This window comes from Lissotriton vulgaris, chromosome 2_2 (assembly GCF_964263255.1).
Source record: "Lissotriton vulgaris chromosome 2_2, aLisVul1.2, whole genome shotgun sequence".
Lineage (NCBI taxonomy): Eukaryota > Metazoa > Chordata > Amphibia > Caudata > Salamandridae > Lissotriton > Lissotriton vulgaris.
Window position 1 is genome coordinate 80,670,526 of NC_141688.1, and position 1,153,433 is coordinate 81,823,958.

General features: G+C 46.1%; 3 protein-coding genes and 2 pseudogenes across 7 annotated transcripts in view; 1 reads left to right on the forward strand and 4 right to left on the reverse strand.

Moving 5' to 3' along the window:
* Nucleotides 1-424,008: 424,008 nt before the first annotated feature.
* PPCDC (phosphopantothenoylcysteine decarboxylase) lies at nucleotides 424,009-956,554 on the reverse strand. 3 transcript variants are annotated; one of them, XM_086959324.1, is made up of 6 exons: nucleotides 956,455-956,554; nucleotides 932,329-932,540; nucleotides 742,181-742,276; nucleotides 722,004-722,132; nucleotides 467,857-468,025; nucleotides 424,009-424,556 (listed from the first exon to the last, which is right to left on the reverse strand). In XM_086959324.1, exons 2-6 carry the CDS (start codon nucleotides 932,512-932,514, stop codon nucleotides 424,441-424,443), a joined length of 696 nt encoding a protein of 231 aa, XP_086815450.1. In that variant the 5' UTR covers nucleotides 932,515-932,540; nucleotides 956,455-956,554; the 3' UTR covers nucleotides 424,009-424,440. The 3 variants fall into 3 exon arrangements, with proteins under 3 accessions (XP_086815450.1, XP_086815448.1, XP_086815449.1); XM_086959322.1 differs by having other exon boundaries at nucleotides 956,385-956,554; XM_086959323.1 differs by having other exon boundaries at nucleotides 956,381-956,503.
* On the reverse strand, nucleotides 452,198-453,274 carry LOC147729037 (uncharacterized; annotated as a pseudogene).
* On the forward strand, nucleotides 956,516-960,448 carry LOC147729038 (uncharacterized). Of its 3 annotated transcripts, none has more exons than XM_086959319.1 (3): nucleotides 956,516-956,649; nucleotides 958,965-959,166; nucleotides 959,631-960,448. In XM_086959319.1, the coding sequence occupies exons 2-3, from the start codon at nucleotides 958,977-958,979 to the stop codon at nucleotides 960,227-960,229; spliced, it is 789 nt and encodes a 262-aa protein (XP_086815445.1). In that variant the 5' UTR covers nucleotides 956,516-956,649; nucleotides 958,965-958,976; the 3' UTR covers nucleotides 960,230-960,448. The 3 variants fall into 3 exon arrangements, with proteins under 3 accessions (XP_086815445.1, XP_086815446.1, XP_086815447.1); XM_086959320.1 differs by having other exon boundaries at nucleotides 956,541-956,649; nucleotides 958,968-959,166; XM_086959321.1 differs by lacking the exon at nucleotides 958,965-959,166 and having other exon boundaries at nucleotides 956,547-956,649.
* A 5,723-nt stretch (nucleotides 960,449-966,171) lies between these two features.
* LOC147729039 (lactoylglutathione lyase pseudogene) lies at nucleotides 966,172-967,118 on the reverse strand (annotated as a pseudogene).
* A 147,633-nt stretch (nucleotides 967,119-1,114,751) lies between these two features.
* SCAMP5 (secretory carrier membrane protein 5) overlaps nucleotides 1,114,752-1,153,433 on the reverse strand; it is a 180,165-nt gene continuing 141,483 nt past the window's right edge. The window contains exons 7-8 of the mRNA XM_086959325.1: nucleotides 1,135,480-1,135,597; nucleotides 1,114,752-1,115,994 (exon numbers count right to left, since the gene is read on the reverse strand). Of these exons, the coding sequence (XP_086815451.1) occupies nucleotides 1,115,800-1,115,994; nucleotides 1,135,480-1,135,597 (313 nt within the window). The 3' untranslated portion in view covers nucleotides 1,114,752-1,115,799. The remainder of the gene's footprint in view (nucleotides 1,115,995-1,135,479; nucleotides 1,135,598-1,153,433) is intronic.

Here is a 1,153,433-nt window from a genome sequence, read left to right on the forward strand (position 1 = left end):
GGGCATGGGGATGGGAGAAGAAAGTAAATCCATGATCCCCCTGATGTCCCAGTTGCCATCCATCCAGTAATCCATGCCGTTTGCACAGATCTTTAAAAGCTCTAAAAACTTTGGGTTTTCTCCCTTGATATTTAAATTCCGAGCCAGATGTCCAATCTTCTGGTAAGTCAAGGTTGAAGTCTCCACATAAAATAAGAGGCAAAGGCCAATGTACCAGTTCGTTAGAGATACTTATTACTGTATCGGGGTCGTCACCCAAATTCCCATAGACTGTGCATAATGTTGCTATATTAAGTCCGTTATTATAGTTACACTCCGTAATGGCCCATCTCCCAAGATTATCTGAGCGTGAGCGATTAAATTGCAGGCCCCCTCCTTTAGCTAAAATGACTACACCCTTGGTACGTGTTCCCTGAGTAGAGGCGATAATTAGTTGGAACCCTAGGGATTTTAATAGATGTTCTTGACTTCTCTCTATATGTGTCTCTTGTAAACAGAATATATTGGCCTCCATCGCGTGCAGGCCTTCTGCCACCCTTTGTCTTTTTTTGAGGTCATTAAGACCACAAATATTTATAGATAATATTCTTAATCTAGCCATTCTTTTTTAAAAGGTCTTTTTTTTCTTTTGGTTCCTGCAGGACTTGTTACTTGTTTTCCCTTCTGTCTCGTTTGACTTTTCTGCAATAGTGCAGTGGCTATTTTCAAGTCAGCGCGTTTCTTTAAAGGCATGGTAATCACCTCATTACATTTTTTTTGCCGCTTTCCTCTTTTTAAAACCTTCCAATTAAATTCTCTGGTGGCTAACTTCCCTTGGTCTTCCGCCCCCCCCTCCCTTCCCTCTTCCCCACCCACTTGCCCCCCCCTTACCGCCCTATGAGGCATCTTGGGTTCTGAGCCACCCAGGAGTGGACGGCTGTGTGGTCCGTGCGCCTATGCTTGCCCCTAGCCTGGTATTTTACATCCTAGATGTGTCATCTACATGACAATTAGTAATCACTTGTCAGCTCTTTCGTTTTGTTAATGTTATTAATAACCATTGCCAAATATTCAAGTCATATTCAATCAATATTGGTCTATTATCCGGTTCCCACCCTTGACCCCGTCACCATGACATGGCAAAAGCTCTTGATAGTGTTCATTTCATTTTGTTAGCCAGTTTACAAACATCACCAAATATTCATATCATATTTGATCTATAATAAATTGTTTTTTGATTCCCATCCTTGGCCCCCTTCCAGTTCCATTTATTTGCCATTACTTTGTTTCGCTCTCTCTGTCACCTCCTTAAGGTAGGCCTCAGCCTGGATTTCGCTTATGAAGCTTCTCGTTGATCCTTTGTAGATTATTTTTAGACAAGCCGGATTTTGCAGAAAAACTGTCGCTCCCAGTTTTTCAAAGGGGGCGAAAAGTTGTCACATTCGCCATCGGCGTTCAACAGTTGCGTGTCTCGCGAAGAACTTAAAACCCTTGTATTCTCTTTTAGCCGTAGGTCTAGCCAAGTCGTATATAGTATCACGTACTAGAAAGTTTCCAAAATTGACTAATAATGCTCTGGGATATTGAGGTGGTTTATCTGAGCGTTTCGGTAATGTCAGAGGGAAACGATGTGCTCGACAGACTTCTCTGTCCATATCCCAAGAGTTGAGTTCCGGGAAGGATGATTTTAAAAGTTTGGACATGAAGCCTCTTGAGTCGCTTCCTTCTGCGCCCTCAGGAATCCCAAGAAATCGAAGATTATTTCTTCTTGCACGGTTTTCTTGGTCTTCAACCTTTGCCATTAAGTCCTTAATTATTCCTTCATGCTCATTTGCCTGTGTTTGAAGCTTACCAACGACCAACTCCAGGTTTTCCGCCCGGACTTCTACAGAACACATTCTGTCGGAGATCTCCAAACAGGTGTTGCCCACTTTGTTAATAGCACCTTCCAGTTTTTGGATAGCAACATGATTCCTTTGACTATCTTTTTTAACATCTTGGTGGAAAGTTTTTATTGAGTTAAGAACTTCACTCAGTGAGGGCTCTCTGTGCCTCATCCTCTCGTCTTCTTCCGGGGTGTCAAGAGTGTTCTTATTCCTTTCAGGTTCCACATTTGATTTTCGAGGGGGGCTTTTGTGTTGCTGGTTGGTTCTCCCTACGATTTGCTCTGGGTTGCTCCCAGGGTCTGTAGTTTCATCGTGGATTATTTTTGAATGTCTCTTATGTCTACTTCTTTTTTTTTCAAGTTTTTTTCCGGGTCTGCTGTCATGTATGGAGTCATTTTTGATTCTAATATCCGTTGAAAAGATACCTTCAAAATATGTTCCTCCAGTTTGGGATCCTCGCTCAGTTCACTCTCTTTGCTGGATTCGCTGGAAACAGAGACCCCAGTCTCATAGATCTCAGACTCGGATCCATCAGAGACTACAGCTGCTGCAGGCCCTTCTATACCTGGGCTCGTGTTCAAGACTGAATCCAGGTTGGGACCCGACCTGCTCTCTTCCCTCACATCGGCCCGCTCTAGGTGCGCTGCCTGGTCTGCAACGGCGGTGGCCCCATTTTGCTCGCCTTGTTGATCCATTGTGTTTGGTAGAGCAAATGCGTGATCTGTCTTTAACTGCTGGGCTAAATATGTTTGAGATTCTTGGTTGGGAATCTATCGAATGACCGGATGTTTTGGCCGCAGCTTTTAGGTTTTTAATTGTTTGTAATCTTTTTGCCTTTTTTACCAAGAGTTCAAGGTTTTCGGTACTTTCAGATTCCTTTTCCACCTCTCTCACTTTCTCTTTCTCCTTTCCTTTCCTTTTCATCTTTTCGGTTTCTTTATGGAGTTTCTGTTCAGTCTCAGTGTCTCTACCTCTCCCATCTGGTTTGTTAGCTCTTATGTTGCCATCATGATTTTCCTCGTTCTTTTCCACTGCCTTGTACCCCCTGCTTTTGGGTCGTCTCTGTGTTTCTTTTGTTTTCTGAAGTCCTTGTATATTTTGAGTCTCTTTGATATTTCCCCTGCCATCTGAGCTCTCCGGCCTCTCTTGGGTTTCTTGTTTCTCTTGTTTCTCTTGGGTCTGGGTCTTTATCTGGGTCTGTGTTTGGGTTTGGGTTGGGTGTGTTACATATTGTAGGCCTGATGAGTCCGATGCATCTAAAGTATCTTTCTCCATGACGGTATTCAATTCGACTGGCCCATCGGAACGCCCAGCAACTTCATTTCCAACACCCGTTAGACCATTGCGACTAGTGGACCCTGTCTTTGCTTTATTTCCAGCCATAGTCAATGCCTGTACAGAGCCAAGTGTCTGTGACAGCAGTAGTTTTGGGGATCGATTTAGTTGCTTTGGTTTTGTCGATGATAGTGTTGATGATAGTGTTTGTAGAGTTTGTACCTTACGGCCTTTAGCTCTTGCTCTTACTCTAGCTGTTGCCCAAGCAGATGGTGGAATAGATGAAATAGCTGCAGATAATGTTTCTTGTGGGGTCCTGATCTCTATTTTGATTTTAGTAGCTGTGTTTATAGCTGTGTTTATAGCTGCCTGCCCATACTGCTCTGACCGTGCCAGCTCCAGCTCCAGCTCCGCCAGCTGTTCTGGATGGTCTCAATGGTCTTAAGGCCCTAGTGCCAGCTCTTTTTTTCTCAAAAGACTGAGTGCTTGTATTTGTATTTTTAGGGTGTAAGTCTAGATAGTCTAGATAGACTGTATGGACTGTGGTCAAATAGCCCAAATAGCCCATGTACGTTCTTTTTATCCTTTTTTATCCTTTTCTATTATTATTTATTTCCCCCCCCCGTGAATACCACAACCAAGTCACCTACTCACACCTAGACACTCCTAGCCCTTTTTTTATTCCCATTAGATTTTAGGATTTTAATTGAATTTAAGGATCGATGATCGATAATCCCCGATTCCTTTAGGCTTTCAGCTCAGCTCAGGTATTGCAGTATCTTTGCCGGTTTTCTCAAACTCAATCTCTCAATATTTCTCCCTTTACAGCTTTTGAAGCGGCAATTGGTATTGGCTTTCAAAGCAAGTCAGCACGTTCAGTTTTTCGACAGCTGCGTTAGTTCCGTAGGCTCAGTTGGTTCCGTCGGCACCGCGTCAGAGCCGTCAGAGCCGTTCCCTTGACGACGCGTGCTCTGTCTCCTTCTTATGCACGTCCGCAGTGTTCGCAGATGGCGAGACGGAGAACAAGGAGGCAGGTAAGCAGTCTTGGTCTTCCTTGCTAACCGCTTGTTTTACCACCCGCCTTCTTCCCTTTACTGGAACTGGAACATATTATTGCAGCTCCTCTAGCGCTCTTCATCTGTCAGCGCTCTTGCGTTGTACATGGTTAGACCTCCCGACTGAAACGACCTGAGCTGTGCCCGAACTGCGCTGTAATCTGCTCGTAATCAGAATCCTGTGAATCAAAAATACTTTATACAGAGCAAAGCGCACTATGCAAGGTTGCAGTTATCTTAGAGAGTCTTAGGTTACTCACGGTTGTGTAGAGTAGTGTAGTGTGGCTAGAATTATAGTAAAAATCGCAAGTTGTATACATAGCCTGGTGGGCCCAATGTGCCACGGTTAATCGGACACAGAATCGAAAACTCGGCCATCCAGAGTACCCACTGTATCCTCTGCGACCACACCACGCCACGCCACAGCAGCGACAACAAAAAAAAGGCCAAAAGTCAGAGCCTGGAAATACAGGTAGCACACACTCCAGAGTCTTGAATCAATCTGATTATTCCCTTCGCTCCTTTGCTCTTTTGCTCTTTTACTCCTTTTGCTCCTTGCTCTTTGCTCCGTAAATCTCTGTGTTGCCAAGTTTGTACTCGTTTGTACACGTAGGCTATTAACGGGAGTGCCAGTTAGCTCATCTCCTCCAGGGATACCGGGTCATACCCCAGGTCATACCCCGATGCTGCACCACGCGACTTTTGCAGCTTTTCTCCCCCCGCAGTGGTAGTTAAGGAGCTCCTAGATCCTTGCCGCTGACCATACCAATATTGTGCTGGCTGTGCAGCTGAGCGACTGCTGTTTGGCTATTCGTCCAGTAGCCCTCGCCCGGCTCTCATTGCTCTCATGGCTCTCAAAGCTCCCCCTCGCCAAGAAAGGGGGGTAGAGTGTGGCAAAAGTTGGCGAAAGCTGGCAAAAGCTGGTCCGAACTATCCAGGCTTAGTCTGTATCAGTCTGAAACTAAGCACTGGATTCTAAGATTGCTGACATGTCGATGATGAAATGCAGATCGACGACGATACTCCAAGAGACTTCTCAGACCCACGAGCAAGCGCTGCAGCGACCTTTCACACCGACGCCATCTTGCCTCTTCTACTTCTTACCCAAAATACACATTCTTGACTGACTAACAATAGCTAAATTGAATATAATAGATTACATCAAATTAAGTGTAATGTATTGTCATTTGTAAATGTTATGTTTGATCAACAGGCAATATTATAAAGTTAACACTATTATCAAAGTTACATTGTTCTACGGAAATGTAATGTAGAAAATCATTAGTTAGGATCTATTAGATTCATAATACGTTTGTTATAAAACATTTTTTGGAACATGTCAATTAACATCCTAATCTTTATCAACATATTCTTTCTCAAAACATTAAAATAAAGCTTTATTAACATATATCAATTTATACAAATATTTTTGAATCAATGAAGTCATTATATATATTGAATGTATGTGCAAATGTACATTCACAGTTTTATTTTCAAAAATTACCTTTCTCAACAAAAGAGAATTTTTTAAGAAAAAATATTATGCTTTTCAGTATTAGGTTTACATAAATGTTGAAGGCCTCTTATTTTCATCTTTATATGTTGTGTCATTTGATATTTTTGTGTGAAATTTGTCCTTAGGAAAGTAATGTTAGTACTTTTTTCCCCAAACAAACAGATGTTGCTAATTTGTCTGTTAAACTTGCATGATTTGCAAAGAACTATAACCATCTCATGAGCCTAAAACTACTGCTACCCCCAAACCCACCTCGTTACAAAAACTACCCTTACCTATAAAGCCTCCTTCGTGCTATATACCCATACCCTCCCATGTTCCTAAAACAACCATTTAGCCTATAACCACCCTTGCAACAACCTTGTTCCATACCAACAAACCCTCTCATATTCCTAAAACCCCCTTTACCGCTAAACTCACCCCTGCAACGACCTCCTCCCTTACAGATCCACACATACATTCAAGCCAGCATATCCACACACATAGTCCAAAAAATGACATACACGTAAACCAACAAACAAACCCACAGACACAGAACCACACACATCCAAACACCCACAGAAACTCTTTCACACACATACACAGATACACCCAAATCACACTCACATCGACATAAAAGCAAAAGAAAGTATAACCAAACACCAACTCAGAACGATTGCAAGCACCTCAATACACTCAAACAAATAACACGTCTTAATTTTCTCTACCCACCCAGTACATTCAAATCTCTCCCTAAAAGACATTGAGCAGTAGGTGCATTAATATCTGCTCCTGAACCAACCCCTTGGACAAATGGAGGGAAAATTTAAAAAAAAATAGAAGGCAAGATTAATGACTGGAGCTCTTTACAATTTCCCTATGTTATTTTATGAAACATTGTATGCTTTCATACCCAGAGGATGAAAATGTAATTTCAACAACCTTATTATTGATTAATTATTTCCTTACACAATTGTTTGTGTTTTTTTATACTGTTTTAAAAATTGTTTAATATTGCAATTGTGTTGAATGTTTTAAATGTTTTATATAGTATGTTTTAAACACGGGTGAGATAGTTTAAAAAATATTCAAAATTAAACAAAATTAAACAAACAATTCAATGATTTGAATGTTGTAGGGAGCATTCTTTAGATGTGTACCTCATATTTCTATCAACAAGTAAAAAATAGGGGGAGGAGCCAAGCTCGCGACCGCGGTGGCCGCACTGTAGCTCGGCTCCGTCAACCTTCCCGCCTGAATCACAGATCCTGTACTTTATCCTGCCCCAAGGAGACACATTCGACGACCTAAGGGAAGATGAAAGGCTGCTTGCACTCACCGTTTGTCCCGGGAGCTCCTGGGTGCCGTGGATCTTGAGCTGTGCCCTTGTTTGCTCCAGAGCCTCCGTGGCGTGCAGGCCGGGGACTCGCCTGCGACGGTCGGCCGGAGCGGGGTATCGACGCCGACCCCCGATGGAGGGGAGGGGTCGGCTGAAGAAGCCATTGAGCGATTGAACCGGTGGCGACTGACCGGGCCCGGTCTGGTGGCCCGGGGCTCGGCTGCGGGGCGCGGCCTGCCTCGGACGGGGGTGGACCGTTTAGGAGGCTTGTCCCCCCTTTGTTGTCCTGTCCGGCCATCTTGAAGCCCTTCGTCCGGACTCGGCGGGCGCCGCCCATGGTGGGGTGGCGCCGGCTGCCCCTTGCTTCTTGGCGGCCCATCTTTCTGCACCAAGATTGCCATTAGCAGGACCCGGCGCGACTCCTCGGGGCCCTGTTCGACGGCCCGGTTCGGGATTGAGGAAAGGAGCGCCCTTGTGGCACTGACAAAATGGCGGTCGGCGCCCTGGGTCTTGTACCTGTTGGGGGAGGCGACTCTGTTCTATCGAACTGCACTATGGCTGAAGATTGTGGGAATGAGCCCACGATTGGCGATATCTTCGTTGCCCTGTGTTCCTGGCGTGCATCCATGGCCCTTGATGCAGCTGTGAAAGAAGCGGTCCCGCCGCCGTGCCTGCTGGGCCGCCCCCCATACATGCGGCCCGACTGAGGGAGTGTACTGACTTGCCTCTCCCGGCTGCTGCGAGGAATACTGCCGCCGCTCATCTGGGAGACCAGATACCTGCTGCCTCGAGTCTCCGGGAGGTTTTATTTGTGGCGGACGTGGGTGAGGGCCCCACGCTGGGGTCCGTCTGGGTCAGTCTGGCTGGGGTACCCAGCGGCTGTTTGACTCAAACTGCTTTGGTGGGGTCCCACGGTTGTTCCGTGGGGGACACCTCCCCACTTTGGTCGACGGGACTGCACCCTTGCTGTTTGCTGCTCCTGACGTTGCTCTTCATCTGTTTGGTCCGCTGCCGCCATTGTTTGCTTTGCTGTTCGAGATTGGGATCCCCTGTTCTGCACCCTTGGCCTACCTTGTTCTGATCCTATGTACACTTCATGCTTAACTGCTTGCTTTATTGCTCTTTATTGTGTGCTAATGATCAGGAGTGGACAGGGGTGAGACGGTCTTGCATCGGTGGACTGCTAATTAATGTATGGAGATGAGAACTGCTCGCAGCTGTAACAGTATGACCGATTCTGATTCATGTTCCTGATGTTGAAGTCTGTGGCAATCTTGTTTTGATGGGGGTTTCAAATGTATTCAGGCGGGGGGTGGGAGCTGGATGTTTGAATGCTTGTCTCCTCCCCCACTGGAGGGGGTTTTTGTCTTTCCCCTTTTCTTCCTCTTTTTGTCTGTTGTGTTATTTTCTTACTTTCTGATTCTTCTGTATTTCGGGTTCTAATTAGGGCGACAGGCACGCTGCTGGGGGGGTAGGCCGTAGCCTTCTGCAGGGGTGCAGGATGGTGAGGGTGGGATGGGGTCTGTATATTGTTCTTTTTTCTTAGTTCTATGGCTCTTTTTTACCCTTTTATTGGGACGCTGTGACCGCGCACGTACTCCATGGGATAGTAGCTGATAGTGTAAGATATGTCTTCTTTGCTTCAAGATAATGATAGCACGCTTACAAGTCTTACTCGCCTCAACCCCTACCGTGGGTCTCTAGTATTGTTTGCTTTGCTCACCATGGGGCGCGTTCTGCGTTTCTGCGTTCATTCTTTATTGTCTTTAATATTCCTTCCTTGTTTCTATCCTCTCTTTCCTTTTCCCTCTCTTTGGGTTAGTATAGTAGATGGTTATTTTTGCGTTGCTGCTCTAACTCCTTTGATTTGTATCAGCACATATTCAGGTGGTGACGGGTGGACGGTGGGCTGCGGTGTGAACTGATTAGATACGGGGAGACTGTTTTTGACTTCGCCAATTGTTGCTATTATTTCCGATTCTCACTGCTCCTTTATACTGATGCTTTACCAACTGCCCGTAATAGGAATTCAGATGTTAACAGTTGCAACTGGTCCTGCTATACTTCCTACTGGAGTGTGTCACAAAAGTGACGCAACTCCAGCAATGCGTCCTTTCACATGGGGAAAGCCCCATGTGAAAGGGCTTGCGTCAGTCTTACGCCTGCTGTGAGGCAGGCGCAAGATTTTGACGCAACAGCATCCTAAAAGTGACGCAGTGAAATCTCAGAGATTTCACTGCGTCACTATTACGAGGCTGTTTGCGGGGGAACGCCCCCTCTGCATACATTATACCTGATGCAGGTATAATGTGGCGGAGGGGTTTAAAAAGTGACGCATCTGCCTAGATGCGTCACTTTTTAAATATGGCGCAACAAGGCGCATTTTGTATGCCGCTGGCGCGTCACAAAAAGTGACGCACCGTCGGCGCAAAACTGACGCACGGCCTCATAAATAAGGGCCATGATGTTTTTGTAACTCGCTCCCCCGGCACCCAGAACATTCTTGCTTTTGCCTTGTCTAGATGGGACATTGTGGGAAACAAATTCTGAGCAACCTGTTCTTTTGCTCCCTGGCAAAGTTTTCTGTCTGGCAAGGTTCCTTCTTACAGCATATGAGGGACACTGACATCTCACCAGAAGGCCTTGATGCTCTGCAGACTCATGTGCCCTTGACCTACCACCACAATGTATATATTTCCAGCAGGCGATGTTTAAATCGAGGTTCTGGAAATGTTTCATGACTCAGCAGTTTCATGGCTATTGTTGAGTCAAGTTAACCTTTGAACTTGACTAGCGTTCCTTCTGGTGCCCCACTGATCAGCAGGATGTAGAGCTCTATGTCAAGTCCTGTCCTCTCTGCGGACAGTCCAAGGCACTCCATGATAAATCTGCTGGTTTTCTTCAGCATTACCTTGCTCTTCCTGATCATTGGTACACAATTTCCACAACCCCTGTTGTGGACTTACCCGCATTAGGTGGAAACTGAGTGATCATGGTCATTGTGACCATTTATCCAAGATGGCTCACTTTTCTCCATCTCAGAGGCGTCTGGCTGCCAGCATGATAGCTACGAAATTCCTGACTGATATACTGCATCTGCATGGGCTCTAGGATACTATAATCTTTCACAAGGACTCTCAATATATTTGCAGGTTCTACCCTGGGTATCCATCATGCTCTGTCCTCAGGTTACCACTACAGTAATATGGGCACACTAAAATGGTGCATCATAGCCTAGAGGTGTAGATTTGGTGTTTCTATAATGACACTCAAAATAACCGGGCAGAATACCTGTAATTAGCAGAGCTCTTGTTAAGCAACTATGTTCACTCAACTATTATTCTCCCCACTCTATTGCATCCAGGGCTTCCATCTGTGTTCACTGGAAAGGTTATTCTGATAGAAAGCGCTCTAGGTGTGTACCTCTTCAGTCCATGCCTGAAGATTATTTCTTCAATTGTTCTGGCTTATCCTGACAAACCAGGGGACTTAGAAGGGAGCTATAATGTTGTATCTGCATCTTCTCGACGAGCCACTATGCAAATCTGTGAGCTACCGCAGTTACAGGGGCTCAGAGGATGCTGTCTGTAACTCAAAACTGGGAGTCTCTAACCTGGGCTTGTTTCCTCTTGTGCTACTGGGCTCCTGGCTACTGCTCCTTCTCTCTTCAACTTCAAAATGGCAATCACCTGCCTGAGGATTTACAGCTGCCTTTTTATACGCCCCAGAAGGTAGCCCACCACAGGTTTCATTCTCTTTTCTCTTCCCTTTCCATCATGGCTGTTCCTCCCTTAGTTTCTTCCTGACCTCCCCAATCCATAATGTTTCCTGTAGTGTGATGTTTAATGTCATTTCCCTTCCCTGTTCTTTTACTATTTGAAGGCCTCAGGTTGGTTAAAGGCTGTGTCGCAACAAAGTGCGTTACTTCACTTCTTTCCTCGCTCCTTCCAATTGCTGATCCTGACTTTCCACTCTTGGGACTTCTTCGCCTCGATTCCTGACTCCTCATTTTCTCCAACCATATGAAGACTTCTTTACCCAGGAGATTGTTTCAGACCTTTGGCTTTTTCCTCCTGAGAAGGTGGCAGCTTCTCAATGGCACCTACCTACCGCATATTCAAAACTGCGATGACTTTGTGGCTTCCAGAAACAGGTGCCTTTACCTCAAACAGTAGAAGACACAGATATGGATTATGGGTAAGCATCCAGCCTGAAATGCGTACTCTTGGTTCACTAACCGGCAATCCTAATTCCTGCAGGTAATCATCGCCAAACCGGGCTGGGCCCACTCCACATTCCTTGATTCCAAGCTATGAAACGGATTCCGACAGGTCAGCTCCCTCGTTCGCGCTCCCCACTGCGGCATCACGGCTTTTTCAGCCAGCCTTCATCCACATTAGGCACTGTTTCACTACCGGAAACTCCAACAGGCACTTATTTTTTCGGTTACCTTACATGCAATTTCACAGACCAGCATGTTCACGTTCATTTAATATGCACTCGCCAATAGAGACCCTAAGTTCACCGGAGCCGTCACTAGCAATCCTTTAGGCTAGCATGCTTTCGTCTAAATAATAGCACACTCGGCATTAGGACTTCGACCAACCTGGAACCCACCATCACTTGTGTTGTCTGTGCACTCTTCCAAAAATTGTTGACCCTTTAAACAACTATTGAAGATTAAGACTAAATGCGTGCAGTTGCCTCGTGGATACCGTTGTACATAATAATGAGGAGAAGCATGCGAAACTCTGTAATAATGGTCTGACAGACGAATGACGTTGTTTTCACTTGTAAATAAGTTTTATATCTTTGTTTCTGTTTTCTCCCTTTATTCTTATTTTTTACAGGCGCTTCAATAACAAAACAGGCAACTTAAAATCAAGTCCTGATGATGATCCCGGTTCATTAGGAGCCAGGGGATCGAAACGTCGTCGACAGTCTAGGCAATTCTGCAGTATTCCCATTGTGACTATATTATTGCAGTAATTGTATGTCCAAACTGGCTTCACAATTGATTCAAATGCAAGGGACAGTTGGCTCCCACGTCTTTTTTGCCTGATATTGTTTGCCTTTCTCTATCTCCTTTCTTTTTCTGGAATTGTTTGTTAGCTAGTCTCGGATAGGTACAGGCTTGTACCCTATCAAATGTTGAATCTGACCCTCTCCGTGGTCTTCCCTATTCTTGTATATATTGAATAAAAATTTCCAGGCTGGGTACTGCATTTACAATACGGCGCACCATGGAGCAAAAACGACACAGAAGCGTCACGCATCTGTACCCTAAAGGCGGCGCATTGCTGTAGTTGCGTCGCAACTACGACGCAGCTCCAGCAATGCTCTGGGGTGCCCTATCTCCCCAATGCTGCATCAAGCCAAACGTCTGCTTCAAGCAGGTGCAGGGTTTTGAGTGACACAGCATTGGCCTAAAAGTGACTAAGTGAAATCTTGTAGATTTCACTCACCCACTTTTAGGATGCGTTCCTGCGCAGGAACTCCCTCCCTTGCGCCGGAACGCCCTCTGATGGCGCAGGGCTTTACAACGTGATGCATCTCCCAGATGCGTCACGTTGGTAATATACCCCGCACCATGGCGCCTCTTTTGCGCTGTCGCTGCGTCAAAAAAGTCACACAACAACGGAGCAAAAGAGCCACAAGGGACTTGTAAATCTGCCCCTAGAGACTCAAGTCCAGTCCTTCCTTTGTACACCTGCCACTAAGAAGAGATAGTGGTGGTGGATTGATAGTTTGAGTATTTTAATGACTGGTTATGTAGTAGGAAACTTACTTTTTAGTGTTCTTACTGGTCTGCAATCACGATGGACTTTGTCTGTCACTTCGAGTGCTGCGGAGTGCTGCCTGCCAGTCCTAGTCGAACCTTTTTGTAGTTGGTTTAGTGAGTTACATAACTTTCCAAGTCGACGGTCCACGAATCCAGCAATACTAATATCCTAGTAGACCACATCAGATAGGTCAATATATGTAGTGCAATTGTTGTCTATTTGCTATTTCCCTGAAATAATTTGTTATTGTTCTTTTGAAATGTTTGATTTGGTTGACAACAATCATCCATGTTTGGGTCTTTCTTTCATGTTGTACATCAGCTCCCCCCAGGGGCAAGAGGACAGTAGAGGAGGTAGCGGCGCCGGCGGAGCAGGAACAGGAAGGCCAGGATCGGTCCGGCGAGGGCTCCTCTGCTGACCCCAGTAAGTTTTCATGTTAATATTAATAATTATACTTCCCTATCTTTTAGAGTACCTATTTTTTACTAACGTTCCTCATTCAATTTTTTCTAAATCGTCTTTGATCTTCTTGTAGACTGTTTCTAAATTCTTATCCTGCCTCTACTATGACTCCCTGTGGTACTACTAGATTATTATTATTAGTCTGTCTGTGTAGCTAACTAAGCTTGCACAGTGGCAAAAGGTGTTAAACGAAACTCCCATTCTATTCAGCAATAGCTCTATGCACTGAGTGCAGTCCTCTGGGTTGTCCATAATGTCTTTTGAAGTCTTCTAAATGTTTATGCTTTGACAATTCCCAACAATAAAATGTCAATGACCACCATGAAAGAATAAGATACTAGTTTACTTTTTGATTGAATAGGAGGACAATCCATACTACTATTGTTGCAAGGACAATTCTGCAAAAACAGAACTATGGACACTAAATAGTGCATTGTTTATCAATTATAATAGGCGCTGTTAGACTTTCCACATACCTCAGTCATAACAGAATTTGAACCCCCAATCTCCTTACTGACTAGCTAGTGTGGCAGAGTCATTTAGCTCCCTAATTCATCGATGATTGATCCCCAATGATGATTATCCAACCCAGGACATAAGACTACGGAGTCAGAGTCCAGAACTGTCAGAGCCACGGACTCATGCTTGCAAATTGCAAACCCTTGCGCTCACTCACTCATGACTAAAAACCACAGAGTCTATGTAAGTTTTAAAGCTTTATTAAAAGTAAAAACATTTATTAAAATCAAGTTCATCATACAACATAAACGGTGGATTGAAAATGGAAAAGTGCTTAGTGATTTCACACATTAATTGTGGGCGAGCCCTCACCTGGTTGGAACTTCAAATCTTCTTTGTGGTGCTGAATCGTTGCTGACTCCGTCCTAGTGATAATAATCTGATCTTGCTCTTGTTCTTAGAAGGGAAGCTTCTGTCTGTTATGAGAGAAATGGTGTGTGTTAAAAAGCAGGCATTCATCAGTTGTGCCAAAAAGTGTAGCAAGACATCACCCTTCCCTAAAAAAAGGGCAATTTTTTGTTTTGACTAGACAGTCATAAATTATTAAATTTGTTTGTGTAGTCGTAGTGAAATTTTTTCATTCCTAGACAAAATACTAGGGAGTGGTGTATATGGCATCTAAGAATCTGAAATGTATTTTCTAGGCGCAACCATCCACCGGTGCCGGGGCCAGCACGGAGGTGGGCACTCCTGGGGCGGAGGCGGTGCAACAGCCAGCGGAAACTGCTGTGGGGGATGCCACGGTAGTGGCGGACAGTGGTAAGCTATTATATTCCTTACTTATTGAGATTGCAGAGTGTGCTCTCTGCACGGGTGTATATGTTGTACAGTTCAAGTATACTATACTATACTGTTAAGAAGACTTACAAATTTAGAACAATTTTAGAACTAAGTTTTTATCAACCAGGTAGTAGCCTCCTCTAAATTGAGTTCAACTCAGCTGTGTAAGTTTTTTCGAGAATCCAAGTCAGATCAGAGATGAACTTGATGGATGGGATGAATGAAAAGGCAAAGAAGGGTGTAAGTAAGTGTGGAAGGACGAACGAGTTAAAAGTAATGATGACTGGCAAAGAATGATAGGTGTTTTTGAATGCTGTATGAGGTGGCTGGGAATATGATGCATGGCCGGTTGAAGGATGAAGCAAGGATAGGTGGAAGGAGAAAGGGAAGAGGACTGCCTCAGTGGGTGAAACAGAAACTGTATGTGTGCGAAATATATCCTTTGGTTGAAATTCAAATGCAAGTCAAGCACGGATGCATGGCTTGCGGTTTCCAAAATAAAATGAAAATTTTGTTTTCCAGTGAGATAAGTAAGGTTTGTCCAGTTGAGACATTAAGAAGAATGATTGACATTTACTTTGAATGGATGGATGCCTGGATCATTGTACTGTCTGACTCATAGATAGCATATGTGTATGTAGAGAGAGTAGACAGTCACAGGATGAACTAAGTGTTACTTTGAAGACCATGTAACACCGCACCTGCACGTCGTTCCAGTGTAGGAAAGGCAAGGAAAAGAAGTTGTAATTTTTCCGAATACTACCATGAATAGTAGTAGTAGTTTGTATTGCAAGCACAGCGATCTGGCGATTACAGGGGCCACTAACTAACTCTGTTAATAATTTTAGTACAACTCTGTCATTCATGTGTGGCCTATCAGTGTTCACTCAATAAAAAACAAAGCACCTAACGTCATCCCATATGTAATCAAATACATATCCTGTGAAGGGATAGATAATCATATTATTTATCTTCTTCATTTTCCTTTTCTAGTAGTCATTGGCGCTGTTGGGTGAAAGTTAAATTAATTAAGCAGTAGCCCTTGTAACAGAGTATTCTCAGTGCCACCCGTAATAGAAAAGTAAGAGCTTCACCACCTGCATGTACTGGACTGGTACAGTAACGCAAGTCTGTGTCATCATGGTGTGCATCTGTTTTTCTCGGGTGCAAGTTGACTGCGCTGGCATTATGCCGGCTTCCAGAAGTTTACGTACCATTTTCGCTAAACAAGAGAGAAGAAGAAGAATAAGACTGGTGTACTGTCATAGTCGCCTATAATGTAGTGAGTCCATAGTGCTCGTAGAATTGATTCCTGAAACTCCCACTAGTGTTAGAGCTAGGCTGAAGAAGTGGGAGGTTAGATAGATACAGACCAAAAATGTTATGTACTGTGCTTGCAAGTTGCTAGTTCTACTGTGACACAACTTTCGCTGAATTATTTTGTGTTAATCTTAAAGAGCATTGGTTACAGACTATGTTTTTCTTTCTTCATATAGATGCTCCTTCCAAACTGTCACGGAAGGAGCTGGCTAGACGGGCCCGGTAACAGAAACTGGTGGCGACTGTCGCCGAATATCGGCGGCTGGTGGCCCAGGTGGAGGAGGACACGCAGTCGACCTCCACAACATCCACAGCGACAGCTGCATCCTCCTCCACGCTCCCTGGGTCAGCCAGTCAGTGCAGGCCTCCAGCGGTACGGAGCCGTTGTACCGCAGCCACCTGCCACTGCCAAGCAGCCAAAAAATCAGCTGCCCCCCACAGCAGGTGCAAGGCACGCGTGCACCGCCTAACCCTCAGGGTGTCCGACCTTGAGCAGGAGCAGAAAAAAATGAAAATCCTGCTCAAGAACCTCCGCAAGGAGCATGACCACCTGGCCAAAAAAGTACACCGCCGGCGGCATTAGAGGAAGAGAGATTGTCCCTTGCCCCTTTTTTAAAGCCTTTTTGGGGGTGGAAATTGAGAGTTGGGTTTTGGACTTTGGGGACTTTTTATTTCACAGACATTCTTTAGAGTTAGGTAGGGGGGGTGGGTCGGGTCTTGCGGGATAGTTTATTTTTGTTAGGGATATAAATAATTATTACTTTCAACTTAAACATAGCATACGTGTTTTTACTGCAGTTGAGGCGGGGGGGGGGGTTAACTGTAAGTTTGTTTTCCTGAAACTTAAGTGGCTTCTTGATTCAAATTGTGTAAGTAATTGCCCAATTGTTTACAAAAGTAAGTGCCTCTCACAGAGTTAGTGAATTGAATTGTCCTAGGACTTTACTAGTACTACCGTCAGTTTCTCGTCTCTCCTACTACTCCATTATTCTTCCTCCCCCCAAATGCTAATCTTACCTGTAATTCGTGGCACAGGGCTTGCTGCATGGCAAATAGCGATTAAGGTTGGCAATCCTGGGGGGATGAAATGGCATAATTGCGGTGGTACTAGTGGTGGTACACAGTGGCAGTTGCAGCATATGAAAAAAAAGAAAATGAAACCTTGATTGGCCTGAGCGGAGCATTAGAACGGTACGATAGATACTATAGCACGTGACTGTACACTAGAACAGTGCCATAATGTAGCCTTACAAATGCTAAAGTATTGAAAGTATAACTACTACTTGCGTGGAACTTGACATTGGCTACCACTACAAGAAATAGTACTGAAGGTGAAGGACACAGCAGCGTAATCATTTGCCACGTGTAGCAGGAGGATGTTCTTCATGATCAATCCAGTTGATAGCGCCCATGAACATCTTCTTTGATTTGCCAATAGTCATGGGTCTGTATCAAGCTGAGTAAGAATATATCCTCAGATTCCTTCACCAGCCTTGAAATGTAATTCATTTTCAGTTGCTATGACCTTATCCTCCCCAGCAAGTGTGTGGAATTATTGCTGTCCTTTACTCACACATCAATGAAAACAACACAGCCCAGGGGAAGAGGGTTAGGGTTTGGAAATTGGATGGGAATGGGGTTTTTTGCGAAAGTTTTGTTGAGAGAGGAAAAAAAACACAGCATGGACAAACAACAAATGAAGATAAACAAATCTTTGGATACGAAGATATCCATAAATCTTTTAAGGAACATAAAGGAAGTGCATGCACTACTGCAGGCATGAAGTTGATTGCTAAATGGATGGTTAGGTTACTTAAACTAAATAGTACTTTCTAATGAATGAAAGAATGCGACAGTACAGGGCTCCAGTAATTATGCGTTTTCACTTGCCTATCGCTGCACTCAGAGAAACACTTTGTTCATTAAATTAGTTTAAAAAATAGCAAAGTAAAACTATACAATGGCTGGAGGGATGAATTTAGAAGCAGAGAGCAAAGAAATGGAGAGTCACACTCATAGAAGTTCACAGCAATAACATTACTTAAAAGATAAGTAGAAATGAATGGATACTGTTACTGTATGTTGTTGTACTTGTCCTGTTGAATTTGGGAAGTTGCATGCATCCAGCCATTCCTCTTGCGGTACTCCACCATTCCATCTGATGCTCCGTCGATCAATGTTGGTGACCAGAAGACACCCTGTCCACTGCCTGCCTGGCGGATGCTGAATTGCGGCTCGCTAATGTGAAGCCTGACTACATCCTTTTTCCCATTGCACAGGGTGAAAGCCGCCCTGTAAATGTTGATGGAAAAACAGGAAGTGATATTAAAACACCACTGAGAAAAAAATATAAGGTACGTACGCTGTGTAGTACAAAAAGTCACACTTTCAGTTTCCGAATCGACAGTACAGTAGTTTCGAAAGGGCGTATTCTGAGTCTCCTTTTGAAGGATAAATAAGTATGGGCAAATTTTGCGGATCTTTCCCCTCAAGCTAGGTGTACTGTAAACTGTGATTTTAGAACAAAATTAGACCTTCCCAGCAGTGCTCCCAGACCCTTAAACCCAGTCGCTAAAATGTAGAAATCCCCAAATCAGACCCCAAAAAACGTGCGATACTACTACCTGTGGAAAATGGTGACAAAACGTACTTTGAAAGTAAAGTAGGCCCAAATCGTCCCTTTCCCACCATGGATTTTCTTCAAACCATTTGCAGCCAAAACTAGGCATGCCCAGCATTGCTCCAGGACCCCCCAAACACCCCAAACACCAGGACCCCCCACCCCCCAGCAGCCCCCCGAAAACACGAAAGTGAGCAATATCGCTGAAAAGTGGAAAACTTTTTCACCATGGATTTTCTCCTAAACACTTTTATCCAGTATTAGACCTTTCCAGCAATGCCCCCAGACCCGTCAACCCAGGCGAAAACAAGTTTAACACCCCCAAACAGCCAAAAAGCAAAACCGGAAAAAGTGAGAGAATAATTTAGGCCTCATTCCCAAATCACTCCGTGCGCGCTCTTCTTCTAGGCCCTAACTCCCCTTTGCCACCATGGATTTTCTTCAAACCACTAGCAATCAAAACTATCCATACCCAGCATTGCTCCAAGACCCCCCAACCCCCCCAAATACCCAGGACCCCCCAAGCAGGCCCCCCAAAACACAAAAGTGAGCGAAAACTCTGAAAAGTGAAAAACTTTTTAACCATGGATTTTCTCCAAAACACTTTTATCCGGTATTAGACTTTCCCAGCAATGCCCCCAGACCCGTCAACCCAGGCGAAAACAAGTTTAACACCCCCAAACAGCCAAAAAGCAAAACCGGAAAAAGTGAGACAGAATAATTTAGGCCTCATTCCCAAATCACTCCGTGCGCGCTCTGCAGCTAGGCCCTAACTCCCCTTTGCCACCATGGATTTTCTTCAAACCACTTGCAATCAAAACTATCCATACCCAGCATTGCTCCAAGATCCCCCAAACCCCCCAAACACCAGGAACCCCCTCAAGCAAGCCCCCGAAAATACGAAAGTGAGCGAAAACTCTGAAAAGTGAAAAACTTTTTCACCATGGATTTTCTCCAAAACACTTGATTCCGATATTAGACCTTCCCAGCTATGCCCCCAGACCCCTGAAGCCACCTGCAAAAAAGCAGAACACCCCCAAACAGGCAAAAAGCAAAAATGGGCCTACCTTTAATTCAGTCCAAATGCGCTCTGCAGCTAGGCCCTAACTCCCCTTTTCCCCCATGTATTTTCTGAAAAACAAATTCAATCAAAATTAGACTGTGCCAGCAGTGCTCCAGACCCCAAAACCCACCCCCAATAACCTAGAAGCCCCCTAAACAGCACCCCAAAAACAGGCAAGTGAGCAAAAACGGAAAAACTTTTTCACCATGGATTTGGTCCAAAACACTTGATTCCGATATTAGACCTTCCCAGCTATGCCCCTAGGTCCCAGCAGCCACCCGCAAAAAAGCAGAACACCCCCAAACAGGCAAAAATGCAAAAACTCATACTTAGAACATTTTCAGCCAACCAGTCAACATCGGTCCAAACGCGCTCTGCAGCTAGGCCCTAACTCTTCTTTCCCACCATGGATTTTCTCCAAATCACTTGCAATCAAAATGATGCTATCCCAGCAGTGCTCCCAAACCCCCAGACCCTCCCCCACAAATCTAGAACATCCCCAAACAGCCCCCAAAAACACGCAATACTGCTAGGCCTCAGTTTAAATTTGTCAAAACGCTGTCTGCAACTAGGCCCAAACCCCCCTTTTCCACCATGGATTTTCTTCAAACCACTCGCAATCAAAATTAGAGTATCCCAGCAGTGCTCCCAGCCCCCCCGACCCACCCCCACAAATCTAGAACACCCCCAAACAGCCCCGCAAAAACATGCAATACTGGTATATTCAAAACATGGCAAATTGCGCTGTTCACAAAACATTGCTGTTTTCAGGACTTCCACTACTTTGATCCTCTTGAAACTTACCTGGACAGTCACTTGTTCCAGCCATTCACAAGAATCTCAGCAAGGCAGACCATAATCGAACCACTGCGCTCTTTGAAAAAGAAGAAGAAGAAGAAGAAGGTCTACGACTAGTTTTCACTTAGTTTTCACCCAAACACAGCGCCCACTAAACACCGAAAAAGGCCAAAATTCTGCCAATTCTGGACCAAAGAACACCAAACCCCCCTAAAACCTTGCCAACATCATTATGAACGAGCCTGCATCGGGCCCGAGCCCTAGACTCAGCGTTAACCATACCAACTTAAACCCAAAAACCCTAGTAAATCGCACTGAACCCTAAACCCTAGATATGCGTTGTCTGTCTGTGTCAAAGAGCCTAGGTATGCTACATCAGGAGGATGCTTCACTCAGTGGTGCCTGCCTTGACCGTCTGCATGGCCCTGCCACAAGCATGGGCCAAAAATCCGTTCCGCCCAAGAATTTGCGATTTTTCGGTAATTTTGCGAGATTTGTGAAATACCGAAAAACAGAAAATTTTGCAAACATAACGGATGTTTGGCCCAAGCTTGAGGCAGTGCCATGCAAACGGTCAAGGCAGGCACCACTGAGTGAAGCAACCTGATGTAGCATACCTAGGCTCTTTGTCAGACAGACAAAGTATATCTAATTGTATGCAGCAAGCCACATAGCCCCAATTTTACATGAACTGCTGTCTGTAGTGGACTCTGCCTGGGCATAACAACAACAGTACACTGCCTCGCCCTCGACCAAAACATACCACGAATAGACAGACATGTAGTTCTGCTGTAGTAGTTGTTGTAGACTGGTTTACCTGTTTGCTACTCACGAATTGGCCATAGTTGTTCCGTAAACCCAATCGACGCTGATGATCCATCCATCCCAGTGAGTGACCGTAAAGAAAAAAGATATATTATTTAATCAATCATCATGGTATATTGGAAAGTGAGTCCGCTCCAAGGACATTTTGCATATTGTGAAATGCAACATAGTGGCCCCTGAATTTGAAGTACAATTTGAATTAAACAAGGTAAAAAAAACAGAGTAGTTGACATGAGTTACAATTACTGTCTAAAAGATTAAATAATAACTAAGACAAGACATATGATTCATCATTTCATGCACAAAAAACAAACAGCAATTGGTTTCATCAGAGCCAGACAGCCATTGCTGTCCACTGCATGCCATCTTCTCAATTATTCATTACCTGTTCTACTTTTTGTCTGCATCTTCTTCGGAAAGTGAGGGCCCACAGGGCAACCTCTCCTGTCAATATCAGAAGTAAGTCTGTCAGCAATCAGCAAGCATGTAGTCAGTCAGTAATTTCAGTCCCACGTGAGGGGACTTGGCGTAATCCATCCATCTGCCTTGAGGGAAATGGATAGGGGGAGTCTGGAGGAGGAGTATAGAGGACCACGATTGAGTTGTGAACTTGTGAACCTCTGGAATGCAGACTGCGGCACCTTCAAATCAATAAGGAATATAAGATGAAGACAGTGCTGCTGATAGACTTGTGATTAGGTGATTAGAGTTTTGTTGTGGTAAAAGTTGCAAAACAAAGAAAGACACACAGGAATAAAAGTGAATAAGGACGAAAAAAAGGAAGTTATTTTCAGGCCTCAGTGTCAGGGAAGTAGAGCTCGTCCTCAAACTCCATGAATTAAGAAGGGAGAAGGTCAGGTAACAGAGAAGAACTTCCGTCACCTAAGTCGGTGTCCTCTTCTTCCTGCGTGCATTCACGTACTTTGTAATCTGGTGGTATGAAGTGCTGATTCATCTTGATCAGTGTAAACCTCTCCACATTTTTGGCCGAGAGGCGGGTCCTTTTTGAAGTTACAATGGCACCAGCAGCACTGAAAACACTTTCAGAAGACACTCTAGCGAGTGGGCAAGACAAATAATTTAGAGCCAGGTTGGTGATCAGTGGCCATAGAGCCATTTTCCTGAACCAATACACCAATGGGTTCTTATTAACAAAGACCTCTGTTGGGTCATCCAGATAGGCCTGCACCATCGACTCAATGTTCTCCACGGTTGCTCCACTTTGCGCACCATCTGTGGCCTTTGCAGCACTGGAACGAGCAAACCCTTGATGAGTTAGCCATTCCGCTTCCGACAATATTATGGCTGGGCGTGGTGCAGTGAGGATGATGATACGGTTGCTGCTGGTGTCGTTAATGGCTGTGAGGGAAAGTGACTCCCTTCGCCCACAGATTCAGAAGTGGAACTTGACGCCGGATGGCCTGCTGATTCAGTTGGACTTCTGCCGGCTCCTTCAATTTTATGCCGATCTTTTTCGAACCGAGTGGCTGACACAGCTAGCCAATGTTTGTACTTTGAAACATCTGCTACATCAAAAGGAATGAATGCTTTGCTGGCCACTGCCTTTTTGTACCGTGGATCCAGAATAGTGGCACAAATGTAATGTTGTTCTGTATGTATGTTTTTAAGCCTTTCATTGGCAACTAGGCGGCTTAATAACCTCTCCGCTAACTGATATGCGTCTTGCTTTTCACCAGCATCTCTGAACGTTGAAGACACCGCCTTCAGTTGGTGCTCTAGCATGATCAACAATGGGATAGCTTTGCCCAAAGAACAGTCCTCCCTGCTGACTTCACACGTGAAGACCTCAAAAGGACGAAGCATGTCTGTCAGGCTTTTAACTAGCTTCTATTCCTCCATCTCTATCCTCATGTCTTTCATAGTAGAACCTAGTCGATAGACATACTCATTGATTACCATGCACTGCTCAGACAGACGCTCATGCATGTAAAAGGTTGAGTTCCCACGTGTTGCCACCTCCTGGATGAGTCCTTTGACTGGCACGTTACGTTCATGTTGAATGTCCCTCAACTGCTTCCGGGCCTTAAAAGAATGGCTGAAATGTGTGCAGATTCTTCGGCAGGTGGTCAGTAACTTCCTGACTGTGTTTTCATTTTTCAAGAAATCTTGCACCACGATGTTAATACTGTACGCCAAACACGGCACTCTGAAATAGTCACCTTGCTGCATGGCCTTAACTATATTACTGCCATTATCCGTAGAAACATAACCAACTATGCGATTTCTTGGATACAGCCATTCAGAGACCTTACTGTTAAACTCCTCTAAAATGTTTTTTGCAGTATGAGATTTCTCCAAGGCAAAGATGGCTAAAGTTGCATGTTTCCAAGTAGCTTGAAAAAGTATGTACAGGTCAACAACTGCACTTAAATTGTCTCTAACCCCTGCAAAAGAGACCCAGTGTGCAGTGATGCAGATGTAATCAAGGGCTTGGCAAATGGTCCACATGTCTGTTGTCAAGTGGATAGTGTGAACAGCACTCTTCTGCAAAGCTGCCCCAATCACCCCCAGCACATCTTGATGTAGTGCTTCAACCGCAACTCTGGCAAAATAGGACCGGCTAGGACCCTTCCATTTAGGGCAGACTGTTGCCACTAATTCTAGAAACCCCACCCCTTCCACGAAAGAAAAAGGGAGAAGGTCCAGCGCTAGCATTTTAGCCAGCTTTGCGTTATACAGACGTACCGTTGGGTGGTTGCGTTCAAATGGCGCCTCCGACCACAACATTCCGCAAATGGTGGGCTGGTCATTTTACGTGATGATGATGATGATGTCTTCAAACCAGTTAGGCCCAGTGATGTAGTTTTTCGCATTGGTGTCTCTCCCAGACTCTTAGTGTGCCTCATACATGTTGCAGGGGTAGAGGGTGTGGGCGATACCACTGCAGTGCTGCTGCCAGCGGTACTGGGTGTACCAGAAAAAATGGCTGTCGCTTCTTCACTTCCCCCCTGCACGATCAGCCTCTCGTCATCATCAGATGCAATATCAAGGGATACATTTGGATTTGTTTTTCTTTTGCCTTCCTCGATCTTCCTTATGTGTGCTTCCCAAATGATAGTGTGGTGTTTCTTGAGATGACCTTTCTGGCCTCCGGTACCATAGTTGGTACCAAGCTTACCCCGACTAACTGATGTTTTACAAATCGAACAAACGACCATGTTTTCTGCACTTTGGCTAACAGTAAAGAAGTCCCAAACTGGGGACTGGAAATGTCTGCTGGTGGTGGAGGTGCTACTTTGACTTTCAATGCCAGATGAAGTGGAGGATGGGCGTGTCTGAATTCATTTCTGTTGTTCACTTACAGCACCACTACTTGAGGTCGAGCTGGATGGAGGTCCCTGCCGGCCCTTCTGACAAAAAATTATGGAAGCTGTAGGTCATGTTAGTGTTGTAGTTGACTGCGTTGGTGGTGGTACCAGTGCCACGCTGCCCACATCCCGCTCAGCAGCCATTCGGGATAGGGTGAAAAATGTTGTATGCTGCATGCCCGCTGGGGCTGGAGTGACGACTGTGATGACTGGGTCATCGTCAGACTGTTCATCAGCAGCAGAAGACACCACTTCTTGTTCGTCGCCATCACCCATAAGTCGAAGCCTTGCGGGAGCCTTCCTTTTAGGCTTAGCTACCTTTGTCGGCTCATGGCATGACTCACTCTCAGACTGCACTGCTGGGTTCCAATCACGATCAAGGTCATCAGAATGAAGGGGGCTTGAAGAAGAACTTGTAGTAGTAGTAGTAGTAGCCCTCCTTGACCTTTTTCTTGCTGGGGATCTGGAAGACAATGGATCATCATCAGGAGGAGTGGCTTCATCGGGTGATACCTCCTCTTGAATATCAATTTCCTGATGTGCCCCTATTTCTGGAGGAACAAGCGTTGTAGGCAGTTGTGCCGCTCCATGAACCTCTAGTTGCACCTCTCCATGCACCTGTCCATCCGCCTCTCCTTGTGCCTCTACTTGCGCCTCTCCTTGCGCCTCTCCTTGCCCATGTACTTGCGCTTGTACTAGTTGCACCTGTGGTTGTCGTTGCGGCTGTGGTTGTTGAACACTCATCAGCTGAGTTACACCCGGCGTTGATTGGATGGTACTTTCTTGTGATGAGCCAAGATCACTGGTCGATGGTGATTGAACAACCAAAGTGGCTGCCGCAGCAGCACTCATGGTGGTCTTGGACCTAACTTGGCGTGGTGGCACTGAGCCCAATGAAGCGGAGGTGCTGCTTACAGCTTGGTCCCCGGCGGACACCGCTGCTGCTGCAGGCGTAGGTTTTTTTCCCAAAAAAGGTGTCGGTGGGCACACCAGTCTCCTTGGTAGGTGGTACCTCTTGCTTTTTCTGCTCCTTCTTACTGGCAGTGGCACTGGCAACTTTTTTCGCTGAGGCGCTACGGCCACCTTTCTTTGGGGCCATCTTCTTCAGATGTCAGAACAGCAGGCCGCAGTTGCACGAGTTGCAGAGTTGTCTTGTCTGTGGCCACACGTGACGTCACGTGACGTTGTGCTGCACACACCGCTGCAAGACTTCTTCCTGGCACTGGTGGTTCTCTTGTGCACCTAAAAGCAATGGAAGCCAAAGGAACATCAGTTATACACCCCAAAAAGTCGAAAAACACACAAAAATCACCACAATCCAATGCCATCCATGCCCTCAAGGATGTTTAAATTCAAGACACCCCACAGAAAGACTAGGCCCATGCACCACTGAGTACCCCTGGGCATATTGGTTGAAAGCAAGGCAAACTGGGTGCAGGCCTGAGCACACTGCCTGGCTTCAAAATGGCCCCTTGACCCCCACCACATGGTCAGGTCCTGCCTGTCCCAGGCCTCAAAATGGCCCCCACCCACATGGCCAGGCCACAACACCACCCCCAAAAGTCGAAAAACACACAAAAATCACCACAATCCAATGCCATCCATGCCCTCAATGATGTTTAAATTCAAGACACCCCATAGAAAGACTAGGTCAATGCACCATTCACTACACCTGGGCCTACTGGCTAGTGAGGCTTTACAGGCACCCCAAAATAAAAATAAAAAATCAACATATAACAGTGAGCTAAAATTCCATGACATAAATGAGAATTAAGTTTAAAAAAAATAACAGAAACAGTTGTATCATGCACCCATGACTAAACCTGGGCCTACTGGATACTGTGGCTACCCACAATATATATTTTGTTAAAGTTGTGAAAAAGGTTTTAGAACTGTAGTTGCCTCAACTGCAATGCCCCAAACAAACAACACAAACTTACTTGTAAAATCACAAGTCCAAAAGTGATCCAAACTCCAAAGTCCAAAAAGTCCTCAAATACAAATATCCAGCAGCAGCCACAAAAAGTAATCCTTCCAGCTCCAGATCCAAATCAAAAGTGACCAGGACATGGACAAAGCACTGGGAGGAGCCTGCTGGACAGGAACAGGAAGTTGGAGACTCTGGGGCACTTCCTTCCTCCCACCCACCCCAAAAAATGGACTCCTGCACCAAAAGGTGCAGCCAAATATCAATCTGAGGAGTTACTCTGATCAAAATCATCATTTTCACAAGGTGTATGCTTCCTGCGGTGGATTTCTTGTGCAGAATTGCAATTTTTGCAATTTTGGGAACGCGAGCTATTCAAATCTCCCGCTGGAAGTCAGCTGCGCGCCGCATATCCGTGTTCGGCATTGTTTACTCCCGCAATGCGTGATCGCGGGCCTTTATGACGTACTCGCGTTGTCAAACTCTCGCTGTTCAAGATGGCAAGCCGCGATAACGTAATTGCGTTCGAAAAACTCTCGCGCGATCACGCAGCAAGATCGAAAATGGCGCAGCACACGCAAACCCGGGAGAAAAACAACTCGGCGGACTCAGAATCACGGTAAGTCAACACCGCGCGCGCGATATTGTATTTTTCAAGCGCGACCAAGCAAAATAATTCGTAGCTTGCGAATTTGTGGATTTTTGGGCAAATTTGCGCGATTCGCAGATCGCGAAATTGCCAAAACTCCGCAAATTCGCACGCGAAACAGATTTTACGGCCATGCTTAGATCCAGGGCATACAGAATCCGGACCAGTATGATCATCTTGAATTTGTTCTTCCATAAGAAGCTGTTTAGAGGACGGAGGTCTAATATAGGACAAAGGCCTCAACCTTTTCTCTGCACCAGGAAACAGAGGGAGTAACAGCCAGCCCCTTTCTTTCTGGGTCTGGAACCCTCTGAACATCCTGCACTTTTTTGGAGCAAGATGTACAGGAACTCCTCTGAAAAATGATCTAATATGGGCAAAAGGTGTGGTGGGTCTAAAAGGTAAGGCATGGCGTAACCTTATGAAAGATCTTCAGGACCCACTATCAGATGGTTCTCTTTGCTACCCATGGAGGTAATGTCTGATACTGCCTCCCACAGGTGGCCGTGTGCCACTAAATACCAGTGCGCTGCAGTAGCTACAAAAGAGGTTAACCTGTTAAGTGTACTGACTGGCAGGCCTTGGAAGACAGAAAGAACACGCTGCGGCCCAGCTTTTTTTAAAGTAGTCCAACACTGAATTCGCCTTCTCGCTAAATAACTGACCTTGCTTTTGTTGGCTTTAGGACTCTGGGCACTTTACCACTGCTTACCAGTGCTAAAGAGCATGTGCGCTCTACTTAAAACATGGCTAAATCGATGTATCCACAATTGGCATATTTAGTTTACTTATAAGTAGCTAGTAAAGTGCACTACATGTGCCCAGGGCCAATAAATTAAATGCTTCTAGTGAGCCTTCAGCCCTGCTAGTGCGACCCACTAAACATGTCTTGCTGTCTTGTCATTGGAGAGCCTATGTGTGCAGTTTTAAACTGCCATGTCAATATGGCAAGTTACCCCTCTTGCCATACCCAAACCTTGGTTTTCAATACAAATAAATAATCCCTAACGTAGGCCCTCTGACAGCCCAAGTGCAGAGTGCTGTGTATTTAAAAAGTAGGACATGTACTTTTAAGTTTTACATGTTCTGGTAGTGGAAAAACTCTAATTGTTTTTTCACTACTGCAAGGCCTATCTCTCCCTTAACATTGGGATTACCTTATTACATCTTGTAAGTGTAATTTCCAATTGGAAGGAGATAGGACCTCGAAGTTTGGTTCTTTAGAATTAGAATTTAAAATCCTAACTTATAGTACAGTCAGATTTTAAATTGTAATTCTAAAAAGGCAACTTTTGGAAAGTTGGCATTTTTTCACTTTAGCCATTTGATGGCTTCTGCCTGTCTCTGAATGCACGTCTGGGGTGGGTGACAGTTGGGCTGTGTGCATTCCCTCCAGACAGCCACACACAAAGGTAGCTTAGGTGTGACTGATGGGCCATCCACATCCTAATGTGTTGTCCCGGGCAGGATGGGAGGGAGGAGCTGACATTAACACCTGAATATGGGTGTCCTCTGTCCCCACACAAAGAAATGCATTACCTTCCCCACCACCCCCTGCCCCCTCTGTACTGAGTCTGGAGCCTGGGTAGGAAGGCCAAGGACTCTGTGTACTTCAAATGCCTCTCTTTGAAGTTTCCCACCACTTAAAAGGCACAACTATAGGTACTGGACCCCTGACACCATCAACTCAGTACAAGTCTACACCTGTGGATACTCTGCCAGAAAGAAGAACTGTTGTGCAGCTGAAAGGACTGCCATTCTACTGGACTGCTACTCTGAAGATGTTGCTTCCTTGCTGTGCTGACCCTCTTGTCTGGAGAAGACAAATTGGACCTGGAACCCATCTTGAGCCCAGGACCCCAGACTGACTCAAAGTGCTAGTCTGCTGGCCTCCTGATCTGAATCTCAGGGACATAACATACTTCCCACAGTTCCTGGACCCGTTTTGTACGAGTTACAGACCCCCAAGAGGAGCCTCTCAGGTCCTTCGGCCCTTGGATGGTTTTGCAGCTCTTGAAATCAAGCTTTTGGGCTCTTTGTGAACGTGAATGGGTCAGTTCGCTCCAGAACCACACCGATCACACAAATGATCAGTGCAAGCGGGTGCAAGTTGGTTTCTTCCCACAGCAAACATCACCCACCTCCAGCGACACTCTCCTTGCTTTTAGCGAACTTCTTCCCCATGAACAGGACTCTTGACATGACTCTTGAGAAGGTAAAACTTCATTGTGGTCAGCCTGAACCTTTGAATTGGACCCTGTCTAGCATGAATAGATAGCCACAGTTGGCGCTTAATGCATTTAATGTCAGTTTCTTTCTTTCTGCACCTTTGTGAGTGAATCTGGAGCTTGCTTCTAACCTTTTCCTCAACCCTTCACAACTTTTTCCGGCATATTTATTTTTCCAGTGTGCAAAGGAACTAAATTTGTCTCCTAAAATTACAGGGTTTAAGCCTTGTAAGGACTATTGCAGACAAATGTCTGTGACAGATCCCCACTAGGTATGCTTCTGGTGTCTGAGTCCAGCACATGATTGCAAGTATGGTGAGGAGGAGTGTACCCTTATGAAGCGAAAATGAGCCGGGAACACAAAGTGAAGATGTATGTCACTGAACCCCAAAAGAAGTTTTGGAATCCCACTCCCACTTGAACTCAAGGGTGCGGACCTATCCTGCTCTAGAGGCCCTCGCTGTCCAAGTCTTCAGGTAAGTTGAAGTCGAAGTCGGAGAACAAAAAGGTAAGCAGGTACGTTCCTCACATCACACTCAACTTGGTAAGTTGCTAAGAGGTCATAATGCCTCATGGTTTCGCTCCACACCCCCCACCAAGGATACGATCCTGCAACTGATCCTGGTGCACCCTGGATCTAACAGCGACGTCCCAACAGACTGATGTGTTTTGAAATGCTATGTTGCACATTTTTGGCACACTTCCAGCTCCCTCTGGTATGCCTTCAGGGCCTCAAGGACCTACAGAGGCCTCCAGTCATCTTCACGCCGGCGGGTTTGCCCTTGGCACCGTCTGTGCCTCCGGAATCTACCCCAGGTCCGCTCCAGTGCTGGAGCTAACTTCCAGTCCTGCAGCAAAATACAGGCAGGCCCCATGGACATCAATACCAGAACTGGTCCTGCTGCAACGGAAGGAAGAGACCCCCTTCCTACAGTCCTATCCGACTTTGAGCTAAATTCAACTTAGCCCTATCAATGGTCATGTTCCGAAGCCATGCTGACTTATTCAGCCCCAATGATATCTGACTTAAATTGAATCATGCCTTTGATTTGGAGGCATACCCCAGCGCTCCAACAACCTTTCTGTTCAGATTCTGATGTGAATATGTGTTGTCCTGTTATGAATCATATGTCCAGCAAGAGATACAATATGGATTAAGAGATATTTTCCTTATATAGAGGAAGGTACATCCTCAACAAAGTGGTTAAAATAATAACTTCGACAGAAATGCTGCACAGGACATAGCATAACGGGGTTACATATTTATGACAAATAACCTAATACCCATAGTGCATGCTGACTTTAGTTTAGTTATGTTATATTGAGTATCAACAGAAGTCCTACTATCCGGATAAATAAAGTCTGGCTCGTTCTAAGCCTATCTATGATTGTGGTATTGTACAGTGTAATATTCTTATGAAAAAAAATATTCCATCCATAGTGCAAGTTGTGTATTTTATTTTTAATTGAGATAACCTCAAACTATCATATCTACTCCTCTCCCCTCCAACATGGCTGCTATTTATTCCAAACCGACGAACCCTAGAAGTTAAACATTCCATAACCCTTATAACGATCGTTATACAGAACCACCTATTTTCCAAACTCTGAACTCATTTTAAGTTTGACCATTATAATTGAACCAAAAAATGTTTTATACTAAGGCATACTTCAGTGGGCTAGCCTGCTAGAGCAACCAATATGGCTGCCATTTTTTCGCCTGAGATTGTAGTCCATACTTTGAGCATTATATCGCACACATGGAGCCATAACCAGCATCATATCCGGGCCTTCATCCAGCACACGTTGGCGGATTTACAAAATACAGACCAAACTTGACAAGAAACTTGCTTCTCGCGCTCTTCAAGACCATTCATCATAATTATGCCGGTGTATCATCAATGCCAACAGAAACAGCGTGCTTATATGTGGAGTCATTTCATCTCGTGCACTCTCCTCTATTATAGTGCTTTCGAGTTTTGATCAACTTTGAGGTCCCAATACCAAACTGGGCCAGTCCTTCTCTACTCACCAGTTAAGGTCACACAGGCCTCTTCATCTGGCATGATTTGCTCCGGTTCATTAACTATAAACAAAGGTTTTTAACTTGTTGTCTGATAGACAAGTGCAATTTCCCAACACCGCTGTCTCAGTAATTTTTGACTAGAGGTTGCTGTGACACAATGCACCTTGGTACACAGACAGACAAAAACCTTTATTGTTTTTTGTCTCATTTTCGGGACGACAACATTTGCTAAAACTTTCTATAAGACAAAAATCTCTACCTTATTGTATTGCTTATTAACTTAATATTATAATAAATTCCATCTGGGCTATAGGGTTTCCTAAGCATTTTTCTCGCTCCTTACAGGGAGATATATTAACAACAAAAGAATCATTATAGTTTTATAGTTCCCATTACTTCCACCCACCCTCAATAATGCTATCTAAACGTCTTTTTGCGGATCGTTTCTGCTTACATAAATCAACAATCAACATTTAAGAACAATCTAGCACAAGGTTAATAAAATGTAAAAAGAAAAAAAGAAAAAATTTAAATTTCCTAAAACAAGTAATTTCATTATGATTGTATAAAAGTGCACGTGCATATATGGTGACGACTGGATGGGGTCTGATATGATCTGATATAAATAACTCCTATATGATAGGAGTTATTTATAGACCGCACGTTCACCGACGGTTTCTTGGCGCTTGGGTGGAGGGGCTGAAGACAGTGGCAGTGTGCGAATTAGTTGTATGCTTGGGAGAAAAGCCAGGTTTTAAGCGACTTCCTAAATTGGGGAAAGGAGGAAGTTTCATTGAGTTCTAGAGGGAGAGAATTCCATATGAGCGTTGCTTGGGTGGAGAATCTCAGACCACCATGTTTCTTTCGTTGGTCCCACGCGAAGCGGGGTTGCCCTCCAGACTATGGCTTATCCAATTATAATATCCGCATCCAGTTTACTTCACTAGACTTCGCATATGGGGCATGGGTGCTAATACCTCAGCGGTATGCCTTCGCTGTGCCGTGAATTAGGGTACCTTTTTGCAAACAGTGTGGGATTGCACCACCCTAATGGGCTTCTGGCGGGGTAGGGTGACGTGCCATGGAAGAGGTCTTGTCCTGGAAGGTCCCGTTCAACCCCAAGGTGATCTTACTCCACAATCCCAAGGGTATTGGGGGTAACAGGTATAAAGGCATTTACTATTTCTAGGATTAACCCTGGCAAAGAGAAACATTACAAAGTTGAGAAAAGATGTAACGCCACCCAAAGTGGGTACCTGGAAGTACGGAATGGATCATTGTATGGGATGGAAATCGCAGTATGTCCGGCATGGGGATTATGTATAAACAGCGACTTTTAAAATCTCCTCTGGGGCTTACATTGAGGTACTGGGTTTTTCGGAACCGACACTATTACAATAACCCAGTGGTGTCAGGGCAACACCCAAAGACCCCGGATTCCCCTGTCTTGGCAAACAGAGACACGGGATACTTCTTGATGACGTCAAAGACCAAAGTTTATTGGTTGCAACCAGGGACAGAGGTCTACGAAGTACACAAGGGTAGTTCGACAGAGACTGCACCACCTCAATGAACAAAACTCGGTCTTTTATGCCGAAAATGACACCTCTGGCAACATCACAATTTACATTTGGTGTATACAAACTGACCAATGAACAAGTAGCATTTCAAAAAGTAGCGAATGACGACTGTCAAAGTTAATCCCACTTTCCGTTGTCCAGCCCACCAAAACGATCGCACACATGCTTGGTTTCCTGTTCGATCAGGCCGGACAAACCCATCATAAAACCTTCAACCCAGATCGATGATCAAGTCGTAAAGGAAAGGCGGAAACAGATGGTAAGGAGATAGAGGAGTGGGAACGGTGTGCCATAAAGTCGGGCATGTCCTGCTCTTTGATCTTTATCAGGCCAGCTGCTGAACGAGAAACTGGCTCAGCGGGATTCGCCCCAGGCAAGGAGTCAGTTCGGCCAGGTCAACCAGAAGTCAGCTAAGGCGTACGTGTCAAGGACTCGTTCGGCCACAATCATCGGGCCTATGTTAGGGCAACCACACAAGATGGCTGCCACATCCAAAATGGAACCCGAGGGTTCAGACTAAATCCTCAAATGCAGAGTGTTCTCCTATATCGATTCATACGAAAGCACTCAGACACGTTATACTCGCCATTTGCGGTCCGTGGAGACCAAAATCGTCCATTTCCGACGATCTTTATAAATCGGGTTTCGGAACTATCGAACCCAATTCGGAACCACGGAACTACAGACCCTCCTTTTGCCCTATCATAGGCAATAAACCCAGACCCATTTTAATCTGAATCCGGATCTATATTCATCAGGTCATCGATATGCTGCTGTAGCATCATCTTATTACTATGCATCTCTCTCCGGACAGGCTTCCGTACGCACAAAGTAGCACAAAGGCCACAAATAGCCGGAGCACACTGTACACATGTAACAACCGGGTTCTCGAACCAGATAGGATCAGCTCCTCAGAGCACCTCCAACCCAGCCGGAACGTAACCACCTCCCTCCTCAGGACCCATATGTCCAGGCACCTGGGTACCTACCTGAGGATGGGGAACTCGCAATATACAAGCTCATATCATCAGAAACGCCACTAAATCTATAGGGATTACTAGGAATACTCACTGATTACTAAGGACGTCCATGCCCTACACCACACTCATACCTCATAGTCTCGCGACCACATGGGTCCAGACTAATCTACCCTGGGGCAGTTCTGATTATTTACCATTACACACTGATCACCATCAGTGCTCACTCGGCACCTCCGCAATCCTGCGTGCCTACACACTGGTCTGCAGCCCTAGTGCTCTCTTCCTCACAATCCGGTCCACAATCTGGCGGACCTACACACTGGTATGCCCCCCAGTGTTCTCTCACTCACAGCCTGATCCGCAATCCGGCGGATCTACACACCAGTGTCCCCCTGGTGTTCTCCTTAACGCCGCTTACCAACGACGATCACTTTCCTATGAATACCTTCAGCTCTCTCTCTCTCTCTATGTTGGGAAGTTTCTCTCACTATTCACTAGAGGTTCACTACTACAATATTATTATAGAATGGCTGAATTACTTAGTGTATAACTGTTCTTTTAGCTCAAGGGCTCCTCTCCCTAATTATTCAGTGGCTACTTACCTGATCAGGGGCAGCATCTGTTCTGGCTGTAACACCTGACTAGAAGGAAAGGTTACCTGTGCTTTAAGAAAAAGAGACACACACTGTATGCAAGAGTTATTCCCTGATTTAAACGCTCCTACTATCATAAGAACAACACATGCACACTGGTTCACTAAGAACTGGGGTATCTTTATTACAATAACAATAAAATGGGAATAGACACATACACAGATCTGCGGGGTCTCTGTAACTAATAGGAACTGTAACACACCGCTGAAAGAAAAAAGGATTAGACATACAATAGCCTAGGGAATAAAGACAAGAATAAGGTGTAAGTGTAAAGTAAACTAATTCAGACTACCTCACCTATTAAAAGGAATGTTTCTCTCTCTCTCTGGTGGGATCAGGGTTCTCTCTCTCTCCCTCCGTCACCACAGCTTCATTCCTCTGGCTCAACTGCTTCAGCTGGCAGCTTCAACTCCTCCATCTGCTTTAATGCATTCTGATAAACTGGCAGCCCCAGCTGATAGTTCCAACTTTGTTCATATGACTGCTCTCTCCAGCTTCAGCAATCATCTGCCTTCTTTCTCCATTCCAGAAAACCAATTGAACTGAACTGTACTCTTCAGCTCCAGCAAACATTCTACTCTTCACTCTTCAAGAACCAAACTGACCACTCCTCCTCTCCTGCAATTCGCTAATATGGAATCCTCTCCCCTCATGGAAATTTCCAACAGAGGGCTGCCTCCCACCGAATTCCTGTGCTAGCTCCAGGGATCTCCGCGCAACCGCAGTGCGCATCTGCATGTTACGTCTGGGCCCAAGAGACAAACACATTCTTCCGATAAGAACCAGTCCTGGCTGGTTTTCCCCTAGCAGACAACAGGCTTAACTATAAACATTACCTTTACCCTTCAAGCATCTCAGCTCTGCAGGGACAGAAAGCAAAATGGAGTCTCTCTAGTTCTGGCCCTTGTAGGCCTGAGAAGGATGAAATAACCCTTAGCTCTGTCAGAATACCTACACAAACCATACCAATATGTAATATAAAGTCAGGACCACAGGATCCACCCTCTACTATAGGCAGGATAATGAAAGGACACATAATTATGTCAAAGCCAATAGGCAATAGATGGATTAGAGTCAAGAATAAGAGATCTATCATCATATAAAGCAGCTATCCTCTTCTAGGTCTGAAAGAAAGGGCTTAAAAGGGCCAACACAAGGTAAGAATACAGATCATAGATGTTAGCAAGCTTAAAGTCTTCATCACTCCGAAATAGAGCCAAAAACCATGTCAGAACATTCCACCCTAGACTTTATCTCGCGAACATCTATAAACAACAACAAACTAATAAACAAACATCAACATAATCTATCAACAAAACCAAAAACCAAAAGACTCTCTAAAATAAATGACAATTGAAGGAAATTCCACCTAAAACTTGATATAGGTAATACAAATCTAACAACCAACTGAAAACAAATCAAAGCACCCTTGACCTGAATGCTGAAATGTAACTAAGATTGATCTGATAACAACAGAAACTAACCAAAGCACCCTTGAACTAAATGTGCCTCAACTTCTAGTGATAACTGATAAAATCTATTGGTGTAGGGCCATGTTTGTGGAATGAAAACAACAAAGGGCCTAAATGGGGCCTACCAACTTTGGTCAACTTAAGAACTAAATGTGCCTCAACTCCTAGTGATAACTCACGACATCTATTAATGTAGGGACATGTTCGTGGAATAAAAACAACAAGGGGCCTAAATGAGGCCTACCTACTTCGGTCAACTTAAGAAAGAATTTGGTAAAATCTAACAAATAAACATGACAAAGGGTCTTCAAGGTCTGGCAAACATTACTAATAGATGTAGGACATAACCTGACTAAAAGACACACCTCCCAGGACAACTTAAAGTCTATGGTGACCACCCTTGGAACTAATCCCACTGTTCTAAATAAGAGTTGATGAATCAAAGTGAAAGTGTAATAACAGGAAAATAAGGATAACCCCATTCCTACAAAATAGCTGGTGTAGCACTATGCATATCAAGCAATAAGTCACAGAAAATTATCTAAATGTGGTGTATACATTTTTTTCTAAAAGATCATAGAATTAAATTTGAACCATGCCAAAGGCAATAGGTAAAGATCACAAATCATCGAAATCAGGAAACAGTTTGCACCTAGTTCCTCACTGTATCATGCTGTGGAACACATGTGTGCACCATCATTTAAAACACTGCTTTCTCTTCCATTGGCAAGACTGTTTTGCAGAAAACAGGAAAACTATGAAATAGGTGAAAGATAAACAAGTGTACCAATAATGAAATAGCATAGCATACTAAAAGCAAAATATACATGAATCTTGAATGAATGTGGCACTGCATAAACATCAAAACCATGAACAGGACTGTGAGACTTTTTTTTTCAAGTGGGGCCTGTATATGGTAATTGCAAAAGTGGCATAATGTCCATCTGAAATAGAAACATGGGAAAAATGCAAGGCTCAAGAATGCAGGCCAAGGAATTACATTGCAGACTCCTTTTGTGGGAATCAAATAAAAATGAGTTCTTTTAGAATAAATTGTTTTTTTAAAATAGGACTATTGTTTTGTCAAGAAAAAGTTCATTTGTAAAGGCCATGATTCTCCATCTTCATCTTTATCCGGTGCCAAGGACGCACACCCTCCAGTCTGGTCAGCCGGGTACGTCTGCTTCTAATCCTGGATTCAGCCTGGTACGTCTGCTTCTAATCCTGGATTCAGCCTCGGGGGTTTTGGGGGTTGGGGACAATCATTCCGAAAACAATAAACAAAAACAAAAAAAAACACAACACTCCAAAATAAGAAAATGACACTCATTCAGGGCCCCCACACGATAAAGCCATCTGAAACAAGAAACACGCATCATCAATCTTGCAAAAATACATTTTCCATTTAAAAAGCACCCCAAGTGCTTTTTATTTTCGAAAGAAACCTCCTAATTCATGATAAGAATTCTTCTAAATCCAAGGAATGATTTAAACATTCTATTTATTTCATATTCCTTAAATTTGTTTGGGCAAAATCTAATTTTGTCATACACAGCCAGAAGGGCTGGGGCCTAGCTACTCCTTACTCATCTGAGAAACAGCCCCTCCCTCCAGAAAGATGTTCGCGCTCAGAGTTTTGAATCAGCTCCAACCATAATAAGCAGGAGCCGGGCTACAGTGCGATGTAATTTTGAATCACTGCCAAATGCTGATCTCATTGCAGGAGCAAAGCTACTGCCAATTATTCTGTATAAGCATCTCTAATCTCTAGTCAGGGAAGCTCACTGGGCCTTATTTATTTATCTAACTCCAAGGGCCAAGCGTCTGCCAATTATTCTGTATGAGCAAGCATCCCTTATCTGAAATCAATGAAGCTGTCTGCGCCGACAGCAAGGAAGAGCGACTTGACCCCCCCCCCCCTTATATAATCATTTCTTCGCGGAAAGAAATTATAACATAGCCAAGAATAACAAGCTGGCTTTCTCTGCTCTCAGGGAGCCTCCACCCTTTCAAAACCTGAGTCGCGAACAGATGCCGGGCTCATATCAGCTAAGGTCAAAACAAATGCCTTCAAACTGAAAACATTAAGCCGTTCCCAGGCCAGAAGCACTGACCATTATTTTCTAACTAACTGAAGCAGATTTAAACGTGGTAAAAAGCAAATTAATAAAGACATATTTTTTGTAACTAAGTCACATGCTAGCATTTTAAAATAATTCTATCATAAAGTACTACTACTTGCTGAAAGGGAAAAAATATTAGAACAACATTGCATGCAAACACATTTCATTTTTCTTTTTGAAAATAACATGTGAAACACCATCAAATTAAACAAGGAGCAACATGTAATTTTACATTGCATAACCAAGAATTCATAATTTAGTGTGCAAGCTTTTCTACTCTACCTATTAAAAGGGCCAGATTCATAATTTTTTTCAAATAGCCATTTTTTCTAACTGAGTGGGTTAACTTTCACACGCTATTCTAAATGGCAGCTTGCATTAGAAAAATATTCATGTATATTGTCTAGAACACACATTTTTTTTGTAAAGCACACGGTTGCATTTCACTAATTAAAGGCACATTCTATGATGGGTCTGTTTTATATTTTCTTCCACAACCGTTAAAGCACAAACCCTTATCTCAATCCGACTGGTTGATTTATAACTTTCCGACCTCCGAGTCAGAAACATTAAATCATGTGTTCCAAGGCAAACCCACACAAATTCGTGGACGCATTTCAAATAGAATGTTAAATGAACACTGCTTTTCTCTCCATGCAAGATGTTACCATTCTGTCAGCAAGCTGACAAAGCACATAGGCAGACCCAGCAACCAATGAAAAAGTCAAATCAAACCACCATCCATCTAAACAATCACTGACTTTTAGTGTCAGCTCAGATAACCATGCATGTTAAACAGCATGTTAAAATAAATACTGCCGTCTCAATCCAAGATATTAACCCTTTGGCAGCTTAAACACAATCATTCCCCAATGTCTGCAGTACATGGGAAATTCAAGAACTTATCACTCCACGTTTTCAAATAACACGTGCGCACATCTTCAAAACATTTTCTCCAAGCATTTGAAAGAGATCCAGCTCTCTCCTGCCTAACGGAACAATAGCATGCTCTGTACAAGCCATATCCACATGGCGCTATTCACAAGCCATATTTACAAGAAAGTCAACAAGTCCAAAAAATGAAATGCTCTTCACAAGGCATATATACAAGGCGCAATTCACAAGGAACATAGCAAGTCAAAATGAGAACATGCTCCTCACAAGCCATATTTACATGGCGCTATTTACAAGGAACACCACAAGTCATAATACACTGAATACATTTCACATTGCACAGCATAAGCAAATGCAGCAAGCAATTTTAATGGGCAATTTAAAAGCATTTTTCACACTCATATGTACAATTGCATCATCACCAAGATGGAATTGGCTCCCTCATGTAATGTCATCCTTCAAGCCTGACAGTTCAAACACCAAGATGAAAAGCATTTCTTCCACCCTGCATAAGTCAAATGCCATGATGTACTGCAATCTCCTTACACTCCAACTGTTCAAGCCCATAGGTCAGGCACTACACCTCACCATGCAAGTCACAGACTGTTCCCAGAAGTCAAATTTAAAGGGTTTTAAGTCCAAATACATGTCAAGGGCACCCTCCTCTGCGCTTAATTCAAAACTGCCCGACTACACCAGATGTAACTGGCGATTAGGGCACTCCCCCACAATTTATGGGAAACTATCCAAACACATGCCAAGGGCTCCCTCCTCTGCGCTTAATTCAGAGCTGCCGACTACGCCAGATGTAACGACCGGGTTCTCGAACCAGATAGGATCAGCTCCTCAGAGTACCTCCAACCCAGCCGGAACGTAACCACCTCCCTCCTCAGGACCCATCGGTCTAGGCACCTGGGTACCTACCTGAGGATGGGGAACTCGCAATATACAAGCTCATATCATCAGAAACACCACTAAATCTATAGGGATTACTAGGAATACTCACTGACTACTAAGGACTTCCATGCCCTACACCACACTCATACCTCATAGTCTCGCGACCACATGGGTCCAGACTAATCTACCCTGGGGCAGTTCTGATTATTTACCATTACACACTGATCACCATCAGCGCTCACTCGGCACCTCCGCAATCCTGCGTGCCTACACACTGGTCTGCAGCCCTAGTGCTCTCTTCCTCACAATCCGGTCCACAATCTGGCGTACCTACACACTGGTATCCCCCCCAGTGTTCTCTCACTCACAGCCCGATCCGCAATCTGGCGGATCTACACACCAGTGTCCCCCCTGGTGTTCTCATTAACGCCGCTTACCAACGACGATCACTTTCCTATGAATACCTTCAGCTCTCTCTCTCTATGTTGGGAAGTTTCTCTCACTATTCACTAGAGGTTCACTACTACAATAATATTATAGAATGGACGAATTACTTAGTGTATGACTGTTCTTTTAGCTCAAGGGCTCCTCTCTCTCCCTAATTATTCAGTGGCTACTTACCTGATCAGGGGCAGCATCTGTTCTGGCTGTAACACCTGACTAGAAGGAAAGGTTACCTGTGCTTTAAGAACAAGAGACACACACTGTATGCAAGAGTTATTCCTTGATTTAAACGCTCCTACTTTCATAAGAACAACACATGCACACTGGTTCACTAAGAACTGGGGTATCTGTATTACAATAACAATAAAATGGGAATAGACACATACACAGATCTGCGGGGTCTCTGTAACTAATAGGAACTGTAACACACCGCTGAAAGAAAAAAGGATTAGACATACAATAGCCTAGGGAATAAAGACAAGATTAAGGTGTAAGTGTAAAGTAAACTAATTCAGACTACCTCACCTATTAGAAGGAATGTTTCTCTCTCTCTCTGGTGGGATCAGGGCTCTCTCTCTCTCCCTCCGTCACCACAGCTTCATTCCTCTGGCTCAACTGCTTCAGCTGGCAGCTTCAACTCCTCCATCTGCTTTAATGCATTCTGATAAACTGGCAGCCCCAGCTGATAGTTCCAACTTTGTTCATATGACTGCTCTCTCCAGCTTCAGCAATCATCTGCCTTCTTTCTCCATTCCAGAAAACCAATTGAACTGAACTGTACTCTTCAGCTCCAGCAAACATTCTACTCTTCACTCTTCAAGAACCAAACTGACCACTCCTCCTCTTCTGCAATTCGCTAATATGGAATCCTCTCCCATCATGGAAATTTCCAACAGAGGGCTGCCTCCCACCGAATTCCTGTGCTAGCTCCAGGGCTCTCCGCGCAACCGCAGTGCGCATCTGCATGTTACGTCTGGGCCCAAGAGACAAACACATTCTTCCGATAAGAACCAGTCCTGGCTGGTTTTCCCCTAGCAGACAACAGGCTTAACTATAAACATTACCTTTACCCTTCAAGCATCTCAGCTCTGCAGGGACAGAAAGCAAAATGGAGTCTCTCTAGTTCTGGGCCTTGTAGGCCTGAGAAGGATGAAATAACCCTTAGCTCTGTCAGAATACCTACACAAACCATACCAATATGTAATATAAAGTCAGGACCACAGGATCCACCCTCTACTATAGGCAGGATAATGAAAGGACACATAATTATGTCAAAGCCAATAGGCAATAGATGGATTAGAGTCAATAATAAGGGATCTATCATCATATAAAGCAGCTATCCTCTTCTAGGTCTGAAAGAAAGGGCTTAAAAGGGCCAACACAAGGTAAGAAAACATTGCACTGGAGCTCAGCAGTCAGGTTACCAAGGGCACCGGCGGTCTCAACTATGGTGGACTCAACCACTCTCGTAAGCTGACGAATGTTCTCGCTGTTAGCCATAGGTCCCCAAAACGGCAGAAAACCCTTAACGAAATCACCCAATTCTTGTCCTGCGGTGTCTTCTTGGCTAAAGACACCTCTCGCAATTCTCGTCTTGTGGTAATCTGCCGCGGCTGTAAAAGTGGGGGGTAACAGAAAGGAAACAAAACATGTGCCCGAGAAGTCGGAGGGCAACCATGTATACGCTTTGTCATAGCAAACAAAGTAGGTACCCTTAGCAGCTAAGAACGCTGGGGAAGATTGAGACGGAAACACATAAGTCTCAGCGCAAACGCTCTTCCCTAACTGAGCCTTCGGATTCTTACCGTTGCCCTGCAGACAATAGTAGCCTTTATGGGGCACTATCCAGATCGGTAGAGGACTTTTCGCTCGCTGGTTAATACTCAGACTAACTCCATACCCAGTAACATTCCTACCACTATATGGTTGCCTCTCATCTTTCGGAATAGTCTCGACTATGCCTCTAGCTATAGGACTATTCTTCGGATTATCTCTCGGTGAACGTAAGGGGTCAACACTGTGGGCGTAGATGAACATGGTTCTGTAAGCTCGAATCGAACCATTCAGACTAAAGGGCAAGACCAAATAAGGAATACCTTTATCGTTGTATGAGGCATCAAACCACAAATCCAGCAGTTCGTTGTATTGATCACTAACTGATGCTGGTGCAAAAGCTGTATGAAAGAATTATTAGAGAATTCCTTACGTCTGACTACCTCATATTCAGGCAAAGGGTGGAAAGAATGAGAAGAAATAGTAGGTGAAGGTGTAGATTGCACAGTGGAATTAGACGTAATTTTAAAAACAAATGCTACATAACCAACTATGAAAATTACGAAACTCAATAGCAAAAGTATGCATGGTATCAAAAAGCATTTCTTCGACATTATCTTACATATACGTTTTCTAAAAGTCAGTGTCTGCACAGGTCTCTCCAACTCAAAGAAATCCATCCTAAACTAAGGCGCTGCCCGCGGTGGTTGGTTGATTCTGCTTGAGAGTGCCTCTGCTGCACCCAGGAAGGCTGCCTCGGACCAACAGAACCCAAGACCTAGTGTCTCAGACTTACACTCCCAAGACTGGTAGCAACCGCGACCCTAGCAGCAAGAACCGGATGGCAGTTCAGAAAAACAAAAATGAGTAGATCCTTGGCGGAGAGTTAACCTGCAAACAGTAAAAAAATCAACTTTATTAATTTTTATTTGTCCTTAATTCTCGATCTCAAACTGTATCTGTTTCTTCCAGGTGACTCTTGATCGGCAAACAAAAGATGAGGCTCGGTAGTGTCCAATCGATCTGCAGAAGGTACTGATGCTTGCAAAAGTCGGTCACTTTCCTGTTCTGAGTTAGTTCCAATCAAGCGAGCATCACTGAACGTTACAAACTTCGGGATTGTCTCGGTCTCAGAATCTGCGAGACCATCCTGTACCCACTTATCATACGGCAAAGGTAAGGCTGCCTTCTTGGTGTGGGAGCCGTGAATCCAATGGCGCTTCCCACGCACCTGTACCGCAGATCTCGTAGACAGTAGGATCAGCGGGGCTGATCGTTCTTCGTACGTTTGAAAAATTCTGATAAAGACCTTGGCACCAGGTTCAATCGCGAAGCCTGGATCTTCTGTAGCTTGTGTAAGAGTATCGTATACCTGTTGGCGTAAAACACTCATTTTAGTTGTCAATTCACGCAAATAGTCAAGCAAAACAGGGTATTCGAGGTCACTAAACCTCGTCGGTCTTGGTACGCCCCAAACATTCGCCGGGCGACCAAACACTACTTCATATGGACTCAAACCCATTCTCGAATGCACAGTCATTCGGGTGGACAAAAGTGCTAATGGCAAAGCATCTGGCCATTGTAAACCAGTGCTTTCTTGAATTTTGGCCAACTTAAGCTTCAGAGTGCCATTATAGCACTCAACTAAACCAGCTGATTGGGGATGATTTGCAGCGTGGAATTTCTGCCTAATCCCGAGACCATCACACACTCTCTTCATCACTTGACCCACAAACTCACTTCCGTTATCACTCCAAATGATTCTCGGCAAACCAAATCTCGGGAAAAACTCTTTTATCAGAACTTTTGCTGTGGACAAGGCAGTGTTGTCCTTAAGGGGTAAGCTTCTACCCATCTAGAAAAAGAGCAAACAACCACTAACACATACTTTAAGTTGTTGCATTTTTCCATATGGATAAAATCTAGTTGCAAAGCCTCGAACGGATACGTAGGAGGAGCAAAATGACCAGCTGGTGTTGGAGTTCCCTTACCAGGATTATGCATCAAACACACCATACAGTTCTTGACTAAATTCTCTGCACATCTGGGAATCCCTACATTCTGCCAAACCGGAGCCAACAACTTGCAAATCCCTTTCACACTAATGTGTGCCATTCCATGTGCCATTGTAACAACTGGCAACACATACGCATTAGGCAACAACCATCTCTGGTGTTAGGACAAATCAGTCCAACAACCATTCGAGTCCAATCTACCCTTACCCTCTCTCCATTCATCCAACTCTTTCTCTGTGGCCTCACTCTGAATAACTTTCACGCTCTCGGTGTCTTCGCACATTCTCTTCTCTGGAACCCATCTCGCTGGACCCGCAACATACATTCGACTCGCCACATTCCTAGCAGTTTCTTTCGCAACCTCATCCGCAAATGCATTACCACGACCAACATCATCCGTAACCTTTCTATGAGCACTGCATTTCACGATCGCTATTTGTAAAGGTAACGTAAGAGATTCAAGAAGTTCATTCACCAACTGTCCATGCTTAATTTTCGTCCCATGCGATGTCAGAAATCCACGTTCACGCCACAATCGTCCAAAGCTATGAGCCACACCAAACGCATACTGACTATCTGTATACACATTCACTCGTTTCCCTTTCGCCAACGCACATGCTCTCGTAAGTGCAATTAGTTCAGCCGCTTGCGCGGAATTATGCGGGATACGTGCAGCTTCAACGACCGTATGCAAAGTCGTCACAGCATATGCTGCAGTGGTATCACCATTCGGTAATTTAAAACACGAACCATCAACCCACAAGGCATCATCACAGTCAGAAAGAGGAGTATCTTTCAAATCTATTCTCCCTTTCGTCTCTTCTTCAGTTCTAAGAAAACAATCGTGTTGCTCTTCGCTATCATCGTCTATCTCAAGCGAAATCGGCAACAATGTAGCCGGGTTCAAAACATTGCACCTCTTTAAGTGCACATGGCTCGCTAACAACGTAAGTTCATACCCTGACAACCGAGCACTAGTTAAGTGCTGTGTCTTCATACGATTCAACAGGGTATCCACTGCATGTGGAACCATAAACACTAACGTATTATCCATAACCAAGCCAGCAGACTGTCGAATCGAAACAGCCGCTGCTGCTGTTGCTCTCAAGCAACTCGGCAACGCTCTAGCTACAGGATATAAGGTTGACGAAAAGTACGCACATGGGCGTTGCTTCCCGCCAAATTGTTGAGTCAAAACCGATAATGCACATCCCTCTCTCTCGTGGACATACAATGTGAAAGGCTTGCTGTAGTCGGGAGTACCCAACACAGGAGCCGAACACAACGCATTGCGTAATTCAGAGAAACTCTTCTGACATTCCTCAGTCCAAGGAATCGGATTTGGAGTATCCTTAACCGTAAGGGCTATCAGAGGTTTTGCTAGAAGAGAAAAATTAGGGATCCACTGTCTGCAGTACGACGTAATACCCCAAAACGCACGTACTTCTCTCTGTGTCGTAGGGACACTCATTCTCGCAATAGTCTGGATTCTTTCTGGGGTCAGTTTCCTTCCCTCCTTCGATAAGAGGTGACCTAGATAGGTTACTTCTTGGCGACAGAATTGTAATTTCGAGAGAGAAACTTTATGATGGCATTCAGACAAATGAGACAACAAGGACACAGTGGCATCCTTACATATGTCTTCAGTATCGGCAGCGACCAACAAATCGTCGAAATACTGGATAAGGGCTGCATCTTCGGGAAAGGTCAGCAAGTCAAGTTGCGTCTTCAGAGCTTGACTATAAATCGATGGGCTCTCGCAATAGCCTTGAGGAGCACGCTTAAAGCGGAAACTTCGTCCTCCTAAAGAGAATCCAAAGATATCTCTACTCTCTATGGCAATCGGGATGCTGAAGAAAGCGTTCTTCAAATCAATCACCGAAAACCAAATAGCAGAAGCTGGAATCAATGTCAATAATGCAGTAATGTCGGGTACAACAGGGAATTGCGGAACAACAATTTTGTTCACTTCACGAAGGTCGATAACAAACCTATATACAGGAGGTTGTGAAGAATCAGTTCTCTTCAAGACAGGCAAAACCGGACTATTACAAACATTACCTTGCGTCTCTTCAATAACATCCTTGTCAATCAAATCAAAAGCGCTCGTTCACCATCACTTGAAATACAATATTGTGGAATGCGTGGTAACTGAGCATTCGCTTTCAACGTCACAACATATGGGGGAATATCTAACAGGCCCACATCATTTGGACCCGTAGCCCATAGCGAATCCGGTAACGAAGACAATTCAGGTGGAAGACAATCTTTCGAAACATATATTGGAGAAATCACATTCTCACCCAGAGTAAGATGTACTCCTGACGGAGAACAGTACAAAGTCGCATACAATCTCTTCAACAAGTCAAGGCCTAGTAAGTTCTCATTACAACCTGTAGTCAAAAGAAGGGGTGCTTCAAACCTACGAGGACCAACAGAAAGAGGCAATGGAATGGAAATCGGATTCATAACGGGGGCGCCAGAAAAAACATATAGAAACATTATTAAAGCCAGACAAAGGTGCACCAGGGAGTTTAGAATGCATAATAGAACTCTTCATAGCACCAGTGTCTAGCAGAAAAGGCTCTGACACACCTAATGCAATCACTTCCACGTAGGGTCCACTCTGATCTACCGGAACTGAAACAACTCCCTCTCTTTGTCTATGGCTGTCCTAACAATCATTACCTTGCTCTCCATCGCCTTCAACATAGTAATCATCTACGTAGTACTGTGTAGACCTACCAGACAAATTCTGCTGTTGGTCAAAACTGTTCATTGAATTCTGCGGAGGCAAAGGGCGCGCGTTCTGTCCGCGACCTCTACCTCTAGGCACTTGTTGAGCACCTCTACCTCTAACACCAGGAGCACTATTGGCACGTTGCAACAGAACGGGACAACTATTCTTGTAATGGCCTTCTTCTCTACAATACGTACACTGATTAGGCCCATACGGAAAACGTTGAGGAGTCTCGTCTCTCTGCGAGTTCCTCGAATACTGTTGAGGCTGCTGATAATCACGCTGATTATTAACACGGGGTGGATAAGCTTGTTGTAGAAGAACTTTAGCCTTCAATTCCTTAGTCTTCTTATCCGCTTTCTCTAACTCATCCTTACGCCTATTCTCGTAGTACTGAGCCGTAGCTAGAATCTGCGCCGAAGTAGAAACTGGCCAAGCACTCTCGGAATCCTTCAACTTGGTGCACAACTCAGGAAGAAGATTGTGCACGAATTTATCAATGAATAATCTCTGGCCACCCTCAGTAGCCATATCTTGACCGCTGTGGTCAACAAAAGTTTCCTCGAAACGCGAGAAAAAGTCCGAAACAGACTCGTCTTTCTTCTGCTTACAAGCAGACAACTTGTCCCAATTAACACGGACTTCAGGCATCAAAGTTTTCATGAAAGTGATAACTCTACCAGGAAGTTCAGCAATAACATTTTCAGGCTTAGCACCTCCAACTTGTCTATTGTTTGCTGCAACAAGATTCACCCACGAATCGCCCAATTCATTATCATGATCTGTATGTCGAATGACATTCCAGATGGGCTGTGGAACAACATTCCCAAACAGCATATCTATATCCGCCAAATTCATAACACACGAACTCACAGTTTGCGTAAGTTCTTTATAATATCCTGCAGGATTCTTTCTCGGATCTGGTAAAGTCTGCTTAAGCGCTAGAACTTCTGCATGCTTCCAAGGAATATGAACTCATACTCGCTGACAGTGCGCAACGACAGGTGGATTAGCATTAGGATCAGCAGGTCTCCTATCGGAGGAACCTCTCGCATCGGATATTGACGCGCATGTCTCCTAACTGACGAATCTGACTCAAACAACAGTTCAGTAGGAACATCACTACGCAGCGACAATAACGTCGACACAGCTTTCTCGATGTCGAGTAAACTCACGATCGTCCCTTTAGCAAACTCGGAACGCAATTGAAACAATTCTACAGGAACTCTACCCAATTCGTCCATCCATTGTTCATGGAGGAACGCACACATAAGCTCGAAAACATAACGCTGCTTTGGTGCTTCCCATTGTCGGAAAACATCCATAATGCCTTCTAGATCATACTGGGACTTATACGTCACCCATCTTCGTGCCATATGGTCCAAAACCACTCGCTCATCTGTATCAGGCAATTGGCTACGCAACTGTCTACGCTCACTAGCAGGAGACATACCCATTTGTCCCAAAAGAGGAATTAGAAAATTAGAAAAGGCAGCGGTCATCCGCTGTCTAGGAGAAGGAGCAGTCGGAAGGACAAGAGGAGACGAAGCAGTAGTAGTAGGATCCATAGTCTGAACAGGCATAGAGACAGTAGTAGGAGGAAGAGACAAAGTTGGCAACCCTTGAGAAGGCTGCACATAAGGAACAATAGCCAACGAAGGAGCTGGCTGTGGAGGAAGAACAGGAGGCAAAGCAATAGGTGCTTGCACTGCCACAACCGGTGGTGGTTGTGGGGCCGTAGCATTCTGCACATAAGGTGGTGGTGAATTTAGCAAATGCGACATTAAAGGGTCTTTCACAAGATCCTTCTCGTCTTTCTGCTCTTTAACCGGCAAGACTTGGTAGCATCTGTCTACCGCTAACTTCCTCACTCAAAGCATCTGCTCACTTTCTTTCTCTTCTTCATCATCTCTGTATGCAACGGCAGCTTGCACCATTGACATACCCTTTCTATTCTTCTTCGCTAACCTAATTTCTTTCTGTTTGGCTTCTTTGCGCCATATGGGGAAAGAGTCAAACATCGCCGGCCGGGCTTTCTTCTTGAACAACTTCACTTCAAGGTTATCTAAGACTTCTGTCTCAAAACTACCATAACGGGGCCATTGTAGGACACCGTCATTCTTCGTATATTTAACCCAAATCTCATTATAGCTAATAGGACCTACACCATGTTTCACGTATACGTCGTAAGTAGGAGTCCCGATCGGAGGAACCGGACACGAATCCTCTAACCGGGAATCCCTCAAAGTACCACAACTAAACAAATTCCTAAGACTGCTAAAACCAGGCATCTTGCTCTCTAGTCTAGCTTCAAACAACAAAGGCAATCTAAATCGATAAGCTTGTGAATACACGAATCCCTTGGCTTTGGGGCCTGCAGGTACCAAATCAAAGCTATCCACTAAAGGATACAAAACAAACTAAGGACTAGGAGACGCTCCCTTTATACTTAACTGAGTTGTCGATGGCGTCACCAGAAGGCTCGTCAATCGTCTCGCTCTACAAACGTCTAAGGCTCCAAAACAGGGCAACAGTCAGGGCAGCAGTCCTTCGTAGCCGTCGGGACGCGGGAAACCTCGCAGCAAAGACCTTTGGAACCACGTCGACACACAGGGGTCGCTGAAGTGGCTGGCCGTCCTCTGGAATTTTCACACGAAGCTCCTCACGAACCTCTGGCTTGGACCGGTACCGCTGAAGTCGCCCCACTTTGAGCGCCAATTGAGGTACTGGGTTTTTCGGAACCAACACTATTACAATAACCCAGCGGTGTCAGGGCAACACCCAAAGACCCCGGATTCCCCTGTCTTGGCAAACAGAGACACGGGATACTTCTTGATGACGTCAAAGACCAAAGTTTATTGGTTGCAACCAGGGGCAGAGGTCTACGAAGTACACAAGGGTAGTTCGACAGAGACTGCACCACCTCAATGAACAAAACTCGGTCTTTTATGCCGAAAATTACACCTCTGGCAACATCACAATTTACATTTGGTGTATACAAACTGACCAATGAACAAGTAGCATTTCAAAAAGTAGCGAATGACGACAGTCAAAGTTAATCCCACTTTCCGTTGTCCAGCCCACCAAAACGATCGCACACATGCATGGTTTCCTGTTCGATCAGGCAGGACAAACCCATCATAAAACCTTCAACCCAGATCGATGATCAAGTCGTAAAGGAAAGGCAGAAACAGATGGTAAGGAGATAGAGGAGTGGGAACGGTGTGCCATAAAGTAGGGCACATCCTGCTCTTTGATCTTTATCAGGCCAGCTGCTGAACAAGGAACTGGCTTAGCGGGATTCGCCCCAGTCAAGGAGTCAGTTCGGCCAGGTCAACCAGAAGTCAGCTAAGGTGTACGTGTCAAGGACTCGTTCAGCCACAATCATCGGGCCTATGTTAGGGCAACCACACAAGATGGCTGCCACATACAAAATGGAACCCGAGGATTCAGACTAAATCCTCAAATGCAGAGTGTTCTCCTATATCGATTCATACGAAAACACTCAGACATGTTATACTCGCCATTTGCGGTCCGTGGAGACCAAAATTGTCCATTACCGACGATCTTTATAAATCGGGTTTCGGAACTATCGAACCCAATTCGGAACCACGGAACCACAACATGCCCCAAGCCACATGACAAAAATTCTGGATTCCATATGAATATAAATTACAAACTCGATAATTTTTCTTGATTCTGTTCCTAGCTCTGGTTATATTTCTTAAAGGTAACATTTGAAATCTAATTTGAAGAATCAATTGTCACACAATATGAGCAATATTCCAATCCAGATAGGGCTGCATTCTCCTTAATACTACAAGAGGCACGCGACTGGTGATGGAAAACATGGCGGCCGCAGGCTAGCTCAGTACGCACGTCTCTCCCATCGCTCCTACTCTGCAGCACCTGATCTCGCGCGGGACCGGCAGAGACCTCACTGAGTGCAGCCGATCATGGCTGGGTAACGCGGATACTCCGGGCTGAACAAAAAAACGGCATTACAAGATTCTTTTCAAAAGTGACCCGGCAGCCTAGTAGCTTGATTGAAGAGCGATACGACGAAGACGAGGGGGCGACTACATTTGCAGGACCGGGCATCTGGGACCTGGATTTCAGCCGACTCTGACTCCGCTCTGCGCCGACTTCGTAGCGGATTTCGAAGCTGGAGCCGATGTGCTCGGCTCCGGTTGGACCCCACTCCCCCCGCCTGCCTTCCGAAGTGGAGACAAACAGCCGTGGAGCTAAGGCGAGGTCGTAGGGCGGCGGCTCGCGGGCTCCTACATAGAGGTTTGACGGGGGAGAGGGAGTGGGGGGGGAAAGACTGCCACGGTGGACTGCCAAGATATTGCAGGGGATCCCATAGTGCTTGTATTTGATAGGGGGAGTAGAGGAGGTCACCACGATACAGAAAAAGACAGAGAAGCCGGGGGAGAGCCTAAGAAGGGGGGGCAGCCATAAAACTGAATCCAAGTCGACAAACCCCTAAAAATACACCCCCGAAAAGCAAGGGTAAAAGAAAGGGACGAGGGAAGGGCATAAGAAGCACAAAAGCCGGCCACAAAACCAAAAGCCCTGGGGAAAAAGGCGAGGTGGAGAAGCTATTGAAGAGAGGTAGTCTGGCTAAAGAAAAGGTTGAGGCAGGTGGGGTCTCAGATAATTCCGGGGCCGGTGAGAAGGACAGGAGGGGGGGACATGTGAGTAAAGAGGTTGAAAAAAAAGAACGGGCCAGGACAAGAGTGCACAAAATAGTGCAGTGCGTGTTACCCATCACTCGGTTCCTTCTTAAAGTGCTTCCCAGGTCCTGGCAATCAATCCGGTAAACCCGGTAAACCCAAAGAGTATGGCTGAGGTTAATCTGCCCAATCCAATTTTGAGTTTAAACAAGGGGGAACCATCAAGTAAGCCTTTTACCCCCGTACTACTCCCGTCTTTACAGACTCCCTCTTTGGTTGTATCGGCTCCTACCCCCCCTTCCTCTCTTATCCCTCTTACCTCTACCTCTACCTCTGCCTCCCCAGGCATGAGTGCTGTAAACCATGTTCAGGACAAGGGGGATATAAATCCTATGACGGACACCGGCACGGAGGAGGTGGCATGTGGGGGAGGGGAGGGGGAGTCAAATAGCTCTCTTGAAACCATCTTGACTGCTGTGTCAGCTATGAGGGAGGAGTTTAGGGGCGATTTTGCAGTGTCAAAGCCAAACCAAAATTATATAAGAGCTGCCTGTGAAATTCTGGAAAAAAAGGTGGATGGATTGTTTGAGAGAACGGAGAGTTTGGAGGGGGCTGTGGGGTCTATAAAAGCGGATTTGGAGGAGGCTGAGTCCAAGATTCAAACCTTACGGAGGGAAGGAGAAGCTATGAAGGAGAGGGTTGAGTCTTTTGAAAACTTTTTTGACGAAGGAATAATCTTCGGATTTTGAAAGTCCATGAGGGAAAAGAAGGGGATGATATAAAAGCTTTTGTGGTTGCGCTTTTGAAGGACTCCCTAAAATTGGATAAAACAGTAGAGTTACTTGATAGAGATATCCAGCGAATCCATAGAGATCCCTTCTGCCTCAATCCTGGGAGAACTAAACCACCAAAAATCTTGGTAAATTTCCAGACATACACATTAAAAGAGAAGATCCTGAATCTCGCACTAAAGGCCAAGACACTCAAGGGCACCGACTTCTTGTGTGAAGTCAGGTCAGACCTTTCAAAAGCCACATTAGATCGGCAATGGGAGTTGGGTCAGAGGTTGGAAAAGCTCAGGGCAGCTGGGGCCACGGTCCAGATGCGATTCCCCGCCTTTTTGCGGGTAATGTACAATAACAAAATGTACAATATCCGATCTCCCTTTGAAGTGGATGAATTCTTGGGGAAAATGGGGGAGAGTTTAAGGGGGGTAGCTAAAAGGATAAGTCAGCTGGATATTTTTACATTTTCAGTAGAAATATAGTAAGGCACCCCGTGTGTTAATGGATTTAAGCGTCAGGTATTACATCCCTATTAAAAGAAAAGGGGTATAGAAGTTAGGTATTAAGGAGACTAAAATATCAGGAGAAGTAAAATTGGGTGTTAGGGAAACAATAAAAAAAAGATAAAACACAGTTTAAATCCAAAAAAGGGAGGGGAGAGAAAGAGAGATACTCTATACGTTATACTTTATTAGCTGACTTAATAGGTATACACTAGCACTAGCATATACTAGTAGGGGAGTTTCTTCTTATTTCTGCTTTTTAGCAGTTTCTTTAGTAAGATGAGGGATTAAACCGGCATCTACTATTCACTATTTAGAAAACAGGTAGCACAGCAGGGTAGGAGGGTGTGGGATGGGGGAGAGGACGTAAAACTGGCCATATATCTGGTAAGTGTAAGTAAGGAGGGGTTTTCCAGGGGTGGGAGGGAGTAGGGGGGGTACAGGTGGGAAGTGGGAAAAATAACAAAAATCCTCAGGAGTCAGACCTCGTAAAGGCTAGATGGTTAGTTTGTCTTACAAGCCTTTATCACCAGATAATTGTTAAATTTCAGTTCTTTGTAAAGATGTTCCTATGGCAGAGGAAAAAAGTAGGGGGAGAAGGTAAAAAATAGATGATCCCCATAACATTCTTATCCTGGAATGTCAATGGCCTGCGAGTGAGGAGTAGTAGGTATAAAATCTTACAATATTTGAGTGATTCTCCTGCGCAGGCCATTGTCATTCAGGAGACGCATCTACTTAAAGCGGAGGTCTGTGATATGCTAAGGAAACAGAAATGGGTGGATAGGTTTTTATGCACGGACCAAACCACAAATATAAGAGGGAACCTCATAATTTTCAAAAAATCAGCTAAAGCTCAAGTCCTGGAATATAAGGAGGACCGCAGCGGGAGATGGCTCATCTCAAGAATTTTAGTGGAGGGCATGACTTTTATGCTTGTGGGGTATTATGGGCCGAACCAAGATGACCCCTCTTACTTGAAAGCAATGCAGAACCACCTCACACTTTCTCAGGATCCTGTTATCTGGGTCGGAGATTTTAATATAGTACTTAACCCTTTGTTAGATAAGTCTTCCAAGTCAAGAGCGCTTATACCATCTAAATCAAGACAGGCTCTTTTAGATATAATGGAACATCTGGGTCTAGCGGATCTATGGAGGGAAAGAGCAGTAAACAAATTGAGGGTCTCCTTCCAAAACCTTAAATACAAACATAAGTCAAGAATTGACTACGCTCTTTTTAGTTATTCTTTAAAGAACTCGCTAAAGGGGTTGGTTTACCTTCCTCACACATGTCGGACCACTCGGCAATCGCATTTGACCTTCAAACTGGTAATCATAAAAAAGACTCCTCCTGGTCTTTTGATCGCACGATCCTTTTAGAGGAGGAGGAAACTAACTTTTTGTTATCAGAGGCGAAGTTTTTCTTGGAATCAAATTTGGACTCCCCAGACATCAATATAGTCTGGGATGCCATGAAGGCCTATATGAGGGGCTTCATAACCAACAGAGCCACGTATAGAAGGAAAGTGTATCGGGAGACAATTAAAAATATTGAGCAGGAGCTGGCCAAAATAGATCAAATGATGGGCTCCTCGTAGGCACCCGCGGGTGAGGCAGAAAAACAGGCCAATTTGAGAAGTCAGCTCGAAACTATATTACAAGAACGGTTAACTAAGAGGTGGGAGGCGAGTAAAATCTCCCACTTTGAATTTGGGGAAGCCACCGAGAAGATTCTTGCATGGAAAGTCAAAGCAGACTAGGCAAAAAATGATATTAGAGAGATCAAACGAGAAGGAGGAGACCGTTACTAGGACTTCGGACCGGGAGATAGGGATTGTCTTTCAAGAATTTTTTCAAAAAATATATAAGGAGGAGGTCAGGAATGATTCGGAGGCTAGGGATAGGTGGCTAGATAACATCGCCTTACCTAACCTGCTAACATCACAGAGGATCCACCTAGAGAGGGAGATTTCAGAGGAGGAGGTGGGGAAAGCGATAGGTTTGTGGATAGGTTTGTGGAGAAGTGTGGCTCACTGGTTAGAAGCGGCAGACCCTGAAGCAGAAGTCTGCCCGGGACCAGGGTTCAATTCCCGATGCGGCAGGGTCTTGGGCCAATGTCCGCAGACTCGATAATTCTCACCTAAGTGCCTACGCTAACCATGGGTCCCACTCTGCAACTCTGGGCAATAGCTTGCTTAATCTCCACAACGGCCCCAACAGCACTGGGGATGCCCTCTCACAGGGAAAGCCAGGACGGGTTCCCCAGTGGTATACAGCGCCAGGACGCCATGTAACGAGGTAACAGTGCGCTTTACAAGTATGCATACATTACAATACACATTACAGGTTATCTGAAGAAGGGAAAAGCGGCTGGCCCGGATGGGTTACCCGGAGAACTATATCGGGGGTTAAGCTCCGCCATAGTCCCAGCATTGACGGCCCTCTTTAATGGTATTTTTCGGAGGGGGGAGAGCCCCCGGATTCCTGGAATGAAGCTACGATCGTTCTCATTCCTAAGCCAGGTAAAAAACCGTTGGAGTGTGGTTCTTATAGACCAATTTCCCTCCTAAATAACGATTACAAAATCTTTACATCTATTTTGGCAGCCAGATTGGGGGAAGTAATTGGCCCAATAATCCATCCGGACCAAAGGGGGTTTATAAGGGGGCGCCAGTTGGCTGATCACACTCGAGACCTGGTGGGTGCAATCGATATCGCTACCACCTTTTCTCTCCCACTGGCCACTCTGACTGTGGACGCCACCAAAGCCTTCGATAGGGTCAATTGGCCCTATCTGGTGGAGGTGATGAGAAGGTTTGGGTTGTGGGAGGTGTTCTGTCGGGTTATCGAGGCCCTGCATAGGGCTCCAAGGGCCAGATTGCTAGTTAACGGTGCCTTAACAGATCCACTAAAAATTACTAGAGGCACCAGCCAAGGCTGCCCGCTCTCCCCTCTTATTTAATCTATACATTGAGGCATTCGCCCAAGTGTTGAGAGAGGAAGCAGATATTCCCCCATTTGTATTTGGTGAGTGAGAGAAGCGGATAGCGCTCTATGGAGACGACATCTTGATCTATACGTCTGACCAGGATAGAGCTTTCCCAACTTTAATTAAAAAGGCAGAGGAGTTTGGGCGGATCTCTGGCTATGACATCAATGCCAGTAAAACTGAGATCATGTTATGGGATGTTCCTAATTTACAACTAAAAGTGGCAACATCTATGAGATATTTGGGTATACGAATTACCCAAGAAATAGGTAATATGGCACAGACCAACCTAGATCTGGTTGCCACCGAGTGTAGGAAACTTCGGAAATCCTGGGCGTTCCTTCCACTTTCTATTCTCGGGAGAACAAATCTAGTCAAAATGTCCATCCTCCCAAAGTTCACTTTTATCTTCAATACCATCCCCTTGATGTTTGATTGTAAAGAATTTGAAAAAAGCCAGCGCGAGATTAATTCGTTTATATGGAACTATAAAACAGCCAGGCTGGCCTGGAAGAAGTTGAGAAGGAGGAGGGAGAAGGGAGGGCTGCCAAATTACCAGATTTGTTATACTATGCTTGGGCATTCCAGTTGACTTACTCCAGGATGCTCCTTAAAACTCCAGTAAGGTCATCTTTGGGGGTTATGTTCAGGTCTATGTTAGCAGGAGTGGATATTCCACCGAACGGATTTCTATTTAAGTTTGGAGACATGAAATACTTTAAGAAAGTGAGATTAAAGACCTTACAGTCTGCCATAATAAATTGGGTGCAGATCAAAAAGAAAGTCGGGTTACACTACTACTCTAATTTTGCCTCGGTGTGGGATTCTCCAGGGCAGCCATCATGTATGCACGACAGCCTGGCAATCCTTTTAAAGGAGGCTGGGATACGCAGATGGGGAGAGCTATTGGTTGATTGGTGGGCACAGTTCTGGGAGGTGTTGAGGGACAGGGTGGGCCCGGCTCTTTCCAGGTTTAAATTTATACAGCTGGACAGTTGGGCCCGAGCAGTAAGCAGGAGGGGTCCCCAACCGAGGAAACACAGCTACCTTGAACAACAACTGGTAGAAAAGCGAGAGGGAGGTAAAGAGGTGGCAACCTGGTATTGGAATATAGTGGAGAAGGCGGACGGGGAGTTAACTTTGCCAGACGAGCTTTGGGGAAATGAATTGGCCCTTCAGTGCGAGGATTTATGGACGATATCCTTCACTTTCCTTTACATAATAGTGAAGCCAGCATGGCTGAGGCGCAATCATCTGTTTACTCTGCACCGTGCTTATTTTTCCCCTCTAAGGCTCTCAAAATTTCTCCCGGGAAAGAAGTGTAATAAGTGTAACCTTGTGGCAGCTTCAGACATACACATGTTTAAGGATTGGCCTGTTATTATGCTTTTTTGGGAAGAAGTAAAGGCTACCCTGGAATCAATCTTAAGTATACCATTGAACATCACTCTTCCATTAATAATCTTTGGACTGGAGGAAAGTGTAACCGGCCAGGCAAAGACTTTTCTTTTCTATTCTATCATTCTGGCAAGACGACAAATATGCAAATAATGGGTGGATTCCAATGCTCCATCGCACGCAGCCTGGTTAATGTCTTTGTATGAAACCTCAAAGACAGACTTGGCAAGATCGTTTAGTAAAAGAGATCTGTTAATTAATTGGAGATAGGATTTCCGTTTTTTTTTGTTGTTGTTTTCCCGGGTCCTATGATTATGCCGATTATGCTCTAGGGACCTTGGGACGTGGCCCCCTTCAAAACAAAATCCCGGGTCCGTTAGGTTGAATACCGTTGGCTGGAGCAATAGGGCTTCGCCCATCTCTCTCCGTTTCCACCTTTGAGATTTGGTCTCCCGCCAACTAACAAATCGTGCCTGGGAAAGGACATGAAGGATGAAAGATCTCTATGTTTCTCAAGGCAGACACGCATGGTGGTTGGCTTTTCTTTGTGGATGGAGGTTATGGCAAATGAGGACAAAAAAAAACAAAAAGAGGCACGTGCCCACCTAGTTCTGAGATTTAGTAGAGAGGAAGCGTTATCTAATTCAAGACTCAACACAGAGCTAGGCTGTGAGGAAGATTCCGCACTCACCCGGAATATGCAGGTACGCCCATGGTGTCAGCCAAGCTTCAGGGGACTACAACGCCCATGTTCATCTCCCGTGTTTCCACAGGAGGATGCCGGTCACCAGTTTGACCCGGAAAGCCAACCCCCATACTCTGGAAGGGAGAAACGAGAGCCAATGAGAAGCGCGTGGGGTCAGGACACGGGGGAGAGAGCAGACGCGGAAGGAAGAGGAGGACGAGGTCATACGACGGAGCGGAAGAGTGAAGACTCGGGACCCGGTGGTGAAGACGCGGGACCCGGTGGTGAAGACGCGGGACCCGGTGGTGAAGATGCGGGATCCGACTTGGAAGACTCTGGAAATCCGGAAGACGGAGAGGAAAGCTGGTCGGAGGACTGGTGGTGTCCGGAGGAGGCTGGAAGGCGGCCGTAACTCGGAGGAGAGTTACGGCGGGGCCGGTGAGTGTAACTGGCTCGGGGACACACAGAGGGAGGGGGCGGAAGAAGACATAGCGGGAGGGCAGAGCACAACAGGTCACCAGGTGGAGCATGTGTAATGTATTAAGTCGCCCAGAATACTTTGAGGTAGAACGTACTGGCATATACACACGGTTCTCCCTTCCCTAGGCACTTAAGCTCACCATCCCCACGTCCTTGTTTCCAGACAGGAAAATTCAATACCATCCTGCATCTTGATTATCCCTGAAAAGTCACAACGGTGTGGTGAAGGAAATAAAAATCAGTATATTTATAAAAGAACCCCATTCTGACGGTTCCCCTATATTGTTTGTTTCTATCCTTCAATGAGCCTCCGGAAAAACCATCCCGGTACAGAAGAACCAGAGTGCAAGAAAACAACTTTGCAAGCCTCAAGTTACTCCGGCTCATCCCAGGAAACGTCAGAAGAAGAAGAAACCCAAACTTCTCAACCCTTTCCACTTCCCCTTACTATCAATAAACCCATTTCTAAACCCTTATTGTAGCCTCCACGCCTGTTTATCAAGCCCGCGCTCCCACATAGGCTTTTTAAGGAAAAGCTTAAGTACCAACACTGACATCAGTGGCAGTTCTCCTTGGTTGATTTTAAAGTAGGATAAGGCAGCGTGAAGGTTTTCCCTACAGGTTCTGTCATGCCTCTGCTCAATAAAGACCTATTTCCACAGTATTCTCCATAGAGAGTTATCATTAGACTGTATCAACTGAAAACCCACCCGTAATAGCTTCTAGGTCCAGTAGAAATGTACTCACCAGACCGATTTCTGAATGCAGAGCCTCTAAGGGGGCTAATGTGTTCAAATTATTTAGCCTGCGAAGAATTTTACCTTCCGTGGAATCCAGGAAAGACCAACTAGCAATACTCATGATCCCTAAGGCACAGACTAAGCAGGTAGGAATTTTGAAACAATACATCTGAAGGAGAAAGAATTAATGCCTGCGGCCATGAACATTATAAAACAAGCCTAGCCCGTTAGCATGATTCATGTCTTTGGTGCGTGCATGGCTTATATGATAACTCCCCTGACCAATTAGTGTATTTTCTTACACATAAGTATGATTTTATCGCCTATAGTATTTCAGTCCCTATGGTTTTTACTTTTTTTAGTTGGCGATTACCTTTAAATACTAGAACTTTACTCTTAGATTTTTTTTTTTAATGAGCACTTGCATATGGTAAATGTAGCCTTTTTGTAGACCCGTAGGGGTCAAATCTAATACAACTATGTCATCTGTATAAAGCAAACAACACATCTTCTCTACCCACCTTCGGAGGGTCACCTCTATGGAGTGAAAGAGACTCTGGTAGGTCATAAAATATAGGGAAAAAAACTAATGGACAAAGAAGGCAACCTTGTTTTAGCCCATTGTTTGTCTGGAATTTTTGTTGAAAGACCTTGGGTTCCTCCCAGCATAACCTGGTACCTTGTAGATGAATGAAGGGTTATTAATAAATGGAGCAATGGTTGGGGAATACCAAGAGTATAGAGCTTTTTCTATAAAGTCGGTCTGCCAAGCCGATCAAAAGCAGTTGAGAAGTTTATAAAAGATGCATATACAAAGTGTCCTCTTTTTTTCACATATTTTTCTTTGATTGCGTGATTTACCGAGATATTGTCAAGGGTAGAGCAGATAGCCTTAATGCCAGCCTGTTCTCTGGGAAGAATCGGTACACATTGTAGGAAGGTGGACTATTATGTGGTGAAGCTGGTTAGGTTTCACATGTAAAACTTCCCAAACTCCACAGTTGGTCTTTGGATTCACAATAATAAATCCTTAGCTCAGTCCTGGTAGTTTGGCAAAGAGCAGTCAGGATTTATTAGAGGAACATGTCTTAAGCATTTCAGAATAACAACATGGACAATAAATAAATAACACAACACAAAAGAAATCTGACACCAATTTATACAAATACAGCAGATTTGTTTATTAATTCAGACACCAAACCTAATGTGATTAGATACATATTACCGGAGTTATGGATTTTAGAAGCAATATAAAATCATTGCCGTCAATGGTAAAAACCATTAATGACAATGGGTCACTTGAGATCGACTTGTGTGTAACCCAAGGAGGTTAAAGGTAATGCTGGTCCCAGGACCAAGCCAAGACAGCCAGTTCCATTTTACCTGGTCCGTGGAGCCCGGGTGCAATTGTCCTAGCTGCCCCTGGTGCTGAACGTGAGCCGCAGGAGAAATTTTTTTTACCGCTTACACAGTGCTGCAAGGAACAAGATGCAAAAACACAATACCGGGGCTCCTGCTAATGTCGGTTGAAAGTTGGGTAGAGTTCTGTCTAGCTGCAGCATCACGTGCAGGGGTCAGTTGCCGGACTGGTGACCAATAAGCCTTGGCAGCAGAAGCTGATGGATACTTCAACGTTAGTGGTTCCAGGGAACACACTGGCCCCCTGAAACTTCATGGCAGGCAGGACTACAGATCACATAATGCACTAGACCATCTGGATTTGGGCGGTTCCTCGGAGGGTCCGATGGCTAGTGATTCCTCAGATCAGGAGCATTGTTTTATCTGCAGTTTGCTGGGGACTAGTGCCACCAGTCCAGGGGAGTCTGTGGTTGCTTCTGGCACTAACAGGGGTCCCTCTGTCTGGGGAACCGACCTTTAGCTGAGGATGAGCCTCAATTGATCAATTCCAGGAGTGCTGCCATAGGTGCAGGTTTTCCCTCCATTGGTTTGTGCGAGTCCTGTTGTCATCATCTCAGGTCTCTTCTAAGTCGCTTTAAAGCAAGTTTGGTCACAATTGAGGTTCTGGTGTCATAGGTGTCTCTTAAATCCTAGAGTTAGGGGCAGTAGGGAGGTGGGTGCAAGTGGCTAATGGGCTGTTAGCCATAGTGGCTCATCCACCCCTGAAGTGACCACATCCGGGTTGTAGGTCACTTTTTCTACCTAGAACGCTCTATTCTTCCACTTTTAAAAATGGCAAAACTCTTCTTTGGCTGTACAGGCCAGGTAGCCCGCCCTAGAGGTATGGCTAGCCTTCTGGGGCCTCCTGACTACCTAATTTCCCACCTGCCTTGGTGCAAATGTGTCTGGGGCATGGGGAGGGCTGTTTGCTCCTTTGGGAGACAGCCAAGCTGCATGTCAGAGAGGGTGTAGTCATTGAAGCTTACTGCCTTGATGTGTCAGTTAGCTAGCTTTCCTGGGAGGGAGCAGGTGTGACATGCTTTCTGCCCAGCCGTTTGTTCCTGACCCCTGGGGGTGCTCACACTGCGTAGCAGGAGGTCAGATTCCTCTTTGTGGCAGCAAGTGCAAGCTGCCAGGCAGAGCACAGGAAAGCTGGGGAAACCAGGTGGGCAACCTCTAAGGTAACCACCTGTGTGCATGCCACATCACTGTCAACAAAAGAATTGTATCGAGGTGAGGAGGCATATTGTTTGATACCAAGCACAACATATTTATAGCAACATAGCTGGCTGCCTTGGGTTTTCCCGGGTACCAGCCCATTTTATCCTATTGACCGTCTATTAATTATAGAGTCCTTTAATGGTAAAGGCCACTACAGGGACATGTAAGATTGCACTTACTTGTCCTCCCCTCTAATATATTTTACTTTGACTCTTGGTCTCAAGAAGCATTCCTTAGAGATGACTGACATATTTAAAACAGTGCATTGAGTTTGCCACACATGGTGAGGGAAAAGTTGAATTTGAGCACTCTGCAATGCTACTACAGTCTGCACTGACCGGCCTAGTTTACTTGGGTCATTCAGGGTGGTACAAACAGTGCCTCAGGCCCTGGTGACCTCTTTAACACCCATGATCTGGGTACCACTGGTACCATACACCTCTTCTAATGCTATCTTTGCTAGGGCAACAACTAGCTAACCTACAGAGGTCACCCAACATTCGAGCAACCTCACCATGACCTGCAGGGTCAGGGGCCAAACTTAACTTTGGCTATGGGGTATGCCTTCCAAGCCAAGGAAGGCCAGCACCAAGCGGAGACACCTGACAGCTGGCAGAATCTATAACCAAGTCCTGAGCTATCCACTGACAGGTGGATGGGCTACCTTGGGGGCAACTGTGGGTCCTTGAAACCTCCCTTGCTGTTCAGAGGGGGAGGCTACCACCTCTTATGGCAGACACATTTCTTCCACTCTTCCTTCTGTCAGGTCAGGAGTAACACCCTTGTTCTGACAGTTACCTGACCTTTCAGGTCTTCTTGGGGGTCAAGAGAGGCCTTACCAGTGCCAACTTTGGGGTTCTCTTTGGCTTACTGAGTCTCTAGTTAAGAATGGCATAGCTTTCCTTTTCTTACTCCTTTTCCCTTTCTGTTGGGCCTACGTCTCCTAGCTTTAGGGACAGGATCCCCAGGATCTTTGGAATGGGCTGCGCCCTGTACAACTGCCCCTTCAGGGATCATACCATCCTCTGGGAGGTCATTGCCATACACTATGGTATGACTGACACCTGTGTCTCTCAAGGAAATGGTAGGAATCCAATGCACCTAAAATGGAATGGAAGTGAATACTGTCACCCTCAGGGATCACCAGCTTACCATTTGGCCTCTTCTCCAAGTTAAAAGCTAAGAGGACCACCTCATCTGAGCTGAGGTGTCCCCCCAATAGCTACACTGGACAGACACCCTTTTGGGATAGGCTACAGCCCCTCTATAGTACCATGACTGTTGGCAGTCAAAGCACATCCTATTATCCAAGAGGTTTATTTTAGCCCTGGGCCCCCCTTATTCTGCTTGCCAGAGTTGGGGTGGGTTTTACTCCCCTCCTTTTTAGGTTTATGGGGTCTCGAGGGAGTTTCTTTAGTGGGCTTATCACCTTCCTCCTTTGCTTGTTGTGGGCCTAACCCCACCTTCTGAGGTAACCCACCTGGATTTACTTGGGTACTCTTGTCCACACACACTTATCAGCCTTCTTGCCCAACACCCAAGGGCTAGAAAATTCTGAATCTATCAGATGCTGAGGTACATTTTTTGTTAAAATGTGCTCTTTCATAATCAAATTATACAGCCCATCATAAGTGTCCACCTCACTGCCTTTTATCCAGCCTTTCAGTGCATCAACTGAAGAGTCCACAAAGTCTACCCATGTCTGTTTTTGACCTTTATGGGTGTCCCTAAACTTATCTGTATCCCTCTATGGAGAGTCAAAATCCTTTTATCAAGGTTTCCTTCATATGCTGATAGGACTCAGCCACATCCTCATTAAAGGTCAGCAGTCTATCTCTGCCCTTTACTAAGAATAACTCCCAAAATAGAGAGCCCCAGTGTTAGTGACCTATCCTCCTCATTTTGCAGGCCCCCTCAAAGGCTGCAAGCCATTTGTCAATGTCATCTCATCAGTATATTTTGGGACTATTCCTTTGGGGATTTGAGGGTCAAAAGACTCCAGTTTCTCCCTATTTGTATTGCTGTCACCATCTTTGGGCTTCAAGCACATTTTGACCTAGTCTCCTTCACTCAATTTCAAATGTTGTCTCTTCTAGTGAGAGGCTGCCGACCACCTTATCAGCAGGGGGACTCCTACGACTTCCCACTGGTTAGGGAGTCTGGGAAAGGGTATAGAGTTCAGGTCTTCACCTTCTTCCTCATCATCTTCGATTTGTTCTAGGGCATTATTCTTACCTAATTCGGGGACTTCTTCTGAGGAATGGCCCTCCTTCTCTAATTTCTCCCCCTTACAGGAGCAGATGAGCTTCTCGAGTTCCTTTATGACTGTACCCTGTAGTTAATGCCCCTTGCTTTACACAACACCCTAAGGTCCCTGATCCTTAAGATGGGAGGTCTGACAGGTAGTCAGTCTTGCCAGTCTCCATTGTTTTATCTAAGAGTTTTTAAAACTTTACAAAAACTATTAAACCTTTATCCTAACTCACCAGACCTTTTGAGATACTATTGGAATGGGAATCTACACAAGGCCCTGAAATTCCAATTGTAAAATAATCAAAAAATGTTTAACAAATACTTTTAGTCTATAAAGTCAATGTAGTGGATTGTTCGTGAACAAATCACTTATGACCAAGTGGTACTGCGAAACACAAGTTCAGGATCCCCTCGGCTGTAACATCAATGTAGGAAGGTGGAGTATTATGTGGTGATGCTGGTTAGGCTTCACCATGTAATACTATCACAAACCCCAAAGATGGTCCTTGGATTCATAATAATACATCCTTAGCACAGTCCTGGTAGTGTTGCAATGAGCAGTCAGTCTTTAATAGAGGACCATGTGTTAAACATTTCAGAGTACCAACATGGGCGATTAGTAGTTGACATGACTCAAAAGAAATCCGACATCAATTTATAAAAACATTAAAATAAACATGATCAGATTCATATAACTGGAGTTATGGAATATAGTTAATGCAGTGACATTTTATCATTGCAGTCAACGGTTAAAACCGCAATCAGTCACTTGCAGGTCGAGTTGCATGGAACCCAATTAAGGTAAAGTTGATGCGAGTCCCAGAACCAAGCCATGAAAGTCAGTTTAATTTTGCCTGTCCCCTGAAGCCCAGGTGCAGAGTTGTCCTGGCTTTCACTGGTGCTGAAAAAAAGACACAGAACACTGTTTTTACCACTGCAGGAAACGATGCAAAAATACAACAGGGCCACTGCTGATGTTGGATGAAAGTCAGAAGGAGTTCCCTTAGGTGCAACGGTGAGTACAGGGGTCAGTTGCTGGACTGGTGACCACAAGCCTTAGCAGCGGTAAGAACAGCAGATGGATACCTTGACGTCCAGTGGTCCCGGAAAACACGGTAGCTGTCTGAAACTCCATGGAAGGCAGGACCACAGTTCCCCAGTATACTAGACCATCTGAATTTGTGTGATTCCTCGGAGGGCCCGATCACCAGTGATTCTTCTGATTCTGATCATTGTTTTACCTGCATTTTACAGGGGACTAGTGCCACTATTCCAGGGGAGTCTGACGTTCCTCCTGGCTCTCACAGGTGTCCCTCTGTCGGAAGTAACCGACCTTTAGCCTAGGATTAGTCTCGATCGAGCAGTTCCATGAGTGTTGCCACAGGTGCATCAGTTCCCTCTATTAGTTTGTGTAAGTCCTGTTGTCGTCATCTTGAGTCACTTCTTTTTTTTCTTTGAAGCAAGGTGGATCAGAACTAAGGTTTTGGTGTCAGGGGTGGCCCTTAAATCCTAGAGTTAGGAGTGTGGGTGCAAGTGGCCAATAGGCTACTCACCGCAGCTGATAATCTGCTACTGAAGTGGCCATATTCGGGAGTGTAAGTCATTTTTTCTGTGCAGAATCCTCTGTTTTACTACTTTAAAAAGGGCAGATACCTTCCTTGGCTTTACATACAAGGTAACCCACCCTAGAGACGTGGCTAGCCTTCTGGAGAGGTAAGCCTCCTGACTACCTAATTTTCCTTCCTGCCTGGGTGCAAATGTGCCTGGGGCAGGAGGAGGGCTATTTACTCCTTTGGAAGACAACCTAAATGCATATCAGAGGCAGTGCTTAATTTGTAAAATATTAAGTGCCAGGGCTCTGACCTGGCGGCCACTGCAGGTTGCACCACCCATTGTCCTGGTCTTCGCTGCCAAAACTACTAATAACCATCTCTCTCTCATGTAAATATGGCAGTTCAGATTTTTTCACGCACCCAAAGCTAAAGGAATCGCTGGGGAGGCAGTATTAGCCATTGTAATGTATACTGTTTTCCTAAACTAACGTTGTTCAGCTTACCTCTAAATTCGATTAATAGCACCACCATGTGGTGGACTGTTCTAAGTATGGTGTTGACAATTAGGTGCATCGGAAACCAATTAAGTGCTGGTGCTGAGCACTGCAAAGCCCCGGCTCAAATTAAGCACTGATCAGAGGTGTTGTAGCCTTTGAAGCTCACCGGCTTGATGTGCCACTTCACTAGCCTTCCTGGGAGGAGGTGTGATCTCCTTTCTACCCAGACTCAAACATTGGGAGGTACCTTAATTCAAGGGGATGGGTATAGACACTAAAATCAAAAACAATGTTCCCTTCTCCCGCTATTCTGAAAACAGGAGGATTGAATCCTCTAACCAGATTGGTTAATTTGATTAGACAAAGGCCATACTCTAATGAAGGATTGAGACAAATTTACCAGGTTGCTAAATGTACATGTTAATATACAAAATAATACACAATATGATACACTTCCAATTAGACATACAGATTCAAAGGAATGTTCTATCAACAAAGTTTTTATTCAGAAAACATGTATCATTGAATTGATACATACAAAGTTAAAAAACATATTTAAAAACATATACCCCTCATATTTTTTATAATACAGTATACACGATTAATAAATTAAGAACAACTGTCGACGCGGCGTTTCAGTGCTAAGGTAGATTGTCACCTTCATCAGGACAATAGTTCAAATATTAAAAATCTAAATAGAATCTAAAAAACTTTATTAGATACACGATTTCGAGAAACATTCCTTTGTTACATAGTTCATGAATTATATTTAGCAACCTAGAAATAAGTCCACATGGACTAAAAAGTGTAGGCCGTTAATACTCAAAATTAGACTAATTAGTTGAGAATAAGGATTGTTGATTTTTTTAGACAAACAATCGTTTAATACAACGGATCTCTACTCATGTAATTAATGTATCCGTTTCACACCTGTTAGTTAATGGAGAGAATTTTTTTACTTTTCTCAAAAATGTTCTTTTGGAAGGAAGTCTCGTCTAATTTTCTCAATCTTAGAAGAGCTCGATTGTACTATGAAGGAAGAACATTACGTTAAAATCAAACCCTCTGTAGGGACATTGTCCTATTACAAACATAGGATTGCATGAGGAAACTCACCAGTATAATTTTCTTTAAAAGGGCTTTGCTCTAAGTTTATTTGTTTCCTTACTGCTCCTATGGGCTCCATGGGTTCATATTATATATATACATTTTATGAATGCGAACATATATTTATATGTTGCTCCAATCAAGTAATGTCTTATAGGTCTGAAATTGGAAACATGTCAAACTTCATATGTAACTGTTAATATAATTAATATAATCAATGTAGATAATCCCTCCAGAATTTATGTAATGACTGTGAATTTGTATAACATATTGTGCACTTCAATTGCACAAAACGTCTGAAATTTAAACATGAAAAATAGGGAAGTAGGGAATCTTTCTCTCACATATATGTGCCAGCATCGTGTAAAACACCATTGTAGATATTTCACCATAATAGTATGTAACAAAAACAAATGCCGTAATGCGTAAGTTATATGCAACTAGTTACACGTTGATACCCCACAAACGATTTCATGTATGGTAACACTATGGAATAATACGTAATTTGTATGCAACCAACAACTGCACCTTACAAAGGCTAGCCGGTTTACTCAAAATAAAATGTTGAGATATGAACTCTTTCTACTGCAAGGCTCAATGCTAAGAATCTTGCTGGACATGGTCAAATATTGACATACGGAAGACCGTCCAAACCATTCATTCTGTTTTGTTCTGTCTTTTTGTCACAGTCCCGGAGAGGACTTTTTAGCATCACCCTCGGATTTTTTGCTACAATGACAAGCACGTAGGAATTAGCATTCCTAACATGCCAGACGCAGGGGCGTAACACAGGCCCCCGCAGCCCACGCGGTGCGGGGGGGCCCGTAGCTCCAAGGGGCCCCCTCGGCACTGAACTCTGACCTGGAGAGCTCCTGAATGAGCCCGGAGGGCGCCCCTCTAAGTACCGTGCAGGGAGGCCCCCTGACCTTTCATTACGCCAGTGGCCAGATGCTCACAAGGACGCTGGCTGCACGCTGCCGAACTTCTTTAAATTTCTCCAAACGCAAGCGGTCTCTCGCCCCGAGAAGACGCGCCATTGCTATGCTCGGAGGTAAGCCTGATCCCACGGAGGTGGAATATGTATGCCTTCCATTTCTTTATGAAAGGTTTTAGTTGAGCACCCACCTCTTTTTACCTTCACAGAGACCACCAAAACCGATCGTTCTGGGATCCAAGCGATTCATGGATTAAGTGCCCCTGCTGAGTCTGTGCAATCAAGTGACGACTCCGAGCACTTGTTGTCGGAGGTTAGTGATGATTTGAATATTTTCCTTTACCGCCCGTATTTAAAAAGAGTACACACGATTGGTGACTGCTCCAACATTGTTTTAGATGGCCCAAGAGCACACTGTGCCTGCCTTTCGCTGAAAACTGACTATATGAGATGTATGGAGGCAAGACTGCTCTTACATTTTTCTACATTTAATTGATGTATCTGAGCACATGACGCCAGAGGTTAATTGGATATTTTATCCTTTATTTGTCCGAGTAACAATAGAACGCGCTGTTTAATAATAGATGATTATGTATTGATCGGAGTCAACATGGTGGCCGGTCACTCGGCTGTGTGAACTGGCGTTCGTGTGCTCTCCTGGTTAATTCCGCCTAAGTGTATCTATTGATTTGATAGATTAAGGCAAAAGGGCAGAAAAACAGGAGAAAATCTGTATAGTCCAAAACTGGTAGCTATGCTCTGGCGATTGGCACAGCTGTGACAAGACTTACCTGGCAGCGCAGCCTGGCTGGGATTCTTTCCGTTCTGTGTGGGCTTCTCAGGGGCATCTCCGCGTCTGCACTGTGCTTTGGTGCCGAAAGCACCTCCGAAGAATCTGAAGGCACGTACTCTGCTTGCGCAGTCAGCCGTACCCGGGAAAGGCTCCAGTGGGGAAAAAGTATCCCAAATCAATCGTGGGATAGTAGAGACTGCAGCCAGCGGACACCTCCGGACGATGGTTACAGGAGCAGACAAAGGGAAGCAGATGCTCCCCTCACTCTTCAAGGCCCAGGTCGGAAAAACGAAAAGAGTGAGTAAGCAGGAGTCAGTGTCTGCTAGCAAATCCTCAAGCAATCTGGATATAGAGGAAGGGAAGCTAAATACAGAGGCTGTCTCCACTTCGAGTGTGTCTGATGGGAGTCAGCGAGTGACTGTTCACAATCAAAACAACCTTCAGCATAAAGAGCAGGTTCACAATGGGGGCTCAGCAGCTAAGGACACAGCGCTTGCTGGGGGAAGCAGGAGTATCCTTGAGCCTGATTTGGATAGGAAAAGTGAATTCAAAACGATGGTGTTTCCCCGGGGCAACGGAATTATGGGAAATGTAGTCCATCAGTCTAAAGACCAGGCCACAGGACATCAAGAAAATGTTAAATCACTCAGCAAAGGAGATGATCTTGTAAGAGAAGAAGTTCAAGGGGCTGGCTCAAGGGATGCCGGTGATGTTAGCTGGCTCGGAAAGGAACCTGAAGGGGGAGACAAATTTTACTCAATGTCAGACCACTCAGGATCTTTGGAGGATGAAGGTGCGGATAAGGAGTGGACGGATGACGACAGCGATCTCGCTGACTGGCGGTCTGGCGGGGAACAAATAGGCAAAGTGTTGCTCCGAGGTGAGGGAACAGTTCGCAAGCCCAAGAAGCAAAAAGATCTCATGAAAAACAAGGTCTCTGGGATAATGGGATCAATGGTATGGGATTATTCCTTTTCTACTCAGCCTGGGACTATCGGGAGTGCTGTCATGGATGATACTAGTGGCACAGATGTCACTCAGGGGGCCCATCAGAGATAACATTGTTCACCATCTATCAGACTATCATGGCACATCGGGAAGAAACACGTCAGGAAAGCTCGCACGCACAGAATGTGTGTTGTAAGATGTAAAATTTGATCCGGAGAGTGGCCAAAACATGTTCGGACATAGCAGCTAGGATCGTTGAGGCTGAAGAGAGGATTTTCACTTTGGAGGATGATCTTGCAGCACAAAAAGGCCTTACGGACTCGATTAAAGCACAAAGAGATGATATGCTGTGGAAGTTGACGGAACTGGAAAATCGCGTCAGGAGGAATAATTTACGAATACTAGGAATTCCGGAGGACAGGGAGGGTTCAGATGCCCAACAGTTTGTTGTAGAACTATTTTCCGAAGCATTTCCGGACTTGAAGCAGTGGGATTGGCAGGTGGAGGTACAGCGAGCACATAGGCTCCCCTTCAGGCTACGGCAGAAGTCGGGCTCAGCTATGGATAAACCTCGGGCGATACTAATCTGTCTAAACAATTTTTTAGCCAGAGAGGGAATCTACGATTTAGCAAGGCCAGACAGGAAGAGAGTAGGGAAGGATTGTGAGTTTTTTGTCAGACCCGATTTTTGTCAGGCAACAGTAGAGCCGAGGTGGCAGCTCCGCCAACTAATTGCTTCATTTCAAGCAAAAGGGGCACAAGCCTTTTTGCTTTATCCCTCTAAGCTGAAAATAATATTTCAGGGGTAGACAAGATTCCAGGCAAATGAGTTTCTGAATTCACTTTAGAAAGTGCATATGAATCACTCTTTACCTTTTTTTCTATCATTGGGAATATCATAGTCTAAGTTAAGGAGGTGGGGGTTGAACTAAATGAAAATGTTTTTTTTGGTGCTATATTGGCTTATAGTAGCTCAGATCCCCTCTTCGCTAAAATGACAGGAAGGACCCGGGGGCGGGGGTAGCCAGTTTATACCATCAAAAGGACTTATGTCCTGTTGCCTTACAAGGGGGGAGGAGTGTTGGAGTGGGTGAGGGGTTGGGATGGGGTAAGGGGTGGGGAAGTTGTGGGGTCAAGGGGGTGGGGTTTGGGGGGTTCACATTGTTTTCGTCTCTAACTGTATTCATGGCAATTGTAATGTGAATGGTGGTACTGGAAAGGAGATGATGAGTAAAAAGAGTGGCGGTAATATATTATTACTATTTGTCGAGTTATGTTCAGGATTTATGTTTTTATTAAATGAGTAGGGGTAGGCTGCGTATCTGTACCTGGGACTTCTGTGGTTTAAACAATGGCAAGAAGCGGGGGCTCCTTTGCAAAGTCTTACAAACCATGCAGGTGGATGTTTTGTGTTTACAAGAAACACATATCCCGTGGGGGAAGCGGAGTGTCTGAAAGGGTTAGGTTTTGACTTAGTAGCCTGTACAATACAATCATCCATGATTAGGGGTGTGGCCATATTGGTAAGGCGGGGAGTTGGGATGTATATAAAAATGAAAGAGGATAGAGCGGGTAGGTGGGTGGTGGCAGAGATATTGATCAATAACAGGCCTATTTCTATCTGTTTGGTTTATGGTTCAAATTTAGATGACCCAGAAGTTATAAAATTCTTAAATGGTGAGCTAGCATTGTATTCGCATCCAGTGATAGTTTGTGGGGATTTAAATATTCATTTGGGAGGCAACTTTAATCGTCTAAGTAACCAAGAATATCGGGGGAGGAAACCAAGAGTTTTTAAGGCCCTTCGAACTTTAGTATGTGAACATAGATTAGTGGATGCTTGGTTTAGGGACAAAAACGATGATTATGGCTTCACGTATTATTGCGCCCCCCCACAATAAAATGGTCTGTTTGGACTATGTTTTTATGTCTGACCAGCTGGTAGAGGGAATCTCTATCGAAATTCCCCTGAGAATATTATCCGATCACAACTTGTTGATGGTAGAATGTCCCTTGGGTTATGTGGATAGAGTCCCAAGGCCATGGACATTTGAAAGGAAACTACTGCTGGATCAAGCCTATCGGGACCATATGATTAATGGATAACGGAATTTTTAAGTATTAACAGAAAGACTGCTTCAGATTGCATAGTGTGGGATACATTTAAAACCGCAGTACGGGGTGAGACGAAGAGTTTTGATGCCTATCGCTGGATGATGGCTCAGGAGCAGACTAAGGAGCGTGTTGAGCAATTACGGGTAGCAGAGTTAGAGCTAATGTAGGAAATTAAGGATGAGCACGATATTGTGCAAAGTCAACAAGGGGTGGCCATTATGAAATCAAAATTATTAGGACACTTTGGGGAAGACTTGGCCGCAAAGTATATGCAATATCGTACTATGATGTATGAATTCGAGGTAATCTATGGTAGAGTGCTGGCTAAACGATTACAGCAGAGAAATGTAGCAAACAGTATTCTTAGAGTCCAAGATCAGCATGGCCGGATTCAGTATACTCAGGAGGGAGTCATGGAGGTCTTTGAAAAGTTTTATAGCAAGCTTTACATGGAGGATAGGACTATGATATCTAGTGAGTCCTGGACGGAGGGGTTCCTGCAAGACATTGTTACTCCTAAAATTACAGTGGAACAGAAGGAGGCTATCTCACCACCAATTATATGGGAGGAGGTGGAAATGGCCAAAAAATCTTTAGCCAATGGAAAGGCCGCTGGCCCTGACACTATCCCGCTAGAATTTTATAGGGCTTTCTCTCAAGAAATACGACAGGATGTTTTATCTGTTTGTCCGGAGGCACAAAGGGGTGTTATACCCGAATCCTGGAGGCGAACAACCATTGTACTTTTTAAGCAAAAGGATAAGTCTGAGTTAAATCCCTCCTCCTATCGACCTATTTCACGTATCAATTCAGACAGTTATGCTTATTCAAAAATCCTAGCCACTAGACTCGCGAAAGTCATCACTCTGCTAGTTTCCATACGTCAACATGGGTTTATTCCTGAAAGGGATACGGCTGACCATGTTAGGTGGGTCATTGCTTTGTTGGATTCGGCACAGGCCACAAGGTCGCCCATGGGGGTGACCCTGGTGGACGCTGAGAAGGCGATCAACAGGGTCTCCTGGCGATTTTTGTGGGCAGTGCTTCACTGGAAAGGGTTCTGTACTGAATTCATTCAAGCATTGCAGACGTTGTATATCTCCCCAGACGCAACAATCCATATTTCAGGGCAGGGAACAGGGATATTTACCATTAGTATGCCCACTAGGCAAGGGTGTCCATGTTCATCCCTGCTTTTTGCTCTGTACATTTACCCTTTCCTTAGCAAAATGGAAGGAATCAAAATATTTTACCGATCACTTTCAATGATACAAACTATAAAACGCTAGCTTATACTGACGACATTGTGGTCTTAACTAGAGATGTCGCCCTAGTCTTTGCGACCCTGAAGACTCCCGCAGAGCAATTTGGCTTAACATCAGGCTATAAATTGAATATCGAGAAAAAGCAGATCTTACATTCAGTGTTGCTGTGTCCTGCCGATGTACCCGTTGTTACTGAAGCAATGTACTTGGGGGTTAAAATCACCGCCTCAGTTGATAGTATTCCGACCTGAACATCTTGCCTGTGGTCGGATCTATAAAAACTAAACTAGAAAGACTAGATCATTTGCATCTTTCACTATACGGCCGCTGTAATATACTCAAAATGCTGGTTCTTCCAAAGTTTATGTATTTATTCAGAACCGTCCCTCTGGCGTTTTCTCAAGAATGCTTGGTTAGGGCTGAGAGGATTTTTACTTTATTTTATTTTATTTTGAAAGTTTTATATGGCGCTAGCTCAACCCGTAGGTATCAGAGCGCTTTACATACATCCTGTAAAAAGAACAGACGGAAATTGCATTACATAGTAGGCAGGCAGTGAGGAAGCAAACCAAGGACCAAAAAATACAGCATGAAAAATTAGGTGGTTAACACAGTCCGGTCACCAATTATCCTTTGAGACAGGAGTAAACTCGGATATTGAAGACTAGGTTAGTTGACGTTGGTCAGGAAAGTATTTGTTAAGGAGATGGAGTTTCAGGTTCCTTTTGAAACAGGTAAAGGAGGGGTTGCATCTAAGGGCTCTAGGGAGAGCGTTCCACATCCTGGGAGCGTTGCCAGAAAACGATCGGTATTGTGTGGTTTTCTTTTTCATTTTTGGAGGAATAAGAAGGAGTGAGTTGTAGCTTCTCAGAGTTCTGGATTGACCTGTCCTTACCAGTTTGTTGTTCAGGTAGTTAGGGGCCAGAGAGTGAAGGGTTTTGTATGTGATGAAGGCCAGCTTGTAAATACACCTCCCTTCCATGGGAAGTCAGTTGAGGGAGTTGAGAGCTGGAGTGATGTTTTCAAAACGTTTTACTCCAGATATGAGTCGAGCGGCCATGTTCAACACTGCGCTGAGAGGGGCTAGGTGAGCTATTGGAGTCCCTGTTAGGATAGCGTTCCCGTAGTAAATTTTAGAGAGAACGGGGCTATCGTTGATTGCATAGGGCTGCCAAATGGATGTGTCTCCCGAGGGACTGTGGGGGCTGGGCTGTTTCCAATATCTTGCTGTACTATTGGTCATTCATGCTGCAGCATTTGGGAGTACTCTTAGTAGGAGATAGGGCAGAGGTACTGCTAGCTAACAGAGCAACTATTTATGACATAGGTCTGGGAGAGGCGGCTAAGGGCATTCTGGTCCGGATATTGGAACCGAGTCATTTTTAAAAAACGAGGTTCAAAGCAATTAGCGCTGCGTAATCAACTTGGCGAAGAATTTGGCGCAAATGGAAAATTCCTAATATCAATGCTTATATGCCAATTTTGGCTGCTGGCATTTTGCCATTGATTTTTCAGGATCAGGTTATCTTTAGATGGCAGCGAATGGGTCTGAAAGTTATTGGTGATTTATGTCAGGAAGGGCAAATGGTATCCTTTTCCTTTTTAAGGGAGAAGTATCAGTTAAATAATCACAAAGTATCTTCAGATTAGGAGCTTTTTTGATAGACACCGAAGTGGGGCCACTTCTGTGTTTGAAAAGATCTCTATAGTTGAATTAAGTCAAAGAAAAGTGAGAATAGGTACAATTTATCAATATCTTTTACCTTGTTTTCGGGATGATATCGATGATCAGAATGTCAAGTGGGAGAGAAAACTTGGTAAGAAGGGGGTCTATATTGGTTATATCTTAGAACTGGTAAATCAGGTCTTAATCTCTGGCAGCTTACGGACTCAATGTTATATGGCAGTGTTTGATTTGTACTACACACCTGCGAAGTGCAGGAGGGGGAAGGGCGATAAATGAGACAGGTGTGGAGCTCAAGCGGCGGATACGATTCATATGTTTTATCTGTGCCCAAGCCTGGGGGAATTTTTTCATGAAATTGAGTATTTTATAAATTCAGTTTTAAAAATTCCAGTAGTAATTTCCCCAGAGTTGGTCATAATGGGATGTGAGGATACCGGGATCGGTGGAAGATCTAGATATACTGCCGCCTTTTAGTTTATAGCAATGGCGATTGCTCAGCTGTGCATTACGTCACAATGGATAGGGACTGGAAGCTCCTACTTTTTTTAATTGGATATCTAGGATATTGGCATTGTATAAAATGGAGTTGTCTGTGTACCTCTTAAGGGGGAAAAGGACGCAGGAGATGGGTACTAGAATGTGGGCCCCTATCAAGGAATGGTCTCAGGGATAACCGGTACAGATGGGATCGGCCGACTGTTGGCCACATAGGTATATACGTATATGTCCTATTGTGCTCTTCATTTCTGAGTATTTTTTGTTGTTGTTTTCTTTGCGTTTTCTATTCTTTAAGCTTCATGACGGATATCAAAGCTTATGTTACGCTCTTGGTTATGGCTTTGTATTATTGTCTTTTTTCCTAATGTATCTCTGTGTATGTTATTTGCCATGACAGTTGTCAACAATCAAATAAATAAAAAGATTTCAACAAAAAAAAGATGATTGTGTATTGAACTAGGTGATGTGACAGCACGCTGTGTCTGCCCCCTGGTTTGTATTAATGAGCTACACACGAGCTCTATGAGGAAGCCATTTAATAGCCCTCTAATCAACTGTTGGATCCCTTTCAGGACCAAATTCACCACGTAAGCAAATCAGGTGAGCTTCACCCTAGTTCCATTTAGAATGGTCTAAACACATGAGTCCTAAGTAATATTTTTCCTTTTATGCAGGCTATACACAGACTATCTTTTTCTTGTCCTGATGAAACCATTGTTTGATGCTCTCATATTGCATGATAATTCAAGGGTTAAAACGTCGAGACATAACTAGAAGCACTATAATCCAACCTGACCCTCATAAATAGAAGGAATAGAATCCAGGTATTCCTGAGATGATCACCATGTTTTCAGGCTTTGCTTAAATGTAGTTGTTTTCATGTATTTATTGTATTACGCTGTGATATATGTATAATTCACCTCACTTCCCTTGTTTCAGTTTCATATTTATGTGTATATGTCCTGTGCCACATTGATACATAATTTTGTTAATATAAATGCTAAATACACTTCCAAATAGTACAATTTGTTTGTGCCTTTTTTCAATAATATGTGTTTAGACAGATTTGTTTATAACAATAAATGCAATCCCAAGGGAGAAGGGGATAAAAAAGTTTAAAAGTTGAATTTTGGCAAGTGTGTTATGGCAGAACCAGTGCTCGTTTAATGTAATAGTCCCCAGGTTCTGCGCATTACTGGATATCCCCATTGTTTAATACTGAGCACGATGAACATGTTGCACCTCAGCCTCAACTCCACCTGCTGGAGTAAGCCAATACTGTCCAACCAAGCTATTATTGGACAGTAAAGGGTGCAAATATATTCTTGGCTAACATTTCGCAGTCGAAAGGAACTTCAGTCGTGGGACACCAGTCGTAACATTGAATTACCCACCAAGGATAGTGCCCAACAATCACTGGAAGCTCAAGGGTCTAGAGATATTATCTGAGACATTTCCTGCCACTCTAAGCAGGAAAACATCTGTGGCCAGCAATTCTATGCTGTTTCAGATTAATTGTGCTTGGTTGACTGTACCGTGGGCATGTTCAATTATAACCACCAAACTAAATCACACATGTATTCCGCCGTCAGCACTTCTGGTACTCCTTCAATTTACAAGCCTTCTGCAACGGGTACTAGTAGAGATTCTCCGAAAGGCACTGTAGTGCAGTAACTAGGATGTATGTAATATGTAATAGACTGATGTACTTAAAGTGGATCTGTAATTAACCTGGGGTCAGTGAAAGTTTATTTCTATTTAATGTATTTTACTTCTGAATCAAACAACTCATCTATCAGTGTCATCTTTAAATCTTCTTGGCTTGCAAGAGGTGCTCCCTCTCAGCTTAGCTGTAGTATGCTCTTGTGAGGGGGAAACCTGCATTTGGCTCCTCTGACATCGATAGTGAACCTACTGTTGTGATCAGTTTTCAGGATTGTTATTTCATAAATCTCTCTCGTTACTACCAGACCATCTGGACAATTTAGGGAAGGGTCAGTAGCCTTTTTAATACAGGTTTGAGAAATAAGGTAGATACCAGTGTTTTCACTTTATTTACTGACTAGCAGCCCGCCCGACGTTGTCCGGGGATGAAATAGAATGTCTGCAATGGTTGTAATAGGCAAGGCAAATTTATTTCAAAACTTGCCTTTGCGTCCGGTCAGAAGCCCTTGTTCGGTACTGCTGAAGGTGAGCGTGTGCTCTTCTGTTTATTGTCCTTGCCGCAATATGCAAATGTGTGTGTCCGCTCCAGCCGACGCCCCGATCGCCGCAAAATGCACGCACTCCCCAAACACGACGCAGTGCACTTAAGACGCCCCACATCGCGTCAACGGCAAACGCCACAACTCCTGCTTCTGAATGATTCCGGCGTCTCCGATGGCACACGCCCACAACAATGCCGAAGGCCACGCCCACTCGTGTTATAACGCTAGTCCCACACAGAACGCTTATCGCAACCGCAGGCTTTTGCCGAATGCACACGCCCATCGCTGTATGCACACGCCCATCACTTTACAGCAGAATGCACACGCCCACAACGGACTACTTTTTCCCAAACGTTCTTTTTCCCTTCTAATGTATATGTTGGGCTGGTGTATAGCCTATGCCCATCTGCTGATACTCTCCTTTCCAACGCTGTATTGGGTGTTCCGGTTTGCGTTGTGGTTCCGGAGCTTACCCGCCTCAAAGGTTTGGGCTCTCTCTTTATAATATTAGAATGGATAGCATCTTTTTGTGTTTTCTCTTTTCAGACATTGATATTTATTGGAACCCGTTTTATCGAACCTTTTGCCCTGATTAATGCTTGTCAGAGCTGAGAGTTGCACACACAACAAATTTCGATATACTATGTGATGCAGTGTGGGAAGACCAACACATGCTTTAAGCTTACCATTTGTCTGTTCCTGGGTCAAATTCCCCTGCTCCATTGGTACCGTTGTAAAGTTTTTGTCATAAAGCACAATCAATAAGAACCTAAATAAGAGAAGGCAGGTGTTACATTTATGCTCTCCCCTTGGTCATTATTGTACTGCTCTATGTACCTGGGTTCAGCATTTACCTCAAATTATAATGTTATTCCTGTGCTGCCCACATCAGTACCGAGTTGTCCTCATGGAAAACCCCCAGCTGGAGAGGATTCAAGAGAAGAATCTACATCTGAGAGTTTCTCACTGTCTAATCCTGTTTTAGACAAGGAAGTACCTATTGTTCTCTGCACTCTGCTTCTCCTTTCATTACCCTTTCCACCTTCCGTTCTCAGTGTTCTCTATGCCAGGTCTGTGTATTATCCATTAATTATATTCCCATATTGGCTTAGCCTTCTCTTATGTATTTCTGGGAAGCTGCTTTACTGTTGAGTTTATAATAACACCTCAAGTGAGGTCATAAAGCAAGTGACATTTCAAAATAACCCCACTGGCGAACAAGGGTTAACTCATTTTTATTAAATACCATCCTATTAAATAATAAAAGCCCTTTTAGCTTACACTAGTAAATATTACAAATCCTGATGGAGTTTAATTCTCACCTCTTGGAATTTTCCTTAGGTTTGCCAAGTGACTACTCCTAAGTTAAAGTTATGCACCATCCATTTCCTTGTGAATGTTGAGGGCTCACAGAGGGCATTTCCTGACATCAATAAGCCAGATATAGAAAATCCCCAGTGAATACAAAAGAAAGCCATTCTGAATTGTTCAAAACCCCATTTTTTTTGCAGGACCTCTTCTATCCTTCATGAATCAATATTACTGCCCAATCCCCTACATCACAATTAGCACTTTTTTAAAGTGTGCTTTCTTTTCCAAACTTTTTCTCCTTTGTGCCTTATTTATTTTGACCTCTATTTAGCTATGTTGCTTGCATTTGCAAGATGCACTAATATTTTTTCTCCACGTCCCTGTTTTATGGAGGGTGTTCGTCTTAGGGCCTAAAGAAGGGCATGTTTGTCTTTCTATAGGTGAGCTCAGTATCACTGCAAATATCATGAATGTACTTGTTTATTTATTTATGTGAGCCCTAAGCAAAATCACACCCTGTGCTTGTCTAATCTGTCATAAACCCCCCTCGGGTGTCCTCACCCTTTCAAAGCACACTAAAAGGTGAGTTAGCTTTGCAGTAGCAAAGGCCTGAAAAGAGGTGTGAATGCAGTAGCCTCTTTCTAAAAAGCCACAATGTTCTGACAAAGTCAGGCTGATCTCTGACCACAGATAATCTACTGCCTGGCTCATGACAGCCACACTGGGACAACATGTTCACAGCCTGACCTAGCCACCAAACTCTTTCCACCTCTACTAACTGGTGACTGACCTTGAGTATACTACACCACACTGCTTCGCTTTTCAGCAGTGGCAACAGTACCACTGTGGCCAAACATAGAATAATTCTGCTGAGGCCATGAGTGGGCTTCAGAGCTAGGAGACCACCTGCGTCAAAGTGTTGACAATCACAGGGCCCTAGTCATGTACAACGTTGGGCTCCTTTGACCCACCCGGAGGTGTCAAGTGCTGCTCATTGGTGTCATAGATATTGGAAATTCATAGACCATAGTTAGAGGCGCAATGTGATGTTTAGATCCTCTCAAAAGTATCTTTAGAATAATGTGCAATTAAGTGGACTTTAAGCATATCACATTTTTGGGCTAACATAAATTATCACTACTCTGAATTTCCTGAAATTAACTCTTCATAAAACAAAAGAAGAAGCAGCTTTCTTATCTCTGGCCTTACAGTGTTTTATAAACAAGTTATATTATAAAGCACTTCCTATCGTTTGACCTCTAGGGAAAAATAGGACAAATCAGGATTTACAAAGGCAGTTTCTGATATCAAAGAAAATGTATTATTGAGAGATAGCATATATTGGGAGGAGGGTCAAGGACCTCAGACACCACAATCATTGTCTACTCTCAGATTCCTCACAGAACACTCCTATCTACAAGTTATACACGCCTATTGTTCCAGTGGCGGCTCCTCTGCTATGGCAGAGGAGAATCACCCCACAGTTTTTAAGCAGTGCAAAGAAGAAACATACAATGATAATAACTTTGAGTTATTATCATTTCATGCTTCGTGCTGCTATGCGGGCTGGCAGATGGGTGGGCAGGGCTGCTCTGCTCTCAGAGAAGGGCAGGGGAGGAGTGGTTTGCCCACTCCGAAGTGTGCAATGATTGTTTGTTCGGCCCTCTCAGGCTGACCAAAACCGTCTTGCAAACTTTCCCTGTTCTCCATGCAGACTGCATTACAGCCTGCATGGAGAACATGCCCAGGCTCCCATTCCCTGGCTGAGCATTCATCCAGTATGTTCAGAACAATCACAACGCTGCACTGGAGCGTTGTGATTGGTCAGGGGTGCCTAGGTGCTTACCAATCACAATGTTGCATTGCAGCGTTGTGATTGGTAAGTGGGGCCTGCTTCCTGTTCCATGTGTTCCACGAGGAGAGCAGGAACAGAGACGCGGGACCCGTCAGCAAGGTAAGTTTATTTATTTTGTAATTTTTTTTTATAAGCACAACTCCAGCTCTACCCTTGCGCAGTCCCCCCTAATCTCCTGCACCCATCTCGCCACCTGCGAGCAATGCAGGCCGCCACTGATAGTCTCTAGCATTAGACTGCAGATATTCAGTTAGGGAGACAGATAATTTGCTGACTCGCGCTTCCCACAGCAGAGTTATCACACAAGATATATAGGGATATATAAGGTCAGATGTACGATCATTTGAATTTGATTTTGCGATTTTTTTGTGACTTGCAATTAGAGAATCGCAAAATCAAATATGCTAACGTGACTGGGATACATTTAGCGAATCTTAAATGTTTTGCAAATGGGCCTGCCTCATCAATATTCATGAGGCAGGTCTCAATTTGCGCCCCACTGGGAATGGCTACAATGACAGGGATGGTGGCTTGCTGGGGTCAGAAGTCTGTGATTGCTTTTTAAGTAAAGCAAAATCTTTTGTAAAACAGCCCATTATCCGTACAGAAAATCAGACTGCTTTACAAAAATAAAAATGAAAAGTTTTCACCCACATTCACAAAGGGGATGGGTTCCTTAGGTACCCGTTCCCGTTTGCAAATGGGTTACCATATCCACTACGGAGTCTGTAAATTATGAATGTTTTGCAACCGCATTCCGGTTGCGAAACATTCATACATACCAGTTCTCTTTGGTATCAGGAAAGGACGCCCTATACAAGCCACTTCCTAATACCAATTTGCAAAATGAGATTTGGTAACAAGTTCAAGAGTCTCATTGTGCCTTTTGTACATGGCAAAATGCATTTTACTGGTTGCAAACGGCCCGCTTGGTCATTTGTGATCGGTGAACAATTTCGTACATCTGGCCCATAGATCGTTCAGGTTTTAGACAGCAAGGCAAAATCTTGTATTTCGTAAATAGCATGACCTTCTCACAGCTTCACCTTTCATGAGCCTTGGTTCCTACCCACACTCAACAATGGCAATAATTAGCATGTCACACAAATATCTAATCCAGTAAGCCACAAGGGCTTGTAGTCCAACTGACAAGGGCATACTTTCTACAAAATATTCACTTTAAGGACTCCAAAGACATGAGGCCCCCAAACTTACACACTGCATTTTCCTTTGGATCTGATTTTACACTGGCAGTGAGCATTGTGCCTGCAAGTGTGCACTGAATGACACATAATCACCTACACAATGCTACTAAGTACAGCCCGAACTGCCAAGCCAGGTCCTCCCTGGACCAGAAACAAGCATCCTATGACCGGTTTCGAGGTTCTCCCCTCGTCAGCCAGGATAGCTTGATTCCAGTGGCACAGTGAGCACAGGACCCACATCTGGGCATACCTGGCGCACTTAGGGCAAGAAAGCAAAAGACACACAATTGATGGACGCAATGGAGAACAAATCTAAGCATTCACCCCCCCAGTCAAGAGATCTGGGTTAAATCCATCATTCTTTTACTCACCATGCCACCCCAGTTTAGACCTGGCCATATCAAATCAGTCTTGACCCTGTGCCTCATGAGAAGAGTCCAGCCCGAGCTGCCAAGCCAGGTCTTCCCTGAACCGGAAACAAGCATCCTGGGACCGGTTTCTGGGTAACATCCGTCATCAGCCAGGCTAGCTTGAATCCAGTGGCAAAGTGAGCAAGGGACTCAAAGAAAAAAATATCTATGCCCCTTTAAGTAAGAATACAAACGTGTTAATGTTGTGAGGCAGATAACAATCCACTACAATATTGGCATTCAGTGCTCTATGGTCAACTCACAATCGCAAATGTTTGTATGCCGTCCTTGCCAACTATAGGGGAAAGCTATGCTGATGATTCTATTTCTTCAATCAAACTATCTTTATTCATTTCTTCCAACAACGGTTAATCTTAATGTTAATGTTATTATGTATTTGTAAGCGCTCGTACGCCCGGGGGCTTCATGGCGCTGTAGGAAGGAACGAGGCGCATAGGTCACAGTAGAGAATAAGCAGCTCAGCAATACGCCTGAGAAAAAAGCCAGGTTTTCAGTGAGTGTCTAAAACTGGGGATGTTGTCATTCAGTTTCAGATGGAGGGGAAGAGAGTTCCAGAAGCCAGCCGCAAGATGGTCGAAACAGCTGCCTCCGAGACGCTTCCTCTTATAGGGTGGGACGGTCAAAAGGGATTTGTGAATGGACCGGAGGTTGCGGGAAGGAGTGTATTTTTTAAACATGTCTCTGATGAATAGAGGGCCAGAGTCATGCAGAGATTTAAATAAGATGCACCCTGTTTTAAACGCCACGCGCTGCTCCACAGGAAGCCAGTGTAGCTGTTTCAAGCCGAGTCTAACCGACTGCCTCTTAGTGAGGTTCAAGAGGAGTCTGGCTGCCTGATTCTGGACCAACTGAAGGCATTTTAGCTCTCCAGTTTGAAGCCCAAAATAAAGGCTGTTGGAGAAATCTAATCTGGACAGAACCAGGGGGATGACAATCTGAGTAAGGGCAGCCGGAGAGAAGAAGCAGGCGATTTTCATAATGTTCTTCAGCTGGAAGAAGCTAGCTGATACAACTGCTCCTACTTGCTTCTTTAGGGAGAGGTCCTCGCTAATATGAATTCCCAGGCTCTTGACTGAGGGAGACTTGGAAGGAGGGGCTCCCATACTGGAAGGCCAACAGCTGGGGTTCCAGCTGAGTGCACTCTGTCCAGGCAAGACCAGTTCGGTCTTGCCTGGGTTAAGTTTCAGATGATTGCAGTTCATCCAACTCATAATGTGGGACATAGTGTTTTGGAATTCGACCACAGAGTCCTTGGTGTTCAAAGGAAAGATGAGCTGCAAATCATCTGCATAATTAAAGATGGTCACTTTGGCCTTTCTGAGGGAGTACAGAAGGGGACGGAGGTACAGGTTGAAAAGCAAAGGTGATAACGAAGAACCCTGGGGGACTCCGCAGGTGGTAGGTATGGTAGGAGCAGTAAAGGGTCCCAATCTAACAGATTGGGTGCGGCCAGTGATAAATGAGCGAATCCAGCTCAGCGCAGGGCCCCTGAGACCTGCCTGCTCGACACGGTCGACCAAGAGGTTAAAATTCTTATCTCACATTTATCAGTATCCCTCTCAACTTTTGTTTTACTAGTCTAACATTCTTATTAACCATTATCTTATGTGTTTTTCCAATCGCTCTGGGAATACATACGGAAGTTGGTTAGCCAACGCTCACATTCACTTCTGTCTCAAGTAACACAGGTTCCTTGCTCCTGTGATTCAAAATTATTCCTAGCTTCCATTGATCCTTCCAAACCAGAACATTCACACTTTTCATCTCTACATACAATTTGATTTGAGATTCCCTCTCTTTGAACATCAGCACCATATATTCATAGCCAATGATAACAATAGTAGATCCATCAAAGATCTCAACTTTTAAGCAGACTGTCTTAGTTCATCTAACTGCAATACATCACAAAATATTTCCCCAAAATATTATTTAGTAAATCACAGTCCACTGGAAACCTGAATCCGTGAGTTCCAAGTCTCATTATCCTAACTCTACACTCAGGTGGACCTTTAACCTCTACACACTCTTGCTAAAATTTCTATTTGACAGCACAATATCTTTTTTATCTTTAGTTTACTTATCACACTTGCACAAACACCTTAATTCCTGTGCATCTTTAACATAACAGCTTTACTTTTTAAGGTCCCTTTTTTTTTACTTCCATATGCACACTAGTGAATGGTCCAGTGCGACCATAGGTCTCCTTGCTTATCACTGGGCACTGTGTAAAATAAGCTATATGACTGCAGTTTCCACACCTGTAACAAACCATTGATTTATCTGTTTTCTTGTAATGAAGTGCATTACTGGAATGAGTATTACTCCCTGTCACACTGCCTAAATTTTCACCAGAACCTAAACTGTTGCATTCTTAGTATTGTTCCAATGCCTTTGCTGTTGTTATTGCATTTTGTAGTTTATGCTCCTACATAAACCAAAGTTGTTCTTTTATTTTCTTACTTTAGACATGTGCAATAATTTGACCCCTTCATCTCATAAGTTATTGGCATCAAATGACATGTGATGGAAAGTGCTCTTAGCGCTGTATGAAACTCACCAAAAGATACACCATTTTTCTGACCTAACGAACTTAAACCCATCAAGTACTGTGCTGGATGTTGGTTAGAACCGGTACTCCATTCTCAGTAAGGCTTCTTCAAAAACCTCAATATCTTCTTGACTGTCTTGTCATGTGACTCCCAGAAGGAGTCCTGAACACCACTTGACCACCAGATCCTAAACAGTGTGAAAGTATGATCTTCCTCTCTGCAGTCAAGCTATCCCCTTCAATGGACTTCATATAATGTATGATCTCCTCTTTTCATCTTGCCCAAGAAAGTGGGGGGTCCCCCTAATTTTGTAAAGACGTTGTCAATGGATCTAATTGCATGTTCTATGCAGAAAGAAAATACATACAACCCAAAATCCATTAAATACGTTGAAATGAAAGTGAGATCCAATGCACTTTAACAATTTCCTAAAAAGAAATATAACAAAATGTAGATTGACAGAAGCAAAAGTCACACCCAGAGCACATGTTATGTAATCAGTCACAGATATCCACTGAGGAAATATGAAGAAAAGTACACTTACCAATAATGGTAGTAGTAGACTCACTTAGACGAGCCGGTTCGGGAGTTGGAAAATGGTACGTATCAAGGTTTTCTTTTCCCCTTCCCCATTTTGCTCTATATCAGGCCAGAATACTAAAGGGCCTGACTTTAACCTCTCGATACCACATTCATTCTTGGATGTAAACACCTACATTTGAGGTTACGTCTCATCATAATCACAGGGGAGCTGTCCATTTAAATTATGGTGCATACCTTTTTGATAAACTTCTTTGATTAGTTCTTGTCATTGACACCAACATATATTTTAACACACAGGATGTTTTCTGTGATCAGTCCTGATGAAGACCCACGGTGATGTTCTTGAATTTAACACATAAAGGGTTGAAACGTCGATGATAATATTTGGTGCTCCCTATTCCTGTCAAGCCATTCTTATTTCCAAGTCTGTTTTACTTGGGACACCCTACTGATTCATTTATGTAACCTTTGTGTCATTGAACGTGTATTCTGTCTTGGTCCTTATTTAATTTTTGTTCATTTATGCATTTTCTATTATTAAATATGTTTTATAACAGTCCTGTCTGCTTTCCGTGACATGTTATTACTCTTTGCATCACTTCACAACATATGATTGCTAATATACCGTGCTTACAAAGTCTCTTTTTGGTGTGTTGTAGTATTTTTTTTTTCCCCTATTGGGGCGTAATTGATTTGCCACATCACGAAAAATGTTTGATACTGAACAATGTTTTGCAGAAGAAATTTCCTCTCTCCCCACAGATCCAATTGTTGTTGCATACCGCCTGTTCTAAGCCGGCTGATACGTGGGACTTTAGCCAAGTGTTCAGAAAGGGACCTTGGGTTCAGACAGGGATATAGTCATGGACCCTCTCCCTCAGATAGCTGGCCCCTGAACCATGCAAGGCTTTATGTACCAGAACCATAGCCTTGAATCGTGTACTCTTTTTTATTGGAAGTCAATTAAGGGCCTCTAGATGGGCGGCCATGTGAGACCGTAGAGGGAGATTGAGAAGCACCGAGTTCTGAACTACCTGAAGTCTGCATAGGAGAAAGCATACCCATAATCCAGTTTAGCGGTTATTAATGCTTGGATGACCATTCTTCTAGAAGAAAAAAGGGGAAAAAATTCATTCAGCATCCATAGGGTCCCAAAGCAGGAACCTATCAGAGCCCGAATCTGTGATTGAAAGGAAAGGGCACTATCAAATTTGCCTAAATTCCTTATAGAGCTCTGTTGGGGGCCAGAAAGAGAGCACCCTTCAGCCACTAAAATCTCCATAGGTTGGGGGGATGAACCGAAGATCATAATCTTGGTTTTATCTGGGTTGTATTAAAGGTGATTAATTGCCAACCACTGGAACACCCTAGAGGGGCAGTTTTTAATAGCCTCCCCAGGTAACTCCTCTCCTTTTCCACAGGAGAAGAGAAGCTGGGTGCCATCTGCATAAGAGATTACTTTAGCACTCAAAGGCTCCGCCAATACTGCCAAACCTAAGGAACACCAACCGTCAGTCTGCGTGCTTTGGACAAAAAAGGAGGCAACCATACTTCTGCAGTGACAGTAGCATATGGTGTGCAACAACATAAATAATGACTGCAACATCAGCAATACATGATGCTTCACCCTGACTAGGTGTCAGGAAAGAAGGTACGCATCTCACCTGATTGCAAGCTTAGCATGAGAAGACATTTGCCTGTAGATTTCAAACACAGTAGTGTCGATATCCGCAAGAACTCAAAATCAAATATAGCAGATCTTGATGACATTCCGTGATGCACATACAGACCACTTACTTATAGTAAGGTAAAGGAAACATACTTCCAAAACAAAGAATGTTGAAATATCCACGCCATGGATTCACTGTATAAAAAGTACAGGGTCGAGAAGACGGTACTACTCCAGTGGTGCCATTGCAAGTAAGTACCTTTCGGCCTATTGCCTCTTGCAAAGGTTAGGTTCCATACAAATTGCAGATAAGCGATTATTTATCAGTATTTATTAGTGCAGCATTGTACCAATCCAACAACATCTGCTCAGATCTGCACACTACTCCAGTTCTTGCAGTACTACATTCTAAGTGCGTCAGTTCCTATTAGAGACATAGAATATAACTTGAATAACAACAACCCTAATAAGTATACATTTGTACATATTCAATCCATAATTGATACAGTTCTAACATTTTTCTTATGAAAGCAAGATCGATAGGAATCTGAGCAAGAGAAGGTATTTGATACATTTATGATCTCCCCTTGATCATTGTACTGCTCTATGTACCAAGGTTAAGCATTAACCTTCAATTTTTATTTTATTCCTGTGCTGCCCATGTCAATATCAAGTTGTCCTTAAGGAAACCCTCCAACCTTATATAATGCGAGAGAAGAATCTCCATAAGACTGAGAGCTCCTCACAGTCTAATTCTGTTTCTGGCTAGGAATTACTAGCTGATCCCTACATTCTGATTTCATTTGCGTTTTATAAAGCACATACAAGTACCCTGAGGCATCTCGGCGCTAAGAACAAGGAGCAGTTAATCCACAATTAACATTTAGTGAACAACCAGGTTTTTAAAAGCTTACAAAAGCTCAGGAGCGAGGAAGCAGATTTTATTTCCAGGGAAAGCGGGTTGCAGTTCAGCGCAATAGAGAGCACAAAGTTCCTGTCTCCCCAGGAAGAGAGTTTGTGAGATGGCACCACCAAATTGATGGCTGCACTTGACCTGAGACTTCTTTTGGGGGCATATTTCCTAAGTTTTTCTCTGAAAAAACGCATGGCCTAGCCCCTGAAGGGCTTAGTATGCGATACTGAAATATTTAAAAAGTATCCTCTGGTGCACAGGAAGCCAATAAAAACTCTCCTTTCTCTTTCAGAACCCCTTTTCAATCTCTGTTTTTAGTGTGCTGTTTGCCTGCTCTGTATTTGACCTATTTATAAATTTACCATATTGGCTGTATTTCTGTGAGGCAGCTTCTAAAGCCTAGTTTAGAAGGTCATCTCAAGCGTGGTTGTAAGTGTCATTTCGAAACAACCTCTCTATCACTCAAGGATTAACTCTTTTTTCTTAAACACCATCGCGCAATAAAGACACTCCACACAATTCTGCTCATAGCATAAAAGGTCACTTTTATTATTAAGACAGCCAGAGACAGACTCTGCACTTAACGTTTATTGAAAACCCAAAACTTGTACATTTTCCAAAACCTTTCCCCCAACTGTTTTTCCATCACCATTCCCCAATGATTTTCATTATTTTGCCAAAACCCTAAAACCGTTTTAATACCACCAAAGTTTTCCTTCCAACTTTTCTTTCCCTTATTCACCTACCCTACCCCCACCCCCCAGAGAGAAAGGATATATCCGCTCGAGACAATCCTAACCCCCAAAACACGCCTAAACAAAAACACATAACAGAAAAGGAGCACTGCCCATGCTGCCCTAAAGTGACATGTCTTGTAAATATAATTTTCTTCATTTTTTTTTTTTTTTTTTATAAAAGACAACTCAAAAAACTGACAAAAACAAAAAACACTCTTTTTTTTCAACCTAACAAAAACAAAGGTCGGGCGGGTGGGTCAAAAAACTCGCCACCGCCGCCTCCTCACTCGCTGCGAGTGACGTAAACCTTTCGCTCCCACCCCGAGCACCGCTAAGCCTCTCCCACACCCAGAAATAACCAATCGCCTCCCGTGGGAGGTCGCATTGCGGGTAATACCCCGGGGGGACACCGGCTCGTGCCAAGTCCCCCCGGGACCCATCGCGCAATAAAGACACTCCACGCAAATCTGCTCATAGCATAAAAGGTCACTTTTATTATTAGGACAGCCAAAGACAGACTCTGCACTTAACGTTTATTGAAAACCCAAAACTTGTACATTTTCCAAAACCTTTCCCCCAAATGTTTTTCCATCACCATTCCCCAATGATTTTCATTATTTTGCCAAAACCCTAAAACCGTTTTAATACCAACCAAAGTTTTCCTTCCAACTTTTCTTTCCCTTATTCACCTACCCTACCCCCACCCCCCAGAGAGAAAGGATATATCCGCTCGAGACAATCCTAACCCCCAAAACACGCCTAAACAAAAACACATAACAGAAAAGGAGCACTGCCCATGCTGCCCTAAAGTGACATGTCTTGCAAATATAATTTTCTTCATTTTTAAAAATTTTTTTTTATAAAAGACAACACAAAAAACTGACAAAAACAAAAAACACTCTTTTTTTTCAACCTAACAAAAACAAAGGGCGGGCGGGTGGGTCAAAAAACTCGCCACCGCCGCCTCCTCACTCGCTGCGAGTGACGTAAACCTTTCGCTCCCACCCCGAGCACCGCTAAGCCCCTCCCACACCCAGAAATAACCAATCGCCTCCCGTGGGAGGTCGCATTGCGGGTAATACCCCGCGGGGACACCGGCTCGTGCCAAGTCCCCCCGGGACCCATCGTGCAATAAAGACACTCCACACAATTCTGCTCATAGCATAAAAGGTCACTTTTATTATTAGGACAGCCAAAGACAGACTCTGCACTTAACGTTTATTGAAAACCAAAAACTTGTACATTTTCCAAAACCTTTCCCCCAACTGTTTTTCCATCACCATTCCCCAATGATTTTCATTATTTTGCCAAAACCCCAAAACCGTTTTAATACCAACCAAAGTTTTCCTTCCAACTTTTCTTTCCCTTATTCACCTACCCTCCCCCCACCCCCCAGAGAGAAAGAATATATCCGCTCGAGACAATCCTAACCCCCAAAACACGCCACCCAGGAAAACCCCAAGAGTTTTCCTGCCCCACCCAACCTCTGCAATAAAAGGACAACATTTAAACTTGTGTATTAGAACACCACAAATCAACACCCCACAACTTTGCCAGCACATCACGCAGTTCCATTAAATAATAAGATTGGCCCATCTGCGACAGGTGCACCCCATCGCACTTGAACAAATGAAGCATCTCACTTGAAAAATGTTCAAGCACCAATACCGTGATACCCATTGACTTACAGAAAACTGACAATGCTCTGTTCAATTTTCTACGGGCTTTTTCCACCGCTGAGTGTATTCTAGCCCCATTGGTGTCTGTATACAAATTCAGTCCACACTACCATTGCTCCAACCCAATTATTTTTTATAACTGCTAGATAAAACTTCATTTGTTTAATCAAGGTGAGGCCTGACAATTCCACTAAGTCTTTCTCTCCCAAGTGTAGAACTAGCAGATCAGGGATTCTCCATTCAGCATACAGTTTTGACAGCAAAGGGAAAAGGTCCTTCCATCTCATACCACCCACACCTTTCCTCAAGACTTCATAATCTTTCCCATACAAACCCAAACCCTTTCCACAGATTTGCTGCTCCGCAAAAACCGAGGACCATTTAACCAAGGAATGGCCCACAATCCATGTTCGTTTTTTCCGGGGGAAATCCAAGACTCGACCTAATGATAAAAAACCCACAATTAACTAATATACGTAAGAGGGATGCATTTCATAACTGAACATATCTGTAACAGCAGTTGGACTTCCACCTCCCAATGCGCTGTATCTCCTCCCTCCCCAACCCAATCTGGCAGCCTCCGTTGCAGCTCCTATTCCAAAGGAATGTGTCCCAAAGCATTTAGGATTTTCCCCCACCAATGAAAGCCCTTTTCGCAGTACTGATAAAAACTGAAAAACGGACAACTGTCCCCCCTGCTCATGGCAAAAAATTACCCCAGAACGGAAAACATCTGACTTTAAAAAGGAATCCCACTCCCCCAACGGACAACAAGCCACCACCCCACTCGCTCTCAACTGAACCCAAGTCCCAACCCCTCTTTGGTCTGTCTTTGACTGTCTCAACCTGATCCGTAAATCATCCCCATTCACAATCCGTATGTCCGATGTCTGAATCCCAGACTGATTTCTTAACCCCAATAGTTCTGAAATCCGAAAAGCCCCGAAGAACAACCATACCATGCACAACTTGAACCTAACTAATTCCCATTTGCTGTAACAGCAACTAGGCAAAACATTTAAAATCCTTTGCAACAACTCAAAAGTAATAGGTTCCCTCAAAGATTTAAAAGCCACTTTGCTACGCCCAAACCCCTTCAGCATCTTCCTCAACAAAAACCCCACCTGAGCTACCTTACCCAACAATAACTGACTGTAAAAGGAAATACCCGCAAGCTTGCCGGAAATCGTTGTGTGTGACAAACCTTTGTCTAACAATTGTAATACAAAATTTAACATAAACTGTTTATTCTCCACTGCAGCGCCATCCTGATCGCATGCCAAAGCATAAGATAAAAATTCAGACCACGCTTGCTGGTAACTCCTGCGCGTGGACTTAGCAATGGACTGCTCCACCAATGCCACAATCCTCGCTCCCCCAGGTCCCAGATGGTCGAAGGAATCGCCGTCTTGCATCTGTCTCCTTTTGGCGCCAACAACCGGAACTTCTGCCAATTGCAACGAGACAGAGCATCGGCGATTGAGTTGTTCACCTCAGGAATATGCCTGGCTCTAAACACAATGTTCAACTTGAGGATTTGCAACATGAAAACACGCAATAATTGTAGTACTCTGACATCTTTTGCCTTTTGTCCATTAACCAAGCTTACCACTGCCATGTTATGTTGTCGATGTGAAATAACACGCAACGGTCCCTGAACTCCTCTCCCCACACCTGCAAAGCCACTAGTAGCGGAAAGAATTCCAAAAAGGCAATACTGCGGCCTTGCTCCACCCAATGCTTCGGCCAACTCTCTGTGCACCAGCGCCCTTCCCAAAATAAACCAAAGCCTTGAGCCCCTGCAGCGTCTGAGAAAATCTGGACCTGCCACACAGTGTCATCCTCCACAAAGTTAATTGACACACCATTAAATTCTTCCAGGAACCTCAGCCAAATGGCCAAGTCTTTGTTCTGACATGGTTTTTGGCTCTATTTCTGAGTGATGATGACTTTAAGCTTGCTAACATCTTGAATCTGTATTCTTACCTTGTGTTGGCCCCGTTAAGCCCTTTTTCCCAGACCTAGAAGCATAATCTAGAGGATAGCTGCTTAATATGATGATAGATCCCTTATTCTTGACTCTAATCCATCTATTGCCTATTGGCTTTGACATAATTATGTGTCCTTTCATTATCCTGCCTATAGTAGAGGGTGGATCCTGTAGTCCTGACTTTATATTACATATTGGTATGGTTTGTGTAGGTACTCTGATAGAGCTCATCCTTCTCAGGCCTACAAGGCCCAGAACTAGAGAGACTCCATTTTGCTTTATGTCCCTGCAGAACTGAGATGCTTGCAGGGTAAAGGTAATGTTTTAGTTACAAGCTGTTGTTCACTTGGAGAGAACCGGTCTGGGCCAGCCCTTATTGGTAGGCTGTATTATTCTCTGTGTGGAAGACACCACAAAAGGCCGTCCGGCTGGGTGTGTGTCCTTGACGCGGAGTGGTGCAGAGATCTGATGGGCGGCAGGCTGATGGCTGGAACTTTCCATGAGGAGACAGCATTCCATATTAGTGAAGTGCAGAGGCGGAGTCAGTTAGTTGAGTTGGATTGGAGCAGAGGAGAGGAGTGGAGTTGCAGAAGGAGTGGAGTTGCAGAAAGAGTTTGAGCTGGAAAGAGTTGAGTTGGATTGGAGCAGAGGAGAGGAGTGGAGTTGCAGAAGGAGTGGAGTTGCAGAAAGAGTTTGAGCTGGAAGGAGTTGAGTTGGCTTGGAGCAAAGGAGAAGAGACAGTGGATGCTTGGAACAGAGAGAAGACAGACAGACAGTCAGTGAGCTGGAACCAGAGAGAGAAGCCAGAAGCAGTTGTGAGCAGATGGTGTTTTGAACAGAGAGAAGTGATACGTTGTTTGGAACTGAAGGAAGCAATCAGAAGCAGTTACTTATCAGAAGGAGTCGTGAACAGCTGGAGTCTGAAGTGATGCCTTTTGGAAGAGACTGAAGTTATATCGTGGATTAATCTGTGGGAGCAGCTGGAGTGAATTGGACATTGGCACAGAGACAATCAGACAGAGTGAAGAAGCTAGTGGAGCGAACGGTTATCAGAGCGGCAGAAACAATTAGGCTGAAGCTGGAAGGTGGAGAGAGTTCGTGGGGGAGAGGAATCCAGTGCAGAGTGATCAGCGCAGATGTGTGTCCAAGAGTGCAGGGGAGGGTCTAAGACGAGCTAAGGCACAGATGAGAGAGGAGCCCAGATGACAGCTAGAGCAAGACCTCACACTCCTTAGGTGATACCTTTCCTTATCTTTAAATATTAACCTTGTCCCTATTGTATGTCTAATCCTTTTTCTTTCAGCGGTGTGCAGTCTATTTACAGTTCCTGTTAGTTACATGTGGATGTGGTATATTAATAGAGCTTTACAGAGACCCGCAGATCTGTGTATGTGTCTATTCCCATTTTATTGTTATAGTAATAAAGATACCCCAGTTCTTAGTGAACCAGCATGTGCCTCGTATTCTTGTTCAATCAGGGTAACCTGTTCTTCTAGTCAGGCATTGTTTTCATGAACGGATGTAATTCCCGGTCAGGTAAGTAGTGACTGAGCAATGAGGGAGAGAGGGGCCCCTTGAGGTGGAGAATAGATTGTACATCCTCTAATTCGGTAAGTTGTTGTGTGATCCATAATATTGTAGTATCATATCCCTAGTAGCCAATGAAAGATTCCTTCCAAAGGTATTCATAGGAAAGTGATCGTCGTTGTGTAGCGGCGTTAATGAGAGCACCGGGGGGATACGGTGTGTAGTGAGATCGCTGCTAGGGAAGGTGGCGTTAGTGAGAGCACTGATTGTGGTCAGTGTGTATACCCACAAGATTGTGGCTTGTGAGAGCACCGGAGGGACACGGTGTGTAGTGAGATTGCTGCTAGAGAGAGAGTGGCATTAGTGAGAGCACTGATTGTGGTCAGTGTGTATACCCACAGAATTGTGGCTTGGGCCCTGGATGAAATAATGAGAGCACTGGGGGGATACAGTGCCTATCTTGAGTGAGCACTGGGTATAACCAGTGTGTAATGGTAAATAATCAGAACTGCCCCAGGGTAGATTAGTCTGGGCCCATGTGGTCGTGAGACTATGAGGTATGAGTGTGGTGTAGGGCATGGACGTCCTTAGTAATCAGTGAGTATTCCTAGTAATCCCTATAGATTTAGTGGTGTTTCTGATGATATGAGCTTGTATATTGCGAGTTCCCCATCCTCAGGTAGGTACCCAGGTGCCTGGACAGATGGGTCCTGAGGAGGGAGGTGGTTACGTTCCGGCTGGGTTTGGTGGTGCTCTGAGGAGCTGATCCTATCTGGTCCGAGAATCCGGCCGTTACAGTCTTCCTTCACCTTGTTGGACAATCTAGTGTGGTGGTGCGGCAAGGAGGCTCCTGACAAGGCAAAGCCAAGACGTCTGCAAAAGGTTCTTCCCGCTCTTACCACTCTACAGGCAAAATTGAGGTAACCCAAAAGCTGCCGAAACTGCCTTAATTGCAACTTCTTTGCACCCAAAACTTCTTCCAAAAACATCCTGATCTCCTGCACCTTAGCCAAGGGCAGACGAGCCATCATCTCCTCAGTATCGATCTCAATGCCTAAAAGACTAGGGGCCAGATGTAGGTAAATCCGATTTACCGACTCTTAAATACCAACTCATACCGATTCGGTATTTAAGAGTCGGTAAATTGGAAGGAGGCAGATGTAGGTAAAAAATTACCGAATCTGTAAGAGTCGGTATTTACCGATTCTGTAAATACCGAATCTGTATTTCCCATTGATTCCTATGGGCCTTGAAGCCCATAGGAATCAATGGGAAATACAGATTCGGTATTTACAGAATCGGTAAATACCGAATCCTGCAAGGGTGCTGGGGGTGTCACTTTGACACCCTCTAGCACCCCAATTCCGGACTTGTGTGCCATGTGGCACACAGACATGCCCTAAGGGCATGTCTGTGTGTCACATTGCACAGATGTGCATGCACAGATGTGCATGCACACCTGAATTCGGTATTTTACCACCCAATAGGATTGGGCGGTAAAATACTGATTTTTAAGGGCCTGTGGCACTCTTAGGAGTGCCACCTACATGTGGTTTTTCCGAATCGGTAAATATACCGATTCGGTATTTTACCGATTCTGTAAATTTACCGATTCGGTAACTTTACAGAATCGGTAAAATATAGGCCCCCTACATCTGGAAACCCTAATACCGGTCGGTAACGGCCGAATTCGGCCGTTACCGACCGGTATTAGGGCTCCTACATCTGGCCCTAACTGTGATGTTGGACCTTCCGTTTTGTCTGGGGCCAAAGGGACTCCAAAATCACCTGCCATCTCCTGAAAACATGTTAACACTTTGGTGCATTGCTCACTCCCAGCCTGACCTATAAACAAAAAGTCATCCAGGTAATGGCAAACAGCTTCATGTCCGGAATTGCGTTTCACACACCATTCCAGAAACGTGCTAAACGTCTCGAACAGGGAACAAGAGATGGAACAGCCCATGGGCAATACACGATCAACATAAAACTTCTCTTCAAAATACATTCAGAGTAGTTCAAAATCCAAAGGATGGATGGGCAACAACCTAAAAGCCACCTGAATGTCACACTTGGCAAGTTGCGCCCCCATTCCAGCCAAACGAACCAGACGCAAAGCGTTATCTACAGAAGCATATGACACCGCCGTGTCTTCTGCAGAGATTAAATCATTTATCGAATGGCCCTCCGGCCAGGACAGATGGTGAATGAGACGAAACTCACCCTGGGCTTTCTTTGGAACAACTCCCAAAGGCGAGACCATCAGATCTAATTACTTTAACAGCTTAGCCCTAACCACATGGGGGAATTCCTTTGCAGACTTAAGATTATCGGCCCAACGCTGCACCCACAGACCTTGGTAACCTATTCGAAAACCTACCCGAAAACCCCAGAGCAATTTGACCGCTGCTGGCCTATCCGGGTAGTCCTCCAACCAGTCCAGCATGACCTAAAGCTTAACTGGGGTAGGCGCCTTTTGGTATAAGAGGTGGAAGGGTCCCCCTGCCCCTCTGCCCTCTCCCTTGATCCCCTTGGTGGTGACTGGGGAAACACTGGAATATGGCATGCCGACCCCCACACTGTGCACACTCATGCTTGAACTTGCAGTACTGGCGGCCCTATTAAATCCCCAACACGCTCCTGTGGAAGGTAACTGTCCCCGTCCCATCCCACCTCCAATGGAGCAGGACGCTGGAGAAAGGGCCGATACTGTATTGGAAGACCGCTAGCTGTATGTATGGTAGCTGATACCTGATGCCCCGACATCCATTGGAGCCACACCAATATAAGGTAACTTAGTGCGACCACACCCCTGACCCTCACCCAGCGCAGTGCTTCCTATGGACGAAGCAGGACTTGCACCCCCAACCCGATCCAACTGACCCCCAGACCCACTAGTGGACTGTGGTGTTTCCTGAACCACATTACCCAAATCGCCCTGAACCTTTGTCCTCCCTTCAGGCACACTCTACCTTGGCTCCACACCTGAGCCGCTCACCAAAGGCCGCGTCTACGCAGCCTACCAGTCTTCCTTACCTGACGGCAGCTGGGTAGCCCTTTGTTGAAAATCCTTCAGTCCATCACGCTGATGATGACCGCCACGCCTTCCTCGATCAGCATAGAAAAACACTCCAGTTCTCTGAAACACACTAGAAGATGAGAACTTGCCCCGGCACTACTACTCAATAGGCCCCCATCATCCTGCTGAAGGTCACATGGCTGCAAGTCAAAATTGTCTTCCGCTTGCCCAAAATCCATGCCCCCATGCCCCTTCGGAGGCCCTCTAGCTTGAGGCAGCAACACCCCTTGTAAAACTGTAATCTCCTGAGTCTGAAAGCTGTGTGTAGACGATGCTGGCTCTCCACTCCCAGCACCTACAGCCCCCAAAACGTCCTCCTGACAAAGTTCTTCATCGCTGTTGCTGGAGTAGTCCACCAGCGCAATGGAGGACTCCCCCACCCAAACCTCAGGGGCAATATCCACACTTCTGCCAGTAGCACCCACAGCATATGCCACAGGGGGCCTTCTTCCCGTAAAAGCAGCGTCATGTAAAAAGGAAACCCCTGACGCCTGTGTAGGAACACCGTCGTCTGAGAAGAATTCGCCACCCTCCTGCTCTTCAAACAGCTCCACTTGCTGCTGCCTATTCACCAAGGCAAATCCGGTCCTTCCGCCTCGCTTCCCTGCTCTCTTCCTGGCCTGCGGCTCAAAAACAGCTTGAGCTTCCTTCAAAACGCTCGGGGCTGAAGCAGAGCACAGTGAAACCTTCTTTCCTCTAGAGCATCTGCCTGAAGAGCGCGCTCGACGAGGTCTAAAAGCTGACGCAGAAGGCTCAAACGCAGTCTCTGAGGAGCGACTAACCCCTGCCCTGCATGCTGCCACTGCACGACTCACCCCTTCAGCCGCTAAGCGCCATGGTCGCTTCACCTCCACGCCGCCCTCAATGACAGCGCCTGGGCGTAATAAATCAGTGCGCCCAACTGCCATCAAAGCTCTTATTGCTTCCCTGGCAATGTCATCCGCCGACCTCCTTTCAGGAGTCACCAGACACTCCAAATATCAAAACAGCGTTAAAAGACACAAACGTTGACTTTCAGCTGACTTCTAGACCTCCGTTACACTTTCCAAGCGCTGCAGCAGTTTTCCGTCAAAATTCTGACAGGAAAAAACCCAGCTGACGCGCTTCTCTTCTTAAAAAACTCGCCACCGCCGCCTCCTCACTCGCTGCGAGTGACGTAATCCCTCCCGCTCCCACCCCGAGCACCGCTAAGCCCCTCCCACACCCAGAAACAACCAATCGCCTCCTTGTTTGTAATTATTACAAATTCAGAATTCGGTTTAATTTTCACCCCGTTGGATTTCCCCATGGTTTTGCCAAAAGCCTCACTACTAGGTTAAAGCCTGTAACGTAATTCATGGGTCAATAATTAAATAAATAAAAGTGGCTCAACATGAAAAGTTCACTAATGGCCACCGTAGAATCTTATCTACAGCTAGAAATCATGGTGGTGAATACTCTTTGTACTCCCAGCCACCAATGTCGCACTGCTATGGTGAGTCACACCTTTCGAACATGCAGCATTCAGTCCGAGGACCATTAAGTATGTGGGTCCGCCTTCCATCTATGCACCACCCATTTCCAGGTTCAATGTGAGGACTCGCAGCAGGAACCAGATCGCCTCCACAAGCCAGATATGAAAACAGCCCCAAGTGAATACCAAAGAAAGTTATTCTGAATAGTTCAAACATCCATTATAGTATACTTCATGAATCAATATTTCTGCCAATCATCTACGTCACAATTAGCATCTTAGAAAGTGTGCTTTCATTTGCAAATATCTTCTCTTTTGTGCCTTATTTATTTTGCCCTAGTATATGTCGTTGCTGTGGTGCTTGCATATGCATAATGTAGAGGTATTTTTGAACAACTCCAAATCCCTGTTTTACAGAGGGTATTACCGTTTCACAGCCTAAGAAGAGCAAGTTTATCTTTGTTTATGTGTTCCCAATATCACTCAACATATCATAAATGTACTTTCGAATTTATGCGCGACGTAAGCAAAATCACACCTGCCGCTTGTCTACACTAGCATTAACCACCTCCGATACCACCATGCTATCAGAACATAGTGAAAGGTGGAGACGGAAGAGCGCGCGATCCAAGATAGTCGCCGCACCTTGAACTCCATCTTTTTTTACCTGCTTCAAGACTAAAATTAACGATGATTAGGGCTGCATCACGTCTTCTATCTCAGCTTTGCTACCTTTTTATGCCCCCAGAACTGGTGGGCTGAATTTCAGAGGTCTGGTGCCTCTGTGTGCAGAGGGGTAGGCTTCTTCATTTTCTCCTCAGGAAGGGCTCCTGTTTCCCTCGGCTTTCTCTGTGGATTCTACACAGAGGGGGCGGGCTTTACTTGCTGGGCACCTCCTCTCTTCAAAAGCCTCTCCTCTCTTAAAGGGATATTTGTTCCTGCCTATAGCTAGCCACCACTTTCATTTCTACATAAGTTTAACAGGATTTTGTCATTTTTTACTCCCTATTAAGCTTTATTGTGGTACTGCTTTGTGACTTCAGGAGCTGTTTTCTCTGCCATATACATTATTTTCTGTCTCAGAGAACCACATTTGCTATTTGTGGTATTTTTTTTTCCTCTCACTGCTTATCAATATGGAGTCCAAAATGGGTCCAAATAAATGCAAACAAGCTGTCTCACCTCCTCCTGCTACAGCTAAAGCTATTGACTCCAAGACGACACGTTGGCAAAAATATTGGAGGAAATTCAAGATATCCATAAGAATACGGATTCCATTTCCTCAGATATTAAAAATGTACATAGAGATATTGCTTCCTTATCGATGAGAGTTGCCAACAATGAGGTTAAGATTCGTGATAATCCTGCAGCCATTACAGCTATGGCTAAAGTTCGTACTCAGGTTGCTTCTCTCCACCGTTCCCTACTTGACCTGGAAAACAGAAATAGAGAATACAATTTAAGCATTTTTAATGTTCCTGAAGGAATTGAAGGTCAAAGTTGTTGTCTTTTCTTGAAAAATCTTCTCCCTAAACTACTAAATACTAACTTTCCGAGCGCTTTGAGATTGATAAATGCTACAGAATACCTTCAATTCGCAAGCCACGACAAATAATTTTTAAAGTCCTGAGACATCATCATCTCCTCATTATTCGTAAGGCTGTGCGAGAGATTCCAGCTCTCCTCATCGAAGGAAATAAAGTCTTCATTCATCAGGACTTTGCAAAAGAGACTTTTAAAATACGATGCCAATTCTCAGATTTACGTTCCCGTTTGCGAGAAGCTTGCTACAAATATGGTCTTTTTGACCCTCGGTCATGAGCATCTGGAAAAATGAAATTTCTAAGTCTTTCGCAGCTCCTGCAGATTTAATAAGATTTCTGGATCAACATCATCCTGTTCTCATGGACTCTCAACCTTCGGGTTCTGCGGGCTGACTATAATAATTCTTTTTTTATTTTCAGTCTCCCTAATGTAGGATTATTCATCTTTTCCCTTGCAGGTGCACATTATTGGTGGTTTTCTTGCTTCGCACCTCCGTCTCCAATGTTCTGTTGGTATGAGGTCTTGGTGAATGACCTTGTTGCGTGTTGTTTGCCTTGTTTTGTCTTTTTTATATGGGCTACTATCTTTCCCTTTTCTGTCATGTTATTTTTCTTCCCCTTAGGAAAGTATGTCTGGGCCACAAAAGTTATTAGTTTGGTTCAAGAAACTCATGTTAATGACAAAATATTGCATACTATAGCTAGAGGTTGGCTAGAGTCTATAGTTTCATCTCCTGCTGCAAAACATAAAAATGGAATAGCTGTATTTTTCTTACACAAAAATTGTGCACAAATTGTGTCACATCTTCATGACACAGATGGTAGATTTGTTGCTGCTCAAGTTCTTATTGATAAACTTACCTTAAATTTGATTAATATTTATGCTCCTACCTCTGATGACCCTGCCGTTTGGTCCTATGTCTCTGATGAACTCAAAATTGGCAATGCATCACTTATAATGGGCGGTGATTTCAATCTTATCGGGGACCCTTTGTTTGCTTTTCAATTCCAGCCTAAAAAGGCTTTTTTTGCTTTGAATTCCTTTTTTTCCGTTACCAAATTGGTTGATTTTTGGAGACGGGAATAGCCTACGGACTAGGATTTTACTTTTTATTCTAATGCTCACTCTACATTTTCTAGAATTGACTATTTATTATCCTCACGTAATTTAAGTCACATGCTTAGTGAATCAGTTATTCACCCTTCACGATTTCAGACCATGCTTTGATTTCTTTTTCTTTATCTATTTCTGACCCTCCAATTTCTAATAAAAGATGGAGAATAAACTCAGAAATAGTACTTAACCCCACCAATGCTAAAAAAATGGCTTCAGCTACTTCTGATAATTTTTCGAATAATAAATCCTGTTGCACCTCTAAAATTATACATTGGGATGCCTTTAAAGCCTATATCCGGGGAGTTGCAATTTCTATTATGGCGCACGAAAATAAAAAATGTTATTCCCATATCAATGAATTGGAGACTCAGATTGCAGCAGTGGAAATACTTTTTATTTCATCCAGAGACCCACAATATAAATCCCAACTTCAGAAATACTGTTACGAATATAATTGTATGCTCAGTAAAAGAGAAGGTTTACTTATTTCAAAAGAAAAGTCAAATTTGTATTTTTATTTTTTATTTTTTATTTTTTATAATAAATTGGGCCGTTTGCTAGCTAATTATCTACGCCTCAAACATGAAGGGGTTCAAATTCCAGCCATCAAGACGAATAAGGGTACATTGGTGACGGACGTTGAGGAAATACTGAAGGTGTTTCTTTCATTCTACTCTTCTTTATATCATGAACCTCTTACACCTAATAATACTGTTATCAGTGAATTCCTTCATTCCTGCCAATTGGCCCAGATCTCTGATAATGATAGAGCTACTTTAGAGAACCCTATTGACATCAAAGAAATTTTTGAAGCGATAAATGCCATAAATTCCCCCAAAACTCCTTTCCCCGGATGGAATTCTGGCCGAATTCTATAAATGCTTCCAGGACCAATTATTCCCTTTTTACTTTCCCTTTTTACAGAATTTCAGCATACTTCTAAGATGGGAGGAAGCCACAATAATTGTTCTCCCCAAACATAATAAAGATCATACTTTAGTCTCCAATTTTCGGCCCATATCTCTAATCAATCAAGACTGTACGATATATGCAAAAGTTTTAGCGAATAGATTATCACCCCTACTACCCCAAATTATACAATCTGATCAAACTGGCTTAATGAAATGTAGATTATCAGCTCATAATACACGTTTGCTCTGTCATACCTGATCTCTTGCTAAAGAACCTAGTGGACCTATTGGTGTAAGGGCCTTAGATGCAGAGAAGGCATTTGATAAGGTTAATTAGCAATTTTTATTTAAAACTTTAGAAGCTTTCTGTTTTGGTCCTATTTTTTTTAATATAACTAAGGCTTTGTATTCAACCCCCTCAGCCTCTATTTTAGTCAATGGTTTGTGTTCCACTTCATTTCGGTTGTTTAGAGGCACTCGGCAGGGATGTCCTCTCTCTTCTTTACTCTTCTTATTGCAATAGAACCCCTTTTATGTTCTCTACGTAATAGTGATACGTATACAGGTGTTGTTTTGAAAGATACTACCAATAAACTCTCGGCATATGCTGATGATGTATTTTAATATGTCTCTGACCCTTCCACCTCTATACCTAGTATCCTTGATATTATTCATAAATATGCTGGCATTTCTGGTTACTCTTTGAATACTAATAAGACAGAATTTTTTCCATTAAATGCCTTTTGTAATTCTACAATGTTAGAGAATACTGATATAATTTGGTCTCCAAAAAACTCAAATATTTAGGGATAATTTTTACCGGTTCTGTTAAAGATACATTTGATACCACTTGCTCTGTTATTTTAACAACTCTGAAACTGATGTTGGTAAATATGCACAAACATAGCGCGGAGAAGTGTGGCTCACTGGTTAGAGCAGGCAGACCCTGAAGCAGAGGTCAGACCCGGGACCAGGGTTCAATTCCCGACGCGGCAGGGTCTTGAGCTCAAATGTCCATGGACTCGATAATTCTCGCTTCGGTGCCTGACCTAATCATGGGTTCACACTCTGCAACTCTGGGCATTAAGCTTGCTTAATCTCCACAACGGCCCCCCTGCGGCGGGATGCCTGGCTTTCACCTTGGGGATGCCCTGTAGGGACTATCTCACAGGGAAAAGCCAGGACGGGTTCCCAAGGCAAGCGCGGAGATACCCCTTCGGGGGTCGATTCAGGCGCTATATAAGAAACATAATAATAATAATAACTACCAAAGAGAAACTTGATAAATGGTCTAATCTTCATATAAACTGGTGGGGACGCATAGCAGCAATTAAAATGTCTATAACTTACATAAATTCTATATTTATTGTCTATGTTGCCCTTCTCCTTCCCGTCCCCTTTTTATACTAAAATATATAAATTATTTAATAAATTCCTCTGGAATAATAAGCCTGCACGCATTAGTTTTAAAACATTACAATTGCCCAAATGTGAAGGTGGGGTTGGTCTTGCATTCCTTGTGGCTCAATGTTCCTTATGGTTCCACACTGTTCTCATCTCTAATGCACCTAAATGGTTTCTCCTGGGAAAAAATATTTTGGCTCCATACCCTTCAACTGCTTTTCTTACCATGTCCAATGGCTCTTTTGGTAAATGTTCCCCTATTCTTGCCCTCTCTAAAACTGCTGTTTAATCATCGGATAGTAAGTTTTCTATTATTTTGTCTTCCTCTAAAAAAGTTTCTCTTTGGTTCAATCCTAAAGTCCAATATAATAAACATATTTATTTTGGGAAATTATGGATTGCTGCTGGTATTTTCTTTGTTGTAGATATTTGCCAATATGTTATGTTATGTTAAAGTTTGTCTTAATATAGCGCTCAGCTACTCCAAAAGAGTATCCCAGCGCTTCATCAGATTGAAAACAGATGCTTAGGGGCGGGCAGACCAGGCCGAGGACTATTGTACAAAGAGCCATGTCTTTAGCTCTTTCCTAAATTTCAAAAGGCTGGTATTCTGTCTCAGGGGGACAGGCAGGGAGTTCCACATTTTGGGAGCTAGATAGCGAAAGGAACGCCCGCCCAGTCGGGCCCGTCGGACAAGAGGAACAGTTGCCAAGGCCAGAGAAGCTGACCTCAAAGTGCGTGAAGGCATATAAAAAGCCAGCCTGTTTCTAATATATTTGGCTCCATGATATGATATGTTTCACACGTTTGATGTAATTCAAGACACTTATAAGCTTCCATTGTTTGAGTTGCCTAAATATACATTGTTATGTAATACAATTATTAATGCTTACCCCCAATTACTTTCTATGTCTCAGACTTCTGGTATTGAATTCTGAATGTCTGTGTTTAGCCGTACAGGACATACAGCATCTACAGTATATAAAAACTTACCACTTCAAATTTCCCTGTTGCCCATTTGACTCAAACATGGTTCCCGCACTTAAATCTTCATACACTTAACATATCTTGGAAGGATACGTGGAATTCTGACACAGCTAATTATCTCAAGGCCACCATTATACAATCTAATATTTACTTACTATATTGTTGTTTCTGAACTCCTGACAAATTATTTGAAGCTAAACTCCTAGATACCCCAAATTGTTGGCACTGTCAATCTGTACCTGGTGATCTACAACATTTATGTTTTAACTGTCCTATCATACATCAGTTTTTATTACAAATATGGCATCTTATTTCACGGATCCCCAAAATCCAAACAATTTTATCATTTCAGGTTTTAATTCTCAAATCCTCACTCTTTAAATCCATGTTATCCTCTATGGATTGTAAATTATTCGATTTCCTTATTTCCACTGCACTCAAATCTATCACTTGTAATTGGAAAGATGCTTCTTCACTTTCGATTAAAGCTTAGTGGGAGTGGATTTTTTTTCTCAGACGTGGGTAGTGTTTTTATCCACAATCTCATAAGGACTCTTCTTCTTCTAAGTCTAGTATGTTGTCTAGTTTGGATTCCTACATTTCCTACATTGGTACATGTTGTACAATTTAGGATACTTATTCCATTTTGTAATAATTAATATTTACTTAATATCGCACTTTTATGTTTTTTTTATTATTTATATTATGCTTATACTGTTATACAATGTTGGTACTGCAATTGTACTTTCTCTTATATATAGTAGTGTGCTTTCTATACTCTGTAGTTCGGTATTATTTTTTGTATTGTGTTTCATATATGTGAAAAATATCTTCAATAAAATATTTTGAACGTAAAAAAACATAGTGAAAGGCGAGTTAGTTCTGCAGAAGCAAAGACCTGAAAGAGGTGTGAATGCAGTAGCCTCTTTCTAAAAAGCCACAATGTTAAGGTCAGGCTGTTCTCCGACCACAGATAATCTACTGCCCGGCTCTTGACAGCCACTCGGGGCAACATGTTCACAGCCTGACCACGCCACCAAATCTTTTTCCAAGCACCCCTGCTAAGTGGTGACTGGCGTGGAGTATACTAAACCACTCTGCTTCGCTTTCTAGCTGTGGCAACAGTTCCACTGTGACCCAACATGGAATACGTCTGCTGAGGCCACGGGTGGACTTCAGAGACAGTAGACCGCCCGCGTGAAAGTGTTGACAATCACAAGGCCCGAGTCATGTACAACGTCGGGTTCCTGCGACGCAGACGGAGGTGCCAGGTGCGGGTCATCTTGTGACATACATGTTGCAAATTTACAAACTATAGTTAAAAACAATGTTTAGACGCACTCAAAATTATCTTTAGAGTAATGTGAAAATATGTGTACTTTTAGGCATATGACATATTTGAACTAACAGACATTATGCTCTAAATTTCCGAAATTAACTCCAAAGAAAACAGGAAAAAGAAGCAGTCCTCATATCACAGGCATCACAGTTCTTAACAAACAAAACAAGTTACATGTAACATCATAAAGCACTTCCTTTCCTTCAGACTCATGAATTACAAAGGTGATTTCTGATATCAAAGGAATTGTATTATTGACAGACAACATGTGTGGTGGGATGCTAGAGGGCTAATCCCCCACAAAACATTTTCACATAACTAATAAAATACGATAACACAAAATACATTCTCAGATTCCTCACAGAACCTCTACAAGTTACATGTTACATGTTATCAGACCCATAGTCTCTGGCATTAAACATCAGACATTTATCTCTCACAAGAGACACAGAATGTGCAAACACAGGCTTCCCACAGCAGATCTATCACACAGGTTATAAGGATCTTACATGTTTTAGGCAGCAAGGTGAAATCTCAGGTGTAATAAATACCTTGTTCCCTCCCCCCCACGATCAACAAAGGTAATAGGATGTTAAGTTCAGCACAAATGCATATCTAGTTATATATCTATCTATCAATTTATCTATCTATCTATCTATCGCTCTCTCTCTCTCTCTCTCTATATATATATATATATATATATTTTTTTCTTTTTTTTGCACTAAAAGAACCAAAGGTTACAGATAAGTTCAGAATTTCCCCACACAAAACCATAGAAATTCAACAGTTATGGTTACGAGTTATGTCAGAAACTAGGGCTCGCGTGAAGTAGAATTCTGTGCTGTACATTGTATGTATGTGGTGTGTTGTGTAATTGTGTTGTTGAGTTGAATTTTGTGGCTTGGTGTCAAATTATGTGTTGTGAATTAGAAATGTATTGAGTTGCATTGTGTGGTTTGGAACAGTTAATAATGAACACTAACTTGTCAAAAGCAGCACACCATAGAAGCAACCATGTTCAATAATTACGCAAGATGAACTATGCCGAACAGCAAGTATTGAAGAATAAACGCACACGAAAGCACACATACAAAAGACACAACTCCACTACCATAACCCTAACACACGGATCCTCACTTCATTGGTGTGTGCATACCAGAACCATGCAGCAACCCTCAGACCATGTAGTACAGAGTAGTACTGCAAAGCACATTGTAGACTGTTCAGAGCCAGTACAGCAATGTAACACAGGCCATTTCATTTGAAGCAAAATGTGACCTATGGGAGCGTTGTTGCCCACCATTAACCTATGCGTGCCAATTGTGCACTGTGTACACCCCTGGCCAGCGGTGCATACCTCCACTGGGTACAATAGCTAGTCATGCTTTAAAACAAGCCCATACTGTCTAACACTCTGCAAAGCCATTAGCACATCCAATTTATTTTCATTTTTATACCATAGGGGTTTATTGTGTACACAGATTTCCATGTGAAAGGGGCTTAAATTAGCCTATGTTTCTAAACATACTGTTCCAGAAGTGAAAACACTCGTAGTGAGGAGGGGAGAATACCAGCTCATGGGGCTGGGCCTTTTAAGTTTGCCCAGAACTACGAGTCTTGAGAAGTTCATTAGAGACAGGCTATCAATAACATTTTGACAAGCTTGTGCCCTGGGTCTGCTCTAGAAGAGTCTGCATGTAAATGTAGTAGACAAGCGCATGTTTAGCAACACAGTTTGTTTTAGGAAACTCCTCATCCACCTACCTAGTAGGTGGCATGCTTCATCATCGATTTATCAGGGCCCAGCTGGATTACCGAGTGCAATCCAGCTGTGCTTCAATGCCTGAATTACAGCGGAGCGGGTTCATGTGTGAGAAGTGGAAAGTGCTATGTGAAGTGAAATTAAGTAATAAAAATGTCTCTAGTAAATACCCTTATAAAAGTTTTAATGAAAGGGTCCCAGGACATAGGTAAAAACATCGTCGGGATATGCATGAGGTTTTAAAATGTACCTCTGTATCCCTGAGAAAGTGCAGGTCTACTAGTTTCAGCCTTCAGTTATGTTCAAGAGGCGTTGAAGCACAGCTGGATTGCACTCGGTAATCCAGCTGGGCCCCGATGATGAAGCATGCCACCTACTAGGTAGGTGGATGAGGGGTTTCCTAAAACAACCTTTTGTTGTTTGCGCTCCTTATCGAAGGTATAGGTCAGGAACTACGACCTAAAACCTGTTGAACCTGTCTACAGCTTTAGACACTGTGTCCCACTCCAGGCTGCCCCAAAGCCTTTACAAGATAGGTACATATGAGTCAGCGCTACAGTGGTTCTTAGACTTTCTGGAAAACAGAACACACCCTATCTCTCTAAGTGCATTTAAGTCTCGCACCATGTTGATCGACAAGGGGCTCATGTTTAAGCCCCACTTTAACATATATGTGGCCCCTTGACAAGATAGTGAGATCCTTTGGATTTGAAATACTGTCTTATGTTGACAACACTTAGCTGGTTATCTCTTTTGACAAAGATCTGGTCAAAGTTAAAGAATGTTTCTCCAAAGAGTTGAAAGTGATCCCAGACTGGATGATAAGCAACTGCTTACAGTTGAACACAAAAAAGTCTGAGATCTTGCTGTTTGATAAGGCCCAACAGCTTTGGTCTTCCGACTGGTGGCCTCCAGAACTGGGTACTGCTCCCACCCCCAGGCAGTTAGGCAAAAATCTTGGTGTCAAAATGGATCAAGCTTTAACCATGAAAGAGCAGGTTCTATTGTTTACTGGCTCCTACTTGTAAATGATGTGCCTGCTGAATAAAGCACTTTCTTTCAGGCACTCATTATTAGCAGATGAGTCTATAGTAATGCAATACTAGTTCAGCAAATGAGACACTATTGTCTAAACTACAAATACAGCCGCACAGTCATTTGGACTTTTCCTTCAGGCTCTGCTTCCATATCTCTTCTGAAAACCTTACACTGGCTGCCTGTCTGGAAAAGAATAATTTTCAAAATCTGTTCCCTTACTCACAAATCTCTAATAGGGAAAGGTCCCAGCTCAGCTATTTACACCAGAATCTATTGCCCAGCCAGGAACATGAGATACATGGACAAAGCTTTACTTACCTTGCCCTGTATCCAATGGTCAACGTGTGGAGGTAGGTCTCTTCCTCCTACCTGGCTCCGTCCTAATGGAACAACTTGCCATGCCACACCCGTTCGTGTACAGACCATATTGAATTCAGGAAACTGTTCAAGACAGTTCTGTTCTAACCTAGCATTATATTCCTGGCTAGTGCTAGTTCTCGGCACCGATATACCCCTCCCGGAGTGATTTGTGCGTGATATCAAATCAAATAAACATAACAACACTCTAATGCACACCACTGCACTCTACGACATGTGACTCCACTCTATGATATTCCAGACCACTCCACTGTATGATACGCCACTCTATGACACGCCACACAGTTGTACAGCACTCCACTGCATGCCACTCCAGTGTACGCCACTACAGTCTACACAATGACACTGTGCCACTCTGTGCCACTCTACTGTACTCCACTCCACTCTAAGCTATTTGACACTATTTCACTTCACTCTACACCACTTCACTCTACGATTATTATTTTTTGTAATTAAAAAATAATAAAAACATAAAAATTCTATGAAAAAAACAAAGGTTATATATTAGTTATAGTTAGAAAACCTTCATTTATTCTTTTATACAAACCAAACTTAAACTAAACAAACATTAGAAATTCTACAATGATTGTTATATCTTAAATTTATAATTTACGCACCATCTTCAAATTACTAAAACTTGCACACCTCTGTAGACACAGCTGTCCACTCGGTAGCCACACTACATTAACTATAAAAAATTATTTCATTAGACATGTTCCAAGTCTTTTTAGGAATGCTATGATTTAACATTCAATAACTGTTGTAATATGAAAGAGTATAAGCAGTGCATGGAGTTGGTGTGAATTGCCAATCACTGAACCACAACTTTAAACAGATATACAAATGTTTTAAGACTTTTCAGTCCACCTAGCACCTTTTTGCGGCTCTTATAATTTAACAACTGCTGAACGGATTTACACCAATAAAACCAAAGTTCACTGATTAAAGGTCTACTATCACATTTGGCGGAAATCTGTTCAGCCGTTTCTGCTGCATTCCTGAGCTAAATTTTCTACAGAAGCTAAAATGGTAATAGCATATTTTTTCACCCCCTTCACCTTTCTTCTTCTCGTAAGGATATTCACCAAAATTGCCATGACGGACACTAGCTGACACCGTCAAGCAACTGGCAATTATGGCGCAGATCTGTGAAATGGGTCAAAAGTAAAATGCAAGGGAGGAGCCAAGATGGCGACCTGAACGGACGTGTGGTCGCTCGGCTCCGCCGGCTCTGGAGACCCGCGCTACATCCTGACTCCTATCCTGGGGTTTCCCTCGCCCGGAATACGCGGGACACGGAGCCGATCCTGACGGTGTCCCTCTGATTTCTCCGCCCGCCCGGAGTCGTGAGCTCTGGGCGGCTCGTCTCTGCCCCGGGTCACCGCCCGCTCATCGGCGCTTGCCGGACCTCGCATGCCCCGAGGCGGACAGTCTGCTGCGGCGCATGGCTAACATACGGGCGCGCTTTCACCCATCTGCTGCTTGCCATACCCGCGTCCTCAGCTCTGCCGAGATCCAGCGGAGCAGCGCCGGCACGGATACTTGAGGGCTCACGAGGTTCCCTTTGTTTGTGGCCGCCATGTTGTCGGTCGGACTTCTCCGTTGCTGTGCAGACTGCCGGTGAACTCCTCACGGCCCTATTTGCCTGCCTCACTACCGGCTGTCCTCTGCTCCCGTGACACACCGGAGGGGGTACAGTTTGTTGCAGGGGCAATATCTACCTCCCATCGGGGCCCGTGGCCCCCGTGTCTCCCCCTCCTGGTGCCCTGTGGACGGCTGGCAAGATGGCGATGCCTGCTCACCAGCGCTGCGGAGATGGCGCAGTGCCCTCCTCCAGGGGAGGTGAGTGCATCCCTGCGCAGAGGACCGGAGTTGACTCTTCCTCCATGAATAGAGGACTACGTGAAACACAGCCGGACTACACCCTCAGGGACGTGATGAATATCCTGGGTGAAGTACGATTGGAAATGCGGCGCTTCTATAAGGTACTGGCTGAGACTCTGGATGCCTGTATTCCTGCTGAGAGCCGAATGCAGGGGGCCCATCCCCGACAAGAGCCGGGACTGACTATGTTGCAGCTTGTCAGCACACCACTATCTCCTGGAGACACTGTATCGATCGAAAGAACCATTGCTGGGACTTTTGAAGATTTGTTGCCGCTAGTCGACTCTGCTGCTGCTACAATGTCTCCCCTTTGTTCTTCAATCAACTGTCTGCCTCGTGCACCAGTCTCGCTTAGCTGTTCATTGCTAGCCTGTTCTCCTGCCCTGTCCCCTGCTCCTTCTTGGAACGATTTTATTTCATCCTTCAGTGACTTTTGTCGCCAGTATGTCTTGGAAGGGCATTTTCCTATGGGACTATTGTTTGCGAGGGACGGGCTATGCTTCCTCTGCGGTGATGCACCTCCCCCATCCTTGAGGCGGCCATGTTTCATTGTCGACGCAGACTGTATCGTATTACCAAGTTGGTTGGGTGATGGACTGTATCCTAGATCGGGCCAGGGTTAGGCGATATCCTAGTTGCATCAATATAGTGGCGGGTGGAGGCGGGGAGAGACTTGGGTTGTGTATGTGACACGGTGTACTATTTTCTGACTCTCTCCAATGGCAGGATCTTTGGTGAAGTTCTCCGTTAATTGATATTGGGGCGCAGACTGTTAATGTGCCGGCGGTGTCCGAGCGTGTACGAAGTGTACCTCCTCCTCCAATGTTCTTTCATGGGAGTCCAGGGATAGGCTTTTTCCTTGCTCCCTCCATCACTGGAGACTTTTTCCTTTCCTTTTCCTTCTTTCCTTTCGCCACTTCTCTTCTCTTTCTAAATTTCGGGTTTTTGGGGCGACAGACACTCTGCTGGGGGGGGGGCAGGCCGTAGCCTCTGCATGTGTGTAGGGTGGGGGGTTACATTTAGTTTTAGTTTCTTTTCTATGGTGCCTACGTATGACCTTCTTTTATGATTTCTTCTTTTTTCTGTCCTGAGTCTGAGATAGGGTTTAGGGGGTGCGGGTAGTACTATGTGCGGTTCGTGTATGCTAGCCGACTCTCCTGACGTTATGTATTGAACTGCCGATTTGATGAGGGGTTCCTTATTACTGTTGTTACTTTTTGGTGCTGCCTGCCCGTGTGGTGAAGTAAATGTACGGACTCAGTACTCCTTGGTTCTATTCTTCACTGATTTATCTCTACACTAAAAATCTTAAAATCCAAACCTCACTGCTCCTTCCCCTGGCGACTGGGTTCTGCTAAGTGTAACTGCTGTTAATTGACGCTATATTGCCTGCTGGCGCTGGGGGACCGTATGGTTTGTCTCTGTGCATAACAGTATTGTGGCCGGCCTGACGGTTGTAGACCCGTATTTGTACCATCCTTACTGCACAATAAAGGTTTTCAAAAATTTAAAAAAAAAAAAAAAAAGTAAAATGCAAATTAAAAATGCTTTTTCAATGCATTGCAGTGAAAATAAAAAAAACATATATATATATATATATATATTTTTTTTTTTTATCCAAAATTACCCCAGAAGCTTAGAGACGCCACTCCAACAGATGGACAGTTCATCCGAACCTTTATTTCCAAAGCAGCACATCTTTTCATCACCTCATCATCTTGCTCTGACGCGTTTCGGTGAAACATTCACCTTAATCAAAGGGCGGGGCTCCAAAACAAAACCTGGATCACACACCACAACCTTAATATGGCCGCAAGCATGCCCTCTCCAGTGAAAAGCATGCTGGGGGTTGTAGTGTCAATATTTCCCTTCAGTAGGGTCCAAGTCATTTGCCCGATATTAAACACACCCCATTATTACAAAATGTCAATTCTGTTCTTTTTAACCCCTTCCGTTGTGCTGCGATAAAAAGTATGCAGCTTTAATTTGCTTCTCCTTCTGTGCCGGAATCGGGCTGGCTTTTGCAACCCCACAGACCCCAATTCAATTGTGGGGCGGTGCATCTCCCACGGCCGAGGTCGCCGTGTAATATTTTCTCCAAAATTACCCCAGTAGCTTAGAGACGTCACTCCAACAGATGGACAGTTCATCCAAACCTTTATTTTCAAAGCAGCACATCTTTTCATCGCCTCATCATCTTGCCCTGACGCGTTTCGGTGAAACATTCACCCTAATCATAGGGCGGGGCTCCAAAACAAAACCCCCCCCAGGATGTTTTTCACTGGATGGGGCATGCTTGCGGCCATATTAAGGTTGTGGTGTGTGATCCAGTTTTTGTTTTGGAGCCCCACCCTATGATTAAGGTGAATGTTTCACCGAAACGCATCAGGGCAAGATGATGAGGCGATGGAAAGATGTGCTACTTTGAAAATAAAGGTTCGGTTGAACTGTCCATCTGTTGGAGTGGCGTCTCTAAGCTTCTGGGGTAATTTTGGAGAAAATATTACACGGCGAACTTGGCCGTGGGAGATGCACCGCCCTACAATTGAATTGGGGTCTGTGGGGTTGCAAAAGCCAGCCCAATTCCGGTGCAGAAGGAAAAGCAAATTAAAGCCGCACACCTTTTATCGCAGCCCAATGGAGGGTTGAAAAGAACAGAATTGACATTTTGTAATAATGGGGTATGTTTAACCTCATAAGTGCTGCGCCTAGTCCAACGGCCGACGGCACCACTACCTCAGGAGTGCTGCCGTCGGCCGTTGGACGTTCGAACCTCACCTGCGCAATGGAACGTTCAGCACTGGAGCTGGACGTTCCATAGCTGCTAAGGTGTTAATATCGGGCAAATGACTTGGACCCTACTGAAGGGAAATATCGACACTACAACCCCCAGCATGCTTATTACTGGAGCGGGCATGCTTGCGGCCATATTAAGGTTATGGTGTGTGATCCTGGTTTTATTTTGGAGCCCGCCCTATGATTAAGTGTGAATGTTTCACCGAAACGCATCAGGGCTAGATGATGAGGCGATTAAAAGATGTGCTGCTTTGAAAATAAAGGTTCGTATGAACTGTCCATCTGTTGGAGTGGCGTCTCTAAGCTTCTGGGGTAATTGTGGAGAATAGATATATATATATATACTAGCAGCCCGTCCCGACGTTGTCCGGGTATGAATTGCTGCAGGCCAGTAGTATATTGTTTTGTAGGATTTCGTTTTGATAGCATTTCTTATCTGTGACAGGCCTGTGAAATGTTCCGATTCGCAGTGCACTGCTGATGCACTTAAGAGTGCGCGTTCAGTAGTGTGTGAACTGGAGTTTCCCTACTTTATTTTTCCTTGCAATATTATATAGCGCGAACTCGACAACATGGCATGAGCACAATTTACATTACAGAAGAACACATTCATTTGTGGTAGGCACGGGGAGACAAAGCGATTTGCCTGGAATCACAGGATGTTGAGCTGATGCCGAGATTCGAACTTAGCTCCCCAGCTCCAAAGTTCGCAATTCTAGAACTTGTGGCGGGAGGTGTGTCTAAAAGTGTATGTCGGGGCTGGCCATCAATGAGAGAGACCGAGTCCAATGATTGATCTCCTAAGGTGCTTTTTTATTCTGCACCGTTGGAACAGCCGCTACCCGGTTCATGCCCGGCTCCCATTTGGCTGCTAAAACTACCCCAAGATTTGCTGCGGGTTGGCAAATTAAGGACCTAGTGCCTCCTTGGATTACGGTGGAAGACTGTGGGATAGTCGGCCTCCAAGATATGTGTCTCCTCCAGTTAATACTGAGTCAGTTATTCTCCGTTGATTCCTTTTGGCACTTGGTCTACATGGTGGTTATGAGGACAAAAAAAAAAAGAGAGAGAGACCTGTGCATTTTTCAAATGGGTGGTGAAAAAATAGGAGTATGTTGCTGGAGATGTGGGCCGCCGTGCCACCAATGTACTTACCGGGGGAGGGTAAACACCCATTATTCCGCAACTTTCTTTCCGCATACTTTCATTAACAAAGTATCTTGACTCCACAATGCCATTATAACGCATGGCATTACATTTTATATGCTTTTACCACGCATACATTTACAACGAAATTCGTTGTAAATGCATGAATTGTAAAAGCATGTTTTTTTTAATGTTTGGATAAGGTAAGTATGGATATAGTTGTATATGTTTTGGGGTACTGAGGTATATGTTTTGGGGTGTTTGGGTATTTTAAGGGTTCAGATATAGTTTTGGGTTATGGGGTACAGGAGTAGTTTTAGGGTTTAGGGATAGGTATGGGTTTTGGGGTACAGGGGTATTTTTAGGGTTCAGGGCTAGGTTTGGGATTTGGGGTATAGGGGCATTTTTAGGGTTCAGGGGTAGGTTTGGGTTTTGGGGTACAGTGGTATTTTTAGGGTTCAGGGCTAGGTTTGGGTTTTGGGGTACAGGGATATTTTTAGGGTTATGGGGTAGGTTTGGGTTTTGGGGTACAGGGGTATTTTAGGGTTCAGGGGTAGGTTTGGGTTTTGGGGTACAGTGGTATTTTTAGGGTTCAGGGCTAGGTTTGGGTTTTGGGGTACAGGGGTATTTTTAGGGTTCAGGGGTAGGTTTGGGTTTTGAGGTACAGGGGTATTTATAGGTTTCAGGGCTAGGTTTGGGTTTTGGGGTACAGGGGTATTTTTAGGGTTTAGGGATAGTTTGGGGTTTGCGGTACAGGGTATATTTATAGGGTTAAGATGGGTTAGTGTTTAAGGGTGTTGGGGTATTTTAAGGAGTAAGGGTGGGTTATGACTATGGGGCGCAGGGGTATTTAAAGGGAGCAGAGTGGGATTAGCACACGATATGAGACATGGCATGAAGGGTGGAACGTACCACACGCCCCCAGCGTTTGTCACGCCCCCCAGCACACGCCCACAGCACAACGCAGACACGCTCACAAGGGACTACTTTGCTGGCACGGTTCTTTTACCTTTTAAATGTATATGGTGGGCATCTGCATAGCCTATGTCCTTCTTCTGCAACAGCCCTTTCCAACGCTGTATTGGGTGTTGTGCTTGGTGCTGGGGTTCCTGAGATTACCCACCTTAAAGGTTTGGGCTCTCTCTTTATTATATTAGTATGGATATACAGTATGCATTCATTGTTAGGAACAATTTTCTATAGAAAAGACGTTTTTTGGACTTGCCTACATTGCCTACATCTTTGGCGTTGTTCAACAAATCTTCCTGAAATTTTCCCCAAACATTTTCATAGTGAGTCTTGTTGTGCATGGAACATTTCAGGATGATCCATCAAGCGGGAGCATAGAAAAAGGGAGGGTCAAATTAACGTGTGTTTTCCATGTTACTACCCAAGGACTCTTTCGATGGGGCTGCGGCCCGAGCCGCTATAGGGAATTCACTGTATTTGGCAGAAAGCCTGCTTTTCATCTGCAGATTTTGTTTTTGTTATTTGGAGTAAATCTGTGATGTCAGTGACAATGTCATGAGTGATGTAATGTGTGAGGTCATAAGCAGTGCATTGCAGGGTGTAAAGTTATAGTTAGCTCAGCTAACCATAGTTAGCTCAGCTAACTATAACTGCAAAATTTTACTGGTTTAGTAAAATTCTATTGTTTAACTATAACGTCCCAATAATCAATGTTTTTTTAAGTGAATTTCTAAGGTTTTTTTAAAAGTTGTTTCCTAGTTATAACATCCCTGCAACCTTTGGTTTTTTAAGTGAATATTTATAAATGAAACCTACAGTAAAGTACATACAGATCTGTGGATTGAAAAGGGGGAAAAGGACAGCTAATAGAGTAGGGCTATTAGTCCACTGTGTGTCATGCCCAATGTACTTCTTTCACTTGGTGCCCTTATTCCCGATTTCTAATTCAAGTGACCTCTTATAGACCAATGGGTTTATCTTGTATTGTATATTGGATTTATATAGCGCTTATCACACAGGGGTCTCTAAGCGCTTGCCTTGGGAACCCGTCCTGGCTTTTCCCGGTGAGATAGCCCCTACAGGGCATCCCCAAGGTGAAAGCCAGGCATCCCGCCGCGGGGGCCGTTGTGGAGATTAAGCAAGCTTAATGCCCAGAGTTGCAGAGTGTGAACCCATGATTAGGTCAGGCACCAAAGCGAGAATTATCGAGTCCGTGGACATTTGAGCTCAAGACCCTGCCGTGTCGGGAATTGAACCCTGGTCCCGGGTCTGACCTCTGCTTCAGGGTCTGCCTGCTCTAACCAGTGAGCCACACTTCTTCGGTTACATCCTGTTAGTGCTGTAGGTTGGACCATGAGGGAAACTAATCAACAACTGGCAAACTTCCAGGCTTCCTGTTTGCTTAGATACTGGTTGTGTTTTATTGCAGAATTTGCATTTCTTACACTTTTACATCTCCTGTTGGCAGACTCAACAAATTGTGATGTTCCTTGACAATGCTTTGTGGAATTTTATATTTCTTGCATTCTATTTAGTACTAGGCTGGGAGATGCTGCAGGTTATGTTTTGCTCTTTGTTCACATGGAGGTATCTCACTAAGGGCCAGATGTAGGTAATCCAGATTTACCGATTCTAAAATACCGAATTTTACCGATTCGGTATTTTAGAATTGGTAATTGAGATATAGGTATTTATTCTGTAAATTTTACAGAATCGGTAAGATTCGGTAAATACCGAATCGGCTATTTGAGTGCAATATTGCTAATTTTAATTTTGTTGACCAATGCATCTGGCAATCTCTTGGCAGCCTTGACGATCAGGACCCGCCAGTGTCAATGTCAATGTCAGAAGTTCTTGTATAGTGCAGCTTATCACCGTGAGGTCTCAAGGTGCTTGCAGCATAAGAAACCAGAAAGAGAAGTGACAAGAGAGACAAGGAGCTTAAAGAACACGGGGGGTCCTACTTGGGAAAAGCAAGGTTTTAGTGCTTTAGGGAATTGCTGGTGTTTCACAATGGAAAGAAGGTGAGAGGGCAGTTTATTCCAAAGTGTCGGGGCAAGGTAGGAAAAAGAGCGTTGGCCATACCTAGAGGAACGCACACAGGGTTGAGTCAGTAAAGACTTATTACTAGACCTTAAGGGCCTTTTCGGAACATACCGGTTACGTTTTTTTTGGAGGTAGCGGGGCCCTTTGTTGTACAGCGCGTTATGGGCCAGGCACATGATCTTAAATTGGCTTCTTTGCCGGATGGGAAGCCAATGCAACTTTTCCAAACACGGCGAAGAAGCAGTTCTAGCGGCATGTCCAGCACTAGTCAGGCTGCGGTATTCTGCAAAATTTGCAGCTTTGCCAGTAGGTCCCCATTCAAGCCGTGGTACAGGGAGTTACCATAACCAAAGGTTTTCTGGCCTCAAAGGGGAGCAATCTGAAGATCTTTCTGAGGCGGCGCATTATGCCGTAGCAGGTACCCGTCACCCTGGCTACATTATTTTTCATAGACAGAGTGCTGTCAATTATGATTCCCAGGTTGCGGACTGCCGGCTTGGGGGTCGGGCATGCACCCAATTCAGCAGGCCACCACTCCTGAGTCCAGCACCTTTCTGCCTTGCCAAACAAGATAATTTCTGTCTTGCCCGCATTTAGTTGGAGCTTGTTTCCCCACATCCAGCTGCTGATCTCCACCATGCAGTTTTTAAAACGGGTGCAGGTGTCAGCGGAATCTACACCGCACGTGATCAGTAGCTGGGTGTCATCCGCGTATGACACAGTTTCAAAGACGAATGATTTGATGATTTTAGCCAAGGGGGTCAGGTACAGGTTGAAAAGCAACGGACTCAGGATCGACCCTTGAGGTACACCCACAGTCACAGGGCGACTGCCGGAGACCAGGGAGTCGACTTGAACGGTGGTAAGGCGACCAGTAAAATAGTCCTCAATCCACCCCAGGGCCCCCCCCTCTGACACCTATCTCCCACAGCCGTTGTTTCAAAATGCCATGGGAAATGGTGTCAAAGGCCACGGAGAGATCAAGGAGGATGAGGACAGCCGAGTCGCCCCTATCCACCGCGAGTCTGATGCTATCCACTATCTCAACCACAGCCATCTCAGTGCTGTGTGCGGCCCGAAAGCCGGACAGAGAGGGGTCAAGAGCACCACACGCTTCTATATAGGCCGCCAGCCGGTTGTTAACCAGAAGTTCCAACACTTTCCCAAAGAAAGGTAACAGCGATATTGGCCGATAATGGGATGGCAGAGTAGGATCATCCGAAGGTTTCTTCAGAATTGGCTTTACTTGAGTGTGCTTCCATTTGGAGGAGATACACTCGCTCAAGCAAAGCATTAAATATGGCCGTAAGGGGTTCGGCTAGCAGGGACATAATTTTCGTACAGCGGAGGGGAGGGAACGCGTCCATAGGCGATTCTGATTTTATTGTACTAAGGCCTTTCATGGTCCCCTCGACAGTAATGTGGGTAAATTCAGTCAGATGAAAGGCTTGGCTACAGAGCCCCCGAGTGACAGCGTGATAGACCTGTCAGCCCTGGGGTGGTCTTTCCCTGTATTTTCTGCCCTTGCCTCATTTTCACACTTATTTTTTGTTGGCTTTAGGACTCTGGGCACCCTCCCATTGCTAATCAATGCCAGGGTGCAGGTGCTCTCTTCCCCCAACATGGCTGCCACTGACCCCTGCTACTGCAGCGTGGTCTGATTAGGTGCCCTCTAGTAGCCAGGAGCTGGCTGGAACCCTTAAACAATGTTGCCATACCAGCCTGCCAGCCTGCCCATAGCTAGAATGAGGGAAGCTCCTGGAACCTTCCAGAATAGGGGAGGCACCAACTGCCACTGCCAACTGACTGGGTGGTAGGGAACCCCAGGGTCCCTCTGCAGTGACTGAGGAGAAATTCTTCAAGCCTTCAACTCATCACCCTCCCCCCCCCCTCAGTAACTTCAAGAAACAAGCAACCAAGGGCGCAGAGCCATCCAAGCGCCAAGAAGACTGCTTTCTGGGACAAGGTACTGGACTGTGCTGCCATGCGCATCCCCTGCATACAATTGGGCCGACCTGTATTCCCCTGACTGAACTGTGGGCCCAGCGCTGTAAATTGCTCCCAGCCTGCTCCTCCCTGCCCAGCGCTGTGTCAGAGACTGCCCAGACTGGAAGTCGCTATTACCCTGAGCCCTGCAGTGCCCCGGGGAGTGCCCCCACATCGAGTGCCTCGAGCGCTCTCGGCGCAGTGCTGTCCCCTTGCCCCTGTAGCACTCAGGGAGTCAAGAGCACTGCCCGGGTTGACTCACCGCCACGACCCGGAGCTGTCTGCGCCCTCCTGAGGCGTCGAGTAATTCCCTCAGAGGTCGCGTGGAACCCCCCTCGGCGGCCCCCGTATGCCAGGAGAGGGCCACTGGAATCCTCAATAGGCCGCGTTGGGCCGGAAATCACCCACCGCTTGGAGCCCCGGCACCCGGGTGGAGCACTGCCTCGTCCTGTCATTGTGCGCGATGCGGCGGCCCTCTCCTGGCATACGGGGGCCGCCGCATCGCGCACAATAGGCCGCGCTAGGCCTGAAGCCCCGAAGGCCTGTGTCACGGGACGGGAGCGCCGCCGCGTCACCGGCTGCGCCCCACACACAGCCACGCAGTAATTGGCTGCCTGCCCGGGCCTTCCCTGCCGAGCCCCGGCACCCGGGGAAACCCGATCTCGTTGCGGAGGGGGGCGTGGAGTCAGGAATTCCCCTCCGTTCTGCCCCGCATGCGGCCCCTGCCTCGTCCCCAGCGCCGGTGCCCTGAAGCTGAGCCTGCACCGCGCTGGAACGAGTGAGGCCTCGAGAGGGTTGGAACCCCCTCTCCCCCTTGAAACCGACACAAGGGCCCCGGAGGGCCGAAGAAGTGAGGTAACCCCTGGGGAGGAGGGCGGTAGGCCGGGAGAGGCCCGAGGTCGCCCCTCCCCCGGGGTTCTCTTAGACTGGGCCCTGTTGGCCCCCCTTCGAATGTGCCTCAAGAGAATGGAGGTTGGAGCCTAAAATGTTATAGTGCACCGTATTTACAAGCCTGAAATGTTTATCCTGCACTGTATTTACAAGCCTGAACTGTTATAGTGCACCGTATTTACAAGCCTGAAATGTTTATCGTGCACCGTATTTACAAGCCTGAAATCTTATAGTGCACCGTATTTACAAGCCTGAAATGTTATAGTGCACCATATTTAGAAAGCCTGGAATGAGAGGGAGATTCACTTCACTGTACTGAATTTTCTTGCAGAGGTGGGCTTCCATAGTATTCTGATGATCTGATTTAGGTCGCAAGCCGACCGGAACTCACAAGAAGAAAGGCTTGTCACAAATGATTAAAGGTTGTGTTCTTTGGAGGTCCTGGTTGGACTGATAAGTACTTGCCGATATGTTTTAGTACCTTTAAGGAGAAGCGTCCATGAGAGGTTTGATGTGATATTTAAATGCATTACTATAGTCGCTTCTTGTAAGATCCTCCAGGTATATACAGTTACCCCGTTGCCTGTCAGAGAGTTTGATACGACAGGCGGGGTTAGCTAGTGTTTCACTGCTAGATGAGCTGGTTATTATTTTAAGAAAATGTTCACCCATTCATAGGAAATGTAACCTGAGCGTGATTCATGAAATGTCTCAATGAAATGCTTACCTGAAATGCTGATGAATTATTAATGCAACGCTCTATTTGAAAGCCTATATAAAAGATCTTGATTATTTCAAATACAACTACTGGTGTGGTCTCCATTATTGCACCAATGTGTGTTTCATTGGATGTGTGTGTCAAGTAGCTGCTTTACACGCAAGCCCCTGGCTGCCTTCCTGCTCGTGCCATGCTACCCCCTTAAGAGCTGGTGACCCCAGGTCTTACACAGCGTCACCAGACTACTAAGTTGCGAGGGTTGATCCGGGTCTGAGATAGAGAAGGCAGTATATATTGTTTTGATTTTATTCTCAAAAAATACAGCCATTGACTCAACCCATTCTTGCGATGGACTGAACAAAGACTGCTCAGCGCGAGGGAACATAGATTCCTTCAATATCTTATATTGTTCCTTACTGGAGCTCGCCAAAGTATTTATACACTGGGTCAAGTAGGCCTTCTTTGCCATTTTTATATTTTTCATATAGCTAAGATGGGGCAGCTTATACTTGGCTCTAGCCACCTCCGTTCTGGATATTCGTCAGTGGCACTCTGCAGCTCTGCTAGCTAATTTGTCTTTCTTTAGATTGGTCATAAACCATGGGGAAGCTGTCGATTTTGCTTTAACAGAAGTTTCAGGAATGGTTCGATCTAAGGCTTGTAAGATGGAGGACTCCAAATTAGTTACCATTTGCTCTAAAGAAAGAAGGGGACAATTTCCAGGTTTGAAGTGGGCCAGGAATGCTTCCGGTGTAAGTTTATGCCATGGGCGGATCCGCACTCTAATGTCATTCGCAGGGTAGGTTAAAATATTATACGGGAAACTAAACTTTAAAAGATAGTGATCCATCCAGATCATGGGGAGAGGATCTTCCGTACTGAGTTTAGGAGAGTTGGTAAAGATTAGGTCAAGGGTATGGCCCGCACAGTGGGTGGAGTCCATAACTCTTTGTGTAAGACCCAGGCTTTCCATAGTGCTAATTAGGAGACCCGTCTCTGGGTCACCAGAAAGTTTCCCATGGTAATTAAAATCACCCAATAGGATGAAATTCTCAGAGGCCAGGGCATGGGCAATTATTGTTTCAAATAATACCTTAACAAAACCTGTTTTACTGGTCGGAGGCCTATACACTAAGGCAACGCGCCAGCTGTCCATTTGGGAGAATTGAAGATTCAAAATCATGATTTCAAGCATAGGACTGGACAGAGATTCCAGTACCTTGGCCTCAATAGGGGTTCTGGCTCCCCCTCTCTTCCCTTCCCTATCCACCCTCGTTATACGGTATTCCGAGGGAAAGGTAGTCACTAAGTCCGGTGCCGCCTGACTGTGCAGCCAAGTTTCTGTAAAGAGGCAGATATCCGGTTTACCTGCCTCAAGTAGGGCCCATACCTCAATAGCATGCTTAGGTATCGAGCGGGTATTCAGGTACGATGCCGAAATGATCGCATCTTTTGCCGGACAATTCCTAGCGGGTATGGTTGTTGTGCTGGTTAACTAGGCGGCCTTAGCTTTGCCCATTGTAGTGACTATGCGGGGATTTACAGATGTGACAGTCTGGGGTGGCCCAATGGAAGGAGTAAATACCTGAGTTAGCTGGTCCTCTAGTCCCCCAGAATTTAGATGTTTCAGTTCCCCACTTGTGTAGGTTAGCATTGTGACACAGCTCACCTCCAAGTCTGTACTGCCAACGTAAAGGAAAACCAGAAAGGGTTCAGGCAACAGGCATCGGCGCGCCCCCAGCACGCCGCCAACGCGTCCGCGCCCCGTAGGTCTTTAAATGGGGAGGGGGGCTTGGCCGTATTATGACGCTGACCAATCAGGGCCTTGGTAGACTCCTTCGGTATTCCTTGTCCCTCCGCTCAAACGGCACACGCCGCGGCGGACCGAGGACTGGAATAACAGTAAAAAGGTGTAAACAGGAGTTGAGCAGGCAACGCACAAATTACAATATTAAAACGAGTGAAGTGAATATTTAAAAACAGCGGCCTCTAAATCAGGCACACATAAAAATTAGGCTCAATGTTACCCTCCTGACCCCGAGAACGCTAGCGCAACAGCAAGGAACACATACAAACAAATGCCGGTAACTTTAGCTGCCACATGTGCACTCCCACGCAATGAGTGGCCATGTGACTAGCTGGTCCTGAACTAAAATGATGGAATTATGGGGTTCAGAGATTTTTTGGAGCCGTCAAAAATTAACTAATTTCAAAAGACCTGAAAAGTTTTCATATGAGACAACGTACCTTATTCCAAGGAAAACTATGAATCAAAAAAATCTGGTACTGAGACAGGATTGAAACCCATGTTATAATTTTGTGATTTATTTTTAAGACCACAGTACCATCAGACCTGGAAGATACTAAGGATGTACTCAAACTCCTGAACAACATGAAATTTGATTCTAGAGAACACTTACTGGCTAGCCTTGGTGTAGATTCCCTCCACACCAGCATCCCCCAAGAAGCCACCTTGAAAGTAGCTGAGAAACATGTCATAGCAACTCACTGGGAATCAATTACCCCTCTGGATTTGATACTTGTCTGTGCCCATCTAGCCCTAGAAATGTTTTCGAATTTGAAGGAGAGTATTTTTACGCACAAAGAGTACTTGAATGGAAAGTACATTTACTCCCAGTTTGGCATGACTCTACGTATGTACATTAGAGGCATAATGTATCTACAATGACAACAGTCTCTTTAGGAAGCATATCACTCTTTGGAAGAGGTACATGGATATATTCTTCTTATTTGGAAGGGAATGAGGGATGATGTGAAAATGTGCTCACAGTAGTTTGGATTCCCTGGACACGTATTTTAAATCTACCCATAAGAATTTGACAACAAGAATTGATTGTCCGTGATTTTAGAATTTACCCGGAAGATGGATTGCTTAAAACGTAAGTATTTCACAAAGCTATTGATAGAAACAACTTACTGTGGTTCGAAAAATTTCCATCCTCGCTCTCTAACAGAGAACCTCTGGTCAATTCGTATTGCTCAGGTGGGTCAAATCTTATGGCTCAGGCGTACACAGACATGAAAACACACGAGAAACATGATGAAAAAATCTCAGAGAAGTAAAGTATCCAGATTCAATCTACAGGAGGACCAAGACCAAAGAAATACAACAACAGAATATAGCTTCTAACCTTGCAGAAGACATGTGAAAGGGGAAAACTAATAGGCGTGACAACATTCTGCCACAGTTCTCACGAAAAGTAAAACACAGGAAAATTCGGAAATACAGCAGTTTAAGGATTAAGAAACCTATGTCCTTTTTCTGAAAAACGCATGTAGTTTACAAGAGGTTTGGTCCATACACCCTAAGAAAAAGGAACTAGTTACAAGACCACCAATCCTGTGGAACACTGCATCCATCAAGGGTCATAATTGCTGTGGCATTTGTAGGGCATGTCGGTTTAATGAGCAGACAACGGAACCGGATTAGGGTCTTGAAACACTTTAGCAACTTAAATAATAACAATAATAATACAGACTTTTGTAGAGCGCGTACAGTTACCTCAACCAGAGGTGTCCCGGCGCTGAGTGTGCAGTGCAAGCGAAAAGTCTGTGTGATGAGAAAGAAGAAGAAGGAAGCTCAATTATTTAAAAAGCCACATTTTAAGCCGCTTCCTAAAAATAGCTTCAGATGGTGCTCACTGTATAACAGGCAGTAGAGTGTTCCAGAGCTTCGCTGTGCTGGCCGAGAAAGTCCTGCCCCCCATCCGAGCCCATCTAACTCGTGGGACACGGAGTTGGAGCAGGGAGTTGGAACAAAGAAGTCTCGTCTGTACATATCTGGGGAGTCGAGCCTTCAAGTACTAAGGACAAGTTCTATGTAAGGCTCTAAAAGCAAGGGTCAAGGCCTTAAATTTGATTCTACTAGCTACCGGTAGCCAGTGTAGTCTGTACAAATGCGGAGAGACACGCTGCTTAAATGGGATATTCTTTACTAGTCTCGCAGCCGCATTCTGTACGGTTTGTAACCGTTGAATCAGATATTTCGGAAGGCCCAAATATAAACTGTTAGCATAATCCAGCCTTGAAGTGACCATATCATGGATTACCATTTAACGGCATCCCTCTGGCAAGAGCCGGAGAAATTTTCGTAGGTTCCTCAATTTGCTTAGGCATCCTCCGACCACCTGTTGGATGTGGGGCAAAAAAGATTCCACTTTACTCCCAGGTTTTTAGCCTTAGTGCTGGGGATAGGCGCTGTGCCCATCTCTGTAGGCCACCAGAGCTCCGAAGAGGGGCGAGGGCCTTTCCCAAAGAAGATCACCTCAGTTTTTTCGGCGTTCAACTTCAGTTTGTTAGTATTCATCCAACATGCCATGTCGCGAAGACACCCTTTGAAGTTAGCAAATGCTGCCTCTGACACCTCCGAGTAAGGAAAAACGAACTGGGTGTCATCGGCATATGAAATTGCCGTGACACCCCAGTTAGCAATTAAAGTAAGAAGTGGGGCTAAGTAAATGTTAAAAAGCAGCGGGCTGAGTGCCGAGCCTTGCGGTACCCAGCAGTCCAGCCGCCTAGGTTTGGACACAAAGGAGCCCAATGCTACCTTCTGGGACCTATTAGACAGATAAGAATGAAGCCAAACGAGTGCCTGGTCCTGTAGGCCTGCCTCCGCCAATCGATGCAGAAGCCTGCCGTGCTCAACCGTGTCAAAGGCGGCCGATAGATCCAGGCACACCAGCATAGCGGATGCCCCTGAATCCAACGACCATCTAAATGACTCGGCCACCTCAATCAGGGCGGTCTCAGTACTGAAACCTGCCCTGAAACCCGATTGGGTTTCATGCAGGATTTTGTTGTCCTCTGTGAACCTATTTAGTTGACGTTGGATCAATTTCTCCAACATTTTACCTGGAGCCGCAATTGTGAAATTGGTCGCAGGTTGCTAAGATCCTCCGGATCTCCATTCAATTTCTTTTTCAGAGGGAGAAGTGTGGCATGTTTCCAACAATCCGGAAACACCCCGAGGAAATCGATGTTTTCCACACATGCCGGAGATCGGGCGCAATTGACTCCGACATCAAACTCCAGAGCTTAGTTGGACAGGGGTCATCAGGAGACCCGGATTTACACCTTTTTATTTCTTGCAGGGCCTCAGGTAGCGAGATCGCCTTGAATTGACATAGGAACGCCAGAGGGCCACTGGTATCGGCCACATCCACTTTTTCCGTGGGCCTTGGCAGGGAGAATGAACTGTAAACTTTCTTAATTTTATTATCAAAAAATTCCGAGATGCTATCACAGAGTGTTACCGAAGGAACAACCTCTGTCTCAATACATCTGGGTTTGAAAAAAGACTGTACTATTTTAAAAACTTCTTTACTTGAGTGGTCTGCTTGCTGAATGAAGGTGGCAATAAAATGTTTATGGGCCTTTCTTATTGACTTATGAAGCTTACGAATGGCTGCCCGGTAGCGGGCACTTGCCAATTCACAGTAATTTGCCCTCCACAACCGTTCCAGTTGTTTACAAGCTGAATTTTTAGCCTTCAGTTCCTCTGAAAACCAAGGGGCCGAGGGGGATTCCCTCCGTGACATTACTCGTTTAACTGGAGCAACAGACTCCACCATGTCACTAATCCATTGATTCAAAGGCTTGGCATCAGTTTTTGTATTGGAGGTTAGGGCCGGGGGGTTCCGGGCTAGGGCTGGACCAATAATTTTTGGTCTAAAATGTTTCCACTGTCTATGCAGGACGGAACGTTGTCCTCCCTCCAGCCTCTCTCCCAGTGCTATAATGGCGAAAGGAATTAGAGCATGATCTGTCCACAGCAGTGGCTGAGGTGCCTCCATTGACATATCCCAGATGTTGGAAAATATCAGGTCGAGCGTGTGACCTGCTGTATGCGTAGGTCCAGTAGTCATGAGTATCAAGTTGGCCGCGCTTAAAGTGGAAATTAGCTGCTCTGCCTGGGGGCAATCAGTTCTATCAACATGCACATTAAAATCCCCCACCACTAAAAAATGCGGGTGGAGGAGAGAACATTGGACAATAATGTCTATAAGCGCAGTTGAGTTCTCCTGTAAACAATCCGGGGGTCGGTAAATTACAAGACCCGCCAAAGATTGTTGAGGGGAAATTTGGAGACAGAAGTGCAAGCCTTCCACCCCTGAGATCATAATCGGTGCTGAAGATGTAAGTTTGTACTGGTCCTTAAAAATGAGGGCCACACCCCCACCCCTTCTTTTGCCATCTCGATTAGAGAAACACATTTTAAAACCTTGGGGCACGGCTAAGGAAATAGCAGTCATGTTATGATCATTCAGCCATGTTTCTGTCAGAAACAGAGCATCCCACTCCGCACTTTCCAACAGCAGCCAAATGTCCTCAGCATGTTTTGCCAGTGATCTACAGTTGAACAAACCTGCTTTAAAACTACAGGCCAGAGGGCCAACTGGGGCTTTGGGTTTGTATGTACCAAGGGTCATCCCACAATGCAAGCATGCCTGAGGTAAGGAATCTTTCAATAAATCAGCCCTAACAGCTTTACAATGCCGTACTGGCTTCCACAACAGAAGCTCCTCACCTGTCCAGGTAATCCTTCCGTTGTCACTCCCCGACCGGGCAGCATAACTGGCCGAGGCGGTGCTCCGGTAGTGGACGGGCGCAGACGGGCTTGCCTTTGGCGCGCCTTAAAGGGTTTTCTAATTGCAACGCAAACAATGTAATCTATTAGATTGAGTGCCTGTATCACCTCCTTTACATTGGCATGTTCACATGAAAAGCAGACTGGTATTAATGAACATCGGAGCACAATAAATTGCATAAAAGACAATACAAAACCCTATTCACTTCCTAGACCAGAATCATTCTGTAGATGCAATTGAATGGATTATTACCCAACAATTGCAGTCACACCACTCAGATATAACTGCGCAGCTCTTATGTTTTGAACAACGCTGGACATTAAGACTCAGGACCAACAGAAAGGGCTTGAACGAGGACTTACCCATGGCCCAGTTTAACAGAGTAACACCATGAACCTTCACCTGCAAGTGAGCCTGCTCTGAATTTTTTCCTAATAATACTGCTTATCTACAATCATCTGATATTGGGTACTGGTGCTACCCGACCGGCCAACATGCCTTTCAGTTCTAATCTGCAGTTTCTGATTTCTTTTTGAGTACTCGGGATGGAAGTACAAACAAGTGACAGAATATTGAAGACACTGTGGGCCCGATTCACAGAATAAACTTAAGACTCAATCCTAAACTTACTACTGTGTTGGTATTCACAGATTGCACTTACTACTTTTGGTATTCACAGAATGAACTTACTACTTTTGGCATTCACAGAATGCACTTACTACTTTTGGTATTCACAGAATGAACTTACTTATTTTGGTATTCACAGAAGTTAGGACTCCTAACTTTAGGACTCCTAAATGCCTTCTGTGAATACCGAAAGTCTTAAAATTAGGACTTTTCTCAATTTAGTAGTAGTAAAGTTAGGACTCCTAACTTTAGGACTCCTAAATTCCTTCTGTGAATACCGAAAGTCCTAAAATTACGATTTTTCTCAATTTAATAGAAGTAAAGTTAGGACTACTAACTTTAGGACGCCTAAATGCCTTCTGTGAATTCCGAAAGTCTTAAAATTAGGATTTTTCTCAATTTAGTAGTAGTAAAATTCGGACTCCTAACTTTAGGACTCCTAAATGCCTTCTGTGAATACCGAAAGTCCTAAAATTACGATTTTTCTCAATTTAGTAGTAGTAAAGTTAGGACTACTAACTTTAGGACACCTAAATGCCTTCTGTGAATACCGAAAGTCTTAAAATTAGGATTTTTTTCAATTTAGTAGTAGTAAAGTTAGGAGTCCTACCTTTACTACTACTACATTGAGAAAAATCGTAATTTTAGGACTTTCGGTATTCACAGATGGCATTTAGGAGTCCTAAAATTAGGAGTCCTAACTTTACTACTACTACATTGAGAAAAATCCTAATTTTAAGACTTTCGCTATTCACAGAAGGCATTTAGAGTCCTAAAGTTAGGAGTCCTAACTTCTGTGAATACCGAAATGAGTAAGTTCATTCTGTGAATACCAAAAGTAGTAAGTGCATTCTGTGAATGCCAAAAGTAGTAAATTCATTCTGTGAATACCAAAAGTAGTAAGTGCAATCTGTGAATACCAAAATAGTAGTAAGTTTAGGATTGAGTCTTAAATTCATTCTGTGAATCGGGCCCACTATTATCTATAGAATTTGAAGATACTGGAAGTACCCACATAGAGAAATTCTCTATTTACACAATATGAAGTGGCCCATACGCCCATTAACCATTTCAACCAATGGGTATTTTTGATTTTATTCCATGAACTGCCGTTTGGTGGACGTTTGATGGCCGTTTGATGCTGCTTTAGAAAAGAGTTATACATTTTTGTGAATTTTCCTCTTTTGCTTGCAAATAATGACAGTTTCTATGATGTGTACGCTTCATACATTTAATTGTTTATTTTGCCATTTGATTTTTTAAAAAACAATTTTGCTTTCAGTGGACCAAGACTATTATTCGGGTTGTTTTTTACCGCAAAAAAAAAATTCCCATGGTCTATGAAAAAGCTCCCAGACGAGGGCCTGTTTTTGTGAAGGTGTTTCCCTCCCCCTTCCGCCCATTACCCAACTGAATGCCTATGCCTCACATTCCTATGACAAGAAGCACACGCATGGGCAGAACAGGCCCCCACCATGGCAGCCGCTACCTTATCTGCCACGTCCCTCACATACTCAGCCTCACTTTTGGCACACCGAGGGAATCAATGCAGGTTGACCTGCTGGCGCCATTCCTTGAAGAAATAAGTCCTTTTCAACCCCATGTTGGATACCTGTGATTGACTTACCTCCAAAGTAGTGCCCTTACTTGATACACTTTAATACATTCTTTTTTTTGTGCTCCTTACAACTTTCTATTGTTGGTCAGACCAAGTCTCCTGATAAGGTAAAATAGACCGAATCTTATGCCATAGTGCATAACTCTATTTGTTAGATAGATAATCATGGATGTCCTAATCTTTGGAGCTCTAGGTGGGGAAACGCCCTTACCTTAATGCTAATACTTGAAATATTTTACCTAAGTGTGTGACTACAGGAGCCATCACCCTGGTGTTATGACCATGATGCAATTAATTGCCCGCAGACAGTTAAGTCTGCATACATGTGTATATGCATTTTGTTTATCCATAGAATCACAGATGTATGTGTCATTACTTTACTGTTACTTAAAGTATTTAATACTTCTTTCACAATAATATTCATAATTTTGCTACTTATTTGCAAATGTTTCTGTCGGTTTATACATTCCTCTAGGTGAAAGTAGAAAACCTCTTTCTCACATTTATGGGGTTGTGGAATAGAGTTGAGGAGGGATCTGATGATTGCCCTTGACCTTTTTAAGCAATACAATGGGCAGAAACATGTTGGCTGGTGAATGGTTGAAAAGGTCATAGCACCTATAAAATTCCCTCTATAGTTTTAAATGTACCTACAGTACCTTGCAATAAAGAAAAACCCTTCAGGTCTACCCCAAGGTATCTTTATATCTGGATCCCTGAGTTATCCAGAAAACAAATTTTATCAAGAACTCCCTCGCAACGTGAGGTTGAGTCCACCCTGTTAGTCTTATTACCAGGGTGCAGTGAGAAAGCAATAATGAAGCATGTCACACGTTGTAGGTGAGGTTTCCTCGACCAGAAATTCGGGATTTAGGATTTGGTTCTAGGGTTACTGGTAACAGGATATATTTTCCTTTGTACAAATGTTTTCTCCGTACTTCAATCAATCAATCAAAGCCATTTGTAGAGCGTTCAGCTACCTCCATTGAGGTGTCCCTGCGCTAAAAGCGAGACTGAAGAAAAGGCCGACAAGCTAAACTACGCGTGACTGAAGAGCCAAGTTTTTAAGTCCTTCCTTAATCCCTGTTCTGTCTTAGCCAAGCATAGATGCATAGATGGATAGGTATAGCATTCCAAAGCTTAGCCATCGAGAAGGACCTGCCACCTTGTTGAGTTTTGGCACATCTTGGAATACGAAGGAGTCGCAGATGGTTAGATCTCAGGGTTTGCTCCTGGTGGTATAAGCTGAGCCTCTATCCGAGAAAATGAGGCCCTGTGCCCCTTCAGGCTCAGAAGGGAAATGTCAGGACCTTGAAGTTAATCCTTTTGGTTACAGGAAGCCAGTGGAGGTGCCGCAGAAGAGGGGAAATATGGTGGCGGAAAGGGACCTGCCGGATGATCCTCGCCGCCACGTTCTGAGTTATCTGCAATCTACGAATCAGATAAGCTGGACGTCCCAGGTAAAAGCTGTTGGCATTCTACAAGTCACCAGTGTGTGGACAATGATCTTGTGGCTCTACTCTTGGAGAAAAAGCAATAGCTTCCTAATGGATCTTAATTTCACAAAGCAAGATGAATACATCTGCAAAATTTACGCCATAAAGGAAAGATGGGCATCCAGCCTGATTCCAAAGTTTCTGGCCTAAGGTGTTCATATATGTTGTGTCGAGACAAGGAGCCTGGGAGGATTAGATGCTATATTCCCAATCAGCATGCCTGTGCCAAATGCTTTAATTAAAGTAAATAAGTAATTCGTTTTACCACAGTTGCCTCCTGGTTAATTCAAAGTTTTGATAAGTAAGTCAGGTTTCAATATATCCAGATTACTGACCTACCTATATGTGGTTTGCATTTAACTACTTTTCCTACCTTTATGCCCTTGAGTAGTATTTCCCCAAAAACCAGTATTATTCTAGCTGGAAGTACGATTTGGCTCTAAATATGATTGTTGCCATATCCTCACAAGTCACCTTTATAAACATTTTCCTTACCACTTTAAAACTTGCAAGGGCTGTGAAAGTCTTGATTTTAATATGAAGGTTCACATGCAGAAAACGTCACCAACTACGGTAGTGATTGTTGTATTCGTGCAAATTCGTGGGAGTTGCAAGCAGTACACTTCTCACAGCCCGAGGCCCTGCAGCATCTCGCCTCCAAATCTGTAGCCCGTCAGTGGAAACAAGATACACTCTGCATATCACATCACAAGTTGGCCTAGAGATAAACTGAGTTATGAAGGCGCTTCACTCTCTCAAACCCTGTATGGATTTAAGGTATACGTGTCCTTTGGTGTATGTTACGCTGCCCTATGTAAATAACGCTAATAATGAAAATTGATATAGCACACAACACAACTGACTTTTTTGTGAACATTTTATTTACTCCGGAAAGTAATGATATGCATTTTATCAACTGTAGAAGAAACCTGCAGGGAGACAGACTTTCAGGTTATAATAGCGTTTCCAGTAAGCACATAGCCCTTTAAGAAATGTTATCAAAATTGAAGCCTGTACACCATACAGTGCTTTTTTCAACAGTCATCTACTGATCTATTTTACTACAGTACAAACATGTGTCCTGTAGATTACAGCAATGTCAGGCAGCAAACATATTAAACCACTTAGCATTTTATGATTATTCAAAACTATTACAAAATATTGCACACAGATCACGGCACCCTGTGCATTAACTACCACAGCTGTTCTACTGCAAAGCTATCTTACAATGTGGTCTGTTTATAAAGGCCTGTGTCTTTATACTAAAGTAAACCAGAACAGGTTTACCACCGCATCTTTCCTAGATGTCCCTTTATTTAGGACCAGAGTTTGGGAAGATCATGCTCAGTGCTTCATTTGAGCCGGAGGTTTCCGGTACTCTGCACCTGCACTTAATTGTCAACACCGATGCTTATGACAGTCTACAACTTGGTGGCACTGTCTGTCCAATTTAGAGATGAGCACAGTAACAATAGTTTACTAATTCAGTATAAATTAGAAACAGGGTCACTGGAATGATGTGATTCTGCTGCTGTGTCAATTTTTGTATAAATATGGATTAGTTGCATTTGCCATATAATCCATAATCTATTGCATAATTTGCTGATTTTAACAACAACAAAATTGTTTCTAGCTCAAAGGGATCAGAAGTTATAAAAAATATGGCAACTTGGGTACCTGGGGCACTCGAACACTTTTTGCAATGTTTGACTGGTCATCTTTAAGTTGCTTATTGTATGTGGGTGTTAATTCTTTACTAATAAGGTGAACTCTTTTCCCAAACACTGTTAACAGGTGCAAAAATGACAAAATAATGAAGTAATACTATCATAAAATGTGCTGCATTATGCCGGATAATTTGCCTTTCGTTACCGTATAATTTGTTCAACCCTGCTGCAAAATTTGGTCTTTATCTGCCGCATAAGTCCAGTGGCCCTGATTAAAAATGACAGATACCTGCCACCAAAGCTATTTAAGGGCATGGAATAGTGTCACACTTGTAGCAGTTTGATAGTTCGTAGTTGTGTTGGTATTTTGATTCGCAGCTCTGGCAGGGGCATAGGTAGAGCAAGCTGCAGTGGCCTTCCATCTAAGGCTTTGGCACTTATTGTGTTACAAATTAAGCACTGATCTTATTTATGTACCACCAGATCACAGACTGACTGTCACTGAGCCATTCTCCTGACTCCACTCCCAGCTGTGCAGTCCCTGAGTCCATTGCTAACATTCCATTGGATTGTAAAACCACAATGAGCATAAAAATGCAGGGCCTGGTATGGTTGAACTCAGTATTCCTCCTAAATACTCTGGTGCAGTGGTTCTTAAACTGCAGTCCGGGAACTCCTGAGGGTCCACAAAGCCTTCTCACGAGGTCTGCGACTGTTTAACAAATCAAATAATATTATCCGATTACATTTAAATAAAGAAGTAAAATGAACAACTGAAAAATGTGAAGTAATTTGAAATTGGAGGTTCAACATAGTATCCTCAGATGAATCATGGGAGCAGTGCAAGTGCATCAAACAGAACAGTGTATGGACGCTGAATGGCCTCAATTGAATTTAGAAACTCTCTACCCTTTCTATTAAAACTAAAATGTTGATTTGTATTATATTTGTTTCTGAATTAAATATAATATTCCTAATTTGTGTACTTGTTTATTAATGCTTATTTCTGGGTATTTTGTGTGTTATTTTGCAGTTCAAATTATCAAAAATGCTTAGACCGGGATCCCCTGCTCCCTGTAACGACTCTAGTTAGAATCCCGGATTCCGATAATGATTCAGTGAGAGTCCCCGGGTTCACGTAATGATCAAGGGGGGGTCCTCAGACATCAAAAGTGTATGAACCACTGCTCTTGTGAATTCTGTGAGCTGTAATATTGTCATGGTGATTATTATGTTAGGCTATGGCATGCTATAATGTCTGGAAGTATACAGCATATCGAAAAAGTTCAAGCTTTTTATATCTGCTCTATGATTATCACCAAACTGACTGGACAATTTGTGATGCCACCAGGTCCTTTGGGGTTAGGAAAGCAATATACAGCAGAACACTAGGCTGTGCCAGTTAGAGAGGGAAGTGAGTGTAGCTGAGGGTGGCTACCAGTGGCAGCTGCTGCCATATAAAGCGGGGGGAGATAATAAAAATCAAATAAAAAATACTTACCTGACTCTGTCGTCCACCTCAGTGCTCCTCTGCCATGCTGCCCAGAGAACAGGCCCCCAGAATCCCCCACCCAATCCCGACGGCTGTTCTCATGCTATATAGCGAGTATGAGAAATGCGCCATTAACAGGAGCAGGCTGGTCTGACACTCGCTCAGGCACAGGGAGTCTGTGCGTTTCTCCATCTGGCTGTGGAATACAGCTGGGTTGGAGAAACTCAAGTGTGCATGTTGGTTTGGCCGGCTAAGAGGGCAGGCCAAACCAAATGCGCACTTACAGTGCCCACCGCTCCTCCTCCCTGCCATGGCCCGGCCCCACCCTACCCTAGACTGGCATCTGCTCAGTCAGTAAAATAAAATGATAATAAATTATAAAATGTCTTTTAATATAAAAAAAACAATTGTGGCTCACTGTGGGGCGAAGCTCCTCCACTATTACGGAGGAGCTGACTTTGGTGGCTACTGTCCCTCATACTGCGTAATAGAGATACTGGAGGGTAGGTGGCAGCATTTCTAGTTGAGGGGCACAGGGCACTGACCCAGACGATGTGAAAATTGCAGACTGACTGGAACCCAGGAACCCAGCCTATGAGTAACATATAGCAGCTCAAGCTTAATGGATCAGAGTGCCTGATGTTGCATCACAACCTCGACAGATACCTAAGCATACCGAAGTATTGAACAGCAAGGCGGCCGAAGGTGAAGTGAGCAGGCAAGAACCACCGTTACACCCTCTGCAGTGGGAGGCTCCTGCCAGCTCCATGTGAGGGGGCATAGGGTCCCACATGGCGCAGCAGTTCTCTGTCTGTGTAGGGGAGGACCTGATCTAGCGCTCCAATTCAAAAACTGTCTCACAAACGCTACCTATCACCTCAATACTCACCATTAAACATTAGACACATATTCAGGCCCATAACACCATTGAGACAATTTTTGAGCAACTGAATCAGGTGATTTGTTTAATGAATCTATTCTCATAATATTTACATTACTATATATAACTGCAGTTTGTCTTTCTTCACCATGGTTTTATAACATTTATTACCTATTAAACAAATCACTTAAGGCGATTGAATCAACTGATTGAAACTAGACCATGAATAAACAAGACCAGCTTGTCTTTTCAAATCTAATTTTATTATCTTTATTATTCATAAGAGAAAAGCATTTACATTTTAGAATCTTTATTTTATAAGCAAATAAGAAAGCAGCATTTTATTTAGGAAATAAATTTTAAACTGACATTCAAGGTAAGCTCAGAATCATGAAATATTAGCAATATAACAGTTTCCCATTCCCTAAATCTATTTCCCTGTCTATTTCCCACTTCACCTGAAAAGGAAAAATCATTTAAAGTCTGCTGTCCTTACACGCGCCAAAGGTCCATCAGCAAGTCACGACACTCAGGAATCGGAAAGTAAGAGTTTTTTCCTTGCTCATAGTGTCAGACTTTATACCTTTCTCTCTAGCTAAACTTTCTACATTTTACATTCTTTCAAATAAATCCAAGCTTTTCATTGGCTGTCCTGTGTCAGACCACGATAAAATTATTAGCTCATCTCCTGTTTCTTGACCAAGTCCAGGCTTTACTTAAGCACTATTGTCTTTCACTTCCATGTATTTCAGCTTCCTCAAGAAAGTAACTTTTCCTCGAGTTCTGAATGTTCACTTCCTAACCTTGGCAGGCAGACCAAGTTCCTGTCCTTGGGCTTCCTTTCCATGAACACGTTCAACACAACCAAAGAACCGCTTTTAATTCATGATGACAATGCAACAAGAATCTTCACAGCTGCACATGTGTAAAGAGTACACTCTGGACAAGCTTTTGCGTCTGCAGCTCTGTCAGCCATTTTCCGAACCATCTTTTAGGCCTTACTTTGGAAACTATTATTAAACAAGCACAAGACATCAATTAATTAAAGAATTGAGACCCATTCTGTTACCCTCCCCCTTTACTAATTAATCCTGTTAATTATGTTACCTAGCAGAGCACATACAGGTAGCATTATAATTACTTTTCCATTTCGATCAGCAGGAACTCCATGTGCTCTTCATCACAGAAAGACATAACATAAGCACATAAAATAAGCACATGCCATTAGTTTAACTGCCGCAGTTAATACTGACAAAAACAATAGACAAGGTTAGTGTATTATTTTCTTTGCATTTGCAACATAAAAGCACATTAGTTTATCCCGCGTGTATGAATAAATGTATTCTTTAAACTAAGTTGATTAATAATTTCACACCAAGCTTATTAATCTGGTTACAGTTATGGGAAATTAATTTCACAAGTTTGAACAAAATCTTGTTCTTCACCTTGCCCCATCAACTCCCTCATCTGGTGATTTATAAATCACCAAAATAATACCCAAAATTTTATAAATTTTCAACCCTTGAACATGTTTCGGACTTTCTTAGTGTTAGTATTTCTAAACTTTCTAAATTTCTAGACCTACGACAATATAAGCAAGTCCAGGTACAAGGACACACTAGCCATCTATAAAAAAAATGATTCAGGAGGAAAAAAAGAATTATTTCGAACAGCAAATAGAAAATTCAAAAAACTCTAGTCGACAACTGTTTGAGGTAGTTAAGACACTGGCAGGGAAATCAGTAGACATGAGTCCTCCCCAATCACAGGAATTCTGTAATGAACTGGCTGGCTTTTTCTTCTCAAAAGTAAATGACATATATTCAGAATTTTCAGTAATTAAAACCGATACAAATATGGAACCTAAACAATTAAGAGAAGCCCCCAATTGCTCATTCTCCAAATTCAGGGAGGTATCGAAAGAGGAGATAATAGATCTCATGAGGCAGATAAAAACAGGCTCAGCCTTAGATCCCTTCCCTCCAAACATTTTCACCCCAGTAATTGACTTGGTAAGCGAAGTTATCACCCAAATTTGCAATGCCATGTTCCATTCAGGGATCTTCCCTGACAAATTAAAAAACACATTATTGAAACCCCTCCTGAAAAAGATCGGTCTAGATAAAACCATTAAAAAAAATTATAGACCAATTGCCAGCCTGCCTTTCCTGGCCAAAGTAGTGGAGAAAACTATGAATAAACAACTATCTGAATACATCGAACAAAACAGCCTTCTGGACGACTGCACTCATAAAGGCTGCCGATGATATTAGGACCATCAGGGACCAAGGAGGAACAGCGGTGCTGGTCCTACTGGATCTTTCTGCGGCCTTCGACACGGTCAATCACTCCATCTTGATTGACCGTGTCGAAGAAATGGGCATCCACTCAAGGGCCAAGGATCTACTGTCTTCTTTTCTGTCCAACAGAACACAAGCAGTGACCTTGGGATCATTTCAATCCGATGATCTCGCCCTCCCATGTGGCGTTCCGCAAGGCTCATCCCTAAGTCCGACACTTTTTAACATCTATGTGTCGGACTTAGCTAGGGTTATCAAATACTACCGGATGAGCCTGACCTCATACGCCGACGATACCCAGTTGGTTATTGCCATTAAGAACGATGGCGAGGAAGTATCCGCTCGGTTTCAGGAAGGCATGTTGGCAATCAAGGAATGGATGGCGGAGAACTGTCTACATCTTAACTCAGATAAGACTGAGGTAATGATCTTTGGAAAGTTATCTCCACAGTAGTCTACCACTTGGTGGCCGACTCCACTCGGAGCCCCCCCGGAACCTGTGCAGAAGGTTAGGAATCTAGGAATCATTTTTGATGATAAGCTCAACTTCTCCAGCCATGCTAATCAGGTAGCTTCATCGGCCTTTTACAAGCTTAGGCTCCTCAAAAAAATCCTACCTTATCTTCCAGAGAACGCAAGAAAAACAGTGGTGAGCTCCTTGGTACTTTCCTCTCTGGATTATTGCAATGGATTATTTGCAAATGCGCAGGTACGGGTGGTAGCCAAGCTGCAACTTATCCAAAATGCTGCAGCAAGGCTACTATCCGGCACTCCTAAATTTCATTCCATCAAGCATGTAATCAGGAACTACCACTGGCTAACGGTGAGAAATCGCATCAGATTTAAAACCTTGTGCCTCACCTTCAAAGCTCTTAATGGTCATGGCCCGGCGTTTCTCAAACAGAAACTTCTCTACTATTTACCTAACAGATCTTTAAGATCTGAACAGAGGCATCTACTGGCAGTGGCACGTACCAGGACGGTCACATGGGGCGATAAATGCTTCACTAACACAGCGGCCAGACTTTTGGAATACTCTTCCAAAGGAAATGAAATCTTCACCCTCACTTCTTCAGTTTAGGAAACTGCTGAAAACCTGGTTGTTTGACCAATAATAGTCCAGGGTATCTCTTCCGAAGGTAGATAATGCTTAATCAGAGATCTTTAGCAGAGTCACAGCGCCAAGACACCCACGGGTATATGTTGCGCTTTATAAATTTTTAAAATAAATAAATAAATAAAACTTTAGATTCATCTGTTTTTCTACATCTCTCATATTGAGCTCTCCGAAATTCTCTTCTTTTCTATTACATGTTTTCTTCTCTTGTGTATCATGCAACTAATTTTTAACAAAAGTATTACCATAGCTATGATTATTAAAGGAAATACCATTTTACCTATAATTGAACTACCAATTTCTTGAAACCAGTGTTTAATTGTTGAAAATCTTTTACTTAAATGTCCTGAAAAACTTTCATCTTCTAAAGATTCTGCTTCTTCATGTAACTCTGTAATATTTCTTATATACATCTCTATATTCTGACTTTTGTCAGGAATGTATGTGCAGCAATGACTCCACCCTCGTTTGCTAGCAGAATGTCCAGTGCAAGATGATTCTGCATCACCATAGTTCTCATTGCAATAAGCTCAGTATTCACTAATTTAAATCCACTTGCCGTTTCTGTTGACAACCTATCAACAATTGTGGACATTTTTCTAATTTTGTTTGCATTCAGGGTTATTCCCACCATAGGTATTAATGCACCAAATATATCTCCCAATATTTCCGTAAAGCTTTCTCTTCTAAATCTATTCAGGTGATTGCCAATCTCAAATGAACCCTTTATATTTTTATCCACATGAAAACATTTTGGAAGGAAAAACTAAACATACATAGCACGTCCCATACCAGTGGTCTGCGTGACTGTAATAAGCTTATTTTCCCACAAATAAAATAAATTCCAGGAAAAATTTGATCTTTGCCTCCTTTAAATCCCCAACCCCCTATAATACGATAAGTGTCTTCACATTGACTTGCACCTACAAAATAATTATCAAACAAACTAATATCTCTTCTTATACAAAATTTTCCACTAACAGGTTTATCTATATGAATTGCAACATTTTCATTTCTACCATTAAGCTTTTCATCTTCCATCTGCAAAAACTTTGACTTAGTAGTTTTTAACATCTCATTTCGCTTATACATTGCTCTTCTCTCTTCCACCATATTTAAGAACGATTTCTCTTCTGTTCTCAATTTACATGTTAAATTATTTCTAAAAGCATACTCATAAGTGAGTTCACTAGTCGTTAGAAAAAATTCCCTCATCTGTTTAGCATGTTTTACTTTATTCAAGCTATCTACAACTTTTAAATTTGCAAAAATGTCATCAAAGTATAAATAATAGTATTCTAAACGTCCAGTTTTATAAAACAAACTAGAAGCCCACCCCGACGTTGTCCGGGGGCAATGAGGCTTCAGGGCCAACCACCCGCCCAGGCCCCCGCCCGCCCCGGCCCCCGCCCCGACATTGTCCGTGCATACCCATGCACGGACACGGACCAGATGGACTTGTATGCACATATGCGCATCTACGTCATTGCATTGTTTCTTATTGCTTTTTTTCTGCTGCTGCACAGCATCGGGGAAAAAGCATTTCTGTTTGCCCATGCTGCACAGAATACAAATTCATATGGCATCTCACACTAACGTAGCCCGCAATACAGGTGGTTAGTCTCCTACTAACTGTACACCATTTATAATCACATATATATTTAATTTGTGTGTCTCAATAATTGTGCTCACATGCTGGTTTGTTGTATTCAGGGACAGACACGGACCAAATGGAAGCAGGGCCAACCGCCCGCCCCCCTCCCTCCCTCCCGCCCCCCTCCCACCCCGATATTTTCCGTGTCCCTTTTCCTTACCTGAGCCGCCGCTCCTCCCCGCGCTCCTCACTTCACCATTGCTCCATGTCCGCCGCTCCTCCTCGTCATTACGCACCTGAGCCGCCGCTCCTCCCCGCGCTCCTCACTTCACCGCCGCTCCATGTCCGCCGCTCCTCCTCGTCATCACGCATGTCGCGGCCAGCGCTACGTCGCGGCCGGCGCTACTTTCAGGGGACAACTTTTTTTTTAATGTTATATTTTAAAATTTACGTTTAATTTTAGTTTTTTTTTATAGCCTATGTCCATCTGCACACCCTGACAATTTCTACGATGTATCGGGTGTGTGGATTGGCGCTGTGGTTCCCGAGTTTACCTGGCTCAAAGGTTTGTGTTCTCTCTTTATAATAGTAGTATAGACTAGTTATTACACTACATGTTATACCATAAGAGGAAGCATATTATATGTAACCCCTTCAGACACAGAAGTAGGTAATTTCACACAGATGTAACAATCTTTTACATCCATCACCTTAACATATTCAGATAAAAGCCTTGAAAAGGTATTGCTAGAAAAATCTCCAACAGATCTATCCTGATGAATCTCTGGTTTATGTACGATAATTCTTTTAGTCTTATCAATATTGTCATGATTATCCACAATTTTACTAGTCACGTTAGCTTTATACAACTCTTTATCTATTCCAAAACGAAAAATGACAGCTAAAATTAACCAAACTAAAGTTATCATTATTACACATATTGAAGACAATTTACAACATCTTTTGAGAATTGAGCATCTCGAATTATTATTAGTATAAGGCATCTTTACTTTCAAACAAAAGCCTTGAAAATAAAAAGAAAAAATTAAAAATTACTAAATATTAAATATACTCCCCTCTTTTTTTTTTTCTCAACAGATAATTTTAGTATCTAACAGTTTTTCTTCGACCTTATGTCATACATGAAATGTGTTTTCCGGCTAACACAATGTCTTCGACCTTGTGTCTCCTAACACAATTTCTTCAACCTTGTGTCACCTAATGAATAAAATCAATCATTATCACTTTCATCACCTAAATTATCTTGATTACTATTTACTTCTACTACTGGTGGAATAATTATGTAGGTCCACTCAGGTGACTTATATTTCTGATTTGGCTTTATTGTTCTCTTTGGCTTGCCACTGATCACTTCTATTCTCTTTCCTGCTTGTTTTTTCTTATTCATGTCTTCTTCTTTTTGACTTGTGATCTCATTCACTTGTTCTCTTGCTTTATTCACTAATTTAAATTTTAGGCCTTCATTTTCATTTGGCCAATTATCTCCTTTCTTGTTAACCTCTTTTTCGGTTCCGTCAAAATATATTCCACTCTCCAAGCTCTTTTTCTTGATCTCTTCAATTTTGATTCATCTTCACTGTTGTCTGTTTCACTTTCTGTGTTATCAGCTGTTTCATTAATAATCAGTTTTATTGTGTCAGATTTTTCATCAGATGCAGGTACTTCTCTACTCGGCAGTTTCACTTTGTTAGGAACAGCATCATTATAGCTGGTACTTTGAACTTCTTCTCCTTCTTCTTCTTCAATTACTTCCAGTTCACCAGTTTCAGATTTTTCGTTCCTTCTTCCAAAGTTTCCAATCTGCTTTTCAATACTCTCCTGACCTTGATCTTGAATCACTTCTTGTTCACTTTCTATTTCTGCTTCTTGATCTAGCAGATCTTTGTCAATTTCTTTTTCAGAATCTTGTATTACAATTTCTTCATTTTCTTCATTCAATGCCTCATTTGCATTTGAATCTTCCAGATGTCGACTTTCTTGTCGATCTTCAGGATCTGGATTTCTTTCAGGTTCTTCTTCTGAATCTGAATTAGCTGTTATATCACCTTCGTCGGGATTCTCAGGTGTAGGCACATGTATGGTATGACTAGCATGAATCCATCTTTTCAATCCCCTACACTTCACTGCATTTGTTGTGACCAATATCACCTGTCTTGCCTTCTGCCACCTTGGTACTGGGCAATTTCTTCTTCGATGTACTTTTGTCCTTACCCAGTCTCCTGGTAACAGATCATGAGCTTGTTGTTTTTCTTTTGAAAATACTTCAGTTCCTACCTGATGGAACACAGAAGTCACCACATCAGATAGATTTTTGCAGTAATCCATAATGATGCGATCATTAATGCTCAACAGTTTATCAACTGGAACAAATGCTTGCCTCAAGACTCTGCCCATAAGAATCTCATGGGGGCTTAATCCTGTTTTCCTATCTGGAATGCTTCTCAAAGACATCAAAACAAGTGGAAGTGCATCTGTCCACTTCATTCCTGTTGCTAAGCACATTTTTGCTATTCTGTTTTTTATTGTACCACTCACTTGCTCAACAACACCTGATGCTTCTGGTCTGTAAGCACAATGTAATTTTTGCTTTATTCCTAGTGCTTCACAAATCAATTTTAGCAATCTGTTTTCAAAATGTGTGCCTCGATCTGTCTCAACCGACACTGGGAAACCATACCTTGGTATGATCTCTTTCAAAAGCAATTTTGCCACAGTAACTGAATCATTGTGACGTGTCGGAAATGCTTCCACCCATCTTGAAAACAAACAAATTATCACCAAAACATATCTGAGTTTGTTGTGAGGTGGCATTTCAATGAAGTCAAGCTGTATTCTGGTAAATGGACCACCCTCCCGTCCTATGGTTCCCATGCTTACAACAGTTTTTCTGTTTGGGTTGATCTGCTGGCAGATAAGACATCTTTGCCAAAAAGATTCTGCAATTATTCTGAATTTTGGATTGTACCATATCTGCCTAAATAATCTAATCATTGAGTCTCTTCCAATATGTCCTGGACCATGGTACATGCGTGCCATGTCAGAAATCATACAGTCTGGCATTACTGCTCTGTCATCTTTGTAAACCCAAATCTCATCTTCTTCTCTTTGTCTGCATCCTGCTTTTAACCAAATGTCTTTTTCCTCATCACTCGCCTCATCTTGTAACTGTTTTACTCCTTGCCAAGTCTCAACTACAGATATTAGCATAAGTGAGTTCAAAACATGTTCATTGTCTTTTTTCCGATTGACTGACACATTATGTTTTGCACAGAATTTTGCTATTGAATCAGCATATGAGTTTCCTTTTGTTACATAATCCTCTCCTTTCTTATGTGCTGTGCATTTTACTACTGCAATTTTTTCTGGTAGCTGAATTTCATCAATTAATCTTTTGATTAGCTGAGCATTCCTTATCGGTGATCCCGCAGAAGTTAAATAACCTGTTTGAGACCAGAGCTGGCCATAGTCATGGACTAACCATAACCATATTGACTATCAGTCACTATGGTAATTTTTTGCTCTTTACCCAATTCACATGCACGTATCAAAGCAATTAATTCTGCTACTTGAGCTGAACGAATTCCTTTGAGACTGGAAGCTTCAATCACATCTGCAACCGTACACACCGAATATGCTGCACTCAGAACACCTCCATTTGTTCTTAAGCATGAACCATCAACAAACAAAACATAATCTGATTCAGCCAACGGGACATCTTTAATGTCTTGTCTTGGTTTAGTGCAATATTCTAATACATCCAGGCATTCATGATCAACCTCATCTCTGATTTCTGTTTCAGTAGTATCAGGTAATAATGTGGAAGGATTTAAATTCACACATCTCGCAAATGAAACATTATCTGAGCCAAGAATAACCTTTTCATATTTTGTTAGCCTATTGCTTGTCAAATGTTGTGTTTTGCTTCTAGTGAGAAGAATTTCAACTGAGTGTGGTACATATACTTTTACAGGAAATGGCATTATTATTCCTTCAGTTTGTTCCAAACTTACACTTGTTGCAGCTACTGCTTTTAGGCAACCTGGTAATGCTTTTGCAACAGGGTCAAGAACAGCTGAAAAATATGCTATTGGCTTTCTCAATCTTCCATGTCTTTGAATCAGAACTGATAATGCACATCCTTCTCTTTCACTGCAATACAGTTCAAATTATTTTTCATAATCAGGCATTCCCAATGTTGGAGCTTCACACAAACTTTTCTTTAATTGTTCAAAAGCTTCTAATTCAGTTTTTGTTAGGCTAATCAGATCTTTCATGTCTGCTTTTGTCAGTCTCTGCAGTGGTTTTGCAATCACTGAAAATCCACTAATCCATTGGCGACAATAACCTAACATTCCTAGAAACATTCTAACCTGTCTCTGTGTTATTGGAGGTTGCATTGCTTGAATCATTTTTATTCTTTCTGTTGTTACTTGTCTGATTCCCTTTGCAATTCTGTGACCAAGATATTTTACTTCTTGTTTGCAAAACTGTAATTTCGCAGGAGATACTTTATGTCCCCCATCTGCCAGATGATTTAAAAGAGTAATGGTATCTGTTACACAATTATCCCTTGTTTTTGCAGCCACAAGGAGATCATCAATATACTGCACTAACGTAGATTTTCCAGGTAAATCCAGATTTTCCAATGATTTCTTTAGCAACTGATTAAAAATAGATGGACTTTCGGTGTACCCTTGAGGGATTCTACACCATGCTAAAATACGCTCTTTGAAACGGAACGCAAAAATTTGTTGGCTTTCTGGATGCAATGGAACAGTAAAGAATGCGTTACATAAATCAATAACTGTATACCATTCTGCATCATGCGGAATCTGATATAAAATTATCGCAGGGTATGGCACAACTGGACAACATGGAACAACAATTTTATTAACCTTTCTCGGGTCCTGAACAATTCTGAAAGTTCCGTTTGGCTTTTTAATTCCCATAATCGGTGAATTACATGGGCTGCTCTTAATTTCTTTTAAAACACTTAGTTTTATAAATTTGTCTATTACAGGAATTACTCCTTCAATCACTTCTGCTTTCATTTTATACTGAGGAATGTTTGGATAATCTGCTCCCTGTTTTACTGATATTTGTACTGGATCTACATTTTTCATCAGACCCATTTCATCTCCAGTGAAATCCCATATTTTTACATTCACCGTGTCTTTTAATTCTTCAGGTAAATCATTCTTATCAAACACAGGAAATAATTTACTTTCTTCTGCCTCAACCATTGACATTGTTAATTTGTAAAGCCCATCTTCTTCTGGAGTCTGAAGCTCAATATCATCCGGTGAGCAATAAATTGCACAGTTCATTTTACAAAGAATATCCCTACCTACCAGATTTACAGGACTGCTATCACAAACTACAAACCATTGCATGTCTTTAAATTTACCTATTTCAACTTCTACTGGTTCAGTTAAATCTGTTTTAATTTGCTGATTAGCTACACCTACTACTTGGATCTTTTCACCAGAGAGAGGAAGGTTTTCTATTTCCACTGATCTAACAGTAGAACGGGTAGCACCTGTATCCACTAGGAAAGTAATTTCTACATCATTCACTTTACCATTTACAAATGGACCAGATTCATCTACCTCAAGAGTGGCTCCAAGCACACACTCTTCCTCCTCTCTCAGGCACCGTCAGAAGTAATCATCAGATTCACTCCCTCCATCTTCTTTCAACCAATATTGTTGGGACACATTCGGCACATTCACTCTCGGTAATCTGTTTACCTGTTCACCTCCGCTGAATCCTGTTTCTGTACTGTATCTCTGCAAATTTACACAGTTTGGAAGTGGCAGTTGTGGTAACTGACTTTGCTGAATCACTACCTGTCGCTGTTGCTGTTCATTTATCTCATTCTGCATCTGTGGATTTAATGATGTATTTTTTAAATAATTTCTGGGCGGATTCTTACACTCGCTCTTCCAGTGTCCAATTTCGCCACAATTAAAACATGGGAGTTTCTGTTTTAACTCTTCTATATTTCCCATCAATTTTGGTTTATTATAATTACCTTTAAATTTTCCTTGATTCTGATCAACATTTTTATTTCCTAAAGTTGCTATTTGTTGTTCAGCCACTTTTACCTGTGCCCACATTGCTTTTTCTTTCAGCTTCTTTTGTTTAGCATCTATTTCATCACTACAGTATTTTGCTTTTCTCAAAATATCATCGACTGTGTGCGATTGCCAGCCAACTATTCCAGTTATTACCATTTCACTAATTTCAGGTCTCAAGCCATATACAAATCTGTATATAAAATGGCTCATGTCCTTTTCACTTAGATGCTCATAACCACTGTATTGTTTAAATACCAGCAGTAATCTTTCATAAAATGAATGTACTGATTCCTTTGACTCTTGAATTGTTCTATCTATTTTAACCCAATCTATCTCTTTTGGGGGAATCTTGTTTTTTAAAAACACAATTACTTGTTCATATTTTCTCATTACATCTGGTGAAGGAGCACCTGTTACTTTATCTCGTTTATATTCTTCTCTAGGCCAATCTATAGCAGTTTTACATTCTGTCCAAAGATCTGATGGGACAACTATGTCAAATAATCCATCGAGATCAACCCACAAAACTTTTGAAACTTTCACAAATCTTTCTACCTGTCGATTCCATTCCACAGGTTTGTCTCTTAATCGGGGAAAATCATTTGTGAACAGCAAAATGTCCTGTCTTGTCCAAGGGACTTGCACATACCCTCCTCCTGCTATTTCTCTCATTGGACACTCATTTACCACGTTTTCCTTTTTCTCTGACAGGAAAAGCTAAACTTGTTCTGTCTTCATCTCTTTTCTTTGTCCATTTTGCTCTCCATTTACTTAATTCACCCCATTTTCTCAAAATCACAATTAAATCTTTTATATGAGTGATTCTTCCTGAGGTATTCATATTTTCAATGTCTATTTCAGAGAAATCTACCCTATAATTTTTCTGCAAATTCTTCTGCTTGTTTAAATCTACTTCAAATTCAGCAGCTATATCTTCCAATTGATCATATTTGTTTTTCGTTTTCCATGTTATGCTTTTACAAATAAATAATAATTCATCATCCTGATATGCCTTTAAACTGTCAGTTCCAATTGTACCTATTATTAATTCCTCTAAATCTGCTTTCAACTTTCCAACATCAAGTAATTTACATTCTGGGGTTTGTGTTAAATCTATTTTACTCAGACTCTTTTCCGGAGATCCAGAGTCAGATTCTGCACCAGTTGGAGTTTTACATGACAAACTTTGATTAAAAGTTAAGTCAGGCATCATTAGCTTCTCTCGATGTATTTCAGACAAGTCTGAATAAAAATTTTCAGTCACTTTCTGTATTTCTGAATTTAATGGAACAGTTAAAGCTGAATGCCTAATTTCTTTTTGATCAAATACTGGAAGAACAGGTCCGATCGTTACAGGCACTGTTACTGCTTCCATGCTTTTTGTTAACTGCTGTATTAATTCGCTTGCAGAACGAATATATTCTGAAGTATTTGGTAATTCCTCATACCTTTCTGTTCTAAATCCATTTCTTGAGATTTCATTTCTTTGAAAATTTCCATTTCTTGGGGTTTCATTTCTTTGATCTGGAGTTTCGGTAAAATTACTATTTTCTCCTGATATATTTGAACTATGACCTGTTTCTACTCTTTCAGGTATTTTTCTATTATTCAGGTTCCTTTCAGGAGATGTCTCATCAATTATTTCCCTTTGTGGGGCACTTGGAGAAGTCCATGTACAAACTGGTTGATAAGGTGGCGTTTTTTTAGTATAAATATCTTCTAATACCGCATCTTCTAAATCACTTTCTTCACTAATATTATTTTTCTTTTGGGTATGCTTTTTTCCAGTTACCTTATCAATTAATCTCACTGGGTACAAGCCATCACACATGTCTGCGCTTCTCCATCGACGCATTCTATCCTGATGAGTTTCTCTATCCATATCAAGTCTGGTTCCCCTTTGTATTCCACTACTCTCTTGTTGTAATTCATGCATTTCGTCTTCCCATTCAACTAAAGCTTCAAATTGAGTAGGTCTAGGCCTTGGTACAAGTTTCATCATTCTTTCTCTTAAATTTTTCAAAACCGCAATGTTATATGATCCGTCTTCTGGCCATGCTAACACACCATCATTTTCAGTATACTTCATCCAATTCTCAATCCAAAGACAAGTATGAAAACCATATTCACCCAACATATAAGCTACAGGTGTTTTATACTTATGAATTAATTTTCCACCACGCGTTGCTATTTTTCTTGTCAGGTTTAATTTTATTTTTCAATTTCTGAAACCATGAAAGTTTCTTTTTCTGTTTCATATAGTAATCCATGTTTTTAAACAATTTCCCTTACTTCGGAAAAGATCGTAACAACTTCCTTGTTATTCCGCAACACCAACCAAATCCGTGCACGAAACTTACCAACTAACCAATCAGGTTAAGCCTCGTCACTATCTTGCTCAACCAATAGAATTACTGTTTTTCAGAATGAGCCAATTAGCTGTAAGCTTGCCTTGTCACATGAACCAATCGGTGCGCGAATACTGTGACGTATGTTAGCCAGTCACAGCGCGACTCTTGTGACGTATGCTACCGCTGCAGAGAAGCTGCAACTGACCCCTCCTTTACAAAAAGGTTTTCACAGCACCATATTTACAAAACTTTCGATTGGATTCAGTTAATAACTCCACAAAAACAAACCATTTGTCCGTTTCTCTAAAATAAAGTGATAGTTTTCTCAAACATTCAAGTATTCTTCTACATGAAATAGACAACGCTATTTTCACAGAATATTTAAATTTGGCGATAAAGTAAGGGTTCTTTACCCTTCTAGCAGGTAATAACGAACACGTTTCTCTCTAAATGCACATACAGAGATTTTTACACCTCCTTAGAAACAATTTAGAGATTCACTCGATCATACATTACAAATTCATTTGTGCACATTCTTATGGAAAAATCCCTAGCCATGCATACATAATCTTTAGTAGGACTTTAACCCACAAATAAAAATGCTCATTTGCCAGTAAAATAGACGATGCTTCCTTACCCTTCACTCAGGCTTAGATAAATTCTACTACTCTTTTCACAGTGAGTTTTATAACAGGACAGAAGTCCCTATACTCGAGAGCTACAATTTCATAGACAATCCTCACTATACATTCTACCTTACACACCTAAAATCCCTAAACTTGTGCTGTACGACCACAACACTTGTGATATACGTCGATACCACTATTTTGAAACAGAACAAATGCACTGTGTAACTTCACCTGTCACACTTCTCATGCCGGCACAAACCAGGAATTTTCACACTGCTGGAAAAAACCTTTCGACTACATATAACAACTAAACAAACTTAACATGTTTTAGACATTAATCCTATATGTTACCATGTAACCTACTAGTTACCATAGTAACCGTACCTCTGCTACCAAGTAATTGATCCAGCGCTCCAATTGAAAAACTGTCTCACAAACGCTACCTATCACCTCAATGCTCACCATTAAACATTAGACACATATTCAGGCCCATAACACCATTGAGACAATTTTTGAGCAACTGAATCAGGTGATTTGTTTAATGAATCTATTTTCATAATATTTACATTACTATATATAACTGCAGTTTGTCTTTCTTTACCATGGTTTTATAACATGTATTACCTATTAAACAAATTACTTAAGGCGATTGAATCAACTGATGGAAACTAGACCATTTACACAGTGACAGCATTCTCCAAATTACGGAATTTTTAAAATTGACTGTTAAGTTGAGAAATTGTTTGGACCAGTAGTGGACCTTTGTGATGAATGCATTAATTCTTTGTGATTTCAATGTAACGAAGACAGCACATCCCTGCACCTCTTTGCACTTTGTTAGATATGTGTTTATAACTAATGAATTTTGAACTGTGATGTTATTGTATATGTACTTTTATGGTTTGAACAAAAACCGAAATAAAGTTTTATTGAATTGAATTGTACTAGACCATGAATAAACAAGACCCGCTTGTCTTTTCAAATCTAATTTTATTATCTTTGTTATTCATAAGAGAAAAGCATTTACATTTTAGAATCTTTATTTTATAAGCAAATAAGAAAGCAAACTGTGCAAACTGTGAGACCGACCTAGCAGCCGCTTGTCCGCTAAACTTCAATATTCTTCATCTTCCCAGACCCAAAGGCCGCGGTGGCGGAGTTGGCGTCATCTTCAAAGCCTCGTGGCAAACGAACACCCTAGACATAGACCCGACACCCGGAATCGAGCTTTTTGGTTTGTCTATAAACTGCCATCAAGGAGATACCTTTACGGTAATCATTTGCTACCGCCCACCTGGGGCCTTTTCTCTCTCGCAACAGCAAGCCCTTCTCACGACTATCACCAACATGGCAACCTCTCACAGTAAACTAGTACTTCTAGGAGACTTTAACCTCTGGCCAAACGGCAGCCTAGACGCAGGTCTAGACAACCTTCGGCTGTCCTGTGATAGTGTGGGCCTCCAACAACTGATAAAGGACCCCACCCACTCCGCAGGCAACCGACTCGATCTTATCTTCTCGAGCCCAGGTCTAACCCAAGTAGGCGACATCCTGCCTATGAGTTGGACAGACCACTCGCTCATTAAACTCTACATCAATAATGCCACAACAAACAAAGCCAAATCTCACCGTCCCCGCAATTCTCATACCGAAACTGGAAAGCGTTAGAAAAACTCAGCACCTCCACCAGAATCTTCGAGGTGGAGGACAGTTTCGCCATTACCAATTCGGTGGAAGATAACTATAGATCTTTTAGCTCGAGAATCACCTCCCTTGCAGACTCTGCTGCCCCTCTTAAACTCTGTAAACCGAAAGGTAGAGCTCCGGCTCCCTGGTACAACGACTCTTTGAAAACCCTCAAGTCAGCCTGCAAACAAGCTGAGAGAAAGTGGAGACACGGATACTGTAACAACAACAAAACCCTCTGGAAGAAGGCACTCCGTGACTACAAGTCCTCTATTGCAGAGAGTAAAGCGAACTACTATTGCTCCACCATTACCAATGCGGCCAACAGTCCTAAATGTATTTTTCAGATTCTGGACAATATCCTACACCCTGATTGCGTCAAAAACCCCATCCCCCCTTCTCAGTCCCTTTGTGATAGCCTCGCTCAGTTTTTTACTGACAAAATCGAGACTATCATTAATAACCTGGCAACGTCCCCGTCATCCACTTTTCCCACTCTCCCCGACATTAACCCCACCATTCCTGAATCTCTGAGGTCAGCTTGTCCTCCCACGAATAAACTACTGGCTTTCCCTCTTATTTCTCAAACAGAATTTGAAATAGTCGCACAGGGCATCACTTCCGGATTCCCCCTTGACCCTCTACCGCCGAAAATATGGAAAACCTGTGGGCACGAACTGTTTCACATCCTCCGGATGATCTGTAATCAATCCCTGAGCTGCGGCGTCGTTCCCCGCTCCTGGAAGCAAGCGCTTATAACCCCGCTGCTAAAGAAACCCACGCTAAACCCAGATTGTCTGTCCAATTTCCGCCCCATATCACTTCTGCCTTTCCCGGTGAAGGTGCTCGAACGCTGGGTCAGTAAATGCCTCTCAACCCATCTCGAGCAGCACCATTTTCTGGACGAATTCCAATTTGGGTTTCGCCCAGCCCATGGCACTGAAACCGCGGTGCTCACGGCCATGGAGGAGCTTCGAATGCGCGCAGACAGGGGCCAAGCCGTGGCCCTGATCTTACTTGACTTGTCTGCCGCATTCGATACTGTCAATCACAGGATCCTGCTCGAGCGGTTGAGAGAGGCAGGGATCGACGGCACGGCCCTGATCTGGTTTCACTCCTACCTTACCGACAGAAAACAGGCTGTTTCCCTTCCCCCTTTCCAATCAGTTTTTTCCCCGGTCCCTCACGGTGTTCCCCAGGGTTCCTCTATCAGTCCGATTCTTTTTAATGTTTACTTAAAACCTCTGGTCACGTTAATCAAGTCACATAACATGACCACAGTAAACCTTGCGGACGATACCCAGCTCCTTCTCTCGTGGGAAGGCGAAGACTCCATCCCCTTGCAAGCCTTCCATGACTGTCTACAAGACACGGCAAGCTGGTTGCACCGGAACTCACTTCAGTTCAACTCCTCGAAAACCGAGGTGATGTACTGCCCTGCTAGTCGCATACCCCGCCCTCTGCCCGCTGAGTTCTGGCCCCCGGAAAACTCCAACAATCCCCCACCAGTTACCACCGTTCGCAACCTGGACATCATGCTAAACCATCAATTGAGCATGGAAACACAGGTCTCAAGAACAGTCGCTACTTGCTCTGGCCTTATGCGCTCATTGCGCAAAGTCTTGCCTCTACTTCCACCCTCCGCCAGAGCACTAGTAGTCAGGTGTACTATTCTTAGTCGCCTTGACTACTGCAACGCCCTGCTGCTTGAATCTCCTGCGACACTGCTGGACAGACTCCAACGAGTCCAGTCGGCAGCAGCCAAACTTGCTCTCGGATGGACCAGGAGATCCTCGGCCACTGCCGCACTGGCCGAGTTGCATTGGCTGCCTTTGAGGCAACGCATTGCTTTCAAGGCCCTCTGCCTGGTCTTCAAGGCACTGCATGGAATAGGACCCAGACCTCTCCAACGTCTGTTCTCCTGGTACACCCCCACCAGAACACTTAGGTCCACAACTGCCTGCCTTGCGAGAGTGCCCAGATGTAAGAAGGCCAGGATGGGAGGAAGATCGTTCAGGGTAGCTGCAGCCAAGCTATGGAACAGTCTACCTGTCGACATTCGCCATATCCCTCATCTCCTCCCATTCAGGAAACGTATCAAAACATGGCTCTTTCCCCCACCCCTATAAAAATTGGCCAGCCTCATCTCACCCCCGTCAATAAACCACAAGAGTAGCTACCAGCGCCAGGATACCTGCCAGGTGACAGTCGCGCTTTATAAATATTGTAAATAAATAATAATAAATAAATAAAGCAGCATTTTATTCAGGAAATACATTTTAAACTGACATTCAAGGTAAGCTCAGAATCATGAAATATTAGCAATATAACAGTTTCCCATTCCCTAAATCTATTTCCCTGTCTATGTCCCACTTCACCTGAAAAGGAAAAATCATTTAAAGTCTGCTGTCCTTACATGCGCCAAAGGTCCATCAGCAAGTCACGACACTCAGGAATCGGAAAGTAAGAGTTTTTTCCTTGCTCATAGTGTCAGACTTTATACCTTTCTCTCTAGCTAAACTTTCTACATTTTACATTCTTTCAAATAAATCCAAGCTTTTCATTGGCTGTCCTGTGTCAGACCACAATAAAATTATTAGCTCATCTCCTGTTTCTTGACCAAGCCCAGGCTTTACATAAGCCCTATTGTCTTTCACTTCCATGTATTTCAGCTTACTCAAGAAAGTAACTTTTCCTCGAGTTTTGAATGTTCACTTCCTAACCTTGGCAGGCAGACCAAGTTCCTGTCCTTGGGCTTCCTTTCCATGAACACGTTCAACACAACCAAAGAACCGCTTTTAATTCATGATGACAATGCAGCAAGAATCTTCACAGCTGCGCATGTGTAAAGAGTACACTCTGGACAAGCTTTTGCATCTGCAGCTCTGTCAGCCATTTTCGAACTATCTTTTAGGCCTTACTTTGGAAACTATTATTAAACAAACAAAAGACATCAATTAATTAAAGACTTGAGACCCATTCTGTTACCCTCCCCCTTTACTAATTAATCATGTTAATTATGTTACCTAGCAAAGCACATACAGGCAGCATTATAATTACTTTTCCATTTCGATCAGCAGGAACTCCAAGTGCTCCTTATCACAGAAAGACATAACATAAGCACATAAAATAAGCACATGCCATTAGTTTAACTGCCGCATTTAATACTGACAAAAACAATAGACAAGGTTAGTTTATTATTTTCTTTGCGTTTGCAACATATAAGCACATTAGTTTATCCCGCGTGTATGAATAAATGTATTCTTTAAACTAAGTTAATTAATAATGTCACCACAAGCTTATTAATCTGGTTACAGTTATGGGAAATTAATTTCACAAGTTTGAACAAAATCTTGTTCTTCACCTTGCTCCATCAGACCTGTGTTCATATTGGAGAAAAGAAGCAGCACCTGTCGGCAGGAATTTCAGAAAGGGGCGTGGCTGCAGTGGGAAGGTCTGCGATTGGCTTTGTCTAGAGGTGGGCGCCCCACTAAAAGCTAGAGCCAGGCTCGAGTCTGAAGCATGGCTCTGGTCGAGGTCCTGTTGTTACCTCGAGTCCATAACGAGCCGAGCTTTTACTAGGCTTCTACCCGCCTCCCTTCACGCATGATGTGGTGATGTGGCCAGTACTGCAGACTTTGAATCTGGGGAAATAGGTTTGAGCTTAGTGTTGGTTCAACATCGTGTGATTCTGGGGAAATCACTTAATCTCCCTGGACCTATAAGCAATGAATGTGACCTCCTGTATTGTAACTGCTCATGTAAGGTGCTCCACTACATATGGTTCGAGTTCACACTATGTAAAAAACTGCAGAAAATGTGCAGATGTAAAAAGAAAGCCTCAACATAAGGAAAGACAAATAGATATCCATTTCCTGGCAGAATTGTACAAAGTGAAATCAGAAAACCTTGATAAATTGCAGCAATTCCTGCTTAAATTGTGTGATCTTAGGCAAATATTTTGATACCAAAACTCATTTTTCTTCATTACTGCATTTGAAAGCACTTTCAAATATGTGAGTTCATAATACCATTTGTACAAAAACCTATTGTGCTTGATTTAATAGACTATAATGTTGTTTTATCAATAATCTGGGGCACGTACAGATTTTGCATGACTTTAAACAAACTATTACCGCACTGTCATTTTGAACAAGTACTTTTCAGTGTAGTGTTATAATGTGACATATTATTGTTAAAGCTTCAACATGTTAAAGAAATACACTTTTTTATACTTTTGTACAGGCTCTAAGAACCGAGCCCTGTAAATTAGTTGGCCTGCTCACCTCTAGCTTTGTACAGTGCAAGCCTCTGCCTGGCGAACTCAGACATCAGCCACCACACCAACAAGCATTAACAATGCCAATAGGTCTGGTTAAAAATAATGCTGTATTGTAATGCAAAGCATTACGAGTAGATAGCGTGGGAATGGATATGTATTTTGTGGAAGCAAAGAAATGTAGAATCATTTTGGTGTAGGGAAAAGGGTCAGGTGACAGTTGCACTGTCAAGTCAGACCTAAAACTCTATGAAGGGTAATACCTGCCCTCTTTCCATTTGTGCTGCTGCCAGAGAAAAACAGCAAAAATTATCTAGTTATTTAAGTAAATTTAATAAAATGTGTGTGCCCTGGAAAGTTCAACCTCAAGCAGTTGGATAAATAAAATGATCGCAGCTGTGTGGAGGGCAGGCACGTTTTGTGGAAGCACACTTCTTCTACCCAATCAAAACATGTACTCCTGGCTTCCAAAAAGTGAGCAGAGCCAAAGGCCCTCTCCTGGTGTTCATACATAATTGTCCATATAAATACGGTAGGCTGTGGTCAGTGAAGCAAAAGCAGGCACAAACAGACTAAACAATCCACTGATGCGCTTGTGAATAGGTCTCCTCCCCTCCGCCAAATACCACTGAAGCAAAATAAGGAGATAACTGATGGGTCTGATGCTGGAGAGGATGTGGGGTTACGGCTAGAGCTTCTGACTTTGGACTTGGGCTACCAGGTTTGAGTCTCTGCATCAGCGCAACATCATGTGATTCTGGTCTAAACACTTAATCTCCCCATGTCTAAAAAATCCTCCCCGCCCAAAAAATAGAAGTGAGCTTGTGTAATGTAACTGATGTTCATGTAAAGCATTCCTATACCTTCGGGTTGAGGTTGTGCTATATAAAATTACAACAAAAAAAGTGATGGATCTGATCATGCCCCCCTTTAAATTGTTCCCTAGAGCCAGGCAGGACTGAATCTATAAAGCTGTAAGGGTTTTAAATGCATTATAATGTATTTTGTAGTGGCAAGAGCTAATCGCCATCTCAGTACTGATGCACTGCACTTTTTCTTTTGTACTGACTAAGACTTCTAAGATGTTTTGGTAAGTAATAATCCGACAGATGTTTCAAAGTTAAGATGTACAATTATAGCACTTTTATCGATAAGCGATGTGTAATTACAGTACTTTTATGGATTACTAGATCCAGAATGTTATGCATGAAGCCTATGCATGCCTATGTGTGAGTTTAAATAACGATTAATTCTATAAAATTATTTCTTGAAAATAAATAAATTATTATTATTATAATAGAGATGTAAATTGATTGCTATAAAAAGACTGCATGTGAGCATGAGATAGCTATTCAAAAACAAATAGAATCCAAAAGACCTAAAGAAAAGAGTATTACAATATATATCTCTTATGAACTCTAACAACTCATTATGTTGTTGAGTGTGTAATAGAGAAGAAGGCAAGGATAACACAAGAAATAATGCTCAGGATCGCCTCAGGATAGCTGGTATCCCATCAATACACAATCATGTGCCCAGTGCATCATCTGGGAATCCAAACGGTTTTCTTCCTGCCTCTCTTAACAATCAGGGAGGACAGAGAAAAAGAACCATATCCTTCTATGCGATGCTTGTTTCAAGAAGGAGAAACACCAAATATGACTGTGTTTATTGGTAAAGTGTGGATAAAGGTAATCTCTGAGGTGCAGTGCAAATATTCATTTAGTGCATAAAAAGGGGTGTTAATTTAAAAAGGATGAACTAGTGAGATAGTATGCTATTCTTACTACAGATGATCATATCAGTCTCTCATAGTTCTCCTATTAAAACCAGTGTGAAAGTGCAAAAAAAGAATATTATCTTTTTTATATATGGTGCAGTTTGAAACTAATTACTGCTTAAACGGTCAACATGTTTCAGCCTTTAGGGATAACTGCCCCTGGCTTTCTTCAGGGCCAAATATTCTGTTGTCACTGCATTCATAATAAAGAAAAGATCATACATACAGTTTTACTGTTGTGATCATCATGTTCAATCCCTTGTGAAAGAATGATGGCTAAACTGCATCATTACTTTCCAAAGGGTAAGCCTCACCTCACTCTGCACCAGCTCAAGTTACGTTCTATGAGGTCCCACTCTGTCTGAAGGTACCCCCAGTCAAGAGACTGACCTCCACTCCAGTTCAGTCTCAGGTCATCCTACCAGCAGGCCCAAAACAGGTTATAGAAAGAAAAGGGCTAAGGGCATGAAAATGGCAACTTTCGTAAAGAGTGGCATTTTCAAATCTGTAATCAAAAACCATTAAATAGGGGTTTTCATTACAAATTCCAAAACACCAAACTTGATATAGCTACCTGCTCTCAATTGGAAATTATAGCTTATTAAATGTAAGAAAGAATCTCCAATATAATCTTATGGGAAGGGTAGTCCTGACAGTAGTGAAAAGCAAATGTAGGAGATTTTCACTGCCAGGACATGTAAAACTTAAAAGGACGTGTCCACCCTCTTAATTACACAGCACCCTCCTCTATGGGCCACCTATGACCTACCTTAGGGGTTACTTATATGTAAGAGGAATTTAAGGCTTGGCAACGGGATTTGAATACCTAGTCGGCATGGCAGCTTAACACTACATTCAGGCTGCATTGGAAGGCTTGGCACATGTTTTAAAATGCTACTTATGTGAGTGGCACAATAAGTGCTACGGGCCCACTAGTAGCATTTCATTTACAGGCACTGGGTATATGGTATACCACTCTACAAGAGAGTTACATGTAAATTAAATATGCTTGTTAGGCATACGCCAATTTAACCATGCTTTAGGGGAGTGAGCAGAATCACTTTAGCATTGGTTAGCAGTGGTAAAGTGCACAGAGTCCTATGGCCAACACATATTAGTGCTGTAAAATGGAGGAAGAGAACCAAAAGGTTTTGGGGAAGATCACCCTAAGGCTAACAGGTATAACAATGCTCGACTAAGGTGACAGACAATGAGAGTCTGGAAAATCTTCCAGATGTTAAAGACCCATCAGATACCTCTGGGGAGCCAGAGGTCAGATCCTTCTCCAGGAAATGCAAAAACGTTACCCTAATCAATAACAAAATGGGTAAACTAACAAACAGGACAGACCTCATGGAAACAAAAATCGACAAGCACAAAGATTGATATGAGGATATGAAACTACACATATCTGACACGGAAGATAACGTTAATGCCAAAAATGAAAAAATGCTTAACATGGAAATGACGCTCAACATTATCCAAGCCAAATATGAAGACTTAGGAGCAAGAGCAGGGAGAAACTGTAATGTCCTTTTCCTTTATGGAATTTTGTGGGAGGATTCTGGAATCTCGATGGGATTTTGGACAGAATCTGCATTTGCCAGGGAGTTGTGAATGTGGAGTTATTTTAGTACAACAACAAGGGGCATTATGGATTTCTGCCAGGAACATCTCAAATGAAGGGCTACAAACAACAACAATGGACAGAATCATGCCTGCAAGCAAGTACACATATGCAGAAATACAGGAATACATGAATGCAGACCAAGGAGCCGGTGACTACTTCTTATATGTTATTATTTGTTTACCTTCAGAACTTCTCCCTGAGAACAATGACTACTTTTTTGGTTTATTTTGTTATTTTGCATAACATTCTGCACTATTGGACCGACTGAGCCATCTTCAAAACTGTGTTTACCCATTTTTTACTACTCTAAAACAATTAGTGTACCCATTGTAGTACACCCGTATATTTGACATGGGTAAGCAAATGTTAGTTGCTCCTCTTATGGTTTTGCAAATCTCAGGAGAACTACCAATGGTGTGGGAAGATTACTGTGAGGCATTTGAAATGTATTAGGAAGTAGCAGGTGGGGAAGTATTTGTGTCAAAAAGGAAACTAGCCATGCTCAAACAGTATAGTTTGGGCTAGAGAGCAGAAGAATTAAAAAACAAAAAACCTTACCTGTACAGAAAATATGTCAGGGAAAAAAAACACATAGTATATGGAAAAAGATTCTGATGATGAGTTTGAGTGAGCATGGGCATCGATTCCCCAAAATGCTAAGGGTAGCATAAGTGATATCACAAATCATTTGACCTCAGTGACATCACAGGAAGTATAACCTTTGCCCCTAATGTTAAGAACCCCATATAAAGTTCACAGTTAGTATACCACAGCAGGCATAGCTCTAACATAATTTTTCGTGTATTCAGAATAAAGACACGTGATAAGCTGTTCATCAATGTTGGTTAGGTCGAGCCTAGCGCAGCGTGCATGCACTGCTTCATGGGAGGCTTCTTGTGAGCACTCCATACTTCTCTTAAACTTCTCTGTGTGAGTTTGGTAACTCCTACACATTTCATTGTCCTTTGTGTGTGGCTTTCAATAATGAAAGCACGCAAATGGCCAAAGACGGATGCATGTCTCGCCTTTTCTCTAAACGGTCACTCCCATGGAGCTTGGGTCTCGAGAGAGAGCAGCGGTGCGTAGGGTGCCAACTGCATTCCTGGATAATGTTACTAATTAACACAGCGCAGTTGTTTTCACTTTCGTGGCCGTGCTTGTTTTCTGTTCCATGAAGAAATCGCATGTAGTAAACATTAACTTCCTATGGAGATACAAACTGTGTTACTTCACCCTGTCAGTAGAAAACTGCTGAAGCTGCATTCCTCATGGGTGATTTAAATCATTTGCTCATGTGCCGCAATGCTTACAATGGTGCCTGTTTTAGGTATTTTCTTAAACTTTACCCGACCTCGTTTGAGTTGCGTTTTGCCTGCGGGAGCGAGCGGACATGTTTTGGTACCGCAGTTACTTTTATTTTTACTCGACACGTGGTTAACTGCATAAGATAAATAAGCAGCAACTATGGCTTGTTATATATAATATTCAAAAGGAGGCCAACGAACAGGGCTCCCTGATAACTGTTCCAAGTTTCACTGTGGTGTTTAAGCATTGCTGTGTAAACAGAGCCCGCCTGAGTTTCTTTACAGCCGTGCACGCGGATGGCTTATGGCTGCTGCATGCTGCGATCTTCACAGCACGCAGTTCCTGGCTGCTTACGGCCGGCAGCCTCGACGCGAGTTGAAGGAAGGGATAGGCCCCATCACAGCGAATATATTAGCCACCTTGAGTGAATTCCTCCCTCCTTCTCCCTTTCACTTCCCTGCACTTCCTCCTTCTTGGTTTTATTTCTTTCCTGCCCACTCCCACTTGCTTTCAGACCGTATTTTTGAAATGTTTATTTACACTCATTTTGGAGGCTGCACCATCTTGCCCTACCACTCCATTGCTCTTTGCCCCTGTTGTGGGTGTGGAGTAATCGCCAGGGCTGCACAGTTCAGTGCTTCATGAAGCCGTACCCTCTCAACCCCCGGCCCTGCATTTGCCTTTGTGACTGTCTTTCTCATTCTATGTCTTTCCCTTGTCTGTCTCTGTCTCTCACTCTGCTGCTCAGCTCTTTCTTTGTGCATCGCCTATCTCTCCCCCTCATAAAGTTGGTATTAAAAATAAATTTGTAGACCTGCCAGCAGGCTTTCAGTCACAGCCTTTGGTTTATGGTTCAATTAGACTGGAAATTGTCGTTTTCGTGTTTTAGACATTATTTACCATGAAACAGCAATACTGGCTGGTGACAGGGTTAGAGTTTAACATATTTGGCTCGAAACGGCAGAAGCTTTGGTTTTTAGGTCTCGCGACCTATCAATGCGCATGCGCATTGAGCGGAGCGAGAATTCAAGTGCTCAAAATGCTCGTCAAACCAAGGCCTTTTTAACGCGGTTTTCTTTGAGTTCACGTGAATCACGTGACCAAACAAGCACGCGCATCAGCCTCCCTCCCTCACCACATCAAAGGGCTTCGCCCAGCGTGCGCTCTGCGGCTTCTCCTCCCCTAATTATTCATGGCTGGCCGGTGGCCGGCCGTACTTTCACTTTCCGGGCCGCTCTTGTTTTCCGAGCTCTGATATTGACAACAGTTTCCCGTACTTCAAGGCAAGCGTGTGCACATATCATTTTGTATTTGCTAATAATTGCGTCCCTTTAATTGTAATTCAGGTATAATTTTCTTGTTAATCTAATAATTGCTTATGTTGAGCCGACAACAAGGATCGAACACTGGTCCTCAGCTCCTGAGTTGGCTGCTCTCACCGCTGACCCATAACCTCTCCCTATGAGAGCAGCATCCATTTTAAAGGCTTGTTTGTTAATGTTATTCACGTTTTGTTGACATTTTATCACGATAAGTGGTGGCATGGCAGCGGCGTTGTTAATATTCTCCCACTCGCATGATTGTCATATTATTGTTTTGAAGACACTTACAGTTATTAATATAATTGTTCTCAGTCCGTATAAGACACTCCATACTGATTGGCTATTCCCGAAATAAATAAAATATGTCCTCATATGCGCTGAAAAGCCCTTGCTTCATGTGCCAACACTGCCCTCTTCTGGCTTTTAGCTGTCCTACTACATGAAAACATGTACGGCATCTATGATTCATTCAGCAGATGCGGGACCTGAACCACAAGTACGTGCTTACACACACATCTACAAAATCGCTCTCGGATATAGGAAGCCTACTTACAGTACTGATTCTAAACCGAAGACCAGCACAACACTAGCACAATATTAACTGCCCACCCCCAGTTCCCTCGAACTCCCGCTGAATGTACACGGCCAATCAGAGAAATTATGGATCAGTAAGCGGTCCAGGGGCCCGCGATTAATTTGGGTACGGCAGGTTGCTCACGCCAGCCGTGGCCAGTGCAGGTAAGAGTGGTGGGCACAGTGATTTCCCGAAGGATGACGAGGGAAAATTTAATTATTTTCCCTCGCCACGACTCACCCAAACCTTAGGTGGAAATTGCCGCACTTTTCAGTTCAGGAGTCAAGTGGTGAGACCGGAACCTGTCAAGAACCAGCAAGAGAATCAAGGGTGAGATATGGAAATCACTGCCCTCAGAACAAAGGCCCATCCTGATTAAAGTACGTTAATAAATCCAAACCAACTGGCTTACAGAATCTGTAAACCTTCACTCGCACCAAACAAGCAAGCACGAGACTGGTGTGAGCATGGTCAGGCATCTTGTACTGCTTCATACATTGCCCGAACTTAGTTTCTCAAATGTTAGCACGTAATCTTTTTTTTTTTTTAAACCTCAAATTAAACACAACAGGGCACGAGTTCGATCATGCCGCTGGCAGTGGAAACCGTGTGCCGTTTCTAGAGTACCGCTATATTCTTGTAGTTCGCCTATTCCTTTATACCTCCGTTCAACCATATCGCATATTCCATCTTTCCTGTCTCATGTCAGTAGCCTTTTAAGATCTGACAAGAACGAAGGGTTTTCACCCATCGGACTTCTAAAATTCTGTAACTTCTGCTTTACTCTGTCTTCCCTTCTACGTTTAAATGACCTTCAGCAAAATGCATTTAGTTCACTTTGGTTGAGCTCATAGTGTACGCAGGCTCTTTTCATTTTAGTGCAATGTAAACTATGAAGTGACTTCTATCTCCTATCCAGGTTCCACGTGCCTTGTCTTTTCAGCCCATTCTTGTCCATTTACCTCCAGTGTGTTCTTTTTTACTTTAGGCATTTATCTTTTCATCATCAGTTAGTTCCTTTCTTTATTTGAGTTGGTTCCTCTTTTGCCTCATTCTTTCTTTCCGTATTTTGTATTTTATCCTGAACGCCTTGTTTCGAGACTTTCTGTGATTACTTCTAAGCAGGTTCCCTCCGTTGTCACCGACTGTTGTGCCTCTGTTCCTCGGTCTCTGTCTGTGCCAGACCCTGTTCTTCGCTGTCTCACCTGGGCGTGTTCCCGCGCCTCCACTTCGGCTCCCAGATCTATCTGCCCCGACATCGCCCGTGAGACCCCCCAGCCATCTGCAGGGATGCGCCGCTCAGATAAAGGCACAGCATGCAGAGTCACAGCAGCCAGTCAGCCTGTCTGAGACCCGGGGCCCTCCGTCTCCCTGTCTGCAGAGAGCTACAGGCAGACGGGCCCTTTCACCCAGTCATCTGCTAGGACGCGCCCGAGCAGCGCCTCGAAGGCCTGCTTTGTGAAATTAGCGCATTGTGACAACACGTCGCCAGTCGTGCTTTGCGCTGCTCGAGCTTGGCCTTGTGGTCTGGCGAGGGGCCAATTCCTCCCTCAGTTAGGAGTGGGCACAATCTTCTAGGAAGCTTTAAGACAGTTTCTATACATTGCGGGACGCCTATACAAGGGAAGTTATCTCTTCAGCCAAATTATTCAGATGATTTTAGGGACAGTGTAAGGCTGACCACAGTCAAACTACCTCCCCTGCGAGACTGCTGCTGTTCCCCACCCTGGATTACACACCATGGGCCATTCTCACCGTACTCCATTCTCACCATACTCCATTCTCGCCATACTCCATTCTCGCCATACTCCATTCTCACCATACTCCATTCTCGCCATACTCCAGCTCCTATAAAATCAGGCCAGGGTGAAATTCTGATCACACCACTGAAGTTAGCCAAATTCCCATTACTTGATTTTTTGTACTTTTTTAAGTACCACAGCACCTCATATGGATAGATTGAAACCCTTAGGATGGTATTACTTGACATATTTGTCCACAGGCTCGTTCGCTTAAAAAATATCCCCTTAGATACTGTTAAGCAGAATGTTGCAATGTAGTCCGGGCCATTACTACAGTTTCTGTGTTAAATATTAAGGGACACCACCACATCACTCAGGGACACCATCACACCACTCAGCAACACCACCACACCACTCGGGGACATCACCACACCACTCAGGGAAACCACCACATCACTCAGGGACACCACTACATCACTCAGGGACACCACCACATCACTCAGGGACACCACCACATCATCACTCAGGGACACCACCACACTACTCAGGGACACCACCACACCACTCAGGGACACCACCACACCACTCAGGGACACCACCACAGCACTGAGGGACACCACCGCAGCCCTCAGGGACACCACCACAGCCCTCAGGGACACCAATACGGCACTCAGGGACACCACCACAGCCCTTAGGGACACCAACACAGCACTCAGGGAGACCACCACATCACTGATGTACACCACAAAATCAATCAGGGACACCACCACATCACTCAGGGACACCAGGTAAAGTAGCAAGAGCCCACACACCGTGCCCCCAATCAAGTAAAAAAAAAAGCCAGTTGCTTTTTCAGCAACCAGTCGCCAAAGAGGAAAAGAGGTGAATAACGTGGAAGGATAAACTTACCAGGCAGCTGCGAAGGGGGGGCCTCCATCATGTTGCAGATGGGGATTTGACTGGACACAGAGCGCGCACTAATAGGATAATGTGGCTGTGATGTGAGCGGGTACAGCCTGCTCCTCGTCCTGACCTGCCGTAGTTTACGAATGGTGCTGGCGGCTAATTCCATCTCAGCTTGCAGCGCTTTGCTATAGGTGTCACATTTGCGAAAGTTATAACTATTGGCATTGTAAATGGCAAAGCTATTAATTAAGCTATTTTCAAAACCAACACATAAATAAAAAAAAATGTCATTTACAAGACCAATAGCTCAAACTTTCCTAATGCGAGACCTATTGGCAACGCCAGTGCTTGTTCTGTTACTAGTATTGTATTTTACCTTCCATCGTGCAGTTAATGGTGCATGTATTTCTACTAGCTACTCTGAATTATTCTTCGGCTCTAGTGACCTGACCTGGGTGAAAGGGCTGCTCGTGCTCTTCTCCTGGGAAAGAGGCCGGACTCACTCTTTGTGCCTGTTCCCTACCCTACTTCCACCACTCTCTCCAGGGACCCAGCACTCTTAAGAGCTGGCTCCTATTCAGCCAGGCGCTATCTGAAAGTAAGCCAGGAGAATTCAGTGAGCCGTGCACACCCCACCATGTCACCCACACTCTAGGCATGCTTGCGACAGCAAGATTACAGATGTAAAACACACATTTTCTCACAGGGCCGGCTTTAGGGCAGTGCGACTGGTGCGGCCGCACTTGGCGTTGACCAGTGAAGGGGACGCTGACCTCAGGGGGCACTGTGTTTAGAAATAACTTACGATTGGAGAGACAAGAGGCACTTTTGCACGGTGGTCGTGAAATTATCCGAGGCGGCGGTTGCCTGTGCACACTAGTTACCATTATAGCGGCCACGTCCCACAATGGCACCCGCACTTTAGGCATGCTGCCTATACCTTTTCTTTTTTATTTTGTGTACTGAATGTTAGTGCCATACATAACCCCGTAGGCTCCTTGAAAACCTGGCACAGCATACCCCCACTCAGCCCCCCATACGAGCAGTGGGTCTAACTCAGCCGCTGCATCTCTTTATGCCCGAAGCAGTGAATGTTGTTCACCTCAAGTCACTTCAGCTGAATGAATATGTACAACCCCCATCTTACAGGTGCACTTGTTGCTTTATGTGGATTTTTTTGTTGTGAGCATTAGCGTTTGGTAAACATTGTGTATTTCTGGACAAATCACTTAATCTCTCTTTTTGTAGCAAGTTAACATTTGTATCATCACCAAGTCAAAATTTTTGCTGCTATTTTATAGGGCTCAATATTCAATTTGTTTATTTATGATTTTGGAACTCCGAAGAGATCCACATAAAAGCATAACAGAAAAAAAGTACATTTTCATATAATCACAATAAAGAAATACAGAAAAGGAACATTTTATAAACTACTAATATATTTCTAAAAAGCTTTTAAAATAGTTGAAAATTTTATAACAAAACATTTCATTGGGTGGATTGTAAATGGCGTCTATGAATGCGGTGGCTGACAAAATACTTAATTTTAGACAAATAAGTCTCAACCACTTACGCCGATGTAATAGTAGAGCGGGACAGACAAAAAGCACATGAATCATATCTTGAGTTGAATTATTACAGAATTTACACATGTCTGAAGAACCATACCAACTGGACAATAAGTTGTTCAAAGGGAGAAGATCCTGCCTCAATAAAAACCAAAAGCGGCGTACACCATGAGGGAGATTCCATTTAACATAATATTGCACTTTTCTTATTAGGCAGGAGTCGATGACAGGAGAAACACCTTTCTTTAAGATACGGGCTTCCCTATCCATCTTAAAACTTAAATTTCCAGGAAGCCAGTTTCAGAATGGACTTCAGCTGGTATGCAGATAGAGTAAAAAGTACTAATTCATCTAATTGTAAAAGATCAACTGCAATTCTAAAATTCTTTACAATTAGAGAATGCTCTTTTAGAGTTCCGAGTAATTCTTTTTGAATGAGATGTCTTAAAGTACCAAGTTTTCCCTTTGCGAGGCTAAAAACCCATCGCACTGTCCCTGCGAGGCCCTGAACCCAACTACTACGCAGACCAAATTCCAGCCTAAGAGCGGCCACAGTACAGGTGGTGTTAACTGTGGATAAGTACCACAAAATGTTGCCTTCCGTAGTATTTAAAAAAAAAACATTTTCCCAAATCGACTAATTCAATACCATAGAGTAGGGAGGCTGGAATTTTTGCATGGAAGACCTCTAGCAAAAAGGCAAAGTGTCTTCTACCTGTCGAACTATAAAGAGAGGATACATTTTTACCTTGTGCCGTTGCCTTCCGGATATTATTTGCTATGTGGGCCCTATCACTTAGATTGTCAACTATTATTTTTCCTAGGAAGACATAAGATTTTACCACTTCCAACTTTTGTCCACCCACAGACCAAGCGAATTCCCATGTTTCGACTTTTTCCTTCCCGTCAAGCACATTACTTTACTTTTTGACACATTTATCTTCAGGTGGTGGGCCGCAGCATATTCATGTAGTGCCTGCAAACGATTGTTTAAACCTTTTGGAGTTAAATCCAATATCAATATATCGTCTGCATACAACAGACAGACATTCGGTATACCCCCCAGTACTGGGGCAATACCTTCGCTTAAAGACAAGGCATGGGGGGGGTCAGATATGTATAGGGAAAATAATACAGGGGCCAATAAACAACCTTGTTTCAAACTATTAGCTGAGGAAATAGCTTGAGATAGGCCTCTTTCCCCTCCCAACAAGACTCTACACCAGGTATCAGAGTGGAGAGCCCGGACTAGCTCCAGGAGCATGGTCGGCATGCCAAGGTCCGAAAGTTTCCTCCACAGCAAAGGACAGTCCACTTTATCGAATGCTGTGTAGAAGTCTATGAAGGCTGCATAGACTCTCCCTCCTCGGACCTTGATGTATTTTTCAGATATAACTTGCAGTGCCGTTAAATTATCCATGGTTCCATGCCTTTGCCGGAACCTAGTCTGCTCAAGGGGTAAAATTTCACCCTTTACCACCCAATCATTAATTAGCTTCAGAAGGCATTTTGCGAAAACTTTGCCTATAGCGTCCAAAAGGGCAATTTGCCTGTAGTTCCGTGGAGCATCACGATCTCCCTTCTTGAAAAGGGGAACTAATATGCTCCCCTTCCAAGAAGGGAGAACAGTTTTATGTGAAAAGCAAAAGCCAAACACTGGAAAAAGTATTTTGCTCCACATGACGCTATTTTGTTTTAAGACCGAGATGGGAAGCTCGTCTGGACCCATAGCCCCAGAGGAACGCAAGCCTTTAATAGCTAGTTCGATGTCCTTTTCAGAAGGAGGACCATATGAAAAGCTATCCTCATTTGTTCTACTGTAGTCAACCACTGTGCCGTTAGTAGCATACAGGTTCTCGATGTAACCAACCCATATTTGCTCCTCAATGGGTATGATGAGTGGTCTAGATCTTGCTCCACATCCCTCCCCAATGAGCACCAAAATGTTCTTGCTTGACCTTTGAAAGCAGCTTCCCGTAGTTTGATCGATAGGGTATCTTCCCTCTCTTTTTTCGATTTGACCTTCACCCTACTCCTCCTTCTTCTTAATAAAACAATTCTGTGTTATCTTTCGGGTGAATAAGTCAAATACTGTGCCCTTACTAATTTATTTATTTCAGAATTGAGTAGACGAAGGGAGAAGGGAAATACTTTGATATTTCCTTTTTGATTCAATTTTTTTGCAATGGAAATCACCTCACTCAAAATCAGTAGAACATATTATTTCAGAACCTTTCCAATTAACCAAATTATGTACAGCAGCCTCTAAAGTACTATCCAAGCCCCTAATTGTCCTAATATCCCAATAGCATCTCCCTGCTTTCTCTCCAAAGCTGACCAATTCACTATTTAATGACCATGGGTCCGTCTTAAGCGGTTTTACATTTACAGTAATTATTAATACTTTATGATCACTATATAATGTATTGGAGACCGTGAGATCTTTCAGGAGGGAGAAAGAGATGCTTCCCACTATCACATAATCTAGAATGGACTCGCTATTGTTTGATTTATGGGTGAAATTCGCCGGTGTATCTGAGGGAAGCCTTCCATTTACTATATTCCATCCAGTTCTGTCAGTTCCTCAAGAAGCAATTTCCCTCTCTTACTTGTTTTAATATTACCTGGGAAAAAGGCTTGGGGAATCTGCAAAGATTCCTCTTTGTGTTTATTTCTGAACAACTCTATTCTAAAATTAGAAATTTTACAATTAAAATCCCCCAGCAAAATTATATGGGGACAAGTTCTGTAGCAAAAATTTTCTTTATAAAGGAAAAAACCTTCTTTAAAAGTACATTACGACAAGCCTCTGGGGGAATGTAGGGCTCAATATATAACCATGGGCGTATTTATATAAAAAACATTTTTTAACTACACTGCGCTTTATATTTGATGATGCTTGCATTTCTACTTTCGTTTTTAAAAAAACACACTGGGCTTTTTGCATTTGTTTGTTTTTAGTGGTCTCATGTGTGCATTTTCTCTTTATTCTATAGCACTGTTAATTGTACATTTTGTTACACTATAAAACACTGTGCATATATTATCATGGCTGCCCGCAATTCTACTTATGTTAGCTCCTACCTAGCCCTAGTTCTCTCATCACACCAGCAAACAAACAAACCTGTTTTCATGCTGCAACACCATTAATACAGCATGCCCCGCTTATATAGAGCCCCTCTCACAATATCAAGTTATAGTAATGCTGCCAAGGTCAATAGGTGCACGTGCGCGCTCGTCACCATTACACTTTCCACGTCCCGCCTGGGCACCCATACTCCAGGCATGCTGCCATGCTGCTCATTCATCTCCACCGCATCTTACCTCATTTCACATTGACTTTAAAAAAATGTACGAATATTCGAAAATGTTGATAGTGTGTGGGCAGACCAATAGGTGATAATCTGCTGAATGACTAAGCACCTACAAGGTCCCAAAGGCGAGACCTATTGGCTATGTCAATGCTTGTTTTTATTTCACTGTTTATTCAGAAGAGTAAATCGATTTACAAAAGGGGGTGGTGATGAACAGAGTGTCTGAATTGAGCAGACCACTCTTACCCAGTCCAAAGATCAGGGCTTGATCCATCACCGTTATTTATCTCACTGCCCCATCCCAGCTCAGAACTTGGCTATATGCAAATCAGTCTGTCCCTGGCCCAGTGCATCATGGGAACAGGGCAGACTAAACTACCAAGCCAATTCTTTACCAGAAAGGAGACAAGCTACCGGGGACCGCTTTCTGGCATTACAGCCTCTTCGGCCCGGCTTGCTTGAATCCTGATGGAGCAGTGAGAAAGGGACTCATGTCTGAGTATACCCTGCCACACCTATAGTGGCCAAAATCGATTTACAAAAGGGGGTGGTGATGAACAGAGTGTCTGAATTGAGCAGACCACTCTTACCCAGTCCAAAGATCAGGGCTTGATCCATCACCGTTATTTATCTCACTGCCCCATCCCAGCTCAGAACTTGGCTATATGCAAATCAGTCTGTCCCTGGCCCAGTGCATCATGGGAACAGGGCAGACTAAACTACCAAGCCAATTCTTTACCAGAAAGGAGACAAGCTACCGGGGACCGGTTTCTGGCATTACAGCCTCTTCGGCCCGGCTTGCTTGAATCCTGATGGAGCAGTGAGAAAGGGACTCATGTCTGAGTATACCCTGCCACACCTATAGTGGCCAAAATCGATTTACAAAAGGGGGTGGTGATGAACAGAGTGTCTGAATTGAGCAGACCACTCTTACCCAGTCCAAAGATCAGGGCTTGATCCATCACCGTTATTTATCTCACTGCCCCATCCCAGCTCAGAACTTGGCTATATGCAAATCAGTCTGTCCCTGGCCCAGTGCATCATGGGAACAGGGCAGACTAAACTACCAAGCCAATTCTTTACCAGAAAGGAGACAAGCTACCGGGGACCGGTTTCTGGCATTACAGCCTCTTCGGCCCGGCTTGCTTGAATCCTGATGGAGCAGTGAGAAAGGGACTCATGTCTGAGTATACCCTGCCACACCTATAGTGGCCAAAATCGATTTACAAAAGGGGGTGGTGATGAACAGAGTGTCTGAATTGAGCAGACCACTCTTACCCAGTCCAAAGATCAGGGCTTGATCCATCACCGTTATTTATCTCACTGCCCCATCCCAGCTCAGAACTTGGCTATATGCAAATCAGTCTGTCCCTGGCCCAGTGCATCATGGGAACAGGGCAGACTAAACTACCAAGCCAATTCTTTACCAGAAAGGAGACAAGCTACCGGGGACCGGTTTCTGGCATTACAGCCTCTTCGGCCCGGCTTGCTTGAATCCTGATGGAGCAGTGAGAAAGGGACTCATGTCTGAGTATACCCTGCCACACCTATAGTGGCCAAAATCGATTTACAAAAGGGGGTGGTGATGAACAGAGTGTCTGAATTGAGCAGACCACTCTTACCCAGTCCAAAGATCAGGGCTTGATCCATCACCGTTATTTATCTCACTGCCCCATCCCAGCTCAGAACTTGGCTATATGCAAATCAGTCTGTCCCTGGCCCAGTGCATCATGGGAACAGGGCAGACTAAACTACCAAGCCAATTCTTTACCAGAAAGGAGACAAGCTACCGGGGACCGGTTTCTGGCATTACAGCCTCTTCGGCTCGGCTTGCTTGAATCCTGATGGAGCAGTGAGAAAGGGACTCATGTCTGAGTATACCCTGCCACACCTATAGTGGCCAAAATCGATTTACAAAAGGGGGTGGTGATGAACAGAGTGTCTGAATTGAGCAGACCACTCTTACCCAGTCCAAAGATCAGGGCTTGATCCATCACCGTTATTTATCTCACTGCCCCATCCCAGCTCAGAACTTGGCTATATGCAAATCAGTCTGTCCCTGGCCCAGTGCATCATGGGAACAGGGCAGACTAAACTACCAAGCCAATTCTTTACCAGAAAGGAGACAAGCTACCGGGGACCGGTTTCTGGCATTACAGCCTCTTCGGCCCGGCTTGCTTGAATCCTGATGGAGCAGTGAGAAAGGGACTCATGTCTGAGTATACCCTGCCACACCTATAGTGGCCAAAATCGATTTACAAAAGGGGGTGGTGATGAACAGAGTGTCTGAATTGAGCAGACCACTCTTACCCAGTCCAAAGATCAGGGCTTGATCCATCACCGTTATTTATCTCACTGCCCCATCCCAGCTCAGAACTTGGCTATATGCAAATCAGTCTGTCCCTGGCCCAGTGCATCATGGGAACAGGGCAGACTAAACTACCAAGCCAATTCTTTACCAGAAAGGAGACAAGCTACCGGGGACCGCTTTCTGGCATTACAGCCTCTTCGGCCCGGCTTGCTTGAATCCTGATGGAGCAGTGAGAAAGGGACTCATGTCTGAGTATACCCTGCCACACCTATAGTGGCCAAAATCGATTTACAAAAGGGGGTGGTGATGAACAGAGTGTCTGAATTGAGCAGACCACTCTTACCCAGTCCAAAGATCAGGGCTTGATCCATCACCGTTATTTATCTCACTGCCCCATCCCAGCTCAGAACTTGGCTATATGCAAATCAGTCTGTCCCTGGCCCAGTGCATCATGGGAACAGGGCAGACTAAACTACCAAGCCAATTCTTTACCAGAAAGGAGACAAGCTACCGGGGACCGGTTTCTGGCATTACAGCCTCTTCGGCCCGGCTTGCTTGAATCCTGATGGAGCAGTGAGAAAGGGACTCATGTCTGAGTATACCCTGCCACACCTATAGTGGCCAAAATCGATTTACAAAAGGGGGTGGTGATGAACAGAGTGTCTGAATTGAGCAGACCACTCTTACCCAGTCCAAAGATCAGGGCTTGATCCATCACCGTTATTTATCTCACTGCCCCATCCCAGCTCAGAACTTGGCTATATGCAAATCAGTCTGTCCCTGGCCCAGTGCATCACGGGAACAGGGCAGACTAAACTACCAAGCCAATTCTTTACCAGAAAGGAGACAAGCTACCGGGGACCGGTTTCTGGCATTACAGCCTCTTCGGCCCGGCTTGCTTGAATCCTGATGGAGCAGTGAGAAAGGGACTCATGTCTGAGTATACCCTGCCACACCTATAGTGGCCAAAATCGATTTACAAAAGGGGGAGGTGATGAACAGAGTGTCTGAATTGAGCAGACCACTCTTACCCAGTCCAAAGATCAGGGCTTGATCCATCACCGTTATTTATCTCACTGCCCCATCCCAGCTCAGAACTTGGCTATATGCAAATCAGTCTGTCCCTGGCCCAGTGCATCATGGGAACAGGGCAGACTAAACTACCAAGCCAATTCTTTACCAGAAAGGAGACAAGCTACCGGGGACCGGTTTCTGGCATTACAGCCTCTTCGGCCCGGCTTGCTTGAATCCTGATGGAGCAGTGAGAAAGGGACTCATGTCTGAGTATACCCTGCCACACCTATAGTGGCCAAAATCGATTTACAAAAGGGGGTGGTGATGAACAGAGTGTCTGAATTGAGCAGACCACTCTTACCCAGTCCAAAGATCAGGGCTTGATCCATCACCGTTATTTATCTCACTGCCCCATCCCAGCTCAGAACTTGGCTATATGCAAATCAGTCTGTCCCTGGCCCAGTGCATCATGGGAACAGGGCAGACTAAACTACCAAGCCAATTCTTTACCAGAAAGGAGACAAGCTACCGGGGACCGGTTTCTGGCATTACAGCCTCTTCGGCCCGGCTTGCTTGAATCCTGATGGAGCAGTGAGAAAGGGACTCATGTCTGAGTATACCCTGCCACACCTATAGTGGCCAAAATCGATTTACAAAAGGGGGTGGTGATGAACAGAGTGTCTGAATTGAGCAGACCACTCTTACCCAGTCCAAAGATCAGGGCTTGATCCATCACCGTTATTTATCTCACTGCCCCATCCCAGCTCAGAACTTGGCTATATGCAAATCAGTCTGTCCCTGGCCCAGTGCATCATGGGAACAGGGCAGACTAAACTACCAAGCCAATTCTTTACCAGAAAGGAGACAAGCTACCGGGGACCGGTTTCTGGCATTACAGCCTCTTCGGCCCGGCTTGCTTGAATCCTGATGGAGCAGTGAGAAAGGGACTCATGTCTGAGTATACCCTGCCACACCTATAGTGGCCAAAATCGATTTACAAAAGGGGGTGGTGATGAACAGAGTGTCTGAATTGAGCAGACCACTCTTACCCAGTCCAAAGATCAGGGCTTGATCCATCACCGTTATTTATCTCACTGCCCCATCCCAGCTCAGAACTTGGCTATATGCAAATCAGTCTGTCCCTGGCCCAGTGCATCATGGGAACAGGGCAGACTAAACTACCAAGCCAATTCTTTACCAGAAAGGAGACAAGCTACCGGGGACCGGTTTCTGGCATTACAGCCTCTTCGGCCCGGCTTGCTTGAATCCTGATGGAGCAGTGAGAAAGGGACTCATGTCTGAGTATACCCTGCCACACCTATAGTGGCCAAAATCGATTTACAAAAGGGGGTGGTGATGAACAGAGTGTCTGAATTGAGCAGACCACTCTTACCCAGTCCAAAGATCAGGGCTTGATCCATCACCGTTATTTATCTCACTGCCCCATCCCAGCTCAGAACTTGGCTATATGCAAATCAGTCTGTCCCTGGCCCAGTGCATCATGGGAACAGGGCAGACTAAACTACCAAGCCAATTCTTTACCAGAAAGGAGACAAGCTACCGGGGACCGGTTTCTGGCATTACAGCCTCTTCGGCCCGGCTTGCTTGAATCCTGATGGAGCAGTGAGAAAGGGACTCATGTCTGAGTATACCCTGCCACACCTATAGTGGCCAAAATCGATTTACAAAAGGGGGTGGTGATGAACAGAGTGTCTGAATTGAGCAGACCACTCTTACCCAGTCCAAAGATCAGGGCTTGATCCATCACCGTTATTTATCTCACTGCCCCATCCCAGCTCAGAACTTGGCTATATGCAAATCAGTCTGTCCCTGGCCCAGTGCATCATGGGAACAGGGCAGACTAAACTACCAAGCCAATTCTTTACCAGAAAGGAGACAAGCTACCGGGGACCGGTTTCTGGCATTACAGCCTCTTCGGCCCGGCTTGCTTGAATCCTGATGGAGCAGTGAGAAAGGGACTCATGTCTGAGTATACCCTGCCACACCTATAGTGGCCAAAATCGATTTACAAAAGGGGGTGGTGATGAACAGAGTGTCTGAATTGAGCAGACCACTCTTACCCAGTCCAAAGATCAGGGCTTGATCCATCACCGTTATTTATCTCACTGCCCCATCCCAGCTCAGAACTTGGCTATATGCAAATCAGTCTGTCCCTGGCCCAGTGCATCATGGGAACAGGGCAGACTAAACTACCAAGCCAATTCTTTACCAGAAAGGAGACAAGCTACCGGGGACCGGTTTCTGGCATTACAGCCTCTTCGGCCCGGCTTGCTTGAATCCTGATGGAGCAGTGAGAAAGGGACTCATGTCTGAGTATACCCAGAAGAGTGGCATGTCTGTGCTGAATATACTCATTTTAAAGATGGCATCCTATTGTTTCTAAAGAAGGTACTGTTTCGAAGGCACAAAACATTACAAGTGTCCCGCTAGCCATCAAGAAAAGAAGGAGTTAATTAGACTGTTTGCAAATAAGGGTATAGAATCCTTGTATTGGCTTAACCCCCTTGACTTAGCAAGGAAGACGAATGGTAAGTACTGCATGCGCAACAACCGAAGTAATATGAATGAGAACACCTGGGTCAATTGCCACCCTCATTCCTCAGTTAATGGGCATTAAAGGTGCTGAGTTTTTTTCTTTGTTGGATTTACAAAGTGCGTAGCCCCAGGTGCAATTAAAACCCGGCGCCAGAACACCTCATCTGGTTTGTCACACCGGAGGGTGTTTTCCAGTTTGCACTGATATTCTTTGGGCTAGCACCCACTTCTAAGCTTGCCATTTTTTAATGCAGAGGGTGTTAGGTGACTTGCAGAATATCTTACTTTTCCAATATGATGTGTTGATGTTAGGGTGAAACAAGTTGGAGCACCATGACGTGTTGCGAGGTACTCTCTCTAAGAAGCCTGATTGACTGTGGCCATTGACAAATGCAGATTACATTTGGTGGTGACGTGGAATATCTGGGGCAGACGTTATCTAGTGAGGGAGTGAAACTGAAGATGAGGCTTGTGCAGCCAATGAAAGGACTCCCTCTCCTACAGAGAGAGAAACGTTATGTAACTTTTGTGGCCTAGCAGAATATTATTCTAGGTTTGTGACTCATTTCTCTGGCTGTGCTCAACTGTTAAAGGATGTTGATGAGGATAGGAGTAGCATTTGTCTGGCTGGACAGGTGCCAAGAAGCATTTAAGAAAATAAATGCATTGCTGAGTAGGTTGTTTGTACCACTGAAAGGAACTGTAATCCTACAGATGCTAGCATGTACAGTTTGGGTGTCGTCTTGATGCAGCTAAGAATGGCCATGAAAGGGTGGGTACATTTCCATCACATAAGTTTAGAGGTGCAGATTACTTATTCTACCATCAAAAAGACAACATTGGGTTGTTGGTATCCTATATGTGAGGCACCTTCTTCGAATTGGGTACCAATCACAAACATTTTGCGGAATTGTTTTTAATGAAATATGCAAGCAGAGCTACACCCTGTACTGCTTAGTGATATAGAGGCTGCAAAAGTACACTTTTAGCATAAGGTATGAGCCTGGTAGGAAGAACATGAATATGGATTGCCTTTCTAGGCTGCTGTTGGCTGCCACTGGAGACAGAGGGACAATTCAGCGCTTAATTTGTAAATAAATTAAGTGCCAGGGCCCTTGGGAGGTTGCTGCTGCCTGCACCACCCATTGCCCCTACCAATGCTGCCAATAAAAGCACCAACACAACTACTCCTAAAAGTGTGGCAAATCAGACTAATCCAGGTCACCCAAAGCTATAAGAACAGCACGAACGGCAGATATCATTCATTTGTAATGTCTATTGCCTTATTGCACAAGTTACTACTTGTGTAATGATATATCTGTAAGAGACATTAGTTATTGATAGATTCCTTACCTTAGTATATTCCCCAGGCGTCAGACTGGATCCGGAAAGTTTTCTGCTTAGCAGTACCCCTATGCGGCAGTAGGTAGCGCCGTGCAGCTCTGCATTTATTTATTTATTTATTATTTACAGGCTTGTATCGCGCTGGCTTCAACTCCCAAGGGAGTATCTCCGCGCTTTTGGCTTCTACCACATTGAATTCAGGGAAACGCTAGCTTTCTAATGATTGAATAAGAATGTTTTCAGCATTTTTCTGAAAGGGAGGTGGTCTGTACATAACCTAAGAGTGTTAGGGAGACTGTTCCAAAGGGAAGGACCTGCTATTGAGAGAGCTTTGCTTCCGTGTCTGACCTTCTTAGCTCTAGGTACACAGAGAAGACCTTGTTCGCTCGACCTAAGTGAGCGAGAGGGTTTACAGGGAACAAATTTGGTTGACAAGTATGCAGGGCCCATTCCGTTGAGACTTTTATGTATGGTGCAGCATACCTTGAATTTGGCCCTCTGTCTGACAGATAGCCAGTGGAGTTTTGTCAATAGGGGCTTTGAAGGTGTGCGGGAAGGGGCGTTCAAGACCAGGCGGGCAGCCGTGTTCTGGACCACCTGTAGTCTTGTCATGACTCCCTCGTTGGCAGATAGCAGCAAGCCGTTACAGTAGTCTAAACGACTCATGACTAGAGCTTGTACCAACATCCTCCTGCTTGTATCTGGTAAAAGGGGAAAGATTTTACGCAGCATGCCGATTATATGGAAGCAGGATCCCACCACCTGGTTGGCATGTTGTTTGAGGGTAAGTTCCTGGTCTAGTCGGACCCCCAGATTCTTAACTGTTAGTTTAGGCTCCGGTACAGGGCCAAGGTCTTGCGGCCACCAGTCCGGAGTCCAGAGTCGTTTTACCTCACCAAACAACATGACTTCCGTCTTTCCAACATTGCATTGCAAATAGTTGGAAGACATCCAGTGTGCCACTGCTTTCATGTCCCGGGAGAAGGAGTTCCTAACCTCGGGAGTAAAGGTCTTAAAAGGAAAGAGGAGTTGCGTATCATCCGCATAGGATATTGGGACAAATCCATATGCTCTCAAGATGTTAGCCAGGGGTGCCACATATATGTTGAAAAGAGTTGGGCTCAGACATGAGCCCTGTGGCACCCCCTTGGAGATTTCAACTTCCTCTGACCGAAATCCACCCATGGTTACTTGCTGGGTCCGATTGGTTAGGAAACTATTCAGCCATGCCAGGGCTTCGTGTTTCAGGCCGATGTTAGCTAGCCTGGCCGTAAGGATAGAATGGGATACGGTGTCAAATGCCGCAGACAGATCTAGTAGTACCAGGATAACGGAGAGGCCCCTATCCTGGTACATGTGCAGATCGTCTGCGACTGACATTAGGGCGGTCTCCGTACTATGTTTAGGCCTAAAGCCAGATTGTGAAAGGTCCAACACTCCTGCAGATTCAATATATCTCGACAGGTATTTATTTACATGTTTTTCAATAATTTTACCTAGGAAGGGGAGTAGAGATATCGGTCTGAGGTTGCTAATCTCATTCCAGGGGATAGTGGTATTCTTCCTAAGTGGTTTGACCAATGCCTTTTTCCATCCTTGTGGGACTTGCCCGGTGCTTAGCGAGAGGTTTATTAGTCTCTGGATAGTGGGTCCCAGGTCCATTGCTAGTGTGGGCATAACACGTGCGGGGATAATATCCGTTGGGCAACCACTCTTTATTTGGGAACTGAGTGCCAATACTTCCTCAATCTGAATAGGGGGAAATGCAGAAAGGGAATTCATGAGAGGAGGTGGTATTTCAAAGTTTGGAATAGGGTCATTGTCATTTTTACCGGTCAGATTAGAGTGTAAGATTTTGTCGTAAATGGCGTCAATTTTTTGAGTAAAAAAATGAGAGATATCGTCACATAATTGCTGTGAGGCCACTTCTGGACTTTCACAGGCTATGGGTTTGGTGAAAGTCAGTAGAATCTGATATAATGTCTTGGAGTTGTTACCAGCAGCCAATAGCTGTGAAGCTATGTGGTTTTTCCGTGCTAAGCGGATGTCTTTATGGTATGCTCTCAGAGATCTTTTATATAGTTGTTTGTCGCTATCTTGGCGTGAAGCCCTCCATTTCTTTTCTAATTTTCGTGTGGCTTGTTTAAGTAATCTGAGGTTTTCCGAGAACCAGATCTCCTGTTTGGGTGCAGGTTTAGGTTTAAAAGTTTTTAATGGAATGATCCCATCTATGGTTTTAAGTAGCATCTCTTCATATCGCCGACATCCACAACAGCTTCGGCGCACCACCCACGCACCCAACCGTCAAAACAACGCCCCCCACCGCCACCCTCCGCACCGCGACACAGCCCGCACGATGAACACCATCCACTCCGGATCTCCAACCGACCCCTGCCCCCACCACGTCTTCAACAAAGCCGACTCCACCATCGCACCCCAACTCCGGAAAATTATCGACACCTCCTTCAATACCGCCACCTTCCCAGAGAGCTGGAAGCATGCCGAGCTTAGCGCCCTACTGAAGAAACCAACAGCGGACCCCACCGATTTCAAGAACTTTCGCCCCATCTCGCTCCTCCCTTTTCCTGCCAAAGTCATCGAGAAGACCGTCAACAGACAGCTTGCCGCCTTCCTCGAGATGAACGGATCCCTAAACCCCTCGCAGTCCGGCTTCCGAGCCAACCACAGCACCGAGACCGCCCTCATCGCAGCCACTGACGAAATCAGAACCCTGCTCGACAACGGGGAAACAGCGGCCCTCATCCTCCTGGACCTCTCTGCAGCGTTCAACACTGTCTGCCACCGCACCCTAGCTCAACGCCTCAGCAACATCGGTATCCAAGAGAAGGCACTGGAGTGGATCATCTCGTTCCTCGCCGGAAGAACACAGAGAGTCCGCCTCCCCCCGTTTCAATCCGAGGCCACCGAAGTCATCTGCGGCGTACCGCAAGGATCATCACTCAGCCCCACCCTCTTTAATGTCTACATGAGACCTCTCGCAGCCATCGCACGCCAACACAACCTCAACATCATCTCCTACGCCGACGACACCCATCTGATCCTCTCCCTCACCAGAAACCCCGCCACCACCAGAACTAGCCTGCACGAAGGGATGAAAGACGTCGCTGAGTGGATGAAGAACAGCCGCCTGAAACTGAACTCAGACAAGACGGAAGTCCTCATCCTGGGACCATCGCCCTCCGCCTGGGACGACTCCTGGTGGCCCTCCGCCCTGCGCACCACTCCCAAGCCAACAGACCACGCACGCAACCTGGGCTTCATCCTGGACTCCTCCCTCTCGATGACCAGACAAGTCAACGCCGTCTCCTCATCATGCTTCAACACCCTACGCATGCTCTGCAAGATCTTCCGTTGGATCCCGACCGAAACCAGGAAGACAGTCACCCAGGCCCTCGTCACCAGCCGACTGGACTACGGAAACACCCTCTACGCCGGAACCACAACCAAGCTACAGAAAAGACTCCAACGCATCCAGAACCCCTCCGCCCGACTCATCCTGGACATCCCCCGACACAACCACATCTCCGGCCACCTGAGGGACCTACACTGGCTCCCCGTCAGCAAGAGGATCACGTTCAGGCTCCTCACCCACGTACACAAGTCTCTCCACGACCTAGGCCCCAAGTACCTCAATGACCGCCTGACCTTCTACACACCCACCCGCCAGCTACGTTCTGCAGGCCTCGCCCTCGCCGCAGTACCACGTATCCGAAGAGCCACCGCCGGAGGAAGATCCTTCTCCTACCTGGCGGCCAAGACATGGAACTCCATCCCATCCACCTTCGGCTGACCCAGGACCATCTCGCCTTCAGGAGACAACTCAAGACCTGGCTGTTTGAGCAGTAGCAGCACCCCCCCCCCTCCTCCCCCACCTCCCCAGCGCCTTGAGACCCTCATGGGTGAGTAGTGCGCGATACAAATGCTATGATTGATTGATTGATTGGTCTACGCTGGAACCACAGCCAAACTACAGAAAAGACTCCAGCACATACAGAACACTTCTGCACGACTCATCCTGGACATCCCCCGCCACAGCCACATCTCTCCCCTGCTGAGAGACCTGCACTGGCTCCCCATCAGCAAGAGGATCACGTTCAGACTCCTCACCCACGCACACAAGGCTCTCCACGACATGGGCCCCAAATACCGCAACAAACGCCTCACATTCTACACACCCACCCGCCAACTCCGGTCCGCCAGCCTCGCCCTAGCCACCGTCCCACGCATTCGCAGAACTAAAGGTACTCAACTATACTCTTCATGGTCAAATATCTCTCTTTAGGGAATAAAACATACTCTGGGGAACTTACAAATGCATGATGTAAGGTGCAGTCTTGAAGTGGGGCCAGAGTTGTCTTGGAATGAAGGCAGTTCTCTCATCTCAGGCATTCCTGTTTTTCCATGGGTAGAGGACAGGTAAAGCTGATTATTGTCACGAAGTAAGGGGAGTGCGCCAGGATTGTCATCTAGGTTTCTTTAGCACACGGATGGGAAACAGAAGCAGTTCTTTCATCCCAGCAGTCATGGGATACATTTTAGGCAAATACAGAGTTGAGTAACAACTGGAATCACTGATCCAGGTTAAAATCCATTTAATCAAGCGCTAAAGAGACTCTGTGTAGATTCTCTCTTTGGAAAGAATGGCTGCAACAGCCCACTTACTTGGAGGGTTGAGGTGAGGTTGTCCCTACGGCAGAGTCCGTTATCAACCTGGGTCCTTTCACTCCAGTCCTCCCATGTGCACAGCAGATGGTGGAACAGAGACTTCGCTCGTATAGTTTATCCTGAGAAGGAGAAGTGGCCGCCTGTCAGTCAATTTGAAGTGGCTTTTGAGATCTTCTATTGATTCCTTCCTTTTCAGGTCTCATGTTCCACACGCCACTTCTCTTCTCCACAGCTGGGCAGCATTACGCAACTTCTGTCATGCTTCATTACCCCGATTCACTCTTTACACAAAATTGAGTCTTAACTGCAAAGCCTGTTGGCTCATGGGGGCAGGGAACAGGTAAGCAACACAGCAGGCCGACAGTAGTTAATGGAGCTACAACTAAGCAGAATAAGACAAGCTACAGCAACATAGCTCATCAAATCACACCTAAAAGATGATTGGCAGAAAGATGACCTTAAGCGAATAACTATACTGATCTAGTTCTTTGAAACCCAAAGTTTCATGGCCTTGAAAACAACCTACAGAAGGAAGCTGGAAGTGGACTAAAACCCTCCCTGAAAAATTCAGCAAAAAAACAAAAATATGTTTATGTACTCATTTGCTTTACATAGTCGCCGTATGGAAACAGCCGAGCGAATTAATGGCAGATTGACAACAATGTTAGAATACCTTTCAGACACATGATTACAGAATCCCTTTTTTGACCCTATGATTCGGGACTTGTAGAACACTGAGAGATGTGTGAATAAATGGCAAACTCTGTAGCACTGTTGTGGCTAATGAACTAGATGAGGGAAGGTTGACAGAACAGTAATCAAGGCTGCCGCTGGTGAGAGTTTACTCTGGGCACATGCAATAAACAGTGACAATTCCGAATGTGAGGGCTAAAAAGAAAACTGGAGTAGTGTTCAGACAAGCAACACTGCAGACTAAATGCAGCATGGGGGAGACGCACAGGATGATATAGATGACACTGGGAGTGTGAGATTATCTTCTCGAATGAACCCAGTGTTGCTAATTAGTGCCAAAGAGTAGTGTTGTTGACCGAGGGCATGTTTGGGGCTTTTTGAGTCTTATAGCGATAAGAGCAAAGAAGCTTTGTAACTACAGCATGAACAATTAGTGAAACTTCACTTGATATTTCAATGGGCCACATCTTCAAAGGTACAAACAGTCAATTAGGCACAGTACAGAGTCCCAATATGAAGACAGGTCATATTATGCACCACCAGCAATTGTCTCAAGACCTAAAATCTGTCCAGACTAGAGGACAGCAGGGGAATGGACATGTAGAAGTGGGAGAATTAAGCTCCTTGCAGCAGACAAGTGGTTCTACAGCAAAAGGACATGAATGAAAACTTGCGAGCGGGTGGTTAACAGCCACATAATGAAGATATACTTCACAGAAGGGGTACTCAAGACATTAAAGTCCTGATTACCATTTAATACTGTTTAAAATGCAATCTGTAACTGAATTAAAAAATGGTGTGAACGACCCAGTGAAATAAAAGTGATGTGCCATAGACAAACAGGAAGGGTAACTGCCAGATCGGTAATGAAAAAATTGTTTCTGCACAAGAGGGTGGTGTTTATGGTTATACATGAGCTAACCACAATCTATCAAGCGGCACTTCACTTTGTAGTGTCTGCTGGGTGTCTCAGTGCCGCCATTGTGGGCAGATAAGAATATTAAGACATGGGATCAATTAGTAAGTGTAGCAATGTTTTCACACAATGCAGCATTTAGGCCACCTTCTTTAAGCATTACCAACATTGACGTGGCTGTAGCCAGCATGTGGTCAAGTGGAGGTATGCACCCCAGCCTAGAGCAACTTACCTCAGCGCTGCCTCCCACCAACCCATGTGTGCCCACACACTAAACGTACTGTGACCCTCTGTCCTTTCAAGCGCTTCGAGTAGCCTAGGATGCCTTGCCCCACACAACTGAGCAGACACTTGGATCGCTGCCTGAGACAAGGTCAGCACTATGCAGGAGCTGGCATTGGTAGCATAGTGCTGTATAATGCTTGGTCAGTTTAACGTGCCCAATGAGAAGTAGAGTTTGGGCAACAAGCAAAAGCATGTGCTCCAGATATTGGTAGAACACTGCTGCATACAGAAGCTCTCAACCAGAGTCTTTCGTGTTACAGAAGGTATGGAAAGGTGCAGATCAGATGTAACTCGTAATTCTTATTTGCCTTCAACCTCTATGTATGCTTTGTAAACTCATCTCACCTAGTTCTCATTTTCCATATTGAGGTATTTATTTATTGGGGCATTGGTGTACTTACATGTATGAGCAGACATATCCAAATATGGTTACATATAATTATGACTGTGCAAAAAGAACGGATATGTAAAGATGAAAGTGCATGCCACATGACTTTTAGGTATTGCCTATATCAAAAGTAATTTACAAATCGAAAAGATTTCTAGCTTCAGTTCACGAAGACTGCAACTTCTTTTGCTGATGAAGTGTCCAACACTTAAAACAACTCACAACAGTGAGAGGGCCATGAGGTACCACTCAGGTAAATACTGAAGCCACACCAGGGAGAGGGTCATGAGGCACCATTCAGGCAAAAACTGAAGCCACAACAGTGAGAGTCATGAGGCACCACTCGGGTAAAAACTGAAGCCACAACAGTGAGAGGGTCATGAGGCACCACTCAGATAAAAACTGAAGCCACAACAGTGAGAGGGCCATGAGGCACCACCCAGTTAAAAACTGAAGCCACAACAGTGAGAAGGGCCACGAGGCACCATTCAGGTAAAAACTGAAGCCACAACAGTGAGAGGGCGACGAGACACCACCCAGTTAAAACTGAAGCCACAACAGTGAGAGGGCCACGGGGTACCACTCCGTTTAAAACTGAAGCCACACCAGTGAGAGGGTCATGAGGCACCACTCAGTTAAAAACTGAAGCCACAACAGTGAGAAGGGCCACGAGGCACCACCCAGTTAAAACTGAAGCCACAACAGTGGGAGGGCCACTGGGCACCACTCCGTTTAAAACTGAAGCCACACCAGTGAGAGGGTCATAAGGTACCACCCAGTTAAAAACTGAAGTCGCAACAGAGAGAACCATGAGGCACCATCCAGTTAAAACTGAAACCACAACAGTGAGAGGGCCATGAGGCACCACTCAGTTAAAAACTGAAGCCACACCAGTGAGAGGGTCATGAGGCACCACCCAGTTAAAAACTGAAGTCGCAACAGAGAGAAGGCCGCGAGGCACCACCCAGTTAAAAACTGAAGCCACAACAGTGAGAGAGCCCCGAGGCACCACCCAGTTAAAAACTATATCCACGACATTGAGAGGGCCACGAGGCACCACTCAGTTAAAAAGAGAGGGCCACGAGGCACCACCCAGGTAAAAACTGAAGTCACACTAGTGAGAGGGCCATGAGGCACCACCCAGTTAAAAACTGAAGCCACAACAGTGGATGTATGACGTTACAACGCATACTTTTACCACGCATGCCTTTACAACGCAGTTCTTACAACGCATGCCTTTACAACGCATAGTGCTTTGGGGCGCTGGATAGTGAATAGTTTAATTTACTATTCCAACTCCAGTCCCCGTGGATAGTAGGGAAGGTGTTGGATAGTAAATTAAACCTATTTCCTATCCTAGAGCGCCCCCCAGCGCAATGCGTTGTAATGGTTTGCGTTGTAAAAGTTGCTTCGTAAAGGCACTGCGTGGTAAAAGTTGCGTTGTAAAAGATGTTTCCCCACAACAGTGAGAGGGCCATGGGGCACCACTCAGTTAAAATCCAAAGCCTCAACAGTGAGAAGGACCAAGCGGCACAACTCAGTCAAACACTGAGGCCACAACAGTGAGAGGGCCAGGAGGCACCACCCAGTTAAAAAACTGAAGCCACACTAGTGAGAGGGCCATGAAGCACCACTCAGTTGAAAACCGAAGCCACAACAGTGAAAAGGACCAAGAGCACAACTCAGTTAAAAACTGAAGCCACAACAGTGAGAGGGCCATGAGGTACCACTCAGTTAAAAACTGAAGCAACAATAGTGAGACGGCCATGAGGCATCACTCAGTTAAAAACTGAAGCCACAACAGTGAGAGGGTCATGAGGCACCACCCAGTTAAAAACTGAAGCCACAACAGTGAGAGGATCATGAGGCACCACCCAGTTAAAAACTGAAGCCACAACAGTGAGAGGGCCGTGAGGCACCACTCAGTTAAAAACTGAAGCCACATCAGTGAGAGGGTCATGAGGCACCACCCAGTTAAAACTGAAGTCGCAACAGAGAGAACCATGAGGCACCATCTAGTTAAAAACTGAAGACACAACAGTGAGAGGGCCACGAGGCACCACCCAGTTAAAAACTGAAGTCGCAACAGAGAGAGGGCCATGAGGGACCACCCAGTTAAATACTGAAGCCACAACAGTGCGAGGACCACGAGACACCACCCAGTCAAAAACTGAAGCCACAACAGTGAGAGGGCCATGAGGCACCACTCAGTTAAAAACTGAAGCCACAACAGTGAGAGGGGCACGAGGCACCACCCAGTTAAAAACTGAAGCCACAACAGTGAGAGGGCCATGAGGCACCACTCAGTTAAAAACTAAAGCCACATCAGTGAGAGGGTCATGAGGCACCACCCAGTTAAAACTGAAGTCGCAACAGAGAGAACCATGAGGCACCATCCAGTTAAAAACTGAAGACACAACAGTGAGAGGGCCACGAGGCACCACCCAGTTAAAAACTGAAGTCGCAAAAGAGAGAGGGCCATGAGGCACCACCCAGTTAAATACTGAAGCCACAACAGTGCGAGGACCACGAGACACCACCCAGTCAAAAACTGAAGCCACAACAGTGAGAGGGCCATGAGGCACCACTCAGTTAAAAACTGAAGCCACAACAGTGAGAGGGCCATGAGGCACCACTCAGTTAAAAACTGAAGCCACAACAGTGAGAGGGCCATGAGGCACCACCCAGTCAAAAACTGAAGCCACAACAGTGAGAGGGCCACGTGGCACCACCCAGTTAAAAACTGAAGCCACAACAGTGAGAGGGCCATGAGGCACCACTCAGTTAAAAACTGAAGCCATATCAGTGAGAGAGACATGAGGCACCACCCAGTTAAAAACTGAAGTCGCAACAGAGAGAACCACGAGGCACCACCCAGTTAAAAACTGAAGCCACAACAGTGAGAGAGCCACGAGGCACCACCCAGTTAAAAACTATATCCACGACATTGAGAGGGCCACGAGGCACCACTCAGTTAAAAACTGAAGCCACAACAGTGAGAGGGTCATGAGGCACCACTCAGTTAAAAACTGAAGCCACAACAGTGAGAAGGGCCACGAGGCACCACCCAGTTAAAACTGAAGCCACAACAGTGAGAGGGCCACGGGGCACCACTCCGTTTAAAACTGAAGCCACACCAGTGAGAGGGTCGAAAGGTACCACCCAGTTAAAAACTGAAGTCGCAACAGAGAGAACCATGAGGCACCATCCAGTTAAAACTGAAGCCACAACAGAGAGAGGGCCATGAGGCACCACTCAGTTAAAAACTGAAGCCACACCAGTGAGAGGGTCATGAGGCACCACCCAGTTAAAAACTGAAGTCGCAACAGAGAGAAGGCCATGAGGCACCACCCAGTTAAAAACTGAAGCCACAACAGTGAGAGAGCCACGAGGCACCACCCAGTTAAAAACTATATCCACGACATTGAGAGGGCCACGAGGCACCACTCAGTTAAAAAGAGAGGGCCACGAGGCACCACCAAGGTAAAAACTGAAGTCACACTAGTGAGAGGGCCATGAGGCACCACCCAGTTAAAAACTGAAGCCACAACAGTGGATGTATGACGTTACAACGCATACTTTTACCACGCATGCCTTTACAACGCAGTTCTTACAACGCATGCCTTTACAACGCATAGTGCTTTGGGGCGCTGGATAGTGAATAGTTTAATTTACTATTCAAACTCCAGTCCCTGTGGATAGTAGGGAAGGTGTTGGATAGTAAATTAAACCTATTTCCTATCCTATAGCGCCCCCCAGCGCAATGCGTTGTAATGGTTTGCGTTGTAAAAGTTGCTTCGTAAAGGCACTGCGTGGTAAAAGTTGCGTTGTAAAGGATGTTTCCCCACAACAGTGAGAGGGCCATGGGGCACCACTCAGTTAAAATCCAAAGCCTCAACAGTGAGAAGGACCAAGCGGCACAACTCAGTCAAACACTGAGGCCACAACAGTGAGAGGGCCAGGAGGCACCACCCAGTTAAAAAACTGAAGCCACACTATTGAGAGGGCCATGAAGCACCACTCAGTTGAAAACCGAAGCCACAACAGTGAAAAGGACCAAGAGCACAACTCAGTTAAAAACTGAAGCCACAACAGTGAGAGGGCCATGAGGTACCACTCAGTTAAAAACTGAAGCAACAATAGTGAGACGGCCATGAGGCATCACTCAGTTAAAAACTGAAGCCACAACAGTGAGAGGGTCATGAGGCACCACCCAGTTAAAAACTGAAGCCACAACAGTGAGAGGATCATGAGGCACCACCCAGTTAAAAACTGAAGCCACAACAGTGAGAGGGTCATGAGGCACCACCCAGTTAAAACTGAAGTCGCAACAGAGAGAACCATGAGGCACCATCTAGTTAAAAACTGAAGACACAACAGTGAGAGGGCCACGAGGCACCACCCAGTTAAAAACTGAAGTCGCAACAGAGAGAGGGCCATGAGGGACCACCCAGTTAAATACTGAAGCCACAACAGTGCGAGGACCACGAGACACCACCCAGTCAAAAACTGAAGCCACAACAGTGAGAGGGTCATGAGGCACCACCCAGTTAAAAACTGAAGCCACAACAGTGAGAGGATCATGAGGCATAACCCAGTTAAAAACTGAAGCCACAACAGTGAGAGGGCCGTGAGGCACCACTCAGTTAAAAACTGAAGCCACATCAGTGAGAGGGTCATGAGGCACCACCCAGTTAAAACTGAAGTCGCAACTTAGAGAACCATGAGGCACCATCCAGTTAAAAACTGAAGACACAACAGTGAGAGGGCCACGAGGCACCACCCAGTTAAAAACTGAAGTTGCAACAGAGAGAGGGCCATGAAGGACCACCCAGTTAAATACTGAAGCCACAACAGTGCGAGGACCACGAGACACCACCCAGTCAAAAACTGAAGCCACAACAGTGAGAGGGCCATGAGGCACCACTCAGTTAAAAACTGAAGCCACAACAGTGAGAGGGCCACGAGGCACCACCCAGTTACAAACTGAAGCCACAACAGTGAGAGGGCCATGAGGCACCACTCAGTTAAAAACTGAAGCCACATCAGTGAGAGGGTCATGAGGCACCACCCAGTTAAAACTGAAGTCGCAACAGAGAGAACCATGAGGCACCATCCAGTTAAAAACTGAAGACACAACAGTGAGAGGGCCACGAGGCACCACCCAGTTAAAAACTGAAGTCGCAAAAGAGAGAGGGCCATGAGGCACCACCCAGTTAAATACTGAAGCCACAACAGTGCGAGGACCACGAGACACCACCCAGTCAAAAACTGAAGCCACAACAGTGAGAGGGCCATGAGGCACCACTGAGTTAAAAACTGAAGCCACAATAGTGAGAGGGCCATGAGGCACCACTCAGTTAAAAACTGAAGCCACAACAGTGAGAGGGCCATGAGGCACCACCCAGTTAAAAACTGAAGCCACGACAGTGAGAGGGCCACGTGGCACCACCCAGTTAAAAACTGAAGCCACAACAGTGAGAGGGCCATGAGGCACCACTGAGTTAAAAACTGAAGCCATATCAGTGAGAGAGTCATGAGGCACCACCCAGTTAAAAACTGAAGTCGCAACAGAGAGAACCACGAGGCACCACCCAGTTAAAAACTGAAGCCACAACAGTGAGAGGGCCACGAGACACCACCCAGTTAAAAACTGAAGCACAACAGTGAGAGGGCCACGAGGCACCACCCAGTTAAAAACTGAAGCCACAACAGTGAGAGGGCCTTGACGCACTACTCAGTTAAAAACTGAAGCCGCAACAGAGAGAATCATGAGGCACCACCCAGTTAAAAACTGAAGTCACACTAGTGAGGGCCACGAGGCACCACCCAGTTAAAAACTGGAGCCACAACAGAGAGAATCATGAGGTACCACCCAGTTAAAAAACTGAAGCCACACCAGTGAGAGGGCCATGAGGCACCATCCAGTTAAAAACTAAAGCCACACCAGTGAGAGGGCCATGAGGCACCACCCATTTAAAATCGAAACCACAACAGTGAGAAGGGCCATGAGGCACCACTCAGTTAAAAACTGAAGGAATAACAGTGAGAGGGCCATGAGGCACCACCCAGTTAAAAACTGAAGTCGCAAAAGAGAGAATCATGAGGCACAACCCAGTAAAAACTGATGTCTCAACAGAGACAATCATGAGGCACTACCAAGTTAACAACTGAAGTCACAACATGAGGCACTATCCCGTTAAAAACTTTAAGGACTAAGGAGAGTGGTTAACACATCTAGTTCTGGAGATGAGAAACGAGGAGACAAAGTCCAAATGGAGAGGGGGCAGAGGATTGTCCAATGTCTCTTCAGCAAGCGTTTCAAGACCTGTCCTCTGTTAACGGGAAGAGCATAACGGCAGCGGCATTCTAAGCTCTGTTTCATTGGAAACGATGAGGGGATACGGGGTAGGAGAAAATTGAAGTGCATTTCAAAATGATGTTAATTAAGATCTTTTACAAACATCGCGTGCAAAACAATGGTATAGAGAGACACAAAAAAGTGTCAGCCTTTGGTGGCACATCTCGAGAAACATTTAATCATAGTGGGTTGATTTTTTTGCAGGTCATAGGTTCCAGTAGGAGAGGCTCAGCACTTCCGAGAGACATTTGTCATTTTTGGTCAGGTATTGAATGAGTGCTAGAGTGCACTACTTTAAGGGTGATGTGTGTAGTTTTGTACATAGGTGAAAGTTCGATGGGAACCCATTGACTTGTTAGGAAAATTAGAGTGATGTGATCATAGTGTCTCCGCAGTGATTAAGTAACCAGTTTATATAGCGCTCGGATGCACAAGGACGTCTTAGCGCTAGTGTTCGCAACGCACTGACAAAGACAGCTGGTGATTAGTAAGAGGCATGAGAAAAGAACCAAGATTGGATTAGGATCTCAACATCGGGTCAATGACTTTCAAAGGTTAGAGGCCATTTACTAATTGTAGCTTCATTCCGTGGTTCTTACAATGGTGTAAGGTGTACTTTTCGTATTGTACCACTCTTCAAAGGACTAAAAATTGAACTAAGGTCCTGATATCCTGCTCTAGGCCACACTATTTAAATCTGATTTACGACTTAGGACACTGGTCGAGAAAAAAAGTTGTAAAAGTATGAGATTTACAACTCTGCTTAATGTACAACTTTTCTCAATTCACAAACATTCCAATTAAGTATTCCTGGAAAGCGGTTCTGGGATGTGAGCAGTGTGCTCCCACCCTCCTTTTGGACTTCTGACTATGTCTTGTGACTTTGTGTGAAAGCTCCTATTCTCCTAGACGGGGTTTCCATAGTCAAGAATCGTGCACAGTGGGAAGGAGCGCCCTGTGGAAATGCACATTTTTCTATTTTTTAGAGAAAACATGTTTTCCCATGAACAAAAGTCCTTCCCCTAAGCCCCACCAAGTCTGTAGGTGATCTATTCTCCTTTTCATCCTGGAAGGGGAGGTACTCCATCTCTTGCCTGAAGTATATGTACTACCACTCCTAGGTGGAAAGGGTCGGATCGGTGTTTGGGAACGGGAACACCCACAAACAGGCATGTCCACAAACTTCCAAAGTAAACCATGCATTGGAACACCCACTTTCCAGCCCTTGAATGTGATTTATTACTGCAGATTTTGTGGTAAACTTATATAAATGACAAATTTACCTTGGAGAATTAGGCACTTGTTGCTTGTCCAAGGTGAGGGCAAGCATTTTATTTGCATTTAATGATCAATGCTTTGAAAACAAAAGCATTAGACAAGTCCAGATAGGATTAAAACTGGATGTTGAAATGTTTAGAGAAATCAAGAGAAACTCTTTTTGAAAAGGTTAGGCTTCAGGCAAGATAATAAATAACAGTTCTGAATAGACCCCACAGTTTTGTCTATATGTGAGATGTCTTCAGGTGTGTCATTCTTACAATACTGCTAAGTATCATCAATGTATTGATGGTAATACATGCCTGAGTTCCTGAAGATGGCCCACCAGAGATTCTAAGTAGAGATAACAAATTGTATTAATATTTGTATAGCAAAGCAAACCTCAAAGACCTTTATTTCAAAACTACTTAGGACACATAAGTGCTGATGGAAGCAGTGTCCCTTATCTGCCAATTGCGATCAACCGAGTATTGTTGCCGGGGTCAGGCCTGATGCGAGAGCTGCAGCGCTTTATCTGAGGTTTCTGTGTTCACGAGATACCAAGGCTATTTCTGTAAAGACATCGTGCTCTTCTACGCAGTGATGACTTCCGCTTAGCAGAGATGGAATCTATCAAAGATGAGAGTCCAGAGAAACCTCAAGCCAAATGAAGCACCGACCTCATTCAAGTGATTTAAAGTACAATCGAGACTTATTAGCACGTGAAATCAGCCTTGCTGAAAATACTTAAGCACAATGGAGTTGACCTTGTGGAGTCAATTTAGTGTTCAAATCAGATAAGGTGGCTACAACCAGTCACAGCTCCCTTGCAGTGTTCAGCCAATAGGTTTGAGCCGAAGTGAATTTGAACAGCTTCCATCCATAACTCCTGTCACCACAAGCGATGGGGTGGACCTCTGTGTCTATATAGACTACGTGTCACCCACAGGAGTGGGAGCAAAGTTACACCTGCTTCCAGTTACTCGCCAATCTTTAGAAATTATTTCTGTCCTTGCCAGCTGTGGTACCTGAAGAATATGAATGTTTATGGAGATGCTAGGGTTGGCTGATCAGTCCCTGCTTGTTGATCCCCACCCACGACAGACCACAACATGCATCTGAGTAGATGCAGGGCACAAGATCAGCATGAGGTGCATTGAGCAGGAAGAAAGACTGTATGAGGAGTTTGAGGCCCCTGGATGGACTGCTGAGGAAGCTTAAGTCCAAAGCATTGAAAGTTTGAGGAAGCTGGGGCATATGAACAAACAGTTATCACAAAACATGGTTTACATTGTCACACAGTATGAGAAGCATGGGGCATGTGAAAAGACACGTGAGGGGCTTTAGCCACACAGAACTGTGTGGACAGACACATGGACAAGCGCCAGATAGAATTTGAGTGCAAAATGACAAACTGTATGAGGAGCACTGACAGACTTTGTGATGAAGGTTGCAAAAGGATTGGGAGACATAGCATGGAGCACACAGACGGAGTGCCATAAATTGTGGCACATGGACAGGCACTGCAAAGGGCGTGTCATAAACAGACAGAATGCAAGGACCTTAGCACTTATAGACGAAGTAGGAGCAGTTTACAATACTAGCCAAAATAGTATGAGGACATTGAGCCACTTGGATAGAAGATTGAAGAGCCTGGATCCATGGCCAGAGCATGAGAAGCTTGGGTACATTCAGAGAAGAACCAGGATCTGGAAAATGCAGTGATGTCAATCACAGATAGCACTAAGAAGGCAAAACAATCTAATGTGACCCTCTGTGGCGTCTTTGAGGTTAGGTTTTCTCACTCCCAAAAAAATGAGAGAAAATGGGGCAAATGTTGCATTTGTTTCTGAAGGTCTGCCACACTAACTCTGAATTGCACCCGAGCCCTCTTTGAAATGTCGTGCCAGTGATGAAGATTACTTGCAATCTTGTCATACCTGCAGCTTTGAGGGACTAGACTGGGAACAGGATCACTGGAACTTTCTTAGGAAGACCATGGATTTGGAGGACAGGAACCAGTGAGACAACAGCCCGTTATTTTGAAATTCCTGCAAAATTGGAAGCACATGACATGATCACATTCCTCATTAGGTTTGACTCAGAACTCCTAAAGTCGTTGAACCTCCGACACCCCAATAATTTCCGAGGGTGCATGGGAAAAGGATGAAGAATCACAATAATAGAAGGGGGCTGAGGCGCAAAAGACACCAGAAAGCACATTTAATGATTATGGCAGAGAAGAAACGCCGCCCTGTCCATTAAGATGAACATGTAGTATATGATTCTCAAGGGAGTTCCTATGAGATGAACTTAAAAAGAAAAAAGCAGCGCTCGGACCTCACTAGAAGAAATGGGATATAGGCTTTGGGCTGCTTGAACAGGCTGTCCCGTTGGCTACGATTGTTGGGCAAACCAGAGAATTTGATGATCCCGATTCGTTTTAAAAGCTACTGGATTCATTGGATACTTCAGTCATGGATGCTTCACAGGTGAGTCCTTGCCAAGCCTTGCTTCAGATACCACTTGAGGAACTAACCTATGCTTCATGATGTGTGAAGAGAGGGATAGATTAGAGGTGGTTACATGACGCTGAGCATCCAGCGAAAGAAGCCAAGTGACGGACGACTGGAAACAACAGACAAATTAAGGTTGCCTAATAAGCACCTGTGAATGACTTTGTGTATATTTTGCTACTAACAATTATGATGACAGATTTATTTCTATGGAATGGCTTGTATATCATGAAGCCAGTGATATCAAAGATTGCGATCTAATGCGAAACAACGCATTTGGAGGAATTCGAGTATTATTGGAATTCAGTGATTTGCATAAGCCTTTGGCTGGGTGATGCGAGTCTGCTGCTGAGGCCTGCCCAGGCTATTCCCAACATAGATTATGAAGTGATAAACTGGGAGATTGCTCATGATAATTCTATATGTGTTTATTGTATATATTGAGAGTTGCTATTTAATGCTCTTCGATTGAAACTGACACAGAACGATGTCCAGAAGAAGACCCAATGCAGTGTCCATCAGAGCTTTGATTTATAGGTGTTATGCATTCTACCCGGATTGTGGTTGGCGACCTTCCTGCAGCCAGACAACACTCGCCACTGGCCCTCCATCAGTCGCAGGTTGGGATGTTCATAGGAGCTGTGTTTGGCAGTCCACTGACTTGCCCACATTTTTTTCCCATCTATTGACCATTTAGAGCCGCAGTTAGGCTAATTTTACATCACCATTACCCTCTTGATCTATATACCACTATATCGATTTTCTAAACCTCCGCTACTTCCTGGAGATTTTGATCTTGCATGGGGCAGATAACTGCTAGGTAATCCCCGTGGAGCTCCTTATCTCTATCCACATTATGCTGCAGAAAATCTTTGCTCGTACAGAAATACTTAAGCTTAACCACTCTTGTCTGAGTAGCCAATAAAAGGGACTTCTCACCTTCCCCTTGGGTCACTTTCAGTCACTTGCTCTCCATTATATGGGAACACATGACTGATAGAACAATGACGCAGAGGCGAATCTTAAATCCAGTTGTGGTACAGTGCTTTGCACAGACATACCTTGAATATGAGTAGGAAAAGAAACAAGCATTGGAAATGCAATAGGTCTCGGATTTATTTGAGTTAGAGCTAATGGCATTGTAAATGGCAATGTCTTTTAGCCATGTGTTATGGAGTGTATGCATGTGGTGTGTAGTGGAATTATGTGGGTTGGATTGGAATTGTAGCAATGGTGGCATGCTGCGCTTTAGATGAATATGTTTAAAAGTAAAGTGCACCATACTGCGATTGCTACAATAGTTAATGGTGAATGCGTTAACAATTGATGTGTGCACTGATGGCTGGTGGTGTGTGTGCCTGTAGAAATTGTTCACTGATGGCTGGGGGTGTGAGTGCTTGGTGGAAGTGTGCACTGACGGCTGGAGGTGTGTGTGCCTGGTGGAAGCGTGCACTGACGGCTGGTGGTGTGTGTGCCTGGTAAAAGCGTGCACAGATGGCTGGTGGTGAATGCACCTGGTGAAAGCATGCACTGACGGCTGGTGTTGTGTGTGTTTGGTTAAAGCGTGCACTGACGTTTGGTGTTGTGTGCCTGGTGAAAGCCTACACTGACCGCTGGTGGTGTTTGTGCCCGGTGAAAGCGTGCACTGAGGGATGGTGGTGTTTGTGCCTAGTGAAAGCATGCACTGATGGCTAGTGGTGTGTGTGTGTGGTTGTGTGTGGTTGCGTGTGTGGTGGTGAGTGTGTGGGGGTGAGTGGTGGTGCGCGTGTGGTGGTGAGAGAGTGGTGTGTGTGTGTGGTGTGTGTGTGTGTGTGGTGTGTATGTGGCGTGTATGTGGTGTGTGTGTGGTGGTGTGTGGGTGGTGTGTGTGGTGTGTGTGTGGTCTTATGTATGTGTGTGTGGTGGACTTAGTTCGAGTGTTCTTACCCTGCACACTCACACACTGCCCCTACACCCTCACACACTGCTTACCCTGCACACTCACACACTGTTCACCCTGCACATTCACACACTGTTCACCCTGCAAACTCACACACTGTTCACCCTGCACACTCACACACTGCAGTCACTGTCACTCTGCAGTCACTCTGCAGTCACTCTCACTCTGCAGTCACTCTCACTCTGCAGTCACTATGCAGTCACTCTCACTCTGCAGTCACTCTCACTCTGCACTCACTCTCACTCTGCAGTCATTCTGCATTCACTCTCACTCTGCACTCACTCTCACTATGCACTCACCCTCACTCTGCACTCACACTCACTCTGCACTCACACTCACCTCACTCTGTACTCACACTCACTCTGCACTCACTCTGTTATGTTATGTTATCAAAGTTTTATAAAGCGCTCGCACACCCAAGGGTTTCATGGCGCTAACCAACAGAACACTAAATCTTCTAAGGAGACCATCATGCCTTAGGCCGTAGTCTGGGTAAACAGCCATGTCTTTAGAAGCTTCCTGAAAGGAAGGAGATCAGAGCAGGAGCGAAGCTCCAAGGGGAGGGAGTTCCACAACATGGGAGCAAGGGTAGCAACCTGCGGCCTCCCTTGCGAGATAACTTGTGGCGAGGAACAGTCAGGAGAGCTTGGGAAGCAGACCAAAGGCTGCGAGAGGGGGTGTATCTGAGCAAGAGTTTCTGAATAAACTGAGGGCTACGAGTATGTAGGGATTTGAAGATTATACAGGCCACTTTGAAGGTGACACAGTGTTCAATCGGAAGCCAGTGGAGTTGCCTCAAAAGAGGCCTGGCTGACTGCCATCGTGGAATACGGTATATAAGTCGAGCCGCCTGATTTTGTGCCATCTGCAAACGTCTGCTGAGTGTGACGGGGAGGCCCAGATAGATGGCATTGGCGTAGTCTAAATGAGACCACACCAATGCTCTTACAACCTGGGTCAGAGCTGAGTGCGTGAGCATCTGGCTGATCTTTTTTATTTTCCTCAATTGGAGGAAGCAGGAGGACACAACTGAGTTGACCTGTGGTTTTAAAGAAAGCTCACCATCAATGTGTACCCCTAAGCTTTTAACTGATTTCGATGGTACAGGTGGGGGACCCAGTTTAGATGGCCAGTAGTAAGGGCCCCAAAACAGTTGACTATTGCCGAACAGAACCAGTTCCGTCTTTCCCGGATTTAGCTTAAGTTGGTTATCGTCCATCCACTGACAGATATGGAGCAGGGTGTCTTGAAATTGATGGATCGAGTCAGGGGAATTATCAATAGTGAAGGTGAGTTGTAGGTCATCCGCATAGTTGAAAGTGTGACTTTAAAGGATTGGAGGGATTGGAGCAACGGAAGCATGTAAATGCTGAATAGCAAAGGTGACAATGGCGAGCCCTGGGGGACTCCGCAGGTGGTCTGAAGTTTGTGAGAGGAGAAAGGGGGTAGACCAACCGCCTGCGTGCGGTCACATAGGAAGGATTTGATCCAGTCATAGGCCAGGCCGCAGATGCCAACAGATCTGACACGGTCGAGGAGAATGTTATGGTCGACCGCGTCAAACGCGGCAGACAAGTCAAGCAGGACCAGCGCCTGGGGCATGTCCAGATCTGCATTGAGACGCAGAGAGTCAAGGACCGCTACAATTTCTGACTCGGTAGAGTGGGCTGGGCGGAAACCTGCCTGGGAGGGATGTAACACATTAGACTGTTCAACAAAATTAGAGAGATGGAAGGTGACATGTGCTTCTAGTATTTTCGCCAGGTATGGGAGCAGAGATATAGGCCTGTAGTTCGAAAGGGTAGTGGGATCAGCACCCGTTTTTGTTTTAAAAGGGGCAGCAAAATTGCGTCCTTAAAGGATTGAGGCGCTGTCCCTTGGAGGAGAGATGTGTTAAGAAGTCTTAACACCGGAGTGGGGAAAGCCGCAAATACCGTCTTTAGTATGTGAGGGGGGCAGCAGTCTGCACTCACACTCACTCTGCACTCACACTCACTCTGCACTCACTTTGCACTCACACTCACCACTCACATTCTGCACTCACTCTCTGCACTCACACTCTGCACTCACACTCTGCACTCACACTCTGCACTCACTCTGCACTCTGCACTCACTCTGCACCTACACTCACTCTGCACTCACTCACACTCACTCTGCACCTGCACTCACTCTGCACTCACTCTGCACTCACTCTGCACTCACTCACACTCACTCTGCACCTGCACTCACTCTGCACCTCCACTCACTCTGCACTCACTCTGCACTCACTCACACTCACTCTGCACCTGCACTCACTCTGCACTCACTCACACTCACTCTGCACCTGCACTCACTATACACTCACTCTGCACTCAATCACACTCACTCTGCACCTGCACTCACTATGCACTCACTCTGCACTGACTCTGCACTCACTCACACTCACTCTGCACCTGCACTCACCTCCACTCACTCTGCACTCACTCTGCAGTCACTCACAGTCACTCTGCACCTGCACTCACTCTGCACTCACTCTGCACCTCCACTCACTCTGCACTCACTGATTGTTTACATTAGTTCCTTGTTCACGCTTGTCAGTCCACATCATTAATCTACAACAATGACCACAAAAATAACAGCGAAACGTTCATTAACACCTTAGCTGCTTCGCAAATATCCCTCCCCAGTGCTGCGCTGTCCATTGGAACTAGTGCTGAATGTGCGTCCAATGGTCGTGTGCAGCACTGGGGAGGTAGCGCTCGTGACGACCGTTGGCCGTCAGCAGCGCTTAAGAGGTTAAGTGGCAGGACTGAATATTATGAAGTTGAACGACAGTATGAAATAAGGGTGTATCATTTTATATAGGCACCTACACTTAATAGAAATATGAAGTCTTGTACTAAATTACATAGGATTATTTCAAATTGCATGGCTCGTAATCTAAACGATATTACCCCCAACAAATGTCATACGTGTTCAATCACTAACATAAGGCTTCCAATACGTAGTGTACAACCTGTAGGGAAAGTGCCTCATCATGGCTAGTAAACGCTAGACAATAGGTGAAGTGAAAATAGTTCACCCTGCCCCCCGCAAAAAAAAGGTGCAGCCTCATTTAACTTAATTCTAGGTTTTAATGGTGCCCACAGCATTATTTTACTATAAAGCATTAAAGAGTGACTTGCCCCTAAACATAAAAGCATCCCTATTCTTACATACAACTCAAAGGGGCAACTACGTTTTAGTACAAGCAGTATCAATAAAGACGAAAATAGCTTAAGTCCGGTCTTTTGGGAATTATCTGTATTGCCTGACAACTTGAAACTCCATTGTGTGGGTATTAAACAGAACCCTTGCACAAACGTTTTATTAGCGTTGGCTTTCACACGATAGCACCGGTAACAGCGATGGCAGTATGAACAGATTAGTACACCCTGCAGATGTTACACGTAGACTGCACAACACAAGCCTCGAGTAACTTCTAGCCCACAACCGGAAGCATTGAGTTATCAAACTCCACGGGTGCCTCCGAATAAAGACACCGACTCCATGTGTTTTTCTTTGCGTTCCGGGACCGTGAATTCTACAATCATATTACTGAGTCAGAACATTTTTTAAATATTAGAGAACATGACAACTAAGACCTTCCAGAGTCGACAGCTTTATGTTACAGATTAATTCGACAATGCAGACTATGAAAGGGTTCATGTACCACAATATCTCACTTCCCGTCGATGTGGGAGTCTGTGTTTTGAAGAGCTGTGACTTCACTCTCGCACACATTCAAAGGATGCCTGGAGAATGCCTCATCTTTAAGTACAGCTTATTGTGCGCGATGCACGCGCTGCCAGCCTCCCAGAACAGGAAATGTGCACGATTAGAAGCTTGTGAATGGTGCCAGGCGCGCACCACTGCGTGCATATGTTTTAAATTAACTCGGCTGTCAAGCCGGGATAATTCTAAACATATGCCCTTCTGCTGCGCGTGTCCGCACGGAATATGCAATAGGCAGAGCTACTCTACCGCCTATGGCCTATTGCGTGCTCTCTTCTGACAACACATGCACGAGAAGGCCAATCGAAATGCAGCTGGCAAAAACAACGACGAAAAATCACAAGCAGCCAGGAATTTTTTAGGTAGGTTTTCGGAGACGCTAACACAAAGACTCTTGGGCTCCGCTCACACTGCTACGCAGTGTGACGTAGGCCCGAGACCTAAAAATGCCCACCACTTTCAACCACATGACAGTAAACATGCGAGCAAAGTGAGAGGCCCCAATCATTTCTATGCAAGCCTTTGGGAATTGCAGAAAATTGTGAAAAATGATGCTTTTATAGCACAATTGTAAAATAACGTCTGCATTTTTACCAGTCTTTCCTTTTTATCTTCCCTGTCACCGTACAATTATGCTATCCTTTGTTTTATTGTCTTTCTTTCCTTTTATTTTTCATTAATATTTTCCTTCTCTATTTCTCTCCTTTACTCATTCCTTTTATCTTTTACCTTTCTTTCCTTATTTATATCATTCTTTCTTTTCTACTTTATAGTATTACTAGCAGCCCGCCCCGGCGTTGCCCGGGGCAGAAGGGGGCTGGGGGTAGCATTTTATGCTTCTGTGCACTCCCGCCCGCCCCGACATTGCCCAGACCGCATCCCTCCCGCCTCGCCGCCCCCCGCCTGCCCCGACATTGCCCAGACCGCTTCCCGCCCACCTCCTGCCTCGCGCTTCCCGCCCGCCTCACGCCTGCCTTTGCCTTACCTGAGCCGTCCGCTCCGGACTTCACCGCCACTTCTCGCCGCTCGTCACCGCTCCTCCCCGCCTGTCGTCATCACGCACGTCTAGGTCGCGGTCAGCGCTACGTCGCGGCCGGCGCTAGTTTTAGGGGACTACTTTGTTATGAAATTTTTATTTTTTAATTTACGTTTTATTTTTATTTTATATCGCCTATGTCCATCTACACACCCTGAGGATTCCAACAATGTATTGGGTGTGTGGATTGACGCTGTGGTTCCCGTGTTTACCTTGCCAAAAGGTTTCTGTTCTCTCTTTATACTAGTAGTATAGATTTCTTTCCACTCTTTTAAGTCCGTCTATACATCTAGCTTTCCTACTGCCCATTATTCTTTCCTTCCATATTTCCTTCATGCTACCTTTTTGCCCTTCTTTATTTTATTTCCTTTACTTCTCCCCAACTTTGCTTCTTTTGCCTCTTTCATCATTCCTTATTTTTATTCCTTGCTTACCATCTGCCTGCGCTTCTTTCCCCATTTCGTTTCAGATGCCTTTCCATTTAATTCTTTCTTTCTCCTCTTCTTTCCCTCCTTTTATTGATTTCCTTTTTTCCTCACGCTCATTCATTCCTCTTGTTCAGTTTCTTCTTGAATACTTCCTCTTGTTTTCCTGCTTTTTCTTTCTTACCCTCCTTTTATTTTTCATTTATAATTGTGTTACTATTTTTCTTCCTGCCACTCTTCATTTTACCTCTTTCTTTCTTTCCCGATATTTTTATCTTCCTTTCACCCCTTTCTTCTCCATTTCTTTTTCTCTTCCATCCTTTCCACCTTCTATTCCTCGTTTGTGCCTTCTATCGGCCGTGTGCCCTTTTTTCTGACCATTTTTCCTTCTTTGCAGTCTTATTTTCCTTTCTTTTTCATGTTCTATACCTCTATTAGCCTCTTATATATTTTTTCATTGCCATCATTTCTTTTTCTCTCTGTTCCCCTTTGACAGACCACCACAGCTTTGCTATGTATCTTCTTCCCACTAATATTCATCAGCTTCGGCTTTTATCTTGTGACCTTCATATCACAAATAAAAAACAATAATTGGCAATACAAACCAAGGTATCCCCATCCGCCACCCTTGAAGCTCTATCAATGCTATCTCATATGGTAAACGGCCAAACCCACTGGATGAGAGAGCGACTGACACCGAGCAGGGTATACTGGCGCTAGAGCGAGGATCAAAACGTAGAAAGCATTAGTGATGCCTAGTGGAGAGTAATTTTTTCAGGGACTTTCTGGAGAGAAAGTGTACTTCAATCACGCGAATGGGAAGCGGAAAATGATTCCTTTGTTTTGGTACTATAAATAAAAAGGAACTCCCACTGAAACGAGAATGACCACTTTTAGGCAATATTGGTAATCTGAGCGAGGAAGAATGCAAAGTACGTTGGGGAAAGTAATTCAAAGGGATCTTAGCAAGAACCAAGTTGGCATTGGCAACTACTTGAGAAGACAAAAAAAAGGGGAGACCCGGACATAGCCTTGATCCCAGAGACTCACCTGTTCCTCAAACAGCGTGAGATGTCAAAACATGACAAAGCGGGTGCAGTACTACTTGCAAGTAATGTTCAAACGCTACACTCTGACATCTCCTCAAATCCTATAGAAAAAGCAGTATAGCTATTGTAGTAAATACATTCTCTACCCATGAGAAAGTTAGATATGGGACAGACTCCAGTGGTCGCTTTGCATTTACCATATTGCAAATACAAGACTATTTATTGGTGTTGGACTCAGTGTAAACCTACACTGGAGACTACTGACCATTGGAAAACACATGTAGTAATGGGAGGAGATTGGAATCTGCTTCTTGATCCAATACTGGACAGACTTGCAAGACATGACCTGCAATGCAGTAGAGGCAGATACTTTGTGCAGGACATTATCATCGACTATGGTCTTGTTCAACAATGGTGACTAATTAATCCCGTAGAGAGAGACTATAGGTTTACATTTCTAGAGTTCATTGGACATACTCCCGCATGGTCAAGTGTGGAAATGGATCGGAGCACCATGTCATGGCACTTGGCTTTTGAGGTTTTGATGGAGTCTTTACTATGGACTACCATATAGGACAATTGAACTTTAATGGCAATAGGACAACTTAATTATGGTGGAACATCATACTACATCACTACGAGGCAAGGTGGATGCTGGAGGGTCAAGGTGACCTTCTACACATCTCCAGAACATACACCCACATGCATCATTGTTACATTTTGCGATTTCTTAATTGCGAAAAATAAGGAATCGCAATTAAGAAATTGCAAAATGCTATGCATTAAGAAATCACAATATTTTTTGCGATTCCTTAATTTTCCTTAATTGCGATTCACAATTTGCGAATCGCAATTAAGGAATCCCTTCCCATTGACTCCTATGGGCCTGCAGGCCAAAAGGAATGAATGGGAAGCCATTCTCATTTTGCAATTCGTAATTAAGGAATCGCAAAATGAGAAATCTATTTCAAGGGTGCAGGGGGGGGTCCCAAGGACCATCCCCTGCACCCCTGAAATTTAACTTTAAGAACATTTTTTCACACACACATGCCCCAAGGGCATATGTGTGTGTAAAATGATACTTTCAAAAATACACTTTTGTGCATTTTTGAAAGTTTTTGCAAATTACCATGAAGTTCTACTTCATGGTAATTTACCTCTTCCTATTTGCGAATTCGCAAAAAAAAAAATATTCATGCATTGCATTTAAGAAATCACAAATTGCAATTTCTTAAATGCAATCGCAATTTAAGAAATCGCAACATAATTGCGATTCCTTTAAATTGCGAAAAAATAAAAAAACATGATGCATCCCAAAAAAGGAAATTGCATTCGCAAACGGCCGAATTTTGCGATTCGCACCGTTTGCGAATGCAATTTACCTTGATGCATGTGGGCAATAGTGTCTTTTGATACTAAATTTGATGAAGGTGGTGCACAACAATGTGTGTTCTTTGGTTTTTACTGTTTGCCGTGCTCCCCAGGCTCACTTCCCGCTCGGGAGTGTGGGTAGAAATACTGCTAGTCACACCAACACTGGGTTGTGTGGGTGTCCCCTGGGCACAGGCTCAATATGCAGCTCTCACACTGCCAACATTTGTGTGAAATAAAGTTTATAATCCAATTTCTTCAATAATGCATTTTATTGAAATTCTTTGATTTTAATCATCAACTCATTATTCATCCAAAATATAGGATCCAAATTGGGTTCTCATTCGTATGCATCCATTTACTCAATCCCAATGCGTTTCGGCAATTTGCCTTCATCAGGGGTAATCTGTCAAGATATTTTGGATGAATAATGAGTTGATGATTAAAATCAAAGAATTTCAATAAAATGCATTATTGAAGAAATTGGATTATAAACTTTATTTCACACAAATTTCGGCAGTGTGAGAGCTGCACATTGAGCCTGTGCCCAGGGGACCCCCACACAACCCAGTGTTGGTGCGACTAGCAATAGTGTATTTTGGCCATGTGCTGCTCAGGTGGGCGTAGGGGACAGCACCTCCCGAACCAGGTAGAAAATAGGTCCGATGCAATGAATTTATTAATGATGACTGCTGCAAAGTGTTTATGAACTGACTTGTTATATTTTAAGTTGGTAATACTTTGTAGTATTGAATAAGCTATTGTGGTAAGTACACATCGTGGTATTTCTGGATTTCAAAGTATTGCTTGCATTGCATAAAGAGGCGCACTTGGCGGTTACTCGTAAACAGGTTTATACAAGCACTGGCCTTTCTTTTTGCATTGAGGCAATTATCTGCCACCTCTTAAAAAGTTAAGTGTCTCTAGAATAACTGTTAAAAGACAAAATCCTTTATAGCTGAATTTAAAAAGGTTTCTTTCTACAGGTTTACATCACAGATTGCATGCTATCCCAAAAAATCTCGAACCGCTATATTCCTTAAAATCCTGCATGAAAAAGTGACCTAAATTTAACTTTTACCCTCCCTTATTTATTTTGAATGCATCTCTCTTGCCCTTCTACCTTCTGAGTGCCCCGTGTGTAGACTGCTGTAAATATCATGCCCATTTTTCCTAATCTTTTTTAAACCATATACCTGCACCCTAACAATATCTATTAATTCTGCTTCTCGCATAGCCCCCACTTATAATAATAAAAACCATTAATGTACTACAAAGAAATATGAGTAAATGGAATGTTTCCTTTAGCATGCAAGATAAAGCCCCAATCATTGGACTGACCACTAGCGTGGTCTCCCCGGTAGGGTGTTACTCACCATAAAGCACTTTAATGTTTCGTCAGGGGCTTTAGGCGCAATATAAATGTCATTTCAATGGTACATGTTAACTATACGGTGCCCTGAGGAAGCGATATTTTTCGTGAAACGTGCTGGACAGTTTTGCACATTTGTGAATAAAGCTACATATAGAGTAATTAATGAGTGTCTCGCGTTCATTTGGAACAAAAGTTGTTTTACTGATATCATGGTTGGCAAAGTGAATGTTTTAAGAGGACTGTGCCACACTGTTCTAGAATGTGCATTCGCTGTCTGGGATTTGTGGTCTTGATCCAACTTCAGGCTTCTTTCATCTACCACCATATTCTCCCAGACCCTTTTTCTCACTCTTTTATTTGTCTTTTCTTTCATTCTTTGCAATGTTTTCTGTCTTTTCCTCCCTCATCCTTCCTCCCTTTTGTGTTTTCTCTCTCTTGCTCTGGGGCAGAGTTTGATGAGGAAAAATAAGTACCGGCACCAACAAATAAATGCGTTCGGTCCGTCCTGCAACCACCGGCTCAAATCAGGCACTGCATACGAATACAAAGGTGTGTGCATTAGAAGGAACCTTTCACTGACAAAGCTAGGCGTCAATTAAGACTGGTAAAGGAGAGAGGCAGTGGCATGCCAACACGTCACTTAACGCACTTCTGGCGACTGAGACTCCTGCGGTTGAAGGGAGGAGGTGACAAAAGCGTGTGTGAGAATAGCACATACCGGGCGGCCATCACACACATTCATTGCCCTTGTGGTTTTCTCCCTTGACTTTTCTCCCCGCAAGATCGTCGGACACAAAGGTAAGAGGCGTTGTCACTACGTCACTATACATAGCTAAGTACATTCACAATCCTTCTGAGAGGAATTTCACTATATAAGGCAAGTGCGCCAGATAGAAAGTAGAGGACGTTTCCGCAGTGCACAATCAAGTGGCTGTGGAAACGACAACTAAAAGGCCTATCTATCAGAGGTCCCAACCGGCATGTAGCACGTGCTCGTTCAGCTGCTGCTAGCTGCCTTGAGGTGCTTCATTGCCTCGCGCTCACTCAGACTAGCAACGCAGCCATTGCCTCGCGCTCATTCAGAATAGCAATGCAATAGCAATAGCAAGGCAGGCGATCTGGCCCGTAGAAGGGGTGAGGGTAACTGCTAAATTGAGGCCACATGTAGGTAGGAAGTAGGACAAGCAGTTCTGGAAACAGATGGTCTGGCTAGATTATGGATAAGCACCACACAGGCCAGAGAAGGGAAAACAAGGGTAGTTACTAGAAGTGGGGGTGGGGGGGCATGGGAAGTTATTGATGAGGAGTAGGGTGACCAACTGGCATGGGGGCAAATTCACGACGGCGAGTGTAAAAATTCAGGACAAAAGGTCAAAATTAAGGACAAAAATTCATAACAAAAGGTAAGTTTTACAGACGTGTCAGAGGAGGTCGCACAATAGTATATAAGTAAATAGACAACTACTTAAGTACAAATCAAAATTAATTTATATTAGGTTGAGACAATCGTGCACTTCACAGTTTTTCAGTATGGCCGCTGCTTGCTACCTTGGATGATTCAAAACTCGCATCTCACTCCAGCAGGTACATTAGTCACCAGACGATGGTGAACCACACCTGAATATAAGTGAGGCCGCTTTTATTGTTGATTGAAAACTAATGGATATACAAGGAACTTTGCAGTGCCAGCCCCAAGTAACAAAACCTATCACCCCCTCTTTCCAGCCTTCCAGGGAAACACCTGATGCCCGGTTGGCCAGTCCGGCCTTGCTACCGTCCTCCAATGGTGCGCCTCATCTTTACATAGACTGTCTGTCATGTGTATTTAATTTCTTTTATAGTGTTACTCATCCCAAGTATGTAGGGCAGGGTGTCAGAGTGTGTTACATCACACACACACATCATATAGAGACAATGTCTCATATAAATGTGAAAGTGAATGTATAGGAAATGTTACTTAAGATAATGGGTGCTACTAGGTGTAATCATTCTTTTATATATCATTCAGTCTTTCACCATTCATTCTGTCCTTCCATCTATGTGCCCATCTATATCCAAACATATTCAACCATTTGCAAACCTATCCACCATGTATCATTTCATCTATCATTTCACTCATCCATCCCTCCATCCACCCTTTCACTCATCCATCCATTATTCACCCACCCACCCTATCACCCCATCCATCCGCACAGTCATCCATCCACTCTTCTACCCATCCATCTATTCGCTCATCTATCCAGCCATTTACCCTTTCATCCATCCACCCATCCTTTTACTTACTCATCCATCCACCCTGTCACTTATTCTTCCACTCATACATCCATCCTTCCACCAACCCACCATCTACTCATCCTTTCATGAATCCATCCATTGACCCTATTACTCATCCATCCGTTCTCTCATCCATCCACCCTTTCACTTCTTCACTCATCTATCCATCCTTTTGTCCATCTACACCCTTTCACACACTCATCAATCCTTACGTCCACCCTTTCACTTATCCATCCATCCACCCTTTCACTTATCAATTCATCAATCCATCTACCCGTTCACTCATCCATCCATCCATCCTTTCACATACCTATACACCTTTTTCCCATCCATCTACCCTTCCACCCATACATCCATCTATTTACTTTTTCTCTCATCTATACTTCCACTCATCCATCCAACCTTTCGTTCATTATCTATCCATTCACCCTTTCATGCATCCATTCATTCTTTCACTAATCCATCCAGCCATTCACATATTCCTTCAGTTATTTACTCACCTGCCTTTTCACATTATGAGCTGAGCCTTTGTCTGCAGAGTTGCAGTCAGAAGAGGCCCATCAAAAACTTCACCTTGCTGTAGTTCCTAAAGCAGGGGGTGCCCCTGCGCATAGGCAATCTGTAAACTAGAAGTCATGAGTCATGCATGATGCACAGTGCCTGGATTTGAGGTGACTGTGACATGTTGTTGTTTCCAGGGCTTTAAGTGGCGTAAAAAAACTGGGGGGTCTCTTCAAAGGGGCTGTTCGATGTAATTAAGGGCGTAGTTTAAAACACCTGTGCTAAAAATCTGTGCTTAGCATAGTGTTCCGCGTGACTGGTATTATGTTTTTTCTGTCATTGCATCCAGATATATAAAGTATCATTACACCAACAACAAGCCAGGACTATTGGCTTTGTCAATGGTTATTTGCTTAAAATAAAAAAGCAGTAACCATGGCTTTGTTGAATATAATATTGAAAATACTTCAGTTCTAAATTGATGATAGTGAAAGAACATAACCTGTTGTTTTTAACTTGTTTCACAGGCTACTTTATGTCAACTGTTTTCTAACATAGCAACATGGGCCTTTCACCTTGTATCTAACAGAATGCCCTGCTGTACACTGAGGCAGGAGGAGGCCACCACATGCTGTGCCAGCCCAGACTGCCCCATTGGCATTCTGTATGTGGCAATCATCAGCCACATACAGGATGACAATGGGCGGGGTGAGGCTGCTTTTGTCAGGCGGCCCCATCAAGGGTCTAAGGCTACTCACAGGGGAGCAGTTCGGCTCCCTGTGATGGCCAAAATTACGGACAAAAGGCGTCCCTAAAAGGGATCCTCACCGATAACGGACGGTCAGTGAAATTTACAGACGGTTGGTCACCCTAATGAGGAGGCCTGCTGCTCCCCAACCCATCCATGGCGCCACCATTAGTTTGGAAGGTGGCAGGCAGAGACAGGTTCCAGGTCAGTGACCCACAATGACATACTGACAGCTTCCGGGTCACTGAGGTCAACAGCTGCCGGCAGACTGCGAAGTGACCTCTGGTGACCCAATGACCCGCACTGGGTTTAATGGCAACATGCTGGAGGGGAGCTGACTGAGACACAAGCAAACACAATCACACTTCAACAACTGCAACCACGTGAGCGAGATAATTCTACAAATCCCAATGTTTTTTGTATTTTTTTCCTCAAATGTGTTTTTTCTGCACAACAGAGCAGGCTAAGCCCATTCCCTATAATATCTCCTACTGGACAAGAGTGAGTCCCTGTTTCACCAGAAGAAGATACCGTACGTGCAACCCAGACAGTAATGCACGTAAAGAGGCTTTGTAAAAACAAATGCTGCGCTGTTCAAATGCTCCGGAACACAAGACAACGAACTGTTTTACACTGTTCCATTAAGAGGTACTTGCTCGGGACTATTAGTGTTCCCAAGACCCGACGCTCTTCAATGATCCGACGCCTTCAATGATTCGACGCCTTCAATGATCCGGCGCTCTCTTCTCATTCTGGAACATGCAGCAGGCTTTGCTTGCGAGAGACTACAAGGCCCGCGATTGTGCTCGGTTGGTCCGAGCCTATCGTTAGTAGGAGAAGGCAGTAGGGACGATTCACAGGCAGTGTGAACACTATTTGCCAGTGGTGGCGAGGTACGAAAATAATCCCAAAAGCCTTCAGCTGACACGGTGCGGGGATGGCAGGAGCAAATCTGGAGACTCATCATCTCCTGTAGCCGCTGCTGGGGTGCTTCTCCTCCCTTTGAATGATAGCCAAGTCAGGGGCCGATTGGAGGGACTGTGGCACAGGAATAACCTGGTTTATGTGAAATTTCACGGAACTTAATTTTGCCCTTAGTATCGTTTAATGTTTACGCTAAACTTGCACACGAGCTGATGAAATAGCAGGGGTATTCTTTCACAACTATGGGGTGACAACCAATCGTTTTTTCAGATAGCCATGATATAAACTAAGATAATATACGTAAAAATACAAATATTCTTTTTTCATTTAGGATCAGGGGCTATCAAGCCCATGGACAAAGTTAAAAATAAGGGGAGCCATATTTGATGACAGACTGCCAATGGACTGGCACGCTAATACCATTGCATGCTTCTTCAACTGTCACCGAGAAATATTAAGTTTCCATGAGGTACACTAGGAAGGTAGGGGAGCTTCAATTGCTAGAACAGGGGGCCCGAGCCTTTTCTGCAGTAAGAGTAATTTATGTTCAATTAAAATAATCTCCAGCTACTAACAAATTATTAGTGTTACGATGGTAACGGCTTTTGACAAGTTTCCATTGGCGAGCATTGCTTGCATGATTGCTAGTAGTAACCATCTCAGCACATCAGGCAAAGTCACCAGCAATTATTTTTTTTAAAAGCTTTATCAATTGCAAATGTGAACACCTCAAGTCATAGCAGTCACATACGCAATGCCCCTGACACCAAAGAAAGAACATCAGTAATAAGACTGCCCAACACAGAATGAATTAACACTTAAATGCTAGCCTTCATTATATTTTTCTGCAAACATCACCTTATCATTTCTGAAAATATGCACGTTATACTTTTAAGTATATCATTTTCAAGTTTGGAAGCATACCTAATTAACCTAACAAAAGCTTTTCATTTACTAGGTTAGGGTACACAAAAAGAGCTAACAGTCGCTCCTGAGCAACTTGTTGGAGAACCCTGAGCTAGAGTGACAAATTGAATGACAATTGACCACTGCAACTAGCCTCTTCTGAGACTACCACCAGTATTAGCAGCAAACTGTTAGTCACACTAAACGCAGCAGAAAGGGTGGTCAAAGGAATATCAGCTAGATCAGTGCCTATGAGACCCATCCTCAGGGATTTGTATTGGATTCCAGCGGAGTCCAGAGTTTAAAGCACTATTTCTGGCACACAAATGCATCTTTTGGAAAGCTCCTGGACACCTCGAAAACTGACTTCAACTTTACAAACTAACTAGGAAAGGTCTGATACAGGAGCGTATTACCCATCATGTGAGAGCAGGCAAAAGAGCTTTCTCAGTCAGGTTTCCAAATTCTGGAATGCTGTTCTATCAAGCATGAGATCAGAAAATGAACTGTCTAGTTTCAGAAAAACTGCATATACCCATTAATTTGAATCTATGAATTCTTTATGGCCTTCTGATTTTATTAATGATTTACTGCTTTTGGGCCTAGATCACTTTACATTGGTTATCACTTATTATTGATATAAACCACCTAAACAAACTTTCGTCTGCATGCAGCAGGAATACTATCTACCAGCCACTTCTCAATAATACATCACAGGAACTTCAGGAAATACAACACAGCTAAAAATCTTAATCAACTCACATCAGAGGTGTGTCTTAGGAGATGGAGGTAATAGGACCCTCTCACTTTTCCTTTACCCAGTGTCACAGGGGGTCTGCTTTTAGCTGTAAGGCAAGCACAGAAAATGAGGCCCAGGTCCTCTGTGGAGTTGTAAAAGACAGCGCGGTGCGTCCATTGGGGCGTAGGGGCGTAGCCCCACTAAGCCCTGGACGCACCGTGCGTGCACTACACTAGTAATATTCTCGTAATATAATATTATTCTCTTCAACAGCGCAGGATCATGTGACGTGACGTCAATGCCTCAATGGTATGGTGCGGTCGGACTCGGAGGGGGTGGGGGCGGGGCTGCTGGTCTGCTGCAGCTGCTTGAGTGACAGCATCTGCGGCAGGCCAGCACTGTGCGCATAATACCCCTGAGCTGAGACTTGCCCGCGCATGCGCCGATGCCCTTAGACATAGAGAAGGGGCTGGAGGTACGGCTTCAGCCGGGCCGGGTTTGAATGGCTGCCCAGGGCGAGCAGTCCATGTGCCACCCTAGCCAATCCTGGCGCTGCATGCAGCGCCAGGATTGGCTGGCCCACCGTGCAACATCCATTATTGGATGACGCGCGTGGGTGGGCGGGGGCAGAGTGGCGCGACCCCGGGCAGGAGCCAGGAGGAGAAGCAACTAGCAAGCAGCGCAGGCCCCGGTGTTGTGGAGTGTCAGTGCAGTTCCAGTCCTGGTGTGTTCTCCGTTGCTGCCTGTCTGGGTGAGTACTGAGTAGTCTGTCCCTTGAGTGTATTGGTTAGTAATAGTTTGCTGCGCTAATTATCTAAAGTGAATCGTAGTCCTTAGTGAATGAATGCTGCACGTGCCGCTGGACCAGGAAGATGACATCAGAGCCCAGGCCAGCTCCTAGTGGAAACCACTCAGAGGGCGAGTGTTTTCACCCCTGCTATTTTGAGGTTTTGCCGCCTTGGTCATTAACAGTCTGAGAGAGCCTTTCTTTCTCTCTGCGACCGACACTGCCTCTGCGAACAGGTGGCCAGCCTGCAACAATTCAAGGCCACGTAGTCTAGTGCTAAAAAAGTATATATACTTTTGAAAATGCAGCCATATATTTTTGTTTAGAGTGTTGGCGACATTTTAGGAGTAGACGTTCATGAAAGAGGTTCGTAGCATCCAATGCATGCTTGTTTTGGACCAGACAGGACATTTGCATGCTACATGTGGGCATACACTGGTGCGTGGAGCACAAATGGGAAGCCCGTGTTGGCACGCTGGCATAGCCATTGGAAGACTCCCTCCATGTATGCTGTTAAGTGGGCATGTCTTTGTAGGGTCTGGTTGAGGGTAGATAAGGGGGCATTCGGGGTCAGTGTGTGCTGCAGGTACACTTGAGTCCCCGGTGGCATACTGTGGCTGTCTACAGAGCTGGGGGCAGGAGGGTGCGGAGACAAAGAGAGATGGTGAGCAGCCATTGAGAGAAAGGGGTCTGTGTGTACACCCTGGGAAATATGAGCTGTACATTTGAAGTAATCCAATCTGGACTATCATCTCTGCTAAACCTTCCCAAACCAAGGCCTAACTCGAACCAAGGGGAAGAGACTTCACCTCTAAGCCCCTCCAAATCTTATAGCTACATCCACATCTTTCTTCAAGTCTGATCCTAAACCCATGTACTTACATCTTAACACATAAATACCTCCCGCCCAACCCCTTCAGCCCAAATCTAAACTCCTAACCATAAATCATTTCAACTAAACCTAATCCCACACACTTAAACAAGGAAAGCAGGTGGGTCTGCGTGTTTGTGTGTGATTAGAGTTCAGTGTGTGTGCGTGTGTGCATCCCATAATGTGTAGAACAGGGGTAGTGTGTGTGGAGTGAGCACAAAGGCATAGTGCGAATGTCAATATAAGTGGTTTGTGTGTGTGTGTGCGTGAGAGATGGGAGAATAAAGGTAAAGGGAGACTGCATGCATTTGTGCTAGCTGCAGGCAACATGTGTGACAATATCAGGGAAAATACACAATAAAAACCCTCCCAGCAGGTAATAAAACAAGCCAAAAACTTTCTTACACTCTGACCTGTCAGATTAGCCCCTCGGGCACTGCCTGATTGCCCCTTAGGCCAGTCCAACCCTGGGCAGCAGGGAAAGTGTGAACATGGACAGTGTGGGTGAGGACACAGTAGGGCATCGTATATCTGTATAGAGGAGAGTGTAGATGCGGGCAGACAGGCGTGGCCTACACGTCCCTGCGGGAAGCATGTTCTAGTGTAGCCTCACACGAAGCATGTGTGCATTCAAGGGTAGTGACTGAGTGCATACAGCGAGTGTGTTTGTACAAGGAAAGTGAGTCTGCATATATTAAGCGTGGGTGCCTATATGCAATAAAAGTCAGTGTGCACGTGCAGAGTTTGTCTACCTACATTAAAGAGTGTGCTGGCCTTGTGCTGACTGCCATAGTGTATGGCTGTGTGCGGGCACATAAAGGGAGCTTAAATGTAGATGAATGTTGCACACGTTCTCAAATTATTCAGGATATTTGTGATATGTGTGCTGCTCTGTATTAATGCCTGCTAAGCATTTACAATAAAATTTGAAATAAGGCCTAACTCCACATGGGCTGTTAGGACTACAGTGCGCACTACTTGGTTGAAATTACAAACATTCAAACAAAACTTTTCAAATTAATCAACTTTGTATTTAATGCATTTTCATATGTTGAACCATCTATAGGATCAAATATTCATTGAATCAATTCATGTTCAACTCTCAATATACTTTTTGTAATGTTTCATGAACCACCACCCAATGCATTTCGGGACGTTCTTGTCCCTTCGTCAGGGGTTCCTGTTGTCAACTTGTGAAGATGTGAGGAACTCTGTCTCAACAAAGCAAAGACGAACGTCGTGGTTCAGCAACCATGAAACTAGTGAATGTAGACAACTCTCTATCAAGAAGAAACCGAGTAACCCGTCTACATGCAGTCAAATAATCGTCCGTGCCTATTTTCAAACGGAGAGGCTCCGAAATAACCCGCCTTGCTGTTTCAACGATGAAACAGCAAGGCGGGTTATTTCGGAGCCTCGCCTCCGAAACATTACAAAAAGTATATTGAGAGTTGAACATGAATTGATTCAATGAATATTTGATCCTATAGATGGTTCAACATATGAAAATGCATTAAATACAAAGTTGATTAATTTGAAAAGTTTTGTTTGAATGTTTGTAATTTCAACCAAGTAGTGCGCACTGTAGTCCTAACTGCCCATGTGGGGTTAGGCCTTATTTCAAACATAAAGGGAGCTTGGCATGGGCATGATCGTCGTGGTATTGTTTTAACAATCAGCCCAGTCTTATCAGATTGGTGTCAGACCGCACATTTACACATTTAGTTAAGGTTGGTTTGAAACATAGTGCAGCTCTTTGTCGCCCTGACTTCTTCTCTATTATCCAGCAATGTTGATAGATGCTGAGCTGTCTTCATTAACATCATTTCACTCTCACCCCTCCCTTCTCTCCATCAGCACTCCCTAAAATTGAGTTGAATGTCATTATCACACTTCTGTAAAGCCATCTTTGTTCCTTTCTGCCACACTGTATATCAGCAGTCACTAAGTTGGCTTTTAATCATATCGCATTACTTAATTGGGGTTTCTTCTCGTTCACTGTTGGGTTGGCTTTTGATAGTCTTATACCGCCCTCTTTCCCCCCTCTTTTCTCTGGTGTGGTCCATCGGCAGCTGTTGGGTCAGCCTTTGATCGTGTCTTGTGTGGTCCTCCATGCTCCCACTCTTCTCTGGTGTGGTCCATCGGCAGCTGTTGGGTCAGCCTTTCATCGTGTCTTGTGTAAGCATGGGCGAATTTTGCGAATCTCGCGTTCGCGAATTTTGCGGATTTGCGAATTCGCAATCCGCAAAATCCGCGAATTCTCGCGAATTTGCGGATTTTTTTTTTTGTGTTCGCAAGTGTTTCTGCCAGTTCGCGAGGATTTGGTACTAGTTCGCAATTGCGAACTTACTTGTCGGCTCGCAACGGTCGCGACTATGTTGTTTCTACGTCTGGTTCATCATCACAGCCTCCCAGCACCCTCTGTTTCACCACTGGCACACTCTCTTTGACCCATGCCACCCTCTGTTACATCAATGCCACCCTCTGGTTCATCATCACTGTAGAAGAGGGGGGGGGAAAGCAAGCCCACCTGCCCTGCTTGAACTGACATGAATTAATTTGGGGTTAGTTTATTAACAACACCTGCCCTGCCCCAACTGACAATAATGAATTAGGGGCTAATTAATGTGTCACTGAAAGAATTTGAAGTTCCAGCCTGGCACCTGCTTGTCTGCTCCTTTAGCTGTAAATCAGGACCTTTGTGGCATACAGTTAAGGTCAGAGCAGGGTCACACAATAGTTGCAAGCAGGCAACCGAATTCTGGAGGGCCCCCTCAGGAAGCACTACAGGGAATTGTTACAAATCATGAGGTTGACCTTTTGCACCTGCTCATTGCTTTTGCTTTTGCAAAAATCGTTTTTCGTTTTTTTCGCGCTATTCGTGCGAAACCGACCGCGGAAGCCGCCAATTTGTGCGAATGAGCTTTTTATTTTTTGCGGCTTGTTGTTTCGCGAGTTTTTTTGCAGTATTCGCGAGCCGCTTGCAGCGCAACACGCAAATTTACCCCAAGGTCGAGTACGGGCGCGGCCATTTTGTTTGCGTGACGTATTTCCGTTTCCGCCCGCTATGTATAATCTCGCGCAGTAAGCGCATTGCGAGTAGAGGTTCGCACGAGATCGCGAGGAAAATCTCGCGCGAACTTACTTTCGCGCTCGTGAACGGGCGCCGGCCATCTTGTTTTTCATTCATTTCCTGTGTCTGGGCATGGTGTTTAATCCTCTTGCTATCTTTGCCATCCTTTGCTTGTTTTCAGGTTTTTTTTTACGATTTTGCTTCTTATCTATCCCTCTCTTTTCCTAGCTGTATATTTTTGTCTTTTCTGCTATTTTTCTTTACTTTTAAACTACTTTTTTAAACTCTTTTCTTTTCTTCTTCCCTATCCTATTCCTTCCTAATTTTCTACTTCCTACCTTACCTGCCCAGACCATGGTGAAGCCAGGCGCCGTGAAGCTGCCCAGGCACTTGAGGGCGGCAGCGGCGGCGGGGAGGAGGAGTCCTGGACCCCGTGCCAGGACACCATGCGGTCGATTGAGGGGGGAGCAGGTGATGCGACGGGAGATCTTCAGCCCGGAGGAAGTGGGCGCGCTGGTCTACTTCGTCCAGCGCCGCCTGCCCAGGACCATCGCGGGAGGCGGCAGGATCGCGGCCGGCGGCTACAACATGCGGGAGCGCCGGAAGCGGTGGGAGAAGGTGTGCTGGGCCATATCCCACCTCTACCGGGTCCAGCGCACCTACAGCCAGGTCACCCATCACTGGACGGACCTCCTGGACCGGGAGCGCGACCTGCTGGACCAGCTCGGCTTGGAGATCCCCGGGCTTGGTGAGTAGTAGTAGCCATTTCATCACTCACTACTATGATGTTTTCTCCTGCTCTGTGTTGTTGTATTGCAAATATTTGTTTTTTACATGGAGCAAGCCAATAATGCCGCTGATGACGATTACATTGTAGTTAAATTATATTTCAAAATCTTCTGTGCATTTCAGGTGCACTGCTCTCCTTCTCAGTGGCGTTGCTACTATGCTTATTTGTTTTCTATTTTGTGGTCTCATTGGCCTGAGTAACTATTATGTATGAGTGTACTTTACAGAACTGCGTAATGCTAGACACTAGGGGGCAGATTACATTTACAAGCCCCTTGCGCCACGTTTACGTTGCCTTGCGTGACGCAACAGCGGCGTAAACGTGCCGCATCCCTGCGAGTCATTTACAGCATGACGCATCTAGGGAGATGCGTCACGTTATAAAGCCATGGGCCTGCACCACAATGGGTGCGTTCCTAGTACGCAGGGTGGGCGGTCCGGCGGCTGTGCGCCTCGCAAAATTGCCTGCGTGAAATCTACAAGATTTAACGCAGGCACTTCTGCGACGCTGCTACGTCAATTCAATTCCTTATGCCTGCTTGAAGCAGGCGAAAGGACTGACACAGCATGTTAAGTATTGGGTGGCCCTGAGCATTACTGGAGTTGCATTGCGTTGGCGACGTGACTCCAGCGATGCGCCGCTCTTACGTGACGAGATGCGTCACGCAAGTGCCTACCCTTGCGCCAGGGCGCGCCGCATTGCAAATGAGGCGCATCTGCCGTGTCGCAAGGGTAGTTTTGCGTGACGCATTTGATCTGGTGCATCTCTGGAGATGCGCCAGAACGCGTAAGTAAGTATGCCCCTAAGGGGCAGAATTGCAATTACCGCCGCATCCCTGCAAAGTAGCAGGGATGCGCCATTAATTGTGCGGCCCGCTACCACCACCAAACATGGTGCGCCGTATTTGCAATGTGGCGCACCATGGGCCCAAAACGTCACCGAAGCTTTACTGCTGGAGTTGCGTCGCAACGATGGCGCAGCTCCAGCAATGCTCTGGGGTACCCTATCTCCCCAATGCTGGGTCAAGCCGTACGTCTGCTTCAAGCAGGTGCAGGGTTTGTGTGACGCATCATTGTCCTAAAGGTGACTGATTGAAATTTTGTAGATTTCCCTCAGCCACTTTTAGGATGTGTTCCAGCGCAGGAATGCCCTCCCTTGTGCCGGAACGCCCCCTGATGGCGCAGGGCTTTATAACGGGATGCATCTCCCAAATGCGTCACGTTGTTATAATATTATACGCCGCACCATGGCGCCCTTTTTTGTTTAGCTGCTGCGTCACAAAAGTCACGCAAGAACGGAGCAAAAGAGCCGCAAGGGGCTTAAATCTGCCCCTTCCTTTGTACCCCTGACAATAAGAAAAATAGTGGCGGTGGATTGATAGTTTGACTATTTAAATGACTGGTAATGTAGCAGGCAACTGTTAGTGTTGTCACTGATCTGACTGAAATCACAATGGAGTTTGTCTGTCACTTTGCGTCTTGCCTGCGGACTGCTGCCTGCCAGTCCTAGGTGAACCTTTCAGTACTTTGTTTAGTGAGTTACGTGACTTTTGAAGTCACAGGTCCGCAAATAAATGAAAACTAACCCTAATCAATATAATTTCGCGGAAATATTTTGTTATTGTTCTTTTGAAATGTTTGATTTGGTTGACATTGACAAGCAACAATCATCCATGTTTTCTGTTCTTTCTTTCATGTTGTACGTCAGCTCCCCCCAGGGGCGAGGGGAGGACACAGGAGCAGCAGGCGGCGGATGCTGTTCAACAGGGCCAGGATCGGGCAGGCGAGGGCTCCTTTGCTGGCCCCAGTAAGTTTTCATTTTAGACTAGTACCTATTTTTCCTAGCGTTCCTCATTTGATTTTTTCAAAATCGTCTTTGATCTTCTTGTAGACTGTATCTAAATTCTTATCCTGCCTCTACTATGACTCCCTGTGGTATTACTAGATTATTCTTATTAGTCTGTCTGTGTAGCTAACTAAGATTGCACGGTTGGCGAAACTCCCATTCTAGTCAGCAATAGCTCTATCAACTTAGTGCAGTCCTCTGGGATTGTCCATAATGTCTTTTGAAGTGTTCTATCTGCTTTGAAAATTCCCAACTATAAAATGTGAATGACCACCAAGAAATAATAAGATACTACCTTTTGGTTTGGATAGGAGAACAATCCATACCACTACAGTGGCGCGGACAATTCTTCTGCAGAAACAGAACTATGGACAATAAATAGTGCATTGCTTATGAATTATAATAGGCGCTGTTAGAGTTTAAACATACCTCTGTGATAACAGACTTTGAACCCCCAATGTCCTTACTGACTGACTACTACATAGTGTGGCACAGTCATTTACCTCCCGAATTCATCGATCATTGATCCCCAATGATGATTATTATCCAACGTAGCTGAAGAGTACGGAGTCAGAGTCAAGAAGTGTCAGAGGCACGGACTCATGCTTGCAAAAATTGCAAAACCTTTCGCTCAGTCACTCTAGTCACTCTGGACCAAAAAACACAGAGTCTCTCTAAGTTTAAAAGCTTTATTAAAAGTAAACACATTTATCAAAATGAAGTCATAATAAAAAAACGAAACGTTTAACTGAGAATGTAAAAGTGGTTAGTGCTGACGATTAATTGAAGACATTTCTTGTGGTCGAGCCGAGCTCTCACCTTCTTTCAACTTGATCTTGTTGTTAGAAGTCCATCTTCTGTCTGTGTGGAAAAAAATGGTGCGTGTTAAAAAGCCAGCCTTCATCAGTTGTGCCAAAAAGTGCTGCATTACATTGTTTTCACATGTCTTCATTCCTTGACCAAATACTAGTGAGTGGTTTATTCTAACATTCTTAAATGTACTTTGTAGGTGGAACATCTGGTGGCGGGGCCAACGCGGAGGTGGTGGTGGTGCTCGACACGGAGGCGGAGGGCAATTCCTCAGGGGAGGATGCGGCGGTTCCAGTGCCGACTGTGAGAGTTCAGACGGTGGTGGTGGCGGGCAGAGGTAAGCTCTTATATATTCCTTACTTATTGAGATTGAAGACGTGGCTGGGAAGGAAAGAATATGAGATGCATGGCTGGGTGAATGATGTAGCAATGATTGGTGGAAGGACAACAGCCTGGGTGGGTGACACAGAAACTGTATGTGTCCATATACCTGGATCATGCTACTATCTGACTCTTAGATAGCATATGTGTATCTAGAGCAGGGGTACTCATAGTACGGCCCGCGGGCCGGTGGCGGCCCGGCAAGCCTTCCTTGGCGGTGTGCAGACCTTGCAGACAATCACTGCTCCCCTGGCCCCCACAGAGCAGAGTGGAGATGCAGGGCCACAAAGAGGTGAAATAGAACAAAGCCTCTGCTTTGTACGGCCGGGTAAGCAGTGATTGTCAGGGTGGAGATGCAGGGGCGCTACAACAAACAAAGCCTCAATAATATGTTAATGGTCTTTTAAAGACCTGTTAAGTACTTTGGTGTGGCTGTCTGTGTGTGCGCGTTGAGGAAGCTGTCTCAGCCCGGGCTGAAGGCTGACACAGACAGACACACACACAGTGAGATGACAGAGGGGGAGGGAGAGGGAGGGCAGGAGGGAGAGAGAGATGGAGAGGGAGGGCAGGAGGGAGGGCATGAGTGAGAGAGATGTATGTAAATGCTGGGTCTGGTGGCTCAGTGGATGAAGGCATCTGCTGCAGGGACCTGTGTGCAACCTCATGGTCACAAGTTTTTGTTTTGCTTTAGCCCCGCCCCCTCTGACTCCGCCCCCACCAGTGCAGCCCTCGGCCACAAACTACACTGTAAATTTAGCCCCTGAGAGAAAGTTTGTGAGTACCCATGATCTAGAGAGAGTAGACGGTCAGTGGATGAACTAAGTGTAACTTTGAAGAGCATGTAACACTGCACCCGCACGTCCGTTCCAGTGTAGGAAAGGCAAGGAAAAGAAGTTTTAATTTTGTCCAAATACTACCATCAATAGTAGCAGTAGTTTGTATTGCAAGCACAACATAGATCCGGTTATTAGGGTGGCCACTCCCTACCTCTCTTAATAAGTTTAGTAGTACTCAGTCATTCATGTGTGGATGTATCACTGGTCACTCAATAAAAAGCAAAGCACCTAAAGTCATCCCATATATAAGCAAAAACATCCCATGTGAAGTGATAGATAATCCGATTATTTATCTTCTTCAATTTTCCATTTCTAGTACTCATTTCCACTGTAGGGTGAAAGTTAAATTAATTAAGCAGTAGCCCTTGAGTTGTAACAGAGTATTCTCAGTGCCACCCGTAATAGAAAAGTAAGAGCTTCACCACCTGCATGTACTGGACGGGTACAGTAACGCAACGCAAGTCTAGGTCACTCCTCATGGCGTGCGTCTCTTTTTCTCGGGTGCAAGTTTACTGCGCTGGCATTATGCCGGCTTGCAGAAGATAATGTACCAATTTTCCTAAACAAGAGGCAAGAAGAAGAATAAGACTGGTGTACTTTCATAGTCGACTCCAATGGAAGTCCATAGTGCTCGTAGAATTTGTTCCTTAAACTCCCACTAATGTTAGAGCAAGGATGAAGAAGTGTGAGGTTAGATAGATACTGGCCTCAATAGTTATGTAATGCGCTTGCAAGTTGCTAGTTGTAGTGCAACACAAATTTCTGCTGAATGATTGAGTTAATCTTAAAGAGCATTGGTTACAGACTATGTGTTTCTTTCTTCATATAGGTTCTCCTTCCAAACGAACAAGGAGGAAGGAGCTGGCTAGAGCGGCCCGGCAACGGAGGATCGATGCCACTGTGGCCGAATATCGGCGGCTGGTGGCCCTGGAGGACGAAGAAAGTGTGCAGTCGACCACAACAACTACGTCGTCTGCATCGGCCTCCGTGCCCCCACGGGCTGCCACCCAGCACAGTGGTCCACCCAGACTGAGCCGGGCTGCCAAAGCCAAACGCCACCACCGAGTAGCAAGGACAACAGCTTCCTCTCACAGCCGTTGCACCTGCAAGGCATTGAAGGCACGCCTGCGCCGCAGTACCCTGATGGTGTCCCGCCTCCAGCAGGAGCTCCACTACTTTTCAAACGAGTTGGAGGGGCTCCGCGTAGAGCACGCCTTGCTCCGCCAGGAGCATGATGCCCTGGCCCAAAAAGTAGACAGCATCCACCCATAGTGTCCCTTGCCCCTTTTTTAGAGACTTTTGGGGGGTGGGAATTGGGAGTTGGGTTTTTGGGGACTTTTGAAGGACAATCGTTGGGGTTAGGGAGGGTCTTGCGGGAGATTATTTTGTTAGGGATATAAATATACTTTTTCAAACTTTATCTGAGCATACCAGTTTCTTACTGCTTGCCTGGTGGGTGGGGGTTTAACAGTGACTTTGTTTTCCTGAAAGTTTAGTTCCATTTTCTTCCTTTAAGTGTAAATGCCCAAATGTTTTCAACACTAAGTGCCTCTCACAGAGTAAGTGAAGTGAATCTAAGAGTCCTAGGACTTTAGTAGTACTACCGTCAGTCTCTCGTCTCTCCTACTAATACTCCATTATACCCCCAAACCACCAAACGCTTATCTTACCTGTAATTTGTGTTTGAAAGTAGGGCTAGACCCAGGGCTGGCTCCACGGGAAACAGCGAATAAGGTTGGCAATCTTGGCCGGATAAAATGTCCTCATAGCGGTGGTACTAGTGGTGTGACACAGTGGCAGTTGCATGCCTATGAAAAAAAAGAAAATTAAATCTGGTTTGTCCTCCTGAGCAATTCAACGGTACAATAGAGAATATAGCAGGTGACAGAAGTACACTAGAACAGTGCCACATTGTAGCCTAACAAATGGTAAAGTATAACTACTAATTCGGTTGAAGTTCTTTGACATTAGCCATGGGTCTTTGTCAAGCAGAGTAAGAATATATCCTCGGATTTCTTCACCAGCCTGTTGCTATCACCTTATCCTCCCCAGCAAGTGTGTGGATTTATTGCTGTAATTTAGTCACACATCAATCAAAACCACACAGCCCGGGGGAAGAGGGTTAGGGTTTGAAAAATGGATGGGTACGGGGGTTTTTGGGAAAGGTTTTGGGAGACAAGAAAAAATAGCACAGCATGGACAAACAATTGTGAACATAAACAAATCTTTGGGTACAAACCTATCCATCAATCTTTGAAAGTGCATGCACTACTGCATGCATGTCAGTGAAAAGTAAGTAGTACTTTCGACAACTGTGGAAGAAAGAATGCGACAGTACAGGGCCTGTGTGGAATTATTCATAACGATATTCAACATAAGGTCTCTGTAGCCAGATACCAGAGAGCCTTGCTGGTCACTATAAATCCATTCACAACAACACTCAATGGGGTTGGTCTGGAAGGTATAGTAGATAGAAAAGGAGAAATTGCTTTTTTTCTAGGTGTCCCCTCACTCACCAGGGTTGCCCCTTGGTGACATGCTTCATCATTGGGGCCATCCCAGTCCTCTACGGGCTGGGGCGTGCTGCGACTTGCGAATTACGTAGGAGCACTTACAAATGACTATGTGTGGTGCAGATGTGATAGTGGAGTGGACTAAGTGATGTGTTAAGGGATCAATTTAGAAGCAGAGAGAGATCCAAGAAATGCAGTCACAGTCAGAGAAAAAGGCAAGGGATACTGTATCTATGTTGTTGTAGTTGTCCTGTTGGAAGTGGTAAGTAAGTTGCCTGCAGAAAAAAAATCCTCTTATTAGCGGCACTCCTCCATTGCAGCCGACGCTTCGTCCATCGATGTTGGTCACCAGAAGACACCCTGTCCACTGCCTGCCTGATGCTGAATTGTGGCTCGCTAATGTGAAGCCTGACTCCATCCTTTTTTCCCCATTGCAGAGACTGAAACCCGGCCTGTAATTATTCAACGAAAAACAGGAAGTGATATAATATTACAACATCACTGATAAATAAATATAAGGTATGTAGGCTGTGGAGTGCAAAAAGTCACAATTTGATTTTCCTAGTAGACAGTACAATATTTTTGAAAGTGCGTACTCTGTCTGAGTCACCTTTTGAAGGATACATAAGTAGGGGCAAATTAATGTAGCGGATCTTTCCCCTCAAGCTAGGTGTACTGTAAACTGTGTTTTAGAACAAAATTAGATCTTCCTAGCAGTGCTCCCACCCAGACCCTTACTAAAGCCAGTCGCAAAAATGTAGAAGACCCCCAATCAAATCTCAAAAAACGAGGCCTAGCAGAAAACTGGTGACAAAACTTACTTTGAAAGTAAAAGTAGGCCGAAGTACCCCCTTCCTAATGACCCCTTACCCACCGTGGATTGCATTCAAACCACTTGCAAGCAACCAAGCAAAAGTATCCATAGCCAGCATCGCTCCAAGACTCGAAATCCCCCCCACTCAAACACATGCAATAGAAATACTGCTAACCCTAACGAACCCTAAGTTAAGAATAGTGGCAAAGGCTTTCTTTAACTATGCCAAATCCACCCTTTCCCACCATGGATTTTCTTCAAATGACTTGCAACCAAAATTACACATTCTCACGAGTGCTCTAAGACCCCAGAACTCAGTTGCAAAAATCTAGAACACCCCGAAACACATGCAATCCTGCAGCTAGGGCTAACCCTAACGAACCCTAAGTTACAAAAAGTGCCAAAAGGCTTTTCCGCGAGGATTTTGTCCTAACCAAAGTTCTACCCGGTATTAGACCTTCCCAGGAATGCCCCTAGACCGCCAACCCACCCGCCAAGAAGCATAACACCCCCAAACAGGCCAAAAGCAAAATCTCATACTTGCAATATTTCTCGGCCTTCGGTCCAAACGCGCTGCGTAGCTAGGCCATAAGTCGGGGTTGCCACGACGGATTTCCTGAAAAGCAAATGCAATCAAGATTAGAGTGTCCCAGCAGTGCGCCCAGACCCCGAAACCCACCCACAAACACCAGGAAGCCCCCCAAACAGGCCCCCGAAAACGCTACATTGAGCAAAATGTCAGAAATAGCCAAAAAAAAATCGGCCTGGATTTTGTCCCAACCACTTCTACCCGGTATTAGACCTTCCCAGGAATGCCCCAAGACCCGCCAACCCACCCGCCAAGAAGCATAACACCCCCAAACAGGCCAAAAGCAAAATCTCATACTTGCAATATTTCTCGGCCTTCGGTCCAAACGCGCTGCGTAGCTAGGCCATAAGTCGGGGTTGCCACAACGGATTTCCTGAAAAGCAAATGCAATCAAGATTAGAGTGTCCCAGCAGTGCTCCCAGACCACGAAACTCACCCACAAACAGACGGAACCACCCCTAAGAGCACCTCAAAGGCAAGCAAGTCATCAAAAACACAAAAAAAATTCCGCTTGGGATTTGGTCCAAACCACTTTTATCCGGTATTAGAGCTTCCCAGCAATGGCCCCAGAGCCGTCAACCCAGGAGAAAACGAGTAGAAGACCCCCAAACAGCCAAAGAGCAAAAGTACAAAAATGGGGACTTTGTCAGTTTTTCACAAATTTCCCAAATCACTCCGCGCGCGCTCTGCAGCTAGGCCCTAACTCCCCTCTGCCACCATGGATTTGCTTCAAACCTCTTGCAAAGTAAAGTATATATAGCCAGCAGTGCGTCCAGACCCCGAAACCCACCCACAAACACCGGGAAGCCCCCCAAACAGGCCCCCGAAAACGCTACATTGAGCAAAATGTCAGAAATAGCAAAAAAAAAAATCGGCCTGGATTTTGTCCCAACCACTTCTACCCGGTATTAGACCTTCCCAGGAATGCCCCAAGACCCGCCAACCCACCCGCCAAGAAGCATAACACCCCCAAACAGGCCAAAAGTAAAATCTCATACTTGCAATATTTCTCGGCCTTCGGTCCAAACGCGCTGCGTAGCTAGGCCATAAGTCGGGGGTTGCCACGACGGATTTCCTGAAAAGCAAATGCAATCAAGATTAGAGTGTCCCAGCAGTGCGCCCAGACCCCGAAACCCACCCACAAACACCAGGAAGCCCCCCAAACAGGCCCCCAAAAATGCTACATTGAGCAAAATGTCAGAAATAGCAAAAAAAAAATCGGCCTGGATTTTGTCCCAACCACTTCTACCCGGTATTTGACCTTCCCAGGAATGGCCCCAGAGCCCTCAACCCAGGAGAAAACTAGTAAAAGACCCCCAAACAGCCAAAAAGCAAAAGTACAAAAATGGGGACTTAGTCATTTTCTTTCCAATTTCCCAAAACACTCCGCGCGCGCTCTGCAGCTAGGCCCTAACTCCCCTCTGCCACCATGGATTTGCTTCAAACCTCTTGCAAAGTAAAGTATCCATAGCCAGCAGTGCTCCCAGACCCCGAAACCCACCCACAAACACCAGGAAGCCCCACAAACAGGCCCCCGAAAACGCTACATTGAGCAAAATGTCAGAAATAGCAACAAAAAAAAATCGGCCTGGATTCTGTCCCAACCACTTCTACCCGGTATTAGACCTTCCCAGGAATGCCCCAAGATCCGCCAACCCACCCGCCAAGAAGCATAACACCCCCAAACAGGCCAAAAGCAAAATCTCATACTTGCAATATTTCTCGGCCTTCGGTCCAAACGCGCTGCGTAGCTAGGCCATAAGTCGGGGTTGCCACGACGGATTTCCTGAAAAGCAAATGCAATCAAGATTAGAGTGTCCCAGCAGTGCGCCCAGACCACGAAACTCACCCACAAACAGACGGAACCCCCCCTAAGAGCACCTAAAATGCAAGCAAGTCATCAAAAACACAAAAAAAATTCTGCCTGGGATTTGGTCCAAACCACTTTTATCCGGTATTAGAGCTTCCCAACAATGGTCCCAGAGCCGTCAACTCACCTGCAAAGAGGTACAACAACACCCCCACAAGTGCTGAGTCTTTCTTCATTGGGCGTAAACCAGCCCTCTGGTTTGATGGAAATAGGAGTCTGGAGGAGGAGGATAGAGGAGCATGTTCTTCTGAACTTGTGAACCTGAGGAATGCAGACTGCGGCAACTTCAAATCAATTAGCAAACCAGTGAAGACAGTTCTGCTGATGGGCTTGATTTTGTGATTATCTGATTAAAGTTTGAAATATATTAACTGTGCACAACAAAGAAAGACAGACACACAGGAATAAAAGTGAATAAGGACGAAAAAGAAAGTTATTGATTCGTTGTCTCATTTTCAGGGCTCGGTATCACGGTCCAGGAATAAGAATAAGGCTTCGTCATCATACTCTGCGAATTCAGGCAGGGTGAGCTCAGTGTCACCTGACAGAGTAGAAATTCCCTCATCTATGTTGCTGGCCACCTCCTCTTCATCCGGCACGCTTTCTCGTACTCTGAAATCTGGTGGTATGAGGTGCTGATTCATCTTGATCATTGTTAACCTCTCCACATTTTTGGGCGAGAGGCGGCTCCGTTTGGGAGTTACAATGCCACCAGCAGCACTGAAAACCCGTTCAGAAGACACGCTTGCGAGTGGGCAAGACAAGTAGTTTAAAGCCAGGTTGGTGAGCTGTGGCCACAATTCTTTTTTCCCACGCCAATGGGTCAGAATTAACATAGACCTCTGTTGAGTCATTCAGATAGTCCTTCACCATCGACTCAAGGTCCTCATCCAAGGTTCCTCCACTTTGCTTAGCTCTTGCTGTGCCTCTGACCTTTTGAGAACCAAACCCACGCAGAGCTAGCCAATCCTCTTCAGCCTCCAATGTTTCTGTTGTGTCTCGTGCAGATGATCCGGTTGCCGGTGTCTTTAACGGCTGAGAGGTCACTTGTGCCACAGCCACAGGTGCAGAAGTGGATTGTTTTGACTGGGGATGGCCTGCTGATGTACTGCCATTTCCTTCAATTTTCAGCCGTTCTCTTTCAAACCTCTTGGCTGACAAGGCTAGCCAATGTTTGTACTTTGGAACATGTTCATCATCAAAAGGAAAGAATGCTTGGCCTGCCAGCGCCTTTTTGTAGCGTGGATCCAGAATAGTAGCACAAATGTAATGCTCTTCTTGTTGTATAAGAGCAGAGAGGCGCACACAATGAAGTCAATGATTATAAGAGAGTCCAAAAGGAGTTTCAGATCTTCAGTTCTTATTTAAAAAAAGTGTTCTTTATTTTCATGTACAGCGGCACAGCCAACGCGTTTCATTCCCATTCGTGCCTTGGGAATTTCATCAGGGCATATATAGACAGTTTATAGCGGTCGTGCTTCTTCAAGAACAGTATGTAAGCCGGTCACGGAAGGTCTTAAAGTGTGCCTGCAAACTGCTTCGTGCTTCTTTCCAAGTGGAATACTGATCCAAGTCCCCCCGGTCGTTCTGATCACTGTAGCTTGTAAAAGTCAAATGAAGAAGAAAGTTCCGGGCCCCTATGATAAGGCCCCCGTTTTCCTCCGCTCCTCCTCGTGGAATGCTGGATGCACCGGGGATACGTTGCGGAAAACGGGGGCCTTATCATAGGGGCCCGGAACTTTCTTCTTCATTTGACTTTTACAAGCTACAGTGATCAGAACGACCGGGGGGACTTGGATCAGTATTCCACTTGGAAAGAAGCACGAAGCAGTTTGCAGGCACACTTTATGACCTTCCGTGACCGGCTTACATACTGTTCTTGAAGAAGCACGACCGCTATAAACTGTCTATATATGCCCTGATGAAATTCCCAAGGCACGAATGGGAATGAAACGCGTTGGCTGTGCCGCTGTACATGAAAATAAAGAACACTTTTTTAAATAAGAACTGAAGATCTGAAACTCCTTTTGGACTCTCTTATAATCATTGACTTCATTGTGTGCGCCTCTCTGCTCTTATACAACCATTGGTCTGAAATACATCCTTGGCAGCGGATGGTGAGAGTAGCCGCACCGTCTAATAACTTCGAAACAAATGAAGTGGATGTGCGAAACCTTGGTCAGCTGCTGATTGCTTCTGTCTTTTGTAATGCTCTTCTGAGTGGATCTTTTTAAGACGTTCATCACCTTGTAGGAGCTCTAATAATTTCTCAGCCAGAAGCAAAGAGTCTTGTTTTTTTTCATCTTTTTCAAACACAGAACACACCTCCTTCAGTTGGTCCTCCAGCATGTACAACAATGGGATAGCTTTTCCCAAATTAGAGTCCTCCTTGCTGACTGCACGCGTGAAGAACTCAAAAGGACGAAGCATGCGTGTCAGGCTTTGAACTATGTTCCATTGCACCGCACCCATCCTCAGCTCCTCTGTACCCTCTGTAAGGAAATATTGATCGAGTTCCGTATACTGCTCATACAGACGCTCAAGCATGTAGAAGGTTAAGTTCCAATGTGTTACCACCTCCTGGATGAGTGCTTTCACTGGCATTTGACGTTGATATAGCAGGCTCCTCAGCTGCTTCCGGGCCTTAAAAGAATGGCTGAAATGCTTGCACATTTTTCGGCAGGTGTCCAATACACTGTACGCTGCACTGCCTTTATTACCCAAGAATTTTTGGACAACCAGGTTTATACAGTGCGCCAAACACGGCACTCTGAAATAGTTACCGTCCCTCATGGCCTTAACTATATTGGCGCCATTGTCCGTGGAAACATAACCAACCTGGCGTTTTAGTGGGGACAGCCAGTTAAGGACCTTTGTGTTAAAGACATCCAAAATGTTTTCTGCTGTGTGACGTTTCTCCAAACCAAACATGGCTAGTGTTGCATGTTTCCGAGCAGCTTTAAAAACAATGTCCGTGTCAACACCTGTGTTTAGCTTTGCTTTAGCCCCTGAAAAAGAGACCCAGTGTGCAGTGATGCACATGTAATCAGCGCCTGCGCCACTGGTCCACATGTCTGTTGTCATATGTATAGTGTGAACAGCACTCTTCTGCAAAGCTGCCCCAATCACCTTAAGAACATCTTCATGTAGTGCTGGAACCGCAACTCGGGCAAAATAGAACCGGCTAGGAACCTTCCATTTAGGGCAGAGCGCTGCCACTAATTCTAGAAAACCAACCCCTTCTACAAAAGAAAAAGGGAGAAGGTCCAGAGCTAGCATTTTAGCCAGCTTAGTGTTATACAGACGCGTCAGTGGGTGGTTGCGTTCATATTGCGCTTCTGTAAACAACATCTTTTTAATGTTGCCCTGGACCAAGGATTTACGGGATGATGATGATATCTTCGACCCAGTTACACTTGCTGATGAACTTTTCCGCATTGATGTCTCACTCTCTCCCACACTCTTAGTGTGCCTCACATGGGGTGTGCTGCTGACAGGGGTACTGGGTGTAAGTGAAGTGTTTGAATCGTCTTCTTCCTCCTCGTCATCATCAGATGAAAAATCAACGTTTTCATTACGTGCAATTCCGGCTTCCTTGAACGCCTCTAGGTGCGGAAACCATTGGACAGGGTGCGCTCTCTTAAGATGACCTCTCTGGCCTCCGGTACCATAGTTAGAACCAAGCTTACCACGACCAACTCGAAGCTTACAAATGCTACAAATGGCTGCGTTTTCCATTTTTGAGCAAACACTAAAGAAGTCCCAAACTGGAGACTTGAAATGTCTTTGGGGGCCGGAGGAGGCGGCGATACTGGTGGTGGTGGTCCTGCTGCTAATGCCAGATGAAGTGGAGGATGTGGATTGCCGAACTTCAGTACGTTTTGCACTTTCACCACCACGAATTGAGGTCGAGGTGGGTACCTTCTTGCGAGGAAGAAATATGGAAGCGGTAGGTGTTGGTGTACTACTTAACTCCAAATCTAATGATTGTTGTGTTTCCATTTCCATTGCCTCCTCGTCGACATCATCATCACGCTCAGCAGCTTCTCGGGATAGGGTCAAAATGTCTCTTTGCTGCATGCCCGGTGGGGCTGCAGTGACCTTTGTGATGACTGGCTCGTCGTCATCGTGAGAGGCTTCATCACCAGCAGTATCTGTCACTTCTTGTTGAGCCTCATCACACTCCATAGGTATGAGTTTTTCATCATACTCTGCGAATTCAGGCAGGGTGAGCTCAGTGTCACCTGACAGAGTAGAAATTCCCTCATCTATGTTGCTGGCCACCTCCTCTTCATCCGGCACGCTTTCGCGTACTCTGAAATCTGGTGGTATGAGGTGCTGATTCATCTTGATCATTGTTAAACTCTCCACATTTTTGGGCGAGAGGCGGCTCCGTTTGGGAGTTACAATGCCACCAGCAGCACTGAAAACCCGTTCAGAAGACACGCTTGCAAGTGGGCAAGACAAGTAGTTTAAAGCCAGGTTGGTGAGCTGTGGCCACAATTCTTTTATCCCATGCCAATACGCCAATGGGTCAGAATTAACATAGACCTCTGTTGAGTCATTCAGATAGTCCTTCACCATCGACTCAAGGTCCTCATCCAAGGTTCCTCCACTTTGCTTAGCTCTTGCTGTGCCTCTGACCTTTTGAGAACCAAACCCACGCAGAGCTAGCCAATCCTCTTCAGCCTCCAATGTTCCTGTTGTGCCTCGTGCAGATGATCCGGTTGCCGGTGTCTTTAACGGCTGAGAGGTCACTTGTGCCACAGCCACAGGTGCAGAAGTGGATTGTTTTGACTGGAGATGGCCTGCTGATGTACTGCCATTTCCTTCAATTTTCAGCCGTTCTCTTTCAAACCTCTTGGCTGACAAGGCTAGCCAATGTTTGTACTTTGGAACATGTTCATCATCAAAAGGAAAGAATGCTTGGCCTGCCAGCGCCTTTTTGTAGCGTGGATCCAGAATAGTAGCACAAATGTAATACTCTTCTGAGTGGATCTTTTTAAGACGTTCATCACCTTGTAGGAGCTCTAATAATTTCTCAGCCAGAAGCAAAGAGTCTTGGTTTTTTTCATCTTTTTCAAACACAGAACACACCTCCTTCAGTTGGTCCTCCAGCATGTACAACAATGGGATAGCTTTTCCCAAATTAGAGTCCTCCTTGCTGACTGCACGCGTGAAGAACTCAAAAGGACGAAGCATGCGTGTCAGGCTTTGAACTATGTTCCATTGCACCGCACCCATCCTCAGCTCCTCTGTACCCTCTGTAAGGAAATATTGATCGAGTTCCGTATACTGCTCATACAGACGCTCAAGCATGTAGAAGGTTGAGTTCCAATGTGTTACCACCTCCTGGATGAGTGCTTTCACTGGCATTTGACGTTGATATAGCAGGCTCCTCAGCTGCTTCCGGGCCTTAAAAGAATGGCTGAAATGCTTGCACATTTTTCGGCAGGTGTCCAATACACTGTACGCTGCACTGCCTTTATTACCCAAGAATTTTTGGACAACCAGGTTTATACAGTGCGCCAAACACGGCACTCTGAAATAGTTACCGTCCCTCATGGCCTTAACTATATTGGCGCCATTGTCCGTGGAAACATAACCAACCTGGCGTTTTAGTGGGGACAGCCAGTTAAGGACCTTTGTGTTAAAGACATCCAAAATGTTTTCTGCTGTGTGACGTTTCTCCAAACCAAACATGGCTAGTGTTGCATGTTTCCGAGCAGCTTTAAAAACAATGTCCGTGTCAACACCTGTGTTTAGCTTTGCTTTAGCCCCTGAAAAAGAGACCCAGTGTGCAGTGATGCACATGTAATCAGCGCCTGCGCCACTGGTCCACATGTCTGTTGTCATATGTATAGTGTGAACAGCACTCTTCTGCAAAGCTGCCCCAATCACCTTAAGAACATCTTCATGTAGTGCTGGAACCGCAACTCGGGCAAAATAGAACCGGCTAGGAACCTTCCATTTAGGGCAGAGCGCTGCCACTAATTCTAGAAAACCAACCCCTTCTACAAAAGAAAAAGGGAGAAGGTCCAGAGCTAGCATTTTAGCCAGCTTAGTGTTATACAGACGCGTCAGTGGGTGGTTGCGTTCATATTGCGCTTCTGTAAACAACATCTTTTTAATGTTGCCCTGGACCAAGGATTTACGGGATGATGATGATATCTTCGACCCAGTTACGCTCGCTGATGAACTTTTCCGCATTGATGTCTCACTCTCTCCCACACTCTTAGTGTGCCTCACATGGGGTGTGCTGCTGACAGGGGTACTGGGTGTAAGTGAAGTGTTTGAATCGTCTTCTTCCTCCTCGTCATCATCAGATGAAAAATCAACGTTTTCATTACGTGCAATTCCGGCTTCCTTGAACGCCTCTAGGTGCGGAAACCATTGGACAGGGTGCGCTCTCTTAAGATGACCTCTCTGGCCTCCGGTACCATAGTTAGAACCAAGCTTACCACGACCAACTCGAAGCTTACAAATGCTACAAATGGCTATGTTTTCCATTTTTGGGCAAACACTAAAGAAGTCCCAAACTGGAGACTTGAAATGTCTTTGGGGGCCGGAGGAGGCGGCGATACTGGTGGTGGTGGTCCTGCTGCTAATGCCAGATGAAGTGGAGGATGTGGATTGCCGAACTTCAGTACGTTTTGCACTTTCACCACCACGAATTGAGGTCGAGGTGGGTACCTTCTTGCGAGGAAGAAATATGGAAGCGGTAGGTGTTGGTGTACTACTTAACTCCAAATCTAATGATTGTTGTGTTTCCATTTCCATTGCCTCCTCGTCGACATCATCATCACGCTCAGCAGCTTCTCGGGATAGGGTCAAAATGTCTCTTTGCTGCATGCCCGGTGGGGCTGCAGTGACCTTTGTGATGACTGGCTCGTCGTCATCGTGAGAGGCTTCATCACCAGCAGTATCTGTCACTTCTTGTTGAGCCTCATCACACTCCATAGGTATGAGTTTTTCGACGACCTTCCTTTTACGCTTAGGTATCTTTGTCAGATCATGGTGTGCCTCACTCTCAGGCTGCCGTTGTGGTACCCATTCGTCATCCAGATCATCAGTAGGAGGTGAGCTTGAAGAAGATGTAGACACCCCCCTTGATCTTTTCCTTGCTAGGGATGTGGAAGACAATGAATGATCATCAGGAGGAGTGGCTTCCTCAAATGATACCTCGGTCTGATTGTCAATTTCCTGATGTGCACCTACTTCGGGAGGAACAACTATTGTGGGCACTTGTGACCCTCCATGCACCTCTGCTTGCGCATCTCCTTGCGCTGCCTCTCTTTCCACATGTACTTGGGCTTGTACTACTTGCACATGTTGTTGTTGCGGCTGTGGTTGTTCAACACTTGTCAGATGAGTTACAACAACCTGTGTTGATTCAGGGACATTGCTGCTACTTTCTTGCGATGAGCCAACATCACTGGTCGATGGTGATTGGAGAAGTACACTGACTTCCTCTGAAGCACTCAAGGGCTTTGACTTAAGTTGGCGTGGTGGTGGAGGCACTGAACCCAATGGAGCAGGGGTGCTGCTCCCAGCTTGGTCCCCAGCAGATCCTGCTGCTGCTGCAGGCGTACTTTTTATTTTGCTCCCAAAAAACGTGGCGGTTGGCACACCAGCCTCCCTGGTAACTTGCTTCTTCTGCTCCTTACTAGCAACTTTCTTGCTAAAGGAGCTACGGAGAACTTTTTTTGGGGCCATCTTCTTCAGAGCAGGTCAGACAGCAGGCCGCAGTTGCACAAATTGTAGAGTTGTCTGAGGCCAGACGTGACGTCGCGTGACGTTATGCTGCACACACACACCACTGCAGGACTTCTTCCTGGCACTGGTGGTTCTCTTGAGTCTTGTGCACCTAAAAACAATGGAAGACAGAGGAACATCAGTTCAGTTATACACCACAAAAAAAAATCGGAAAAAAAACAGAAAAATCAGCACAATCCCATTCCATCCATGCCCTCCATGATGTTTAAGTTCAAGACAGCCCACAGAAAGACTAGGCCCATGCTAGACTCAAATACCCCTGGTGAAAAGGCCACAAGTACAGCCCCAAAAAACGAAAATCACTGAAAAATCAGCACAATCCCATTCCATCCATGGCCTCCATGATGTTTAAGTTCAAGACACCCCACAGAAAGACTAGGCCCATGCTAGACTCAAATACCCCTGGTGAAAAGGCCACAAGTACAGCCCCAAAAAACGAAAATCACTGAAAAATCAGCACAATACCAATCCATCCATGCCCTCCATGATGTTTAAATTCAAGACAACCCACAGAAAGACTAGGCCCATGCAAGAATCACTACCCCTGGGCATAAATAAAGGTTGAAAAGTAGGCAAAATGGTTGCAGGCCTAACAACAAAGCCTGCATTCAAAATGGCCACTTGCCTGCCAGCACATGGCCAGTGCCTGTAGCTGCACTCAAAATGGCCACCAGCCACATGGCCTGTCCCTCCCCATGAACACCCCCAAAAATCGAAAAACACTGCAAAATCAGCACAATCCCATTCCATCCATGCCCTCCATGATGTTTAAGTTCAAGACAGCCCACAGAAAGACTAGGCCCATGCTAGACTCAAATACCCCTGGTGAAAAGGCCACAAGTACAGCCCCAAAAAACGAAAATCACTGAAAAATCAGCACAATCCCAATCCATCCATGCCCTCCATGATGTTTAAATTCAAGACAACCTACAGAAAGACTAGGCCCATGCTAGACTCAAATACCCCTGGTGAAAAGGCCATAAGTACAGCCCCAAAAAACAAAAATCACTGAAAAATCAGCACAATCCCAATCCATCCATGCCCTCCATGATGTTTAAATTCAAGACAACCCACAGAAAGACTAGGCCCATGCAAGACTCACTACCCCTGGGCATAAATAAAGGTTGAAAAGTAGGCAAAATGGTTGCAGGCCTAACAAAAAAGCCTGCATTCAAAATGGCCACTTGCCTGCCAGCACATGGCCAGTGCCTGTAGCTGCACTCAAAATGGCCACCAGCCACATGGCCTGTCCCTCCCCATGAACACCCCCCAAAATCGAAAAACACTGCAAAATCAGCACAATCCCATTCCATCCATGCCCTCCATGATGTTTAAGTTCAAGACAGCCCACAGAAAGACTAGGCCCATGCTAGACTCAAATACCCCTGGTGAAAAGGCCACAAGTACAGCCCCAAAAAACGAAAATCACTGAAAAATCAGCACAATCCCATTCCATCCATGCCCTCCATGATGTTTAAGTTCAAGACAGCCCACAGAAAGACTAGGCCCATGCTAGACTCAAATACCCCTGGTGAAAAGGCCACAAGTACAGCCCCAAAAAACGAAAATCACTGAAAAATCAGCACAATCCCAATCCATCCATGCCCTCCATGATGTTTAAATTCAAGACAACCCTCAGAAAGACTAGGCCCATGCAAGACTCACTACCCCTGGGCATAAATAAAGGTTGAAAAGTAGGCAAAATGGTTGCAGGCCTAACAACAAAGCCTGCATTCAAAATAGCCACTTGCCTGCCAGCACATGGCCAGTGCCTGTAGCTGCACTCCAAATGGCCACCAGCCACATGGCCTGTCCCTCCCCATGAACACCCCCAAAAATCGAAAAACACTGCCAAATCAGCACAATCCCATTCCATCCATGCCCTCCATGATGTTTAAGTTCAAGACAGCCCACAGAAAGACTAGGCCCATGCTAGACTCAAATACCCCTGGTGAAAAGGCCACAAGTACAGCCCCAAAAAACGAAAATCACAGAAAAATCAGCACAATCCCATTCCATCCATGGCCTCCATGATGTTTAAGTTCAAGACACCCCACGGAAAGACTAGGCCCATGCTAGACTCAAATACCCCTGGTGAAAAGGCCACAAGTACAGCCGCAAAAAACGAAAATCACTGAAAAATCAGCACAATCCCAATCCATCCATGCCCTCCATGATGTTTAAGTTCAAGACAACCCACAGAAAGACTCAGTCCACCCACCACTGAGTACCCCTGGGCAAAAGGCCCCAAAACAGCCCAAAAATCGAAAATTCCAAAATTTTTGTTGCAGCAACTGTAATGCCCCAAACAAACTTACTTGTAAAATTTCTAATCCAACAGTGATCCAAAGAAAGTCAAAAGGCCTCAAATCCAAAGATCCAGCAGCATCCACAAAAAGTAATCCTTCCAGCTCCAGATCCAAATGAAAAGTGACCAGGAGATGGACAAAGCACTGGGAGGAGCCTGCTGAACAGGAACAGGAACAGGAAGTTGAAGACTGTGGGGCACTTCCTTCCTCCCACCCCCCTCCCCCCTCCCCAAAATGGACTCCTCGCTAAAAAAGTGCAGGCAAATGTCAACCTAAGGAGTTATTCAGATAAAAATCATCATTTCAAGAAGGTTTATGCTGCTTGCTGGTGGATTTCTTGTGCAGAATTGCAAATTTTATATTTTCGCTTGTGCGAGATTCTTGCTGCTCGCCGCATCTCAAATCTCGCAATTGCGAAGTACCGCGAGACGTGATCTCGCCGTACTCGCGTTGACAAACTATCGCTGGCAAGCCGCGATGACGTAATCGCTCTCGCCAATTCCCGCGGGATCACACAGCAAGATCCAAAATGGCGCAGCACTCGCAAACTATCGAGAAAAACAACTCGGCAAACGATGATAAACGCCGCAAAAATTGTATCACCAACGCCGCGCGCCGCAAAAAAATTCCGCTGCGTGTGAATTTGCGGATTTTGCGGGAAATTCGCAAATCTCGCGGATTGTGAATTTCCCGAAAATCCGCAAAATCCGCGAGCGTAACGGATTTTCCGCCCATGCTTAGTCTTCTCTGGATTGGTTCATTGACCGCTGTTGGGTAGGGTGTGTTGATTGAAAGACGGTGCAGAGCTCACTGGACTTTAAGGGCAGACACTGTACCCTCATTTTGCACTCGCAAGTGTTTTTCTGCACATAGCGGCCACCCACATACAGCCACCCACCCATACACAGAGCCACCTACACACACACAGAGCCACCCACACAACCACAGAGCCACCCACATACACACACGCAGAGCCCCACACACACAGAGAGCCACACACAGGGAACAGGGGCAGGAAAGCAAGCACAACGAGGGAACAGGGGGCAGGAAAGCAAGCATAACGAGGGAACAGGGGAACAGGGGGCAGGAAAGCAAGCACAACGAGGGGGCCGTATTTTTGGGACAAGGCCATGACATATGAAGTAGATCACCTACGTTTACTTATCACAATCTCGCCAGCGCAGCGAGGCGCACTAGCACTAGGGTATTATTTGTGGAGTTTCACCAGATGTATATACCAGTCCTACAGTAATTTAAAATGTGTTTCTTTGCCAGAAAAGTGTGGAGTGCCTCGTTTGCTCCCACCTTAGGTGTGAATATTGTTTATCTGAGATTTTCATGAAAGTCTTATAGTCTGAATTCAGCACCTGAGCGTAATAGGACAGAATGAATGAAGCTCTGTGGTTATACTGAATAAGCAGCTACCTATGTTATGCCATCTATTAATGTAATAACTGCACTTCCACAATTGCTTTATTAACCTTCCTGCTTTCTCAAATTTGCTTGAAAATGCACGATTTTTCTTCTTTTTTTTCAAAATTTTCTTGGGGGGGGGTTACCCCCCCAAACCCCTCTTTTGGGGTTCGGGCTCGCGCGCTGCGCGCGCTCGCTACGGTGCTGTATGCAATTCACATTGCGCCCCACCACTTTCAAATGTCACCCACCGCCCCTGTAACTGGGTGAAGTGGGAAAGAACCACTCCGGGTCCAATGTTTCTGCTTCACTAATGACAACTAAGCCACTGTCAACATTCTTCACCTCCAAGGCTCAACACTTCAGAATAAAATGAGTGCCTGGAAGACACATTCATGAGCTGAGAAATATCAAAATTTTCATAGCTACAATAGCATCCTTTACACCATCTTTTCCAGGTAAAAGATGGGGTTCCCATGGCTGAGGATTCCTCTGGCTCAACCTTGTGCTTCTGGATCTTTTTTGCAGTGTCACTATAGGCAGTTTTATCAGACACTTTCTATCCAATAAATACTTTGACATGCACTTAAAACGGGCTTTTTATCTCAACCTTGCTTGTGAGTGGATAGCTTTTTTGTCGAATTCAGGTCCCTGCTTCTGATTCAGGGGCTTTACCCCCTAAGCCTGTGTTTCCCCTACCCCTACAGGGAACTATTTCTTTGTGCCATTTCAGCTTTAGTACGTAACTGGAGTGCATCTTCTCTTTCAAGTCTCTTCCTTCATCTATTTCTCCACACTGTCAGTCATTCTCCGTTACCACGAACACTGCCATTTCCCCTATTCACTGCTCTGTTTTTCTCTATCCATCAGCCTTGCTGTGGTTCGGTGTCTTTCCTCATCCATACCTCCCTCTCACCCCTCTCCTGCCTTTTACTCCGTACCTGTTACCTTCCGCAATTGGCGTTACCAATTTTTGGAGAATTGAGCATGGATTGGCAAAGCCTTTAGTGGTGGTCGCCCATTTTGGAATATTATTTTCAGTAACTTCCAAAATGGAGAACATGTTGAATCTGTACAGATCGCCATGGCCCTCTTGGAAGTATACATGTCAGGTAGCAGGGCTGGAGAGGTGCTGCTTACTATTAGATCTGGTCGAAGTACAAGGAATCAGTACCATGAAAACATCTATACAGAAGGCTAGGTTAGTGGTCATTACAGAACGTTGGAACTGAATGAATTCTGGCTGTATGAGTTCAGAGAAAGCACTGCATAGCAAAGCACTAAGAGTGAACTATGCCTCTCAGTAGGCCACAGACTCTCATAGGTTTAGTAAGACAGCAGCCATCTTGGTTCTTCAGGTATAACGTTCGTTGTGGTGCACCGCCTCCATGCCAAGAAATCATGCTACAACGTAGCTGCATCAAGGACCTCGTTATATGGATGCTTAACTTCAAATATGAAGGAATTTTGCTTTCTAAAGAATTGTACTATGGACATTTTAGATTACAGAGAAGTATCCTGAAGTTGCCTGTAATTGAAAACAAACTTTTAATTAATTCTTTTGCATTTATTTTTAAATCTAAAGATGGATTATAATAATCTTACTCCTGAGGCCATTTACATCATGTATGTTCTGCTGAGATTTCTTGTGAAGGAACTAGACGAAGTCCTGAGAGGACATTGCATATATAGATGTATTAAGGAAAGTTGTGGCCCAAGTATCAGATTTGCAATCTGTCTGGACATTGCTAACAATAGTGAACTACAAAATGTTAATGGTGTTCCTTATTCTTCGGTCCTAATATATCCTATCTAGATAAGAGGGGAAGAGCTGTCTATCGTCGAGAGGGCAGAGCTAGTTAGCAGTTAACAGCACCACTGAGAGGAGTCTGCGTAGCAGGCATTGTCAGTGGAAACAGTGAGTGGACAACGATCAGCTGATTGCCATGGGCGCTCAAGGGGAGCAGACTTCTGGGACTCTCCAGCAGCTGAGAAAGAGCCACCGCCTTCCCAGGCGTTGCATAACTCTTTGCGATGTGCTAGATCAGAGGCCATTCTATAGGCTAGCAAATGCTCCAGAATATCTCTTGAATCCAAAATTGACAGTATTGCCACTGAACTTACGCTCCTCCACGCAGATCATAGGAAACCTACGGATCGGGTCACGTCGGTGTAATGAACCATAGTGGAACTGCAACAGGCCTCAGATCTCATGGAGAAACAAATTAGGGACCATGAGGCACGAATCAGACAACTTGGACAGAGGGCAGAGGATGCCGAAGGCCGCTCTATAAGAAATAACGTCCGCCTCATAGGACTGCAGGAGGGAAAGGAAGGCCAAAGGCCAGTGGATTTCATAGAAAAGTGGATGAAGGATACACTGCGAGGTGGGACACTGTCCCTCTTCTTTTCAATACAAAGAGCACACCGGGTTCCAGCTCGAAGAACACCCCACCCCCCGGGATCAACTCCTCTGCCCTTCCTCTTTAAGACATTGCATTATCGGGAGATACTATTTACAAGAAATTCAAGCGAGCAATGCCAAAGTAATGTTCTTTCCGGATTATACACTGGGAGTACAATGGCTGCGGAGCTCCTTTCAGGCAGTAAAGCAACATCTTCAAAAACCGGAAATCCAATACTCGCAGTTTTTTCCAGCAAAGTTCAGAGTTGTGGAGGATGGCAAAACTCACTCCTTTGATGCACCACAAGATACTTGGGACTGGCTGGAAACAACTGGTCGTTTCACTGGCCACAGACACATTGGCAGGGGCATCAATTGAAAAGCTGATCTGAACAAAGCTAAGAGACAGGGGAGTTTGCGGAAGTCACAGATGTCGCAACTATCTCAATTTGGAACAAATAATCAAAGAACGGCGGCAATCACTTCAAGTAGCGGAGAAGATCTCGGATGCTGCTAGAGACTCGGACATAGAACCTTTATATCCTCATGTATCCTTTGATGGAGACTCTTCGATGCTTGGCCCCTCAGACACTAACTCTTTGGTCTTGCCGAATGTCACCCCGCAGACATCGGAGGGATTCATATGAAGGCTTGGTGTTATCTCTCCGTCTGGTAGGGCGGGAACTAGCCTGAAGCTCCTGTGGTGACTCTGGTACAATACAGCCGTATGATGGCAGATAAGTGGAAAAATGGGTCAGATGTGGGGCGGGAGGGAGGGGATTCAAATGTGCACAATGTAGGAGATGTATTTTGTGGTAGCGATGCAATTTCTGATTACATGAGCTATTGTAAAAGGTAAATGTATTAACAAAGCAACGGGTGGGAAGGTCATATTGGTGTGATACTGAAGGTCACGTTCCCCCATTCATTCAAGACCCAAGAGTTGGGTCGCTGAACTGGTATTGCTATTACGTTTGGGCAGTTTGCATTTTTTTAACAGTTGTTTTTATTGTAAATAAAGCAGCACCCGTCACATATACAGCAACGATCAAGACATAGTAGTTACATGCTGTCTACAAACGTTATCATTCAAAATAGCGGCTTCACTCAGCCATCTACACCTCTACTGGCTCATTGGGGTTCCGACATTTCCATTTCCGTGGTCGACGAGACACACAGGTTACCCCTATAAACATTCCATTTTCCCCATTTCTTATCCCACTTCCTGGGGCAACCTCTAGACTGGAAAACATCTTTTTCTGTGATAATGCTTTTATCTACGTTCCTTGCCCAGTTTCCGAAAGTTGGAGTGTCCGAAGCCCCCATTTTGTAGCTATGTTCCGTTTTACCAATGCATATCCCAGGGCGACCCACTGCTGCTCAACCTCGGTGAGATCTGTCGCCTCCCAAATGTCGAGGAGCCCCAACTGTGGTGTCAGAGTGATGTCCTTCTGTAGTGCTCGTTGCATGATCTGTGTAGCCCTCTCCCATAGGGCCTGTATAGGTGAGCAGTCCCATATGATGTGATAGAAGGTTGCCTCCATATTGCAGCGACAGAGACACAAAGAGTCTTGTCGTCTCCCGATCTTTGCAAAGGTGATATCTGTAAGGTATGCTCTATGTAGCGGATATGGGTAGTGGATATGGGTATATGTTGTATCTTAGTTACAGTTTCAGGGTTCTGTGTGTGCATGACATGTTCACTGGATTCTGGAGTGTAGAATCCAGGGAACATGTCAGAGGAGGACTGTTGCTGAAGGAAGAAGGACCCCGTTTGCCATTGGGGTTGTATTACAGAATAAACTTGTTTTATTACAAACAACCACTGTCTCTTCATAACTTAACAGTATGCAATGATAGCTACCTTTTCCCCTTTTTTAGTTCAACAGAACACACCTAGGATTTAAGAATAAAGTTGTATGACAGGTGTGCCTGTTGATTTTAACCACTTTTTGTCACCAGTGGATTGAGGCTGCTATTCACTCCACCGCACTTACACACTCTTCTATTTTCTTTTGTTTGGACACAGTTTCTTACTTTTCTTTTCTGGGACAAAATGACTGCCTATGATGAGAAAAGTGGCACAATCTGGTGAGTACATGCCAGTTACCCCGATGGTAGTGCGCCCGTGAGTGTTCATTTTGTCCTTCACACATTTTTTCATCCTTTGATGAACTGTTGATTTGATGCACAGACATTGGGGTTTCCTTCTTTTTTTACTGTCATTTGAAAAAAGGTTATCCTTATTTGAAATTTTTTAAGTAAAGGGCAATACATTATCTATATCTTAAAAACTAGTAATGAGAAGGGTATTGTAGCGGAAGAAATTGATGGAAGACATTCTTCTCGCAGTGCTAAAAAAGGAACATTTTTGGTCGCCCAATGAGACAGGGTCTTGGTGCATTGTTGATTGTTGAGTGGAGGGCAAACCTGTTGCGTCTTTTTCTCTCTGGGCTCCTTTTGAAATATATGCTCTATGTAGGACCTTTAATTGGACAAGGCGGAGCCTGAGAGGGATAGTCGTTTCTCTGGAGGACATCAGCTCTGTTTGCCAGTCGTCATCCTCAAGCTGCCCCAGATCCGCTTGCCATTTATCTCTGAGGGATTAAAACGGGTCTGGTACATTATTATAGAGCTTCCGGTATGTAAGCAACACCACTTTCTTTAGCAGTGGTTCAGAGAGGAGACAATCCTTGAGGGGGGACGCATGACGGATCTGGAATCAGCAGACAACCTCTCCCTGAGCGAGCTGATATTCCTTTATCAGTTCTTTAAATTGAAGTATTTTACCTTTTTCCATAGGTGACTTATCGTTGCGATGCCGATAGTATCCCATCTGTCGAAGCTGGGCTGGTTGCAGAGGGTAGCCAGCTTTTGGGCCGACCACAGTGGAGTAGCCCTTGTCAAAACATCAAGCCAGCCAAGTCTACAATTTGCCCAACACTAGACATCCACCGTGAGGGCCGTAGGGCTCAGAAAGTGGCCCCTCCCAGCCTTTAAGTAGAGGGCCCCCAGAAAGCCCTCACACCCCATTTGATAACTATCTAAAAGAAAGGCGGGGTCCATTGGGGGGGCGGTTCATCCAGTGTTTCACCACCAGCTGTGAAGCCCAGTAGTACAGACGCATATCTGGGAGTGCTATACCTCCGGGGCACCAACCCTTGGTCAGTTTAGTCAAGGCAATACAGGTCGCTTTCTGTCCCGCAGCAGAGTCCGGACCTCACTCTTGTTACTGTTAAAATATGAGTCGTGAATCTTGTAGGGGCAGTTCTTAAGTATATATGGGAAACGGGGAAGAGCTAACATCCTGGTAAAGCGCGGCACAGCCCAACAGGGAAAGGGGTAGTGTACGCCAATGTTTGATATCATCACATGCCTGTCCAGAGGCGCAGCTATGTTTTTAGCGTGGACCAGAACAGGATCAGGGGTGACATAGATCCCTAAGTAACGAAAAACGTCAGCGGCTTTTTCAATGTCACAGTCGGGTGGAAGTGCAGGGAGCAAGCCGTGGAGGGCGAAAATCACGGATTTGGACCAATTAATGGAGAAACCTGAATATTTGTCAAAGATAGTAAAGATGTTTTAAAGTCTATGCACTGGAGGGCGAAAATCACGGATTTGGACCAATTAATGGAGAAACCTGAATATTTGTCAAAGATAGTAAAGATGTTTTAAAGTCTATGCACTGATCTTTTTGGAGATGCCAGGTACAGGAGAATATCATTGGCCTAGAGGGATATTTTGTCTTCCGCCCATTTCAACCCTTGTAACACCGGATCGTCCCGAACTCACAATGCCAGTGGCTTCAAGATCAGTGAGAAAATCAATGGGGACAGGGGGCACTCCTGTCCCGTGCCCCTTCTCAGTGAGAATGTTCTTGAGAGGCAGTTATTGACCCTTACCTGACCCTTAAGGTCTGTATAGAGCAGCATGATCCATCCCATTAATTTTGGGCCAAACCTGAAGCATCGCAGCACCTCGAAGAGGTACGGCCACTCAATGGAGTCAAATGCCATCTTGGCGTCCAAAGACAACACCACTGCGTCTTCTGCTATGACGTGTTTACGGCCCAGGGCATTGTGGAGGCGATGGATATTTAGTGCGGTGTTACGGTTAGGCATGAAGCCGGACTAGTCAGCATGGACCAATGATGGGAGGACTGGAGTAAGGCGGGCAGCAAGAATTTTGGCCTCAGCGTTGATCAAGGAAATAGGTCTATAGGAATTGCAACTGTCTGCGGTCTTTCCCGACTAACAGATAACCACAATAGATCCCAGTCGTTGATCCACCAGCAAATCTCTTCTTCGTAGCTCTCATTGTACATGCCCTGCATGTGGGGCACGACAAGCGAGGCGGTAGACTTAAGAAATTCAGTTGGGACCCCATTGGGCCCAATAGCCTTCCCCAATTGTATGCTGTTAATTGCAGAGGCTATCTCCATGTCAGTGAGATCGACCTCAAGCTCGTCTCTTTCTTCCGCAGACAGGACAGGCAGACGCATGTCCGCCAGTAAGTGGCAAGAGTCATCTGCTGTGGCTCCGGCCGATGACATGTATATCCGCTCCAGGTGATCCGCAAAGGCATCCGGAATTGCCTGGGGGTCCGATAAAGTCTGTGCTTTATCATTGGTAAAACAAGGGACCCACTGCTCCGATTTTTCCCTTTTCTACAACCATGAGAGCAGCTTGCCCGCTTGATCTCCAAGTTCGTAAAGCCTGTGGCGTGTGGCCAGAAGTCATGCACCAGCCCATTCTCGGGCTAGGCTTTTATATTTAAGTTGCTTTGTGGTTAAGCTATGTTCGGCAAGCACAATAGGGGAGCGTGAATGTGCAGTTTCAAGTTGCATCAGTTCACCCTCAAGCTGTTCTAGTTGTAGATTTTGTTTCCTATTATACCCCTCCATGAGAGCTAGCGCAGGACCTTTCACCACAGTTTTAAAGGCCTCCCATATCGTCTGCACCGAGTCCACCGACCCGACATTTTCCTTGAAGTAGTTCTCGGTCTGTGATATCAGGCTCTCTTTTATTTCTGGGATTCGGAGCAGCAAGGGATTTATAACTATGGTGTTGCCGGCTGCCGATTGTAATGTGTGAGCTCTACCCACAACAGGGAGTGATCTGAGATGCCCCGGTGCAGACAGCGTTGCTTCCGAAAGTTATCTATATGGACCGATTGAATCAGGAAAAAATTAATTCGGGAGAGACTGCCATGAGCACCTGAGTGGAAGGTGTATTGTGTCAGGTCTGGATGGAAATAGAGCAATATATCAATGACACCCATGGCTTCGAGTCCGACATGTGCGTACTAGAGCGGTGTTAGGGGCGTGCCAGATATCTATCTGCTAGGTACTTGGGAGTCATATTAACCCCACCCCCCGAATTAGCAGACCATCCGGGAGGTACAACAAGAGTCTCCCCAGGTCGGCCAACGCTTCCCTTCCCAGAGCTGGCGGAAAGTAGGCTGAGACAAAATTGAGGGGTTTCCCTTCCCAGCTAGCCTTCAAGACCGCAAACCTACCTTGGGGATCCCCCTACTTACGAGTCAGCGTTTTTCACCAGTATACCTGTACCCTTGGAACCAGAAGTGTACCCTGCATGGACAAGGAGTTTGTAACCCCATAGGGACAGAGCTTTACAATTATTACCCACCAAGTGAGTTTACTGTACCAGGACTAGATCAGGGGCGTGATGTCTGAGATTTTGCAGCACCAGGCCTCTCTTCAGTTTGTCCCCTAACCCATTGACGTCAGTGCAGACAGTGATGTTTCAACAGAGTTATTAGCCATAGCTTAAGTGAGAGTGTGGATATGCGAGCGCCAGAGCGGACCCCGGAGGCAGCCCGGATAGTTGCTTGCCTCCCCTTCCAGTTGTCAGAGATGGGACAGTATATAGGTAAACAGAGTTTAGAGAGCAGCTGGAAGCCCTAGTAAGCGCGAGTGATGATAAGGTCAGTGACTGGGTGCAGAGTTGCTGACAACGAACTTTGAATACAAAAAAACATAATATCCCCCCTATCCCAACCTCCTCCCACCTCCCTGCCCCCCTGCCAGTGGATCTAAAACTACCTACTCCCCAACGAGGTAGAGTGCCTGTCGCTACCTCACAATAACAGAGGTGCCTGGTGAGCAGCCACCCCCCACCCAAATCTGAACGTTATTCAATAAACAAGCTGCACAAAAAGCTCGGTTCTCCTCCCAGAGTAGGCTACATGGCAAACAAAATAGAAAAGGTGATACCTCCCCCCTTCCCAGAGTCAGTAGGTGTGCGTACTTTGTCCAACTTCACGGTTCAGTATTGTCTCCACGAAACTCCCCAACCAAGGACCCCAAACATTTGAACATGGATACAACACAGGCGTAGCCAGAGTCACTTAGCTGTGGCGCTCGACATATAGGGGAGTCAGGATCCGATTGTTCCTCAGCTCCCATGGGGAGGCTCATTGTCTGTAGCAGTGGACTCAATCCAGGACCCAGTGGCGAGCTTCATCCGGTTGTGTCGCAGACCAGTTTGTTTCTCGGTGGCGGGCCTTCCCACTTGGCGCCACCCCTCAAGCCATTCCCAAGTTCCCTCGGGGGAGGTGAACAAACAGGTCTTTCCTTCTACGACTACACGTAGCTTCCCCGGGATGAGCATTGCATATTTAATGTCTCGTTCTCTCAGGGCCTTTTTAACCATTAAAAAACTGCACCTTTGATTTTGGACTTTCGTGGTGAAATCTGAAAAAATGGTGACGGCACTGTTCTCTACAGTGAGTGGCTGGCTTGAGCGTGCGGCTTGAAGAATAGCACCACGATCTCGGAAGTTAAAGACTTTAGCTATTATTGGTCGAGGTGGAGCTCCATGCTTTTTTATATTTTTGTATTATTTTTATTTGCATTTCAATAACATATATGACAATAACAAAAAAGTGCAGTGCATTGCTCTTGATTGAATCTGCTGGATTTATCAGAATATCAGTGCATTTACTTCCTACCATAGAGGCTGACACATTTCCCTGGACACAATATGTTAATACACAATTACTTTGGGTAAGACAGTAGAACAATGTGCATTTTGTGGGGGCATCTCTGTACATCACGTTTTTAAAGACATTTCTGGACATTTACAGAACAATCATTGTGTTTCCTTATTCATCCACAACAGCAGAGTTAAGCCACAGCACATAGGGTTCTCATATATCTCACGGACGGGATCCGGCCGGCATAAGCTCCCAGCAGTTTGTCAACTGAGCTCTACAATACATTAAGCTCTTAGCCCACTACGTCGCAGGCCTGGCCACCCCCCAGTGCTACCTGTGTTTTAGCCATTATGAGTAGTATTTCCGGCAGCTTAAGTGCTTTAGGTGGAACTGTCTCACGGATGCTCAGCAGAGATGTCAGCGGTGTGCAGGGGAGAGCCAGCCCAGTAATTTCTTTTATGTGGCACAGTATGGTGAGCCACAAATTTGCTATTGGTCTGCATTGCCATGCCAAGTGTAAAAAGGTCGCTTGGGGGGCACCACATCGCCAAGAGCAATTATCATCGCGGAGCCCCATCTTGTGTAGTTGTATGGGAGCGTGATATAGACGATGTAAGTAATTAAAGTGTATGTTCCGGAGACAGTATTTTCACGACAGGCGCCCCAGTTGCTTACAACCATGGCTCCACTGTTCATCTGTGAGATTTATCCCTAAGCCTTCCTCCCAGGCCCTACCCGCCATTGGGATAGTGATCGGAGATGTCTTTTGTGTAATTTCGTAGATGCGTGAGCTAAGTTTTTGCCCCGATTCCACCACCAGCAGGTTTCCAAGTGCCGAAAGTGTTGGTGGCGGGTCTGGGAACGTATCGAATTTGCTCTTGCAGGATGCACCAAGCTGGTAGTATATGAGCGTATCTAGCGCCAAGAGTGTATCAGGGTCACACATCAGCTGCAGTGTGAGAAAGGTAGCTGCGGGATATAGGTCGCCACCTACTTTTAGATTATGAGTGGAACCACTCTCCCACGCCTTGCGTTCCATAAGTGGGGGTACAACAGTTTGTTGAGGAGCGGCGTGGATGGGGCCTATAATATATCCAAAGGTGCCCGTTTGCGGAGGCTGTCCCACGCCCACCTCAGTGCTTGCACCGTGTCAATTTCGTCGCGAGGATGCCTGTATGGCTGAAATAGAGCTGTGGACAGTGGAAGAGGTGCCACCCTATCTACCTCTATTGCCACATGTGGCTGAAAGGGCGTAAGGTGTGCCTAAAAATGCAAAAATTGTGCCTGTGCACAATACGCATAGAGGACAAAGTCTGGAGCTCTTGTGGCAGCGACAGGATTTCCCAGGCTATCCTCGGCTGTTTCCCGGCCCACACCAGTTCGATTATGAGCGACCGGATGCAATTAAAGAAGTACATTGGGCGTGGTAAAGAGATATTAACAAAGAGATATAGTAGTTTTGGCAGTATAATCATCTTGGCCACTGCTGTGCGGCCCGCCAGAGAAAGGGAAAAGGTCTTCCACCGTCTCACCTTGTCCTCAATCCAGGCCACCACCCTGCCATAATTTTCAGTCCAAAATTCCTGCATGTTGCTGCTGTACCAGATGCCAAGGTATCGAATTGGGCCAGAAGCCCAGACCAGCGGGTAGTTTAAAAAACCTGAGTCCCAGGCGTAAGTGGGAGGAGTACAGATTTGCTCCAGTTAATGTTTACTCCTGATAGTCCTTAAATGAACATGAAAGGGAGCTTCCCAAAGGAATAAAGAATCAAATGAATGGAAATCTACCAAAAACACCCACAGAACAGCTAAGTTATTTTAGAAAATTTATTTTCAGTTGATCATTTTTGATAAAATCATTTAGTTCAGCATTGAAAAGGGTCAGTTTCTAATGTAAAAGAACATTGGATTATGGAATCATGAGGAAACATCAGCCCAAGTGTAAATATGACAATAAAAACATGACACACCGTTCATTCATTCAATCAATCATGCACACTCTCTCTATCAGACAAACCAAGTATTCACATTCAACAAAGCATCAAAAGCAGCATACAGTGGGAGAAAAAGCGCCGACGCGCGTTTCGGAAACTGAAAGTTGTTTAAGAGATTCCTTCATCAGGGCGCATATATTGAGTCCATAAATCTGTGCGGTCTGGAGCGATCCAAATTTAATAGCGCACCATAAGTATAAAAATCAGGTCACAATTTCAATGTTGGTCTAACAGAGCATATCTCTGGGTCCATTGAAACTGACCAAGATTTGGGAGTCATTTATGGTGAGGAAATTGTTCCGGAGAGTATGTACAGGTGATGGCAGGCTGTCAACGAAGTTGCTATAAACTATGCGGAATAACGTGAGATTATTCCAGTACGGTCCCAGTGATCAGAAAAATAGATGTGATGAACTGAGAAAGTCCCAGTATTCCGTTCCTAGAATCTGATCGCATAAGACAAGGAGCACGTTATGGGTAAAAATAATGCTTCGTCCGCGGTTCCTCGTTGCCGGTTATGCACTGTCCTTGTCTGTCAGCGAGCACCCGGGGTACATGGATATCGCAGCTGGCGGCCTCAGCGTTCGTCCATGATCGGAACAGCTATAGCCACCATAGCGTACGACTTTAAGCGTCATGGGCGACAGTTCACCATATACAGCGTGATATCATCCGCATACATAGACACGTTCAGTGCCCTGGTAGTAAAGCCGATCGCTCTGTTGGTATGGTGTTGTTGCAGATGCGCTGCCAAGGGTTCTGTCGCAATCGCAAACAGAAGCAGCGATATAGGACAGCCTTGTATGGTGCCTCTAGTAATAGCCAACAGCTCTGAAATTAGCCCATTCACCCTGAGCCTCGCCGAAGGCCTCGTATAGAGATGTATTTTTAGGGTAGAGTAGACTCAGGCCCATTTGTGGGAGAAGTGAGAACAGTAAACCCCATTCAAGGGAATCAAACGCCTTGGTGGCATCTAAGAGCGCCGCTATCGCTGACACATGTGGGGCGAGGTAATGGATCATGCCAAATAACATCCTAAGATTATGAGATGTGGATCTGCCAGGCACAAAACCAGATGGCTCCGGCCGGACAATCAGTGGTAACAATGGTTGGAGTCTGTTAGCCAGCAGCTTGGAAAAATTTTGGCATCTAGGTTGATCAAGGAGAGTGGACAGTCACATTGCTGCGGGTCTTTATCCGGTTTCAGGAGAGTTAATATGATAGCCACTCGCTTCGATCCGGGCATGATCCCTTCTTGTAAAGCCTCCTGGTAGACTGCCAGAAGGCGGGGAGCGAGTAACTCCGAATATTCATTATAAAATTGCGCTGTGAGGCCGTCTGCTCCTGGTACTTTATCTGCTCGCATGCCATTGATAACCCGTCGAACATCTTCAAGAGTGAACGGAATGTCTAAATACTCGCGTTGTGCACTGCTGAACCAGATGAGTTTGATAGAGTCAATGTAATCTTCCAGGTCCGAAACCGGTGGGGTTATTTGAGATGTGTATAGTTGAGCATAAAAGTCTTGCATGGTGGCAAGTATAGGTAGTGTGTGTATCAAGCCGTCCGTGGGGGTGGTAAGCGCTGTGATAAAGGTGGAGCCCCGGGTCAGTCGCAGAACATTCGCAAGCGTCTTGCTGGCTTGTCCCCCTAACCATACCTATGCGCTGTGGCGTGGCTGTGTAGGAACTTTACTTCCCTGTCTGCCTCCTCCTGATAGTTAGTTAACTTACTACGGATTGTTCCGAGGGTTGTGGCGGATGGTGCCATTAAATATTGTTTTTCCATGGCATGTAGGTCCGCGCCCAGCCGGCTTAGCGTACCGCGGATGTCACGGAGCACTTTAGTTTGTCCCGCTATACAGTGGCCCCGAATGACCACCATAAAGGCTTCCTATAGCATCCCCTCAGTTTCCACCAATCCTGTGTTATGATCAAAGTATTCCGTGATTTGTGTAAAGAGCTCTTCCCGGAATGCTGTATCCAGGAGGGCATTGGGTGCTAATCGCCACGTAAAGAGTTGCCTAAAAGGTTTTGATATCTGTAGGGTTAAGGTGACTGGTGAGTGGTCCGACAGGGTACGGGCGTTATGCGATGCCTTCGACACCCAGGAGTGTAGGCCTGGAGATGTAAGCCAGAAATCTAATCGCAACCATGCGTTATGTTGCTGCGTGATACATGTGACCTCACGAGTGTCAGGATAGAAAACCCTCCAGGTATCAACCAGTCCGAAATCTGCCATCAATCCCCTTAGCACATTGGCTACCTGTGGGTGATGTGTGCGTGAAGCCCCCACCCTGTCCTCCTCCAGTGACACTACTGTGTTAAAATCACCACCCAATATTAACTTGGCGTCGCCTAGTGATTGGATATGATGCCACACCTGTTAAAAAAAAAAACAGGATCGTCCACGTTAGGCCCATATACATTGGCAATTATAACTTGTTGTTGAAATAATGTACCCAGTACAAGTAGGTAACGCCCATCCAAGGGGCCCCCTTTTGATTAGTGTCGCTAGCCCTCTGAAATAGTTGGAATAACATGAAGTATATATCTCGCTCCATCTGCTAGAACTTAATCTATCCCAAGCTGCATCCCTAAGATGGGTCTCCTGCAGCTGGCATATTTCAACTGAATGTCTCGTGAGATATGATTGCACTAGCCATGTCTTCCTATGGTCATTTAAACCACGTACATTCCAAGTGATGCATGTTAAGTGATTCACGTCTCTAATGTTTGAGTTATGTCTCCGTGACATCTAACATCCCTGAATGTGCATGCGTCTGTTGTAGCTCCCTGTAGTGTCCCAACTACTGTGCAATGACAAAGTCTGAACAATGACATGCATTCCCAGTTTGCAAATTATGCAGTAAGGTATCAAGTTGCATTGCAATAAACAACCGACAAACATTAACGTACCCCGCCCACCCACCACCCACTCTAACCCCTCAATCAGGTTGAGATACTAGAACTGACCACCCCATGAATAACAAAGACATCAGAGTAACCGTGCTATGGGGAATTATCCCGGAGGGCTGTGAAGTTGCCGGCATACTGCCCTGTCACAGTGCAACAGGGTGGCCGAGCGTCTATAAAACTACCTAAAGACAGCGGTCTGATTAAGAACCCCAATGTAGGAAACACCACAGTAAGGTGGGGCGCCTGGCTGCGAGCGAGGGCCAAGAGTGCGGTGTGCACGCTCCACCAGGAACATGGTGGACAGGTCAGTTCCAAACTAGTCCTGCAATAGGCCTTCGACTTATTTCTTCATGTAGGGGATATTTGTGGACTCTGGAACTCCAGTAATGCGGACATTGTTCCTCCTAGACCGGGCTTCAAGGTCTTCATTCTTCGCCTTGATGACCTCTAGTACTTTATCCATACAGAAAGATGATCTTGTGTTTCCACCTGTCGGTCATCTGTGTCAGAGACTCTTGTTTCCAGCGTATTCAGTCAACCTTTGTGTTTGTCCACTCTGTGCGACACCTGATCCATGCGGGCTACAAGGGAGTTGATTTTAGAGTCTATTTCCTTTAGGCAGACCTTTATGTCTCGTAGCATAGTCCATTTGTCCTCCTCCTGTTTCGGTTCCAACTGCGTCTTTGGTACAACTGTTTGAGAAGTCATGTCACTGTCCGCGTTGTGGGTGGTGCGTTTGTCAAAAATTATTTTCGGTTGTTTGTTATCTGTCTTTCCCATTGTAGTTTTTCGCTGCGGCAGCACCATCTGGTGTTCGCTAAACCCTCGATCACGTGCCAGTAGTTTCAGACCAATGTCAGCAGCCTCGCTTCTCTCTCGGTGCTACCCCCAGGGCGCAACGGTTAGTTTCAGTTTGTGTCTGTTCCCTTGGGTGAAGGGGGAGGGCGAGTCTTCAGTGCGGTGCCCTAACTTAAGATACAGGTGAGTGTAGAGAGCCTCCTCCAAAGCACTCTTCAACGATCTAGCTTTGCCATGCCGCAGCACCATGCTTCAGAATGCACACGGCTATCTGCCGCAACTCAGCTATGTCTCTACTGCTGTGATTGCCTTAACAGGCATGGGTGATATCTGTGGCCATTTCCGTTGATGTTTTGACCCCCCGCTAGGGCACCCTTGTGGCAGTTGTGCGCACACCCCTGGTCACCAGCTCTATTTATGTTTCAGTGCGGTGCTCTGTATTGAGGAGTTCATTTGGTAGTGGTCTGAACTGAATGTGTCTTTATTCTGATAGAAGTAGCTTTGTGAAACCATTATTGACTTAGCCACTCTAGAGTGGCAAGACTGATGTGACAGGGTTGTCCTTTCCAACAATGTGCAAATCAGGGGAATAGGATGAAATGCATACGCATACAACCATGTCCAGGCTACTTGGAAAGTATTCCTCCACAACACCCTTTGAAGGTGTTGTCTGACAAACAAACTTGCACTTGCAACTGAGATGTCCCACAAGCAAGTCCAGGTGTGGACATCTCCAGGTTTGAAAAATGATGCTGAGTTGAAATGTATCTACTTCCCATTCGTAGCTGTCCATTGTCGTTCTGCTTAGATGTCTGCTCACTGATTGTTCACACCAGGAACATTCAACCTTATCTGCTGGTGTAAAACCCATTGTCATATCTGCTGGGATTCTGATGGTTACAAATGTCACCTTGTTTCACCTTGATTGTTTAGATAAAACATTGAGGTACGACCAAGTACTGATGAACCTTTTATCCTTGGGAGAAAGGATTGAAGCGCCAGAGCAACTGCTTTTAGCTCCAACAGGTTTCTATACAATTTGGATTCCTGAGGTGACTTTTCTATGGACCTCTAACCCCTGTAAATGTCCCCCCATCCTGCCATAAATATGTCTGTGGTCATCATGGAAAGTGAATTTAAGAAATATTAGACCCAATGAAATATGTTGTCTGTGTCCCCATCATGGCATAGTGTGGCTCATCCAAGAAGTGATATGAATGATATGTTCAAAAGCACCAGGGGATGTACCGTCGCTCAAGCCCAAATTACCAGCAGACTTGACTCTGGAAATATATAAATATATATATATATACACACTGGAATCCCCAATCACCTCCTCCGTCTTCAGATCATCCGAAACATTGCTGCCAGGCTCGTCCTGGACCTCCTTCAGCACACCCACATCATGTCTCACCTCAGAGATCTCGACTGACTGCCGATACACAAGTGTGGCCAATTCAAACTCCTCATGCATGCATACAAGGCACTGCAGACCATTGGACCAGCATACCTGAATTCCAACCTCTACTTCCACCAGACACATATGCTCTGCCTCTCTTTCACACGCTTGGACACACACCTCGCATATACTTAAGCAGAACCTCTTTTTAAATATTTTTTATTTAAAAAGTCCTCATTTTTGCTATTAAAGGCCAATGGAAGTCCCTTTCCAAGAATGCAAGTTATGATCTCCCACCTCTCACCGGAAGAGGAGAAGAAAGATCACTCCCATAGAAGAACCCAGGTTCTTCTAAGCAACCTTGTCACCAAAGGGAGATTCCTGCAAGTTTCCATCAAAGATCCCCATTTAAGTTTATTGCTTGAATGCACATTCACTGGATAAATTCCTTCCACAAGTTCATGACCTCACGTGTTATTTTGTCACAAGTTATGTCATTTTTTTCATATATTCCAGAATCTTTTCCTTTTGGTTGTGAAACTACTATGATCCAATCTATTAATCCTTTGAACTGATGCTAACCATTTCCATGCCACCGGGGGTCATAGAAGCACACACTTCAAACATATCTCTCGTCGTGCCAGCAGTATCATTACAAAAAATAAGTATTTTAGTTTTTTTATTCAGTTTATCAATAGCCCTCCACTATTTGTGACCCTAAAAATTACTAGTGCTAAGTTTACCTCAACTTCTCGGCCCAAGACCTCTGGGCGCACCTTACCCAAATCTTGCCAGTAGCTCTGGATCTGGGGTCACCGCCTTTCCTTAGCCGCACCTAGTGCATTTTGTCATGTGCGTTGTAAACAGATCGTTTTTCTTGTGAGGTGCAGATATAAATGATGGCCAAAGGGTACACATTGATACTTGCCATAAGTTTTGTACATCCAGCGTCAGCAGGTCCCTCCCTCAGATCCCTGTTGGCAATGCACACCTACACTTCTCCAGCGAGTTCTAGCATTCAATACCACTTTGATACTTTTCCCTGGAGTGATCTTCGTTGCAACTTTTCCTTCCATGTACCATTTCCTTTCCCATCTTTTTGAAGGCCCCATGTCCAACTTGCGAGTTGGTAATATTTAAATTGGAGAAGTTGCCCTTTGTAATAACCAACAGTAATTTCCAGGAAAGTAGTACGTTATCCTCAGTGGAGTTGACACATTTTCTTTCAGACATTTCGGGGTGCCTGGAGAGTTCCATATTGGGGCAAAGCGGTGCTATAATACAGTATCCCTAATATACTTCTAATTTGATACCATCATTTACATGCAGACTATAATATCTTCAGCCTGACTTTTTAAAAGTACTTTCTTTGGATGCCCAAATTTATAGAGAAAACAGACGCCCTCCACGGGTAAGCTTTTCTTCATGGCTTGAAAAAGTGGGGTAAGAGTAGAATTATCTAGGAGTAGAGATCTTATATTCTTAAATTGAAACACTCGGAAAAACTGATAGAAATCTTGTGTTGTGACACCCCCCTGCTCTCTTTTTCTAAGTAATTTCTTCCACGCAATTCTCACCCCTTTCAATGCCTACATAAAACTACTCAGCTCCCCCTACAGTTTCTTAAACCACTCCAACTTAAATTCTACTGGTATTGCATTGAAGATAAATGTAAATGTTGTCAATATTGACATTTAAAAATAATCAGTCTTCCTAGGAAGGAGAGGGGAAGACCTCCCCACACCTTTAATAACTTCTTGGTTTCAGCCGATATTTTGATAACATTTAACTGTGCCATTGCATCAATATCTTTCACCACCTGAACACCCAAATATCTCATTTCCTTCTTTACCAGCGAATTGTTGAAGCAGGTGTTTCATGATTTCTGTTTTTTGTTGGTTAACTGGATAGCCTAAGACTTTCCCAAACTGATCCAAGGTACACAGACTTATTGGATGTGAACCTGCCAAGCCTCCTGAGTACCATTAGGTCATCAGCACACAGGGCCACTTTTGTCTCCCATCCAGTACACTCAAAAGGGGTAATATTTTGACTCACCCTAATTGGATTAGCCATGGTTTTGATATAAATTAAAGAGCAGCGGTGACAAAGGACAACCTTGGCAAGTTCCTCTAATAATGTTTATCTTCTCTGTGAGGTTGACATTTACCAATATCTTTGCAGTAGGATTTTGTATATTAAGACCCTACTGCTCTTGAGAAAGCCTTGCCCAAGTTGTGTTGTTTAATCATGCATTGCAGAAAGGGCCTGCTTACCCCATCAAAGGCTTTGGCAGTGTCATAATTAAGTACTATCAGAGGGATTTTATCTCGGATGGCCAAATCCATTGCTCCAATCAAATAATTTGTTAGTTCATGGAGTCGTCACACCTTAACAAACCTTTTTGATCTTCATGGATTAATAGACCAATCACCTTCTCCAATCTCTTGGCCAGAATCTGAGTGTATATCTCACAATTGCTATTCAATAACAAGACTCACATAATTTAGGGGCATTATCTGGTTTAAGAATTATACTGATAACAGCTTATTCACATGAGCTCTGTAGCTTTTGACACTTTATAAAAGCTGCATTCAATAACTCTTTTATGAAGGGGACAAACTTATCTTTTAGAGCAGTATAAAACTCATCCCAAAGATTGCCTGGGCCAGCTGCCCCCCCTCTTTTAAGCCTTTTAATCACATTAGTCACTTTCCTTTAGTGCTTATGTCTAAGTTTAGATCTTATTTCAGTTCTGTTTGTAAGGTTGGGACATCTATCTGTCTGAGATAGCTCTTAATTTTCTCTGCTATCACTTCTAGATCTTCTATGTATAGCTTTTGAAAACAAATGTGTGAAGGCCTGCTCTATCTCCTGATCTTCTGTGGATATTTTGCCAGTATCTTCCTTTTGAAAGGCTTGGATTGTGTTTTTAGTCTGTTCTATCTTTGTTTTGCAAGCCAATAATTTGCCACACCCCTCTCTATATTCATAGTGGGAGAGCTTACTTGATGCCCACCGTTTCCAGATTATAGCCTCCAAGACATTGGCTAAATTGGCACTAACACTCTTTGGGCCAGATGTATGGCCATTGGATTTTGCGACTCGCAAGATGCGACAAATTGCAAGTCGTAAAATCCAATGTACAACACTGTCTCAGACACTGAGATTCCCAATGGGGTCGCAAATAGCATGCCTCATGAATATTAATGAGGCTGTCGCAATTTGCGACCCTACTGGGAATGGCTGGCACTCCCAGGGACGGTGGCCTGCTGGGGTCAGCAGACCATCATGTTTGCGACTGCTTTGTCAATATAGCAGTTTTTTTTCTAAAACGGCAGCCCGTTTTCCTTATAGGAAAACGGAATGCATTTAAAAAATTCTAATGAAACATTTCAGTTTCATTTTTTAAGACTGGCAGTGGTCCCTGGGACCACTGAATGCACTTAAAAAATATTTGCACATCCATTCCCAAAGCGGTAGGGGTCACCTTTCCATTTGCGGGTGCTTTACTACCCTTCTGGGAAGGGTGGTAAACTGTGTGCGGTCGCAAAACATTCATACAAAGATTTTGACTCACTATTAGGAAGGGACGCCCTTTGCCCGCTCCTTCCTAATATCCAGTCGCTAACCCTATTTTGTGAGCCGCTAATTGATTAGCGACTCGCAAAATAGGGTTAGTACATTGGGCTGACCTATTTTGCGGTCACAAAGGGGCCAAAATCCTCTTTGCAACCGCAAATAACGGTTGAACATCTGGCCCTTTATCCTTTCTTCTATAGCCTCCAGTTCTTAAGAGTCACTAGCGTTTTTTGCTTCCCAAACTAAATTTGTATTACACGTTCGAGATTTCGTATCTTTTTTTAGTTTCCTTACTTTGAAAAGCCACTGGCTAATTAATCTCCCCCTTACTACTGCCTTATAAGTATCCCAACCAATCTGCAATAGGGCCAAGCTTCTATTTAGTTGGAAATATTCTCTTGTCTCCTGTTTTAAGTGGTCTACTACCTGTTGATCAAGGAGAAAAGTTTGATTTAACCTCCATCTTGATGGGGTGGGTTATTTATCCTTAACTCTAGACAGGCAGCTTGCTGAATGATCCAATAGGTTCTTGGATATATGCTACACTTTTTAATATTTCTACCTGTTTTAACGTCTACTAACCTTTGTCCTTTATCTCTCTAAAACCTCCAAATATCGACAAGACCTAAATCTTCCATCATACGTTTCACCAAGGTTCTCGTTTTAGGTGAGTTAACAGTCTTTCTTTGGTGGATTTGTCTAAAGTAGGATCTATTAGTACATTAAAACCACATCCTAGTATTATGGGGAGTTTCCAAGAGATGATTATACAGATCTTGAAGGGGGGCGGGGTCATCTATATTTGGCCTGTAGTAACCCACAACAGCATACCACCAATTATAGATTGTAACCTTTGCTATAATCCACCTCCCCTCTAGATCTGTAATCACACTTTCCACCAAAGCCTTAATAGCTTTCTTAGATAGAATTGCTACCCCCTTAATACAAGGAAACTGGTTAGTGCAAGCATATTGAGCTACCCATTTTTGTTTTTTCATTATCTCTTCCCATTCTCCTCTTAATAAGTGTGTTTCCTAAAAAATTATAACATCACGATCAGCAATTTTCATATATTCAAGGATTCGTCCCCTTCTACTTTTAACTCAGAGGTTGTTTTCATTCCACGTTAATACGTTAAAAGACATCAAGCTGGTTGACCTTGACCTGTCAGGCTAACGGTAGGAGCCTAATACAATTCTACTTATGAACCATAACCCTCCTTCACTTTGAGCTTTTACAAATGTTTTTGTTTTTTCTCCCACATGCTGTTCAACCCAGTACCTACATATTGTGCAAAAAACTTGGTGTTCCTATAAACATATTCATTGGATGAATCTGGAAGGTTTAGTACCCATTTGAGATCTATTCTCCAAAGGCATCTTTCTAGTTTTATTTCTGTTGTGCCTTAGTCTGTTCCACGAAAGTTCCCACATCCTTTGGGTCCCTTATATTGTGCATTTTGTTGTTCCACTTGATCTTTAATGTGGCAGGGAAACACATCTAAACTGTTGCTCCCAATGATCTGAGTTCCTGAATGTACTTCTCTGGCTCCCACTGTCTGCCCTGCGTGGCTTTAGAAATGTGGGACCTAATGTGGTAAGGCCACACAAAGGTTTTAATATTTTCCCTCTCTAGGACATTCAAAATTCTGAGATCGATCCTCCTCACTTTGTATTCCAGTACTTCGATTTTATCCCGCAGGTCCTTCTCATTCATTTTTAAATGTTGTATTTTTTCGTGTTTGCCTCTACCTCCCTGTTAAGCGAGTCCAAAGAAGCTTCTACTACTGATACTCTTTCCATCAGGATATTCTTTTTTGCTTCTAATGCTTTGCAAGTCCCCTGAATTTTCTCAGATTTTTTTCTGATATCGCAAATTTTACCATCATTTCTTCTATTAGGGTTACTAGCATTTTTTCTACGCCTGGCTGACCTACATGCCCCTGAGATTGTTGACCTGAGGCCTGTAAGTAAGGATCCTGCAGTTTGATTGTTTGTTTTCTCTAGCGCTAATGCTGGATACTCACTGGCAATACTATTGCTCTGAATGACTAGTTCTGAACTGCGTATTTGTGAAGTCTTAAAGGGGGAGGAGGAGGGATCCTCTTCCTTTTTTCGTACTTTGAAAAAGAGCATCAGCAGGGGGTAATTTTTATGCGTTCTCTCCCTCAATCATTAAAACTGGTTAATTTGCAAAATCAACTTCAGGCCCAACTGAAAAGAGCTGTAAAATGTGTACTGGTAGTAGAAATTTCTCCTACTGTCTGTGTTTCCCACTGACTCCCACTCTGCTTATGGGTAACAACCACAGGAAATGGTTATTATTGTGTGAAGGCAATTAAAGAACTTTCTGTCATGACTTTCTTATTTCTTACGCAGTAACTACTTCCCCGACAATCACAGGAGCCTGGCTCCTGCCTCCACACACCAGAGGAAACGTGTTTTTTGCCTGCTCTTTTCCTTCTGTCTGTCGGAGAAATTGCCAGTTCCCATTGAATTTTCCTTTCCCATCCCTGGCTGCTTCTTTGAGTCATATGCCAGTGGCGTAACGAAACTTGCTGGGCCCCCCTGCAAAGTGCATGAATGCCCCCCCAACACTCCATACCCTGTCAGTAGCTCTCAGACCCACCTGTGTACAGTGCCAGAGGGGGCTCCCTGAAGCTTGCGGGTACCCCCACACCGCGGGAGCTTTGAGGCTATTGTTAGGCCACTGAGACAACCTGGTAATATTTCTATTTATGTTAGGTCTTCTTGTTTTGTAATTTAACATATTAGCTTTGCCCACTCTAACAGCTTCTATATATACTCAACAAGGACACCCCTATATGACATGAGGCAAGGGCTCAAAGTGTATTCTCGTTTATATAGGAAAATCGCATCTGGACATTAGTGGAATCCCAAACAAATAAGTAATGTAGTTCTGTTCCAACTCAATTAGGAAGCAAATCTGAGTTTCTGATATCAGTATTAAATCAATCCTTGTGCAGTACCATATAATATACAGTCATACAACAGAATAATTTGCAGATGAAACTGTGCTCACATAGTGATCATATTTACAACATATAATATGGAAAGACACAAATGCTTAATTAGGCTCTAGTGACTGTCCACTGCATGGTGGTGTTGTCTGTCTAATTTTGAGATGAGTATAGAACACCCATGTTTATTAAGTCAAATGGCATTGAGGATGAATGATACCAGCCTCTCACACCATCATTATAGCTTTGTGTGGCCTGAAATAGTCTGCATTGTCATACTTGTAGGATTGCGATAGCTAGGTGTTATGTTGGTGCTGTCCTTGACAGCGCTGGCAGGGGCAGAGCATGGTGCAGGCTGCTATGGCCTTCCAAGAAGGGCCCTGGCACTTATTCTTTTACAAATGAAGCACTGCAAGACGCTGTACAAAACCCAATGGTTATATGTAAATCCAAACAAAATAGAGGGAAAAGGGTAGCTCAACTGTGGTGTAGCAAGGTACAATGGAAGGAAAATGTCCTTTTTGACTGCTGTTGGAATAGTACCACACAGCAATTATCAGAGTTCAATGAGCCCCCTCGAGCTTTGTGCCTTGGTGCCACTGCAGCTGCTGCACTAACAATAGCTAAGCCCCCTACTCTCTCATCTCTCTGTCCTGGTCTCCTCTTTACTGTCTCTCTTCTAAAATGCCTGATGCTCCTGCTGTAATTACTTGGGGGAGCTGGAAGAAAATGGCAGGGATGCCAGACGCGGCACTATGCCCTCAAAAACTGGCCTCCTATGGCTCCAACCCCCATGGGGAAATGCCCAATGGAATAAATGGTAAGTCCAGCCTTGGTAGAGAGTCCTCTTGGAGAAGAGGGCGCTTATGAAACCAGTCCCCTCTCATTTTCCTTCTCGCACATTTCCCTGCATTATGCGTGCAAATACTGGGGCTTATTTGGAAGCCCATTGCGGCGCCGGTGCATCACGTTTATTGAATGTAATGGGCTTCCCCATATATACAAGGCCATGTAAAGTCATCCTGCATGACTTTCATTACTTTGTAAATATGTTTAACCTTTCACGCATAAGTCTGCGTGAAAGTGTCATTCCATGGGTGTTGCTGTGAGTGTTCCCACTCAACATCCATGGAACTTGACACATTCATAGAATTACAACATTTTGTAAAGCTGGGAATGCGTCAGAATCCTACGCCTTGCCAGGAGGCATAAGGAGGCACAACAAGGAGAAAAATATTTATTTTTCCTCTTTCTATGTGTAGAAAGAGGAAAATGCTTTTAATGATTGTTTTTGTGCAGGAAGGGGTCCCTTCCTTCACAAAAGCAAATATCTCCTCAGCACTGGCACCCTTGCAAAATGAGGTAAGGGTGTCTGCTCTGACGCATGGCTGCTGTTTGTGGGCTGGCACATGGTAGAAGGGCAGGAATGGGCCATATGTTGTAGATACAGAGCATTCCTGCCTTTTTATTTTGATGCACGACAGAGCAGCAGGAAGGCTTGTTGCGCTGCCGTGTGTCAAAATATTGTAAATGAGGTCTATTTTGCCTTTGGGGGAGATGGCTTAGTCACAACAGACTTTCTCCTCAGGCCCTAACTCCTAGTATATTGGAAATACTGATGTGATCATTTTGACCGTGAAAGTACAGGAAGCAGGGGTATTGGTAATTTTGTGCTGCCAAATCACCTATGGATTTCAAGATAGCCCCTAAGGAATGAAGAGTGAACATCAAAACTGGGGTTGCCACACCTGTTTCCATCACTAATTCCCCAATTTCGGGCCTTTTTCCGGAGACATATTCCTCCAAGTTGATCTGGTGAATGTGTCCACCAAAGGTCCTAATAACAAAGGCCAGGTTACCCCATTAGAACAAATTCCCTAGTCAGACGATCATGTTTTGTTTCTGCCACAACTGCGAGTTCTGAGTATCTCGAAATGATGGGTCTGATGTGAAATAACGCTTTGGCAGGTGCACACTCATGAAATTGCACACCACGCATATTGCCTTCAGCCTAAGTCTCATTGCCTCACTTATAGAGCAGACCCACCCACTTGGACCTACAGCCACCCTTGTCCTTTCAAGCCTATCCGTCCCCCTCCATAAAATGTCCTCTCCACCTATGCCTCCTTTGTCCTCAGCCTGTCCCTCAGTACCTATCTGTCACCCCATTCCCATCTGATCTCGTTAACTCCTTAATTACCTTTTGACGTGGGCTTATCAATTTTTATGCCCACCCCTCGCCAAACTGGCCTGTCAGTCCAGAAATAAATTAAAGTATAATTCATACTAAAAACTCCAGCAAGTAGTATGCATTCCCCCCAAAAATACATGCAGGCATCATTGACAAAAAATAACACATAGTTCTCACATTCAATCTCCCTATGAATTCTGTGAGTCCTTTCCATCTCATAAAATACCCTTATTCTGCAATTGGCAGCCTTCTTGGCCTTGCTGCATGCCTCAGGCCTGAAAGCTCCCATCCAAACTCTCTTAGGAGCCAGTTTAGTCAATAACAAATATGTCCCTGCACAATGGTCCTTTTATTAAATACTAGCTTACCCGTCGCACGTTGCTGTGATCTCAGAAGAAAGGAAACTCGTTATGATAACATTTATTTACATTGTGTAATTGTTATTGAAACTTATTTTTTTAATATGGAAAACATTTCTAAGTGTGGCTTGAGCAGTGCGTCCTCGATTGGCTTCCAATCTTGATTCTGGTTTCTCTCCTGTTTCATTCGAGCGGGCTTGAGCAGTACGTAATTGATCGTTTTCCAATCTTGATTCTTGTTGCTCTCCTGTTTCATTCGAGCGTGCTTGAGTAGTGCACAATCGATCTGTTTCCAATCTTGATTCTCGTTGCTTGTTCGTTTGAGAACGGGCTTGAGCATTGCATACTCGATCGGCTTCCAATCTTGATTCTCGTTGCTCGTTCGTTAGAGAATTACGGGTTTGAGCAGTTTGTATTCAAACAGCTTCTAATCTGGCTTCCTGTTGCTCGTCTGTTTCTGAAGCGCGTAATGCCTTTTTCTTTTGTGCTTCTGATGTAGATTGACCAATCGATTTCCGTTAGGGGGTCATAACTGTCGACGATGCTCGCAAATTTGCAGTCTATTTCAGTATTCGAAAGATTATGAGGGCCCTGGGTGGCCGATATTTGGGCCCTGGGGGGGCCCGATATTTAAAAGATTTTTTTGCCAGAAACCTTCGCGGGAGTGTACTCAACAACTTCCCAAAGTTTCATGGTGATCGGATGAATGGTGTAGTAATGCATAAAGGACAGACAGACAGATATACATTTGATTTTATATATATAGATAACATGTTTTTTAAGTTAATCGTTCACCACCCACAGGGGCCCACATTTACTAATGCTATGTATAGGGTTTGTGACACTTTTGTGACACAAACCTCTCATAAAGTGTTAGGGTGTGATTTACAATCAATGATTTGCATTGGATACTATACCAAAGTAACTCAAAGTTGCGCAATGCGCTGCTTTGCGTTACTTTCCGTCTACGGAGCATTCTGGGTTTAGTGTATGGGCGTTGCCATGCAACCACTGATGGGCTTTAATGCAAATCCCTATCTAAATCATTGGTAGAGAGGGGTTTGTTGCAAAATCTTACACCTCCTCAAGACAGGTGTAACGAGGAGAAAGGTTTTTAAATTCTCCTTGTTTGCCCCATTTTACATGTGAGCTGCATTGTACAGTACACATACATAGAGGAACAAGCATAAATGCATAGTCTTTGTATTGGAAGGCTCTCCTTCCAGTACAAAACCTATGTTTCAGAGAACGCACACACCCTTGCACTAAGGCATAAGGGTGTGTGCATTGGCAAATGGCTGCTATAAGCAGTAGCATAGCCAGTGTGTCACTCTGGATACCGTTTGAATTATAAAATACTACAATAATCAGGGATCAGTGGCCCCTCAGACCTTAGTGGGCCCGTGCCACTGTACCTGCAGCACCAATGGAAGCTGGGCTGCTTTCCTAAGGCGCACTAGCACTGGTAGAGAGAAAAAATGCATCACATCGTAGTAGATACAGCACATACCTTTCTCTCACCCTTTGAAACAAGACAGTGAAAAAACGTTGATGACCCCGTTGCCTTGTCTCAAATCTGTGCCCAGACATTTATTGTTATGCAGCTCAGCAGTATTTATTTTATCAACCTCAGAAGGATGAAGGCTGAGTGGGCTCACTGAAGTTTAAACATGTGACCATGAGGACAAACACAGACTTATAGAGTATGTCAAACACAGACTCGTAGAGTAGATGCATGTGTCCACTGATCCACAGGACCCATTACCTTGATTTCTCTGAAATCCGTTTTCATTTGTTAAAACAACACCATTCCGAGTCACAGAGACAAATTGTGTATTTCTAAGGTGAAATACTTAAGCCGCTCAGCAATAGTAGGCAAATGACAAAATTGAATCCCAGTTGTTCACCGAAGAGCTTGCACTCGCTGAATATTAAACCCATCCAACTCTACAAAGTGCTGCCTCTTGGCCTGCATTCTTGCCGCATTTCCCAAGGCCTTTTGACTGCACAATAGAAAATACAAGTTTCGAGGCAGTTTCAACTCCTAACATAAAAATGGCGCCTCCAGCCCCAGCCACACATACCTCCTAAAAGGCATACATGGGCAGAAGAAATCCTCCTCACCATTTCCGTACCTTGTCCAGTCTAACCCCACCTTCGATTTTTAAAAACTAATCACCAACTGCTTACCAGTGCATATCCTCCCATTGAAAACACAACACCACCTCTTGCTCAAGTAACTCTGGGACCCTGGGGCCACAAGAACACCCAATCACACATAGCATGGATACTGTCCCCTCCCGCTCTGAGACGTCACACTTCCCAACCGCATGTTCCTTTTGGTTTCCCATCCTTGCCAGCATTATTCACCCCATCTGAAGAACCGGGTTTTAGAACCCAGCGGCGCCAGGGGCTCGCCCAATGTCTTCGGGTTCACCTATCTTAGAATACAGAGACACAGGATACTTCTCGTGGCGTCAAAGATCAAATTTATTGGCTGCAACCAGGAACAGAAGTCTACGAAGCACGACACGGGTGGTTCGCTAGAGACTGCACAATTTTCGTATTGCGAGACATCGTCTTTTATGCTAAAAATCACATTCCAGACAAGCACCAATTATTTACAAACTATCCAATCACAGATGACATTGCAAAAGGTATCACATAACGACAAGCCCACTTTCCAGTTTGTCCAGCCCATCATCAATTACACGGGAAAGCCCAACATTCTTGCTCGGACAGGCCGGACGAACCCATAATAAAAAGACCACAACCCAAACCATAAATAGGCCATAAAAGAAGGAACAGAAACAGATGAGAAGCAAGATAGAAGGGTGTGTGCGTGTACCATAAACTCAGCAATGTCCTGCTCTTTGATCTCTATCTTGACCAGCTACCGGACAAGGAACTGGCTTAGCAAGTTAGCTTCGGGCAACGGAGTCAGTTCGCTCAGGTCACACAGAAGTCAGCTAAAGGTGTACGTGTCCCAAAGACTTGTTCGGCAGTAGTCATCGGCCTACGTGAGGGCAACCACAAAATGGCTGCCGTACACAAAATGGAACCCGAAGGTTCAGAACGAAATCCCTAATTTCATAGTGAATCCATCACTCGATCATGACGAAAACACTCATACTCGCCGCACTCGTCATTTGCGGTCTGCTATTACCAAAATCGTCACGATATCATCACCTTTATGAAACGAATTCAGAATCACAGAACCTCAGGCCCTCCTTTTGCCTTACATAGGCAATAACCTAAACTCACGTCAGTCTGAATCCAGGTCTAAATTCATCAGATCAAGATGTTGCTGTAGCATCATCCTAGTACTTAGTAACTCTCTCTGGACAGGTCTCCTCGCACACGGAGTAGCACAGAGGCCACACATAGCAGGAGCACACTGTACACAAAGACAGAACAGGAAAAGGATAGCTAAAACCATCCCAATAATCATCAGAATCTTCAATCCCGAAGTGGATAACAATCCCCAAAACCATCCCATTAACGACCAATCTCCTTCGTCCACGTGTATAGACTCGGAGATCTTATGTAGCTTGGAAATGGCTTGGTACACTGTCGGAGCGTTGTCTGGAATGAAAACGCAGCAGCTCGATTGAATCAGTTTACATACCCCTCCTCTATCTGCAAGTATGACATCTAACGCAACTCTGTTCTGGAGAGTCAAAAGGCGATCCGACTGGAGCTCAGCAGTCAAGTTACTACGGGGAAACCGGCAGTCTCAACTACGGTGGACTCAACCACTCTCGTCAATTGCCGTATTTTCCTGCTGTTAACCATAGGTCACCAAAACGGCAGAAAACCCTTCAAAAAATCTCCCAAATCTTGTCCTGAAGTATCTTCCTTACTGAAGACACCTCTAACAACTCTCGTCTTATGGTAATCTGCCGCAGCTGTATATGTGGGAGGCAACAGGAACGAGACATAACATGTGCCCGAGAAATCAGGGGGCAACCATGTATATGCTCTATCGTAACAGACAAAATAGGTACCCTTAGCTGCCAAAAACGATGGGGATGTCTGGGATGCAAAAACATACGTTTCAGTGCAAATACTCTTCCCTAACTGAGCTCTCGGATTCTTGCCATTACCTTGCAGACAAAAATGACCACGATGAGATACGATCCAAATCGGAGACGATCTTTTTGCTCGCTGGTCTCCACTCAGACTAACACCATATCCAGTCACGTTCCATCCAATATACGCTAGTGTCTCATCTCTCGGGCTAGTCTCATAGGAGTCAATTCCTCTTATCATGTCTACTATACCCTTGACTAGAGCACTATTCTTTGGATTGTCTTTCACAGAACGCAGGGGGTAAACTTCACGAGCATAGATGAACATCATTCTGTATGCCCACACAGAACCATTGTAGCTGAAAAGCAGAACAAGGTAAGGAATACCTTTATCAGTAGTATGAGGCATAAGGCCACACACCCAAAAATTAGTGGTGTTCACTACTAGCTGGTGTTGGTGCAAAAGCTGAACAAAGGAGTTATTAATAAATTCTAATCTTCTAGTGGACTCATGTTCAGGCAAAGGGTGAAAAGAATGCGAAGAAACAGTAGAAGAAGGTATGGGTTGTGTAGTGGGTGCAAACATCACCTGAAAAGAGAAAGTAATATATCCCACCAAAAACATCATTATGCTAAGTAGCATCAGACGGCACATTATCAGAAAACATTTACTACTCATTATTCTACACAATTTGGTCTTATAGTTCATTTCTTCAACAGGTCTCTCCATCTCGAAAAACTCCATCCTCTAACCGTGCTGTTCGCGGCAGTTGGTTCGATTTGCTCAGTGTACCTCTGAATGTTCCAGGGAACGCCCTAAAACAAACCAGAACCGTCGACCTTGTGTCTACACGGCCGTACGCTCTGAGTCTTTATACCACAACCCTACAGCTGAACCCGGATGGCGGTTCGAAAAACAAAAATTGGTCAAAACTGTTTCTCAGATGGGAGAGCTTAGTTAAAAAAATTAGCAAAGAAAAGACTTTATTTTATTTGTCCATCGACTCTCGGTCGTAAATTATAGCGGCCTTTATCAGGCAATGTCTGTTCACGAAACAATAGTTCAGGTTCAGAAGTGTCCAGTCGAACTGATGGAGGCACAGCTTCTTGCAGAATATCATTGTTCTCACGCTCAGAACGTGTGAACGCAGCGTTTCAAGACTACTATGGGACGTTATACGGCCCACACGACCCTATGGTGGATGGGGCCTTCGGGGACTTCATGAGGGGGTTGGAAATACCGAAGCTAGAGGAGAGACAGAGGAAAGAGTTGGCGAGGCCTATCACGATAGCAGAAATTCGACAGGCCATTCGCGCCCTCCCACGGAACAAAGCCCCGGGCACGGATGGCCTTCCAGTGGAATTCTATGGAGCCTTCATAGATCTTCTGGCACCACGACTACTAGAGGTATATAGGGAGGCACTTAAGGCCCGGGGTCTTCCACAGTCCACACTACAAGCCCTAATAGTATCACTGCTGAAACCAGACAGGGACAGCCTATGTATAGCAAATTCCAGACCGTTATCACTACTAAACACGGATTACAAAATATTAAGTAAACTACTAGCGAACAGACTGGCTCAATACATTCCATCGCTCATACACCCAGACCAGTGTGGCTTTGTCCTGGGCAGAAGCACTGCTATGAACCTGCGGCGCCTCAGCCAAATCATGCTAGGTACACCGGGAGGGGCGGGGACGGAGGGCTGCGTATCACTAGACTTGAAGCAGGCCTTCGACTCCATCAAGTGGGACTACATGTTTGCGGTACTCGAATATTTTGGGTTGCCGATAGAGTACATTAGTTGGGTGAAACTACTCTACACATATCCAACTGCACGGGTCCGCACAAACAGGTGCATATCGGCACAATTGGCAGTGGCTAAGGGTACCAAGCAGGGATGCCCATTATCCCCGCTATTGTTTATACTAACGCTAGAGCCCCTACTGTGCAAACTCCGAGAGTCCGCGCAACACAGAGGTGTACGGAGGGTTGAGACGACGCATGTGGTATCAGCGTACGCGGACGACATTATACTCTACTTCGGAGACCTGGGAGGGGACTTAGACCCTGTGCCCGAAATATTTAATACCTTTAGCACCATGTCGGGCCTTACGATTAGTGAACCCAAGTCATATGGGTTTTTCTTCTCTGCAGCCAGGATGGAAACTCATCTTCCCTTTGCACCTTACTCATTCCAGGTGGCGGAGCACACCTTCCGCTACCTAGGGTTACAAGTGTATAGAGATCCAAGGGACCTGCTGGAGGGCAACGTAGGAAGGGCAATTGCGAAGCTGAGAGCACAGGTGCGATTTTGGATCACGCTCCCGTTAGCAGTGGCGGGCAGGGTGACTATTACCAAGATGGTGGTCCTGCCACGTCTGTTGTACTACTTTACCGGACTGCCGCTGAAAATCCCTGCCGCGGTATTCAAAACACTTGGCATCCTGTTGACTGAATTGGTCTGGGGCACCGGGAAGCGACGTATTAGCCTAAAGAAGTTGCAGCTTCCCACGTCTGCGGGTGGTATGGGGGTCCCGGACCTCCGGGCATATAACTTCGCATGTCACCTGCAATGGCTCGCCTACTGGCTGGCAGGACGTAATTTGCACGAAATTGATATGTCTGACTCAGAATGGAACAAAGGGAGGGTTCACGCCCTATTGCTCCCGAAGGCGGGGATCCCGAGGTCCACACCCCCCCTTCTCCGCATAGCGATTGAACACTGGAGGCGGGCTGTGAAATACGCATCTCCCACGTTAACTTACGCCCCTACGATACCACTACTAGGGTTACCAGCTGGGCTGCGAACACTATCAAACCGCATGCTTACAGATTGGCACGACTTGGGAGTGACACAGGTGGGGGATTTCTTTAATGGTGGCAAGATGATGACTTTTGAAGACTTTCGCATTACACACCACTGACCTGGGAGGTCGTTCTTGCTACACGCAGGTGTGAAATGTTACATAGCACAGGCATGGGCCCCTGACGGGACGGAGCCACCCACAAACCCACTAATCATGATGCAGTATCTAATGGGGACTGGCAGCCACCTGACCAGGTGGATAACGCATGGTATAAGAGAGGGCAGGGCCATCTCACTGCAACCATTACGAGATAAGTGGGAACACGACATTGGGAGAACGCTCAGAGATAAGGAATGGGATAGGATCTTGAAATACCCCAAAAAGGTATCGAGCAACCAGAAGTTTAAATTCATACAGCTCATGCTCCTCCACCGAGCATATCTGAAGCCTCACCGCCTGCACACTATGTTCCCAGACACTCCTAATACATGCCCAAGGTGTGGGGGGGGGGATGCCCGACTGGTTCACATGCTATGGGCTTGCCCTAAGCTGGGGTACTACTGGACCTCAGTACAGTCTGATTTAGCTAGACTAGTCCCTTCCAAACCATACAACACATTGGAATATACCCTCCTGGGACTGGGCCCTGTGGAACGGAGAAAGAGCGTAGGTACACGGTTCACAGACTTAGCCATGATCTTAGCGAAGCGTGCGATCACCATGAGGTGGAAGTCCCCCAAGCCACCAGACCCTGAGATGTGGAGGGCGGAGCTAGTGAGGTGGGGAAAGGCTGAAAGTACGACGTTGCAGCGCGAAGAACACAGAGGGCTTAGGAAACACCCCATCTCCCTAGACTGGAATGCTTTGCTGGGGTCCTTTGAGTCGGGGAACGATTCAGACTCAGAACACACCATAGACTTGGGACACCAGGAATGAGGGTAGTTCCACATCATAGACTGACACTTATGCGGCGCCCGCCAACAGGTAGGACCCATCGCACGAATCTACAGGTGCACAGCCACAGACGGCACTAACACGACAGTGTCTAACCCCACATGCCCCTAGTGCGCATACAACAGGGATACTGTAACACACGCCATATACACGTGTAAGAATGTCCGACACCACGGCCTGGTATAAATGTGAATAGGAAGTGCCTGGAGGGGGGAGGGCGAGGGTGGGGGGAGTTTAGTTTGGGTGTTACAGTGACATAATGAAAAATGAAAAATGTGTATATCCTGTCAGTGCGACCATATGATGCAAATATGTGACTTATGTACCGAACTGTTATGCTCTGCTTACTATAACTTCATATATCCTGCTAATAAGGAAATTTTCACAAAAAAAAAACTAAACCAGCTGATTGGGGATGATTTGCAGCATGAAACTTCTGTCTGATACCCAAACCATCACATACTCTCTTCATCACTTGACCCACAAATTCACTCCCATTGTCACTCCAGACCATTCTCGGCAAACCATACTTAGGGAAATATTCCTTAATCAGGGCTTTAGGTGTGGATAAAGCAGTATTATCTTTCATGGGATATGCTTCTATCCATCTCGAAAAGGCACAAACAACCACGAGGACGTACTTCAAGTTGTTACACCTCTCCATATGAATGAAATCTAATTGCAAAACCTCGAACGGATACGTAGGAGGCGCAAAATGACCAGATGGAGTTGGAGTTCCCTCACCAGGATTATACATCAGACAAACCATACAATTATTGACCAAGTTCTCTGCATATTTAGGAATTCCAGCATTCTGCCATACTGGAGCCAACAACTTACAAATCCCTTTCGCACTAATGTGAGTCATTCCATGAGCCATTGTAACCACTGCAAGCACATACGCATCAGGTAACAACCATCGCTAATGCTCTGACAACTCCATCCAACAACCATTCGAATCCAATTTACCCGTACTGTCTCTCTCCATACACTCAATTCTTTCTCTGTAGCTTCAGCCTGAATTGACTTCACACTCTGTAAATGTAAATGTATAGGCATTTATATAGCGCACTACTTACCCGGAGGGTCCCAAGGCGCTTCGACACCCTTCCTGGCTTCCCTGAGAGATGGTCCCTTAATGGGTATCTCCAGGGTGAGACCAGACATCCCCGGCGGTCTGGTGGGGCCGTTAGTGAAGATGAGGCAAGCTAATGCCCAGAGTTGCCGAGTGTGATCGCTGATCAGAGTGGGCACCGAGGCGAGAGAATTATCGAGTCCGCTGACCCTGGTCCAGAAACCTGCCGCGCCGGGAATCGAACCCTGGTCCCGGGCCGTCCTCTGCTCTCGGGTCTGCCGCCTCTAACCAGTGAGCCACACTACTTCATACTTCACACTCTCTATCGTATCTTCACACATTCCTCTATCCGGAACCCATCTCGCCCGACCCGCAATATACATTCGACTCATCACATCTTTCGCCACATCTTTCGCAACTTCATCTGCAAACGCATTACCACGACCAACGTCATCAGTAACCTTCTTGTGTGCACTGCATTTCACGATTGCAACTTGCATCGGTAACGTAAGCGACTCAAGAAGTTCATTCACCAACAGACCATGCTGAATCTTAGTTCCATGAGACGTGAGGAACCCACGTTCCTTCCACAAGCGGACAAAACTGTGAGCCACACCAAACGCATACTGACTATCGGTATACACAGTCACTTGTTTCCCTTTCGACAACACACACGCTCTTGTCAATGCAATCAATTCTGCTGCTTGAGCTGAATTGTGTGGGATACGTACAGCTTCAACAATCATATGCAAAGTCGTAACAGCATATGCAGCAGTCGTATCACCATTCGGAAGCTTGAAGCATGAACCATCTACCCTTAGGGTACCATCACACTTTGGAAGAGGAGTGTCCCTAAGGTCAATTCTCCCTTTCGTTTCCTCTTCTGTCCTAAGAAAGCAATCATGCTGTTCAAAGACATCTGTCCCTACAGAAATCGGCAACAACGTAGCTGGATTCAACGTGTTGCATTATTTTATATGCACATGACTCCCTAAAAGTGTCAACTCATAACCTGACAACCGAGCACTAGTTAAGTGCTGTGTCTTGGTCCTGTTTAACAAGGTAACCACTGCATGTGAAACCATCCCAATCAACGTATTATCCATCACTAAACCAGCAGACTGTCGGATAGAAACAGCTGCTGCCGCTGTAGCTCTCAAACAACTCGGCAAGGCTCTAGCTACCGGATCCAAAGTCGACGAGAAATACGCACATGGACGTTGTTTATCGCCGAACTGCTGTGTCAGGACTGACAATGCACATCCCTCTCTCTCGTGAACATAGAGTGTAAAAGGCTTACTGTAGTCCGGGGTACCCAACACAGGAGCCGAACACAACGCATCACGCAATTCAGAAAAACTCTTAACGCATTCGTCAGTCCAAGGAATAGGATTTCGGAGTTTCTTTAACAGTAAGAGCTAACAAAGGCTTCGCAAGGAGCGAAAAATTCGGAATCCATTGCCTACAGTATGAGGTAATACCCAAGAAAGCATGCACTTCTCTCTGCGTGGTCGGCAAACTCATTCTCACAATCGCTAAAATTCTTTCTGGGGTCAATCTTCTTCCCTCCTTCGATAAGAGATGACCTAAGTAGGTCACTTCTTGTCGACAATACTGCAACTTCGAAAGAGACACTTTATGATGGAAGTCAGACAAATGACGCAACAACGACAAAGTAGCTTCTTTACAAATCTCCTCATTATCAGCAGCAATTAACAAATCGTCGACATACTGAATAAGAGCAGCACCATCAGGTAAGACAATCGTATCAAGCTGCGTTTTCAAAGCCTGACTATAGATGGATGGACTCTCACAATAGCCTTGAGGAGCGCGCTTAAACCGGAAACTTCGGCCTCCTAAAGAGAAGCCAAAAATATCTCTACTCTCCTCAGCAATCGGGATGCTGAAGAAAGCATTCTTCAAATCAATCACCGAAAACCAAAAACAAAGCAGTAATGTCTGGAACCACAGGAAATTGCGGAACTACAATCTTATTCACTTCGCGGACATCGATCACAAACCTATACACAGGCGGTTGCGAAGAATCAGTACGTTTCAGAACAGGCAAAACCGGACTATTACACACATTACCTCTCGTTTCTTCAATCACACCCTTATCGATCAGATCATAGATGATCGCTAGAAGCGCTCTTTCACCATCACTAGAAATCCGATATTGAGGAATACGTGGCAATCTAACATTCGCTTTCAACGTCACAACATATGGTGGAATCTCCAATAGAACCCACATCATTAGGACCAGTAGCCCAAAGAGTATCAGGGAGAGACCGCAATTCCAATGGAAGTTGATCTTTAGACAAATACATCGGAGAGATCACTCTCTTACCCAATGTAAGCTGCACTCCTGAAGGAGAACAATGTAGTGTCGCATACAATTTTTTCAACAAATCCAATCCCAACAAATTCTCACCACAACCTGTCGTTAAAATGAGGGGTGCTTCAAATTCACAAGGTCCAACAGAAAGAGACAAAGGACTAGAAACCGGATTACAAACTGGGGTGCCAGAAAAACCTACAGAAACATTCGTCAAGCCAGACAAAGGTGCCCCAGGGAGTTTAGAGTGCATGATAGAACTCTTTGCAGCACCAGTATCCAAAAGAAAAGGCTCTGACACACCTGATGAAATCACTTCAACATAAGGTCCACTCTGATCTACTGGAAATGACACAACTCCCTCTCTTTGTCTATGGCTGTCCTAGCAATCATTACCGTCAACATTCTCACCTTCGACATAGTAGTCGTCAGCATAGTACTGAGTCGTCCTACCGGACGCACCATTCTGTTGATCAAAACAGTTTATCGAATTCTGAGGAGGAAAGGAACGCGCATTCTGGGGAAACGCACCACGTCCCGTACCTCTCGGAGCCTGCTGAACACCTCGACCTCTCACACCAGAAGCACCATTCGTGCGCTGCAACAGAACCGGACAACTATTCTTGAAATGGCCCTCTTCTTTACAATACGCACACTGATTAGGGCCTACAGGAAAACGCGGTTGTGAAGACTCGAACCTTTGCGAATTTCTCTGAAACTGCTGAGGTTGCTGATAATCACGCTGGCGGATACGCTTGCTGCAAAAGAACCTTCGTCTTCAGATCTTTAGTCTTTCTATCCGCTTTCTCTTTCTCATCCTTATCCCTATTCTCATAATACAGTGCAGTAGCCAATATCTGCGCCGACGAAGAAACAGCCCATGAACTCTCAGAATCCTTCAACTTAGTACACAACTCGGGAAGCAAGTTATGCACAAACTTATCTATGAACAATCGTTGGCCACCTTCCGTACTCATGTCTTGACCACTATGGTCGATAAACGTCTCTTCGAACCTAGTGAAGAAATCAGACACACTTTCGTCTTTCTTCTGCTTACATGCAGACAACTTATCCCAATTCACTCGCATGGCAGACATCAAAGTCTTCATATAAGTAATGATCCTACCAGGGAGTTCTGCAACTAAAGGCTCAGGTTTAGCACCACCACTTTGTCGACCATCTGCAGCAGTAATGTTATTCCATGTATCACCTAACTCTTGCGCATGATCCACGTGACAAATCATTACCCATAAGGGCTGAGGAACCACATTCCCAAACAACATGTCTATATCGGCTATATTCATAATACATGCGTCTGCTGTCTGTGATAACTCTTTATAGTACCCTGCAGGATTTTTACGGGGGTCAGGCAAAGTCTGCTTAAGAGCCAAGACTTCAGCTCGCTTCCACGGAACATGTACCCAAACACACTGAAAATGAGCTGGTACAGCTTGAATACCATTATTAACATTGGCCTGAACTGCATCTTTTCACACCAGAGAAACCTCTCTCATTGGATATTGTCTCACCCCACTCGGTATGATTTTACTGGATGCAGAAAAGGCGTTCGACCGTGTGGGGTGGGATTATCTGTGGAAAGTGCTAAAGCAGTATGGGTTTAAGGATCGCTTCCTTGGAGGCATACAAGCTATATACAGAGACCCTAACGCTAAAATTAGCTATGCCGGAGCACTTTCATCAACATTTACTATATCAAGGGGGACCCGACAGGGGTGCCCACTTTCACCCCTGTTGTTTGCTCTCTCTATGGAGCCCTTCATAAATGCCTTGCAGAATCAAGAGAAGATATCTCCAGTTGAGCATGAAAATAAAATTCTTAAAATCACTGCATATGCTGATGATTTAGCTATATTCACTACTAATGTTATAGACGCTTTAGCAGGAATTACAGACGAAGCGGAAAAATTTGGAGAGATTTCCGGTTACAAATTAAACTTTAATAAAACTCAAACCATCATGAACTACCAAGCTAATCAATCAGTTACTGGGTTATGCAACTCGGCCGTTTACTTAGGGGTGACCATATCTTCTAAAATAAATGATATAATCAAATTGAACTATGAACCTTTACTCAAACAAGTTACCTTGATGCTTAAAAAATGGCATAAAATTCCGCTGAACATTCTGGGAAGAATTAATTTGATAAAAATGAATATATTGCCCAAATTTTTATATTTTTTTCGCTCTATACCCCTTCGAGTCCATAATATTTTTTTTAAGAAACTGGAAGGAATTTGCAGTAGCTTTATTTGGAGTTATAAAAAACCTAGGAGGTCAATAGCGATACTAAAACTATCTATAGAGAAGGGTGGATTGGATTTCCCGGACTTTAAGTCTTACTATTTTGCATCCTTTATAGGGCGTTTCAGAAGCTTATTAAATAAGAATAAAACTCTTTTTTTTCACCAATTCATGTTAGGGATAAATGCATCTCAATTTTTAACAAGAATTCAGGATCCGAACTTCTTCAAAAGAGTAAAATTTAAGACAGCAAGGGATATCGTAGGGATGTTTAATTTAGTTATGAAGTTTTGTGACACTTCCTTTTTTCATTCAGAGCTACCTCTATGGGATAATCCAGGGCTACCAGGTATTTTTAATGATAGAACTGGGAGAGAGTGGGCTGAATACGGGATCAAGAGACTGGGAGACTTATATGGTCACGAGGGGTTTCTACAGTTTCCTACTTTACAATTAATGTATTCGCTACCAAGTGAGATGATACTTAAATATATGCAAGTAAGGGACTATCTGGTGCGGAAAAGGAACTTAAAAAAAATTACTACCTCGGATATTTGGGAAGTTCTGTATAGTTCTAAAGAGAAATCAATAATTAGTACAGGATATAAACAGTTTTCCCAGCATAATTCGGACGATTGTCCTCGACTGTCTCAAAAATGGACGCTTGCATTGGGAACTAATGTGACCCCCCAGAATATCTCTAATGCTTTCACAGTCCTTAACAAAACAATACATTCTTCAAGCTTAAAACTTCAACTATACAGAACGGTCAGTCAACTATATCATACCCCTCAGAAAATTGCCAAATGGTCACAAAATAATGAACGTACTAAATGCCCTAAATGCGATCTGAATGCAGCTGATCTAATTCATATGATCTATTCTTGTCCAGTCTTGAACCCTTTCTGGAGAGAAATTGAATCTATTTTATATGAGAAACAACTGATCAGCTCCCCACTTACTTCTTCTATGGTGTTACTTTATATACATGAGAAGGGGCATGATAATAGAAGCTGGCTAGATATAGCGATTTCTTGTGCCAGACTGGTAGTTACTAGAGCCTGGATATCACCGAATCCACCACAGAGGTCGGAATGGCTCTTGCTACTACATGAAATATACACTATGGAGAAGGCCCTTGCTAAGAATAGGAGTTGGAAAACTGTAGATAGAATGGAAAAGATCTGGGCTAACTTTGTTTAAATATTAATGGAATCTGAGATGAACTTGCTTGTTTTTCATTTTCTTATAATTGTCTTTTTGTTCAGGCTAAGAAGTAACATATAAAGATTGCTGTTTGAATTAATGTATGGACGGTCTTCCCGATGTCACTCTAAAAGTTTGATATATTATTTTTCTTTCTTTTCTTTCTTTTTTTTTTCTATAATGTCTTTTTGCTTGTGACTTGTCTGTCAAATAAAAAATTAAAAAAAAAAAAAAAGGATATTGTCGCACCTTTCTCCTAACAGAAGAATCAGGCTCAAACTACGGCTGAGAAGGAGACTCGCTCCTAAGCGAAAGCAGTGTCGCAACTGCTTTTTCAACTTCGAGACCCACAATCGTATCTTTTGCAAACTCGGACTGTACACGGAACACCGCTGGGACGCCCCAGGGTAGCTATGCGCTTTACAAATCTGCATTCAAATTCAAATTCAACAACTCAGACGGAGTCTGTCCCAAATCACCATCTTCCCATTCTTCACGAAGGAAAATACACATCGTGTCGAAGACATACCTCTGCTTTGGTGCGTCCCTTTGATGGAAGACAACCATAACAGACTCTAAATTATATCTCGAAGAATTAGTAACCCATTTACGTGCTAAATGAGCCAATACTTCCCGCTCTTCGGGACCAGGCATTTGGCTACGCAACTGTTTACGAGCTGAAACAGGGGTCATACTCAATGACCCAAAGAAAGGGGACAAAAGACCAGTAACAGTATCAGTCATTCGCTGTCGAACAGAAGGAGAAGCTGTTGCAAGAACAGGAGGAAAAACAGAATGAGACGAAGTATACGTAGAAGTAGTACCAGAAGGAGAATCAGAGGAAGTAAGAAATACAGGAGACAAAGTCGTAGGAATTGGAGGTGGAAATGGAGGCAAAGTCGGCGGCCATTGAGAAGGCTGCACCAAAGGAATAGGGGCCAACTGAAGAGGAGCTGGCGGCTGTGCAATAACAGGAGGCAAAGCAACTGGAGGTTGCGCAACTAAAGGTTGCGGTGGTGCTGTAGCACTCTGCACATAAAGGGGTGGAGAACTCAACAAATGTGACATCAAAGGATCTTTCTCAAGTTCCTTCGTTGCACCTTACTGAAGAGGTGACCAAGCTGGATAACATTTATCAATAGCCATTTTACGTTGCCTGTGCAACTGCTCACTCGCTTGTTCTTTCTCATTATCTTTAAACTGTATAGCAGCCTGCATTATCGATATGCCCTTCTCTCTTTTATTTCTCTTCGCTAATTCAATTTCTTTCTGTTTGGCTTCCTTTCGCCAGAGGCGGAAAGAGTCAAACATTGCCGGCCGGGCTTTCTTCTTGAACAGTTTAACTTCTAGATTATCTAAAATCTCCGTGTCATAGCTACCATGTTGGGGCCATTTTAAAACACCATCTTTTCTGGTGTATCTTACCCATACTTCATTATACGTAATGGGGCCCACACCATGTTTCAAATAGAGCTCATAGGTCGGAGTTCCAACCGGAGGTATCGGACACGAATCCTCCAATCGGGAATCCCTATTACAACCACAACAAAATATCTTTCCAAGTCTGCTAAGACCAGGCATCTTCGCTCACTAGTCTAGCTTCAAACTTCAAGGGATTATCAAACTCGATAGTCTCGCAAATACACGAGTCCCTCGGCTTTGGAGCTTGCAAGTTCCAAATCAAAGGTCCTGAAGGATACCCAGAAACGAAGGACTGGAAGGCACTCCACTCATACTTAACTGAAATATCAATGACGTCACCAGAAGACCCATCTATTGTCTCGCTCTACAAATCATCGAAGGGTCCAAGACAGGGCGACAGTCAGGGCAGCAGTCCTTCGTAACCGTCGGAAAGCGGGGAACCTCGCAGCAAACACTTTCGGACCACAACGGCATACGGGGGTCGATGAAGTGGTAGGCCTTCCTCCAGAATTTTCACACAAAGCTCCTCACGATCTTCAGGCTTGGACCGGTACCACTGAAGTCGCCCCAGGTTGGGCGCCAACTGAAGAACTGGGTTTTAGAACCCAGCGGCGCCAGGGGCACGCCCAATGTCTTCGGGTTCACCTGTCTTAGAATTCAGAGACACGGGATACTTCTCGGTGGCGTCAAAGATCAAATTTATTGGCTGCAACCAGGAACAGAAGTCTACGAAGCACGACACGGGTGGTTCGCTAGAGACTGCACAATTTTCGTATTGCGAGACCGTCTTTTATGCTGAAAATCATATTCCAGACAAGCACCAATTATTTACAAACTATCCAATCACAGATGACATTGAAAAAGGTATCACATAACGACAAGCCCACTTTCCAGTTTGTCCAGCCCATCATCAATTACACGGGAAAGCCCAACATTCTTGCTCGGACAGGCCGGACGAACCCATAATAAAAGGACCACAACCCAAACCATAAATAGGCCATAAAAGAAGGAACAAAAACAGATGAGAAGCAAGATAGAAGGGTGTGTGCGTGTACCATAAACTCAGCAATGTCCTGCTCTTTGATCTCTATCTTGACCAGCTACTGGACAAGGAACTGGCTCAGCAAGTTAGCTTCGGACAATGGAGTCAGTTCGCTCAGGTCACACAGAAGTCAGCTAAAGGTGTACGTGTCCCAAAGACTCGTTCGGCCGTAGTCATCGGCCTATGTGAGGGCAACCACAAAATGGCTGCCGTACACAAAATGGAACCCGAAGGTTCAGAACGAAATCCCTAATTTCATAGTGAATCCATCACTCCATCATGACAAAAACACTCGTACTCGCCGTACTCGTCATTTGCGGTCTGCTATTACCAAAATCGTCACGATATCATCACCTTTATGAAACAAATTCAGAATCACAGAACCTCACATCTCCACCCTGACAGCCTGGTAATGGTTGATGTAGCTATGTTGTGAGCAAAGTTAGCTACCAGCTAGAGGTGCTGCATAATTGTGAAAATCAGAGCTGCCATGTGGCCTCATGTCCAGTACAACACCTGCAGCCAGGTCTCAGTTTTTTTTTCTTTTATCCTAAAGGTCTAGGGCTTGCAGTCACCTGCTACAATGACAAACGTTAAACTGCTAATCAGAAATTGCAGAGTGCTGTTGGCTGTAAACCCAGGGCTACTAGAGGTATCAGACAAAAAATGTGGTCAGTTGGCTGCAGACGTCACTAAGCTCAGTAAACCATATGTCACCCCAAGGAATGATCTATTTACTGCACACAGACCATCCTGCACCCCTTCCCCCCACTCTTTTTCGCTTCCCACGCTTTCCCCAAGCAAAGATTTGTAGGAATGGAGAAGCACAAGCAAATAGTGCGCCTTGACATCACAAATAGCAAGTACAAACAACAAATCATCAATGGCCGTCTGTCTTTAGAAAGCTCTAATTCGTACTAAATGGACAACATACAAATCTTCCCTTAATTGTCCAATTACAATTACTTCCATTACACAAAAGCAAATGTCTGCGACACATGACAGAAAATCATTTAAAAGGCAGACTAGCAACAGTATCTCCTTTGTTAATTAAAACAATGTAGGACACTAGCAGAGTCTAGCGAGTCATTTGAGTTTGGGATAAGGTGCGTTAAACTGATCCTGCAGTTTTATCCCCTATTTGTTCACATTTAACCTACCGTAAGAAAAACACTTTGGGTGATTGGCAAAGTTAAATTGACCGACCAAAAACGTCTACTCTGAAAAATAAATAACGTAAAAGACACCGGTTCTGCCGAAGAGCAAAGAGGACATGGGAGCTGAGGTAATCACTCTCAGCCACGTAAAGGCCTAAACAAAACCAAGGTAGATTCTCCCTGTTTATAATCTTAGAGCCTCCAAACAATTTCAAATGTATTGCCTGGTCGGGATTAGAACCCCGACCATCCCCTTCATAGATATCTTATTTAGTTCTTAGTGCTGTAGTTATCTGGTGCTAAATCTTGTGCTCTACCAACTCTTCTCACGGCCGACCAACAATACCAGGTACGCTGCAGCATTAACCCAAGGATACACTGGCCACCCTCCCCCCTGCGTCCTTCATTGTTTACCGGAGCCTAGCTGCTGCTGTGCTCACCTTCACTATATATTGTCCTGGGACATTGCCCTTAACCGTTTCGAGGTCAAGAGAGCCCTGCCAACCTACAATGTGGCGGCTGGCATCTTAAGGTAAACCCGGCATTATTTTTTTTTGCCATTTTCTACTGAGCATTACCGTACTGGTAAATTCCAACACGTACGATCCTGATGATCTTTCCGTTCACCCTTGCCGGTAGAGTGGGGTCATGGCCTTGCCCGATCGGCTCCCTTTAGTCCTGAAAGGGCCATCCTCCGACCGGAACTTTCCTACAGCGGGCATAGAGGGAGCTCGCCTACATGCCCTCATCAAGGGCAGAGCGCTCAGCACCCGCTGCTGCACGCTCTTGCAGCCAGCTCAGTGGTGCTCCTCCCGCCTGTTCTTTTTTAACGCGACCAGCGCGCTCACTCACGCCACTGGCAACGTAAATTCTGGCTGCGCAGCCGCGGATGTGCCCCTTGAGCGCTGGGGCGCTGTGCTACACTGCGCCCCTGGTGGTAGTGCTCCTGCTGCCGGTTCTTTTTGAACGCGACCGTGCTCATCCCACGCCACTGGCTCCTCGGCCGCACCACCGTGCAGGGGGCCCCTGCAGCGAAGGGGCCCCGCAACGCGGGGGCTGCAGGGGCCTGTGTCACGCCCCTGTCATATGCTGCCCGCTGGTTCTTTCCTTCTCGCAAAGTGCAGCTTGCAACCCTATCGGCAATAGCAGCCAAGGTGGGGGTAAGCTAATAACATCAATGCTTCCCGATACACACGGAAGCAAATACAAGCTGAGGCTCGCTGATCCCAATGGAGCCTGAATACTGTCTGTGAGAGGCTGGTTTATTGTATGGTGCTAGATTTGGTAAGTGTAGCACCCTGCACTAATCCAGGCAACCCTTATGGTGATTCTAGGCACTAATCCATGCAACCCTTATGGTCATTTTAGTGGTCTTAAACAATCTTAGAAAGCTAAGTGGTAGCTGTGGAGAGCAGCCTTCAGGCCCAGTCCAGAAGGAGTGTAAAGAAGCTTGTTTTACCAGTACGTAATCTTATGGTATAGGTTAAGTGAAAAAATAATCACACTGTATAGTTATAAAAATATGTATTTTATTACAAACACTCACTAACACCTCGTATTATCTCCTACCTAGAGATACAAACACAATATACACAATACTTAAGAAATAGAGCTCGTAAGTAGCAAAAATATACAATGGTCTCCAAGGGGAGACCAAACCATATACTAAAATAGTGGAATGTGAACCACGACTCAAGACAAGAGTGGACCCACAAGATATAGAAGAGCCGGGGACCTGAGGAACCACCCAAGGCGAGTATCTAGGAACCCCACAGAGGTCGTGTTCAGAGTGGGAATCTGACTGCGTGCTCAATGTTAGTTAAAAGGTAAGTCCTGGTTGCAGTTTTAAAGAAAATGGACACTTCCCAGCAGACCCTGAGGACACCACGTGGAAGAGAGAAGGTTAGAGAGTCACCCCACCCGTGGATACCCCAGGACCCAGGATACCTACACCAGGGAAGCCGGGTGCATAGGTAGGTGGCAAGTGATGTTGGAAACCGCCGTAGACCACAATGGAGGACTTCAGGAAAGATGCTACCTAGAGAAGAAGACAAAAGAGTCCAGTGGAATCCAAAGGTGCATTCATGGTGAGAAGAACCTGCAAGCTGAGGAGACAGAGTCTATGCCACTCAGGAATAACCAGGAGGCACGGAAGAAGAATTCCCACCGATGTAGGGGATGCAGGAGAGTTCCAGCTTTGAGGACCAGGTGTCGCTGTGGAAGACAAGGAGCCGTTTACCAGTTGTCCCATGTCGAATGTCAACTACCTGGGGGTCAGTATCCGGCAGCGGCACCAACAAGCATTGGCAGCGGCAAACAACACAGTCGACGAAAAAGGTGCAGTGTCGGGACCAGCAAGGTCTAAGTGACTCACCACAAGTAGATAAGTCAGAGCAGGGGAGCCCACTGGAGCCAAAGAAGACCCTCAAGAGGACCCACAGGCCAGAGGCACAGAAGTCACAAGAGGACCTCGAGCAGCTCACCAATGAAGAAGGCCAACGGTACAGAGGAAGCGGTGAGGGCAAAGATCTTGCCTGCAGTGGTTGCTTGAGGTTGGAGCTTCTTAGAGCCTGAACATCTATGGTGGAGAGATACAACAAGCCTTGAGAACAACAAGTCAACACGGTGCACAGGGGTTCTGTTCTAACGGTTCCCACAAGGGATACTGGCCTCAAACTTTGCAGTGAAGACAGTTCAGGCCTTGAGGGAATTGTACAACCACCACCTGTGTTGCTGAACCTTTAGGAGTCCGTGGGAGCCCCCGATCAGCAGACCGGTCAGCTGCGTTGCGGTGCCTGCAGAAGCAGGGGAGTGAGTCCTTCACTCCAAGGGATATTCCTTTAGATGTCTTGGATGTCCACAGGCCTGGTGAAGAACCTGTATGGAGCACGGGCACAGACATTGCAGACTTAGCAGGACGACGAAACCAAGAGTTGCAGGATTCTTCCCCAAAGCAGTCTCAGTTCCCAATGCGAAGCCCAGACAGTCGAAGTTTAAATGGTATGTGACCTGAATCTTGTCCCACAAAAGAATCTAGGGAGCCACCCACAGGTAAACCCTTAAGTACCCTTAAGAGACGGTTGGGACGATTCAGGGGTCCCTCCCTGAGGAGGGGCTGGACAGTGTGGAGGATACGCCCATGCCCTTTGTCAGATTTCACGCCAGAGCAGCTCCCTAAACTGGTTTTTAACTGGATTATGCAAGGATGGCAACAAATGTATCCTTCAAGCAGCCTCAGCTGCATGGCAAGCACCCCCGCCCTGCCCTAATACACTAAACTCTGTCTGGGAGGTGGTCACACCTCCCTGTGACAGGATATGTATTGTTCTGCCCCCCCCGCTCGAGCTTGGCTCAGCAGAAGGAGAGCAGAAACAGGTCTCTGGTCGGCAGCAGGCCTAGTTTGCATTCCAGTTCTGGAAGACTGGTACCGGGAGCACTGAGGGCCTCACAGAGGAGCTTGACAGTGCATAGAATCATACCTCCCACATGGTTTAAGATATGGGGGTATGATTCCAACATGTTTGATACCAAACATGACAGGGTTAATTACAATCAGTTTGGAGATGGTCATCGCGTAATGGCGCATGGCCACTCTATATGTCATAATGGCTGATGCACTTACAACCCGGGAGAATAGACTCAATAGGTTGTAGGGGTGTCTTGCTCATGCAGGGGCACCCTCCCACTTAGGACTCAGCACCCTGCCTACAGGATTGAAAGGCCTGCCTTAGGGGTGACTTACAGGTTTTAAGTGTAGTGACCTCAGATATAGGGAAACCTATATCTATGGGATGTGGTGCTAGCACCAGCTTACACAGGCTGCAATTGCAGGCCTGGAGTCACAATCTGAGTGGGCTCTCATGGGTTGTATAATACATGCTTCAGCCTATGCGAGACCACTGGTGTACCTATGCCCTGGGTACCTTCGTACCATATACTAGGGACTGACAAGTAGCCAAGCTGGAGTGTACCTAAGTACTCACCATGTCCGATGTATGCAAGAAGCTCAGAGACTGGGATCCTGATTAGCAGGATCCTGGTCAGACTAGTCAGAAAAACATAATGACACCAGCAAAAAGAGAGGGTGACCACGAAAGCAGATCCTACTTTCCTACACACACCCCCAACCACCCAACGTAAGGAGTTGAGACTAACCTTGCGCAGTTGAGTCTTCATTTTCTAAGTGGAAATATTTGGAGAGTCCATCTGCGTTGGTATGGTTACTCACAGGCCTATGTTCAACTGAATGGTCCATCCCCTGTAGGGAAATGGACCACCTCAAAAGTTTGGGATTTCCACCCTTTATTTGTTTAAGCCATAAGAGTGGATTGTGGTCTGTCTGAACAGTGAAGTGAGTAACAAACAGGTATGGCCTCAACTTCTTCAAAGCCCAGACCAAAGCAAAGGCCTCCCTCACCATAGCTGACCAACGTTTCTGCTACTGATTGGTTCCGGCCCTCTGCATTTAGCTGTGACAAAACAGCTCCTACCCCAATCTCAGATACATCTGTCTGGACAATGAAGGTTTTGGAACAGTCAGGACTTTGCAGAATGGGAGCAGAGCGCATGGCCTGCTTCAGGTCATTAAATGTCTTTTGACAGCCAACTCTCCACTGAGCTTTCTTTGGCATTCTCATGGAGGTAAGATCATTAAGGGTAGTCACAATTGACCTATATCCCTTAACAAACTTCCTGTAGTACCCAGTCAGGCCAAAGAAAGCTCTGACCTGAGTCTGCGAAGTGGGCGTAACCCAGTCCACGATGGTCTGGATTTTGCCATCTAATGGTTGAACTTGGTCTCCACCTACCAGGTGATCCAAGTATACAACCTTGCTCTGCCCTATCTGGCACTAGGTGGCCTTGTTAGTGAGGCCTGCCTTTTGCAGGGCCTCCAGAACATTCCTGGTGATATGCCCAGGTGGAGCTAAAGACAGCTACATCATCAAAATATGCTGCACTATAGGCCTTCAGACCTGTGAGAACTTTGTTCACCAACCTCTGAAATGTGGCAGGGGCATTTTTCAGACCAAAGGGCATCACAATAAATTGATCATGCCCACTGGAGGTTGAACATCCTGTTTTTGGCTTGGCATCCTCAGCTAGTCTGATTTGCCAGCAGTCAGGTCAAATGTACTCAGAAACTTGCCCGAGGCCAAAGTATCTATGAGTTAATCTACCCTTGGAATAGGATATAGGATGGGCATCAGTCCTAGTGATTGCACTGAGGCCTCTGTAGTCCACATAAAACCTCATCTCTCTTTTTTCACCCTTAGTGTGGGGTGTTGGTACAAGGACTACTGAACTAGCCCAGGGGCTATCTGAAGGCTAAATGACCCCCAATTTCAGCATCTTTTGGACCTCTGTCCTGCTGCAGTCTCTGACATGGTTAGGCTGTCTGCAAATGTTGTTATTTACTGGCAGACTGTCAACTGTGTCCATCTCATGGGTACACCAGGTGGTTTGATTGGGTGTCAGAGAAAACATATGTTTGCACTGATTCCTGCAATCAGTTTGTTTTTGGTCAGTGAGGCTGCCTGCCAAGGCTACTCCATCAATTGACTTACTAAACAGGATCCTGAGAGAGGAGAACAGAGAGAGGGTCACTCTCTTATTCCTGTCCCTCATCAGTTGCCATGTGCAAGCTCATGTCAGCCCTGTCCACACATCTTTTAGGCAAATGACATGAAGCACCCTGTGGGGACTTCTCGGAGTGCCTAGGTCCACCAAGTAGGTGACCTCACCTTTCTTTTCAAGTATGGTGTGGGGGACACTCCATTTGTCTGGGAGAACTGCTAGAGCCACAGGCTCCAGCACCCACGCTTTCTGGTCTGGCTCGTAAACAGTCAGGACAGCCTTTGGGTCATGCCAGGCTTTCTGAAGCTCCTGGCTGGCCGCAAGGGTTTTACTTGCCTTCTTTATCTACTCAGCCATACGTGAAAGCAGGCTAAGGACAGAGCCCAAAATATCCTATTTAGGAGGTTTGAGAGGTTGCTCCCATCCCTCCTTAACTAGATGCAATGGACCTCTAACTGGATGTAAAAACGGAAGGTTCAAATGGACTGTAGCCAACCCCCTTCTGAGGGTCCTCTCCGTAGGCAAATATAAGGCAGGGTAGTAAGACATCCCATTTTCGCATAAGCTTTTCTGGGAGTCTCATGAACATACCCTTAAGGGTCTTGTTGAATCTTTCAACAAACCCATTGCATTGGATGGTAAGGTGTAATGAACTTATAGTTTACTCCACACTCTTTCTACATAGCAGTTATGTAACTAGATATGAAGTTTGTTCCCCTGTCTGTTAAGACCTCCTTATGGAAGCCCAATCTGGAAAAGATTCCCAGGAGGGCCCTGACCACTACAGGAGCTGTAGTGGTTCTGAGGGGAATTGCTTCTGGATACCTGGTGGCATGGTCCATCCCCACCAGGAAATAACTGTGTCTAGATGCAGTTGTAGGGTTCAAGGAACCAACTATGTCAATCCCTACCCTCTCAAAGGGAACCCCAACCACTGGAAGTGTAATTAAGGGGGCTTTTGCAGTGCCACCTGACTTACTACTGGCTTGACAAGTGACACAGGAGCGACAACACTCCTTAGTGTCTTCTGACATATGGGGGCAGTGTCCCAAGTCTTACTTTTCCGAAGGTGTCCTGCTAGGAGAATGTCATGTGCCAGGGAGAGAAGAAAACTCTTGAATATCTGAGGTATTACCAATCTCCTGGTTACGCCAGGTTGGGGGTCTCTACCTTCAGAATACAGAAGCCCATCTTCCTTCCCAATAGATCATATGGGACCCACTGAATTTCCCAGTTTCCTCAGCAGCAGCTTTCTGTCTGAGGTGGTTAGGAGAGGGACAGGATTGCTGCTTCAAGCTCAAGACTGCCCTGGAAGGGCTCCCTGCCCCCAAGAACTATGCCTGGTCAGGCTCAAGTTCTTGTGAGTTCAGTTCCTTCACAGGGATTGAGAACATCTCCATCAGAAGACTGATCCTCACTGGGAGTTTGGGAGGAGGATAATTCCTTACCCTTCTTGCTCCTTCTCTTAGGAACAATATGGTCCATTTTTCTAGTGCTCCCTCGGTGCTGAGCTGTTTGGTCTGAGCCCTAGTTACAGCAAATACACTGGCAGAAATGCCCATCATTTCTGCATGAGTCCTGTACTCTACTTCAGCCCCCACTGAGGTTTCTAAATCATTGCCCAACAGACAATCTACAGGTGTGTCTAGAGATATCACAACTCTCTTAGGTCCAGTTAGTCCGCTCCAGCTGAGATTCACAGCTGCCAAAGAATGATCAGTCCGGAAATTGCTAGCATTGTTTACTTGGTACATTTTCCCAAGTATGAGTTGTTCAGGGGTAACAAGTTTCTCTGTCACCATGGTGACACTGGACCCTGAAAGCCATTGCTTCCTTTCCATTGATCAAAAGCTGTTTGCCTGTACTTGCTCAAGTTAGTGAGAATTACAGTAAGGTGGCAGGATCAATGCCAGCACCACAGACTAGAACAACCTGAGCTGGAGTTCTGACTAGGCCAAAACCCACCTCAAAACCAAAGGCTGACCCAACTAATCCCTTGGTTGTGGTACTTCCATTTGTACTGGTGCTAGCGGGCACAGTTGCCTTAGGGGCAGTGGTAGTAGGTTCCTTGGCCTTTGGACAATCAGTATCTCTTGTCCAATGAGTTTTTACTTTACATAAATAACACCAACGTTTATTTTTTCCCCTTCTTGGAATTTTGGGACTCCCCCATATGCAGGTTTTTGTGGACCTTGAGAAGACTCCTTTTTATCTTCGCCCCAGTCCCCACCTTTATCCTGGGATTTAGAAGAATCTTGCTCCTTCTAGTCACCTTCATTCCCATGGTTCTCTTGTTCAACCCTGGTGCGGACCCATTTGTCTGTCTTCTTTCCTAATTCTTGGGGTGAGGTAAGATAAGCGCCCACCAGGTACTGGTGCAAAAGTTGGTTCTGACAGTTATTAAGAATGTGCTCCTTCGTTATCAAACTGTACAATGCTTCTTAGTCCTGTACCTTGCTTCCATGAACACAGCCACCCAGAGCCTTAATAGAACTATCAATGAAATCTAGCCAGTCCTGTGTGTGTGCCTTCTGGGTGTGTCTGAACTTAATTCTGTATTGTTCAGTGGTTAATCCAAACCAGTCAATTAATGCACTTTTCAGAACTAATTGTCAGCATCCTCTTCTCTAACAGTGAGGAGTTTAGCTCTATCTTCCCTTGTTAGCAAAGGAGAGCCACAGGATAGCTGCCCACTGCCCTTGAGGGAACTTCTGAACTTTACAAACCCTCTCTAATGCACTGATCCATTTCTGGATGCCATCCCCCTCCTGGTAAGTAGGTACTATCCTGCTCAGATACATAGGATCAAAAGTTTTTCCTGCCTCTAGGGACACTAAGGCAGCCACCATGGGACTCTTTTTGGACTTCCAGGGCCTCTTTGTCAAGGGCCAACTTATCTTGCCTGAGTTTGAGTCTCACTCTCTCAAGTTTGATGAGGCTGTATTCCCTCTCCAAGGAGTCCTCTCTCTGACTACAGATAGAGGTCCGTATGATCCGTCCTGAAGTACTGGACTCAGCAGAGGAAGACCTGGATCCCTCTGTTTGCTCTGAACCCTCCCAGGAGGAATAAAGGGGGACCTACTTCTAGGGACACCATCAGTACCATCTGCACTACTCCCTGGATCGGAGTTCACCAAGGTGGAGTCCTCAGACTCCTCTTGGTCATGCTCAGAATTTGGGCCACTGGGGGTTACTCCTCCTGCCCCTTCTTCTGGAGCATCCCCACCCACTTTATCCAGATTCCCTGACCTGTCAGGGTTCTGGAGATCATCTAGGATAAGCAGCTCTAAGAGATGCTTAGTGCACAAGTTACTTACTTGTATAACGATATATCTGTAAGAGACATTAGTTAGTGATAAATTCCTTACCTTCGAATATCACCCAGGCGTCAGACTGGATCCGGAAAGGTTTTCTGCTTAGCAGTACCTCTGCGCGCCAGTAGGTGTCGTCCTGCGGCTACGCATCCGTCACTGGCGTTTTTAGCGCCGAGATGACGTCACAGAGAGTACTTAGGCGCCGCCACCCATTCACGCTGACATCAGTTCTGCACACAACTATTCTGCACTGAAACGCAGAGCCATGCAAGATACTGACAAGTGGTGCATAAAACTAGGGCCCTAAAAGGGGGTGACCTTAAACCTAGCAATCAGTTCGCAGAATGGGGAGGATGGGTGGGGTGGTAGGGAATCTATCACTAACTAATGTCTCTTACAGATATATCGTTACACAATTCAATTCAATTCAAATATAGCTTTATTCGATTTTAGCAGATGAAAATCATAAAAGCACAATTAATACAACATATTAAAAAGAGTTCAAAACTCAAGCATAAAACATGAAATTTGGGAACAGAAGAAGAAGTATAGGAATATACAAATTATGGCTGTCGGGGATCAGAAGTCAGTCAGTCAATTCATAGACGCTCTGCATCTTACTCAAATTTCAAGAAGCTAGCAGCTGCAGTAATTGTAAGTTCATCTTCGAGCATTTATAGCTTAAGTAAGGCTGGCCTACACTGTCTTAAGCCCCACAGTTTCAAGATTGGGAGAAGATGTTTCTTTCTGCCCCAGTCATAAAATTTGCAAAATAAAAGGACGTGAATGTTGGATTGCTTGGAAACATTGTCACAAGGACAGGCCACCAAAGTAGTAGACCAGTCATTTATGGTGGGAAATGTTAGTAGACGGTAAAAACAATCCGTCCTCATCCTTGTTAGCAACATTCTCGTGTAGGTTGAAAGAGTCAAGGAAAGATAAAAAGAAATGCCGGCTCCATAAAGTAGGAGATTGTGGTAGGCAATCGATGTTTTATTACCTTCGAGATAGGAGCGCCTGTCAGCGAGTAGACCCAAACAGCGAGCCTTAAGGTCCTTTTTTGAAATGGGTTGGCACATATTCGGGTTGACATATAAATTAGCCAAGTCCAATGATGTTAAGAATTTCTGTACATAAGCAAGCCAGGGTATTTTTCTTGAATCAGATAAGGCCATGCAGTCCTTAATTACTTCTTGGTTGAGCACCGTTTTTTCCGAGGACCATACTTTGTGCCATAGCAGAATTGGTGCAACTTTAATTATGTCCGAAATATATGCCCGGGCGAGCTCATTGTGACAGACTGTGGTAGAAATAGATCGGGGAACAGCCAGCAAGTATCTTAGGAATGCGTTCTCGCTGGTTTGTATCTCTCCACAGTCCGCCAGACCCCAGATACCAGCTCCATATGTTGCAGTGGAGACACATTTAGCTGCAAATATTTCCAACAAAATCCTGACCGGTTTCCCACCTAGTTTTGTGGCGAATTTCTATAAGGCACCAATTTGCCTAATAAAAGCCAGGTTTCGAGTGTGGACAGCGTTTTTCCATGAACCTGTACTACTAAAAAGTATGCCCAGGTAGGTGAAAGTTTTCGTGAGGCTGATCTTGGAAGTATCAATAAATGTTTTGCAAGAAATGTTCTTTTTTTTACTGCAACACATTGTAAATGTTTTGCTTACATTAATCCTAAGACCTCTCACACCCATGAATGTTGAAAAGGCTGCCAATGCTTTTTGAAGCCCTAGTTGGGTCCTGGACATGATAACAGCGTCGTCCGCGTATAAAAGAATTGGAACTGCGAGGCCATTTATTTTAGGATAATCAACATCTAGTTTGGCCAGGCAATCGGCAACGCTGTTAATATACAGGTTAAAAAGAAAGGGGGCGAGGATACAACCCTGCCTGACCCCCTTTTTGATAGGAAACTTGCTCGTACAGGTTCCATCCTTACCATAGCGAACCTTGGCCCCGGCTCCTCTGTATAGTTCTTTTATGAAGGCAAGTATGTTGGAATCAACTCCCATATCAGTGAGGGTAGACCAGAGTATACTGTGGTTCAGGCAATCAAAAGCAGAGCTTAAGTCCACGAAAGTCATATATATGTTGCACCTTTTTGCCATCACATATTTGTCAATGATCAAAGCTAAGTTTAGGCATTGTTCCACTGTCCCGAGACCAGAAACGAACCCATATTGGAATTTAGACAAAATGTTATTTTCCTGAGCCCAAGATTGCAATTGGTTCAACAGGACTCTCCCAGCCACCTTCATCATGGAGTCCAATAAGGAAATAGGTCTATAACATTTTGGGTCCATTCTTTCACCTTTTTTAAATATGGGTATTATAATCGCTTCTTGCCAGGTTGCGGGGAATCCTTTGTGGGCATAAGAGTTGAGGACATTTGTTACAATTGGTGCCCACAGTTGGATGTTAGGTCTATTGGGATTCCGTCCGGGCCGGGCGCTTTGGCATTAGAGCTTTCAAGAATGGCCAATTCCACTTCTGAGTAGTTAAAGTAAATGGAGAGCGGGAACGACTCTGAGTGGTTGCTTTGCGGCTCGTTACTCTCCGTTGGTGGAGTTTCGAGGTTAAGTAGTTCAATCTGGTCATCTAATTTATATAATTCGGTAAAGTGATTTATCCAAACTTCTTCCGTGATTGCAATTTCTATGAGGTCTGTTGACCTATCACTGAAAAAGGGGGCGTTGACCTCCCTCCAAAAGGCCGTATTGTCTCTTAAAGAACTTGCTTTTAACAGAGCTTCCCAAGCGGCCGTTTTCAGTTCCTTTTTCCTATTTTTTATTGCCTGTTTATAAGCAGTACGGGCGGATCTTATTTCCACCCGGTTTTTTGGAGTTTTATTAAGGGTAGCCTTCAGAATGTTATGAGTGTTTGAACACTCATGGTCAAACCAGCCATTGCTCTTGGACACATTGTTTTTGGTACTGTTTCTGGTCAAATTTATTCTGATTTGTAGGGCGATTTGGTCAAATGCAAGGATGATTTCATCTGGATTGGGAGGGTATTCTAAGCAAGACCGGAAAAGGTCAGGGACAGATTTAATCAGATTATCAAGAAATTTCGATGTGTCAATTTTTGCCCATTTTATAATGTACCCATTTCTCGATGAAAGAGATATAGAGTGTGAGTAAAGATTTTCTATATCGCTCCCAAGCTTGTTTCCACTGGAGGGGGAGTATATTTTGGCACTGATGGGGTAGTGATCGCTCAGAACCAGCTCTTCTCTCCTAATTTCTCGGGCGTCGCCTTGATGACTATTAGACAAGAGAATGAAGTCTATTGTCGTAAGCGATCCCCTTCCATGAAATGTAGGTTGGAAGTCAGTCGGGGGCACTGTTAAGTCATTAAAAAAGCCCAGATCCCATTCATGTAGTAAAGTGTTCAGTTGGGATCCCATGGTTGAATGTTCAAAATGGGTGGTATGTTCACCATTTGGGGCTCTTAAGTCACAAACCCTGGTACCACTGTGTGGGCATAGGTGACAATTAAAATCTCCTAATATGACTAAACGTCTATCTGAACAAGACCCTCCCATACCCTTCTTTATGAGTTTGGAGAGAAACTCTATAAATTTTGGTTGGTCATCTCTCTGTGCGCTATTATATAGATTTATAAAGAGAGAACTGACAGCATCCTTCCCAGACATTTTGAGGGCCTGTAGGGAGGGACCAAAAGACTTTGAACTAGGATCAGATGGAACGAGCTCAACGCATTCTAAAGATACATTGAGTCTATTTGACACATAGAAGCAAAGACCTCCCGAAGGTCTACCTCTGTTTGACTGGATAGCTGGGGTAAAGTGTGTACTATAGCCATCCAAATTAGTAGGTGTCAGGTCCCAACATTCCTGAAGCGCTATGATGTCAAAGGTGTTTATATAATTCAAGAAGGTTGGGTCCTTTGCTTTGTTTGAAAGACCAGCTATGTTCCAAGTTAGAATGGACATATGTAGGTTTGGGTCAAAGTGATTTGGTGGGCAAAGAGGATGGCTTGAATCAAAAATTGAGGGTAATAGGGGAGCCAGAGGTTCATCGGTTTGAGCAATCACAGGCCCGGGAAGGGACATGTTAGTAAGACCCAGAATGAGTCGTTCCAAGCCAGGTTCCCCAGATTGGCTTGAAGGTGACCCTAAGCTGTCAGGAGACGGGGGGGTTTTGGTCTTGTTCTTAGGGGATGTTTGGTTGTTTGATGGTCAGTCAACCATTTCTAGGGGTGAAAAATAATTACTGGTTGATGCCCCCCTCCACCCCTCTGCATAGGGTAGCTCTCTTCTTGGGTTCCGAGGATAATGATCCCAGTCCCTCCTCCTATTACGCGTATCTACTTGCGACCAACTCCAACCTGGAGATTGGTTCCAGCTAAGAGGGTAATCTTGTTCATGAGGGAACCTTGGAGGATAGAAAAAGGGCAGACGATTAGTGTCTATACCTCCCTTTCTCTCCAATGTCGACCAAGAACATATGTATCTGACTGTCTCTGGGTCATCAAAATTAATGATAATACAGTCCCCCTGTGTTCTTTTCCTTGTTTCCCCAATCCAGGGAACCCTACGTACCATGGTGAGTCTACTCTTGAGATGTATAGGAAGGGGTCTGTTAATATTAAGCCATTGCATGACTTTATTTTTTAGGGACCAGGTAGATTCACTCGTATTTTCCTCCAGTTCTGGGACCCCCGTGAGGATCACAGTGTAGGGGCTTGCCTCTGGAGGAAGATGGATTGGCCTCTTTGGTCTAATTGGTTTGTTAGTGGTATCATCAGCCTGATGGGCGACCAAAGGTTTGGGGGAGGGAGGCTTTGGTTTAGTTTTAGGAGGGTCGGCGGTTGTTACTGGCTTTCCCTGTACTTGCTTGGCGGTGCCCTTGGTGTCTGTTTGAATCGCTTGTGTGATGGTAGGAGTTTTGGGTGTTTTACCTGTGGGTAAGGGAGTTTTGTGTGTTAAGGATGGGGGTGCAGATTTCTGAGCAGTGGCTGTCTTAGTGTGAATAGCAATCGTTGAGACTGGAGGGGCTAAAGTGGTAGTAGGAGGTTTTAAATGACTGGTATGGTTAATTAGTCTGGCAATTTGCTTCTCGATGTTATTTAAGGATCGTTCGATTGGTAATAATTGAGTTTTTATAAGATCCTTGATTGTAGCTAGTACTTGTGCATTAATCTCAAAGTGGTTTATATTGTCATCAGCATAACCCCTCTGAGCATCAACAAACGATGCAGCTGTTACAGAGGGGTCATCCACGTTTACAGGTAAGGGATTGGTAGGGTTATTTTGATGTTTAGTGCGAGGGTTTTTTTTGGACCTTGTGTGCTTAGATGGACAGTTCTGCTTGTTCTTGACTACTGGCCTTGTGCTGTCTTGTTTAGGGATGGCACCCTCCCTTGACTCCTTATCAGTTTTAGTAGGAGAAACTACTACTAAAGGTGGCGACTCTATCCGGGGTTGCGACTCTATCAGGGTTAACGGAGGCGTTTGAGTGGGACTAATCACCAGTGTCGGTGTTTTCTCCAGATCTTCCAGAGTGTCTTCCCCTAGAGATAGGTGAGTGACAGATTTATCGACACTCATTGGGATAGTGTGTAGTTCTGCATGAATATCTAGCAGGAGTGGGGCGTTAGTTTCTTGTTGGATAGGTGTTTTGGCTAAAGCCAGAAGGCCCATTGAGGATCTTCGTGCTGCAGCAAGGTCTTGCGAAACACGTCTTTCCAAAAGGACAATCCCTTGATTGATTGCATCATTTGCTTTCGTAATGAATTGGTCGATTGGACCAGTAACCTGGCCCAGTCCTTGAGCGGTCTTACTCCTACTGCCCCTTGTGGACATGGTGGCGCTGTAATACACGTTGATAGGGGGGCGTAGTGGTAGTAGCAAGGATTACCTGGAAAACAGGTCGCGGTTCAAAGGGCCAGATGCAAAGGGGGTAGGCCCAGACCAGACTTGCACAGGCTTGAACGGGCTTAAACGGGCCCGCCCTTTGCCCGGGCTTCGCCCCGGGCTGCGCCCCGGGCTGCGACCCGCGCGCGTCCCGCGATGCGCATTATGAGCCCTGCTTAAGTATCTGTGAAGTGAGGGAGGGGCGGGGCACTGGGAGGGGGCGCGGCTCACGCGGGAAGAGGAAACAGCTGATGTTACTGACGCTGTACCTCGCAGTCCCGGGGCCGCGCCTCTCACCTCCTCTGCGGCCTCGCGTCTCCTCCCTCCGGTTCACAATAAAGTTGGCAGATGAGTGGCTACTCCTGTAGCGATATCAGGACGGAACTTTGAAACGCTGGAAACAACCTCTAAGGCGAGCGGCTCCCGCGGAGCGGGGGCCGCGAGAGGTTAAGTACGCCTTGTAGGGGGCGGGGCACTGGGAGGGGGTTCGGCTCACGCGGGAAGAGGAAACAGCTGATGTTACTGACGCTGTACCTCGCAGTCCCGGGGCCGCGCCTCTCACCTCCTCTGCGGCCTCGCGTCTCCTCCCTCCGGGTCACAATGAAGTTGGCAGATGAGTGGCTACTCCTGTAGCGATGTCAGGACAGAACTTTGAAACGCTGGAAACAACCTCTAAGGCGAGCGGCCCCCGCGGAGCGGGGGCCGCGAGAGGTTAAGTACGCCTTGTAGGGGGCGGGGCACTGGGAGGGGGCGCGGCTCACGCGGGAAGAGGAAACAGCTGATGTTACTGACGCTGTACCTCGCAGTCCCGGGGCCGCGCCTCTCACCTCCTCTGCGGCCTCGCGTCTCCTCCCTCTGGGTCAGAATGAGGTTGGCAGATGAGTGGCTACTCCTGTAGCGATGTCAGGACAGAACTTTGAAACGCTGGAAACAACCTCTAAGGCGAGCGGCACCAGCGGAGCGGGGTCAGCGAGAGGTTAAGTACGCCTTGTAGGGGGCGGGGCACTGGGAGGGGGCGCGGCTCACGCGGGAAGAGGAAACAGCTGATGTTACTGACGCTGTACGTCGCAGTCCCGGGGCCGCGCCTCTCACCTCCTCTGCGGCCTCGCGTCTCCTCCCTCCGGGTCACAATGAAGTTGGCAGATGAGTGGCTACTCCTGTAGCGATGTCAGGACAGAACTTTGAAACGCTGGAAACAACCTCTAAGGCGAGCGGCACTTGTGCATCCGAAAGAGACACATTAGTGATAGATTCCATAGCTTAGAATAGATACCCCAGCAATACCAACCCCGGTGGTGGGTCTTCAAACAAGACTACACCAGAAAGTCACAGAGCACAGAACGGCCAAAGAAGCCGTCTCTCCGGACCTGACTGTCAAGGCAGTAGTGCTTGGTAAACATGTGCAGCGAGGCCCACGTAGCTGCCTGACAAATGTCCTGCAAGGGAACGCCGCATCCCAAGTCAGTAGTGGCTGCAGTTGCCCTGGTCGAATGGGCACGCAGCCCCACAGGAGGCTTTTTCTTGGCCAAGGAGTAACAGCTTTGATGCACAGAACGACCCACCAGGAGATGGTCCGTTTGTGCACCGCCCGACCTCTTTTGGCACCCACGTAGCCAGCAAAAAATTGATCATCCACCCAGAACTGCTGTGTACGCTGCACATAGAAGACGAGTGCACGTTTTGGGTCCAAACGATGGAGCCTCTCCTCTTCCCTGCGGAGGCGGATAAAAGGTGGGCAAAGTGATGGTCTGCCTGATGTGGAAGGGCCTGACAACCTTTGGCAAGAAAGAAGGACGGGTCCTTAGAACCACCTGGTCCGGATGAACAGAAAGCAAAAGAGGTTTGGAAGAAAGAGGCTGGAGCTCACTCACTCTCCTGGCAGAGGGATTAGCTACCAGGAAAGCCATCTTGAGAGTAAGAAGACGTAAGGGACAGTTATGAAGGGGCTCAAAGCGAGCGCACATCAGAAAAGTCAAGACAAGATTCAAGTCCCAAAGAGGCATGATAAAGGGCACAGGTGGGAACGTCTGCGTAATGCCTTTAAGAAAACAGTTAACAACTGGGGACTTAAAAAAAGAAGGCTGATCTGGAAGTCGTAGAAAGGCAGAGATGGCTGAAAGATAACCTTTGATAGTGCCCAGAGCAGAGCCCTGCTGGACCAAAGAGAGAAGGAACAGTAGAACCTCAGAAAGAGGGGCAGAAAGGGGATCCACAGTCTTAGCTGTGCACCACGCCACAAATCTGTTCCACCGAAAGGCGTACACCGTTTTGGTGGAGGGACGCCTGGCTGCCAAAATGACATCACGGGCTTCGGGAGGAAGATCGAAAGGTGTTAACTGTCGCCGCTCAATCTCCACGCATGGAGGTAGAGGCTGGACAGGTTCGGGTGGAGGAACATCCCCTGCTGCTGCGACAGAAGATCCTCCCGAAGAGGCAGGCGGATCGGGGGATCGATGCTCATACTGAGTAGCTTGGGATACCAAAACCTTCGAGTCCAGTCCGGAGCCACAAGAATGACTTGGGCCCAGTCACGCCTGATCTTCTTCAGCACTTAGGGTAGAAGTGGTATAGGCGGTAAGGCGTACAACAGACCGCAGCTCCACTTGCGTCGAAAAGCGTCGCAGAGCGAGTGCTGCCTTTGAAATTCCAACGCACAGAACTGATGAAATTGCGCATTCTCTTCGGTGGCGAATAGATCTAACCAAGGCTCTCCCCACTGCTGAAAGAGACCTTGCGCCAGATCTGAGTGCAGACGCCATTCGTGACCCATCAAGCACCTGCGTCTGAGTTCATCCGCCCTGGCGTTCAGAGAACCTGCCTGGTGTTGAACCACCAAGGTAATGCCTTGATGTTCCAGCCATGTTCAGAGGAGCAGAGCCTCCTAACATAGGGTCCAGGATCCCACCCCGCCCTGTTTGTTGCAGTACCACTTGGCGGTGGTGTTGTCCGTGAACACCGACACTACACTTCCCCGGACAGAGGGAAGGAATGCCTTCAATGCAAGCCGGATCACCCACAGCTCCAGAAAGTTGATATGGAGCCTGGACTCCGCCGGAGACCAGAGGTCTTTGATATCCGCCTCTCCCATGTAGCCTCCCATCCCAGGAGGGACGCATCTGTCACCACTGTGTGCTCCGGTTGGGGATGGGAGAGAGATCTGACACTGACCCAATTGCGATTCGTGAGCCACCACTGCAACTGTCGTGCAGCGCTCGCCGAGATCTGGACGTGATCGGCCCGGTTGCCCTGATGGTGTGCCCACTGGAACTTCAGGTCCCACTGCAGAGCCCGCATATGCTACCTTGCATGTGTCACTAGCAGGATGCAGGAGGCCATCAGGCCCAGAAGCCGGAGGGTCATCCTGACTGAAACCTGGGTTAGAGGCTGAAAGAGTGGAATCATAGCCTGAATATCCTGGACTCGCTGCTCGGGAGGATATTCCCGAAACAGTGTTGAATCCAGATCAGCCCCGATGAAAGGGAGCTTCTGAGAGGGGCTCAGGTGCGACTTCGGCACGTTGATGGAGAACTCCAGCAAATGCAGGAGATGAGCCGTAGTCTGGAGGTGGGTGACGACTGCTTGGGGCGAGCCAGTCGTCGAGGTAGGGGAAGACTGACACTCCGACCTGCGCAGATGAGCTGCGACCACCGCCATCACCTTCGTGGAAAAGGCACTGGTAAGGCCGAAGGGGAGCACGGCAAACTGAAAATGCCCCTGACATACCGTGAACCGCAGGTAGCGCCGGTGGGCTGGCTGGACAGGGATGTGAAAATAAGCGTGATGCAAGTCCAACGCTACCATCCAGTCTCCAGGATCCAGGGCAGCCAGGACCTGAGCCAGAGTCAGCATCTTGAACTTCTCCTTCCGGAGGAAGAGATTTACATCAGAGGGTCCAAGATGAGGCGCAGGGCCCCCTTGTCCTTCTTGGGGAACAGGAAGTAGTAGAATAACACCCACTCCCTACTTCCTGATCAGGAATGCACTCGATGGCCCCCTTGGTCAGGAGGGCCATGACTTTCTGACGGAGAAGAGCTAAATGATCCCCCAACAGCCGGTGGAACCGAGGTGGCATGGCTGGAGGGGGGAAAGAAAGGGGAGCGAGTAACCGTGGCAGATTATCTGCAGCACCCACTTGTCCGAGGTAATTTCGCGCCACTGGTGGAGGTGGTGACGTAGCCTGCCACCCACTGGCGTGGGGTGCTCCCTGAAGCTCGGATTAGGAAGGCTTAGAGGCGGAAGCAGCGGGGTGGTAGTGGACTGACCCGCTCGCTGGTTACCAGACCCGCCTATGCGGAAGTCACGGCAGCGGCCACGCTGGGGCTGGTTTTGCACAGGCTTAGTGGAGGAGTGTGCCTGGGTGTTTTTACTCTGGCCACGAAAGGAACGAACCCAAGACATGGCAAGGCTCTTCGTGGAAAGACCCAAAGACTTAGCTGTGGCCCGCGTGTCTTTAAAGCGCTCCAGGGCTTTGTCAGCCTTGCAACCAAAGAGGCGGGAGCCATCAAAGGGCATGTTCATGAGCGAACTCTGGACATCGGGCGAAAACCCGGTAGATCGCAATCAGGCTTGGCGTCGCAATGCCACAGTCGTGGAAATCGCCCTGCCCAGCGAATCAGCGGTGTCCAGACCACACCTGATAGCAATCTTTGCTGCATCCTTACCCTCCGCCAAAGCATAGGAAAGGGCAGCTTGGACCTCATTCGAACACTGAAGCAAGACCTTGGCTACCGAATCCCACACCATGTGGGAAAGGCGGCCCAACAAACAGGCAGTGTTAACCGATCGCAACCCAAAGCTGGCGGAGAACAACCTCTTGCCATATTGTTCCAGTCTCTTAGAGTCCTTATCTGGCGGAGCAGTAGGAAGGGCACTCTGTGAAGTTGAGGCCTGAATTACCAGGCTCACAGGCATGTGGGGAGTGGTCAAGAAAGCAGGATCATCAGACGCAGGGCGATGACGCCTAGCGACGTTCCTATCCACCGGCAATCCAGAGGCCGGCCGCAACCAAGTGCCCAAGAGGACTTCGATGAGGATCTCATTGAACGGGAGCAGCGGCTCCGACGATGTAGACGCCGTCTAGAGCACCTCCGTAAGGAGATTGGTCTCAAGGGCCACCGTAGGGAGGTCGAGATGAAGAGCCTCCGCAGCCCAACGTACCACCATAGTGTAGGTGGCGCCCTCCTCCAAAGTAGGCGGAGGGGCGGCAAATCCCGGGTCAGAAGAAACATCAAGTTCCCCCGCATCTTGAAGGTCATCCACCCAATCCTGCTTGGAGTCACATTGCCACGCATGGGGGCCCTCGGAGCCGTCCCAGTCCTTGTCTGGCTCCAGGGTAGAAGGAGCAGACCGCCGCGGCAGGACCGGAGCCGGAGAGGGGGCCAGCGGCGCCGGCAATGGTGCCAGCCGGGGCCGCGCTGGAGCTGCATCCCAATGTGGATCCCAGGCCATAACACATTGGTCCGGGAACCGGAGCAGGGGCGGCATAAACGGCAACCAGTGCGGCGTCTGTGGCAGAGCCAGGGGCGGCATAGGGGCCGGAGCCAAGGGCAGCACCGGGGCCAGAGCCAGCGGCGCTGCACATTGTGGCGCCGTGGCCAGAGCCAAGGGCGCTGGATCCAGTGGTTCCGGGGCTAGCACCAGAGGCGGTGCTGCCGGGCAAACCGGATCTGGACACAGGCTCGCTGGCGGGAGCCCGTGGCCTAAGAAGGCGGTCCATGGCAGCAAGAAATTCTTGCATCTGTTCGGGAGTCGCAGATGGACCCGGGTATGGCGGGTAGGCCGTGGGACTCCCAGGCCTCCAGCAACTTCCGGCGCCGCTCTCGCAAATCCTTCGGGGCCATGGCTCAACAGTCTTGACAATCCCGGGATTCATGGTCGGTTTCCAGGCAGTAGAAGCAGACATCATGGGAGTCTGCCTCCGACATAATACGGCGGCATGACCCACAAGACTTGAAACTGGGCATCCCTACATGCTCCAGGAGACTAATTGAGGAGACAAAACAATCTAAAGAAGTGGCCAAAAAATGACAGAGGTTCGTGCTCAATCCGGATCTGCGCTTTCGGTGCGGAAAAAAAAAAGAAGAACTGACGTCAGCACGCATGGGTGGCGCATAAGTACTCTCCATGACGTCATCTCGGTGCTGACGACGCCAGTCACGGACGCGTAGCCGCAGGACGCCACCTACTGGCGTGCAGAGGTACTGCTAAGCAGAAAAACTTTCCGGTTCCGATCTGACGCCTGGGGATATTCTAAGGTAAGGAATCTATCACTAACATGTCTCTTTCAGTTGGTTGGATTGCTACCTGTCTTTAGTACACAGGGTCCTTAGTTCCTGGAACTTAAGACTACTGTATCTAGGAGACTGGGCCCCATTACTAAAGACTAGGTGTAGTGTAGGGTTGCATCTCACTAACCTAGTGGAAAGAAAACTTTCTAAGATTGGGGCAATGGTTGTGCTAGATCATAATCCACAAATCTCAGCAGAACTTACTTAAGTCTATCTAAATATCATATGTGCCTAATGCTAGTGAGGATTTGTAAATTAATCCACACCTAGATTAGCTGGTAAAACAATGCAGGCTTGAATAACAACCCCTGCACACCAATGTGAGAGGCTGTCTTAGTATATGGTGCTCACATTTGTAAGTGTAGCACCCTGCACTAATTCAGGCAACCCTTATGATGATTTTAGTGGTCTTAGACAACCTTAGAAAGCTCTCTATATGGTAGCTGTGGAAAGGAGCCTTCAGGCTTAGTCTAGAAGAAATGTACAGCTTGTATGACCAGTACTTAATCTTATGGTATAGGTTAAGTGAAAAAAGAATCACCCAGTGTAGTTATAAAAATATGTATTTTACTACAAACACTCTCTAACACCTTGTATTATCCCCTACCCGGAGAAACAAACACAATATACACAATTCATAGGAAACAGAGGACGTAAGTAGCACAAATACGCAATGGTCTCCAGGGAGAGACCATGACATATACTAAAATAGTGGAATGAGAACCACGACTCAAGACAAGAGTGGACCCACAAGACGTAGAAGAGGAACCACCCAAGGTCGTTGTATGCAGAGTGAGAAGCCGACTATCTGCTCAATGTTAGTCAATAGGTAAGTTGTGGTTGGAGTTTTAAAGAAAAAGGACCCTTCCCAGCAGACCCTGAGGACACCCCGTGGAAGATGGAAGGTTGGTGAGCCACCCCACCCTTGTATACCCCAGTACCCAGGATCATTTCACCAGGGAAGCCGGGTACATAGGTGTCAAGTGACGTCGGAAACCGCCGTAGACCACAATGGAGGACTTCAGGAAAGATGCTGATGGAAAAGAAGACGAAGGAGTCCTGTGGAACTCAAATGTGGATTCAAGGTGAGAGGAACCAGCAAGCAGAGGGGACAGAGTCTATGCCACTCATGAGTGACCAGGAGGGAAGGAAGAGGAATTCCACTGATTTCGGGGATGCAGGAGAGTTTGACGGTGCCCTTGAAGTTGCAGCTGTGCGGACCAGGCAACGCTGTTGAAGACCAGGAGCCGTTTACAAGCTGTCCCACGTCTGATGTTGAGAGCCTGAGGGTCAGTGTCTGGCAGCGGCACCAACAAGCCTTAGCAATGACAAACAATGTAGTTGACGAAAAAGGTGCAGTGTCTTGACCAGCAAGGTCCAATTGACTCACCATAAGTAGGTAAGTAGGTAAGTCAGAGGAGGCCAGATCAAGCAGGGGAGCCCACTAGAGTCAAAGACCCTCAAGAGGACCCACGGGCCAGAAGTACAGAAGAAGCAAGAGGACCAAGAGAAGCTCACCAATGAAGAAGACCCACAGTGCAGAGTAAGAAGTGAGGGCGAAGATCTTGGCTGCAGGAGTTGCTTGAGGTTGTAGCTTCTTGGAGCACGAAGATCTCCGAAGGAAAGAGTCAACAAGCCTTTGCAATGGCAAGTCAACACAGTGCACAGGGGTTCTGTTCCAACGGTTCCGACGAGGGATTCCTTCAGGTGTCTTGGTTGTCCATAGGCCTGGTGAAGAACCATATGAAGCACGAGTACAAGCGCTGCAGAAGACCAGCAGGACGACGAAACCAGGAGCAGCAGGAATTTTCCCCGCTGCAGTCTCAGTTCCCATTGCGAAGTCCAGACGGTCAAAGTTGAATAGGTATGTGATCTGAATCTTGTTCCACACCGAATCTAGGGACCCAACCACAGGTAAGCCCTTAAGTACTCTTAGGCGAGTGTTGGGACGATTCAGGGGTCTCCCCAGAGGAGGGGCTGGACAGTGGGGAGGATTTTCCCATGTCCTTCTTCGAGCTTCGTGCCAGAGCTGGAGCCAACGACTCCCTGAACTGGGTTGAACTGGAGTATGCAAAGAGGGCACCAAATGGCCTTCCAAACAGTCTCAGTGGCACTGGCAAGCACCCCCACCCTGCCCTAATACACTTAACCCTGTCAGTGAGGTGGTCACACGTGCCTGTGACAGGATATGAAAACAAGTTACTTAACTGTGGTTATCCAGTATTGGCATCTTTCATTGATTCACATGCCTGAATCATTCCCAGTCGTCAAGATTTGAGTGCCACGGAAAAATATTCAAGCAGTGCTTTAAAAGCTTCATAGGCTATAATGGCCTTAAGCCAAGTAAATAGTAGCCGATCTATGTACTTTTTAAAAAAGGACCAAATGTTGGATCCCAGCCAATCAGCTGCCAGCATCCTCTAGAACACTCTCAGCAGAGGTAAGTTTTTTCTGATTTTCTAAGCACAAGTGGGACGTAAGAATCCCAAAAATTAAGGAGAACTACCTCGACAGGGAGGAGGGTGAGTTGCATGTAAATCTATGCAAGATATCAATACTGGATAACAGCAGTTACAGGTAAGTAACTTGTTTTCTTATCCAATATTGGGGTATCTTTCATAGATTCACATTCACTGAGCAAGCAGTACCTAAAAATGTACTGTTGTTAGAAGAAGGAGGGAGACATGTAAATCATAACCCTCCCCAAGTTACTGAAGTATAACACTGACATATGTAACCGAGTGTATACACTTTCAAATTCTGGACAGCTGTCAAAAAGATGCCTAGAACAAAACATGCAGCTTTAACATACTATAATACTCAAGATGTATCTAATGAAGTATATTAGTAGATTAAAATACTAGAACAATTAAGACACTGTTTAACTTCCAGAGTTATACAAAAAATCTACATTGACAACAGAAAGAAAGTAAAGTTATTTATGTTAATTAAAATACAGGATTCCTCTTTTATCAAACAAAGAGGCTGAACTTAATTGAAGAGATGACGCAGTGCCACTTGGCCCACAGCTGCATCTTCATGTTCTGTAGATTGGAGAGAGTAATGCCGCGTAAAAGTGTGGACACTTTTACAAGTCGCAGCACAGCAAATCTTTTCCAATGTTACTCCAGAGAACAGAGCTGATATTGAAGAAACTGCCCTGGTGGAATGTGCTATAGTTCTTGTTGCTAAAGGCTTGTTAGCCTTGTCATGGCAAAATTGGATTTCAGAAGAGACCCACCTGGCAACCAGCCTTAGTAACTGCTGTTCCTTCTCTGCATTGTCCGTAGGCCACCAGCAGCTGATCCGTCTTTCTTATGTTTTTTGTTTTATGGAGGTAGAATTTTAAACACCTCTTAACATCCAACGTGTGCAAAGCCTGTTCTGCTTGCCTAGATGGGTTCGGAAAAAAGGTTTGAAGTATCACTGGTTCATTGAGGTGGAACTGTGTTGGGAATTTTGGGATAAAAGTTGGGTTTGTCCGCAAGAGCTACATAGTTATCAGTGAAATGCAGGAAAGATTCCTTGATTGTAAAAGCTTGTATCTCGCTAACCCTCTGTTGCATTGTAATTGTTTATTTCATTTCCTTCCCCTTTAAAATCTGTATACTTTTGATCATGGCACCTGCCACACAATTAGAATTGGAACTCTTGAATGCCTTGGTCACTCTGCTTTAAGACTTTGATTGAGAAGTACTGTGCCTCCTTCATTAAAGTCCTCTTTTCTCATTTTGGACTTTTTGATTTACTTTTACTTGAATTTTACATTTTGGCGATGAGGATCAAAGTACCTGCTCCTATTTTGGCACAGGATCGGTACATTCTGCATTTAAACCTGGAAGTTTTCTTTATCTGCTGGTTCTACTTATACTTTGTGGATCATTGCTGCTGCCGGTATGCAAAAGAACATTTTTGCCGAGCGCCGCTGGAAATTTTCCATCTGTAGGTGTTTCTATGCTTTCTCTGCTGATTTTCTACTGTGTGGGATATTGCGGCGTCTTTTAAGTGTTAATGACAAGTCTACTTCGCGCGAGCAAGCCTACCTCACGCCAACCTTCGACACCACGGAAACCTGAAGCGCTTTCTCCTTCATGTTGGAAGACGCAAGGTTTTCCTATTTGTTGTCACGTATCCTATGAAGCATCATTGTGCATCATCACATTTGCGTGATGTAACGTGCCTTCATCATCACACTGCCGCCATCTTGGAAGTCGTTTTTGGCTGAAACGTCAGGTGCTTTCTTCGTCTATGCGCTCAACAGCGCATTGCTTTAAAGCATTTCTTTTTCATCGTTGATACGCTCAACAATGTATTTCCTCATTGCAACCTTGATACGTTAGACTGCACATTTCTTTTTCACAGCTGTACACAAACTTCTACTTACATTTTATGCATTTCTATTGATTGGACTTCCTCATAAGGTACTTTTTCTAATAACTGTTTTCCCTTTATTTCTGCACATTACGCTGATGTGCACAGTTTAACATTTTAACTTCATTGTCTTGAGCAAATGAAGTATGGTATTTTAATTACTATTTGTTGCTTAGTTCCTTAACCTTTACCGTTCATTTGGAATTGTTATCCTGCTACACCACCATTATTGTTTATTTTTTTATTGTTATCCTACTAAACTATCACTATGCAGTTTGAACTTCCAACGAAATTTCTACAATCCAAAGGTGATCCTCCTACTCCTAGGACCAAGTGGAAGGAGGAATTTTTAACTTACTTAAAAGCTATTGATGGTGAAAGAATGGGAAATGAAAGGAAGAAAAACATTTGTCTTCATTGTCTTGGTTCAGAGGGGCAAGCTGTGTTGAGGACTCTTCCAACAGTTCAAGGTGATCTTGGGATTTTTGATGAAGCACTTTTACGCATAACAATTAGATTTAAACCTACAACCAGCATAGCACTCAATAGATAAAAATTTAACACGAGATCTCAAAGAGATTCAGAGTCTTTTGATGACTTATTAACTCCTCTCAGAACACTTATTTCCTGTAACTTTGGGACTATAGCAGATGAGATGATTACAGATCACATCATAGTGAATGTTAGAAGTAAGAAAACACAAGCAATTGTGGATATTAGGGAACCCCAATTTACATGATACTATTGCTACTGCAAAGGCATTTGAAAAATCAGATATTTGGATGAAGACCATTGAGGATGTTAGTGCCAAGGGTTACAAATGTAACAAGATTTGTGATGAAGTTTGTGCCATGAACAGTTCCACCAAATATTCTCAAATAGGGAAATTTATTACCAAAAGTGTAATATGTTATAGATGCGGTAGTAACAACCATGTTGCTTCTTTTACATTTTGCCCAGCAATTGAAAAGGAATGTAACAAGTGTGGGAGAATAGGACATTTTGCCAAAGCTTGTAGAGATGATAGGAAGAAAACCTTTGATAAAAATAGGAATTTTAATAACAAGAGCAGTGATGTTTCCTATGTAGGAAGTGATCAATCTTCTCAAGTTACGTGTATTAGATGTGATCATTCATCTAAGAAGCATTCTCAAGTCTAGAACGGCATTGTAGTGTCTTTGAAGTCAGTGAAGTAGTGTGGCTCACTGGTTAGAGGCGGCAGACCCGAGAGCAGAGGACGGCCCGGGACCAGGGTTCGATTCCCGGCGCGGTAGGTTTCTGGACCAGGGTCAGCGGACTCGATAATTCTCTCGCCTCGGTGCCCACTCTGATCAGCGATCACACTCGGCAACTCTGGGCATTAGCTTGCCTCATCTTCACTAACGGCCCCACCAGACCGCCGGGGATGCCTGGTCTCACCCTGGAGATACCCATTAAGGGACCATCTCTCAGGGAAGCCAGGAAGGGTTTCGCAGCGGTCGAAGCGCCTTGGGACCCTCCGGGTAAGTAGTGCGCTATATAAATGCCTATACATTACATTACATTACATACATTACATTTGATGAATGTATGTCTTCTTAGGGGAGAAACCTTAAATTCTCCAAAGTGTATTATTACATTTTTGGATGACTCTGGTTCGCCTTGGTCCATTGTGACAGACAGGAAACAGGCATCCTGAGACCAGTGGTGGAGTGAGCTAAAGAATGGTGATGGATTAAACCAAGATCAGTGGACTGGGGGTGAGTGTTTGATTTGCTCAAACGCTCCGTCCAACATCCCCTTTGGTATCGCTTTGTTTGCCCTAAGTTGGCAGGGTATGCTCGGACGTGGGTCCCTTGCTCACTCTACCACTGGATTCAAGATAGCCTGGCAGATGAGGATTATGAATCCGAAACCGGTCCCAGGATGCTTGTTTCCGGTCCAGGGAAGACATGGCTTGGCAGTTCGGGCTGGACTCTTCTCATGAGGCACAGGGTCAGACTGATTTGCATATGGTCATGTCTGAACTGGGGTGGTGGAGTGAGCTAAACAATGGTGATGGATTAAACCCAGATCAGTTGACTGGGGGTGAGCGATTTGCTCAAACGCTCTGTCAATCATCCCCTTTGGTATGCTTAGGACTTTGATTGAGCAGTACAGTGCCTCCTTCATTAAAGTCCTCTTTTCTCATTTTGGACGTTTTGATTTATTTTTACTTGAATTTTACACCCTCCTTGTAGAAGTGAGAGCCAATAGGAGGGCCACCTTCCAGGTGAGAAACTTGAGCTCTGCTTTGTGAATTGGTTCAAATGGCTGCCCCATTCTCTGTGGACTAAGTTAAGCTTCCATTCAGGAGGAGGTGCACACAGTGGTGGAAATACGCGGAAGAGGCCCCTCATGAATTGTTTTATAAGACTAGAGGCACATAGAGAAGGAACTTGAGGAGACTTCCTGTAATGAAATCGCAGCCAGATGAAATTTCACTGAATAGAAATTAAGACCTGACTTCGCAGAAGAGAGGAGATATGGCAAAATCTGTTCAGGAGGTGCTTGAGGCGGGTGAAGGTTGTTTTGTTGGCACCAGAAACAGAATTGCTTCCACTTTAGGCAGTAGGTCTTATAAATGCTATCAGCTCTGGATTTGGCAATACCTTCCCTGCACTCCTGCGAGATATCCAAGACCCTGAATTCTAGGAACTCAGAAGCAATGAGGGCAAATAAAGAGATTGAAGGTCTAGATGATTCATGTGGCCCTTTTCTCTCGTCAGCAGAGATGTGGATGGCTGCAGGCGCATGGGTTTCACCTCTGACAACAAGAGTAGCTCCTTGAACCAGTAGTGCCTGGGCCATCATGGAACTATCAGGATCTGTCTTCATGTTGATCAATATCCTGGGAATTAATGGGATGGGGGAAATCGTAAACATTTATCCCGGACCATCGCATTAAAAGGGTAGACCCTCTCAATCCTGGTAGAGGGAATCTGCTGGCATAACACTGGCATTTCTGTTGTTGCGGAGGGGTCTAATGCTAGTTTTCCCCACCTTCGAAACACCATGTCGAGTTGGGACTCCTCCAGGTCGCACTTGTGACAACTGGTCTGCGTTCTGCTAACCGGGTCTGCCAGAGTATTGTGTAGGCCTCTGACAAGCTCCACCTTTAGTGAGATCTCGTGTTTCATCGTCCAATCCCATAGCTCCTGCGCTTCCTGAGATAGCGTAATTCATTTGGTCCCCCCTTGTTTGTTGACGTAGTACATGCTTGTCGTATTGTCCATACGGACCAGCACAGAGGAGCCCGCTATCCTCGTCAAGAAAGTCTGAAGAGATAGGAAGATGACTTTGGGCTCTAGCCTATTAATGTGCTGATGTTTATAAGCAGAGGACCACTTGCCCTGAATCTGTAACTCTTGCAGGTGACCTCCCCAGCCGTCCATGGAGGCGTTCGTTGTCAGTATGAAGTCTGGGATAGTCTGGAGGAAAGTAAGGCCTTTTACAAGATTTGGTGCATGAAACCCCCATTGCAGTGCCTCTACCATTTATGTTGAAATCTGTATTACATCCTCGACGGATCCCGAAGCCTGTTGCCATTGTTTTTGTAGCTCCTCTTGAAGAGGCCGCATTCTCAGTCTGGCTAGTGGCACTAGATCTATGCTGAAGAACACATCCCTAGGAGGGACTTGTACATTCGCACAGAACTGACCTTTTTGCTTGATATGCTTTTTGCAAGTCTTTGCAAACGTATCTGACTTTCGTGAGATAGAAAGGCTTAGCATTGGATGGTATCTATGGATGCTCTCAGGAAAGCCATGACTTGACTTGCATGGAACGAAGATTTCTCTTTGTTTACAGTGAGTCCCAAAGTCCTGAACATGTGAAGGCAGGTGCTTGTAGCTTGACTGGCCTTCAGTGCTTTTGGTGCTTTGAGCAGCCAGCCACTCGTCGAGATACCGGAATTCTTGGAGTCCTTGAGTTCGCAGGACTGGTGCTACGGGCGCCAGGCACTTGGTGAAGATCGTTGGCGCCGGTTTGAGACCAAACGGAAGTACTTTGTATTAGTAATGGGTACCAGCCACCGTGAATCATAAGAATTTCCGATGTTTTGGATGGATTGGGATATGAAAATATGCGTCTTCTATGTCGAGCGAGGTAGTTTTAAGCAGCCTAGGACATCATAAAACATTACCATTCTAATTGTCTCCTTCTTCAGGAATTTATTTAGATTCCCCAGCTCCAGTATCGATCTTCATTGTCCTGATTTATTTTTTATTAGAAAAAACGAGAATAAAAACCTTTTCCTATTTGTGACATCGGGATTTCCTCTATCGCTTCTTTGGCGAGCTTGACCAAAGCCTCTTTGCGTAATAAGTGAAGACAGGGGGGGGGAGGGGAGTTACATCATTAGGTGGAGTAGTCGGCAGCCTCTGAATAAATACTAGAGTGTGACCATTGGTAACAAAATCAAGCACCCAGAGATCCGTTGTTATTTCGTGCCACTGGTGGAAAAAGCTGAAAATCTTCACACCCACAGGTTGGGGGGTAAGAGAAGATGTTACCTTGGCATGATCATTGCTTACTGCTTGAGTCACAACCTTGTTGAGGAATTCGTTTGCGGCCTCCCTGGAGAGAGAAACCAGCTGTAGATGACTGACGGTAAGATGGAGGATTGTAGGATGATCAGTAATGTGACTGGTATGGCTGATACTTTTGAGCCCTCTGGTGACCTCCTTTGTAAGGGGTAAATCCTCATGTCCTAGCACCTCTGAAGGGCACCTTTTTGTATTGCAATGTGCCCAATGACTTTGCGGTGGCCGCATTATTCTTAATCGCCAACAGTGCCTTCTGGAAGACTGGTATCGGGAGCGCTGAGGGCCTCCTGGAGGAGATTCACAGTGCATGGAAACATACCCCCACACCATGATGGTGTGGGGGTATGATTCCAGCATGTCTGATACCAAACATGACAGGGTTCGTTACAGCCAGTTTAGAAATGGTCATTGCGTAATGACACATGGCCAATCTATATGTCATAATGGCTAATGCACATACAACCCGGGAGAATGGACTCTGAAGGTTGTTGGGGTGCCCTGCTTATGCAGGGGCACCTTCCTACTTAAGACCAAGCACCCTGCCTTCAGGATTGAAAGGCCATCCCTAGGGGTGACTTATAGGTTTTAAGTGTAGTAACCTCAGATATGGGGAAAACTATATATGTCGTAAGAGGTGCTAGCACCAGCCTTCACGGGCTGCAACAGCAGGCCTGGACTCAAAATCTGAATGGTCTCTCATGGGTGGCATGATACATGCTTCAGCCCATGTGGAGAACTGGGCCTTATGGGCCTGGCGGCGCAGGGCACGCCTTAGATCCCCGAGTTCACCTACCTTGTCGAACAGAGACACGAAACACTCCGTTGGGCGTTGAAACCAGGTTTATTAGCTGCAGCTAAGCAGTTATCCCAGAAGTTACACACAAGGTGGGTTCTGAGGAGACTGCCACTTCAATCCGTGGCGCACAATCTTTTATAGGAAAACACATTTACAAAGTTTACTCCTTACACATACAAAACGGACCAAAGAGAAAAGTTGGAAAACAAGCTATCAGGTGTCTCAAATACGCCCCGCTCTCAAATCCCATGTGTTACCCCTCCCAACAAATTAATCAGTGCTAGGACCAACAATCTAATTTGCAGGTGGCAGGACGTATTTGTGTGCCTCAAAGGATAGTTGTGTAACAAGAGAACACAAGGAGAGAATAGCGAAGGCCAGTTGGATAAGATAATGCAAGGAAAGAATAGGGGAAGGCAGATAGTCAGTCGAGACAGGGATCAATCAACCCAGACATGGATTAACAAACTCGGCCAGACCCCGATATCGGTTTCGTAAACAAGGGCAAAGAAGTTACTCTTTAACAGGAGAGGCGCGTAGCAGCTGAGAAAAGCAAAAACACTTCGTTCGCCGTGCTGCCTGAGTGAGGGCAACACAAAATGGCGACGAAACACAAAATGGCGACGAAACACAAAATGGCGGCTAAATACGGGACAAAGTCAGAAATTGAAGAACCTCACATGGGAGACCCCTGGTGGACCTAAGCCCTGGGTACCTTAGTACCATATACTAGGGACTTACAAGTGTACCCCAGTAGCCAATCTGGAGTGTACCTAAGTACCCACCATGTCCAATTTAGGGAAAAAGCACAGAGACCGATGTCCTTGTTAGCAGAATCCCAGTCAGACTAGTCAGAAAAACAATGACACCAGCAAAAAGTGGGGGTGATCATGAAAGCAGATCCTACTTTCGTGCACTATCTCCACCCACAATCCGGAACCAGGGTCACTGCATCGGCCGCCCAGTGGCTCCATTTGATGCTCAGCACAGACCCTCTCCTCCACTAGCTCTTCCATGAAAACGTGTGTCGAAATAGGACAAACCTCGTCTGTAAGTTTATATTTCAAAAGGGGAACACAGTGGTATCATGGCACACACTTTAATTTTGAATTACTGCCTAGAGAGCTGAGAGCTCCCAACCAACACTCTCAGCTGGCAGCCATGTTCTCCCCAATCAAAGTAATTAATTTTGCAGTTCCCTTCCCTGATTCAGGAGTCTTATCCGTGAGTCTTTTTCCATGACCCTAATGGATATTTTTAGGGGGTTCCTGAGAGGGTTCTCTTTCTCCTGAATGCTTTCTTTTATGAGCTTTCTTATGAGTTGAATATGTTCACTTACTTTCATCTCCTGATAATCTATTTCCCTTTGACTTTTCTTTGTTAGACCAAAGTAGAATCCTCTCCTTCCTGTCCTTAAGAGTCTTTGCAGGAGGGGTGCAACAGATAGTACAATCCTTGGGCACATGATGAGAGTAAAGACAATAAAGACACACCATGTGGAGGTCTTCAGATTATAATATGAGTTTACCAAAAATTCAACAAAGTCTAAAAATATATATTTTTAGAAGACTCTGACATTTTCTCACGCAATTTACTCCCAGCAGGTCGTAATCTGGGGATATATTCAAATAAAGATCACAGTTGACCAAAATCAATTGTAAAGCAGAAAAAACTGAGCAGACCTCAGAAGGCTTCCTACAAACGACATGTGACTACAAACCTGAGGAATGGTGGACTTTAATGGGACAAGTGCTTCAGAAGAAGCTTTCTGATAGGCTGAAGTTTGGTCATTATTAAAATGATGAAAAATTGTTTACAGTTGCACTTGTTTAATCTATGCTGCATGCAATAATTACTGTGGGACTACCACTTCGACAATGAGGAAAATTCAAGATTTAGGCATGTAAATCTATTAAAAATTCAATACTGGAGAACATATAAATACTTAAAGGCTAGAGAATAAAGAGTTCTTCACTAGAACAGAAGAACAATTTATTGGAAAAAGTAATGCAGAGAAACTATAAGAGAGGACAGGAGGGAACTGGAGTTCAGTATAGCATGGCACAAGAAGACATCTTGTCAAAATCTGCATCTGGACAACAGTCAATAACAGACTGAAGTGGGACAAGCGCGTAGATAGTAATCACGGAATCTGACAAAAAAAAGTGGAACAATAGCCGAGGTGCACACCATTAGAATGTATAATACAATCTGTACCTATACCTAACTAAGTGGAAAAAGTATGACACTAGATGGCCAAACACTATAGGCACAGCACACTTTCCAGTTCTGGTCTCCTCAAAATGATGTCCTGGTTAGGCAAGTCAATCAGTACTAAAGTAAGTCTTTATACCAGGCAGTTTCATTATAGTTATGGAATATACTGCCAGAAACATAGGAAATGGAGAATTCTGACTAGCCAAAGGTAGGAACAGCGTGGAGCAGGCGTTCTGGCTGTGCCAAGGACCTGGTACAGGTAGTTTCCTGGTGGTGAGAACAAAATTTACTGTAAAGTCAGTTAGCAAACCATATTTATTATTTTGCTGACACAGATTATCTAAGGAGCACAATTAAGCTATTTCACACAGAAAATGTGAGAACGGATTTGATACAGGTTCCTCTAAAAAGAAAATGGGGGTCTAGTGAGTTCAACCACAGGAAACTGTCACTCATTAAGTGAAATATTTCTAAGCAGAAGGTGTAAATAGTCTGCTTCAATAGATTATACCGGCTTGGTGCGGGTTCCTGAAACTTCCTGAAACAGAGGAAGTATCTGGGGTCAGACGAAGGAGCAGCTGCTGAATCAGTACACACTGGAACTGTGCATGCAGGTGCAAAAATTAGATATCTGTCTCACCCACAATGTGGAGAAGAAATTCAAGCAAGTGAATCTATGTGAGATAGCCCAATGCTGGATAAGAAAATAAGTTACTTACTTGTAACTACGGTTATCCAGCATTGTTGATTCACATGCTTGAATCCTTCCCCGTTTTCAAGATGGGAGTCCCACTGTAACATAATCAAGCAGTATTTAAATAATACCATAGGCTATAATGGCCCTGAGCCATGTTTTAAATAGCCTATGTACTTTCTTTAAAAAAAAATATCAAATGTTGAATGCAGCCAATCAGCTGCTCGCACCCTCTAGAACTCTCCCAGCAGAGACAGTTTCCCTCAGATTTTCCAAGCACAAGTGAGAAGCGAGTAGCTCATTAAGCAATCTAAAAAAAAAATTTACGAGGATCGGGGTGGGTGCATGTGAATCTATGAAAGATACCAATACTGACTAACCATAGTTAAAGGTAAGTAACTTATTTTCTTATCCAATATTGGGGTATCTTACATAGATTCACTTGATTGAATCAGAACAGCAGGCAGTAACATCCAATATTATCTTGTCTGTAGTGGATGGTGGGAGACCTCTAAAGTATCCTGACAACTGAACTCAGACAAGACGGAGGTCCTCATCCTGGGCTCCTCGCCCTCCGCCTGGGACGACTCCTGGTGGCCCCCCGCCCTGGGCACCGCACCCAAACCGACGAACCACGCACGCAACCTGGGCTTCATCCTGGACTCCTCCCTCTCCATGACCAGGCAAGTCAACGCCGTCTCCTCGTCGTGCTTCAACATCCTGCGCATGCTTCGGAAGATCTTCTGGTGGATCCCCACGGAGACCAGGAAGACCGTCACCCAGGCCCTCGTCACCAGCCGACTAGACTACGGCAACGCACTCTACGCCGGAACCACCGCCAAGCTCCAGAAGAGACTCCAGCGGATCCAGAACGCCTCAGCCAGACTCATCCTCGACATCCCACGGAACAGCCACATCTCCGGACACCTGAGAGACCTGCACTGGCTCCCCGTCAACAAAAGAATCACCTTCCGGCTCCTCACCCACGCACACAAAGCCCTACACGATCAAGGCCCGAGCTACCTCAACAACCGAATCAACTTCTACGCTCCCAAACGCCACCTCCGATCTGCCAGCCACGCCCTCGCCGCCGTCCCACGCATCCGTAGAGCCACAACAGGAGGAAGGTCCTTCTCCTACCTGGCCGCCAAGACCTGGAACTCCCTCCCGGCCGACCTGCGCCTGACCCAAGACCACCTCTCCTTCAGGAAGAAGCTCAAGACCTGGCTGTTCGAGCAGTGACGGCACCCCCCCCACCCCCCAAGCGCCTTGAGACCCTACGGGTAGGTAGTGCGCTCTATAAATGTCTTTGATTGATTGATTGATTGATTGACCTCAAAAATCTGAGTAATACAATAGATACATTTAAATATGTCTGTGTCTCCTTTCTGCCTTTTTTTTTTTTACTATTGCATAAAAGGACAGAAGAGAACAAATCAAAAGAACATATTTGTAGGAAAATGTTAAAGAATGCTAAAGCGGCTATAATGGGCTTCATAATATGCCCTTCTGAATTCCCATAGAAGCCCAGGTTCACACCAGAACCTGGGCTTCTATGGGAATTCACAAGGCATATTATCAACCCCTCATCGCCGTTCCTTGATAATATGGCCCATAATCTCTGGCCTCATGTGTTTCATTTTAAGGACTTGCTGAACCACACTCTTTCTCGCGGACCCCAGCGTCCTAGACAAACGGGTGACGGGAGGGTAAACACTAAGGGCTGGGTGCACTAGGCCAACGCTCTGTCTCGTCCTCCCGCTCTTCTTATGACTCTTCTTCCCCTGCTCCCCTTCCATTCCATTCCATTCTCACTATCGTCCTTTCAATCAGACTACCTTTCTTTACCTCTTCCACATACCATACATACTTATGTTTCATTTTTGTCTTGCAGGTTTCCTACGCTGCTTCCACTGGAGTCCAACTCACGTTTTTATTTTATTACACTGTTTCTTCTATTAAAGTTACGTTTCTATTTATTTCTGTTTTAATAAAGGTTACTTTTTTTCCAAATAACTAACTGAGTGTATAGGTCTTTTTTTCTGACAACACTTGTCTAGTATTTATTGTGAAAATCATCTGTTTATAGGCGATTTTAAGGACAAACTTATTCAATATTAGAGTGCACCTACCAAACATAATCTAACTGACTATTAGACAAATGAAGCCTGGGTAATTGTACAACTGCAAGAGTTCTATGAGTGTATCAGTTTATAACACCATGAGTACTGCCCTTGTGATTACCGAACAAATAAGGGACTGCCTAGGACCACCGAGGCTTCAGGGACTGCCGAGGCCCACCCTGCATATTTAAATAAAGCCCAGGAGTGTGGTGATTCCCGGAAATCAGTTGGCCTCGAACCCCCAGAACAATTAGTTAACAATACCTGTGAAGGTGGCAGTCCCCTAGGCTTCAAAATGTCTCTGTGCCCTTCCGTGTCTAATTGACATGTGACATTAACCCCTCCCATGCTCATGACGAGCTGAGCTCATCATGAGCCACGGCACTCCGGTGCTCATGACGAGCTCAGCTCGTCATGGCCCGTGGAACGCTCAGGTGCGGGGAGAATTCCCCCGCTGTGCTGAACGTTCCACGGAGCCAATGCACCTGTGACGAGCTGAGCTCGTCATGAGCACAGGAGCGCCGTAGCTCATGACGAGCTCAGCTCGTCATGAGCATGCAGGCCCTGTGCGCGACCCACTCCCCCCCAGCACAGCAGGGGATTATCCCCCGCAGCGAAGGGGTTAAGATCCCCAGTCCTACAAAGAACCCGCAATATAATAATTAGATTGGCCTCAGAACATTACCCACCAGTGGCCTCATTTAAAAAAACGGGTGAGACCCTGCTTTTTATTTTTTCTTTCTTTTTTTTCTCCATTTTTACCATCCGTACCCCCTCTATTAAAGCGATACAAGGTTTTCCTCCTCTCGCTTCAAGTAGTCAAACAAGTATTTGCTATCACAGGGTGTAAGCCATGCACCAGCCCTCTAATAGCAAACACAAATGTCCCACGAATGCACACCCCGGGATATTGTATGCCCTGCGCCTGACATGTCACCCTCCTGCAGACCATGATGCATTTGTTAGTATAAACGCATACTAACACTACTTACACACGTGTAGTACAGCGACCAGAATGTAATAAAAAAGCAGAAGAAGTGCAAAATATAAATCCTACCAGAAGTCGGATGACAGTTCAATGAGCCGACGACCCTGGCATGAGTAGAAACAGCTATATGAAGAAAGCGGGTCTTCAGCACAATGCAAGCAATTTTGAAATATTGCTGAGTGGTGCTGTCTTTTTACCTCTCCCGCTCGTTGCCAAATTTATGTAGTGAACCACCAGTGGATTCAATAAGTAGATTTATTACAAGAAAACAAGACACCTGAAACAATCACCATCAGGAGCAGACAGCCAGGCAACCGTCTTCTCCAGCACTGTGTACAAACTCCCCAAGATTCTAGTAGAATTACATACTAACATTGTACTGTAACTTACATTGGAATACTACACAGAGCACATGACTTTACAGCAATGAGCTCATGGTTTCATCCACGAGCCTTGAGACCGGTAAGGGTGAGTAGTTCGCTTTCCACTCCCTGTATCGTATAAACGCAAACTAACACTACTTCCACAGGTATGCTACAGCGCCCAGAGCACAACACTTTACAGTAGTGAGCTCACAATTTAGGCTCACTGGTTAATCCCTGAGTCTTCACACCAGTAGGGGTGAGTAGTTCGCTTCCCACTCCCTATATACTATAAACGCATACACTACTTACGCACATATACTACAGCGGCTAGTATCCTACAGCACCCAGAGCCCATCACTTTACAACAATCAGCTCGGTTTGATCCCTGAGTTTTCACACCAGTAGGCGCGAGTACTTCGCTTCCCACTTCCAGGATAGTATAAATGCACGGTACCGGTCAGTAGTTAGCTTCCCACCTCCTGTATGGTATAAACGCCTACTAACACTATTTACACACGTATACTACAGCGCCCAGAGCCCATCCTTTTACAGCAATAACCTCGATTTCTCCCCAAGTCTTCACACAGGTAGGCGTAACTACTTCACTTCCCGCTTCCGGTATACTATCAACACAAAGTAGAGGTCAGTAGTTCACTTCCCACTACCTGTATACTACTTGCACACATATGCTACAAACACCAGACCACATCACTTTACAGCAATGACCTCATGGTTTACACTCTCGGTTTCATACTAGAGTGTAGCATCATATCATATCAGCACCATGCCACTCCGACCAACAAAGCACTTTCAGACCGGTAACAGTGAGAACTACCTACTGGCGACCGCCAGTAGGTAATAAAGAACAAATTAGAATAGCTCCTTGATTCTTTTAGCTTTCAAAACTTCTCTCTATTACTGTCTTTCTAATTTTCCATATAAACTATTTTATTAATATTCAAGTACATATAGAAGTCAGGTAAAAGTTCATGATTGTTTTAAGTTCGAACAGTGCCTTCCAAATGCAAGTAGCAGGTGTGGTTGAGTTGAGCAAATTCTATCGTATAATATGTACTCCATGTGCAAACTGCTTTTTCTTAACCAATCACAAAGATGCTTTTCCACAAAACAAATGTGCACCCTACTTTTAATCTGCCAATCAGGTACTGTTTTGTATGTGAAAAGAAACGAATTCCCCATCTTTAAACATTTCTCTTTTTCTACGAAGGAACTGCATGAGCTACAGACATCTTTCTATACCTTCCAGCCATACCTTCAAAATGCTAGTGTGGATCGTAGGACATAGCTATGTTTTCTGGTGCAAGAGGTATGCAGACGTATTGACTTAGACCTCGGTTTACAAAATGTGGATATTAAATGGTTTGGACAGAGAGGATTGAAGTGGCACCAATTGTTGCCTTTGGTTAAAACCTGTTTGCACCTCCAACACCCTGACCTCATGATTGTGCACTGTGGTGGAAACGACCTAGGTACATTGACTGGGGTAGGTTTGGAAATGCTTATGAAGGACACCTTTGGACAACTGATGTTACTTTTGCCTCAAACTGTCTTTGTATATTCCAATATATGCCAAAGACAGAATTTGAAATGGTCCAAACAATTTTGCCCTCAGATTGAAAAATCTTGGAACAAAGTCGACAAAGCTGTCTCTGCATACCTCAGAGACCACAAAATGGGGTCCATATACAACAGTATACGTTTTGATATGGCGTATATACACAGAAGTGATGGAGTACACTTCCCAGATCAGGGAAACCGAGGTTTCCTGGATAACTTGAAGCTGTGCATCCACACTTATATGTAGCTCCAATTAATGAACACAAGGGCTCTTTTTAGAGCCACCCTATAACTTACAACTTAGGCCCACTATTTTAGGGTCAGATAACGGTAACTCCCGGACCCTTGCCAAAATGTATTCTCCACACAGCTGTGGCGCAGCAGCCAGACCATCTCACTTTGCAGTAAAGACCTCTCGCTTTGATCCCCGGCTCTACTCACCCGTAAAGGTGAGTAGTTGGCACTTTACAATTACCGTATTGATTTACCTTCTCACTCCCTATACAACACCACCTAAGCACCATATACAAGTTGAACACATGTGCCCAGAGCACATGACTTCCCAACATACCACACACAGTTTAGGCTCACGGTTTCATCCCCGACACCAGCAGCAGCTCAATTTAACAACATGACACTCTAGGCAATACCTCACTTAATTTCCGTACCCTGCACTTTCAGACCGGTAGTTGTCAGTAGTTCAGCGACTTTACCCTGAGTCTGTCAGCATCTCAGCTTACGCTACCCTGCGCCATCATACCCGTAGCAGTGAGTAGTTAGCACTTCACAAATACCAAATTGATTTGATACGCAGAAATTTACCTTCGCACTCCCTCTATAACACCCCCTAAGCACCATGCACTAGCTACAATGTTCAAAACAAAATTTCATCCAAGTAGCTATAACTACATGCTGACACTACTTGCACAGATGTGGCACAGCGGCCTGAGCACATGACTTCACAGCATATGACACACAGTTTGGGCTCATGCTTTAATCCCCGAGTCCGGCAGCAGCTCCGCTTAGCAGCATCAGACTCTAGATAATACCTCACATATTTTCTGTACCCCAGGACTTTCAGACCAGTACGGGTCAGTAGTTCGTCCTAGTAGTTATAAACACATGCTGACACTACTTCCATAACTGTAGTGCAGCGGCCACAGCACATGACTTCACACCATAAGACACACACTTTGGGCTCACGCTTTAAACCCCGAGTCCCGCACCAGCTCACTTTACCAGCATCAGACTCTAGGCAATACCTCACTTAATTTCCGTAGCCCAGCACTTTCACACCGGTATGGGTGAATACTTTGCTTCGCACCCCCTCTATAGCACACCCTAAACACCCCACAGAGGTTACAGTGCTCCTACCCTTCTCTTTCCCACTTTTTTCACCCTTTTTTCCCCTTACTCGCTTCAACAGAATCACAAAATGGCGGCCAACATTTCCTAGTTGCAACCGCTCGCTCCGCTCGCAGCCACTCAGATGGCAGAATTCCGAAATATCAAAATCTGTAAATTTCGATATTTCTCAAAAACTACTGAACAAATTAACACTAAATAAACAAAAGTGTGCTTTCTAGACCAAGACCCTTCTCCCTGCCAAATTTGGGGGTAATTCCGTTCACCCGTTCGACCTGTAGCCTTGTCTAAAGTTTCCTATGGAAATTAACATGGAGAAAACACGTTTTGGGACCCCCCTTTTTTCCCTCCTTGACGAATTACCCCCAAACTTTCAACATGGGAGCTGATCTCAACAAAGAATTTGTTTTGAAAATTTCGTGAATACTCGTCAATTGGCGCCAAAGTTATTGAGAAATAGAATGTTGCCATTTTCCTATGGTAACTAGGTCCTATCTATAACTACCTACTGGCGACCGCCAGTAGGTAATATAATATACACACTGACGAAGGCAGCACGCCGAAACGCGTGAATAAACATTTTGTGGTTTCTACAATCCTCCTTGAGTGCTGTGCCTTTTCTGCAAAAGAGAAGAAAAGTTTGAGCGTAATATATGTATATTACGCTCAAACTTTTCTTCTCTTTTGCAGAAAAGGCACAGCACTCAAGGAGGATTGTAGAAACCACAAAATGTTTATTCACGCGTTTCGGCGTGCTGCCTTCGTCAGTCATATATATATATACATGGTCCGACAGTCTGAACATGACTTCGAGCTTTGGACATGCTTGTAGCATCAAGACAAGCGAGAAAAGAGAAGCAACCACATCTCACATTAATACCTCTTTCTGTTCTCCTTTTTTTCTTTTTAAATACGGAAAACCAAATATGTGCAACAAATATGCACATAATCATGTATACTCTGTATAGCTAATAGCTACCTAGAACTGATAAATAAGACCAAAAATGATTTACAATATTATTGAAAAAGGAAATGCGCCTATTAGTGCAGTACCAAATAATATTCTAAAGAAATATTGACCATACATGAAATGAATCCTTGTCAGCAATAAGCACATAATATCTAGCCCCCCTACCCAGTGGCGGCTGGTGACATTTGAAAGTGTTGAGGGGTAAAAGTTGTGGGAGGTGCACCGTGGTGAACGAGCGTAGTGAGCAAGCTCAAATGTATATAGGGGGATTTGGGGGGTTCTCACCTGAGAAAATTTTGAAAAAAGAGCAGCCAAATGGTGAACTTTCAAGGACATTTCAGAAAGCAAGAATGTTAATATAGCAATTGGGAAAATGTAACAATTACATCAATAAAGCGATTGGCTGTTCAGTCGTGCTGTTGAGGCTCGAGAAGGACTTATTTAAGTCTGTATTGTGATGGAGGGGAGCACACCATTGCCAAGTTCTAATCTGCAATTAACTCCTTCCCATACGGCTCAGACCGCCTGTGCACTCTTCTGCCGAAGTCAAGAATGTTATTTCATGTTGTAACACCTGCTGATTTTGTGATTGCAACTAATTTTGGTTTCACTCTTGTGCAGCGCTCTGAAACACACTATATAATTGCTGATAGATGAATAAATAAAACATGGGATTCTTGGAAAATATGGCATTTCCAAGTTTATTAGATTTCTGGTACAAAACTTTCCTGTCTGTGCTCAGTATTTCTGCAGTGGGCCATAACCACATGTGCATTTTCGCTGCAAAGATGGCATGTCCCAAATATTAATTACATGTATTCTTAAAGTGGGAGCACCCAGTCACCAAATTAAGAAATTGAAACCATGCTGGTGCTGCAGTGAGCAATCATTTTACTTTGCTACAGACAACCTCAGCCTATATCACTCTTGTGTAATTAATATTCAAGCTCTTGAAGCTCTATCGATTCAAACCGCCTCGCTGCACTGTCAGACGTAGGCATTTCTGGCACCAAGCCTACAACCTGACTAGTTTCTTGCATCTCTTCTCTTGTCACTCAGTCAGTGGGTGACGGTCCTATCACAGATGAGACAGCGCCCCTCAGCCTTCATATGCAGGAACCAGTCCGTACGACAACCCATCCATCCACACCCACCTACTTAGTCATGTTTTGCCCCTTCCTTCCCTTGACCTCTCTTGTAGAAAGACTCTAAGCATTAGGATATGCAAGAACAGGCCACTGGGACTCACAGCATTTCAAGTATTCTATGTTCTCCTCAGTGCTAATCTGCATCCAGTTAGTTTATGTTGTGTAAGCTGTTTAGGTTCAGTGGTGTGTCCATGGGCGTCCGCAGAATTTTTTCCAGGGGGGGGGCAAAATGTTAACGTCATTACCATCCTCCGACATGATGTGTGCCAGGTGGGGCACAAGAAAAACTGGGGAGCAGGAAGCAGGAAGCATATGATCATATACACCATAGCCTAGGGTTATTGTGCCACAGCCATCTCTTTCTTTTGTGGCCTTTGGTAGATATCATTCACACCTTCTAGAAGCTAGCAAAGAAAAAAGCAGAGCTCAGCTACAGACAGGATCGGCTCTTGGCCAAAAGTGAAAAAGCACAGGCATGCAAAGGGTTTAGAAACCTGATGTGATGCAAAGGCTTAATGGAAGGATCAAGCTGCCCTTGTCTGATTAGCAATTTCTAATCTGTTTTTATGTCACCACTATTGAAATAACCACATTATTCATATACACTGACATGACCAAGGCAGTGAAGACACTATAACTGCATTATAAAAAAAAAAACATGTAGAGTCAGTCTGCATTTACTGTTAACGTGCACAAACGAATGAGAATTAAAATGTATGACAAATGTATCTCTGGCTATCTGATTACCCAGTACCTACTAAAGATGACATACCTACATCTGGCTGTCTGTGGAGCACTGCACCACCCTGACTCTTCCTGGCACTAGCTGCTGAAACAACAGAAACACAGTACTCTACACTCTGTCGGACCGAAGAGTGTTCTCTGTGGTCAAAGTGGGGGGAAATAAAATGTAGGGGAACTGTGGGCTCAGAATCAGACTGCATGAATAAGCAGAGGATTGGGTCAGTGAGCATAGTCAGAAGTGTGGCTGGAAAAAGCAATACATCCCAAATATTAGTATTTGTTTGGCATTTCACTGACCAGTTATAGCTTGTTACGTTATTTGACTCAACCAATGGATACACGTTTATTTAAGGTTTAATATGAGTTCTTGACATTACAATACATTCACAGTGATATGTTCCCAATCACAGAATGTTCCAAATACGCTTAAAAGTGGAATCACAAGCCATTTGTCATCAGCACTTCTCCCTTTTTCCACAAGAACAGTTCAAACATAAATGCCAAAATATTGTAGTTTGCAAATGTTTTCCACATAATTATGGTCCTGCCATACTTGCCCAATAATACATCATCTGTTGCATAATCTGACAATTATAAGTAAAAATTGTTTGTAGCTCAAATGCATCAGAAATTACTAAAAAAAGTGACTTCTGTTGCTGCGAAGTCGAGACCCTTTGCAAAGGTTGACTGAGCACCTTTCTCACTGCTGCATTTGTATGTTACACTGGTACTGAGGCTAAATCTTTGCAAAGACGGTTAGTATGTGTAAGAATGTCAAACTAATAAAGCATCAGAAAATGTACTGCATTACGCTACAGCCCTTGTCTGGCTGCATAATTTAGTTAGCACTGGAACATAATTTTGTCCTCCATTGCTGCATAATTGTGTGGCCCCAAAGCAGACAGTGCATGTTAAAGGTGCTTGTGCATGAAGCAGAAAGGTCCTAAAGTTTGCAAACTTACTTTGGTGTGCGTGCAAATCCTTCATTGCCGATCCCTTGTGAGTTGAACTACTTCTGCAGAAACAAGGCCAAAGAAGGTACCAATGGGTGAGGCGGACTAGACTCAGGGTCCTGTAACCAATGTGACAGACTCACTATGGCAGTAGGGTGTGCTGCTTCGTAGGCCTGCCCATAAAACTGAAGGTGAACTTTGGTATGGATTATGGTGCACAGGCCTTCAAGATTAACCCACATTTGACACTGCTACGGTCCACCTGCTTGTGCTAAGACACCAGGGCTTCTAAGGTCTAGCAGGGCCTTCTAAGGTCTAGCATGGGAATGTGCTCCCTTAGGAGAGAAGGCTGAACTGGCTGGTTCCCCAGTTTCAAATTCAGCAGCTCTGGCCATAGTGCCACATCTTCTCCCCCACTGAACACCATACTCTTCCACTAAAAGAAACTCGCACTGCCTTTAGATGCAATCCAATTGTGTCCTGCTATAAACGCCTGGAAGCAACTCAATTCAAATTATGCACTAGACAAGAGTAATATTCTGTCTGAAAAAACAGTAGGAACCTCCTACAAAAAGCAAACACTCACAGGGAAAAATCATTTTCTTGGCTGGAAGTGAATAATTTGGAAATGCATAATGAAATAAACATCTAATTACAAAGTACATGTAACAATACGTTGCATATGGCTATGTACCACACAATGGATCGAGGGGCCCAGGATTATATAATGTACACACTACCACATACATGTCCACATGCATGTAATTTAACTGTACAACACAGTGGTTTACAACGCAGGACAGAGCTGTACAGCATAGAAAGACAAGAAATGCACAGACGCTGCAGTGCACACAGCTGCACAACAGGCAAAGGTGATTAACACAATGAGCATTGCAATGGGCAAAATGCAAAAGGCCATGCAATTCAAAGGGCCATTCAATGGACACAACTCCACATTGCACAATGTTGTGCAATGTACAGTTGCAAAAAAGGTAGAGTTTCCAAGTGCATAATGTCGAACAATGCAAGGGCAAACACATTGTTATGTGAAAAACACAAGTAGAAACGATGCTTCACAGTGCACATTATGCAATGCACTGAAAGAAATAGAGCACAAGCCTGCACAGCCTACAAAGCGAGGCAAAGCAAAAGACCATGCAGTGCCAGTGCACACATCTGCATTTATGAAAAGTACGTGGTTGCAAATGCCCCTGGCTATAAAACCCTGAAACTAAGAAACCATCTAGTTACACAGATCATAAAAAAGATGGACGCCTAACAACCTCGACTGCTTAATCGTGTGTGACTGTCAGTGCTGCTGAGGTCTAGCAGTGCTGATGCCTTGAGTGGTGGTTGGTTATATGCAAGAGAATGGGTGCATAATTGAGGTGATATTATTATTTTTTTTTTAACTTTCGTTTATTGGCATTTGGAAATACACCCGCAAGTGTACTAACAGTGACAATAAGTACAGCAACCTTGGGTAGATCAGTACACTGTCCTCCACTGGCAATAAAGATAGACCCCCATCAACAAACCATCAGCGAGGCGTATCCAGATTTAACATTAAGTCCAATCGCTTGTTGCTTCCAGGAGTTATCCCCTTTCTTTTACGAAGGGGATGTTGATGGATTGGGTAGTGAAGTGAAAGGAGAAAAGTAACGGTCTTAAAGAAGACCAACATTATAACATTAAGTGGAGAGAGGAAGAAACGTGCTTCCAGCCACCTGCAGCACGCGGGCCGGGCGGTGATAGTAATGTAATGGTCTGCCTCGTGCAGACACCAAGGTAGGCCATGGCCACTGCAGAAATAATTACACACACATCAGGTTACTGGACTGACCTTTGCGGAGTGGCCTCGAATGACCAATCTGCACTTTATTCGTCCCCTTGGGCCGCGTCTGGTCCTCGGGTGGAGGGAGAATCAATGCACTGTACTGTAGAGGCCGGGTGGCACTCTACACCACCCTGGATCTATTTTTATTTCAATTCTCACGCTCTTCCTTTTTACTTCCGCTATCCCTCTCATTCCTCTTTCTCACCCCTCACTCCTTCTCCTTGTGTGCTCCTCACTGCTCCCTCCTTATACCCTTTCCTGTCTTTTGTCACACTCTTTCACCTCTTTCGCCTGCCATGCAGCTGGTTCCTCCCTCCCACCACCGTTCCTCTGTGTGTATTCCCCATTCCTCCCATCACATCCGTCCTCCTGGCAGCATATCATTAACACTGTAGCTCTTCTCTGCCCTGTGGACATGGTTATGAGAGGGGTAAACAGTCAGTAGACTTTGAACTCTGCAGCAGCATCTTTGAGCTGAGAGCACATGCCTGTCTTTAAAACTAGAAAGGGGTGGCTCTAGTTTGAAGGCTTCTTTTCCTTCAATGCACTCCTCTTTTTACTTTTATGACAAATAAATGGCAGCAGGCAAGGGAGTCTTTATTATAGCCCTTCATCTCTTTCTGTGTCACTGAAACAAAAAACAACTGCAGTGAAGGTTTCTATGTCAACAAACCTTTGTTTTACAATTGCAATAGAAACAAAAGGAAGATTGCATCAAAGGCAAAATACTTTTAATAAAGGCAGATATGCGTTTCTTAAATGTATCTGGCTTTAAGATGCTTATGCTGCCTGCATTAGTAGATTAACCCCAGCCCTATTGGCTGTGCCAATGTGTGTTTTCAATGCACTCTCCACCGTTAACTGCTTCCCTGGCTCTGCACCGCTCTAACATTGCTTAGCTTTACTGTAACAAACGTACCTGAAAAATGATTGGTGCTGGGGCCTTTCTTTTCCTCACTCTAAAAAGTTTAGAACCAAATAGTTTACCTTAAAATGCATCCATGGCCTTCTAAAGTTCCCAAAAGTGCTTCACGATCTCACCTGCTTTAAAAAAAAAATCCATGCTGCATGCGAGGAACTCTCACCGAATATTGACGGACTCCACTAACAAATCAATGCAGTAGCTCAGTTATGTCTAGTGAGGGACACTTTCTCGCAAGCAAAGTCAAACAATGAAGACGAGGCAAACACTAAAATATCAGAAAGTACACCAATTTGAGTAAGGAGAAACTCTAAGTTAACTGCTGCAAAGCATAGGAAATAATTGAAAAACGGCATTCATGCATAAGACTCTAACCATAATTGCAGAAAATAGATAAAGCGACGTTCATAATTTATTAATAATCAGCTGAGTGACTCTCAGACTCCCTCGACTGCTGCTGACGACATGACATGAGCACTAAGCCCCGCAGCATTGGAAAACCGAGAGTGAGAAGGACTCATTTAGGTCAATATTCATAGGCTGTATAGAGTGGAATGTATGGGACACAGACTGAACTTGATTAGCTGCGCAGTGCGAAGGGAGAGGGAGGTGAGCAGTGATCGGACTCGTCACCTCGCTGCAAAATCAGCTATTATAGCCCGCAACTTGCAAGGACATGCTATGACTCACTTACTAGTTTCAACTTCTGTGGGAGCAGGCAAGCCCCGAGCCCGGGCCTTCAATTGCTGTAAATGTTGCCGGTCAGCTCAGAAGCCGTTTTCCCGAATTCCTGCGTCACGTCCCTGGAAACAAACACCACTGCACTTTGGGGGTTGGGGCTGTGTGAGACCTTACGCAGGGGCGCGGGCGCGGTACTTTGCAACGTAAGATAGGTGGCGCAGCACTCTGCCGCCATGATGTCATAGGGATTGGGTGCTGCTGCCTGCTGGCCTACAATTATACAAAGAAAGAGGCCTGCCTGTTCACATTCACAAAATTAAAAGTTCTGATCGACGAAATAAAAATGGAAAATAAAAATGCCACTGACTCAGCACCAGACATAGCACGCCGGGTGATCCGGGGGGGGGGGGGGCAAGTGCCCCGCCTTGCCCCCCCTGCGGACGCCCATGGGTGTGTCTCAAGCACTTCTTATCGCGGACTGCTTTGTTTCCAGGGTCCCAGCCACGCTGTACATCAAAGCCTGATTGAGCAGAAAATATGTGCTAATGTTCACAGCACTACTACATTATGTAAATATGCTTGTGTTTATGGGGTTCGGGATGGGAGGGGGGATTTCCCCCCCGAGGAAAGTTAAGAAAATTGTTGCATTTTGGTGCAAGTTTCTGCAATATTTCAACGACAAGTGGACAAAAAAAATCGAATTCTGATACTGCCATCAGCCTGCCTCCCTCCCTTTAGTCAGGATGTGGTGTTGCGGCCAGAGCTGGAGACATCAGGAACTGGGGAACCAGGCTTTATTGTCAGTGTGAATATGCTGTGATTCTGGGCAAATCACTTAATCTCACATGTTATGTTATGTTATGTTACGATTATTTATTGTGCGCACAGATACTCCAGCCAAGGAGCGTCCTGGCGCAAAGACAAGGTAGCACGTAACACAACGAGAAGTAAAAACAGAAACTAGGAAACAGCTAAAACAAGAAGGTTTTTATAGCCCTCCGAAAGGTCAGAAGGTCCTCCAGCAAACGGATTTCAACAGGCAGGGAGTTCTATGCTGACGCAGCCATTACCCTAAACGAGCGGCCTCCCATGCGACTAAGCCTGAATCTGGGAACCACCGCAAGGGCCAGAACCTGCGAGCGGAGGCTACGGGTGGGGACATAGAAGGACAGACAACTCGACAGGATTTCCGGGCCAATACCTCTCAAGATTTTAAAGGCAAGGCACAAAACCTTGAAGAGGATACGCTTCCTAACCGGAAGCCAGTGTAGGGAGCGAAGGACCCCAGTCACCGAGCAGAATCTGGGCAGGCCAACAATCGCCCTTGCCGCAGCATTCTGGACCCGTTGCAAGCGGGTTAGCTCGGCCTGGTTAGCCCCAGCCAAGAGAGAGCTGGCGTAATCCAGGCGGGAGATGATAGTGGCCTGGATCACCAGCTGCCTGGTTGGGGCATCGAAGAACTTGAGAACAGGTCTCAAGCCCCTCAGGGGACCAAAGCAGCAGGCCGCAGTTCTTTTAGTATGCCCTACAAAGGAGAGGCCCGCATCCAGCCATACCCCCAGATTTTTCACTTCCGATACCGGGATCGGAGTAGGTCCCAACTCTGAGGGCCATAAAAAATGAATGAGACTTTGTGTGAAGTAATTGGTGCCCATGAAAGAGCTAAATTATTTCGAGTAGACCGCACCATATAAAAACTATACAAAGAGGTTAAAAACAAAGCCTTAACATAATGAAAGACACATAGACACCCGTTTAGTGGCTGATTTGTACAACGTTAATCCAGAAAATATTGCTAAATCACAGCCATCCCACTCACATTTTATGATCTTAGGCAAATATTTTATTTCACCAAAACTCAATTTTCTTCATTATGACAAATGAAAGCACTTTTAAATATGTGAGTTCCGAATATCAGCTGTACAAAAGGTGAGGCTAAAAACCCCAATATATTCTGTAAATTTCACCAGCAGGTAGCTACCTATAAAATAACATGCAACTTAAGTGAAAATTTAATTTAAAAAGTTAGTAGCCCTGCCCTTGTGCTTCCTGCAATCTCTGCACACTCACTGCACTCTCTACACCCTGCACTTTCTGCTCACACACTGTCCCTGTGCTCCCTGCCCCAGTGCCTCCTGCAGTCTCTGCACACTCACTGCACTCAGTCTCTACATCCTGCTCTTTTTGCTCACACACTGCCCCTCTGCTCTTTGTCCCCGTGCTTCCTGCAATCTCTGCACACTCATAGCCCTCTCTGCAACCTACTCTTTCTGCTTACACACTGCACCTGTGCTCCCTGCCCCCGTGCTTCCTGCAATCTTAGTACTCTGTGGCAAACACACTATAGTACAGAACGAAAGTCTGTTAAAACACTGCAGAGATATGGGTATAACCAGAGAACCACAGAATTAAATTTAGTGTGGTGCAATGCAGAATAGTAACTTCTGTATTTTTAGTGGTATGAAGTCAGCCCGTGACAGAAAGCACAGTGAATATGCAAGTCATTATTTTAAACTTGCATTACACACATGAGTTAAAAAGACCTTACAGTGGGACCTTCTTAGACACAGCACCTAACAATAAGTGACCCCAGTTTGATAATTCATACACCCGATATTTAAGGATGAGTGGGTGTGCACACTGAAGAGCACCCACTGTAACAATGCTAGTTCCCAATGGAACCTAGTAGATAAATTACAACAGCTTGTTCAAGCCACCATCGATTACCTGCGCTTGAAACATCGAGATACTTATATAAGCCCTGAAGAAGTCCCCTTTGTATGGGACGAAACGCGTCGGCTGCATGGTGCTTCATTTTCCTTGAATTGAAATAAAGAAATGAAAATGAGGAACCACACTATTCGTGACTTATTGAAATTTGTGAACTGAATGTCTAAAAATTGTGGTGCACCTGTGCTGTTGTAATTTGCATTACACACAATAAGATAGATTGCTACAAAATGTGCAAAATGCAGTAAGATGAAATGGTACTTTCAAAATATAGATTTGAGTGATGCAGAGACTGTACTTACTTAATGCATTTTTTTTTAACATAACTGTCCCTTTAACACCTGGTCTGAGGTAGTAAACACAATATAAATACAATTAGAATTAAAGGTGCACACATCACAGCTCAGTAAACTCTTTGTACTACAACTGAAAAACAATAAATCTTTGTCACAAACCTTAGAGTGATTACTAGATCATTTAAAGCCAGTACCAGGCCCAAGCACACTTATACGTTGGTTGTACTACACATTTACTTTGCTTTCAGGCCAGCAGGCAGGCATCCTTGGAGGAAGACTTGACTTTGAAAAGCTATCTGCCTGGTATTTGTGTTTGCCAGCACAGGAAAGCATTTCCTTTAAAGAATAGAAATTCCCTGTCTGTTGTTCCTAAATCACAGAACTATTAGGGCAAGAAAACAGTGGGATAAGGAGAGAGCGACAGGCAAGGACAGTGCAGAAAAGAAAGATTGCAATAAAGTGCAAGTCCAACACCTCGTAAAGTAGAGATATTATAACACCAGTTCATTCACCCTCAGAAGTCCTCTTTTCCGGTCTCGGTGTCGCAGTAGACTGAGGCATTGCACACCACCAGTCTGTCCAAGGAAGCCCTTACAACGAGGCGCAGCTGCAGGTCATAAAATCACCCTCAGGCCCTCTCTGGTGGGGCTGGTATGCTCTAAACAGAACACACGAGGTGCAGAAGCATGCACGCTGGGTATCTCTTTAGAACACATGGGTGAGAGGCCAGCCAAGTATTGCTGCAACCCCTCCCTTTCCTTGTCGTCACTGTGACGATATGACAAAGAGAAGAGTGCTGAAAGGCAGCTTATGATAGAAAAGCAGCCCCATGAGTACAGGGCTGATCGTGTACACGCCCGTGGCTGCCTTAGAATGTGCCGGCTTTAAAACGTAATTTCTGGGCAGGTCCAGGGTACCCTAATTATTGCAGAATCAGGCTGACAGCATGTCCTTCCATACTGCTTTACTTTTACTGTTGCAGTCCTGGGAAAAGACACATGCACGCTTGCGTAGTAGTCTAAATTAAAACCTGCTTTTAGCAATTACCATCGATCCATCACATTTAATTGGGAGGGCGCAGCCCTTCTGCCCAATCCCAGAAACCGCCCCTGTCTCTTTGGGGCCCGAAGGCGCTCCAGGGGGGGGGAGAACGAATGAATGAATATATATATCCTACTGGCGGTCGCCAGTAGGTAGATATAGTTAGGACCTTTTCTCCAGAGGAAATCCGCAACATTCCATTTGGAATAACTTTGGCGCTGGTTGACAAATCTGCGAGATTTTCAAAACTAATGGCCAGGTCCACTCCTATCCTGAAAGTCTCGGGGTGATTCGTGAAGCGGGTGCCGAGAAAAAAGGGGGGTAGCTTCTTCACAGGACCTGACGGGATCACAAGAAGCTGGTGATAATTTTTATTCTTTATCAGATCCATCGTCCGACGAGAGCATTACCTTAAGCAAAGATTGGATCGACTATGGTGAGGGTAGTAGTACGGAGAATGAATTCATGTTAAACCCGGCGTCACCAAATGCCAGTGCTTCTACGGTTAAAAGAGTGAAGAAGAGAGGGTCTCACCGTATTAAATCTAAGACGGAAGATCTAATTCCAGAGAGTACCAAGGGGGTGTTAGGATCAGAACCAGACTTGTCTGAAACAGTAAGGCCTGATGGTGAAAAGAGCTTAAATGAATCGTTCTTACCCCAAGAGATTACTCTGTCTACAATTTATAACACCACGATGAATCACAGAGCCAAAATTAAAGCTGAAAACACGCGCACGCAGGCAACATGCAGTAAAGTGAAGAATGCAGTCCGCCGCGTGATAAAAGTTTGCTCTGATACAGCCGTCAGAGTTACAGAAGCGGAGGTCAGAATCTCGGCATTAGAGGATGATGCAGCTGCACAAAAAATGGACTCTATTAAAGCACATAGTGATGATCTCAGCTATAAATTAACCGAATTGGAGAACCAGGCACGCAGAAATAACCTGCGAATCTTAGGTATTCCGGAGAAGAAAGAGGGGTCTGACATTCGGAAATTTGTATGTAAACTTCTCACCGAAGCTTTCCCAGATTTTACTCTTTGAGACTGGCCAAAGGAAATTCAAAGAGCCCACAGGTTTCCGTTTATGGTTAGGAAGCCCCGGCAAGGAGAGAAAGACCGTCCAAGAGCAATTCTAGTGTGTTTTAATAATTTTTTTGCGAGAGAAGCTATATATTCGCTAGCCAGGCCAGACAAAAAGGGGATGGCTAAAGATTGTAATTTCTTCGTTAGGCCAGATTTTTGTCAGGCAACAGTTTCTAAACGCTGGCATCTCCGTCAGCTTATACCGGGTTTTCAAAATAAAGGGGCCACTGTATATCTGCAGAATCCTGCAAAGCTCAAAATTACCGCAAAAGGTCAGTTTAGATTTTTTTTCCCGAGATTGAGGCCAAAGAGTTTTTGGGGTCTTTATAGAAATGGACGATTCTAGTCATTATCAATAGTAGCAGTCGATTGCTCTCTCTGTATATGGTGGGCTTTGTTTTTTCCCCGCTCAGGGGTCTTTGCTTTATATATATAGGGACAATGTTCTCTTTCCTATCCCACGGGGAGGGGGTACGGCATTCCATAAATTGCAGGGACTGACAGTCCCTGGGCCTCATATGGTGGGATGGATGGGGTGGGTGGGTTGGCTGGGAAGGGGGATGGGTGAGGGGTGTGGGGAGGGGTTAAGGTGGTGGGTGTTGGTGTTGGGGGGGGTGAAAAATCAGCAGCAGTTAAGATACATTTTAAAGTGGTTCTCTGTGTTCAGAGGATGCTAAACAGCGATTGGGTTTATAAAACTTCAAGAGACTATGTTTTCTATTTTGTGTTGATTCTCCGACATGTATTTTTTTTCTGGAAATGGATAGGAAACTAAAGATGTGTACGCTGAATGTATGTGGACTCAATGTCCCCAGAACGTGTTTTCCCCATGCAATTTTACATAGGGACATTTAGCCGCAGCTACAGCCTGAACTGCTGAACGGAATTTCACCAAATTTGGCAAAGAGGTAGTCCTCAGTTCAAACATGTGCCTTTTGCTTAAATGGTGTCAATCTGTTCGGTAGATTTGTAGATATTAAAGGAAAAAAGTACATAGATATCTGGGCGAAGCCTAACGACATATCTCATTGAGAGATCTGATTGGCTGTCAGCACTTCATCCAAGAAGTGTTGGCAGCCATCTTGGGACCAATATACATGATAGCACCTCATTAAAAAGCATTGCAGTTAATACAAGGTTTTAAGACTTTAGTTACATTATAAATCATTTGTTGATGGTACCATACTCATTTTAGGAATTGCGGTGTGTTCGCAAACGCAAGGAAAAAGGTTGCAAATTTTTTGTCAGGCCAGACTATTGTCAGGCAACTGTACAGCAGAGATGGCACCTCCGCCTACTCATCCCGAATTTTCAAAGCAAAGGAACACAGGTTTTTTTATTAAATCCTGCTAAAGTTAAGGTCATCACTAAAGATAAAACCTTGTTTTTCACCTCAGAGATTAAGGCTAAGGAGTTTTTAGATTCTCTCTAATGGTCTCGATAAAGGCTCTATTTTGTCTTAATGTCTATTATTTGTGTTAGCTATAGACTATATTGGGGGCCACATATGGGTTACCCAGGATGTGCAGTGTTCTCCCTTTTTTCTTTCTTTCCATAGTTAGACCTCTTTAAGGTTTTTCTATTTTCTTTCTTTAGAGCAGGGGGGAAGGGGGTGACAGGAGAGCGTCCACTTCTTTCTTTACATCGCATATAGGGACTCTCCAGTCCCTTTGCCTCACAGTGGTGGTGGGTGTGAGGGGTGGGGGGGAGGGTGGGGAGGTCCTGTGAGCAGTGGGGTGGGGTATGGGTAGGGGTTAATGATGAAAGGAATAGTAGGTGCACAGCTAGGAACATATTCAATTATTTGAGATTGCAGCCGAGAAGATGGTACAATAAATTGTTTGCATTGATCATGAACTACTTTCTTGATAATGGCTAAATTTTTTATATGTTCGTGGAATCTTTGTGGTTTGAATAATAGAAAGAAAAGGGGGGGTGATGGCGCACATTCTTAAGAATATGGGATTACATTTACTCTGTATCCAAGAGACGCATAGTGTATGGAACAATAGGATGTACTTGAAAAATCTGGGCTTTGAAACTCTGACATGCACACGTCAAGGTACAACAACAAGAGGGGTAGCAATTTTGAAACAATACGGGTGGGGAGAGTGTAAACGCGCTAAAGCTGATTCATATGGAAGGTGGGCAATTGTGGAAATGAAGATTAACAGCTTTTTATTTACTGTCTGTACTATATATGCTCCTAATGTAGATGACCCGGAAATGCTTAACCAGATTAGTATTGAACTGGCACAACGGCCATCTCCTTTAGTGATTTGTGGATACTTCAACTTGCATTTACTGGGGGATTTTGATACCCGCCTTAAAAGTTCTTATTTAGGCAGAAAGCCTAAAATCCTTAAAGCTACGAAAGGCTTGATGAATGAGTATGGGCTAGTGGATGCCTGGTCTTTCAAAAATTCAGTACCCCGGGATTTACTTTTTTTTCTGCCCCACCTCAAAAACACGTACGTATAGACTATTTTTTTGCCTCAGTAGACTTGCTTATTAATGCCAAAATAGATATTTTTCCAAAAATGTTTTCAGACCACAACCCTGTTATGCTTGAATTAGAAGTAGATACTATTCTGTCCCCAACATCAGGAGGTCATGGACATTTGATCGCAAGTTATTGGTGGACCGGGGTTACCAATTGCATATAGCCAAATGGATACCTGAGTTCTTTGAGTGAAATGCCGGCTCTGCAGCAGTTGGTACAGTCTGGGACGCTTTTAAAGCTGGGGTACGTGGGGAAACATTAAGCTTTGTTATAAATAAACAGCGCAGTATCAGAGCCAAACAAGATTCGGAACTGGCTAAACTGCGTGATCTAGAGTTGGCGCTAATGCAAACCCCAAATTCCAATCAAGTAGAATGCGAACAGAAGGTCCATGCCCTTGCAATTCAGAGAATGAAGATATATGAATGCTATGCTGAGAAGCTGGCTGCTCAAATAGCAATTTTTCGTTCCGATATGTTTGAGGTTGGGGAAAAATCCGGTCAATTGCTAGCCAAATGCTAAGACAGAAAGCTGTGGCCAGGAAAGTTGCTGCAATACAGGATGTCAATGGTCTAATAAATACTGAATCGGTAAACATTTTAGAAGTATTTTGAGAATTCTATTGTAAACTTTATTCCAGTGAGGATTCTTTGGATACTGTAGATGAATTAGCCGTGTTTTTGAGTGACCAGGAAGTCTCCAAACTTACTGATATTCAGAGGGAAGACTTAGAGGGGGAGTACACAGAACGGGAATTAGAGCGGGCGATTTTGTCGCTGGCGGTAGGAAAAGTAGTAGGCCCTGACGGGATTCCTTTGGAATTTTACCGAACTTTTTTTCCTATTTTGAATAAATACCTGCTGAAAGTTATTATTATAGTGGTGCACCTCCGGCCTCTTGGCATAAATCCATAATAACTATGTTTGTAAAGAAAGATAAACCCGATCTATTACCATCATCGTATAGACCAATATCCTTAATAAATACCGATAGTAAGCTGTATTCCAAAATTTTAGCCACCAGACTTTCCTCTATGATCTCATCCTTAGTGTCACATTTTCAGCACAGCTTCATTCCTGGTCGCGACACTACATAATGGATTGGGCAGAGACGACTAAAACATCTGTAGGTGTGGCCTTGTTGGATGCCGAAAAGGCATTTGAGAGGGTTGCTTGGCCATACTTATGGGAGGTGTTACGCCTGAAGGGATTTGGATCAAGGATGATTCAGGCTATTAGGACTCTGTATTCGCCTAGCAGGAACAGAATCTGATCTTTTTCCTATTTCACGTGGTACTAGTCAAGGTTGGCCTTTGTCGCCATTTTTATTTGCGCTATGTATAGCTTTTTTGGGGGTCAAATTAGCTGAATCCATACAGATTAAACCAGTAAGTATCAGTGGGATGGAATACAGAGCTCTTGCTTATGCAGATGACATCGTGGTTATAACCACAGATCTGCACTCTGCTCTATCAACAGTAGAAACACTGGCAGAACAATTTAGTCATTTCTCGGAGTACAAGTCTAACATCAATAAGACTCAGGTACTATACGTGGGGGATGATTCTTTGAGGAAGTTAGCAGCGGTCCCAGAGGCTACATACTTAGGGATAAAAATTACCTCTGCTATTAGCAGGATTACCGACATATTTTTTTTTCATGTCCTAAACTGATGTATCTCTTCAGCTCTATTCAACAGTTTTTGTCTGAAATACTTGATTCTAATATATGCATGACTGCAGATATGGTATTGGTTGGTACAGACTCGACAGTTTTGACTCCTTTTTTTTTTTTTATTGAGATGGATCTGAATATCAAAACACATTTACAAATATCAACTGGATAAAACATGATAGAATCAGACATTACTATTAATATATACATCTTATACATCTTCAAGATCTTAACAGTGAGCCAATACATGACACCGGACCAGCTTCATGACAAAATGTTACATTCCAAATGATGTAGGAGAATCAATCCTGATCAGCTCTAGGACTGCTTAATGTATTCATCTCATTTCTCTCCAATTACTAAGAGGAGCCCAAATCTTTTTACCATATTCTTTCCTTCTTCTTCCTTTAAAGCTATATAGGCATTCCTCTATATTATGAGTCCCCAGCAGCCTAGTTAACCACATCTGAAAAGTGGGAGCTGTCGGATCTTTCCAGGCCGCCGCAATTAAGATTCTAAAAACAGCCACAGACAGAAAAATAAAAGCTTCAGCTTCTTGTTCAATTATAAGGTTTTCATCCCTGCCGATCAAAACTGTAGTAGGGGATAGAGAAATTTGATGCTCTAGCAGCCCCGATAAAAACTTTTCTATTTCTGTTAAAACTGGCGTAAGATTCTGACAAGAATAAAACATATGCAATAAATGCGCCGGGCCTTGATTGCACCTTGGACACCTATCGTTATCTCTTTTACCCCATTGAAACAGCTTAGCGGGGGTATAGTACAGGTTAAAGACCATCTTATAATGCTGCGCTTTTAAATTAGTTGCTCTTAGTACTTTCTTGTTCAGTGCAAGAACATAATCTACGTCTATATCTGGATCCCCAATTCTTTGAGCCCAGGCAGATTCTATTTGTCCAATGTCATCTCCCAAGCCCTGTAGAAGATAACTATACCCCATTTTGATCTTCTTGCCACCATTCATTACATACTTCATAATCGGATTTAACTCCTGAATTAATACCCTCGGTCTAAGTGACTTCACTGTTTGCTCTAATTGTTTATATAAAAACCAGTGGCTAATAGGAATACCAAGTTTTTGTTGCAACAGGTCAAACCCTAATAGTTCATCCTTACACATGACATCCCCCAGACATCTGATACCCAACATCTTCCATGTACTACTATTTCTGTTCTGTCCGAGATGGGAGAAAGGACTTGAGCTCCAAAGGTCTATTGTACCATTAATCTTCGGAATCTTAAGAAATTTCAATATTGCCTTCCATGCACCCCACGCACTTAACATCACTTTGCTTTTGCACCTTTTAAAATACAGGACATTGATTTCTCGTGTTAAGAGCCCCAAAGCCCTTTCTCCAATTAATAATTCATATATTGTGGGGATTCTGTAAGAGCCAGGTCGCATCTCTAGATCATCATATTTCAGTAGATAATTCATTTGCAACATTAAACAGACCCAGTGGTATAACCTCAAATTAGGTGCAGATAACCCTCCTCCCTCCAATGGTGCAGAAAGTCGGGCTAATGATCTCCGGATCTTTCCATATTGCCACACAAATTGTGAAAACACAGCTTCCATTTTTCTCATCAAGCCCTCTTCCACAAGTAACGGTATGGCACGGAATAAGTACAATAATTTCGGAAACATAGACATTTTCAATACATTCACCCTTCTGATCAAAGATAGGTGTAAAACATCTATTCTTCTCAATTCTTTATCTATTGAGGTAAGCAAGGGCAAGTAATTTTCCTGTACGATTTTCCCCACATTTGCATTGATTCTCACCCCAAGATAAACCGCAGAATCCACATACCTTTGGTCCCTTTTATGAATATTTTTTGTACCAATTATTATTGTTTTTTCCGTATTGAGCTTATACCCAGAGCGCAATCCAAACTCATGGGCCAGATGGCTTAATTCCAGTATTGCCGTTTGTGGATTAGTGGTAACAATTGCCAAATCATCCGCATACGCCAATAATTTGGTAGTGTGTCCATTAGTTATAACAGGGGATATTTTATCAGAGGCAAGAATTTTCCTAATTAAAGGGTCAATATATAGCGAAAAGAGTATCGGGGAACAGGGGCATCCTTGGCGGGTTCCTCTTCTAATCACCACCTCTTCCGACTGCAGGCCCATTGAAGTAATTCTGGCTACAGGATCCATATACATAGCTTTAATAGCTTTCCTACATTTCTCTCCAAAACCCCTTCTGGCCAAGACATCCCACATAAAATCCCAGACCACGCGGTCGAAAGCCTTTTCGGCATCTAAAAGGATCATGGCCATGTCTCCCCCCGTAGCAGCAATTGCATCAAATAGCGAGATTGCCCACGCCGTGTGTTCCGTGGTACCTCTCCCTGGGACAAACCCATGCTGCCAGGGTGAGACAAGTTGACCAATAATCCTTCCTAACCTGTTAGCCCATACTTTGGAATAGAGTTTGGCATCCGCATTTATCAGCGAAATCGGCCGATATGGGCCAGGATTCTCCTCGGGTTTTCCCTTCTTATGAAATATTACGATGTTGGTTTGTTTCCATGTATCAGGGATCTTCCCAGAGCAAATTATTCCATTAAATAGGTCTTCGAGCAGAGGAAGAATTTCCTCTCCTAGAACCCTATAAACTTCTATTGGTAAACCATCTGGGCCTGCAGCTTTACCTGCTGCTAATTCATGCAGTGCGATCTTTATCTCCTCTGCTGTTATATCTAAGTCCAATTGCTCCTTATCCTCCTCCTCCAACCTTGGGCAAGGTGGTCCGTGATCTTGCGAGGGTGGTAACACCCCTGACTCCTGATCATACAGTTTCTGATAAAATTTCTGGAATACATCCATTATTGCTTTTGGGTCTGTATATTCTACATCGTTATACTTGATCTTACCAATTTTATTTTTATTTGTTTCTTGCCTAATACGCAAAGCTAATGCTCTTCCAGCTTGTTCTCCAGTCTCATAACGCCTCGCTCTATGTGTTTGATAGGCACAGATCTCCTTCTGTGTGATTATTTTTAAGATCTCGACCTTAATCAGAGCCATTGTTCTAGCAGTTTCCCTACTATCCTTGCCTGAGACTATTTCCTCTATATGACATTTCTCAACCTCTGCTAGGTCTGAAATGAGTTTTTCCACTTTGCTTTTATCCTCTTTCCTTAGTTTGACTGCACAACTAATCGTCTACCCCCTTAATGAAGCCTTAAAGGATTCCCAAAGTCCGTTTCTGGATGCGCTATATCTATTGAGCTCAAAAAATTCTTTCGCCCAATGTTTAATATGTTTTACGAACCTTTCATCATTTAAAAGTTTCCTTTCAAAGGTCCATCTTGTTATTTTCCTCTGCACATTATGGACCTTATACGTTAATATCAAAGGGTTATGGTCCGAGACTATTCTTGGTAATTTAGCGATTTTAGCCTTGCAGATTTCCCCCATTGAAGCAAAAAAATAGTCCAATTTAGAATATTTCTGTGCCGGATGTGAAAAATATGTAAACCCTGGATCCCCGGGCACTTTTTCTCCCCATACATCCTCCAAGCCATGAGACTGTATTAATGAGCCAAGAGCTCTATTTACCTTACGTTTGCGACCTGTGTATCTGCTTCCCTGTTGCCAATCAGCAGAAATATTCATGTCCCCACACACTATCATAGGGGTGGCCCAATTAGCCAACTCTTCTTCCAGTTTATCGTAAACCATTGGCTCGTCTTCATTTGGGCCATAGATCACACACAGTGTAAATCCCAGATTCAGTTCCACTAGGACCCATCTACCAGACCCATCAGTTTTACTGCGTTTCACCCCCCCCAGATTGCATTTTGCTAAAATAGCCACACCTCTAATCATAGATGATTGCGATGAACATCCTATCAAAGTATACCCATTCATATCCAACAACTTCCTTTTAGCCCAGGGTATATGGGTTTCCTGAATACAGAGTATGTCTATATTATTCGATTTAACCAAGTGGCTCAATCTTTGCCGTTTCTTCCAGTCATTTAGACCCCCTACATTGATAGTACATATCCTAATGTCTAACATTATTGACACTTTTACGTTCCCTACATTGTCTATTATCCATGAATCTAATACTAACCAAAATCATACTCATTTCCATCTCATAGTTTTTCTTTTTTTTGAACCCCCCTTTGCCCCCCTCAACCCCCACCCCCTCCACCTGTTCCCTCTCCCTCCCCTTGCCCAGCTCACAGCCGGAGCTCTCCCCCTCCCACCCCCCTTTTTCAGAGGCGCTCAGACCAATGGTCTGTGCACGTGATGGTTCGCAGCCCTGATTGAGGAGATTTTAACCTATGCCCATTTTTAGTTCCTATGACCCGCCACCATAACCAATACACAACAACCCACACTGTGTTCCTGTTTTATACTTTGCCTAAGCTTGACAGGGCATCCCTTTCATCTAAATACAGCCTATATAATACTCACATTTATTATTACCGGACAAAATACCGAACATTTACTAAACATTTCTAGACACCCTGCGACATCAAGAATTCTTTGGCCTTCACTTCGGAGGAAAAATATAATGTTCTTCCGTCTTTGATTATTTTCAGCTGAGCAGGATTTATCAAGTATGCCTGCATACCCTTATCCTGAAACGGTTTAATCATCTGCCGTAATCTCCAGCGTCTCTCCACCGTGACATGACAAAAGTCAGGACGAACAAAGAAAGAATAACCATCAACATTCTTTTTTTTGTCAGGTCTCGCCCTCTCTGAGATTGCTTGCCTCAAATTAAAGTTGCCCAGAAAAATTAAAATTGCCCTGGGCTTGTCTCCCTCTTTCGCATTCTTGTGGATTTTAGCAGGAATACGGTGTGCCCTCTGAACCTCCCTAGACCAATCCCAATCTTTCAAATCAGTAAAGGCATGTTCGAATAGTTTGACCACGAATGCTTTCATGTCTGTATCCTCTGACCCTTCAGGAATTCCCAGAATGCGCAGATTGTTCTGACGCGATCTGTTCTCCAACGCCTCCAATTTCCACTGTCTATCAGTTAACTGCTCTGCTTGTGGATCTGCCTTGCTAGACGCCGCCGACGCCTCGGCTTCAGTTGAAACAACTCGCTCTTCCAAGTTATTGACCCGTTCTCCCAGGTTCACACACACCTTAGTCAACTTCCTTACCACCCCTTGCATTTTTCTGACTGCCGCCTGAGATTTGCGACTTTCCTGACGGGCTTCTTCCCTGTGTGCTATTATTTCCTGGTGTATGACCTCCAGGAGAGACATTTGTGCCGCTTCCCCTCCAGGGCTATCCGGGATTGATTTGGTCGTCGGCTGTTCTCTTTTATGACAGTGTATTTTCGCTCCCGCCGTGGCTTTCACTGCAGTTATCGGGGGCTAAAATCGTCCTGTTCCAAATCACTGTCAGTACCTGACCCACTGATTTCCTGAGACAGGCTATCATCCTCTTCCTCCGACCATTCACCACCCTCTGACACTGAGAAGAATGCCTCACTGGGGACTTCTTTTTTATCACTTGTGTCTCCCCCGGTCTCTTCCTCCAATATCTCTTCTAGCGCTCGGGGTAACACCAATACATTGCCCTCAGCTTCCCCTGTTGGATCTCCTACTAAATCCGTTCCTCCTTTCTTGCACCCCTCTGTGCTTCCGGTCAAATTGGACTGAGCAGGTGTAACTGTTACATTCTGGGATACCTCCCCTGTGTTATTGGGATTCCCAACGTCATCAGTCCTTGCCATAACCTGATTACCCTCAATACTGGGGTCGCTAGAATCTTTAGGTTTGATCAGCTTTTGAAAAATATCGGATATCGGGGTGGTGCCCTGAGAGTCTAAGTTAGCTTTACCGCCTCCTTGTTGTTGTATCGTTTTTTTTGCAGGGGAGGCTTGCTTCTTTCTCTTATTGCCCTCTAGTTCCTTATCTGCCATTGAATCTGCGAGCTCCGCTGCAGCCTTCCTCCTTGCGGCAGCTTTGGCGCTTGCACTGATCTTAGGGGCCATGATTTCCCTCCTCCTTTCCACAAGCCCACACTGCTCCTTACCGCATGTAGTGCTGTCCCGGTTCTTTTCGTCCGAGTTTAGGTCTGCGGGGGTCTCCAGGGCGTTCGGTAGTCTCCCCCCAGCACTTTGGTGTGAATACACTTGCCGGTTCGGCTGAAACTCTAATTGCTGAGGCTCACCCGACCAGAGCTGTCTCCTCCGCTGCAAGCTCCGTCTTGTCTGTGAACTCCGCGCCGTTTGTTTGGTGAGCGCTAACTCCGCTACCTCCGCCAGCAGCCCGACAGCGGACACGCCTCTCAGCCTCCTCGCCACCTGCAGCAGATCCAGAAGCAGCCGCTTGAGCGGCCGGCGGCAAGTGAATCGCATACGGCAGTGTCGAATTTCCTTTTAGCGATTTTTTTGAATTACTCTCTTCTTTGCACCTCCCGTCTCCGCTTAGCTGGGAACTCCGTTTCTAGAAACTCCGTGGCTCCGTGGTACGGGTTTGCGGAGTCATACTGCTTTACTCCAGCATCTCCTCAATCGAGCTGCTTCCCGGCCGTCCTACGCGGCCGCCATCTTGCCTCCTGCCCCTGGTTTGGCAGTCTTTAGGCATAGTCAAGACTCTACAGTTTTGACTATGCCTAAAGAGCGGGTTTCTTTTCTTTGCATTTGCATGGCAGTACTGAGGTCCTGTATTACCAAGGAATGGATTTCTACAGATCCTCCATTATTTCTTTTGTGGAGGGCCCAGCTATAATCGATGTATAATCTTGAGGTTGCAGTATATAAAACAAAGGGTATCCGGAAGAGGAGTAGAGGGTTAAAAATATGGACCCCTATTACTGAATGGCTTTAATACCCAGATTGCTTTCTTTCCCTTCCTTTCTTCTGTGTTTATTTGATTATGTTATTGTATTGCAATAATTTATATTGTGTATGCTGTATATATTATTTGTTTCATTTAAATGAGTTCTTTGTATCCAATGTATTCCTTGCATAAAAAATAAATAAAAAATAAAATTAAAAAAAGAAATTGCGGTGTGTTCTAAGGTGATTTTACCATGTGAAAAAGCCTTCTGCTGGGATATCATGAATCATGTTTGAGAGAAAACTATTTTCTCATGCTTGTCCCATAGAGGGTTGGATGGTGCTCCAGAAGCTAAAGTGAGAGCATATTTTCTGTAAATTCAATTTTTCTCAGTCATGTGATAATGAAGTCTGACATTCTTAGTAAAACATGTACATCCAACAAGGGCAGAGACTGTCAGTTGAATCCTTTGTGTTATACAGAGCGCTAACAGCCTTACTATTAACAAAATTATGGCACACCTGATGCCATCTTGATTGGAATACACTGGTAACACTAAAAACATTTAATTTAAAAAGGAACAAAATGAGGGGGTTCATTTTGTCATAGAAATTATGGTTAGTGTTGTAGAAAGAAAAATTAGGGCATGGTTCAAGAGAGATCGCAAATCCTCTTCTATTTAATTTGAAAATTCTGACATGCAAACTGAACAATCCCTTTCAATACCACCAGTAGACTTCCAGTTAACTCCCTGGTGAGCACTACCTCCTACACTACTTAAACACCACTGCACTACCCTAAACCCTAAAACACTACCCCCAGCACAAGCCCCTACACCACACAAACACGACTGCACTACTCTAAACCCTAAAACACTACCCCTACAGTACACAAACACCACTGCGCTTCCCTGAACCCTAAAACACTACCCCCTACACTCCACAATTACCACTGCACTACCCTGAACCCTAAAACACTAACCCCAGCATAACCCCCTACACAAATACCACTGTACTACCCTAAACCCTAAAACACTTCCCCCAGCACAAAACCACAAACACCACTGCACTACCCTAAACCCTAAATCTACCCCAGCACGACCCCCTACACTACCCAAACACCAATGCACTACCCTAAACCCTAAAACACTACCCCAGCAATTCTTCTACACTACACAAACACCACTGCACAACCCTAAACTCTAAATCTACCCTCATGACCCACTACACTACACAAACACCACTGCACTACCCTAAACCATAAAACACTATCCCCAGCACGATCCCTACCCTACACAAACACCACTGCATGACCCTAAAACACTATCCCCAGCAGGACCCCCTACACTACCCAAACACCACTCCGCTACACTAAACCCTAAATCTAGCCCCAGCACGAACCCCTACACTACCTAAACACCACTGCACTATCATAAACCCTAAAACACTACCCCATACACTACACAACACCACTGCACTACCCTAAACCCTAAAACACTACCCCCAGCATGACCCCCTACACTACACAAATACCACTGCACTACCCTAATCCTAATTCTACCCCAGCACGACCCCCTACACTATCCATTCACGACTGCACTACCCTAAACCCTAAAACACTACCCCAGCACCACCCCCTACCCTACCCAAACACCATTGCACAACCCTAAACCTTAAATCTACCACAGCACGACCCCCTACAATACACAAACACCACTGCACTACCCTAAACTCTAAATCTACCCCAGCCCGACCCCCTACACTACATAAACACCACTGCACTACCCTAAACCCTAAATCTACCCCCAGCACGACCCCATACACTACACAAACACCATTGCACTACCCTAAAACACAACACCAAGCATGACCCCTACATTACACAAACACCACTGCAGTTCCCTAAACCCTAAAACACTACCCCCTGCATGACCCCCTACACTACCAAAACACCACTGCACTACCCTAAACCCTATAAAACTACCCCCAGCACGACCCCCTACACTACACAAACAACACTGTACTACCCTATACCCTAAAACACTACCCCCAGCACGAACCCGCAAGCACTACACAAACACCACTGCACTACCCTAAACCCTAAATCTACCCCCAGCACGACCCCCTACCTTACCCAAACAACACTGCACTACCCTAAACCCTAAATCAACCCCCAGGACGAACCCATTCACTACCCAAACACCACTGCACTACCATAAACCCTAAAACACTACCCCATACACTACACAAACACCACTGCACTACCCTAAACCCTAAAACACAACCCCCTACACTACACAAACACCACTGCACTACCCTAAACCCTAAATCTACCCCAGCACGACCCCCTACACTACCCATTCACCACTGCACAACCCTAAAACACTACCCCAGCACGACCCCCTACACTACCCAAACACCATTGCACTACCCTAAACCTTAAATCTACCCTTACACTACCCAAACACCACTGTACTACTCTAAAAGACTACCCCAGCCAACCCCCTACAATATACAAACACCACTGCACAACCCTAAACTCTAAATCTACCCCCAGCAAGACACCCTACACAAAATAAAAACCACTGCACTACCGTAAACACTAAATCTACCCCCAGCACGACCCCCACCAGTACAGAAGCACCACTGCACTACCCTAAGCCCTAAAACACAACCCCCAGCATGACCCCTACATTACACAAACATCACTGTGGAGAAGTGTGGCTCACTGGTTAGAGGAGGCAGACCTGGAAGCAGAGGTCAGCCTGGGACCAGGGTTCAATTCCCGGCTCGGCGGGGTCTTGAGTCCTAAAATGTCCACGGACTCGACAATTCTCGCTCCGGTGCCTACTCGATTCACGGGTTCACACTCTGCGACTCTGGGCAATACCTTGCTTAATCTCCACAACGGCCCCTCGCGGCGGGATGCCTGGCTTTCACCTTGCGGATACCCTGCCGGGGTTATCTCACAGGGGAATACCAGGACGGGTTCCCTAAGCAAGTGCTTAGAAACCGCTCGGTGATTTGCGCTATATAAATTCCTGTACATTTACATTTACACTGCACTTCCCAAAACCCTAAAACACTACCCCTAGCACGACCCCATACACTACACAAACACCACTGCAGTACCCTAAATCCTAAATCTACCCCCAGCATACCACCTACACTACCCTTTAACCACTGCGCTACCCTAAACCACTACCCCCGGCCCGGCCCGACCCCCTACAATACCCTAACACCACTGCGCTACCCTAAACCCTAAAACACTTCCCCCGGTACTACCCAAACACTACTGCATTACCCTAAACCCTAAAACACTAGTCCCGGCACAACCCCCTACACTACCCAAACAACACTGCGCTAACCTAAACCCTAAAGCACTACCCCCGGCATGGCTCCCTACACTACCCAAACACCACTGCCGTGTGGTGCGTTTTAAGTTGAAGAATTAGTTCCTCTTCAATCTTGAGGGTCCCTAGTGGCCAACTAGCCCACCAGGTACCTCCAGTATGTGCCAGGGAGCTGCGTTGCAGAGAGGTGTTCTGAGGCCACGCCCCTTTTTACACCTCTCTGCAACGCAGCTCTGTGGCGCTTACTGGAGGTAGGTGATGGGCTAGTTGCACCCCAGGGACCCTCAGTATTCAAGGGGAGTTAATCCCCCAACTTAAACCGCGCCACGGGCGCGTTTGCACAGTGGTGAAGGGAGGGGGCGGGGCCTGAGTTAACATGTGTGCAAAGACACCCTGTGGCGCGGTTTAAGTTGGGGAATTAATTCCTTGTCAATCCTGAGGGTCCCTGGGGGTCAACTAGCCCACCAGGTACCTCCAGTAAGCGCCACGGAGCGGAGTGTTGTAAAAAGGGGCGTGGTCTCGGAACACCTCTCTGCAACGCAGCTTCCTGGCGCATAGTGGAGGTACCTGGTGGGAATTAATTCTCTAACTTAAAACGTGCCTTTGGATTGAAGGGGCCTTAATCTCTCAACTTAAAATGGTGACAGGGTGTGTTTACACAATGGTGAAGGGAGGGGACGAGGCTTGAAGTGATATGCGCAAACATGCCCTGTGGCGCGTTTTAAAATGGGGAAAAAATTCCACTTCAAACCTGAGGGACCGTGGGGGCCAGGTAGCCCACCAAGGTGCTTCCAGGAAGCGCCACTGCGCTGCGTTGCAGAGAGGTGGTGCAGGCCATGCCCCTTTTTACATCTCTCTGCTACGCAGCTCTGTGGTGCTTACTGGATGTACTACAAATTCCGATTTACTTACCTGTTATCAGGAGAGACCTCAGTGCTGCATCTTTGAGCCCAGTACGGATCCTGAAAAGTAATTCAAACCACCATACTTACCAATAACTTGAATGTCCTTCCATAGGCTAACATTGACTTGTTTCACTTGGAGTTTTCGAACTTTAAAATATTCACCTAAAATCATTCGAGCAACAAATTCCGATTTACTCCCCTGTTATCAGGAGAGAACCCAGTGCTACATCTTTAAGCCCAGCACTGAACCGGAAAAGTAATTCTAACCGTACTTACCAGTAACTTGTATTTCCTTCCATAGGAATCCATTGTCTGGTTTTCACCAGAAAAGTTTCTAAGTGTTGATTTTCACAAAGTAAAAACATTCCTTAAAAATTGCATGTATGACTTAAACGCATTCTTTCAACTGTTTACAGGAGATGCATCAGTGCTGAAATCAGGATCCATCACTGAGTAAGAAAAAGTAACGATAACACTACTTACCTGCTAAGTGAATATCCTCTCATAGGATAACATTGGTAATTCTATGTGAAAGTTTTTGCGTCAACTTTTAAAATACAATAATATTCCTTAAAAATCACTACTGTAACCAAAACGCTTTTACTCAACTGTTTACAGGAGATGTCCAAGGACTGAATCTAGGATCCAGTCCTGTGGTTAGAAAAGTAATCCATAAAGTAACTAATTGCATTTAACTAGAAATTCACATTGAGCTCAGTGTTGCATTGTATTTGAAATTTTGTTGCCCATTGCAACAACTGTAAGTACTATACTTACAAGTCTATTGCCTATTTCCAAAGTATTTAAACTAAAGTAATTCATTCTGAGAAGTTATTTTTTGTAATGTAATGTATAATGTAATTATAAATGTAATTAAAAAAATTAAATATCTAAAAATAAATAGTGTAAAAAAAATGTAGTAAATCAGTATAAAAAAATATATATAACAATTAATACATCCGTCATGAATGATGTAATATGTGACATCAGCAGTGGATTGCTGGCGTGCGAGTTATAGTTAGTACAGCTAACTATATTGGAGGAATTTCAATGGTTTTGGACGAGTGAAATGTCCAGCTAACTATAACACCCCTAAAACCTATGTTTTTTCAGTGAATTTCAAAGGTTTTTAAATGCTAATTCCTAACTATAACACCCCTAAAACCTATGGTTTTCACTGAATTTCAAAGGTTTTTTTAAGTGCTAATTCCTAACTATATCAGGCCTCAAACCTATGGTTTTTTCAGTGAATTTCGAAGGTTTTTTAATTGCTAATTCTTAACTATAACATGTCTGAAACCTATGGTTTTTTCGGTGAATTTTAAAGGTTTTGTAAATGACTAATTTTGGATATATGATGTTACAACGCATACTATTACAACGCATACCGTTACAACGCATCTTTTACAACGCGAATACTGTTACAACGCATGTTTTTACAACGAGTACTATAACAACGCAAAATAGTACTTTATTAGCAAAAATACCATTACAACGCAACATATAACAACGTATACCATTACAACGCAAAAATATATATATATTTTTTTTTATGTAAAATAAAACCTGGCACGGGATGCAGGGAAAATAGGGGTTTTGGGTGGGGAAGTGTATTAAATTTCGGAGAAAAAAACTACCAAATTATAACGAAAACTAAGTATTTTTTTAATAAATAAATACTCGAGTATTAAAATTAATACTCGGGTACTTAAATTAATACTCCGACTGCTAAAAATTATATCATTTTACCACATTACATTTCAAATTAAAAAAAATTTAGCATTAATTATATACACGATATTTATGCTTGCAGATATTAGAACAGATATAGTATGATTCATAGACGCCATTTTGAGAAGGTATTAAAATGATTAGTCCTACTATTATTTCAAGGAATCAATACCACAACACATTATCCAAAATGGATGCCAAAACGGCAGAATTAACGCTAACTAAATTACTTGTAATTAATTTTTAAAATATACGTTTACAGAGAAATAAATGTAAAATTAAAAACCATTTCTAATGCATATTTTTACAAAAAAAATTGAGTCAGTAATCGAAACTTATAAATAGTAGACAGACACCATTTTGAAACTAGTTGATCCTCAACTACCCGAGAGAGCAGACGTGAAATCTGAACCTCTGACCTTTTCACCCTTTGAGACCCGTTGTACTGACAGAGCTACAGAATAAAACGATTTTCAAGTAAGTAACCTAACAGAAAACGATAACAAAATGAAAACATTTTATTTAAAGTGAATGTCGAATAAAATAATAATAAATATCATTATTTAAACATTTAACTGATATTACGAAAATATTACTGTGAATTTATTAAACAAAAATGTGAAAGAAACACATTTTAATAAATTAGGCTAAATATATATTTTAACATAAAACTATTTTTGACGAGTAGAAAAATAAAATGCAATAACGTTTAAATGCGATAACATAAAGTTAAAATGTGTTTAATATATTGCTCATAGAAATCACTTCATAGCCGCAGAAAACGTGAAACCAGGAAAAATATTGAATTCGAGACTACGAACCGTTTTTCAAACTTAGAATAAGGTACATATTCATTTTTTTTAAACAACTTTATCATACAGTAGTCGAAATAAGTCGCATTATAAATAAATGTTGTGAATTATTTTGACAGAAAAATCACTTCAAAAATAAATTCCACTTCATAACTGCCTGAATAAAGTGAGTCGACATCTTTTAAAAAAGGTAAAAAAAATATTTCTCTGGCAGAGTAAATACAGCATTTTTTATCTAAAACATGTACACTAGAAACGGATTAATTAATATTATTTTTTTATGTTTAAGGTAGAAAAACAAAGCCTTGATAAGAGATTAGAAAAAACATCAATCTGTGAAAAATCAAATATCTAACCTTCATTTTGAAAGGTAAATTCGAAATTTCAAAAATAAAAATATGTCATATGTATAAAATATGGTGAGTCTGTAACATTTATCAACATTTGGTCAATCAAGTATTGTGTTTGGAAAGTCCACAAGTATGAAATACAACTGAATCTTATGGTAAATGCTGCAGAGGGTAAAATTGTCAATAGTCTTGTATTATATATTAGTGTTCATAAATGAGAAAAGTGCAGGAAAAAAAGAAGAATTACTACCGATATATATAAATTAGTATTCCTACTCCGGGTAAGTGCTGCAGTAAAGAAAGTGCTGCTTAGCCTAAAACTAAAACATTATATTCAACAACCAAATAAGTGCTACAGTTTGAAAAGTGCATGACAAAATCGAGGTATTAATTAATTTAAATAATCCGGGTAAGTGCTATAGTAAGAAAAGTGCAAGATAGTATAGAGGTATAAATTAGTATTCCAACTCCAGATAAGTATTGCTGAATAGAACAGAGGTATATTTTTCGATTCTATCATCTTTAAAAAATGTCATAAAAATCACTGAAGATCAATAAAACTAATAATAAGTAGAAAACATGCAAACAATGTACTTGTAATAGTCCTAAATAATCAGAATGTATAAGTCACATATTTTTTAACATTTATTATTTCCAGTGTACTAACCACCAAAAGGAAAATCGAGTAAAGCAACAGCTGAAGTAAAGAAGAAGCATAAAAAAACGTTTGAAGTCCAAAAAACTCCAAGTTTAAAAGTGAGTGCAATCCATCATAAATAAAACATTTCACAATATAAAATGCATTGAAATTACAATCAACAGAAGATATATTGCTGAAGTATATGACCGAAAAATAATTAAATTAAAAATAATTTACCAATTCGAAATAAGTGCTTCATTAGGGAAAGTACTGGATGTTATCGCGGAATAAAGTGCTATTCAAACTCAAAGTAAGTGTAAGAGATGGAGAAAGTAGTAGATAGTCTAGAGGTATAAAAAACTATTCCAACTCCGGGTAAGTGCTGCAGTAGGGAAAGTACTGGATAGTGTAGAGGTGTAAAGTACTATTCCAACTCTAGGTAAGTGCTGCAGTAGTAAAAGTGCTAGATAGTGTAGAGGTGTAAATTACTATTCCTGCTCCGGGTAAGTGCTGCAGTAGGGAAAGTGCTGGATAGTCTAGAGGTGTAAATTACTATTCCAACTCCGGGTAAGTGCTGCAGAAGGGAAAGTGCTGGATAGTGTAGAAGTATAAATTACTATTCCTACTCCGGGTAAGTGCTACAGTTCAGTAAGTGCTGGATAGACTAGAGTAATCGCCGAATAGTCTTGAGGAATAAATTACTATTGCAAATCAAGATAAATGGTGCAGTTCACAAAATGGTAAATAGATTACAGGTATAATTTGGAAATCAAACGTCTTTCAAAAATTATGTAACTCTAAAATTGAGCATTAATTAAATGTATATTGAATAAAAAGACATGTAAACTTTGAACTTGTAAAAAGTCGCTTTCTTCACAAACCATAAGTCACAATTTTTTTACCATACATTTTTTTGCAGAACACAACCCACCAAAAGCAATATCTTCAAAACCAACAACTGAAGCAAAAAACAAGATCAAAAACACATTTCAACTGAGAAAAGCTCTAATTTGAAAAGTAAGTGAAATTCCAAATACATTATACACATAAGAATAGAGCATGAGTGAAAATATTAATAATTTCTAAGTAAAAGAAATAAGCTACCCACAAAAAAACAAATAAAAGCAACAAAATGTATGAACCTAGACAATATAAACATGTACATTTATATATTCGTTCAGCATAACTGCTCTAATCAAGAAAGAGCTGGATAGTAAAGAGCATTTAAATTCTGTCCCAAATCTAAGTAAGTGCAACTGTAAAGAAAGTGCCATAAACTCTAGACTTTTAAATTACTATTCCAACTCCAGGTAAGTGCTGCAGTAGGGAAAGTGCTGAATAGTTTAGAGGTGTAAATTACTATTCCAACTCCGGGTAAGTGCTGAAGTAGGGAAAGTGCTGGATAGTGTAGAAGTATAAATTACTCTCCAAACTCCAGGTAAGTGCTGCAGTAGGGAAAGTGCTGGATGGTCTAGAGGTGTAAATTACTATTCCTAATCCGGGTAAGTGCTGCCGTAGGGAAAGTGCTGGATTGTGTAGAGGTATAAATTACTATTCCAACTCCGGGTAAGTGCTGCAGTAAAGAAAGTGCTAGATAGTCTAGAGGTGTAAATTACTATTCCTACTCCGGGTAAGTGCTGCAGTAGGGAAAGTGTTGGATAGTGTAGAGGTATAAATTACTATTCCAACTCCAGATAAGTGCTGCAGTAGGGAAAGTGCTGAATATTCGAGAGGTGTAAATTACTATTTCAACTCCAGGTAAGTGCTGCAGTAGCGAACGTGCTGGATAGTCTAGAGGTGTAAATTACTATTCCTACTCCGGGTAAGTGCTACAGTAGGGAAAGTGCTGGATAGTGTAGAGGTGTAAATTACTATTCCTATTCCAGGTAAGTGTTGCAGTAGGGAAAGTGCTGGATAGTGTAGAGGTGTAAAATACTATTCCTACTCCCGGTAAATGCTGCAGTAGGGAAAGTGCTGGATAGTGTAGAGTAGTAAATTACTATTTCAACTCTAGGTAAGTGCTGCAGTAGGGAAAGTGCTGGATAGTTAATAAGTGTAAATTACTATTCCTACTTCGGGTAAGTGCTGCAGTAGGGAAAGTGCTGGATAGTCTAGAGGTGTAAATTACTATTCCTACTATGGGTAAGTGCTGCAGTAGGGAAAGTGCTGAATAGTGTAGAGGTATAAATTACTATTCCTACTCCAGGTAAGTGCTGCAGTAGGGAAAGTGCTGAATAATGTAGAGGTATAAATTACTATTCCAACTCCAGGTAAGTGCTACAGTAGGGAAAGTGCTGGATAGTCTAGAGGTATAAATTACTATACCTACTCCGGGTAAGTGCTGCAGTAGGGAAAGTGCTGGATAGTGTAGAGGTATAAATTACTATTCCAACTCCAGGTAAGTGCTGCAATAAGGAAAGTGCTGGATAGTCTAGAGGTGTCAATTACTATTCCAACTTCAGGTAAGTGCTGCAGTAGAGAAAGTGCTGGATAGTCTAGAGGTCTAAATTACTATTCCTACTCCGGGTAAGTGCTGCAATAGGGAAAGTGCTGGATAGAGTAGAGTAATTGCCGGATAGTCTTGAGAAATAAGTTACTATTCCAACTCAAGATAAATGGTGCAGTTCACAAAATGGTAAATAGATTATAGGTATGATTTGAAAATCAAAGTTTTTTAAAAATTATGTAACTGTAAAAATGAGCATTAATTAAATGTATATTGAATAAAAAGACATGTAAACTTTGAACTTGTAAAAATTCGTTTTCTTCACAAATCATAAGTCACAATTTTTTTACCATACATTTTTTTACAGAGCACAACCCACCAAAAGCAATATCTTCAAAAACAGCAACTGAAGCAAAAAACAAGATCAAAAACACATTTCAACTGAGAAAAGCTCTAATTTGAAAAGTAAGTGAAATTCAAAATACATTATACACATAAGAATAGAGCATGAGTGAAAATAAGTGCTGGATAGTGTAGAGGTATAAATAACTATTCCAACTCCAGGTAAGTGCTACAGTAAGGAAAGTGCTGGATAGTCTAGAGATGTAAATTACTATTTCAACTCCAGGTAAATGCTGCAGTAGGGAAAGTGCTGAATAGTTTAGAGGTGTAAATTACTATTCCAACTCCGGGTAAGTACTGAAGTAAGGAAAGTGCTGGATAGTCTAGAGGTGTAAATTACTATTCCTACTCCGGGTAAGTGCTGCAGTAGGGAAAATGCTGGATAGTGTAAAGGTATAAATTATTATTCCAACTCGGGGAAAGTGCTGCAGTAGGGAAAGTGCTTGATAGTGTAGAAGTATAAATTACTATTCCCACTCCGGATAAGTACTGCAGTAAGGAAAGTGCTGGATAGTCTAGAGGTGTAAATTACTATTCCTACTCCAGATAAGTGCTGCAGTAGGGAAAGTGCTGGATAGTGTAAAGGTATAAATTATTATTCCAACTCGGGGAAAGTGCTGCAGTAGGGAAAGTGCTGGATAGTGTAGAAGTATAAATTACTATTCCAACTCCGGGTAAGTGCTGCAGTTGGGAAAGTGCTGGATAGTGTAAAGGTATAAATTACTATTCCAACTCCGGGTAAGTGCTGCAGTAGGGAAAGTGCTGTATAGTTAATAAGTGTAAATTACTATTCCTACTTCGGGTAAGTGCTGCAGTAGGGAAAGTGCTGGATAGTCTAGAGGTGTAAATTGCTATTCCTACTATGGGTAAGTGCTGCAGTAGGGAAAGTGCTGAATAGTGTAGAGGTATAAATTACTATTCCTACTCCACGTAAGTGCTGCAGTAGGGAAAGTGCTGGATAATGTAGAGGTATAAATTACTATTCCAACTCCAGGTAAGTGCTGCAGTAGGGAAAGTGCTGGATAGTCTAGAGGTGTAAATTTCTATACCTACTCCGGGTAAGTGCTGCAGTAGGGAAAGTGCTGGATAGTGTAGAGGTATAAATTACTATTCCAACTCCAGGTAAGTGCTGCAATAAGGAAAGTGCTGGATAGTCTAGAGGTGTCAATTACTATTCCAACTTCAGGTAAGTGCTGCAGTAGGTAAAGTGCTGGATAGTCTAGAGGTCTAAATTACTATTCCTACTCCGGGTAAGTGCTGCAATAGGGAAAGTGCTGGATAGAGTAGAGTAATTGCCGGATAGTCTTGAGGAATAAGTTATTATTCCAACTCAAGATAAATGGTGCAGTTCACAAAATGGTAAATAGATTATAGGTATAATTTGCAAATCAAACGTTTTTTAAAAATTATGTAACTGTAAAAATGAGCATTAATTAAATGTATATTGAATAAAAAGACATGTAAACTTTGAACTAGTAAAAAATCGTTTTCTTCACAAATCATAAGTCACAATTTTTTTACCATACATTTTTTTACAGAGCACAACCCACCAAAAGCAATACCTTCAAAAACAGCAACTGAAGCAAAAAACAAGATCGAAAACACATTTCAACTGAGAAAAGCTCTAATTTGAAAAGTAAGTAAAATTCAAAATACATTATACACATAAGAATAGAGCATGAGTGAAAATAAGTGCTGGATAGTGTAGAGGTATAAATAACTATTCCAACTCCCGGTAAGTGCTACAGTAGGGAAAGTGCAGGATAGTGTAAAGGTATAAATTACTATTCCAACTCCGGGTAAGTGCTGCAGTAGGGAAAGTGCTGGATAGTGTAAAGGTATAAATTACTATTCCAACTCCGGGTAAGTGCTGCAGTAGGGAAAGTGCTGGATAGTGTAAAGGTATAAATTACTATTCCAACTCCGGGTAAGTGCTGCAGTAGGGAAAGTGCTGGATAGTGTAAAGGTATAAATTACTATTCCAACTCCGGGTAAGGTCTGCAGTAGGGAAAGTGCTGGATAGTGTAAAGATATAAATTACTATTCCAACTCCGGGTAAGTGCTGCAGTAGGGAAAGTGCTGGATAGTTTAAAGGTATAAAATACTATTCTAACTCCGGGTAAGTACTGCAATTGGGAAAGTGCTGGATAGTGTAAAGGTATAAATTACTATTCCAACTCCGAGTAAGTGCTGCAGTAGGGAAAGTGCTGGATAGTGTAAAGGTATAAATTACTATTCCAACTCCGGGTAAGTACTGCAGTAAGGAAAGTGCTGGATAGTCTAGAGGTGTAAATTACTATTCCTACTCCGGGTAAGTGCTGCAGTAGGGAAAGTGCTGGATAGTGTAAAGGTATAAATTACTATTCCAACTCTGGGTAAATGCTGCAGTAGGAAAAGTGCTGGATAGTCTAGAGGTGAAAATTACTATTCCTATTCCGGGTAAGTGCTGGAGTTGTGAAAGTGCTGGATAGTGTAGAGGTATAAATTACTATTCCAACTCCAGGAAAGTGCTGCAGTAGGGAAAGTGCTGGATAGTGTACAGGTGTAAATTACTATTCAAACTCCGAGTAAGTGCTGCAGTATGGAAAGTACTGGATAGTGTAGAGGTGTAAATTACTATTCCAACTCCAGATAAGTGCTGCAGTAGGGAAAGTGCTGGATAGTGTAAAGGTATAAATTATTATTCCAACTCGGGGAAACTGCTGCAGTAGGGAAAGTGCAGGATAGTGTAGAAGTATAAATTACTATTCCAACTCCGGGTAAGTGCTGCAGTAGGGAAAGTGCTGGATAGTGTAAAGGTATAAATTACTATTCCAACTCCGGGTAAGTGCTGCAGTAGGGAAAGTGCTGGATAGTGTAAATTTATAAATTACTATTCCAACTCCGGGTAAGTACTGCAGTAGGGAAAGTGCCGGATAGTCTAAAGGTGTAAATTACTATTCCAACACGGGGAAAGTGCTGCAGTAGGGAAATGCAGGATCATATAGAAGCATAAAATAGTATTCCAACTCCAAGTTAGTACTACATTATGAAAAGTGCTGGATAGTTCAGTACTAAAGATACCAGCAAATGTATAAATATATTAAGCAGTAATGTAACACAAATGGCATATGTTATACATAACAAATTTGAAAATGCATCAAAAATTACAATTTTGAATAGATTTACAAAAATTTAATAACATTTTTTTTTCTTTTCAGGCAATGTCTACACATCCTACCGCTAACTATATCATGTCCAGGAAAGGAAATCGACTCCTTAACCATGCAGGTTACATTTATTGTAAGGAAAGGATAAGTTTTCCACGGAATCATTGGAGATGCGTGCAATACTTTACAACCCGTTGCAGCGGCAGAGCGGTTACGGTCGATGATATTATTGTAAGAACAACCGACCATAACCACTCTGCCTCTGCAATGGAAGTTGATGTAAGAGAAAATGTAAATGAGATGAAAGTTATTGCAAGCACCTCCAATGATTCCACAGGATCCATTTTGAGAGAGGTTGCTCAGCATGTCCCTACCCATGTTGCTAGTAATTTGCCTACCATTCATAATTTGCGAAGAATTATACAACGTCAAAAGCAGGCAAGTAATACTCAAATTAGTACTCCACATACCTTTTCTGATATCAATATTCCACATGAACTTACTATTTCTTTTGCTAATGAACCTTTCCTTCTGCATGACAATGAAAACCCTCAAAAGCGTATCCTAATTTTTAGTACTCCCCGCAACCTTTTAAAGCTTGAAAGCAGTGAAATTTGGATGATGGATGGAACGTTTAAAAGCACGCCCCATCCATTCACCCAAATTTATACTATACACGCAAAAATAAACAATAGTGTAATACCCCTAGTGTATAGTTTGCTGCCTGATAAGACTTCTGCAACTTACACAGAATTTTTATCTGTGATTAAATCTAAAACTACCCAAAGCCCTAGGAAAATAATAATGGATTTTGAATTGAGCATGATCAATGTGATCAACAAAATGTAAACGGATACCCAAATTCAGGGGTGTTTTTTCCATTTTTCCCAGGCATTCTGGCGTAAATTACAGAAAACACCCTTAGTTACAGAATACTCAACAGACAGCAAACTTCAAGTCGAATTAAAAAAACTAACAGCTCTTTGTTTTGTCCCTCCCGAAAGTGTAGATGAGTACTACACTGCCATTACAGAATCTGAGTATTATTTAACTAACGAAGATAAATTGACACCAATTCTAAATTATATGGAAGACACATGGATTGGACACCTAGGCAGATCGGGTCGCAGGAGGAAGCCACGTTTCCATGTGGAGTGGTGGAACTGTTATTCGAGTTGCCTACAGGGAGAGGCTAAAACAAATAATGCCATTGAGGGATGGCATAACTCCTTCAATCATATAATTGGAAGACCCCACCCGAATTTCTATTCATTTCTTGAAACTTTGAAGAAGGAGCAAAGTTTTCAAGAAATGAGATTATCACAAACTCTCACAGGTAGTCTAAACTCACGGATTACTCAAAGAACAAAGGAAATGTCTGAACGACTATTGGGACTTATACAACAGTTTTCGTTGTGTGTGGCTCTAGATTACCTTGAGAATCTTGCTAACATCCTTTCTTTTTAAACACATATTGACATTACTTACCTGCTTTGCTCTAAATTTACTCCCTTTCTAATTTTAATTGGCTATAAATATTTTTTTTAATAATTTTTACTAAATTAAATGTTGGGTCCCCATCCTTTTTATTAATTTTAATTTTTCAAAACTTGATATTTTTTTAAAAACAATTTCATAATCATCCCCTTATAACCATTAATATTTTTTTTCCTTTTCAAAATACAAATTTTCGATTATTTTGAAAACAAAAATTACCAAACAAAATGATTTTCATTATAGCTAATCTTTTCAACATTACTTTGCAAATGTTCTAAATGCATTTTTACATAGCTTATACTCTTTATCTTTCCAATCTACACCGTACAAATGTTGATAAAACTTTTTTTTAAAGCAGTAACGTGATATTCCTATAATAATACCGATCTATACAAAATATTTAACCATTTTTCCCAAAAATTATTTTACAACAAACTTCAATGTTTTTAAACAACTCATCATTTTTTTTCTACCATTCAATCCTTTTTTGTAAACCAAATTAAATTTATGCTCCACCTAATTTTTCTGCATTGAATGAAAAACAATTCAACCTTTCATTTGTACAATCTTATTTTTTTACAAAATTATCAATGCATAAAAATCAACAGACCTTAAAAAATTTACAAAATGTGTTTTTTTTCCCAAAATATAGTTACACAAATATAATAAAAAAATTTATACTACCGTTTTTTTTGCTAAAAAGAATGATAAACAATTCGGCCTTTCATCAAAAACATTTTTCAAAATTATACAACACTATCAAACATACCTAAATTATCCTTTTTCATAAATCACGAAAACACCATGGGATATATCACTGTTTACTAACGAATAATGTTTTATCAACAATTACGTGATACTAACTTTCTCAAACATCGTTTTACAAAACTTTTTCGAAGAAAAAAAATGCATTTAAATACATTGCATACCAAAAGATTTCCATTTTGTTATACATACAGTGTAAATCACTTAGTCTGCATTAAATACAACTAATTATTCTTAAGTAACAGTTTCCGATCTTCCCCCACCCTCCGACCCAACATAGGCATATTCTAGAAATACGGGTATCGACATGTGTTATTATTTACTTTTTTTACAATTCGAGCAACCTCAACTTATCCTTTCCTTACAATAAATGTTAATCTTTTAATGTATATAATTATTATTTAAGGTTTAAGTTGTTTCCTACCTGGACATAGATCAGCTTCCAGCTGCTTCCTGCTCTGATACTCCACAAAATGGCCGATGACGCTCACGTAAACGTCATGACGTCAAAATGAGCTGCAACGATAAAGAAAGGACTAATGTACATTGAAATACAATACATATTTATTAATAAAGTTATTTTTTATATTTATATTTCTATTATGTATATAAATATACAAAAAATTGCATTAAATTGATAAAATTTGGATTTTTTTTGCAAAATTATTTTTCAATGCAGAAATAAAAAATAAACTTATTTACAAACTGATTTCTAGTTTTTTTTTACTTATTACTTTGCTTAATTTTAAAACTAATTTCATTTAAATTAACTTCTTACATTGCTTACGTGTTGTCTTCTATATTTTCCCTTATTTGCCGACTCTTTCCTGTGCTTTCCTTTTCTATTATTCCGGACCGCTGTACACATATCCTGAAATCATGAACATAAATGAAAGACAAATGTATCCATTGAAAACAATATAAAACCGTGGGAACCATATTTTTGAAAAATGTAAAACAAATATACTCAATGAAATAATTTTTAAAATATAAATGTAATATTTTTATATTAATAATTTTTTAACCTTAAAGTTCTAGAAATATAGACTTTATTTTTTATAAATAAGAAATAGTTGTAAAGTCCCTTTTTAGAAAAAATTTTTTTAATCAAAACCAATCAATATATTACATCAAATTTATATCAAAATATCCTATTTTTATATTACAAATATATATTTTTATTTTTATTTACTTTTAATAAATATATAGAGTAGAATTTAATAATACCCAAAAATACTAATAAAAATACATTAATATATTTAAAAACAGATTAATAAATAAATTAATACTTCTAAAATAAAATAGGAAATTGTAATAGAAAAATATAGACATATTGAGTACTAAAAAATTAATAATATGCCTAATATACAGTTTTTCATAATTTTATTTTATTAATTAAATCAATAATACCCAATTTAATACTCTATTAAATAAAGAAAATAATACTACAAAATTAAAATATTACATAGTTATATTTAAAAATAGTATTATTTAATTTAAAAAATTTTGAAAAAAATTAAATAATATTTTTAACATCTATAGTAGTCAAATTAATACTCAAATAAATAAAGAAATGAATACTACAAATTTAAATTATTACATTGTTAGTTTAAAAAATAGTTTTATTTAATTAAAACAAATTGAAAAAAATTATACATATTTATAAATTCTATAGTACCCAAATTAATACTCTAATTAATAAAATATACATTACATTAGATTAAATTAATACTATAATACCCTTTTTTAAACATAAAAATTATATCTAAGAATATATCAAAAATGCGTTGTAAAAGTACCAAAATAGTATTATTTAATTTAAAAAAATTTGAAAAAAATTAAAAAATATTTTTAACATCTATAGTAGTCAAATTAATACTCAAATAAATAAAGAAATTAATTAATACTACAAATTTAAATTATTACATTGTTAGTTTAAAAAATAGTTTTATTTAATTAAAAAAAATTGAAAAAAATTATAAATATTTATAAATTCTATAGTACCCACATTAATACTCTAATTAATAAAATATACATTACATTATCTTAAATTAATACTAAAATACCCTTTAAATACCCTATAAATTCTATAGTACCCAAATTAATACTCTAATTAATAAAATATACATTACATTAGATTAAATTAATACTAAAATACCCTTTTTTAAACATAAAAAATATATCTAAGAATATATCAAAAATGCGTTGTAAAAGTACCTGCGTTGTAAAAGTACTGGCGTTGTAACAGTATGAGTTATAATAGTATGCGTTGTAACAGTATTTGCGTTGTAAAAGATCCAATGTAATGGTATTGCGTTGTAAAAAATGCGTTTTAACCGTTGTACACCTTCATGACATGGTCAGTGACATCACTGATGACATCATGACATCTCAAATGACATCACTGATGGCATCATCCATGTGACAATCTGATACATCTCATCATACACTAGTATAACTTTTTAACACTCATTATAAAATATGGAGTACCATATTTGAAACCATTGTCACACCAATAAAAGTTTCTAAAAACCCACTCAGTGATTACTACATCTACACACACACATCTCAACACTTACCTACAGATTCACTCGTACATGCTAACAAAGATCAATAGAACACTATTAAATATACTTATACACCTACATCGACATTACACACCAGCACACATCATATTGACTTACGCAGTCATCATACTCACTTATGCAAATAATTGATCATACTTACATTTACTCAGCTACACACTTATACAAACACCACTTTAATTATTCACATAGTAACTCAGATAGTAACTCATACTTAGTGTATTATGAAATCACTATTGCATGTATAAAGTTTTCGATACAGTCACTCATACAATCACTGAGTCTTATGTATACTTATTTATATCCAACAACTATCACATACACTGCCTTTTATATTTCTAGTTTGTTGGACATGTATCATTGAGAAATATATTTACTTGCAAGATGGCGGCCGCTTAGCTGTGGCCGAACACAGCAGAGCAGTGAAGCTCGTGTAATTACTCCAACTGACCTACGGGGATGCTTCCCCTATCACTCTGGATCACTGAACCCTCAGTAAATGCGGAATCCGAAACTAAACTAAAAAAAAACCTGGCGGAGCACTTCACGGATGATTCTACAACTCACCTGCCGCGGCGCAGCGTTACGGCTGCTTTAGGAGCTGACGGGAGCGAAGGGGCGGGGCGCGGGTGAAGCTTCACGGGTTCTGCGGAGCAGAGCGGCGTTTGAGGCAGGGCTGCCGAGGTCTGCAGGACGCGACTAGGAGTACAGTGCAAGGAGGCTCTGGGCAGAAAAGAGACGGGGTATAATGGCCCCAAAGGTCAATACAGGAGGAAAATCTGCTGCGGAGAAGGAAAAGAAAAAGAAGGCTGGAGTGGAGACAGCGCCGGGTGATACTGATGGCAAACTACAGACCCCCCCGGTAAGAAAGCAGGTGGTGGTTAGAACGAGGCAGGCTACAGTTACAGCCACAGCCCCAATTGCGGATATATTCACCAAGGCTGGCAGAGAGAAGGGGCTAAAAACTACAACACCAGTGGGGGAGGGAGGCGAGCCTGAACTAGTGGTAGGTGATGTAACCTCCTCAATTCTCCCTGATCTGACTGAATTGACTGACCCCCCTCTGCCCCTGAATACCATAGGACAAAGTATGATGAAAGGAGCTGATATAGTTGAGTCTGAGCCTGATACTCCAGGCAACTTGGTTAGTGAGGCTATGGAGAATGGGACTATCAGCAACATCACACTGGGCGAGTGTAAGCCAGGGTATCTTAATGCCGGACCAGATACCTGTATCACTCAAAGGAGTCCAGTGGATTTGGACGAAGTCATGAACAAGGCAGAAGATCAAGATGGGCAGAAAGCTGGTGTCCTTACAAAGGAGAATGCGGCGGCCCGTGGGGAAGCCGAGAAGGGAAAAGAGAATGAAAAGGTCCCAAGCGAATGTTTTTTCTCAGTGTCGGAGGGAGGTGAGTGGTCAGCGAATGATGATGATGATCTTGGCTCCAATGTGGTTTCAGACCCTGACGCAGAAAGCGACTTTGAGCCTGGCTCCCCGGTAACAGCAGTTAAACCACCAAAAAGGCGTGAGATCCCTCAAAGCGAGCTTAGTTGGGACCATTCTTCAGCAATGCCTCTGCAGGAGAGTCCGGGTGGGGGTGCTGCACAGATGTCGCTATTGGAGACCATTCACAGTGAGATTCTGGCCCACAGGGAGGAAGCCCGGCAGGACAGTCGGAAGTCCCAAGCTGCTGTAAAGAAAATACAGGGGACTGTTAGGAAGTTGTCTAAGGCCTGTATCAATCTGGGAGATCGGGTAACTAATCTGGAGGATCGAGTTGTCTCTACGGAGGCGGAGGCAGCAGCCGCAGTCAATAAGGTCGAAGCCTAAAACGCATAAGTTATAGACATTCAGTGAAAACTGGAGGACATTGAGAACAGGATGCGACAGAATAACCTCCGGGTTCTTGGGGTACCCGAAGGAGTGGAAGGGTCCGATGTCAGAGCCTACGTCATTAAACTATTTGAACAGGCATTTCCGGAGCTCTCAAACTGGGTCTGGGCAGCATAGATCCAGAGAGCGCACCGCACCCCGTTCAAAATCAAAAAATGTACCAAGGAAGGTGATAAACCTAGAGCTATTCTAATCTTTCTAGGCAACTTCGTGCTGAGGCAGGCAATTACGGAGAAGGCAAGACCGGATGCCAAGAGGAACGTGGACGGGATCTCGTTCTTCGTCCACCCGGATTTCTGCCATATAACAGTGGAGAGGCGCTGGAGACTCAGGCAACTAATCAACCCATTTCAGCAGAAAAAAATGCAGGCCTATTTGATTAACCCAGCTCAGTTGAAAATCATAAATGAGGGGAGAACTATGTACTTTGCCTCCGAGATTAAAGCCAGAGAATATTTGGACTCTTATGGGAAATAGAATTGTTCAATACTGGATGTATTTGTTGGTTTTTGTAGCACTACTGAAGCATTGGTGAGGGGTCAGTTGAATTCGGAGTATGGGTTCTTAAAAAGATGGCAAGGGGTAACAGGATCTTGACTCGGATTATGCTATTAAGGGCTTCACAGCGCTCACTGTGACCCTCACACGCACAGACCTGGTCTGAGCGCCTCACTAGCAAGGGTGCAGGGGTGCTGGGAAAGGGAGGGGGGTGGAGGGTAAGGGGGAAAGGGGAGTGAGGGGGAAGGAGGGGAAGGGTGGGCGGCCAGGTGAGGAGGAGTACAAGGGGTTGGGGAAAAAGCAAAAAAAGAGAAAATAAGGTGTACTAAGGTAAATATTATTAACATTAAAGTCCCTTTGAAGATTATAACTATAATCCAAGCTCGGCAGGGAAATTTAACACAAAGACATGTCAAGCATTAAAATTTGTACAGCCAAGGTAGGTGACCTGAAAGATGCGAGAAAGCGTCAAAGGGTGGGACATTTTTCTAAATATAATAACTTCGATATTTTTTGTGTACAGGAGACCCACCTCCCTTGGGCAAAAAGAAATATGATGAATTTTAGGGGGTTTGAAATCTTAGCTTGCTCATCTCAAACATCAACAGTTAGAGGTGTGGCCATCTTAGCTAAACCCTTTTTAGGGGGAGCTAAGCGTCACAAGGCCGACAGTGCAGGGAGATGGGTGATAGTGGAACTCAATTTAGGTTACACACTATGTGTGATATACGGCTCAAATCAGGATGATCCTGAAATCTTTGACTTTTTGGAAGGGGAGCTAGCCAATTGGCCAACGCCCATAATAGTTTGTGGGGATTTAAATATTTCAGTAGATTAGAATAAATCAGCTGACTATTCTGGGCAAAAACCTAAAGTGTTCCGAGCTCTTGATTCTTTTATGAAGTCACATGGTCTCAAGGATGCGTGGGGGGTAAAGGAACCCCTAGATCCAGGCTACACCTATTTTTCTAGCCCCAATCTGAGATATACCAAGTTAGACTACTTCTTGATTTCCTCCACAGAGTTGAATAAGGTTCGCATTAAGAAACTCCCAAAGTCAATTTTGGACCATAATCCCCTGGTGTTGTTTTACGAAATGCCTAAAGTCAAGAGAAACCAAACTAGCTGCTCTTTTGAGAGAAAACTATTATTAGATACCAGATTCGTGGAACATCTTAGAAAATGGGCTGTTGAGTTTTATGATGCTAACCGATATAGCACGTCTCGGAATGGCGTTTGGGATGCCTTTAAGGCCTCTTTAAGGGGAGAGACGAAAAGCTGCTCTGCTAGGCTCAGGAGAGATAAGAGAGAGATTGAGAAGCTTATGGACATGTTAGTGGTAGCTGAAGAACAGCATATTAAGGATATAGGCCAGGGATGGGAGGGACAGGAGAGTTTAAAAAGAATAACTTATTAAAGCTGATCTTCAGAAAATAGTTATACAGAAGGAAACCAGCGAGTACCAGGTTTCTAAGGCAAGACGCTATGAAACAGGGGAACAGGCGGGTAGGGCATTGGCTCTGCAGATAAGGCAAGAGAGGACTAAGAACTTAATTTCCTGTATACAGGACGAAGACCAGGAGTATACGGAGCCCAAAGATATTTTAAGTGTTTTTCAGAATTTTTATCAAAAGTTGTATGATGAGGAGGGTGACACTGGTGAGCAGGGCCCTGGCTATGTGAATGGTGGTCCGGGTTTAGATGCACAGTCCAGTGAAGAACTTGATAGAGACCTAGATATGTTGGAATTAACCAAGGCTTTACAGGAGTTAGCTGCAGGCCCTGACGGAATCCCCCTCGAGGTCTACAAATGCTCAGAAAAGGAGATCGCCCCAATTTTACTTGATTTATTTAATGGGATCCTGTGCTCAGGTATTATACCTGAGTCCTGGAAGGAGACTAACATCGTTATCTTCCACAAGAAGGGGAAACCTAAGGAACTACCGGGGTCTTATCGCCCAATATCGCTAATTAATGCGGGCACAAAACTATACTCTAAGGTCTGGGCAGGCAGGTTGGGGGGGGGATTATTGGCTGTCTCGTTTCCCCGTGGCAGCATGGGTTTATACCCGGGAGAGGTACTACGGAACATACTAGAAGAGCAATAGCGCTATTTGATGCCCATGGCGCCAGGGGGGGGGGGAGATGGCCATGATCCTCCTCGACGCGGAGAAAGCCTTCGACCGAGTGGTCTGGGACTTTCTCTGGGGCATCCTGGCCGGCAGAGGCTTTGGTAACAATTTCCTGAGGGCAATTAAGGCTGTGTACATTGACCCGGGGGCTCGGGTCATGGTTATGGGGCAACGGTCAGATAAAATAGTGATTAAGAGGGGGACGCGCCAGGGTTGTCCCTGCTCCCCGATTTTGTTTTCCCTATATATAGATCCTTTTATACAGAACAGTTTAGCCTCCCGTCAAATTAGCCCTGTGGTGTTTAATGGCTTTACTACAAAACTGCTTGCTTACGCCGACGACCTGGCGATAACTACTTCTAACCCACACCAAGCAATGCCTGCTTTGGTACAACTGGATAACGAATTTGGGCTTCGATCTGGCTATCGGTTAAATGAGGGGAAAACTCAGATTATATGTACTAAAAATATTGTGAAGACCGACTATAGATTTGTAAACTCAGCTGCATATCTTGGGGTCAGAATTAATGCATCAGTTGAGAAGATGGTTGGAGAGAACTATCTTCCCCTCATCAACTCAATCGAAAAAGATCTGAAAATAATTGACGTGTTACACCTATCTTTGATTGGCAGAGTGAATGTTTTAAAAATGACCATGTTCCCCAAATTATTATATCTGTTTAGGGCTATCCCACTGCTGTTAGAGGAAGGTGTGTTGAGGAAAATTCAATCCACATTTGTTAGGTTTGTCTGGCAGTACGGCAAAACTAGACGCTCAATTAACCACATGTCATTACCTTGGGATATTGGAGGCCTGGCTATGCCGAACCTTAGATTATATCATCTGGTATGCCTCCCCACGCAAATGAATAAACTGATTCAATCTGATCCCCTACCATCTGAAGGTCAAACTGAGAGTCAGGACCCTCCCTCTATTTTCGAGTTATTATTAGGGAGGAAGGCCTATGGATTACTGCAGTGTGAGGTGGATCGAAGGTACTATAGGAAGGCAAGGTATAAGATCATTGAAGGGGTCTGGGGAACCTGGAAAGCTATAAGCTAAATTTTGAAGATCCCTAAAATAAATGCCAATACTAACCTGTGGAAATCTAATCTATTTCTTCATTTGGGCCAAAGCGCGTACTGTATTGTATGGAGAGAGCACGGGATAAGATGCCTGGGCGATATCATGACAGGCGGTGTCATCCTTAGCTTTGTTGAGATACAGCAGAAATATGGGATTCCAGGTAGCCACTGGTTTTTATATGGACAAATTGTTCAAACCCTATTGGCATATAGACCAAAGATTCTGCTGTCCCCAGACAGTCAATTGGTTGAATATTTAAAAAGAGGGGGAAAGATGATAGGTACAGCCTACAATCTTTTGCTGCCGGGCCTCTCGGATGATCTGGAGAAAACAGAGGCCACATGGGCGCAAAAATTGGGGGATCCGGATGGATGTTGACTTAGACCTAGCCCTACTCTTAAGTAAGAAAGTATTTCGAGCGTCAAATTTGAGGTCCCAACATTATAATACTCTGTTTAACCTCTACTATACCCCGGCGAAATTGTATGGGTGGGGCTAAGAGAAGATGATAAATGCCCTAAATGCAACACAGGTCCGGCAGATCTATTGCATATGTTTTATCATTGTCCTAATTTGGCCTTAATACGCAGTGAGATAACCCTGTTTTTGGAGGGGCTGCTAGGTATTAACATCGACCTATCCCCTACCTTGGTTCTCACAGGGACAGATGATAAACTTAATGTTGGGAGAGACACCCAAGCGCTATTGTTCATTGCAGTAGCGGTATTACGAATCCTTATCTCTGCCGGGTGGAAGGATACCATCGCTCCCACGTTTCATATGTGGCTGTCCAGGCTGTTAGGTATGCATAATCTAGAGGCATGTCTATATGAATTTAAGGGGAGGAAGGTGCAAGAATTTGGTAGGAACATCTGGGCGCCATTGAAGAAATGGAGGAACTAATAAAAAGCCAAGTTTTATGAAAACATTATTTAGGAGTGTTTTAAAGCTGATCAATGTTTTTATAATAGAAATATGAATTTTCCATGAGCAATGATTGTATTTCTATCGTTATCGAATAATGCTGACTAATTTATTGCACATTATGAATTTTATATCTTTTATGATGTATGAAGTGAATATGTATTGGATCTTAATGGAATTACACCTTATTTCTCAATAAAAAATAAAAAAAAGAAATATATATACTCATCACCACACCCATAAAGACATTCACTCATTCTAACAACTCTTTCCACATACAGTCTTAACCTCATTAACCTACTAAATCAACTATTTACACATCTTTGGACAGTCACACATCTCCCACCCAACTACACACACATTCACTATCCCATACAAATACTCACTTAACTAATTAATAAGTAATATAGACTTTCAAATAGCTGGTAACTAACTTATGTAGTAGTTTACGCAACAAGAGATAGAATGATATAGATATTCACACTGTTTAACCCCTTCGAAGCTAATGACGAGCTGGGCTCGTCATGGCGCTTACCTGCCGTGCACGGATGACAAGGCCAGCTCGTCATGAATTATGGTGATTGTGATTTTGTAGAGCAGGACGGGAAAACGCCTAGCAGCCATGTGGTTAATCACTATCCCCTATATTCATAGAAACACTTTAAATTAGTCACTTAGACAGTCAATCACAGTGCTACCTAATCTTCCATCCAGACACTTATACATCCACTCAGTCTTCAATGCACATTGCTATATATAGGATACTTATTTAAATATCATACCAAACCACATTCACTGGATGACATCATCAGTGATGTCATTTGAGATGTCATCAGTGATGTCACTGACCATGTCATGAATGATGTGATATGTGACATCATCAGCAGTGGATTGCGGGTGTGCGAGTAATAGTTAGTAAAACTAACTATATCTGAGGAATTTCAATGGTTTTGTACGAGTAAAATATCCAGCTAACTATAACACCCCTAAAACCTATGGTTTATTCAGTGAATTGCAAAGGTTTTTTAAATGCAATTCCTAACTATAACACCCCTAAAACCTATGGTGTTTTCAGTGAATTTGAAAGGTTTTTTTAATGCTAATTCCTAACTATATCAGGCCTCAAACCTATGTTTTATTCACTAAATGTATATAAACAGCAGACTGGCCTGGCTCTCTACAATGACCCGATAGAGAACATATTTTGGGAGGTAAAGGCACAGCAACATCCATTAAGGAACTTACCTGAACTACGATAACCAGAATGCACAGCGGAACCACGCCCTGAAGGGTGGAACCATAATAACTGTCACTCCTTAAATATTAAAGTGCAATGCTGTTCCCTTTCCCCCACAGCCAAGCCGGTGATCAAGGGGGCAAGTTCCCCGAAACGCGTATGGCAGGAATGGCGTAAATGCTGCATTGCGAAGACTTGGTTATGCTGCTGTTGTCATCCGGAATAAGAAAGGCGCAACTATACGTTGGGTGTGGTATTTCCATTTGTGAGCAAACCCGTTTGGATGTGTAGTGGCCGCTCTCAGGTCACGGAAACACCCCACTGCTGGCCAAGCAGGTCCGAGCGCCTCTGACCTGGAGACACTTTTCCGGAGCAATGTGCCTGTTTCGGTTTGATGTAAGAGAAACAGCAGGCTGGCCAGGCTCTCTACAATGACCCAATGGAGAACATATTTTGGGAGGTAAAGGCACAGCAACATCCATTAAGGAACTTACCTGAACTACGATAACCAGAATGCACAGCGGAACGACGCCCTGAAAGGCGGTACTATAATAACTGTCACTCCTTAAATATTCAAGTGCAATGCTGTTCCCTTTCCCCCACAGCCAAGCCGGTGATCAAGGGGGCAAGTTCCCCGAAACGCGTATGGCAAGAATGGCGTAAATGCTGCATTGTGAAGACTTGGTTATGCTGTTGTTGTCATCCGGAATAAAAAAGCCGCAACTATACTTTGGGTGTGGTATTTCCATTTGTGAGCAAACCCGTTTGGATGTGTAGTGGCCGCGCTCAGGTCACGGAAACACCCCATTGCTGGCCAAGCAGGTCCGAGTGCCTCCGACCTGGAGACACTTTTCCGGAGCAACGTGCCTGTTTCGGTTTGACGTAAGAGAAACAGCAGGCTGGCCAGGATCTCTACAATGACCCAATGGAGAACATATTTTGGGAGGTAAAGGCACAGCAACATCCATTAAGGAACTTACCTGAACTACGATAACCAGAATGCACAGCGGAACCAAGCCCTGAAGGGCGGAACCATAATAACTGTCACTCCTTAAATAATCAAGTGCAATGCTGTTCCCTATCCCCCACAGCCAAGCCGGTGATCAAGGGGGCAAGTTCCCCGAAACGCGTATGGCAAGAATGGCGTAAATGCTGCATTGTGAAGTCTTGGTTATGCTGCTGTTGTCATCCGGAATAAAAAAGGCGCAACTATACCTTGGGTGTGGTATTTCCATTTGTGAGCAAACCCGTTTGGATATATATATATATATATATATTTTTTATAAAGAGCGACATTCATCCCATTGGGATATCACGGCGCTAGGAGTAGCAGAGAAGTGGTGAAACATGTTGTGATTGATGGGGCAGCGGCAGATGGTGGGGTTAGGGAAATAGATATGTTTCGATTTTCTTCCTGAACATCATAAATTCGTCAGTTAGTCGTAACTCCAGCGGAAGCTCATTCCAATGCAGTGCGAAAAGGTGCGAAAAGGAGCGCACACCTGTCCGGCTCCTACTGATTCTTTTGGTCTCAGCTAGTGCTAAAGAGTGTGACCGTAGGCATCTGGGTGGGGTATAGAATTTGATTCTATTCTGGAGAATCTTAGGGCCTGTGCGGTGGAGTGCCCGATAGGCGTGTCCTAGTTGTTTAAAACGCGCTCTTTGGCGCATAGGCAGCCAGTGGAGCTGTTTTAAACATTTTGTCTTGGAACTGTATCTACTCTCATTGCACACCAGCCTAACTGCTGCATTCTGTAATACCTGCAGTCGTTTAAAGAGATAATCTGGCAGGCCGACAAAAAGTGCATTTCCATAATCCAACCTGCTGACCAGCAGTGCCTGCGTGATGGTTCTCCTGCTGTCCTGAGGGATCCTTGGAAATAGTCTTTTTAGGAGCTTCAGGGTGGCGAAGCTTCTACCACACAGGATTCGTACAGAGTCTTTCATTGACAAGGTGTTGTCAATGGTGATGCCCAGGTTTTTGACGCACTGTTTTGGTGCTGGAGCCATGCCCAATGAGTGGGGCCACCAGGAAGAATCCCAGAAGTGATTGGCTCTGCAGAGAAGCAGGATATCTGATTTCTCTGCATTGAGCTTTAGGCAATGCTCTGACATCCAGTTTGCCATCTCAGTAAGACAATTATTGAGTTTGGTTCTGGTGTCATCCCGCTGATTTCCAATGGCTATTGTCAGTTGGGTTTCGTCCGCATAGGAGCAAATTCCAAAGCCCCATTTCATGCCAATCTTTGCCAAGGATGAAACGAACAAGTTACTTACCTTCGGTAACGATATATCTGTAAGAAACATTAGTTAGTGTTAGATTCCTTACCTTAGAATATCCCCAGGCGTCAGTCTGGATCCGGAAACTTTTGCGTAGCAGTACCCCTGCGCGTCGGTAGGCGTCGTCTGCAGGCGTCCCCTGCGGCTCCGCGTCCGTCGTCGGCGTCGTGCGCCGTGATGACGTCGCTGGAGTATATAGACGCCGCCTCCGCGCGCTGACGTCAGTTCTTTGCACACAGCTTTTCCGCGCCAGGAGACGCAGAGCCATGAGAGAACCAACACTGGTGCCATGTAAAACTAGGGCCCTGAAAGGGATGACCTTAACCCTAGGTACCAGTTCGCAGAACGGGGAGGATGGGTGGGTTCGGTAAGGAATCTAAAACTAACTAATGTTTCTTACAGATATATCGTTACCGAAGGTAAGTAACTTGTTCATCTGAAAGAAACACGTTAGTGTTAGATTCCTTACCTTAGAATACATACCCCAGCAATACCAACCCCGGTGGTGGGTCTGCGAACCAATACATTTCTACACCAGAAAGTCCTGGAGGACAGAACGGCCAAAGAAGCCATCCCTCCGGACTTGACTGTCCAGGCAGTAGTGCCTCGCAAAGGTGTGCAGCGAGGCCCACGTAGCCGCTTGGCAAATGTCCTGCAAGGGGACACCCCGACCCAGGGCAGTGGTAGCCGCCGTGGCCCGAGTGGAATGGGCCCTCAGCCCAACAGGAGGCTCCTTCCGAGCCAAAGAGTAGCACGCTTTGATGCAGAGGACGACCCACCGAGAGATGGTTCGTTTACAAACCGCCCGTCCCTTCTTCGCACCCACGTAGCCAACAAACAGTTGGTCATCCACCCGGAACTGGCGTGTGCGATCCATGTAAAATGAAAGCGCACGTTTTGGGTCCAGACGGTGGAGCCGCTCTTCATCCTTTGAAGGATGCGGAGGCGGGAAGAAGGAAGGGAGGGTGATGGACTGCCCGATGTGAAAGGCCGAAACAACCTTGGGCAGGAAAGAAGGTCTAGTCCTCAGAACCACCTTATCAGGATGAATAGACAGGAAAGGAGGTTGTACAGAAAGAGCCTGGAGCTCACTCACTCTCCTGGCAGAGGTGATGGCAACCAGGAAAGCTGTCTTTAAAGTCAGGAGACGGAGAGGACAAGAATGAAGGGGCTCAAAGGGAGCACACATCAGGAAAGTTAGAACCAGGTTCAAATCCCACTGAGGCATCACAAACGGAACAGGTGGAAACATGTGAGTGATGCCTTTCAAGAATCGAGTTACAATCGGGGATTTGAACAAAGAAGGCTGATCAGGAAGCCTCAAAAAGGCTGAAAGGGCAGAAAGGTAGCCCTTGATAGTGCCCAGAGCAGAGCCCTGCTGGGCAAGAGAAAGAAGAAACAGAAGAACCTCCGAGAGAGGGGCAGAAAGAGGGTCCACAGCCTTTGCTGTGCACCATGCCACAAATCTGTTCCACCGACATGCGTATACCGACTTAGTGGAGGGACGCCTGGCTGCCAGAATAACATCACAGACTTCAGGAGGCAAGTCAAATGGCCTCAACTGCCGCCGCTCAATCTCCAAGCATGGAGGTGGAGACTGGACAGGTTCGGGTGGAGGACCGTCCCCTGCTGCTGCGACAGAAGGTCCTCCTGAAGGGGCAGGCGGATCGGGGGACCGACTGACATGCTGAGTAGCTCGGGATACCAGTACCTTCGAGCCCAGTCCGGAGCCACAAGGACAACTTGGGCCCGGTCGCGCCTGATCTTCTTCAGCACTCTGGGCAGAAGTGGTATAGGCGGAAAGGCGTATAACAGACCGCAACTCCACTCGCGCCGAAAGGCGTCGCCGTGCGAGTGCCGTCTTGGAAACTCCAACGCGCAGAACTGATGACATTGCGCGTTCTCTTCTGTGGCGAATAGATCTAACCAAGGCTCTCCCCATTGCAGAAAGATGCCTTGCGCCACGTCCGAGTTCAGACGCCATTCGTGATCCATCGAGCACCGACGGCTGAGTTCGTCTGCCCTGGCGTTCAGAGAACCTGCCAGGTGTTGAACCGTCAGAGTCACGCCCTGACGTACCAGCCATTGCCAGAGGCGCAGAGCCTCCTGGCAAATGGTCCACGACCCCACTCCGCCCTGTTTGTTGCAGTACCACATGGCGGTGGTGTTGTCGGTGAACACCTGCACTACACTCCCGTTGACAAAGGGGAGGAATGCCTTCAGTGCCAGACGAATCGCCCGCAGCTCCAACAGATTGATATGGAGCCGGGACTCCGCCGGAGACCAGATGCCTCTGATCTCTGCCTCCCCCAAGTGGCCACCCCAGCCCTGGAGGGACGCGTCCGTCACGACAACGTGCTCCGGTTGGGGAAGGGAGAGGGACTTGCCCCTGACCCAATCGCGGTCCGTAAGCCACCACTGCAGTTGTCTCGCAGTGCCCTCCGAGATCAAGACGTGGTCGGACAAGTTGCCCTGATGCTGGGCCCACTGAAACTTCAGGTCCCACTGCAGAGCCCGCATCCGCCACCTGGCGTGATGCACCAGAAGGATGCAGGAAGCCATCAGTCCCAGCAGCCGCAGCGTCAACCTGACCGAGACCCGGGATAGCGGCTGAAAGATGGGAATCAAAGCCTGAATATCCCGAACCCGCCGTTCCGGAGGATAAACCCGAAACTGCGCCGAGTCCAGAACCGCTCCGATGAAAAGGAGCTTTTGAGAGGGACACAGGTGTGATTTCGGCACGTTGATGGAGAACCCCAGGTCGTGCAAGAGGTCTGCCGTCATCTGAAGGTGGTGGACGACTGTTTGGGGCGAGCCCGCCTTCAACAACCAATCGTCTAGGTAGGGGAAGACTGAAACCCCCAACCTGCGCAGATGGGCTGCGACCACCGCCATCACCTTTGTGAACACCCGTGGGGCGCTGGTAAGGCCGAAGGGGAGCACGATAAACTGAAAGTGCTCCAGGCCTACCGTGAACCGCAGGTAACGCCGGTGGGCCGGCAGGACGGGGATGTGAAAATAGGCGTCCTGCAAGTCCAACGCTACCATCCAGTCTTGTGGGTCTAGAGCAGCCAAGACCTGAGCTAACGTCAACATCTTGAACTTCTCCTTCCTGAGGAAGCCGTTGACGTTCCTTAGATCCAAGATAGGACGTAGGCCCCCCTTGTCCTTCTTGGGCACCAGAAAGTAGTGGGAATAGCAACCACGCCCTACTTCTGGCCCAGGAACGCGCTCGATGGCCCCCTTGGCCAAGAGGGCCGTAACTTCCTCCTGCAGAAGTGTCAAGTGGTCCCCCGACACACGGTGGTTCTGCGGTGGCATGGCTGGAGGAGAGGTCTCGAAGGGGAGGGAGTAGCCCCTTCGGACGATCTGCAGCACCCACCTGTCCGAAGTGATCGTGCGCCAGTGAGCGTGGTGATGGCGAACCCTGCCACCCACTGGCGTCACATGGGGCCGAAAGCACGGACTAGGAGGATTTTGGGGTAGATGCTGCGGGGGAAGGTGTGGTCTGACCCCGCCGTTGTCCCCGACCGCCACCACGGCGGTTTCCACGGCCGCCACCGCGTTGGAAGGATTGTTGCGGCGCGTGGCTGGCAGCACGTGTGGGGGCGCCCCTTCCTTGGCCACGAAAGGGACGAAACGAACCCGTTTGCTGACGCTGGGTCGAGAGACCCAAGGACTTGGCCGTGACCCTGGAGTCCTTGAAGCGTTCCAGCGCGTGGTCCGCCTTGTCACCGAACAGGTGACAGCCATCAAACGGCATGTCCATCAATGTATTCTGGACATCAGCCGAAAAATTGGCGGATCTCAGCCAGGCGTGGCGACGAATCGCCACCGTCGTCGACATAGCTCTGCCCAGCGAGTCGGTCGTATCAAGACCACACCGTATTGAATATTTCGCTGCATCCCGGCCCTCAGCCACAGCTTGACAGAGTTTTGCCCGCACCTCCATGGGGCATTCCGGCAGCAGTTCCGCGACCGTATCCCACACAGAGTGGGTGTAGCGGCCCAAGAGGCAAGCGGTGTTGCAAGACCGCAGGCCCAAACTAATGGACGAGAAGACCTTTTTGCCAAACTGGTCATACCTCTTGGATTCCCGGTCGGGCGGGGCCGACGGGAATGCGGACTGGGAGGTCGAGGCCTGGATCACCAGACTCTCAGGAGTGGGGTGGGTAGACAGGTACTTGGGGTCGTCCGGACAAGGACGGTGGCGCCTGGCCACGTTCCGATCAACAGGCGCACCTGAAGCGGGCCTGGACCATGTGCCCAACAGAACGTCTGACAAGGCTTCATTAAACGGCAGCAGTGGCTCCAGTGGGCATGACTGCGGTTTGAAGACCTCGGTGAGGATGTTAGGCCTCACGGCCGCGACGGGGAGCTCAAGGTTTAAGGCCTTGGCAGCCCTCATCAGCACCACAGAATAGGCAGCTCCCTCCACCGATGCCACGGAAGGAGGAGAGATCAAACCAGGGTTAGGGGAGTCGTCCAAACCACTGGCATCCCCCAAGTCACCTGTCCAGTCCGGGTCATACTGGCACTCGCGTGACAGAGGGTCCTCGGACCCCTCCCAACCTTCACCGTACTCCTCATCCTCTCCGTATTCGGAGTCAATGATGAAGACCGGCTCCTCGGGGTTCATGGGCCCCATCGGCGCCGGGACCGGCGTCGAGCGACGCCCGTCCGGCGCCGCGTCCGGCGTCGGAGAAGGTAAGGGGACGGCGCCGCCCGGAGCCGGCGCCGGAACCCCACCGCCGGCCGGAGCCGGCACTGGAGAACCGGCGCCGCGCGGGGGCGGCGTCGGGGGTAACCCCGATGGCAACGGCGCCGGGGAGGCCGGAAGACCAGCCGGCGCCGATCCCGAAGGCCCCTGCGGCGCTGGGGTCGGAGCCGTCGGCGGCGCCGGGGCCGGAGCACCCGACGGCGCCGAGGCAGGGACACCCGAACCGCCAGGGCCCCCAGACGGCAGCACTGGGCCCGAAGGCACCGTAGGCCCCGTCGGAGAAGCGAGCGCCCTCATGGCCATGAGGAACGCCTCGATCTCCTCAGGCGTCGCGCCATGCCCAGGGACCGGAGGGTATGAGGCAGGCCGCGCCGGCGACTCTCGCGGAGCCGCGGGGTTGGGGTCACCCGAGCCCCCGGCCGCATCGCGCGAGCGTCGGGGGGAGTCGGGGGTACGATGACGACGCCCCGACTTCTTGTGCTTCCTACCTGACGAGCCTGACGAGTGGTGTCGACTTCCGGAACGCTCGGCGCGGCTCCGCGACCGCTCCCTCGAACGCTCTCTCGACCTCCGGCCGGACCGGGACCGCTCCCGGTCCCGACGTGGGGCCGACACCCGGAGCTCCAGTAGCTTGCGGGACCGCTCCCGCCTAGCCTTGTTGGTGAGGGCCCGGCAGTCGACACAGGAGTCCACGTCGTGGTCGGGGCCCAGACACCGGAGACAGAGGCGGTGATGGTCTGTGACCGACATCGTGCGCTCACAGTCATCGCAATTCTTAAACCCAGGCATCCTATCAGGCACAATAAGAGAAAAAACAATCGAAAAACTTGGTCAAAGACCGGAGTACTGCTCTTCAGATCTGCGTCCACTGGCGCGGAAAAAAGAAGAACTGACGTCAGCGCGCGGAGGCGGCGTCTATATACTCCAGCGACGTCATCACGGCGCACGACGCCGACGACGGACGCGGAGCCGCAGGGGACCCCTGCAGACGACGCCTACCGACGCGCAGGGGTACTGCTACGCAAAAGTTTCCGGATCCAGACTGACGCCTGGGGATATTCTAAGGTAAGGAATCTAACACTAACGTGTTTCTTTCAGATATAGGCGTTAAATAATGTGAGGCTTAGGGATGCTCCCTGCGGAACTCCACAATTAAGATTTTTTGGGGTGGATGAAAAGGTACCCAGCTGTACAGTTTGGGTTCTGTTACATAGGAATGAGCTCAACCATTTCTGAGCATTTGCATGTATCCCTTTTTCATGCAATTTTTCCAGTAGAAGTTGGTGAGAGACTGTGTCGAAAGCCGCCGACAGGTCTAACAGGACCAGGGCTACAGTCTTTCCCTGATCCAACAGTGATCTTACATTGTCTAGGAAAGCCAGGAGGGTTGCCCATGTGCTAATGGTGGCCCTGAAACCTGTTTGAGTGGGATCCAGCAGCTCGTTTGATTCTAGATAATTGACTAGCTGTCTATTGACAAGTTTCTCCAGAACCTTGGAGAGGTAGGGAAGCTGTGAAATTGGCCTCTAGTTGGCTGGATTGTTAACATCAGATCCAACCTTTTTCAGTAATGGAGTTAAAGGCTTGTTTCCAGACCTCTGGAAAGGTCGCTGTCTCCAGAGATTGGTTAAGCAGCTGTGTGATGTAAGGGTACAGAATAGGTAAAAGTTGTGAGAAAATAAAGTGCGGACATGGGTCGAGAAGGGATCCAGATCTGACTTCCCCCATTGCTGTGGCACTTTTGTTTTCTGTAAAAGGGGTGAAGCTATCTAAATCCGCAGGGCTGTCTGGATGAGGGTCAGTATTTTCCCAGTTGATGGAATTTTCTGGGGGGATGTTGTTAAATGACGAATAGATCATATCTATTTTATCCGTGAAGAAATTACAAATTTTTTCACAGCCGTCTACTGAGGGCGGCAGAGTTTGAGGCATGCAGGTTGGCTTGCATAGTTTGCGTACTATTTTATAGAGCTCTTTTGCCGAATTTGTGTTCTCATTTATCCGTTGTGTAAAATATGCCTATTTTGTCTTCTTGATTGCTTGTGTATAGCTCCTGAGTTGTATTTTGTACCCTGATTTGTCAGAGTCCAGTCAGGACATCCGCCACTTGTGTTCCAATGTTTTACAATCTTTTATCTTCGTCTTAAGTTCTACCGTATACCACTTTTTAGATACTGTTTTCTTGGGTTTGGCTTTGGTTTTCGGTGCAAATTGGTCTAACGTTCTGTTTCAAGGAGCAGTGCGCCTCTGGTGGGGGATAGTTTCTCCAGACTTGCTAGGTTATTGGGAGAAAAGTGGTGGTGAAATGAGTCAGATGATACCAATTTCCGTGCTCTGTATGTTTCGTGCATGCATTTGGTGACTCTTGCTGATTTCTCATGTGTGGGGAGAGTAAAGCTAATTAATGAATGAGCAGTCCATGTTTGCAATTTATACATGCGGGCAATAGTTCTGTGAGCAATTTGGTGCTGACGTCTGCCTGATAGGCTGGGGGATTATAGATCACAGCTCCTCCTAATAGTGTGTGGTTCCCGATAGATAATTCGAATGGCAGTAATTTATACTCTCCTGCTTGAACTATTGTGGTGGAGGAGCAGGTGATATGATCTTAAATTGGATTGCTAGCCCCCCACCCTTCCGTCCAATTCTATCTTGTCTGAGTATTTTGTACTCGGGGACAGGGTGTTGGTGATGTCTGGGCACTTGCTCTCACTAAGCCAGGTCTCAGTGATAAAGACCAGGTTTGGGTCTGTCTCTTTAATAGTGTCCCAGATCTCCAGTGCGTGTTTCGGCACTGACCTGGCATTGAAATAGATACAGTTGAGCTCACTGTGATTATCCATTTCTCCTTGTGGCTGCTCGTGCGGGGTTAGACTGCTCCATTTGCACCATATACAAGAGAAGGATCCTTCAATACAATCTGAGATTGGTTTACATGAGGTATGGGTGGCTAACAGAAGAAATATTTCTCTTGAGTAGCGCAACAGGCTTTTTGATTCTTTCCCAGGTGTAGCAGGGGTTCTGGCCCCTGGTCCAGGTCGGGCGCGGACGGGCGCAGACGGGCTTGCCTTCGCTGCGCCATCGGCACGCCCGCTGCGCGCACGCTGACACATTGTTCTAAGAGGGCAAGCGGAAGTGCAGCTCCGCCTCCTTTTCATCCGGAAATGCTATGCGACGAAATCAGGTGTTGTCAGACCCTCCCTCAGCTCAAACAGCACATCGCTGCAGTGGACTGGGGCGGAAGACAAGCCTCTATGTAGCTGAACGCTTCAAAGCCTCGTTTGTGCAAGTAAGCAATTTAGTACAAAGTGAACAGTGCTAGTAATGCAGCAAAGACACACACAGTTAAAAAGTGGGTTTTAAAAATAGTGAGGATAGACAGTTAAAAACAGGCTAGGACAGGTATGTAAATATTACCCCCTCCGCCGTTCTGTCAAGCAGCAGGTGATCGAGTCAAGCTTCTAACAGTGTTTTGATAATTCTCCTCATTATGTGACCATGTTAAAAAGAAAGTTGCTTGCTTTGCACAAATTTAGCACATTTTGCACATCACATGATGAATTCATATTAATGAACGCATAGTGCTTCGTTGCATCTATTTGGATGAATGCATATGTACAGAAGCAATATTAGCCGTATTTTTACATTTGACGTAATTTTGATGAAATTGGCTTTATTTAATATTTATTATGTATATATGGATATTAATTATTTATTTAATACAATGCTTACACCTAAAACAAATTCATGGTTCGTAATGAAGAATATACTGTATATTGTTGACTTGCCACTGTGTGTATAGTTGGATTAGGCAGAAGTCTGTTTTCCTTGTCTATAGGCCCACGGTCACATGATCTAATTACGCATTTTAAATTCACTGGTTACTTTTGGCCAAGTCATGTGATCAAGGGCTCCAGGGCACGAAACGCGTCATGGCGATCAGAGGTTGCACTAAATAAAGATTTAAGCAAATTCATCTGCTTGGGTCCGATTCGTCTGTTACGTCCAGTGGATGGTGTGCGGACGAAGTTCCTTGATATATATATATATATATATATATATATTCTGCTAGAAGCTTGACTCGATCACCTGCTGCTTGACAGAACATATATATATATATATATATATATATATATATATATATATATATATATATATATATATATATATATATCCTAGTTTCCCTAGGAAAAGCCCTTTTTGTTTTCCCAATAACTTTGGCGCCAGATGACGAATCTTCGCGAAATTTTCAAAACTCGTGGGGCGCTCCGGTCAGCTCCTGCCCTGAATGTTTCGGGGTGATTCGGCAAGCAGGGGCCGAGAAAAAAGGGGGTCCGAAAACATGTTTTCTCCATGTTCATTTCCATAGGAAACTTTAGACACAGCTACAGCCCGAACTGCTGAACGGAATTACACCAAATTTGGCAAAGAGGTAGTGCTTGCTTCAGAAAGTTTCGATATATAGAGGCTCGGTGGATCCGCGCTCCCTCCCGTCCACGACACTCCAAACCAGGAAGTGTTGGCAGACATCTTGTGACTCTGTAGAACCAAATCAAAAGAAAAGAGAAAAAGAAAAGCGAAAAAAAAAAGAAAAGGGGGCAGGGTAGAAACATCCTGACCCCCTAGACCTGCTCAGGGGTCCCACAAGGCCCTCCATGGCCAAAAAAAGCATTTTTTTTAAAAAGACATCTGCGAGATTCACGAATTGTGACTGAAAATAAAACTAAAATGAAGCGCGGACTCCACTCTTCGCTATTATTTACCCCGGGTGGGCCAAGTCCCGGGGCATGCAATAAAGTAATTGCCGGGGCCCATGGAGGCCCCCGCAGCCCCAGGGACCGCCACCCCTGGGGCTTTCCATAAATATTTGCGGGGGCACACGGCCCCCCCACAGGCCCGGGGACTGCCATCCCGGGGCTTCTTATTTTTAATATCCCAAGCCTCGGGGACCACCACCCCGGGGCTTTTATGAATTCTTTTGCGGGGACAAATGCCCCCCGTGTGACCTGGGGACCGTCACCCCCCGGGGCTTTTATTTTATTAAAATATACCAGTGTGGGGGTCTTGAGCCCCCCCCATGCCCGGGGACCGCCACCTCTCCAGGGCACTAATATTCAAATTTGGGGATCCGTAACGCACATCCGAGCCCCGGGAACCACCACCTCCCCAGCGCTGTGCAATAGGTGGGAGGGGGGTCGCGCGGTCCCCCTCCTGGAGCCCACCATGGCCCTGGGGACCGCCACCCCCAGGGCCGGCTCCTGCAGTGTCCCGGGGTGCTGTTTGCAATCACAGAGCAGGAGCCGCGTGGCTCCCGCCCTGTCATTGCAAACTGACAATAGCAAGAGCAGGGAAAACCTGGCCATGCCCGCGGTAATGGGGTATATTTTTCCTATCAATCACTATGGTTTTTTAAATCAGACCCAAATTGTGAAATGTATAAAATGTGTTGATCAATACGGGGTTAATGGAAAGGGCGGTTTTTACATGCTTAGTACCGCCCACCATGTACTCTCCACTCCTTAAGTACCCTCTTCCATTACAAGCAATGTATCATGTGATCAAGCCTCCGGCTGGAGGCGAAACGCGTCATGCGGGCTTGCTGGGTTACAATTTTTAAACTGATTTAAATCACTGCACTTCAATTCTTTTTGGGTCTGCCTTATTCGTTTTACCTGACAGTCTGGATTCGACTGTGGATGCTGTGTGAGCGGTATCGAGCGAAGTGAGAAGGACATTTTGCACCGGAATCTGCTTCAACGGTGCAAGGCAGATCCCTCCCCCTTGGGTTTGGCCTGGCGGTAGGAAGCAGCTGTTCCGCTAACCCGGAACTTTTACACAGCTTCGGCAAGAAGCACACCGCGCATGGTCCCTGATCACCGAGAGAATTGCCTGCCTGAAGGGAACGGGAGTCAAGTCCATCAGAAGTGAAAGAAACCTGACGGCAGCACTGACAGCCCGTACTGAAGGTAGGATAAAATCGGAAGTATCAGTGGGGAGTTACACAGACTGTTTGAGTATACGTTAACTCGGAGCACGAGAAGAAACGGCTACAGCTGTGGCAGTGAATAAATTTGTTATACCAATTACCCGTAACACTCAACCTAAGGTTGCAAGCATAAAAAATGTCCGCGGATACGTTGCGAGAGAGGGAAGAAGCGGCGGAAAGCATGTTCGACAAATCCCCGGCTGGGGAGACGGACCCGTCAAGTATGGCGGCAACTAATAATATGGACAATGTAAATCCCACATTAAGAGACCACTTTAGAAAATTGGAGAAACTGATTAAAAAGGAAACCTCCAAGTGGTGGGAGAATAAATCACTTTCACGTTATATAGAAGTTGGTAGAGTCCCGAGGGGGTTGAGAATATCCCTGGCCCCAAGTTATGAGACACCGGACCCCGCTATGCTATCTGAGTGGGCGGGCACGAACTTGGAGTGCTCTGCTAAGCTAATGGCAATTTTGGTCCGCTATGCGGAAAGCGACCGATTAAAGATACAAGCAGAGATAGAACAACTTGAAACGGTCATAAAAGACTTGGGACCCAGTGAGGAGGCGGTAAAATTCAGAAATGAAATGATGAAAAGGGTAAAAAAGGAAGAAGATATAATCAAAAAACGCAAAGCGTTTAAGTTCGAGCGAGACCGTCTCGACTATTTACACGGACAGATATTTACACATGCCAAAAAATATGAAAATGTTAAAGCACGTGCAAGGAAAACCAGACAAATGAATACAAACAATAAAACGGTGTCAGTTTCCTCGACAGATATCAGTGTAACGTCAGGAAGCGAGGCGGAAAACGAGGCTGCGGGACCCTCCACGGAAGGGTCAGAAAAGCTAACACTGGCACAGGAAGTAAGCTGCTTATGCCAAGATCGACGAGAAACACTGAGATCTCGTGTCAAAGGAGGTCAACAGACAAATGCTACTGGGCCAACCAAAAGCGGCGTGCCAGGAGAAAATGTCGCAGGCGCAAATCAACCAAATGCGAATCAAGCAGCAAGGGGACGCTGGAAATCGAATCGGAAGTAGCCCCCCAAATGAACAAACAATCGATTATAAATCTGACTAATGTTACCCTCTCCGCCAATGATGAGATGATCCTAGGCTTAGGATTATCTTACTGTGCACCCTCAAACTTTAACTATGTGGATGCTAGAATGGACACTTATCGTTTCATAAGAAAGTTAAAATTGAATAAATTCTTTCTTTTACAACCGAAAAAGAAAAAAACGATTGAAACATCAAAGAATACTTCCGCATTATTAGTAGAAGACCGAATGGATTTTGATGAAATCTGGAGTTTACAGGGAGAAGGAGCGACAATAAGCGACTTACCTCTAATAATTTCTAGTGAAGACCAAGCAATCATTCAAACTCCATTCAAACCAAGATCAACGTTCCAACCCATTTTGACTCACGACAATTTGGAGGTATATCATGACCTAATCATCAAGGACTTAAAACAACTCTATGCCATTACAAACAAAAAACAAAGATCTTTTGATAAGAAAAACCAATGCTACTACAACTTGATTAAAAAATTGGAACAGGAACAAAATATAATAGTCCGCCAAGCGGATAAAGGCGGGAACATCGTTCTGTGGCCAAGAGATATGTATGTGGCAGAGGCAGAAAGCCAGCTTTTTGATTCTTCATGCTACAAAAAAAGCAACTTAACAATAATCAAAACTGCTTGGCAAGATCAAAATTTGAAATTAATGGCATGGCGAAGTGCAAAATTGCTGTCCAATGATGAATATAATTTTATGAAAAAAGAACATCCGGTTATACCAACTTTCTATTTGATACCGAAAGTTCACAAGGACAAACATGTGCCACCTGGAAGACCGATTATTTCGGCAATCAATAGCGCAACAGAAAATATCTCTCGCTATATCGATTTTTTCCTCCACGAATGGGTAAAAGGTTTACAATCATATGTACAAGATACGGCAGACTTTATCAGAAAAATCGATGGTATTGTTTGGAATACTGACTATTTGCTTATGACATTAGATGTTACCTCTCTATATACATCTATCAAACATTCTGATGGGGTACAGGCAGTTGAATTCGATTTGAACAAAAGACCAATGAACTTTTCGGCTCATAACAAAATGTTGCTAACTATGATCCAGTTGTGTTTAGAGAACAATTATTTCCTGTTTAATAATCAAATTTATCAACAGGTCAGGGATGTTGCAATGGGGGCCTGCTTCTCCCCCAGTCTAGCATGTCTTCACATGGGGCTGTGGGAGGAGCGGGTCCTGGGCAGCATCCTTAAACACATCACTCAGAATCATATGCTAATCTATTTAAGGTATATTGATGGCCTGTTCATGGTCTGGAAAGGATCGCGTGAGCAGGCGCAGGATTTTGTTAGAGAATTGAACAATAATGACTTAAATTTGAGTTTCACTGCAAACATAGATGCGAGATCAGTGGTGTTTCTGGACATGGAAGTATATATAAGAGACGCAGGGATTGCCACTAGGTTACATAGGAAACCTACCGCAGGTAATACAATATTACATGCGTCTAGTGAGCATCCTTATCACTTGATTAGCAGCATTCCCTTTGGGGAGATGCTGCGTATCAAGCGTATAAGTAGCACAGATGAGGAATGCATCAAGAAAGCAAGGCACGGTTTCTATCACGGGGCTATTCCTTGAATACTATCCAGAGAGCCATTAAGAGAGCAGCATCAATAACTAGACAAGAAGCACTAGCAGTCAAAGAAAAATTGATTGTACAAACAACAGAGGACAAACAGATAAAACCGAGAGTTATCATAACTTACAGCAGACAGCATAAGGAGTTACGACGTATCTTTTATAAGAACTGGAACCTAATCACAGGGGATCCCGTGATAGGGAAATTTGTAATGAGTAGACCTGACATTACATTCAGAAAGTCTATTTCGATGGGAGATAGATTAATGAGTAACTTCCTCGAAAAACCAGTTTCAGACACTTGGGGTGCCATTGGAGGAGGATTCAAAAAGTGTACTGTTTGCAAGGCATGCAAAAATGGATGTAATAAGACACAATATACGGTGCCTTTTAAAATCAAGCCCGTAAAAATTAAGAAACGCATGTCTTGCAGAACGGACTTTGCAGTATACATTCTGCAATGCCCGTGCGATCTCCGCTACGTGGGGAGCACACGTTTGCCAGTGCACAAGCGTGTACTGCAACACATTAGGGCCATTGTGGGAAAAGACCAGACATACCCAGTGGCTCGCCATTTTGAAAGTATACACAATAGTGATCCCTCGTCTTTGCTGTACTATGCTATTGATTGTGTAATGCCCCTTAAGAGGGGAGGTGATAGAGATGCTCAACTTCGCCTATTGGAGACAAGATATATAATTGAGCTCGACAGTAAGGCCCCACGGGGCTTGAACGCGAGCGAAGATTTGTACACCTGTTTATAGATTTATTTAGAGGGTTAATTTAGTGGTCATTACACACTACATAATTGATGTTTCCTTTTTGTTATATTGGTTTCGCCATTTTTTGGAGTTTGGTCTCTATATATGAAGGGAATTAAAATTTAAAGATGATAAAGAACTATAGGCTTTTCCACCCGAAATTCCCTCTGACTTTCCCATGAAATTGTTTTTAAACCACATACAAGAAATTTTGCACATTTTTGTTTAGATAATTTGGCACATATATTTGCACTAGGTTATTAGGGAATATTATGGACGAGATTCATTGTGTACTAAACCGGAGTGGATATATACTATGATGAATTAGGCCCCTTTATATGTATTTGGTAGGGATTCACACCTAACCCATTTCCATAATTTTGACAGATTGTGGATAGGAAATATAGGTGGATTTGTGACGAAAGATAATGAATGGTCGCATAGTTTCAGGTAGAAATTAGTCATCATGGATGATACCAAGTCTGTTAGATTTTTGTAGATCTAGAATATTTGACAGTATGTCTTTTATTGTAAATAATGTACATATGGCAATGAATATGAATTGTTCTTATGTTTATTTATATATAGGCATGTGAACAAGGGCTCCTTGAAGCCCGAAACGCGTAGTGCCCTCTTGCTACCGACTGTAAGGCAAATAAAGAACCTGTGTAGCGCATCAGCTGGTCCGTCTCCTCTGTTCCTGCGCCGACCTGACCCCTGGTCTGACTCGGAAGTGGTGTGTGGAGTTTTGTGCATATATATATATATATATATATATATATATATATATATATATATATATATATATATATATATATGAGAGATGTACATACATATATTTTTCTACATACTAATATTTTATCTAGAATTTATATTGTATAGTTTTGTAATTTGCGGGATGTTGCACAAATATTCTACAGTTATCACATCAATTTGACTATTTTTATGACCTGTTTCAGACTAGGGCACTAGCGCTCAATTTTTCCTATCAATCACTATGGTTTTTTTAATCAGACCCAAATTGTGAAATGTATAAAATGTGTTGATCAATACGGGGTTAATGGAAAGGGCGGTTTTTACATGCTTAGTACCGCCCACCATGTACTCTCCACTCCTTAAGTACCCTCTTCCATTACAAGCAATGTATCATGTGATCAAACCACCGGCTGGAGGCGAAACGCGTCATGCGGGCTTGCTGGGTTACAATTTTTAAACTGATTTAAATCACTGCACTTCAATTCTTTTTGGGTCTGCCTTATTCGTTTTACCTGACAGTCTGGATTCGACTGTGGATGCTGTGTGAGCGGTATCGAGCGAAGTGAGAAGGATATATATATATATATATATATATATATATATATATATATATATATATATATATATAACTCCAAAACGGCGTGCCAAGCGCGCACTCAGGTACTGCAAAGATCCACACCAGTCAGCAGGTTTGTCAAATAGGTAGGGTTTATTCACGCCATAAGCCCTACGTGACGCGTTTCGCACCCCATGAGTGCTTGTTCACTGCTGTGATCTTTGGATTTCATATATATATATATACATATATATATATTCAAAACCAAGGTTGCCCATGTGAGGAGCCACACCCATCAGGAATCACACCACTTCATAGGCGGCAGAGTCAGCAGCATGTACCACGCAATCCATAAGCCATACGCGTTTCGAGCTATCAGGCGCTCTTGTTCACTGGCATGAAGAGGCAGGAATCAGGTAACAAAGAACTCCGGTTTAATAAATACATGGAGTCACGCCCCAGTGGGCGTGTCTACAGGCATGATGGTAGTCGTAGTCCTGTAAACATGGCTCATTAGTTCTCTTACCCAGTGGCCCCTGTCCTGCCACTCAATTATGATAAAAAACCCTGTAGGGGGAAAGTCTGTGTGCACACAGCCGCTGTTCTCTGCCAAATGCCTCTACGAGCGAGGCTCCATCAGTCCCAAACAGCGCTAGTAATACCCAGCACTTAGGATCCGCTTTCAGGCGTTGGGGGCTCCTCGCGGCCGAGCCAGCCGCTAAACATTCAAAACCAAGGTTGCCCATGTGAGGAGCCACACCCATCAGGAATCACACCACTTCATAGGCGGCAGAGTCAGCAGCATGTACCACGCAATCCATAAGCCATACGCGTTTCGAGCTATCAGGCGCTCTTGTTCACTGGCATGAAGAGGCAGGAATCAGGTAACAAAGAACTCCGGTTTAATAAATACATGGAGTCACGCCCCAGTGGGCGTGTCTACAGGCATGATGGTAGTCGTAGTCCTGTAAACATGGCTCATTAGTTCTCTTACCCAGTGGCCCCTGTCCTGCCACTCAATTATGATAAAAAACCCTGTAGGGGGAAAGTCTGTGTGCACACAGCCGCTGTTCTCTGCCAAATGCCTCTACGAGCGAGGCTCCATCAGTCCCAAACAGCGCTAGTAATACCCAGCACTTAGGATCCGCTTTCAGGCGTTGGGGGCTCCTCGCGGCCGAGCCAGCCGCTAAACATTCAAAACCAAGGTTGCCCATGTGAGGAGCCACACCCATCAGGAATCACACCACTTCATAGGCGGCAGAGTCAGCAGCATGTACCACGCAATCCATAAGCCATACGCGTTTCGAGCTATCAGGCGCTCTTGTTCACTGGCATGAAGAGGCAGGAATCAGGTAACAAAGAACTCCGGTTTAATAAATACATGGAGTCACGCCCCAGTGGGCGTGTCTACAGGCATGATGGTAGTCGTAGTCCTGTAAACATGGCTCATTAGTTCTCTTACCCAGTGGCCCCTGTCCTGCCACTCAATTATGATAAAAAACCCTGTAGGGGGAAAGTCTGTGTGCACACAGCCGCTGTTCTCTGCCAAATGCCTCTACGAGCGAGGCTCCATCAGTCCCAAACAGCGCTAGTAATACCCAGCACTTAGGATCCGCTTTCAGGCGTTGGGGGCTCCTCGCGGCCGAGCCAGCCGCTAAACATTCAAAACCAAGGTTGCCCATGTGAGGAGCCACACCCATCAGGAATCACACCACTTCATAGGCGGCAGAGTCAGCAGCATGTACCACGCAATCCATAAGCCATACGCGTTTCGAGCAATCAGGCGCTCTTGTTCACTGGCATGAAGAGGCAGGAATCAGGTAACAAAGAACTCCGGTTTAATAAATACATGGAGTCACGCCCCAGTGGGCGTGTCTACAGGCATGATGGTAGTCGTAGTCCTGTAAACATGGCTCATTAGTTCTCTTACCCAGTGGCCCCTGTCCTGCCACTCAATTATGATAAAAAACCCTGTAGGGGGAAAGTCTGTGTGCACACAGCCGCTGTTCTCTGCCAAATGCCTCTACGAGCGAGGCTCCATCAGTCCCAAACAGCGCTAGTAATACCCAGCACTTAGGATCCGCTTTCAGGCGTTGGGGGCTCCTCGCGGCCGAGCCAGCCGCTAAACATTCAAAACCAAGGTTGCCCATGTGAGGAGCCACACCCATCAGGAATCACACCACTTCATAGGCGGCAGAGTCAGCAGCATGTACCACGCAATCCATAAGCCATACGCGTTTCGAGCTATCAGGCGCTCTTGTTCACTGGCATGAAGAGGCAGGAATCAGGTAACAAAGAACTCCGGTTTAATAAATACATGGAGTCACGCCCCAGTGGGCGTGTCTACAGGCATGATGGTAGTCGTAGTCCTGTAAACATGGCTCATTAGTTCTCTTACCCAGTGGCCCCTGTCCTGCCACTCAATCAATATATTTATATATATATATTTATCTACATGGGGGGGGGTCAGGCCCTGGGGGATGGGGTCACAGGGTCCCAAAAAGTAAAAAGGGCCACACAGCCCGCTTCCCCCCAATTGTTTTTTAAAACACACAATCTGCTGGAGGCCCCGCCCCTCACAGCAACACTCAGCAAACGCGCCCTGTGGCAGGTTTTAAGTTGGGGAATTAGTTCTCTTTCAATACTGGGGTCTCTGGGGGCCAACTAGCCCACCAGGTACCTCCAGTAAGCACCACAGGGCTGGGTTGCAGAGAGGGGTCCAGGCCACACCCCTTTTTACACCTCTCTGCAACGCAGCTCAGTGGCGCTTACTGGAGGTACCTGGTGGTCTAGTTGGACCACAGGGACCCTCAGGATTCAAGGGGACTTTATCTCCCAACTTAAAACGCGCCACGGGCGTGTTTGCACAGTGGTGAAGGGAGGGGGCGGGGCCTGATGTGATATGTGTGCAAACACGCCCTGTGGCGCATTTTAAGTAGGGGAATTAATTCCCCTTCAATCCTGAGGGCCCTTGGGGTCCAACTAGCCCACCAGGTACCTCCAGTAAGTGCCACAGGCCTGCGTTGCAAAGAGGTGGTCCAGGCCATGTCCCTTTTCACACCTCTCTGCAACGCAGCTCTGTGGCACTTACTGGAGGTACCTGGTGGGCAAGTTGGGCCCCAGGGACCCTCAGGATTCAAGGGGACTTTATCCACATGGCTGCTGGCAGTTTTCCCGTCCTGTGCTGGAAATTGCCATTTTGCTGTTTCCATGACGAGCTCAGCTCGTCATCAGCACACAACACCCGTGGGTGATGACGAGCTGAGCTCGTCATCAGCATCGAAAGGGTTATTCTGCAACTTAAAATGCGCCACGGGGCGTGTTTGCACAGTGGTGAAGGGAGGGGGAGGCCTGAGGTGACATGTGTGTAAACACGCCCTGTGGCACCTTTTAAGTTGGGGAATTAATTCCCTTTCAATCCTGAGGGCCCCTGGGGCCAACTAGCCCACCTGGTGCTTCCAGTAAGCCCCATTGCGCTGCGTTGCAAAGCGGTGGTCCAGGTCACGCCCCTTTTTACACCTCTCTGCAATGCAGCTCTGTGGCGCTTACTGGAGGGACCTGGAGGGCTAGTTGGACCCCAGGATTCAAGGGGACTTAATTCCCCAACCTGCAACGCGCCAGGGGGGGCGTTTGCAGAGTGGTGGAGAAAGGAGGCATGGCCTTTGTCTACCTCTCACCAATCCCACTGCGTGGGGCTTACTGGAGGCTAAAGGAACTCCAGCAGTGAAGGGGAATTCAATCCCCACCCAAGAGGGTGCCAGGGAGCGCGTTTGTAGAGTGGTGGGCAAAGTGGGCATAGCCTGGTACAAGTACTTACCAGTACTGCTGTGTGGGACGGACTGGAGGTAATAGTTTGGGAATGTCCTTGGGGGCCAACTACCCCTCTTGTTCCCTCCGATAAGTCCCACACAGTGGGATTGCTAAAACGTCTTCGGAGGCCTTGACCCCCTTTTTCTACCACTCTGCAAACGAGCCTCGTGGCAGACTACGGGATGAAGTCCAATTTAGTCCTGAGGGAGTTTGGGGGCCAAGAATCCCTCCTGTAAGTCCTATGCAGCGGAATTCCTGAGCGTTGATTGGACGCCCAGCACCATTTCTCCACCACTCTGCAAAAGCGACTACTAGATAAAGTAGCATATTTCTGCACCTCTGACCTAGTGTTAGTTTTAATCCCCCTGCCCTATTATGTACTAGGGTCTTACAGAGGAGGTCATGCTAATCACAGGGGTACCCCAAAACAGTGTTCCCTAGTGTATGTAGGTGTTTTCACTGCATTCTAAGTGTCTTTTAGCATAGCACTGGCTCTAGACCTGGTTAGTCAGTCAGTTACCACCAGTACCTATCTGAAAAAGTTGTGGGCACAGGATGATTTTGCAACAAGGCCTCTTTCTGCTCCTATGTTGGTTCTTTCTGCACATGTCTTTCTTCTTCCTGCACTTTTCTTAATCTTTGTGGACTTCTGTTGCTTCTTTCTGTATTTCTTTTGCTTCTTTCTGTGCGTTTTTTCTTCTTTCTTCACATGTTTCACGTCTGTAGGCATAGTTAGAAACTAGCATCTAAAAAACCTTTGAAATTAACTTAAAATAACATAGGTTTCTGGCAGGTTATAGTTCGAAATAAGCATTTAAAAAACTTTTGAAATTCACTGAAAAAACCATAGGTTTTAGGTAAAGTTATAGTTAGTTGGACATTTCACTCGTACAAAACCAGAGAAATTCCCCCGTTATAGTTAGTACTGCTAACTATACCTCGCGCCGCAGCAATGCACTGCTGATGACGTCACATATTACATCACTCATAACATGGTCAGTGACATCACCGATGACATCTCAAATTACATCACTGATGACATCATCCATATGATAATTTCATGCATCTTCTCACACCCTAATATAACAATAACTACATACCCACTCACTGATTCTTAGGTTTACACACTCATCTGCTCACACATCCGTACAGTCTTATGGTCACTCAGTACAGGACTATCATATGCACTCATACACCTATATAGACACTCACACATCGCCACTCATCTGTAGAAGTACTCACACACCTAGTCAGTCATGCAAATAGTTAATCACACTGCCATTTGTTAACCTATACAGTTATACACACACCAGCTCACTTACTTATACAATTACTGATACAAGCACACACTCATCCATACAGCCACTCTCACAATCACACACTCTCACTTATAGCCTTTTATATACTCTGAAACAAAAGGGGATGATGGAAGGAGCATTTGAGCAAATCAAACACTCGCCTCCAGTCAACTGATCTGGGTTTAACCCATCACCATTCTTTAGCTCACTCAGCCACCCCAGTTCAGACATGGCCATATGCAAATCAGTCTGACCCTGTGCCTCATGGGAACAGTTCAGCCCGAACTGTCAAGCCATGTCTTCCCTGGACCGTAAACAAGCATCCTGGGGCCAGTCCAGGGAAGACATGGCTTGGCAGTTCGGGCTGGACTGTTCCCATGAAGCACAGGATCAGACTGATTTGCATATGGCCGTGTCTGAACTGGGGTGGCAGAGTGGGCTAAAGAACCGTGATGGATTAAACAGAGATCTTTTGACTGGGTGTGAGTGTTTGATTGATTCAGATGCTCCGTCCATCATCACCCCCTTTGTACCATTTATATACTCCAACACACAAATATACTACGTTTCACATATGTAGTTACTCACACATGTACCACTGAGATATACATTCACTCACTAACACACCCATACACACACCCACCCACCCATAAAGTCCATCACAGACGAACTCTTGAAACCATGCACCCAGTGAATCACCCACTCACACATCTATGCACAGAGTCACACCCACCCCACACGCACAAACACTCTGGCACCCATATAGAAACTCAGACAACCAATCAGTAACCCATATAGACACTCATGTAGCTATTCAAAAACACATGCAGCCCCTTATACACCAACGGACAGACAGACAGACGAATACAGACATTCACACAGTTTAGTCACTAACCCATGCATTCAGTAAGATATGTTTAATCACTCACTTATAGAGTACGCACCTACTAAATCATCCATTCAGACACTTATACACCCACTCATTCTTCAATACGCCTTTTCCCATATGTATCAAACATATTTAAACTTTACAGAAACACACAGTCACTGGATGATGTCATCAGTGATGTCACTGACCATGTTATGCGTGATGTAATATGTGACGTCATCAGCAGTGCATTGCGGGGACGCAAGTTATAGTTAGCTGACCTAACTATAACGGGGAAATTTCTCTGGTTTTGTAGGAGTGAAATGTCCAACTAACTATAACTTTCCCTAAAACCTATGAATTTTTCAGAGAAAAACAATGTGGTTCCTACCGTTGCACACAGCAGCGGGTGCAGACGTGACTCGAACCAATGGCCTTTGATTATTGACAACAAAGAGGTATGTCGCACTCAGGAGCCTTGTCCATCGATTTTATTCTTAATATAGAGCCAGTCTGTCTCACCGACACGTTGCGGCCTCACAGGGCCTAGTTCACGGTTGGAAGACAATTCCACTTGTCAGGCTTTTATACCATTCCCCTCTCAGCCCACAATGTGACCTTCTGGGAGTTAAAGTTTTTGAATGCTACTTTTACATAACATAAAAGACAGACTATTTCCATATTGTTACTGAACTGGTTACACACGAATATCACAAGTGTCAGATATCCCTCTTCAGATTATTAAAATACATTGTTACATATGGCTATACGTATTGAGTTATATCGAACATCGTATTTAGTGCAACATTATCAATATAGTATTTCGCCTATGTGTAGTATATCCCGATTCCTGTATGTGTATAGTTTCCATGGTATTATAACTGCTGATTACCACAGGTTTCGTATAGTAGTGGGTGCTGCCTAAGTGGTATACTTAAAAAGCTATACAATAGCAACCCAATACTCCACGTAGAGTAAGACTTATACCCAAAAAGGGTATGAACTCTTGAGACAAAGCTCCTCATAAGAGTAAAATAATAGGACTGTGGTCGTATAAGTCTTAGGGATTGGTCACCCCCACCTTTCTGATACTAAAATAGTCCCAGTCTATATAGGTTGGTGTTTGTGGTTTATTAGCAGATCCTCAGGGTTTTACTTTCTTAACATTAGGACAGTCCAGACAGTAACACAATAGGTAGTCAATAGGGAAATACACGCAGTGTAGCTGTGGGAGCCTTCTCTGTGGACTTCTTGTCTCTCTCTCCCCTGCTTCTTGCCATAGTAGGCGAGGGTGGACCCAAAAGCAAAAGAGAAAAAAAAAACGGGCTCAGGCTTCCATTAAGCACTAAACAGAGGGGCGGGCGAGTGTACCGTCACCAGTCCCTATTGTGCTGTGCCTAAGGTGAGGGAAAAACAATGGTTGACTTTAGTGACGCCCCAGTATACGAGACCACAGCCCCCCTACAAGTCCCGAGCATGCAGCGGGTACTTGCCTGCTGCCACGACCCTCCTGGGCCATGGTGTTGGGAGACCAAGCCTCCTCACCGTCGGGGAGTGCACTGGTCACGAGCGAGGTGCTCCTGGAGCTGCTTTCCCTTGTTGTCTCCTCGTTTCTGTCTTTCGGCTCCTCGTCTGTTCTGCTGCTGCACGCTGCCTTTGTGTCCTCCGCTGTGTCCCTCCAGGCTGTGCTCCGCTACTTGTCCTCCGGTCCGGTGGCGTCTTCCTCCTCCTTCTCCGAAAACGCTGAACGCCATTCTCCGCGCCTGTCGCTCTTTTCAGGCGTTCCCGCCGCTGCTTCCTTATCTGATGGCCATGTTGGGTAGGTCGGCGTCGCCCGGGAGTGGGTCCTGATCGGCGTCGCCTGGGAGTGGGTCCTGATCGGCGTCGCCCGGGAGTGGGTCCTGATCGGCGTCGCCCGGGAGTGGGCCCTGATCGGCGTCGCCCGGGAGTGGGTCCTTATCACAAGGACAAACCAGTTACACAGCTGTAAAAACAATACGGAGATTAAAATAGTCAAATCCGGAGTAGAACACTCTCGCAGTAAGAAAGAAAAGTGCTTAACACTTCAACACCACATGTGCCATAACAACAGAGGCAGGATTTAAATACCCAACCTAAAGATCCACAACTGTGGCTATATAAAAGGTAAGCAAAAGACCTGTTAAAGCCAAACTACAAGTGACAAGCCATGAGGTGTTGTATCGCTTATTCTGCATGGTTATCAAATAAACAAACACCGTCAAAGGTCATATCTTTCAAGCTCTCCCGGACATTATAGGAGAAGTTCAACTCGTGCAACCAAGCGTGTCTACGAAGAGTAACAGATCAAGCCATAGCTCTGCCAATAGAATCAGTGGTGTCCATTGCAGACTGAATATTAAACTTTGCTATCTTACGGCCATCTTACACAAGCTGTGAGTGTTCAGGCCTGATCCCTTCAGGGGAAGGGAAGGAAGCAAATGAGTCCCATAAAGCATTTGAGGCCCTGCCTAAAACACAAGCCTTGTTTAACGACCTCAAGGCTGAGCTAGCTGAAGCAAATATATTCCATATCCACAGATCTAACCACCAAGGTTCTCTACCTGGTGGAAGTAAAGGAGATACATCTAGATTCTGCAAAGTCATAGTAGCTTCCACGATGAATCCGCTAACAGTAAGGTGTCGAGAAAGACAAGCAGGGTCGTCCGTAGCATGACGATGACAATGAGAAATGGCACGATCAACAGAGACACCGGTCACTGGACTCACCCAAGTTCCCAGCATAATATCATACAGAGACTCTCCATAAGGCAGTAATGGTTCAACACCTGTGATACCCTGGTGAAGCAAATCCAATAAGGAATCAGATGACAAAGCCACCAAAGGAAGCAGCAATTTCAAGACCTCAGCTGCACTCTTTGTAACGTTAGCAAAAGCTGCACTAGCCTCCGCCGCCATTCAAGGCGGAGAAAGCAGATCAGAAATAGGAGAGGGTTGCAGACTACTACCCTCACCCAAAGCAGCCCCAGAACCTCCTGCAAGAGGCTGAACCAGACCAACCAAGTGATCGATGTCACTGGCGTCACCTGAACCACTTTGCAATGCTGGAGAAACAGCAACAGAGCCAGCTTCGTCCTCGGAATGCAAAGAAAATGATATAGGATTCGCAGTGGCTATGAGAAGCATCTTCGGTGCCGATCAACGTCCGGTCAGCGTTGTATCATCATCCACCAAGAGCGGAGTCTACAGCATCTACCAAATCGGGCCGGCGTCTCATCCACCTCCAGTAAATCTCAACCTACGCCACCGGCATCACAAATTGAAGCCTCACCAGGCTCCAGGCATAGAGTCGAGGTCTTCGACCGGCGCAGAGGGTGAACCCACCAGCGTATTTCCTGTCAGAGTACCCCCTACCTCCTTGGGAACCAAAGGCGCTCCAGGGGGAGGCATGGACCCAAAAAAACCTGCAGAGCATGAAAGTATGTCTGAATCTGGGTCACAGGCGCCCAGCTCCAGGATAAGGAGGGAGGCTCAGGGTTGACTCTTGTGCGATGTCCTCCGGTAAGGAATGGGAGGAACCAGCAGCCACGTCACAACACGGTAAGGCCTCAATCTCTTATGATGGGATTTTCGCAACTTGGAAGAGAGGAGCCCATGGGAATTGCTCCTTGAACGGCCCTGAGTAGGAACCTCAGAGCAGGAAGGAGACCCATGTCATCTGGCCTCCGACCAGGAGAGCCGCGCCATCAAAAGCTATGTCCGCCTTTCCCGCAAGGTCTTAGGCTTCAGCCATTTACAGGCGTCACACTCCTTTGAGTCGTGGTACACTCCCAGGCACCACATCCAGATGGGATGGGGATCTGTAGCCGACATCTGTCTAGTACAGGTCTCACACGACATAAAACCTGAAGGCATAGGCACACTGTTCCCTGATGCAAAAAGCAGTCAAAGTAGGCTCAAAACACAAACAGCCAGAAGAACCGCTTCTCCGGATCCGCGTTGCAGCACGGAAAAGACAAAACTGATTTCCACCTGCCGGAGGCTCCACTGATGTCATGACTGGAGTCGACGTCCTCACGGAGCTGTACGACGCAATCGAAAGGTGCGTAGAGGTACTGCTGAAAAATTACCGGCTCCAGACTGGCGCCTGGGGAGAATTCAAAAGTTAAGGAATTCTGCGGCTAGATTTCTCGATCAGATAGGGCATGCTAAAGAGGTTTGGCAGGTAGGGCTGCAGTGGGTTTGGGGGTAGGCTGGGCAGCACGCTTACCGTGCCCGTGGGGGCAGTGGGCACCACAGCCACTACCACAAAACTGTTGGATTCCCTTTGGGGATTGGATGGGTTGGCATTAAGCGATGCCTCAGCCAAAGCGCAAAAGGATCCGTGAAACTGTTGTGGTTGGGCCCATCACAGAGCATGTCCATCAAGAAGGACTGGACATTGTCCGAGAACTCAGTCTATTGCAGCCACGTATAGCAGCGAATGGCAATGCTGGTGCTTATGGCTGCCCGATGGATTTGGCGGTGTCCAAGCCACAATGAATCATAAACTTGGCAACATCACAACCATCTTCAAATGCCTGAGAGAGTACAGGGTGAAAGTTTTAGGCACACCAGGGAGTACTTGCACCACTGAATCTCAAAGGGCATGTGAGCAGCGTCCCAACAAATAGCTGGTGCTAACAGATCAGACGGCCACGCTATTAGAAGAAAAAAACTTGTATGCTGCATTTTTTCACTTGCTTAGATTCCCTATCAGCAGGAATGGTGGGCAATGTGTAGGAATTAGATCGGCTCATGAAGGATTACTTCACTAGGCTTTCCAGCAAGGGGTTTTGTGAAAGAAAAGCTGGGTCGCCAAGAGTAGGGTGATAGAGCCTGGCCTATTGTCTATTGACTGGTGGGGCCACAGCAGTATTGGCCCAAGCCCCCAATAATGACTAGTGCCAATAAATGCCTCATTAAAGGAAAGAAAGGGATGAGAAGACGTTTGCCTTGGTGGAAGGACTTCTGTCAAGACATTGGTTTTAAACTCCAAGGTGGGGAGCTGGGGGTTAAGAACTTCAACCGCCCTAAGCATCACCATGGCTTAGAGACCAGATTCCTCTGTGGCTGGTATGAGGGGGGGAGACCTGCCTCCATAGAGGCATGAAGGCCAGTAGTCAATTTTAAGTCCTTGATGCCTCCTAGGAGGCATCAAAGCCACTAGCCTCTTGAATGTCCTTGTACCAGTTGTAATCTTGGTAGGGTTGAGTTAACTCATCAGTCGGGTCACAGTCATTATCCAAATCAGTCCCAAAAAAGAGAATTGCAAAGAGTTTGGTTGTGCCCATGGCATACATCAGTTAAGGTCAGACCGGTGTCAACCTGGTGTCAGAGAGGACAATCTGGGTTGTCTCTTCAGGTGGCAAAGTAGGTATAGGCGTGCCCAACATATGCTGTGGTGTTGGGAGTAGAGTTGGAGGTAAGATAAGTGTGGAGGGTCCAGCTGAGACTGAGGGCAAACCCGCTGGCAGAAGCCCAAGTGGAACCTTGGAGTCTAAAGGCCCATCAGAGGGAGTTAGCAGAGATCCAAAGAGCTGAAGCATGACTGCAAAACTCTTCGATCTGATGCAGTGTGGCTGAATACCCCGGAAACTAAAGCTGTGCCGGAACCAGCTGTGGGATCGGCTCCAAAGTCTGCCAAATTCAGTAGCGAGATTGAGACGGCTGGCACCGGCCCCTCGCTTGCTCAGGCTAATGCGTGTGGTGTGAGGGAGTAGAATCCCAAGTCAGCTGCTTATGTTTCTTAGACTTACCCCAGGACTCAGATTGTGATAAAGACCGACCTCTGGAGTGATTCAGTTGATTTTGGGAATGGGACAGAGAGCGGACTTTGGATGTGGACTTGGAACGGTCCTGTTGCAGAGCCTTCTTATGCTTGGTAACGTAAAATGTTGCCTTGCGTTCTCTGATGGCCTTTGGGCATTTTAGCATTGTTGCTCCAAGCCTTGGAGTCGTGGCTTCACAACATGCATACGTGATGGGGATCTGTCAGAGAGTTTTGTTTGCGACAATCCATAAAGGGCTTGAAACATGTTGTTTGTGAGGGAGACATCCCTTACACACTGTAAGAAATGTTGTGAAAATATTGAGGTAAGTGTCTCAGAGAGATGAAAAGGAGCTTAGGATCCGCATTTGGTAGAGTGGAAAAAAGGAACCGATGTCAGTGCACAGGAGTGGCGCTTATATACGCACTGCATGTAATTTCTGGAATTAAATAGCATCAGACTGGAGCCACATGGCACCACCTTTTGGCACACAGAGGTACTGCTGAAAAGTTTCAGGATATGTTCTGGCGCCTGGGGAATATTAACAAACATTGGCATAGCCAATAGGTCTCGCTTTTGGGACCTTATAAGTAGTTAGTTATGCAGCACAATATCCTTGGTGCAACAACATCTGTTGCATGGCTAAACACTTATAAGGTCCCAAAGGCGAGACCTATGAAATAAGAGTTGTTTACTTTTGTGAGCTTGTTAATCCTGAAGCATTTAGTTATGCTGGGAACTTTAGCACATTTGTTTTGTGCCTGATGTTTACTTATGCATATAGAGTATATTATGTGGTATTGGGTTGTGCTGTAGATGAGATATTGTCTTAGGAAAACTAGGTCATTATTACCTTTGTACTGCTTTTATTTTATTGCAGTAGCAAATTGTTGTAACTGGTTTTCTTTTCGTGTTGTATGTGCAGTACATTTTTTGTGTGCTGTCCCAAGTTTTAGGGTCTACCTTATCTTGGGGTTATGCATGTTGCTTTTTTTGGTGACCGAGGACTCTTTGTTGCTTGTCTTTATCGTGGACTGGCTTTTCTTTGTGTCTGAATGTTTGGTGTTCAATGTTTATGGTCTGGCATGAGAGTGTAGATGGTGGCAGACAATTGTGAGCTTCAATAGAGAGTGAATTTGCCTCCACCCACAAGTTGGGAGCTAGGAATGCATGTTTTGATTCTGCAAAAGAAATGTGTTACTTACCTGTAACTGCAGTTATCCAGTATTGGTGTCTTTCATAGATTCACATGCCTGAATCATTCCCAGACGTCGAGATGGGAGTCCCCGGTACATAAAGATAGTAATGTCCTATTAGACATATAGAGAAATAGGCCTAAGGGCCTCACCTTAGTAATTTATCCTTGTCTTTTGTAGAAAGGACCAACCTCTAGAGAAGAGTCAATCAGCTATCACCTCCCTCTAGAACCCTCCTGGAAGGAGCCTCAGTCCATCAGATTTTCGGAAGCACCGTGCTAAACAAGTACATCACTGAGAGAATTAGATGAGTCCTTTCAGGGGAGGCGGGAGGGTTGCATGTGAATCTATGAAAGAAACCAATACTGGATAACTGCAGTTACAGGTAAGTAACGCATTTTTTATCCAGTATTAGGGGTGTCTTTCATAGATTCACATGCCTGAATCAGAGTATCAAGCGATGATAAGCACATTCCGGATATTATAGAATATACAAGTCATCAGATAATAACATATCAAGTGACCAATAGAAAATTCTATTATAAGCAGCAATACCATCAAACAATACAATAAAGAAATGTGCGTAAATGGAAAAAGGATGGTGGGATGAAAGGAAGGCTCACCTCTATTGAAACAGATGGCGAAGTACTGCTTGTCCTACAGCAGCATCTTTTTCTTTTTTTAAATTTATTTATTGGAATTCGCAGGGTAAATATTCAGCAGTTTGCACATTCATCATTACATGTTTGTAAAATGATAAGCACCATAATATCCACTGCATTACATTTGGAAGGATATGCATTTTTTGTAAACTAACAACAAAATAGGCAACAGTCAGTACAATTGAGAAACAAATCTGATTCGTCTAGCATGGATAAGCAATAGCATGGTTCAACTTTCCATAGATCTAAGTATATAGGGTCAGTGCAGTTTAGGGCAGATATATTACATATACACTATCGTAGATACAAGTAAAGGTATACCTCAAATAGCAGCAAAGCGTAGTCAGATCATATTTGACCATAATCTCAGCTCTGTTACAGTAGTTTGCAGTGCAAGTATTTTCCAAGATGTGTCATTTGACCTTTCAAATTCTAGGGGAACGCATTGCCACCCAATACCTAGGACTTACTTCTCAGGTTCATCTGGCTCCGAAGTCAGGGATTCTGCTCTAGTACGCATTAACTGCAGGAATGGCTCCCAGATATCCTGCGGTCGGGAGGCAGTCGGCATCAGTTCCTAATATGCACCAAGTTGGGTATGGCCATATGTTACATCCGACAACCAGTCTGTAAATTTAGGCAGGGTTCTGCGTCCCCATTTAATAGCCACCTGACGTTTAGCATATAGTAGCAATAGGGCATGTAATTTTACGACTTTTAGGTTCCGTGCCTGCTATCCATCCAAGGATTCCAAGTAGCGGGGAGGGATCGTCTGTTCTACGAACAATTTGATTTATTGCATTAAATATGGCAGTCCAGTAGTCAATAAGGGACGGGCAGCTCCAAGCTACATGCAAAAAGGAAGCACCCTCCGCTCCACACTTCCAGCACCTGTCATCCTCTCTTATACCCATTCGGTGGAGAGCTACTGGGGTGCGGTAGAACCTATGTAAAAATTTGAAGTGTATTAAACGAAGTTTGTAATTGGGGGAGAGTTCCAATAGTTGTCTACAACAGAAGGACCATTGGTCGTCAGTTAGTGGTGTCTCTAGTTCTACATTCCATAATTGCATAGAGTTCGGCAATATAATAGGAGTTTGTTCTTGCATAGAATTGTACAAGCGAGACACCAACTTTTTCGGGGACGCCCTCGCTAGTATGTTTTGGAGTGCGTGTAGTTGCGGGGGCTCATCTGGAAACTGGTCCCAGAACGCTCGAGAGGATGATTTTAATTTGTGGTATGTGAACATGTCATTGAAAGATGTAGTTAGCTCATCCTCCATAATCTGTAAATCTCGGAACTTACCATCTGGATATAAATCAGCAAAGGTACGTAATGTTGCTCCAGCCAGGGATATATCTCCCCTACTTTCCTCCAAGCAAGGGAGCATAGGGTTTTGTTTGAGAGGGATCGCTGGCGCATATAAAAGGGGGAGATTAGCTCTTTTTTGTAATTCGCGCCATGCCCAGCGGAGCATATTTGCTGAGTCTATATCCTGCGTTGGTCTTGGAGTCCCGCGATAAAGGGCAACCCCAAGGGGTAGCGGAGCTACCGAGTCCAGCTCCACCGCTACATGTGGCTGAAAGGGTGTGGGGAAGGCCCAAAAATGTAAGAATTGGGCCTGCGCACATAACGCATATAGTTGCATGTCAGGAGCTCCCATTCCCCCCGGTCTCAGCGGTAGCGTCAATAATGCCCAAGATAGTCTAGCCTGACCCCCTGCCCAGACCAGTGACAATAGATGAGAGCGTAAACATGTGAAGAAGTGCTTAGTTAGTGGGATCGGTATGTTTACAAACAGGTGCAGGAACTTTGGTAATACTATCATCTTTGCAAGTGCAATCCTACCGGCTATGGATAAAGGTAGTTTCGCCCATATTGCCACCTTGCTTTCAAGCCAATTCACCGCTCTTCCAAAATTTAAAGCCTAGATATCTTGAAGGTTGCGACTAATCCAGACGCCTAGGTATTTAACTTCATCGGCTTCCCAGCACAAAGGAAACTCAGAGTGCACTTCGGGAGTGTTATCAGTTAGGGGAAATATGACCGATTTACCCCAGTTAATTGAAACACCCGATAGCCCTCCAAATTTTTACAAACTCACGCAGCAATGGGTTCAAATTTTCAGCTGGGTTTAGAACATAAAGAGTGACATCATCGGCATATAGAGAAATCAATAAACTACGGGTGCTAAATCCAATACCCCTTGCTGTGTGATGTTGCCTAATCCTGGCCGCTAATGGTTCCATTGCAATCACAAATAGTAGTGGGGATAAAGGGCAACCCTGTCTGGTACCTCGGGATATTTCAAAAGAGTCTGATATTAGACCATTCACTCTCACTCTCGCCTTGGGTGCAGTGTATAGCAGACGTATTTGTCCTGTAAATAATGGGCTAAATCCCATACGCTCCAATATATTGAATAGATAAGACCACTCAAGAGAATCAAATGCTTTTGTGGAATCCAAAAATACCACTGCAGCCTGCACATCTGGGTGGAGGTAATGTAGCACTGAAAATATAGTTCTCAAGTTATGCAAGGTCGCACGGCCCGGTATGAACCCTGATTGGTCCGGGAGGGTCACCATTGGGAGTAGTGGTTGTAATCGATCTGCTATTATTTTTGCATATATTTTTACGTCCACATTTATGAGAGATAAAGGCCTGTAAGAGTCCAGCGATTGACTATATTTTTCCGGTTTCAGAAGCGTAACAATTAGGGCCTCCCTCATGGACTCCGGTAGCACCCCTACTTCTAGAGCCTCGGCAAATACAGCGTGTAGCAGTGGGGCAAGTTCTTCCGCATAGGTTTTGTAAAATGCCGTGGTGAGCCCATCAGGCCCTGGGGCCTTGTTCAATGGAAGGCTTTTAATAACTTTAGCAATATCGTGGATTGTAACTGGAAGGTCCATGTACCTGCGATGTATATCATTGAACCACACCAGGGCGATGGAATCTAAATATGTTTTAAGGGAGTCTTGTGTCATTACATGCGTGGATTTATATAAGTTGGAGTAGTATGTTGCAAATGTCTGCAAAATCTCATCTTGTCCTATAATCACGTCTCCTTCGGGGTTAACTATAGTGTGGACGTATGTGGTCGTTGCTTTAGTGTTAATGAGTCTAGCTAGGGTCCGACTAGGTCTATCACCCTCTCCGTACCTCCGAGCCTCAGCCCGTTTACTCAGGAATTTCAGCTCGCGTTGGGCTTCCTCATTAAAGTCTAACAATTTAGCTTTGATTTGTGTTGCAAGTTCGGGTGTGGGGTTATCACAAAATGATTTCTCCAGGTCTTTAAGTTCCCTCTCCATCGTGCTCATGGTGCCCCTAATTGCCTTAAGTACTCCTGCTTGGCGTGCTATACACTGCCCTCTAATGACCACTTTGAATGCATCCCATAGTACTTGTTCTGTGGATACAGATCCCGCATTATTTTCAAAGTAATCTGTTATATCCTTCCTAATCTCTTCAGTAAATGCTGCATCTAGTAGTGCATGTGGCGGTAGGCGCCAGGTGAAGGCTCTAGTGGGGGCATTTGGGATCTCCAGTTCCAAAAGGCAGGGGGCATGGTCTGATAGTGAGCGGGCTAGATTTCCCATATTAACTGTCCAAGCAGCCACAACCGGGGATACTAGCCAGAAGTCTAACCTGGACCAGGCTGCATTGTGGGTGGATATACATGTACCTTCTCTAACATGTGGGTGCCGTGTACTCCATATATCTATCAGCGAGCCTTCCTTAATTATATCCCCTAAAGCCTGACTGGCGTGTGGGTGTAGTGGTCTAGGTGCGCCCTTACGATCCAAAGAGTAGTTTAATACTACATTAAAATCTCCTCCCCAAATTATCGTTGAGCAGTCGATCCTCGTTACCTGAGCCCAGACTCCCCTAAAGAACTCTGGATCATCTATATTCGGGCCATATACAGCCGCCAGCACTATTGGTTTTCCCATGAGGATCCCATGTAACACAACATACCTCCCATCTGCATCACTAGATACCTTATGCTCTCTCCAGTCTATTCCCTTCTGTATAAGTATCGCTACCCCTCGGGCATAGTTTGAGTATATAGCTGAGTATATGGATCCCCACCTGGAATGTTTGAGTTTTGGTGATGGAGTGGAGTTTATATGCGTTTCCTGTAAGAAGCATAAATCGATGTTATGTCTTTGCAAGTAGCCATGCATTAGTCTCGCCTTCCTGCTATCGTTTACACCTCTAATGTTCCATGTTAATACCTTTGTCACACCCATCTACCTCCGTCTGATGTGTTGCATTAGCATTCAAACCGACCCATAACAAGACGATGTGTAACAGAAAGATAGACCCTGTTTCTGTAGTACTGACAGTTTGCCCAACATCCCAATTTTCCAAACCACCCCCCACCCGCACCAACCTCCCAATTAGGTTGTGTCAAATCCCCCCCGTAACGCGCATAGCGTAAAAAACAATTGAACTGGTGAACATTGGGAGATACCCCTTGGAGGTGTGGCATCTCGAGCGTACACCCCTGTTTGCACAGGGTGGCCGTGTTGTCGTGGTCTAGTTCGCTGGCACATACAAGCAAAAATAACGAAACTAGCAAGAGCATAAATAAGGGTATCTGTGGCAAAAACCGAACCAATGCCAGGCCCTCATTAGGCAGTCCAGTGCCGGCTTGATGTTGAACACAGAGGATCATCTCAAGGTTCATATAGTAACCCGCATCATCATTATCAAGAAACGAATGTTACACATGAAACACAACATAAAAAGGACCTGCAGGTGTCAGTCATTATCACTCATGCGATCCTCCGCACTGCCCCCAGGCATAGTCTTCCTCTTGGACTTGGGGCCACAGATGTGCTTTGCAAACTTAAGGGCGGATTTAGCGTCAGTAAAATAGTGCGTAGTGCCATCATGTGCGACTCTCAATTTTGCTGGGTACAAGAGGGAGTATGGAATTTCCGCTTCGAGCAACAGACGTTTGGCTGGTAAAAATTCTTTCCGTGCTGCCTGCACTAATGGCGTAAAGTCTGGGTACAATGATATAGTGTTTCCTTTATGCATTATTTTCCCTTTCTCCCTTGCAAGTCTCAGTATTAGGTCCCTGTCTTGGTAATTGAGTAACTTTGCTAGGAAAGGTCTCGGTGTTGTTCCCACTGGCGGCTTTTTTCCTAGCGCCCTGTGTGCATGCTCAACAGTGAATACCGGTGAAAGGTTCTGGTCGAACAGTTCATGTAGTAGGTCAGCAATAAAGACTTCCATTTTCCCGATCGCCGTGGTTTCTGGAATTCCTGTAATGCGAATGTTGCACCTCCGAGAACGTGCTTCCAAATCATCTGCTTTAGCGTACAGCGCTTCTATTTTCTTCTCCATGTTGGTTATGTGCACCTTCATTTCCTGTTGAAACTCGCAGCATTCCATGAGCCGATTTTCTAGGCAATCTAGTCTTGTTTCATGCGTAATGACCTGGGATTTCACTGATTCCAGTTGGGATGTCATAGCATCCAGCTTTGTGTCAATGCTTTTCAGACTTGAGCGTATCTCCAACATCAGCGCCCTCACATCTATGTCCTTGTATTGTCGCTTCTGCAGCCTCCGGGTCTGGATCATTTTGTTTAGCTTGACGCCGTTGCTCGAACGTTATCTTTGGTTGGCGGGGGTCTCCTTTACCCATCTTGCCCACGCTATTGGGGCGTTGTCTGCGCGTTCCCCTGTATTCCATGGATATGGTCTGAATGATTCCTTAGGTCTGCAATAGATGGGAGCGAGTAGTGTCGTAAATTAGGTGGTCTGGACCAAGATTCGGAGCAGCAACCCTATACGGCAATATAATAACAGGCAGATGCAGGCTGCAACGCAGTATATGGCTGTGGCAACAGCTGTCGCCACCTCGGTCGCAGTTTTCGAGGAACAACAGGTAAGAATAGATAAGCATATATCACCGCCTGGAGCGCCGAGAATTGCAGTGTTTACCACCCCAACAGTGAGCTGTTATGTCCGCTAGGCTGCAGGCCAAAGTGGGATCTGGTACACATATATATCAGAGGTTTACTCCCAGGAGCAGGGTCAGCGCGTCTCGCCTATGTCCCGAGGTCAGCGCAACCACCAACAGAAGTGACCACTTTTCCCAGCTCAGAAGTCGGGCGCCATTTTAGTGCATGTATCACAGAGCACTTCGTGGCACGTAATGGTGGCGTAGCCTACATGTGTGAGCACAGTCATGAATGTGAAACTCCTGTCATTCGTGAAAATATGGTGCCCAAAGCAAGGGAATGTGACTGGTTAAAGGTGCAGAGGCGCTGGGTCGGGGAAGGCGAGTACCGTAGAGCGCACAGTTCAGGGTCGCATAAGGGATCCCAATCCAAGATGGCGGCCCACCAACTTTATCTATGACAGGCTTTAAAGTTCTTTTTTACGGGCAAGCACCTCCAAATGGATCGCCGATTTCCCCATGTAAATCCTGTCAGGTTCCGCCGTGCATTCCCACCTCACCTTGGCCCGGCTGGGATAGCTGGTTATCCTGCGCGGTGCTGTATCTCGTCCGGCCTGCGCATCCCCGGTCTAAGGCAGGATCAGACGCTCGAACAGAGCTCCGAAGTATTCGGGTCGCACCTTGGCCACACCACAGTGGGTCCACCGTGACGTATAACTCCCGTTTTACACTCGCTTGGGCTCTGAAATTCAAGCTGCCGGTGCCTTCGGTCTGCCGCTACCCCTCGGTGCAGGATGCCGTAACGTGCCTCGCAAGGAAGACAGGATTAATTCAGGATTTTGCTCACAGCCGGCGGAGCTCGCTTAACAAGTGGCCATTTCGCTGCCCGGTCGGCCACGCCCCCCTACAGCAGCATCTTTCATGAGTTCTGTATCCAGGCAGTAATGCCTGGTGAAGGTATGTGGCAACTTCCATGTTGCCGCTCTGCAAATGTCTATGATTGGTACACCTGCGAGCAGCGCCATGGATGTAGACATCGATCTAGTAGAATGGGTTCGTACTTTAGATTGCAGGGGTTGTCCTGCCCGATCATGACAGAATGCAATAGCTGCAGAGATCCAGCGAGAAATACTTTGCTTAGTGAGTGGAAGACCTTTCCTGGGTATACTGTAAGCTACAAAAAGTTGGTTAGATTTACGAAATGATTTTGTTTTCTCAATATAAACTTTCAGACAGCATTTAAGGTCCAGAGAATGTAACGTTCTCTCTGCTGCGGTCTGAGGATTTGGAAAGAAAGAACGCAAGACAACAGGCTCATTGAGATGGAAGTCCGAAGGGACTTTTGGTACAAATTTTGGATTTGTTCGCAATATTACCCTGTCTTCCCTGAATTGGAGAAAGGGATCCTGAATTGAGAAAGCTTGGAGTTCACTTACTTGTCTTGATGAAGTAAGTGCAAGAAGGAGTGCTGTCTTCAAAGAGAGGTATTTCAGATCAGCCCTGTGTACCGGTTCGAAGGGATGCTTCATGAGCTGATTAAGGACCGTGTTAAGTTGCCAGGTAGGCGGTAAAGTCTTCACGGGTGGAAAAGTCCTGAAGAGACCATTAAGAAACTGTTTGCTCAATCTGTGAGACCAGAGAGAAGGACCTGTTGTAGATCTCCTGTAACGGGATATGGCCGCCAAGTGGACCCTGATGGAAGCATGAGCAAGGCCCGAGTTTGCTAGATGGAGAAGGTAAGGCAGTATTTGTTCTGGATAAGAAGAAAAAGGAAGGCAGTATTTGTTCTGGATAAGAAGAAAAAGGATGTATCTTCTGAGTCTTACACCAAATACAAAACCTCTTCCATTTCAAAGACTATGTTTTGTTGGTACTATCTGCTCTTGCCTGAGCCAGAATGGCTCTACAATCTGGCGGAATATCTAAATTCTGGAATTCCTTTAACTCAGGAGCCAAGCGGATAATCTGAGTGATGCCAGATTCGGATGCTGGACTTGCCTGTTGCTCATCATGAGGAGGGATGGAAACTCCTCCAATCGCATTGGTGGTTCTAGAGACAGACGGTGGAGTTCTGTGAACCAATGTTGGGGTGGCCAGGTTGGGGCTATCAGAATGGGTGTACAGGGCTCCGCTTTCAATTTCCTGAGGACTCTGGGAATCATTGGAAATGGCGGAAAGGCGTAGGAAAAGATGTTTCACCATGCGATCGAAAATGCATTCCTTAGAGATCCTTTTTGGGGATGCCAGCTTGCAAGTGTTGGCATTTGGCGTTGTCTTTTGTAGCGAATAGGTCGATCAGAGGAGAACCCCATTGAGAGAATACTTGGTTGAGGGTCTCTTGATCCAGCTGAGACGTTGTGTGTTGTCTGCTTAGTGAATCAGCTAGAACGTTGTCTGTGCCTGGGACATATTCCGCCCGAAGTGAGATATTGTGCAGGATTAACCAGTTCCAGATTTTCTGTGATTCGAGAGAGTGTGTTAGAGAGCGAGTCCCTCCTTGTTTGTTGAGATAGTGCATTCTCGTCGTGGTATTGTCTGTACGTACAAGCACTAGTGAGTTCTTGACTCTTGGGAGAAAGGCTTGAAGGGCGAGGAAGACTGCCCGCAGTTCGAGGAGATTTATATGAAGCCCTTTTTCAGAGGGGGACCACTTTCCGCTTATCTGCAGTTCTTGGAGGAAAGCTCCCCAGCCTCCCAGAGAGGCGTCCATTGTGATGACATGAGGCAAAGCCGGAAGTAAGAAGGGCAAGCCTTGAGAAAGATTTCGAATAGACATCCACCATTGCAGAGCCTTGACAATTTGAGGAGTCATCTTTACGGGATCGTTGAATGACCCTGTGCATTGGGCCCATTGCACTGAGAGTGCCTTTTGCAGAGGGCGTATCTTTAGGCGGCAGTGAGGAACCAGTAGGATGCATGATGACATAATTCCGAGCAGGGACTTGAAAAGGCGAACCGCTAAGGTTCTCTTTGAGGCTACGAGAACAGCCAGTGTCACTAGCTTTTCCATTCTCTCCTGTGATGGAAAAGCTTTTCTCAGTTCTGTGTCAAGTGTAGCGCATAGGAAGTTTATTTGCTGAGAAGGCAGAAGGACTGATTTTTCCCGATTGAGTGTGAGTCCTAAACGATTGAAAAGTTGCAAACAAGCGTTGGAAGATCTGGACGCGTCTTCTAGGGATGGAGCTTTGATCAGCCAGTCGTCCAGACATGAAAAAACTTGATGGTGTTGTTGTCTGAGATATGCAGCCACTGGAGAGAGGCATTTTGTAAAAATGCGAGGTGCAGACTTAAGTCCGAAAGGAAGGACACGAAACTGGAAGTGTCTGCCCGCTACTGCAAATCTTAAAAACATTTTGTGATTTTTGTGAATTGGGATGTGAAAATAAGCATCCTGAAGATCCAGGGATACCATGTAATCTTCCATATCTAGGATCTTGTAAGACCTCCTGGATCGTTACCATACAAAACAACAGCTTTTTTAGGAATTTGTTGAGGGCTCTGAGATCTAAAATCGGCCTCCACTTCTTTTCCTTCTTCTGAATTAGGAAGAAGCGGGAATAAAACCCTTTCCCTCGTTGGGACAGAGGGACTTTTTCTATCGCCCCTTTCTGGAGCATAAGAGAGACCTCTTGGAGAAGCAGACGCAGATTTTTGTGAAGCATAGGTCGGGGAGGAGTTCGGGAAGGTATGTGAAGGAACTCCAATGAATGGCCGAATTGAACTAATTGTAAAACCCACCGGTCCGTGGTAATTTTCTTCCAATTTTCTAGGTAATGGGAAATTCTTCCTCCAATCTTTGAGAGCACAGATGAATTTGAGACTGGTCGAAGGGAAAGGTCATTGTCTATGAGCGTTGCCTTTTCGTTGGCCTTTACCCTGAAAGGACGTTTTGCCATACGAAGATTGTTAGTGCTGCTGTTGGCGCTGTTGAAACTGTGGCCGATGTTGCTGCCCCGAAGAGTATGATGATCGATATTGATAATCCCCCTTGTAAGAGGACTGTCCTCTTCCTCTTGAGCCGCGAAAGGACGGACTTTTGTATTGGAGAGTTCCCAACGCTCTGGCCGTGTCTGTGTCCTTTTTTATACTCTGCTACCCCTACTCGATCTGAGGTCCAAAGAGAAATTGGCCATCATAAGGCCTATCCAAGATTTTCGTCTGAATCTCAGGACGAAAGGAAGTTGTCTTCAACCAACCTTGCCGTCTCAAAACAGCTGCCCCGGCAAGTTGGCGAAATCCAGTTGTTGCGATGTCCATCGCGCAGTCTAGTATTTCTGTCGCTGAGCGTTCCCCTTCGAGTAATATTTTCTTTGCTTCTTCCTTCGATTCCTCAGGCAAGGACGTTAGATAAAGGGCTATGTCTGCCCATAACTGTCTGTTGTAACATCCCAAAAGCGCTAAGGCATTGGATGCCTTTACTGTCAGGGCAGACATTGTTGAGAAACGTTTCCAATATTGTCCAGCCTTCAGCCTTCTTTATCTGGCGGAGCTGACAACGGGGCAGAACGATTTCTGGACTTTTTTTGAGCTGCCTGTGTAATCACCGAGTCCGGCTTGGGATGTCCTATTAAACAAGCTGACGCAGTATCAAGCGCTCTATACTTCTTGTCTAAGCGAGGAACTACCGGAGGTACTGAGGAAGGGTTCTGCATCAGTTTAACATCTTGTCCCCACAGGTATTCCATAATAGGTATCGATTTCACTGATTTTTTGAAGGGCTCCTTAAAATCATATAAGAAGAATTCCTGCTGGAGAGACCATGGGGATTTGGAAATGTTGAGCTGCCCTCTCAATGACATTATGGAACCCTCCAATATCTCCGGGTGGCGAATCCGCTTGTGCCTGTACTGGAGAACAGGGCAGGGAATGCCACAGTCATCCCATTCATCGTGGTTAGATTGAAGCTCTCCCTCTTCATGCTGGTCTTCTTCCTCGTCTTCATCGGTAGACGGAGGATGTGATAAGTTGACTGGATCCGGCTGTAAATTTAAAGGTGGAGTCCGTGGTCTTGGTGAGAGAGATACTGCTGAGGGTTGAGGTGCAGGCGTCTGTTTGTAATCTGTTATGAGGTATTGTAAGTTCGAGACTAAAGAGGCTGGAAGGCAAACCATTGGTGGATGATATTCTTCCTCCTGCTCCTCATCTTCCTCCGAACTTTCCTGATATTTCACATTAAGCTCAGAGGGGCTTGTCGCAGTTTGGAACATGTCCCCTTCATCTGAATTCTCCACCTCAAGGAGACATGCTGGAGGCAGCGGTTGGACTCTACTTGGTGATGTTAAATCCGGCGTTAGCGTCTTTTTTGTGATTCTAAGGTGCACATATGTGCTCTTCAAACTTGGATCCATCGTCGTCGACGAGCCCGTGGATGGAGTGGTAGTCAACGAAGCGGCGTCAACAGATGTTGTAATCGTTGGTGTTATTGTCGATGGTGCCGTCGTCAATACTGGTGTCGCTGGAGATCTCGACGACTGCGTCCTCGTCGACGGTGCTCGCGTCGACGGTGTCTTCGTCGACAGAGTCTTTGTCGCCGATATTATCGACGTCGACGATGATGTCTTCGTTGTCGAGCACGTCAACGCGTCAGTCGTCGGCGAGCCCAGCATCAACGACTGCTTCGCCGTTGATGGTGTCTTCTTGATGCTTATCTTCGACGACACAGTCTTACCTGCCGTCGACGATGGGGTCGTAGTCGTCGACGAGGTCAGTGACGATGTTGCCATCGGCGAGGAGACAGTAGTTGTCGACGTAGTGACATACTGTACTGAAGAAACAGCTTTCTTCGTCGTTGAAGCCGTCGTCGAAGACATCGTCGTCGGAGTCGAAGTCGGCTTCTTGAAGGTGGGAACTTTCTGAGAGGACACCTTCGATAAAAACCACCTTAGAGTGGACCTCTGAAGACATTTTCAGTGTCTTCTTTTGAGGAGGCTGTGTGGAAGGGCCAGGAGAAGTCACTCTTGTCTCTTCTGAGAAGATTTGGAAGAAACTGAAGAGCCTTCACTTTCTAGAGAAGATTCCAGCTGGTCTCTATCTTTCAATATCTGAAGCCAGATTTGGAGACGTCCCTCACGATCTTTGAGGGTTTTAGAGGAGAAGGTACGACATACCTTGTAATCCTTGGAAGAATGATCTGGATACAGGCAATATAGACAGTCTTTATGTTGGTCATCTATATGCAGCCTTTTCTTCCCACAGGAACCACGGCGCCTACAAAGACCCTTTTTTGGTGTCTCAGTCATGAAGATATTTGTAACTCTAGTCCAGAACACAGAAAATAGTACCAGAGAACACTGGAAACCCAGTTGAGAAGAGAAAACTGAGCAGAGCTCAGAGGAGACTCCCTTTTAGCACGACGTGCAGTAGAAAATCTGAGGGACTCAGGCTCCTTCCAGGAGGGTTCTAGAGGGAGGTGATAGGTCATTGGCTCTTCCCTAGAGTTTGGTCCTTTCTACAAAAGGACAAGGATATGTTACTACGGTGAGGCCCTAAGGCCTATTTCTCTACATGTCTAATAGGACATTACTATCTTTATGTACCGGAGACTCTCATCTCGACGACGGGGAATGATTCAGGCATGTGAATCTATGAAAGACACCCCTAATACTGGATAAATTGTGTGTTTCCACAAAAAAAATGCTTTCTCTCCATATAGCTGTGATTATTTTGTTTCTTTATCCAGCTTCCTAAGTTTTAACTTTTAAGGGCATACACTTGACATTGGCAAGCTATTAAAGAGTCTTAGATAACTATTGAATTGTTGTTGTTTTTCTCTGGCAGCAGCACAGATGAAAGGAGGACAATCATTAACTTACGTGTGATTTTTAGGTCTGGCTTGACGGCGCAACTCTTATCGACCTTTTGACGTACACTAGTATCATTCTACATTTCTTTGCATCATCATAAATATCATGCCATTTACTTGTAATGCTTCACATTGGCATACAACATTCTTTTAAAGTCAGACCTATTGGCACTGCCAATGTTTGTTGGTCATGTCTTTGAGGTTGAGGTGTTCACATCATGGACAGACTGTGGGTCGTTTTGTGAGTGTTGGATGTTATGGGTGTTTTACTTTTTGTTAGTTCCGAGACATTTTCTGCTCGAACCAGTCTCCTGTCACTAGTATCTCGTTTGCCTTTTTTTATGTAGAAATATACCCTCACATAAAAAAAGCTTAATGTAAAAAGGCCTGCAACCACGTTTGACACCATTTGGGTAATGTCATGTAATTTTTGTGATTTTTTTTCTCAAAATCCTGTGAAAAAAATCATGTGCTATCGCTCATCCCTCTATTAAAACTAAACTAAATGTTTATGCTGGAGTTAGCAAGAGGTGATTTAAAAGAACATTTGGATATCTAAAACAGCTGACTTGCTAAGCGTAGTTCCTGCTCTATTGCTATTTGGATCGTGCGCCCCACATTGTAAAAGCGTTTCTAAACTGCTGAGTGAAAAAATAATGAAGTATTTCATTGTCTTCAAAGTGCATCAGTGACTTTATAAAACTGGATTAATACCGCCCCTCATTTAGCTTAATGTTGGCCACTAGTTCGCTATTCAGGGTAATTTCTTTTCAGCATGAAGAGAATTCTAATTACAGTTGGTTGAATATTGTAAAGTATTTATTTTGCTTCATGCAGTAGCCCATGCCTGTCAAAAGAAATCTGGCTGTGAAGAAACTGGCTTGTTGAGCATGCGATATCGAAATAATGGACGAAAATGAAAGTGTTTTCAAGTCTTTACACAGTTAATAATCCTAGGAATATATGACTCCAGTAATACTTTCGGGGAAAGAGAATTGCAGTGCACAGATTTGGGTCTGCGCTTTATGTTCTGAAGTGTGATTGCTTGTATGGCTACTCGCGGACCAAAACTGACTTGGCCGCTGAGGGTATAATGGGCTTCCCTCGATACGTAAACCTCCATTCTGATTGGCCGAGGCATGATGAACTTTAGATGAATGTTCATTTTTTTGTTTTAATGCACTTAATTTAATCAGAGAGTCGACATTTAGAAGACGACCGGGCCTCTGAAAGGGATTTTGCTAAATGCATTGCAGAAATGGCTAATTCTGCATACAGGCACAAATGCACTTTTGAACAAGCATCTGCCGCGCGACCCGGCCGGGAGTGACTTTTTCCAACATTTAATGGTGTTATGTTTGAAGATTTCTCAAGGAGCCACATAAATAAATCATCTCACTGAATAAAGAAATTCGTTCACGATTCAGGCCAACAAACATTTCAGCAATCAACATTCATGGTTTCCACGGCTATGATGTTAAGAAGACTTTGAAGCTCCACAACTCTTCACAGTGAAAAACACATGCATCATGATACAAACAAGCATTGGCGGCGCAACCCGGTTGAGTGCGCAAAAAAAAAAAAAACGCGAGAGTGACGGGAGTTGTGAGCACGCGATGTGAAAAAGTGCTGTGCCCGATGAGCGCGCGCTTCTGCGCGCTCTAGCAAGCTGGTCGTCGGCCTGAGTAGCACTTTTGAAAGCAGCTACTAGATTTCTCGCAAGAGCAGCGCATGCGCGCTGACTCTAGCGAGACCTAAAAAGGTGAGGAATCTGCAGCGAGAAGTCTCTTTAGGAAATAATATGGTTGAAATAGGTGAAATTAAAATTAATATCACAAGGTCGAGGTTAGTTGTACACAATTGGACCTCAAAGACAAGTTCTGCTCAGAATTCAATCTCTTAAGCAGATTTTCTTCTCAAGGCTATACTGAAAGGGAGTAATAGCTAAACATGAACAAAGAACGATAGTTACAGATTAAACAAATGTATGCTACACACTTTTAGGCAATGAGGATGCATTAAAAGTATTTGGCTGGTGTTTATTTACTGGCATGTAACTTTCAAACCTATTACTCAAAGGTTTAATTAAACCGTTTGTATCACTGCACCCTTTGTAGATTTTTCACACAAATACATTCATCCAGTGCAAATAAACCTACATTTCAGTGTACATACACTGCCGGATCACAGTGCAAAGTTTACCATTCAATTGTATTTTAAGCTGAATCATATTTGCTTCCAAAGCAGTCAATATACATTTCCATATGGTTACTCTACATGCAATTAATCTACCCAAGTGTGAGATGCCCAAAATAATGACTGGATCTAAGAGGACCTCTGTAAAGAACAAAGCATTCGGTCAGTGATGGTGCATGCAATGACAATTACAGCTGTTAGATGGGGTGGGGTGGGCACCGTGAAAGGAATAGCCACACTAGTTTCCCTTGATGGCAGCGCAACTCAACTCAACCACCATGCCGACCCTCAAACCCTTAATTCAAATACCCATAACCAGGCCTAGAGAAAAGAGCAGGCCATCCTTGACCCATCCCAGAAACGTAATGAAACATCATGAATAGGGATCAGGTGTTGAGCAAGCATAGCGGGCCAAATACCCTGTAACCTCTATTCAACCAGCCAGGTTTATTATATTTCCATGTTATATGGGAATAAAATGACCAATGCAGCCCCTCGAAGCTACCTGGCTGCAATGACTAGCCTCTGCTACAAGTCTGTGAAAATATTCGGAAAGCAGGCAGAAAGGTAAGGAAGGAGTAGATGCCTACCTGCAATCCTAGTTCTCCTTTAAGGGACTTTCCGGTAAAGGTATATTTAGTTTGTTAGCACCTCTAATCAGAACGCATTGAATCATGCTGATGTCCTCCACTGATAACATTCTGTCAGGAGATTCAGTCAGTCTGGTCTAGGAGACGACAATGGGGAAGGAGAAAATGATCTGGACATATGACTGAGTCTTGATGAGCAGCACCTGGAGGATGATCTCCTGGAACACGTGGAATTATGAGAATGATGGCTGGAATGGATCTTGCCCAAAATGGTGATGGTTAGATCTGCTTCATAGAATAGCGGGCTCAAAGATAACTAAGTTGAAGTTAAAGTTGAAGTTAAAAACATTTATAGAGCGCGCTAACACCAGGCGGTTTCATGGCGCTATAATCAGATTTACACAGAAAGGAGAAGGTGAGAAGGGATCCAGTATAGTTATTACGAGGGGAAAGCTAAAGAAAAAAGGTGAGGTTTCAGAGCTTTCCGGAAATCCATATAGTTAGTTATGGACCGGATAGAGAAAGGGAGGGAATTCCAGAAAGAGGGGGCAAGGGTGGAGAACCGGAGGCCACCGTGTTTTTTCCTCTTACAACGAGGGACTACCAAGAAGACTTGGGTCGGGGAGCAAAGGTTTCTTGTAGGGAGATAGGGCCGAATTTTTGAGTTGACAAACCCAGGGCAGTGCCTGCAAGAGCCATAAAGATGAGGCAGCCCAATTTGAAAAGGGAACGTTGAGGAATGGGGAGCCAGTGGAGGGATTTGAGAAGAGGAGTGACACGATGATACTTAGGGAGCTGGTATATCAGGCGGGAAGCCTGGTTCTGAATGAGCTGGAGGCGCCGGAGCTCATATGCCGGGATCCCTACAAAAAGCCCGTTGCCGTAGTCCAGGCGGGAGACAATCATGGCCATGACAATGAGCTTGAGGGCCTCGACAGAGAAAAAAACGAGAGATTGTCCGGATGATGCATAGGGATAAGAAGCAGGATGAGACAACGGCGCTGATATGAGGGTGCATAGTCAGATCTTGGCTGACTAGGATACCCAGGGTTTTTGCTTTGGCAGAGGGGGAAGGAGGGGGACCAAGGGCAGGGGGCCAGAATGCAGGGGACCAAGGACTGGGGAGGCTGCCGGTGAGTATCAGTTCTGTTTTGTCCGGGTTTAATTTTAACTGGTTGGAGTTCATCCAGTCAAATATAAAGGTGAGGACAGAACAGAGGTTGGACCTGGAGACGTGGGACGGAGAAAGATTGAAAATGAGCTGGAGGTCGTCTGCGTAGTTGTAGACTGACACCTCCATGTTTTGTAAAGCCAAAATAAGGGGGTGAATATAGAGGTTGAAAAGAAGAGGGGAGAGGGGAGAGAGCAGAACCCTGGGGAACCCCACAAGTGACTGGGCAAGGAGAGGCCAAGAAGCCATCCAGATGTACGGCCTGAGTCCGACCCTCTAAAAAGGAGGTGAGCCAGGCCATGGCAGACCCCCGGATGCCGGTGCCTCCGACACGGTCGAGAAGAATGGAGTGGTCGATCGACCCTGTCGAAGGCGGCGGACAGGTCGAGGAGAACCAGGGCCTGAGAGGATTTGGAGTCCGCACCTTGCCTGAGCTCGTCCAGGACTGATAGGACCACGGATTCCGTCGAGTGAACTGGACGGAATCCGGCCTGATGGGAGGCTAGAAGGTGATTGTCCTCAATAAAGGTCAAGAGGCAGGAGGTAATGTGGCTCTCAAGGGTCTTTCCTAAGAACGGGAGTAAGGAGATGGGGCGGAAATGAGGGAGAGAGGAGGGGTCAGTCCCTGTTTTTTTGAGAATGGGAGTGATGACAGCCGATTTGAAAGCAACTGGGACAGTACCCTGTTGGATGGATGTGTTGAGGAGGGTAAGCGGGGTTCAGGACAATTAAGGAAAATCTCCTTAAGTATGCGGGCAGGACAGGAGTCCAAGGGGGCCCCTGATTTAACTTTCCTAAGGAGACTAAGGAAAGTCTCTTCTGAAATGGGAGGGAACATGTCAAGAAAGACAGATGGGGAGGCGGGGGGGTGAGGAAGGAAGGGGAGGGCTGGAGAATGTTGTGCCTGATGGCTGCTATCTTCTCAACGAAGTAGGAATTGAGTGAGTTACAAAGGGATTGGGAAGGAACCGGTTTGGGTTGCACTCTATCTGCGGCTGCAAGGTTGTGGACAATAGAGAAGATCTCCTTGGGTTTGTAACTGGCTAAAAGAATTTTAGCTGAGAAGTATTCGGTTTTGGCCGTCAGGATAGCAGTTTTGTATCCGCGAAGAAGGGCAGAGTATTGGGACTTGAGGGTGGGACAGTACCTGCGCCTCCAGTGGCGTTCAGCTTGTCTTAGAGAAAGTTTAAGGGTTTTAAGAACTTCGGTGAACCATCTATTGGCCTCATGGGAGCGGCAGGGCCTGACTAGTTTGGGGGGGGGCGGCTAAGTCACAGGCTGCCGAGAGCCAATTGTTAAGAGTAGCTGCCTGTGAGTCCGGGGAGGAGTCAGCTAGGTGGGGGGCGGGAGGGTGAGGCTGCGAGGGAGGCGCACAAGGCGGGCATGTCCACACGGTTCCAATTACGGAGCCACAGGTTTTTAGGTGGAAAAAATGTATTGACAGCCCCTAAGTCGAGGGAGAAGGATATGAGCGAATGGTCGGACCAAATGCAGGGGGAAATGGACAGTGATGAGATGGAGATATTGGCAACCCAGACCTGGTCAAGGATATGGCCACCAGAGTGGGTAGGGAGGTGGATCAAGGGAGTAAGATTAAGGCAGCCAAGAGATTCAGTAAAATCTTTAGAGGTAAGGTCTTCCCGGGGGTCATGGGGCCAGAAGTTAAAGTCTCCCAAAATGAGCACAGAGGAGTTGTTGACCACGAGAGTGGCCAGCAAGTCCTGCATGGATGTAATGAAATGGGGCATGGACTGAGGAGGGCGGTATAGGAGTAGGCAAGTCAGAGGGACCACGAGGTTGATAGAACGAGCGATCAAAAAGTCTACTGAGGGAATTCGGGGGTAGGGCAGGAGTTGAAACTGGAATTTAGAGTGGGCAATTATAGCCACTCCACCACCGGCTTTCCCGTCCGGGCGGTCGGCACGGAGAACGTAATAAGATTCAAGGAGAGTAGCCAAGACATCTGGTAGTGAGTCAGAGGAATACCAAGTTTCAGTTAGGAATAAGAAGTCGGGTTTGGCGGAAGTCAAGAGGTTAAGCAGCTCAAGTTGGTGCTTTACTGCCGAAAGGGTGTTCAATAGCATGACGCTAGCCTGGGCAGGGAGCGAGGTAGCAGGGGGCTGCAAGGGCTGCTCTGCAAGTGCGGAGGATTCCACAGGGGTCAGGATATGAGAGGAGATTCCGAGGCGACTGATGCGAGTCTGGGTGGAAGGGCTATTGCGCCAGTCGCCCTGGAGGGTCCGTAGTTGAACTGGCGAGTAGGAGACAGTTCGAACATTATGGCTGGCCCCGAGTCCCGGCCGGTCGCGGACGGGCGCAGACGTGCTTTCCCCTGGCACGCCTTCGGCGCGCCCGCTGCGCGGCCGGATAAGGGGGGGCATCTTGTACTGTAGGGAGGTGGGAGGGTCTGTCAATTACACTGCCAACCCACGACTCCCTCCCTCCAAGATGGCGCCTGATTCGTAATACCTGATCCCCTGCTGCAGCCCCAATATCGGCTGTGCAGGGATCAGAGCGGAGAGGAGGGGGGAAGGAAAGAGGGTGAGTGGAAACAAAGTAGCTAAAACACAGTTTAGGGTTTTTAAAAGCAACTATTCCCGGCTTCCGCCTCAGGAGATAAGCGTAGATCTGAGCGTAGAACTAAGCCCCTAGAAGCATCACCGGAAGTGGAATGGCTGCAGGTGGAGGTCTAGGGGGAGAGGAGTCCAGCAGTGCCATAGTTTGAGGCGGAGGAAGAGGAGGTGGAGAAGTCAAAGGAAGTGGGGAAGTCGGATTGACTGGTGATTGACAATCTAGTATTTCCAGGAGTGGAATGGTTAGCCTGCAAGACAATAAATTCTTGACTGCTCTGAGTCTGAGCTCGTGGGCATCTTCCACTACCATTCCACAGACTTCACTACACAAGCAGAAGATTCCTTGTACCTCCAAGTCAGTGGTGCTTCGATGTTGTAAACTTCCAACATCGAATGCTTACACCTTTCAACATCATATGCCTTATCTAAGGAGAGCCAGTCCTCAAATAAGTAACATTAGTGCCTTCCCTTAATGTCATAGCTCCTAATCTAGAACAGTGCTAGTAGATGGTTTCCTTTCTCCACTGATCTATCTCTCAGTTCATCCAGAGGAGGACTCTTACTGGGTTCAATGTACTTTTTGCCTATGTATCTGCACTTCATCCTTTAGGGTGCGCCAGGAAAAGGTCCTGTTCCGTGTCATGAACAATGTAGTCGGATAGAAAAAGAAAACGAAGAACATGGTTTGGCCTTTTCCTGCCACAAGAAGGACACTTTACAAAACATGATGGCATTTTTGTGAAGACAATAGCAAAAGGTATTCTATACCCTAAAGGATGTTGTTAAAGACAGTTTTAAAAAAGTTCGGAAAGATTCTTCAAGAGAAAATATATACAAAACTCTGCTCAATGCTTCAGGGTCCTGTCACTTGGAGTCGAAAAAAGATCTGGAGCAACTGCCACAGAGAACATGATGGGATACTGGGGAGCTGGGACCCCTTAACGATGCAGTGTCAGTTTCTCAGTAGTAGACATGCTGAATGCCGTATTCTGTGTGGCAAAATGTGGTGCGTTCAACGTGGGGATTAAGGACAGTAAAGAAAGAAGAGCTCAAAAGGGGAGTTCCTGAATACAACTCGCATCACTCCCTTTCAGTTGCTGGCCCTGCCATAAATGCGAAGTGAAGTTTAGATTAGAAATGATGGTGAGTTTAACCTAAATTTACCACTTCTTTATCCCCTCCCCAAATAAACCATCTCTTCTTATTTCACAATTTGTGAAAGTTAGTCTATGTCAGACTAAGTCATACTAATAGTCAGATGTGATAGTAAATATAAAAATAAAGAGTTTTTATTGCATGAACTCTGCTATACAGCTTTACATTAATTTTCGAAACAAATGGCTTTGAGAGTCTCTTAACATATAGAGATAATTTAGATATTTAAGGCACTGGTAATGTTGAGGGTGTGTCGAGGGTTGAACTGAGGAATAAAAGAATGTCTCACCAGAAATTAAAAGGCGAAAGATTTATTCGGTTTGAAGTAACTTGGATATTCTTCATTCCTAAAACAAAACACCCTTCCAACATGCTCCTGACAGGTAAAAAACTTAAAACAATAGAGCACAAAATCTAACAAAAAAAAAAAACAAATTGGCAGAACTCTTGCATCACATAATGTGTTGGCAAGGCATGACAGCCCTCTTCTGACTGGAAGTGTGAGAATGTACCCCACAAAAGACTGCTTTTTAACCAACACTACACATTCTGAAATGATGTCATCGCTATCACTTGCGCACCATCGTCAATTAAGAGGAGTATCCCGCTTGGTGTCAGCATGCGTTGGGCCAGATTCTGGAAGATCACGATAAGTTGGCAACACCATGTCTGGGCGAATCACCTGCTTGCAGTTAGGATGGTAAACTATCTGCCCAGTTCGCCACATTCAACTCGGCACTGTTGTTTCTGTTTTAGAGACTGGCACTTTCACCTTCTCCATTTCAGAGATTAGCACTTTCACCTTCTCCACAATAGTCGCCACCTCTGCCATGGCGCCGCGGCCTGTGGGAAAAAAAGAGACATGCATCATATGTGATTAAATCACCCTACTCTAGATTAAATAAATACTTCCCATGCTAACCTTCCCTCGGTCAACCAGTTTTGAGCTTGCCCATAGACAGCTTTAGCTCTCTTTTTTCAGAAGACCTATTGTGTACAATATCAATAATTAAAATCTAACAGCAAATTACTTATCGTTGGTTGTTTTTCTTGGCAATCTCAGTTGCTTACTTCTTGTTTTTATCTTATTGTGTTTGTCCCTACCCTGGAATAAACATTACTTACCATTCTTTTGATTGGATGATTCGCGCCCTTCCACGGTTGATATCAAGAAACTACTGTTTGCTTTTCTTTCAGCACTCCAAGGGAATGCATGTCTTTTCTTACTCTTTCGCCTGTGTGCTGCTTCCCCCTTCGCATCCTACCCCTACATTCTCTGTGTAGTTCTCGAATACCCCTAAATCCATCCTTTGCATGTTTTCTACTCCTCTCTGCTAGGAAGCACCCGTTGAGAGCATGACTCTAGTGTCAAACGCCATCCTGGCAGTTACTTCTGCAGATGAATGCTGTGGAGACTTTGAGTAAATTCATAGTGCACTTCCATGGCGACCAGGATGGATATCGCCTGGAGAGTCGTGAGAGTAGTGCAAGCTGAGTGATGATCCCAAAAGGGCTTGTCAGTCTTTTCCTCTCCTTTGACTTAATATATTCCAGCTGCCGATCCGGTCTAATGCCTTCCCTGTCTTTGAAGATTCTTTTAGACATTTTCTTGCAAAACTAGCATTTCTTACTTGAATGGGAAAATAGTAAGCGCACCGTTCATACCTGGTGGGGGACTGTGGCAGCCTTTCCCAGATGAGGATTCAGAAATAAGGTAGGCATTCTAACAGGAAAACCCCGTTGAACAAGGAAACAATTCTTTATTCGGCTAGCTACATAGTAAACATTTTGAGTAAAGACAAAAAAAAATGAATTCTGAGAGTAAATCCCAAGAAAAAACAGGTGAAAACACTCAGTATTACAGAATCCTGACTCACAAGAACTGGGAAAAAAACATAACAGAATCCGTGAGGCAACAGCCAGTATAAGGCATCAGGATTAGGACCAGTCCCATGAGTCTTAATGGAATAGGACAATTTCTTAATTATTATGTATGTCTATAAGGCTGCACTGTTTATTTATTGTAGTGTTCCAAAGTCCCTGCATCCAGCAGAAAATTATCCTTATCTTGATGACTATCAATGAAGATCCTATAATGAAGAAACTTATGTGCCTCGTGACCCTCGGTGGTGTGGGTTTTAAATCTATGGCAGACTCTGGTTCTCACTATGCTATTGTGAATAATTAAATCAGGCATAACGACTTTTAAAGAAATGGGTATATATCTTGCTCCTAGTGATGTACATCCAGTGGACTACAATGGTAAACCCATCACATGATTGGGAATCACTCACTCAGATTAAAATTTAAAAACGCATTACTTGGGGATAATTGCATGTAGCAAGGAGTGGTCCCTCAGTACTTGTCTGCAAAGATAAGAGCTACTGTCTCTCCGCCTACATTGAGGACAACCATCTCCTGGCCTCCCACCAGGCGGGTTTTCGACCCGGCCACTCCACTGAGAGTGTGGTCCTCGCGGTCCTGGATGAACTCAAGGGGAAGGCCGACAGTAACCTCCCCCAGGCCCTGGTCCTTTTGGACTTGTCCGCTGCGTTTGACACGGTCGATCATGCCATCCTTCTCGGCTGTGTCAGCGCAGCGGGCATCCAGGGCACGGCCCTCTCCTGGATCGTGTCCTTTCTTCAGGGCAGATCACAGGCAGTTCACCTCTCTGATTTCTCTGCTCCTCCCCTTCCGGTCACTTCTGGGGTCCCACAGGGTTCATCTCTTTCCCCCCTTCTTTTCAACCTCTACATCCGCCCTCTTGTTTCCTCCCTTCTTGAGCTGGGGGTCTCGGTGTACAATTACGCAGACGACCTCCAGCTCGTCTTTGATCTCTCATCCCCTGCTGACTCTCTCCCTAAGTTCTGCTCCACTCTTGTCTTCATTTCTCAGTGGATGAGCTTCAATCATTTGAAGCTCAATCCCGATAAGACAGAGCTCGTCCTTACTGGTGGCTCGTCTAATCCTTGGTCCTCCGTTCACTGGCTCCTTTCTTTTGGCCCCCCTCCCTCCCCAGTTCCCTCTGTCCGGACTTTGGGCATCAAGATCAGCAATGACCTATCCATGCACGCCCAAATTAGTTCCGTTGTGTCCTCTTGTTTTTCTTCCCTCCGCCTTATCCGTAAGATCTCCCGGTTCTTTTCTGTTGACGCCCTCAAAACCATCATCACGGCCTTGATTACATCCCGCCTGGATTATGGAAACGGCTTGTACGTTGGCATTCCTGCCTACGAGACTCGCCGTCTCCAAGCTATCCAAAACCAGGCGGCCCGCCTCATCCTTCGTCTTCCTAAATCTGCCCACATCTCCCCGGCCCTTAAGACCCTCCATTGGCTTCCTGTTCACCTCAGGTCCCAGTTCAAACTTGCCTGTTTGGCCTTTCGGGCGCACTCTCGCTCTGCCCCGCTTTTCATTAACTCTTTAATCTCTTCCCATGCCCCCAGCCGTTCTCTTTGTTCTACTTCCCTTTCCCTTCTTCACGTCCCACGCTTTCGCAAATCCCGCACCGGGGGCACCCGATTCTCTGTGCGGGCCCCCCAGATCTGGAACAATCTCCCTCTTTCTATTCGTTCTATCCCTATTTTTTCCCACTTTCGTAAAGCCCTCAAAACTTTTCTTTTCCTTCAGGCCTTCCCCGGCTAAATTCTTTGGGATCCTCTGTTTCTACTGATTTGCCCCTAGCGCCAGGAAGCCGCTTGGCCGCAGTGCGCTCTAGAAATATTTTTTTCATTTCATTTCATTTTCATTTACCGCCATATAATCTTAGATCATAATAAACAAGTGACTTACCTTCGGTAATGCTATTTATCGTGGATACAGTATCTGCCTGTGGATTCCTCACCTTATGAATTCTCCCCTGTGCCAGTATTCCACTGAAACTTTTTTCTAGCTCTACCACGTCGAGGAGGACGTCATAATGGCACGGCTCCACTCGCGACTCCATATGGCGTCGCCGGAGCCACACATAGTCCTCGTCAGCGTGCTGACGTCAGTTCCACCCATTTTTTCCGTGCCTCCGAGGCAAACGGGTGGATTGACAACATAATTGGAGTATACACAGTATTCAATATAAACACAAATACACACAGTATAAAGAAAAATAGGAAAAGCTAAAGAAACAAAGCATTTCCTATAAACCAATAGCAAAACAATCAAAAGACACAGGCAAACAACCACGTAAATTAACCAATAATTTCTTTGGTATACAAAAGTGGACAATGGGGAGGTGAGTGGGTCAGTTAGGAATCCACAGGCAGATACTGTATCCACCAGAAAAAGGGTTACCAAAGGTAAGTAATTTGTTCTTCTGATGGATACATCTTCCTGAGATTCCTCACCTTTTGAATTGAATCCCACAGCAGTCCCACGCCCGGAGGAGGGTGTCCAACAACCTATACCAAAAAATCCTGAAGCACAGAGTGTGCAAAATGGCCATCCCTCCTAACCTCTTAATCCAAGCAGTTGTTGAAACGTATCTAAAGCTCTAGTGTAATTTTCCCAATTCATGCCCTTATATAGATATAACTTATCATATCCTTATATAGGCATACGAATCATAACCATATTTAGACACAGCCAATGCAGTCCAAATACGGCATGGCTACTTCCACTAAGCTCCCAGAGTACAATGAGTTCTTAAAGACAACCAGCCTTCAGCAGCCCGGGAATCCCCCTGCTTCAGTATTGATTTGTCCCAGAACCCCTGGAGTGTGTAAAGAGCTTAGAGTTCTTAGTGACGTTATTATGTCCACCCTTACGTCAAACTCGGCACCTTCTAGGTATAAATATTCCCACATCTGCCCTAGCAAACACACGGTGGTTTTGGAGCAGATCGACTAACTACTTGCCCGACACCCTGCTGTATGAGAGTGCCGACGGAAGCCGACCCTCCCTACTGACGCACTGAGAGAGACGCTGTCTTTTTTCCTGCCGAGAAATCCAGCTCCAGTGTTTCCCTGCTACCCTTGCGGGTTACTGGGAGATCGAGTCCTGAGAGAGAGATACAAGACCTCCTTCATTCTATAACCAAGGTACGGAGCAGATTAGACCCTTAAGAGAATTCTTGGATAGATTCTTGGCAGAAACTATTTAACTCAAGCTACACCTCACTTACTTCTTCCCTTGTACTAGGCTTAGGTTAGGTACACCGGGGTAGGCGTATTTTAGATGCACCAGTTGAGTACTTTTAGTCATTATTTATCATTGTATGTATTTTATCTATTTTAAGTATCATATGGCTTAGAAACCATATAAATGCTTTTACAGTATTATTTCATAATACTCCTTTTACTGTACGCACTTTACTTCATAGCAAGAATTACGATTGTAGCAATTCACTTCTCTTGCATAAGAAAGCAGACTGCTCAATAAATAACCTTTTTATTGAAAACGCCAGTCTCTCTATTTCTCTGCACTACTGGTGAAACGAAGCATACACGATTGACTATAGCCATCTATTGTTTCCGCGACTCTGGAGATATATTCCTTATTTCAGGGGGAACAAAGTTGTCATTTTATATGGTTGTCAGAAGCTAATCCCTTCTTGTGTATTCAAGAAAGTTTCTAGTGACCTCTGAGCTAGCTGGCACACACAATTAAGTCTAACATTTTCAATAGAGACCTAGTCGACCTCAGTCCTACGTCTAAACTATATTTTATGTTATTCCAGTGCGCAGAGCCTATTGGGAATATAGGAACTACACTACACAGTAATGCTTCGCAAAGGTGTGGAGGGAGACCGAAGCTGCTGCCTTACAAATGTCAACAACAGGAACACCTCTAGACAAAGCAGAATAAGACTTAGCTCTGGTGGAATGAGCTCTAATACCTTCAGGCGGTTAGTTCTTGGCCAAAGCATAGCCGATCTTGATGCATAAGATGATCCACCTGGTGAGTGTTCGCTTGTGGACAGCCTGGCCTTTCATCCGTTTAATGTAGCCCACGAAGAGCATCGTCCAGTCTCAGATCCTTGGATCTGCCCAGATAGAAACTGACAGCTCTGTTAGGATCCAAGCGATGAAGTCTCTCCTCCTCCTTGGAAGGGTGAGGGGGAGGATAGAAGGTAGGTAAGGTAATGGATTGCCCAAGATGGAAAGGAGTAACCACCTTAGGCAGGAAAGCAGCTCTGGTCCTGAGAACCATCTTTTCTGCATGAATGGTTAAAAACTGAGGTTTGGACCTAAGAGCCTGAAGCTCACTTAGCCTCCTGGCTAAGGTAATATAGCGATCAGAAAGACTGTTTTGAAAGACAGAAGCCTCAACAGACAACTATGAAGAGACTTAAACGGAGGACCCATAAGGAAAGTAAGTAGCAGATGTAAATCCACTGAGGCATAATGAAGGGAATGGGAGGAAACCTATTGGTGAGGCCCTTAATGAACTTCATAACAACTGGAGATTTAAACAAAGATGGCTGGTCCGGCAAAGAAAGGAAAGCCAACAAAGCTGACAAATAATCTTTAACTGTAGCCACAGCACATCCCTGCTGGGCAGAGGAAAGAGAGAAACTCAGCTCATCACACAAACGTGCCTTCAAAGGATCAATAGACCTCTCTCCACACCATTTCACAAATTTGGACCACCTGGAAGAATAAATAGATTTGGTGGAGTGTCTCCTGGAAAATACAATAACGTCCACCACATCCGGTGGGAGAGAGAAAGCACTCAGTATGCCCCTTTCAATCTCCAGGCATGAAGGTGCAGGCTCTGGAGGTGGGGGTGTAAAACCTGCCCCTTTGACTGCGAGAGGAGATCTGCCCTGAGAGGTAGACGATGCGGAGGATGCGATGAGAGGTGAAGTAGATCTGTGTACCACACCCTTCTTGGCCAATCCGGGGCGATCAATATGACTTTGGCCTGATCATGGCGAATCTTCCTCAGAACTCGAGGAATCAAGGGTATGGGGGAAACAAGTAAAGGAGCTACGAACTCCCTTCCAACTGAAACGCGTCCCCCAACGTTTCCTGCAGCGGAAACTGGAGACTTAGAAACGATGGACAGTGCGCGTTCTTGTGAGTGGCAAAGAGGTCCAACCGAGGAAACCCCTGTAGAAAAGTAGGATCTGCTTCTTATGGTTCCCCCATTTTCTGCTTGATGTCTCACTGTTTTTGACTAGTCTGACTGGGATCCTGCTAATCAGCGCCCCAGTCTATCTGCTTTCTCCCTTAAATTGACATAAATGTACTTTGGTACACTCCAGATTGGATAATGGGGGACCCTTATCTGTCCCTAGTATATGGTACACATGTACCGAGGGCAATAGTACCCCAGAGGCCTCCAATGGGCTGAAGCATGTATTATGCCACCCAGGAGAGGCAATGTAAAATGGAACTCTAGGTCTGCAACTGCAGCCTGTGTAAGATGGTCCTTGCACCACTTACTTTAGGTATAGGTTCACTATATCTAATGGTCACTACACTTAAAACGTATAAATCACCCCTATAGAGGCCTTAACAATTCTGAAGGCAGGGTGCTGGGTTTTATGTGAGAGGGTGCCCCTGCATGAGCAGGGCCCCTCTGCAGCCTTCGGAGACCATTCTCCCGGGTTGTTTGTGACTAGCCGGACATATAGGTAGAGGTGCATTATAACCTCTCAGTAAATGCCATCTCGAAAACGGCTGCATAGAAACATATCGTGTTTGGTATCAAACACCTTGGAATGGGAGGTATGATTCCACCCTTCAGAAGAGAACTTCGTGGGGGTCACTGGTCTATCCGGTGCCAGCCTTTCGACCCGGACAGCACAAAATGGATGCTGCCAGCCAGAGACACATTTTTGCCCACCTGCTGCTGAGCCAATTTCGAGCAGAGGAAGGCAGCACAATAGGCATCCTGTCACAGCAAGATGTGACCAACTCCCAGACAGGCTTTAGTATATTGGGGCTGAGTGCCTGAAAGTCTGCACTGGGGGCACATTTGGTGTCCCTGTGCATAGTCCAGCTCAAACCAGTTCTGGGAGCCATTGGCTCCTGCTCTGGCGTGAAACTGGACAAAGGACATGGGTTTAGCCACCCCTCTGCCCTGCCCCTCTCCTGGGGGGGTCTCCTGAATCTGTCCAACCCTCTCCTGTGGGTAAAAAAGGGTTTACCTGGCTGTAAGACTTTAGAATTTACGTGAAAAAGATTCTACAAGAAGAAACCACTGACTTTCGACCGTCTGGACACCTTGGACTTAACTGGACCTCGACTGGGCTCGACTTTGTCCCCCTTTATGTCCGAAGCCTAGTTTGTGCCGTGACTCCATACAGGCTCCGTGCAGGACCTGTGGGGCACTTAAGACAACAGAAGAATCTCCCTTGGAGTGAAGTCACTCCCCTGCTTGGCAGACACCTAAAGCACAACTGATCGGTCTGCTGCTCCTGAGCTGCTGTGGACTCTGAAGATTTCAGCAACACAGGAGGTGGGTTCCTGAAGGTCCCTGAGGTCGATCTGCCCTCTCACTGAGTTTGAGGCCAGTATTCCTCGTGGGGGCTGCTTAACCCGCACCACGTCCATTTGCAAGTGCATAAGCTTGTTGGCGATTCATGAGCTTGTGCATTGGACTCCGTGTAGTACAGACCCTGAGCTGTATTTGCACCAAAGAACTCAGGCCTCCTTGCACCGAGTGCTCCGTGGGTTGGTGCATGGCAATCTTGCTTGAGGTTCCCTTGTGACTCCTGTTCATTTGGCCTGTGGGTCCTCCTGAGGGTCATCTTGATTATTCTTGGGTTTTCCTAGCTGATCCAGATGTACCCTCACTCTCCATCGCTTGGGGAGTCCCCTGGACCTTGAGGGTCCACAACGTAACCTGTCTGTTCTTCCTGCATGGGTTGCTGTTGGCAAGGCTTGTTGGTGCTCTTGCCGGACACGACTCCTCAGCACTTGACATCCTTCGTGAGACAGCTCACCTTCAGCTCCTGGTTATCCTCGACGCCTCCGGGACCTCGTGGCTGCAGCGTCAAGCATCGCTTCTTTGCACCTGAAGCACCCGACATCGGTGGGCATTCATCTACCGAGCCCCTGGTCACTCTGAAGTGACCCAGACTCTGTCCCCTCTGCATTCAGGTTCCTTCCATCCAGAATCCAAGCTTGGATTCCACCGTACCCTTTTCACCTTTACGGCAGCAGTACTTGTTCACTGCCTTCCATAGAGAACAACAGAGGTTTCCAACACCACTTTAGACCTAGGCACCCGGCTCCCCTGGGATAGGTAACTTGAGTACTACGGTATCCACTGGTGGGGTGGCTCTCTAAAGTCTTAAGTTCCAAAGGATTTGTTCAAAGTCCTCCTAGAAGGGTCCTTAAACTTTAATAGTGTAACCGCGACTTCCCCATAGAATTGTACGGAGCCCGCGGTTGTGTTCCAACACTGCACCCGGCCTCCGTGGGGTCCCTATCTACTCACCTAGGGTGGTTCCTGCGATTCTACATACTCCAGACCTTGTCTTGATCTCAGTTGTGACTGTTATACCACTATGTTAGTATATGGTTTGGTCTCCACCTGGAGCCCACTGTGTATTGTGCTACTTACTACTGTTCTATTGATCAAGTATTGTGTGCTTTGTGTTTTATCCTCGTGCTGCTCTCCATAGCTACCACTAGGATAGCTTTCAATAAGGTTATCTTTGACCTCATACATCATAAGGGTCGTGTGTACTGGTACAAGGTTCCCACTTTAATTAGTGGACAGCATATATCAGGCCACCTTTTCACATTGGTGTGCAGAGGTTGGGATTCAAGTTTGCTATTGTTTTACCAGATAAATCTCATTGAGTGATTAACTGAAAACCATTAAAGTATTAGGCGCATATTAGTACTGTCCAATTAGTGGACAGCATATACCAGGCCACATTCTCACAATCCGCACATCCTGAAGATGAGATGGACCACCTCACAATGAAGCGGCCACTCGAGATCAGCCGAAAAGCGTCGACTGAGGCTGTCCACACGAATATTTAACCACCTTGCCAGATGACTTGCCAAAACACAAATCTGATGGTCCCGATCCCAGGACCAGAGTCGCAGAGCCTCTCTGCAGAAACTATACGACCCTACTCCTCCCTGTTTGTTTATATACCACATCGCAGTAGTGTTGTCCGTCAGGACCTGAAACGACCGACCGCAAAGGGAGGGAAGAAAGGCCTTGAGAGCTAAACGTATCACCGGCAATTCCAGCAGGTTGATGTGAAACAACCTTTCCTCCAGAGACCAAAGGCCATTGCTTTCCAGATGCCCCAGATGAGCCCCACCCTAGAGTGGAGGTAACCGTGATTACTGTGGCCACTGGTGAAGGAATATGAAAGGGCTTTCCTTGCAACAGATTGCCCTCTACACTCCACCAAGTCAGATCAGCTGCAGTGTCCCTGGAGATTCAGACCGTCTCCCTGAGGACTCCATTGTGCTGATATCACTGCCTGCGGAGGCACCACTGGAGAGCCCTCATGTGCAAGTGCGCATGGTTGACCAACAGAATGCAGGAAGCGAAGAGACCGAGCAGGCGTAGAAACTTCAGGACTGGAACAACTGCTCCATCGTGACCAAAGGAATCATTTCTTGAATGTCGAGAACCCTCTGCGAAAGGAAGAAAAGCTCGACACACAACTGTGTCCAGTACTGCCCCTAAGAACAGACTGCGTTGTGAGTGCACCAGGTGAGACTTGGGCACATTTATCAAGAAGCCCAAGCCGAACAACAGCCGCGCTGTCACGTGCAGATAATGAAGCACCAACCCCAACAACTTTGCTTTGAGCAGTCAGTCGTCCAGATAGGGGAAAACAGGAACCCCTGACTTCCTGAGATGAGTTGCCAACACCTCCATCACCTTTGGTAAGATTCGAGGAACAGAAGTAAAGGCCAAACGGAAAGACTGCAAACTGGTAGTGCTGCGACCCCACCGTAAAACGGAGATACTTCCTGTGTGACTTCAAGATGGGAATGTGAAAATAAGCAGCCTACAAGTCGATCAACACCATCCAGTCCTCTTGATGTTGCTTAGGAGCAAGCCAGCTCGTTCTTTGTTCAGCTTAGGGAAGGTGAGCAAAGATGGGGAAGGATGAAACATGTCGACCATTTGAATATTAGAGACAGCTATCTTTTTGAAACTGTTCTTTTGTACTGTTTTTAATGTTGGACCATGGCAGACAAGAATAAAGTTGTGGTCTTGCCACGCTTCAATTTTAATCTCACTTTCACGATTGCACTGCATTTTCTCCCATACACTCTATAATACATCGGCTCACATCTGTGTGATTAAACTATCAAGTATAGACTTATAAAACATCCTAGGGCTCCTCCATCAATAGGGTGGAGTTGTAGCCCTTATAGTCACCAGGTTGACTATTAAAGGAGGCCCAGATGATAAAGCATGTCACCTGGAACGGTGAGTGATGGGAATCCGAAAATGTATTGTATACTTTTTCAGGATATTTTTGGGATAGCTTTGGCTAGTTAGAATATACGTGGTTCCATTTGTGTCTAGACTCTGGGATAGTGTTGTTTTTCGTATAGTTAATGTGGGGCTATATATCCAGGTGATCTTTAAACTTTTGCCTCTGACCTTACCTAAAATGTGTTGTATTACGTGAAACTATCTCCACAATAAGCACGTAGCATTGGTGGATTTCAACGCCATACTGGAGGAAGGGAAGACCTTCTTAGCAGACTGTTCCACTTTTTTATAGGTTCTGTCTGCAAGAGCCTGAAGAAATGATACCGTTGACTGTTTAGAACTGTAAGCCTGCACAACTAAACTTTCCGGAGTAGGATGTGCAGAAAAAAAAGCAGGATCACCAGGAGCAGGGCTGTACCTCCTTGCCACTGACCTTGAAACGGCAGGAGCAGAAAGGAGCTTTCTCCACACCTCAACAATTGGCTTAGTCAAAGCATCATTAAAAGGCAAAAGAAGATCAATCACAGAAGATGGGGAATGCAAAACCTCTGTAATAATATTAGGCCTCAACTCTGTGGGCAATGGAAGGTCTAAAAGTTAAGCAGCCTTTCTGATCACAGCGTGATAAGGCACCACATCATGAGAAGGAGAGGCCTTTGGAGAAGAAAGCTCTCATTCTGGGGAGGTATCCAGACCAGTACCCTCTTGAAGACCCTCAAATTCATGAACAGGCTCATCAATTTCACCTTCTTCAGCTTCCTCCTACTGAAATTCTTCCTCTTCCAACAGCCTCTGAGTCTATCTTATAGACCGCAACTTCGGGACGGGCGTCGGCGCTAGGCGCAGCGCTGGTGACACCGGCTTTGATGGAAGAGCCTTCGATGAAGGTATCAGCGCAGATCAAAGCAGAGAGGAAGAAGGTCCACCAGATGGCGCGAGAGACTGAGAAAAAACGGCATCAAGAACCTTGGACCCGGAAACTGCCAAGACGGCGACCTCGGCATAAAAGGCACAAAGAGTGCCTGGGCATATTGCTGTGGAACACCCAAATTGAAAGCAAGCAAACCCACGGGGCCCAATGGCGCACCGGTGGGGTAGACTGCTCTGGCATTCATGCCATACATTGCATTTAGAAAATGCAAAGGATCTGCCCCAAGTCCAGGAAAAGGTGGATAAGAGGCAGAGTCAGAATCCACTCGAGGCCGAGCCGACGTCGGGGCCATCGGACCCAAAACAGTTGAGGTCGTAGGCACAGGCAAAGACGACATAGGCTCCTGTGTATCTTGCGGCGCCGCATAAAACCTTGGCGCTGGAAAACCCCTCGGTGTCAGTGACTGCACCAGAGAACCCCTCGGCGACGGGGAGTGTGTCTGAGTCGCTTGAGAAGGAGAAGGCGACGGCGAGATGAAGTCCTTAGAACGACATTGTGGAGCCGGAGAAGGCGACCTCTAAGCTCTATCCTTTGATGAATAACTCTGGGAACCGTGCCTTCTCTGCTTCTTTTGCTTCCTCGACTTTAAAGAATGCGAAGTTGAAAACTACGACCTCTTTCGGCCCCTCTTCTCCTTCCTTGCCTTCGCCATAAACAGCATTGCCTAACGCTCCTTCACAGCCTTCAGATTCATCTTCCGACAACTGGAGCAGCCTCTGCCGTCGTGGTCCGAAGAAAGACACCACAAACCGTCTTCATGAGGGTCATTAAAGTTTATAAAGTTTAAGGAATTTATAAAGCGCATGGCTACCCGCAGGCATCCCAGCGCTACCGAGAGGAGCAACTAGCCGGTGAGGTCTTTAAGGGAGCAGCCACGTTTTGAGTTTTTACCTGAAGCACTAACTGACTGATGTCTGGGGATCTTGAGAAGCAGTCTGGCTGCTGCATTCTGCACCACCTGCAACCTGTCTGTAACATATCTGGGGGAGCCAAGGTACAAAGAATTGCTCTAGTCTAATCGCGAGAATACCAAGGCCTGTACCACCGTCATTCTCGAATTTTCAGGGATTAAGCTCAAGATTTTTCAGATCATCCGAAGAATGCCAAAGCAGGTCCCCGCGAGTTTTTTGGCTTGCATTACCATGGTTAGGTTTTTGTCTAACCACATCCCCAGGTTCTTTATTAAAGTTTTAGGAATGGGTGGAGGTCCTCAGTTTCCTGGCCAGTTAATCTCAGGGCATGGGCCTGGACCATTGCCTAGAAGCATGAGCTCTGTTTTATCCTGTTAAGTTTGAGGCTACAGTTGGCCATCAAGCTTCTATTTTTCCCAGGCAGGGAACTAGTTGCCGGTGGTTGGAGTTGGGGGTTTTTACCACCAAGAACACCAGTTGGGTATCATTCACGTATGATACTATGGACAATCCGAATTCCTGCACTATGTGTGCTAATGGGCTCAGGTAAATATTAAAGAGAGAGGTACTACGCATGGGGCGGTATAGGTGTCCGACAGGATACCTGCTTCCATGCATTGAAAGGATCCATTGCTTAGGAACTAGGCCACCCATTGGTTGGCTGTGTCTCTAATCCCAATCTCAGTCTGCTCTTCCTTGATCAAGTATGGATTTTGATTTTTCTATGACCACGAGTAAGGCTGACTCTGTGCTGTGTTCCAGGCGGAACCCCATCTGGGACTGGTGCAGGATGCCATTATCCTCCAGGAATTGCAAGATGGAACTATTCACATGTTTCTCAGCAATCTTTCCCAGGAAGATGGGCAACAATGAGATGAGAATATAGTTTCCCATGATTCCGGGGTTTTTTAAGCATAGGCTTAACAATGGCATGCGTCCATTCTTTGGGTAATAGGCCTTTCTCAAGGGATAGAGAGATGAGATTGGTCAGTTTGTCCAGGATGGGATCACGCCCTTGAAGAAGGATATGAGGGGGGGCAGGAACTATTGGAGACTCTGATTTGATGTTGCTTAGGAGCAAGCCGGCTCGTTCTTTGTTCAGCTTAGGGAAGGTGAGCAAAGATGGGGAAGGAGTGGGGTTGGCGGTTCTGAGCCTCAATGGAGCTCTGGCTTGTCTGTAGGGTCCTTTGTCTCTCCAAAGGTCTCACCTATTATTGAGTGAAGTAAGTTATACATGTATTCCACTTTACTCTTACAAAAGGTAGCTAAATTGATGCATCTCTCCTTTGAAGGTTGGGGAATTTGTGTTCCTGATTCAATTGTAGTAAGGGATTTTACTATCTTGAACAGTTCTTTGGAAGAGTTGGAAGACCTCTCAATTCTTTCTTTAAAGAAGACTGCCTGTGCTTTCCTAATTTCCTTGTGATATTGCTGGATAGCTGCTTTATAAGCTGATTTGAGGTCAGAGGCGTATGTTTTCCTTTAGCTTCTCTCTAGCTTTCTACAATGTTTCTTTTGGGCTACTAGTTGGGGGCTGAACCAAGTGGCTCTGTTAAGGTTTCTTTGCTTTATCGGTCTTGGCGTAAAGTTTCTATTAACAGACCCGAGAATTTCAGTCTGACCACCTTGTATGTGCCTCATCTAGATCTACTTTGTCTGGTGGAGTAGTAGCCTCCAAATATTTGGTCCAGGATACGAAAGCCAGCCTTGGCCATTTACGTCCTAGGTCTGAGCAACCCCTTAAAGGATTGGGTGATGGGGATTTTTGGTACAGAATGGGAATAGAAAAGTGGTCTGAACAGGGAATCTGGATTGGAGTGAGGGCCTGCAATCTGGGTTCATTGGAGAAGATGGGGTCCAGAATGTGCCCTTTTTCGTTTGTCGCCGAGATCACAAGTTGCATGAGTTGCAAGGCTTCGAGGTCGGCTAAAATTCTCTTGGCCGATGGGTTGTTTATGTCATCCACATGGGTGTTAAAATCCCCTACTGAGGTGAAAGCACTTTTTCCTATGATCAGGCTGGTCAGGATATCAGGGATGGCCTCTACAAAGGATGTACACGTCCCTGGTGGCCGTTAGATGAGGCTGCCTGAGAAAGAGGATGTGGGGGTGAGGGATAGTCTAAATGCAATGGCCTCACAGTTGGCTATATTAGGGGGGTGTTGGAGCAGCCCAGATGTGATTTGCAAATGATGGCAACGCCACCTCCCACTTTACCCTCCCTGTCAAGTTGATCTATCACATAGCCTTGGGTGAGGGTGCCTATGATGTCTGGTGAGGAGCTCTCTCGAAGCCACGTTTCCGTGAGAAACAATACATCAAGGTCCTCCTCCTCTATAAGCATCCCGATTTCGATAGTATGCCTTGTTAGGGATCTACAATTGATTAGACCCATCTTCCATTATTTTAAGTTATTACTCGACAACTCTTTGCGACTGCCAATCAGTGGGGATGTGTGTGAGAAGTTAGCCTGGCATATGATGTCCACTGTTATGTTATGTTATGTTATGTTAAAAGGGACTTTTATAGCGCAACGGCTACTCCAAAGGAGTGTCCCGGCGCTTTTGTGCTCCAGACCAAAGAAAGAGCTGGAAAACATAACAGTAAAAAGAGCAGGGGCCTAAAGAGGGGGCAGATTATCCAGTGAACAGCCAGGTTTTTAAGTCTTTTCTGAAGGCAAGCAGGTTAGCGGTGTTTCGCAAGGACACCGGTAAGGAATTCCATAGCTGCGGAGCAAGAAAGCTAAAGGACCGGCCGCCTAGCCGAGCCCTTTTGATGCGTGGCACCCGAGCCAAAGCCAAAGCTTCTGACCTGAGGGATCGTACAGGTCGATAGAAGTCCAGCCTCCTCTGAAGATATTTGGCACCATTGCCATGCAAGGCCTTATGGGCGAGAGTCATGGCCTTGAAAAGTATCCTCTTCCGCACCGGAAGCCAGTGAAGGGATACGAGGAGATTGGAGGCACTGGTGCGGCGGTGCAGGCCAAAAATTGCACGAGCAGCAGCGTTCTGAGTAACCTGCAAACGCTGGAGGAGGTATTCAGGCAGACCCAGATATAGGACATTTGCATAGTCCAATCTGGACAATATGAGTGCCTGAACAGTGATCCTCCGATGTTCCTCCGAGAGAAGGGGAAAGAACTTGCGCAACATTCTGAGTATCCCAAAGCATGTTCCCGTAAGAGTGGAAACCTGGGATTTGAGCGAGAGCTCGTTGTCAATTTTAACCCCCAGGTTCTTAGCCCACTTAGAGGACTGAGTGGGAGGGAACATGTCAGCAGGCCACCATCCCTGCCAATCTGGTTCTGATGGGCATCCGAAGAATAGTATTTCGGATTTGTCCGAGTTGCATTTGAGGCTGTTGTGTGAAAACCAGCTAAAGACAGCCCCAAGGCACTCGCAGATCCTTTCTCCATCGAACTCTTCGCTCTTACGACAGGTGAATAGAAGCTGGGTGTCGTCAGCATAAGAGACGATCCGGGCCCCGTAGGACTCCGCCAGTGTCGCCAGAGGGGTCATAAGGATGTTAAATAGAGTGGGGCTCAGTACAGAGCCCTGAGGCACTCCGACTCCCAATGGCGGCATCTCGGCGGACCCGGGTGGGACCCAGACCGTCTGCCGGCGGTTGGCCAGAAAGGAACTAGTTCTAGTGGGCACCTTGCACCAGTCTAATCGACCCTTATTGATGGTGGTTGTAAAGTCAACCTTATAGAAAGCTATCCTAGTGGTAGCATGGACCAGCACTCATCAGACTAAGACTTCAGAGAGCGTATTAAGCAAGTTGTTTTACCAATTATAATCCCTTAATACCAAATGAAAGGATACCACACAAGGTATATATCAAATATATATGTATTTATTCTAAACACAACCCCTCTGCACTCTTTATGAGGTCAGAGGGAAAAGTACAATACAAGTTACTCAATCACTATACGATAAGTTGCACAGTATACGTTATGCCCTAGGGGGCTCACAAACCATACACTAAAATAGAGGTATAAGAATCACAAGAGAATTAGAAAGCAGGTCTGGGGCCTGTGGTGGAATTGCTGGGGCTACTCTAAACAACCAAAGGTTAGGAAGTAAGAGACCCACGGGAGACGCGTGCAGTGTCCAAACACAGCCGCGGGTTACCATTGACTTTCTATGGGAAACAAAGAAGTTACAAACATACAATTTAAGAAAACTTCAGGATGGACTACAATGGAACCCTTTTAATCTAGGAAACTTCGAGAGTCAAGACCCACGGGAGCACCAGAGTACTCGTGTTACCTCACCCAGGGAAGCCGGGTGCATAGGTGTCTTTTCGTGTCCGGTTTCGTCGCCATTTTCAATGGAGAACTGCAAAGAAGTGCTGCAGGCGACCAGAGGAAAAGTGTTCAGGTGGATCTAAGGGTGGATCAGAGATCTGTAGCACAGGAAAGCAGAAGGGACAGAGTCTGGGTCACTTGCCAGTGACCAGGGTGGCGACAGAAAGATGCGAAAGATGTCGGGTGATTTCAGGTGAAGATGTGAAGTTTTACAACGAAAGTTTTGGTAGTCACCAATTAAACAAAACAAAGTGAAATGAAATTAAATGAAACAAGGTAGACCCATATGTATGGTTTATTTTCAAAAAGCAGTGTATTGACTCCTTTCTGGAAGAGTGACTTCAACAAAAAACAAACAACCAGCCGACACGTGTTTCGTCAAGCGGGCACTTGGCCCGTGACTCTTTAGGGCTGGGGGAAAAAAAACATAGTACAGTATAGAAAACACTAAAACTTAACGTATTAACAGCATCTAGGTGAATGACGTAAGAAAACAGCTCACGTGAGTGGAAACCCTATGTAGTGCAAAAGCAACATGATGAAAATAGTATAAAGTTACATATTATAGCATGTGACATCACACGATGGATAGGATAAAAAGAGAAGACCTGCTGTGGTGGCCTACATTAGGTACTAAAGAGAATCTGGTTTAAATGTTATTCGGGCACTGAAAAATCATGAATGGTATAGTTAACCAATAAAGTAGATGTAATCAATAATGCAGTGCTAGAGGACATATTGTAGATAGAAGAAGTGACATGACGCGTGGGTGGGAAGACATGATTTCTCTAATATACATAATAGAAACAACATCGCGCACATCGGTATCAAAGAAAAATTAGACAATAACTATCATAAGATCGCTGTAATGCAGAATCAATCAACTATAGATATAGACTTGAAATTCGAAGAAAGTACAGTGAGTTAGCCGGTGACTAAGACTGTTATGGAGACCCATCGGCTCGTATTGAGCAGGATAATAAGGTATGGAGAAACAGAAATTAGTTAAAAACTATCTTAATGAGAGTGCCTCGAAAACATGTTTAAATGTTCAGAACGGGTCATGATAGTAATAGCAATTGAATTACAAACAGCAAATTATGGTAAAGGTACATATTCAAGGTGCTGTGCTTAGTGCCTTAAACTCAATAGGAGGAGACAGATGTGAAGTTTGTCTCTTCAGCCACGAGGACCAGGAGGCGTCGATGACGACCAGGAGCTGGATTCGAGCTGTCCCACGCTAGTTGACTGCGGTGTCGGTATCCGGACTGGACCCAACAAGCCTTCAAGTCAAGTCAAGTCAAGTCAAGAGATTTATATAGCGCGCTACATACCCATAGGGTCTCAAGGCGCTTGAAGAAGGGTGGGGAATTACTTCTCGAATATCCAAGTTTTAAGTTGCTTTCTGAATGCTAGGTGGTTCTGAGTAAGGCGAAGGTGGGTGGGACGTGAGTTTCAGGTTTTAGCTGCCAGGAAGGAGAAGGATCTACCTCCCATAGTGGTTTTGTTGATGCGAGGTACAGTGGCAAGGGCTTGGTTGGAGGATCGAAGCTGGCGGGAGGGGGTGTAGAAGGACAGTCGTGTGTTGAGGCATTCGGGTCCAAGATCGTAAAGTGCTTTGTGTGCGTGGGTTAGGAGGCGGAAAGTAATCCTCTTATTTACGGGGAGCCAGTGGAGGTTTTTCAGGTGACCGGAGATGTGTTCTTTACGCGGGATGTCTAGTATGAGCCTGGCTGAAGCGTTCTGGATGCGTTGGAGTTTTTTCTGGAGTTTTGCGGTGGTACCGGCGTAAAGGGTGTTTCCGTAGTCCAGGCGGCTCGTGACCAGTGCGTGGGTGACCGTTTTTCTAGTTTCGGTGGGGATCCAGCGAAATGTTTTTTTGAGCATGCGAAGAATGTTGAAGCAAGATGATGAAACGGCGTTGACTTGTCTGGTCATCGAGAGTGAGGAGTCCAGGATGACGCCCAGGTTCCGTGCGTGGTCCGTCGGGATGGGTGCTTTTCCAAGGGCCTCTGGCCACCAAGAGTCATCCCAGGCGGAGGGGGAGGTGCCTAAGATGAGGACTTCAGTTTTGTCCGTGTTCAGTTTCAGACGGCTGTGCTTCATCCACTCGGCTACTTCTTTCATTCCTTCGTGTAAGTTGGTTTTGGCGATGTTAGGGTCTTTGGTGAGTGAGAGGATCAGTTGAGTGTCATCAGCGTAAGAGATGATGTTGAGGTTGTGTTGGTGAGCGATGGCCGCAAGGGGGCTCATGTATATGTTGAAGAGGGTGGGGCTGAGTGACAATCCTTGTGGCACGCCGCAAATGACTTCAGTGGCCTCTGACTTGAATGGTGGGAGGCGGACTCTCTGGGTTCTTCCGGTTAGGAACGAGGTGATCCATTCCAGTGCTTTTCCTTGGATTCCGACGTTTCTGAGGCGCTGTAAAAGGGTGCTATGACAGACTGTGTCGAAGGCAGCGGAGAGGTCGAGGAGGATGAGGGCGACTGTGTCTCCATTGTCCAGTAGAGTTCGAATGTCGTCTGTTGCTGCGATGAGTGCGGTCTCAGTGCTGTGTTTGGCTCGGAAGCCGTTCTGTGATGAGTCGAGGGATTTGTTCGATTCGAGGAAGGCGGCTAGCTGGTTGTTGACAGCTTTCACGATGACTTTGGCCGGGAATGGAAGGAGAGAGATGGGGCGGTAGTTTTTGAGTTCTGTGGGGTCCGCTGTGGGTTTTTTCAGAAGGGCGCTGAGTTCGGCGTGTTTCCAACTTTCCGGGAAGGTGGCGGAGTAGAGGGAGCAACCAGGAAAGCAAGTTAGATTCAAAAGAAAGTGTTCAGGGGGGCTCACTAGCCAACAGACTAGGAACTGCGAAGACGCGTCAAGCTGAAATGCACAAGCGGGGCCCAAGGGTCACTTGTGGAGTGGGGGCCTCTGAGCTTCGGTGCAAATGGTGTGTCCTGTGTCGCAGATTCTTCGAGATCCGGCGGGAGCCTTGAAAATGCAGACCGGCAAAGTTGCTGTTGGTGCCTGTTTGAACAAGATGGTCACTCCTTGACCACAAGGGAGACGTCTTCCAGTCAAAATGGAATGTTGAAGGTCCAGGATTTAGGTTTCAAAGTTTCATCCAGGGTAATCTAAATTCCTAGTGACTGGGCTCCTATACTTATACTAAGTTTAGGGGCGGGGCTACCCTTAAGGTCCCTCCTATGGGTGGACCTGGGAAGGGGGTGGCTACACCCCTTTCCCTTTGTCCAGTTTCGTGCCAGAGCTGGGGCAGAGTGCCCCAGCAACCGGTTTGAATTGGGAAAATGGAGCACCTTGTGTGCCCCAGGCAGTGTCTGGAAAGCATTCACTGAATGCAGGCCTCCCTGCCCCAATACACAAAAGCCTGTCTGGGGAGGTGCTGGCACCTCCCTGGACAGGAAACTTATTGTCCAGGCCTCCCCGGCCGGAGTTTCGTCCAGCAACAGGAGGTCAGACTCGTGTCTGTGGCAGCAGCATCCAATTTGTGATGCTGAGGCTCTGTTTAACTGTAACCGGGTAAACCAGTAACTACATGTCCTCTCCCTCTAGAAGGGTGGAATGCTACCCCCGCCGCCAGGACTTGCGGCGGAATAGTATTCAAAGTGTTTAACACCTTACACGACATGTTTTGATAAAGCCAAACCAAAGTTAGCATTAACCGCGAGGATTATAATGCACTTAAGAGTATATGGTATGGCAATATCATAGAACAGCTATAAGGAGATGGTTCCGAAAGCTGCAGAGGAGCTCAGCTGATGCTAGGGCACCCTCTCACATAAAATCAAGCACACTGCCTCCAGGATTGTTAAGGCCTGACATAGGAGTGACTTATAGGTATATATGTGTCTATATGTATATATGTATATATAGATATAGGTATACTATATCTAAGTAAGGGGTGATTACACCACCTTACCCAGGCTGTATGAACAGACCTGTGGTGTCAGTTTGGCAGGCAAACCAGGGGTGGCACAATACATGCTGCAGCCCCTTGTAGGCCTAGGATGCACCTATGCCCTGGGTACCTATGGTACACTATACAGGGGCTCACAAGGGTGACCCAGTAACCAATCTGGTATGTACCTAAAGTACATGGTATCAATTTAGGCTGTGGGCCTGATTAGCAGGTCCACAGCCACACTAAAGTTGAAAACCAGCAAAACAACATGAAAAAAGTGGGGGTAACCATATAGTCAGATTCCACCTTCCTACAATGTGTCTGATGAGAAGCCGCATTTTTGTGAGCTCAGAGAGTTGTTGGCATCGAGGGAGTGCAGGTAGGATGGGAACATAGCAGGCCTGAGTGCTTCAACTTCCTCTCTGGAAAACTTGATTATATTTGCGGGGGTAATAGACATATGACCCCCACACTCTCTTCAGGGCTTGAAACCCCACTTCTTTGATATAACCATAGCACTGCAACACCAAGAGAAGAAGCAGATAACAAACTAACTGTAAAGAAAATAAAGAATCCCAGAAAACCGTTACGTGTCGATGGCGCGAAAAAAAGGGAACTGACTCAGCAGGTCTACGAGGTCTACCTGTGGCTCCGGTGATGACATACGGAGTCGCGAGCGGAGCCGTGCCAATATGACGCCCTCGTCGATGTGGGAGAGCTAGAAAAAAGTTTCAGTGGAATGCTGGAGAAGGGGAGAATTCAAAAGGTGAGGAATCCACAGGCAGATGTTTCCATCCGAAAGTAAAGACCAGGTGTTGGTGGTTGGTGAGAAATACTTAAGAAATATCATGGTGTTTTCAAAGGTGGAATAGGAAAATGAAATAGTTTTGTTAACCAGATAAGGTTGAAGAATAATGGGGCTCCTAAGGTACATTAAGCCAAGAAGTATTCCAAATTCAAATCATCAGTGAAGTGGAGTAAGATGTATACATTTTAAAAGCCCTAGACTAACCGAACTGAGTGAATCGGCTGGATGATGTTCACCCTAAGGTTGATTGGCAAGGGCCAACTCTTTGCTAACCTTCACAATTTAAGCACCACAACAATCAGCAGGTTTCTACTTCCCAATATCTGTGAGAATGTATCACTGCTCAAAGACTTAGGATTGGTTAGCATACTCAACCTTTCTGCAGTCTATCTCAGATATATTGATAGTATGCCTTTGACAAGCTTTTTAATGACACAATTTGGGTGTTTTCAGTTCAAAAGCATGCCCTGGGAGTTGGTGTCGTCTGCTTCCAGCAGTTAATGCAGTTTAAAGAAGCATTGGCATAGCCAATAGGTCTCGCTTTTTGGACCTTATATGTATTTAGTTATGCAGCAAAATATCCTTGGTGCAACAACATCAACTGTTGCATGGCTAAACACTTATAAGGTCTCAAAGGTGAGACCTATTGGCTATGCCAATGCTGGTTATTCATAGGTGCACATTTACTTAGTAGGTAAATTACATCCATACAGTGACTGGAGAATATCAGACTAGTAAACCAATTTTCTGTTAGCAAGTATGCTCTTTACTAGCCCGCCCCCCCGGATTTCATTTTGTGTTCTTTCTGCTCATTCATGTGTTGTTTAATTAGAGTAAGGGGTGGTGCTTTAGTTCTCACTAGGAACTTCAGAAAACAACACGTTTTACACTGTTTGCATCTTTGTGTTTTTTTCCTTAGAGGAAACATCAATAACCAGACAAGAATCTTAACCCAAAGGGTCACGAAATGTAGGGCAAGAGGAAACAATCAGCAAGGACAAAAAATGACAGCAAATGAGGCTGAAACTTATCCCCTTTGCCTGCTGTCTGACTGGCAGCACCACAATGAACACTCGCACATTACCAATGAACCACTGAAGTTCTAAGCAGGGGGTAGGGGCCTGCATCTAGCGACGCTGCCACTTTCTCCAGATCTTCCGGATAATTACAGGAAGCACAGTGATGCTTCAGGTGCAAGAGAAAGAGAGAAAGAAAGAAAGAGAAAGAGAGAAAGAGAGAAAGAGAGAAAGAGAGAAAGAGAGAAAGAGAGAAAGAGAGAAAAGAAAGAAAGAAAGAAAGAAAGAAAGAAAGAAAGAAAGAAAGAAAGAAAGAAAGAAAGAAAGAAAGAAAGAAAGAAAGAAAGAAAGAAAGAAAGAAAGAAAGAAAGAAAGAAAGAAAGAAAGAAAGAAAGGAAGGAAGGAAGGAAGGAAGGAAGAGCGGAGCAAAGTACTAGGGTTTGTTTGTACCAGGGCTTCTACCATCAAGGAACACATACTGCTTTCCTATGTCCGGCAATGTGTTTTCTAAAGCTAACAATATTTGTCTACATATGAAAATGCCATTACTTTTCGCTGCAAACCTCTGAGCTGATCAGATGACCTGGCTGGGGCAGTGGTATAGCAGTTGTTTAGAAACAAGCGGTCTAATTCTAGTCCCTATCAAATATGCCTAATGTAGCACTTTCTTCACATGCGGATAATGTTGTTTTTTTCTAGTTTGGCATCCTCCATTTAGCCGTTCCACCATGTTATCCGTCACCAGTGATTACAATTGCATGTTAGAATTCCAAATCAATTACAATTCAGTGTTAAAAAGACCAATGTGACAGGGAAAGACCACAGTGTAAGGTTAGGACTGTTATGTGAGGGAATGATCTTACGGTGAGAAAACAGTTATTAGAAAGACTATAATGAGACAAGGATTAACCAGGATAGGATAGAAAATACTACAGTGAGAGGAAAGAAACAAAGGTTTCAGGAGAAGCACCACAGTGAGCGAAAGAGAAATATAGGTGTTTAACAGGGGAGACCTACCAAAATATGTGAAAGAAACTGGGTTAAGGTGGAATAGTGTTAGTCTGCAGATCCATGTTGGATAGAAGTGACTGAGAATCCCTAAGGATGCCCAGGAGTTTAGGTCATGACAGTAGATGAACAATTGTTACTTACCTGTAAACAGGTGGTTCTCCAGTATTGGTGTCTTTCATAGATTCACATGCTTGAATATTCCCCGTCGTCGGAGTGGGAGTCCCAGGGTAAATAAAATATCAATATTATACTCATAATATGTATATGTAAAAACATAACACATGAAATACACATTAGAAAAAAGGCAGAAAAAGCCTAGAGATAATTCCACATAGGAATACATGAAGAGAGAAAAGACACTTGTAGTCTATTCCTGTCATTATGTTGGTCCAAACTGTAGCCAATCAGGCGCCAGCAGCCCTCCAGAACCTTCTCCTCAGAGCTCAGTACCTCAGATTTTCGCAGCACAAGTGACCACAGAGTCTATGAGGAGAAGAGAGCCTCTGAGGGGAGGTGGGCGGGTTGCATGTGAATCTATGAAAGACACCAATACAGGAGAACCACCTGTTTACAGGTAACAATTGTTCTTCTCCAGTATTAGGGTGTCTTTCATAGATTCACATGTTTGAATATAGAATAGAAAGCAGTAAAAATGAACCGACTTATAAGACCAAAGTATATATATATACATATAGTGGAGAAGTGTGGCTCACTGGTTAGAGGAGGCAGACCTGGAAGCAGAGGTCAGCCCGGGACCAGGGTTCAATTCCCGGCTCGGCGGTGTCTTGAGTCCTAAAATGGACTCGACAATTCTCGCTCCGGTGCCTACTCGATTCACAGGTTCACACTCTGCGACTCTGGGCAATAGCTTGCTTAATCTCCACAAGGGCCCCTCGTGGCGGGATGCCTGGCTTTCACCTTGCGGATACCCTGCCGGGGTATCTCACAGGGGAATACCAGGACGGGATCCCTAAGCAAACGCCTTGATGCCTTCGGGTGATACGTGCGCTATATAAATCGCAATACATTTACATTTACATTTACATATATAGTCATGCAAGTCATACAGTAACATGGTAAACCATAATGGAGGAGGGAAGACAGAGGCTCACCTTATTGAAAAAGATTGCGAAGCACAGCGTGTCCCACTGCAGTATCTGCTTCATTGATGGCACCCAGGCAGTAGTGTTTTGTAAACGTGTGCCTGCTGGACCACGTGGCTGCTCTGCAGATCTGATGCAGCAGCACACCGGCGAACAGGGCAGTTGAAGACGACATCGCCCTGGTGGAATGGGCCCTCACTGAAGACTGTAGAGGCTTGCCTGCCATTTGATGGCAGAAAGCAATGGCTGAGGAAACCCAACGAGCAATAGTAGGTTTGGCAACTGGACGCCCTTTGTGGAAGCGTCCATAAGCTATGAACAGTTGGTCAGCTTTACGAAAAAGAGCTGATCTGCTGATGTAAAATTTTAAGCACCTTTTAATGTCCAAGGAGTGAAAGCGCTGCTTCGCTGGAGACTGCGGGTTAGCAAAGAAAGTCTTTAGGAAAACAGGTTCGTTGATGTGGAAATCCGAAGGCACCTTAGGCAGGAAGGTGGGATTAGTGCGAAGCACTACACAGTCCGGCTGAAATTGAAGAAAAGGAGGATTTTTTGTGAAGGCATGAATATCGCTTACGCAACGTGAAGATGTCAACGCAAGGAGAAGAACAACCTTCCAAGTAAGGAACTTCAAGTCTGCCTTGTGTATAGGTTCAAATGGTGCCTTAATTAGTTGTGCTAAGACGATGGTAAGGCGCCAAGAAGGAGGAGGGCGCCGAACTGGTGGAAATTTTCGGAACAATCCTTTGAAAAATTGACCTATTATCCTAGAAGAACAAAGTGAAGTGGAGCCATTGTGGCGGAAGCGGGAAATTGCCGCCAGAAAAACCTTCAAAGTTGAATGAGACAGTCCGGATTGAGCCAGTTGCAGAAAAAACGGGAGGAGTTGCGCAGGCGTGGAACGAATGGGATGGACACCAGCCGCTGCGCACCAATGGCAGAACCTTCTCCATTTAAGCTTGTAGGTTTTAACAGTTGACGGAGCTCTGGCCTGAGCGAGAATGTCTCTGCAGTCTGGCGGAATGGTTAAATGGGGAAATTCAAGGTGCTCAGGTTCCAGGCTGACAAACTCAGAGAGGAGGGGTCCGGGTGGCAAATCTGACCCTTGTCCATCGTGAGGAGGTCCATCCGAGGATTAGGAAGGATGGGCTCGCACTGGGATAGAAGGAGCAGCTACGAGAACCATGCCTGTCGAGGCCATCTTAGAGAGATCAGAAGAATGTGGCAAGGCTCCCTTCGCATCTTCCACAATACTCGAGGCACCAGAGGGATCGGAGGAAAAGCGTAAGCAAACAGATTGCACCAATTGATCAAAAGGGCATTGTCCTGTGACCCTCTGTGGGGATGCCAGCTTGCGTAAGATGGGCATTTCCGGTTCTCTGGTGTGGCAAAGAGATCCATCGACGGACGACCCCATCGTCGAAAAATCAACTTGAGTGTTGGTTGATGTAACTCCCATTCGTGGGTCGATGACGTGGACCTGCTGAGGGACTCCGCTAGGATGTTGGAGACACCTGGAAGATGAACTGCGGTGAGAGTGATGTGGTGACTCAGAGCCCAGTCCCAGATCGATTGCGCCAGTTGAGACAAGTGTGGAGACTTTGTTCTGCCCTGCTTGTTTATATAATGCATGCTGGTTGTGTTGTCCGTTTGAATAAGGACTGACTCTCCTTGAATCATTGGATGGAATGACTTGAGCGCTAGAAAAATGGCCATCAACTCCAGCCTGTTGATGTGCCAGGCTCTCTGAGGCAGAGTCCACTTGCCCTTTATGGACAGACCTTGAAGATATGCCTCCCATCCATCCATCGAGGCGTCTGTTGTTAGAGTAAGTTCCGGTGTGATGGAGAGGAACGAAGTCCCTGCCGACAGATTGGATGGCTGCGCCCACCATTTGAGAGCCGTCCTCATGCGAGCTGTGACACAGACCATGTCGCTGAAGGAACCGGTGATCTGATGCCATAGTCCATCCAGTTCTTCTTGAATTGGGCATGTTCGTAGTCTGCAATTTGGGATCAGTGCAATGCCCGATGATGTCATCCCTAGAAATTACTTTAATAGTCGGACTGAAACGGACTGTTTTGTCCATAGAAGAGACACCAATTGAAGTATCTTTTGCTGACGCTCCTGAGACACAAAAGCTTTTGCAAGAGTTGTATCCAACGTGGCCCCTAGAAAATTCTTGCAGAGAGCTGGATGTAACTGGGACTTTTCGGTGTTGATGGAAAGTCCGAGGGAGCGAAAGACCTCCTGACAAAGGCGTGTGTCCTGAAGCAACTGCGTGCGAGACTGTGATTTTAGGAGACAGTCGTCCAGGTATGGAAAGATTTGGACACCCTGGAGACGAAGATAAGCGACCACAGGAGCTAACACCTTTGTAAAGACGTGAGGGGCGGAGCGTAGGCTGAAAGGCAGCACTTTGAACTGGAAGTCCTTCCTTCCCACGTGGAATCGCAAGTACTTCCGATGTCGCGGAAGAATAGGGACATGGAATTAGGCGTCTTAGAGTTCGATGGTTGCCATGAAATCTCCCATTAAGAGCAAGCGTAAGATCTCCAACAGCGTTAGCATGGGGAAGGACTGCACTTGAGATACTTGTTGAGTGCTCGCAAGTCCAATATCGGTCGCCAATCTCTGTTCTTCTCGATAAGGGAAAAACGCGAATAAAATCCCTTCCCCCTTTGAGACTTGGGCACCACCTCGACTGCCCCCTTCTGGATCATAAGGCAGACTTGATGGAAAAGTTCCTTGATGTGGGCTGGAGGTGGGCCGGAAGGTGGAGTAGGAGGAGGAAGTTTGATGAACTCTAAAACATGGCCCTTCTCTACAATGTCCAGAACCCAACGGTACGAAGTGATGGAGGACCATTGAGAACAAAACAGGGAGATTCGACCTCCAACTCTTTGGGGCAAAGGCAAGTCACTGTCTCTTGGGAGCAGATCCTCTGTAGGAAGATTTCCCCCTATAGGTCTTAGAAGACTGCTGACGGGAAGACTGTTGCTGGTCATTGGAGTAGCGTTGGTTGCCTTGGTTGTAGGAACGATATTGGTTGCTTCCTCCTAGAAAATTTGAAGAGGTGCCGCGTCCACGTGCACCACGAAAGGGCTGCTTCCGAAATTGTAAATTTCCTAAAGAGCGGGCAGTGTCGGTATCTTTTTTGATCGACTGTAATGCCTCATCGACATGAGCCCCAAAAAACGTGACTCATCATCATACAGCATATCCAGTATTTTTGCCTGCACCTCTTGCAGAAAGGATGTGGAGCGTAACCAGCCCAGTCTGCGTAGAACAGCCGCTCCAGCGAGCTGTCGGAAACCCCTACAGGCAATATCGACGGCACAGTCAATAATCTCCTCCGATGTTCTCTCACCTTCTTGGAGAAGTTGCAAAGCTTCTGCCTTTGAAGCGTCTGGAACTAAAGCCACCAAAGCCGTCATGTCTGCCCACATCTGGCGGTTGTACCACCCCAAAATAGCCAAAGCATTGGCCGCTCTCACTGTAGTGGTGACCATCGTTGAAAATTTTCGGCCTATAGCATCCAGACGACGACCGTCACGATCTGGTGGAGCAGTCACAGTAGACGCAGGATTCCGAGAACAGCGCTGAGCTGCCTGCGTAACCACCGAATCTGGTTTTGGCTGTCCAATAAGGCACGCTGGACTGCCGACAGGCGCCTTATATTTCTTCTCCAACCGGGGCATCTGTGCCGGCAGTGAATTTGGGGTCTGCATCAACTTCACCCCGTCAGCCCAGATAAAGTCAATAATAGGTACAGTATGGACTTGCTTAAATGGTTGGTTTTTGAAATCATAGAGGAAGCAATCCTCTTCCCTCTGGCCTCTTGGCAACTTAAAACGTTGAGCCGCCCTATCCATCAGCTGATGGAAACTTGCAATATCCACAGGAGGAGAATCACCTGGTGTTACCGGAGAGGGGGATGGTGTCTGAACTTGATAATTATCCCACTCCGCCATATCCTCATCATCATCATATCAAACCTCACCATCTTCGCTGTCCGGAGTAATGTCGCCTTCGTCGTCGTCATACACAGTTGTGTGTATCCGAACTGACATTTGTATCTGAGGAGCAGAGGTTGGTAGAGGCGGCAAAGGAGCCACAGCAGGCATTGCAACAGGGGTTGAAACAGAAGGAACCGTAGGTACCTGTGGAGAAGGCGGGAAACGCCTATTATAATCGTCCAACATATGCTGGAGATTAGAGATAAGCGACAAAGGTACTGTCGCAGTAGGAACAGTCGGTTCCTCTTGTTGGAAATATTGGTCCTCATCATCATTGCTATAGTCCTGGCACTTGATGGCCAAATCAGATGGACTACGTGCCGCCCTAAAAGACTCGTGCACATCTTCCTCGGAGTTCTGATCCGAATCCATGGCAAACAAGGGCGAGGGAGGTTGTGGGTCACTGGAGATGGAAATTTGGTCAATAGGCATTTTGCGGCGTTGGTGAAGCGTGTCGACGGTGGCAGACCCTGTGGACGAGAGTGGCAGCAAAGGCAGAGAGGCAAACGTGGAAGAAGTCGGCGGTGGTACTGACGACGACGATGGAGTTGCTGGAACCACACTAGAAGAATCCATCGTCGATGGTTCCGTCGTCGATGGCAATGGAGCCGTCGACGGAGCTTTCGTCGACGGAGTCGATGACGTAGATGACTTCTTGCTCCGTCGACGGGGCGGCCGTCGATGGAGCTGTCGTTGATGGGGTGGCCGTCGACAGAGTTGGTCTTTTAACACTCTTCGTCGGCGAAGATTTGGTCGTCGACGATGGAGGCTTCTTCGACGACGACGACAAAGCAATAGGAATAACAGATGGAACAGTCTTGAAACTGAGAGTTACCTTAGTCGACGACGATGATGTTGACGAAACAGTCGTTGACAATCCTGATGCAGATGTTGTTGTCACTGTCGTCGTCGACGAGCCAGAGACGGCAGATTTCGTCGTCGGGACGACTGTCGACGCTCCCATCGACGATGAAACATGTTTTTTAACAGAAACATGAGTGAAAGATGCAGCAGACGCCTGAGAGCCAGGTCTCGTGGACGTAGCAGGTAGAGGTGAAGACACCGCAGGGGCCAGAGAGAGTGACATCTTCTTCTTCTTAAGAAATGGAGAAGGCAACTCCTGCACACTACCACGTTTAGAATCTGCTTGGGAACGACCAGAAATGAGACTTTCGGCATCAGAAAGTATATTATCCTTGTCCTTAAGTCTCTGAAGCCACAGTAGAAGACGACCTTCCCTGTCTTTTAGAGTCTTTGTGGAAAAAGTTCTACAGAACTTACATTTACCCACATCATGGTCAGGGTAAAGACAGTAAATACACTTACTGTGAGGATCTTCTGAATAAAGGCGCAGCTTTCCACAAGAAGAGCAAGGTCTAAAGAGAGACTTCTTACTTGAAGACATGCCGAGAACACAGGAAAACCTGAAGTAGAAGAGAAAACTGAGCAGAGCTCAGGGAGACTCCCTTTCACATGACGTGCAGTAGAAAATCTCAGGTACTGAGCTCTGAGGAGAAGGTTTTGGAGGGCTGCTGGCGCCTGATTTGCTACAGTTTGGACCAACATAATGACAGGAATAGACTACAAGTGTCTTTTCTCTCTTCATGTATTCCTATGTGGAATTATGTCTAGGCTTTTTCTGCCTTTTTTCTAATGTGTATTTCATGTGTTATGTTTTTACGTATACATATTATGAGTATATTACTGCTATTTTATTTACCGTGGGACTCCCACTCCGACGACGGGGAATATTCAAGCATGTGAATCTATGAAAGACACCCTAATTCTGGAGAACCATAGACCTAAGGGTAAGCAAGGGCTTGGGCCTGACTGCACGTGGCACACGTGTGAGCTGTTAAGGGCCAGACGCAGTATAAGGGACTAAGGTCAGGTGTTTGAGATTGGAAATACCTTTGGCCAGAGACAACCAGACGGATGTGTTAGAGGAAAGAGACAGTGAGGTCAGAAGGTGCGGGGAGAGGGGGCGTAGATGTGCATTACCTTACTTTTGAACAGCATAGAATGTTATGTAAATACAACAAGAGCAGTGTGGTGTGCTTCATTTTACTATTTTGCATTACACGGAATATACGTGTACAAATTTTTATCTAAACATGATACTTAGTTTTCTGAGTAAGTTGTTAAAACGTTTCCTCAGGAAGTCTTTAACATTAGCATCGGCTGCAGTAACAGACCCAGATAGATGCTAAAGGTATCAAGAGTCTGGCACCAGCACCGGATGAAGCAACGCGGGCCGTTACTAGCGGTCCCTGTAGAGCGAGGCTCCAAGACAAGGAGTACACAGGTGCACTATCGCATGCTGTCACTACAGGTCCAGCTCTGGTGAGACAGGACTGCACTATCACACGCTGTCACTTGAGATCCAGCTCTGGTGGGACAGGGCTGCACTATTGCACTCTGTCACTAGAGGTCCAGCTCTATGGGGACAGGGCTGCACTATCACACGCTGTCACTAGAGGTCCAGCCCTGGTGAGACAGGGCTGCACTATCACACGCTGTCACTGGAGGTCCAGCTCTGGTGGGCTTTATTACAGCACGCTGTAACTGAAAGACCCTGAAGAGAGACACTTCAACTCTGGTGGAACAGGACTGCAGCACAGCGATGCTCTAAAGCAATGGGTACAGGGCTGCACCATCGCACGCTGTCACTAGAGGTCCAGTTCTGGTGGGACAGGGCTTCTGCTGTGGCGGGGGCGAAGAAGAGAGGGGGGGGGCGGTTTGGCGCGGCCCTGAAAGTGACGCGTGAAAGCAAAAGTGTTCTGCTGCACTTCGTGCGCGAAGGGGTAAGGGGAAACAGCTGTCCACGATGGCAGCTGTGCATGTCACACGCGTTCTTGTGCGCGTGATAGTAAGCTGGTCGCCGGGTAACTTTTCAAAGCAGCTACTAAATGTCTCGGCCAGACCAGCACATGTGCTGGATCAGGCCGAGACCTAAAGAAGGAGTTAGAGAGGTACTCTACTTTGAGGATGATATCCTGATCTTGGAATTAAGAAAAGAGGAGCAGGACAGAGATGTGGAAATGGTATTGACATTTTTGAAGAAATGTATAACTAGCGTTTATGAAATGCAATTTTGCCATGTCAAACGTCACATCACTTGTGCACCAGAATTGTTAAGATGGAAAGTAACTTAAAGACTGGCTTTTCCCCACTCTTGCTGTCTAAACTCTATGGCGCACTCTCAGGCTCCTGTCGCCGGTCTCTGGTTGCGCTGGGACGCCTCGTTGCTGAGGCAGCCATGCGCATTACAAATCAGAAATAAGTAAATAACTAAATAACTGAAAAAGAAACTTGTGCAACTAATCCAAGAATCTCCGGCATCGCCGAGCAAAGATGACCTAAGATAAGTTTTAGGTTTAGAAGAATATTATTGCAAGGACGTCTGGAATTCTGCAGACTTATCCACTTCGATTCATACTTAAAAAAAACTCGTTTTTCTTTAGTCAAAGGTGTGTGAGTGGGTATTTCCGTCTATTAGGAATCCAGTTTGTTTTGTCATCACCAGTATACAGAATTAATCCTAAAATAGAAAGTGTAATCAAAACAGGTGCCAATAATAATGGGCGTAGGCGGCACACTCTCTTAGAGGAGGGCGGTCAAAGAACACATCACTGTATTTGTGTCTAGATATCTAGAACACACACTAATATGTACTATGTTATAGAGAAGGAGACTTTCACATGGCAGGGGTGCTGAGCACTTAAGCCAATTTGTCTGCGAAGATAGAGTTTTAAGTTGTGCACTGACCATATGCCAATAATTACACCGTTAACTGATTATGGCTTAAGGCCTCTCCAAGACTTGTCAGACATCAAAGAAGTTCCAGGATTATGCATATGGTATGAAATATATACGGGGGGAAAAGTAAACATAGCAGCTGATTTTTTGTTTTAGTTGTCACTGCCAGCGGATGAGTGCATCTATAGGGGATTGCATAGAAGATGACTGGAAATACTACATAAATGATTATACTGGTGGAGAATGATTATGCTTTAACCAAAAAGGAATAGTGTGGCAATTACGCACAGGATAATATAATGTCTGATGTAGGGACACGTGTGCCCGAAGGATGTAAGAGGAAAAAAATCTTGGCGAAGGAAGAGGGACCATTTTGGGAGTTGACGAATATGATGAGATGCATTGACGATAAGATGCACCTGGCAAGAAGCTGTAAGATTATTCCTCCTGTTAATATCAGATTGCGAATAATACTATATCGTGACGGAAGGACATGTTGGAAATAGTTTCTTCATGTTTTGAAGGAAGGGAAATGTATATGGTGTCCATATATATTTATCACTTAATAATACTGTTCCATCTTATTTGTACATGTTCTTGCTCCACCTTAGATTGTAATGGAAACTCCAATGCATCCCAGTGAGGATAGAATGGAGTTCAAGAGATGGAATTGAGGTTTGCAGGTTTATGGTTGGGTGGCTTGTGCATAATAAAGGTTTCTCTCAATTCGTCTTATGTGTGTGGATTACTATGATTATCTGCAAGGAATGTTCTGTCCTATTGTCTTACTGTACTGTTTCTTCATGTCAATGTTAGTTTCCTTTTTGTACAGCGCTCTGATACCCGTGTGGATCTTGTTTGCGCTTTATAAAACTTTTCAAATAAATAAACAAATTCTATATTACATTTCCAATTGTATGTGAATTCGGAATGCCATGAGTCAATTGGTGCAGTTGCCTGTTCAGGTGATTCTTTTTTTTTAAAGTCTTTTTATTTAATAAGCTCATGAAATTACAATTAGTAAATGACCAGTGCATACTACAAATGTTTCTGATGTATAGACAAGAATACTGTAGCCCAGGATTAGTACGTCATTAGCATTGAGACATAATCAAGTGGGCTTTCACACAGGTGGGTCCGCATCATCTTGGCAGTCCATGTGACACCCCAGTATCTCCAAATATTGGCCCACTTCCCCCACCCCCTGGCTCGCACACTATAGATTCCACTTCCCAGAGTCTGTATTTCTGCCAGGGAGACCATATTTTATCGCATTTTTTTCCACAGCCCCTACTGTCGTATATAAACTTTTTCACTTAGTGGCACCAATCAAGGTCCGTTTCCCAGTCCGCCACTGTTGGGGGAATATGTGATCCCCACCTACTTGCTATGTTGCGCTTCGCCACTCCGGCTGCTAGGGCTAGCCAGGTTCTCATATGCCTGGGCCAATCTTCCTCCCCCTTAATCATCAAAAAAATACCCTTGGCATCCATAGGAATCTCTTTTCCCGTGACCTTTTACATTTTCGCCGTCACTTTCTGCCAAAAGCGTCAAATTGTCCGGCTTTCTCATAAAGTATGGAAAAAGGGCCCCTCTGCTTGGCAGCCTCTAATGCAGTGTGGCGAGTGTACTTTCCTTTATTTGTACAACAGCGTCCAGGGGTAATAGGAGCGATGGCGGATCCTGAGTTGTATTAATCGGAATCGTGACCTGATCGCTATCTCTCTGGGCTCCTGCAGCTCATCCGTCCACTCTTCATCTTCTATATTGCCTAAGTCCGCCAGGCAGGCTGCTCGCAGAGAGGACAGGGGATCTAGTGCGTTATGCATCAGCTTTTTATATATAGTGGAAGTTCCATCCTCTGGGATAGGATCAGCTAATAGCCTGTCCTCCAGAGGGGAGTAATCCAGAATGGACTCTCCTTGCTTGATGTGCCCATTTAATGCATGTGCAAAACGCGCGTAGGGAAAGACTTGAGTGGGGGACAGATTACATTCTTTATTTAAATCCTCAAAGGACATCAAGGTTGTTCCTCTCCACAAGTCGCCCAGGTGGTCAATGCCCATAACCTCAAATCCAGTGAATCCTGTCAATGTGGTCACTTCCCGCAGTTGCTCTCCCACCTATAATGGTGTCATTGCTGTCAAGCGGCCATGCCATCCCAGAAATTTGTTTGCTTCAAGCCAGCAGTTTATTATTGTTGCCATGTGAGCCGTGAGGTCCCGGGGGTTCTACGGGCATACAGAAGGGATTCATGATTCCCACTGGGCATTGCTTCTCAATCCATTCTGTATGTCGGCTCTGCCCTATCGGTGTATATCCATTCCTTTATAACCAAGAGTTGTGAGGCCCAATAGTAAAGTCTTGCATCGGGAATTGCCAACACGCCATCATAGACTCTTTCTGCAATGTATTCAATGCTATTCTAGGTGTCCCCCCCCCCCGCCACAGTAAGGTATGGGGTTCTTGAGCTATCTGTCGCGGTGACAGGGTAGGGTGTGTTTTGCAGCACATAGAGGAGGTGCAGCAGTGTCATCATTTTGTACAATGCCGCTTGCCCAATCAACAACAGCGGGAGCGTGCGCCAATGTTTTGTATCTGCACGGAACCTTTCCAATACGGGGTAAAGGTTTTCTGGTAGGAAGGACTGGGGGTTTCCGGTCACGTAGAGGCCCATATATTTAAAGCCATTCTGTACCACTGGGGCAGCGCACTCTGTCGGTAACCTCGGGGGAGGTCCTGCTAAGGTCATAACAATCGATTTGGTCCAATTTATAGTGAAGCCCAAATAACTGAAATAGCTCGAAGAGATGGAGTACCTGAGCTATGGAGAAGTAGGGTTTCGATAGGTAAAGGAGAACAACATTGGCACGAGGAGAAATGCGTTCTTCCCAACCTCCCGGTGCCTGAATGCCCCAGATCATTGGGTCCTCCTAGTCCAATGTGTCTGCGCCTCGAGTGCCACTGCAAATAATAACAGTGACAAGGGACAGCCCTGCCGGGTTCCCCTACCAAGCGAGAACTGGCGCAATGGCACCCCATTGACCCTCACCTCTGCCAGCGGTGTTTGGTAGAGGAGTTTCGCCCAGTTGCAGAACTTAGGGCCAAAGCCTATTTTGGCCAATACTGCAAACAAATAGGCCCATTCTATACTATCGAAAGCCATTGTGGCGTCCAGTGCTAGCAATGCCGATTGAGAAGAGGAAGGGGAGGCAGTCATATGTAGGACCCCATTGAGTCATGGTAAGTTGTGGCAAGTACTCCTACGGGGCATGAAGCCCAATTGGTCTATATGAATAATAGTCTTGAGGGCCACTGTTAGCCTAGTTGCCAATGCTTTTGCTAATGTCTTAGCTTCGAATTTCAGCAGGGAAATTGGCCTGTATGAACTACATGTCTCGGGTGGTTTTCCTGCTTTGTGTAATGCCACTACAGTGGCCTTAAGAATAGTCTGACAGTAGTATGCCCCGATCACCAGCGTCCTCAAACATGTCCAGCAATGGCCGAGTGATTTTAGAGGCCATGCCCTTAAATAGCTCAACAGAGAGGCCATTAGGATACACTGCCTTCCCGGATCTCCATGATCCCAACGCCTCGACTAACTCTGCCACAGTCAGGTCAGCCTCAAGAGTGTAATACATTTCATCTGTGAGCGTCGGGAATGAAAAGTAAGCTAAGAATTCCACGCAGTCCTGTCCTGATCTCTGACTCGTGGGGGCATATAAGGTTTCATAGTAGGACGCAAATGCCTCTGCGATTTGGGCATTCATTGTGTGAAGAATGCCTCCCCCATCCCTGATTTCTGTGACCCATGATCTTTCCCTGTCCCGTTTGGCAAGCCAAACTAAGAGCTTTGAGGCTTTATCGCCCACATCGTAGATTCTACGTTGCGTGGCTAGAGCATGCGCTCGTGGTGCATTTTCAGCCAGCACGCGCATGTTGTCGCAGAGCTAGTGTGTGCCAGAGAATTGAGCTTCCACCCTCTATCACCTCCTGTTTTATTACCATTATTTCTTGCTCTATGGCACGAATTTGGGAGGCATCTTCATTCTTCTTTTTCACGACTAGCGCCTGCGCCTGCCCTCTCAGCCCTGTATTAAACGTTTCCCAAAGTTACCACACATGAATACACGGTCCCTACATTTTCACTCACTGCTCCGGCTTTTCCTTCATCTTAGGGTCGTGGAAGTGCCAGATGTCAATCCTGGAGAAAACAGTTTTGTTGACCTCCGGTCCCATGTAAGTGACACATAGGGGAGAGCGGTCCGAGATACCCCTAGCCAAGTGTGTCGGACTCTTAACATTTCCCATGTGGTCTTGTTGCGAGACCAAGTAGTCTATTCTCGAGAATGATCCATGGCAGGCAGAATAGTATGTGAATTGTTTTGATTGTGGGTTATGGACCCTCCATATATCCACCAATTCCATTGCTGTGAGGAAATCTGGGGAAACCCTCCCCCCCGGTGAGCCCCTGTGGTGCTCTGCCTATCCTACTCCTGATTTATTATTGCATTGGCATCCATCCCCAAAAGGGGCGCCTCCGTTTGACCTGGGTGGTATGTACGCGGACCAAAAAGTCATTGATCTGCCCTCCCAGCTGCCCACATGGGCCACCCCGCAACCTGCATTGTCACGCACAACCTAGTAAACTGTTAGGGCCAGGGAGCTGCGCACTAGAATGCCCACGCCCCTAGCACCTACAGAGTAACCCCGGTGGGCAGCCAGCCTATTACCAAAACAATCAAAAGTTCTATAATGGCTACCTTTCAAGAGTGTCTCCTGAAGCAGCACCATGTCTGGGAAGTGGCGTTTAAGGTGCTGAAGGACCAGTGTACGATTGATCTTGTTACCAAGGCCGTTTACATTCCATGACCATATGCAGATTTTGGCTGACCCTTTTACCATATCAGACATGCCGAAGTGTGCCTTGTAGCCTTGTCGCTATCCTCATAAACCTGTGTCTACGTATTAGCTCTATGGTAAATAGTGTAATCATGAGCAACCAATACGCTGTACAATAAATACCCCTGAACGCAACCCTCCCTGCATCCCTGCTAGGTGAGTTACAAACCCCGACCACTGCAACGTGCAGAGTGCCTATCGCCCAATTAAGAACTTCATTACGATAAAACAGTGAAAGAGGGAGGGGCAGCAAGTACTGAATGCCTTAAAGCTGACGGAGTTCAGTGCGGATATAATAGTGTCCCCAGTTCTATGTGTGGTAGCACCCTGATGGGGTCGGTATGAAGATAAAGTACATGTCACAGACAGCTCTTCCAACACTTCCTGAGGGCGCAGGTGCCAAATTGCTCAGAGCATTGCCCTTCCACCACCCCACCGTCTCATGGCTCCCTGATATGGATTTTTCATGAATGTCCCCTGGAGCCGAATGTCACTTATCTGTATCACAGTGGTTAGCACTGCCCAACTAGAAGGGCAGGCCTTAGTCATTCATCTGGAGGTCATTGGGGACAGGCGGTTGTTTTGGGTTCTTTTCACGACCAGCAGTTTTCCACCCCTACAGCCAATCTCACACAGTTTTTGGAGATGTGAAGAAGTGCGATCTCCCATCCGCCAGTACTCTGAGCTTTGCCAGGAATAACATCATATATTTTAGGTTTTTCGTTCCCTGAGGGTCCTTTTTACAGCATCGAAGGCCCTCCGTTGGCCCTGTACTTGTAGCGTGAAGTCCGGGAAAAATCAGATTGTGGCATTTTCAAAGTGAATGTCTCCATTCCATCGGGCAGCTTGGAGGATGGCATCCCTGTCCCTATAATTGAGGATCCGGGCCACTATCGGACGTGGGGGTGCTCCTAGGCACGGGCCCAGCTCACAATGTGCTTGCTCTACTGAGAGATTTGATGGTTTGAGGGTGTGAATGATCATATGTTCCAAAAAAACGGTCACGGACGGTCCCTCGGCCCCCTCCGGCACCACCACGACTCGAATATTGTTGCGTCAGGCTCTGCCATCCAGGTCCTCCAGCCGGGCCACGGTATCTTTGTGTTGTTTTGTAAGGCATGTGACCTGGTCTTCGAGGCGTTTATTCTTGGGTTGTAGGTTCCCACTGTTTCTGCTGTCGCTGTTTTCTCACCCAGTTTCCGTAGGTTAGCCCGCAGTAAGTTCACCTCTTCCGTGACAGAGTCTAGTTTCGGTTCCAGAGTATTTCTGAGACCTGTTATCGCCCTCATAATGTCTTTCAGGGATGGATCCGGCTCCTGTTCTTCTCTATCTGGTGGCGGATAGGCCCCATCAGCTCCACCGTCACGACCTAGCATGACAGTGTATATGTTAATTTGATTCGATTGTCCTGGGCCCTTATTCCGCCCCATTAGGTTGTGTCCCACGTCTTCCAGTGGGCTTATGATCTCCTGGTAAGTGCGAGTTCAGATATGTGCGTTGTGGCCCTCAGCCCTGGCCATACTCACACCTGGGCTCCTCCTCTCTGCCAAGGGTCCCCCACTGTGCAGATTAGAGGGGGGGTGGATAACGGAAATGTACCTCCTCCGGGCCGTTTGTTTCATGACAGCCCTAACTCTGGTGCGCCTACCTCGTGGGGTATATTCTTATCGCTTGGCAGCCCACCCAAGCCTGGGCAACACAGACCCTCAGCAGGCCTCAGGGTCGCCCCAGCCGCTGCCGGGCGCTTCTTCCTTGTCTATTTTCTTTTCCCTGTGCTCTGGGTTACACTTCAGTGGGTGTAATGGCGGGTGACTTCAGTGCCTGGAGGTGTGCTTTGGGGCATGCAAGGGCATAAGCAGTATTTAATGCTGGTATGAGAGAGATCTTGTAGGTGGTGCTGTATAACAGAGTCACGCTAGCAGACACGTATTGCGGCCCGTCAGGACCGCGTGGTTATTCCAGGCACCCAACTGCAGTTGTCGCCCCTAGCACTCCCCCAGCCGGTCGTTGGTATTGGGCTGCAAATCCCGTCCACGCGCCGCAGGCCGACACCCACATTCGCTCGATCCGTCGCGGGTCTCGGATCTTCACACCCTCTGCCTACCGGAAAGTAGCAGCTGTTGTCACACAGGGGTCGCATCTCGTGTGCCTGCCCCGGATCGTCCTCTTCCTGCAGCTCTCCTCAGCACTCGGGCGGCGCCATCTTGCAAAGCGTCCACGGCTCGTCTCCTCACTCCAATCGTGCATCAGCCTGTGTCGGATGGGTTGTTTGCCTACCACACCTCAACGTCGCTGCTAGCTCGACCCCTCAGCGCTTCACTTTCATCGGATTATAGCTGATTTTGATGGGAAAACTACAATGGCTAGCAGAGCACACTCAGTGTGCATTGACATTTTGCGCTCAAAGAATGGCAGTTAGCAAATGAATTAATTTCGTCTACAGCAATTAAGGCAAACAACAGTTTGTTGATTATTATGTGTCATTGAGAAAGCAGATGGCAATTATTGTAATTTTGGGGCACCACATGGAAGATTTCATACAAGATCAGATAATTACACCCTACAACAATGCCAATACACAAAAGAACTATTCGGCGAAAGGTAATGCTTAACTTACAGGCATTATAATTACTACCGCATGGAAAGCAAAGTTGTTGGGATATATGTTTGAATAGTGGCCAAAGAAGACAAAGAAAGAGCAATGAGTAAAGGGATGATTAAAAAATGTAAACAAACAATAAGAAAGGATAGCAGAGTAGTATGTTTCTTGTTCCAACTTTAAGCATCTTGATCAGGGAAAGAATTGCAAAAAAATGCAGCAGGCAAAAACATTTACCCAGAAGGAGAGAAGTTGGTTCATTAAGTAGAGTGAAAAGTTGGGAGAGGATATAACCCTACCCAATGTTGATCCAAAAAAGTATATCAGAGGATCTCAGGACATGTCAGGCTATTGCAACCTGCAATTAGTTTTGAAGACTAGGGTATGCACAGGTAACCAGAATGGGACGCTAGAAAAATATACGCCTCAAGTAAGATCCTAATGGTTACTCCCGGACTGCCCCCTTTGCTACGTACTGCCTTGTTATGCTGGAGGAAAGCCCTCTCTTATACATCTGCAGTGCCACCCTACGTGGCGAATTTTCCTTTATTAGGCATCCCTACACCACAGGGTAGACTCTTGTGGTATAAACTTCGCCATTGGATAGATAGCGGGATAGAGGAGGTAGGAGCCTTTTTCGGCGATGAGACCTTGCTCAATCACAAATCCTTCATGCAGATCACAGGCGCTCCCCCACGACTGTACCTATTGCAATTCCACAGTAACACATTATATTAGGAATACATGGTCACCACAAAGGCTCAAACCTACAAAGCTCGAACTTGTACACTTATTATTTTATATGGGAACAGGTGGGCACCTTGTGCGCTGGCTATATACCGGAATTAGGGAACACGCAGCAACCTCACTCATGACCCTCAGAACACGTTGGGCACAAGACTCCAACACTGAACTGACAGATAAGGCATGGCAGCTTATACTAGAGCGTCCTAAAAGAGTTTCACGTAATGCCAGGTTAAAATTTATCCAGGCAATGGTGCTCCATAGAGCATATCTCACTCCCAAGAAGATACATTGTATGTTCCTGGATTACCCCCATTTCTGCCCTCGCTGTAGAGGGCATGAAGCGGATTTTATACACATGATGTGGTCTTGCCCACGACTGCAATGCTACTGACCCGAAGTTTGTCAAGTGCTCAATACTGTGACACAGCTGCAGGTTCCGGTCGAAGCCTTACCTTGCCTGGTGGGATTACGTAAAAGGTCAGGAAAACAGAAAGTTAAGTTCAAATTTCTGAACCTTGCTCTCATTTTGGCGATCAGGGTCATAACGATGAGGTGGAAGTCCCCTAGGTCTCCTATGGTGACTACATGGCAGCCAGATCTTGTGCAGTGGGGCCGAGCGGAGGGAGCGGCCCTCAGGAGGGAGGAGGAGAGAGGTCACTGAAAACAACCCATAGCGTTTGAGTGGGAAGCCATGTTGCTGGAATAGAAGGGTTCGACTTGGTCCCATCTCAGGTGGCGGGGTCTCAATAACATGCACGACCTGGAGGGTCCTATCTAGAGGTGGGTCCCCGCCAGCACAAAGTGGTGCGAGATATCTGCGACCATGCCCTACAAACTGACAGCCTCTAGTGCCTACCCAGGGGCAGCTAAACCACAGACAGCAGATCGACCAGGAGTGGGGGGGGGACGGGTGGGGGGATTGTTTGGGTGGTAGTTTATCAAGTTTCACGACGGTAATTGTTCTCTTTTATTTGAATTGCGCTGAATCACCTCCTCAATGATAAGCCAACATATGTCTAGGAAGATTAGTCTACCCTGTAATAAGATTTTTTGTAATATATATGGGATGTAGATATCCAACGTATGCAAGGAGGGGAAAAAATCATAAAAGACTGTTGTGATTGTATATATCTGTTAAATGTCATGATTGCATTTGCAGTCGATAATAAAGAGATTTACAAAAAAAGAACAAAAAAAAGTAAGATCCTAATGGTGAAGGGACAGTTTTTATGGCGATTGATAATGGAGTACTGGCTAGAAAATGCTCCAGAAGTGTTTAATCATGCAATAGGTCAGTTAAACAGCTCTGTGCATCACATCAACTTAAAGGCAGTTGTAAAATAAAAAGTTCACAAGAAGTGGAATATTTATACATGATGCCACAATGAAATTGTAAATGTAAGAAGAAGTTGATGCAAGAAGTTATGAATGAGACAGAGTTTCAGCTCGGATGTTCCCTTTGATTATTGCCTGCAATGCCACTGGTACAGTCTTACTGCAATGACTTGCAGAATTGTAATTTAAGTATTTTGGTCAATAGGTACCCATTCCTAAATGAAGGAAATTATGGAGTCAGTAAAAGGACCATATGTTTAATAACAAAGACTAACAAAAGTCCTGTATAGTAGTTTGCATGGTTATTACGTTATGGATATTTTCAAATTAAAAAAAAAAAATGCAATTTGGCATCTGCAGCACAGGCATTTTAAGTCTAATGATATTATTTAGTGTTCTAAATTAATGGACGTTGGTAGACCCTAAGAAGTGATGTTTTATAACATCATCAGTTAAATATTTGAGACAGGAGATTAGAAAAGATGACGACCCAAAGAAAAGTTGGTATAGTTAATTAAAATTGTGGCAATTCGTAAATCAAAGTGTTAAGGTAACTTTTGGGGATAGTAAAGTTGTCTTTAAAGAATGGGACTGACTTAGCAGGGAAAACAATTAAAGAGGAAGATAAGCAGGACATTACCTAATTATTGGATCAGTAACGGAAGAACTGCTGATTAATGGCGGTTCTCCTGTTCCACAAACCCAAAATGTTTGAGTCACAACGACCATGGAAAAGTGTGGCTCAATGGTTAGAGCGGCAGACCCTGATGCAGAGGACTGGCCCGGGACCAGGGTTCAATTCCCGCCTCGGGGGCTCTTGGGCTCAATTTCCCCGGACCTGATAATTCTCGCCTCGGTGCCTATTCTAATCATGGGTCCCACTCTGCAACTCTGGGCAATAGCTTGCTTAATCTCCACAACGGCCCCAACAACGCTAGGATGCCTGGCTTCACCTTGGGGGTGCCCAGGAGTGGGCACTTCACAGGGAAAGGCCAGGAAGGGTTCCACAGCGGTATTCGAACAAGCGCCGAGATGCCTCTTGGTGATTCCAGCGCTATACAAGTACCATTACATTACATTACATTTACCATATAGCAATTTGTAAAGCCAAGAGAATGGCAGTGCCGATCAAGAATGAAGATTTAGTCTCAATAATTATTTTATTCTTTTTTTAAGCAGTATTTTTTTTCCCCAAGCAGTCTGAAAACTTGGCAGCTAAGCATTACGTTAACAATAAAACTTTAATGTGCTGTCATACTTTGGCTAAGTCAGTACAATCTGCTAGCGATTATTCTATTAGAAATAAACATTAACATCACTCATTTCCAATAAGACTGGAAGTGACTCCTTTCATTCTGATTTAAAATTAAAAAAAAACATATGTATCAAACAGTAAGGTGGATATAGAAGACAATGGAGCACTCACCCTCATCCCCGCATGCCAGTTTCTTGATTATGCATGGGATCTCTGAGTAGCCGAAGCCCGCCAGCTGCTCCACCTGTTGCATGGTGATTGGGTGTTCCCACATGGCGGTGTTCATGGCGGGACAGAAGAGAAGCGGCTTCTTCATATCCCACGCGCGAACCACACATGTCTGAGGAGGGAAGGAATACGTCTTAGACTGCCTGCACCGTCCTTACACACCTCTGGCTTCTACAGAGGACCTGTTAGCATACCAAGTAATGACACCATTGATTTGTGAGACACTGAAGAAAAAACCACCAGCTAATGGTCTTTTGAGGCCAGGTCGGCAAAGGCGTGCTAATGGTAATGAACATTAATTCCATTTGTACTTGTTACACTCTGAGGATTTATCCACCAGTTGAGGCCTAGTTTAAGAGATACAGAATGGTCTGCGAGACAACACATGCTGGTATAATCAATCATTAGGCTGAGCACAGTGCCTCGTCAAAGGACATGTGCACTGGAGTTGATTACATAAGTGTGGGCTAGTATATCATCCAAAATCCCATAAATTCACTGGAAATAATAACATTAAGTTCCTAGAGGTTTGGATCTTTCATAGTTTCACATGTTTCACTCCTTCCTTGCTATTAAGCTGGGAGTCCAACGGTGATAAAACAATAATATATTAGCAGTACAGTTAAAGTTTCATTAGGACTTTAAGAAAATTGGTGTTTAGTAACATAGGCACATCATTAGCTAAGTCCTGATGTCCAGCCAATTTGGTGAGAGCATACTAAACTACACCGTACCTAGGACTTTCTACTGTACATCAAGTAAAATATTATGACTTTCAGAGCTCTGCTCACAAACCTCAATTCAGACTGAGAGAGAAGCTTGTTTATTTAGACCATGGTCTTTTAAACAATACGAAACAAAACACAATCCGGATCCAAAAAGTACGAACAGACAAAATTCTACTACATCATAAATAGTTAAAATTCAATACATGTTAAAAGAGGGTTAAAAGAGGATAGCACCCTCAAAAACACACAGTTCAATTAACCCATGTTTTACAGAAGTCTCACATCTCTAGTAGAATAAAAGGAAAGATTTAAACTTTATAAAAGGCTTAAAAAGACTTAAAATCAGTGTCCCTCCTTCAATAGCTCCCTTCCAAAATCTTTTATGTCCTTCAGGAATTTACCCAATCCAATTGCAATTTCTAACGAATGCATATCTGTAAGTGCGCATATCGCCTGGGCATGTGATATTATATTATGTGATAGGAATATAGGACGTAATTTTTTTCTTCTTATATCATGTACAAATGTGCAATCAAGCAATATGTGCAATATATCATTTCTTAGGCCACGCCCACAGTTACAATTACCTTCTGGGCCAATCAGTACGGATTTTAATTTTCCGTCTATCTTCCAGGGGTTAACTCCAACCCGGGTCCTTAGTATTTCATGTCTTAACCCTTGATTAGGCAATATATCCAGATACAGGAATCAACCTTCATTTACCTAGGAGTTCTTTAACCACTGGACCGACTATTTCCCCAACATGTAATCTAGGTCCCGTGCCCTTGAGAACGACTGGCCTTGTTCCCTAAGCGTTCTCTTTGTGAAGTCGGCTATCAGGGCGTTCTGGGAGAATCCCACATTAAGGCGCCCTGATACTTTCTGGAGAGTTCTTCTCACATCCTTTGCCCAGCCGAGATTACTTATTTGGATTTCCTCTCCACACCATTGTGAGACCTTAGGTGTCACTCTTGGGTCTTGGCGCTTCCAGAATCTTACCAGGGCCATTTGGGATTGTACACTCCAAGAAGTTAGCCCTAGTTCCATTCTAATTGCTTGAACCATTGTACAATTAGGTAGAGACAATAACATTTTTAAAATGTTTCCCTCTTCCTGATCCCACTCATGTTTACCGCTCAAGTATAACACCTCAGCCCCGTGATGAAGCAAACTTTTAAAATTTATCATGTTTTCAGTTGCTGACTTGAACTCCCATAATTAATAATAATATTAATGAGTGTTGCATGTTTCTGTATTAATTCAACCTAGAATAATGTGCAACTTCATAAACACGTGGGATTAACATTATGAGCTCCTGTTGCATTTGTCAGTACGTTTAAATAATATATTAACTTTGTCTTTTCGTTTTGTCAACATTAACTGTGGCTGATTAAATAATGGCATGTGCTTATTTTTAAATGTGCTTTTGTTTATGTTGTGTCTTTTATGTGACAGAGGTTTGTTCATTTCTTGTGCTTAAAGCTAGGTAACATAAACTAATGGGTTATCATTAGTGAAGGGGTGGGTAACAGAATAATTTTCATTACTCAAATTAATTGATGTCTTATGTTTCCTTGCATACTAGAGTCTCGGTAAAAAGGTCTGTGGCCTGTTCTAAAATGGATGTCCCCGAAGTCCTGTCGTGATGGGCCATGCACAGCAAAGAATGAATAAAAGCGTTTTGTTCATAATCTTCAAAAAACAAATACGTGGAACTGAACTGTGCAGGATGTGCCTAGCATTGTATAACTTTCTTTGCCAAGGACAGGACATAGCGGCGGAAAAGCTTGAGCTGAGGAAGCAACGAACTGTTATTTAATAAAATGTTGCGAAGTTCTTCGGAAGAGCTAGTGTCACACGTAGACAATGGACAAGGCCGCTTTTAAAAAATATGATTTTGAATGAGAAGGCGATGACTTCATGGACTGACGCCTGACAGCCAATCATTTTGCGAGATGGTTTGTTAATTGTATTCTTTTAGCTAGTTTTAGATAGAGAAAAGGTATAAAACTTGGCCCATTGGGAGGAGTTTTGTTGGCTCGTTCCTGTGTTCGTGAGATGCTGACGGACCTTTGCCTCACGTAAGAGAACTTTGAACTTTATATTTTCCCTTTAGGTTTCATTTAGTTGGTCAGGGAAATAGGGTTTAGGGGATGAGACTCAATTTGCTTAAAACACTTCTCGTGTTGATTTGATTTGAACTGATAGTCTAATATGCCTTTCTTAATTAAATGAAGCTTATTAAATGCAAATACAAGAATTCATATTTTGAAAATGCTCTTAACTTGAAAATAAAGTTAATAAAATAGATTTTGAAATTACAAGCTGGTCTTAGTTATTTCGAGTCAAGTTACCATTAGTTGATCCATTGCCTAGGTTTTGACTTAATTAAATGTACATTTATAAGAATGACAAAGATAAACTGCAGTTGTATATAAATATAAATAGCATAAGTAAAGGTTTGTTTAATAAAGGTCACATGATTCAGTTGGTCAATTCATGTCTCAGTCATTTATGGGCCTAGTGTTGAATTTGTGAATAATGGTGAGTATCGCGGTGTAGAGTTGTGCATATGAGACAGAATTTCCTTTGGCCCGCTGGATCACCCGTACAATACTTCGGGGGTGGGGGGGAGGCGGGGGGGTGGGGGATCATTGCTTCGAATGCCTTTATCATTGGTTTGTGTGTCATGTCGCCATATTCTTTATTAAACTTTTTTAACCCACATGCATGGGATCTCTGAGTAGCCGAAGCCCGTCAGCTGCTCCACCTGGCTTCTACAGAGGACCTGTTAGCATACCAAGTAATGAAACCATTGATATGTGAGACACTGAAGAAAAAAACAAACGCTAATGGTCTTTTGAGGCCACGTCGGCAAAGGTGTGCTAATGGTAATGAACATTAATTCCATTTGTACTTGTTACACTCTGAGGATTTATCCACCAGTCGAGGCCTAGTTGAAGAGATACAGAATGGGTCTGCGAGACAACATATGCTGGTATAATCAAGCATTAGGCTGAGCACAGTGCCTCGTCAAAGGACATGTGCACTAGAGTTGATTGCATAAGTGTGGGCTAGTATATCATCCAAAATCCCATAAATTCACTGGAAATAATAACATTAAGTTCCTAGAGGTTTGGATCTTTCATAGTTTCAAGTGTTTCACTCCTTCCATGCTATTAAGCTGGGAGTCCAACGGTGATAAAACAATAATATATTAGCAGTACAGTTAAAGTTTCTTAGGACTTTAAGAAAATTGGTGTTTAGTAACGTAGGCACATCATTAGCTAAGTCCTGATGTCCAGCCAATTTGGTGAGAGCATACTAAACTACACCGTACCTAGGACTTTCTACTGCACATCAAGTGAAATATTATGACTCTCAGAGCTCTGCTCACAAACCTTTTTATCCTCACTTCAGACTGATTTTTGGTAATTTCCACAGGTTTCCCAAGTCTCTTAGAAAGTATCTCTTCAAAAGGCTTCAGTTCCTGGAGTCTGGTTAAGTGGATCTCTAAATTTGTACTCAGTATGACAGAATCGAAGAAAGATTTATGCACACCTTGTGCTTCCTTTGGCGAAAAGAAATTGTTCACTGATTACCCTCATTTGGACTGTATGTACAGTCTCTACTGGAGTAAAAAACTCCAGACTGCAAAATATGTTGCATTTGTGTTACAATGGCCACCAATGACTCAGAGGGATGCTTCCTTGTATCTGCAGATTAAGAAAGTGAAAGAAAACCAGCATCCGGGAATGAGATTTCTCCACAGATAAAAAAGACCTTCACAAAGCATCTGGAAAGAGGCGAGGGAGGCAATATCTGGTAAACAACTGTTCTCTACATCAGGAGAACTACCTAAATAGGTCACTACAAATGATAACATACAGACAGAGGTGCTTCATGCTTCAAAAAGGAAATTGAAATTACCCTTGACAACACCGTCAACAACAGTCTTGGCGACTATTATCTCTATAGATGACTCTAACTAGTCATCTCTGATCATCAGTTTACAGCAAAGCCATTGTCAGCACCTGCACTGCAGACAACAGGACCAACGTCACCAACTTCAGCCATATCTCTGCCTTCCATGAGGATCTTGATAACAATATCGTAAATAATGTTGCTTAAAACAACTTCATCAGTACCACCTAGTTTAACCCCTTGCGTGCTTATGACGGCCCCTGTCCGTCATGCAGCACGGTGGGCGTGTGCTGATGACGGTTGGGGGCCGTCATGAACCCCCCACTCTTTAGAAGTGCCGCACAGGCGCAGAATCGCGGCCGCACGCAAGGGGTTAAAGTCCAACACTGGACCTCTTACAGTTTTACTGCCTTGGATATTGTCTCCAAATATGAGCTCCTTGTCTGTCTAAGAGACTCTTTGATATCAAATGGGAATCTCAGCTACTACCAGTCCAGCTCAACTTCAGATGAAGAACAAGGACGATGATGAGAACAAAGAATAATATGGTCAGGGTAAAGATCATGAGGAACAACACAGAAGGTATTATGGCAGAGGAAGAAGAGCCATGGTTGGATTCAATAATCCCCAATAAGGCCATTTCTACAATGAAAAAATACAGTAGGACTATCAAAGCAATACCTATTGTATTTTTATGAGGTAGGAAAGAATTAAGATGTCTAGTCAAAAATATAGAGGATTGGACACCTGTCTGACTGGTCATTCATGAACAATACAGCTCCCTTAACCCCATCTCCCATTGTATAGATCCCCTTGATAGCGAGGGAAGAAAGATGGACAGCTCTGTAAAAGGGGTACCACAACTAATGGTGACTTCCATGAAAGTAGAAAAAAGCTGTTGCTAATGCAGGACGCTACAGTAGATATATATGGGCGAACATAGGCCCCTACTTGGCTTTCAACCTGAGGACAAGATTCAGGATGTGATGGACATCCTACAAGGAGGGGAGAAGCCATCAACAGTTAGGATTGATAGGGTAATGGCTGTGTCTTCTACTGGTTTTTCAATTGTTCATAAAGAATTCCTAGGGAACTACTTGGTCATAAACATAGCAGACCATCAACCTACAATGAAAGCACTGGACTCAATGTACCACTGTTGATTTATGAAAAGTCAATTTTATGAATACAAAACTATAGTTAAAATAGCTACAAAATTCATTAATTCATGGGGTACGAATATCATTCAACAGTGAACATAAATTAAGTAACATGACGATAAAATACAATATCTGACACAGAGTATTGGGGGACTATGTCACAATGAACATGATGAGGCCATGGATCTCTTAATACAAATGGGGGGGGAAATTGTGTTTCACTGTCCTGTTACTTTATTTAATGAAACAGAGGGGGGAGAGAAAAGAAAGAATGGAGCTCTAGTAACCCAGGAGTCCGACTGGGGTGGATATAATTTGAGGGACCGCACTAATATTACAAAGTGTGCTTCCCCCCAACCCCCGGCTCGTTCACACGAAACACCACGGAAATTTTTTTTTATGTTAGTTTCAAAGCACATCGGGCCCGGGTACCCCGAGCAAGGTTAGGATAGACGAAGGTCGGCTGCCACCCTTTTCCACAGAGCAACGACATGCTCTGCCTCCCCGTCAGCTGTAGGCTCGCAAACCACGGGTCTCCTACCCGGTATAAGTCTACTATTGTACCTTCCATTGCGTCTGGTTATCAGATTTAATCACTAGTGCCATCTGACCCGTTAGGGGCAAAATAGGCACGAAACATGTTGTCCCACCACACCACGACAGCCCTGTAGGAACATTATATCCATTTAGGGCTAAGACAATTTTTAATTAAGCCTGAGCTACCACAGTAATAAAAACATATAAGAATAGGACAGCTCTAGACTTATTTTAACCCACCTTCCTGTGCACTACCCATCCCTCACACCTGCATGCACCCTACGGCTTCTTTACAAGATCTCTGCCAAAGAGCCCAGTTTACGGGGGCCAGTCGGGCATTGCAGCGCCGACCCGTCGAGAAGCTTGGCCCACTGATGAAGCATGAAATCCTTCAGGGTGGGTGAGGGCATCACGAAGAAAACCTCCCTTTCCCGTCCCTCTCACTAGGAACTGCACACCTCTTTGATACACAGTTATATTTGGAGCTTGTGTGCTGGACCTGTTTAAATACAGCTCCTAGTCCCCCATTGTTTTTGATAAATTTCTAAAGAAATATGCCATGCCATCTATGGATACTTCTGCAGAACAGGACTAGGGTCAGAGCGCTTCCAGACAGCGCAGCAGAAGTACAAGTGCATCAGACTCTCCAGGAGTTTCTGGTGGAGAGTCCAACTGATGATTTCATACAGATTGAGACCCCAGATTTTGGTTTATAATTTAGATATGCAAATTGAGAGGTATATAACGCGCTTAATAAAATACCAGTTACTTACTTTCGGTAACACACTTTCCTGTTGAAACATTATTTAGCCACAGATTCATCACCTGAATAATACCCAGGCCTCAGACTGGATCCAAAAACTTTTCTGCAGTACTTCTGCGGACCGGTAGGTTGTGCTGCATAGTACTGAACCACCTCCATTCTGCTCTGGAAATTATGCCGGGAGCCTATATAGGTGCCACTTCTGCAGGCTGCTGTCAACTGCTTTCAAGACTGTTCTCGCCCCTTGACACAGAGCTCCAGAAGCAAACTGGTAGACCAGTGTGTAGATTCTTAGACTTGGGATCTTTATGGATAGAGTCCAATCATAGAAAAAGGAGGATGGGAGGGTCAGTGAGGAATCTGTGGTTAGACAGAGTCTCTATCAGAAAGACATTACCAGTGGAAAGTAACTTGTTCTTCCGATAGAGACTTCTAGCCGCAGGTTCCACAACATTTGAATAGATACCAAAGCTGTACCTAATTGGAAGTGGACTGTGAATGGACTCAGACCAGAAAGTCCTGTAGAGTCCAGTGAGCAAAATGCCCTTCTTGGCAGAACTGACTGTCCAGACAATAGTGCTTCATGAACGTATGGAGGGATGACCGCGTAGCCGCCTGGCAAATGTCTAGGACAGGGACCCCGTCTGCTAAGGCAGTGGAAGCAGCTTTGACCCTGGTAGAATGAGCACTCAGTCCTTACATACACTGATTTTAGCCAATGCATAGCATATTTTAATGCAGAACATAATCCAGCGGGAGATGGTTCTCTTCTGCGTAGCCTTGTCTTTCTTTGTTCCAGCAACCCCACAAAGAGCTGGTGGTCTTATGTTGGATCTATGTAAAAGCTCAGTGCTCTTTTGTGGTCCAAAAAATGGAGTCTTACTCCTCCTTAGAAGGGAGAGGAGGAGCACATAATAGTGGCAGGGGGATGGTTTGACCGGCGTGGAACAAAGTCACATTTGTTGGCAAAAAGAATGCCAGAGTCCGCAGACCAGCTTGTCTGGGAAGAAGGTGGTATCTGGCGGGTTGATACAGAGAGCTTGAAGTTCACTCACGCATTGCTGATGTTATGGTGATGAGGAACACTGTCTTGAGGGTGAGAAGCTCCAAGGGACAGCTGTGAAGTGTCTCAAATGGAGGCACTTCAGAAAGATGAGGACCAAGTTATGGCCGCACTGTTGTATGATGAAGAAAAAGGGATGGAAACAAATGTAACCCTTTCAAAATCTCATAAAACAGGAGACTTGGACAAAGAGGGCTGATTTTACAACTGCAGAAAATCAAAAAGAGCCAAAAGATACCCTTTAACTGGGCCTCAGCCTAGGATATCGAGGGCTAAGGACAAAACAAACAACGCATCAGATGACTTAGCCTTAAGAAGGTCGGAGGAGTCGAGCGCGCCCAAGATGGCCACGTAGGGTAGTAGCTCCGCCGTGACAGAATCCTCGCCCCCATATCCTGATACGCTCCTGATGCGCTGACCCTAGTAGCAGGCAGCGGAACTCCTGAGGTGCCCACCGGCCCGACTCACTGTGAGATCGGGGACGGGAGCTAGAGGCAATAAGATTTGGGGCCTCCGCCTCGGTGGGGCCTGGGGTTATGGTTGAGGCTGCAGCCGGCGCGAATTGATAAACAGCCGCGGTAGGACCCGGAAGGCTCCGTGACTTTCTAAGTGGGCCCTGAAATAGTTAAGCAGAGCCGCAGTGGGGGTCCTCTCACTAGGAACTGCACACCTCTTTGATACACAGTTATATTTGGAGCTTGTGTGCTGGACCTGTTTAAATACAGCTCCTAGTCCCCCATTGTTTTTGATAAATTTCTAAAAAAATATGCCATGCCATCTATGGATACTTCTGCAGAACAGGACTAGGGTCAGAGCGCTTCCAGACAGCGCAGCAGAAGTACAAGTGCATCAGACTCTCCAGGAGTTTCTGGTGGAGAGTCCAACTGATGATTTCATACAGATTGAGACCCCAGATTTTGGTTTATAATTTAGATATGCAAATTGAGAGGTATATAACGCGCTTAATAAAATACCAGTTACTTACTTTCGGTAACACACTTTCCTGTTGAAACATTATTTAGCCACAGATTCATCACCTGAATAATACCCAGGCCTCAGACTGGATCCAAAAACTTTTCTGCAGTACTTCTGCGGACCGGTAGGTTGTGCTGCATAGTACTGAACCACCTCCATTCTGCTCTGGAAATTATGCCGGGAGCCTATATAGGTGCCACTTCTGCAGGCTGCTGTCAACTGCTTTCAAGACTGTTCTCGCCCCTTGACACAGAGCTCCAGAAGCAAACTGGTAGACCAGTGTGTAGATTCTTAGACTTGGGATCTTTATGGATAGAGTCCAATCATAGAAAAAGGAGGATGGGAGGGTCAGTGAGGAATCTGTGGTTAGACAGAGTCTCTATCATGAACGTATGGAGGGATGACCGCGTAGCCGCCTGGCAAATGTCTAGGACAGGGACCCCGTCTGCTAAGGCAGTGGAAGCAGCTTTGACCCTGGTAGAATGAGCACTCAGTCCTTACATACACTGATTTTAGCCAATGCATAGCATATTTTAATGCAGAACATAATCCAGCGGGAGATGGTTCTCTTCTGCGTAGCCTTGTCTTTCTTTGTTCCAGCAACCCCACAAAGAGCTGGTGGTCTTATGTTGGATCTATGTAAAAGCTCAGTGCTCTTTTGTGGTCCAAAAAATGGAGTCTTACTCCTCCTTAGAAGGGAGAGGAGGAGCACATATTAGTGGCAGGGAGATGGTTTGACCGGCGTGGAACAAAGTCACATTTGTTGGCAAAAAGGATGCCAGAGTCCGCAGACCAGCTTGTCTGGGAAGAAGGTGGTATCTGGCGGGTTGATACAGAGAGCTTGAAGTTCACTCACGCATTGCTGATGTTATGGTGATGAGGAACACTGTCTTGAGGGTGAGAAGCTCCAAGGGACAGCTGTGAAGTGTCTCAAATGGAGGCACTTCAGAAAGGTGAGGACCAAGTTATGGCCGCACTGTTGTATGATGAAGAAAAAGGGATGGAAACAAATGTAACCCTTTCAAAATCTCATAAAACAGGAGACTTGGACAAAGAGGGCTGATTTTACAACTGCAGAAAATCAAAAAGAGCCAAAAGATACCCTTTAACTGGGCCTCAGCCTAGGATATCGAGGGCTAAGGACAAAACAAACAACGCATCAGATGACTTAGCCTTAAGAAGGTCGGAGGAGTCGAGCGCGCCCAAGATGGCCACGTAGGGTAGTAGCTCCACCGTGACAGAATCCTCGCCCCCATATCCTGATACGCTCCTGATGCGCTGACCCTAGTAGCAGGCAGCGGAACTCCTGAGGTGCCCACCGGCCCGACTCACTGTGAGATCGGGGACGGGAGCTAGAGGCAATAAGATTTGGGGCCTCCGCCTCGGTGGGGCCTGGGGTTATGGTTGAGGCTGCAGCCGGCGCGAATTGATAAACAGCCGCGGCAGGACCCGGAAGGCTCCGTGACTTTCTAAGTGGGCCCTGAAATAGTTAAGCAGAGCCGCAGTGGGGGTCCGGAGAGCCTGCCTGGCAGTGGCTACTGGTGGAGGATAGAAGGTGGGCCCTGAGAGCGCTGTGAAGCCCCTGCCTCTGCATCCTGCGCCGATTCTATGGCACTGGCCCTGTGAGCGGGCAGCGTTGCCCCTGGATGTAGCTCTGGTCCCGCTGTGGGATCGGGGACTGGAGTGAAGAGCTGTAGGGGACGGGCCACCAAGGCCTTGGAGAATCTGGGACTGAATTGAAAGCACTGCCGGCCGCGGTGTGAACGGCGGTAGCGGCAAAATCCGAGGGCAACCAGCGGACTCTGTAGACTTGGAGGTGAGCCCGTAATCAAAGGTGGAGAGTTGGCTGCGGTCCTGACGGCGTGCCCGACGGTGCCCACCTGCGAAGAGGCGGCGGAGCAACCCATGAACACTGTGGAACCGGTGAGCCGCCGAACTCGGTTGGTGGCGGGGGCGAGACGGCCTTGGGTGTGGGGGAGTAGGCCCGTGGGCGGGTGGACAGCTACACACCTTGGACAAGTCTTCGGTGGCAGATTGTAGTCAAGAGCTGAAGCGGTAAATGACTGGGTGATATCTCCGGTTACGGGAGACTCGAGGCGCAACTGTAGCGGCACCCATGTTCCGGAATAGATCGCACCTGTGGTTGGACCCGGGTGATGGTGAGTGGCCGTGGTGCAGGAGCGGGACCACCTTGTTGCACTGGAGAGAGGAGTGGGGCACCAGCCTTCAAATCCTGACAAGGCTGGGGTCGACCAGAGTGCGGGCCCAGCAGTAGTGCAAAGGACAGTCACAAAGTTGTCTCCTTTTGGGAATTGATCCTCTTCGCGGTTCGGATCAGCAAAACCGGGATTGCTGGCACGAGTGGAAGCCCTGGTGTGGATCAAAGATGGCAACTAAACCTGAAAGCGAGAAGCCGCAATATCGGTCTACTAAAGGACCCCCTTACGTCCAGGCCAATAAACTGGACCGGTACAGGCTGCCCAGGGGCTCCCCATCTGATTCAAGGAAGTGGCAGGACCCGTGAAGAGATTCAACTGATGCCCTGCCAGAGCCTACCTTGCTGGATGTGATGGCGGCCATAGAGGGGGTGAAAACGTCTATAGGGCAGAAAATAGAATCGCTGGATCAAAAACTGGATGCGGTGACCATTGAGGTCAACCTTCTCCGTGCCGATCTCACCAAAACCAGTGAAAAGGTCAAGTCCCTAGACATTAAAACTGCTAGCTTAATAGATGATGTGGGGTTGCTACAGCAGGAGGTGCCGGATCTTCAACGGGCTGGGGATCTTACGAGCCGGAAACTGGATGACTACAAAGTGAGGGCCAGGAGATGCAACGTCCGAATTGTTGGTGTACCGGAGAAGGCAGAGGGCCCAGCACCGGATTTGTTTGTGGAGACCCTTGTTCTCAAGCACCTTCAGCCCAAAGACTTGAGTAATTTCTTTACTATCGAACGGGCACACACTGGGTGGGAGACCAAGGCCTGGGGCTCCCCCCCCGGCCGATGATCGCCAAGGTGCTCAATTTCAGAGATCGAGACGCTATCCTGCAAGCCTCCAGGTTGGGAGGCCCTTTGAGATTTGAGAACACCAGCCTCTCCTTTTTCCCGGATTTCACGCAGGCGGTCCAGAAACAGCGCCAGGAATTCCTGGGGATCAAGAAAAAGCTCAGAGACAGGGGCCTGAAATATGCCATGTTGTTTCCGGCCCGGCTGAGGATTGAGGCCAACGGTAAAACCTGTTTTGGAGACACAGCCCCAGCCAGGGGCTAAGAGACCTGAAAATGAGGAGGGGGAGAACAGGACCAGGAGTAGTAAGAGACGCTTGGGTCTGTGGGTGGGATGGCACAGTGTCTTTTTTAGGCAGTGATCCGAATTAGGTGCAGAAATAGATGCTATGGGGTTAATGGGGGGGTCTATTGGAGCTGCCTTACTCCTCATTTCTACCTTTAGATAGTTGGTTAGTTAGATTATGGGGCGACAGGCGCACTGCGAGTTGGGGATAGGTGGAAGCCGAGCGCAGAGGTGCAGGGTGGGGGGAGAGGGGTTGGGTGTATGTGGAGTTTTTGATTTTTTAATTGTGTGTTGTTGCTTTTCTTTTTTCTTTTTTGTTGTTGATGGCATCATTGGATTATGTTTGACTAGCATCCGACGGACAGACGATTTTTGCACCCGTTTCATGTATGATGGTGGGGGGTAGGGAATTGAAGGTTTTGAGTTGGAATGTAAATGGGTTGGGGGACAAAATTAAACGTAGTGTGGTTCTTCAGTATCTTAAACGTCATGCGCCGGATGTGGTCTAGCTTCAAGAAACACATTTAGTGGGAAATTCTTGTAAGGCTATGCATAGAATGGGGTACAAATAATTCTGTGTACAAATTGGTGGCCCATGCGGGATTCACATCTGGGTCCAGGGGGGTGGGTATCCTGGTTCGAAAGGCGCTCCCATTGGTGATTGACTTTACCTTAGAGGACGACATGGGCAGATATGCTGAGGTGACGGGTCGTTGGGAGGGGCATGTCCTTACCCTCTTGTCGGCGTATGTCCCCCCGGGAATGTAAGCCACTACTTTCGTTGATCTGGGAAAGCTCCTATTGGAGCTGCTGATAGGGCTATTGATGTTGGGGGGAGACTTCAACGCAGTAGTTTCTGGAGTCATGGATAGACATCCCCAGCGAGATATGGCTGCCCGATTTTCTCAGTGAAATGGGTTTAGTGGAAATGCTGGAGATTGCTCCACCCAGACCAGAGGCAATACACTTTTCACTCTGGTGCCCACGGCAGTCTATCCCGCTTAGATTATCGTTTGGCACCTGCGGCCCATGCATCTTATATAACTGAAGCTGTTCATCTGGCCAGGGGTATCTCTGACCATTCCCCGCTCTGGTTTCGGTTTTATGTCACTTTGGGAATTGCGGGTAGGATATCCCCTGTCAACCCCTGGTGTATGCGTAACCCCAAACTTCGTAAGGACCTCATTAAGGCTCAGACCACTATTTTCTGGAGAATGAAGGATCGGTGTACTCATCTGTGTCTCTATGGGAAGCCTTTAAAATGGTCATTAGGGGTCAGGGTCTCTCATTGATAGCTGGAACGAAAAAGGAAAGGAATAAGGATGTTGTTGAAGCGGAGACTGAGATTGGTTGCGTGGAAGGAGAACTGGAGCGGGAGGTAACTCGGGCTAAATTGCATATTCTGAACCTTAAGCAGCATGATTATAGATCTCTGGTCACTGATAATGCCAAGGCTCTCGGCAGAGAGCAGCAGGGTAGGCTTTACGATCTAGGGGATAAAGCAGGGAAACTTATTGCATGGTTGGATAGAAAGGACAGGGCGGAGCATGTTGTCCCAGAACTTGTAACAGCCGAGGGAGAGTTGCTTACTGATCCCCAGAGTATTGTCGATAGCTTTGTGACATATTTTCAAACTGTGTATACCTCAGTCTCGTATCGCCCGCAAGAGGACTCCCATTTGCTGCTTCGGGACATACAACTCCTGTGTTTGTCCAATGAAGACCGTGAATATATGGATAGTGCCCTGACAACTGACGAAATAGCTCAAGCTATTCGATCCTTGAACTCAGGTAAGGCACTAGGACCCAATGGGCTCCCAATTGAACTATATAAGCTTAGGCCGGATAGGCTCACTCCTCGCCTTAAAGATATGTTTGTTGAGGCTCGGGAGAAGGGGATACTGCCTTATGATCAGAGAGTTGCGTCGGTGGGGTAATCCATAAGGAAGGTAAACCAAAGACAAATTGCGCCTCTTATAGGCCTATTTCCTTATTGAACGCGGAGCCCAAAATACTCGCCAAGCTTCTCTCTAATAGGCTGGTTAAAGTGATAAGTGAACTGATACATCCGGATCAATCGGGCTTTATTCCCCAAAGAAATATGGCCCTGAATTTACGTAGGTTACATTGGGTGATAGCAATTAGCCATAATCGCTTCACTTGATGCAACAATGTCGTTTGATACCGTAGAATGGCCCTATTTGTGGGTGGTCCAGGCTAAATTTGGATTTGGCCCGACTTTTTTCGCTAGGTGCGTTTACTGTACACTGAGCCGCTCGCTCAGATACTGGTTAATAATCGTGTCTCAGCGTCCTTTCTTCTAGGACGGGGCACTCGGCAGGGCTGACCCCTCTCTACCCTTCTTTTCTCGTTGGCCCTGGAACCCCTGGCGGCTTGGATTGGCTGGGAGCCATCTATTCGAGGCATTCGGTGGTCCCCTGATTGGGAGGACCGGACTTCCTTGTATGCGGATGATATTCTACTTTATCTGACTTCCCCTAGGAAGTCCTTCATTGTTGTGTGTGATGTTTTGGCCTCCTTCGGTAGGAACTCCGGGCTTTATATCAACTGGGGGAAATCTCTCTTGTTTGTTCTTAAGGGTGAAACCCTGGTCCCTCCGCGAAATTGTCCTATTCAAATTAACACAGGCGGGTTCATATCTAGGGATTTTTATTTCTCTGGACCCGGCGATCCGGTATGCTAAGAATCTCCTTCCCCCTTTGCAGAGGCTTAGGAGCGACACTGCCAATTGGAGGAAACTTCCCCTCTCGTTGTTGGGTCGAGCGGCTCTCTTTAAAATGATGCCTCTCCCTCGTTTCCTTTACGCCCTTCAGAATACTTTGGATGTAGTGCCGGCTGGTTATTTCCGTGAGGTGGAAGGGTTGCAGCGTAGTTTGTTGTGGGTGGGCAGACCCCGTATTGCTTTAGCTAAACTGACGCTTCCATAGTATGACGGAGGAGTTGCCCTCCCAGACATCAAACGATATTACTGGGCTTCCCAGCTGGCTGCAATCGACCAGGGGACATATGGATCAATGGCAGATCCCGGATATGCGATGAATAGGTGGCTCCTCCCCGGAGGTAGTTACAACAGGGCACTGTATTCTAAGTCAACGAAGCTGAACTTGACAGGCCCAACTAAGCATGCAGTGCGGATCTGGCATGATGCCACAAGTTCTTTGGGATGGAGAGATAGGCTGATGCTAGCTACCCTGAGTCGGAACGTCTAGGGAAGCATTGGAATACGAGAGGATTTGATAAGTGGGATCTTATAGGGATCTCGACCATTAAAGATATCTGGGGCAAGGGGAAGATCAAGTCATCTGAAGAAATGCGGGTCGAGCTCGGGCTGATGGGAGCCGAGTACTTTCGCTATGCACAAATCCGCCATGCATTGCAAGCAGCCCTGCCTGAGGATGGGGACCTACCTGAGGCCTCACCTCTTGAGGATAGAATATTAGACGGGCATCTCCCAGAAAAAAAAACATCTCCCTGATCTATAAGCAATTAATTATTCATAGGGCGGAGCTACTTAGGGAACTGAGGGATAAATGGACGCAAGATGGCATAGAATTGGATGATGAGGATTGGCAATCGGCTGTGTCCTCTCCAAAAGTGGTCGCGATCCAAGCGCGATTGCGGCTTGTTCAGTTAAAAATACTACACAGTGTTTATGTCACAGGCCCCGCCTTGTCTGGATGGGGTTATCGGATGTAGGATGGACCACACTAGGTTTCATGATAGCAAAAAGGAACATTGCTCAGCAATGGGGATCAGAGAGGCATCCTACCCTTGAGAATTGGAAAAATTATCTGGATTTGTGTATGTTTCGGGAGAAGACTATGTACATAGCGAGAGGCCGGCCTCGAAAATGAGCATCAGTTTGGGGACTTTGGAATAAATAAAGGGGAGAGATATGTGTGCCACCTAGAAATTCTATGTTTGATGTATCCCCATCCCCTTAAGTTCTTTGACAAGTATGTACCTTGATCCCCTCCTCCCCCCCCGGAGATGGTATATGTTACTATGATGTGATTCTTCTGTACTGTCTTCTTTCTTTTTTGAAGCCTTATTTTAATAAACAGAATTGTAAAAAAAAAAAAAAGGTCAGTCTCCTGAAACCCACACCAAGCCACAAATCTGTCCCAATGACAAGTGCATACAATTTTAGTCAAGGGATGCCTTGCTGCCAAGATGACATTAACCGCCGCCTGAGGAAGGTCAAAGATCTTCGGCTGTTGCCGCCAAATCTCCATGCATGAAGGTGGAGATTGTGAAGGCCAAGGTGCAGAACTATGCCCTGCTGCAGTAATAGCAGATCCTCTTAGAGGGACAGATGCTCCATTCTTCGTGCCCAATCCAACGCTACTAGGATTACTTGGGCCCAATGTGTCCTAATCTTCTTGAGAATGGAATGGAACGGAATGGAATCAGTGGAAAGGTATACAGCAGTCCTGAGATCTACCCTAGGCAGAACGCTTCATCTAACAAGAGAAGCCTTGGAATCTCCAGTGTTCAGAGGGGTGATATTGCGCTCTCAGGGGTGACAAATAGATAGAGACAAGATCTCACACATTTGCGGAAGAGACCTTGCAGCATCTTCGGGTGTAACAGCCATTCGTGATCTGCTAGGTGTTGATGGTTGATCTTGACCTTCCTGATATTCAAAGATTCTACTAGGTGGTTCACCACCAGGACAATTCCTTGGTGCTTCAGCTAGTTTCAGAGGTACAAGATCTACTGGCATAGGTACATGACCCCACAGACCCTGTTCACTGAAGTGCCTCATTGCAGTGGTGTTGTCTCTGACCACCTGTACAAACCTCCCTTTGATGGACTGAAGGAAGGCTTTCGACGACAAACGGATGGCCCTAGATCCAGAAGGTTTATGTGGAGCCGGGTCTCTGCCGGAGACCATAGGTCTCTGATCTCCAACTTTCTCATAGATTTACACCCCAGCCCGAAGAGATGCATTGATTTACCACTGTCAGCTCTGGTGGGGAAGGGAGAGTGGTCTGTGGATGACAGAATCACAGTTTAATAACCACCAATGTAGATCTTTTAGTCTCCTCTGAAATATCAACATAGTCAGAGAGGTCCACTTCATGTTGAACCCATTGAAACTTCAGATCTCATTGCAGAGCCTGCATATGCCATGTGGTGTGTTCGACCAGCAGGATGCAGGTGGCCATCATCAGTCGTAGCAGCCTCAAAGTCGACATCACTGAAATCCAGGACTTAAGCTGAAAGATCGGGATCATAGATTAAATATCTTGAATTTTATTTCTAGGGGGAGAGGCACCTTAATTGAACTGTGAACAGAATGGCTCAGATGAAGGAGAGTTTCTGATATGGAGTTAGGATTTATACTGAACCCCAAAGATGACAGGAGGTTTGTAAATTGTAAATTGATACTTGTATAGCGCACTACTCACCCGCAAGGGTCTCAAGGCGCTTGTACGAATACCACTGTGGGACCCATCCTGGCTTTCCCTGTGAGGCGTCCACTCCTGGGCACCCCCAAGGTGGAGGCCAGGCATCCTTAGCGCTGTGGGGGCCGTTGTGGAGATTAAGCAAGCTATTGCCCAGAGTTGCAGAGTGGGACTCCATGATTGGAATAGGCACAGAGGCGAGAATTATCAGGTCCGTGGAATTTTGAGCCCAAGACCCGCCGAGGCGGGGAATTGAACCCTGGTCCCGGGCTAGACCTCTGCATCAGGGTCTGCCGCTCTAACCATTGAGCTACACTTCTCCACCCATGATTCTATAGATGGCTGACGACCATCTGGGGCTAGTCCGCCTTAAACAGTCAGTCATCGTATTAGAGAAAGACTTACACCCCTGATCCCCGAAGATGTGTTGCCACCACTGCTGACACTTTCGCAAACATCTGAAGTGTACAGGGGAGACTAAAAGAGAGCACAACAAACTGTAAATGCTCCTATCTCACAAAAAAATTCAGGTAATGCTGGTGGGCCAGCAGGACTAGTTTATGGAAATAGGCGACCTAAAGGTACAATGCAGCCATCTAGGGTCTAGGACATACAAGATTTTGGCCAATGTGAGCATCTTGTATTTTTCTCTTCAGACAAAGGCATTGAGAGGGTGTGGTTCCAAAATAGGCCAGATGTCTCCGTCATTATTGAGCACCAGACAGTAGCAGGTGAAATAACCATGTCCTACTTATGAAGCAAGTACCCTCTTGATAGCCCATTTAGCTGAAAGGGCTTAGACTTCCTACCACAACATCCTCCGTCAGTTATTGGGGAGAAGGTGGAATGTGTGGTGGTGCAAATAGGAAGGGGGTATAGCTCATCCAAACAATTGGCAGGGCCCACCGGTCTGATATTCGAACCTGCCAACCCAGCAAGAATCATTGGATGTCAGTGCTCCACATAGGGCACACTAGAAGGATTTTGCAGGTGGGACTGCACAGAGGGTAATGAACTGAGCAGTCCGTTGACTTTGGCCACGAGAGCTGTTAGATCCATTTTCAGAGGGCCATGGGACATGCAGGAACTACTGGGCCCAGCTGCTGGAATAGAGGCTTTTTACATCTGATGTCCAGGAGCCCAACCTAATATGGATCCTGGCAACTGGGCCAAGCACCCCTTCATCACCTGACTCTCAGTGGTAGATGTGAACGAGCAGCCTAAGGTTCCCTTGGGCGCAGGTATGGATACAAATTAGTGAATATGACTCAATGAGCGCAGAAAAGTAGTAATAAATCAACGTCCAGTCAAATAATTATCTTTATAATAAATATAAGTATTTTATTTCTAACTCCTCTCATGCAAAGGAAGGTTACAACATTCATAGACAACAACACATTTGTCCTTGAGGTCGGGGCTCTAGTGTTTCCATTGCAAATCGCTCTCCCACCTGCTCCTTAAAATGTAATCGCGGTTATTCCCCATTCACTGGTGGTGACATTCATGGAACAGGGGTGGCCTTAGGCATGTGCAAGCTGTGCACCTGCACAGGGCCACCTCGCCTATATATATCCTTAATATAATAATTCTCTGAGGATGGATACATATTTGCATGGCGGCCCCTGGCAGGGATTTGGCGGGCTCCGGCTCTGTTCCACTTCCAAACCCCCTAATCCCCCCCCACTTCACTGGCCTTTGCGCTCTGCCCCGCCCGGACCACCTCTTCCGGGGCCTCCTACCTACGCTCCCTGCCCAGGGCTGCCATGAGCCTAGAGCCACCCCTGCATGGAATGATCACTAGCAGGCTTTAACGTAAGAGTCCAATCGGACTTTTAGCAAATAGCTGACAGTGTCTTGGCACTGCAGGACTCTTAGCATCAAGTCCCCTGGGGCCTGGTAGGCCTGAACTCAATCGTACCGCTCCAGCAGTGAGTTAGCTTGCAGCATGTTGGAAGGTGCCCCATCCGCAGGCACTCTCACAGCTCCGGTCCCGCTCAATGAATTGACTGCACGTGGGAGGAGCGGCTGCACTTGGCGGGTGCAGGCTCTCCTGTGAGGCTTTGGGGTCGGTTACTGCAGCGAACAGAGGTGTTTCCGCGCTCCTCAAAGAAGGTAAATTTCCCAAGGGGGAGAATTGATCCTGATGCTCCTGATCTAAATCCCAGTGATGAGGTGATATGTCCACAGCGTCCTCACTTGGTCCACGGAGTCAGGTCAGTTGCAGTCCCACTTGCTCCTCATAACCCTCGGGTCACCACAGTTCCTAGTTCTCTAACTTCAGCCCAATCTGCAAGGCACAACTGATTCCAGAAGCCCCTCCTGGCATACGTGGTTGCCACTCTACTGCCACCCAAGGTGCCGCCCTTACTGCAAAGGAATCTGCACCATGGCAGCCCCTCTTGGGTGAGATATATGCTGCTTCTCCTCTCAGGTGCACAAGGAGAAATCGCAAACCTAGTTCTTGATGTGATGTTCGTGGAGGTGTGATTGATTTACAGTTTAAACTTCCTTAAAGACAACATGTTGGTAGTCCTGTGCTCCTTCTTTGGAGGAGAAAATAAAAGCGGTTGTAAAGGCATCTGCACTGGATCCTCGAATGGGATTACCAGCCTGAAGTACATCACCATTCCTTTCACTGAGAGATACCTTTTCCTCACTTTTTTGTTTTATTGTACTTGTATCAATTTTGGTCGAGGTGTCTCTGTGGAATTTTAACAGCTCTGCAATACTCTACAAGTACTGATATTGCTCGCTATTCTGGCTCAAGCATATAAATACCTGAAAGATCTCATGTGGGAAAAGGAATAAGTTACTCACCTCTTAGCACAGTTCACCAGTGTCAGGATCTTTTACAGATTCCAGTGTGACTTATACCTACAGTTGTAGGTAAGAAGCGAGTGGTGGCAACTGCAGTAGACTCATGAAATACATATGCCGTGGAATTAATTTTTTCATAAATTCGGCACAGGTGCATCTATGGAATTTGACTGTACTGCTTACATTTTATCACTACTAGCTCGATGACGGAAAATGACTCAAGCACCTGAAGCTATGAAAGATATCAGCACAGGAAAACTATAATTACAAGTAAGCACATTTTTCATATGTTTCTTCAGCTGATAACACATTACCATAATATACCATTAGTTTAAAAAAAGCTCTACATTTCACTTAAATCCCACTGAAAGTGAAGTTATGGTAACAAAATAAAGCCAAACAACTTCTGACTTATATATTAAGCAGACTGCACATGACCTCACGATATTAATACCAAAATATAACAGGACTACTCTACATCATAAAATAAGACATATTCAAATGATACTGTATACTCTACATCATAAAATAAGACATATTAAAATGATACTGTATACATAGGGATGTCATCAATAATGCCAATAGTAAGGCGTAGGTTCATTCCAGCTCAAAATTTTTATCTCTGGTCCTGTGCCAGCTCTGCAGCGCTTCAAGTCATGCAGGTCTGTCTCTTCCCTGTGTAAAGCCATGTCACTCGCCTCATCCCCGGCATGCCGCCCTTGCTGCTAGTCTGCATTGGTGTATTGTGTGCTGCTGCCCTGATTAGCATGGCTCTCTGTTCCTGTTAGCATCAGTCAGTCTTTATTACTGTTACAGATTAGCAATTGCACTGACTTTGCTGTGTTATTTTTTGCCATCTCTTGTCTGATTTTGTCTTGTTTATTTACTCATTTCCATTTTCCCGCATGTTTGTACAGCAAGCCGGCCTTCGGGCACTCGATTCCCGCCATTTCTTGCTCTCGCCTGCATCCCGCCCCCTAGAGCTTAGCCCCCTCCCAGGGCCTACTGAAGGAAGGCCGTAGCATGGCCGCACAGCAGGGACGCACAAAGGCAAACCCGACTACGCCCCTCCACTCCCTGACATCGCTCAGCTCCCAGAACCCTTGCTGTCCTGCCACCCACTGATACTCCACCCCAGAGCTCCATAACCTGGACCACAGACACTACAACAACGCATTCTGTATCGCAACTCCTCAAACAACGGTACGACCGTTCACCTGCCACTGCTGTCTCTTCACCTGCAAAACAGGACCACCCACCATTACTAAAACCCGTGCCACTCCCACGTCGCTGACCTCGATCGGCCCAGAGCCACTCCAATGCCTCCTGCTCAACACTGATCTCTTTGCAAAGACGCCACCAAAATCTGAGACATCATCACAACTGTTACGCAAACGTGATCTTCATCTCAGAGACGTGGCTCAATCCCTCCGCAACCCCTGACATCGCCACCACAATGCCCAATGGCTACAAGATGACACACGGGACCACTGCAACAAACACAGTGGAGGCATCGCCATCATACACAACACAAAGAAACAGCTACACCACCACCGAAGACGACACCACACTCCACAAAGACGGCAGAACAACCATCAGAGGCTCCCTCGCCTATAGACCCCAATGACAATGCCCCAGTTTCTGCAACGCCATCACAGACTTAATCGCCCCAACAGCCATCAATTCCAAGCACTACATCTTCCTCTACAACCTTAACTTCCACCTCGACAACCTCACAGACACAAACTCCACTAACCTCCTGGAACGCATGAGCAACATCTGCCTCACCCAGCTGATAGCGACAGCGCAGGACACATGCTCGACCAGATCTTCACAGCCAGCGACAGAGATAAATACAGTCATGTCGCAGAACTCGCCTTATCCGACCACATCATCATCCACTCCACCATCACAGGAACCCTGTGCACCCCCACCAAGCCTCCCAACTCCCCCTTTTGCAGCTGGAACAATGTGCCTCAGACCCAATGAGCTGACAATCTTAAAGCCGCTCAACCCGACCCCGGAAGCAAGCTGGAAAAGGCTGCCAGAACTTCACCGCCTGGATCACCAACTGTGCAGACCGAGCCGCCATCATCAAACCAGCCAAAACCTGCAGATCCACCAAACAAGCCAGCTGGTACACACCAGAACTCAGGACAATGAAACACAGCTTCAACCAACTGGAGAGAAGATGGCACTCCAGTAGAGACCCCACAGACTGAGACACCTTCAAGTCAGCCCTCAACCAATGTCACCAACGCCTCAAAGACACAAAAAAAACTATTCTGGCAAACTGCATCGAAGCAAGCGACAACCACAGAGAGGAACTCTTCAGCATCGTCAGAGAGTTCACCTGCACGATGGCCAATGAGAGCATGGTCCCCTTGCACAGGAACCATGTGACAGACTACCGGCCCATTTCCACAACAAGATATCCACCATCAACAGGAACTTCGAATCCCAACCCACCAACCTCAACAGCCTCCTCACGCCAACGGATGTCTCCCCGACCATCCACCCACCGCATGGGAATAGCTCCCCACATAGGACACCACCACCACCGTGGACTTATTTATTTATTTATTTACTGAACTTTATACAGCCATGGCTGCCCCAGCGACGGGGCGTCCCAGCGCTACCAAGTAACCATGATCAAAGCTGACAGTGAAAACACCCCAAAAAATAAACAGAAGAGTGGGTAAAAGAGTTATTATCCCAGAAAAAATTTCAATTACATTTATCTTGCAATAAAGAATATTTCCTAAAAGAAATATTCGACCTCCGAAGTTGATGCGAGACGGGATTGCGGAAGTACGCTAGGAGAATTGTACAAGTACCATCCCACAACATATTGGATTTGAATGGAGAAAAATGTGAACTATTTGGCCTGCTAAGGAATTGTACTTTTGTACTAATAATACCAGTTGATTTGCCGCATTATTTGAAGTGGACATATCTATATATAAACGACAAGGCTTGTGTGGATTCCTCTTTGGAAATCTAGTGTGGTTGAGCTTACCATTGATTGCATGAAATCTGGATAGGTCCAGAGGAAGGTGGCTTATACAACTGTTGTCCACAGAAACGCGCGTCGACCTGGTGCGGAGTCTCCTGAATTTTCCGGGACTCATATATTGGCAGGAGCATTTTCTTGACAAGAGTTACTCAGCTATGCACAGATAGTGTATGAATGCTGTAGTGGGGAGAGTGTGTGTACGTGTGTATTTATTTTCTTCCAGGGGTGTTTGTAGATTTTTTTTTTCTTTTAGGAAATATTCTTTATTGCAAGATAAATGTTTTCTGAAATTTTGTAAATGTCAGATTGTAAAACCAATTGTACTGATGTGAAGATGATCAAATTGGAAAAATGATGCTCCTTTGAAAAATGTTTACATATTTTATAAAAATGAAATGAATATGAAAAAATGAATATGAAATATTAAAATAAGTAATGAGAAGAATTATATTTTCACTATTGCTTTCTTAATGTTTATTAGTTTATGAAATTAATATAAGGCACATGAACCAAGTCAATGGATAAAAGTACGTAGGTCGATGAGGGAAATATTTAGTATTCTGTCCCCGGAGGATTAACCCTCTGCCTCACCCTCTTCAACACATACATGACTCCTCTAGCCGACATTGCCAGAACCCATGACCTCAACATCATCCTCTCATGCTCAGCAGACCCCTCCACCACAAGTTTCATCTTCCAGAACTGCATGACGAATGTTTCGGACTGGATGAAGCGCAACACAGACAAGACGAAGTGCTGATCTTTGGAAACAACACCTCGCTGTGGAATGACATCTGGTGGCCCGCTGAACTTGGACTCACTCCCACACCAACAGACCGTGCCCGCAACTACGGCATCATCCTGGACAGCAAACTCACCCTGAAACGACAGATCAACACAGTATCCTCTGCCTGCGGCCACACTCTCTGCATGCTCCGAAGGATCTTCAAATGGCTCCCCAAGCGACATGAGGAAAAACGTCATTCTAACATTGGTCACCACCCGGCTGTACTACAGCAACACACTGTACGCAGGAACCACCACCCAACTCATGAGGAGACTCCAGATGATACAGGGCTCAGCAGCCAGACTCACCCTCAACCTGCCCAAATGGACCCACATCACCCCCCACCTCAGGAAGCTCAACTGGCTCCCTGTCCAGAAAAGATATCAATTCACAATGTTAACACACGCCTACAAAGCCCTCCATGGCCAAGGACCAAATACATCAACCACTGCCTGAACTGGCACCAACCCTCCAGATACCTCCACTCCGCCTCCCTCGCTCAGACACCAAGCATAGGCCGAACCTACAGTGGAGGATGTTCCCTTTTCTCCCTCGCAGCTAAGTCCTGAAATGGCCTTCCCCTCCACTTCTGGACATCACCCTCTCTGGCTGAATTAGGACCTGACCTTTTGACTAAGCCCAGCAACCCAGAGACTGAATACCCTGGTGGGTGAATAGCCGCAAATATGATTGATTTATATTGATTGATTGGTCTAAATCATTTGGAATTTTTTGTGCAGGAGTTCCACACAAGTCAGCTGGTTGGCTAGCTGGTGGGGGAGGACTTTGCTGTTTCCTTGTATTAAACTAAAGTGTTTTACTACACATTGTGGAGCATCCTTAATCAGAAGATTTTGGCAACTAGCACCAGCACATTATGTTGACTGGCCTGCGGTCCAGAGAACTCATTATTGTGTACTTCCTTTAACAAGGACCCTTTGGAGATCAAAAAACAAGTTCACAGGATGACTTTCATCTTGGCCTCTGTGTGGGCACCATTGATGTGAGAGACTATGGAGGACATACTCTAATTTGCCTGGTTAATTCTGCTCAGCATGCCTTGTCTTCACACTTCCATCACGAGTGACTGCTGCATCATTACATTGAATGTAAACACTGCACGGCACCCGTGAGTTAATCCGGCCACAATTGCCTACAGCATTTATATCCCACCTGTGGTTTTACTATGAATAAAGTAAAAATGAAGCAATAAACACTGAACTAGGACTACAAAATTGCTACAAATAAAATAAAGAGGATTCAGGGATAATACCTTCACCACTGTTTCTAACACAAGGAGGGTCTCCAACTATTAAATAGGAAGAGTGGATAGATATATTTTAGAACTATTTGGAAGCACTAGTTGGCCAGGATTTCATTCTCAAGTACAGCTGTCTATAGGAAGAAACCATATAGTGGAAAGGGACAAGAAGCATGAGATAGGAAAGTCTAACAAAGCTCGTTGGAAGCAGTACTTAAAGCAGCGACTGAACAACATATACAGATAGCTACCCTAAAGGCTCATCAGAAGATCATCTTGCTGAAAGATCTGATTGACCTAATGGTCACCCCCATGGTGCCGGCCCCGCTGCATACAGCTAGGGCGGAATGCCCCATCTCTCATTTTCATACAAAAGCACACCGGGTTGAACAGGGTGTCAGGGGTTTTGGGGGAGGGAAGGGACTTCAGGTGAGGGAATAGGAGTATGTTTTGAAATATACTGTTGTATTCAAGGTGGCATCCACTGCGACCCAGTGGCCCTTCCATTTTGATTTAAATACTGCAACAGGCACATGAAAACGCAACCCTTCTATTATTTCATGGTTAAAGAAATCAAATGGAACTTAAAGGGAATAAATTCCCTGGCTAAGTTACACAAAATGTGGATGGTAATACTGGAGGTTCTCCCAGAGGTGGTGTGTATTCAAGAGACCAATTGGATACTAACTTTATGAAACTCCGCTTATGCCCCACACAGTTCTTTTATGGACGAGGTGGGAGGGATAATGTTAGTCTTGGTGTCTTTAATGAAATCCTGATTCTCCAGGCATGCCAATCTGAGAATCATAAATTCATTACAAGACCCTAGGCTAGCATTATGTAATACTCTTATTATTCCCACTACAAAAGAAAGAAGGCCAGTATTCTAAGCACACTTGGCAAAAAGGGTCGTCATGTCTTTAAATACTTACTTGTCTCTATGGCTCAGGATAGGGAACAATTCACTGATATTTAGAAAGAAGCAAAGAAAAGATTGGAAAATAGATTTCCTAAAGATACTGATGTGGTTATGAGTAGATTTAAATTGTATACACAACTGCAAAAATTGGGCAAATCAGTGGATCATTTTCTTTCCAGACTGAGGGAATTGTCAATCAAATGTCAGTTTGGTGAAATGACTAATGAGTTGATACATGATGTATGAATTGTGCAGTGTAGAAGCAAATAAAGGCAAGAAAGGCTGTGGGAAGCTAATAATCCTTCTTTAATAATGCCACTGAAATAGCTAAAGTTGTGGAGCAGTCGGAATTCTGCATGAAGGAGATGGAGAAGAGAGAAATTGGGACAAGAGAAGCTACTTGCATTGAGAAGGACGGTGTAGAGATCTTGGTAGCATCTTGGTAGGGGAGATGATAGGTAGGGAAGAGGATGTAGCCTTACGGCTAGAGCGGGCGACCTCGAAGCTGGGGAACCAGGTTCGAGTCTCGACGACGACGCTAAACATCCTGTGATTCTGGGCAAATCAATTAATCTCCCCGTGCCTAACAAAAATGAATGTGTCCATCTGTAAAGAAACTGGTGCTCATGTAAAGCGCTCTGATACCAGACTCGGGTCTAGTTCACGCTATAAAAAACTCTAAAAAATATATATATATATTGAATCATTATAACGTCTCTAGCAAAACTCCAGTTTCTCACAAGCCGAGTAATAAATGCTGTTCCAGCTGTAGGAGTAACTTTCGCAAATCAGACTTTAAAGCATGTTTCGCTGTGGGAAAGAACTGCAGGAAATATGGTCATAAAGGTCACAATGCAAATGTTTAAAGTTAATCCCAAACCTAAAGGTGATATGGTACAAGAAGAGTATGAAAAAGGAAGACAGACTCTTATGCACTGATGGCACTAAAGAACTTACTGGAAGACTGATTAGGCCAAAAGTGGATTTCAGGATCAAAGAAAAATTGTTCGGCTCATGGTATATTCAAAGTGGTACAAAAGGGGTGGTGATGGACGGAGCATTTGAACCAATCAAACACTCACACCCAGTCAACAGATCTGGGTTTAATCCATCACCGTTCTTTAGCCCACTCTGCCACCCCAGTTCAGACATGGCCATATGCAAATCAGTCTGACCATGTGCCTCATGGGAACAGTCCAGCCCGAACTGCCTAGCCATGCCTTCCATGGATCTTTTGTACCGCATGGTATATTCAGACATGGTAAACTCAATCTCAGTTTATACTATAATACCTAAGAGTATGTTTGTGCAAGAGTGGCCAAATGCTTGTTTCCTACCAAATGAAATAAATCCTGGTGGGCACCAAGAGGAAAGATTTAGATTGTTGGGTATATGTTGAAAAAAACTGTTTAAGAAAAACTAATTGAAGGAAAAGTAATGTGGTGGAAAGTGGCCATCCAATATTTGGGGAACATCACCAGTACGATATCTACATAATTATCAATCCACTGGCTCCTAACCGCATTATGGTAGTAGATGACAGCAATGGAAGAAATGATTGAGGGGCCCAAATTGGTCTTTGCGAACAGACTGGGAGAATTGAAGGGTATTTACATACGATTTAACTGAAATCTGATGCAGACCCAGTCTAACATAAATTAAGGAGGTACACATAGTTGTAAGGAGTGAGGCCAAAAAATGCTAAGTGAGATGATGAGTGGGGGAGTCATTGAGCTGATTGAGAGCTCTGAGTGGGTTCCTCAGGTTGTAATTAAATAAGTTGGATGGTGACTGAGCTTTTGGGTTGATCTGGACAATGTCAATCATAATATTGTGATTGATAACTATCCTTAGCCAAACATAAATTAAATTGTATTGTTGCCTAAAGGTAGACACTTCTTTTAGCAATCTTGATATTAAAAATGCGTACCACTAGATCAAAATGAACAAAGCTTCTAAACAGCCTTTGTAACTATGGACAGCATTTTTCAGTTCACTAGGATGCCATTTGGGCTACTTGCAAGTGTTTTTCAGAGAATTAACAGAATGAAGTGTTCAGGAGTACAAGCAATTTAATATTTTTTCAGGATGACATCTTGGTGTTTGGGGAAACTATTGAAAGTCACATCATGCTCAAGCAAGTGTTAGATAGGCTTGCTGGGGTGGGCTTATCTTTCAAAAAAGAAAAATGGTAATTTATAGTGGAAGAAATTTGAGAGTATCTTGAGACCCTTACGGGTAAGTAGTGCACTCTATAAATCCCTGATTGATTGATTGAAGAAGTTAAGTATCTTGGGTATACACTCTCTAAAGATGGGGTGAAACTGAAGAAAGATCTGCTGAAGGCCATTAAAGAATCTCCCGCTCCATGTAATAAAGATCAGCTTAGATCCTTTCTAGGCCTTACAGAATACTATTGTAAGTTCATAAAAAAACTTTGCGGTCAAGACTGACGATTTGAAGAAACTCTTGAAGAAAGGATGTAACTTTGTATGGAAAAATGTCAAAAGCTTGTTTTAGACAACATAAAGGATTAAATGTGCAAGGATGAAGCATTAACTCAATTTGATACAGGGCTCAAAACTATTCCGACAGTAGGAGCCAGTTTGGAGCCAGTGCATAGGGGTCGGTGCTGTGCTATCACAGGTTAAAGTCAGTGGTGAGAGGACAGTGGCTTTTGCTTCAAGGCCACTCACTCTCAGTGAAAGGAATTATTCAGTAATTGAGAGGGAGGCCTTGGCTGTAGAGTGGGGAATGGAGTACTTCTGTACTTGTATTTGGGGTGTTATTTATTTATTTATTATTTATTCAATTTATAAAGCGCACTATCACCTAGCAGGCATCCTGGTGCTAAAGTAGCTCATGGGGGAGAGAGGGAGCAGAAACCGGCCACTAAGTCTTGGGGAACAGCCAGATTTTTACACTTTTCCTGAAGGGTAGAAGCTCCCTGATTTGCCTAATTCCCAAGGGCGACTGTTCCACAATTTAGCCGCTGCCACCCCAAAGGATCTGCCCCCTGACCTAACCTTTCGAAATCTAGGAACCTTCACTAATCTCGCCGGCGATGAGCGCATTGTTCTTGTCGGGACGTACCAGTCAAATTTTTTCCGCATACGCACAGGTCCTATCCCGTGAAGGGCTTTAAAAACAAGGCAGAGAGATTTTAATTGCACTCTCTGTCTCAGGGGGAGCCAATGAAGTTCTGCTAAGGCTGCAGAGGCAGAGGAGCTTCTAGGCCACCCGAAGATTAGTTTGGCAGCTGCTGACTGGATCCTTTGCAATCTGTCCAACAGGAAGTTAGGGCATTCCAGCAGGAGAGCGTTGCAGTAGTCAAGCCTACTGAGAATTTTACATCTGGCTACTTGTGCACTCCCCTGAGAAGGTAGTAACTGGAACATTTTTCAGAGGGATCTGATGATCGCAAAAACAAGAGGCATTTGTTTTTGTGACCTGAGCTTCCAGAGTAAGCTTATCTTACTCAAGTAACTTTGTACAGACCACAAGCTTTTGGTTAAGGTACTTTTGCCAGGGTGTGCAGGGAAGGGGTCTGCAAGATTGGCGCAATTAGCATCTCACCTTCAGGAATATCGCTACTTCATGCAACACATGCAAGGCTAGCACAACATTCAGTCTGATGCTTGTCAAGTTTACAGTTGGACTGCACTCAGGGTGCTGTGTCAAAGGAAGAGTGGAGCTAAAGAATGATGGATGATGCTAATTTGAGGGCATTTTTCATTTGTTTCTTCTTTCAACCTATTTCCAGTTTGTGGTGGAAATCAGTGTGAAACCCATGGGTGATCCAGGAAACCTATAGATATCTAACACGTAGACACTATTCTGAATTCAGGAAGGGGTCATATGTGTAGATCTCTCAAGGTTTTACCAAAGAAACTAACTACTGAAATAAAGGAAAATTGGAAATGAGTAGGAAAAAACTGCCATTTGTGACAAGGTTTTCATCTCTAACCTTTTGTCACAAAGGCTGATTTACAAAAGCAATATACCATTGCATCTGTTAGAACCATTTGTTTGCGGAGATCTATATAGTTTGTTGGTTTTAAAATAATTTGAGGTACCTAGAGCCAACAACTGAGCTGTACCGTACAATGGTCTTTCATGGTGTACCGAATATAGACCAATTAATAGAGTGAAATATGTAGACTGAAAAATAGGCATTCATCAAACAGATGTATTTCTGTAATGGGCACAGAATATGGAGTTTCGGAGCAGTGGTTATTCGTACATTTCTTAATTTGTGTGGTACTTGTACGATCATATGATTTAGAGTGTATTTTTCAATTTGCCTTCCTTCTGACACACTGGTTTACAATTAGAAAGCAGAAATGGAGTGAAATACAATTGATAATACCAAATGTTCTACTATTCTATGCTCCCACAAGTCTTCCAATAATAATGGTACCTCACTTGTGTGGGTAGGTCTAGTGCCCGCGACAAGAAAGGGCCCAAAACACAACATGGACAAATCTCTTTTTTGCCACTCAAAATGTACCCTTTTCTTGCAAAGTGGGTAAATGTGGACTTTGGGCTTAACTCTACTGGCACCTAGGGAAAACTAGCAAACCAGCAACGTTTTGAAAACTAGACATCTGGGGGTAGAAAATAAGTTACTTACCTGTAATTACGGTTATCCTGTATCGGTATCTTTCATATATTCACATGCCTGAATCATTCCCCGTCATTGAGATAGGAGTCACACTGTTATATAATAAGGCTTTGCTGTTTCACGTTTCTGTTTTTGGTAAATTCTGGTGGGTTTTTCAGTTTTTTCAGTACCTTAAAAAAACAGTGGTTATCAGTGGATACATATTTTCGCGCCATTAAAAACAATAGAAACAGGGTTTTTCCAGTTTTTATGGAATGTTTTACTTTTAATTATTGCTTGCTTTCTGCACTGATAGTGCATGTGTATAGATAGCATTTGTACAGGGTATATGAGGTCCAAATACATTCTTACAAATCAAACCTAATGTAGTACACCATACAATACTTCTTTAGTGAGTCTTTGGTCATGCACGCTCGCTCTTTCCTTCCTTAGTAAACGTTTATCTGTGAAAAGGCCATCTCAACAATGGCACTTGAGACGAGCAACACAAAAACAGCCAGTACACAATTTACTAACTCTGGCCAATGACATAGCTTTCCATGCCAATATTGGTGCACCTGAAGATTGTGATTGTCTAGGGGATGTTCTGCAACATATGCGTTGAATTGGGCACATATGCCCTCAGTTATCTAAGCCGTCAAAAATGAAGCAGTACTTTTTAAAGTCTGGAGAAAATTCAGAAGGGATCTAGAACTTGTGCAGTGAGGCTTCGTTAACTTCAAATGCTATGGTTGGTGAATAATAAGAAATATACCAGTCATCTTCACGCAGGACCCACTATATAAAAAAGCATATAGTTTTATTGAAACGAAATGTAGCTGAGTTCTAATGGTCTTAACTGTCGAAACGGCACAGAGACTTTCAAAACAACAACGAGAGGAGATTGACGCATTAGAGGCATAAATAAAATCAAACCAACTAATTACGGACTCCAAAGCACTGGTAGAAAAAGTAGAGAAAGATATCTTGGAATTTAAGGACTATACGATTAACCAAAAGGAAACAAAGTTTGAGAAAGACAAAAGGAATTTTTCACTAGATAAAGCTTACCCCTATCTCCAACTAGACTTGTATTCGAGACCAGAAGCACGTCGTTTTCTCCCACAAAATCAAGGACGATCAAGAAACAATTAGATACGTTTTTCAGATACTTCTTCTTCTTCAAGGGGTAGCGAAGCAGAAAATACGAACACTAGATCAGGATTCGTTAGAAGAGGCAATTTTCAGCCAATTTATCAACAGAACTTCCAACAGAGCCTACCACCACAACAACAACAGCCTTTTTTAGGGAGAGGCCAACATAGAACACGAGGAAAGACCCGTTACAACGACCAACCGTAGACGATGTCCACGAGGAGACAACTACAAAAACTGATTGAGTCCCCAAAATATAATCTATCGGAGAGGAATATTGACAAACATGGAGATCTGTGTATTAGAAAAGGGTTTGACTTTTGTCCCTACTAAATCCACTAATTTTGTACAGATGAAGGCAGAATGTATGGAATTCTGCAGGAAAATCCGTCTTTCTACTTCTTTTGCAGATCAAATAGCCCAACCAAATTCTGAAACAACAGGGCTTAAGAAGTCCACCTTCTGCCCTCCATCCAGTAAGATTCCTAAAGAGGTTATTTCATTTGAAAGAACGGTGCTATCAGCTATATCAGACAAAGAGAAAAAGAGACATGTTTTCATAAAACCGAACCTCACAAATGCCCAAAAGAAAGCCTTGCTAGACTTGAAAAATTATAACACCATAACAATTAAGCAGGCCGTTAAAGGCGGATCAATAGTGATTTGGGGTGTTACTCAGTATACATCTGAAGTAAATAAACAATTATCAAATTCAGAGTGCTTTAGAAAGATCCCCAAAGATCCAACATGGGAGTTACAAGGACAGCTATTTGAAGTACTGGATACGATCAGGGCTTCCTAGGAAAGAAGGAGTATGAAAATATCCAAAATAAACATCCGAGGACACTAATCTTTTATGTACTTCCGAAAGTACACAAAGACGAAAAGCAACCCCCAGGAAGACCCATAGTTTCGGGCTGCGAATCCCTGTTTGAACCAGTTTCAAAATTTGTAGACTTTTTTCTAAAACCGTTTGTGTCAGAAGTAAGATCATTTTTGCAGGACACAATGGATTTTATAAACAAATTGGAGCAGATGACATTTAACCAAAGTAAGGATTTCCTAGTGAGTATGGATGTGGTCTCCTTATACACCGAAATTCCGCAAGATGAAGGACTTGCGGTTTTGCAAACAGTATTAGACAGTAGACAAAGATCGGTAAAAATTCCCACGGAATTCATTTTGGAACTAGCAACTATGGCATTGAAAAATAACTATTTCAATTTCAAAGACGTGTTCTTTTTTCAGATAAAGGGGTGTCCATTCGCCCCAGAATTGGCGGTTTTGTTCATGGGCAAATATGAAGAACAATTCATCTGCACTAACAATCGCTACAAACAGTGGATTGGCGGCTGGGTCCGCTATATTGATAATGTGTTTCTAACTTGGACAGAAGAAGAAGAGCTTCTCCATGAGTTTCATGAATGGTTGAATAATAGAACTGCAGACATCAAGTTCAGCCTTAATCACTCAAAACAGAGGATGCTGTTTTTGGACGTTGAAGTCAATCCCTCAGACGGCGGATTGGCAACTACATTGTATAAGAAAAAATCTGATAGGAACAAAGCACTACACTTCAAGAGTAATCATCTGCGAAGTCTAAAAGAGAATTTACCCGTAGGACAATTTCTTAGAATAAGAAGAAATTGTTCCTTCAAGGACGAATACTTGTTCCACGCCAACATACTAAAGGACAGACTTGCAACACGCGGTTATCCCAAAGAGCTCTTAAAACGGGCAATGAAAAGAGCATGGTGGACACCACGAGAAACTTTATTAAAGAAAAAAGAGAAAAATCCAGTAGATCGAATAGTATGTGTGTCCAAATACTGCCCAATGTCCAATTGGCTCAAAAAACGAATCAATCAGAATTGGCATTTGATTAAGAATCTAGACTCAAAGTTAATTGAGGCACCTTTATTTGCCTTTAAAAAAGACAAGAGCATTGCCAACCAAATTGTAAGAGCTGCATTACCTAAACAGAAAAATGCTAACTTGCGGGATTGTGTGGGGTTGCCACCAATCAAGGGCCATCATAAATGTGCAACTTGTATCTGCTGTGAGTTGACAATTGAAGGAGATTTGTTTACACACAAAGGAATCCATTGGAAACACGAACGGTTCACAAATTGCAAATCCAGATACATTGTGTATGGGATACTATGCCCTTGCCAAAAATTATACATTGGCAAAACCAATCAGAAAACTCGGAACCGGATAACACAACATAAATCCAGGATAAAAAAGAATGTCCAAACGGCGCCTTTAGTTAACCATTGGTATAGCCATGCGCACACAGAAAAAGACTTGAGATGGACGATAATCTTAAAAGTCAAACAAGGTGCAAGAGGAGGTGACATAGAGGCAAGTCTGTTGAAGAGAGAGGCTACATTAATCATAAAATTTAACACAGCAAGAGATGGCCTGATTGAGCTATCAGAAATGTATCATGTATAGTTTGTCCACTCTTCAGCCTTGTGGCAATATCTGGTTCATCAGCATGGCTATGGAAGAAGAGCGTTTTTAACTTTTTTAAATGTTAAGACCGACATCAGTAGATTATCAGATTTAACTGAGAAGATTCAGGCAATTACCGTTATTATGCCTTTAGGTCACCTCAAGAAATATGGACCCCCAATTACAGATTAGTCGAGTTGTCTACTCCACAGATTCAAATCTGAAGAGTCCAGGACCAGCACGGCAGATAGAGCCAACCCAGAGGAAAATGCCACAGCCAGCAAGCACGGCGAGTTCACACGTTCGAGGAAGTTTTCCTCCTTTCAATGAGATATCACGTTCAATACGTCCAGCACGCTTAACTGAATTTGCTATCAGGAAGCACAATATTCTGTGAATGAGGCTACGCTGGGCAATATATGCCCATGTAAAATTGAGGCCGATTACATTTGATAACACTATTAATTAATCTAAGACGCGAGCTAATGGTAAATTCGAAACTACAACACTCAGCATGCTAGGCCGGGCGGCCGCTATAAACATTACGGCTATTATTGGCGCCCCAACGCGATCAGGCAGCGGCACGACCGGGAAGTGTCCACCCGGCGTGTTTGAATTTGGAGCCCGAATCTTTGAAATAAGGTAAGAAGTCTGTGCGACTAGCTTAGAGTACAACCAAGCGCAGATTATGAGAGGCAGTCGAGTATTTTAAATGCCGTAAAGTCCTACCTGGACAATATGTGTCACATATATACAACACGGAGTGTAAGAAGCGGTGAGAACCGCCTCATGTTTTAGATGTAGATACAGAGCGTTAAGGCCGGAAGTCGGCAGAAATCAAGTGGCACGAGAACCCAAACGCTGTTTATTGAGCATACTGTAATCTCGAGTCTCAATTCAGTTTTGAACCAGCTGAAAAAAGCCTGTTGATATGCCATTCACACGTGCGAAAGAAACTTCCACGATCCACATAAAGATAACAAGGCTAACCTGAAAGGCGCCTAGTGTACTAAGAAGTTATATTTCAAGAAGTTTTGAATGTCATGACAGATACAGAAAGTGTTGTAGATAGTGACTCAAGTAAGAAAGAATCGCATCTCTCCATATACCACAATGGGAATTTTATGTTGAGAGTGCCAAGTAATAACGTTTTTCTGTCCACAGACAGTAACACGAATTCACCATTCACAGATAATGAGGTAAGACCGTATGTGCTGGGTGAGTTGTAGAGTTGTTGAATGGGTTTGCAGAATGCATCAAGTAAGAAAGTTTTTGTTTTTGTTTTTGTCTTGCAGAATTGTCTGTTCCTGAGGAGAATCCCCTAAATGTGGGAGATTCGAAACCCATAGACCGTTGTTGTGTTTAGGCCATCTGAAATTATTTAGCTGTGAAATTGAGAATTTTTTGTCATTGGGCGGATGGCCTAATTGTACAAATAATGTCTAGACTTTGTATATAGGATCCAATTCAAAGTGTGTTCACTATAAAAAGGTTGTGTTAGGTTCCCCAGGGTGGGCACTTATGTATGTATGTTTTTTGATTGAATGGAAATATATGGATGAGCCTGCCACAATATATATATTGTGAATATAGGATACATTTTTAGAGAGTGAATGTGCAGTTCAAGGTAAAATGGGGCTCCCCCCCAAAAAAAGAGAATTGATAGCGATTTTGTATATTTGTTATTTTGAATAAGACTTATAAGAAGACACTAAAAATGAAAAAACGTGTTCGAATATATTTGAAAAAGTTGGTAATTAAAATCAAACTGAAAAAGTGTTTTTCGCAAGGAGAATTGTTTTGTTCATGGTCCCTTGAACTAATGTGTAAATAATTGGGCAGTGCTGGCAACTTGTTTTGTTTGCTGATATTGTGGCGTGGCCTCACTGCGCTTCAGCCAAACCCTTGTTATTTTCTCTATGGTTGGTGAATGGACATTTCTATGCATCAGTGCAAGCCATTTCCATAGGCTGTAAAATAAAATTTCATGAATTGCTCCACAACATTTCTTTGCTTGCCATGCTCTCCACACCACTGGAGTCAAGCTATCCTGCCTGAAGACGGCTGATAGCCAGAAACCGGTCCTAGGATGCTTGATTCCGGTCCAGGAAAGACATGGCTTGGCAGTTCGGGCTGGACTGTTTCCATGAGGTACAGGGTCAAGGCTGATTTGCATATGGCCATGTCTGAACTGGGGTGGTGTGGAGGGCCAAAAAACAATGGATTTAGGCCCATATCTCTCTACTGGGGTGAATGTATGACATTGTTCTGCATTCTGTCCATCAACTGTTATTTGTCACCGAGTGGGATGGGTATGCTCAGACGTGAGTCCCATGCTCTCCACACCACTGGAGTCAAGCTATCCTGGCTGAAGACGGCTGATAGCCAGAAACCGGTCCTAGGATGCTTGATTCCGGTCCAGGAAAGACATGGCTTGGCAGTTCGGGTTGGACTGTTCCCATGAGGCACAGGGTCAAGGCTGATTTGCATATGGCCATGTCTGACCTGGGGTGGTGTGGAGGGCAAAAAAATGATGGATTTAGGCCCAGATCTCTGTACTGGGGTGAATGTATGACATTGTTCTGCATTCTGTCCATCAACTGTTATTTTTGCATTTGTCACCCCGAGTGGGATGGGTATGTTCAGACGTGAGTCCCATGCTCTCCACACCACTGGAGTCAAGCTATCCTGGCTGAAGACGGCTGATAGCCAGAAGCCGCTCCTAGGATGCTTGATTCCGGTCCAGGAAAGACATGGCTTGGCAGTTCGGGCTGGACTGTTCCCATGAGGCACAGGGTCAAGGCTGATTTGCATATGGCCATGTCTGAACTGGGGTGGTGTGGAGGGCAAAAAAATGGATTTAGGCCCAGATCTCTGTACTGGGGTGAAAGTATGACATTGTTCTGCATTCTGTTCATCAACTGTTATTTTTGCATTTGTCACCCTGAGTGGGATGAGTATGCTCAGACGCGAGTCCCATGCTCTCCACACCACTGGAGTCAAGCTATCCTGGCTGAAGACGGCTGACAGTCAGAAATTGGTCCTAGGATGCTTGATTCAGGTCCAGGAAAGACATGGCTTGGCCGTTCGGGCTGGACTGTTCCCGTGAGGCACAGGGTCAAGGCTGATTTGCATATGGCCATGTCTGAACTGGGGTGGTGTGGAGGGCAAAAAAATGATGGATTTAGGCCCAGATCTCTGTACTGGGGTGAATGTATGACATTGTTCTGCATTCTGTCCATCAACTAATATTTGTCACCCCAAGTGGGATGGGTATGCTCAGACGTGAGTCCCATGCTCTCCACACCACTGGAGTCAAGCTATCCTGGCTGAAGACGGCTAATAGCCAGAAACCGGTCCTAGGATGCTTGATTCCGGTCCAGGAAAGACATGGCTTGGCAGTTCGGGCTGGACTGTTCCCATGAGGCACAGGGTCAAGGCTGATTTGCATATGGCCATGTCTGAACTGGGGTGGTGTGGAGGGCAAAAAAACGACGGATTTAGGCCCAGATCTCTGTACTGGGGTGAATGTATGACATTGTTCTGCATTCTGTCCATCAACTGTTATTTTTGCATTTGTCACCCCGAGTGGGATAGGTATGCTCAGACGTGAGTCCCATGCTCTCCACACCACTGGATTCAAGCTATCCTGGCTGAAGACGGCTGATAGCCAGAAACTGGTCCTAGGATGCTTTATTCCTCTCCAGGAAAGACATGGCTTGGCAGTTCGTGCTGGACTGTTCCCATGAGGCACAGGGTCAGGGCTGATTTGCATATGGCCATGTCTGAACTGGGGTGGTATGGAGGGCAAAAGAACGATGGATTTAGGCCCAGATTTCTGTACTGGGGTGAATGTATGACATTGTTCTGCATTCTGTCCATCAACTGTTATTTGTCACCCCGAGTGGGATGGGTATGCTCAGACGTGAGTCCCATGCTCTCCACACCACTGGAGTCAAGCTATCCTGGCTGAAGACCGCTGATAGCCAGAAACCTGTCCTAGGATGCTTGTTTCCAGTCCAGGAAAGACATGGCTTGGCAGTTCGGGCTGGACTGTTCCCATGAGCCACAGGGTCAAGGCTGATTTGCATATGGCCATGTCTGAACTGGGGTGGCGTGGAGGGCAAAAAAACGATGGATTTAGGCCCAGATCTCTGTACTGGGGTGAATGTATGACATTGTTCTGCATTCTATCCATCAACTGTTATTTTTGCACTTTGGAAAAACTATGCACGCCCATTATTCCAGTAAATTCCCATCTGGGCTCAAGCCCTCCCTCAGCATTAACCATTGCTCCGATAGTCCCCTCAAGTACTACCGACCAGCATAGAGGGTCTGGGTTCCCACTATGTCCAGGTAATCCTTGCTATTCTATTCCTTCCTTGGCCACCAGTGGAAAGCCTGTTGAGAATACTCCTTTGCAGCCTCCTCCTGGTGGGCTGGTGCCTTTAAATAGGAACGACCATAATGGCCAACAACAGGGGCCTTTGATCCCAAAAAATTTTACATCTAATTTTGATCGCCTCGCTTTAAGCAATGAGCTACCCACTCAATCAAGTATGGCTCAGGTGCAACAAAGGGCAGATAGAGGGGGTCTTAATGCTCCAGGCACATTCCATTTGCCCCAGAAGCAAATCCATTAACCGTAGTCCTAGCAAATGTTCCCACATTACGCCAAGGGGAATTTGAGCACTGGTCAACTTTGCGTAATAGATCTCTCCATTTTCTATCTGGGAGGACGGGCCTGTCAAACGAGCTTTTTTCTAACTTTAAGATGGCCCGTAGGATAGACTGGGTGGGTGGTTCTGTAAAATCTCTGGAGGGGGACTGTGTTGTCCTCTCTTTTGCCTCACCTCTGCTGGTTCGTACAATTCTCAGTAGGGCGGCTTTTCTTCCAATAAAGTAGCAGGGCATTAACATAGTATCTTTGGGTTTTTTCTATAGGCCTGACAGATTTCAACAACCATGTTTGAGGGTGCTTGACAGTACTTTGCCACATTCTGGATATTCTATACCAGTTAGAAACTTTTACGAGCCACTTTGTAATCTAGATGCGGTTGATTGACTGCCTATCTCCACCCCATACACAGTGTGATATCACGGCGGTCAATAGTAATAACTTGTGCATGGGACCCCCTGAGGGACAAATTGAGAGCTTGGAGATTCATCCTGAATCTTCTAATATAGTCCCTAATTGTCCTCCAAGTCCAACTCTTGGTAGACTAGATACTATTTTGCCCAGGATAGACGAGATACCTGTCAATGCCAGAATCAATCCAACTATCACAGGAGTGTTATTCAGCCGTAGAAAAGAATCCTCTGACATGAACATCATCTCTTGGAATATTGCTGGGCTCTGTGAAAAGGCTATAAACCCAGTATGGGTTGGATATATAGAAAAAACAGATATCATCTGCCTTCAGGAAACGTGGGCGTTGGAACCTGTTCACATCCAGGGTTACTTGACTTTTAATACCCCGGCCGTAAGAGGTTTAGGAGGTCGGCCCAAGGGAGGATTGTGTACCTATGTATCCAACTCATTATGTCTGGACAAGATTTCAACTAAAGGGGGGGATTGTTACCATCAGATTGTTCAACTCTCTGTAACAAGCACAAAAAGAATCCTTATAGTGAACTTTTATAATAATGTTCCCGCAGAGAATGTGGGGGCAGAGCTCTCTTGTATTGCTGAGACCCTGGATGCTATTTGTACCCGGACTACTGTGGACTCTACTATTAAATGGATAGGGGATTTTAATTGTGCATTATGTAGACCATGGAGTTCAAAAATTTGTGGGTACCAGATGGATCAGGGGGTCTCTAATTGTCATTTTACACATTCTAAATTGGGAGACCACCTTAATGATCTGATGTCTCATTATGATTTGGGTTCCGCCAATGATTTAGTTCCTTCTCCTGTTTCGATGTTTGCTACTTTTAATGGAGGATGCCTATTCTCTATCATAGATTTTATTTTGGTTTCACTTACCTTTGCCTCAAATCTGCTATCTTTTGACAAAGGGACTGTGGCTTTGAGCGATCATTACCCGCTTCGCCTTAAGTTCCACATGCAAGCTTTTGGGCCCGTGAGGAAAAAAACTGTCAAGAGTATGGCGGGCACATTGGAATTGAATAGAACCAATGGATAGGCTATTCGCTGGTCGAATGTTGAACCTGAAGTATTGATCAAGCAGCTAATTTCTATCCATAAATCTGCTTTTGATATCTGCCTCAGTGAGTTCTCCCTTCCGGAAGAAATCACCTCCTCCTTTAATGAGATAACTAATGAGGTTAAAAAGCCATTGTCTGTCCAACATGGTTCTTCCCCTAAAACAACTTGTTGGTTCGATAGCGCTTGCACGTCCTCCTCACTTTCCCAAGCAGGCTTTCACCTGGGGCCTCCCCCCTGTGGCCCTCCGAGACCCCGTCTTTTGTGCAGACATCCAGACTGCGATCACCACTTATTTTGATCTCAACGTGGGCTCTGTGGAGTCGGCCTCCACCTTATGGGAGGGATTTAAGGCCGTCATCCGCGGTGAGTGTATCTCCAAGCAGGCAGGTGTCCTTCATTCTATTCGCTCTATCTGGAGAGGCTTGAGGGGGAAATCAGGGAGTTAGAGGCCGCGCAGGCTTCGATCCCCAGTCCAGAGACACTGGCAACACTGCGCCAGAAACATAATGAATTCTCCGACGAGGCTGGTCGCAAATGGTCATTTCTGGGCGGGGAGGGCCGGGCACGTCGGTTTGGTGAGGGGGACCGCCCTGGGCGCACCCTCGCCAATCTTCTTCGCCCACCGCGCACCTCTTCTTATGTCAAGGCATTGGTTGACTCGCAACTCTACTCTGCCGGCACCCCGCTGCCGCAAGTGGACTTTGATCAATATTTTGACTCCATCAGCCTGGTCTGGCTGGAAGACTACAATTGCAAATTCCTTGCCGAACCATTCTCCAGAAAAGAAATATTGGCAGCCATCAGCAGTCTGCCCGGCGACAAGGCCCCGGGACTAGACAGTTTGCCGGCCTCCTTCTATAAGACCGTTGCCACCTTGCTTGACGCCACCAAGGCGTTCGACAAGCTGGAAGGGCCCTTTTTATTCTACATCCTGCCACGCATGGGTTTTAGCGACCACTTCTTACGCAACGTCAGACTCTTATATACCGACCCTTCAGCACGCCTCTGCATCAACGGACAGATTTCGGACCCTATCGCTGTTGCTCGCGGCACGCGCCAAGGGTGCCCGCTATCGCCCATGCTTTTTGCTATAGCTTTGGAGCCCTTGGCTGCCAGGCTGCGACAGCACCACACTCATAGGGGCCTTGGTTTCTCGTCTCTTGCTTTATTTGTTTCAATGTATGCGGACGACATTATGCTTTATGTCCGACACCCCCAGGAGAACATTAGTCACCTTGTCCGTGAAATCATTCGGTTTGGGGGGCTGTCGGGCATCCAGGTAAACTGGGAGAAGTCGGTACTCTTCCCACTGACTGAAGCCACAGTGCCTTTTCCCCTTGACTTTCCATTTGTCTGGGCTTCTGGTCCGACGCGTTATCTGGGCGTCTGACTCAGCCGAAACTTCGACGAACTGTGGAGACGAACTTCAGCCGTGCAGTGGACTGGCTGGAATCCAAGATTCAATTGTGGAATAGGATCCCGCTGTCCCTGGCGGGTCGCATTGCCATCGCCAAAATGGTTATTCTTCCTAAATTTCTTTACTTGTTTTTAAATATTCCCATCCCCCTCACTGCTTACTTTTTCCGCTAATTGCGTTCTCTGATTATCTCTTTGGTCAGGGCGGGTAAACAACCTAGAGTAGCTTACGATGTTCTCACTCTCACCATGTCTGCTGGCGGAATGGGCGTGCCGGATTTCAAGTTATATGCACCATGCGCTCAGGCCAGTTTCCTGCATTTTATTTTCCACCCGACCCCCTACCAGCCCCATGTCGCCGTTGAGAGGGACATGGCTCGACCCTGGTCTTTGTTCACGGCTCTGTTCACGCCCGCGGTGCGCCCCCGAGCTGAGGTCGATACAGTTGCGACACTTCGATGGGCCCGGTCCGGCCTGCGCCGGCTCTCCCCTTGTTCACCGCTAAATCTGTGCCCATCATAAACCACCCGGATTTTCCCTCCCTACAGGCCTCCAGTATGTCCAGGAGTGTGGCGCGTCTGGACCTTGCGATGGTGGCGGACCTCTATCCGGCGGACAACTTTTTTACGCTTCCTGACGCCTCGGTACCACAGGATATGCTCATGTTCTACAGGCTGCGTGCCACATGTCGGAAGCTGCACTCCACCTTCCCTCAGCCCCCTGCCACAATGCCTGCTCTGGATCTCATTTACACCCCCTCGTCCCCACACAAATTGGTGACCAAACTATACGCTATTGCTCTGGTGTCCGCTCCCATCACCTCTGATCGTGCTCGGGAGGCATGGGGAACTGACCTTGGCCTCGAGATCTCGTCAGCTGACTGGCTTTATTGTTGTAATCAGACTAGGAAGCCGTCCCCGAATTACCGGCTCCGCTTGATCCATTTTAAGTTTCTGCATAGGTTCTACCGTACCCCGGTGCAACTCCATAGGCTCAGGCTTATTCCTGGTGACAACTGTAAGCGCTGTGCTGTTCCTTCGGCGGACTTCGCGCATCTTGCTTGGCTTTGTCAGAGGATCTCGGAGTTCTGGCGGGCAGTTTGTTCTGCTATCTGTGACATCACTGGCATGACAGTGCAGCCTGATCCACCTCTGTGCCTTCTAGGGTTTGCAATGCTCCTGGTCCTCGCTAGGCGTGGGGTAGCCATGTGCTGGGGTCGTAAGCCGGCTCCCAAGGTCGAGAGTTGGCTTGAGGACGCCTCCAGATGTCGGACACTCTTGTTGGAGGTCTGGGATTTAATGCCCGCCAGGTCCCGTCCTGTTGATATCTGGGGCCCTCCGATTGCCTACCTCCTCTCCTGCTCCCACCCCAGCGGCGCTGCCTTTCTCACACTCCCCGCTGGCCCTGAGTCTGCGGCAACCGCCGGTGCTGGCCAGTGACTGCATCACCCTCCCTGTAGTGGACGCCTCTGCTCCTTCGCCTCGGGCCCTTTCAGAGCCAAAACTGCTGGGTCTGCTTGCCTCCTGTGGGAGGGATCTTGATGGGTTGGGGATATATGACACTCTTTCCATGTCTTCTCGCTGTGATAACAACTGAAGCTGATGTTTCATGGAGCACAAGTTTTGCATTTAATTTTCTGTCTTGCACTGTGTTCTTGCACGCTGTACTGTGTCTGCCTTGATTTTACTTTGGAAAAAAGAGAATCTCCGAACATCAGATAAATGGGTCTGTAAGGGATCAATCAATCTCTCTCCACACCATTTAACAAATTTGACCCACCTACCAGAATAGTCATCTGACTTATAATATAACGTCCACCACATCCGGTGGGAGAGAGAAAGCATTCAGGTTGCCCCGTTCAATCTCCAGGCCTGAAGGTGCAGGCTCTGCGAGAGGAGGTCTGCCCTGTTGGGAGACCGAGCAGAGAGTGCAATGAAAGGTAAAGGAGGTCTGTGTACCACACCCTTCGTGGCCAATCCGGGGCGATCTATATGACTTGGGTCCGATCCAGGCGACTCTTCCTCAGAACTCGAGGAATCAAGGGTATGGTGCAGGGGAGTGTAAAGAAGCTGAGAGCACCAATCTAACTGAAACGCGTCCCCCTATGGCACCACCATCAGATACTGCAGAATGACGGGCAGTGCACATTCTCGTGGGTGGCAAAAAGGTCCTACAGAGGAAACCCACACATCCTGAAGAAGTTGAGAAACCACCTCCAGATGGAGATGCCACTCATGATCAGCTGAATACTACAGACTGCGACTGTACGCACGCACATTCAGCACCGGTCAAATGATTCGTGATCACGCAAATCAGATAGTCCTGAGGCCAACGTAAAGTTGCAGAGCCTCTCTGCAGAGAATTTACAACCTTACTCCTCCCTCTTTGTTATTGTACCACTTCGCAGTAGTGTTGTACCTGAAGACCTGAACCGACTGACCACGAAGGGAAGGAAGAAAGGCCTTGAAACGTATCGCCCGCAATTCTAGAAGATGGATGTGAAACAATCTTTCCTCTGGAGACCAGACCTTTGACCTCCAGACCCCCGATGATCCCTAGAGTGGAGGTATCCGATATCACTGTGGCCACCGGAGAAGGAGAGTGAAACGGCTTCCCTTGAGACAGGTTGCCTGGAACACCCTACCACAGCAGATCCGCTGCAGTGTCTCTGGAGATTCTGACCATCTCCTCAAGATCTCTGTGGTGTTGAAAGCACTGCCTGCAGAGGCAACACTGGAGGGCCCTCATATGCCAGCGTGAATAGGTGATCAACAGTATGCAGGATGCAAACAGAAAGATCAGGCGCAAGACCTTTAGGACTGGAACAATCACTCCCTTCTGAAAAAGTGGAATCATAGCCTTTATGTCTTGAATCCTCTGTGGAGGGGGGAAAGCACGACTCACAGTAGAGTCCAGTACTGCCCCTATAAACAGGTTGCGCTAGGAGGGAACCAGGTGAGATTTTGGTACAATTATTGAAAATCCCAAGCTTTGCTTTCAGCAGCAAGTTGTCCAGATAGGGTACAACAGGAATCCCCGACCTTCTGAGATGTGCTGCCACCACCGCCATCACCTTTGTGAATACCTGAGGTGCGGAAGTAAGGCCGAACGGAAGGACTGCAAACTGGTAATGTTGAGACCCCATCGTAAGACGTAGATACTTCCAATGTGATTTCTGGTTGGGATTGTGGCAATAGGCATCCTGTAAATCGATCAACATCATCCAGTCTTCCTTCCCCAGGGCAAGAAGAACCTGAGCCAGGGAAAACATTTTGAACTTCTCCTGTTTCAGGTAAAAATTCAAAACCCTGAGGTCGAGGATCAGCCGTACACAAACGTCTTTTTAGGGTATGAGGAGATACTGAGAGTAGCACCCCTGATCCTTTTCCCGCTCTGGAACCACCTTGATTAACACACCCTTTTGCAGCAATGACAGAACCTCCTGCTGGAGAAGCAGTAGATGCTCTTTCGAGCAAAAGCCCTGACGGGAAGGAAAGGAAGAGGAAACCCCTAAAAGGGTAGGGCATACCCATTCTTTATGAAGTTGTACCTTAAGACCTGAACCTGAACCGACTGACCAAGAAGGGAAGGAAGGGTGACCTCCAAAGACACCCGTCCTCCCACGGGGACAGGCATACTCTAGGATGGCAGAGCTAGAGCTGCTTCGCTGCAACAACGGCTGGAGAGGCAGAAGAGGAGGCAGAGGAGACTTACTCTTGTGAAGCACCCCTCTGACTACCTCTGCCACTTCCCCTGTAGGACCTGTACAAGGGATTTCCTGGCAAGAAAGAACACGTTTCTTGCAAAGCCACAAAACTTGTGGAACTGCCCAAGGCTCCTGGGTGGGGTCTGAAGTGCCAAAGACCTTGTTGTGGCCTTGCTGTCCTTAAAGCGCTGCAGCGTCAAATACACTCTAGCACGAACAGGCGGGACCCATCAAAGGGCAAATCCAGCAATATAGCCTGGATATTAGTTGAGAATCCTGAACCACACAACCAGCCGTTCTACCTTGTTGCCGCTGATGATCCCATTGCTCTGGCTACAGAGTTGGCCTTGTCCAGTCCAGATTGGATCACTTGGTGGGCAGCACCTTGGGCATCTGATAACACCTCCGAGAAATGCCCTTGTCACTCCTCCAGCAATGTTGGGACAACCTCCTTGGCTGAGTCCATGAGGGGTCATGGATGTAAAGACCCAAAAGAGATGTGGCATTTGTGGATTTAAGGGCCTTACTACCCGAAAAGAAATCCTTCTTCGCCAACTGCCCCATGCGCTTTGACTCCTTATCAGCAAGCGTAGATGAGAAAGAACCTGCCAGCAGCCTTGATTAACACGAAGATTGGACCACCAAGCTTTCCAGCAAAGGATGGGAGGACAGAAATCAAGGATACCCAGGAGCCACCTTGTATCTCCTAGCCAAGGTCCTGGAAACCATTGGAGTGGATATTGGCTTCTGCCTGACATTGCCTCATTGAAGGGTAGCAAAGGTTCTGACACAGAGGAAGAGGATCGGAGAACCTTTGTGAGAATGTTTGATTTTAACTCTGCTGTAGGAAGAGGCAACTCCAAGAGGTCCGCAGCCATTCTAATCACAATTTGATATGTGGTCACCTCCGGCGTCGGTAGGCCCTCCGGTGATGTATGCTCCCACTCAGGAGAGGTATCCAGGCCACTAGCCTCCTGCAAACCCTCAAAATCTGGGTGAGGATCCACAATCTCTCCTTCCTCTGCCCCTCCATGTTCTTGCTGGTATTCTTCCTACTCCAACAGCCTTTGAGCCTCTCTTCGAAATCTCATCATCTGAGTCGGAATCTGCGGCACAGGACGCGATGCCAGTGACTGTGGTATTGGCGTCAAAGGGATGTTCTAGGGATCAGGAGTCGAGGCCAGCAATGGTCGAGTCTGCGCTGGTTCAGAACCAGACTGGGTATGAACCATCTAAAGGAGCTCGACACTCCAAAGACTCCAACGGCATCGATATCCTTGGCATCGGAAAAGGCCAACACCCTAGAGCCATAGGCATAAAAGGCATGCGGAAAGTGAGGTGGAAAACTTCCCAGGGAATATGCCAATGGACCCATGGGGCCAACAGGCGCACCAGTAGGGTTCGCAGCTCTGACGAACAAGCCAAACATCGCATTAAAAAAATGTGATGGATCCGATCCCGGAGCCGGGAAAGCGGGATATGTCAGATCTGGTACCACAGGATCTGGAGCTGTTCGTGGAGGCATCAAGATTGGCTCTGGAGACTCTGGAGCGAGAGGGAGAGTAGTTGACTTTGGCAACGGGGAAGGCGTTGCATCTCTCGGAGACAGTGAATTTACATCCCCCGGAGACGGGCCGTAGTCATCCTCAGCGATGGATTCAAAGAGATCTCATCCCTGCGATGATGTCTGGGACTCAGGGACACAGACTTTGGAGTTGCATCCTTCGAAGAGCGAAGCCGAGAACCATGGCTCCGCTTCTTCTTGTGCTTCTCAGAAGACCTCGAAGTACAAGAAGTCGGTGACTTGGATCGGGCCGAAATGTCCTGCGACACCTCTTCTGCCAGAAATGAAGAGCCTGGCAACAAAACATTAAGCATCAATGGTGTGGAAAAATAGGAACTGACGTTAGCACACCGATGAGGTCTTCTTATGGCTCCGACGATGTCACGCGGAGCCCCGTGCAGAGCCATTCCATTTTGACATCTTGGTCGATGTGGGAGAGCTGAGGAGAAGAGTTTCCGTGGAATGCTGCACACTGCGATACTTCAAAAGGTGAGGAATCCACAGGCAGATGTATTTATCAGAACACTCACTATTAGTGGGCACAGAAGATGACCAGTGAAAGCATTTCCCGGTGTTCAATAAAAACACACACTGGCTATGGCAGCACAATGGCAGAATTTAAAATTTTCACAAGGGGGTGTGGGATGGTTAAGTGTTTGGGTAAAATTAGAGAGATAGAAGAGGTCCATTTGTTTAAAGGATAAAGAAAATATCTGCAGAATGTGTAGGTTTGCTAGAAATACTCTTAGCAAACAAAGGGCATTTTTACATTGATATCTATTGGACTGCGCAGAGTGCTCGTATTCATTTCTAGCTTTCTTGTTTAGATGTTGGTCTTCCACAAACAGGGCGAGATAGGTAGATGCTGACTTGAAGGGTTGAGACTAGGCAATGCAGGTGGGGGAAAGCTCAAAAGGAAATCAGAATCCATGTCTGCATGACTGATCAATGTGGTGAGTAGCTTTGGATTACTCGGGAGCCAACGAGGACCAACGAGTTGGTCTTTTCAGGGCAGCTCTACCTTCACACACATAAAATCTCTCACACACAACACAAGCCATGGGAGCGATTAGAGGTTCACACTTGGATGCAAGCCACACTGATATGTGCATCAAAAGGTTAGCTAAGAGCCCCAGTCCCACTCTCCATGATACTCTTATTAGGTCCATCTCCTTCCTAAGATGTTCCAGGCCCCTTTCCAGTGACCTGTCTTAAGATTCAAAGAGCCCCCTTTGAAGTGTACTGACTAGCCTAGGTCTTCCACCCTCTGTTGGGTGTGCCACCAAACTCACAGAAATGAAGCAATTCACAAATCTGCCAGAGGGGATTCCTCTACTTCCTCAAGCTTCTCCAGTCGGCCCTTGCACTCTCAAAATGGAACACAGAGTTGGTGGCCTGGGGGCTCCGGTGCTTCCGTCCGCGGTGTCTACTGCGACCTAGACGGAGAGGAGCTGGCACACGGACCGGGCCTGAACTCTCCCAAGAGTGTAGGACAAGCTGGGCCTCTGATTGCCTGAAGGGTTCATGCTGAATGCTGCGGGCAGAAACTATTAAAGTGAGGCCCCCAATGTGAAGGGGAAGGGAGCATCACCTGGGAAGATCTGTGCTGGGCGAGCACGGGCCCATTATCGCTTCGTGGGAAAAGTGCCAGGTTCTGGAACTAATGTTCTAGAAGCACGATTGAGGTGATCGCAGAAATCCAGACCATAACGCCACAGATCAGGTCTGTGAAGAGATTGCAGCATTAGAAAGACTGATGGTAAACACAACAAACAGTTTGATGCCCGAAAAACCACCCGTGCGCATAGCGACCTTGAGCAGACAATGTCAGTGGGACTGCACTATGGAAGCCAGACCTCAGCAGAGGACCAAAAAGAGCTCCTTCTCACAATAAAAAGTAGTCTCACCTCCATAGAGACTAAAATGGACGCTATGGGCGTTATTAGAAGTAAACACATATATTTTTATAATATATACTAGTGTGGTGTCCTTTCATTTGATATTACAGGATTGTATTTGGTAAAACAGCTCGCTTAACACGACCTCTTAAGTTAAGCCTTTAGGCTGCTTAGTCCATGCTACCCCTAGGATAGCTTGTCTAACAAGGTTGACTTACAACCAGACACCATAAGGGATTGTTTGGACTAATACAAGGTGGTTACAGAATTGGAAACATCAGATATCAGGCCAACTTCTCACATTGGTGCGCAGCTGTGCGGATTTGAGCTTGCTGTTGTTTTACCATTGCAATCTTTTTATCAAATTGAAAGATCACATCAAGTACCTTAGGTACATATAAATCAAAAGCCTAGCATATTAAGTTCTACTGAACTTAGTAGTTGTAGATTAAAGGGATTAGCACACCCTGACTACAACTTACTAGCAAGGTACAGTAGGAAAACACTTAGTGTAGGTAAGTGCACCACTTACACCTCACTAGCAGTCATGTCTGACGCAGGTGGAGCTTCAGGCTCTGTCCCTGTGACAGTTGACCATACCAAGGCAACTTCCAGCTATGACAAACTTAGCTCGCATGGACAAAATAACTCACAAGCTAGAGCAGCATGATGAGCGCATCTCCGAACTGGAAGACATGTCTACTGGACGTTAAGACCAACTATTCAACATGGAATGTCTGTTAAAGGTGATAGCGGCCAAGAATGAGGACTTCGAATATAGATCGCGCCACAACAACATAAGAATCCTAGGGGTACCAGAGACCACGAACATTGAACGGATGGAGGACTATGTGGAACGCCTACTCACGAGGGTATTCGAGAAAGAGCGCACCAATTGCTGTCTGGCTGGTCCCCACCTGGAGCTCCCCCGAGGCCGATCATTGCAAGGTTGCTGAATTACCGTGACCGTGATACCACCCTCCACTCAGCGAGAGAATAGCAAAAAATCTCCTTTGAGGGCTCTGACGTTGCTATATACCCGGACTTCCCGATGGCAGTCCAAGAGGCCCGAAAAAAGTTCATACCGGTCAAAAAGAAGCTCCAAACATCACCTATGCCATGCTCTTTCCAGCTTGTCTCTGCATAACCTACCAGGAAAAGCAACATTTTTTTACAAACCCTCAACACGTTGCAGATTTCCTGAAGACCATAATCAAACATTCACCTCAGGCCCCTCCCGTCCACCCTCAAGCCTGTCGGACCCGGTGTGAGTGGGATAAGAAGCAACAGCAATGAAGCATATGAGATGGATGGACTGGCTGCTCTTGGAGAAAGGGATGCGGTCACCCTGCTGTGAATACTCTGTTATTATTATTATTAGTGGTGTCAGAAACTGAACGCACGCAGTATCTAGGGTCGACGTTGGCTCTGGTATACCTATGCATACGACCGCAAACTATCGGACACATGGGAAACTAAACTTATGTCCCGGGCACCCTCGTACCCTCTAGGTGGCCCAGCAGTGGCCTCTTGCGAGTCCCCAGAAGGATATCCCTATAATAATTATTTTCCTTTTGTTTCTTATCCCCATTTTGTTATGCCCTTTTTTGGTGGATGACACATTATTTTAAATGTTTGCAGACAGAGTTAAGGGTGGGTAGGGAATGCATACCCGACAAGTTGGGAATGTCGGTGTGGCAGGGGGTTGGGGCGTACATCAGCCACAGCATCACCGATTGTTCTGTCAAATTGCTAGTTAACAGTTTAGAACTACATTGTAAAATAAGCAGAATCAAATCCATCTGGATTATCAGATAATGGCAGGTCCAAGGTTACTATCCAAAATTCACTGTTTATCCTGTAATGTCCGAGGGTTAAATAACCCACGCAAAAGAAGAAACATCTTGGGATATCTAGAAAGGCATCAAGTTCAAATCGTTCTGTTACCGAAGACCTACTTAGACCCTAACACAATGTCGAATTTTCCCACCCATTGGTAATTGTATCGATGCATTTCGTCTTACTAAATGTATGCCAGGGGCATAGTGATCCTTATTAAAAAAAGGACACGCCATTTGTACTAGGAGGTACTCTCCTCTACCCCCAAGACTGATATTGCATCACATATGGCCGTTTGTGGTCCTGCGCGGTCACTAGTGCAAATTGTTACGGTCCCAATATAGATGATCCACACTTCTTTGCCACCTTATGGGGTAAAATACTTTCAATAGGGTCGACATTTGTCCTCTGGGGTGGAGATTTTAACACTGTAGTGACACCATCACTAGACAGATCCTACTCATCACCACAACATTACACTGCTGCACAGGGACAGTTGGCGGGGACCATTGCAGATAGATATCAATTAGATGGATGGAGACACTTACACCCCACCGTTAAAGAAGGTACGCATTATTCTGTAGTGCATTCGACCTGGTCCAAGCTCGATTATTGGATAATCTCAAAGGTGATGGGGCATTGGGTTGACCAAACCGAACACCTAGCAAGGACATATTCTGACCATTCCCCAGTAAAAACCGTGTTATACATCCCGGGATGTGAGCCGCCTTATAGTAAATGGCAACTAAATTCAACGTCCCTGTTAGACACTGCATTTAAAGCTGAAATTGGGCAGGAAATACAGGTGTTTTTTTAGAGTAACATAGATTTGGTGCCCAAAATCACCAGGGTATGAGAAGCATTCAAAATCATCATAAGGGGCAGTGCATCACTAAAGGTGTGGGCATATGAAAACGAGTTACTTACCTGTAACTTTAGTTATCCAGTATTGGTATCTTTCATAGATTCACATGCTTAGAATCATCCCCGCCAACGAGGTGGAAGTATTGCGGTACAATAAAACATATACATTATAGTCATAATAACATTATACCGTAGGCTACAGTGTATAGCAAAGTCACTACGTTAGCCTATCTTAGTCTTTTTGTAAAAAGAACCAAACTTGGAAACCACCCAATCAGGCAGCAGCACCCTCTAGAACCTTCCCCACAAAGAGGCAAACCCTCAGATTTTCGTAGCACTAGTGATAGTAGTATGCCATCATGATAAGGTAAGCCTCTCCAGGGAGGAGGGTGGGTCGCATGTGAATCTATGAAAGATACCAATACTGGATAACTGAAGTTACAGGTAAGTAACTTGTTTTCTTATCCAGTATTGGGGTATCTTTCATAGATTCACATGCTTAGAATCAGAGTAGCTAGCAGTATATAATACTTACATATTTATTTATTTATTTATTTTTAGTTTCTTGTAGAGCGCTAACAATCATCCAGGGTAGGATATCACGGCGCTATGTTAGCTAGTGTGTATATGATGTGGGTGAGGGCTCTCTTTTTAATTATTCAGGCTGGGGAAAGAGAAAGGTTTTTAACTGTTTCCTAAATGCCAGGTGGCATTCTGTAAGTCGGAGGGCTGTGGGTAGTTCATTCCATTTGGCAGCAGCGATGTGGGAAAAAGCGCGCTCTCCCATCCTCGCTCTCTTTACCCGGCAGGTTTTTGCACGAGCCAAGAATTGGGAGCGGAGGTTCCGTGTGGGAGCATAGTACTGAATCCTATTTCTAAGGATGAGGGGACCAGTTTTGTGCAGTGCTCTATGAGCAATGCACATCATTTTAAAAGATGCTCTCTGCTTCATCGGGAGCCAGTGGAGGTAACGCAAACAGCTCTTGGCCGAGTCGTATTTCCGTTTCATACAGATGGCCTTGGCTGCAGCGTTCTGCACCATTTGGAGTTTGGTAAACAGGTACTCTGCCATGCCTACAAACAGGGAGTTTCCATAGTCCAGCCTACTCATCAGGAGTGACTGGACCAGGATCTTTCTACACTCCATTGGAATCCATGGGAAGACTCTCTTAAGCATTTTTAGGATTGCGAAGCCTTTTCCGCATATGGCGGCTACATGAGTCTTCATGGATAAGGCAGTGTCTATAGTTATTCCAAGGTTTCTTGCTGTTTGTGATGGGGTAGGTGGAATGCCCAGTTCTTTTGGCCACCAGCTGTCATCCCACAGCTGGGTGTGGCTTCCGAACAGAAGTATCTTGGATTTATCTGCATTGAGCTTTAGACAATGCTGGTGCATCCATTTCGCCAGTTCAGTAAGACAGTTGAGTAGCCTTTCTTTGGGGTTGTTTTTTTCATCCAGGATGACAGTGAGTTGGGTGTCGTCGGCATAGGAACAGATTTCCATACCCCACTTCCTGCCTATTCCCGCCAGGGATGAAACAAAATGTTAAACAAAGTTGGGCTTAATGAGGCCCCCTGTGGGACCCCGTAGTTGATGTTCCGGAATGGGGAGGAGAAATTACCCATGCGTACTGATAGAGATCTTTCCGATAGGAAAGATCGCAGCCAGCCCAAAGCTTTTTCCCAGATTCCTTTGGTTGCTAGAGTTTCCAGGAGCAGGCGGTGGGGGGCGGTGTCGAACGCCGCCGAGAGATCCAACAATATCAAGGCAACTGTCTTACCCTGATCCACGTGCATCCTGATGTGATCTAGTACTGCCAGGAGGGTTGTTTCTGTGCTATTATTGGCTCTGAAACCTAACTGTGTGATGTCCAGCAGGTTGTTTGCCTCGAGAAAGCTGGTCAGTTGTCTGTTGACCAGTTTCTCTAGGACTTTTGATAGATAGGGAAGTTGGGATATGGGTCTGTAATTGGCCGGGTTGTTACTATCTAAGCCAGCTTTTTTTATGAGGGGGGTGACTGTGGCAATCTTCCAGCTGGATGGGAACTCTGCGGCATCTAATGAATGATTTAGTACCTGGGTCACTGCAGGACAGATCAGGGGGATGAGCTGCCGGAAAATATGGTGGGGGCAGGGGTCAAGGGGGGAGCCAGATTTGATTTCGAGCATTGCGTTGCCTACTTCCTCTTCGGAGTACGGGCCAAAGCTAGTACAGCAGGCTTGAGGAAAGGAGGACTCGTGATCCGTCCGTCTGCTAGTTTTTGTTTTGGAGAAGGATGAATAGATCTTGTCTATTTTTTCGCAAAAGAAGTTATTCATTCTGTCACAGTCTGTTTGAGAGGGGGTCAAATTGGGCAAGATATTAGCGGGGCTGCAGAGCTCTTTTACAATTTTGAAGAGCTCTTTTGAGGAGTTCTTGTTCTCTAAGATTCTGCAAGAAAAGTAAGCTTTTTTTGCCTTCCTGATAGCTTTAGTATATTGGGAGAGTTCTTTTTTGTAAGCAGCCCTCGTCTCCTGGGTTTTTGCTAGCCTCCATTTGTGTTCAAGCATTGTGCATTTCCTTTTTTTGAGCCTTTAGATCTTGCCCACACCAGTTTTCGGACACGGTGCGCCTGGGATTGGCATCGCGCCGGAGCTGTGAGCAGTGCTCCAGAGCCGAAGCGATATGGCTCTGAAGTTTATCTGTTGCTTCATCAACATTAGACTCTCCCCTAGAAGGCTGGACAAAGTGTTTCCGAAAGGTTTCCACTTTAAAGTTGGCATAGCTTCTAGTATGGGTTGTGGGTTGGTTGGAGAATCTGGGGTTTTTTGTGGGAAGCTGAAAGTTAAAATCGACCAAAGAGTGGTCCGTCCATAATAGAGGTTTAATGGCTGAGATAGAGATGGAGTTGATGTTGGAAAATAACAGGTCAAGGGTGTGTCCTGCCCTGTGAGTAGGTTGATTAATTATCTGGTGTAGCTGTAGGATCTTCATATTCTCGGTCAGTTGCCTGGTGAGGGGGTTATTACTGTCTTCATAGTGGATGTTAAAGTCTCCTATGAGCAGTATATTTTTATTCTGAAGGCATATTGGCATGACTTGCGATAGGAGTTGGGTGTTGAAGTCAGAGGTGCAGGCAGGAGGGTTATAGATTATGGCCCCACCGAATAGGATGGTGGTGTTGATGGATACTGAAAAAAGCTTCATGGCTGCTGGCTTGTGTAATTACCTCCTGTCTGCATGTGAGGGAGTTTTTAAACAGTAAGGCTACTCCACCTCCCATCTGTTTCTCCCTATTCAGGTTGAGTATTTTATAGTTGTCGGGGAGAGCTGTTGCGATGTCCGGGGTACTATGATTGTCCAGCCATGTCTCTGTGATAAAGGCTAGGTCTGGTTGGTCGTTTTCGAGAACGTCCCAAATTTCGATGGCGTGTTTAGGGAGGGACCTTACATTTAGCAGGATACATTTTAGGACCAGGTTGTGAGTAGTAATATTAATCGGGTAGTGCCAGGGGTCACTCCTCCAGTGGCAATGTCGACAACTAACTGGTCCCATGGTGTTCATGGGGCCCAGTAGTGCACACGAGTCATGAAGCACTGTGTCAGTGGTGTTTAATTGCCTTAGGGCGCTGCCTGAGTATGTCCTGACGCCGTTCACCCGTTGATCTAAATGACTGGCGGAAGGGCCAGGGGTTCTGGCCCCGTGCCCCGGCCTGTCGCGGACGGGCGCAGACGGGCTTGCCTTAGGCGCGCCTTCGGCGCGCCCGCTGCGCTTCCGGTGTAGGGGCTCCATTTTGTACTGGCGCTAGCGGTAGGGTGGGAGGGGCCGAGCACTCGTCAGCTCGCCCTTCTCGTGTCCTCACCTAAGATGGCGGGGGCCCCCAGCAGCGTTTACTCGGCTGTGGGGGGAGAGCAGGGGGCGCTTCAGTCACCGGCACACCAATGCTTTTGGAGGCGGCGGCGCATCAAACTTGGTAATTTTCGGCACAGTAATTTATGCTAACTATCAAATCAGTCAGTCACAAAAATGTTTTACGATGATAAAAGCAGTAATAACAGTCAATTTTAAAAGTACTAGCAAGTACAGCGTTTCTGTTTAAAAAATGTCCCGGCTTTCCGCCTCAGGACAATTCTTACCACACTCTTGCACACACTAGCATTCAAGGGAATGAGTGTGAATGGGGCTTTTTGTACTGGCGCTAGCGGTAGGGTGGGAGGGGCCGAGCACTTGTCAGCTCGCCCTTCTCGTGTCCTCACCTAAGATGGCGGGGGCCCCCATACATCGTGGACGGTGGGTATCATAAGAAGTTCAAGAGATACCATGTCAAACCATTGCAAAATATACAAACATATCTATACTGTGAGAAAGAGTAGGTCATACACATACACAACAATGGTCGTATGTAATGAAAAATGTTTTACAATATCAGAAACAATATATGTTTGCCACAGGCTTACCCTATCTAAAATGGTTTTGTAGCACTGCTTGTCCGACTGCTGATTCAGCCTCTGTTGCCAGATCCAGGCAATAATGCAGAGTGAAAGTATGCACACTCTTTCAGGTTGCGGCCCGGCAAATTTTGTCCAAAGATACTCCAGCAAACAATTCTGTAGATGAGTATACTGCCCTGGTAGAATGGGCTTTAGGCTTGCTTGACAAAGGATGGCCTGCCTTGCAATGACAGAATTGAATAGCGGATGCAATCCACCTTGAGATAGTTGCTTTTGATATAGCTGAACCGTCTTTGGGGCCACCGTACGAGAGAAATAACTGATCAGATTTTCTGAAGGACACAGTCGGAGATATATAGAATTTCAGGCATCTTTTGGCATCTAAAGTATGCAATGACTTCTCCGCCTTGGAAGACGGATTGGGGAAGAATGTTTGCAATATTACAGGCTCATTGAGAAGAAATGAAGTTGGAACTTTAAGTATGAACGTGGGATTAGTTTGCAAAAGGACGTAATCATTAGTAAATTTCAAATATGGCTGTCGTATAGTGAACGCCTGTAAATCACTGACTCGTCGGGAAGAGGCGAGTGCCAACAGCAGAGCTGTCTTCTATGAGAGATATTTAATATCTGCTTTATGAATGGTTCCAATGGATGTTTCATGAGTTGTTGTAGATTTAGCCTCCATTCCGGAGGAGGAGCCTTAATAGGTGGGAAAGTTCTGAAAAGTCCCTTCAGGAACTGCTTAATGAGATGATTGGAACAAAGTACGCCATCCCTGAAGATCTGCTATATGTAGAAATAGCGGCTAAATGCAATTTAACTGAAGCGAACCTTAGACCAGACTTAGAAAGTGACAACAGATAAGGCAGAACCTTAATAGGGCGAACATTCCAGCTGATGTAGGTTGTTATTAGAGCACCAATAACAGAATCTCTTCCATTTTAAGGCATAGGTCCTCAATGTAGAAGGGGCTCTAGCTTTATTCAGAATGTCTCTGCATTCTTGAGGTAAGTCTACATCCTTGAAATCTGTGAGTCCAGGAACCAAGCATGGAGTTGCAGTTGAGCTCGGCAAGGATGAAGAATCTGTCCTCCGCTCATTGATAGTAGTATCGGAAGGCGGAATGGCTTGCACTTGGAGAGAAGGAGAAGTTCTGTGAACCAGTGTTGACATGGCCATTTCGGTGCAATCAGAATCATGCAACATGGTTCCTTCTTCATTTTGTGCAAAAATCTCGGGATTAGAGGAAAGGGAGGGAATGCGTATGCAAAAATTCCCGTCCACCTCATCATGAAGGTGTTCCCCCAGTAACCCTTCTCCGATTCCCAACTTGCGAAAAAAGGGCACTTCCGATTGCTTTGGGTGGCAAATAGATCCAGATTTGGTTTACCCCACTTCTGAAAGATGTTGTTCAGCACTGTTTGATCCAGTTCCCATTTGTGACAAGACTTTGATGTTCTGCTGAGAGAATCTGCCCAGGTGTTTTGGGCTCCTGGAAGATGTTCCACCTTGATCGTGATATTGTGCAAGAGAAGCCACTTCCAGATGTTTTGAGCTTCCTAGGACAGAATGTGAGACCTTGTATCCCCTTGCTTGTTTAGATAATGCATGCAAGTGGTGTTGTCGGTTCTGATGAGAGCTGTAGATCCTTGAAGCCGAGGAAGAAAAGATTGCAGGGCCAGTGAAATTGCCCGAAGTTCAAGAAAGTTGATGTGCATTTTCGCCATTGCTGAAGACCACTTCCCTCTTATGCTGAGGTCTTGAAGGTGAGCTCCCCAACCTTCCAGGGAAGCATCTGTAGTGATGATAAAATACGGAATTGGAGGCTTAAAAGTGAGCTCTACGGAGACATTCTTGGAACTCCTCCACCAAGAAAGTGTTTCTTTCATAACTGGAGTCCCTTGAACCATGTCGTCGAACGAACCTGAGATTTGGAGCCACTGGTTGTCCAGCTCCTCTGGAAGTGGCCTCATTTTTAGCCTCGCCTGAGGCACTAGCAGAATTGCTGATGATAAGATCCCCAGAAAAGATTTGATCCTTCTCACTGAAGCAAACTTTCTTTTTAGGAGTTCTGATGCCAGAGAGAGAACGCAAGATATCCTGTCTGCGGATAAGAATGCCTTGTCTTGAATATTGTCTAATTTTGCTCCCAGAAATTGTATTACCTGAGACAGATAGAGGCTTGACTTTTGGATATTTAATGAGAGGCCTAAAGACTGAAACATCTGCAGGCATTCCGTTGTTGTAAGAGAAGCCTGGGGAAAGGATGGATCCGTTATTAGCCAGTCGTTCAAATATGGGAATAGTTGGATGCCTTTTAGCCTGAGATAAGCTGTGACCGGAGCTAGAAATTTGGTAAAGACTCTTGGAGCCGAACGTAGGCCAAACGGAAGTACTCTGAATTGGAAATGTGCACCTGCCACAGTGAATCTCAAGAAATTTTGATAATTGCAATGAATTGGGATATGAAAATATGCATCCTGGAGATCCACGGCTGTCATGAAATCCGCATGGTCTAGTAGTTGAAGAAATTCTGGAGTGTTACTGTGCGAAAGGATTTCTTCTGAAGGTATTTGTTCAGCATTCGCAAGTCCAAGATCGGCCTCCAAACCCCAGACTTTTTCAGGAAAAAGCGAGGATAAAATCCCTTTCCTGTTTGAGAATGAGGAACTCTTTCTATCGCCCCTTATGATAACATAGCTTTCACCTCTTTCCTGAGTAGAGAAATATGCGGTGGATTTTTCTTCAGAGGTGGATGAGGAGGGGGAACTTTGGTGAACTCGAGAGTGTCCAAATTTTATGATATCTAATACCCATTTGTCTTTGGTTATTTTCTTCCAATTGTTGGAATGCTGAGAAATGTTGGGAATTTTGGATGCTTGGGGTGTGTCTGGTGCATGTGCAATAGGAGTGTCACTGCCTACTGGCAGAATCTCTGCCTTGAGACTGACGTCTTCTCCCTTGTTGCCTGTAGGCGGCCGCCGGAGGATTCCTGTAGGTTTGCTGCTGTTGTTGGTAATTGTATCCATAACGACCTTGGTTTCCTTGTTGTTGATACTTTTGGTAACCCCCACGAAAGGAGTAGGATCCTCTGCCTCTTGCTCCACGAAAGGGCGTCTTCCGATACTGCAAGGTATCCAATGATCTTGCAGTATCTGTGTCCTTTATTCTATCCTGTAGTGCGTCATCGATATGCTTGCCAAACAAGAGGTCACCATCAAAAGGCATATCCAGGATCTTTGTTTGGATTTCAGGACGAAAATTAGTGGATTCAAGCCAGTCCTGACGTCTCAGTGTAGCCGCTCCGGCGATTATCCATAGAGATATCTATGATTTCAGAAGCAGCTTTTTCACCTTCCATAAGAACTTTTCGCGCTTCCATTTTCTTGTCCTCGGGCAGATATTCTATATAGGGCGAGATGTCTGACCACAATTGCCGATCATATCTGGCTAAAATGGCCAAACAGTTCGTAGCCCAAACCATAGCGCCTGCCATGGTGGTAAAGCGTTTGCCTATGTTGTCAAGGCGCCTTCCATCTTTGTCAGGGGGAGCTGTTATTGGAGTAGAAGGGTTCTGAGATTTTCTTTGCGCTGCCTGAGAAATTACAGTCTGCTTTAGGGTGACCCGAAAGGCAGGCAGGAGCATCATCCGGCGCTTTGTATTTTTTGTCAATCCGTGGCAGGATTGCAGGAATGGAGAATGGAGTTTTCACGATCTTTACTCCCTCTTTCCATATGTGATCTATTATGAGAATAGAACGTGTGGACTTTCTGTTTAGGTCTTTAAAATCAAACAAAAACACTGTCTTCTGCACTGGCATGGTCAGATGAAATCTAACAGATGCTCTTTCCATAATGGCATGGAAACCTCCTATGTCCTCAGGAGGAGAGTCTGCAGCTGGAGGGATCGGAGAAGCTGGATTTGGGATCAGATATTCGTCCCATTCATCTACGGTAGTGGGTGAATTAGAAATGTTTCCATTATCTGCTACCGTGTCCCCGTCATCATCTTGCAGTAGCTGCGAAGGCAGTGTCACCTGGGGCTCAGAAACCGGTGTTGCACGTGTCACAGGTTGCATCTCTATAGGTGCAGAAACTTGTTGTTGAGGTGGAGCTGGAGGAAAACAACTATTATAGACTTTCAGCATTGCCGTAAGGTCTTGAAGCAAATTTGCCGGCATTTGAACCATTGGCTCTTGATGGAACATTTCTTGAGGCTCTCTCAAAGACTCACATGGCTCATAGTATTCCTCTTCTTCATCATCTTCTTGATATTTTATTCTGAGTTGCGAAGGGTCACGTGCCTGCCCATAGGGATCATCGTCATCTTCAGATTCCTCCAAATAATGGCTGGGAGGCAAAGTTGAAATGTGTGACGCATCATGATAAAATTGTCTGGTGGATGACAATTTCAGAGCTCAAAATTGGCGTAAATTGTAAAGATGTGGGTTTTTTACGCCTCAAAGTAGCAGAAATATATGTCGATGGCGATTCATATTCTGTTGATGTAGCTGTAACAGTTGGCATCGTCGATGTTGAGATCATAGTTGTTGTCGACGGAAGAGACATCGTCGACGATGTGGTAGTCAACTTCATGATTGAAGCCGTCGACGGTGGACTCGCCGACTAGGGTATAATCATCGACGGTGGTGAGGTCGTCGATGGAACTTGAAGCATCGTCGACGGGATCCTCGACAACCTAGCTGGCGTCGACGTGGTGTGAATCGTCGACGACATAGGGACACTCGTCGACGGCGCCATCGACAAAGACTTCGTCGACGGTGCATTTTTCTTGGACGTTAAAGATCCACTCATCTTTTTTGGTGATTTCCTCGTCGACGAAGATGATTTAGCTGTCGACGGAGGGTCCTGAAGAGATTTAGAGGTAGTTTTCAAAGAAACCTTCACCTTATCTCTAGATTTTACCTCAGTAGAGACTTTCTCTTTTTTTGAGGAAGAGGGACCCACCTCAGAAGAGGATGTTTTCAAGGTCTTACTCTGCTTCTCAGGAGGATCCCCTGATCTATCCCTCTTCTTGGATATGGGGGTGGACGCTTGAGGACTAATACTGCCTTCACCTTCAGATACCCCTTCAGATGATGCCTTCAACTTCTCCAACCAAACCAGCAGGTGTTCCTCTCGATCCTTTAAGGTCTTGGCAGAAAGGTTCTACAGATCCTGCAGTCCTTGACCTTGTGTGCTGGGTAGAGGCAGTAAATACATTCCTTATGTGGGTCCTTAAAGTGTAGTCTCTTCTTCCCACATGAAGAACAGGCCAAAAACAAACTCTTCTTGGAATCAGACATACTTGTTCTCAGGAAGAAATGTTTAAGGAAAAAAACTGAGCAGATCTCAGGGAGACTCCCTAACACACGAGTTGCTGTAGAAAATCTGAGGGTTTGCCTCTCTGTGGGGAAGGTCCTAGTGGGTGCTGCTGCCTGATTGGCTGGTTTCCAAGTTTGGTTCTTTTTACAAAAAGACTAAGATAGGCTAATGTAGTGACTTTGCTATACACTGTAGCCTATGGTATAATGTTATTATGACTATAATGTATATGTTTTATTGTACTGCGAGAATCCCACCTTGTCGGCGGGGATGATTCTAAGCATGTGAATCTATAAAAAATACCCCAATACTGGATAATAAGAGATATTCGCACGGAGATTAGTAAGCTTGATGCTGAAATAAAGGCCCTAGAGCAAGAAATGAAGAAGACCGCAGTAGGGGGCACCACAAAGGTCGCCTTAAAGGACAAGCTAACGGAATATAATGACACAGCGGGATGAGAATGCAAGTTCAGAAGGAAATATTATAGAGTACTTAGCTATGGAGAGGATGACCGGCCACCAGGAAAAGCCATAGAAGATTATATCAGGCAGCCAAGATTTTCCAATTATGTTACCGAAACACACCACTCCGAGGGAGCATTTCACAGAAATACCACTGATCTTTAACATACCTTTACAACATAATATTCAACCCTATACACCTCACAAAGGTGACAACCCTTAAATCTTCCGCCATATTTCTAGGATACCTCTATGGGCTAGCTAGGAGACTCCCAGAGAGAGTTCCTTGCAGTGACCTAGAGGAGGATAAAATCACTGCAGACATCATGCAAATAAGGTCTGGCCGAGCTCGGTGGTCCTATGGACTGCCAGTGGAATTTTATAAAACCCATGTAACACAACTAGTCCCAATATTTAAAAAAGTATTTTATGAGGCGAGCGAAGACGGCATACTCCCATTAACTACGAGAGAGGACATGACAACCTCTCTGCTCAAGCCTGGTAAACCAGCCGAACACTGTGAATCTTATCGCCCCATCTCGTTGATCAATTGTGACACTAAAATCCTAGCCAAAACCCTCTCAAACAGGTTACATTTATTAATGAATCGACTAGTATTGCCCGATGAGTCTGGGTTTATACCTGAGTGAGCGACTTCACACAATCCCCGTACACTGTTCTCGGTCCTGCAGGACATTGATCCAGACAACATAGATGCGGTGGTGGTGTTCCTCGATCCCACTAAGGCGTTTGATTCTGTAGAATGGGATTATCTCACCGGGACCCTTTGGTACATGGGGATGCCCCCAGGCTTCCTCAAATGGATAGAACCTATGTATCGACAACCCGTAGCCACTGTCCTCCTCAATGGTACTCGCTCCTCTCTGTTTGCAATCACAAGGAGAACAAGGCGAAGCAGCCCGTTATCTCCGATACTATTTGCTCTAGAAATAGAGCTGCTCGATGCAAAACTGAGACAGCACGTAAGGAGCAGGCACTAGCGTACCCCATCAGACATCTTCTTATATCACTTTATGCAGATGCTATAACCCTCTGTCTTAAAGACCTGTAGGATTACCTAAATCCACTCCTACGTGAAATCACAAAGTTTGGGGTATACTCGGGTATACAAATTAATTGGAGTAATTCAAATATATTCCCCCTGACCGATAAGGTTATACCTTACACACTGGATTATCCCCTAGAATTATGTAGCGAGGAGGTTATATACCTACGGATTAAGATTACTAGGGACAAAAACTAACGGATGCGTATAAATTATGGTAGGACCCTAAAACCGGTCATAGACTCCATTACTTGCTTGATAGCAATGCCGATGTCCACGGCGGGGTGGAACTCGCTAGTGAAAATGGTAATATTACCCAAAATGCTCTACCTAGTCACTAACATCCTGTATAATCCAGGGAAACCATATTTCACGGCTCTGAGAAAAACAAATGATCCAGCTAGTATGGGAGGCCAAACAAGCAAGATTAAAGTGGGAAGTATTGACTCTCCCATTTTTGCAAGGGGGGTTCGAGGTGCGTGATCTTGAACTTTACTATTATTGCACTCAAGCACTCTAAATAACAAACCGTGAGGAAAAAGGGTCTAAGGGAAATTTAAAGACCACCTAGAATAATGTCCCCCATAACACTAATATTAACAACAAGAAGAAACTGGAGGTCTGTGTAAGAGCTAAAAGAACTCCAAATAGCTACAAACTTCTGCGTAAGTAAATTGGCGCTGGTAGAGCTAGATGAATCTTACTACCTACATGCCTGACAGGACAAACCTTCAGATGGACCTACTTAAATTGTTGGTAGGACCCGTACAGAGAACAATGGATTCCCATCAAAAGTATATGTAGATCAAATGTTATCATTTGGTCATCCAAGAAGGGATGGTGTGTCTCTTGATCATCGAGACCAGTCCAGTACCCTTACTCAATTGGGTCGCACCCTCAATCGCTGTAGTGACCATGAGCAAAAGATCATGATGGGATCATGTGCAGTGCAAAAAACAAAAAGGTGTGGTGAATTAAAAAAGGGTAACGGATCAAAAAATTGTCCTTTCCCTCACTAAAAACAAGAACAGTGCAACAAAAGCAGTCTAACCATATAACTGCGTATACAGGGCCAACATGTTTCAGCCGGCAGGGACAAGATCCCATGGCTTTCTTCAGGGCCAAAGTTCTAAATGTCTGCTACTGCATAAAAAAATGACGGTTATATTAATTATAAAGGATATACGTGTACAATCCAAGATTCATGTTCCTCTGTATCAACTGGTGTATCTCACATCTATATAAGAAACAAAAAAGAAAAGAAGAAAAAAAGTCCTATCTGAAGGAAAACACTGACGCTGGCTCTTCTCACATAAGCCACTAAATTATAATACTATTACTCACCCGAATTGTACAGGGAGTTTACCTCACCTCTCCTGGAACCCTGCTCAGGAAATGGGAGTCCCCGCTCTGTAAAAGGCAAGGGAGGGGTATTGTAGGGAGTGGTGGACAGTACTGGTCTATCCCTCTCTCCAAACCAAAATAATACCCCTCTACTACTCAAGCCCCACACACCATCCCTTCTTGGATGACCAAATGATAACATTTGATCTACATATACTTTTGATGGGAATCCATTGTTCTCTGTACGGGTCCTACCAACAATGCAAGTAGGTCCATCTGAAAGTTTGACCTGTCACGCATGTAGGTAGTAAGATTCATCTAGCTCTACCAGCGCCAATTTACTTACGCAGAAGTTTGTAGCTATCTGGAGTGCTTTTAGCTCTTACACAGACCCCCTGTTTCTTCTCAAGCACACTATGCAATGTAGTGGTTCCATCCGCCCGCTTTAATGCTACACATAGCAGTCAAAATGGGATACACAGATCCTACTCCCTTGTCGGGCCTCACTACCTGCAACCCAAAAAGGGAGATGCTGCTCATCCTACTACGGTTTTGTGCACCAACTCTGCTTGGAGGAAAATAGCCACTAGGCTAGACAGACAGATGCTCTTATCTCCCCGCTGGCCCCTGGTGTAGCAATTGAGTTTTGATCACTCTATAAGCCGTTCATAATTGTTTAACCTAGATATTTTGGGGAGGTCAAACCTCTGGGGGCTAATAGGGTAGGATGTTGAACAGACCATATATGAAATGCTGCTTTAAATCCATGTGACCTCATATTGAAGAAATGCAAAACGTGAATTTGTTTTTACTCTTATAAATTTTTTTATCATTGGTGTTAATATGTTGTATATCTATTTTAGGGAAATTGTATGACCCCCTGGTTTTGACAGACATTACATATAGTCTTGAAAAAGGTGGCAAGAATCAAGAAATTCCACCGAAACGTGTAGACGCTTTCCAATATTTGTATAATTCATGACTTCTTCATCGCTGTAGATATATAGATCTTCATATACATGACATCGATGTGATCAACCAGGAGTCCGAATGTACTTGTAGTATTGTACAATTTCTCATGTCTTACTGTTTCTGTCTTTTCTAGTGCCAATTATGCGGGTCATAATTGAATGATATTTGTGTTTTTTATTGTTACTGCTTTTTTAATTACTTATTGGTGTTCAATGTAATACCTTAGTGTGTATTTTATTCATGTATGTATACATAATAAATTGAAAGTTCCCCTTTTTTTACAAAAAAAATGTTTTGTTGATTTGTTTATGAATTTGTCATTTAGGCCTTGATTGTTTCTTGTCACATTCTATATAGTCCTATTCAAGGGAATTCCCATTTCTCAGGTTGGTTAACCCTACTTCCCTTGACTAGCTTAAGGGGTACCTCTCCTTTTTCATTCACTATTGGTACAACCTACGGGTTGGAGAGGAGTTCTTTCTCTCAAGACTATTTCTGGAGCACTCACATATGCGCATTACGCACTATTAATTGGTAACCATGGTCAAATTAAAAAGATTTGGGTTTTCAGAAGATCAATACAATAGACTCATGAATCTAAATCCCAAAATAGGAGGCTCTAAAGGGCTTAACAATACCAGCCATGAGCAACTAGTTAAAATTCTGAACTTAAAAAAGAAGTTGATCAGAACTGAACTTCATGCTGAATTTCTCATTAACTACTTAAAAGAAGGAGTTATCCCGATAGGGCTCCAAGTACGTAATGAACTGGGTCTATTCATTGAACACCCAAAATGTATAGAAACTTGGACATTGATTGCCAATCGTTGTAGTCGAGATTGGCTCATATTGATTATAGAAACAGCTCAAGAAATTATCGAATTAGAAAAACAAGAAATAGAAGAATTAGAGTCCACATTAAAACAATCCTCTGCATTAGAAGACGCCAAAAAGAAATTGGATGAAATCAATTTAGATGTTGAGGGATATAGGGAATACCTCACCAATAAGAAATTCAAAAAACTTAAGAAGGATATTGAGAAATACTCAGAGGAGGGAGTGTACCCATATTTACAAAAGGATTATTTTACTAACAAAAATGAATCTCGCTGGGAACGTCCGAACTATCAGAGACCAGTATATACCAGGAGTAACAACAAACGTATCACGTTTTCGGAGACCTCCGGCTCAAGCAGCGAGGAAGAGACAGGTAGACCACAAGATAGTAGAAGTGGTCCCAACTTTGAACGAGAACCTTTTTTAGAAAGGCGCCCGAGTCAGGGTCAGAGGAGCTTCAGAGGGTACAATCGCCCGGAGATACCGAGAAACCATCAACCTCAAAACAGCTCACGGGAATACATCACGACCAGGAGCAAACAATATTGGAGGTAGATGAATTCCCAATAGTGAATCTCTCCAGTAAGGTACTAAATAGCACTGAATAAGAGGTTCTTAAAAAGGGTTTTAGTTTTGCTCCCACCAGCAGTTTATCTTCTTTTACCATAGAAAGTGACCTCAAAAAGTTCTTTAGGAAAATACGGTTAAATAGATTCTTTGAAAACCGTACCTACGACCCTCCACCTAGCACCACAGGATTAAAACCCAAATCCACCTTTTGTCCTAGTATCCAACAGGTAGATAAAAACGTTGAGGTCTTTGAGAAAGTGGTAGAGATTGAAGTTAGAAATTTATTGACTATCTCAAACAATAAAGGCCTACATAGTAATCTATCTAAAGACACAACATACAGCCCTCAATGATCTGCAGAACTGTGAAGAATTACCTATGAAAACCCGCAGATAAGGGAGGGGGTGTTATAATCTTTGACACTGAAAAATATGAAAATAAAATTAGAGATCTCTTAAATGTAAAAGAACATTACAAAAAAAGCAAATTCTTCGAGTTAAGCAAATTGAAAGGAGAAGTAGCGAGCCTCTTAAATGCAGGTCGGGAAAATGGTTCTATCAGTGAAAACGAATACAAATTTCTCCTCAACCAACACCCAGTTACTCCCGCTATATATGGCCTCCCCAAAGTCCACAAGAACTTGATTGACCCACTGATGAGACCATCATCAGTGGGATCAACTCCATCCTAGAGCCTCTCAGCCGCTATGTGGACTTTTTTCTGCAGCCAATAGTTAAGAGACAAAGGTCCTATCTCAAGGACACGTCACACGCTATGTCTGTTTTCGAAGGTAGAGGGTTCAATAGGGTGACCCAGTTTCTAGTCACCCTAGACATTGAAGCCCTCTACACGAATATTCCCCAGAACGACACCATGGAGGTGGTGGCTTCAATCCTCGAGACAGAAGACTTAAGAGGAGGTAATGCGGATTTCATCATGTCATGTATCTTCTTGATTTTAAAGAGAAACTTTTTCCTCTTTAAAGATGAACTTTATCTCCAGACTAAGGGGACCAGCATGGGGGCCACGTGTGCCCCCAGCTTAGCCTGCCTTTATGTTGGGGATTTTGAGCTGAAACATATCTTCAACGAAGCCGCTCCATTTTACGAGAACATCTCCTGCTGCCACCGCTATATAGATGATATCATCTTCGTCTGGAGCCAGTGAGGAATTAGTTTGTTTCTTGGAATGGCTTAACTTAGGCGACCATAATCTGAAATTTACCGGTCACCATAGTAATTCTAGGGCAGAGTTTTTAGATATCATCATCAAAGAAGATGAAGGCATTCTTCAGGTTGAACTCTTTACGAAGCCAACTGATAAAAACTCACTTTTACACTATTCTAGTAACCATCCGAAATCACAAAAAAGACAATGTGCCTTTCAGTGAGTTTCTCAGATTGAGGCGCAACTGTTCGAACCTTGAGGATTTTTATAAACACTCAGAAACAACTAAGAGAAAGTTGAAAGAAAGGGGCTATCCGAATAAATTGATTAACAACTCGTTTAAACGAGCACGCTTCTACAACAGAGATAGTCTATTAGAGCAAAATAAAATTCGACCTAAAAATAAACTGGAAAGAATAACTTTTGTGACTCAATATTCCCACATCAGTAATTAGATTAAAAATATAGTCAATAGAAATTGGAAGATCTTAAACTTTGACTCTGATTATAAACTTGATAAACCCCTGTTCTCCTTCAGGCGTAACAAAACATTGAGGAACAGTTTGGTCCATACATACAAACCCCAAAAAGAGACCCAGTTTAGCTTGACAGGAACTAAAGTATCCGGCAACTACAAATGTGGAAATTGTTCCATTTGCCCCCATTGTATTGTTAACACCACCATAGAATACAATGGTAAGAAACTTACTCCCAACACATTCAATAATTGCCGCAGTCAAAATGTAGTGTACTTACTCCTGTGCCCATGCAACTTAAGCTATGTGGGTGAGACCGGCAGAGAATTACGGTTGCGCGTTTTAGAACATAAATCGGCCATCCGCACTAACAAATGCAACGCTCCTTTAAGTGACCATTTTAAAAAACTCAACCACTGAAGACTTGAGGTGGTTCATCCTTGAGAAAATCAGAACTACTAGGCGAGGAGGTGATATTGAAAAGAATAGAAAAACACGAGAACAATGGTACTTTTGTTTTTTTAACATGATCCAGAAAGGATTAAACACAAGAGAAGATTGGGCAAAGTGTATATAATGCATGGAGCCGGTGCATCTCGTTGTTTGAGTGAGCTCTCATTTGCAACCATAATCTGAGCCCCTCCGTAGACACACTCCCTTCCAGTTAATACTTGTCCCTAGCTCTCTTAGTTAATTGCAGACATCGGGTGGCATGATTCGTTCGAGCCTCCATTTAAAGCGATGTCCCCTATTCAGGGTACCAGGTTCGAGCATCATTTGCAACCATAATCTGAGCCCCTCCATAGACACTCTCCCTTCCAGTTAATACTTGTCTCTAGCTCTCTTAGTTAATTGCAGACATCGGGTGGCACGATTCGTTTGAGCCTCCATTTAAAGCGATGTCCCCAACTCAGGGTACCAGGTTCGAGCCTCCACCTTTCCGGTTCTGACCCGCCCGTTACATTAGGATTCTAGTATCTGACACAGTACTTTACTATTTTTAAAAAGTTATAACGTACAATCTCTTGAAGCGGATCACAGAACTAGGGTTGTATTGACGAGAGTCTGTGTATGCTCTATCCCGGCAGCTCTCTATAACAGACATGAACAAGCTGCCTTTCCTACTTTGAGGCATTACTCCGAGTGCCCGAACTTTCAATTCTTTAATTTCTTCTCTAATTTTAATCAATCTATATTTGACAATGGATTTCATACAATATTCTCTCTCGGGGAATAGCGGACCGCAGAGAAACACTGGCAATCGAACCGACACGGTTCTGTCCCCCTAGCTCCCTTTATTATCCAATGGGGGACCGTCCACATATATACAAATTCACGGCCGGAACATACTGAATCCTGATAGGGCTTATCTCGTACCAATCCGACCTAGGCTCTGGCTTTTTAAACAGAGCGAAATGTAACTCGAGGTAGGGTAACACCACGGACTAAGGATATTTTGCCGCAAAGAAGTTATCTCAGGTAAGCCACACGCCCTGCAGCAGAGTGTCCCGATTTATTTAGAGTAATTAGACGACGAGCCTTCCGTGTAAACGTGTCATCTGATTCTTTCCTTTCCCTTCCAACCCACAGCTTTCCACTTCCGTGGTCGGGCAGCGCAGACTCAATTGGGCTGTGCTTTTCACAACGTTCTTAAGAAGCCGGTGCTTCAGCGCGCCCCTTCATTGCCTTCTCGTTTTCTAATTAACAACTTGCATACAGGTACGCTTGCAGAGATCTGCATCTAGAGCGATGTATTAAACGACTTGGTTCAGCCTAATGGTTTACTGCAATTCTAAATATACATTTTGTTAATGTTTCCTTAGGGACATACCATAACCACAACAAGGTGCCAAACATCCCTTTTAAAGGCGAAGTGAGCCATGTTTTACCCGTAAAAGTACAAAATAGAAGAAAGATAAGAAAATATCTGGATCATTTTAAAGGTATATTCCCTTCTTAAAAGTCTGATTTCAAAAAGAGGAAACCACTCACTGGCAGAATTTGGCATAATTCCCCTTTTTTGCAATATGAATAATTTTTTTCAGATTGGAATTCTTAGCTGAAAAGCCCCGAGCTTGTGCATCGCGTGAAACTGTGATATATAGAAATTCGGCATTTGGCACAGCATTTGTGAGCACAAATCAGGGTAAGATAGTTTGGTTAATTATAGAGGCATGTCCTCCAACTAAAAAACTTTTTAAATGCCGATATCATTAACTCTTAGAGAGAATGGAACATATCAAGTAACATGCATAAGAGGCATATCAACCTGTATCATTTTGCTCACTGCTAACAACAAGGGATTTCTCTTGGACCATTGGGACCTGTTGTGATCTCCCTATTGTTTAAACCAATTCTGCTAAGAACCGTTTCCCTAACCTAGAAGTTTCCTGTTTAACAACAAAATTCCAAAAACCCATGCAGATTTCTGTAGAGATATGGTAAAAGTACAAGAATATAATAGAATGATTGCTTACAATTTACGCATACCTAGCGTAGGCATATAGGGCACTATTCTTGCTTTCTGTCTACTATATAGAGATGTAGAGGTGTATATAGGCTGGCACGACCTTTAATTGAGTTTTGATCACTCTATAAGCCGTTCATAATTGTTTAACTTAGATATTTTGGGGAGTCAAACCTCTGGGGGCTAATAGGGTAGGATGTTGAACAGACCATATATGAAATGCTGCTTTACATCCATGTGACCTCATATTGAAGAAATGCAAAACGTGAATTAGTTTTTACTCTTATAATTTTTTTTATCATTGGTGTTAATATGTTGTATATCTATTTTAGGAAAATTGTGTGACCCCCTGGTTTTGACAGACATTACATATAGTCTTGAAAAAGGTGGCAAGAATCAAGAAATTCCACCGAAACGCATCAACGCTTTTCAATATTTGTATAATTCATGACTTCCTCATCGCTGTAGATATATAGATCTTCATATACATGACATCGATGTGATCAACCAGGAGTCCGAATGTACTTGAGGTCACTGTTCCCAATAACCTGCGCGGCCACGAAGGCACCCCAAGCGCACAGTGCTCATTATTTAGCGCGCATATCCTGATACTGGTCGCGCCGCCGCTTTTAAAATGCGAGCGGCGCGAAAACCGGTCGTTTGCTGGAGACAAGAAGAGACGGAGTGGCAGATAAGTGGGTTTTCAGAGGGCGTGGAAATGGCCCTTGCACTTGCTGCATTCCTTTCCTTACAGTGCACCGCTGCGGGCTGATTGTGGGCCATTGAGTTAGTATTCGATGCTAATTACAGCCCGTGTGCACTGCAATTAACATTGAATACTAACTTAATGGCCCACAATCAGCCCCGCAGCGGTGCACTGTTAAGAAAAGAAAAGCACAGTGTCAAATACGGCGTGTGCTAAACTCTGTTTTTCCTTTCTTAATTCGTCTTGTTTCCAGCACAAGGGTGCGCAAACCTGAGCAGCAAGGCCCATATGTGGATACCTGTAGACCATTTCTAAACCCACCACATTTGAAATAGTAAGATTTCAAATGTTTTTATTTTAAAATGACAATGGTCAAATTTAAGGAAGACACAGTAAGCGGAATTTGCTTCCGAACATGCAAATAAGCATAACAATAATACACGAACAGCGCTGATGGTGGGTGGAAAGCATTCATGGTGGGCTCAGCAATCTAAACCGTGCTTAATCTAGGTTATCGGGGAAAACAAGCTGTGCTTCTGGCTTCTATGACTCCATTAAGATTAAAAACGGCCCCACCACATGGCCCAGGTGAGTTCGCTCTCTCAGGTCTCAAACTCTTCTCACTTTAGTATGCCGTAGCTCCCTTCCTTGTACGCATCTTTTAAGACTCGGAGTGCTGCTCACCGTTGCTTGAGTATAGCGCATCTTTCTGGTGAGAGAGAAAGAGAAAATCACTTCACACAGGTGAAATATTTTATTAATAAAGCGCGAGCCCTCTTTCTCAGGAAACGGTACGTTGTCTGACGCATTAGCCGGTGATTCGAATCAAGATGACATTTAATGCTGGTTGCTCCGGTGATGTGTAATGTCCACCCATTCTTCCCACTCTCTGAGGGGCAGCTCCGCCAGTATTTTGGTGTTGAGCCAAATTGCGCGCAGTCACATACAATAAAATCTGACAGTGAATGCTCGCTGATGTCCACAAGGAGACACATTGACATTAATTTTTAAAGAGGCAAAGATACACAGATATGAACAAAAACATCATTTTTTTTATTTCTATAGTTTCACCATCTATCCAAATTGTAGTTTATTTCGTGGTCGAATAATAAATTGCATTGCTCATCTGTTAGAAGTAATTGCTAATGATGAAATGTTTAGGAGCTTAAAGCATGGGCTGGCCCGCGGAATCAAGCTAATTTAGAATGCAACTATACTCTGCAAATATGCTGTACTATGGTGTTATATGCAATGGTTTATTAGCAAAATATAAGAAGTGGACAGATCATAGTTTTCCCGAGAAGCCTAGTGCTGTTGCGCAGAATGCTTGGGTTGCCAAAGCAAGGCTATATCGTCTTCATTCCAATTCATGCCTCTTTCGTGGGTACGCTACACTTCCCTTCACTATCTCCAGGGGTCTTTTTCATCCACGCTTAGTTCATTTTTCATTTTCCCGTGTCTTTGCCTTGCTCCTTCTTTCTCCCTTTTCTGCCTTTCTTTCTTGCTTTTGGGTCAAGGTCTGAAATTGAAAATGAAGTCCTGTTCCCCAAAAATGAGTTCTACATGCAGCAACACTGACACTGCACAAATTATGAACTGATTGTGTGGCATGAGAGTAAATAGTCCGTGAATTAGGCTCAGAGTAGCCAACTTGTCGAGCAAGGTTGTTTAGATTCTTTTTCCTTTGGCCATTCCCATGGCGTGAAGCTAACAATGTCAAAGGACCAGAGAATGGTCATCACAGACTAGCAATTTCAGAATAATTAAGTAAAACACATCTTGCACACTAGAGGACTTTTTGGCAACTCCGAAACCTACTTCGCTGTATAGAAGGTTATAATGTGGTATATGAACCCAATTCACAAAAGAAATCAGAAGTGTAAATTTCCTTAGCTTTCCTTCTAACTTCAGCATAATTATCTATTTTGTTTTAGAGAACTCAAACGTTTTTAGGAGTAATTCTTAAAAGCTACATTAGCTGGAGGCTCAAATGACTTATTCAGCAAAACATGTTAGTTCCTAACTGCCCTAATGTGAAGGCATTTTTGTACTGATAAATGCATATAATGGAAATTGGTAAATGAAGAAATGTCTTGAATTAATGCAATTGCACTTACCGGCTTTTTTCCTTAATGTGGAAAATATTTTTCCACATAGAGAAGCACCTTCTCCTACAACTCAACCAATTGTGGGGGGTTTCAATTAAATTTGCACAGTGGAAATGGGAATTTCCCACCCCTTATTAACATTACATATATGGGCTTATCCCAAACAGGGATGGTTATGAAAAAGTTTATGAATATACACAAAATGTTTTTTGGGTGTTGCCCAATTTGCCTAAAGTACCAAAGTATGAACGCACTTCTAGATGACATAGCCTCATTCCATAACCATGGTTACCTTTACTCAGCAGATTTGAACAAACATAAGCTTCTGTGTATCCAAATTGCAGATCTGCCTTAAGACCCTTAACGTGGCGCTGTGTGTGTGGAAATGCACTGTCTTTTCAGTTTTTTAAACAAAAGTTTGGAGGGATATTTGGTGCAGCTCACACGCCCGGTTTGGTTTCTGGCGCACATAGCCATGGCTGCAGCGCACAGAGACCCTAAACTGCGCACACAGAGGAAAAAAATTAGAGGGAACATTGCAGTTGTAGTATTGTACAATTTCTCATGTCTTACTGTTTCTGTCTTTTCTAGTGCCAATTATGCGGGTCATAATTGAATGATATTTGTGTTTGTTACTGCTTTTTTAATTACTTATTGGTGTTCAATGTAATACCTTAGTGTGTATTTTATTCATGTATGTATACATAATAAATTGAAATTTCCCCTTTTTGACAAAAAAATGTTTTTGTTGATTTGTTTATGAATTTGTCATTTAGGCCTTGATTGTTTCTTGTCACATTCTATATAGTCCTATTCAAGGTAATTCCCATTTCTCAGGTAGCATCTAGTCTTACAGGTCACTTATGAAAGGCCATGTAGACAAGTGTTGCAAAAACTCCAAATAATGACATAGGGAGATCTATATGTAAACGGGCGATTCAGGATGAAGGAACAGTTCTTTCCTGAGACTAAGCTCACCGCAATGGAGTTATTCATGTTTGTAAGACTCAGACAGAGTGTCTGGACTGCCACTCCAGAATTCCCGCACAAACCACAAGCTCTTCCACCATTACATGAGATATTGCAAACTGAGCCACCCCGACATGTGACTTTGCTTATTTACCATAGTACACAAAAAGCAATCAAACCATATAAATCATTGTCACACTCAGAATCTGAAGACAAACTTGGCATAACAGTCACGGATAAGCAGTGGTAATTCTGCTGCAAGCAGATAGAAGCTATCTGATTCACTATAAGTTTCTACATCATCTATACTACACCCCTGCCAAACTGTACAAATGTAATCTACAGGACAATGACAAATGCAATAGATGCAGGAGTGACGGGCTGGTTTTTTACACCTGGCATGGGAGTGCCCAGCAATTCACATATACTGGCAACAAGTATTCGACGCAATGTCGCAGATGGTGGATACATAAATTCAGGTTACCGCTGTATTAGGTTACACAGATGGAGTTGAACCAGGTCCTAAGAAATCCTTGTTTATGGAATTTTGGATAGCAAAACGTAAGGTTGCTTGTAGATGGGGTAGGGGAAGAGTCCCCAAATTCAAGGATTGGCTGCAAGATATGATATTGTGGCAAGAACAATCACTCACATATGCAGAACTACTCCCAGTGACATCCAGGCCAAGGGATATATGGGACCCCCTGAAAACCTATCTACTGTCCACATCAGACGATACAGGGGCTATCACAAATAGACATGGGGTCATGAGGTCATAGGGTTAAGAGTGGATATTCTGATCCAACAACAAGCTGCATACACTGGCGAATCAGGTATAAATGCTATCGAAAAAGGTGGGCTCGCACACCGCTCACTCATCAGCAGGATCGCCCCACAGGATCATGGTCAATGTAGTACCGTTGTTCAGAACATCATATCTTCTTGTTAATATTAAGTGTCATATCTTCGCCATCCCTGGACACGTGTTTCGTGGTATTTGCCACTCGTCAGCAGGGAGCAGGTCAGTTTCAGGGGTTGCCGATGGCAGCCGAATATCACCGGGTGTAGTACCAATACAGAGGCGCGCGGGTGCAGAGTCCCATGCTCGTCAGCAACAAGAAAGGGTTATCGAAAAAGGTGGGCTCGCACACCGCTCACTCATCAGCAGGATCGCCCCACAGGATCATGGTCAATGTAGTACCGTTGTTCAGAACATCATATCTTCTTGTTAATATTAAGTGTCATATCTTCGCCATCCCTGGACACGTGTTTCGTGGTATTTGCCACTCGTCAGCAGGGAGCAGGTCAGTTTCAGGGGTTGCCGATGGCTGCCGAATATCACCGGGTGTAGTACCAATACAGAGGCGCGCGGGTGCAGAGTCCCATGCTCGTCAGCAACAAGAAAGGGTTATCGAAAAAGGTGGGCTCGCACACCGCTCACTCATCAGCAGGATCGCCCCACAGGATCATGGTCAATGTAGTACCGTTGTTCAGAACATCATATCTTCTTGTTAATATTAAGTGTCATATCTTCGCCATCCCTGGACACGTGTTTCGTGGTATTTGCCACTCGTCAGCAGGGAGCAGGTCAGTTTCAGGGGTTGCCGATGGCTGCCGAATATCACCGGGTGTAGTACCAATACAGAGGCGCGCGGGTGCAGAGTCCCATGCTCGTCAGCAACAAGAAAGGGTTATCGAAAAAGGTGGGCTCGCACACCGCTCACTCATCAGCAGGATCGCCCCACAGGATCATGGTCAATGTAGTACCGTTGTTCAGAACATCATATCTTCTTGTTAATATTAAGTGTCATATCTTCGCCATGCCTGGACACGTGTTTCGTGGTATTTGCCACTCGTCAGCAGGGAGCAGGTCAGTTTCAGGGGTTGCCGATGGCTGCCGAATATCACCGGGTGTAGTACCAATACAGAGGCGCGCGGGTGCAGAGTCCCATGCTCGTCAGCAACAAGAAAGGGTTATCGAAAAAGGTGGGCTCGCACACCGCTCACTCATCAGCAGGATCGCCCCACAGGATCATGGTCAATGTAGTACCGTTGTTCAGAACATCATATCTTCTTGTTAATATTAAGTGTCATATCTTCGCCATCCCTGGACACGTGTTTCGTGGTATTTGCCACTCGTCAGCAGGGAGCAGGTTAGTTTCAGGGGTTGCCGATGGCTGCCGAATATCACCGGGTGTAGTACCAATACAGAGGCGCGCGGGTGCAGAGTCCCATGCTCGTCAGCAACAAGAAAGGGTTATCGAAAAAGGTGGGCTCGCACACCGCTCACTCATCAGCAGGATCGCCCCACAGGATCATGGTCAATGTAGTACCGTTGTTCAGAACATCATATCTTCTTGTTAATATTAAGTGTCATATCTTCGCCATCCCTGGACACGTGTTTCGTGGTATTTGCCACTCGTCAGCAGGGAGCAGGTCAGTTTCAGGGGTTGCCGATGGCTGCCGAATATCACCGGGTGTAGTACCAATACAGAGGCGCGCGGGTGCAGAGTCCCATGCTCGTCAGCAACAAGAAAGGGTTATCGAGAAAGGTGGGCTCGCACACCGCTCACTCATCAGCAGGATCGCCCCACAGGATCATGGTCAATGTAGTACCGTTGTTCAGAACATCATATCTTCTTGTTAATATTAAGTCTCATATCTTCGCCATCCCTGGACACGTGTTTCGTGGTATTTGCCACTCGTCAGCAGGGAGCAGGTCAGTTTCAGGGGTTGCCGATGGCTGCCGAATATCACCGGGTGTAGTACCAATACAGAGGCGCGCGGGTGCAGAGTCCCATGCTCGTCAGCAACAAGAAAGGGTTATCGAAAAAGGTGGGCTCGCACACCGCTCACTCATCAGCAGGATCGCCCCACAGGATCATGGTCAATGTAGTACCGTTGTTCAGAACATCATATCTTCTTGTTAATATTAAGTGTCATATCTTCGCCATCCCTGGACACGTGTTTCGTGGTATTTGCCACTCGTCAGCAGGGAGCAGGTCAGTTTCAGGGGTTGCCGATGGCTGCCGAATATCACCGGGTGTAGTACCAATACAGAGGCGCGCGGGTGCAGAGTCCCATGCTCGTCAGCAACAAGAAAGGGTTATCGAAAAAGGTGGGCTCGCACACCGCTCACTCATCAGCAGGATCGCCCCACAGGATCATGGTCAATGTAGTACCGTTGTTCAGAACATCATATCTTCTTGTTAATATTAAGTGTCATATCTTCGCCATCCCTGGACACGTGTTTCGTGGTATTTGCCACTCGTCAGCAGGGAGCAGGTCAGTTTCAGGGGTTGCCGATGGCTGCCGAATATCACCGGGTGTAGTACCAATACAGAGGCGCGCGGGTGCAGAGTCCCATGCTCGTCAGCAACAAGAAAGGGTTATCGAAAAAGGTGGGCTCGCACACCGCTCACTCATCAGCAGGATCGCCCCACAGGATCATGGTCAATGTAGTACCGTTGTTCAGAACATCATATCTTCTTGTTAATATTAAGTGTCATATCTTCGCCATCCCTGGACACGTGTTTCGTGGTATTTGCCACTCGTCAGCAGGGAGCAGGTCAGTTTCAGGGGTTGCCGATGGCTGCCGAATATCACCGGGTGTAGTACCAATACAGAGGCGCGCGGGTGCAGAGTCCCATGCTCGTCAGCAACAAGAAAGGGTTATCGAAAAAGGTGGGCTCGCACACCGCTCACTCATCAGCAGGATCGCCCCACAGGATCATGGTCAATGTAGTACCGTTGTTCAGAACATCATATCTTCTTGTTAATATTAAGTGTCATATCTTCGCCATCCCTGGACACGTGTTTCGTGGTATTTGCCACTCGTCAGCAGGGAGCAGGTCAGTTTCAGGGGTTGCCGATGGCTGCCGAATATCACCGGGTGTAGTACCAATACAGAGGCGCGCGGGTGCAGAGTCCCATGCTCGTCAGCAACAAGAAAGGGTTATCGAAAAAGGTGGGCTCGCACACCGCTCACTCATCAGCAGGATCGCCCCACAGGATCATGGTCAATGTAGTACCGTTGTTATCCCTGCTGACGAGGGTTGAAAACCCGAAACACGTGTCCAGGGATGGCGAAGACAGCGAAGATAGCAAGATCGAAAGATGATGCATCGCGAACACTCTACTACAATGACCAGAGTCCTTAGGGGCAACTTCCGCCGGTGTGTGAGTAGTGTGCGACCCCACCCCCTTTTTGTAACTTAAAGCTCCCTTGAGCAGCGGGCTGATGAGCCTGGGATCCCGCACCTACGCGCCGGAGTGGTACTATACCTGGCAGATATTGGCAGCCATCGGCGACCCCAGAACACTGCCTATCCCTGCTGACGAGGGTTGAAAACCCGAAACACGTGTCCAGGGATGGCGAAGACAGCGAAGATAGCAAGATCGAAAGATGATGCATCGCGAACACTCTACTACAACGACCAGAGTCCTTAGGGGCAACTTCCGCCGGTGTGTGAGTAGTGTGCGACCCCACCCCCTTTTTGTAACTTAAAGCTCCCTTGAGCAGCGGGCTGACGAGCCTGGGATCCGCACCTACGCGCCGGAGTGGTACTATACCTGGCAGATATTGGCAGCCATCGGCGACCCCAGAACACTGCCTATCCCTGCTGACGAGGGTTGAAAACCCGAAACACGTGTCCAGGGATGGCGAAGACAGCGAAGATAGCAAGATCGAAAGATGATGCATCGCGAACACTCTACTACAATGACCAGAGTCCTTAGGGGCAACTTCCGCCGGTGTGTGAGTAGTGTGCGACCCCACCCCCTTTTTGTAACTTAAAGTTCCCTTGAGCAGCGGGCTGACGAGCCTGGGATCCCGCACCTACGCGCCGGAGTGGTACTATACCTGGCAGATATTGGCAGCCATCGGCGACCCCAGAACACTGCCTATCTCTGCTGACGAGGGTTGAAAACCCGAAACACGTGTCCAGGGATGGCGAAGACAGCGAAGATAGCAAGATCGAAAGATGATGCATCGCGAACACTCTACTACAATGACCAGAGTCCTTAGGGGCAACTTCCGCCGGTGTGTGAGTAGTGTGCGACCCCACCCCCTTTTTGTAACTTAAAGCTCCCTTGAGCAGCGGGCTGACGAGCCTGGGATCCCGCACCTACGCGCCGGAGTGGTACTATACCTGGCAGATATTGGCAGCCATCGGCGACCCCAGAACACTGCCTATCCCTGCTGACGAGGGTTGAAAACCCGAAACACGTGTCCAGGGATGGCGAAGACAGCGAAGATAGCAAGATCGAAAGATGATGCATCGCGAACACTCTACTACAATGACCAGAGTCCTTAGGGGCAACTTCCGCCGGTGTGTGAGTAGTGTGCGACCCCACCCCCTTCAGGTATAAATGCTGTTAGAATATACTTTGCATGCATATATACAGCACGCTGTTACATTTTTAGGAAATATCCAAGAATCATAGTGCATGCAACCAAGGATGAAATTGATGTGTAATGCGACTGCCAATATGTGACCTAATAATGGGATGGAAACGTGCACTGAATGCAATGTGTAATGCTGTGATTGGGTTTTTTTTGTACTGAAAAACGTTCTATATATATATATATATATTTAAAGTATTGCACCATTCACAGGCACACATACACACAGCACACAGGCAGCTAGACAGCGCTAAATACTAACTTAAGATAGACCAAGGGTGAGTTAAGCACACAGAAGAGGAACTTTTCATGAATGAGCCAATGGACCTCACTCCAGGGACACAGGTAAAACGGCCTGTTCACTCCTACCTATCATTATACAGTATGCTGATAAAGACGGTAGCATTTCACCACTATGAGGGTAGCGCTTTGGGTTCTGCTCCAAGTCTAACAAGACTGCAATACATGAGAAAGGCCTATGTAATGGCCCACACACATGAACCGTGTTTGGCCATTACAACAAAAATAAGCACCAAAGATACAGATACAATTGCAGCTGGGGCACTCAGGGCAGGGATGCATGTCTGTCATCATGTGAGGAACGTTTCCTTTCCAACACCGTGCAGTGTTGATAACGGTTGCATGATGTTACAACCCATTTTGTTGCAACGCATGCCAATATCACGCATGTGTTACAACACAAATGCCACTACCTGGCATAACCTTTCCCACGAATATGCATCTACCGCACAGACCTTTACAACAAATTTTGTGTTAAAATCATGCACGTTAAGGGCATATTAGTGGTAAAGGTTTTCATTGACCCCTGCTCCAAGTCCTAAAACCAGTCCCTTGAGCTCCCACCCATGATCCCCAGTACTTTTTTTTTAAAAAATGCCCCTCTCCTACACCACTGTGCGACTCCTCCCCCCCGCCCCAATCCTTCAAACAAATACTCCTCTTCTGAACCCTAGAAACGGACTACTGCGTGACCCACCTCCCCCCACCTTTCTAACAAATACCCCTCCACTAAACCCTAGAAACGGACCCCAGCACAACCCAGGCCCCCCGCCCTTCAAACAAGCATTGGCATAGCTAATAGGTCTCGCCTTTGGGACCTTATAAGTGTTTAGCCATGCAACACTTGAGGTTGTTGCACCAAGGATATTGTGCTGGATAACTAAACACTTATACGGTCCCAAAGACGAGACCCATTGGTTATGCCAATGCTTGTTTCGTTTTACCCCTTTCCAGGAGAAGTGCCTTTAGAAACATAGCAGATCTACGTTAACGGCTCAGCTGAAAGGAATCTGGCATTTCTCTGCTTGTTCTACCTTCACCTGTTCATTCGCACACATGCCATGTTTCTCAGACAGGGGAAATACGAGGTGACAGAGCTGTAACTGGTCCCAGCGAGTGTGGTAGGTGCGGGGTACGACTGCATCTGGGACAAGAATTTCAAAAAACCTGGCCAGTCGATTAAAACGTGTTTTCATATAATCCCCTCTACTACAGCACCACTCACGCCTGATAGGTAAAAGGCCCCAGTGTCTGTTAAAAATAAACACACACACTACCAAAATCTGTTTTAAAAGAAAACAGATTACTTCAAAGTACCCATGGTTTGAGCCACGCTCTAATTCCGTCCGTTGTGGTATTTCCTGGACTCCAGTGGAAAGACATTGGGCCCAATGCAGGTAAATCTCATTTACCAACTCTAGAATACCGAATTTTACCGATTCGGTATTCTAGATTCGGTAAATGAGAAGTAGTAAATAATTCGGTAATTTTTACCGAAGCGGTATGATTCGGTAATTACCGAATTGGTATTTACCGATCGGTAATTGACATTGATTCCTATGGGCCTTGATAGCCCATAGGAATCAATGTCAATTACCGAATCGGTAAACACCGATTCGGTAAAATTACCGAATTGTCAAGGGGGACAGGGTGTCACTTTGACACCCTGTTGCACCCCTGATTCTGGCTTGTGTGCCATGTGGCACACATACATGCATACATACATACATACATACATGGCACAGGTGTACATGCACAGATGTGCATGTACACAGGATTTCGTTAATTACCACTAAATAATATTTTGTGGTAAATAACGAATTCGTAAGGGCCTGTGGCACTGTTTTCAGTGCCACCTACATATAGATTTACCAACTCGGTAACTTTACCGATTCGGTATTTTACCGAATCGGTAAATTTACCAATTCTGTAAATTTTAGGCCCCCTACATATCAATTACCAAATACCGGTCGGTAACGGCCGAAATTGCTTTGACCCAGTTTTTTTACTCAGATGGAGTTCCTATGTTCGACACTGCTTCAATCAGACACCCTAATTCTACCGAACGGTTCCCCTCTTTTCATGTGGGGAATTACATCTCGGCCAGGTTGCGCCTTCCTTTGGAGACCTCTGTTAGGTCTCGGCTTAAATCCGAATGTCCCAAGCCATCTTTACCTGATAAAATTACCATTATGCCCGCTATTGATCAGCCCCTTCTAACCTTCTTTTCTAAGTTTGGTAAAGATCCTCGTAAGGGGGTGGACAAAGTCTGGCCCACCTGCCAGAATAAGCTACTTGATGTTGTGGGTCCCTTGGCGCGCATTTCTGACATGGCTGAAACTGCTCGCTTAGATGGTTCGGATCTGTCGGCTGAGGACGTCTCCATGTGGGTCCAGCGAGCCTTTTGTCTACTAGGTAATGCCAATGCCGCCATTACACACGAATGCCGTAAAGGCCTGTTAATCAAATTAGACCCAAAACTAGCCAATTTAGCTCCTCAAGACCTCAGCAGTAAGGCTAATGGTCTCCTCTTCGGCGACTCCTTGGTTAAGGTCCTTAGCAGGTTCGTGTCCACAATGTTTATCATCAAGTTTTAGGGCACCACTCCAATCAAATACAGTCAATTCCAATTTTTCAGAGTCCACATCCAATTAAGAAGTCTTGATATTTTCTCAATTCGTTTTTATTTTCTTGTACTCAAAAGAATCATCAGCCAACGCGTTTCGTTCTGACCACCAGAACTTCTTCTCCTGGAGACGCGATTTAAACAGGTCCCGGACAGAGAGGCTGTTTGCTGCTTGCGCGGATATGGCCGAGTTGCAGTGGTAGCGATTTCCACCACAAGTTTGATTAGGATTACGAATTTGAAATATATTGTGCCGGATTTCCGGTTGGAACATCAAAGAGGATACATATTAATGAACCTTAATAAAGCTCTCTGCTGGGATTATCATATCCGATGTTTGAACTATCATATTCGTTTACCAACAGTTACGATTAACTGCCTGTGTGAGAATAAGCCAGCCAGTTATACTTACCCAGATATCTTAATTGGAATATTTTTGTTGTTTGGAAGGATCCAATACATATCAGTGGCAATCACCGTTTGTGTTTTTCTACAATTATACACGCCCTGAAGAAGTTCTGGTGGTCAGAACGAAACGCGTTGGCTGATGATTCTTTTGAGTACAAGAAAATAAAAACTAATTGAGAAAATATCAAGACTTCTTAATTGGATGTGGACTCTGAAAAATTGGAATTGACTGTATTTGATTGGAGTGGTGCCCTAAAACTTGATGATAAACATTTTGGATTCACGTTTTACGTGAGGTGCCCCTGGACAGAGGGTACCGGTTTTGCAAGTGGCACACTGAACATACTTTTGAATTATTCATTACTTTTGGTTGATAAGAGATTGGTGCTATATCTTGGTGCTCATATCCACTGTCCGTTCTCTAGTTTTTGGCAGGTTCGTGTCCACCTTTGCATCCTTAGACAAGGAGCAACAGTCCATAAAAAGAAGATCTTTTCGCCCCGGGTTTTTGAACGGGCCGGCAGAGGTAGGGGTCGCTCTTCCGGCCGTTCCTACAACAATTAAGGCTCCAGAGGATCCTACAAAAACTCCTTACAGGATTACAAACCCCAATTCTACCCTCAGCGGGTTAGAGGCTTCCGCGGTAGAGGACAGAAGGCCTATCGCAACAATCACAACAACCAACAAGGTATGTCTTTCCCCTCCTCCCCCTGTAGGAGGATGTTTAAAACTGTTTCTTTCAAAATGGCAAACTGTCAGCACAGATCCTTGGGTTCTCAGTACCGTTCAAGGCTATCTTATAGAGCTCTATTCGCCGCCTTTTCAAAAGGTCTTTCCCCCTCCTCTAGTTTTCTCAAACAAGATGTCTCTTTTAACTCTTCAGAAATTAAGTCCCTCCTTCGGAAACAAGCCATTCAGTTCGCTCTGTTCGATACTTCCGGGTTCCTAAGTTCCATCTTTCTTGTACAGAAAAAGAACAAGAAACTGCAGCCAGTGACCAACCTAAAATGGTTCAATCAGTTCGTGGTGTACCGCCACTTCAAGATGGAGACCATTCTTCACTTACGAGATACCCTGTGTCCAAAAGACTGGATGGTTCGACTGGACTTACAGGACGCTTATTTCACAGTTCCCATTCACCCTTCCCACTCCTAATTTCTCCAGTTTTAGTGGTCAGGCGTAACCTATTGCTTCACCTCTCTACCTTTCGGTCTTTCCTCAGCATCCTGGTGCTTTACAAAACTCTTGAGACCAGTGGTCGCGTTTCTGAGATCCCTCGGGATCAGGCTTATCATATACCTGGACGACATATTGATCATGAACTCAGACAAACCGCTTCTTCTGTCAGATCTTCGCACTACGCAATCCCTCTTAGATCTGGGTTTCCTCCTCAATTTCGAAAAATCGATGGTCACTTCCTCTCAGACCATCGAGTTCTTGGGCTTCTTGACGGATTCCGCCGCAGCCTCTCTTCTCCTTCCACATTCGAAAGTTTCTACAATCAAGGCAGAAATCTCCCAGGTCCTCCGGACGTCTCTCATATCCCTGAAATTGCTGGCAAGAATAGTCTGTCTTCTCTCTGCGTCCATTAAAGCCATCTTTCCGGGCCCCCTGCATTATCGGGCCCTTCAACGCCTAAAAATCAGACATCTTTGTCAAGGTTTGGCCTACGCCGACCTTATCGAGTTGGACCAAGAATCCTGCATAGAACTCCAATGGTGGATCGACCATTTCGATGCGTGGAACGGGAAAACTATTTTCGCTTCGGCCCCAGATCTTGTGTTAGAATCAGATGCCAGCCTGTCGGGTTGGGGCGCCCGCTGTTGTCCAATATCGACTAGCGGTACATGGTCTCGCAAGGAGTCGAAATTTCACATCAGTTGTTTAGAGATGCTTGCAGGCTCCTTTGCAATCCAAAGCCTTTCAAAGAACAGAGTTCGCTGTTCCATCCTTCTTCGAATGGAAAATGTTTCTGCGGTCCGTTAGATCAACCATCTTGGTGGCACCAAATCCAGACCCCTTGCAGAGTTGGCCAAGAGCCCTTTGGGAATACTGCCTGTCCAATCAACTGTCCTTGACAGCGGAATACCTTCCGGGAGACCTCAATTCTGTGGCAGATTGGCACTCTCGTTATCTTCAAGATTCCAGCGACTGGAAGCTTCTTCCATCCGTCTTCCTATCCCTGTCTCAAAAATGGGGTCCTTTCTTCATAGATCTTTTTGCTTCCTGCCTCAACGCTCAGTTGCCCCACTTTTTCAGCTGGCATCCAGATCCCTGGCTACGGATGCGTTCCTGCAGGATTGATCGCTCCACCTCAACTATGCTTTCCCTCCTTTCCTCATGGTCAGCAGAGTTCTTTCCCAGGTTTGTCGTCAGTCGACCTTACTGGTACTAGTGGTCCCATTTTAGCAATCTCAGATTTGGTTCCCATCCCTGTTGGAGATGGCGATAAGATTTCCCAGTTCTTCTCCTACTTCGCGAGGACTTACTTTTGAACCCTCTGACATTACAGCACAGTCTATTGTTCCTTTATTTTCTGACTTTATCTGATCTGCTTGTCAGCGAAAAGAGGAAGCTCCGCAGTCAGATGTGACGTTATATACACTGTTGCTTCATGATTGGTTAGCGGATATCGTTGTTTTTGCGTTCCCATTGGCTAGTTTGGTTTTCCTGGTCCCCTGGGAACTGTAGTTTTCACTTATCTTGGCTGCTGTGTAATAAATGCAAAATAAGAAAAGCATAATACTCGCCTCCGTGTCTTTAATAAAATTAAGACTTTCCGTCACAGTAACTAGGAAAATCTACATTTGAAGAGCTCAGAAGCATTGTTACCTAAAGCACTATGCGCCGTGTGGGACAAAAACAAGCTATTCGGGAGGGGAGGGAGGAGGGGGTCGGCCAGGAGCTGCCACCTATGCTTCTTTAAAAGGAAATATGTTTACATGCGTGCACCATTATCATTCAATTATAAGGTCGTTGCTCTTCTGTGAGGCCGTAAAAGACAGTGAATACGTCGATAAGCACCTTTCCCTCCCTGGGAGGAGTGGGGGAGAGGGGTTATCTCAAGGCTAACACGCTGCGAGTGTTCACATGACCGGGGCTGGAATGACAGGCTGGGGTGGTGGGTGGGCGTGCAGGCGCTAAGACCCTGCAGCTGCTGCAGTCTCCTGGATGGAGCAGGCTCTGCATGTGCAGGGAGGGAAGGATGTCTTTAGGGCCAAAGAGGACAGTTTGGTACTGCTGCAGGAATTCCTTCCAGGTTTTCCGGAGTGAGAATTTACTGGTTTCTAGTTGTGTCTGGGATTGTGGAAGCAGCCTGGCTGAGTCTGACAAGTAAGCGTTGGTGAAAGTGTCCTGGGAATCCCTGAGGAGGTGTCAGGTAGGGGAAAGCCCTCCTCCCTGCAGGGAGACCCTCGGAATTCAGGAACATGAAGCGGGGAGTTCGCGGTTCTCCAACTTCAGATCTGGGCTTGTGACGTGACATCCAGTAGAGCAGGAGGAGACAGGGTCTGCCTTTGCCACCCTGAGAGTGGGCATCTGAAACAGCTTTCGCTGTGCATGCAACGCGGAAAACAAAACGAGTGTAGCGCGTGCGTGAGCCAGAGCCAGTGCGAGAGTCGTCTTCTTGGCGCGTCAACATATAGACACGCCCACTGCCCAGGCCATCTGTTTTCAATTATCGCGCACGCCTCTGGGCACGATAACTGGAAGCAGATGTTGCCCGTGCTGGTAAGCGCAAGCATTAGGCCGTGGGCGGAGCAAAGGCGGGACATGCACCCGCCTTTGCCCAATTGCGTGCTGTCTTTGTTAGAAAGACGCACGCAAAGGCCAATAGCCTATTTTCAGGTGCCAGCCCTCTACCACCTCATACGTTTGGTTCTTGGCACAAAAAACACCCACAAGTAATCTACCCATCGTGCTTGGTTCGAATTGGGGCTGTTGTTCTCTTGCAGTCATGACTATTTTTGAAGGGGTGCATAAGGGCTGCAGCAAGGTGGTAACTGTGCAGTTACCATCTTCACAAGTATGTGGGGAAACTTAGATAAAGACCATGGAATTTTAGAGGCAAATTAAAAACTCCAGGTGCCCCTCTACCTAGCCCTCCACCCCCTCTAACCCCTCCTATGGAGCTGAGGAAATTCTTAAAACGGGCATTTTTACCAATAAATAAAACTGACGGCAGGGGTAAATGAAATTTCCAATAGGGTCTATGGGGCAGCATTTGAATACTTGAGATTAAATGCCCAAGCAACCTCTTGGTGGCTGCCAAGTCGGGTGGCTGGTGTAATCATACACACTCTTATTATGCAGCTATTCCTTGGTATGACCCTTTTTAAAGTCAAGCCAAAGTCGTGGTTTACCTTTTAAATCTATGTGGTAATAATGTGGTGTCTCCAAGTTATTCTGTAGACAAGGTAGGCTTTGCATGGTTGGGCAGTGTACTGCAAAAGTAGTTTCGGTTGTTCAAGAACAGGCCACCCCTGGATAGTATACAGGAAATTAGTCTACTGTTTGGACAACAATGCCTTCCAAACGCACACTGTTTGGACTTTAAAATGGCTTCGGTTTCTATTTGAAGTGACACAACTTGCCCATCCCCCAACTTCCCTTTACTTAGTGTTTCTCCACTCACTCTGTGGTTTTCTAATCTCTTACCCATTCAGCCACGCTACCGCCCTAGCCCTAGGTTCTGTTTCCGCACTTTCACATTATCTTATCTCTTATCACAGGAACAATCTGAAACAGGAAGAGAGCAGCGGTAGACAGAAAGAGGGTAAGAGGTAAGAGAAGATAAAATATCACTACAGCAACAACAAATGAAAGAGAGAAGAGGGAGGAACGGGTGACTGAACACTTCGCATAGCTGTCAAGTAACTCAAAGTCATGATGGACACCCCCAGCCAGTGGTTTAACACGTTGCGTACTCCGATTCGCGAAGCCATGTTTTCTTGCGAAACACTACAGTAAACGTCCCAGGAAAGATAAGTTAGCTAAACCGCCAGAAGTGGCAGTAGGGATCACGCATTAACTGGGCCTGAGTAGGAGTAACGGCACTTAGTGTAGGAGATAGATGGAGGAGGACTTAAAGAGTAAAAGGCGATGGAAGAAAGTACAATTTCAGAAGGGGAATAATAACGCAAAAAGAAAGGTGAGTAAAGAAAAAAAATATTAGGAATACAGAACCTGCATGTCTCAGCGTTTTGTGCTTGTAATTGCTAACATTAGGAGAAACTTTGCCACAGCATTCCTATGTCAGTGTTTCTTCTATTGTAGGGTCGGTCGTTGATGGAGGGGGTGATTTGATATAGTCACTCTCAGGCTTCGATGTAGTCAGTGTGACCTTGAGAGACCATACTGTATTGTGCTGTACTGGAGCATTTGTAGTAACCCTCTGTGCGGTGGTAACATGCTTACACAAGCGGAAAGCAAGCTACGCCGTGTGGCGAGAGTGGGTGTTCTTTTTATTTTGAGCCTATATGGGAAGTTTTTTCATGTCGTGCATGATGATCACCGAGGTGCAGTTGTCATGTTATGGAGTGCAGGGACTGGTGGTGTGGTGTGTGAGGACCTGTGAGAGATAGAGGCCCCAATAATAACTGTGGCAACGACTAAAACATATAGGCATCTACCGAGCACCAGCCCAGTCACGAGGGCAGTGGGAAGCTGTGTATGTGTACGCCAAAAAAGGAGTTCATCAGAGCAGGTCCAGTCATCCATATGGCAATGTGCCTCAGCTAGAGATGGTATAGAATGAGCAAAAGGATGGCAAAAGGGCAAGAACAGGTACTGGTTCAATTAGCAGTAGTCATGCACTATTTATATTTTACAGGCAGGGATACTGCCCACTGCTCCACAAATATATTCCAGGAATGAAGAAGGAAGTGGAAGAGCAATCAAGAGTGGAAACCTGGGCAGAAACTAAAGAACTGTTAAAAGGCCCAGATTCCATCTAATGGTACTAGGCCTACTAGGCCTAATGAAGCTAAAATGATGAACAGGGCTTCATGTCTCACACCCTTCTCAAGTTCCCTCTGAAGATGGATGAGCACCAGTTGGGCAAACCTTAGTCATGTAATGGCTCAGATATTAGCCAGACTGACACCCTGCATATGTTAAGGTGAGAGATGACATTACAAGTGTTAATTAGCCATTCTCATTTACCCTCCTGCCATCACCCCTCCACACGAGCCCTATACTTGTCTTAGATCCCAGTGAACTGTCCTCATTTTAGTTTACATAAGGAGGCATCCTCCTGGCTTTCCGGAACTTCCTCCCAATAAAGTTTCACTTTCATTATTAGTAGTGAATTACATTTCAGGTTTAAATTGAGACAATTGGATGAAAGGAGATTTACTGTGCTCTCATTGTTTATGACAGGACAACAGGATGACACAGCTTTGTTGGATCGCATTTTGATCAATCTTAGTTCAGCTCTTCTCTGACCTCGGAAACTAGTGAAAAATAAATTTTACATATGTCCATTCAGTTCATTTTCCTTACATTCCTTCTTTCTTGAAAAATTGCTGATGTATACTGCACTTGTGATGTGTTAGGCATGCAACATTTTGCACCGATCATGTAGAACGCAAGCAAACTGGTTTTACCCATGCATTTTATGTTATGTTCATATATGTTATAGAGCACGTGATTACTTAGGAGGCGTTTTGGTGCTAGTGTCATTTGAACTCGAAAGCATGAGATAAGCAAAAATTAGTGTTTTGCCAGCAGCTAAAAGAACTATTAGACTATGGTACTATACAAAAACGTTTTTAATGTCTTCCCGAACTTGAATAGATTAGGCTGATTCCACCATTTAGCGGTGGAATAGGAGAAACTTCTTCTTCCCCAATGACATCTTTTTATTCTGGTCACACAAACCTGCCTGGCATTGCTAGACCGCTGAGTACGAGAAGGGACATATCATTTAAAAACATTCTAAAGAAAGCGATGACCAACTTGATGTAGTGCCTTATGAGCCCAGCATAAAGTTTTAAATTTGATCCTTGCCCTAAGAGGCAGCCAATGAAGGTCTTTAATGGCTTTTGAGGCTGTGCAGAATTTGTCAAGATTCTTCAGCACTCTTACTACACAGTGCTTTGGAGGGTTCGCAACTTGTTAGGAAGGAGTGATTGGGAGCCCACATAGAGAGCATTACAGTAATCTAATTTAGAGAAAACAGGAGCTAGGATAACTGTTTTCCTGAGCTCCATGGAAAGGAAAGGCAAGAATTTCTTAAAACTCTTTAACATGAGGAAACAGGATGATGCAACCTACTTAAATTGGTTCATGAAGCTGAGATTTGAGTCAAAAATGCCCCTTAAATTTCTAGCTTTCTGAACAGGAAGTTGGAGAGGCCCAAGGCTGGGTGGCCATCAAGAGGAATTCCAGAATGAGGGATTCTTGACGAATAGCAGTCCCTCAGTCTTTTCTGATTTAAAATTTAAACAATTCTTTTGCATCTAGTTTACGATCCTCATCCTACACATTCTGAAATCTTTGCTCACTTTATCGGGTTCAGTAGATACCAATACCACGATTTGGGTATCATCAGCATAAGAAAATACCGAGAACCCACAGAATCGAATTAATTTTTAAATAAACAAAAGCAAGAAATGCTAAATAATGTATTTAAAACAATGCTTTCTATTTATCAATCACTGTTAGATATTGTCAGTACTTACGAAGATCATTTAAGAAGCAATGATGAAAAACATCTGTTCGTAACTGCAAACACAAGGTACATGAAATTAAATGTAGAGATAATTTGCTTTATCGAAGTGGTGAAGTGCAAGACTAAGAGGGAATCTAAACACACCTTGAGACAGAGCAAAGACTTCGAATGCAAGCATCGAGAGAAGTAAGAATTTTCCCAAGTGAATGATGTGAGTGTTAACTCGTAGGATAAAGCGTACAAAGGTAATATAGCTTTCCCCAGTGTTAAAAGCTGCAGAGTGCACTAACAGGACAGGAATGGAAGAGTGGCGAGTGAAAGATTGAGTAGGTGGTAGGGTGACAGGAGTCACTACTCTGATAAAGGGCCTTGAGAAGGGTAGAAGTTGGGTGGTCTACGTACAAAAGGGGTTGAGTTGGTGAAGGCTAGGTTATACTGGAAAGTGATGTGAAAAGAGAGGTCTCATCTGTGTGCACATGCAGAGGGAAATTGTAGGGTGTAAAGCTGCATTGATTTTGGACCTGAAGTAGTCAGGCCAGCATAGATAAACACAGTGTTGTAATCGGTATACCGTCATTTTGAGGAAAGTGAGCCTGACAAAATCAGGCCGACTAAACTATCTGTTAGAGAAATGCAATAGTAAAATACCTACTCCACAAAAATAGTAGGTTTTAATTGAAAAAGCATATCTCATCAAGAGAAAGGTAGGAAGGCTTGAGGAAGGGTGTAGAGGAAAGAATGAAATGTAGATGGGCAGGGGGAAGTAATAAAATAAAAATTAAAAAATAATTAAGCTTGAGGGTAGAGGATGTATGTCAGCGCAATATTCTGTGATTCTGTGCAAATCACTTAATCTCTCCGGGTGATTAGCTGCTATATAAATCTGCTGCAAGACAAAAAAGCAAAAAGAGGTAGTCCTTCAGACATTAGCCCGGAGTTGGCTAGCAATAAGAAAGAGAGTAGGGTTGGGATACTTCTCAAATCGTGCACCTTTATGGGACTCTCCGGGCACCCCTGCATGTTTCCAGGATAGTCTGAGTATCCCGTTGAGAGATTCGGGGATCTTAACATGGGGGGACATGTTGGAAGGGGCCTCTCTGCCCTCTTGGGAAGTTCTCCGGGAGAAAGTGGGGCCCGGCCTTTCTAAATTTAAGTACTATCAAATGAGCAGCTGGATACAGTCACAGGCTAAGCGCAACACACTAAAAGGGAAGGATAGTTACTTAGAAGAACAGTTGGTGACTAAGCCAGTAGGCAAAAAGGAGGTCTCATTTTGGTATTGGGCTATTGAGGAGGAAGCAGATGGAGAATTTAAACTTGCCGATGAACTGTGGGGAGTGCAGTTGAATATGCAATGTGAGTCGATTTGGATGGACTCTTTTAACACTTTGTATCGAATAGTTAAACATGCTTAAACATGCTTGGCTTAGGCGAAATCACATTTTTACAGCCCACAGAGCGTATCTCTCCCCGCTCAAGTTATTGAAATATCAGCCCAGCAAAGTATGTAACAAATGTGGATTGCCGGAAGCATCGGATATACACATGTTTAAAGACTACCCCCTCATAAGTTATTTTTGGGATAGTGTTTTTAAAACCTTGGAATCCATCTTGAAGGTTTCATTGCCTATTAGTTTTATCGCTAATCATTTTTGGTCTTGACGAGAGAATTGTGGGCCCTTCAAAATCTTTACTCTTTTATGCAATTCTTCTGGCAAGAAGGCAGATATGCAAGTACTGGGTTGATTCAACCGCACCGACCCACTCAGAATGGCTGACCTCTTTGTATGAAGTTTCTAAGGTAGATCTGGCTAGATCCTGTAATAAGAACAAACTTGCATTTTGGGATCTGCTGAGGCAATGGAAGTATGAGTTGGGTTATTTTTAATTTTTTTTCCATGGGTCCTATGAATATGCCTTGGATGCTTCATGGACTATCGAAAAAGGGTCCCCCTTTATAATGGTCTGGCAGGTTCGTAAAGACCTAGATGAAGCAAAACCTCTCCCCCACAATCTTCCTTTCCGGAATTGATTATCTTTGACTGGTGGTAATAAACAAAGAGATTAGCAGGATGCGAAAGGAAGGTTGGAAGATATTTTGTTTTTTCTTTAGTGGGGTTAAGGCAAATGAGGACCAAAAAAAAAAAAAGCAAAAAGAGACAAAACTTTAAGAAAAGGTAGGTTCAATAAAGGGGATGATAACAGTATTTCGGCTATGGGAAACTGATAAGAGAAGCTGACGAGGAACAAGCATTGGTAAATGTAGGAAAATATGCTACAGCCAATAGAAATGGAGGAAAAGTAAGTGGCACACACAGGAACCAATGAAAAGCTATGAAAAAGAGGGGGCAAGATGTAGTTTATATGAAAAACAATAGATTTCACACGCACAGTGTAAGCTCTGTGCAGGCAAACCCTACAAAGGAAGCATCCCAGCATAGTTAGAATCTGTCTGTCTTATCCGTGGGAAGAGATCTTATCTTGACAGTGAAGGAGCTTAAACTTTGTGAACAGGTTTAGCAGAAGTATGGTAAATGCATACAGCCAGGAGAAGATAACAAAAAAAAAGTTCCATAAAAAAAGTGACTTAACTCAGTAATTTGGTAAAGGGAACTGATAGCTACCCCCTTCTAAGATATATCTCTAGAGAGTATTAGTAGCGCAATAACAGCTCCAGAGTAACTCAGCATCGCCATCATTAGAGCACCCCTTCAAGACCAGGAAACCAGGGCACCCAAGCATCATTCAATAACTACAAAAATACAATAACAACTCATCAACATCAGAGCACTTCAGCAGCACTAGAGTACCTACATAGCTCTGAAGTACCCCTACAAAGAATGACAGCATCTTAAGATCACCACAGCAACACCAAAGTGTCACAGCCTGACCTGAGCAGTCTAGCATCATTAAATAACTTCAACTATATAAGAGCACCCTATCAGATCACTGCAGCAATACTAAAGCACCTACACAGCATCGGAGTAAGCCTCCAAAAAACGACCGCACTTTAAGAGCACCACAGCAGCACCAGAGTACCACAGGGCGACCAGAGCAGCCTAGAATCATTAAATAACTTCAACTATTGAAGAGTACATCACCATCAAAGCACCTTGGCATTGTTAGCCCACAAGCACCTCAACAGTAGTACAGTAACCCTCCAGAGATGTACAGCACCAAACTAGTTACTTACCTGTACAATATGGTTCTCCAGTATTATCTCTCATAGATTCACATGCTTGTATCTTCCCCGTCGTCATGGTGGGAGTCTCACAGTAACAGAATGACCACAGCAGTATCCTAGAGAAAAAATACTGCATAAAAAATCCCATATGGAATCATATTATTTGGTAGCCAGATCTCATTATTGTTTGGTCCAAAACTCAGCCAATCAGTCGCCAGCCCTGACATCACACTCCTCAGCAGAGCTATCCTACCTCAGATTTCCAGTCCCAAGTGAGAGACAGGATATATCCAGAGGTAAAATGTTCTACCTTAGAAACGGGGAGGTGGGCGGGCACATGTGAATCTATGAAAGATAATACTGGAGAACCATAGTGTTCAGGTATGTAACTAGTTTTTTCTCCAGTATTGAATCTTTCATAGATTCACATGCGTGTATCAGAGTAGCAAGCAGTACACTTACACCAAGCAGCATCAATAAATAGTCCTTGCTAGCAAAGAATATGAAAAGACTGTACTCACAGAATAGGACTAAAATAGTGCATAGCTTATATATATATATATATATATATATATATATATATATATATATATATATACATATACATATCAATAGACACATCTATATATATATATATATATATATATATATATATATATATATATATATATATATATATATACATATACATATATATATATATATATATATATATATACTCGCAGCATTCTTTCGCCTGGATTGTTGGTGGTAAGATGGGTTTGAGGAACAGTTTTTCTGGTTACTAGAATACTGTTGATACCCCTGCTGACTGTAAGGCTGGTACCTGTTGGACTGGTATGCAGACCTTTAGTTATATTGGCCTCTAGAGACTCTCTCCTCCGAAAGGACTGGAATCTGCCCTGTTGAAGCGACCCCAGCGCCCGGACTTCTGTCTGTGTCAGCCTTGATACCCTGGAGAGCATCATCAATATGTTTGTCGAAGAGATTCTCCCCATCGAAAGGCATGTCTACAATTTTTGCCTGCACTTCCGATCTAAAGGAAGTGGCTTTCAGCCATTCTTGCCTTCTGGGAGCCACTACTCCCGCCATCTGACGAAATGCCACCGAAGAAATGTCCATGGTGATATCAATGGATTCGGAGGCCGCCCTAGCCCCATCCTGCAAGATAGCTGATGCTTCCTCTTTTTTATCATCCGGGAGGTGAGCCAATAGTGGCGCAAAATCAGACCACATCTGTCTGTTAAATCGACTAATTAAAGCCAAAGCATTTGCAGCTTTAATGGAAGATGCTGCCATTACCGCAAAACGCTTCTCTGCGCCATCCATTCTTCTTCCTTATTTGTCAAGGGGAGCTACCGATTTTGAGACTGGAGTTTTTGATGGTCTCTGAGCTGCCGCGGATGTCCAATCAAACACGCTGGAGAAGATTCCGGCGCACTGAGGCTGGTGTTTTTAGAATCTTTAAACTTTCGTTCCAGATATGCTAAATAATCGGTATTGATCTTATAGACTTCCTCGAGTCCTCCTTGAAATCATATGGGAAACATTCTGTTTCCTGCACCGGCAGCGGTAGCTCAAATATTTTAGCCGCTTTTTCCATTATATCATGGAATCCTACAATGTCTTGCAGAGGAGAGTTTGCTGGTGAAGGAGATGGAGATGGAGTTGTAGGTAAAATATATTCATCCCATTCAACACCTACTGGAGTATCTTGAAGAAGTTCTCCTTCTGACTGGTCGTCTCCATCACTCTCCGCGAACTCATCTCGCATTGTAACAATTGGAGGAGATCGCAATTTTTGTACTTTAGGACTATGTTGAACTTCCGGCACTTTGGTAGGAGTATCTGAAGCGTTTGCAGCAGGGGTATTAGCCTCGGGAAAACGACAATAGTAGTCGTTAATCATTCAGTCACAAAAGAGACCGGAATTGAGATGGATTCCGGTCTCTTTCTTCAGTATGCTGTTCTTCTTCCCCCTAATAATCAGTATGCTGTTCTTCTTCCTCTTCATAATCATAAGACTCTTGAAATTAGTCATATCTCCTAGATTCTACTACCAGACAATCTTTCAAGGAGTAAACCTCCTGGACCTCCTGGCACTCTTCCTCATCAGTCTCCGGACTCTTAATCTGCAACTGGGAGGGACTGTAAGCCACACCTGTAGATCCTTCATCATTCAGTTCCTGTAGTAGAGTTGATGGAGGAAGGGGATACATTTTTGTCCACGCCGTAAAATCGGTCGATTTCTTGACCATTGACGAGCCCGTCGACGATTGAATAGATCTTATAGAGATTAAAGTCTTCGACTTCAATGATTTAAAAGCCATCGTCGACGAGAGCTACTGCCGTCGACGGGACTGTCGTCAACGACGAGGCTGTTGTCTCTGCAATCGTCGAAGAGGATGATGTTCTTGCCGTCGGCGGAGTCGTCGTCGAACCTTTTGTCAACGGTGTAGTCGTGGTCACTGCCGTTGACGCTGCTGTAGTCATCGAGATTGTCGTCCTCGACGATGTTGTCGTCAATGTTTTCACAGAAACTAGTACCGGGGACGCCAGAGTTCTTGTTGACGGAGCTGAAGACACTACCCTTGAACCTGAGGGTTTCTTCAGAGGAGTTTTAGGGAGAGAAGATGTTTATTTTCCATTAGATTTTTGCTTTTTAGGATCCACTGATTCCTCTGAAGCAGAAGACTTCCTCTTCCTTGAAGCCTGGCTAATGGATTGTTCCTCTGAGTCCGAATGTGAGGTGGCCTTCTTCTTCTGAAGCCACAACAGAAGACATGCCTCTCTATCTCTCAAGGTTTTTGCTGAAAAGGTCCTGCAGTGTTTGCAGTCATTAGCCACATGCTTGAGATGTAGACAATATAAACAGTCTTTGTGGGGATCCTCAGAATAAAGCCTAGCTTTCCCACTAGATCTGCAGGGCCTGAAAAGCCTCTTTCTAGAGCTTTCAGCCATGATACGATACTAGATGGACCAAAGTACCTAAAATCCAGAAGAAAACGTGTCAGTTCGAAAGGTCAAAAGTTCACTCAGGAACAGAACTGAGCAAGGCTCAGGAAGACTCCTTCTCACACCAAGGCGGTTGGAAATCTGAGGTAGGATAGCTCTGCTGGGGAGTGTGATGTCAGGGCTGGTGACTGATTGGCTGAGTTTTGGACCAAATAATAATGAGGTCTGGTTACCAAATAATATGATTCCCTATGGGATTTTCTATGCAGTTCTTTTTCTCTTTGATACTGCTGTGGTCAATCTGTTACAGTGAGACTCCCACCATGATGATGGGGACGATACAAGCAAGTGAATCTATGAAAGATTCAATACTGGAAATTATTAGGGCTCAACAGCAGCATCGGAATACCACAGCATCACTAAAGCAGCACAGCATAGTCCTATAACTTCAACGCTACCAGTACCCCACAGCAATACCAGAGCACCTTAATAGCAATGGAGTACCCGTCCAGAGAACTACAACATCACAAGAGCACAGCAGCTCCGCCTAAAGTACCCAGCAGACATTGACACTGCCAGAGTACCTTTGCTTTACAGTACATGTCCTCAGAGCATATCCAGCACCATGGAAGTATCATCAGCACGCTTCAGTGCAGTAAAACACGACACCGATGCACTGAATTGTACTTACTGTCCAACCACTGTCCTCTAAGCACAGGCAAACAGTTTCTCCCTCAGAAGAAACGCCCCTCCCACTGGAGCATGCAGATTTTCTCCATATAACACTGATAAATATGCAGGCTAAATTTCTTTGCCAGCTCGCAGCATAGATGATTGGACTTTATCAGCAAAGGCAAGCGGTTTTCCAGCATTCTGTACCAAACAGGCCCTTTGTAAGCAGTTAATGATCGTGATGCACGTGGGGGTGATGCCTCACTCACAGTAACTGGGCTCTGTTGGAGCTAAGTCCGCTTCAAGGGGCTGCTGCACCTGCCCATGAGAACATGGCGTCCAGGGTCCGCTTGAAATCCGCCCAAGATGAGCTGCTGTGGTTCGGATCCTCTTCCTATATACAATTGTCCCCTCCACACCCTTAAAATGTAAAAAGTGAGCACCCGCAGCTTATTATAAAACAAATACATATAAATACAAGTATCATATGAGTTTAGAAGATGTGGCACAGCGGCCAGAGCTGGTGAATCTAGACCTGAGGATCCAGGTTCAAGTCTTGGCAGAGCAACATCCTGTAATTCTATGCAAATCACTTAATCTCACTGGGTGATAAATTGCTATATAAATTTGCCGCAAGACAATAAAAGCAAAATGAGGCAAAACTGTTAAGGTGCAGGTTGCAGGTCCTGGAAGGTCAGAGCTTTAATGCATGTACAGCGACTTCATTAGTTCACTGAGGTGGTAGTTTTTAGACGGTCCCTAACTCTATTAAAGGGCTGTCTCCCCTGTAAGCCGATGCTTGGCTTACTGTTCCTGACCGTGACCACGCCCCGTTCCCTGTTCCTGTTTGGCTGACAACTCTTCCTGTTTGTTAACCTCGCCTCCGTTAGGAGTTCGTATTTCAGGAGCCATTGAAGTTGCCTGGAGCCCTGCTGTTGGTTCGTGTTTACCCGCAACATTACGTGAGTGTCGCTGCGCTGTTCCCTATCCTCAGGAGACAGCCGGCGCATCACGTTATTTCTCTACCCCCCTTTTTTGTTTTTGGCGTATGCAACGTTGCTCCGCTCCGTTCCACATATTAGGAGCCGGCCAGAGCGTCTCGCTACTTATTCCCTTTGTTTTAGGCATGTGCGACGCTGCTCCGCTCCGTTCCACCTATCAGGAGCCGGCCAGCGCATCTCGCTACTTATTCACTTTGATTTGGTGTAGACAACGCTGCTCCGCTCCTTTCTTCATTTCAGGAGCCGGCCAGCACGTCTCGCTACTTCCCCACCTAGCTTAGGTATAGATATCGCTGCTCTGCTCCTTTCCCAAATCAGGAGCCGGCCAGCACGCCTCGTCCTTCCCTTTATTTCTTTGCGTGCGTGCGTGTGGCAGCTTCGCTCTTGGTCTCGTCAAAGAGCCAGCCTGTGCACCACAATATTTTTGTATTCACTCCCTTGCTTTAATTATATGCGTGCTCACCCGGCTGCTCCGCCCCAATTTTACCTAGGGAGCCAGCCAGCACAAATCCTTACTTTGTTTGTTAAAACACTGCTTCCTTTTACACCATTCTTTGTAGAGCAGTGTTTCTAGCTGTGATTACTTTCAAATTTGTTGTGTCTTAGTAGTTACTGAGATGCCCACTTTATACTCTTATTATCCCTGAGCAACCAAGAGAGTGTGTGGATGAAAGCTAAGTTCCTAGGTTCCAGAGGTATCCCTGCTCCCAATAGCCTCTTTATGAAGTTCCTTCAGACTTCTCTGTTACACTTCCTGTGCCTGGGATATTCCAGACGGTATTGGGACATGCTAGCTGGTAAGTGAACTATAATTTTAACACTGACATGCATTACTGCTCTGAGACAGTTTGTAGTTCTTGTGTAGTCAAACCAGCTTGTATCTTTATTTTTTAGCACTACGTCCATCCAGTTCCACATACTAGTGTTACCTGCTGTACCATCTTGGGAAAGAGTAGTGGTCACTCTATGATTTATTCCCCTCACATTTTGATGACTATTTCTTGGCAGCAATGGGGTTAGCATTAGCAGAAGCCATCCTGTATTTAGAGACTATCTTGTCCGTTTTGTGGAATCCATTTTGTATTTCTGTCAGCCATTTTGTTTGCCATGTGCTACCATGTGCTCTGTCCTACCTTCCTGTTAACTGCTCTTGAAATCTGCCTAGAGATGAGATATATGTAGCCTTTTCTGCTCCGCACATGCTCAGTTGAGCTTGCATCTGTCCTTGCAGCTGTCCACAGTCTGTAACTGTCAGGATGTGTTCACCAGAATTAGCAACTATTAGCTCCTCCCACTTGTTGACTGTGCATTTTCTGTATGACCTTATATGTACCTAAAACCAGCATTTTGTACTTGTACCACCTTCATTTAAGCCCCTGTGTGGGTATAAGAGGACCAAGCTGCTTCCATTCAGTGTGCTACTTCATACATTTTCGAAGGGTACTGTGTGAATGTAGTTCCACCTCATGAGGTTTAATAAACTCTGTATTTTCTATTCTGGCTTCTGTGCCAACTTCTTTCTATTGGTCTGATAAGTGGAGCTGTGTGCAATGCTCCGGGGGGACCACTAGGCAGGCATCACTAACGTAGGTCAGTGTTCCAGCTGAGTTGGCACCGACGTTCACCACTCCTCTTAAGGGGCGGATGACGCAGCCGCGCAGCAAAGACATGGCATTACCGTCTAGGTTAGGAAATAGAGGCTGCTGCTGTCCGAAATCTGCCTTTTTTTAAAAAAAACATTGATTTTATTGTGCTGCTTGGAATTGTTTTTATCTTGTTACCTTCCACTTGTGGTTTTACGCGTATATGCACAGATCTTGAGAATGTAGGGAAGGAGCTCGGTGCAATGTTTCGGGGGAGACCTCTAGGTGGGCATCACTAATGTAGGTCAGCATTCCAGTTGCGTTGGCACCGACGTTCACCACTCTTCTTAAGGGGCGGCGGCTGCGTGCAGCAGGCACGCCTAAGGCAGCCCGTCTGCACCCGTACACACCCGACTGGGCCCAGGACCCCCGGATCTCCATGAGAGGTAGGTACTCCTACTCTTCTAATCAACTATTCCAGCTCAGAGAGATTGGTCCCCAGACATGTAGTCACTCTATGGTGCCAGACATTTGCTGCAATAAATGTCCACATTGCCTTTTTAAACTCTGGTCCGCACTTAAGCCTAACGCCGTAATTCCCCCACATGCCAAAAGGACTCTCAAAATGTCCCTTCTGAACTGCCGCTCCTTACCTAAACACTCTACTGAATTGAGGCTACTACTGGAGGAATATGATCTTGATGCCTTGTTTCTTACGGAAAATTGGCTCTCCAGTACTGCAGACCAAGCGATAGTTTAAACCCAGATATTATGGCCAAATCAGTGAGCTACACCTCTAACCTTTCTGTTTTAGGTGACTATCCATTTTGATCAGGCCTCTTCTTCTGATTCAGAGACTCTAACTGACAACCTGGATGCATTGGCCTTGAAGCAAAAAGTGTCCGGATCCACCCATCAAAAAGGACATTTTCTGGACCCGATCTTCTCCAATAATAATAGCCTTGTAGTGGAAAAACCCATTCCACTACCTTGATCAGACCATTATATGGTCCCTTTTGCTTGGACCCCACAGAAGGCTGGAAAGCCAAGGGAAAGGGGAAAATCCTGGAACCAGAATAGGTCTCAACTCTCTATTGATACATGGGCATCCACTCTCGATAGTATGAGACCTGTGTTAGGTAACGACCATGAATCTGATAATAGTAAAGTCAATCATTGGTTGAGACGTCATTAGATATTCGAATACCTAAAAATTGGTCTACTAGTAAAAAAGTTGGGCACAGTGCAGCATGGTACTCCCCTAAACTTAGGGAGCTGAAAAAGCTATGTAAGCGCCTTGAAGGAAGTTGGAGAAAGGATTTCTCCACGTCTGAGAAAATTAAATATAGAGACGCCATTATGGCCTATAAGGCAGAAATTAGAACTGCCCAATCTGGTTATTACGAAAAGCAAAATTCTTTGAGCCTCATATGCCTCGCATGAAATTTTTAAAATAATCAAATCACTCTTGCAACCTCCTGAGCCCTCTTTGCCCCCTGAAGATGCCCCAGGTCGGTGCAATAAACTGGCTCACTTTTTCTATAATAAAATCCAAGATACTTATTCTGCCTTTCCACCCCTTTCTGCCTCGGCAGGCATGGCAAATCCCCCCTTGACCAAGAACCAATCCCTACTCTTAAATCCCTCTATTGAATCCATTCCACCTATGGATATGTAAATCTTAAAAATGCACTTTGATCATTTGAAATCTGGCTCCCCTGTGACGCGGCATCCCCCCCCCCCCCTCATTCTTAATCAGGTATTTGATTTGGTTGCCTCCGTTATTCTCAAACTGGTCAACAGCTCTTTCTCCTCTGGACCTGTCCCCTCTCTATGGAAGTGAGCTATGGTTAGAGCCCTTTTGAAGAAGCCTACTTTGGATCCTGAAGTCCTTGCTAATTATTGCCCAATCTCGCTACTACCTGGGATTGCTAAAATGAGCTAAAAGTACGTTAATTCCGTTCTCTCTGCTTTCTTGGAAGAGAATAAATGCCTACATTCCTCCCAAACGGGCTTTAGGCCACAGCAAGGTACCAAAACTGCCCTGCTAGCGGTTATTGAAGAATATAGGAAAATTCTGTATGTCGGAGGGTTTGTTGCCATTATACTAATTGTCCTCAGCGCGGCCTTCAATATGGTTAATCATCATTCATTCATTCAAAATCTTTATTCGGTTATTCAAGCAGAAACAACCATAAAAGCACAAGACAGTTAAAAGATAACAATAAAACTTTTTATACACATGATAAAAGTTCAAACCACGTATAAAAACACATGTTAAAATCAGTAATCACAATTAAGCGGATGTACTAATAATAACAGTAATAACAGTACTAAGTGATTGTCGCAGCCGCAGGGGGGTAGCACTTGGCCTCGGTGGGAACCCTTTGGAACGGTTAACATGTGGTGGAAATAATCCAGTCGGAACCTAGCTAGCAGGTGTCGATCGAAACCCGACATCGGCCAAGATAAATAGGGCTCCATGGAAGATGTGGTCTTCAAGATAGCATGTTTTCGAACACTAGGTTTGTTTAGTTCTACCTCTTCGCGATGCATACGTTGTGAGAGAGAAAAAGTTTTCCTCACAAACTCTACATCAGCGAACCTAATGGAGTCAGGATTTAAAAAGATTTCTGGGCGCCCCATGCCAAAGAAACAATCTTTCAAATATTTTAGCCATGGTATTTTAAGCATATTATCCAGGGATAAGGCCTCGCTCAGGAGTAGATGATTTAAAATCAAGTCTTTATTTAGCCAGCATTTTAACCAGCAAATTAGTGGCCGTAGTGCTAAAGTATCACTTCTAAACGGAGTGCCAGTTTCTTCATGCACTACCAAGTTGGAAGTCCCTCTCGGGACCCCCAGCAGTTGTTTAAAAAAATTATTCTCTTCCACCACAATGTCATTAGCTGCCACATACCCCCAGAGTTCGCTACCATAGCTTCCTATTGATACACTCTATGCCTGGTAGATCTTTAACAGTGCAGCAATAGGGCGTTTGCCCATTTTCTTTGCAAAATTAAAAATAGCAGCGTTGGCCCCGGTTATCTACCCCCTTTTTCTCTGAAGTGATTGGTTCCATTTTAACTGGTCGTCGAACAGGACGCCCAGATATCAGAAAGTTATTGTTATAGGAACCTTCTCATCGTTAACCCGGAATGAGAACGGCTTCATATTACGCTACCCTACCTGCATTACAAAGGATTTGGTGTTATTAATAGACAAGTCTCGGGCTTTCATAAAGCTGTGAAAAGCATCTAATAGGGCTTGAAGCCCTCTTGCGGTCCTAGCCAGCAAAACGGCGTTGTCCGCATATAATAGGACAGGCAGACCCTTACGACAGACATAGGGGTAATCAGCACCAGTATTTAATAAAAAGTCCTCCAAGTCATTAACATATAAATTAAAAGGGAAGGGGGCCAAAATACAGCCCTGTCTAACACCCCTGAGGTCTTTAAAATCCCTGGACACCTTAAGGTCCTGTGAATACCTCACGTTGGCCCTAGTATCCTGATGCAGGTCCACCAGGAGGTTAACCAGATTAAGCTCCACCCCCATTGCGCCGATGGCCTCCCAGAGCTTTCCCCGGTTAACACAGGCGAAAGCCGAAGAGAGGTCCATGAATGCCATGTGGATGGAGCCCTGTCGCGCTGAGGTGTATTTACCTAGAACCATATATAGGTTGAGGCACTGCGCTATTGTGGAGTGACCGGGCCGAAAGCCATATTGAATTTTGGAGATTACCCCATGTTTTTCCGCCCAGGCTGTTAATCTATACAAAATCACTCCACCCACTACCTTGACCACAGAGTCAATTAGGGATATCGGCCTATAATAGGAGGTGCTGTTTCGGTCCCCTTTCTTGAATAATGGTACTATCGTCGATGTCCCCCAAGATCTGGGACAGCCATGTTCTGCAGCTGCGTTAAGCACAGCAGTAAGGACTGGCGCCCAGAGAAATACCCTTGATTTAAATAAGTCAGGGGGCATTCCGTCGGGGCCTGGCGCTTTATTGCTTGATAACCCCATAATGCCTTTTTCGAATTCACTATTAGTAAAGAGTGGTGGACTTACTCTTTGTTCACCTCTATCATATTCTGACTGTGAATTATTACTGTTAAAAATAAGGCTGAAATGGGATACCCACTCCTCTTCAGTGATATTCGTACCAACTGAGGTATCACCTACTGTGTCAAATAAGGGCTTGTTAACAATACCCCAGAATTTTTCACTATTGCCTAGGGCAGAGGTATTCAAACTTTTCCAGGTTGAGCCCCCCCAGCTCAATTCCCCCAGATGTTGGGCCCCCCCACCACCCGACCAAAACCTCGGGAATCCGGCACACCACATGATCGACTGCAACGCGCACACCACGGGCCATATCCGGCAAACAATGCTCAACACAACAAGAGTGCCTAGCAAACTGCAGGTCTGTGAGTGGGTGTGGCGAAACGACAGAGGCGTACCACACAGCTCAAAACACAATCCTCCAAGGCAAAGGAAGTCATCACAACCCTCCCCATCCATCATGTACACCTTGTCATCCACCAACTCCCCCACCATTCATTCCTTCCCTCCATCTGTGCCCCATCCACATCCAAACCCCTTCAACCACTTGCAAACCCATCCACCATCCATCCCTCCATCCATCATCTCACCCATCCATCCCTCCATCCACCCCTCACCCATCCATCCATCATCCATCCATCCCTTCACCCAATCAATCCCCTCGCCAATCCATCCACTCATCCATCCAACCACTCACCCAAGCTATCCTCCCACTTATCCATCCACTCCTCCATTCATCCATCTACTCTTCCACTCCTCCACCCATCCATCCACTCACCCATCCAGCAATCCCCCCACCCACTCACCCCTTCACCCAAGCTGTCCTCCCACTCATCCATCCACTCCTCCATTCATCCATCCACTCTTCCACCCATCCATCCACTCCTCCGCCCATCCATCCACTCACTCATCCATCAAACCACCCACCCTCTCACCCATCCAGCCATCCCCCCACCCACTCATCCATCCACCCAGTCACTCATCCGTCCACCCACCCATCCCTCCCGCTCTCCACCCTCCCCCCACTCATGCATGCACTCTCTGACCCATCCATCTCCATGCTCCTCTCCTCACCCATCTATGCACACACCTGCCCATCCACTCTGCCAATCCTTCATCCATGTCCTCACTCATCCATCCATCCATCCTCCCCCTCAATCTCCATTCCCCCCTCACCCAGCCACCCATCCCTCCATCCACCCTTCACCCATCCACCCACTCATACATCCACTCATCCACTCATGAATCCATCCATTGACCTGTCACCCACCCCTTCACTCCTCCATCCATCCCCCCGTCCATCCACCCTCCTCAATCACCCATCCATCCCCACATCCAGCCCTTCACTCATCCATCCATCCATTCATTCATTCATTCACCTCTTCACCCATCAATACATCAATCCATCCATCCATCACCTCTCTCATCCATCCACCCACCGACTCGTCCACCATCCACCCCCCCATCGATCCATCCACCATTTCACTGATCCATCCATCCCTCCACCCATCCATCTACCCTTCCAACCATACACACATCCATCCAGTCCCTTCCATCCCTCCACTCATGCATCCATCCTGTCTCCCACCATCCATCCCTTCACCGATCCATCCATCCCCTCACTCATCCATCCACCTCCCCACCCATACATCCACCATGTCACCCACGCATCCACCATTCCACCCATCACTCCACCCATACATCCACCACTCCACCCATACATCTATTCACCCACATGGCAACATAACAGACGTCTGGTGGCCGGCTCCACCCAACATCCCTCACACATTTGATGATTCAAATTTGAATCTGCAGACCAACATCCCTACACACAGACACTTCGGTGCCCCACACAAAGATCCTCATGAGTTGATGACCGCAGACCAGAGCCCACCGTCCCGATTCATGGCCCAAACCCGGATTGCAACCTCTTCCTCCCTTCCCAAAATAACTGAAGGACTCCCGCCCCCACACCCTCCCCCTCACTCCCACCCCCCTTGAAAGGCTGGGGCCCTGGGCCAGAGCCCACCCCGCCCGTGCCTCAAACCCTCTAGGGCACAGCTTTCCAAACTTTTCATGGTAGAGACACACTTTTTGGAGATGCATCATTTTGGGACACAGCAAGGCAGTATAGCGAACGCGCGTAATGTAGCGAGCCCGAAACACCTAAGGGGAGTTCTCATGCACTCGGTCTGTCTCCCTCCCTCTGTCTCCCTCCCTCTGTCTCCCTCCCTCTGTCTACCTCCCTCCCTCTGTCTGTCTCTCCCTCCCTCTGTCTGTCTCTCCCTCCCTCTGTCTACCCTGGACTCCCTCCCTCTGTCTCCCTCCCTCCCTCTGTCTCCCTTCCTCTCTCTGTCTCCCTTCCTCTCTCTGTCTCCCTCTATCTGTCTCCCTCCCTCTCCCTCTGTCTCCCTCTATCTGTCTCCCTCCCTCTCTATCTGTCTCCCTCCCTCTCCCTCTGTCTCCTTCCCTCTGTCTCCTTCCCTCTGTCTCCTTCCCTCTGTCTCCTTCCCTCTGTCTCCTTCCCTCTGTCTCCGTCCCTCTCTCCCCCTCTGTGTCTCCATCTCTGTCTCCTTCCCTCTGTCTCCTTCCCTCTGTCTCCTTCCCTCTGTCTCCTTCCCTCTGTCTCCTTCCCTCTGTCTCCTTCCCTCTGTCTCCTTCCCTCTGTCTCGGTCCCTCTGTCTCTGTCCCTCTGTCTCCCTCCTTCTACCTGTCATCCTCTGTCACCGCACCCCAGCTTACAGGGCACACACACAGCCGCACTGAGTACTTTGCAGGAACTTTCACAGGTACTTTCCACTGTCTGACACTTGGCTGTGTCTTTGTCACATGTGTGTCTATATCACCTATTGCTCTCACCTGTCACAACTTTCACACCTGAAGTGTGGCCAATCACGAAAACACCAGCAGGTTTTTCAATGAGTAATTCTGGAGTAATTGAGTAAGTATAAGTTACACAGAAAATTAGCCCAGGAGTACACATCCAGGTCCAACGACTTCAATCTTCAGGGCAACGTGGCCCGATTGCCGCCACCGAATTATCATGCCAGCCTGCATCCAAGCTGATGGGAAGGGGGAAACATGATAGCAAAGAGTTCTGATCACCCTGATGAGGTGCACTATGAAGCACTGTGCGGGAATGGCGCGAGGTCAGGCTTTGCGGCGAGTATGGGTGCCTTTGAGGGTCCCAGGAACAAGAGGACGTGGCCCTAGCGACAGACCTGCAGACTCTGGCAAAAGAGAACAAAATTGGAGTCTCTGGGCCCGCACCACATCCTTGGTTTTTGGCCAAATCACATAATCTTCTCGTGCCTAAAAACAGGAATGTGACCTTGTGTAATATAATATGTTAAAGCGATCCAATACATTCGGATCGAGTTTGCTCTATATAAAAGTGCAAAATTAGAGCGGCTCTGTACCCGTGGTCTCACGGCACGGTGCAATATGTCAGCTTATGAAAGGAAGGTGCTTGGGGGGCGGTATCCACAGACTGACTTTTCCCGGTAAATTAAAATTAACGTCAGTTTTTTTTCTTCAGGCAAGAAATTACACTCCGGGCGTGGAGAGACGCTTAGAAGCAGTGCGGGGCAGCAGGAATGATACAGGCAGTTGTAAAGGGAGAGAGGAGTATTGTCTGGGTAAGGGGGCAGTGCATTGGTGAAAGGCAGTACTGAAATGGCAAGAAAGCATGGGAGAGGCTGGCGAGCCACGCAGAGACGGAGGGTCAGAGAAGCATGTAAATTTGGGGCAGAGCAGTTAAGACACCGCATCTCCGCAACACACCCACACATGGCAGGCGAAGAGCTAACTCTCCTAGGAGGGGGCCAATTCACGGAGTCAACAGCTTCAGCTGCAGTGGGAGGCAAAGGGTCTCCTCTGCTAAAGCTGAAAGCGTGTCTGTTTGTTTGCTTTCGTTTTTAGCATAGGAGACTCCTTGCCTGCACTGCAGCCGAAGCTGTTGACTCCATGAATTGGCCCCCTCCTGGGAGAATTACCCAGACAAAGGAAGGGGCATAAAGGGAAGATCAGAGTAGAGCGCGCCCCCCCTGTGATGGTGCCGCGCCCCCCCAGGGGGGCGCGCCCCACAGTTTGAAGAACCCTGGCCTAGGGTAATGGGGTCTAACAGATCTTGCCAGATGTTATCCCTCACTTCTTCCTTGCGCTTTGCCAAAGCCTTTTTATAAGACAGTCGTGATGCCCTGATTAGTATGGGGTCCCTAGGTTTTAATTTCAGAGCCGCCTTTAGGTCACGGCCCGCCTTTGAGCAGGAGTGATCGAACCATTTGGGATCCCTACAGGCAGGGCTCGAAGATGGTAAAGTTAGCATTTCGCCTACTTTTGATACAATACCATTGAATCCAAGGAGGATATCTGGGGGGAGAGATACAGAGGACACGCACAATGATAACTCTGTAGCACAAGATTTATGAATCTTGTCGTAAAGTTGGTCACAGTTCACCTTGGTCCATTTAAGGTGGCGCCTTCCATCGGTACATTTAAGTCACCACAATTTGGTGTCTTTTCCCGTAGTTTTAGAAGGTTGCCACCCAATAAGATACAGACGGGATTATGGTCACTGTATGCATTTTCCTGGATTTTAAAACCTAATATGGCTGTGTGAAGGCCACTAGAGAGTAAAATATGGTCAATATAAGACCCCCCCCCCCGAGCGACCCTTAAATGTGGGGACTAATTGATAGCTACAATCATGGCAGAGATTAGGTAAAATTTGTTCATAAATTCATTCAACCCATACCCCCTGCTAGAATGCTCGAAGTGGAGGCCCCCCATCCTGTGACAGCCCAACAATCCGATTACAGTGGTCTTGGGATTCCCACAAGGATGTACATTGAAATCCCCCAAGATGAGCATCCGGTGGGAGAAGCTCGCACAGTGATGCCTAACAAAGTTGCCCAGATCATCGAGTTTACTCTCCCCTCTTGGGTTTACGGCATTATAAAAGTTAATCAGAGATACCTTTTTATTCCCTCTTTGAACCATCACTACTTGAATGTCAGTATCAAGGGTAGGTATTGTTTTGACGGTACAAAACAAGGCTTGGTCAATGTACACGGCCAATCCCCCTCTGGCTCTACCACTTCGAGACAGCTCTGCCGGTACAAAGAAACTTTTATAGCCTTCTATAAATATGTCACTCTCTACCAACCAGGTCTCCTGCAGACAGATCACCGAAAAGGATTTTATAAAGGCTAACCAAGTTGGATCCTCCACCTTTCCTGCCAATCCAGCAATATTCCAGGGAACGACATTGTATGCCGAGACCTCAACCTCAGCCTCAGCTGGAAGCGGAGTCTGGGCTCCCGACATACTCTCTATGGGGTCAACATTATTGGCTACAGTACTAACCCTCATAGGTGATAGATGGAACAGGATATTTGGCTGCTTCGAGCCTCAGTCACTCCCTCATGTTGTGCGATTCTCCCTGTGTCAGACACTCCGGGAGAAATGTCACCTGGATTAAAGAGTCAGTCGACCATCTCTAGTCCGCTATACCTATTTTGTGTGGGTATTTGACTGGATGTATAGGGTTGCATTTGCCAGCCCCGACCTCCCTCTCTTTGCCTCGGTGCCTTACTAGAGTCCAGTCCCCCTCTGTGTCTATATGATGGGGCACGGGGTAAAATTATGTCATTGACCCATTACTGTGGTACAGACAGTCACAGATGTGTCCCACAGTGCGAGGGTCCCTAAAGTTCACGAGCACACAATCGCCTTGTATATCTTTAGGCCTTTGCCCAACCCAGGGCACCCTACGCACCATCAGGATTTCACTGGAGACATTACGGGGAAGTGGTCCGTTTCTATTGAGCCATTCCGCTACCTTATTTTTCAGTGATATAAAGGACTCACTATTCGGATTGCTTAACTCGGGTACCCCAGTTAGAACTACTGTGTAAGGGCTTGATTCTGGTGGTAAATCAAGTCTTAACTTCCTGGGGGGTACTGGATCAGATACCACCCGGGGGATTTCACTAGGCTTTTCAGCCTCCACCCCTGTAGTTAAGGAGACAGGTAATATCGCAGGAGCATGCGAGTTAGCTATAGTTACTTTTGATGAAGGTGGTACTGAAACTGAAGTTGGAGGAGTAACATGCGGCACCCCCCCCCCCCCCCCCCCCCCCTGTACAAGATTCTCTTGGTCAGTGCCCAAAGACAACCCGGGCAGATTTATATTGTCCGCAGTGTTGACTATTGTGTCCTCAATCTTGACTAGCCGTAGCTCAATTTGTTGAAGTCTGTCTTCAAATGATTTAAAAGAGGACTTAAATAAAGAGCCAAGTTTGGCGAGATCTAAATCCTCCATTGGTAACGCTGTTCCGTCAGGAATAGACACACTAGCAATGGATACCGGTGGCAATAAAGGTCCAGTTGACTCTGGATGATTCACAGTCACGGTGCCCGGACCTGACGAAGAAGAATTGGCGTTGAAAGCTTGTTTAGCAAGATGGGCTTCCTGCCTCCAGCAGCATCATTTGCCCCCCGCTTCTTCTTCGGTATCGCACCCTCACGCCTCCCTCGCAACTGCCTGGTGTTTGGTTTCTCAGGTGAACTATAGTTAGACACTAAAGACGTTTCTGCAGCCAAGGATATTTGAAGCTGGTCAAGTAGTGAGGTAAATTCATGAACTTGCGGGAGAGGGTTATGTATAGTCACAGGGGCGTTTATGGTGTTTACTCGGGGTAGTGGCTCAGGGGTACGGGCATTAGCAAGATGTCCCATGGAAGATCTCTTCGCTAAAGCGAGATCTTGGGAAACCCGTCGCTCCATTAAGATAATCCCCTGATCAATAACTGAATTTGCCCGAGTTATAAAGTTGTCCAATGTCCCTGTCAGGTTCCCACTTGGATTCACCCCCTTGCTTCTGCTTTCGCATGGGGACATCTTGCTGTACAGGAGACCAACCAAGCTGGTACTTACGATTTAACTTGATGTCCACAATGTACGAAGCACTGAATGAAAGAGGGAAAGAGGGATGGCCCGGTCCGGTCTCCAATGGGCTAAAACGGGCCTGCCTTTGGCCCGGGCTTCGCCCGGCTCGTCCAGCGATGCGCGGGGCAAGTGTGTTTAAATACGCCTCCTCTGGGCGTTGCAGGATGATGCACTTGAGCCCCAATGCCTTCTGGGCCAGGTAGTGTCCTTTGCAGCACCGATGTCCACCCTGATGCGAGCGTTTCCCGTGAAGCGGGAAACGCGAGAGGTGACAGAAGATAGGTGACAGAAGATAGGTGACAGTAGATAGGTGAAGGGGTGCGTGGCTCGCCCCTAGTCCGTAAGCCCCAGCAGCAGTGCTTCACAAAAAAGGACCGGTAATCCGTGGTCTGTGCCAGTCACCACAGCAGCGTCCAAACGAGAATCTGAAGGCACAACACCAGTCCCACAATCCTTCCAATTCAGCAGTTGCCGCCAGTAGTAGTAACGTGGGGAGGGTATTCCCAGTCGCAGCAGGGGTGTCCTGCAGCTCCTTCACGTAGCCCACGGTGTCTCCAGTAATAATATTCACAGGGCAAACATATCACAGAGGCCCCCCAGTTCACAAATGCCCCCAGGCAAACTGTGCTCCCAATGTCCAGCCTACCAATATTTTTCAGAGCCGCCGAGCCGAGCGCTATCCCCATGGAGCGCCGCCTCCAGCGTCCACAGTGTCAGCAGGATGCCCGGCCGCTCCTCCGTATCAGGGTGCGCCTCAGCGGTAACAAGGCCGCTCCGCCACCGGGCCTCCGCACAGCTCCCCGCCGACCTGAACAAGCTGCTGCACCTGCAGCCGCTCTCTTCCGGGCAGCGCCGCCTCCCACGGCCGCAATCGCAGCGGGTCCTTTGATCTCACTCAGGCACCGCAGCTCACCGCAGATCACTGCTTCAATGGCACTGCAATGCCGCATCACAACAGGCCAGCCGAAGTCCGCTTTTCTCGCTGGCAGTCCACAGCGCGCTCACCTTCCAACGGCAGCTACGTGCAGTGTCGGAGCAGTGGCACTCGTCCCCCGGTGTCTCCGGCTCTCCCTGCAGACGAGTCTCAGGCGAGAAAAAATACCGCCACTTGAATAAATAATGCTCCGCCTTGCTTACTACTCGGACACAGGCTCGGCCACGAAACCGCAAACTTTTCAGAAGGGTCAGAGGAGCGAGGACGCCAGCCTCCCGTTCCCACACCAGGCACAATCATCAACTACTGTTAGCAAGCCTTAGAGAGTGGGGTGACTGGTATGCTACTCAAATGGCTTGAGTCCTTCCTTTCAGATCGCTCCTTTTTAGTCTTTGAGAACAATGCCGCCTCTAAATGGATGCCGTTGCAGTGTGGGGTGCCTCAGGGCTCCTCTCTGAGCCCCACACTTTTTTAATGTCTACATGCGCCCCCTGGCAGAGATTGTCGAGCCTATTGAGGTTAAGATCATTACGTACGCTGACGACATTCAGCTTATTGTGTCCCTCAATCTTTTAAGTCCATTTTGGCTAATTGTCTGGAAAAGTTTTCGGCATGGATGGACTCTTCTTTCCGAAAGCTGAATGCAGCTAAAACAGAATTGATGTTTCTAAAAAAGACCACCAACTTGGAGATTGGCTCTCTCTGGCCTAAATGTCTGGGGGCCATGCCATCCCCCAAAAACCAAATTAAAAGTCTTGGAGTCTAGTTGGACCATAGCCTTAACTTTAAGACACAGGCTTCCAGGGTGGCAGGCACCTGCTATGGCATTCTTAAAATGATTAGGAGGATTTTGCCCCTTCTGCCTTTTCATGACAGGAAACTGCTAGTGCAAGCACTGATTCTCTTGATGCTTGATTATGCCAATGTGCTCTACCTTGGTTACCCTTGCTCCAGCATAAATAAACTACAAATGGTACAAAATTGTGCAGCACAAGTCCTTATGCAGGCTCATAATAGGGAATCTGCTAAACCACATATTAACGCTTTGCATTGGCTGCCAGTGGCCAAAAGAATTCAATTTAAGGCCTTGTGTATTGCACATGAATCCGCCGATTCTCCAATCTATCATTTCTCCGTACCTCCCTAAAAGACCACTTCGCTCTGAGAAGAAACATCTTGCTATTGTTTGCAAAGTCAATCGAGCTCGGAGCGAGGGCCGTCTATTTTCTGTTATCACTGCAAAATGCTGGAATCAGTTACCAGATTGTATTCGGCTCGAGGCCAATTATCTCTTATTCCGCAAACGTCTTAAAACTTTGCTGTTTTCTTGATTTTCCCTACATATGCCGTTTAGGCTTTGTCTTTAGCGCTGGGAGGCCTTTGGTAACCATGTGCTTTATAAGTGTCTATTCAATTCAATTCAACAGTAACACCTGCTATTTAGAATGCTTAGAAACAGCAGAAGTGAGTTATGAAACTGAGGATGTAACAATGCAAGCTAAATACATGTGTTAAGTTGTGAGTGGGTACCCTGCAGTATTACAACGTATGTCAACATTTATGTGTAAAAGTATCTATAAAAGAAACACTTTACTTTGCACTTCAGAAATTTGCACCCCATATTTTTTTAAGTCGTTTAAGGTAGTTCACAAACTTAAGTACGGTCCACATTTAAATAAAAAGGAGTACATAAATTCAAAATAAGACAAATTGAAATGTCTCTGTACTGGAAAAACAGGCAAATGTTATTACTGAAAAAGTGCAGGTCTGCTGGACCCTTTAACATAAAAAAGTGTGTTTAGGCCGGTTAAACCCAACATTGACTTCGTTATATTATATCAGTCAACTACAGAAAGGTATATTTTGCCCTAGTAATGGGTATCGACACAAATGTCAGAGAGGGAATCAACAAATCCCTATTCTAAATGTAAAAAATGTTTTGATTTTAAGCACACAGAGATAGATTGAGTTTATTTTCCGGCTACGCCTGAGTAAATATATTTTCAATGGCGCCTTCCTATCGCCGATGTGTTACATGTATTGCCACAATAATGTTGAAGTAATAATTGAGCCATGGTTAGAGAAATGCTTTCTTTATACATCTATTGGTAAGTATATAAGATTGTTATACTAGGATAAAACAGGGCTATAAAGTAAAGAATAATACTGGATACAGTGAAAAAACAAACAATCAGGTGGCATGGTCATGCCTCACTGCTAGGATAATTCAGTCTTTAAAGACAGTGCTGAGTTCTATTTCAATTAGAAATTTTGATTTCCGAATATGATGCAGATTTGAGCATGCTGCAGACAGCTAGGGGCATGAGATCTGTAGAAGGCCCTTGCAAGCGTACCCACAAGAGGGCAATGTGATGAAATGTGCGATAGAACAGCTTTCGGGCGTGAAATATCAACTCTTATTTCTGTTGTATAAAAAACCACACTTTCCGAGGGGGCGCAGTGTCATATCTTTCAAATTAAAACAATATTTGAACGTTCAAAGCAGATTGGTAGTTACTTTGCGAAAATAACATTGTTTCAGGTCACTTTATAAACAGTCCAACGTTTTATGGTTAGAGCAGCTTGACAACTAGTAAAATAATGTTTTAAAACCATATTGCAATTAAAAACAAGCAGCAAAGTGGGAGAGGGTTGGGGGACAAGGATTAAAAAATCCTCTCACTTTGAAGTAAGAGAAAGAAAAGAAACAGACTCCATCAGAAAACTGAGTCTGACATTTGACATCGGTCTCTTAATGCAGATTAAATGTGACGAGATAAGAACAAGATTTACAGGCCTGTTTACAGAGGGGCTTGGAGTAGCGAGTGAAAACACAAGTGCTCGTCTCAAGTACTCTTTAACAAGGAAAGAAGTAGTTCTTGAAACAGCTCCTAAAATGGAAACAGTGAAGGAATAGTGTAATTAGTCCATTATATTTGGAACGGCTAAGCAGAGGAAGAGGCATGACAAATGTATGCCATGGACAAATGGGGAAAAGGAATATGAGAGCGACGATGGATACAGCATCACGTGGGAAGCCCACAAAGTATATACAACATGTCTCTAGCCAAGACACAAAATGGAGTAAAGGGGGCTGATAGAAGACATATGGATCGAAAGGGAAGGAGTAAAAGAACAGTCGGTAGTAAAGGGGAGAATTTAATGGGGGGCTCTATAGTTTGGGGTAAACACAAAGTAGTTGGAGGAAATTATATATTTTTTTAAAGAAGTAAAGATGTATGGGTATCAAAGAAAGGAAAAGGGAGGCAAGTGGGGTAAAGGGGGAACCCATTTATAAAAAGTGGGGGTTGGGCTGGATATACCCCCTTCTAAACAATATTAAAAAAGAGAAAACAAATATTTCTTTAAAAATGTGTTAGCATTTTCTTTGAGAAATTATGCCATCAGAAACACATAAAATCTTGTTATGAGGCTTTAACAAGATCAGTGCTGAAAGGTAAGTCAGCACAGTAAAGGGCCAGAACGGTGAGACAGCTTGAGGCAATCCAGACACAAAAGGCCAGGAACAGGATTTATTGTTAGGTATTGGAAAGCTGCATGACGGAAAGGAGAGAAAACTGACTCCATCTAAAGGGAACAGTGAGGAAGGCTGACCTCCAGTGGTCTGAACAATGGAAATGTAAAGTCACAAAAGCAGCGCAATTTTGGAAATGCTTGAATCAATCTAACCATTGCCAAGTTCTAAGAAAAGGTTCAATTGTATTGTTTTATTGGCTGTCTGCCACATAAAGAAGAAGGTAGAACATACATAAATCAATTTTCTTCCCACGAACAAAAGAGAAACCTGAACTTCTAGGCTACTTCACTTCAGAATGAAAATACAAGAACTCTAGATTGGTTTAATTTCAGGCTGTTAGCCCTCATCCGTAAAGTGTAGCTAGAGCCCTTCTGGCACAGAAAGCCAGAGCACACAGCTGGGTATGCCCTTTCATCTTTGGGAGATTCGCAAGGAAATATGGGTAGATTTTTTAACTGGTTTGTATCATTACTGGTGTGCAAATCGCACTTGGGCCCAGACCAGGCTGAGACAGCACAGCTGAACTGGAGAGAAAATTTGAATGGATGCTGTGATTATGCATAAGGAGTCATGAGTAGCATGGAATGGTTGAATTGACCGGATGCACAGATAATCAGACCAACACAAGCACCACTACACATTACAAGAGATTACACTGTCTTGGTGGCCTGGAAAGAAGACCTAAGCAGCCTACTGCTGCTCCTCGCCACCCTGTAGCAACCAACTTAAAGAGCTCACTGATAGGTGCCCCTGTTGTGGTTTGCCCCTTAGCGAGCGGTAGTACATCTCTCTATAGCATTAACCATACAAATGGTGGCACCAGACCAGACTACTGACTCAGCCAGGTGGCTCTACCTTTAGCTGTCATCAGTCAAACTGATAATAAGGCAAGGTCTATTTACATGTTTACTTCATTTCTTCCTTATGTATCCATCCCAAATATAGACTTCAGCAATTGACTTTCATAGCTGTATTTGAAGTTGCGACCTAGTACTGATGACTATCCCAGCCCACTTCTGGTCTGGTCAAAATTAAGGGCAGCAACATGTTCATGCATTAATAGGGATCTGCATAATATGTATTCCTCTAATGCATTTCTTTTATTGATGCAATAGGTAGGTGTAATTAATCACCAGTATCTAAATATTCAAATTTGCATCTGTTATCAAGATCCCGGTTAGCGTAAGAGTTAGAAGTTATTCCTCATAACCCTCTTAAAAGAGTTCCAGGGGAACCCATCATGGTAACCTTTGGATTACCATGGTGATGAGGGGTCCAATGCTGAAGCATATCTCCTTGGTGGGTGAGGACCTTGGTCCTTTTTTAAAGGGAAACCACAAAATAAATCCATCTGGGTGTATTTCTGCAAGAAACTATTTCAGTGGATTCCACTATCTGTTGTTTTATCACAAGCACAGGGAAAGGATCAAGGAAGTGGTGATCAGCCTGTCTTTGCTGTCACCTGTTGCGATCTTTGAGCAGTCACTGTAATATTCACACTTTTTCTGCCTGCTGTCCAACTCAAAGCTCGACAACAGGCTGATAACCACCAGTGACAAGCATACTTGTTCTTGAGACTGGGTTCAGAAACTGCAAAACTTTTCTCATCTTCGCGCTTTCTGTGTTTCGGCTCCAGTTCCAGAAAAAATAGGATCTGGAGCCAAAGCCTGCAGTGTCTCAAAGACTCATTTGAAAAACCATACGCTCAGAAAACCTGAGATTAGGTTATTTGCAGTACTTGTATATTGCCAACCTAGCCACATGGGAAACAGACAGATTACATAAAAACAGAAGTGAAACTTGCAGTGGCCTTCTTGTTGAAATTGCCATGAAAGACATGGTAAAATCCTCAGGAAGCTGTGCATCAGCAGGGTTGCTTATTTGGCAAGCCTCTCAGCTCACCAGGCTCTGAAAGCACTTAGGAGCCGATTATGATGGAGGATTTTCCGCATCCTCTGGGCCGTCGGAAGCCACCGCCGGCCCGGAGGATGCGGAAAATCCTCTGCGGACCCACCAAAGACCCACCGCCACATTAGGATGGCCGGTGGGTCTTGGTTTCAGTTCGCCGCTTTTCCGCCGCGGTTAGCTTACAACCGCGGCGGAAAAGCCCTAATATGGTGGTGGTGTTTCTCAGACACCGCCAGACATATTAGGATGGTTTGCAAAAAATGCTTTTCCGCGGCGGGTTCCCCGGCGTGGAAAAGCGTACAGATCTTCACCTCAGGGGCCCGTAGCGGTGCCTGCCGCTTTCTGCATACAAATGCAATGTATGCATTTTTAACATTGCGGCGGGTGCAGCTTGAAGCCGCACCCGCCGCAATGTTAAACATAGAGGATGTGACCGCCAGGGTGGCGGTCACATCCTAATTGCACAGGAGGGAACGCCGCAGCCCATGTGGACGTTGCCTCCTACTCAGGGCTCGCGGACGGACGCAAGCCCGTCCGCGATCGTAATGTGCCCCTAAGTTAGGAAAGGGTACACAATTTTCTTTTAAACACGCATACACGATTTGTTACTGAAGATAAAGAATGTTCAGTTCCTCGATTCTGTGTTACACTCTTTTGTACTGGAATACATCATAGGTGCTTTGCAGATACTTTTACATCCTTTTGTTTGTTAGCCAATATATTTAAAAATTGATCCTGTAAAATGAATTGTTTAATGAAATGTAAAAATATAAAAAGCTCGGTGTGGGCGGAGATGGTGTGGGGGGAACCTCCAAGATCACTTGAAGGTAAATAACATTAGTTTAGTGTGGATGACTCATTCTAGTCAAAGCATTTTCATCCGTTCAAAAGCTATTCTTTCTGATAAATAATCTGCATTCCGCTGTGTTGAAGACTTACGCCAACTACATATGACCTCACTCAGGCGCGCAACACCCATTGGACTCACCGGGCTTCAGCCCCCACCTCTCCCTCCCCCCCGTCGTGTGTGGCAGCCCGGGATGAGACAGATCCCGGGCACACACAGAGCCGCACCCGAACGTTTCACTGGTCTTTAAAAGACCATTTGAATGTTAATTAGGCTTTGCAGTTGTTTCACCCCTTCTAAGAGCCCCTGCAGCTCCACTCTGCCAACTGATTAAAGGTTCAGCCCCCCCCCCCCCGAAATTTTTTCTTAGCCCCCCCCCACCCCAAAATTTGGCTCTAGTTGCGCCTCTGACCTCACTGGCTAAACTTGAAGTTCAAAAGTGTGAAGTAAGTGCACAAAAGCACCTTGGAACTAGAAGAACACAACCCAGAAACAGATTTAGTCCAGTACTGTGGTCTACCATGCAGTGAAGAACACTGATAAGGATGCGGTAAATGGGGGGTGAGAAAGAGGAAACAGGAAGTAAACAAACTGAAACGGCACAGAGTAAACTCTAGACTACAAATATGCCACAGAAAAGGAGAGAGGTGAGATCAGTCCAATTCGATCTGTTTCTGTCCTTAAACTATATTCCGTGGGTATCTGGCTGAGGTTCTCTAGCCCACTGCACCTCCTAGCCTACCCCCTGTTACTTCATATTTTATTTATTTTTTGACCTTCTATATGGTGAACTTGGCACAGGGGTATCAGGGCCCTTCACAATAGAACAACAAAAACATTACCCATAACAATCAATCAGGATTTGTAAAGCGCTGCTTATCACCTGTGAAGGTATCCATGCGCTGGTGGCTGTAGGGGGCAGGTTGCTGCTGCTGTGGTGCCACAGCAGATAAGCCACAATGAAATCAGAGTAGGCACTTTGTTCGTATCAGGGAAGACCGATACAAAATTTGTTTCAGAATAGACTTGAAATGTCAGTAAAAGGCGATGTCTATCAAATAAGAGAATTTTAAGTTTCTTTTAAATGTAGCAAGAAGAGAGGTCGTGTGTAGAGATAGTAAAAGGGAGTACCAGATTCTTTTTGCATTGTCAGAAAATTTATGCTTTTTGTAGTGTCCTTGCCTAAGTGTTGGAAGTCCCAGTAGCAGGGCTCCAGCATTTTTCTAACCCCGCCTAGCCCAGGAGACTTTCAGTTTGCCAGTCAAATACAAGGGAGTGGTATTATGGAGGGTTTAATGGGTGATGCATGTACTCTTTAATTGAGCTCTTGCTTTGATTGGAGTCATTGCAGGTTACGATGAATAGGGGAGGTGTGGTTGAATTTCTTGTTTCCAGTGACAACGTGGGAATCTGCAAGAAGCAGTGAACTTAGTGGTGCTAAATGTGCTTTAAGGAGACTGGAGAGGAGTGAGTTTCTATGATCCAATCTAGAGAGGTCCAGCACCTGGACTACTGTTTTCAAATCTTGCTCAGGAATTAACTTTCTGATATCTCAGAGCAGTCAAGCTGGTATCAGGTGATTTTGGCCATGGGTGGGAATTGCTTCTTATGATTAATATGATGGTCAAAGATCAAGAATAGCAGGGGCGCCAGCGAGCAAGATGGCCGCACTGGTGTGAGGCACCTGCCGCCCAGGCTCATAATCCGGTAAATATCCTATTCTCCACGGAGTTAATGGGGAGACACAAATCAATCTCAGCCTGCTGATATATCTTAGCTGCCTAATATTACCTGAATTGTGGACGAATAACTACTAAAGGCACACACACGCAGACGGAGCGGCGGAGGCTGCCCTACATAAGAAATTGGCGGTGGAAGGAATCCTGGTACGACGTCTCACCCCCAATTGACAGCGGAGGCTGAAACCGGAGGGAGAAGTTTGGAGCCGTGAGATGCCGAATTCCCCCCTCCCCACGCCGGCGGAAGAGAGGAGTTTGCCGAGAGTAGCATAAGGTGGGCCTGTCAGAATGGGGCTGAACCACAGCAGTAACCCGCGAGACGAGCCGGGGGCCGCTAACTCATCTCGCTTAGGCCAGAGGGAGTTAGAGCAGTTTGAAGCAAAGTCAACATTGGCTCCAGCAAGATCCGACAGGGCCCCGCCACCCATTCAAGACCTGATGGGAGAAGGGGTGAAGATCGAGAGCCACAGTGATAGGCACTGCATGCAGAGTGTGAGCCCGGGCTCCTGCGGAGGTGGGCCAGACAGGTCTGGGTGCGGCATGCGGGTGGCCTGGTGAGCCCCTGCTCGTCTCCCTGCCTAGACCCCAGTCCTGATCTAGATTTGGGCGTATTGCAGCGACACCTTTCACCCTATCTTCTATGCTGCTATGCTCAGACCTGGGCATTATCCTCCATCTGCTATATCCTGATGGTTGGTTGGCCGAACGAGGCAGCTGGGTATGAGAAGCCTGGATAGATTGTTCATAGCTAGCACAACAGGATTTTACTTTGTCTGTGCTGACATTGCAGGGTGCGAGTAAAACAGCTGGGTCAAGCTGAGAGACACAGACGAAAACAACGGAGTAGAAAAGAACTCAGATCCACACTAAAGGCCTAACTGCGTAATTAAAATACACTTGAAGGCAATGAGGTGAGAAATATCCTCCAGACTGAGCCTTATGAGTCCCACACAAATAGGGTACATCGCCTGTTTCCCAATCCCTCCCGCACCTTCAATGTAGGCCTATACACAAATTCAAGGCGTAGCAGCTGTTAAACATCCCACAGTAAGGGAAATAGGGCGAAGTGAGGAAAGAGAGACTGGACAGCATACATAACTACTATAAAAACTGTTACATAAGTGGCGAGAGGCTACAGAGAAAAGACAGGGGATTGAGTCCTCAAGGGTCTGAGGATGAAAGGCATAACTCCTGTGACTGGAAAACAGAGAAATTGCCCAAATCTGGACCTACAGGGACAGACTGCTTGTGGAGCGAGAGCACCCGCCCTAGCCTAAACACAATCACACACATGGCTACGATGTGCAGCGGACTCCCCCACCCCTTCCTCCCCACCTGAAGAGTCCCGGCTACACTACTCAGAATATATACCCTGAGGGAAGGGGGTCACTTATGGAAAACAAACCAAACTGCACTTCAAGGCCCACAAATCAATGCGTGGACCGGCGGTGGACCCAACCATGGGCATGACAGACAGCCAACTTTCACAGTCTCAGCCAGTGGACACTTGCATGCAGTCCCTGCTGGCCGCCATGCGCCACAGTCTTAACTCTATAGAAGCTAAAATGGATTCTATGACTGTGCGCATGGATTTCATGACACAACAACTGAAAAAACAGGACGGGCGCATAAGTGAGGCTGTTCAATGCATATCCAATATAAAAGACACCTCCGCGCAGAGAGGAGACCAAATACAACACATGGAACATCTTCGGCGGACCAATGCGACCAAGAATGAAGATTTGGAAGCAAGATCCAAGAGGAACAACCTCTGCATCCTGGGCGTTCTGGAATCCACCGCTGCGGGACGAATGGAGGACTACTTAGAGACCATGTTGATAACGCTGTTTGATGCCTCTGCATTGTCGTAGCATCTAGTGGTGGAGAGGGCGCACAGATCAATGGCAGCAAGACCCCCACCAGGCTTGCTGCCCGGCCCATCATAGTCCAGTTGTTAAATTATCGGGACAGCGACCTGGTGCTCCGACTGGCACGGGAGCGACACCACCTCACCTACAAAGGGAATGAAGTGTCTTTTTATCCAGACTTCACAGTGGCAGTGACCTCGACGGTGGGGGAGAAACACACCTCCATACCTACGACTCCACTATCCGAAAATGACTGACGAAAGCTCCTGAACCTCTTCAAACACAAAAACTCCCTCTTGGTCTGCTGCCGGTTCGTCGTACTTCTTGCTACCTACAAAATAAGACACTAATAGCATGTACGCTATATTGTACTGTACGAACCTTGAGAAGAGATGCTTGAATAATCTATAAAGAACCCGTGCGACAACAGCCGAGTAGTACAAGTTACGCCTGCTAAATAATGAGTCCAGCGAAAGGAGAGCTCCATAGGGATCTGAACAATCCAGGAATTTCATGGAACTGATCTTCTACCCGGGCACCCTCACTTGGTCGAGGGCAGATGCCTGGCTCTCCGGAGACACCCCAAAGTAGGAATTCTCAATTATTGATTTACCTTTCACGCTAAACTCTCAGTTCCTTTCCAACTATTCCATATTCTCTCCCCCAATCCCTCTTCTCTGTCCTACTTTGACTACTCTGCCTACCCACCCTTTACATCAGAGGTGTCTCTATGCCTTTGAGTCGCCTCTCCAGTGGACCTTCTCTAATGCATCAAAATGGTAGAGATCAGCTTTTCTTTTGCGCCCATTCAATATATGGGACACACAACTCATCTGAATTATGAGTACATCAGACACTGCTAAACACCCCCACTACAGACTCTTGACCTGGAATGTAAGAGGGTTGGGAGACCCCCCGTAAACTCAGACACATAATTGGGTATCTGGAAAGTCACAACGTCCACATCGCGATGCTACAAGAGACACACTTTGACCCTCGTAAAACGATTAATTATGCAGCGAGATGGGCCTCCCACAGATTCTTTGCATCCTACTCCACCTATTCCAGAGGCATTGCCATTCTGATTAAACGTAATACCCCGAACCACCCTTGGGGTTTAATTCAAGACCCACAGTGCTGATATTGCTTAATGTGGGGGCGGCTTGCCACCGATACGGTCATGCTGGTCAACTGCTATGGCACAAATGTAGATGATGCCCTATTCTATGACACATTAAGGGGCACTATTTTAGGTACAGGCTGTACGCACCTCATATGGGGGGGGAGATTTTAACCTAATATTAAACCCTAGCAGAGACCAATCACAGAGCGACCCAGGATAGCACAGTTAGGCGGGAAAAAACTTGGGAGGAATTATACATGATCACCTAAAGATAGATGCATGGAGAAAATTACACCCAACACGCAAAGAGGACACATTCTACTCTAGCGTGCATACCAGCTGGTAGTGTATTGACTACTGGCTTCTATCAAGATGCTTAGGGACCTGGCTCACTAGTGCTGAACATTTGGAGCACACCTTTTCTGACCACTCCCCGGTCCTGATACAGCTGCGGCCCCCAGTCTCTATCTCCCCTACCAATCATGGAGATTATCCCCCAAAACCCTCCTAGATGCACGCTTCAGGGAGGAGGTCAGAAAAGAAACTAGCAAATTCTTTGATAGAAATTTAGACACAGTGGCGAGCGTTGTGACTGTATGGGAAGCTTTTAAGGTAACAATACCGGAGGAAAGCATTACAAAAGGCGGCAGAATTTTGTGTGCCATCCGGGGCACTGTAAAAATTAGAAACTGACATTAAAGAAACTGAAGCTTGACTTAGGGACAACCCAGAGGGGAGCGTAAAAGCTCAACTCCGTACCTTGGTGACCGAATATCAGACAGAAGCAGAGCAAGAATGCCTGTTTCGCTCCAAATGTTATAGAGCACGCCAATATGGGGAAGGGGAGCGAACTGGTAGAACCCTAGCGGAAACAGTACGACCACCTAGATTCTCTAAGTACATAATAGAAGTGAAAGACACTGAGGGATGCATGCACATTCTTCAGGCTTTCACAGCTTATTATGCAGGTCTGTACCCCACACGCAGGGAGAGGTCAGCGGAGGTATCCACCTTTTTAGAGGACACTGTGCTAGCATGGATTGGAAGTCCCCTTAGGGAGTTCCTACCTGCGGAAATAGAAGACGAAATAAGAGCAGCCATAATGCAGCTAAGATCAGGCAGGGCTCCCGGCCTCAATGGGCTATCATCTGATTTTTACAAATGCTACGTAGGAGTCTTTGTCCCTATACTCAGATAATGTATACAGAGGCACCTATGACAGGTCTACTACCGCCTACGATGCGCCACGATCATCTACCTCCTTTAGCCCGGAAGTCCACAGCTAAGTGTAAAGCGTGTAGACCGCTATTCCTCATAAATTGTGATGCCAAAATACTGGCTAAATTATTAGCCATTAGACTCGGTTTTCTGATTGACAAACTGGTCCTACCAGACCAATCTGTCACTCTGCCGGGAAGAGCCACCTCCCACAATCTACGTACCCTGTTTGCACTCATACAGGACATAGATTCTGACCTCGTGGCGGTTTTTCTAGATGGCACCATAACATCTGATTCACTAGAATGTGACTATTTATTTGCCATACTGAAAAGAATGGGGTTTCCTCCCTCCTTCTTCTCATGGATTGCCCTCCTGTACAATCAACCGCGGGCGGCAGTGCAAATCAACAACTGCTGTTCCCGCCACATAACGCTATCACGGGGCACCAGACATGGATGCCCATTATCGCCCTTATTATTTGCACTGGCAGTCAAACCTCTGGCTGCGAAACTGTGGCAGCACTATAGGGAATACGAACTCAAATGTCCTGACCAACATTAGACACTTACTAATGTCCATTTACGCGGATGACATCACTTTATATCTACGAGATCCGCACATAAGTTTAAACCCTGTCCTTCGGGAATTCATACGATTTGGGGAGATGTCAGGAGTGACCATCAACTGAAGTAAGTACCAGATGTTGCCTCTGAGAGAGCGCAAATCAAGTAAAATGTAGAGGTGCACCATATTTACAAGCACGTTGCACCAGTCTAGTTAAAGGAACATATAAGAGTGTCGAATTTATAGAGTGCATACATATAAGAGTGTTTAATTAATACAGAGTGTATATATCAATATGAAAAGCTAATGTAGGAGTGTTTAGAGATGTTAGAATGATATTAAATTCCATGTTATGTGGCTGTTGCAGAGGAGAATGTAATGCTGCTAAACGTAGAAATGTGTAGGCCCAGGTGAATGTGTGGGAAAAAGTGGGTCATGGAATGGGTAAAGTTGGAGGTTGGTTTGCCAACCTAGGGAAGGGTTTCATTTGGTACATACTGAAACCTATCATCATAATAGTGATTTGTGTAATCACATTGTGGGGGTTGGTGCGGCTGTATCAGTGGTATAGATCAAATAGGTTGCAAAGATCCATGAGAGAGCAGGAGCAGAGGTTAGCTGCGATGCAGGATAACCAGTACAGGAGTCTGAGGGCTCTAGAGATGATGAAGCGAGGGAGCACTGCAACGAGTTCTGTTTGATTCAATTCATACCCTCAGGGATGGTGTTGTGATGGTGATGACCTCTAAAGGTCATCAAAGGGGGGAACTGAGAGAGCGCAAATCAAGTAAAATGTAGAGGTGCACCATATTTACAAGCACGTTGCACCAGTCTAGTTAAAGGAACATACAAGAGTGTCGAATTTATAGAGTGCATACATATAAGAGTGTTTAATTAATACAGAGTGCATATATCAATATGAAAAGCTAATGTAGGAGTGTTTAGAGATGTTAGAATGATATTAAATTCCATGTTATGTGGCTGTTGCAGAGGAGAATGTAATGCTGCTAAACGTAGAAATGTGTAGGCCTCATGGCAGTTCACTGAGAAAGAATACGTGCCTTTACAATTTCACATGATATGGATTACTGTTGTCATAATTCAAAGTATTATTGATCATAGAACTGAAAATATATGTTTTATAGAAGTGTTCCATATAACCAGTTGTGTGTAATAAGTTAGAATACTGTTTAGGCTGAGAAATAAAGGTTCATAGTGTGCACAGGCCCGTTTCATGTAATTCTAGTAGGCCTGAAGAGATACGGTCGTTTCTTTTGATCTGCATGTGCTAGTTAGAATCAGGTCGTGTTAAGCATAAATCGTGGACCATGCTCGAAGGTTTACGACTTGTGAGATAAGCTGGAGGCCGGAATTTGGGGCCCACTTCATGGGTGTCTGTTTGCAGGTGCGAGGGGGTTCCAATCAAGAGAGTGATGAATAGAGCTCTGTTCTGGGAGACAGGCACAGGCCTGGAGGAGGGTTCAGGAATTTCCTGGGGGGTACCGTCTTGCCGGAGAAAAGCCTGAGAAGCAAGGTCAACGCTAACAAGGAGCCCAGAGGAGTATCAGCATGGAAAAAGCCAGAACCGACACCACGTGAGGGGTGTACGCGAGGGGCGTCTCTGAGGGGCGTTTCTACTGTAATTGTGATTTTGTATTAGGGACAGCACCCCTGGGTGGAGGTAGAGCAGATGGCCTGAAGAACCTAAGAGAGCGGATGGGTAGGCAGATAGCGCATAACTGCGATGCACAGATTTACAACAAAGACTAAGGGAAAGTGAGTGATCTTCTTTGGAAGTCACCACGGCTGACACCTTTTTAGGTTAAGATTTTGCTAAGTAGGGATGTCACGTAGTCTAGTGTAGGGACAGTCTAATTTGGATTTTCCTTCCCTTTTGTAAATGTCGCACAAGTTACAACTTGTGTCTATTCTTGCAAACTTGATGATCTTTGAATTAGTTTTGGTGATATTCTTCTGTCGCCTGAGAACCTTTAGAGAATTCATGTTTGTACTAATGCCAGTGTATCTTTTGAACCTTATATTGAGATGTGTGTATCTCCAGTTATCTTTGGCTTTATAATAAAACTTTAAAACTTATTCGTAGTAAGTGGTTCTTCAGAGTTGTACAAAGCCTTAAACTGATTAACCTAGAATTGGATTGCTTTTTACTCTATGACAGGTAACAAAGGTTCAGTCGACCTGAGTTGGGATATAGATCTATAGTGATCTGATAAGAGATCAAAAATCCCGCCGTAACAGTTGGTAGCAGAGTAGGATGGTTACCTTGTAGAGGAAGGTGATCTAGACTAGGTTAAGATTACCCCGAGGCCCCTAGAGATGAGCAGCAGAAGAATCGCCTGCCGAAGAAGGTGCTGACGGTGCGAGAGAAAAGCAGCAGAGTCGGACGAGAGTGAGTATAATAAGGGTCATGCGTGGTCAGATTGTGGTGTTTTGTGTTGTATCTGTATTGTAATGTCATGCGGAGTTGAATGCCTGTAGTGTGATTGAGGGAGGGTTGTGAACGCGTGCAACCTGGTGAAAATCTTAAGTTCAGAGAAGAGCTTAAGTGGTTCGGGTGTATCGAACACCCAGAGTAATTGTCGACCATTGTAAAGGGGGTCATGAGGTACCATTGATCGCCCGCAGGACCGTGATAGGGGGAACGCAAGAGTGAGTGTATGGGTAACGGACGCAGGTCGGAAGTTACTGTGTGTAAGTAACTTATCAGTCAAGGCGATTGTCTGGACGTTCACGGAAAGACATTTCGTCAATTAAGGTGACAATTACAGTTAGACTGTGGGCGTACAGTCAAGGAAAGTGATCGCTTGGTCGGAAGTAATCATTTTTCAGGGTATGAATGGGACGCATGCATGACCGGGAGACGAGCTGAGAGAGGAGGGGAACTGCTGCGAAGGGGAGACAAGTGACGTCAGAGAGAGCCGCGCTGTGATAGGCCGGTTGGTGTGAAGCCGCGCTGTGATAGGTCGGTTGGTGTGAAGCCGCGCTGGGATAGGCCGGTTAGAGAGCCGCGCTGGGATTGGTGGATTAATTAAACAACAGGGGGTGGTGATGGACAGAGTTTCTGAATTAAGCAGAATACTCTCACCCAGTCAAGAGATCAGGGCTTAATCCAACACCGTTTTTTAGCTCACTGCACCATCCCAGCTCAGAACCTGGCTATATGCAAATTAGTCTGACCCTGGCCCAGTGTATCATGGGAACAGGGCAAACCAAACTACCAAGCCAATTCTTTCACTGGGAAGGAAACAAGCTACCGGGGACCGGTTTTTGGCATTTCAGCCGTCTTCGGCCCGGCTTGCTTGAATCCTGATGGATCCGTTCTGGGAAGGACATGGCTTTTGTAGTGCGGACTGGACTGTTCCCATGGAGCACAGGGTCAGAGCTGATTTGCATATCGCCATTGTCTAACCCAGGGTGGTGTGGAGTGCAAAAAAACAATGGAATTGGGCCCAGATCTTTGGCCTGGGGTGAATGTGTGACATTGATCCACATTCTGTCCATCACCTGTTTTGTTTGGGATTGGTGGATTGTCATCAGGAAGTAAACGAACGCAGGGAGATAGGGAAAAATTGTAGATTTTGAACATGAAGTATTTTAAATGCTTGAGAGCGATCTTTAAGAGGAAAAGGAGAGAATCTTATTACGGGGAAGAGGCCCCGCCAGAGGGTACACCAGCTCATTATATGGCTACGAATGTTGGGTTGCATACTATACTGTGGCTTGGTACTTGGAGTAAGATTACAGAAGGGAACGAGAAACTGACTTTTTCGAAATACGGAACGTTTAGATTAGAAGTGTTGCACCAGCTAAAAGCAGTTATGTCTTCATTGAGACCTTTGCCTAGACCAGGGGTACTCATAGTACGGCCCGCGGGCCAGGGGCGGCCCGGCAAGCCTTCCCTGGCGGCCCGCGGACCTTTCAGACATCATACCTGAGTTTTTTTTTTTTTATTAAAGGCTGTCTGCAACCAGTGTTCGAATCAGAGACTCTGCTGCCTGTGGGGGCCGGGCGATTTCCGCCGTAGTCAGAGTGGGGCTGCAGGGGCCTGAGAGGTGAAAATAGCCTCATTAACATGCTAATGGTCTTCTAAAGACCTGTGAAATGCTTTGATGCGGCTGTGTGAGCGTGCCTGGAAGCTGTCACAGCCCGGGAGGGGGAGGGCACACAGGCAGGGTCACCCTTTTGACCATGTCAGAGGAGTGGAGCACTGCGCAGTTCTTGACGCCTTTGGCCCCGTCAGTGTTCAGATTACCTAATCGGACAGAATCCCTCAGCGAATTAAACACTCACGATTGAGACATGCAGTGATCTGCAGGTCACAAATTCGAATCCTCGCAAGGCTGGCTGGGACTTCTAGCCTTCTGGTGTCGTTCAATGCAGTTCTGTGACTTTAAGTAATAGAAACATATTTTACTCACAGCACTTACAAAGAATAGATGTGTGGCTTGATGTGCTGTATACAGGTCTTTCAAAGACCATTAGCATGTTAATGAGGCTATTTTCACCTCTCAGGCCCCTGCAGCCCCACTCTGACTACAGCGGAAATCGCCCGCCCCCCACAGGCAGCAGAGTCTCTGAGTCTGGCTCTGGTTGCAGACAGCCTTTAAAAAAAAAAAGGGAGGGAGACAGAGGGAGGGAGGGAGGGAAAGCGAGGGAGGGAAGGAGAGCGAGGGAGAGGGAGGGAAGGAGAGCGATGGAGAGGGAGGGAAGGAGAGCGATGGAGGGAAGGAGAGCGAGGGAGGGAGGAAGAGCAAGGGAGGGAGGAAGAGCGAGGGAGGGAGGAAGAGCGAGAAGGGAAGAGCGAGGGAGGGAGGGAAAGCGAGGGAGGGAGGGAAAGCGAGGGAGGGAGGAAGAGCGAGGGAGGGAGGGAAAGGAAGGCAGACAGAGGGAGGGAGACAGAGGGAGGGAGAGGGAGGGAGAGTGAGAGGGAGGGAGGGAGGGTGGGAAAGCGAGGGAGAGAGGGAGAGCGAGGGGGGAGGGAGAGCGAGGGAGGGTAGGAGATCGAGGGAGGGAAGGAGAGCGAGGGAGGGAAGGAGAGGGAGGGAGGGAAGGAGAGCGAGGGAGGGAGGGAGAGCGAGGGAGGGAAGGAGAGGGAGGGAGGGAGGGAGGGAAGAAGAGCGAGGGAAAGAAGGAGAGCGAGGGAGGGAAGGAGAGGGAGGGAGGGAGGGAAGGAGAGCGAGGGAGGGAAGGAGAGCGAGGGAGGGAGGGAGAGCGAGGGAGAGCGAGGGAGGGAAGGAGAGCGAGGGAGGGAAGGAGAGGGAGGGAGGGAGAGCGAGGGAGGGAAGGAGAGCGAGGGAGGGAGGGAGGAAGGGAAGGAGAGCGAGGGAGGGAAGGAGAGCGAGGGAGGGAAGGAGAGCGAGGGAGGGAAGGAGAGCGAGGGAGGGAGGGAAAGCGAGGGAGGGAGGAAGAGCGAGGGAGGGAAGGAGAGCGAGGGAGGGAAGGAGAGCGAGGGAGGGAAGGAGAGGGAGGGAGGGAGGGGGAGAGAGGGAAGGAGAGCGAGGGAGGGAAGGAGAGCGAGGGAGGGAGGGAGAGCGAGGGAGGGAAGGAGAGCGAGGGAGGGAAGGAGAGCGAGGGAGGGAAGGAGAGGGAGGGAGGGAGAGCGAGGGAGGGAAGGAGAGCGAGGGAGGGAAGGAGAGGGAGGGAGGGAGAGGGAGGGAAGGAGAGCGAGGGAGGGAAGGAGAACGAGGGAGGGAGGGAAAGCGAGAGAGGGAGGGAAAGCGAGGGAGGGAGGGAAAGGAAGGCAGACAGAGGGAGGGAGACAGAGGGAGGAAAAGGGAGGGAGAGGGAGGGAGAGCGATAGGGAGGGAAGGAGAGCAAGGGAGGGAAGGAGAGCGAGGGAGGGAAGGAGAGGGAGGGAGGGAGGGAAAGGAAGGCAGACAGAGGGAGGGAAAGGGAGGGAGGAAAAGGGAGGGCGAGGGAGAGTGAGGGAGAGCGAGGGAGGGGGAGGGAGGGAGACAGAGAGAGGGAGGGAGACAGAGGGAGGGAGACATAGGGAGGGAGTGAGAGAGTAAGAGTGAGTGAGACAGAGGGAGAGATGGAGACAGAGGGAGAGGTGGAGAGATGGAGACAGAGGGAGAGATGGAGACAGAGGGAGAGGTGGAGAGATGGAGACAGAGGGAGAGAGGGAGACAGAGGGAGGGAGTGAGAGAGTAAGAGTGAGTTAGACAACGGGAGAGATGGAGAGATGGAGACAGAGGGAGAGATGGAGACAGAGGGAGAGATGGAGACAGAGGGAGAGATGGAGTGAGAGGGAGTGAGAGAGTGAGAGGGAGTGAGAGAGTGAGGGAGTGAGAGAGTGAGTGAGAGGGAGTGAGAGAGTGAGAGGGAGACAGAGAGTGAGAGGGAGACAGAGAGTGAGAGGGAGACAGAGAGTCAGAGGGTGAGGGAGAGGGAGAGGGAGAGGGAGAGGGAGAGAGAGAGAGAGATGTGTGTGTGCCGGGTCTGGTGGCTCAGTGGACGAAGGCATCCGCTGCAGGGACCTATGATCAACCTCATGGTCACAGTTTTTTTGTTGTTCTAGCCCCGCCCCTTCCCCACTGACCCCGCCCCCACAGGTGCGGCCCTCGGACACAAACCACACTGTAAATTTTGCCCCCGAGAGAAAGTTTGTGAGTACCCATGGCCTAGACCAACACAGTTTGAGGCCCTTAATGCGTGGATTAGGGCGGCGCACGACAGGAATCAGAACAGGCGTCAAGAAAGGGTGAGACGATCAGTAAGAGCAGTACAAGATGCCAAATGGGATGCGGAAACCAAGAAATGGAGGGTACAGACTATTGAAGTGGATAAGTTGGACCCAGTGAGAGAGGTTACAGGAGAAAAGAGAACCCCAGAGGAGGATGACGAGAGCGAGTCAGAGGATGACCTAATAAGTAGGTTGTTGATAGATAGACCGCCTCCGTACAATAGGGAGATGGAAGGTATCGAGCTCCCAAGGGAAGATAGGTTTGGCGTAGAGGAGAATAGATCACTCCCTATAACGGATCGGGTACATACCAAAGGTGAGGAAACACCTCAACCTAGTCCTGTACAGAGGGTAGTCGGAAGGTTTGTGGTGCAGAAGGTGCCAGCAACGGAGTGTGTTGAGTCTCATGGATTGCCAGATGCTCTTCAAGTACCCGTTACCATAGGTCCTATAGTGTCGGTTTATAACCCAGAGAAAGTGCGAGAGGAGGAACAGGTACGGCTAGACAGAGAAAGAGCTGAAATGGAAAGAAGGAACAACATGACAAATGCCTGGAGGCAATTGCCAGGACCGATAAAATGGAGCACCCCATTGGATTCGGCAGTGGATCCCATAACAGAACAGGGGGGTCAGAGAGGACCGATGGATCTGAGAGGACCACGGCCGAAATCCTTTAAGGAGTTGAGGGCTGACTTGAGGGAATGGGATGCTGCCACAGAAATACAGAGTAACAGGTCAAGAGCGGAAGCTGAATGGGGAAGTCGAGGAAATGGGGCATTGTCTCACTGCGGGGCTAGCGAAAGCGGTCAGGAGTGGGACGGTAAGAGTCAGGAGAGTAGAGGAGCTACCCGCCATATCCACAGTGGAAGTAGGCAGGAGCGAGAAGGTAGAAGTACAGAGTGTGGAGGGGCGTCTCGTCTCATTCACAGTGAGGGAGACCGAAGGACGCAAGAGTACAGGGATACCTTTAAGTGCACCCTCCATGCACCTGGCGATAACATACAGCATTGGAATCGCGGGAACATGGGGAGCCACGAGGTGTCTCACCATGCGTCAAGCGATCATGGGCAGGAGCGGGATCGCGGGAACATGGGGAGCCGCGAAGGGTCTTGCCATGCGTCGAGCGATCATGGACAGCAGGGGAATTGCGAAAGCATGGGGAATAATGGAGTGTCTTACCATGCACCTAGAGAAACCAGGCAGAATGGGAAATGTGGGACTATGGGGAGTAGAGAAGTGTTTCACCATACACCAAGAGAGGATAGAACTGCATGGGACCTGGAGAGATGGGAGCATGGGAGGACTCCCCATAACACGCCTGAGCCCAGACGTAGGACTCAGAGCTGTGATGGGAGAGACGTAAATGGGCTCTCTAGAGACAGCACACTGAAAGCTGTGATAAAGGCAAAAAGGCTCGATGTGACCAGTTTAAAATCTGACCTGGAGGAGATAATAGATGGTACGTTGCCTTTAGAAAGAATTGACATGTAGAGCAAGATGAGCTGCTGTTTATAGCAAAGGATATTACTCGAAAGGCAAGAGCAACTCACGAGAAATTGTCTGAACTGGCAGACAAGTATATGGTAGACTTATCGAGAACAAAGGCATTACAGGGTAACCATAGGTTGCATTATTCAGATCAGGACCTGGATGAGAGGAAGACAATTGGATTAAAAACACACATAAGGGAACTGATCACAGGAATAAGAGCATGGCGAGATCTGGATAAGTGGGAAGAAAGGTGGTCCAAGAAAGGGACTGTCAGGCGGAGCGCGATAGTGATGTCCCCGGAGGGAGGGCCACTGCGGATGGAGGCATTCCCTTTGCGAGAAATAGCGAATGGGAGTTATGTACATGTGCCCTGGAGTAGGGGAGATTTGGCTGCGTTTACCAATTAATTTCCGAAGTTAAGAGAGAATCCTGTAGAATGGTACAAACAGGTAGAAAGGTTTGTAAACATCTCAAAAGTACTGTGGATTGATTTGTACACTTTATTCGACATTGTGGTCCCAGGAGACTTGTGGACAGCATGCAAAGTTAGTGTCGAATGGCCCACAGCAGAACCAAAAAGAGATGCTCGTACTAATGGTCCGTCAGAAAGAGTAATGATAAAATATGAAAAGGTGATGACATGGCTGAAAGATAAGGTGCCACCGCAGGATATAGATTGGGTGAAAATAGACCGAACTAGACAGGAACCCAAGGAGACAGTCCATGAATTTTATGAGCGATTGCTGAAAACGTTCAAACAATACAGTGGATTAGATGTAATGGATCCCAAAGACATAGGACAGTTTGTATTGAAGTTCGTTTTGGGGTTGAGACCTGATATTTGTTTGATGATTCAGCAACACTTAATTTGTTGGCAAAACAAACCATTGGATGAAATTTTGAGATACGCAAGGTATTGCAGTGATGAAATAGATTCCAAAGCAAAGAAACTTAAGGAGAAGTTGATGATGGTTCAGATGCAGTCGGCTGGAAAGGGTGAACAGCAGCAACAGGGAACAGGGACGATGGGAAGGAGATCAAATAATCAGAATAGGGACAACGAGGAAAATCCGAGACCTAGAATAGACTTTGCTACATTGAAAAAGACGACAAAGGGTCACCAGTGTCACCAGGTGGGACATTGGAAACGCGAGTGTCCCTATAATCCTGAAAACGGAGAACTGGAAGTAGAGGAGGAGGAAGTTCAGACCGTTCCAGTCCAAGGGGTGACAGTACCAAAGGGTAAGGTGGCCAAAGGGGGGACTTCGGCTCCTCGAGCTCAGTTCCCGCAACCACCAAAGATTACGACAGAAGGCAAGACCTATAGACAAATGCCTCTTTTAGTAGGAGGAGAAGAGTGTTACTACGTTGATCCACTGACTGGACGGCGTGTGAGTAGAGAGGAGGACTGTACCCTCGGGGCAGTTCTAGAGGTGGACCAAAGAGGACCGTTTGTTGAGGCTGAGGTGGCGGGGTGTCCTACAACATTCTTAGTAGATACCGGACCTACTCGATCAACTTTGAGATCAGCCGTGGTTCCGGATCTGCCAATGTCGGGGGAAACAATTCAAGTGGTAGGAGTTGCAAATAGGAGAATGACTAACCCTTTGACGGAACCAGTGCTAGTCAGAATAGGAAACTACAGCGATGAACATCAGTTTGTAGTATGTGATTCTAGCCCTGTGTGTCTGTTAGGAAGAGACTTATTGTGCACTAAATTGCACAATATACTGCACGCCTCAGGGAGTAGAGGTACAGACTAACGACGATGATGCCACCTTTAAAGTTGCAAATTCAAGAGTATGCGTAGAACTGTATCCTACCCTGACGGTGGAAGAGCTCCCTTGGGACTTAAGAGATACTGTGTCATCTGAAGTATGGGATTTCACTGGAGAAGAGATAGGATTGATTAAAGGAGTAGAACCAGTGAAAATCATGATAAAACCAAACGTTGACTATCCAAGAACGCCTCAATACAAATTGACCCCGGAGACGATTGCAGGAATAAAACCCGTGATCGACTCCATGATTAAGCAGGGAATACTGAAGGAAATCGTGGGTAGTCCATGCAACTCCCCGATTATGGGTTTGCAGAAACCTAGCGGGAAATTTAGAATAGTACAGGATCTCCGAAGGGTTAATAACATAGTTGTTTCGTGTTGTCCAGTGGTACCGAATCCATCAGTGATATTGTTTCAGATACCATTCCAAGCTGAGTGGTTCACAGTGATAGATCTTTGCCAGGCTTTCTTTTCAATTCCATTAGATGAGGAGAGCCAGTTTCTTTTTGCATTTAAGCTGGAAAATCGTGTCTTAACATGGTGTCGTATCCCACAGGGGTATACAGAAAGCCCATCGATTTTCAACCAGCTACTGAAGAAAAATCTTGAAAGTCTAGTACTACCACAGAACTCGGTTCTAGTTCAGTACATAGACGACCTACTTGTTGCGTCAGGAACAGAAGAAGCTTGTAAGATAGACACCATCGCCTTGCTGAACCATTTAGCTGAAAATGGGCATAAGGTGTCTCCAAACAAATTGCAGTACTGTCTGACAGAAGTACAGTACTTGGGTCACCGAATTGAAAAAGGAAAGCGGAAGGTGTCACCAGACAGGATAGAGGCGATTATGAAGATGAATTCGCCTACGACACAAAGAGAGGTCAGGATGTTCCTAGGAATGGTTGGTTATTGCCGACAGTGGATAGCTAACTTTTCCCTGAAAGCAAAACCCTTACAAAAACTGATGCACAAGGAGGTGAGTGATCCGGTACCATGGAACAAGGATTGTTTGATGTCGTTCCTACAGCTGAGAGAGGACTTGTGCCGTGCTCCAGCTTTGGGAATGCCTGATTATGACAAACCATTTTTACTTTACTGTTGCGAAAGAGGATGTTGTGCTTTGTCAGTCCTAGCACAAATTCATGGAAATGCCCGTAAACCAGTTGCATATTTTTCGGCTACTTTAGACCCAGTAGCCGCAGCGTTGCCCGGTTGTCTCAAATCCGTTGCTGCAACGGGTGTCAGCATTGAAAGGTGTGAAAGCATTGTGATGGGACATCAATTAGTGGTGTATGTACCTCATTCTGTAGAACTGTTAATGACCAGGACCAAGACACAGCACTTGACCAAAAATAGGCTCACGCGCTACGAGCAAGTTATTCTTGCTGCGGAGAACGTGACCCTTAAGAGGTGCTCTGTTTTGAATCCTGCCACTTTGATGCCACTTCCTAATGATATAGAAGACGAAGAATGTGAAGATCACGATTGCCTTGATGTGACTGAACTATGCACCAAGCCAAGACCAGATATTGTGGATGAGCCGTTGACTGACCCTGATGAAATTTTCTTTGTTGATGGCTCATGTGTAAGAGACGATACTGGTCAGTTGAGAGCAGCTTATGCTGTTTGCACCATTACTGGAGTTGTGGAAGCCGCTTGCCTGGAAGGAGTACACTCCGCTCAGGAAGCTGAAATCATTGCATTGACACGTGCCTGTTTAGCAGGTAGCAAAATTCGAGTCACCATTTACACAGATAGCCAATATGGTTTCGGTGTAGTTCATGACTTTGGGCAATTGTGGTCTCAGAGAGGTTACATGACTTCTTCAGGTTCGCCTATTCGAAATGGGGAGTTTGTGCGACTATTGTTAGAAGCGTTACAAGATCCGTCAGCAATTGCCATTGTTAAATGTGCAGCACACACCAAAGGTACAGATTTTGTGTCCCAAGGAAATCGTTATGCCGACATGGTTGCTCGCTACTGTGCAGAGCAAGGATACTCTTTCACGGAAGTGGAAGTGGGTGGGACACAGGAAAAGACAGAGTTAAACATGATGCTAGAAACAGTTGATACTTGGGATGATTTAAAAGACATGCAAGAGAACGCATCAGATTTTGAGAAAAAGACATGGGAAACTGCAGGTTGTGTAAAAAGTGAAATGGATTTGTGGATTTCAGCAGATGGAAGGGCAGTATTACCAAATGAATTAGTGAGTACAATGGCACGACAGATACATGGTCCAGTACATTTAGGAAGAGATGCCATGCTGCAGGTATTTAGGCAGACTTGGTATAACCCAAAGTTTAGAGTTGCCGCAGAAGCAGTGTGTCAAAGGTGTGTGACATGTCAGCAATTGAACGTAGGGAAAAGGACACCAGTTACATTGAGTTACATTGGGAGGTCTGGTGGGCCTTTCAACCAAATGCAAATAGACTTTATTGAGATGCCAAAAAGCAACCGCCTCAGGTATGTTCTGGTGGTTGTATGCATATTTTCCAGATGGGTCGAGGCATACCCTACACGCAGGTGCGATACACTCACAGTAGCAAAGTTGTTGCTTAGAGAGTTAATACCACGCTTCGGGGTGCCGACCTCTTTGGAATCAGACAGAGGGACACATTTCAACAGTGAAGTTGTGAAGATGCTTTGCTCTGCATTAAATATTGATCAGAAGTTGCACTGTAGCTATCGACCAGAGGCTTCGGGGATCGTGGAGCAGATAAATGGAACTATAAAATCCCGAATGGCCAAGGTGTGTTCATCGACGTCCTTAAGCTGGCCTGATGCCCTGCCATTGGTACTCATGAGTATGCGTAGCACACCAGACAGGAGAACAGGCCTCTCCCCACACGAGGTTCTAATGGGGAGGGCAATGAGACTTCCATCTGTTCCAACTACAGCTTTGTTGATTATCACAGATGATCTGATCCTGGATTATTGCAAGGGACTTTCTGATGTCATTCATTCTGTCTCTCTTCAGGTGCGGGCTGCTGAAATTCCATCTTCCAGAGATCTATGTCACGACCTGTGCCCTGGTGACTGGGTGCTGGTGAAGAAGCACGTCCGGAAGAACTGCCTACACGTGCGCTGGAAGGGGCCCTACCAGATAATTCTGACAACGAATACTGCCGTGAAGTGTGGGGGGCTGCCAAATTGGATTCACGCCTCCCATACTCGAAGAGTTCCAGCACCCCTGGAAGAAACAGCTCCTCTCACAGATGAAAATCCAGCTGTGGATGGCGAACCACTAGAGGGGATCAGTCAAGCTGTGGGGGTGTCGGAGGAAGCTGGGAGTGCTTCAGATCAAGCGGAAGAAAGACAAGACAACAGTGAAACTGAAGTTGCCACAGAAGAAGAAAGTTGCTGTGAATACGGCTCAGACATGATCAAGTCAAAAGTGATCAAGAACCGAGTGTGAGGACAAGAAATAGGAGAACAAGGCGTGGAGAAGCTAGTTGGTCTGAAAGGAAGAAGAGGCTGAGCTTCAAGCCAACTCCAGAGAGAACTCTTGCTCCTATATCTGAAGACTCAGATCTGGACGAAGGTGCACAGAATCAAGAACAGGAGGGTCCAAGAAGATCAAGGAGGGTGCGAGTGCCCTGCAGAAGATACGCCACTCCTGAGTGGACCTACCTAGCAGCAGATGTCTAGTGCACGGAGATCCGGGAGGGTGAGGGAAGTGACAGTGACCAGTACTGACCCAATCATAACATTGGAAGTGGTGTTGTTGGTACCTGGACTTGAGATCGAAGGGTTGCTGACACTCACTGTCCCCAATCCTCCTTATCTGAGCAGAATAAGAGAACTGGTTTTAAACAGAGTAGAATTTCCGACTTTTGGTCCAACGATACCAGCACGCGAGGAGATCATTCTTCGCTTAGAAATTTTAGAATACGTGATTAGAGCCGCTGGAACACGCATGATTACAGACTGCTAAAGACTTTGTAAATAAACGGATTGAGAAGATAACCTAGTGCCAAGTGGAAGAAGAAGAAATTTAGGGACTTTTCCATTTAGTGGACGGAGAAGGGCTAGGGTTGTCTGTTGCTATAATTCAAAAGACTGATCTTGCAAAAGGGATTATCAGCTTCCAGGTGTGGTTCGAAAAGACCTAATAAGCAAAGAAAACACTGTTGAAGGAGCAAAGAAAAGAGACTTTGTGTTGTGACAGAAAATTAGAACTACACTGTCTTGAGATCATGGAGGCCGGCAACCCGAACCGCAAGGCAAAATGCATAGTAGGCACACTTTTAGTGGGAGTAATTTTTCTTATAGTTTTAGTAGTTACTGTATCATATATAGTGGGACATGAAAATGAAGAGAAAACAACAAAAGAAGCAAAAGTTGTAGTGACATCGAAACCTACTACTGCTGGTCAAAGGGGGGGCAATACAGAGAAAGAAAAAGCTTTGCTAGCAGCAGAAACTCGTAGGTTGCATGTAGATGAATCACAAGAAAATTTCAAATCAAATGCATATGCTAAATTACTTTATGAATACATTGATGCTATGGATGCAAAGGACTGCTATGTCTGCATGCAATTGCCAGCCTCTGTAGACGAAGGTATTAGGTACCATCATCTTCCATTGACTTATGGAATCACATGTAGTTTGTTGCTTAGTATATTTTATGGACGCGATAGCTTTAAGTATTATTTTTCAAACTTTGACGCTGTTTTACCAGAAGTCCCCGCCTACAAGCACATGAACAAGTGGGACTATTATAAGAGTGAAGATCGATTAAGGAAATTTTTCATTCCTTGGAAAACGCTGGATACTTCATATGCCCGAAGAAATAATTTGACTTGTAAAGTGTCAGAAATTGAGAAAAAGTTTATAGGGCAGGTGGATGATCGATATAGGAGGCAGAAGATCCTAACGGCTTCGGGCCAATGGAAAACAGATTGGACCGAGGAGGAAAAGTCACACAAAAGGAAGGGTAGTAATGGTCCAATAGCTTTAGATTGAGTGCAAAGAGGGAAACTATGTATATACAGGGGTAAAACCTACTATGAGAATGTGTTTGTGGGAGAAGTAAGTTGTGAACATGCTTTCCAAATAGAATACTATACAAAGGATTTCTTGAAGGGAATGCAGGTGATCCCGAATGTATATTTTGTCTGTGGAAGAAATGCATACGTGAAACTACCGGATAATTGGTACGGATCATGTTATTTAGCAATTGTCTTCCCCAAAATATACCATGCTAAGGATCTAGAAATCATAGAGGGAGGAACTCAAGCCAGAGGGAGAAGGGATGTAAGCAACGATGAGGTAATTGGAGACGTATTTGGTGCTCTGTTCCCTCTTTTAGGGATAATACTGAATGATGTCAAGATTAGGAGATTGGCAACAGTTGTAGATAGGTTGTCTGCCAGTACTGCTAGATCACTAATGCTGGTGGAGGGAGAGATGCAATCGATAAGGGCAATGGTTCTCCAGAACCGACTTGCTTTAGAGGGAGGAGTCTGTAAGGCTTTGAAGGTCCAGGAATGTTGCACTTACATTCCAGACAATTCAAAACCTCTTGAAAAATATATACAGAACATCACTGAAATTCATCATGAGATTGAGGATCTGACCCAGGTGAATGTGTGGGAAAAAGTGGGTCATGGAATGGGTAAAGTTGGAGGTTGGTTTGCCAACCTAGGGAAGGGTTTCATTTGGTACATACTGAAACCTATCATCATAATAGTGATTTGTGTAATCACATTGTGGGGGTTGGTGCGGCTGTATCAGTGGTATAGATCAAATAGGTTGCAAAGATCCATGAGAGAGCAGGAGCAGAGGTTAGCTGCGATGCAGGATAACCAGTACAGGAGTCTGAGGGCTCTAGAGATGATGAAGCGAGGGAGCACTGCAACGAGTTCTGTTTGATTCAATTCATACCCTCAGGGATGGTGTTGTGATGGTGATGACCTCTAAAGGTCATCAAAATGGGGAACTGAGAGAGCGCAAATCAAGTAAAATGTAGAGGTGCACCATATTTACAAGCACGTTGCACCAGTCTAGTTAAAGGAACATACAAGAGTGTCGAATTTATAGAGTGCATACATATAAGAGTGTTTAATAATACAGAGTGCATATATCAATATGAAAAGCTAATGTAGGAGTGTTTAGAGATGTTAGAATGATATTAAATTCCATGTTATGTGGCTGTTGCAGAGGAGAATGTAATGCTGCTAAACGTAGAAATGTGTAGGCCTCATGGCAGTTCACTGAGAAAGAATACGTGCCTTTACAATTTCACATGATATGGATTACTGTTGTCATAATTCAAAGTATTATTGATCATAGAACTGAAAATATACGTTTTATAGAAGTGTTCCATATAACCAGTTGTGTGTAATAAGTTAGAATACTGTTTAGGCTGAGAAATAAAGGTTCATAGTGTGCACAGGCCCGTTTCATGTAATTCTAGTAGGCCTGAAGAGATAGGGTTGTTTCTTTTGATCTGCATGTGCTAGTTAGAATCAGGTCGTGTTAAGCATAAATCGTGGACCATGCTCGAAGGTTTACGACTTGTGAGATAAGCTGGAGGCTGGAATTTGGGGCCCACTTCATGGGTGTCTGTTTGCAGGTGCGAGGGGGTTCCAATCAAGAGAGTGATGAATAGAGCTCTGTTCTGGGAGACAGGCACAGGCCTGGAGGAGGGTTCAGGAATTTCCTGGGGGGTACCGTCTTGCCGGAGAAAAGCCTGAGAAGCAAGGTCAACGCTAACAAGGAGCCCAGAGGAGTATCAGCATGGAAAAAGCCAGAACCGACACCACGTGAGGGGTGTACGTGAGGGGCGTCTCTGAGGGGCGTTTCTACTGTAATTGTGATTTTGTATTAGGGACAGCACCCCTGGGTGGAGGTAGAGCAGATGGCCTGAAGAACCTAAGAGAGCGGATGGGTAGGCAGATAGCGCATAACTGCGATGCACAGATTTACAACAAAGACTAAGGGAAAGTGAGTGATCTTCTTTGGAAGTCACCACGGCTGACACCTTTTTAGGTTAAGATTTTGCTAAGTAGGGATGTCACGTAGTCTAGTGTAGGGACAGTCTAATTTGGATTTTCCTTCCCTTTTGTAAATGTCGCACAAGTTACAACTTGTGTCTATTCTTGCAAACTTGATGATCTTTGAATTAGTTTTGGTGATATTCTTCTGTCGCCTGAGAACCTTTAGAGAATTCATGTTTGTACTAATGCCAGTGTATCTTTTGAACCTTATATTGAGATGTTTGTATCTCCAGTTATCTTTGGCTTTATAATAAAACTTTAAAACTTATTCGTAGTAAGTGGTTCTTCAGAGTTGTGCAAAGCCTTAAACTGATTAACCTAGAATTGGATTGCTTTTTACTCTATGACAGGTAACAAAGGTTCAGTCGACCTGAGTTGGGATCTAGATCTCTAGTGATCTGATAAGAGATCAAAAATCTCGCCGTAACACCTCTTACACTGAACACAAGCAAATTCCCATCAGACTACCCCTTGACATGGTGCGAATGATCTTAAATATTTAGGGATAGTAATTTACAGAGACACAACACGGAGGGAAAATTAGGGCACTGCAGTAGATACCATCACGGAAACAGTGTCACGTTGGATTACACTACCATTGTCACTTGCAGGGCACATCTCGTTGATTTAAATGGTGATCCTGCCAAAATTACTTTAAGTATTCACAAATATACCATACCCACTTGGCGCCATTTTTTTCGTACCTTGCAAACACAATTGATTAGATTAACATGGAGAGACAAACAATCCAGAATACGGCGGAGCGCACTTACACAACCCTTTGAAAAAGGCAGCTTTGAGGATCCAGATGTGGAAGTCTATTATCTATGTGCGCAAGCGCATTGTGCTGCATATTGGTTTCAACGACCACCGTAAATGCTACACTTTAGCAGTAAAAAAGGGCTACCTCTCCACCACAGCTTTCTTAGGAGCGGGTCTCCATGTGCAGGACATTCCCTTAAAACATTGGGCTGCACCGGGTTGGGCTGGCAAAAACTTGCGAAAAAATTAGACAAGCTGCTACTATACTCTCCGCTAATGCCATTGTCCTATCATCCTTTCATACCAGTTACTCATGAGGCGATTTGTAGGAACATGTTACATACAAAGTAGAGGGGTCACGACACGAGGAGACGTTTATCACGAAGAAGAGTTCAAGGATCGCACAACGTTTTTTCGGGCGGGCACACAGACTCCATTGGAGGTTTTTTTGTATACCAGAATCAGCCACAATGGCAAAGCACCAGCCCTGCCTTTCCAAAGGGACCTCCAACACTTCACACATCACATGCACTATTTAAGCTCCGCAATCTACGAATATGCTGTCCCGACTATATAGAACTGCACTGATGAAACGCCCAGGGGAGATGGGAGGAGCACGTGCTGGATGGGTCTGGGAACTAGAAATCCCATTGACAGATAAAAATGGCTATTCTGCTGTAAGCAAACAAGAGAAATAATAGTCAGCAGCCGGTTTAGAATAATACATTATAAATACCTTCAGCGGGTCTATTACACTCGGGCAAAACTATAATGGTATCAGCTACGATCAGATGATCGCTGGGCAAGATGCCAAAGTGAGGGGGCAGACTTCCGACATATAGCGTGGGGATGTACAGTAATACATGACTATTGGCTGAAAGTGCTTAACGCCTTATCACACTGTCAGAGAAATGCATACATACCACCCCGATCACTGCGCTCATAGGCTACACAGAGTAGACCGCAGCAATATACAGGAAGTTAGTCTCACTGTGACTGATGCTAGCGAAACGAAGAATTGCATGTAGATGGGGTAGAGGACAAGCCCTAAAGTTCAATAAATGGTTAGACGACATGACTTACTGCAAAGACCAACTCACCACATATGCAGAACTGTTGCCATCTGCTTCTGGGGGCCGCTGCAAGTCTATCTACAAGAACAACAAATGAGGCGACAGAAAATAGCACTGCCCAGTAACCTTAAAGCCCGAGGCACAGACTGACTGAAACGGGAACATCCCTCTTCCTGTCCTGCGCCCCTCCCTTCAACCCAGTACCCCCACCTCCCCTTCCACTATCCCCAAGCTGGAGATATACCTAAAAGGATAGCCAGACATACAGTAATGGTTAAAAAAAACTTGGGTGATGAAGATAGTCTCAGATTTAACTTCCTCCTCATTTAGCAGAATTTCATTATTGACAGGTTAACTGAGAAAGGACGAAGAGAATATGGGGGTGCACTAATGGGGACTATTAGATGATGCATGAAGAAAATGTGTACTATAAAAACACAATTAAGAGACATGCCTAAGGGCTACAGACAATTGAACTAAGAACCAACAAGCCCAAAAATTGGGAGACATTTGTGGAAGCTATTATATTTCAGTGCAATGTAATGATGCTTGAATGTTGTATACTGAAAAATCTAATAAAAAAATAAAAAAATAAGCTTATCAATTTGCCCTTCTACACAAATGGAAGTCTCCAGTTCTGGGGAAAATAAGAAGGCTGGATTTTTTGATGAGATTAGTAGAAATGGATAAATCACTCACCTGTAATCTTAGTACTCTCCCAGGTGTATACTCATCAAAGTCATAAGCACTGAATAGTCCCGCCAACATGTGGGGACATCGGAGGACATATCAAATATATTACATATATCTAATTTTTAACACTTAAAAGTAAGAAGTTCCATTAAACATACATATATATGTATAGAGCGATATATAAATATATATATATATATATATATGCAGCCTACTTAACAATAAGCTAAAATGCCAAAATTGCATTGAATATTTCATTTAAAATAACCATATACATTTAGCATTTCTGTAACATAGAACATGTACACCACAACTTTAGAACATAGCCGTTATTTAAAAGGAAAAAGGCAAAGTAATAGTAGGCATTGTAAACCAATCTGCATTAAAAACCACAACAGAGTAAATTGGCACTGCACCTTTAAGACCTCCAAGACCTCCCTAATCCCATCATGCTCCACAGGTAACAAATAGGTCACGTCTTTTGTACGGCACATAAAATTATTTAACGATAATAAGCCAATTAGAGCTGCTGCATAATTTATGGGTATGGGGAGGCGGGTGGGTTGCTAATGACTTTGATGAGTATACCCCTGAAAGAGAATTAGGGTTACAGGTAAGTAACTTATCTTTCTCTTCTAGGGAATAATCATAAATAGTCATAAGCACTGAATAAAATAACAAACCCATCCCTTATGTCTGCAGACGAATACCAAAGCAGCTAATAGTAAGCACAGGCCTATTACCCAAAGAGATTCCTTAACGAGGCCTGCTCCACCTGGGTGTCTGCTTGAGTGTCTGAATCCACACAAAAATTGCAATCAAAGGTGTGCACTGATCCCCATGTGGCAGCCTTACAGATCTAAGTAATGGGTACATTCCTGAGAAGAGTCGCAGTGGTGGCCTTAGCTCTTGTAGAATGAGCCCTACCAAGGAGGTGCTTATTGGCTAAATGCTAAGCAAGGCAGATACAAGAGAATATCCATCTTTAGACAGTTTGTTTGGAAGAAGGTATGCCAGTGTGCATCGAACTATAATTTATGAACGAATGGTCAGACTGCCTTATTGCTTTGGTTTTGTCGAAGTAAAACTTGAGAACCCGTTTGAGATCTATGTAATGTAAAGCCCTCTCTGGAGCTGTGGAAGGGTTCGGGAAAAACTTACGTTGGCTAGCAGTCTGATTGATATGGAAATCAGAAATAACCTTTGGTAAAAAATAGGATGTGCTCTCTGAATCACCCTGTTGGAATGAAAAATCAAATAAGGTTCTTTTGTACAAAGAGCCTGAATTTCATTGACTCTGTGTGCAGAGGTTAGCACCAATAAAAAAGCAGTCCTACAAGTAAGATACTGTAGGGACGCTTTTTATTTGGGTTCAAAAGGCGGACCCATCAATTTAGAGAGCACCACATTAATCTTCCACAAAGGAGAGAGTGACCTAACAGGAGAACAGACCTTATTTAACCCTTCAAGGAAGTCCTTAACTACAGGCATTTGGCAACAAGAAACCTGTGTGGGTGATTTTCTGTGGGTGTAATGGCCACCAAATGCCCTTTTATAAATGTGTGAACTGAAGACCAGATTTGGCTAAATGTAATAAGTAAGAGAGGATCATCTGTTCTTGACCAAGAAGAGGGTTATGTTATGACCATTGGTGATGCACCATAAGTAGAACAACGTCCACTTGAAAACTATAGACTTCCTTGTAGAAGGCCTCCTAGATTATTTTAAAATGTCTATACAGTCTTGGGATATCCATATTGCAGGAATTTGGGAGCCATGGCGTCAAGCTCAGAGAGAGTAGGTTGGGGTGGAAGACCTTCCCCTCAAGCTTGGAGAGGAGATCCGGGCTGCATGGCAACCTCATGTGTGGGATTTTGGACAGGTGAAAAAGGATTCGGCTACCACCATTGGCGAGCCCACTCTGGTGTGATGAGAATCATCCTGGTTGTGCCTCTGTAGAACTTGTTGATGGCCACGGAAATGAGAGGTAATGGAGGAAAAGCATATAGTGATGTCTCTGACCAGCTGATCAAAAGAGCATTCCCTCTGGATCCTGGTTGGGGAAATCTGGACGCGAAGGCTCACAATTTTGCGTTTGCTGCATCTGCATGTTGATGCCTGGAATTCACTATTGCTGGAAAATGTCTTGAGAGACTTTGTCCTTTAATACCCAGTCATGAGCTTTGGCGAAGTTGCGACTGAGGGAGTCTGCATGCAAGCATAAGCGTGCTTGGAAGCTGAAACTCGGAGATGGTCAGAACTCTGGCCAGTAGCCATTTCCAAATGGCTCGAGCATCTAGAGATAAGGGCCTTGCCTGATTCCTCCTTGCTTGTTCAGAAAATGCATTGTGTTGGTATTGTCTGTTTGTACCAACAGGGAGCACGCTTGAATGCATAGGTAAAGAAACTTGAGCGCGAGATGGACTGCACTCAGCTCCAACATGTTGATTTGGTACAACTACTATGCTTCCAACCACCATCCTTGAACTTGGAGAGAACCCATGTGGGCTCTGCAGCCCTGGATGGAAGCTTCTGTAATAAGTGTCAGCTTGGGAAGTTCCTCCTGAAAAGGTACCCCATTGAGAGATGAGGATGCTTCATCCACCAGCGAAGAGAGTCTTTGGTCATCCGAGAGAGGTTCACTTTGTCTTCCCAGCGGCCCTTGAGATGCGACCATTGGTCTTCTGCAGCCCTGGAGGGAAGCTTCTGTAATAAGTGTCAGCTTGGGAAGTTCCTCCTGAAAAGGTACCCCATTGAGAGATGAGGATGCTTCATCCACCAGCGAAGAGAGTCTTTGGTCATCCGAGAGAGGTTCACTTTGTCTTCCCAGCGGCCCTTGAGATGCGACCATTGGTCTTCCACGCCTGCTGGAGAGGTTGCATGTAGAGTCTGCCACTGGCAACAATGTAAATGAAGGAAGCCATGGATCCCAGTAGAGAGGACACCTGCCTGGCCGATGGATAAGGAGTGTGGAGGAGAGTGAGACACTAGTTGATGATTGAGGATAACCTCTCCTCCGAAGGATACACTCTTGCATTTTTGGTATCAGGATTGCTCCCTGGTAGTGTTGGGTTGAGGAAGGATTTTTTTGTAGTTGACTTGTAGGCCTAACTGTTGAGGCACTTATATGCAGGTCTGAAGATGTTTCTGCAGGAGAAGAGTTGAGGAACTTTCGATCAACCAGTCGTCTAAGTTGGGTAGATGAAAAGCTTCTTTCTCCGCTGGTAAGCCGCTACCACCGCCATTGAGAATGTGCAAGGTGCTGACTTGAGCCCAGGGGCAGGACCTTCTATTGGTAGTGCTCGAATGCAACTTTGAACCACAAGAATTTCTGGTGTTTTCCAGAAGATAACGATGGAGCACAACCAGTCCCCCTGATGGAGTTGGAGCTAGATTTGGTGAAGGGTAAGCATCCTGAACCTCTCCTTGCAGATGAACTTGTTTAAGAGTTTTAAGTTTAGAATGGGTCTGTACTCTCGATTTGGACCCTTTTTTGGTACCAAGAAAAAACAGGAGTAAATTCCCAGGCCTTGTTGAGAATCAGGAACCTTTTTGATGGCTTCTTTTTGTAGCAGAGTGACTAATTCTGCTTGCATGAAATCTTGCTGAAGACCAGAAGTCCTCCAAGGGGGAACAGCAGGAAGAAGAGACTTAAACCTGATGGAGTAGCCATTTTGTACAATATTGAGTACCCATTCGTCTTTTGTTACCCTGTACCACTCATCCAGGTGTGTGAGAACACTTCCCCCCACCGGAGTGGGAAACAGAGATTGGGGAAACAGATGCTCATTGTTTCGTTGGTGTTATAGCAGCGGAGGCTGAGGGACGGGGAGCTCCCCTTTTTTGTTCCCGTCGGCGAGGATGGTAGTGTGACCTGGCCTGGTGTTGCTGTTGTGTTGTCCAGTGAGGGGTTTAAACCCTCTGCTGGCAGCCTCTTAGCCACCCCAAACTGAACTCTACTGATGAAGGATACTATCCTGAAACACGAGCCATGTCTCGTGTCTAGAGATACCTTGTACCAAGCACCTACTTGCACTAACCTTGGTGTAATACTTACGAACTTTGTCCTGAATTGTATCAACTGCATGTACCAGAATGCGAAGGGGCGACCCGGCTGAGAGGTCAGGAGTGTGCTCCCTCCCTGTTTCCTGTCCTAGTAGCTAAACACTTTAAGGGCACAGTATTGGGGACCATCACAGAGATCAAAAGGCACCTTTTAGCTCTTCGGCTCCAACTAGGTTTATTTAATGCATTTTTTTAAAGCGCAGACTTTACCCGAAGGTGTCAGAGCACTGTACAATAGAACCAGTTACGTTACATGAGAGAACTGTTGCAGGAATAGAACAAACAAAAATAGCATGAACAGACTGTACAAGCAAAAGTAAGAATAAATATGACAAATTTTACAATGACTAAAGAACTTCCTGGCGAACAATAGCAGGCCATAGAATCAAAACAATGCAGGCAAAGAAGTGGAGAAGTGTGGCTCACTGGTCAGAGCGGCAGACCCTGATGCAGAGATCAGACCCGGGACCAGGGTTCAATTCCCGTCGCGGCAGGGTCTTGGGCTCAATGTCCGCGGACCCGATAATTCTCGCCACGGTGCCTACTCTAATCATGGGTCCCACTCTGCAACTCTGGGCAATAGCTTGCTTAATCTCCACACCGGCCCTAATCGCTAAGGATGCCTAGCTTCGCCTTGGGATGCCCAGGAATGGGCGCCTCACAGGAACAGGCCAGGATGGGTTCCTCAGCGGTACAGCGCGGGGACACACTGGCTAGTGTAACCAGGCGCTTTATAAGCTCAGTTACTACTACTACTACTAAAAGGAACACAATTTCAAACACAGCAAGCACAGGATGTATAAGCAAAAATATAAACATATGTGACAAATTTACAATGACTAAAGAACTTCCTGGCAGGGTCTGAGAAGGAGGGAATTAGTTCTGAAAGTGTCTTTGGAATAAAAGAGATTTGAGATCCTCTTTCAAGATCTGGATGGAGGTGATGGCACGGAGCGAAGGAGGAAGCGAGTTCCAGGTTCTCACCGCATTAACGAAGAACGATTGTGCCAACAGTTTTTCTCTTTTGAAGGAGGGGGGTTTAAGAAGGAACTTTTCCGCATTCCGAGCAGGTCTTGAGCCTCCAGACAGTTTGAGTTTATTCGCTATATAGCGAGGGGAGGAAGAGTCCAAAGCTTTGTGGGTGATGCACACTGTTTTGTAGATTGCTCTAGCCTCGATGGAAAGCCATCGGAGAGAACACAGGATAGGAGTGATGTGGTCACTTCGTTTGGACCCTGAAATGAAGAAAGCTGCTGAATGGAGGACGGATTTGAGGGGGGAGAGGTGAGATTTGGAAAGGCCAGTCAGAAGAGAATCACAATAGTCAAGTCTAGAGAGAACTAGCGATTGGACCAAGGTTTTTAGGTCAATCTCCGAGAAGATCCAAAGAATCCCCCATAAAAGTCGCAGTTGATAACGTGCGCTCTTAGACATGGAGTTGATGTGTGAGATTAGGTTGAGTCTTTTATCAAGTATGACACCTAAGGGTTTAGCGCAGTCCACAATCATGAGTTTACTGTTGAGTAGATTTGATTCATCCATCCAGGCTTGAACAGGAGGCGGAGAGAGAGAGCTAGATATGAGGAGGAATTCCGTTTTGGAGGGATTGAGAATTGAGCCCTTGGCATGTGTAATTTCCGAGCAGTGTTGTGCAAGATCGTTAGTGGAAAGAAAGGTTGCAAGCTTGTTGGCAGCCGAGTCTTCCAAAGAGCCCCAGTGGAGATAGAAATCACCTAGGAAGATCTGCGTGTCGCTCTGTGAATATTGGTCACTAATGAAGTCAATGAATTCCTCCATGAAGGAAGAGCAATTTCCAGGTGGGTGGTAGATGGTATGGAACCTGAAGGGTGTGCCATGATGAACTTGGAAATCTAGGGAGAGGCATTCAAAGGTGCGAAAGAGGGTAGTGGGAGAGGCTTTGATTTGGAGGGTGTTTCTGAAGATAACCGCAACACCTCCCCCAGTCTTGCCTGGTCTGTCGTTTCTGAGAATAGAGTAGTCAGTAGGTAACAAAAGATCAAATGAAGTGTGAGAGGAGTCATTAAACCAGGTCTCAGTGAGAAAGAGCATGTCAAGATTGTGGTGAGTGATGGTGTCGGAGATTTCCAGTTTGTGTTTCGTTGCAGATCTGCAGTTATGGAGCATACAGTGTAGCTCTGACGCAACTGTTTTGGTGATGTGAGTGCCTGGACTGATGAGGGGGATAGGGATTAGATTCTTGAATGAGGGTGCCCCTTGAGGGGGAGGCTGGTAAGTTCTGACGGAAGAGATGGTCTGAATGGCAAATTGAGTAGAGTTGTTAGGAGAGGCGAGTGTAGGGGAAATGACATTGATGGTCTTGTAGGTAGCCAATAGGTTGGTAATGTCTGTGGAGGATAGATTGTGGTTGGCTCTATTGGGGAGAGGAGCAAGGAACTCGTCGGGAGGTTGTTCGGGGATGGGGATATCTTAGCACATAGGAGTGAAATGGACGCTTCAAGCAGGGAAATGGACGAGATGAGGGAATCAAGTTTAGTTTCCAGAGAGAGGTGTGCTGAGCACGGAGTGAAGGGTGGCTCAATGGTTAAGGGAGAGAGTAGTCTAGGCGAAGGAGGACAGGAGGAAGTGGGGGACCGGGGAGAGTGTTGGGGTGCGGGGGTCGACGGTGGGGGAGGAAGTGAAGTATGCAAAGAAGGGCAGTGGGCTGTGGGGGGCTGGGGGGAAAGAAGGTGGTAGAAAGGAGTGAATGGAGTTACCGAAATATTTTTACTGGTGTTGAGCAGAGGTGAAGAATAGAGATCATACCTAGGAGGAGAAAGTTGAGAAGTAGAAATGGATGGCTGGAGGGAGAGGGAGTGGGGTAATGGGAAGGCCATGGATACGGTGAGGTGAGAGGAGAAGGGGTTGAGCAGGGAGGGAGGGAGGTCAAAGGGAGGCCACACGAGTGGGGAGGAGAGAGAGGTTGCAGGGCAGGTACCAAGGGTAATGAAAGGTGAATGTAGGGGTAAAGGCACCAGGCAGAGTCGGGGGGTTGAGCAAAATGAAAGTTGTGGGAGGAGTGAGGGGCTGAGCAGTCAAGGGGAGGGAAGAGGGAGGAATTACCAAAAGGGGAAACAGGGTTGTGAAGCATAGGGGGGAATGTAAGAAAAGGAGAGAAGGGGGGGGGGGGGTGAGATCAGTGGGAGGGAAGATGATGGGATTACCAATAGGGGAGGTAGGGATGTGAGGCATGGGAGGTGGGAGAGAAGGTTGTAGAGAGATGGGGGATGTGAGAACAGAATTGAGGGTACGAGGAAAGGGGAAGAGCGGAGAGGGGTGAGGAGCAGAGGGGAGGGAGGGGGGAAGGAAAGGCGATTTGATCTGTAGTTCAGATTGTAAGAAAGGTGGATTAAAAGGGGGGGGAATGGGAAGGGATAGGAGAGTTAGGGGGTGAGAGAAGGCAGTGGAATAGTGGGGAGATGCATGATGTAGGGGTGAAGTGGGGTGTAAAGCAGATGAGGTAGGGGGAGGTCCAGTTGGGAAGGTGGCAGAATGGGAGGGGAGAGGACGAGAAAAGGGGGGTGGAGGGGGAAGGGTCAACCTGTGACTCTCGGGAGAGCGGTCTCCTCCTCCTGCACTATTGCCTCTATATCCCCCAATGATCGCCCAGAAAATTCCTGATAGATGCCTGCGCGGAGGTCTTGCCTTCTTCAGATTCAGTGGTGATAATAGGTGGTGAACTCAACCTGGTGATGAATGGGGGGAGGGATCGTTCTGGTTCCCGTACTAGGGGTGGGGGAGCCCTCTCAGCAATAGGCAGCGACTGGTTGCGAGATGCAGGGATTAGGGACGCCTGGCGCTGCTTACACCCAGATGAGAGGGACTTCTCATATTATTCGGCTGCGCACAAGACGTATGCACGACTTGGCCACTTCTTAGTTACATCAATTTGAAGCACCCCCTAACTAGGGGACGTCCCTTAGGGACATCCCCTAGTTATGGGGGTGCTTCAAATTGACATTTCAGTTCCACACTCTACAGGACTGGAGAGTGATACCCCAGGAGGACGCGACAACGGATTAACTTGATGACTTACCTAGGCTGTGCGTGTCCTAACTACTTGTTTTGTTTCACACTTCTTAGTTACCCCAGCTGCATGGGCCTTAGTCACGTAGTCTACCATTGAGGCGAGCGCCCTATCTGACCATGCACACATTACCATGTCCATACGCTTACCCTCTGAGCGTTCTGCTTCTACATTACGATGGCGGTTGTGAGACTCACTGCTTAGATCCCCTGATGTAGTTACGGACATTAGGCGATGTATCCTTGAATATATAGCAACTAACGACAGGGAATACACACCACTCGCCTCAATTTGGGAGGCCCTCAGACTAGTAGCGCGAGGGGCTCTTATAGCTAAGGCAGCCTTTGAGAACAAGACTAGACGGACAAAACGTGCAGGTTTGGAAGAAACAGTCTAAGAGTTTGAGGCCATACATAAGCGCACAGGCGACCCCTGAGTGTGGCGGCCGCTGGAGAGGCAAAGGCTTCAGCGCCGTCGTCTGAACCTAGAGCGAGCCGAACATGCAGTGGTTCGCCTGAAACAAAAGTACTTTGTTGGCTCCAATAAAGGAGGCCAAATGTTGGCACATTGCCTTCGTAGTCAACCAGAAGCCCATTCGGTTACGACGCTTCGCGATAGTGCTGGCCAATCTCTCTCCGGCGACGCTGACATAGTCTCAACTTTTCGTTCCTTTCATAAGCCCCCTATATGGGGCGGACCCCTCCCTAAGGTCTGATCCCTCTGAATACCTAGGCGGTGCTGCGGGGACCCCTTTACCTGCTGGCGACGCTGACGCCATGGAAGCACCTATTCGCATAGAAGAAGTGCTTTCTGCAATTGCACGGCTGCAGATACAGAAGGCCCCAGGACCGGACGGCTTTAGTGCCCTTTTCTATAAAACCTATTACGCTGAACTCGCCCCTTTACTAACCCGCTTGTTTAACTCCTTCGCTGACACGTGTTCCCTCACCCCCTCCATGCTGCAAGCTTCTATTTCGGTCATCCTCAAACCAGGCAAGGACCCAGAACTTTGTAGCTCCTATTGTCCAATCTCCTTACTAAACATAGATACCTAACTATTCTCTAGCCTACTAGCACACAGACTAAACCCTCATGTGCCAGGCCTTATAGAACCGGACCAGTCCGGTTTCATCCTGGGTCGGCAATGTGGGGACAATACGAAACGTATATGTCACCTGATCGATAAAGTGCACCGGTCAAAGGAGGAAGCCCTACTACTAGCGATCGACGCAGAGAAAGAATTTGATCGCGTACACCGGCCTTATCTCTTTGCGAAAATCGAGCACTTTGGCATGGGTTCACGGTTCCCAAGTTGGATTTCAAGTATCTACAGCACGCCTCGGGAGGCGGTGCGGGTCAATAGCGTCCTCTCTGAACATTTTGATGTGGGGCGGGGACACACAGCAGGGTTGCCCCCTCTCTCCCCTGCTATTCGCCCTGTATATGAAACCTCTGGCCCAACGACTTCGGGACAACCCCCATGCACGCAGCATTACCCTTCGCCTTAGAACAGCACCTACAGTAGCTCTCCCCAGTGAGGCAACTGGGGCTGCGAGCTGCGCTGAATCCTTGCTATTTGTGGAGAATTTATACGTACTTTTAAAACTGTGAAAAAGCCTCTGTGCATTTTTTAAACCTAATTGTTTTTTACTGTTCCTATATTCGGGGGGCTTGCCTAAAGTTAAGGGGAAATGTTTTATTAGGCACACTGACACCGCTGACACCTTGAAAACAGCACAGTTCGGCACTGCCGCTTTTGCCGAATACCGGCGACGGTGGGCGCCATCTTGAGGGAGGCAGGGAGAGCGCTCTAGTCGCGCCATACTCCCGCCCCCCTGGAATATTTAACTCGCGTCTTCCTCACGCTCGGTGCCCTACAGTAGCTCTCCCCAGTGAGGCAACTGGGGCTGCGAGCTGCGCTGAATCCTTGCTATTTGTGGAGAATTTATACGTACTTTTAAAACTGTGAAAAAGCCTCTATGCATCTTTTAAACCTAATTGTTTTTTACTGTTCCTATATTCGGGGGGCTTGCCTAAAGTTAAGGGGAAATGTTTTATTAGGCACACTGACACCGCTGACACCTTGAAAACAGCACAGTTCGGCACTGCCGCTTTTGCCGAATACCGGCGACGGTGGGCGCCATCTTGAGGGAGGCAGGGAGAGCGCTCTAGTCGCGCCATACTCCCGCCCCCTTTTCTCCCTATATTATGTGTAAACCGGCCAGACGGCGCAGCGGGCTGGCGCAGCGGGCGCGCCGGATGCGCGCCGAAGCCGCGCCTAAGCCAAGCCCGTCTGCGCCCGTCCGCGACCGGATCGCGCTGGGCGCAGGGCACGCTATCGGGCTGAAACCCGCCATCAGGTACGATAGCAACTTTTTACTGTCCCTACGCCCCCCACTTGCTCCCCACTGTTGCGACTGCCCCCATATTGACCCCCTTTCCATCCCCCTGGTATGTCCTTGTTGTAAATGGACTCCCCCTCTGCATAAAAATGACGTCGCCGACACGCACGTCCCTCCAAAAGTCCACCCCACCCACTTTAAGGGAGGTCTGGTGAATGCCAGGTCTCTAGCCTGCCATTGCCAAGATGTGCACGATTTAATATTAAGCCAAGAACTTGATGCCTTGTTCATCACCGAAAGTTGGCTCAATGACTCCTCCAACCCTGATCTTGCTATTGTCCTCCCCCCTGGTTTCACCATATTCAGGAGGGATAGACCCTCAGGCCGAGGTGGTGGGATAGCACTAATCATCAAGGATACATTTCCCTGCCACACATTTGATTTATGCCACCTTAAGGATGCTGAAAGCTTAGGTTTCTCAATTAAAATCACTGCCTCGTGTTCCCTCTCGGTTGGGCTCCTTTATCGTCCTCCGGGCAACCCTTCCTCATTTCTCAACTCTTTAGATGAGGCCCTCGGAGCACTCATGCTTCAATACCCTAACTTCACGCTTCTTGGCGATATGAACCTACATATGGAATCACTTACTGACCCTCACACTATCTCCTTCCTACAGTCCTTGGACATCTTTGGACTCTCCCAACGCATCAACACGGCCACTCACAGTGCTGGACATACCATCGATGGCATCTGTTCTAACCTCTCTACCCTTTCCACTTCTCTTCCGTTGCCTCAAATTTGGACTGACCACTATTTCATCCCTTTCGACATTATGACATCTATTCCTACCTTACCCAGCCCTAGACAATCACAAGCCACCTTTACAGTCAACTGGAAGAAAGTGGCCGAACGAATAAAGCTTGAGTCAAAACCACTGCCCTCACCCCCCACGGTAACTGGAGACGTTGAAATTGACTCCCGCAATTTCCATATCTGGATGAACCAAATAGTCGCGGTTAATACTGAACCCAAAAACAATCAAGGAAAGGGCCCTAAGAAGAAAAAACCTAATGCCCCATGGTACACCCAGACCCTTGCAGATAGTCATCTTCTTTGCAGGAGACTAGAAAGACACTGGAGACAAGCATATGACACGATCTCCAGAACACGCTATGCCCAACAGAGGAGATTATATCTCTCTGACATAAAATCAGCAAAAAAGGAATACTTTACCAATCTCATAATGGAAGCGCATCAAAATCAAAAAACTATCTTCACTATAGTTAAATCTTTCACTCATCCGAAAGCTCTCACCACCGATATACCTCCCTCAGAGAGTCTTTGCAATCAAATTGCTGATTACTTCATTGACAAAATTGTCAACATTCAGAAAGACTTTCCCCCACCCTCGACAACCACCGTAGAGGTAACAGTTAACTACCCTCCTCTCTCTAGTTTCAACCCAGTTTCCTTGCAACAGACAAGCAAGGCAATCCGGGCCTGTAAATCAGGAGCACCCACTGATTCCTGTCCCCCCACCATCCTTCATCACCTGATTGACACAGTCAACCCCTACATTAATAGAATTATTAATGAATCCCTTGAATCCGGAATTGTACCTGCCGAATGGAAGAAGGCCACTGTTAAACCTCTGTTGAAAAAACAGAACAAATCACCTACAGATTTGACTAACATGCGCCCCATCTCCTTACTTCCTATTCTGGGCAAAGTCACGGAGCATTTAGTGCATGAGGAGCTTAAAACTTTCACAGAAGCCCATAACATCTTGCACCCTCAGCAATCGGGCTTCCGCTCCGGTCACTCCACTGAAACAGCCCTGATCGAGCTTGCTGATTCCATCAAATTCCTGCAGGATGAGGGCAAGCAAGCTGTCCTCATCCTGCTGGATCTCACAGCAGCATTCGACACTATCTCGCATGCCATCCTAATCAATCGAATGCGAGAGATTGGCGTGACAGACACAGCCCTGGCCTGGATTTCATCATTTCTATCAAATAGGTCTCAGACTGTGGCACTAGGACCCCACCTATCCTGCGAAAAACTAATTACATCTGGAGTGCCCCAGGGGTCCATATTAAGCCCTTTATTTTTCAACATCTATATGGCACCCCTTTTAGCAGTGATAGAATCACATGGGATCCTGGTCACGTCCTACGCTGACGACACTCAATTGGTCGTCACCATTGACAAACAGCATACTGACGCAGACCTGCGGTTCAAAAACTGCCTCTCTGATGTTTTTGAGTGGTTAAATATTAATCATCTCAGATGTAATAGCGCAAAGACGGAGATTATCCCATTAGGTAAGAACCTTTCTTTTTGCCCGAAAGATTGGTGGCCCACAGGATCAGAGGCCCCTCCTAGTGCAGTCACATCAGCCAGAAACCTGGGCGTACAATTCGATTCTTCCCTTACTTTTGATGACCACGTCAAGATCACCGCCGGTCGCTGTTTCGGATTAATAAAATCTCTGAAGAAATTTTTTGATTTCCTCCCAATCGCAGCCAGAAAGTCAGTCGCGGTAGCTCTCATACTTTCCCGACTTGACTACTGCAACGGCCTTATGGCCGGGGTGAAAAAATCTACTCTCAGAAAGCTGCAGAGCCAACATGCTGCAGCTCGACTGGTTTTACAACTCCCCAGAAGGTCATCTGCGTCTGCAGCCCTGAATGCGCTTCACTGGATGCCACTGCATAAAAGAATTCTTTTCAAACTGCTTCTCACAGTTCACAAAACCATGCAAAACACAGGACCCCGTTACTTTGTAAACCGTTTTAAGCGCTATAACCCCTCGCGTTGCTTGAGATCCTCTGGGACAAATTTGGTTCAAATTCCCAGATTCAAATATAAGACCAAGGGCGGAAAATCTTTTAATGTTCTGGCAGCCAAAGCCTGGAACACCCTACCCGCCAACCTTAGAGCCATAGACAATGAGAATAACTTTAGAAAACTCCTCAAGACATGGGTCTACAAGTTACCAGACTCCTCTGTCCTGGCTGTCATTTAGTTCTCTCTTCCATTCACATCACTCTCTCAGCTATTCCTCTGCAGCTCGCCCAGCGCCATGATGCTCCCCTGGGAGCGAACGCTTGCGCTTTACAAATGCTCATAAATATCAAATATCAAAATATGCAAATTATCTAATTTTTTCGGTGGTGCACCTGCTAACCTCTTTGCCGGCTATTGTGGCCGACCTCCAGAAGTTTAGCCAGTACTTCTGCTTTAAATTTAACATGCTGAAGTCGCAAGTACTCAATCTCACCCCCACTCCTTTGATGGAGAGAACTCTCCGCCATCGCTTTACCTTTGAGTGGGTGTCTGATGGCATTACGTACTTGGGTCTGGTCCTCCATAAAAGCCTAACGCAAACCGCGGAATGGAATTACTCGATCCTATTGAGACGAATCCGTGATGATATCAATCCATGGCATCTCCTTCCCCTGACTTGGTTTGGGAGACTGTCTGCGGTCAAAATGAATGTACTGCCGCGAGCCCTGTATTTGTTCCAAACACTGCCACTAGAACCCCCACCGCACGCCCTACAACAGATACAATCGGCAATTGAGGGATTCATCTCATGCCCGATCGCACTGAGATTGCAGAAAACACAGCTTCAACGGCCTAAGAAACATGGAGGTCTAGCCTTTTCTAATCTCAAATGATATTTCATGCCTCCCAGATACGCTATCTGGTGGAGTGGAATCGCCCCATGACGGAGAAATATTGGATATTCATGGACCAGTCAGTAGCGGGCCACCACATTTGGCGCGATGCATTGATGACACGATCTGACCGCGCTTGGGGCCTTTAATCCTCTTCTGTAACACGTCCCAAAATGCTTGACTGGGACAGAGTCTCCCGCAAGACCAAACTAACTACGTTCCCCTCTCCCAGGACTCCGCTTTTCATGAACTCCGCCTTTCCGCCGGGGATGAATAATGGAGCGGCCCCACGCTGGATAGAAGGGGGATGTACACGCTTAGGGCATCTATTCGGCCTAGAAGGTCTCACCCCCTTCAAGGAACTTCGATCGGACTATAACCTATCCCACTGATTTTTATTCGCACTCCTAGATAATACACTGGATCTCTAGCGCCGGGACGTGTTCATTAGCATATCGTCCGCTGTTGCCATTCGAGAAATGGCTAATTAGCAAGAAAGTTGGCATACGCCTTATCTCGGCAATGTATTCCTTCGTTGCCTGTCCCCTCCCTAGATCTCGCACTGCTGGACAGAAGCACTGGGAGACTGAGCTGGGGCCCGCGCTGACTGATAAAGGAATGGGAGGATGTTTTTTATCTCAAACACCACACTACAGACTCCTCGAGCCACACGGAAACTGCCTTTAAGATCGTGACATACTTGTACTATACCCCTGATAGGCTCTCTAAATGGCAGCCCCAATGCGATGGCCTCTGCTGGCGGGGATGTGGTAGTCCTGGGACCATGATTCACATGCTCTGGCCCTGCCCCAAACTAACCCGCTGCTGGGAGCAGATACTCGACGACATTGATGTTGCCTTCATTACTTTCATACCCCGTCTCCCGGCGTACACACTTTTAGGACTCCCCAATGCAATCACCTTCCCCCTGCGCTCACTTAGGGGGAGACAAATGGCGCTTGTGTTAAACGCTGCACTTAGGGTTATACTGGCAAGGTGGAAATCGGACAGGGTACCGGAGCATATACACTGGGTACACCAACTTTGGAATCTTCTGGCAATGGAGAAATTTTCTATGGCAGCAGTGGGGAAGAGTGATGCCTATGCTAAAACCTGGACCCCATCTTAGCGATTCTCACCACAGAATTTCGAGAGCTGACCTGCCCACAATACTTCCATATCCTCAGGCTAGTCCCTGATGACGTCACTATCATGCCATAAGAAGGCGTTGCATAGTCCCCCTTTCACTTCCTGACGTGGTAGACCCCCAGTATCATGTAGGGAATGCTTGCTGACATTTTTCTTTGTTACTTTTGTTTGGCTAACTGAGGAGATAGGGTGGGGGGGGGGGGGGGAGGGTATAGATAGGATCATTATTGTTTCTCTCAGTTTTTGCTTTGTTCAATGTTCACTACCGGACTATTGAAAGGTGCCTACAGCCCTTAAGAGGCATCAAACAGCTCCACGGCCTCATTACTTTTCAATTGCCTTGTCGCCAGCCTACTCCAAAGTCCATAACTTACTGCTTTTCTTATGACGCGGCCGGCCCTGATGGGTTGTAGGCGGCTTGCTGCGTTTAATACTTGAAACCCACATTTGTATTGTTTTCTGACCTGCGCAGACCGATAACACTTAGCCGGCCCGTTGGGGTTGTAGGCGCCTCCACGTTGTTCTTTACATTATATTCTGTAAATAAAACAGATTTAATACTAAAAAGCCCGTCTGACAAGCATTAGGTGCATAAGCTGCAATAAGGGTCCATAATTGACCCTTTAGTGTAACCTTGACCATAACCATCCTCTTTGTCTGATAGGAGGGCTCTCGACTGGAACTTCATCGAGGAGTGCGTGCTGAGGATATGTACATAAAGGGGTATTGTTTGCATTTAAGTCTCAATTTGTCAGCCCTCTGGAGATGCGTCACCTGAAGTGCCACTATTTCAAAGTGATGATCTGTAAGATATTTCCATATTTTCTGCCTCTTTTGTGGCGAGTTGAGGCCTTTAACATTCCACGAACCTATAGAGATTACCATCTTCCAAGGGTAAACCCCCTCCCCTCCCTCTCGATTCCCCAGTGCCAGCTCCCATGTTCCATCCCAGGAATTAGTCAGGTGAACTACCCAGAGAAACCTGACACGACAGGTGTGCCCTGGCCAGAGTACCGTTTTTTGTCACATACCTGAATGAAGCCACCATCTCAAACTTAACCCTCCCCCTCCCAAAACCCTCAAAAAAGATAGAAAAACCCAAACCCAAAACAATACCAACAGTAACATATGTCGAATCGATGATGAGTCTGCGACCATAGGTGTATCCACCTGTCCGCCGTGCTGGTGGATGGCGTGACCGATGTTCCTATCCGCGCCCGCCTCGGGAAACCATAGGTAGCATAGTTCGCCAACTATGTAGGACTGTAGTGTGGAGCGTCTGAGCACTTTTCTCGTCCCCAGATTCGTCAATGTATTGTGAATGAACGATGTCCTCCAGCTGGGCCAGCATGTCTGTCTAGGGAGAAAGTTTGGTTCTGTAAGCCGTGTGGGATCATACCAGGTAGGTTTTCAGCTCAGGTATCACTTGTGAGTCCCTTTCGAGCTTGTGGATCACTGCATTGTAGGTAAGCCGTTTCGGTCTTGTCCTTGTGTTTTATTCTGGGATGACATCAAATTGGTCGCAGGGAGGCCCAGCATGTCTATCCCTTCCTTCAGCTCTGTTATATGTCGTTGTTTGTTCCTGTATTCAAAACCTAGGCCAAACGGCATCCATCAGGACATGTCCTGCGGTATCTAACTTTGTCCTTGCAAAGCTTGGATGTAATGGGTCTAAACTGCTGAAGCCTCACCAGAGTTGCAGGGGCCACATCCTGATAGATGCTGCAGGTATGTCCCAGTAAGGAGATCGTGCTCTTTTTCCTGGCCGCCAGTAAGACCGCTTCCTTCACCTTATAGGAGTGAAATTTTGCAAGCACATCTCTTGTTCGCCTCTGCTCTCCTGTTGGCGAGCCCCGACTCTGTGAGCCCGTTCCAGCTTGATTTTAAGTTTTTGTGGACGTATAATCTCCCCAAATAAGCCCTCAAGAAAAGCTTTAGGGTTTGGGCCTTCCACTCCCTCCTCCAGGTCGCGGATCCGCAGGTTATCTCTTCGAGCCCTGTTTTCCAGGTCTTCGGCTTTCAATTGGGTCTTGGGCAGTTGGTCCTGGAGGGCGTGTATTGTATCTTGCATGTCGGCGGTGCGTTTATCAACTTCCTGGGTCTGCGCCTCCAGATCCACCACTCGGACTCCTTCGGAATCCACATCCTGTTGGAGTGTGGCCAGTCTATCAATGAGGTCACTTCTCAGTTGGTCAATAGAGGCCGTAATGTCCTGGCTGAGCTCCTTCCTGAGTACTGTTTTGAAGTCTCGTAGAGATGCCATGAGATCATCTTTATTGAAGGCCATGGTGTCTGAGCTGTCATCGCTTCCTGAAGGTAGGTGTTTGTCCACTGGGGGGGAAGAAATTAGAGACTGTTTGTGGCTTTAGTCAGCGTACTCTTCGGCGATATGGATGCTGGCCCAATGGTACTACTCTTACTGACTCCCTGGTGGCCTGCAGCCTCACCTTCTGGTTCCGCTGGAAGTTGCCTCAGGTGCCAGATGCCCTCGCCGGACGCCCACCCCCTCCTCTCGCAGACCGCCGGGCTCCCAGAGCCCTGTCCGTTTCACCGATGAGAGACCGTCCTGCGTGTGCTGACCCGTCGCACATTACTCTGCAATCCCTCTGCATTCGAGGACTCGGGCCTCTGTGCTGGGGCTCGTCTGCAGGACACACTGGAGTCTGCTGTCGTTGCTTGCTCCTAGCGCCCCTGGGGGTGGTCGTCACCACCTTGATCCTAGGTCTGCCTCTGTCGCCATCGGTACCCACTCTGTAGACGTGTGGTGGCTAGATCCTGTTCAGGATGCGACCCTCCGGAGGGCGCCAACCCCCACTGTCTCACAGTGTTAAGAAGCCGTCAGAGGTGATCTCAAAGCTTCCTAAGAGCCAGGATCCTCTGAAGTATTGGGCTCTGAAGGGAGGGTGCCAGCGAGCTTTAGCTTGTACAGACAGTGATTCCTCCACCATCACCTGGTCTCAGCCTTTCAGCCATCTTAAAGTCAGGCAGCAATTGAGCGTTCTCTCTCGAGGTCCACAAGCCTCTCCCTCCACTTCGCCAGAGCAGCGGTGACCCATCTCATAGTGCTCCGCTTAAGAGGCTCGCCGAATATTATTCGCTTGTGAGGTTCCTCCCGCACCCAAGTGCTTCGTCGGTGCTGTACCCAGCGCCCGCCTGTCTTCGGAACATTTACCCCCTGGCGCTTCCTCTCACCGATGTCCACGCAGTCCCCACTCACGGTGTGTGTCTCCGGAGGTGTTGATCAGGGTTCCGAAGCGGGTCCGGCACCTCGATTCATACCGCGCTGTTTGGGCAGCCACTGCAGCTCCCAAGATGGCGACCGCACCACCGGTGGGTTCCGCGGGTGCTCCAGCACCGCCTTAAAGTGGCCCTTTGTGGGGAGCTAGCACTCTAGCATGGGACTCTGGTCATGCACCAGTTGTGGAGGCGTCGATCGCTACTTATGGCATTGTTCGTGGCGTTGTGCTGCAGCGGTTACGCCCCGATTTACAAGCAGGGACCGGGAGCCGGGACAGATTACGTCCACTCGACCATCTTGCACGGCCAAGCCTCCCCGACAGACTTTTTTGTGACAGCATTGTCTACAATTAAGAGTAGAGCGCTCTAAGATTCTCACAGAAGGAGACAGAAAAAGAATGGACCTAACTGTCACCTGTGTGGCATGATGGTATTAGGTAGGTCTTAAAGGCACGTTGCCAGTTTACTCTGTTGTCATTCTTAATGCAGCCTATTGGGTTACAATTAGGCCTGGGCGAAGCACTACGCTACGCTCGCGGAGTTTGCGAAGTTTGCGCAACTTCGCACTACGCGAGCTGCACGTAGCACAATGCGAACACGCGTAGTGCAGCGTAGCGTAGTGCAGAGCTCATTTTTTGCTTGTTCGCGGTCCTGAACGTCATGTTCGCGAGCAAGCAAAATGACATCCCGGCGAGATTCTCAACGCGGGGAGGTAAGGTTTCTCATTGTGAGTGGTTGCGCATGTTTGTTTTCGCTCTCAATGAGAAACTACCAGTTCGCGTTGAGAAAGCTGCAGCTCGAGTAATAATCTACTCGAGCAGCAGAAAACTACAGCTCGCACTGTGCAAGATGCAGTTTTCAATGATTGCACAGTGCCGGATGCTTGTCCGCACTGTGCAATTATTGAAAACACTTCTTGCACAGTGCGAACATGCTACTACGCAGCTCGCGTAGTGCGAAGTGCACTTCGCGTAGTTTCGCGTAGCGCTACTACTTGAACTACGCCCACCCTTAGTTACAATGCCTTCTATTACCTTGCCTTTTTCCTTTTAGAAAAAGGATATATTCTAAAGTTGAGTTGTGCATGTTCTATGTTACAGAAAAGCTAAATATATATGGTTATTTTAAATAAAATATGCAATGCTTTTTTTTAATTTTAGCTTATTGTTAAATAGGCTGCACGTACATATATGACTCTATGCCAGCATTTGTAAAGCGCAAATATTTAGATAAATCAGACTGTCATCCACATACTGATTGCAAAGCATTGCAGAGTTACCAGGAATCTCTATTTGCGGTTTGAGATATAGATTGAACAAGGATGGATAAATGAACAAGCTGTTAGGAAAGCCTTGTTTGAGGTTAGTCTTGCAAGAAAAAGAGGGCCCTACTTTAACAATTAGTGATTCGTTCCACAAATAGGAAATGTATCATTTTAGGATGGCACCATTCATTCCCAGCTGTAATTTTGGTACGTTAATCATAGAATGGTGGTTGAATGTATGAAGGCAGACAAAAAATCTCAAATCCTCAGTAAGCAGGAGTTACCAGAGTTGAGGTAGCAGAGAGTTGTCCAAAATTTGCAGAATGGATCTTTCTGTATTATAAACCGTCTGAATACAGATTGAAAGGAATTGAGAAGGTGGTTTGCCTGGATATGGAGTATAAGGAGTAGTTTCTGTCCTGTAACTCCAGTTCTGTAGTAGGGGTATCTCTGATATAGTCATAATCTAGTGAATAGTCCCGCCCATGTGCGTGGACCCCGGCAATCAAAAATAATCTCTTAAGTTGTCAAATTAATGCAGAAACTGCAAAGACACTTAAGAGAGAATTTAAAGACAAATAATGCTGCCTATATCCACAGGCTACACTGTCCAGTACTTCAACTAGAAATTCCACCAAAAATCACCACACACAGCACAGCCTGCTAGTTTCTACCATAGAGAAACCTGCCTCCCCCAGTCAAAGACTCAGGAATGATAGAGAGGAAGGTAGGGACAGACAAGCCCCATAGGCTGCCATTATGTGGCTTAAATAGGATACTGTGCCTTTAAGAGAACTTTCCAGAACTTCTCCCAGTATCCCAGAATGCATAGCAGGTCCCTCTACTTTCAGTTCTTTTTGAAGGCGAAGCACGCCAGACCTGTCGCATTCTTTACATGATGAAAATCTCCACCGGGGAGGAGGGCGGGCGCTTATGACTATAACAGAGATACCCCTACTACAGAACTGGAGTTACAGGACAGAAACTACTCCTTCTGTAGTAGGGGATCTCTGTGTATAGTCATAATCTAGTGAATAGAATGGCAAGCCCATCCCCACACCAAAGCGGCGGTGGAGAATCAATACATAACGCCACTACTGTGCGAACAAATTCCGCAGCGAAGCCTGCCCAACCTGAGCGTCTGCCCTGGCGTCAGTGTCCAGGCAGTAATGCTTAGCAAAGGTATGAACCGACTTCCAAGTGGCTGCCTTGCAGATTTCAGCAATCGGCACGTTACGGAGCAGAGCCGTCGTGGCAGCTTTGCCCCTGGTGGAATGAGCCTTAGGCTTACCTCCTAAGGTCTTATTAGCCTTTTGGTAACACAATTGTATGCAGGACACAATCCACCTAGAGATGGACTGCTTCGAGGTCGCAAGACCCGTCCTGACCGACCCATAATTGATGAACAACTGGTCAGACCTACGAATATCCTTGGTTTTATCCAGATAAAATTTCAACACCCTCCTAACATCCAGGGAATGGAGAGACCTCTCCGCTGAGGATGAAGGGTTCTGAAAAAACGTAGGCAAAGTTATAGTCTGGTTGACATGAAAATCAGAAATAACCTTGGGAAGAAATTTAGGGTGAGTACGCATAACAACCTTAGCAGCATGAAATACAGTATAAGGTTCATTACAACACAACGCCTGAATTTCACTCACCCTGCGGGCCGATGTAATGGCCACGAGGAACGCCACCTTCCAGGACAGGTGCTGCAACGAAGCCTTATGAATAGGTTCAAAAGGCTCCTTCATCAATCTGGACAGCACCACATTCAATTCCCATGAAGGCGAGGGAAGCCTGACAGGAGGGAATACTTTCTTCAAACCTTCCAGAAAATCTTTGATCACAGGGATCTGGAAAAAGGAAGTCTGTGAAGGGCATTTCCTGTAGGCAGTCAATGCAGCAAGATGTACCTTAATGGAATGGACATTATGGCCAGACTGCGCCAAATGTAAAAGGTAAGGAAGGATGACATCTTCCTTGCAGGTCGTAGGATCATGGTTCTTAGACTGGCACCAGATACAAAACCTCTTCCACTTGTAAGCATATGAAGTCCGAGTGGAAGGTCTCTTAGACTCCTTCAGTATGTCCATGCAGTCATCGGGCAGATTCAGATGGCCATATTGCACTATCTCAGGAGCCATGCCGCCAAACTCAAAGACGAGAGGTTGGGGTGTAACATCCGTCCCCCGAACTTCGTGAGAAGGTCCGGCCTGCACGGCAACCGAATGTGAGGAAGGAGAGACCGGTGAAGAAGGTCCGTGAACCACCACTGCCTGGGCCACTCCGGGGCGATGAGTATCATCCGAGCTCTGGACCGGGCCAGCTTGATGAGTACCGCCGGAATCAGGGGAATGGGAGGAAAGGCGTACAGAAAGCCGTTCGACCAGTTGATCCATAACGCATTCCCCAGCGTCCCTTGCTGGAAGTACCTGGAGGCGAAGTCTCTGCACTTGCTGTTTTCGGCGGTGGCGAACAAATCTACGTCTGGAGTTCCCCACCTTGCAAAGACTTCTCCTAGTACTTCGTCGTTTATGACCCATTCGTGGTTTTCCTGAAGCAGTCTGCTCAGTGCGTCTGCCTGAACATTCTGCACACCTGGTAGATGGGTGGCCGTTATCGTCAGTCCTCTGGCCAGGAGCCAGTGCCAGATCGTCTGCGCCTCCTGTGACAGAGTGCGCGATCTCGAGCCCCCCTGCTTGTTGAGGTAATACATCGTGGTGGTATTGTCCGTCTGTACGACAGTCTGCGTGGGAATGTCCTTGTGAAAGGGAACCCCTCCGAGGAGATTCTCCGCCGAACACCACCACTTCAGAGACTGAAGAGCATGCAGTGACAGTCGAATCTTGTCGTCCCAAGATCCTTTCCTCTGATCCCACTGGTCCTCCAAGCACTCCTGCAACGGTCTCATGTGCAGCCGTGCGTGTGGCGTCAGGAAGATACAAGAGGCCATCGATCCCAGTAGAGAAGACACCGTCCTCACTGTTGTAGATGGAGTCGTCATAAGAGCCTGAGCCTTCCGAAGGAGTGATAATCGTCGCTCTTCCGAAGGAGACACGCTTGCTGACAGCGTATTGATGGAGGCTCCCAAGTACTGTATGCATTGGACCGGAGTCGGGACAGACTTGGCCATGTTGATGAGCAGCCCCAGCTTGTTCAGGAGAACGCACGTCTTCTGGAAGTGTGCTCGCGCTTCCGAGAAGGAGGATGCCTTGATCAACCAATCGTCCAAGTAAGGGTAGACGAACACCTTCCTCAGGTGTGCTGCTACCACCGCCATGCACTTCGAGAACGTTCTCGGCGCAGACTTCAGTCCGAATGGGAGTACTGTGTATTGATAGTGATTGGTGCCGACTTGGAACCGCAGGAACTTCCTGTGCTTGTGTGCAATGGGCACATGGAAGTAAGCATCCTGTAGGTCTATAGCGCAAAGCCAGTCTCCCTGTTGCAACTGAGGGTAAATCTGATGCAACGACAGCATGCGGAACTTTTCTCTGCGAATCCATTTGTTTGCTTGTCGCAAATCCAGAATGGGCCTGAACTCGTTCTTGTCCTTCTTGCGAACCAGAAAGAACCGGGAGTACAGACCTCTTCCTCTCTGAGACCGAGGTACGTCTTCTATCGCCCTTTTCCTTAACAGGATATCCGCTTCCGCCTGAAGCTCGCGCAGCTGAAACTGCGAGCTGACCGGGGGAATAGCTGGAGGAGGGCTGGTGAACCGAAGACTGTATCCATTGCAAACAATATTCAGCACCCACTTGTCCTGAGTAATTTTTCTCCACTCTGCCAGAAAAAGTTGGATGCTTCCCCCTACCGGAGTGGGTAACGGATCCGGGGGAAGTAAGTTCCTAGGGCCTAGACCCAGCCTGGCCGGTGGGCGCCGGAGCCGACTGCTGGCCTCCCCTGCCCTTCTGCCGCTTCTGGAACGGCTTACGGAACTGCTGCTGCTGTTGCGAGTGCCCCAAAGCCTGTCCTCGTCCTCGGCCTTGTCCGCCGAACCGCCGTTGGAAGGGGCGGTATTGCTTCTTGGTCTCTTTGGGCTTCTCCAGGCCCACAGCCGTCAGCGTTTCGGCCTTCGCCTTCATGCGGGCCATTTCATCATCCGCATGCTTCCCGAAGAGGGTCTCACCGGAGAACGGCAGATTGGCCACCCTCTGCTGTGCGTCCGGTTTCAGGGACGTAAGGCGGAGCCATGCGTGGCGCCGTTGGTTGATTCCGTGGCAAAATCCGTGAGCCGCCAACAGGGAAGAGTCCGCAGCCGCGCTGATTATCTGGTTGGCCACCAGCATCCCCTCACTCAGGACTTCCATGAAGTCTTCACGCTGCTCCCGAGGCAAATGCTCCGCAAAGCGCTCGAGGGAGTCCCAGAGGGCGCGGTCGTATCGTCCCAACAGAGCTGTGGCACTCGCCGCTTTCATGGAGGTAGCGGAAGTTCCACAGACTTTTCTCCCCGCCGAGTCCATCCACCTTGACTCCTTGTCCGGGGGAACCGTGGAGGACGGAGTGGTGGCATGCTGCTTGCGGGCCGCCGTGACGATGACAGAGTCAGGCGGAGGCTCCGCTCTCAAAAAGGCCGGATCCGAGTCGGGAGCCCGGTACTTCTTTAGTAATCTTGATGGAGCCGCCCTCGTCACCGCCGGGGTGAGAAACAGAGCCATTGCCGGTTCTTCCAGGCCCGGCACCAGGGGCATGAGAGGACGAGACAGGTGCTTCTGATGTAGAGTCTCGAAAATGACCGACGTCTTTGGAGTAGGCACTGTCAGGGAGATGCCTAGCTTCGCCGCGCCCCTCAACAGGACGTCCTGAAACGCAACCAGGTCATCTATCGGGGACACTCTTGTGTCCGGTGACCCCGATAGGGTAGGGGAATAATCCCTGGTCCCAGAGGACCTCGTGTGTGAGCGAGATTCGCGCCTCCTATGGCGGCGTCTCGATCTCGTGGATGATCTGCGCCGCGATCTCTCCTTCCGCCCAGAGCGACAGCGAGACCTGCCAGCTCGTGGGCGCTCCTTCGGTTTACGTGGAGGTGTCTTCCGTGGTTCCTCACGGGGTTTCGTCGGTTCCTCTCGGGGTTTCGGTTTCGGAGTCCCCTTAGGAGGAACAGACAGGGACGGCAGGGAAGTGGACCTCGGCGGAGGAACCTTCGGCTGCGGGGTGGGCCCATGCGGAGGGACCGGAGGCGGAGGAGGATCTCCTGAAGGCAGTGGTGGTTTGGGCGGAGGGTCCTCCTTAGGCACAGGGGGAGGAGTCGGAGTCCTGGGCCGAGATGGCGTGTACACTTCCGAGTACACCGAGCCCGGTGACCCTTTAGGCGAAGGGCGCGGAGAGCCATCCCCATCAGCAGGCGACCGCTTCCTCTTGCGTCCCCCACTGGAAGCAGCGTGACTCCTGGGACTAGAGTCCCTTTTGTGCCGTTTTGGAGAGGGTGACCTACTCCTCGACGCTGACCGCTGTCTGCTGGACGCAGAGCGACGCTTCTCCGGCGTCGAATGACGCTTCCTGGACTCCGGCGTCGAACGCCGTCTCCTCGGCGTCGGCCCTCTTCTCCTCGGCGTCGAACGCCGACTCCTCGACATCGACCTCCTCTTCCGCGACTTCTCACGTCGCCCTCTCGACGTCGGGTGGTCCGCCTTCGACGACGAACGCCGCCGTCGTCTTGATGTTCCCGACGTCGAGGAGCCCCTCGACGTCGATGTCGCCTCGACGGCGATCGACGGTGTCGCCTCGACGGCGATCGACGGTGTCGCCTCGACGGCGATCGACGGTGTCGCCTCGACGGCGAGCGTCGGTGCCGCTTCGACGGCGAGCGCCGATACACGTCACTTTGCCTTCGGCGTCGGTAGGAAGATCTCGACGTCGACGAAGACGATGACGTCGACGGTGGCTCCGACGTCGGCTTCTCCTTCGCCGTCGAGCCGTCATGCCGTCTCGACCCGGAGCCCCGGGGAGAAGGGGAGCACGCCGTCGTCATCCCTCTCGACGTCGTCGTCGATGCCATCGACGTCGACGGAGAATGGGACCGTTTGCTGGACTTCCTGCCCCCGGGGAGCCCCCCAGGGGCCTCAGCAGAGGCAGAGGGAACCTTCCCAGGCTGCCCAGACCCACCTGCAGCCCGCAGACGCCTATCCTCCAGGCCAGCCAGCCTGATCTTCAATCTGTCCCTCAGGGTCCGAGCAGAAAGCTGCTGGCAGATGACACAATCCTCAGGGACATGATCTTCTGGAAGGCACACGATGCAGACATCATGGGGGTCACTCTTGGCCTTCTTCCTCTCACATGCTGGGCACTTAACAAAAAGGCCAGGCATTTTGGAGCCCCAAAACACCTAAAACAGCACAAAAGGGAGAAGAGAACACCAAGAAGTAAACTGCAACACTTTTAGAATTCAAAAGTGCAAAAACAATTCCAATAAACCCTTGAAAAAGGGAGAGCTCAATGCCAGGGTCCTGTAAGCAGGAGCCGGAAAAAAGAACTGAAAGTAGAGGGACCTGCTATGCATTCTGGGATACTGGGAGAAGTTCTGGAAAGTTCTCTTAAAGGCACAGTATCCTATTTAAGCCACATAATGGCAGCCTATGGGGCTTGTCTGTCCCTACCTTCCTCTCTATCATTCCTGAGTCTTTGACTGGGGGAGGCAGGTTTCTCTATGGTAGAAACTAGCAGGCTGTGCTGTGTGTGGTGATTTTTGGTGGAATTTCTAGTTGAAGTACTGGACAGTGTAGCCTGTGGATATAGGCAGCATTATTTGTCTTTAAATTCTCTCTTAAGTGTCTTTGCAGTTTCTGCATTAATTTGACAACTTAAGAGATTATTTTTGATTGCCGGGGTCCACGCACATGGGCGGGACTATTCACTAGATTATGACTATACACAGAGATCCCCTACTACAGAACTATAAGAATACACAGCGTTCTAACACCTTTCCTAGGAAGAGAAGCGTTAAGACCAGGCAGAAGTTGATTTATTCAGGAGGGAAAAAATTCTGTCCAATTATCAAGACTTCAAGGAGAACACCTTTACGCCCCAGTATGTTAAAAGCAGTTCGGCCATTTCCTTACTCATGGGCTCAGGTAATGCATCGGAGCAGTGATGGAAGGTTTGACCTTACTTATAATTTCAAGATGCTCTAAAGCAGGTCCTTTAGGCGTTGCGGGTCATTGGCGTTGTCTGATCTTTGTAGAAGCGAAAGCTCAATATATTTTCTCTATAGAGAAATTCACAAATTCTTCACATTTAGTTGCTGGTGTGGTGATTGTGTTAGCTATTTTTTAAAATTCTGTTTATTGATAACTTAACAGGGTACATTACAGTTCGTACAGTTCCATTGCCTATATCAGAAAGAATAGCTTACAGTTGTAAGTGTAATACCACATTGCTGTCACATTAGAAGTGTTTCACAGCATTCAGCAACACTCCCTGGGAACCACTCCTCATCTACACACACCCCCTTACGGCGCTTCCACTGGGTTCCCACATGGGCTCCCCATATAAATGTTCCAATTGCCCCAGACCTGTTCCCATTTCCTGGGACAACCCCTGCTCTCATGCACTGTTTTCTCCGCACTCATACACCAATCAAGGCTGTTCCTCCAATCCTGTAGCGTTGGTGTGTCGGGTGCTACCCACAGTTTTGCAATATTACGCTTACCAATTACTAGTCTCAGAGTCACCCAGGTTCGCTCTTTGGGGCTGAGGTCGGTAGCCTCCCCCACATTTAGGAGGCACCATTTCGGGGAAGGAACCATCTCTTCTCCAAAATTTCACTCAAGCTAGGCATTCCCATATTGTATAATATGTGCCTTCTTGGCCACACCGTCATCTAGGTTGGATAGGAGAAGAATGTGCTAGAAATTTCGAAGGAGTTCGTTCCTGATTTCAAAAGGTATTTTGAGAAAAAGGAAGTGGGCCAGATGAGGAAACAGTAGTTCGAGTGTAGGATATGTAGGATTGAGTGCAGTTTCAGTGTAGATCGTATAAGGCAATGTTCCATGTCCCTGGATTAGATTCACTCATAATGACCTCAAAAACACAATTAAAGCCATTTCTACCCAAAGCCCAGGGTGAAATCCAAATACTAGTAAAGAAAACTGATAGAAGAGAATACATATGAAGTGGTGGGCTTCTTTCTCATGCTGTAGGGCTAATGATTCTGTTATCAGGCAAACAGATAGTCAAAGAAAGATATCTTCAGTACCAAGAATAACAATTTATGTTGCTCCGTGTGGAAGAGGGAGATTTGCTTGGGGTGTGTGAGCATATTTCTCTTTTCATGAACATGTTGATCAAGGACAGCCATCCCTAATGTGAAAAAAAGAACTGCCTTATCTTCTTACTGTGTGAATTCTGTTTCTATTTTCAAGCAGGAGGAGAGGGTAGTTGGCAACGCACATTGCTTTCAGAGACCATTGTAGACAGTATAAAATATCATGCACAATTGATAATTGGAAGAATGTTGTTGAACCAAGCTTTGAGGTTCTTCAAGCAGAGCCACATCAATCTATACAAAGAATAAGCACCAAGGAATAAATGCTACTCCTCTGGTTACTACTATACATAATTTGCATGCTTGCAGTGAACCTGAGGACTCGGATCAAGTTAATCATCACTTCCCGAATAGTTTAGTTTTTGACATGTTTCAGCTTCCGCTTGCTTCCGATAGCAGGAATGTTGCAATGACGCCAACCCACAGATACTTTTATGGTTGCTACTTCACAGAAGTACTATCAAAGGCTTCACTTGCTTGATCAGCAAAAGGATAAGCTCAGAGGATTGGTTAGTTGACAACAACTCAGATTCCTTCCTGTGATTAGTACTATCTTTGGGGCTCTTTGGTGTCAGATTTGCACATTGCTGACGTGTTTTAGCAGCTCCTTGCAATTTGTACACTTGTTCAAAAGGTCATCTGAGAATAAAGCAAACACATTGACACATTTTCACTCAGAAATCAGCTACTGACCGTCTCACTTGCAAACAGGCACTCTCTTTTGTGTGCACTCCCAAAAAGACGCTGAACATAGGCTGTCACAAATATGTCCTCTCTCCAACACAAATTTTATTTCGATGCTCGATCATTTAGACCTTCAAACTTAAGAAGACACTCAACTATCACCAACAGATTGGCGCCACTTTAATCGAAATACTCACTGCAGCTGTTCATAAACTTGCACTCGGTCCCAAAAATAGCCATTGCAGTAACGGTCAGTCAGACAGATCTTTGGCAAATACTCTAGTTTTCTTTAAGAAACTACTCGAACAAACAAAGACACTTGTCTGCACGGACACACATAAATAGAATCATTTAGGCTACGACTATATGCTCACTCCCACACCGACCTTGACTTTGGCTCGATATTGAATACAATATTATCTAAACAGTTGTACCTTAAGGATTTGTTATACAAAGCATTCAATAGTTTACACAGCCATAGACATGGGCACAGAAAGAAATCACTCGAGGGATGTACTCAAAAAGCTTTATATTAATGATGTGAATTTTAATCAAAATCAACTCCTAAACAACACTGTCACTACTAATATTTTCAGCTTCCGTAGTAGTGTGACACCCTTGTTGAACACAATCTTTAGTGTACAAATCACATCCAATATACAATTCCTAAATTCATAGATAGTATCTTTCTATACAAATATGCTCCCAAATGAATACTGAAATTAGATTTAATTCATAAGCAGGATTCCATAACACCTGCTTGAACTTTCAAACAGCTGCTCATGTTCTCATAAGAGTTTACTTCAGCCCTCACAGGCACACGGACACATGTTTTTGCTGTCACACGCCTAGGATTACTACTCCTTTTAGGACGCTGGCCTAGATTGTGTACTCACTGACTTACACATGAATATTCACTATGGATGACACGTATTAGACCTTCCTCCTATAGATATGAAGATGTTGACAGGCTCATGGGCCTGACATACTAAATGAGTATGTGATTGCGAAATATGTGATTCTCAAATTCACAGGCTTTTTATATCTAAAAACTAAAGTACCAATATGCTACAGGTGAGCTGCAAGTTGGAAATGTGTATCTTATTCATAATGTGCACTTTTTGACACACTGCCGTTTTAGAAGGAAGGTAGCTTGAAAAGGGCATTTCGTCTATCCACTATAACAAGAATGAATTATCAGGGCTGCAGAGCCATAGGTTCAGGCTGGGACCACCAGCAGCCGGACCCTGGAGCTCTTCACAGAACTGGGTGGGAATGTGAAAATAAAAAATTAAAATGATAAATATATCAAACACAACACATCCGACTTCTAGGGAGCCTCCAACCCTGCAGGTCGACCTCCGTAATGCGGGGACAGAGCACCACATAATTGCAGCAGCATAAAGAAAACAGAACTCCAAAGCCCAGTTTCTGGCCAAGTCAAGCATTTTATTCCAAGGTGCTAGTGGCAGCCCACAAATTTCCTGCAGCGTTTCGGCTCCAGCATGAGCCTTGATCACAGGTGAAATCTGATTGTACGAAATCTGATTGTACGAATATATACGTATGTATATACACATATTATATATATATATGTTCAGTTACTTTCCTACAGTGACAGAAAGTGCTAAAAGCAGCAACTCAATATCTGGCAATCACAATGACACAGTAAAGGAAAAATTCAAGAAATTAGAGAATAAAAATGAAAGCCAAGCAAAGTAAATGATGGGAATTCCGGTAGTTGCAAAGGTGCATCGATGTGGGTAGGATACCACGGGGTTTAAGGATTCTTATAGACCCAAGCTATGAGAACCCTAACCCACAAATGATGAGAGAGTGGGCTAAAAGTAATCTTGAATCCTCCAAACGGCTTGTATTGATAATAATTAAATACGCCGACATTGACAGAACAATTCTCCTGGAGGAAATAGACAAAATCAATGATGAACTGGAATCAATGGGGGAGGCAGATTTGAAAAACAAATTACGAGATGAAATGCTATTGCGACTCAAAAAAGAAGAAGATAAAATAAAGGAGGGAAAAGCTTTTAAGTTTCAGAGAGACAAAACAGATTATGATTTGGGCCAAATTTTTACGTTTGCCAAAAAATATGAGGCACTGAGATCAACCAGAATGCACAAAGTTGAAATACCTAAAGCAGGCACGTCAAGATGCAAGGAAGGAGCATCTGGCTCCTCACTATCAGAAGTAAGCTCGGCCACTGATAGTGAGTCGGACAGAGAATCAAATAACCAGGAGAAAAACCAAACTACGCAGAAACGAACACCGGAGGAAGAATTGTTTTTTTTATATGTCTCAACAGAAGACCAACTCTCCGCCGAAGACTACAGAAAACAAATTATGCCCAAATAGGAACTTCAGGAGAGGGCAAAGGAGGACAGTACATCTAATAATCAAACCATTATGAACCTTGTGAATGTTGAGTAAACCGAACAAGATCATGAATTTTTAAATCAAGGATTGTCTTATTGTCCAGCAAAAAACTTCTATTACTCCAAAACCAGCCTCGATCTTTATAAGAGTGTGAGAAAACTGAAACTTAAACTACAAAACTATCCTGTGTTATCTAAAAAAAGATGAGATGCCACCCAATCATCCATTGATTCCAAGACAGTGGAAATGTCGGCTAATTTAACTCAATCAGATACGGCATTCATCAGCGAGATTCAAGAATTATGGGATGACAATGCAACAAGTCAAAATATAGGTATTGAGACAATGAACCAACATAGGAGTACATTAAATATCGTCACAACTGATAAAAAGTAGAAAAAAAGATACAATAGAACCAATACCTTTCAGACCAAAGTCCACTTTTAATCCTATTTTGCTCCGGGATTCTATTGACATTTTTCACGAGCGGGTGGTGGATCAAATTAAACAACTAAGCAACAAGACCCAAAATTGTAAACCCAAATATAATCTACAAAATCACAGATATAATGAGCTCATGAAAAAGTTGCAAACGAACAATAACATTTTTCTTTTTTTTTGCAGAGTTTTATAGAGCGCAAACTTTACCCGAATCGGGTATCAGAGCGCTTTACATAGCACCAGTTTTGTTACATGAGGACACACATTCATTTTTGTTAGGCACGGGGAGATTAAGTGATTTGCCCAGAATCACAGGATGGTTAGCGTCATTGCAGACTCGAACCCAGATCCACAGATTCAAGATCGCCCGCCCTAGCCATTAGGCCAACTCCTCTCCCCAAATTGTGATCCGCAATTCGGAAAAAGGATGTAACATTGTCATCATGGCCAAAGAAGAATACATGGGAGAGGGTTCACAAAGACCCAAGGAAACCTCCAGGCAGACCAATAATTTCTGCCCGAAAAATTCTATTGGAACACACCTCTCAATACGTCGATTATATCCTACAGGAACAAGTATTTGTTGATTGCACTTGATGTCAGCACACTATATACCAGTATCAGACACTGCGATGGTTTACGTGCTTTGAGGCATTATCTGAACAAAAGAACAGGAAATATGATGGAACACAATGAAATGTTAATTCAGACGGTTGATTTCTGCCTAACAAATAATGTGTTTATGTTCAATAATGTCCTATATCAACAGACTAGAGGGGTTGCGTTGGGGGCCAGCTTCTCCCCAAGCTATGCATGTCTGCGCATGGGCTGGTGGAAGGAGCTGGTCCTCAATACTAGACATGGGCAATATTCCAGTAATATTCAATTGTGGTTGCGGTTTAATGACGATCTTTTTGTGGTATGGAAAGGGACAGTTGAGGAAGCTAATGAATTTGTGAATAACATCAATGAGAATAAGCTTAACGTTCACTTTACAGCCACAATCAGCAATACACAAGTCAAGTTTTTGGACACTCAGGTGTACATAAGAAATAATAAAATTGAGACTAGACTATTTAGAAAAGAAACGGCGGGAAACGCTACTTTACATGCAAGCAGTTCCCAGGCTAACCACCTAATCCAAAGCAACCCCTATGGTGAGATGTTACGTTTACGACGCATTCACAGCAACCACATTGGTTTTAAGACAGCCCAGATTGGCAATAGGAGTAGATTTCTTGAACGAGGATATACATCAAAAATCATCAACTGTGCCATATCTAAATCTATGAAACACGAAAGGAAAACACTACTGGAGGACAAACAGATTAATTCTACAAATACAATCCAACTGACAGGTGTACGTTTCACCAATGAGATACCGTCCTGCTTGTGCTGACCCGTCCATTTCTCTGCAATCCCTTCGCATTCGAGGACTTGGGCCTCTCTGCTGGGGCGCTTCTGCAGGACCCACTGGAGCCTGCTGTCGTTGCTTGCTCCTAATGCCCCTGGGGGTGGTCTTCACCACCTTGATACTAGGTCTGCCTCTGTCGCCATCGCAGCCATCGGTACCCACTCCGTAGATGTGTGGTGGCTAGATCCCGTTCAGGATGCGACCCTCTGGAGGGTGCCGACCCCCACTGTCTCACAGTGTCAAGCAGCTGTCAGAGGTGATCTCAAACCTCCCTAAGTGCCTGGATCCTCTAAAGTATTGGGCTCTGAAGGGAGGGTGCCAGCGAGCTTTCGCTTGTACAGACAGAGATTCCGCCACCATCACCTGGTCTCAGCCTGTCAGCCATCTTAAAGTCAGGCAGCAATTGAGCGTTCTCCCTCGAGGCCCAAAGGACTCTCCTCCACTTTGCCAGAGCAGCGGTGACCCATCTCGTAGTGCTCCGCTTAAGAGGCTCGCCAAAAATTATTCGCTCGCGAGGTTCCTCCCGCACCAAAGTGCTTCGTCGGTGCTGTACCCGCCTGTGCTGTACCTGCCTGTCTTGGGCACATTAACCCCCTAACCCCCTGGCGCTTCTTCTCACTGATGTCCATGCTGTCCCCACTCATGGTGTGTGTCTCCGCAGGTGTTGATCAGGGTTCCGATGCGGGTCGGGCCCCTCGATCCACACAGCGCTGTTTGGGCAGCCACCGCAGCTTCCAAGATGGCGACCGCACCACAGGTGGGCTCCGTGGGTGCTCCAGCACCACCTTAAAGTGGCCCTTTGTGGGGAGCTAGCACTCTTGCATGGGACTCCGGGCAAGCACCAGTTGTGGAGCCGTTGATCACTACTTATGGCATTGTTCGTGGCGTTGTGCTGCAGCGGTTAAGGCCCCGATTTACGAGCACGGACCGGGAACCGAGACAGATTACGTCCGCTCTGCCATCTTACCCGGCCACACCCTCCCGACAGACTTTTTTGTGACAGAATAGTCTACAATGAAGAGTAGAGTGCTCCAAGATTCTCACAGTAGGAGCCAGAAAAAGAACAATTCTAACTGTCACCTGTGTGGCATGATGGGATTAGGGAGCTCTTAAAGGCACGGTGCCAGTTTACTTTGTTGTGGTTTTCAATGCAGCCTATTGTGTTACAATGCCTTCTATTACCTTGCCTTTTTCCTTTTAGAAAAAGGCTATGTTCTAAAGTTGAGTTGTGCATGCTCTATGTTACAGAAAAGCTAAATGTATATGGTTATTTTAAATAAAAAATGCAATGCCGTTTTTTAATTTTAGCTTATTGTTAAATAGGCTGCATGTACATATATGACTCTATACATATATGAGTATGCTTAAGAGTACTTTGAACTTTTAAGTGTTTGAACAAATATACGCAATATATTTGATATGTCGTTTGGGGTCCTCAGAGGTTGGTCGGGACTATTCAGTGCTTATGACTATTGATGAGCATCCCCTGGAAGAGAAGTGTTTTTTTTGTTGAGTTTCAGGCAGTGGGTGCCCATTTATGTTTAAATCCTGACAGTGGTTTTGGAGATTATGATGTCACTGGGGGACAAAATATTTAGATAAATCAGACTGTCATCCGCATACTGATTGCAAAGCATTACAGAGTTACCACTAATCTCTATTTGTGGTTTGAGATATAGATTGAACAAGGATGGAGAAATGAGCGAGCTGTTTGGAAACCCTTGTTTGAGGTCAGTCTTGCAAGAAAAAGAATGCCCAATTTTAACAATTAGTGATTCGTTCCACAAATAGGTTGTATCATTTTAGGATGGCACCATTCATTCCTAGCTGTAATTTTGGTACGTTAATCATAGCAGGGTGGTTGACTGTATGAAGGCAGCCAAAAAATCCGAAATCCCCAGTAAGCAGGAGTTACCAGAGTTGAGGTAGCAGAGAGTTGTCCAAAATTTGCAGAATGGATCTTTCTGTATTACAACCCGTCTGAATACAGATTGAAAGGAATTGAGAAGGTGGTTTGCCTGGATATGGAGTATAACTATAAGAATACACAGCGTTCTAACACCTTTCCTAAGAAGAGAAGCGTTAAGACCAGGCAGAAGTTGTTCTGATCATCAGTATCAGCTATAGATTTATTCAGGAGGGAAAAAAATCTGTCAAATTATCAAGACGTCAGGGAAAACACCTTTACGCCCCAGTATGTTAAAAGCAGTTCGGCCATTTCCTTACTCATGAGCTAAGGTAATGCATCGGAGCAGCGATTGAAAGGTTTGACCTTACTTATAATTTTAAGTTGCCCTAAAGCAGGTCCTTTGGGCGTTGCGGGTCATTGGTGTTGTCTGATCTTTGTGGAAGTGAAAGCTCAATATATTTTCTCTATAAAGAAATTCAAAAATTCTTCACATTTAGTTGCTGGTGTGGAGATTGTGCTAGCGATTTTTATTAATTCTGTTTATTGATAACTTAACAGGGTACATTATAGTTTGTACAGTTCCATTGCCTATATCAGAAAGATAGTAGAAAGTGTATTATCGCATTGCTGTCACATTAGAAGTGTTTTACAGCATTCAGCAACACTCCCTGGGAACCACTCATTGTCTACACATTCCCCCTTTGCGGCCCTCCACCGGATTTGCACATGGGCTCCCCATATAAATGTTCCAATTGCCCCAGACCTGTTCCTATTGCCTGGGACAACCCCTGCTCTCATGCACTATTATCTCCGCTATCATACACCAATCGCACAAGTTACTTACTTTCGGTAACGATATATCTGTAAGAAACAGTAGTTAGTATTAGATTCCTTACCTTAGAATATCCCCAGGCGTCAGACTGGATCTGAAAATTTTTGCGTAGCAGTACCCCTGCGTGTCGGTAGGCATTGTCTGCGGCTCCGCGTCCGTCATTGGCTCCGGGATGACGTAGTCGGAGTACTTAGACGCCGCCCTCGCACGCTGACGTCAGTTCTTATACACAGCTTTTCCGTGCCAGAAACGCAGAGCCATGATAAAAACCAACACTGGTGCCAGGAAAACTAGGGCCCTGAAAGGGGATGACCTTAACCCTAGATATCGTTTCGCAGAATGGGGTGGATGGGTGGGGCGGTAAGAAATCTAATACTAACTACTGTTTCTTACAGATATATCGTTTCCGAAGGTAAGTAACTTGTGCAGCTGAAAGAAACAGGTTAGTATTACATTCCTTACCTTAGAATAGATACCCCAGCAATACCAACCCCGGTGGTGGGGCTGCAAACCAATGATCACACCAGAAAGTCCTGGAGAACGGAACGGCCGAAAAAGCCATCTCTCTGGACTTGGCTGTCCAGGTAGTAGTGTCTTGCAAACGTGTGCAGCGAGGCCCACGTAGCTGCCCGACAGATGTCCAGCAAGGGGAATCCCCGACCCAGGGCAGTAGTAGCCGCCGTGGCCCGAGTGGAATGGGCACCTAGCCCCACAGGAGGCTCCTTTCTAGCCAAAGAGTAACAAGCCTTGATGCACAAGACCACCCATCGAGAAATAGTCCGTTTGTGCACCGCCCGTCCCTTCTTAGCGCCCACGTAACCAACAAAGAGTTGGTCATCCACCCGGAACTTGCGTGTGAGGTCCAGATAGAATGAGAGCGCACGTTTTGGGTCCAGACGGTGGAGCCTCTCTTCCTCTTTCGAGGGATGCGGAGGCGGAAAGAAGGTGGGCAAGGTGATGGACTGCCTGATGTGGAAGGCTGTGACTACCTTGGGCAGGAAAGAGGGTTGCGTCCGCAACACAACTTTGTCCGGATGGACAGAAAGGAAAGGAGGTTGAGAAGAAAGAGCCTGGAGCTCACACACTCTCCTGGCAGAGGTGATGGCAACCAGGAATGCAGTCTTAAGAGTAAGGAGACGAAGAGGACAGTTATAAAGTGGCTCGAAGGGAGCGCATATCAGATAAGTCTGAACAAGGTTCAAATCCCACTGAGGCATCACGAAAGGAACAGGAGGGAACATATGAGTGATGCCCTTCAAAAACCTATTTACAACTGGGGACTTGAACAAAGAGGGCTGATCAGGGAGCCTTAAGAAGGCGGAAATGGCAGAGAGGTAGCCCTTTAGAATGCCCAAAGCAGAGCCCTGCTGGGCAAGAGAAAGAAGAAAGAGGAGAACCTCTGAAAGAGGGGCAGAAAGGGGATTCACAGCCTTTGCTGTGCATCATGCCACAAATTTGTTCCATCTGCAGGCGTATACCGATTTTGTGGAGGGACGCCTGGCTGCCAGAATCACATTACAGACTTCAGGAGGCAAGTCAAATGGCCTTAATAGCCGCCGCTCAATCTCCACGCATGTAAGTGGAGACTGAACAGGTTCGGGTGGAGGACCGTCCCCTGCTGCTGCAACAGAAGGTCCTCCTGAAGAGGCAGACGAATCGGGGGATCGAAAGACATGTTGAGTAGCTCGGGATACCAGTATCTTCGTGCCTAGTCCGGAGCCACAAGGATGACTTGGGCCCGGTCGCGTCTGATCTTCTTCAGCACTCTGGGCAGAAGTGGTATAGGCAGAAAGGGGTACAACAGACCCCAGCTCCACTCGTGACGAAAAGCGTCTCAGAGCGAGTGCCGCCTTGGAAATTCCAACGCGCAGAACTGATGACATTGCACGTTCTCTTCTGTGGCAAATAGATCTAACCAAGGCTCTCCCCGCTGCTGAAAGAGGCCTTGCTCCACATCAGAGTTCAGACGCCATTCGTGATCCATCATGCACCGACGGCTGAGTTTGTCCGCTCTGGCGTTCAGGGAACCTGCCAGGTGTTGAACCACCAGGGTCACGTCCTGATGTTCCAGCCACTGCCAGAGGCACAGAGCCTCCTGGCATAGGGTCCACGACCCCACCCAGCCCTGTTTGTTGCAGTACCACATGGCGGTGGTGTTGTCCGTGAACACCTGCACTACACTCCCCCGGACGGAGGGTCGGAATGCCTTCAGTGCAAGCCGGATCGCCCGCAGCTCCAGAAGGTTGATGTGGAGCCGGGACTCCGCCGGAGACCAGAGGCCTTTGATCTCCGCCTCTCCCATGGGTCCCCCCCAGCCCTGGAGGGACGCGTTCATTACAACTACGTGCTCCGGTTGGGGTAGGGAGAGGGATCTGCCGCTGACCCAATCACGGTCCTTGAGCCACCACTGCAACTGTCTTGCAGTGCCCTCCGAGATCAAGACATGGTCTGACAAGTTGCCCTGATGCTCAGCCCACAGAAACTTCAGGTCCCACTGCAGAGCCCGCATCTGCCACCTGGCGTGATGCACCAGAAGGATGCAGGAGGCCATCAGCCCCAGAAGCCGCAGCGTCAATCTGACCGAGACGCGGGATAACGGCTGAAAGATCGAAATCAGAGCCTGAATATCCCGAACCCGCTGTTCCGGAGCATAAACCCGAAACTGCGCCGAGTCTAGAACCGCTCCGATGAAGAGGACCTTCTGAGAGGGACATATGTGTGACTTCTGCACATTGATGGAGAACCCCAGCAGGTGCAGGAGGTCGGCCGTAGTCTGGAGGTGGCTGACGAATGTCTGGGGCGAGCCCACCTTCAACAACCAGTCGTCTGGGTAGGGGAAGATTGACACGCCTAACCTGCGCAGATGAGCTGCGGCCACCGCCATCACTTTCGTGAACACCCGTGGGGCGCTGGTAAGGCCGAAGGGGATCACGATAAACTGAAAGTGCTCGTGGCCTACAGTGAACCGCAGGTAGCGCCGGTGGGCAGACAGGACGGGGATGTGAAAATATGCGTCCTGCAAGTCCAACGCTACCATCCAGTCTCCCGGGTCCAGGGAAGCTAAGACCTGAGCCTAAGTCAGCATCTTGAACTTCTCCTTCCGGAGGAAGCTGTTGACGTTCCTTAGGTCCAAATAGGGCGTAGGCCCCCTTTGCCCTTCATGGGAACCAGAAAGTAGTGGGAGTAACAACCTCGTCCTACTTCTGGCCAAGGAACGCGCTTGATGGCCCCCTTGGGCAAGAGGGCCGAAACCTCCTCTTGCAGAAGTTGCAAGTGATCCCCCAACACGGGTGGTACTGCGGTGGCATGGCTGGAGGGCTCGCCTCGAAGGGGAGGGAGTAGCCCCGTCGGACGATTTGCAGCACCCACCTGTCCAATGTGATGGTGCGCCAGTGGAGGAGGTGATGGCGAACTTTGCCCCCCACTGGCTTTAAATGGGCCTAAAAGCTCGGACTAGGAAGGCTTTGAGGCGGATGCTGCGGGGGTGGATGTGGACTGGCCGCGCCGTTGTCCCCCGTTACCACTGCGACGGTAACCACATCCCCCACTGTGCTGAATGTTAGTCTGCGGCCCGTGGCTGGCAGGACGTGTGGGAGCACCCCTTTCGTGGCCACGAAAGGAGCCCTGGGCAGAAGATTGAGGACGCGGGCCGACAGGCCCAAGGACTTGGCCGTAGCCCTGGAGTCCTTGAAGCGTTCCAGCGCATGATCTGCCTTGCCACCAAAGAGGTGGCTGCCATCGAACGGCATGTCCATAAGGGTGTTTTGGACATCGGCCGAAAAGTTGGCGAACCGCCACAGACGTGGAAATCGCTCTTCCTAGCGAGTCCGTGGTATCCAGTTCACATCGTTTAGAGTACCGCGCTGTACTCTTCTCTCCGCAAGGCCTTGAGCGAGTTTCGCCCGGGCTCCCTCCAGGCACTCAGGCAGCACGGCAGCAACCATATCCCACAAAGAGTGGGTGTAACGGCGCAAGAGGCACGCGGTATTGACCGACCGCAACCCCAAACTAAGGAAGGAGAACATCTTCTTTCCGAACTGTTCATATCTATTGGATTCCCGTTCTGGTGGTGCCGTCGGGAATGCGGATTGGGAAGTAGAGTCCTGGATAACCAGGCTCTCGGGGGTGGGGTGGGTGGACAAGAAATTAGGGTCGTCCGGGGCTGGGCGGTGGCGCCTAGCGACGTTCCTATCTACAGAGGGACCTGTAGTGGGCCTGGACTAAGTGCCCAACAGGACGTCTGTGAGAGCCTCATTAAACGGCAGTAGAGGCTCTGGAGAGCTTACCTGCGGTTTAAGGACCTCAGTGAGGATGTTAGACCTCACTGTTGCAACGGGGAGCTCAAGAGCCAAGTCCTTGGCTGCCCTCATCAGCACCACACTATAAGCAGCCCCCTCCTCCGTAGCCATGGTAGGAGGGGAGACAAAACCAGTGTCTGGGGAGGTATCCAGGCCACTGGCTTCCCCTAGTTCCTGTGTCCAGTCCTGATATGACTGGCACTGACGTGCCAGGGGGTCCTCAGACCCCCCCCAGTCTCCCTCGCCGTCCATGTCCTGAAATTCAGGGATAAAGGATGGACAGTGATCCTCGAAGAATTCTTCTTCTGCCGGCACGAATGCAGCGTCGAGCGACGCTGCATCTGGACCGAGGGGCGGACCAGGGCGTCGTTGTGCGGGGACGACACCCTAGGGGCCGACGCCGATGGGGTCGTAAGGTCGACCAGCGGCGATCCGGAACCGGATCCAGTGGGGCCCTGCGGCGTCGGGACTGAAGTCGATGACGGCGCCGGGGCCAAAGCACCCGGCCCGCTTGGGCTCCCAGTCGGGCCGCTTGGCCCGAAGGCGCCGCAGAACCCGACGGATGAGAGAGATGAGAGAGCGACTTCATGGCCATGAGGAAGGTGTTGTTCTCCTCCGGCATCGCATTCTGCCCAGGGACCGGCAGGGTATGGAGCAGGCCGTGTCACCCGAACCCCCGGCCGCATCGAGCGTGGGGGGGGGGGGGGGGGCAGTCAGAAGAGCGATGTCGCCTCTTTGACTTCTTGTGCCTCTTACCTGAGGACTTGGAGCCCGACGAGTGGTGTTGACTCGCCGAGCTGTGATGACTCCGGCCCCGCGACTGGCCCCTCGACCTCCTTACGGACCGGGACCTCGAGCGGCGCGGGGCTGATTGCCGGAGCTCGAGGCCCTTACGGGACCGCTCCCGCCTAGCCTTCAACGTCAAGGCCCGACAGTCGGGGAACGACTTATCATCGAGGTCGGGTCCCAGGCAATGTAGGCACCGGCGATGGGGGTCAGTAACCGACATCAGTTGGTTGCAGTAGGCACAGGGCTTGAACCCGGGCATCCCTACCGGCACCAATGGAGTCGTAGACTCGAAACTGATCCAAAAAGGATCAAAAAAGTTTAGTCAAAAAGTGATTAAAGTGTACCACTTTCTCCGGACCTGCGCTTGCTGGCGCAGAAAAAAGAAGAACTGACATCAGCGCGCGAGGGCGGCGTCTAAGTACTCCGACGACATGATCCCGGCGCCAACGGCGCCAACGACGCCAGCGACGGACCCGCAGACGACGCCTACCGACGCGCAGGGGTACTGCTACGCAAAATTTTCTGGATCTAGTCTGACGCCTGGGGATATTCTAAGGTAAGGAATCTAATACTAACCTGTTTATTTCAGATAAGGCCCTTCATCCAATACTGTAGCGTTGATGTGTCGGGTGCTACCCACAGTTTTACAATATTGCGCTTAGCAATTACTAGTCCCAGTGTCACCCAGGTTCGTTCTTTGGGACTGAGGTTGGTAGCCTTCCCCACATTTAGGAGGCACCATTTTGGGGAAGGAACCATCTCTTCTCCAAAAGCTATGGACAAGCTATGGACAATGGCCGCCCAATACTGCTGTATAGCTAGGCATTCCCATATTGTATAATATGTGCCTTCTTGGCCACACCGTCATCTAGGTTGGATAGGAGAAGTATGTGCTAGCAATTTCAAAGGAGTTTGTTCCTGATTTCAAAAGGTATTTTGAGAAAAAGGAAGTGGGCCAGATGAGGAAACAGTAGTTCGAGTGTAGGATAGGTGGGATTGAGTGCACTTTCAGTGTAGATCGTGTAAGGCAAAGTTCCATGTCCCTGGATTAGATTAACTCATAATGACCTCAAAAACACAATTAAAGCCATTTCTACCCAAAGCCCAGGGTGAAATCCAAATACTAGTAAAGAAAACTGATAGAAGAGAATACATATGAAGTGGTGGGCTTCTTTCTCATGCTGTAGGGCTAATGCTTCTGTTATCAGGCAAAAAGATAGTCAAAGAAAGACATCTCCAGTACCAAGAATTACAACTTCTGTTGCTACGTTTGGAAGAGGGAGATTTGCTTGGGGTGTGTGAGCAAATTTCTCTTTTCATGAACATGTTGATCAAGGACAGCCATCCCTAATGTGAAAAAAATAACTGCCTTATCTTCTTACTGTGTGAATTCTGTTTCTATTTTCAAGCAGGAGCAGAGGGAAGATGGCAACCCCCATTGCTTTCAGAGACCATTGTAGACAGTATTAAATATCATGCACAATTGATAATTGGAAGGATGTTGTTGAACCAACTTTTGAGGTTCTTCAAGCAGAGCCACATCAATCTATACAAGCAATAAGCACCAAGAATAAATGCTACTCCTCTAGTTACTACTATACATCATTTGCAATCTTGAGTGAACGTGAGGACTCGGATCAAGTTAATCATCACTTCCCGAATAGTTTAGTTTTTGACATGTTTCAGCTTCCGCTTGCTTCCGATAGCAGAGATAGCCTGTTGCAGTGACGCCAACCCACAGATACTTTTATGTTTGCTACATCAGAGAAGTACTATCAAAGGCTTCACTTGCTCGATCAACAAAAGGATAAGCTCAGAGGATTAGTAAATTGACAACAACTCAGATTCCTTCATGTGATTAGTATTATCTGTGTGGCCCTTTGGTGTCAGATTTGTACATTGCTAACGTGTTTTAGCAGCTCATTGCAATGTGTACACTTGTTCAAAAGGTTATCTGAGAATAAAGCAAACACATTGCAAATTTCCACTCAGAAATCAGCTACTGACCGTGCCACTTGCAAACAGGCACTCTCTTTTGTGTGCACTTCCAAAAAGACGCTGAACATAGGCTGTCACAAATATGTCCTCTCTCCAACACAAATTTTATTTCGATGCTCGATCATTTAGACCTTCAAACCGAAGAGGACACTCAACTATCACCAACAGCTTGGCCACTTTATTCAAAATACTCACTGCAGCTGTTCATAAACTTGCACTTTGTCCCAAAAATAGCCCTTGCAATACCGGTCAGTCAAACAGATCTTTGGCAAATAATCTAGTTTTCTTTTAAGAAACTACTCGAACAAACAAAGACACTTGTCTGCACGGACACACATAAAAAGAATCATTTAGGCTACGACTATATGCTAATTCCCACATCGACCTTGACTTTGGCTCAATATTGAATACAATATTATCTAAACAATTCTACCTTAAGGATTTGTTATACAAAGCATTCAATAGTTTACACAGCCATAGAAATGGGCACAGAAATAAATCACTCGAGGGATTTACTCAAAAAGCGTTATATTAATGATTTGAATTTAAATCAAAATCAACTCCTAAACAACACTGTCACTACTAACATTTTCAGCTTCCGTAGTAGTGTGACACCCTTGTTGAACACAATCTTTAGTGTACAAATGACATCCAATATACAATTCCTAATTTCATAGATAGTATCCTTCTATACAAATATGTACAATATACTATAGACATTTATTCACACATAAATACAAAAAGATCCTTCAGACCATCCTCAGGACCCAGCGTTGTTTGGTATCCGACAATGACTGCGGCATGACTAAACGATACTTGCAGAACATAGCGCGTATTCATTTGAGTTTATATAATTTTGACATAGGAATTGTCGGATACGAAACAACGATGGGTCCGGAGGATGGCCTGAAGGATTTTTTTGACCTACATAAGACCGAAACGTCGACTTACTGGACACCTATTGTGTATATATGTGTGAGACTCAAACCCAGATCCCCAGGTTCGAGGTCGATCGCCCTAGCCATTAGGCCAACTCCTCTCCCCAACATTGTGATCCGCAATTCAGATAAAAGGAGGTAACATTGTCATCATGGCCAAAGAAGAATACAAGAGAGATGCCTACTCTCAACTTATTGATAAATCCTGCTATTCGAGATGCAGTGTCTCCAATTTAAAAACAATTCACACAACATTCCACAACAAACTGCTGACATGGAAGACCAAGGGACTTATAACACAACATGAGCACAGTTTTCTTTTTAAATGATCACCCGGTGACACCAACCATATATTGTATCCCTAAGGTTAACAAAGACCCAAAGAAACCTCCAGGCAGACCAATAATTTCTGCCCGAAAAAGACTACTGGTGCACACCTCTCAATACTTCGATTTCATCCTACAGGATCAAGTATTTGTTGATTGCACTTGATGTCAGCTCACTATATACTAGTATCAGACACTGTGATGGCTTACGTGCTTTGAGGCATTATCTGAACAAAAGAACAGGAAATATGATGGAACACAATGAAATGTTAATTCAGATGGTTGATTTTTGCCTAACAAATAATGTGTTTATGTTCAATAATGTCCTATATGAACATACTAGAGGGGTTGCGATGGGGGCCAGCTTCTCCCCAAGCTATGCATGTCTGCACATGGGCTGGTGGAAGGAGCTGATCCTCAAAACTAGACATGGGCCATATCCCAGCACTATTCAATTGTGGTTGCGGTTTATTGACGATCTGTTTGTGGTATGGAAAGGGACAGTTGAGGAAGTTAATGAATTTGGGAATAACATCAATGAGAATGAGCTGAACTTTCACTTTACAGCCATAATCAGCAATACACAAGTCAAGTTTTTGGACACTCAGGTGTACATAAGAAATAATAAAATTGAGAGTAGACTATTTAGAAAAGAAACCGCGGGAAACGCTACTTTACATGCAAGCAGTTCCCAGGCTAAACACCTAATCCAAAGCATCCCCTATGGTGAGATGTTACGTTTGCGACGCATTCACAGCAACCACATTGCTTTAAAGACAGCCCAGATTGGCAGTAGGAGTAGATTTCTTGAACGAGGATATACATCAAAAATCATCAACTGTGCCATATCTAAATCTATGAAACACAAAAGGAATACACTACTGGAGGACAAACAGATTAATTCTACAAATACAATCCAACTGACAGGCGACAAGGACATTAAGTCTACAGGTGTGAGGATCTATATACACGTATTTAACAACTTGATAACTTTTTAGCAATTATAAATCATTTTTTATCTAGTGTCCAATGTCTAATATATATATATATATATATATATATACACATATATATATCTGCGCAAACTCCAAACAACAGCCACTACTGGTTCTAGTAGAAATCAGAACCCTCCAGGCAATGAGGAGACGGACCACGGACTGGATACACAGAAGATTTTATTTTCCAAGGGTTGAAGATAGCGAGGGCAAGACGCGTTTCTGGCTTCCAAAGCCCTTGTTCACATGCATCGATTCAACGTTATTTTTTCATTTTTATAATGCAGTGCAAGCCCGCCTCCCCGCCCTTTCTCTCTCAGGTCACATGATCATAGACATAAACAAAAGGTTTATATACAACGCGATGTCAAAATCATAAATATAAATTCAATTTTTTAGTTACTTGTTCCATTAATTTTCTTGTGCATAACCATTGTATAAATATTTGGATATTATTGGATAAATCCCAAAAACAGGCATAGGCCTATATGCAAAATTGCGTAATAAATAACCATACAATAGTAAACAGATATATTTTTGCTTGTTTAAAATGGTTTGGGATAAATCCCTGTGCAATTTATAGCAGATGGCTATATAAGCAATAACACATATGCAAAAATGTGCAATAGTAATAACAGTATTGTGAGATAAATCCCTGTGCAAATCCTAGCAAAAAAGGCCTGTGCAAATTGGCAAAAAGTACAACAATTATGCAATTTGTATGGAACAATTAAATTGATCACAATTATTTCATTTGTTGGAGGTGCGTTCAACAAATTGTGCAAAATATCGCGACCTGGAATAGATAGGGGGACGGGACTAGTGATGAAAGTGCAAATTTTAACAGTATTATTGAATCGCAATCTGCAATTCATGGAGCTAAGTAAAGTGCATAAGTGCCAATGGAGGGAAAATTGATTATACAGAAAAGGGAAACAAAGTGTTGAGAGCTTATGATGATAAAATTCTGTGTAAATGGTACATGTATGCTCATCTAGACACAAAGGGAATAAAAAGTTTTTTCCCCCCTAATTATTGGTCTGAATAAAAGCATACATAAAACCTATTAATACCAGTATAAATAAATCATCATTAAAAAGTTATAGAAAAAGACACCACATTTATAAATAAGTGTTAAAATCAGTTCTCACATCTAAGGTACAAAATATATATATATATACCTAAAAACCCAGTGAAAAAAAATATATATGTATATATATATTTTATAAAAGGAAGCAGAGCACTAATTAGAAAAGTGGCTGACAAGGAACTTGACCAGCCACTTAAATTACAATGTATGGACAGAATATATTATAAGGCGAATTCATGAAAAACAGAATGCCACCCTAGATCACAGGGAACCTGACATATCTAGGGGGTAAGGAGGGTGCTAGCAGGAAGCTTGGATAATACGAGACATTTATGTTTTACAGATATTTAGAGTAAGTAGTTATAAAAAATGGCGTAGATCCTCCGTGTTGTTAAGGCCATTCGGCCATTTGCTATCAAATTCAAGGATCAAACTTGACTCTAATCTCCTTAACTTAAGCTCCCTGTTGCCACTTCTTCTAGGTTTTGGGACAGACACTATCACATAATATGAGAGACAGTTAAGGTCTTTGTTATGTGTACTCTCAAAATGGCGAGCCACCGGGTATGCCTGGTCGCTATGGAGGATAGCCCTGATATGCTGCAAAATCCTGACGTGCACTTGCTGTTTTGTACTGCCAATGTAATTGAGGCTCAGGACGTACACAGCAAATTCAGTTTTACATGTGTGGCTACCTTTGATTGGAATATCAGCAGTAGAAAACGGGGTTCTATAATGAGTCTTATTGATTCCGAATTTGCACGCTCTGCAAGAGGTGCACTTTCTGAAACCTGCTGATACTAGCCAGTTTGGCTTTTGTTGCAATTCAGGGCTACTTTGAACAAGAATAGCGCCCATATTTTGTGCTCGTCTGAATGTCACTAAGGGCTTGTCAGGTAGCATGCACCCCAAAACAGTGTCAGTTTGAATGGTAGACCAGTGTTTGTTTATGATCTGTCTGATTTTGTTTTCCTGGCTACTGTAGTCAGTGATGAATCTAGGACACTCTATGTCTTCTGTTTCACTTTCATTGGTGAGCATACTATTTTTGTTAACCAGTAAACTGGCTCTAGACAGTTTCTCAGCCTTTACTAGAGCCTGGTTGAAAATCTGGTCAGAATAACCACGAGCTCTCATCCAGACTTTCAATTCGTCAGTGCAACGTTTGAAATCCACAGCAGTACTACATATTCTTTTTAGCCTTAGGATTTCTCCGTATGGTATGCTGTGGATAGTGTGCTTTCGATGTAGGCTTGAGGCATGGAGCGTGGTATTGCCAGCCGTGGCCTTTCTGTGCAAAGTAGTCTGGATGTGATTGTTGTCATCTATATATATCCTGACATCTAAAAATTCAGCTTGCTTGGCACTTATGTTGGAAGTAAATCTTAGGTTAAGGGGATTGTTATTAATTTCAGCAATGAAAGTTTGTGCTTCTTCTTCATCCCCTTGCCACACAATAAAAATGTCATCGATATATCTAAGATATTTGACAATTTTCTCTCGCACCCAGATTTTGTGTTGGACCTGGAGGACCTGCTCCTCCCACCAGCCAACGTGTAAACACGCATAGCTGGGGGAAAAGCAGGCCCCCATGGCCACATCCCTCAATTGTTTCCAGACTTCTTTGCCAAATGTAAAATAGTTGTTGTTTAAACACCAGTTAATTAAACTTAGAATCACCTTATTGTGTTCATACATTTCAGCAGGTCGTTGGCCAAGATAGTAAGTAGTAGCATTACACCATCCTGATGAGAGATACTGGTGTATAATTGTTCAACATCAAGGGTAATGAGTAACATATCAGTCTGCCATTCCAGATCCTCTATTTTCGCTAAAAAGTCAGTTGTATCCCGGACAAAACTTGGGAGTTTGTGGACCCAATCCTGCAGGAAAAAGTCTATATACTGTCCCACATTTTCTCCACAGCTGTTAATAGCGGAGATGATGGGCCTTCCGGGAATAGGTTTTGTTCCTTTGTGGACCTTAGGTATGAGGTACAGAGACGGCAGTACAGGATGCTCATTGTACATAAATTTAAATTCATCAGCAGATATGAGGCCTTCTCTGCGATATTTCAGAAGCAGTTTGTGCAAAACCTCATTAGCTTTCGAATACTCTTTGTTGTTAGATTTCATATAACATGCCAGATCTTGCAATTGTCTTAATGCCTCAGCAGAGTATTCAGATTTTGGCCAAATAACAATGTTACCCCCCCTTATCTGCAGTTTTTATTACAATATTGGGGTTGTCTTTTAACTTTTTCATCAGTTCAAAGTATTTAGCCCGTTGCACATTGTACTTCTTTTTCTTTTGATTGTTAGTTTTTTTGTACAAATCCTTGATGTCAGCAATTATACAATCCTGAAAAACATCTACTGCATCTTTTGCCATGATCGGTACAAAGTCAGATTTACCTTTGAATGGCGTGATTCCAGCACCTTTTTGAGCCACATGAATTTTTTCCAATCTTTTTTGTGTGCTGGTTTCGCCGTCATTGATCAAGGGTTGAGAGTTGGTAGCATTGTCTAAATCATTTATGTCAAGAAATAGTGGTACATCAGAGGCAGTAAGTTGTGCCATACTTTCAATATTGTTTATACCAGTGTTTGTGTCTTTGTTAGAAGAGGATTTTAATTTTTGAAGTGCAAAGAATTTTTTCAATTTGAGTTTTCGGATGAAACGATATACATCTACTCTAGTGGGCGCATATTTAAAATTCTGTTCAGGGCAGAAATTGAGACCCAATAGTAGAAGTTGCTGCTCCGCCTTTGTTAAGGTTACATCCGACAGATTGACAATGGATAGATTTAATTCTGTTTTTTCTTCTTCCATGTCTGGTTTGTTTTCTTGTTGTTGTTCCATCCTCCTTTCTTTGCATTTCCTTCTCCTTTCCCGTCTTTTTTTGTTTCTGCGGTTGTTGTTGTGTTCTTTTGGCGTGGTCGCAAAGTGCGCAACCTTTCCTCCACTAAAAAAAATATATATATATATATATATATATATATATATATATATATATATATATATATTCACATATATTTATATATTTTATGGTTTTTATGGACCTATATTTATTTATGTGGATGTGTTGTGTGTTGGATATTGATACTGAATAATACGTTTTTATATGGACTGGAGAGGACGTTGCGACCTTTGCGCATAATTATTCAATGCAGTATTTAAACATATATTTAGGAATCGGGCATTAAAAAATCTCACAGTGACTATGAATACAACAGTCAAATTGACGTAAAACAATGGTATTTATACTAAGATATTTTGGCTACCAGTAAAAATGCAAAAACAATTAATGAAATAAAAAATCTAAAAAATCTAATTATAACTCGGGTACATGTATGTATAACCATTAAAAAGGGAAGTGAAGGCACCTTCGGCTCGGGGCTCCAAGCCAAGATATCTCTGCCTATACCTGATCTTCACTTGTGCCGATTGTAGGAAATTATGAAATTCTTTTCAATCGCATTGAAGTTGCACAAACTGCACTAGCAGACTGTATTTTGCACAATTGTTCTTTATACCACTTTAATCACTTTTATGTATTGCATTATGACACTTTTAGCAAATGGCACTTAAGTCTATGTCACCTACAAAGACAAAATGACATGACTTGTTTTTGAATACATATGTTAAACAATGTATTTGCAGAAATTGTTGGAATATGAGTTTTTATTTTAGCACAAGGGACAGTGCCATAAAAAATTAGATAAATGAGCACTGTTGACACTAACAGATTATGTGCGATATTTGAAAAACAGTGATGATTTTGTATTATGCAATTTTAAACATTGCTGATTAATCTTCATACACATTTTAAAGCGTGATATTTATACCCTTTTAATGCTGTCAATCTTTCTTAAGCAGTCTATTCCAATTGTAATAGCATTTTGTGCTAATTTCATGATTTTATTGCAAATGTTTTCTGTCTATTGCGCTGTTTGCACACGTGGTTGTTACCACTCAGCACTTTGTCACTTTAAATATGTGAGGTAAACGCGAAGCCCATGTCATGTGATAAAGGCTCGTAGAGGGTTGTAACGCGATATGGCTGTGCACGAATAACATTTTGTACATAAGGGTACATAGCAGAAAATAACATGTGGCACAATATCAGAGTAAGAGTGGATGCTGAAATCCAAACTGTCTAATAAATACATTAAATTGGTCAATCAAACTAATAATTAGGCCCGAATGAAATTTCCGTTACGCCGGCGTAATTTTGATCATGGTATTACACTCTGTAGCATAATTACGCGCCATTGCAAGTCCACATGAACAACACTAATGAAATGACCAGAAGGAAGCCGCTACTATTTGCTGTGATTTTGTTTTTTGCGCTAATTTTTTTTTTTAGGAAAATGCGTCCTTGCATCAGAAATGGTTAGGAGGTCCGGTTTTATGCTAAAATATAGTGCACAATGCCAGTTTTGCATTTCGCATAATTATGTGTAAATTGTCGTTGTTTTTCCAAAATTCTATGTAATTACACAAATGCAAATTACATGAATTTTGCGTAGCCCTATTTACAACATATTTGACAAACTGTTTTCACGCAGAGCTCAACAACAGGTTCTGAATCCATAACACTATTCAAACATTAGCAGGGCATCAAGGGCTGCCAACAATATGATGGAAGATTCTGCTCCTTTCTTGAAAAAGTCTTGTGGAGTTATAGCCTGAGCCCCACTGCCATGAAATGTGTCTCAGCAAACATGCCACTGAAATCTAGGATCTCCTCAGCAACACGGCGCCAAGCCTTCTCTTCCTCACGGAAATCTGGCTCAGCCCAGTGTCGGCTCCAGACATTGTTGTGGATATCAAGGCAGGCTACAAGATTGCACGCTGAGACGGACCTCACAAGCAAGAAGGTCTCGCAATTATTTACAGGAACACCATCAAATGCACCATGGGGGCGTGGCTTGGCGCGCAATGGCGACGGACGTGGAAGGGTAGAGCTCCGATCTGAGCTCCCCTTCCCGGGGCCGTTTCTCCGTTTCCAATATCCTGTTCGAGCCGCGGCTGTGAGCGGACCCGGAGACAACCCCCACCCACGCGCCAGCCAAGTCTGAGGCATACTGGGTACCGCACCGGCAGAAGTGGTGCGACCGTGGTCGCTCTGGGCGAACCCGTCCCGGCGCACCTAACTACGCGAGGCCAAGGCTTTGGCGGTTGCAACGGCGCTGACACCTGGAAATCCCTCCCGCACCCCCCCGGCTGTTGGAAGTGGACACACGCCGCGGGTGCAGACGGGACAACATGATTGCCTCACTCGGTGGTTGAGTGGGGTGCGCCCACATCCACGAAAGCGCACCTGTGGGGAGACGTGAAGAACTGCGCAGGGCCGCCTCCACCGCATATCGAAGCGCTGCCCTGCGGCTCTACCTTGCCGGGTTTGCGCTCCTCCCGCTCGAGCTACTGGCCCACACCTAATTACTCGGGCACTGCCACTGGCCACGTTGCCTGCAGGACAGAACTGGGCAGCTGCTCCACTGACACTACTGGCACGACTGAGACCAGCATTGCCCACACGCCCGAAACCTGAGGTTCTGGTGGCTGGTCTTCGATAACGTCACAATTGTGATCTACCCCTGGGCGCAACTTGGTGTCCCCCACACCCAAGGATCAACGGTTTAGCGCCCTGGCTACGCTAACGCACCTATTGCAGCTCTACCCTCTAGACTCACACGCATCGAACATAGAGGACGGTTCCACGCAACACCTCGCTCATGTCTGGGGGTGTGAGGACACGTACAGGCACAGGTGGTGCATCACTGAAGGGGAAGCAAACCAAATCACCACCCAAGATGGCCTCTGACGCCGTGACATCGAAATTGGACAATGTGCTGGCCGTAATGGAACGCCTAGAGGCGTCTCTTTAACAGACTCGCACCTCCCTGGAAGCAAAGATAGATAGCGTGGCGATTGACCTGATTGACCTGGTGAAGTAGTGTGGCTCACTGGTTAGAGGCGGCAGACCAGAGAGCAGAGGACGGCCCGGGACCAGGGTTCGATTCCCGGCGCGGCAGGTTTCTGGACCAGGGTCAGCAGACTCGATAATTCTCTCGCCTCGGTGCCCACTCTGATCAGCGTTCACACTCGGCAACTCTGGGCATTAGCTTGCCTCATCTTCACTAACGGCCCCACCAGACCGCCGGGGATGCCTGGTCTCACCCTGGAGATACCCATTAAGGGACCATCTCTCAGGGAAGCCAGGAAGGGTTTCGCAGCGGTCGAAGCGCCTTGGGACCCTTACGGGTAAGTAGTGAGCTATATAAATGCCTATACATTCATCTAAAGGCTGACCATAAGAAACTACAGGACCGTACCACAACATTGGAGGGCACAGTGACTGATCTTGAGGCCCGAGTGAGTCAAACGGAAAAGCATGTACGTGACCTCCTGAACAGGGTGGAATTCCTGGAAGAACAGGCGGAGGATGCGGAAGGACGGGCACGACGGAACAACATTAGACTAGTTGGCATACCGGAGAAATGGGAAGGGACCGACCCCACTGGACATATGGAAGACTGGCTGAGAGGCCTCCTGCCGGAGGGTGTGCTATTGCCATATTTCGTGGTGGAACGGGCGCACCGCGTGCCTACAAGACCGCTCCCCCCGGGCTCTAACCCCAGACCGCTGATTCTCCGCGTCCTCAACTACAGGGACCGCAACACTATCCTGCGCGAATCCAGGAAACTTGGTGACATCCGGATTGATAACGCCACGGTGATGTTTTTTCCTGACTACACCATCCAGGTGCAGAGACAGAGACACTCTTTTCTGGCGGCAAAGCGCAGATTGCGACAGATAGGTCTCAAATATTCACTCCTCTTCCCGGCTCGATTGCGAGTAGTGGCGCAGGACAAAACACACTTCTTCACTGATCCTGAAGAGGTTGAGGCCTGGCTGGATGGTGGAGTGGAGCCGACACAAATCGCCCGTACCACACCATTCACAAGAGGCGACAGCGTGTCCCCCCCCCCGGCGGACCAGATTCTGCAGGAACAACAGGACGCACTACGCAAAGTCTCGGAGATCAGCAGCTCCCCGGCACTCTCCCCCGCACCGAATGCCAGTCCACGAGCATTCCCCAGCGATGACGAAGCCATCTATGGATTGCCGGACTCTCAACAGTCCGCCGATCTCCCCGACATCACACCACAGACGGCGGATCTACTGGCCTGAGGGGAACCCCCCAAGACTTCTCGACTCGAAGTTCTGCAGCGGTTGGTTTCAATGGCACTGCCCCGACCTGCCATGGTATACATGAGGTTCGTTGGAGACGGTGAGGGTGAGACCCCCATGCTCTGCAAACAATGGCGCCGACGAGACGCAGTGAGTAACCCTTTGCAGACACCGCACGCACTTGTCAAGTGACACTGAGACACTCCTCCCATTGCCATGGCTACAACTCTTGTAGCGGCGTGCGAACACTGCTTGCCAATGACTTGTGCCTCCACACTACCTCTCCTACACCACGTTGCTGCAAGCGGACATACTCTCCTTTTCACTCGGGTGGATTGGCATCCGGGGATGCCCACCAGCTGAGGCACGCTTTCCACGGCCCGGGGTGGGAAGTAACCCCCCCCTATTCCTTTCCTCTTTTCCTCATTGTGAACAATACTACAATGTCGCTATTGACGCCAACCACTTACCACCCGCTAGACTTGTATAGCTTATCTAACTCATTAGAGTGTTTGGACGGCAACATGTTACGAGGCCGACCTTTTGGTATTTGTTATTGTTTTGCATTGTTTGACCTATATGATTTTAATCCCGCCCCCACCCTCAGGAACCTGCCTGGGTTATTCCTACATGTGACAGTGCTTGTGTCTGGTCTGAACGGAAGGGATGCCGAGGGACCAATGGGGGACCACACCTGAGGGATGGAGATTGGATGGAGGGGGTGACTCCCACATAAATGACGATTATGGCTGAAATCGGGATATGTACGTGGAATGCCAGGGGCATGCACACACCGTCGAGGCGCTACCAGATCTATTCTTACTTGAAACGCCACAAATTTCACGTAGCACTGTTACAAGAAACGCATTTAAATACGGCAGAAGTACACGCACTGCGCCGCAGATGGCGCGGACAACTTTACGCCACTGAGTATTCCTCCTTCGCTCGCGGGGCGCTTCTATGGATCCGGCCTGGTACCCCATGGGTTGTTATGGACACACATATAGATACAGAGGGCAGATACGTGATGGCTCGAGGCAGACTCGATGGAAAACCTGTAGTGCTGGCCTCATTGTACTCCCCAAATACTGATCAGGGCAATTTCTTTGCTCGCCTCTCGACAGCGCTGGCGACCTGGCATGGAGTCCCGTGGATCCTGGGGGGCGATTACAACTGTGTCCTAGATGTGACTCTAGACAGATCTTCCGCACCCCCAACTAATGCTCAGGCACACACCACCACGAAAACCTTAATCAACTGGGCCACACAGTGGGACCTCCACGATGAATGGAGGACACGTAACCCAACAACACGGACATACTCCTACTGGTCGGACGCGCATGCCCTACATGTACGCTTAGACAGTTACATGATCACCGCTGACCTTCTCCCGTTAGTCACAGACACGCAATATATGGGCCGCACACATTCAGATCACAACCCCCACACTCTGGCAATCCCATGGGAACATCCACGCCCACCTATCCCCACTTGGCGCCTACAACCAGACCTCCTACTAGACGCGGCTTTCCGCGACTCCCTACTCACGCAAACAGCTCAATACTTTGAGAACAATGCCGGTACGGCATCCTTCCCCCAGATCAAATGGGACGCATTTAAGGTGGTGACCCGAGGACACTGCTTAGGCACGCAAGGCCACATGCGACGACAGATGGAGGATAGCCTGATACGACTAGAGACCGAACTATTAGACCATGAACGGGACGGAGTGGGAGGTGCAGATGATCCCCTGACGGAGGCCAAAGCGAAACATGGCCGCCCCCTGGAACGCTTGCGCAATATCAACTTCGCGGCACACTCTGCTCGCACACATCGCCAGGTGACAGACCTGGCAAACTGTTGACTTGGCTGATTGCGCGAGAGGACCGCACGACCCCAATATCAGCGATACAGGCGGAGGGGGGAAGGTTACTCTACACGCAGCGCCAAATACATACGTTCATAGATCACTACACAGGCTTATATTGCTCCCGGCTAAGTGTCCCACTGCCTGACATAGCCGAGTATCTTTCGCCCCTGCAGTTGCCTAGCTTGACGACTGCGCAGCAGGAGGACCTCGGAGCACCACTGGCTCCTGAGGAACTCCGCAACACCATTTTTAACCTCTCAAATGGCTAATCTCCGGGCCCGGACGGCTTGCCAACCGAATTTATAAGGCCAGCTAAGACATCCTCATTCCCCAGCTGTTACAAATGTACACTGCAGCCACGGAAGACTTCTCCCTTCCCCCGACGCTTAATGAAGCTACTCTTATATCCTTACTCAAACCCGGCAGAGATGGAGAGCGACTGGGCTCCTATCGTCCCCTGGCCCTCCTCAATACAGACTATAAAATCCTCGCTTCCACACTAGCCCGAAGACTGACCCCCCTAGTGCCAACCCTGGTAAACCACGACCAGACTGAGTTTGTACCAACGCGCCACACCTCCTATAACATCTGCCGCCTATTCCGCATACAGGAGTACGCCACACACCAATGGCCACACGCCGGAAGTCTGGTGCTTGACCTAGAGAAAGCATTTGACTCAGTGGAATGGCCATACCTGCGGGTGGTCATGGACAAATTCGAATTGGGGAACGACTACAAGGCCATGGTTGGCTTATTGTACCGTAGACCCACAGTTCGCGTCCGCACTGGCACACTGCTTTCTGACTCTATTCGCGTGCAGAGGGGCACCAGGCAGGGCTGCCCCCTGTCGCCCTTGCTGTTTTCCTTGGCCGTGGAACCCCTGGCCGCAATTCTCAGGTCCAGAGGTGCAGAGTGGGGTATACCGATGGCGGATGGCCTCCACACAGTATCGTTATATGCGGACGACCTCCTCCTCTATATTAGAGATTTGACTGGTGTCCCGGCGTCCCTCGCCGACATTTTCCGCACCTTTGAGGAGATGTCAATCAATGAAAATCAATTGGGCCAAATCTGGGGCCTATTCCTTTGACCCGGATGCACCCGATAGCGATGTGTACATCGGTGGCGAACGACTACAATGGTATCCCACGACGTTCAGATACCTGGGAATCCACATCTACCGAAACCCTGCGGACATATTGGAGGTGAATCTGATGCGGGCGATTGCATCCATCCAGTCGCAAATTGGGTTTTGGAAAACTTTACCGCTAAACGTTCCCAGCCGAGTAGCCCTGGCGAAAATGATAGTCCTACCAAGGCTATTGTACTACTTCGCCAATATCCCATCCTACGTCCCCAACCGGGTGTTCCGGGACCTCGAAGTCCTGCTTCGCGGCCTGATCTGGAATACGGGCCGACCGCGCGTCGCGCTGACGAAGCTATATATGCCTACTGAAGCGGGAGGACTAGCGGTTCCCAACATGGAACTATATTACCTGGTGGCGCAGATGCAGTAGGTGTTGGGATGGTTGGGTGATAGGACCCTAGGAGACACTGCACGGATGTTGCTGTCTGGTCTCCATTGCAAAGACACGTGCTGTTTCATCCACTGGCTCGGGCTCCTCGTCCCTCGCAGCTGTATCTTGCGGTAGCGCATAGGTGTTTTCTGCGATGCCTGCGTCTTACCCGAACGACGGTACCATATGCCTTGATACTCCCTCTACTGGGCACCCCGACAGCAACCGGGGCGCTGACGAATGGAATACTAGACAGCTGGACCACTGCGGGGGTGGAAACGCTAGGGGACCTATACGCCGACGGTGCTCTCCTCCCTTTCGCAAACCTTGCAGAGGATACGTCTCTCCCAACTGGACACTTCCTATGCACGAGTCCCTCATCCGCACGCTGACTGCCGCCTGGGGCGATATGTCCGTAGAGCTACCGATGCACCATTTTATACAAAACCTTCATGTTATGAGCAACGGCTCCCGCATAATACACTGGCTAGCGCAGGATCTCACACCCAACCCACCACCTTGCAGCTGAGAGAGAGAGATGGGCGGCGGACAGAGGGAGGGATTGGACAGACAAGGAGTGGGCAATGGTGCTGGTTGGACCGGTTAATATCCTACGCAATCCTCGCTTCAAAATCATACAACTCTATATACTACACCGCGCCTACCTCACTCCAGACAAAATAAACAGATATTTTTCGGTCACAGACACCGCCTGCAAACGCTGCTCCTTGGTGGGGGCGGGCCTCCTACATATGCTCTGGCTATGCCCCGGCCTCCAGCAATATTGGGATGAGGTGACAGCGCTGCTCACACATTGCACTGGCGAACACGTGCCGAGGACTTGGGAAGCCTGCATACTGGGACTGTACAAGCGCACAAAGCTAAACAAGGTACCGGCCCGATACTGGGATCTCGGGCTGATCACGGCCAAGCGGCTGCTAACCAAATGGTGGAAAGCTGACACATCTCCAGATATACGACATTGGAGCTTATCCCTCACAAACTGGGCGCGAGCGGAGGGCACAGTCTTACAACGAGAAGAGACGGCAGGACTTAGGAAATTCCCAATTGCACAACAATGGGACGACATCCTCCAATCCTTCCAGCAGAAATGCTCGGAACAGGGGATCACGTGAAGGGACCCGCACCCAGCCCCCATAACCCCCTGCAAGGGACACCACAAGACGCGCTTGTACCCACTGCCCCCACCCATTTTGCTTCCTCCCCCCCGAGCCTCCGCAACATTGCCATATTGCACGTAACGCACTGAACACTGCCTGTGCCGAGCTCACATTCCGAAAAGCGCACAACACATATCCGATTGTTGAGCAATGAAGTACTCATCGCCCCACCTCCACACATCAAACTCTTACTATGCACCCTGACCGTGGGCTGTCCCACGGATCACACTCCAGTGCCACACTCGGTATGCCCTCATGGTGGTAACCCCCCTTTGATACACACATGAACCGCAAAATGAACCCACTACCCGCCTGCCAGACCTATACTGACACAACAACACTGCACTTATTCCTTTAAACACATGGATACACCCGCCCACTCTCCCCCTCTCTTTTGCACATATTCCCCATGTTATTGTTCCGATGTTTTATTGATGCGCTGGTCCCCCTTTTTCCTTGACCAGGCTCTTTGAAGTTAGTTCACGAACACATTGCACGCGTTGTACGCACATCTTAGGTTATCACATCCCAGCCTACACATTGGACCCCGTTCCTTCTCACAGATGATATAGCATAGCAGCACTAGCAAACGGCCAGTAAGAGATGACTGTCGCGCGTACTATGCGAGGATGGGCAAGTGGAACCGGGTTGTCTTGTACAATACCGATTCTCTTGCTCGAATCACAGCTACGATGACGCACCACGTACCTAGGGGCTCCTGAGAGTAACAGTCATGGCCGAGGTGATTCCGACTAAACGCCACCGTCAACATGAGCTTCTCTTGCTAGGAACAACAAGCTACATAGACACTCGCTAATTGACAAACTTGCGACGTCGCACGGACCTACCCTATAACTTCAGCGCCCTGCGTCCGCTTAGAAGGCGAACCTCGCCGACACATTTACCCATAACACTTATTAGTGGGAACGGGCTGCAATCCACCTGGCGACATTGACGAATACCACCATAGCTTTATAAATAAAGAAAAAAAAACCTATAGACCTGTACATCTATAACACTAAATGGTTTGCTGAATGTGAGTGCTGCAATGAAACACTTTACGCCGCCGAACCTCAGGGCTGTCGGCCATACGGCTGTGTTCATCTGACAATGTTCATATAGTTATTGATTCACGCGGCTGGCCCCGAGGGGTTGTAAGCTGTGTAACATGCACTTTGTATAATAAAGGTCTTTTAAACATAAAAAAAACACCATCAAATGCACCACAGCCACGGACACCGACACAGACACCCCATTAATGGAACACATGCACTTCCACCCACAAACAAACATCAGCTTTGTTTTGAAAGAAATCCTAGCGTCAGACCATATGGACCATGAACCAACTTCAGCAACCTCGTCATGGACTTCATCACTACCTTCACAATCAACTCCAAGGACTTCACACTACTTGGCAATCTCAATTTCCATCTTGAGGACGCCATAGATTCCTGCTCCTCAGACCTCCTCTAGAGCCTGAACAACATCGGACTCTCCCAGTGTCACAGACCCGAGAGACAACGCAGGACACACTTTAGATCCAATCTTCGCCACCAGCAACAAAATCAAGTACAACTGCGCCTCACTCCTCACATGGACTGACCACTCCACCATACACTTCCATTACTCCATACCACAAACCAAAGGACCTATCGGTATCAACCTGCTTAGCCGGTACTGGAACAAAATACCAGAGACAAACTAATGAAATGTTCTCGAAACAGACCAACCCAACACCACAGACAACTTATACAAGGGCGGGGGGCGCTAGGTGGCGCCGGACCAAGATGGCTGCACCTTAGTGAGGCTCTCGCCTAGCCGAGCTTGAATCCATCCTTCATGCCATCCTAACCTGAATAAACTTCTCGTTTGCAGCACGCCCTGAACCGCCTCGCTGAGAGGCACACATCGGTACCTGCACCTCCCATGTAGCGCATCGGAAGCCGGAGGAATCTGCCCCGTCTCCCGCGAGCGGCTCCTGTTGCTGCCCTGGGGTGACTCCCCGCCGGGGCAGCCTGCTAAGAGAGGCCGGGGATCCGAGGCGGAGTTTCCCGCGTCCCGGGCGGCTGCGGCGCTTGGGTTCCCCTGCGGCTGCACTGCCGATCGACTTCTCCTTGACCTGGGCAGCCTGTTTTGTGCGGCCTTCTCCTTGTTGGGGCTCGCTGGGAGACAACGACCCGGGCCCGCCGGTAGACCCTGCCCCGTGGCCGCCGCTCCAGTCTTGGCCCACATCGCCCGACGCGTACCGCTGCCCCGGGGCCCCCACAGTGCCGCCGCCTTTGAGGCCCCAAGGCGGGACGGACGAGAGACCACTGCCGCATGGCCGCCTCTGCTCACCACGTGGCATAACGTCCGGATCCACCCGAGCCCGTGCTGATTTTCTCCTGCTTGCGCTGGGTCCCATAGCAGGCAGACTGAACACCTTACATCGCCGCAGCCCATTGCTGGAGACGGTGCCCCCTGTCGCACCCCCTGCCGTGGGAAAGTCCGCCCTGGAGATATCCTGCGACATCATCGCGGCCATCTTGAGGTGAGGCCGAAACTGTTTGGCACTGCCTTTGCGAGGTCTGAGGTGGTGTGTGGCACGGACTGACCACCGCGGCTATCCAACAAGGCCTATCCATCTTGCCTCGCTTCCTCTATTGGGTGGTGGGCCCCTCCCCCCCACCATACACCTCTGCCTGCACAGTTAGCGCTTGCTTAAGCCCGTAATTATACCGCCACCAAGGACATTTGCAGTGCTGCTCTCAGACGCCTTCAACAGCAGCCTTCTCCCACCCATACAGTGTTGACTGTGCACTATCCGGATCAACGGACCACTTTTGGAACCCCCTGGGACTCTGCAACGCTACCCTTGTGTGACCTTGTACGTTGGCCCACCAAGGTTCGGCCATATCGAGCGAATCCACCAAAGGTACTGTTATCACTTCAAAGACGCGATAACTCATTCTTACGTCCCAAAATATACTGAGGAGACCCGAACAGTCAACTACTAGATACTTGGGACACCGGGAGGACCACGTACAACCTCCTCCCCTTCGCCAGGCCTGCGGTCCCCCCCCTCGAAATTCGACTACCACGAATCTGGCGGATCCTACAGCCGTGACATTGCGGACGCCGAGACGTGCCATGGCGACGCCAAACAGTCCAAAATTCCGTTTGAGACCAGAAAGACTTCCAGAACGATGCCGGGACCGGAGGGGAGCCCTACCACATCGACTCCCCCAGAGGAGGACTGGAAATCCCTACTTCAAGGCATGAAACAAAGCCTCTCGACAATCGACTCCAAGATTGACACCATAAATGCCCGCATGGATGGAGTCGTGGCGAAACTGGATCAACACGACACCCGCATAAAGGAAACCGAGGACAGGATCTCCGAACTGGAGGATGGGACCACCTCTACTAACCGTCAGGTCACGCAAATGGACAGACTCCTCAAGGTAATTGCAGACAAAAACAAGGATTTGGAGGCTAGGTCCCGCCGAAATAATGTCCGCATTTTAGGCCTGGCGGAATCCACAAATACGGGGAAAATGGAGCTTTTCGTGGAGAGCCTGGTGATCGAACTGTTTGGGAAAGAATCCTTCTCTCCACACCTCATCATCGAGAGAGCCCATAGATCCCTCGCAGCCCGCCCGCCCTCCTCCAGGGGCTACACCTAGACCCATCATAGCACGCTTCTTGAACTATAGAGACCGCGACGAGGTACTACGTCGTGCAAGTGAGATTGGCACGGTGAACTACGGCAACACAACCTTTTCCTTCTTCCCGGACTTTACCCCCTCAGTGCAGGAGGCAAGGCGTAAATTTGTGGCGGTCAAAAAGAAGTTACAAGCCCAGGAGCTCCCCTACGCCATGCTCTACCCTGCGAAACTAAAGGTCTCTTACCAGGGCAAACACCACATCTTCGCAAATCCACAACAAGTGGAGGACTTCCTCAAGCAACATAAGAGAGACCGTGCCGGGGGAGATGTAGGTGAACGTCGCTCCAGATCGCGCTCACCAATGGAACAGCAGGACTGAAAATGGCTTGGATCTTGCCTGGCCCATATAACCTGTATACCGGAAAATTGCTGATCACGAGGTGCTGTGTCTCCGGTGAGGTACTTTTACTGACTTACTATTCACTGGTCTAAGTGACACTATGTGCTCGGCAGCCCACCTCCATCCCATGACGGACGACCGGGCTACTACCTGGTGTCTTATGGGTGTGAGTAAGGAGGTGGGAGGCAGGTCGGGCGCCCCTAGATACGGTTCCCCAACGGGTGAACCCCTTTGCAACCTCTCCCTCCATAGGGTAGGGGCAAATGTAGCATGTTTTGTTTTTCTTCGGCTTTGGGTGGTTGGGTGGGTATTCTTTGCCCGGCGAGTTGGGGTTGCCGGTGTGGGAGGGGGGTTGTCCTGACGCACTACTGAAATGGTTGTAACATTATTAATGCTATTGTGGGTCGGGACTGCCAGAACGGGCTACGGGATTTTTGGATGCATAGATGATGATGTTTATTGTGTGAACCTTGATGTCATGCTTACGTGTTGCGAATTTCTGTATCCTTTGGGATGGGTGACGTAACAGACACGCAACCTGCCCAACAACTACAACTGATCTCATGCAATGTACGGGTGCTTAACAACCCGAGGAAAAAAAGGCAGATTTTGAGTTACCGGGATGGACAGGGAGTGTCCATTGCCATGCTCCAAGAAACGCACTTAATGTCAGGCAACCCCTCATTGTTTGCATCCCGCTGGGCCTCCTGTAGAGTATTTTCCTCCTATTCAAATTACGCTAGGGGAGTGACGATCTTAGTCAGACGAGGGGTGCACTTTATTCTGGCAGGGACTGAAGCTGATGCGAGTGGCAGATATTGCATGGTATGGGGCAGACTTCACTCACACACAGTCCTCTTTGCATGCTACTACGGACCTAATACGGATGATCCGACCACACTCCTTACACTCTGGGGTAAAATCCAATCAATGGGTATTGATCATGTCATTCTGGGAGGTGATTTCAACACCGCACTTCGACCAAGCATGGATAGATCTCACCCACAGGCGACACACTTCACGCACACTCAACACACCCTATCAGACATTGTGGAAGAACACCGTCTGATTGATGCTTGGAGGCACGCACACCCCTCGCTCAAACAGGGCACACACTTCTCTGCTATACACTCTACCTGGGCACGAATTGACTACGTATTTTTGACGGTGGGCGTTTCTCCCTAGCTGGTCAGGGCCTCACACCTTGCCCGTACCTTCTCCGATCACTCACCAGTACTCCTGTCACTACGCATCCCACTAGATGTTTCCCCTTACTTAAACTGGCGTCTCAATCCTGCACACCTAACTGATTCGGCCTTTAAGGCGGAACTAGAACAAGACATAAAAGACTTTTTTCACCGCAACATATCATCAGTATCCAGTCTCACAACAGTCTGGGAGGCCTTCAAGGTCACCGTAAGGGGGTGGTGCATTGCTAAGGTGGGAGGTGTCCTCAGATCCCTACGAGACGAACTGCATAAACTGGAATTAGAGCTGCGTCAACTGGAACGTGATATCGACCACACCACACGTGGCCACGCAGCCAAAGCTCAACTTCGGGAGAAACTTAATGAATATGCAGAGCTATCAGAGAAAGAATGTAAGTTCCTAGGGAAAACGCACACTGCGCGTAAATATGGTGAGGGTGACAGGCCGGGCAGGGCGCTAGCGTCTACTGTTAACCCCCCTCGATATCACAACTATATCGCCACCCTGCTGGATGAACATAATGTGCCCCAGCGGAGCTTACCAGAACAACTCCGGGTCCTTACTGATCACTACACTATGCTTTACACTTCTCAGAGATCCACCCCGATCAACTTAAACACTTACTTAGACAACACTGCACTGGCGTGGCTGGGCCGTCCCAACAGAAATTCCAACATCACGAACTCAAATTAGAGGAAATAACAGATGCCATAATGTCCATGAAATCGGGCAAATCGCCAGGTTCGGATGGCCTACCAATTGATTTTTACAAGGCCTATATCCATGTTCTGGCCCCGATCTTACAACAAGTGTACTACATGGCTCTCGAGGAGGGTATTCTGCCGACTATTATGCGTGAAGCCCTTATAACTTCACTGCTAAAGCCGGGCAAACCGCCGGAGTCTTGTGACTCATACAGACCCCTGTCCCTATTGAACTCGGACATTAAAATATTGGCAAAAGTACTTGCATCGCGCCTCAATCTACTGACCAGGCTGGCTTTGTCCCAAACCGCGCGACTTCCCATAATCTGCGAACACTCCAGGCAGTGATACAAGACATAAACCCCACATGCGAGGCAGCCGCCATTTTCCTTGATGCCACAAAGGCATTCGATTCACTAGAATGGGGCTACCTCCTGGCGTTATTAGAACGGATGGGTTTTCCGTTTAGCTTCCTTGACTGGATCCGATTACTGTATCGCAAACCCCAGGCATCGGTAGTATTAAACAGCTCCCGTTCGGCCCCCTTCGAGATTCACCGGGGCACACGGCAGGGATGTCCGTTATCCCCGGTTCTATTCGCAATTGCAATCGAACCAATAGCGGCCAAACTACGTCAACACCAGAATCACCGCTCTCTTATATATCCAGAGAGGCAATTACTTATTGCCTTATATGCCGATAACATGACCCTTTATGTACACAAACCTCAGGAGAATCTAAACCCCCTTTTGCACGACATCACCAAGTTTGGGGGTATCGTGGGAATACAAATAAACTGGTCGAAATCAGCCCTGTTGCCACTGACTGACAGGACCACACAATTCCATTGGATTATCCCTTGATTTGGGAGTCAGATGAGATCAAATACCTGGGCATCAGAGTGACTAGAGACCGTGATACCCTCATCAGGGCCAACTACGGTACAGTTCTAGACAAGCTGACTGACAACGTGACTAGGTGGATTCATCTTCCACTGTCAATGGCGGGACGTATCTCCCTGATCAAAATGGTAGTACTACCTAAATTGCTGTATCTTTTTACTAATATTCCGTATAATCCGGGCGCCCATTTTTTCCGGGCCCTTAACTCCCAAATGTCACGACTCATTTGGGGTGGTAAACACGCTCGGATTGACTTAGGGACACTCATGCTACCCTATCACCAAGGTGGGTTTGATGTACCCATTTTTCAGCGTTATTATGACTGTGCACAGGGCCACTTCGCCGCATATTGGCTTCATCCCCCCCATTCATGGCGCACTTGGCTGTTGAAGATGGCTATATGAGACCAGAACAACCGTCGGGCTAACTCTATTCTGGAGCCAGGATAGTGGACCGTGAATTCACCACGGTTGACTGCATGCTGCTCGCCTGGAGGCGCCTAGCTGGAGGCATGGGAACACCGTTTCTCTACTCGCCACGTGCATGACCCAAGACTCAGTGTAACTTGTGAGGAAATTGGCCGTAAAATGCTCACGAGGCTAGCACTCCACACATGGGGCGACCTGTATCTTCAGGGCTGCTTCCGCACATTGGCGCAATTCTTTGGAGATAACACCCCCTCGGTCATGGATACGTTTCTGTATAAGCGACTAAGACAGAATGTCAAAGCGGTTACCCCTCACTTCCCGGATGAACCGGACACGGTGGCGCCCCTTCATGCCCTGCTCCAGTCAGACACCCCGAAACATGTTGTCTCCATGCTTTACAAACATGCACAGGCAGCCCCACCCCCCCCCCCCTCTCTTGGAGCGAGGCGAGACTGGGATGGTGATCTAAACGCCCCGCTGTCGGACGAACAATGGGAAGAGAGCTGCGCTCATACTGCTGCAGTGACGGGTAACACGCATCTCAGACTGGTCCATTATAAATTTCTACACCGACTTTATTATACCCTGGCCAAACGGCACCGCTTTCGCCTCAGGGATGATGGCCGATGTTTGCGTTGCAGGGGCGAGGGGGCGGACTTTCTACATCTCGCATGGACATGCCGTGCCGACTTTTCGGGATGAGGTGTTTGCGGCCATGTCGGACATGATTGGTACGACCGTGGCACCTTGCCCGAAGATTGCTTTGTTGGGTCAAGCATGTCCTGCGTTGAAGGCTCACCGTAAATTTTTCGTGCTGGGCCTCCTTCTGGCAAAACGACACGTGGCGTGCCGGTGGGGACGCGGTAGAGCACTCAAATTCAAGACCTGGCTGACAACGATGACCACATGGCAAGACCAACTGCATAATTATGCTGAGCTCTTGCCGCATAAATCACGGCCCAGGGACATATGGGGACCCCTTACAGCATACCTTCTCCGGATTCAAGCCAGTACTCAGACTGAGGACGAAACCGCGCAACAGGGAGACGCTTCTGCGTTACCAGGCCCTGAACTTAATCCCTAAATGACGTCACCTGTCAAATCTACCTCATTACATGTGCCTTGCCCATCCCATGTGACATTATATGCGGCACTACATATCAGAGCTCTTGTAGTACATTATCATCACCCACTGTGCACCCGTGATGTTAGTGATATACATCATACATCAGCTACACTGGTTGTATCAACGACGAAATAGTCACACTCCTCGTTCTCTAGTTGCGGACCCCTTATCCTAAGGACATACACTTAGCATGACGTAATAATATAAAACATCTAGTCAAGTTCAATATCTAATCATTAGTTATATCCCCCCCATGTTATTTAGATTGATCCACCAGGTGCGGAGAGAATTAGGTTCGGACTATTATGATTATAACATTACCGCTAATACAACACTAGCGCCCCGCGCCGAAAGGTCCTTTACTCCACATACCCGATATGGTGGACACACAATGGGAGGGAACAGTTTGCACTAGCCCCACAGGTTTGTTAGGTTTGACAGTAAAATAAAAGTAAAAACCAAGAAACCTCAAGCGTTCACCGTTTGGTATACTTAGCTCTCTCCATCATTAAAGAATGCATCCTTACGCAGCTCTCAGTAGCCTTCATCGCGGCCGGCCCAGTTGGGTTGTAGGCGGCTTGCCGTGTTAGATATGTGTTCCTTTTCAGTAAGTGATTTACATTAATGACACTGTTGTGGCTGCCGGCCTGTGCTTCCAGGTTGTAGGCGAAAAGCTGTGTAATCTTCATTTGCCTCAATAAAGGTTTTGAAAAAAAAAACTTATACAAGGGCATCACCAACTTCAGACCACTTGCCACTCTTAAGTCTTCAAAAAAGTCCTTTGACTCCTGAAGCTCATCTTCCTCCATCTCATCCTCTCTATATTGCTGTTCCTCCAACAATCTTTGTGCCACCGCCTGGACCTTATCCTCGAGGCCGGCACCGAGGGAGTCGTACACGGCTCCGATGGATTCGGAACCGGCGTCGAACCCGGATCCAGGGGCACAATCGAAGTCGAACGAGGTCGAGCTGACGGCGCCGGAGATGGAGGTATCGCGTTGACGTCCTCGGTGCCGGGAAATACCAGGACGGAGCCGCAGAAAGAAAAGGCACAAAGGGAGCCTGAGCATAGACTTGAGGAACCCCCAAATTGAACGTCATAGGGCCCATGGGATCCGAAGGTGCACCAGAGGGGTACATTGCCCTCGCAAAGACACCATACATAGCATTAAGATAATGCGATGGGTCTTGCCCTGGATCAGGAAAAGGAGGGTACTCGCCTGGAATACGCTCAGGCATAGGCATCATTGGACTCGGGCCTGCCGGAGCCGACGGTGGATCCATAGGAGTCGACGGCCCTTCAGGTACTGGTACCTCTTCGACTAGAGCCGGAGAACTTTCCAGAGATGGAGAAGGAATCGGCGCCGGCGAATGAGCTGGTGAAGCCACAGGAGAAGTCGCTCTCTCTGGAGAAGGAGAAGGAGATACATAGTCCTCACGATGTCGATGGACTTTCGAGGTCGACGTCTGAGGCTCTTCCTTATTCGAACGGCATCAAGAGCTGTGCCTCTTCTTCTTGTGCTTCTTGGGTTTGGAAGCATGACCCGACGTCGACTTCGAGCCAGACTTCGACCTCGATCTGGATCTCGACCTCGATCTCCTCCGGCCCCTCTTTTCTTTACGCATCTTTGCCATGAACAGCTTGGCTTCCCTTTCTTTCAGAGCCTTCGGGTTCATTTTCCTGCAGGAAGCGCAATCCTCGACGTCATGGTCCGATGACAAACACCATATGCAATCGTCGTGAGGATCTGTTATGGACATGTGCCCACCGCACTCCCTGCATGGCTTGAATCATGACTTTCTTGACAACATCTTTTGAAAAAAGAAACAAAAGAGAACAGGATACAAGCTAGAAAACACAAAGTAGCAATACAACCATGGAGAGTCCCAAAAAACCATTAGTGTCGACGGCGTGCAAAAAAGGGACTGATGTCATCACGCCGACGAGGCTCTCTTATTGTTCCGCTGACGTCAGCGAGGTCGCAAGCGAAGCTGTGCCTTTGTGACGTCGTCCTCGTCGGCATGGAGAGCTACACAAATTTCCGATTGCTGCTGGCGCAGGGGATATTCACAAGGTGAGGAATCCACTGGCAGATGTGTCTACCAGAACGGACATATCAGGCTGCAGGCTTGCAATCAAGAATAGATTTTACATTAGTAACTCTATCTTTACTCCAACTAATAACTTCATTCCAGATTCACACAACAAAAGAAAGTGACCCTGGCCAGTACATTATTGAGATAGAAGTCCAATCAAAGTATTACGAAATAATTGTTTCATTGCTAAGACAGGATCTGTGGTGGACCAATGGTCGAAATTTACAGAAAAATTATTAAGTGTTTCCCTTTTGGAAACAAAAATGATTAATCATCAACGTGATTCTCAGATACAGGATTTAAACAGGGTAAAAGTATCTGAATCATGTTGCATCTTGAATAAAAACAGCAATAGAATTATGCGTCAATCAAGGAAGTACCACTGGAATCAGGAGCTTCAGATTAAAGCAAAGGAAATAAATGAAGATTACCAGAGGAAAATCTGGGAAGAGAAATTACAAATAAACCAAATCACTTGGTCTAAGGCTCTGCTCTTGAGCAAAGAAAAAACTTCGAGGGCATTCTGGAGAATGATCAACAAATTGAACCAGGTTCCAGTGAAGATTACATCAACCATAACAGAATCGTCGTGGGTAGAGTTCCTAATAAAGCAATTCAAATATTCAAGTGAAACAAAAATATAGCCTAACTGTGAAGAAAATAGTAATATCATATTGGAACAAAAAGTTCCAGAGTAATATGCAATTGAAATTTCAGAAGTGCAAGTTTGCAATTTAATTAAAGCACAAGTTACCTACCTTCGGTAACGATTAGTAGTGATAGATTTCTTACCTTAGAATTACCCCAGGAGTCACACTGGATCCGGAAAGTTTTCATCAGCAGTACCCCTGCGCGCCGTTAGGCGCAGTCGCTCCGCGTGCGTCGTTGGCGCTGGGATGACGTCGCTGGAGCTACTTAGACACGCCCACGTGCACTGACATCAGTTATGTACACGACTTTCTGCGCCAGGAACGCAGAGCCAAGCAAGAAACTGACCACTAGGGCCATGAAATTAGGGCCCTGAAAGGGATAACCTTAACCCTAGAAATTAGTTTGCAGACCAGGGAGGATGCGTGGGGCGGTAAGGAATCTATCACTACTAACGTTTCTTACAGATATATTGTTACTGAAGGTAAGAAACTTGTGCATCTGAAAGAAACACTTAGTGATAGACTCCTTACCTTACAATAGATACCGCAGCAATACAAAATCCGGTGGTGGGTCTGCGAACCAAGATCACACCAGAAAGTCCTGGAGAGCAGAACGGCCAAAGAAGCCGTCTTTCCAGACTGGTCAGTCCAGACAGTAATGCTTGGTAAACGTGTGCCGTGAGACCCACGTAGCTACCTGACAGATGTCATGCAAGGGAACTCCCCGTCCCAAAGCAGTAGTGGCTGCCGTCGCCCTGGTAGGATGGATGGACAGCCCCACCGGAGGCTCCTTTTCAGACAAAGAATAACAAGAGATGGTCCGCTTGTGCACGGCCCGACCTTTCTTGGCGCCCACTTAGCCAACAAAGAGCTGGTCATCCACCCGGAACTGTTGTGTGCAGTCAAGGTAGAATGAGTGTGCATGTTTTGGGTCAACACGGTGTAGCGTCTGTGAGAAGTTGGCCCAATATGCAGTGTTCACTATTCTAGCGACCACTATGCATCGGTCCAAACGACCCTTATGGTGATTGGTTGTAAGTCAACCTTAGACCAGCTATCCTAGTAGCGTGGATACGAGCAGTCTTCGGGCTAAACTCTAGAGGGCGTGTTAAGCCAGCTGTTATACCATCACATACCCCTTGAACACCCAGTCAAAGGACCCCACACAAGTGTTATGAAAATAAACAGTGTATTTATTAGAATCACAACAGCCCTGGACTCTTTATGAGGACAGGGTACTAAGCACAGAACGAAACTCTTAGGAAAATACTTCAAGTGCACAATCAAAACAAGTGCCCGAGGGCACGGACAGTTTAGTGGTCTCGGGCGGACCCGATAAGGCAAGTCGGAAGCGAGGGACTCGGGACCCTTAAGTAAGGAGGCTATGCAGGCACCGAAATGCCGAAGTTACCTAGCCACGAGGGCCGCGGCTGCACAAGTCTTACAGGCGTCGGGGGTCTTCGCTGACGAGCCAGGAGCCGGAAGGAAGGAGTTGCTGGCCGGCGACCAGTGGAGAATAGTTCGTAGAGATCCAAGCCTGGATCAGAGATCGATGATACCTGAAAGCAGAGGGGACCAAGTTCGTACTACTAGCCAGTAGTCAGAGGGTACCAGGAGGGCACCGGATGATCGTCACCTCGACCAGGTGAGTGGGCGACGCTAGGCTCTGCAGTCTCACGGACCAGGAGGCGTTGTCGGCGACCAGGATGGAGGTGCGAGCTGTCCCACGAAGGTTGACGCTGTCGGCGTCGCTGGGCCCAGGATTGGGGCAAAAGCCTTGGCAGATTTCAGGGCCACGTGGTGGGCCTAAAATGGCGTCTTGAGTGGACCAGGAGGGTCCGGGGTGCTCCTTTCGCAGAAGGGAGCAAAGGCCAGTCTGGAGCAACCAGACCAGCAACGTTGGTTGTCGTTCGTCGTCAAAGAGTCACAAGCCAGCGGCTAGTGATCGGACAACGGGCTGAACAGCGAAGCAGAAGGGCCCCACGCAGATCGTGGAGATGCTGGGAGGCTGCACTTCGGTGTTGGAGCTGCTCAGGGTCGGGGCTTCTCGGACCCCAGAGCACTCACCAGAGGATTCCTTCGGTGGTCGTGCTGGTTAAGAAAGCGTGCAGGTTTTGATGATGGCCGGTCCCTCGAGGTCTCGTCGCACCCACAGATCTCAGCTGAGATGACGATGTGGGTAGAGGTCAGAGGTGCCAGGGAAGCCGGTTCTCGTCGAGCTGGGCAGTCGGATTCCTGAGGAAGGACTTGCAGCAAACCGCAGAGTTCTTAGATGGTGCCTGCGGATGCAGGGTGACTACTCCTTAGCCACAAGGGAGAAATCTTAGGAAGAGTCTCGAAGTCCTTTCGTAGCAAGTATTCTTGATTCAAAGATGATCTAATTTGGAAGGGTCCCCGCTCCGGCCTTTATCCTAAAGAAAGGGGTGGGTACATGACTAGGTCCTGCCCTAGGGGTGGGACCAGGAAGGGGGGTAGTTACACCCCTCTCCCCTGCCAGACTTTCCCCAGGTCAGGGGCTGCGTGCCCCTGGAACTGGTTCTAACCGGCAGATGCGTAGTGAGCACTGGGGTGCCACTCCGCAGTCACCTTCTTGTAAAGCCCTACCTACCCAGAATACACAAAACCCTGTCTGGGACGGTGCGAACACCGCCCCGGACAGGAAACCCTTTGTCCAAGCTCTCCCTACTGGAAGGACTCCCAGCCGCAGGAGGTCAGACTCGTGTCTGTGGTGGCAGCATCCATTTTGTGGAGCTGAGGCTTCAGTTAACTTTAACCGGGGTTCACAGTTACGTACATGTCGTGTCCCTCTAGAAGGGGGGAATGTTAACCTCGTCGCCAGTATTGGTGAGGGGTCAGCATCCCGATTCGTATGACACCTTACTCGACATGTCTTAATAACGGGATACCGAAGTTACCGATATGGTACGCGTTATCATGGTACAGCCATTGGGTCTTGGTTCCGCAAGCTGCAACCGGGCTCGGCTCGTGCCAGAGCCCACTTCACACGGTTCCACGCACTCTGCCTTCAGGATTGTTTAAGGCCTGCCATAGGAGTGACTGATAGGAACTCGGGTGTCCATTTTAGGGTTAGATATAGGGATACTATACCTAAAGCAACGGGCGAGTACGCCACGTTGCCCCAGCTGTCGCGCAGCCAGTTGTGTCAGATTTAGATGGCCATCCAGGGGTGGCATAATACATGCTTCAGCCCCTGGTAGGCCCTGGGTACACCGATGCCCTGAGTTACAGGGTCTGACAAGGTGGCCCAGTTCCAATTGGGTAATGCACCTAGGGTATACATCAATTTAGCGAGAGAACAGCTAGGCTGTGGGTCTGATTGGCAGGCCCACAGACCGAGAAAGTCGTAAACCAGTGAAACAAAAGCAAAAAATCTGGGTGATCATAGGATTGCAGACCCTACTCTCCTACATGACCCCCCCCCCCAAACGTTGGGACAATAAACTAACCTTGACCAGGTGAGTCTTCTTGTTCTAAGTGGAAATAGCTGGAGAGCCCATCTGCATTGCCATGATCAGTGCCAGGTCTATGCTCCACTGTGAAGTCCATCCCCTGTAGGGAAATGGACCACCTAAGCAGTTTGGGGTTTTCACCCTTCATCTGATTTAGCCATAGGAGGGGCTTATGGTCGGTCTGAATCTTGAAATGAGTGCCAAACAAGTATGGCCTCAGTTTCTTCAGGGCCCACACCACAGCGAAGGCCTCCCTCTCTATAGCTGACCAATTTTTCTCTCTGGGGGTCAGCTGTCTGCTTATAAAAGCAATGGGCTGGTCATTACCATCAAAATTCAGTTGAGATAGAACAGCTCCCACACCCAACTCAGAAGCATCTGTTTGGACAATGAATGGTTTGGAGTAGTCTGGACTCTTGAGGATAGGTGCCGTGCACATGGCCTGTTTTAGGTCATCGAATGCTTTTTGACAGCTCGCTGTCCACTGAACCTTTTTTGGCATTTTCTTACTTGTCAGTTCATTAAGCGGAGTCACAATCGATCCGTAATTTCTGACAAACTTTCGGTAGTATCCAGTCAGGCCCAATAAAGCTCGAACCTGAGTCTGGGTGGTTGGAGGAGCCCAGTCCCTGATTGACTGTATCTTGCTCTCCAGTGGTTGAACTTGGCCTCCACCGACAAGGTGGCCCAAGTATACAACCTGTGTCTGCCCTATCTGGCACTTGGTAGCCTTGATAGTGAGACCTGCTGCTTGCAGAGCCTCTAACACTTTCCGCAGGTGGACCAGGTGATCCTCCCAGGTGGAGCTAAAGACAGCAATATCGTCAAGATACGCCGCACAGAAGTCATCCAGCCCAGTGAGAACGTGATTCACCAACCGTTGGAAGGTGGCAGGTGCATTTTTCAAACCAAAGGGCATTACTACAAATTGATAATGCCCACCAGGGGTAGAAAATGCTGTCTTAGGCTTGGCGTCCTCAGCTAACCTGATTTGCCAATTCCCAGCTGTCAGATCAAACGTACTTAAGTAGTTGGCAGAAGCCAATCTATCTATAAGCTCGTCTGCCCTTGGTATTGGGTGGGCATCAGTCTTAGTGACCGCATTGAGACCCCTGTAGTCTACGCAGAACCTCATCTCTTTCTTATCACCCGGGGTGTGAGGTTTCGGCACTAGAACTACGGGACTAGCCCAAGGGCTATCCGAGGGTTCAATGACTCCCAACTCCAACATTTTCTGCACTTCAGTCTTGATGCAGTCTCTAACGTGATCGGGCTGCCGGTAGATTTTACTCTTAACGGGTAAGCTGTCACCAGTGTCAACCTCATGGGTACACCAATTGGTCTGACTGGGTGTTAGAGAGAACATATGCCGGAAGGATTGAAGAACCTGTTTACAATCCTCCTGTTGATGTTCGGAGAGGCTGCCACAAAAGACAACACCGTCTACCGATCCATCGTCAGGATTCTGAGTGAGCAGGTCTGGGAGAGGGTCACTCTCTTCCTCCTGTCCCTCGTCTATGGCCATGAGCAAGCTCATGTCCTTCCTGTCGACATATGCCTTGAGCCTGTTGACATGGAGCACCCTGTGGGGGCTCCGGGGAGTTCCAAGGTCCACCAGGTAGGTGACCTCTCCCTTTTTCTCCAGGATGGTGTAGGGCCCGGACCATTTGTCCTTGAGTGCTGCTGGGGCCACTGGCTCCAACACCCACACCTTCTGTCCGGGCTGATAAACAGTCAAGACAGCCTTTTGGTCATGCCAAGCTTTCTGGAGTTCTTGGCTGGCCTTAAGGTTTTCGGATGCCTTCTCCATGTACTCAGCCATCCGGGAGCGGAGGCCAAGCACATAGTCCACTATGCTGGTTGCAGGCTTTTTGAGAGGTCTCTCCCATCCTTCCTTCACCAAACACAGGGGTCCTCTTACAGGATGCCCGTACAAAAGTTCAAAAGGGCTGTAGCCAACCCCCTTCTGTGGGACTTCTCTATAAGCGAACAAAAGGCAGGGAATCAGGACGTCCCATCTACGCCGGAGCTTTTCAGGTAGTCCATGAATCATCCCTTTCAGGGTCCTGTTGAACCGCTCAACAAGCCCATTGCATTGTGGATGATAGGGTGTAGTGAACTTGTAGTTGACACCACATTCCTTCCACATAGCAGTCAAGTAGCTCGACATGAAGTTTGCACCTCTGTCAGAGACGACCTCCTTAGGGAAGCCCACTCTGGAGAATACTCCAACTAGGGCTCTTGCCACCACAGGGGCGGTAGTGGTCCTAAGGGGAATAGCTTCAGGATACCTGGTGGCATGATCCACTACCACCAGTATAAACTTGTGCCCTGATGCTGTTGGGGGTTCCATTGGACCGACAATGTCAATCCCCACACGTTCAAAGGGCACCCCCACCACAGGCATTGGTATAAGGGGGGCCTTTGTCGTGCCACCTGACTTACCACTGGCTTGGCAAGTGACACAGGAGCGACAAAACTCCTTGGTATCTTCGTTCATGTGAGGCCAGTGAAAGTGCGAGACAAGCCTGTCCCACGTCTTCGTCTGGCCTAAGTGTCCTGCTAAGGGAATCTCGTGGGCCAAGGTAAGGAGGAAACCACGCTGAGACAAGGGGATAACCAGCCTCCTGGTCATGCCAGGCTTGGGGTCTCTTGCCTCAGTGTACAGGAGTCCATCTTCCCAGTATACCTTGTGGGTACCTGTGGCGTTCCCAGCAGCCTCAGCAGCAGCCTGCTGTCTGAGGGGTTCAAGGGAAGGGCAGTCTAACTGGTCCTTCCCCAGGTCCTCTTGTGTGGGTCCCCCTGAGCCCAGAAACTCAACTTGATCAAGTTCGAGTTCTTTAGGTTCAGTTTCCCGCAATTCCTGGAGGTCAGCCTCCTCTGAGACTTGATCCTCGACCTGGGGCAAGGGGGAAGGCGAGGCCTTAACCCGACTGCTCTTCTTCTTGGGAGGTGTCTGGTCCGTTGTTCCAGGATCCAGCACCTGTTCAGTGGGGCATCGTCTGACCTGTGACCTAGTCACAGCAAGCACATGTGCTGGCAAGCCTAACATTTCCATGTGAGTCTGGTGCTCCACTTCTGACCATTGCGATGACTCCAAATCATTGCCCAACAAACAATCCACTGGGAGGTCTGAACTAACAACAACCTTTTTCTGGCCATTTACCCCTCCCCAGGAGAAAGCTACAATCGCCATACTATGACTGGTAGTGACGTTGCTGGCATTGGTCACCAGGAATTCTGTACCTGGCATGATTTGTCCAGGGTCCACAAAGTTAGGCGTCACCATGGTGACGCTGGCACAAGTGTCCCTATAGGCCTGAGCCATTCTTCCATTAATTAAAGGCGTCTGTCGGTATTTGCCCAAGGTATTGGGACTGACGTCAGGGGACATATCCACATCCCCCGTACAGACAAGGACAGCCTGAGTGAGTGTTCCAACTAGGTTGTCACACCCCTCAGAACCCAAGGTTAACCCAACTAGTCCCTTGGGAGGCGCCCTACTACTGCTGGCTGTACTAGGGGGCACAGGTGCCTTAGGGGCTGCAGTAGCAGGAGTCTGCCCTCCTTTCTTGGTGCACTCACTAAACCAGTGAGTTTTACTTTTACAGTATTGGCACCACCTTTTCGATTGGCCTTCTTGATTCTTCTTTTTCTGGGAAGTCTGACCCCCCCCCCCCCCCCCCCTCTTTGGGTTGTTGGGGACCTGTCGAAGACTTCTGGTCATTTTGTTCCCCTTTCGAATCTTTACCCTTCTGGTCTGCTTTCTTCTGACCACCCTGGTTCTGGCCCTGGTTTTGCTTAACCCTTTTTCTGACCCATCTGTCTGCCTTCTTTCCCAATTCTTGGGGAGAGGTCAGATCCGAGTCGACAAGGTGCTGATGCAACAACTGGTTCTGACAATTGTTTAAAATCTGTTCTCGCATGATCAAATTATACAATCCTGTGTAATCAGTAACCTTACTGCCCAGCAACCAGCCCTCCAAAGCCTTAGGGGCACAATCAACAAAATCAGACCAGTCCTGAGACTGAGTTTTCTGGGTATCCCTGAACAGCAACCTGTACTGCTCAGTGGTTAGGCCGAACCCATCAATCAGTGTGTTCTTCAGGACCTGGTAATTGTTAGCATCCTCGACTCTAGTAGTGAGGAGCTTGTCTCTTCCTTTACCCTCAAAGGAGAGCCACAAGATAGCTGCCCACTGACTCTGGGGGACGCACTGTACAGTGCAGGCCCGCTCCAAAGCAGTAATCCATTTGTGGATGTCATCCCCTTGCTTAAAGGGGGGCACTATCTTACTCAGGTGTCTAGTGTCTAAACTCCTGTTTTCCCGTGGGGGAATGCTGCCACCAGTGGGAATTGTCCCACTCAATTCTTGCTCTCTAGCAAAGGCGAGTCTTTCTTTGGCTAGGGCAAGTTCTTCCCTTTCGATCCGCAGATTGACTTCCCGCTCCTTCGCTTCGTACACTCTCCTCTGAGGGGATGTCATCCCTCTTCGAGCAGAGCCTCGAGAGCCATTGGTTCGAGCGGATCTGTTAGAGCCTCTCGACAGAGACCTAACTCGTCCACTCCCAATGTTAAGCTGGCCTGAGAGGGGCCCCAGGGGTCTCCTAGTACCATTCTCGTGCCGGCTTAAGTTGTCCTGCGTTAGCTGGCTAACCACTACTGGACCTTTGTCTGCCTCGTCCCCAGATGTCTCTGGCTCCTCGTCCTCCTCTTCACCTTCTGCGGAGAGATGGATAAGGTCAGGGTCACCTCGGGTTCCCTCGAGGGGGGGCATACTCTCTTCTGGATGAGAAGGGTCGGTGTTACCCGCCCTCCTAGCATCATAAGTCTCCAAGAGACCAATCAGAAACGGAGTTGTAGGGTTTGAACCCTGTTTTAGCTTCCGAGACGTACAGAGCTGTCGCATCTCTTGGAAGCTAAGTGCAGCATATCTGGACGTGACCTGTGGAAGGTCGACTGACACAAGGGGAGACTCAGAGTTTCCTCCTTTGTCGGACATGCTGCTTTTAGTGTGGTGTAAGTGATGCACCTACCTACACTATATGTTTACCTACTGATCCCTTGCTAAGAGTTGTAGCCAAGGTGTGCTAAGCCTTGAGGAGCTACAACAGCTGGTTCAGTAGAACTCAGAGTATTCTAAGTTAAGTTATATGTACCTGGAGTACTTATGCGATCTTTCACAAGATATTCTTAGGATACGCGTGGTAAAACAACAGCAAGCTCAAATCCCAACCGCTGCTCACCAATGTGAGAAGTTGGCCCGATATGCAGTGTTCACTATTCTAGCGGCCACTATGCATCGGTCCAAACGACCCTTATGGTGATTGGTTGTAAGTCAACCTTAGACCAGCTATCCTAGTAGCGTGGATACGAGCAGTCTTCGGGCTAAACTCTAGAGGGCGTGTTAAGCCAGCTGTTATACCATCACATACCCCTTGAACACCCAGTGAAAGGACACCACACAAGTGTTATGAAAATAAACAGTGTATTTATTAGAATCACAACAGCCCTGGACTCTTTATGAGGACAGGGTACTAAGCACAGAACAAAACTCTTAGGAAAATACTTCAAGTGCACAATCAAAACAAGTGCCCGAGGGCACGGACAGTTTAGTGGCCTCGTGCGGACCCGATAAGGCAAGTCGGAAGCGAGGGACTCGGGACCCTTAAGTAAGGAGGCTATGCAGGCACCGAAATGCCGAAGTTACCTAGCCACGAGGGCTGCGGCTGCACAAGTCTTACAGGCGTCGGGGGTCTTCGCTGACGAGCCAGGAGCCGGAAGGAAGGAGTTGCTGGCCGGCGACCAGTGGAGAATAGTTCGTAGAGATCCAAGCCTGGATCAGAGATCGATGATACCTGAAAGCAGAGGGGACCAAGTTCGTACTACTAGCCAGTAGTCAGAGGGTACCAGGAGGGCACCGGATGATCGTCACCTCGACCAGGTGAGTGGGCGACGCTAGGCTCTGCAGTCTCACGGACCAGGAGGAGTTGTCGGCGACCAGGATGGAGGTGCGAGCTGTCCCACGAAGGTTGACGCTGTCGGCGTCGCTGGGCCCAGGATTGGGGCAACAAGCCTTGGCAGATTTCAGGGCCACGTGGTGGGCCTAAAATGGCGTCTTGAGTGGACCAGGAGGGTCCGGGGTGCTCCTTTCGCAGAAGGGAGCAAAGGCCAGTCTGGAGCAACCAGACCAGCAACGTTGGTTGTCGTTCGTCGTCAAAGAGTCACAAGCCAGCGGCTAGTGATCGGACAACGGGCTGAACAGCGAAGCAGAAGGGCCCCACGCAGATCGTGGAGATGCTGGGAGGCTGCACTTCGGTGTTGGAGCTGCTCAGGGTCGGGGCTTCTCGGACCCCAGAGCACTCACCAGAGGATTCCTTCGGTGGTCGTGCTGGTTAAGAAAGCGTGCAGGTTTTGATGATGGCCGGTCCCTCGAGGTCTCGTCGCACCCACAGATCTCAGATGAGCTGACGATGTGGGTAGAGGTCAGAGGTGCCAGGGAAGCCGGTTCTCGTCGAGCTGGGCAGTCGGATTCCTGAGGAAGGACTTGCAGCAAACCGCAGAGTTCTTAGATGGTGCCTGCAGATGCAGGGTGACTACTCCTTAGCCACAAGGGAGAAATCTTAGGAAGAGTCTCGAAGTCCTTTCGTAGAAAGTATTCTTGATTCAAAGATGATCTAATTTGGAAGGGTCCCTGCTCCGGCCTTTATCCTAAAGAAAGGGGTGGGTACATGACTAGGTCCTGCCCTAGGGGTGGGACCAGGAAGGGGGGTAGTTACACCCCTCTCCCCTGCCGGACTATCCCCAGGTCAGGGGCTGCGTGCCCCTGGAACTGGTTCTAACCGGCAGATGCGTAGTGAGCACCGGGGTGCCACTCCGCAGTCACCTTCTTGTAAAGCCCTACCTACCCAGAATACACAAAACCCTGTCTGGGACGGTGCGAACACCGCCCCGGACAGGAAACCCTTTGTCCAAGCTCTCCCTACTGGAAGGACTCCCAGCCGCAGGAGGTCAGACTCGTGTCTGTGGTGGCAGCATCCATTTTGTGGAGCTGAGGCTTCAGTTAACTTTAACCGGGGTTCACAGTTACGTACATGTCGTGTCCCTCTAGAAGGGTGGAATGTTAACCTCGTCGCCAGTATTGGTGAGGGGTCAGCATCCCGATTCGTAAGACACCTTACTCGACATGTCTTAATAACGCGATACCGAAGTTACCGATATGGTACGCGTTATCATGGAACAGCCATTGGGTCTTGGTTCCGCAAGCTGCAACCGGGCTCGGCTCGTGCCAGAGCCCACTTCACACGGTTCCACGCACTCTGCCTTCAGGATTGTTTAAGGCCTGCCATAGGAGTGACTGATAGGAACTCGGGTGTCCATTTTAGGGTTAGATATAGGGATACTATACCTAAAGCAACGGGCGAGTACGCCACGTTGCCCCAGCTGTCGTGCAGCCAGTTGTGTCAGATTTAGATGGCCATCCAGGGGTGGCATAAAACATGCTTCAGCCCCTGGTAGGCCCTGGGTACACCGATGCCCTGAGTTACAGGGTCTGACAAGGTGGCCCAGTTCCAATTGGGTAATGCACCTAGGGTACACATCAATTTAGCGAGAGAACAGCTAGGCTGTGGGTCTGATTGGCAGGCCCACAGCCCGAGAAAGTCGTAAACCAGTGAAACAAAAGCAAAAAATCTGGGTGATCATAGGATTGCAGACCCTACTCTCCTACAGCGTCTTTTCCTCTTTAGAGGGATGCAGAGGCAGAAAAACGGTGGGCAACGTGATGGTCTGCCCGATCTGAAAGACAGTGACAACCTTTGGCAGAAAAGATGGACGAGTCCTTAGAACAACTTTGTCCGGATTGACAGAGAGAAAAGGAGGTTTAGAAGAAAGAGCCTGGAGCTCACTCACTCTTCTGGTAGAGGTGATGGCAACCAGGAAAGTAGTCTTTAAAGTGAGAAGACAAGGAGTAGTTTCTGTCCTGTAATTCCAGTTCTGTAGTAGGGGTATCTCTGTTATAGTCATAATCTAGTGAATAGTCCCGCCCATGTGCGTGGACCCCGGCAATCAAAAATAATCTCTTAAATTGTCAAAACATGCAGAAAACTGCAAAGACACTTAAGAGAGAATTTAAAGACAAATAATGCAGCCTATAACCACAGGCTACACTGTCCAGTACTTCAACTAGAAATTCAACCAAATAACACCACACATAATACACTCCAGCCTGCCCAGTTTCTACCACAGAGAAACTTGCCTCCCCCAGTAAAAGACACTGGAATGATAGAGAGGAAGGCATGGACAGACAAGCCCCATAGGCTGCCATTATGTGGCTTAAATAGGATACTGTGCCTTTAAGAGAACTTTCCAGAACTTCTCCCAGTATCCCAGAATGCATAGCAGGTCCCTCTACTTTCAGTTCTTTTTGAAGGCGAAGCACGCCAGACCTGTCGCATTCCGTACATGACGAAATATCTCCACCGGGGAGGAGGGCGGGCTCTTATGACTATAACAGAGATACCCCTACTACAGAACTGGAGTTACAGGACAGAAACTACTCCTTCTGTAGTAGGGGATCTCTGTGTATAGTCATAATCTAGTGAATAGAATGGCAAGCCCATCCCCACACCAAAGAGGCGGTGGAGAATAAAATAACGCCACTACTGTGCGAACAAATTCCGCAGCGAAGCCTGCCCAACCTGAGCGTCTGCCCTGGCGTCAGTGTCCAGGCAGTAATGCTTAGCAAAGGTATGAACCGACTTCCAAGTGGCTGCCTTGCAGATTTCAGCAATCGGCACGTTACGGAGCAGAGCTGTCGTGGCAGCTTTGCCCCTGGTGGAATGAGCCTTAGGCTTAACTCCTAAGGTCTTATTAGCCTTTTGGTAACATAATTGTATGCAGGACACAATCCACCTAGAGATGGACTGCTTAGAGGTAGCAAGACCCGTCCTGACTGATCCATAATTAATAAACAACTGGTCAGACCCACGAATATCCTTGGTTTTATCCAGATAAAATTTCAACACCCTCCTAACATCCAGGGAATGGAGAGACCTTTCCGCTGGAGACGAAGGGTTCTGAAAAAACGTAGACAAAGTTATGGTCTGGTTGACATGAAAATCAGAAATAACCTTGGGAAGAAATTTAGGGTGAGTGCGCATAACAACCTTAGCAGCATGAAACACAGTATAAGGTTCAGTACAACACAACGCCTGAATTTCACTCACCCTGCGGGCCGATGTAATGGCCACGAGGAACGCCGCCTTCCAGGACAGGTGCTGCAACGAAGCCTTATGAATAGGTTCAAAAGGCTCCTTCATCAATCTGGACAGCACCACATTCAATTCCCATGAAGGCGAAGGAAGCCTGACGGGAGGGAATACTTTCTTCAATCCTTCCAGAAAATCTTTGATCACAGGGATCTGGAAAAAGGAAGTCTGTGAAGGGCATTTCCTGTAGGCAGTCAATGCAGCAAGATGAACCTTAATGGAATGAACATTAAGGCCAGACTGCGCCAAATGTAAAAGGTAAGGAAGGATGACATCTTCCTTACAGGTCGTAGGGTCATGGTTCTTAGACTGGCACCAGATACAAAACCTCTTCCACTTGTAAGCATATGAAGTTCGAGTGGAAGGCCTCTTAGACTCCTTCAGTATGTCCATGCAATCCTCAGGCAGATTCAGATGGCCATATTGCACTATCTCAGGAGCCATGCCGCCAAACTCAAAGACGAGAGGTTGGGGTGTAACATCCGTCCCCCGAACTTCGTGAGAAGGTCCGGCCTGCACGGCAACCGAATGTGAGGAAGGTGAGACCGGTGAAGTAGGTCCGTGAACCACCACTGCCTGGGCCACTCCGGGGCAATGAGTATCATCCGAGCCCTGGACCGGGCCAGCTTGATGAGCACCGCCGGAATCAGGGGAATGGGAGGAAAGGCGTACAGAAAGCTGTTCGTCCAGTTGATCCATAACGCATTCCCCAGCGTCCCTTGCTGGTAGTACCTGGAGGCGAAGTCTCTGCACTTGCTGTTTTCGGCGGTGGCGAACAAATCTACGTCTGGAGTTCCCCACCTTGCGAAGACTTCTCCTAGTACTTCGTCGTTTATGACCCACTCGTGGTTTTCCTGAACCAGCCTGCTCAGTGCGTCTGCCTGAACATTCTGCACACCTGGCAGATGGGTAGCCGTTATCGTCAGTCCTCTGGCTAGAAGCCAGTGCCAGATCGCCTGCGCCTCCCGTGGCAGAGTGCGCGATCTCGAGCCTCCCTGCTTGTTGAGGTAATACATCATGGTGGTATTGTCCGTCTGTACAAGCAGAGAGTTGGTCTGGAAGGACGGAAGAAAGGCCTTCAGTGCCAAGTGAACAGCTCTGAGTTCCAGGAAATTGATGTGATACGTGGCCTCCATCGGTGACCACGTTCCCTGAATCTGTAGAGTCCCGGAGTGCGCTCCCCATCCCAGGAGAGAAGCATCCGTCACGACAGTCTGTGTGGGAATGTCCTTGTGAAAGGGAACCCCTCTGAGGAGATTCTCTGCTGAACACCACCACTTCAGAGACTGAAGAGCATGCAGCGACAGTCGAATCTTGTCGTCCCAAGATCCTTTCCTCTGATCCCACTGGTCCTCCAAGCACTCCTGCAGCGGTCTCATGTGCAGCCGTGCGTGTGGCGTCAGGAAGATACAAGAGGCCATCGATCCCAGTAGAGAAGACACCGTCCTCACTGTTGTAGATGGAGTTGTCATAAGAGCCTGAGCCTTCCGAAGGAGAGATAATCGTCGCTCTTCCGAAGGAGACACGCTTGCTGACAGCGTATTGATGGAGGCTCCCAAGTACTGTATGCATTGTACCGGAGTCGGGACAGACTTGGCCATGTTGATGTGCAGCCCCAGCTTGTTCAAGAGAACGCACGTCTTCTGGAAGTGTGCTTGCGCTTCCGAGAATGAGGATGCCTTGATCAACCAATCGTCCAGGTACGGGTAGACGAACACCTTGTTCTTCCTCAGGTGTGCTGCTACCACCGCCATGCACTTCGAGAATGTTCTCGGCGCAGACTTCAGTCCGACTGGGAGTACTGTGTATTGATAATGATTGGCGCCGACTTGGAACCGCAGGAACTTCCTGTGTTTGTGTGCAATGGGCACATGGAAGTAAGCATCCTGTAGGTCTATAGCACATAGCCAGTCTCCCTGTTGCAACAAAGGATAAATCTGATGCAACGACAGCATGCAAAACTTTTCCCTGCGAATCCATTTGTTTGCCTGTCGCAAGTCCAGAATGGGCCTGAACTCGTTCTTGTCCTTCTTGCGAACCAGAAAGAACCGGGAGTACAGACCTCTTCCTCTCTGAGACAGAGGTACGTCTTCTATCGCCCTTTTCCTTAATAGGATATCCGCTTCCGCCTGAAGCTCGCGCAGCTGAAACTGCGAGCTGACCAGTGGAATTGCTGGAGGAGGGCTGGTGAACCGAAGACTGTATCCATTGCAAACAATATTCAGCACCCACTTGTCCGGAGTAATTTTTCTCCACTCTGCCAGAAAAAATTGAATGCTTCCCCCTACCGGAGTGGGTAACAGATCCGGGGGAAGTAGGTTCCTAGGGCCTAGACCCAGCCTGGCCCTTGGGCGCCGGAGCCGACTGCTGGCCTCTGCCCTTCTGGCGCTTCTGGAATGGCTTACGGAACTGTTGTTGTTGTTGCGACTGTCCCGAAGCCTGGCCACGTCCTCTGCCTTGCCCACCGAACCGCCGTTGGAACGGGCGGTACGACTTCTTCGTGTCTTTAGGCTTCTCCAGGCCCACAGCCGTAAGCGTTTCGGCCTCCGCCTTCATGCGGGCCATCTCATCGTCCGCATACTTCCCGAAGAGGGTCTCGCCGGAGAATGGTAGGTTGGCCACCCTCTGCTGTGCGTCCAGTTTCAGGGACGTAAGGCGGAGCCAGGCGTGACGTCGTTGGTTAACCCCATGGCAAAACCCATGAGCTGCCAACAAGGAAGAGTCCGCTGCAGCGCTGATAAACTGGTTAGCCACCAGCATCCCTTCATTCAGCACTTCCTGGAAGTCCTTGCGCTTCTCGCGGGGTAACAGCTCCGCAAACTGCTGGAGGGAGTCCCAGAGGGCGCGGTCGTAGCGTCCCAACAGCGCCGTGGCACTCGCAGCCTTCATGGAGGTAGCCGATGTTCCACACACTTTCCTCCCTGCCGAATCCATCCATCTGGACTCCTTATCCGGGGGAACCGTGGATGACGGGGAGGTGGCATGTTGCTTGCGGGCCGCCGTCACAATTACAGAGTCTGGAGGGGGTTCCGCCCTCAGAAAGGCCGGGTCCGAGTCGGGAGCCCGGTACTTCTTCATCAGCCTCGATGGAGCCGCCTTCGTCACCGCAGGGGTGAGAAAAAGGGCCATAGCCGGTTCCTCCAGGCCCGGCACCCGAGGCAGGAGAGGACGAGACAGGTGTTTTTGATGCAATGTCTCAAAAATGACTGAAGTTTTAGGAGTAGGCACCGTCAAAGATAAGCCCAACTTCGCAGCGCCCCTTAAAAGGACATCCTGGAACGCTACCAGGTCATCAATCGGGGACACCCTCGTGTCCGGTGACTCCGACAAGGAAGGAGAATAATCCCTGGTACCAGAGGACCTTGTGTGGGAGCGAGATTCGCGCCTCCTATGGCGGCGTCTCGACCTCGTGGACGATCTGTGTCGCAATCTCTCCCTTCTCCCAGAGCGAGAGCGGGACCTGCCAGCCCGTGGCCATTCCACCGGTTTCCGTGGTGGGGACTTCCTTGGCTCCTCTCGGGGTTTAGGTTTTGGGGTCCCCTTAGGAGGTACAGGCAAAGACGGCAGCGAAGTGGACCTCGGCGGAGGAACCCTCGGCTGCGGGGCGGGCCCATGCGGAGGAACTGGTGGCGGTGGGTCGCCTGATGGAAGCGGAGGTTTGGGTGGAGGATCCTCCTTAGGAACAGGTGGAGGTGGCGACCGAGGCCGAGATGGCGTGTACACCTCTGAGTACACCGAGCCCGGTGACCCCTTAGGCGAAGGGGGCTGAGATCCAGCCCCTTCAGCAGGTGATCGCTTCCTCTTGCGCCCTCCACTAGAAGCAGTCTGACTTCTGGGACCAGAATCCCTCTTGTGCCATTTTGGAGAGGTAGAACGACTCCTAGACGCCGACCTCTTTCTTCTCGACGCTGAGTGTCGCTTTTCTGGCGTCGAACGCCACCTCCGCGACTCCAGCTTCGAACGCCGCCTCCACGACGTCGACCTCCTCTCCCTCGACGTCGAACGCCGACCCCTCGACGTCGACCTCTTCCTCCGTGACGTCATACGCCGCCTCCGCGACGTCGAGCGTTCCTTCCTCGACGAGCGTCGATTCCTCCGTCTTGATGCTCTCGACGTCGAGGAGCCCCTCGACGTCGACCGATGCTTCGACGGCGATCGGCTATGTCGCCTCGACGGCGAGCGCCGATGCTTGTCACTTCGTCTCCGACGTCGATAGGAAGACCTTGACGTCGACGATGACGTCGACGGTGGCTTCGACGGCGACCTCTCCAGGCCCTTCGACGTCGAGCCGTCAAGCCGTCTCGACCCGGAGCCCCGGGGAGAAGGGGAGCACACCGCCGTCATCCCTCTCGACGTCGTCGTCGATGCAATCGACGTCACCGGAGACCGGGACCGTTTGCTGGACTTCCTGCCTCTGGGGAGCCCCCCAGAGGCAGAGGGAACCTTCCCAGCCTGCCCAGACCCACCTGCAGCCTGTTATCAAGGCCAGAAAGCCTGATCTTCATCCTGTCCCTCAGAGTCCGAGCAGTAAACTGCTGGCAGATGACACAGTCCTCAGGAACATGATCTTCAGGGAGGCAGACGATGCAGACATCGTGGGGATCACTCTTGGCCTTCTTCCTCCCACATGCTGGACACTTATCAAAAAGGCCAGGCATTTTAGAGCCCTAAAACGCCTGAATCAGCACACAAAAGAGAGAGAGAACACCAAGAAAGTAAACTGAAACACTTTTAAAACACAAAAGTGCCAAAATATCCAATAAACCCTTGAAACAAGGGAGAGCTCAATGCCAGGGTCCTGTAAGCAGGAGCCGGAAAAAAGAACTGAAAGTAGAGGGACCTGCTATGCATTCTGGGATACTGGGAGAAGTTCTGGAAAGTTCTCTTAAAGGCACAGTATCCTATTTAAGCCACACTATGGGGCTTGTCTGTCCATGCCTTCCTCTCTATCATTCCAGTGTCTTTTACTGGGGGAGGCAAGTTTCTCTATGGTAGAAACTGGGCAGGCTGTATTATGTGTGGTGTTATTTGGTGGAATTTCTAGTTGAAGTACTGGACAGTGTAGCCTGTGGATATAGGCTGCATTATTTGTCTTTAAATTCTCTCTTAAGTGTCTTTGCAGTTTTCTGCATTTTTTGACAACTTAAGAGATTATTTTTGATTGCCGGGGTCCACGCACATGGGCGGGACTATTCACTAGATTATGACTATACACAGAGATCCCCTACTACAGAAAGAGGACATTAGTGAAGTGGCTCAAAAGGAGCACATATCAGGTAAGTCAGAACTAGGTTCAAGTCCCACTGAGGCATTACAAAGGAGGGAAAAGATGAGTAATGCCTTTTAAGGACATATTTACAATGGGGGACTTGAAAAGGGAAGGGTGATCTGGAAGCCGTAGAAAGGCTGAAATGGCCGAGAGATAGCCCTTGATAGTGCCCAGAGCAGAGCCCTGCTGGGCCAAAGAGAGGAGAAATAGAAGGACCTCTGAAAGAGGGTCAGAACCTTGCCACAAATGTATTCCACCTGCAGGCATATACTGTTTTAGTGGAGAAACGCCTGGTGCCAAGATAACATCGCAGACTTCAGGAGGCATGCTCGGGATACCATACTCTTCGAGACCAGTCCGGAGCCACAAGAATAACCTGGTCCTGGTCGCGCTTGATCTTCTTCAGCACTCTGGGTAGAAGTGGTATAGGCGCAAAGGCGTATAGTAGACCGCAACTCCACTCGCGACAAAAAGCGTCGCCTAGCGAGTGCCACCTTGGAAATTCCAATGTGCAGAGCTGATGACATTGTGTGTTCTATTCAGTAGAGAATAGATCTAACCAAGGCTCTCCCCACTGCTGAAAGAGACCTTGCACCACGTCCGAGTTCCGACGCCATTCGTGATCCATCATGCAACGGCGGCTGAGTTTGTCCGCATTGGCGTTCAGAGAACCTGCCAGGTGTTGAACCACCAGGGAAATGCCATGATGTTCCAGCCATGTCCAGAGGCACAGAGCCTCTGGGGTCCACGACCCCACCCCGCTCTGTTTGTTGCAGTACCACATGGCGGTGGTGTTGTCTGTGAACACCTGCACTACTCTCTCCACAACACAGGGAAGGAATGCCTTTAGTGCAAGTCAGATCGCTCGAACTCCAGAAGGTTGATATGGAGCTGGGACTCCGCCGGAGACCAGTGACCTCTGATCTCCACCTCTCCCATGTGGCCGCCCCATCCCAGAAGGGAAGCATCCGTCACAACTGTGTGTTCCGGTTGGGGAAGGGCAAGGGATCTGCCATTGACCCAATCGTGATTCGTGAGTCACCACTGCAATTGTCGTGCAGTGCCCTTCAAGATCTGGACGTGATCGGACAGGTTGCTCTGATGCTGTGCCCATTGGAACTTCAGGTCCACTGCAGAGACCGCATATGCAAGAGACCATCTGGCCCTGACTAGGGCCTGGGATAGAGGCTGAAAGATCGGACTCATAGCCTGAATATCCCAGATTTTCTGCTTGGGAGGATAAAACTGAAACTGCGGCAAGTCCAGAATTGCTCCAATGAAGAGGAGCTTCTGATAGGGAATCAGGTGCGACTTCGGCACGTTGATGGAAAACCCCATTAAATGCAGGAGGTCGGCCGTAATCTGGAGGTGGGAGTCGACTGCCTGGGGCGAGCCCGCCTTTAACAACCAGTCGTCAAGATAGGGGAAGACTGAAACCCCTGATCTGCGCAGATGAGCTGCGACCACCGCCATCACTTTTGTGAACACCCAAGGGGCGCTGGTAAGGCCAAAAGGGAGCAAAGTGAACTGAAAATGCTTGTGGCCTACAGTGAACCACAGGTAACGCCGATGGGCTAGCAGGACGGGGATATGAAATTAAACGTCCTACAAGTCCAACACTACCATCCAGTCTTGCGCATCTAGGGCAGACAAGACCTGAGCAAGTGTGAGCATCTTGAACCCCTCCTTCCGGAAGAAGCAATTGATGTTCTGAAGGTCTAAGCTGGGACGCAGGCCCTTGTCCTTGTTTGGAACCAGAAAGTAGTGGGAGTAACAACCACGACCTACTTCTGGCATCGGAATGTGCTCGATGGCCCCCTTGGCCAAGAGGGCCACAACTTCCTGCTAGAGAAGTGCCAAGTGATCCCCCGACATGCGGTGGTACTGAGTTGGTATGGCTGGAGGGGTGGTCTCGAAGGGGAGGGAGTAGCCCCTTTGGACAATGTGTAGCACCCACTTGTCCGAGGAGATGTTGCCCCAGTGGGGGAGATGATGGCGAATTCTGACGCCCACTGGCATTTGATGGGCCTGAAATTCCAGACTAGGAAGGCATTGCAGTGGATGCTGCACGGGTAGAGGTGGACTGACCCGCCAGCTAGCCCCGGAACCACCTCGACGGTTCCCACGTCCGCGCTGATATTGTTGTTGCAGCGGTCTGTGGCTCTGCGAACGTGGTGGGGCACCCCTTCTGTGGCCACAAAAGGAGCAAAAAGCAGAAGGCGGAGGAGGCCGAGTTGTCGACAGGCCCAAGGATTTGACCGAAGCCCGGAAGTCCTTAAAGCGCTCCAACGCACTATCTGCCTTATTGCCATCAAAGGGCACGTCTATCAGAGTGTTCTGGACATCCCCTGAGAAGCCAATTGTCCTCAGCCAAGCGTGGCGCCAAAGCACCACCGTCGTGGAAATTGCCCTACCCAGCGAGTCGGCGGTATCAAGCCCACAACGGATGGTGAACTTAGCTGCTTCTCGTCCAGCTGCAATAGCCTGGGAGAGGACTATCTGGACCTCCTCCGGACAGTTAGGCAGCACCTGCGCAACCGTGTCCCACACAGAGTGGGAACAACGGCCCAAGAGACATGCAGTGTTCACTGACCGCAGCCCTAGGCTGACAGATGAAAACAGCTTCTTGCCAAGCTGCTCCAGCTACTTGGATTCCCTATCCGGAGGGGCGGAAGGGAACGCGCTCTGGGAAGTAGAGGCTTGAACAACCAAGCTCTCAGGGGTGGGGTGTTGGAAGAGAAAGAGGGGGTCAACCTGAGCTGGCCAATGGCCTTGGGCCACGTTTCTGTCCACAGGAGCCCCTGTGTTGGACCTGGAACAGGTACCCAAAAGAACGTCAGACAGTGCTTCATTAAAGGGCAGCAAGGGCTCCAAAGAGGTCGCCGCTGGCTGGAGCACTTCTGTCAGGAGGTTAGTCCTAACGTCCAATATAGGGAGTTCTAAGTGGAGGGCCTCGGTTGCCCTATGCAACACCACTGCGTAACTCTCTCCCTCTTCCGTAGCCTTGTTAGGAGGAGACAGCATGCCAAGGTCAGGTGAGGTGTCAAGACCACTGGCATCCCCCAAATCCTCTGCCCAGTCCGGATCATAAGCACACTCTTGTGCAAGAGGGTCCTCAGACCCTTCCCAGTCCTCCCCTTTCTCCGAAGTCTGTGGAACAGGCTGAAAATAAGGAGGACAGACATAGGTCAAAAAGGGCCCAATCAGCGTCGGAATCGGCGCCGAGCAGCGCCGATCCGGCACCGGGTCAGGGCTGAACCTGGGGAAGACGATGTCCCGTGGAGCAGGCGACGTCGGTGGTGGTGCCGATGGGGTCAACGTCGATGGAGGTGTTATTAGGTCAACCGGCGTAGACCGGGATCTGATCCCAGGGGTTCCTGCGGCGCCGGAGCCACCGGCGACACCGGGGCCAGAGCCGCCGGCGATAGAAGGGCAGGACTCCCAGTCGGGCCCGTAGACACACCAGCGGGGCCAGATGGCCCAAAGAGTCGGGCCATGGCAGAAAAAAACTCTTGCACCTATGCAGGCGTCGCCGACGGACCTGGAAAAGGTGGGTAGGGCGGCAGCAAAGTCGCAGGTTCCGCCAGAGCCGCAGGGATGGCACCACCCACACCCTCAGCTGTGTAGCACAACGGGAGAGGGCAAGTCAAGGAGCAACAATGTCTCTTCAACTTCTTTTTGGAATGCTTCGACTTACCTGCCCCCGAATGCGAAGACTTAGATCCAGAAAATTGATGGTGACGGCTCCGCAACCGGTCCCTCGACCTCCCTCGGGACCCACACAGTTCTTGAAACCGAGCATCCCTACGACACCAGAAGTCGATCGACTCGAAAAAGGAGACAAAAGGCCTTGAAAAAACTCTGTCAAAAAGTGACTGGGGGTACTAGCTCTTCCCGGATCTGCGCTTGCTGGTGCAAAAAAGAAAAAAAAAGAACTGACGTCAGCGAGCATCCTTTCCATCCACCTCTATCAACTTGCATGCTCCCCTAGTTTCTGCAGATTGACTTATCTTAACCTGACCCTGTCCCTAGTTATAACTCCCAGACACAGCACTATGATATGCCCGGTGTATTCATTATTACTTCGTTATCATCATAAGTAGCGAGCCGCTTAACACTTCTATTCGGCTCTCATCATACTCGCGCAGGGCGCCGTCCAGCGCTTCTATCTTCCGCGCACGAGCGGTGATTCAACGCTCAACAGCGCAGGCGTGAAAACAATACACTCGCTAGCGCATGCGCAGTTCACACCGCTTAGCGGCTGCACCAAGACTATGGTTTCTTTAGCTCCTGTTCCTCAAATCTGATTCTTTAACAAACCATAGACGTAGCGGCCAGCTACAGGGGGCATGGACACCAACAACCAGTCCTTTCGTTACTATCATAAGGACCCTTGACTAGCTAATAATGGCCACCTCAGTAACCTAACTTTGGGACTCTCTTTTTCGGGCACACCTTTCCCGAGTCGAAAGCCATTAACTAATTAAGCGAGCATTTTCCAATTAACGCTACTATATAAACACCCGCCCGAGCTTCCATCCTCACAACCACGGAAGCCACGGACGGAGGAGGAAGCACAACGAGGCTGGGGGTTGAGTAAGTACGGCATAGCCGCCAGGGACAGACTAAGAAACAGTGGTACACTTGGTTTTCAACCAGGTTTGCCTTTTAAGTAACCTACAAATACTGGGACAAGAAACCATCTTTCTTTTCCTTTTTTTCCCATTTTTCCCATTTTCTTTCCCATCTGCAGTTGGACCCTCAAATACCCTTTTGTCCAGAGTTGGCTCATGGGGCATTGTTCCCTACCTTCCTAAGTATGTATTTAAAAATGAGTACATACCCTCTCTAGCTAACCTATTGTACTGTGCCCGTGATCTGTGTGCGTAACTGTGTATGTGTTTAACTATGTCTTGTTAATCACTTTATGATTTCCAAAATAAGTGAATCTCTTTCAGGATCCTTAGCACCACATTCCTGCTGCATGTGTGTTTTCCTCCTTTTTTCACAGGTATTTTTTTTAGAGAAAAGCGCTTTGGGATCCGCGCATTAATAACACCTTGCTCTTGTCTTTCGTGCATACTACATCAGTATTTCAGCATTAGCAAGGGAATTGTATAAATATTAAATATATATCTATACACATTGATAAATAATATTACCATCACACCACTTTGTACATACACCCTTTATTGTGGCAAAACATTAATGAGTGACAGGGGGATCTGACCCCGGTCCTGACGAAGGGGCATGGCGCCCCGAAACATGTTGACCCGCACAAGAAAGTGAGCCCATTAACCTGCTTACCCTTTCCGATACCACTTTTTTAAAAAATACCAGCCAGTGTTTATTAAATAGTTTTTTCTATCACTAGGTCAGGTATTTTTAAACATCACTTTTATATCACCCCTGACCCTACTGACACTCACTCCAATTCACTCACATAGCACCCACATTTAAAAGGTGCTCCAGCGTAGTCGCTTGTCGTAGCACTGCCCCGTCCGGCAGCCGGGCCGGAAGACCCCGATGATGAAGCATGACACCAAGGGCCCTTTTGGTGTGTGAGGGGTATTTTAACACATCTTGTGTATTCCAACAACAACAAGTTATACACTGACCTTTTTTGAGGTGGACCTTTTGGATTAAAAGTATATATAAAAATAGCCTTTGTATTATACCAAAACACATTAGATAAAACACACACTTTACAATGTGCCAACAGGCAACGGCAGAATTTACAGGGGATATGTACAAGACAGGGCCACATGGACCACTGTCAGGAATAGGCACTTTTAGAACTTAGAATACAATACATGTAGGCCTCGAACTTAGAACATAGAGCCTATCGGACAGTACCTTCCGTCCTGGTTGCGCGGGATATGCGAGTGATCTCCTTAGTAGGCTTGAGCGGGCGGCCAGCTAGCTACAAGCGTCTGTCTGGGGTGACCAATGTGTGAGGCTCAGAGGAGGAGGGGGAGGCAGGATGCGGGCAGCCCAGCGAAGCGGCGCGGCTCAGGGGAGAGCGGCGCGGCTCGAGGTTTGGATGGGCGGCCGGGCACGAGCTGCCGAGGGGAGTGAGCGAGGCACACTTCAGCGAGGCCCCAGTGGCCCAGGGAGATCAAACAAGTCCCAGCAATTTGTCAGTGAAGGCACAATAGAGTCCACTGGTCCTGGGACTCTGGTCAGGGAGCGAGCTCAGTATCAAGCCCTTGGAGATGGTTAAACACCAAATAATCATGTAGCACACAACCAGTAACTACTGGTACCAGGTAAGTACCACCTACGCAACCCTAACCACCTTAGGAGAGGTCACGCAGGGAACCAGGACCTCACTAGCAACACCTGTACTAGCAAGAGAAAAACCACCTAAGTATCACAATACCTGTAGGGGTATAGGCATATTACACATGATGCATCACAATACATTCAGCGGTGTAGGGAAGGAAAACACATGATGCAGAACCTACATTCAGCGGTGCAAGGAACAAGGCACATGATGCATCTACAACACATTCAGAGGTGCAGCACAGGAGAACACATGATGCATAAACACACATTCAGAGGTGTAAGGAACAAGGCACATGATGCATCTACAACACATTCAGAGGTGCAGCAAAGAACACTTCGCAGAAATCACATAAGCACATAGCTTACATCAAAGTCCAGGGTCCAGGTTGCGCCACTGCGCCAAAACATAAACGTAGCAACTGCCCACTACTTGCTGGGCAGCTGAGAGACAGAACAGGGGGCCTAAACGCTGCAGCTGGCACGAAGTGCTGCGCAGCTGTGGAAGGCAAGGGTAGGGATGAAGGAGTGCGACTCACTCCTAAGTCCACAGACATAGTCCCCTAGAAAGAAAAACCTAAACGGTGCAGCTGCCCACTAATTGCTGGGCAGCTGTGGACAAGACTGCGACAGGGCTCTCACTAGCCCTCCGGAACAAAACTGCTTACGGGTTGGAGCCCTCTAGACTCTAGAGATAACTGGGCGCCTTTGAGCACTCTTGCTCTTGGAATAAACCTTTGCCCACCGTTGGAGCCCTCTGGCTCGTAAGAACAAATGTGCCCATTGTTGGAGCCATCCAGGGCTCAGTAAGTAAATATGCTACCTCTGGGGTATAATATAGGCACCGAGGGGGGGGGGCTCGCACCAACAACGTGCCCCGACACCACCCCACCTAAGCAATAAGGTGTGGGGCCCTCTGGGCTCCCTGAAGCAATGGAGGGTTCTGGCGGAGCCATTCAGGCTCAGAAAGACGTTGGGGCGGCCCACTGCCACCCGGGGCCACCCTGAAGGCTGAATGCGCCCTATTGCCCTCACACACCCGGAGCTCCTCCTCCCCAGCCAGCTTCTACTCACTGGCTCGGGGCAGGACAAGGACGGCAGCCCCCCCCTTCACTCACCGGGAATCGCGGGTTTCCTTTCGGCGGTGGGACTCCTGTCAGGGTGCGGGCACTCTCGCGGCAACACTCCTCTCCCTGTTGGCGGCCCCGGGGCTCTCCATAACTCACCGGAGCCCCGGGCCGCGAGACGACATCTCTGGGCCGGCTGTTTCTTTCTTTTGGAGGCGGGCGCCAGCCAATCACAGCGCGGCAGCGGGCGGGACTTCCTTCCAAAACCGGAAGTCCCGTCCCACGTCAGGCACTACGGTGCCTGACTTGCTGTTCTGCGCTGCGAGGGCCGCACCAGTGATTTTCGGGGCACAGAGAGGGGTAGGCACCCTCGAAATGCAACATAAATAGCGGGGTGAGCACCCGCTAAGGCACTGATAAGCGGGGCGGCACCCGTGAATGAATATAATGAAAATCGGGCACCATGCAGGGTAGGCTCCTGCGAATCTCGGCTCACGAGCCAATTAAGATACAGCGCTCCCCAGGCGCTAGGGGGGCATAGGAAGCACCACAGGCCCCAGAGGTGAAGAGGGCAGGAGGGTCCCACAAAGTCCTGGATACCAAAAGATGGAGCAAGCAGCTCCCAAGAGAAAGGGAAAGTCCTCCAGCCTCCAAATCCATCAGCAGTCCAGGGGCTGGGCAGGGCCCAGGGAGGCAAGCCTTCCCCTGGGCTCCAGCAGCAGCACGCCCCTGGCAGATTCAAGTGTCAGAACAAGACAATTTTAGAAGGAGACACAGCCCCTTTTTATACATCGAATTCCTTTGTCTAAAGGTGCAGGGAGGGGGAAGAACCAGTCGTGCTGGTTTTGGAGCACTCTTGATGTGCTCAGCCCCTCACTCTATTCACTGGCAGGGCTAGGGTCGTTAGATGCACCACAGGGGGCGGAGCCAGCATTGTGTGGGGAAAGCCCAGCCCTATTCAGGAACCAGGTGCACTTCTCCCCAGCCATCAGCATCCTAATCTCACACTCACCACCGGGCAGACCCATCCAGCCTTCCTGGAGCCAAGCTCACCAGCCAGCTCCAGCCAATCACACGCCAGGCATATTTTACACTAATATGCCAACTCCTAGTAGTGGCACTTCTACACAAGACATAATCATGCCACATACATCGTTGCGAAGAATTCAATCACACGAGTTCGCACATACCAGACTCAAGTCTGTACACCCCACGCATCAGGAACTACCAGGGGCACATACATTCCCCATGCATTCCTATGGGAGGGCAGGCCAACCTCACTCCACGCACTCAGGGTGCGCACGCACTTTCCACTGGGACACAGTGAAAGTGCGCAGAAGCCAAGACATCACTATAATTATTTAATAACACCAGGCAAAAAGGTCAGGGGTGAACATGCCAGAAGGGCCAAGTCCAACACTGGAAAATAATAAAATCAAATATTTCAAACCAGTTAGACCAAGCCCTTTGGCATGAAGTTCAAACATATCCTAATTTACCAACATGGAAGTACTTAACTGAGGCAATAGAAGATTTGTCCATTTATTCTCAATGGGATAAACCTCTGAGTCAGTCACCTTTTAAAATGGCTTAATGAAAAAAAAACATCAAAGTTAAAAGACAAAGAATTATTTGTATGTAGGTCACATGCCTGGATGGTTACAAATGAATATAAAATCCTTCTACTCAGAGTCTAGATGGTCCCCGCTACAAACAAGAAGATTCATAAGAGCACAATTTGGAATACTTCCAGACCTTGCGCAAGCAATGCCGTGGTGAAGACAAACAACACCAACTTCCTGTAGACTGTGTAAACTTGTCAAAGAGAACATCATTCATTTAATTTGTATAAGCACAGCTTTATTGGATCTAAGGCGCAGGTTGCTAAGGATACCGTTTAACCAGCGAGACATTCGTTCATGCAGGCAAGCGTTAATAGCATGTCTTAAACCATTTGATTCAGCACTGAATTGTATATTTGTCCCAAATTTATGAGAGCAGTGGAAATGAAAATGCATTATTATGTTATATGACCAAACTTTTAGCACTAGCAATGAATGTTTTCTTATTTAATATAATATAGAAACATATAGGAAATCATACTTTGCTGGTTCCTTGTAAATATGCAATAACTCTTTTTAACAATGTTAGTGGTATTACAATTATAGTTAAATTGATCTCTTTCATGATGTTTTTATTCTTTCGAATATTGTAAGATTTTAACTAATCAACAATAAACTAAACTTTAAACTACCTCGACTTGGATTCAACTTCTGTACCATCCCTGCAGCTGTCCTGATTTTGTCAAGTTTAAAAAATCTTGAAGATGTGGGGCGCCGCTTAGCAAGCCAACATGGCGAATGTGTGCTAAGTGAGCCCCGTCCAGCCCACACTATATCCTGCATTTATCCTGACACCCCAGGACTATCAAGGAATCCTGGAACTGCTTTTGGAATGCTAACCACTTGTGGCTGCCCACGGGAGTGAAATCACGGCGCCCAAGACAGCTGTGAGCCCGGGCTGCCCACGAGGAGTGGCCTACTGCCCGCCGGAGGAGTCGGAGAGTTGCGTGTGGTGCGCCAGAGGTGAGAGGATTGCCGCGGGCGTCTCTGAGCCCTAGCCAGAGGCAGTGTGTGCTGCTTTGGTGCCATCTGAGCGACTGCGCGCAGAGGTGGTGATCGAGGGGGGGGTCGGCCCCTGGAGCCCCCGCGGTGCTGGTGGAGAGACGCGGCTTGAGAGAGATATAGCGGCTGCCCCGGGCTGGACCGGTGAGAGGCGGAGCGCCGGAGCAAGAGCGGCGGCTCGCAGTGGGGCTTCCCGGTGTCTGGGGCGCTCCCTGCTAATGGAGGTAGCAGCAACAGTGTGGTGGCATCCTGAAGCGCCTTCCTTCCTCGGATCTGGGCACCATCCTAGGCTCGGCGGCTAGGTTGGGCCGCGAGGGAAACACCTGATTTATCCTTGGCTCTGCACCCAACGCCCGCCCTGTTCCTTGCCCCCTACACCCCCCCCCCCCGCAGCCGAGGACACCCCGGGGGCGGCGACGGAGTGGGGGCTTTGCCCGTGGATGTGGATACGGGCCTGAGGCGTCCCGGCACGACACGTGCGGGCCTCACCGCTGGAAAGATGCGGCAGGGAAGAGGCATAGCAGCTACCACGGGCCGAGCGTCCCGGTGAGGGGGGCGCTCCATACTAACGGAGGCAGCGGTGATTGTGTGCAGGCATGGTGAGCGCTCGAGGGGAGCCTCCTGTAGCGCCTTCCCCCCCACAGATCATAGCACCATCCTGGGTTCGCGGCCAGACCAGACCGCGGGGGGACCAAACTGAGGTCTTGGTGTGTTTCTGCCTCTGGGCCGGACGCCTTGCTCGCCTTTCCCCTCCCCGTGAACAACCTTGGCAGTGACGGCGGTGTGGTGGCCCTCCTCGTGGATGCGTGTACAGACCTGAGGCATCCGGGAAGCATGGCGGGTGGACATCGGTGATCTCCGCTGTAGGGTCGAGGGCCCTGGGCCCTCATGCTAATAAGGAGCGAGACACTGACACACTGCTTGCATGGTGCAACTGGCCCAGAGCACGTGCGCTCGGCCTCTTTTATTGGTACTGTGTCACATGACCTGTGACATCAGTGGTGGGTGGGTGTTCAGTGTAGTTACAGGCTCAGCACTAGAATGCTGACTTGTGCTGGGCATTACATCCCTCCCCAAATTGGTTAAAAATTAAACCAAACGTGAAAAGTCCAAAACCTGTGGGGGAAAGAAAACAGAAAATAACATTGGACTTGCGCTTTCAAAATGAGTCTCTTTGGCTGCTTGCAAGCCGCAGGCAGTATAGTTCTTGTGTTCTGGATTAAACAGTTCTTGGTGGCACGATTCGCAGTTGTTCGGCGGGTTCATTCTTTGTCTGTGCTGTCTGTCCGCTGTTCTCAGCCCTGCCTTTTTGCTTTGCTCTCTTGGTGACGAATAGTTAAAGAGAGATGGATGACAAGGTTGTTGTTTGTCTTCCAGCTTCTTTTCTCCATGCTGGTTGCGCGATGTTTCCGGGCAGGCTTCAGTGTGTTTCTTGGCAGGTGAAAAGAGTAGGTGCAAACATCCCTCTCACTAGGATGCCCCTCTCGCCGGTTTTCTTCTGCCACAAGATGTCCGGGAGGACCTCTTTGCCAGGTTTCCACTGGACTGGTGTTTTTGGTCGTGTTGCCCTACCATAGCCTTCGGGCCGTGAGCCGGGCGCTCCACGAGCTTCACCGTCGTGTCCTAGTTCCACCTGAAGGTTGAGTTGTTGACTCTTCTCATTGCTTGCGAGGCTTTCATCCTCTTGGGTCCTGCAGGCGTGCTTCTGTGGATCTGTCTCCCGTGCGGGACTTGCTGCCACCAGAGTCCCTTGAGGCTTCTGATACTGGTTTGCTACGGGCTGGTGTGAGGTAGGTCAGGTCCTCCACTTCCAGAGTCCTGAGTAGTCTCGCCATCCAATCTTCCGCTCAAACCCCAGAAGTAGATGTAGCCAACAGTCTATCTTGCTCTCTTCTGCGATCGCCATGTGGATGGGTGGCTCGTAGGTGGTTGTCTCTGTTCTGCGCTGCCGGTGTTCTTGCCAGGCTTGTCTTCCATTGCACTCAGGTGTTCCAGTGCCTGTCACCTTGCTTCTTTCCGCAGGGCGGCTTCTTCTTGCAGTGGCAGCGTGCCATTCCGACTTCTCCTTTCTTCTTTTCTTAGTGGCGCTGGCCACTCTGTTCTTTCTTCCTTCTTCTTAACCTGACAGTCGTGCCACTCTGATTACTTCTTCCTTATTGTCTTCTTCTCTTCTTCTCGCGACGTACTCTGGTCCCCTCTTCTTCATCTTCTCTGGCCAAGCTTCCCTATGCAGCGCGCGCACTCCACACAGGTCTGCCTGGTCCTGTCCTAGTCCTAGGACACTGTCTTCTTGTCACTTAACTCCAGGGTTAGCGTCACGACCTTCACATCTTCTTCCTGTTGCTTTCGTTAGTTTGTGTGGTTGAAGTTCGTGGGTCCAGGTCCTCGGACCGCGCCTTGTCCGAACTTCTTGGACCTCGTGCTGGTCCCTTCTGCCGAGGTCTGGCAGGTAGGTTTCGTGGTGTTGAACTTCTTGGACCTCGTGCTGGTCCCTTCTGCCGATGTCCGGCAGGTAGGCTTCGTGGTGATGAGCTTCTTGGACCTCGTGCTGGTCCCTTCTGCCGATGTCTGGCAGGTAGGCTTCGTGGAGCTGAGCTTCTTGGACCTCGTGCTGGTCCCTTCTGCCGATGTCCGGCAGGTAGGATTCGTGGTGCTGAGCTTCTTGGACTTCGTGCTGGTCCCTTCTGCCAATCGCTGACAGGTAGGCTGCTCGGTGCGACCATCTGGCTGGCCGACCTCTTGCTTTGTGACCAGGCCGAGTGGTCGGGTTGCTTCTGTGTTGAATCTTCAGTTCTGCGGGTTGTCTGCACAACCATTTTCTTTTCATCTCAGTTCAATTGCTTTGGTGCGCAACTGGGTGCGCTCTTCGGGTGTTCCCTTGTGACTTGCTGCTTTGGGCTAGTGCTGGCCGCACTGTTGCGCATTTGCGTCATGCGCTTTCGCATTTCCTGGTGCTGGGTTCTAGAATCATTGTTGGTTCGTGTGGGGTGTTCTTACTTTCGCCATTCTGCTGCAGCGACGGCCTGTGGCCACCAGGCATCGCTGTCTTCTCTTCTGGCGTGGCGTAGATGCTTCTGGAGGGTTGCGTCACCGCTCCATTGACGTTCTTCTGGTCTTGCTTCTTCTGTTTGGTGTTGGTTGCGATTCTTGTGGATTTTCTCTGGGTGCACTTGCGGCGTGCTTTCGAGTGTCTTCTGAGAAGTTCTTGCACTCCTGTTGGCGGAGTTGCTCTTTGCGTTCCTGGCGCGCTCCTGCGCTGTCGCCTTTGGCATCTGGGTAGCGTCTCGGTACTACTGTAGTCAGTGTTGCTGTGCATTTACTTTCATGCTTGGCTGTGTTCTCAGTTGTGATGTGGTCTTATTCAGTTAGTATGGTGAGCTTGTTCGCTTTCTACTTTCCTTGCCTGGGGGGGAGCTGGTTACTTTTCCTCTAGTATGTCCTGCGTGGAGTTGCTGCACTCCTGACGCGCTTCTGGGGTCCCTGGCGCGTTCTCGGGGTCGTCACCCTTTTATCTCCTCGGGCTGTGTGATGATTTGGTGGCGTTCCGGTGTACCAGTGTTCTTGCGCTTGGTCAGTTTCTCCTGGCGTTGTTTCGCAGTGACCTGGTGCAGACTGCAGAGTTCCTTCACTCCTTGCGCCGTCTTGTGCAGTGCTATGCTATGCTGTCCTGGTGGCGCTGGTGTGTCGCTGTGCAGCGTCGTTGGTCGGGCTTCCTTGTCGCAGTGTGGCGTTCCTGCGCCAGTCTGGCGTACTGTGTGTATCCTGTGGTGCTGGCGTGGCGCGGCGCAGTATCACTCTCTGTGTTCTGAAGTCTGGTGGTGGCGCGGCGCCATTGGCGTGTCAGATAGCACTGGTTTGCACTTTGCTTTGTCCTTTTGAGCGCTCCCCAGCTTGTTCTCCTCTGTTGGGCGTCTGCTTTCGTTTGGTGCGCTTGGGGCTATACTGCAGGGCTGCAGTGGTCAGTTAACCTTATCAGTAGGTCTGGGCTGCAGCAGCTTGCTCTGTGCTGCCTTATTTTCCTCCTGGCACCCGGTTGCCTGTTAGCTCGTGTCGCTCTATGGCATGTCATTTGCGGTCATAGAGTAGCTCCTTCGTGCTGCTGGGTGCAGTGTTTGGCAGTCTCCTCTGTGCTCTAGTGCTGCTAGAGTTCCTTTTCCTTAGGGGCGCAGTTGTGTGCTTTGGCCACTAGATGGCAGTGCTATATTGTCTTTTAATAGCTGCAGTAGCTTCCCAACGCTACGAGCTTCGTGGTCTCTCAATACGCTGCAGTGTTCATTTTTCCAGGCTCGGCTCTCGCTGGGGTCGTTAGAGTAGGGGACCCGGAGTGCGGCCTGAAGTGGTCACCGTTGGATGGCTCACCGGAAGCCACCTCTTCAGTAAGGTGAGTTGCTGTGTTTGTTTCCTGGAACTTCACTCGGTTCCACAGTGTTTGCTGTCACGCTTTGTTCTGGGGTCGTTGGGGCAGTGTGAGTGGCACAGTAAGGTGGTTGTGGTGCTTACTGTGCGCTTCTGGACAGCGGATCGTCACAATGTCAGTTTTCCTCCTGCCACTCAGCTAGTCGCTCCGCATCTCACAGGGGTGCACTTTCTGCTTCGCTGGGCAGCAGCAATATTCTGGGCTGCGCAACCTGTCTTCACACTCTCACTCACTGCGGGCTCATGATGTGCGGGGTTGCTCCCGCTCACCTCGTCTCTCCAGTCGGCCAGCTACCGCGACCGATGCGGGTGGGCTCCGCTGTAGTTCTCCATTCATGGCAATGGTTGTGCCGGGTACATGCGCTGGCTCTCACCGTCTGTGTGCTTGGTGGGGGCTTCGTGTTGAGCGCGGGTGATCTCCGCTTTCAGTTCTCGGCGCCCGGCAGGTCTCCCTGTGCTGTGGGCACTCCTCTTTGGAATTCATTCACCCCGCCGCCGCCTCACATCGCACATGTGCTCGGCGGGGGACACGGGACGCTGCAGGCAGGCCGCGGGTGGGCTCCGCTGGCGCTGCTTTAATTAAATGTCTTTCACCCTCGCCGCGGCCGCCTCTCGTCACACGCGGCGCGGCTGGGGACAGCCGACTTTGCCGGCAGGTCGCGGGTGGGCTCCGCGAGCCTTGCTTCCTTAATTGGACATATCAGGCGAGTCAGCGCTCATAGTCTATGGCGGGTGGGCTCCGCTTTTGGGTGCTTTACAGTTTGTGGCTCACCTTCGGCCGACGGGCCTGTTCTCATGCGGGTGGGCACCGCGATGGCTTCTTCGTCTTTCTCGGGGCACCGCCTCGGCAGGGCGGGCTACGGCAGGCTGCAGAGGTGCGGGGTGAGCTCCCGGTCACCTTCTCTTTTCCTTTCAGGCCCGGGGCTCGACACACGCCCCGTGGGCCTCTCGGCGGCTGGCACGCTTCAAAGGGGGTGCGCTGTCGATACAGGCAGCTCTCCTCTTCCCTTTTCCATGATGATTTCTTTCAGCTGCGGCACGCGTGGCTAGCGTCCGCCCTCGTCGCCATTGTAGGGTCGAGGGCCCTGGGCCCTCATGCTAATAAGGAGCGAGACACTGACACACTGCTTGCATGGTGCAACTGGCCCAGAGCACGTGCGCTCGGCCTCTTTTATTGGTACTGTGTCACATGACCTGTGACATCAGTGGTGGGTGGGTGTTCAGTGTAGTTACAGGCTCAGCACTAGAATGCTGACTTGTGCTGGGCATTACATCCGCGTTCGGAGGCGCCCGCGGCCCTGTCGCAATTGGTACAGGCCTGGAGCAGGCGCACCGGCTTGGCTGGGCGGCGTGAGAGCGGTGGGCTTCTGGGCTGCTGGTGCAGGGGCATACGGCTGCAAACTAGAGACCAATTACAGCGCCAATCAATTATGGCCACGAAGGCCAGGCTCCGAGACCTTAAGCTCCCGTACGCACACCTGTTTCCGGCTCACCTGCTGGTGGTGTACCGCTCCTGCACATACTTTTTTGATACTCCGGAGTTGTTCAAATGGACGGATGAAACGGGTCCACACCCCGCCAGGGAGGGAGTCGGATTCCTCGTTGAGTGAGGTGGTGCCGCACGGACCCCGTGGCCAGCAATGAAGTGGTGATAGAAGATCTCGATCCCGGCAGCGCTCCATGTCCTGTGGAGCCTCCTCCGAAGAGGGCCCTACTCATGGGCAACAGACATAAAAATCTTAAACCTCTGCTGTCAATGTCGAGTGGTGGTGTTCTTTCAGCGGATTTGGTGAATGTTTTGTTCTATATATGTACTGGGGGTGTCACGTTGTGGGCTGAATTCCCACCTGTCTGGTATCAGTGGGGGACAAGCCCGGAATGTAAGTTGGGGATCCATTGGCTGGGGCGGCCCTCGTCCCCCTGTTGGAGACTGGGAGCCAACCCTGCCGCGACAGGTACTTCAGCGTTTATGAGGTATGGGGTGGGGGGTTTGTTAGGGGGGAGGTCGTTTTGGGGTATGAGTTGCACGTCCACAGGGGGTTCTCTACGCTACACGCACGCACCGCAGGGGCCCTATGCCCCTGCTATGGCTCTGTCTGTACCCTTATGGCTGAGAGGCCGAGCGGGATCAGGTGTCCCTGGGTTCTCTTCGCATAATCAGCTGGAATGTGCGTGGGGCCCTGGACAAAATTAAAGAAGGGTCGATACTCCGATATGCAAAGAAGGCTAAGGCTGATGTCCTCTTGTTGCAGGAAACCCACTTAATGGGTACGAAGACCCTCTGTCTACAGCGGTATGGATTCCAACAGGTCTTTCATGCTGGATTTACACAGGGCTCGAGAGGAGTGGCAGTTCTGGTTCACCGCAGGCTCCCATAGTACATGTTAAGCACTGGTCGGATACACAGGGGCGATACATGTTTATCCATGGCACAGTGGGGGATGATCTTCTGATACATGGTTGCGTGTATGCCCCCCCTCCCTTACAATGGTAATTTGTGGAAAGGTTGCTTACCCTATGGGCCGATATTCCAGATGGGATGTCTGTGATAGGTGGGGATTGAAATGAAGTCATGGATGGGGTCAGGGACAGGAGCGGGGGGGTGGGGGGGGGGAGGTCTGGAAGGTGGTCAGCCCACGCAATAGCAATCTCTGGTGACGAGCCTTGACTGGGCGGATACATGGCAGTATTTACATAGAGACGGGCGGGAATACACCTACCTCTCGGCAGTATATAAGTCCTTCTCCAGAATCGACTACATATTTGTTCCCTGAGTGATGTCTGGGAGGGTGGTGTCGGCTGAGATTCTTCCTCGTGGCCTTTCTGCTCGCTCCCCGGTGTCCGTTGGGCTTTACATAGGTAGGAGGCGACGGCCATTTCGTTGGCGCCTCTCAGTATGGCATCTACAGAATGATGAGTACAGAAAGCATATGCGTGAGACGATCGCACACTATCTCCTTATCAATGATGGGTCTGTCACTAGTGCCGGGATATTATGGGAGGCACTGAAACCTACTCTGAGGGGGTGGACATAGCCTGGTGCGTGGAGCCCCGTCAGAAGCACAGAGAGGAATTGGTACGGGCAGAGGCAGAGGTAGAGCGGCTTGAGCGCCTGAGCCGGGAGGCAGGGGCCGACGTCTGCTACTGGTACAACAGTCATGTGCAGCTCTTCTGCTGGATGAGGCCCAACAGGTCTGGTTGGCGTCGCGGAGCAGGATATGCCAATAGGGGGACAAGTCTAGCAAAATGCTACATAGGCTCTGCCAGGGCACCTTCTACTCCCAGGTCCTTCCGGGTGTTCTGGATGAGGCTAGGGAGCGAATAACGGACCCTAAGGTCATAGCGGAGAGTTTTGCATCTTACTATGCGGGTCTCCATGCCCCACAGGAGTGCTTGCCGGAATCTACAATAGATACATTTATAGCAGACTTCCTACCAACAGCAGTGTCGGACGAGGTACGGGATCGGCTGGAGCTCCCTCTGACAGATGAGGAGCTGGGCACGGCCCTGGGTGAGCTCAAGTCTTGAAAGGCTCCTTGACCCAACAGGTTCCCTAGCGAATTCTTTAAACAATACAATGTACAGCTGGCTCAGTACTACCGGGTGGCCTTGGAGGAGGCTAGGGAGGGGGGCAGGCTCCCCCCTGACTGGAGGCATGCGGAGGCGGTGGTGTTCCACAAGCCTGGGCGACCCCCAAAGCAACATGCCTCTTACCGCCCTATTTCCCTCCTGATTGTGGAGGCCAAGGTTCTGGCCAAGGCATTGGCTAATCGCCTCCTGCCTCATATTTCGGCGCTTGTGCATCCAGATCATGCCGGGTTTATGCCCTGGAGGGCCACCAGACATAACATAAGGCGGGCGCATGTGGCGATGGCGGCGGTTCGACAGACTGGAGAGCCGGCGACCCTCCTTTTGGCAGACATGGACATGGTGTTTGATTCCCTGAGTTGGGTATACCTCTTTGCACTGTTACATAGACTCAATTTTGGCCCACGCTTCATGTCATACCCAATTCTCCTATACACGGATTTGACGGCCTCTGTGCTGGTGGCAGGTGCGGTGACTTCCAACTTCTTTATCAGACGCAGCACCAGGCAGGGGTGCCCCTGTCGCTGTATCTATTTGCCTTGGCTATGGAGCCGCTGGCAGCGTGGGTGCGCATCGACTCACAGTTCCGGGGGTTTGATTGGGCACCGGGGCTGTCGGATAGGCTTGCACTGTATGCGGATGATATCCTCTTTTTCCTCACAGACCTCAACAGATCAGAATCGCGGCTGCTTGAGATAATGCAGATCTTTGGGGAAATGTCGGGGCTCTATATGAACCCCCATAAATCTACGCTGTGGATTCTGGGAGACGGGGCAAGAGTGAGCGAGTGTGCATCGACGATTCAAGTGGCAGTGGGGGGCCTTAAATATCTGGGGTTGTTCCTCTCGGAGGTACCCGCGATCTCCTGGGAGCGGAATCTGGTGCCAGTATGGGAGCATTGACAATATATGGCAGATCGGCAATTTTTTAAATGGTAGCGCTTCCTCGGCTGCTGTACCAGCTGCAGAATCACCCGTACCCGATATCACCCAGGTGGTTCCGGTTTGTGAACTCTGTGCTTGGGCAGTGCCTGTGGGCCCGATTTCACCCAGATGGTTCCGGTTGGTGAACTCTGTGCTTGGGCAGTTCCTGTGGGCCAGGGGAGCGTTGCGGTTGGCGTTGCGCACCTTCTTCCTTTCCACCTACTGCAGAGGACTCGCGACATCGGATATACTTTCATACTAGAAGGCGTAGCATCTACTGGTCCTTAATGAGTGGTGGTATGGTGGCAGGGAGGACCCAGCCTATGCCTTGGAGCATCGACTCATGGGTTCACACACGCTCCACACACTCCTTTACTCTGCGCCATTACGGGGCGAGCTGCCGCCGGCCACGCGGGTGGTGTTCCAAATTTGGAGGCAGGCGTTAAAGCATATTGGATGGTGGAATACCCTGACCCGAGAAACCCCCCTATTGCCCAATGGGCGCCTGCCCGACCTTGCGGCTCTCCAGGGCTTCAGGGGCTGGGATGCCATAGGAATCTCAACCCTGGGGGATGTCATGGAAGATACTCCACTTAAGTCCTTTCGGGATCTGAGGGAGGAATTCTGTATGCCCGGTTTTATCGATACCTCCAGTTCCGCTATGCAATGTCCCCCAGCCACAGGGATCTGGAGGCTCTCCCTGAATTTAGTCCATTGGAGGCAAAGATCTTCATGGGTGATCTGGAGACCAAGAAGATCTCCCGGATTTACCAATCTCTGGTTACACACTGCTCTCCCACACTACAGAAGTTTCGGGGGGATTGGGAGCAATAATTGGCTGTTCCAACCCCATACAAAAGTCCAGTCCAGTCTATGCTTATATCGCTTTGTTTTATATGTAAGAAGCGTGAGCTGAACCAGATGGACAATGTGTGACTGGGGGGGGGGGGTGGGGGGGGGGGGGGGGTTGGAAGGTGGTGAGGGAGGGCGCGAGTTGGGGGGTGGCGGGGCGGGGGTTTGTGCTCCGGATGTTATCCTTGGATATGTACCTTAGTAGCAATGTGAAAAACTTGATTGCTTTCCTGTTTTTGTAGAGTGGTACTGCAGTTGTCTCTAGGGTACAGAGCGCTGCAATGTATGTGCAATCTGACAATAAAATAGATTTTCAAAAAAACTAAAAAACTCTTGAAGACCTGGTTGTTTTAGTCTTTTGCGGTCTTCCTGTGTTGGCTAAGCACCGAAATATACCTGCGGGTATGAGTTATTGCGCCATATTAAATGAAAATAATGTAACATGGGGACTATTATAGCAAAAGAGGGAAGCTCTTCAGTGAGAGGTCTGAGTGCAGTCTGAAACTCTGTCTCTTGGGAAGGATTTTGGCCCCTGGCAATTCTAAATATAGTCTTACATCAGTGCAATCACGGGAAGCAAACTGTCCGCCCCTTCATTGACCTTCAGAACATTTCGGAGCCTTTGAACTGCATCAGAATTCAATCTGTACTAGGCTTCGGCCTACAATAATACTAGCATCAACCCAGAGGCTGGGGTTAATCCAAAATTCAGAGCTGCACCATGGTAATCTCACAGCAAGACATAGGTCTGGGGCTGGCCAATGTCAGCTCCATCTAAGAAATTGCATCGGCACCAGATCTGGAGTGTGGACTCCTGGAGTTGAGACCAGGGCAGTCTGATCCGACAAGACATCTGGCGGCACAGGAGTGCAAGCAAGGGCTGGTGCTGTAGGGAGCTCAGTGGAGGCCTCCACATGGTAAGTCGACACCAAGTCACATCTGCTGCCAGGAGTCCGACTGGGGGCCCCTGCTGCTCAGAAGGAATCCAAGGCACCACAGAAAGGGCTGGCATTGCCTTGAAAAATTGCAGCATGCCCTCTTCATACGCCTTATCTACTAAGGGGTTGACAACAGTCAAGGGAACTCCTGGAGCAAGAGGCCTGAAGTCTGACAATGGAAGCAGAGTTAGGTCTTTGGAGTGATGACAGTGTTACTTTTGTCTAGAACAGGAGTGCTGAGAAGGGGACGAGTCCCATTTGGACTAGTTTTGCTTGTCTGACTTACCGGAGGATGCACGTCTAGAGAAGGATTGGGGCCTGTAATGGCAGTGAGCTCAGGACTTGAGAGCAGGAGCAGATCCGCTGTTTGGCGCACAACTTCCTTCACCTTTTGTGTTTAGCTACATATAGTTTCACCTACTGCTTAGCATTTGTCTCATAACTTCAAGACGTCTCTAGAGACCTAGGCAGACATCATGTGGTGTCCTGCCAAATCTCTCATTCTTCTGTCTCCCCTAGAATCCATCTTATCGCCACATTTGCCTTCTACAGTCTCTTTATTTTATTTACATGACAACCGACATTATCTCACAGGCATGTATTCGGTTCCATGTTATCACTTCCAGATGCAGAGTGAGGTTGCGGTGGAATCTGATGGCGCCAACTGCTAATGCACAGGAGCAGTTGTTACCAAAAGGTTCCGGATCCAAGTGAAATTCAAAAGGTAAATAATCTGCAGTAAGTATTCATCAGAAATGAATACACTGTATGCTTGGCCTGCACAAATGGACTTTAAGTTAGAGTCTTTCATGGAATTAGGATAAATCATTTTAGGATTTCTTTTTATTATTTGCAAATAAGGATGAGAAGGGGTACATAGTTTATTTTAATGAGATGTAAATCAGCAGAAGCAATAAACTTATTTTTGGTACATAAACTTCCAGAAGTCCTAGGAAAAGACGCCACTCACCAGTAAGTTGTCACATATGCCGTTGGCTATTTTCGCGAGTGTATTTGCATCCAGAGGGCATATAACCATCACATCTGCCCATCGCCTTAACTCAATGTGCAGTACTGGGTCAGATCTCTCTTTCCACATCTAGACACAAATATAAAAGGGACATTTTGCAAGTCCAGCAAAACTGTAGGGTGAACAAACACATACACAGCTCAGATACCCATAAAAAAGAAGTAAGATTGAAAGAATCCAAGCACAATGCCCTGTTCACCTTGGGGCATCACATATTGTAAAGGCAGGTCTCTATCAACTCTAGTAAACTTACAGAGCTTGAAAGAGTTCACTCAACACCAAAACAGTCTACAGATTATGAAAGAAAAACTGGAAACAATCACAGATATCATCCTTCTCGTCTTTCGTCCTTTAAAAATAGGGTATTTTGAACTTGTCAAAGAAGTAATGAATATCTAAGTATGTTATCCATATGACTAGTGTCTGCTGGTTCCACACTTCCAAACTCTTCTACTAATGAAAAAACATAAAGGAAGAGAAGTTGAGAGGAGCTGGCACAGGCGAGAGGGGAGGTTGAGGGAAATGGGCAAAAAATGAGAAAGCGGAAACACCGAATAAAATAGACCAAGGAAAGGGGATGGGGAGAGGTTGAGTGGGGCAAGCGAAGGAATGACCAAAGGTAAGGAGGACAAAAATGTATTAAGCACAAAAAGAACGCGAAAGATGAAAAGGTTGAGGAAATAACAATTGATGGGTTATAGAAGAGAGATTTGAGAAACTAGAAAAAAGGGTGAAAACTAAGAGATTGGGAAATAAAAGGCAGGAGAGGGTAGGTAGACAGAGACAAGACAATAAAAGAGGAGACATGAAAGAGGGCAATATTGGAGTACATATAAAGAGTATGATGGAGAAAAATATAGCAAAGTGAGAAGGTAAGTTAAGGAAAACAACAAATGGAAAGAAAAAAAGGGGAACAGAAAAAAGTTGGGGAAACAGACTAATAAGATGGGAGAGAAGAGATTGGGGAATACAGCATACCAGGACACAAAACATGTTTGGAAAAAAAGACGAAAGATGGGAAAGAAACAGAGAAAGATAAAGAAAACAGAAAATGAAAAGAAAGGGGGGCGTGGCTTTCGAGCCAAGGAAAATGGCAGTGGTCCAGCAGAGCTCAGAGGAGGCGTAGAGCGCCGGAATCCCTCCAGGCTTCATTTTGCATCACTGCAACCCAGGAATTGCAGCCTTATGGGTCGGAACCTCCCCTCCAACATTAGCAAAGTTTACGGGCATTAGGGGTGAGTGGAAGCAATGTTTTTTGGTATTTCATTCCCGCATTGTGACTCGATGAGAAGCCGCGGCCGCCATTTTGTTTTTTCCTCCACTCTTTTTGTTTCCTGCTTGCCTTCCAGGAACATTCTCCTCATAAAATATCGCTCCAATGCTTTCTTAATTGAGCACTTGTGACTATTTTTGCAGAGATTTTCTTACTAATGCCCGACTGTATGAGTAGATTATGCTCATGGACTGATTTATTGTTCTACTTTCTGAAGCTTTATTCCTCGCTAATTTTCTGTGGCTCTGGACATCCTTTTGTGTCCTTGTGCTTTCAATAAATATAGTTTGTTTCCACATACTCTTGATGGAAATGCCCCATACCAACCGCAGTGGTATTCAACAGGCTAATTGAGCATCATTGGAGGATCATAATCCCTTAAGCGTCCTGCAAGAGAATACAGAGGAGACAATTAATGATTCTGCTGGACCAAGAGGATTGATACCTAACACACCTCGTTCAAGTTATAAACCAGGATCTAAAATACCCTCCTCATCCATCCCTTCATCAGGCAAACGCATAAAGACTAATCCTCCCTCTCTTACTAATTCTTCTTCCTCAATCTCCATGGAACTTCTACTGGAAGAAATCCGTTTACTCAAGCCGTACATGGAAGAAACAAACACCCAACTTCAGAGCCTTGAGGATAACTGGTCATACACGGAGCAAAAAGTAGAGGTCCTTGAAAAACAAATGGATTCTGTTCAAACTATCACGGATCAAGTCCCTTGTATGCACACTGAGATACAACAGCTTAAACAGCAAATTGACAATTTGGAAAATCGCAACAGGTGTAACAACCTATGCATTTATGGTCTTGCTGAAGGTCTCGAAGGTTCTGACCCATTGTCCTTTTTTCAAACCTTCTTACCAACACTTCTTGGTTTTTCTGACACACCTCCATTGAACATTCAACGGGCCCATAGGTTGGAGCAGAGTCCTCGTTTTTCCTCTTCTGCAACTTCTTCTACGAAAGATATAGGAGTCATATTGTACTTTTTAGAATATACAGACTTGCAAAGTACTGCATGCTGCCAAACAAAAAGGGAAAATTTCTTAGAATGGCTCTAATCTTTTCTTTGCTCAAGATTAAGCAAAGGCTACTGCAGATCGTCGGAAAATTTTCCTGGATATGAGACCTCCTCTGCGTACTCTGAATGCTCAATACAGCTTATTCCACCCTTGTTCGTTTAAGGTGACTTATAAAAACAAAACAACAAACTATGAAGACCCTGCACTTCTTCAACATTTCTTGAATACCTGCAAAGATTAATCCATATACATTCCTCGGCCATGAAAATGTTTTGTCTACTTAAAACTGTTTATTAATAACTGTTTCATCCCCATTCCTGATTTATTCTGTTCTGTCATAATGTCCTTTGTTAACATTTTCTTTTTTCATTAGATGTGGTTTTTGTGGTCCTTCGCTTCATGTCTTCTTCGTTAGCCCTAAAGGATATTCCCCGTCCTGTTTCTACTCCCGGAGCCTCTCATTTGGTGTGCTGCCTTCCCTGTGTAGCTCCACCCTCCCCACTCTCATTGTCTTCATGTGGTTTGTCTTTTTGTTATATCGCAATTGTTTTTCTTTTGCTCTTTCCTTTGTTTTCCCCCTTTCCTTACCCTCCCTCTTCTTATCGTCTTTCTTGTTCATACTCTATGAAATCTCTCCTATCATTCTCATTGCCCCTTTTTCAACCCTGATTCTGCACTTATATCTTTAATCCTTTACTCTTTTTCTTTCTCTTAGTAGTATATTTGAAAATGTCACTGTTTGCATAGTGATTGTTAATGTACATTTTATTGGTTATATTTAGTTACTACATGGAAGGTTAAAGGAGAGGTGAACTGCTGGTGAGAGAGGCTGGCTTTACCTCGTGTGTGACTGAACTCTTTTAACTACTTTTTAACCTGTATTTGTACTCTAGTGGTTTAGCGCTTTTCAGCGCTACCGCTTTGAGTGTAGTGTCCTGAGTTTAAAAGGCACACCGGCTCCTTTCTGCCATTTATCGCCGATCTCGGCGCAACGTTTATTTTCTGATCGCCTCCCTGGCGCAACGTCCTGTAAATCTTACCTCTCATGTAAATTGAATTGTGCTGTTGCTGGCTCCTGGCACCGATCCGCCACGGCTTGTGCCGTTTGCAGCGGCGGCGGCCATACGAGCGCTTTCCTACTTCCGCCCTGCATCCCCACTTCCGCCCTGCTGGCTCATTGGCAGGTGAGCGGTCTAGTGGAATATATTGCTGCTTTATATTTAAAGCGAGCTCTTTGTCAGTCCGGGGTGAACTGCTGGTGAGAGAGGCTGGCTTTACCTCGTGTGTGACTGAACTCTTTTAACTACTTTTTAACCTGTATTTGTACTCTAGTGGTTTAGCGCTTTTCAGCGCTACCGCTTTGAGTGTAGTGTCCTGAGTTTAAAAGGCACACCGGCTCCTTTCTGCCATTTATCGCCGATCTCGGCGCAACGTTTATTTTCTGATCGCCTCCCTGGCGCAACGTCCTGTAAATCTTACCTCTCATGTAAATTGAATTGTGCTGTTGCTGGCTCCTGGCACCGATCCGCCACGGCTTGTGCCGTTTGCAGCGGCGGCGGCCATACGAGCGCTTTCCTACTTCCGCCCTGCATCCCCACTTCCGCCCTGCTGGCTCATTGGCAGGTGAGCGGTCTAGTGGTTCTTTCCTCTTGTGTACTTAATGACACAATGGCGGAAGCGCAGCGGACGAGCGCAGCGGGAGCGCCGACTTCGCGCCGAAGTCGTGCCAAAGTCCTGCCCGTCTGCGCCCGTCCGCGGCCGAACGGGGCAAGGGGCACGACGCTATGCTCAAATTATATCATACTCCTCCAAAGACCTTATCGCCCTCCAAGGCACCTGGCCACTCCCGGACTCTGTCCGTAGACTCGTCGTTTCATTGGGCCTTGCCCCCACCCTCCCTGCACCGCCGCACTCCCCGCCGCAATCTCCCCTGCCACCCTGCCTCCCCTGCCCTGACCCACCCCCCTCCACCCCAGCTCTGTCCGTCATTCTACTCAATACCAGGTCGGCGGTCAAGCATCATCTCGAGCTGTTCGTCTTACTCGATACCGAGAAACCTGACCTACTGCTCTTGACCGAGACCTGGTATTGCGATACCTCCCTTCCCGCTCTCCTGGCCACCCTTCCACCGTCTTACGTGGCCCTACGAGCCGATCGACCGGCCGGCAGGGCGGGCGGTGGGGTCGCACTAATTACTAGGTCAGACCTGCACTTCCAGTTACTTCCCTCTTCCCCTATGGCCCCTGTCGACTTCCTGGTGGCCCGTTCCCTCCAGACCGCCCCTCCCATCACTTGTCTCCTCATGTACCGCCCCCCTCAGCCCTCGCCTTCATTTCTACCTGCCTTCCAAGACCTGCTGGCAAATCTGGCGGTTAACTTTGCCTCGGTTCTGGTGCTGGGGGATTTTAATTACTGGCCCTCAGATCCACACGAGTGCCTTGCCTCAAAAGAATTTACCGAATCTCTGTCTTCCCTCAACTTTGTCCCACACATTTCTGTCCCCACTCATTCTCACGGGCACACACTTGATCAGGTCTGGGCTCTTAACCTCCCACTGGCCTCGGTGGCGGTCTCCCCTTGCCCTTGGTCCGATCATGCCCTCATCTCTTTCTCCATCCCCCATAACCCATCCCCCAAAACCCCGCTTGCCAAAAACACCTGGGCGCGGAACTGGAACAGGTTGGATCTTCCCTCCCTGACCTCCCTGCTTCACAATTCCATCCCCCCCCTCTCTGGTTTATCATCGGCCTCACAGGCCAAGGCCATTAACACCTGGCTGGCTGGAGCCTGTGACTCTGAGGCCCCCTTACGACGCATTTCCATCCGCCGGCTTAAGGACTCTAACCGATGGTTTAACGACCATCTAAAAGAACTTAAGCTGAGCGTCCGGAGGGCGGAGAGGCAGTGGAGGAAGAACTACTGCCCGTTATTAAAAACCCACTTTCTGACACTGTTGGCTGATTACAAATCAGCAATTCTAGCTGCAAAGACCGACTACTTCTCCACGAGAATACTGTCGGCCGCCAACAAACCCAGGGCTATCTTTGACATCGTAAACGACCTGGCGTTCTCAGATCGAGCCTCGCCCCAAATCCCTCCCTCCCAGCTTCTCTGCGACCAATTAAACAACTACTTCGTGGATAAGATCACCAATATCAAGGCCAATATCCCTTTACCCTCGCCTACCTTCGTCGATCCTTCCCCCTCCCCAGTACAAAATCATTTCACTGTTATCCCCCCCCTCACTCAGGAATCCTTTCTGTCGATTCTCCCCAAAGTTAAATCTGGGTCCCCGGCGGATGTCTGCCCCGCTCGCATCCTACAGCAAATCTATTCTAGCTGCCCTGATCCCCCGATTGCCTTCCTCAACAGCGTTTTGGCACAGGGTGTGGTGCCCCCGGTACTAAAAGCAGCCACCATAGTACCCCTGTTGAAGAAACCCGGCTCGGACCCTTCTATCTCGTCCAACTTTCGCCCCATCTCCCTGCTGCCCTTTCTGGGCAAGGTGATGGAACGCCATGTTACCGCGGCTCTGAGCACCCACATTGAGGCGAATGGGGGGCTGGCTTCTCGTCAGGCAGGATTCCGCCCCAGGCACTCAACAGAATCGGTCGTAGTCGCCGTCCTAGACAACCTCAGAAAGGGTATGGATGACAACAACCACCAGGCACTGGTCCTCCTCGATCTTTCCGCCGCCTTTGACACGGTGGACCATACCATCTTACTCACCCGTGTCAAGGCGGCTGGCATTGGGGGATCAGCCCTTGTCTGGCTCTCCTCCTTTCTGAGGGACCGCACCCAGGCGGTCCGTCTAGGCGACTTCACCTCCACTCCCCTCCCTGTCACTTGCGGTGTTCCCCAGGGTTCCTCTCTCTCCCCCCTTCTCTTCAACCTCTACATCTTTCCTCTCATCTTTGCTCTCCAGCAGCTGGAGGTCACCGTCTTCAACTACGCGGATGACCTCCAGCTCATCTTTGATCTGTCCCCCTCCTCTCTCTCGGTCTCCAATTTCCAGTCTACTATGACATTCATCAGGGACTGGATGAATCACAACCACCTTAAACTGAACCCTGACAAAACTGAGCTGGTTCTCACTGGTGGTTCGTCCAGTCCCTGGAACTCTCTTTTCTGGCCCTCTTCTCTTGGCCCTGCACCCTCCCCCTCCACCACTGTCAAAACACTGGGTGTTAAAATGAACAATCAGCTCACTCTTCACTCACACATCAGCTCTGTGGTCTCCTCCTGTTTCCTCACTCTTCGAACCATCCGCTCTGTCTCCCGCTTCTTCACCCCTCAGGCCCTCAAGACCATCATGGCCGCCCTGGTAATCTCGCGTTTGGACTACGCCAACGCTCTTTTCCATGGCATCCCTGCCTATAGTTTGCGTAGACTCCAAGCCATCCAGAACCAGGCGGCCAGACTGATATTTGGCCTCCCACGCTATCACCACTCCACCCCCCTCCTAAAGAAACTCCACTGGCTCCCCGTGAAACAGCGTTCCCTCTTCAAAATCGGGTGCATGGTTTTCCAGGCCCGTCAGGGCACTGCCCCCGCTTTCATCACTTCACTTATCAAACCCTACGTCCCCGCAAGAAATCTCCGGTCCTCCTCCAAGTCCCTTCTCCTGATCCCCCGTTTCTCGCGCAAAAAATGGGGTGGATCCAATTTCTCTACTCTGGCCCCTTCCTTCTGGAACTCTCTCCCTGATAACCTCCGCTTCGCAACTCAGTACCTTTCTTTCCGTGGAGACCTGAAAACCTTCCTATTCAGTCAGGCTTTCCCCGCTTAAATTTTCTCCCCGGTCTTCCTTCCCCTCAGTCACTGAACCTTCAGCGCCAAGAAACCGCAAGGTGTATGCTGCGCTTTACAAGCATTTTAAATTAGAAATTAGAGTAAATAACCCTATAAAAAGACAACGGATATTAACCCATTTAGCTGAGCCTAAAACAGACATAGCATTGATTTAAGAAACTCATTTGTCTGAAATTGAGGCGTCAATATTGAAAAGATGTTGAGTAGGCAATGTTTTTTCTTCCCCGGCTCTCAGCAAGAAAAATTGAAATTCTATTCTCTGCCACAAGAAGTATCAGATCTCAGTTATTCATCAAGAATCAGACTCTGATGGTCGTTGGGTAATTATTAAACTACTCATTAAGCAGACACCCATAGTTCTTTTTAATGTATGTCCACCGATTAATGTTGATAATGTATTTTGGACCCATATTTCTGATAAACTTCCTTTATTTGATGAAGATTATATTATTTTTGGTGGAGATTGTAATCAGGTCATTGAGCCTATATTGGACAGACATTCCTCAGTTAAATTTGACAACACTAAGATGCACTCTCAATTCACTTCCGCCATACACCGAAGATCTTAAGTAGATATCTGGAGGCTTTGCAACCCAGATCTTTGAGAATACAGTTTCTACTCCCCTCCACACCAATCACAATCCCGAATTGATTACCTATTTTTCAGTAAATCCCTATCCCAGCAAATAATAATATCAGATCATGCCCCAGTTTATGTTGATTTTGATTAGATACCTTTAACTCTACATGCTGGTAGATGGCTCTTTAATAATGCTTTACTATCTGATCCTAAATTTTCAGACCAATTCAGCACTTTTGTTTCTGAATTCTTATCTTTTAATTCTACTCCAAATTCCCCTCCCGTAATGGTCTAGGAATCTTTCAAGGCTGCAGCTAGAGGCTTTATAATGAATTTTGTTTCTCAAAAAAAGAAATATTTTGAAGCTTAAACTGCCCAATTGCTTACTGTAATCAAACAACTTGAGCTTACCTATCATCATAGAGTCATCTTTAAAGCCCTTATTGATGCAAAATTTACCTTCAATAAATTGTCCACAGAAGCTGCATCGTCCAATCTTTTAAAGAGTATTTCTCGCTATTATGGAGGCCAAAATAAAATGGGGAAATTATTGGCTAATTATTTTAAAATACGAACAGAACGGACTAAAGTAGAATCCATGCGGAACGCTACAGGTACTTCATTATTTAAAGACAGCGATATTTTGAATGAGTTTGTTTCCTTTTACAAAACTTTATATAGTCCAGGACCGCATATAACCTCACAAGACCTCTCTGCTTATTTTCATTCGATTAACTCCCCTCCCTCACATCTTACTGATTTTGCTTCTTTAGAAAAAGATATCACCCTTTCAGAAATCACACATGCAGTCTCGGTGTTAAAAAGATTGAAGGCTCCTAGTCCTGGCGAATTTACTATTGAATCTTATTCACATTTTGCCAACTTGCTTCTTCCAAATCTATTACTTCTTTTTAAGTCCTTTATTGCAGCTGGTTCTTCTTCTGGATCCTTTCAAAAAGCCATGATATGTTTAATATCTAAGGATAATAAAGATCCTTCTCTCTGTAAAAATTACTGCCCAATTTCTTTAGTTAACCTAGATTATAAGATATTCGCAAAGATTCTTGCTTTCCATATTGACCCTATCTTACCCAATCCTATTGGTCCAGAGTAGTCAGGTTTCGTAAAAGGTCGCCTGGCATCTGATAATTCCAGAGTTTTCTTTAACATCTCAGTAAAGCCTCCTCTCTTGACTATCCCATTGCTGCTATAGATTTAGACAAAGAAAAAGCGTTTGACAGGATTGGATGGGATTTCATTTTTCAGGCCTTAAAATGGATAGGAGTTCCTCCCAAATTTTTCTCCCTTATTTCCTTAAAGTACTCGGGCAATAGAGCATCAATTTTCGTTAATGGCAAAACCTCGGACAACGTTCCTCTTTTTAGAGGAGTACGACAAGGGTGTCTGTTATCACCCCTCTTATTTATAATAGCATTAGAACACTTTTTAACAAAAATTACACAAGACACTCTGATTACTGGATTCCAATTTGATAATACACATGTCAAAATGTCTGTTTATGCAGATGATATTCTTTTGTATTGTTCCAATCCCGTCACATCTATTTCCTCCTTTCTCAATTAAGTGGATAGTTTTTCTCAACTTTCTGGATATCGGCCTAATTCAAATAAATGGGAAGTCCTGCCTCTTAATATGTCGCGCCTTCAACATGATTTCATGCTTACTGGCTTTTCTTGGCAGCAGTCTTAAATAAAGTATCTTGGCTTATGGTTTTCTTCTAACATCTCAGAAACTTTTCAACTACATTTTGATTGCTTCCAAACAGGTTGCTCCCCACGCCGTGCAGCTCCACTTGACTGCGCCTGTGATCACAGCTCTGCTGCTGCCGGTTCGTAGCCCGCTGTAGGTCCGGCTCGTTTCCCTTCCTAACTGCATTGTGATTGTCTTGACATTATACTGTGTTGTTGTCTGCTCGTTACCTTTCTTAAATTGAGATTGTGCTGATACCGCGTTGTGTTGTTGTCTGCTTGTTTCCCTTCTTAATTGTATTGTGATCGTGCTGATATCGCGTTGTGTTGTTGCCTGATCTGTCCCCCTGGTTTTTTGTGCCCCCCTTTTGCCTTCTGTTTCCCTTGCCGTTTTTCCCATTCACGATCCCCACCGCTGCGTCCCCTGCAGCCCGCCCCCCCCCCGTGGTCCATTCACCTCCCGCCTCCCAGCTGCTCCTCCCTCCCACCTTCCCTTATATGGCGGCCACTGCTCGGCCGTGCCGCTGGCGCGCCTAAGGTAACCTCGTCTGTGCCCGTCCGCACCAGGACCGCGCCCAGTGCCAGGACCGCTCCCAGTGCCAGGACCCCTGGACCCGCGAACTCCACGACACCCGCCTCTGCTACGACTTCAGCTCCCTCCACACACTAAACTCCGGACGATCACGCACCTGCTGCCTGGCCGCCCCAAAGCGCACCCATGGACCATTCGTCTGCCGGAACTGCAGCTTCACAAGCATCCGGCCCGCCAACCCACCTACCAAAGAACCAAACCACCTCAGATGCATCCTCCTCAACACCCGCTCTGCATGCAAACATGCCGTGGAACTCTGGGACCTACTGGACTCCAACAACCCAGACGTCGGCTTCCTAACCGAGACCTGGATGAACCCCTCCTCAGCACCCGATATCGCATTAGCCATCCCGGAAGGCTATAAGATCACCCGCAGGGACCGCACCAACGGAGTAGGAGGAGGAATCGCCATCGTCCACAGGAACACTCTCAAAGTATCAACCAACACCGTCGACACCCTCAGTATAGCCGAACACCTGCACTTCCAGATTCACACCGATGCCAACATCACCCTCAGAGGAACCCTCGTCTACAGCCCCCCCCTGACCCCAAGCACGGTTCAGCGACTCCATCACCGACCTCGCCAGCACTCACACCCTCGCTTCAGTCAGTCAGTCATTTGTTAAGCGCACTACATACCCACGAGGGTCTCAAGGCGCTGGGGGGGGGCATTTCCGTAGTCGAGTCTGCTGTTGACGAGGGCCTGGGTGACTGTCTTTCTTGTATCTGTCAGGATCCATCTGTACATCTTGCACAGCATGCAGAGGGTGTTGAAGCAGGAGGTGGAGACGGCGTTGACTTGCTTGGTCATTGAGAACGTTGAGTCGAGGATGATTCCCAGGTTGCGTGCGTGGTCGGTGGGGCTGCCTCCAGTGCCGTTGGCCACCAGGAGTCATCAACGGGTTGGAGCCGAGGATGAGGACCTCAGTCTTGTCCGAGTTCAGCTTCAGACGGCTGATCTTCATCCAGTCGGCCACGGCCTTCATTCCTTCATGGAGGTTGGCTTTGGCGGTGATGGGGTACTTGGTGAGGGAGAGGATCAGTTGAGTGTCGTCGGCATAGGAGATTATGTTGAGGTCATGCTGTCGGGCGACATGTGCGAGCGGGGCCATGTAAATGTTGAACAGTATTGGGCTGAGGGAGAATCCTTGGGGTACGCCGCAGATGATCTCGGAGACTTTGGAACAGAACGGGGGAGGCGGACGCTCTGGGTTCTGCCGGAGGAAGGAGATAGTCCATTGCAGACCCTTGTCTCGGTGCCCTGCGATGTGGAGGCGTTCGCGTTGTGGGTGGTGGCAGACGGTGTGTAAGGCGGCGGAGAGGTCTAGGAGGATGAGTGCTGCATTCTCCCCGTTGTCTAGCAGGGTCCGGATGTCGTCGGTGGCGGCAATGAGGGCGGTCTTGGTGCTGTGGTTGCTGCGGAACCCTGACTGGGAAGGGTCCAGGATTCTGTTCTCTTCGAAGTATCAGGTTAGCAGTCTGTTAACGATTTTCTCAATGACCTTGGCCGGGAAGGGGAGCAGAGAGATGGGTTGGAAGTTTTTGAGGTCTCTTGGGTCTGCCTTCAGTTTTTTGAGTAGGGTGTTGATCTCGGCATGTTTCCAGCTCTCTTGTAAGGTTGCGGTCTCAAGAGAGAGATTGATGACGTTGTGTAGGTGGGGTGCGATGGAGCTGCTTGCATTGTTGAAGAAGTGGAGCGGGAATGGGTCTGACGGAGAGCCGGAGGGGATTGTGCTCATGGTCTTGATGGTGTCATCGACGCTCACGCTGGTCCAGGCTAGCAAGGGGACGTGGTCGATGGTGTGCGGAGGGTCTGTTGTGTTGCTGTCTGTTGGGGCTGTCTGGGTGTTGAAGCTGTCGTGGATGTCTGCTATCTTGCGGTGGAAGAAGGTGGCGAGGGAGTCGCACAGGGCTTGCGACGGCGGGATGTCGGTGTTGGTGATGGGGTTGGAGAGTTCCTTCACGATGTTGAAGAGCTCCTTGCTGTTGTATGCGTTGGTGTCGAGGCGGTCTTTGAAGGAGGTCTTCTTGGCAGCCCTGATGAGGTGGTGGTGGTGGTTGCGGACGGCGTCCTTGTGTGCTGCGTGGCTGTCCGGAGTTTGTTCACTGTGCCATTTCTTCTCTAGTTTCCGGCAGGCTTGCTTGGAATCTAGGAGTTTTGGGGTGAACCAGCTGGCCCTCTTACTGGTCTCTCTGTGGGGGGTTTCTTCAGCAGGGCGAGGGTGTTGGCGCAGTCCTTGATCCAGCGTCTGAGGTTGTGGGCAGCGACGTCATTGTTGGAGGGTTTGGTGGGTGGGCTGAGAGCGAGGTTTGCATGTAGTTGGTCTTCGGTGATTTTGCCCCAGCAGTGGCGGGGGATCTGTTGGGTGCGGTTGTGTGTTTCTGAAAGGTGAAGTGGATGCAGTGGTGGTCGGTCCAGAGGAGTTCGGAGGTGTGGCTGACTGAGACATGCGGGCTTGATGAGAAGATGGGGTCGAGCGTGTGCCCGGAGGAGTGGGTGGGCGTTGTGACGAGTTGCCTCAGTCCGAGGTTGGCGATCAGGGTGATGGAGTTGCTGTCGTTGTTGTTCTCAAGGTGAAAGTTCAGGGCTCCGAGGAGGATGTAGTCGGTGGAGGTCAGGGCGTGCGTGCTGATGAAGTCGGCAATGGAGTCGCTGAAATGGGGGCGGGGACCGGGGGGTCGGTAGACGAGGGTGCCTCTGAGCGTGGAGTTGGGGTCAGTGTGGATCTGGAAATGCAAGTGTTCGGCTGTGCTGAGCGCGTCGTCTGTGCTAGTCGAGACCCTGATGCAGTTCTTGTGGACGATGGGGATTCCGACTATAATGGTCAGGTCTATGCAGGTGATCTTGTAGCCGTCTGGGATGGCTATGGCGATGTCGGGTGCGGAGGAGTTGTACAACCAGGTCTCTGTCAGGAAGGCGATGTCCGGGGAGGTTGTGTTGAGCAGGTACCAGAGCTCGAAGGCGTGTTTGCGTGCGGAGCGGGTGTTCAGTAATATGCATCGGAGGTGGTTGAGGTCTTTCTTGGCGGGTGGATTGTCGGCTCATGGGCTGGTGTAACTGCAGTTCCGGCAGGTGAAAGGACCGTGTGTGCATTTCGGGGTGGCCTTGAAGCAGTTGTGGGTCCGTCCCGGGTTGAGAGCATGCAGAGTGCTGGCGTCGTAGTGGCGGCGGTCGTCGTGGCGGGTGCGGGGGCCAGGGGTTCTAACGCTGGGCGCGGTCCAGGCGCGGACGGGAGCAGACGGGCCTGCCGCGTGACTGCGCAGCGGCCGGCATGTATGGGGAGGTGGGAGTGAGGAGCAGGCGGGAGGCGGGGGCAGCAAATGGGCAGTCAGCGGGGCGGAGCAGCAGGGGACGCAGCGGCGTGGGCGGTGTGGGGCTGTGAGGGGTGACGAAGGTAACAGAAGGCAAAAGGGCACAACAATTGAGGGGGAAACGAGTGGCATAGTAGGTAAAAAGGTCACAAGAAGGGCAAAAAGGTCCCAAAAACGGGGGGAAACAAGTGGCACAGAAGGCAGAAAGGCCCCAAGAAAGGGAAGAAAGGTGACAAAAAACAGTGGGAAATGAGTGACACAGAGGTCACAGGAAATGCAGGGGCAGCTAAGCAACAGAAGTCAAAAACGGGCAGAGAGACACGGGGGCAGCGAGGGGAACAGAGGGAGAGAACGGGCACAGACCACGTACAGGCAGCCAGGGAGACAGACAACAGCAGTCACAGACACAACAATGAAAATGCAGTCACTACAACGGGAGCAATGAAAGAAAATACAGGTAATATAATGGAGGATGAGCAAACCTACGGCATACCACTGGCCACCAGGGATGAGGCGCAGGTGGTAGCCTGCGGGTGGAGGAGGGCCTCGAACTTCCTCAGCGTCGGCAGCTGGGGCAGGGACACACAGGCTGTGCTGTGCGGAGGGCGAGCAACCTACCTGGAAGGGCCAAGGGTCGCTCTCCTCACCGCGCAGCGGCCGGCCTATATGGGGAGGTGGGAGGGAGGAGCAGCTTGGAGGCAGAAAGGTCCCATGAAAGGGAAGAAAGGTCACAAAAAATGGGGGGAAACGAGTGGCACAGAGGCAGAAAGGTCACAAGAAATGCAGGGGCAGCTAAGCAACAGAAGTCAAAAACGGGCAGAGAGACACAGGGGTTGCAAGGGGAGCAGAAGGAAAAACCAGGCAGAGAGACAAGGGGGCAGCGAGGGGAACAGACGGGGAGAACGGGCACAGACTACGTACAGGCAGCGGGGGAGACAGAAAACAACAGTCACAGACACAACAATGAAAATGCAGTCACTACAACGGGAGCAATGAAAGAAAATACAGGCAATACAATGGAGGATGAGCAAACCTACGGCCTATCACTGGCCACCAGGGATGAGGCTTCCACGGACTACATCCTCCTCGGGTACCTGAACTGCTACCTCGAGAACAACAACACCACCAACTCCTCCACCCTGATCGACAACCTCGCCAACCTCGGACTCAAACAACTCGTCACAACACCCACCCACTCTGCCGGCCACATGCGAACGAACACCGGAAAGCTACACAGCCCACAAGAACACCACCCGCAGACACCACCACCTCATCATATCCGCCAAATGAACCTCCTTCAAAAACCGCCTAGACAACAACGCACACAACAGCAAAGAGCTCTTCAGCATCGTGAAGGAACTCTCCAACCCCAACACCAACGACATCCCACCTTCACAAGACCAGTGCGACTCGCTGGCCACCTTATTCCATTGCAAGATCGCAGACATCCATTACAGCTTCGGCACCGTGACCACCTGGGCAACCACCGAGACCCCCTCTCCCACGACCACCACCCAGACCAACCGCCTACTCTACTGGACCAACATTAACGACGACAACACCATCAAGATCATGAACACCGTCCACTCCGGATCCCCGACAGACCCTTGCCTACACCACATCTTCAACAAAGCCAGCAACACCATCGCACCCCAACTCCAGAAAACCATCAACATCTACTTCAAGACAGCGACCTTCCCGGAGAGTTGGAAGCACGCAGAGATCAACGCCTTACTCAAGAAACCAAAGGCGGACCCCAAGGACCTCAAGAACTTCCGGCCCATCTCCCTGCTCCCATTCCCAGTGAAGCTCATCGAAAAGGCCGTCAACAAACAACTGACCTGCTTCTTCGAGGAGAACAGCATCCTGGACCCGTCCCAGTCTGAGTTCTGCAGCAACCATAGCACCGAAACTGCCCTCATCGCCGCCACCGACGACATCAGGACCATGCTAGATAACCGAGAAACTGTCACCCTCATCCTCCAGGACCTGCCAGTCTCCTTCGACACGGTCTGCCACCGCACACTACGAACACACCTCTACGATGCCGGAATCCAAGAGAAGGCCCTAGACAGGACATCCTCCTTTCTTTCAGGCAGAACACAGAGCGTTCGCCTCCCCTCCTTCTACTCCGAAGCCAGCGAGATCATCTGCGGCGTCCCCCAGGCTCATCCCTCAGCACAACACTGTTCAACATCTACAAGGCACCGAACGGCCACGTCGCACGACCTCAACATCATCTCCTACGCCGACGACACCATGCTGATCCTCTCCCTCAATAAGGACCCACACAATGCCAAAAGCAACTTCCACAAAGTAATGAAGACCGTCGCCGACTGGATGAGGAACAGCCGACTGAAGCTGAACTCGGACAAGACGGAGGGCCTCATCCTCGGAACCACCCCCTCGGCCTGGGACGACTCCTGGTGGCCAACTGTACTAGGAACACCCCCAACACCCACCGACCACGCACGCAACCTAGGGGTCATCCTCGACTCTACCATCTCCATGACGAAGCAGGTCAACGTCGCCTCCTCCTCCTGCTTCAACACCCTCCGCATACTCCGCAGGATCTTCAAGTGGATCCCCACTGAAACAAGAGGGAAGGTCACCCAGGCCCTCGTCAGCACTAGACTGGACTACGGGAACGCCCTCTATGCAGTAGCCTCAGCCAAACTTCTGAGACGGCTCCAAAATGCCTCCACACACCTGATCCTCGACATCCCACGCCGCAGCCACATCACAACCCACCTAAGAGACCTGCACTGGCTCCCTGTCAACAAGAGGATAACCTTCAAACTCCTCACCTACGCACACAAGGCACTCCACAAAACCCAGACCAGCATACCTCAACAGCTGACTCACCTCTACACCCCCACCCACCAGACCGCGCCCTCGCCACCGTTCCCTGCATCCGAAGATTGACCGCTGGCGGCAGATCATTCTCCCACCTCGCCGCCAAGACATGGAACATCCTCCCCATCCGCCTACAGCAGACTGAAGACCTTCTGACCTTCAGAAAACTTCAAGACCTGGCTCTTCATACAGTAGCAGCTTTACCCACTCCCCTAGCGCCTTGAGACCCTCACGGGTATGTAGTGCGCTGTACAAATGCTTTGATTGATTGATTGATTGCATTATCAAAACATTATCTGACTCTATTGAACATTGGCACCCGCTTTTTCTCTCTTGGTGGGGAATATTAAATTGTATCAAGATGATGCTTTCTCCTTTGATTTTGTATATTATTTTAATGATCCCTGTACATATTCCGGGGTTTTATTTGAAGAAGATTCTCTATTAACAAAATTTCTCTGGAAGGGAAAATCCCCTTGTATAGCCTTGTCTACCTTAAAAGCAGACACATCCTCTGGTGGTCTTAAATTTCCTGATTTCAAATCTTATTACACTTTTTCTTTAAAACAATCTTCCCATTGGTTTTCCCTTGATCAATATATTCATCGTCCTATTTAGATTTCTATTTTAAAAAATGTATATACCCTTTTGACTTTAAAGAATCTCTTGCTTTTACCAATACTATTGCCTCTTTCCATTCTCCAGTTATTTCACATACACGTAAGCTTCTTACCCCTCATTTACCACCCTCTTATTCCTCACCTTCCTCATAAGATCAACAAACCATTTGGCATAATAAGTTACTACAAATAAAAAACCGCACCATTTACTGGAAATCTTGGAGACTCAAAGGGTTGTTTTGGATTTCGCAACTATTAGTTGATGGTGTTCCCTTACCCTTTTCTGACCTTCAAACTAAATTTGTACTTCCATCATCCTTTAAGACACAGTATAATCATTTGCTCCTTTCTCTTATACAATATCTTGATTCTTTACCATTCTCTCCCGATTCACCCCCGAGATGCTCTACCCTTTTTCCCTAATTAACCTCTTCTCCTTCAGCTCCCTCTTTATATAAAAATGCATTTCATTCCTCAGACAGGGTCAAGACGAAGGCTGAATTGGCTTGGGAAAAGGATCTAACAGAGTGCTGGTCGACCCTCATTTGGGACAAACTATGGTTCAAAATTCATAAAACTTGCAGAGCTGCTAATACTTCTCAAACCCTTTATTTTGTTTACTAACGCCTCTTATTCACTCCTGCTACACTGGCCTCATTCACCTCATGACTTTGCACCTACATGCTGGTCTTATCCAAACACCCATGCTGATTTAAAACATGTGCTATTTGAATGTCCTTCTATTTCTTGTTTTTGGCAATCAGTTTGGTCTCAAATTAATAAAATCTTAAAAACCGATGTTCCTTTTTCCCTTTCTACTATTTTCTTAGGCTCTTTATCACCTTTATGGCCCCAATCACCATCAAATTTTAAATTAATTGATTTATTACTGGCAGTGGCCCTCTATTTAATAATGTCCAATTGGAAACAGGCTGACAAAGTCACCTTTAGAGCTTGGTGGAACTCCGTCTGTTTTCATCACAGACTAGTTACTAATTATATTACTCACATATCTTTATCTATCAAAAGAGATCTTTTGTGGCTTCCTTTGTCTGTCTACCTAACTTCGGTTGCTTATTCTCATGCAATACAGGTCAATACTTTGGATGAAGTTCGAAAACCTCCATAATGGAATAGGTTGTCTTTTTTACTTCTCTACAAAGCTTATTATTCTACTCCTTAAGCTGTATTTTGTATTATAGTATGATTCTTTATCTTTTAAGTATTTATTATGCTTGCAGTGACTTTATGCATGTTATTTCTCTTTGACTTTAGAGATATACATTTTGATGCACTTTCCTTCCCCCTTTTTCTCCCTCCTTCCTCCCCTTTCCCCTCCCTCTGTTTCCTTTATACAGTGTGTTCCTTAATAATGATTGTATTTTGGTTTTATCTTACCTTTTATAATTATATATAATTCAATTGAAATGTATTGTACCTTTTATTATACATGCTGTTATTTCCTCTATTATCTTTTATCACTTAATAAACTTAAACTTAAAATAAAATGAAAAGAAAGAAGGATGGCAGTGAGAGGAAATAGAAGGGGAAAGTTATAATGGGGAGGAAAGACTAATGGAGTGCGAGTGGTGTGTTTGGGAAACTCAAAGATGTGCGGTTAAGAGAAACAAAAAAAAGAAGGGGAAGAGGAGGCAGAAGGTGATCGAGTGGATGTTAATATAGTTTTTTTGAAAAACTCACAACCTGAAGAAATTGTATGATGAGGCCATATCAACAAGAATACAGACTGTTGACAACTATAACTGTCGAAAAGCCCAATTTGTTGACTAAAATGCATGAAACTAGATAATGTTTTAAAAGACAAACAGGGAGCTGCAGTACCTATTTTCTGTAAGCAGCAAAGCTACAATGGAGATGTCACCTGGGAAGGTGAAAACAGTGATAAGGTAAGGAGAAAGGAAGTTAAGAAGAGCATGCGTACGAAGATTTCAAGGAAAAGGGAGGGAATGAAAGTAATTTTATCATGTCTCATAAAAGAGGATCAAAAGATGAGATGAGAAAGCGATTAACAATGCACAGGAGGGAGTGTGGCGGTGAAGTGACTCCCCTCCCAGAAAATCCACAAGGAGATGATAAGAGGAAGGAGTAGGGTAAAAATCTGTAATGGCATGAGTGGGGATGGTGGTATGGGGGGGGGACTCCTCCAGTCAATATTATTATATTTATTAACATATGGGCATAAAATGCACACATCAAGTTGACGCCAACTTTGCCAATGCCATGATAAAGTAAAAATTCCAAAAACCCGATTGAAAAGAATGAGTGTAATTTCTGTATTGAAAACTTCAAATTGTAATCAGGGTGGCAGATCATCACAAACATCAAGATGTGAGAATAGGTATGGAAAGGTAAAGACAGAAGGGCTTGAGTAGACAAGTAGGACGGATCATCGGAGGTGGTGTCGTAGCGACAAAAGGAAAATGGGACATTTTCAAATAAACAGGCACACAAGGGGAGTGAGCGCAGAGTTTGAGAGAAAGTACTTATTTACTGTAGGTTGGCATGTACATAAAATAAGGAGATTGTAGAAGACGTTTAGGGCGATAAGAGTGGATTCTAGGAGAGACAGAAGAATGAAACGGGCAGGACAGGCAGAGAGCGGGAAGAAAGGGAGATGGGAGGTAAAGTATGGTTAAGTTTGAAGAAGACTGGGCAAAGGAAAGACTATTTTTTTTAGAGAAGCAGAGTAGGGGAGGAAAATTAGACCTGAAGGAGACAGCTGAGCAAGACTGAGAAAGAGAGAAAGAAAGAACAAGAGGGAGAGATGGGAATTATGTAGTTGGACACTTCTGCTGACTTTCCCCTTTACATGTCTAATTTTAATGGAAAAGAGTTATCACAATTTCTCATTGCAAGACCTACTATTGCAACTGATCTAGCTCAATGCCTTTAGGTCTTTTGGGCGCACTAACGTGACAGTAGTGTCCCAATTATCATACATACCAGTCTGCCTTAGGTGAAGTCAAATAAGCACATACATAAACTAAGTTTAGAAAAGTGGCAAATTCTCCAGGCATACAATAGGCATAACAATCAGTATCTCGACCATTTGGTCAAGGTCTCACTGCTGACCAGGTTTATCTAAAAACTCTTGTTTTTTTCTCAGACTGCATTAGAAATTAAGCTTAAAAGCTCACTTTCAAAAAGGCCTGCATTAAGCCTAACACATCCATATTTACTGGTTCACTAACTCATTCTTTGCAGTTCATGAACAATGACTATGGTAAGATGCAGGAAGTCCTATGATGTATCACTATCACATATACAATAAAATCGTGCATACATCTGCCAAGTCTTGTGAAGTACTGACCTGCCACTCATCAGTGTCACTATATAAAGGCACCAGAATATCCTCGGAGCTGTAAAAATGTTTGGCGTGCTCAGTGGTCACCGCTCGTACTTCCACCTATCAAAGTTAGTAGGGAGGGAATGAGGGTAATAAACAATTAGTGTCCAATCGAGCAAGCAGTGCAGTTTCTGTCAGAAGAGCATTACATAATTTCAAAAACCCAATTGTGTCTATCACTTGTCAGCTCTAGACATTTACATGAATGTAACACACTCTGGCCATGCTGTAAACATGTCACTGATTACCTAAAGTTGGAGCAACATGAACCGATTGTGAGTGCTTGACAATCACCCAACTAGACCAATATGGAGGGCTCTTGCACACACTAACTGCCACTGCTGGCAGTGAATGTGGTAGTGATGGTTCATCAGCTGTCAATCACTACACCTACTCTGGAGAGGACCGGTGTACACTGTTCTTTGAGGATGTGCAGAAAATACAGAGAAAGCAACAAGTATTGGCAAAGCAAACCAGTATGACCTCAGCAAACTGCTGTCATAAGTTATTAAACAAAAAAAAGCACACTGGCTGACCGTGCCTGACATTTGCTTGTAATAGAAATTTTAAATAAAAAAGAAAATTGGCATATAATTCTTTCCAGTTCTATCTCTAATTCTAATACACTAGGGAAGCCCATCAATGAAGAGAGTCCCTTACGCAAATGGATTCAGGCGAAGGGAGGGGTCAAGAATATGGTACTACGCCTATCTGGTAATAGCCCCACTGAGGGTGAACACCTGAAAGATGTCATTACGATTGATGATCATTACTCAACTTCTTCTCCTCCTGTTGCACGCGCCTCACCGGCAGCCTCATCGGCAGCTCTTACAATACAAGCAAGTTCTATATCTGGACTTCAGAGTGAGTCTGAAATATGGTCTGAACCGAGATGTACTATGACAGCTATACCAGAAAACGAAGCAATAATAACAGACGTAGGTCTTGAAGCTCAACTTACAACCTCAACTGTTACTATAGCTATTAACCCAGCTGCTACTTTACCTGATACACCGGCTCCAGATCTTATAGAAGATCCAGTGGTTAATTCTTCTTCTTTAGATTTGATATTAAAGACACTTTCTAAGAATCGCCAGGAAGCGCAACAGCACTTCATTCAGTTGAGAGATGACAACAGTAAGATGCAGAACTCTCTATCAGAAGTGACCAGCAAGCTCGGTGGGATGACACAAGAGATAAAAGAACTGCAACAAAGGGTGGTGGACGTTGAAGAACTATACACTCGCACAGAGACTTTAACTTCCGAACATGATATGCAGATTATGAGCTTACAGAATAAGATAGAAGACATGGAGAATCGTCAGAGGAGGCAAAACCTTAGATTTTTCGGCATACCTGAAGGATCAGAGGGAGCAGATCCATGAGCCTATATGGTCAATTTACTTCAGAAGGCTTTCCCAGATTTGGCTGATTGGAACTGGGATTCACAGCTCCAAAGAGTGCATAGACTTCCCATAATACAGAGAAATAGAGAGAGCAAATTTCCTTGTCCCTTTCTGATATATTTTGGTAACTTTTTACTTAGGCAAGCTGTATCTCTTAAAGCGAGGTCTAATTCCCCTGTTACAATCGGAAATATTACTTTCTTTGTCAGATCTGATTTAAGTAAGGCTACAATGGTAAAAAGGTGGAAATTACGTCAGTTTATTGATCCTTTTAAATGATTGGGGGGACAGGCGTTCTTTCAGGAACCAGCTCGCCTCAAAGTGATTAAGGATGGCCATACATTCTTCTTCACTGATGTTAGAGAAGCAGAGGTGGCATTATCTAAATTTGGCTATAAATCTGGTTAAGGAATATGAATATTAGTAGGGAAAAAGAACATTGATTCTGTCCTAAGGAGTAGGATCTGTATTCTGTATCAGATCATGTATAACGTAAATTAGGTTTTCTATTTTTTTCGGATTAGCTACACTAAGAGGGCTTGAGAGATATTTTCTCTCAGGGGTTTGGTATGATTGGTCATTTTTTAGTTTTCTTCTATTTTGTTTCTGCTCTTATCTCTTTCTCTAGGTTTAATATTTTTCAGTTTAGAATCAATTACAATTGATTGACATTACCAGAGCGAAGGTTTTCTCTCTTTCCTGAAGTTCTCCTTCTTGTTTTTTTTGTGTGTTTCTTCCCGGGGTTGCAGGCGGGGGGGGGGGGGAGGGCTCCGATGCTGTCTCTGTCAGGCTGCCCTTCCAACGGCAACAAGGAATAGAGGGGTGGTTTCCCATAGGGACAAATGGGTGGGAGGTAGGAGGTTCGGAAGTAGACTAAGGGGAGGCGGGTTGGGGGTGGGGTCCAAGGTTTGCTGGGTAAAAAATGATAAGAATTTCAGTGCAAGATTCAGAATTGTTAGAATTGTCAAAAAAGACTATCATAAATCACTTATATTATGGTTTCTAATTATGCAGAGAAAGGCAAAGTATCTGTTTTTAAGGAATGTTTTTCTTTAGGTGCTTAACCTGGAACGTGGCCGGTCTTAATAATAAGATCAGAGGAAGCTGGTTCAGGAAGAACTTAATATGTATAAACCCCATTTTGTACTGCTTTCAGAAACTCATATTGGATTTCAAGATAGAAAAGTATTAAGGCAATTGGGTTATGAACTTATTGTTTGTTCTACTTTAAATGCCTCTATCAGGGGGGTTGCAATACTGAAGCAAAAACAATTAAACATTGAAATAACTCGTACAGCTGCCGATAAGGGGGGGGTCGATGGGCAATACCTGTAAATTTGTACTCTGTGTAGTATACGGACCGAACATTGATGAACCACTTATGTATGATCGGCTAAATATTGAATTATTAGATTGGGAAGGAGAGTTGTTGGTTATGGGCGACTTTAATTGTGTTATGAACTCCGATTTAGATACTACTAGGCGGGGTGCCTTCCAGCGAATGCGTAAAATTCGAGCTGCTAAATCAGAATTAAGCTGTCTGCATAATTTAAAAGATGTTTGGCATACAATACACCCTAATCTTGCTGGGTTTACTTATTTATTACTCTGCGCCACACAAATTATGCTTCCGAATAGATATGGTCTGGGCAAAAGACAGAATCTTGGATTCCAGCAGTATAGAATTGTGTCCAAGAGTAACATCCGATCATAATCCTATTCTCCTAGAATTTAATATTTCCACTAAGAAACAAGGTTTCAGGCGGTTTATGTTCCCTAGATATATTTTATCTGACATAGCTTTTATTACCCAACTCAAAGGTCACATTACCAAATTCATCGAGATGAATTTAAACTCCGCCGCAGTATTATCTGTGTGGGACGCCTGCAAGGCCAGCATAAGGGGCTTCGCCCAGCAATTCATTCTCAGAAAGAACTCAGAACGCCGGAAAGAGACTAAGCTTATGACTTCTAAAGCTTTGTCTTTAGAAACCCAGTTGGCAGAAGCCCTCCAAAAAGGAAGGTCTAATGCTGACGAGATAAGAATGGAATTAGTGAACCTTCAGTCAGCTAATAAAAAGACGTTAAGGGAGAAACATAGTGTGAAACTACATGAATATCATCGATCACAATATGAGAGTGGCGATAGAATCGGGAAAATCCTAGCCTACAAAACAGCTGACAAGAAGGCCAAAACCGTAATTAAGACTATTAAAGGAATAAACTCCATAACTTACAATCAACCAGAATAGATTCTTAATCAATTTGTCAAATATTACAGTAGCTTATATACCCCTGAAAACTCTCCTACCAGTCATCATATACTATCATATATTAACGCTAATATGACCGATCAACAAGATAGAGAAGGAGTTGGCCTACTCGATAAAAATATCACTTATACTGAAATTAGGTCAGCAATTGCTTCTCTCCCTTCCGGTAAGGCAGCGGGAGAAGCCTTGCTCCCCATCAAACTTTATAAAATATGTATCCAGGAATTACTCCCTCTCTTCAGCTTAGTTATAGACTCGATTGGAGAAACTGGCAAGGCTCCCATATCATGGAATACAGCTATTTTTTTCTTAAGAAACATAAGCCTGCAGACAAGTGTGGGTCGTACAGACCCATCTCGTTAATAAACGCGGATGCCAAGGCATTTGCGAAGATCTTGGCTACCCGACTTGCTCCCCTCATGCCTGAGTTAGTTAACTTACAGCAGCACGGATTTGTTATGGGGAGAGACACTACCGCTCATGTAAATACGGCAATAACTGCCTTTGATGTTGCATCCAGCGGCTCCACCCCACTCGGAATGGTCATGTTAGATGCTGAGAAATGATTCGATCGAGTGAGGTGGGACTACTTATGGGATGTACTAAAGGCATTTGGATTTCAGGGTCACTATCTAGGATGGATTCGGTCCCTATATGACCATCCCACCGCCAAAATAAGCTATGCCGGTATGAACTCGTCTAATTTTCCCATAGCTAGGGGCACTCGGCAAGGGTGCCCTCTGTCACCCTTGCTGTTTGCTCTCTCCATGGAACCGTTTTTAAATGCACTTCATACCCAAGCTGATATTATTCTTTTCCGACATGGCGTAAATATTTTAAAAATAACTGCGTACGCTGATGATATCGCGATTTTCACTACTGATGTGGCCAAAGCCCTTCCGGGGATAACCAAGTAAGCAAAAATATTCGGGGATATCGCTGGATACAAATTAAATCTAAATAAAACTCAGGTTATAGTTAATTACAAACCAGTGATATCGGTCCAAGGTATATGTAAAACTGCTATATATTTGAGAGTGAAAATCTCCGCGAATATCGATGAATTAATCACGCTTAACTATGATTCTTTATTAAAGGAGGTAGCTTCTTTATTTAAAAAAATGGCATAAGATCCCACTCAGTCTAGTTGGACGGATTAAATTAATTACAATGAAAGTTTTGCCAAAATTTCTCTATTTATTCCGATCAATTCCTGTACGCCTTAATAATCTTTTCTTTAAAAATCTTGATGGCATCTGTAGCAGCTACATTTAGGGTTATAAAAAAGCCTGTAGATCGATTCAAACACTTAAACTTCCAATTGAAAAAGGAGGGTTAAACTTTCCTGATTTTAAATTTTTTTTTTTGCAACTTTCTTTGGGCGTTTTCGAAGTTTGCTTAAAATGGATAATTCGCTATTCTTTTTTCAGTTTATGTTGGGCACTGATTGTAATCAGTTTTTGGGTAGAGTCCACGATCCAAACTACTTTAAGCGGGTCAAGTTCAAGACCGCTAGGGAGATCGTAAGAATCTGGAACTCGATGATGGCTTTTAGTAATACCTCCTTTTTCATTCGGAACTACAGTTATGGGGTAATCCAGGACTGCCAGGCCGCCATGGCCAGCTGTGGTATCACTACTCTAGGTGACCTTTATGGCTCAAACGGGTTTCTCGATTTCACATCACTTAAACTTCTGTACAAATTGAATTACTCTATGTACTTTAAATATATGCAAATCTGGGAATTCTTAGTCCGAAAAATGAAAATTAATGAAGTTGCAGACTCTGACATTATGACATGTCTTTATTCTAATAAGACTAAATCACTCATTAGTGAGGGATATAAATATTTAAATCAGATGAAAACCGATGATTGTATCGAATTACCAGCTAAATGGACCACCAGAATGGGTATTAACATAACATCAAATCAGATATCCGCCTCTCTCTGTCAACTCAATCGGGTGGTTCAGTCTTCTAGTTTAAGACTTCAGCTATATAGAACTGTTTGCCAACTGTACTACACTCCTCAAAGAATTTCACGTTGGACACCTAATAATCTATTTAACCTCTTTAGTGCTAAGGCAATAATATTTTACTCCTCTAATTTCCATTGAAATGAATGGTAAGTGCATGACGAGTTACCCTTGTCATTAGCATCCAAGGGGTTAATGACCGTTCTAAATGTTCTGTTAAATTTGCAGGATGTAAGCAGCCCTCAAAGATTTAAACACTATCTTAGTTGCTTGTGCAAGACTGACTATCGCGAGGGCCTGGATCTCTCTGAAACCTCCGCATGTTATGAAGTGGTGGTCACTAGTTAATGCAATTTTCACGATGGAATCAGCGTTAGCCAAAGTAAGGGGCTCTCGTTCTGTGAGAAAATTGGAGAGAATCTGGGGAACGTTATTTAATTTTGAGAACTGACCTTTTTTTTTTCTTCAAAGTTTCGTTAAAAATTATAAAAGCTAGGCACCTTGGATATATTTCTATGTTATATGAATTGTTTACTATAACTTATATCTCTGCATTAACATAATATAATGAGCTGTTTTCTCTTTTTGTTGAGTTTGAAATGAATGACTTTATGTCTTTTTCTTGGTTTCTGTCTCTCGCAATGTCAATAAAAAGGTTTAAAAAAAATAATAATAATAATTCGAACGGAATAATATGAGCGCTTCCCTGCTGGCAGGTTTACTTTAAGTAGGTGTAGGAACCCCGTTTAGTTTTAATGCATATCACACGAAAATATTTATTTTTTTAGTGCAAATAGGAGGTACTAATATCTTTAAATTACTGAAGCTTGAAGACATCGATTCAACACACAAGAATATCTACAAAAATGGAATAGGATAAACAATGGAAAGAAAAAGAGTGGTAAAAATAAATGATTGCCATGCTAACCCTGGCACTGAAGTGCAATGCTGTTTCAGCGGATACGCACGGTAAATTACTGAAGCTTGAAGACATCGTTTAAACACACAAGAATATCTACAAAAATGGAATAGGATAAACAATGGAAAGACAACCACTGGCGTTGCCAATAGGTCTCGCAGTAGGAGAGTTGGAGCTATTGGTTTTGTAAATGACAAAGCCCTTTATGTTTGTAAAATGAAAACAAAAATAAAAGGCATTGTTATTTGCAATTGTAATAGCTCCAACTTTCCTACTGCGAGACCTATTCGCTCTTTTGTGACAGAATAGAATGTGAAGACAGCCGTCTGCCTTTCTTAATGACGCACACACGGACCAGTGAGCAACGTCCTTGTTTACTGAGAGCATTAATTTACAGAAACATCCGTAATCCTGAATGGCTTCGCAGACCAGTTCCTCTTTGATCGTTATCAGTGCATACAATAAATATGGCTTCCATTGAAGCAGGGTGGCTTTAGAATGATGGCCTCAGGAAGAAAGAACGCCCAGAAGAATGTGGTATTTTCAAGCTGTATTGTACTCTATTTTTATTGTAAAGTGCAAACGAATATTGTGAAGATACGATGCTGCAGCAAACCGCCTTAATTTGTAGGTAGCACGTGCGCCACCACACATGCACACATCTATCAAATGACGCTAGCAGCCACTTTAAAAACAAGACGGAGGAAAGGCAGAGAAGGGGAGGGGGGAGGAGAAATGTGACACGGTGTGAAGCAGCAGGGGCCTTTGAAGTGAAGCTAAGCTTCACTTCAAAGGTGTGGGAGGAGTGCTGCTACGGCCTGGGGGAAAACAGCAGCTAGGGCTTGGGGGGTGGGGGGCTTGAATTAGTGGGCTAGTAAGGGAACCAAGGAAAGACGGGATCTACTGGCTTTGCCAATGTTTATGTCGCACAAGAACCATGTTTATGTATGTGTTTGCATGTATTTCCAGGACACTGTTCAAGGGTTTCTCAGCAGCATCTAGTCAAGGTACAGTTCGTTTCAAGCACGAGCAGCAAGGTTTTTATAACTTTCAGAACAGCTGAAATAGCAGCCGCACGTTCCTGACGAGACCGGACTGGTGTATGCAGCGTCCACAGCGCCCTTTCAAAAGCCTGTCACAGTGCCCCCTTGCCGTAAAGATAAGCAGGAAAGGGTCCGAGTTTTATGACCTATTAATAAAATAGGTACAGGACTCCTAGTCCTATGGGCAGAGGTTCTGACTCTCTCGTGTCATGGCAAATATTTCTGTCCCAGACTAGAAGATGCTGAGAACTCACTGTACAGACCGCAGTGGCACGACCACCCTTCCAGTGAAATCAATGACCGCGCGCTCTCTTGTGACAGAATAGAAAGTGAAGACAGCCGTCTACCTTTCTTAATGACACACACACGGACCAGTGAGCAACTTCCTTGTTTACTGAGAGCATTAATTTACAGAAACATCAGTAATCCTGAATGGCTTCGCAGACCAGTTCCTCTTTGATCGTTATCAGTGCATACAATAAATATGGCTTCCATTGAAGCAGGGTGGCTTTAGAATGATGGCCTCAGGAAAAAAGAACGCCCAGAAGAATATGGTATTTTCAAGCTGTATTGTACTCTATTTTTATTGTAAAGTGAAAACGAATATTGTGAAGATACGATGCTGCAGCAGCGCGCCATGTGCGTTGTGCGTGCATGCAGAGTGAACAAGGGGGAATGCAGAGTGAACAAGGGGGAATGCAGAGCGGCCGGGAAACTGAAAGTACGGCCGGCCTGCGGCCGGCCATGAATAATTAGGGGAGGAGAAGCCCTTTGGGAAACTGAAAGTACGGCCGGCCTGCGGCCGGCCATGATTAATTAGGGGAGGAGAAGCCCTTTGATGTGCTGTGCGGCCGTGAATGCGCGTGCTTGTTTGGTCACGTGATTCACGTGAACTTAAACAAAACCGCAGCAGAAAGTCCTTGGTTTGACGAGGATTTTGGCTACTTGAATTCTCGCTACGCTCAATGCGCTTGCGCGCATTGATAGGGCGCGGGACCTAAAAAAGAGTGATAAAATTTAATTATTGCCATACTAACCCTGGCACTGAAGCGCAATGCTGTTTCTGCGGATACGCACGGTACCAGGGTAAATTCCATCACTCACAATGCAAGATGTCAATGGCTGTAGTGGGCTGACTTTTGCCCATGATGTATGCTGTAATCAACGGAAGCAAAATCAAGACGTTTACCAGGAACGGTTTCTTGGTGCTGTTAAAAGAGTTTTTTGGCAAGTGAGTTACTGATTGAAAATATTTATTTTTAAAACCTTTGGAAACAGGTAATGAAAGCCTAACTAAGGAGGGCAAAAGGTAAGGGGTTCCATATTCTTACTGTCGTCAATTGAAAAAGCGCTACATCTGTAAATGGTGACACAACATCTTGAAGCTTGTGGAAGAAATTACTGATCGGATCTCAGGTTCCTAGGTGACTTATACAACTAAAACCTTTAGCCATGAAGAGAATAAACTGCTTTAGGCTCAATAGTTATGTTTTAAAAGCTAATTTGGGCTTGAACTCGGAGCAAATGCAACTCTCTTCTGGTTCCTGTCCCTGAGTCACACTTCTTCCTACTGTAAATAATATATGCATAGCTGCATTTAGGACAAGCAGCAACAGGGCTGTTTCTTAGGCGCTGCCAGCAATGCAATACAGAATTGTCATAATAAATTCTAGAATGAATGATGGCATTTCCTACTGGGTTTCTTAGGGAGAATTCTAACAAGCATTTACAATGCAACGGTTTCGCCTTCGAAAAAGTTAGAGCTATAGGCATTGTAAATGACAAACTTTTTATTTATGTGTTGGTTTTGAAAATAGATAAATAAATGGCATTGTCATTTACAATCCCAATAGCTTAATCTCTCGCTCACCTCACTAAGAGCACCCCTCCAGGTTCCTCTAAAAAAATCATTCTGTTAGAATTCGTCGGAGCCCGATCCCCGCCAAGACGGGGATCCGCTACCCGGCCTCCATGTAAATACCATGTTCCTCATCTCGGACACCTACCCCTGTACGTATCGAATTTGCAAGCCCCGCACAGCACATTAGACCGAGCGATATCGCTTCAACACAACAGCTTCCTATTAAACTGACACATTTAGCCTCACCCCAGGGCACTCGAGCGCCGTTTCCCACCACATTTCTGCTCGATTTTCTCCAACCCCACAACCCGGTAAAATCACCCATACCTCTTAGAGACCGCCCGCCTCTCAACTATAAATATGAACCCACACGTAACAGAATGACCACCTGTCCAGAATGTAACTGGATAGTCCGTTATAGCTCCTTTAACGGGTGTTTTCTGTCCATATTTTACGGCGAGTAGGGCCGGTGCTTGGGAGCACCGAGAGGTGTTTGCCAGGCCTGAAATCTACACAAGCCCAATCCGCTCTCAAAAAAAGTTAAGAACACGCACAGTTCCTACCGAAACGAGTGCACTACGAGCCCAATCTCTAATATTTTAGTAGGCTCCAACAAGCCATAAATACCCATCCTTTGCAAGTATGATTTTAAATGGCCTGGATAGACATCAATAAAGGTAAAGACAACAGTACAAAATGGCAAGGGACTCATACACTTGTCTATTCCCCTTGATGGTGTATACTGATTACAATGTATTCATTAAAGATAATTATGCAATTTTCTTAAATACGATATTAACATGGTGGGATGGAAGCACTTCCTTTTCAAAGTGCTTAAAGAAAGAATCAGCCACACATTAGGGTTTTAACATTTTGCTGTTAAAGATAACCAACCATGCTAAGATGGCCGCAGCCGTACCCTCGCACTGTGTCCTATTTTAGTTTCAGATAAAGTCTTCAATTCGGAAGCCTTATTTCCTTGACTGTGAGACCGCCCCTCGTAAAATGCTCCATGATAATTGGTCAAATAATTTACAACCGTGTTTCGATTGGCGGATTTAGTACACCCAAGATGTTGTCATTCATAGGAGATGCCAGTTGTCTTTAAATAAAACCCAAACTGGCACATTTAGAAAATAAACAGAAATCAGGGCTAATTTATAAACGACAGTGGACAGAAAATATTAATACCACGTACAACAAGGGTTACAGCGATGGCAAGCATTTGCTTATCATCAAATAGAAGCAACACTGTCTCTTTTGCTAGGAGGGGCAGCGGATTGGTTGGAATATTCACGGGTCAGAAAGAGAAAGAACGGTAGAAAGAAAATATGTAGATTTGAGATTGCTCAGGCTTTACGCACTTCCATTTTCTGTGGCTAAAGAAATGGACACAAAGTTAGAGAAAGCTGCAAGCGCAAAAGACCACGTATTTTAGCGAAGGGTGAAGGAAGGACTGGAGCACGGGTTGGCTAGGCAGCAAAGTTAACATCTTGGCCACAGACCACATCTCCTCCATCCGGAATAACACCTTTCAATCCACTTGTTGGAAAGTAGTGCACAACTGTTCAGTGGAAAGAGGCTGTGCTTTCGGTCGCAGCATCGAGATCATCCTGAATGGACTAATTTAAGGGGTCCATTTACATCTCATACACTTCCCGGTTTCTGAGCAGTCTCTAACACTTCAATTTTATAAACATCCGCATTTTTGGCCAAGTGTTATTTTTAACAACAGCGCAACACTAACCAGTGACACGTCCCCGAAAGCCTTCCAAAGACCGTGGGCGCCAACAAGAGCCCTGAAAATCCACAGAGGGCAGCAGCACAATTTGGAACCGCATTTAATTAGTCAATTAGTTTGCGTGCTGCACCCTTGACACCCTCGGTCTCAGACTACAGTTTTCACCCTCCATTAAAAAGATTTTAGGCAACAAAAGAATGGGTGCTCGGCTGCTTCGATTATTCTGCTCGGCTGGGTTCTTGATTCCTTTCCCACAGCAAAGACTGGGCGGAAGCGCCGCGAGACAAAGCCCCTCCCACTCCGCAGGCCGTACAAAGGTGCTTACGGGCCCGCAGATGAAAGCTATCGGCCGCCATTATGCTGTCAATCAAGGCTAGGTAACACATGCGCTCACAAATTGGCCTCATTAACTGCAGTGTTGTGGTGACATTTCCATGCAAAAACATGCAATATGATCTGCCTCTTTCCCCGAGACTCGTTAAGAAAGCTTTTTAGAAAAAGACCTGCTTAGTTTTCTGCCAACAAGTAATCGTGTGTACGCATTCTGCACTGCAGATCATACAGTTCAGGGAGGACTTTGGAAACATTGCGCGAACACAAACAGCTGAAACTGCGTCAGTTTGGTTCAAAAGAGGGTAGGTTGTGGGCAATGAAAGGGGATGTTAACAATTTACAACATATATATTAACAACAACAAGGGGCCCCAATTTAGTCAGCAGGGGACCTCGGGGAACTTACTTTTTCAAACAACAGTGGTCCCATGCACACCAATATAGGAAGCAATAAATATAGACAGAATCAGTTCTATATTCTGAGTGACATGTCCAGCCGGACAGAGGTCTCCAAGTTTACTCAATGAACAATTAGTACAAACAGAATACCTTCAACTAATCACCAGTGTGGTACACAGGCCTGTGCCCAACACTAACGGTTCAATTACGGAAGGTAGGTTACAGACAAAGAAAGCTTTTAAGGCAAACAAACGTTTTCTGTGTAAAGAATGCAGTTGTACAGAAAATTCAAAATTACACCATTACATTACATAGCAATCACGTTTTGTATAAGGTGTTACATAGGTCGACGGCGTTTCGGTCCCCCTATTAATCATAGGGACCATCATCAGGACATTAAAATAATGCCTTAACGTTATTAGGGGAAACATCCGTTACAACGCGGATGTTACAACGCGGTGCTGTTACGACGCGTCCGTAACAACGCAACTCGTTACCACGACTTGCGCTGGAGGGCGCTAGAAGATTAAAAATAGTACATTTACTATTCCAACACCTTCCCTAGTGTCCACGGGGACTGGTGTTAGAATAGTAAATTATACTATTCGATATCCGCGCCCCCAACGCAAGTCGTGGTAACGACTTGCGTTGTAAGGGACGCGTTGTAACAGCACGCGTTGTGACGGTACGCGTTGTACCGTCACCAATCCGTTATTAGCCTCTAGTTGCCAAGGAAGGAAAAAATTGAGAAAAAAGGGGAAATCACATTTAATTGAGAGGGACTAAAATGCTTTGAATAAGTGACTTGTGGTGAAAGTGAAACCATTATCTTAATACACTCCAGGTTGGCGACCAGCGATTTCTGTGGCGGTGTCGCTTAGGTGGTAGTTCTAAGTAGCGATGTTGAATTAAGAAGTGAGCAGTGACTGATGACTAAGATGATCAGAATACCAATGGACATGCTTATCAAGTGCTAGGCACAGCGAGGCAACCTAACCGAGTGTGCAAAACCATGCTTGAGAGAGTGAAAATTGCGCGAAGCCCGAGGGTCCATGAACGTGTGAAGTTTACGTCCGAGTATTACAGAAGATAATCGCGGGGTGAGCAGTGACAATACAATTGACATGCCTTTCCATTGAGCGGCGCACCGGGGTGGACTAACCAAGTGAACGGAGTAATACTGGGAACAGTGGAATTACACATGCGAGAGGCATAATGCGGAGTTAAACGGTCGTGCAGAGGTAGTGTCCTCGTAATACCGAGAGTGCAGAAAGAATCGCGGGGCATTTGGGCGAACTTGGATAAAAACAATTACAATTGCAGGGCTTACCCGGGCACTCATGTGTGGCCGGCAAGGAGGAGTACCTTGTATTTAGTACAGCAGCCCTGAAATAAGGGGAGTTTGTTACAAATCCAACATCAAGGTGGTTTACTATACACGTCCCTCTTCCGCAAACCGACGGAAAGGAACACCTTGCTTAGCTATGGCAGCTGTCACCCCAGGGCTCTGAGGGACAGTCTCTCATACTCCCAATTCCTTAGACTTAGGAGAAACTGTTTTAGAAAAGAGGACTACTTTAGTGAGGCAAATATACTTCTTAACAAGCTTAAAACCAGAGGCTATCCAAGGCGCCTAATTAAAAACGCTATGAAAAGGGCCTGGTATTGCCCCCGTGAAACCCTTCTTGAACCTAAGCCTAAACAAATCTCAGACCAAACGGTATGTGTCACTACCTTTCCCACTGTTTCCAATTGTTAGAAACGGGACCCTGGCCGGCCAAGACTCGCGTCGAGGTCAGTCAGGGATCGCCATTTCTAAGGGTCAGGGCAAGGGAGTCACACACCAAGATAACCCCTACTCGCCCTCTAGGTAACGTGGCGCGAGCAGCAAGGCTAAACTTGGAGGCTATGTAGGTTAAGTGTTTGCGCGCGCACCCAGCAACAACACCCAAGGCCCACCACAAAGGAAACTCCACACAAGGTTATATAAAAATAGCCTTTGTATTATATCAAAAACACATTAGATGAAACATACATTTGGTTACACTGTGCCAACAGGCACGGGCAGAATTTACAGGGGGGATATTTACAAGACAGGGCCACCTGGACCACTGTCAGGAATCATCACTTTTTAGGAATAGTAATTAGCACATAGAATACTTTTAGAACCAAATAGAACATGTACCACAAATTAGCACACAACCAGTAATTACTGGTAAAGCATAAGAACCTCCTACGCAACCCTAACCACCTTAGGAAACTATTGCGCAGGGAACAAAAGACCTCAACTAGCAACACCTGTACTAGGAGAAAAGCAACCACCTAGGAATCACCAACATCTAGGGGTATAAGCATAGGAACATTACACATGATGCATTAACATTCAGCGGTGTAGGGAAGGAAAACACATGATGTATCCAAACACATTCAGAGGTGCGAGCACAAGAAAACACATGATGCAGAACCTACATTCAGCGGTGTATGCAAGGAAAGACACATGATGCTTCAGAACACATTCAGCGGTGCGAGCACAAGCAATTGCGCAAAACTTCACATGAGCCACAACCTGTGGCAGTCCCTGTGTCCCAAAGTCAGGGCAGGCTGTAATAAGCCAAAAGTACACCCAGCCTAAACGTAGCAACTGTCCACTAAGTGCTGGACAGTTGTAAATACCAAGGATGCCAACGTTGGAGCCTCGGGGGCTCAGGAACAACAATGGGACCAAAGGAAATGGGGGAGCCTCGCAGGCTCTGGACAGCTGGTTGTCCCCTCTGGGAGCCTTCGCGGCTCTCACACTGACGAAATGCCCCCTGAGCCCTCTCAGGGCTCGACACAAGAATGGCCCACTCGTTGGAGTCCCGCTCGGGAGGACTCAAAATCAAGGATTGCCCCCAAGAGCCTTCTCAGGCTCTACACACCGTTGGAGCAGCCCGCTGCCATCCGGGGCCGCTCTGACCTGGATTCTGTGCCTCCAGCCCTCCCGCGCTCATGGAGCTCCCCCAGCCCTTCACACTCACCGGGCTGCTCTGGGGACTCCGCTGCTCTTCCTCGAGTGTGGTGGGGGCTGGCCTCGGTCGCGCTGGTGCCGCGGGCGGGGCTCCTCTCCTCCTGGGCTCTCCTTCCCAAGCTGACGGTCACACGCAGGAGCACGTGGTCGGCTCCCGCTGCTTCCTGCTTCCTTGGCCTGGCGCCGTCCCGCTGCAATCCGCCTGACTTCCTCTGGGGCCGCCAATGGCAGCGCGGCCCTGGGGGTCAGGAGGCGGGACTTCCGGGTCGTCGCGGGCAGCGCGGCGGCCCGTCTCAGGCACTCGTAGGCTGGGGGAGACTTGACCGAGGAGTGGGCTCCCTCGAGTTCAACTATAAAAATATCGGCAAGGTCCCTGGCGAGGTGGGCACTCGCCAGGGGCTTCGAAAATCGGCAAAAAATAGACGGCCAAATGCCGGGTGGGCACCGGCTGTGCACAACAGCGCTCCCCAGCGCTAGGACCAACAATAAAGCGCTCTCAAGCGCTAAAGGCAGATAAAGCGCTGCCAGGCGCTCCAGGGAAAGTCCAACGTGCTCCCAGGCGCTGGGAGCACAAGCACAGCGCTCTCAGGTTCCCTCAGCAGGGCAGAGTTCCAGCAAAGGTCCTTAGGTAGGCAGGGGGGCAAGGCTGGGCCAGGGGCCAGCTCACTGGCCCTCCAGGCAGGGAGGCAGTCCAAGTGGCGGTTCCTCCTGGCCCCAGCAGCAGCAGCAGCAGCCCCCTCAAGATCCTAGAAGAGAACAACTTCAGTGGGGACACAGCCCCATTTTTATACACTGAAATCCTTTGTCTGTAGGTGCAGGGTGGGGGAGAAACCAGTCGCAGCTGGTTCTGGAGCACTCTTGATGGGCCAACCACCCATTTCATTCACTGGGGAGGCTAGGGTCGTTAGACACACCACAGGGGGGCGGAGCCAGCATTTTGTGGGGAAAACCCAGCCCATCCAGGACACAGGTACACTCCTCCCACACATCACTCATGCTAATCTCCCACTCACCACCGGGCAGACCCATCCAGACTTCCTGGAGCCTGGCATGCCAGCCAGCTCCAGCCAATCACGCTCCCGTACCCTCACTGCACACATATCTCAATGTCCAGAAGTAGCACTTCCCAACTAGACACACACATGCCGCAGACACCATCTTGCAGCATTCACTCTCACGAGTTTACACATACCAAACTCGAGCCTGCACTCCCCACGCATCAGGAACTACCAGGGACACACACATTCCCCATGCATTCCTATGGGAGGGCAGGCCAGCCATACTACACGCACGCACCTTCACTCTGGGACCCAGGGAAAGAGTGCGCCAAGCCAGAAATCATGAACGCCAGGTCGCCATCAAAAGCAAAAAGTTCAGGGGTGAACCAGCCATAAAGGCCCGGGTCCAACACAACCCCCTTCCAGCCAAAATGCAGGGTAGACCGATCACCACCGTGATGGGCTTCCCTGCTTTGGGCGAAAGAACACGGACACGGGCCCGCCACTGCCGGGACACCGTCCTGTTCCACGCCACTGTGAACCCCTGGGATTCCTTCTAAAACCACCATCTGGAACAACTGGGCTACCCCACTGGTACTCCTCAGCTGTCCGCGGCCAGGACCAGGCCCTAGGCCACCCAGGTACCACTGGTTCCTGCCTACTCACCGAGTGGGGGGTAGTAACCCCGGGCACATAGTAGCCACTCTCCACTCTTCCTGTCTGCAGGACAGGGCCGGACTGCCACTGGTTCTCCAGCCTAGGGTCTACAACCTTAGGTGGACCAGGAGTCTCAGGGAAGACTCTCCTCCCCCTACCTCTTCGTCTAGGGTTCCTCCACCTCCTGCGAGGGGTACACCTAGAACGCCATTCCAACCCAGGGTTTAACCCCTCAGGTTGCGCCGGGGTCAGAGGCGGGCTCTCCCACCCTCTGCACCCCCTTCCAGAGTTCTGCACCCTCCCAACTGGAGAGGTACCCCTGGAAGAAGCACTGGCTAGGACTCTGGTTACAGAAGTCCCACCCTTCAGGTCAGGCCGATCCTGAACCTGGCCTCCCAACCTTCGGTCTAAACCCCTAGGTGGGATAATTGCCTGGCACTCCAGGACTTCTGGGGACTCACTTACCATCCCCCTGAGGCTAACACATGATTCATGTGCTGTGTGACTGTCTGTCTGGCGCAGATCTCCCGTCCCCTGTCCACCTGACAGTGCGGGAAGATCCCCTAGAACAGAAATGGTGTCACCATGGTCACTAACCGGGAACTTCGCCCAACTGGGTAGTCCCTGACCCACTGGTTCTCCCACTGGGGAACTCCCCCAATCACTCCTCACTTCGGACTTCCGTGCCCCCCCAACTGGAGTGGCACTGCCGGACACTAGAACCACTGGAACACTATTTAAAGATACTCCAGGTTCTCTAGACACTAGGGGATCCCCCTCAAGGGGTCTAACAGGACAGCCTAGATCCCTAACCTGGTGTTCCCTCAAGAAACCATCCAGGTTCTGAGACTGGGTTTCGGGCACCTGGGAACACTCAGTCCCCCACTCACTCTTACTCCATGGAGACAAGACATGAGCCCCTTCACCCCTCTCGCTACACTGGGACCTAGCTGGGCTACTCTGAGCCTCTTCCACCACACTGGTCTGGAAGATACCTAACCCACTACTCTCGGGTTCACTCACCCATGACGTGTCAGAACCACTGGCACCTTCCCAGCGGTCTGCTTCCTTTGCAATGTCCCAAGGACACACGTAGTCACCTCTTGACAGGTATTTGCGCAACTCCGGCACAAAACAATTGAGCAACTGCTCTCTGATAACAAGGTTGAGTAGTCCATCAAAATCAGGTTCCCCATGAACCTCTAACCAATCAAGCAGGGCATCATGACAATCATCCTCATAATCTGCCCAATCCTGGTGAGGCAGTCTCCTACTGCTCCTGAACTTCAACCTGTATGTGTCCTCTCGGGAACAAGGTACCACTCTTTGGAAACGGGGCATGGCACTTCCCGCACCAAACTCTCTCTTGCTGCCACCACTGGATCCAACCCTCCCTGGGGAATCCAGAAAACTATGACTGCGGTCAGGGGATAACCTACCCTCTAGGGCTATCTTCTCCCTGGCCAAGGCCCTCTCAGCCTCTGCAGTCCGCTCATTCACACCCAGCTGCGCCATCTCTCTTGCATGCTCTAACCTGAGCTTCTCCATGGCCAACTGGTGCTCCCTCTCTTCTCTCCTATCCACCCACTTCTCTGGGGACAGGGAAAGGGATGGGGTGCTACATCTGACACTGGACCCAGCAAGGGACTCCCTATCTAGGGGGTACTCGCTCTCTGCTGGCGCCCATCCACTGTCAAACTCACTCTCCACATCAGACTCTTCAGGGCTCCCCTCAGACCCACCACCCTCATGGTGTGCGGTCCGGGCCCTCTCCCTCTCACTGTGCTCACGCTCCCAGTCACTCTTCTGCCACAGGATCATGTTATCCCTAAGCTTGGACTGGGTGTCTGACTCACTCACTGGGATGTCTCTCTCCTTACAAAAATGCACCAACTCATGCATACTGTACTTAAACAGACCACAGAGGTTAAAAGGAGATTCCATCTTGACAGGATGCTCACAGACACGTGCAACACAGGGGACTTAACTGTCAGAGCTGAAGCAAGAGCACACTGTTCAAAGTATTTCAGCAAGCTCCCTACTAGAGAGAACTCACACTAATCTGTCCAGGCAACACACCATTCATCCACGCACACCCCCCCCCTCGGACCGGTAAGGCAGTTTTTACCACCCCTGATTTCTCAACCTGACCACACGTGACACAGGTACCAAACTCTGGGAGCAGGGCAGGGGACAAATGTACTGGACACTCTTTGGAAAAAGAAATACTAGAACTTCAAAGGACAATAATCCCCAACATGTAATTATCTAAAATGCAGAGTTTTGTAGTGTGGCCTGTTGCCACTGCAGTACAACGCAAACACAAATCCGGATCCCACCGCTGCCACCAATGTTAGAAACGGGACCCTGGCCGGCCAAGACTCGCGTCGAGGTCAGTCAGGGATCGCCATTTCTAAGGGTCAGGGCAAGGGAGTCACACACCAAGATAACCCCTACTCGCCCTCTAGGTAACGTGGCGCGAGCAGCAAGGCTAAGCTTGGAGGCTATGTAGGTTAAGTGTTTGCGCGCGCACCCAGCAACAACACCCAAGGCCCACCACAAAGGAAACTCCACACAAGGTTATATAAAAATAGCCTTTGTATTATATCAAAAACACATTAGATGAAACATACATTTGGTTACACTGTGCCAACAGGCACGGGCAGAATTTACAGGGGGGATATTTACAAGACAGGGCCACCTGGACCACTGTCAGGAATCATCACTTTTTAGGAATAGTAATTAGCACATAGAATACTTTTAGAACCAAATAGAACATGTACCACAAATTAGCACACAACCAGTAATTACTGGTAAAGCATAAGAACCTCCTACGCAACCCTAACCACCTTAGGAAACTATTGCGCAGGGAACAAAAGACCTCAACTAGCAACACCTGTACTAGGAGAAAAGCAACCACCTAGGAATCACCAACATCTAGGGGTATAAGCATAGGAACATTACACATGATGCATTAACATTCAGCGGTGTAGGGAAGGAAAACACATGATGTATCCAAACACATTCAGAGGTGCGAGCACAAGAAAACACATGATGCAGAACCTACATTCAGCGGTGTATGCAAGGAAAGACACATGATGCTTCAGAACACATTCAGCGGTGCGAGCACAAGCAATTGCGCAAAACTTCACATGAGCCACAACCTGTGGCAGTCCCTGTGTCCCAAAGTCAGGGCAGGCTGTAATAAGCCAAAAGTACACCCAGCCTAAACGTAGCAACTGTCCACTAAGTGCTGGACAGTTGTAAATACCAAGGATGCCAACGTTGGAGCCTCGGGGGCTCAGGAACAACAATGGGACCAAAGGAAATGGGGGAGCCTCGCAGGCTCTGGACAGCTGGTTGTCCCCTCTGGGAGCCTTCGCGGCTCTCACACTGACGAAATGCCCCCTGAGCCCTCTCAGGGCTCGACACAAGAATGGCCCACTCGTTGGAGTCCCGCTCGGGGGGACTCAGAATCAAGGATTGCCCCCAAGAGCCTTCTCAGGCTCTACACACCGTTGGAGCAGCCCGCTGCCATCCGGGGCCGCTCTGACCTGGATTCTGTGCCTCCAGCCCTCCCGCGCTCATGGAGCTCCCCCAGCCCTTCACACTCACCGGGCTGCTCTGGGGACTCCGCTGCTCTTCCTCGAGTGTGGTGGGGGCTGGCCTCGGTCGCGCTGGTGCCGCGGGCGGGGCTCCTCTCCTCCTGGGCTCTCCTTCCCAAGCTGACGGTCACACGCAGGAGCACGGGGTCGGCTCCCGCTGCTTCCTGCTTCCTTGGCCTGGCGCCGTCCCGCTGCAATCCGCCTGACTTCCTCTGGGGCCGCCAATGGCATCGCGGCCCTGGGGGTCAGGAGGCGGGACTTCCGGGTCGTCGCGGGCAGCGCGGCGGCCCGTCTCAGGCACTCGTAGGCTGGGGGAGACTTGACCGAGGAGTGGGCTCCCTCGAGTTCAACTATAAAAATATCGGCAAGGTCCCTGGCGAGGTGGGCACTCGCCAGGGGCTTCGAAAATCGGCAAAAAATAGACGGCCAAATGCCGGGTGGGCACCGGCTGTGCACAACAGCGCTCCCCAGCGCTAGGACCAACAATAAAGCGCTCTCAAGCGCTAAAGGCAGATAAAGCGCTGCCAGGCGCTCCAGGGAAAGTCCAACGTGCTCCCAGGCGCTGGGAGCACAAGCACAGCGCTCTCAGGTTCCCTCAGCAGGGCAGAGTTCCAGCAAAGGTCCTTAGGTAGGCAGGGGGGCAAGGCTGGGCCAGGGGCCAGCTCACTGGCCCTCCAGGCAGGGAGGCAGTCCAAGTGGCGGTTCCTCCTGGCCCCAGCAGCAGCAGCAGCAGCCCCCTCAAGATCCTAGAAGAGAACAACTTCAGTGGGGACACAGCCCCATTTTTATACACTGAAATCCTTTGTCTGTAGGTGCAGGGTGGGGGAGAAACCAGTCGCAGCTGGTTCTGGAGCACTCTTGATGGGCCAACCACCCATTTCATTCACTGGGGAGGCTAGGGTCGTTAGACACACCACAGGGGGGCGGAGCCAGCATTGTGTGGGGAAAACCCAGCCCATCCAGGACACAGGTACACTCCTCCCACACATCACTCATGCTAATCTCCCACTCACCACCGGGCAGACCCATCCAGACTTCCTGGAGCCTGGCATGCCAGCCAGCTCCAGCCAATCACGCTCCCGTACCCTCACTGCACACATATCTCAATGTCCAGAAGTAGAACTTCCCAACTAGACACACACATGCCGCAGACACCATCTTGCAGCATTCACTCTCACGAGTTTACACATACCAAACTCGAGCCTGCACTCCCCACGCATCAGGAACTACCAGGGACACACACATTCCCCATGCATTCCTATGGGAGGGCAGGCCAGCCATACTACACGCACGCACTTTCACTCTGGGACCCAGGGAAAGAGTGGGCCAAGCCAGAAATCATGAACGCCAGGTCGCCATCAAAAGCAAAATGTTCAGGGGTGAACCAGCCATAAAGGCCCGGGTCCAACACCAATCGTGTCAAAAAGAGCATAAAAAGGAACTGGCACATACTGAACTCTGGACCACTTAACTGGGAAACTCCCCTCTTTGCCTTTAAGAAAAACAAAAATCTGAAAAACCATCTAGTCAGGGCAGCCCTGCCGACTAGTAATGTAAAGAATACCACCCTTCACGATCTCTGGTCATTACCCCCCCTCCGGGGCCACTCCAAATGTGGCTCGTGTGTGGTGTGTGATTTTTCAATTGACTCCAAAGAATTTGTATACAAAGAGGTAAAAAATGAACTAAGAACTTTTACTAATTGTAATAGTTGTAATATCATTTATGCTATCTTTTGTCCTTGCAACTTGATCTATGTGGGCCAGACCAAGCAGAAAATAAAGCTGCAAATTTCTCAACATCGAAGTCGGATTCGATGTAAAACACCGAATGCTCCCTTGGTCGAACATTTTGTGAATAAAGGCCACACGGAAAATGAAATTCGCTGGACAGTGATCACACAGGTCATCATCCCCCCGAGGGGCGGTGACCTCACCCGAATGCTCAACAGAAAGGAGCTTAGATGGATACTGAAAACGGACAGTTTGAATTCTGGCCTGAACCTTCAAGAGGAATGGACTGCCCTCATTTAAATCTTAATAATTGAATATGTTGGACTGCCCTCATTTAAATCTTAATAATTGAATATGTTGATTTGTTTGTCCTGAGTGAATTCCCCTTGTTCTGAACTTCTATACTGTTTGTCAGCGGAATTTTAACCCCTCTTTTTCACTTTTGCACGGTGCACTTCACATCCGATAAGCTCTCTGCCTAACCCAGTATGGCCGCCATGGTTCTTGTCCGTCCGTCGTTTATGGTTTAGCTCCGGCACGCCCCCGAACCCGTGACCAATCGGCGTCACTCTACCTATTTTGTAAACTCCTCTCGCCCCCTCGCCGAGCACGCCAGGCATCATACTGAATTACCGACTAACCCGGTGAGTGCCCAGCAGTCCGCCGCTTTCACCACTCGTTTAGATCTAGCCGTACATTACTGATGGCCGTTGTTTTCCGACAGGCAGTATCCTGGCGCCGTTGGAATACGATATTATATCGCGGCACGAAACGCACCCGATTCTGGTAAGATACCACTCACGGCCACCAGCATGTTACTATTCACCTCCGTTTGCCCCCCCCTTTTTTGTAACAAACTCCCCTTATTTCATGGCTGCTGTACTAAATACAAGGTACTCCTCCTTGCCGGCCACACACGAGTGCCCGGGTAAGCCCTGCAATTGTAATTGTTTTTATCCAAGTTCGCCCAAATGCCCGCGATTCTTTCTGTACTCTCGGAATTACGAGGACACTACCTCTGCACGACCGTTTAACTCCGCATTATGCCTCTTGCATGTGTAATTCCACTGTTCCCAGTATTACTCCGTTCACTTGGTTAGTCCACCCCGGTGCGCCGCTAATGGAAAGGCATGTCAATTGTATTTTCACTGCTCACCCCGCGATTATCTTCTGTAATACTCGGACGTAAACTTCACACGTTCATGGACCCTCGGGCTTCGCGCAATTTTCCCTCTCTCAAGTATGGTTTCGCACACTCGGTTAGGTTGCCTCGTTGTGCCTCGCACTTGATAGGCATGTTCATTGGTATTCTGATCATCTTAGTCATCAGTCACTGCTCACTTCTTAATTCAACATCGCTACTTAGAACTACCACCTAAGCTACACCGCCACAGAAATCGCTCACGTTGATGGTCGCCAACCTGGAGTGTATTAGGATAATGGTTTCACTTTCACCACAAGTCACTTATTCAAAGCATTTTAGTCCCTCTCAATTAAATGTGATTTCTAGAGGCTAATAACGTTAAGGCATTATTTTAATGTCCTGATGATGGTCCCTATGATTAATAGGGGGACCGAAACGCCGTCGACCTATGTAACACCTTATACAAAACGTGATTGTAATGTAATGGTGTAATTTTGAATTTTCTGTACAACTGCATTCTTTACACAGAAAACGTTTGTTTGCCTTAAAAGCCCTTCTTTGTCTGTAACCTACCTTCCGTAATTGATTCGTTAGTGTTGGGCACAGACCTGTGTACCACACTGGTGATTAGTCGAAGGTATTCTGTTTGTACTAATTGTTCATTGAGTAAACTTGGAGACCTCTGTCCGGCTGGACATGTCACTCAGAATATAGAACTGATTCTGTCTATATTTATTGCTTCCTATATTGGTGTGCATGGGACCACTGTTGTTTGAAAAAGAAAAAACAATTTACAACAAGCACAACCAACGCGGCAGGCACGGACAGCGGGAGGGGGGGCGGGAAAAGCACGGACAGCGGGAGGGGGGGCGGGAACGGACTGCGGGAGGGGGGGCGGGAACGGGGACACGGAAAGCACTCACCTGGACCTGGACTTCCTCCGGCGGCGGTCGGCCGCGGAATGACGAAAAGAAACCTCGACGAACCAAAAAATAAACCCCGCCCACTGCCGCAATGACGTGACAAAAGGGGCCGGATGAGAAAAATTCTCAGAAACGCCCACGAGTCGCCTCGCAAAATGACTGACGCCTCTGTTTTCCAATGCCTAGCCTCCATTTATGGAGCTAGTCAATGGGAAACAGAGGCGGGACGAACAACCATACTGGTAAACAAAAGTTTTCGCCCTGCGCGAACGCTGCTGCGCAGCGGATCGCGAGGCGAAACCTAAAAATCATCTTGCAGCTGCAGGGCACCCGGCATGTAGAGGCTACCAGCGAAGGAGAGGCGCGCCCTTTCCAAAAGTGCCCACCTCCTTTAACTGACCCGAGGACCATAGAAGGGCCAGTCCTACACCCACCAACTAGACAACTGTCGCTCGTTCGGGGTCCCCCAGGTTGATAAACCATTCATCTTTGTTGAACAGACATTTCTTGAATTGTGGATTCGGCCAGAAAAAGTGTAAGTATGCATCTGCCTTGAATTGGCAGGATTTGTAGTGCACAAGATATATCCCTGCAAGGGGTGAAAAGTTTGCTGACCTGAGAAAGGGTGTGCCCCATATTTCTGGTTTCCAAATGCAAAAATAAATGCTTGTGTCCGATGCAACACATTGCAAAGGTCAGAGTGGGAAGCGAAACTGAGCTGAGTAAAAAGGGGAGAGGGGTAGGTGGCAAGAAGTGGGGGCTAATATTAAGCGGGTGCCAGCCTTGTGCAGAACTGAAACTCCCTGGATGAGGGGGTTAGGGCTTCAGTTTCATCTCATCTTCACCCCCTCGCCAGCCCCACACCTAGCCACATACTTAAATTAAACAAGCTTTTGTGGAGCCAATCGGTCTGCCATTGGCCATTAGCCTTTCCACTATGTCATTTCTTTTATTTTGTGACTGTTTTTACACTTTTATTGTTCAGGGAGCTGCTGGGCGTTCACTAATATAGAAAAAACACTGGCTAAAAAGCAAAACTCATTTTTGGTGACAATAAGCACACATTGCCACCGTAGATAGAGCCTGGCGCTGATTGGAGCTGCTGTGTGTGGATGTGTCAATGTGAAAGAACCGACTGCCTCCCCCACAGTGAGGATAGTCAAACTTGGGCTGACCCCTTGCTGCATATTGATTGCTGTAGTGGGAGAACAAAACTGACTTGCACAACAACCTGTATATTATATATCATTTTCATGTAATTAAAAAGGTCTTGGCTAATTCCCGACCTGAAAACAGCAACATGTGTACTATAGAATACATTGTTTCGTTACAGTCTAGAATTATACCAAGAAAGTGAAATCAAGACCGCAACTTTGCAGATATTAACAATAACATGACTACGCTCCAGTAGGCATGCTGGGGTGACTGCCGGAGTCGCTGGAGCTCAGCTCCATCGCCCATATTATATGTGAAGACCACGCTATCGGGACGAATGTTGAAAAAGTCTGGTTTCAGGGAAGAGCTGGTGGGAGGGTGGAATTCCCCTCTTCTCTCTTAACCCCGCACTCCGTGCTTGGCTCCGAGCCCCGCACCCACGTCTGGACGCCCGCCAGTTCACACGCCCTTCGGCTCTCTGCAAGATGTTTGCACTCAGGGATACATTTCCGACCTCTTCGTTGTCCCTTTAAACCCCTCACTCATAACGCGGCTGCTACAAGCTTTACCCACGAGCACGGCGGCGCTGGCAACATCTCGAACATGATTATAGCTTGATCTAGCAATATTCCAATGAGGCTAACACACACACATACAGGCAGCTCCCTGCGCTGGATATATATACAGTCACAACTAACATCTGAAACACAGCGCTGTATCTAAAACACTTCGCAGCACAATACTTCACACTCGTGAACAGAACCGGCTGTACTCACGACGCAGGATCCGGGGTGTAGAAATCCACGGCGAACCCAAAGTAACTGCCCGGGTTCCCCGAGTACACGGTGGGCCGGTCCGTGGCCAGATTGAAGGAGGCGCAGGGCCCGAGCAGGGGCAGGAGGAAGGCGAGTCCAGCCCAGGAGAGAACAGGAGGATCGGCGGCAACGAGGGTCCGAGTCATCCCGGCGGAGTCCGAGCGGGCAGAGCCAGGAGCAGCGCGCACACTGCCGCTCACAGGGACCACCGCCCGCGGCTTACAAATCCCAAGCGCATCCAGGGGTCCCCAGTGTCAAGTCTGTGCAAGTTTTATCAGCTGGTGAAAGTTCTTGAAACTTTGTGGCTGTTGTGGACGATGGTAAACCAGAGTTCCAACAAATTGCTGAACTTTCCTTATTAAAATGTCCCACCAGATGTACGTCTGTGGCTGCCTTGGTGGCACCGTGCCCAGCGATACACCCGCCGCCTGCCACACTCAGACAGCGCCCAGGATGTGACAGCAGGCGCTGAGCTGTCTGTGCAGCCTCTCTCCCACTCCCTAGCTCTCGGCACCTACTGCGGAATGCATCATTAGCCGGAAGTGTGCGTCTGTAAACCCGCCTGTGATTGGCTTAAAATTGTACGTCTGGTTGGATGGAGCATAATATTCCCTTTTCGATTTTTCTATTGGACCTTATCTAATAACCTTATTAAAAATTATTTTAAAGATGTGAGCAAGCAAATACTCCACTAACTTGGGCTGGTATACAGGCTGCTCGAATATGATTGGCGCTTACCTTTCAGTGAGAGGAGATTTTCTCTCCGACAATTGCTTTGATTTGTTATGCCCTAGAGGTATACATTTTGCACGAGATTAGGAAATACTGAAACTGTAAAAAAAAAAAAAAAAAGAACAAGCACTCACCCTGGGGATCTTGGCGGTTCTTCCTTGTGCCCCACGTGTGCTTGATGGCAGCGTCATGGCCGCTGTGAGCTTCCTTTCAGTGTTTGCAGGGTCCGGGCCCGCCCCTTTCGTGATATCATCATGGGGACACCCTTGACATCACGGAGGGGCGTGACCGGTCCTTGCAAACACGGCGAGGAAACTCACAGCTGGGGATTCCTGCACACTGGCTGTGCGGCTATGGTAATAGCAGCGCCAAGGGCTGCCAATAAATAACAAGAACTCGATTCTGCCCCACAACGGCGAAGGCACGGACAACGGGAGGGAGGGCGGGGGATAAAGAAGGCACAACAACTCCTTGTGGGCGTGTTTTTCGCCCTCTCCCCTTCCCATTGGCTGGAAGGTAAAATTCCAGCCAATGGGAAGAGGAGAGGGCGGGACTTAAAAAAACACACGGAAATGCCCCCGAATTGCGTTTTCACTGGGAAAGCGTGATTGACAGCCAATCTCTTCCAATGGCTAGCCTCCATTTATGGAGCTAGCCAATGGAAGACAGAGGCGGGACGAAGCCCCATACTGTAGGATCATAAGATTTCGCCCTGGGCGGAGCACCTGCTTCGCAGGTGCTACGGCCAGGGCGAAACCTAAAAATGGAAATATCGTCTGTAAAATTTTCATATATAGAAATCATGATTTTGATATACTAGCCACATGGGTTACAAGGCCAAGATTAGAATCAGAGTACACCGTATTAAGAAGAACAAGTAACCTACCTTCGGTAACGCCTTATGTTGTAGAGACTACTAGCTGCAGATTTCTTACTTTAGATTATCCCAAGATGTCAGACTGGATCCAGAAGACTTATGAGCAGTATCCCTGTGCGCCAATAGATGGTGTAGTTCAGCTATCCATTGGTGCCCGAGCCGGAAAGGTTGTGCACGGAACCTAAATAGGCTCCACCTCGGCGTCCCTTCACGACTTTCCACGCCACAGCAGGGAGGCACAATGAGAACTGACCACTGGTGTGGAAAAGACCAAAGCCCTGAAAAGGGTTCCCTCATACACCTTAACTGGTTCGCAATGCGGGCAGGATAGGAGGGTCAGTAAGGAATCTGTGGCAAAATAGAGTCTCAACCAAATAAGCTGCTATAGAAGGCAAGTAACTTGCTCATCTGATTACAAAACAACCTAGGTTGGTGACTGGGGATAAAGGTGCACACACTACAGTATACACAATGCGCCAAATATTCGTGTTGTGTCAAGATTGCTCGCAAGTGTCCAGTACACAAGAGGAGAAAGAGCCACCAAGTCTTCCCTTGCTGGAAGGGTTCCCAATAAAAAAATCTATTACCCGAGCACTCCAATAAATCAACATTGAGTTTGTATCAATAGCCTGTTCATTATTTTCACATCTTTTTCTCAACTTCGCCAACACGTGTTTCATCTTTGCTGACAATCTAGCAGCATACTTCCTCAGAGCTACAATTACAAATTGACACGGTTTTAGGGAGGAGACCCTCAGTAGAAATAGTTGATAGACCATCTTCCGGGGCAAAGACCCTAATCACACTACACGAAATACTAGAGTGATCTATCAATGTCAATATGTGTACAGTGTATTTTATCATCCCAAAATTAGGAAGATAAATATTTAGAGCTAATCACTAATGTTCCATATATAATTTAATCCAAGTGACCTATCTTGGTTAGTAATGTCAAGTGTCCTTAGTGCTAAGGTAGTTCAGGCTGATTCATCCAGAACGCACAAGATTTATCTCAGCTAACATCAGAAGTTTCAGTCTCCCAAATTCACAAGAAATGGACATAGCTGTTTGTTAATCTACAGTAGTGGCCCATGTTAATATATCTAGTATGTCACAGGACCCACCTGGACCCGTCGTAATATAATGTACCTTAATTTGCCTTCATTTTTATTAAATTTACAGAGCCTGTAATTCAATGAGAGCACCTCACATACCTACCAAATATTATAACTGCTATCTTAAGTGTGCTACGTGTATATCTCTTACCTTACTGCCCACCCGCCCCATTTTGTGTGTGCTGCTAAGACGCACTTCTACAAGTAAAATCCCACATCTGAAATTTTATATAGATCAAAATATGTCACTTGGATCAAATTATACATGAGACATTAGTGGTTAGATCTAAATGTTTATCTTCCTTGTTTTGGGCTGATAAAATACACGGTACAAATATTGACAAGGATAGCTCACTCTAAAGTTTTATGCACTGGGTGATTTGTGTCTTTGACCCGGGCGGTGGTCTATCAACTAATTTTTCTTAGGTATTCCTCCCTACAACTAAGTACATTTGTAATTGTAGCCCTGAGGAAGTCTGATGTAACATTGTCAGCAAAGACGAAACACATGTTGGCAAGGGCGACGTTGAGAAAAAGATGTGAAAATAAAAAACAGACTGTTGATACTATTAACTCAACATTGATTTATTAGAGTGCTCCGAGAAAATGATTTTCACTTGTTAATCTGATAACGGCATCCAGTCGCAGGTTCCTTACCTTAGAATACATACCCAAGCAATACCTCCCCGGAGGTGGGTCTGCGAGGCAAAGTGCCCATCATGACGGACCTGACTGTCCAGGCAGTAAGGCATGACGCCGCCTAACAGAAGTCCAGGAGAGGAACGCCACGCGTTAATGCAGCGGTCACAACTTTGGCTATGGTGGAGTGAGGCTTCTAGGCCAATGTGTAGAACATCCTAATGAAAAGGACGTTGCATCTTAAGATGGTCCGCTTTTGCACAGCCATATATTTTTTGCCTCCACCATAGCCCAAGAAGAGTTGATCATCCACCTGGAACTCTTTTGTGTAGTCCAGCAGAATGACAATGTTTTTTTTTGGTCCAGATGGTGCAGTCTCCTCTCCTCTTTGGAAGGATGAGGCGGAGCAAAGAAACTATTCAGGGTAATGCTCTGGCCTACATGGAATGGAGTGACAACCTTCGGAAGGAAGGAGGCATGTGTCCGGAGGATCAGTTTGTCTGGGTAAAAGGACATGTAGGGAGGGTGTACAGAGAAGGCCTGCAAATCACTGATCCTCTTGGCCGATGTAATGGCCACTAAAAAGGCAGTTTTAATAGTCAGCAGCTGATGAAGGCAATTGTGCAAAGGTTCAAACGGCACACTCATTGGGAAAGTGAAAACAAGGTTGAGGTCTCACTGTGACATGATAAATGGCATGTGGGGAAACATGTACTGCAGACCTTTAGGGAACCTGGCTATAACAGGGGATTTAAAAACGGAGAGTTGGTCCAGCAACCGCTGGAATGCAGAGATTGCAAGAAGATACCATTTGACAGTGCCAATAGCATAGCCTTGCTGGGTCAAACATAGGGCAAACAAAAGAACCTTGGATAAACGTGCAGAAAGGGATTCAACGTTGTGGGAAGCACACCTTAACAAAACGTATCCCAATGGCAGGCATATATCAACTTGGTGGAGGGACGCCTGGCTGCCAGAATAACATCACAGACTTTGGGCAGAAAGTCGAAAGATGTCAACTGTCACCCCTAAATCTCTACGTATGCAGGTGGAGGATGCGCAGCTACAGATGCAGAAGCCTGCCCTGTTGCAGTGACAGAAAATCCTCCCAAAGAGGCAACCTGATGGGAGGAATGATAGTCCTGCTCAACAGCTCGGAATACCAGACTCACTGTGCCCAATTTTGTACCACAAGAATTACTTGGGCCTGGTCGTGCCTGATCTTGAGAACTCTGGACAGGAATGGTATTAGCGGAAAGGAGTGGAGCAGGCAGGAGCACCACTCGAGATGAAAAGCATCTCCGAGCAAGAGTCACCTTGGAAACTCCAGCGTGCAAAACTGCTGACACTGCGCATTCTTGGCGATGGCGAACAGATCTAACCAAGGCTCTCCCCAGTCCTGATAAAGACCTTGCCCCACCTCCAGATGAAGATGCCATTTGTGAACAGCTAGGCATCTGCAGCTGAGTTCATTTCCTCTGGCATTTAGGGTGCATGTCAGGTGTTGAACCACAAGGAGAATACCTTGATGTTCCCTCCAATTCCAGAAGCAAAGGGCCTCTTGACCCAGGATCCAAGATCCCACCCGATCCTGTCTGTTGCAGTACCACATGGTGGTGGTGTTGTCTTTGAACACCTACCCCTGCCCTCCCTTGATCGAAGAAAATAGGCTTTTAATGCTAAGCTTGAAATGGAGCACAGACTCTGCCAGAGACAAGAGTCCTCTGATCTCCACCTCTCCCAGATGGTTGCCCCAGCTCAGGAGTAACGCATCTATCACTACCATTAGATCTGGCTGATTGATCAGTAGCTGCTCCACCCCCCCCATCCCCCAACCCCCACAGCACCTTGAGACCCTCGCGGGTGAGTAGCAAGCTTTCCAAATGCTTGATTGATTGATGATTGATTGATTGATGAGGGAAGCCTGGACATCTACTGAAAAGCAAGATGTTCTCAGCCAGACGTGGCACAGCAAGACCACTGATGATGAAATCATTCTGCCCAGCGAGTCAAGTCCACATCAGATGGTGAACTTTGCCAGAACCTTCCCATCAGCAACATGCAGACAGAGTATGCCCTGGGCCCCGTCCGGGACTCCCAGGCAGCAGTTGTGCAACAGAATTTCACCATGTATGGGAATAACAGCCCAACAGGCACAAGGTGTTCACCGACATCAGTGCCAGGCTGATGGAAGAGACCTACTGACGGTGTCCACTCTCTTGGATTCCCTATCCTGTGGTGTAGTAGGGAACGAGTCCGGGTGGATAAGGATTGAGGAGGATTAGACCACCAAGCTCTCTGGTGTTTGGGGTAGGGTGCTGGGTCAGGAAACTAGGGTCCCCAGGAGTGGGATGATGGTGGCAGGCAATCATCCTATTCACCGGAGCCCCTCTGCAAGGCTGGAACCAGGCCCCACATAGGATGTCCATAAGGGCTTTATTGACAAGGAGTAAGAGTTCTGAGGGGGTAACTCCCTACTTAAGCACCTCCATTAAGACATTAGTCTTGACTTTGACTGAGGGCAGTTTGAGGTCCAGGACCGCAGCTGCCCTGCGCATCACCAGTGCAAATGAGGCTCCCTCCTTCGTAGCCACAGTAGGAGGGAAAACCAGGATAGTATGTTAGGTGTCCAACCCACTTGCCTCAACCAATTCCTCATACCAGTTGTCCTATTTCTCAATTGGTTTATCTCTATAAGGGTCCATAGACCCCTCCCAAGCCTATGAATCAAATAAGGTACAGTCTACCCTCCAGATCCAATGTCCTTGATCAGAGCCAGAAGCAGTGTCGGACAACTTCCATCCGGTTGCATGTCGGAGTCAGGGATGATGGTGCCACCTAGAGGCGTCAGCACTGGAGTCGGCTCCAAAGAAGGTCTTTGTGTTGCCAGAGGCTCTGCTCCGGATCCAGCAAGGGATCCATCGGGCCCGACAGGCAGCGACAGTCGTACCCAGCCATGTGGATCCATAAGGGTCCCCTCCTGTGCTCTTCGGTCGCAAAGGCTCTGTAGAGGGGCTGGCCCACCTAAAGATGAGGCGCATGGCCTCATAAAATTCTTTTAGTTGGGAAGGGTTGCTCTGGGAAAATCAGGAAAGCGCAGAGCGGCACATAGAGTGCTGATACTCTCTCATCTTGAATACTTTGATGGACGAGGTGAAGTGGAGTGTGTTTAGACTTTTTCAACTACTTGTGTTTGTGGGACTTCCACAACTTCCACTATGACTTTGAATACAATGAAGAACGTCAAGAGGGGCTCCGCAAACGGTCCTAGTATCTACCAGGCGTACGAGACCACGAGCATCGCAGCGATCAGTCCCTCAGCATCTCAGGATGCATGGCGCAGCAATATTCGCACTGCTTGGAGTCGTGTCCTGGCTCCAGGCACCACAAACATACTATGTGAGGGTCTGTCACCGACATTATCCTATGATAGGCCCCACATTGTTTCAAACCAGCCGGTTTCTTTGGTGACATCCTCACAATAGGAGATGAAATCTAACAAAAGGTTGACAAAAAGTTGAAAAAGACCGGTCAAAAAACAACTGAGGGGTAGCTCAGACCAGATCACTCTATCTGGCGCGGAGAGGAAAGAACAAACATCAGTGCGCCGAGGAGGTGCCTTTATGGGTACCACACTTGTAATTTCCGGCACAGCCCCGCCGAGGTGAACGGTGCCACATACCGGTGCACAAGGATACTGCTCGAAAATCTTCCAAATCCAGTCTGACGCACTAGGATATTCAACGGTAAAAAATATGCAGCTAGAAACTGGGTGTCATCAAATCCATGAAAAACTTTGTAACAATATGGTACTGATTTCTGCAATTATTTTGATTCACTTATTCTTCATTTACACTGGCTTAAAATAAAGCCCTCATAAACAGTGTGGGTTTCTTGTGTATGCACACTTGTAGCAAAATGCTGCTATGTATCACAATTATAAATAAATATGCCTAGTAGTTTCTGATACTGTTATGTACACGATACGCATTATAGAGAGATACATTGAGAGAGATGCGTGTGTAATATTTTGTCTGTTCTTTTAGCTCAGAATTGGTAAATTAGCCCATGCCAAAGATCCACATATGATATTCCAGGTTGTGCTTACTATTGTAATCCCATGAAAAAAAAATTACATGTAAAAATGTAACATGGCCTAAAGATGGAGATGGTTGTCTGAATATCCAATGGTACCCCACACAAGCACTAGCAATCATTATTCAATCAATCAATCAGCAGAATTTGTATAGCACGCTACTCACCTGTCAGGGTCTCAAGGCGCTGAGTGGTGGGTGAGGGAGGGTGGGGGGGGGTCGCTACTGCTCGAACAGCCAGATCTTGAGTTGTTTCCTGAAGGAGAGATGGTCCAGGGTCAGCCGTAGGTGAGTGGGGAGGGAGTTCCGTGTCTTGGCTGCAAGTTAGGAGAAGGATCTTCCTCCGACGGTGGATTTGCGGATTCGTGGGACGGAAGCGAGGGCGAGGCTGGCGGATCGGAGCTGGCGGGTGGGTCTGTAGAATGTGAGGCGGCTGTTGAGGTACTTCGGGCCCGTGTCGTGGAGAGCCTTGTGTGCGTGGGTGAGGAGTCTGAACGTGATCCTCTTGTTGACGGGGAGCCAGTGCAGGTCTTTCAGGTGGGCAGAGATGTGGCTGTGGCAAGAGATGTCCAGAATGAGTCGTCCTGAGGCGTTCTGAATGCGCTGGAGTCTTTTCTGGAGTTTGGCTGTGGTTCCAGCGTAGAGGGTGTTCCCGTAGTCTAGACGGCTGGTGACGAGGGCCTGGGTGACTGTCTTCCTGGTTTCGGTGGGGATCCAACGGAAGATCTTTCGGAGCATTCGCAGGGTGTTGAAGCAGGATGACGGGACGGCGTTGACTTGCTTGGTCATCGTGAGGGAGGAGTCCAGGATGAAGCCCAGGTTGCGTGCGTGGTCCGTTGGTTTGGGTGCGGTGCCCAGTGCAGGGGGCCACCAATAGTCGTCCCAGGCGGAGGGAGATGGTCCGAGGATGAGGACTTCCGTCTTGTCTGAGTTCAGTTTCAGATGGCTGATCTTCATCCATTCCGCGACGTCTTTCATTCCTTCCTGTAGGTTGGCTTTGGCGGTGGAGGGGTCGTTGATGAGGGAGAGGATCAGCTGGGTGTTGTTGGCGTAGGAGATGATGTTGAGGTTGTTTTGGCGTGCGATGGCTGCGAGAGGGCTCATGTAGACGTTGAAGAGGGTGGGGCTGAGTGAGGAACATTGCGGAACACCGCAGATGACTTGGGTGGCCGTGGATCAGAACGGGGGAGGCGGACTCTCTGGGTTCTTCAGTCGAGGAACGAGATGATCCACTCGAGGGCCGCTCCTTATATTCCGGTGTTGCTGAGGCGCTGTATGAGGGTGAGGTGGCATACGGTGTCGAAGGCTGCTGAGAGGTCCAGGAGGATGAGGGCAGCTGTTTCCCCATTGTCGAGCAGGGACCTGATGTCGTCGGTGGCTGCGATGAGGGCTGTCTCGGTGCTGTGGTTTGCACGTAACCCGGACTGAGAGGGGTCGAGGGATCCGCTGGCCTCGAGGAAGGCGGAGAGTTGTCTGTTGACGGTCTTCTCGATGACTTTGGCTGGAAAGGGGAGGAGCGAGATTGGGCGGAAGTTTTTCAGGTCTGCGGTGGGTTTCTTCAGGAGGGCGCTCAACTCGGCATGTTTCCAACTCTCCGGGAAGGTGGCGGATCCGAAGGAGCTGTTGATGATGTTCTGGAGTTGGGGTGCGATGATGGAGTCGGCTTTGTTGAAGATGTGGTGTGGACAGGGGTCGGTAGGGGAGCCGGAGTGGATGGTGTTCATCAGGCGGATGGTGTCTTCGGTGCTGACCGGGGTCCAGGTGCAGAGGGTGGTGGTGGGGGGCGCTGGTTCGGTGGTTGGGTCCATGGTCAGCGCACCGAAGCGGTTGTGTTTCGGCGATCTTGCGGTGGAAGAACGAGGCGAGTGAGTCGCAGAGGTCTTGCAAGGGTGTGATGTCGTTGTTGCAGGCGCTGGGGTTGGAGAGCTCTTTAACGATGCTGAAGAGTTCCTTGCTGTTGTGGGTGTTGTTGTCCAGTCGTTCTTTGAATGTTGTCTTCTTGGTGGTGCGTATCAGTTGGTGGTGTTTGCGGGTGGCGTTCTTGAGGGCGGTCATGTGTTCTGCTGTCTGGTCGTGGCGCCAGGCTTTCTCGAGTGTGCTGCAGGTTTTCTTGGAGTTTTTGAGTTTGTTGGTAAACCACAAGGCTTTCCTGCTGCCGGGTCTGCTGGGAGGATTCTTCAGTGGTGCGAGTTCGTCAGCGCAGTTGATGAGCCACTGTGTGAGGTTGCGGGCTGCTTCGTTGGGGTCCGTCGTGTTGGTGGGCGGGTTCTGGCTGAGAGCGGTGGTGAGCTGGTCGGCGGTGATCTTACTCCAGCTTCTGCGGGGAACCTGTTGCGGGTGGTGATGGGTCGTGGTTCTCCTGAAGTTGAAGTGGACGCAGCAGTGGTCTGTCCAGTGTAGTCCGATTGAGTGGCTGAAGGAGATGTGCTTGCTGGAGGGGAGATGGGGTCGAGCGTGTGGCCGGCGTAGTGGGTGGGGGTGTTCACCAGTTGCTTGAGTCCGAGGTTATATCCAGCAGGGCGGCGGTTTTGCAGTCCTTGTTGTTCTCCAGGTGGAATTATTATTATTATTATTATTATTATGTTTCTTATATAGCGCCTGAATCGACCCCCGAAGGGGTATCTCCGCGCTTGCCTTGGGAACCCGTCCTGGCTTTTCCCTGTGAGATAGCCCCTACAGGGCATCCCCAAGGTGAAAGCCAGGCATCCCGCCGCGGGGGGGGGACGTTGTGGAGATTAACCACTTGGATGCTATGCTTCTGCTGGCACTTCAATGTAATTTCCATTGAAATCAATGGAAACTCCATGACGAGTTACCCTTGTCATTAGCGCTGAAGGGGTTAAGCAAGCTTAATGCCCAGAGTTGCAGAGTGTGAACCCATGATTAGGTCAGGCACCGAAGCGAGAATTATCGAGTCCATGGACATTTGAGCTCAAGACCCTGCCGCGTCGGGAATTGAACCCTGGTCCCGGGTCTGACCTCTGCTTCAGGGTCTGCCTGCTCTAACCAGTGAGCCACACTTCTCCAATTTGAGGTCCCCTAGGAGGATGTAGTCTGTGGAGGTGAGGGCGTGTGGACTGACTAAGTCAGCGATGGCTTCGCTGAATTGTGTGCGTGGTCCCGGAGGTCTGTAGATTAAGGCACAAATGTCAATGTGGTTAATATTGCTGTGCTCCTAAGCTTTAGACAGTAACTCCCTATTTAATTGAAGCGTTTGTTGGACAGTTAACTAGAAAAGGTATTTCCCTGTAATTTGATTGCTCTTTGAATCATACTCTGCATTTGTTGTTAAAATGGTGGATGGGACTGAACAAATAAGGGTGAATGTTAGGTTCGCATTAACTAATCAGTTAATAGCACAAGGTTTTTCTACCAGTGATGTACTCATTCTGTAGTCACAGAGATTCATTTTAAATATTTCCTATGAATTTCATGACCCAAGTGTGCACCAGTTGAGGTTAGTACAGGCTACATTGCCAAATAAAAGCCAACAGACGCTCCTGCACAATATATACTGTGTAAAAGACAAACGATTTCAATAAGTTATCAAGAACATGCTTTATAGTTCAAATGGGAAGTGCCACATGTACTGGAGCCAATCAGAATGGGCACATTAAGACTTTCACAACCTAAATGGATAGTGCTATTAGGATGTACACCACACCCAGACAGATACAATTATAGCAGCTCTCAGTTAAGAGGACTGGCTGTTGTGAGAATTAGTGAATGTATGTAGATGACGGAGATAAACCTAATACAAACAGCAGGAACTAAGGTTGGGCCTCAAGTACAGCACAGAACTTCGACCCAGACAATAATTCCTGCAATGGAGACGTGCTAAACAAGCAAAATCACATTTTGGATTACTCATAAAATGAATCAGAGTCCGTCCATTCTCTTATAACGCCACAAGATATAAACAGAATATAGACTATGGGCCAAATGTATCAAACTATTTTGCATTAGTAAATGGTGCGCATCGGTAATTCTGGCCATTGGCAAATGCAAAATAGCCTTGGCATTGTAGTCGCAATTTCAGGTAATCGCAAAAATAGCGATTACCTAAAATTGTGACTACAAATAGGGAATTGCAATTTACAATTGCTTAGCACATGTACCAAACATTTTCTAAATGCAAACAGTACATTTAGGAAAATGCTATTACCATCAATTTCAAGTCGAAGGTAAACATTTGCAAATTTTTTAAATTGCACGAAAATGCATTTTTTAAAGTGACCTGGTGTACACAAGCCGGTAATGCATTTGTGCACTTTACATGTGCACATTTTTTTTGGGGGGTGCTTCTGGGGGCCCTTACGCCCCCGAGGACCCTTGGCTTTCCACTACCTAATTTGCAATTACCAATTAGGTAATCGCAAATTAGCTAATGCAAAACAACTCACACCTATGGGCCTTTAGGTGCACAGCAACAAATGGAGTAGTATTACCCAAGAGAAGAACAACACCCCTAAAAAAGAAGTTAAGGGTAGGGGAAAAAAGGCTGGAAGGAATCTCAAACGCTGTGAAGAAAACGAGTAAAGAATCAGTAATCCCCCAAGAAGACAGAGCTATAGCAAGAAATAGGAGATCAACGAGGATCCCTAAGAATAGTGTAAAGGTGGGGGAGGTAGCAACAGCGAAAAGAAAGGAGCAAACAAAACTAGCGCCATCAAAAAAAGGAGAGGTTAAGGTGATCAACCCATGGAATTTAGCTCAGGGGCAAATGAACATGAATAGAGTAGTAGACAGGGGAGAGACCCCAGTAAAAAGAGGAAGGGAAAGGAATGGGATGGAGGGGATGCAATCTGGTACCATCCATGAAAAGGATGTAGATAATCTGGGGCTATACTTCGAACCTGTCGAATTAGAGAAAGGGAGAAAAAAAGGCAGGAAGGTTATACCCCTAAATCGCTCCCAACTTGTATACTCCTTCTCTAAATGCCCTAGTTTGAGGGGGTTGGGAACTAAGGATCTAAAACAAGTAGGTTTAGTAAGGATATTGATGGGAAAGAACTTACTAGGTTATTATTGTACTCAAGTTTGGTAAAAACAGCAATTGTGAGGGCGGAAATGAGATAACAAAGGAAGGGATAAGGTTGTTACCAGTCAGGGAAATAAAGAAGAGGAACCAGCAGGACTTAGCCTTTTTAGCTTGCTATTCAGGCTTGGGAAGAAGACAGATAAATCTGATCTTAGGCGAGGGAAGGGCAGGAGAAAACATGAGAATGGTAGTCGAGAACCATGGGACAGGTAACCCGTGGGGCGATTGGTCCTTTAATGATAGCTGGCCAGGCGCCCAATATGGGCACAATTCCGCAGATGACCATCAATGTTGATTAGGGAGTAGGGGTGTCGCATAGCATTAACCTGTTATCTTGGAATGTAAATGGGCTAGGCGGGGAGGATAAAAGTAGAAAGTAGAAAGACCCTGGCCCGAAGGTGCTGAAATAGTAGGGTTGCAGGAAACCTGGCTATGCGACAATACCCCCGTCTTTGAAGGTTTTGTGCAACTACATAAGCCAGCAAGAAGGAAAAGATTTGGTCGTCCGGCTGGGGGCATTATGACGCTTGTCTCGACTAAGATAGCAAAAAGGGTCATGACTGTAAATACGACTTGTAAATGGTTACTGGTCAGTGATGTATCCCTGCTGAGCTCGGAAGGGTTGTATGATCATATGATAATTGTAAATGTTTACATTCAATGGGGATCAAAGGAAGACTATGAGAATTTTATTTATTTATTTATTTATTTTTTGCATTTGTAAGGCGCACAGATACCCACAAAGGGTTTCCCGGCGCCAGGCCTATGGAACCAGAGCTGTACAAAAGCAGAAACGACTAGAGACCAGATTATTTATTGAAAAGCCAGGTCTTAATGCTTTTCCTGAAGTTGGCAAAGTTTTCCTCCTTTCGTATAACAAGAGGAAGGGAGTTCCAGAGGGTCGGTCCCAAAAAGGAAAAGGACCTCCATCCGACTCTAGCCAGTCTGAATCTGGGCACTGCAAAATTCTCTGCATTTAAGGAGCGGAGATTGCGTGAGGGGAGATAAGGCCTAACCAGTTTTTGCAGATACTTTGGTGCGGTACCTGCCTTTATTTTAGACATATAACTCAGGGCCTTGAACCGTACCCGGTTTTCCACCCTGAGCCAATGTAAGTCCTTGAGGTGTTTAGAAATCCTCGCTGTTCTGGGGATTTTGCACAACAGCCTGGCTGCAGAATGAAATGAGACGTTTTGAAAATGACCTAGATACATTGTGTGAAAAGTTTGGAGATTACGCAATAATTGTAATGGGTGATTTCAATCATAAATTGAACCCCTTGAGAAATGATCAATGGTTTAAAGACCTCTTGAGTGCAAATAATATACCCCCAGCGATGTTTCCAAATTGTATAATCCTCCAAACAAGACATGAAACTGGGCAAATTTTTGGGGCAAAAAGGATTGTTTTGCTTAAACGGCAGATGGGAAACAGACTGCCCGGCAAAACAGACCTTCAAGTTAGGTTCCCAACTTTGCCAGATTGATTATGCATTCATTCATGCATGGAATTTTGACCTTATCAAGAGGTTTCAGATAACTGCTTGTGACGGTAGTGACCACAATATTTTGCAAATTGCATTAGAATGGGGGCCCCCAAGCTCTAGAGAATTGGTGCTCCCTCAACAAGTAGAGTACCCTAAACGGCTGACAACAAGACTGACTGAGCAATATATTGAAAAGTTAGCAGGATTTCAACATAAAATGGGTTTGGAAGATGCTAGGACTTAGAAAGTGCCTTGGTTCGAGAAAAAGATAAAAGAAATGGCACAGTGCCTTAAAGTAGACCTATAAAGTAAGATCCCATATACTGCCACCAAACAATCAAAGCAAGGCAAACAGACGAGTTGGTTTAACGGGGAGTGTCTAAATATGAAAAGAGAAATAAGAAGAGAAGAAAGGAGCCTGAGGAAAAAATATGATCCAATAAGGCATAAAAATCTAAGTGATATGAGGAAGGAGTATAAAATGTTAGTTAGAAACCTGAAGAGGGTATTCAAAGAGAAATGCTGGGTTAACCTACTGGAAATTATTGAATCTAAAAACTTGCGTATGTTTTGGAATTTGATAAAGGAAGCATCAGGACAGGCTAACGGGGCTATGTCCTGTGTAGTAGAGGAAGCTGCTTGGGAAGAATATCTAGATGAGTTATATGGAACATATGTTGAAGAAGCAGGTAGGGATACCTGTCCCTGGACGGAGGCAATGGTAGATCTAAAACCTTTATTTACAACTAAAAAGGTAAATTGAATCATAAGAAACCTAAACCTAACCCGTGCTGCAGGTCCTGATAATCTGCCAGCAATTATTATAAAATCCCAGCAAGGTTGGTGGGCGGAATTCCTCTCCTGTATGTTTTTGGCAATATTGGAGTCAGGCAAGATCCCCGAAAAGTGGAGGGGAGCAGTAATTAGACCCATCCACAAGAAGGGTGACAGAAAAGCACCAAAAAACTACAGACTTATTAACTTGCTGGACATTGGGGAAAAAGTGTTCTCCAAAATAATTTTGGGCAGTTTGAATGATTGGGTGGTACGGTGGTCAATCGTGCCAGTGGAGCAAGGAGGTTTTAAGAAGGGGCACTCCACGATCGATCACTGTTTCGCACTGTGGGCTGTGGCGAGGAAGTCAGTGGAAAAACAGGGGAAGTTATGCTGCTGCTTCGTAGACTTCCGTGCGGCATTCGACCTAGTAGATAGGAAATGCCTGTGGGAGTCCTTAAGAAAATTCAATATCCCCGAGGGGCTCTTGAAAATTATCCAGGAGCTACACAAACAAAACTGGGCGCAAGTCATTAAAGACACAGAAGGAGCCTTGACACCTAAAATATTGATTAAGAATGGTTTAAGGCAGGGATGTGTATTAGCCCCCTTACTATTTGCAATATATCTGGCTGATCTCCCATCCATTTTAGAAGTGAGTAGAAGTGCCAGCCCCAAAATGCATGGGAAACATTTGTCCTGTCTGCTGTACGCCGATGATTTGGTAATGTTTGACCAAACGGAAATTGGATTGCAAAGGAAGTTAGTCACTTTTAATGACTACTGCTTGGCTAAACGCCTGACTGTAAATATGGATAAAACTAAAATCCTATGTTTTGGGAAGAAAATTCAGAATTTTAATTGGTACCTGGGATCTACCAAACTAGAAATAGGGAATAAATACAGATACCTTGGTATTTGGTTGGAAAAATCTTTAAAATGGGATATCCATCTGGTAGCCCAGACTGCCAAAGCCCTTGCATCAGGATGTGGGCTAAGGAAATGTAGCCAAATTTATGGGGATATATTTCACATAGACCATTACTGAAAGCATATAAGGCAATGATACCCCCACAAGTACAGTACGGGTCTGAGGTTTTGTATTTGAGCGGGAAGAATAATTGGGATATTGAGGAGGGAAAATGTGTAAAACCGTTGATGTCACTTCCTGGCTCCTCTATGATTCAGGCAATTCGATTTGAATTAGGCGTGACTTCATGGAACATACAGGTACAAGTGGCCCTTCTAAAATTTTGGAAAAGATTGGGATTTAAGGAAGTCACAAAGGTGTCACAATGGTGTAAAGAGGAGATTTTGCACAGCGACTTACATTGGGCCAATGTGATTAGAATGAAATTGTGCGCAGTGTGTAAAAGTCTAAATGTAAAATTTGACCAGACGACACTATTGGTTGAAGCTTCAAATACAGAGCTTAGAACAGCAGAAAGAGAAATATCCAGGCAAAATGATATGATATACCTGAGAAAGAAAGTGTCAGTCTATTACATGATGAATAGCTGGGAGAATGATACGGTGTACCCCTATTTGGATACACTACCTAATGCTGGATTAAGAGCCGAAGTGCTGCGATGGAGAATAGGGATCAACTGTTGGGTATCTCATGGAAATAGAAAAGCAGAACTGGTACAACCAGATAGTAAATGCCGCTGTGGTTTAGTCATCAAGTGCGACAATCTACATATTTTATTAGACTGTCAAAAATTTGTGTCACAGCGGAAACTGTTTTTACGACCCTTGTTTATACGGTATAACTGAGCGCTTGCTAGCAATGAATCTACTTATTTACATGCCAAATCTTGATATAGCAATTGCCATGGCAAAATATATGAAGGCGGTAAAAAGGACTTTGTTAGAACCAAATATGATTGGATAGAAATTGGCATGGAGATATAGTAGGTCATGCCCTAAACAAATTGTGATTAGGTTGGAATATACATGACCAGTGTCCCCAAATTGACAAAAGGCAACATAGAGCACCCTGACTCTCTGACAAACAAAAAGCCATTCACTGGTTGCGACATGTGAGAGGCTGTCGGTCAGTGATAATGGAAGACATTCTGGAGGCAAAAAGGATTAGCGCCCCAAATTATAAATATAGCTCTATAGAGCTTACCATCAAATATGCTTCTCTTGCTGAAAATCTCTTTGGCCAAGAATTTAGGACTAGTGCCCCTGCACAATCGATGATCCAGCTAAGAAAATCTTGCCCCCAGCACCAAGAGCAAATTTATCGAGCTATGGGTAGAGCATGCGAGAAAAACTGCTCAGGACTGGATAGCAACGATTGACATCTAATATATCCAACTGCAGGAACTGGGGTCACTGGGGAGACCGTGAATGACATAGAAATAATGGGGACCCCAAAAACGGTGGATGCTACAGACCACAGTGCTGATCATCCTCCGAAACCTAATCTAAAGCTAGGCGTAAATTGTGGGGATATTTCCGCAACTGGCCCGAATGGAGGATCCATTGGTAAAGGTGAGCAGGGGTCGCCTGTTACCCCTACTGTACCTTCTCTTAATGGAATATCTGATGACATAGGGGGTGATATTGGCAAGCTAGTCTCCTGGAATATAGCGGGGTTAGGCTCTAAACAGGAATCTCAGGACTGGAGAAGTTTTGTAAACACCTTCGATGTGTGCATCTTCCAGGAGACCTGGCTCTGTGAACCATGTTTTCTCGAGGGCTACTTGAATGATCACATTCCAGCATTAAAAGGCGCAAAGGGGCGACCCATGGGTGGCCTTACTATTTGGGTACGACAATGTTTAGCGCTTACTATCAAAGTAGTTGACACCAGAAGCAGAGACATCCAACTTATTAGAGTCGACTTGGGCTCTCAGGGTTGGCTTGACATTTACAATGTTTACGCCAGGGGTAACAGGGGAGGGAGGTCAGAAGTTTGTGCGGCTTTGGGTTCCCTCCTTGAAACCCACTCCCTAGATAATAATGTTGTGATAGCGGGTGATTTAAACAGAACTTTTGAACCCGTGGCTATCCAAGAAGACTGGGCTGGAGATGAGGAGGATAGGCAGTGGGGCGTCCCTAAATTACATCTGAAACCTGTCACTCGTTGGTCTGAGGATAGCATCTCCCTAAACACAATATGCTACGAAAGTAGCTTGAGGGCATTAAATGGAAGGACCTTGAGCGATAAGGCAGGGGCAAATACCTTTGATAACGGGCGATATAGGAGCAGAATAGACTACGTCCTATGTAGTCTAAAGCTCTGGCGACAAGGGGTTCGATATGGAGGTAAAATCTAGAATAGAAAGTGATCATAATCCGTTATGTGTTAAACACAAATGGTGGGTTCCAACTAGTGTGATTAGGACACCCGAGGTAGTTAATGCTCCTTTGACTGTTCCGACTAACGACATGCGCAGCTTGAAATGGGTATACGTCAAGGATAACCAGCAAGCCATAAACAGTATTAATGCTCAGGTTGATGAAGCAGTAATACTCCTTGAACAAGCAAACCTAACTGACCTAGGCAGCGATAAAGCAACCAGAATCCACGAGAACCTGTTTGCAGCTATCAGGGATCATTTCCAGAAACCTGCGAAGAAAGTTAGTGTGAGAAATCTCAAACCAGCTAAGTGGTATAACGCTGAGTGTAGGCAGACTAGAGTAGCTTTAGGAGCCGCGATTAAGGGGAGGGATTTGGTGTCCATTCGCCTTGCTAGAATAGAGTATAGAAAAAGTATAGCAAATGCGAAGAAACTGTGGGACGAGCTCCATTGGCAAGAGTTAAAGGAGGCTAGTGACAAAAAAGATTCTAGGCTATTCTGGAATATTGTCAAATGGGGTAAGGGGGGTGTATCAGAGCCTCCCGACAATAATGTGTCTCAAGAGGACTGGATCAATTATTTTAAGCCTCAGTACGCAGATACCCAGCCCAACAACTTGATGGTTGGCTATAGGCCTTCTTTTTACAAAGACAACTTATTTTGTAACAGCGAAGTTATGATGGCCCTAAGCAAAGTTTCTAATGGTAGAGCCCCGGGACTAGATGGGGTGCAGGCGGATCTTTTTATCAATGACAAAGAGCGCTGGAGAAAATACATCCTTCTTCTCAACGCGGTCGCCCATGGCGCTAACATACTGGTGTCATGGCAATGTGCAGTAATAATTCCTGTTTTCAAGAGAGGAGATAAATCGCAACCAGGAAATTATAGGCCCATAAGCCTAATTGACACCATCCAAAAAGTGATTGGTAGGGTGGTTGTTAATAGACTTTTGGATTGGGCCAAAGAGAACAACGCCCTGTCGCCATTTCAAGCAGGTTTTCGAAAATCTATCAGCACGATGGACCAGGTCTTCTGTTTCACTCTATTACAGTGGAAGACCGTGTTACTGGGCAAGGGCAGCCTGTATGCAGATTTGTGTAGATTTGTGGGCTGTCTTCGATCTAGTCCCAAGGTCTAAACTGTGGCAAGTGCTGAAGAACCTGGGCCTACCAGAAGAACTTTTGACAATGTTAATGAGGCTAACTTTGCGAGGATCCAGTGGGGAGGACATGGTATGGTCACCTCAGACTTCCCTGTTGAGCGAGGCCCCCAAGCTGTTCACGCTGTATATTAATGGAGTTGTTTACTGTATGTTGTGGCACCAAGACACCGATTTTAATGTTTGCAGATGAAACTCTGATTTTATCCAAGACCCCAAGTGGTCTACAGCACGCCTTAACCATCTTTGATCAATTTTGTGAGGATCATGGACTAGAAATTAATGTGTCCAAAACAAAGCTTATGGTTTTTAACCCATGTCGTGGACGTAGACCTCACATCGTTATGAATGGTCACCCATTAGAGGTCGTCAACGCTTTTACATATTTGGGAATTCATATATCAAATGACCTAAGATGGACCAAACATATAGAAATTGCAACTATAAGACACAAATAGCTGGTGCTCTTGGCTCTGAGCACAGAAAATCCTTAACAAAACCAGTAAAACCACCACTCCAGGTGTATGAGGCCAAAGTCCTAGGATCAACACTCTACGGGGCTGAGCTGTGGGGCTACGAGAACCTTGGGAAACTGCAAATTTCGGAAAACAAGTTCTTCCGACTCATTACTAGCCTCCCAAAAGGTACTCCTTTGTTGCCGCTTAGGTTCGATCTGGGCAGGAAGGCTGTATCTGATTTAGCAAGGTTGCGCCCAATTATGTTCTGGCGTAGACTTTGGACTACACCTGAACTTTTACATTACGCTGAGGGATTTATGGACATAATCAAAGCAGATGTGTTCCACAAAATAGGATGGCTGAAAGAACTTAGAAAAATGTTGGGTGCCTTCGGTCTCCACATGCTATGGGAAAATCCTGAAGGTGCCTCATTTCCATCAAAGACTAATCGTAAAGAGATCTATTGGGAAAAGGTGGTCGAACGAACCTGGAACGAAACTAGCCGAGAGACTATGACTGGAAAATTCCTGGAAGCAAAGATTCTTCCCACCCTCGAACTTTACTGGGGCGTCATCACTAGCCAGAGGGATAGGAAGTTGCTTTTCCAGATTAGAGCAGGTGCTCTTCCCCTTAGATCTCTGACAGGCAGGTGGGGTGGCCCATCGATTAGTTCTTGCCCATCCTGTGGAGTGCATGATGAAACAATTGGACACTTTTTATTCGCATGTAAGTCCTATACAGAGCCCAGACGCATCTGGCTTACCCCTATGTGCAAGAACTTAGGTACGACCAGCAGTGTGGTGGCCCTAAGAATTATACGTACCAGTTCTTCACTGTCTACAGTAACAGCCACTGCTAAATTCCTCAGCTGGTCATGGTCCATTAGACAAAAGTTTCTAGACAGAGGAGGTCATTGTCAGAGTGTTTATATTGTATTTTATCTGTAAAATTTTATCTGATAATGTAATTGATGTACTTTTATTAACTTTTTAGCTTTATTTTTAAACATAAATGTTTTTTAATGGTTCTATGGTTGTTTGTAAATGCTTTTATGAGTTAATCTCGAATAAAGCAAATTTAAAAGTGAAAAAAAAAGTGATTAGGTTGGAATGCTATCCTTACGTTATAGCTTGACTGTGTTGCTGACTGCAATTTTAGGAGTATTGTTGTATGAAATCTTTTTTAAGTTGCGGAAGAGAGGCAGAAATTGCCCCTTGAAGAAATAGTCCTTTTTAAAGTATTCGTGAATTTTTTATATGTTTTAACCTATTTATTGAAATATGTACTCTGTTTGGAGACCAATGGTCTAATACACGTATTTTTACTAAAAAAAAAAATAAAAAAAATTGTGATTACCTTTTTAGTGAATTGCTATTTGGCAATATAAAGGAATCACGAAATCTATGGAGATTCCTTACAAACATTTTATTTTGCGATTACCAAATAGCGATTCAGTAAAAATCGCTATTTGGTAATTGCAAAATGCTTTTTTTATACATGTGGCACTATGTGCCTTCCCTTCAGAATGGTACAACCAATGAAGAATGTGGTACCTGGGGAATCATATGGCTAGCATATACACTATTAGACATGATACACCCTTTCCCATTGACTGAAGGGTAATTAATTCTATGTCAGGACCGGAGGAGAGGATTATACTATTCTTTCCTCACTTTATTGAATAGCAGCCATTTAAAGTCGACACAACAAACACCCATTCCCATGAGACCTTGGGAATGTCGTCACAACAAAAAAACAACAACAATAGAGTCCAACAGGTAGACTGTCTGTTCCATTTCAACTAATTACGAGACTTCAGCCGGTCCATAGTCCCTTGTCACTGACCATTCCTGTTCTTTCTTCGCTGCTCGCAGCCAGAGAGAAGTGTGTTTCTCCTTTTTCCTCACATTGTGCTTGTTGAGGAATTGGTTTACCGTTATTGCTGTAATTGCTGCGAGCACACACGTTGAATTAAGCGCTAATCCCTGGTGCATGTCTTGCATTTAGGCTTTTCTGATGCCTTTGCGCCATTTTGTTTGTGTCTTGCTTAACCTAATAAGGTTTTCTTTCTCAGGTCTCCCGCTACATGGGTTGACCCGATTCCAGCAGCTGGGGTGTTTTTCTGCTCCTTCGCGGCCACGTCTGTGAGGTGTACTGTTATGTTGTGTAATACTGGTTATACCACTTTAACTGTGTTCATTCTACATTCCACTTTATAGAGTTCTTACACTGCATTCTTACCAATGTATTCTAATGTAATTCAGTTGATGCTGACTGCTAACCTGTCTGGCTGTGTACCTGCTCTTCTCTTCATTAAACTAAATTCAACCTAATTGGAGTGATATCTTCATGCAACAACTGGCGACGAGGATGGGATTTTAATATAGAGTAGAGCAGGTACACAGCCTTACAGGTTAAGCAGTCAGCTCCAACTGAATAACATTGGAACACATAGGTGAGAACACAGTGTAAGAACTCTGTATAAAGGAATGTGGAACGAACACAGTTAAAGGAGCAGGACATGTATTACACAACATAACACATCCTCCTTGGAACAAATTAAATAACTTGTAAACAACATCATCCCCCACCATAAAAAAAAACAAAAGAAAAAGAATTCAAAAGAAAGATAGAAAAGGAACGAAGGTTCCTATAAGGGAAAAGTTTCAGAAATATAATCAGCCAACCATACAGGAGGCCTTTTTTCACGTCTAGAGTTCCTAAAAACATTTGACACATCTTGAGAGAGCAGACTAGAAGAACTAGGAGCATCAATAAGCTCATCACACTTATGCAAACCAGAAACATCAGGTACAGGAAAACTGGAGGTATCAGAAATTACATCTTGATTAATAATGTCAGGTGGTAAAGAAGAGTTAGCACACGACAAATCCTCCAAATCAAACAAATCTGATGATTTCTTAAAAGAAACTTGAGGAGAAGAACACTTAGCAACCCTCTTAAGGTTCCACACACGTCCATCAGTGAGGCGAACAGAATTATTTAAAACTTCCACAATCTGCAAAGGTTCATAAAAACTACTTTCCTCCTTAGGCGGTTTACCAGGTTTCTTAACTCTTACCCATTGACCAACAACCAAATCAACATCCTTAACATTATGCTTGGAATCATACCAAATTTTGCTCTTGAGGTGCGAAGCTTGACTTTTTTCCTTCACTTGACTTTCAGACCAATTGACCACATTGGACTTGAACAACCACCCTGGAGTGAATTTCGTACTAGGATTTCTACCACGCATAAGTACAAAAGGAGGATAACCTGTAGCCTCACAAATTGAAGTTCTGTAAGACCAAACCATTTTCAAAACTTGAGTTTCCCAATCCTTATTATTTCCTGACATTTGGATGGTGTTTTTGATAATCCGGTTAAAGCACTCAACCATACCATTGCTGTTAGGGTTATAAAGAGCCGTGGTCTTATGCTTGATTCCCAATCTATTAAAGAACTCTTTGGCCTTATTTGACATAAACTGAACACCATTATCACTTAACAAAATTGAAGGAATGCCTTCCAAAAAGAAAGAGTTGTCTAAAAATTGCAAAACAGAATCAGTATCAGCCTTATGCACAATTTTTACAAAAGGCCACCTTGAGAACAAATCCATTAACACCAAAATGTATTTCTGCTCACAGCCAATGGGACCCATAATATCAATAGCTGTGTGTTCCCATGGGAGAACTAGGTGCAATCATATTACCCATAGAAGGCTTACACAAAACAAGAGATTTATCTGCAGTTTGACAAGATTTACAGTTCCTCACAAACCTATCAATATCTACATCCATACCGGGCCACCAAAATGAAGTTTTTACGGTGCGTTTAGAACGGACAATGCCAAAATGTCCTTCATGACATAAAGCCATGATGGACAAACGCAAAGTCTTGGGAGGTATGACTCTTTCACCAAACCAAATATTACCATCTCTGACACTTAAATCAAATCTAACCTCCCAAAAGGACTTTAAAGGAGGTTTGCTATCCATCCTCTTTGGCCAGGACTCAGCTAGATGACATTTCACTAAGGTTAATTCCACATCATTGCGATATTCATCATCCCACTTCTCCTTCAAAATACCTGCACCTTCCAAATCTTGAACATAAGCCACCTGAAAGGAATTCCACAAATCATCTTCACATTCCACAAGTTGTTTAGGCATCCTAGAAAGGAAGTCAGCAATGCAATTTTCTTTCCCTGGTATATATTCCATTTTATAACAAAAATCCTGCAACTTGATAGCAAGTCTGGCAACTCTAGCAGAAGTATTAATAGTTCCTTCAGTGGTTAGAACCCTGAGTAATGGATTGTGATCACAGCGTAAGATAAACTTAGTACCCCACATAAAAAGCTCTGAAGAGATTAACCGCCCATACACATGCTAAAGTCTCTTTTTCTATGGTAGAATACTTTTCTTCAGTAGGCGAAAGTGACCTGGAAGCATAAGCCACAATTTGTTCTTTGCCATTCAACCCAATTTGAGATAAAACAGAACCTAAACCTTTAATGCTAGCATCAGTTGTAATGATGGTTTGCACTTCAGGATTAAAACTTTTTAAAGAAGCGATGTTAGTGATGCAACTTTTTATGTCCTCAAAATCTTGTTCACATTCCATAGACCAAACAAACTTAACTTTGTTTTTAACAGTTGTCTAATATTGTATGTTCTGGCTGCAAAATTTGGAATGTATTTAGAACAAAGTTCGGCTAAGCCAATAAAGGATCTAACATCATCCTTTCCTTTGGGAGAAGGAGCACACTTAATCGCATCAATTAAATTAGGTTTTGGTCTGATACCATCACAATCAATGACATGGCCTAAATAAGTGACATGATCGCTGGCAAAAGTACACTTGGTATATTCAACAGTCAATCCTTTTGCATCAAGAATACTTAAAACTTTTCCCAAAGTATTGTCATGTTCTGCCTTTTCTTAACAAAAATGAGAATATCATCTTGAAAAAACTTTGTGTTTTTTACAGTAGAAAACAATCTATGCATTAAGCGCTGGAAAACGGCCGCAGCTGAAGCCAAGCCGAAAGGCATTCTCTTAAATTGAAAACATCCTTGAGGTGTTATAAAAGCAGTATACTGCTTGCTGTCTTTAAACAAAGGAATCTGGTGGTATGCGGCAGATAAATCAATTGTGGTAAACCACTTGGCACCATCAAGTAAGGCTAACATCTCATTAATTTTTGGCAGGGGAAATTGATCCACTACAATATTCTCATTTAGATGGCGTAAGTCTACACATAACCTCAATTTTCCGTTTGTACGTTTCACGACAACCAAAGGAGAAACCCAAGCAGATGCCTCAATTGGCTCAATTATGTCAGAGGAGACAAATCTATCGAGTTCAGAAGCAACATCCTTTCTTAAGGCAATTGGTACACTTCTGACCTTATGGATTTTTGGCACAGCGGAATCTTTTAGAATTATTTTGTGCTCAAAATCCTTTAATTTGCCAATTTTCTTTTGAAAGACAGAAGGAATTTTTTTTTAAAAGTTCTCCACCAGTCTTAGTGCCTTCATCCATCACCAACACCTTTTCTACTGAATTGGGATCAAGAATTATATGCAAGTCCCCTTGATCTTTCCATCCCAACACCGATGGGCCTTTTTTAGAAACATACAACTTGCCATAAGATTTGCGATTTTTAAATTCAAATTTCAGCCAACGAAAACCAATAATATCAATTTTCCCACCATTATAACCCTCCGGGTCAATATCAGGAGAAGATAATTTTGGACCAACCCTGTCAACAAAAGTGTTAAGCCAAACATCTTCGTTGACAATTGTATAGGGCGAACCAGAATCAGCATATACCTTAACACGCACACCACCAATGTGCATCCAGCATTCAGGTCAAGAGGGTTGCTAAGTGTTCTCCTCCTCAAGTTTGTTCTCCTCCTCTAGTTTCTTCAGAGAAATCCTCGGATTTGTTTGATTTGGAGGATTTGTGTGTGCAAACTCTTCGTTGCCACCTGATACCATGAGTCAGGATGTAGTTTCTGTTACCTCCAGTTTTCCTGTACCAGATGTTTCAGGTTTGCATAAGTGTGGTGAGCTTTCTGACTTGGTTCCCTCTAGTTCTTCTAGTCTGGTCAATCAAGATGTGGCAAATGTTTTTAGGAACTAGATGTGAGAAAAGGCCTCCTGTTTGGTTGGCTGATTATATTTCTGAAAGTTTTCCTTTCTGAATTTTTATTCATTTTTTTTTTCTTTCCTTCTCATTTTGTTTTGTATGGTGGGGGTGGTGGCGGTTACAAGTTATTGTTTTTTTCAATTATGTTCCAAGGGGGATGTGTTATGTTGTATAATACTGGTTATACCACTTTAAATGTGTTCATTCTACATTCCACTTTATAGAGTTCTTACACTGTATTCTTACCAATGTATTTTAATGTAATTCAGTTGATGCTGACTGCTAACCTGTCTGGCTGTGTACCTGCTCTTCTCTTCATTAAACTAAATTCAACCTAATTGGAGTGATATCTTCATGCAACATGTACGCTTGGCGGTGCAGTCCTTCTGCCGCCAGGGGACGCCCGATTGGCGCCTCTCGCCCATGACGCGCGCAATGCATTTTGCGCAGTGTTAGGTATTGGAGCTGCAGCACCGCGGGAAAAGCCTTGTTTGTCTGGAGAGCTGAACGCCCCGTATGCAGGTCGGTACTGCCGTAGTGACAGGTGTTTAGTGCTACACCCTGCTCAGGGTCTGTATTCTCATTTAGGCATAACGTTCACCACAAGGGAGTCTGTACTTTGCAGGCTTCCTCCTGCTGGGAGCGTCTCCCAGAGGAGCATGCCCTTTATCTAGTAAACCAGGGTTGTGGCCCCCCTTGACAGCGAGCATTGACCGCACTGAGGATAGGCTGACCTCTAATCCCCCACATCTAGCATAGCCTGCCTTTGGACATTTTGCCCTTCTAATACACTTTTGGGCTGCAGTACATCATATTTGAGGGCGGCAGGGCTATTCTCCTACCATGGAACCCTACCTTGAGGACCAAGGGGAGGAGGAGGAGGACCCCCTTAGCGCACTTTAACGGGATGACTGTTTTTATAATGCGGTAGACGCATCAATACATAGGGTAGTTTCAGAGGCTACGGCCCCTTTTGAGGAACACCTGTCTCGCCAAATTGCGCAGGCTTGTAAGAAGCTGGCAGGGGCCATGCAGGGCCCTGCAGCCCTAGTGTTGCTAAATTACCCCCCACCCCCGACTGCCAGCCACCGCGAATGAAATGTACCCACGATGCGGAAGCGGACCTGGATGCTTTTACTCAGCTTAAACAGGCATTTTTAGCCAGTACTGCCCCTCAGTATCCCCCTCTGACCCCACCGGCAGAGATCACAAGGCAACTGAAAACAACGCAGGCCCCTCCAGACTCTGGCTCCCCTCCCGCCCCCCTGCTGCTGGGGATGACCAGGGTCTTTGTGCAGACATGTTAGATCCGGATGAGATCCTTCACCCAAGGTCTTCAGATTGGGCGCCTTCAGATAAGGTCGCCCAATACAAGTCGCATCTGGAAACCTCTGCCCGCAATTGTCTTAGGGTGGAATACCCCTGCCCATTCTTGAGAGGGCAGGGTGGCCTTAACACCCGACATAGACCCACATATGGCCACTTTCCTACAGAAGTTCATAAAGGAGATCGATAGGGCCTGGTGGGCTTGCCAGGACAAGCTTTTGGACACTCTGAGCCCACTCACAAAGTTCCTGGTTTTTGCTGAAGAGGCAAAATCTTCAGGATCCCTCGTCTCCCCAGTTATCTTATCCTCATGGGCGCAATACGCCGTGGTTTCCTTGAGCAACGACAACTGCGCCTTGTCTACCGAGCGGCGCAGGTCCTTCCTTATCAAGGTAGATCCAAACGTGGGAATCTGGTGGACTCGGAAGCAGGTTCAGTTGCGCAGGGCGGTCTCTTCCGGGAGCCCTTCATTAAAGAACTGGGGAAATTCGTAACACCTTTACTTCGCTGGACAAGGTGCAGTCTTTTATTAAAAAGGTGTTTCCCTCCTGGGTTTTCCGGAGGGCAGATCAAGGAAGGGGCCGCTCGACCAGCCACCTTAATCAATACACTCCCAGAGGACAAGGCTCCCACCAAGGCCAATACCAGGACAGATTTGCGAACTTCTCTCCCACCTGAGGAAGGCGTGGAAAGCACAGAGGAGCCAGAGGCAGCAGCGCCTCCACCAATTCCGGTGAGTGTCCAACCTTCTTCCCTTCTAAAGGTAAGAGGCAGTCTGGCAATTTTTTTCCAGGCTTGGACTACAACCAAGGGGGACGCCTGGGTCCTCCAAACGATTCCGGGATTCCAGTTAGAGTTTTACAGGAATCCCTCACAGCCCGTATCCCCACGACCCATCTGCTTCTCCGCAACGGACTCCGCACTAGTCAATAAGGAGGTACAGTTTCTCCTGGCCAAGGGAGCAATTGCTCAAACCCTTCCCGACCCCAGAGGGTCTATCAGCAACTTTTCCTGGTGGAAAAGGCGGACGGGGTTAGCGCCCATTCATCAACCTCTCCAAATTCAACGAGCAGCTGGTCTATCGACACTTCAAAATGGAGGGAATTCACCTTCTCCGCGACATATTAAGACCACCAGATTGGATGGTCCGCCTGGACCTCCAGGATGCCTACCTCTCGATTCCCCTTTTTTTCCCCACACAGGAGATTCCTACAGTTCTTTAAGGGGGGCAGGACCTACGAGTTCACCATTCTGCCCTTCGGCCTATCCTCTGCCCCATGGTGCTTTACGAAGGTCCTCAGGACGGTAGTGGAATGCCTGCGGGCGCTGGGCATGAGGCTCATCGTCTATCGCAACGACATCCTGTTGATGGCCCAGTGCCTTCCGGGTACTCACACTGCAACTTCAAACAGCGGTCAACCTTTTGCAGGGCTTGGGCTTCGTGATCAACAAATCCATATCCACCCTGGTCCCCTCCCAGAAGGTGATTCTTCTGGGTTTCTCGATCCACTCGGTCGAGTCTTCTCTCAGCCTCCCTACCAGGAAGGTGACAAGGATCAGCCGTGAGATCCGGCAGGCGCTCACGAAACTGCGCATCTCCCTCAGGCAGGTGGCCCGCATCGTGGGACTCCTGTCCTCCTTGATCCAGACCATTTTTCCAGTTCCATTGTACTATTGTGCCCTTCAACGCCTGAAAGTCGCTCACCTTCGCAGAGGCCTCTTATACTCACAGCAGGTAACTCTGACATAGGAGACCAGAGACGAACACAATTGGTGCCTTGCCAACATGGAGGCTTGGAACGGGAGAGCAATATTCAGTTTCAGGCCAGATATTGTCATAGAGTCTGACGTCAGCAGGTTAGGCTGGCGAGCGAGGTGTGGCGAGTTCACCAAGGGAAGTGTATGGTCTCCACTAGAACAACGGTTACATATAAACAGCTTTCAGCTTCTTGCAGCCTCCTTTGCGATCGAATGCTGGACCAAAGACTCGATCCAGTCCTCTGTACTCCTCAAGATGGACAACGTGTCAGCAGTCCCATACATAAACCACCTCGGGGCACACGGTTGATTGCCCTTTCTGCACTTGCTGCCAATATTGCCTGGACCGCCAGATCTTGGTCACGGCGGAATACCTGCCTGGTCAAGCCAACCAAGCTGCAGACTTCCAGTCATGCCATTTTCGCGACATGAGCTTGTAGAAGCTGCACACAGGAGTGTTTGCATACCTCCAATGCAAATGGGGCCCCTTTCCAGTGGACCTCTGTACCTCCCGCATGGGCCATCAACTGCCCAGGTTTTTCAGCTGGAGACTGGACCCCCTGGCGGAGAGTTTGGACGTGTTCCTCCAGGACCTGCGGGAGGAACAAGATTATGCCTTTCCCCCATTCGCCATTATAACCAGAGCCTCAGCCCAAGTTTTGCAACAGGCAGCGAACGTGGTGATGATTACCATGATTTGGCGATCGCAAGCCTGGTTTCCGGTTCTTCTAGAACTTTCTTGGAATTCTCCAATCCCTCTCCCCCGGTTTCCAGCACTCCTTCTCAATTCGGCTCACCAGCCTCACCCGCTCATCTTGCAAGGGTCCCTAGCCTTGATGGCGTGGCGGATTACAGGGGGCGATGGTCGGTCCCAGGCCTTTCGGGCGCGGCTGAGAAATGAATGTTCAAAGCCTGGGCGGACAGTACAGTCAAGCAATACAAATCCACCTGGAGAAGATGGTCCCATTGGTGTATGCGACGGGACCTCTATCCTGTGGCAGCAGATGTGACGCACATCCTGAACTTTTTGGCCTCCCTGGCCGAAAAGGGTTTGGCCTACAGGCCCATCAAAACATTCAGGTCCGCCATCTCGCTGTGGATGAGAACCTTTTGTTTGCCGCCTCCTACGAGGGATTCAACTTTATCTACCCTCAGAGCCCAGATGCTCGGCTCTCTGGGATGTGAACCAGGTTCTCAACCTTTTCCTTTCTTGGCAACTAAATAGATTCCTCTCCAGGAAGGACTTTCGGAAAAATTAGCCATGCTCCTTTGCCTAATCTCTTGTAGACGGGTATCAGATGTCAGATCCCTGGATATCTCGGGTAGGATCTTTTTCCCCTTCGGGGTTACTTTCACGATCCATAGACGAACCAAATGTGGGACAAAATGCATCTTGTATCCTGCCTTCCCCAAAGTTGTGTGGTGACTTGCCTCAAGGCCTATGAAGAGATGTAAGAGGAATTACGTCCTCTGGGCGAACAACAGCTCCTCACCGCTCTGCGAAAGCCACAGAGAGCTGTTTCTTCTCACACGATTGCCCGGAGGGTAAGGTGGGTGATGCAGGAAGCAGGCATGTACCTAAGGGTATTTGGAGTTTATTCTACCAGAGGAGCGATGGCTTCTAAATCATCTGCCCTGGGGGCGCATCTGGAAGATATACTTAATGCTGCAGACTGGTCTTCGGACTCTACATTCAAACATTTAACTTAATACTGGTTCAGCAAATGGCCCATTTGGTGGTAAGAATGCTTTAAACAAGCATAATCCTCGCCTCCAGTCCTGACATAGAATGAAAAATTTCCTAGCTATTGTGATGGAAAGTTTCATTTCTGTTAAGGACTCGGAAGCGAGGATTATCCCTCCAAGGTGCAACAATGCTTGGAACCTTCCCAAACCTCGTTGTGGAGTAGGTAATGTTTTAAGTTTATTCCTGCTTTATATTTGATTGCAAGTATGTTGTTCTCTCATGGATACATATCTGTGCCATCTTCCCTTTCAGGGCTAATCCTTAGCCATGGTTGTCTCCTAAAACTATGTAATTTGGTTACAGGAATGGCCGCAATCAAACAGGATGCATAAAGTGTTGATGGACGCTGATCTTGTGCGACGAAAGAGGCCAGTGACAAGGGATTATGGAACGGCTGGAGTCTCCTGATTGGTTGAGATGGGACAGAGAGTCTACCTGTTGGACTCTATTGTTGTGTTTTTTTGTTGTGACATTCCCAAGGGTTCCCTGACAGAATATTGATGTAAAAAATAAAAGAAGTAAAAAGAATTGATGAAAAAATATTGGGGGTCATTACAATGGTGGGCGGATCGCCACTGCCCAAACGGCGGTAGCAATCCGCCCGCCATAATACACCGCCCGCATGCCATTTACCCCCACTATATTATGATGGCGGGGGTACTGCGGAGGACAGGAAGTTCCTTCCGCCGCTTTTCTGCCGGTCGATTTGTCGACCGGCGGAACACAATATGGTGGCGGTGTCTTGTCGAGACCGCCATTCATATTATGATGGCAGAGAAAATAGGCCTTTCCAAGGCGGCTATGCCGCCATGGTAAGACATGTGGTCTTTGCAATTGGGGCCCCATTGCGGGCACCCATGGTGTTGGAGGGTGGGGGGTGCACATGGGGGGGTACCTATGGTACCCCCCTCCATTTGCATGAATAAGCTGGCAAGCATTGCGCGGTGCCTGCCATGTTGTGTATGCAAATGCATAGCATACATATTGTGCATTGCGGCGGGTGCTGCTGACAGCACTGCCTGCCACAATGCATAATATGGTGGATGTGACAGACAGTGTGGCGGTCGCATCCTAATCTGCATGGTGGGACTGCCGCACCCCTGGCAAGCTGTCCCAATTACCGTTACGGTCCACCCGCCATCGTAATTAGCCCCATAGAATGCAAAAATAGAAATTCACTATACTTAAACCGGTAAGTACAAAAATATTGAGAAAAAAAACTTGATGTAAAAAATATAGGTGTACAAAATATCGATTTTTATATTACCTACTGGCGGTCGCCAGTAAGTAGTTATAGTTAGGACCTAGTTTCCGTAGGAAGAGCATTTCTTGTTTTGCTTATAACTTTGGCGTCGTTTGATGAATCTTAATGAAATTTTCAAAACTAATTCTTTGTTCATATCAGCTCCTATGTTGAGTTTGGGGGTGATTTATCAAGGGGGGGCTGAGATAAAACGGGGGTCCCAAAACATGTTTTCTCAATGTTAATTTCCATAGGAAACTTTAGACAAGTCTACAGGTCAAACGGGTGAACGGAGTTACCCCAAATTTGGCAGGGAGAAGGGCTTTGGTCTAGAAAGCACGTTTTTGTTTATTTGGTGTAAATCCGTTCAGTAGTTATTGAGAAATATCGAAATTTACAGATATCGATATTTGGGAATTCTGCCATCTGATTGGCTGAGGCGTTACGAGCACTTCTTGCTGCTTATTCAATCAATCAATCAATCATAACACTTGTATAGCACGCTACTCACCCGGAAGGGTCTCAAGGCGCTTGGGGGAGGTGGGCCGCTACTGCTCGAACAGCCAGGTCTTGAGTTGTCTCCTGAAGGCGAGGTGGTCCTGGGTCAGTCGAAGGTGGATGGGGAGGGAGTTCCATGTCTTGGCCGCCAGGTAGGAGAAGGATCTGCCTCCGGCGGTGGCTCTTCGGATGCGTGGTACGGCGGCGAGGCTGGTGGACCGTAGCTGGCGGGTGGGCGTGTGGAAGGTCAGGCGGTCGTTGAGGTACTTGGGACACAGGTTGTGAAGAGACTTGTGTGCGTGGGTGAGGAGCCTGAACGTGATCCTCTTGTTGACGGGGAGCCAGTGCAGGTTCCTCAGGAGGCCGGAGATGTGGCTGCGTCGAGGGATGTCCAGAATGAGTCGGGCGGAGGCGTTCTGGATGCGTTGTAGTGTTTTCTGTAGCTTGGCTGTGGTTCCGGCGTAGAGGGTGTTTCTGTAGTCCAGCCGGCTGGTGATGAGGGCCTGGGTGACCGTCTTCCTGGTTTCGATCGGGATCCATCGGAAGATCTTGCGCAGCATGCGGAGGGTGTGAAAGCATGAAGAGGAGACGGAGTTGACTTGTCTGGTCATCGAGAGGGAGGAGTTCAGGATGAAGCCCAGGTTGCGTGCGTGGTCTGTCGGCTTTGGGGCGGTGCCCAGGGCTGGGGGCCACCAGGAGTCGTCCCAGGCGGGGGGTGATGGTCCAAGGATGAGGACTTCCATCTTGTCTGAGTTCAGTTTCAGGCGGCTGTTCTTCATCCACTCTGCGACGTCATTCATCCCTTCGTGGAGGCTGGTTCTGGCGGTGTCAGGGTCTCTGGTGAGGGAGAGGATCAGCTGGGTGTCGTCGGCGTAGGAGATGATGTTGAGGTTGTGGTGCAAGCTCTGCGAGCGGTTACAACTAGGAAGTGTTGGCCGCCATTTTGTGATTCCGTTGAAGCGAGTAAGGGGAAAAAAGGGAGAAAAAAGTGGAAAGGAGGGTAGGAGCACTGTAACCTCTGTATGTATGTATGTATGTATGTATGTATGTGTGTTCTCATATAGCGCTCGACTTACCCTAGGGCATCTCGGCGCTTGCCTTGGGAACCCGTCCTGGCTTTTCCCTGTGAGATAACCCGTACTGGGCATCCCCAAGGTGAAAGCCAGGCATCCCGCCGCGGGGGGGCCGTAGTGGAGATTAAGCAAGCTTAATGCCCAGAGTTGCAGAGTGTGAACCCGTGATTAGAGTGGGCACCGAAGCGAGAATTATCGAGTCCGTGGACAATTGGGCTTAGGACCCTGCCGCGTCGGGAATGGAACCCTGGTCCCGGGTCTGACCTCTGCTTCAGGGTGTGCCTCCTCTAACCAGTGAGCCACACTTCTGTGGGGGAGGGCAAAGCGAAGTAGTCACTCTTACCGGTCTGAAAGTGCGGAGTTTCTCAGAGTGACATGGTGCTGATATGATAAGGTGCTACACTCGGGTATGAAAGGAAGAGCCTAAACCGTGAGGTCATTGCTGTAAAGTGATGTGGTCTGGTCTTTGTAGCATACGTGTGCAAGTAGTGTTAGTAGGCGTTTATACCATACAGGGAGTGGGAAGCAAACTACTGACCGCTATTGTGCATTTATACTATACCGGAAGCGAAGTACTCACGCCTACCGGTGTGAAGATTTGGGGATGAAACCGAGGTGATTGCTGTAAAGGGATGGGCTCTGGACGCTGTATAACGTGTGCAAGTAGTGATAGTGGGCATTTATACCATACAGGGAGTGGAAAGCGAACTACTGACCACTACCGTGCGTTTATACTACACCGGAAGTGGGAAGCGAAGTACTCCCGTCTACCAATGTGAAGAGTCGGGGATCAAACCGAGCAAATTGGTGTAAATTGATGGGTTCTGGGCGCTGTAGGATACTATCTACTGTAGTATAATAGTGTAAGTAGTGTTAGTATGCGTTTTTAGCATATAGGGAGTGGGAAGCGAACTACTCACCCCTACTGGTCTGAAGACTCAGGGATTAAACCGTGAGCCTACATTGTGAGATCATTGCTGTAAAGTGATGTGCTCTGGGCGCTGTAGCATACCTGTGGAAGTAGTGTTAGTTTGCGTTTAGCGGTCTTAAGACTTGTGGATGAAACCATGAGCTCATTGATGTAAAGTCATGTGCTCTTTGTAGTATTCCAATGTAAGTCATAGTAGAATGTTACTATGTAATTCTACTAGAATCTAAGTATGTAATGTTAGAATGTAGGGCGGTCATGAGGGGAACCTTGCAGAGTTTATACACGGTCCTCGAGAAGACGGTTGCCTTGCTGTCTGCTCCTATTGGTGGCTGTTTCAGGTGTCTTGTTTTCCTGTAATAAATCTACTTATCGGATCAACTGCTGTCTGCCTCTTCACTACATAAATTTGGCGACGAGCGGGAGAAGGTAAAAAGAAGGCAGCACTCACCAATATTTCAAAATTGCTTGCCATGTGCTGAAGACCCGTTTTCTTTGTGTAGCTGTTTCTACTTATGCCAGGGTCGTCGGCTTATTGAACTATGTCATCTGACTTCTGGTAGGACTTATATGTTTAGATTTTCTGCTTCCTCTGCTTCTTCACTACATTCTGGTCGCTGTACTACACGTGTGTAAGTTGTGTTAGTATGCGTTTATACTAAGAAATGCATCATGGTCCTACGGAGGGCGACCTCTCAGGCGCAGCTCATACAATGTGCTGGGGTGTGCATTTGCGGGACATTTGTGTAGGCTATTAGAGGGCGGGTACATGGCTTCCACTCTGTGATAGCAAATCCTTGTTTGACTGCTTGAAGCGAGAGGAGGAAAACCTTGTATCACTTTAAAAGAGGGGATGCGGATGGTATAAACAGAGAGAGGAAAAAAAAAGCGGGGTCTCACCCGTTCATTTAAATGAGGCCCCTGGTGGGTAATGTTCTGTGGCCAATCCAATTATTATATTGCGGGGTCTCTGTAGGACTGGGGATCTTAATGTCACATGTAAATTAGGCAAGGAAGGGCACAGAAACGTTTCGCAGTCTAGGGGACTGCCACCTTCCAGGGTATTGTTTACTTATTGTTCGGGGGGTTCGAGGTCAACTGAAGTACGGGGATCGCCACACTCCGTGGCTTTACTTAAATATGCAGGGTGGGACTCGGCAGTCCCTGAAGCCTCGGTGGTCCTAGGCAAAGCCTTATTGGTTCTGTAATCACACGGGCAGTACTCATGGTGTTATAAAGTGATACACTCATAGAACTCTTGCAGTTGTGGAATTACCCAGGATTCATTTGCGTAATAATCAGTTGGATTATGTTTGGTAGGTTCACTGTAATATTACAAAGATTTGCCCTCATCTCCTATAAATAGATGATTTTCACAATAAACTATAGACAAGTGTTGTCAGAAAAAGAAGACTTATACAATCAGTTATTTATTTTGAAAAAAAGTAACCTTTATTAAAACACAAATAAATAGAAACATAAGTGTAATAGAACAAACAGTATATTATAAAAAAACGTGGATTGGGCTCCAGTGGAAGCAGCGTGTAAAACTTGCAAGACAAAAATGAAACATAAGTATGTGTGCTATGTGGAAGAGGTAAAGAAAGGTAGTCCGAATGAAAGGACGATAGTGAGAATGGGATGGAGAGGGAGTGGGGGGAGGGAGAGTCAAAAGAAGGGAGGGAGAGTCAAAAGAAGAGAGGGAGGAGGAGACAGAGCGTCGGCCTACTGCACCCCGCCCTCAGTGTTTATCCTCCCTTCACCTGTTTGTCTAGGACGCTGGGGACCGCTAAAAAGAGTGTGGTCCAGCACGTCCTTGAAATGAAACATATGAGGCCTGAGATAAGGGGCCATATTATCAAGAAACTGCGATAACATTATTGCCGCTTTAGCGGCAGGAAACTGCCCCTAAAGCGGCAATAAGGGGTTGATAATATGCTATTGTGAATTCCCATAGAGGGCATATTATCAAGCCCATCATCGCCACTCTAGCGGCAGTTTCCTGCCGCTAAAGCTGCTATAATGGTATTGCCGTTCTTTGATAATATGGTCCTACATTATTAGCTATGGGAAAATCGCTTGCCTGCACCTGTGCACCCAGGGTGCTGCACCCCAGCCCTTTCCCTGCACTGTGCTGTGCTCAATTGAAGGTCTTGCCCACCAAGGCTTTACTGCTCACCTGCCACCGGGGTACGTTTGTACGGGAGGAGAGCAGGTGTCTGGTCGGGGTCGGTGTCTTGATACCACGATGGAAAGCGTCAGAATGCTCAGGGCATCATCGCAGGGTGAGCTCCCGCTCCGCCCATCTTGAGCCAATAAATTCAGTGTCTGAAAAGGGAGAAATAATTTAATGCTGAAAACGTCTGGCGGTAAATGAAGGTTGATTTGAAGCTTAATACAAAACAGGAGTTGAGTGCATCCTTTGTTTTTGAAGTATGATCTACCAACTGTTAGTGGTAATCGGGGTTCAAAGAGGAGTTGGAGTGCACGTGAATACGCAAGGTTAAATAATAATACATTATACGGAGGTTCACATAGAAAGGAACAGATCGCGTGGTAGAAGCATAGTGTGCGCATGTAATGCAGTGGCGGAAGGCTGTGTGCATGTACACTTAGTAACAAGCTCACTACAGTGGCCTAAAAGCCAACGCCATGTGTCAAGTGCTGCCCGCTGGCTCAGGCCTACAGTATGGTCCAGCAGGTCCTTAAAATGAGACAGAGATGTGACTGAATGAGGTGAGATATCACATCATTACACACGGCAACATCGCTTCAGCCAGGCTGATGCACCCCATCCCTCCCGCCGAACCAAGCTCAATTAAAGCCCCTGTGCACCCAGGGCGCTCCGCTCACCTGCTGTCATTGTTGTGTGAGCAAACACTATGGGCAGCAGTGCTCACAATTCAGTTGGAGTGATGATTTCAGGATGGTGTACACCTCATGGATCCATTTCAGAGACGACAGGCAGTAGGGCTCCCAATTTAGAGCTAGTGTTGATTGCCAAGATGGGGTACACCTCATGGATCCCTTTTTTTTATTTCGCATTGTGATATGCGAGGTGGATGCGGCCATATGACCTGAGGCAATGTGGAAGAAGAGGGACATGTGGCGTTGTGGTTATCCTATTTATACATACACAAAGTGGGCTGGGCCTGCTTTCGCCACGCCAGGGTGGAGGAGGTGTGAATAATTATTCCGGGGACCTGGGCGTTGTTCAGTTCCTGCCTGGCCAAGAAGTGTACTTATGTGTGTTTCTTTTGTAGTTTAGACCTCGCAGAGTGTGCAATTTACATTAGTGTAGCAAGTGTCAGGAGGGCGGCAACTACCGCTAATGAGATGGTGTTTGTAAAGATTGAATGGCGAACATCACATGTCGTTGTCAAGGTTGGGGATATGCGCAGACACGCATGTCAATGGTGTGCAGTATTATTGAAAGTGTTGCTATCACGAAGCGTACACATATGAATGTGCTCGGATGGAGGGAGGATCAGCATTGAGGCTACGTCCTACACAGTGAGAACGCTCATTACAGTCAAGCAATGGATGTCAAATGTAAATCTGAATGTCTCACATATAACACAGTAATATATTAGTAAAGCCTGACAACAGAGCGTACAGCAAAATAAATCTACACATTACTGTTTACTGTTTGTCACTTGTGATCTACGATGTGAACTCTCTCCTTGGCTCCTGATAGTTCTTAGAGCCACGAATACCCAGCCCGAAAGGAAGCACAATAATGTGCACACACACACCCACCAGGGGCATCGTATAACACACATTTGTTTTTTGATGGAACGTTTGCGATGTATGGCAATCACACGTGGAAGGCTATGTACAGACCATGAATATTGATCAAGATGATCGTTGCATGTTGTGTGTAGTCTAAGACATGTGTATACAGGAAAACACTTTTCAAAAAAGCTTTCTAAGCAGAAGAGGTGTCTCTCATCAAACGCTGTAGCAAGAATAACTAAAATGGGTGCGGTCGTCCAACTGTTACAATGGGAAATGTTATGAAGCAATTAAATGCTTTTTTTTAAGAGAGCGCAAGGAGGCCACACCCGACGCGGTTTTGACAAATATATGTATGATAATATAAGTTTATTACAGTAAGAAATATATAAATCTTTAAAATATTTTAGATTATCTCTTGCTCTCACATACTGTTTAGTTATTTAGATATACTTTTGAGACAAAAAAAAAGAAGAGGGAATGGCGTACCCGGCGTGACACTATACGTCTGTGAAGTAACACAGGGCCTGGCAGCGTGTACTCGTCACACACGCAAAGCGCAGCGGGCGCGACCCCATACGTACATGATGTAACGCGTGGCTTGGTACTGCGTACCCGTCGGATACCAAAGTAGCTGCTGAAGTTACTTCATGCATATATGATGTTACTTTGGACGCGGTGCCACAAACTCGTCGGATACGAAATGCGCATCATTTACGAGTTTAGCAATATAGCGGATAGGATACACGTGGTGATGGAGCTTGGTATACTACCAGTATGGGGGTGCAGTTTTCTCCCCCCAAAAAATATATAGTTATACATATTTTTTGGGGAAGATATAAAACATTACATCATTTTTAAAGTTAAAAAAAAAGAAGTACGATAGAGGTTCAAAATATTTTTACAAAAATTAGAAAAAATATAGGGTTTAAAAACATTAAAATATGAAATTAACATTTAAAAAACCTTTGAAATTCACTGAAACAACCATAGGTTTCAGGGACGTTATAGTTAGTTAAACATTTGACTCATATAAAACGAAATTTGCCTGTTATAATTAGTTGAGCTAACTATAACTTGCGCACCCGCAATCCACTGCTGATGATGTCACATATTACATCACTCATGACATGGGTACTGACATCACTAATGACACCACTGATGACATCTCAAATGACATCTCAAATGACATCACTCATGACATCACTCATGACATCATCCACGTGATAATATGATGCACATACTGATGGTCTAATATAAACTTTGATACACCCATTCTAAAATGTAGACTACTATTTTTGAAACCATACACACAAGAATGCCATATACTACATACCACTCACTATTTCCTAGGTCTACACACACCTCCAGTCACTTATAACTGTTGTTACTCATCAATACAGGAATATAATATGCACTAATACATCTATACATGCAGTCACACTCTGCCACTCATCCATAGAGTTACTCACACACCTAATCAGTAAAGCAAAGAATCAATCACATACCCATTTACTCATGTACACAATTATACACACCAACTTCGTTATTTTCAGACGTACCACATCACTTATTCATACAGATGCTAACACATTTTTACTGTCTTGCAGTGATAGAAGCAGACACTTATTTATACACGCACTCTTCAAATAACTTAGTCTCACGTATACTCATTTATATATTCCAAAACTCAGATATAGTGCCTTAGAACATATGTAGTTGGTCACAGATATACCACTGAGACATTCATTCACTCACCAACACACCAATACACGCAATCACTCACCCATACAGTCCTTCCCAAATGCACTTTTTAATCCATACAATCACTGAATCACCCACTCGGACATCTATGCACAGACTCATACACCCCCCCACGCACCCACCCACACAGACACTCATGGACCCATACAGATACTCAGACAGCAAATCAATAACCTATATAGACACATTAACCACACCAGGATTATTATTCTTGGAGACTTCAACTACTGGTGCTCTGATACACACGAGAGTGCCAGCTCCATCGAGTTCACAGACCTTTTACTAGGCATGAATTGTACTCAGCACATGCATAAAACTACTCATGCCAAAGGGCGTATCTTGGACCAAGTATGGACCTCTAATATGGAAATTACACCTCTTGTAGTTTCTCCATGCACCTGGTCTGACCATCATTTGATTACTTTTAGCATGTCCTACACTCCTCCCACGAAGCCGCCACTGACGGGAAACTTTCTGGCCAGAAACTGGAAACAGGCCAATATGGGCGACTTCTGCTCATTGTTAACAGCCACCTTTCCCACCGAAAAGGCCTCCATCTGCCTTCAGGCTTCTAACCTTGAGCATTGGCTAGAATTAGCCAGTGACTAGGTCACCCCTTTCAAGAAAACTAATTTCAAACGCCCCCACGACACCCAACGCTGGTTTTCCAACGATCTAAAAGGAAAAAAACTGGCACTCTGACAACCAGAGCGCCGATGGTGGCGAGCTTATACACCCGGGGAGAGAGCAGTGTACGTACCCCTGCTAAAGAATTATAAAGATTCCATCCTTCAGACCAAAACTGCCTACTTCTCTTCAAAAATCACTAACTCATCCACGAAAGCCAAAGATATTTTTGCAATAGTCGATGAGCTTGCACAACCCGATAGGGTGATCGCTAAATCTGTCCCTTCACAAACACTATGTGACTCTTTGAATTCATTCTTCATTGACAAAATGACCTCTATTAAGAACAACAGCCCTACCCCCACTGCCTCCTCCAATCTCCCTACACCTTGCAAAAACCCCTTCATGCTGGACCTAATTCCCCCGATCTCCAGAGAAGAGTTCTTGGCTCTCCAAAAAAAGGTGGGATCTGGATCCCCTAATGGCTGTTGCCCCCCCATATTCTGAAAGAGGCCTCTCTTACTTGTCCTGATCCACCACTTTCACTTCTCAACAACTCCCTCAAACTGGGCATTTTTCCGGACACCTTTAAAAGTGCTGTAATCATTCCAATACTGAAACAATCATTAGAAATGCAATCGGGCTCGGATTTATTTGAGTTTGAGCTAATGGCATTGTAAATGCCAATGTATTGTTGCTATGTGTTATGGAGTGTGTTCATGTGGTGTGTACTGCCAGTGATCTCCTTGTGAGTGTGAGAATATTGCACCGTTACTGCCTGTGATGTCCTTCTTGTGAGTGTGAGAAGCTTGCACCTCTGCTGCCTGTGGTCTCCTTTTGAGCGTAAGAAGCTTGCACTGCTGCTGCCTGTGATGTCGTTCTTGTGAGTGGGAGAAGCTTGCACCTCAGCTGCCTGTGGTCTCCTTGTGAGTGTAAGAAGCTTGCACAGCTGCTGAATAGAAAAGGAGAGTACCCTGCCTCAGGATATAAAGGCCCTAGCTAGAGGGTCCAAGAGATATACATAGAGGGGTGGTTAACCTAGGGATTGACACTGAACATCACAATCACATGGTCAAAGCTGCCTGTGATGTCCTACTCACTACTCTACTTCTACTCACTACTCTACTCACTACTCTGCACTCTCTACTCACTACTCTGCACTCTCTACTCACTACTCTGCACTTACTACTCACTACTCTACTTTCTACTCACTACTTTACTCACTACTCTACTCATTACTCACTACTCTACTTTCTACTCACTACTCTACTTTCTACTCACTACTCTACTCACTACTCACTACTCTACACTCACTACTCACTACTCTGCACTCACTACTCACTACTCTGCACTCACTACTCACTACTCTGCACTCACTACTCTACTCACTACTCAACTTTCTACTCACGACTCTACTCACTACTCTACTCACTACTCTACTCACTACTCTACTCACTACTCACTACTCTACTTTCTACTCAGTACTCTACTCACTACTCTACTTTCTACTCAGTACTCTACTCACTACTCTACTCACTACTCTACACTCACTACTCACTACTCTGCACTCACTACTCTGCACTCACTACTCTACTCACTACTCAACTTTCTACTCACTACTCTACTCACTACTCTACTCACTACTCTACTCACTACTCACTACTCTACTCACTACTCACTTCTCTACTCACTACTCACTACTCTACTCACTACTCACTACTCTACTCACTACTCACTACTCACTACTCTACTCACTACTCACTACTCTACTCACTACTCACTACTCACTACTCTACTCACTACTCACTACTCTACTCACTACTCTACTCACTACTCAACTCACTACTCACTACTCTACTCACTACTCACTACTCAGCACTCACTACTCACTACTCTACTCACTACTCACTTCTCTACTCACTACTCACTTCTCTACTCACTACTCACTTCTCTACTCACTACTCACTACTCACTACTCACTACTCTACTCACTACTCACTACTCTACTCACTACTCTACTCTACTCACTGCTCTGCACTCACTACTCACTACTCTGCACTCACTACTCTGCACTCACTACTCACTACTCTGCACTCACTACTCTGCACTCACTACTCTGCACTCACTACTCTACTCACTACTCTACTCACTACTCTGCACTCACTACTCTGCACTCACTACTCTGCACTCACTACTCACTACTCTGCACTCACTACTCTACTCACTACTCTACTCACTACTCTACTCACTACTCTGCACTCACTACTCTGCACTCACTACTCTGCACTCACTACTCTGCACTCACTACTCTGCACTCACTACTCTGCACTCACTACTCTGCACTCACTACTCACTACTCTACTCACTACTCTGCACTCACTACTCTGCACTCACTACTCACTACTCTACTCACTACTCTACTCACTACTCTACTCACTACTCTGCACTCACTACTCACTAATCTGCACTCACTACTCTACTCACTACTCAACTTTCTACTCACGACTCTACTCACGACTCTACTCACTACTCTACTCACTACTCTACTCACTACTCTACTCACTACTCAACTCACTACTCACTACTCTACTCACTACTCAGCACTCACTACTCACTTCTCTACTCACTACTCACTTCTCTACTCACTACTCACTTCTCTACTCACTACTCACTTCTCTACTCACTACTCACTACTCACTACTCTACTCACTACTCTACTCACTACTCTACTCACTACTCACTACTCTACTCACTACTCACTACTCTACTCACTACTCACTACTCTACTCACTGCTCTGCACTCACTACTCACTACTCTACTCACTACTCTACTCACTACTCTACTCACTACTCTGCACTCACTACTCTGCACTCACTACTCACTACTCTGCACTCACTACTCTGCACTCACTACTCTGCACTCACTACTCACTACTCTACTCACTACTCTACTCACTACTCTGCACTCACTACTCTACTCACTACTCTACTCACTACTCTGCACTCACTACTCTGCACTCACTACTCACTACTCTGCACTCACTACTCTGCACTCACTACTCTGCACTCACTACTCTGCACTCACTACTCTACTCACTACTCTACTCACTACTCTGCACTCACTACTCTGCACTCACTACTCACTACTCTGCACTCACTACTCACTACTCTACTCACTACTCTGCACTCACTACTCACTACTCTACTCACTACTCTACTCACTACTCTGCACTCACTACTCTGCACTCACTACTCTACTCACTACTCTACTCACTACTCTGCACTCACTACTCTACTCACTACTCTACTCACTACTCTGCACTCACTACTCTGCACTCACTACTCACTACTCTGCACTCACTACTCTGCACTCACTACTCTGCACTCACTACTCTACTCACTACTCTACTCACTACTCTGCACTCACTACTCTGCACTCACTACTCACTACTCTGCACTCACTACTCACTACTCTACTCACTACTCTGCACTCACTACTCACTACTCTACTCACTACTCTACTCACTACTCTGCACTCACTACTCTGCACTCACTACTCACCTCACTACTCTGCACTCACTACTCACTACTCTACTCACTACTCTACTCACTACTCTACTCACTACTCACTACTCTACTCACTACTCTACTCACTACTCACTACTCTACTCACTACTCACTACTCTACTCACTACTTACTACTCTACTCACTACTCTACTCACTACTCTACTCACCTCACTACTCTACTCACTACTCTACTCACGACTCTACTCACTACTCACTACTCTACTCACTACTCACTACTCTACTCACTACTCTACTCACTACTCACTACTCTACTCACTACTCACTACTCTACTCACTACTCACTACTCTACTCACTACTCTACTCACTACTCTGCACTCACTACTCACTACTCTACTCACTACTCTACTCACTACTCTACTCACTACTCTGCACTCACTACTCTGCACTCACTACTCTGCACTCACTACTCTGCACTCACTACTCTGCACTCACTACTCTGCACTCACTACTCTGCACTCACTACTCTGCACTCACTACTCACTACTCTGCACTCACTACTCTACTCACTACTCTACTCACTACTCTGCTCACTACTCTACTCACTACTCTGCACTCACTACTCACCTCACTACTCTGCACTCACTACTCACTACTCTACTCACTACTCTACTCACTACTCTACTCACTACTCTACTCTACTCACTACTCTACTCACCTCACTACTCTACTCACCTCACTACTCTACTCACTACTCTACTCGCCTCACTACTCTACTCACCTCACTACTCTACTCACCTCACTACTCTACTCACTACTCTACTCACTACTCTACTCTGCACTCACTACACACTACTCTACTCACTACTCACTTCTCTACTCACTACTCACTTCTCTACTCACTTCTCTACTCACTACTCACTACTTTACTCACTACTCTACTCACCCCACTACTCACTACTTTACTCACTACTCTACTCACCTCACTACTCACTACTTTACTCACTACTCTACTCACCTCACTACTCACCTCACTACTCACCTCACTACTCACCTCACTACTCACCACTCTACTCACTACTCACTACTCTACTCACTACTCTGCCCTCACTACTCTGCCCTCACCACTCTGCCCTCACCACTCTGCCCTCACTACTCTGCACTCTGCCCTCACTACTCTGCACTCTGCCCTCACTACTCTGCACTCTGCCCTCACTACTCTGCCCTCACTACTCTGCCCTCACTACTCTGCCCTCCCTACTCTGCCCTCACTACTCTGCCCTCACTACTCTGCCCTCACTACTCTGCCCTCACTACTCTGCCCTCACTACTCTGCCCTCACTACTCTGCACTCTGCCCTCAATACTCTGCCCTCACTACTGTGTGTGTGTGAAAAACGTACGTAAAAATCAACTCAAGGTGATGGCAAATAAAACACGCCGCAATTTACATAGGTGTTTTTGTTTATTGCGACAATCTCTGTTAAACTCTACCATATTGTAGGGAGGAGAAAACAGCTACGGAAATCACTCCTCGCAGAGAAGAGGAAAATGTTCGTGCAACAACAGAAATATCTTTTCAGAAATCTTGAAAGACTGCGCACTTTTATTTTAGAAGACACGCGGATTGGCAAGGCAAGGGTGCTTGTATGCGAGGTATCTTAAAAAATACTGTGCCTGTCCTTGAAGCTACAGGAAACTTCTTTCCATTATCTCCGCCGTGAACGCGGCACCCTGACAGCTCATAATTAAAATGAATGGACTGCCGTGCGTGAAAGGTAAATGTTAAACGCGCGCATGATACATGCAATGCAATGGTTAACGCGCTTGCACCATCTGGATTGCATTACACGGGCACTCTGACAGCTCCTAATTAAGATTAATCACTCTGCCGTGCTCGTTCGCGCACAGAATATGCCATACAACTGAAATAAATGACGGACGAAAAGTAAATATAGCCTCTCACGTCAAGGCTACTAAATAGACAGCACAGCGAAGACCAATCACTAGGCAGATGCCATTAAAAACGCGGCGCGCACTAAAGAATGCGGCAGCCCGGACCCCTTTCAGAATTCTTTTTTTTTCGAACTCAAAAGATCTCGGAAACTCCGCCCCCACTTTGTGGTGACGTAGGCCCGAGCCCTAAAAACCTAATGCCGATCAATCGGTGTTGAGCAATTTCCGCCCAATCTCCCTGCTTCCCTATCTTAGCAAGATACTAGAGGCTCATGTTACGAACTGCCTCAGCTCGTTTATTGAGCATTCTTAGTTTCTTGACCCCAAGCAGGCGGGCTTCAGGCCAGCACAATCCACAGAGTCAGTCATTCTGGCAGTCATGGATGAGTTCAGGAGAGGAGCAGATAAAAACTTCACCCAGGCACTGGTGCTGTTGGATCTATCGGCAGCTTTTGACACGTTCGATCATGAACTTCTGATCGACCGTGTCAGCAATGCCGGCATCCAGGGTCTGGCCCTTAAATAGTTCTCCTCTTTTCTACACAAGCGATTCCAGGCTGTCTGTCTGGCCAACTTCTCAGCAGAGAAAACAAGACTGACCTATGGGGCCCCCCAGGTCTCTGCTTTATCGCCCCTCTTGTTCAACCTATATATTCAACCCTTGATTGCGTCTTTACGGAACAGCCCAGCCAGAACATTCAATTATGCTGATGATCTTCAGCTCGTGTTCAACATTGATTCTTCTAATACATCAGTTATCAATTTCCAATCCACTATGACCTCCATCATTGAATGGATGTATACCAACCAACTAAAACTTAATCGCGACAAAACAGAGCTCATACTGACTGGAGGTGCTGCCAACCCATGGAACTCCAGCTTTTGGCCTTCACCTCTGGGCAGTCCCCCTTACCCAGTGGATTCTGTAAAAAGTCTTGGGGTTATTATCTGCAGCGATCTGTCCCTGAAGCCACAAATCAATGCAGTAGTATCCTCCTGCTTCTTTCATCTCTGTAGAATTCGGTAGATCTGTAGGTTCCTGACCACTGAGGCCATCACTCTTGTCACCTTGGCCCTGGTCACTTCGCGCATTGACTACGCTATGTTGGTATTCCGGCATACCAGCTTCATCGCCTTCAGCTCATACAAAATCAAGCAGCTAGGCTCATCTTCCCTCAACCTAAGCATCACCACGTTAGCCCCCTGATGAAGAGCCTTCATTGCCTCCCAGTAGCTAAGTGCTGTGTATTTAAAATGGGCTGTACCATCTTTGAAGGCCTCGCTGGTCAGGCCCCTGCCTTTATCCCTCCAGGATTCACCGATATGTTCCCTCACGTGAATTCCCCTCTTCTCACCTTAATCTGCTCATTGTCCCCACCTTCAAACGCAAAAAACATGGTGGTCTCAGATTTTCCTTTCTTGCCCCCCGTTTCTGGAATTCTCTCCCTACTGAGCTGAGATCAGTAACTGGCTACGCTCAATTCAGAACCATTCTTAAAACGCTTCTGTTCTCACAAGCCTATGAATAAAACGTTTGTAACTCCCCTGCCGTCATCCCCCTGCTCCCAGCGCCATGAAACCGCCTGGTGTAAGTGCGCTCTATAAATAATAACATAACATAACACTCATGTAGCTATTCAGCAAGCCATTCAGTTGCTTACAGACCAACGGAGAGACTAATACAGACCGTCACACAGTTTAGTCAGTAGCCCATGCATTCAGTAAGACATGTTCAATCACTCATTTATACCGTCAGTCACGCACATACGAAATAATCCCTTTAGGCACTTGTAAATGCATTCATTCTTCAAAACACCTTGGCGTATATATATATATAAAACATATTTAAACTTTAAAGAAATTCACATTCACTGGATGATGTCATGAGTGATGTCATTTGAGATGTCATCAGTGATGTCATCAGTGATGTCACTGACCATGTCATGAGTGATGTAATATGTGACATCATCAGCAGTCGATTGCGGGCGTGCACGTTATAGTTAGCTCAACTAACTATAACATGGGAATTTCTGTGGTTTTATATGAGTCAAATGTTCAACTAACTATAACGTCCCTGAAACCTGTTTTTTGTGTGAATTACTAAGGTTTTTGTAATGCTAATTCCCAACTATAACGTGCCTGAAACCTATGTTTTTTTCAGTGAATATATATATATATATATATATATATATATATACATATATATATTTTCCACAGCTCCCTCACAGGAAACAAATGGGTCACACTCCACGGGTTATCTTTTGCAGTTTTTTATTTTTCCATTACATTCCACAGGCAGATGTTCCGATCTACGCGTTTCGGTATTACAAATACCTTGCTCACGATCAACCGCTCACTAGACTCCCCCTTCAAGATATACTGCAGTACATTGTATTCAATACATCACTTCCTGTTAGGGGTATGTCAGTGCCTCTAAGCTTTATGGGACATGTAGTTTTTTTACCAAAGTGTTAACATTTCTTTAAGGAAATAGTTGCACGCTGTTAGGCCCATGTCATTCCCTATGTTGGTATAAAGGGAGATGACGTCCATGGATACCAGATTGTACGTGTCTTGCCATGGGGTATTTTCAAGTTTCCTAAGCAGGTCACTCGTGTCTTGTATATAGGAATCCAGGTCTAATACAAACCATAGATACCATACACAACACAAAATACTGTTAATTAATCCCACCAGAGGGATCCTAGTATCACCAGTATGTCACAATACTTTTAATCGCAATCAGTGAGAAGCAAAATGTGGTAAAAATTGGGCAAACATGGAGTAATGTTAACACTTTGGTAAAAAAAACTACATGTCCCATAAAGCTTAGAGGCACTGACATACCCCTAACAGGAAGTGATGTATTGAATACAATGTACTGCAGTATATCTTGAAGGGGGAGTCTAGTGAGCGGTTGATCGTGAGCAAGGTATTTGTAATACCGAAACGCGTAGATCGGAACATCTGCCTGTGGAATGTAATGGAAAAATAAAAAACTGCAAAAGATAACCCGTGGAGTGCGACCCATTTGTTTCCTGTGAGGGAGCTGTGGAAAATATATCAGCAGCGTGGTTCAGCTGCAGGGCGCCGCACCCGTATCGAGCGCTGTCTGAGTGGCAAAAGGAACCGGCTATGGAGAATACATATATATATATATATATATAATAAATATTAAATATGTTAAATGATAAAATTAATACAAAAAATAAAGTAGATTTAATATACATTTTAACTAATATAACAAACTTAATTAAAAAAGTTAAATACACACATAATAATTAAAATACAGTATTACTTTAAAACAATTATTAAACTATTAGTTTTAATTTATTTTATAATTTTAAAATTAGTTCAAAATGTATATATATATTCCAAGGGGGTTAAGAATACTAGTAGCTCCCACATATGAAAACCCAGACCCTGCTATGCTCCAAGATTGGATAGACAACAGCGCGCAGGCATCCATGAACTTGCTCAAAATACTGACGAAATACGCGGCCAGTGACAGAGAGAAACTCATTACCCGCATTGAAGAAATCATAAAAGAATTAGACTCAAAAGAAAACAAGGAAGAAATCTCCAAAGCGTTGGATGAAATAAAAGTGAGAATTCTCAAACACGAAGAAGAAATTAAAGAAAGAAAAGCCATCAAATTTCAAAGAGATAGAAAGGACTATATGACTGGTAGAATCTACACTTTTGCCAGAAAATATGATCAAGTCAGGCGCCAACCCCTACCGAATGCCACAACCAACACAGGAGCACCGGGAGAGCAAAGCGAACCAGAACTAAGCACAGACTATGAATCAGAAAATGAAATGAATAATGTCACAGGAGCTACAGGGCTAGTACCAACACCAGCACAGGAACTGGCTTTTTTACGGTTACAGCGCCTCACCACCCTAAGACCCAGGATACCACACCAACATTGGAGCAAATCCAACACAAAACAGGACTCTCAGCAAAAACAAAAAGCCGCCGCAGAAAAGACATACAGTGGGGGAAAAGAAACGGCAAAAACAACAAAAAAAACAATACAGAAAGAACAAACGACGATAATGCCAAATAACAAAAATAGCACAGACAACACAGTAATTAACCTTTCTAATATGGAGCTATCTCAAAAAGAACTAGAAATTTTATCTTTGGGCTTGACTTTCTGTGCACATGCGAATTTTGATTACGCACAAACCAGAATTAACTTCTTCCAATATATGCGTAAATTGAAGCTACAAAAACATTTTTTCAACACCCCCTACCAAGTCGCAAATATACATTCCAGCAGTCAAGAGGACCAAGGATTGAGTGTGGCCAATATGAGCGTACTTAGAGACATGATTGACCTAGAACAAAACAATGAAAGTGAGATGGTATCATCGGGAACGGCAGCCGCGATGGCAGATATAGACATTTATAAAACTGTGAGAACTAATTTCAAACCACGTTCTGTCTTTATGCCAGCTATGCCAAAAGATGGTCTTGACCTGTTCACAGACTGTGTGATAAAAGATTTGAAAGACCTGTCGATGCGCAGCTCCAGTGAGTTCTTTAAAAAGTACCAAAGCAAAGACTGTATATATGACAAGCTAATGGAGAAAATAAAAGCTAGATCAGACATTGTGATAAGGTGGTCAGATAAAGGGGGAAACATCGTGCTCTGGCCTCTGGAAATGTACAACAAGGAGGCCATGTTGCAACTACAAGACCAGGAGTGCTATTCCAGGATCACTCCTTCGCACATTGTTGGGATACAGGAAAAATACACTAATGCACTGTACAAATGGAAAAGCACGGGACTCCTTAGCAAACAGGAGTTCGAATTTTTGAAAACAGATTACCCAGTGTCCCCACAGCTGTACCTTATCCCTAAGATACACAAGAACGAGAAAGTGCCACCAGGAAGACCCATCATTGCAGCAATTGGTAGCCTTTTTGAAAACACTAGCATCTTCATTGACCATTTCCTGCAACCCTTTGTATCGAAACTTCCAGCATACATTAAAGACACTGGAGATTTTCTGCGTAAAATCTATGATGTAAAATGGGAAACTGACTTTAGATGTGCAATCATTGTACACTAGCATCAGACATCATGATGGGCTACGAGCCGTAAACCATTTTCTGGGGCAGAGACCTATAACATTGTATAACCACACTAGAATGTTATTAGAAATGACAGAATGGTGCTTGTCCAACAAAAATTTCTCTTTAACAGACTCCACTACAAACAACTGCAAGGATCAGCTATGGGTACCTGTTTCTCTCCCAGCTATGCGAATCTTCATATGGGTTGGTGGGAGGAACAGGTACTAGGAGTCAGACATGCTGCCACACTCACTAAGAATGTAGTCATGTACAAACCCTACATTGACGACATTTTTATATTATGGCAAGGTCCCAGAGAAGAGGCAGAATCATTTGCAGAACAACTGAATGACAATGCACTCAATCTAAAATTCACGTGTACCACCAACACCACCTCCATACAATTCCTGGATCTTGAACTCTACATTGAACACAGTAAAATCCAAACGAGAACGTACCGTAAACCCACCGCGGGAAACTCAGTGCTACATGCACAAAGTTTTCACCCGCATAACCTCAAGGAATCTATCCCATATGCAGAATGCCTACGCATGACTAGAAATTGTAGTACAAGAACAGGGCTCACTGAGGCTAAAGAAAATCTATTCTCCAGACTGAAAAATAGAGGGTACAGCCAGAAAACTTGCAATAAGGCAGATACCAAATGCAGAACAATTAACAGAAAGGATCTTTTGTTTACTCAGAAACAAGTCCCTGTCGCACAAACGCCTATCAAAGAACCCCCGAGACTTATCACAGGGTTTAATGCCTACCACACCCAGGTCAGGAAAATACTTACTAAACACTGGCCTTTGGTAAGGAATGATCCTACCATAGAAGAAATGTGTAGGAAGAGACCCTCCATTGCATTCAGGAAAGCCAAATCTATGAGAAATCATCTAGTCTGCAATGCACCGATCCTCAAAAAATCTGTTGATTGGTTGACTAACCAAAAGGGCTTCAGAAAATGTTCTAAATGCAAGGCTTGTAGGCATGGCATAAATATCACCAAAGTGGAGGTACCCTTTAGACTTAAACCATACTCTATCCGAGACAAATACACCTGTAAAACGGACTACGCAGTATACGTTTTGGTCTGTATTTGTGGTAAACGGTACGTAGGGAGCACCATCCACCCAGTACATGTTAGAGTTCTCCAACACCTCCGAGCAGTGACTAATGATGACCCGGCTTATCCAGTGGCCAGACACATCAACGCGGCCCTTGCTGGTGACATTGAAGTACTGTCGTACTATGTCATTGACAGTGTCCCCAAAACTACAAGGGGGGGTAACCGTCTCCTAACCCTTAGGAGACTTGAATCGAGGTATATAATCCTCCTTAACTCTAAAATACCCAATGGCCTGAACGCTGATGAGGCGCTTAGTGTACACCTGCAAGTCACAAAAAGTTCCAACACTGAAATACCTACGCTTTTCCTTTGGGTTTCCTCCTTTCCCTTCCAAGAAACATCTACTGTTCATATTTTAAAATCACATCACGTTGTACATAAGAGCACAATCACCGCCCCTATACTCTGTAAAGTTGTAGTGGTAGCTTAGCTAATGATAACAGGCATGTCGTCAGAATCTTAACATGTACTATTGTGGAATGTCCGTTATTTCACAGGTGTGTGTGGTAAGATTACCACAGTAATCATTGGGAGCACGGAATGTATAATTGTACATACAATGTATTGGCGGGAACAGAACGATTGCATGTGCAGACAAAAGTAATGTCAATAATGTTGCCAATTTTGCTTTAATTTCAATGAACTTATAACTTGAAACCATTCCACTTGGAGAAAAAGTGTTGCGAGGCAAATGCGGGCTGGGTATTAATGGCCATGCACCACGGTCTCGCAAAAGGAATATTTCGGACACCTGAGTGCACGTATAAATATAGATACACACAGTGTATGGACTGGCACAGAACGTCTGAGTGTGCAGGAATAAGTAATGTCAATATTTTTGTCACTTTTGTTTTATTCAATAATGAACGTTGAACATGACACCATCCCACTGGGGGAAAATGTTTAAATGCAAATGCGGGCCGAGTATTAACTGCCGTGCACCACGTTCGCGCAATACACATAGTTCGGGCACCCATCTGCACGTAAAAAACACAAGGGTCCCCGGATGCCTAACCTTGGATCAATTTGTCCTAAACCCACTTTACACACAAAACAACCAACCTCGTAAACTGGAGTCACGCGGTCACTTAACCATTGAAGAGTCTCCCACACATAGCAAACGACAGGCTAATTATGCATCGGGCCAGCGCGCTAACAGTAGTATCAACTTGCTGTATTACACAAACACGTCATTACTCACTTAGCAAAAACATCGCCGTAGACGGACCACCGCACTACACTTGCTGAGCGCGCTGTGAGAATGAAGGAATCACTAGGCTGTGGCAGCTGGGAGGTTTCTATAGTTACGGGTAAACGTGAAAGGGAGGATGACGTTACTCAGGAATGTGCATGCCTTAGGAACTTTTCTATGTCTGCGAAAACTGAGCACTGCCAATGTAACCATGGCAACTAGGCAAAAGAAATGTAAAACAAGCTATATCCTACCATGAAACAAGAGTAAAACATACATGATGTAATGTAATGTCACAGGGGTATAAATTAAATCACGAACTGCAGAGATGTTGTGAACAAGGCGGGTGCTTACCGCCGAAACGCGTCAAGCAGCCAATAAGTGATTAAAACTTATTTGGAATTCAAAATTTCACGGAGTCAGTGCCTTTCTTGTATGCAGAAGTTTGGAGTGTTCCTGATATATATATAATGTACCAATAACACAAAATCTAATTAAAAAACATTCTATCATAAATGAAAACATTACATTTCCCACTCCAGTCAGTGCAACAGTAGGTAAAGTGTTGGATAGCGAAAGGGTAAAAATTACTATTCCCACACCAGTAGTGCAACAGTATGAAAAGTGTTGTATAGTGGCGGGATAAAATGTACTATTCCCATTCCAATGAGTGCAACAGTAGGGAAAGTATTGGATAGAGGAGGGGTAAAAATTACTATACCCACGCCAATATATGTAACAGTAGATAACGTGTGGGATAGGGGAGTGGTATAAATTACTATTCCAACTCCAGTGAGCGCAACAGTAGGGAAAGTGTTGGATAGTGGATGGGTAAAAATTACTATTCCCACTGCAATGAGTGCAACAGTAGGATAAGTGTTGGATAGCAGCGCGGTAACATTACTATTCCCACTCCAGTGAGTGCAACAGTGGAGAAAGTGTTGGATTGCGGAGAGGTACCACTTACTTACTCTAATCAGGCCAAAATTAAAAACAAACAAAATATTAACAACAATATTTAAAAAAGAAAAAAATATATAAATATGTTAAAAATTTAAATACAAATATATTTAATATTAAATTAAAAAATCATATTATAATGTTAAATACATATGACAAATACCTACAAATATTATATTAAATAAAATAAAAAAATAAATTGCAAACAAATAAGTATTTTTAATTAGAAATTATTTGGAAACAAAACATTACCTAAATCTACTTTTTTTTATTTCCTACCCTATAATACCACACAATTCACAACCCACATCTAAAACATTTTTTAAATATACTTCCTTAATTAACATAATTAATTACCAATTAAAGAAATATTATTAATTAACAAATTAAAATTCATAAAAATTAACTTCCCACACTTTACCCCTCCAATCCCCCGACCCACAGCTAAAATTAAACTGTAAAATAATTAATTACACAATTGAAACTTATTTTCAATTAAAAAACTAATAGTATTTAACAACAAATTATAAACTAAGTATAATTAATTTACTCCCCACACTGTACCCCTGTAAAAGGAAAAACCCCACACAAAAGAAATAAACAAATACCGATATTAAATATCAATTATTTAATTAATATTAATGATCAGCTAAGTATTAATTAATTAAACATAAATTACTTCCCTGCTTTACCCCTATAAACCCTACATGCCACACCTAAAATGAATTACACAATGTCTATATTTAATTTTCAATTAATTGTTATTAATGATCAACTCATTTTTAATTAATTTAACATAAATTACTTCCCACCCTTTATCTCTATAAACCCAACAACCCGCACCTAAAATAATTACTCAATATCCATAGTTAATTTTCAATAAATTAGAAACCAATTATTAATCAGTAATTACTTCCCACCCTTTACCCCCATAAACCCCACAACCTGCACCTAAAATATTACACAATTACCATAATTAATTACCAATTAATATTAACAACTAATAATAATTAGATACAAATAAATTACTTCCCACCCTTTACCCCTATAAAACCCCACAACCTGCACATAAAAGAATTACACATTTACCAAAATTAATTACTAATTAATTAAAATTAACAACCAATTAATAATTAAACATAAATAAATTACTTCCCACAATTAACACTATAAAATCTAATTTAAATAAAGATTAATAAATAAAAAATAATCATTAAATGTATTATAATTAATTTACTTCCAACCCTATTCCCATATAAACCCACAATCCGCTAGGGAACTAAAAAACGCAAAATTTACTTGAAATAAAATTGATAACTACAAAAAATTTAACACATATATTATAAAACATAAACAATACTTATACAAAAAACATACATCACATACATTTACAATATAAACTAAAATACATAACACTAAATAAAAATAATTAATATTTTCAACATCTATATTTTTGCAAACTATATTAATTACTTCTATAGTTTTTGAAAACTATATTTCTTACCATAAATTTGATATTCTTGACCACAATATTCTTGCTGTTAATATTTCTGTGTCACTATATTTCCAACTCTATATTTGTGTAAGTCGACATTTCCAACTTGATATTCTGTCTGAATACCACTCCCAAGGTCTCATGGGAATGGTAGTTTCTTGTGTCGACTTTAAATGGCTGCTATTCAATTAAGTGAAGAAAGAAGGAATTATTTCTTACCTGTAACTCCAGTGCTCTTATAGGGGTATTTACATGATAAATCATAAGCATTTGAAAAGTCCCGCCCACATACCGGGACCCTGGAGCACTTCTTTAGATATATCTTCTTTAGTAGATATTTTTCGCCTTTCTTCAGGAAGGCATGCAAAGACACTTGAGAGATAGAAAAGACAATAATACAGCCTAACTAACTAGGCTACACTGGCCACAACTTCATCTTGAAGTGAAAAAAGAAAGCCAGTAAAGTTATTTTTTGCAATTTTTTATGGAGATTAACACACAGTGAAAACTCCCCTTCACAAAACTTCTTTTTTCCATGACAGAGATGAAAGGGTTGGACAAAGTAGCTCCATAGAATGCCATTATATTCCTCAAAATAGAAGCTGTGCCTTTAAGAATCTCCAGAGACCAGTGTCCCATGATGCAGATCCAGTGGCAGTTACTTCAGTTCTTTTTGAAGGCGTAGAGAAGTGAATGCCTATTCTATGTTATGAATATGTCTGTCTATTCCACCAGGTAGGAGGGAGGGTTGCTTATGACTTATCACGGAAATACCCCTACAAGCGAACTGGAGTTACAGGTAAGAAACTATTCCTTCTCTTGTAGGGGATTTCCGTGTATAGTCATAAGCACTTGAATAGATTAGCAAGCCCATTCCTACAAAAAAAACACGCGGTGGAAGAGACAGAGAATTGACATGCCAGTTTACGCAAACAGGTTCCGAAGGGAAGCCTGTCCGACTTGAGCATCTGCCTTGGCATCAGCGTCCAGGGAGTAGTGTGTAGTGAATGTATGGACTGACTTCCAGGTAGCAGCCTTACAAACCTCAGAAATGGGTATATTATAAAGCAAGGCCGCAGTAGCTGCTTTTCCTCTGGTAGAGTGAGTCCGAGGCTTACTAACAAGGGTTCTGTTGGCTTTCTAGTAACAGAGTAAAATACAGGAAACAATCCATCTGAAGATGGATTGCTTGGAGGTCGCTACACCTGTACGGAGAGAGCCATAGTTTACAAATAACTAATCTGATCTCATTAGCTCTTTAGTTTTGTCCTAATAGAACTTCAAAACCCTTCTAACATCCAGGGAATGAAGCGATCTCTCTGCTCAAGAGGAAGGATGCTGGAAAAATGTGGGCAAGGAAATAGTTTGATTCACATGGAAGTCCGAAATTAACTTAGGAAGGAATTTTGGATGAGTCCTCATGACCACTTTCGATGTATGGAAAACTATGTATGGTTCTTGAAAGCAAAGTGCCTGGATTTCGCTTACCCTGCGGACGGAAGTGATAGCCACAAGGAAAGCTGTCTTCCAAGACAGATGCTGAAGAGTAGTCTTATGAATGAGTGCAAAGAGCTCTTGCATTAGCTGAGAAAGGACCACATTAAGCTCCCAAGGAGGAGAAGGACTTCTAATGGGAGGAAAAACTTTCTTCAAACCTTCCAAGAAATCTCTAATGACAGGAATTCTAAAAAACGAAGTTTGTGAATGGCATTTCCTGTAAGCAGTCAGAGCTGCCAGGTGAACCTTAATGAGGCCAGATTGTGCTAGATGAAGCAAGTATGGAAGGATGACATCTTCCTGGCGGGATCCTCATTCTTCGATGAACACCAGATACAGAATCTCTTCCATTTATACGCATAAGCGGAGCGTGTGGATGACCGTTTAGCTTCTTTAAGGATGTCCATGCAGTCCTGAGGTAAGTTCAAGTGTCCATACTGGTTGGGGTGCACCATATGTCCTCCGAATTTCATTAGTAGGTCTGATTTGCATGGATGCCTGAGATGTGGCTGGATAGACCGATGAAGAAGGTCTGTGAACCACCACTGACGTGGCCACTCTGTTATGTTATGTTAATATTTATTTATAGAGCGCACGTACACCCATAGGTTTCATGGCGCTAATGTCAATGATCCAGATATATTCCTTAAACATATGTCTGCTTGAATAACCACGTTTTCAGGGATTTTCTGAAGACCAAAAGATTATCACAATTCCTGATTGAAATAGGGAGGGACTTCCATAGAGTAGCCGCCAAGAACAAAAAACAGCAACCTCCTTGCCTCTTCCTTTTAAAAGAAGGAATAGTGAGCCAATTAAGATGGACAGAACGCAGGTTGTGTTGTGGTTTATAAACAGTGAGCATCTGTCTAACGAATTTAGGGCCCTTGCCCTGCAGTGCTTTAAAAACGATACAACCAGTTTTGAAGGTGATCCTTTGGGCTAATGGTAACCAATGAAGTTTTTCCAGACCAGGTCGGGCTGATTGCCATTTGTGTTGTTTCCATATCAGTCTTGCCGCCTAATTCTGCACCATCTGGAGTCGTTTTAGTAGTCTGGCTGGGAGCCCGAGATATATAACATTCGAGAAATCCAGGCGGGAGAGCACTAAGGCAATTATTACCTGTACAAGTGCAGAATGGGTAAGCAAATATGCGATTTTCCTTAATTGGAAAAAGCTGGATGACACGATAGCTCCCACCTGACTTCTGAGTGACAGGTCGGCACTTAGGATAACCCCCAGACTCTTGACTGACTGCGAGGCTAAGGGCGGAGCGCCCATATGTGCTGGCCAGAACTGGGGACCCCAACTAAGATCACTCTTCGCAGGCAAGACTAATTCTGTTTTGCCTGGGTGGTTTAGGTCCATTCACTTTTGTATATGCGTCATAGTTGCCTGAAACTCTTCGACGGAATCTGGTGTATTCAGGGGAAAAATTAGCTGCAAGTCGTCAGCATAATTAAAGATGGTGACATTCCGACCTTTCAGAGAGTATAACAAAGGTCTCAGATTTAAGTTGAATAAGAGTGGCGAGAGTGACGAGCCCTATGGCACTCTGCAAGAGGAAGATAATTTCTGAGCAGTGAACGAGCCGAGTCTCACTGACTGCGTCCGCCCGGAGATGAAAGAAGCCATCCAACCAAGTGCAGATCCCCTGAGGCCGGCGTGTTCGACGCGGTTTAACAGGATGTTATAGTCGGCCGTGTCGAAAGCGGCCGACAGATCAAGGAGCACCAACGCCTGCTGGATATCTTTATCTGCGTTAGCTCTTAAGGAGTCTTGAACTGCAAGAATCACCGTTTCCGTAGAGTGTAACGGTCGGAATCCGGCCTGATTCAGTTCGAGATAGTCCGTTTTCTCTATAAAAATTGAGAGACATCTGGACACGTGAGCCTCGAGAAGTTTAGACAGGAAGGGGAGTAGGGAGATGGGTCTATATTTTGCCAGGTCCAGCAAATCGGCGCCAGGTTTCTTTAGTAGTGGGATAAGCGTAGCATTTTTGAACGAGCCAGGGACCTTGCCCTGTGAAAGAGATTCGTTCACGAATGAAAGGATACTCAGGGGCAAAGCTGAGCAGACCTCTTTCAAGATATGTGGGGGGCAACTATCGTTGAGGGACCCAGAGTTGACACAAGATAAAAGCTTCAAGAGTGTTTTTAGGTCAATAGGGGGAAGAGTATCCAGAGTATGTGGGTTAAAATAAGTGTTGTCCCTAAGTTCTGAACTGGATGAATCTGGAATGCTCCTTTTTATGGTAGTGATTTTATCAATGAAGAACTCATTAAGTGAATTACAGAACTCCTGGGTGGGAACCTGAGTAGGAGCCGTTCTGTCACTATTACAAAGGTCATTTACTATTTTAAAAATGTCCTTGGATTTATTTTGAGCTAGGAGAATCATCTTGGCCCAAAACTGTGAGAGCTTGATGAGGACTGCCGAGATCAGGGGGACTGGCGGAAAGGTGTGGAGAAATCTGCCTGACCAGTTTATCCATAAGGCATTCCCCAGAGTTCCCGGTTGGTAAAACCTTGAGGCGAAGCTTTAGCATTAGTTCTTTTCTGCAGTGGCGAACAAATCGACCTCTGGAGTACCCCATCTTTTGAATATTTCTTGCACCACATCTGGAATGTCTATAGAGGTGAGATCTGTGCCTCCCCCTCGGTGGAAATGGCAATGGAGAGACGATGTAATGATCTTTAAAGTGATTTTTCTGTATATGCCTGATTTATTGATTATTGATTCTGTATTTTATTGCCTAATTGCTGGATGATGACTCTGATTTGTTATGTTTCTTCAATAAAATATTTAAAAAAAATAAATAAAAAAAAAGACCCACTCATGATTTGCTGAAGGTGTCTGCTTAGAGTGTCGGCCTCAGTATTTTGAACACCTGGGAGGTAAGTTGCTGTTATGGTCAGATTTCTGGCTAAGAGCGACTTCCAGATGGTCTGGGCTTCCCGAGATAATAGTCTGGATCTCAAGCCACCCTGCTTGTTGAGGTAGAATATTGTTGTTGTATTGTCCATCTGGACAAGCAGGGAGCTGGCACGGATTGATGGCTGAAATGCTTAAAGAGCCAAAGGAACTGCTCGTAGCTCTAGCAGATTTATTAGTTAAGTGGATTCCTTTGATGAACATTTGCCCTGATTTTGATGGTGATCTGCATGTACTCCCCATCCTAGGAGAGAGGCATCAGTTACTATGGTTTGCGTAGGTATCTCCTTGTGGAAGGGAATCCCTTGTAGGAGTATGGTGGGCGAACTCCACCATTTGATGGACCGGAGGGCATGTTGTGACAGTTGAATCCGGTCCTCCCAATCTCCTAATCGCTGGTCCCATTGGTCCTCCAAACATTCTTGCAGAGGTCTCATGTGGCGACATGCATTCGGTGTGAGGAATATATACAAGACGCCATGGAGCCTAGAAGAGAAGAGACCTTCCTCACAGTTGAGTGATACATCGTTATGAGAGCCTGAGCCTTCTGAAGGATCGATGAGCGTCTCTCCTCCCAAGGATACACGTTTGCCGTGCGAGTATCAATGGATGCTCCCAGATATTGTAGGCACTGTACAGGAGTCTAGATAGACTTTATTTGATTGATGTGAAGACCCAAAAGAAGGAGAAGGTTGGAGGTCCAATTGAAGTGTAGTTGAGCCTCCTGACACGTGGATGCCTTGATCAGCCAATTGTCTACGTAGGGGTAGACAAACACTTTGTACTTCCTCAGATTGGCAGCAATCACCACCATGCACTTGGAGAAAGTCCTGGGCGCGGACTTTAGGCCGAATGGGAGTACACAGTATTGATAGTGGTTTTCCCCACTGTGAACCTCAGGAATTTGTGATGCTTCCTTATGATAGGAATGTGGAAGTATGCGTCTTGCAGGTCTATTGTGCATAACCAATCGCCTCGATGTAGTTAAGGTAGGTCTGGTGTAATGCTAACATTCAGAATCTCTCTCTCCGAATCCACTTGTTTGCCTTTCAAAATCGAGAATGGGTCTGAACTTGTTCTTGTCCTTCTTTTTTGACAAGAAAGAATCTTGAATACAGCCCTTTGCCTCATTTTAAAGGAGGGCCTGTTTCGTAGGAGAGTGTTGGTGTCCATTTGTAGTTAGCACAGTTGGAATCTTGAAAGTGTTGAATGTGTTCATGGTGGATGGCTGATGAAAAGTAGAGAGTATCCATTGTGAACAATATTGAGAACCCAACTGTCTTGTGTTATTTTTTGCCACTCTGCCAAGAAATGTTGAATGCTTGCCCCTACCGGAGTTTGGAACCTGTAGGCTTCTTGCCTCCTTGCGCAGGTTGCTGTTCAGACCTTCCTCTTGGTTGTCGCTTTTGGTAAGGTTGGTAAGATCGCTGGTACGATTGTTGTGTGCTGGTTTGTTTGCCCTGATACCAGCGAAGGGTTTGAAACCTCTGTGTCGAGTACCTGCGTAAAAAAGGGTGGAGAGATTTACGTTGGTCTTTGGGTCGCTCGAGACCAACAGCTTTTGGTGTCTCCATCTCCGCTTTCATTCGGGCCATCTCTTCATCTGCATGAGAGCCGAAAAGGGTTGTTCCTGAAAAAGGCAGATTTAGTATACGTTGTTGTGCTTCAGGCTTAAGTGAGGTTAAGTGAAGCCATGAATGCCTTCTGAGTGCCACCCCGTGGCAATATCCATGCACAGACAGAAGGGATGTGTCTACCGCTGCACTAATGACTTGGTTAGACACCATGGGCCAGATGTAGGTAGGCATTTACCGGTCGGTAACGGCCGAATTCGGCCGTTACCGACCGGTAAATGCAGTTTGAGATGTAGGGCCCTGTATTTTACAGAATCGGTAAATTTACCGATCGGTAAATTTACCGATTCTGTAAAATACCGAATCGGTATTTTTTCCGATTCGGTAAAATTGATATGTAGGTGGGACTCTTCTGAGTCCCACAAGCATTACAGAATCGGTATTTTACCATCAAATACTATTTGATGGTAAAATACCGATTCTGGTGTGCATGCACATGTGTGCATGCACACCTGTGCCATATGACAGGCAGACCTGCCCTTAGGGCAGGTATGCCTGCCACATGGCCCCCGAACCTTTTTTGGGGGTGCTAGAGGGTGTCAAAGTGACACCCCCTGCACCCTTGTCAGAATCGGTATTTACCGATTCGGTAAATACCGACCGGTAATGCCCCATTCATTCCTACGGGCTTCAAAGCCCATAGGAATGAATGGGGCATTTCCGGTCGGTATTTACCGAATCGGTAAATACAGATATTTACCGATTCGGTAAAAGGAACATCTGGATGTTCCTACATATCCACCCCTCAGATTTACCGATTTTTAATTACCGAATCGGTAAAATTCGGTAATTAAAAATCGGTAAATCTCATTTACCTACATCTGGCCCCATCAGGCCATCCATTTGGATCTCATTAAAATCTTCCCTTTTGAGCCTAGGTAGGTGATCTGCAAACTGCTGGAGAAACTCCCACAGTGCCCGGTCATATCTGCCCAGCAGGACTGTGGCACTAGCAGCTTTCATTGAGTTTTCTGCTGTGTTGCATACCTTCCTCCCCACTGAGTCTATCCTAAGGCTCTCTTTGTCAGGTGAAACTGTGGATGCTGGAGCCGTAGTATGCTGTTTTTTCGCTGACACCACAATGACAGAATCTGGAGTTGGGTCCGTCCGTAGGAACGTGGAAGCCTGCTCTGGAGGACGATACTTCTTCTGCAGCCTGGAAGGAGCTGGTTTAATGGAAGGAGAAGTTAGAAAAAGTTCCATTGCTGGTTCTAATAGGCGCGGCACCAGAGGAAGCAAGGGAACAGACGCTTGTTTCTGTTGGAGAGTCTCAAAAGTCACAGAGTTTGAATCAGAATGGACACAGTTTGAAAGCCCCTCGCAACAAGACTTCTTGAAAAGTAGCAATATCATCAATAGGTGAAACCCTTTGAGGAAGAGAATATGATAATGTAGGGGAGTATCTTCCAGTACTCGTAGAGGACGTGTCCCTGGTGTGTCTGGAGCGAGATCTCCCACCATGATGTCGGCGATGAGAACGAGTTGAGGAACATCTATGGCTGCTAGAACAATCCCTTGTATGAGACTTGGACCTTGGCCTTCGAGGTGCAGGAGGAGGCGTAGTGACTGAAGAGTAGTAGGCCGCGGAGACAGAGGAGGTGGAGGTGGAGAAGGAGGTGGAGGCGTAGATTGATCGTCTGGTCGATGAGAAGAAGACTGACCTGGTGATCTAGATGGAGAATATGTCTGTCAATACTCTGAATCCGAAGAATAAATTAATCTCCTCTTTTCCTAGCCGCCTGGAATGAGGAGGGAGCCACAGATTCTGCAGAAGATCCATCTTTCAATCTCGACGTCTATCTTCTTGTCAATGGCGACCTTCGGCGACGTCTCAAACCATAACTTCCTCTCGACTGGATACTCAACGTCGATCGAGTCTGAGATCGACGGTGTCTTCTCGACGTTGACTGCTGGTGTCTTCTCGACGCTGTCCGTCGGTGACTTCTCGACAGTGATCATCAATGACCTCTCGACAGCGATCGACGATGGTGAGTTGACATCGATCGACGATGGTGAGATGACGTCGAGTAACAAGACAATGTTCTCAATGGCGACCTCCGCGGTGTTGGGTTTCTCGACGGAGAACGAGAAGGTCTCACAGTTGATGCCGCCGCCGCTTTTGAAGATCTTCTCCTCGACGTGGGACGTCCCAGAGCCCTGAGTTGATGGCGAACAGGTCGGTGCTATACCTGCTCTCGACGTCATAGTCTTCGTTATTGACCGGGACTGGCACCGTTTTTCAGCCCTTCTTCTTCTAGGGAGCCCCCCAGAGGCTGAAGACAGAGCCCTGGTAGGGGACTGATCCTCTCCTCGCCCTGAAGTCCCACCTGACTGGGCCTGCTGTTTTCTTCTTTCTTCTGCTCCTTGAAGCCGAATCTTCTACCTGTAACGCAGGGTGCACCTGGAAAAGGTTTTACAAATGGACCAGGAATGTGAGAAGCAGGCAGGCAAATGATACACACTCTATGAGAGTCAGATTTGGCCTTCTTCCATCCACAGTCTGGACACTTATTAAAAAGAGATGGCATTTTGGACTGAAAACTGTGGAAATTCCTGTCAGAAAAAGACAGCAAAGGGAAAAGAAAGACCAAAGACATCGAGTGAAACTCTTAGTAGTCAAATTCTGAAGAGATTTTTGATGAAAAAAAGCAAATTTGGTAGAGCTCAATGCTCCAGGGTCCTGTTAACAGGAGCCGGAAAAAGGAACTGAAGAAACTGCCACTGGCTGTGCATCATTGGATGCTGGTGGTCTCTGGAGATTCTTTCACTTCAAGATGAAGTTGTGGCCAGTGTAGCCTAGTTAGTTAGGCTGCATTATTGTCTTTTCTATCTTTGCAGGTCTTCCTAAAAAAGGTGAGAAATATCCACTTAAGAAGATATATCTAAAGAAGTGCTCCAGGAACCTGGCACGTGGGCAGGACTATTCAATTGCTTATGAATATACACGGAAATGCCCTACAAGAGAATGGCATAATCCTCGCCTATGTTTCCTTAATAGAATTGAAACTTTCCCTTACGATAGCTAGGAAACGTTTCATACTCTTTGAGTATTCAAGGTGAAATGGTATTATTGGCCATAAGCCGGCACACTACCTGTGCAGAAAAGGGAATTGCCTCAAATTATTTCAGAAATATATACCTCAATAGGTTGGGACTAGAGTGGGCTTTGCAGTGGATGGCTCACGATACAGGCCGAAGCACAGTGTATTTTCCACTCACGGTAATTTTATCCACCCGAACAGATTCTCCTGCCTTGATCAGGTGGATTGACCACAAAAGGGTGATATTCAACAGCCCCCAGAAAGATCTGTTACCGGGGCGGTAGGTAGGGGGGAAGTGAGAGATGTTCATGTGACTAATAACAGGGCGCAGGATCTCGCTAAAGAGGGAAGGGCTCCTCCTAGAAGCATCAGGGGCCAAGCACAGTTACCACTTAATACCCCGATTGGCATTAATCTGACACCAGTAGACGCGGCTGTACTGCCTCCCACTCTGGCTACCACAATTGTCCTGGTAGATCCTGACCCTCTCTCAGTCACCGCACCAACTCCACTTGGCGGGGCAGGACCACCAGGGTTGAGAATTCTCTCCTGGAATGTGGCGGGGATCACAAATAAGGTAGACACACCAGACTGGGATCTCCTGATAAACGGCAGTGATATCTTCCTTTTTCAGGAGACATGGGCGAGGGAACCCCAGAGCAGAAGGGGGTTCGAAATTTTCGAAATCCCAGCAAAGTGGAATGGGAGGGGGAGGCCCTCGGTGGCTTGGCGATCTGGGTAGCGAGTCACATTGGGTGCCAGGCGGAAAAGATGGACACACTTTCGCAGGCTATCCAGTGTGTGTTGCTTAGATGGCCTGGTAGAACATCATGGGCCATTGTCAACGTTTACTCGCGCCCAGTCGCTGCGTCCAACGAATCCCCCACTCTAGACGAATTGTCATCCTTTCTAGGTCAACTGTCAGGCGATCACAAGATAGTGATGGGAGGGGACTTCAACTGTCACTTCGAACCCCTAGAAGGATTAAAGGAGGGTGCTCTCACCGCTGAGGACGACTATTGGGGAGTCCCACCCTCGTCTTCACCCCACCCTAAATCCTGGTCCCCGCTGGCAGTACAGCTTATGTCCCTTACCTTGAACTTCGCAATGAGGGCTTGCAATGGGCGTACCCCCTCATTGTGTACTTTCAATAGAAAGGACCATGAGTCAAGGCTGGATTATATATTATTAGATATTACCATGTGGCCTAAAGTTCACGACTTCAGGGTGCTACCAAGGACAGATAGCGACCACAATGCCCTTCAACTGGAGATTCAGCATCCTGTACCTCTAGAAGGGTCGCCCACTACTCCTTGCGGCGACGACCAGGGGGACTTGCTTCTCTCCACAAACAGGCGCCGCGTTAAATGGGGAAAGTTGCTTAACACAGAAGATGCTATAAACAAGTTATATGGTTTAGCACTCCGCAGGTTCAAGGAAGTGGATGATCTCATAAACCAACCGAGACCCACTGATTACAACGAGAGACTAGCTAACATTCATGAGGAACTAGTGAGGGCCCTTGCCGAGGTTTTCCATCCGGTGGTACCGTCACGTAGGAAAAAGACTCGTACCCCGACCTGGTACACCTCTTCCTGTAGGAAAATCAAGTCCGAGTTAATTGCTACCATGAAAGAGGGCTCTAACAAGGCCACGGTTGCAGATCTCAGGAGGGAGTATAAAGTAGCAATGGCCAACGCAAGGGCGGAGTGGGATTGGAACCATTGTCATGATCTGTCTGAAGCCTTAAATGCTAAAGACTCTAGGAAATTTTGGGCCCTGGTAAATACTGGGACGGGGGAACTCAAACCCGCAGTGGAGCCTAACATCGCCTCCTCTGTCTGGGAGACCCACTATGGGACACTTTACCAAGATACTATCCTATTGCCCGATGGAGTGGCGGTTAAGTCCCCCGTCTCCCCGGAAGTGGCCTTGGAATTTTCTCTAGGTGAGGTGGTGATTGCAATGGAGCGCTTAGCGCTGGGAAAGGCTCTGGGGTTGGATAAGTTACAGGGGGACCTCTTTAGACATCACCCTGAAATTTGGGGCCCGTACCTTCTTATTCTTTTTAATGCCATCTTAGGAGGTATGGCGGTCCCCTGCTCCTGGCTGGGGGCACAGATCGTACCAATATACAAGAAGGGGTCTCCTTTGCTCCCGGCCAATTACAGGCCGATTAGCCTTATAGATGTCCCCCAAAAGCTTTTCGCGCGCCTCATCCTGAACCACCTGCTAGACTGGGTGGAGGCCAATGATATCATGAGCCCCCTACAGGCTGGCTTCAGAAAAAACACGTCGACCATGGACCAGATTTTCCGCCTCGTCCTCCTTTACTGGAAGACGGTGAGGTTGGAGGGGGGAAGGCTGTACATGGTCTTCGTGGACCTGAGGTCAGCCTTTGACCTAGTCCCGTGCAAGAAACTCTGGGAGGTCCTGGAAAAGTTAGGAGTACCCCCCCAGATACTCAGTATTATAACTAGGCTGCACGAGAATAATTATGTGCAGGTTAGGTGTGGGAGGGATGGCAATCTTTCGTCCAGGTTCCCTGTCCGTAGAGGGGTGAGGCAGGGTTGTGTCCTGGCACCGACCCGGTTTTGTCTCTTCATCAATAACGTTATATCCCGTCTAGAAAACGTTAAGGACAATGATGCCCCACATTTGGCAGGCAGGAGGGTTCCGGCAATCATGTTTGCCGATGATACCCTCCTGCTTTCCAAATCCCCCATGGGGATCCAGAAAATTCTGGATGGATTTGGTCTTTTCTGTAGACAACATGGTCTAGAGGTAAATACGGAAAAGACCAAATTCATGATATTCAATCCACCAAATAAAGCCAGGCCCAATCCCACCCTGGGTACTGCCAGCCTTGAGAGGGTTACTACCTTTACATACTTGGGGGTAACACTACAGGAAAATCTATCATGGGACCGACAGATAGCAAGATCAAGGCTTAAATTGTCCCAGTTGTCGGGCGCAATCTTGAAGGTGGCCAACACTTCCACTTTTAAGCCTATAAGCCCGGCTCTTGAAACTTATCGGACTCAAGCTAAGGCATTGGCTATGTATGGGAGTGAGCAATGGGGGTACAAAGCAGGCCAAGATTTGGCGAGAGTGGAAAATAACTTTCTTAGATGCCTATTAGCTCTTCCACGAGGCACACCACTCCTGCCACTGAGATTAGACATGGGTCTCCCCCCAATTGCTGAGGAGCTTGTGTCAAAGCCAGTGAAGTTTTGGCACAGGCTTTGGTCCACAAACGAATTACATCACTATAGGCAGGACCTTATCCATGTCATGAGCCTGAACCGAAGTAGCAAAATCCCCTGGCTTGCTTTCGTAAAAAATGAACTGCTCACTATGAACTTATCTGAGCTATGGGAGGATCCCGTGCAAGGCTGCCAAAGGGTCTCACGCAAAGGCCTGACCCAAATCTACAAAGACAAGAGTCTCTCACTTTTGATGAATGCCCAAAATAGCGGCACCCTTACTGTGCGATTTCTGGAATCCAAAAATTCTTATGTATTTGAACCTTTTATGGATTTTATTTTCCCCATCCTTGCGAGGAAATTGTTTGTACAATGGAGGTTAGGCACACTCCACATCAAAAAATTTACCCACAAATGGACCAAGGGGGGTGATAAAATGTGTCCATGTTGTAACACCCACGAGGAAGATGACCTCCACATTATGTTTGTGTGCCCTGCCTATCACAGACCTAGAAAATACTGGATAGCGCCGCTCTGCAGAAACCTGGGGTTCAGAAACTATTCACAGGCATATAGAGAAATGAAAACCAGCACTCTGGGCCACATTGTGTTCGCCATATCCAAATTTCTAATGGCAGTATGGCTAATCAGGAAGAAAAAAGCCCCTTAAACTGTGGACACTGGTATGATACGCTTTTTATTTCCTCGCTGGACAAGAAGGGAACTTTTTATATACTGTGTTTTTAATATGTATTTTAAAATGTATGCTATTGTGTTTTGTATTGTATCTTTTATGGTCTATATGGCGAAATAAAGAATTTTTGGATTGGATTGGTTGGGACACCTTAGGTGTTGATCCATCAAAACCACAACTAATGCCTAAGGCGATGGGGAGGGTGCAAATAGAACAAACATTTGCAATGCAATCGGTCTTGCATTTGCGAGAGTCAGAGCTATTGGTGTAAATGAAAATGCCTTTTACCTACGTGTTTAGGTTTGGAGTGCAGTGGAAGTATATGGTTTGGAGCAGAATTATGTGGGATGAATTGGATTTGTTAGTTGTGGAATTGTGTGGTGTGTAGTGGAATTATGTCACATTGTCAATAGATAGGAGTGAGAACTGTACAGAATAGACAGAAAGGATGATAGAGAGGGATAGGTAGTTTGTGCACAGATAGTCAACAGTGAGCTACGGTGCCTCAATTTACAGCACTTAGCAATCTGGACTTGTGTCAACAGAAACAGTGTGGATTTTTAGTTTTTACTTTACAATAATAAGCATGATATTCAATATCCCAGCACACAAATTACTGTTGGCTATATGAAGCTTATTGATTTGTTAATGGACTATAAATAAAATGCACTGATTTATAAAAAAGAATGATTAAGGTTCACAGTAAAGAGGAGAGATACCTTCCTACTCTTACTCCCTTATACCTTTAAGTCTTTATTACCCTAGGATGAAAAGTCTAAGGCTCCTTAATCGCTTGGACTCCAGCATTAACTGGGCCTATTTAGTGTCCCAGAAGTACTTTGTCGCATTTGTGAAGGAGGCCTATAACTCCGATACTTGGGATTCTGATGCAGGTTGGAGCTGACCGCAGGCAGGTGTCACCCGCAGCTCAGCATTGGGTACTGCTCAAACATAAATACAAAGGAGGCAGCAATTTGTGGAAGCAGCGTTGTGGAGTGACATTGAGGGTGTTGCAAAGATCGTATTGCAGAGTAGAGTGGCATAGAGCGGAAGAGATTGTCATAGAGTGGAGTTGTGTAGTACAGTGGAATGGCACAGAGTGAAGAAGAGTGGCACAGAATGGAGTAGAGTAGCTTGGAGTGGCATAATGTGGAATAGTGGAGTGTCGTGGAGTGGCATAAAGTGGCGTACAGTGGAGTAGAGTGAAGCAGTGTGTCATAGAATAGAGTGGAATAAAGTGGCAAGGAGTGGTATAGAGGGAGATGCCTACAGCGTCGTAGAGTGGAGTAGTGTCGTAGAGTGTGGATTAGTGTCTTGTAGACTGAAGTGGTATAGAGTGGAGTAGATCATCATAGAGTGGAGTATCATGGAGGATAGTGTCACAGAGTAGAGTGGAGTAGAGTGGCATAGAGTGAAGTTGCATAAAGAACAGTGATGCAGAGTAGATTAGCGTATTTTTGTACTGCCATAGAGTGCATTGGTTTTGAGTAAGGTGGTGTACAGTGCCGTGGCATAGAGTGTAGTGACAGAGTGGCGTGGAGTGGAGTTTTCTAGATTAGAGTGGAGCAGCATAGATTGCAGTGGCATAGAGTGGATTGGAGCAGGGTACTGTGGAGTGGTCCAGGGTAGAGTGCAGAAGTGTAGAGTAGAGTGGCAGAGTGTAGAGTGGAGTAAAGCGCAGTGGTGTAGAGTGGAGAGAAGCAGAGTAGAGTGGCATAAAGTGTAATTGAGTGCCATAGAGTTGAGTGGTGCAGTCACCTGGAGTGCAGAGGTGCAGAGTAAAGTGACATATAGTTCAGGGGCGGAAAGTGCATCTTGCAGAGTAACGTGTAGCAGAGTGCAGTGGTGTAGAGTGCACTGGCGTGGAGAGCATTTGCAAAGAGTGGTGTAGAAAGCTGTGGTATAGAGTATAGTGGTGAAGAGTTGAATAGAATGGCTTAGAGTTCAGTGACAGAGCGTAATGGTGTAAAATGGCGTACCGTGCAATGGGGTAGAGTAGAGTGTTGCAGAGTAGATTATAGTGGCGTAAGTGCTGTGATGCAGAGTTGTTGGAGTGTAGTGTAGTGGCATAGAGTACACTGGTTTTAAGTAAAGTGATGTAGAGGGCACTGGCGTAGAGCAGAGTGGTGTAGAGCAGAGTGGTGTAGAGTGGTGCAGCGTAAGTTGTAGTGGCATAGAGTGCAGTGGAGTGCAGTGGCGTAGAGCGCAGTGGCATACAGTAAATTATTTCAGAGTAGTGTGGTGTAGGGTAGAGTGCAGTGGTGCAGGGTGGAGTACTGCGGTATACAGTGCTCTGTTTTAGAGTTGAGTGGTACAGAGTAGAGTGCATTGGCGTAGAGGGCAGTGGTATAGAGTGCTGTGTTGTAGAGCAAAGTACTATAGAGTGGCGTAGAGTGGGGTGGTACAGAGTACAGTGGAGTGGTCTAGATTGGAGTGGTGTAGAGTGCAGTGGTGAAGAGTTGAGTGTTGCATAGTAGAGTGGGGTAGAGTGCATTGGCATACAGTAGAGTGGTGCAGAGTAGGGAAGAGAGGCGTAGAGTGAACAGGCATAGAGTGCAGTGTGAGAGTGCAGCAGTGCCCAGTAGACTAGAGTGGCACAGAGCGGATTGGCACAGAGTGCATTGGCGTAGAGTGGCGTAGAACAGAGTGGTGCAGTGTTGAGTGTCGTGACGCAGAGTAGAGTGGCGTAAAGTTTAGTGCAGAGAGTGCAGTGGCAAAGAGTGCAAAGTAGAGAGGCATTGAGTGAAGTAGTGCAAAGTAGAGTGAGTGGGGTAAATTAGAGCATATATGGTGTGGTATTTATTGCACTGCTATTACAGACAACACGTCTTAAATTGAAATGACCATTACATTTGCACATGTACATGAGGCCAGGAACCACCTGGTTTCTAAGTTTCATATATACATCCGCTTTTACAAATGTAATACAATAACACCTGATTGTTATCTGTGTTTTAATACATTTTCACAGAAACATAACCAATTAAACTTCTCCTGAACGTTTGTCCAAAATTATATGTTTAAAGAATGTAGATAACGGTGTCAAAAAACACATTTAAAAATTTGGGTAATCCCGGTGAACGTTAACACGCCAAGCCTCCCAGGTTGAGAGCTTCCCTGGGAGGCTTGGCGTGTTAACGTTCACGGGAAAGCCAGTCAGACGCGTTGGTGGAAGACTGTCGGCAGCAGGATATTTTCCAAGACGTTTCGTACTATTCAGCCATCTCGAGGCCACCGAAGCGCTTGTGTAATCATCGCCTTAGATCTTCATTTTTGTTGAATATGCCCCTGACGAAGGGACGATGGTCCCGAAATGCATTGGGCTCACGTTAACAGCAGTTCAGGACTTGGATTATCCAAATGTTTAATTGTTTATTTGACACCGTTATCTACTTTTTTTAAACATTGCTAATGTTTCTGTGGAAATGTATTAAAACACAGATAACAATCAGGTGTTATTGTATTAAATTTGTAAAAACGGATGCATATCCTTTTAGACGTAGTGCACACCTTGTCCTAGAACCCAGGCGGTTTCTGGCCTCATGTACATGTCATACGTTGTTTGGTAGACACAAGTGAAGGTGTAACACACAGATCCTTCAAACTAGTTCAGATCTCAGCAAAACAAAGATTTCAAACAAGGGGAGTGCACGATCTACTCGCACAGCATTGAATTTGCACAGACATACAGTTTTACTAATAAAAGTATACTGCGCATAATGTGTGGAAATCTCATTGCCTAATGTATTGATTTGTTTTGTTCAGAATTAACAAAAAATGTGCTTTGTTTGTGCATTCCATATTCTAAAATAGTTTCACAGTTCATTTACAGACATTTACATTTTGCTGCATGGTAGAAAAGAAATAACATCGTACAGCCTTCATCCGGCACACCCCCAGTAGCCAGCAAGATTGTCTCAATAATCCTCTCAATTTGAAGTTCAGAGAAAGAAGAGTAGAGTGCAGTTGAATAGAGTCGTGTAGTGGGCAGTTGTGTGGAGTGCAGTGGCATAGAGTACAGTGGTGCAGAGAAAAGTGGCATAGAGAGCAATGGCATAGAGTACAGAGGGGCAGAGTAGAATAGTGTGGCATAAAGTGGATTGGCATTTAGTGCAGTGACAGAGTGCATTGGCGTAGAGTGGTGTAGAGTGCCGTGGCGCAGGGAAGAGTGGCGTAGAGTTAAGTGGCAAAGAGTGTAGTGTAGTAGAATAGATTGCAGTGGTGTCGAGTTATGCAGTGCAGTGGTGTAGAGTTGTGCAGAATAAAGTGGCATAGAGAGCAGTGGTGAAGAGTACAGTGGGGAAAGAGTAGAATAGAGTGCTGTAGAGCGCAGTGGCATGAAGTGCAGTGGCATAGAGTTGCAGAGTAGAGTGTAGTGGTGTACAGTGCAGTGAAGCAGAGTATATTAGCATAATTTGCAGTGGCATAAAGTGTATTGGCTTGGCACAGATTGTAGTGGTGCAGAGTAAAGCGGCATAGACTTCAGCAGCGGAGCATGCATTGTTGCAGAGTAGAGTGGTGTAAAGTGCAGGGGCAAAGAGTGTTGCAGAGTAGAGGGCAGTGATGCAGAGTATACTGGATTAGAGTGCAGTCGCGTAGAATGTATTGGCTTTGAGTACAGTGTGGTGTACAGTGCACTGCCGTAGAGTACAGTTGCATAGAGTGGAAGGGCGAAGAGTAGAGTGACAAAGTGCAGTAGAGTAGAATGGTGCAGAGTGGAGTAGCACAGGGTAGATTGTAGTGGTGTAGAATGGAGGGGTGTAGAGTGGAATGACAGAGTGGAATAGAGAGGCAAAGAGTGCAGTAGAGTAGAGTAGATTATTTCAGAATATAATGAAGTTTCATAGAGTACAGTGGCATAAAGTACAGTGTCGTAGAGTGAAGTGTTGTAGAGTGCAGTGGTGCAGAACAGATTAGAGTGGCTTAGAGTTAATTGGCATAAAGTGCAGTGGCATACAGTGGAGCACTGCAGAGTAGAGAAGCTTAAAGTGTAGTGGTGTACAGTCCATTGACGTAGAGTAGATTGCTAAGGCAGACACTGCAGGTGTGCAGAGTAGAGTGGCATAGAGTTCACTGGCATAGAGTGTTGAAAAGCAGAGTATACTGGTGTACAGTGTAGTCATGCAGAGTATATTGACATAGTGTGTATTGGTTTTGAGTTAAGTATGGTGTAGAGTGTATTGACAGAGTGCAGTGGCATAGAGTGCAGAGGCGAAGAACAGAGTTGCATAAAGTGTAGTGGAATGGAATGGTGCAGAATGCAATGGCGCAGGGTATATTTCAGTGGCGTAGAATGGAGTAGTGTAGGGTAGAATGGCGCAGACTGGAATACAGTGGGGTAGAGGGTAGTGGTGTATAGTAGATTGTTTCAGAATAGAGTGAAGTGACGTACAGTGCAGACGAATAGAGTAGAGTGTCGTAGAGTGCAGTGTCGTAGACTGCAGTGGTGTAGAGTAGAATAGAGTGCTTAGAGGCTTAAAGTGGATTGGCGTAAAGTGCAGTGGCATACAATGGAGCGATGCCGATTAAAGCGGCATATAGTGTAGAGGCGCACAGTGCATTGGCGCAGAGCGCAGTAGAGTGGTGTGGAGAAAAGCCCGGTGGCTTAGATTGCAGTAGGGTAGAGCAGCGTGGCATGGTGTTCAGTGGTGCAGAGTAGAGTGGTGCAGGGTATAGTGCAGTGGTATAGAGTGAAGTGATGCAAAGTAGTGTGGTGTCGAGTGAATTGGTGTAGAGTGGCATCGAATAGAGTGGTGCAGTGGCGTAGAGTGCAGAGGTGTCAAGTGCAGTGGCATAAAGTTCAGTGGAAGAGAGTACAGTATTGCAGAGTAGACTGTCGGAAAGTGCAGTGGCATATTGTAGAGTGGTGCAGAGTAGAGGGGCGTAGAGAGCAGTAGCATCGAGTACAGCATTGCAGAGTAGAATAGAATGGCAGACTGAGGTGACATTGCAGTGGTGCAGATTGTTGCAGAGTAGAGTATACTGGTGTAGAGTGCCCTGGGTATGAGTAAAGTGGTGTAGAGTGCATTGGCATAGAGTGGAGTGGGGTAGAGTGCATTGGGTATGAGTATAGTGGTGTTCAGTGCATTGGCACAGAGTTCAGGGTTAGAGTAGAGTGCAGTGGCGTAGAGTGGTGCAGAGAAGCGTAGAGTGGAGCATGCATAGATTGCAGTGGCATAGAGTGCAGTGGCGTGAGTGGAGTGGTGCTTAGTGAAGTAGCATAGAGTAGATTGTACCAGAGTACCACTTCTGTCTTTGAATGCACAACAAATTGGACAAGATAAGAACAAGATTTAAAGGCCAGTTTACAGATATCGACCAATAGTAGCAGGATACAGTACATAAGGTATGGTCCACGGAAGCTACAATCTGAAGGTGGACAGCCTAAAACAAGTAGAGCCAGTAAATAGAAAGTACGCAAATGTGACTTACAAACCACTAAGCCAATGTTAAGCAATGGGCCGAATGCATTCCCAGGGAAGCTTTCGGAATGTCCAAAAGATGTTGTTAGCAAACCAGACAGCTGCCCTGCCTGGTAGGCTTCGTCCCAAAAATTAATTATTCACTACTGCAGTACCAATTAGTGGTAGTACCTTGTCACTGAACTATGAATCCTCCTCTTTTTCTGATGGTTAAACCAAACAATTCCTGTTGTATTGCACTGGATCACTTAAATCTGAACTCTCATACAAGTGCACATGCAGTGCAGACCGTTCACGATACTGCACATTTGCAAAAATGTAAGTTGACTTTTGACATAGCTAATGGCTACTTTAGTGAGAACATTGAGCTTGGATTACAATTCGTAACATTGGAGTGAGAGTAATGGAGATTTCTCAAGAAGATCCTGATTTGTTGTGATACACCAATGACATATATTTAAAGGAAAATGAAAAGGTTAACATCTAGACCGGTGGACGGATTAGGTATTATTTTAGCCCAACACATCCATAAAAAACTTCCATAAAGCAAAGATTAGTGCAATCTGTATGGGATACGAACTAACCAGTAAAGGTAAAAGGAATGGCACCAGATGTTCTACAAAAGTGTGCTACTTTGTACACAATGAATACATTGAGAAAATTACAGGCTCTGATGGGGGTCTTGGGGATATCTGCCACATTATGCTTAACGGAAGAAGCCTTTATACGATTTAATATCACCGACCTTTCATAAAAGAATTGGACAGATACAAGTACAGTTATCATATGTAGGTGACAAGCAGACCTATTGAGGGCAAATCATTTACAAACATGTGTCAATAAGAAAAACGTAGTTATCAGGGTTACTATAAGGACTTTAGGGTACATATAGGTTTTACTTATTGAAGGACAAACGCTCCCATAGCCTACAGATCACATTTCTTTTAAACCACTATGGAACGATTCACTTTGACTAAGAACATTCTCACGAGTGTGCAGACAACGTTTTCATAGTTTCTTCCATACCAGTCTAAGAAACAGCTACTAAAGCTAGCATCCTTAATCCATGTGATGTAATGAACCTCAATACAAATTCGATCAATATAACATTTTAGCACCCTCCTCGCTGCAATGGACAACATCCACATGCTACTCGACCAGGGGCACACCACAGCTCTCAACCTTCTAGACCTCTCTGCAGCCTTTGACACCGTTTCCCACCGCACACTCGCTGCAAAACTTCACAACACAGGGATACAAGGAGTCGCCCTCGACTCGATCCGATCGTCTCTCGCCGGCAGAACCCAGAGGATCAGGCTCCCTCCCTACACCTCCATACCCACCGATATCGACTGCGGAGTACCCTAGGATTCTTTGCTCAGCCCAACACTCTTCAACATCTACATGGCCCCCGCGCCGTCATCATAAGACAGCATGGGCTCAGCATTGTATCCTACGCCAACGACACCCAGCTCATCATCTCACTCACAAGGAAACTCGAAGACACCAGACTCTGCTTCCAGGAAGGAATGCAGAACGTCGCAGCCTGGATGAAAGACAGTTGTTTGAAGCTCAACTCAGATAAGACCAAGGTCCTCATCCTATGACCCTGCACGTCCGCCTGGGTCAACGCATGGTGGCCCTCCGCCCTCGGGAATCCTCAAATTCCTACAGACCACGCATTAAACCTTGGCATCATCCTCGACTCCTCCCTCTCCATGAATTGTCAGATCAACGCCGTCTCCTCCACCAGCTTCAACTGCCTGCGCATCCTCCGTTGGACTCTCAAATGGATCCCCCTGACTGCAGATAGTCTGTCCCCTATACCCTCACAACCAGCAGACTGGACTACGGCAACACCTTATACACCGGAATCAACAGAGCTCTACTACACAGACCCCAGACCATCCAGAACGCCGCCACCGCCAGACTCATCCTCGGGACTCTGCATCATGAACACATGAGCCAACACGTACGAGACCTCCATTGGCTCCCTGTCGAGAAGACGAGAAGAAAGTCACCTTCAAACACCTCACCCACGCCTACAAATCCCTCAACAACATTAGACCCAAATACCTATACGAGAGTTTCTTTCCACGTACCCAAAAGGAACCTCCGCACCGCCAACCTCGCCCTGGCAGAGAACCCCCACATACGCAGAACCACAAAAGGCAGGAGAGCCTTCTCCTACATCATAGCCACGACCTGGAACGAGTTCCCCGTGAACATCAGACGCTCCCCTACCCTGAAAACTTTCAGGAAAGACCTCAAAACCTGGCTCTTCGACTGATCTGAAGCTGCAACTAATCCGGAGCTACCCCTAGCGCCTTGAGACCCTCACAGGTGAGTAATGCGGTTTACCAACCCCTGATTGATTAATTGAATATAAAGTTGACCAGGCTCATTAGCGCTTAAACAGATTCAGAGAGTCGCTGATAACGGTTAAATAGCTCTGTGGAGAGGTGGCTCCCGTGGAGGATATGCCAAGTACAGCATACACTGGTCAATAAAACTGAAGGTATTCTTAGAAAAGGGAACTGTGCAGCTGATCTAACAGCATCCACTGCTGTTCAAATCTATAAGGTTGCTGCTGTTACATGATCTCAACCTAAGATCGATGCAGATTTAAATGGTAACAAAACACGCAATGATAATGCTTCTTTGGTATTTATACAGGAATTGAGAACAAACGGTTTCCCAATGTATCAGTCAGATTAGACCTCATAAAAACAGCACAAAAGAGCACACAATCTGCCCATATCAATTTTACAGTATCAATGCAACAGCAATGATATTGGCCACCATATATGTCTAAGGCCACAAAGAAATAAGTACTATATGCAAAAAAAGGAAATCCTCTACTGCTGCGGCCAACTCTTTTAACAATATCAGATCGACTTTTCAGTGTCTTTATATTGACCTTACTAGCCCACTGCCAACCACTACAAGTATCTATTGGTTGTGGGCAGTTCAAGCTGTAGCTTGCTGTGGGCATGGCCACAAAAGACTGCCACTGCCTAGCAGCAATAGAAGCAGAGCATACATTTCATTAAGACAACAGTCTGTGATAACAGCTAAGTCATTTGCTCATACTACGTCTGGTCAAGGAGCATTCCTGCCATTCTCAAATCTATTCCATTTGGAAACAAACAGCGTGGTTGAGCGAACCAACAGCACTCTTTAGCATGCCTAGAATGCAACGGTTGTGGGCACAGGATTCTTGTGTTACCACAACCCATATCAAGAGTGTTGCACTTGGCCCTTTTTTCAGGGTCATCCCTGAACTTTTTGCCTTCCTCCTGAATTTTTCTGACCTGTTGTTGGTGGTTTTATGACTCTGGGCACTTTTCCCACTGCTGAGCAGTGCTAATGTGCATATGCTCTCTTTTGTAAATTGATGTAATGGATTAGTGACTCCAGGATTGGCTATTTGATTTACTTGTCAAACCCTAGCACAGTGCACCATGTGTGCCCAGGGCATGGAATACAAATGCTACTGGTGGGCTTGCAGCACTGGTTGTGCCACCCACAGAAGCAGCTTGTGAAATATGGCTCAGGCCTGCCATTGCAGAGCCTGTGTGCAGTCTGTGCACACACTTGCCAGTCCCTAAACCTTCCCTTTTCTACATGTGAGTCATCCATAAGGTAGGCCCACGGTACCCCTGTCGTAAATATTTAATTTACCATCTTAATTTCTATGCAGGTAAGTACTTAATCAATAATAACTCAATCGGAAAGAAAAAAACAGAGTCCGTGGTGTTAGAGTTCTTAGGGGTTTTATTCCTTAAAAAGGAATGGTCATGACTTGGATATCATGTTCCTGCAACCTCAGGGGTTCAGGAAGGGATAGAGCAGCATTTTATTGACAATACATAGCTTATATACTTAATTTACATCATAGAAAGCAATGTAGTAGGCGTAACAGCTGAGAGAAGACAAGATAACAGCATCCACGTGTTACTAGTACGTAATCAGAAGGCGTGGACTAGGCGTGAACTAGAGGTGTGTGCTAGAAACGTCACATGTAAGTGTCATAAGTGGGTGGCACCAAACAGAATGTTGCAATGTCAGCAGAAATCGGAGGCTTGGATGCGCGCGCAGCTGCATGACGTGTGATTGACGTGGAAACTGGAGGGTGCAGGGGACTTGACATTTTCACTGACGGAAAGAGACAGAAGTCTGGCGTGTCAGATCAACTCGTACCTCTATCATATCTGATATCTGATGTTTGGGAACCATATTATCTGTACGGAAAAGGTCTCTGGGGCAGAAGCTACTCTATACTGACTGTGAGTGCGTGTATAAGCGCCTAAGTGTCTGCATGAGAAAACGTGGGGGCATGGGCCTTCCATGGGAGCATGGTAACAGAGGCTATGAATTACTTGCACGGAGACAGGCCGGCCCTTTGCTCTGCAGCTGGGGGAATGTTTACTGAAACTAGTAGGCAGGAATGTATTTTCGAGGAGCGGAACAGATAATTCGAAGGTTGAAGTCAGTCTTGGCAGGCAGCAGGCTGAGCTAAGCGCGGTGGGCCGCGCTGAAAGTAAGTCAGAGTTCACGGGTACAGAGACAGCCTGGGCTGAGGCTTTCAGAGTCAGAAGCCAGAAAAAGGCTCGATGACAGAAATTCAGGGCCTACTTTGCCAGAGCAGAAAAACGTGTAAAGTACACTACAAAAAGACGTTGGCATGGCATACTTAGGAACGGACTATTCAACCCATTCAGGGTGGGTCTGAAAGAGGACATGTTAACGTTGGACGCAAATGTATTTGCGTCTTCATAGCTGGCTCAGGAGGGAAGTTACATGCACTTTAAGCTGGTACATGGAGACGGTGGGGTACTCGCTAGGGAACACAACTTGACCATAAAATTTATATTTCCTCATTCCCTCCTTGTTCCCTACGGACCCTTCATGATATATCGATCCTCATGAATCGATCAGTTTGTTCTTGTAACATCATTTGCTCTTCTTTCTTCCTCTCACGCCTTGAGAGGAAACCTGAATGTTCAATACAGGATGTGGCACACAGTACACAAATCGCCGGCCCACACTGTAGGCACAGGCAGCAACTGAATACTAGGACTAGGCCAATGCCTAGGAAGAAAAGGATCTTCCATCCCCAAGCGGTTAACGTTGTCCAGAACCAACCGGACCAAGTCCAGGTGCCTGGATTCTGATGTATCAGATTGGCAATTTTATGAAGACGTGTAATGGCTTTGTATACTGATGGCGCATTTTCTGGAATGAAAACACAGCAACTTGACCCGATGACCTTACAAGCTCCACCTCTATCTGCCAAGATGACGCCAATAACAAGACGATTCTGAAGAACAACAACCCGCATGGCGGACTGCTCCTCTGTTAAGTTACCTAAGGCGGAGGCAGTTTCATTTACTACTGCTTCAAGTGTTCTAGTTAATCTGCGTATTAATTTACTATTTTGGACGGGGCCTAAAAAGAAAAAGAATCCTTTATTAAAATCTGTGTATTGTTCCCATGCCGTTTCTGTGTAGTCGACAAGCGAGAGATCTCTTCGGAGTCTATTCTTTACTAGATTCGTATTTCTGTGATAATCAGGAGGGGCTAGAAAAACAGGTGGCAGAAGGAATGCAATGTAACAGGTACCATCCCAATCTGGAGGTAGACGTATGTATGCGGTATGACCACAAACAAAGTAGGAATGACGGGTAGCTCCAAAAGAAGACTTGCCTTGATCACTGAATTCGACCACAGTAGTACATTTACTATGACCTAAGTGTACTGAACCTTTCTTACTGACGCATAATTCACCAGTAACTGGTAATACTGACATAGCAGGGAGAACTGGTGCGGCTTCGGATTCGACAGTAAGAATCATCAGGTTAATTGTGTAATTACCTAATCCATATACTTCATTTTCTATGTCAGTTCCTATTCTAGTGGGGAGTCCCTTCTTGTCAGGGTAACAGACTTTAAGCAGAACTAAGTTCAAGTTTCCCCAAACCCAGCTCCCTTTGAAAACAGCAATATCAGAATCTACGGAATTAATTATTCTAAACCATGCTCCACAGGAGCCATTGTGAGTGAACGGGTACGGAAAGAGGGGCAGAGCTCCATTGTATTTCTGATAGGGAGGGAGTCGGCCACATATCCAGCAGTTTGTAGCATTATTAGTCTGATGGGAATGATGTAACATACTAATGAATGTGTTGTTGCGCAGCGCAAGTCTGTAAGAAAGTTCATGTGGAGGTAACTCGCTAAAAGAATGTTCAGCAGAAACATTGTAAGCAGATTGTTCACGCTTGAAAATAGGGTAATAGATAGGAAGAAGTATACTTGCAACAATAATCAGAAGACTTAGAAAAAACATGATTAATAATGTCACTATACAGTGACTACGCAGTGATTTGCAATATGTACGTTTCTTGAATTGTCTCTCTCTCTCTCTATCTCGATCTAGGGGATACATGTCAGAAACTATTTAACCGATTCACCTAGGGGAGGACTTAAACAATTAAACTGTCTGACTTGCTAGATCGAAGCTTGAGTTTATACTCCTCTTGGGGAGTTTTCTCTCGTTCGGAAACTTTAAAGTCACTAGGCTCGATACAGTCTTTGGAAGGGGTGGACGAGCCTGGGTCTGGTTTCAGTTCATTGCATAGTTTAATATGGCTCGTGTGGATCCACCCCTTTCTCCCCTCCACCTTCACCGCTGTCCTCGTAGTAAGAAGGACGGTCTTCGGCGCTTTCCAGCGGGGCTCCAGCGGACTTTTCCTGTCAAAGTTCCTTATTAACACCAGGTCGCCAGGGCGGACATCATGCGGCTTTACATCAGTGTTGTCAGGGAAGGCTGCGGCAACCTGTGAACGACATGATTGGAGTGCAGACATCAAGGAGGCAAGGTAATCTGTCAACATATTACAATCGACATCAGTAATTTTCTTAGGAATGGGCGTCCCCCACATATTCGGTGGTCTACCAAAAACCACTTCGTACGGGGATAGTCCTGATCTCGAGTGGGCAACCATCCTCATATAGAACAGTGCCACTGGCAGGGCGACTATCCAGTCGACCCCTTTCTCTTGACAAACTTTAGCAAGGCGTGTCTTTAGTGTCTGATTATGCCTCTCTACAAGGCCTGCGGCTTCGGGGTGTCGGACACAATGGAATTTCCACTGATATCCTAGCAGCAAGGAAACTTCTTTCATTAATTCGGATGAGAATGGCTGTCCGTTATCTGAATACACGACACGAGGCAAGCCGTATCGTGGGAAGAATTCACGAACCAGCTGCTTGGCAGTGGTCGGAGCAGTGTAATCTGGGACTGGATATGCTTCGGTCCAACGGGAAAGTGCACAAACAATTACGAGGACATATTTGAATCCTCGACAACGGTCCATCTGGATATAATCCATCTGGAGGACTTCAAAAGGGTGATCGGGAGGATGAAATCCACCTTGCTCTACAGGGACGCTTTTACCTGGATTGAACTGACAACAGATCATGCAAGTACTCACTTTCTGTTTTGCTGCTGCTCGTAAGTGTTTATTGCTCCAAAGATTTTGTAAACTGTCTAACATCGCTTTTTCTCCTAGATGTGCTGGACTATGTGCTGTATTGATCATGACTTGAACCATAGAGTCAGGGAGAAACCATGTAGATTTTCCCTTTGTCACCCAACCTTGATCTGTCTGGATCCCTCCTAGTTCGGTCCATTTCTTTATTTCATCTGAGGTAGCATGTGTCTGAATATCAATTACATCTAGTGCGGGATCCCTGACTGTCATACAATGTGTCGGTACTATTGTCTTTGTCATGTCAGTTGTCTGAGTGTGAGTCAGTGCTGTATGTTTCGCTGTCTGGTCTGCCAGGTCGTTACCCTGGGAAACAGAATCCGTAACTTTAGTATGTGCTTTACACTTCATGACGGATATGCCTGAAGGCAGATGTATTGCTTCTAACAGTGCTTGAATGAGAGGACCGTGTTGGATCTTGGCACCATGAGAGGTCAAAAAACCTCGTTCTTGCCATAACATTCCGAAGTCGTGTACAACTCCGAAGGCATAACGGGAATCAGTGTATATGTTGACATTTCTGTTCTTGGCTAGGATACAGGCTCGGGTCAGAGCAATAAGCTCTGCCGCTTGAGCGGACAGTGTGTCAATACGATGTGTTTCTTTAACTTCGGTTTCAGTGGTCACTGCATATGCGGCCACTAATTCTCCTGTACTTGTTCTCATACATGAACCGTCCACATAAAGTGTCAGGTCTGGATTTGTCAGTGGAACATCTGTTAAGTCTCGTCGAGGCTTTGTTACTGCATTAATGATCTCTATACAATCATGCGGGGCTGGATCTGTCATAATTGTTGGTAACAATGTAGCGGGGTTCAGAATGCTGCAGCGTTTGATTTCTATGTGTGGCTGGAATAGCGTTAATTCGTAACCTGTCAGTCGTGCTATAGTTAAGTGCTGAGTCTGGGTTCTGTTTAAGAGAACCTCTACAGAATGTGGAACTTGAACTGTTAACTGATGTCCTAGAACAATTGAGTCGCTCTGTCTGATTGCTAAAGCTGTTGCTGCTACTGACTTTAAGCACGCAGGGAGTGCCTGGGCTACTGAATCCAATGTACTTGAAAAATAAGCGCAAGGCTTATGTGAACCTGCTTGATCTTGAGTGAGGACAGACAACGCTGTACCATCACGTTCTGTAACAAAAAGTGTAAAAGGTTTGCTGTAACATGGTGTCGCTAAAACTGGTGCTTGACATAAAGCTTTCTTTAATTCTTCAAAGGCTTGTGTGTGTTCCTGAGTCCAAGGGAGGACAGTCGAAGTCGCTGCCTCCTGTGTCGTTAACTGGACGAGTGGTTTAGCTAGAAATGCATATTGAGGAATCCATTGTCTGCAGTACGAGGTGAGGCCTATAAAGGCCCGCACTTCCTTTTGTGTCTGGGGTCGTGGCATATTTACAATTAACTGAATGCGATCGGGAGTGAGCTGTCTCCCCACTTTGGACAGCAAGTGACCCAAGTACACAACTTGCTGAACACAGAATTGTAGCTTCGAAGGAGACACCTTGTGTCCCTTGTTGGCCAGAAAATGTAAAACTGTCAGTGATGCTTGTTCACATTCGGGCTCACTTCGTGCGGTGATCAGCAGATCATCGACGTATTGCAGTAAAGCGGTGTTAACTGGCATTTGAATACAATCTAGTTGTCTTTTCAGTGCTTGGCTATAGATGCTGGGGCTTTCTGTGAATCCTTGAGGTGCGCGGGAAAATTTGAAACTTCGTCCATTTAAACTGAATCCGAAGAGGTATTGGCTCTCTGGGTCAATAGGTACACTAAAGAAGGCGTTCTTGAGGTCAATTACAGTAAAGAACGTTGCTTCAGAATCAATAGCAGTCAATAGGGAAGAGATATCGGGGACCACAGGATACTGTGGAACAATGCATTTATTCAGCTCTCTTAAATCAATCACCAGCCGATATACTGGCGGTGCATTGGGATCAGTACGTTTAAGAATCGGTATGATGGGTGAATTACAGATATTGGAGTCGGTCTCTACGACCACTCCTTGGGCAATGAGCTCTTCAATTATTTTCAGTAAAGCCACTACAGCATCGGGTGGTAACTTATATTGTCTGATTCGGGGTAGAACAACACCTGGTCTGAGTGTAACACGGTATGGTGTGATATGCATACAACCTACATCAGTTGGGCCTTTTGCCCACAAGTGATCTGGTACATTTTTCAATCTGACATCAAACTCTCGTAATACATAATGACCTTTGAAATCCCGCAGAAAGAGTCTAACTCCCTCCGGGGAACAACATATAACAGCTCCTAGAGCTTTCAATGTCTTTATTCCTAACAGATTTTCTGGACATGATTTCGTCAGTAACAGGTCTGTAACACGTGATAATGGACCTACAGCCAGGGGGACGGGTTCTGATACTTCATTTACAATGGGCTGTCCTGAAAAACCAAGGGAAACATTCTGTGAGCCTGAGAGGGGTGCCCCTGGGACTTCGTCATGGCTAATTGTTGTGCGGCTTGCCCCTGTGTCAATTAAAAACTTTCTGTCTTTTCCCAATACTTGACTGTGTACATAAGGACCTTCTTGATCTACAGGAATTTCAATAAGAGGCAAACCTAACTCCCTCTCTAGGCTGTTTCATGCATATCGTTGATAATCGGGGTAAGCAGATTGGGCATACTGGTACATCTGTTGGGAAACTTGTTGAGTCGCGGCAGTGGGCTGTGGCTGGGATACCGCTACTGTCTGTGCTGTATGAGATGACGCGTGCATAGGCTGTGTATTCTGCATGGGCTGTACGTTCTGTGAGGTCTGTTGCTGGGCCTGATCTTGTCATGGTGGATGCGGTCTCTCTTTAGTTTTACCCGTAGATATGTTATGTTTCAGAACTGGACATTCATGTACGTAGTGGCCTGGCTGCTTGCAATAGTTGCATGTCCCTTTAACGGGAGCTGTGGCGTGACTTGTCTGGGTCGTACCCTTTCTGTGTCCGTCGGTTGGGACCGACTGGGCTACTAGCATTTTCGTGTCTTTCATACGTTTCTGTTCCTGATCCTGTTCTTCTCTAATTCTGTTCTGATGGTATTGTAACATTTGTAACATCTGTGATGGCGTATTTGCTTGCCATGTACTCTCAACCTTGTATACACGGTTTTTTACTGCTAACAGGGAATTCTCGACTAACTTTGATACAAAAAGATGCGGGTACGACTCGCTATTTGGTTTAAGACCACTATTGATAATAAAACATTTCTCGAATCTAGAATAGAAGTCACTAGTATCTTCATCTGGTTTCTGTTTACATGCTGAGATTGCGTCCCAATCTTCCTTTCTAGTTGTCAGTAATCTTGGCAGAACCTGTACTATCAAACCTGGTAATGCTTTAGTTTTCTCCCCAAGGCCTACCCCTGGGACACGTTTGCTCTCTTCGTCTTCTATTTCTGCCCATGCAATCTTTTTCTCTCCCACCTCCCATTCCTTTTCCTTCAGTTTCTCGTAGATGCCCGTGGGCAACAGTACCTTTAACATCTTCATGATATCTTCATATGTGTAATCTCCCATCAGTAACATGTCTTTAAGTTCTCTGTGAAAACCTGCAGGGTCTTTATCATGACAGGGTACTAGTTTCTTCATTTCTAACAGTTCTAACTTAGTCAGAGGCGTGTGGACATACACGCGTTTCAAGGTATGATCTTCACCCATAACTGGATGTACCTCTCGTAAGGGGTTCTGACTTTCAAGACCATGCAGACGCTCTATATGATACATTTTTCTTTCTGGTGTCGGAGCGGGAACATATTCGGAGTTTACGAAGGTGTTATATCTATGTCGTTGTTCTAGAATTATTTGTATTAACTTGGTACTTAGACCTCTCCATCTATCCATGAGTAGTGCTTCTAATGTTTCATGTAAGGGACCTGGATCAGAATGTTGGTTTCTGTATAACGTGAGGAGGTGCTGCATCATGTAGACACCTGCTAATTTCTGTTCGTCTGGGGATAGGTTCAGGAATGTCTGTGCTACGGTATCATCATTGTATATATCCGGATTGTCAGCCCATAAGATCGCTGACCGGGCTAGTTCTTGTTCATCCATAGAATTGAGGGAGTAGTTTCTGTCCTGTAACTCCAGTTCTGTAGTAGGGGTATCTCTGTTATAGTCATAATCTAGTGAATAGTCCCGCCCATGTGCGTGGACCCCGGCAATCAAAAATAATCTCTTAAGTTGTCAAAATAATGCAGAAAATGCAAAGACACTTAAGAGAGAATTTAAAGACAAATAATGCAGCCTATATCCACAGGCTACACTGTCCAGTACTTCAACTAGAAATTCCACCAAAAATCACCACACACAGCACAGCCTGCTAGTTTCTACCATAGAGAAACTTGCCTCCCCCAGTCAAAGACCCAGGAATGATAGAGAGGAAGGCAGGGACAGACAAGCCCCATAGGCTGCCATTATGTGGCTTAAATAGGATACTGTGCCTTTAAGAGAACTTTCCAGAACTTCTCCCAGTATCCCAGAATGCATAGCAGGTCCCTCTACTTTCAGTTCTTTTTGAAGGCGAAGCATGCCAGACCTGTCGCATTCAGTACATGATGAAAATCTCCACCGGGGAGGAGGGCGGGCGCTTATGACTATAACAGAGATACCCCTACTACAGAACTGGAGTTACAGGACAGAAACTACTCCTTCTGTAGTAGGGGATCTCTGTGTATAGTCATAATCTAGTGAATAGAATGGCAAGCCCATCCCCACACCAAAGCGGCGGTGGAGAAAAAATACATAACGCCACTACTGTGCGAACAAATTCCGCAGCGAAGCCTGCCCAACCTGAGCGTCTGCCCTGGCGTCAGCGTCCAGGCAGTAATGCTTAGCAAAGGTATGAACCGACTTCCAAGTGGCTGCCTTGCAGATTTCCGCAATCGGCACATTACGGAGCAGAGCTGTCGTGGCAGCTTTGCCCCTGGTGGAATGAGCCTTAGGCTTACCTCCTAAGGTCTTATTAGCCTTTTGGTAACACAATTGTATGCAGGACACAATCCACCTAGAAATGGACTGCTTCGAGGTCGCAAGACCCGTCCTGACCGACCCATAATTGATGAACAACTGGTCAGACCTACGAATATCCTTGGTTTTATCCAGATAAAATTTCAACACCCTCCTAACATCCAGAGAATGGAGAGACCTCTCCGCTGGGGACGAAGGGTTCTGAAAAAACGTAGGCAAAGTTATGGTCTGGTTGACATGAAAATCAGAAATAACCTTGGGAAGAAATTTAGGGTGAGTACGCATAACAACCTTAGCAGCATGAAATACAGTATAAGGTTCATTACAACACAACGCCTGAATTTCACTCACCCTGCGGGCCGATGTAATGGCCACGAGGAACGCCGCCTTCCAGGACAGGTGCTGCAATGAAGCCCTATGAATAGGCTCAAAAGGCTCCTTCATCAATCTGGACAGCACCACGTTCAATTCCCATGAAGGCGAGGGAAGCCTGACAGGAGGGAACATTTTCTTCAAACCTTCCAGAAAATCTTTGATCACAGGGATCTGGAAAAAGGAAGTCTGCGAAGGGCATTTCCTGTAGGCAGTCAATGCAGCAAGATGTACCTTAATGGAATGGACACTAAGGCCAGACTGCGCCAAATGTAAAAGGTAAGGAAGGATGACATCTTCCTTGCAGGTCGTAGGATCATGGTTGTTAGAATGGCACCAGATACAAAACCTCTTCCACTTGTAAGCATATGAAGTCCGAGTGGAAGGTCTCTTAGACTCCTTCAGTATGTCCATGCAGTCATCGGGCAGATTCAGATGGCCATATTGCACTATCTCAGGAGCCATGCCGCCAAACTCAAAGACGAGAGGTTGGGGTGTAACATCCGTCCCCCGAACTTCGTGAGAAGGTCCGGCCTGCACGGCAGCCGAATGTGAGGAAGGAGAGACCGGTGAAGAAGGTCTGTGAACCACCACTGCCTGGGCCACTCCGGGGCGATGAGTATCATCCGAGCTCTGGACCGGGCCAGCTTGATGAGTACCGCCGGAATCAGGGGAATGGGAGGAAAGGCGTACAGAAAGCCGTTCGTCCAGTTGATCCATAACGCATTCCCCAGCGTCCCTTGCTGGAAGTACCTGGAGGCGAAGTCTCTGCACTTGCTGTTTTCGGCGGTGGCGAACAAATCTACGTCTGGAGTTCCCCACCTTGCGAAGACTTCTCCTAGTACTTCGTCGTTTATGACCCATTCGTGGTTTTCCTGAAGCAGTCTGCTCAGTGCGTCTGCCTGAACATTCTGCACACCTGGTAGATGGGTGGCCGTTATCGTCAGTCCTCTGGCCAGGAGCCAGTGCCAGATCGTCTGCGCCTCCTGTGACAGAGTGCGCGATCTCGAGCCCCCCTGCTTGTTGAGGTAATACATCGTGGTGGTATTGTCCGTCTGTACAAGCAGAGAGTTGGTCTGGAAGGACGGAAGAAAGGCCTTCAGCGCCAAGTGAACAGCCCTGAGTTCCAGGAAATTGATGTGATACGTGGCCTCCATCGGTGACCACGTGCCCTGAATCTGCAAAGTCCCGGAGTGCGCTCCCCATCCCAGAAGAGACGCATCCGTCACGACAGTCTGCGTGGGAATGTCCTTGTGAAAGGGAACCCCTCTGAGGAGATTCTCCGCCGAACACCACCACTTCAGAGAATGAAGAGCATGCAGCGACAGTCGAATCTTGTCGTCCCAAGATCCTTTCCTCTGATCCCACTGGTCCTCCAAGCACTCCTGCAGCGGTCTCATGTGCAGCCGTGCGTGTGGCGTCAGGAAGACACAAGAGGCCATCGATCCCAGTAGAGAAGACACCGTCCTCACTGTTGTAGATGGAGACGCCATGAGAGCCTGAGCCTTCCGAAGGAGCGATAATCGTCGCTCCTCCGAAGGAGACACGCTTGCTGACAGCGTATTGATGGAGGCTCCCAAGTACTGTATGCATTGGACCGGAGTCGGGACAGACTTGGCCATGTTGATGTGCAGCCCCAACTTGTTCAAGAGAACGCACGTCTTCTGGAAGTGTGCTCGCGCTTCCGAGAAGGAGGATACCTTGATCAACCAATCGTCCAGGTACGGGTAGACGAACACCTTGTTCTTCCTCAGGTGTGCTGCTACCACCGCCATGCACTTCGAGAACGTTCTCGGCGCAGACTTCAGTCCGAATGGGAGTACTGTGTATTGATAGTGATTGGTGCCGACTTGGAACCGCAGGAACTTCCTGTGTTTGTGTGCAATGGGCACATGGAAGTAAGCATCCTGTAGGTCTATAGCGCAAAGCCAGTCCCCCTGTTGCAACTGAGGGTAAATCTGATGCAACGACAGCATGCGGAACTTTTCTCTGCGAATCCATTTGTTTGCCTGTCGCAAATCAGAATGGGCCTGAACTCGTTCTTGTCCTTCTTGCGAACCAGGAAGAACCGGGAGTACAGACCTCTTCCTCTCTGAGACCGAGGTACGTCTTCTATCGCCCTTTTCCTCAACAGGATATCCGCTTCCGCCTGAAGCTCGCGCAGCTGAAACTGCGAGCTGACCGGGGGAATAGCTGGAGGAGGGCTGGTGAACCGAAGACTGTATCCATTGCAAACAATATTCAGCACCCACTTGTCCTGAGTAATTTTTCTCCACTCTGCCAGAAAAAGTTGGATGCTTCCCCCTACCGGAGTGGGTAACGGATCCGGGGGAAGTAAGTTCCTAGGGCCTAGGCCCCGCCTGGCCCTTGGGCGCCGGAGCCGACTGCTGGCCTCCCCTGCCCTTCTGCCGCTTCTGGAACGGCTTCCGGAACTGCTGCTGCTGCTGGGAGTGTCCTGAGGCCTGTCCTCGACCTCGGCCCTGTCCGCCGAACCGCCGTTGGAAGGGGCGGTACTGCTTCTTGGTCTCTTTGGGCTTTTCCAGGCCCACAGCCGTCAGCGTTTCGGCCTCCGCCTTCATGCGGGCCATTTCATCATCAGCATGTTTCCCGAAGAGGGTCTCACCGGAAAACGGCAGATTGGCCACCCTCTGCTGTGCGTCCGGTTTCAGGGACGTAAGCCGGAGCCATGCGTGACGCCGCTGGTTGATCCCGTGGCAAAATCCGTGAGCCGCCAACAGGGAAGAGTCCGCAGCCGCGCTGATTATCTGGTTGGCTACCAGCATCCCCTCACTCAGGACTTCCGTGAAGTCTTCACGCTGCTCCCGGGGCAAATGCTCCGCAAAGCGCTCAAGGGAGTCCCAGAGGGCGCGGTCGTAGCGACCCAACAAAGCCGTGGCACTCGCCGCTTTCATGGAGGTCGCGGAAGTACCACAAACTTTCCTTCCTGCCGAGTCCATCCATCTCGATTCCTTGTCCGGGGGAACCGTGGAGGTCGGGGTGGTGGCATGCTGCTTGCGGGCCGCCGTGACGATGACGGAGTCAGGTGGAGGCTCAGCTCTCAAAAAGGCCGGATCCGAGTCGGGAGCTCGGTACTTCTTAAGTAATCTCGACGGGGCCGCCCTCGTCACAGCCGGGGTGAGAAACAGAGCCATAGCAGGTTCTTCCAGGCCCGGCACCAGGGGCAGGAGAGGACGAGACAGATGCCTCTGATGCAGCGTCTCGAAGATGACCGATGTCTTCGGTGTAGGCACCGTCAGGGAGATGCCGAGCTTCGCTGCGCCCCGCAACAGTACGTCCTGAAAGGCCACCAGGTCATCTATCGGGGACACTCTGGTGTCCGGAGACCCCGATAGGGTAGGTGAATAATCCCTGGTCCCAGAGGACCTCGTGTGAGAGCGAGACTCGCGCCTCCTATGGCGGTGCCTCGATCTCGTGGATGATCTGTGCCTCGATCTGTCCTTCCGCCCAGAGCGAGAGCGAGACCTGCCAGCTCGTGGGCGCTCCTTCGGTTTGCGCGGAGGGGTCTCCCTCGGCTCATCACGAGGCGTCTTCGGTTCCTCCCGGGGTTTCGGTTTCGGAGTCCCCTTGGGAGGAGCAGGCAGGGACGGCAGGGAAGTGGACCTCGGAGGAGGAACCTTCGGCTGCGGTGCGGGCCCATGCGGAGGGACCGGAGGTGGAGAAGTGTCCCCTGAAGGCAGTGGCGGTTTGGGCGGAGGGTCCTCCTTAGGCACGGGGGGAGGAGTCAGAGTCCTGGGCCGGGACGGAGTGTACACTTCCGAGTACACCGAGCCCGGTGTCCCTTCAGGCGAGGGGCGCGGAGAGCCATCCCCATCCGCAGGCGACCTCTTCCTCTTGCGACCACCGCTGGAAGCAGCGTGACTCCTGGGACTAGAGTCCCTTTTTCGCCGTTTTGGAGCGGGTGACCTGCTCCCCGACGCTGACCGCTGTCTGCTGGACGCAGAACGACGCTTCTCCGGCGTCGAATGACGTCTCCTGGACTCCGGCGTCGAGCGCCGTCTTCTCGGCGTCGACCGCCTCCTCCTCGGCGTCGAACGCCGACTCCTCGACGTCGACCTTCGTCGTCCTCTCGACGTCGGGCGGTCCGCCCTCGACGACGAGCGCCGCCGTCGCCTCGATGTTCCCGACGTCGAGGAGCCCCTCGACGTCGATCGGCGGTGTCGCCGCGACGGAGATCGACGGTGTCGCCTCGACGACGACCGACGGTGTCGCCTCGACGGCGAGCGTCGGCGCCGCTTCGACGGCGAGCGTCGATGTACGTCACTGTGCCTTCGGCGTCGGTATGATCTCGACGTCGACGAAGACGATGACGTCGACGGCGGCCTCGACGTCGGTTTCTCCATAGCCGTCGAGCCGTCGCGCCGTCTCGACCCGGAGCCCCGGGGAGAAGGGGAGCACGCCGTCGTCATCCCTCTCGACGCCGTCGTCGATGCCATCGACGCCGACGGAGAATGGGATCGTTGGCTGGACTTCCTGCCCCTGGGGAGCCCCCCAGGGGCCTCAGCAGAGGCAGAGGGATCCCTCCCAGGCTGCCCAGACCCACCTGCAGCACGTTGGCGCCTATCCTCCAGGCCAGCCAGCCTGATCTTCAATCTGTCCCTGAGGGTCCTAGCAGAAAGTTGCTGGCAGATAACACACTCCTCAGGGCCATGATCTTCTGGAAGGCACACGATGCAGACATCATGGGGGTCGCTTTTGGCCTTCTTCCTCTCACATGCTGGGCACTTGACAAAAAGGCCAGGCATTTCGGAGCCCCAAAACGCCTAAAAACAGCACAAAAGTGAGAAGAGAACACCAAGCAGTAACTGCAACACTTTTAAAAGTTAAAAGTGCAAAAAACGAATTCAATAAACCCTTGTAAAAGGGAGAGCTCAATGCCAGGGTCCTGTAAGCAGGAGCCGGAAAAAAGAACTGAAAGTAGAGGGACCTGCTATGCATTCTGGGATACTGGGAGAAGTTCTGGAAAGTTCTCTTAAAGGCACAGTATCCTATTTAAGCCACATAATGGCAGCCTATGGGGCTTGTCTGTCCCTGCCTTCCTCTCTATCATTCCTGGGTCTTTGACTGGGGGAGGCAAGTTTCTCTATGGTAGAAACTAGCAGGCTGTGCTGTGTGTGGTGATTTTTGGTGGAATTTCTAGTTGAAGTACTGGACAGTGTAGCCTGTGGATATAGGCTGCATTATTTGTCTTTAAATTCTCTCTTAAGTGTCTTTGCATTTTCTGCATTATTTTGACAACTTAAGAGATTATTTTTGATTGCCGGGGTCCACGCACATGGGCGGGACTATTCACTAGATTATGACTATACACAGAGATCCCCTACTACAGAATACATGGTACCCTATTCGGTCTCGAAGCCTTTTATCAGTCTCCTGAAACCGATGTTCAGAAGAATTCGGATTGGTTAAGGCAGAGAGAAAAACTCTCTTGCTTTCTGGACGAATACCTTTCCTAAGGTAAGTTCCCTTACCTACATACGCTATAGTATCTGTAGTCCTTTCTGGTTCTTCAAGTTCTTCTTCCCCCTCGGAGGAAGCCTTTTCTTTCTCTTTTTCGTGTATTTCCATCACTGCTTTCCTTATTTTCTTGTACATACTGGCTATGCAGGTCCCCTTATCATGTTTTCCTTCAGATATATTTTGACCCCACTTGCTGAGTCCATCTAATTCATCCTGATCCGTCCCAGGCCTGTCTCGTTCTCTTATTAGGCAATTTATAAAAAAGCGTAGTATCTGTCCTTGAATGTCAACTTTCTGATGCTCCATGGCATCCTTAATACTGTCAGGGTCTTTCCCAGTCTGAATAAACTGATATATTCTATCTAGGCGCTCCTTCATTCCTGCAAATATTAGCAGAAAATCAGTAGCAGATCGTAACCGTAGTGATGCCATCATCATCCTATCGTCTTTTCCGGGTACCGGATCATATCTGCAAACTGTAAGTTGTCCTTTGAGTATGTCGAGACGGGGTGACTTGAACGTGAAGGGGCTCTGCAAGTCCCCGAGCTGTAACCTGCGTGTTAATGGCGGGGTCTGAAGACCCCCGGTCGCACCTCCTGAGGCGGAAGTTTGTACATTATCTCTCTGTGGAGTCTGTATCTGAACTTGAATTTGTCTTTTAGTAGGGTCAGGTAAACGTGGTTTCGGTATATCAACTTTAGGTGTGGGAAGTGGTGGAGGTGGAGGAACAGGCGGAATCTGTTGTGGTACTGGCGGAATATGATCTTGGGGCGGGTTACCACCCCCGTTGCTGTCGTTAGGCAGGGCGCGGACAGGCAGATTGGTGTAGGCGGGTGCCACATCCTCTAGATAGGAATTCAGGAATATGTCTTTAGTAGTCCTATGATTTACTTTAGTTGGAACCAATGGTGGCGGCAGATTTTTCGGTATTTCTGAAATGGCCTCAGGCGAACCCTCGGCCGCGAGATACATACCGTTTACGAGATTGTTTCGTGCGCGATCTATTTGCTCTGATTTCACTCGGATTCCTTCAGTAACTAATTCGTTTTCTTGGGCTTTATCTGATTCTTTAAGTCTGTCTTCTCTACGGAGTGCCTTTTCAGCACGCTTATGTGATTCCTTACGCCAAAACTCTATGGCGTCTTTCTGAGATTGTCTGGCTTTCTTTTTCCATAATGCTTCTTCTACCTTCATGATGCACTCGGCATCCCATGTTCCGGTAACAGGCCATCTGTGTCTCTCGTCTAGGTGCTTAGTATAATCGGCCCATAAATCTAGATACAATATGGCATCTAAGCCATGCTTATTATACATAAAATTTCCTGGAGTGTCCCTAGGGGGGATAGGAAGTTCTTCCTCTAGTATCCCTTTCCTAGTTCCTATCTGCTTTAACTTGTTGAAGAACGGCATCTTGTTTACTTAGTACTGAATGCTCAATCCTAACTACTTAATACTGAATACAGCTAGTTACACAAGAACACAATAATGTACATTAAAAACAGTCACATTCATACCACGACATTAATCACATGAAAGACATTTGAGACATATATAACTACCCCCTATACCGGATGTACTGCTAAACAGCACAGATACACTGTCAGAGACAATGCAAAACTTGAATAACTGACTTGAATGACTGATGTACTGCTAAACAGTACAGATACACTGTCTAAAACAGTGCAGACCGGACTTGTGTACCCAAACCCGTCTAGATACGTCCCAGCAATGGTACTCACCGGGAAGCACGGAAACAGAAGGCCTCGGAAAACTCGACTGGACTGGACCGGACTCGACTCGACTCGACACGTGGATACTTCGGAAAACTGGTGGGCCTCTTGACACCTCGGACCTTGCTTCTTTCGGCTAGGCTCTGGTCGGGATCCTCCGCACTCCTCACCGCCTCGTCTGGGCGCTGATTGCAGTCTTCGTCACCTCCGTGGGCCAGAGGGAGATACAGGAAATCCTGCCGGTACGCGTAGTTTCCTTCTAACTGATGGCAGGGGACAGAGCTTGCAACGCACCAACCGACGCGTGGGGTGGGGGAGGGGTCCCTGTTCGGGCGCCAAAATGTCGTAAATATTTAATTTACCATCTTAATTTCTATGCAGGTAAGTACTTAATCAATAATAACTCAATCGGAAAGAAAAAAACAGAGTCCGTGGTGTTAGAGTTCTTAGGGGTTTTATTCCTTAAAAAGGAATGGTCATGACTTGGATATCATGTTCCTGCAACCTCAGGGGTTCAGGAAGGGATAGAGCAGCATTTTATTGACAATACATAGCTTATATACTTAATTTACATCATAGAAAGCAATGTAGTAGGCGTAACAGCTGAGAGAAGACAAGATAACAGCATCCACGTGTTACTAGTACGTAATCAGAAGGCGTGGACTAGGCGTGAACTAGAGGTGTGTGCTAGAAACGTCACATGTAAGTGTCATAAGTGGGTGGCACCAAACAGAATGTTGCAATGTCAGCAGAAATCGGAGGCTTGGATGCGCGCTCAGCTGCATGACGTGTGATTGACGTGGAAACTGGAGGGTGCAGGGGACTTGACATTTTCACTGACGGAAAGAGACAGAAGTCTGGCGTGTCAGATCAACTCGTACCTCTATCATATCTGATATCTGATGTTTGGGAACCATATTATCTGTACGGAAAAGGTCTCTGGGGCAGAAGCTACTCTATACTGACTGTGAGTGCGTGTATAAGCGCCTAAGTGTCTGCATGAGAAAACGTGGGGGCATGGGCCTTCCATGGGAGCATGGTAACAGAGGCTATGAATTACTTGCACGGAGACAGGCCGGCCCTTTGCTCTGCAGCTGGGGGAATGTTTACTGAAACTAGTAGGCAGGAATGTATTTTCGAGGAGCGGAACAGATAATTCGAAGGTTGAAGTCAGTCTTGGCAGGCAGCAGGCTGAGCTAAGCGCGGTGGGCCGCGCTGAAAGTAAGTCAGAGTTCACGGGTACAGAGACAGCCTGGGCTGAGGCTTTCAGAGTCAGAAGCCAGAAAAAGGCTCGATGACAGAAATTCAGGGCCTACTTTGCCAGAGCAGAAAAACGTGTAAAGTACACTACAAAAAGACGTTGGCATGGCATACTTAGGAACGGACTATTCAACCCATTCAGGGTGGGTCTGAAAGAGGACATGTTAACGTTGGACGCAAATGTATTTGCGTCTTCATAGCTGGCTCAGGAGGGAAGTTACATGCACTTTAAGCTGGTACATGGAGACGGTGGGGTACTCGCTAGGGAACACAACTTGACCATAAAATTTATATTTCCTCACCCCCATGGGTAGGGTGCATTGTATGTGAAAGGTGGGACATGCCCTGATGTGTGTGGCATGACATCCTATTTTGTTTTTCACTATTGCAAGGCTACCTATTCCCATATGCCAGAATGGGCAGTTTGATTATAACATCTTATAATCCTTCCTGGCCCAGAGAACTAGGTAGAAGTTCGAGTTTAGTATGCCTGAACTAAAAATGTTAAATTACATCTTTTAGTGAAGGTGATTTTTACATTCTGTGTTTGAAAATACCACCTTTAGAAAGTAGGCATTTTCTTGCCTAACCATCCAGCATGCCTCTGCTAGGTTTGTGTATTCCATGTCTGGTTTGGGAGTGACAGGGGGCTGGGGAGGGGTTTGGCTCCAGCAGTCTGATGGGTCAGGGCTGGGCTGAATAGGACCTGCATTGAATAGAGAGTAGGGGGAGGAGATTTCCTTTCACTGCCCTGAGCACTCATATAATGGAGAGTCAGGGGCAGAGATTTCCTTTCACTGACCTGGCTCTCATAGAATAGAAAGTAGGAGGAGGAGATTTCCTTTCAGCTACCTGGGACAGGTCTGCTCTCAAACAATGCTGTCTCCACCTCCTGCCAGGATGCTGCACAGAACTGGTTTTGGCTGGGCACAGAGGACAAAGGATTTACTGGTATAAATATTGGGGCCCAGACCCCAGAACTTTAGATCACTTCTGGGAACCAAGACAAACCTTTGCCAAGGAGAAGAACCAAGAAAGCTGAAGGAGGAGACTGCCCCTGTGCTGTGCTATTTCTGTGGTTGGCTTGCAGTGGTTACTTTATTTGCCAAGGAAAGGGGAAGAGGACTTTTGCGAACTTTTTATCATCTTGAAGAAGAATCTCCAAGGGCTTGAAGTGTGCTTGCCTCCTGCCTGAAGTCTCAGGGATACAAAACTTCACCACCAGCTCCCCTGAATTACCTTGCTGGGAATACTACCTGCAGAAATGTCCCTGCTGTTGTTTTGGCCCTGCGTGTCGCTGGGAGCGGGAAGCGCGACGCAATGAGGAGAAGCATGTTGCCACTGCAGCAGTTGCCTCGCCGAAGCGTGCCGCCGCCGCACCTGTTCACCGTCGCATCACTGACGAAGAGTGTCGCATCACTGGAGAAGCGTGTCGCTGACCTGTCACGGTTCAGAAGTTACAGAGTTCGCCGCACGACCGTCAAGCATGCACGCATCACATCCAACGCTGTTGCATCGCATCAAAGAAGCCATTTTATCGCATCGCACCGGATGGTCACATCGCATCCCTTAATACTCTGCATAGTTTAACACTGTGAACTAGTGCTAAAGTGCTTGTACTCTCTCCTTAAAACATGGTAGAATTGGCTTATACCAAATTAGTATATTAGTATAGTGGTACTATGTGTACCCAGGGCCTGTAAATTAAATGCTACGAGGGGCCCTGCAGCACTGATTGTGCCACCCACTTGAGTAGCCTTGTAAACGTCTCTCAGGCCTGCCATTGCAGCCTGTGAGTGCAGTTTTAAACTGCCACTTCAACCTGGAAGGCCCAAACCTTCCTTTTTAATATATATATACATCACCTCTAGGGTAGGCCCTGGACAGACCAGACAGCAGGGTGCAGTTGGAAACCGCTTTTAAGTTTACATGTCCTTGTAGTCAAAAACTCTTAAATTAATGTTTTACTCCTGCAAAGCCGACGTCTCCCATCAGTTAACATTGGAGTTACATTATCACATTTAATAAGCTGTAACCTCCAAATCAGAACAGGTAATCAGTTCATTTTTTATGTCTTTGGAATTTTAATGAAAGACTGCTCTTATGGTAAAGTCAGATTTTAAATTACAGTTTTGAAAATGCCACTTTTAGAAAGCTCAAAATACAACACGAACACCAGGCTCCCGTACTAGCCTACACTCCTACTATATATGGAGTAACGGGCAGACTATTCTTTTATCTGTCCGAATAGAATTTTTATTAAGTAGTCTTTAAACTGATCAAAAACAATTTTTTCAAAAGACTGAAAAAGAAACACATTCTCAAATTGACACAGAAACAATCACATATTAATAACACAATTCACAGTTAAAAACCAAATTGAACATACGTCAAAATAAGAATTATTTGCAACAAGTTACAACAAACTACAAAATCACTAAATGAATACAAACATGAAACAAATACAGAAAACATTTAAAGCTTGCATCTTCTGTGAAAAACACAAAAGTATTTGTGAAAAGTGTCCAATTTTATGGACTAAACTTGTTATTTTAGCAAGAATATTACAAACGTGTTAAAGATAATGAATTAATCTTTAATACATAAAACACTAAACACTACTCCCACTAGTTTTGGTTACTCAACATAAAGCTACCAATTCTACAAAATTAAAATGTGGGTTTTGGAGAACAAGAATGCACACACTGGAATACACTATTCCACTGAAAAGCATTTGGGGCACTCAATTTTTTCAAACGAAGGCATCTGACACATTTAATGACTGCTTTTACCCAAGAGATTTAATTGTTTCAAATTAAATGGTACAGCAAACAAAATACATAGGTTTAGCCTCACCTACTTATGTGCATTTTCCAGACTGGAAATGGAAGAGCTTTGATCAACGAAGAAATGAATATACTTCAATTGGCGCCACATAATTGCACTATATTTACTTGTGGAAATATTTCTTGTTAAAACCTCTGGTCCAGGTGCTAATAATCCTGATCTAAGATATTAATTTGTTACTATTACTGCATATAGTGTTGTAAGGTATGTCAATAATGGTTGCCAAAATTAGTCCTTAATTTAGTTAAAAAAACATTATGAAAACATAGGAAGGTATGAATTTGAATTTCTTATAAAAAAGAAGCGTACCTTCGTTTATGATTTATGGTCACATACAAGATATGTCTCTGCTATGATTTAATCTGCTTTGGAGCTAAATAAAGAGAGCGTAAACATGCTAGGTCAAGAACAAATTCAGACACGTGCCACTACACAGGGTGCCCTGCTCTCTTTTTACCGGACCTGCATCTTAGCACCTTACAATCTAAATAGTGTTAGCACTACTTCACCAAGGAGGACGTACTTTACAAATCTCGTTTGTCCAACAGACAGAAGGGCAATAGTCTCCTTCTTGTAATGATCAGAATATAATCAATACATGGGACTATTTCTCTGCCCATCACCACTTCTTATACCTATAGCTGTATATGACAGATTTCCACGGTGTGGTTTGTGGCCGAGGACCTCATCGATAGGGCGGGGTCAGTGGGGGGAAGGGGCAGAGCTAGAGTAAAAAAAAATCAAACCTGTTTCAAATCATTAGACAATGCAACAATGCTGTATTTCAAAAGCAGATTTAACTACAAAGAGCACATTTTGATAATACATGTTTATTAGCAGACAATAGCAATCTTAAGAGGCATAGCTTCATACACACTTTGTCCCTAATTCCATCACAGTTTCTCTCTCTCTGTCAGTCAGTATCTCTCTCTCTCTCTGTAGGTCTTTCTCTCTCTCTGTCAGACTCGCTCAGGCAGTCAGTTTCTCTCAGTCACTATCTCTCTGTCAGTCAGTCTCTCTCGTAGCCAGCCTCTCTCTGTCAGTCAGTCGCTCTCGCTCAGTTAGTCTCTCTCGCTCAGTCAGTCAGTCTCTCTTAGTCATTCAGTCTCTCAGTCAAACTTTGTCAGTCTCTATCAGTTAGTCTCTCTCTATCAGTCAGTCTCTCTCTGTCGGTCTCTCTCTGTCAGTCTCTCTCTCTTCCCTGTCAGTCTCTCTATCAGCCAGTCTCTCTCTCTCTCTGTCAGTCAGTCTCTCTCTCTCTCTGTCAGTCAGTCTCTCTCTCTGTCAGTCAGTCTCTCTCTCTGTCAGTCAGTCCCTCTCTGTCAGTCAGTCTCTATCTGAGTCAGTCTCTCTCTGAGTCAGTCTCTCTCTTTCGGCTAGTCAGTCAGTCTCTCTCTCGGTCAGTCAGTCTCTCTCAGTCAGTCTCTCTCTATCAGTCAGTATCTCAGCCTCATAGTCAGTCAGTCTCTCTCTCTACTCTCTGTCCACTCTCTCTTTCTCCACCCTCTTTCTCTCCACTCACTCTCTCTCCACTCCCTCTCTCTCCACTCCCTCTTTCTCCACTCCCTCTCTCTCCACTCCCTCTCTCTCTCAGGTACATTACCTGCAAGGTCTGCAGGCCGCCAAGGAAGGCCTGCTGGGCCGCTGGCGGCCCGCAGCCCACATTATGAGTACCTTGGTGCTAAGACTATGAATTTGTTGGGTAGCATTGTCGCCATGTAGTAGCTTTCTGCTGAAGAGTAGAGCTGCTTTAGATCATAAAACGGCACTAGGCTCTTGGATTTCATCTGATTCTGCTACCAGCTGCGAGGCCTCTCTTTCAAAGCTGCACTCACTTCCATACTAATGTTCTGCACATTCTGGTGGACCACCCAGCTGCGCTTCCTGCAGATTGGCTGGAGCTGAATATTAATTTTTTCTGCGGCGTGCTGGAGATGCCAATCATGGCAACTGCCTCCACTGGGGTACCTTTGCTTCTGCGGTTGTTCATCATGTATGGTTTGTCGCTCAGATCTCCACCGTATTCAATGGTTTCTGATTCTTCAGTTCATGGTGCTTTTCTGGCACCAACGCAAATGTCAAACCTGACTTGGGCACTTGCATCTGATCTGATGCCTCATTAACGAGCTGCGCCTTCTATTGCAGACAGCCTTAAATCAAGTTAGTAAGTGTCGTGACTTTATTGAAAAACTAAACCTCATTAGGGCAGTACTTTGTATAATTTTATTACATTTCATAACATTTCCTTTTTTTTGCTTACAGCAGGCAAACATACCCTTTCCAGGAATGGAGGTTGCAATAGAAGTAAAAAAACATAAAAATTTTAAAAAAAGAAGGAGATAACGCTCCAGAAACAGATGAAACTTGTGTCTTTTCAGTTGGAAGGAAAAAAACACAGGAACTAGTTTAGTGTACTTGGTGATATATGTTTAGGACGCAAGACCTGAACATGCGGAATGACAAGCGTGCTGGGGAGCCACTAAAATGACTTTTTCGGGCATTGCCAACAGCTAGAGGCAAATCGCAATCAAGTGGGAAGCAGAGAAAGCAGGACTAAAGAGTCCAGTATCTACTTTAAACATCTACTTTGTGCTTGTCTTCTATTGTTTTCTCAGAGTTCACTTAAGCTAACCTTTCCTGTAAGTAATAATAATAATATGTAGTTTATAGAGCGCAGCGCACGGCTACACCCAACGGGGGTTGTCCCGCCGCTGAACGGAGATAGATAGAGAAGGAGGTCAGTACCATGGAGCCCTCTAGAATCTACTATTGATTTAAGAGCCATGTCTTTAATAACTTGTGGAAACTGGGTTCCGAAGGGGCCTTTCTGATTTGCAGGGGTAGGGCATTCCAGAGAACTGATTACGTTACTGGGAATGAGCGTCTGCCCATTCTGGTTTTGGCAAAAAGTGGAGTGACAAGAAGTTCAGGGTGATTGGACCTTGAATTTGTATTATGGTGTGATTTGTAAATTCTTTTTTGCAGGTAGTAGGGGCCTTTTCCATTTATTGCTCTGAACGCCAGGGTAAGTGCTTTGAATTCAATCCATTTTCTTACCGGCAGCCAATGTAAGCTCTTTAGGTGAGGTGAGATATGATGCCTTAAAGGGACATTTCTTATGAGCCTTGCAGCTGCATTCTGTATTCTCTGCAGCTTTTTGATCAGATAAGCTGGGAGGCCGAGGTAAAGACTGTTGGCATAGTCCACTTGTGATGTCACCAAGGCATGAACAATGGTTTTCCTACACTCCATAGGTAGAAGATGGAGAAATGTCCTTAATGCTTTTAATTTCCAGAAAAAATGGAGGAAACGTGTCCTATCTGGGCTTTGTGTGATAGCATGTTGTCGAACTTAAATCCTAGATTTCTAGCTGACACGACCGAGCTTGGGGGTGGGGGGGGGTTGAGCATAGGGGGCTACCAGAGTTCAGGTCGAGGGGTTGAGGGTTGATTAAAAAACAGAACTTCCGTTTTATGAGCATTAAGTCATAGGCAGTTACCGGTCATTCAAGTAGAGATATCAATCAGGCATTGTTTAAATTTAATAAAAGCTGCATCTGAATGATCTTTGAAAGAAAACATCAGCTGTGTGTCATCAGCATATGATATGACACTGACCTTATGTTGCTCAATAAGGGGGATCAGGGGGCGAGATAAATATTAAAAAGGGTGGAGCTGAGGGCCGAACCCTGTGGGACACCACAAATCTGAGGACAAGATGACGAGGTATGGGGTGGGAGTCTTATTTTTTGGGTATGTTTCTCAAGAAAGGATTTGAACCATGCCAGTACAGTTCCCGTGATTCCTAGAAGTCTGAGTCTATCAAGGAGAATTTTGTGGGACACCATATCGAACGCTGCCGATAGGTCGAGCAGCACCAGCATCGCACAGCTACCCTTGTCCAGGGTTTCACGTATAGTTTCGGCTACCTCTAGAAGTGCTGTCTCGGTGCTGTAGCCAGCTCAGAATCCAGACTGCGTGTCATGTAACAGCTTGTTGGATTCCAAAAAGCTGGATAGCTGCTTCTGTACCTCTTTCTCTAAAACCTTGGCTGGTGCAAGTAATAATGAAATTGGTCTAAAAAATTTTAGTATGCTGGGGCCAGCATTCTCTTTTTTTAGGATAGGTTGGATAAGTGAAGTTTTACATACTGAAGGGTAGATGCCTGTTTTTAATGATGCACTCCATACCAGAATTAAAGGGGGGTTGATCACATGAGCCAATAATTTAAAGAACATAGCCGGAAAAGGATCCAAGAGGGAACAAGATTTGATTTTGTTCAATGTGCTAAGGGAGGAATCCAAACTAATAGGGAACAAATCAGACCAAGTTACTGTAGCTGAGGATACCGGAATTTCCAGGCAATCTGTCTCAGTGAACGAGGTATAGATATCACCAATTTTTTCCTGAACGAAAATCGAGAGATTTTCACAAGAGTATAGGACAGAATTATGTTACTTTTCATTGTTGCTGGTTTCATAAAGGTTTGAACAATTTTAAAAACGTCTTTCGTCGAGCTATCTGATAGTTGAATTTGGTTGGCTATGTGATTTTTTATAGCGTTCTGTTTTAGTTTACGAAATTGTTTCACTGCTTTTCTATAAAGGTTTTTCGTTTCAGTACTGTATGTTTTGCGCCAATTCCGCTCAAGTTTTTTGCATCAGCTTTTTACCGTGTGTAATTCTTCCGAGAACCATAGTGCGGAAGGTTTATGCCTGGCTGATTTCAAGACTTTAACAGGGGCGAGTGAGTCTAGGGCGGTGGTAACCAATAATTGAAGGACTCCGCATCTCTAGTAGGTTCCCCAGTAAGTAGTAGCGGTGTGTTATGTAGAGCTGGACTCATGTTATCATTGGTGACTTTCTGGCAGTTTCTTCGTGCTCCGAAGTTGTTCACTGTGTGATCAGTATTAGTGGTAAAGGTAAGGTTGAATGGTATAAGATAATGGTCCGACGATGTGAGAGGGAAGGGATTCTCTGTTTTAAGGTGGAGGTATTAGTAAAAATGAGGACTAATATATGACCTGCTATGTGTGTAGGTGTAGAAATCAGTTGCCTAAGATTAAGACCTTTGAGGGTGTCGACTAGCTGAAATGCTAGCGGACATTGGGGATCGTCTAAATGGATGTTAACCGCATCGCTGCTGCAGTGATTTTTGCGCTGTGCTGCAAATTGCCAATTTGCTGGTGTCATGACGAGCTCAGCTCGTCATCAGCACACGACCCCCGTGGGTGATGACGAGCTGAGCTCGTCATTAGCATCGAAAGGGTTAAAATCTCCTAGGACCAAGTAATTAGTGTATTTCAAGGAGTGGTTGGCAATCAAGTCACATATGTACCATAACTCGATGGATTTGGCGTCAGGTGGTTTGTAGATCAACATTCCTGAAATGGTTAACGTAGGGTTGATAGTCACATTAAAGGACATAGCTTCCAAGAGATTCATGGTGTCGACCCTTTTATGTGCAATTTCCCAGTCCTTTTTAATGATGATGGCTAGTCCGCCATCAATCCTGTTACCTGCTCTATTTTCTGTGATTATTTTGTAATCTTCAGGAATGGCTAGAAAGGCATCCGGTGAGGTACTTTCTCTTAGCCATGTTTCTGTTAAAAACACAATATCCCAGTTATTGGTGCCTAATAGTAGCCAGATATCCTCGGCATGCCTGGGAAGAGACCTACAGTTTATCGAGCAGGCTTTGATGCGTTTGTTAGCCTTGCTGCGCTTGGCCAAGGACTTGCATCTATTGTCTGGATCCTTATTTAGATAAAGGATGCAATTTTTACACTGGGGAATCGACCCATCCGTGTTTAATGTGCCTGGATTCATGCAAATGGGATTAGGGCAGTGTTTATAACTGTGGACTAAGATTTGATCCCTAGTCAGTGTGAGTCTAGAGGATGGCTGCAGACGGGCAGCGTGGCTGGCGCTGGACGGACCGGACGGGCGCAGACGGGCTGGCATTTGGCGCGCCTTCGGCGCACCCGCTGCGCGCGTCTGCTGCCCCATGGGTTCTGAGGAGGAGCAGGGAAGTCAATTCCACCCCCTCCTGTCATAATTTTGTCCCCGCCCTCCACAGCAAACGGCTCCTGCCGCGGTGGACCGGGGCTAAGGGCAAAGTTCTCGAGCAAAGTGCAAAGTTCGCAGGTAAGCGGGGAATGGGGCTGATTTAAAAACAATTTAAATGTCAGTAACGCTTTCTAAATATGCGCGCTATGCAAAGGGTACACACAGTGTTCAGCGCGGGCGGTGCACAAGCACTGACCGCCTCTCCTCGCTCTGCTGCGCGTCCGCTGTCCCGTGGGTTATGAGGAGGAGCAGGGAAGTCAATTCCGCCCCTTCACGCCCTAATTCAATTCGGCTGCAGTCAGGACATTTTGTCCCCGCCCTCCACGCCCGGCTCCTAGTAAACTAACAGGTTGATGTCAAAGAAATCCGAACCAAAGACAGAACTACTAAGCCTTATTTTTTATCTTTTTCTTATTTATTGCTTGTTTATCTGTTATCCTGCTGACACGTTGATCCTGTTCCAGCCATACAATCATGTTTTGTCACTTCTCCTTCCTCTTACCGTTCGGCTGCAATCCGCTGTGATACAGGCTGTTTTCAGTAGTCACAGCATCAACTTTCTGTAGTGTGCTCTCCGTCCTATCTTTAGGCTTACAATGGCATTTCGGGGTTGCTTCTTGCACCGGCACCACATTACTTCAATTGGTGCCCTACTAGTGTTGCTTTTGTTGTTGTCTGTTTCTGTCATGATGATCTGTTTTGATAGGGATTAAATGGTCCAAATCGGGGCAGATGTGGATTTTTTCACAGTAAAGATGAATCCTCAGGGGTACCCTGGCTCGATATTAAATGATTTCGAATCTTTCTCAAATTTGGCACTTTTATTATTAATCGTATTATCCTTGAAGACTTGAATGTCTTTTTACATTTTTTCAAGAAGAGCCTTTGCTTCTGTAACAGATTGATTAGTTTTGATGGCCTGTGTTAAGTTCCTCAAGTTCTTCCAGTTCTTACTTGCATATCCTCTGGGCCGTTTCGATCGTATGGACCATAAGGTCTCGGCTACACTTTGTGTTAATGTAGCTAAAATGTGTTGGGCCATGAAGCGAAAATCGTAAAAGCTTATAAATAAATTGCGGCTTAGGCAACTTTTTCTTTATTAATATATACGGCCCTGCCTAATCCTCATCCCTTAGGGCTTAACTCCTCAATTTTTTCAAACTTTTTTAAAGTGGCATTTTTAGAATTGTGACTTACATCAGACTTTGCCATTAAAGAGGGTTTAAATTACAATTCTTTATCACCCGTGTCTCAAGGCGCTGAATAGCATGTTTATTGTTACCGAACTCAATGGTACTCCTATCGGCTCCCAATTTAAAATTATCACTTATTAAGTGTAATAATGGACCCAATGTATCCAATGAGAGGGGAAGGCCCTACAGTAGTGAAAGAGTTTTTAACTACCGGGACACGTAAAAATTAAAATTACTTGCATTTGCACTGCAATAGGTCTTGCATTTAAGAGAGTTTAAGCTATTGTCATTTACAATGGCAATAGCTCAAACTCTCCTAAATGCGAAACCTATTTCACTTCAAAGAAGCAGCCTCCATTTTCCGGGGACTGCTTGAAAGTGAAAGTGTGCATTGCGATGAAAGCACATTGTGCCTGCAATAGAAAAAATCCATTAAAGAAATAGTGCTTACAGACTTAATAAGACCTCCCTTGTCACAACAGAAGTAAAAGAGCCTGTCGCCATGGGGGGTTACAAATGCACAAAAGGCGGTACCAAGGAGGGACTAACAAGCCTATTAACGGCTCGCAAGCCAGCATTTAAGAAGGACAATGACACAAACCAATGACAAATATGGGCGGAGAGTGGGTGGGGCTTCTTAGCCATACTTCAGTACAGCATGCCTCGCAGCAGCACATTCACTGCCCAGGCTCGACCTAAAAAGGAAGGTTTAGGTCCAGCAAAAGGTTTCTTTTGCCAGGTCGAAATGGCAGTTTAAAACTGCTCACACAGGTTGCAATGGCAGGCCTGAGACATGTTTAAAAGGGCTACTTAAGTGGGTGTCATAATAGGTGTTGCAAGCCCACAAGTAGCATTTCATTTTCAGGCACTGTGTACATGTAGTATCACTTTACTAGGGAAATAAATTAAATGTGCCAAATGGCTGTAAGCCAATTCCACTTGCTTAAAGGAGAGAGCACATGCACTATAGAACTGGTTAGCAGTGTGCGCAGAGTACTAAAAGCCAACAAAAATGGATTCAGAAAACATAAGGGTGAAGGGTGAAGACAAATTAGTTTGGGGATGATCCCACAGAGAAGGCAACAATCATGACTACTTCTGCTGCCTGTCACACAAGGTGGAAGTAGCTTGAGTAGGTGTGACCGATTGTAGCTCTGCTAAACTGTAAATGACAGCAGCTAATTGCCTGGAATCGCAGAGTGAGTGTATCCTTTCTGAATGATGTTCAGAAGTCCACTGTAGGTAGCTATCTCTCTCCAATGCTCTCCCTTTACCCATGGTTGAAAGGATAGGAGGTGGTTAATACTTTTAGAGCTGCAGTAGGGAGTAGAACCCACTATCTCTTTTACAATGGTTGCCAGGCCTCTGCTATTGCTTCTAAAGTTGAGGGGCTTTTACCTTGTGATAATGTTAACAAAGCCTGCCTGAAGGAATGTTTGCTGGTGGCATCTGCCTCTGTAAACCCAACGATATGAGCGTATCAAGCTGTCTACATACATACATGCATCTGTCTGCACGCATTCCACAAATGATGTTGCTTGTAAAAAGGTCAATAATCTTCTCTTCAAGGGGATCCTCATCAATAGTCATAAGCACTGAATATTCCCGCCCATGTGCGGGACCCCGGAAACAATATAAAAATATATATGTAAAAAACACATCTCGCTCCACATATATGTATGTACATATATTATTTTTCTCACACCAATGCAGCTCCATAACTGAGGCTAAAACAATGTAAACACATATACATGCACTGCAATTAGTTAGGAAGCAAAAGGAAACAAAACACATTAGGTCAAATAACCTTTGAACTTTGTGTTTTAATGAGTGGACCACTCATAAATCCTGAAAATTGCTTGTAAATAGACATTGTTAGCCCTCAGGCTGCATTGCAAAACCAATAACATAGAAAATGAAACCATTTTCAACAAAAACTGGCACCGTACCTTTAAGGCAGCCATGACCCCAGGCTTCCCATCATGCCTCAGGGGTGACAGTTAGGTCAGTTGTTCTTTCCGGCTCCTTCAGTCAGGACCCTGGTGAAACAGCTCCCTTTATTTTTGGCTTTTTGTCAAAAATATTCTTGTTACCTACAATTTTTTGCTTTCACTCTACGTCTTTTAGACATAGAGTGTTACTGAAACCTTTTTTAGGCTTAAAAAAGGTGATTTTTCTGTCAGAGATGCCTTCCCTCTTTGACAAATGCCCTTCATGTGGAAGGAAAATGGCCAAGACTGACACTCATTCAGTGTGTATCCTGTGCCTACCAGAATCTCATTCCTCTAAAACCTGTGAACACTGCCAGGTTTTAACATCCAGGACTCTGAAAGAACGTGAGAGAATTCGGGTTTATGGGCTTTCTAAGAGAGGAAGATCTCCCAAGAAGCAGAAAAGTCGGAAGGCGCGGTCGACGTCGAAAGAAGCCCCGACTGGTTCACATTCGGCGTCGGGATCAGCGTTGGAGAAGCAGTCGACACGACGAAGAAGATGTCTTCAGCGTCTACATCCAAGGTACCTCCGCTACAGACAGCGTCGAGGGATAGGTCACAGTCGAAACAGAAGAGTTCGACGGCGAACCAACGGACGTCGAAGCAGCATCGTCATGCTGTGACGTCGAGGCATTCTCCGTTGACGCCTGGCCATCGGCGTCGAGACATCCTCCGTCGACGACTAGTCATGGTCGGTCGACGTCGAAGCAGCCCACGTCGACGCCCGATCTATGGCGTTCGACGTCGAGGCGGCATTCGGACTCGAGGCACACCCAGTCGCCGACAAAACAACGGCGATCGGCGTCGAAGCAGCCTCCGTCGTCGTCGAGCAGACAACCTTCAACGGCAAGAAGCTCCATGCCGAAGGACAGTCATCAGCAAATCAAGATGGAGAGAGAGGACTAGATAAGCCAGTCCGAATCCCCAGGTTTATATGTAGTATCAATAAAGGACTAGCTTAGTTGTGTTTTCGGGAGACTCAGTGCGTACGTATGTCGGCAAACCGATTGGTTTGGTTGTTAAGCCCTCACCCACCAACCTAGTTGGTGGCATGCTTCATCATTGGGCCCACCACAGTGACACCGAATGTGTCCCGGGTGTGCTTCGACTCCAGATTACTGAGGAGCTGGTATACTTGCTGAGTGTGCTGTGTGGGGGGGGTGTGAGATAGTGATTTAAAAGCTATGCAGTGGGTCCCACGTCCTAGGACGTGGGAGCCCATAACTCACTCCACTGCGTCCGATTGCCTTTTTTATTGCTAGCAGGGGCCCAGATATTAAAGTTATCCATATACCCTCGGGAACTGGGACCCACTGCATAGCTTTTGGTGGGTGAGGGCTTAACAACCAAACCAATCGGTTTGCCGACATACGTACGCACTGAGTCTCCCGAAGGACAGTCATCGCCACCCGAGGTCGGCGTTGGAGAAATCACGGTCGACGTCGAGAGAGCGTCTACCTGCTCGGCGCTCGGCGTCGATACAGCCACCGTCGATGGATCAGCGAAGATCCAAGGAACGGAGCGTTTCGCAGCCAGTGAACATCTCTCCTGCAAGGTCACAGGAGAGGTCGCCTTTGAAGCAGGTGATGCAGGAGAAAGAGAGTGAATCATTGGACCAGTCTCAAGTCCAAAGACATCAATTGGGCTCTCCAGGATCAGCGTCGGCTGCAGAGGTGGGACAATCTCCAGTACAGGATCCTCCTGCCAAGAGAATGAGGGTTGCAGAAGGGAGATCTCGGTCGAGGTCTTCCTCTAGATCTCTAGTGAGCCTATCCTCATCTTCCTCAGCATCTCGGAGTGACAGATCCTCGGATGGACATAGCAGCGATTCTAGGGAGAGGTCCAAGTCTCCTGCAAGGTCGCAACAGGATCAAGCGGATCAGCCTCCACGGTCACGTTCACCAGTGAAGGATCCCACCCACAAATCTCCTACTATTCGTCTTTCCCCAAGGTGGTATAGACCTCTTCACCACTGGGCCAAGGACAAGGAGACAGCAGATCGGCTGAGAGCGTATCGAGACCAGGCTCCCCGCCGCAAACGGTCTCGTTCTAGGCACTCAAGTAAGAGAAGATCTTGTCACAGAGAGCGATCTCGTTCTAGAACTCGCTCAAGTAGAAGATCTAAGTCCAGGAGGACCCGTAGCTCTTCAAGTTCTTCGAGGACCTGATCTCACAGGGAGTACTCTCCGACCCTGACAAACCGTCCACGCTCGAGGATATCTCCAACTGAGGATATTTTCTCGTTCCAAGCCATCTTAGGCAGGGGAGCCCTGAAGCTGGGAGTGCCTATGACAGCTCCGCAGATCAAGACAACGGTCATATTTGAAACCCTACAGCACAGAACAGCACCCAAACCTTTGTTGCCGTTGGTCCCGGGTATAATGGAACCAGTGAATGAAGTCTTCCTCACTCCGGCAACGGTGAAGTCCATTCCAGCGAGGATTCTCAAGAAGTATTGTCCTCCTGATGAGGATCCTCTGTTCCTCAAGTCTGATCCCCCGCCAGATTCAGTGATCATTGCGGCGGCTAGAAAATCCAATGCGGTAGCTTCCTCATCCACGGTACCGCCGGATAAGGACAGCAAGGTGCAAGACTCATGGGGGAGAAGAGTTTGTAACACCTCAGCTTCTTTCCTCAAGGTCTCCAATGCGGAAGCGCTGCTCGGCAGATATGATAGAGCTCTGTGGGACTCACTTCAGAGGTTTTCTGCAAAACTTCCTCAGGAAGATAGAAAGGACTTTGAGGAGGTTCTGATGGAGGGCGGTCAAGTCTCCAATCAGATTATAGGAGCAGCGGCAGATGGGGCAACGCTGGCTGCGCATGGTTATGTGCATGGAATCACGTCGAGGAGATCCTCATGGTTACACCTGACAGCATTGAAACCCGAAGCTCAAGCCAGAATCCTAAATCTTCCTTTTTCAGGCACGTCTCTCTTTGGAGCGAGTGCTGATGAGGAGATGCAGCGGATGAAGACCGAGTTAGACACCCTCAAAGCCGTGGGGCTTGAAAAGAAAAAGGAATTTCGGAAGAAGTTCCGTTCGGACAACAAGGGCTCTTCGAAACAGAGGGTTCAAACCCCTCACTGGCAGAAAGGCCAGAACCAGCAAGGATAAAAAAAGTCGCAATACAAAGGCAAGAGCAATTCCAAAGGAAATGGAAATCAGCGCCAAGGCAACAACTTCAATAAATCTCAGCAGAAGCAATGAGTCTTCACTTCCCCCAGCGCCGTTGTCCACTCCAGTGGGGGGAAGCATTGCGCATCACAGGACAGAGTGGCAGGCCATTACAAAAGATCAATGGGTGTTGTCAACTCTGCAGAATGGGTACGGTCTTCGTTTCCATCGTCTACCTCCACCCATTCCTCCGATGTCAACGTCAAGCCACCAGCTACAAAGGTTAAAGAAAGAAGTAGCGACACTCCTCGAAAAAGAAGCCATCGAGAGAGTGCTGGTGGCCCAAAGGGGGGAAAGGAGTGTACTCTAGGTATTTTCTGGTCAGAAAAAAGGGCCAAAAGGCGGAATACAGGCCCATTCTGGACTTGAGAACACTCAATCTGCATGTACGAAAAGAAAAGTTTCGCATGTTGGCGCTTCACCAAATATATCCACATCTCAGGAAGGGGGATTGGATGTGTTCCATGGACCTTCAAGATGCGGATTTTCATATTCCAATACGGCCGGATCACAGGAGATTCCTTCGATTCCGGGTGGGGACCTCCCACTACCAGTTCAAAGTCCTTCCGTTTGGGTTGAAGTCGGCCCCCAGGGTGTTCACGAAGTGTGTCGCAGTGGTGGCGGCAGCTCTACGCCGCAGGGGAGTCTTTGTATACCCATACTTAGACGATTGGATGTTGAAAGGTCCAACTCCAGGCAATGTAAGGAGTCAATTCCAGACATGCATAGAACTTTGTCAGCGTCTAGGCCTGCATGTCAACTACAGCAAGTCTGTCTCTCAACCCACTCAGAAGATCCACTTCCTAGGAGCTCTGCTAGACTCCGAAGTAGGAAAAGTGTTTCCTTTGGAGGAGAGACAGTTTTCGATAGCTCTCAAGTGCCAGCAAATTCTTTGCCACAGGTCTCAGAAAGTGCGGAAGATAGCCTCACTCTTAGGGTCGATGGCTTCCTGCATCTTCCTGGTACCGAACGCCAGACTTCGGATGCGTCCTCTTCAGCAGGATCTGGAGGACAAATGGGACCAGCATTCAGATCGCTGGGACGATCAGATCATCTTGTCGGAGGTAGCTCAATCTTCCCTCCAGTGGTGGACAAAGAGACAGAACATGCAGGTGGGAGTTCTCTTCCATCAATCTCCTCCTACTCAAACGATCATCACAGACGCATCGTTGCAAGGCTGGGGGGCGCACATGGGTCTTCTACAAGTGCAGGGTCTGTGGTCTTCCAAGGAAAGCACTTATCACATCAACTTGCTGGAATTGAGAGCGGTCCACCTGGCTTCCAAAGCGTTCCTTCCCTCGCTTCAGGGGGAAATGGTTCTAGTACAGACGGACAACACCACCACGATGTACTATTTGAACAAGCAGGGAGGAACCCGCTCAAGGACTCTGTCTCTGGAAGCTCAGCGCATCTGGCATTGGCTTCTGGCTCGCAAGTTGTCTGTTCAGGCAGTCCACCTCCCAGGAGAGCAGAATGTGAGGGCGGACGCACTAAGTCGGCACTTCGAAGACAAAGAAGACTGGGTTCTCAACGACGAAGTGCTAGAAGACATTTTCCAGTCATGGGGTCGTCCTTCCATAGATCTCTTCGCGGACGACGTAAACAGCAAATGCCCAAGCTTCGCCTCCAGGTTCTATCGACCAGGAACAAGAGGGAATGCTCTTTTAATCGACTGGTCAGGGCAATTTGTGTACGCCTTTCCACCCCTTCCGCTGATCCCGAAGGTGGGAGCAAGCTGAACCACTCGTGCACAACAATGATCCTGATTGCCCCCGACTGGCCGAGGCAATGGTGGTACATGGACCTACTTCACCTGTCAGTGTCTCCTCACAAGAGGCTTCCATGCAGGCCGGACCTGTTATCGAAGATGAACGGGAGGATTCACCATCCCAACCTTCCGTCACTGAACTTGGCAGCATGGCTCCTGAGGTCATTCAGTACGGCCATCTAGGGCTGCCACAGGACTGCATGTCCATTCTGAGAGAAGTACGATGTCCTTCCACAAGACATTCTTATGCATGCAAGTGGAAGAGGTTCTATATGTGGTGCATGCAGAATGGTCACAATCCGGTGAAGAGTCAGGAAGAAGCAGTTCTTTCATACTTGTTGTACCTGACTAAAGCAGGTTTGAAGTTTAACTCCATTAAGGTGCATTTAGCCGCCATAACGGTTTATAGGCGATCACCTTCACAGACTTCTTTTTTCCAGCTTCCAGCAGTAAAAGACTTCCTACAGGGTCTGAAGAAGGTGTACCCTCCTGTACGGCCTCCTTCTCCTCCCTGGGAGCTGAACCTAGTACTATCAAAATTGATGGGCCCACCTTTTGAGCCCATTCATAAAGCTACTTTACAGCATATTTCCTGGAAAGCGTTTTTTTTGGTAGCGATTACGTCAGCCCGTAGGGTGAGCGAAATTCAGGCCCTCTGTACTAAAGAACCGTATACAGTGTTTCATTTAAACAGAGTGGTGCTCAGAACGCACCCTTCTTTCCTGCCGAAAGTGGTGTCAGATTTTCATGTAAATCAGTCTATCTCTTTACCCACTTTCTTTCCTAATCCCTCTACTCCAGCTGAGAGGGCGTTACACTCTTTGGACCTGAAAAGGGTTTTAAACTTCTATCTGGACAGGTCCAAGTCTATTCGACATTCTGATCAATTGTTTATTAACTACGGATCGATCAGAACTGGTCATGCAGCGTCGAAACGTTCCATTTCCCGGTGGATCGTTTCGTGTATCAAACTTGCTTACCAATTGGCGCAGAAACCTCTGGGGGGTACTCCTAAAGCGCATTCCACTAGAGGTAGAGCGGCCACGGCGGCTTACCTGCATGATGTGCCCATGTCTGAGATTTGTAAAGCGGCGACCTGGAGGTCTGTCCATACATTTACCAGACATTACTGTCTAGATTCAGACACGAGAGCAGATACCCAGGTGGGCCAGGCCTCCCTGAGGTATCTGTTTAACAGCTGAGTAATTGGCTGTTATGATTTGGTTGGGTCATGTACTTCTCATTTACCTGCAGGTGGTTGATGGGCTTGCTATTCTATTCAGTGCTTATGACTATTGATGAGGATCCCTGGAAGAGAAGGATAAGTTACTTACTTACCTGTAATCCTAGTTCTCTTCCAGGGGTATCCTCATCAAAGTCATAAGCAACCCACCCGCCTCCCCAGGTAAATGAGATTTGGTACTATTTCAATATTGTGGTTGAGCCCTGTCTTCAGGGTTATGCAAAGAACAACTGACCTAACTGTCACCCCTGAGGCATGATGGGAAGCCTGGGGTCATGGCTGCCTTAAAGGCACGGTGCCAGTTTTTGTTGAAAATTGTTTCATTTTCTATGTTATTGGTTTTGCAATGCAGCCTGAGGGCTAATAATGTCTATTTACAAGCAATTTTCAGGATTTGTGAGTGGTCTACTCATTAAAACACTAAGTTCAAAGGTTATTTGACCTAATGTGTTTTGTTTCCTTTTGCTTCCTACCTCATTGCAGTGCATGTATATGTGTTTACATTGTTTTAGCCTCAGTTATGGAGCTGCATTGGTGTGAGAAAAATAATATATGTACATACATATATGTGGAGCGAGATATATGTGTTTTTTACATATATATTTTTATATTGTTTCCGAGTCCCGCACATGGGCGGGAATATTTAGTGCTTATGACTTTGATGAGGATACCCCTGGAAGAGAACTAGGATTACAGGTAAGTAACTTATCCATCTGTTGTGCTCTGGCTCTAAGGATGTTAATCCCAGTGAAGAGTCATCAAAGGTACTATCTGTGGGGCATATCCCTAAATACATGATCTGACAACGTCATCATAATGTGTTTGGAGACAACCTGATCTTAAGTAAACACCATAAAAGCGTCTTGTGTAACTTGTGTGCAAAAGTGTTGGATGTGCAGATTTGATGCTAAGGCTCCCTACCAGTAACATCTTCCTGGCACGGCATTGGAACTTGTTGTCCATAAGGCACTGACACCGATGACAGAGGACTTTTTTTTTTTAATTTGCTTCAACTTCTTACTGTCTCTTAGGTGCTCTCGATGAAAGGGGTTAAGACAAGTAAGAGTTTTTTCAATTCACTCATGAAACCACAACAGATTCCATATGAACTTGATTCTTTTGGAACAAGGAATCCTTGGGATGATCAATATGCTTCAATTCCTGATGTTGTGGATATTATGTGGTGAAGGCTGGTATTTGGAAACTTTGGACCGGAGGCTCCAAAATTCTGGAAGCAAATCAGTATTGTTTCTTGGTAACTTAATGAGTTCTATGTTTTAAAATATGCCAGACATAGAAACCGGGAGTGAAGAAACAGATATATTCAGTAATTCGGCAGCCTTCTTGAAGGTCTCTGTGAAGGATCACACTTCATTAGAGGTAGGTGGCTTTGTTCCGCTGCCACATGGAAAAGGAGACAAAGGAGAAAAGTCAGGCCCTTGCATCTCTAGCTGGAAAGTAGTACCCAGCCCACTAAATATGAAAAAAGCCAGCATTGCACGAGTGCGCGGTTCAGAGGGAGTCTGGTGGTATAGGAGAAGGTCGTGTTGGGATGAATCTGATAGCTAAAGTGAGAATGGAGATTCTGTTCAGGACTGGGAGTAAATCAGAGCTTACCGGAGAGGGTAAAATGTAACCAAAATAGCGAAAAGTAGGATTCTCTAGCTCAAATCTTCAAGGCTTTAGAAGCATTTATGTTTTTTTACCAACTATGAAAGGAATATTACCCGACATCAAGGCTAGCCTTACACATTACCATCAGTCAAGTATTTGGTGCTAAACAACCCCTGGTAATTCATCCCCCGATGCAAGCATCTAAAAGAAGACAGTGACTCGGAATATTAAAGCTTTGATATTTTTCATGACAGCCAGAAGCTGTTCATCTTCTCTTGTGGAGCATTCCACAGGGGAAAAAAGTACTCTATGGATTTAAAGAAGTAACAGTTCGAAAACGTAAAGCCATACTGGACGAAAATGTTTTTATGAATATCGCAGAGGCAGTAGGGCAATGAGATACGCAGCTATATGGGTCAACGTCGAGGCCTCAAGCAAATCTGGTGAGAACTGGCCGTCAAGTAAGTTTTTCGATGGCGGCGAAATAATTTGTCTCTTGGAGTACCTCTATCCTAGAGGTGGCCATTTTCGCTCACTTGGCGTTTTCGGATGTCCCTCTTCCTAGTTCTCAACAATGGAAAGTTACAGTAGTCTGAGTGACGCCATAAGTGCTCTTGATGTAGAAGCACTCCCTGGGGCAGCATCTGACCCCCAGATTGACAACATGCCATGCCATGTCACTGCACTCCTCCTATCATGCAACAGAACGCATCCGTGCAGACATCAGTTGCTTGTCAACACAAAAATCCATCATCGGAAATCAGATATTTCGTAGGTAAATATTTTAGAAGCATCAGTCGCACCTTCATTTGCATCAGGCAAATAAACTTCCCGCTGTGCCAAAATTGATTCCACTGACTGTGCAATCAAATTCTTGATCGAACACGTACAACGTAAGCCGGACAGGGTTACGCTCGTAGAGTTTCCCAATAAGGGAGGTCAAGATCCAGTCTATTAAGACTCCAAAAAGAAATCACTTATACACAACATCCCTGTCCGCCAAGTAAAATATTTAGCTGAATTTTACTTTTTTCTTACCTCCAGCGAGAATTAGACATCAGAGTGCCGTTCCGCTGAATCAACATTAGTCAGACACTACCATCTACTGGTCAAACATGGAGTAACAGATGTATCACAGAGCTAAAAGCTGATTTATATGTGAGATTTCGAACAAGCACTGTGGTATTTCAAAATAGAGATGGCTTGTCAGCCTACACACCTGACAAAACCTGGATATCGTTTAAGAAAGGAGAGACAAACAAAATTAAATCTTACTGACTGTCAGAATTCATATTATCCACTTTCAGAGGCGATACTACTAACAATAAAATAAGCACACTTGTTCGGACACAACGTTGTAAATGTATTTCTGCTCAACCTTTTGCAGTCAGTAATGCTCGTTGGTGACAAACGCTCCAATGATTTAGTCTTCAAGGTGCTCTACTAAGGGACTCCAGCCACAGCTGTAAGTGAGTGACATTCTTTCAATTCTACTTCTTGCAATAACCAAGATTCCTTAAACTGTTTTTTAATGGTGGGGAAATCACTCTGTGTTTCTCCTGCATACCCTCCAATCCTTAGGGCTGGCTTCTGAGTACCAAGTTTCTCTCATGTCAGGGCTCTGTCAGGGTTAATTAAGTCCCAAGTGGCAGGCAGGATCTAACACTGAGTAGCGAAGCAAAGCACTCCAAACACTTGACCTCTGGAGAGCTGTTCCAGTACCTGAGTGCCAGCTGAAATCAGGAATTCATTGGTCATATTTTAGCAGTAGGTCAGAATCTTCCTTTCTTACAGATATTTCTTCCCTGGTCCAGGGGTGCATGCCTTATCTGGTGCACTAGCCAGTGATTGAAGAAGAATCCCTACTCCAAACTCTGACAATTTCACCATGGAAAATTCAATTAATTTTTTATTTCAGACCTTAGCGGACTGTGGTGAGAGCCACATTTGGTGCATATCCATCCACAGTGGCCAAAATAAGAGGCAAATCCAAAGTCCCCAAAATGCTTCTAAATGAAAGTGTGTCTAAAGAACAAGTTACTTACTTTCAGTAACGCCTTTTCTGGTGGATACAGTATCTGCCTGTGGATTCCTCACCTTGTGTTAACACCACTGCCCGAGGAGGCACCACTGGAGTGCCCTCATATGCCAGCGTGCATGGTTGACCAACAGAATGCATGAAGCCATCAGACCGGGCAGACGAAGGACCTTCAGGACCAGAACAACCGCTCCATTGTGAAATAAAGGAATCATTTACTGTATGTTGCAAATCCTTGGAGGTGGAGGGAATGCCCGACATACAGTAGTATCCAGTACTACACCTATGAACAGGTTGCGCTGGGAGGGCACCAGGTGAGATTTGGGTACATTTATTGAAAAGCCCAACCTGTACAACAACTGAGTTGCGACTTGCAGATGATGGAGCACTTTCTCTGGAGATTCCGCTTTGATCAGCCAATTGTCCAGATAAGGTAATACCGGAACCCCTGACCTTCTGAGATGTGCAGCCACCACCGCCATCACCTTGGTGAAGACTCGAGGCGCAGTAGTAAGACCAAACGGGAGGACCGCAAACTGGTAGTGCTGCGACCCCACCGTAAAACTGTATAACACTGGTTTTTTATAAGTATAAGTACCAACTGGAAGAAATATGCCTTGATGAAGCGGATTACAATAAAAAGAGTTTAAAAAAAATAATGACTTCTGAGTACACCTGAGGAAGTCTCCTGAAGCGCGGTTTGGTTTCTAAAGGCAAGCATGAAGCTAAATACATCCTGGGGAGACTTCCTTTTACTCACGGAGGGCAGAGGTGGGAATGCTAGAAAGCCAACATAGTTCTAGGGTACGGGGAAGAATATAACATGTTTTGTTTCATAGTCAGATGCACGGGGCACATTTTGCATAGTCGATTGGTTACTCATAATAATTTTTATTTGTTATGTTGAATAAATATAAGATAGGAAAGTTAATAAATTGTAAATGTTTGATCTAGGAGAAACACAGTAATGATGTCTTTCTATAAATGGTTTGATTGCAGTTACCCCTGACGAAGGGCTATTTCAAGCCTGAAATGCATTGGGTGTCAATAAAGTATATGATGTTTTGAAAACCCTTATGTTCTAAACGTATTCTTGAAGAGGTCCGGATAGGCACGCCTTGAATATGGAGAGTATTTGGAGCGTACAAGAGAAATCATGCATGTGGATTGTAAAAAACAGAAAAGCATGAAGAATGTGGATAATAGTGTAAGGAATATGGGCTAAAAATTGAATAAATTCAATGTGGCTATTTGGAGGATTATATATCCCATTATGCTCTGCGACTGGGAGTGGAGCAAAATTTTGCTCCCCACACAACTATCACCCAACCATCTGGGTACACAGTCATTCGAACAAGATGGCCCAACTTCATTGCCAGGTGCAGTGGACATTTTGTAAAAGACACAGACTAGTCTTTCAAACAAGAATGACTAGGCTGGTCCAGAACAACTTAATGGCCACCGGTAAACAGACGCTGTAAGATGCGGTCTCCAGGGGTGCCATCAGGTGATTTTCCGAGAGGTGTGCTTTGACGAAGTAAGTCTCTCCTGACCCGTATGACCTTATTTCTTTCAGTTCCATTTTCTCCAAGGCACTAATAAGATTTCTATTTAATCTTCCTTCCAGGACAAGTCATGGCACCGGGAGAAAATCTTCCCCCCGGTTCCTCTCATTTACCTCTAGGAAACTCTAATTACAAACTCTATGTCCCTATTACCATACCAGGATGTGACTTTACGCCCCTCTACCCCTGAAGATCATGAGGCATATTTCTGCCTAAACAAAAGTATGTGTCATTAATATGTAATACATTTATTTTTTATATGTTGTATTTCAAGTGGTGTCTCTCTTCAGGAGTGTTTTTAATATATATATATAACCAGTTATTTTCACAAGACATCCTGTGTGAGTATTCTTCCATGCCCACTGGCATGTTTGACTGCTACCCAGGCCCCCAGCGCCCTTTATAGCTCATCTTCCCTGGTGAAGCCTCTGATTTGGACTTTTAGGTTTTTGCAAATAGCCTTCAAGTCCTTTGCGTTGTAGGTTTCCAACCTTTCCTCCACAAAGTTCACATCTAGGGATGCAACTGATGATGCTATTTACTCAGGCATGATGCAGTAGAAGGATCAAGCTCAAAAACAATTGGAAAGATCAAAAATAGACCAAAAAGAAACAGTATGTGGGACGTTGGGGTCTTCAATATGGTAGTAGTGTACACCAATCACTGTAGGTCAAGTGCAAGCGCAAGTCCTATCCCACCCTCCGTCAGTGTCCAAATCTAGGAATCTCTGAATAATTTTCTATACAAATCTTTCTGTTAACTAACCATTTAACATCTACTTGTTTTTATACACTTAAAATTCAGAGAAAAATCCTCTCTTTTTTGCCATTACGTCATTGGTCATATCAAAATTAGATTACTGCAATTGAAGGACTGGGTTCTTTAAGACCCAGCGGTGCCAGGGGACAACACCTGAAACCTTCGTAGGTTACCTGTTCCGGCGTACGAATGACAGAGACACGGGACACTTCCTTCGGCGTCAAAGATTCAAGGTTTATTTACTGCAGGGAAACACAGAAATCACGGAAGTACAACGAGTGTAGTTCGGGGAGACTGCTTCAAATTGGTTCTGTGGATCGCTCCTTTTATACACAATTTTCCCATAGGTTTGCATAGCAGACAAAGGTTTACAGCCCGGTTCCCATAATTATCCCCCAGAGGGGTCGCTTTGGTCACTTTGATACACACAAGGTCCGGAACATAAGTGCGGAAACATTTGGCGGTTCCCAACTGTAAAAACCCATCTTCCTACCATTAGTACATTCCAATCAGCAGTAAAACAGATCGAAATAGGAACAAGGACAGGTGCAGAGGAAGATGGAGACAGTGGGGAGATTGGAAAGGGTGTAAAAGGGGAGGTATCGGGAAACACGAGCTACAGGCATCAAAGGGACGTGCCTAATGAGATGCACGGCTGAGACAATAAACCGGCACGGCAAGATGAGCCTCGAGCGGGGCCATCTGCCTTACAGTATCATCCCCCTCATCATAAAGACATTTACAAAGAACATGTGTCTTCCGCAAATATCTTGGGAGTCCCAGGGTCGCGAAGCGGACAACGTCCGTTCGCTGGCTACTTGAGGGCAAGAGACAAAATGGATGCCGTATCCAAGATGGAACCCGTGGGTACAGATGAAAAACCCACATAACAAACGAACGGTTTAAGTTAGCACAGCGAAACTGCGCACACTTACTAAACTCGTCATTTGCGGTTCGTAGATACCAGACTCGACCATATTCGTGCGAGTCGAAAACACCACTTACAATTGTCACGGAACCTCAGACGCTCCTTTTGCCCTCATGTAGGCAAGCACTAGTCGGAATCATACTCGATATTCATCAGACCATCTAGATGTTGCTGTAGCATAGCTCTGTCCAACCGAGTCCCCTTGGTAACAGGTGGCTGTCTCATACACGTTGTAGCACAGAGGCCACATAAGGCAGGACCACACTGCACACAAAGGCAACACGTGAACAGGAACGCCACAACGACTCCGATGATCATCAGAATCTTCCAACCCCAAGTCGACATCAGGCCCCAAAACCACCCAAGTAGCGTCCAATCCCCTACATCCACGTGTATGGATTCGGAGATCTTATGCAACTTCGAGATGGCTTGATAGACAGTCGGAGCGTTATCAGGAATGAAAATACAGCAGCTCGAATGGATCACCTTACATACCCCACCTCGATCTGCTAAGATCACGTCTAAAACCATACGGTTTTGTAACGTCATAAGTCTATCCGCCTGAAGTTCAGTGGTGATATTACCAAGGGCACTGGCAGTAATATTAGCTGTCGATTCTACCACTCGAGTCAACTGTCTTAGGTTCCTACTATTAACCATAGGTCCCCAAAACGGGAGGAAACCCTTGAAAAAGTCTCCTGCCTCTTGACCGGCAGTATCCTCTTCGCTAATTACGCCTCTCACAACTCTAGTCTTGTGATAATCTGCATCTACAGTAAACGTCGGAGGCAACAAGTTTGCGATAAAACATGAGCCCATGAAGTCAGAGGGCAACCATGCATACGCACGATCATGACAGATAAAGTATGTACCCTTGGCAGCCAGAAACACAGGGGACGAGACCATCGGCAGAATGTAATTTTCAGTGCAAGCACTTTCTCCAAGTCGGGCTTTCGATCTTCGGCCACGACCCATTAGACAAAAATTACCAATGTGGGGTACGACCCATATCGGAGGCGAACTTTTAAGCTGTTTTTCACTAGTGAACACACTATACTCGCCTCTACTCAGGACCCTATAGGCTTGTACCTCTTCTTCTGGAATAAGCGAGGGATCATAGATATCGCTATCTAAATCCTCAATCGCTATAGACAAAGGTTTTTGATACGAGGTAGGACCAGAGTAGGCGGAACGTGGTTCTCGAATGGGGTGGAAACCTAGTGCGCTTCGAAACATTGTTTGAAATGCTCGAGCAGACCCTTGGGAACTATACGGTAACACCAGATATGGAATTCCCTTATCCGTGGTATGTGGCATCAACCCACACACCCAACAATTAGTAGTGTTAACCACTAACTGATGCTGATGAAAGAGCTGAATAAAGGAATTGTTGCGGAATTCTGCACGTCTAGCCTGCTCGTGTTCAGGTAAGATATGAAAAGAATGAGGAGAAGCAGTGGAGGTGAGTTTAGGGTCAGGGGTAGAAGTAGGTATGGCAGAAGGGAAGAAGTAAGACATCATATAATACACCCCACCCGCCAATAATGCAGAAAGAGTCAAAAACAATACGAATATTTGGAATATAAAACATTTGGTACGACTAAGTTGTTGTAACTTGAACCTTTGCGCCTGAGCTCCTTCCAAGTCCATCAGCTTCGAAAATGCCATTCCCTACGACCGTCCGCAACGTTTCTTGACGCACTTCGTTCTGTGTAGCAGTAGTCAATCCCTAGGAGTTCCCAGGAACCGACGGTCTTTAACCTAGTGTCAAGACCTACTAACCAGAAGGAAGTACACGCGCGGCCCTACGGCCTTTATTCACAATTATGTATACGAAGTGTCTCTCAGCTGTGGAGGCAAAAATATGAGGAACGAAACTCAATGTATATATACAAAAATAATTACAATGATACGAATGTTCAAACTGATCGTGGAAAACGGGATAATGCAATTGTCAAAGGACAAGACAGAATTTTTATTAGTCTCTGGTGCTAGATCGCAAAAAGTATCGGGTTTTCCCAGGACGTGTCTGCTCGTCAAACAAAGGATCCGTCAAAGGGACAGCGTCCTGTTGATCAGCTGAATGTTCTGGTCTTGAGTCTTTTGATGACAAATGTTCAACAGTGTCTTTTTGCTGCACTGAGGATTCTCCGACAGGTTGTGCGTCACTGAAAGGTACAAACGCCGGCAATCCTTCGGTTTCAGTTGATGCAATGCCTCTCCTCACCCACGAGTCTGCTGGCAACGGAATAGGTACTTTTTTCGTGTGGGTGGCATGCACCCAATTCTTCCGCCCCTCAAGACGAACGGCAGTTCTCGTGGCAAGGAGGACCTGGAAGGGTCCAGTGAACCTGGGATCCAAATTGTTCTTGCGCGAAAAGTTGCGCGTCACCACCCAATCTCCGGGCTGGAGCTGGTGGCCTGGACCCTCCGTCTGCGTTGGCAGTGCTTCGTAAACCTGTTGGTGAATTAACCTCAGTTTAGCAGTCAAGTCATGAAGATAATCGATCAACATTGGATACTCAAGATCACAGAACGTACCCGGCCTAGGGACCCCCCAAACATTTGCAGGACGACCGAACACTATTTCATAGGGGCTGAGCCCTACTCGGGAGTGTACGGTTGCCCTTGTTGACAATAATGCTAAGGGTAAAGCGTCAGGCCACGAGAGACCAGTCGTAGCCTGAATCTTCGCCAACTTCAGTTTGAGGGTGCCATTGTACCCTTCAACCAAGCCAGCTGACTGGGGATGATTGGCGCTATGGAATTTCTGATTAATTCCAAGGCCCTTACACACACTCTTCATCACACTCCCCACAAACTCACTTCCGTTATCCGACCACACAACTCTAGGCATTCCATACCGAGGAAAGTATTCCTTCAGTAGGATTTTCGCAGTTGACAATGCAGTGTTGTCCTTGAGAGGGTAGGCTTCGATCCATCGGGAGAACGCGCAAACCACAACTAAAACGTACTTCAGGTTATTGCATCTCTCCATATGGATGAAGTCTAATTGGATCACCTCAAAGGGACATGAAGGGGGAGCAAAACTACCAGGAGGAGTTGGGGTTCCCTTCCCAGGATTGTACAACATGCACACCATACAGTTCTTAACCAAGCGTTCAGCACATTTCGTGATACCATCATTCTTCCACACAGGAGACAACAATTTACAAATACCTTTCGCACTAATATGTGCTAACCCATGCGCCATTGTCACAACAGCTAGCACATACGCATCAGGCAACATCCATCTTTTCTGATCCGATAAATCAATCCAACAACCATTCGCATCCAACTTTCCCGTACTTTCTTTCCACTTCGTCTTTTCAGTCTCGGTGGCCTCATTCTGAATTGCTTTCACACTCTCAATAGTGTCCTCACACATACTCGATTCTGTAGGCCACCTAACCGAACTCGTCACATACATTCGAGTGCTAAGGTTTCGAGCAGTCTCCTTAGCAGTCTCATCCGCAAAAGCATTACCACGACCAACATCATCCGTCACCTTACGATGCGCACTACATTTAACAATCGCTACCTGCTTAGGCAACGTAAGTGCGTCCAAAAGATCATTTACAAGCTGGCCATGCTGAATCTTCGTACCATGCGATGTTAGAAAACCTCTCTCTCTCCACAACCGTCCAAAACTATGTGCGACGCCAAAAGCATATTGGCTGTCGGTAAACACATTCACACGTTTCCCTTTTGCTAACACACACGCTCTAGTGAGAGCGATCAGTTCTGCAGCTTGGGCAGAATTCTGATTTAATCTTGCAGCCTCAACAACAGTATTCAACGTTACAACAGCATATGCAGTAGTCACATCGCCATTCGGCAGTTTAAAACATGAACCATCCACATACAGTGTTCCATCTGGGTCTTCCAAAGGAGTGTTTTTAAGGTCCACTCGACCTTTTGTTTCCTCTTCTGTCCTCAAATAACAGTCGTGTTCTGTTATTTCATCTGACTCTGAACTAATTGGTAACAAAGTTGCCGGGTTCAGAACATTACAACGTTTTATCTGAATGTGGCTTGCCAGCAGCGTCAGCTCATACCCAGACAATCTCGCACTCGTCAAGTGCTGGGTTTTCGTACGATTTAAAAGAGTGTCGACTGCATGCGGAACCATCACCGTAAGCATATTATCCATGACCAATCCTGCTGATTGTCGGATGGACACCGCAGCTGCCGCTGTTGCTCTCAAACAACTCGGCAATGCTCTAGCTACCGGGTCCAAGGTCGAGGAAAAATATGCACATGGACGTTGCTTACCACCAAAAGGTTGCGTTAAGACGCTCAAAGCACAACCTTCTCTCTCGTGAACATATAATGTAAACGGCTTGCTATAGTCAGGAGTACCTAACACAGGAGCCGAACACAATGAATCACGTAATTCAGAAAAACTTTTCTGACATTCTTCCGTCCATGGTAAAGGAGTTGAAACATCCTTGCACGTAAGAGCCACCAATGGTTTCGCTAGCAATGAAAAATTTGGAATCCATTGCCTGCAGTACGACGTGATACCTAGAAAGGCACGCACATCTCTTTGGGTTGTTGGCACAGCCATTCGCGCAATCGCTGCAATTCTCTCTGGGGTCAACCGCCTTCCCTCCTTTGACAATAAGTGACCTAGATAGTTTACTTCTTGACAACAATATTGGAGTTTAGAAGGTGACACCTTGTGATTTAACTCGCAGAGATGTTGCAGCAGCGATACCGTAGCGATTTTGCAAATGTCCTGAGTATCTGCAGCCACCAGTAAGTCATCGACGTATTGGATTAAGGCCGCACCAGCCGGCAACGTAAACGCATCCAGTTGACCCTTCAAGGCTTGACTGTAAATCGATGGACTTTCACAGTAGCCCTGAGGAGCGCGTTTGAACCGGAAGCTGCGTCCACCAAGAGAGAAACCGAAGAGGTCTCTGCTTTCTTCTGCAATCGGAATGCTGAAGAACGCATTCTTCAAATCAATCACCGAAAACCACGATGCAGAAGCTGGAATCAGAGTCAGTAGTGCCGTGATGTCAGGCACAACGGGGAACTGAGGAATCACAATTTTATTCACCTCCCATAAATCGATAACAAAACGATAAACAGGTGGTTTCGAAGGATCAGTACGTTTTAGAATGGGCAGTACAGGACTGTTGCAAACGTTTCCCCGTGTTTCCTCAATAACATCTTTCTCGATCAAATCATAGATGATTGCTAACAATGCTCGTTCACCATCAAGAGAGATACGATACTGGGGAATATGTGGCAGCCGCACATTAGATTTCAACTGAACAACGTAAGGGGAGATGTCAAGCAAGCCCACGTCATTGGGACCTGTTGCCCACAAAGATGCAGGAAGAGAACTCAATTCCGGTGGAAGCTTATCGAGAGACAAGTACATGGGAGAGACAACCCTCTCTCCCAACGTAAGCTTTACACCCGCAGGGGAACAATACAGAGTTGCATACAGGCGTTTCAGCAAATCCAGACCCAAAAGATTTTCACCACAACCCGTAGTCAAAATCAACGGAGCTTCTAGCACACGAGGCCCAATTGTAAGGGGCAAAGGGCGTGAAACTGGGTTGCTAACGGGGGCGCCAGAGAATCCAACGGAAACATTTGTTAAGCCAGACAAAGGTGCGCCAGGGAGTTTCGAATGCTTTATGGAACTTTTCGCTGCACCAGTGTCCAACAGAAAAGGCTCAACGACGCCCGATGTAGCAACTGCGACGTAAGGCCCTCTCTGGTCAACCGGAACTGATACCACTCCCTCTCCTTGTCTATGGCTGTCCTAGTAATTACTGTCGTCAGTTCCCTGATCGACGTAATAATCGTCTACATTGTACTGCGCAGATCGTCCTTGCGACGATCCACGGTGATCGAAACAATTATCGGATTTTGATGAGTTATCTGATCGGTCATTCTGAGCACCACGACCTCTACCACGTGATGTCTGCTGAGAACCACCACGACCTCCTCTAGATGAATTACCACTATTACGATCGTTTAAAACAGGACAATTGAATTTGATATGACCCTCCTGTCGACAATAGGCACATTGATTGTACCCTAACGAAGATCTTTGGGAAGAGGAGTCATTACGGGGTTGTGATCGGTTCGATTGCGGCTGCGATCTACTTTGTTGCGAAGCATTCTGATTCGAACGTGGAGGATAGGCTTGCTGCAACAACACTTTAGTTTTAAGCTCTTTCGTCTTTTTATCAGCACGGTCGTTTTCTTCTTTCTCTCTATTCTCGTAATACTGTGCCGTAGCCAATATTTGAGCTGAAGTAGAAACGGCCCACTCACTTTCTGAATTCTTCAATTTATTGCTCAAATCGGGCAATAGGTTCGAAACAAATTTATCCACAAACAACCGTTGACCACCCTCAGTGCTCATATTCTGACCACTATGGTCGATGAATGCTTCCTCGAACCTCGTAAAGAAGTCGGAGACACTCTCGTCCTTCTTCTGTTTGCAAGCCGACAATTTGTCCCAATTCACTCTCATAGCTGGCATAAGAGTTTTCATTAACGTAATTATTCTTTGAGGGAGAGCAGTAATAAGTTGTTCAGGCTTAGCCCCACCATCTTGTCGCGTATCGGCCGCAATAAGAGCAGCCCAATCGCCACCTAATTCATTTGGGTGGTTCTCCTGACGAATCTTAGCCCATACCGGTTGAGGTACGACATTTCCGAACAACATGTCGATATCGGCAAGATTCATTACCGTAGCATCTACGAGCTGCGACAATTCTTTATAATACCCTGCAGGATTTTTGCGAGGGTCAGGCAAAGATTGCTTCACCTGCAACACTTCTGTGCGTTTCCATGGGAGATGTATCCATACTCTCTGAAAGAACGGCAAGATCGGGGGGTTTGCCCCAGGATTACCTGGCATCCACACTGGTGGAACCTCTCGCATGGGAAACTGACCAGACTCATCAGGCTGTCTTTCAACATCTTCAACAAAGAGGGCTTGAGGTATAGGAGTAGGACGGAAAGATAGCAACCGTTCAACAGCACGTCGAACATTGGTATCCACTATCAGTCCAGTCGAGAACTGAAGCTGTAAATCAGACAAAGCGGTCAGCACCTCGTCAGGTGCATCGGCCGATATCTGATCACGAAGAACCTTACACATTTCTTCGAACACAAATCTCTGAGTAGGTATATTGAATTGGCAAAATGTGTCGAGTACAACACGGGGTGGATTTCTAAGAGGATGTGTCATCCAACCCATCGCCATACTATATAGCGAAGCGCGTTCCCTGTTACCAGGAAGCTGACTACGTCTCTGAGGACCATCTGAACCGGCGGACCCAAGGACAGGACCGAGAGAATGAAAGAAACTAGCCGCAAGAGGAGAATTACGACTACGAGTAGAGGGAGAAGTATAGGACACAGGACTAACAAGCGAAGGAGTAGAGACAGTAACAACAGCAGGAGTTAACAGAGCAGGAGCAGTAGCGGGAGCAGGAGTATGTGGAAGCGGAGGAGCAGTAGGGATAGCAACAGACAAAGGAGCAGGAACAGTCGGAAGAACGGGTGCAGGTTGAGGAACAGGTAAAGGAAGAATAGGTGCAAGAATAGGTACAGGAGGAACCACAGGGGCTGTGGTACCCTGTACATACGGAGGTGGCGACTTCATGAGATAAGACATTAAAGGATCCTCAACTGCTTCTTCCTTCCTATCCGACTCCGTAGGCAAAGCGGGATAACATTTATCTATGGACATACGCTGTAGTCTATCAAACACTTCCTTTTCCTTAACCTCCTTATCATGCTGAAATTGCTCTGCTTTCTTTACAATAGTAGCAACATTATCTCTCTGATTACGTCTAGTCTGTCTGATTTCTTTCTGTCGGGCTTCTTTGCGCCACAACCGAAAGGCATCAAACATGGCCGGCCTTGACTTTTTCTCGAACAATTTAGCCTCTAGGTTATCTAAGATCGGGGTCTCAAAGCTACCATGAGGTGGCCAACTAAGGACACCGTCCTTCTTTGTATAGCGAATCCAATAATCATTAAAGGTAATCGGGCCTAGCCCATGTTTACTGTACAGTTCATAAGTCGGAGTTCCAACCGGAGGTATCAGACACGAGTCCTCCAGTCGGGAATCCACACCACAAGGTCTGAAACAACTGAACAAAGTACTACGACCAGGCATCTTGCACACTAGCCGAGTTTCACAAACTTCAAGGGTTACGGGATTTTACCAAGTCCCAGCAAAGAGCTAAAACCCTCGGTTTTTGGCGTCTGCAGGCGTCAAATAACACAACAAAGTACGCTAGCAAAGTGTCACCGACAAAAACACTCGCTAAAGTGCCAACAACCAAGGACTCTGGGAGCGACCCACAAATACTTAACTCAAAGATCGATGGCGTCACCAGGAAGGCCCATCAGTCGTCTCGCTATACCAAGGTCTACGCCAGGCGCCAAAACAGGTCTACAGTCAGGGCAGCAGTCCGTCGCAGCCGTCAGGAGGCGGGAATCTTCGCGGGAAAAGTCTTCGGGACACTTGTTTCGACAACAGGATCGATGAAGCGGAGTGCACCTTCCCTCGGAGATTTCACACGAAGTTCCTCACGATCGTCGGGCTTGGACCGGTACCACTGATGCAGCCCCACGTTGGGCGCCAACTGAAGGACTGGGTTCTTTAAGACCCAGCGGTGCCAGGGGACAACACCTGAAACCTTCGTAGGTTACCTGTTCCGGCGTACGAATGACAGAGACACGGGACACTTCCTTCGGCGTCAAAGATTCAAGGTTTATTTACTGCAGGGAAACACAGAAATCACGGAAGTACAACGAGTGTAGTTCGGGGAGACTGCTTCAAATTGGTTCTGTGGATCGCTCCTTTTATACACAATTTTCCCATAGGTTTGCATAGCAGACAAAGGTTTACAGCCCGGTTCCCATAATTATCCCCCAGAGGGGTCGCTTTGGTCACTTTGATACACACAAGGTCCGGAACATAAGTGCGGAAACATTTGGCGGTTCCCAACTGTAAAAACCCATCTTCCTACCATTAGTACATTCCAATCAGCAGTAAAACAGATCGAAATAGGAACAAGGACAGGTGCAGAGGAAGATGGAGACAGTGGGGAGATTGGAAAGGGTGTAAAAGGGGAGGTATCGGGAAACACGAGCTACAGGCATCAAAGGGACGTGCCTAATGAGATGCACGGCTGAGACAATAAACCGGCACGGCAAGATGAGCCTCGAGCGGGGCCATCTGCCTTACAGTATCATCCCCCTCATCATAAAGACATTTACAAAGAACATGTGTCTTCCGCAAATATCTTGGGAGTCCCAGGGTCGCGAAGCGGACAACGTCCGTTCGCTGGCTACTTGAGGGCAAGAGACAAAATGGATGCCGTATCCAAGATGGAACCCGTGGGTACAGATGAAAAACCCACATAACAAACGAACGGTTTAAGTTAGCACAGCGAAACTGCGCACACTTACTAAACTCGTCATTTGCGGTTCGTAGATACCAGACTCGACCATATTCGTGCGAGTCGAAAACACCACTTACAATTGTCACGGAACCTCAGACGCTCCTTTTGCCCTCATGTAGGCAAGCACTAGTCGGAATCATACTCGATATTCATCAGACCATCTAGATGTTGCTGTAGCATAGCTCTGTCCAACCGAGTCCCCTTGGTAACAGGTGGCTGTCTCATACACGTTGTAGCACAGAGGCCACATAAGGCAGGACCACACTGCACACAAAGGCAACACGTGAACAGGAACGCCACAACGACTCCGATGATCATCAGAATCTTCCAACCCCAAGTCGACATCAGGCCCCAAAACCACCCAAGTAGCGTCCAATCCCCTACATCCACGTGTATGGATTCGGAGATCTTATGCAACTTCGAGATGGCTTGATAGACAGTCGGAGCGTTATCAGGAATGAAAATACAGCAGCTCGAATGGATCACCTTACATACCCCACCTCGATCTGCTAAGATCACGTCTAAAACCATACGGTTTTGTAACGTCATAAGTCTATCCGCCTGAAGTTCAGTGGTGATATTACCAAGGGCACTGGCAGTAATATTAGCTGTCGATTCTACCACTCGAGTCAACTGTCTTAGGTTCCTACTATTAACCATAGGTCCCCAAAACGGGAGGAAACCCTTGAAAAAGTCTCCTGCCTCTTGACCGGCAGTATCCTCTTCGCTAATTACGCCTCTCACAACTCTAGTCTTGTGATAATCTGCATCTACAGTAAACGTCGGAGGCAACAAGTTTGCGATAAAACATGAGCCCATGAAGTCAGAGGGCAACCATGCATACGCACGATCATGACAGATAAAGTATGTACCCTTGGCAGCCAGAAACACAGGGGACGAGACCATCGGCAGAATGTAATTTTCAGTGCAAGCACTTTCTCCAAGTCGGGCTTTCGATCTTCGGCCACGACCCATTAGACAAAAATTACCAATGTGGGGTACGACCCATATCGGAGGCGAACTTTTAAGCTGTTTTTCACTAGTGAACACACTATACTCGCCTCTACTCAGGACCCTATAGGCTTGTACCTCTTCTTCTGGAATAAGCGAGGGATCATAGATATCGCTATCTAAATCCTCAATCGCTATAGACAAAGGTTTTTGATACGAGGTAGGACCAGAGTAGGCGGAACGTGGTTCTCGAATGGGGTGGAAACCTAGTGCGCTTCGAAACATTGTTTGAAATGCTCGAGCAGACCCTTGGGAACTATACGGTAACACCAGATATGGAATTCCCTTATCCGTGGTATGTGGCATCAACCCACACACCCAACAATTAGTAGTGTTAACCACTAACTGATGCTGATGAAGGAGCTGAATAAAGGAATTGTTGCGGAATTCTGCACGTCTAGCCTGCTCGTGTTCAGGTAAGATATGAAAAGAATGAGGAGAAGCAGTGGAGGTGAGTTTAGGGTCAGGGGTAGAAGTAGGTATGGCAGAAGGGAAGAAGTAAGACATCATATAATACACCCCACCCGCCAATAATGCAGAAAGAGTAAAAAACAATACGAATATTTGGAATATAAAACATTTGGTACGACTAAGTTGTTGTAACTTGAACCTTTGCGCCTGAGCTCCTTCCAAGTCCATCAGCTTCGAAAATGCCATTCCCTACGACCGTCCGCAACGTTTCTTGACGCACTTCGTTCTGTGTAGCAGTAGTCAATCCCTAGGAGTTCCCAGGAACCGACGGTCTTTAACCTAGTGTCAAGACCTACTAACCAGAAGGAAGTACACGCGCGGCCCTACGGCCTTTATTCACAATTATGTATACGAAGTGTCTCTCAGCTGTGGAGGCAAAAATATGAGGAACGAAACTCAATGTATATATACAAAAATAATTACAATGATACGAATGTTCAAACTGATCGTGGAAAACGGGATAATGCAATTGTCAAAGGACAAGACAGAATTTTTATTAGTCTCTGGTGCTAGATCGCAAAAAGTATCGGGTTTTCCCAGGACGTGTCTGCTCGTCAAACAAAGGATCCGTCAAAGGGACAGCGTCCTGTTGATCAGCTGAATGTTCTGGTCTTGAGTCTTTTGATGACAAATGTTCAACAGTGTCTTTTTGCTGCACTGAGGATTCTCCGACAGGTTGTGCGTCACTGAAAGGTACAAACGCCGGCAATCCTTCGGTTTCAGTTGATGCAATGCCTCTCCTCACCCACGAGTCTGCTGGCAACGGAATAGGTACTTTTTTCGTGTGGGTGGCATGCACCCAATTCTTCCGCCCCTCAAGACGAACGGCAGTTCTCGTGGCAAGGAGGACCTGGAAGGGTCCAGTGAACCTGGGATCCAAATTGTTCTTGCGCGAAAAGTTGCGCGTCACCACCCAATCTCCGGGCTGGAGCTGGTGGCCTGGACCCTCCGTCTGCGTTGGCAGTGCTTCGTAAACCTGTTGGTGAATTAACCTCAGTTTAGCAGTCAAGTCATGAAGATAATCGATCAACATTGGATACTCAAGATCACAGAACGTACCCGGCCTAGGGACCCCCCAAACATTTGCAGGACGACCAAACACTATTTCATAGGGGCTGAGCCCTACTCGGGAGTGTACGGTTGCCCTTGTTGACAATAATGCTAAGGGTAAAGCGTCAGGCCACGAGAGACCAGTCGTAGCCTGAATCTTCGCCAACTTCAGTTTGAGGGTGCCATTGTACCCTTCAACCAAGCCAGCTGACTGGGGATGATTGGCGCTATGGAATTTCTGATTAATTCCAAGGCCCTTACACACACTCTTCATCACACTCCCCACAAACTCACTTCCGTTATCCGACCACACAACTCTAGGCATTCCATACCGAGGAAAGTATTCCTTCAGTAGGATTTTCGCAGTTGACAATGCAGTGTTGTCCTTGAGAGGGTAGGCTTCGATCCATCGGGAGAACGCGCAAACCACAACTAAAACGTACTTCAGGTTATTGCATCTCTCCATATGGATGAAGTCTAATTGGATCACCTCAAAGGGACATGAAGGGGGAGCAAAACTACCAGGAGGAGTTGGGGTTCCCTTCCCAGGATTGTACAACATGCACACCATACAGTTCTTAACCAAGCGTTCAGCACATTTCGTGATACCATCATTCTTCCACACAGGAGACAACAATTTACAAATACCTTTCGCACTAATATGTGCTAACCCATGCGCCATTGTCACAACAGCTAGCACATACGCATCAGGCAACATCCATCTTTTCTGATCCGATAAATCAATCCAACAACCATTCGCATCCAACTTTCCCGTACTTTCTTTCCACTTCGTCTTTTCAGTCTCGGTGGCCTCATTCTGAATTGCTTTCACACTCTCAATAGTGTCCTCACACATACTCGATTCTGTAGGCCACCTAACCGAACTCGTCACATACATTCGAGTGCTAAGGTTTCGAGCAGTCTCCTTAGCAGTCTCATCCGCAAAAGCATTACCACGACCAACATCATCCGTCACCTTACGATGCGCACTACATTTAACAATCGCTACCTGCTTAGGCAACGTAAGTGCGTCCAAAAGATCATTTACAAGCTGGCCATGCTGAATCTTCGTACCATGCGATGTTAGAAAACCTCTCTCTCTCCACAACCGTCCAAAACTATGTGCGACGCCAAAAGCATATTGGCTGTCGGTAAACACATTCACACGTTTCCCTTTTGCTAACACACACGCTCTAGTGAGAGCGATCAGTTCTGCAGCTTGGGCAGAATTCTGATTTAATCTTGCAGCCTCAACAACAGTATTCAACGTTACAACAGCATATGCAGTAGTCACATCGCCATTCGGCAGTTTAAAACATGAACCATCCACATACAGTGTTCCATCTGGGTCTTCCAAAGGAGTGTTTTTAAGGTCCACTCGACCTTTTGTTTCCTCTTCTGTCCTCAAATAACAGTCGTGTTCTGTTATTTCATCTGACTCTGAACTAATTGGTAACAAAGTTGCCGGGTTCAGAACATTACAACGTTTTATCTGAATGTGGCTTGCCAGCAGCGTCAGCTCATACCCAGACAATCTCGCACTCGTCAAGTGCTGGGTTTTCGTACGATTTAAAAGAGTGTCGACTGCATGCGGAACCATCACCGTAAGCATATTATCCATGACCAATCCTGCTGATTGTCGGATGGACACCGCAGCTGCCGCTGTTGCTCTCAAACAACTCGGCAATGCTCTAGCTACCGGGTCCAAGGTCGAGGAAAAATATGCACATGGACGTTGCTTACCACCAAAAGGTTGCGTTAAGACGCTCAAAGCACAACCTTCTCTCTCGTGAACATATAATGTAAACGGCTTGCTATAGTCAGGAGTACCTAACACAGGAGCCGAACACAATGAATCACGTAATTCAGAAAAACTTTTCTGACATTCTTCCGTCCATGGTAAAGGAGTTGAAACATCCTTGCACGTAAGAGCCACCAATGGTTTCGCTAGCAATGAAAAATTTGGAATCCATTGCCTGCAGTACGACGTGATACCTAGAAAGGCACGCACATCTCTTTGGGTTGTTGGCACAGCCATTCGCGCAATCGCTGCAATTCTCTCTGGGGTCAACCGCCTTCCCTCCTTTGACAATAAGTGACCTAGATAGTTTACTTCTTGACAACAATATTGGAGTTTAGAAGGTGACACCTTGTGATTTAACTCGCAGAGATGTTGCAGCAGCGATACCGTAGCGATTTTGCAAATGTCCTGAGTATCTGCAGCCACCAGTAAGTCATCGACGTATTGGATTAAGGCCGCACCAGCCGGCAACGTAAACGCATCCAGTTGACCCTTCAAGGCTTGACTGTAAATCGATGGACTTTCACAGTAGCCCTGAGGAGCGCGTTTGAACCGGAAGCTGCGTCCACCAAGAGAGAAACCGAAGAGGTCTCTGCTTTCTTCTGCAATCGGAATGCTGAAGAACGCATTCTTCAAATCAATCACCGAAAACCACGATGCAGAAGCTGGAATCAGAGTCAGTAGTGCCGTGATGTCAGGCACAACGGGGAACTGAGGAATCACAATTTTATTCACCTCCCGTAAATCGATAACAAAACGATAAACAGGTGGTTTCGAAGGATCAGTACGTTTTAGAATGGGCAGTACAGGACTGTTGCAAACGTTTCCCCGTGTTTCCTCAATAACATCTTTCTCGATCAAATCATAGATGATTGCTAACAATGCTCGTTCACCATCAAGAGAGATACGATACTGGGGAATACGTGGCAGCCGCACATTAGATTTCAACTGAACAACGTAAGGGGAGATGTCAAGCAAGCCCACGTCATTGGGACCTGTTGCCCACAAAGATGCAGGAAGAGAACTCAATTCCGGTGGAAGCTTATCGAGAGACAAGTACATGGGAGAGACAACCCTCTCTCCCAACGTAAGCTTTACACCCGCAGGGGAACAATACAGAGTTGCATACAGGCGTTTCAGCAAATCCAGACCCAAAAGATTTTCACCACAACCCGTAGTCAAAATCAACGGAGCTTCTAGCACACGAGGCCCAATTGTAAGGGGCAAAGGGCGTGAAACTGGGTTGCTAACGGGGGCGCCAGAGAATCCAACGGAAACATTTGTTAAGCCAGACAAAGGTGCGCCAGGGAGTTTCGAATGCTTTATGGAACTTTTCGCTGCACCAGTGTCCAACAGAAAAGGCTCAACGACGCCCGATGTAGCAACTGCGACGTAAGGCCCTCTCTGGTCAACCGGAACTGATACCACTCCCTCTCCTTGTCTATGGCTGTCCTAGTAATTACTGTCGTCAGTTCCCTGATCGACGTAATAATCGTCTACATTGTACTGCGCAGATCGTCCTTGCGACGATCCACGGTGATCGAAACAATTATCGGATTTTGATGAGTTATCTGATCGGTCATTCTGAGCACCACGACCTCTACCACGTGATGTCTGCTGAGAACCACCACGACCTCCTCTAGATGAATTACCACTATTACGATCGTTTAAAACAGGACAATTGAATTTGATATGACCCTCCTGTCGACAATAGGCACATTGATTGTACCCTAACGAAGATCTTTGGGAAGAGGAGTCATTACGGGGTTGTGATCGGTTCGATTGCGGCTGCGATCTACTTTGTTGCGAAGCATTCTGATTCGAACGTGGAGGATAGGCTTGCTGCAACAACACTTTAGTTTTAAGCTCTTTCGTCTTTTTATCAGCACGGTCGTTTTCTTCTTTCTCTCTATTCTCGTAATACTGTGCCGTAGCCAATATTTGAGCTGAAGTAGAAACGGCCCACTCACTTTCTGAATTCTTCAATTTATTGCTCAAATCGGGCAATAGGTTCGAAACAAATTTATCCACAAACAACCGTTGACCACCCTCAGTGCTCATATTCTGACCACTATGGTCGATGAATGCTTCCTCGAACCTCGTAAAGAAGTCGGAGACACTCTCGTCCTTCTTCTGTTTGCAAGCCGACAATTTGTCCCAATTCACTCTCATAGCTGGCATAAGAGTTTTCATTAACGTAATTATTCTTTGAGGGAGAGCAGTAATAAGTTGTTCAGGCTTAGCCCCACCATCTTGTCGCGTATCGGCCGCAATAAGAGCAGCCCAATCGCCACCTAATTCATTTGGGTGGTTCTCCTGACGAATCTTAGCCCATACCGGTTGAGGTACGACATTTCCGAACAACATGTCGATATCGGTAAGATTCATTACCGTAGCATCTACGAGCTGCGACAATTCTTTATAATACCCTGCAGGATTTTTGCGAGGGTCAGGCAAAGATTGCTTCACCTGCAACACTTCTGTGCGTTTCCATGGGAGATGTATCCATACTCTCTGAAAGAACGGCAAGATCGGGGGGTTTGCCCCAGGATTACCTGGCATCCACACTGGTGGAACCTCTCGCATGGGAAACTGACCAGACTCATCAGGCTGTCTTTCAACATCTTCAACAAAGAGGGCTTGAGGTATAGGAGTAGGACGGAAAGATAGCAACCGTTCAACAGCACGTCGAACATTGGTATCCACTATCAGTCCAGTCGAGAACTGAAGCTGTAAATCAGACAAAGCGGTCAGCACCTCGTCAGGTGCATCGGCCGATATCTGATCACGAAGAACCTTACACATTTCTTCGAACACAAATCTCTGAGTAGGTATATTGAATTGGCAAAATGTGTCGAGTACAACACGGGGTGGATTTCTAAGAGGATGTGTCATCCAACCCATCGCCATACTATATAGCGAAGCGCGTTCCCTGTTACCAGGAAGCTGACTACGTCTCTGAGGACCATCTGAACCGGCGGACCCAAGGACAGGACCGAGAGAATGAAAGAAACTAGCCGCAAGAGGAGAATTACGACTACGAGTAGAGGGAGAAGTATAGGACACAGGACTAACAAGCGAAGGAGTAGAGACAGTAACAACAGCAGGAGTTAACAGAGCAGGAGCAGTAGCGGGAGCAGGAGTATGTGGAAGCGGAGGAGCAGTAGGGATAGCAACAGACAAAGGAGCAGGAACAGTCGGAAGAACGGGTGCAGGTTGAGGAACAGGTAAAGGAAGAATAGGTGCAAGAATAGGTACAGGAGGAACCACAGGGGCTGTGGTACCCTGTACATACGGAGGTGGCGACTTCATGAGATAAGACATTAAAGGATCCTCAACTGCTTCTTCCTTCCTATCCGACTCCGTATGCAAAGCGGGATAACATTTATCTATGGACATACGCTGTAGTCTATCAAACACTTCCTTTTCCTTAACCTCCTTATCATGCTGAAATTGCTCTGCTTTCTTTACAATAGTAGCAACATTATCTCTCTGATTACGTCTAGTCTGTCTGATTTCTTTCTGTCGGGCTTCTTTGCGCCACAACCGAAAGGCATCAAACATGGCCGGCCTTGACTTTTTCTCGAACAATTTAGCCTCTAGGTTATCTAAGATCGGGGTCTCAAAGCTACCATGAGGTGGCCAACTAAGGACACCGTCCTTCTTTGTATAGCGAATCCAATAATCATTAAAGGTAATCGGGCCTAGCCCATGTTTACTGTACAGTTCATAAGTCGGAGTTCCAACCGGAGGTATCAGACACGAGTCCTCCAGTCGGGAATCCACACCACAAGGTCTGAAACAACTGAACAAAGTACTACGACCAGGCATCTTGCACACTAGCCGAGTTTCACAAACTTCAAGGGTTACGGGATTTTACCAAGTCCCAGCAAAGAGCTAAAACCCTCGGTTTTTGGCGTCTGCAGGCGTCAAATAACACAACAAAGTACGCTAGCAAAGTGTCACCGACAAAAACACTCACACAGCGTCAACAACAAAAACACTCGCTAAAGTGCCAACAACCAAGGACTCTGGGAGCGACCCACAAATACTTAACTCAAAGATCGATGGCGTCACCAGGAAGGCCCATCAGTCGTCTCGCTATACCAAGGTCTACGCCAGGCGCCAAAACAGGTCTACAGTCAGGGCAGCAGTCCGTCGCAGCCGTCAGGAGGCGGGAATCTTCGCGGGAAAAGTCTTCGGGACACTTGTTTCGACAACAGGATCGATGAAGCGGAGTGCACCTTCCCTCGGAGATTTCACACAAAGTTCCTCACGATTGTCGGGCTTGGACCGGTACCACTGATGCAGCCCTACGTTGGGCGCCAACTGAAGGACTGGGTTCTTTAAGACCCAGCGGTGCCAGGGGACAACACCTGAAACCTTCGTAGGTTACCTGTTCCGGCGTACGAATGACAGAGACACGGGACACTTCCTTCGGCGTCAAAGATTCAAGGTTTATTTACTGCAGGGAAACACAGAAATCACGGAAGTACAACGAGTGTAGTTCGGGGAGACTGCTTCAAATTGGTTCTGTGGATCGCTCCTTTTATACACAATTTTCCCATAGGTTTGCATAGCAGACAAAGGTTTACAGCCCGGTTCCCATAATTATCCCCCAGAGGGGTCGCTTTGGTCACTTTGATACACACAAGGTCCGGAACATAAGTGCGGAAACATTTGGCGGTTCCCAACTGTAAAAACCCATCTTCCTACCATTAGTACATTCCAATCAGCAGTAAAACAGATCGAAATAGGAACAAGGACAGGTGCAGAGGAAGAAGGAGACAGTGGGGAGATTGGAAAGGGTGTAAAAGGGGAGGTATCGGGAAACACGAGCTACAGGCATCAAAGGGACGTGCCTAATGAGATGCACGGCTGAGACAATAAACCGGCACGGCAAGATGAGCCTCGAGCGGGGCCATCTGCCTTACAGTATCATCCCCCTCATCATAAAGACATTTACAAAGAACATGTGTCTTCCGCAAATATCTTGGGAGTCCCAGGGTCGCGAAGCGGACAACGTCCGTTCGCTGGCTACTTGAGGGCAAGAGACAAAATGGATGCCGTATCCAAGATGGAACCCGTGGGTACAGATGAAAAACCCACATAACAAACGAACGGTTTAAGTTAGCACAGCGAAACTGCGCACACTTACTAAACTCGTCATTTGCGGTTCGTAGATACCAGACTCGACCATATTCGTGCGAGTCGAAAACACCACTTACAATTGTCACGGAACCTCACAATGCTCTTTTTTTTTTTAGAGCTGAGCAGTGTGTTCAAAGCAGGATCCAGAGACTACAAAATGCAGCAGTCAGGGTTCTGAAAAAAAATGAAAAAGTCCCAATCTGTGACTGAAGATAGGGATGATCTTCACTGGTTGCCAATCAAAAAAAAAGTTGCTTTTAAAGCACTCTATATTGCTCACTAAGCATTGCATCTTCAAGGCCCTAAATCAAAAATGTTCTTGGTACATTCCTAACAGATCTTTACGCTCTGCTACTTCAAAGAGGCTGTCCGTCTTCCGCATTCACAAAGCCTCTTGGGGTGGTATAAGTTTCGCTTGTGTTACATCACACCGCTAGTATCAAATGCCAGAGTATTTAAGCAATACCTCTAACTTTCTGGTTTTCAGAAACGTTTTTAAAACCTGGGTCTTTACTCTACCTCTGTAGACTCTTTCTTTGATCCTTCGTAGCATTGCGGCAAGACGCCCTACGGCAAACGTCGCGCTTTACAAATTAAAATCAAATCACCGCTACCACCAATGTTACAAAAGGGGGGTCTCTAGTTGTCAATCAATCAATCAATCAACGCATTTATATAGCGCACTACTTACCCAGAGGGTCTCAAGGCGCGGGGGGGGGGGGGGGGAGGTCTGCTACTGCTCGAACAACCAGGTCTTGAGTTGCTTCCTGAAGGCGAGGTGGTCCTGGGTCAGGCGGAGGTGGGTGGGGAGGGAGTTCCATGTCTTGGCGGCGAGGTAGGAGAAGGACTGTCCCCCTGTGGCGGCTCTACGGATGCGGGGAACGGCGGCGAGGGCGAGGCTGGTCGATCGAAGCTGGCGTTTGGGAGCGTAGAAGTTGAGGCGGCTGTTGAGGTATCCTGGGCCTTGGCTGTGTAGGGCTTTGTGTGCGTGGGTGAGGAGACGGAAGGTGATTCTCTTGTTGACCGGGAGCCAGTGCAGATCTCTCAGGTGTCCGGAGATGTGGCTGCGACGGGGGATGTCCAGGATGAGTCGTGCTGAGGCGTTCTGGATCCGCTGGAGTCTCTTCTGGAGTTTGGCGGTGGTTCCGGCGTAGAGGGTGTTGCCGTAGTCCAGACGGCTGGTGACGAGGGCCTGGGTGACCGTCTTCCTGGTCTCGGTGGGGATCCACCGGAAGATCTTACGTAGCATGCGCAGGATGTTGAAGCACGACGAGGAGACGGCGTTGACTTGTCTGGTCATGGAGAGGGAGGAGTCCAGGATGAAGCCCAGGTTGCGTGCGTGGTCTGTTGGTTTGGGTGCGCTGCCTAGGGCGGGGGGCCACCAGGAGTCGTCCCAGGTGGAGGGTGAGGATCCCAGGATGAGGACTTCCGTCTTGTCCGAGTTCAGTTTCAGGCGGCTGTTCTTCATCCATTCGGCTACCTCTTTCATCCCTTCGTGAAGGTTGGCTTTGGCGGTGGCGGGGTCGTTGGTAAGGGAGAGGATCAGCTGGGTGTCGTCGGCGTAGGAGATGATGTTGAGGTTGTGCTGGCGTGCGATGTCTGCGAGGGGGCTCATGTAGATGTTAAAGAGGGTTGGACTGAGCGAGGAGCCTTGAGGGACGCCGCAGATGACCTCGGTGGCTTCTGATCTGAACGGAGGGAGGCGGACTCTCTGTGTCCTTCCGGCGAGGAAGGAGATGATCCACTCCAGTGCCTTCTCCTGGACTCCGACATTGCTGAGGCGTTGTACTAGGGTATGATGGCAGACAGTGTCGAAGGCCGCGGAGAGGTCGAGGAGGATGAGGGCCGCTGTTTCTCCGTTGTCGAGCAGCGCTCGGATGTCATCGGTGACTGCGATCAGGGCGGTCTCGGTGCTGTGGTTGGCCCGGAAGCCAGACTGCGAGGGGTCGAGGGATCCGTTCGTCTCGAGGAAGGCGGCCAGTTCCTTGTTGACGGTCTTCTCGATGACTTTTGCAGGAAACGGGAGCAGCGAGATGGGGCGGTGGGGTCAGCCGATGGCTTCTTGAGTAGAGCGCTGAGTTCGGCGTGCTTCCAGCTCTCCGGGAAGGTAGCAGTGTCGAAGGAGGTGTTCATGATGTCCCGCAGGTGGGGTGCGATGATAGCGTCGGCCTTGTTGAAGACGTGGTGAGGGCAGGGGTCGGTCGGAGATCCGGAGTGGATGGAGTTCATCGTGCGGACGGTGTCTTCGGTGCTGATCGGAGTCCAGGCGCGGAGGGTGGTGGTGGGGGGCGGTGGTTCGGTCGTGGTGATCGTCGGTTGAGTGCTGAAGCTGTTGTGTATGTCCGCGATCTTGTTGTGGAAGTAGGAGGCGAGGGAGTTGCAGAGGTCTTGCGAAGGGGTGATGTCGTTGTTTCCGGCGTTGGGGTTGGAGAACTCTTTGACGATGTTGAAGAGTTCCTTGCTGTTGTGGGCGTTGTTATCCAGTCGTTCCTTGAATGCAGTTTTCTTGGTGGCGCGGATGAGTTGGTGGTGTTTTCGGGTGGCGAGCTTGAGGGCAGTCATGTTGTCCGGTGTTGGGTCTCTGCGCCAGGTTCTCTCGAGGGCTCGGCAGTTCTTCTTGGAGCTCTTGAGTTCGTCGGTGAACCATGGGGCTTTCTTGCTACCGGGTCTGCTGGGCGGGGTCCTCAGGGGGGCGAGCTCGTCTGCGCAGTCGCTGATCCACTTCGTGAGGTTGGTGGCCGCCTGGCTAGGGTTCGTTGTGCTGGTGGGAGGGTTCATGCTCAGGGAGGACGCGAGCTGGTCGGCTGTGATCTTGTTCCAGTTCCTGCATGCAGCCTGTTGCTGGTGGTGGTGGATCGTGGTCCTTGCGAAGCTGAAGTGGACGCAGCTGTGGTCCGACCAGTGGAGTCCGGTGGCGTGGCTGAAGGCGATGTCCTTGCTGGATGAGAAGACGGGGTCGAGTGTGTGTCCGGCGTAGTGGGTGGGGGTGGTCACCAGTTGCTTGAGTCCCAGGTTGGCGAGGTTGTCCAGCAGGGTGGTGGTGTTGCGGTCGTTGTTGTTCTCCAGGTGGAAGTTACAAGGTTTTTCATCTATTCCACTGGTTGATCCTTGAATTGATTTCAAGAATGCATTCCTTGTTTAATATTTGAGGAAGTGGCTGCAAGTGCTGTACCACATACGTCCAGTTCAGGAAACTGTATGTCTCCTCTTTTGCGCTGTCTTCGTGGAAGAGGTTGGATGGACACTTTTCAAGGAATCCTCCTCTGAAGAGGGGTTATCTTTCTTTCTTTCTTTCTTAGAAGGATAAAAATTCTCTTAAGCCATGAGAAATAATGCCAACCTCCTTTCTATGTCCTTAAGAGTTTTTGCTGTAACACGTTTTGATGCCTTATGAGTAGGATTAAGACAATAAATATACTGCAAATGAGGGGGGTCATCAGTGTTCTTATGGTCTCCACAAGCTTAAGAGGGTCTGAAAAGAGATGTCTTCTCTTTGTCAGCAATCATGACAGTTGATTGCAGCTAAAAAGATCTCCCTAGCCTAGAAAGGACATAATGTTCTCTAAAAACAACGCACAGTACTTCAGTGCTTAAGATAGGGCTGGTTCAAATCCAGAGCAGATCAAAAATAGTAACAAATTTAGTGAAAGATAAGAGCAAAGTTCTGCAAAGGTTAGATAAGAGCCTCATACATGATGTGTGGTAGAAATCTGAGCAGTGGTGGCCTCTAGCGGAGAATAAGAGCTTGGACTTTCATCTCATTGACTAACGTTTGAGTGCTTTCAAATAAGATGAATGTGCTCCTACATAAGTCATGTTGTTTCAGGCCTATGGCTATTTTATCCAGCCAGATGTCGGGGAATTATTTAAGCATGTGAATATATAAAAGATCCAATGTTAGAGGTTTCTTGTTCTCATGGTTTCGACATATAACACAAATTTGTTTTCAGAAGGAAAGGACTGGTTGTTAGCTGACCACAAACGATTTTGAAAAAATAAATTCTTTTAACATTCTTTTACATTTTATGCCCATTAGTTTTCCTTTTTTAGTTCCATCCCAAAAAAATATAAAAAGTGAAAAAAAGGTTCCATTTGGAACCATCTTTTCTGGTTAAAAAATAAAAAAAACTATGTTGTTTGTCATGTCTGTCTAATTACTAAAGTATAGTCTGTCACATCAGGCAATAGATATCATTAACATAACAGGCCAGCCTGCTGTTATACCTTCAAGCTAAAGACAACTACCTATAAGAAGAGATTTGAACTTCAATTACAATAATAATGTGCTATAGCAAACTATATAGGTATAACAATATGCTTCTCTATGCTGAGAGAATGTCCTTTATTGCCTACTAAAGCAGGATATACCAGCACCTGCGCTCAACCCTTTGTTCGCGTCCAAATTCCCCAAATGTAGGGTCTTTGACGAGCAGAGCATGGGGTTGGCCAGCCATCCACCCCAAGCATGCCCTTCACTGTGGACAGGATGAGGTTGGCCTCAGTGGACAGACCCTGCGACCAACCTCACGCCCAAGCCCCTGCAGACGGTCAATCCACCATGCACTATCACGACACATCATTCAAATTCCTCCAAGCGCCAACCCCCAGTTCAAGGCCATGCAAGCCTCAGTTTGTGGGATATGTTGTACCGCAAGTACAGTGTGTCCTGCAGTACCACACGGGAGGCCACAATGGATTCCGCATAAGTACTATGATACAAAAAACATTAATAATTTGGGTCCTCTGTGGCGATCCCTCAGGGATCCCCCAGAAGTGCCAGGGGGCCAGGGTACACATACCTTTCCCCCTTACATTACTTTTTAGGACTCACCTATGCAGCGTGCAAGCGCTGCTTTGGATTGACCTCTTGGAATCACTCTGGGCTTTTGTGGAAACTCATGCATGTTCTGCACTGTTTCCAATCAGCCCTCGTGCATGTATGGCGTTTACCTTGCAGGAGCGAGCAGCGGCGCCATCTGTTTGCCATTATCGTGCCTGCCGCTGCCGTGCTCCCGCAAGGTAGGGTTGAAGGTATTGTGGTCAGATGGACTCAAAGGCTCTGAAAACCAGTAGGAAGATCTTGAATAGGATCCTCTTTTGAACTGGTAGCAAGTGTAATTTTTCCAGAGCTGCGGAGGCCGAGCTCCGTTTAGGAAGTTTCAGCACCAGTTTAGCAGTAGTATCTTATACCATCTGTAGCTTATGGAGTATCTTCTTAGAGGATCCTGCATACAGTATTTTGCAGTAGTAGTGCCTGGAAGTGATTAGGGCAAATGCCACAATTTTACTGGCAGTAAGTGCTAAAAGTCAAAGAATTCTCTAAGAACTTTAATAAGCTTAAGGCATGTACCTGTTACTGCCAGAGCTGTGGGTGGAAGTAGGTGTCAAATTTGACCCCAAGGTTTTCTGCCACTTCCAATGTTTCGGGGGGCAGGGGCATGGAGATGGGTCACTATCGGGTGGGGGAAAATAGATTAAACTTGCCAAATAGCAGGATTTTGGTTTTGTCTGTGCTGCCTTATGGGAAATACCACTTTGTTGGAGATATGCTTCAGGAGTATGGTGTGGGAGATGCAATCAAATGCTGCAGAGAATTCAAGCTGTATCAACACCGCGTTATTACTAGCATCCAGGGTCATTTTGAAGGTTTCAGATAATTTGGGTAGGGCTGACTCGGTAGAGTGTTTAGGTCTGAAGCCGTATTGTCAGGGGTGTAATAAGTTGGAGATTTCCAGGAATGTTATAAGTTGACCATTTACAATTCATTCCTGCATTTTGGTCAATGAAGGAAACAGGGAAATGAGTCAGAGGTTTGGCAGGATGGTGGAGTCTGCTACAGGCTTTTTTTGAAGTTGGCTGTAGAAATTACAATCATAGACAGAGATGTATTGAGGATCTGATTAATTATGGGATTGAACAGTATTGATGGCCAGGTGAAGAATGGCCGAAGGCATGGATAAAGGGGGGAGGCAGACTTACAGGAAAGAATGGTTTGGCAAGATTGAGAAAATGAAATCTCCTGAAAGGCTGTCAGCCTGGCATATATGAGGTTGTGAGGCTGTTAGGGCAATGGTCAGTAACGGAGGTTGAAAAGCATTGATGGATAGTCTGGATCTTTTCCTCGAAAAAGGCAGAAATATAACATCATTGATGACATCAGTTAATACACCATAGGAATAAGTTACTTTCCTTCAGTAACACTTTTTGCTTGTGGACACAGTATTTGCCTGTGGATTCCACACCTTTTGAATTACCCAATGTGCAGCACTTCACAGAAACTTTTCACCTCGGCTCTCCCACATCGACGAGGACGTCACAATGGAACAGCTCCGCATGCGACTCCGTGTGACGTCATCGTTGCCATGAGAAGAGCCTCATCAGCGTGCTGGCATCAGTTCCACCCATTTTGTCTGTGCCTTGGAGGTGAACGGGTGTCACTGACAACATTATACAAGTATATACAGTATACAAACACAAACCCAAAACTGGAAATTCTTCATCATAGACATTTCCTAGTGCCAAGTATCACATGATTCCAACAATAAATCACTGAGATATACATTGATTATTTTTCAGTATGAGCAGACAGGCAACGAGGAGGCGGGTGGGTCAGTGAGGAATCCATAGGCTGACACTGTATCTACCAGTGAAAACATTACCGAAGGTCAGCAACTTGTTCTTCTGATGGATACATCGGCCTGTGGCTTCCCCACCTTTTGAAGTGAATCCCCAAGCAGTCCCGCTCTCAGAGTAGGGTGCCTGCCTGCCTATACCAAAACATCTTGCAGTTCAGAACAAGCAAAATGGCCGTCCCTCCTCACATCCGAATCCAAGCAATAGTGCTTTGCAAATGTGTGGATGGAGGCCCAGTTGCCGCCCGGCAGATGTCTACCACAGGGACACCTCTAGCCAAAGCCGAAGAAGAAGACTTAGCGTTAGTAGATTGAGTGTGAATACCTTTAGGAGGCTCCTTCTTGGCCAAGGCATAGCACATTTTAATACACAGGACAATCCACCTGGACAGCGTTCTTTTGTGGACAGCCGTACCCTTTATCTTGCCTACACATCCGATGAAGAGTTGATCGTCCAACCTGTAGTCCTTGGTTCTGTCCAAGTAAAAGCTGACTGTCCTCTTGAGGTACAGGTGTTGACGTCTTTCCTCCTCCTTAGAAGGGTGAGAGGAATGGTAGAAACTGGGTACGGTGATGGACTGCCCCAAATGAAAAAGAGTGGCCATCTTAGGCAGGAAAGCAGCTCTGGTCCTTACAACCATCTTATCCACACGGAATGATGTAAAAAGAGACCTGGAGCTAAGAGCCTGCCATTCACTCACCCTCATAGCAGAAGTGACTGCATCCAAAAATATAGTTTTAAATGCCTGAAACCTTAAGGGACAACTATGTAATGGTTCAAAGGGTGGACCCATCAAGACCGTGAGAATCAAATTCAAATCCCACTGAGGCATGAGAAAAGAAGGATTAGTTACTTACCTGTAATCCTAGTTCTCTTCCAGGGGTATCCTCATCAAAGTCATAAGCATTAGAATATTCCCGCCCATGCGCGGGACCCCGGAAACAATATATTATATGTGCCCCACATATATATATACATATATATATAAATATATATATATAAAAATAAGCAATTGCAGCCAAATAAAACAGTAGAGCTGGAATATGCTGTGAAGAATTTCCACCATACATGTGTATTAGCATTAGAAACATGAGAAACAACACCAATGCTTGTTTAGAAACTGTTTTAATGCTTAGAAAGCAGTAGAAATTCTTATAACACACTGTAAGCATATACAGCTCCCAGGCTGCATTGCAAATACCCAGTCTAAAAAGACTGAAAAGCTAACCTGTAGCTGCATGTACTAAAACTGACGCTGTGCCTTTAAGGCGCCTCTGCCCCTAGCTTCCCATCATGCCTCAGGGGTTACAGTTAGGTCAGTTGTTCTTTTCGGAGACTGAAAACCAAACCATGGTAATAACAGGTTAAAACATCTCCTACTTAATAAACAAAGTCCTTTGCCCGGGGAGGCGGGAGGGTTGCTTATGACTTTGATGAGGATACCCCTGGAAGAGAACTAGGATTACAGGTAAGTAACTAATCCTTCTCTTCCAGGGGATCCTCATCAATAGTCATAAGCATTAGAATAGAGTAGCGAGCCTCACCTCATCCCTGCGGGCAAAGGAATCAACAGATAACATTCATATCCGTAGGCCCAAACAGTAGGCCTTATTCTACCCAAATAGGTTTCTCAAGGAGGCTTGCCCTACCTGAGACTCCGCTCTGGAATCAGACTCTAGGCAATAATGCCTTGTAAAGGTATGGACTGATTTCCATGTTGCAGCCTTGCATATTTCTGACATAGGAATGTCACGTAAAAACGATATTGTGGCTGCTTTTCCTCTAGTGGAATGAGCTTTGGGTGATTGAAACAAAGATTTGCCAGCCAGCTGGTATGCTAGCCTGATACAGGAGACAATCCATCTGGAGATGGATATTTTGTTTGCTGCAAACCCCGTCCTCATTGGACCATAATTGACAAAGAGTTGGTCTGTCTTTCTGGTGTCCTTCGTCTTCTCTAGGTAAAACTTTAGTACCCGTTTAAGATCTAACGAGTGCAACGACCTCTCAGCTGGGGTCGATGGGTTAGGAAAGAACGAAGGAAGGGTAATCGTTTGATTTATATGGAATTCTGAGACCACCTTTGGAAGGAAAGATGGATGAGCCCTCATTACTACTCTGTTGTGGTGAAACACAGTGTAAGGTTCCTTGGTGCAGAGTGCTTGTATCTCGCTAACCCTGCGAGCAGAGGTTATTGCCACCAAGAAGGCCGCCTTCCAAGTGAGATGCTGCAAGGAGGCCTTGTGTATAGGCTCAAACGGTGTAGACATCAGCCTGGAGAGAACCAGGTTCAACTCCCAGGGAGGAGAAGGATTTCTCACAGGGGGATAGACCTTCTTTAACCCCTGAAGGAAATCCTTAACCACTGGGACTTGAAAAAACGATGTTTGTGTAGGTGATTTCCTGTACGCTACTATGGCGGATAGATGAACCCTAATAGAAGCGTATTTCAACCCTGATGTAGCTAAGTAAAGGAGGTATGGAAGGACTACCTCTTCTTGTCCTTTGGTGGGATCAAAGCCATGGTCCTTACACCAAATGAAAAATCTTTTCCACTTGAACGCATAAGACGCCCTCGTGGAAGGTCTCTTTGCCTCTCTTAAAATATGCATACATTCCGGAGGCAGATTCAAGTGTCCATATTGCAAGACCTCAGGAGCCATGCAGTCAGGTTCAACGACGGGAGGTTGGGATGCAGGATCCTCCCGTTCATTTTGCTCAACAGGTCTGGCCTGCACGGCAGGCGTCTGTGTGGGCACAGCGGCAGATGTAACAGATCTGGATACCACCATTGTCGCGGCCAATCCGGAGCAATCAGGATCATGTCCATGCTCGATCTGATGAGCTTGGCCACCACCTTCGGAATCAGTGCCAGAGGAGGAAACGCATAGGCGAACATTCCTGTCCACTCCAACAGGAGAGCGTTCCCTTGCGTCCCTGGCCGGTGGAACCTGGACGCGAAGGCGTGGCATTTGGCGTTTTCGCCGTCCGCAAATAAGTCTATGTCTGGACGACCCCAGCAACGGAAGAGTTCTTCGACTACTTCGTCGTTTAGCACCCAGTCTGGCTGATCTTCGAAGTGCCTGCTGAGTGCGTCTGCTTTTGTGTTTAGCTCGCCTGGGAGGTGCACTGCCACCACCGACAGTCCCCGAGCCAGAAGCCAGTGCCAGATTGTCTGGGCCTCCAGAGACAGAGGGCGAGATCGAGTTCCTCCCTGCTTGTTCAGATAGAACATAGTTGTAGTGTTGTCTGTCTGAACCAGGATTTTGTCCGTTGTTATTGCTGGAAGGAACGCTTTGAGCGCCAGATGAACTGCTCGAAGCTCCAGCATGTTGATGTGATATGTCTGGAGGTTGGTCGACCAGCGACCCAGAATCTGAAGATGACCCATGTGAGCACCCCAGCCTTCTAGAGATGCGTCCGTTACCACAGACAGCGAAGGAAGAGGTTGCTGAAAAGGGACTCCCTGCAGGACATTCCGAGGGCGAGTCCACCACTGTATTGAGGTCAGTGCTGCTTGAGACAGGATGATTCGATCCTCCCAATCTCCTGTCGCTTGGTCCCACTGATCTTCCACAGACTCTTGTAGAGGCCGCATCCTCAACCTGGCGTTTGGTATTAGGAAGATGCAGGACGCCATGGAGCCCAACAGAGATGCTACTTCTCGCACCTTTGGACGAGGAAACAGAAGTAACTTTTTGCATTTCTGCCCCATGGAAGATAGTCTCTCCTGCGAAGGAAACGCTCTTCCTAACTTTGTGTCTAGAATTGCTCCCAGATAGTGGATAGTTTGCGTGGGCTGCAGGACCGACTTTTCTGTGTTCACGTGAAAGCCGAGCCTGTGTAGTTGTTGGAGACACAGGTGACAGTCTTTGGTGGCTTGACGAGGGGACGGACTCTTCAGGAGCCTGTCGTCTAGATATGGGTACACAAAGAGACCTTTTTTGTGTAGACATGCCGCTACCACTGCCATGCACTTGGTGAATACCCTTGGTGCGGATTTGAGTCCGAAGGGAAGCACTTTGTACTGGTAATGCTTGTTCCCTACCAGAAATCTCAAGTACTTCCGATGACCTGGTGTTATAGGAATGTGGAAGTACGCGTCCTGTAAATCCACCGAACACATCCAATCTCCAATTTGTAGATGAGGACATATCTGATGAAGTGCCAGCATGCGAAACTTCTCTTTGACCACCACCTTGTTGAGGGTTCGAAGATCCAAAATTGGTCTGAATTTGTCCTCTTGGTCTCTTTTGGGGACTAGAAAATACCTTGAATACACTCCTCTCCCCCTTTGGGATGGGGGTACCTCTTCGATTGCGTTTTTCTTTAAGAGGACGTTCACCTCCCTTTTGAGGAGTTTTAGATGGTACGAGCGAGTCTTTTTTGGAGGAATCGGTTGTGGTCTCTTCCGGAAACGTAGCGCATATCCATTGCGCAGTATATTCAGCACCCACCGATCTTTTGTGATGCTGACCCACTCTGCCAGGTGTTGCGAAGCACTTCCTCCCACTGGAGTGGGTAACGGCGCCAGAGGAAGCCACTGCTCAGGCCTTGCCTCCTCTAGGCGTGGTAGAGGACTGATGATGTCCGCCTCTGCCTCTGCCCGATTTTCCTCCTCTGTATTGCGCCTTCCCTTGTGGCTTGTTTTGAGACCATTGAGGGGTTTGAACCCTCTGTTGGCCTCCCCGGTTCTTGTTGGTCTTGAAGCGTCGTTTAAACGGCTCTTTCTTTTTCTCCAGACCAACCGCCTTCACTGTGTCCAACTCTGTCTTCATGCGGGTCATTTCCTGATCGGCATGCTCCCCGAAGAGTGAAGATCCTGAAAAAGGTAGATTGAGGATGCGTTGCTGGGCATCTGGTTTGAGACCAGTTAAACGCAGCCAAGAAGATCTCCTCGCACATACTCCATGTCAGTAGGCATGTCCTGCTAGAAGGGCGTTATCTGCAGATGAACTAATCATTTGGTTCGCCACCAAACAGCCCTCCGTCACTGTTTCCTCAAAGTCCTTCTGGTCCTCCTTGGGCAATTTCTCTTTGAATCGTTCCATGGAGTCCCATAGGGCTCTATCGTACCTTCCAAGAAGGGCTGATGCACTAGAGACTTTCAGGGATGAAGCTGCTGTGCTGCATACCCTGCGTCCCCAAGAATCTTGCGTCTTGCTGTCTTTGTCAGGAGGAACTGAAGAAGAAGACGCGACTGTGTGATTCTTCTTAGCTGAGGCTACTATAACTGAGTCCGCCGCAGGCTCTCCCTTAACAAAGATAGGATCTGAGTCGGCCGGCCTATATTTCTTCTGGATACGTGCCGGTACCGCCCTGATCGTTGCTGGCGTGAGGAAAACCTCTTTGATTGGGTCCATTACCCCTGGAACCAATGGGAGCAAAGGCCATGTATATGATTTGTGACGAAGGGTCTCAAAAATCACAGTAGTGGAAACCTCTGGAACAGCCATCTCTATATTAAGTTTGTGAGCCCCCCTTTGTAAGACGTCCAGATACGTGTTGACGTCGTCAAGCGGGGAAGCTCTGGAGCGAGGGCTGTCTGCCAGCGTTGGAGAGTAATCCCCTTTAGAAGATCTAGATGAAGATGAAGAGGAGGATGATGATGGAGTTCTCCTTCTCCTGTGGTGAGATTTCTCCTTCCTCACTGGTGATCTTCTCGGTCGTTCTTCCCTTCGAGGAGAACGTGATTCACTCTGATGCTCCCTTCGTGGAGATCTCGATCTCTCAGTCCGTACCTCCCTTCTCGGTGTTCGAGATCTGGGTTGCTCCCTCCTTGGTGATCGGGAGACCCTGGGGGCATGCGACCTGTCCGCTCTCCTCTCTTGTGAGCGTGATCGGTGACTGGTAGGACTCTGTCTGTCTGCCTCTTCTGCCAGCTGTTGAAGAGGGGACCTGTGGTCTGGACTTAAGTACTTTCGTAGTCTCTCCGTCGCTCCAGAATCCTTCCATTTACTCAACGGACCATACCATCTTGGCGAGAGTCTTCGCTGGGGTGTCTTTTGCACCGGACTCCTACTCCTAGAAGAGGACCTCGATGAACCAGAGGTACTTAAGGAGGAATGGTGAGAAGCAGATTGTGTCACTAGGACTGTCGAAGGCACTGAAGGAGATCTCCGTCTCACCGGTGTTGGAGGACGTCTCAAAAGTCTTTCCCTTGACTTCGAACGCCTCTGCGGCGTGATAACCCTCGACGTCGAATGCTTCGACGGTGACCTGTGGTCCCTCGACGTCGATCGGCGATGATGAGCCGACGACGGAGTCTTCTCCCTCGACGTCGAACGGCGTCGTCCTGCCTTCGACGGAGGTCTCGACGTCGAACGGCGTTGCCTTGCCGTCGACCGAGGTCTTGACGTCGAACGGCGTTGCCCTGCCGTCGACGGAGGTCTCGACGTCGACCGACATTGGTCTGTCGGCGACGGAGATGTCAATCGACGTTGTCCTGTCGTCGACGATGCCCTCGACGTCGACCTGACATGTGGCGACGGCGGAGGATCGGACATCCTCGATGCCGACGCGCCTCACTGCTCCATCAGGATTCAAGCAAGCCGGGCCGAAGAAGGCTGAAATGCCAGAAACCGGTCCCCGGTAGCTTGTCTCCTTTCTGGTGAAGAATTGGCTTGGTAGTTTAGTCTGCCCTGTTCCCATGATGCACTGGGCCAGGGACAGACTGATTTGCATATAGCCAGGTTCTGAGCTGGGATGGGGCAGTGAGATAAATAACGGTGATGGATCAAGCCCTGATCTTTGGACTGGGTAAGAGTGGTCTGTTTAACTCAGACACTCTGTTCATCACCACCCCCTTTTCTAAATCGTTTTTGGCCACTATAGGTGTGGCAGGGTATACTCAGACATGAGTCCCTTTCTCACTGCTCCATCAGGATTCAAGCAAGCCGGGCCGAAGAAGGCTGAAATGCCAGAAACCGGTCCCCGGTAGCTTGTCTCCTTTCTGGTGAAGAATTGGCTTGGTAGTTTAGTCTGCCCTGTTCCCATGATGCACTGGGCCAGGGACAGACTGATTTGCATATAGCCAGGTTCTGAGCTGGGATGGGGCAGTGAGATAAATAACGGTGATGGATCAAGCCCTGATCTTTGGACTGGGTAAGAGTGGTCTGTTTAACTCAGACACTCTGTTCATCACCACCCCCTTTTCTAAATCCGTGGAGACGTCGGCGGAGGTGTCACACTCTTGGAAGCCTGTCGACGTCGAGACGACGGCGAATGTGATCTGTCCCTCGACGCCGATCGTCGCCTGGTTGACGACGGCGGAGGTGACTTATGTCTTGACGTCGATCTTCTCGTCGACGGTGATCTCGTGGCTTCTCTCGACGCCGATCGTCGCCTAGTTGACGACGGCTGAGCTTTCTTCGTCGTCTGTGAACTTCTTTTCGACGACGATTTCCTCATCGAGGCCGGTCCCGACGTCGACGGAGCTTTTTCTCTCGAACTGTCCATCAGATGCTGTTTTTTCAGCGCCAAGCCCGGTGCTGAGGTTGATGGACGCTCTGACTTGCCTTTGGAGGGAGTTCTGGGTCTCTTTGAACTCTTCCTCTCTGTAGAGCTTCCCCTCATGGATCTCTGGGCCAGACCATAGAGCCTGTTCCTCTCTCTGTCTTTAAGAGTCCTGTCAGACAGATTTTTACAATGTGAACAGTCTTTAGGATCATGATCCTCTGGCAAGCATAAAATACAGACCTCATGAGAGTCCGTTTTTGCCTTCTTGTGGCCACAAGAAGGGCAATCATCAAATAATTAAGGCATCCTGACAGGAAAACCTCACCAAAAATCGACTGCTAAGCAGTTATTTACTTGACCCTGATGTTAAAAGTCAAAGTAAATCAAAAAATTGTTCTTTAGAAGATTTTCTGACTGAAAAAGGCAGAAAAGTGTGGAGCTGTGTATCCAGGGTCCTTCCTGAAGGAGCCGGAAAGAACAACTGACCTAACTGTAACCCCTGAGGCATGATGGGAAGCTAGGGGCAGAGGTGCCATAAAAGGCACAGCGTCAGTTTTAGTACATGCAGCTACAGGTTAGCTTTTCAGTCTTTTTAGACTGGGTATTTGCAATGCAGCCTGGGAGCTGTATATGCTTACAGTGTGTTATAAGAATTTCTACTGCTTTCTAAGCATTAAAACAGTTTCTAAACAAGCATTGGTGTTGTTTCTCATGTTTCTAATGCTAATACACATGTATGGTGGAAATTCTTCACAGCATATTCCAGCTCTACTGTTTTATTTGGCTGCAATTGCTTATTTTTATATACATATATATATTTATATATATATATGTATATATATATGTGGGGCACATATAATATATTGTTTCCGGGGTCCCGCGCATGGGCGGGAATATTCTAATGCTTATGACTATTGATGAGGATCCCCTGGAAGAGAAGTGGGAGGAAACCTAATAGGGAGACCCTTAATGAATCTCATAACTATGGGAGATTTACACAATGAGGGTTGATCTGGTAAATAGAGAAAAGCCAACAAGGCATACAAGTTGCCCTTAACAGTAGCTACTGCACAACCCTGTTATGCTAGAAGAGAAGAGAGAAACTCAGAACATCAGACAAATGGGACTGTAAAAGGTTCAATTGATCTCTCTCACCATTTAACAAACTTGGCGCACCTACCACAATCTACAGATTTGGTGGAGTGTCTCCTGGCTGGCAATATAACGTCCACCACATCTGGTAGCAGAGAGAAGGAACTCAGGTTGCCCAGCTCAATCTCCAGGAATGAAGGTGCAGGCTCTGGAGGTGGGTTGTAGAAGCTGCCCCTATGACTGCGAGAGGAGGTCTGACCTGAGAGGGGGACAGAGCGGAGGGTGCAATGAGAGGCAAAGGAGGTCTGTATACCATACCCCTTTTGCAGCCAATCCGGGGCAATCAATAACTGCGGCCTGGTCTTGGTGAATCTTCCTCAGAACTCGAGGAATCAAGGGTATGGGTGGAAAAGCATAAAGAAGCTGTAAGACCCAATCTAACAGACACCTGTCCCCCAATGCTCCCCGCGTTGGATACTACAGAATGCAGGGCAGTGCGCGTTCTCGAGAGTGATAAACAAGTCCGACTGAGGAAACCCCCACTTCCTGAAAATGTGAAGGACCACTGACGGATAGAGACTTTCCGCACACACATTCAGCTCTCCGGCCAATTGATTTGCGATTACGGAAAACTGATGGTCCTGAGCCCAGGAGCAGAGTTGCATGGCCTCTCTGCAGAGTAGATACAATTCTACTCCTCCCTGTTTGTTGATGTACCATATTGCGGTAGTGTTGTCCGTTAGGACCTGAACCTACTGCCTGCAAAGGGAAGGCCTTGAGAGCCAAACGTATCACCCGCAATTCTAGAAGATTTATGTGAAACAGTCTTTCTTCTGGAGACCAAACACCTTTGACCTATACCTAGCTCCCTTTCCCCCTCCTTTCTTTCCAGTGTATACTACTATGCCCATCTCAGGAACAAGTGTATGTATTTTATTAAACTACAAAGTGTTATCCATAGGGCCGGTAGAAGGTGTCTTAGTAGTGGCAAATTTATACCTCTTAACATATTCACTAACAACTGCAGGACATGCAAAATCTTTAAGAGGGTAATCCCGTTAAGTTGAATAGAAAATTGTCCACATGTGTTATGTTATATTATAGAGCACTTGTAGAGCGCTGCTTTCACTCCGAGGAGCATCATGAAGCTGTGCGTATCCCTAACGGGCACAACAACTAGAACTAAGAGGGTCAGAAGAGTGATCTACATAGAGTGTCAGGGGCAGAAAAAATCCAGGTTTTCAGAGCCTTCCTGAAGAGGGTCTCAGTTTGGATGAAACGTAGATGGTTGGGGAGCAGATTCCAAGCTTTGGCCCCAGGTACAGCAATAGATGTCATCCCTTTGTGATACCTGAAAACAGGGGGATTGAAAAGATTTGCATTGGACGATCTGAGTGTGCAGTGTGTCACATAGCGAGCAAACCTTGCCCGAAAATAGCGGGCCTTTGGAATTAAAAGCTCTGAAAGTAATTATTAGGATCTTGAACAGGACTTGTTTATGAATGGGCAGCCAATGAAGTGCTTCAAAGGCAGCTGATGCTGATGAGCTTCTAAGCCCTTTTAATACTGCACTTATTTTCCTGGTAGTACAGGGGAGAAGATCGAAAAACCTTTAAAGTGATTTTATAAAAACAAAAACATGTCCTAGCCACAGCTAGGGATTGCTGGTGAAAGAAAAGCGCTGAGTCAAATTTCACCCCAGGTTCAGATCGGGAAAACATGGCGGCAGTCGGCTGACTGCAGCGGTGCTCCGCTCCGTCTCGGCCCCAGGTGCTGGATCTCTAGCGCTTTTGACTCGCTCATCTCGTTAAGCTATGCGGCAGCTTTGAGCAGGTTTTGCTCACAACTCAATACTTCTCTTTTTTGAGCTCCGTGACACTGTTTTAATCAAGCTCTTTGCTCTTACCTTGATGTGCCTCGATCATACGGCAAGCTTCGGTGCTCAGGAGGGAGGGCGCGGCAGCTCCACAGAGTCGATCAGCTGCAGCGGAGGTGAACGCCCTTCCCAAGGCAAGCCCACACCTGAGCTGTTACGGTGGGAACAAGCCGCCCTGGAGCTCCGCAGAACCAGGCGGATTCGAAGTCTTTGCAGGGATTCCTGCATTAGCGGCGCCTGCCACAATAGCAAGTCGGCATTTGGAGTTACTGTTTCATCGCCCTTAAAGTTAGACGGCGGTTTTGTTCTGCCGCTCACAGGAGCCTCATATGAAGGTGAAGCTAATGAGTTAGCCACTGGGAGTGAATACTACGCCAAAGAGGTGATTAATACTAGAAACAATCGGAAATCCACAAGCTCAACTGTGGCACACATGAGCACTGCAGAACCTGCTAGGAAGTTAAGAGGTAAGAGCGCTGCAAAGGGCTTGGTGGGGACCAGTATATCCCGTAAAAAGAGAGCTAAAGGCGCACTGCAAGCTACCGAGGAGGAGGCTGGCAGGGAGGTTTTTGAGTTAGGAAGAAGCCCTCAAAACGGAGCGAAATTAAACTCTGATCAGGAAACATCCTCTTACCTTTCAACTGAAGTTAAAGCAAAAAGGGGCAGGAAACGCGGTAAAGCGAAACCCCCTACAGCTTCCATACCTAAAATCACTCCATCACTGCGCTCATATTTCAAGGTAGTTCCCCAAGTCCTGAAAATTGGGAAAGGACACCAGCAATCTAGCAACAATATTACGGAATTCGAACCAGGTTCAGAGATCATGCCTATCAATGGGCAGGTTCTGTCCCCTGCGACAGAGGCCACAGAGGCCGCCTCAGCTAATCCTTTAGACAATCAGCTACAAACGGCTAGTACTGACTCCTCTCATGTATCACAACTAGCAGAGAGGTCATCTAACGAGGATGATGTAGAGAGTTTATTGCTTAAAAATCCCATAGACCTAGGTACACAAAACTCTGATGTGTCAATGGCAGTGGATGGCACAGCACTACCCTCTGTACCAGTAGATGGCTGCAGTGACCTTATCAGTGACCCTAGTAGTGTAGCTACAGTTAACATGGAAGACAATTTTGAGGCTGGAATATTTTCTGAACTCCCTTTGATAACATCCCAAGAACCAAATGACGCTGTAGGGTCATGTCCAGAAACTATCTCTGTAGCCTCAATACAACTAATGTTTGCAGCACTATCTGTGGAGATTAAGCAAGGCTTTGCCGAATCAGCCTCTAATCAGAGGGAGATAAGGAGTTTCTGCGAGTCTCTTGATGAGAGAATAGGCACCTTGACGGCGAGAACCCAAGCACTGGAGGAAACTGTGGGTCAAATATCGATGAGGGCTGAGGGCACCGAGGATGATATCACAAGATTAAAAAAAGATTAAGCCCTCTCGGAGAGAATGGAGCTCTTAGAAAACAAAGCAAGGCGTAGTAATATACGCATCTTGAATGTTCCTGAAGGAAGCGAAGGCACGGATATCAAGAGCTACATAATCACTCTACTAAAAGAAACTTTAAATCTTTCCCATTCTATTGAGGAGTTAGCAACGGATATTCAACGCATACATAGGGATCCTTTTAGACGTAACCCACAGCGGACTAAACCCAGGAAAATTCTTGTAAACTTTCATACCTACTCCTTGAAGGAGCATATCCTAAATCAAGCACTTAAGCTAAAGTCACAAACATTTAAAGGCTTTAACTTTCAGATTCGTTCGGATCTGTCCCGGTTCACTTTAGAAAAACAGTGGGAGCTGGGCCAGAGGATGGACGTTTTTCGTAAATTTGGTGCTACAGTACAGATGGGTTTCCCCGCATCTCTCAAGATAATGCTAAACAATAAAATGTACAACATTAGATCAGTGCAGGCTGCAGATGATCTCCTACTATCTCTTGGCAGCAGGAAACAGAGGGAGTAGAACTGAGATGTGTTGAAACACAGCTAATAAGAGCACCATCAACTGTTAATGCCTTAATGGCTTAATGCCTTAAATTATCAAATCTTCATTAATCAAGTAGGGTGGATAAAATATAGCATGAGAAAATAAAGGCGTTAAATCACCTCGGGTAAAAAATAAAAAAAAAAAAAAAGGGAGAGAAAAAGGGTAAAGGGAATAGGAAAAAAAATATATATATAGGTTGGGGAAAAGGCAGGAAAAATAAAAAAAAATAATGATATTTGCCCATAAAACAAGTAGTACATCCAAAGGCGAGTCACACTATAAATATAAGAGGCACACAGGGTCGAGATGGGGAAGAGCTAGGGGCACTTACTTCCGGAAAACTTCCGGTTGGTGAGTACAGGGTTTTCCCAGGGTAGGAGGGGGGTGGGGAGGGCAGGGCACGGGGGGTGGTGGGGCACAACCAGATTTCAAAGAATGAGCTCCAATCTTTTTATCTAAATACGTTTTTGAATATAAGGTTTTTTACTCATCTCAAGCAAAACAACATGAAATCATACAAATTGTCACATAATCTACTAGTTTTAGTCAGTCTCACCAAATAACCCAAACTCACAACACAATGAGTAAACTCAAACTATTATCCTGGAATGTTAATGGTCTCCGCACCAAGCCTCGTGCTAATAAAATCATGCAATATCTACGAGATACCGATGCGGGGATCATTATCCTCCAGGAGACACACTTAATTGATAGCGAGATACTCGAGTTGGTCCGAAGGAATAGATGGATAGAATCCTCGATTTCAACAACACAAGGATCTAACACACGGGGGTCTCGATTCTTTTCAAGAAATCCGTAAGGTTTAAGATATTACAACAGAAAGTGGATTCAGGAGGGAGATGGGCCATTGTAGCAGTAGAGCTAGGAGAAACACTAGTGGGCTATTATGGTCCAAATATTGACGATCCCTCAGCACTGAAAACCCTATTCAACCACTTGTTAAGTTTCCCAGATCCGGTGATTATAGCCGGGGATTTCAATATCACTCTGAACCCACTTCTGGACAAATCCTCTAACAGTAGGCAAAAAATTATCTCTAAATCCAGAAACTGTCTTTTAGGTTTAATGAACCAGTATGGTTATATTGACATTTGGCGGTTTAGAGAGGGTCAAAGGCAAGACTTCTCATTCAGGAATTTGAAGTATAGACACAAATCTAGAATTGATTTTATTCTTACTAGTAGAGCTTTGGCTGATGACATTACCTCAATACACTACACTCCAATACATCTCTCCGACCATTCTGCAATCGAGGTAGAATTAAAATTGGCCATGGCACCTTCTACAAGAATGTGGTCCTTTGACAGGTCTTTACTCTCATCAATAGAGTATATTGAATTTTTACAGTTAGAAACATGTTACTTCTTTAACACTAACAATGGTACAGCCTCAACAGGAACTATATGGGATGCATTTAAGTGTACATTAAGAGGCCTCATCAAAAATAAAGTAGCCTATAGAAGAAGGCAGTATATAGAGGAAGTAACTTCTATAGAAAATAATATTTTGGCAGTTCAGTCTGATATCGACAATACAGGTTTAATAGACAATCACAACCTTGCCGAAAAACACGTAGAGTTGGATAGGCTAAAGCACGCATTATCGGCAATTCTAGAGAAACGTGTCCTGCAGAGATGGGAGGCAAGTAAGCTTTTGCATTTCCAATATGGGGAGGGGGCGGGGAAATTACTTGCCTGGAAAACAAAATCTGACCGGGTCCGTAACAATATTTCCTCTGTTACATCCGCGAGGGGCACCTTTTCCAGGGACGATGAAATCAGAGTAGCTTTTAGAAATTTCTTTCAATCCATATATCAGGACGATCTTAATGTTACTCAGAATGACATCATGAGTTGGTTGGAAGGTATCTCTCTACCATCTTTAACACCAGAACAGAGCTGCTCCTTGGTTGAGGAAATAACCATTATAGAGGTAGAAGAGGCTATAAGGAGAGCAAAGGGTGGAAAGGCTGCAGGCACTGATGGTTTGCCATGTGAAATATATAAAAAACTTATCACAGAGGTCTCTCCAGTCCTAGTTACCCTTTTTAATCAAATTCTAAGAGACGGCGAATTGCCACCTGAATCATGGGATAATGCCTCCATAACCCTCATCTTGAAGCCTGGCAAACCCTCTTCAGATTGTGGCTCATATCGGCCTATTTCTATATTAAACGCCGACTACAAAATCTTTGCCACTATACTGGCCAATCGGTTGGGCCGGGTAGTGCCTGATATTATAGCTCCGAACCAAAAAGGGTTTATAAAGGGGAGACAGCTTTGTGAGCTCACTTATGAATTACTAGGCTCTATAGATATTGCTATAAAAGAGGCTATCCCCTTGACTGTCCTCACGTTGGATGCTACCAAGGCCTTCGACAGGGTGAATTGGCTGTACCTGTCGGAGGCCTTGAGGAAGTTCAACGTAGGGGATAGATTTCGTAGAACGATAAATTTGCTATATCGGTGACCATCTGCTTCACTCTTGGTAAACGGAGGTTTGACGGAGCCTTTCAGGGTTACGAGAGGAACTAGACAGGGTTGTCCCCTGTCCCCCCCTCCTTTTTGATGTATACATCGAACCCTTTGCTCAAACCCTAAGAGACAATATACTCATTAAACCTTTTATTTTTGGTGGCTGGGATAAAAAGGTGGCACTTTATGCCGATGATATTATGATTTGTACCACGAGTTATGATGAAGCATACCCAGAGATAATCGATCAAGCTCTCAAATTTGGTAAAGTCTCAGGGTATGAGATTAACGCCCTAAAGACAGAGTCAATGTCCTGGAATATTAATATAACTGACAATAACGGGACATCCAAAACCCAAATTCGTTATCTGGGGATAAACATAATTAAAGACATCAACTCGATTGCTTCTCTAAACTTCACCAAAGCAGCTGCAGAGTGCAGGAAACTTATGAGAGACTGGTCACATCTTCCGCTCACAGTTTTGGGTAAGGTTAATCTGGTGAAGATGAGTATCTTACCGAAAATTTCTTTTTTGTTTAACTCAATTCCACTTTTTTTTGATTCAAAGTTAATCTTAAAGCTACAGAGCGCGATTACCAGCTTTATTTGGAATAGTAAGAGCCTTGGAATCTCGTGGAAAAAAATCAGACGTCGTAGGGAGAAGGGAGGGCTGGCCGGTCCAGACCTTCAAATATATGCATGGGCGTTCCAGCTCTTGCACACACGTATGTTGCTTAAAACTCCTACATCAACAGGGATGGGGCTTCTTTTTTCTACATTACTGGAATGTGAAAGAGTAGACCAATCTGGTTTTTTGTTCAAATTTGGCGACCCCAAATTCTTTAAGAAAATAAAATTGAAAGTTTTACAAGGGATTGCATCTACTTGGTATAAAGTGAGGCAAGCGACAAATGTTGGCTACTATTCTGGGAAAGCTCCTATATGGAACTTACCCGCTCCCCCCTCATGGACAATAGATGCCCTTACTAACCCGCTAATAGAAGCTGGTGTCAATAGTTGGGATGATGCGGGTTAATCGCAGCATCAGACATCCATATGTTCTATGAATGTCCAAATCTATCCGCTGTGAATTGAAAAAGGCTGTCCAAACAGCCAATATGCGTCTTGGAAACCAGAAGCTGCTATTAATGAACATTGCTGTTTTATCCAATCCTGGAAATGTTTGCTTCGGTGCTAATGGAAGTAATAACCTGACCTGAGTGCCAGCTCTCTGTGAAGCGGGAGAGAAGTGTTTGATATATATATATGTATATATACATATACTTACTTTACCAATACTGGGCATGCGTAATAAAGGAATGCCTTTTCCCGCTTACTGCATATTCAACCTGAAACAGCAATACAATAGCTCTCCCCTCTCACATAAGTGGCATTTATTAAACCATTTGTGTGGGCATCAATAGAGTGTTGTTCATTGATAGTGTGTCTTTTTACAAACTTGCAAACGTTTTAAGATCACATTATTATCAGATTAACAGGTAGAAATAATTTGCTAAAATTATATTCTCATTGACTGCATAGTTTATATGTTCTCAAATTCCAGGTTCCACAATTTAGTTGTATTGACCACAGTTTCTAGTGGATTATAACGTTAATGCCTCGGGGTAGACTCTCACTTTTGAACTTAACTCGGTAATAAAGGTCATGCCGAATTTTCGCTTTTGGGTTCACCAGTCTTTACTCCAAAAAAATGTATTGTATCTGATCCCCCCAATGTTACTCACCCCAGGGATTTTCAGTAGTCCGGAGATCACAAGAGGTAACTTCAGGGAAGCCACACTTCCAGTGACGCCTAATAAAACATGAAACCTTGTGGGCAAAGCAGGTGGAAGGCCAGGATGGGATATGGGTAGAGGGAGAACGCTGAGCTCTTCTTCTGCTGCTGCTGCTACTACTTCTGTAGACTCCATTTTGCACTGCCTTCGCCTTCAGTTGTCTGCAGCGAGAAGAATATACTGAATTACAAACGTTTACTCACAAACCAAAGCATCTCTAACACCAGCATTGCTCATGAAGGTATGCTTTATGCCTGCTTCTTTGGTTTAAAACTGGAGTTTGCAGCAACTGATTTAGTCACAGCAAAATATTTTCAGTTATAAGACACAGAGTTGAAATGCTATACGTACCTTTAATTAAACGTTTTTGTGTTAAGTGATCAAGCAAAGCTTAGATAAGCTGTTTTTTTTTTAAATATACTTTGTTCCGGATATAGAGAGAACCATAAGAATCATGCTGGTGTGCTTAACATGTCAAAGGAGTAATAAGGGGAGAAAATCCAATATAAAAGAACACGGAATAAACCAAAGGTATGAGTAGCCTTGAATACTAAACATATAGTCAGTTTTAAAAGAGATACAAGGACACAAAATAGAATATTTACATTACATTTAAACAGGAATGTGAAAAAATAGAGTCATAATTAGGAGTGAATAGCTTTATTAATCAGGATGTGCCGCAGATGCTGAAGGCCACCTGCAACAACCACCGTACATGCTGGTCGAGTAGAGCTGAGGGTGAAAAGGATCTCTCTCTCTAAACTGTGAATGATTGGACACTTCGATTGGTGGAACAAAAAAAGGAAGCAATTCCATTTAATGGGCAGGCTTGCAAACATAGTCTCCTGAAGACCGAGTACATTATAAGCGTTCACAAAAGGCTTCTTACACGTGTCTTTACAAACGCTCTAGATTCCACGAGCAAAGAAGATACTGGTCAGTTATTCTATGAATCCCACCACAAGCCAAATCTGCCAAATTGCTAAATAAAACAGCTGTAATCAACGCCAAATTACGCGAGGAACTGCTCTACAATGACTGGGACGCATCCTAATGGTTTTCAGTGAAACTCATGTCCCTAGTGGCCTAAGGTAAGGCACACCTATTTCGGGAGGTTTTTACACTATTATACTACAGCCACATCTGGATATAATCCAGAAAAAACAGACAAAGCACCCCCATGCAGGGAAATTAGTAGGCTTTATCCATACTGTGGGAATGAGAGATCTGGAGACGTGCAAATGGTTTGGCTGCTAGTACAGACTCAGTGTCCCAGGATTCATCGCTTCCAAGGAGGAGGGGCTGCTGTCATTGTCTCACGTTTTTAAGCGCATTGCATCCTGCTGCGCGGGATGTACGTACGGTTTGTCATACATGCACCCCAGTACAGAGATGTGGGCTTAAATCCATCGTTTTTTCTTTGCTCACCACACCACCCCAGTTTGGACCCAGCCATATGTAAATCAGTCTTAACATATGAACAGTCCAGCCCGAACTGCCAAGCCAGGTCCTCACTGGACCAGAAGCACCCCTCATCAGCCAGGCTAGCTTGAATCCAGTGGAACAGCGAGCAAGAGATCCACGTCTTGGCATACCCTTCTCGCTTAGGGCGAAAAGTGCTACAGCAACAAATGATGGACGGAATGCTGAGTAAATCAAATATTCACCCCCAGTCAAGAGGTGTGGGTTAAATCTAACATTATTTTGCTCACTAGGCCACCCCAGTTTGGACCCAGCCATATTTATTTATTTATTTATAAAGTTGTATATAGCGCGAACATATGCAAATCAGTCTTGACCCTGCTCCTCATGGGTACAGTCAAGCCCGAACTGCCAAGCCAAGGGGCTCATTATGATGGCTGCAGTGTTTGGGAACGCCCGCCAGAAATGCGGCGGTCTCACCACTACTATTAGGATGTGCCCACCATACTGGTGGGTGCAGCCTGGGCCTTTATCATTGCGGGTGGTCCTGATAGCCGAAGCATCATCCGCAATGATAAGGGTCCCTGCACCATGTGGCAGGCACTACGCGGTGCCTGCCACTTGGTGAATGGAAATGCAGGGGGGTACCATGGGTAGCCCCCAGTGCAGCGACACCCCCCACACACATGGGGGGCCCACAACGGGCCCCCAAAGCCAATTCTAGCCAGCCATTCCATGGCGGCATCGCCGCCATGGAAAGTCCTCCTACAACCCACATCCTAATATGATGGGGGTGCCTGCTAGGCACCGCCACCATATTAGTGGCCCTGCTCTGTCTGCCAGGCAATCAATGCGGTTGCCACTGGCGGAAAAGCGGCGGACAGATTTTCTGTCCGCCGCGGTACCCACCGCCATCCTAATTTGGCAGAGGGTAAATCACCATGTGATGGCGGAAGGACGGCCACTGCCGGCCCGGCGGTGGCTGTCCTTCCTTCATCATAATGAGCTCACAGGACGGCCAGCAAGCATCCTGGGACCGGTTTCAGGGAATCACCCCTTATCAGCCAAGCTAGCTTGAATACAGAGGCACAGCAAGCAGGGGACCCACGTCTGGGCATACCCATCCCCCTTAGGGCGAAAAGTGCTACAGCAACAAATGATGGACGGAATGCTGAATAAATCAAACATTCACGCTCACTCAAGAGATCTGGGCTGGGTCCAAACTCAGGTGGAGTAGTGAGCAAAAGAACGATAGATTCAACCCAGATCTCTTGACTAGGGGAGAATGTTTGATTCATTCAGCATTCTGTCCATCATTTGTTGCCGCAGTACTTTCTAAAAGTGGCATTTTCAGAAATGTGACATACAATTTGACATTACCATTAAGGAAGATTTTAAATTACAATTCATTTGAATCTGAGTAGCCTATCGCTACCTGCTCCCAATCCAATGTTAGCACTTGCTAAGTGTAATAAGTCAACCCAGTGTCAGGCCAATGGGAGGGATATGCCTTACAAAAGTGAAAAATGACTTTAGGAGTTTTTCACTTCTAGAACACAGAAACCCTAAATCCATATGTTTTACTTTTATAAATATGATGCATCTTGCACTTTCAGCTTTTGGGGCCTACCTCAGGGCTAACTTTAACCTAGGGCCAACTTTAAAATATTAAAAAGTTTAGGCCAGTCAAATAGTTATTTTGCCATGTTAAAATGGCATTTTAAAAATGAACTACAGCCTAGAAGGGCAGCCTGTGACATGTTTTAAAGTGCTACTTTAGTGAGTGTTGCAGGTCTACTAGTAGCATTTATTGAACAGGCCATTTAAATTTACAGGCCATGGGTACATGTAGTAAAATACAAGTAAATTAAAAGTGCCAATCAGGAATATGTTAATTTTACCACGTTTTAGTGAGAAAGCACAATTAGCACTGGTTAGAAGTGATAAAGTGTACAGAATCCTAATTCCAACAAAAATGTATTCAGCAAAACTGAATTGGTGAAGGCAAAATAATTGGGGAATAACACACCAAGGATTTCACGTCTAAACCTGGTGTTCTGCAACGTTTGAATTGCGAATTGGGTCATAATTCCATGGGAGTTTTGAAAGAGCCACATAATCTGAATATTGTAAATTTGATGCTTTGTGGGTGTGAGGTAATGGAAGAAAAAACAGTAAGCTACATACAGGTGGCAGGAATGAATATCTGGAAGAGTTGGATAGGTCTCCTGAGGGGTTCTGTAAATAGCGCCTTAAGGTAGATTTGGAACAAACTAATATAATCTAATATAATAAGTGCTTTCAACTAGGAGCAGGTGTCAGCAGTGGGGGAGGGAACACTGAGGTATGTCATAAACTCTTGCTTGAAACTAGGAATTAAATTACTCTGGCAGGAGAATTTGACAAATATAATGAACAGATAAGACCTTGGGTCCATCCCGTAAGCAGGTAGAAACGTTTTAAAAAGGTGATAAAGGAGGTTGTAGCTAAACATTATTTTGAAGATTTTAAAAAATATCACAGATTTCTAATTTTAACTTACCACAACGTAATGGAAACATATATCCCTCCTTAAATGATATAAAAAAAATAGAGACACCCAGAAGCCAGTATTTAATAATTGGTAGCTGAGCACTAATAAGAGTGAAATAGACAAACTAATGTGTCTGAATATTAAGGCGATGTCCTTCCATTTCCACATATGATTCTATTTTGCACATATGTTCTAAGGAAGAGGAGGAGTTTATTCGTTCAAATTTTTTTTTTTGAGTTTTACATTTCCAGCAGGCAAATGAATGAATGGATCAGGTGATGAAATGCAAAAATCCATTGCTATGTTTCAAACTTGCTACATTTTTTGATATTGAATAGAAAGTATAAAATTATTGGCTCAACAAAGTTCATAGTAATATTGGGGTGTTATACTCTGCTAAGAGTAAATTGGTGGATTATTAACTAGAAGCAAGGACTAATAAGAGTGATACAGATATATCAATGTGCCCATTTGGTAAGGTGATATCAACAACATATGATTTTATTTTGTTGCACACAGCGAGAAGGTGGCCAATAATTTCTGTTTTTAGTCTATTCTTCTTCTTCTTGAAACTTTATTTCGGCTATTACAGCCCTAAAAGCACATTTGAATGTACAACATATTAAAATCCAAGTCAAGATAAGGATACAGAATCGTAAAGAACACTAGTTAATATACATAGCTGTATAAAATCACCTATTGGGAAGTAGACATATACGAGTCATCATTATGGGAAATTTGATCTAGTAAAACATTCACAAAAAATATAAATTAAACTAAAAATAGTATAAAAAGGAAAAAAATTGATTCACATCCAATGTTTTTATAACGCCCAAGATCGCTATAGCAGCCAGTTGAAGGGTATTACTATTTCTCGTATGAATTAATCAACGGATACCTACATTTACAGGCTGGATTTTTAGAGAGTCCAGGATCACATCAAATGACAAGTAGGAGCAAATATTACTTATTATCATATCAATTTTTTAAGTAAATGCCTACGTTTACACCACATAGCAAATAAAGATTTGGATATTGCAAACACAAAAACCGGGTTAGTATCAGATTTTAAGATCCTATAAAATTCTGTATAGTTTCTAATACCCAGGTTTCTGCAGAGTTGAATCACCCACTTAAACCTAGCCTGCTTATATGCCACGCAGAAGAACAATACATGAATTACTGTATCTTCCTCCACTAGGCACCCAGGACAAGGGCGAGGGGTAGCGCCCGCCCACTTGTTAGTTAAAGCATAAAGCGGGAGCGTCCCATATCTAAATTGCAAAAACAACTTCTTTGCCGAAGGCGGTTGTATCGAATCCAATACCGGCTCGAATTTGTATTGGGACTTAATGTCCAAAAACCCATAGGTTAAGCTGGAGGGGTTGACTGTCTGTATAATACTTGTCAATTTGTGCTCTTTCAAAGCACTAGCTAAAGATTTTTTTGAAATAGCTAGGCAAGATTCCTCAGGTGCGGTACATAAATCCTCCCTTCCTATTGCACGAAAAGAATCCCTAATGAAAGACAGCCACGGGATACTGCCAGCCCCCATAGTTGACATTACCACTTTTAGTTCCTCCCTATAGTGGCCCAGCTCTGGCGTGCTCCACAGCCGTCGCCAATACAGCAATGGGCGTGAAGAAATTAGGTCCGCGATTGGGAGGATATCCAAATCCATCCTTAGTGGTGCTAGAGGTGTATTTTTGGGCAGACTCAAGATTGGTCTTAGACTATTGTAATTGTATCAATGAATTGATAGATTTCATAATGAAACGTTTTAACCTGCTCTTTCAATTTTAAACTTTGTTACAATTTTTAGATATTATAATAGAAAGTATATAATTCCCTGACTTAATGTGATTACTTGCTGCAATGTTTTAAACCTGCCAAGGGTTTAGACATTATAAAGATGAAAGTTTGAAACTGTTGGTCTTACAATGTTCATATTGATAAAGGGGTTGGGAAAGTATTCTTCTGGCATGATTCCCTGTGCGCAGTGTCAGTAAGGCAAGTTATTTAGGTATGCCATCTCATAAAAGGTTTCAACTATCTAAAGTTTATATACTGATTATCTCTTAGTAGACTCTTTTAAATTTGCATGTATTCCCAGATATTAGAGTAAGTGGATGAGATCCCTATACAGCAAGTTGTCTGGGACCATGTTTTTATTTGGGGGAGGGGGGATGTGGGGGGGTTTATATAGCATGATAGCATGAACTAGACCAGAGATATCTGGTATCAGAGCTCTTTACATAGCACAGGTTTTGTTACACAAGGACACCACATTCATTTTTCTTAGGCATGGGGAGAATAAGTGATTTGCACAGAGTCACAGGATGCTAAGCGTCGTGGCAGAGACTCGAACCAAGTGATCGGTAAAGATACTGAGACTGGATATATTACAATGTAGATTAATTTCATCATCTGTAAAAACTCTATATTGCACATTTTAACAGCTGGCTGTGTTTATAGGTTTTAGTTATACTTCTGTAACTGCTTGCTGATTTTTTAATGTTTTGATGGTGTTATGTACTTAAAATCCTATTCTTTTTTTATATATTTTACGTTTTATGATAATGTGTTATTAATTGCTAATGTTTGTTTCGCTACACAATGTCAAACAATACACTTAGGGCCACATGCATCAACCTATTTAGGAAGTGCAAATGGTGCGAATCGGTAAATTCGGCCGTTTGCGATTCCTAAATAGGTTTTTGGGATGCATCAAGCATTTTTGGCAAAATCGCTATTTTTAGCGAATTCCAAAAATGCGATTGCTTTTAAGGAATCGCAAATTTGTGATTCCTTAAAAGCAATGCATGATTACTTTTAAAATTGCGAATTCGCAATTAGGGGGTGCAAATTACCACGAGGGTGAACCTCGTGGTAATTTGCGAAAATGTATTAAAATGCCAAAATTGCATTTTAAAACACTGTCATGTTACAGACACACATGTCCTCAGGACATGTGTGTGTGAAACATGCACTTCAAAATACATTTCAGGGGTGCAGGGGGGGGGTCCTTTGGACCCCCTCCTGCACCCATGGAATGCATTAACATTTTGCGAATTCTAATTTGCGATTTCGCAATTCCCATTAATTCCTATGGGCCATAGGAATCAATGGGAATTGCGAAATCGCAAATTAGAATTCGCATAATATTTGCGATTCGGTAAAAATTGCGATTTTTACCGAATCGCAAATATTATGCGATTTAAATCATGCATCCCATTTTGCGATTCCTTATTTGCGATTCCCTAATAATCGCAAATAAGGAATCGCAAAACCGGACTTTGATGCATGTGGCCCTTAATTTGATTTGACTAAAAGACAAACCTTACAATAAACTCAAACCCACCCCAAAACTAGCAGTAACTCAAACCAATCCAACAATTCAATTAAATGCAACCCACAATGCAACAGAGAGCATCCAGTATTCTTGCTGAAAGCATGACAACATTATATCCAAACATTATACAATCTGACACAGTATGTTTCACAATTAAACCCTGTACTGCCATCTCACTCTGTCTCATCTATACATCACATTTCCAGCCCTGGGCTGTTCTGCTACAAATCATTGTTATCCAGTGTATCATTCAAATTGGTTCAGTGTAAGAAAACCAAGACTACAACTTTCAGCACACAATAAGTTCCCATATGAAAGTCCAAGAATTTAAAAATGGCACCTCTTCGAAATGGACAAAGGGGCAATCATTACTCAACCCAAAACACTAATGAAATCAACTCAACCAGCAGGAGAGCTTTCTCCTACATCGCAGCCAAAACCTGGAACGAGCTCCCTGTGAACATCAGACGCTCCTCGACTCTGCACACGTTCAGGAAGGACCTGGCTTTTTTTCGACTGACCCGGAGCCGCTGCCAGCCCTCCCCCTCCCCCCGCCTTGAGACCCTCACGGGTGAGTAGCGCGCTTTATAAACCCCTGATTGATTGATAGATTTTAACCCACTGTATTACTCAAAGAAATTCAGGGCCACTCAATTTAACCATATACAACACAGACTAAAACTGTGCACCCAACCATTTCATCCAACACACATCAACTTAACACAACTCATCACACAAACAACTTAATTCCCAATTGGCAAGTTCCTTTTATTATCGGAACCTCAAATCAGCCTTTGACAGCAAAGACCAGCACATCAGACTTCAGAATTCTTGGGGTAACAGAGGCTTTGAATTCTCCATCCCTTAGTTTGTGTCTCTCATAGCTAGCTTACTTAACTGATTTAAATTTGGTGAATTTCAGGTCAAATCCCTCAATCACCACTTGGTGAAGCACCACAGTAGCCTGAACCACCTCTAGCATTTACCACAATGTAAAACCATTGCCATCTCCTAGACATCGGTCTGTCTGCTTTCTAATCATGGATAGCAAGGATCTTGGTTAAAATCAATATAATTAAAACCGTAGTGCTGCTCAATAACAAATCCATCACTGCATAGTTGTTTATTTGTGTCTGGACATTAGTCGGAGCGGAGCCACGTATCCCAAAATTCAGGAAAAACCCAAATTTAGCAAATCGAAAATGTACCTGTGGCAATTCCGCTCACGGTTTAATCTTGCATTAGAAGGCACCCTACTCAACATCACACCCAACACTGGTTTAGCAGAGTAACAAATATGTAACTGGGACCAGTCAATAATTAAGTTCTAGATCAGGGAAAAGTTAAAGGGTTTTATTAGAAAATCTCCAAATAAAGCGATACAGGATAAATGCTAAATGCCATAAAGGTTGCAATCCAAAGTACATATTCAGAATTAGAACATTGGAATGTGAAGCACTCATTGTATACAATGGAGTGCTCTGAGCTTCTATGGGTGGGTAAAAGCCTGCAAAGCAACATTCCAATACTGTTTAAAAAGGCCTCTCGAAGCCCAAGGGGATTTAAACCCCCTCGGGCTCCGAGAGGCCTTTGTTTTATTTGTTAGAACATTCTAGCCTCCAGTGGCAGAATGTTCTAATAGCCTTATAGCCCTTCGTAGCTGGGCAATACCGACTATTACAGTCCTGCTTTAGGCTCAGGCCTTTAACCCTGGAGCGGGCTTTTAATAGCCGGGCTATAAGGCTATGTCCCATTTGAACAGCAAAATCATAGAGAAAAATGGCTAATTGAATGGAAAAGTTTTCCGGCTCACCGCCAAAACCATGTTGTTTGTTCTTATACACATTTCTTTCGTAGCAAATGAGACAAAACTACAGTTTTATTGTGACATGATTAAAGATAGCAAATAATGAACAAATCAGAGCTCAGGATGTTATAATAAGGTTCTATAATGCTATTCCACTTTTAAGAAAACATCAAGCATCTTCGCTGTCACGTGGTCAATAGAAAGTGCAAACTAATATGAAACATTTATACAAAGAACCATACTCCTGTGAAAGAGTGCTAAACCCAGCAACGGAAATAAGCGGAAGGACCTAGCAAAAAAAGCAACATTGAGAACACAAAGAAAGTTTATTCAAACTACAAGTACACTAGGAAATGTGCTCACATCATTTAGATTTCGCTCTGCACAGCCTCTCAGGAGAGAAGAACTGCGCGACAACGAAATGGGAGGGGGAAGAGCAGCAGTGACATGAGCTGCATCAGAACAGACGCCATGTTAATACAGAGATTTTGGCAAAGTGTGGCCTAACTGAAATATGTTAAAAAACACACTTCTGTAGATTATATTCAACCTGTTTCAATTGTAATCACATTGATTAATTATCTGTGTAATATCTATTAAAAAAACATTCATTATCAACATTATTTAGTCACACAAACACAAACTTAAAAACGCTTCAACAAAATTAACCACTTCGCTACAGGAAAAGCAGGTTTTCTGAATCCCACATGCATTTTTTCTTGGGGTTATCTGATCACACTCCTGTGCAATACAGAGTTTTCATTATTTCAAGCTGTCCCCATGATTTCAACCTTACCTATCCCTCAATTCACTCAGTTGAATCTTAAACAAGTCTTTATTGAACCTACCATACTGGAAATATCACCTTCCACCTACAACGCCCAGCTTGAATCCTTTTTAGGTCTCGCACCTGTGACACAGGGCGAAGCCCTGTCGCAGCAAGACCTATTGTCGGCGGCTCTGCTTACTAGGAGACAAGAGATGGGCACGCGCAGCATGCCGGAATCGGATCAGGTTGCGCGCGTGAACACGCGTTCCGATTCGGGCATGCTGTTGACACTCACAATGGATCAGGACGCGCACACACACACACACAGACAGACACACGCACACACAAATACACGCGCACACACACAGACACACGTGCGCACACAGACACACACGCGCACACATACGCACACACACAGACACACACACGCCCACACACCCCCTCCTCCCCACTCACCGGGCTCTTTCCGCTACAGGCTCCGTCACATCACCTTGCACACGCTCTCTGCGAGAGGGCTCCATGCCTCCATCACACGGGCTACAACACTCGGGGCTCCCTCAGCTCACGGGAGCGCCGGACACTGCCGCGCACTCCATGCCCCAGTCAAAGTTGGCCGCACGCATGCGCAGTGCGTAAGGACTGCGTGTGTGTTCCTGTGAGGTCGCGCGCTTTCACTTTGGCTAAACCCCTCTGCTGGTCCTGCCTCTAAGGAACACTCATCTACACCCTCAGTGCTCCAAGCTTCTCAACACGACCCACAAGCTTGTATTAAAGTGCTGGGAGTGGCGTCTACTTGGATTTGCTTCATAAATATACGCAGCTGTTGTAAAACAGGCAAAGAAAAGAGATTTTGTGCGACAGAGAGAGGCAGGCTGTATGGTAGGACGCCTGTGTGTGCTTTTCCAAGGCCTATTTGTGGTGTTTAATTCTTCAGCGCTTTGTGGATTTAATTTCTAAGTGTTTAGGCCTCTCTGGAGATTTGCCCGGCGCTCCTTTTCATATCTGGTTTAAATTCAGAAACCCATCATTACTCGGCCTAAATCCATTCGCCGGTGCCAGTTGTTCGAGCCTCAGCTGTGAATTTCTGATGACAAATGCAAAGGGAGTGAGTGACAGCCCTTCTGGCTAGATTCCTGCTGTTAAACCCACCTCCACTCCTGCAGTTAACAACATTTGTAGTGGGTTGATCAGAAAATCATGTTTGTGATGTTAGTGCAGAAGAGTTTTTTTTAAAGATATATGAGGTAATGGCGGCGGCTTCTGAACTTTGCACTTAAAATGCCTGCACGGTGCAACCAGAACCTAGCATGACGCAGGCAATCATTATATATCCTCCCTGCAGGAGATAACCTGGGTTTGAGAAGGTGATAGGGTTCAATGATGTGACAGACCCCCTAGGGTGCCTGCTGCGCCTCTCTCAGCCCGAAGGCTGCTCGTTTGGACCTTGCTCGCCTCAATATAAGACGAGACCGCGCAGGGTCTCTGTGGATACGATGCCTGCAGTCTGATATGAGCCTGTATCAGCAGGCGCAGCGCGTGCTGTGCAAAGTTTGAGGCCCGCAGGGCGACTAGAAGCGCGCCACCACTGTAGGGTGTTTTACCGGCCTACAGCTCTGAGACTGCTTAGTGTCTCTCTATTCTCTAATGATAAATGAGGCCTGTATTCTGAACCCGTATCAGCAGGCACTTGCTGTTCTGAAATCAAGGGCTGGATTAGCGGCTAGAAGTGCTTCATCGCTGTAGGGCACTTTACCGTCCTACAGCTCCGAGAGAGCGTAGGGTCTCTCTCTAAGGAAACGAGGCCTGCGTCTGATATGCACTTGCTGCTCAGAGATCCAGGCCTGCAGAGCGGCTAGAAGCGCGCTGGCACTGTAGAGAGCTGTGCCCACGAGACTAGACCTTACAGCTTTGAGGCAGCGCTGGGTTTCTCCAAGGATATGAGGCCTGCAGTCAAATATGAACCGTTATCTACAGGCATATGGTGCCCATCTTAGTGTGTTTTACCCACAGCTCTTTTTTATCACATCAGTATTGCTAGTGCCATTAGTAGAAGTTGGGTCTTCAGTTTTTTAGGTCTCGACCTGTTTTCATGTTTTGCCCAAACCAGTGTCCTTCACTGCCCCGCGCCTGCTCCTCTCAGTGCTCCGTGCTACCTGTCACCTGCCCAAGATCAGGAAGCAGGCACATCGAACCGGCACCTCCTCAACACTTCTTGTCAGCCAATAGCAACCTCCATGCCCAGCATACACAGAGAACTACACTGCTATGGCACAGCACTACCAACTGCCTGCCTTCCTGCCCCTACACTGTTACCCCGCGGTGCAGCCACAGGACAGTGGCTACATTGCCTGTGTCTGCCACGCAACACGTTGTTCCTGCCATGGAGGTTTCCCACAGCTGGGTGCAGTTAATAAGTACAGGGACCCAAAGATATGTGGCATCGCAGAATAAGAACCGACGTGGTACAGGTAGGCTTTTAATTATTTCTTTATTAGTTTTCACTTTTATATAGCACAAACTTTACCCGCAGGTTTCAGAGCGCTTTAAATCAGCATGCTTATAACAAGCAAGACTAGCACTCTATATTACTGCCAACTTGGCTTAGCATAAGCAACAGCTAACCTTTCACAAACAATGTTTATATACCAATTGCAAATTAAAAAAAAAATTCATGCAAAGCATTGTCATTTACAATGCCAGTAACTCAAACTTTAATGCTGCGAGACCTATTGCATTGTGAATGCTTGTTTTCTTGATTTACCGAAACCTCGAGCACAAGTGAGAATGATGGGGAATTTGGATGCAGGGGTAGAGAGAGAATATCCACTCCTTTCCCCCGTCAGTTACCAACTTGACAAGCTGTGAGCGTTCAGAGTATTTAGCTTACTACCCTTTAGCAGCTGTTGTTAACAAACCTTCCATGACAGACCTGCAGGACTAGCACCTAGGAGCCCAGGCATGGTGACCAGCTGCTCGGACAGTCCTGTTTTTTCTCCAGCTATCCCAGCAGATTTGTGTAAATTTAGTTCATGTCCCAGTTTTCAGAGAGGTTGGACTGAAAACAGTGGAAGGTACGTTTTATTGTGTTCCAGAACAGGACTAGACCGCAATTTTTATCAGAAAGCAATTTAATTAACAGTTATGGTACTAGCTTTAAAAGTTACATTTTATTTATTCCCTTAGCACCTCATTGTTTGTATTTCTATGATGATGAGCGCTGTCATTCAAATCAAATACAACTTTATTCGAGCTTGATTACACAAGTCATAAAAGTACAAATTCATTCTAAAATTGCAAAACATGCAATACGGCCATATATACAAAGTTAAAAATTTGAGTCCAATCTGTCAAAATTTATCAGGTTCATAATAGGCCATTTTATAAAACCCAGTTAAAAAGTTAAAATGATATAAATGGTTAAAATAATATGAATCTTTTACTAACAAATAAAGCCCGAGTTATAGAAATAAACCACTTCTATCTCCATTTGTACTTATTAGACTGCGGCCCCCAGTCTTCCTCCTTCTAATGCATGCCCATAAAAAAGAAGCTATGAAAAAACATACAAACGGGTCCCGGACCGTCTTTAAAAAAGAAAAAGGGCCACCCTGCATTATTTGAATTTGTGGTACCTCAAAATTGGAAGAATTAATCTTTTCCTATCTGCAGTGTAATACTTGCAGAATAGTATTAGGTGATGGTCTGACTGAAGGGAATAATTATTGCATGAGCAAGGTGGCAAATCTGATTTTTTTTTTTTTTCCGGGTACCCTAACATTAGAAGGATCAAATTCATTCGGAAACGTAGAAGGATGAATCTATGCTGGGTGTTATTAATAGGCGTGAGATAATAAAAACCTTCCTCTAATCTGGGTGGAACTAGGTCATAGGCAAGAGAGGATTTTTGAGTGCAATTTTTTTCCCTTCCGGCGCCCTTTGCTCTCTGCAAGAGTATCTCAGTTAACCTTTTCTTCATAATCTTTGTACTGATTTCGGGGTCCTGTAATAATTTGTCTAGCCCTAATGCAATCAATTGTGCCTCCACATAGTTTAGCCAACCAATCTTCTTGTAATGTTCCAATTTACAGCAGTCCTTGATAATACGCTGGGTCAGATCTACAATAGACCTCTGCCAGAAGGAGAGCCACAATAGGAGTGGTGCCAGGCTAATGCAGTCTCTCAAATATGGTAACCCCAGTTCTAAATGTAAAATATAATTGGAGGCAGATTGGGGTAGAGATACCCGGTTTTTAAAAAAGGTGTCTTCCAATTGCTGAAGATGTTCAACATTGGCCATCCCCCAGACTACCGCCCCATATGTTATAGCAGCCTTGGTTTTTGCGGTGTATATCTTTTTGACCGGGTCCAGGGACTTGCCACTAGCTTCTTCGCAGAACTTTTAATACCTTAGAGACTCCTTTACATACTCTGGGCTCTTGCTGCCACCAAGTTAGTCCAAGAGTGATTTTTATCGAAAAGGACTCCTAAATAAATAAAATAAACACATAAATAAATAAAATAAATAGGTATGAAAACCAGTCAACCACTTCGATCTTCTTTGATGCCAAATTGAAGATGGGGTGTTTCTCTCCTCTAGCTCCTCCTGCTACAATTATAAAGGACTTTGATTCATTTACCTTTAAATCTAGGGAGGCCATGAATGTTGTATAAGCTGTAATTAGGGATTGTAAAGCTATCCCCATTCTGGCCATTAGTACTGCGTCGTCGGCGTACGCCAATATCGGAAGGGGGCTTTGCTCATATTTAGGCATGTCCCGTGGTATGGCAGAGAGGGCGGCCTCTACCCCGTTTGTGTAGACAGAAAAAAGAAACGGGTCTCACCCCCTTTTCTACCTTAAAGGAACGTGTACACTCCCCATTCCTGCCAAACCGTCCACAAGCGGTGGCGTTGGTGTACAGCTGACGAATAAAACTTATCAGTGGATCAATGCCCATCCCCTCCATCATAGACCACAGGCTCTGGTATGAAACACAATCAAAGGCTGCGGTCAAATTCATAAAGGCCTTATAGATTTTCCCGCCTTTTGCCTTGGTGTATCTTCCTATGGGTAGAGAAAGGTTTAGGCATTGATCCACCGTCCCCATGCCCTTCTGTAAACCATATTGGGCCTTCATAAAGATGTAATGATTTTCAGCCCAATCCTCCAGTCTAGCTAATAGGAGCCGTCCCATGAGCTTGGCAGCAGTGTCAAGGAGAGAAATTGGGCGATAATTCATTGGGGACCCCTGTCACCCACTTGTATATTGGCACTATTACGCTCTGCTTCCAGGATGGGGTTGGGCCCTCTATCTGGAAGGAAATAAAGACATTGGTTAGTAAAGGGACCCACATATCATAGTTCTCCTGGAAGAGATTGATTGGAATGCCGTCGGGCCCCGGTGCCTTTCCAGAGGCACAGGATTCCAGCCCCTTTCTGACCTCTTCTATAGAGACAATTAACCCCCCCTGAGATTCAGCCACTGCACCAAGAGATGAGAAGATTATGGTGGATGTGGGACAAAAAATGTTTTCCAAGTGTCCTATCCATGCATCTTCATCTACATGTGAATCAAGGGGGGGGGGGTCTCTGGAGTCTTTGAAATAGGGAGCGGTCACAATTTTCTAAAAATCCCTACTACTACCCGAGGTGGCTGCAAGTTCAAGGTCCTCCCACGCCTGTTCCCTTAAGTCTTTCTCTCTTTTCATTCTCGCTTGCTTATAATCAATACGCAATGCTTGTATCTTTGTATGATCTCTAGGGAGTATTTTTAAGGCATTTACGAGGGCTTTTTTTTGCTTGAGAGCATGCTGAATCAAACCTGCAGATGGTTGGTATAATGGTTGTTGCCTTTGTGCGAGTGAGTGCTTCTTTTAGTTTCATCAGGGGGGCAGTAAACTAAGTTACCAAAAATGTGGGCGGTGGGTTCTCTTCCATACTTAAAATGATTTCTTTCTTGGTTTGGGCTAGAATTTCGGGGACCAAGTTTAGCTTTTGGGCCTGTGACCATTTCAGTTGGTAGCCATTTTTCCATGGTCAGGGACACTCCATCCATTACCTGGTGATGGCCTTTTACTTTAGACAGGATGCTTAGGGGCCTATTATGATGGTGGGCGGATCGCCAGGGCCAATCCACTCACCATCTGCACCTGATTTACCCCCCACCATATTAGTATGGGGGGGGGGTACCGCGGCGGACGGAAAGACCGTCCGCCGCTTTTCCGCTGCAGGCAATCGTTATGATTGCCTGCCTTGCGGATCAGGTGCATAACATGGTGGCGGTGCAGGCACCGCCATTCATATTATGATGTGCAAATCTTAAAGGCCTTTCCATGGCGGCGATGCCGCCATGTAAAGGCCCTCGGAAATTGCTTTGGGGCCCGTTACAGGCCCCCAGTGGGGTGAGGGGCGGGGGCTGCACTTGAAGGGTACCTATGGTACCCTTGGTTTCCACTTCTGAATGTGCTCCCTAACTCTTCTTCTTTTACTTCATTTATTATGCCCAAATCCCACTTATATAGTAATCTGTTTAAAGATTACCCATACTCAATAAGTGGGAAATTACGTAGAGGGTTACCATAAGGGTCCTCTAGTCCACACACCATGGTCCCATTATATTTACAGAGGTGGATGTTAAAATCCCCCGCCCATATGAGGTTTACGCAACCCATGATTTTAGCGCTGTCATTTTATGCCGCTTGGTTGATGTAAAATTGTGCCCCTTCTTCTATTTTTAGGAAAGGTCCTGATTTTTGGTTTTCAAAATCTGGTCTCCCTAAGCCCAGGCAGCTAGTGAGCTACAGATGAGTAGCATGTAAATGATGACATCATGTATCATGCATCAAAAGACAGGCCCAGAAACTCAGACATACGGCACCGGCTTAACAAGACATGAATCAATGAATTATAAATTAGACCCGGATTACCCCTGCCCCCAAATGGCACCAGTGTTGGGGATATCTTTATTAGATATGTTCTTCCCCGATTGTCACACTGCATGCAATGGCTCCTCAAACGTTATACTGCCTCCTCCACCAGGAGTCATTTAAAGAATTAATTAACACCCTCCCTCATCCAAGTCCTCAGATAAATTGCCCTCAGTGTACCTGTCTCACCTTGCAGTGCAGCCAGACGCCCTGTATTACAAATAACCAGAGTAACTGGAATTATGAGATTCTGTCTCTGTTGCATTTTTCGCTAAATTATGTCTTTTTCACATAATCCATTCTCTGCTGGAAATGAACATTTTCCTAGCTAGCGTAACGGAAAGTTTCAATTCTATTAAGGACTCGGAGGCGAGGATTATGCCTTCTTTCTTCACTTTATTCCATTAGCAGCATGAAGGTAAACGAAAGACTACGTTTCCCATGAACCATAGGGAAAAAGTAGTCAAAAAAACAATCATGACAACAACCAATCATAACCAGTGTCAATATCCAAACATAGACAACCAGCCCAATATAGCCCTTTGCTAGTGTCCATTCTTCCTCTTTTGAGCGCGGCGACAGCTGTTCCGCACTCTTCAGACATCTTGTTTCTGGGAGTCAGAACCTGTAAATGACAGGGACAGGTTACCCAGAGAATAGGAAGCCAACACGTTACAACAAGACAGGATACATCATACCAGCAATAAGCAAAGTTCATGAAAAACAGCTACTTACTGCATTACGGGGAGGGATCTCCTCCTGGAGAAATGGGCAGGATAATCCTCGCCTCCGAGTCCTTAATAGAATTGAAACTTTCCGTTACGTTAGCTAGGAAATTTTTCATTCTATGTCAGGACTGGAGGCGAGGATTATGCTTGTTTAAAGCTTGCCCACAACCAGTTGAGCCATATTTAGAACTGGTTTGAAATAGAATCTTTTAAAGGTAGAGTCCGAAGACCAATCTGCTGCATTAAGGATATCCTCCAGGTGTGCGCCCAAGCCAAACGCCTTTGAGGCCATTGCTCCACTTGCGGAGTGTGCACCAAAGTGTCGCAAACTTATGCCAGCCTCCTGCATCACCCATCGAACCCATCTGGCGATTGTGGGCGAGGAAACCGCTCTAAAGGGTTTCCGGAGCGAAATAAGTCATTGACGCACTCCAGGAGGACGGAATTCTTCCGTCATCTCTTCATACGCCTTAAGGCATCTGACCATGTACAATTTTGGTGAGACTGGAAAGGCCGGGTATGAAATACCCTTGTATGGCACTTAGTGCGACGCAGAAGAGTAAAGGTCACTCCCTCAGGAGAGAAAATCCTTCCAGAAATGTCCAAAGCCCGGACATCCGAGACACGTCTACACAAAATCAGATAAAGGAGCATAGCCAATTTCGCGGAAAGCTCCTTCCTTGAAAGATACCGGTTAGGTTGCCAGGAAAGAAAAAGGTTAAGAACCTGATTGACGTCCCAAAGGGAGGAGTAGCGAGGCTCCGGAGGCAGTGACAGCCTCGCTCTTGCCACCGTCCCACGTATTCGCAAAGCCACCGCCGGAGGAAGGTCCTTCTCCTACCTGGCAGCCAAGACATGGAACTCCCTCCCCACCCACCTCCGGCTGACACAGGACCATCTCGCCTTCAGGAAGCAACTCAAGACCTGACTGTTCGAGAAGTAGCGACCCCCCCCTCCCCTCCCCAGCGCCTTGAGACCCTAACGGGTGAGTAGCACGCTCTACAAATTCCTTGATTGATTGATTGATTGATGTCTTCCCTGGACCGGAATCAAGCATCCTAGGACCGGTTTCTGGCTATCATCCGTCATCAGCCAGGATAGTTTGATACCAGTGGCATGGAGAGCACGGGATTCACGTCTGAGCATACCTGTCCCACTCGGGGTGACAAATGTAAAAACAACAACTGATGGACGGAATGTTGACAATGGCAAAACATTCACCCCAGTACAGAGATCTGAGTTTAATCCATCGTTGTTTTGCTCACCACACCACCCCAGTTCAGACATGGCCATATGCAAATCAGTATTGACCATCAAAAGGAGATCGTCCAAATACACGATCAACCTGACCCCTCTGGCCCTCAAAAACTCTACTGCCGGCTTGAGGACCTTGATAAAAGACGCAGAGGCAATGGAAGAGGATTCCGTAGAGGTTCAACCAATACAAAGCCCGGTGAGTGTTCAGCGTTCTTCCCCGTCAAAACTAGGGGTGGCGGTTGGCAAGTTGCTACCAGGCTTGGTTGTCTCTCACACAAGATGCGTGGGTTCTGCAGACGGTGCAAGGGTGTCAAATAGAGTTCATGGGGTCCCCACTGCAACCCTCCCCGTCCCATCCAGTTTTCAGCTTTGGATGCTGCCCTGGTGGACGAAGAGGTCTCCTCACTCCTGCACCAGGGTGCCATCTCCCTTTCTGTGCGCCACCCAGAAGGGTTTTTGAGCAACGTTTTCTTAGTAGGCAAGACGGATGGCGGCAAGAGGCCCGTCATAAACGTAAGCGAGTTCAACGAATGGCTAGTATACCGCCATTTCAAAATGGAGGGGATTCACCTCCTACGGGATGGTCTGCGTCCCGACGACTGGATGGTCCGCTTGGACCTCAAAGATGCTTATTTGGTGATTCCCATTTTTCCTCCACACAGGAAGTTCCTGCAGTTCGCGTGGGGAGGCTGCGTTTACGAGTTTACCTCCCTCCCGTTCGGCCTCTCGTCGGCGCCTTTGTCTCTTGTGGGATAGAAATTCCCAAAACGGGACTAGTCCTGCTGCTGACCGGAGCCTTTCTGGTTACCCTGCTGGTGACCTCGACCGGCCGGCCCCGCAAAAAACAAGGAGAAACACCTTTCGGATCATAGATTGCGCCCTGTCAAGGGAAGTGAAGGTATTTACAAATTTGCCGAGCTCCTTCACAAAAGGCTCGCCAAATAGACCCCCATGAGCCACAGCTCCAGCCTCAGAGTCCGCCAGTTCACCCAACTTTGGATCGATCTTTATGTGAAGGGACCTGTGGCGCCCTGGGGAGAGGGCACAATTGGCATTACCCAAGAAGACGACCACTCTTTGAGCCCAGTTGGAGAGGATTTCGGGAAAAATACTGGAGCCCGATTCCTCGGCCTCTTCGGCCATATCCAAAATCTTTCTAGCTGGGCCAAGGGCATCCAGGAGCTTGTCCTGGCAAGCTCTCCAGGATCTATCAATCCCTTTCTTCGGAACGCGGATACATTTCTGTAGGAAGGTATGCATTCTGGGGTCAATCTCTGGAGTGAGGGCTACTTTACCCTTCAAGGAAGGGCGGGGAGACAATTACTGGCCTCCTTTTCTAAAGGACGGCGGATGTGCTCTGCCACATAAGCGGCCACCTTCTCCCCCGGGACCCACTCCAAAGAGTGAGGATGAACGATGTTGTTCGGATCCAACATGTCCGAGATAGCTGGAGGGGGAACCGCCGGGCGGGAGGGAAGCCACAGCCTCGAGGGACCTGGGTCAGTGTCGGGATCACCTGCGGCGTCAGGATTAGTGGGTTGGGTGGTCGGAGGGGGGGGCGGAGGGGAAAGTGCAGTCAGCTGAACTGCTCGGCTATCAAGGAAAGCCTGGCGTAAATGCTCAAAAGCGTCTGACTCCACCCCTGGAGCCCGGAGCCGCTTGGCCGGAGAGGAACCAACTGGGACGGAGGCCGGAGGGGCCACTGGGGCTGAGGGAGCTCCTGTGCGCTGTTCTAGGCGCGAAAATGCATCATTTATCTGGCGTGAAAACCTGTCCTCGAGAGGAGAGATAGCCTGGCCTACAGCCTGATAAATAGAAGAATAAACAGCATCATAAAAAGCATCCCCAGGGCATTTCTGCAAGGGGATCCTCCTCCTCAGGATACTCATCATAATACTCAATGGCCAATATAAATGGAGATAAGGCACAGGAATGGCAACTACACAGGCCTGTGGTAGGGCCTTATGTAAATATAAAAGGCTGGGTGACAGCTCAGATCAGGGGCAGCAAGGCAACACCGCAATTGGAGGGGTTCGAGGCCCAGGGGACAACTGCTAGCAGCTGATACAGGAAAACACACACCCGTGCCAGAGGGGCGCTCACCGGTCTGGGCCTTGTCCCCTTCACAGCCTAGAACAGGCGAGTACAGGACCTCACACGAGGCGTAATACTGTAAAATTAATACTGACTCCACAACCCCTTAGCTGTAATGAAAGGGTGGTGGAGCGTACACAATCAGCAACGCGGTAACTAATCCGCCTCAGCCGCTACGACCCAGACGGGCGTTCGCCTCAGACCGGGGTCTCTGGAGCTTAGACGCACGTGCGACGTTTAAATCCTCTGAAGAGATCAAACGTCGCGTCACGCCCAAGGTGACCTCCCACGCCGTCTAGCAGCGGGAGGTCCGCAAAGGCCAAGCCAGCAACACACGCCTCGTAGGGACGAGGAAACTCTCAACCCGCAGCGTCTCTGTACAACAAAAGAAATGCACACGAAGGTGCCAGAAACGCGACCCCCTAGAGGGGAGATAAACCCAGAAAAACCAGTGCGCGAAGATCGCGAACAGAACGGTGAGCAAACACCACATAAACTAAGCAGGTGCGAACTCACTAGCACAATAGAGCAAATAAGTATACGCATTAATCACAGCACTAATACAAAAGCTATGCCAACAGCAATGAGCAGACAATAAATCACTTAGCACTAAACAGCACAAAAGACTGGAGAGTACTTATCTTTGCTGCGGAGCAGCGAAGAGGAAGAATGGACATTAGCAAAGGACTATATTGGACTGGTTGCCCCTGATTGGACATTGACACTGGTTATGATTGGTTGTTGTCATGATTGTTTTTTTTTACTACTTTTTCCCTATGGTTCATGGGAAACGTAGTCTTTTGCTTACCTTCATGCTGCTAATGGAATAAAGTGAAGAAAGAAGGCATAATCCTCGCCTTCAGTCCTGACATAGAATCTGTTTTCTCAACAAACACAAAATATACCGACAAGTGTTGCTGCACAGTGGAGGGCTGTTTGCAAAGATCAAATGGTTACCTTTCAGTTGTGTATTGCTGTATTTGGGTGTTCAACTGGCAATACGATGAAACCTTTGCCCAGACTACAATGTGTAAAAATGACAAAATAACAGTATCACAACTGAGCTGTACAGATGCCTTTTCTTGCAGTTTATTTGGTCGCTTAATCTGGTTCTTTCCTGCCACGCAATTCTAGAGGCCGACTGTACCTATCCCTCAGGTATTTTAACCCACTCAGGCTGCAGCCACCAAGCAGCGCAGGGTTGCTACTGATCACTCCTCCGCCCTGTATTTTTTAGACGTATCAGCTACTTCTTATAAAGTGGTCCTTTCTGGGAAAATATACTCCACAGTTTTGCCCAGCAGCAAACAATCCAATACTTGGTAGTAACTATTACTGACAGGATGGTCTCAACATCTTGAAACATGTGCTGCAAGAAAACGTGGGTTAAACCTAGAAAATATGCCTTTGCTCTAGACCAGTGGTTCTTAACCTGTGGTCCTGGGACCCCTGCAAGTCCACAACAGCTACTCAACAACTGCTTAGAAAATTAAATATTCTTAACATATTAATTAAAGTGTATATAAATAAAGCAGCAAATTGTACAATCCCAGGGCAAACATGATTACTTTAGAAGCCATCCCAGAGTCATTGGATGATCATCAAACTACCTTAGAAGTCATTTACACGTCATCAGACATCATCAAGCTCTTGAAGTCATCAGCAAGCTGCAGAAGCTCAGCCTGATGATTTGAGGATGACTTGAAAATAAGTATCTGATGACTTTAGTAGGTGTCATTATTCGTGATGATTTAAGGATGACTTGAAAATTAGTATCTGCTGACTTCAGAAGGTGTCATTATTCCTGATGTTCTGAGGATGACTTGTAAATGACTCTCCGATAACTTTACAAGATGACATTGTTCCTGATGACTTTAGGGTGATTTTAAAATAAGCATCAGAATACTTCAAAGGTACTATTGTGTTTTCAATAAGATGTTTTTGCGTCTGGTGATTTTAACAGGAATTGCTTGTCTATTTAAAGAGCACGTCCACCACTTTGGTTTCAGTTTTCCAGAAAAATGCAAACTGGGAGCCCCAAAACCCAAACACACCCTGAACCCCCAAATTAACCCTTGCACCCCAAAACCCAAACACACCCTGAACCCCCAAATTAACCCTTGCACCCCAAACACACCCTGAACCCCAATATTAACCCTTGCACCCAAAACCCAAACACACCCTAAACCCTAAAATTAACCCTGGCACCCCAAAACCCAGACACACCCTGAACCCCCAAATTAACCCTTGCACCCCAAAACCCAAACACACCCTAAACCCTAAAATTAACCCTGGCACCCCAAAACCCAAACACACCCTGAACCCCCAAATTAACCCTTGCACCCCAAAACCCAAACACACCCTGATCCCCAATATAAAATTAACCCTGGCACCCCAAAACCCAAACACACCCTGAACCCCCAAATTAACCCTTGCACCCCAAACCCACCCTAAACCCTAAAATTAACCCTGGCACCCCAAAACCCAAACACACCATGAACCCCCAAATTAACCCTTGCACACCAAATGCACCCTAACCCCTAATATTAACCCTTGTACCCTAAAACCCAAACACACCCTAAACCCTAAAATTAACCCTCGCACCCCAAACCCAAACATGCTCTAAACCCTTAAATTACACCTGGCCCCCCAAAACACAAACCCACCCTCAACCCTAAAATAACCATGTACGCCCTACAATCCAAAAGCCCTACAAACCCCCTAACTGTTTATGAATGCGGAATGCCGGGAGGCGCTGCTGTGATTGCAAATGATACTTTCTGTACCCCCAGGCTGCACTTCCTTCATAGAGTATTTCCATAAACACATAGGGGCAGATTTACAAGCCCCTGGCGCCACTTTTGCGTCACTTTTAACATGGGAAAAGTGACGCAAACGTGGCGCAAGGTTCTTGTAAATCTGCCTCATAGTTTAGTGGAATCCAATTGTTAGACTCATTAAACAACTGCGGACAGACCTTCTCATGGCCCGAGGAATAGTTCTTGCAAAGGAAAACAAGCTTTGTCGTCATGGTGACTGCCGAATTCACTCCATCACAATACTAAAATACATTTTTAAAAAGCACAGCTGCCTCGAACACAATGCCAAAATCACCTACTGTACACCAACAGTCTGCCGGCTGGCTGGGACTCGAACCGCAGGTCCTCAATGGAGAGCAGTTCTCTCACCTTTGCATATATCTGAAGCAGGAAGATTCCTCTTGCAAAAGCCTACGCACATCCGGGAGCGCCGGAAGTGACGTCATTGTTCTGCGGCAAGATCGAAGACCGCCGTGAGTGCAATGGAAAAGGGACAGATGGATTGGCATCGGTCTCTTTATTTTTCCAACTCCACTTCCTTCATCGATTCCAGCGTATACTCAGGTAAGTGCTGCAGCTGCTACCAGGGGGTAGATGTTAGTCCATCGGGGCAAGCTCCACGCCATATCTGTACGCGCCCATCCTGGGTCAGAGCCCCCATGCATAGCGCTGCCTTTCTTAAAAAAGAGCAGAATCGATCCTCCGCTCTCGGTCCCAGCTGCTCAATTTCCGTCCCAGACCAGCTTCCTCATTTTTCGGAAAGCACGAGTTTTCATTAAGGGGCCAAATTCAGACGCAGCTCCCTGCATGTGTGTTCTTCGTACGTGTTATAATGAATGCCTGGCTGTGTTGCAATGTGTGTGCATTATGTGTGTTTGACGTTTGTCTGTATCAGCCTGCCTGCTTGTTTAATATGCACCTTTTGTGTTTGAGCATGTGTATTTTTATGTATGTGTGACGTAGTGCGTGCCTGTGTAAGTTGTGGAAAATTGCAAAAAGCCTAAAAAATGTGTTTTACAGCAAGTTCTTCGCCGTAAGGAAAAATAAATCACTGCCCGTGTATTGTAGGTCCCATGTTGGTTCCAAGTGCACAGTGCGTGTATTCTAGATTATCGACCAAATTGAACAGTTTTCGATCTACTGAAAAGTTGTCAATCAAAGAAGGCTAAACGCATTTATTTATGTGAATACTGTATATTGTTGAGCATTACTTGTGTCCTTGCAACTTGTAGTGAGCTTTCATTACTAAATGAATGTGTGCTCTATTGTTGAATCCTGGTCACGTTCCCCAAGTTGTGTAGTGTGCAGAGCAGCACATCTTCTAAAACACTGGCAGTTTTCATGGATGCGTTTCAAAGCATAAGGATAAATGCTTCAAATAACTTAGCCGTTGTAATGCTGGTTACTTATTTTGTTTGCTATTTGTGTAATTGAAAGGGCTGGTTGCCTGTGGCGATTGAGGTTTACCCCCTATTTAGGAAACGTAGTCAGACGCATTCCAACATCTTGCAATATCTACTTTCGCAAAACTGGCTATCATTCTGGTTTCGTTCCATGTGCATGCAATGTTTTTAACTCGTTTGTATATATTATTGAGACAGGACCAATTACGTATTCCCTGTTTGCGCTAATTTACCTTGACCGCTAAGATCTCTGTAAAAATGAAGCCGGTCTTGTTACATCTGCCACTATCGATCCCAGCCATATATTATCCAGTTACAACCTGACCTACTGCTAAAGTATTGAGGCAGAGGGATCGAACCCTAAGATAAATCGCATTAATATTTCCTATTAATTCCAGCCCATTGGGTTTCAATCATGGCCAAGCGGCACTCGGCCCCAGGAGCCTGCGCGTCCTGGTGGCGGTGTTTACACAGCAGCTGAGACACGGTAAATCATCTACCTGCCTTAATGGAGGATTATGTATTACCTCGGGCTGGGGTCTCGACGGGAGCTGCGCAGGCAGCATTTTCAACCAAGCATCCTGGCCCAATGCTTTTCTCTCTCTCCTTCTCTCTCGCCTTCTCTCTCTCGCTTCTAGCATTCAACTGCCTCAGATCATGTGTTAAATATTTATACGGTGAAAGCACGCACAAGTTGCAGTAACGCGTGCCTTCCCCATTGATTGAGATCTTATAAGAGGTTTCCCCATGCCCTCTTCTCGTTTGAACTGCGGGTACTGCATGTGTCAACGAGGTATGGGATCCCTTTATGTTAAATTGCATCTCTTACCAAACTTCCAAACACCTCTGGCAAAACATTTATACGGTCCCAGAGGGGAGACCTATTGGCTATGCCAATGCTTTTGCTTTATGTATTTGCCATTGTAATGTCTTTTTGTTTCATTTATAAAGCCATTACATATTGCACAATTAACGTACAATACTACTAGCAAAGCTAATACCTTTAGCTTAATAAAAGGTGAAACCTATTGCATTTTTAACGCTTGTCCTTTCATGTTGGGGTGCCGGTGGGCAGAGGGTAGCAGGCATCTGACTCCCTATGCATCTGTGGGGATAGGTAACTTTCCTGTCACAAACCCCCGTGTGAAAGTTCACTTATTGATAGTTCTTCTATTTCTCTCACAATGCCTCTACTTTGCTATTACTATTTGCCCTGAGCAGCAAGACCTAAGCATACACTCTGGCTCTCCAAAAATAAAGTTGATTATTAGGTAATTTCCTCAATGGCCTTCAGTGCATGCCCAAACACTTCTTTGTAGTCCAACATCTAGGCATATTAGATAGAAATTGCACCAGGTCAGTGTACTTTTTGGGGTGCTTTTCTCCAATTAAATCTGTTAATCAGTTTGATATGCTTTGTATTTTACCTCTGAAATTTAAACCACACACAAACTAATTCCTGATTTTTATATCTAGCAGGACATAATCATGGTTTCATTCAACATCCTGTTTTTCACTTGCGATCATTCTGTGTGTGTTCGAAAAGATGGTGACTTCCTGCTTTTGGACAATCCCGGGGAAGTTATTTGTAAATGGCTGGTCGAAAATCTAGATGAAGCTGGTCGGCCAATCACCGAAGAGAGAGATTTTAAAGCTATGATTCTGTTCCAATCATCTGGTAAGCACAATAAGTAAACCTTTATAATAAGTTTGCAACTGCAGGATAACAGTACAAATTACCAACCTGTTTCAGTAAAAACCTACATTTGTGATTAATTAATCCAATAATGGACAGTAAAAATGAACATGCATGTCCCCACATATGCCTTGGATTGCTCTCCATGAAAAGGACTGAAACGTTTAGCTTGTGGCACTACTATAAGGCAGCCATTTTTGGATAAACTATTTTATTTAGGCAACTTTTTTTCAGGAGGTTCAAGTTCAGGCTTACAATGTGTACTGTCTATTAAGGAAAACTTACTTACTTGGTTATGGATAGATTGTACATTTGTCCTTTATTATCAATACCTCTTTATTTAAATATTATGGCTAGAGCGTGAATATATATTGCAAGTGGTCAATGTGTTTTTATCTGTTTTGAAGTTTATATGTAAATATATATTTTTTTTCTCTTTTTTTTAGTGAAGAAACTGTGTCTAATGATTCAGGATATTTTTCAAGAGCTAATTGCAAGCTATTCTGCCACAACAGAGGGTCTAAAACAGGTGTTACTTCAAAGGGCACTGGAGGAAAAGCAGATGTTAATGGACTGTGGCAATCGGGGAAGCGCTGGTAGACTTAAGAGGGGGTTACGCGAACTACAAGAGGAAGAAATTGCAGAGAAAAGATGCAAGGACAAAAAAGCCAAGCAGAGTGGACTGGATTATATAAGAGTTGGTAACAAAGCTCATGCTGAAAGCACAACTTCTCAGCCTGGTGATGCAAGTTCGCGGATGAGTTTGCAGAAACTTGAAAACCTGGCCCTTTTAGCAGGGATGGCTAGTGTCCTTCATCAAAAATCCGCTACTAAAAATGACGCATCAGACCGTGAAAATAAACTTGTCTTGGAGTCCCCGCTTAAATCCAAATATCAAGGACAAAAACATGCCTCCCTTTCACCACGTCATCCTAGAGCGGTACTCATAGTACGGCCCGCGGGCCTGTGGCGGCCCGGCAAGCCTTTCCTGGCGGCCCACGGACCCCCGAGACATCATACCTGTGTATTACGTTTTTTTTGTTAAGTGTCTGCAGCAGCGCGGGAGACTCTGCTGCTCTGTGGGAGCTGCCGGCCGGGCGATCCTAGCAATGGCCAGAGTAAAGCTGCAGGGGCCTAAGAAGAGGTGAAATACAAAGGCCACATTAACATGCAAATGGTCTTTTAAAGACCTGTTAAGAGCTCGGGTGTGGCTGTGAGTGTGTGTGCGCCCCGGCTGGCACACAGGCAGGGTGAGGTGACAGAGGGAGTGGGAGGGAAAGGGAGGGGGACGGAGAGGGTGTGAGAGGGAGTGAGTGTGAGAGGGAGTGAGTGTGAGTGTGAGAGGGAGTGAGTGTGAGAGGGAGTGAGTGTGAGAGGGAGTGAGTGTGAGAGGGAGTGAGTGTGAGAGGGAGTGAGTGTGAGAGGGAGTGAGTGTGAGAGGGAGTGAGTGTGAGAGGGAGTGAGTGTGAGAGGGAGTGAGTGTGAGAGGGAGTGAGTGTGAGAGGGAGTGAGTGTGAGAGGGAGTGAGTGTGAGAGGGAGTGAGTGTGAGAGGGAGTGAGTGTGAGAGGGAGTGAGTGTGAGAGGGAGTGAGTGTGAGAGGGAGTGAGTGAGTGGGAGGGAGTGAGTGAGTGGGAGGGAGTGAGTGAGAGGGATGGAGTGAGAGACTGAGAGGGATGGAGTGAGAGACTGAGAGGGATGGAGTGAGTGAGAGGGATGGAGTGAGTGAGAGGGATGGAGTGAGAGGGAGTGAGTGAGAGGGAGAGGGAGTGTGAGAGGGAGTGAGTGTGAGAGGGAGTGAGTGTGAGAGGGAGTGAGTGTGAGAGGGAGTGAGTGTGAGAGGGAGTGAGTGTGAGAGGGAGTGAGTGGGAGGGAGGGAGTGAGTGAGTGAGAGGGATGGAGTGAGTGAGTGAGAGGGATGGAGTGAGTGAGTGAGAGGGATGGAGTGAGTGAGTGAGAGGGATGGAGTGAGTGAGTGAGAGGGATGGAGTGAGTGAGTGAGAGGGATGGAGTGAGTGAGAGGGATGGAGTGAGTGAGAGGGATGGAGTGAGTGAGAGGGATGGAGTGAGTGAGAGGGATGGAGTGAGTGAGAGGGAGGGAGTGAGTGAGAGGGAGTGTGAGTGGGTGAGTGAGTGAGAGGGAGGGAGTGAGTGAGAGGGAGGGAGTGAGAGGGAGGGAGTGAGAGGGAGGGAGTGAGACGGACAGGGAGGGAGAGGGAGTGAGGTGGAGATAGAGACAGAGGGAAAGGGAGGGAGACTGATGGGGATTGACAATGGAGGGAACGGGAGGGAGACTAATGGGGAGTGAGATGGGGGGAAATGGAGGGAGACTGATGGGGAGTGAGATGGAGGGAAAGGGAGGGAGACTGAGAGGGAGTGAAAGGGAGAGGGAGTGAAGGGGAGGGAGACGGAGATGGAGAGGGAGTGGGAGGGAAAGGAAGGGAAATGGAGGGAGAGGGAGGGAAAGGGAGTGAGACGGAGAGGGAGGGAGACAGAGAGGGAGGGAGAGAGGGAGGGAGGGAGAGAGAGAGTGGGAGTGAGAGAGTGGGAGTGAGAGAGTGGGAGTGAGAGAGTGGGAGTGAGAGAGTGGGAGTGAGAGAGTGGGAGTGAGAGAGTGGGAGTGAGAGAGTGGGAGTGAGAGAGTGGGAGTGAGAGAGTGGGAGTGAGAGAGAGGGAGTGAGACAGTCAGTGAGACAGAGGAAGACAGGAGAGAGGGAGGGAGAGAGAGCGAGAGAGAGCTATAGAGAGGGAGGGAGACCGAGAGAGAAAGAGAGAGAGAGATGTGTGTATGCCGGGACGGCTCAGTGGACGTAGGTGTCCGCTGCAGGGACCTGTGATCAACCTCATGGTCAGTTTTATGTTGTTGCTCTAGCCCCGCCCCTCTCCCACTGACCCCGCCCCCACCGATGCGGCCCTCGGACACAAACCAAACTGTAAATTTGGCCCCCGAAATAAAGTTTGTGAGTACCCATGTCCTAGAGCATGGGTACTCATAGTACGGCCCGCGGGCCAGGGGCAGCCGGCAAGCCTTCCCTGGCGGCCCACGGACCTTGCAGACATCCTACCAATGTATTTCTTTTAAAGATTGTCTGCTGCAGCGCGACTCTGAGAGTCTCTGCTGCTCTGTGGGGGCCAGGGTCGGGCGATTCTCACTTAGCCAGAGTGGAGCTGCAGGGGCCTAAGATGGGGTGGAATACAACAAAGCCTCATTAGCATTCAAATGGCCTTTAACGCCTGTGAAGTGCTTGGGTGCGGCTGTGTGTGTCAGGAAGCTGTCTCACCCAGGGCTGACACACAGGCAGGGTGAGGTGACAGAGGGATGTCGAGGGACATAGACAGAGGGAGGGATGGAAAGAGAGGGAGACAGAGGGGAGAGGGAAAGGGAGGGAGAGGGACACAGAGAAAGGGAGACAGAGGGAGGGCGGCGACAGAGGATGATGGAGGGAGGGAGTGAGGGTGACGGAGGGAGTAAGGGCGACGGAGGGAGTAAGGGCGATGGAGTGTGGGCGAGGGAGTGAGGGCGGGGGAGTGATGTAATCAATAGCCATCCTGAAGCTGTCATAGGACCATCCAGGAATAATCCACACTCATCCAAAAATTGTCATGGGATCATTCCAGAGTAATCCACTTTAAGGATCATCCTGGAATAATTGACAGTCATCCTTAAATTAGCTAGAACCCATCCTGGAGTAATTCTCACTCATCCTGAAGTTGTCAATTAGTATTCGTGGAGTTGTAAAAGGTAATCACTTCCTGCCAGTAGAAGTCATTAGAACACCATCCTACTGTAGTTTTTGTGATGAGTCTAGGTTCGTCATCACATTTACATTTTTCGTCCTACAGGCATACGTCAGGATGGCTTGGGATGACTTCCCCAGATAATTGCAGGAATAGCCTGACTGTAATCATCAGATGAGTCCAGAATGACTCCAGGATGATCTTCCTATTTGACATGGGATTGAAGTTCGTATCCTCAAATTATTTTGTGGGCGAAAGTGCATTAAATAGACTAAGTATGAACGATGATTGATGATGGCGTGACTTTCTAAAAGCTTCAACATTCCCACTATTTTAATTGTGAATAAATATTTCATAATTTGTGCGTTTCTCGGACGAATGCACATTTCTGTGCATTATTTTGAAGCTCAAGTCATCGATATTGCTTCGACCCGGGTACCCAGAATCCAATAATGATTCAGTGGGGTTCCCCGGATTACAATATTGATTCAGTGGAGGTCTCTGGATTCCGGTAATAATTAAGAGGGGGAGGCGTGGGGGAGGTCACAGAAGTCGCAAGGTTTAAGAACCACTGCCCTAGACAATACGTAAATTAACAAGCAATTGTACCAGAGGTGAATTTACAGTGAGATTTGAGTCTCTGATTTGTTGGTCTCAGTAGTACATTTTCCTAGCTCACCTACACAGTAAACGACCACCTGCCCGCTACTTAATCTGATCATCCAGAGCCTGTCGGCGGTTAAAGATTTAATTTTCTTTAAACTGACGACGTTTTCGTCGTTAAGTACTTCCGGGTTTCACGTCATCCAATCACATGCCTCAACACATTCTTGAAGGGGGCGGAGCTGGTAATACATATTCAATAAGCAATGACAGCTCTTCGTCCAGTCTTAATGCGCTACACATAATTCGCAAGTGACTATGGCCGTGGTGTCCGCACGTGCCTATGGCAAACAGTGCCTGTATCTCTTCCTCATTTTGTGCTACGCAGTTTTCACTGGGTTTTCGTTTTGCTGGCTGAACCCAAGGAGGTTTTCGTCTAACACCTGTTGTGTAATATGTGGTATCCCACTGGTATCGTGTATCCCCTGCACTTCGGCTTTCTTCGGAGAATAAACTCAGCCCGGGCAGGATCAGACAGAAGCAGTCGATCTCTGCTCGGGCCGAGTGCGGGGATACACGATTTCACTGGATAGGAAACGGAGCTGAGGCTATTAAGTACTCACGTTTCTTTAATGAAGGAGTCAATGCTGCACACGAAGAGACAGGAAGCATTTAATTACCGGACGTTTCTTTATTAAAAGAGTCAATACTGATGAACATGAAGAGACAGGACGCAATTCTCGAGTAGAACAAAGAATGCCCCTTGGTTCGGCCCCCCCCACTCCCCAGGGGGAGGGGGGACAGTGGCTGGACCGGGGGTCTCAGTGGAGGCCGCCCCCGGGAGGCAGAGCCCGAGCACCCAATGATTGGCTGGAGATAAGGGGAGCAAAGGCAGGGAAAGAGAAAAGAGCGGGCCCACCAAGCATTGGGGCTGGGCCAGCTCAGCCATAAATTTAAGGTAGGAATGTGTAGGGGGATAAGGGCTATTTAAGGGTGGGCACCGGGCACAAGGCCCTCTTTTCTCCGGGGAATTTTGGCAGGAGAAGACCCGCCCACCCACCCTTGGAGGGACAGGAATTGAAGGGGGGGATAGACAAAAGAGGTGAGAGTAGTCGCAGAGGCATATGGGGCTTACAAGAGATCCTGTGGTTTCGGAAGAAGGGACAACAGACGGTACTTACAAAGCGATCCAAGAAGAATACAAAAAGCAGGGGGCGCAGAGGGCTCAGACTACAAATGGGGCAGGCGGGACCCAGGGGGTCACTGGCGAGCTCCCTGGGTTCAGGTGAACCGGAAGTAAACAATTAATGGCGCAACGCGGGCGGGGGGCGGGGACAAACGCCAACCCGGAAGGGAATGTGTGGGCCCCGGAAGTGAAAAGGTCACCCGGCCGGGTGGGAACCGGCTGGTTACCCGGGAGTGATTGGACACCGGTGGCAAAGGGGGCCATCCGGTTTGGGTTAAAGCAGACGCTTACCCAAGGAGTGTGTGGAAACCGGAGGTAAAAGGTTACCCGGTCGGGCCGGAAGCAGAAGCTTGCCCGGAGAGAAAGGAAAAGGTTTGTCCCAGGGAGGGGGTGGCCTGGGCAAGGATAGCTGCACTGAATGTAGGGCACAGTGCAGAGGCATTGGTGGTTAAGGACGGGGACAAGTCACTTTGTAAAGAGAGCCGCACTGAATGTAGGGCACAGTGCAGAGCTGGTTGTGTAAGGACGCACGGTCGCCAAAACAGAAATAATGGCTTGTAAAGGATCGCTTGTAAGTGATAAATGCCTAATAAACTGCGGCCTTAATTCTTCCATAAAATAAACTGGTGTGGTCTGAATTTATTGGGATTCGGGCGGTGCGACCATGTGGGGGGTGCCTCTGCTGAGACACGTGAAATAAAAAAAAAAATGATATGCATACACGGAGTGAAAGAATGAAGTGTATTTTCGAGGCATGCATGGAGTGAAATATTGTGAAATATTATATAGTGAAATATTTCGAGCCATGCACGGAGTGAAAAAATCGCACGAGGCATGCACGAAGTGAAAGTACATTTTCAAGGAGAAAACAAAGAGATGCGACACTGTATGGAAGCGCAGTTAATGGCTAAATTACATAAATAAACTCTTATTTCATGGATTTTATGTTCTTTTTTTAAATTATAATGGTTATTTATTATGAATCTTTTTAATTTGCTCACACTGTGCTCTTCTCTGTGAGCGTTCTGTCATTGGTACAATTAGTGTGACTCTGCTTTTAACACTCACTTTTTTGATAACACATCTGCCCATCTTTGTGTACTGTGCAGTGTCGGCTGAACTCAGATTTCCCATATTACAGCATCAACAAATCAATTGAACAATTTCCACCAGTCGAGTTTTGGATATAGAAGAGGCCAGAAGACAAGAGAAAACAATGCTTATTCCCGAAATAAGAATATTTCTGCTTAAATGTCAGACGACATTCTGAAACATGTGAAATAGGTTGATGACTGATGTGCTGTGGTTAAATGCATGCTGTAATGACACATTTTTGTAAAGTAATGCGTACACCACCACCACTTGGAAACATGTTTGCGTGTTTATATAGCTGTCACTTTTCTACAAAACATTTGAAAAATATAGTAACACCATGTTCCTGAGGTTGTACAATATACAGGCACTAGGTTACCTTTTTCAGCAGAAGGTTTGCCTACACAAGATGTTCACAGCACTCAAGAAAGATGACAAAATCACAAGAGAAAAAAAAGGGAGAAATGCGGAGTTCGTCTTTTACAAAAATGTTATGTCAAGTACAACAAAGATATAGAATTTCAATATTGCTAACCGGTAGTGTTTTTATCGTATATGCTCATTTTCAGGCTCCTGGAGCGATCTCTTCGAACATTTGATGGCACGGACCCAAAAGCTAAGATCTTTATATTATATTTAACCCCTTCGGTGCTCATGATGGAGCGGTTCCGTCATGAGCGCCGGTAGGGCTGTGCTTATGACAGAACCGTTCCATCGTGTCCCCGCCCGCTCAATAGAACATTCAGCACAGCGCGAAAATTTGCGCCGCGCTGAATGTGTTAACATGTTGTTGGGACTGAGGATTTCAATCCAGTAAGCATCAGGATCCTGTATAAAAGCAAGCCCTTCCATTTTACCATCATCTGGTTGCTTTACAGATGTTACTCCCAGATCTTCCAATCTTTTACAAGCTGTGTAGACATCTGGAAATGCAATGCCAATGTGCCCAAATCCTCGAGGTTCAGAGCTTCCGTTATGATAACTCTTCTCTATACTTCCCCAATTATGAGTCAGTTCTATTGTGGCCTTCGTGGAAAAAGTCCATGCTGTTCGTTCTTTTGTATCCCTGGAGATATCCTTTTTGTTCTCATAACCCATGAAATAAAGTGAAAATTTCATAGATGAAAAATCACATTTCTGCAAAAGTGTCATTCCAAGAACTTTGGTATAAAATTATAATGCCTTCTTGGGATTTTTTATCCTAAGTATAGTTTGCTCCATCAAGTAATCCTTAGTGCTGGGGTCCCAGTCGGTGCACGCGTCGGCCACATCCTCTTTGGAGAGGCCATGCAACTCCGGCACCAGGACTTCGGACATGATGCTGCTGTAGCGGCGGGTTTCGGACGAAAGAGAGGAGACCTGACCCTTGGACTGAACTAAGCGATACCAAAGGGGATGATGGACGGAGCGTTTGAGCAAATCAAACACTCACCCCCAGTCAAGTGATCTGGGTTTAATCCATTACCATTCTTTAGCTCACTCCACCACCCCAGTTCAGACATGGTCATATGCAAATCAGTCTGACCCTGTGCCTCATGGGAAAAGTCCAGCCCGAACTGCCAAGCCATGTCTTCCCTGGACCGGAAACAAGCATCCTGGGACCGGTTTCGGGTTCATAACCCTCATCAGCCAGGCTACCTTGAATCCAGTGGCAAAGTGGGACTGAACCAGGCGGAGAGACGGGAGATAGGTCCCTTACATTCTAATTTTGAACAAGTATTTCATAGAGCCAAGGTTTTAGATTGCTATGAGTGACATTTTCATAATGTCAGCGTAATTATGAGTGATATTTGAACGACTATGGGTGGCACTTTCTCGCCAGCAGAATTAAGCAATACAGAGGGGGAACGACCGCACTGAAATGCATTAAGCCTGAGGAATGGTACTTGGCAGGAATCGTTGACTAGGAAGATGGATCAGTATTTATATCCTGTGTCACTGTTTGTCGGCGTCGATATTTCATCTTTCTTGAAAATCAACATGCTGTGCATTTTATTGCTGTTAGATAACTTGTAGGTACTGAGTTACTGCTTATCGTTTAAAGGCAGAACCAAATCCCATCTAAGCGGACTTGTTTCTTTTTCTCAAATTCCATTCCTTTCTGATGAATTCATTCTATAGATTATCCATTCTCCCCGTCTCATTTATGATTATTGTTGCAAATATTATTGTCGTTCGCTCGTAAACAAATCATACTGGGTGTACTGCACTTATTTTACTAGTGCCAACAGTTGGAGCCCCTAGTTTGACATTAAATAATTACTATGTAAAACTATTGTTTTTTACCTTTATTATTCCTACATTTTGTAAAATGATGTTGCTTTCTTTTATTGTTATTTATTACTACTACTGGTTTTTGGAAAAAGAAAATGCCGCCTTTTACTTGACCTCCAGGGCTTGGGGTAAGGGGTTATGTTGCTTTCTCTTATTGTTATTTATTACTTCTACTGGTTTTTGGAAAAGAAAATGCCACCTTTTACTTGACCTCCAGTGCTTGGGGCACAGGGTACTAAACTGAAATAGGTACAGTGTAATACGGCTAAGTAGGTTCAAGTCCCTGCTCCAAGGATTGGTGTGAAGTCTGCAAGGCCCATGAATGGATGTGGTCTCCTTTCTTCATTTTTATCTGATGTTGATTGTGTGGGGTGGTGTGCTGTTATTTATAGTGCTGCCAAGCTCCAGTGATGGTGACACCTCGAGCGCTGTAGAACAACAAACTTTATTATTACTAATGCCACAAATCTGTGTCATTGTATGTCAAGTGCGCTTCAAGGCATGAGTTAAATTTCTTCATTTGTGTATGTTGTCCCTGTTTTTACATATTTCTTACAAGCATGAGCTATGATTACTGTGTGTAAAACGAAGTTTGTACAAAGTATGGCTCCGGGCACACAGGTTGAACATTATCACATAGAAACTGCGCTCCTAAAGGGCTACAGTTCTTGTAAAACATAAAATCCTTCTTTTGAATATGATGTAAAGTGGAATGTCTGCTTGTGAGTGTATACAAATCATTCCATGGCATGTTTCTGCCTCTGCAGGGCGCCTTTGACCAGGGAGTGTGGAAGTTGTTGACAAAGACAGCAGGCTTCACGTGCAGCTTGTCCGTGAGCAGAGGTCCACCAGGGGCTTACTATGGCATGCATTGCTCTGCACCGTGGCCCAAAAAACGATGCCTCCCCCCGTGACGTCTGGTGTTTCCGAGACCCCCGCTTGATCTATGCCGGCGAAACTTTTTTCAAACCTACGATCGACAAAAACACCATCCAGGTGATGAGGGCCTTGATAATTTAAGATAGAGATCACCCTACCTGCTGACGTCGGGGATATATTTTTCTGTTCCCCACCTGTGGCTGTGAGGAAGGAACCATGCGCATTCGTTGAAAAAAGACCTACGAGGATTGCATTATTGAGCTTTACTGTGAAGCATCAATCGCTCGGGCACCTATACATCCCCTGTTCTCAGAAAAAACCACTGCGCTCGTCGCCCTTTCTATTACGGGTGGATTGTGCCACACCTTCCTGTACATCTCCGCCCTGATGAAGGTGTAGCCCCGGCTGGGGCAAGACAGCGAAACACGCGTTGGCGTTGTTCGTGTGGAGGCAGCTGGATTGTTTCTACCCCAACCCCTTTTCCATTCTGTCATCTAATCATCTTGTGGCTGCTATGTACATTTTGGATATCATGTGTGATATAAATAGTTTGATTGATGTATGAGTTATATTGAAATTTGGAATGTATGATGGTATGATTGTGATGTATGAATTTGGCGTTTGGGACTTGATTTATTGATTTATGTATTTTTTAAACTATGGCGTGGTCTGATATTTATCATGTTTGTTTATGAATTGATGACACTTTTCCTATAATAAAATTATTATATATTTTGTATTACTTGATGTGATCATTTGATTCAGCCCTTGTTTGCTCCGGTATTAATGGATCAGTAGAAGGACCTTTTATTAGGGCCTTGTCTGAAAGTATTGGGCAGGTATTCCTCTGTTTTTGATGCATTGCTCTGCAGCCACGAGGAGGAACTGCCAGTTCTTTAGCCATGGATATAATGCTGCTGAGGGCAGATCACCTTATAGATGCTCCACTGAATGGAGTCTGGCCTTCGTGCCATAAGCAACTACTATACTGAACTTAGACACACTTACTTCTTTCGAGGGTGGCAATGATTCCTCACGACGCTTGATTCTGGCTCAGCCGGGACCTGAGCATACATGTCTCAGGCACGGCCAGTGTGGTCGGGTCCGGTTGTATGATACCGCGTGCGTGCACTGCAGCTGTGAGCTCTTTCCCATAGTGCCAGCTGCAGCAGTGTGTCAGTGTGCCAGCAGGTACATGAGCCGCGGGTTGGGTCAGGTCCATCGCTGGGAACTCACCACGTGGTGCAAGGGGCCATCTATGCTCAAATTGCCCCAGCAGCCCTTAATGCAGGCAGCAGCCCATGAAAGCTTTGCGAAATGCCGCCCGTTCAAGGTGCATGCCTCAAACAATATAATGTCATGGTAGCCATTGGGCTGGGCAGGCACGGACATCGACATCCTGAAGTCAGTGAACCCTAATGCTGGGCGCATGTCCTAAGAGTTACATTGTACAACTGTGCAGCTCTTGCAGCTGCGTCAGAGCCCACAAGCCTACCTGGAACAGCGCGCACTGCATGCTGCCACTTAAGCTTGTATAACGGTACATTATTATATAGCAACACTCCGGCTTGACAGTTGAGAGGGCACTATAATGCGTGACTTTGCTTTTCAGTCCAGTGAAGAAGATCACCACACTGAAATGCGTTAGTCTATCGCCTGATGCGTGGTACTTGGCAGAGCTGGTTTTGCAAATCATGCTTGTATTTACATGGACGGTTGGGTCAGTGCGCATTCATTGACTTCCGTTCACCACTGATATGAAGCATGGCCAGTTTAAAATTATCTTAAAACCCAGTAAGATTAGGATGTATAAATGGTAAGATGTTTTTGAACTTGAAGAGCGTGATTATAACATGTGGTGGAGCTGTCGTGATTAGGCAGGGGAAGTGATCTACAGGTCTGATTTTGCTATGGATGGAGACCCTAGGGCGTTGTGCTTGCAAGGGAATTGTGCAAGTCAGTAAATTGACTGCCGGCACAATTTAGTACCGCTGCAACCTTGTTGGCTTAATGCATCCCATCCCTTGTATAGAAAGGGGTGAGGGTTGCTGAAATTTATATGGCGCAGTCACGTGAATCGTGTCTTGCATATGAGTCTGGAGGAGGCTTTATAGACTGGATATTCAATTTTTGAGTCTTGTATCAGTTGGCAATCGCCATTAATACTTTGCAGCTATCTGTTGTGTATATAGTCAAAGTTCCTGCGACGGGTAGAAGTTAGCATATTTGCACTCTGCTTTCATAGCTAATACCGAAGCAGGCACATTTGGTTGTATGCACATCGATTAATAGGAACAGCATGCATCTGCACATTCTTCATGAAAACGTCATGCAGGTGGCCTACAGATGACGATACAAGTTTCTTTTCATGATTCAAGTGCCTCTCTGCCCCTGTTTTAACAAGCATCTGCAATACAATCGGTCTCAAATTTACACAAGTTTGAGCTATTGGCATTGTAAATGGCAATGCCTTTCATTTATGTTTTGATTTTTTTAAAACATAAATAAAAGGCATTGTCATGTACAATGCCAATAGCTTAAACTCTCTCAAATTTGAGACCTATTGCTTTCCAAATGCTTGAAGGCATCGCTGAGTTGCCCCCTTCTGTCTTCCATGGTCTCTGAAGAGCACCCTGTTTGCTACGAGTTGAATAAACAAGCCAGTGGTCACTCCTGCAGTAAAAGAAACTCATTAAAGAAAATAGTGCTTACAGACTAAAAAAGACGTACTGTGTAACAACCGAAGTAAAAGTGCCAGTCCTCATGGGAGGTTACAAATGAAGACAAGGCGGGACTAAGGAGGGACTTACAAGCCTAAAAATGAATCAGAAGCCAGTATTTACGAAGGACAATGACACAAGCCAATGACAAATATCAGGAGAGAGTGGGCAGGGCTTCAAGTACATACTCCAATACAGCATGGCTCGCAGAGCAGAGCATGCGATGCCCAGGCTCGACCTAAAAAGGCACAGAATACCCGGCCGCTCAGCTGTGCTCCACTGTAGTGCTTCTAAAGTACTAAACTGAATAAGTACTTTTTTGTGGTGCAAGATTAACCCCCTTTTCAATGTATCAACCACCTTAATCATGGTTAACTTTCTTGGCTTTGCTGCTGTATGAATGAAATGAACAGCAAATCCTTTTGATTCCCCTCCATGAACCCTTTCTATCAGTACCATTGGATTATGAAAGTGCTATCTATGAAACTGTGCCATTTTGAAATTTGCGGAATTGCAAAAACAACAGGTGATGGACCGAATGAGGATCAATGTCACACATTCAACCCAGTCAAAAGATCTGGGTCCTAATCCATCGTTTTTTTGCACTCCACACCACCCTGGGTTAGACAATGGCGATATGCAAATCAGCTCTGACCCTGTGCCCCATGGGAACAGTCCAGTCCGAACTACAAAAGCCATGTCCTTCCCAGAACGAAATCAAGCATCCGAGGACCGGACCGGTTTCGAGGTAACACCTCTCATCAGCCCGGCTAGCTTGACTCCAGTGGTGTGGAGTGCCTGGGACCCACGTCTGGGCATCCCCAGTACACTTATAGCGGAATTGCAAAAACAACAGGTGATGGACCGAATGAGGATCAATGTCACACATTCAACCCAGTCAAAAGATCTGGGTCCTAATCCATCGTTTTTTTGCACTCCACACCACCCTGGGTTAGACAATGGCGATATGCAAATCAGCTCTGACCCTGTGCCCCATGGGAACAGTCCAGTCCGAACTACAAAAGCCATGTCCTTCCCAGAACGGAATCAAGCATCCGAGTACCGGACCGGTTTCGAGGTAACACCTCTCATCAGCCCGGCTAGCTTGACTCCAGTGGTGTGGAGTGCCTGGGACCCACGTCTGGGCATCCCCAGTACACTTATAGCGGAATTGCAAAAACAACAGGTGATGGACCGAATGAGGATCAATGTCACACATTCAACCCAGTCAAAAGATCTGGGTCCTAATCCATCGTTTTTTTGCACTCCACACCACCCTGGGTTAGACAATGGCGATATGCAAATGAGCTCTGACCCTGTGCCCCATGGGAACAGTCCAGTCCGAACTACAAAAGCCATGTCCTTCCCAGAACGGAATCAAGCATCCGAGGACCGGACCGGTTTCGAGGTAACACCTCTCATCAGCCCGGCTAGCTTGACTCCAGTGGTGTGGAGTGCCTGGGACCCACATCTGGGCATCCCCAGTACACTTATAGCGGAATTGCAAAAACAACAGGTGATGGACCGAATGAGGATCAATGTCACACATTCAACCCAGTCAAAAGATCTGGGTCCTAATCCATCGTTTTTTTGCACTCCACACCACCCTGGGTTAGACAATGGCGATATGCAAATCAGCTCTGACCCTGTGCCCCATGGGAACAGTCCAGTCCGAACTACAAAAGCCATGTCCTTCCCAGAACGGAATCAAGCATCCGAGGACCGGACCGGTTTCGAGGTAACACCTCTCATCAGCCCGGCTAGCTTGACTCCAGTGGTGTGGAGTGCCTGGGACCCACGTCTGGGCATCCCCAGTACACTTATAGCGGAATTGCAAAAACAACAGGTGATGGACCGAATGAGGATCAATGTCACACATTCAACCCAGTCAAAAGATCTGGGTCCTAATCCATCGTTTTTTTGCACTCCACACCACTCTGGGTTAGACAATGGTGATATGCAAATCAGCTCTGACCCTGTGCCCCATGGGAACAGTCCAGTCCGAACTACAAAAGCCATGTCCTTCCCAGAACCGAATCAAGCATCCAAGGACCGGACCGGTTTCGAGGTAACACCTCTCATCAGCCCGGCTAGCTTGACTCCAGTGGTGTGGAGTGCCTGGGACCCACGTCTGGGCATCCCCAGTACACTTATAGCGGAATTGCAAAAACAACAGGTGATGGACCGAATGAGGATCAATGTCACACATTCAACCCAGTCAAAAGATCTGGGTCCTAATCCATCGTTTTTTTGCACTCCACACCACCCTGGGTTAGACAATGGCGATATGCAAATCAGCTCTGACCCTGTGCCTGATTTGCATAAAGCCATTATCTGACCCAGGGTGGTGTGGAGTGCAAAAAACGATGGATTTAGGCCCAGATCCTTGTACTGGGGTGAATGTAAGACATTGATCTACATTCTGTCCATCAAATTGTTTTTTGTAATTTTCTCCCTGAGTGTACTGGGGTAGCTCAGACGTGGGTCCCAGAGCCTCCACACCACTGGAGTCAAGCTAGCCGGGCTGATGAGAGGTGTTACCTCGAAACCGGTCCGGTCCTCTGATGCTTGATTCCGGTCTGGGAAAGATATGGCTGTTGTAGTTCGGACTGGACTGTTCCCATGGGGCACAGGGTCAGAGCTGATTTGCATAAAGCCATTATCTGACCCAGGGTGGTGTGGAGTGCAAAAAACGATGGATTTAGGCCCAGATCCTTGTACTGGGGTGAATGTAAGACATTGATCTACATTCTGTCCATCAAATTGTTTTTTGTAATTTTGAAATTTGCAGCCAGCCAGATTCTTGGTCAGTAGTGATAATGCCCTGGTGGACAAGAGGCTGTGTCTAGCCATGACCTGAATTCTGGCAAAACTAAAGTACAACGGCTCATTACTCTTGAGACTTTCAAATAGATCAGCTTCTTACTCTTAAGAAAATAAATATCATCCTGTCACAGAACCTTGTGCCTTTTTGTGTCTTATTAAGGATTGGAATGCAGCTCAGAAATATCTAATGCCTTGTTTTTTGTTTGTATATTCTGTTTAGGGCTCATATGTACTGTTTGTCATTTGTGATTTAAGTTAATTAACAGACTACTGCAATTGGTAAGTAGATCTGATACCACAAACACCTGCATTTTCCAGTTTGAAAAAATGCATTTTAAGGCAATTAAACAGTAGTGTTGGACCCAAAAATGTTCCTGTCGTATGATGCTCAAAAGAACTACCCAACCAAATTTAATAATGTATGGAAATATCACACACTGTTATCCGCAACTCCCCACTTCATTCTACAGTTTCACATTATTTTGGTTTTTTTTTTCATTATGAAACATGCTAAATGGCTCATCCCATATGGGTAAAGATAACAAAAACATTTATTCGGCCACTTAAAAAATATATCAGTTGTCAGTACTAAGCCTAAATTTCTAGACGTTTTTTCACAGTAACATGCATAGAAGTTAAGCTGTACTATAAAGGTTATTTAGATGGTGATGTTAACAAAGTACATAGACATACATTATTAAAGCATGTTGTAGGATGATAGTCTCTGTAGTGGACTCCCACCCTGTGCTGAAAAATCAAGAAACACGTTTAGCGTTCATTAATTTATATTCAGAAGTTGCCTCCTGGACTTATTAAGTACTTTGTGTGTTGTTAAAAGAAATCAGTCCTTTCTTACTAGTCCACCTTTCATCCAAGGAGTAGGATATTGGTAGTATTGTAAACAAGTAGTAAGTGTGTGACATGAGTCCAATGCACAGCAAACAGTTTTCTCTTAAGCCACACATGGTTGGTTGTTTTGGAAACACATGTATTGAGAGCAATGAAAAAGATGCTGCTACATAGCCCTACAAGTCTCATTCATCTCCTGGGGCACGACATTCCTGTCCCTGATGACATTATGCTGGACTGTGGGCAGCCAGGAGGACCTCCTCCCTCCTCTACACCTCCTGGCTCACCCCAAACATCAGTTTACTGCTTGGATCTCCCAAAGAACCCTACAAAATTCTCCCTGATGTTATCGCCTTTGTCTCATTCAATACCTATTTTTTTTACTCTTGATTTTTTCTCCCTAATCCCTAACTACAGGCTCTTCCCTCCTCCCTCTCTCCTTTACTCACCCCAGACCTCAACTTCCTACTATGATCTTCCAATTAACACTTATGAATTTCTTCCTTCTCTATCCCTCCATTACACTATTCAATCCAACTAACCGATTTACATGTCCTTCGCTCAAATTAGCTTATACTTTCGAGTACAAATACTAATGCTAATACTAAAACTATGCTCATATACCCTATACTAATCCACCACTAATCCTTTTGGGTTCCGGAGTAGCGTGCTACTCACTAAAAAGTGCTTTGACTCCTCAACAGGGGTAGTAAGTACTTTTTTGATACAATTACAATTACAATTGCGAGAGATGGAATCAGATTTACAAATCTGTTTTCAAAACGTCACTGGCACTGTAAGTGCATAACAGTGATTCTTTCATTTTATACATACAATAATAAGGCTGTCGTCTTACTGACATATCACCAGCCTGCATTATATTTCTGTGCCTGAGCCCATTAAAGCAAGCTTTAGCAGAACCAACATGGTTTGCCTATGATAGAGTTATTTGTTTATGCTTTTAAGTAATGTTGTGTAGCAGCATGGCTGTAGAGCAGCATGAGAGAAAGTAAAACACGCATTTGCAATGCAAATTGGTCTCCCATTTGCTAGATTTAGAGGTATTGGAGATGTAATTGACAATGTCTTTTTCCCTTCTGTTGTGGATTGGTGTGGAGTGGATATATGTGGTGTGGAGTGGAATTGTGTGTTGGCTTGGAATTGTTAGATGTGGAATTGTGTGGTGTAAAGTGGATTTCTGTAGTGGAATTAAGTGAAATGGTGTTCAGTTACGCAATGTGTATAGTAAATATGTAGTATTGAGTGTACTGGAATTATGTGGAGTGTAATTGTGCTTTATCGATTGCAGTTATGTGGAATGGCATTTTGTGTTGTGGAGTTGGATGTTGTGGATTTTAATTATGTGGTGTTCTGTTTAATTTTTTGGCATGATGTGGAATTCTGTGAAGTGGTTTGGATGTATGTGGTGTGTTGTGTAATTGTGTTGTTGAGTTGAAATATGTGGTTTGTTGTCGAATTATGTGGGGTTGAATGCAAATATGTAGAGTTAAATTGTGTGGAGTGGAAGTGTGTGGTGTTGAGTGGAAATATGCTGAATGGAATTATTTTGCATGGCATGGAGTGTATTTGTGTAGATTGTGTTACCAAGTTTTAAAATGATGAAAGAATTAGAATAAAAGGCGGCCTTTTGTGGTGCACAAATTTACAAAATCTTATAATATGCAAAAATGTGTCCAAATATCTAAAATAAAACATGCATATTGAATACTCAGTGACATTTGTGTTTGTGAATTTTAGGGAGGGCTTGAACAATGTGGGGTGCTGTTTGGGTTGCTAATGGTGCTAGGGCTCTGCACATCTGTGGCGAACGGAATGCTCCTCTTAACTCAGCCTGGCACATTTGATACAGGAATTCTGATTCCAGGGGTCCAGGGGTCCAAACAAAGCACCCATAATGTGTATGTGATTCATGGGATTTTGGATTAATTCACTGCTTAGCAGGCAGCAAGTGGGTTGCTTGTGAAACTGTAAACATATTAAATGCCTCAGCATTATATAGCTATTGAGTGAGGTAAGAAAAAAAAGCATGAACATTTATATCACATTAAAGACTAAAGACACCTGCATCATTGCTTCTGGCAGAGTAGGGTTACTGTTATATTCCTGACTTTTCCTCGCTGCATTCTCAATCTGAAATTGCCTTGTGTACCTTCCTTTTGAGACATGAGATGGGGGTTGGATCTCGCTGGGGGCAGTTTTGTTTCCTTTATAATGATGCTGACCTGTCCCAACGACAACGTGATTGCTTCGTGTGTTTAGGGCTGGTGTGTTTGGGATGGTCATTCGCCACTAGTGACTTAGATCAATTACCAAAAACAATAAATTGAAATTTCTTCGAGAGGGCTTGGAAGACTTGTGATTGTATTATTACTGTACTTCTTGAAAAATTGTCATATTCAAGTGGATTTCTAGTCTTTCTGCCCTAGTTAGTGTGTCTGCTCAGTAGGTTATGTGTTCGCTGCTGATATAACTGTGTGATCTGCCAAGTTGAAATCTAGCAGGACCAGCTTAGCCGTGCATCCATCCAGCATGGATAAATTGAGTAGCATTAAATTGTGTAATACTTGTTATAACAATGCCTACAGCTTCAAACCCCTGGCATTACGCTAATCACTACATAAAGCTATTTATCATCATCATTATTATGAACTTCCTAGTCACAGGTTTGATAGTGGCATGGCCGACTAACCGTTTCATAGTTCTAAAATGAGCTAAGTGAGTTGGGTAATGATGACTCCTTGTTATTCACAGCGCTACAAAACGTAAACATGTGCACTGTAAATATAACCAGTTTCTTATTTGATAGTAAGATCTGCACCTAGCAGGTCATCTGCTTCAGATATCACCACTGCTCGTCTATTTGCAAAATCAAACAGAGAAGAAATGTGTGGGTTTACTTTGCTTACATGGCTATCCGGCAATAGTGCTGAAAATAGATGGCGAATCAGAAGGGTAACAGAAAGCGCTTTCATGAAGAGTTGGAAGGAGACGGAAGCCTGCTTGACAATAGACTGAGCCAAGGGCCACATCATCACTACCGTGGACAGATTCTAGCCACAGTGGAGGGCATGCTATGGAGTGGGAGTTCAGTGTGAAAAAGGTCTTGTTTTCCAGATTCAGTTTAAAGAACAAGGCAAGGGCAGGTCGCTGACTTAAGTCTAGAGGAGCTGAAGACGATCTGCATTATCCTAAAATTAGCAAAGAGTATAGGGGATGAAGAGGCGCAAAAAGTAACTTTCTGTGGTACTCGCTATTTGCCTTGGAGAATTTTTGTAGAGATGACTACAACGCCCTTTAGGGTGAACTACAAAATGCATCTTACATGGTGGGGTGTGATTTCTTAACGGAACACACATTTTCCAACAACTCCACACTATCGTGGAGAAACAAGGCATCATGTGCGTTATTAGTTACAGCTCTGAAACGACCTACAGTATCAGTTCTCCAGAAGCCTTCTATACTCACAAGCAAGCAAGGCACAGAGCTTCCTCAGTCTAAATCTCTCCAGTAACATTTCTATTCATCTTTTGTGCTTCCAGTGACCGGTCTCTCAGGTCTAAACATAAGAGCACTGTTAGAACTGGGGGTCTATAGTTGGCAGAGGAATGCGCCTTTGTCCAAGTAGGCACCCTTGCTTCTAGTCAGGGTAAGGGGGATACACATTTTAGATAGCGCCTGCTCACCTCTTTGGTAGCTTGGCATGAGCAGACTGGCTTAACCAAAAGTCAATGTGTAAAGTATTTGTACCCAAACTCACAGTAACACAGTGTAAACACCAGAAATGGACACCACACCTGTTTAGAAAAATAAAGTAACTTTATCTAAACAAAAGTAAGACTTGAAAACAATGATCTCAAAAATAGACCTTGCAGGAAACAAATAGCTCCACCTGGGTCTATTACGATATTGTGACAAGCAATAATTCAAAGAATGGGGCCAAATGCGAGATGCGGAATGGCGTCACATGGACCCCCAAGCAGCAGTACCTTAGAACGAAGTCTTTGGATGATGCACGGTGTCATGGAGGTGAGGCACCGGTGCCGAGGTTGAGGTCCGTTCCCTGGTTGCCATTGCTAAGGCGAGGCGTCATGTCCACAAGGATGTGATGCGTCGAGTCCAGGACAGGGGAAGTCAGTTCAGTCGGTGGTGAGGCTTTAGTTCTAGTGAAGCTATGCAAAGTCAAAGACTCGTGAACTCACCCTTGTCGGTTACTGGCTCAGCGATAATGGGACTCAGGCACTGATGGTGACGACATTGGTGTGAGCACCTGAAAGACCGATAACTGCAGGCGCCGAAGGGCATCGGAGCTGCAGTGTACACAGGGCGGTACATCGTGCAGTTCATGGGTGGTGCCCTGGGCCTCGCTGCTCGTGGTGATGGTGAAGACGGCAGCAGAGTTGGTTTTCTTTGTGTTGCAGGACCAACCACACAATTCTCACGGCCCTGGAATTGGTGCTATTTTAAATGCAGGAGTCCACACAGTAGTCGAGGTGCTGGTCAGTCAGTTGCAGGTGAAGTCTTGGTGTTCCTGAAACTTCAGAACAGGACGCTAGCACACACAAGTCCAGTTTTTGTCCTTTCCTTGGCAGAAGCAACAACTGCTGGTCAACCCAGCAAAGCAAACAGCAAAGGGGCAGTACTCCTCCTCACAGCGCTCCAGCTCTTCTTCTAGGCAAAAGTTCCCCCTGAATCCAGAAGTGATCTAATTCTCTGGCGTTTAAGGTTCTCTGCTTATACTCCATTTTGTCTCTGTGACAAGGGTCTCTGAGCCCAGTCTAATCAGTTCTGTCTTCTTTGGTGCAGCAGGGCCACAGGAGTTGGAGACAGCATTGTGTAAAGGAGACACAGCCTATTCAGGCGCAAGGGAAACTCTTCCCACCACTCTAAAGCCAGCCAAGGTCTATTCAGCCCAGTAATGCATCTCCCAGGAAAGGCAGGACACATATAACCCCCCCCCGGTGGCTGTCTACAGTAAATGCACATCTCTAGCCCCTGTCACTCCACAACCAGACAGTCAATGCACAAACCAGTACAGGCATACAGAATGGTTAAACAAGAAAATGCCTACTTTCTAAAAGTTCAAAAACTGGGTTGGCGAAGTGAGCTAAAGAAAGATGATGGATTCAACTCAGATCTGTGACTAGGGTGAGTGCCTGAAAAGATTCAGCGCTTCGTCTATCATCTTTTTGTATTTTCGCTACTTTCTAAAAATGGCATTTTCAAACACATATTTTAAAAACCATCTTAACTAAAAGATGTGTTATTAAATTCTAAGTTCAAAGAACCTTAAATCCATTTCTATATCTTGTACCAATGGAAAGTTATGCTTCTAAAATGGTATAAAGCAACTCCCATTTTAGCCTGTGTGACAGATAGCCTTTCAAAAGTGAAAAACGAAATTGGCTGTATTTCACTATCAGAACATGTAAAACACACAGTATTTTATTTGCAGAGTTTTATATAGCATTGGCTAGACCCGGAGGTATAAGAGTGCTTTACCTGAGGATCAGTGAATTACAAGTTACAAAGAATTCCATCAGTTACATGAGCTGAGTATAACATAAGAGAAAAAAACAGTGATTAAACAATAACCTGAGTTAACACCTAGCATAGTCAAGACACACGTCCAATGGGGCATGGAAGGGATAGGGGGAATGGCAAAAAGGGGTAGGGAATGCATATCAAGTCAGGCAGACAGGTAAGGGGAAAGGAGGCAGGGAGGGAAGGAAACACAGGGGAGAGACAAGGAAAAACTATGTCCAATGTCCGGCTAGGTAGGTCACGGCCTAGGGGAGGAAACCAGAGCCTATCTCCTCTTTAGTTGCCTGAACAGCTTCACCGGGCATCATCCATGCTAGCTCAGGCCCCGCGGTCAGTACAACATTTGTGGTTTCCGCCTAGGGGGCATCGTCATAGTTCCATTGGTCGCACCAGTCCCGGTGTTACTGGGAAACGCAGCCCGCCTCACCCTCCAGCTCTCCCCTAGGAAGGGTGAGTAATGTCCTTCAATGTCGGCATCAAGGAATGCTTACAAAAGAATGCAGTTGGGAAATACCGTGTACAGCCAGAGATGCAATTTAGCACCAATCACCTGGAATCTAAAAAACGGACTAGTCCTCAGATACTAATTTAGGCCACAAGGTGGTGCTCTATGTTTAAAACAGGAGACCACTAACTCTTCTGCATCAAACAGAGCAGTAGCGGACAAAAGGGCGAGTGAGATACTGGTGGTCAATTGGGGGGGGAGGGGGGAAATAAAGGGATCAGGAAGCAAAAAGGCTGCAGAGTGAGGGATTAAAGGGGGAGCAAAGATAGGCGAGGTTATTATAGGCAGGGGACTTCCAGAAAGACAGAGCCAGTTAGATAAAAAACATTCCAGTAGCAAGTAATCAACATGTGCAGCCATTTTGAGTAAGGGCACAAAAAAGAAAGTCATGAAATGGCGGGCGTAGACCAGTAGTCAGGAAATCCAAAGGCACAAGAAATAAACTAATGGGCACCTCCTCAATCAGGCAAACTCAAGGCCCATCAAGCTGTGAGTTGCGATGAGCCATGGCCTCAGCTCACCGACGATGGGAAACCTCCGTCATTGTCATAGGGTCAGAGTGTCATCTCAGCTAGATGGGCTAAGCAGCAGAGACCGTAGCGTGTCAGCAACCATGCTCAAATTCTGGGGGGCTATCGCCAGCCTCAGAGTTAGGAGATCAGGATGGCACTTACCCTGTCAACCGAGCGGGCCTGTAGAGAATGCCCGATGTGCCGTGTGCCGTGGGAGGACATGGATCGCAATGCTCCTCGTCTGTAAGGCAGGCCGAGGCAACGGGCTCAAACAGACAAACAGAGCTGGAGCGTCTTGGGATATGTCCTACCTTTCACATACACTGCATCCTGCCCATGGGGGTACCTTGGGCCTACTTGAGGGGTGATCCTACCTGTAAGAAAAGGAACGGTTAGGGCCTGGCAAGTGGGTGCACTTGCCAGGTCGGCATGGCAGGTTCAAACTGAACACAGACACTGCAGTGATAGGTCTGAGATACCTTTTCAGGGCTACTCCTGTGGGTGGCACAATCAGTGCTGCAGGCCCACTAGTAGCATTTGTTTTACAGGCCCTGGGCTCACATAGTGCACTGTGATAGGGACTTACCAGTAAATCAAATATACCAATCACCAATTACAATAGCAATTTATGCTGAGAGCACTTTCACTTTGACACTGATCAGCAGAGGCAACGTTCCCAAAGCCTCTAAGATAGTAAAAACAAACTCCAGCACAGCATAAAAAATACAGGAGGTTGAGGCATAAAATCAGCGAAAACCACTCCAAGGATGCCAAGTCTAACAATCACATTGGGAAATCCCCCCACGTGACTCACAATCGCCGTCTGTGAAAAAGAAAGGAAGCCTAACCTGCTTGAGCAGAAACATGCCTAATAAACAGAGAAACACGCACCGGTCAAGATGTTATTTGCATCTGTTTGAAGCATGCGGTTTATTATGCAAATGCGTCCATGCTTAAAGTTGAGGTGCCATGCAGAAGAATGCATAAAGTACTGTGTGCTGTGCTGATCAAGAGGGAAAGAGCAGAGGAAGCGCTCATTGCGATGGCCGACCAGGAGGAACCATGAAAACATGCGGGCCAAACCGAAGGAATAATGAGTGAAATCGCTTGGACGTAAACCAAGTCACTTTCTATGTGGATACCAAATATTAAGGCTCATGCTTTGCTATAATATGTGGTTTTTCCTACTTTTCAAGTAACAATTGAAATTTTGAAATTGATTTTATTTAACACCAAATTACAATATATTTTAGTAATTTTTAATGTATTTCACAATCTTTCACATCAAGTTAATTTTGGGGATACCAAATATAATGGCCCATACATAATTTTTAGAATCACCTAGGATTGTAGGGTTAAAACATACCAGGGTTCAATTGGACATGGTCTTATGTTGGCTCAGTGACCACAGCAGGTTTATGCCAACTGGCACCCTTCCTTGAGATTTCTAACATCTCTTAGTATGGGAATACAAAATATTATGGTCCATGCATTGTTGTAATATCTCGTACCCCCAATTTTTCATGAGTTATCTGTTAGCCATTGACCAGATGAAGTTGCCTTTCATTTGATAGCAGACTACAGTATCTTTTCATGTGTTTAATATCATGGCACAAGATTTTACATCCAGTTCCCTTAGGGGATACCAAATATACTGCCTGTTTCGCCTATAATATTTGGTATACCCTGTGTTTCTCGGGTTAGAACGTACCAGGATTCAATTTGACATGGTTTTATGTTGAATGGGTAGACACAGTATTGGTATGCCAACTAGCACCCTTCCTTTTCCTTTCCAACATCGTTTATTTTGGGGATACCAAATTATATGTCTCACAGATTGCTGTACTATCTCGTATCCCCTAAGTTTTATGGGTTACTGTTTAGCTATTGACCAGATGAAGTAGCCATTTATTTGATAGTAGACTACAGTATCTTTTCACATTTAACATCTGGTTCCCTTAGGAGATACCATATGTATTGGGCTATTCCAGCTGTAATATTTGGTATCCCCTGTGTTTCTCGGGTTAGAATTTACCAGGTTTTAATTAGACATGGCCTGATGTTGGATGGGTGAGCACAGTATTTCTATTGCAAAGAGCACCATTTATTTTGCTTTCCAATATCATTTACAATGGGGATACCAAATAATATGGCTCACGCATTGCCGTAATATCTCGTATCCCCTATGTTTCATGGTTTACCCTTTAGCCATTGACCAGTTGGAGTGGCCATTTATTTGATAGCAAACTACAGTAGCTTTTCACATTTTTTAAATCATTCCACAAGATTTTACATCCGGTTCCCTTAGGGGGATATCAAATATAATGGTCCCCACTATTTATAATATTTGGTATCCCCTGTGCTTCTCGGTTTGTAATTTACTAGGATTCAATTTGACATGGTGTTATGTTGGATGGGCAAGCACAGTACACCCTTCATTTTCCTTTCAAACATCGGTTACTATGGGAATACCAAATATTATGGCTCAAGCATTGTGTAAAATCTTGTATCCCTTACGTTTTATAGCTTATTCTTTAGCTATTGGCCAGATGAAGAAGCCATTTATTGATAGTAGACTACAGTATCTTTTCACATTTAACATCTGGTTCCCTAAGGGGATACCATATCTAAAGGTGTCGCTACCAGCGCGAAGCGCCTTCTCCGCCGATCTTTTTAATATTATTGAATCTGAATTGTATTTGAATTTGAATGTCACGTCCTGCACTGCTTTTAAGATTACTTTAAAAGTTTGCACTTACCGTGCCTAATCTCTCCACCACACCAGCTCGACTCTCTTCCTGGGGGAGTCACCAGTCGTGCGCCAATCAGCGAAGAGGGGGAGGGGCTGGGGTAGAGAAGGGACACAAATGCCGGTAGCAACGCAGGAGCGCAGGGGACACGCGCAGCGGGCGCGCCAAAGGCGTGCCAATTGCAAGCCCGTCTGCGCCCCTCCGCGACCGACCGGGACAAGGGGCTAGTCACTATGCCCAAATCACTACCTACTCCATTACCCAATTGAAATCCCTTCACTCCAACAAATTAGAAATTGACCAACGCTGCCGGGCAAACATAGCTGCAAACGGCATAATGGCACCAAGATCCTCATTCCCTGAACTCAGCGATCATATACATAAAAATAAAAACATGAACCTTAACACCATCACTGCTGCAGCAATTCCCCTGCTGTGCTGAAGAACTCAGAAAAAAATGCAATCATGACGAGCTCAGCTCGTCATGAGCGTACGAGAGGTGTACCTCATGACGAGCTGAGCTCCTCATGAGCATCTAAGGGGTTAAAGTAATAAACAAAGGAAATCCCCTCCCAGTTACTAACCTCAATACCCGCTCCTTGGTCAAACACCAAGTGGAAATACACTACCTACTCTCAACCGATGAACCAGACATCCTACTGCTAACAAAAACCTGGTTAACACAGGACTCCTCCTCCGATGTTCTAGCGGCACTGCCTAGCAACTATTACATCCTCCAAGCCAACCGCCAACAGGGAAAAACTGGAGGTGGGGTGGCAGCTATAATACACCGAGATCTAAAATTCACAGCACTTGCTCCCCTGGATCTGCCACTAGAGGAGAATCTAGTGATTAAACTGGAGTCCGATTTGGCCCCCCTTGTCTGTGTCATACTTTACCGACCACCACAAAACATGCCACAATTCCCACAATGCCTAGGCGAGCAGATGACTTACCTCATAACCAACCACGCAAAAACTCTGCTCATTGGCGATCTCAACTGCTGGGCGAATGACTCAGCAGGTGGTCCTCACGCGGCGGAGTTAACTAAACTACTGATGGGGCTTAATCTCCGCCAGCACATCACCTCCGCGACCCACATCAAAGGGCATATATTAGATCAGGTATGGTCCACAAACCTGACCACAACCAATTTAGATGTGAGCCCCTGCATCTGGTCAAATCACTATCTCATTAAATTCTCCATAAACAACCTAGCCAAACTTAAAATCCCCCAACCTGACCACGGTTAGTCGATTCCTTTTGCTTTCCAATATCATTTACAATGGGGATACCATATAATATGGCTCACACATTGCCGTAATACCTCATATCCCCTACATTTAATGAATTACCCTTTAGCCATTGACCACTTGAAGATGCCTTTTATTTGACAGCAGGCTACAGGGTCTCTTCATATCACATCATTCCAAACGATTTCTCATCCGGTTCCCTTAGGGGATACCAAATATAATGGCCTATACAGCCTATAATATTTGGCATCCCCTGTTTTTCCTGGGGTAGAACTTACCAGGATCCAATTTGACATGTTCCTATGTTGGATGGGTGAGCACACTATTTCAATGACAAATAGCACCCTTCATTTTGCTTTTCAACATTGTTTACAATGGGGATACCAAATATTATGGCTCATGTATGGCTGTAATATCACTTATCCCCTATGTTTCATGGGCTACCCTTTAGATATTCACTAGTTGAGGTTGCCTTTTATTTGTTAGCAGACTACAGTAGCTTTTCACATTTTATACATCATTCCACAAGATTTTACAACTAGTTTTCTTATAATAGCTGGTATCCCCAGTGTTTCCGTGTTAGAACTCACCAGGATTCAATTTGACATTATCTTATGTTCAATGGGTGAGCACAGTATTTCTATGACAACTAGCAACCTTCCTTTTGCTTTCCAACATTGTTTATTATGGCGATACCAAATATTATGGCTCACGCCTTGCTGTAATATCTTGTTTCCCTTACGTTTTATAGCTTACTATTTAACTATTGGCCAGATGAAGTAGACATTTATTTGATAGCAGACTACAGTATCTTTTCACATTTTTTACATCGTCTCCAGAACATTTAACATCCGGTTCCCTTAAGGGATAACATATGCATTGGCCTATACTGGCTACAATATTTGATATCCTTGTGTTTCTCAGGTTAGAACTCACCAGGATTTCTTTAGGCATGGTCTAATGTTGGATGGGTGGGCACAGTATTTCTATGCCAAATAGCACTCTTTCTTTTGCTTTCCAATATCGTTTACTATGAGGACACCAAATAATATGGCTCACACAATGCTGTAATATCGAGAATTCACAACGTTTCATAGGCTAACCTTAGACATTTACCAGTTGAAGTTGCATTTTATTTGTTAGCAGACTACAGTAGCTTTTCAAATTTGTTACATCATTCCACAAGATTTTACAACCAGTTTCCTTTGGCATACCAAATACAATGGCCTTTACCGATTATAATATTTGGTATCGCCTGTGTTTCTCGGGTTAGAACTCACCAGAATTCAATTTGATGTTTTCTTATGTTCAATGGGTGAGCACAGTATTTCTATGCCATCTAGCAACCTTCCTTTTGCTTTCCAACATTGTTTATTATGGGATACCAAATATTATGGCTCACACATTGCTGTAATATCTCGTTTCCCTTACGTTTTATAGCTTACTATTTAGCTATTGGCCAGTTGAAGTAGACATTTATTTGATAGCAGACTACAGTATCTTTTCACATTTTTTACATCGTCTCCACAACATTTAACATCCAGTTGCCTTAAAGGATAACATATGTATTGGCCTACACTGGCTACAATATTTGATATCCCTTGTGTTTCTCAGGTTAGAACTCACCAGGACTTCTTTAGACATGGTCTAATGTTGGATGGGTGGGCACAGTATTTCTATGCCAAATAGCACCCTTTCTTTTGCTTTCCAATATTGTTTACTATGAGGATACCAAATAATATGGCTCACACATTTCTGTAATATCGAGATTTCACAAGGTTTCATAGGCTAACCTTAGACATTCACCAGTTGAAGTTGTATTTTATTTGTTAGCAGACTACAGTAGCTTTTCAAATTGTTTACATCATTCCACAAGATTTTACAACCGGTTTCCTTTGGCATACCAAATACAATGGCCTTTACCGGTTATAATATTTGGTATCCCCTGTGTTTCTTGGGTGAGAACTTACCAGGATTCAATTTGACATGTTCTTACCTTGGATGGGTGACCACAGTATTTCTATGGCAAATAGCACCCTTGCTTTTGATTTTCAACATAATTTACAATGGGGATACCAAATAATGGCTAACGCATTGCCTTAATATCTCATATCCTCTATGTTCCAAGGGGTACCCTTTAGCCACTGTCCAGTTGAAGTAGCCTTTTATTTGACAGCAAACTACAGTAGCTTTTCAAATTTTTTAAATCATTCCACAAGATTTTACATCCGGTTGCCTTAGGGTGATACCAAATATAATAGTCTCCACTACCTATAATATTTGGTATCGTCTGTGTTTCTTGGGTTAGAATCTACAAGGATTCAATTTGACATGGTCTTATGTTGGATGGATGAGCAGAGTATTTCTATGCCAAATAGCACCCTTCTTTTGGCTTTCCAACATCGGTTACTATGGGGATACCACATATTATGGCTCAAGCATTGCTGTAATATCTTGTATCCCCTACATTTCATGTGGTTACCCTGTAGCCATTGACCTCTTGAATATGTCTTTTATTTGACAGCAGACTATGGGGTCTTTTTACATTATTTACATCATTCCACAAGATTTCTCATCTAGTTCCCTTAGGGGATACCACATATAATGGCCTATAACAGCTATAATGTCTGGTATCCCCAGTTTTTCTGGGGATAGAACTTACCAGTATTCGATTTGACAGGGTCTTATGTTGGATGGGTGAGCACAGTATTTCTTTGGCAAATAGCACCCTTTTTTTTGTTTTCCAATATCAGTTACTATGGGCATGCCAAATATTATGGCTCACGCATTGCTGTAATATCAAGTATCCCCAACGTTTCATGGGCTACCCTTGGACATTCACCAGTTAAAGTTGCATTTCCTTTGTTAGCAGACTACAGTAGCTTTTCACATTTTTTACATCCTTCACAAGATTTTACAACTGGTTTCCATTGGGGATACCAAATACAATGGCCTTTACCGTGTAGAGTATTTGGTATCTCCTGTGTTTCTTGGGTGAGAATTTACCAGGATTTAATTTGACATGTTCTTACGTTGGATGGGTGACCACAGTATTTCTATGGGAAATAGCACCCTTGCTTTTGATTTACAATGTGGATACCAAATATTATGGCTCACATATTGCCGTAATATCGAGAATTCACAACGTTTCATAGACTAACCTTTGACATTCACCAGTTGAAGTTGCATTTTATTTGTTAGCAGTCTACAGTAGCTATTAAAATTTTTTACATCATTCCACAAGATTTTACAACCGGTTTCCTTTGGCATACCAAATACAATGGCCTTTACCGATTATAATATTTGGTATCTCCTGTGTTTCTTGGGTGAGAACTTACCAGGATTCAATTTGACATGTTCTTACCTTGGATGGGTGACCACTGTATTTCTATGGCACATAGCACCCTTGCTTTTGATTTTCAACATAATTTACAATGGGGATACCAAATATTATGGCTCACGCATTGTCTTAATATCTCATAAACTCTATGGTTTATGGGGTACCCTTTAGCCACTGTCCAGTTGAAGTAGCCTTTTATTTGACAGCAAACTACAGTAGCTTTTCACATTTTTTAAATCATTCCACAAGATTTTACATCTGGTTGCCTTAGGGTGATACCAAATATAATGGTCTCCACTACCTATAATATTTGGTATCGTCTGTCTTTCTCGGGTTAGAATCTACTAGGATTCAATTTGACATGGTCTTATGTTGGAAGGATGAGCAGAGTATTTCTATGCCAAATAGCACCATTCTTTTGGCTTTCCAACATCGGTTACTATGGGGATACCACATATTATGGCTCAAGCATTGCTGTAATATCTTGTATCCCCTACATTTCATGTGGTTACCCTGTAGCCATTGACCTCTTGAATATGCCTTTTATTTGACAGCAGACTTTGGGGTCTTTTTACATTATTTACATCATTCCACAAGATTTATCATCAGGTTCCCTTAGGGGATACCACATATAATGGCCTATAACAGCTATAATGTCTGGTATCTGCAGTGTTTCTGGGGTTAGAAATTACCATTATTCAATTTGACATGGTCTTATGTTGGATGGGTGAGCATAGTATTTCTATGGCAAATAGCACCCACCCTTTTGCTTTCCAACATCGTTTACAATGGGGATACCAAATATTATGGCTCACGCATTGCTGTAATATCTTGTATCCGCGACGTTTCATGGAATACCCTTTCACCACTGACCACCTGAAGTTGCCTTTTATTTGATAGCATAATACAGTATCTTTTCACACTTTTTATATAATTCCACAAGATTTTATATATGGTACCCTTAGGGGATACCAAATGTAGTGGCTTAGAATTTACCAGTATTCAATTTGACATGGTCCTATATTGGATGGGTGAGCACAGTATTTCTATGGTAAATAGAACCCTCCTTTTTGCTTCCAACATCGTTTACAATGGGTATACCAAATATTATGGCTCACGCATTGCTTTAATATCTCGTATCCCCTACGTTTCATCTGTTACCCTTTATCCATTGACCACTTGAAGTTGCCTTTTATTTGATAGCAGACTACAGTATCATTGCAAGTTTTTAAATATAACTCCTCAAGATTTTACACCTGGTTCCCTTGGGGGATACCAAATATTGTGGCCGATAACAACTATAATATCTGGTATCCCCAGTGTTTCTAGGGTTAGAAGTTACCAGTATTCAATTTGACATGGTCTTATGTTGGATGGGTGAGCATAGTATTTCTATGGAAAATAGCACTCTCCCTTTTGCTTTCCAACATCGTTTACAATAGGGATACCAAATATTATGGCTCACGCATTGCTGATATCTGTATCCCCTACGTTACATGGGTAACCCTTTAGTCACTGACCATTTGAAGTTGCCTTTTGTTTGATAGCAGACTACAGTATCTTTTTACAATTTTTACATCATTCCACAAGATTTTACATCTGGTTCCCTTAGGGGATACCAAATATAATGGCCTCTAGCAGCTATTATATCTGGTATCCCCTGAGTTTCTGGGGTTAGAACTTACCAGTAGTCAATTTGACATGGTCTTATGTTCGATGGATGAGCCCAGTATTTCTGTGGCAAAGAATACCATTCCCTTTGCTTTCCAAGATCGTTTACAAAGGCAAAGGATATACCAAATACTATGGCTAATGCATTGCTGTAATATCTCGTATCCCCTACGTTTGATTGGTTACCCTTTAGCCATTGACCACTTAAAGTTGTCTTTTCTTTGATAAGACAAAACAGAATCTTTTCAAATTTTTTACGTTATTCCACAAGATTGTACATCAGGTTCTATATGGTGATACCATATATAATGGCCTATACTGGCTATAATATTTGGCATCCCCTGTGTTTCTGAGTTTAGAAATTACCAGTATTCAATTTGACATGGTCCTATGTGCTATGAGTGAGCACAGTAATCCTATGCCAAATAGCACCATTCCATTTGCTTTCCAACATCTTTTACAATGGGGATACCATTGGGGATATTATGGCTCACGCATTGCTGTAATATCTTGTATCCCCTACGTTTCATCGGTTACCCTTTAGCCATTGACCACTTGATAGCAGACAGCTGTATATTTTCAAATGTATTACATAATTCCACAAGATTGTATGTCCAGTTCTCTTAGGGGATACCTTATATAATGGCCTATACCGGCTATAATATTTAGTATCCCCTATGGTTCTTGGGTTAGAACTTACCAGGATTTGATTTGGCATGGTCTTATGTAAGACAGGTGTGCACAGTATTTCTTAGCAAAATAGCACCCTTCCTTTTGCTTTACAATGTCGTTTACAATGGGGATACCAAACATTATGGCTCACGCATTGTGTAATATGTTGTATCCCCTACGTTTAATGGGGTACACTTTAGCCATTGACCACTTGAAGTTGCCTTTTGTATGATAGCAGACGGCTGTATATTTTCCATTTTTTTTACGTCATTCCACAAGATTCTATGTCTGGTTCTCTTAGGGGATACCATATATAATGGCCTATACCAGCTATAATATTTGGTATCCCCGGGTTTCTGGGGTTAGAACTTACCAGTATTCAATTTGTCATGGTCTTATGTTGGATGGATGAGCCCAGTAATTCTATGCCAAATAGCACCCTTCTTTTGGCTTTCCAACATCGGTTACTATGGGGATACCACATATTATTGCTCAAGCATTGCTGTAATATCTTGTATCCCCTACATTTCATGTGGTTACCCTGTAGCCATTGACCTCTTGAATATGCCTTTTATTTGACAGCAGACTATGGGGTCTTTTTACATTCTTTACATCATTCCACAAGATTTATCATCTGGTTCCCTTAGGGGATACCACATATAATGGCCTATAACAGCTATAATGTCTGTTATCCGCAGTGTTTCTGGGGTTAGAAATTACCACTATTCAATTTGACATGGTCTTATGTTGGATGGGTGAGCATAGTATTTCTATGGCAAATAGCACCCACCCTTTTGCTTTCCAACATCGTTTACAATGGGGATACCAAATATTATGGCTCATGCATTGCTGTAATATCTTGTATGCCCGACATTTCATGGAATACCCTTTCGCCACTGACCACCTGAAGCTGCCTTTTATTTGATAGCATAATACAGTATCTTTTCACACTTTTTATATAATTCCACAAGATTTTATATCTGGTACCCTTAGGGGATACCAAATGTAGTGGCCTATAACAGAACAGCTATAATACCTGGTATCCCCGGTGTTTCTGGGATTAGAATTTACCAGTATTCAATTTGACATGGTCCAATTTTGGATGGGTGAGCACAGTATTTCTATGGTAAATAGAACCCTCCCTTTTGCTTCCAACATCGTTTACAATGGGGATACTAAATATTATGGCTCACGCATTGCTGTAATATCTCTTATCCCCCACGTTTCATCTGTTACCCTTAACCCATTGACCACTTGAAGTTGCCTTTTATTTGGTAGCAAACTACAGTATCGTTTCAATTTTTTAATATAACTCCTCAAGATTTTACATCTGGTTCCCTTAGGGGATACCAAATATCTTGGCCGATAACAACTATAATATCTGGTATCCCCAGTGTTTCTAGGCTTAGAAGTTACCAGTATTCAATTTGACATGGTCTTATGTTGGATGGGTGAGCATAGTATTTCTATGGAAAATAGCACTCTCCCTTTTTGCTTTTCAACATCGTTTACAATAGGGATACCAAATATTATGGCTCACGCATTGCTGTAATATCTTGTATCCCCTACGTTTCATGGGTTACCCTTTTGCCACTGACCACCTGAAGTTGCCTTTTGTTTGATAGCAGACTACAGTATCTTTACAACTTTTTTTATAAAATTCCACAAGATTTTATATCTGGTTCCCTTAGGGTGTACCAAATGTAGTGGCCTATAACAGCTATAAGATCTGGTATCCCCAGTGTTTCTGGGATTAGAATTTACCAGTTTTCAATTTGACCTGGTCTAATGTTGGATGGGTGAGCACAGTATTTCTATGGTAAATAGCACCCTTGCTTTTGCTTTCCAACATCGTTTACAATGGGGATACCAAATATTATGGCTCACGCATTGCTGTAATATCTCATATCCCCTACATTTCATCTGTTACCCTTTAGCCATTGACCACTTGAAGTTGGCTTTTATTTGATAGCAGACTACAGTATCTTTTCAAATTTTTAACATAATGTTTCTAGGGTTAGAAGGTACCCGTATTCTATTTGACATGGTCTTATTGTGGATGGGTGACCACAGTATTTCTATGGCAAATAGCACCCTCCCTTTTGCTTTCAAACATCGTTTACAATGGCGCTACCAAATGTTATGGCTCAGGCATTGCTGTGATATCTCGTATCCCCTATGTTACATGGGTTATCCTTTAGCCATTGGCCATTTGAAATTGCCTTTTGTTTGAGAGAAGACTACAGTATTTTTGTACGATTTCTACATCATTCCACAAGATTTTACATCTGGTTCCCTTAGGGGATACCAAATATAATGGCCTCTAGCAGCTATAATATCTGGTACGCCCAGTTTTTCTGGGGATAGAACTTACCAGTATTCGATTTGACATGGTCTTATGTTGGATGGTTGAGCACAGTATTTCTATGGCAAATAGCACCCTTTTTTTTGTTTTTGAATATCAGTTACTATGGGGATACCAAATATTATGGCTCACGCATTGCTGTAATATCAAGTATCCCCAACGTTTCATGGGCTACCCTTAGACATTCACCAGTTGAAGTTGCATTTCATTTGTTAGCAGACTACAGTAGCTTTTCACATTTGTTACATCCTTCCACAAGATTTTACAACTGGTTTCCTTTGGGGATACCAATTTAAATACAATGGCCTTTACCGATTATAATATTTGGTATCCCCTGTGTTTCTTGGGTGAGAACTTACCAGGATTCAATTTGACATGTTCTTACCTTGGATGGGTGATCGCAGTATTTCTATGGCAAATAGCACCCTTGCTTTTGATTTTCAACATAATTTAAAATTGGGATACCAAATGTTATGGCTCACGCATTCAATCAACAAAGGGAGAGATAGGGTTACAGGGCACTCTTAGTCCCCAGTCAGTAAGCAAATAAACAAAGGAAGAGTGTCCGTCGGAGAAGCGTTAGGAATGATTATAGCACATAAGATATGAGGCCAATTGTAAGTGGTCGGATGGACAGACCAATTTCAAGAAAAAATACAGGATTTTTTCAGGAAACCCTCACTCACCCTAGTGGTGACATGCTTCATCATCGGGTCCACCGGGAGAGATCGAATACCTCCCCGTTGTGCTGCGACGCCAGGAGACTGCGGAGCAGGTTCTTGTGAGGGTGAAGAGTGAAAAAAGTTAAGTGTATTTAAAAATGTCTGAGGTTGTACCAAAAAATCATTTATTGGCTGGTCAACCCGACATATTAAAAACTAACTATGTGTAGGGAAAACTAACCAAATAAAATATACTGGTGTTTCCCTGTTAGAGAAAGGTCAACATGTTTCTGCCCGTGGTATGTGTGAATTTACAGGGCTTTCTTCAGGACCAGTTTGCGAGTGTCACCTTAACAGGTGTGGGCGCGCTAAGGCCCACCCTGCCAAAGGCGGTGAAAGTTAAAAATAGCACTATGTGTAAAAAATGGTGCATAAAAGGTACAAACTAGTAAGTTTGGGGAATTACCTCTGTTACGAGGAACCTAGAGGTTTGTACACAAAGTGAACCACGCCCCATAGATTCAGGAGGGGGGTGGGAGCGACAATGGCACACCGCCCGCAACGCTCTGCACCCTCTCGGCACCCAGCTGTTCCCCCACTGGATCTCGTGAATAGCACCCTTTTTTTTGTTTTCCAATATCAGTTACTATGGGGATACCAAATATTATGGCTCACGCATTGCTGTAATATCAAGTATCCCCAACGTTTCATGGGCTACCCTTAGACATTCACCAGTTGAAGTTGCATTTCATTTGTTAGCAGACTACAGTAGCTTTTCACATTTGTCACATCCTTCCACAAGATTTTACAACTGGTTTCCTTTGGGGATACCAAATACAATGGCCTTTACCGATTATAATATTTGGTATCCCCTGTGTTTCTTGGGTGAGAACTTACCAGGATTCAATTTGACATGTTCTTACCTTGGATGGGTGATCGCAGTATTTCTATGGCAAATAGCACCCTTGCTTTTGATTTTCAACATAATTTAAAATTGGGATACCAAATGTTATGGCTCACGCATTGTCTTAATATCTCATAAACTCTATGTTTCATGGGGTACCCTTTAGCCACTGTCCAGTTGAAGTAGCCTTTTATTTGACAGCAAACTACAATAGCTTTTCAAATTTTTTAAATCATTCCACAAGATTTTACCTCCGGTTGCCTTAGGGTGATACCAAATATAATGGTCTCCACTACCTATAATATTTGGTATCGTCTGTGTTTCTCGGGTTAGAATCTACAAGGATTCAATTTGACATGGTCTTATGTTGGATGGATGAGCAGAGTATTTCTATGCCAAATAGCACCCTTCTTTTGGCTTTCCAACATCGGTTACTATGGGGATACCACATATTATGGCTCAAGCATTGCTGTAATATCTTGTATCCCCTACATTTCACGTGGTTACCCTGTAGCCATTGACCTCTTGAATATGCCTTTTATTTGACAGCAGACTATGGGGACTGTTTACATTCTTTACATCATTCCACAAGATTTCTCATCTGGTTCCCTTAAGGGATACCACATATAATGGCCTATAACAGCTATAATGTCTGGTATCCGCAGTGTTTCTGGGGTTAGGAATTACCACTATTCAATTTGACATGGTCTTATGTTGGATGGGTGAGCATAGTATTTCTATGGCAAATAGCACCCACCCTTTTGCTTTCCAACATCGTTTACAATGGGGATACCAAATATTATGGCTCACGCATTGCTGTAATATCTTGTATCCCCGACGTTTCATGGAATACCATTTCACCACTGACCACCTGAAGTTGCCTTTTATTTGATAGCATACTACAGTATCTTTTCACACTTTTTATATAATTCCACAAGATTTTATATATGGTACCCTTAGGGGATACCAAATGTAGTGGCCTATAACTGCTATAATACCAGGTATCCCGGTGTTTCTGGGATTAGAATTTACCAGTATTCAATTTGACATGGTCCTATGTTGGATGGGTGAGCACAGTATTTCCATGGTAAATAGAACCCTCCCTTTTGCTTCCAACATCGTTTACAATGGGGATACCAAATATTATGGCTCACGCATTGCTTTAATATCTCGTATCCCCTACGTTTCATCTGTTACCCTTTATCCATTGACCACTTGAAGTTGCCTTTTATTTGATAGCAGACTACAGTATCATTTCAATTTTTTAATATAATTCCTCAAGATTTTACATCTGGTTCCCTTAGGGGATACCAAATATTGTGGCCGGTAACAACTATAATATCTGGTATCCCCAGTGTTTCTAGGGTTAGAAGTTACCAGTATTCAATTTGACATGGTCTTATGTTGGATGGGTGAGCATAGTATTTCTATGGAAAATAGAACTCTCCCTTTTGCTTTCCAACATCGTTTACAATAGGGATACCAAATATTATGGCTCACGCATTGCTGATATCTGTATCCCCTACGTTACATGGGTAACCCTTTAGCCACTGACCATTTGAAGTTGCCATTTGTTTGATAGCAGACTACAGTATCTTTTTACAATTTTTACATCATTCCACAAGATTTTACATCTGGTTCCCTTAGGGGATACAAATATAATGGCCTCTAGCAGCTATTATATCTGGTATCCCCTGAGTTTCTGGGGTTAGAACTTACCAGTATTCAATTTGACATGGTCTTATGTTCGATGGATGAGCCCAGTATTTCTATGGCAAAGAATACCCTTCCCTTTGCTTTCCAAGATCGTTTACAAAGGCAAAGCATATACCAAATACTATGGCTAATGCATTGCTGCAATATCTCGTATCCCCTACGTTTGATTGGTTACCCTTTAGCCATTGACCACTTAAAGTTGTCTTTTCTTTGATAAGACAAAACAGAATCTTTTCACATTTTTTACGTTATTCCACAAGATTGTACATCAGGTTCTCTATGGTGATACCATATATAATGGCCTATACTGGCTATAATATTTGGCATCCCCTGTGTTTCTGGGTTTAGAAATTACCAGTATTCAATTTGACATGGTCCTATGTGCTATGAGTGAGCACAGTATTTCCATGCCAAATAGCACCATTCCATTTGCTTTCCAACATTTTTTACAATGGGGATACCATTGGGGATATTATGGCTCACGCATTGCTGTAATATCTTGTATCCCCTACGTTTCATCGGTTACCCTTTAGCCATTGACCACTTGAAGTTGCCTTTGATATTATAGCAGACAGCTGTATATTTTCAAATGTATTACATCATTCCACAAGATTGTATGTCCAGTTCTCTTAGGGGATACCTTTTATAATGGCCTATACCGGCTATAATATTTAGTATCCCCTATGTTTCTTGGGTTAGAACTTACCAGGATTTGATTTAGCACGGTCTTATGTAAGACAGGTGTGCACAGTATTTCTTAGCAAAATAGCACCCTTCCTTTTGCTTTCCAATGTCGTTTACAATGGTGATACCAAACATTATGGCTCACGCATTGTTGTAATATGTCGTATCCCCTACGTTTAATGGGGTAAACTTTAGCCATTGACCACTTGAAGTTGCCTTTTGTATATTTTCAAATTTTGTACGTCATTCCACAAGATTCTATGTCTGGTTCTCTTAGGGGATACCATATATAATGGCCTATACCAGCTATAATATTTGGTATCCCCGGGTTTCTGGGGTTAGAACTTACCAGTATTCAATTTGTCATGGTCTTATTTTGGATGGATGAGCCCAGTATTTCTATGGCAAAGAGCACCCTTCCTTTTCCTTCCAACATCGTTTACAATGGGGATACCAAATATTGTGCCTCATGCATTGCTGTAATATCTCGTATCCCCTGTGTTTCATGGATTACCTTTTAGTCATTGACCACTTAAAGTTGTCTTTTCTTTGATAAGAGACTACAATATATTTTCAATTTTTTTTTACATTATTCCACAAGATTGTATGTCAGGCTCTCTATACAATATATGTATAGGCCTATACCAGCTTTAATATTTGGTATCCCATGTGTTTGTGGGGTTAGAACTTATCAGTGTTCAATTTGACATGGTCCTATGTGCTACGGGTGAGCACAGTATTTCTATGCCAAATAGCACCATTCCTTTTCCTTTCCAACATCTTTTACAATGATATACCAAATATGATGGCTCACGCATTGCTGTAATATCTTGTATACCCTACATTTCATTGGGTAACCCTGTAGCCATTGACCACTTGAAATTGTCTTTTATTTGACAGGAGACTACAATATTTTTTCACATTTTTCACAACATTCCACAAGGTTTTACATCTGGTTCCTTTAGGGAATACCAGATATAGTAGCCTACAATATTTGGTATCCAAGTGTTTCTTGGGTCAGAACTTACTGGGATTAAGTTTGGCACCCTTCGTGAGTTTTGAAACAACTTTTACCATGGGGAAACCACATATTATGGCTCATGCATTGCTGTAATATCTTGGATCCCCTACTTTTCAAGGGTTACCTTTTAGCCATTGACCAACTATAGATGTCTTTTGGCTTGATACCAGATTGCAGTCTCTTTTCACATTTTTATTTAATTCCGCAAACTTTCACATCTGGTTCCTTTGGGGAATAGCAGATTTAATGGCCCATACCGACTATAATATTTAGTATCATCAAGGTTTATAAATTACCTGGGTTCAAATGGACATGGCCTTATGTTGGATTGGTGAGCACAGTATTTTTCTGCCAACTGGCACCCTTTCTTGAGTTTTCTTACAGCTCTTTCTATGGGGATACCAAATATTACAGCTTTTGCATGGGCTGTAGTATCTTGATTCCCCTACTTTTCATGGGTTACCCTTTTGCCTTTTAAATGATAGCAGATTATATTATTTGTTTGCATTTTTGATAACATTCCACAAGCTATTACATTCAGTTCCTATGAGGGTGTGTCACAGACACCCCGTGAAGGAGGTGGCCCAATTAGGGTCACCCGGGTCACTCATGTCCACCTCTCAGCCTTCCATACTAAATGAAGAGTCTGTCAGACAGTAGAGAATACAAACCAATGACTGTTTATTCATATACACCCAGAGTGGAGCCCAGTCTGCCCAGTCACTAGGAGTGCTGCTGAGGGACTGAAATCAACAAGCATAAAGATACATTATGTAAGTTTCATGACTGGGCGAAGGCACGCCCACAATGAAATTTTCCAGGCGGGTATGTTGGACAGTGAAATACAAAAAAATTTGTTTTGGTTCTCATATCTCACACCTCCTAATACAACCCAAGGTCGTTTCACCCTGCACCCACCACCAAACAAGTGGGAGAGGCCTCTATCTAGTAAGCAAAGTATGCACTAATATGAACAGTCTATTCATTAGTGAAGCTAAACCCCAAAACCGCCGAAACGAAACCTAACAGAGGCCTTTTCTCAGAAGTAGCATAGGATTAGTTTTGATCATGATTCAAAATGGTGCCTGAATAGAAAATGGTGCCGCAAATAGTAGCTTACATTTGGCAATGTGCAAACATGAATATTTCTATTCTAACACACTGCAGCTCCAGAATTGCACTGTACCTACCCACGACTCAAACCTGGTGGAGAGTCAGGGGTGATGGCCTACTGTCTAGAACCTACTGGAGCATCCACTTGGGTTGATACCAATGTGGGTTTGATTTTGAAGCCGAAAACCGAAATCTGCTAAGAACTCTACCTCAGGCATTGGGGATGCAGCAGGCCTTCCGCCCCTCCCGATAATGGAGTCAGCACTCTGGCCCACTCTCCGCAGTCACTCTTTACAGTTTGAAAAGATATTGCAGGCAATTCTGGACACAAAAGCCATGCTGAAGTCCAAGATCAAGGCAGTCTCCCTGGATGTGAACCTGCTTTGTACGGACCACAGAAAACTGGTGGACTGTATGGACAATGTTGAATCCACATTAACCACGATGCGACCCACATTGCAGAAACTCCAAACCCATCTGAAGGGCATGAGGGCAGAGATGACAGCTCCACATCGAAGGATGCAGAGGGCTTCTCAAAGCATAATAATGTCCATTTTCCAAGCTTTCTGGAATGCTTGGGGGGTCCGGAGTACGTAGCTCTTCCTCAAACAGTGGTTGATGCCTACAGTACTGACAGGCAATGTACCTAAATTCTTTGCTGTGGAGAAAGCACATTGTCTACCAGGGAGATCACCACCATCGGGGGCCCATATGTGTCCTGTAAGTGTGAAACACCTTAATGATAGAGACAGAGACTTGATTCTGCAGTTGTTCCGGATGAAAGGTCCTTGGCACTTTGAGGGCAGATTTTACTGTGGACATGCAGCGTCTTCTCAAGTTGCATGCTGTGGTCAAGCAACTCCGCCACAAGCTAGGCCTGAAGTATGCTCTTCTCTATCCTGCTAAACTTGAGGTGATGGATTATGAGTGTGCTCACTAGTTCTAGTGATCACTTTGTACCATGCCAAGCAACCCTTATGATGATGGTTGTAATTCAACCTTGTAGACCAGTTATCCTAGTGGTAACGTGGACAAAGCAGTCTTAGGCTAAACTCTGAAAGGCATGTGAAGCCAGCTGTTATACCATACACAACCCCCTTGAATACCAAATGAAAGGGACACCACACAGATATATATTGAAAATATATATTGATTTATTAACTATTAAAATCCCCTGGACTCTTTATGAGCACAGAAGCACAAGCGTAAAATCACAAGACAGTTTAAAATACACAAAAGTTGCACAATATGGATGAGCCCTAGGGGCCACCTAAACCATATACTAAAAAAGTGGTATAAGAGATACCTAGAGGAAAGTGAAGAGGCCTAGGGCCTTGGGAATCGCTGGAGCTATTCGAGACTGGAGTTAACTAAGTCGGGAAAGGCCCACGGGACTCGGGTGCAGTGTTCAAAGTGCACGCACTTCTCAATACAAAGTCTATGGTGCGTAAAAAGCACAAAGTTAGAAAGTTAGGAACCTTCCGAGTGACCTACGGAGCTGAAACTTAAAACACAGGCCCTTGGGATGTGTACCAGTGCAGGAGCACCGGCGGAGCTGAGTTACCTCACCCACAGGAAGCGGGTGCACAGGGTCGAAGATGTGTCGGGTTTCGTCACGCTGGTCGATGGTGCTTGGAGCTGAAGATGCTGCAGGCGGCTCGATGAGAAGAGTTCCGGTGGATCCAAGGGTGGATCAGAAGAGTTGAAGACCTGAAAGCAGAGGGGACAGTGTTCAAAGTCACTAGTCAGTGACTACCGTGGAACCAGATTGGAACCAGGCGATGTCGGGTGCAAACAGGCGTTGTCGGGTAGCTTCTTTCTGCAGCCACGTGGATACCCGGGGTCGAGGACGTCCAGGAGTCGGTCACGAGCTGTCCCACGTAGGCTTCTCGCTGTTGGCGGTGTCGGCGACCTGATCGGAGCAAACAGGCCTTGGCAAATGCAAGCCACGCAGAAGTTGAAAGATGCTGTTCACTCGGACCAGCAAGGTCAGAGCGGGTGCTCCTTTTCACAGGAGCTTGGGTAGGTCTGGAGCAACCAGACCTGCTGTTTAAATCTTCGGGTTCGTCGCCAAGATGGCCGCTGGCCGCGTGGCTAGTGGCCGGGATGGCGCGTCGAGTGGCACAATGCAAAAGGGCCCCACGCAGATCGTGGAGATGCTGGAGGGCTGATCTTCGGTGCAAGGGCTGCTCGGTGGTGGGGGTTCTCAATCCCCAAAGCACAACGTCGAGGATACCTCAGAAGCTGCGCAGTCAGCTTGTCGAGTGTCTTCCAAGAGGTCCGGTCCCACGTCACTCGGTGCCTCCACGGGTCCCTTCTTCGCAGGGACTGTGGATCGGGCTCTGAGAGGTCTGGGAGTCTGGTTCTTGTCGGGCTCTGGGCTCGGTCTCCGGCGGGAGGCGGCGGCAAAGCAGACGTCGAGTCGCTGGTTGGTACCTGTGTTCACAGGGTGGTCACTCCTTGGCCACAAGGGAGATTCTTCTTCAGTCTTCTGTGCAGCAGAATGTCGAAGTCCAGTCTTCTTCTTAGTTTTAAGTTGATTTCGGGATGATCTGCTGTGCAATGGCACTGCTCCCCCTCTTATTCCCAAACTGGGGGTGGATCACCTACTAGGTCCCTCCTCTGGGAGGAACCAGGAAGGGGGGCGGTTACACCCCCTTTCCTTTGTCCAGCTCCGCGCCAGGACTGGGGCTGGAAGGCCCCAGAACCGGTTTGGACTGGCCTATGCACGGGGACACCTTGTGTGCCCCGGGCATGTCTGATTCTTTTCAGCCCTGTCCTACCTAATACACAAAATCCTGTCTGGGGTGGTGCTCGCACCTCCCAAGGCAGGAAACCCTTTGTCCAGGCCACCATCTGCCGAGTTTCGGTCAGCAGCAGGAGGCCAGACTTGTGTCTGTGGTGGCAGCGTCCATTTTGTGAAGCTGAGGCTCTGTTTAACTTTAACCGGGGTTAAGGCTACACACATGTCGTGTCCCTCTAGAAGGGTGGAATGCTATCCCCGTCGCCAGAATTGGCGAGGGGATAGTATTCCAATTCGTATGACACCTTACTCGACATGTTTTGATAAAGCCAAACCAAAGATAGCATTTAACCGCGAGGATTATAATGCACTTAAGAGTATATGGTATGGCAATATCCCGGAACAGCTTAGGGAGTTGTTCCCGACAGCTGCAGACAGGCTCAGCTCATGCCAGAGCACCATCTCACATAGTTCCAAGCACTCTGCCTCCAGGATTGATGAGGCCTTCCATAGGAGTGGCTGATAGGAACATATGTGTCCAGTTTAGGGTTAGGCACAGACATACTGTACCTAAGTAAGAGGTGGTTACACCGACTTACCCCAGCTGAGTGATCAGCCAGTTGTGTCAAAGATGGAGGCCAGTCCAGGGGTGGCACAATACGTGCTGCAGCCCCTGGTAGGCCTTGGATACACCTATGCCCTGGGCACCTAGGGTGCACTATTACAGGGGCTCATAAGGTGAACCAGTTCCAATTCGTAATGCACCTAAAGTGCATTGGCATCAATTTAGAGAGAGAACAGCAGGCTGTGGGTCTGATTAGCAGGCCCACAGCCACATTAAGTCAGAAACCAGTGAAGCAAAAAGCAAAAATTTGGGGTGACCATAGGATAGCAGACCCTACTCTCCTACATAACCCCCCCCCCCAAACACAGGGACATTAGACTAACCTTGACCAGTTGTGTCTTCATGTTCTAAGTGGAAGTACCTGGAGAGACCATCTGCGTTGCCATGGTCAGTCCCTGGGCGGTGCTCCACTGTAAAGTCCATCCCCTGTAGGGAAATGGACCACCTGAGTAGTTTGGGGTTTTCACCCTTCATCTGATTAAGCCATAGGAGGGGCTTATGGTCGGTCTGAATCTTGAAGTGAGTGCCAAATAAGTATGGTCTCAACTTCTTCAGGGCCCACACCACAGCAAAGGCCTCCCTCTCTATAGCTGACCAACGTTTCTCTCTGGGGGTCAGCCTTCTGCTAATGAAAGCAATGGGCTGGTCCTGGCCATCTACATTAAGCTGTGAAAGCACTGCTCCCACTCCCAACTCAGAAGCATCTGTTTGGACAATGAACTCTCTTGAGTAGTCAGGACTCTTCAGGATAGGTGCAGAGCACATGGCCTTCTTCAGGTCATCAAATGCCTTTTGACAGATTTCTGTCCACTGAACCTTTTTGGGCATCTTCTTGGATGTCAGATCATTAAGAGGAGTCACAATGGACCCATAGTTCTTAACAAACTTCCTGTAGTACCCAGTCAGGCCCAAGAAAGCTCTGACCTGAGTCTGGGTAGTTGGAGGGGACCAGTCCTTGATGGTCTGGATCTTACTCTCCAGTGGTTGAACTTGGCCTCCACCTACAAGGTGGCCCAGGTATACAACCTTGCTCTGCCCTATCTGGCACTTTGTTGCCTTGATAGTGAGGCCTGCCTTCTGCAGAGCCTCAAGCACTTCCTTCAGGTGGATCAGGTGATCCTCCCAGGTGGAGCTAAAGACAGCAATATCGTCCAGATAAGCTGCACAAAAGTCATCCAACCCAGTGAGGACTTGGTTCACCAACCTTTGGAAGGTGGCAGGTGCATTTTTCAAACCAAAGGGCATCACCACAAACTGATAATGCCCAGTAGGGGTAGAAAATGCTGTCTTGGCTTTAGACTCCTCAGCTAACCTGATTTGCCAGTAGCCAGCTGTCAAGTCAAATGTGCTCAAATATTTGGCAGAAGCCAACTTGTCAATGAGCTCATCTGCCCTTGGAATAGGGTGTGCATCTGTCCTGGTGACAGCATTGAGTCCTCTGTAATCCACACAGAACCTCATCTCTCTCTTGCCATCTTTGGTGTGAGGTTTGGGGACCAGAACCACTGGGCTAGCCCAGGGGCTCTCTGAAGGCTCAATGACACCTAATTCCAGCATCTTTTGCACCTCAGTCTTTATACAGTCCCTGACGTGGTCAGGTTGCCTGTAAATTTTGCTCTTTACAGGAAGACTGTCACCAGTGTCCACCACATGTGTACACCAGTTAGTCTGACTGGGTGTCAATGAGAACATATGCCTGTATGCCTGTAGAACTTGTCTGCAGTCATGTTGCTGATGTTCAGTGAGGCTGCCACCTAAGGCCACACCATCAACTGAGCCATCCTCAGGGTTCTGAGTGAGCAGGTCTGGGAGAGGGTCACTCTCTTCCTCCTGTCCCTCATCTGTAGCCATGAGCAAGCCCATGTCTGCCCTGCTGACATATGCCTTCAATCTGTTCACATGGAGCACCCTGTGGGGGCTCCTGGGAGTTCCTAGGTCCACCAAGTAGGTAACCTCTCCCTTCTTTTCCAGAATTGTATGGGGTCCAGACCATTTGTCTTGGAGTGCTGCTGGGGCCACTGGCTCCAACACCCATACCTTCTGTCCAGGCTGAAACTCAACAAGGACAGCCTTTTGGTCATGCCAAGCTTTTTGTAATTCTTGGCTAGCCTCAAGGTTTTTGGATGCCTTTTCCATGTACTCTGCCATCCTGGAGTGGAGACCAAGTACATAGTCCACTATGTCCTGTTTAGGCTTTTTGAGAGGTAACTCCCATCCTTCCTTCACAAGACACAGGGGTCCTCTTACAGGGTGCCCAAACAACAATTCAAAGGGGCTGAAGCCAACCCCCTTTTGAGGGACCTCTCTGTAAGCGAACAAAAGGCAGGGCAGAAGGATGTCCCATCTTCGCCTGAGCTTTTCAGGTAATCCTTTAATCATGCCCTTTAGGGTCTTGTTAAATCTCTCAACAAGCCCATTGCATTGTGGGTGATAAGGAGTGGTGAACTTGTAGTTTACACCACATTCCTTCCACATAGCTGTCAAATATCCAGACATGAATTTGGTACCTCTATCTGATATTACCTCCTTAGGAAACCCCACTCTGGAGAAAACTCCAAGTAAGGCCCTGGCCACAACAGGAGCTGTTGTGGTCCTAAGGGGAATTGCCTCTGGGTACCTGGTGGCATGATCCACTACCACCAGTATGAATCTGTGCCCAGATGCTGTAGGGGGATCCATTGGACCAACAATATCAATCCCCACTCTCTCAAAGGGAACCCCCACCACAGGTAGTGGTATCAGGGGGGCCTTTGTTGTTCCACCTGCTTTACCACTGGCTTGGCAGGTTTCACAGGAGCGACAAAACTCCTTGGTGTCTTCAGACATGTGAGGCCAGTGAAAGTGAGGGACAAGCCTGTCCCAAGTCTTGTTCTGGCCTAGGTGTCCTGCTAAAGGAATATCATGGGCCAAGGTGAGTAGGAAGCCCCTAAATTGCAGAGGTATAACCAACCTCCTGGTAGCACCAGGCTTGGGGTCTCTAGCCTCTGAATAAAGGAGTCCATCGTCCCAATATACTTTATGGGCACCTTGAGCATTCCCAGCAGCCTCAGCAGCAGCCTGCTGTCTGAGGGGTTCAAGAGAAGGACAGGTTAACTGAGCCTGCCCCAAGTCTGCCCTAGAAGGTCCCCCTGTCCCCAGAAACTCAACCTGATCAGGTTCAAGTTCTTCAGGGACAGTTCCTTCAGGGGTCTCAAGATCAGTTTCCTGTGAAGCCTGATCCTCACTTGTAGGCAGTTGGGAAGGCGCAGCCTTAACCCTCCTGTTCTTCTTCTTGGGAGGTACTTGGTCCATTGTTCCAGGATCCAAGACCTGAGGTTCAGAGAGGCACTTTTTGGCCTGTGACCTGGTCACAGCAAGGACATGTGATGATATCCCTAACATCTCTGCATGAGTCCTGTACTCAACTTCTGACCATAGAGAGTTCTCCAGGTCATTGCCCAACAAACATTCTACTGGGAGATCAGCACTAACCACAACTTTCTTTAGGCCAGTTACCCCTCCCCAGGAAAAGTTAACAAGTGCCACACTATGTGTAGTAGTGACATTGCTGGCATTGGTCACCAGGTAATCATCGCCTGGCATGTATTGTCCAGGGTCCACAAAGTTAGGTGTCACCATAGTGACACTGGCACATGTGTCCCTGTAAGCTTGAGCCACTTTGTTGTTAATCAAAGGTGTCTGTCTGTATTTGCCCAGGTTACTGGGACTTATGTCAGGGGTCAAATCCATGTCCCCTTCACAAACCAGAACAGCCTGTGTAAGGGTTCTGACTAGGTCAGAATCTCCTTCAGTTCCCAAAGTGATTCCCACTAAACCCTTGGCTTGAGGACCAACACTGCTAACTGTACTAGTGGGTGCAGGTGCCTTAGGGGCTGCAGTGCTGGGGGCTCCACCCTTTTTACACTCACTTGTCCAGTGAGAGGTGTTCTTACAAGTATTACACCAGGGTTTCTTCTGACCTTCTTTCTTCTTCTTCTTGGAAGTTTGGGACCCACCCTCTGTCTCAGTTTGGGGCCCTGTTGAAGACTTCTGGTCTTTAGCTTTCTGCTCCCCACCCTTCTGGTCTGTTTTCTTCTGGTCACCACCCTGGTTCTGGTTCTGGTTCTTTTGCTTAACTCTGGTTCTTACCCATTTATCTGCCCTCTTTCCCAATTCTTGGGGAGAGGTCAAATCTGAGTCAACCAAATGTTGATGCAACTGCTGGTTCTGACAATTATTTAAAATTTGTTCTCTCATCAGCAAATTGTACAATCCTTCATAGTCTGTAACCTTGCTTCCCAGCAACCATCCCTCCAGAGCCTTAGTGGCACACTCAACAAATTCAGACCAGTCCTGAGTCTGTGTCTTCTGGGTATCTCTGAACATTAACCTGTACTGTTCAGTGGTTAAGCCTAACCCATCAATCAGAGCACTCTTCAGGACCAGGTAGTTTCTAGAATCCCCATCACTAACTGTGAGGAGTCTGTCTCGGCCTCTACCTTCAAAGGAGAGCCACAAGATTGCTGCCCACTGCTCCTGAGGGATCTGCTGTACTCTGCAGGCTCTCTCCATTGCAGTAATCCATTTATGGATGTCATCCCCAGCTTTGTAGGGGGGCACAATCTTACTCAGGTTTCTATTATCAAAAGACCTGTCTTTATCCTTGTGGATATTGCTGCCACCAGTGGGTTCTATTACCCCACTCTCTCTAGGCTGTCTTGCTCTAGCAAGTTTCTCCTTAGCCAGGGCAACCTCTAACTCTTGCCTCTGGATCCTAAGCTCAGCCTCTCTCATCTTGGCCTCATGTTCCCTTCTCTGAGGGCTAGTCATCTCCTTTCTGGAGTGACCATGAGAGCCTCTAGAGACATGGGAGGTATTGGATTCACCTGAGTGATGCCTTCTCCTCCTATGGCCCTGGTTAAGTCCACCTGGGGGTCTGAATGGGTTGTTACCTGATTCATTCCCAAGTTGACTTAAGTTAGCCTGGTTCAGTCTACTGACCAGCACCTGACTATCTCTGTCATCATCTGACTCACTGCTTTCCACCTCCTCCTCCTCTTCTTCTTCCTCTTCCTCTACATCTACTTGAGGAGCTCCAGTGGTGGAGGCTTCCTCATCTACTAGGATGATAGGGGTAGGGGTGTCTACAGTGTCATCCTCTGAAGGATAGCCTCCTTCAGCATCCCCTGTGGGGTTTGCCTTAGAGGGCTTTAGAGTCTCAGACTGGTCCAAGAGCTCTCTTAGGTGGTCTGTAGTAGGGGAAGGCCCTGTCTTCAGACCCCTTAAGACACAAAGCTGTCTTAATTCCTTAAAGGAAAAAATAGCAAATTTGGATGGTGCCCTTGGAGGGTCACTCTCAACAGGAGTAAGTCCACTGGACCCCTCTGCTCCAGACATTGCTCTAGTGTGGGTGGATGTGTTGCAATCTACCTACACTGGTGTTTACCTACTAAACCTATCTAGTAGTTGTAGCTAGGGTGTGCTACTCCCTTTGCTCTACAACAACTAAGTTCAGTAGAACTTATGTATACTAGTCTTGTTTTATATGTACCTAGCAGGTACCTGTATGATCTTTCAAATGATAATCTCAAAGATTGTAATGGTAAAACAACAGCAAGCTCAGATCCCAATCCGCTGCTCACCAATGTGAGAAGTTGGCCTGGTATATAATGCTCACTAGTTCTAGTGATCACTTTGTACCATGCCAAGCAACCCTTATGATGATGGTTGTAATTCAACCTTGTAGACCAGTTATCCTAGTGGTAACGTGGACAAAGCAGTCTTAGGCTAAACTCTGAAAGGCATGTGAAGCCAGCTGTTATACCATACACAACCCCCTTGAATACCAAATGAAAGGGACACCACACAGATATATATTGAAAATATATATTGATTTATTAACTATTAAAATCCCCTGGACTCTTTATGAGCACAGAAGCACAAGCGTAAAATCACAAGACAGTTTAAAATACACAAAAGTTGCACAATATGGATGAGCCCTAGGGGCCACCTAAACCATATACTAAAAAAGTGGTATAAGAGATACCTAGAGGAAAGTGAAGAGGCCTAGGGCCTTGGGAATCGCTGGAGCTATTCGAGACTGGAGTTAACTAAGTCGGGAAAGGCCCACGGGACTCGGGTGCAGTGTTCAAAGTGCACGCACTTCTCAATACAAAGTCTATGGTGCGTAAAAAGCACAAAGTTAGAAAGTTAGGAACCTTCCGAGTGACCTACGGAGCTGAAACTTAAAACACAGGCCCTTGGGATGTGTACCAGTGCAGGAGCACCGGCGGAGCTGAGTTACCTCACCCACAGGAAGCGGGTGCACAGGGTCGAAGATGTGTCGGGTTTCGTCACGCTGGTCGATGGTGCTTGGAGCTGAAGATGCTGCAGGCGGCTCGATGAGAAGAGTTCCGGTGGATCCAAGGGTGGATCAGAAGAGTTGAAGACCTGAAAGCAGAGGGGACAGTGTTCAAAGTCACTAGTCAGTGACTACCGTGGAACCAGATTGGAACCAGGCGATGTCGGGTGCAAACAGGCGTTGTCGGGTAGCTTCTTTCTGCAGCCACGTGGATACCCGGGGTCGAGGACGTCCAGGAGTCGGTCACGAGCTGTCCCACGTAGGCTTCTCGCTGTTGGCGGTGTCGGCGACCTGATCGGAGCAAACAGGCCTTGGCAAATGCAAGCCACGCAGAAGTTGAAAGATGCTGTTCACTCGGACCAGCAAGGTCAGAGCGGGTGCTCCTTTTCACAGGAGCTTGGGTAGGTCTGGAGCAACCAGACCTGCTGTTTAAATCTTCGGGTTCGTCGCCAAGATGGCCGCTGGCCGCGTGGCTAGTGGCCGGGATGGCGCGTCGAGTGGCACAATGCAAAAGGGCCCCACGCAGATCGTGGAGATGCTGGAGGGCTGATCTTCGGTGCAAGGGCTGCTCGGTGGTGGGGGTTCTCAATCCCCAAAGCACAACGTCGAGGATACCTCAGAAGCTGCGCAGTCAGCTTGTCGAGTGTCTTCCAAGAGGTCCGGTCCCACGTCACTCGGTGCCTCCACGGGTCCCTTCTTCGCAGGGACTGTGGATCGGGCTCTGAGAGGTCTGGGAGTCTGGTTCTTGTCGGGCTCTGGGCTCGGTCTCCGGCGGGAGGCGGCGGCAAAGCAGACGTCGAGTCGCTGGTTGGTACCTGTGTTCACAGGGTGGTCACTCCTTGGCCACAAGGGAGATTCTTCTTCAGTCTTCTGTGCAGCAGAATGTCGAAGTCCAGTCTTCTTCTTAATTTTAAGTTGATTTCGGGATGATCTGCTGTGCAATGGCACTGCTCCCCCTCTTATTCCCAAACTGGGGGTGGATCACCTACTAGGTCCCTCCTCTGGGAGGAACCAGGAAGGGGGGCGGTTACACCCCCTTTCCTTTGTCCAGCTCCGCGCCAGGACTGGGGCTGGAAGGCCCCAGAACCGGTTTGGACTGGCCTATGCACGGGGACACCTTGTGTGCCCCGGGCATGTCTGATTCTTTTCAGCCCTGTCCTACCTAATACACAAAATCCTGTCTGGGGTGGTGCTCGCACCTCCCAAGGCAGGAAACCCTTTGTCCAGGCCACCATCTGCCGAGTTTCGGTCAGCAGCAGGAGGCCAGACTTGTGTCTGTGGTGGCAGCGTCCATTTTGTGAAGCTGAGGCTCTGTTTAACTTTAACCGGGGTTAAGGCTACACACATGTCGTGTCCCTCTAGAAGGGTGGAATGCTATCCCCGTCGCCAGAATTGGCGAGGGGATAGTATTCCAATTCGTATGACACCTTACTCGACATGTTTTGATAAAGCCAAACCAAAGATAGCATTTAACCGCGAGGATTATAATGCACTTAAGAGTATATGGTATGGCAATATCCCGGAACAGCTTAGGGAGTTGTTCCCGACAGCTGCAGACAGGCTCAGCTCATGCCAGAGCACCATCTCACATAGTTCCAAGCACTCTGCCTCCAGGATTGATGAGGCCTTCCATAGGAGTGGCTGATAGGAACATATGTGTCCAGTTTAGGGTTAGGCACAGACATACTGTACCTAAGTAAGAGGTGGTTACACCGACTTACCCCAGCTGAGTGATCAGCCAGTTGTGTCAAAGATGGAGGCCAGTCCAGGGGTGGCACAATACGTGCTGCAGCCCCTGGTAGGCCTTGGATACACCTATGCCCTGGGCACCTAGGGTGCACTATTACAGGGGCTCATAAGGTGAACCAGTTCCAATTCGTAATGCACCTAAAGTGCATTGGCATCAATTTAGAGAGAGAACAGCAGGCTGTGGGTCTGATTAGCAGGCCCACAGCCACATTAAGTCAGAAACCAGTGAAGCAAAAAGCAAAAATTTGGGGTGACCATAGGATAGCAGACCCTACTCTCCTACACCATTCTTTCTTGACTCCTGGAGACGCATAAGTCTGGTTTTATGACAAGGGAATTGCGAAGCCCACATCAGATTACTGAATGTTAGTAAATGGCTGACATTGCAACTGAGGGGTAGGAGAAGCGGGGGAGACCCATAGCTGCCCCTTCATGGCACAGACGGCCAGGGAGCGAGTAGAGGTAGGATGTTAGATCTGGGGGTCTCTAGTTGGCAATGGTATTCACCTTTGTCCAAATAGGGACCCTTACTTCTAAGTCAGGATAAGGGGATTACACTCCTTAATAACCCCTGCTCACCCCCTTGGTAGCTTAGCACGAGCAGACAGGCTTATCTCAGAGGCAGTGTGTTAAGCATTTGTGAATATACACAGTAATACAGTGATAACACTACAGATGGACACAACACAGGTTTTATAAAAATAAGTATTCTTTATATAGACTTAACACAAGACCACAAACGACAAAAATCCACAATACTACACTTAAGATTACTTAAAAGATGATTAAAGTCTCTTAGTTCAAGTTGTTGGTAAATGCGACAAAGTTCTCAACAAATTACCTGGATGCGTAATGCAAAGTGAACGAAAGGCTCGCAAAAGGGGAGATGCGTTGGTTCCGTGACCCGGGGGAACGGTTGCGTACTTCTTCAATGCTTGTACAGAGTAGGGTACTCGTCGTGAACCTTACCAGTGCGGAGGTGATGCGTAGATTCTCGGCCTGCGGGCCCGTTGCGGTGTGCAAGATGCGATGCGATGATCCGGTTGCGATGCGAGAAGATGGCACCCTTGATGCGGCGATGCAATGACGATGCGATGACGCACTGGTAGCCTTGCGACGACTCTGTACTTTGGAGCCGCGACAGGCCCTACAACACTCTTCTCCGGTGATGCGATGGCGACTCTCATGATGGCGCCACGCTTCTCTGGTGATGCGACAGCAGGCAGCTTCGATGAACACACGCTTCCAGGGATATGCGGCAAAGGCTCGCTTCTCCGGCGTTGCGATGATTTCAGCTGCGGCGGCGACATGCTTCTCCTCGATATGTCGCGCTTCCAGCTCCCAGTAAGTAAGTCTTTTGTCCCTGAGACTTCAGAAGGATGCAAGCACAGTTCAAGCCCTTGGAGGATATTCTGTAGATGCAAGTCATTACAAAGTTCCTTCTCCTTTCCCTTGGCAATGAAGCTACCACTGCAGGCCAACCCAGCAAACAGCACACTGGCAGAGGGGCAGTCAAAACTCCTGCAGCTTCCTTGGTTCTTCTCCTTGACAGAAAGGTTTCTTGTTCCAGAAGTGATCTAAATTCTTGGGATCAGGGTCCCACTATTTTTACCCAAAAATCCTTTGTTCTCTGAAGGCAGAGAGGCGAAGGCAGAGAGGCCTCTGCCTAGTTCAAACCAGTTCCTGAGCACTTTGTTGACATGAATATCTTCTTCCTTTCACTGTGCAAAGCAGAGACATCAGCCGACCCACAGGAGGTGGAGCCAGCACAGGGGAGGGCAGATACAGCTCTGGAGCACTCTGTTGACATGATTCCTCCTCTCCTTTCACAGTGCAGGGCAGAGACATCAGACAAGCCACAGGAGGTGGAGCCAGCATTGTAGAGGGAAGGCCCAGCCCTATTCAGGTTCCAGGTGCAACCCCTTCCTCCCATCTAGATGCAGATCTCTCTATTCACCACTGGGCTGTACCAGCCTGTCTCCTGGAATCCCCCAGCCCTGTCACACACAAACCCAGACAAGGAACACACAACTCAGCAGAGGCAGGCTCAAATGGTTTGGCAAGCAAATACCTACTTTCTAAAAGTGGTATTTGCAAACACAGAATATTAAAATAAACTGTACTAAAAGATGTATTTTATTATTCTGAGTTCAGGCATACTAAATTCGAATTTCCACCATGTTACCTGTTTCAATTAGGATTATAAGAATGTAAAAATCTAACTGCCCATTCTGGCCTATGGGAACAGGTAGCCTTCAATAGTGAAAACAAAAATGGCTGTAATTCACTATTAGAACATGCTACACACATCAGAACACGTCCTACCTAATACGTTCAATGCACCCTGCCCTTGGGCCTACCATAAGGGTGTCTAGTATGAAGCAAAGGGAAGGTTTAGGGACTGGCAAGTCGGTGCATTTGGCCAAGTCAACATGGCAGTGCGAGACTGCACATAGGTCTCGCAATAGCAGGCCTGAGACACACTTTACAAGCTGCTTCTGTGGGTGGCACAACCAGTGCTGCAAGCCCACCAGCGATACAAAAGGGATTGATGGACAGAGCGTTTGAGCAAATCAAACACTCACCCTCAGTCAACTGATCTGGGTTTAATCCATCACCATTCTTTAGCTCACTCAGCCACCCCAGTTCAGACATGGCCATATGCAAATCAGTCTGACCCTGTACCTCATGGGAACAGTCCAGCCCGAACTGCCAAGCCATGTCTTCCCTGGACCGGAAACAAGCATCCTGGGACCGGTTTCGGATTCATAATCCTCATCAGCCAGGCTATCTTGAATCCAGTGGCAAAGTGAGCAAGGGACTCATGTCTGAGGATACCCTGCCAACTTAGGGCGAACAAAGCGATACAAAAGGGGTTGATGGTCGGAGTGTTTGAGCAAATCAAACACTCACCCCCAGTCAACTGATCTGGGTTTAATCCATCACCATTCTTTAGCTCACTCCGCCACCCCAGTTCAGACATGGCCATATGCAAATCAGTCTGACCCTGTGCCTCATGGGAACAGTCCAGCCCGAACTGCCAAGCCATGTCTTCCCTAGACCGGAAACAAGCATCCTGGCCAGCAGCATTTGATTTACAAGCCCTGGGCACACATGGTGCACTATACTAGGGGTTGACAGCTAAATCAAATAACCCAATCATGGAATCCAATTATTATATCAATTTAACATAGGGAGCACTTGCACTGTGGCACTGATTAGCAGTGGTGCAGTGCCCAAAGCATAAATCCAGCAAAAACATATCAAAAACAGGAGGCAATCCGTCAAAATGGAAGGGAGACTCACTCGAATGATGTCAGGTCTAACATAGGGCAAGTGGTGCTGAAATATGACCAGAACTCTTTTGAGGCATTGCTGTCAAACCTTGTCTCTGACAGTGGGATACTAATGGTTCCACGGTGTTATGAACCCCAATGTACCCCAATATAGGCCTAAGTAGTTACATGACCTTTTACCTTCATCTGTCCTACCACTGTTCTACATAATGGGTCTGGCGCTAACCATTTACCTAGTTAGGTGCTACATGACAGTTGTGTGGTTTTCTCTGCAAACTAGTCTCATGTATTATGCATGAGGATTCTCAGTATCAACTCAGGATTACCAACTTCTGTATAATAACTCTGTAGAAGGCCCATCTATATCGTCATCCTTGCCCGACATGCCCATTGTATATTTCTAGGTAGAACCCCTGAGGGTACCTTTCAGGTATATAAGCACTACATCTTCACTGGGAAAACCAGAGGAGAAAGACTCCCATTCTGACATGCTGACGTGAGACGCTGAGGTCCCTGCATGCAGACACTGCAGCACGCAGTGGTCTGACATCCCTTGCGGGGTGTCCATCTCGAAGCCAAGATGGGGTCCTTCACTCTCCCACATCAGGTAATGAGGTTGGCTCTACCCTAAGGGGGTTCTTGGCTATACACCTACATACATGCTAGGTAAATGTAGATACATCTAGTTAGGGTCTACATTGTAGGAGTACGCATTTTTACTGTTATGTATCTATATGCCTGCATATAGTCATTGTTTTAGCACTATGGAAGAATTCTAAATTTTCTTTACTCTACTGGCACTCATAATCGTATATATCGGTTTCTGTCTCATGGTTGTTGCAGCACACGTATTCTATAGTAGAATATAATGCTGGTTCAATAAATACTTATTGAAAACGTCCCCACTGTTTATTCCGTGTATCTCTCTGAGACAAAGTAAGCACAAGTGACTGAGTGCAAAGTATTGTACTGTTTCCATGATCCCTGAGGGGTCAGGTTGCCAGAAACTATTAGATCCTTTGTAAAAGGGGCTCATAGTGGCACTGTGAGCTAGCTGGTCTACTGACTAACATATCTTTTGGGGGTTCCTAAAATCAGTCTGGATACCAGTCCCTTAGTTTATGTTATCTAAATGCACAGAGCCTATATAGGTTTGTAGGAACTACACAACAATGGCCTCTGCTTGGGAGTACTCCCAGGGGCAGGAGTTGACACCATGACTGGTGGATAATCTGCTATGAAGCGTGGGGGTTTGGTCTTTACTGTGTGAAAAGTGGTGTGGACTGCTCACCAGTAACTTTTGGAGACACCTTGGAACCTCATGAGAGAGGATTGGACGCACAGATTGTCGAAGAGGACCCTTGTATCCATGAGCCTTGATCTCTCCAAACAGGACATGTATTTTATTACACATTTCTCTTTGGTTGTTGTACATTTGTTGGATTGTTCTGGCTAGTCACTCAGGGGAGTCCTGGTCAGGGGGTTACAAATCTAGTGTTTTCTTTTAAGGCACAGATAAAGTTGTCTACATATAATTCTGTGACATGGCTCTGTACTCCAAAGATCTCTTTATCATTGATCGAACGTTTAAAGTTGCCTTCACACTGACGTTTTGGCGAATGGCAATTGTGGATTGTGATGCATCACTACTTACCACCATACCCGATGGGCACACCTACATGCCATATGACCCCACACTATAACTTGCTGACCTGGAATGTGAAGGGCATGGCCACTACCACAGAGATGTACTGGGTTCATATATATCTTAAGCGGCGTTGCACACACATAGCCTTTTGTCGGAGATGCATTTCACACAGGCAGACTTACAAAAAATGCATGCAAAATGGAGGGGGCAGGTGTATAGACTACGGCATCCCATATGCAAAGGGGGTACCCATTGTGAAAGACATGCACAGAGTTGACACTGAGGATAGGTAGTAGTTGGTGGAAGGACAAATGGATGGTGCTCCCCTCATGCTGGGGGTTGTTTATGCCCCACACACTATTCACTCTACTTTTTTAGGGCTCTTCACCCCAGCTATTTTCCGGGACCCACACAATCCAAGCACATCAGGCAGCAACTTTAATTGTGTTCCAGATGTTGCCCAGGGCAGCTCCACCCCTCCGCTGAACAGCGCTATGTGTGTCAGGGTATCACAATACTTTCAGGACTCAATGGATAACAAGAGCGTGTTTGAAATGTGGCGCTTCCACCATCTGGACATCAGTGGCTTGTTTTATTGCCCGGTCCATGACCTCCAAGCTAAACTTGATCTTTTTCTCTGCAATGAACCATTGGGCACGTAGATAATTGTGACAGAGTCCTTGGTGCGCACCCTCTCGGATCACTGCCCACTGCTGATGACATTACAGCCCTGGAGGTTCCAGACCAAGGTACCTTCAGGGAGGTCCTTTTCATACAAATTACTCAATATCTTTGAACTTAACACAGGCACCAACCTCTCCAGAGTGCTGAAGTGGGATTTCCACAAGGTGGTCATCAGAAGGCAATGCATAGCCACTACGTCAGGGGGTACGTAAGGCCCTGCACACAAAGCTGCTGGACATGGAGCAGGAGTTGACACTACTTTAGACCAAGGTGTCATAGTGGGCCGATGGGACGGTAAGAAGCAAGCAGCTGAGAAAGATTCACAGGGATCTAGATGCGCCGTAGGGGAAACATGACTATAGTCACTGCCTTGCCCTTCTCCATGCGGAGGGGAGCATTCGGACAGGCTATTGGCATGTCTCGTTAAAGAGTGCCAAGCATACCCATCAGTAGGAGCAATCAAGTTGGGGGGTGGCATGTTGGTTAATACACAAGTGGCCATTATTGCTGCTTTTGCAAAGTACCATCACTCCCTGTATGCAGCTGTAGACAGCCCCCATTAACCGAATCAAAGGGTTTCTTCACAGGCTACTGTTACCCTGATTGATTCCATTCTAATGAGCTGAACTGGAGGAACCCCTTCAAATTGATGTGATACGGGTGGCTATCATCCAAATTGCATGAAATAAACTCTATGTACGAATGGAGTCACGCTAGAATGTTATGCCACCTTCATTGCACACCTTTCCCAGATTCTCTTGGAAGTTTTTAAGTAAGCAAGAAAGAAGGGTCAGCTCCCAGACTCGCTCCGTGAGGTGCTGATAGAGGTGTCAAAACCAGGCCGGGATCCCCCCGAAGTCCCCTCATATTGGCCGTTCTCCCTATTAAATGTAGACAATATGATATTAGGGAAGGCCCTGGCTAATTGGCTGTTTCAAACACCCTAGCACAAGTAGATCCATGTGGGTTTATTCCATAATGCAATTCTTTTCTCAACATACGATGACCACTTCATCTGATGAAACCTGCCTTGAGTGAGACAGGGGAATAGTTGGTGGTGTCGCTTGACTTAGGTAAGGACTATGACATACTGGGGTAGGATTACCTTCTGGCAACTCTGGAGGAAATCGGCTTCAGGCCGGGGTACCTTAATTAGAGATGCACCCTCTATAAGAACTCGAAAGCAAGAGTCAGGATGGTACAGTTGATAACCAACAGCTTTGACATACATAGCTGCACCAGTGAGGGTTGCCCCCAATCCCTGTTGATTGATTTGTATCCTGACCATGGAGCCCCTGGCCTGCTGCCAGAGCCTGCAGGTGCAGCTTTGGGGGTCTCCAAGTACATGACAAGCGCCATATCATCTCTTTATAAGCACGTGATGACCCTATCTATCTGTATGATGCCACTGCCACACTTCCAGCCTTGATGGAGACACTGGAGAAATTTGGAATAGTATCAGGCTTCAGATTGCATTGGTCTAAGTCTTGCCTGTTCCCCCTCTCTCCAGTTCATGAGAATAACAGGAGGGCCCTGCCACCGTTTGAGCTGGAATAGCACCTTGACATGCTGAAGTACTTGGGTGTACAGATCTACCACTCGGACAAGGACTTGTGGAGGGCAACGTTAACATGGGTAGAGCCCCAAACTACATCTGTAAATCCCTCCCTTACGGTTGCAGCTGTACCCGCTATTCTAGTGCCTGCTTCATGAGGGTGGTCCAAATTATGAGTTGTACTATGCAGCAGCTCAGCTGCAATGTCCGATGCACTGGCTGGGCACAACCCCTTGACCGGAGAGAGCAACCATTCACAGGCTCCTTAGGTGGACACATATATATGTGGCTGTTGGACCCCGGGGCTCATCCACCATATGAGACGCATCAAATAAGGATAGGACATGTATGCTGGCATGCATATGAGCAAGGCAATGGGTCCCTGCCTCCATACTCCCCACTGATCCCACCTTGACAGTAGCTGGCACTCCAGGAGGTGACCCAACAACACCATAACATGTCGCCTTGGAGAGAGGCAGAGATTGACCAAATGGGAGACTTTTTCATGGTGGCTGTACAAATGCCCTTTTTGAGATTATGGACACCTATGGCATTGTGGCAGGCCATTTCCTGATATATCATGCCGGATAGCATGCGATCACTACACTACACCACCGCTGCACGCAATCCTGTCCCAAAGAAAAATATTATGGCCCTTAATGTTGATTTGAACTCATCCTATTGTGAGTCGTATGACAGGGCTAAAGACCAATGAATGGCGGACCTCGAGATGCAATTCACAGACAGTCTCTGGACCCAGGCGTTACATGTAAAGGAGGTTTCACGTAATCCACACTTCTATTACACGCAATCTAACTATTTGCATCAGGGACATCTCACACCGAAACGCATCAAGCACCCGTTTCCTACAGCATCCCCTGCATGCCCCAGATGTAGAGCAGATGAGGAAGGTTTTTGACCACATGGTCTGGGAGCACCGGGTGATGGAGCGGCCCTGGGGAGAAGTCACAGAATTACTTCCACTTTGCTAGAGCACTTAGTCCTGCCGATCCTGGAATCATGCCTACTCGGTCTTAGACCCAAGACTAAGAGAGATAAGTACTTTCATGGATTCCTTGACCTAGTCATAATACTCTTCAAACGGCAAATCATCATGTCCTGGAAGGCTCATACAGCCACTGATACACCCTGTTGGCTCTCCACATTGCTCAAATGGGCAAAAGCTGACCTGGATGTCCTCGCAGTGGCACGTAGACATGAAGGGGTGAATGCTAGAGACGGGTGCTGGGATACCTATATCAGAAACTTAGAGGAAAAAAGTATGCACGTCCACCCTGAAAATTTTCAGAGACTCACTCCCAGTCACAGATCTGGGTTGAATCCATCATCGTTCTTTAGCTCAAGTTCCCACCTCAGTTCAGACCTAGCCATGTGCAAATCAGTCTGGACCCTGTTCCTCCTGGGAACAGTCCAGCCCGAACTGCCAAGCCGGGTCTTCCCTGGACCAGAAACGAGCATCCTGGGACTGGTTTCGTGGTATAAACTGGGGCGGTGAAGTTAGCTAAAGAACGATGATAGATTCAACCCAAATCTGTGACTGGGGGTGAGTGTCTGAAAAGGTTCAGCGCTCAGTCTATCATCTCTTGCTTTAGGCTATTGTGACTCCACCGTTCACAAATTTTTTATTTAGTTTGATGTGATATCGTTTGTGAGTGGCACTTCGGAATTGTCACTATTATGGTTTTTTGTTTCTTTTTCTACTTGTGCTAAAACCAATAAAGAAATTTGTAAAAACAAAAAAAAGGTTATGTTCTCAGTGAGTCCTTGAAGTCCCACGATATTGCCACTGGGTGGATCAGTCCTTAAAGAGGACCACCAAATAACTTCAATAACTTAAGGCTTCTTTCTGTTTTTTAGGTGTAGGTGTTGGACCTTTCATCCGTCACACTGCAGTTTCACACTTTGCCAAAAGTAGAGCCACGGCTACAAATCCTCAAGCCTAACAATGCCAATAATAGGAACGACAGTGCAAGGATTTATCTCATCTTGTACAGTGCATTCATCAATTGCCCACCAAAACGTAGCTATGTATGGACATGTCCATGCCAAATGAAGAAAACATGACCCTCTGGCTACTTTGGTTTGCACAATTAATTTTTAGTCCAGAGATAACACCGAATCAGTCAGTTTCTTGAACAATTGGATTCATGTTTCCCGTTGTGTTCTGTATATACAGAAGGACATTGTCCATGTACAGGTATACAACCAATGACCTGCCACCTATATAAATTCCTCTATGTGCATGCATCTTTCTGTAAACAAGGGTCAAGGGTTCCACAGAAATGGCAAATAAGAGTGGTGATAGAGGGCAACACTGTCTAGTGCCACTGCCCATTGATAAACACTCTGGCAAAGGGGTTCCTACGGAACACGTTAATTTTAATAAAATGCCTAACCAGGCCCATTTTAGTTAATACCTAAAACATATATGGCTATTTCAGAGAGCCAAATACTTTTTTAATGCCAAGAAGAAGTGACTATGCCAGCAATTGAGGGTCTAAATGATGCACCACTGCTAGGAGAATATTTAATGTAACAATGTTGGGTGGCTGGGTATAAAATCAGTCTGGTCTGGAAGTACTAAACCTGACATAAGTGGTTTTAACCTACTAACTAGGACTTTTGCAAATACCATATTGTTAATGTGAGCAATTACAGTAATCTTTATGATGCCCAGCGTTCTTCTGATCTGTCGGGTTTGAGAAGTGCTGTCCACATGTCCTCTAATGTTAATGTGGGAAGTCACCCTCCAGAATGGCTTCTTCATACTCCTTTAGTAGGATGGGGCTTTTTAAATCAGCATAAGTTTTATAAAATCTAATTAACAACATTGCCACCGCCGCTCCCACCCTTCAAAAGCACCAGCAGACCAGGCGCCAGGTAAGTGCTTGTCTCCCCACTAACCCCTGTGTGCTGATGGTGGAGTTTGAAGTAGAATGTGGCCGGCGAGGGGAGCACAGAACGGGGAGCCACTGGAAACAGCGTCCTCTTAGGTCGCCATCTTGCAACGGCGTAGCTAGGTGGGAGCGGGGGGGGGGGGCGGTCCGTCCAAGGCGGCACTTTTTTGGAGGCGGCCGGCGGCAGCTGTGTGTCTCTGGTGGCTACTTCTCTTTTCAATAGTCAGCACATACTGCTTTAGTTGTTGGAGAGTTGAATCAGTTGGTTTTCCATGCAGTAGAACATTTTTGTTATAACAACTGCTTGCTGCCAGGGGCGTCGTGAACTCCCTCTTTAGCAGCTACAGCGTTGGATGGGGGAGGGGCGTTCTTTATGGGCAACTTCTGTCTACAACTCGGCAGTTTAAAGCTCATTCTTAATGCAGGATACAGCCTGAATAGAAGAGCAAGCAGGGGCGACGAAAACCGACAGCTGGGTAAATGGAACGGGAAAGAAAGAAGGAATGTTGGAAGAAAAGGGTGAAAAAAAGGAATTAGGGATGAATGAGTAGGAGGATGAATGGATATGTGGGTGGAAGAAGAAGTGAATGATAATGGATGGACACATGAAAGTATAGTAAAGAAAAGGGATGGGCGAGTGAGTGAATGGATAGGTGGATGGACAAGTGAAAGGATGGCAGAGCAAATCGTTCAGTGAATGAAAAGGTGGAGGGACAGCTGAAAGGAGGATAGAGTAAAGGGATGGATGAGTGGGCGAAAAGATATGTGAATGGAAGTCATAGTGTATGGATGATGAATGGATGGCAGGGTGGATGGATGGATGGCAAAGTAAATGAATGTATGGGTGGATGGCAGATTGGATGGATGGCAAAGTAAATGGATGGATGCGTGGCAGCGTGAATGGATTAAAGGCAAAGTGACTGAATGCATGATTGGATAGCAGAGTGGATGGATTGATGAATGAATGGCAGGATGGATGGCAGAGTGGATGAATGGATGGATGGATGAGCGGATGGATGGCAGAGGGGATTGATGCATTGCAGAGTGGATGAATGGGTGGTTGGATAGCAGAGTGGATGGATTGATGGATGAATGAATGACAGAGTGGATGGGTAGTTGAATGGATAGATAGAAGAGTTGATGAATGGATGGGTGGCAGAGTGGATGGATGGTGAATGGGTGGCAGAGTGGATGGCAGAAAGGGTGAATGACAGAGTGGATGGAGGGATGGATGGAAGAGAGGATAGAAGGATGGATAGATGGCAGAGTAGGCTGATGGATGGCCGAGTGGATGAATGGAAGAGTTAATGAATTGATGAAAGGATGGCAGTTGATCGATGAATGGCAGACGTGATGGTAAGATAACAGAGTGGAGGATGGATGGCAAAGAAAATGGATGGCAGAGTGAATGGATCGAGGGGTGGCAAAGTGGATGGTTGGTTTTTAGACTGCGTGGATGGGCACATGGATGGCATAATAGATGGATGGCAAATTGAATGGATGGATGGACAAATGGATATAATGGGGAAATATTGAATAATGGATGAAAGAATGAATGGATGACAGAATCTAAAGGTGAAATAGTGGATGCCAGTAGGTGGATGGAAGGGTGAAAGAATGAATAGATAGATTCATGGATGGAAGAGACAATGAAGCTGTTCTGTTGCGGGTTCAGCTCACTTGCTTTGCTTGCTTGGAGGCATCAGCACTTTAATTTAGAGGCTACTTTAATTTTCTGCAGAAGCAATTGTTAGGACCAATAAATGTCAATGCCTGCCACATATAAGTCGCCACATTTTGTCCCTGGCCACTGCACATATTTTCTCTACATTTTCATTATCAGTGTTTGTGATACTATGATTTTTTAAGGAAACACTGCAGTGTACATATCATGCCACCAGTGTCTGCTTCAGATCACCATCTTCCTCTGAAGCTGACAGAAGGGTGACTGAGGGGGCTGAGGCACACCCTAAAAGTACTGGAATATTTCATCATCTCCCCTATAGAACCTATGTTTTTTTTGTTGCATTAAAACAGACTATTTAACCACCTTTTAAAAACCATTTTCAGGGTGAAAAACCCTAGCAAACATAATAGGTATGTTGCACACCTGACTAAAATGGTGACGCTGTCAAGATCACTGTACTGTTTCTCAAACTTACCAATTTCCAGATCCAAGAGCCTCTTCCACATGCAGGATGCCATGCTAGGGAACCTAATTTTAAATAATCACTGGTGTAGAGTAGCACTTTCCTTTCAAAATTTTAACTACCCACGGATCATGGAGGCCTGTGAGCCCTGCACTTCAAGCATTGCTATCTAGCGGTGCAACTTCAGCGGCCTTCTCCTGAGCACTATCTCGCGGTGCAACTTTAGTGGCGTTCTCGAGAATGAATGTGTATAGTGTGGCCTATGTGACATTGGTTGGGAAACATCCTTTACGACGCAACTTTTACAACGCAGTGCCTTTACAACGCACTATTTACAACGAAAACCATTACAACGCATTGCGCTGGGGGCGCTCTAGGATAGGGAATACGTTTAATTTACTATCCAACACCTTCCCTAGTGTCCACGGGGACTGGAGTTGGAATAGTAAATTAAACTATTCACTATCCAGCACCCCAAAGCACTATGCGTTGTAAAGGTTTTCGTTGTAAATACCGCGTTGTAAAGGCATGCGTGGTAAAAGTATGCGTTGTAACGTCATACATCCCATTGGTTTCATGCATAAGGACCTGAGGGGTGTTTCTTAAATGACATGCATGGAGTGGATCAAAAAGGAGATCGCTATAGCTTTGCTTATGTTTCTAAATACTGTTGTTGTTTGGTAGAGTGTGACCTATGTGGGAGTTGTTTTGGTCTTGTGCTTGATGTCTAGCGGGTGGTTTTACAGCTGTGGACTTGTAGCAGCAGTTAAGTATGGAGTGGTGTAAAGAGGAGGAAGGGATACATTTACTTAATGCGTTTAGCTACCATTTTAGTGCTGGTGGGCTTCATCAACTGAGACTTGACCTTCGAGGTTTGCTCTATGCTTACGCCGCAGTTTCACACCCTTTCTTACGCAGTGGAGTAGAGAGTGGCGTCGTAACTTAGACCCTGCCAATCCACCCCTGCTGCTCACTGTCATTTTTCGCCAGACCCCCCCCCCCCTCTGCCGCAACCTGCCATGGGCGGCAATCTGGGGGATAGCCCCGGGCGCCAGAAGCTCTAGCTATGCCACTGCCATCTTGACCATGCCCCTAAAGACACATCTTTTAGTAAAGATTTTTATGTTCTGTGTTTGGCAATTCCACTTTTAGAAATTAGGTATTTTCTTGCTTAGCCATCCTGTGTGCCTCTGCTGGGTTGGATTGTCTGTCTGGCTTTGGAGTGACAGGGGGTGGGGATGTGCATTCTCTTCAGACAGCTACTGGGGAGTCAAGGTGTGTCCTGCCTTTCCTGGATGAGTCTGGGCTGGGCCAAATAGACCTGGGCTGCATTTAAAGAAGTGGGAAGAGGTTCCCTTGCACCTCAGTGGGTCTGGTCTGCTTTAGACAATGCTTTCTCCGCCTCCTGCTGGGAACCTGGGCCAGAGAGGACCAAACTGGTTTGGACTAAGCCCAGATACTCTCTGCCTGAAAGAGCAAAGGAAGTTTGAGTACAAATACTGGGGCCCAGACTTTAGATCTCACTGGAATCAAGGAGCCTGCCAGGAAGAAGATCTGGAAGAGCTGCCAGGAGGAGTACTGCCTCTTTGCAGTGTTGTTGCTTTGTTGGGTTAGCCTTCAGTTGCTGCCTCTGCCTTGGGGAATGTAAAAGGACTGGACAGAACTTTCTTTACTTGTGCTGAGTATCTCCAAGGGCTTGAAGTAGAGCTTGCCTTCTGTTCTGAAGTCTCAGGGACTGCAAAGACTTCACCGACCTTGGGGTACCGCTTCTGTACCAGTTGACACAGAGAAGGGAAAAGCAATCGACTCCATTGCTGGCTCCGTGTCCTTAAGGCACTACAGAAGGCATTGCAGTATCTCGCACTGCAACACTGGTCTTACTGAGGATGACGCCACCAAGCTGCTCCTTGCACCATGACTTGTGGGTACCGCCCTCCACACCACCTCAAATCACTTCGCCACCCTGGTCTCACCGACACCGTCGCTGCCTTCTGACTTCTAAACCGTTAATGTTTCGTGGCTGGGGGCACCGCTCGTAAAAAATAGACTCATTATTGTTCTTTCAGTGTCACGATGTCAGAACAGAAGCATTTGCAATGTTATCTACAACGAAGGTGTAGTTGGTGCTTATTTATCATATGCAAATAAGAACCATTGACAAGGTCAACAGTCCTGGCTTGTTGTAGGTGTAATGTTACTTGTTGTATCAGAGAGATCGGAATGTTCTCTGGTGGAAGTTTGAAGTTAGCGCAGAGGGTTAATATGCCTGCTGCATAGAACGTGTACATTACAGATCACAAAGTGCATAGAATGAAAATTGGTTAGAGGGTTACTACTTTTGTCAGAGAGGTCATTTTGTTACTTGCAGTTTATAATTTAAAATCCTAATATAGAACAGTAAACTATTAACTGTCATCAAAGAACTTCATGCATACTGCAAGGTATAGATTAGAGCATTATGATTTTTTTCCCCAACCATTCATTATCCTAATGTTGCAAATAGGGTTAATTTGGGTACAAAGCGATGCTTAATAAAGAGAAATCCCAACCATGACGTTACATTTTAAATTCTGTGTTTGTGCTTCTCCAGACAGAGCACTCTTAAACTATACTGCCTATGAGCATGAATGACATGTTACTCCTATACATTGTAGTCCTCAGTCATATGTAACATTTATTATTCACTGATTTGCATACCTATGATTGATTGTCTCTGTTTAATATGTGTGCAATGTAAAGTACACCCTACACTGGTATGAGAGGCGCAATAAAACAAATTAAATACATCTCAGAGAGAATGGTAATGGAGACCTTGAGGGACACTGTTAAAGGATAATTGTGAGGGATTCACTGGCAGGGTTGTCATTGGGGGACGCCAACAAACATTGTTACACGGGGCGCCAGCAACGCTAAGACTGTTTACTGGTGCACATAGCCTTGGCTGCAGCACATAGAGACCTTACAGTGCCACACACATAGGAAAAAAGTTAGAGGGAACATTGGTTGCAAGATGTTGTTTCTGTGGCAGTTATGTATCAAAGTGTTACCTTGAATTACCTGGTTCATTTGCTGATGGGATGGCTGGAAATCTGAAAGAGCTTTTACTGAAGATTGTCGAGTGCCTTCTTAATTCAGGGCTGACAAAATTACTTAGGTAGATCCTGACAATCAGTTTTTCACTTATATTTTTAGCTTAAGTGTCATACTCCAAGGAACCTAAATCACTCCTATTCCACAGAAATTGGCCCACTGGTAGATTTTTGCAAGTGCTCAAGGATGGACAGAGAGACAGTAAAGTAAGACATTCCTGATTTTTTGAAATGTAAAGTGGTTTACAAGATGCAATCTTCTGGTTTGATTACTAGGTCAATAAGTGTTGCAAATGTGTTACTGTGTGACAATGTAAAGTTTAAGCCTCTTGAGGACAGTAATTTTTCTGGTCTGGTTTCATGCAAGAACTCCTCTGAAATTTTTATGACACCTTTGGGTGAGTTTAGAAGTTTTTCAAACCGTTTTCTCTGAGCAGGCAGACTGAACAAGTTGAATACTTATGTTCACAAATTGGCAACATTTTTGCCCACCCACAGTCATGGTACCAGTAGCCATATCTACCCAACTGGATATTTACAGGGAGCAGGGATTATCCTAGCAAGTAAGGCTAAGAACAGCAGATGCACTTTATAAATTGTCTCTATGTGTAGCTCCTGCTTTGTTCTTTGATGGGATGCCACACCAACAAAAAGCATTTTACTTCAGCATAGTGGAATGTTGATTAGTGGGTTAAACCCAAATCAAAGATCCCAGCTCTACGTTTTTCACAATAGCATGCACCATTAAACATAGTATGTGCTATGTGCATCAGCAAGCTCTTGCCTGACTGTGTGACTTACCATATTTCAGCCCCTTTCTCACCACAGTGGCCCACGTTGTCACATGTGGACCTTGTTTTACATCAACAGCATTACTGATAGACCCACTCTATCACTGTGTTAGGAGGTGCTGGCAAGCACAACTTGACTGTCTCAACATCAGTCCTACGTACCACATCCTTGCTTGCTGTTCCACCTCCTGGAATCTGTAATTTCTTTACCACACACAATTTGTTTGAAAGTCAATGAAAAACTTCACAAAGTTGCACAATTGGATGCTTTCTAGAGGTTTGCATGCAAAATCTGTTATAGTATGTGGATTTGTATGGTGCAACTAATCACTCATGAGGGTATCCAGGTACTTGAGCAGGCGTGTAGGCATTAGACTAATGGTGTTGGGTGTTCGGCTCACAGAATTTGTTGATGAGCCAGGCTTCATGTGGAATTCAAGAAGTGAGGAGGAGCTTCTAATGTTTTAAGGGAGATCCTGGATGCGATATAGTAAAATGCTCGGCCTCCTGTTCTGCTTTTGTTGATGTGGGGTGTGTGTGTGAGTTAGAGTGATGCTAAGCATATGTGTCTGGTGTTTTGGTGGAAATAAATGTGGTTGTTCAGGTATGTTGGTCTAGTGCTGTGCAGTGCCTTGTATGTGTGCATGAGGAGTTTGAATTAACTGCATATGTGGCTGGAGAGCCAGGGGAGTCCTCCAAGATCTGGTGAAATGTGGGTGTGTCATGGGAGGTCAATAGTAAGTCTTGTTGCAGTGTTCTAGATAATCTAGAGTCAGTGGAGGAGCTGGTTAGAGAGCCTGGTTTAGAGTGCATTGCTGTAGTCTAATCTGCTTGTCATGAGGGCTTGCGTGACGGTGTCTTTGGTGTTTAGGGCAATTTGGAGATCTTGTGGAGCATGTGGAGAATATGGAAGAAGAAGGAGCTGACTGTGTTGGCATGTGCTGTCATTTTGAGCTTGTTGTACAGATAAATTCCCAAGTTTCTGGCGCGGTAGGTTGGTGTAGGTCGGAGCTATGATGGGTACCAGGTGGAGTCTCAAGGAGAGTTTTTGTTTGAGAAGTTCAGCACTTCCGTCTTGTCGCAGTTGAGTTTCAGGCAGTTGGATGCCACTTAGTGTGCTACGTTAATCACGCAGTAGGAGACGTTGGCTCTGATGGACTTTTCTGTCAGAGAAAGGATGAGTTGGGTGTCATCAGTGTAGGATATGAGGCAGATGCCTTGTGATCTGATGATGTTGGAGAGTTGTGTCAATGTAGATTTTCAACAGGGTTGGAAGAATCTGATATGGGCCCCCAGGGCTCATTGCTTAGATGAGCCCTGGGGCACAGATCAGATTTTTGGATTCCGATGTGTAGGGTGGTAGTCTGACCCACTATATTCTTCTAGTGAGGAAAGAGCTTATCCAGTTGAGGTCCGGTCATTTTTGCCTCCATTGTGCGGTTTTCTGATGAAGGTATGGTGGGAAACTGTATCAAAGGCAGCAGATGGGTTGAGTAAGATGAGGGCTGTGGTCACTCCATTGTCCAGTGTGGTGCAAATCTGGCCTGTAGCCATGATGAGTGGCATTCCTGTGTTGTGGTTGCTACAGAATGCTGATTGGGTGTGGTCAAGTAGGTTGTGGAGTTCAAGGTAGTTGGCCAATGGTTTTTTGAAGAGGGCTTGGCCGCTGAATGTTTCCAGTCTTCTGGGAAGGTGGCGATTTGATGGAGGTGTTGATGATGTGGGTGAGGGTGTTGATGATTGGGGGTTCTCCCACGCTGTAGCTGTGATGGGAGTATGGGTCCGTTGGGGCACCTAAGTGTACTTTTTTAATGTCAAGTCAAGTCAAGTCAAGTCATAACATTTATATAGCGCACTACATACCCAGAGGGTTTCAAGGCGCTAGGAAGGGGGGTAGGATTAATTGTCGAATATCCACGTTTTAAGCTGCTTTCTGAACGCTAGGTGATTCTGGGTGAGGCGAAGGTAAGCGGGGAGTGAGTTCCATGTTTTGGCAGCCAGGTAGGAGAAGGATCTGCCTCCCATGGTGGTCTTGTTGATGCGAGGTACAGTGGCGAAGGCTTGGCTGGAAGAGCGAAGTTGGCGGGAGGGGGTGTAAAAGGACAGTCGAGAGTTGAGGCACTCTGGTCCGATGTCGTAGAGTGATTTGTGTGCGTGGGTAAGCAGTCGGAAAGTAATCCTCTTATTGACGGGTAGCCAGTGGAGGTCTTTAAGGTGACCAGAGATGTGTTCGTTGCGTGGGATGTCTAATATGAGCCTGGCTGAGGCGTTTTGGATTCGTTGTAGTTTCTTCTGGAGTTTTGCGGTAGTACCTGCGTAGAGGGTGTTTCCGTAGTCCAGTCGGCTCGTGACCAGAGCGTGGGTGACTATTTTCCTTGTTTCGGAGGGTATCCAGCGAAATGTTTTTCTGAGCATGCGAAGAATGTTAAAGCAGGAAGAGGATACGGCGTTGACTTGTCTGTTCATTGATAGTGAAGAGTCCAGGATGACGCCTAGGTTCCGTGCGTGGTCTGTCGGGATGGGTGCTTTTCCGAGGGCTTCCGGCCACCAAGAGTCGTCCCATGCGGAAGGGGATTTGCCTAGGATGAGGACTTCTGTTTTGTCTGAGTTTAGTTTCAGACGGCTTTGTTTCATCCATTCGGCGACTTCTTTCATTCCCTCGTGTAGGTTAGTTTTGGCGGTGCTGGGGTCCTTGGTGAGAGATAGGATCAGTTGAGTGTCATCCGCGTAAGAGATGATGTTGAGGTTGTGTTGGCGTGCGATGGCCGCGAGGGGGCTCATGTATACGTTGAAGAGGGTGGGACTGAGTGAGGATCCTTGTGGTACGCCGCAGATGATTTCTGAGGCCTCTGACTTGAATGGTGGGAGGCGGACTCTCTGGGTTCTTCCAGTGAGGAACGAGGTGATCCATTCCAGTGCCTTTCCTTGGATTCCGATGTTTCTGAGGCGTTGTAAAAGGGTGCTATGGCAGACTGTGTCGAAGGCTGCAGAGAGGTCGAGGAGGATGAGGGCGACTGTATCTCCATTGTCCAGTAGAGTTCGAATGTCGTCTGTTGCTGCGATGAGGGCGGTCTCAGTGCTGTGTTTGGCTCGGAAGCCAGATTGTGAGGAGTCGAGTGATTTGTTGGCTTCGAGGAAGGCGGCGAGCTGGTTGTTGACAGCTTTCTCGATGACTTTGGCCGGGAATGGGAGGAGCGAGATGGGGCGGTAGTTTTTGAGTTCGGTGGGGTCTGCTGTTGGTTTTTTCAGAAGGGCGGTGAGTTCAGCGTGTTTCCAGTCTTCTGGGAAGGTGGCGGAGTTGAAGGAGCAGTTGATGACGTCTCGGAGGTGTGGAGCTATGACGGAGTCTGCTTTGTTGAAGATGTGGTGAGGGCATGGGTCTGTGGGGGATCCAGAGTGGATGGAATTCATCAGGCGGATGGTGTCCTCAGTGGAGATTGGGTTCCAGGCGTTAAGGGTGTTAACGGGGGGAAGATGGTCAGCTGATGGTGGGGTGGGTTGGCTTCCGGGTTGGTTGTCAAAGCTGTTGTGGATGTCAGCAATCTTGTTGTGGAAAAAAGAGGCTAGGGAATCGCAGAGGGTTTGAGAGGGGGTGATGTCGTTGGAGTTGGCCGAGGGGTTGGAAAATTCCTTGACGATGTTGAAAAGTTCCTTGCTGTTGTGGGCGTTGTTGTCAAGTCGATCTTTGAATGCTGTTTTCTTGGCTTTTCGGATCAGTTGGTGGTGAGTACGGGTGGCGTTTTTGAAGGCGTCCTTGTTGCTGGTGGATGGGTCTTTTTTCCAGGCCTTTTCAAAGGAGCGGCACAGTTTCTTGGACTTCTTGAGGTCGTCGTTGAACCATGAGGCCTTCTTGATGCCAAGTTTGTGTTGACGTTTTTTCAGTGGTGCTAAGTTGTCGGCGGTGTTGGATAACCAAAGGGTGAGGTTGGAGGCGGCTTCATTGGCGTTAGAAGAGAGGGCTGGGGAGGTTTGAAGGAGCGATGTGGAGATCTGTTCTGTGGTGATTTTGTTCCAGTTTCTTTGCAGAGTTGGTTGGGGGTGGATGATGGGTTTCGGCTTGTTGTAGGTGAAGTGAACGCAGCTGTGGTCAGTCCAGAGGAGATCCGTAGTGTGGCTGAAGGAGACATGGTTGCTGGAGGTGAAGATGGGGTCGAGAGTGTGACCTGCGATGTGGGTGGGGGAAGTGACCAGTTGTTTAAGTCCGAGGTTGGCGAGGTTGTCCAAGATGGTGGAGGTGTTGCGGTCATTGATCTTTTCAAGGTGGAAGTTGAGGTCTCCCAGAAGGATGTAGTCTTTGGAGGGGAGTGCGTGTGGAGTGATGAAGTCCGTGATGTCCTCACTAAATTGTGCGTGGGGTCCTGGTGGCCTGTAAAGGAGGGTGCCTCTGAGTGTGGTCTTGGGGTCGATGTGGATCTGGAAGTGAAGGTGTTCGGAGTTGGCGAGGTTGGCATCAGAGCTGGTTGAGATGCGGATAGTTTTCTTATGGACGATAGCGATTCCTCCTCCTGTATGGTCGGTGCGGTCCTTGCGTGTGATCTTATAGTCATCAGGGATAGCGATGGCGATGTCAGGGGCGGAGGAAGCGTTCATCCATGTTTCCGTTAGGAAGGCGACGTCAGGAGAGATGGTGTCAAGTAGGTTCCAAAGGTCAATGGCGTGCCTGTGGACCGAGCGGGTGTTGAGAAGGATGCATTCTAAGTGGTTGGGGTCGGTGTGATGTCTTCTTCAGTGACTGTTTTCAATTCAGTCAGGTGTTTGTCTTGGTTGGTGGTGTTCCGGTTGACAATTATATCTTTAGGGTCTGATTGTTGTTTAAAGTTGCTGTAGATCTTTTCTATTTTGCTGTGGAAGAAGTTAAAATGGTTGTTGCAGATGTTGTGATGGTGTGGGCTGTGGCCAGGGCGGTGGTGACAATCAAGAAGATCTCCTTTCAGGTGATGGAGCTAGTCTCTATGCAAATCAAATCAAATCAGTCTTTATTTCGATTTTTCAATCATTAAAGACACAACAAAACAGTACAGTGCAAACCTACACAAACCTACTGCATATTATACATTTACAAAGTGCTAAAAAGTACTTTTTTTTTAAGTTCATAAAATGCTAAAATTTTAAAACTAGTAACAAAGGATAGATTAAAAAATTTTAAATTATGGTTGTGTGTCACTGACTTTTCCACAGTTATATATTGTGAGTGACCTGGGTGACACACATTTCCATATTCTCATTTCCATGATTGAGTGAACTAGAACACATTCCTATTACACATCAACAAATAACCATAAAATGGAATAAGTTGTATGCATAAAACATTTCTGTTATGTGTGATTGCCACTCATTGGACCTTATTTCTTCAAATTGTTTGATCGTATCCCCCACGACCAGCTCAGGAACTTGGCTGTAGCTATTACTATGTGTGCATGCGTCTTGGTCTTGAGAATACGAAGTGCATGTATGCTGGATCTAGTGCCCAGGTTTTGGCAGATCGGCTTAAGCCATTTGTCTCTGGGGCATTTGTACGCTGGACATGTGAACAGGATATGAGGGATTGACTCAACAGCCATTTGACATGATGGACATATAATATCTGTTGTGTTTTGCCATTTTGCAGTAAATGGTTTTATCGGAAGCAAGCCAACCCTAAACTGATTGTACAATTTCCTGTCACATGGTTTGGTTATAAAGTTCTAGTAGGCCTCGAACTGAGTGCAATGCACATGCTCCAAGAATTTTTGCGAGAGGGAAGTATTCTGGGCGGATGACATACACTTTAATTTAGCCATATTCTTATAGATTTCAATAAAGGCTTTTTGATGGAAATGTACTGCCTACTGGATCCTCCCACAAGTGGGTGAACCCCATGTCCTTGATTTTGTGTAGCCATGTAATTTTACAAGATGTGTCGGCTTCTCTTACATGGTTTAATGCATTCGCGTAGGGTAACAGCTCCAGAGTAGTCCAGAGCCTTCTCCAGTATGCTATGGGCCAGAACCGAGCTATCTCCTCTATTTCACAGCAACCCAAATCTAAATAAAGGGGTTTTAAGGGAGTTGATTGTGGGAGTCCAGTTAAAACTCTAAGAAACTTATTCTGGTCTGTTGTTAAGTGTGATACATTTTTGAAACCCTAAAGCTCAGCGCCATATAGAATCGAGGCCCTAACTTTAGCATTATATATCGTTAGTGCAGGGCCAACCGGCTTTGTTTGCGAGAGCCAGTGCTCTTTTAGTAAGACACCAGCAAATTGGGCTTGCCTTAGGGTCAATATATCGAACAAGTGTTTCCAGCTTAGCTTCTTTTCCAGGGTTACCCCGGGTACATAATGGTATCAGTTTGTTCCAGCTGAGCATTGTCCATGTACACACTTCTTTTCACCACTTTACGTTTATGTAAAACCATACATTTTGTTTTATCTACAATAACTACAAGCTCATGGTCACTGCAGAAGACCTTAAATCTGCCTAGAGCTCATTGCAAATCTTTCTGTGTTTTAGATAAAATAAAGGTATCATCGGCAAACATTAAAAGGGGTGCCTTTGTGCCAGCGAGTGTGGGTGCATCTGGGGGATATGTAGAAAAATAATTAACTACCCTATTAATAAACTATGTAAAAAGGGTGGGGGCAAGGATGCACCCTTGACCAACCGCTTTTGTTACCGGGAACCTATCCATGATCTTTCCCTGAGAGCCCCAACGGACCTGTGCATAGTTGGACTCGTGCAATTTGACAATTAAAGCAAGGAGTTCTGGTGGCATCCCTGATTCCTTCAAGGCATCTCATAGCTTATTACGGGGGACCAAGTCGAACGCAGATTTAAGATCTATGAATGCTGCATACAAGGTGCCCCCAGCAATAATTACTGTATGCCATTAGAGCAGCAGAAACCTAAAAACCTGGTTGATAGTGCTGACATGCGAGTGGAAACCAGCCTGGAGAGTTGATAGAATATTGTGTTAAGTGATCCATGTTTGAGTTCGACTCAGTAAAAGCCTGACCATGATTTGTTTAATCAAGTGTAATAGACTTATAGGCCTGTAGTTGCTTGGGCATGTACGATCCCCCTTTTTAGGTTTCACCTGGCGTCCACTGCGCAGCAGTGTTCGCGCAGGCAAAATCTTTTGTTTAGCAGTACGGGGCTTTGTCCCGCCTGTCTCTTCCATTGGCTAGCTCCATAAATGGAGGCTAGCCATTGGAAGAGAGACCTGTCCGTTATTCTCCGAGCAGATTCGTGGGCGTTCCGGAGAATTTTTCTCATTCCGCCACTTTTTGCCGTCATGAAGACGTGGGCCACTGTGGGCGTGTACTTTTTCTTTTTGAACATGGATGCTTTTCCTCATTGCTAAGATCGTCCTGGTCCCGCATGGTTGTATCCCTCTGTCCGTCCCCCAACCCTGTGAGTTAATGAGTGGTCAGATGGGCGTGATGTCACTTACAGTGCTCATGCTATGGTATTCGTGCTATGGTGTTCATGTTCGGAAGTGTGTGGAACAGCTAAAAAATGGCGGGTCTCGTGTTTACATTTCTTTTTTATATATAGCGTGAACTCGACCGGAAGACTGTGCGCTTTTCATGAGTATTGGTTATATTAGGACATGTATATATAATTTTTGTAGGCACGGTGAGATTAATTGATTTGCCCTGAATCACAGGATGTTGAGCTTACGCCGAGACTTGCACCTGGTTCCCCAGTTCCAAAGTCGGCAGCTCGGGTCATTGCGCTACATCCTCATGTTCCATGAAGCCTTGCGCTGCAGCTGTCCCCGTCTTGAGCACGGTGCTTCGCCCTCTTTAGTGGGTGGCAGGACTATTGATTCCCTCATTAGCTGGGAAGCTGTTCTTCTGCAGCCTCCTGTTCCGTGTCCTTTGCCTCACATTGGAGGCCACCTCCCTCTGTCGGCCCAGACAGTCTGCGGGATTTCTCAGCCAGCCTTGGCAGGGGACAGGGTTCTTGGCAGAGTGTCGTTGGAAAGATTATGGGCACTCTTTTTGTCTGTATTCCTTCGGCGGGGCATGTGAATAAAGAGGGCATTGTCTGCAGACTATGCAAGAAAAACGTAATAACTTGCTTTGTCATTGCCATTCCACAGCTGTGCCCCCGTACCTTACAAGCCTGATTTAATTCTCATTTTGTAGCATGTGGCACCGCGGCACATACGGCTCACGTTTGGGACTTCCTCTGGCATTCGTTAGAGAGGTCGAGCATTGTGTGGTCGTGTAGTCTGTACTTCCCGGCCTCGGCGGAGCTGGCCTGCTACACACGATGTACCTTGGGGGGATGCCTGCTCTGTGGTATCGGTTTCAAGAGCTATCACTAGTGGCAATTGTTGAGGGTTTACTTTGATGTGCAGGTTGTGATGGGCAATGAAAGGGCTGAGATCCGTGACCAATGTGACATTGTGGTGTATGAGAAACTGATATAGGTGATTCTAAGCAGGCCGCCCGATGAACGCTTTTCCAGGAGGCCCTGCCCCCTGGGTGCTCAGATGTCTGCAGGCCCTGCCCTCACCGGCGCTCCCAGGCTTCCTAGCCCCGCCCTCTCTGGAGCTTCATGCCACTGACGTCACTGACGTGACTCTGGTGGGAGCCGGATGGAAGGGACCTGAGACCGGCCGCGGCTGCACGTACGGGAAGTAGCAGGGGGCACAGCCACACGGACGCCTCCACCCTCACTACAGTAAGGAGCCGCTGTCAGATGAGTTCGGGCAGAGAGTTCACTAAAGTGACGTACCGGGACAGGGTCAAAATGAAGTATTAGGAAGAGGGAGGCGAGTGTGTGTACAGCGCTATAGGGAGCAACATATACCCGGAGAGTATACACAGGGGCAGCGGGCACTGACGAACCAGGACAGTGGGCACTGTCTCATGGGGTGAGGGATGGTCATCGGTACAGGACAGTGACGAACGTGTCACCACCACCATACAGGGGTTAGAGATGTGTTTGCCTCAGTGGACAATGTGTTACTGGGCCTGTGCCCACAGAAGGTAGTTATTTGGTTCACTGAACAGTAGGCTCTATGGCCAAAGTGCACCACCGGTTGATACAAGAGAGAGAGTGTACAGTGTCACGAAGCGGTGGGGGCTTGTTTTGTTAGGCACTGGGGGAGTGGGTGTGTGTTTGTGTGGCTCTGGGTGTGTGTGTGTGTGGCTCTGGGTGTGTGTGTGTGTGTGTGGCTGTGGGTGTGCATGTGTGTGTGTGGGTCTGGGTGTGTATGTGTGGCTAGCTCTGGGTGTGTGTGGCTGGCTCTGGGTGTGTGTGTGTGTGGCTCTGGGTGTGTGTGTGTGTGTGTGGCTCTGGGTGTGTGTGTGTGCGGCTCTGGGTGTGTGTGTGCGGCTCTGGGTGTGTGTGTGTGGTAGTAATTGCTGTCTGCTGAGCTCGTCCGTAGGGTACAATAGGTCTCACATTTGCGAGAGATTAAGCTATTGGCAATGTAAATGACAATGCCATTTCTTTATCTGTTTTCAAAACCAACACATAAATACAAATGTTGTAAATTGGTATCATTTCTGCACCTCGCCAGGAATCTGGAATGGGAGCCCCACTGGCTATTGCATTTACTAGTATTTGGATATACTTGAGCCAGTTAACTCTATCTTGCAAAATAGGCCGCAGGGATGCAATCGGGGCCAGGAGCTCTACCCTTTGGAATCGCATCCAGGGTGATTTCAACCTCTCCAATCCCAAAGGTCACAAAGGTATCAGATATTGATATAGGTTGATGGTTTAAGTTATCAGGTGTAGCAGGCAAATTGGGCCTCAAAAAATTAAACCCACTGGTCAGGTGCTACATAATTGTCTAGTGCTTGACTGGGTTCCCCACTGCCCCATTTTACCGTCTTCCAGAATTTCTGCATACTTTTGTCATTGCTCGCAAGCAGATCATTCCATCGTTTTTCATCGGACTCCTTTTTAGGTCTCGTGGCGTTTACAGCGGGAAGCGCTGTCTCGCCAGAGACCTATTGTCAGCGACTCAGCTTTCCAGGAGACAAGAGATGGCCACGCGCATCTTCAAAAATCGGATCGGAGCGGGCCGCGCGCGCGCCAACGCGCACGCTGTGGCCATCTCCTGTCTCCTGGGAAGCTCCAACACACACACAGCCACACCTCCCTCTGCACGCATGCGCACACACAGAGACACACACACGAGCGCACATACACGCACGCACACAGAGACAACCGCCGTAGTACACATACACACACACACGTGCACACACACACACACACACACAAGAGCACCAAGACCACCCAAGACCCCCCCCGCCGCACCCCCTACAACTAAGGTCCACTTACCGCCACTCCGGACATCTGCAGCCTCCGCGGGGCTCTCCCTCGGGCATGGGAGCCCCGCGTCACCACTGCTCCTTCAGGCACTCCGAGACCATTCCCCTCCCCGCCGCCCCCCCTCCAACTAAGCCCCACTCACCGCCACTCCGGACTTCCTCAGTCTCCTCTGCGGGGTGCGCTCCACGCGGGGCTCCCTCAGCTCACGGGAGACTCGGACTGCCCGGACTGCCGCGCACTCCATCCCCGCCCATGTCCCAGGCAAGTTGGCAGCACGCATGCTCAGTGCGTAAGCGTGTGTGCACGAGCAGCTATTGTGCCGCATACTTTCAGTTTCCCTTCACTGGCCCTCGGCTGCTCCCGAAGTCGGATCCCTCATTCCTAGGGGGCATTCCTTGCCCCCGAGGGCCCTCCCTTCCCCCTGGTCAGCTGGTTTATTTTTTGGTTGGTGCATTGGAGCAAGTCCTTGCCCCAATGAGTTGGAAATCAGACTACTACGACTCTATAGAAACTCCCGGATTGTGACAATCCTACGCACTACTTTGCTGTGGGAGAGCAGGCTGTAAAGAATACGATATCAACTGATTCTGTGGGTGTCCTGCTGTTCATTCAGAGACAACGGTCTGGGGTGACATCTCTTGATTTGGCCCAGCAGGTGACTCCCAGCCCTCCCACGCTAGTCATTGAAAATACACTGGTTGGCATCAAAATTTGCTAATTTCCCTGTAGGCCAGTGGGCCTCAGCCTGTCTCCTGACCACCCGCGTGCCTCCACGTCACCATGCAGTGTCAGCGTGGGACGCGTCAGTCTGAGCGGCCTTCCCTGGGGAGGCTGCTGCCTGCGCAAAGAGCTCAAACAAAACAATTAAATACAGGTGAGCAGCACGTTAAAAGTGCTTGTGCAGGTGCGACCATGACATCAGCATCACCAAGAAGATGGGAGAGCGGGAGCCCGGAAGAGAGCAGGGCAGTGGTGGTGTGTGCCCGAGGCTGGAGAGGAAGGGGAGACAAACAGAGCTCGAGAGGCAGGAGGCGGTGCGAAAGGGCAAGGGGGGAGCCGAATGCGAGGGGTGAGAGTGAGGCCCCAGAGGCGCGAGAAACCGGGATTATGGGATGAGAGACACGTCAGTGGCAGTTTGTGAAAGTACGCGGGAAGGGAGGATATAATATAAGACTGGATGGATGGACAACAGGTAAGGTTCAAAGGAAAGAGTGGCGGGCGATGGGGCAATGAAGGCATAAAAGAGTGAGGCCCAAGGCCTGAAGGGCAAGAGAAAAGGCACCGCAGGGAGGGCAAGGTCGGCAAAATCAATAAAGCAGCAGGTGCGTTGGTAAGGGAGCCCAGGGGCATAATGGAGCCTCTGTATGCGATTATGGTTGAATAGCGCTACTTCAACAGATGGGACGGTGTTCCTCAGATGGGGCGATGTTCCTTGCCTGCAATGGATAGCATCCTTGACACGCCGTGAACGAGGGTGGGTGGCCGCCGGTGAAGTACTAAGATGATGAATACGGTAAATGCCAGTGTACGGCATGAGAGAGGTGGTGAAAGGGCAACGGGCAGAATGTGCTGAGAGGTTCGAGTCGGGAAGAGCGGGAAAGTAACAATTGCCCTCACGGATGTGAAAGGGCACGACCCCAAGAAATCTGTAGGTCAGTAGGAGGGAAGGCAGGCATACGGCCCATAGACATTGGTAGGTTGGAAAGACGGAAGGCAGAGAGACAGAGATACGAAAAAGTCGGTGCACTTGAGGACAGACAGGCAGAAAGAAGAGTGGTCCGTTGACCAGAGATTGAACAGTCGACGTGAAAGATGGGATCGCGGTAGTAGGACGCTGCAATCAAAAGAATACGGAGATATGATGGTAAAGACAAGCAGAAGAGTTCAATACAGGGAAATTGGAGAAAAAAGCAAGGCGTCAGGCGAGCAGTAGCAGCAGGTGCCATTCAACATTTGTGACTCTGAGGTGAAGGGCATTCCTCCAGGGAGCAGAGAGGTCAGATTTTTTTTGTTTCTCGAGCTGTTATGCGCGGCGGTGATGGCAGCCTCCTCCCTCTGGGCAAAACAGCACCCTGGGACTTGGAGTCCCCACTGGCAGTGGTGTGGTGTCTGGTAGCAGCGTGTCCCGTGTTGCTGTGTTACAAGGCGCTATAAAGCGCGGCGGTGACGGCAGGCTCCTCCCTCTGGGCAAAACAGCACCCTGGGACTTGGAGTCCCCACTGGCAGCAGTGTGGTGTCTGGTAGCAGCACGTCCCGTGCTGCGGTGTTTCAAGGCGCCTCTATACATTTGGCCAGTGCTGTCCTTTGGTGTCTCTCAGGAGTTGGTAGTAGCGAATGAGTGCAGCCTTGAAGGTAGTCTTGGTATCTGCATTGTGGCTGGTCCTCCATATTCTGTCTAGCTGCGTTCAATGGCTGTTAGATTTCCAGAGGTCGTTTGCATTCCAGCTGGCTTGTTTGTTGGTTCTTCTTTGTCTGTTGTTTATGATGGATGCGAGGGAGTCTGCACAGGTGTTCATCAATAAGTTGAGGTTGGTGATGTCCTTGTTGAGGTTGTTGGTGGTGTTGGGTTTGTCTGTTTTGAGGATGCTGAGCCAGTCATGGTGGGAGCGTTGACTTAATGTGTGGTGACTAGGAAGTGTATGATGGAGTGGTCGGTCCATGTGAGTGATGAGGTGGAGTAATTTGTGATCCTGTCACTGGTGGTGAAGATTTGAACCAGAGTATGTCCTGCGATGTGTATAAGGTCTGTGATGAGCTTGGTGAGTCAAATATTGTTGAGGCTTTTGAGGAGGGATGGTGAGCAGGGATCCATTGGGACTTAAAGGTGGAACTTGAGGTGCCAAGTAGTATGAAGTCCTCGGAGCTAATGGTGAAGAGAGCAATTAAGTCTGTGATGAGGTTGCTTGAGTTTGTTCATGGTCCTGGTAGTTGATATGCGAGGGTGCCTTTCAGGGTGCAGCTGCTGTTCCTTTGCAGACTGGAGTGCATGTGCTCTAGGAAGGGGGTATTGATGTCCATGGATGTGGTGCATTTAATGGTGTCCTTATGGATGATTCTGAGTCCTATTCCTGTCTTGTGCAATCTTGTAACCTGTCTGGATAGCCACAGCAATATCCGGTGCCGACATTGGGTTGAGGCAGATTTCTGTGAGGAGCAGGAGATTAGGTGTGCTGTTGCTGAGAGATCCCAGACCTCTGCGGTGTGTTTGCTGAGTGAGCGGGTATTCAGAAGCCTGCATGCAAGTGGCTGTTAAAGTGCTGGCTTGCTGTTTTGTGAGGCATTTACGCAAGTGGGCAGTAAAGTTGGTGGTGCATGGGGGATGTGTGTGGGTGTGCTGCTGCAGGGCCGAGCGAGCAAAGGATCGTAGTGGTGTAGTGGTGGGGGCTGATTAGACCTGGGTTTGTGGTGCTAGGACTGGTCCAGGCGTGGGTGGGGGCAGATGCGCCTGCCTTCGGCGCGGCACACCCACTGCACACGCTCTGTGCAAGGTTGCATCGCAGCTGCCAGTAAGAATGTAGGAGGGGAGGAGTGAGGAGACTAGCGGGCATGGGAAGAAGAGGTGGGAAGGAGACAAGCAGGAGAGCCGGTAAGGAGAGGGGGAGGCAGGAAGAGGTGCAGGTGGGGGGAGGTGAGTGCGAAGCAGAAACTGGCTGTGGGAGCCGCAAAAAAGGCTGAAAGAGAGAGTGAGGGGGAGGCAGCAAAATGAGGCTGAAAAAACAGTGGAAAGAGGCACTATATGGGAATGTGGCACAAAGAGGGAGAAAAGGGACAGAACATTGAAAGGTAGAGAAGTGTGAAAAGTGGCACAGAGAGGATAAAAATGGGGGAGAAGAGACCCAAGTATTGAGACAGAAGAGAACAAACTATTCTGTTTGTTTAAATCAAACAAAGCAAATGTGGACAAAACCCCTACATGCATCTGTCCCTGGGCTAAGAAAAAATTGAACAAGGTAAACTTGCAGGGAACATTTCTGCAAAACATTTTCATCTGAACCACATTTTATTAATGCATATGGTGAATGAGGAAGTTTAACTGAGCAGAAACTTTGCACACTTTATGAATTGTAGCAATTGTGAAAGTCACAACAATTATAGTGGTATAAAAAAAACTTGGCAGCCCTCCCATCACATGCTGATTTTTCTCTTTGCCTTGCCCTGTGTTGAGAGCTCCACTACCTTTTGGTGCACCATAAATAACACATACATACATATAAAATAAATGTCTCTACTACTTGAAACTGTGTGACTCACTGAATTGTTTGATACATATTGATGCACCAATAAGAAATTAGTTAATATGGGGTGACTAATTGCTAAATATAAAATGTGTTTTCTCTTCTGTATCTCTCTCAGGCCTCTATTAAGAGTGAGCAGATAACAAAAATGTGTTCGGAAATTGTGGGGGTTTGCTATCGTGATTTATGCGAGGTGAAACCTGTTGAAAATTGTGGGATCAAATAAAGCACATGCCATGTTTGTTCACCCCAGTATGGAACCGCATGAACTTTTCACATGACATTCTACAATTCAAGGTGCCTTACTCATAACCATGCACAAATTGCATACCACCTCATGTGTGCACCCATTTTGTGGAGCCCTATCATAGTTGAGGCCTTAATCTTTCTTCTTCTCTTTGTGTCTCGGCTAATATACCTGAATGAGGGCTGCCACATGTCACAGAGTAGCCATATCATCACCGTGGGTATGGGTAGGACCAGCTCAAAATTCCTCATAGAGGATGGGCTAATTCCACAGACCCATTTTGAACACCAAAGCTACGCTGCTGCCTACCATTTGATTCAATTCTGGAGCTGCTTCTCCTTTTGCAGAGAACTTAAAAAGTTGTATATTAAGTCCTCACCACTTCCTGGTTGAAGTGGTGACAGCCAGTACGATCTCACGTTGAAATCTGTTTTACCTGTGGAGGACTCGCATAGCTAGATATACATACATCTTTTTTCTTTATTTACTCCAAAACTCCTTACCGGATGTACACCACATTACAAAAAGATATCGTTCTGGACTAAAATCTAACTTTCTACCAAATTTAGTGTGAATCCATTCAGCAGTTCAGGCTGTAGTCGTGTCTAAAATCCCTATAGAAAACTGCATAGTGAAAGAGCATTTTGAGACCCCCTTTTTCTCAGCCCCCACTTGACGAATCACCCTAAAACTTTCCAGACAGCAGCTGAAGTGAGCGGCAAACTAGTTTTTAAAATTTCGTGAAGATTTGTCAAATGGCACCAAACTTATTAGCATTACAAAAAATAATTTTCCTATGGAAACTGGGTCCTTACTATAACATCTCTTAATCAATCAAGGGAGATAGAAGCAGAGATCCATTCAGCTTCCAAGAGTTAGTCAAGTTATCATAGGGCAATGGATCACTTGTCCTGTGTTTTAAACAGGGTCTGGGTAGTTAGCCGTCTTATAAAACCCTCATTCACATTGTTGGTAGCGTGGCAGTATATCTTGATTATCTACTATTTTTAGGGCTCGCGCCCTGCCCTGCTCAGCAGTGCTCGCGCAGGCGAGAGCACTTTTGTCCAGGGTTTGAAAACGGACCCTGGAATTGCACACGCATGTGGTTGTGCTTTTCCTTTTGGGTTCCGCTATTGGGCTTTAAAAACAGAGCACGCAATAGGCCAAAGGCAGGCGCATTGCTCCGCCCCATACCTATTGGTGTCTATTACGCGCACCACAACGTATATGTTTTCAATTATCGTGCCCGGACACTGGCACGATAATTGATAAAGTGGTGCACGCGCGTGCAACACTCACGGCCGTGTTTTTTTTTTCTTCAGTGCCGCTTGTTTTAATTTACACTACCGGCGCTGAGCTCTCAGTCCTGCTGTAATGTGTGCCCAGGTTATCCTTGAACTGGCGTGACTCCCGAGATGCCTTTTCTCTAGTTCAATCGCTTGCTGACAGCATGAGGGCAAAGGTTTGATTTTGGGAAACCGTTGGGAATTCTCTTCTCTTCATCATCTTCCATCCTGTGCCTGGAACAGCCGATTGCCGTGGTGTCTTTAAAGTATTGTAATGACCCTTGGCGTCACAGCGCTACTCTGGCTCTTTATAAACCCTCCACGAATAGTGGGTAAGAGGAAGGGCTGGCACGTAGCCTCCCTTATCCCCACCAATTCTGCTTTCCGTCCGTGGCTCGCATTCTCCGCTGCCTGACACAGAAGAGCAGAGACGCAGGAGCGGCTCCCATTGTACGGAGGCCGATTTCAGCCACTTCAGCAGACTCGCGGGGGCGACATAAAGTGCCTTCCTTCGAGGCTTATTTATTCGCACAGCTGCTCCCACTGTACAAAGGGGAAGGAGCAGGGAGAGCCGGGGCGGCTGAGCCCCGCAGATAGCATAATGGCAGAACTCAGAGCGTGGAGCGCGAGCCATGGGCAGAACCCAGATCCTGCATAATCGCAGGTGTGCGTGAGGCTAGCATAGACGCAGGCACTGATTGCGTACTTTGTGCTCTGAGTTGTCTCGGTGACTACCATTCATCTATACATCCATCCGTGTATTCACTCACTCATTCATGCATCCATTCTTCCGACCACCCATCCATCCATCCACTCACTGAGCCTTCCATCCATCCATTCTTCCACCCACCAATAAATCCATTCATCCTTCCATCCACTGACTGATCCATCTATCCACTCACTGATCCATCCATCCACTCACTCACTGATCAATCCATCCATCCTTCCACCATCCATCTATTCACTGATGGATCAATTCATCCATCTATCCATCCATCCACTCACGGATCGATCAATCGATCCATCCGTCTATGCATCCATCAGCTCACACATCCATCCACACACTCATCCATCCATCCATTCGCCCATGCATCCATCCACTCACGGATTCATCCATCCACTCACTGATCCATCCATCCATCCATCCACTCACTGATCCATCCATCCACACGCTGATCCATCCATCCATCCATCCATCCATCCATCCAATCACTCACTCATCCATCCATTCGTCCATGCATCCATCCACTCATGGATCCATCCATCCACTCAGCCCCCCTCTCTTAAAATAAAAAAAAGGGTGGGCCCTGGGGTATAGGGTACCTGAGGCCAACAGCGGCCCAGTAGCCTCCCCTGCAGCCCAATCAATGATGCAGAGATGGTGCTGTGCTAAGTTGGATACTGCGCTGATACTGAAGTGATGCTGCGTTGTTGCTGAATTGCTACTGAGATGATGATGTACTGACTGAAGGGCTCCTCAGCTGCTGTAATTCGTCCAGAATTCAGATTAATTTCAAAAGGATCCATCCATCCATACACTCACTGATCCATCCTTCCATCATCCATCTATTCACTGATAGATCCATTCATCCTTTCATCCACTCACTGATCCATCCATCCACCCATTCATCCATGCATCCATCCACTCACTGATCCATCCATCCATTCACTCACTAATCCATCTATCCACTCACAGATCCATCCATCCATCCATCCACTCTCTGATCCATCCATCCGTCCATACATCCATCCACTCACGGATCCATCCATCCATCCACTCGCTCACTGATCCATCCATCCACTCACTGATCCATCCATCCACTCACGGATTGATCAATCGATCCATCCGTCTATGCTTCCATCTACTCACGCATCTATCCACTCACTGATCCATCCATCCACTCACGGATCGATCAATCGATCCATCCGTCTATGCATCCATCCACTCACACATCCATCCACTCACTGATCAATCCATCCATCCATTCGCCCATGCATCCATCCACTCATGGATCCATCCATCCATCCACTCACTGATCAATCTATCCATCCAATCACTCAATGATCCATCCATCCATCCAATCACTCACTGATTCATCCATCCATTCGTCCATGCATCCATCCACTCACGGATCCATCCATCCACTCAGCCCCTCTCCCTTAAATTAAAAAAAAAAGGGTGGGCCCTGGGGTATAAGGTACCTGAGGCCAGCATCGGCCCAGTAGCCTCCCCTGCAGCCCAATGAATGATGCGGAGTTGGTGCTGTGCTAAGGTGGATACTGCGCTGATACTGAAGTGGTGCTGTGTTGTTGCTGAATCGCTACTGAGATGATGATGCACTGATACTGAGGTGGTGCTGCGCTGGTGATGGTGCACTGATGCGGAGGTGGTGCTGCACTGATTCTGATATGGTGTCTGTGCTGATGCTGAGGTGGTGCTGCATTGATGCTGAAGTGGTGCTGCACTGGTGCTTAGGTGGTGCTGAGTGAGGCTGAGTTGGTGCTGTGGGGAGGTGATGCGCCCTGATGCTGAAGTAGTGCTGCATTGGTTGTGGTGAGGTGGGGCTGGGATAGTGGTGGTGGTGGTGCACTGATGCGGAGGTGGTGCTGTGTTGATGCTGAGATGGTGCTGTGCTGATTTTGAGGTGGTGCTGCACTGATGAGGAGGTGGTGCTGTGCTTATGCTGTGGTAGTGGTGTTGTTGCACTGGTGCTTAGGTGGTGCTGAGTTACGGTGTGGTGTTACTGACTTTTTCTTAGCAGTACAAACTTGGAGTACACTTTAGGCCATTCTCCAGTTTGCGGGGAGGTTACACTTCATGGAGCAAACTTAGCTTGCTATCTGAAGGGCTCCCCAGCTGCTGTAATTCGTCCAGAATTCAGATTACTTTCAAATGGTAGTTATCTGATGTTGAATGAACCCGGTTGCTGTGGTATAAAATCGGGAGTGCCCTATGTGGTGGAAGGTTTCTTAGGTCATGACCTGTTGTACAAATGCGCTCTTTCCATCTTCCCATACAGTTATTGAAGTGACGATCTGGCCTTCAATTTTAATTTTAAATGGGAACTTTCATAGTCTAAGCAGACTGAAAGCCATATTGTTTCACAAGGAAGGTTTCTTGACATCTGCAGGGGAGACATTTGATCTTCAAGTAGCAAGGTCTTTTTCTGAAATCCAGTTGCTACTACCCACTAACATCTCGAAATATTTCAGAGAACCTTAGCACCATATTTAAACGCTTCAAATACTGAAGGGTAAGTACAATTTAAAAAAAATATTGGGTCTGGTTTTGTAAGGACTTTCCAGACTATCCTCGGAGTGATTCCATCTTTCATACACTCCTTTGTTTCCAACTCTATTTTTGTTGCTCAGCAATGGATGTTCTGCCACGCAGCCAAATGGAATTTGGTGCACCCTTACTTCCGGAATTAAATGTCAACTGTCCTTGTCCTTTCAGCGTATATGGTTACATTGGGTACAGCCCGTGTTCCGTTGTCTGCAATGCACTTTTGAGTGTGCTCTGGATATAGGCCTTGGAATGCAACTGTTCCAATCTATGGAGATAGAACTGTTGATGGCTCCGATAAGTATCCACCAGCAAAATTGTCCTACATGATTGCTGCAAAATAAATTTTATGATCCTTCCTTGGATGGCTCAGTGCCTGGATTTTCAGATCCTAGCTTGTCCTCTGTGGATGCACTACTGGCTGTCACAGACTGCCGATTGGGTTGGATACAACTTTGTTTGTTCTTTGGAGCATTGTGCCCAGGATGCCAACTGAAACATCGGCTCCGGAAGCTAGAAACAACATTGTTTTATCTGACTCTCAGTACATTTAAGCAATTGTTTTGAGAAGATTTTTTTTTAAGTTCATCCACCGTTTTAAATGCATAATTGCTTTTTATTTCTAATTATTGTCTTTTTTTTAAATTGACCTTTAAATGCAATTTGGCAGGGGCGTGGCCAAGATGGCGGCTGGATAGGACACACAATCGTGTCGTTCTGGCATTGCCATTCTCTAACCTTGCATTGCGGCCCATTCCTGGTTCTCTAATGCAGCAAGGGAGAACCGGATGCTGGTGGAGAGTAGCCGAGTGCCAGAATTGAGCCTTTTTGCCAGCTCCTCCGACCCCATTAGCCCGATCAAGTCAATTCAAGTCAAGGCAATACAAAGTTTGTTGAGTAAATTACTTAAAACCATGACAATAGAAAACATTTAAAAAAAGAAACATAATTATACAGAAGCAAAATAGAGTGCTAGTTCCTGACAAGACCATATAATATAAATGGCTTGTTATGCCCAAAGAAAGGAAACACTTGGTGTACAGGCTTTCTCTCTACCATCTTCCCTTTGCCATGTCTATTATGAAAATAATGAATAAAAATAAGTTAAAAAACCTTCCATAAAATGAATAAAAAGTTTCAACTAAGAGAGAACTCAATTACGGCGTGGTCTAACTCTAATGTGCATCAATGTGCATGATCCAATGACTAAGAGTTAATACTTAATAATCATCTAAGTGCTTTGTTTAGAGTTTTTTTAGGAAGTCCTGCACTGCTTTAAAAAATGTACCTATTCTTGCCAGTTCAAGGGGGACTATTGTGCTAAAAATCCAGTGCATTGCTTGGTTGCATGTTCTTATACCGTGGATTAAAAAGAGTTGCTTTAGTAAGATTCGACGGCAGTGAAGCAAAGTCGGATAGCTGCACAGTAAATGTAAAAGAGTTTCTGATTTGTAGCCGCAGAATCTACACTTGACTACTTTAGAGAGCAGCGGCCAGTTAGGATTAAAATCTTTGATTTGTAATGCCAGCATCCTTACTGCCAAGATTTTAGTCAGGCAGGCTTTCCCTATAGTGCAATTAAGGGAAGGTTGTGCCCTAAGTCCGACTTGACTTTCATTGTTCTATGACGCTGCCAGGGCCCTTAGTGGCAGTGTAGTGTTAATTTTTTGCAGGTTTGTGGTCTTGGAAAGTAATTTAGTCTGTTTTTTCATTATACTTTTTGTTGCAGTGAACGTAAATGAAGAAGTATTTAAAGTAGTCCAATCAATTTGTAGAGTTTCTGCTGCTGTCCTTAAGTAAGTAGACCATGGATTGATTTTATGTTTGAAGATATCTTGCAAAATAAATTTCAGGGTACCCGGTGTTACCGTGATGCATCTGTGGTAGTACTTGACCATTTGATGCCCTCCAGGCCAAATTCAAGTCTCACCAAGGATCCCCTGGTATAACAGGGCAATTTGAACACTCTTTTATATATTTATAGATTTAATTTTTCGATGGTGTTGGTGAGTTAACCTGGAAAGGCCTCGCTGCCTTAACCAATTGCGGATGGTAATACTGCCCTGAGTACCTTTCTAATTGGTGCTGAGGATGGACTTTCAAGGGCTGTATGTAGTTGACAGTCTTGTGGTTATTAACGCTGCCTTGTTCTTTAAGTGACGCTTATGTGTTGTTGATGCGCCGTTTGCAGAAAACCATGTGCCCAAATAGTTATAGGATTTGGCTCCAGAGATTTTTAAGGGACCCAGGGACCAATTATCATTTATTTTTTGTAGCGTCCTTCAAATGATAGAACCTTTGTTTTTGCTTCGTTTACTTTCAGTTTATTTACACTATTGTATAAGTGGAGAGAATTTAATGCTCTCGGAAGTCCTATTTTTGAGTTGTCGAGGAGGACGATGTTGTCCGCGTATTGCAATACTGTGATCTTTGTGTTGCCGACTTTTGGGGAGATTAGATTAGCGTTGGTAAGTGTCCGCGACATATCAGCTGTGTATAAATTAAACAACATTGGAGCAAAGACGCACCCTTGCTTTCACCCTTGGGTGGTGTTGATATTCCAGGTTAGCGCAGTGTCTGACAGCTTGACCCTCACCCAGGTAGTTGTGTATAGCGATATGATGGCATTAGGATAGGATAGGATAAAAAGTTTATAAAGTGCTCGAATGCCGTGACGTCTTGGAGCTGGTGTGTATGAATGAACATCCAGAAACCATATCTTATGTCAGCCTAAATGGCAAAAAGCAGCGTATTCAGGTTCTTCCTAAACAGCCTCCTATCAGGTTGGAATCTCATATCTTGGGGTAGTCTATTCCACAATTGCACTGCCCATCTAGCCAGTTTGACCCTGGACTTTTTAAGTAGACCTATATTAGTAGATCTCAAATAACGTAGGGGCACATAGGGCGTGAATAATTTAAAACTTCATCGGCGCCCCCTCCATAAAGCGCCTTATGAACTAGGCACAGCGCCTTAAAGTCAACACGCTGCTGTACTGGAAGCCAGTGCAGTGATTTGATGCCCGCTGAGGTTGAGCAACCCCTTGGGATATTCAGAAGCAACCTTGCTGCTGCATTCTGAAGGGACTGGAGCTTTCACATCTGCGTTTTATCTATGCCCATAAACAGGGCGTTGTAGTAATCTAGTTTGGATAGGAAAAGGCTCACCATCACCGTCTTCTGAAGGTCACATGATATGAATGGAAAAATCTTTCTTAACATTTTTAAAATAAAGAAACAGGACGATGTCAAACTATTTACCTGGGCTGAAAAGTTTAACTTATCATCAAAGATGACCCCCAGGTTCCAAACCTTAGAGACGGGAACCGGACATCTCCCGGCCTCAACTGGCCACCATGAGTCATTCCATACGGGGGATCCCCCTCCAAATTCTATCACCTCCATTTTGTCTGTATTGATCTTCAGAAAATTGTGGTTCATCCAGATAATGATCTCAGATAGACAAGCGTGGAATTTAGCAGCTGTGACCTCAGGCTGCTTGCAGATGGAAATAACAAGCTGTGAGTCATCAGCGTAAGATACCAACGCAAAACCATATCTTCTGATGAGCCTCGCTAACGGGGTGACATAGATATTAAACAGTGTGGGGGATAGTGATGATCCCGGCGGAACCCCGCACGGGAGATGAAAACTCTTAGACTCTAGTCCATCCCAAACCAAATTTTGTTCCCTATCCTCAAGAAAGGAGGCGAGCAAGGCAAGGGCGGTGTCGTCAACCCCCAGATCGCTCAGCCGCTGCACTAACACCGCGTGATTCACGGTGTCAAATGCTGCTGATAGGTCTAGGAGTATGAGTACCGCCCTGCCCCCTTCGTCAACCACCCTCCGTATTTCCTCCGTTGCAACAATCAAAGCCGATTCGATGGAATGGCAGGCGCGAAAGCCATGTTGGGTTGAATCTAGTAATTTGTGACAATTTAAATAGTCAGCACCTTGTTCAACGATTTTTCGATGACCTTCGCCACCATGGGTAGTCCTGCAATCGGACGGTAGTTCTTTAACACATTGAGGAGGCCGCTGGGAATGCCCCACGCCTGCAGTTTTCTCCAAAGATCGAATGCAGATTAATAGTCCACAAAACATCCGTGGAGTGCTGGTGTCTTCTGGTTTTTTGCCTGGTGGGCAAGGTAGAATAGGGTGATTATGTTGTCCAGTTTGGCAGAAAGGAATTATTTGTTTGTTGTTGCCCAAGCCTCTAGATCTTTTAGGAGTACAGCTGCATAGATCTTAGACTCAATATCCAACAAGGCTATCAGCCGATAATTACAGGGATTCTGTCTGTCGCCCTTTTTGAAAATTTGGATCAATATTGAACCTCTCCAGCTGTCGGGCACTGGATGGAGTTAGTGCAGGTTGTGAACAGTGAGAAAAGTATTATGGAGCATAATGACGGGTCTTCTTTGAACAGTTGGGCCGGGAGGCCATTCGGTCCATGGGCACCTGAAGATCTTATTTTGCTTAGCACTTTTTGAATACTATTAGTCGTAAATATGGAGGCACGGTCCTCTGAGTCATCCATAGGATCTGAGTATTCAGGCTGAGAGGCTTCTGATTGATCAACTACATAGAGATTATTTACGTGCAAAGACCACATTGCTTCCGTGATGGAGGTGCTCCTTACAAGTTCTTGGCTTGTTTTGTTTTTGATGTATCTCCATCATTAGCCCAATCCGCAAATCAGGGGGAACAGAGACCGGGCATGACGCGCGGCGGGCAGAACCGGGACTGCTGACAGACTCTAGAGCAGCTGAGCTGTGTACGCCTACTGCACGCTGCCAGTTAGAGGTTCGTTGGATCCTCAGTATACTGCGTTTGACTGGCGGCAACCCTAAAGGAAAGTGACCTGGATACACGGCTGCCGCTTTGAACGGCATTAGTGCAGCAGCCGCCATTTCGCCTATCTGCGGCACCGCTGTGGCGTCTCTCGCAGCGAGGAGCGGTACTGCTCTATTGACGTGGGAGTCTGGCCCCGGGCTCTTGGGAAAGCCAATAACACAGCTGCAAGAACACAGCGCAGTGCACAGCCAGTGACTCAGGCACTGAAAGCAGCAGATCGTCATGGAAGAGGCGGACAGCCATCTTAGCTCTGCTGGCGGCGGGCATAGTGCTGGGCCCAGCAAGGCCTCTGGAGACGCGGTGAGCCCCGGAGTGGCTGGAGCACACACTGCCTATTGCGCGTCACCTGCCCAAGAGCTACGGTCTGCACTGTGCCAGACCCGCGGTACAGTGGAGATCCAAGAAACTAGCATGGGGCACATGATTTTCATCGTCATCCGACTTCTGGGAGTACGGCCGTGAGGCCTGGTGGCATGGCGCGAGCCCAATCAGAGGATTCCCCTTAGCTTGAAGGCGGCCGGTGCAGCGCTTGCCTGGAGGCGCTGCTCTAGCATGGGGTGGACTGACGACTGGCCCCTAAGCTTAAATATTAATAGTATGTGGTCCTGGCTGGCGGTGACCCTAAAGGGAGGTGAATTGGGCGCACAATGGTTGCCTTGGACTGTAGAGGTCCGGCACCCGCCATCTTACCTGCCGGAGGGAGTGCAGGAGACGTCTGCCGTTACTAGGCGAGACCACGCTCTACTGAGCCTGGAGGCTGGACCAGAGTTATTGGCAGATCCGACAGGAAAGCAGAGCGTTTCCAGCGCAGTGTCCACTGTGGGACGGGAGATCCAGGCGCCAAGATCAGCGGATCGCTGCAGAGGAGGTGGGCGGCCATCTTGGCCCTGCTAGCAGAGCGATGAACACCGGATGGTCCGCGCACACGCTGCCATCTACCTGCCATCAGCCTGGGAGCACTCAACTGATCTGCATCAGAACTGAAGAGCGCAGGAGGCCCAAGTAACCAGCTTGGAAAGGATGATCTGTAGTCCAACTGACTTTAGTGAGTACGGCTGTGAAGCCTAGCAGTGTACGCCTACTACACGCTGGCAGTGAGAGGTTCGTTGGATCCTCAGTATACTGCGTTTGACTTGCGGCGACCCTAAAGGAAAGTGATCTGGATACACGGCTGTCTCTATGAACGGCATTAGTGCGGCAGCCGCCATTTTGCCTACCTGCGACACCGCTGTGGGGTCTCTCGCAGCAAGGAGCAGTACTGCTCTATTGACGTGGGAGTCTGGCCCCGGGCTCTTGGGAAAGCCAATAACACAGCTGCAAGAACACAGCGCAGTGCACAGCCAGTGACTCAGGCGCTGAAAACAGCAGATCATCATGGAAGAGGCAGACGGCCATCTTAGCTCTGCTGGCGGCGGGCATAGCGCTGGGCCCAGCAAGGCCTCTGGAGAAGCGGTGAGCCCCGGAGTGGCTGGAGCACACACTGCCTATTGCGCGTCACCTGCCCAAGAGCTACGGTTTGAACTGTGCCAGACACGCGGTACAGTGGAGATCCAAGAAACTAGCGCGGGGCACATGATTTTCATCGACATCCGACTTCTGTGAGTACGGCCGTGAGGCCTGGTGGCATGGCGCGAGCCCAATCAGAGGATTCCCCTTAGCTTGAAGGCGGCCGGTGCAGCGCTTGCCTGGAGGCGCTGCTCTAGCATGGGGTGGACTGACGACTGGCCCCTAAGCTTAAATATTAATAGTATCTGGTCCTGGCTGGCGGCGACCCTAAAGGGAGGTGAATTGGGCGCACAATGGTTGCCTTGGACTGCGGAGGTCCGGCACCCGCCATCTTACCTGCCGGAGGGGGTGCAGGGGACGTCTGCCGCTACTCGGCGAGACCACGCTCTACGGAGGCTGGACCAGAGTTACTGGCAGATCGGACAGGAAAGCAGAGCGGTTCCAGCGCAGTGCCCACTGTGGGGCGGGAGATCCAGGCGCCAAGATCAGCGGATTGCTGTGGAGGAGGTGGGCGGCCATCTTGGCCCTGCTAGCAGAGCGATGAACACCCGATGGTCCGCGCACACGCTGCCATCAGCCTGGGAGCACTCAACTGATCTGCATCAGAACTGAAGAGCGCAGGAGGCCCAAGTAACCAGCTTGGAAAGGATGATCTGTAGTCCAACTGACTTCCGTGAGTACGGCTGTGAAGCCTAGCAGCGTGGCACAAGCCTGATCAGCGGACTCCCTTTGGACTGGGCGCGACCGGCGGAGTACTTCCCAGAAGGAGCTGCCCATGTGTGAGATAGACCAGAGATTGGCCCTTATAATCGGTGCACATAGGATCCTATAACCCCGGGGGGGACAGTCATCGCATCTGATTGCAGCCACCCAGTGATAGAGGGTTTCCCTCATGGCGGCGGTCCTCGCTTGGAGCACTACAGGAGGTGGAGGCCAGAGGGCCCCAGAACTTGATGGGCATTTCTGGTAGAGCACGAGGGGAGTCCAGCCCACAACTGCCCTGATATACACAGTGGGGGCCTGATATAAACATAGGTGGCCCCCTCCCTGGCTCTGTCTGTATCCTTTCCACGATCTAAGCAAAGGGCCCGGGTGACCGCAAGCCAGGCAGTGGCATACATCCCATTGGGGTCATATGTATAGGTGGTCCTGTTTTTTGAAGAAGGAAGCCCCAGCCCAACAAGGCCGCCCATAATCGGAACAAAGGCAGGACGGAATCCGTAGAGCGTGCAGGGGAGCGACTTGGATGCCCAGTCTATTCTTGGAAGATGCTGGGGTGAACTGCTGGGCTGATGCTCGAGACGGTATTAAGTCATCCACTGGGTTACTCAACAGTTCGGCCAACAACGGAGCTCCCATTGGCTGGGGGCCGCAAAATGGCGGTGGCCCGTGCAAAGAAAGACAGGACCCTGAAAGATATGCTTCTAAAGCAATCTGGGGCTTCTAGCTCAACGAGCACCTCACCTGTGGACGAGAAGCCGGCAGAAGCGCTGGAGGGGGGTAATGGACCGGTCACTAAGACCTTTATTATGGAGCTAATCTCTGCCCTCAAGGTGGACATCCAGGACCTGAAAGGAACAGCTTTCTGGTGATTTGGAAGAAGTCACACGCGACTAAGGTGAAGGGGGCGAACAAGTGGCAACTCTGGAGGAGCATGAAGCGAGCAGGTTGGAGGAGTTCCACATGATGCAACAAGACCTGATCCGCCTGGACCTGCAAGCACACGCAGAAGATCTCGGGAATTGCTCTTGGAGAAGCAACGTACGGATCCGAGGAGTTCCTTGGTGGGCGGAAGGAGATGATCTCAGGTCTTATGTCTTGGTCCTCTTTCAACATGTCCTGGGGGAGGAGGACACTAAAGACATACAGATGGACTGGGTGCATAGGGTGGGCCTACCTAAAGGGGATAAGGCCCCTCCACCGGATATTCTAGTCTGAGTCCACGACTTTAAGCTCAAGGAGCAGTTGATATGCAAAGCTCGAGAGTCCCAGCCCGTTCAGTTCTGAGATCATACCCTTGCACTCTTTCAGGAACTGGCGGCGTCACCTTGGTTAAGAGGCGAGAATTTAGATTTGTTACCTCTCACCTTTGTTAACAAGGGATTCCGTATTCCTGGGGCCATTCCTTTCGTATTATCTGTAAGCATCAAGGAAAACTGAGGCAACTTTGTCTCTCAAAGATGCATTTGAAGTGCTGGGATTGGAGAGCCCTCCAGTGGTGGGCAAGCAGGGGGGCCTAGAGAGCACGATGCCCGGAGGTCTTTACACTAGTAGCTAGTCGGTAGACTTGCCTCCAAGCTGAAGCTGGATCCAGAGACGATGGCCAGAGAGAGAGAGAGATGCTGTTCTCACTTCACTGTCTCAGCCATATCCCCTTGACTTAGTCAATCAGAATGCCCCGGTACAGGTTTCTTGAAGTCATGTCGGGGGGGGGGGGGCACGCGAGGACATTTTGTGATCCCTGCTAGCAAATGTTATCTTGCATTTCGTTGAAGAGCAGGTTTTCCATCACACGATTCCTCAATTGAAACATGGCCCCCATGGGTTTTTCACTACAAATGAACTGTTGTCCTTCTAAGGTTCAAAGGGTTGGGTTAATGAAGGGTTTTTTGTGGTCCTTGAATGTTGTTGTTTTTTTGTTTTTGGGGGTTTCTGCACCAGTCCACACACATCTGATGTCTCCCTGCCGGTTCACCTTTGCTCTCGGGGCACTAGAGGGCCAGAAAGTATGATAAGCGCTTTTCCTGCCGTAACATCCTCACTCGCCCGCTATGGGTAAGATTCTAAAGATTGTAAGCCTTAATGTTCGGGGATTGAACAACCTTGTGAAGAGAACGGCCATCCTTTCTTTGCTAGGAAACTCTGAAGGGGATATTTGTCTTCTACAGGAGACCCACCTACTCTCTAGGGAAACCGCACGCATGCGGTCCAGAGGCTTCCCGCAACAATTCTGGTCCTCAGGCACATCCAAGAATAATGGGGTGGCATTCCAAATCAGAGCTCACTTCCCTGGCAAGGTTCTTCCTACTTTTTCAGAAATAAAGGGGTGCTTGTTGGCAATTCGGATACAATGGGAAGGCGCTTGCATCACACTGGCTTCTCTTTACTCACCTAACACTCAGCAAGAACCGTTTATCATCAAAGCTTTATCTGAGGTGCTCACATACCCAGACACAACTGTACTGGTAGGGGGGGGATTTTATTTTGGTGATGGACGCAGTCATGGACCGGTCGGGACAAAGGTCGTTCCAGGCTGGGGCCTTCTCCTCCCAGGGATTGGGATGGCTAGTAGATAACAGATTGCAAGGTGTGTGGCGCACTCAACACCCCGCTGTGAAAGATTATACCTACTATCCTGAGGCCCACAAATCTTACACACAAATTGACCATTTTCTTGCCTCCACCTCCTAACATCCGCTACCATTGAGCCCCGACTTTATCTGACCATGCAGAAATGGAGTCCATTCATAAAAGAACAGGGGCACTGAGGTTGTGGAGGGAGCTGGAGAAGAAATGGCTCCTCTAGAAATGCTTAGATCTAGACAGGGAGGAATACGCACTTCTCCGACTACGCCATAAATGTTATCTTAGTAGCAACAAATGTGGTAAACTCCTGGCACGTCTGCGGGCTAAGACACAGGCATCAATAATCCAGGGCAATCAGTGACCCAAATGGGGAGGAACTTAGCACAGACTCGCAAATAGTGGAACCCTTTAGATCCTATTACCACACTCTCTACACTGGGCAGGACCCACCGGTGCTAGAAACTCTCCTTTATTTGGAGAACTGTGCGGTTTCTCCTCTGCTGAAAGCCAAAGTAGACCAACTCGATTGTCCCATTCATATAGAAGAGGTAATCTCAGCAATATCCCGCTTAAAACTCGGAAAGTCACCGGGCCCGGGTGGCTTTTCAGCTCTGTTCTACAAATCCTTCTGTCAGGAGCTAGCTCCCTTTTTAACTAGATTATTCAATTCATTCTTGTAGTCGGGGATGGTGACAGACTCCATGTCAGTAGCAGCTAATTCTGTTATTCTAAAGCCCTCCAAAGATCCTATGCAATGCTGGTCCTACAGGCCCATTTCCTTACCAAACATCGATGCGAAAACATTTGCTAGTATCCTAGCGGTGCCCCTCAATCCACTAATGTCAGACTTAATTGACCCTGATCAAGCGGGTTTTATCCCTACCAGTCTGGGGGGGTGGGGGGGGGGGGGGGGAAGACAGTACAAAGCGCCTCTTTCACATTATGGATAGTGTGTATAGATTAGGCAGCCAAGCATTATTTTTATCAATTTACGCCAAGAAGGCATTCGATAGGGTGAGTTGGGCATACCTGTTTGACACGCTCCGAGGTTTTGGGTTCGGGGAGAACTATATTAAATGGATCAAATGCATCTACAGGGTGCCCAGGGCTTTTGTACGGGTGATCACGTTTCCGATTTCACAGGGGACACGGCAAGGAAGCTCTCTGTCCCCCCTCTTATTCACCTTATATAGGCAGCCGCTGCCACAACGCTTAAGGGACAACCCACAAATTGACGGCCTTAAGTTTGATGATGTGATTTTTTCGCTCACCAACCCTCGAAACTACCTGCCTGCTCTACTCCTAAAACTAGATAACTTCAGAAATGTGTCAGGGTTTAAAGTCAACTTTAAATCGCATATCTTAAACCTGTTGATCCCTCAACAGGTGGCGGACGACTTACAACGCCACTACCCTTTCCAATGGACCCAGCAAAACATATCGTACCTGGGCATCCGTCTCGCACCAAATATTGCAGGTATTGTAGCTCTCAATTATGCATCCTTGCTTGAACATACGACTAATGCTATGGATTCCTGGGCGCATCTACGATTGGCATGGTTTGGAAGAATTGCGGCTGTCAAGATGACAGAACTTCCCCATATTCTTTATCTATTTCAAAAAATCCCAATGGCTCCGCCACCGAAGGCTCTCGGCCAGCTTCAGTCCTGAATCAACAAATTTGTATGGGGGGGAAGAAACCTTGCCTATCGCTATCCCAAATTTCACTCCCGAAAAAAGATGGAAGAGTCAGGCTCCCTTTGATTAAACGGTATTATCAGGCATCAAGTCTTCTGTATATCGTCAAATTGAAAAGATCACTGTTGGATAAGCATTGGAACTTCATGGAACAGGCAGTGGCTGGAGTGAACATCTGGCGTGAGATCTGGTTGCCCCGTTCACACAGAGCCTGGGGACTTTACTCCTCTCTGGTTACTTCCCCAACGCTGAAGACTTAGGATGCGGTGGCTAGCAAAAGTGGCCGGATCACTTTTCCCTCACCGATGACCCCGATAGTGGACAACCCGGACTTTCCACCAGGTGGGGATTCGGCAGTGTTCCAAAGATGGAGAGGAGAATGATGCAAGAGACTCGGATCTCTTTTCTACAAGAAAGGGTTGATTCCATTCGATCAGCTAAGGCGAGATTATGGCCTCTTATCGTCTGATGAATTTGCATACCATCAATTACATCACTGGGTGACAGCGTCCTCCTACTACTAAAGTGGGGTTTCTCGGCCACTCACGACCTTTGAAAAATGGCTAGTCTGTAAGAAAGACGACTGAGGCCTTATTTCTGAACTATACTCTATGCTCACTACGAGAAATGCGGGGCGACGCACAAAGGCTCATAGTCGTTGGGAAGCGGAGTTGGAGAGACCACTATCTATTAAAGAATGGGATAATATAATCTTTCTCGCACATCACACAGCAAGCAATACGGCTTGGACTGAATCCGCTTTTAAGGTTCTTTCATACTGGTATTACACGCCGGCACACTTACATAGCTGGGATAAAAGCAAATCTGATCTCTGCTGGAGGGGTTGCAGGTTGACAGGATCCTTAGTGCATCTGCTATGGCACTGTCCCAAATTGCAGCGCTATTGGACAGAGGTCCTATATAACATTGATGAGGTTTTTGACACTTCTGTATCTAGATTCCCGGCGTATACCATTCTGGGGCTATCGAATCCCCTTACCTTTCCCCTGCGCTCCTTGAAAGGCAGACAAATCGCGTTAGCCTTAGTAGCAGCACGACAAGCCATCTTAGTCCATTGGGGATCAGCCACTGTCCCAGACTTTACTGCCTGGCCTCATCGGCTCTGGCTAATCCTCGCTATGGAACAAATGTCCCTAGTGGTGGATCAGAAGGGGGACTCTTATGCTGAACTATGGGCCCCTTTTCTGCATCTATTATCCAAGAAACTGCCCAACGTCACTTGCCCTAAATATCTCCAAATTTTTAAGCAATTGCCACAGTGCACCCCCTAAACACCACTATAATAGTTAAAGGAGGGATTACTCACAGGTGCTTCATTATTCTATGGCGGGGGGATGTACAGGGAGGACATACTGGTGCGGAACGTGGGTGGGGGTTGGGGGAGGGCGGGTTTTGTTGGGAGTGTTCTTCTTTTAGTTTGCTTCTGGTTCTAGCAAAAGACTCAAGGCTAGCTACGAATTGACACGCTTACTCAGAGCTGCCGACCCCAGGGTTGTTGGCACTCAGCTGTGTAACTTTCTAAAATGTACGCTCGGCCGGCCTCTGGATGTAGGCATGAAGCTGTGTTCTTTTTTTTTAATGATTATTTATAATACTAATAAAAAGATTGGTTCCATGAATGCAATTTGGCTTTCCTTTTGTAGTATTATTAAAGTTCAAAGATTTTTTAAAACCTTTTAGGTTTTATGAATAATTTATATTTTTATGTTGGATATGAAGCTTTTTAGTCACCTTACAGACAAGGAGTAGGTATTACATAGACCCCGGGCAGAAACACTTCAATATTCATGTTCACGTTTACAGTTGACATCTTTTTACACATTGACTTTTAACACACACATGCTTGCATACCCATATGGGATAATGGTCACAGAAAATGGTCTCTTTACACTTACACTTTTTCGGAGGCACATTATCAGGTCTTGGAACATGACCAGGACTAGGTACACTGTGCAAAATATAGTTGTTTTTTCTGGTCCATTTGGTGACATCTCTGGGTGGGTAGAATCAACAATGACAGATGGACCAGAGCTCCGCCATAGAATGCATGGATCAACTTTTTTTATATAAACTTCACTAAGCCTTTGTTTAGACAGAGGAGCATATCAATGGATTGTCTGGGTCACCACATTCCGGAATTCTATCCCAGCTGAAACAGGACACCATCTTGAGGACAGCGGCCTGTTCTACACCAAGACTGGCTGCCAGATACCACCCACCCACAAGTAAATGGAGAGTTAGACCACTCTTAGGTATTCTGGCAGACCCGCTCACCCTATGCTCTATAGAATAGGCAGTGCTAAGTAGGAATACAGTTGAATTGTGTATTCCGTTCACCATTCTTGTAACACTGGTAACATTATTTTGCTTCATTCTATTAATCATTGCAGTGCACATATTTTACACAAGAATCTAGTTGCATCAATAAACATTTGAAATGCCAATTTGTGTACTTCTTGGGTCTCCCTTTGGGCATGCCCGAGTTAATAAATGACAGGGTAGATCTGTTACCACGATTTCCTAGAGGAATCAGGGTTGTCATGTTCTGAGGTTGCAGACACCATCTGGTACCTTGTAAGGTTTAGAGGTTCAGGTGGTACACTGTAAGCTAGATAGGAACCAGATCAACATGTTCTGATAGTATGCACACACTTAGTTCCACATTGTGTTGACGTTCATGTTGCCCAAACACACAGTCTTACCGAAATAGTAGGAACCGTACAACAAAGGCTTTGTCAAAGTGACTGCTAGCCTGGAAAAAATGTAAATGTGCATGGAAGTCAGAATTGGCTTTAATTAATGGAATCACTTGGAGCTTCCCAATAACATAGATTTATTATTTTTAGTCTTACTGCAAGGGAGTTACCAGCTGAGCTAAAAAGTGTGTGCTTTTAAAGAAGTTTTACAAATAATAGCACTATTCACAGCTTGGTATTACTAAAATCGATATTTTGGAAGCCCTTTTTTATCCTAAACTTTTCTGAGCGATTTATAGCAGTCTATCTTTTCATGCGTGTAGTGTATGTTTAATAATGACTTACATATTCACAGTGCCTTTATGTCACAGACTGGGACCTCGATAACACTAAACACATCACTGTTCTCCACTTCACCAACCAGTGTATCGCTCTGTGGCTTTCTGGTTACAAAAGCAGAAGTAACAAATGATCCTTTTGCTTTTGTCACCCTAGGTGGGAAGGGTATGCCCAGACATGGGTCCCGTGCTCACTGCGCCACTGGATTCAAGCTAGCCTGGCTGATGAGGTGATGCCCCGAAACTGGTCCCAGGATGTTTGTTTGAAACGGTTGCCAGAGTTCATTAAATTGCGCTATGTCCCCAGCCACCAAGAGAGATAGTTTTTCCATACCCAGCACATGCCACAATCTGTGGAGCCAGCCTGTGACGGTGGGCGTTGTGTCCGTGCGCCAGTGTATCAAAATATTCTGAACAGCAGAGCCGAGGGCGATGGCGATCTGCCTACCTCTTCTGGACCTGAGGGGATACATTAAGTCATTTGGGAGTCCTAATAGGGTATATGCCGGGAAGCGCGGGAGCTCAATACCAAAGTGAGAGTCTATTTCGTCTAGCACCTCCTTCCAGTAGGCAGCCAAAAGAGGGCAATCCCACAGAATGTGCGTAAGCGTACCCCGATGTCCGCACCCTCGCCAGCACGTGTCTGCCTTACTATGGTCGAACTCATGGATCCGCTCAGGCGTGTAGTACCAATAAGTGGAAACTTTGGTGAAGGTATCAGTGAGGCCCATATGGTATGCCGAGTGGCGCGCCCTATAAGAGATGTGATCCCACTCCTTGGGGCTTAATGTTCTCCCAAGTTCCCGCTCCCATCTAACCCTTCCGGGGTTATGAAAGTGTGTTGAGGGCAGTTGTAAGAACCTATACAAATCCGAGATTAGTTTCGAGTCTGACGTACGTGACAGCAACCATCTCTCACACGGTGAGAAAAGTCTATCCGCCATGTCTCTCACTTGTGGCTGAAGAGCCCAATGCCGGGCCTGCATATAGCGGTGCCTCTCAGTTTCGGGGAGAGAGAATTCCTGACGGAACTGCGTGAATGGGATGACCCCCTCAGGGCCATATAGATGACATAAAGCTCTGCACCCTGCTTGCCGCCAATGCGTAAAAGCTCCTTTCTCCATTCCGGGAGTAAAAGCCGGGTTGTCCACCAACGGCGAGAGCGGCGACGGAAATGAGGTGAGGTCATATCGAAGGTAAGTAGCGTCTCAGACCCGCAAAGGCACTCTAGTGATAAAAGAGGCGTAGAGATTCTTAGGCCGATGGGACCGGTGCAAAAACGGTATCTCCTGCAGAGGCCGGCCCGCCACCTCCTGGTCCTGGAAAAGCCAATGCTTATCTGACTCCCATCTGCACCATTCTACTAAATACCTCAGTTGCGTCGCTTGAAAGTATTTACGGAAGTCGGGAATGCCCAGACTTCCTGCATCAGGAGACAAAAGGGAGAGGGCCCTGCGCAACCTGGGCTTTTTCCCTTGCCAAATGAAGCGTGCCACATCTGACTGCAGCTGCGGGATCCACACGGCTGGTGGTTGAAGCGGCAAGGCCCTGAACAGGTAGAGCACCCGCGGCAAGATCGTCATTTTAACGGCAGCAATCCTACCCAACCAGGAGAGGATGCCGCGATTCCAACGGCCCAGTTCCTCTCTGATCTTAACCCCCAAGGCCAAGTAGTTAGCTGAAACCATAGCCGGCAATGTGGGCGCTATCTGAATCCCCAGATACGGTATCGCCTCCGAGGACCAAAGCAATGGGAATCTGTTCTGCAGATACGCCCTGGTGGCTGGTTCTAGGGAGATATCCAAAGCCACGGACGTCCCCATATTCATCTTAAAGCCCGAGACTGCACCGAACGCGGTCAGTTCCTCCATACAGGCCGGCAGTGGTGTCCGGGGTGTAGCCAACGTGAAGATGACATCGTCAGCGTACAGGCTGATCGCATGGGTAAATCCACCCATACGTATCCCTTCCACAGCCGGGTGAGCCCACACCCTTTGGGCAAACGGCTCCATGTATAATGCAAAGAGCAAGGGTGAGAGTGGGCAACCCTGCCTAGTGCCTCTCTCAATGGTGAAGGCCGCGGAAGTGTATCCGTTCACTCGGACCACGGCTGATGGCTCTTTATAGCAGTTGAGGACCATGGAGCGGAACTTCTCTCCAATGCCCGCCTTCACCAACACCTGTTCTAAAAAGGGCCAATGTACTCGGTCGAACGCCTTCTCTGCGTCAACCGCTAGCATCATTCTCTCACCAGGAATCCGGGAAGCCTTCTCCAACAGATGGACCACCCGCTTTGTATTATCAACCGTCTGCCTCCCTGGGACAAAGCCCGCCTGATCTGGGTCGATTAGACCGGGCAGGTGGGGCGCCAGGCGACTGGCCAGGATCCCGGTATAGAGCTTCAAATCTACATTCAAGAGGGATATTGGTCTATAGGACCCACAATATTTAGGATCCTTCCCTGATTTGGGGATGACCGTAATGGAAGCCCTCAGGAGATCAGACGGGATGGCACCAGGTTCCGCGAAAGAGTTGAAGAGGCGAGTGAGGACTGGGGCTAACGACGTGCAAAACGTCTTATAAAAGAGCGCGGAGTAGCCGTCCGGACCTGGTGCTTTGCCATGTTTGAGTCTGGCAATGGCCGACACTACCTCCTCAATTGCAATATCCCTATTCAGGTGGTCCGCCTGTAGAGGCTCCAAGGATGGCAAGGTAACCGAGTCCAAATAAGAGGTCATAGCCGGTATGTCCGGTGGATCGCCGGCGTAGAGGTTCTCATAGAACCCTCGGAACACGGCTGAGATACGAGCATCCTCCGTCGCCATACTTCCCGTGGGGTCGGAGATTTCCCTCACCAACTGGCTCTGCCTAGCGACCCGGAGTCTATTGGCCAGCAGCTTACCACAACGATCCCCCCCCCCGGTATAAAAGGCGTGGCGCAGCCGAAGGGCCGCGTATTCTGCCCGATCCATATCCAAGGCGGCCAGAAGTTTCCTTGTCTCTTTGAGCTGCCGCCAAATCCTTGGCGCCCCTGTCCTACGGTGGATCAACTCAAGCTCCCGGACCCTATCAGTAAGCTTATCCCTCTTGACCCTTCGCTCTTTGTTTTCGGCCGCGGACATCGACAAAAACTCCCCCCTAAGGACAGCCTTCAAAGCTGCCCTCTGCGTGGCCCGGGTGGTATCGGCGTTGTCATTGTGAGCCAAATATTCACGGAGCACCTTTTCAATACGGTCTACCACCACCTTCCTATGTAGCAGAGTATCCCGGAGGCGCCAAGTCCTCGTCGGGTGGGTGGAGGGGGGCAGGCAAAACGAAGCCTCAACTGGGGCGTGATCCGATAAGGATAATACTCCCATGTCCACGGTAGAGACCAGCGCCTGCACCGGCGAAGTGACCAAAAGGTGATCAAGCCTCGCGTAGGTCTTGTGCGCTTGGGAATAGTACGAGTAGTCCCTGTCCGTGGGGTGCATATGACGCCAGAGGTCCAGGAGATCAACCTCCGCAAGCCTTGCCTTACAACCGGCCGAAAATTCCCCGACCTGCGGGGAGCGCTGCGCCGATCTATCTACAACAGAATCGAAAACCATATTAAGATCCCCCCCGAGGATAATATGTCTGTCTGGCGAGGCAGTGATCTCCTCCACTGTGGACTGCAAGAAACGTTCCTGCTTGTCGTTGGGACTATAAAGGGAGCCGATCGTAAACGTAAATCCCCCCACTCTGAACCTGTGTGCCAGCAACCTCCCCTTCACTTCAGTGAACTTGTGGATGTGTTCCCCCCTAAAGTGTCTGGCCACCAGAATCGCCACCCCTGCTGTCTTGGTGGCGCAAGAGGAAAAGAACTGTCTCGGAAATTTGTGAGAGCGCAGCCTATGTGTATCTTGTGGCAACAGGTGTGTTTCTTGAAGGAGGCATATGTCCGCTTAGGCATTTTCCAACAGGGAGAGTACTGCCCATTGCTTGACGGGGTTGTTCAGACCCCGGACATTCAAGGTCACGACTTTAAAGGTGTAAGGAGGCATAGTGGATAGTGTACGTGAAGGCGCGGGCATTCTGTGTGGAGGTCATGGCAGGTGTGTGTGCCCCCCCTAGCTCAAGTAACAGAACGGTTGGCCAAAAATAACATGTGAAGCCACATCCCCCTACGCTAGGTAACCCGCCGCCAGCTACGAACCCCAACATGTCCATGGTCTGCCTCACGCACCGTCCAGCCCCCCCCTTCATCTCCGCACACGCTCCCCATCCCACTCTAGTCAAAACAAGGTGAAGAAAGACAGTTAAAGCAATAGATTCCTGTATCGTGCACTGGACAACCCCTTCCCCCACACCCAACTCCCGCTTCCCCCCCAACTCCCCCACACCCCAACAAGACCCCCCCCACACCCCAAACCCCGTTCCCACCCCCCCGAAAACTGAGTCGAAGGAACCATTGTCCAAGCCCGGCCCAGAACAGGCAAGTCTATGGAAAGTCACAAAAGTGGACGTCCAGCCACCACGCAACCCCTGCTCCCCCCCCACACTCCCAGGCCCCCAAACCTGCTGTTCCAAGAAAGCGATGTCGATCTCCCCCCCGGAGAACCTCTTAGGCGGTCAATGCAACCTCACCAGTCGCCGTTTCTCTAGCAACTCCTCTCACGGCACTATCCATTTCAGCCCGGATAGTAGGCGAGTCAGGTCTCGCCGAAGAAGTCGAATGCCTGCGGCCAGGGACTGATTGCCAGCCATCTCTGGTGACGCGACGGCAGCGTGGAGTGGGTGCGTCCTCGTCGGTCGCTGTGATGCCCAATACCGCACAGGTGTCTTGAAGAGAGCGCAGCTGATGCAACGTACCGTTCCAGCGGAAGATGATGCGGAAAGGGTGACCCCAAGAGTACTGAGTGCCATGCTCCTGCAAGAAGTCAGTCGCAATTTTAAAGGACTTGCGTTTCTGTAGGGTGACCACCGAGAGATCTTGAAAGAGGGTCACCCTACGGCCCCTGAACTCCAACGATGGCTTGGTGCGAGCCACCCGGAGGATTCTTTCCTTCAGGGGGTAATCCGGCAGGTAGGCCAAAAGGTCGGGAGGGGGCGCCGGGGATCTACGTCGCGGGCCTACTCTATGCGCCCTGTCGATTCTGACAAGAAAGTCGGTCTGTTCATCCAGGATGTCCCTGAACAAATCCTGCAGGTAGCCCGCCGCATCCTCCCCTTATTCTCCGAGAGGAACATCCCGGACCCGGATGTTGTTCCTCCGGGAACGGTTCTCAAGGTCCTCCACGTGTGATTGGAGATCGATTTGTTGGTCTCGAAGCCTAATCACCTCCTGCTGAAGCTGCGTGAGTACCTCATCTCGGGCCTGACCAGCCTCCTCCACGGAGGTCACCCTCTCCCCCAGGCCATCAACCTCTCTCCGCACCTCTCTCACCTCTCCCGCCACCTCCTGCTTGAGTGCCTGGAAGTCCTCTCGGAGAGAGCTGAAGAGCGATTCAAGAAAGGACCTGGTGACCGGCGGCTCCCCTCCGCTCGCTCCCTGGGAGCCGCCCAACTGTCCCGGGGAGTGTTGTCCGCGGTCCTGCCGTGCGGTGCCCCTGTTCAGCATTTCCGGCAGGGTGCGGTCACCTTTCTTATTCCCCTTGTTACCGGCCATTTTGGGCAATAGATGGAGTTTCCCAGTCACCACCAGCGATATCAGCGTCCACTGCTCCACCTAGCCACCAGCCGGTCGATCCGCCCTGGTAGTCTGAGCCTTCTGCGCGGTTACACCTTCAGCCGCTGTCTGTACTCTCCTGATCCAGGTGTCTCCCGGGAGCCCAGCTGCACGCTCCAGTCCTGGCCCTCAAGCAACGAGGGCGAGCCGGGACTCCGGAGAAAGGCACCACTCTCTCAATGCACCGAGCTGCCCTCGCGCACACCAACCACGTCCAGGGCCACACCAAGGTCAATCACCCCTGTTCAAACCGGCCGGGAGCAAGAGCAAGACCTCGTGGGCCGCGACCAGATAGGCCCCAAGGTCAGGCTGGGCCTACTGCAGGCTTCCCGGTAGGACAGGCGTAGATCTCCAGTAGTCCGGGCCTACAGGCCCTCCGCCACTCCCAGGTACTGCTAAAGGGGGATCAGTCGGAGTCGACCCCACCCCTGCCGCCAGGCCCCGTTGTAAACCATTAGCACTGGGTCCACTTACTGCGGCTGCTGTGTCGTGCAAAGTCCTCCACCAGTAGGCTACCCAGCCCTCCGCCGCCCAGTCAAGCGCTGCTCCCCACTTCCCCGACGGCACGGGGTCAGGGGGATGGGGTCTCGCTCCCCTGCTACGGCCGCTCACCACTGCCGACGGGCCCACGAGCCACCGTTCTCCTCAGCCACCGAGGTGCACACCGGGCAACCGCCCCCTTCGACGTCGTCTTCCGCGGGGCAAAGACTCCTGCCAAGACAGCCCTTGTACCAGGCCTCCAGCGTCTCCAATCCAGACACGGTCGCCGGCTCCCGGGGCAGTATCCCCGACCACAAGTGGGCCGGCTCCAGTGCACAGCGCAGGCGGCTCCCGGTCAGCTCCCTCCCGGCCCTCCGTGGGGGGAAGCCTGGGTCCCGCAGGGATCGGCCGCGTCGATGGCGGCCAGAGACACAGCCAGTCCCGAGTGGACTCGCCCCACTGGGCACACGCTCTCGTCTCAGCAGTCTGTGTGGGGGGGGTCGACTCCGCACCCCACTCGGATCCGAACAGGCCCGCGGCCCCTCTCAGCACCACTCGAGTCCTTCTTGCGGCCGCGACTCGGCCTCGCTCCGTCTCGGGACCCAGTCACACACGCTGCTTCGCACACCCCTGACTTCGTGCTGCAGCCAGCTGTGCCCCGCCGTAACAGCGGCCAGACCCGACCAAGGCCTCACTCCGCTCCGGGCGGTTCCGGCGGCCTCAGCGCAGCACCCCAGGCTCAGGTAGTTTCACAGGGCGGGCCCAGCAGCACTTCCGGTCGGAGCCGTAGCCCTCGCAGATCTCGGCCCGGCGTCCAGGGCTCGCCGATAACGCCGTCCGGCACTCTGATTTCCCTCGGGATGAGGTCTGAAAGTCCCCCACCCCTTCCGCCGCCGCCAGATAGCAACGGGGGGGGGGGGGAGATCGGCGATTAGGAAGCTGTTTAGGGGCCCGGGCCGGAGGAGATCGCCGTAGGCGCGTCCACTCACTCCGCCATCTTGGCCACGCCCCCTTATTTTCGTTTTTAAAACCTAAATAAAAGGCATTGTCATTTACAATGCCAATATCTTAAGCTCGCGTAAATGCGAGACCTGTTGCATTGCAAATGCTTGCTTTCTATGCTTTCAAGGGCGAGGCAGAGTGAATTGTTGGGGTGTGTATATCAACTTCTAATTTTTATAACGCCGGGTGTGGAGTTCCGAATACACGCGTTAATGTGAAGTATTTTATTGTTTGTCATGGTGTTATAAAGACACGTTGTTATATTGACTAAGCAGTGTGCCATTTTCGTTTGTAAGTGTGATCCTGCCTCCTCAGGCCCCCCTGGTGCCATCTCAGCAGCAGTGGAATTCTCAGGTTCCCAAGGCAGGATGATGGAAGACCAAGGTCACTCGTGGTCTAACAGTGCGTTGCGTGATAGCCCACGAGTTGACTGTGGATGGAGAAATTTCAAAACAACTGTGGCACCAGACGCTTTCACAGCGAGTAAAGTATTCATCTCACGAGCTGCTTTGCGTACATACCACTCCTGGCTCTGCCAAGCCGTAATCTGCTCACTGCTGCTAAGCTCTGCCCGGCAGAGGAGCCGTGTTCAATGTGTCACAGAGTGCAGTTCACACTCACCCGTGAAGAGCCACCGGTTTGGTGCCGACAATGCACCCAGCCAAGCTCTCACTCACCGGCTCGGTGTACAGGTTCCTTGGCCGTCTCTTGGCATGTCGCAGGGGTCTCCTCAGCACTCGGGAGCCCCGTGTTGCCTCTGGTGCCATACAGTCTGCCCTCGCTCTTCGCACGGTCCCTCTGATGGGGCCGGGACTTCAGCATGGAGCCTGCAGGGTTCCGGACGTCCTCCCCGGTGGTTCCTTCCTGTTTTTTTAGCAGGCCCCGCCCACGTCCAAACAAAGGCTGCCTGACTTCCGGAGTGCGCCCCGCGATGTCACTTCAGTTCTTCAGCTTGTGGTATAAAGCACTCATAATTATAATCTACTTATGCAATCTTGATTGTAATGTTGTTCCTTAGTCCCCACAAAGGCACAGAGACAAGATATACTTGCAGGCTGCTTTATTCAGCAATTACAATGATAATTCTCCCATAGAGCGCCGAGCGTCTAAACATGACAAGCTCCGGTCGCTCTCTCCGGTAAAACCCTTTGCGCGCCTTCCTAAACCCCCGTACTGCGCATGCGCGAGTCTCACGCTCTAGCTACGGCGTGACGCGTCATCGCGCTAACGTCCGTAGACTAGAGCGCGACACCACATATCTCCCCCTTTTTTTCCAAACAATAACAACTGCTAGAGTCTCAGTTCAATGTTCACTCATGTCATAGTCTTTGAATCGGGCTGGCAGGGTGACTGCCCTCCCCTTGCGGGTGCGCCTTACCAGGTCGGGTTCTTCACAGTTACCTCCCTCGGGGAGACTCCCAGTGTCCACCTGGCTACCGCTCTCCGTGTCTTCCACTGAGACTTCGTTGTTTCCTGCCTCAGCTGGTGTCCGTGATTCTCCATTTTCTCCTTCGTCCATCACCACGAGTCTTTTTTCCTTGATGCTTCCACCTGTCTGTATTTCGTCATCTCCTCCGGGTTGCATCTCCTCTACTTTGATCACAGGCCATTTCATGATCCTGTTGACTCTTGCCATGCGGTCTGGAGACCACACTTTCCCATCGCTGAGTAAGGCTGCTCTTCCTCGCACATCTCGAACTTGCAAGGGTTGACTGTACTTGCTCTCGCCTTTCTTTTGAAGAGTTGGGAGTTTGACTCTGACCCATTCCCCTTTTTCTAGCAAGACATCTTTGGTGTTGCGCCGTTTGTTGTAGTGTGCTGCGTATACTTTTTGAGCTTTTTCTAGATTGTGCTGCACCACTGCTGGAGACCACTTGCTGGTCACAGTTTTCTCTCTCCACACTACATTGTCTCTAGTGAAGGGGAATCTGCCTCTTAAGATCTGGAAGGGACTGTACCCTAGTACTGTCGGGGTGATCCTGTATGCCCACAACATGCTTTGGACTTCAGTTTCCCAATCTTTACCTTTCATTATGGCGGCTTGTATCGACCCCATCAGTACTCGATTGAACCGCTCCACTTGTCCATTACATGCAGGATGATAGATAGCTGTGTGCTTTGACTTTATACCGTTTCTCTTCATGTACCTGACCCATTTGTCTGAGACGAACTGTGGTCCGTTGTCACTCAGTATTGTCTTTGGTATCCCTTCCCTCAAGAATAGTGAGGTGAGAAACTTTAGTACTGTGTCCGTGTCCATGGACTCCTGTATATCTACCTCAGGCCATTTGGAATATTTGTCTATGACCACACACAGGTATTTGTTAATGCCTCTGTTGTCGAGTACCGGTCCTAGGATGTCCACCGCAATATCCTCCCACGGGTTCTGGGGACGGTCAAATTCTCCTAGCGCAGGTCTGAGTGGCCAGAGTATCTTATCAGCTCCTTGGCACTGAACGCATTCTCTTACTTGCCTTTCTATCTGACTGTCCATCCCTGGCCACCAGTACATCTGTTTCACTCTGATTTTTGTCTTTACGATGCCCAGGTGCCCTTCATGAAGTTGATTCAGTAGTACCGGGATTATGGGTTCCGGCGGTATCACTCTGTCTCCACGGTACAAGAATATGCCAGAGTCACTCAACGACAATTCTTCCCGAACTTCATAGTATTTTCTCAGGTCCGCTTTTAGTTTCCTCTTTTCAGGCCAACCCGAGGTGAGGTATAGCATGACTTCTATTATCACACCGTCCTGTGCGCACGCTTCGGCCCATTCCTGCCTGCTTATAGTCGTTTCCATGTCGACCATGTCCGCTACCATCTCGTCCATGTCCGGTGAGACCACGGGGGCGTCCTCCATGGCGGAAGCTCTACTCAAGTAGTCGGCCACTTTGTTTTGTGTCCCAGGCAGATACTCCACGTCGTATGTATAGTCCAACAACTTGAGTGTCATTTTGGCGATGCGTGGTGTGGCTGTCTCGTGTCCAGATGATGTCAGGACTTTGACCAATGGTTTGTGGTCGGTTTGTAGTTTAAACCTGGTGCCCCAGATGAATTGCCTAAACTTTCCCATTGCCCATGTGACCGCCAGCATTTCTTTCTCAATGACGCTATATCTCTGTTCGGTGGGGGATAGGGCACGAGAAGCAAAACTTACAGTCTCTACCGTGCCGTCCACTCTTTCTTGAGCAAGCACTGCCCCTAGACCTTTGTCGCTGGCGTCCGTCGTTAGGATGGTGCTGCCTGTGGGGTCATAGCCCTGTAAGGGAACCGCTTCGCTGATGTCTCTCTTCAGTCTTCGGTTTGTGCTTCTGCATCCCACTCAAACTTTGATTTGTCTCTGATGAGCTGGCGCAGCTTATGAGTCTTGGAGGCAAAGTGTCTTACAAACTTACTGTAGTATTCGGCCATTCCGAGGAACGACCGAACTTCCTCTTTGTTGTTTGGGGCTCTGGCTTCATTTATGGCTCTCACATTCTGCCTTTTTGGAGATATGCCTTGACTCCCGATCTCGTGTCCTAGATATGTGACTGATGACATGCCAATCTTGCATTTGCTCCACTCTGCCGTGAGTCCTTTGTCTTGCAGTACTGTGAGCACTTTGGCCAGTTTGCTGTCATGGTCCTCCTGGTTTGTTCCCATTATCAGGATGTCGTCCTGGAAATATTGAACTCCTGGTAGATCTTTGAACAAACGATGCATAAGTTTCTGGAACACAGCGGCCGCTAAGGCCAGGCCAAAGGGCATGCGTCGAAACTGGTAGCACCCGAATGGCGTGATGAACGAGGTGTACTTTCTGCTCGTTGGGTGCAGGTCGATCTGGTGATACGCCGATGTGAGGTCAATGGTGGAAAACCATGCTACTCCTTTCGTTCTCGCCAACATTTCCTCAATCCTTGGCAGAGGAAACTTTTCCACTATCAGGCACTTGTTGAGTTCACGTAAGTCCACACATAGACGGACGTTACCATTGGGTTTCTTGGCCACGACCAAGGGGGCCAACCATTCAGAGCTGTCAATCGGCTCGATGATTCCCTGTCGCTCCAATCTCTGGAGTTCCATTTGTACAGCCTCCTTTATGGAAATGGGAATGTTCCTGACTTTGTGAGATACCGGGCGGGCACCTTCCTTGAGCAGGATCTTGTGTACGAACTTGTCCAATTTACCTACTGTGCCTCCAAAGACTTTGGGGTATGCTTGTTTCAGTTCCTCTCGTTGGGATGACTGGCCGTCTTCCGTTAGCAAAATCTGCTCTTTGCCGCCAGGATCCAACTTGATCCCCAAGTCTCCAGCATCTCTCCAGCCGAGCACGGAGGGCCCTTTCTCTGCCACGTATAGCTTGCAGGTGGCTGATCTACCTCTGAATTCGAACTTCAGGGGACGGAAGCCTACTATGGGGATGGTGTTGCTGGTGTACGAGATGGGACGGATATCCGGTGGGTGTAGCCTCGGTCCCAACGTGGGCACAAAGTGCCCTTCCCACACTGATCGCTGCACTATTGTCCAAGGGGATCCCGAGTCAATCGCGATGTGCACCTTTACCCCTCCGATGAACATGTCCGTGCGTGGCTTGTCTGAGCGTTTGCCGGTGACGTCCAGTACTTGACCTTCTACACACAGAACCATGTCTCCATCTTCTAGATCATCCTCTGTCCCGACCTCGGACAGCGCAGGTTCAATGCACTTAACCATGGACTTCTTCCCCTTCTTGCGGCACACCTTCTCAAAATGGCCGACCAGGCCGCAGAACGCGCATTTGGCGCGAAACGCCGGGCACCGTTTGTCCTGGGCCGAGTGGACCGTGCTTCCGCACCTGTAGCATGCAAACTTGTTGTCAGTGGGATGTCGTCCCGGCCCCATTTGCTTCCCTGTCCACCTCGATTCTTGTCTCTGTTCCCCGGTGGACCCCCTTTGCTTGTATGCAGCCGAGGCCTCGTCGATCTTGTTAACCATCTGCTTCTGCGCATTTTCTCTTTTGGCTGCGTCTGCACAGCGCTTGGACAACTCTGCCTTCTTCACCATGGCTATGACGTCTTTGAGCGAGGCTTCTCCTTGTGCCCAAAGTTTGTCCTGGACCGACTTGTTGTTTGTGTGCATAACGATCTGGTCCTTGATATACTCGTCTTGAAGTTGTCCATACTTGCAAGTGATTGCCAGACGTCGCAAAGCAGCCACATAGTCATCTATCGATTCTCCCACTTCCTATTTTCTTTGCTGGAAGTTGTACCGGTCAATGGATACACATACTGCCGGTCGATAGTGGTTATCTAGGTCTTCCAACGCGTTCTTGAAAACGTCATCTTCTGTTGCGTCTCGTTCTTTGGGCACGATGTTCGCAAACACCCGCACACCCTCTGGACCCAGGTTGTGCAGTAACAGCCGCTTTTTTCGAGCAGGAGGGTATGGCTCCCCATTCTCATCCTCTAAGGCTTCCACGTAGTTTTTGAAATACTCCCTCCAGTCCTCCCACTTCATTAGGGGTTCACCTGGTCCGGGTAGGAAGGGAACGGGAGCCGTAAGTGCTGATGCTTGGTTGGCCATCCTGGGTTCGTTCCTGGGTCCTCCTAACTGGTTCACTGGGTTGCCTGGCGCACTAGGGGATCCTTCCCTATTCGCGGAATCTCCTGGGCCTCTGGGACTGCCTGGTGTGTTATTAGTAGCACCTTGTGGGAGGCTGAGGGAATGCTCTCCCTCTTCTGGTTTCTGGGTGTCCCCTTTCGCTGCCAGGGTACTGGCTTATGGTCCCACCGCACTCCGGGACAGCACTGACCTCACTTGTGGTCCGTGACTGCTTCCTCTGCCGAGTTGCTTGAAGATAGGCACTCACGCCAGCCCTCTGTTCAGTTTTTTGATGCTGCTGCCACGCTCTATGGGACGAAAGAGCACTGCTTCGTGCACAGGGTCACCACTGGTCTGGTGCTGCCGTCTGGTGCACAGGACGCCGAATTCCAGTGAGGCAGTGTGGGGACAGTGGGGTGCTCCCAGTCCTTGTCGCCACTGTAATGTTGTTCCTTAGTCCCCACAAAGGCACAGAGACAAGATATACTTGCAGGCTGCTTTATTCAGCAATTACAATGATAATTCTCCCATAGAGCGCCGAGCGTCTAAACATGACAAGCTCCGGTCGTTCTCTCCGGTAAAACCCTTTGCGCGCCTTCCTAAACCCCCGTACTGCGCGCCTTCCTAAACCCCCGTACTGCGCATGCGCGAGTCTCACGCTCTAGCTACGGCGTGACGCGTCATCGCGCTATGTAGGGCAAGGTGGCCATCTCGCTGCATGTTATCACGAGCGCAGTTGCTGGGCATTTTAGCTACAGAAGTGTTTGTTGAGATTAGTCCATTGAAGCAAACAAAATAGGAACCCTTAATGCATTCTGTTGTTTTATGAAAACCCAGTTCTCGAAAAGTATCCCCAATAAAAGAAGCTATGTGGCAGCTTTAAGAGGGGAGAGGTGTATGTTATGGTTGTATGCCAGACCCCGGGCTGCGAGTGTTTGTTTTAGTGCAGGCGGCTTCCCTCACACGCGCACCTGCACTACCGGTTTAGTGTCCGTGCCACGCCTAGAACACACACGGCACACCTGCTCCAGGACTGCCACGGTATATGCGCACAGTTAAGCGGGGGCATAGCGGGTGCAGCAGCGCTGGGGTCCAGAGATGTAAGTGACCCCCCCTCCGCTCTGTAATCATGGCTGTCTCTTATTACCAAACAAGCAGCCGCCGAGCTCTTCAGTTCTGCTCTCCAGCTCGGGATCTGGCGCTTGGTCACCCGAAGAAATCGATGAAAGGCCACATACCCCCGAAGCATTAGCGTACAGGTGAAAATGCCCTAAAGGGAAAGGGAGACCTTGCCTGACAAGGCGGGTGTGGTCCCGTGAAAGGGCAGCTGAGCCGGGCCAGGCAGGACGATATCTAATTAAACAAGCATTTGCAATGCAATAGGTCTCACATTTACGCGAGTTTGACCTATTGGCATTATAAATGACAATGGCTTTTATTTATGTTTAAAAAAACAAAACAAATAAAAGGCAATGTCATTTTCAATAAAAATAGCTCAAAGTCTCGCAAATGCGAGACCTATTGCATTGCAAATGCTTGTTTTGTCTACCCTTAAGGTTATCACTCTAAATCTTAAAGGGTCAATAAATATGTCAGGGGAGTGACATAGCATACCCTTAAGCATTAGTAGGTATTGTGTGAAACGCTGAGTAGAGAAAAGTGTCAACTAGGAAGTCTTCCTCTGGAGGCTCATTGTGTAATTGCAACTTATGGAAGGTGGCAGCCCTGCCAATCAAGTCGTGATAGGTCGTAGTATAGTGCCACAGCTCTGGGAGCAGTTTTCACACCTCATTCAGGCCCAGTAAAGGCTGGTGAGTGCTTCAAGCTAATGCAGCAAGGTGTGCTTAGGGGTGGTTTGTTTAGTATTTAACATCAGGTTTTGCTATCTGTCAAAAAGGTGTGATTTTGACATGTCTGGGCAGCAGGTTCAAGCTGCCATTGTCAGGCTACACTGATAGGCCTGAAGCCATGTTTTCCTTGGCACAATAAGGGCTGTAGTCCACAGGTGACATAAGGATTGTAGATGCTGGTGGGGAGTTGATACAGCAAGTAATCTGGAAGGAGTTTTGAGTCACCCAGAAGTTGGAAGTTATTAACATACCTTTTCACACCTTACTTCCTTTGCTCATTTTTATTATGTTTATCTTATTAATTAAAATCCCCTGACAGAACCAGATTTGTTTGCTGCTCATTTGTCTCTTTTCTTCAGGTCAGTCATGCCAGTCCTCTAGAGGCAGGGATGGTCAGTGTAGCTGGTAACTCAAAAGGACCAGAAGAACAAGTTACTTACCTTCGGTAACGATATATCTGTAAGAAACATTAGTTAGTATTAGATTCCTTACCTTAGAATATCCCCAGGCGTCAGTCTGGATCCGGAAACTTTTGCGTAGCAGTACCCCTGCGCGTCGGTAGGCGTCGTCTGCAGGCGTCCCCTGCGGCTCCGCGTCCGTCGTCGGCGTCGTGCGCCGTGATGACATCGCTGGAGTATATAGATGCCGCCTCCGCGCGCTGACGTCAGTTCTTTGTACACAGCTTTTCCGCGCCAGAACACGCAGAGCCATGAGAGAACCAACACTGGTGCCATTTGAAACTAGGGCCCTGAAAGGGATGTCCTTAACCCTAGGTATCAGTTCGCAGAACGGGGAGGATGGGTGGGTTCGGTAAGGAATCTAATACTAACTAATGTTTCTTACAGATATATCGTTACCGAAGGTAAGTAACTTGTTCATCTGAAAGAAACACGTTAGTATTAGATTCCTTACCTTAGAATAGATACCCCAACAATACCAACCCCGGTGGTGGGTCTGCGAACCAATACATTCCTACACCAGAAAGTCCTGGAGGACAGAACGGCCAAAGAAGCCATCCCTCTGGACTTGACTGTCCAGGCAGTAGTGCCTCGCAAAGGTGTGCAGCGAGGCCCATGTAGCCGCTTGGCAAATGTCCTGCAAGGGGACTCCCCGGCCCAGGGCAGTAGTAGCCGCCGTGGCCCGAGTGGAATGGGCCCTCAGCCCAACAGGAGGCTCCTTCCGAGCCAAAGAGTAGCAAGCTTTGATGCAGAGAACGACCCACCGTGAGATGGTCCGTTTATGTACCGCCCGTCCCTTCTTCGCACCCACGTAGCCAACAAACAGTTGGTCATCCACCCGGAACTGGCGTGTGCGATCCATATAAAATGAAAGCGCACGTTTTGGGTCCAGACGATGGAGCCGCTCTTCATCCTTTGAAGGATGCGGAGGCGGGAAGAAGGAAGGAAGGGTGATGGACTGCCCGATGTGAAAAGCAGAAACTACTTTGGGCAGGAAAGAAGGTCTAGTCCTCAGAACCACCTTGTCAGGATGAATGGACAGGAAAGGAGGTTGGACAGAAAGAGCCTGGAGCTCACTCACTCTCCTGGCAGAGGTGATGGCAACCAGGAAAGCCGTCTTTAAAGTCAGGAGACGGAGAGGACAAGAATGAAGGGGCTCAAAGGGAGCACACATCAAAAAGGTTAGAACCAGGTTCAAGTCCCACTGAGGCATCACAAACGGAACAGGTGGATACATGTGTGTGATGCCCTTCAAGAATATCGTGACAACTGGGGACTTGAACAAAGAAGGCTGATCAGGAAGCCTCAGAAAGGCCGAAAGGGCCGAAAGGTAGCCCTTGATAGTGCCCAGAGCAGAGCCCTGCTGGGCAAGAGAGAGAAGAAACAGAAGAACCTCGGAAAGAGGGGCAGAAAGAGGGTCCACAGCCTTTGCTGTGCACCATGCCACAAATCTGTTCCACCGACAGGCGTATACCGACTTTGTGGAGGGACGCCTGGCTGCCAGAATTACATCACAGACTTCAGGAGGCAAGTCAAATGGCCTCAACTGCCGCCGCTCAATCTCCACGCATGGAGGTGGAGGCTGGACAGGTTCGGGTGGAGGACCGTCCCCTGCTGCTGCGACAGAAGGTCCTCCTGAAGGGGCAGGCGGATCGGGGGACCGACTGACATGCTGAGTAGCTCGGGATACCAGTACCTTCGAGCCCAGTCCGGAGCCACAAGGATAACTTGGGCCCGGTCGCGCCTGATCTTCTTCAGCACTCTGGGCAGAAGTGGTATAGGCGGAAAGGCGTATAACAGACCGCAACTCCACTCGCGCCGAAAGGCGTCGCCGTGCGAGTGCCGTCTTGGAAACTCCAACGCGCAGAACTGATGACATTGCGCGTTCTCTTCTGTGGCGAATAGATCTAACCAAGGCTCTCCCCATCGCAGAAAGAGGCCTTGCGCCACGTCCGAGTTCAGACGCCATTCGTGATCCATCGAGCACCGACGGCTGAGTTCGTCCGCCCTGGCGTTCAGAGAACCTGCCAGGTGTTGAACCGTCAAAGTCACGCCCTGACGTTCCAGCCACTGCCAGAGGCGCAGAGCCTCCTGGCAAAGGGTCCACGACCCCACCCCGCCCTGTTTGTTGCAGTACCACATGGCGGTGGTGTTGTCTGTGAACACCTGCACTACACTCCCGTTGACAAAGGGGAGGAATGCCTTCAGCGCTAGACGAATCGCCCGTAGCTCCAACAGGTTGATATGGAGCCGGGACTCCGCCGGAGACCAGATGCCTCTGATCTCCGCCTCTCCCAAGTGGCCTCCCCAGCCCTGGAGGGACGCGTCCGTCACAACAACGTGCTCCGGTTGGGGAAGGGAGAGGGATCTGCCTCTGACCCAATCGCGGTCCGTAAGCCACCACTGCAGTTGTCTCGCAGTGCCCTCCGAGATTAAGACGTGGTCGGACAAGTTGCCCTGATGCTGGGCCCACTGAAACTTCAGGTCCCACTGCAGAGCCCGCATCCGCCACCGGGCGTGATGCACCAGAAGGATGCAGGAAGCCATCAGCCCCAGCAGCCGCAGCGTCAACCTGACCGAAACCCGGGACAGCGGCTGAAAGATGGGAATCAAAGCCTGTATATCCCGGACCCGCCGTTTCGGAGGATAAACCCGAAACTGCGCCGAGTTCAGAACCGCTCCGATGAAAGGGAGCTTTTGAGAGGGACACAGGTGTGATTTCGGCACATTGATGGAGAACCCCAGGTCGTGCAAGAGGTCTGCCGTCATCTGAAGGTGGTGGACGACTGTCTGGGGCGAGCCCGCCTTCAACAACCAGTCGTCTAGGTAGGGGAAGACTGAAACCCCTAACCTGCGCAGATGGGCTGCGACCACCGCCAACACCTTTGTGAACACCCGTGGGGCGCTGGTAAGGCCGAAGGGGAGCACGATAAACTGAAAGTGCTCCTGGCCTACCGTGAACCGCAGGTAACGCCGGTGGGCCGGCAGGACGGGGATGTGAAAATACGCATCCTGCAAGTCCAACGCTACCATCCAGTCTTGCGGGTCTAGAGCAGCCAAGACCTGAGCTAATGTTAACATCTTGAACTTCTCCTTCCGGAGGAAGCCGTTGACGTTCCGTAGATCCAAGATAGGACGTAGGCCCTCTTTGTCCTTCTTGGGCACCAGAAAGTAGTGGGAATAGCAACCACGCCCTACTTCTGGCCCAGGAACGCGCTCGATGGCCCCCTTGGCCAAGAGGGCCGTAACTTCCTCCTGCAGAAGTGTCAAGTGGTCCCCCGACACACGGTGGTTCTGCGGTGGCATGGCTGGAGGAGTGGTCTCGAAGGGGAGGGAGTAGCCCCTTCGGACGAGTTGCAGCACCCACCTGTCCGATGTGATTGTGCGCCAGCGGGCGTGGTGATGGCGAACCCTGCCACCCACTGGCGTCACATGGGCCTGAAAGCACGGACTAGGAGGATTTTGAGGCAGATGCTGCGGGGGGAGGTGTGGTCTGACCCCGCCGTTGACCCCGACCGCCTCCACGGCGGTTTCCACGGCCGCCACCGCGTTGAAAAGATTGTTGCGGTGTGTGGCTGGCAGCACGTGTGGGGACGCCCCTTCCGTGGCCACGAAAGGAGCGAAACGAACCCGTTTGCTGGCGCTGGGTCGAGAGACCCAAGGACTTTGCCGTGACCCTGGAGTCCTTGAAGGGTTCCAGCGCGTGGTCCGCCTTGTCACCAAACAGGTGACAGCCATCGAACGGCATGTCCATCAAAGCATTCTGGACATCTGCCGAAAAGTTGGCGGATCTCAACCAGGCGTGGCGACGAATCGCCACTGTCGTGGACATCGCTCTGCCTAGGGAGTCGGTTGTGTCGGTAGTGTGCCTTGCATTTTTATTTTACGGAATGACTAATTGCGGCAACATTAGTACTCTATGCTTTTGAGAAATCCATTAAGCAGTTGCATTTTAATTTGGGCTTTGTTCACATATATTGAGCACTGGTAAGTGTCTTTTGACTAGATCACGTGCTGTGTTATGGTTCTAGTTTTGCAGCCCATTTAGGGGCAAAAACTGTAGTTAGATCATTTTTAAGTATCTTAACATTTAGCACCTTAACTTTGTGTATTATAAGAAAACGCACAGGGATTTTAATAACTTCCTTTCCTAAGTTTAGTGATTTTTAATTTGTGTAGGTTTTTAGTCTCCCACGAGGTTAACATACATACTCGGTTATGTATCTTACACAAACATGCAACCGTGGCTTTCATTGTAATGTTTTAAATAATCGCAAAACAAAGTGCTTATCTATCTATCTATCTGAAAGGAGTAAGAGCTAAAAAGGGGAATCCAGGACTTGCTCAGCTTTGTAGAAAAATTAGGGAGCTTAACACAAGGTGTCAGGTGTCTTAGTTAGGCGTAGAAGAAAACATTGTCATTTTACAAGAACACAGGGCTTTCCTAAAGTTGTCTTCACTTTTCGCATAGACGTTTGACACACATTTGCAATCATGACATTTTGGGATGGTTTCCTAGAAACACCAACCTTGTTTTCATATTGCCTTGACACATTGAACAAGGCCTACATGTACATTGTGTAAAAGTGTTTGCTTTTTTTGTCTATATGGCGACACAGCTATCTGTAATCTGTAGCCCACAAACAATGGCAGTCAGATCACCATCTCAGCGCAAGGCAAGGATGCCTTTTTCGATAAATAAACATCTGTTTCAGGTGTAGTCAGAGGGGGCACTTCTACTGACATTGAGAGGTCTCTACACACTAATGCTTTTGAATAGCACCTAACAACTCCATGAGGGGTGTTCGGCTCATGACCAAGACAGGGGACCAACATTCTTACCCAGCTGGTAATGGGGTTGGATCATCCAGCATGGGGGTTCTTGGCAGAACACATACCCTAGACACGTAGGCTATGGTCCGCATAGTAGGAGTACGCCAAATTATGATATTATATGCAAGCATATATACCTTGTTTTCAGCACAATTTTGTTTTGTTTACTGACCTGATACTTCTTCTAACTTTCATCTGATTTGGTCTATTGTTCATTGCAGCATATATATTCCGTACAAGAATCATACCGGATCGATAAACAATGAATAAGTCTCCCTATGTATTCTTTGTTTACTTCTCCGAACAAAAGAGACTATGAATATATGAGTGAAAGGTTCTAGATCAGTCACCATGGTTCCTGAGGTAACATACTTCTAATGTTCAGTGGTTGCCAGAACTGTTCACTCCCTGTGTAGGTTGAGAGGGGGGGGGGGGGGAGGGAAGGCTTATGGTGGCACTGCGAGCTAGCTGGTCTATGGGACAACATATCCTGCCGGGGTGCACAGAATTAGTCTGGCACCATTCAGTTTGTCTTCCACAAACGTGCAGTTCCTACGGATTAGTGGAAACTAAACTACATGGGACCACCAATGTTTGTTAGGTTCTCACTTTGTATGGATGAACTGAATAGTTCAATCGTGCCTTCTCAGAGAGCCCTAAACACCTTTTAATGAGAGACGTCTCTGATGGTAGGGAATATCCTCCTCAGCTGAGTAGGTACATTGTATGTATTAGCTGCTGGAAGTTCTAGCTTGAAAGGATCTATTTCCCACTGTGTTAGCCTACTTTGTACTTCATTTTAGCAAACATGGCACACAACATCGCTGAGATATACAGTTAGTCAGAAACCACTACAACATGGTCTCACACTAGATGGTGGGGACAATACCTTTGTGGTTGAGGCACAAGAAGTATATAGAACAGAGATGTTGGGTTACATTCCTAGCTGCAGATGCTGTAACACAAGTATTACATGGAGGATGAATTACCAGATGAATACATTCTAAATGAGAAAATAGAAGTTCCTCTCACTTACCAATAAAATATCAATTTGTTTAAAGGCACCCTCCCACACACTATAGAAAAGGTGAGACTGGGCCCACCCAGCTATGAGGGGGTATTTTGGCCAGTCTTATCTAGATATATACAGCATCCCGGTATCAATAATTTGTCCACCAGTCAGATGCGGAGATTATGCAATAATCTAGTGACACTATTCAGATGCCTTACACAGTTCGTGTTGCGAGCATTAACACTTACTCCTGTGTGGGCTGTTCAAGCCGTGCCACCACAATCGGTTACATCGTGCATTAGCCCACAAACACTGAATTCAGTTATGGGTAAGGCTCCCAACAAGAGGGAAGATATTCAATTTAGAATTACACAAAAAACAAACAGTTTTAAGCAGTGTTTCCCCCTACGGGCCCACAGGAAAAACAGAATATTGACAATTTGCTTGCTGATGAGGATGGCTCCCCCTGTGGAGGACTGTGCAACTTGGACTACGGTCTTTGCTGCAGTATATATCCGAACACATGGTACCTACCCCTTCTCTGGCTGTTCTGCCTGAAGTGCTGAAACAGATCCAGAAGGAGTTCAGGCAGCACCTGCCCTGAACCTGGGAATGAAACTGTTGGGCAACTTTGCCGCAGTATCCTCTGTAATGTTGATCTACATTAAAAGGGAAGCAGCAACGTTAGCTAAATGCCAAAGCCTGAGGGATTTGAAAAAATATATCTAAGAAACCTATGCTATGCTTGATAGAGATAATTTGGGAGCCAGACCTGGGAAACCACTGTTAAAGAGTAATTCTGGAAAGGATAAATATAAGCAAGCACCAGACTCTTCGACAAAGAAGACATGGGATAACAAGAAAAACAAAGATAAAACAAAATCACAACATTATTAAGCAAGAAGAAAAACCTAAAACCTCAATTCAAAATGAAGATAGCTGGACTTAAGATCAAGCATGCCCTGGATATTGAGGAATCTGCTTCGGAGTGGGAATGGGCAGTGACAATGCTAGACAGCGCAGCAGATCACGATAATTCACCAGAACCTGATGCATTGTCAGGCAGGAGTAGCACAGAGTGAGTACATCACTGTGGAAACACCAGATACCAGAGTAAACATTCCACATCTTCTATATGAAGTTCATCTGTGGTTGGAGGGGACATGCCCAGGTTTATTAATGTCACCTTTTGGGAGAACCTCACTCAAGGGTACAATATTCTTCTTGCTGAAAATGATTGTCCACCTGATTTCGTAATGGATTGCACAAACGGGGAAACAGTATAATTACCAGCTTTCTCCGACCTCGGCCCAGAATCAATTAAACACTCAAACGCCAAGGAGTGGGCTCTGGAGCTAGCTCCTGCGTTATACCGCAACTATGTGGGGTGGGATGACGGTTCACCTTATTATGACATTCCATTGAGGACAACCCAACAACCTCAAAGACAATACCCAATAAAAAACTAAGCTAAACAACAAGTTAGGAAAAATCCTAGAACAACCTGAATACCAAGGTGTAATAGAAAGTTGCACCTCTTCAATTAATAATTCTTTGTTTCCAGTTATGAAAGAAGATCATTCATATAGTCTAGTATTAGAGTTTGTACTCAGCTACTCGCAAATTTCCAGTACACAACAAATACATTGCCGCACTACTGAATAACACTGTGCGGAAGTACAACAAAACAATGCTAAATATATCAAATAGATTTTTCTTCCAAAATATGGCACCTGGAAGAAGACACTGGACAACATTCAGTGCGCTCTGTCCTAAAAAATATTTCTGCCATTTGCCCAAGTGTTTAAGAATAGCCCTGGGCTGTTCTCCGGCAGAGTTATAGAACTACTTGAACATTTTGTTCACCAGGCATTCTCCTACATCAATGGCGTATTTGACGGAGGATGACCTGATGAACACTTGACCCGAGAAGTCCGCATAATCCTGGAGTCTGCGCACATGAGCTATAAATTTAATTTCAAGAAATCAAAAACGGCCCACCTCAAAGTCCTATTTCTGGGAAACGGATGTCAAATGTAGGCAAAAGCCCGGCAACCCATTTTTTAGACAAATATTTGTTGCTCTAACCTCCGCCAACTTTAAAAAAAATTACAATCTTAGGATTTCTAAATTTTGGCAGGACATGCATTCCAGATTACGCAGAACAGGTTACACCATTCGACTACTTGATACCTCCAGACTTTTCAAGCACACACTGGGTACAGGACAACACAAAAATTCTATATTGTGTACAAGCTGACATGATAGCTTCCAAATATCTACACAGTTGTAAACACAACAAACCTTGTGATCCGTTTGATCACGGGTACATCAGGGTACACTTATGTCTCGTTCAATGAAGGTGACACGGTACCAATTGCACATAAATCTCTGCACCTACTGATAAAATACTGACAGCAGTACAGACTGCTGTAGTGAGCGAGAAAGCCCTGGCTCAAGGGAAAAACATAATTGTCATGACCCCAGTACCGACCCTGGCAGCCGTCACAAGAGCAAACGTTCCAAACACTAAAGCTCTACATCCACAATGTATACAATGGACTAATTCACTCACTGTAACAGATGTAGATTACAGATTGGATTCCTTTTCCTAATGAAATAATGCCTTTACATCGCTACAACTACATCTTTTACACTGATGGTTCTGCTCATCCTGCCATAGGGAGAAAACTCCAATACTCAGCTGCATGTGCAATAGTTAAAGCGCGTATGGAAGATGGAGAATTCCATCCTGAGAAAACCTAAAAGCAGTCACTAGGTGATTGCACACCGCAGCTGGCAGAATTAAAAGCTTTAGTAGTGGCACTACAGAATATGGATACTGGATTTCCCACACTTATAGTGTGTGATTTGTGTTATTGTGTGTAGTCATTTATTGAATATCTATATTATTGGAGTCAAAATGGTTTCAGAGACTCAAAGGACTGCACAGTAAAGCGCAAGCTGCTTTGGGAACAAGTTGCAAAGTTGAAAGGATGCTTGCCACAGGCTCCTGTTATTCACACACTGGCCCATTAACGTGTTGGCATTCACGTTGCAGCGAATCCCATGGCTTATGAAGCCTCAAAAGCAACAGTTCGCAATGTCGCAGTCGCTGTAATTACTAGTTCTGGTACAAGCATAGACCGACACATCATGATAGCCGTCAATGCTGCTCACAATGACATACCAGCCGGCAGGCTTTCCACTCAAGTACTCCTACAAGTTAGATGCGCAGAATACACCTTATTCCCAGGTATTGGAGTGAGGGATAGAGTAATACCACACAGTGTTCGCAGACTGGGGTTTATCCTAGCTGCCCATGAGGGTCTGGCTTCTGCACATGCAGGGCCAGCTGCTACAATTTAATTATTTCAGCAACGCTATTGGTGGCCAGTTCTTTACAAACAGACCAAGGACTTTGTCCTTTGATGTGACATGTGCCAGTAGATGAAGGGTTCCACCGTGGTGTGTCTACCACAGACATCTCTACTAAATTCAAACAAGCCATTGGTTTGTGTTTACTTGGACCACTACGATGTCCTATCAGAAGGGACTTACAAGTATTTCTTGGTGGCAGTGGATTCCTGCAGTTGTGGCCACAGCGATCAGCTAATGCCCACCGTGTTATAAACTATCTGCAAGTCTTTTTTGGGACATACACAATTGGCACATTACATTCCGACCAGGGTCCAGTGTTTAGCTCTAGGGCTTGCAAAGAAGCCATGGGAAGTTTGGGTGTGACCCAGCATTTTTTGTCTCCATTCCATCCAGGAGTATCGCAGTAGTGGAGAGGAAAACCGTGACTTAAAGCAGTCTTTAACAGAGAGTCGTAGGCTTTGGTCGAAGTTGGGTCCATTACCTATATGAGGTCCAGAGGGCCAAGAAAATCCCTTAGTGGTCAGACTCCCTATAAAATCCTGTTGGGGTTAAGATGTTGGTCCCAGACCTCGACAATGCATTTCAGTGGCGGCGGAAACACCATTTTACATCAATGAACGCTTGGCTGTTTTACAGGAACTGAATGATGTCTAAACAAAGCAACGTCCAAGTAAAACGCATTGCCACTGGAAAAGTGAAGGTAGTTACGGCAAGGTCTGGCAGGAATCCGAAGATTAGGGATCTGGCTGGAGAAAAAATTGTGGACAAGAGCAAGCTTGGGTTATCCTACAGAGCACCTGTGCCTGTCTTGGCTCTTAAAGTTAAGAGAACTGGACTTCTTCAACACCTTACCAGCTGTCAAGAGAAAAGGTATGCCTCCTTTGATCTGATAAAACCACATTATGTGGCAGATTCTTAACAGTAAGCCAGGTGGGCTCCTGGATAGCTATCAGTCCTCTCTCGCTACAGTACAGGAGGTTCAGATGGATGCTTTGATTACAAATGAGAGGCAACACTAACCAACAACAAAGTATGTCTTCTACATGTTGCAAAAACCACCAATACAAATTTCAATTCGACATCCTGAAAAGAACAAGGTCTATGTCAACGTACCACAGATCGAGCCTTCATCAAGTTCAACACAAACTACTAAGCTGCCAGGGATAGACTGACTAGCTTCTGGCTATTTAATCGATTTTGATGACTTCTCCTCCGATACATCAGAGCACCCTCTGCCTCCACAGCCCCTAACTTTTGGACTGAAGGTGCAGGTTTTCTATCTTTGTCTGAAAAGAACACACTTTGTTTCTCCATGGTTACACATTTGGATTTCACTCCCATTACTTTTCCTGGTCCTTTGGATTGGTTTTGTGACAGTGTTCTATCTGCTTCTGAATGGACATTTTATCCAAGAATTATTATTATTATTATTAAATGACATTTATAGAGCGCACTGACACCATGAGTTTCCTGGCGCTGTAGGACAGAGGCAAGATGCAGGCTGGGAGATTTACAAGATTAGCAGGGTGGAGGGAAGAGGAAGGTTTTAAGCTGCTTCATGAAGTGGAGGAGGGAGCTGCTGGATTTAATGGTCAGAGGGAGGGGATTCCAGAGCTTTGGGGCCAGGGAGGCAAACCTTCGTCCACCGAATTTATTGGTTCTGATTTTGGGCACGACAAGCTTGTGAAGGTGGGAAGAGCGTAGGTCGCGAGCAGGGCGATAAGGATGAATAAGTGAGGTTATGAAGGCGGGGCTGGTGCCGTGAAGTGCTCTGAACGTAAGGCAGCCCACCTTGAAAGTCACTCTCTGCTCTATAGGCAGCCAATGAAGTTTGTGCAGCAGTGGTTTGGCCGATTGCCATTTGGGGGATTTATAAAGGAGGTGGGCAGCTTGGTTCTGAACTACCTGTAGGCGGTAGAGAAGTGACTTGGGAAGACCGTGGTAAAGGGAGTTGGAGAAGTCCAAACGGGAGAGCACTAGGGAGACGATCACTTGAATTACAGCAGCAGGGGGGAGTAAATGGCTGATTTTACGGATCTTGCGGAGTTGGAAGGAGCAGGATGAAACCACAGAACCGACTTGAGATCGGAGGGAGAGTTCGGCGTCGATGGTCACGCCGAGGCTCTTTACAGTGTTCACGGGAGTTGGTGGGGTGCCAAGTTCCGTGGGCCAGAAATGCGCCCCCCAGGAAGACGGACTAGAGCCCGGAAGGAGGAGCTCTGTTTTCCCAGGGTTCAATTTCAGATGGTTGACGTTCATCCATTCCTGTATGTGGACCATGGCGGCGTGGAAGTTGGCTACCGCGTTCTGGGAATTAAGGGGGAAGATGATTTGCAGATCGTCGGCATAGTTATATACTGTGATATCCCAATTGTGAAGAGAGTGGAGTAGGGGCCGGAGGTAAAGGTTAAACAATAAGGGTGACAGGGAAGAACCTTGGGGGACACCACATGTCGTGGAGGTTTTGGGCGCTGTATAGGGGCCCTGCCGGACGGCCTGTGATCTTCCGGACAAGAAGGATTGTATCCAGCTCAGGGCGAGGCCTTGGATGCCGGCCTGTTCGACACGGTGGAGCAAAACTTTGTGGTCCACCGTGTCGAACGCAGCCGATAGGTCCAGGAGTATGAGGGCCTGGGGGGTCCCTGCGTCGGCGTTCCTTCTCAGCGTGTCAAGGACAGCCAAGATGACAGCCTCCGTAGAAAAGGTAGGCCGGAAGCCTGCCTGGTTGGATTCCAGGGAGCTGGATGACTCGATAAATTTAGAGAGGCATTGGGTGACATGTGCCTCGATTATTTTGGAATGGAAGGGTAGGAGCGAGATGGGACGGAAATTGGACAGATCTGCTGGGCCTGCACCAGGTTTTTTCAGTAGCAGGACTAAGATGGCCTCTTTAAAAGAGCTGGGAACGGTGCCTGTGCTGAGCGAGCCGTTCAACAGAGGTAAGATACATTCGGGTAGGGAGTGGCAAATGCTCCGCAGGATCGGCGGAGGGCATACGTCGTTCGGTGAGCCTGATTTTACCTGGGACGCAAGCTGAGCCAGGGAAGCAGAGTTGAGGGCCGGGAAATCAGAACACACAGATGAGTTGTTGCAGGGGGTGACAGAGAAGGGAGTCCGGGAGGAGGGGGTGATTGAAGCCTTGATTTTATTAATTTTCTCGACAAAGAAAAGATTGAGGGCGTCGCAGGTACCTTGGGTGGGGGTTTGACCTGGAAGAGTTCTATCATCAGAGGTGAGTGCGTTCATGATGCGGAACACTTCTTTAGATTTGTTGTCCGCAGCGGAAATTCGGTTGGAGAAGTGAGATGATTTGGCTGAAGAGATTGCGATTTTGTAGTCTCTCTGGGCTAGGGTATATTGCAGTCTGTCTGTTTCAGAGTAATTACGTCTCCACGTCCTTTCCAGCTGGCGCACTTTCAATTTGAGTTGTTTTAGGTCATCCGTAAACCATCTGTGGGAGTTGTGATGTCTGGTCGGGGGGAATTTGGTGAGGGGGGCATGTATGTCGCTGGCTGACTTCAGCCAAATGTCGATCTCACAGTCCAGCTCGTCAATGTTGATGTTGGTGGGCGAGTTGAGGGTAGGCCGGGTGTAAGAGAGGGTCGCGAACAGGCCTTTATGGTCGTGGGAGCTCAATTTGCGAGAAAGGCCACCTGCCATTAGTGGGATGGACATTTTGGCGCTGACAGTGAGGGTAGTATCCACTAAATAGTGGTCTGACCAGGTGCAGGGGGAGACGGGTGGGGGGGAGAAGATCAGGTTTTGAGACCATATCTGGTCCAAGATGTGGCCCTTAATATGAGTGGCCGAGGTAATCTGTTGGGTTAGGTTGAGGCTGGTGAGGGCCTCGAAGATCTCCAAAGCATGGGGCCCGGAGTTGGCGTCGCCGAACCAGTAGTTGAGGTCGCCGAAAAGGGCGAATCTGGGGTTGGAGGTGAGTAAGTTGATCAGCTGATCGGTCAAGGTAGCAGCGAAGGAGGGCATGAGTTGGGGGGGGACGATAGAGGAGGAGGAGTGTTAAGGCGCCTAGATCCGTTTTTAGACTGAGGATAAGGTTGTCGACACCCGGGAGGGGGAGGGAGGAAGTGGAAATGAAATGGAGGTGTTTAGATATTATGGCGGCCACTCCACCTTCCGGGCGGTTGCCTTGACGGTCAGCGCGGAGAATGTAATAATCAGGGGGGAGTGCCGCCAGAATGTCAGGGAGGGAGTCCGGGGTCAGCCAGGTCTCCGTAAGTAGGAGCACGTCCGGCTTCTCGATGGAGAGGAGAATAAAAATATCGGCATGGTGCTTTACCATAGACGGGTGTTCAGGTACAGCACCCGGATGGTGGTATCGTTGGTGCCTAGTTTGGCGGGGGGCATGCTCCGGCTGATAGTCCGCCGGTCAGGCGAGATAATGCCGGCGGTAATGATGCGTCTGATGGTGGTGGGGGAGGGGGTAAGATGGGTGGGTTGTAAGTTCCTGAGGTAGTTGGCTGAGTATGAGATAATATGGCCGGCAAGACTGGCCCCTGGGCCCGGGCTGGCGCGGCGCCTTCGGCACGCAAGCGGCGCGCCCGCTGCGCGTCCAGGGGGAGCACATGGTTATATTGAGAGGGAATGGGCGTGGCCTCAGGGCCGGGGGCGTGGCCTAGGGCAGAAGGAGGAGAATGGCGGCAGAAAGGTTAGTGCCGTGGCAGCGTTTAAATCGGCTGCGCAGCGAATGAGGGGTGAGATTAGGGCAAGGGAGTGCCCAGGAAGCAGTGAGAAGCAGGTAAAAACAATATTTTTTAAATCAAACAAAGTTTTAAAATAGCAATCTCCCGGCTGTGCCTCAGGAGTCTGTGACCTCTTACTGCGAGCGAGTGCAGAGCGCGCCTTTAAATAACAGGTTTCCGGTAGGGGGCGTGGCCTCAGGGCCGGGGCGTGGCCTAGGGCAGAAGGAGGAGAATGGCGGCGGAAAGGTTAGTGCCGTGGCAGCGTTGAAATCTGCTGCGCTTCGAATGAGGGGTGAGATTAGGGCAAGGGAGTGCCCAGAAAGCAGTGAGAAGCAGGTAAAAACCAATATTTTTTAAATTAAACAAAGTTTTAAAATAGCAATCTCCCGGCTGTGCCTCAGGAGTCTGTGACCTCTTACTGCGAGCGAGTGCAGAGCGCGCCCTTAAATAACAGGTTTCCGGTAGGGGGCGTGGCCTCAGGGCCGGGGGCGTGGCCTAGGGCAGAAGGAGGAGAATGGCGGCGGAAAGGTTAGTGCCGTGGCAGCGTTGAAATCGGCTGCGCGGCGAATGAGGGGTGAGTTTAGGGCAAGGGAGTGCTTAGGAAGCAGTGAGAAGCACGTAAAAACAATATTTTTTAAATCAAACAAAGTTTTAAAATAGCAATCTCCCGGCTGTGCCTCAGGAGTCTGTGACCTCTTACTGCGAGCGAGTGCAGAGCGCGCCTTTAAATAACAGGTTTCCGGTAGGGGGCGTGGCCTCAGGGCCGGGGGCGTGGCCTAGGGCAGAAGGAGGAGAATGGCGGTGGAAAGGTTAGTGCCGTGACAGCGTTGAAATCGGCTGCACGGCGAATGAGGGGTGAGATTAGGGTAAGGGAGTGCCCAGGAAGCAGTGAGAAGCAGGTAAAAACAATATGCAGTTCAAGTCGTAAACGTGATTCTGAAACCACACACATATCATCACACCTTTAACAGAGACCTTTCCCAGGTGAACGTGTCAGTGGTTACAGTTCCGGATGGGATTGTATGGGATAAGGTATCATATGATGTGTATGGTCCCAGTAAACGTTTGCAAATTCCACATTTATTTAAAATTTCTTTAAAGGATATCATCAGCCCTAGCATTGTTAATGATGATTGGGACATTGATACAATGTTTGAAATGCTAGAATATCTACAGCATTCAACTGTTTTCTTCTGACAAGTTATATGATGGTATGAGATGATTTGTTTTCAACACTAGGGACATCATTTTCTACACAAAGCTACTATTCCTCATGAATATTTTAACTTTACACAATGGGAATATTGCCCTACACCACCAACATATCACTTTCTAGAACAGATAACTATGGCACAAAAGGATACAAAATATACTAGGTTACATAGTGAAAGACTGGAGAAATTACCCTTTACCGTTGCTGAAATAGCATCCTCTGTTTGGATAATCCATGGGTACATTACACAACCAATTTCGACTTTACACTTTCAGTACTGTCTACAACACCATCAAGAGGGCAGATACGACGCCTTAGGTGAAGGGTTCATACATGAACATTTGGAAATTCATTTCACATTCTGGTGACGGAATAAGGATACTGAAGTTTTTCTCCGCAGTTTCGAATGTGAGAATACTTAGAGTGGGTCCCTGGTATGCAAAGATGTTTTGTTGCACGGATCATGTAATGCATCTGTGGCGAACTTGTCTTGCTACTTGAAAGGCTCCCCGATGCCGTAATATGTCCCACATTCAAATTACTCTCGAATGAGAGTTACCTGATGTTGAACATTCACGGTTGCTGTGGGATGAAACCAGGGGTTGATATGCGGTGCCAGTGTCTTCCATTGCTACTTGTTGTACTCAAGTCCTGTCTTTGCCTGCCAAACAGTTAGGGAGGATACGCCGTGGCATTCGATTAATTTTACCAATGTGTGTTTTGATGCCCTGAGCAAACTGAAAGTCTCCACTTCTGCTAAGGAGATGTTTGATCTTCAGGTGGCAAGGTCCTCTTCAGAGATACAGGCACTACTCCGCACTTACTTCCCACAACATTTTGGAGCATTGGCGCATTGTATTTAAAAAAAAAAAACTTTTTTATTATTAAACAATATCGACATCTTCACAAATTCACATCATATTTGGGAGCCAGTACACAAATCAAATAGTCATACATGATTACAAAGGTCGAATACACAGTGACTAATACGAAATGTTTAGGGGGGCGTGAGTTGGTCGTCCTCATTTAATGACGCCGGTGGGGTGCAAATGTCTCCCCTGTATGCATTCCAAGGACCCCAGACCCTATTCAGTTTCCCGGGACATCCTCTGGCTGTGTAGACTGACTTTTCTCTGAACATACACCAATCTAGATCTTCCCTCCATTTCCCAATCTGAAGCGGCTGCTGTGCTCCCCAGTTCTGGGGGATATTCCTTTTAGCGATCATGACTGCTAACATTGCCCACTGCTTGGTGTGTGAGGTGAGGTCTGTCGGTTCCCATATATTTAGTAAACATCTCCTTGCCTCAGGCCTCAGATCGATCGCAAGGACCTCACTCAGTGCATGGTTGTCCAGTAAACCTGTATGTAATCGAATACCCCAGAATGTGGATAAAGGTACCTTCCTTTCCACATTGGCATCTATAGTCCCAGTTTACAGCTCTACCCATATGTACCAATCTGGGACCTGTAACGTAAACCCTATGTAGAATTTTAAGTTGCACCAATCGCAATCGTGTTTGGATCGCCACTACCCTTGGGGAGGAAATCGCCTCCTGCCAGTCCTCTTCATCCAATTCAAGGCCATCCCTCTCCCATTTGTTTTCAAGAGCTGGGAACAGGTCTTTCATGTTGTTAATTAATTTTTTATACATCAGTGAACTGGCTTTTTCGGGTAAATGACCGTCAAGAATTCTATCTTCTAGCGGAGAGGAAGGTGGCGGGGCGGAGCCCGAGGTAAGGTGGGTCCGGAGAGCATGTCTAACCTGGAGATACCTTAAGTGTTCCAAGTCCGCAAGGCTTTATTGTTTCTGAAGAATGGGAGGACCCCATCTTGGTCCCGGCGCATTGTATTTTTAACATATCCCATACAACAGGAATAGCATGTTTTTTCAAAGGCATAAGCGCCAGGTTGGTTAACACCTTCCAGACGTTGTTCGGAGTAATTCCATCTGTCCTTGGAAGCATCTTTGGAAGTCTACTGCTCATCCTACTCCTAATTACAGGGATAGAGGTTTTAATATTTTTGCTCTGGAATGGATGTTCCATATAAATATCGATTGGAGTTGGCACTGCCACATGTCCTGTTGTGCTGTGAGTACATGGTACATTACTTTGGTGCACCCTTGCTGCGGGACCTGGATGAGCATTGGTTCCTGTAATTTTAGCCGGTATGGCTTCACTGCATGCAACCCCTCTTCCGCTGTCTTATGTGTGCTCTGGATTTGTGCTTGGGCTTGCAATTGGTTGAACCTTTAGACATACATGTACGGATTCTATTGCTCCTGGCCACATTCTACAAGCCTTCCTGGGTTGCATCACGGAACACCAACCGGCTGATCTCGCTCCCCCAAGTAAGTAGGTGAGTGAGTGAGTGAGTGAGTGAGTGTGTATGTACATACTTGTTCTATCAACTTGCTCGGATGTGTGCCTCTGGGATCATCGTCTGCGGACACTGGGAACAGAAATATTTTGTCTACCACTCAGAACACAAACACCTGGTTATTCCGTTTGGTGGGAACTTTTTATTTTCCCTGATTTTAATATACCAAATTGATTATAAAATTGACCTCTTTTATATCTTTTACGAAATGTGGCTTTTATTATGCTTTGGGTAGCAGAATAGCATAAGTGTTTTTAAGAGGTTTTTGTCATTATCTTAACGTGATTTTATAAGCAATCTCCTTTACATATGCTGTTGCATTTTTAGTATTAGGATTTTTTGCTTTAGATAGCTTCTTAGTTGCCTTATGTCCTAGGAGTGGGTGTCATGCGTCTCTGTGAGGCAGAGAAGGAAATGTTAACATTTTACATGAACAGAGGGCTTTCTTAAAGTTGCCTACACTTATCACATAGACTTCTGACACATTTGCATTTGTGACACATAGGGTTAGTTAGTTTCCTAGAAACACCAACCTTGCAGGAAAACACTATCGTATTGCCTTGACAGAACGTATAGGCATACACATACGTTGTGCAAATGTGTTTATTTTCACCCATATGGCGACACAGCTATCTTTAGCACACACAAAATGGAATCCTGATCACAATCTGAGCCCAAGGCAAGGATGCCTTTTTCTATAAATAAACATCTGTTTCCAGGTGTAGTCAGAAGGGGCACTTTTGCTGACATTGAGAGGTCTCTACATGCTGATGCTTTTGCCCAGCAGCTGACTAACATCTCCGAGAGGGGTGTCCGGCTCGTGACCAAGATGGGATCCTACATTCTTACCCACCTCATAAAGGGGTTGGATCATTTTATGTTATGTTTTGTTAGTGTCCATTTATAAAGCGCACATCCACCAGATGGTCTCTTGGCGCTAGGTAGCGAGTCAGCTTCAACCTCCCTTAGTGGTAAGCCGGTCTAAAAAGCAGTGGTTTCAGGAGTTTCCTAAATGTAGCAAGATCCAAGGAGGACCATGGATCAAGAGGCAGGCTTTTCCATACACGAGGGGCGATAACAGCAAACCTACGCCCTCCGATCCTTTGTTGTTTCCAAGGCGGAGTTGGCAAGAGGTGCAAGTTGCTAGATCTTAAAGCTCTGGTTGGGTGGTATTTTGTGAGCCCAGACTTCACGAAAACAGGGTAATTCAGGTAGAGGGATTTAAAAACCATGCAGCATGCTTTCAACATGGATCCCTGTACAACTGGCAGTCAATGAAGGTCCACCGTTGCCTGAAGATGTTGCAATGTTTGGGCAAGTTGTATATCAGCCGAGCAGCCTGGTTTTGAATTAGCTGGAGCCTGCGCAGGAGGATTTTAGGAAGGCCCAAGTAAATTGAGTTAGCGTAAATTAATCTAGACAAAACCAGAGCTATGATTACTTGGATCAAAGCCTCTTTAGTAAAGAATTTTTTTAATCTCTTTTATGCAACGTGCTACAAAGTTGGGATACAACCAAAACTCAGGGCGCTCCTCTTGTTATCAGGGAATAGTATAAGCTTAATATCAAGTTGTGGATGGTGCGTCTAGGGGAAGGGCGTGTATCCAACACCCTTATCTCTCTGTAACACACAGAGTTGAAAGCAGTACCATTTGCCCCTGAGCACACAATCAATAAAGTATAAGTCCAGATATCCTGATGCTTGAATTGGTCAGCAAACCACAAAATATATTAATGAAAGAGTCCTTAGATTATCCTTCAGATTTTAATTCCAAGTGTTGCAAATAATGGTCAGGAACCAAAGCAAATCTTCAGTACATCAATTCAGGTCAAAATGCCAATTCAGGTCAAAATGCCCCATCTATCTAATAGATCTAATTCCAGATCTTCGTAGGTAGGCATGATTTGTGATCTAAGACCCCTAGGTATTCTATTGAGGATCAGATACTGTTTCAGGGTGGCCGCGTCCCACCATTTGTTCAATTCTTGTTTTTTGAGGTATTCTAATCTCTTACATTTCTCCTTCAGGCCCACATTCTTTGTCGGCTGTTGCACATTTGTGGGTTTACTAGTTCTACCTGACTGTAGGTTGCTGAACAAGTCTTGTGCCTCCTGATCTCTATTCATAATGTTATTTCCCACCGGGTCTGCACCTGATTTGACAAATAGCTACAAAGTTGGGATACAACCAAAACTCAGGGCGCTCCTCTTGTTATCAGGGAATAGTATAAGCTTAATATCAAGTTGTGGATGGTGCGTCTAGGGGAAGGGCGTGTATCCAACACCCTTATCTCTCTGTAACACACAGAGTTGAAAGCAGTACCATTTGCCCCTGAGCACACAATCAATAAAGTATAAGTCCAGATATCCTGATGCTTGAATTGGTCAGCAAACCACAAAATATATTAATGTAAGAGTCCTTAGATTATCCTTCAGATTTTAATTCCAAGTGTTGCAAATAATGGTCAGGAACCAAAGCAAATCTTCAGTACATCAATTCAGGTCAAAATGCCAATTCAGGTCAAAATGCCCCATCTATCTAATAGATCTAATTCCAGATCTTCGTAGGTAGGCATGATTTGTGATCTAAGACCCCTAGGTATTCTATTGAGGATCAGATACTGTTTCAGGGTGGCCGCGTCCCACCATTTGTTCAATTCTTGTTTTTTGAGGTATTCTAATCTCTTAAATTTCTCCTTCAGGCCCACATTCTTTGTCGGCTGTTGCACATTTGTGGGTTTGCTAGTTCTACCTGACTGTAGGTTGCTGAACAAGTCTTGTGCCTCCTGATCTCTATTCATAATGTTATTTCCCACCGGGTCTGCACCTGATTTGACAAATAGCTACAAAGTTGGGATACAACCAAAACTCAGGGCGCTCCTCTTGTTATCAGGGAATAGTATAAGCTTAATATCAAGTTGTGGATGGTGCGTCTAGGGGAAGGGCGTGTATCCAACACCCTTATCTCTCTGTAACACACAGAGTTGAAAGCAGTACCATTTGCCCCTGAGCACACAATCAATAAAGTATAAGTCCAGATATCCTGATGCTTGAATTGGTCAGCAAACCACAAAATATATTAATGAAAGAGTCCTTAGATTATCCTTCAGATTTTAATTCCAAGTGTTGCAAATAATGGTCAGGAACCAAAGCAAATCTTCAGTACATCAATTCAGGTCAAAATGCCAATTCAGGTCAAAATGCCCCATCTATCTAATAGATCTAATTCCAGATCTTCGTAGGTAGGCATGATTTGTGATCTAAGACCCCTAGGTATTCTATTGAGGATCAGATACTGTTTCAGGGTGGCCGCGTCCCACCATTTGTTCAATTCTTGTTTTTTGAGGTATTCTAATCTCTTAAATTTCTCCTTCAGGCCCACATTCTTTGTCGGCTGTTGCACATTTGTGGGTTTGCTAGTTCTACCTGACTGTAGGTTGCTGAACAAGTCTTGTGCCTCCTGATCTCTATTCATAATGTTATTTCCCACCGGGTCTGCACCTGATTTGACAAATAGCTACAAAGTTGGGATACAACCAAAACTCAGGGCGCTCCTCTTGTTATCAGGGAATAGTATAAGCTTAATATCAAGTTGTGGATGGTGCGTCTAGGGGAAGGGCGTGTATCCAACACCCTTATCTCTCTGTAACACACAGAGTTGAAAGCAGTACCATTTGCCCCTGAGCACACAATCAATAAAGTATAAGTCCAGATATCCTGATGCTTGAATTGGTCAGCAAACCACAAAATATATTAATGAAAGAGTCCTTAGATTATCCTTCAGATTTTAATTCCAAGTGTTGCAAATAATGGTCAGGAACCAAAGCAAATCTTCAGTACATCAATTCAGGTCAAAATGCCAATTCAGGTCAAAATGCCCCATCTATCTAATAGATCTAATTCCAGATCTTCGTAGGTAGGCATGATTTGTGATCTAAGACCCCTAGGTATTCTATTGAGGATCAGATACTGTTTCAGGGTGGCCGCGTCCCACCATTTGTTCAATTCTTGTTTTTTGAGGTATTCTAATCTCTTAAATTTCTCCTTCAGGCCCACATTCTTTGTCGGCTGTTGCACATTTGTGGGTTTGCTAGTTCTACCTGACTGTAGGTTGCTGAACAAGTCTTGTGCCTCCTGATCTCTATTCATAATGTTATTTCCCACCGGGTCTGCACCTGATTTGACAAATAGCTACAAAGTTGGGATACAACCAAAACTCAGGGCGCTCCTCTTGTTATCAGGGAATAGTATAAGCTTAATATCAAGTTGTGGATGGTGCGTCTAGGGGAAGGGCGTGTATCCAACACCCTTATCTCTCTGTAACACACAGAGTTGAAAGCAGTACCATTTGCCCCTGAGCACACAATCAATAAAGTATAAGTCCAGATATCCTGATGCTTGAATTGGTCAGCAAACCACAAAATATATTAATGAAAGAGTCCTTAGATTATCCTTCAGATTTTAATTCCAAGAGTTGCAAATAATGGTCAGGAACCAAAGCAAATCTTCAGTACATCAATTCAGGTCAAAATGCCAATTCAGGTCAAAATGCCCCATCTATCTAATAGATCTAATTCCAGATCTTCGTAGGTAGGCATGATTTGTGATCTAAGACCCCTAGGTATTCTATTGAGGATCAGATACTGTTTCAGGGTGGCCGCGTCCCACCATTTGTTCAATTCTTGTTTTTTGAGGTATTCTAATCTCTTAAATTTCTCCTTCAGGCCCACATTCTTTGTCGGCTGTTGCACATTTGTGGGTTTGCTAGTTCTACCTGACTGTAGGTTGCTGAACAAGTCTTGTGCCTCCTGATCTCTATTCATAATGTTATTTCCCACCGGGTCTGCACCTGATTTGACAAATAGCTACAAAGTTGGGATACAACCAAAACTCAGGGCGCTCCTCTTGTTATCAGGGAATAGTATAAGCTTAATATCAAGTTGTGGATGGTGCGTCTAGGGGAAGGGCGTGTATCCAACACCCTTATCTCTCTGTAACACACAGAGTTGAAAGCAGTACCATTTGCCCCTGAGCACACAATCAATAAAGTATAAGTCCAGATATCCTGATGCTTGAATTGGTCAGCAAACCACAAAATATATTAATGAAAGAGTCCTTAGATTATCCTTCAGATTTTAATTCCAAGTGTTGCAAATAATGGTCAGGAACCAAAGCAAATCTTCAGTACATCAATTCAGGTCAAAATGCCAATTCAGGTCGTAGCAAACCCACAAATGTGCAACAGCCGACAAAGAATGTGGGCCTGAAGGAGAAATTTAAGAGATTAGAATACCTCAAAAAACAAGAATTGAACAAATGGTGGGACGCGGCCACCCTGAAACAGTATCTGATCCTCAATAGAATACCTAGGGGTCTTAGATCACAAATCATGCCTACCTACGAAGATCTGGAATTAGATCTATTAGATAGATGGGGCATTTTGACCTGAATTGGCATTTTGACCTGAATTGATGTACTGAAGATTTGCTTTGGTTCCTGACCATTATTTGCAACACTTGGAATTAAAATCTGAAGGATAATCTAAGGACTCTTTCATTAATATATTTTGTGGTTTGCTGACCAATTCAAGCATCAGGATATCTGGACTTATACTTTATTGATTGTGTGCTCAGGGGCAAATGGTACTGCTTTCAACTCTGTGTGTTACAGAGAGATAAGGGTGTTGGATACACGCCCTTCCCCTAGACGCACCATCCACAACTTGATATTAAGCTTATACTATTCCCTGATAACAAGAGGAGCGCCCTGAGTTTTGGTTGTATCCCAACTTTGTAGCTATTTGTCAAATCAGGTGCAGACCCGGTGGGAAATAACATTATGAATAGAGATCAGGAGGCACAAGACTTGTTCAGCAACCTACAGTCAGGTAGAACTAGCAAACCCACAAATGTGCAACAGCCGACAAAGAATGTGGGCCTGAAGGAGAAATTTAAGAGATTAGAATACCTCAAAAAACAAGAATTGAACAAATGGTGGGACGCGGCCACCCTGAAACAGTATCTGATCCTCAATAGAATACCTAGGGGTCTTAGATCACAAATCATGCCTACCTACGAAGATCTGGAATTAGATCTATTAGATAGATGGGGCATTTTGACCTGAATTGGCATTTTGACCTGAATTGATGTACTGAAGATTTGCTTTGGTTCCTGACCATTATTTGCAACACTTGGAATTAAAATCTGAAGGATAATCTAAGGACTCTTTCATTAATATATTTTGTGGTTTGCTGACCAATTCAAGCATCAGGATATCTGGACTTATACTTTATTGATTGTGTGCTCAGGGGCAAATGGTACTGCTTTCAACTCTGTGTGTTACAGAGAGATAAGGGTGTTGGATACACGCCCTTCCCCTAGACGCACCATCCACAACTTGATATTAAGCTTATACTATTCCCTGATAACAAGAGGAGCGCCCTGAGTTTTGGTTGTATCCCAACTTTGTAGCTATTTGTCAAATCAGGTGCAGACCCGGTGGGAAATAACATTATGAATAGAGATCAGGAGGCACAAGACTTGTTCAGCAACCTACAGTCAGGTAGAACTAGCAAACCCACAAATGTGCAACAGCCGACAAAGAATGTGGGCCTGAAGGAGAAATTTAAGAGATTAGAATACCTCAAAAAACAAGAATTGAACAAATGGTGGGACGCGGCCACCCTGAAACAGTATCTGATCCTCAATAGAATACCTAGGGGTCTTAGATCACAAATCATGCCTACCTACGAAGATCTGGAATTAGATCTATTAGATAGATGGGGCATTTTGACCTGAATTGGCATTTTGACCTGAATTGATGTACTGAAGATTTGCTTTGGTTCCTGACCATTATTTGCAACACTTGGAATTAAAATCTGAAGGATAATCTAAGGACTCTTTCATTAATATATTTTGTGGTTTGCTGACCAATTCAAGCATCAGGATATCTGGACTTATACTTTATTGATTGTGTGCTCAGGGGCAAATGGTACTGCTTTCAACTCTGTGTGTTACAGAGAGATAAGGGTGTTGGATACACGCCCTTCCCCTAGACGCACCATCCACAACTTGATATTAAGCTTATACTATTCCCTGATAACAAGAGGAGCGCCCTGAGTTTTGGTTGTATCCCAACTTTGTAGCTATTTGTCAAATCAGGTGCAGACCCGGTGGGAAATAACATTATGAATAGAGATCAGGAGGCACAAGACTTGTTCAGCAACCTACAGTCAGGTAGAACTAGCAAACCCACAAATGTGCAACAGCCGACAAAGAATGTGGGCCTGAAGGAGAAATTTAAGAGATTAGAATACCTCAAAAAACAAGAATTGAACAAATGGTGGGACGCGGCCACCCTGAAACAGTATCTGATCCTCAATAGAATACCTAGGGGTCTTAGATCACAAATCATGCCTACCTACGAAGATCTGGAATTAGATCTATTAGATAGATGGGGCATTTTGACCTGAATTGGCATTTTGACCTGAATTGATGTACTGAAGATTTGCTTTGGTTCCTGACCATTATTTGCAACACTTGGAATTAAAATCTGAAGGATAATCTAAGGACTCTTTCATTAATATATTTTGTGGTTTGCTGACCAATTCAAGCATCAGGATATCTGGACTTATACTTTATTGATTGTGTGCTCAGGGGCAAATGGTACTGCTTTCAACTCTGTGTGTTACAGAGAGATAAGGGTGTTGGATACACGCCCTTCCCCTAGACGCACCATCCACAACTTGATATTAAGCTTATACTATTCCCTGATAACAAGAGGAGCGCCCTGAGTTTTGGTTGTATCCCAACTTTGTAGCTATTTGTCAAATCAGGTGCAGACCCGGTGGGAAATAACATTATGAATAGAGATCAGGAGGCACAAGACTTGTTCAGCAACCTACAGTCAGGTAGAACTAGCAAACCCACAAATGTGCAACAGCCGACAAAGAATGTGGGCCTGAAGGAGAAATTTAAGAGATTAGAATACCTCAAAAAACAAGAATTGAACAAATGGTGGGACGCGGCCACCCTGAAACAGTATCTGATCCTCAATAGAATACCTAGGGGTCTTAGATCACAAATCATGCCTACCTACGAAGATCTGGAATTAGATCTATTAGATAGATGGGGCATTTTGACCTGAATTGGCATTTTGACCTGAATTGATGTACTGAAGATTTGCTTTGGTTCCTGACCATTATTTGCAACACTTGGAATTAAAATCTGAAGGATAATCTAAGGACTCTTTCATTAATATATTTTGTGGTTTGCTGACCAATTCAAGCATCAGGATATCTGGACTTATACTTTATTGATTGTGTGCTCAGGGGCAAATGGTACTGCTTTCAACTCTGTGTGTTACAGAGAGATAAGGGTGTTGGATACACGCCCTTCCCCTAGACGCACCATCCACAACTTGATATTAAGCTTATACTATTCCCTGATAACAAGAGGAGCGCCCTGAGTTTTGGTTGTATCCCAACTTTGTAGCTATTTGTCAAATCAGGTGCAGACCCGGTGGGAAATAACATTATGAATAGAGATCAGGAGGCACAAGACTTGTTCAGCAACCTACAGTCAGGTTGAACTAGCAAACCCACAAATGTGCAACAGCCGACAAAGAATGTGGGCCTGAAGGAGAAATTTAAGAGATTAGAATACCTCAAAAAACAAGAATTGAACAAATGGTGGGACGCGGCCACCCTGAAACAGTATCTGATCCTCAATAGAATACCTAGGGGTCTTAGATCACAAATCATGCCTACCTACGAAGATCTGGAATTAGATCTATTAGATAGATGGGGCATTTTGACCTGAATTGGCATTTTGACCTGAATTGATGTACTGAAGATTTGCTTTGGTTCCTGACCATTATTTGCAACACTTGGAATTAAAATCTGAAGGATAATCTAAGGACTCTTTCATTAATATATTTTGTGGTTTGCTGACCAATTCAAGCATCAGGATATCTGGACTTATACTTTATTGATTGTGTGCTCAGGGGCAAATGGTACTGCTTTCAACTCTGTGTGTTACAGAGAGATAAGGGTGTTGGATACACGCCCTTCCCCTAGACGCACCATCCACAACTTGATATTAAGCTTATACTATTCCCTGATAACAAGAGGAGCGCCCTGAGTTTTGGTTGTATCCCAACTTTGTAGCTATTTGTCAAATCAGGTGCAGACCCGGTGGGAAATAACATTATGAATAGAGATCAGGAGGCACAAGACTTGTTCAGCAACCTACAGTCAGGTAGAACTAGCAAACCCACAAATGTGCAACAGCCGACAAAGAATGTGGGCCTGAAGGAGAAATTTAAGAGATTAGAATACCTCAAAAAACAAGAATTGAACAAATGGTGGGACGCGGCCACCCTGAAACAGTATCTGATCCTCAATAGAATACCTAGGGGTCTTAGATCACAAATCATGCCTACCTACGAAGATCTGGAATTAGATCTATTAGATAGATGGGGCATTTTGACCTGAATTGGCATTTTGACCTGAATTGATGTACTGAAGATTTGCTTTGGTTCCTGACCATTATTTGCAACACTTGGAATTAAAATCTGAAGGATAATCTAAGGACTCTTTCATTATTATATATTTTGTGGTTTGCTGACCAATTCAAGCATCAGGATATCTGGACTTATACTTTATTGATTGTGTGCTCAGGGGCAAATGGTACTGCTTTCAACTCTGTGTGTTACAGAGAGATAAGGGTGTTGGATACACGCCCTTCCCCTAGACGCACCATCCACAACTTGATATTAAGCTTATACTATTCCCTGATAACAAGAGGAGCGCCCTGAGTTTTGGTTGTATCCCAACTTTGTAGCTATTTGTCAAATCAGGTGCAGACCCGGTGGGAAATAACATTATGAATAGAGATCAGGAGGCACAAGACTTGTTCAGCAACCTACAGTCAGGTAGAACTAGCAAACCCACAAATGTGCAACAGCCGACAAAGAATGTGGGCCTGAAGGAGAAATTTAAGAGATTAGAATACCTCAAAAAACAAGAATTGAACAAATGGTGGGACGCGGCCACCCTGAAACAGTATCTGATCCTCAATAGAATACCTAGGGGTCTTAGATCACAAATCATGCCTACCTACGAAGATCTGGAATTAGATCTATTAGATAGATGGGGCATTTTGACCTGAATTGGCATTTTGACCTGAATTGATGTACTGAAGATTTGCTTTGGTTCCTGACCATTATTTGCAACACTTGGAATTAAAATCTGAAGGATAATCTAAGGACTCTTTCATTAATATATTTTGTGGTTTGCTGACCAATTCAAGCATCAGGATATCTGGACTTATACTTTATTGATTGTGTGCTCAGGGGCAAATGGTACTGCTTTCAACTCTGTGTGTTACAGAGAGATAAGGGTGTTGGATACACGCCCTTCCCCTAGACGCACCATCCACAACTTGATATTAAGCTTATACTATTCCCTGATAACAAGAGGAGCGCCCTGAGTTTTGGTTGTATCCCAACTTTGTAGCTATTTGTCAAATCAGGTGCAGACCCGGTGGGAAATAACATTATGAATAGAGATCAGGAGGCACAAGACTTGTTCAGCAACCTACAGTCAGGTAGAACTAGCAAACCCACAAATGTGCAACAGCCGACAAAGAATGTGGGCCTGAAGGAGAAATTTAAGAGATTAGAATACCTCAAAAAACAAGAATTGAACAAATGGTGGGACGCGGCCACCCTGAAACAGTATCTGATCCTCAATAGAATACCTAGGGGTCTTAGATCACAAATCATGCCTACCTACGAAGATCTGGAATTAGATCTATTAGATAGATGGGGCATTTTGACCTGAATTGGCATTTTGACCTGAATTGATGTACTGAAGATTTGCTTTGGTTCCTGACCATTATTTGCAACACTTGGAATTAAAATCTGAAGGATAATCTAAGGACTCTTTCATTAATATATTTTGTGGTTTGCTGACCAATTCAAGCATCAGGATATCTGGACTTATACTTTATTGATTGTGTGCTCAGGGGCAAATGGTACTGCTTTCAACTCTGTGTGTTACAGAGAGATAAGGGTGTTGGATACACGCCCTTCCCCTAGACGCACCATCCACAACTTGATATTAAGCTTATACTATTCCCTGATAACAAGAGGAGCGCCCTGAGTTTTGGTTGTATCCCAACTTTGTAGCTATTTGTCAAATCAGGTGCAGACCCGGTGGGAAATAACATTATGAATAGAGATCAGGAGGCACAAGACTTGTTCAGCAACCTACAGTCAGGTAGAACTAGCAAACCCACAAATGTGCAACAGCCGACAAAGAATGTGGGCCTGAAGGAGAAATTTAAGAGATTAGAATACCTCAAAAAACAAGAATTGAACAAATGGTGGGACGCGGCCACCCTGAAACAGTATCTGATCCTCAATAGAATACCTAGGGGTCTTAGATCACAAATCATGCCTACCTACGAAGATCTGGAATTAGATCTATTAGATAGATGGGGCATTTTGACCTGAATTGGCATTTTGACCTGAATTGATGTACTGAAGATTTGCTTTGGTTCCTGACCATTATTTGCAACACTTGGAATTAAAATCTGAAGGATAATCTAAGGACTCTTTCATTAATATATTTTGTGGTTTGCTGACCAATTCAAGCATCAGGATATCTGGACTTATACTTTATTGATTGTGTGCTCAGGGGCAAATGGTACTTCTTTTATGCAACGTAGCTGGCACAAGCAAGCTGAAGTCACGCCTTCTACCTGCTGCTTAAAAGAAAGTTCCTCATCTATTATGACATCCAAGCTTTTAACAGCTTTTTTGGGTGGGGTGTGGGAGGGGGGGAGGGGGGAAGAGCCCCTCTCGCTAGGCCAGAACAATGGGGACCAATAGTTCACCTTGATGTTAAAAAGATGGGCTGACCGCAATGATCCTTGAGGAACCCCACAATTCAGTTGCACCTCTGTAGACGAGTAAGGAGGAAAACTGACTGCTTGCGATCTATCCCTCAAGAGGGAGAGAAGGCAGTTCAATGTGGAGTCTCGGAAGCCTGCGACCCTAATCTGGTCTGCTAGAATGATATGGTTGACCGTATCAAAGGCTGCAGACAGGTCCAATAACACCAAGACTTGGATGCTGCAGTTATCTACTTCTTGAAATATGTCTTCAACAACAGACATGATCACTTCTTCTGTAGAGTGTGCTGGTCGAAGAAGAAGCCCGACTCTTCAATGAATAGACCTAGATGACGGGGTATGTGGGCCTCAAGTTGTTGAGCAAAATAGGGAAGAAGGGAGATAGGCCAGAAAGGTTTCATATCCGTGGATCAGCACCAACTTTCTATATGATTGGAGAAATAATCTCTTTTTGAAAAGACCTAGGGACCACCCCCAATTTTACAGACTGATTAAGAAATTACAGTATACGGTCAGGCAACCAAGTACATACTGCTTTCAAGACCTTCGGGGGCAGATGCCAGTTAGTGAACTAAACTTTACATTTTTCAATAGGAGTCCTAGGTCCTCTTGCGTTAAGTTGGGGAAGCAGGTATGCGTTAGACTATTCACCACATCAGCAGATATATTATTAAGTGGTGAACAGGGAGGAATACTGTTCATAATGGCCGTAATCTCATTTGCAAAAAAGGTATTCAGAGAATTGCACAAACCTTGAGTAGGTAAAACCGGAAGAGTAACTCGGTCAGGGTTATTAGCAAGATCAGAGACAATCTAAAAAATCTAAAGAGATTTTCAAGAGGCATTCATGATTCTGCCTGTGAAAAAGCGTACTTTAGTTGGCCGCAAAAGATTTTTGTAATTTCTAAGTTGTTAATTGTACTCTATTTTCAGGTCTGGCACATATCACGACTGCCATTTCCTTTCTGCTTGATAGAGGTTCAATGTGGTAATTTTCAGGTCATCCAAGAACCATTTAGCACAGGGATCCTTGGCAGAACACACACATACCCTAGACACGTCTGTTAGGATCCACGTAGTAGGAGTACACCAGCTTGTTATATTACTTTATATGCTTGCATATATACTTTGTTTCCGTACAATGGTGCAACCTTTCGCTTTGTTCTGTGTGCTGATACTTCTTATAACTTTCATCTGCTTCTGTCTACTGATCATTGCAGCACATATATTCTGTACAAGAATCACGTTGGTTCAATAAACATTGAAAAGGTACCTCTGTGTATTCTTTGTATATTTCTCTGAGCAAAAGAGAGAACGAGTGTATGAGTGAAAGGTTCAAGATCTGTCACCACAGTACCTGAGGGAACAGGTATGTCATGCTCAATGGTTGCCAGAACTGTTCGCTCCCGGTCCAGGTTTTTTTGGGGTGCTTATGGTGGCACTGTGAGCTAGCTGGTCTAAGGGACAACAGATCCTGGTGGGGGAGCACAGAATTAGTTAGGCACCAACTCAATGTTTATGTTGTCCATAATCGTGCAGTTCCTACTGATTAGTGGAAATTACACGACCCTGGCACGACCTACAAATGCACCAGATGCTGTGCCTCCTGTAAGTGCCCATAAACTCCATATGGCTAATTTCTTTTAGTGTGCCTTACATGTTTTTATTTTACAGAATGACTAATCACGATAACATTAGTACTTTATGCTTTTGAGAAATCATTTAAGCAGTTGCATTTTAATTTGGGCTTTGTTTACATGTATTAAGCACTGACAAGTGCCTTTTGACTAGAACACATACTCTATTATGGGGACAGTTTTGCAGTGCATTTAGGGGTAACAACTATATTTTAGAAATGTTTAAGTATCTTAACATTTAGCACCTTAAATCTCTGCATTATTACATAATGCACAGTGATTTTAATTACTTCTTTTTCAAATGTTAGCGATTTTTGTATTGGTGTTGCTTTTAATCCTCCCACTAGTTTAATAGAAGTATTCCCTTATGTATCTTATACAAACATGCATCCGTGGTTTTCATTGTAATGATTTTAAATATATTGCACAATGAAGAACTTATCTATCTGTCTGAAAGGAGTAAGAGCTATAAGGGGAATTACGGACATACTCAGTTGTGTTCAAGCTGTGTTACAGGCCAGCTTTGTAATAAAAATTAGGGAGCTTAACACAAGGGTATGTACTGCCCACAGATTATAAGAATGGTCAATGTGTTAATGCTTCTGCTGTAAACTTGTGGCAACTATGGATTGGAGGACTGCGAATACACTTAATATAGAAATAGAATAGTAAAACTGCAGAGATTCATCAATGGCTCTTATTAAAAAATAGGTCAACGCCATCATCCTCCATAAAAAAAAGCACTGTTCACTCCTTCGTCAAACAAGAAATACATCTGAAATCTTGGTTAATCTTTACTTTAATTATTCACCCCTGCATTGAAGTCCAGGCAGTTATCAACAGGCTACATCAAAAACAGTGAGGCAGATTAGACTCTATATATCATCAAAAACTTTGTCAGAAGGGGGTTTCAGACAATCACCCTGATACAAGATCTTATGAGCAACATTATTACACACAACAATCAAATATTTCAGTGCATGAGGAGCGTGTGCGCAGACACCCAGAAAATCATACATTACAATGCAGTGTGGAGACACCAGGAACAATTGATCAAAAAATGAGTGTAGTTGCGGTTTAGAACCAGCAGGTGTTACCACTTTACATGAGTACACACTTGTCTCCAGCCTTAAAACTCCTCTTATTCTCACACACTACAGTCGTGTTGAAGTTTCTCTACCCTAAATGTTCCAAGGATCTGGACTTCAAAGAAGCCTCACAATGGGACTTCAGTTTGGAGTGGATGCGGATAAATTGTGGAATGTTTAAGTTAGATGAAAGTGCTTATATTGCCCAAACTATTGAAATTTAGTTACAACAAACTAAGTAATCACAATCACTACACACAGGAGTTACTACCAGAGATGAAAAGATTGGAGAGGGTGTAGAGCATGACGTGCTCTGAATCACAGCAATTTAAGAGCTGCTTTTTAGCAAAAATCTGACAGAATAGCAGATGGGAATGTGCTCCGATACTGTGAATAATTGTGAGTCAGGACCAAACAACTGAAGACATCAGTAAACCTTAGCCAGTGCTACGAAGGGCCCACCGATCCAATGATGTATGTCTGATAGACAAAGGACACAGGAAATAAGCAAGGAATCACATTTCAGCCACCCTATGTCCTAGAACACACAAGACTACAGCTCATACTCTAGTCAGTTTGAATATAATGTAAAGACCTTCTATTATATTCTGCTCTCCTGACTTTCAGCACACCCGGTAGTCCAATCTCCAGGTGGAACACAACATAATAAACAAAGCAGAATGCTACCAAACCATAAGTCTTGTACTTGCTGTTGAGCTGAGCCCAGTCTGTTACATGTTTAAAGGGAGGTGTGATTGTTCCCAGTTTTGTTGGCATGCCATCAGTCTCCTTTTAGCTAGGAAACCTGAACTCCAGGAACAAACTGTCAAATAGACTTTCATGCCAACAGTGCAAAGTTGCTGAAAACACTTGAAAACCCAGGCAAGACGTTAAATACATTGTAATGTAGTTACAATTTTTTGCACCATGGTCTCACACTTCTACTGCACTGGCGTGTGCTTGTCCTCATAGTACTGGTCATTATTATTTGAACATTGCACTGGAAAAATGTGAAAGGGACAACTGTACTCGCCTGCTCCTAAGTTAAACGTCAGAGGCAGATCCAACCAAAGAAATATCAGCGATCATCTACAGTAGTAATAGCTAATGGAAAACCTCAAACTACTGGATACCTTATGGTCTGTTGTTGGTAGAAAAAAACCCCACAGAGAATCGTTGGGGGGGATGGGGGGTGGAGGTGGTTGTAGAGACTTTTTTCTGTTTTAGAAGCAATACGTGGGAGTGCCTATTTCTACAGATGCCCCATGCACATATATATCTCTGATGTATCCAAATACAACGGTTTCAGACCCAAACACCTGGAGAGGTCACCAGTAGTGAGAAGATGAACAGACCTTTTACAGATGGATACATATATATGCTTCTTAGAGCAGAACATCAGTAGGTGTATTAGATATTTCTATACATATAATATACCTATTGTTGTTCTGCTCGAAGAAGCATCAAAGCTGTAGTGAATTTTAGGACTGTCTATTCGTCCTCTGGTGAATTATTGTACAGTAAAGCTTCAACTGAGGAGGTATAATTAACAAAAATGTACCTATATCTTACTCTCTCGCCAGGCATAGGTATTACATTGTGTTTGCACACGCTTGGATAAACTGCCCACGTGCCTATTCAACTCTAAACTCAAAGATCAAACCTAGAAAACAAAACAGAACACTGTGATACTCCTGCATAATATGCCAAGACCTGCTTCTGAAGAAAGCTTTCAAATTTATTCAGACATCTAAAACATTATCATCCTCTCAATTTTACTAGTTAGAAGGTGTACTGTTTTGTACATGCCATAATGCTTTTGCGTTTTATGTTTCTCATTTTTGAAACTTGATTCTACATTTCATTGGTGCCGTTTTGATTACTTTTGTGACAACAATATTTAATTTTTTTCTAATATCTAGATGTTATTATACAATAAACATTTCACTTTGTTTTTCACATTAAAGATAGTTTCATAAAGTCAGTATCTCCCATAACAGGCTCATGGAGACCCAACATTTAATGTTAATGTCTATTTACTCGACACAATAACATTCACAAAAAGGTGATGGCTCAAACACTTAAGGGCCCTAACTGTGTGATTAAGTTTTCTTAAGGAGCTTTCATCATTTTAAGTAATTTCAATGCAGAAGCACAGTAAACATGAGAAATCTATTAATTTAAAGTCATTCAGGAACAACTCCTTAAATGCTGCACTTATATTTTGGTCAGACCATAAACTAGATTTCAGAAACGAAAATTATGACAGGATTGCTGTGTTAAGACATTAGGTAAGACCACAGTACAACTTCTTACTCCAGGCTTACATAGGATTTTTTTGTGTTATGACACTTGTTTTTGTGAATTTGCAATTCATGATACAGTTTAACACCGTTTTTTTAATAGCCATTACAGATTTTCCAACAGTTTGAGATTTTCAAAAATTCACAAATTGTAAATTGTAATCTCTGATAAAAGGTGGTTTGTAGGACGTTTTCATGCAAGCGAGATCTCTAAGAAATAAAATATTGATACTTAGATGCTTGCACTTGGAAAGGAGACGAGGTGGAGGAACATTCCAATACAATTTAACAGTAATGTTCTCGCTTTTGGATCCAAAATGCCCCCTTTTTAATTTGACAGATATCCTGTTCTATGACTACACAAAATTGATCAGTATATTTTTGCCACTTGCTCTTAAATGCATATAAAGATGTAGTTTGTTTTAAAAAAAATATGTGTTTTCCTTTAATGTCACTCCTTAGCTCCGATCACACTACATTGACATTTTAAGAGTAAACGTACCGCAATGCTGTAAGCACTAATCAGTGCAAACAGCTTAGACAGAACAGCACACTTGGAAAATACCTTGCTAATTTCAAACAAGTCAGGCATACACGGTTGGTTCCTTAACAACTTGCTGATTAAGCATAAAGCTAAAAGCAGCGGATGGGATGGTTAGTTAAAATCGGAGGTCATGATATTAATAATTATAATCAGAAGAATTAAATTCAGAATATCAGAAACTCATCATCAGGTGCAAGAAAGTGATTCTAATATTTTGCCAATTTCAATGCATCACACATTAGCTCATAGGGAAATTGCACAAGAAACATAAGCTAGGATGGTTCAAATAACACAATGTAAAGCTGTGAAAATTATTGCAGGTACTAACTCAAATGTTAGTACCTTCAATAATTGTCCCTCTCCCTAAGAAATATTTTACTTTAGCAACAGTGTGAGTGCACTGACATTGTACGGTTTTCTACAAATCCTACATGCTCTCAACTGCAAAGGGAAACAATCTTCTTCATTACCAAAATTATTCTTATGACTACCACAGTTAAAATAATATTAAATGATTTTATAAAGCGCATGGTTACGCCATCTCGGCGTGTCTCCGCGCTGCAGTGAGAGAGGAGGAGACGGCCCAGCATGCGTTACACGGCGGCTGCGGGATTAACTAGAGAATAGATAGGTTTTAAGGGCCTTTCTGAACTTAACTTCAGAGGTCTCCATCCGGAGTTTTAACGGGAGTTGATTCCAGTTCTGAGCTGCCAGGACCCGGAAGGATCTGCCTCCAATTCTGGCTTTCTTCACCTTCGGTACTTTTAACAAACCAGTCCCACTTGATCTCAGGGATCTCCCCGGCACATAGCTGGTGACAAGATCCCTCAGATAGGCGGGACCAGATCCCTTGGTGATACGATGGCAAGTACAAAGTGCTTTAAACATTACTCTTTTCCTTACTGGGAGCCAGTGCAAGGTGTCGATGGCTCTTTTAGAGGCAGCCCTCCTTGGTTGCATGAGAACCAGTCGTGCAGCAGCATTCTGCATAACCTGCAATCTACTAAGACATTTAGCAGTGGCACCCAGATAGAGTATGTTGCCATAATCCAGGCGAGATATTATAAGGGCGTGTACCAGCGTCTTTCTTGCCTCTATCGGCAGGAGATCCATCATTTTGCGTATACTTTTTAGGACTCCAAAACATTTCCCCACTACGCGCCTGGAGTGCACTTCATAGGAAAGAGTGGGGTCCAGCCATACCCCAAGGTTTTTCGCCTGGGTGCATGGTATATGTGTCAGGCCCAAACTCAGAGGCCACCACGCCGACGTCCAACCTGCCGGATCACCCCCTACCACAAGCACCTCAGTCTTATTGCCAATAAGTTTCAGGCAGTTCTCAGCCATACAGAAGGCAAGCTCCTGCATGCTTGCCTTGAAATTAGAGGCTGCCACGTCCGGTGCCTGAGACAGGGAGATCACCAGCTGGGTGTCGTCGGCATAAGAGACCACCCCCACACCAAAGCCCTCCGCTATTTCCGCCAAAGGAGTTGCGTACAGGTTAAACAGGGTAGTTCTCAGGGGTGAGCCCTGGGGCACGCCCTTCTCTTGTTTAAAATCCTTGGAGTAGTGCGCTCCCTGTCTAACCTGAAAGCTGCATTCAACCAGGAAGGACTTCAACCATTTCAGGGCCGGACCCGAGACACCGCCCTTATTCAGGCACTGTAGCAAGGTGTAGTGAGCTACAGTGTCGAAGGCGGCACTCCGGTCCAGCATAATTAGGGCCATCGTGTGTCCTGCATCGGCCCCCTTCCTGATGGACTCCGTGGCAAGTAGTAATGCGGTCTCCGTGGAGTAACCCGCACGAAAGCCCGATTGAGAAGGGTGTAGGAGACTAGAGTCTTCAATATGAGTCATGAGCTGTTGGTTTACCACCTTCTCTGCTACCTTCGCTAAATATGGCAAAAGCGAGATAGGTCTTAGGTTTTCCAATATGTCCTGGCTGATATTAGGCTTCTTCTGGAGTGGTAGAACAATAGCTCTTTTCCAACTCCCTGGCACCGTGTGCGATTTAAGGGAGACCTCCAAAACATGCCTAATGTAAGGTTCAAGTATCTCCATACTCTCGCCCAGCAATTTAGGTGAGGCGGGGTCTCTCGGAGAGCCAGACTTAATGCCGAGTCAGATTTTACTGAGCAGCTCCGGAGGGGGGATGGTAAACTTGCTCAGTGTCTGGCCTGTCTCAGCTTAACCCGCTATTGCCTCAAATTCCAAGCCCCTCCTTAACGTCCCAGGAAAGGACGAGTAGATTTTCTCCACCTTTTCCAAGAAATAATTCGCAACCCAGTTGCGAATTATTCACCAGTTCAGGATATAAAAAACTGTTTGCCATAGAGGAAAATAGCCAAGAAAAAAACCCACAACACAACTGAGTGTTACTTAAGTGTTCTACTTTTGCTGCAGGACTTCTTTCACATATAAGATTTACATTAAAAGATGTCAAGAGCTACTAGGATAATAGCTGGTTAACTTAGTTATTTCCTGCCTAAACTTAGTGAAGAGGTAGGTTATAGTCAAGACCACTGCAATTATGGCAAATGTGCTGCTGCATTTTTCGCATAATTATGTATTTGCCACTTAATCCATCATCTATAGCGTAATGTACAGATAAAAAAAAGTTTGTAGCTCAAACTGATCAAGTTACTAAAAAGGTGGCCACATGATGCTGCACAGAGAAAAGCCCTTTATGAAAGTAGACCTCCACTTTTCAATTTTATTGCTGTGTTTGAGTTTTAAACTGTTACTAATGTGGTGTACATTTTGCCATGACAGCATTAACCAATTTAAAACAATAAAATAATGTAATAATACTGTGGAAAACGTGCCACAATACGCAGCATGATTTGCCTTTTCTTGCCGCATAATTCTAGTGGCTCTGCTTAGAGTTCAGAACGCAAGCACACAACCCTTCATTCAGGATGGTCTGCTGAATTCTTGAAGGTAAAGACAGTACATTTTCCTCCAGTTATTCTTTGTTCATCTGGTAAGAGTCATTACATCAGATCCCAAAACATTAACAAAGAAAGGCATGTTCTAGAATGTTCGTTGTTGAGCGTCACTGATGCAGTACTGGGTAAAGACAGCTTTTTTTCACTTCACTAGATGGCCTTTCATATAATAGAGCATTAAAAGGTTACTAGATGTCACTCACCTAAGGAGAATCTATGGAATCGACAGCATGGGCAGGCTCCAAAATTGGAATATAATACTGAAAGCCAAGTCCAGGCTGGTTTGGAATGTGCAAGCGGAGAAATAAACGGAGTTCAGAAATAAATCTGAAATGTATGAGACAGTACTACATTTATTTCAGGATAGCTGATACCGTCAGTAGGGCTAATATGTGATACAAAACAATCACCTCTGAACAGATTCTGGAACTTGGGAGTCTGGAAGACACTGGAAAGGCGGGACAAGTCTGGAATGGTTGATGGCGAGAACAACATGGAAGCAAATGCGCACAAGGAGTGGTACAAAGAACAGAAAAAGACTTGCGGCCTGATTTAGAACTTGGCGGATGGATTACTCTGTCACAATGAGGACGGATATCCTGTACACCAAAATATAAATTCCATTACATTTTGTGGGATTTACATTTCGGCGGACGGGATAGCCGTCATCATTGCGACAGAGTATCCCGTCCGACGAGATCTAAATCAAGCCCTTATTCCGGCAGAAAGGTAAGCATGGCTTGAAGAGTTTGAATCTTATCTATGCACATAGGAAATCTTCGAGCCATATAAATTCATCTGGCTCCACCCAAAAATCATATCCACAAACTCCTGTCTATCTAAAGATACATCAATAAGCACATTTTCCACATACTGGACCATGTTGTCACAAAAAGCTAGGCTACTGCCAACAGAAACAGTGCCAGGCAGCAGCTGGGCCCTGAAAGCATCAGTTTGAGCCACTCTGGCTTGATTCTCATGGTAATATACAACAGCTACAGAATACTCCAAACCCAGTACAACAGGCAGGGATGCAGCAGCTACTGAACACGCAGGAAGCTCCAAGTATCTGCCTCAGGATGACATGTATTCATGTTCAGTTTGTGTTTCCTGATTTAATCAAATAGACATCGACAACCACAGTCATTTTATCACCAGCACAAACCATTTCACAAGGAAATACAGCACAAAACTGGTGCACAATATAAGTGGCTCAACGATGCCTGGGTAGCACGTAATTAGTTTATCAAGACAAGTAAATAAACCTGCACACAGACACTCCCTTTCACTAAAACGTTCTCACTGCCACATATTTCCTCCCCCCTAGCCCCTACTGCTCCCTCATCACTCCTTCCCCATAGTGCAGAGTTCTCTCCGACCCTCTCACATCTGGTTGGAGTAACCATAGTTGGGGGTGGATGAGTATTGGGGGTCCTGCTGCGTCATAGCCCCCTGGGCAGCTCCCATGGCGGCTTGCTGAGCTGCCTGCTGCACTTGAGGATTCTTCCAGGCACCTGTGGTCCACTCCTCCTGGGCCTTGCTCATGCTGCCTCCAGATCCTCGGTAGAACCTATGAACCTAGAGAAATTAGAGGAAACAATTGTTAACATGAAAGACTTTGAATAACAATGTAATGCTAAACACGACGTCATGGCAAGCCCCACTCTTTCTGTTAAGGAGACACACATGGAATGGCAGTAATGCATCTTAAGCTCATGCTTCTAGGAATAGATTTGCAGCACTTACTAAACAGCATTTCCAACCAACCGTGAACTAGAACTATACAAACAACGACTTTATGAAACAATTTGTTTTGGTGTTGCTCATGAAATGGGAACAAAATCGGCGAGTGCTTCACTAAGACGTAATGTTTTATAGCATTCACAGGTGATGTGTACCTGTTGCACCTCATCTCAATGTTGCATTTCTTCTCAATACAGAATGGGCAGCTTCTCTTACATAAGCTGCAAACTGAGTAGCATTGTCCCAGAAAAAGTATTTATTTTCAACATTATGGCATAACAGAACTTCACAAGAGTTAGAAAAGGCAAACACATCCATCCTACAGCCCACTCGAAGAGGGCCAATCAGACACTCAATTGTAGTTAGCATTAAGAGGCCACACTGAAGATGAGGTAGATCCAGTGCAGAGCTGCTGTTCATAGCAACACTGAGGCTGGGCGTGGGGAGAAAAGTGGTCTGATGGTAGAGGCCACATGTAAAAAGAAAGGATGAGCAGATATACAACTGGAGGCAAACCAGCTAGACGTGAGCCATGGACAAGATATTCAAGGCCGGGAATATGTGGACTGCTCACAAGCCAAAATTCTGAATCACAAATGTATGCAGGCTGGCCAGTTGCTTAGGTGAAGGATTTCAAAATGCTTCCCAACCATAGATTCCGGAGGTAAATATGCATTCTACCCATAAAATACATTATTGTAGGAAAGTGCCTCTTTGAGACACGGTCGCCCCAACTTTTTGCTCACTGGTACTGATGCTTTTGATTGGAAGTGCACTGGGTTCTTGTTAACCAGGACTCTGTGCCAGTGCTAATTCCGTAAAAACTACACACGTTAATTGTGACTCAACTGGCAAGGACTTTCGCACCCTTCTAAGATACTTGTAAATGGTACCCCTGGTACTCAGTTCATGGTACCCCTGGGACCCAGGGCATGGGTAACTAAAAGGGTCCCTAAGGGCTGCAGCATGTATTATGCCACCCAAAGGGACTCCCCACGCAAACTACATGCAGACTGCCATTGCAGAACGTGTAAAACGGTGCAAGCAGTTTTTAAAACATGACACTGCCCACTCCCTGTGTGCAATACCCATGTCTACTGTATGGACTATATGTAACTCACCCCTACAGTAGACCTTTAGAGCCCTCAGACAGGGAACATTATATTACATGTGAGGGCACATGTGCATGAGCCAGTATGTCCTTGTGATGACTAGTGCCATTGCAAGCCATCATTGCAAGCCATCGCAAGTGTTTAGGAAGCCATTTTGAGGACATGCACTGGAAACTGGTCATTACAAGTTACTCAGCTACATAATGGCTACACGGAGTAAGAGTGTTATCAAACATCTTGTCTTATTAAATCTGTACTGATGCCAGTTTCAGATTTATTGGGACAAGCACTAAAAAGCACCCAAGATGTGCCCCCGTTAGCCTTACTTGCCTATTAATGTGTTGACTGACTGGTTTCTACCAGCCTGCTACCACAGACGGATTTCTGCCCCCAGCAAGGGAGAGCCCGTGCTCTCAGAGGCCAGGAACAATGCCTGCTCAGCTCGTGGTTGGTTCTTTTTTTATGCTATTGTAATCTGTGTCTTTACAAGTTCGCCGTTGGTCTTTTTGTGCTTTCTGTCAGTTCTTTTCTGCTTTTGCAGGTTCACTGTTGGTTCTTTGTCCCCCCTCCCCCATCTGTGCCATTACCGTGCCCTCTCCATTTTTTGCCCATTACTTTTCTACCTGCCCGTTCCCACCGCTGCGTCCCCTGCGGTCCGCCCCCTCCCACTCTCCCATTCGCCTGCTCCCACCTCCCAGCTGCTCCTCCCACCCACCTCCCCTTCTTATGGCGACCGCTGCGCAGCAGTGAGAGCGACTCTTGACCCTTGGTAGGTCGCTCCCCACACTGCACAGCTCCGCTTGTGTGCCCGTGCCCTAGCCTGCTGCTGCTGTCAGGGGTTCGAGGCCCTCCCTGCTCCTGCTCGTGGTTGGTTTTTTTATTCTATTGTAATCTGTGCCTTTATATATTCAGCGTTGGTATCTTTGTGCTTTCTGTCAGTTAGTTCTTTTCTGCTTTTTTAAGTTCACTGTTGGTTCTTTGTACCCCCCCTCCCATCTGTGCCATTTCGGTGCCCTCTCCATTTTTTTCCCATTCCTTCTCTACCCGCCCGTTTCCACCGCTGCTTCCCATGCGGCCCACCTCCCCCCCCCGCTCTCCCATTCACCCGCTCCCACCTCCCCTTCTTATGGCGGCCACTGGTGCACCGAAGGCGCACCACAGGAAAGCCAGTCTGCGCCCGGGGCCAGAACCCATGGCCTCCGCGAACGCCATGACGCCCGACTCCGCAACAACTCCTGCACCCTCCACACACTCAATGCCGGACAATCTCGCACCTGCTGCCTGGCCGCCCCGAAGCGCACACAAGGACCCTTCTCCTGCCGGAACTGCAGCTTCACCAGCATCCGACCCGCTAATCCACCGACCAGGAAAGAACTAACTCAGATGCATCCTCCTCAACACCCGCTCCGCCAGCAAACATGCCATTGAACTCTGGGACCTACTAGACTCAACCTCCCCAGACGTCGCCTTCCTGACGGAGATCTGGCTGAACCCCTCCTCGGGACCCGACTTCGCCATCGCCATCCCGGACAGCTACAAGATCACCCGCAGGGACCGCACCAATGGAGTAGGAATCGCCATCGTCCACAGGAACACCCTTAGAGTCTCGACCAGCACCGATGACAAACTCAGAACCGCCAAACACTTGCATTTCCAGATCCACACCAACCCCAACACCACCCTCAGAGAAACCCTCATCTACAGACCCCCTGGACCCTGACCACAGTTCAGCGACTCCATCGCAGACTTCATCAGCACACACGGACTACTTCCTCTTCGGGGACCTGAACTTCCACCTCGAGAACAGCAACAACGCCAACTCCACCACCATGATCGACAACCTAGCCAACCTCGGACACAGACAACACGTTACAACACCCACCCACTCCGCCGGCCACACGCTCGACCCCATCTTCTCCGCAAGCCCACACGTCTCCGTTAACCACACCATCGAAATCCACTGGACCGACCATCGCTGCATCCACTTCACCTTCCGGAAATCCACCTCGCACCACCGCTCCCAACAGATGCCTCGCTGCTGCGAAGTCACCGAAGACCAGCTAACCACCACCCTCGCCCTGAGCCCAGCCCCGAGGTAACCAACGCGGACACCGCTGCCTGCAACCTCAGTGGATCGACGACGGCGCCAACACCCATACCCCGCTCAAGAAACCCTCCAACAGTCACACCAACAAGAAAGCCAGCTGGTTCACTGAAGACATCCAGGGCTCCAAGCAGACCTGACGAAAGCTGGAGAAGAACTGGCTCCTTGAACGAACACCAGACAGCTACACTGCCCACAAGAATGCCACCTGCAGACACTATCACCTCATCAGTTCAGCCAAAAGGGCCTCCTTCAAAGACCGCCTAGAGAACAACACACACAACCGCAAAGTGCTCTTCCACATAGTGAAGGAACTCTCCAACCCCAGCTCCAACACCAACACCAACACCACCATCCCACCTTCGCAAGACCTGTGCGACTCACTGGCCACTTTCTTCCATCGCAAGATCGCAGACATCCAAGACAGCTTCAACAACACGACCGCCACGACAACCACTGAAACCCCCCGCCCCCATGACCACCATCCGCACCAACCGCCTACTCTCCTGGACCAACATCAACGACGACGACACTATCAAGGTCATGAACACCATCCGCTCTGGATCTCCGTCAGACCCATGCCCACACCACATCTTCAAAAAAGCCAGCACCGCCATCGCACCCCATCTCCGGAAAGTCATCAACGTCTCCTTCGAGACAGCAACCTTCACGGAGAGCTGGAAGCACGCCGAGATTAAAGCCCTACTCAAGGCGGACCTCAAGAACTTCCGGCCCATCTCCCCGCTCCCATTCCTGGAGAAGGTCATCGAGAAGACCGTCCATAAACAACTGACCCGCTACCTCGACGAAAACAGCATTCTGGACCCATCACAGTCCGGGATCCGCAGCAACCACAGCACCGAAACTGCCCTCATCGCCACCACCGATGACATCAGGACCCTGCTAGACAACGGAGAAACTGCGGCCCTCATCTTCCTGGACCTGTCAGCCGCCTTCGACACGGTCTGCCACCACACACTACGAACACGCCTCCACGACGCCGGGATCCAAGAGAAGGCCCTGGACTGGACCACCTCCTTCCTCACCGGCAGAACACAGAGCGTCCGCCTCCCACCCCCTTCTGCTCCGAAGCCACCAAGATATTCTGCGGCGTACCCCAGGGCTCATCCCTCAGCCCAATGCTGTTCAACATCTACATGGCACCGCTCGCCCACATCGCCCGACCTCATCATCCCCTACGCCGACGACACCCAGCTGATCCTCTCCCTCACCATGGAACCCCACACCGCCAAAACCAACCTCCACGAAGGAATGAAGACCGTCGCCGAATGGATGAGGAACAGCAGACAGAATCTGAACGTGGACAAGATGGAGGTCCTCGTCCTTGGATCCACCCCTTCGGCCTGGAGCGACTCCTGGTGGCCGACCGCACTGGGAACAGCTCCAACACCCACCGACCACGCACGCAACCTGGAGTTCATCCTCGACTCAACACTCTCCATGATCAAGCAAGTCAACGCCGTTTCTTCCTCCTGCTTCAACACCCTAAGCATGCTCCACAAGATCTACAGGTGGATCCCCACCGAAACAAGAAGAATGGTCACCCAGGCCCTTGTCAGCAGCAGGTTGGACTACGGAAATGCCCTCTACGCAGGAGCCTCGGCCAAACTCCTGAAACGACTTCAACGCATCCAGAACGCCTCTGCACGCCTGATCCTCGACATCCCTCGCCGCAGCCACATCACACCTCACCTGAGAGACCTGCACTGGCTCCCCGTCTACAAGAAGATAACCTTCAAGCTCCTCACCCACGCACACAAGGCACTCCACAACACCAGACCAGCGTACCTCAAAAGTCGACTCAGATTCTACACCCCCACCCGCCAGCTCCTCTCCACTGACCTCGCCCTGGCCACAGTCCCCCGCACCTGAAGAGTGACCTCCAGCAGCAGATCGTTCTCCCACCTCGCCGCCAATACCTGGAACACCCTCCCCATCTACCTACGGCAGACCCAAGACCTGCTGTCTTTCAGAAGAAAAATTCCTCAAGACCTGGCCCTTCGAGCAGTAGCAGCATCCTCACCTCCAGCGCCTTGAGACCCTCAGTAGTGCGGTTTACAAATGCTATGATTGATTGATTGAAAGTGTATCACCTCCTCCAGGAGTATGGCTAGCTATTTATCAAATCAAGGCAAGAGGCTTCAAACCCATGGCCACCTTTGACATGCCACACCGTCTTCCCCCTAGACCTGGGAAAGCCACCCCCAGAGCAGGGGGGAAATTCGTTATTCAGGAGTCATGTTACACCCACAGGATAGCCACACGCCTTAAGGTGAGCTACCTGAAATTAACAGCCAGAGAAGGATTTCATCATCTTGTTTTTGGTAAAATAGGGATTTCTTGGTCAGGGTTATGCACACGCCTCACAGGGAGTGGTCATATAGGGGATGTAATCATCTTAGTGGTAGGTAGCCCATTTTGCTACTACCTGGTAGGGGTCCTGAGATTCGACTTCCTGGGAACTGAAAGGACAAAGAAGAGACAACACTGCAAGAAGCAAGGATCTGCACAGAAACTAGCCCCAAACTCCGACTTGCTGCTTGCTCCTTAACAATTTCAAAGACCTGATTAGTCCTGCGGCTGTGCATCCGCCCCAACACTTGAAGGGCTGTCCAGCACTTCAACAACCAGCTATCATCTCCCTTGGGGTTGAGGAGCCAATTTCCTGCATCTGCAGACACTGGCCTGATCTGTTTGCTTCACTATGTTGCTGGTCATCGGGCCCCCCAAGAGAGCATCACGTAGCAGGAGGTCTTCGTGGCTCTTGGAGGTCAGCCCCGTCTCTAAGCCGAGTGTTGAGACGCTTCACCCCCCAGGAGCTTCCCTGCACCAATACACTGGGTACCAGGGCACTTGCACCAGCCTAGGTTTGTTTTGTGTCCAGCCCGTACACTACCGCTTTGGAATCCTTCCTGCATGTCGAGGGATATCAGGATAGATGAGACCCATAACCAGAGAAGTCCTGCTATTTTGTGGCCAGCCAAGTAAGACCCTGCACCAGAGCTCCACAGTCCGGGTCCATGACTTCTGACTGCGTTGACTTGACCTAGGGGTCAACACGACCTGAGCAACCCTTAGGGTTCATCAAGACTTGCCTCCTAGTCCTTGTTTCAAGTCCTACTGACTTCAACAGTGTAGCATTCGAGGCTACTATCACAGCCAGCACCTCTGTACATGGACACCCCAGGGCAGGTAAAGCGATACGGACGGTTGTTCTTTGGACCTTTGCCCTCTAGCACCTTAAGACCCAATGGGTACCTCTGCATTCCTTTTGCAAGTATCTATTTGCGATCTGTGTTTTTCTCCCAAAGGATAACAATGTAGCGTTCAAGGCCTCATAACGGTGGAGACCCCGAGCACTTAGGTTTATTAAAGTAAGCCCTGCAAACCAATAAAGGCTGTCTGGACTTTTTGCTGATGGATACTTCTCATTGCAGATTCCTCATTATCTGAATGGATATCAAAGCAGTACCTCCAAAGGTAGTGGGTCTGTGAAATGGCTTGAATCAAAAGGTATTACCACACCTTATTGTCGGACCAGGCTGTCAGGACAGTAGTGCTTTGTGAACATCTGAAAGGACACCCACGTTGCGGCTTGACACATTTCCAGGACAGGAGAGTTGCCTGCCAGCACAGTGGTAGTAGCATTTGCCATGATGGAATAAGCCCTTATTCTTTCTGTGGGCTGTTCCTTGGTTAGTGCATATCAGGCCTTAATAAAGAAAAGTATTCATTGGGAAATGGGCAGCTTCTGCACTGCCCTACACTTCTTTGCCCCAGACAACCCCTACAAAGAGCTGATCGTTCACACAGTGTTCCTTGGTGGAATCAAGGTAAAAGAGGAACACTCTCTTATGGTCCAAACAATGGAGGCTCTCCTCTTTCGAGGAATACGGCCATGCAAAGAAGGTAGGAAGAGCGATTGCTTGTCCAATGTGAAAAGGTGCCACCACATTCACATGGAATATTGCTCGAGTCCTTAACACCGGTTTGTCTGGATAAAAGGTTGTAGAAGGGAGCTGGATAGAAAGGGCCTGAAACTCACTCACACAGCATGCTTTTATTGCAACCAGAAAGCATGGTTTTAAGGTGAGGAGGTGTAACAGACAGCAGTGCACTGTTTTAAAAGGGGCACGCATGAGAACCAAATTAAATTCCCACTGTGGCTTCGCAAAGTGCTTTGGTGCTTTGGTGGAAGCATATGTTGCAAACGTTTAAGAAAATGCATCACAACTGGTGATTTGAGCAAGGACAACTGGCCCAGCTAAAGAAAAAGACATGAAATGGCCGACATGTCCCTTTTAACAATGCCCACTGCAAGTCCCTGCAGGTCCAAAGACAAAACAAACAACAATACATCAGAGAGTTTGGCATGTATAGGGTCTGTCCGGTGGGTACCGAACCAAGCTACAAACGTAACACAGCACCCGGCGTAACCAGAGCTCGGGAAAGTCTTTGGCTGCCAGGATGGCATTAACAACTTCGGGAGGTAAGTCAAACGATATCAGTTGCCGCCACTCAATCTCCATGCCTAGAAATGCAGGTTGCAAGACGCTCCCCAGCTGCCGGGATAAAAGATCCTCCACAAGCCGCAGCCTAATTGAAGGACAGATGCTCAGCTCTGGAAGTTCCGTTCAAAAGACTCTTCTGGTCCAATCCAGAATCACTTGGATAACTTGGCCTGGTTGTTCTTGATCTTCAAAACTCTAGACTAGAGAGGTAGTGGTGGGAAGGCATACAGTCTGTTGAATGCCTCTCAGAAGAACAGTCTTCTTGCCAATGCGAACAAGTGTTGACACTGTGCATTCTCGGTGATGGTGAAGAGATTAAATCAGAGTTCTCTCTACTGCAGGAAGACGCCCTTCACCACCTCTGGGTGCAACTGCCATTTGTGATCCATCAAGAATCACCAGCTAAGCATGTCCATCCTGGCATTTAAAGATCCGGCCAGGTGATGTACCGCAAGGGGAAAGTCACAAGGAGTCAGCCAGTTCCAGAGGTGAATAGTATCCTGGCACAGTACCCAAGACCCCAACCCAGTCTTTCTTATTGCAGTACCACATGGCAGTGGTATTGTTTCTGAGAAATTGTACCAAACTCTCCTTGATGGTGGGCAGGAAGGCCAAGCAAATCGCCCAAAACTCCAGCATACTGTTGTGGAGGCAGGTCGCTGCCAGAGATGACAGTTCTCTGATCTCTACCTCTCCCAAATCACCTCCCTAACCCAATGGTGATACATCCGTCACCACGTCAACTCTGGGTCGGATAGGGAGAGGTACAATTGAGGCTGTGCAGACATAACTGCAGACCTGTCCACTGGTACCGGACCCAATGAGACGTTAGAACCAACTGCAGATACTGCATATGCCATCTAATATGGTCAGCAAGTAGGAGGCAGGAGGTCAGCAGGCCCAAAACCCTTAAATACGTCCTCACCGAGACCCAGGACAGAGACTGAAACTTCAGAATCACAGCCCGAATATTGTGGACTTGTTAGTACGGAGATAAGGCACGGGAGCGTACTGTGTCCAGGATGGCTCAAATGAAAGGGAGCCTCTGTGAAGGAGAAATGTGCAATTTTGGCAGGCTGTTTGAGAAATCCAATGAGGCGACTGATTTTGGAAAGCCTGCCTTCAACAGCCAGTTATCAAGGTTGGGGAAGATTGGTATTCCCCAACCTCCGAAGGTGGCCAGCCACCATCATCCTCACTTAGTGAACCCCTAAGGGAAAATGTTGTGGCCAAAAGGGAGAACAACAAACTCAAAATGCTCATGGCCAATCTCAAACTGCAGGTAGAGTCTTAGGGTCTGCAAAATATGGATTTGAAAATAGGTATACTGCAGGCCAAACGCCGCCATCCAGTTTCCGGGATCTAGGGTAGAAAGACCCGATGCCAGAATGCGCATCTTGAATTCGTCCTTGCTCAGGTAGTCAGTGAGCACAAGATGATCAAAAATAGGCCTATGTTCTACTTCAGTACAAGAAGGTAGTAGTAATAACATCCAGTCCGTAATTCCGAAAGCGGTGTTATGGCTCCATTGGGCAACAAAGCCTGCATCTCCTGATCCAAAACAGATAGGTGGTCCTCCAAAAGCTGCTCAGCTGTAGGCAGCATGTGCAGCAGTTCTAGAAGAAATGGCAGGGTGCAACACTACCACTGGAAAATTTGAAGGACCCACCTGTCGAATGTAATGCTTTGGTACTCCCCGAAGGAAGGAATATCCTACCGCCTTCTAAAGAGTGGGCTGTACTCGTCTCTTTTTGAAATGCTCCAGGACCAAATCCACCTCAGCGTCAAACCAGCAGGTACCATAGAAGGGCATGTCAGTGAAGGACACGTGGAGGTCCTGGGAGAAGCAGATCTCATACACGCATGGGGCCAGGGTGCTGTATTAGTGGTGTCTAGACCCAAAAGTGTGATGAACTTGGCCGCATCCCGTGATCCTGAATGGTTTGGGCCAAGGAAACCCGGAAGTCTTCTGGGAATGCCAGTAAGACCTCACCAACCATGTCCCAAACTGGGGGCGAGGCCAGGGCGGTGACTAAGATGGCCGCACGCACGGTACTGAAGCTCCGGTGCCCACCGGCCGAATCCTCATGACACCATTGTGTTCAAGTCGCTTTCCTGCCTGAAAATGATGCGATCCTGCTGCCTGCACAGACGAAGAAAGCTGTGTAGGCTGTCCAATCCATCGAGCCGTTGCCGGACCTCGCTGGAGTGGGAGGCGGCCCAGCCGGGCTCAGAGGCCCGCAAAAACAGGAGTCGCGGGCGATTCAGAGGCTGGGGCCACTCCACTCCACTCCACTCCACTCCACTCCACTCCACTCCACTCCACTCCACTCCACTCCACTCCACTCCAGGGACTGCCTCGCTGCCTTGCTGCCTTCGAACGACCAAGGGTCCTGCGCGGCTGCCCGGGTGAGTGGCTAGGGCTGTCGCTGCTGACCTCTGGCAGACGCGAGCCGGCGTGGACGGGGTGAAGGTTTGGCCTAGTCTGCAGCCGCTTCCCCGATCCACGCCAGCGATTCATCAAGACTTTGGGTCCCCCTCTGCCCCTGCCAGAGACTCCTCATCCTCATCCGGTGGGCCTTGTTCAAGGCCATAGGGCCCAACATCGCGGGATGCTGGCACCATCAATGGGCCCGAGCACCACTGGGCCTGCCTCGCCATGACTTGTGGCGTGCAGTACGCGTGAGACGCTGCATCTTCCCATTTTGAGGAACCAACACAACCCTACAGTGCTGTGGTGGGGGGCCACCTGACCTGCTTCTGGGCCGAACTGTGTGGGATCCCCTTGAGGTCTTACTTACTCCCACAATACAGCATTGAGCGGCCCAGTCAAGCTCTGCTGCTGGGCAGCATTCCCGTTTGTGGCCTTCTATTGGGGGAACGATCATCTGCCTCACACACCCCAGAGGCCCTGCACTGGTAGGGGCCCCAAATTACTTCTTTACTGGACACGCGGCATCTCCGCCGGACTCTCACTCTCTGCACCTCAACTCCACCACTGGATATTGCCAACCTTCCTCCTTTATGGGCAGGGATGCACAACCCATCGCATATCACCCCACGATTAAAAGGTCAGCATTAACGGCTCACACGCCTCACCTGCATTCGCCGACAGCCTCCTGCAGACAAAATGGGCCACGGCGATCCTAAACAGCGCAGTTTAATTTTCAACAGGCCCAGCACACCGAACCGCCCGGGACAGAACGAAGACACTGATGGCGAGGCAGAACCTGAAGCACAACCTCCCCCCACTTGAAGGCACAGCAGCCATTATGGCAGAACTATGATTCAGATTCCGCTCTATTGATGCAAGATTTGACACTTGCTATGTGGCTTAACAAAATGGGAGAATGCCTGGACAGACACAGCAGTTGGCTGGAGGTGGCCGAGGAGCGCATATTGACACGCCGACTGGAAAAAACTGAACTGTTTAAGGCAGTGGCACTCAAAAACGAGGACTTAGAGGCAAGATCCAGGAGGGATAAAATATGGATTTTGAGACTATCAGAATCAACCAACCTTGGAGACCAGAACTCTTTGTAGAGACATTATTCACCTATTTGTTTGGGCCCAAACACTTCTCCAAAGTATTCCTTGTGGAAAAGATGCACAGATCCTTAGGCCCAAGCCTCCCCCTGGAGCCTCTCAGAGGCCCATTAGCGCATGTCTTTTAAACTATAGGGACTGCAACACTGCCCTCCGACTGGCCCGTGAGAACTCCCCGCTGCAGTATCGGGCCTCCTCGCTTTCCTTCTACCCTGACCACACAGCAGCCGACAAGGAAGCATGGCAAAAGTTCACTGACATTAAGGCACAACTCCGCAAACTTTCCCTGAAATACACCATGCTATACCCAGCGAGACTGGCGGTGACAAACCCTGCTGAAACCCCAGCAGATGCCCTGGCTTTTTACAAAACACAAAAGCATAACAATCGTTAGAGCCCTCCTTACTCTGTCTGGCCTCTCATCCCCTGATCGACAGCTGGCAGCCAGTGCAGAACTCTTCCCTCCAGAGTACCGACGGCTCCACTTTTCTCCACTACCATCAGATTACCCTATTAATGTCATGCAAATAATGGTTTTCATTGCTGTGTATATTTGCATGATTACAGTTTACACCTTGGCTATGCAAAGTGAAGGGTCTTTCACCCTTCACAATAACCCTCTCCATTTCAGTGACGATCTCTACAAACCGGACATTGGGCCCCCAAAGTTTTGCCTGCCCCCTACGGATAACTCCACCTGGTTTGATGTTGGGACGCTATTTTCCTAGGAGTTTTCGCCTGGTGTAGGTAGGGTGGGTGAATTGGGATTTGGTAATTTTTGGTCTTTTCTCAGGCCCCCCCCCCCCCCCCCCCCTTTCTTCTACCTCTCATGTGCACAACTCCCCCTCTCGCATCTAGCACACTCCATATGTATATTCAATAGATTTTCACTCTGGCACCATCATGATGGTAGCTTCTTACACACAGGTTGAAGCGCGGTTGTTGACCTGGAATGTACGAGGATCTCAACAGTTCCGGAAATGTAAGCTAGTGCTATCCTACCTCTAAAGGCACCATATTAAGATCGCTTTTTTGACGGAAACTCACCTGCCCCCCATAATCCTCCCGTCCATTTGCATCCTCTTGAGGACCTCACAGCTTCTTCATTGGATACAATACATACTCCCATGGAGTTTGTATATTGATACACCACAGCCCCCCTTTTACGCTCCACTCTACCATTGTAGATGAACACGGGCGATATGTATTTGTGACGGGGACACTGCTGGGCAAACAAAACCCTGTCCTTAACATTTCCGTTCCTGATACACTGATGACCCCATTTTTTTCTCTGAACTGCTCACATTGCTAGACCAACGTGAACCTGACAACTTAATCCTTGGTGTTAACCTGAACGTTTGGCTGGAATCCAGCCGTGACGCATCCAGAGACGGGGTAGACTAAACCCCAGGCACTGCAGGCCTTCCATGATCTTCTGGCCTCATTGTCCCTCCACGATGGTGGCGTGTGCGGCACCCCGGACCGAAAACCTGGGTTACACATTCCTCTCTGCACCATGCTCAGTGTAGACACGTATCTGTCATGATCTGTCTAATTGCGCCTGCATGACTACGACTCCCAGAATGCTAAGAAGAGGGCGGAGTCAAACCCTTATATTCCCAGCGTTCACCAGGGCGCGTTGTAAGAGATCACAATTCTGAACCTTGTTTGTTTCGTTGTGGGTTCCTTGTTGAGGAACTATTGTTCAATTCGAGTAAAGGAAGCGCTGAGACCTCGAAGGCATTCCTGATGCAAGAGTAACCTCCTTGGACGAGACGTCGGAAATCGAACTTTGCTTTCAGTCCTTTCTTTCCGCGTGCGGCTGCCGCGAGGAAGGATTTGTGTGTTCTCGGCGGAGACACGTTTGTTTTGGAATTAAAGGCAGAGGGAAGTCCTTCCATATTCCGCTCCTCCACCCTTATCGTGTGCGGCTGCCGCGAGGAAGGGTACTATGCTCCTGTGTTCTTAATGGAGATTTGTTGGCTTGGACTTTGTACGCTGAAGGAATCCAGCTCCTGTTTTTGGCATTTCCGTCCTTCTCGCGCGCGGCTGCCGCGAGGAAGGATTTAGCCTCGTTCAGGGGAGACCAGTTGTTGCACGGAGTGCGAATACTGTGGATTGGTATATTGACTAACATATCGCATTGGCTACAGGACACTAAAGGTGCAGATCAAATCACTCTACTAGCTGGTAAGCCTCGGAGTAGGTTGGATCTATTTCTAATCTTTTTTAGTGTTCCATATTTAGTTGGGCCCAGCTAGGAATACTATTTGGTGTATATTTTTGTTCTACACTTGGATGAACTGGTATTGTTCCATTGACTATACTGAATCCTTACCCTCCAGTGCCTTGAATTGACTTTTATTCATTGATGAGGATTCCCAGCTCTGGGTTACTGGAGAGAGTTCTTAGAATTTCCAGGGAAGTGAGATAAGGGTATGTGTGTTTGTGCGTATGTCCTTGAACTTATTCTAAAGTATAAATGAACAAACAGTAACCTTTGGTTTACTTACAGGAAGCAAATCGTATAGAGAATTATCTATGAAACAGAGAGGCAGAGGTCACCTCCTGATTATTGGGGTATGTATAGGTTCATTAGTGAAAATTGAATGAGAGTAGTTAGACTTGATGGTTTAATTCTCGCCTTTTGTCATTTCAGCTATCCCTTCCGTTGCTGTTCCTTTCCTTACCCTTCCCTGACTTATCCCTCGCTTGATTACCTCTACGCTCTGTGCTATTGTTTTAGTCAGAGTGTGGGGAAATCAGGAGGTGGACCCCTTTCAGCATCACCCTGATCCCGAGGAGGAGCCGATTGTGACAGTATCGACTAGTGGTTTGTAGACGCACCTACTTGTCAATAAATACGCAGTGTGGAAACACTGCCCCGCACTATATCAGGCCCATGCGGACTTCACACATCATCTTGCCTATCTGGAGGAGGTGGCAATGGCAACTACTTGTCAGGTGCAATTCCATACGGAGCCCCTCACTACTGAGGAGCTCGGCCAAGCTATAGACTCATTCGATGGTTCAAAGGCACTAGGCCTGGACGGCCTGTCGCGAACCTTCTAGAAGTCGTTCAAACAGACTCGGATACCCCACCTGCTTGAGGTCTATGCTGAATCCCTCACTAACGTTGCTCTCCCTTCTTCAATGCGAGAGGCATTTCTCTTTTGCTGAAACCCAACAAGGACCCCACTGCCTGTCCCTCATACCGACCACGGTTCTTGATTAATTTTGACAATAAGCTATTGGCCAAGATGCTTGTGGATAGGCTGTCGCTACTGTCAGACCGAATTCTCTCCCCGGTACAATTCGGTTTTATTCTGCATAGGTCGACCACACTTAATATTAGGACAGTCTTTTCGGTGTTAAATAGGATCTCACCGAACACCTTACAGTGGTGGTGCTCCTGAACGCAGAGAAGGCCTTTAGAGTGGACATTTCTCTTCGCAACCCTCCACAAACTAGGTATGTCCAACAACTTCATCGTACTGATCTCACTGTTGTATTCATCTTCCACGGCTAGGCTTCGGGTAAATGGATCTCGATCAGACCTCTTCCCAATCTCAAGCAGCATGCAACAGGGTTGCCCGCTGTCGCCCTTACTCTTCATAGTGGCCAAGGACTCCCTAGTTAGACATCTGCAGGATAAACACATGCACAAGGACTTCAGTTCCGCCCAGGTCCACTGCTCTTCTCCATGTATGCAGACGATATACTACTATTTATTGGAAGCCCCGATAAAAATCTGCAGCCTCTGAGATTAGCCACTTTGGGGACAAGTCGGGCCTGCGTTTAAACTGGGACAAAAATGAGCTTCTCCCCCTTACAGACTCGGCTGACCTGACTGGCAGCACCTTTCCCCTTTGATGTGCGACAGATCCATAGAAGCAAAGAACAGATAATCTGCCTGCACTGTGGGCCTGCTATGGACAAGCTGGCAACGCAGGTGGACAGTTAGATCCGCCTCCGCTGTCCATGGCCCCCCGCATTACGCTTACCAAATTGAACATCCTTCCCCGTTTTTTTATATCTATTTGGAAACATACCCATCCCTTGACAAAGGAATTCCTTTCACAACTGCGCGGTCAACTACTCGGCCTGATTTGGTCTGGACGGAGGCCACGAATAGCTTAGGATACAGTTACACTCCCCTACGAGAGCGGTGGGTTCACGTTCCCTGGCTTTCACTTATTCTATTTGGTCGCAAAGGCCCAGTTTGCATAGCACTTGTTTCATCCAGACGCTCACATACCCTATAGCAAATCCGAACAAGACCTGGCCGACCCTGTCGCACTCAGTGCGATATTTCCACAGGGTGTCTGACTGGACCACAACGACATACAAACATTGTTCACCATATGTTGGGCCTGGTGGAAACTCTACCTGTTTTTAGGCTCTGGCTCTCTATACTCATCTAAACTCCCACTATCTCAAAATCCGAGGATACCCTCAACCTTTGAGAGGGTGGTTCAACGCACCTTACGAAAACTGCATCTGCACACATTTGGGGATATTTTCCCGGATGGGCACATCATAACACTTACTGACCTTTCTGTGCACTCTGGATACGTCCCATACAGACAGAATTGTAATGACCAGGCTACTGGGAGCCCTACTCCCGACAATCATGTCCTTCCCCTCCTTTCCCCTCAGACGAATACATGCCTCTGAAGTTCTTAATAGCTGATCAGGACGGTTCACATTTGAGCACCAAACTGTACTGTGCTTGTGTGTCACTCAGGAGAGTACGGGACAGAGGGGCACAACGCCGTTGGGAGGAGGAACTGGGACAGCCTCTCACCAACAAGGAATGGGCCTGCAGCCACAAGCAAATTAAGAGGATCTCTCAAAACCATCGAACAAACTACAGCACATTTGATCACAGATACTACATTACACCTGTTCAGCTGGCTAAATATGATCCCTCCAAAACTTCTCAATGCCCCAAATACCATCTATTTGATGCTGACTTCACTCATATGACCTGGACCTGCCCGGTCATATCCGCCAACTGGGCTTCGGTGTTTCAGGTCATCCACATCTCTTATGCCTTCCCCCAAGCAGGCCCTACTGGGCATTGTCTCTGACATCTATACCTGCTACTGCAGATTCACAGCAATAGCATTATTGTTGGCCGAAACGGAAATTGCAATACATTGGATGGCTCAACAGCGCCCCACAAAAAAGGCTTGGCTTCGCAGTATGGCATACTGCGATATGCAAACCGGGATTTATTCCAACTTACAGCCCCCTACCTCCTGACCCAAGGACATTTGGCACATATACCGTACATACCCACTTACCTTGCAACACAACTCCACCCCTTCTTCTCCATCGTCTGTTCCGGAGCACGGCGAGTCCCCGCTCACCGTCTTTCCCCGAACTAATACGTGCGAAAATCTACGAGTAACACATACGCACGTTCTCTATAGCAGATACTGTTTTGACTGTCGGACAACATTCCACTAATCTTCAGATTCATTTCCCCTTTTCTAATAGTATTTACCTTGAGTGTGAACGTGACGATCATTCCCTTTCCCTTCCTTCTCCCCCCAGCTCCCTTCTAGGTATGTCATACATTATATATATATTTTTTGTATTTCTTGTCGTCCTTCAACAAAAAGGAACCTATGCTTGTGCTATTTGCTACTGTTGTTATACAGTTACGGCTAATTGTTACGAATTCATAAACGTAAATGTCCAAAGGCATGAAACTCATTCTTTTCTCCTGAACAGATGAAACTTAGATATACTTTTGTATGTCTGTTTTTGATTTTCTAGTGTTAAATAAAAATTAAAAAAATATACTTTTTTTTTAAACCATGTCTCATACTATGTGGGTGTAGAGTCCAAGGAGGAAGCTAGCATTGACCTACAACCTCAAGCCAAGACTGGCAGAGAATATTATCTTGCCAAATGTCTCCATACGTACAAACTCTGTACGGAGGAGTTGTCGCAAAGGCGTTAACTGTGATTATGCCACTCTCAGGAATTGAATGGAGAGTTGAAAAAATAAATAAAAGTTTGTCTGGAGGTGGTCTATGGTGAGGGGCGGCCTGTCAATTGACTGGAGGCACAAAACACGTTTTTGCACAATAGTGTGTCCTTTAGTGCCTCACTGAAGGGAAGGAGAGGTTCAGTCGGTACTAAGCCAGGCTGCAGGACATCAGTAAGGACATTTGGTTGTACCTCAATGGTGTGTGGGGGGGGGGAGGGGTGGGGGGAGGGGGAAGGGTGGGGAAGGTGTAGGTCAAGGACCCAAGCAACACTCTTAATCACATTGGGGAAGTTAAACTTTCTTTCTTAGCTGAACTAGGTGGAGGGTGAAGACCAACCCAGTATCGGGTCCATGTACCAATTGTCTTCATTATTAGGTGGGTCAAACTGTCCTCATTCCCTCCACTGTCATTGCTATATGGCTGGCTCTGGTCTGAATCAGAGTCCAAAAGTTAGTTTAGTGTCTATGTAATGGAAATGACTATAGGCTGCGTCACATTGATTTGTGGGCACTCCCTTGGTCGTGGTAAAGACAAATCCATCTCGGAGTTTGATACCACATTAAGTTGCGGCAGCTCCTGTGGTGGGGGAGTTGATATCCAAGGGCTTAGCGCCAATTTTGGCAGCAGGTCCCAAGTCGGCAACTATGCTAGCACGGATTCTGAAGCAGACTCAAGAGATACAGGCTGTTTTGAGGAAAGAGCCACCAGATTAATTCTATTGGTAGCCCCTGCAGATCCTTGGAGTTTGGAGGCATGTCAGAGGGATTCAGAAGTGTGCCAAGCTGCACAGCATGGCCTTTAAAAGGCTTCAACCTATTGCAGCATCAACAAAGGCCAAAGGAACTTAGGGTGCACCAGGACAAAAGTGTAAATCGGCTATGAATGGAATGAAAGTAAGACCTAGAGGCACAGTGACATCTTTCCACCTGCTCTAGAGAACGAGAATGACGGGAAGGGGGCAGACTCCCACTTGGACTTATCTGGTGTTTTTTCTTGAATGTACTCAAAGACTTCAACAATGACGAAGACCTGCCAGAGAAACTACCTCAGTGCGGGAGCAGTTCTCTGCTTTCAATTCGAACTGGAGCTGCACATGTGTGGATTCTTGCAGTGTATTACCACGTATAGTTTTACAATCACCGAACGCTTTCAGATTCATTTGGGCGCAGTCCTCACAGGCCTTGGAGTGGTGCATGAACCTACACACCAGAGATGCACTTTGAGGGGTTCTGTCACAAACTTTAAATCCTATAGTCTTAGAAGGTGACGTGTTTTCTTGCACCATGGAAAAGGAATGAGGAAAAATATACTATAGAGTGAACAAACAAAGAGCGGATCTCCGTATCTGCGTCTGAAGGTGCGGAAAGAAAGGAACCGATGCACATGCATTGGTGGGACTTTTCTGCAACTCTGATTGCCACTTCTGGAGTGAAACAAGGCTGATGAGCCGCACAGCAGCAACTCCTGGTGCACAAGAGCAGTGGTTTTGAGTTTTCCAGATCCAGTCTGATGTCTTGGGATATGAACATTATGAGGAGTCTGTAGTTCGATGTATCCATAAAAAAGTGAACTACAGTAACCTGTGAAGAAGTTTGATAATAACAATGTGACCTCTGGGTCTGTGGCACAAATCTCTAAAAACTGAGCCAATGTTCTAAGCCAGGTCACATTTGAATACTATGGCAGGACATCGGAGGGACGGAGATTTGACTTAGTCATTAATGCATTTATGAGAGGACAACCATCTGAGGCATACTGGTCTGGATTGTGGGTTTTCTGCTCACTATGCCAAAGTGTTACGTTGGAGCGTGGGGAAAACTGCAAAAACTGAAAAACAAGGGAGGAAAGAAACACTGCAGGAGTCAGCTACACTATATATATCTTTGAAACCAAACTACTCCAGTACAAGAAAGTTCTTTTTAGTATCAACCACTAATAAAAGCAGGCATGCCTTAACATACTACGAACTAGGACACTGAGGATCTTCTCAGAACATATCAGCAGGTTACTATGAGATGTACCTTAGTGAGCGCAATGAAGGATAATACAGCTACCACGGTGAACATAATGGTCGGAATCAACATCACCACTGCAGAGCCCACATTTGTCCCAAAAAAGGAGATGGCTGCAATCCAGCCGCTGCAGAAAGAAAGACAAACATACTGACATGAGACTCCTCCATCTTTGCACTGAGGATCCTGAAAAGGCAGCAAATCTATGAAGAAGTGACCAGATGACACAGGTAATCCTTTATGCACTTTCCCAAGTACTATGATAACCATTTTATGAAGTTCTACAGTCTCTTGGTTGTAGTTGCTCTTAAAAGAATTTCATATGCAATTTCAAGATTTCGTCAGCATAAAAAATAAAGTACATTCATTTACATATGCAGGACCGGTCACATAAAGGTTTGCAACCATAGGGGCTGGGTCCCCCCCTTCCCCTTTTTGTTCACTGCTGTCAGATTAATTGCGTTAAAATCAAAATAACCTTTGTATAAAGAATGTCTCTAGCAGTCTACATTCACTCAAACCTTTCTTAGTGTAGTGTAAGGAACGAGCACCCTAGGGATGAGCACTAGTTTACAACAGCAAACAGAAGCAGAAATATTTGTAAAGCATGCATTAGCTTTATTTATCTTTTCAATATCTGCCTTAATAGCTACAATATTAGAACACTCATCTAGCAGGTCTATGCTCCTCCAGTCTCTAGCAGATCTGTGGAGTGTAAAGCAGGCGTCTTTGTGCAGGTCAAATCTAAAAAGCACAGCCAGTTCTTGATCTGCCTCCTATAACTTATCCTATAATATTTTCTTATATGAGGAATAAAATAGGTACACACCACCAGGAGGTAGAGCATTCAAATTTGAAAGTGAAAGGGTAGCCTCTTTGGTGCCCTTTGTTCTCAGTTACATACAGCTAGGGATAAAATACTAATAGTGATGCATTAAAAATGTGCTTGCTCGTTGTGCACCGTTCAACACTGCTATTTATGCGGTAGACTCAATGTTTGGAACCAAAAAGTTCAGCTGTTACATAACAGAAAAAAATCAGTCGATTTTCAAAATAGTGGTGACCAGAATCAGATATAAATTGCTGACCTTCATAGATGTCACCTGCATCCAAGGTCTTCGTTTTAAAAGCATGGAATGCAAACATTAATGCATTTAGGCACACAAAGTTAACATTATACGAGCAGTCACATTTTCTAGTTTATTTTACCCTGACTTTAGACACTTAACATTTTCGAAATATTGTGGATAGACAAGGTTTATGAACATTCAGTATCTGCTAGTTGTTTTCTTTTCACCTAACCGGACAATGGAAGTTGTGCTGTTTGGGACACTGCTTTCTCTGGGGGCAAAAGTAAGTTCTCTTAAATACTTCCTACCAAACATCCATTGTTCTGCCAGCTAGCCAGCCAGCCAGCCAGCCAGCCAGCCAGCCAGCCAGCCAGCCAGCCAGCCAGCCAGCGGAACCAAAGTCTGCCTCTTACTCAGACATCCCTAGAGCCATCAGGCGGCTCACAACTTCTTAGAGCCTACAGGGACACAAAATGAAAATTTCTCGTATGCAAGTTGGCCAAGCCCCTGTCTTTCTCTCCAACTCAGAGTCGAACAGGGAGTTGTCAAGTGGAACGTAGCCAAGTTTTTCAAAAACCATGTAAATTCTTAACCCCACATGCATCAAGCATTTTTGGAGTCGCAAACGGTGCGATTCCTTAAAATCGGCCGTTTGCGATTCCAAAAGTGCTTTTTGGGATGCATGAAGTAATTTTAGAAATCGCAACATTTTTGCGATTTCTAAAATTGCGATTGCTTTTAAGAAATCGCAAATTTGCGATTTCTTAAAAGCAATGCATGATTACTTTTAAAATTGCGAAATCGCAATTAGGGGGTCAAATTTACCGAGTGGTTGAACCACTCGGTAAATTTGCAAAAAGTGTTTCAAATGCTGAAAATGCATTTTTTTCAACATTCATGTTACGGACACACATGTCCTCAGGACATGTGTGTGTGAAACATGATGCGAAAAATACATTTCAGGGGTGCATGGGGGGGTCCTTTGGACCCCCCCTGCACCCATGAAATGCATTAACAAATTGCGATTTTCAAAGTGAAAATCGCAATTTGCTAATGCCTTCCCATTGCTTCCTATGGGCCTTTTGGCCCATAGGAACCAATGGGAATAGCGAATTCGCAAATTGTATTTCGGTAATTTATGCGATTCGGTAAAAATTGCGATTTTTACCGAATCGCATAAATCTACAGAAAATATTCATGCATCCCGTTTTGCGAATTCTAAATTGCGAATCGCTATTTTTCGCAATTAAGAATTCGCAAACACCCGGGATGATGCATGTGGCCGTACGTGAAGGACTATTTTAACCCCAGCACTGTTTTGCACTGCAAAAGGACTTTGCACTCGAACATCTTATTTTAAATGTACTATACCACTAACGCTTTTTGTAAAATATTTCTTTTAACGAATTGGACAATATATTTTGCAAATACTTTGAAAATAAATATTGAGCCTGGTGGTAGTTATTAATGCAAAGCCATAAGTCGTAGTGAGGATCATTGTGTGACCTCTTTAAATTTGTATAGGTATGGAATGAGTTCCAACAGAACAATGTGTTATTATACCGGTCAGATTACATAAGGCAGTCCTACTGACTTTGTCAAAGTGTCAGAACACCAGAATATAAAAAAATCAGGACTATTATCTTTATCAAGGGGGTCAGCACATCAACATATAGAAGTATTTTTGCATACGCAAATGGGTTTGGGACCCCTTCCCCTTTGGGAATGCATGGGAAATTATTTTTTGAGGGCAGGCAGTTGTCCAAGGGACCACTGCCTGCCCTTAAAAATAGGAAAAGAAAACGTTTCAGTTTTTTTTTTAAATGCATCCCGTTTTACTTTAAGGAAAATAGATGCATTTAAAAAAAACAGCTTTATTTAAAAGCAGTCCCAGACATTGAGGTCTGATGAGCCCAGCAGGCCACCATCCCTGGGAGGGCCAGCTATTCCCAATGGGGTCGCAAATTTGGAGTGGCTCATTAATATTCATGAGCCTCGCACTTTACGACTCCACTGAGAATCGCTAACAGTGTCTCTAACACTGTTGAACATTTGCTTTAGGGAGTCGCAAATTGCTACTCGCAATTTTTCGCAATTTGCGAGTAGCAAAAGGTAATACATCAGGAGCATAAAGCATACTTTTTTTCTTAGCCAATCACAATAATCAAATGTACATTTTATAAATTCATTTACTACAATGTTTAGTAAAAGTGATGATCACATATTTTCAATAAACCATTTAAACATTTAAAAAATATTAACCGATGTTGAGCTTTAGAAAAAAGAAAAAGAAAATTCAGAACACAAAATGTAGCTATGAAATTAACCACTAGGGGCCACTGCATTCCAGCTGAAGAGCAAGCAGCTTGAGCTCGAGTGCTTTAAAAATAATATAAAGCCCGACCCAGGAGACTTACAGCACTTTGTTTTTAAATGCTGTTATGGGGCTGCTGTGCTCCCTGCAGCCCCCCACAAAATTTAAATGAACAATTGTTTTTTTTAAGTGCAGTGGTGTCCCTGGACCTGTTTAGGGACACTACTAGCATTAAAAAACAAACAAACAAAAAAAACCCTTCCTGGTCATCGTGGGGCTCTCCCAGCTCGAGCAATTAATGTAAAATGAGTCTTTACCCCGCTCACTTCACATCCACATTTTTAGGTCTCGCCTGTCGATGCGCATGCGCATCGAGCAAGCGAGACTATGGTGGCTTATCCACTCTTTATCCAACTTGCAAGGAATCGTGGCGATTCCTTGCAGTGCACGAGAAATTTAAGCTCAATGCGCATGCGCATTGAGCTTAAAAGCGCGTGCACATGCCCCCAGCCGCCTGCCTTGCCTACTCTCCCAGCTGGTGCCGCTCCACCCCCTGCGGCATCAAAGGCTTTCACGGCCGGCCGGCCATGCTTTCAGTTTCACGACCGGCCGGCCGTGTGAAGTACATTTCAAAGCCCGCTCTCCCTGCTCCGCCCCCTGCTCCGGCCGAGACGCATTTCTCCTCCCTCCTGGGTCAGGTTACCCTGCTTTCTCTTTCGCTTTTTTTTCACCCGGTGACATTGTTGCCTTTAGCCCTTCCCTCACCTCCTCAAGCCGTTACTCGTTGCCTCTTACTCTCTCCGTATTTTGTTCCAATATTCATTTATTCTTCATTCAGGTTTCCGCAATACGGACAATACTTGTTTTGTTTTTGGGAACCCGGTAGAAAACGGTGAAACATTTTGGATGTAAGTTTCCTTCATTTTTTTTACTGCGGTTGCCATTTGCGGCACGCAATGAGGATTGTACACAGTGGTGAAGGTTCACTCGTATCTATTATTTCCATTTAGCACCACAGACTATGTACCTTTGACTATTTTTCTCATTATATGAACACGACCGATATGGTGTAACTTGATGTGCAATGGGAATGTGTTAAACAGACAATAGTGCCAGTAAGGCACACTCCACCCCGCCGGAGCCTCGCATCACTCTGCAGTCTCTGCCTCGCGCCCGCCATTGCCCCCTCCCCTTCAAGGGGACTGAGCACGTGCTCTCATTATCTCACCTCCCTTTATAATTAATTTACGGTCTTTGCAACTCCCCAGCCATATGTTGCTTTGTTTTCGCTGCTTCTTTGTTGTTGTGTCGCCACACATCCGCCTCTCACCGCACCGACGCCACTCACCCTCACTCACCCTCAACCCCTCACCCTCACTCACCCTCACCCTCATTCACCCTCAACCCCTCAAACTCACCCTCACTCACCCTCAACCCCTCACCCCCTCACCCTCAACCCCTCACTCACCCTCAACCCCTCACCCCCTCACCCTCAACCCCTCACTCACTCTCACTCACCCTCAACCCCTCAGCCTCACCCTCACCCTCAACCCCTCACCCTCACCCTCACTCACCCTCACCCTCACTCACCCTCAACCCCTCACCCTCACTCACCCTCAACCCCTCCCCCTCAACCCCTCCCCCTCAACCCCTCACCCTCACTCCCTCACCCTCACCCTCAACCCCTCACCCTCAACCCCTTACCCTCAACCCCTCACCCTCACTCGCCCTCACCCTCACTCACCCTCACTCACCCTCACCCTCACTCACCCTCAACCCCTCACCCCCTCACCCTCAACCCCTCACTCACCCTCACTCTCACTCATCCTCACTCACCCTCAACCCCTCACCCTCACTCACCCTCAACCCCTCACCCTCACTCACTCACCCTCAACCCCTCACTCACCCTCACTCTCACTCATCCTCACTCAACCACCCTCAACCTCACTCACCCTCAACCCCTCACCCTCAACCCCTCACCCTCAAACCCTCACCCTCACTCACCCACCCTCAACCCCTCACCCTCACTCACCCACCCTCAACCCCTCACCCTCACTCACTCACCCTCAACCCCTCACCCTCACTCACTCACCCTCACTCACCCTCAACCCCTCCCCCTCGACCCCTCCCCCTCCCCCTCACTCACCCTCAACCCTTCACCCTCAAACCCTCACTCACCCTCAACCCCTCACTCACCCTCACTCTCAACCCCTCACTCACCCTCACTCATCCTCACTCACCCTCAACCCCTCACCCTCACTCACCCTCAACCCCTCACCCTCAACCCCTCACTCACCCTCACTCTCACTCACCCTCACTCAGCCTCAACTACTCCCCCTCACCCTCACTCACCCAAAACCCCTCACCCTCACTCACCCTCAACACCTCACTCACCCTCACCCTCACTCACCCTCAACACCTCACCCTCAACCTCAACCCCTCACCCTCACTCACCCTCAACCCCTCACCCTCACTCACCCTCACTCACCCTCACTCACCCTCACCCTCACTCACTGCAATAGTTCTCAGACCATTTCAGTTAGAGCTTTTAGAAATGTTTATGGCTTTTTTTATTTGTAATACTTTAGCATTGGCTACAGGAAACAAAAATGCTAAACATTTACAAAAAAACCCATAAACAATTCTAAAAGCACTAACTCTAATGGTGCGAGACCTATTGCATTTCCAATGCTTGTTTTTTTTTAGGGGCGGGCGTGGCTGCCTCAGTGCCGGAGCTATTTCATGGGCCCGGGTAACCTGCCTCCACCTGAGGCCAATCACTGTTCTTTTTTATTTGGTGAGAGGGGCCTAGGGCCTAGGGCATGCAGTTCCCTTTAACGAGCCTTCTGAGGGCCAGGATACCCTTTCCCAAGGGCCAATTACTTTTTTGTAAAGAAAGAGAAAGGCGCCCCAGCCAACGTTCCGAAGGCCCCAGAGACCCCATCCTCGGAGGCAAAGTTTCGTTTTTTTGGTGCAAGTCTCAGGGACTCTGTCCCCAGGGACCAAACAATTTTTGTGGGGAGGAAGCGTGGGGCCCTTTCCTTGAGCCATGCAGTGGCCTTGATTCCTTGTGGCTCTATGGGAGAACTTCCTACTTGTGCTCTTCTGGGCAGATAACACAGGTTTGCTCCTCCCCGGCAGAAGCAAAGAAAAGCTGTTACCGCCAGGAGGAAGCATTTGCATTTGCTTTGGGTGTCCCGGGTGGAACCGGATAACCCATGGCAGTTTTTATTGCAGCCCCAGGGGATGGGATTCTTGGGACAGCACCCCTAATTAAAAAAAAAATCATGGAGGGCATCTATCTAAGATCACTCAACACAAAGTACGGGGTCAGGTATCCCTACAGCGCCCCTTAAGTCCTTTATCAAAAAAGTCTCCAAACTCCTGTAAAGGCTACAGCAACATTTCTTTTCATGTCGCAGACAACCAATCAGAGCGTGCAAACGGAACCCCCTCCTCCTTCAGCCAATCAGAAGGCTTACATTTTTTTTATTAAAGCCAAACGGCCCAGATACAAATTCTAAACCTGAATTCATAAAGACATTTGGATAGGAATTACATTAAATAATAGAACACACAATTTCTAGGTCAATATCTAGCTTGCTGCCAAATTTGGTGTAGTTCCATTCAGTTGTTTGGGCTGCATTGTTGCTCAAGAATCCCTAAGGAAATTGGCTTGGGAAGTTGTATTCTGGAACCCTTTTTTTCTCAGCTTGCGAACAATGGATCTTCCCGAAATCTACAAGAAAGGAGCTGAGGTGGGTGAAATATTTAAAAAAAAAAAAAAAACGTTTGTGAAGATTTGTCAAAACGCATCAATGTTATTAGCAAACCAAGGTCATAACTATATCTACACCGTGGCAATTGCCACAGTGTAATATTAATATATCTATACATATCTATGTATTTCATTTTTTGCACTAGAGTATTTGATTGATTTGATTATTTGTACAGCGCAACTATCACTCTGAAGGAAGCATCCTGGCGCTATGCAGAGGAGGTAAAGTGGAGCCTGATAGATATGCTGCATACTGGTTATATTAGTGAAGAACACAGTGCATCTGAAGATCCAAAGATCCAGGTTTTAAGGGCTTCATACATTGTGTTTTTGATTCTATCATCCTAAGTTGTGTTGGCAGGAGGTTCCATGCTCTGGTTCATTGGATTGCTAGAGATTTGCCTCTTTTTCTTTTGGACCTGTAGATAGGTGGTTTGAGGAGGTTAGCGGAGGAGGATCGGAGGGTCTTAACAGCGGTGTGGGGAATGAATCTGGTCCAAGATATTTGGGTCCGGAGTTTCTAAAGGCTCTGAAAGTGATTAATAATACCTTGAACAGAGGGGCGTGGCCTGACGGCGGCTAAGATGGCCGCGTAGTCCCGAAGCTCGTCCGGGGGTCGGCAGAAAGCCCCAGAAATCCGCTCATTATCCTGCTACCTCTTCTTCCTTTTAGCGGGTCCTGATTGCGGAGGAGCTCCGGAGCCGGCGGAGCCCATTCCGGTCTCCCTCCGCCCCGGAACGCCAGAGCGGCGAGGTCCGGTGAACGGGGCCTTGCAGAGGCCTAGAGCCAGTACGCTCCACGAGAGCAGCCCCGGCCTTGCGTGTCGGCAAGGCCGGATCGGCGGCGAGCGCGTCGGCGACGCACGGACGAGATTGACGGCGGCCAGGGACAACCGCAGAAAGGAGGGCCCCCTCGGGTCCAGAACTCCACCCTGACCCCCGCGGAGGCCCCAGGGGATCACCTGGTATTGTGGGTCGTCCCGCGGTGAGTACAGCGGAGGTCGAGCAGCGCGAGAGATTGGAGGATCCCGTCTGGGCGGGAAACAGTGTCCGAAAGCCTGAAGGGCACAGGCGGCGATTGCTGGCAGAAGCCCCCCGCACCCAACTCACGGGGGGAAGAGAGCATCTGGAGTGCCCTTGGATGGTGGAGACAGCGAGTGAGGGTACCGAGCACGCCCGGGGCCCGACATACTGCAGGTGGAGGTACCGGCCGGCTCGGCGGACTACATCCTGGAGCTGTAACCTACCGGGACAGCGTAGATCCTGCAACAGAGGCTGATAAACGTTGGAGCGGGGAAGATCCTGGACCCCCCCGGGCGGACGGCTGAGGCAGAGAGGGCTGCAGGGTCCTGGAAGTGTTGCGTGGCGCGTGGTCACCCCGCACAGAGCTAGTGTGGTGCTGTGAGTTGGCGACACAGGCCCGACATTATGGCGCTGGGAGCCCGGAGCCGGATTACAGGGGGCGATGCTGAGGGTTCAGGGACACGAGGTGGTGTTGCTGGTGCCCCAGGGCTTCAATCCAAAAACGTCACTAAACCCAGGTCCTCCGCTGCCACCCAGGCCAACACAATTGACAAATACACTGGCCAGATGGGCGGAGGGGGTGACATCACCCCCGGGAAGGTAGTTGAGGGGGCAGAACCGTCCTTGACCGCCATTATGCTGGCAATACAGACTCTGGGCACAACGCTGGAGTCTAAAATTGGCAAGGTGGCCATCGAGCTGGCACTGCAACAGGCGGACCTCAACAAGACGTCGGAGAAAGCCACTCGTAACGCCACAGACATTGGGGAGCTCCAACGTGCCACCAAACGGCTGCAGCAGCAGGTTCAGCATATAAACCACCAGCAGAAGCTCACAACAGCACGGCTGGAGGACCAGGAAGGAAAGGCACGAAGGAACAATATACGGGTGGTAGGCGTTCCAGAGAAAATGGAAGGACCAAGCATTTACCTATTCTTGGATGACCTCATCCTGAAACGTCTTCAACCCAAGCGGCTATCCACGTTCTTTGTCATCAAGCGTGCCCACCGGACGCCGGTCCCCCCGCCTCGCCCGGGAGCCCCCCAACCCCCGAGGACTATCATCGCTCGGATCCTCGATTTTAGGGATCGAGACGCTATTTTGCAAGCGGCTCGCCAACATGGAGACCTACGGATGGATAATGCTGTGATCCGGTTCTTTCCTGATTTTACTCTGAAGGTCCAACAAGAACGCCGCTCATTGACGGAGTTAAGAAGGAGCTCCGAGCACGTGGCCTCAAGTACATGATGTTCTTCCCGGCACACCTCAGGATTTTGGCCAAAGGTAAATCCTTCTTTTTTACATCCCTGGAAGAAGCCCGACATGGATCGAAGAAACGGAGCAGCCCTCGCATGGCCCGCGGGGAGAGTGAGGGTGGAGAGACACCGGGGCCCGGTCCCTAACATCATCGCTGGTTTCAGGGGGAGGCGAGCCTCGAGAGCGCGGTGTTCCTCGGACACCGGACAGAGCGAGAACACGCAGCCTATCCGCCTCGCCGGACATGGGATGATTCGGAAGGGTAAGGCCTAACGAGAGAAATGTAGCTGGTCGTCGAACCAAGTGGAGGGACCTCTGCATGGGACTGAAAGCTGCTGGGCAATGGACATGCCGCGAACATGAACTGAGAGAGAGGCGCCATGCCCATGGCGGTTGTGTGGTAAAGTATTGGGGGTGGGGTGGGAGGGCGGCTTTCGTTGGGGGGACCTGCGGTGTAAATTATGTTCACATCTGAACTCGCAGCTATTAAGAGGTGGATTGAACAAATAGAATGGGACCCGGTAGTACCCTCGGGCTGGCTTTTTTGTTGCCACTTTTGCCCCTAAATTTTTCGTTGACTGGGTGACAGGCGCTCTGCTTGTTGGGGTATGTCGGGCCCGTTTGCCTGCGAAGCATGGTAGCAGGGAGGGGGCGGGGGGGAGATACGGGGGTTGGGGGGAGAAGATCACATGTTTATTTGAAACAGTGTTGTTGAGTTCCGACAAAGTTCTTTTAGCTCAAGAGGCACGGGTGGTGGGCGGGGGTGGCGGGGAATGGAGGTGGGTGGATACTCCCCGTGCAGTTTGTACTGATTTATAGTTATGATGCATAAGTCAAAGGCACAGACGCTTACTGTGTTATCTTGGAATGTTAATGGCTTGCGGAATAAGATTAAACGCACTATGGTTTTGCAATATCTGCATAGGCATGGACCCGACATAGTCCTGCTCCAAGAAACACATCTGATAGGGAATCATTATAAGGCCCTCAATAGATTTGGTTACACGCTGAGGGCGCACGCCGGCTTTACCACAGGCTCGAGAGGTGCTGGGATACTAATTTAAAATTCCCTTCCCCTGGTGATCGGACAACATTGGGTGGATCCCCTAGGGCGATATGCAGCTTCACTGGACAATGGGAGGGTCTGACCCTTAATATTTGTTATTACGAAACGGTCTACAGGTCTCACACTCAGCGGACTGAACGAGAATGTGAGGATTTTCTAGCCCCCTTGCAGATGCCCACATTGGAGTTAGCAGACAGGGACATTCTCGACGCCGACATTACAGTAGAGGAAATAGAACATGCCATGAGTGATTTACAAGTCGGGAAAGCGCCGGGACCCAACGGGTTCCCGGCGGAGGCGTTTAGATGTGTTGCTAGCAAAATAGTGCCCCATATGCTGCGCTTGTATAATGAAGCTAAACAGGAGGGACGACTGGCAAAGGACCTTAGATCAGCTACAATTGTGGTGATCCACAGGTCTGGTAAGCCACAAGACTTGTGTAGCTCATAAAGACCCATATCGCTCCTCAATTTCGAGACGAAGTTCCTGGGCAAGATCCTGGCCACCAGGCTGGGGGCGGTGGTACAATCCCTGATCCACCCGGACCAGTCGGGCTTTATGCCACACAGAAGCACACAGCTTAATTTGCGACGCCTATATGGGGTGATACAGAAGACATCAGCCCGACCAAACGTCCCGGCGGCCCTACTGTCGCTTGACGCCCATATGGCCTTCGATAGTATGGAGTGGCATTACATCAACGCGGTGTTGGCCAGGATGGGGTTCGGGGACAAATTCCGGGCATGGGTAAGACTGTTATACACCGAACCACTTGCGAGGGTCAGAGTAAACGGGACCTTGTCCAGGGAGTTTCAATTAGAGCGCGGCACGAGGCAGGGCTGCCCGCTCTCCCCAACCCTCTTCGCCTTGGCCTTGGAGCCATTGGCAACCTGGGTGCGAACGGACCCACTGGTGTGGGGAATAGATCTGGGGGACGGCTGGTAAGAACGTATTTCATTATATGCTAACGATGTCTTGCTGTATGTACAACGTCCTGAGGCTTCCATCCGGAGACTGTTAGGAGATTCTCCATGGGTTTGGTGCCTTCTCAGGCTATCAAATCAACTGGGAATAATCCCTAGGCCATGTGCTGGCGAGCCCAACACCGAGCTTGACGAATGAGTGTGGTGGGCTTGTATGGAAAGAGGTGATCCGGTATCTGGGGATCTGGATATCGAAGACAGAGGCAGAATATATGCGCCTGAACGTAAAGGCTCAGTTGGAGCGTCTGCGTGGAGAGGTTGTACACTGGAAGACCCTCCCGCTGTCCCTAATGGGCCAAGCGGTCTTATTCAAGATGATGGCCCTCCCCGTCTGCTCTATGCGCTGCAGAGCGCGCCGTTCGTGGTGCTGGAGCAGTTCTTTCAAGCGGTTGAGTCGGAGCAGCGCTCCCTGTTATGGAGCGGGGGCTGTCATAGGATAGCTCTCAAGAAGCTACAGAGAGGGGTGTATGAGGGAGGACTCGCAGTTCCAGACGTCAGACTGTATAACTAGGCGACCCAGATAGTTAATTTTAATGGGTGGGTGTTCGCACCTGTGGAGGAGCCGGCATACCGGGTGGACCGCATGGTCTTCGGAGATGAGACCTACATGGCTGCCATCTACAACAGAGGCAGGTATCGCAGGACTCTCCCGCCTCAGACGAATGCGGTGGTGGGGGTATGGAAAAGAGTGACGAAGATGCTGGGATGGTGAGCGAAACTAACTGCCCAGACCCCCTTATGGGCCGGGAACTTTTTCCCGGCAGTGGCCAAGCTGCAAGGCCTTCGCGCATGGAACCGTACAGGTATCGATAGACTAGGGGACATTTGGAAGAGAGGAGACGCTGTGGAATTTGCATCCCTACAGACGGAATTTCAGATGGGGAACGGAGAGTTCCTACATTATCGGCAGCTTAGACATGCCATCCATGAACATTTGCAGTCGGGGAACACCTACCGGAATATGCCCCGCTTGAGGATAGGTTCTTAATGGACCCAATGATAGATAAAGCAATCTCCCTCACTTACAAAAAACTTATCAACAATCTGACTGATCCCCTGGGCCCTCTGAGGGAGAAATGGGAAGCAGACGTAGGGTTGCTGGAGGAGGACGACGACTGGAGCTAGGCACTGCAAGGCCCAAGGGAGGTGGCGATTCGAGCCCGGTTTAGGCTGATACAGCATCGCATATTACATCGCTCCTATACCCCACGCACGACACAATACCGGATAGGCTACGTAGATTCGAAGTTTTGCCTTAGGGTGATGTAATCGAATCTAGGCCCCTAGTGTAATTTTCCCGATTCATGCCCTTATATAGGTATACTTTATCATATCCTTATATAGGCATAGAAATCACTACCCTATTTGGTCTAAGCCATACAGCCCAAATACGACATGGCTACTTCCACTAGGTTCCGAGAATTAACAACGATTTCTTCGAAAAACCCGCCTTCAGCAGCTAGAAACTTCCCCCTGCTTGAATATTAAGTTCTCCAAGAACTCCTAGCGTTTTCCAAGAATTTAGCCTTTGAGTGACAATATTAAGTCCAATCAAGCGTCAAACTCGGCACCCTCAAAGTATAAATATGCCCAGGTTTGCCCAGTCAAACACATGGTGGTTTGGAGCAGATCGACTATCTACTTGCCCGACGCCCTGCAGCAGCAATTGCCGAAGGAAGCCGACCCTCCAGATGACGCACCGAAAGAGACACTGTATTTTCTCTTGCGGAGAAATCCAGCTCCAGTGTTTCAGGCTTACCCTTGTGGGTATCTGGGAAATCGAGTCCTGAGAGAAAGATACAAGACCTCCTTCATTCTAAAACCAAGGTACGGAGCGGATTAGACCTCTTAGAGAATTCTTGGAATAGATTCCTGGCAGAGAACTACTAAACTTAGGCTACTTCTCACTTACTTCTTCCCTCGTACTAGACTTAGGTTAGGTACACCGGGGTAGGCGTATTTTAGAAGCACCAGTTGAGTACTTTTAGTCATTATTTATTACTGTATGTATTTTATACATTTTATGGCTTAGAAACCATATCATGCTTTTACAGTACTACTTTATAATACTGTGTGTATTATATGCTTTGTACTTTATAACCAGTATTATGATTGTAGCAGTTCATTTTCAATGCTTGCGAAAGAAGACTGTCAATAAATACTATTATTGAAAACGCCCATCTCTCTATTTCTCAGCACCTCTGGCGAAACGAAGCATGCACGATTGACTGAATAAAATAGTTATCTATTGTTGCCGCGACTCTAGAGATCTGATTTCTTATTCTTGGGAAACAAAGTTGTCATGTTTATGCTGTTGTCAGAAACTAATCCCTTCTTGTGAATTCGAGAAAGTTTCTAGTGACCTCTGAGCTAGCTGGCACTCACTATTAAGTTTAATATATTTGGTAGAGAGCTAGTAGACCTCAGTCCTACGTCTAAAATACAGTATATATTATTCCAATGCGCAGAGCCTATTGCGAATATAGGAACTACACTACAAGGGGGTGCAGGGAAGAGGGCACATTCTTCCACATATTGTGGGATTGCACCAAGATCAGGGCCTATTGGTCCAGGTTGTCTGATATCATGGCGGAGATAGTGGGGGCAGAAGTCCCGCTAGAGACTCAATGGCATATCCTAAGGGTAACAAGTGATATTACATGGCCGAAAGGTGGCAAGATTTGGTTGGCGCTAGCAAGTATGGTTGCAAAACAAAATATAGCGAGACTCTGGGGGAGCGAGGCTGTGCCCACAGTGGAGAAGTGGGAACAGGACCTCGATTGGGGCCAAAGGGCTGAAAGAGTAATTTATAAGAGTAGAGGATGCCCTAAGAAATGGGAGAAAGTATGGGGGCCATGGAGACAATACAGAGGAGAATCAGTAGACTCCCAGGCAGATTCTGAGTCAGATTAGAAGTCGAAATGTGCCTCGAGACTTGTTCCTTACTTGAGGGGGAGGGGGTTTCGAAGGGTGACGCGGGGGGTAGGACGGGTATGAGAGGAGTGTGGCAATTCAGTGCGCTCAGATGAGATTCATGGTTAGAGTTGGGAGGAGTTCAGGGGGTTTGATCTTTTCATGCTGGCCAAAATGTTGACATGTAACGTAAATGGTAAATGGTGATGTCTTTTATGCCTCAATGTCTTACTGCTACCGACCACTGTGTGATTAACTGGAGCATGTTTCTACAATAAAAAGATTTTTTTTTTTTAAATACCTTGAACAGGGTTCTTTTTTTTTTTCTTGAACAAAGAACAAGGCACGTACCCCGCCAATTGATGTAGTGGTCCCGAAGCTGGGATCCCAGTATATATGGGGTGATAAATCTAGGAGTTGGCACTGCACAGGACAAATTTTGCACAATCCAAATATATGCAAGAGAAGATTTTTAGCAAAGATATATGTATTTTTATTTTTTTATCTGTACACTTTTAGAACGGATGTAGAATTTTTTTTTTAACATACATAAATAACACATAATTATTATAAAGATATTGCACAACATACATAAGAGATTGGGAAAAGATAAAAGTGACAAAGATACATTTTTACTTTGAGGCCTGCCCAGCAACAATTCACACTTCAGTCATACTTTCATTCTCTCAGATTCTCAACAAATAATCCTACCTAAAGTTCTATCATTCCACTTACATTCTTCCATACATTCCCATCGTTCTGGTGTATGCCACACACGGATGGTGAATATGTGGCATAGAACAGAATATTATTCCAGACAAATAATCTTAGTACGGCCCCTAATTAATTTATCAAATTATGCCGTATTTCTGGAGACATGAGCCTTTTTTTTTTCTTTACTGTTTTTATTGTTTTAGTCAAATAGGCAATATATTACCAAAGAAAGCATGCATTGACAGACATATGGGCACGAATAAGAGTATTGTCCATTACTTTCAGGAGCAAAGCGTAGTATGCAGGAGCAGTAACACAGTCCAGAGAACTGCTATCACATCCCTTCAATCCGCAGCACATTGGCCCAATCCCCACAACAGGAGTAACATGAATTTTGACAATCACTACACACTAGACGTGGGAATAAGTAATACAGCATTGCCTAACAGGTACAGCCCATTGGAGATGTGTAAGATGAAGCATCTTGTCTCTAGAGGTGTTATGAGGGGGGAGGAGATAAAGAATGCCACCCAGCATATAACCCGTATACGTCCCATGTACCCCTTAGATTAAGATCTCTATGATGTTGTTGTTGCCGGAGTGTCAGGCGAGGCATCTCGTGGGTGCCAGAGCAGGTAAGTTGTAAGGGGTCCCCAAATGTCTTTAGGCTGCAACGAATGGGGGAGTAAGCCTGCATAGCTAGTCATTTGTTCCTGACAGTATAGCAAGTCACTGAACCGTTCTTTAAACTTTGGCGCTCTTCCTCTACCTCATCGGCAAGCTATGCGGCGCTTAGACATCAAAAGAACAAGATCAAGATATCGGCGATGTGGCTTAGGGATAAGCTTAGTGTAGCCTAACAAAGCTAGCAGCGGAGAGCGTTCCAGAGTATGTGCCGTCATCTGTGTGAGGTGGCTGAGTGAGCTAAAGAATGGTGATGGATTAAACCCAGATGGTGGCCAAGGCGCCGATGTAGGTGGAAGCGGGACTCCGGAGCTCCTCCGCGCCCGCCTCGCACCACCACATATCCTGGGTCCCGACTCGGACCCCGAGCCCACAGCAGTGTCCAGAAGTGTACTGAGGGCGAGTAGGAGGTATCCGGAGGCCAGGGGGCCCCTGGCTGAGCCCCACTGAACGGCTGGCGGTGTCCGAAGCAACCGGAGCTGCGAGCGCCCAAAATGGCGGCCGCCGTCCTGCTCTGACACGCCTGGCGACGGAGCCCCGGGCAGAGCTGGGAAGCCCTGGAACACAGAAGATCTGGGCGTTTGTTGCTGGAGGCCTCTTGCACCCATCGGAGGTCAGAAGTAGCGGCGGGCGCCACAGGTCACACGGGACTGAAGGGCGAGAGACGACCGGCCTGCCTGACCCTAACATGGCGCCCGACTGCCGATATCTGCCTTGATAACCGACCTCGGAGACCCTGGGACCTCGTGGAGTGCAGTGTCCACCCTCCGGACGTGGAGATAGTCCGGTGGTCCCCCCCCCCGCCCAGAGAAGTGCGGTGCCCCCACAGCCGGCAGGCTAGCGCCGAGCGGACACGGATGGTGGGGTGAGTGGAGGCCACCCGCTGTTGTGAGGCCTGTGGGTGGGAAAAGGAGGCTCAAAAGCCAGGGGCGCCCACGCACCAGGAACCACCTTGGGGCTGACTCTAGCGGGCGCGAACTCAGACTGGCACACCCCGAAAGGAGAGACCTCATCCAGTGCCCAGACGGGGTGCACTGGTGGCCGGCAGCCCTGGTGGAGCGGGGCCTGCTCACTGAATTGCTCTGTGGTCCGGTGCACCGCCTGACGGGGGCCCAGAGGCGCGAAAGGAGCAAGACGTTGAGGCGGACCTGGCAAGGAGGGCAGGAGTACTCTGTACCGCTAACGACCGCCGCGGAGCCCCGTAAGGCTGGCTGCCCAGCAGAATGGTGCGGGGGGCAGGAAGAAGGGCTTTGAGGCCCTGAAGCTAGACGACCCGGGCCACCTCGTGGAAGAGGACCCACAGGAGCTTGGAGAGGGGAGCTCGTCCCGCCCGCGGGATCCTTCTCTGGGGGACATCATGCAGGTGATAGTGGCGTCGCGGGAAGCCCTCGAGAAGCGCATGGATGCCATCGGGTCGGACCTGACCCTGCTGAAGGACGACCATAGGAAGCTAAAAGAGCGTGTGTCGACTGCGGAGGTAACCCTGAATAGCATGCCTGGGGAAGTGACTGAGTTGAAGGCGTCACTGGCGGAGATGGCGCAGAGGGTTCGAGTGCTGGAGGTCAGAGCTGAGGACAGTGAAGGGCGCTCGAGGCGCAACAACCTCCGCCTCGTAGGGGTCCCCGAAAAAGTGGAGGGGCAGGATGCGGTCTCCTACTTGGAGGGCTGGCTGCAGACTGAAGTGGCCCCAGAAGGACTTTCCCCGTTCTTTGCCTTCGAACGGGCACACAGAGTCCCTGCGCGCCCCCCCAAGCCGGGGGGACCGCCGCGTCCGATTGTGCTGCGCCTCTTACACTTCAGGGACAGGGACTATATCCTGAGGAGGGTGAGAGACCTCCCGGACCTGAGGATCGACAATAGCAGGGTCATGGTCTTCCCGGACTTTACTAGGGACGTGCAGAAACAGCGGACCTCCTTCCTGGCGGTCAAGCGAAAACTGAGATCACTGCAGATGCCCTACGCTATGCTGTTTCCGGCGCGGTTGCGGGTGATTGCTGGGGAGCGCACCCACTTTTTCCTAACGCCACAGGAGGCTTGGAGCTGGTTGGATGCTAGGGGGGAGCCGGACGCGGATCCCCTGCCGCGGACCCCACCCAGGAGGCGTTCCACGGAAACGACGCCGACACGACGATCTGGTTCCCCGTCGGGATGGCAGCAGGAGC

Coding starts and splice junctions, on each gene's coding strand:
- PPCDC (XM_086959324.1), bottom strand. CDS start 932,514: ATGGAGTCTACAGAAGTAGTAGCAGCAGCAGCAGAAGAAGAGCTCAGC. Junction 742,277..932,328: donor GACTACTGAAAATCCCTGGG/GTGAGTAACATT, acceptor TAACTTTGATAG/GTGGAAGTACGAGCGGTGAC. Junction 722,133..742,180: donor GTGACACTGATGAGTGGCAG/GTCAGTACTTCA, acceptor ATTTGTGTCTAG/ATGTGGAAAGAGAGATCTGA.
- LOC147729038 (XM_086959319.1), top strand. CDS start 958,977: ATGGTTTCATTCAACATCCTGTTTTTCACTTGCGATCATTCTGTGTGT. Junction 959,167..959,630: donor GATTCTGTTCCAATCATCTG/GTAAGCACAATA, acceptor TCTTTTTTTTAG/TGAAGAAACTGTGTCTAATG.